We start from the raw sequence: 1153433 nt of genomic DNA on the forward strand, positions 1-1153433 counted from the left end.
AACTGTATCATCATTCCCTATGCTGTTTAATGACTTGACTCCAAATTAATTCTTGAACACGACCCCTTGGCTCTTATTACCCATAGTGTCTTCTGAAAGTGGAAATTCAGAGCATTGGAAAGAACTACCAGCAAAAAAAATAAAACGGAATAATGGACTCCAGGGAGTGGTTAGCTCAAACACAGGGAGTGGTAGAGGGTACCACAGGCATGAGGAAGAAGTTTCTTGACATGGCAAGGACAAAGCAGAGAAACACCAATGAATTCATGGACATGGGAAGACTGGAAGGTCTTTGAAACCCATGGAGAAGCTGAGATGTGAAAAATGAGAAAGGTACTCCGAGGAGCTGTGCCACCTGCCTCGCCCTGCCTTCCTTGGGGTGTAGGTCAAAGCTGGCCCGGCCACCAAAGCTTCTTCAGCCGGTGTTCTCACAACATCCCACCTTCACAGAGCTCAGTCACCCGAGTGAGACCCCGACAAGCTTGTCTTCATTACTTCTACCTCCACTGCTTCCTGGCTTTGTCATTTCTTTTCAGGAGAATTAATGGTTGTCATTTTATTTTGAAAATAGGTTAGTTCTTATTGCTTTAACCCCCCCAAAATGAAAAATAAGACTAGGTTGATAGCTGATTGTTAAAGACTTACTCAGAACGCTGTAATGCTGCGATGCGCTTGCTCAGAGGACAAGAGAAGCGTTCATTCAACACATGTCAAGTGCCCTTTGTGTGCCGGGCACTCTCTCGGGCAAACAAGACACACAGTCCACGTCCTCAGGTGATTTCCAGGCTGGATGTGAAGGCGTAGGGGGCGTCCGTAAGCACCACTCAGAGGGTGATTCCTGCAGAGACACAAGTGCAGCCTGTTACCCGCGCCCCAGTGGGTGGGGGGCAGCCCAGACCAGAGAGTGAGGGAGGGTCCTGGAGGACATGCTGAGACCTTAGTGGTGTTAGATAGCTCACAGGTGTCTTAGTCCATTCAGGCTGCTGCAACAAAATACCAGAGACTGGGTGACTTACAAACAACAAATTAATTTTGCACAATTCTGGTGGCTGGAGGTCTGAGATCAGCGTGCCCGCAGGGTCGGCTTCTGGTGAAAACTGTCTTCCCGACTGCAGACTGCCGAACTCTGTGCCCTTCTGTGGTGGAAGAGGCCAACGATCTCTGTGGGGTCTCTGATATGGTCACTGATCACCTTCATGAAGGTTCTAGCTTTGCAACCTAAGCACCTCCCCAAAGCCCCACCTGCTAATACTATCATTTTGGGGGGTTAGGATTTCAACATGATTTTGGGGGGAACTCAAAGATTCATTGTGAACCATAGCAATAGGTTAACAGATGTTTTCTGGAAAGGGCCAGATAGTAACTATTTTTGGTTTTGCGGGTGGTATGTGTTTTCACCACTTCTGAGCCCTGTCATGGAGTGAGACTGCAGCTGCAGACACCGCGTGAACAAGGCAGTACGGCCCTTTCCATCAAGCTTTATTGATGAACACGGAAATGTGTATTCCGTCTCATTGTCTTGTTCCACAAATTCTTCTTTGGGTGTATTATTCTTCTTTTGAGGTTTTTTTCATTTTAATAATGTGAAAGCCCGTCTAAACTTGCAGTCCATTCCAAAAGCAGCTGGTGGCACAGACAGGGCCTGTGGCCTGGGGATTGTCAACCCCTGACCCGGATGAAGAAGAGAACACAGCAATCCCATGAGGAGGAGACAGCTCCGGGGGAGCGGGTACAAGAACATTCAGGAACTACCAGCTGTTGTTAAGATTAAGTTTTGAAACACTAAAATGATGGCTCTCATACAAACATAAAACAGACATATGCCAGAGATTTTATAATTCATTAATTAGGGAACTAGTACGAAGTGACAACCAGGTCAAAGGAAAATTTCTTTTTAAAAAACACGTATATAAGCCATCAGAAGTGCTGAAATCAGGGTGCCGGGGTGGCTCAGTGGGTTAAGCATCTGACTTCAGCTCAGGTTGTGATCCTGGGGTCTGGTCTTTGGGCTCTGTGCTCCACCTAGAGACTGCTAGAAGATTCTCTCTGCCCCTCCCCCAACTCATGCGTGCTCATTCTATCTCTCCAATATAAATAAATCTTAAAGAAGTGCTGAAATCAATTGGTCAATATCTATAAGCAATAATCAATTGCATCTCCACAGAACACAGTTTGCAGTTCTATGGACAAAGAATCATTTGCATTACCATCTGTATTCAGTTGTAAAATAGCTCAGAGACAAAGGGTGTACTACTGGGGACACCAGGAATCTTTTTCCTCATTTCACAATTTTTCTTGGCACAGTTCAGGGTGATTGGGGGGAAGTGCTCTGGGAGGATTGGTTTTTTGTTTTTTTTGGTATTTTTTTTTGGTCCAGAATGTTCCACAGCTGGGGGACTTTAATTTAGAACGGTTTGGCTCTTGACGTTCAGGCTTAAGGCACAGGATAGTCGGGATATTTACCCATGTTAGGCTTCAACAACCTGGCCCTCATTACTTCTACTACTTCTTGTTCTTACTGTTATCATTTCATTTCCAAAGAATGAAAGGCAGCGCTGCTGTAGGTGTAACCGTGGGCAAGTTACTTCTTTGTGCCTCAGCTTCCCCACCTGCAAAATGAGAATAACTTAATACCTCACCGGGTTGTGGTAGAAATTAAATGATTCAGTATTCCTTGTTGTACATAACACTCCCATTTCTGTGGACTCACTGAAAACTTAAAGTGTGCGAGCATGACACTGTGCCACAAGGCCACCACACCAAAGGACGAAATAAAAGAAACATGGCGGTCCACCATGAGTGTTGGGGGTGGGGGGGACGCAGGATGGCTGTGGACCAGGGTGTGGCATTAGCCGAGTCATTTAACTCTCTTAGTTTCCTTATCTTGAGGGCAAAGAGTTAGAACTATAATTATCCACAACTCTGTGTTAACAGCTTTTATATAGACACAACACAACTTTTACACAGATTACCAACAACTGAAAATTTGGTACATTTCAACATTTTCCTCTAAGTATGGGAATCCATTTTAAAATTCTGATAGGAGTTATAAAAACTCTTCAATGGACTCAAGTCCCCTGGATTGCTCTTCAACACCCTGTGAGCTCCGCCTACCTCTCTCTGGTAACTGGAGCATTTCAGGGCAGATTCTGAGGTAGGAGTCAGCAGGATTACCTCAGACCCAGGCTCCTGCAGGCTTAAGGATTTTCTCATCTCTGGGGAGAAAGTTGGTTATAAAAGAAACCAAAGGGTAAATCTGTCTTCTCTCCAGGTGCCCATGGCCCTCTGCCTGAGGTCACTCTGAGGTCACACAGTGTGGCTGACGTCAGTCCTGTCAGGGAGGGCTTTGCGGTTTCCCCACTGCCTGCAGACTTTGTAGGCAGGCCCACACCCGTCTGTCCTTTCAGCGTTTGGGCAGCATGTGTCAGCTCCATTAAGCACTGTGATCTTAGCTTTGTTCAGATCCACCGAATCTTATTACAGGCTGTTTAGCTGTCTGATGTCTCCTGAGATTTGGTAATCCTCCCCACATCCCATCAGGGTGCGCGGGCCTCCTTGCGCCCAGTGAAGACTTCTGAGCCCTTGTGAAATCTTGAGTCAGGGCAAATCTATGTAGGTGCTCAGCCCCATAGTTTTGGTGGGCTACCACCCGACAAGGCTCATCGGGCAGTTCTGATTGAGATAAGGCTGCACCGAGGAATATCTTCCCACACTGCCTTCCAAGGAGATACCCTGTCCTAGAGCTATGAAATGTTTACTTCTTTCAGGTTTTTTTTTTATTGTATGATTCCATTTATCATACAAGGTCCAGAATAGGCAAATTTCTGGAGATAGAAAGTCGATTAGTGGTTGCTTGGGGCTGAGGGGAGGGTGGGAGGAACAATGGGGGCTGATGACTAGTGGATATGGAGTACCCTTTGTGGTGGGGACAAAATATTCTAAATTTAGATTGTGGTGATGGTTGTACAACCTTGTGATATATTTCAGAACAATGAGTTGTACATGTTAAATGGGTAAACTGTAACACATATGAATAAAGTTGTTTTACTTTCCCCTCTATATATTTTCTCCATTTTTTTCTTTTTTAAGAAGTTTTTAATTCCCATTAGTTAACATACAGAGTTATATTAGTTTCAGGTGTACAGTATAGTGGTTTGACAATTCCGTATATCACCTGGTGCTCATCATGACAAGTGCACCCCTTAATCCCCATCTCCTATTTCCCCATCCCCCCACCCGCCTCCCCTCTGGTAACCATCAGTTTGTTCTCTGTTAAGGGTCTGTTTCTTGATTTGTCTGTATTTCCCTTTGCTCATTTGTTTTGTTTCCTAAATTCTACGTACGGTAGTTGTCTTTATCTGACTGACTGATTTCACTTAGCATTATACTCTCTAATTCCATTCATGTCCTTGCAAATGGCAAGATTTCATTCTTTTTATGATTAAATAATATTCCATAGTGTGTGTGTGTATGTGTGTATAATACCTCATTATACACACACACACACAACCTCTTCTTTATCCATTCATCAAAACCCAATCAATACTTGGGCTTTATCCATTCATCAATCGATGATACTTGGGCTCCTTCCGTATCTTGGCTATTGTACATAATGCTGCTATAAATATAGGGGTGCATGTATCCCTTTGATTTAGTGTTTTTGTATTCTTTGGATAAATACCCAGTAGTGCAGTTGCTGGATGTAGCATAGTTCTGTATGTAACTACTGAGGAAAAGCCATACTGTTTTCCACAGTGGCTGCACCAGTTTGCATTCCCACCAACAGAGCATGAATGAGGGTTCCCCTTTCTCCACATTCTCACCAACACCTGTTGTTCTTGTGTTGGTGATTTTAGCCATTGTGACAGGTGTGAGGTGATGTTTCATTGAAGTTTTCATTTGCATTTCTCTGATGGTAAGTGATGATGAACATCTTTTCATGTGTCTGTTGGCCATCTGTATGTCTTCTTTGGAGAAACATCTGTCCATGTCTTCTGCCCATTCCCCCCCCCCCGCTTTTTTTAAGAGAGATAGAGTACATGCATGTGCATGTCATTGGGGGAGGGGTGGGGGGGGAGAGAAAATCTTAATCAGGCTCTACACCCAGTGGGGAGCCCTATGCTGGGCTTGATCTCATGCCCCTGATGTCATGACCCGAGTCAAAAATCAAGAGTTGGACACTTAACTAACTGAGCCATCTAGGCATCCCTTCTGCCCAGTTTCTAATTGGATTATTTGTTTTTTGGTGTTGAGTTCTATAAGTTCTTTATATATTTTGGATAATTGCCCTTTATCAGATATGTCATTTACAAATACCTTCTTCCATTCTGTATGTTGCCTTTTAGTTTTGTTGATTATTTCCTTCCCTGTGCAGAAGCTTTTTATTTTGGGGGGCACCTGGGTGGCTCAATCCATTAAGCATCCAGCTCTTGATTTCTGCTCAGGTTATGATCTCAGGGTTGTAAGATAGAGCCCCTCATTGGGCTCTACACTGAGCATGGAGCCTGCTTCAGATTCTCTCTCTTCCTCTTCCTCAGCCCCTCCCCCTCCACTGGCACGTGCTCACTCTAAAAAAAAAAAAAAGCGGCAGCTTTTTATTTTGATGCAGTCCCAATAGTTTATTTTTGCTTTTGTTTCCCTTGCCTCAGGAGACATATTTAGAAAAAAAGTTGCTACTGTCATGTCAAAGAGGTTACTGCTAGTGCTCTCTTCGAGGATTTTTATGGTTTCACGTCTCACATTTAGGTCTTCAATCCATTTTGAATTTATGGTCTCCTTCCTTCCCTCCTTCCTTCCCTCCCGCCCTCCCTCCCTCCCTCCCTCCCGCCTGCCTTCCTTCCTTCCTTCCTTTATTTATTTAAAGATTTATTTATTTATTTAAGAGAGAGAGAGAGCAGGGGCAGAGGGAACGAGAATCCCAAGCAGACTGCCCTGGGTGCAGAGCCCAACTTGGGGCCTGATCTCATGACCCTGAGATCAGGACTTGAGCCAAAACCAAGAGTCAGTCACTCAACTGACTGAACGACCTAGGTGCCACCCACTTCTTTCTTTTACATGTGGCTGTTCAGTTTTCCCAATACCATTTGTTGAAGAGACTGTCCTTTTCCCATGGGATATTCTTTGATGTTTTGTCAAAGATTAATTGACCATATAGTTGTGGGCTTATTTCTAGGTTTTCTTTTCTGTTCTGTTGATCTATCTGTATATTTTTGTACCAGTAGCATACTGTTTTATTACAGCTTTATAATATAAGTTGAAGCCTGGAATTGTGATACCTCTAGCTTTTCTTTTTCAAGATTGCTTTGGCAGGGGCTCCTGGGTGGCTCAGTCGTTCAGCATCTGCCTTCAGCCCGGGGTGTGATCCCAGAGTCCTGGGATCGAGCCCTGCATTGGGCTCCATGCTTCACTGGGAGCCTGCTTCTTCCTCTCCCACTCCCCCTGCTCGTGTTGCCTCTCTCATTGGCTGTCTCTCTCTCTCTCTGTCAAATAAATAAATAAAATCTTAAAAAAAAAAAAAAAAGATTGCTTTGGCTATTTAGGATCTTTATGGTCCATACAAATTTTAGAACTGTTTGTTGTAGCTCTGTGAGAAATGCTGTTGGTATTTTGATAGCAAATGTATGGATTGCGTTGGGTCATATAGACACTTTAACAACATTTATTCTTTCAATCCATGAGCACCGAATGTCTTTCTACTTTGTGTTATCTTCAATTTCTTTTATCCATGTTTTATAATTTTCAGAATACAAGTCTTTTACCTTTTGGTTAGGTTTATTTCTGGTATCTTTTAGTGCAATTGTAACTGGGATTGTTTTCTTAATTTCTTCCTTTTTTTTTTTAAAGATTTGATATTTATTTTAGAGAGAGTGTGTGAGCAGAAGGAGGGGCAAAGGGAGAGGAGAGAGAATCCTCAAGCAGACTCCACACTGAGCACAGGACCCGATGCATGGCTCAGTCTCAGGACCCTGAGATCATGACCTGAGCCAAAATTAAGAGTCAGATGCTCAACCAACTGAGTGACCCAGGTGCCCCATTTTCTTAATTTCTCTTTCTGCTACTTCATTATTGCTGTATAGAAATGCAACAGATTTCTGCACATTGATCCTGTGACTTTACTGAATTAGTTTATCAGTTCCAGCAGTTTTTTGGTGGAATCTTTTGGGTTTTCTACATATAGTATCATGTCATCTGCAAAGAGTGAAAATTTTACTTTTCCTTACCGACTTGGATGCCTTTTATTTCTTTTTGTTGTCTGATTGCTATGGGAAGGACTTCCAGTACTACACTGAATAGAAGTGGTGAGAGTGGACATCTTTGTCTTGTTCCTGACCTTAGGGAAAAGCTCTCAGTTTTTCCCCATTGAGGATGATGTTTGCTGTGAGTTTTTCATACATGGCTTTTATTATGCTGAAGTATGTTCCCTCCAAACCTACTTTGTTGAGGATTTCTATCATGAATGGATGTTGTACTTTGTCAAATGCTTTTTCTACATCTATCGGAATAGTCATATGGTTCTTATTCTTTCTCTCATTGATGTGATGTAGCACCTTGATTGACTTGAGAAAATTGGACCATCCTTGCAACTCGGGAATAAGTCCCACTTGATCATGGTGAATGATTTTTTTAAATGTATTTTGAATTCAGTTTGCTAGTATTTTACTGAGCATTTTTGCATTTGTGTTCATCAGGGATATTGGCTTGTAGTTCTTTTTAAGTGGAGTCTTTGGTTTTGCAATCAGCAAAATGCTGGCCTCTTAAATGAATTTGGAAGTTTTTCTTCCTTTTTTATTTTTTGGAATAGTTTGAGAAGAATAGATATTCTTTAAATGTTTGGTGGGTGGTGGACTTTGTGAAGCCATCTGGTCATGGACTGTTGCTTGTTGGGAGTTCTTTGAGTACTGAGTCAATGTCTTTGTTGGTTATCGGTCTGTTCAAAGTTTCTATTTCTTCCTGTTTCAGTTATGGTAGTTCACATGTTTCTAGAGTTTTATCCATTTCTTCTAGGTTGTCCAATTTGTTGGCATATAGGTTTTCATAATATTCTCTTATAATTTTTTGTATTTCTGTGGTCTTGGTTGTTATTTCTCCTCTCTTGTTTGTGACTTTATTTGCTTGAGTCCTTCCTCTTTTTTCTTTGATCAGTGTGGTGGCCAGAGGTTTATAAATTTTATTGATTTTTTTTTCAAAGAACCAGCTCCTGTTTTCATTAATCTGTTCTATTGTTTTTGATTGTTTGTTGTTTGTTTTGGCTTGTTTGCGGTTTTTTTGTTTTGTTTTATTTCTTGGTGTTTTTAGTGTGTGTATTTAATTTTTACTATTTCCCTCCTTCTTCTGGTTTTAGACTTTGTTGTTCTTTTCCTAACTTCTTTAGGTGTACAGTTAGGTCGTTTATTTGAGATTTTTTCTTCCTTCTTGGGGTAGGCATTGCTATAAATTTCCCTCTTAGAACTGCTTTTGCAGCATCCTAGAGATTTTGGACCATTGTGTTTTCATTTGTTTCCATGTACTTTTTAATTTCTTCTTTTTATTTCCTGGTTGACCCATTCATTGTTTAGTAGCATGTTATTTAATCTCCATAAATTTGTAGTCTTTCCAGATTTCTTCTTGTGGTCATCGTGTTGTCAGAAAAGATGCATGGTATGGCTTCGATCTTCTTGAATTTGTTGAGGCTGGTTTTGTGGACTAATATTCTGGAGAATGTTCTGTGTGCACTGGAAAAGAATGTATATTCTGCTGTTTTAGGATGAAATGTTTGAATATATCTGTTAAATCTATCTGTTCCAGAGTGTCATTGAAAGCCATTGTTTCCTTCTTGATTTTCCACTTAGATGATTTGTCCTTTAATGTAAATGGGATGTTAAAGTCCGCTACTATTATTGTATTATTATTCCCTGCTTCCACATTTAACTTGAGTTCAACTGAATAGATTGAATTGCACACTTAAAACAAGTGTACGTTATGGTATATAAATGATACCTAAAGGAATTTCTTAGTTTTGAAGGTTTTGTGGCTAAGGAAATCAGGCTAAGATTCCACATTGGTGAGTTTGGGATTTGCTCATGCCCTTCAGCCTTCCCTATGTCTGTTTCTTTCTTTTTTTTTTTTAAGATTTTATTTATTTATTTGAGAGAGAGAGAGCACAAACTGGGAAGAGAGGCAGTGGGAGAAGGAGAAGCAGGCTCCCCACTGAGCAGGGAGCCTGACACGGGGCCTGATCCCAGGACCCTGGGATCATGACCTGAGCCAAAGGGAGACACTTAACCAGTTGAGCCACCCAGGTGCCCCCCCAACATCTATTTCTGAAAGATGACAGAGCAAGCAAGAATAAGAGAATGAGAGAGAGTTATCTGGAAAGATGTTTACCAAAAAATATTAGGCTTTCACCACAATCAAGTGGGATTTATTCCAGGGATGCCAGGATTTCAATTTGCAAATTAATCAGCCTGATACCTCACGTTAACAAAAGAAAGGATTAAAACTATATGATCATCTCGATAGATGCAGAAAAAGCATTTGACAAAGTACAACATCTACTCATGATAAAAGATCTCAACAAAATAGCTTCAGAGGAAACATAGCTCAACATAATAAAGGCCATATATGAAAAACCCACAGCTAACATCATACTCCATAGAGAAAACTGACGCCTTTTCCTCTTAAGGTCAGGAGCAAGACAAGGATGTCCCGTCTTACCACATCTATTCAATATAGTACTGGAAGTCCTAGCCACAGCACTCAAACAAGAAAAGGAAACAAAAGGCATCCACATTGATAAAGTAAAACTGTCACTGTTTACAGATGACATGATACTATATGTAGAAAACCCTGAAGATTCCACCAAAAAATTAGTAGAACTGATAAATGAATTGAAAAGTAAAGTTACAAGGTACAAAATTAATATATAGAAATCTGTTGAAAGAAATAGCAAAAAGAAAAATTACGAAAACAATCCCATTTACAATTGCACCAAAAGAATAAGATACCTAGGAATAAACATAACCAAAGGAATTAAAGGCCTTTACTCTGAAAACTATAAATACACTGATGAAAGAAATTGAAGATGACAAAAACAAATGGAAAGATATTCTATGTTCATGGATTGGGAAGACCAGTATTGTTAAAAAGTCCATACTGCCCAAAGCAATCTACAGATTTAATGTAATCCTCAGAATTCCAACATTTTTCACAAACCTAGAACAAATAAAAAAAATTGGTATGGAACCACAAAATACCCTAAATAGCCAAAGCAATCTTGAGAAATAAGAACAAGTCTGGAGGTATCACAAGCCCAGATTTCAAAATATACTACAAATCTGTAGTAATTAAAAAACAGTATGAAGCATGCCTAGGTGGTTCAGTTAGTTGAGTGTCTGCCTTTGGCTTGGGTCATGATTTTGGGGTCCTGGGATCAGCCCCCATGTCGGGCTGCCTGCTCAGCAGGGAGTCTGCTTGTTCCTCTTTCTGCCTCTCCCACCCACTTCTACCCTCTCTCTCTCTCTCTCTCAAATAAATCAATAAAGTCTTTGAAAAAAAAAAAACCCAGTATGGTACTAACACAAAAATAAACACATAAATCAGTGGAACAGAAAGAAAGCCCAGAAATAAACCCACAACTATATGGTCAATTAATCTTTGACAAAGCAGGCGAGAATATACAATGGGGAAAAGGACAGACTCTTCAACAAATGGTGCTGGGAAAACTGGACAGCTACATGCAAAAGAAAGAAACGGAACACTTCTTACACCATACACAAAAATAGACTCAAAATGGATTGAAGACCTAAATGTAAGACTTGAAACCATAAAAATCCTAGAAGAAAACATAGGCAGTTCTTTGACGTTAGCTATAGAAACATTTTTCTAAATCTGTCTCCTCCTCAGTCAAGAGAAACAAAAGCGAAAATAAACCATTGGGACTATACCAAAATAAAAAGCTTTTGCACAGGGAAGGAAACTATCCACAAAAATAAAATGGCAACCTAATGAATGGGAGAAGATATTTGCAAATGATATATTCAGTAGGAGTGAGTATCCAAAATATATAAGGAGCTTCTACAACTCAACGCCAAAAAACAAAAAAATTTAAGTAAAAATGGGCACAGGGTCTGAACAGACATTTTTTCAAAGAAGACATACCGATGATAGGCACGTGAAAATATGCTCAACGTCACTAATCATCAGGGAAATGAAAATCAAAACCACAATGATATATCACCTCACATGTGTCAAAATGGCTAAAATAAAAAACACAAGAAACAAGTGTTGGGCAAGGAGGTGGAGAAAAAGGAACCCTCATGCACTGTTGGTGGGAATGCAAACTGGTGCAGCCTCTGTGGGAAACAGTGTGGAGGTTCATCAAAAAGTTAAAAATATTAATTGCCATATGATCCAGTAATTCCACTGCTGGGTATTAACCCAAAGAATACAAAAAACACTAATTCAAAGAGATGCATGCATCCCATGTTTATAGCAGCATTACTTATAATAACCAAATTCTGGAAGCAATACAAGTGTCTGCCGATAGACGAATGGATAAAGAAGATAGGGTATATTGGAATATTACTCTACCATTAAAAAGAATGAAGTCTTACCATTTGCAATAACACGGATGAATCTAAAGTGTATAATGCTAAGTGAAATAAGTCAGAGAGAGATAAATACCATGTGATTTCACTCATATGGAACTTAAAAAAAGACAGACTCTCCAGAACGAACAGATGGTTACTAGAAGGGAGGTGGGCGGGGAATGGAAGAAATAGGTGATGGGATGAAGAGTACGCTTATGATGAGCACTGAGTAACGTACAGAGTTGTTGAATCGCTCTATTGTACACCTGAAACTAACACTGCATGTTAATTACACTTCAAAAAGTTAATTAAAAACAAAGTGAAAAATGTGATGATTTGAAGAAAATGTAGGCTTTCTGGTGCTTTTTGTTTTCCATAATTCTTTATATTGTCTGACATGGGGTAAATGAGCATATGTTATTTTTTAGGAAAAGCAACAAAGCTGTTTTCTTTTTGGAAAAGAAAGGCAAAATCTTTGTTTAAGAGCTATACTATGAGACTGTTTGTGATTAACCAATAGATGGTTCAGTGAGCAAATTAGTTTTCTTGAAAATCCCTCCTGGCTGACAACACGGTAACCCTTGTTAATCCTAAGAGGTAAATAATTAAGCCATTCTGAGATGAAGGCAGATATCCTAAGAACATGGCATCAGTTTATCAGGAGAATAGCCATGGTCATCTGTACATAGTTATTTGAAAGTGAGTTTCTGAAATCTGAATGATATGGTCATTTCAATTTTCACTATAAAACTGGAGATACATAATATCCAGGGAAACACCCTCAAGATATAATAAAAAATCACCCAAGAATGCAGCAAGCCTTTTAAATTTATGTATTTCAAAAAAATATATTTTTATGGAATTCAGAAGTTTACAATAAGGTTAAAATATGCATAAATATTTAGCATCTAGGGCTTTATGTTTTTATTTTTATTTTATTTTTTTGAGAGAGCGAGCAAGATTGGGGGGTGGGGAAGGGTACAGGGAGAGGGGGAGAGAGAATCTTAAGCAGGCTCCACGCCCAGTGCAGAGCCCAATGTAGGGCTCCATCTCACAACCCTGAGATCATGACCTGAGCTAAAATCAAGAGTTGGATGCTTAACCGGCTGAGTCACCCAGGCACCCCCTAGGGCTTTATGTTTTGTACAACGTCAAACAAACAGAAAAGTCCCTCCATTTCACCCAAGCCCCTGCTGAAGTTTCTGCCTAAAACCAAATGCTCCTCTTGGGTCTTTGACCACCTGCTGCTTTGTGGAACTTGTTGGTTTGCAGAAAGACTGTAAAGCTTCCTCTGTTCTTAGGCCTGCCATGGAAAAGACGTGATTCTAGTCTTCTAGGAGCTGCTTTCCAGGACGTCCGAAGTGAACAGATAATCTGGCCTCTAGGGAACACGTTAAAAACAAGGGGCATCAATTTAAAATACAGCAATAAATAAAAACACAAATAACAGGTAAGAAACTTTGCTAAAACACTTCTAAGAGTGCTTACAGGTCTATAAAGTTAATGTTGGAGGAATGTTTGTTGAATCTATTCTCTCACTAGTCGATATTGTATAAAAAATGAATACCAAGTATTGCTCAGTTCGCAGTCATCTCCTTCCACGAGCTTGTAGGAATCCCAAATGTGTCTTTGCAGGCAACCAGCAAACAAACTCAGCGGACACGGCAGAGGAGATGTGTCGTGGCTGCTTTCATATACGGGCAGGTGAGTAAAATGTAAGCCTTAGTTTCATTTTTGCCCTATAGATCTTAGTAGGAGAACGGAATAACCATGGCGTCCGGAACCACTTAAACCTGCAATTCCTGCAGTGGTTATACTTGACCAATCACGAGGCAAGCCGACGGTGTTGACACTTAAGATGACCTGTGTCAGTTAGAATTGACAGAGCATTGAGAACCAAAAAGGTATTGCACAGGGTCCGCTGGAAATAGATTGGGGTGGGCTTGGCTTCCTCATTTCTAAGAAGCAAGCCCCTCTCGGTCAGCACATTTTATAGCTGATAAGTATCAAGCTGCCTGAAAATGGCTACAGAAGCATGAACCAGAAAAAACGAATAAACAAAACACGGAACAAGATATCCCTGCCTTCTTCCTGGGAATTCAGATTGGCTTCAAAGAAAAGCAGAAGCTCTACGACAGGGAAACAAAGGAAGTCTAAGAGAAGGGGGAGAAAAAAAATAAAAGGGAATTACGTTTTGTGGAAAAGGCAGACCGTGATTGATAGGAGAAATAACAGTTGATTTAAATTACCGCAGGGCCTTATGAGGGCTATTCTAAGTTATTAGACACTAGAGAAAATTGTCACTCTCTTGCCTTGAACGTTTTACTCCCTGCGAATTTGCCTTCATGAGTTTTCTGTGCCATCCACTCAGCGAACTTACCATGCCTGTTGAAAAGTCAACTGAAAGCAGTTCAGATCACATGCCCCAGATTTTAGAATATAAGTGCCAATCCTAAATTCAGGGATTTCGATTTTTCTGGTATAAAGATTTCTCCAAATAATTTTGTTAGCAGTTTCTGCAACTTAATGGCACCTCATTCAAAAAGCAAGCACCTACTGGGGGCACTGCACTCAGCTTGGCATTTGGGAATACAGTGTGATGTGGTTCAAATCCTTGGCCAAAACGCTTGTGGGGTGGAAGATCATGCCCGAGTGAATTCATCACGGGAGGGTAGATGACAGGCTCCCTTAGCTAGAAAAACTGGCCAAGAGAGCAGCTTCTTTAAGTTTTAGTTTAAGGTCTGCTTAGTTAACATACAGTGTAATACTAGTTTCAGGTGTATAATATAGCGATTCAACACTTACATATAACACCTAGTGATCATCACTAATGTGCTCCTTAATCCCATCACCTGTTTCACCCATCCCCCACCCACCTCCCCTCTGGTCACCAGCAGTTTGTTCTCTACGTTAAGAGTAAGAGAGCCGTTTCTTTTTTCTTTGTTTGAGAAAGGGAGACCATCTGCATGCCTGAGTGGGGGGAGGGGCAGAGATAGAGGGAGAGAATCTCCAGCAGACACCCTGCTGAGCGCAGAGCCCCACATGGGGCTCGATCTCATGACCCTGACATCGTGACCTGAGCCAAAATCAAGAGTCAGATGTTTAACCGACTGAGCCATCAGGTGCCCCTAAGATGGCAGCTTCTTAAGGAGAATCAGTCCATACTCGAAGACTAGATTAGGGGGCAGAGGAATGGTAATGGTCATCCACTGCGGAGATTCGGCAAGGCCCAGCCATGGAGAATGCACAAGACTTCCAATTTTGAGGATCTGTCCACTGTGGCAGAGCCATAGGTGGAGGCTGAGAGGAAGGGGGGCCCACCCCAAAGAAGAAGAAAAAGTGCCAGCCTCCTGATAACTGAGCCAGGCTATCTGCCAGAAAGAAATGGACCCCAGACGGAAGCCCAGTGCTGCAGAATGGGCCAACACAGGTGGAACGGAAGTTTGCATGGCACGTCAGAAGTGCTGCCCCCTGGTGGGCATTAGAATACCCAGCGCCAGGCTCCCTGGACCTTGAGTCTGGTGATCATGAAGATCAGAGGGTACACAGGAGTTTACCTGCTGGAACTGAGCCACTGGCTTCTAGCAAGGGAAACATGAGCAGTGCAGCCACTGAGTCAGAGGCAAAGCAAGGAGGACGGTCTTCTGTGTGGTCCTTGACATCACCTTGCTCAGAGTAACGAGGCGGAGGCCGCCACCAACATTTCACTGCAGTGGCAAGCCTGTCACTCTCCTGTTGTACTTCTAAAGCAAGAACAGCCAGCTCTCCCTGGAGGAATCTAGGAAAGCATTACAAAAGGTGACAGCTGAAGGAAAGGTATAGGAGGGAATGGCCTGTGCAAAGTCCTGGAGTCATAGGAGTGCATGACGAGACAGAGTGAGCAGAGCCTAGCTCTCGGGCAGGCAGTGCGGAAAGCCGTGTTGGGGCCAGACTGTAAACCCATTTTGTTCTGCCACACTAAGAAATGTGGATCCTGTAAGGGAAAGGCAGCCAGCGAAGGTGTGTCAGCAAAGAAGCTACAAGTCTAAATCTGTGTTCTCTGGTGACAATAAGGATGATGGCTCAGAAGAAGCAAGGATAAAATTTGGCCAACAGAGGGGCGCCTGGGTGGCTCATTCAGTTGAGCGTCTGACTCTTGATTCAGAGTCCTGAAATTCAGGCAATAAACTATCAGAAATGATGACAGCCCCAACGAATACATTGATGTAAGGCTGTAGAAGAAAGAATAAGTGGAGCGAAACAGCTGACTTACCAGGATTTGGGAGTTATTTCCTTCATAATATTATCTGATCCCTCTCATCTTGGGAAGAGCTAAGTTAAGAGTCAAACCAAAAATGTAATGTTTTAAGATGTTCTGCTTTGAGTCGCTGAGGTAGCATAACGCTGTTTTGGTCATCAAGACCTGGCCACGAGATATTAAATTTGGTCTTTGTAATAAGCAAAATGAAACAGTTCAGTCAGTAATATTTAACCTTCTTCCCCCCAGCACCCTCACTTTCCTGCACATACTAGAAAGGATCGGGGAGAGGGGTAAACAGTGGGACGCAGGGGCTATTCCAAATGGACAGGAACCGGAAGGAAGCACTGTGAGGTTGGGGCCTTTAAGTCCTCCTGTTGGTGATGCTCTGAGAGCCAGTGTGAGCCCCGCAATCGCCCTCTGAAAGGACAGGACGGTGTCCCAGTGCCAGCAAGCCAAGGCCTAAGGGAAGTCACTGACAGCACAACTGACCAGCAGCAGCGTCTGTGCTGAGGGGGAAAGCACAGGAACTTTGGGGGAAGCAGCAGAAGACCACATCCCTGACTGTCACTGGACCCCATCAAGTGTTTAGGGAGGCTGGGCTCAGAGAGTGTGATTTTATGCCTCAGGGCAATGGAAGAGGGTTGGAATTAGCTCAGCTGAGGTTCCCTGCTTGTGAATGACTGGTGAAAGACAACATTAACTGAGAAGGTATGAAGATGAGGACGACGAGAGGTTCAAACAACAGAAGAGTCGAACTGTGAACGTCTTGTGTTTGAGGTGCTGGTGAGTCATCCAGAGAGAGGCGTCTGTCAGTAGGCAGTTGGGAGCATGGAGCCAAAGCTCAGGAGGTGGGTGGGGTTGGAAATAAAGAAGTGGGTTAATCCATGAAACTGTCGGAATGAGTTTGCCTGAGGAATACTATACACACAGATTGCTCAGCTGATAAAGCCCAGAGGAAGCAGCAACGTTTAAGGGGAAGATAGAAGACAAGAATGTTTTGTTTTATCTCTTTGGTATACAACAACATAAACATTGTTTGCTTAATGACTTACTAACATAGTCAAATCCAATTAAATAATGGAGCAATACAGCCGATCACTCCCAACCTGGGAGGTACTTGATAATATTTACAGAACTTTCATAGCAGATCACGTGCTACCAAAGTATCTGGGTAAAGGTAAAAACAAAGATTTTCAAGGCTGAGGGAATGTGGAAAGACTGATCTTTTCTGCCATGTCTTCTCTTTGACAGATGTCAATATAAATCAATGAAATGGGTTAGTTAATTTTGTCTTACAGTTGCATTTGTAGAGAATAAGTTTACTATTCAATTTCTAGGAGCCAGAGTATTGCACAGACTGTCTCTTTTTCTCTGTAAGTTTCATCAGACACAAATTTCTTTTCTCCAAAGCACCAGGAGCCTGGGATCTGAAGGCAAAGTCGGAGGCATGAGCAAAAAGCTATACAAGTTAGTAAATAATAAAAACATCTGCATTTATCAACCACTCTTCTCCAGGGTGAGATTTACTTTGTAACTCATTACGATAGCAAAGTAGGAAGTATGCCTACGGCAAGTGTTTGAATGTGCCTACAGCCTCGATCCCAAGGAACTATGAGCGGCTCCTACAGACAATCCTCCGTTCCTCAAGAAAGTGCTGCACACTGCTTGCTTTGGGGAGCACAGTGTGAGCCTGTGATTCTTTGTGTCTTCTTAATTTCACACTGCGGGAGCAGCTAAGAGGAAGCTGCAACTTCGTTACAAATTTGGTAGTAATGTTGCCGTTTGTCGTTGTGACCCTGATCTGAACTCCTCCGAGCCTTTGCTTTCAGAAGTCTGGCAGTAGTGAAGAACGTTTGCTGTAAAATAGAGCTCTTTGCCTCTGTAGACAAGGTGTGTATGTGTGTGCGTGTGTGGGCGCGCGCATATATAAGTCAAAACCCAAGGCAAGTAACTTCACGCATCCTTTTATGGCAAGTTCAGGAATATCTCTCATCTTTTTTCTCCCCTCCCCGTAGGTGCCTCAGGGGAGACGTTTTCTACTTAAATTGACTCTCACTTTCAGGTGTGCCTTTACACGCCCTGTTTGCAGCCTGCGCCTCTCAACACAGCCTCGCAAATCCTGGTAAGTGTCGGCTTTTCTCTCTCTGACACGTTGGCAGTTTTTGGAATGAGTGAAAGTAGCAACAAATTGAGAATTTGTTGTGTATGAGGGGAGCCAGCATAGGGGATAACATATCAGAGCATTACTTTCACGGAATGATAATCAGATAACATGTATACATAAGACATGTACACCCAGTGCAATATCCAATGGGAAAAATTCGTGCTTAGTGGCCAGTGGGGTGCAGCCAGTGCCTTGAGCTTTTTTGTTCTTTAAAGGAAGGTTCAAATGATGCAATGGTGAGCTGCACAATTTAAATGGCGTATTAGGTGGGTACTTATTTTTTACCACAGTGATACAGCTTGGGACAGTTGGGAAAACGTTCCAATTCTGTAGAACTAGTCATATCTTCAAAATATATTGTTCATATCTTAGGTATGTATAAGTAGTGCATTTCAAGGAAAGCATGGTGTCTGCTGTAATTCAAGGGAAAGTGAGCTTTATACCTTCATGTTCTGCATTCCTCACTGCGATGCAATTTAAGGCAACACAGTTGAAATATCTAATGATTCCTGATGTCACGTGGGGGGAAAATATGCGTTACACAGATAAGGGAAAGTTAAACATAAGATTTCTATGAGAACTGTCATTTAAAATGTGTAGAATAACCCCTTTGAAGTGTGCCAGAAAAAGAATTAAGGGCTAGTATAAATATGTGGATTATAACGATCCCCGTGTTAGAGATTACTGTGCAGTTTGCAGAAGGAAGGCTGCAGAGAGGCTGTTTCCCACGCACTGCTTGTGCCCATGGGTCTACCTAGGACAGTGTTTGGACATTGTGGGCAGCTTGACATTAAATCCCCCTCATGTCTTCGTCTGTTGCCTCCACGTAGTTTTGACAAAAAAAGAAGAAAATCTTTGACGAGCTGTCGCCTTGAGCACAGCCTGCCAGTGAGGACAGATGAGGTAATGTTGGTGGTCAGTAAATTAAAATTGATTAGCAGTGCCCGGAAACTAGTTATTGTCAGTTTCACGTACTTTACTGTTTATTGCAACACTTAATATAGTTTAGGACCAGGGTCCTCTAGCGGGCATTCGCTAAACCATCACCAGAACACATCCAGTGCCTTTGTAAATATATTTACACAGTCTTTGGCCAAATAAGAGGTGTTAGTATGTTTCTTTGTCCTGATTACTTTTACAAATATCACTTAAACTCACCAGTGAATTTAGCAAAAAAGAAATTGTACGTAGCCTCTGTGAAGCTTCTCAAAGGCCAGGTCTGGTACACCAACCAGAAAAGCAGCACCAATGAAATGGAAAGCCTGCTGAAGGAAGGTATGGGGGCGAAGACCACCGCGCCTGAAAATGTTGCTCTGTGTACAGCCGTGCGTTTTATAGTGACTGGGCGATCTCAGAAAACAGGATTCGTAGAAGTTGCCAGATGCTATATACTCTAACATTCATCTAGATTGGGACTTAGATCATCTTAAATGGGAAACAGAAAACTGGGAGCAGGACCAGAGCTGAGGCGCTTATGGAATTGAAGGGTGGAGTGACAAGGTCCTGACCAAGGGCACTGTTGATACTTGGGGCCCGATAATGCCCTGTGCACTGTAGGAGAGTCTCTAGCAGTATCCCTGGCCTCTGACCACTAGATGTCAGTAGATCCTCCTCCCCAAGGTGGCAGCTGCAAATGTCCACAGACCTTGTGTTCTCTGCTGGACAAACCAATCCTGAGAACCCTCCGCGCACGTGAGAAGCAGGAAAACTGACTGGGGCCTCAGCCTTTCGAGTGTAATCACAGGGATCAGCCATTATCCACCTTCACTGAGAAGAAAGGAGATTCTATTTCAGGAGGTAGACTGGAGTGAGGGGAGATGGAATGAATGAATTAGTAACAGGATGCCAAGAAGCCATTGCAAAGTGACATAGAGAAGGAAGAAAATGGGGGATGATTGAAGTCTTTTTCCCACATTTAATTGGACAGTTCAGAGAGAACATTTTTAGTAGCCTGAATTCACCAGAATTAACTCACCTCTTCATAGCCTGGGCCTCAGGGATTTCAGAGATAAAACCCCAATGTTGGCCTTCCTTTGGGACCATTCCCACTACTTGGGTGGGGGAAAGGAAGCCGGGGACCCCAGCCCATTTTCTACCCATCACACCACTGAGCCTGGTAGAACCCCACATGTGGATGCTTTGGCCCCAGGCCAGTGCTTCTGACCTGAGAGCAATAAATCCTTCACAGGATGTGATTCAGGATTGTTGCCCTAAGCAGAGTTCTAGATCAGTTCTAAATGGAGACGAGGACTGGGAATGGATGAGCTCCTTTAGAGTTTCTTCCAACTGTGATATGAAAACAAAATCAGGAGTGTGGATGGGTGGTTACATCTGCAGCCCCATTGATCTCCCAAGTGCCTCCCGTTACAGTATGTATGTATGTATGTATGTATGTATTTTTATTTTTTTTAAGATTTTATTTATTTATTTGAGAGACAGAGAGATAGAGACAGCCAGTGAGAGAGGGAACACAAGCAGGCAGAGTGGGAGAGGAAGAAGTAGGCTCCCAGCAGAGGAGCCTGATGTGGGGCTCGAACCCAGAACGCTGGGATCACGCCCTGAGCAGAAGGCAGACACTTAATGACTGAGCTACCCAGGCGCCCCCTATTACAGTATTTAAACCTTCAGGTTTAAAGATACCTCTAGATTCACAGTGGGGCTCTGAAAAGCAAAGACCTATGGAAATGGGGAGAATATCAGGTACTAGACACCACAGAATAAGGTGGAGGGGCAAGAGGCGGAGAGAGGTCCGCATGAGGGAGCACCCAGGATTGGCAACTTGCACGAGGATCGTGAAAACAAGGCCAGAGCAGCCCCAGCAGGGAGGAGCCCGCCCAAGGCACAGTCAAGGCCTTCAAGTCAGGACAGATGAGGTGAAGTTCGTAAAAGAGGCAGTAATAAAAATCAAGCTAGAACGCTACGCCTGCAACTGGCATCAAGGTTGGGTGCTGACCTATTTTAGCAGAAATGCAAACTGTAATGAATTCAAGTTGGCAGATGTTTTTGGTGTTTTTCTATGTACCTCCGGGACAAGAAGATGAATGTCTGCCTTCAAGTGCTTACAATCTATGGGGAAGGTTTAGACGAGGTCATAACATTTGTTTAAGAAATAGAGTGTTTTTCTACAGTTACGCATTTACCCCAGAGAAATGAAAATACATACATCCACACAAACACCTGTAGGTAAATGTTCATAGCAGCATTATTCGTAATAGCCAAAAAGTAGAGAAAAATGTCCATGAACTGATGGATAACTAAATGAAGTGGTATATCCATATAATGGAATATTATTCAGCAATTAAAAGGAGTTGCCGTGCGGATAGCTGCTACACTGTGGATGAACCTTGAAAATATTATGCTCATTGAAAGAAGCCATCACAGAAGACCACATATTGCATGATTTTACTTACATAAAGTATCCAGAATAGGCAAATCCACAGAGAGAGAAAGTAGATTAATAATTCCCAGGGCACCTGGGTGTCTCAGTGGGTTAAGCATCTGCCTTTGGCTCAGTTTATGATCCCAGGGTCCTGGGATGGAGCCCTGAGTCGGGCTACCTGCTCAGTGGGGAGTCTGCTTCTCCTCTCCTCCCCGCTCATGCTTCTCCCTCTCTCTCTTTTTCTCAAATAAATAAACTCTTTTTTAAAAAAGTTCCCAGGGACTTCAGGAAGAGGCAGATGAGGGTGGTGACTGCCAGTGAGTATGGCATTTCTTACTGGGGTAGGGAAAATGTTCTCAAGTTAGCGAGTGCTAACTTGTGAAAAACTATGTGAAAAACTAAAAGCTGCTGTAAGGGTGAATTTTATGATACGTGAATCATCTTAGTAAAGATGTCACCAAAAAATAAGGAGAATATACTTTATGCCTTGAAAGAGGTCATAAGCCCTGTGGAGATGAGGTTACCCCTACTCAGAGAAATGGGAACTTTCATAGGAGAGACCTCATCTATGAAAGAAAACTCTCTTTTTTTCTGTTTTTTCTCTGGAAGCTCATTAACAATATAAAAAGCTTCTTGCTTCTACTCAAATGGGAAAATCACTTCTGGATATCGAGAACCAGAAAAAGAAGGCCTCACCAAGCAAGCTCTAAGAAGAGTATGCACGTTCAGACAGGACCGATCTAGTGAGGTGGAGCTCGCTGACGGGTGCCCCCATCTGCCCGCTCTGTCCCCCAGTACCACAGTCTGGACCTGCAGTGCCTTAAGTGGGGGGCCACCCAGACCAGGCAGACATGCACGTGCCACGGAATAGATTCTGTTGAGGTGTGACTGTGTTCCCAGGAGCAGTAGCAGCTCTGGTCTTCAGCATGTGGACCCGGGAGTTACTGATGAGCGGTAGTTCTCAAACTTGGGGATACATCAGCCTCATCTGGAGGGCTTTGTGCAAGCACAGGGTGCTGGGCCCCATCCCTCGACTTTCTGAATCGATGGGTCTTGTCCCAGGGCCTGATCACGTGCATTTCTAACCAGTTCCCAGGTGATGCTGATGCCGCTGATCCAGTAGGGTGGCCAACATTTGAATTTGCCCAGAGCAAAGGGCATTCCAAGGACCTGGGAACTTTTGGTGCTAACACCAGGAAAGTGCTAGGCACTCTGGGTTGAACTGGTCACCTTGTTAAATCCATGGAGCACACATTGAGAACTGCTGTTTAAGGAGAAGAGATCAAGTTTAGATTCGGAAGCATGACAGGGAGGGATCAATGATGACCCTCAACATTCTGGTCTAAGCAAGTTGGGCCATGGTAGCCCCAGTGGCTCCCAGACTTTGCTGCATATCGGAATTACCTAGAATCTTCAAAAAAAACAGAACAAAACACTGTTGCTGGCATCCCCCCCCCCCAGATATTCTGATTTGATTGGGACAAAATGTTCCCAGGGCAGCAGGATGTGTAAAGCTCGTTGATTCTACTGTGCAGCAACGTTTGGGAGCCATAGCTCGTGCCCTTCTCCTAGAATGGAATCCAGGAGAAGAGCAGGTATGTGGGCAAGTTGATGAGTTTTAGGTGTTCACGAGCCACTGGTGGTTCTTAGCCCCAGTTACATCTCTGGGGAGCATCGTGGACACTTTGACACCTGGGTCCCACTCCAGCCATTTTGACAGAGCAACAGCCATTTAAAAATGTCCCCAGGTACATACAATGGAATATTGTTCAGCCTTAAAAAGGAAGGAAATTCTGACACGGGCTGCAACACGGATGAACCTTGGAAACATTATACTAAGTGAAATGAGCCAGTCACAAAAAGACAGATACTGTATGACTCCACTTGTATGAGGTACCTGGAGTAGTCCAATTCATACCGGTGGTTGCCAGGGGCTGGGGGGACCAGAAATTGACAAGCTGTTTCCTGGATACAGAGTTTCAGTTTTGTTAGATGAAGAGAGTTCTGGGGATTGGCTGCCCAACAATGTGAATGTATTTAACCACTTTCAAATGGTTAAGATGGTAAATTTTATGTTACTTGTATTGTATCAGAAAATAAGTACTTTTTATTTTTATTTATTTTTTTTTTAGACTTTATTTATTTATTTGACACAGAGAGAGAGACAGCGAGAGAGGGAACACAGGCAGGGGAGTGGGAGAGGGAGAAGCAGGCTCCCAGCGGGGCAGGGAGCCCGATGCAGGGCTCGATCCCAGGACCCTGGGATCATGACCTGAGCTGAAGGCAGACGCTTAACGACTGAGCCACCCAGGTGCCTCAGAAAATAAGTATTTTTTAAAAGAAGTTATGAAAAAATAGTCTCCCTAGGGGTTTCTGAGCTGTGGCCAGGGCTCAGCCAACAGGGGAATTATCCAGAAACCCAGTGATTCTGCACTAAGGTGCTGATGATGGGTGTTGAGCAGTTATGAATACAAGAATGATATCTATTTTAGTCTAGTTTGAGTTGCCCCTCTAGTGCTCTCTTCTTCGGGGCAGGTCAGGCTGGAACCCAGCTGATGCATGCTGGGAAGTTCACTTCCTTGTATCATGATCTTGCTGTTGCTTAAAGGTACTTCGCAGACTGACAAAATTCCCAGGAGTTTATTTGCATCACAGATGTGTAATGAACTATGATATTAAGGAAGATTTGTCCCCCCAGATGCTCTACCAAAGGCATCGCTTTCTTTTCTTTATTTTTTTACTTCAGTTAATTAACATATACTGTATTACTTGTTTCAGGGGTCCAGGTCTGTGACTCATCAGTCTTATATAATACCCAGTGCTTATTACAACACATACCCTCCCCAGTGTCCATCACCCAGTAACCCCATCCCCCTGATCCCCCTCCCCTCCAGCATCCCTCAGTTTGTTTCCTAAGGTTAAGAGTCTCTTATGGTTTGTCTCCAAAAGCATTCCTTTCACATGAGCTTTTGCTCCTATGGTCAACGCAGCAGTTCTTCTCCTTTCTCTCTAAACCTGGGTCATTAGAATTGTGCCATCTTCGTCCTTCCCACCTTCCCACCTTCCCAGAGGAGGGAGATTTTAGCCCAAGGTCTGTAGCTGGAAACAGTGTTTCCATTTGGAATCTGCCCTGTGAACGGATTCCCCACTGGAGAGAAGCAGGGATGCTCCTGATATTTCCTGCATAATTTCCATGGCCTTCAGCAGCCCAGAGGCTAGATCGTTTCAAGCCCTTAATTGTAGGCTATTTGCATACCATCATAATCTTACCAAGTTCAGTTTCTCTGGCTATAGAGAGAATACTTTCAAACTTTGCTTGTATTGCCCATTCTTATTAAAAGGATAAGCACGTTGTTAATCGTCCTGCATTTGACAAAATGAAGCACGCAGGCCGGAGTTCTGAATCCAGGACAACATCAGGATGGGGGATTTCATGGTATCAAAAGTATAGCTGAGGGGCGCCTGGGTGGCACAGCGGTTAAGCGTCTGCCTTCGGCTCAGGGCGTGATCCCGGCGTTATGGGATCGAGCCCCACATCAGGCTCCTCTGCTATGAGCCTGCTTCTTCCTCTCCCACTCCCCCTGCTTGTGTTCCCTCTCTCACTGGCTGTCTCTATCTCTGTCGAATAAATAAATAAATAAAATCTTTAAAAAAAAAAAAAAAGTATAGCTGAGTGAGGGACCCAAGCCACATGCCCTGAGGAAAAGGTGACAAGAAGACCTAGAAAAAGCGTTCGGGTCACCCCGTACAGAATGGAGCTTCTGAAGGCTCCATTCTGGATTCTCCTGTAGGTCTTGACAAGATTTCATATACAAGCAGCAGTCCAAAATCACAGACTTTTATAAGAGAGAGGCCTCATTTTCAGTTCAAGGTGCTTCGGGGGGCACTGCTTCTCAGTGAGTCGTTTTCTTATGACATCGGGACGTCCAAAACGAAGCCCAGGCTGGAGGAGGAACTTGGGTCATAGAAGGAAATTCGCCTAAAATCAGGCATTTAAACAAAAGGCTTCCCAAGGGGGCTGGCGTTTGAGTGTAGGAGGGTGGCATTCAAGACAAAGCAAGGAGCGTGAGAGGGGGGTTCAGAGAGCGGACCACCTGGCACATCAGCTTAGAGGGACTCAGAGCGGGAGCAGGGAGGAAAGCAGTTCACTAGGAAAAGCCTCCAAGGATCGAAGGGCAAACATAATTCTCACCTGTAGATATATGGAAAAGCATTTTCACGCTCACTACTACCCAAATAGAAACATTAAAACGGTAACGATAAGGTATAATCATTTTTGCTCTTTAGATTGACAAAGCTTAAAAAATTCATAATACTCCGTGTTGGGAAGGTCACGAGTGAGCAGCTGTTCTCATGGGCTGTTGGTGAGCATGTGCACTGGGACGACGTGTCCACACGGCAGGTAGGCAGTAACAGCAGCAGCTTTATACACACACGTTACACCCATGTAGTATGTATGTATGCATATGTACTCTTTACACACATACATGTTTGCGTGCACACAGACACCCAGACACACACATGCTCTTGGATCCATTATTCTCACTCCACTTAATGTGTCCTGGGGAAAAATTCAGGATATGAAGAAAGATTTAGCAAAAATGTCTAGAACAGGAAATACTAGAAACAAAGCACACATCCACCGAAAGGGGATTCGTTAAATAAATTCTGGTTCCTGTGTTCAGAGAAATACTATCCGGTAATTTAAAAACACCGGTGCAGGAGAGCATTTTACTTTCTCTCCTCCCAACCCCTACGGGGCATGTATACTCCCATCTCTGTCAGGCTTCCCCACACAGTGATGGGGGGGGGGGTCTCCATCTAGAGGGACATAGCTGAATCTACAAAGGGACACAAGTTTGGTTTGTGGAAGCCCCCAAGTGATCCTGATGTCCCTCAGTATGTTGAAAAATTACTGATGTAAAATTATATTTGCTGATTCAGAGAGATGTCTGGGATGCATTGACTGAGACAAGCATACAGTGTGCTATCATTTTTGAAAAATACTTATATGCAAGGGAAGCACTATGGAAAAACATGACAGTGAGATATTAACCACTTGTCTCTGGGCGATAGTACTACAGATAATAATTCCTTCGCTTTGCCTGTCTGATTTTTCTATTTTTTCGATAATGTGTACGTATTGATTGCATAATTAAAAATTTTTTTCTAAACAATAAGAGGACAAAAATAGTTAAAAATATGCAAAGGAAATTATATTTGTTTCATATTAGTTCCTACAAACTGTTGATGGCATTCTTTGATTTCAAGAAAATAGCAAATATTGGTAAAAATTTTATGCACTCTTACTTTTTAAGAAATTGGGCACTGTAGATATTTTGTGTCCCTAAAGAATTGTCACATTTTTGAATCATTGAAAATCGATGGCAGTTATTAATTCTATCAGTGACTGGCTTTAACCTCCTTTTTTTTTGTTTAACCTAGCAAAACTGAATTTAATCTGTTAAAAAGCATGCGATTTCCACTGGCCTTTTTTTTGCACCTTGGTGAGTATTGTCAAAATCCATTTTCTGCTTTTATTGAATTGTTCTAAAATATTTAGTAAAAATGATTTTAAACATATCCACCTCTTTTTTTCCTGTTCTATATATTTTCATGGTTCTTTTGCTGTATAGTTATGTCCAGCAACTAGAAAATTCCCCTTCAGTATGTTTACTGTCCACACATACCTATTTCAATCATCTTTAACAGAATATTACTATCAGCAGATAAGTAAAGGAAGATACTGAGGAAAGTGAAAATACTTTCAGATTCCTAATTTACAGGTAGAATGCATTTTAATTTTTAAATGGAGTCCTGTTTCAATGTAGCACTTGTCCCAGTAATGAGGTCTTGTGAAGAATTTACAGGCAAAATTCCCTCTTCTGAGTAAGCGGCAGCAGCTCCTCTCCACTGAAGGGCCAAATCCTCCACGCCTCTGCCATCTTTAATAAACTGAGAATAATTTACATTAGTCACAGAGAGGATGTTTCCAACAATTACTCTCTTTTGATCCTGACTTTTCTGTAACAGCCCTGCTTCTAGTTACTAAGCACTAACTAAATTGCTTAGAATCTTCAAAGATTCATGCTGAATTTCTTCATGGCAGCCAACTTTAAGAATCTCATTTTTTAATTTTGCTATTCCCAAACCCTCAGGCAAGCTCCCAGTTAGATTTGCTGGTGGTGAAGAAAAGAACAGCTCAAAGTAGGAAATGCTCATTTGTTCTCTGTTGAAAACTCTCTGCCTTGGAGGGGTGAGCCGCAAGCCACTGGGAGCAGAGACTCATTCCACTGCCTCCCCTGGGACAACGGAACTTAGATCTGGCCTCAGATGGTCAGAGAAGAGCTGTTTCCATTTACATCTGCCTCAGATGCTCTCTTTGGGACTAAACTTGTGTTCAAAATCAGAAGCAACCACTGAGGATCACTGAACCTCCATATAGGGTAACTTCCCCACACCCTGCCAAAATTCTGAACCACAGCACGTTTGCTCAGAGACCCCTCCGCAATCAGGAGACCTTTCTGTCAGGATGAAAGATCTTCAAAACCAAATTAGCTTGGGCAGAAAAGGACCTTGGAGCGCCTGGCTGGCTCAGTGGGTGGAACGTGCAGCTCCTGATCTCCGGGTTGTAAGTTTGAGCCCCATGTTGGGTGTAAAGATTACTTTAAAAAAAAAAAAATCTTAGAAAAGAAAAAGACCTCACTGCAGTAGACCCTGGGTTTCTAACTGTAAGCTTACCCCGATCTAACCCAAATCTCTAGGGTTGCCTATGGTTAAACTACCAACCAGGTTAATGCCACATCATCAGCTTGGGCATTTTCTGGTTTGTAGTTCAACCACAGGCATTTATATAAAAATTGGAGCCTATTTAAGCACTTAGTCTTGCCTTCTGACTAAGGAAGATTAGGAAAAAGAATCCTAATATGTGCATTGGCCAGGCTTTAGGAACTGGACACAAAGTACAAACCTTACCTAACATGCATTCTTTGTAAGGTTTTTTACCCATAATAAGTAATGTGTGTGTGTATGTTTACAGCCTCTAAATTCCAACATGAACTCTATATGAAAACATCCCACGTGTTTAAGAAAATGAGAACAATCTGCAAAATGAGAGATTATATAATAATGATTATTTCTACAAAATGATCCTGCACTTTACAGAACATTTGCTGTGCATTTTCTTTAAATGACCAGATCTCCTAAGTTCATGTTTAATCAGATCCTATCTTCAAGATGCATATTGTTTTTGAGGAATGCATTAATTCTCTAAAGACATAAGCATCTTTATTCTTTGAATCAATTCCAGCCTGTTGCTAATGTGATAATCTGGCAGTTGAAAACTTCAACCCAGGAAGGATATTGCTAAGGCTGTCTGTGTTCGGGCATGAAGCTTTAACTGCTTGTATTGCTGGCCACTTTTTGCCAAGTATTTGAGGATTGAAATTCATATTTGCATTTAGACTATTACATGAATAATAATAATTTGATTTCCCTAAGTCCTGGGATACTTTTATTTCTGAAAAGTACACATCTGATCAAAACAAGTTAGGCCAAGTCAGGTTATAAAAACATGTTAAATCTCTAAGGCAGCAATTCCAATAAAAGAATTCAGGATGGAACTTGTCTAGAAGAATAAATCCCTGGAAGGGAAGTCTTAGCTAATCCACACATAGTGGCATTAGCAGAGATTTTTATCCCTGACCTTGTCTTTAAAAGCCGTTGTCTTTGGGAGTCCAAACTTCTGATTGGTTGTTTATCCTAGAGGTCAAGTGTAGAAAGTAAAAGGAGATCTGGGTTTGGATTGTTGGGTGAAGAAAAGGAAAAACCAAGGATCACTTATTATACAATGAAATGAAAGTATGCAGTGGTGTTAACTTTCTTCACATATCTATCTTCAAGAAGGAAAAAGCACTGTTGTGCCTTTGTTTTGAAATAATAGTAATCTTTGCAAGGAGAGTGAAGACAGAAAATTCCTTGTCCAAACGGGTATTTGGTAACCTGTGCAAAGGAGACATTATGTATCATATTCTTATTTGTAGATCGTGACCTATGTATTGATGCCTGATAAGAATCACAGAGTGACCAGATGAATAGAATAGTTCATGTGGGGAATGTGGGCATAAGAGAGGAAAAAACATTACTTTTCAATAGCATCTATTTTTGGAGGACAAGTTGAAGGAAAGAAATCCATTAAACGCAAAACAAGACCATAAAAAAAAAGTCTTACAATTTTTACAATTGAGAAAGCTAGAGAGAAACGAAGCTTATTCCACAGTATGGGAATAATTTTCCATTTTATACCCATCCCTCTCACTCCTGTCTGCTGGAATCAGGGCTTGGTGTAAATCATCATGTCTCAAGGGAAAAGTATGTAAGTGTAGGCCGTGTATGTGTGTATTATCTTAGAGTGTAGGGTTTACTTGATTCACCGTCCAGAGGCTGGTGGGGTGATTTTGAAGGGGCACAAGATTCTGTGGGTTTTTTCACTTTTTATTTTGAGATTATTGTGGGTTCTCATGCAGTTGGAGAGATCCCATACACCTTTTCCCTAGTTTCCCCCAATGATAACGTCTCATGTGAAGATAGTGCAGTATTACAACCAGGAAATTGACAGTGTTATAGTCCATGACCTTATTCAGATTGTGTCAATTTTACCAACACTCCTGTGCCTGTATTGAATTCTATGCAATTTTATTCATGTGACCATCACCGAAGTTAAGGTTCCAAAAGCTCCATTACCCTCAAGGAGCCCTAGTACGACCCTTTTCTATCCATACCCTCCTTCCTATCTCCCTAATCCCTGACAGCCATAAATCTGTTCTCCAGCTCTATAACTGTCATTCAAGAAATGGAGCCATGCAGTGCATAACCTTTTAATTGGCTTTTTTCACTCAGTGTAATTTGCAAAGTTTTAATTTTAATGAGGTCCAATTTACCGATTTTTTCCTTGGATGGATCATGTTATTGTTGTCAATCCTAAAAGGTCTTCACCTAGTCCTAAGTCTCAAAGACTTTCTCCCAGGTGTTATAGGAGTTTTATAGCTTTATAGTTTTATATGTTACTCTGAAGTCCAGGACCCATTTTGTGTTAATATTTGTATAAGGTGTAAGGTTTTGGTTACAGTTCATTTCTTTGCCTACGGATGTCCGGTTCCTCCAGCCCTCTTTGCTGAAAAGGCTGCCCTTCCTCCATTTAACTGCCTTGGTGCCTGAGAAATCAGTTGGGCTTATTTGTGTGGGTCTGGAACTCCATCTCTCATGACATCCCAAAGGGGCATGATTTGTTTCATGGTGAATCCGAACCCAACAATCCAGGTTAGAAAGGGGGTCAGTTGAATTTACATGTTTTAAGAGAAAGTTGTTTCCCAAGGATTTCTTAAATTCTCTGATTTTCTACAGGTTGGAATAATGGGTATGAGAGGCTGAATTAATATTTTCCTTCCTTGTGTCTATGCATGAGTCTACATTATTTGCCCTAAAATGACACATAGAGAATTTCTAGTACATACAGGTTGTCTCAGGTTTCCTAGATGCAGAGCCTGAGACAAGGGTTTGTGTATCAGTGATTTAGTGAGGGAGGGCTCTGAGGAGTAGGAGAGTGAGAAGAGAGGCAGGATGTGGTCCCAGCTAGAGTGGGGCTTCATCCTCCTCCGTGAAAGGTTCTGAGCACAAACCACACCACGGGGTTGCTCCCAGCCTGAGGCAGTGGTGCCAGCCTTTTGAACTGTGTATCCGTCAGTCACTGGCTACAGGCTGGCCCAGGTGGGGACATGAACTCAGATGGTATAGCCTGGCAAGCTAAGAGATTCCCATGAGGCCACGGGCACCAACAACATCCACAACTAGAGTCTTCATGACCAGAAAACCAGAGAACTGCTTTTAAAAAAATAAATGGGGAGCGCCTGGGTGGCACAGCGGTTGGGCGTCTGCCTTCGGCTCGGGGCGTGATCCCGGCGTTATGGGATCGAGCCCCACATCAGGCTCCTCTGCTGTGAGCCTGCTTCTTCCTCTCCCACTCCCCCTGCTTGTGTTCCCTCTCTCGCTGGCTGTCTCTATCTCTGTCGAATAAATAAATAAAATCTTAAAATAAAATAAAATAAAAATAAATGGGACTATTAACTTTCCAACTTAACTGGTTGCTTCTTTAAGCCTTTTGCTACCCTTAGACTTCCTTCTAGCAGCCATGTCTGTTGTGTTCAAGGATTGCTCAGTTACGCGAAAGCCCAAGATGAATGCAAAAGGGGCTCCTGTCACCCTATGACTGGCGATCTCCTGGTGGGTCGCAGCGCACAGCTCACAGCTTCTTCTACCTGTGGGCTGGACGGAGCCCAGAAATACTGCATCCTCAGCTACCTCGAGGTGGGTTGGTTCCTTGTTTATTTGTTGGGACATTATTGAGTCGATGACATAGATTTTTCCACGTACGTTGGGGACCAGCCAGGCAACACGAAAGGACACATCACCCTTTCCTGAACATCAGAGGCACAGCTGATAGGATTCCAAGTCCAGGAGCCCTTGACTGATCAGAAAATAGGGAAGATCCTGTTTCATCTCTTTCTTTTTACCTTTAGAAATAGACAGAAAAGGCTCCTTGGTTCAGCCTTTGAAGGGAATTACTATACAATGTACTGTTCTACTTAGCTGACTCCCAGAGAGTAAATTCAATTGACCCATCAGTGAAGATCGAAGATCCCTCAGGGTCTCAAGGTCATTACCCCTTAATGTGAGCTCTCATTGTCCTGCTTTGAGAGGAGGGGGGGTTGTAGAACACCGAATTGACGGCATGCCAGCCTCACAATACCACTTGGAAATTGTCTTGTCTAAAGGCCATCAAATCCCAATATGAACATATTTCCATGCCCTTTTTTCCCCCTTAAAGACCAGTTTTATAAAAGGACCATTTGCTTTACAGTTTTTTCCTTCTCCATGCTTTGGGAGCAAAACAAGCATCCAAGGTCATCTGAGTATCCTACCTGCTGAGGGAGCCTGGGGCAATCACGTCAACCCGTTTTTTAAGAGGATGTGCAGGAAGGAAGTTGGACATAAGCCTAATGTTCGCAGCCCAGGCTTTTCCATGTATTGTTCATTGAAAGCAACTCCTGGAGGTCTCTGGGAAATGCTTTGTATTCTAATTGGTTTCTAGTAAAGGAGGATGATTATAAATAAGTGAAGACAATACCTGAGTGCTTAGCACTGTTCTAAGTTTGGGAAAGACTTGTGTCAGAAAGCAAATTCTCTACATGTGCAAGGAAATGACACTAGAAGTTTTGTTCAACTCTAGGCCAGGTGGGATGGATGGCCCTTCCAATGACTTCACTAATTCCAGGTCCTCTGGACAAAGGAATGGTTCTCAACACTAATATTAGAAACTCTCCAATGCTGGCATCACCCATCTTGTTCTCCAGCCACTGGCATTTTGCTTACTGTTGCCATAGCCAACTCATGACATACTCTGACAATAATTAGGAGTTGGTACTCCTGTCTTTCAAAGCCACACCACCAAAAATAGAAGTCAGTCAAACCTCAAGGTTTCTTTTGTCTTGAGAATGCCAGAAATCTTAAAATCTTAGAGCTGGAAAAAAAAATCTCAAAATATCTTCGGGCTGACCAGGTGTTCCAGGTGCGGCTACAAGGACTGGTCCACTTAAACATTTGTGCACCACGGAGGATGGTTTTTTCCCTCATCCATTATCTGACAAATTGCTATCAAGCCAAACATTCTTCTCAGAAACTTCAAGTCAACATTGACCCATAGCGTTACCCAATTGGGACTCCCCCATCTGGTTACTGCAACTGAGCATCCTGTCTAGCCAGGTCCATCAAAGACTGTGCATCTAAAATATTTAGAGAATAAGCCCCAAAGTTAAACATTTTCCCTAATAATTTCCATAGTCTGGAAATCTTTTGAAATCTTGACATCTTTTGATGGAATCATAGGCCTTCTGCTTGATGGAATCATAGGCCTTCTGTTGGTCTTTCAGGACAGGTCTGGGGCAAGCCTCCCCATATGCAGAATAGATCTGGCTTCCATTGCTCCTTCATTTCCAAAAGGCATTTTGATGGGTTTTTTTTTCAAGTACAAGGCTTATGGTGGCCAGTGATCCTAAAGAAGTTACGTGGATCTCTTGAAAGGCTGGTTTACTTTGACAGACGTTAGCTGAAATAGTCATTAAAATCACCACGCAGTCGGTCAACACATTTTATTGAGTATCTACTGTGTGCCAGACACTGTTCTAGGCAAGGAGGATACAACCTTCTACGAAACAAAGTCCTCATCCTCATTCGGCTTAAATTCTAACGATGGAGACAGACAGCAATCCGACAACTATATCATATCGTCTCAAGTGGTGATAAGGGCTTAGAAAATACCACAAAGCAGAAGAAGAAACAGAGAGTGGCAGAGGCCGTAAGGGTAGGGAGCTGGTGGTATTTTAGGTAGCAGTCTCTCTGAGATGATCGCAGTTCATCAGAGCCCCGAAAAAAGGGAAGGAGCAAGAGATGGGAAAATTTGAGGGCTGCAGGACAGGGGAACAGAGAACAGCTTGTGTCAGGACTGGAAGGCAGTAGAGTTCCTGGTCAAGGGAGGTGAGTGTAGCTGGAGTTGAGTGAATCGAGGGAAGACTCCATAGGGGGAAAGGCAAACAGTAGGTCCCTGTAAGCCACGGTCAGGACAGGAAATCAGAGTTTGCGGAACATCTGCCAGCACGTCTACTGTTGTAGGCAACTTCCGGCGTGGAGGGTTACCACACACAGCCCCTGCTTCCTGGAAGCTTTGCAAAAATGCCCTCCCAGCATCCCAAAGCTGTGAGCCAGGAGCAGCTGTGCAGGCCATTGGCAGTCCTTTGGAAGTCTTGGGGGGATTTCCTTAGGAGTTTTAAGTTAAGTAGAGCTATAAGTGGATGCGTTAAATTAGGCAAGCTCAAAGGCCAGTCTTGGCTGTTGCCACCTTTGGAAATCCATTCCAAATGAAGCAGTTTCAATTCACTAATAAGACCTTTTAGTCTGCAAGACAAGGGGGCAGGCCGCTCTGTTACGCGTTCAATGAGAATCTTTTACAAAATCCACATGTGTCGATGTAGAGGTTTTGGTCATGGAAGCTTGTCTGCCAAAAACTAGGTCTGAGAGGGAAAGGAGGATGGTTGCAGATAACCTGGTGGCCAAGTGTTTCATTAATTTCTTGCCAAATATTCATTTTCTGACTAAAAGTAATCCCTCCTCAAAGAATGTATTCTGATTATTTCTCTACAGTTTAACATAACCTCCAGATCATCTGCCTCTTGTGTCGGACAAAAATTAGTTCCACATAAATTTGCATTTTTAGCCCAAATACATCAATTTATAAAATTTCTGGGCCATATTTTTATTGCATTTGTCACTGTTGTTAAGTACCTATTGATGGAAAAATTGATGTCTTGTTACTTCCTCTGCTTTTTATTTTTAGCCAGATTGAAAGACAAATATAGTAAGTACAGCTTGTTTTCAAATTCAGATCAACAATAAGTAATTATGACTCTTTATTTTTGATCTGATGATGGTCTTTTCCAGGGAGAACAAAAATGCTTCATCTGCGACTCGAGATTTCCGTATGACCCGTACACCCAATCCCGCAGCCACACCATTGAGAACGTAATTACAAGTTTTGAACCAGAGAGAGAAAAGAAATGGTGGCAGTCGGAAAACGGTACGATTGAGTTCCTTTCCAATTTTTCATTTCTCTACATTTTTAATAAGATGTCTTTCGCTCTGTGTGACTAACAATTTCACAGCAAGGAGACCTCATGGAACAGCCTCCACCGAGAATGGAAAACCCCGTATAAGAACAGACTTGATTTTCATTTCAGGAAAGGTTATTGTCCTCCAGAGAACTCCGTGTATTTTAAGCACCTAACTCCGAGTGCTTCACTCTTTCCATGTGCGGGAAGAAAATATCTGTGCATCCTTTTGTTCTTTGTAAAAAAAAAAAAAAAAAAAAAAAGGAAAGGAAAAGAAAAGAAAAAATAGGACACTTACAAGGTGCTGGTGAATGAAGACTAATATAAAACACACTGATGTAAATGGAATTAAGGGTGCCTGGGGAAAAGCTGAGAGTTATCACCACGTACTTTTTCCTTCTGCAGCACATGCAGGGAGAGAGAAAAAGAACATTTCATTTCTTGCCGCAAGCCAAATATTTTCATATAAAAATTGAATTGAAAAGATAGTTGGTACTGACTGATGGCCTTTCCTTCCTAGATTGGCACCCTTCTCTGTTCATGAACAATTGTGGTATTGAAGCTTATATTGGCCCTGAGCACCCTCATTTCTGAGGTGCCCTGATCAGGACCCGACTGGGTATTCCTCACATCCCACCCCAGCCTTGGGCTTTCCGTGCTTGAATGAATGTAGGCTGGCTCACTCATGATGGCTCCTCTTTAACACCTATCGGGAGCCCTCTGCCCACAAAATGATTCCATTTGCCACATCTCCATATGTTGTACTGGGGCTACAGTCCCTTTGTCCTCTTCAGACGCCTAAGCTCATTTCCCACGGGGGATCTAGACCATTAGGGGAACACGGGAATAAGCATAATGTATAGGATCATAATATATAGGGCAAGTGTAATATGAGGCTGTTTTTCTGTGCTGTCCATTGGAAAAGCACGTGATTGGTGTCTACTAAAATGCCAGCTCATTTTGGATCCCCGTTATCGATCCCTAATTGGGCTCTCCTTAGTGCACGGGAGGTGGCTTTGCCATAGCCACCTGCCTTCATTGATGCCATTTTTGCTTAACAGCTGGTTTCTATGGGTTTTTTTTTTTCTGAGAGAGAGAGAGAGAGAGAGCACAAGCAGGGGGAGGAGCAGAGGGAGAAGCAGACTCCCCACTGAGCAGGGAACCCAACACAGGGCTCAATCCCAGGACCCTGAGATCATGACCGGAGCTGAAGGCAGGTGCCCAACAGACTGAGCCACCCAGGCGCCCTGCTTAACAGCTGTTTTAAACCACATGTCCAGCATTTGTCCCACATCTCCTCACAGAAGGAGTGGCCCCTCTGACTTGGTTTGCATCGAACAAGTGTCCTCAGCCAAGAACTTTCGAGAGCGGAAAGGAGATCTCCTTTCTAGAAAGGGTGAGGAGCCCTTGACCTGGAGCCAGGAATGGGGCTGCCCTCTGAGCAGCAAACCCTCTTGAGTGATTCACCCTCAAACAAAACGCCTCCATTCACTGCAGCCCAGTTCCTGCTCTCAGAGCTGCATCATCTGGTCCCGGAGCCCCTCGCCACATGCACTCCTGTGCATTTACAACACGGGTTATCCAGACTGAGATGTGCTCGAGGTGTAAAACCATTCCAGATTTCTAAGACTTCATTTGGGAAAAATGAAGCATTGTTAATGGTTAAAAGAAAGCATTTTTTTTTTTTAATTTGACCACATGTTGAAATGAGACTGCTTTTGATATATTGGGTTAAATACATTAAAATGAGTTTCACCTGCTTGTTTGTACTTTTTTAAGTGTGGCTGTTAGAAAGTCTTAAATGACCCATGTGACTCCTATTCCGACTGGATAGTCTGCTCTAGAGCGGTCAGGGCTTCCGCTCCGTCCAGACTGAGACTGAACCTCCACGTCCAGGCTGGAGGAGAATGGCCGCTGACTATCTCAGTGCAGAGTCCTGGCCAGGATACTTCTTTCTTCTCCTCAGTCACGGAGGAGCCACAGATCCTCACTTCAGGGGGAGTATTTCAGGCTGTGTTTTATGCTAAGTGACGATAAAACTAGTCCAAGTGATTATTAAGCAGCTACTGGAAGAAAAGTGTGTGTCGTTTTTTACCAGGCTCTGGCTCGCTAGCTCATGGTTACGCACAGTCAAGAGGTGAGTTCAAGGATATGCGCCCCCGCCTTCCAATGGGGACCATCCCGAAGTCCCTTGGTGGGATGTAATACTTCCACAAAGTGGCCGTGTGCACTGCCACCATAACATGAATGTGGGCACGATCTGGGTAAAACCTATATTACTCTCCAATACACCTTCTCCTATGCATGGAGTGTTACGGGAAGCCACTGGACCAGACCAGGAAAGAGTGTGGGTGCCCATTCATGTGATATCAAAGGGTTTTATTACAGGCACACCATAGGGAGGGATTAATGTGATAAATAGGGGTCTCTCAATATCACTGATTTTCTTCTTTCTGGATTTTTCTTTAGGTCTTGATCATGTCAGCATCCGATTGGACCTAGAGGCATTATTCCAGTTCAGCCACCTCATTCTGACCTTCAAGGTACAGCTGTGTGGACTTGCTGCCCCCTCTACCTACCTACCAAATGCTGGGCTTGCCTGGGATTTCATTTCCTTCCTTTCTGGCAGAGCACAGAAGACTTTGTAAATCTCTACTCAAGCTTTGCTATTTGGGTTTTGGTTCCTGAGTGGAAAACAAAACAAACAAACAAAAACAAGCAAAAACAAAAACCCCACTACTCACTAATTAGTCACCGAGGTGGTCAACCAAAAAAAAAAAAAAAGAAAGAAAGAAGTCTTACAAGATAGAGCAGAAAGGAAAACTCCAAGCTATGGGGTGATAGGGAGTGAAGAAAAATCATTTTCACAAGAAAAAGGCAGGAAATGGAAATTATTTAGGGAAATACAGAAAGGCTGTGATCAAAAGAGGCAGAAAAATGAAAGGGTCTGTACTAAGGATAGTTAGATGCCAGAGAAATCCTGTGCTATAGTCATTCCCAAATCATTCATCAAAATTCTAATTTTGTCGTCAGACTGGAAGCTGACTCATGGTAATAAAATATGAAAATAAAATAAAAAATGAAAAAAAAGAAAGCCCCACAAGTGTTTGCCCTCAAAGGGCTCACAGTCTAGTCAAGGATACAAACATACCTAGAGATTTAAAATCAATGTAAGATGGTACGTGCAGGAACTGACGTATGTTCAGAATGTTGGCGGGCTCCCTAAGGAGGTGAACTCCACTTTGAGAAATCGGAAAAAGCTTCCCGGTAGATTTTGGAGGATTTTGCCAGAGAAAAGTGTTCTCATCGAAGAAAACCACATGCAAATCGCTGTAAAATATCAATTGCATCGGCTTTTTAAAAATGGACATGCTCTCCTTCTTCAGTGAGTAATTCACACAGTCCATACACATTTTTTAAACAGAACCAGATTCGAGGCAAAGTATACGCTCACGAAAGCTTGCCCACTGACTGGAAAGAGATTTCTGTGTGTTCGTTGCATGACAGATTTTCAAAGATACAAATAAAGTTTGGAAAACAGGGGTTAGGAAATATAAATGTTCAATGTGAAGACAGTGAAATCTGCCTGTGTGAAGCATTACAGGTTTGCCTCATGTTCTTCCAGAGTTTTCGGCCTGCCGCGATGTTAGTTGAACGGTCTGCAGACTATGGGCACACCTGGAAAGTACTCAAATATTTTGCAAAAGACTGCGCTGCTTCCTTTCCCAATATCACATCGGGCCAGGCCCAGGGAGTGGGAGACCTTGTTTGTGACTCCAAATACTCGGATATTGAACCCTCCACTGGTGGCGAGGTAGCCTCTCCTTTCTTGGATTTCTCAGATAGAAATTAAACCTTTTTTCGCTACTGTGGTTCATTTAAATGTAAACAATTTAGGTAGTGTTTACTGAAATAGAACCCAAGCTGTTGTTTTTTAAAGAATGAATGTGTCTTAAATTGAAATGAGTCCTGCATTTGTTTCGAACTCAGATAATTAGTATATACCTTATAGGAAATAACTCTGCACGGGGTGCCTGGGTGGCTCGAGTGGTTGAGCTCAGGTCTTGATCTCAAGGTCATGAGTTCAAGCCCCATGGAGCCTACTTAAGAAAGAAAAATAATTGTGCACATGAGTGCCCAGCTGAGGGTGAGTGGGGATTGAGACCCGAGGCTGGGCACTGGAGGCACAGGGCCCCCAGAGGAAGGAGCATCTGTTTCTAACCTTTGCGGTAGGCTAGCAGCAGCCCTGGTTGAGCTGTGTTCTCTCCATGCTCAGTAAACCCTCACCCAGCTGGAATCTGCCAGGAGCTTCCTCTGAGCAAAGCTGGTGACTGGCAGAGGGCCGGGGTAGGAGTGTGGTTCGGCGGTATTATTTTATCAGGTAGAATGAAAGAATTGGTGGCAGAAAGCAGCTCTAGAACTCCCTGGCAGATCCAGATGGTTGATGATTTGCTAAACTGTGACCCCAGCCCTCCACCCGAACCCCGGGGGAGGAGCCGTGAGCGCTCCTGCCTTCATGGACTCCTTGGGCATAAAGAGCCAGAGTGACTGTTTAAGATCTTTCATTCATTTTCGTTCTTGGGACTTCTCTTCATGTGAGAACCCAAAGAATAATCTGCCTCCTACACCAGCAGGAGAGGCAATGGCTCCAGCCTCTTGTAAGGTCAGGATCTCTTCTTTGAGAGTGTATTTAACAATGCTGTTTTTGTTAAAACACTTGTATGCTTACCTATATTTGTTTTACAGGTTGTTTTAAAAGTTCTGGATCCCAGCTTTGAAATAGAAAACCCTTACAGCCCCTACATCCAGGGTATGAATCGCGCTCCATTTTCACCCCAATTCCTTTTCTGAAATTTCACATTCGGCCTTCTCCTCGTCACCGCGTGTCCGCGGTACATTAAGGGGATGTCGTCCGGGAGAGTGCCTTGACCTGGTGCCGCCTAAGTGCGCTTTGCTCTGCTGTTTTCCTTTCTCTAGACCTGGTGACATTGACAAACCTGAGGATAAACTTTACCAAACTCCATACCCTGGGGGATACGTTGCTGGGAAGGAGGGAAAACGGGTCCCTTGATAAGTACTACTATGCTGTGTATAAGATGGTCGTGCGGGGCAGCTGTTTTTGCAATGGCCACGCCCGCGAGTGCGGCCCGGTGCACAAGGTGCGGGGAGACGCGTTCAGCCCGCCTGGAATGGTGAGTTCCTGAGCAGTCGCAGAGGCCGCTGGCTCCCTTGTCTGTCCTTCACTGCGCTGCTGCTGAACGTAGATCAGACTCTCCACAGGGGGCTCCACCCTCGAAGTGACAGCTTTGTGTGGGCGCAGGTGTCCCGGCGGGGGGACGGGGGACGAGAGGGCTTTGGCTCCCCGGCCAGAGGTTCTTGTGGATTCTGCTACAGATGAATTAATAAGCAGCATTTATCATTTATGATTTCAGGGGAGCCCAACTTGCTCCCTTTTAGTTTTTTTTGTTTTTTTCGGGAATGGAGCTTTGGTGGCGAGGACACATTGTCCCACAAAAATGCCTCAAAGGTCTCTTGTGTGAGAGAGCTGTACTCCGTGCCAGGGTGTTGGACTAAACTCTGTCGCTGTCAAAATGGCCGCTCCAAGTGACGTTCTTGCCCTGGGAAGGACTGTTCCTCACACTGATCTCCTCCGTGCTTGGGACGAGGCTTCAAAGAGTGATGTGGTAGAAGAATTGTGTTTTTACACCGAGTCCCGAGGGTGTGTCCGCGAAATAATTTCAAACTGTTCGCCACAATCAGACAAGGCAAGATGGCCGAAGCTCCCGCCCTTTCCCTGTGGCCTCCTCACATTTCCCTAGAAATAGAACTTCTCTCCTTGAACATGGACATACAGGGCATTTTGGGGAAAAACCAAGAGAATCGCACCTTTTCCTCCAGTTTCTTTCTGTTTTCTAATTCCCTCTTTTCCCTTATCCCTTATGTTCTTCAGCCACCCCCTGCGCGCGTGTGCACACACACACACACACACACACACTCCCCATCCTGTCTCTCCTTGTGCTGCCGGCTGCAATCTTTTGTCTTAAAACTAGAATTCAGAAATGCCAAAAACTGTAATTGTGTTTCCCGAACATCTTAAATTTTTTTCTGAAATTTAAGAGCTGGCTAAGCTAATGACAGAAGACAGTCAAGGTTGGTGCTATCACCAGCCGGGAACACGAAGACCCAGAGAGGCGCCAGCCTGCTATCTCATTTTCCGCGTAACAAACCCCAGCATCCTCCAAGCAAAGCCCCCTTTCCACACCATGCAGGTTCACGGTCGCTGCGTCTGTCAGCACGATACAGATGGCCCGAACTGTGAGAGGTGCAGGGACTTCTTCCACGACGCTCCCTGGAGGCCAGGAGCAGGCCTCGAGGACAGCACATGCAGAGGTATGTGGAGAATGTTCTCAGCCTGGAGCCAGTGTGCTCTGTACTGCCTCAAAGACAATTTAGTTCTGATTTCAGTGGGGCTGCAGGTGGCAGGGCTGATTGTCCTGTGGCTCCCGGCTCCTGCTGTGGGATATCCTAATGTTTCCCATGGCCTTGCAGAGAAGAGTACCAGCTTTTCAAGCCTTCACACCAAACACGAACGTTAATTTACACACTGAAACAATATGCACGCCATGTGGTCCCTTTCCGGAGGAGGGGCAGAGCCATAGAACGGTAATATCAGTGGGGACAGGGCCGCTCCAGGATCTGGTGAAGACTGCATATGGTTCAGAGATCCCTACTGTTTTCCTGAATAGTCACACATTTCACTAACTGGATCTTTTTTTTTTTTTTAATATTTTATTTGTTTATTTGACAGCACAAGCAGGCAGAGCGGCAGGCAAAAGGAGAAGCAGGGTCCTCGCTGAGCAGGGAGCCTGACATGGGACTCGATCCCAGGATCCTGGGATCATGACTTGAGCCAAAGGCAAATGCTTAGCTGACTGAGCCACCCAGGCACCCCTCATGAACTGAATCTTAAACACCTATGTCAGGAGAGATGAGGACAAGGACCAAGTCTGACAGGCTAGTGTATTTTTTGTAGAATATTTAGACTAATAAGGTAAAGGATTTTCTTGTAAGGTGTTCACGGCCTCTGAATTTTGATGAACTTCCATACAAACTTGTTACTCAGTTTCTTTTCCCAGATTGGGGCAGGGGATAGATGTGAGGGAGAGTGAGGTGACTGGAAGAGCTCTCATGCAGACATCCCATCCTTGAGAGTCACAGTGGGCAAGACCCAGCAAAACGGAGCTGAGATTTTGCTATTTACAGGGAAACCCCAACAAGGCACACAGCACAGACTTTACCAGCAAGACAAAGTCCTCTTCCTCTCTTGCTCCGGCTGAGCCCCAGATGGGATGGGAGTGACCTATAGCCACCCTTCCAGCTCTTCTGCCCATAGAGATGGAGAAGCAGGTGGGGGCCCAGCTCGGACATCTTATCTGAGGATCCCTGGGCTCACAGAACATAGGATATAAAAATCCAAGTTTACAAAGCCTAAGTCAGTGAAAGTATTCTCTACTGGAAAACAATGAAATTGTACTCTAGGCCTTCTGGATCACCCAAATGATGTACTTTTGTTTATTTGATGTAAAAAACAAATATTAAAGGCAGGGAGTACATTTTACAGAGAGTATATGAGCAGAATCAGAGCACTAGAAAGATCCTTTGAAAGCACCTGTTTTTATCTGTGTATACTGGGGCGCCACGGTGGCTCAGTGGGTTAAGCATCTTTCTTCCACCCAGGGTCCTGGGATCGAGCCCCATGTCCAGCTCCCAGCTCAACGCTGAGTCTGCTTCTCCCTCTCCCTCTGTGATCTCTCTTGCTCTCTCTCTCAAATAAATAAATAAATACCTTTAAAAAAATAATCCGTGCATAGTTGGTGTATCTCTAATAAGACGGCAGAGTGGTGGGAGATAGAAGGCACAAGGGCTGTAGTAATTGGCACCAGCACAGCCGCTTGGTGTCCCCCAGACCTTCTCCAACCTCTCATAACCCCTCTCCTTCCTCAGCTTGTCACTGCAACAGCCACTCTGACCGCTGTCACTTCAACATGACCGTGTACGTGAGGAGCGGCGGCCGCAGCGGGGGCGTGTGTGAAGACTGTCGCCACAACACTGAGGGGCAGCACTGTGACCGCTGCAAACCCCTCTTCTACAGGGACCCGCTCAAGGCCATGTCCGATCCATACGCCTGCATCCGTGAGTCCCCGGCCTCCAGCCTCTCTCTCCCACACGCGTGAGCCAAGGCTGATGGAGAGGCCTCCGTTGGGCCGCCAGCCCCCCGCTCGGTTTTGCAGCATCCCCAAAGTGCCCGATTTAGGGGCTGGGGGGCTCATGAAAGCGCTTCAGCTCTAAGAGCTTTCGCTCTCAGCACCATTTGGGCCAGATGATCCGGGTCCATCCTGGTAGCCCTGCGGCAGTGGCCGACACTGGTGAATCAGGAAGCTCTTCTGGATTGAGCCAGGAGGGGGTGGGTGGTTTCAGCCGGTGCTGCGGACCCCTGAGTGTCCTGGAGGTCAGCCGGGGGTTGTAGCTAAGCACAGGGCACCCGACTCACCGTGGCCGGCTGGCTTCACTTGGGGTGTTTCAACTTCGCCATGGCGCCAAAGCAGTGGACGTTCCCTAGAAACTTACTTCGGATTTTGAACTCGGATCTTTCCCCGGGCTAGCCATAAGGGGCTGACCCTCTCTCCTGATGCTGGCCCGGGCCAGCTCCCAGTCAGTGCCGCTGGTCAGGAGGGTCAGCAACCAGTAATCCCCCACAGCCATTCTGTACCCACACGGCCATTCTGTTTTCACTTTCAGTACAGTAGTCAGTAAATTACATGAGACGTTCAGCACTTTATTATACAACAGGCTGTGTGTTGGATGATTTTGCCCAACTGTCAGCCAATGCAAGTGTTGTCAGCACTGCTAAGGCAGGCTAGACTAAGCTGTGATGTTTGGTAGGTTAGATGTATTAAATATATTTTCGACTTAAGAAACGTTCGGCTTATGATGGGTTTATCAGAGCCCTGCCTTAAGTTGAGGAAGATCCGTAGTCAAATTGGCTGCAACATTTATCTGATTGTAGACAATTCAATTTTGCTGATAAGATGTATAAGCTAACATTACCTTGCCACTGGAGCCTCCTCTTCTCCTCCTCCTCTTCCTCCTCCTCCTTCTTCTTAAAATTTATTTATTGACTTTAGAAAGAGAGAGAGAGAGGGAGACAGGGCAGAGGGAGAGGGAGAGAGAGTCTTAAGCAGACTCCATGCTGAGCCCGATGCTTGGCTCAGTCTCACCACCCTGAGATCATGACCTAAGCCGAAACCAGGAGTGGGTGGCTTAACTGACTAAGCCACCCAGGTGCCCCACCTTGCTTCTTTTTTTGAATCTTTAAAAATCATTCATTTTGTCTTTAATCTCAGCTTTTAAAAATGGATCATCTTATGCATATACAAATAATAGAAAATAATATAATAAGCACCCTTAGGCCCACCAGAAGCCTTGTCAAAACATATCTTACCCTATCATCTTCAGGACCTTACTAAAACACTACAGATGCTGCTAGGGCTCCAGGCACACACCTGTCCCATTTGTTACCCTCCTTCCTGGGGATAAACTCACATATTTGGCAATTATCATTGCAATGCTGGCTTTCACACTTTTATATGTTCTTGTATAGAAACAATATATGTTGACATGTTTTCAAGCTTTAGATAAGTGGTATCACACTGTATGTATCCTTGATTATTTTGTTCAACATTATATTTTTGAGATTTGTCCATATCAGGTAGCCCTCAGTCTCCAGTTTTAGTATCTGTATGTAATATCTGTATAGAGCTCTTTCTTCCTCTAAATATGACCAAATCTATTTGGCCATTTTTCTTTTGCTGCTTCAGAAAACATTCTTGTGTATGTGGCCTTGTGCACATACACAAAACCTGTCCTTAAGAGCCATACCAAGGAGGGGAATTACTGGACCATAGGGTGTGAACTTCTGCAAGTCAACTACATGAGACCGCATCATTCCCTCAGTGGGGGTACCAGTTAACACCCACACCAGCTGCACGTGACTGTTCCCATTGCTCTGTATCCTGGCCAACCCTTGGTTTTGTCACACTTCAGTTTTTGCTAATAAGAAGTTATCTCATCATTATTTTAATTTGAACTTCCCTGCAGGAACGAGACTAGAGCGAGACAAGCCAAGCGCCTAGGTCCCAGCACTTCAGGAAGGACTCTCTGTCTCTCTCCAAGTGATATAAGCACGGGGTTGACACCTGCCATTTGCACTAACCTGGCAGTGAGCGCCTCCTGAAGTTTTGTGCCCCAGGCACCTTGCTCGTCTCGCTCCAGTCCTAGCACTGCTCTCAATTGCTGCATAGATAAATCCTCCAACTTGATTTTCAATACCCAGTGCCAGTTCCTGGGTCTGAGATTTTACTCTACTTGCAGACTGACAAGGAGCTTGTTACTGTTTCACGGATGTTGGTGGCAGACATGAAACTCCCAGGTGAAGACAAAGGACTTCATTACCCATGACACAGCAAGCAACAAGATGCTTGTATTGGTGTGTGTTCCCATGTCCCCAAGCCCTGAGTCCCATGGGGCAATTCAGAGGGTGCCTGTTGGATCCCACATACCTAATGAGTTTATGCCACAGCCAAGGAACACTGAGCTTGGGGAATTCATTGCTTTTATCGCAAGCGGAAGCATGCCTGTTCTTTGTCCAGGGGAAGAGGTTACCTCACCCCTCCAGGTAGCTTGCTGAAAAAGCAACCTTGAGAAATGGCCCCGGGTGAAAAGCAGTCAGGGCCTGGCATTATTGGCACACTCAGCAAAAACGTTCGAATGCCCAGGGCCCATGGAAGATTGCCTCTCCCAAGACCTAGAAATCCTGCTTCTTAGGCGATATCATCAGGATCTCATTATTTTTTGGGAGGAGGGAGGGGTTTGCTGTAAAACTACAACTTCAAATTATATCCGCATGATACATAAAATGAAGTCATACACAGAAGTAATTCATAGCCACCTGAACGTATACAACATCCTAGATTTCAAACTTTAAATCCTCATAATATAGGAAAAGTGTAAATGAAGTTTTTGTTCTGATTACTGAGGAGATATCTGACTGCATAACATTTTCCCTTGCATGACCTGTTTAAAACTGATACAAAGAACTGAATTCTTAGAAAAAAATATTTCTTTAAATCAGTGTCCTAAGTGCCCTACATTTTTTTTTACCAGAATCTATAATCCACCCCCCACTGTCTTACACACACGTGTACGCATACACACACATGCACACACACATTTTATTAATGTTTTAAATCCTATTCATTTATAAAAGAAGAAGAAATTGCTCTCTTAGGTGGAATCAGGGGAAAATATAATATTTTGAAAAAGATAATCTAGGAATCTAGAAAGAGACTGGAAGTAACTAAGCCAGATAGTCACGTTAACCAAAGTTTTGTTCCTTAAAAACCACTTTGTGTTGGTACGCCTGGGTGGCTCAGTCTGTTAAGCATCTGCCGGCAGCTCAGGTCATGATCCCGGGTCCTGGGGTCGAGTCCCGCATCGGGTTACCTGCTCATTGGGGAGTCTGTTTCTCCCTCTGCCCCTCCCCCTGCTTGTGCTCTCTTTCACTTGCTCTTGCTCGCTGTCTCTCAAATCTTTTTTAAAAAATCACTTAGAATTAATGATGGCACTTCTAAAGGGAACTAAGAAAACTAGTACCAGATATGAAAATAAGAAGTCATTCTTTATTAACAGGGAGGTTTTTTTTTTTTAAGGAAAGACAAATGAGGAGCTTGTGAAAACAGCCTGCATGAGACTCCCCAGTTTCCTAAGCACGTGTTTATGTGTGTGGGAGTATGAGTGTACAAATGGCATTTATTAAGACTGACCAGCAGTCTCATATAAATTTTCTCTGAATTGTCCTTGTTTGAGCCTAAATATTTACATAATCAGATTCCAGGCCTTAGAGTTGACTAATTTTAAGTCTTCTGTGGTTGAACACAGTCGAATGTGATACGGGAAAAGACACAAAGATTTGGTAGATTCAGCCACTGATAATGTGAGTTTGCTGGAGTTAAGTTGTGTGACGCTGAGAGCATTTTTTGGGCTTCTATCCTAAAGGCCATGACACAGGGTTATTTCTGTGTAAGGTAACTACCCACTCACCCACATCCCTTCCCCAAAGGATACTTCTGTGCATAATTTCATTATATTCTGGAGCTCAGTGCTGACCCTTTGGCGTGTCTCCCAAATAAAGCTGACCTTTTTCCTTTTGGCTACTTTCAAAATGAGTCCAGTTCGTTCCTTCCTTTCTAGAAGTAAATGTATTTAATTAAAAGAAAATTCCACTTTTCCCAAACTAAACAGAACCGAATGCTGTTTTTCCATAATAAGATTTTATTACTAGTCACAAACCAGTAACAGTTGAAAATTGAAAGAGTCTGTCAGACAACCACATGTTTGCTTCAATACCCCAAACAACTAGGTTTTTTCCACCAAACTCACTAACCTAAATGGGTGTTATATAAACATACATAACCTGGCTTTAGATGGAGGGGTTTGTTTTTATTCATCCAAAGTAAACCTGTTTATAAATGTGAACATAATTATTTCTTAGAATCAGGATATTCATTTTTTAAAATCTTTATTGCGTTCCTTAAAAGTGGCATTGCTTGGAAAAACAGCCCCCCAAGGATACGAGAGACCCTGGTGGTCATGTGATGTCTAGCAGCAGACTTGTCCTCTACCAAAGCCACGTCAACTGCCGTCCAGTCTCTCCTAGACACTACCCGTCAAAAATGAGGGGGTCCCTGCTCTACTGGGCAGCTCTGTCAGAGAGCTCTTCTTATCGTCACATCAAGCTCTGCCTTTTGTCACTTCTCCCCTCTGGAATTAGTCATACTATCAGCATCCTTTTTCATAGCATATGCCTTCCTGTAGTCGTTCTAGGTTCTGCTGAACAGAAAAGGGGGTGCGGTGGGGGTGGGGTGGTGCTTTTGTTGCTCCTTTGCTATAGGTGACTGTCTCATTTTGCAGAATCTTTTCATCCAAGCTTTTGCCCTGCCAGCAGGTTTCCAAAAACAAAATGGTGATATAAACCTTTCTTGCTGTTCCCCCCCCCCCCTTTTCTTTCTTATAGGTTCTCCTTCCAGGATGAATTAAAGAGAACGATGGCACTTATCCTTATTTTTCTGTGGTGGGGAAGGGCAGACTTTTTCTTAACCAGATTTCAGAGATTTGGTAGACATTTTACGTAATGTTTTTTCTCCTACTCTCTCACTACCCTGGATAATATATATGTGTGTGTATATACACACATCTGTATTTGTATATTTGTGTGTGTGTGTGTGTGTGTGTGTGTATGTGTATTTGTATATTTCTTAATAGCATCCCACGCTTACTTGCCTCTAGACCTCATTCTCACCTTTGGAGTCTTTTCTTTTAATCTTTCTTTTATTGAGGTGAAATTGACATAGCATTAACCATTTTAAAATGAACAACAGTTTACTAGCACTAAGTTGTGCAATCAACATCTCTACCTGGCTCCAAAACATTTTCATCACCCCCCCCAATTTAATCAATGTATTCTTCACATCCAGTTTTCATAATAGCAGTCTTCTTCTGATCTTCTTACTTTAGAATCACTGAAAAGCCTTTTTAAAAGTACATACATATGTATATATGTATATATATGTACATACATATGTATATACACACATATATATAATATGTATGGAGTTGTTCAACATTTTCCAAAGCCCAAGATCTGGGAGGCATTTCTGAATAGCCCTCTCCCACTGGTCTAGTTGTTTAAACGTATTTAATTATTTAAACAAAATAAAATAGTTATAGCGTGAGTAAAATGCTATGTTTATATCTCAAGTTTCCCACAGTTTGCAATTAACTGAGATAATGTGTGTCTGTGTCCCCAGCTTGTGAATGTGACCCGGATGGGACCTTATCGGGTGGCATGTGTGTGAGCCACTCTGATCCTGCTTTGGGGACTGTGGCCGGCCAGTGCTTGTGCAAGGAGAACGTGGAAGGAGCCAAATGCGACCAGTGCAAGCCCAACCACCACGGGCTGAGCGCTGCGGATCCCGTGGGTTGTCAGCGTAAGTCGGCAGCGGCGGTCGGCCAGCCCGGATGCGTTTTAAAGCTTGGGGCTGTCTCTGTCAGGCCTAAAATTCAGTCATCGTGAACAGCCAAGGTATTGCCAGCCCGTGGGTTTTCTGAAGTGGTGCAAAAACACCTCCCACAAATTTTAGTAAAGTAGTGGACGTTTTTCTCTTGGAGGTTAGCTGAGATTATCATAAGGTACCAGTAGGGGGCGCTCACATTTCCCCGCTGGGGCAAACCTGGGAAAATGCCAAGAAATTTAATGCCAAGTTGCGAAATCTTTAGAAAAATGGTCTCGACTTGGACTCTCTTATACAAATTCGTTAAATTACATTACGCATTTATGCATAGATTGATGACTTCTTAAGTAATCTTCAAGTGGTGGTTTCTTTTCTTTTTCCTTTTTTAAAATTACTTTTCTCCTTTCTTCTCATACCCCTGCTGGAATTGGTCCTATATTCTCTGACAAAGAGAAGAAAAAAAATTAAAGAGCCAAGGGAGAGGTTGCGGGGAAATAGAAAGAACGTTAGAGTTTTCTGGGGCCAAATGGGGAGACCTTTGGCTCCGGGATCACAGAAATTTAGAGCTGCCTGGGGTCTCAGAGCCGCAGATTCCCCGGGGAATCCTGCGTGAATAATTGCCCTTTGGTCACAGCATCATGCTCTGTATTTTTGCCCATATAAGGAACTGTAGATTATTTGCATGTTTAGAGAGCAGCATGCAGAATCCTACCTTCTTCTGGAGTTTATTGGCAACATCAAATTCCAGGATAGTGAATTATATAGTCAAGCGAATTCCCATCACACCTCTCATCACACCCAAGTGTTTCCCCTGGTTCAGTATTGACCTGCTGCCCTCCCAGAATAGGCCAAATATTTTTTTCTTTTGTAATAGCTTCAGTGAGATATAATTCACATACCATACAGTTCACCCTTTGAAGTACAATTCGGTGATTTCTAGTCTATTCAGAATTGTGTAACCACCACTATAAGCAATTTTAGAACATTTTCATTACCCCAAAAAGAACCCCTATACCCTACTTCTGGCCATATACCCAAAAGATTGGAGAGATGTGTACACTCATGTTCATAGCAGCATTATTCACAATAACCAAAAAGTAGAAGTGATCCAAGTGTCCATCCACGGATGAGTGGGCAAGAGAAATGTGGCGTATACATACAACAGAATATTCTTCAGCCTTAAAAAGGAAGTCCTGATACATGCAACAGCATGGATGAACTTTCAGGAGATTAGGCTCAGTGAAATAAGCCAGGTACAAAAGAACAACTGCTATATGATCAATCCCCTTCCATGAGGTACCTAGAGCAGTTAAGCCCACGGAAGCACAAAGCTCTGGTTGCCAAGGGCTTGGGGGAGGGAGGAACAGGTGGAGATGGTGTTTAATGGGCATAGAGTCTCAGTTTTGCAAGATGATGAATCCTGGAGATTGGTTGCACAACAGTGTGGGTGTGTTTAAAATGGCAAATTTCATGTCAAATTCACCATAAGAAAAGAAAAGAAGCCCCATAGCCTTTAGCTACCACCTCCCCACCGCCTTTTCCCCCAGCTCCAGGCAAGCACAAATCTACTTTCTGTCTGTATAGATTTGCCCATTGTGGACATTTCATGCAAAGAAATCATCCACTATGTGGTCCTTTGTGACTGGCTTCTTCCCCTTAGCATCATGCTTTCAAGGTTCGTCCGTGTTGTAGTAGGTGTCAGTGTTTCATTACTTTTTATTACTTTATCCATTGTGTGGATACTCCACATATTATCTCTCCATTCATCATTCGATGAACATTTGGGTTGTTTCCACGAAGAGTGGTTTTTCCCACAGGGGAAATGTGTATCTTGCTCTGGTAGCAAATTTCTTAGCCTTCACAACAAAAGCAGGACTCAGGGATGCCTATGCGTGGCAGAGAAAGAGAAGGGAGACAATGAAAAGAAAACATAACAAGGCAGTAAGAAGAGAGGTGAGAGAGACACATTAGATGCGTCTGCCAAAAATGGAGCCATCGATAGCAACCTCGACCCTCAGAAATCCTTGCCCTGCGTGAAGCAAGCTGCCCCCACCTGCGGCATCACGCAGGGTAACTGCCAGCTGCCCCTGCTTGCACGACTTCCACTTCGTCTCCTCCTAATTGCCATCCAGCAGAACCGCATGAGGGCTCTGGAAGGGTCTGGCCCTGGCTTTCCTGGGTGGGGTTGCACACACTACAATAATTGTGCAACCAGGCAGACAATACGCTGGGCAGGGCTGGCTGCTCTGTGTTTTTGGGGCCACGCGTTTTGCTCAGTGTGATCTCTTCAGGACAAGAGTGGGGTCAATAAAAATGAGAATAATTGTGTTTGCCGTGCTTTCAGCCTGCAACTGTAACCCCTTCGGGAGTCTGCCCCTCTCAACCTGCGATGTGGACACGGGGCAATGCTTGTGCCAGCCGTTTGCCACGGGACCACACTGTGAAGAATGCATCGTATGTATTTGCCTAGGATTTCCCTTGTATGTCGTTGCTCCGATTTCTAATGCCCTTGCCCAGAAGAGACCCAGTCTTGTTAATTGCTTTCCTTATCCTGATACATTTCAGGCCTCCCTGGGAAAAGCTGTTTACGCTCAGAAATCAGCAAACACTAGAAATCAGCCCCCACCCTTCTAGAGAGAGCCGGTTGTTAAACCTTCACCAGCGCACCAACTTTTACCAAATTGGCCTGAACCCACCCAGGCACCAATGTCAGAAGTGTTACACGCTGTTCTCCCCCAAGTGCCAAGCAGTATAGAATGTGATGATTTAGCTGTTCCCTGCTCTCCACCCACCAGATCTGGCTCTTGCATACAGTCCCTTTATCACCCCTACCACTCCTTGCCTAAAAAATATTTTGGATGAGCTCATTTTTAAAAAAAAACAAAAAAAACCAAACCCCCCCCCCCCAAACCACAGATTTACATGTATTATAGATTATGTGGGAAATAAGTTCCTGGACTTTTCACAGACTCCACTAAACGTATGAACACGTATGTCTAAAATTAGTGAAAGAAACCCTTTTTTATGCCATAAGACATGTGTCATGCAGTTAGGGAGTTCAAATCCAACATGTCCCTTTGTTCTCCAATCTTGGCAGCCACCAGGACATTTTAGAAAAAAAAAAAAGCTTAACCTAATAAAAGAACAGTGACCTTGATGTGTCTGAAGAAATGTAGCTGATAAATAAGAAACATATGCCTATTACAACATAGTTTTGTGCTAATATTTTAAGTCACTTTACTGAAAACATATGAGGATGGGGCACAGGAGGTGGGGAAAGAAAGCCGGGAAGTATGTAGGAAGAGGGAACTCTCTAAGACAGGGCAGGTGACCCAGAAATTACGAAGGAAGATGAGCCTGGCCAGCTCCGTGGCCGTGAGGGGGAAACACGGAGAAGGAAGCAGGGCTGGTTCATGGGATCAGCGAAGACATGACGTCAGATGATGGCTGACAAAACTTAGACTCAGGCTGCCACTGTGCAGTTAAGGGGCTTGTGTTTGCCAAGAGGAGAATAACCGAGCAGGGACCACCCCGTGGGGGCTTGTCCATTGTGGTGAGCCCACGCATCCGCCAGGGACCCCACGTCCTCCTGTGTCCAGTGGCGCCCAGGATCTGTGTGGAGCTGCCCCACCCACCCATGCCAGCACCCCCAGCCCAGGGGGAGTTTTCACAACCACATCCTCAGTGAGGCCGGTCATGGCACTTGTTTTTGCCTGAACAGAAGTTTTCGTTTTGGGAAAAATATCAAAAGTCTGTTCCTGTGTTTTGTAACAAGTTAGGTCAACTTTTAATGTTTAAATCTTTTTGAGTAAAATCAGGCATAAAATTTTACCAAGCTGATGAAAAAAAAAAGATATATTAATACTTAACAGACCCATTTCCAGCAAAAGCGCCATGCCGATTAAGACCTTAATTTTGTCTGAGCGTGTTAACTTGAGATCTGAGGGGGGGGGGTATTTTTTTTTTTTTCGAGCATTTTATAGCAAAATGTTATTAGACTTAAGAACTAGTTGTTTGTATCTCACCAGCTGCTTATATTGAATAAAGGTCAAGATGTTGCAATGATGAAAAAAGTCTCGAACAAAGTTGACTCTCTCACAGAGTTTATTATGCCAAAACAACTTATTTATAAACAAGTGAGCCTACTGAACTGTGATATCCAACTAAGATCTCAAAAGCAGCTTGATTGATTTTTTTTTTTACCCCCAAATATTTTAGGGTTGTGAAGGTAAAAATCCCTAGGGATTTTGTGGTAAGGGAACCTATTGGTTTTACAAAAGCGGTTGCAAATCAGCTAGTTGAAGACCTTCTCCCAAGACGGGTCTTAAGTAACTCAGTGGGAAGCTAAATTGGTGCTTTCATAGGACCCAGTAGTTTCCTCCCCATCTGAGCTTGGAGTTATCTGCAGTCAACCCGCCTGTCCCCCTCGTTTCAAGCCCCAGAAATGGGAGATACGTGTCCTCAAAGATCATTACCAAGTGCACAGGCAAGAAAGGCTGGGTGATGGCCCAGGCTGTGTGCCTAGTTGACATGACTCAACTAAACCGTACTGGTTTTACTATGACGCTTCAGAGCAGCAAATCTCTTCATAGCTGGAATCGGCTGAGCGGTTTCTCTTTGTAGGCTGGATACTGGGGACTGGAAGACCACCTCCATGGCTGTTCTCCCTGCGACTGTGATATTGGAGGTGCTTATTCCAACATGTAAGTCAGTCAAATGAAAGACAAAATTCTGTGGCTATAGTCACTCACATTTCCACATAAAAGCACATTTTATTCTGATAGGCGCGTAGCCATTGATGACGGGCTTTAATTCCCTGACAGGCAAAGGGCATTGAACAGCGATGATCTTGAAACATTAACTACAGCCCAGTTGATTTATTTTGCTTGAAATATTCCTAAGAGAGAAACAGTTCTACTCCCCGGGTACCCTGGGAGGTGGTAGGATGGATGCCTCGTATGACTTGACCTGCCTAAAACACCAACTTTTGCCACCCTATAATGAGAGGTCCTACACTCCTTTTTGCAGTCTTTAGAGCAGAATCAAGAAAAGAAGTGGCTACTTGGGTTTCATAGACCTGGATTGGCTTCTCAAGACCAGACACATAGAGCCCATGGCCTCCTAACTTCCTCCTCAAGACAACTGATTGATCTATTCAAAGAGTGGGTCCAAACTCAGAAGGGATTGAGCTCAGCATCCCCATGCCTTCATTTCATACCTGCCCCCCCCCAACATTTGTGCATGATGGATTTGTTTTTCCCCAGGTGCTCACCCAAGGATGGGCAGTGTGAATGCCGCCCACACATCACTGGCCGCCGCTGTACTGAACCGGCCCCCGGCTACTTCTTTGCTCCTTTGAATTTCTATCTTTACGAGGCAGAAGAAGCCACCCCACTGCAAGGACTTGCGCCTTTGGTGCGTATTTCATTTCGTCTCCTTACAGATTTGATTTGATGGTGTGTTAGGACATACATACAACACGCCCTTGGGATCATGGGTAAAGTACCTGGAAAAGAATGGTCTTGCCCAGATATGCAGATCAGGTAGAGTTTAATTTATCATGGAACTGAAGACTGTAGAAATTCTTGAGGGCAGAGGCCGCATTTTATTTAATCTTTGTAGTCCAGTTCTAGCGCAGAGCCCTGCACGTAAGTGGGAATTGCATTAAGCTGTGATTTCACTTTGCTCTTTCAATATGCCCCTCAGATACCACGCGCTTATTGAGCATCTATTGTCTGCCTTCCCCACAACACCGTAAACCGTGAGAGGGAAGGATAGATGTGTATGCCATTCACCATTGTTGCCCTAGTGCCTACCACATTTCCTGACCCATGGTAGGAACGTCACAGACCTCTGCTAATGAATGAATGAATTAGGAACCTGACAGGAGTGGACGCTATGTTCTCTGGCCTCCTGAAGCTGCTCTCGGATTAGCAGTTCTCACTGAAGGCCGCCATGTTCACTGGAGTGTGTGATTGCAAATCTCACTTGGCGGGCTCCTTCGTTTCTTACAAGTCACAGTCCCGTGGGATCTTTTTCCTAAACGTATTTTTCTAAAAGTCTGGTTAGAGGAGCAGGCACGCACATGTGGAATGGTTAGAGAAAATACAAGTTAGACTCCTGTGACATTCTCAAGCACGTGGTGCCGGCCACAGGCAGGAATGTGACGGGAAAAGGTAATGCGAGGTGAAAGTCTCAAGGAGAGAAAGCATGTGAAGGTCGGTTCTGAAGACAGGATTTGGATAGAAAACGGGGGAACTCATCCAGGTTCCAGCCACAAAGTCATTTCCTGAGATCTCTTCTTTCTCTGGACACTGTTGGTGGGAGGGATGAAAACGCCCCATACGAGGCTTGGAATGTTCTCTTTTACTGACTGGAATTCGGGCAGGGGGCGGGGGCAGGGGGCTTTCAGTGTCCCTACCTTAGACTCACAACCATGGTGGGTGGAGTCAAATGTAACAATTGTATGTCTGCGTTCTTTGCAGTTTTTAATTTTGTCTTTATGATGGTGACTGGAAAAAAAAACAACTTTGGGAAAGTCATATTGGTATTTATAGTTAGGCTGTAGCTATAGTCAAATAATAGATAATATATATTGGTCCCTACCCCTGGTTCTTCGTACAGAGCTCCTAACACCCGTGTAATCTTCTGAGTGATAAGGACACTAAGAACATCTTTTGTTCCAGTATTTGGTCTTTGACCCTGGCTCCTAACACAGAACGCCTAAATCCTTTGGAAATCCTTTGGTGATAGGAGTATCTTTCGTTCTAATCGGGTGACTCCTGATGGGGTTCTGGATGGGAGCTGGTCTCCACGAAGACCCAGCCATGATTAGAAGCTTGGAATTTTCAGTCCCACCCCCCACCCATTCTCTGGGAAGGGGAGAGGGACGAGAGATTGAGTTAATGATCGACCATGCCTATGTGATAAAGCCTCCATAAAAATCTCCAAAGTATGGGGTTCAGAGAGGGTCCAGGTTGGTGAGCACATCCGTGTGCCAGGGGGGTGGTGCACCCCGACTTCAAGGACCCGAAGCTCCTGCTTCCAGGACCCTCCCAGTCCAGTCCTTGCTCTATGTATCCCTTCATCTGGCTGTTTATCTGTATCCTTCATGGGATCCTTTATTGTATAATAAACCACTAAACATAAGTGTTCCCCTCAGTCTTGTCAGCAACTCTAGCAAATTATCGAGCTCAAGGAGCGGGTCTCAGGAACCCAGTTTATAGCTGGTTGATCAGAAGTACTGGTAACAACCTGGATTTTCTACTGGCTTCTGAAAGGCCGGGCGGGGCAGTCTGGTGGGACTGAGCTCTTAACCCGTGGCATCTGACACTAAATCTGGGGAGATGGTGTCAGGACTGAATTATAAGACACCCAGCTGGTGTCGGAGACTTGGTGGATGTGGGAATGAACCACACATTGGCATCAGCAGTGTTGTGAACATGGTAACTAACAGTTTAACAGTAGAGGGGACACACAGGGTTGTCTTTCCTATACAACTATAAATACAATCGTTCCCATCGTTTTAGATGAGAAAACACAAAGCAGATGTAATTATCTAGAGTAGATGGGCTGATACGTAACATTTATTCCCTGTGCACCACGTGGTGTGTGCTGACAAGCCATGAAGTGGGATCATATCCTGTGCTGATACTGCTCTGAACTGTGAGGAACATCCAAGGAGAAGCCTTGCTCCTCTCTCCATGGCTTTAAGAAAAAAAAAAAAAATCAAGGCTATAGAACGGGTCTAAAGGGCCAAGAAAATTGCTTAAAGAATTGGAAAGTCATGTATGACAAAGGAAAGTAAATTCAAGGTGGGATTGATGCTAAGTGTTTAAAAAATAGCAGCATGGGGGCGCCTGGGTGGCACAGCTGTTAAGCGTCTGCCTTTGGCTCAGGGCGTGATCCCGGCGTTATGGGATCGAGCCCCACATCAGGCTCCTCTGCTGGGAGCCTGCTTCTTCCTCTCCCACTCCCCCTGCTTGTGTTCCCTCTCTCGCTGGCTGTCTCTCTCTCTGTCAAATAAATAAATAAAATCTTTAAAAAAATAAAATAAAAAAATAAAAAATAGCAGCATGAATAATTTCCTCTCCACTAAAAACGTGATCCTTAATTGTAGTAGAAAGGGTATAAGTTAGACACTAATTACTTGTGTATTCATATAACAAATATGTTTTGTGTGCTTACTATGCTGTTGCTGTTGGTATTAATAAAATTTCCAGGGGTGCCTGGCTGGCTCAGTTGGCTTGACATGCGACTCTTGATCTTGGGGTCAGGAGTAGAGGTTACTTTAAAAAAAATTTTTTTTAAACCCCACAGATTTCCACGTAGTTAGTGCTTTATGCTTTGCACTTTATATGCATTATGTCGTTTGACTTTCCAAGCAACCTAAGTATTAGCATCTTTAATTTCCAGATGAGGGAAACATTAGAGCGGTTATGCAACTTGCCCAAAGTCACACAGCTGGTGGGCAGTGGGCCCTGGATTGAAACCCCAGGTGCATCGGGTTCCAAAACACTTGCTCTCATCCCATCAATAGGTGCCACCCAGTGCGTAACACTGACCTCCAGGCCAAGGGCAGCACAGAGCCATATGACAAGGAGAGTTGATACGTGCTGTGCATTATGATTTTGGAGCTGTGAACGATCCTTTATGAACAGGCTTAATGCACAGGTAGAGTAATATGGCCTAAGACTTGAAAACAAGTTGGTGGCCTTGCTGAGAAGACAGTCCAGCCAGGGAAGTTATAAGTAATGGCTCAGAGGAGAGACAGTGCAGGTGTATTCACAGAACAGGAAGTTCATATAAGGAAGAAGTATTGGAAAAGATTCAATTCTCTTATGAAAGAGACTATATTTTATCCTCTGGGCAATGAGAACTCACAGAAGCTTTCGGAGCAAGGGACTGACCTGATGAAGACTGTCCTCAGTGTTCCAGTCAGCACGGTTTAGGACAAGTGAGGCCTGGGATGGAGGGAGAGCAGTCTGCTGTAGTCTGGCGGAGCAAGGAGGGGTCTAAGTTAATAGGAAGCAGAGAGAAGAGAAAGAATGATGGACACATGAAAGGATGTGACTCCAAGACCACAGCTTATGAATAGTTGTTTAAATACTCTAATAGGAAAACAACAATTAACTTTCTTGGTGGGTCTTCAAAAGGTGTGTCTGTGTATGTGTGTACCTTAATTTATCCAGGCTGCTATAACAAAAGCTCCGTAGACTGGGTAGCTTATAAACAACATAAATTTCTCTCTCACAGTCCTAGAAGCTGGGAAGTTCAAGATCAAGGCGCCAGCAGATTCATGTCTGACAAGAGCCTGCTTCCTGGTTCATTGACCGCCATCTTTTCACTGAGTCCTCACGTAGGCAGTTTGGGAAGCACTGGTCTGTTTTCTTATAGAAATGACCTGTGGTCACAAAAAGTTAATAGTAATTGAATTTAACATAGTATAGAATTTAATACATTATAGTATAAAGCTAATTCCATAATATATTGTCTGTATAAAATTAATAAAATAGTCTCTTGGTGAGGATGATGAACTCACTTGGTGAGGGGGAAAAAAAAAAAAGGAGGACAAATTGGCATAATCCAGTGTAGCCTGTCCAAGGGTCCTCATCACAGAGGTCAGGCAGCTGGTTAGAGAGTGTAGCTGAGAATCAGAGCAGTAAACACGAGAGTAAGAGAGTTCCCGAAGCAGGCCACAGCTGACCCTAGGGCTGCTTGCTTGTGACCAACAACCAGGACACCTGTGAAATTAAAAATCGTGTTTGTAACACCAACAATGAAAGCCGAGGAAACGCCATGTCCGCAGTGCAGTCACAATGTGGAAATGAGCGGCTGGGGATTCTGACTGGGTCACCCCTGAGGACATGGGATCAGAGAGAAGCCCACAAGGCCAGGATTTTAAGGAAACTGGAGCTGCATGAATGCAATTCCTCTGCTTCAGTTTGGCCACTGGGGTTGGCTCTCCTCTCACCTCTCGTGGGAACCCCAAAGGCCAAATCCCACAAACTGTGAGAACTGCCAGGAATTGGTCTGGGGAGTAGCCAGAGTGACAAGAAGCTAATAAATTTGAGTCTCGACACCATGCCTGTTGGTTTTCTACAACTTCCTTCTCGAGATTTCACATTAAAACATAGCGTTTGTGCTTTTCTTTTATAATACCATAAAACCAGTAGATAAGAATACGTGTTTCCCCCATTTTGAATTTCAACGGTACATAGTATCCTTTAAAAAGAAAACCCAATACATGCTCATAGGACTACCAAAAATTTCCCATTTTCACAGAGGAACAGAAAATTATAAACTGCCTCGTGACTCCTTCCTGAGGCTATGAAATGAGAATCGTGGTTACCTTTAAGTTATTGGAGAATCTGAAACTCTTGCCCTGTGGTACAATGGGAACTTTTGATGGTTGCTCACACTGTTGTTTCTTTTCTTCTTAAGATACCAGCAACAGCTTTGCCTACATGTGATGTGTATTTCCAGCAACAAGGGAGTGATTTCGTAGTTGACAAAGGCAATATAAGACTGAAGAGCAATCAGAAGCAGAGTGTACGTGCTGACGAGAGGAGTGAGGTAAACCATTTCTTCATGGCTGTTGTCTGTCTTGCCGTAAATGAGCAATCCAGTACTGCCCTCAGAACCATGTGGGGCCCAGGTAAGTGCTCAGGCCATACAAGCTCCCAGTATCCTCAAGGATGGAATGGACGAAAGGAGGACACAAAGTCGACGTAATTAGAGCCTCTGCGCAAAACTTCAGTAGCTTACTTTCTTTCAAGACAGAAGTTTCTGGAAAGATGGATTCTGGAGTCAGAGAGTTAGGTATTGTGAATTCACAGTTTTTTTTCATTTTAGAAAGGAAAGGTACAGTGCTGAGGAACAGTTCTCCCCTTTGGTGGAGGGAAAGGGATCTGCAGATATCCCTGAGATGGTTCATGGCTATGCCTTGGAATCGGAGGCAATGGGAGTTGGACAGTGCTGGCCTGAGAGCAGAATGATGCCCCCTCCGCAGTACCATGTCTCCAATGGCTTCAGAAGGCCCGAAGAGACCTGAGGACCTTGTAGCAGCCATCCACCTATATTAGCCAAAGTCGGAGGTGCCTAAGGCCCATTCATTCATTTGTTCATTCATACACTGAGATCTTTACTGAGCGTTCCTATGTGCGTATGCATGAATGGGTGTGTTGGAAGGCAAATGAAATCAGCTGCTAGCTGGCTTAGTCATGAACCTAGCACCTGAGTCAGTTCCTTACATATAAGAGACCTCTTTGAGTGAATGAAATGCTTGGATCAATAACAAAAATATGTAGACATGAAGCCTACCCTTGAGATTGTTGTTGTGGAGATGAGCCATGTACACAAACAACTAATGGTGGCTGGATGGGGTGAGTATCCTAGAAGAGGTGCACGTAATGTGAGAGGGACTCCAAATTAAGGGGAACCACCAGCTGAGAGGATCAGAGAAGGCTTCCTGGCTGGTGTTCTTCCTCCTGGGTCCATGCACATCAATATGGCGGCCTTGCTTTTTCTCTTGTTTCTGTTCCCACACCACATGCCCATGAAGCCTTCTCTGACTCTCTGGGCTTCTCATTCTGAGTCCATCTGAAAGAGAAGAGTGGGGAACGAGTGGCTCCTGCCCTCCCCTGGCTCTCTGTGATGCAGGTCAGCGAACCTCAAATTTTACTCTGCATTGATATTGTCTGGGGAGTTCATTCAGAATGCAGATCCCAGGCCTTACACCTCAAAACGCTGAATTAGGGAATCGGGGCCTGGTCAGAACTCTGCCAAGCACCCTGAGGTGATTCTGATACAGGTGGTCCCTGACTGCACTCCGAGAAACACAGCTCCGAGCATCCGAGGACTACTGTCCCAACTCTTGCCTGAAACACCACCTCTGTATGAGTGATTCATAAAACTTCTACTCATCCCTGAAGACCCAATGCCGATTTATCTTCCTCTGACATCCCCTACCCCGCCATCTGGACATAGTTCATTGTTTCCCATCTCTGGAGTCCCAGAGACCAGTAATTTTCAAACTGCAGGTTCTGCCTATGAGTAAGCGGGTTATGAAATCAATTGGCTGGGCCAGCTTGGTGCAACAGAACAATACAAAGCAAGGGCATATTTTTTTGGTGAAACTTTTTTTTTCAGTTTTCTATACCTTCGTACATGTGTGCTGAGTCTCTGTCTTCGGTTGGGTTCCCCGGAAACAGACAAGACCGCAGAGCTTCGGGTATGTGGCCTTTACTAAGGGGACACTCATCAGGAGAAGCCTGCAGGGAGCAAGGGCAGGGGGTGGGGGAGGGGCAAGCAAGGCAAGGAGGAGTCTGGGGTAGAGTCTGGCCTTGGCCTGGTCCCTGGGCAAGGTTGGAAGCATAAACCATACGACAGAATTGGCCCCCATTGCAGGCTTGTTGTGTTCACCGGTCAGTCATGGTTGTGGGCTGCCAGGGAAGATGCCAGCGACCTCCCCAGTGAGGTGGCTCCCATCCAAGGGCGATTCTCAATAGAAGCGGGCAGTGTGAGACAGCAGCCAACAGTCACAGCAGCTGGTGGCTGGAGAGAGGGGCCCGGCGAAGGGCAGTGCTCAGACCCCCAAGCAGAGGCCTTTGTCAGAAATCAGGGAAAAAGAACATGGAAGATGCTGAAATACCTAGCTTCTTAGTTCTTCCATCGTCTCTCTTGTGACTTGTTAGTGGTTTTTTATTTGCTACTTAATGTCATTTGAAGAAAAGAAATATTAAAAAGCTAAATGATTAGCATGAATTGTACCATTCATCTTTATGTCACGCAATGCCAATTTTCACTGCAAACACGAGAGCATTTGGCTCCTGTAATCACTGAAATCACACAGTTTGTATTTTCTAGTCACGTGTGCATCTGTATCTTGTTCTTCCCAGAACAAAGGAATGCTGCACAAAACTGACTCAACTTAGTTTTCATTTCACTTCTCGGTTTGTGTCCTAGCAACACTCCCTACCTTCAGCGTCCTAATGAGTTAGGGAGGGCTGCAAGAAGGGCAACTGGGAGTCACCTTATCTTTTATTCCTTCCAGTCATCCTTCGGTGTAAGCAGCTGGCCGATACAGGGAAGCCACATGAATAATGTCTTTCTTAGAATGCCTTTGCCTTCTTTCTGCTTTCAAAGCAAGTTCTGGTTGGAACAGAAAGCCTGGCTCCTTGGAGCTGTCAGCACCCTGCTTACTCAGTCATAAATGTAACACATTTACCTTGTACGCACTCACTGAAGACACCTGCAGAGTAGGTCCACTTGAGTGCTATGCTCACCGGCATCATGTGAGCTATTTGCAAATGGCGGTGAGCGAGCAAGCACCTAGTGGGCATAGCTCTTATGCTCACGTGTGCCCTCCATTGTCCCAGGAGACTTCACTTACAAAACATCTTCAAAGATAAAATTATTATTTCAAGTTGTTGACAGCAGAGCATGAAACAAGCAGGGGGCCCTTCTGAGCGTGGGACCCTCTGCAAGTACACATGTTGCACACCCACGAAGCTGACCCTGCCCATGTGCTTCTTACATTAAGTTCATTCCATGCAAGCATGGGTTCTCCAGGATCCTTACTGATCCCCATTCCTGGAGAGATCTAGAGAGATCTACAAAAGAAGATTAGTGGGACAGACTGCAGTCTTCAGCTGCGACAGTTGGTCCCAAGGTTGTAACTGATACTGTCTTCCTCCCTCCTTGCCACCCATTCTAGATTCCTCTCATCCTCAACTAGCACTTCTGTTGGGTGGGCTGACTTTGACCCTCATCCCTCCAGGGTCTGAGCCCCTGGTTTCCATGGTCTCATCAGGCTAGGGCATGTAGGGCAGCGCCAAGGGTGTCTTAGTGGCCTCCTCATGTCCTGATTGTACAGCTTCAGCCCTTCCAGTTGTGGTCATTTCTTCCAAGGACTCCTGGTCTACTGGCATGAGGAGCCCAAGTGACCATGCAGCAGCCATAGCGTTAAGGTTTAGTGGAATTCTTTGCTCTTGCCCAAGAATCCAGACATCAAGACCCACAGAGCCTAAAGTTATAAGCACAAGAAGCCCAAATTCCCATGATCACTCTCAGTGACAATGAGCTTGGCTTGGCTGCTCCTACTTGATTTCCAAACCCATGTTTTCTCCCTGTTGGGGATGCAGCATTACATAAAGGCCTTCGCTCTAAGGAGTAAACAACCTCCAGAAGAACACTGTCCCGCCTCCCAGGGTGTCATTTCCAAGCTAGCTGAAGCTGGTGCATCTTTAAGAGACCCCATTCCACCCCAGTCTGAGGTTAGCATCTTCTGGACGGCTTGGTTTGTGTGGGAGCAGTGGATCTTAAAGTCACATGACCACTGCTATACTTCTTTTGCTGTGAAGTGGGTCCCTTGAGCTGAGGAGGTGTTCTGTTTTCCCTCACTGGTGAATCAGACACTCTGAGCCCTCAGAGAGTGGTGCTGACCAAGGCCACAGAGTGTCTGATTCTCTCTTTGGGAGAACACATAACATCCTTTGGTCCGAGGGACCCAACTTCACTATCCTTTAGTATAGGAAATCAGTGTGATATTTGGTGGAATATCTGGATGGTTCAAAGCCTTTGAGGCTATACTGTTAGACTGAACAGAGAATGAACAGCCTTGGGGCAAGACTGAATTTACACCCCAAATCAATACAAATGACTTCTGTTCCTTCTTCTGTATGGGGATGGAGAAAAATACATTTTGCGTTTCAGTAGCTGTATATCACGTATGAAGGTGGCATTCATCTGCTCTGGTAAAGATACTCCATCAGGCGTAGCAGCTGCAAGTGGGACTACAAGCTGGTTAGGTTTGTATTAAGTTTGTAATGAGGGTATGATGGGAACCACCACCAAATCCTGAGAGTGGCACTTTGAGGATGCCAGTGATTTGGAATATTGTTTTTTATTTGCTATATTGGCTTGGTGGGGAGAAAGTGAAGGAGGATGGGCATTTCACAAGCCTATCACTTGGCATTTCCTACCGTATGAGCTCTTCTGTTACCTTACGTCAAAGAGTCAATGTCTACTGCTAAGTAGGTCTATGCCAATTACATATTCAGGAATTGGAGGAAATAATGAATGGGTGGTTCAGTAAAATGCAGTAAACCCATTGTAAAAAGAACTTAGGCCAGGACTTCATATATTACCTGGCCCTTATATGCCCCTCTTCTAACAAGGGGACCATGGTGGCACTTTGGGAACCTGGTTTACGCTTGCCGTGGTGTTAAAGATTCTTTCTTCATGGGTATCTGGCCTCTTTTCAGTCACCAGGTTCTGAGAAGTGGCTCAGATCTAGGAACTTGACAAAGCATGTCTTTCCATGGGCGCAGCTGACCTCAGCCTTTCGCTAATTCGTACCGGATCACTTTTGATTATATATGTGAAGCAATACCTTTGTTTTCTGCTCATCTATCTTGCTCCTAGGAACACCGTGTTCTATGAATCATCTCCAGAGAAGATTCCTATGGGTCAGGCTCCCTTGTCTCCTACTCCAGCCTTGCCGCCCACTTTAATAATTGTACCCATCTTGCTTTTGAGAGTTAAGTGATACCCAGCCTTTGATGTCTGTGATCCTGTCCTCTGCAGTGATACTAAGGAGCTCAGTTTTGTCCTGATGGGTCCTATGAGCCTGCAGAGGATGCTCGACACTGAGCTTTCCAGTGATGCTGATGCCCTTCTCACCAGTTTATTGCTTACTTCCCTGCTATGTAGAGTGTCCACTAGGCCTTCAAGGAACGTAATCAGTTGGTGTGTTTTCTGGTCTTGCATTTTAGATCCATTCTAGTATGCCTGCTACTCTGAGCCTTGTATCCCTTCCTCCACAGCCTGCCACAGCTGTTGTGGAACCTCTACTTTCTTTCCTTGGGGCCACAGCTTTTGCCAAGCTTCCAAGAGCTTCCTCCAGCGATATATTGGATCTGTCTCCCAAGGCTCCAGGGCTCTTGCCAGGCGATTAAATCCTACATTACTGGTGACCCCAAATCAACAAACTCTCTTTATCCAGTTTCATAGTCTGCCTCGTTGGCCTAGCAACCTCAGGACCCATAGCCAGCCGTTCTTTCCCAGTTGCTAGTGGTGTATGTTAGCCAGGTCCCTGTCGGAGATCCAGCCCTTTGCCAGTCAGACCATGCTGAAACTTGATGCTCATTATCAGGCAAGTGGTCAGGAGGGGTAGTGTAGGCAGAGCCTGAGGAAGGTACACATTTTCTTCCAAGGCATCTGCATCATTTGAGGTTTCTATATTGTCCTCAAATGTGGCCGGGGGAGAGTGGAGGGGCTCTATTTTCCAGTAAGAGTGATGGATTACTTCTATGGTCCGAGAGTGCTCAGGAGAACCTCAGGGTTCGAGGCTCTCGTGTGCCTCACCCATGTCTTAAGAGCCCTCTTCTTCCCTGTGTGGGGCCTGACTTTGGCACAGGTGACTTACCTACCTGAGAATTCAGGCTTCTCTGAAGTTCTGCAAGTCTTACTACTGAGTCCTGTACCTGGTCTTCTGCTCTTCCCACCATCTAACTAAAGGAGAGGAGTCTTTATCTCCGAGGAGGCCCTTTGATTCTCACACTGGGCTGTGAATTAGCGATTGATGTCCCTGAGCCTGTCATCTTCTCTCATCCAAGCATCAGTGGTGTTCAACAACTATGCCCTATTTCCACAGTCCTTATAATTACTGCTCCCCCATATCTCTCAGTGCCAGAAATCTCCAGTCAGTGCCCCCCTTTCCCCTGTACCCGGTCCCAGTTCTGCACAGGGGACAGCAGTTGCTCTATTAACCACGTTCCAGGGATCATCGATACACATTACACACGGGGGTCCTCATTGCCAGCTGAACCAAAAACAATCCTCTTCCCAGATTGCATCTGGGAGTCTGCTTCTAGGTCAACCGTCTGGCACTGACTGTCTCAGGTCAAGTCTAGGTCCTAGAAACAGAGCCTAAGACTGGATTCAGGTGCATGTGATTTATTAAGGAGGTGTTATTTGGGAAAACTCCATAAGAGAATGACAGAAACAAAACAAGAGGAAAGAGTAAGATGTGGTCTCAGATGAAACAAACTGGATTGATCCACGAAGAAGCTCAGACAAAGTTGTCCTGTTCACTGAGAAGCCAGGGTCTGCTGTTGATACCCTTGTGTTAAGAAGCCATTGGCTGCGAGCTACCCTGGGGCCAGGGGTGGAGGTGGGATTGGGCAGGAGGTATAGGAGGGCAGTTCTCCAGAGAAGAAGGAAACGGTGAGGTCTTAGAAGCCACACACACAGCCACTTGGGGGTGGGTGCACCATCCCGGTAAAGGGGAACCCCGAGGGGCACCTCCAGTGTCTACTGCCATTGTGAGAGTATATAGACACGTTTACCTGTATCTGTCCATTGGAACCTAATCTGGTTGATACAGTTTTGTATTTACATTTCGGTCTCCAATGCAAGATTCTCCATGTCAAGGACTCTGTCCTACTCATCTTCGCGTTCCTAATGCAGGGATTGGCATTGAATTGTTACTGACTAAACATTTATCAGATGAAGAGGAGTTTGGGGTAGATGACAGAGCAGCTTGAACTCCAGACGAAGTAATTGGGCATGATTCTGTTGGCAGTTGGAAGGAGTGTGAAACACTTATTGGCAGTGGTGGACAGTGTGCGTTGGACTCGGGAAAGGATGGAGAGCGCGGCCAAGGGCCTGTCGTGGTGATGCGGGCAAAAACCCACCAGAGGCAGAGTTCCGGTAGAGGCTGCGAGCGTGGGGAGGCAGATGCAGAAGTCACTGAAGTATTATCTACAGGATCCAGATGGCCCCAGGCTGACAGCCAGTATACAGACCATTGGGGATGCTAATCGATCAAGTGTGTTCCCAGTTTTATACTTCTGTGCCTCCAAGTGCATTGAAGAGCATGCCTCATATTTGCATGGAAGAAATATCCAAAAAAATAATTCCACATGGGTCTTCTCAGTGTCATGCGTAATTCAGCAAAGCCCATGAAGTAAGCATGGGAATATTTTCTTTCCCTCCATATTTTGGCCAGAGTCCCACAGTCCTATCTGAGAAAACCCAAGGTCATCGGTGTGGAATTTGTTCATTAGCACGTGGGGTACTGAAGTTTAAAGTGGTTTCCAGTGACATTGCTTTCAAATCAATCCTTCTGTACAGTAACATATGTTCCAAAGTTGCAGATTCAGCACATTATCCCCAGCTGCGTTCTGGACAGGGTGCTGCCTGGGGTAATTTATCCATGACTCAGACGGATCATATACACATCAGGAAATATGTACTTTTTTTCTTTTCCTGAGCTCTTCCAGGACTCGACTCTAGGCAAAGCTGTGTGCATTCCTCTCCAATTTTAGGGCTCAGTGACTTTTGGCCAGGTGCCTGCCCTTCACGTTGTTTTCCGAGAACCGGTTCCTGGAACCCCTGTTGCGTGGACTGGACCCGGATTTGCCAGGGTTCTCCCTGGGGCTGGCTTGAGATTTGTCGTCAACAACATTTCCGTGCCCATGGACTTCACCATTGCCGTTCGCTACGAAACTCAGGTATCCAGCTTCTTCAGGGGTAAAAGCCTGACTGAAGTGCATTCTCGAACTATGAGCTTCCATTCCAGTCTTGCTAGATAGGGTCATCAGAAAATGATTTGCAAAAAGTAGAACATCTGGAGAGCATTAGAAATCAAAGAGTTTCCTAACAATATTAAAACAGCACAGCAAGCCAGAGGCATACATGCTTTATTCCGTGGGGAGAAGCTGAAGTTGAAGTTCTGTGTCTAAGGTACAAGGTCTAAGGAACTGGTGATGGAATGTTTGTATAAGAACAATAAAAAACTAAAATAACACAAATTTGACCCTCCTGGGACTTTCCTCTAAAAATTTGTTAAAAATGTAATAAGCTAACCTATGTGCAGAGATTAAGATCCATGCAGAAGAGACATTTATTTTACACTTGGAATTTACCCTGAAACAAGAGAAAAACGAAAAGCAGGCTGTTCCTCTTGCCACCTCCCCCTGCTGTTTGGGAAATACCTAAGGCAGAATAGAAACCAAATCAGAAAAAACACTCCATCTAGAGCAGTGGCCCCTAACCTATTCTCTGCATAATCTTTTCTTTGAAAATCTGAAATCCCGCAGACCATTTCCCCTGAAAAATATTTTATAAGGCTGGGGATGGTCTCAGAGCCCCGAAGTTTCCTCTAAGGACTGTGTTCTGGAAACGCTCATGGTGTGTTGTATGACCAGAGCTGCTCATCCACTTTGAAACTCTTGATATGATATAATTCTCTATTGCTCACTTATAAATGAAAGCCAAGGGACTTCAGTGAACTTAGACCTGAGGAGTATGACAAGTCATTAAAAATATGGTATCTATTTTTTAAATTTTTCCATAGAGAGGACACATCTCTGATATCTTTAAAAAGCATTTCCAAATTGCATGGCTTTGAGAGTATGGCTAATTAGCATATGCTATAAATATACATATATGCATATTTAGACACATATAGTACAAAATAAATATTACATAACAATTTACATAATGATACATTTACATAATAATATTTATGCAATAACAGAAAAAAAGGATATAAGCTTTTGTGAAGTATTCCAAATTTCCATTTTTCTATGATCCAGGGTCAGGCTGCATTAATTGACTCTCTGGGAGACAGAGGTTAAAGACAAGGCCTATCAGGGACACCAGGGTTTTTCCAGACCGTGGACTAGAGCTATGGCCAGAAACAATATTCCATCTACCTGGGTCGCCATTCAGACCCCAGCGAGTTAGAGCTGAGAGTGAGCCTCTCAGACTTCGCTCCCAAATTTCATTTTCCAAGAGGGCCGGGGGTTGCAGACTCAAGTCCAAGTGCTGTCCTTGAGGTGTGTGTCATGCACGCATCATCACAAGGATGTGCTTTTTATGTCCCTGTCTAGCCCGCAGCCGACTGGACTGTCCAGGTCTTGGTTAACCCCCTTGGAGGAAGCGAGCGCTGTCCACGTGAGAGTCCACGGCTACAGCCTCCGTCTTTCCCTTTACCGCCGGCTTCGAGGTATGCTTGGGACCTGTCCTCAAACATGGAAGACTTCTTAGAATTTTGTTCATCTATCAGTAATTTGTATCGAAGAACTAAGCAGGAGGAGAGGTACATTAAAGGGGACGGTGACATTTACTAAGTGCTTGCTGTGGGCTACACTAAGCTTCACATTTATGATTATATTTTATCTTGCCAACAACTCATTGAGGTAGACTTTCTCTTCATCAGGCGAGGAGGGAATTGAGAATGAGAATACTTGGAGACCTGCCCCAGTCTCGTAGCTAATGTATTGCAGAACCAGGATTCTAGCCTCCTGATTCTCAGTCTGGAACCTTCCTTTCCCATTCCCCAGACAGGCCTGGAGAGGTGAGAGAATGAAACGCTATTAGAGTAAGAGTCCAATATTCAGTTGGCATTATCTCAACAGCTGAGAGTCTATCAGGTAAAAAAGCTACTAACATTGAGGCCACTAATTTTGCATCAGAAATTTGTGGCAAAATAAAACAAGAGACCCTGTTGAGATGAGCGTGGTAGATAGGATGAAGGACATTTGTTGCATCCTTTTCCCCGAGCAGTCGTGACAACCCGTGGCTAAGGGTTTCTAAGCCTTGCTATTTGGCACAGTCCTATGCAAGAGCCACGGAGAGATTCTGAGAGGGAATTTGCTGTCCACCCAACCCATCTGAGCCGGTCTAGACCTGGCCTCCGCCCCCACGGTCGAACCCGCTTCAGCGCAGGTGAGACACCACCAAACACCCTGGCCGCTTGGGTTATATAACTGTACTTTTGTCACTGAATTGTTGCTTTATTTCTCTTCATACAGAATCGTGCTGCTTCCCACACCCATCTGTTTAGAACCAGATGTACAGTATTCCATAGATGTCTATTTTTCCCAGCCTTTGGAAGGAGGGTCCCACGCTCATTCACACATCCTGGTTGATTCAGTAAGTATCACGGAGCGACGGGGGTGCTGCCTTCCAAACTGAGCCCCATTATCATGCTACTTTTAGACTCCATGGTGCAGTGTTTCTTTAGAAGTATTAATGAGTTTGTTCCATTATAAAAATCACTGATTCTCTGTAAACATCACCTAAGACCAATTGCAAACCTTACAGAACAGCCCGCATCAGCAACGGTCGAAAGTGTTTTGCATATTCTGTTGTTTAATCTTCTCGACAACTCCATGAGTGAGGTACCATCATTGTCCCCACTTTATAGACCACAGAACTGAGGTACAGGGTCAGAGGCAGTGAGGGAGGAGTCAGCAATCAGAGCTAGACTCCCTGACGCCACAGCCCCCTCTCTGAGCCACCACGGCGTCCTGGCATTGCAGAAAGTTCGGGGAGAAATTCTACCACTTTAATTGTCATCGTCTTGTAAGTTCCGCTCTATACATACCATGTTTTTATATCCTTGTGATCAGAGCTCTCATACAAGTACGTAGACAGATACTTTTCAGTTCACATTATGTCATAAGCATTTTCTCGTGGTGCTTATGTGTCTTCATATCATTTTTAGCAACGATGCATCATATTTTCTCAAATGACTTCTTTCAACGCCTTTCCCCCCGCAGAGTTGGGCCATAGATGTTCCTGCCAAACCTCTCACTCTGTACGCAACTTCAGGCCCAGGCTAGTCCCTGGGCAGAGTTTGGGCACTAAGGAAATTTAAGCCTTCATTTACCTATCTATTCCCTACTCATCAAGGTTTATGGCTCTTGAAATAGCCTGTCAAATTAATTTCTGGGAAGTATTCTCCAGTTAACTCTCAGGATCATCAGAAATATGTGAAAGTATCAGGTACATTCCACCTTCAGTAGAATTGTAGAGACTTGTGTGGGATTTGTTTTAAGTAATTTCGAGGATAAAAATTAAAATAATTTGTTACAATTGCATTTTAAAATATTTGCGAGGGGGCACGTGAGAGGCTTAGTCAGTTAGTAGTTAAGTGTCTGCCTTCGGCTCAGGTCATGATCTCAGGGTCCTGGGATCGAGCCCCACATCACACTCCCTGGTCAGTGGGGAGCCTGCTTCTCCCTCCACCTGCCGCTCCTCCTGCGTGTGCGGTCCTGTGTGCGTGCGCTCTCTCTCTCTCTCTGACAAATAAATAAAATCTTCAAAAAAATATTTGTGAGAATCTTCTAATACCATAATTTAATTGGCAAATCACTGCACTACAAAGTTTTATTTGAACACAGCTATAGCCAATTGTTTAAAGATTTATTTTTTTATGGGGGGAGGGGCAGAGGGAGAGAGAATCCAATCCCCCCTGCCATGGGGCTCCATCTCATAACCCTGAGATCGTGGCCTGAGCTGAAACCAGGAGTCGGACAGGGAGCCAAGGAGCTACCCAGGCGCCCCTGGCCAGTTGTTTATGTATTCTTTATGGCTGCTTTCAAGCTACAAAGGCAGAGCTGAGTACTTGTCATGGAGGCTTTAGGACCCACAAAGCCAAAAATATTTCCTTTCTAGCCTTTTAGAGGAAGCTGGACAATCCTTGCTTTAATTAGTTGTGTGTCCCCATTTCACGAATTGTGTCTTCAAAGTTTAATTTTTAACCATCGAACATTTTAAGTTATAACCTGGAACTTTGCTGTTTCATCATCTGCTATAGAATTCAGTATGAGGCAGGTGTATCTTGGATTTTATTCAACAAATTCAGGTATTGTAACATCTAAAAAAAAGCCATTGTATAAGATTATTTTATCAGAGATAGGATTGCAAGATTTAGAAAATGGAAGGGAGGAAGGAAAGAAGGAAGGAAGAGAGAGATGGAAGGAGCAGGGAGGGAGGAGGGGAGGAACGAAGGAAGAAGAGGAAGTAAGGGAGGAGCAAGGGGAGGAGGGGGAGAGAAGAAACAGGGTACCCAGTTAGATTTGAATATTGCACAAATATGTCCAAAATATTGCCCTCAAATACTGCATGAGACATACTAAAAAATTATTCATTGCTTCTCTGAAATTCAGTTTCAACAGGGTGATTTGTATTTTATCTGGGAACCTTAACCAAAGATGGTCTAAATACTGTGCCTGGAGGGCAGTCTGATATTGTGGTGACGTTCTGCCATATTACGGAAGAAATGAAGTAGAAAATAGAAACAAACTCTTGAATGAGAGTTTAAACTATCATGATTTCCCTACCTATGTAAGTCCTATTCTCTGCCCAGGAACTTTAAATAGAACTGTACTCACAGACCAACACATGAGTTACAAAGAAAGAAAATCAAATCCAACAGATTTAATTTAGGGGAAAAAAGCTAAAAGTTAGGAATCAGGCAGAGCAGAGAAAGGGAAAGGAAGAAATCAAGGATTCATACATCATGAAGATATTTTATTGTTATAATAATAGTAATGAAACTCAAATTTATAAGAGCCAAGATACTCCTCATCTTAAATCCATATCCCGAATATTTCTGATTTTGTAAATTTCAAAGTTTATAGCATGATACTATATTTCATGAATCCATGCAAATTATCCAGTCATCACCCATTCGCTGAGCATACATGGGCCGATACTGTGCTGGGTCCTGGGGTGTAAGCTCTTGGTCCCTCACCTCAAATAATTCTCAGCCCGATATAGAAGACGGACATGTAAATAAAATCATTGCAGTGATATTTGAAATTAACTGAAAAATATTTCCATTTGATCAGTTTTCAAGCAACATTCTCTTAACATATAGCTACAAAAACCATGAGATGTGAATGAGAATTAGGAGAGCAGCCTGGTCTTGGCCAAGTGTCAGAACCTCAGAAGAGAGGCTACATCCCTCTTTCAGGTCAGATTCCCCAGAAGACGGAGCTGACACAGGGCCTTGGGTCCCCCTGATTTATTGAGGGTGTGCTTGTGGGAGAAGAGGCTCAGGGGACAGGGGAAGGAACGGAGCAAGGGTGTGATCTACGCTGAAGTGTAGATCCCACAGGGAGCATGGGAACGTAATTGGACCACCGAGCTGGTTACACCTAGAGGCAAAGGGGTGGGTGTGTGCGCGCCCAAGTCGTCCACCCCACCCATCCCCCAGTGAGTGTGTTCACTTCTGGACAAGTTGGCTGAGTCCAAGCTTCTGGAGAAAAGGACAGCTGTAAGGCTTTAGCGGCCAATGCCACAGCAGCTGGTGAACAGGAAGATCCGGGCAGGGCACCTTCAGTGTCCCTTAGAGTCCCTGACCCCGGATGTCCAGTAGAAAGCCAATGCACATTTTCCGATTACAGACAAATACGGTTATTTCCACACCACCAATGTGCTGCTCTGGGAAGATGCTTGACCACCTGAGCCCTGGCCCTTGCAAAGTTCATTCTTCTCCTGCAGCCAGATTAACATTTTATCTAAGACCAAGAAGCTGCGATGAAAGCTTTGGTCAACCCTGCATGCTCCTTCTGCAGAAACAGCTTTTGTTTGGCAAACATAGACAGTTAGAAATTTCCTTTGGTCACCCTGATTCTATGATATATGCTTCTGTGACAATGTGTTTAGAGTCGAAAGTATATTAGCCATTCTAGAATATAAAACTGCCATTCTTTTAAACCATGCAATGGACTACAGTTGGTAAACAAGTCTTTAGAAGTTTCTAGAAGAAGGGAGTCATGACATTACAAAATCCTATAGCTTGACAGGGACTGTTACCATCTGGCCCATCAGCTTGGTGCCAGGACTGGCCTCCTTGAAACTGCCTCAGACCAGTAACTGTAGAGAACAAACCCCTGGTTGGCTGCCCTCATCCCCAACCCTAGCCTGTCCAGCTTCCTTCTGCATCTCTCTTCACTCGGTGCGTGTTTGGAGAATGCAGTCATTTTACTATCAACTTTAAGAGACCACACTAGACAGGTGTATATACTTCTTTATTGAGCAAATATTTATGAAGTAGCTGCTGTGAATTAGACCCTGCGGTAGGCACCGGTGTAACAAGACAAGCACCTTCCCCGACCTGCCAGGACTTCCTCTCTGAAGGGGGGATGTAGAGAGTTACAGGGGAAATGGCAGCGTGGTCTGAGAGCTACTGGAAGCTGTGACAGGTCCCCGAACAGAAAACCTCGGGATGCCTTGAGCAGTGATCCTCACCATCACCTGACCCAGCCTCCTCTTTTTATTGCAAATATTTTGTAACACTCTTTACCGATTTGAAATGCAGTTCATAGGCATTATAGCTTATGTGCACGCATACCTTCCAAAGAATGTCAATGTAATGTGCAAATACAGAGATGTAAAAGGAAAGTAATTATAGGGAAGCGTTATGTACTTTAAATGTATGCACTGGCACGAATACGCCGCAGACACGTGAGACAGGGACTGCTCGTAGGTATAGAATCACTCAGTGTGAGACGGCCCCGAAAGCAGGTATGTTGCAAACATGTTGCAAATATGTTTTTAAAACAGAGAGTAGGGCTTTCAACTCATAATTATAAACAAAGATTTCTCCTGCATGGATATCAGTGAAACATTCAAAAGCTGTAGGAGACACAGGCTGATTTTCCTTTGTGTCAAAACGTCTGGGATTTCTGATCCCCACCCACTAAAAGCCAGTAACACACCTCATCCTACAACCAAAACTACCCTTCGGAATTTCCAAAATGCCCCTTAGGGGATGGCGCCTCCCATATTGAGAACCACTGAGCTGGGAGATTGGGGGGCGGGGGTTAAGAGAAAGAAGCCACTGAATGTTTGAAGGAGGGGTTATCTGAACAAACTGCCATGTAAGGAATCACTGCGACTACAGGGTAGAAAATTGATGGGGGAAGAGGAACAAGAGTGGAAGATGGGATGTCTGTTGGGCTGCCACCATGGTAATCTAGATGGCCTCCATTAGAGCAGTGACCGGGGGGACGAAGAGAGATAAATGCCTCCTAGACACATTTAAGAGCTTAGATGGACCAGGCTTGTGATTGACTTGATGTATGGAGGAGGAGAGGTGGGGGAGGAGTGTGTGGGATGAAGAAGAGACAAGTATCAAAGATGACCTGCTTCATTCAGTTTTCTACACTGAGTAGCTTGGCACCTGCTGGCACTATTTCCTGCCAGCAGGCACAGAAAGGAAGCAGGCTCAGGTGCGTTGGTTTGTAGTGCCTTTGGGATGACCAGTAAGCTTGTTTGTGCAGATCTGGAGCCTATAATTGAGATGTGGGCAGGAGACCTAGATCAAGATGTCAGCGATCTATATTGATGATAACTGAAGACACAGCAATGTCAAGGTCATCTAGAATGGGGGTGTGGAGTAAGGAGGGGGCTGATGAGAGAACCCCAAGGAACCCAACATTGAGGGATGGGTGGAAGGAGAGGTGTAGCATTGGTGTGAAGAGTAAATGTGGGAGGGGGCAGTGAGGGTGGCAAGGAAACAATGTTTCAAGAAATGTGGCTATCAAGGAGTCAAAGGGCAGAGACGGGGGCAAGAGGAATATGCATCAAGGAGGTGATTTTACAGATGGGAGAGATTTCAGCACATTTAAATGCCAGCTGAAAGGAAGAGATTAAAGAAAGCATAATTCACAGGAAAGTTTCCTGAGGGCAGAGGGGATAGTGGCGGACCCCACTTCCCCGGACACTTCTTCGTAAGCACTGAGCCAGGGACAGGGTAGTACCTGTGAGCCAGGAGTTTGGGAGGCAGCAAGTGGGAGGCTCCATTTCCTCTGTGAAGCCAGAGGAAGAAGAGGCAGTGAGTGGCCCATTCAGGGGTGCAGGGAGAATGAGGATAGAGGTTTGAGGAGTGGAGACACTGTGAAATGGGCATCTAGGGTTGGGATTCCACCACTGGTGTGTCAAAGGGCAAAGAAGGACCAGGGAGTGGGGATGGGCACTGGGGGGGAGAAGGAGGGGGTGGTTGAAAGGGGGTTGAAGCAAAGGACCATGGGAACGAGGTTCAGTATGGACAAAACTAGAAGGCAGGGGAGATTTATCTGGGCCACCTTGTTCACCCTTTTAACTTGACCTGCTGAATTAAATCTTAATTTCAGTGCTACTTTTTCTACCAGTCGTTCAAAATGACCAACTTGGTGTGATCGATTCTTTTATACCAACTTGCTCTCCCCTGCATCAGCCACGCCGCTGAAAAACATTTAAAATGGTAGTAGGTTATAACGTAGGTAAAATCTCCTCAAGAAATATAACCACATGGCTTTTCTTCGCATACGTATCGAACTATACATGATCCCTCTTTGAGAATAAGCTTAGAACAATGCATTTGTCCCTCCAATAGCTACAATTTGTCCCTCTAAGCCAGCAATTCACAAAATGCATCTATGAGATACTGAGTTTGTGGGATGTTAGTGTTACTTGAATATAGGACCGAGTAGTTAAATAAGCATGGAAGCACTGAGTTTAACAGTATCTTTCTTGCAGGACTTCTCAGAGCTTTAGCATGTTAATCTACGCTGTGACTCTCCAAGAGACAGACAGTTTGATGTAGGATGCTACTGTTCATATGTAATAGAAAAGGACAGAACGTTTAAAAGGAGAGTTTTGTGGAATTAGAGTTCCACAATAATACTGTGGAATGCACTATGCCATAATTTCTGAATTTATCACGAGTAGCCTAGTTAAAAGTCTTTGAAATCTAAGATAAATTCATGAGCAAGCTAAAAATATAATAAGAATGGTAAAAAAAAAGTCTTATTCTCTTTGTCCCAAGTCAATAAATGTAAATATTTAATGATTTTCTAAATACAATGAAAATCTTCAAATCTTTCAGTTGTAAGCATTTTCTCGTAGATCTAATTGTTTATACAACTAGAATCTTGAACGGGAGACAGTTATGAACCTAAGTCTTCTTTTTGTATTATTTCAAAAGCTTGGTCTGATTCCCCAAATCGATTCACTGGGGAATTTCTGCAGCAAGCAGGATTTAGATGAATATAAGCAGCACAGCTGTGCTGAAATTGCCGCGAAGACGGGACCTCAGGTGCTCCCCGGTGTGTGTGAAAGGCTGGTAGTCAGCATGTCCGCCAGGCTACACAACGGGGCAGTAGGTGAGTATTGGCCCAACGGGCTCTACTGACGCACAGCTTTTTAGAATGTGAGTGAATCGATTTAATTTATTTTAGCATCTACTCCAAACAATCAGTGTCAAGGCCAATTTCCCAATGATTAGATAGACAACAGAGTCTGTAGATGTGTTGGAATCCCAATGCCCAGTACAGTGAGTGTATGAAAAAGGAGCCTTGTAATAGCATTTGGCTGCCAGGAACTAGAACAATGGTCCGAAAATACTTACTTGGATTCCTGGAATTTTTAGGGCTGGAATGAACTCTAAACAACTTCTTTCATCCTCAAACTTTCATCCAATGAACGAGACTCTTGGGGTCCAAACACATTAGGTAACTTGTCCATTTCACTAAGCCATAGAGCAGTGTTTCTCACCCTTAGCACTTCTGAAATTTGGGGCTGATTAATGCTTTGTTGGGGGGGTGTTGTCATGGGGGCGATTCGGTGCATTATAGGAAGTATAGCAGCAACCCTACCCTCTGCCCACCTGATACCGGTAGCACATTCCCTCCAGTTATGACATTCAAAAATTTCTTCAAACTTTGTCATATGTTCCCGGGGCAGGAGTTACAAAATTTCCCCCCGGTTGAGAACCGCTGCTGTAGAGTGACAACTCTAGTGAGAGCCCGGGGTTCCTGAGTTCTGGGCAAACGTTTCTCCCATTGCACTGTAGGACTCCGGCTTTCAGAATGCAAACAGCGTCATAAAAGGATGGAATAAGGGAAATCGAACGGATAGTCCAGCACCAACATAGATCATCAGGAATAATATCGATAATACTAATTATATTGGAACAGTTAATTATTAAAACAATTTCTTTTAAGCCTTTCATTAACTTGTTTAGTAACATTTATTGTATATTAAGGTATGTATATTAAGTCGTGTTTATTGAGCACTTGCTACCTGCCACACAGTTCTAAGTACTTCACGGGCATTATTGTCTTTAATCCTTATAATCCCCTGGGGTCGATCCTATGTTTTTCCCATTTCACGGATGAAGGAGTCGAGGATGAGAGAAGTACCGAACGAAAAGAGAAGTGAACTAAAGCTCCCAACAGGACCAGGTGCTTCTCTGTCGCTTCCTTCACCTGTCACTGCCTTCTTTGGCTCCCTGCAGCCTGCAAGTGTCACCCCCAGGGTTCGGTGGGGCCCAGCTGCAGCCGACTTGGGGGCCAGTGCCAGTGCAAGCTTCACGTGACCGGGCGCTGCTGTGACAGGTGCTCACCAGGAAGCTATGGTTTGGGACATCATGGCTGTCACCGTACGTAGCAAAGAACAGATGGGGGAAGACATGCATGGTTACAACCTTGGAGTTGCAAGGCAGGAAAATCAGTGTGGGAGTTTCAAAGAGGAGGGGACTGGGAAATGGACAACATGACTCAGGTCATCTGTCTACATAGATTAAATGTACAGGAAAATTTTCCCATCGTATTTCATTCATCCGTTCGGAGGGCCACGAACTGGCTACAGAGCTCCGTTGGTAATCCTGAGTGATGGTGCTCGCTTCAACAGCACATGTCCTAGCATTGGAATGATACAGACATTAGCGTGGCCTGTGTGCAAGGAGGACACGCTAATTTGTGAAGGCATCACGAGTAATGATAAAAACACGGCCCATGCTTCTGGGAGTTTCGCAGTCTGTATCAAAGAGATGGCAGTCCAGGGAGGATGTGGGAACACCGGGAAAGGAGTTGGCTGTGCTGTAGAAGCCCAGTGGCTGGCCAGGCCAAAAGAACACTGAGATTGAGAAGTCAAGGAAAGGGACAGCTCTGCCACCTGCGTATCACTCTCTCTGATGCTAGGGTTGTAAACAGCCCTCGGAACTGATTTTATAAGCCACCCATTCATAAGGGCTTACATGGTGGTAATCCAGTCTCATGGCTCCCATGTTAAGGGGATATAGTTCTCTATTCACGCTGTAAACCATTAGTGAAAATACTGTTCTCCACAGAAACCTGTCTTTGGTGGTTCTCTCCAGGTAGGTTAATTCTTTCGGGTAAAGGAACAATGAATCTTTTTAGTCATGATTCAGAGAGATGGCATACCTTCCTGGTCATTGTCTACCCAGCACACAGTGCTTAGGTCCATGATCACTTGTTTCCCTTTCTTAAAAAAAAAAAAAAGAATGAAGTGCTTGAGATTCACAAAAGGGTAGACACAAAGGAGCAAACATGTCTTCCGCCTCCCGTCTTTGTATAGGGAAGATTGGCTCTAAGGATTCAACGATTTTCTGGAGAAGGATTGAGCCTCTATGATCTCACCTAGGAAAAAGAAAAATCCAACCACCTTGAGAAGAGTTTTTATATTTTGTAGAATCTTGACGTTTGACTTGATAATTGGAAGTTCAAGTCATTAAGAACATGCTACTTGTTCAGGTCCTGTGTGTAAGCAACACTTACAAGCCTCGATGGCTCACAGCGTACTGTTCATTGGGTGAACCAGGGAACTGTGTGACACACATTGACCTGGTACTCGCTGCAGGCCAGGTTCTCAGACTCACTCTATGTACCTGATCGGGATGCGTCAGTAAGTTCAGGGTTACAAAATCAGGACTGTCACTCATTCCCCAGCACACCACTTGCCCTCCACTCAACATGTCTTTCTTTCTCTAGCATGTCACTGTCACCCTCAAGGCTCTAAGAGCCCTGTATGTGACCAAATAACGGGACAGTGCTCCTGCCAGGGGGAGGTGGCAGGCCGCCGTTGCGATCAGTGCCTGGAAGGCTACTTCGGATTCCCCAACTGCCGCCCTTGCCTTTGTAATGGGTTCGCTGAACTTTGTGATCCAGAGACAGGCTCATGCTTCAATTGCGGGGGTTTTACAACTGGAAGAAACTGTGAAAGGTACGGAATTCACATGCACTTTGTTTCTTTTGTTCTGATGTCATAACACACTCTGAGGGACCACAGAGTAGAGACTCAATGGTATTTCAGTGTAGAATGATTGCTATGGGTGGGTGGGGGGGAGATAGAGCGTCATTCCTGTCCTTCAAGATCTTGTGATGAGCCAGACCATGTCTGGTTACATAAAAGTGGGCATATATTGGCTTGGCACCTTGCTTTTTCTGTCCCTGAAATATGACATGTAAATTCACTGCCACTATATTGAGTTTAGTGACTGTGCACTTTGGGATGTTCAATGTAAAGCAAAAAATCACAGAACAAGCGAGCATCTTCTAAAACACTGAGTTTTGGGAGTTGTGCTGTCCCCAAGCATAGCAAATCCACATTGGCTAATATCAGCTTTTCCTGGGAACTTTTGGTAAAAAGAAATTGTCTTGCCAGATGCATCGATGGCTACTATGGGAATCCGCCTTCAGGACGGTCCTGCCGTCCTTGCCCGTGTCCAGACGTCCCCTCAAGTAGCAGGTATTTTGCCCATTCCTGCTACCGGCATCCTTGGAGCTCAGATGTGATCTGCAATTGTCTTCCAGGTTATGCAGGTACACAGTCTAGTTCATGATGCTTTTTTGCTTCTACCCCTTACAGCTACCTAAAAAATGATCCCATGTTCATAATTTATCTGCTTTGACCAATTCAATGGTCCTGAATATAAGTTAATGGTAAGAAGACACAATCTGGTACCTTGCTGCTTTACTGAACAAAGGATCTGAATGATTCAGAAACCAATGACAATGAAAAGCTCATTCCTCCAAGCTATAATTGTTTTTAATGTTCTGGAAAACTAACTGACCAAATGAGTTCAAATCAAATTGATTTATTTAAAATAAAACCTTCACATGTTAAGTAAGATCCATAGGTGAGTAAGTAATATATATAACATAAGCAATTAAAAAGTAAAAAATGTTAATCAAATGCTTTCTTTATATAATCCCAATCACTCATTTGACTGATATTTCAAAGATATAACTTATTTTTTCAGATGTCTTAAAGCACTGATATGGGCCTCATACAGACACCGTATAAGTCAATTCAATATTTGTATCTGTCCCGCTACCAAAAATTTTATATTGAAGAGTTTAAGTATGAGTGTAAATATATAAAGCAAACAAGGAAAAAACATGAAATCTACTTGACTTAATTATATTTTGAAAATATGCTGCTGCTATTTTCTCCAGTGGTAGTTACCATCATGATAATACATGACATGGCTAATTTTTTCTTGTTTGCTCCCTATGTCTCTATTTCATTCTGACCTCTTCCCACGTAGTTTCTTATCCATGTCCACTCTGGCTTGGTTGGTCAGTGTTGAAGAGCTGAGACCATGATTGACTAAGGAGTGCGTTCCTAAAAAGGATGAACCAAAATGCGGGGGGTGGACCCACAGTGTGGGTGCCTAACTGACCACAGTTCCCCGGTGGTTGCAAGGGTAGCAAGTGGGGGAGCGAAGGGATGGTTTCTCCATATGATGCTTGATAAAAGCACCCTCCAGGTGTGCACGTCAACAAAACCACTGTCACCACCTGCACTGCTAGACCCCCATCTCGGGGTGCTGCCGGTTCACCTCCAGAACCAACTGAAGGTGGGGGTCCCCCAGACAGAACAGGGGGTGAGACCGGCTTTGGGTCCTGAGGCACACTCGGGTGACCCCAGCTATAGAAAGATCCAGGAATCCTGTGGCTTCTGCTCTGGAGTTTTTTTAAGAAGAACTAGAATGCATTCCTCGTAGGACTTTTTAGTTCTAAATAATCATTGTCATCTCTGACTGGATGATAAATTAAAATGAATGTTTTAATTCAGAACATTTTTTCCTTCTTCATCCCCAATGTGTGACATCTCATTATCCCTTGAAGAGCCTAATTATTCTCTGTATCTGTCTCCATCCCTGCTCCCCCAGTACACACACACACACACACACACACACACAGAGACAGAGATGCACACGCTTCTCATCTCATTCCTGTTTCCTCTCCCCTTCTTTCAGGTAAGCAGTGTGGAGAATGCTCTGCGGGTTTCTACGGAAATCCCAAAGTTTCGGGAGCGCCTTGCCAGCCGTGTGCCTGCAACAATAACACCGATGCGACTGACCCCGAGTCCTGCAGCCAGCTGACAGGGGAGTGCCTCAAGTGTTTGCACAACACGCGGGGGCCCCACTGCCAGTTCTGCAAACCGGGTCACTTTGGATCAGCCATCAATCAGACCTGCAGGAGTAAGTCTCCCCGGCTCCCCGAAGGAAATGTGGCAGCAGAGTGAGGCCCTTGGTGCACCATGCTGGGATCGCCTGGGCACAGGGCTGGGATATGAACAGGCCGATTCCTAGACTATACATCCGACCCACTGAGTGGAATCTCCAGGAATCTGCACTGGGACCAGTTCAGCCAGTGTCTTTAATGTATCAATTAGGGAATCACAGAAGAAGGCAAGGGATTGAGTCTATGCTTTAAAAAAAAAAAAAAAAAGGAGGAGTAAACTCATTTTTAGGAGATATTTAACTATTTCAGTTGTCTCAAGTCAACGTAGTAAACCATTTTCAGATCATGAATGGCAGGTGGAAAAAGCGAGGTTTTCAGTCATCCTAATTGTGAGCTTTCGGAATGTTAACTGGCAGAACCACATGAAATCACTGAGTGGGATGATCAGAAAGAGTTGAATGGGTTCAACCTACATAGATTCTTTGATAAATCTGAAATATCGTCAGGTATCTCTTCCTTGAGCCCTTTGGAGAAATGATACATACAATGTTTGTATGGTTTGTTGAATGCCAGTGTCGTCCCTGAATTTACCTGTAGCAATGGCTCTCTTATCCCAGGGTGCTCCTGCCATCCTTCCGGGGTGAATCCCGCTGAGTGTCCCCCTGGTCAGGAAGCTTGCCTCTGTGACCCTGACAATGGCACATGCCCTTGTCTGCCCAACGTCACAGGCCAGGCCTGTGACCGTTGTGCAGATGGATACTGGAATCTGGTCCCCAGCAAAGGATGCCAGCCTTGCGACTGTGACCCCCGGACCTCTCACAGCGGTCACTGCGACCAGGCAAGATGCTTTGAACTTACCAGGGCTCTAGAGTGGGAAGGGAGGGGGCAATCGGTTTCCAAATTTGTAAATAATGTCTTCTTTATGTACTGTTGTTAATTCGTGGTTTTGGACAGGATTGGCCTTATACAGGGATAGAGTCTGCATTTATCAAGGAATGAGAAGCACTAAAAAAAGAGAATCAGGGTCTCAAGGTCAAGTTTGGCTTCATTCGGTTTTCTCCAAACCTCTCTGTGACTGGGGAAGTCAAAATTCATGCATAGCAAAACACGGACAACTTCTCTTTCCCTATCCTGTATGTATGATCACAGGGAAGCTGCAAGAAATTGATCATTAATCAGAATTGATGATCAGAATGAAAATCAATGAGTGCTTGCAGAACCCACAGTTCCATTTTCAGAAATTGGGCTGTCTTTCCCTACAGCCCAGCAATTACTTTACGTACAGGTAAAATAAGATGTCCTCTTTACTTACCAAATGAGGGTCAGTTGTTTCTAAAGAATGCAGGTAGTGTACCAGGAGCAAATCTGCATTGTGTAATATACAATTAATGCTACTTAACTGCACATGCGAATTTTAGTCAATAAAATAACGGGCATAGAATTTTTTAAATGAATATAACATCTATATGGAAAAAAAACTATTCATGTCATGATCAGGGTATTTGGTTTAATGAATATATTCCTTGGAACAATTTCCACATTAATAGAAATTGGAGGGAAGGGTAAAACAATGACAAGAAATTTTAGAGTCAGGCCACACTACAGGGACCAGGGTTTAATTGGAATCAAAATGCTAATTTAAGAAGCTGGACTTTTCCCAACTACTAATAGTAATGAGAAGCATGGCTCACCTCCAATTTCAGCTTCACTGTTCAACTGATTCAAAGGTCAAACCTTATGCAAGTCAACTTTTGAAGGTAGTTCTCATATACAGAACGTGTTTTCCTTTCTCCTTTTTTTCTTTTGCTTTCTCTCCAGCCCTCCTGCTCCAACACACACACACACGCACACACACACGCACACGCACACTCTCTCTCCCTCTCCATGTCCTTTTTTCCTTAGTAAATGTTTTATTTTAGAATAGATTTCCAGAAAGGTTGTGAAGACAGTACAGAGAAGATGTACCCCACACCCAGCTTCCTCTGCTTTTAACATCTTACATTAGTACGGTTTATTTGTCACATTTAATGAACCAGTGTTGATACATTACCATTAACTAAGTGTCCATAATTTATTCAGATTTCCTTAGTCGTTTGCCTATTGTCCCTTTTCTGTTCCAAGACCCCATCCAGGACGCCACATTACATTTAATCATCTTGTCTCTTTAGGGGCTTCCTTGTTGTGACATTTCTCAGACTTTCCTTATTTTTGATGACCTTAACAATTTTGAGGAGGATTTTGGAAAATGCCCTCTATTCAGATTTATCTGATGTTTTCTCCTGATTGGGCTCGGATTATGGGTTTGAGGAAGAAGCCCACAGAGGGAAAGCACTGTTCTCATCACATCCTATCAAGGCTACACACTATTTACACGACTTAACACTGTTGACACGAATCCCAATCACCTGGCTGAGGTAGTGTTTGTCATGGTTCTGTTCTGTAAAGTTACTTTTTCCCTCCTTTCTGTACTGTCTGTGCTCCTTGGAAGAAAGTCACTGTGCACAGTCTATACTGAGGAGTGGGGAGCTTCACACTCCTTCCTTGAGAGCAGAGTAGCTCCGTAAATTATTTGGAATTCTTCTGCACTGGAGATGTATCTGTTGTCCCCCATGTCTTCATTTATTAATCATTTTTTAATATCTATATGGAGTCATGGGCATTTATATTATACTTCGGGTTACAATCCGATACTACTTTATTTTGCTGTTCAAGTTATGCCAGCTTTGGTCATTGGGAGCGATTTCAGTGGGTTTCTGTGTCCCTTTGACATACCTCATTATGGTTGGGTTTGGGGGTTTGTTTGAGCACTTTCTGCGTGACAAGATACTCTAAGCTCATCTGGTGTATTTCCTGCCTTTTTTCCTTCTTTCTTTCTTTCTTTCTTTTTGTTTGAGAGAGAGAGAAGTGGGAGGAGGGGGGCAGAGGGAGAGGGAGGGAGAGAATCTTAAGCAGGCTTCATGCTGGGCATGGAGCCTGACGCAGGGCTCGATCCCACGACCCTGAGATCATGACCTGAGCTGAAAGCAAGAGTCGGACACTTAACCAACTGAGTCACCCAGACGCCCTGAATCAGCCATCTCTTTAAGGAGTGCTGGTTCCTTTTACTGGAGAATGGTGTCTGAGCACTAGATGACCACACCTGTCTTATATCCCCCCTCCACTCCTCACACCTGCCGCTACCAACCATGGAACAAAATGGTAGCTCTCCACATGACTGCTTGGCTTCTTGACTCAAGAGGAAGTCCTGATGTTCATGACATCACTGTCTGGCATGCTTCTTAGCCCTTTTAGCTGCTGTTGCTGCTGCTGCTTTTTTAAGTAGGGCTTTAAACATGGGGCTTGAATTCACAATCCTGGGATCAAGACCTGAGCTGAGATGAAGAGTTGGACACTTAACCAACTGAGTCACCCGGTGCCCCATAGACCTTTCAGGAAGCATATATGTAATAGGACTCAACAAAGACCACAGTCCATGGAGACTAAGGGAAGCCTATGAGCCTAACAGATAGCATTGGTTTAATAAGAGAGCCCCCTTATGACAAGGGTATTTGTAGTTGTCTGGTCCATTGGGGATTCTGTGGGAAAGATTGCTCTTTAAAATCAGGGAACACTTATTGGAGTATAGAAGATGCAGGTGGACATTTAGATTCCCATCTGTTTAAACAACCACTGGTAAATGTCTCTATGTCAGCCATAGGTCATGCCTGGTGCATTATTACAGAGAGATACAAAGGTGCCATCCAGTATTTTCATCAACAGTGTAGATAGAGTTGGAGAAATATGCTTCCCAAATATTATCAAATTTACAGATATGGCAAAGTTGTAAGCTCATGGGATAAAGACAGAACAAGAGACAAGATATCCTAACAGCCTGTCCTGTTGCCTGGAAAGAAGAATGTGAAATGTTACCAGGATAAAAGTACAAGTTTTGCAATTGGGTTTTAAAATCCATTGCACCAATACAGGGTAGGAGTAACAACCTGGCACCAGCTCATGTGAAAAACATCTGAGGATTTTCACTGTGTGCTTCCAGTGAGCCAGCAGTGGTGGCCAGGCTGCCAAGGCTGGACTAGTGGGAATGCCATGCTTGGGTTCAAGCCAGTCACTGTCCCATGGTCCTCTGTACTGCTCAGACAGCTGTAGGAATGTTGTTATTTCTGAATACCACCTTATAAACATTGTACTGACAAACTAGTATGTGTCCCAAGAAAGACAATCAGGAGAGTGGGTAGAACCATCGCTATTCTGTGACGAAGGCTTGAAGGAATTAGGGGTGGTCAGCCCAAAGAAAAGCAAATGCAAATTGAGAACGGTCATCTCTAGTTGGGAGAAGGACTGAGGGAAGGGGGAGGCTGCCTGTTGTGTGTAATTCCATAAGACAGGGCTCAGAACAAGGGGAACAAGTTACAAAGGAGCAGACTTTGCACCCATGGAAGAAAAGATTGCCCAACGGTTAAGGACAACCAGCAGTCTGCCAGGCCTCAGGGACAGCCCGCTCACCACGACTCCTTATATTTGAGCAGAAGCTAATGGGAATGCCAAAGATGGGCAGAAGCTGAGTAGATCCAGTCATTTTATAAATCAAGCTACTTATGGAGCTGACGTTTAAGCAGATTTGGTCAAGTATAACCTAGGACCATGACACTAATGATTTGCTTCTGTGTTTTTCTCCTGTGAATTTTCTAACCTCCCCAGCTTTCAGAAAGGCGGGTCAAGGATCCAGTTGGGAGGATGCACAAAAGATCAACACTCTCCCCCGAAACACCGTTAAACACCTGTCATTAAAAGATTAAGTGTCGATTGCAAAAAAAAAAAAAAATGTTTTGTTGAGCAAAATGCTAGCACAATTGGGAGAAACTCCATTGTACGTTCCATAATGGAAACATTATTTGCCAAATTAGTTGATGAATGTTCGTCCAGGTCTTTGGCCTCTCTGTGTCATGCACGAACTCCCATAACTGTAGAGGAAAAGAATGTGGCCCATTTCCCATGATGTGTTTTGTTTTCATTTGCATCTGTGTATATTTCCCAGTTTGGGGCCACCTGTCCTCGAACAGCTGGAAGCAGGCGGTATATTCAGGGGTCCCAAGCCAAAACACATTAGCTCCTGAGCCTTGGTCTTGCCGAGGGTGGTTGCTGGCCATGGGAATCATCCTTCCTCTGCCTTGCACAGCTGTGTGTTCTAAACCACTGGAGGGAAAACTGTTTTGTATTAAGATGCATTAATGTTTTAGATCATAAAGCTTGTCAGTTCCTCACCCGTGACTGTTCTTACAGCTTACAGGCCAGTGTCCGTGTAAATTAGGCTATGATGGGAAACACTGCAGTGGGTGCAAGGAAAATTATTACAGTGATCCACTGGGGCGATGCATTCGTAAGTATTGCTAATTCTAAAAATACGAGGACCGTCCTCCTGGTCCAACCACAGGCATGCTATGAGCCAGCTGAATTTTCAGTTCCTTTACCTGATAGAAAATGCACAATATGTAATCTTAGTTTTGAAAATAATATTCTTTATAGCCTTACAAAAAAGATTTGTGTCAAACTTTAGGCTATATTAGATATGTTGAAGCCTGGATTGCAATATCTCAAAGTCCCCAAAATGGAACAGACGTCTGAGGTCATGACTTGTAGACAGTTTTCTGCTATTTGGAAGCATGTTGACAAAAACAGTTTCTCGATGGAGGTACAGGCTGGGAGGGGGTTCATAGGAAGCCAGCAGAGGAGGTGTTTCCTCAACTTGATGCTTGTAACTCTGGGTCTTTTAGATACTCACTGATTCGTTTAAGAAATTCATAGTGTGCCTACTGGGTACGCTAGGTCATGAGCAAATAAGGCAAGGCCCCTAATCCCGTGGAGTTCATGTTCTAGTGCCTTTCGCCCCATGTCTTAGCACCGATTGTCGGATTTAGAGCAGCACCATCCAGCAACTTTCTGTAGAGATGGAAATGGTCCAACTGGCACCACTGAGATGCAGGGGCCACTGGCCTGTGAGCTGGTGAGCACTTGTAATGTGGCTGGTGCAGGCGAGGAAAAGAACTGTGTGTTCAACTTGTTTAAATTTCAGTAGCCCTGGGTGGTAAGTGGCTACCGTATTGGACAGCATAGATGGAGAATCTGGGTTAGTTCTAGGAGGAGGGAGTTTTGAATCTCTATAATCTGGGGCCAAAACAAGTCAATCCAAAGAAATATCAGATGTAGTGGGCTTCTCATGGTCACCTCTGCATAGCCACACATGGTAACTCTTCCTCTCTGTTCCTGTCTGACTGTGCTTTTGTGGCTAAAATAAATGGCCTTCATTTCCTTTCCCCATTCAAATCCATATCCTCAATGGTTTCCCCTGGAGCCACTTAGTTTTCTAAGTGGAATTGCTACATGAAAAACCAGGGAGCAGTTCTGTCTCCTGGAAAATCTGTCTGAGCCTCTTTCCTCTGTGCCTCTCTAATATTTCAATAATCTCATTTTCTGAAATGCTTTCATCTTTGATAGAGAAAACTTTGCAGATGATCAGCTCAGGTCATAGACCCCTCTAACGCTCCTGGAAAGGAGCAGCTAATAAGCTGGTGACGTGACATAGTGCTGCCCCTGAGGGGTTCCTGCTGAGGCCTCGGTGCCAAAGCGAATGTGCGGGACAGATGGTATCTAGCTGAGGAGCCTAGCGTGTTAATCAGTTTTTATTTGTAATTGACATTTTTACTCAAGCTGTAAAATGCATTTTTAATCATTCGTTCCTTGCACTTAGTCCAGTGACGTAGGCTAATGATTCCCTGACCTTCTGGAAATTGCTGTAACTTCCATAGCTCTGTCCGTCCTCCGTCCTCAGCCTTAATCAAAAACCTACTCAATTGAATTACATGTAGCTTGTTTTTTTTAAACTTAGACAAAATTAATTTAATTTTCTCCCTTTTTAAAAGGACTTGACTTTTTTAGAGCAGTTTTAGGTTCACAGCAAAATTGAGAGGAAGGTACAGAGATTTCCCATCTATCCCCACGCCCCACACATGCGTGGCCAGCCCCATGATCAACACCCCCAAGAGCATGGCACGTTTGTTAAACTGATGAACCCACATTGACACACCATAACCACCGAACTCCACAGTTCACGTTATGGTTCACTCTTGGTATTTTCCATTCTATGAGTTTGGACAAATGTATAAGGACATGTATCCACCATATGGTATCATTCGGAATACTTCCACTGCCCTAAAAGTCTTGTGCTCCACCTGTTCCTCTCTTGCCACCCCCTCCCCTCAGCCCGTGCCAACCACTCATCTTTTTACTGTCTCCAGAGTTTTGCCTTTTCCAGAATGTCTGGTAGTTGGAATCCTACAGTACATAGCCTTCTCAGATTGATTTATTTCACTAGGTGATAGGCATTTAAGGTCCCTCCATGTCTTTTCATGGCTTGATAGCTCATTTCTTCTTAGCCCCAATTATCCCTTGTACCACAGTTTATCTCTCTGTTCACGTACTGCAGGACATCTTGGTTGTTTCCAAGTTTGGGCAATTATAAATACAGCTCCTATAATCGTCCATCTGCAGACTTTTGCATAGACATAAGTTTTCAACTCCTTTGGGTAAATATGATACAGTGATCCCCACACCCCTTTTGGAGGATGGACTGGTTCTCCTTACACAATGGAAACCAGCATGGGTCAACACCCCAGGGTGGGTTTTACTGAGACAGAGTGTGGTCACGAGAGTTCTTAGAGGGTCACCGATGCACCTGAGTCACCCACGGGGGCAGTGGTGGCAGACACTAGTGAGTTGTCCACCACTAGGTCCAGGTTACTCACTCGAATAGGCAAAGGAGCCCACACGTGAAACACTCACACAGTAAAGACAACACCTAGTATTTTCCATCTGGAAACCATGAACTGATTTGTCAGTGGAATGAAAAGAGGAGCGCTGTGTGTAATGGCCATTGCCTAGGTCTCTGTAATTATACCGGTTTTAAACGTTCACCTTAAAATTGGGCGTCGGGAACATTCTCGGGAGAGAAGTGGGCTTTATTCTTGAGCTAGCCAGAAGCAAAAGGCCAAGTGACTGACTTTCTCTGCTCCGTCTTCCTTTTTAGCATGTGACTGCAACAGGGAAGGTGCCCAGAAGCCCACCTGTGACCAGGACACGGGCATGTGCCGCTGCCGGGAGGGGGTTAGCGGCCCGCGATGCGATCGCTGTGCCCGGGGTCATGGCCGGGAATTCCCTGCCTGTCTGCGGTGTCACGGCTGCTTTGATCCCTGGGACCACACGGTTTCTGCCCTCTCCAAAGCGGTGCAAGGGTTAATGAGGCTGGCTGCTAACATGCGAGATAAAAGAGAGCCTGTGCTGGTCTGCGAGGCCGACTTCAAAGGCCTCAGAGAGAACATGTCTGAAATAGAAAGGATTCTAAAACATCCTGTTTTCTCATCGGAATTCTTAACCGTCAAGGATTATCAGGACTCTGCTCGGTAAGATTTGTGCTCAAGCGGTAGATAGCAAGTCCCTGATTTGCCTTGACTGCTGTGGAGCTTTCAAAAGCAGCCTTGAATTTCGAAATGTACCTGTGTGGACGTTAGGGAAATAATTTTTCCGTCAATGTCCAGGCTGGTGATCGTGATTGTCTGTCTCTTTCTTACCTAGTTAGGATTACATGGGGTCTTTCCAGATGCCATCGATTAGAACAAAAAGGCAGTGATTAAGAGCTTGATTCTGGAAAGCCTAGCAGAGCTGAAAGATACAAAATTGGAAAAAGGGTCGTTTATAATACAGATACTTTTTTTTCAACCAGGCACTCAGGGAAATTTGCTAAATCTTCCCAAATTCTTCAGTTGTTTGGAAACCCCATCCATTAATGTGAAGTCATATAGCAAGTGTGATAAGTTCCTCAAAATGCATTGTCTTTTTTATCATATGTTATATATACTTATATAACATTCATCAAACATTTCTGGAAATTATGCTGGTTGGTCTGGGCCAGGGCTCAGCAAACCACGGGCAAAATCCCACAGGCCACCTAGTTTTGTAAATGAAGGGTCACTGGCACACAGCCATGCCCATTTATGTACCTGTCCTCTGTGGCTTCTTTCCCGGGACAAGGACAGAGTGGAGTGGTTGTGACAGAGACTATGGCCCCCAAGGCCTAAAATATTTACTATCTGACCCTTTACAGAAAAAGTTTCCCAACTGCTCTGGGCAAAACCAGGATGCATAGGATACAGTTTTCCGTCCTTCTGTGAGCACGTAATCTACTAAGAAACCAAAAAGATTGTGATTATGTAGCAGACCATCCCCTGCCCCACCCCCCCACCAGTCAAAGGTCCCGGATTAAGGACTAATTGAAGCTTCGGAGTTTTGTGTTATACAAAACACCGGTGTCGATATAAGGCCATCATTTTCATCAGGCAGAAGTTTCAGAGGTACGTGGTCATAGCTTAAAAGTTCACGAGGAAGAAGATAGAGTCCACCGGGGAAGTTCAGAGGAAGGGTCACACACCTACAGAACCCAGGGACGTCATGTGGCCAAGCCAAGCTGGCAGCTGAAAGCAAGCACAGCCGTAGCCTTGTAAAGACTGTTGCCCTGCAGGATTTGGGCCCCGTGTCCCCAGGTCTTCCCACTTTTCAAGAGATGTCAGACCTCCAGATTTTTATTCAAATGTCCCCACTTCAAAATATAGCCAGCTAATCCAACAATGCTCTTAAAAAACACTGTGTAGGCCAAATAAATGTGTCTGAGAATGAGCTTTGGCCCATGGACCACGGGTTTGTGGTTCTAGAATATGGCGAACAAAGAGAACCATCAGAAAGAAGGCAGAATGAGCGAGTTCATACGGGCATTCTAAACAAAGAGACCACAGGACCTCGGAGTAGAGCAGAAAGACGGCAGGAGAAGCAGGAGTCCTAGGGCCAGGCCTGAAGTGATGAGGGATGCAGTGAGTACTGGGTCTCTTCTGCCAGAAACCAGCATGCTTGTCCCCTCCTGGCCCACCTGCTGAGCTCCTGTTCCTCCTTAGCAACACCAAAATACCACCTCTTCCCTGACGCCTTCCATGACCTCCTCAGAAAGAGACATGTGTTTCCTTCTCCATCTTCCAGCCTGTTTGTGCTTCCTGGGTGATTGCCTCACTGAGGGACCCCCAAGGACAGAGGTTACCTTCTCCAGGCTCGGTTCAGTTACATAACAAATGTTTGCTGGGGAAATTACCAATGAAAAGGGAGGTGGAGGCAGGGAAGCCAGGACATCATGAGTATAGATCCCATGACTAAAATCCACTTATTGCTGGCCTTGGGCAAGTTATTTAACTTCTCCAGGCTTCTGTTTCTTTATCCAAAAAGGGGGATTGAGTCTCCGTTTCATAGGTTTCTTGTGAGAATTACTCAGACAAGCCACGGAGCATGGTGTCTGGTGCATTGTAAGGGCTTCCAGAGTACCAATTACAATAATTACTGTCGTTGTTATTATTATTATTCACCTGATGGATTATAGTCCTGACAGTTGGCGCCAGAAGGAAAAGTCTGTAGATTAGAAGGGAGAGTTAAAGCAGAAAATGCTAGGAAGCATTAGTTAATGCTTTGCATTTCTGCCAAGATACATTAGTCCCGTAGATTCATATTGTAATTTTCCTCAACTGTACTCTTCACCATTTGCACTGAATTTCCTTATCATGAGGGATATTACTAATTATTTCCTTGAACCCGCTGTGGGTGCTGAACCCAGCAGATTGAAACGGGACAGAGATAGGCACCATGGAGAAGCAGGTGTGGAGAATGAACACGCCCCAGGCCTGGGTACTCTCACCAACAAGGAAACCCCCTTGTCACTCATGGGAATGACAAGAACCCTGTACAGCGGCAGCCCTAGAAGGATCCTTGCTGCAAGCAGATGTGTTCTTAAAGAGCTGGTTTTTACCCTAGCCTGGGTGAGGACTTCCATGTTGAAAGCTGAATGTAGGTTAGATCTCATGGATTTAAATGAACCATGTCTGAATGCGTGTTTTTGAAAACCCAAAGCAAAGGGAGACAGAAAGAGTCTAAATAGTTGAAACTGAAAGATTCAGAGCCCTTCTTCCACTAGGCCTTGTATGCGGATTGTATTTTAAGTGAGTGCTAAAATATTCCAGGAAGCTGAATGAACAAGAAAGAGAGGAACCATAAACAGAACTATAAACTGTCAAACACAACCTCAGGCAAGAAGGATCCATTCTAATTATGAGGGTGCCTGATCAAGAGGGCAATGTTGACGTGCTTTTTCACTGATCTATCAACAGGAATACAAGCTTGCTGTATTTACTGTCATTTCCCCTGCAGGGAAGAAGTCATGCAGCTAAGCGTGCAACTGAAAGCAGTGCATGAGTTTCCAGATCTGAAAGAAAGGATAAGAAGAACGAGGAATGAAGCCAACCTCTTACTTGAAGATCTTCAGCGAGAAATCAATTTGCACTCCCGTGCCCGTAACGCAAGCATCATGGGTAAGAGAGAAAATGCACTTGGACGGTCTGTGGATGGACAAAGGTTGCTTGCTACCATCCATCGTGCATTCCATTAGCGAGTCACCCCGTGCTCATTGCTACAGAGCCTGAGCACTTTAGGACCTGAAAACACACCCATTAAAGGTATTATTTGTTCATGAATATTTAAACTTTTTAAACAGTGTGGAGCTTGGGTAGCATCTGCTGAAAATAATGAATACAGCTAACAGTGTCTGATACGAAACAAATGTACCCAGAATACTCTCCTAATACCGAAGTGTGCCAAGGGGTCTTGTGTAACTGGCTTTGGACCAAGACCATGATGTTCCAAAACCAACTTGTCCCTTCGCAGACGGCAACGATGCCCTGCCTTGGCCCTTCCCTCCAAGTCAAAGGAACAAACAGTGACACTCGGAGAAAGGACATTAGACCATCGCTGTCCAGGTTACCACTTCAAAATGGTTCATGACATGAAAGATTTGGACCGCCAAATCGAGCATGGGGAATGGAATTCTTCCTGGGTTTACTGGGAAAGGCTCCGGGAAGTACGTGACATTTGACTTGGTATTCACAAATGAGGATAATATTTGCCTGATAAATAAATGCAGAAAATCATCCCAAGCAATAGGAAGGTGTGGTTGTCTCATGCCCAACTTCTGGTTGCTTAGGGAGTAAAGATCAGGACCCTGGGCCTCTGGTTCCAAAAATATGTGGAAAGTCCTGCAACACTATCATTTGCAGTAAAACGTACCATATTACCTTCATGAATTTGCATTTTACTAAAAATATGGAAAATATAGAGCAGTGCTTAAGAACATAGTTTCTAGGGGTGCCTGGGTGGCTCAGTCATTAAGCATCTGCCTTCAGCCCAGGGCCTGATCCCGGCGTTCTGGGATCGAGCCCCGCATCAGGCTCCTCCTCTGGGAGCCTGCTTCTTCCTCTCCCACTCCCCCTGCTTGTGTTCCCTCTCTCACTGGCTGTCTCTCTCTCTGTCAAATAAATTAAAAATCTTTTTTAAAAAATAATAGATTAATTAATTAAATTAAAAAAAGAAGAACATAGTTTCTAGACTCAAACCACCTGGCTTGAAATCTTGACTTGATCCCTTGCTGTCCATGAGACCTTGGGCAAAACTTACCTCCTGAGAGCCTCGTTTTCTCACTTGTAAAATGGGAGTGATTTACGTGCACCTCACAGTGTTTTGTGAAGATTCAGGAAGAAAACGGACAGGAAGTGCAGGCAGAGGGAAGGCACTCCACAACTGTGACCTGTTGTCATCAGCCTCAACTCACAAGTCAGCACGCTACGATCCACTGGCAACTTTTACCCAGAGCCTGTTTTCATAAAGGGAGTTTCACTAAGAGACAAGCTCACCTGTTTATTGACATTGTCTGTGGCTGGTCTCACGCTACAGAGTTGAGAAGTTGTAACTGACATGCTGTGGCCGGCAAGCCTAAAACATTCTCTGGCCCTTTCCAGAACAAATTTGTCAACTCCTGCTCCATCTAGTTAGGTAAACCCGGCTGGTTTGTCATATTAGGGTTCATATAGGTAGTCGTCATTAATATTAATTAATACATAATTAATATATCTGTGGAACACTTTACAGAGTATTCTCATAGTATTTTACGTCGTTCTCACAAATTACAGATTAGCGAATCTAAGAGATTAACCAACTTGCTTAAGGACTTAGGCAGACAGCAAAAGGGAAAGCCAACATGCAAACCCATGTCTGCAGACTTAAATCTCAAGGCTTTGTACCTATTATATTGATATCTGTTTCACTACATCCAATCCTTCCCCATAAGTGTAAATTCAAGGGAGAGGATGGTGAATATTTGTGCTGGTCATTGAGACCAAGACATTAGTCAAACTGTGGAATGATTGTCTTGATAACCAATGTATAATTTCATTTGTTCTCACAATACTTACCTTACCTCAATTTGCATTAATGTAGATTCCTCAGAGAACATCAAGAAGCATTATCAGAGATCGTCATCTGCTGAAAAGAAAAGTAATGAAACCGCTTCTATCATAAAACACTCTGAAAAAACCAGGAACGACTTACTTCCCATCTTTGATACGCTAGCCTCAAAACAAAACTTGTCATTGAAAAAATTAAAGCAGATTACGGTACCAGATATCCAAATATTGAACGAAAAGGTAAATATTCACGATGGTGTAGTAGAAGCAGTTGTGATTTCTGCTTGGTATACAAATCTCTTCAATTGCATTTCCTGTTTTGCATTATATTTTTTTATTTAAACTTTATGAATGTATAAATATCATAACACACACACACATATATATATATATATGCTCTGTTATATAAGATATAAAATATTTTTTATTTTTTTATTTTCCAAGTCAAAGTTTGAGAAAATTCAGAGTAAGGCTGTGGCTTGATTTTATATCTTACATTTATTTATATCATTTGCTATTTCTACAATGGTACAGATTATAGACATTCACTCCTGCTTCCTTATAAATAAAAGGCGATTTTTATTTTTAAAAAAATGAAATTAGCTGCAAGAAATGCTGGGTATTTGACTGTTTTCTCCAAAAACTCTAAGTGTAAAAATGACATTGACTGACACAACACTGACAACCAAAAATTCAGGTATGTAGTTACCTGGAAACATTCACAGGGTTGTATCCATGTACTAAGCATGAACCACTGGCAAAGAAACATGTATGCACAGAGCAGTGCTTTGCCTCACAAACCTGGATGGCATTAGCAAAACTCTGCCCGCACGCTGCTTTTCACCATGAATCCTTTCTCCTGTGAGGTGTGTGGAGAACCGGGGGACAGGCCGTGCGTGCTCTCGTCCTGTGATGGCCCCAGCTGTCGTGGCTCCCTGCCCCCCTCGAGCGATGCCCTCCAGCGAGCTCAGAAAGCAGAGTCTGGGATTCATAATTTGAGCGACCAGGTTCAGGGTTGGAAGCACCGGGTAAATATGTCTTCTCTTGTTTTATTGGTAAAGCTGTAGCAATAAGAAGAAAAACGCAAACGTCTGAAATGATTAAAACTTCCATTTAGCTTCGAGGTGAAAGGATAGATTCTAGATGTTAGGTGTTCTTATGCTTGGAAACATAGGATTAAAAACACAGATGTGGATGTAAATGTACATTTAGAAGTACATGTGGGTATTGACATTTTCTATTATATAGGTATCGTGTGTGTGTGTGTGTGTGTGTGTGTGTGTGGAGAGAGAAGAGAAAGAACTCAGAGTTTATGTTTGCAGGACATAGAGTCCTGTGGATGTTTCTTTTATAGCAAACACTACAGAGAAATGGGAGACTAAGCATTAAAGGTTTGAAAACTTTAGATACATCAAAGTAAAGACTAATTTGTGCAAATTCAAGGGTATATTTGAAATTCTACTAAATATGCAAATTCTAATGTTAAAAATTGATTTAATGTTAGAAAATATTTTAATAGGAATACACCCTTAGGCCCTGTACTTCTTCCTATGTTGTTAGACACAATACAGTGGTTTTAATACTGAAGTACCTGATGATTGAGTCTCTATTAACTTTAAATGTTTTCATTTATTTTTCCGGTCATGTTGATAAATGAGAATAATTTTTAATTGCCTAGTTTTCTTTAGGTTTTTGTGTGTGTGTGTGTGAATACATTGTATATTCACCTTGAAATGATGAATACAGTTGTCAGTATTCTGTGAATACACTGGATTCATTTGTAAGCAAGATGATAATGTGTGCCCTAGTTTACTCCATTTTTGACAATATACAGAGTCTTTGATGAAGAAGAAGAAAAAAATCTTAAAGAGCTGAATTTCTTTACGAGTAACTTGGGTTAAATGTTATAGCAGCCCGCATTCCTGTTTGTAAGCAACAGAAACCAACCCCTGAAAAAAATGGTCTCAGAATCGACAGGAGGATAGAGGGCCAAGCTTGGGAATGGGCTGAGAACCACGGCTAGGATATGGTGCATATCTCATGCACACACACACACACACACACACACACTGCCATGTGCTTGCATGCACACCCATACACACAGAACAAGAGTTTCCTCCCTGAGCCTCACCTGCGTGAGCCTGAGCCCCAGCTGGTCCTAAGCCCTTGCTCCACGTGCTCCCAGATCCAAGTTCTGGTACAAGCCTCTGATTAGCCCAGCTGGTGGATATCCCTGCACATACTGAATGCTGAAAATGTTTATTTACCTAGTCATAATTCTGCATTGATACCTAGTTTTCACTTATATGTTATTATTCCTTCTTTGAACAAATATTCATTGAATGCCTACTACGTGTGAGACATTATCTAGATGTTGGGAACCCAGCGGTGAACATAACAAAGACAAATCCCGGTCCTGCATCCTGGTGGTTAAAACACTCCTGAATTGTTTAACGTAATTTTAAACTATTACACCTTACTGCCCCTTCTCAAAAAACCCAGAAACCTCACACCATTTAAAGAAGCCCTGTCTTAAGCTTTTACTTTTAAAAGATAGCCCGACGTATGTTTTAGCAAAATCTGGCTTCATCAGCAGGTAAATGAAGAACTGGGAAGGGTGGGGGCGGGGGTTTTCATGTTGATAAAATGGTGTGCTATTTCCCTCTTGATTAGATGGGGGGAAGAGTGCCAGAAAAGATTGTGAGAGAATTCTCAGGAGTCAGTGGTGACAGAAGATGGATTGCAGAGAGATGTTTTAAGAGTGAAGTAATTTAGCAATCTCTTTCTCTCTGAATATAGCAGCGACTAATCGACAGAGATTTCATCTGTATAATTTCATGTTTTCCTGTTCAGAGTATTTATTTCTGGAATTCTCAGTTTATTTCCATGTGTTCTTACTTACTGCTAAGCATTTTACTTTTTTTTATTGAGAGAGATATAATTAACACAGAACAGTGTGTCAGTTTGAGGTGTACATAATTTGGTCGATGTGTGTATTGCAGTGCAGATGTATATATGTCCATCACCTCACCGAGTTACACTTTGTCTCGTGATGGGAACTTTGAAGATCTCTCTCAGCAACTGCTCACCACTTGAAGGTTTTCAGAATTCTAGAAAACTAAGGGACAAAAAAAAAACGAAGATACATATTTTAATCCTGTAAATATTTCTTTTTTGTTTCATCATTTGCCAATGAGTGCAATTAAATCCTTTTCCACAAAATCCATATGGCTCAAACTAAGCTGTCTCCTTTTGTGGGGAAATAAAGGGAGATTTTTTTTTTCCTAATTGGGTTTGATCCTAATTAGCCCTACTTCTGTCACAATTAATTTATTCCATACAGCTCAACTTTTTGGTGATATTGCCCTATTGCTTTCTGGGTGTTTTTTTTTTTCCTCTTTCTCTAATTTGTTAGAATCTCAAGAAAAGCTGAGGAATTTTCTCAAATCACATAATTAAGAATTTGCACTTCTAGAGGGCAAGCTTTTAGACCTATCATTCTTCCACCAAGTGTCCAAGATGTTTGGAATTTATCTTTGTGGCCTGCTCCGAGTTCAAACTCGTTTATTAAGAGGAGGAATGCTTTCTTTTTAGCTTTCAAAGAAAGTACATTATTTGAATTTGAGAAATGTCAAGAAGAGTAATTATTTTAACTTACATAAAAGAAAATGCTCTTAACTTATTAAACGTAATGACCACTGTAAGTAGTCCTAAGTAATTTGCTGATGTGATAGAATGCCGAAGTCTCATTAAAACAGAATTTGTGTTTTACATCTGTATCAGGAAAAGTCATTAACAGTAGGTCAATACTGTTTTCAAGTAATAATTTCGATCACTAATAATGTTTTAAGAGGCAAATTCCCATTATTTTTTTTTAAGATTTTATCTTTTAAGCAATCTCTACACCCAACATGGGGCTCCAACTCAAAATCCCAAGATTGAGAGTCACCTGCTCGAACGACTGAGCCAGCCAAGCACCACAAGATCAATTCACATTAAGCAAACGTGTTAATGAAAACAGATAATATCACCTTGTAACGGAATCCCTTAAAATGAATCTTCTGTTTATTCTCTATACTCCTATTTTGTTTTTAGTGAGTTTCATTGGGTCCACCTAAGTAATTAAATATCACACAATGTACCTAATTGTTACGTATTTTCCTCATTATAATTTTTTTCTTATTCCAGCTCAAAAATGTAAGTAAACTGGCAGAAGTCTCCAAAAACAACGCCTTACAGCTAAGTGAGAGACTGAGGAATATGAAAAACCACAGCGAATCTGAAGAGAAAATGAGTCTTTTAATCAAAAAGCTGAAAAAGTTTTTGTCAGGTAATCAGAAAAATATATTAGGACTCGTTTTGTTTCTTTTTCTTTGCTTTTTAAAAAAATGTATACTCAAACAGCATAACCAATTTCAAATTACATTAAGTGGAAATGAAATGCCTAAATCAGAAACATGATGTACCCCTTGATTTAAAATTTCTTAATGAAATCTCCAAATATTAACTCTGTACCAAAAACTGTGTATATATATGGCTATCTCTAAAAGTCCTATTTTGTTAAAATTTCAAACAAATGAACTTGATGCTTAAAGTTATTTGGGTTTTTTAAGAAAAAAGTCTAACAGGATGATTCTATCAGATTTCCTAATGTTATGATTCCATGATTTTCTCTGCTGGCAGACTGTGTGAGATCAAGGCATGCCAGATTTTGGTTAGTATACCAAATACTATGGTGAGGTGGTATCTAAAATATTGGTTATTAACTATTATGAAATATTTTCCAAGTTTCATATTGGTTCTCTGTGATTGACCGAAAGGAACAATTTGATCCATTTATTATTGTAATTATGATGTTATTATCCCTCGTACCTTATTATGGGAGAAGTTCACTTTTACTTTATTTTTTTTTAGAAGTTTATTTTAAACTACAGACAATTATTAGTTGAAGATAAAAATCAGATAGTACAGCTGGAAATTGACCTGAAACCTCACTCTCTGCAAATAATGCAGCTTGGGTGTGACATTGTGCGGAATTAATGTTAGGCTTTCTTCTCCGTCACCGTCTTCCAGATTCAGTAACGTAGAGCTCCTCACACGAATCAGCTGACAGTTGGGATGTCTGTTACCATCTTTGCAACCACTTGGTGAATCTGTGTAATATTTGTAAGAGACCCCGATGGCCAATTGTTTTTTCTATCTCCATATTTCTTGTTACTGTATGAACAGCTCTAGTCTTGATTTTTGAAATAAGAACAAAATGAGGCACTACAAATAATAAAAATGGCCAGAATAATCAGTAAAAATGAATGGGGTGGGATCGGTCTACTGGACGTTTTGTTTGTTCAAAAGCAAATTTTTAGTGAGTTATCTAGATGGATGGGTATTGATTAGACACAGATCCAGAAACTGGTTGGATTAAGGAACACATTAGCTATTTCTGCAGATACAGGTCAATTCAGGCACTAAAATCAAACCAAAACCAAACTGGTTTTGTACGAAATGGCACATTACACTTCTGGGCCCCAGTGATGGCTCAGAAGGCAAGTTCTACTGCTTTCTACCTCATTCACTGGGTCATAGAGCCTATTCACTTACTTGTCTTATTTCTCATTGCTGTTGAATATATCTCTAATAAAAAAAAGTTTACTTTAATTACCCCCAAGGAATTAAAAAAAAACAAAAAAAACAGTGTCTAGATAATTACAACAAAAATTAGACTAAGCATAGTGAAAAATCCTATTCCATAAAAGAAACATCTCTGGTCTAGGCCCCAAGACCCTTGGTCACCAGGAAGCAGTACCCTTCACTCACCAATTTCTTTTCTTCTATTCTTTCCATGAAGCCCAAATAAATGTATTATTAAATTGTATGATGCCTACACTACTCTGCTCTTCATGACCATCTTAATATTTTCCTTATGGTCTGAATTCCCCATTAACAAAGCTGTGTGTCACTTCTCCTGAAAGTCCCATATAAAAATTTTGAATTTATGCTTTCATAACAAATGCCAATAAATGTTTGATGACAAATATGTGGCTAAATTAAATTCACTTTTTATTAGAGCTTTTTTTTTATGAAAGGAAATACTGTTTCTTTCAAGAGCAACTTGCGAGTATAGTACATTCTGTTTCACGTATGATTTTGATTTACTCACAAAAAAATCTTGTTACTTTTTTTTTCCCAAAAACATGACAGGAAGTAAAATATTCCTTTTATTTTAAACAAAACAGCTAGAGCAAAAATGATTACCCAAAGGATATACACTCATGCCGTGTCAGTCAAATGCCAGAAGGTGTCTGTGGTGTCCACTGCCTCCCGAAGAAAGTCCAAGTTCGTTGGCCTCACATTTAGAGGCTTCTGGGCTCTGCTGCCAGCCTTTCGGGACTTGCACCCTGCCCTGCATTTAGACTCCACTCTCTCGCCAGCAGTGATCCGAGTATTGCTTCTTGCTGCACCCAAGCTTTGGTGTCTGCGGTTCGCTCCATCTAGAATGGCTTCACCCCTGCCTTCACCCCACCTTTCCACAGATGTAACCTCTGCTGTCCTCCAGGCTCAGTTTATGTGCCTTTTTGAGGTTCTTCCTGAAATACTTTCTCCTCCCTCTGGATCCCATATCATTTCGTCTTCTATTTATCATTTCTGTTCTTAGGTGATCTGTATTCATATGGAATGGATGGTCAACCCCTTGAGGATTCAATCTCCAACTCCCCCCACGGGATTTAGCATTATTATGCCTCAGTAAGGAGCCAGAGAGTCAGGACGTGTTAGCACCCCGAACCCTCAGTCTGTCCTCTGCTTCAGTTCTCAGGGAAGGCCGCTTGTATTTTCCTGAAAAGCAGGGTGTGGGTGTATTCAACAGTTTCCTGATAACACGTTGTTCATCTGGTACTTTACTCTGTATTGTCGCGTTCCCGTCTCAAAAGACTTGCAGTGGTAGCGACAGGTAGAGTTGCCCCGTTATACAGAGCTACAACTGTGATCCTTGTTGATGTCACAGAGGATTAGAACCCAGTTTTGTGGAGTCCAAACCTGGTGCTTCCCCAGTGTCTCATTCATTGAATTCAAATCTTCATGACAGGCATCTAACCATTTTAATTGCTTTTGAATCAGGACTTAACGAGGGCGTTTCGCAGAACAGATACGATATTGCAAGTCTGTAGTTTTCAGTTTTCCATCAAGCATTTGTGTGGTGTGTATTCAACACAACACAACAGTGTTTCTTTCAGAGAGAAGGGAAACTGAGGATGAAGAAGAATCTACAGGGCATAGTCTAATCCCGGTGTCTTAGGGACACATAATCAGGTGCACGTATATTTGACTTAGAGTTCGTTGTGGTTGTATTGACAAGATTCGGTGTTTACTAAGGAGACACAATGACCTAAAACCATCTTCTTATTTAAGAGGAAAGTGTGCCTCCGGAGGATATAGAGAAGGTTGCAAATCGCGTCCTTGACATCCATCTACCAGTGACAGCGCGGAATCTAACCCGTGAACTTGACACACTACGGAAGCTGATGCCGCTCTGTGAGGACTACGGGACCGATGAGGACAGGCTACGCAAGGCAGGAGAGGAAGCCCGAAAGGTTTTGGTGAAGGCAAAAGACGCTGAGTAAGTACAGTATTCAGATTCTCAGCTTGCTCTCCCGGACCAGCTGCTAAAAGGCCATTTGAAAAATATGTGAGGAGCTGTTTAACGTGCGAATGAAATTACCCTCCTGGAGTTCAGTGCCCAGAGCGAGGCCTGAGCTGTTTGCCAGAGCCTCAGGGAGCGGGGGGATTGGGAGGCAGTGGGCAGGGATGCCTGTTTCCCACTTGCTGTAGACTTGGAGTGCCCTTCCAGTGACCTGTTACCTCTTTATACCAGTCAAGGCCATAGACTGGCCGTATGCCGCTATCTTAAGTGGTGGGAATCTCAGTGCCTTTTCCCTTTCTTCCTTACTTATGTGTGGTACTTTCTAAATTTACCATAATAAACTGTATTTTGAAGATCTAATTTTTTTTTAAAGACTACACTAAAAAGATATGGTGGTGAGGAGTAGAAGAAAAGAACACTGGTGCCCCAGGAATAACATAGGAGTAAAATTATCGATACGGTTCACAGAGTTCATTAACTCGTGCTTCCTTTTGCCCTAGTCGACTTAACCAACCAAACGGGGAAAGGCATCTGGGTGTTTTTAGGAGCGTGGGGTGCAGCGGGTCAGAGTCGTGGGGTCGGCTGGATGGTGGCATCACTGTCATGTCAGGATACCCAGCAGTTGAGAACTGAACTGCCCTCACCGTCTCGTTAGCCACTTGGATAAATGAAGTGTGCCAGACCCACTGTAAGCCCAGCCTCGTCCGGGTTTAATACTTACAACCAGGAAGAATAAGTAACTGCGTTTCGATCACACAGCTATTAAAAATGACGCTGAGGGGGGCGCCTGGGTAGCGCAGTCGTTAGGCGGCTGCCTTCGGCTCAGGGCGTGATCCCGGCGTTCCGGGATCGAGTCCCACATCAGGCTCCTCCGCTGGGAGCCTGCTTCTTCCTCTCCCACTACCCTGCTGTGTTCCCTCTCTCACTGGCTGTCTCTCTGTCACATAAATAAATAAAATCTTTAAAAAAAAAGATGACACTGAGGAAGGATTCTTCATAGCATGCAGGGATCCTTCAAGCGTAATGTTGATGCTTTTAGAAAGAAGGTAACAGATTATACACAGAAGAGGATCTCTATCATGGAAAGAAAGAATTTTGTAGGACAAAGATGCTAGAATTTGCTGATGTCTTAAAAGGTAAATCTTTCCCTTCCTGATATGTTTTTTCCTTTTTGTGTGTGTGTTGTTGCCTCCTCCTCCTCCTTCTTCTTTTTCTTCTTCTTCTCCTATTTTTTTTTGTTATTTTCCCAATTTACTCTAAAAGCAGTTACATTGAAAATCTGAAGGTAAAAGAATACAACACAAAGATACGGTTGGTGGGGGTGTTATGAGAAGGGAAGGCTCCCAAACCCCTCCTGTAACTGTAGAGAAAGAAGTATAGAAAGGGAAGCCTACCTGTTGTGTGGTTCAACCATAGAATATTCTGGAAAAGGCAAAACTGTGGGGATAGTAAAAAAAGAGCAGTAGTTGTCAAGGGTTTGAGGGGAGGAACGAATAGGTGGAGCAGTGAGAACTTTTAGGACAGTAAAAATACTCTGTACAACACTAGAATGATGAATACGTGTCATTGTACATTTGTCCCGACTCACAGAATGAACAACACCGAGAGTGAACCGTAATGTACACTCCGGACTTCAGGGTCTATGATGTGTCGATGAGGTTCGCCAGCGCTAACAAATGTCCCTCTCTGGCAGGGGTGTCGATAACTGGGGAGGCTGTGCGTGTGTGGGGGCAGGCGTATCGGGAACTCTCTGCACCTTCTGCTCATTTTTGCTATGAACCTGAAACAGCTCTTTTTAAAAAAATAGCCTTTTTTTTTTTTAAGATTTTATTTATTTATTTGACAGAGAGAGAGACAGCCAGCTAGAGAGGGAACACAAGCAGGGGAGTGGGAGAGGAAGAAGCAGGCTCATAGCGGAGGAGCCTGATGTGGGGCTCGATCCCATAACGCCGGGATCACGCCCTGAGCCAAAGGCAGACGCTTAACCGCTGTGCCACCCAGGCGCCCCAAAAAATAGCCTTTTTGAAACGTGAGAGAGCGACTCCAGTGGGAGGAGAGGTAGGGTTGCGTGGGGCGGGGGTGTTTTGCCGTTGAGCTGGTTTTGCTCCTCCACACGCATTTCTGATCACGCCTCTGCAGAGGTCTATCTGATGGCTCACTCACTCGGTACGTTGTTCCAGAGGCGGATTTGAGCCCGCAGAGCCAAGTATCTGGTGAATGTTGACTTGAGGTGAGCTTATTTCTGTAAAATAGACGATCACTTGGAATGCTTGTGATTTTAACCTCTGACGGGGCCCCGGGCAGCTAGAATGTCAGTGGAGCTTAAATAAACCTGAGTAAACACAGCCTGGAAACGGAGGGCTTTTAGTTCTCTTTGCTGTCTGTGGGGCCTCTTAACTCTCCCACCCCCACTCTGCGAGGATTTAGAGTGTGGCTGAAGTGTGAGAAATTAGGGAACTGGAATTGGCCGAGGAGAGTTATTTGGTTCAAGTCTTGGTAGTGATGGTCCTCACGCCTCTCTGGTTATGACAAATGAAGAATAAACAAGACCTGTATCTTTGATTTCCATATCTGGCGAGGTCTGTATCTACTTGATATGCATATGTATGCGTTGTTACCGGCATTTAAACCTACCTATTTCTCAAAATAAAGATTTCAGCACTTGGTCTTGCTTAAGAGCAATTTAAATTTACTTTATAAATAATTCAGCCAAGCTTTTCGTGGAGTCAAATGGACTCCCAAGGTGAAACAAATGAATAATTGTGTATTTACCTAATCTGACATGTTAATATCCTACCTTAGAAAAGCAGCAAATGTTCTATTAAATCTTGACAAAACGCTGAATAAATTGCAACAAGTTCAAGTCACCCAAGGACGCGTAAATTCTACCATCACACAGCTGACGGCAGAGATAATGAAAATTAAAAACAACGTTCTGCAGGTATTTATCTTCTTGGAAACTAACCTGAAAAAGATTTTGAATGTGGAGACAGCCTGGTTTTGATGTGTGCCAATGTCATGCTTGCCTGACCTGCCTGATGGGATGATTATAGGCTAAAATAAAACGGTGGTGGTATGATGCATTTAAGTGACATTCTACAGAGTTCTCACGGCATCACTTCATCATTGCCGACCCCTCCTGGGGCACGAAGCCGGTGCTACTACCAGCTTGTAGATGAGGAAACTGAGACTCAGGGAGGTTAAGTGACTTGCGTAAGGTCACACAGCAAAGTAAAGGAAGATTTGAGGCAGGAGTTTATCCCTTCGGATTCTAGGGAAAGTAAGAGACTTGTGAAAGCTCACAAGGCAAAGAAAGTTCATTGTTGCCAGGTTTTTGTAACTGCCAGGTCTGGCATGAAATCTCACCAGAGTATCTTAGGACTGAAAGGATATCTCACCCAAAAGAAAGCATTCCATCCAGAGCTTGGTGGGAGCCAGGCCATGGTTTAACCCACATCGTGGATCCGGGAAAGGGAGTCTGGCAGTTGGAGGACAGGACGGGACCTAATTCCAAGCCGTGTGATGTGTCTTCCTCCAAGCCTCCATCCTCCAGCCCATCCCCTTCCCCACAGAATGCCAGCTCCCCAGTCCCTGTTCTTTGGCTGGGTTGTATAGATCTAAATACACGCATTTTGAAAAGAAAAGCAGAAAGCGGTAGAACAGGGAGTAGTACACCAGGAAATAAAAGGCTTCGATGTGAACAGGTTGCAAATATAGGGTAGCAGAAAAACCAAAGGCGGCCTCCAGGTTTTCCCCCTTCGAGGCATATACGCTGGAACAGGGAATGGCAAAATACAGCTCACGGGCCAAATGGGCGCACTGTTGTTGTTTTTTAATCCCGGATCACAAAGTTTTACTGGAATCCAGCTACATGTTGTCCGTGGCAGCCTTAGTTGCCAGAGTGGCACGGGGTTGAGCGGTTGCAAAAGAGACTTTGTGGGCCACCCAGTATAAAGCATTTACTATCTGGTTCTTTACAGAAAAGTTTGTAGATTTGTGCTCTTAGAAAAAACATGTCCAAGGGCACAAGAAGGGTGTTTTGGGGGTTATTTTCCTACAAATAGGGTAGACCAGGGCTCCCACGGAACCCTCCTAGTAGAAAAAAAAAACAAAATTTTGGCTGGGATATTTTTAAAAAATACATAGCTGAATTAGTAAGAAATGGAGGAAATCTTCAGAGGCCAACAATGACAGGGAAGTACGAATCCAGAGAGGTAATAGAGGAGGACCCTGACGGCAGGCAGAGGGTATCCGCCAATTGCTGGTGTCGGAGAGCTGTTGGTTTTAATGTTCACCATGCGTAAGAGACAGAAAACAAAGCCCACGCAAGGAAAGAATACGACCCTTGCACGGGAAGGCAAACTCCTCAGTGAGATGTTCAACTGCTACTACATACTACTGCACGTGCACACACACACACACACGTATGCGTGCATGCACACACACAGGCACACACGTATGCACACACAAACACGTGCACACAGTATGCACACACAAACACGTGCACACATGTATGCACACACAAACACGTGCACACACAGAAACCCATGCACACACGTATGCGCACACGTATGCACACGCACACAAGCATGCATGCGTGTGCGTGCATGCGTGCACACACACACACGGAGGCGCAGTGCCAGTAAAGACTCGTGCTGTGGGGGAGGAAGGTCTTCACTAAGAATTGCCTACCACACTCTTGCTCTTATACGAGTTCGAGGGTAGAAGTCACACCGCCTGTGTGGCCCCGACAGCCCAAGCTAAAAATGTCACGTAAAGTGGTCCTGGGCTGATTGTGCCCTCAGATGCCTGACAGAGGCCAACAGAAATCCCCACCCAAGGAATGCATCTTAAAACCCAGCCTCACAAATGTCTCCCAGAACACATAAAAGAACAAATTGCCTCAAGCAAGAGGCACCAGAAACAGTAAACAAGGGACTGTGGATGTGACGGTTACTGGATGTAGAATACAAAATCAGAATGTTCAGTATGCTTACAAAAATCAAAGAAGGTATGAAAGTGTGACCCAAGAACAAGATACAAGTGATAACAGATGACCAGTCAGATTTGACTTCTCGATGTGACAGATAGAGCCACGGAAATAACAAGCGCATATAAGGTGTTCATTACTGTTTGTAAGGAGGAACAGTGAGAAGCCACTGCATCAGCTGGAGCATAGAAATATAAATTGTATATTCAAACAATGGAATGCTTTAAATTGCTGAAACTGAATAAACAGGAGCTATGCAGATTAGTCAGGAAGAACTGTACAAGCGTAATTTTGAATTAAAATTCAAGTTGCAGAAATACGCAGTATCATATATTTGTATAAAGTTAAAAAAATTCTGCATATGTTAGACATGCTGCATAAGATTTAGTAAAGAGCGTGTAGAAGTACCCAGAATGACAAATACTAGATTTAGGATAGTGGTTACCTTTATGGGGAGTGAAGGGGTGTGAGGAGAGCCTGGGCTCACTGGTGAGGCTTTATTCTTAAACTGGCCGCTGAGCGCATGGATATGTGTCATAGTTGCTTTTATATCCTGTGTGTGTCTGAAATATTTTATCACGACGTCGTTTTTAGTGGAACAGAAAAAAATTAAAGGAGTGATTCACTTTCCCTTCACACCTAGCTTATTTTCTGAAGGGTAATTAAATCATTTGTTTTCTCGTTGTTTGTTGCATAAAGAGACTTTCTCCTCTCTGCTCTTTAAATCAACCACAGGCTGAAAATGAAGCCAAGGACGCTAAGAATGAGCTGGACTTAGCAAAGCAGCGATCGGTGCTGGAGGACGGGCTTTCCCAGCTGCAGACCAAGTTGCAAAGGAACCGAGAGCAAGCCACCCGTGTGACGGCTCAGGCCGCATCGGCCCAACGCCAGGCTGCGGGCCTTGAGCAGGTCATTAGCCCCGCCAGTGCCGCCAGGAGCAGACAGACAGAGCCTCTTGGAAGGATAATCCTCTAACCTCAGCTCACTGTGCCATTTATCGGCAGTCCCCTTAGCGCTGGACGGTGCTCAGGGGCATGCGTTAGTAGGAATCCGGATGGGCACGAAGCCTCTTGTGTAGTTTAGGGCTGTCTCCAGGGAAGACAGAAGTCCTTTGACCAAATTAGGATGGAGTGTTTCCTCCCCACATCTCCTCCTCCTAGGACCACTAGTGGTGTCCTCATCAATGTTTCCTTCCTTCCAAACGTTCACACTTTGTGCCATTGGTCTATCTGGGGCGTATTTACCCTTTACTCTAATTCAGTCACATAACCCATCATGAAAACAAAGAAGTGAAAGTCCCCTGCCCAAGAGAACAGGTCACGTTACCGAAGTCGGAGTGAGCTCATTAAACAGTTGTGGGAAATGCCTTACTCATCTACATCGCTGAGAGAAGCTATCAGCTCATTTCTCAGCAGGATACCTCTGGTTGGTTGCGTTCATAGAGTAGCTTAAACACAAGAAAAACGTGAAAGTGTTTTTACAGTGGGTCCACTCTCTTGCTTTTCAATCCTAATGTGCTGGGTGATTTCCCCCAGACTTGGGAGTCGAGTGCATTTTCTATGGAGCAAAGGTTGGGAAGTGTACATCCCTCCCACCCTCTCCCCATTTCCCTTTCCGGACTCCGCTCAGCTGTTCCACCCTCTAGACTGTCAGCCCCCCAGGCCGACCCACGAGATTTCCATCTAATGCCAAGGGAGCTCTTCCTACTAACACCCGTCACTTCCCTTCCTGCCTCCCATCTCTCTTTCCTTTTTCCCGCCAAAACCATATCCTTGCTTTTAAAGCTTCACTGCTCACTCTGCCCTTTATCCTGCACTGGCTGCTGTCCCACCCGGCTGACCCAGAGATTTGTCACAGGCAGGATCGCGTCACCTCTGTCCTCTGTGTCTCTCACCTTAAGTCGTTGAAGACAAATGATTGGTGCCCCATAAATAATTGCCTTTGCATGAGCCATGATTGCTATTTTATAACAAAGCAATTTTATTATTTTTTTTTAAAGATTTTATTTATTTATTTGACAGAGACAGCCAGAAAGAGAGGGAACACAGGCAGAGGGAGTGGGAGAGGAAGAAGCAGGCTCCTAGCAGAGGAGCCTGATGCGGGACTCGATCCCAGAACGCTGGGATCATGCCCTGAGCACGACTGAGCCACCCAGGCGCCGCAAGCGATTTTATTTTTAATTAACTAAAGCTGAGATTTTTTTCAGCCTGCAAAGAAAAAAAAAAAAAAACAATGCAAATAAAAGCCTGGAAATATCAGGGTGACTCAAGCATATTGACTGGATCATGGTTTTCCTCCTGCTCCTTTTATGAACAGTTTCAGGCAAATATCATGCATGGGTACCTGCTTTGTAAATATTTTCCAGTGATGGGAGTGCGTTGCTGTGTTACAGGAGTTTGCAGAGCTGAAAAACCAATACGTTGCTCTCCAGCAGAAGACCAGCACTACAGGATTGACCAAGGTAACATTAGAAAAAGTAGAGCAGCTCAAAGATGCAGCAGAAAAACTGGCCACCGATACAGAGGACAAGATAAGACGAATAGCAGGTATCTCTTCTTTCCTTCCAGCTTTATCGAGGTCTAGGGGACAGGTGAAGTTGTAGGTATTTAAAGTGTACAGCGTGACGATCTGATGGACACATACGTCGTAAAATGATGACCACGATTAAGTTAATCAACACATCCGTCTGCTCATGTAGTTACTTTTTTCTTTTTATGGTGAGGATGCTGAAGATCGACTCACATACACCATGCGATGCAGTATTGTTAACAGTCAGCAGCACACTGAACATCGCATCCCCAGAAACTTTTCATCTTAAAACGGGAAGTCTGTACCTTTGCCCAGGCTCTCCCCATTTCCCCCATCCGCGGACCCCGGCACCGCCATTCTTCTCTCTGCTTCTGTGAGTTCAGCTTTTTTTTTTTAGATTCCACATACGAGTGAGATCATATAGTATTTGTCTTTCTCTCTCTGGCTTATTTTTTTTTTTTTTAATCCTTTGAGACTTTATTGAACTGGTACAGTACCTCATTAGTTTTTGATGTAGCGTTCCGTGATTCATTGTTTACGTATAACACCCAGTGCTCCATGCAGTACGTGCCCTCCTTACTACCCATCACTGGGCTAACCCAGTCCCCCACCCCCCCTCCCCTCTGAAGCCCTCAGTTTGTTTCCTGGAGTCCACAGCCTCTCGTTCTCTGGCTTATTTTTACTTAGCATAACATCCTTCAGGTTCATCTATGTTGTTGCAAATGGCAGGATTTCCTTCTTTTTTTAATGGTTGAATTTTACACACACACACACACACACACACACCCCATTTTCTTTATCCATTTATCCATTGATGGGCACTCAGGTTATTTCCATACCTTGTTTATTGTGAATAATGCTGCAATGAACACAGGAACACAGATACCTCTTCGAGATACGGATTTCATTTCCTTCAGATATATACACAGAAAGGGGATTGCTGGATCAAATGAGAGTTCTATCGATTCTATGACATGCTCCACCAATTTGACAATAACCTAATACTCCACCTTCGTGGTAGAATTTATACCAACTTACTATTGGCACAGTTCAACCACCTATGAGCCCACTGAGTCGAGGAAGTAGGAATTGGGTGAGTGCCTTGGCGACTGCAATAGAACAAGCCACTTGCATGGTTTACTTCAAAGGGCATCAGTGAGTTTCCACTCTGCGTTCATCAGAACAAATTCCCATTGCCTTCGGTCAACCGGAAATGCCCTTTTCCTAACCCCCTGGTTCTCAACCATGGGTGATTTCATCTCCTTCCCTGGGGACAAAAGTGAAGACATTTCTGCTTGTCACAACTAAGGGGTACAACTAGCAGCGAGTGGATGGGGGCAGGGATGCTGGTAAACATTCTGTAATACACAGGACAGCCCAATGATAAACAGTTATTTTGCCCAGAGTACTAAGGGTGTGGATGTTAAGAAAGTTGAGAAACCCCGTCCTAACTTCCGCTGCTTATTTTCTCCTCCCATGCAAATAACTGTTTTGGAGTCACTATGATCTAGACTCCAAGGCACTGTCATCTTGCATAGATCTGTAGGTAGCATTCCAGAAAGAGCCATAGTCTGGACCAGGATTTTGATCAAAAATGGAAATTCTGATGCGCACCAAGTATGGTAAACATAGAATCGCAGGATCAGAAAGTTAATTAGAATCTGTTTTCCCCACAACGGGTACTCATGATTTTCCTGGGCAGTCATCATGCCCTTAGTAACTACCTCTAAATCATCAAGAAATATCCACTGATGAGTGGTCTGGTTTTACTTTTGATTGCATTAGTTGTCTCCAAAACTTTAAAGTTAGTCATATTCATTTGAAATATAAGTAACTCTCAAGATATTGAAACAGCCAAGACTCCTCAGTTATAATAATGCTTCTTTGTTATAAAATGAGTCTTTGGCCTTAGAGCCACTCATATCACCACTATGACATGAAAAAAAATGGAAATGCAACATTGATGTGGGCCAAAATCAGGAAAAATACATACCAAACTGTTAACATTCGTTATCTCTGGGGAGGGGGAGAATGAAGAGGAAAACACCCCTTTTTACATTTATATAATTATTTATATAATTTCCATCTTTTACATCTATATAATTTACATAATTGTCATTTTCAGTATTTTCCTAATACTTTTTTAAAAGAATTACTAGGAGAGATTAAAAAAGACAGAATGTTGCTTTTTGTTTTTTACCCCCCATAGGTAATATGAAAATCAGTTGCTGTTATTTACATGGTCCTAACTGTAGGAGCAATAACATGGGGAGAATATTTTTTGTCTTGTGTTTTATGTTGAGGCCCAAATTGTTTCCACTTATTCCCATAGACTAGAATTTCCACAGTTTTTGAAATTAGGTCGGAAGAGAAGTTAGGGGCCTTCCTTCTAAGCGAAGTCTAAAATCATACACTCCACATTTTTTGCTCTCTTTAAAACTGTTTTCACAGCTCAACAGGGTAGGAAAATAAGACATTGGCTTGACCACCTTCCTGACTCTGCCACTCCAGAAGGGTCTGACCACAAGGACTGTGCTAGTTCCACCAGGTAGGAAGAAGTGCACAGGGGATCCCAGAAAGGAGCCTTTCCTCACGTTGGCAGGGTCAAAGTGGAGAGAGTGGAGAGATGTCCCCAGTCTGCAGCCAGGGTCCCAGCGAGAAGCAGGCAGCACGCTTCGATGTGATTCTGGATCATGTATTTACAACGAGAGTTGGCTCAGTTATCTACTCATTGTGTAATAAAGGGCTCCCCGTATTTAGGGGCTAGAACAGCAGCCATGCATGGTCTTTCTGTGGGTTGCCTGGGTAGTTTTCCGCGGGTCTGTGCCAGGTTACTCGAGCAGCTGCTGCTCTCGGCTGAGGGGTCAGCTGGCTGGTCCGCCTGGGGTGGGGCTTGACTGAGATGCTGGCCCTTTTTCCACGGGGTCTTTCATCCCAGGCTGCTCGCCAACTCGCTTATATCGGTTCCCGACAATGAGCACAGCTGTAAGGCCCTTGAGGTCCTGCGCATTGATTTCTCTTACTTTCTGTTGGTCAACACAATAGGCACAGCTGGACCTGGTTTGAGGGGAGAGGGCAAATAGCCTCTACTTCTTGGTGGGAGCAACTCTTAAAAACGCACAGGAATTCCGAGACTCGGCCAAGGGTGTGGCGGTGGTGTGTGACCGGCCGCAGTGAAAAGCCATCAGCATCCCTGGGCCCAAAGGAGCAGGAGACGTGGGAGGGCCAGTGCTCTGAGGCCGCTCTCCGAATACTGGAGCCAAAGGCAAGGGGCCGCCTTGCAGGCTGAGGGGAGAGGTGTAAGAACTGCCAGAACCTTCTGCTCCATGGGGACAGCCTGTCCACTCTCACCCCACCCCCCGCCCCCATCACTTCTCTGAACTGTCCAGTGGCCAAGTGTGAACGAGCTGCAGAGATCCCGGGAGCCGGATGATGTCATCCGCTGAGGCTAGCTTTCCAGGACAGAGCGGGACGGAGAATGGACGTAGGCAGGCAGATGAAGAGAAACCAGCCAGCCTCGTTCGCTTCTGTGGTGGAAGCGCAGGGGTCTTTTTTCCCGTTAGTACAAACACACTTCCAGTGCTGAATCTCCTTTTCAATCTCAAAAGATTTCTATTTAAGTTTCGAGAGACAGAATGCTCACTGTCTCCCATAGCAGCTCTTTCTTTGAACGGCTGTGACTGCTAGAAAGTTCTTTATAATCAAAGTCTTCCTTCATGGAGGTTTCACCTGCTGGTTTCATTCTATTTCCTCAGGATGACAAAACACATTTCCTCTGCTTTCATAGGCCTCAAATACTTGAAAATAGCTACAGGACATGCCTGAATCTTCCTCTTTCTCTATATGAAACATCACCGGTTAATTCATCTTTTGTTCACCGGATAGTTTTCAGATTTCCTCAGCAATCCGGTTCCTTCCTTTAAACATACATTCCAGGCTAGTTTGACAGTGCCCCCCGATGGTCCAGGTGTGACCCGTCCGGGTGAGGTGCGACACTTATCTTCCTTCTTTAAGAAGTTCTGCTTCAACCTAAGGGCGGTTTCTTTTTCTAAAAGCCACTTCACACTGCTAACTGTGGCCTTGTCCACCTCCTCCATCCACTTGCTGGGGTTTACTGTAATTCCCAGGTATTTGTCGAATGAAGAATAGATAAATGGATGGCTGGCTGGAAGGAAGGATGGATGAATGGATAAATAGAAGGATGGATAGATGGACGGACAGATGGATAAGAGTGAAAGGCATCATTTTGCTTTTCCTGTTCAGGGGCTTGAATATCAGCAGAGCAGAATGAAGAAATGAAAATGTCAGTCTTTTTTTTACTGAAAGACTGAGAACCCCTAACGTGATGAACACACATTAAAAAATGAAGTTAAAACAGCAAGAGCAAACCTGTGGAAATATTCAACAAGTCCAATCAAGGCTCATCCTCTGCCTTTTCATTTCTAAAAAGCTCTAACTAGCTTTGGACTGGCATTGATAAATGCCGTTAGGTATAAAATACTTTTTAGACAAAAACATCAGTTCGTCTCCTCTGATTTGTGTGAAAACCTTGAGAAGCCTAGTGACGATAAATGTTTTGTCTGTTGAATCAAAACGCAAAGTGAAATATGTCTTTAAGAGGCACAGAAATCCTGTTTCATATAAGGTGGGTATCCAGGAAGAACCCATCAAAACCAAGTCTATCCTTGACTTCATTTTCTTGTTTCAGATTTAGAAAAGAAGATCCAAGATCTGCATCTGAGTAGACAAGAAAAAGCTGACCAACTGAAACGATTGGAAGATCAAGTTGTTGCCATCAAAAACGAGATTGCTGAGCAAGAGAATAAATATGCTACTTGCTATAGTTAGGCAGAGGTGAAGTGCAAAGTCACCTGTGCCTTCTTTTCTGGCTTCTGACAAGAAACCCTGAGGAGCTGTGCAGAACTTGGGAAGCCTCTGGAGCCAGCTCCTAGCCAAAGATCTGAGCTGGGCCAAGGAAATGCTGTTCCACGTGGAATAGAAGGGGCAGTTGAGACATCGTCTCTGGCTTCAGAAACGTTTCCTCTTGCCCTCCTTTCCCTTTCATAATGTAAAAATGATTCGTGACATATGACAAGTACAAAATAAATAGGTATTCTTTTACCAGTCATCACTTCAGTCAAGTGAACCTAAGTGTAAATTAAGTTGCCAATGGGGGAGGGGGTTCCAGGGGAGAAATGCGTTACTAATCAATGGGCATAAAGTTCTGGTGAAGAGAAATGAATAAATTCTAGAGTTCTGCTATACACCGTATGTAACTCAACAGTACATCGTACACTTGAAAGTGTGTTCAGAAGGTAGATCTCATCTTAAATGTTCCTACCACAGTAAAACAAAATGAAAATAAATTCAAACAAATTAAGCTGAAATACATCAACATCTCTAACACTAGGATGGAATTAATCTGGATGGCATGTGCTAGATTGTCCTGTGCTTTATTTTTATTTGGATTTGCTTTATAAAACGATTATTCTGAATAAAATGCATACAATTCAAAATGTAACGTGTTTTTACACCCACATCCCTGTATATTCATTCTCTCGACCAAAGGATTGTTTGCCCCAAATGGCACTGAAACAATATTCAAAAAGATAAATATTGAACTAGTTTTCATAATCTGTCCGCAAGTATTTTTGCTATAAAATCTGCTACTGATTTTTGAAAGAACAGCAATCCCATTGTCAGTGTTTGGTGTGAAAGATCAGATTACCTCATTTCAAAATGGGTTTATGATTTTGCATTAACTTTTTTTTGCATGTATGATTTATAACCGAGCACCATTGCTTCTGTTTCTGAAAGCTATCCCTCAGAGGGATGATTTTAAGGGAATTTGGCCCCACATTTTTGAATAAGAAATAATAGACACCAACATTGGTGTATGAAAGAGGAAAGCAGCTGCAGTCATCTCCCTTAAGGACTGACTCATAAAAAAATGGGTTTAAAAATTCAACGAAGGGGCTTCAGGATTACACATAAATATGAAATTTCTTAAAACATACGTTATTTAGGAAAATTGCAGTTTCCCTGGAGATCCTGAAGAATGAAATGAAATTTTTCTACCGGAAAGCCCACCAGAAATCTCTGCTGAAACGCATGATTGCAATGCTCTATATATCCAGCACTTAGACATCTGGAAACTTCTACCAACAAATGATACACAAACTGAACCAGAGTTGAAACACAGACGGTCACAAAATCGAAGTTGTTTACTCCAGTGTAGGGGGTGGAAGACACTGCAGCCTTCCCACCAGGATCCTGACATGCACCCGTGGACAGGTGATAGACTTACCTTCACGAGCGTGGTTATCTGTCTGCGATAGCAACATTCGACTTGTTCTGGCTTTGCAGCGGTGGGAGATGATAGAAGTAACAGCCAGAGAGTGTGGAAAGGGTTAAAGAGGAAGGAGTTTCTGTCCTCTGACACCGGGAGGCTGTTGAGGTCACCAGGGGTAAACAATTCCCCAGCCCCTAAGGAAAGCATAGTAATCTGGGGAATCAAGTCCAAGGGCGAGATAAACCCATCAATCTCCTCCGGGGATCGGGGATCGCAGTTTGATGAGGTCAGGGAGGATAGGATGCACTTTGGAAAGATTGTCATTAAAAAGTGGTTATGCTTTCTAAACTTTGGTGTTTAAAATGAGAAGCTTTGGGTATCTTAAAAAAATGTACCTATGGGAAAAAATCTTCCTCGGATACATCATTTCTAACTTCTATCACTTGCTGTATCCCCTGTTCAAGATGTGACCAAGGCAAAGATTTGGTGAAACAGTATCTTCTATACGTTGCAAAGTCACCTGAAAATGTGTAGCAAAATCTAACCCGAGACCCAGTTGAACCTGTATATTAAGAAAATAATCTTAAATACAGGGGGAGAAAAGCTTTGTGAATAATTCATTGCAGCACTACTTATATTAAAAATGCAAATAATCCAAATAATAAAAAACCAATTAAATATTATGATTTTACCAGTCTGGCTCTTGGATGCAAACATTGACATATACAAACAATAACAGCTTATTATGCAGGAAAGGAATTTCTTTAAAGGTAATCTCATAGCACATAGAGTTGGAGAAATGACTGGGGAAAATGTAACCAAGGACACTTACGCATCTGGGAATATATCCAAGGTCACACCCAGGAGCACTCAGGTAAGGATGCAGCGCTCACCCTACTGGTCTCTGCACCATCCAGTTAACTCGCAACTGTCTTGGATCTCGTGTCCCTCTCGCATGACTCAAAAATCCCCAGGAGAAATAGCCTGAGCCTCTTGCTTTGGTAGTGAGAGGGGAGTTTTGTCTCCACCTATCTTTGGAATCTTCCAAGGTGGGAAGTGTTTCTATGGCAAGCATCAAAAAATTACAAATTGCCATTATAGTCCACCTTTTCCTAATACCATGATACATTCTTCATCCCACATCTGATTCAGAAACAAAAACTCTTCCACCAGACGCAATGTTTCCTCCACTCAGCCTTCTAGAAGCACTTCCACCCTGTCTTCAAGGAAACCAACCCAAAGTCCCATCACTCGCTGAGGGCATCCAGCTGTGCTCTCACTGTTTTCCGTTCCTGTTAACAGTTCGGTCTCTGATGTCGGCAACTTAACGATCCAGATGATAAAGTTTACCACCGCACACAAGTATAGAGTCGTAGGGGAAAGAAGGGAACTAAAAAGAAAATTAAATACATTTTTATATTTTGTAATGAAAACTATAAATATGTACAAAACATCACAGGAGGAACACAGATTGAGACCGCATACTTCTGTTAACTCTTAAAGAGGCTGCGTTGGGATTAATGACCTTGCTTTCCCACTCATTCCATCGTCCCTCCGCCTTCAGCGAGCATCTCTTCGTCAGGTAGAGTGACCCAAACCTTCTTTCCTGGGGATTCTGTCTTGGATTCTGTCCAAGAATGTGCCCTTGGACTTGGCAGGACCAGATTGTCTAGACGGCAGTCATAGCCCTCCCTGCTGCCACTGTGTAACAAAAGCTCAATTTCTCTTTAAGACTTGAGATCAATTACCCCAACCAAATGATACCCCCCTCCCCTTCTCTGGCCTGTTTATCTGAAAGAGCTGGGTATTGGTATGTATTCCAACTCCGTGGTGCAACTGTTGTGTCATCTAGTCAAAACACACTTCCTTAGTGACCGGAGTGCAAAGTTGGGTATAGGAAGTAAAATCTTGCCCGTGAGGCTTTTGGATATAATTGTGAACAGTGTCAGACTTTCCCTCTCGCTTGGTTTTAGATCCACGTAGTCTGTGTCGAGAAGGTTCCATCTGTTTTCACGGAAGAACACTTGGCTGTGCCTTGCATCAGCATGAATTTTCTTTGCTTCTGTTAGAATTATTCTAATAGTTTCCTAAATGAGTTGAGAGAACACTACAACTGCAAAGCACTGGGAAGTCTCTTGAGGTGTGTGAGGGACCAGCATAGAGAAGTCTAGACCGAATTCCATGCATCTCAGAGCAGCGGTGAGTGAAGGGCAGGAGATAGACAGCCAAGGTTGAGCCCGAGAGTAGTGGCCGGGCTTACAGAGACGGACGGACCCAGGCGACACTCACAGGGCTGCAGACGGGATCTAGGACTCCGACTGTGGAAGGGAGAGCAAGATGGTGGACAGTGTGGGTGGCCCGGAAACGTGAGGCAGCCCCGTTACCAGAGGTCGGATGGAAACATTGGCAAACCAGCCCATCTCATCAGAATGAAGATCAGGAAACATCGCTATGAGGTAACAGGAGTGGTCCATTAAGGAAACAATTCTATCTTCTCAATTGGAAACCAATCTCAGATGACGGGCAGCCCGGGGCCAGGAGTTAAGGGCCATTAACCTACAGCACCAAGGTGGCAAAATGAAGGGAACCCCAAAGAATTGCTATCCAATATCTACTCTCTGCCTTCGTTCTTTGGGGACTAGAATTCCTCCATGTTCTAAAGGGGCATGGGGCTGCCTAGTTAGAGACAGTATTTTTCAACTTCCCTTGCAGTTCGGTGTGACCATGTGACTGAATTCTGGCCGGGAGGATGTTCGTGAGAGTGTTGTGTGCGACTTCAAGGACACAGCCTTGAAAGGAAGCTGTTCAGCCCCTGTGGTAGGCGAGAATAATGGCCCTCAGAAGATATCCACGTCTCACTTCCATAGCCTCTGACTATGTTATGTTACACGGTGAAGGGAAATTAAGGTTCAGATGGAATTACAGTATGAATCAGCTGACCTTGAAACGGGGCAAGGAGCCTGAGCCATCCAGGTGGGTCCAATGTAATCAGAAGAGCCCTTAAAAGTGGAAGACGCAGGCCGGTGAGAGAGAGCCGGCGAGATACCAGCACGGGGAGGGCTTGCTCTGATGTTCCTGGCGTCAGTGGAGCCCAGAAACTGGACAAAGCGAGGACAGGGGTTCTTTTCCACTGCCTCCAGAAAGGAACACAGCGACACAGCACCTTTTTTAGCCGTGGGAGACCCGCGTCGGACTTCTAACCTACGAAACTGTAAGGCTAAAGCTGTGTCCTCTTACGTTACCGTGTTTGTGGTGATTGGTTATAGCAGCAATAGAAAACTAAGACCGTCTCCGTTTGTCTTTTTCCCCTTCACGTGGGCCAGAGTATGGCGAGTCAGGTATAACCACGTAGATGAGGATAATACTGGTGAAATAAGGCGAAACAAACCGAAATCCCTAGTTGGCTACCAGTCAGGGTCCCGGCAGGACGCAGAGGGTACAAGCTAGAACCGTTTAATAGGGGGACGGTGGAGAGAGATGTGGTCAGGGTGGAGGAAAGCTATAAAGGATAGGACAGCATGAAACAGGGCGTCCTCACCATGCTTGGCCACCGGTGAGGAGAGCAGGTGACAACGGGGAATCGAGGCGAGTGTGTAGGAAGGTGACTTAACAGGACCTGTGGAACCCCCGATGCTGCTCTCCCCAGTCCCAGCCAATCTTGTGCGAGCGTTCCCCATTATTAAACCAAGAGACCAGACGGATGCTGCCATGTGTGCGGATTAAAGCTGTCTACGCCTGGCTCCCCTAGACTGCCTGCCACCTTGAACTTGGACCAGATAGAAAAGCAAACCTCTTGTGTGGGGTCACTGTGACTTCGGTCTCCTTTAAAACCGCCGAACCAACCTCCCCTTTAGTATCTCTGAGGCACTAACGGAATCCGACCCCTCTCTGGCCACAGCGCGGGCACAGTGGGACCGAGGGTCAGGTGATAAGTGTAAATTCTGGCGTGTCCCCTACATGACCTCCCGTGATTCACAGCCTCTGGAGTCCATGTCCTCATTTGCTTCAGCTGTGAAGTGCTAAGGGCTCTACCTGGTCTACCGCCAGGGGCACTCCCAGGTGGAAGGGCTGTGAGAAGTCACGTGTTCCTGAAATCCTTGGAGCCTTACTTAGTAGCGATCACCTTGTGTGTGTCTCACCCGCACTCCCCTTGTGCGCAGGCGCTCCTGCAGAGTTGCCTGCCTTAAAAACCCGATTACTGTCTCTCCACCAAACCTGGCTTTTCCCTAAGGAAAACGAAAACCTCCCTTCCCCCTCCCCAAAGTCGTCTTTCTCTCCGGCTTAGCTGCAAACGCTTGCTCTGAAGTCCTCTCTTACGTTGCCAGTTTGCCTTATCTAACCAGATAGTAACTTCGGGGAGGATGTAGAGCACGTGTCCAGCCACTTCTAGATTCCTTTATAGAACTCAGCACCGTGCGGAAGCCTTCTAAATACTTGTTCACTTACATGTTAGTTCCATAAATCGACTCCAGATTGTTGCAACGCAGACAGTCCTGGGACCATCCCTGAATGAAGAAGTTTTCCACCGTAACATGAAACCAGCTCACCATTCGGGTTGGCCCCCCCTAAAAATGTAATTGAGAACAATGCGAGTCTTTAACCCCATATTAAGGGGAAACCATGTCAAATGGGAATCAAATCCATGCATAGGACAAAAGAAATCCTTTTCCCCATCTCTCCCCGCTCTAACTGCCACCCTCTAGTAGCTACTGAAAATCCTTTCTCTGGAAACTTCTTTGCTCTGAAAACTCCCCCAAGCCAAGCTCCCTGCTCTTTTCTCTCCAATCTCGTTCTTCCCTTTGCACTTGGTCACTCTTTTCCTCTGCCATGAATGTATGTTTACAAGATTGTTGATATTTTCCAAGCCACGGGGCCATAAATTAGGGCGTGCCCCTCCCAAAGGAAGGTCATGGCCTCCCGGGCAACAGCTACACTTCCCAGGCAGAGCTCACGGAGCCAAAGGGAGGGAGCGCCTCGCTTTGCATTCAATTAGGCTTTGTATTGAGGAAGCGACTGCATTAAGTGGCTAAGCAAAAAACCTGGAACACATTTGAAAAACCTTTTTATATATGAAGGTTTATATGTTTACATATAGGATTTATGCAAAACTTATGTAAATACAGCTGTAATGTTTAGGCTCCTCGGTAATCCTTAGCCATTCAACAAACTAGTTTAATCAAATCCTCCTGCGTGCCACCACCCCCAAACATTCTTCTCTTCTCTTGCCACGCAATCCCCCCAAACAAGCCTGAGTAGAACTTTTTTTTCATTCCTCTTACACTTCCACCTAAAAGTTCTTAGCCAGCCCTGATTCTCACGCTTCAGAAAAATGACAAACTATGGTGACCGAGGTTTTCACAGGCTTTTTCCATTATAAGCTTTTAAGGCTTTTTAGGAACAGTAGATGCCTGCTTAGTTTTTACTAGAAGACAGTCCCCTGTTTGTTCTCTCCTGTTTCCTGCCCTCAACCCTTGAGAGCGCATTGTCCCCCTCTCCTTCCAGCATCAGACGAAGCATGACTTCTAGCCTGCTCCTCCATCAGCATCTAGCTTTTCCCTACTGGGAAATAGCTTGAACCTACACAAAGTCTTTAGCTTTACTCATTAAGTGCTTTGGCCATTCTAGGAAGCCGCTTCTGTCCTACCAGCCCGCCGCTGACTCAGCCTGCCGACTGAGCAAACCTCATTAGGCAAAGCGAGCTTACCACAGTCTATATTAAACCTATTAATCAGAATATACAGGATTGAGTACCGTGTTTCCTTCCTGTTCATATGAATTATGTTTTTTTTAAAGGTTAAGTGTTTGATTCATAGCCATATTGATATCGTTCCATGCACAACCGTGGTTCTTTGATGACAAACACCATAGTCTAGGAAATAGTGGGCTGGCTGTGTTTTATATTCTCCAGGTGGTAATAGATGAAGTTTACTGCATGCAAAGCGCTCTGGTCCTCCTTATGTGGCACCAAGAATTTAATCTATAGTACTGGTACTTGCTTGAGGAAAGACTGAAATAAAACGTTCATAGTAAAAAAAAATAATAAAAAAATTAAAAAATGAATAAAATAAATTAAAAAAAAATCTATCGGTGGAAGATAGTCCCTCTAATGGGAAAAACTATAAAATGACTATCTGGAAAGTTCTAGAAAGAACTGGGCAAACACTTAGAGACGCTGGCTGCAGGCATCTCTCCGGAGCTTTTGCACATGATCTTCTCCCTGATCTTGACTCCCCTTCAGGAAAGAGCTTTAAGACATCCAAACTGCGAGAGATTTAAAGAATTCCCTCCCCGCCCCCCCCATTTTCAGAAGGGCACGGAGGTGACCTTAGCCCGGGTCACATAGCTTGTTGGCAGAAATGCCAAGGTGTGGGTGATAGAAAACCTCTCCCAGGACAATACTCGTTCTATTGGACCCTCTCTTTCAAGACCACTTGCTCTTTTAACTGGTCTTAGGCTCTATTAAATAGTCCATCACATACAGGAGAACATTTTTTTTTTTACAGTTGACTAATCTATTTTTTACATAAATGGCCTGTCTTAGAAAGGATTTCACAGAAAGCAATTCTGCTTGAGCGAAAACAAAGGTCATAGTGGCTCACCAAATAGAACTACCTTCTCCTTAATGTGAGTGAACAAACACGTCTAATCTCATGGGACTAGGACGTCTCTTAAGAATAGCCAACTAAGGGAGCTTATAGTTGTCCTCAAACACAATCGACAGAATTATTTTCGGTCCTCAAAGCTTTCCATGTAGTTCTTAAAAACAAAGCAACAATGTAGCCAGTGACAAGGTGGGCCAAATTTAAAATGTCAAGTTCCATTATATCTAAAACTTACTACGATACATGCGTATTCAACAAAATTCATTTGCTTTAGTAGTCAGGTTTATTTTGTTTTCCTACATAAAGAACTACTTGGTTGGGGGCAGTGGTTCTTTAAGCTATGCAACCAGTTTCTAGGACTCTAATAACCAAACGGCTAGCTAGGCTATCAGCTCTGTTAAAGTGCATATTTAAATTAATCTAAGGTTTTTTTTTCTTGATTCTCAACTGAGCCTATTAAAAGCATCACTATACTGGGAACTTTCTAGAGAGGAGTAGGAATGGAAGTTTAATGGAGCCTGAAAATCTAACAGCCGAACTCGTGTTTGAGGATTCCAGAGATTCGTACCATGGGAAGAAGCCCAAAGCTTAGAAGGGCTGTATAAACATCCCATATCTAAAGATAAACACCAGGGGATCTTTATGACATTCAGGTTCAGCTTTGTGTTGGCCATACTGCATTATGATTCATCTAGGGAAGCAAAATACTAATGGAAAAGATCAAATATTTGGGATTAAGAGAACAACTGCTTTCATTTAGAAAGCGGTCTAAACTTTCTTACAAACCAATGTAAAAAAAAAAAAGTTAGATAGGCTAGGTTTCAAGTTGCAATTCTTTTTTAAAATCCCACGCCTAGCTAACTCTTCAGACCATCGCGTACATTCTATCCAGCAGATACATAGAGACGTGTATCCTAAAATTTCTCCTTACACGCCATTCTTCCTTCCATCCACTTTGGGGAGTAACTCTAATATACAGACAATGTGAAAGATTTAAACCTGTATAAACACATTTCTTCGTAAGAAAAAAATCAACTTTCCGCTGTGACTACCGTTGACTATATTTTGACTGGGACATAAAAGCAGAGGAAGTGGTTACAAAAAATTAATCACGGCCGCTCAGCATTGTAGTCAAACCCGAATAGACGGCAACAGTTCCTACTCTATGCAAACTCCGGTTTCTGTGAAATACCTGCATAGTTTAGGGATAGCAGCGAGCTTGATCTGTCTTCCTCTGCTTTGACTGGGCAGAGGGCACTCTTTGCTCAGGGATATGAACATTGCAACACTTACCTCTAGGTTAGAGTTTATATTAGAGTGCCTTCACTTCTGAACATAAAAGGTCACTTTGGAGAATGCAATCACAGGAAACTATCTTGATGTAAAAATTTTTAGAACGAGGGCTGTACACGTTCATTATGGAAAAAATAAGGGGAAATGACTTAATATTTGGGGCTATATGTAGGCAATTCCTGGATGGTTTGCCTTTTTAATCCCTCAAAAATATAAATTACATCTACATTTTTTTTTCATAATTGGAGCCTATTTCCCCCCAAGTTATATGCTAAAAATAGGCCCCCATCTTTTTAGGCAACTGTCAAGGATTCCGTTACAGGGGTCCAGCATAATTACTTAACCGAAGTGACCATCAATATGGGACCAATTAGTCCTTTCCAGTTTTTCTCGTTTAAAAACAATACTGTAAACCTCTTTATCTGCATAATTTGGCATATTTTCCCACAAAGTTAAACATAATTTAAATTTTAATATTTCAGATTGCCCTCCAGAAAGGCACACCATTACCTTCCTAGCAATTCGTTAAGTTAGTGCCGTTATGATCCTCATTACGGATGACACCATAAGACTTGGGGACCTTGACTTGCCATTATGTCATCACCCTGCAGCTTCACACGATGAAGGTGAAGGTGTGGTAGCTTCTCGGTAACCCTCATGAGAATTTACACACTCCACAGCACGGTATAGAGCAGTGGCTGAGCAAGTTTATGCTGAGTTGACATTGTATTCTCATTAATACTTCACAGAAAACTCCTCACTTATATGTCCCATGGAATAAAATGAAGTTTGCTCTGTATACATAGTACTCCTGTATATTGGGTATGACTCATTCTGGCTAAAGTATTACCTGTGAATTATTTCTCCCCAGAAAGCACGATGGGCATAGTTCCAGGCATTTATTGAATGAATGCATTCAATAAATATCTGATGAGCTCCGTGCTCAGTGCTGGGGAAATTAGGGTGCCCTCCAAGCACCTGACATTGAGCAAATACAGAAAATATACTCCTACACGAACAGTCTGTATGCTGTACGTTCATTGTATACCAATGACGTGTTCTGTGCTGGAGTGAGGGCACAGAATGGCAGTGAGTGCAAGAGATGGGGTGCCTGGCCTCATGCGTGGCACAGCTGGTCTAGAACAATCTAGAAAGATCTCTTCCAATAGGTGTATGCCCAAGTATTCTACGTGGGCCTTGAAATTGAGAAGGTTCCACATGTGAACATAAGTAGAAGCTGTCTTGGCAGAGCAGAGTAAAGAGTGACCAGGCATTCCAGGCAGAAGGGACTGGATGAGCCAAAAACCAGTGTTTAGGTTTTGAGAATAGTGAGTATATGCAGGCAAGAGCTTGGTGGGAGTGGAGCTGACAGCTGAGAATGCAGAGGTGAGAGTAATTACATAGGGGCCAGATTTCCAAGAGCCTGTAAGAGTGTGTGAAGACACCTGGTCTTTGTAGTTTTTTCACAGATGAGAGTGCAACGCCCTGTCATGTCATTTAGTGAATTCACTGGTGACTAGAAAGAATCCATTTTAATTTCTTAGCTCTTTGAATTTGTATTTTAAGGTAAAAACCCAGACTCAGCCAATCTTTATCGTATGCTTTATTCAAAATATAATAAACATTGATACCAAAAAACAAACCAAAACCCAGAACTTTGGGTTACGATTTTTTGCTATTAATTGTGCCAGTTACAGAGAAATAGACTGTCATTAAAAAAAAATTAAAACCTCATTTAACCCCCATCCCACACATAATCCCTCTACCTTTCCCGAAAGTACCCACCATCCTCCGTTTGCTCTGTCTTTCTAGAACTTTACCCTTGTCTATTCCTTTATGTAAGTGTATATATGCTTATAGAAATAGAGCATTGTAATGTTGTTCTTTCATCTTTGACTTTAACCCTTGTGGGTCTTCTTAGCAATAGCATATCCATGTCCATACAACCCTGGCCTTCTCTGGGTAGAAGATATACCGTTAGGACATGGCAGTGATTGGCACATAGAAAACACTCAAGAAATGTTGAAGAATGAGAGCGAGCGGTTGGTGCTAAGGCTCCAGGTACTGAGTAGGTAGCTACCTGGAGCTGCCGAAGTCGAAGCCCACCAACTAGTGGTGATGGACAGCACTTTGAGTCCCGAGCAGATGACGGAATCGTCAGCTCCATATTCCGTGCTCTCCAGACAGGATCACCGAGACATCATTTAGTCAGGGAGGTTAACAGCAGCATTCCATTAGCCATCTTGGAAAGGGCAGACACATCCTGTAACTTCCGTGTCTGGCAAAGAGCCCGATATGTGAGATAGCACCTACTCCTGGAGCGAAGCCTAGTGCCGACTTGTTCGTGATGTGATAAAAATGCAGCCACTCGGCTCTGGGTGGGCTGGCCTTCCCAACTGGTCACCAGCCTTGATAAAATCAATGCCCCTTCCGGAAGAGCAGACCTATTCTAGAGGAACTGCAGCTGTAGAGTTAATGCTTCTAGAAGGCCCACAGCATGGTGGTTGGGGATGATGAGGCAGGACTGTGGCCACTAGAGAGGGGATGTCTTTTAACCAGCCCTTTCCTATCCCTTCTGAAAGGTGCTCAGATCAAAGACTATCAACCCAGGGCAAAAATACTGGACTGGGAACTAGGGTTTACTCGAGTACAAGCCATGAGTAGTAGTGGAGCGTTTAACCTGCTTACTAAACCTGGTGTCCTGGATCACCCTAGGTAATAATTAATAACCCGTAACTATGAGCTAGGTTGGCAGCAAGAGAGCCGTTGAGGCTGTCGTTTCAAGCCTCTGGTACGAAGATATTGCCTGAAACTTACACTCAAATTAGAGGTTAAATAAATGCTTTTTAAAATTTTAAGATTTGTTTTAGAGAGTGAGAGCAAGCACATGGGCGAAAGCTGGGGGTGGGGGCAGAGGGAATATGAATCTTAAGCAGGCTCCACACCCACCGCAGAGCCAGACATGGGGCTCGAGCTCAACCCCGAGATCATGACCTGAGCCAGAATCAAGAGCCCAACACTTACAGAGCCACCCAGGCGACCAAATAAATGCCTTTTCATTCAATAGGCATTTCCAAGGGACCTATCTGCCATGTGCCGGGCGTGGGACTGGGAACCCACGGGGAAATGTGGTGAGGACTTTCGGGGCTCATTGGGAGCTGAGCTGGACATTTCAAATGGAGAAAGAATCTGGGCTTAAAAAGTGAAGGAAGAGCTAAAAAGTTAAACTATTGGGATGCAGAAAGTCCTTTTCTCCTCCTCTGGCTATTACTGCATTTCAGTATCCTTACAAAGCCGAGGGAAGTAACACCATCAACCGAAATATAATTCTCAAAATCATCTTTAAGAATACACTTTTAGGTAGATTGCTATAAGAGGTGGACGGAGTTTAATCAAAAGTTTTTCTAAAACTTAACTATCAGATACTGTTAGCCGCCGACTCAATTGATGTTGGCGATTTTCAGGCACCGGTTTTAAAACAAAAAGCAGGCCTCAAATTTTAGATGCCAGTGTATTTTGTCCCAGCACACAGCTCATATAGAAACTGCTAAATATTTCTGAAGTAAGTAGTTATAATAATTTCTTGTTTGTGAAGGTAACTATGAACGTGGCCAAAAGCTGACCAGAGAGACCAAGACATTTTAAAGGAAGGGTTTTTAATTTTATTTTATGTGAACTGGCAAGTATTTGTGTTTTTTTACATTCTTACCGCCCCCCCTTCTCTCGGTAGGGCACTCCTGAACGAAGGGAAAGATAGAATATGCCAGAAAAATGAAACTAGTTCATGACGAGTAATCAAGTCTTGAAATGTTTAATTGACTACATTTAAGTTAATCCTGTTATGAATCTAATTAAATGAAAAAAAAACTTTAAGAGCTTTGCTAAGGCTCCTGAGCTTTACCTCAACCATTAATCTCTCTCCTGTTCATTTTTCAAGTGCCGCGTTAGCAACCAGATGCTAAAATCCATAAACAAAGAATAAACAGCCGAAAATGTGTCCCAGTTAGACTGTTTCTATGGCATTCCTGTTAAATATAGATAAGACATTTTTAAAGAGGTTTGGAATTCACGGGCATAGATGGGTACGAAGTGTCACCCTCCCTCCAGCGGGATCTAGAGGGTCCTCTTGCCGCCTTTGTGGGAGGTGAAAATTCCACGGTCGTGCAGCCTTTCAGAAAGCCCAGGAAGAGCATGGATGTGACCACGTTCCGTCACTTTAGTGACCATCTGAAAACATTCAAATACAGACTTGGGTCCTCATTTGTGACCTTTCTTTTGACATATTGAAGAATAGATGACTGTTTCTAAGACTGTAATGATAAAGGCCTGCTTGAATCATGATAACCTAGGTAGGTTGCAGTTTAAAAGACCCCACCCCCACCCCCCCACAAATCTCAGACTACAAGCAACAAAGGTTTACAACTCCATGTTACATATCCACGAAAATGGCTTGGCTTGGGTAACGTCTGCTGGCTTCAGGCATAGCTGGATCAAGATATTCCAAGACGGTCATTAAGGACGTGCCCTTTTGCTTCCCTCCATTCTGCCTTCCTCTGTGGTTAGCCCGGATCTCAAGTGGCCTCCACCAGTTCCATATAACTCTAAGTCCAGGGGGAAAGATTTTCTCTCCCACAAAAATCCCAGAAGTTACCTAACTGGAAAATTTGAGTTGTATACCCATCCTTGAACCAAACACTGGGAAGGAGGAGATGGAAATGCAGTGAATTATTAGCCTGGAGCCCCTGGAGGGATTGGCCCCATCCTAATTAGGTGGGCTGTCAGTGTCAGGGAACTAGTCCCCTCAAAAACGTCTGGGTGCTGTCAGCAGACAAAGGGATGTTAAGATAAGCCCAAATAGCAGTTTCTATTGTATGGTCCAAGCCTGAAAATGCCATGACTCCCTCCTTGATTCAGGCCTTCCGTATTCTAGAAGGTGACAGCATCCTGATGTGTTTCCTTAATGGCTATAAGGAAGGGTTATTCAATTTGTTGTTTATCCAGCAAGCAGATTTTTTTAGTGTATTCCGTACACCAAGAACTCTGCCACTGGATGGGAATCCAAATCCCAATAAAATACAGGGCCTGCCCTCAAAGAGCTCCTAAGGGCAAGGGCATTTAACACAAAAGTACAAATTGCTGTCCCACATATTGTAAAAGGGACATGTACAAAGTGTTATGTGACATTTGTTCTGAATTTTCCTGGTCATTGAACATTCTTTTTTAGCTCCCTTCCAAATCTCACAAAGTACACTCAGATCTAATTTTTTAAAATAATTTTTTATTATGTTAGTCACCATACAGTACATCCTTAGTTTTTTATGTAAAGTTCCATGATTCATTACTTGCATATAACACCCAGTGCACCATGCAATACGTGCCCTCCTTACTACCCATCACCGGCCTATCCCGATCCCCCACCCCCCTCCCCTCTGAGGCCCTCAGTTTGTTTCCCAGAGTCCATAGTCTCTCGTGATTCATTCCCCCTTCTGTTTACACCCCCTTCATTCTTCCCTTCTTTCTCCTACCGATCTTCCTGCTATTTCTTATGTTCCATAAATGAGTGAAACCATATGATAATTGTCTTTCTCTGCTTGACTTATTTCACTTAGCATTATCTCCTCCTCCAGTCCCGTCCATGTTGCTGCAAATGTTGTGAAATCGTTCTTCAAATCTAATTTTCAAAACAGCAAAAATCGTTTTTCATGAGAACAGTGTTAGGTTTTAGAACCTAACAGGTTCTAAGAACAGCCAGGTTTTAGAACCTAAAGGTCAAAGTCTAGAATGTGCCATCCTTGTTTTACATCAATCCAGGATTTAAAATGAGACCCATAAGTGGCATTCTAAGACTAGGAAGGTAACCTTGAAAGCAGTTCTTCGTTGTTGTTTTTTCCCCCCTTCAAACAAATAATGCCTCAGAGAGATAACTGTTGACATATTCTTTGAGACAGAACAGCCAACAATTTGCAGTCCCATCTGCCATTCAAAATGCTGCCGAACTTTCCAGTGAAGACTGCCTTCTGCTGAAACAGGTCGTGCCAGGTGAGGACACGTGGGGAAAGGCCAAGAAGGTGAGTGCAGAGTCAGCAGGAGTAAAGCTTCCACGAGCTCCACTAACAAAAGTGATTCATTCCTCCTAAATTTGTAACATCTTCAGAAACCAGAGGAAGTCCTATGAAATAGAACAGAGAGGAAGAATTTGTTCATGAGTGAAATTTGGAAGTATTCCTAAATTGAATTCAAGTCTGGTGATATTTTTTTCTACTTGACTAGAAATACATGTTAGGTAGAGAGTGGACACTTAGGATTTAAAGAAGTGTTTAGAACATGGAGCCTAGTCTTTATTTAGTTGCATTCAAGAAACATTTATTGAGCACCTACAATGTGCCCATGTCACATTGTGCAATGTTTATGCACAAATCAATGTTGCACAATACTTGGCCTCGTCTTACTGTCTATGGGAGATAAGGGCATAAACAAATAGTTACAGCATTATGTCATTTACGCTGGAACAGGCTTTTACAAGGTGCTGGTGGACAGAGTTGGGGGTGGAGAGAGGGAAGAGAGGAACTCTGTTTAAGTGAAGCTTTAAAGATGCTGGTAGTTCACGAAGCTGAGCTCAGTGAGGGTCCATGGAGCAGAAAGTAAACGTATACAGGCAACCTCAAGAAGCCCATACGGGCAGAGGGAAGCCATTGAAGGCTTTGGAACAAGAGGGTGACCTAATCAAAGGTGTGCCTCAGAAATCCTTCTGGTGGTGATAGGATTGGACAAGGAGAAAGGGAGAGTTTGGAATAGACATGGCAGCTGGGTCGCAGGGGTGGGTTCCGCAGGGGTTCAGACCAGACATGAGGACAGACTGAACTAAGGGTGATGATGTTGGAGCAAGGGGAGCATGTTGGCTGGCGGCTAGTAAAGGAGAAAGGGCAGGAGCTAGTCATAGGAAAAGGTAAGGGGAAGGAAATGTCCAACACGAGTCCCAGGCTAGGCTGGCTTTAAGGATGTGGGAACTGTAGAGTCTCAGAAGGGTCCCAGGCTTGGTTTAATGCTCTGTCAACATCTGGAAACCATTAATTTTTGAACAAAGGGCCCACGTGCTCATTTTCATTGTGCACTGGGCCCTGCACGTCCTACAGCTAGTGTTCCCAGGGTTGTCCTGTGCTCAGAGGTGGATCGCTGGGCCAGTAACAGAAACGGGAAACAGAAGAACACGTTTTGTTCTAGGAGGGTTGGGTGGGGAGAGGAGGTCGGTTTTGCAACACATGTACTTATGGGTCATCAAAGTAGAACCATTCAATAGGCTGTGAAAAATTGGATGTAAATTTCACGCAAGGCGCAAGCTAGCGCTACAGATGGAGGGAGTACCAAGGCTGAGGAGTGGAGAGGCTGGGCATGGATGAGAGTGTTCAGAGGGAAAAGACGCTGGAGACAGAACCTTTGGGAGCACCTATATTTAAGAGAAAGAGAGGGGAAAGAGAAACGACAGAGGGGGAGTTAGAGTCCTATGGGAAAATTTTGGAATTGTGTCCCGGAAGTGAAGGAAAAGTCTCAAGAAGGGAGTGATCGTGTGAGATAAGCCACAAAGAGATCCAGTGGGGAAAACAGTTATTGCACTTGGCAGTAAGAGGGTCCGTGGTCATCACTGAGACCAGTGGTGGAGGTGGAGGTCCTGTTACAATGGACTGAAGGAGCAACCAAAAGGAAACCGAAGTAAGACCATCCTTTCAAGTACCTGGGCTAGGAAGTCAAAAGGAGGAAGGAAGTTGAGAGCGTAGAGAATAGAGAAGGGTTTTGGATTTTTGTTTTGTTTTGTTTTTTCCCTTAAGACGGGGAAATCGAGCAGGTCTGCATGTGAGAGCCTTGTCCTTACTAGGTCAGGGGAAGGCACACACTTCCAGGACAAAAGTACTTTCTGGGATGGGGAATGGAGACAAATTCACAGATGGAATGGTCAGAGGGTGAATGAGTATTCTATACATTATTCCCTGCACATATGTGTTAAGAGATCTGTTGAGGGTGGTTTTGTTTTGTTTGAACTTTCTCAGTAATGTTTACTCCTGAGAGTGAGGTGGTCAGGGTGCAGGGTTTTAGAACTGTGCTGAAGGTAACTTTATTTATTTATTTATTTTTAAGATTTTATTTGACAGCGCGAGAGGGAACACAAGCAGGGGGAGTGGGAGAGGAAGAAGCAGGTTCCCAGTGGAGCAGGGAGCCCGATGTGGGGCTCGATCCCAGGATCCTGGGATCAGGCCCTGAGCAGAAGGCAGACACTTAACGACTGAGCCACCCAGGCGCCCCTGAAGGTAACTCTTTGCAATCTACAAGAAGACACTGACCAGGGACAAATACCACTGCTGAGTAGCAGGGAAGGCTCAGTGGCTGTCAGAGCAGAAGCCAGCCTCATGAAAGAGGCACAACTGAAGGATGCTTGCCATGTGTATGGATGAAAAACTAAGAAGCAACTTTGGCCCAGGGTATTAAGAGCTCAACAAGGGGGAAAGCATTTGCCTCTGAATATTTTTTAATTAAGCTCTGAAGACCCTCCTTTGCCATATTAAACCCTCACAACAGCACCTGCTTTCTCTCTGTTCCCTGGGCTGCCTACCCAGCACCAAGGCTCCTGGGCATTGGTTGGAGGCGAACTACTCTGGAGGCTGCAACAAGGCAAGTGCTGATTGAGTGAATAATTAATGCATCACTAAGACCTGAGACTCCTGCCTCCCTCAGCAGAAAGGACGTTTATAAACCCATAAAGCAGCTTTACTTTGCGGTCTAATGATTAAACTTTCCCTGGGCCCTATTTCATGGCAGCTCAGTTAAAAGCTGACCAGCTAGCCACTTAAACCCTTCTCCCTGGGGTAATTAAAAACAAGCAAAATCTCCTGGCTGGACTAGCGACTAACAGTACTCCCTTCATGCAGGGCTCTCCTGCGACCCCAGCTTTGACTCCATCCATCGCGCTAAGGCAGCAGAATTGGGCTAGTTCACTGGAAGGGTGGCGTCGGGCCGCCAGCCTCTCTTCCCTCCCCAACCCCCAGGCGTTGGGTGAGCTGCTGTTCACCCGTGATCTGACCAGACAGGTCACACACAGGACCATTAAAAGCCCCCCTCCCCCAACCTCCCCATTTGTATACTAGGGAGTTCCTCTCTAGAACGGCCGAGGTGGCGCTTTGTGGAGGTGGTGAAGTGTGTCTCATTCCTGGTTGAACCAACCCTGTCACCGTGAGATGGGAAAAAGCCTCACCAACCATAGTGTCATTCGAGAAACTACCAGAAGTAGAGCCACCGTCTGGATTTAGGTAAGAAGTAGATTTTTAAAAACAGAACTAAACGGGTAATTCAATGCCGTGGCCACCTGGGTGGCAGGGACTAAAGGCGGGTCCCGAGTTACTGTGCGCGCCCGGGGAGGCCCGCGAGCAGCGGCTTCCTTGCTTGGCGTGGAGACCTCAGGGATGTCGCTTCTAGCCCAGGCTGTGATACCGGATTCCCTTCTTTCCCGGCAGCGAACCTGACAGGTCGACCCTCTTTCTAAAGGGTTAACCCGCCTTCCCCGGGTGCCCCGGGCGGGAGTCTGTGGCCCCGGGTACCCTTCCGTGACTCACTCCTTGCAAATGTAAACGCCCGAGCGCGCGGTAGGTCCCGCCGGGGGGCCCCCCTCGCGCCGCGATCCGCACACCTACCTCGGCGACCCGCCCGGACGCCACCCGCCCCCCGCGCCGCCCCGCAGCCCGCAGCGACCGCAGGCGCGGCCTTAAAACAAAAGAGGCGCCCCGGGAGGGTGGGACCCGGACCTCACCCCCTCCTCGCCCAGCGGTGGCCGCCCGCCCCCTCAGCCCCTGCTCTCTGTGTGCGCATGAGCGGAGGCGCCTCCCCCGGTTCCTCCCAAGGCTAAACTTTCTAATTCCCTTCTTTGGGCTCGGGGCTGCCGGCGGCAGGGAGAGCGCTCGCACCGCCCGGTGAGGAGGACAAAGTGCCTGCGCGATTTTTTCCCCTCCCGACCCTCCAACTCCCCGCTTCGGCGGCAGGAAATGGAGGGGCCCCTCTCTTCTCTCTGAACATTTGCTTTTTTTTTTCTTTTTCTCTACTTCTCCAGCAAGGAAGACGGGGGAGAAAGGGGCAGGCGGCTTGGCGGCTGCGTTCTCCCCTCCTCTGCAGGGACTGTCCCCTCGGCTGCAGGGACTGGCCATGGGGCTGCTCCAGGTGTTCGCTTTCAGTTTCCTAGGTAATTCCGCGGACGCGGTGGGGGGTGGGGCGGTGGAGGGTGGGAAGAGGAGTGGGCTTGGATGGGGAAGAAGACCCCGAAGCCGTTTGAGCCGGCTTCGAGGGAGCCTAGAGGATCCGGAGAGGGACTGGGGTGGGACTCGTACCCTGGGATTAAACGCCAGCGCCCTCGGTGGCGACTGAGGACTAAGCGCGAGGATCCCCGCGGACCCGCATCCCGGGGGCTCTGTGCCCAGAACTGGGGATCCGCGGCCCCTGCTCCGGGCTTTACACCTTCGGCGGGTTCTCTGTGGGTCTCTCCACTGCGGGGGCAGGCTTCCTGGGGTGGGTTGGAGGCTTGCCGCGGAGGGCTCCCCTGGAACCCATTTCCCAGCGAAGTGTTCAAGCTGAGCGCAGGCTTAGTCTTGGGAACAGATTGGAGCCATGTGGCTTCAATTAACCAGCGCTGTTTGCCCCCGGATGGCGCCAGAAACAGCTGGACCGGGTGCTTCCCTGGAATGGCGAAGCGTTGAAGGCACTCCAAAGCCGCAGGGACTTGTCCACTCGCCCCTTGCTTGGGAAAGCGGCGCCCCCTGCGAGTCCTGCTACCTTGTCCCCAAAGAAGCGCTCGGGACCTCCGAGCGTGCACCCCCACACACCCGCAACCCCACACTCACGTTTCCGCGCGCGCGCACACGGTTTCACACTGAGGATGCATAGGCTGCCGCGTGCACAGAGGTTCATACACTCACCTCCCTACCGGTGCGCGCATGGGTGTTTGGTCTCTCGCCTCCCAGCGCTCAGGTCCAGGCACAGGCAAATGGAAGTGGCGGGTCTGCACCTCTACCTTTTGTGGCTGGAGCTGCTTCCCCAAGGCTGATCTGGGTGGGCTTGAGTGTCTGTGGGTCTCCCCGCAAGGATGTTCTGGGCTGACGGACCAACGTGATCGTGCGTCTCTTTCCGAACCCTCTCTCTACGTCCCGGCCTCTCCCTCGCTCATCTTTCCATGGTGCCTCTTTTCTGCGCATTTGCTTTCTTCTGAACCTACTCTGTTCCCGCCCCTACTTGTGCCCTCCTCCCCACGTCCCCGGTCGCCTGCCCTTTCCACAGCCCTGTGCGGAGCCCTGGTGCGCGCTCAAGAACCCGAATTCAGCTATGGCTGCGCGGAGGGCAGCTGCTACCCCCGCCACGGGCGACCTTCTCATCGGCCGAGCACAGAAGCTCTCGGTGACCTCGACGTGCGGGCTGCACAAGCCTGAGCCGTACTGTATTGTCAGCCACCTCCAGGTGAGGGCGGACATCCCAGCTCCAGGCTCCGCGCGCCGCCTCCGGTCCAGACCTAGGGGCCAGGCCCTGGGGACGCCACATCCTGCCAGCTATCCAGATAGGAAGCACGGCCAGTCGGGGAGTCCCGGGATTAGACTGGTTGCTCACCCTTTTTTGCTCCATCTCCGTTTGCACAGTTGTATCCGCCAAACATTTCCTGCCGCCTCCACCACCGGCACAGTCAGTATGGAAAAGCAGGGCTGCCCCAGATCCTGACCCGGAGCCTTCAAAAGTCCCGAGTGGTTTGGGTTTTGTCTTTATTTTAAATCTGTCTTCCTTGGAAATATGTGTAAAAGATAGTTTATCCTCTTTTTCTTATACTGAGTAGCAATCTTGGGTTTTTCCCGTTTGGATCAAGGGAATGGCAGCGCTGACAGATACCTTGCAAGGTCACTCCAGTCGCTGAACCTGATTTTCTCTCCTCTGGTGCTGTTCCCCACTTGCCTCCATTAGATACTTTTTCAAAATGCCCTGGTTGCCATGGTACCCTGATAGAGAAGGACCAAAATGAAATTTCAGGGTGCTGCTTCTAACAGTGGGCCAGGATCTTAGATTTCAAAGGTTACATTTTTACAAAGTCAAAACTAATTTTTATTTTCATTTTTAAAAGATTTTATTAGTGCTAGCGTGTGCGCGTGTGTCTATGTGTGTGTGTGTGTGTGTGTACACAAGCAGGGGGAGGGGCAGAGGAAGAAGCAGGCTCCTCGCTGAGCAGGGAGCCGCATGTGGGACTTGATCCCAGGACCCCAGGATCATGACCTGAGCCCAAGGGAGATACTTAACCAACTGAGCCACCCTGGTGTCCCAAAACTAATATTTTTTAAAAAGACCTAAAACCAACTACCTAGAATCAGAAGGCTTTTGCTTGATTTTTTTTTTTTTTTTAAAGTAGACTGATATTTCTGACCTCTAAAGCGTGCAAAAGGCAGCTAGCCAGACACGGTTGCAAGTGCCAGAGCCCACCGCTTCAGTTTTGGTCCCTCTACCTACCTGTACACCTGCCCTTTGGGAGGAAGTATGGTTCGCACCAGGGCTGCCTTAAAATGGAGTCACTTTACAAAGCCGAGAGCCCATTCTGGAGACCTGATAAATTAAACCAAAGGAATGCGGTCAAGTGGATTCTGCTCATTCGCTTCCAGGTTTTTACAGAGATGTCTAGACTGCTTCCTCCTGATTAGAAGGGTGGCTATAATTAAACTTTTTTTGAAGTTCTGGTAATTGTTCTCCAGTATTAGTTTCCCTGACTACAAGTTAATGAAGGCAGTCGATACCTTTTCTAATATTAGCATGTAAATTTTACCTAATATATTGTGTTAACCTTTACCTGGGAGGCGAGGACATCCTGTAAATGAATCACCAGATTCTGAAACTGGCTCTGACCAGAATGAGAATTGAATTGTCGGTCTTCAAAACCAAGTAGAGGCAAACTCTCTGGTTTATACGATTAGTCATGAAAGTGTGGAGTGCTCTTTACAGATATCAGAACCTAAAGAAAGGGCCTGGGTGTGCACTTTTCTCAAACATTTAATGGGTCTGAAAATTGAGGCAGGAATCTTAAGTATTTTGTCCAGGGACCCATTGCATTGCTGGCTTCTGTTCTCTTTTTTGTAGTACATTTTGCTCGTCCCTAAATCCTTTTGGGAGGAAGGGGATAACTAATAGCTCGATAAATACAAACCTAAATACAAACATAAAAGCACAGTCTGTTGATACTGTCTTTATCAGAATATTAGCCCTGCTTAAATGCTGTTCGATGTACGTGGATCTCTATAGACGCCATTCTCAGCTTCAGTAAGGTCGGCGTTGGCATTCTTCGGGGTGGTCTCAGTGTATAGTGCTTTCAACAAAGCACAGCCTGGTACCCACTTGCCAAATATTCTGAGCAGTTTCTAGGTTAGCCCGCAAGCTGCCACCATTAATTCACTGCTTGGGCAGAGCAGAAGCTGAGAAAACTGGTTCTGTATTTCCCAAAGCTGCTTAAATACATCTGCCTAATACTTGGCCTCTGCCTTATGTAGGTTTTAGAAAATCAGGCCGAATGAATTGTTCTTTTTTCCCCCCCTTTCATTTTTCAGTTTGCTTTATGTCAGCAAAAATTCTCTAATGCCTCTTATGCATTTTACTGGAAGAGTAAGCTTCTCGAGCTATTCATTGAGATGAAGGCTTATGCCTAGAAATTTCATTTTGATTAAATTAATAGCTTGTGGAAACAATGCCGCCTTTTACTTTTGACCTTGAATTTATAAGAGTGGAGGAAATTTTCAGGAGTAATTCATACCCCATCAGTTAAAAAGCAGAAGGCACATTATGGGTCACATAAGTAATTTTGGCACGTTCATTTTTCTTGAAGCAAGTAGGTTTGATTTTTGTATTGTGGGCGTAATTTTTGGGGTGTGTGTGTGTGTGAGTGTGTGAGAGAGAGAGATTGCTTCCTAGACTCATAAAACTAACTTTCCTTTCAGGAGGACAAAAAATGCTTCATCTGCAATTCACAAGATCCTTATCACGAGACCCTCAATCCTGACAGTCATCTCATTGAAAATGTGGTCACTACATTTGCTCCAAACCGCCTTAAGATTTGGTGGCAATCTGAAAATGGTATGTGGTTGGTGTGGGAACCCTGAGTGTGATTGGTCACCTGGAAGGAGTTTACAGGCTCCTGGGTATTTGTGATCTTGACTGGTTTCTCTGCCCTGTAATTATGGCCTTTGGCAGATTTACTATCTTGCCCTAACTTTTCTTGGTAAAATCTGATCTTCCCGAAGCATGCACTTTCTATAAGAAAGCAGTCTTTGATGCTAGACCCAAGGGGTATTTCGTAGTCCTCATCCTGAGGGGAGTCTTTGCGGGGGTGGGGTATATCTGTTGGGGGTGGGGAAGGCCCTGCACAGCCCTGAATCTTCCACAAAATATAGACTCTTTCATTTTGATTAACCCCAAAGGAAAGGGCAGAAGCAGCCCCCACCTCTACCATCACCATCCTTCCCTCTAGAGGAAATTCAGTAATAGTACTATGAATCAGCCCTAGATGTTAAATTTTCAGACCGTCTACCTAGATGTCACCCCAACTCAATTTCCCTAGTGAGTATGTCAACCCAGCCCCTTTTTCGTTTCTTTGCCTAGGGGTTTGGGTTTAGTGAATTCATCAAGCTTGATGTTTCTTCACTGGGAAACTAAGCCCCAATGAGTTTTGCATTTGTTTCAAACTTGAATGCTGAACTTTGGGAAATAAAGGTAGAGTTTTTGTGTCTCTTAATTAACAATGTACCATTAGATCTTCCAAAAAATTATGAGAATTCTGGCTCTCAAAGAAGTGAACCTAGGCTTGGCCACAGAGAGTATGGATTCAACTAGATCTCTCCATTATATATGTCCTATCCCTGGGAAGCTTTCGGATGCTTGCTATCATTTAACGTTCTATAAAGAGGAACTCCCTTACTAGACTTCATGTCCTTGACTATGAAATTGTACTTGCTTTCTAGAAGACTGTTGGTTTCTGGAGAGGGTTGGTTATTCATTGGTCAAGCTTGGGACTGCGTTGGTTACCAGATTGAGACAGACCGGTCCTCAAAACGCATGTGTCCATTAGAGCCTTATCGGCTCTTAGAGGAGGTTATGTTGGTTGATACTTCAGTGTGAAGGAGAAGTTTCTGTAAGTCTGTACTCCAGTCACAAAGGACTTCGGAAATAGCAGAGAGCTGCTTCCAAACAGGATCATGTCCCAACTGCCCACATTCTTCAGTGACATGAAAAGACCTTTAGAAGGACACCTCAACTTTAGTGTCAAGTTGACAGTAAAATTGTTCATCTCGTGCCATAGTTCTAGGGGAGGGTTTTTCTTGGCTACATCAGCAGTTCATCAATTTCTGCAAGTTTGAATTTGTGGGGCAAGAGAGGCCAAATGCCAGAAAGACGGATTTTCAAGTAAAGGGGCTTACATTCTCTGTCACAAGAGATTAGATGAGGTTAGGCTGAAGCCTCGTCCACTCATTGTTACTGCCCCCGTCCTCTCCCTGGTGTCCGATCGCTCATCATTAAAGACGTTCTTCATGGATGTGATTTGATCCATTTTCTGTGGGTTTCGTCCATGTGGAGCTTCAGGTGGTGACGTTAAATTCTTGGTGTTCAGGCATCAAAACGGGCTTGGAGGGCAATCCATTACTTTTCACTTACCCTTCCCAGTGATCTATCCCTAGGTCTGACAAATTAAAATATGCCATAAAAGAATCCTCTTGTTTCTTTGTGGATTTTTCTTCCCTTATTAAAAAAACTGTAATGCGTTATCAGGTTCTAAATCTAAAATGGAATGTGCTTTTAGGGCGCACATTGCAGCCTATGTTCTTATGTTACAGAAAGGGTACAGGTCTTGTTTGTACTTTACGTTATTTTGTTATCTCTTCATTTTGAACAAACATTGCAGGTTTTTAAAAGCCTGGGAGAGAAGAGACACATGGTGGCTGAGTTAGCATTTCACTCCGAAAGGCCCAGAGTCGGCTTATTATATGGCTCTTTTTAATAAGTTAGATAAGGTTGGTTAGTGTGATTATAATGTTTTTCTTTAACATTCCAACTAACTCATATCCGTTTCAGTGACCACCCCCCACCCCCCACCATTGGCTTGGCAGTTTTCCAGTGGGAGAGTTTATTTCAAAAGTCCTACTGATTTCCTGAAAATACACCAGCCCCTGACATGATTCATTCTGACACATTCCTGTCTTCCTGTCTCGAAGACTTCTTTCGCTCTAGAAGGGGGACCCCCGAAGCTCTCTGGAGCCCAGGAAACGGGGGAAGGTCTCCTGTAGCAAACTGGAGGGCAGGCTGGAGGGCCCGAGGTAATGGAGAGGAGGAGTACTTCCATCTCTGGAATTCCGGTGGCCTTTTTAGTGTACTAACGTGGGACTGACCGACCCTCGGGGCATGCTGCAAAGGCTCGTTTGTTTGCTCAGGCTTCCCCCTGAAAGGGAAGATGTTAGTGTTTGTTCTGGGCCCGTTTATTTATTTGACCGATTCTTTCTCTGGCATTGTTTATGGGTTGTGGCAATGCGTCCAAAGGCTTCCCCATCAGGGATAGGTCTTTCTAAATGGGAGCGTAACTAACATGCGTGGTTATGTTATTTATTTTCTTTGCTGCTGCATTAAAAAAAGGAATATTTGCGTTTGGCCTGGAGGAGGATTAGGTCCCTTGCTTTAGGCAGCAGGCTGAACCCCTCCTGTGCACAGGAAGTGACCCCCTCCTTTTCCTCGGAGAGCCTCTTGGCTTAGAGGATTGGAAGATGTTTTACTTTTTCCTAAGCAAAAGCTGCTTTCTTGACAGCAACTAGAGGCATTCTGCCAGACGTCTTGTTCCGGTGAGCGGATTCAATATGGTGAACTCCGGAATGATTTGTGGAAACCTGGAGAATCCTCCTGATTTGTGCCTCACCTCCTACCCCAAGACAGGTTTCTTGACTTTAGCTTCACTTCCTGATGGAATGCAAGGAGGATTTCTATGAGGGGCATAAAGAGAATTTAAGACAACCATCCCAACTGTTCACAGAGGTCCCTGTTTACCTTACTGTTTCCTTTTTTATTTCTAAAAAATCTCCTATAGGCGTGGAAAATGTAACGATCCAACTGGATTTGGAAGCAGAATTCCATTTTACTCATCTCATAATGACTTTCAAGGTAAGGAATTCGTCACTTTCTCACAAATGACATGTTGAGAGTTCTGTGTAATTCCCTTTTCAGTATGGATGTCTGTTGTGAGTTGGCCTAAATGGGAACTTAAATATTATTGTTGCCATAAATTGGGATCATCGAGCAGCTTTTTAAGATGGGCATGAATAACTATGTTTAACAAATACTCTATCTTCATGGCAAGCAGGAGAGAGCGAGCCTCTATTCTAAGGTAATTCAACTGTAAACTTTTAATTAGATCTTTTTATTTCCCCATGGAGAGAGGCAGCTTTGACTCTCTCCCAAACCACAATAAAACATCTGGAGAGTAAATCCCTGATCCCTTGTGTTGATGTTTTAATGCTGAGCTCGGTAACTGAAAAGGAAGTGTATTATCGTTAGTTTTCAAGGGTTTGCAAATTTGTGGGAACAGTTTTGCAGTTTCCTTAAGAAATGCATATGCCTTCTTAAATGCGGATTTTCTCATCCTTTTTCTTTTAGAGATGTAAAATGACTCCAGGGCTAGGGAATTTCTCTGGACAAAGTCCCTTTGTTTCTTCATAAGCAGCTGTCTGGAAATGACAGCGTTCGCATGGCTTAAAGTACACGTCGATGCACGTAAAACCCATAATTTACCTCTTGCTTCTCAGATTAAAATCACTTTGGGTAGTTCTTGGAGTCGGGGGCCTTAGCTGCACCGTCTCAGGTTAGGAAGAGGTGTCAGGGAGAGATTGACCATGTGCGTGGGTAGCCCTGAAAGTCTCACCGTGCCCCGAACCAAAGCCTGGGAGGCCAAGGAGCGTGGATGGGCATTGAAGCAGAACGTGACTAGGACGCATGGTAGACTGCTGGTTCCCAGTCCTGAGCCCCTGTCCCTGCCAATCCTCCCCATCCCCCACCCAAGAGGTGCTGTTGCTTCTGCCTCCGAGGAACGAGGAACGTTTCCTCTGTGACACCTGATATGGGGGGGGCGGGGGAGGCAGGGGCTCTCACTAAGCAACTCAACACTGTGCCTCCTCCCTTCATCAACTGTGGCCAAGCTCAGCTCGGCCGTTAGAAGAACTCAGCCGTGCATGAGGGTGTGGCCAGCATGTTTTGGGACGCCTAAAAATATACAAATTATCATTCATGTCGATGGCCCTGTCTTTTATTTCGGAAAAGGCAGCTGTGTGCCTACATGGGTCGTTCTGAGTCTGCGTGCCCCCAGAGGCCCTCTGGGTACGTGTTCTGTAGTTACGTACTCACGCACGTGAGTGCCGCGGACCACAGAGGAAACTGCACGCAAGTGCGGAAGGGCACAGAGGCGGTGACCGAACAGAGACATGAAGAACGGCCACAAGCGGTCGGACTGTAGTCGGTGAAAGAGAAGTCCTCCTTCCTGCGGGTTCTAGCTCCCGTGTGCACAGCGACATGCATGCGGTTGGACAGGCTTGGGTATAAGTCCCCACTCTGCCCCTTCCTGACACGTGTGGCCAGAGCCTCGGCTTCCTCTTCGGAGGGAAGAATGGGGAGAATGAGAACACCTACGTGCTAGGGTTGGGTGACCGAGCCCTCTGCTCCGGAATAGGCGTAATCTTGCCGCCTGGCATCTGATGGGAATGCGAGCGTTTTTATATATGCTGATGCTTGCCGGTAGTGATTGCTCTATAGATATTTACTGACCGAGTAAGGGGATCCAGGAATTCAGCCATCTGTTTGTAAGAAAATGCCTTGGGACCCGAGCTGGAGATCTTAAAGATATCCTGGTTGCTTGTCTGCGGGGGGGCCTTCCCATCTTGGGGGGGGAGGGGGACATAGACTTGCAAATAACTTACATCCTAGAGGGTGCTAAGTGCCCCGGCAGGAGTTCGGACAGCACACACTCTGGGCGTGGAGGGCGAGATTAATCGTAGCCTGGGCTAAAGGAGAGAGCTTCACGAAGAGCGGTCTGCGAAGAGCGGTCTGCGTTTGACCCGGGCTGGGAAGGGTGAGCGGGATCTCAGTGGGAGGAGGGGGAAGAAAAGCCATTCTTGGCAGAGGACGCCGTCTGAGAGCAAAGCCTTGGTGGTGGACAGGTCAGGCCGGGTTGGTTGGGCGTAGATTTGCCTTGAGCTCAGGGCCGTGAGGGGGAGAGGGAAGGAAGAGGACAGTCAGAAGGACCGGGACTCCTGGCTGAGAGGTGTGAACTGTATAGGAAATGGGGAGCCATGGACAAGAAAACAAGACTGTATTTCAGGAAGGTAGCCGAGAGGAGGGCCTGGGACCTTGAGAACCGAGGCCTCATGGGGAGGCCCTCGCTGAGGTCTGTGTTAATGGGGGGCTCACCTAGGAGGCTACTGGGGTTCATGCAGAGACAGGGCTGACTCTCACGTGGGAGGGAGCCGCCCCTGCCATCCCGGGAGTTGTGGAAGTATTATCAGAAAAGCTTTTTCAAGTCACATGCGTCCCCTTGCTGCCATACTCTTACCCTCTGTTACTACTGCCGCTGAGAATCATTGCCCACTTTTACGGGAGTCCTCAGTTGGCACCTTTGGAATCAAAGGTTCAGCCGTGAATCGGAGAAGGATGAGAAGAAGAGCAACAGAACGGAGGGCAGGAGCGGGATGAAGCCAAGACCTCTTGGGTGTCCAAGCTGAGTAAGCAGGAGTGTGGCAACGGGGCGACAGGAGCGAGGACGGGGGCAGGTGGCAGTGAGGAACACATGTTTGCCGTGGAGACAGCTGCGTGCTAAGTGGACCGGGTTTTTGTGGGCCAGCAACACTCCTGTGACGTATACCCGGTGTGCTTTGGTCGATAGCCAGATGTTTCCAAAATCGTAGCTCTGGTATGGAGTGGAAATTCAGAGGTAGCCGTGCTGCGGCGTGAGGCTCGAGCAGGCAGATGAGTAAGCGAAGAGTGTGGAAGGGCCTCCTTTCCGATCGCACCAGTGTGGTCCTGGGTTCCGCAGCCTCCTACCTCCACGGGAAATTGGATAACTCTGTCAGTGGCCCTTTGGGACCCAGAAGCTTCCAGGAGAGAGGGAGAAAGAAGCTCAGCCAGCACTGGCTGTAAGGCGTTTCCTTTCTGGTCCCTTGTGACATGGAGACATCAGGCTGGTCTGTCCCCGGATGTCACCACCCAGGAGGCAGGTCTCATGGGGAACTTGTCTGGGCTGAGATTGTTATTAGGGTTTTCCCCCCTTACTTTAAACGTCTTTATCACGTACTCTTGAGTTGAATAAAGTACCATTTTCTTATATTCCTGAAGAGGTAAAAAAGTAAAAACCCAAGCAACTAGTAAGTGAGTAAGTCTGAGAATCTGTCAAAATGTGACCTTCCGTTTTCTTACCCTTGTCTCTGGATCCATGCAAAGCCATCAGGATTATTAAGGAAGGCAGAAGGTCGTCTGGGAATGGACTAATCTCACCATTAGTGGTCACCCAAATTTCTCCCAAGCATTGGTTTTAATTCAGAAGGGAGGGTCTCTCCAGGTTCTCTTTGCTGGGCTGGCTCAACTGTCCTCTTTTTCTCCCTGCAGTGGAATATGCCTCCCATTTCCCAAACGTCTGTACCCGCTCTTCGGGCACTGAGACCTGAGCCCCTGGCAGAGCTTGTTCTGCTTCGTCTCTTCAGTGCACCCTGCCTACCACACCCTCCCAAATCTCCGTCCTGCCTCAGTTTCCAGGAGTCTGGCCTTTGTACTCCATCCTCTGTAACATCCGTTTGTCGGTCTGCTGTGACGCCATCAGCCAGGGAGGCAGAAAGATGGGTTTGGGCCTCATTCAGCCTGGATTTGAATCTAGCTAGCAAGTCAGTGAATGTGTCTGAGCCTCAAGTTCTGATGTGTCAGAAGACTGTTGAGAGGCTGTGTTAGTTTCCTGGGGCCTCCATAACAAAGAGCCCACTGGGGGGGGGGGCTGTGCTGTCTCACAGCTCTGGAGGCTTGACGTGCAAGATTGAAGCGTGGCCAGAGTTGGCTTCTCCTGTGGCCTCTTTATTTCCTTGGCTTGGAGGTGGTGGTCTTTCTTCTCTCTCCCCTTGGTCTTCCCTTGGACATGTCCCCTGTATCCTCATTGCTGCTTATAAAGAGCGACAGTCACACAGGATTAGGGCCCCCACTGTGAGACCTCATTCTACTTTAATTACCCATTTAAAGACCCGATCTCCAAATACAGTCACATTCCGAGGGAAGAGGGGTTAGGTCTTCAACAAGAGGGGTTAGGTCTTCAACGTAAGAATTTGGGAGGATACCATTCTGCCCTAAAAGATTAAGAAATGAGTTAAGTCAAGGGCCTGGCACCACTCTCTTCTTTGCTCGCCCTGGAGGATGCATTTTCTGGAGCAATGACTTTGGCTCTTTTATCTTGCCCTTTGCTTTTCGGGAGGATATCTACCTTTGGAGGTTTCAGATATCGTATGCCGACAGTGATTCCCAAATCCACGGTCAAGCTCCGTTGCTTTTGCCTTCTTTTCTGTGGCTTTGCTCTCAGCACAGTCGCCCCCCACTATCCAAGCTCTGGTGCTCGTGTTCCCTTCCTTCCCTCCCTTTCCACTGAAACCTGATGGATCGCCAAGTGCGATTCAGTGTATTTTACTAAATTCACTAAGTTTTCAGAGCAACTGCATCCTTTCTCTCTGACCATACTGTAAGGCTTGATTTAAGACCTTCCTCTTTTTTTTTCTCTCCGTTGGTTTCCGTCTCTTGGGGTTTTTTTTGTTTCTTGTTTTTCTGTGTCCAATAATTGTGCCCCAGGATTATTTTTCTGAAGTGTGATCTGATCATTCTGTCTGCTTAAGTCTTTCGGTGTTCCCCTTTTGTGGCATAAAAAGAAAGGAAACCCCTTTGCGTGGCCAGCAAATTCCTGCCTCCCCCGCCCTGGTCAGCCTCTTCTGCCTCCTCCAGCCACCTCCACCTGCTGCCTGGAAGACCCCTACCCTTTCAGGATCCAGTTTGAGGCCATCTTCTCTCTGAAGCATTCCCTAGCTAGTGTGTGTGTGTTGCGGGGGCGGGGGGGGGGGGGTAAAATATACGGTACACAAAATTTGCCATTTTAACCCTTTTTAAATATACAATTCAGTAGCATTGGGTCTTTACAACGTTGTGCAGCCATCACTATTTCCAGAACTTTTTCATCCCCCCAAATACAAACTCAACCCATGAAGCAATAACTCCCCATTGCCCTCTCCCCCAGCCCCTGGAAACCTCTAATGTCCTTTCTGTCTCTGCGTACTTGCCTGTTCAAGACCTTTCCTATCAGTGGAATCCCACAATACCTGCCCTTTTGTGTCTGTCTTCTTTCACGGAGTAGAATGTCTTCAGGGTTTATCCATGATGTAGAAGTATCCACATTTCTTTTCTACGGCTGGGTAAGAGTCTCTCGCGTGTCTGACGTGTTGGGATTATCCATTCGTCTTTGTTGGATTCTCGAGGGGTTTCTGCCTTTTGGCCATTGTGAACTATGCCGCTGTGAACGTTAGCACCTATGAGTATCTGTCTGAGTCCCTGTTTTCGGTTCTTTGGGGAGCAGGAGAGCTAGGAGCGGAATCGTAGGATTCTGCAGCTTCTTGAGTCAGTCATTCCTTCCTCTCATTTTCCCAGAGCACACTGCAGGAGACTCTCCTGTGGTCATAAATGATTTAGAGCCATGCTTCCTGGGGCCACGTGCCACCTGCAGACCACTGTCTACCGAGCAGCAATCAGGCACACAGCTGTTGAACGACGACACGAATGAATGATAAGCAGGCAACCTAACCAGTCCTATTATGGGTGGTGACGGTCTCTACCAAAGAGTGTTTGCTATTAAGTCCCGCTTGTAATCAGCTGCCAAAGAGAAACAGCTTACTCATCTCTGTTAGGGTGGGAGAAAGGGCAGCATTTCGAGGCTAGGAGCTTGCCTGCAAGGGAGGCTCTGTGCGACAGCCTGAAGTATTTGAAATCCAGCCACAGTCCGAAGTACCAACCACATGCCGGCAGGGTTTGTGGCACGCAGTTGAGTGATATGTTTGTCTGAGATGTTTTTTAAAAGAAAATACAGATCACCAATAAACATCAAACAAGCCTTTTCTACCCCACCTTTAGACATTCCGTCCTGCCGCTATGCTGATAGAACGATCGTCTGACTTCGGGAAAACCTGGGGCGTGTACAGATACTTTGCCTATGACTGCGAGAGCTCATTTCCAGGCATTTCCACCGGCCCCATGAAGAAAGTGGACGATATAATCTGTGATTCCCGCTATTCCGACATCGAACCCTCAACGGAAGGAGAGGTTTGCTTGCTTTTCTTATTTTACATTCTACTTGCAAATCCTTTTTGATCATTGCAAAAATACCCATTATTCTTATATCTATTTTTAGGTGATATTTCGTGCTTTAGATCCTGCTTTCAGAATAGAAGATCCTTACAGTCCCAGGATACAGAGTAAGCTTGTTTTCGAATAAAAGCTTTGATGGAAAAGAGCAATCATGGAAGAACTCTTACCCAGAGCACTGCTACCTCGAATGTAAACATTCAGTGCTGAATCCACCTTCTCTTTCCTTTTATCTCCACAATACCCAATCAGAGATCCTTGAAATTGGCAGGAATCAAAGTGCTTGCTGATGGGGAACATGTTTTGATTAGAGTAAAATATTTATGTCATAAGTACTCAAACAATTATGCTGGTCGTAATACCTTATTTTAATGCTCAGTATAATATATATGTATATAAATATGTTATATAATGTATAAAATATATACTATATAATTTGGATATATTATGTAACATATGTATATATAAATTAGGGTACAGATTAAGCTGTTGTAGCAAAGTGTCCCAAAAAATACCGTGGTTCAAATAAAATAGAAGTTTCTCTTACGAAATCATCCAGAGGGCTTTCCCGAGAAGAAAGGTAGCTCAGTTGCTGCAAGTAGGCTTACCAGGTCAAATAAAGGATGAGGCCCAGTTAAATCTGCATTGGAGATAAATAGCAAGTTATTTTTTTTAGAATAACTAGATCCCACGGAGTACTTGTGACTAGTACAAGGATATCCCGTGCAACCTTTGTGGGTGGTGTGACTATGTCCCATGTAATATTTGAGACAGACTTTACTGAAAAAAATATTGTTTATCTGAAATTCAAATTTAACCGAGCAACTTGTATTTTTGTTGCTACATCTGGCAACCCTAGCTGTTAGGCCACCCAGTCCCTTCTGTCTTGTAGTCTTTATCTGCATGGTTGGAGCTGGACCAGCACTACCATGTTGTCCCAGCCTGTGGATTGGGAGGAAGAGAAGGGCAGACGACATGGAAGTTGTATGTCACTTCTGTTCACATCCCATCGACCAAACTTTGTCACGTGGCCAACCTCAAGTCACATGGGGAAACTTCTAGCTATTTGGCCATGTGCCCGCTCAAGCTCTTGCCTGGGGCTGTTCTTGTCAAAGGAAGAAACGAAAAAAGTACGGGGTGTGGGGGGGTGGGACTCAGAAGTGTCAGCCACGCTCAATATGCTCCGTCAGATGAGGGTGGTATTTCCATTTAACAGATGCGTAAACTGAGGCCCAGAGTTGGAATAATGTGCATAAGGGGACAATTAGATCCTGAACTCATATGTAATGATTCTAAATTTAGGGCTCTTTCCAGCATGTAACAACCATGCTTCTGTTATTACAGAATTACAGTTTGATCATCTTAGGAGGCAAAATATGCACTAATTAGAAGAACAGGGTTTGGTGTCCAACAGACTTGGGTTTAAATCCCACTTCCAGCAGATCGTGGCTCTGTGATCTTGGGCAAGTAATCTGCTTAAACCTGTTTTTTTTTTAGGCTCTGTTTTTTCATCTGTACGTAGAGATAGTAATATTGACCTGGGCATCATTATGGAGGGAAAATGAGTTCTAGCAACGACCTTCTGACTTGCCTGACCCACACACAGAAAGTGTTCAGTGAATTGAAGCAGCTGTTGTTCTTAATGCTGCCACGAGCCGTGGCCTGGGTCTTGCGTGGCCCTGGTCCCCGTACCTCAGTGAGGGGGTGAGACTCCCTCTCCTGCCGCGAAGGGGTAGTCAGCAGAGCAGAGGCAGGGCCGATTCATGCTGGTCGTTCCCCGCTGAGGAGGGCCCCATTTGACGCTAAGGCCCCCTAGACCCTCCCAGCGTGACGCGTGGAAGAGTAAAATGGAAGACGTCCAGGACCTATTGCCAGAAAAGTGCCGTTTCCCCACTTAAATTCATTTTACACGCGGCCCAGACTATCTCTGGTCTGCAGTTTACGCATTCATCCTGTTATAGGACAAATATTTATGGCACATCCAGGCCTGTGCTATCTCTGTGAGGCCCGCCCTCCCTGCTCTCGAAACCCAGTTGTGAGAAGCGTCCACACGGGCTCCGCGACGGACGCCCCTTGGGGGCCTGAAAGGACTCACGGTCTGCTCCTTCTTGGGTGACATTTGTGGGACTCGGGGAACGTGTCGCTATTATAATTCTCTTGTCTTTTGTTGTGAAATGGCCTCCGAAGATCTTGTGTGTGTTCGAGAGGCATCCATTTTAACTGACGATGCTTTGGTTGGACTCCGTAGTCCAGGGAACGACTAAAGTCTCTTCCGTTGTCCCTCTGTTGAGAGCTCGGGGCCGGACTTCGAGAGCGGTGCTGGCCTCACGCCCGCCGTCCGCGTGCGGGCTTGGCCGTCGTCGGCCGTGCCAGGCGGGAGGGGAAGGGGCGCGTTTGCTCTTCGGCGGGCTCCCACAAAGATCAGGCCAGGGGTCCTCGGCGCTCCGGCAGGCCGGCCGCTCGTCGGTGGGCGCTTGTGCTCGCTCTGTGCGGGAGGAAAGGTTGGCGTTCGCAGATTCCATCGGCTAAGCAGGACCACGCTTCCTCTGCTCAGTTGTGGTTTTACAAAGAGCCTCCGTTCAGTGCATGCACTCATGGACGGTCCCTTCCAACCCACAGCTGTGTCTGTAGTCTTCATTGTCCCCTGTGCATATAGTCGAAGTCGTTAAAATTGTATCTGGGCTTGGAAAGTCTCCGATGCCCTGGGCCAGCGCCCTGTTGTCCTGTGTGGTACTGATGAGAGTAAAGCTTAGGGGCCATTCCAGACTACACAGGACATGGGGGCACTGATGGACTCGTGAGACTTTCAAGGTCCACTTGAGTGAGAACAACTTAGCCATTGAGGGAAACGCTGGTGGAGCAGGATGAACGGCTCTTGGTTTATCAAGTTACCACAGAATATAAGTGGCAGCCCAACATCTGCAATAAGCATAGAACTATAGAGCCGGGAGAGGAGAAAGAGTAAGAGAAACTGATCCACAAGCAAACTTGAGGTTTAGGAAAAAACCACTTGCCCCAAGCCCTAATACTGAGCTCCTTTATGCTTATGGTTGACAAACGAGGGCGAAAAAGTGGGAGACTGTGATGTTGTGTCAAATGTGGTGGAGATCTTCTGTCCCTCAAGAGCGGTTATTCCATAGCGTTGAATCTGTTTTAGCAACTTGGATGTCATCTATGCGGTGGGAAATTTCAGACAGTGTTTTTTTTTTCCTCCAAAAATAAACACAAAAATGTTTCGTCCTAACTGTCTTGTAACAAGAGAATTGGAGTGTGTCGATAAACCCTTTCCCACCTGCATGGAATCCTCTGGTTTTGAGACCGACGCTCGTTGCTGTGGGCGTCAGATGATACCACAGTGGTTGAGATCCCTGTGTGCCAGTGGGTTCTGGCAGCCGTGCAGCTGTGTTCTTAAATTTCTCTGCTTTTGCACTTTTTCCTGAAACAGTCTGATGTTCTTTCTAAACTGCTGAGGAGGGAGCAGCCCTTCTTTCTTCCAGAGGCTGTCCCGTTAGGTCAAGCTTTACTGGTCTGGCCATCTAGACCACACAAAGGCGTAGCCTCTGGTTAAGCCATTTTTGTTTGTCATACCTTCTATAAAGAGATGTCATATAATTGCAAAAGAGGTATTGCTTGTTTGATCAGACTTCCCGTCTTCTTGGTGACCTTCACAGATCTCTTAAAAATCACCAACTTGCGAATCAAGTTTGTGAAGCTACACACTCTGGGTGATAACCTTTTGGATTCCAGAATGGAAATCAGAGAGAAGTATTACTATGCGGTGTATGACATGGTGGTTCGAGGGAATTGCTTCTGCTACGGCCATGCCAGCGAATGCGCCCCCGTGGATGGAGTCAATGAAGAAGTAGAAGGAATGGTAAGCAGGCAGTCTCGGGGGCTTGCTCCTTTATTTATTTTTTTAATATTTTATTTATTTATTTGAGAGAGAGAAACGGAGAGTACAGAGCGAGAGTGAGAAGTAGACTCTTTGCTGAGTAGGGAGCTCGATGTGGGGCTCGATCCCAGGACCCTAAGTTCATGACCCAAGCCAAAGGCAGACACTTAACCGACTGAGCCACCCAGGTGCCCCAGGCTTTCTCCTTTAGACAGATGATCCCCAAAAGCAATTTGAAGCTAGTTTTACCTTAAACCTTTTACCATTTCTTGGGGTTTTATTTTTCCAGACGGACTTTTAGCTCTTTCCACCACACTGGTGGTTGATGGCTGGTTTTCTCTTTGCTAACTTTCTGGGGCTATGAGAATCTAAGGGCTATTCATGTCAGAGACAAAGAATTAATTTTTGGAAATTGTTGCAGGAAGCTGCTGCTACGGTAGATGTTTTTTGAGTCAATAAGGATGAAGAGGTTTTCTAAATAGCCATCACATCTTCCTTCCCTTTAGGGAAGATTAGACACCACAAGCATTCCTGTCTCTATGCAACAAGGCATGAAGTGGCCCCGGCCCAGAGAACTGGGGCATTTGAACCTGGAACCGCAGGATATGATTGAGGAATCCAGTGGGCTTTGTTTCTTTACATGTTTCTTCTCGTTTTATTCTTTTTCCACTTTTATGCTGTGTTGTCAATTCATGTACTTCTAAAAATTGGGGATTTGGGTGTTTCGCCAAATGGATAAACTTAGGGTATTTTGGCCATTTCTCAGTGAACTGGTAATTCTTACAGACCCGTAGGATTTTAGAGCTAAACGGGATTTACTCCACGGGCTATCCTTATTAGAAGGGAGTGGGGATTAAATAGCTCCCCGGGGGGCCCTAAGTCAGGGGCAGATGGAAATTCATGTCTAGCTCTCCTGAGTCTGCCCCAGGGTTCCTTCCGTTATGGGACTCTGGGCCTCCCTTGATGAAGAGTGTGCCTGCCTGCCTTGGAAAGGAAAAAGCTGTTTGCTTTTCCAAGATGCTTAGTCCTCATCTGAGAAGGTCCAGGAGCGCGTGCATTCAGCCGGCTGAACTTCTCCCCATTTGCTCCACTTAGAACACTTGCCCCGTAGATAAAGTTGCATTTTTAGCAGAGCCTAAAGGGAGGACATGTCCTTGTAATCTCGTTGCTGTATCTTTCAGAGAATGCTAGGTACGTAGTGTTTACTTTTCAGCATAACAAATCTGGCGTGTAGCTCATGTCCCGTAGTCTTGTCACTATCCGCGGTCTCCGTGCAATGTGCTGTTGGCTCAGACATTGTGTAGAGTCCTGTGCTGTGTGCTTTGGAACCTTTTTTTTTTTTAATTCTGTGTAAAACTAGCTTGGAAAGGGACGATTTTACTCTTTTGCTCACTTGCACTCCTGTCAGTTTGGGCCCAGGGCGGACCTGTCCTGTTCCTGAATTCCATTCTGTAGAAACTAGTGTGTTACGGTGAGGTGCCCATGCACACATGTATTTGGTAGATGGAAAAAATTCATCTTTTATGTGCCTCGGGGGGCTTCAGCATAGCTTGCTGGAGACATCCTGGGCCCTTCATCAAGCAAAATAACTTGTATTCTTTTTCCTCTGAGGTTTTCTATTTCCTTTCTTAAAAAAAAAAAAAAAAAAAGGTGAATGTGGTAAATGATTAATATTTTTGAATCTTGTTTTGGTTTGGAAAAACAATGGAGTTCTGTGCCTGAAGTCAAAAACAAAACCAAAGAAGAAAAAACCCATTCTTTTATGTGGCATAGTGGTGAAGCTTGCAGTAATGTGAGTCGGTTTCCAGGTGGTGTATGTACATTTAATTCTGCGTTATAACTTTTGTTGATTTCTCTTAAAATAGGTTTCTTTGGGGCATAGATTTTTGTCTTTTTTTTTTTTTTTTTTTACTCTTAAGTAACCAGTTGTGTGTGTGTGTGTGTGTGTGTGTGTGTGTGTGTTTTAATTCTTAAGTGACTGATGTTACGCATCTGGGTTCTTTTCATCGATACTTCGAGAAAACAGTACTTGAGTATCTGTTAGAGTAGGAACTGTTCCTAGAGGTGGGAGTCGGAGCCATCAGAAAGACGGAACTCACTATGGAGAGGGACAAAATAAAAACAGATCCTCATTGTGGGGAGCTGGAGATGAGGATTAGAATGAAAAGGGGTTTATATCTTCCATTGGCCGTGGAGAAAGTCTGGCCATCGGTTGCTCTCTTACTTTGCTCTTTGCTGTTTTTCTGACTTGCAAGGTTCACGGGCACTGCATGTGCAGGCACAACACCAAGGGCCTGAACTGCGAACAGTGCATGGATTTCTACCACGATTTACCTTGGAGACCCGCTGAAGGTCGAAACAGCAATGCTTGTAAAAGTAAGTCTCCAGCAGAGGGGCATTTGGAATCCCCTCAGGCTCGTATCCATTTTCTGATTAGAGCCGCTATAATGGTACCTTAGTTTGCAAAAGGAAGAAACGTTATTACCCTTTGGCCAGTTTCGCCCGGAAATTCTTAGGAGACCAATATCCACTCAGTTCAGTGAATGCACGAGCATGCCGAACAGCAGCCCGTGTGTTTGGCAGATTTCATAGAAGGTGGAGATGGTGTCCCTGACATTGTACCTGTCTTGAAGGTAAGATGACCATGAGAGAAAAACGAAAGAAAAATATGGCATGGTAGATCACTAAGGCCTAAGAGATACGGAGTAGAGTTTTTGGCCTTGTTTCTATGCCAGCCCGGCTGCAGCCCATGGCACATGGCCAGCCAGCCCACCCAGGGGTATTCTCTGGGAAGACATGTGGTTTGAAACCCTCCCCCAGCATCCCCCACAGTGGTTCTGCTATACTTTCCCCTCAAGGAGGAGCAGTGTGCCTGCCCCTTCCCCCACTGAGGACTGTTCTAGAAGTTCAGAAACCAGGGAGGGCTGGAGTGAGCGAGGTTTGTTAGTAAGTACAAGCCAGCAACCTTTGATGAGAGCCAAGATTGTCTTGGTAAGAAGAAGAAAGAGGGGTGGGGGGAAAGTAGGGAAAGAGGGTGGGGAAGGGGGAAAGAGTCCAGATAAGGAGAACACAGAGCACAAGGCCCCAAGGACATTCCTGTGACCAACACAGAGTCTACGCTGGGGAAATGATTCCAAGGTTTAATTCAACCGGTGCATGGCGGGTGCTTGTCTGCTAGGCACTGAGGACGTGTCACTGGGTATAACACAGCCCCTCCCTGCGGGAGGTTGTGTTGCAGGGGGAGACCAAGGAGGCCAGAGTGTAGAGCCCAGGGAGGACCAAGCCGAGCTAAGCTTCATTTCCAGAAGACCGGAGTCCATGTGGGTCACTGAGCAGAGAGTGAGAGGATATGAAAGCTGGGTTGGACAAGGGGACTGCCCGGTGGGCCCGCAGAGGGTCAGCGTGCGTGGAAGGCCGGCCAGATGGCTCTTCTGATGAAGAGCCTAGTCGGGTGTGCTTCTGGGAATGGGGAAGAAGGGAACCCCCTTCCTCAAAGCCGGCAGCCCAAGCGGGCTTTTCCAGAAAGTATGGCCTAGGAGATCCTCTGGGGTGAGGCGCTCCCCGGTCCGAGCCCGTCCTCCACCTGGTGGCAGCCTCCTCTTAATAAGCCACCAAGGGGACTTTCCCCAGAGGTTTTTACTTTTTAGCCCACTGTCTTCCTATGCGGGCAGATTCATATTTCAGAAAGCTCACCCTTGGAAGGCTTCCAGCATGTCAGTTGGACGTGTCCTTTGTCACGGGTGCCTCATTGTTAATTGCCATGTTGCCCGAACTTCATCCCTGGTTTCCAGAATGAGCCTCTTCCCAGCAACCCCATCCTCCATCGGTAAGTTGACTCCAAGGGCTTTTCTTGACGCGGGTCTTGTCGCGCAGAGTGTCACTGCAACGAACATTCGAGCTCCTGCCACTTTGACATGGCGGTGTACTTGGCCACTGGAAACGTCACCGGAGGGGTGTGTGATGACTGTCAGCACAACACGATGGGACGCAGCTGTGAGCAGTGCAAGCTGTTTTACTTCCAGCACCCGGGGAGAGACGTCCGGGACCCGAACGTCTGCGAACGTATGTGGGGGACAGCTTGACGTAGGACCTCTCAACTGGAATAGCCAGGGGGTCACCATCCTTCTCTCGGGAACCCTGGTGTGAGCAGCGGACTTGCTTTATTTTAACCGTAGTGTAGGATGCTGAAGCAGTCTTGCCGTCTTGCCTTCATTGTGTTCTTTGTTCTTCTTAGGCTGCACCTGTGACCCAGCTGGGTCTCAGAACGGGGGGATCTGTGACAGTTACACGGACTTTTCCACCGGCCTCATTGCTGGTCAGTGCCGGTGTAAGTTACACGTGGAAGGAGAGCACTGTGAAATTTGCAAAGAAGGCTTCTACGGTTTAAGTGCTGAAGATCCGTTCGGTTGCAAATGTAAGTACGTTTGTGAAAAAGGCTGGGAGTTCTCGTGTATACGGTTCCCGTTCTGCTTTGCAGTTCTAAATCCAGACTACCCCTTGGCGCTCACTGGGTGTGTGTTTCTGTACTTCGTTTTATCTCTAATAAAGCTTGTGCTTGCAATCCTCTGGGAACGATTCCTGGCGGGAGTCCTTGTGATTCTGAGACCGGTTACTGCTACTGTAAGCGTCTGGTGACAGGACAGCATTGTGACCAGTGTCTGGTAGGTGAATCCTAATTACGTGGGACGGGTGGTTTTGCATGTGACATGGTTCGCTCTTGTAGGGTCTACCGTCAGCCTTCTTTGTAAATATGAGAAGACGCAAACAATTCACAGAAGAATTACTCATGAATAATTTTGACAAGATAGTCACCATTGCTGTTAGAACTGTGAAATAAAACCCCAGTGAAATACCATTTTTATAGACAAAATTAACAAGTTTTTTAAAAATGGGGTTGCTAACTATTAGGACATAATGAGGGTCTGGTTCTCTAAGCTGTTGATGGAGATGCACATTGGTTCATAGTTGGCAAGAAAAGCATTTTGGAAGTACGTTATCAGTAGCCTCTAGAAATGCGCATACCCTTTGACCCGGTAATCCCACTTCTGGGAATCTTTCCTAATGAAATAAGCAGAAAATTGGACAGAGACGTAGTCACCAGAAAACTCATTTCGTCTCGTACTAATCATAGCCAAAAAACTTGGAAGCAACGATGGGGAAAATAGTTAAGTAAATTTGGGGGATTCTGTGCAGTGTGGTATTTGGTTGCCTTTGAAAATGACAATAACATGACGAAATGCTCTTGCTGGTATATTAAAAAAAAAAAAAAAAAACCCACAGGATGTGAGTAGTATCTTGATTGTGCAGGAAAAAATTGCATCAAGAAAAACAAAATCTGGAAGGAAATCCACCAAAAAGTTCACTGTAGTGATTCTGGGTAAAGTGACTACAAGAGTAATTTTTTAAATCGCCCTGTATCTTTTATAACATTCTGGCAATTTCATTTATAATTTGTGCGAGGGGGTCCACTGACCCCAAATTATGTCCATGACCTGTAAATATGTATATTTGCGTATATCCAGATAGATTCTTAACATAAATTTCTGGAAGTCTGGTTTAAATGAGTGCGCCTGGCTTTTATCTGCTCATTAGGAAATGCCTATTTGTCGAGGTACAGAGAGATCTTCTCCTCTGGGTAGATTCTGTCTTATTTCTTTTTATTTCCATCTCCAGTGCACTCAGGATTCAGTGATCTCACCTTTTACTTGTGAAAATACTTGCTTTATGCTGTTTGGACATAGATAAGTCCTTTGAAGAGCTTTGCTTGTGGAGTTTCTGACAGGCTGAACTCAGGGAAAATGCCAAATATTTGCCAAAACTCTCTTAGTGCCAGAGCACTTGTAATGAAGAAAATTGGCAACTTAGCTGCTCGCTCTTGTTTACTCTCAGACAAAGGCTATTTGCTCAGGAGAGAAACTCCTCAGATCTGGCGTTGGGTGGTTATGACCCCAGCGACCTGTGGCCTGGGGTTTAGTTGAGAACGCTCATGCTCGTTGCCCTTAAAGGCTTTCTGCTTGCACGGCAGGAAAGAACATTTGGAGGAACAAGCAGGACACGCCATAACTTGTTTCTTGTTGAGTCTATTGTGTAATGACAGGAACCCACCTTTAGACGTTAAATCTTTTGTTGTGCAGCCAGAGCACTGGGGCTTAAGCAATGATTTGGATGGATGTCGACCTTGTGATTGTGACCTTGGAGGGGCCTTGAACAACAGGTGAGTGAAGCCACACATACACTCTTGTTTGTGCTCGGTCCCCTCAGAGAGCCCTTACGGTCTCCAGGAGCAGCATGACAGTATCTCTGAAGAAGGGGCACAAAGTATAGGCACCTTTAGTTTACCTGGGGTCTTAATGCTTTCAAAGATTTAGTCATTCTGAGGGTTAGCTTTGAAGACTCCAAGTATGTTTAGGTTTCTTAGTTTTTAATAGTGTTGTTGTACTTTATGGAAACGATGTGTGCCCATTAAAAAAAAAAAATTCCCAGGTGCCTGGGTGGCTCAGTTGGTTCGGCCTCTGCCTTTGGCTGAGGTTATGATGCTGGGGTCCTGGGATCGAGTCCTGCATTGGGCTCCTTGCTCAATGGGGAGCCTGCTTCTCCTCTTCTCGTCCCCCCCAACTCGTGCTCTCTCTTTCTCTCAAATAAGTAAATCTTAAAAAAAAAAGAAAAAATTAAAACAATGGAAAATGAACTCCCATTTGGATTTGTGTTAAGGATCTTTTCATTTTCTTCTTTCTGGTTTTATTTTTTTCTTTCCAACTTCCAAGTCTATTGGTGAAAATTGCATGTAATTGTTTTTAGTTATCGAAACACGTTGGTGTCCCTTGAAGAGGTGAGACGTGAGGCTCTGCCAGAGATGAGTCCCAGTCCGCATTTGGCAAAGATGTTAGATTCGTGGGAGTGAAATTAACCACCTCTGACTCAAAGAGAATTTCGGTCTCTGTTTGTAACTGGGTCAGATTGAGAACATCTGGCAGAGAGTGTAAGTGACTGCTGAGGGGTAGGCAGATGTTTCCTTGTGGCCTGACTCTCCCCTGAGACAGCAAGCTGAACTCATCAAGCGAGCTCCATACTAAAAACCCCCGACTCTCCCAAGATTATTTCCCAACACCATAGTAGTCTGCTGGGAGGGAATGGGATTTTAGGCAGCAAGAACATCTTCTCTTTGGCCTCCGTATCTGGGGTTATTCTGTTCCAGGTACTGCAGTAACTCGGTACAGCATGTAGCCTCTGGAACTCCAGGGTGAATTTCTGTTCTTAGAAAACCTCCAGAGGGGAGGAAGCAAGGACAATTCCATAAAAGCAGGGAAGACAAACTTCTGGAATCACTTCTCCAGCTTTCCTTTGTGACTCCCCGAATACCTGCTGCTTCCTTTAGTCATTGCTTGCTCAACGCAAAGGTGTCATCATTCCAAAAATTCTTGATTAGATGAAAGGGGCGTACACGGTTCTCCACATGTCATAAACTCAGGAATGTCCTATGTGCCTTTACCCTAAGTGGTTTCTGTTCCTCACTCCTTTCCTGTTTCTCTATTCCACATGTTTCCTGTCTTTAAATCTGCCCACACAGAGCCCCTGGCCTGTCCCTTGTTCCTCCTGTGAGAATTTCTAGAAATCTTGTGCTGATCAAGAGAGTTTGCAAAGTAAAAAAATTTAGTGAAGATCTTAAAGCAGGGAATTTGACATTCCTCGCGTGATTGATGGGGTGCCCTATCTTTTAGCATCACTGGTGGGGAAAAGAAGGAACGTTAACAGATTTCTCTCCTCGTGTGACTCTGCGGTGTTTGGTACTGGTCCTCTTCAGTTTTCCCCCCACAAGGACCTTCTCTAGGAGTCCCGTAGGGTAATAGAGGCTCTAACGAAGTCTTCCGAAGCACCGATTCTCCAAGGAGCATGCGTGGTGTGTAGCGGGCACTTAGGAGAGACTCGCTGAATGATTTGTTGCATCCATGCGTAAATATCTGATGATATTCCTTTGCTCTGCCTTGGGTACACAGTAGGTATGGAATAAATGTTGATCAAGTAAAAGAGTTCAAGAAACAAGATATTTACGATGTAAAAACAAAACATGCATTCTGTATCGCACTGGCAATTCTTAGATGTGATCGCAGACCTTCCCTAGGTACTTTGGCCAGGGACAGAATTGAGCGTAAAAACCATGTGAAGCGGAAGAGGTTTAAAAATGTTTTGTGTGATGAGCCGTGGATTTTTTTGTAGAGCAAGAGTTTATGAATCCATGTCTATTATGTTGACAGGTAATCTGGATTTTGGAATATTTTAATGAAGTAAGCCCTAATTTAAATAATATGACTTAAGGCCAGGCTAATGGTGCTTTGCCTAGTAGGTAACCTACTTTAATAAATAAATCAGAATGGTTGCTAGGTAAACGTTCCTCGTAAATGTTTGAAAACTATATACAACTTTATAGCATGCCTCAAAATTATTGCATCAATGCAGTTTAGAACTTTGGGGTCTGACTTGAAGCTCAGCACTCTGTTGAAGATTCCTGCTTTCTGGACTGAGGTCCGCAGGCCGCCCTTGGGGTTTCAACACCACATTCCTTCTGCATCTCTTTTAGGACTTACTTCATCCTGCTCTGTATTGTCGCTGCTAGTATCTTAAAAGGTCTCTGGACAGAGATTGTGTCTTACTTGTTTTTGCATCTGTCTCCATACTCAACGTTGTGGGCCTTGCAGGGGCTCAATAAATGAAATTTATTATACTTTAGAACAAGAGCAGAAGTTAATCCTAATAAAGAGATGACAGAACACATTTAAGAAAGTATCCTAATTGGTTGCATGTTGGGAGGGAAGCTACCCTGGCAGAATGGATGGCGTTGAGTGCTGATCAATGTGGAACCATTTTTATCTATAATCAGAATTATGGGAGGGATACCTGTGTTGAACAGTGTGTGGTTCTCATGAGTGATTATTTTCCTTTTTTGTGCTAATTTCTTAGTGATAGAGAAAAGTTGAAACTATACAGTATTTTCTCTGCTTATCACTATTTAAAGTTTTTATAAGTAAGTGGCTAATTTCTACATGTATGAGAAAACAGTTCTTAGTATGATCTTGGCCTTCACCCATTGAGGGAAAAATCGGGCTTGTATCAGTTTTCTGTTGCTGGCATAGTGAATTACTGCAATTCCGTGGCCTGGAACAACATAAGGTAATTATCTTACAGTTCTGAATGTCAGACATGGCCAGTCTCACTGGAATAAAATCAGTGTTGGTAGGGCTGTGTTTCTCTCTGAAGGCCCTCGGGGAGAAACTCTTTCCTGCTCATCGGAGTCGTTGGCAGAATGGGCAGAATTCCGTTTCTTTCGGTGGTAGGATGAGGTTCCTGACATCCCCCCGGCTGCCCGCTAGGGGCCATTCTCAGCTTCTAGAGGCTGCCCACATCCCTGAACTCATAGCTTCCATGTTCAAAACCAACCACAGGGGGTCAAACCCTCAACTCACATCTCCCTGACCCACTTCTCTGCCTGCCTTTTCTACTTGTAAGAAATCATGCAATTAGACTGAGCAACCCTGGATAATCTCCCCATGTCGAGGTCCGTAACCTCCCTCCCATCAGCAGCCACCCCCCGCTGCCAGGCGAAGTAACATAGCCACAGATCTGGGGGGTGAGGATGTGCACATCTTTGGGGGCCATTATACTGCCTGCCCCGGGGCCTGACTTATTTTGTCTTATATCATTATTCTACCTTACTGATCCCCCAAATGGAATCTGTATCTAGTCACAGAGAAATTTGGTGGGGTGTATGGGGCTGGGGAGGGGGGGACGTATAAACTTATCGAAGGTACCATTTCTATGTGACAGGATTTTTACTTGAACACAGGAAGGGTAATTCCATGTCATCTTCTGTCTCACTATGCAGGAGGTAGGATTCGAGCTTCGTCTTTGGAAGCTGAGAGAGGTTTGGGAGGTGTGATGGGGGGCAGGAGGGCCTTCTAGTGGGGATGAGGGAGACGGGTGAAGGCACAGAGATGGGGTGCGTGTGGCACGTGATCAAGACCTGGTCTGACCATGACGGGCTCCGCTCACGTTCCTCCATAACCCTTCTTTGCACCTGTCATTCCTGCCCTCTCTCTGTGTGTCATGGTTCTTGGCCACCTTCGGAGCATGGCCTCCGCGACCCCTCCCCAGTCCCCCAACCAGGTGAACGGTGGTTCCTCTGCAGCCTGAAAGCTTCGCTTGTGGCTGTTGGGGCACTTGCTGCATTTTGCTCTGTTGTTGTGGTCGCTTGCTCGACTATTTATCTCCCCAGTTAGACGGTAAGCTCTTTAGGGCAGGGACTATTCTCCCTCCATTTGTCTTCTTCCGTATCCTTTCAAAATAATGGAGTTACCAAAGAAGTAAGGATTGATTCCGAAGACAATTGACAATGGACTAAAATGTGAGCGTACTGACAGCAGGAAGCACGGCTCCCAGGGCCAGTGTTTGCTTGGTCAATATTTGCGAAAGACAGTGAGCGGTGTGGCTCATCGGAAAGCAAAGGGCAGGCTCTAGAAAGCGCAGCCGCGGTTTTCGGAGGCTGGGTCGTCGAGGCTGCTGGCCACCAGACAGAGGCATCACGACTTGAGAAAAGCAGAGAAAAAACAGTTGTGGGTTTTGATGAAGGCAGTGCTGGGGGAAGATTGGGTTGGCGGTGGCTGGTGGGATGGTATGGTGACATGCTGGACCATGGGAGTGACAGGTGTGGCTTGATGGCATGCTGGACCGTGGCAGTGGCAATGAGAGGACCCTGCTGAGTGGAGAGACACTGTGAAATAAGACTTGGGTATCGAGGATGGAGGACAGGGAAGGTCATGTCTCAGCCCAAATCAGAAGAATTTTAAATCTGACAGAAATAGCAGAGCTGAAGGAATGTCCACGTGAGAGGTGACAAGCAGTTGGGGACGAAGCAGAGGCAGAGAGGACAAGCGGGCCAGCGAGGGGAGTGTCCCCTTCGTGGCTGGAAACGCACAGGCAGGGCCCAGCAGAGTCAGGGCCAGAGGAAGCCGCAAGAACGCGTTCATTAAAGGACTGGGTGTCCAAGTGGAGCCGGGCCTGTGGGAGACAACCCTTGGCCACCGTGGACACAGAGGCGCGTGATCGCAGGGCAGGTGTACGGGACCTCCTTTCACGTGTTGGGTTCTCGTGAGTTGTTCCATGTTCAGAAGTAGGAGTAGGGTGTCTGCTTGTCGTCTGTACCCTCCCCTTCATTTGCTTGCTCTCCAGTGATGGCACGTGAAAAATCTAGTCATTTTCTTTGGGGGTTCGTGTTTTTACACACGTGTTCCCTCAGGAAGTGTCTGTCTGCTGGGGAGGAAAGAAGGATTTTCTCTTGTCCATGGGACGTGATGTCTGATGCCTGCATTTTTGCAGATGGCTGTTGTGCGTGGACTGTGCCAGAAGAGGCCTAGGTCCCACTCGCAACGAGGGTTCCTCCTCTGGGAATCGGCTGCGGGATGTTAGCGCTTGTATTCCCGTGTGGCAGGAGCCATTCACATGATCTGCGGGAAGAAGACTTGGGTGGGACCGGGGGAGGGCTGTGGGGACACTGGTGACAAACCTCGGAGCGTTCCATCTTCCTGGGAGTTGTGACTTGCCTTGGATACTTGGTTCAAACTGAACTTTGGGATTTGAACTTTGGGAATGGGTTTCAAGTAACGATTCCAAACCCCATCTTGACTTGAACGAAGTAAGAATGGGTGCCTATAATTTGGCTTTACCTTGTACCCAAGGAAAGAGAGACATAGCCTGAGAACAAAATGAGTACATGACAGTCTATCCAGAGGCCTTTATTACCTGAAACCGTATGTTTAATTAAAAAAAAAAGTTTTATCTTTTACACGAAATCCCCTATTTTTCTTTTTTTAACATTTTTTATTCAGAATGCGTGTCCTTCACGCATCTATTTGTCCCCCCGTGTTGGAGCGTGCTGTGTGTGCAGGGCGCGGGGCCCGGCCCCGTGACGGGGAAACGGGCATGACTGAGGTGACGGCGGCACAGGCCGAGCTTTTAAGCAGTTGCCCGTCTAGCAGGGGGTCCGATGGGTCTGTCAGTATATGCGCTACGAGAGAGGAAGCGATACACGTCTGAACCACACAGAGAACAGCAGGGACCTCCGAAGGCAGCACTCGAGAACAGCAGGAACCAAAGACGACGCCACGAGAGGGACGAATGTTGGGCTGGGCTTTCAGAGACCAGGAGGTTTGAAAACACAGCGCCTCCGCTTTCACGAGCAGCTACTACGTGACAAGCTGTGTCGTACGTGTTGTGACCGCGTGGTTTCTCCTGCAGGGACGTGGTGGCAGGAGAGAGAAGGTGGTTCGTTCTGTGGGGTGGAGAGTGTTAGGTGATGCCACAGTAAGAGTCCTTTGTGAGCTGAATCGCGAAAGCACCGGTGGCTCTTTGCTGGGTGACTAGGGGACGAGGGTATTCAAGGCTGCAGGAGCGACGTAAGCCAAGGGAAGGGGTCTGCATCACCCTGCGCATGGGAGAAACTGTAACGGCTCCATACGGTTGGAGAAGTGAGGGGAGAGGTAGAGAAGGGCCAGACTGTGGAAGCCTGGTGCACCTGCTTAAGGCCCGGAAGTGATACGGTCGATGCGTCTCAGGAAGGTCATTTGGGCAGCGAGCTGTGTGGGCGGTGGTAGTCTAGGCTGGGAGGCTGGAAGATTGGCCACAAGGACACCGATGAGAAGGCTGGAACCGACTTTACTGCGAGTGAGGGAGTGAAGAAAGGCATGGCACAGCCAGTGGAAAGAGGGAGGAGACGTGCCAGAGGCTAGGCTGTGAAGTCACAGAATTGGGTTCCTGATTAGATGTGAAAGACTTAAGAGAGTAACTTGTAGGTTTCTGACTCGGTCGACTTAGCGGCTGGCAGTGTCCTCTGCCCAGCAGAGAACAGGGGAGGGGTGGAGTGTTGCTCTTTGGGATCTGTCCTTAACCTTGGGGACTGCCGAGTCCGAGCCGACCTTCTAGAAGTTGCATCTTCAGGTCTGAGGTGCAGGAAAGAGATTGCAGTTGGAAATCAGGCACAGAAGATATAAAAGATCGAAGCAGGAACGTGGTGGTACCCACAGAAGAACGTGGTGGTACCCACAGAAGAACGTGGTGGTACCCACAGAAAACCTCAGCATGGTGTGGGTGGGGTGGGCTGAAGAAAGACAAGCAAGATGGAACCGGAAAGACCAGGTCATGGGGAGCTTTCAGCTCCAGAGTTTGCGATTAATTCATAGGCAGGATTTCCCCCCCCCCCATACTTATTTTCTGAAAGAAATAAGAAAACCCTACCTGAATATTTCAGCCATTTGATGTTTAGTAGAAAATGTAGAAGTGTGTCAGGTGGGTTCATTTACAAGCGCAGTGACCCAGCTGACTTGGCTTTGCCGCTGCCCCCCCCCCCCCCAGCTGCTCGGCGGAGTCAGGCCAGTGCGGGTGCCGCCCCCACGTGATCGGGCGTCAGTGCAACGAGGTGGAATCCGGGTACTACTTTACCACCTTGGATCACTACATCTACGAAGCAGAAGATGCCAACTTTGGGCCTGTAAGTAGGGGGTACTGGGCAAATGGGAAAAGCCGGGTTTGGGGGGCAGTAATGGCATTTTTACAGCTCTTGTCGGTGACGGGATGGGGACCGTGCCTTCTTGAGAGCAGTCCTATTTAAAGCTAAGTAGATCTGTAACTCACAAAGAGACTTTGGAAGGTTCACTAATGAGGCTTTTAGTGGGTTTTTTGGGGGTGTTTGTTTTCGTTCTCCCACTCCTCTACTCAGGCTCCAAAGTTACTGTTGATCTAACACGGTAAATAGGACCTTGTTTCAGCGTCCGTTCCCAAAACGCAGTGGCTTCAAAGGTACATCTGCATTGTCAGCTGGAGGCTGCTGGGCGTTCTTCTCCGCCCCCCCCACCCCCCCCCCCAGCAGCTGCCCTGAACTTCCTCACAGCGCAGTGGAGTCAGGACAGTGAGACTTCTCCACGGCGTCTGGCTTCCAAGAAGCAGGAGAGAGAAACTGCCGGGTCCCTTAGAGCCGGGGCTCAGAAGGTTCAGAAGGTCCTTTTCTCACGTTCTGTTGGTCAGAAGTCTCAGGGCCAGACCAGATCTGAGGGCAGGTAATGCAGGTTCCACCTCCGTACGTATAGAGAAGGAAGGACTTGGTCTTCGGAGGTGACCGATCACGGTGGTTATCTGTGATCCTGTGAACAAACTCACACGCGGGCTTGAATGAACCGAAATTGATCGCTCTTCGGTCTCCCTGACAACCAGAATCAGCTCCTCAGCAGTGAGCACTCGTGACTGTAGGACGTTTCTTCACTTGTACTTGGAGTTTGAAACGCATGCCAGTGAGAAAGGCACGTCCCCTACGTCCTGGACAAGCCTTGTAGAAAATCTGGGCAATAGCTCGTGATTCCTCGGCTTGCTGTTACATTTCCTTGAAATCCATTTTAAGTAAAGCCTAGCTACTGTCCCCCTTGTTCTCAGGGGGTCAGCATAGCGGAGCGGCAGTACATCCAGGACCGGATTCCTTCCTGGACCGGAGCGGGCTTCGTCCGAGTGCCCGAAGGGGCTTACTTGGAGTTTTTCATTGACAACATACCGTATTCCATGGAGTATGACATCTTGATTCGCTACGAACCACAGGTAAACCTTCCATGGACTACCGGGGGCGGTAGAAGTATCTTCTAACAATGGATACAGTTTTTGTGAAATTTGGAGGTTGCATTAGAATAGGGGAGCCTCTCTGACTTTCTATCCCCTGTGGAATCGACAATGAACATTTTTCTTGAATTTAGTTTTGCAAGACTTTAGTGATCCCTCATGAGGCTCTTGGCCTGGCTGAGGCCTGAGGTGGTGGTAGGCTTGACCTCACAGCCTGCACGGCCCAGGCTCGGACGCACACCCCACCTTTAATACAAGGCCGAAGGTGGAGAGGGCAAGGGCAGGCGTACAGACAGTCCTGCATCTTACACCAGCCCAGCTGCACCAGCCAAAATGTCCCATAAAGAGTGAGTTCTAGGCCTTACAACAGAGATGGAATTTTGACACGAAGGGAAGTGAGGAACGGTGTGAGCAGAGGGAGAGTGTTTTGAGAGAGCTTCCTCGTAGCTAGATAAGGGCATCGTTGGAGATGCTGTTGGCAAGAATGCTGGGATCAGCCCATGAGCCTGGACGTTGTATTTCAGGGTTTTGGGCAGGGGATGGTCCTGATTGGAGCTGTGTGGCCCGATAGCCAGAGAGGGCACTGGGAGAGGCAAGGAGAGCAGGGAGGCTATTCCGTGTCTAGGTGCGATGAGATTAGGGCTGGAGTTGGGGCCAGAGCAGAGAGAATGGGAAAGAGGGAAGGGAAATGCAAGTGAGCGTTTTTTTCATTTAAACTTGGCAAATGACCGATTGGGAGAGGTCTCTGTAAACAGGCAGCAGTGGGCCAGTACGGATGCTGCTTTGATGGTTTGTTTCTTACCGTAGCTCCCTGACCGCTGGGAAAAAGCTGTCATCACAGTGCAGCGACCTGGAAAGATCCCAACCAGCAGCCGATGTGGTAACACTATTCCCGATGATGACAACCAGGTGGTGTCCTTATCGCCTGGCTCGAGGTCAGTGTGACACTGGTTTGCTGCTCATAGAACGGATAGGCAGATTATTATATTTTTTCTGGTACCTTGCCTCGCAAGTCGTCCAGTTACCATTTCAGAGCCGGAGCCAATCATAGACCATTGCCTTTCTTCCTTCGCCGTGATTTATGTAGAGCTTGGATGGATGGAAGGATGGATGGATGGATGGATGGATGGAAGGACTGACTGAATATGTAAACGCTGACTTTGTGTTGGTATTTTCCCCTCTCATCTGGGGGCAGGTATGTCGTCCTTCCACGCCCCGTGTGCTTTGAGAAGGGTGTGAACTACACAGTGAGGCTGGAGCTGCCCCAGTACACGTCCTCCGATAGCGACGTGGAGAGTCCCTACACGCTCATCGATTCTGTAAGTGGAAGGTCATTTCCAGAGTGAAGGTTACGGGAGAAAAGCTGGGCGGAGAGTGTCCCTCTGCTTCCCCAGAGGGTTTTATGGAGGGGGTAGCGTGGAGAGGTTAGGCACAATCATTTTCTCTTGCTTCCAAAGCCATTTGGCTTATGGATTTTAATAAAAACTCTACCCTGGGAAAAGGATTTACTCAAGTGGATTGTTTGTGAAAATAAAAAGCATCTTAAAAATGGCATTCCAAAAGCCATCAGACGATGTAAGGTGTATCTGAACTTTTTCTGGCAAGAATATTTAAGAATGGGAAGGTTTTCACTGTGTCGAGTGAGTCTGATTTTTCCTTTGCTGGAGTCAGAGTAGCATCTGGGGCTTTGATGTGTTGACTTGCTTTGGTAGATGACACAGACCCCACCGTAAGAGCTCTTCGCTGTTCTTGATTCTTCCCAGCTTGTTCTCATGCCGTTCTGTAAATCACTGGACATCTTCACCGTGGGAGGGTCAGGGGATGGATTGGTCACCAACAGCGCCTGGGAAACCTTTCAGAGATACAGATGTCTGGAGAACAGTAGGAGCGTTGTGAAAACACCAATGACCGACGTATGCAGAAACATAATCTTCAGTATTTCTGCCTTGTTACACCAGACAGGCCTGGGTAGGTATCCCGGCCCTTCTTGCTTGGGGCCAAGCGTGCGTGGCTTCACGAGCGACATGGGACATGGGAAGGCATGCCCTATAAGTTCGGTGTGAGGCAGGCAGTGACCACAGTTTGTCTTTTTTGTTTTTAAGGAGTATTTTAGTGATGGAGCACCATTAAAAATGCAATCCCATAGGGGAAGGGGAGGAAAAATAAGATGGAACCAGAGAGGGAGACGAACCAGAAGAGACTCTTCACTGTAGGAAACAAACTGAGGGCTGCTGGAGGGGTGGGGGGGGGGGGGGGGATGGGGCAACTGGGTGATGGGCATGAAGGAGGGCACTTGTGATGAGCACTGGGTGTTACATGCAACTGACGAATCACTAAATTCTACCTCTGAAACTAATAATACAGTATTATGTTAACTAACTTGAATTTAAATTAAAAAAAAAAAAAACGCAATCACGACTGGGACTGGGGCAAAGCCGTAAGGATGCAGCATTTCTGTAGGCAGGTGGGGAGTTGGGATGGAATCAGGGAGCATCCTATACAATCGAAATGTGCTTTTCTCCTTGAAAGGTCAGACCACTTCCAAAGGTCACTGGGCTTTAGTCTAAAGTCTGTGCTAGTTGAGCTTTGAAGGCAAGGGTAGAAAACCTTAATGACCCCCCTTCGGAGAAAACTGCTTTACTCTGCCAACCCCATCTCCTCTTGCTTCCCTCCCATCCATCATAGGGGTGACATTGTTTTTTTTATTTTTTTTAATTTCAGTTAATTAATATATAATGTATTATTAGTTTCAGGGGTACAGGTCTGTGGTTCATCAGTGCTCATTACATCACACGCCCTCCTTAATGTCCATCACCCGGTTACCCCATCCCCCCACTCCCCTCTCCTGCAGCACCCCTCAGTTTGTTTCCTATGGTTAAGAGTCTCTTATGATTTATCTCCCTCTCTGGTTTTGTCTTATTTTTTTCCTCTCTTTCTCTAGGATCCTGTTTTGTTTCTTAAATTCCACATATCAGTGAGATCATATGATAATTGTCTTTCTTTGATTGACTTATTTCGCTTAGCATAATATCCCCTAGTTCTATCCACATCATTGCAAATGGCAATATTTCATTTTTTTGATGGCTGTGTAATATTTCATTGCGTATATACACCACATCGTCTTTACCCATTCATCTGTCGATGGACATCTGGGCTCTTTCCGTAGTTTGGCTATTGTGGACGTTGCTGCTGTAAACATTGGGGTGCACGTGCCCCTTCGAATCACTACATTTGTATTTTGGGAGTAAATACCCAGGAGTGCAATTGCTGGTTGTAGGGTAGCTCCATTTTCTAATTTTTGAGGAGCCTCCATACTGTTTCCCAGAGTGGCTGTACCAGTTTGCATTCCCACCAACAGTGTAGGAGGGCTCCCCTTTCTCTGCATCCTCGCCAACATCTGTCGTTTCCAGACTTGTTAATTTTAGCCCTTCTGACTGGTGTGAGGTGGTATCTCATTGTGGTTCTGATTTGTATTTCCCTGATGCCGAGTGATGTGGAGCAGTTTTTCATGTGTCTGTTGGCCATTTGGATGTCGTCTTTGCAGAAGTGTCTGTTCATGTCTTCTGCGCATTTCTTGATGGGATTATTCTTTGGGTGTTGAGTTTGATAAGTTCTTTATAGATTTTGGGATACTAGCCCTTTGATATGTCATTTGCAAATATCTTCTCCCATTCTGTCGGTTGTCTTCTGGTTTTGTCATCTGTTTCCTTTGCCATGCAAAAGCTTTTTATCTCGACGAAGTCTCAAAACTTCATTTGTGCCTTTGTTTCCCTTGCCTTTGGAGATGTGTCTAGCAGCCAAGGTCACAGAGGTTGCCGTCTGTGTTCTCCTCTAGGATCTGTCTCACTTGCATCCATTTTGAGTCTATTTTTGTGTGTGGTGTAAGGAAATGGTCCAGTTTCGTTCTTCTGCATGCGGCTGTCCAGTTTTCCCAACACCATTTCTTGAAGAGACTGTCCTTTTTTCCATTGGATATTCTTTCCTGCCTTGTTAAAGATTAGTTGACCATAGAGTTAAGGGTCCATTTTTGGGCTCTCTGTTCTGTTCCATAGATCTGTGCGTCTGTTTTTGTGTCAGGACCATCCTGTCTTGATGATTACAGCTTTGTCATAGAGCTTGAAGTCCTGAATTATGATGCCACCAGTTCTGGTTTTCTTTTTCAACCTTCCTTTGGCTATATGGGGTCTTTTCTGGTTCCATACGAATTTTAGGATTGTTTGTTCCAGCTCTGTGAAAAATGTCAATGGTATTTTGATAGGGATTGCATTGAATGTGTCGATTGCTCTGGCAGCATAGACATTATAACAATACTTGTTCTTCTAATCCATGAGCATGGAACATTTTTTCCATTTCTTTGTGGGGATGACGTTTGAAATGGGAATTCTGAATGAGCCAAGGTAGTAAAGAGGAAGGATCAGAGTGACCCCGAGGAAAGGGGTGGTCCGGTTCAGAGCCCGTGTGACTTGCTGTGTTCCTTTCTCTCCTGGGATTGTCTGCTCCGCGTCACCGGGTTCTGACCTTTCTCTCTCCCTGCAGCTTGTGAATGCGACCCCCAGGGCTCACTAAGTTCCGTCTGCGACCCCAACGGAGGCCAGTGCCAGTGCCGGCCGAACGTGGTTGGAAGAACCTGCGACAGATGTGCCCCTGGCACCTTCGGCTTTGGCCCCAGCGGATGCAGACGTAGGTTAATCAGAACCGTACCCTGTTCATTGAGATGAATCTGAGACATAGCGGTGTGGGTTCCCTGCCTCCGGAAGGCGGGGCATTGCTCTGCAAACCGATCACTGAGCCCTGAGCCTTCTGAACCGGGTGCCGGGGTGCTTCTCTTTGGGGGCGTGTTTGCATTGAAGGAGTTTCTTAAGGCAGTCCCACCGTTGCCTCTTTCTTCAGCTTGTGAGTGCCACCTGCAAGGATCCGTCAATGCCTTCTGCCACCCCGTCACCGGCCAGTGCCAGTGTTTCCAGGGCGTGTACGCTCGGCAGTGTGACCGGTGCTTACCTGGGTACTGGGGCTTCCCAAGCTGCCAGCCCTGCCAGTGTAACGGCCACGCCGAGGACTGCAACTCAGGGACGGGGGCGTGCCTGGGCTGCCAGGACTACACCACGGGGCACAACTGTGAAAGGTACGTGCTCACGGCCTCTCGAAAGTTATGAGGAGGAGATGGTTTTGGGCTGAGTGGACAGCGTCTTAGACAAGCACGAGGCACAATCTCGACCAGATTCCAGAAGGCTCGTTCATTTCTGACCACCTCCGTATTTCCTAGGGACTCGTTCCTTTATCCAGTGCGCCTGTAGTGGATGCCTTCTGTGTGCTGGGTGCCGTGTTGGTGCTGGGGTACGGCAGAGAACACACATGAGCTGCCCCCCTTGGAGCGCTTTTTTTTTTTTTTTTTAAGATTTTTATTTATTTATTTGACAGAATGACAGCAGGCGAGAGAGGGAACACAAGCAGGGGGAGTGGGAGGGGAAGAAGCAGGCTCCCAACAGGGAGCCTGATGTGGGGCTCGATGCCAGGACCCTGGGATCACACCCTGAGCTGAAGGCAGATGTGTAACGACTGAGCCACCCAGCTCATCCTGAAGGTCAGCCTAGATCTGGACGGAAATCCTCGGTCTCAGCGGATTCTCGCCCAGGACGAGCCTTCTGAAATGTGAACGGCTCCTCTGGGTCAAAGCAGAAACCAGATCCAAATAGAATTAGGCATTTCAGACAGCTTTGGGTTTTGAAACACTTCCATGCAGTTCCAGCTTCCAGGAGGCCACATAAAATGTGCAAAAGTAGACCTGTTTTCCAGTTAGCAAATTAATTGAATAATTATTAAGGATGTAAAGCACACTGCACTGGATACAGCAAAAGAGGACCTAGAATGTGCCCCTAATAACATTACGGCCAAGCTCAGTAGATAATAACCCACACGATGAAATTACATGCTGACTTACACTGTTCATTACTGATGACAGGCAGATCTGCAACCAGAACTGCCTTTTTTTTTGGAGTAACGGTCTTATCTTTCACCTCAATTAACATCCATCCACTCTATCTGGGACTTTTGTTTTTAAAATGTCAGCAAATGCCTCAGTGCAAAAAATGTTCATCAGATGAACGAGAAATTGAATATATGATTAACTTATGTTGGGAAGATATGCGTGGAAGCAAATATGGGGTTTTCGGCTCTGTGCTAGACTGCTGTTCAAGAATTTGGAGGCTCCAGGGGCGCCTGGGTGGCTCAGTCGGTTAGGCATCTGCCTTTGGCTCAGGTCATGGTCTCAGGGTCCTGGGAGCGTTGGGCTCCCAGATCAGCGGGGAGTCTGCTTCTCCCTCTTCGTCTCCCTTTGTGGGCTTTCTCTCTCTCTTTCTCAAGTAAATAAATAAATCTTAAAAGAAAATTTGGCAGTTCCAGTAACTATTGAATAAAAGTTATTCCTTCCAACTACAAAATTGCCTTGTAAGAAAGTAATAAGGAAATAGTTATACAAGACTTGAAGAAATTAATAATGTCATCTCTTGTTTTCTGCATTAAGATTTTCATTATTGTTCTTTGGGAGACAGAATAAGCTCGAAAGAGACAGACAGATGAGAAAATCAGATTAAAAAGAACAAGAGGGTGAGAGGGGGAACATAGGTGGTCGTGGATCAGGCAGGTATGAAATCCAGCACGGGGCTGTGGGGAGGCGGGGGGCAATGTGGTGGGACCAGCATCCCGTGAGAAGAACTGGCTCGATATTTGTGACTGTGTTTGGATTTTATTTGTAAAGCATTTTGTTTCTTGTAGGAAAATGTGAAGGGGTGTGGGAGGGACAAAAATGTTTAGCCCTACATTTGGATAACAAAGCTTTCTTAAAGTCTCTGGGATTCTGTGAGCCAACTTCTCATCCTTCCCTTCTTCGTTCCAAGACGAGCAGAGTTTCAGTCCTGTGAATTTAAACAGCAGCTCTAGGCTCGGCTCATTCCCAAGGGGGGAAGTGGAGGGAGAGGCAGGAAATGAACACTCAGTTTCTATCATGAGGTCTTTGGATTTATTTCACCTAGAAAAGCCGCCTAGAAAACTTTCTCAGAACCCGTTGTACAAAACTGCTTCATCTCCACTGACTTTCCGGCACAGAATTGGAGAACACGTGCTTGTATCCTGTGTCTAATTAAATAGAAGGTTAATTTCCTCCGAACAGCTTTCCCTTCTATTTCTTCATTTCCCTTCCCCCGCCTCATTTAAAAAAATATTACCTCTGCTTCAAAAGAAAAAAAGCAAAAATGACCCAAAAAACACACAAAAAACAGAACAGAAACCATGAAAAGCAAAATGAACTGGAAGTCCTCAGACCTCAGGTTCAGTTCTGCGTCTAGCCTGTTCCGTAGCCCTGGGTGAGTTAGCTCACCTCTGAGTGTCCAGCCGTCTGCTGATGGAAGAACTAGGTTGGATTAGAGGATCTCCAAAGTCTCGTCCCCCTTTTATGTTACAGGAAGTAAAATAACCGAAGCAATCCCTCATGTTGAAAAGCAGCATCACAGAGTAAAAGAATTCCTTGCTACAAGTCAGGAGGCTGCATTCAAATCCTGCCTCATTACTAACTGGCTGTGTAAGCCTTGCAAGTCAGGAACCCACCGTGGATCCCTGATCTGTAAGGAGAGGAGGTGGGAGTGGATATATGACATTTGTCATGCCCGTCCTAGTTTGAAACCACCTGACAGACACAGGAGTCCTGCAGCTGGAGAGGGTCCTTATCAGCTGGATTACTGGTAAAGGCTGGAATGCACAACGGGCCACCTGTGGGCTCGCTAACTCCTCACCCCTCCCGGGCACAGGCAGACAGACAGACAACCACACGCTGGCTTCCCACACCCCCCGCCACACCCACCTCCTTCCCTGGATTCTTTAATGCAAGACAGAACGCTCAGGGCAGGCAGCTGATAGGACAGCAGGGTGCACGTGAGCTGTACCTCTTCTGGGGAGGAGTGAGTGGGTCCCCATGCGGCGCCCTGGCCCGTGTGATCCCCAGACGAGCGGCATCAGCATCACACGGGACCGAGTAAGTCGGGGATGAAGGGATGAGCCTGGCAACCTGTTTTAACAAGCCCTCCAAGGGTCTCTGATTGGAGCTAACATGGGAGAACCGCTGCCCCAGTGGAAAACCTTCCAAGGGGGAATCTTGAGGAATGGGGACTGAATGTTCCCAAGCAGAGAACATGGTTTCTAAGATTCTTTCTTGTGACGGGTTTCTTACCATGGTGGTTTATGGCTCTCTCTCCGGGGACTGGTGCAGGTGCCTGGCCGGTTACTATGGCGATCCCATCATCGGGTCAGGAGATCACTGCCGCCCTTGTCCTTGCCCAGACGGTCCCGACAGCGGCCGCCAGTTCGCCAGTAGCTGCTATCAGGACCCCGTGACTTTACAGCTGGCTTGTGTCTGTCACCCGGGATACATTGGTAAGTAAGGTCCAGACTTCTGGAGGAAAGGACGTGTCTTTCTGAGTTGTTCACGAAGGAAAAAGATCAAGAGTGAGAAAGTGTGGTGTCCTGTTCACAAGCCTTAATTAAAACTGACGGGAACGTGACATACCAAAGATGCTCTTTTCCCGGTTTGGCATGTGGCGTTGAGTAAGTTCTTGGGTCTCCGCAACGACACTCTAAGACCGAGCCGGAGAGCAAGGGCATTTGAACCATGAGTAAATCCCCTCACCTGCTCCTGGCGGAAGAGGCGCCACGTGGTGAAGTGGCCGCGTCACGGGCAGAGGGAAGACCGGAACCTCATGCCCAGACAGCTGAATTGGCCAAACTCGATACGTTCTCTGTTGTCGGTTATACTCCCGTGACCCGTCCACACTCCAGGAGCGCCCTTACTTGTCAACACCCTTTAACTCCCCCCTTGATGCCACGGTTTCAGATATCCGTGGCGCTCACCGCGGTTCAGAGATCCTGGCACTGATTGCAAGCCCTCTTTCCCTGCTAGTGACGCGGTCACCCCGGGCTCGGCCAGGGGCCCAGCACCGCCCGGGCCGGTGCTAATGTCGGGGGGCCCGGACGTGTCGGGCTGCGAGCTGAACGGGTTGTGCTTGGTCCCTAGGCTCCAGGTGTGACGACTGCGCCCCCGGCTTCTTTGGCAATCCCTCGGATGTGGGGGGCTCCTGTCAGCCTTGCCGCTGTCACCACAACATCGACACGACAGACCCGGAAGCCTGCGACAAGGAGACGGGGCGGTGCCTCAGGTGCCTCTACCACACGGAGGGGGAGCACTGCCAGCTGTGCCGGGCCGGGTACTACGGGGACGCCCTGCGGCAGGACTGTCGAAGTAAGCCGCGGCTTCCCGTTGCCCGCGTTTCGAGCGATTTCCACCGCCTTCTCCTCTATCGGGGGGATGTTGTTCTTCGGGGGTCTGCTTTATCTGGGCAAACACCTGTCACGTGTACTCTTTGACAAAAGAAAGATGAGATTGACCCCCCCACACTTTTTTTTGGTTACATCCTTACTTTCTGGCAGGACTGTAGTCTCGAGATGTGGTTCGGGGCCTGAGGGAGGCAACCGGAAGGGAAGCTGTGTAGCCGTGTCAGAGTGATCAGTGCCACCCAACAGAGTATGGACTGTAAGTCCTGTCCGTGCACTTGCCGCCGGGCCGGGACGTAGAGTCCAAGTACCCGCTCCGGTCGGCGCCTGTCCTCCTGCCGTTGGTGGATAGAGCCTTCCCGCCCGAGGGGAGGAAGGAAGGAACGTCTCTCCAGTGTCTCTCTCAGCACTCCTACTTTCTGTCCTACCGAGAGATCAGCCGGAGCTCCTCCTGCACCCCCTGCACCCCCTGCACCCCCTGCACCCCCAGGCCCCGCTGTTTATACAGCACGTGTGGAATGTGGAGGACCAGCCGGACTGGATTCCCTCACCCGCTCACAGGGCCTCTACCTGCCCGGTCTGATATATTCGTGACTGCTGCTCCCTGCCGAGTGTTGGAAGTCATGATGTCTCAAGTCCCACAGCATCTAATTTTTGTTGTTGTTGTTATTTCCAGTTAAATCCTTGATTTTAACATGATTTGCCGGCAGCTGATTAACTCTGAGTATGTCAGAAATGCTGGTCGGCAAAATGTGTCCTGGGGCCCACCAGCCTGGGAAATGTCAGAACTGTCTATGTCGTAAGAATTTCTGAAAAACAGCAGTTTTAGTGGGGGTGTTTTTTTTTGTTTGTTTTGTTGTTTTTTTGTGTGTTTTGGGGTTTTTTTTTAATCACCTCCATTCCTTTCCCTCTTTTTTTAAGATTTTATTTATTTATTTGACAGAAAGAGGGAGAGCACAAGCAGGGGAGCAGCAGAGGGAGAGGGAGAAGCAGGCTCCCCGCCGAGCAGGGACTGTGACACGGGGCTCAATCCCAAGACCCCGCGATCATGACCTGAGCCGAAGGCAGATACTTAACCAACTGAGCCACCCAGGCGCCCCCATTCCTTTTCCTCTTGTTTGTGTTTCCAGGCCAAAACCTGGGGGGGGATGATCTAAGCCATTAGAACGAAGCTAACTTTTGTATCGTCTGTGTATTTCACGGATTTTGTGAACTTGTTGAGTGTAAGTAATTCGGATCGCACCGTTCCTTTTCAGAGTGTGTCTGCAATTACCTGGGCACGGTGCCAGAGCACTGCAACGGCTCCGACTGCCAGTGCGACAAAACCACGGGCCAGTGCTCGTGTCTTCCCAACGTGGTCGGGCAGAACTGTGACCGCTGTGCGCCCGACACCTGGCAGCTGGCCAGCGGGACCGGCTGTGACCCGTGCAGCTGCGATCCTGCTCATTCCTTCGGGCCGTCCTGCAACGAGGTGAGGCACTGCGGCTGGGGGCGAGGCCATCGCGCATAAGGAGAGGACGCCCCTTTAGGAGTCCAGGGGGTGGCTAGCCCATTCGGTGGCTTTGCCCCGCTTAGGAAAGGGCCCCCCCACCTCCTTGTGGTCAGAGCCTTGCTGTCAGGGTGCGCAGCTCAGCAAACAGCACAGACTGGCGACCGTTTCTCCCGTTGGGGGCTCATCCGGGCTGCCCCCACTGTTGTGGGTCCCCCCCACCCCATCAGGATGGACAGGCTGTCACTACCTGGCTGCCGAACCAGACTCTGCTTAGCGATACAGCTTGAAATGAGGCACGGGGCCACAACGGGCACTGTAAGCCGTACTGTTGTTCCCTGACACACCCTGAGCGACCTGCTCCCCACAGCAGGTGGGTCGCAGGTGGCCTAGGCTCACTAGCAGCGTGTAAAGAAACCCGTAAATAAAGCGTAATGTGCTCTGGGCCTTTCCAACCCTCGTTGCCACAGAACAGTCAGGAGAGGCCGGCAGGCCCCTGGGCACCCAGGGGGGGATGCCAGAGTCGGGGAGGGGGGCAGACGGCTGCATCCCACCTGTCCTAGCCAGCCCCTGGGACTGCAAACGCGGACTGCCCTGCGCCCGCCGGCCCGCCTGACGCGCTGTGTTTTCGGCCGCAGTTCACGGGGCAGTGTCAGTGCATGCCCGGTTTCGGGGGCCGCACCTGCAGCGAGTGCCAGGAGCTCTTCTGGGGAGACCCCAACGTGGAGTGCCGAGGTGAGGCCGCGGGTGTTCTCGGGGGGCGCTGATCGCACCGGGGGCAATAGACGTGTGCTGCCGCTTTTCGTAAACTCAAGGACGGTACCGGGGAATTGATTTGTAGGTTTCGTGACGGAAGCAATTCGTGCTCATTAAACGGTCTAACAAATCCCACCCCATGGAAGAGCAGGTAGTAAAGGGGGAGCTGCTGACTTCCAGCTCCATCCCTGGGGGGGATCTGTGCCTCTGCACCAAGGCGTGTACTACCGTGAGGACTCACAGAAGGGCTTTTTTACACGCTTTTAACCAACACGGGCTCATCTTCACGACCTAGTTCTGCGAACTGATCCTTTTCCGCCCCTGCGAATGGTATCTTGTGGCCGCTTCCTTGTCAGCACACGGGGGTTAAACGGTGGTTCTGGTCGCTCGTTTGGTTCCAGTGTGTCCGTAGATTCTGCTGACAGTTCAGGCCCTCGGCGCATTAGCGTGCTGTCCCCACCGATGGCAACCGAAGGGCCATATCCGAGCATCGCGCTGCCCAGCAAAGGAGTGGGTGACCGGAGCTCCAAGTCTGTTAAGTGTGAACAAAAGCCAGATTTCCACTCAGGCTTATGATGAAACAGGAGTATGAGGGGAAAACTTGACGTCGTCTTCAGAACAAAAACTTGTTAAAATCATGTGAATCATAAGGATTGCTTAATTTTTACGCTGTTGCAATTTTGGTTTTGACCTGCCAGATAACTTTTTCAAATCTTAAAGCAAAAGCATTTGTGGGAAGGATTGATAGACTGCTTCCGTTCCGGTTTCCTAGTCTTTGTTTCCTGCTTGGCTTTTCTTCCCTACGTTTCAAGCTTATAAGTACGGATAACTATCTTTGTAGTTTTTAAACTGTTCTTCGATATCGTTTCCTTGTGGCACATCTGAAACTCTAGGTCCCTGTCGGACTCTAAATAAAAAGTGACCTTTTTCTTGTTTGGATACAGCTGTGGCAAGAGATAATACAGATCTTCAAGTTAGTGGCTCACTGAGTATCTCCCATCAAAGATGAGAAACAGCGATACCGTGTATTCCTTTAAGTCCACCCGTCTGTTCCTTAACAGTGGGGAAACCTCAGTGGACAAGACCCGAATACACAGCACAGGATCTCTTGTTTCAGTGGAGGCTTAGCCAGAAGGGTCTGTACCCACATCTCAGGTTCAGGTTTGTTCCACAGAAGTGATGACTGCAGTGTGTGTGGGTGCTTCTCCCTTCATCGGTCATCAGTCCAGGTGTTGGTTCTTCACGGGATCTGATTTTCTCATTTCCACAAGATCTGTGACATTCAGTGGGACGCCTGCTCCAGATTGGCTCCCACTAGTCACATCCTGTTGAAAACAGGGTTTCTCCAGGGTCTAATCACTCTTCTCGCAGATCCCGCCATCTTATAATGCCCCAAGGGCTTGCCTTGCTTCAGATAAAGGTTCTATCATCCTTTACAGCCCGGTTCCACCAGCATGTGTCATTGGCAAAATAGCTTTGGCCTCCAAGACTTGCTGACCTTTTGCCCCATCTCAGCTTTGTGTGCATGAAAAGCCTGTTCGCCGGAGTTAGTCAATCAGAGACTTGTTCATTGAGCGCTCAGAACTTTACCCCTCCCCTTTCATCTTCCAGCTTTCAGCTGTGAGTCTGTCAGAGCAACTGTGGCTTATAGGAACAGTATCAACTTGTTCTGCTGAAAAGTTAGGTCATGTTTTAGAAACTGCAAAGAGGGAAATCCATGGCATCCATGTCTACCAAATACTTTGTTGTATCCAGAAGAAAGGTCATCTTGTTATGTAAGAAACTGTTGGGACCCAAATGTTTTTGACAACCTGGTGGACTGGAGAAAGTTCCTAACCTGCAAAGTTTCCAGAGAGAGAGAGAGAGAGAGAGAGAGAGTTGGGACTTAACCATGGGGAGGTCACTGCCGCCACTGGGCCTTGGTGTGAACGGGATGACAGTGGGACCGGACTAGTATGACTGGATGAGACGGGCCAAAATGAAGCAGCACATGGAGATCAGGGCTCTGGATGGGCTGGAATGTGGTCACAAATGGAAATGGGGGGACAGGGTCCGACAATGAGCAGGGACGAGAATAGGTGTTATCCGAAATGAGATGCAACCCTGAGGAGAGAATGGGACTACTTTTCTCAAAATAGGTAATCAATTGCCAAGTGGTCTTCAGTGTCAAATCTTCCAGGGCACAGATTGAGACTTTCTGGTGCCGCATCGTAAACAGCATGCTTCTAGGAGGACTTAAGGTCATAGTGAAGTTTTCTCCTTATGGAAAAAAATGTAGTTGTGTGAGAGACAAATGAGTGGAGCCTCAAACTTATAACTTGTTGAATGTTCCTATTGTCCAGGCGGGTTGGGGCTCTTGGCCAGTCATCCAAGTCTGAACAAGCCCACCACTGTGCCGGGGGTGGAGAGAATCCCATCCACCCACCAGCGAACGTGCTGGAGAAAACCTCAGCTCCGAGCTCTGCATTGTGCCCCTCAGGAGTCAAAGGGTCACATGGGGAATCTTTCTGTTGATTCATAGATAGCAAAGGGAGGGCCTCCGGCTGTTGGAAAAGGCCAGTGTCTCTTAAACCAGCGCAAATGGGAAATGTGGGGCATAGGTGAGAAGCCTTTCGTGCTTGTTTCTCATTTCAGATTGTTTCTAATAGAAAAATGAAGTGCGTTCCTTTGCTTAGACATGAATTTTTAGGACGTTTGTGTTCTTTTCTCAGGCCGGGTTTAACAACCACCCGCCTTAGTCTTTATTTGCAGCGTGACTTGGGAAATCAGCTTTAATTTCTCCAGAGGGCCACAGCTACTCTGTTAGTAGAGGGAAGGCTTATCTCGTATGATCCTAATCACAGCATGTGTGTCCCCTGCAGGGCGGGCCAGGCCACGGGCAGGCAAACTACAGCCACTGGGGCAGATCCAGCCCACCGCCTGTCCCCGTGCGTTTGTGTCTCATCTGTGGCTGCCTTCACACTACGCCGCCAGAGTTGGGTGGTCGTGACCGAGACCTGTGGCCTGCAAAACCTAACTATTTCCTATCCAGGCCCTTATAGACAAAGCTTGATGAGCCAGGTGGCTCATTTCTGCAAGTGAAATCACTACTTCCCACCTTTCGTCCCCAAACCTTTTTAGCAAGGCCAAAAAAATTGGTGGGGCTGAGGAGGTAGAGAATTTAAAGCAAAATCATTAAAGATTTTATTTATTTGAGAGGGAGCACGAGCAGGGGGAGGTACAGAGGGTGAAGCAGGCTCCCCTCTGAGTGGGGAGCCTGACGCAGGACTCGATCCCAGGACCCTGGATCATGACCTGAGCCAAAGGCAGATGCTTAACCAGCTGAGCCACCCAGGCGCCCCAGATGACAGGTTTTTAGAGAGGAATTCTTGTCCTGGCTAGAGGACAACAAGGACAATATGCAGCAGCAAGGCTGTGGGGGGCGGGGCGCCCCCAGGAAACCACATCCTGGGGACCCACTGGGGGGAGATTCGGTTTCACCAGACTGTGAAAGCCTTGACTGCCAGGCCATGGAGGATGGACTTTCCTCAGTTGCTGGAGGGGCCTGGAGTTGGAGAGGGGTGGATGTAAAGGAAGGAGGAAGTTAAACCTACTGAATAAGAGGCACACAGGCTAACGTTTCCTCTTCTGGGGTTGACTTGCTAGTGTTTGTTTTTTTTTTTTAAGATTTTATTTATTTATTCGACAGAGATAGAGACAGCCAGCGAGAGAGGGAACACAAGCAGGGGGAGTGGGAGAGGAAGAAGCAGGCTCCCAGCAGAGGAGCCCGATGTGGGGCTCGATCCCATAACGCCAGGATCACGCCCCGAGCCGAAGGCAGATGCCCAACGACTGAGCCACCCAGGCGCCCCGACTTGCTAGTGTTTTTTTCTAGGCCTCAATATCTGTAAACTGGGTGCATTCTTCATGTACCTAGCTCTTAGAGATCACCTTTTTAAATGATGAGAAAATTTAGTAGAAACAAAGGAAACTGACCACATAACTGAGAATGTATTTATAGATGAAAGTGGAATTCTTAATGGCTCGTTCCAATGATTACGGGCTCATTTTTCAAACGCTAGCCTTCATCTTCCTGACTTGTTCATCTTAAAGATCAGGCCACAACTTTTGCTAAATACTTTCTTTTTTCCAAGAGAAAGTTTTCCATCCTCTGCCAGAGAATCCATTTCTTAAAGCAGGACTGAGCTGCTGGTCCACTTAGACCCCTAGCCCTTCCTTTGAAGAGAGAACAACCATCGGCCTTGTCAGAGACCGTGGGCATAGTTTGTGTCTGAGTTTTAGATCCCAGCGAATGTGAGTTAGGATTGGAGGGTCTCCTTCGTAATTCCAGTGACCGTGAAGTTTTCAGTTGTCAGGTGAAAACCAACCTTTCTGCTTCAGTGGGAAGTACTGTTGGGGGGGGGGGGATCCTTGTATGAGGTGGTGCACGTGGGCCTTCCCGTGCTCGCCTCCCAGGTGTCCCCAGGAGAGGAGCAGTTCTGAAAGCGCAGCAGAGACGGAAGCGCATGTCCACGGGAGCTTAGCGGTCTCCCCAGTGCAGTTTGAAAGCCTGATACAGTGTAGTCCTTTGGTGACCTTCCAGAGAAAGTTCGGGCTGGAAGTGTTCAGTGACAAAAGTGCAGTCCGGCTATCTGTGAAATGTGACTCTTTATTTTTCAGTTAGAGGAAAGGGATGTTGGTCAGTTTAGCTAACGTGGTCCTGGTTTTTGGACAGAGCCGGAGTCCTGCCTGCCCTTGTGCGGCCTGGACTGCAGCCCTATCCCCAGAGAAGGACAAAGCCTTCACGGGAGTGCACCTGCCTTTTAAATCCTACAGTTTGGGGCCCATGTTCGCCCCCCTCGAAGATGCCTATGGCAAAAATGAGAGCAAGAAAATGAAAAATTATTAGAGAAATTAAAAAATATATGCACCCATCCCTTGACCCAAGTATGAATTCAGTAAGAACCTCTTTAGGGCTGAATTAACGTGTGCCTTTGCATTATCCATGGGGAAAATTTTTTCTAAACTAAAAGCACGTGCACCATCTGCCTCCGTTGTCCCAAGCCTCAGAGAGAGGGTAAAGTAGGCACAGGTCTCCTGGGCCACTTAGGCCCGCATGGCTCCGCTCACTGGGACCAGCGGGGGTCGAAGCATTTCTTTACAAATGGCGTCACGCATTCCTCTTCTTACAAAGGTCATTAGGGTTGTGCACCAGCCGGCGTTGGTCAGCTTCCAAAGTCCTGCCTCTGCTCCGGCTCCACCCTTTGAAGGATGAATACACACACGTTCTCTCACCTCTACCTGCCTGCCCCCTCCTTCCCTCTCCCGTTCTCACTGTCCTCTCCCCTACTTTCCCCCCCTACAAGCATGCATTAACATACAAGAGGAAGGCTAGGACAGGTGTGTCCGCAGCACCTGGCAACCATTAGAAATACAAACTCTCAGGTCCCACCCCAGACCTAGGGATTCGAATCTGGGGGAGAGGATCGGGGGGGGAGCAGCCTGTGTTTCATGAACCCTCCAGGTGATTCTCCTGTACGCCCAAGTTTGACAGGCTCTAGGACCTGGATGGCCCGTGTAAATTCTGGCTGTCTGAAAGATGTCTGAATTTACCAAACGTTTGGTAAAATGTTCAAATCGTCTAAATTTAAACAATGTTAATTCTTCATTATCAAATTTCTTCCTGTTCTTCTGATCCTCAGAAACTGATGAAGGCAGTGGTATTTCTCGGGGGGGGGGGGGGTCTCCCACTCTTCCACTAGGAAAAGATTCTGTGGTCAGATGAGTTTGGGATACAGCTGGGTAAAAACGACCTGAAACGAGGTTTCTCCTGCAGAACTCCTGAGCCTTCAGTGTGCTGAGGTTTGTTTGAGGTTGGTTTGTATGGATTTCCTGAACTTACTGATCATGGAACCCTTCTCTCCGGGAACATCTCCTAGAAATAAGGGTGCAGGGAACACCCTTGACGCTACTCACAGCTCGCTCAAGCTGCTCCCTGACTCGTAAGAGTGTCCCTCCAAAATACAGGAAAAATAAAATGCCAGCAGTGCCTGGAAAGAAACAATATGCTTAAGGGGAAAAAAAGTTTAGTTTTGAAAACCGAAGGCACTAAGGGAATGCTATGTTTTCAACCCAAAGGTTGGATACTGGACTATTCTGTAGTTTAAATCTTTGAAAAAAATCATGATGTTATTGGCAAGTATACAAAGATAAACATGAGGCCGTGACAGCTTTTTTTTTCCCCAATGGAAATGTGGTCAAGCAACACTCTGGTCAGGAAGCTACCAGACATTTGCATGACAGAAAGTGAGGATAATAAAAATGTTCACTGAGTGCTCACAGTGAGTTGGACATTCCTCTAAGCACTTTGGAATTAAGCTCTTCCATATCTTGAAAGCGAGCCTGTGGGGTCGGTATCATTATTACCCCATTTTACAGATGTGAGGTCGGTGACTCAGTTTCCTCAGTTGCATAGCTGGGGTGTGGGGAAGGCAGGATTCGCAGCCGCCGGACAGCTGGAGCCTTCTAGCCCCACTGCGGCACTCCTCAGACTTGCTCAGTGGCGTTGGCCAACAAAGGCAGTGAGAGAGAAACTAGTAATAAGAGGCAGGATGTGGCGAGGGTCCCATGAATGGGCGACCAACGCATCTCTCTGGGTTTAGAGGGTAGAGACTAGTGAGCAAATCTCAGGACCCTCTGGGAAACTGCTTCTGGAAGATGTTTCATTAGTGAGTCTTTCAGGGACCAAGAGTGGCTGTTGACCCAGGAAGATTTTCCAACACTGAGACTATGAATGTGTTGTTTTGCCACAGTCGAACTTGCATTTTTAGGAGGAGGACTTTGTTTTATAGGGGTGTGTAAATGTCCCTTGCGTGCCTGTACCGAAAATGAAGTTAGAACCTCAGTTGGCAAAGACCGTTGAACGCTAGTTGGAGGTTACCCAGTGCTCGGTACAGAGAATGGGAGCGATGGTGTCAGATGGACTCCTGCCCTTGGAGTCCTCAGGGAAATAATATATTTGTTTTGGGGAGGTGGGTTTTTTGTATATTTTTGTATCCACCACCTTTTCCCAGAAAGGATTTAAGGCCAGAGATGTTCGTATGGGCCTTTTGTTTTTCAGACACTGTACAAATACTGTGAAATACCAAGTTAATCCCGGGGCGCCTGGGTGGCTCAGTGGGTTAAGCGTCCGACTCTTGACTTTGGCCCAGATCAGGATCTCAAGGTCATGAGATTCACCCCCGTGACTTGAGATTCTCCCTTTCCCTCTGCCCCTCCCCTCTAAAATAAATAAATCTTTAAAAAAAAAAAAGTTAGTTTCTTGAGATTTGGGGCTCTAAGGCAAGATTCAATGGCACAGGCATTGTGATAAGTAATGTGAGCCGAGGTCCATTGGCCAAGGACGCTGATTTTACCCTCTACTGGTTGGTTGTGGCTAAGGTGCCGGCCCTGTCAGACCAGTGAGAAGTGGGGGCCGATTGGCTCCCGGTCCCTTCTCTCGCTTCTGACATCCCGTGCGCCCGTGCTCTTAGCGCTGGGCCTGGCTATCACGGTGGTGGATATCCACACACCCTACCTAATTGAAAGCCTTTAAACTAGATACTTAGAATGCCTGCGACTTCTTTCTCATAGAGTGTTCTCTTTGTCACGGTCATCGCAGTTCATCAGGTAGTCACCATTCTGTCTGGTGACCAGGTCGGGCGGGGGGTGTCAGGAGTGGTCCGTGAGTGTGGTCAGGATGTCACCTGAGTTGTCTGCCCTGATAGCGTCTGTGGGGAAGACCAAAGCAAAGGGAGGCAGAGGTGGGCGGGAGCTTAAGAGGACAGACTGGACGCTGCAGCAGGCTGAACATTCTTGAATCCTGGCCTGGCCATTTCCTGGCTGTAAGACTTGGGGCAAGTCACCTGTCCTGTAGGGTTCAGTGACACGGCGCGTGTAAACCATTTCCACAATGCCAGGCATGCTACGTGTTACCTTAAAGAAATTATTACTGTTAGTAAGTGGTTAGCACGTGTCTAGGTAATGCTTGTGCTGGGGAACGACGCTGCTCCAGTCTCTCCCGAAGCCTTTGGGGAAAACAGGACTGCGGCTTCTGAATGCCGGTCTTTGTCGCGGAAGTTTGTGATCTAGTGGATTATCCAGTGCTGTTTCCCTTCCAGCCTGTGACTGTGACCCCAGGGGCATTGAGACACCGCAGTGTGACCAGTCCACTGGCCAGTGCGTCTGCGTCGAGGGGGTCGAGGGTCCACGCTGCGACAAGTGCACGCGCGGGTACTCAGGGGTCTTCCCCGACTGCGCTCCCTGCCACCAGTGCTTCGCTCTCTGGGATGTGATCATCGCCGAGTTGACCAATCGGACCCAGAAGTTCCTGGAGAAAGCCAAGGCCTTGAAGATCAGTGGTGTGATCGGGCCATACCGGGACACAGTGGACTCGGTGGAGAAAAAAGTCCACGAGATCAGAGACATCCTGGCCCAGAGCCCCGCCGCGGAGCCGCTGAAAAACATTGGGGATCTCTTTGAGGAAGCAGAGTGAGTAGTCCCTGGGCCAGGGAGCGCGCTCAGTCTCGTTTCCACCTGATGAGAGACGCCAGGCTCGGTGCCTCCATCAGAAAGCGTGGCTTGCGCTGTGCGCGAACACAGATGCCGGGTCAGTGGCTCTCCAGCAGCCTTTACTCCAGGCATTTGGGCGAGTGAACTTTGACCAAATTCCGGAGGCTGCACCGTGGAATGTGCGCGGGTTCCATTCAGCGCGCCTCTTTGCAGACGGTGCTCCGAGCTGGCAGCGTGGCAAGGACGGCGGCTTCCGAGCGCGAGGATCCGTAAACGCATTGTGGCTTGGGTAGTGGCTAGGCCGGAGAATCTGAATGACTCAGGCTGCGTCTCTCTTCCCTCCTACGGAGGGGAAGGCAGGATTTACGTTTACCTTACAGAGCAGCAGAAGGGTTGATCTAGGAGACGATAGTGTAATTGCCAAGAACACGATGAATGCAAGTCGTTGTTACTGTGTGTTGCTCCTAGCCAGGAACTCATACCCACAGCAAGACCCCTATTTCCAAGTTCTTTCTGCGGCTCTGCCGCTGGCTCGCTAGAGCAGTGCTCCATTCTCTGATTATATCAAATTCACCACAGTGGAAAATTCCCCTCATAGCCCTTCTCTGGGTAATCCTCTCTGCATAGGGTCTGTTTTGCCAGTGAAAGCAGAGAGAACTGAGCTCTGAGTGATGCTCAACTTCCCGGGGATCATTTTTCGACCATTTCTCCTGCTCCTGGAAATTCCCTTTCCACATTTTCCATGTGATGGGACCAGAATCAGCCTCTCTAGGAAGCCAGATGGACTCTTCATTTCAGCACTGTAAGCCGCAGCAAGGGAATAGCTGACGTGCGCTTAGGCACCTCGTGGGAGATCCTTCCTGGACCTTCTAGATTTCAAGTAGCTGGTCCCTTGGTTCCAAGCCGGACGTTTTGTGTCCAAGAGCATGTGGTCGACCAGAGCGTTAGGAAACATCTGATACAGGGTGATAATGCATTTAATGAGGAAGTTTAGCTCATTAAAAAGACGGTGCACAGCTCAGTCTCCTAACACAGCAATAACAAGTTCTGGAAGGCTGTGTTCGAGCACAAGCCTATTTAAGACCTGATTTTTGGCCTTGGTCTCATGCACCCAAGGGAGAACAAAACAAGCTGGGTGTCCTTTGAGAGCCTGCCAGAGGAGAGATTACATTCCTGAAATGGCACTGTTACTACCCTCGCTAGTCATCTCATCGCAGGGACAGTAATCATCTCAGGGAAACTGGTTTTATTAATCTTTATTCAACACAACATCCAAAGATGGGTGTCTTAGGCTCCAAAGTGGCATTGTTAAAAAATACAGTGTTAGATTTGATTTCTTTAAAAATCGTAGCATTGTAGGAGAGCTGAGAAGAAAGGAAAGCCTTCTGTGAATCAGCAGGTGAACAGAAGGCACTGAAAAAAGAAACTATCTTATGATTGCCTCAGGAAAAAGTGGCTGGGTTTATAAAATGTAATTTAACATGCAAATCCTTTTAAGTACTTTTTGAGTTGGGTTGTGATTTTACCTCGGCCTGACATGGCATTTTTCAAATGGTCCCCAGCCTTTCAGCCCCCCCTACATTTTCCCAGTGTTTTATACTGACTAGTATTTCCCTGAGGAGACATTGAATTAGGTGACCCAGTAAAGCCCAGAACTGAGGTCTTCTTAAATATTACTTTCGCTGTGATTACACACACACACACACACACACACACACACACACACAGTATTTATAAGTAATATACAAATAGATGCTTAAAATACAGCTTTGGAGATGTGAAATACAGAAGAAAATGCAGTTGGGTTTAGATTACAAATGAAATATTGTGAAAGCTGAATGTGTATCAAAGTCCATCCTGGTAGATACTAACTTCTTTCTTTTGAGAAATAAAAGGGTTGCTTGTTGGTAGAAGTAGGAGGGTCCTTTGATGGGACCTCACCACCGGGGAAGTATATGAAAAACTCCTGTTGGTGACTCCCGTGGTTCCTGGTGGCTGTGAGACTTCCTTTCTGCATGTCCCATCTTGAAGGTGATCCCTGAGATTCAGATAAGAGCATTTTTTTGGCAGGTGGCTGGGAGGCATGATTCTACACTGGAGTCACTTATGTCTTTTGAGTTTGTGGGACTGTATGGGCTTAACACTGTTACATTCAAAACCGGAGCTCCATGCCCTGGACCTTTGCTCAGGTGCTCAGAATCCCTTCAGGATTCTTCCACCACCACACAGCTGATGGGCACGTCTGTGTTTTTCTTCAAAGTCTTTGAAGAAAGAAAAATTGTTAGATTTGATACAGTCTCTTAATGATCAAGAGAATAAAACCCAGGACTTGGAAATAGAAAGTTTGGAATGGGTTTAAAATTAGAGTAAGGGGCACGGTATTTGTAGCAAATATAAAAACAAGACTTCAAAACTCCCCTTTGGTTTATTTTACTTGGCAAATGTCTCCTCCTCTTTACAGGAAATTAACCAAAGATGTTTCAGAAAAGATGGCTCAAGTAGAAGTGAAATTGTCCGACACAGCTTCACAAAGCAACAGCACAGCCAGAGAACTAGATTCTCTGCAGACAGAAGCAGAAAACCTGGACAACACAGTGAAAGAGCTTGCTGAGCAATTGGAATTCATCAAAAACTCAGATATTCGGGGTGAGCATTTTTTGTGCAAATACGCAGTCCCGGACAATGGATGTAACCCACTGTCTGCCCCCCTAGTACGGCACTTTCAGAATAAAACGCAGTGCTTTCTAATAATCGTAGAGCTTTTTCTCCCCGCGTCTCTGGCACAAATAAGGATTATAGTCCACGCCTACAAACGTGGGACCTGGGACTCGGAGAGCTTAAGACACGGCAGAGGTTCCCCGGAGCGAGCGGCAGAATGGGATCTGGTTCCTGATTTGTTTTCAGTGGATGGTTTAACCACCTTGGCGTTTCTTGGAAATGGGCTCTTTCAAATAGTTCAGAAATCACGATATTTCAGCAAATTCTTTTATATTCAAGAATGTTGCCTGATGAGGAAAGAATTTTTGCAGCGTCAGATCCCACTAACCATCCTATTCTACGCACGATCCTTTATCTTTCTGGCTAGGTCCTCAAAGCCAAAATATGCCATGCTGTTTTATATATGTCATACTAGCCATTTGAGTGGATCTAAATAGTTAAATGACTAGGAAAAGAGAAAAAAATATCTGGATATGTAATCTGCAGGCTGCCTGGCTCTGTTGGCTATTGAGAAAGAACTGGAAGATTGCCTGTATGTAGAAACATCTGCATGACTGAGTTAATTCTGCGGCCAGATGTTTGGCATCCCCCAGAGCCAGGATAGCTGCTAATGGGACAAAGGATAGCCATTGCTCAAGGGGGGAAAGTTCTGTTTCTTCACAAAGATTTTAGTCCCTGAATTTTAGAGCAGAACCATACAGTAAATTGAGGGCAGCAGACACCAGATCCGGGCGTCATTCCTGAGACCGAGCACAAGAGGTTTCACTGCGGGAAATTTCATTTCGTGCCCTAGGTGCCTTGGATAGCATTACCAAGTACTTCCAGATGTCTCTAGAGGCAGAGGAGAGGGTGAACGCCTCCACCACAGATCCCAACAGCACCGTGGAGCAGTCGGCGCTCACCCGGGACAGAGTAGAAGACTTGATGATGGATCGAGAAGCCCAGTTCAGGGAGAAACAAGAGGAACAGGCCAGGCTTCTGGATGAACTGGCAGGCAAACTACAAAGTCTAGACCTTTCAGCGGCTGCCGAAATGGTAAGGTTTTTGAGGGTTTGGCCCCAAGGCTATGATGCAATAGGAAGAAAAACCACCCTGTTGTGTCTGTAATCCTGTTCACTTTGCAAATGAACCCACAGAAGTGAAACTGGCCTCCGTTCTGGACCACCTATGGGTGTCCACCACCAAGCCAGATCAGAACAGCATCCGCCTTCCCGACCCCCGCACCTGCCCCACACACCAGCTTCCAGAGGTTTCTCTGTGATACAAAGAATCAGGACTACTTTCCCAGACTGTTACATTGAATTGCTGACTTCTTATTCAAATGCGAACCCTTCCAAGGGTGCACGTCTCTTTTTTCACGTAGTTCTGATTCGAAGTGCGACCTCCCTTCTCTGTGGAGCAATTCGGGAACCATTCTGGGAGAGACTGTTAAAAATTAAAGGAGCACAAGAATTTTTTCCCTGGGTGTAAATCAAAATGTTCCTTTGTTCCAGTAACTTTACCTGGTGAAGATTAACCCTGAGACCAACCGCGAAACTAGATTCATTTCCCAGAAGCTTTTAGAGAGTAACTCCATTCATTTCCCAGAAGCTTTTAGAGAGTAACTCCAGAGCCCATGAAATGGAGACCCGGCAGAAGGCCAGCAAATGCCACACTCTGCCTGTTTCGTCCTCGTTTCCTTATTGTTTTTCAGGGAAGGACACCTACTGAGAGAATCTGGAGGGTACTGTTCACAGACTAGGGCTTGTGTTCTTACGTTAGGAACACAGAGGACAACAGAAGCAGGAGGCAGATGGATGCAGAGAAGCTGGGGGACAGTTGAGGCTTCCTTAGGATGTTGTCTTGAGTGAAGAGCCCCCTCCCTCCCTGCCTCCTTACCTGCCCCACCTGTTCGCTTTCTCTGCAGTTGGCAAACACTACTGACCGCCACTACTGTACGGTGCCAAATGTCATCGATGCCTACAGGGTTATGTGTTATCACACTTTATAGCATGTAGTGGGAATCGAAGTCAGGTAGATCTCCTGTCATGGTTGAGTAGAAACATGGAGGCCCAGAGCAGTGTGTCCACTGTGCTTCCTAGGGGACAAATTCAGTATATACAGCGTGAGGTGACAGTTCTCTCAATCTTCTTTCCTTCCAGGATTGATTCCTTCCTTAGAAATTCTAATAAAAACCAGTAATCACAAATAAAATGCACACACTGAAGTGAAAGCAGCTGGGCGTGCTGAAGGACGTTTGCTTTGGATCAGAGGGTAGCGAGGGAGTGGGGCCCGTAAGAACGGGTGCCCTTTTCCCGTGATTGCTTTTCCATTGGGTGAGCTAACCTAGGGTTTGGCCAGCTTCTGGTTGCTCATTGGATGTATGGAGTTTTCCTGACCTCTCCCTTTACAGGTTGCATACTGACGTTTCTTGAGTAGAGAGGTTTTTGTCCCTTTGTGTTTTTCAAGGACCTTCCGTTCTTTGTGTATACTCAGCTAGACCCATGTTGGTTTTTTTCATGCCTGTCAGCTGATACAAAACAGATCTCCTCGTGTGTTGTCAGATTGTTTTTAGAAAGCGTCCCTGAGGCCTTGTGCTTTTCTTAAGGTCCATGTTCTTCTAGAGCACAAAGAATAAACTTTCTTTTCTGAAGCTTTTTATGTGCTATAAACCAGATACACGAGAGACTATTAGAGATATAATGGGATTATAATCATCATAAAATTAGTCTAAGGAGTTGAGTATTGAAAAACTTTTTTCTTTCTTAAAAAGAGTACCTTCCTTGCGGGGAAGCACTATCTGCTTTTCACTGCCTCTGTTCAGTGTGAGGGGACAGCTGCACAGTTCTCCCCCTGCTCAGCCTTTTCCATCATGTAGCAAACTTATCATTTATCCATTTGCGTGTGTATGCCATGGTCAGGCTCTGATCTTTGGAAGTTTCTGGTAGGTAAGGAAGAGGAATCTGGGGAAGGAGAACTGTGGGGGGGGGGGGGCGGGGGTTGCTTATTTGTAAAAGTTAAATCTACCTTTGTTCCTACTGTTTTCTGTTTCCCTCTCATATCTGGAATGTTCTCCCACTTCCCCTGCTCAAATTTCACCAGTCAGCTCATCCTTCCCCGATGACTACAACCCTCCATGGTCTCCCCTTGTCTGCTTTCCTTTCCACTTACAGCATCTGACCTCCTCTTGGCTGTTTTATGGAGAGTGAGCCTGTCTTCCTCACTAGATCTGAAGGTCTAAAAAAAGGCCAGATAAGGAGCCTTCTAGGTCACTCTATGGACCAGAACAGTTGACCATGGTGCTAGGTCTAAAAAAGTTTCTCAGTACCTATTTTTTTTTTTTTTTAATCCAATGCTTTAGGATAAAGGGGAAGCATTCTTTGGCTCTCCTCTTGGCAGATTTCAGCCTCGCAGCAGATAATGTTTGCACCCCACACAGCGCCCAGATGGCATTCCAGTTCATCGGGGCAGAAGGCACTGGTGAAGCGTTGTAAACTGTTTCCTTGGCAGTGAGTAGGTCAGCTTATTCCTAAGCTCCGGGCTCCTCTCTCCCCCTTGAACACTGTGTTCCCAAGCGCCCCTGCTGAGGACCACCTACACGCTCTCTGGGGCCACCCAGGCCCTGCACAGCTGTGCTGAGCGGCAGACTCCCTCTCTGAAGGCCAGGGCCTGCTCCCCCTCGTTGCAGACCTGCGGGACGCCCCCAGGGGCCTCGTGTTCCGAGACGGAGTGCGGCGGCCCTGGCTGCAGAACGGATGAAGGCGAGAAGAAGTGTGGGGGACCTGGCTGCGGGGGCCTGGTCACGGTGGCACACGGAGCCTGGCAGAAAGCCATGGACTTCGACCGAGACGTCCTGAGCGCGCTGGCCGAGGTGGAGCAGCTCTCCAAGATGGTAATTCAGTGCACAGCCTCGCTCTGTGGTGTTGGCTCTCACTGACAGGCTGGAGGATCTGGAAGGGAGAGATCGGTTCTCCAGGGTGAAATGAAAGGGGCAGGGCAAGGACATGTCAAGTCTGAAAGTTCCGGCTTTTGTGAGGTCAGGGAAAGAAAGTACACGGGGAGGTTTTCTTCATAGAACATTTAAGAATTTGCTCTCTTCTCATGACAATGATTTGAGATCATTATATTACTTATCATGCGTCCAGGGTTATGAATAACAGATTGAGCTGTACTATAAAAAAATTCATGTTGAGCAACGCAGTGTTTTTCTAAAGCGACCATGTTAACATCGTATTTCATAGGCCACCAAATGTTCTGGAGGAGTTAGAAACAACTGGAGAAAATGTTTATGCCCCAGCCTGATCTGTATGAGAACACTGTGTGGCCAGCTGTAGACGGAGGACTTCCGTCTACAGAGGAACACAGGACAGCTGAGCGAGAGACATTTGTTTCTAAAACCCATGGTTCCAAATGCATAGCTTTTCAGCATCATTTTGTAGGCCATTTAGAGTATTCTGGTCTGCCGTAGAAAGAGTGAGTCGTTCCCTGGGTCATTTATTCCTCATATTTAGGTCTCTGAAGCAAAACTGAGGGCAGATGAGGCAAAATTGAACGCTCAGAACGTCCTGCTGAAAACCAACGCTACCAAAGAAAAAGTGGACAAGAGCAACGAGGACCTGAGGAATCTGATCAAGCAAATCAGAAACTTTCTGACCCGTAAGGAGTTGGTTTTTGACTTTCAGACATTTCTTCCTCTCATTGAATATAAAAAACGTTTAAAAGTCTGTTTGAGAGACCAGAATTCAAGGCTACACTTTAGAGAAAATCAATTCTGGCTGGGAATAAAGTCACATTTCAAAAAAAAAAAAAAAAAATCCATGTTAAGAAATGTTGGCATTTCTTAAGCTTGTGTGTGTGTAAGTCGTCTCCTCTGATGCTACGCAGACACAGATGGGATACCCACCCAAGTAGGAAATCAAGTCAAGCACACGTGGAGAGAACTGAATTCGGAATCTGTTTGAGGATCTAATGACATTCTGTGTAATCTCATTAGATCCTCAAAGTAGTGGCTTATTTTGATGTTGCCTGCAGAGCTTTGCAATCCTATTATTTGCAGGACATCATACTTCTGGTTAGCTCTATTGCTTCGTGTTCTATAGAGAAAAAGAAAATCTCTAGTTTGTGGTCGAGCTCTTAAGTGTTTCTGGTCACAGTCCGAGTGTTACCAGTAAAGGATGGTTTTGGCCTCAGGTTACACAAAACTTTTAACTGAAGTAGACTTAGTCAAAAAAGATGCACACTGTATCACATAGCACGAAGTTCTGGGGCTCACGTAGAAGGATATCTGCTTTGTTCTCAGGCCACTTCCTCCTGGTTACAAGGTGGCTGCCCAAAGTTTCAAATTTGCCACAAAGCCTCAATAATACCTAATGGAAGAAGAGACCACCTGTTGTATATCTTTTAAAGGAAGGAAATCTTCCCCAGAAGCCTAGAGCAGTCATCTCCATAAATCTCACCAGCCAGAAAAGCAGCCCATCCCACGCATAATGTCAAATGGAATGGGATTGCCATCATTGGCAGACTAATCAGCATTTAACTCTAAGTTTACCTTCCCTTAGAGGTGGGTGCCTGAACAAAATAGTATTCTGTTAGCAAGGAAAATGGGCAATAAGAAAGGAGCCAATGGTACTCCTTTGGATAGCTTACAAAATATCCTGTGGCAGCCACATGTGATCAAATATTTTCCTGTGCTTAAACCCTGAGGGGTGCATTTTTACGTTTTTTAATAGTTAGAAAAAAAAAAACCCTTAAATCAATGGCATGTTCGTAGCTTAACCTCTTGGGCATTTTTCTGACCACTTTTCACAGTAGACATTTGAAATTCCTTGGCTTCTGTGATAATATGCTATCAGATTCTCTTCTCTGACTGGATCTTCTCCCTTCCTGTAACTAGCAGAATCCAGTTAATTTATATAAGGAATATCAGCTCTTTACCTCTGCATTTACAGTACTCTCCTAGCTGTTCTTCCAACCTCACTTCAAAGTTGGTGCTACTCGGGGCGCCTGGGTGGCTGTCAGTTAAGCCTCCGAGTCCTGGTTTGGGCTCAGGTCATGATCTCAGGGTCGTGGGACTGAGCCCCGTGTCAGGCTCTGCGCACAACGCAGAGTCTGCTGGAGATTCTCTCCCCTTCCCCCATCTGCATGTGAGTGCTCGCTCTAAAATTTTACTCTTCTGTAATCTGAACCATTTGCTCTGCTTGACTTTCACAGGACATGCGTGGCCCATACAGTCTCTCCTTCCAGAAATGTCCATCTTCTTTCAAATCCTATTATCCTTCAAAACCTGATCAGTTCCTCGACCTTCCCAGTCTACAGCAAATTCCAGTAGTTACTTTTTCCACATGTAACTACTCAGACTATAAATAGTTACACAGGAAGTGCCTACATCTTGGCGTCACCCCGGAATGTGGGTCACCTGGTGTGCCCCGAAGTGAGTTACGCATCCGTGACTGTGACACTTCATGCGGACCTCTTTGCTTTCCACAGAGGACAGTGCGGATCTGGACAGCATTGAAGCAGTGGCTAACGAAGTGCTGAAGATGGAAATGCCCAGCACCCCGCAGCAGTTACAGAACCTGACCGAAGATATTCGGGAACGAGTTGAAAGCCTGTCTCAGGTCGAGCTTATTCTACAGCAAAGCGCTGCGGACGTGGCCAGAGCGGAGATGCTGCTGCAAGAAGCTAAAAGAGCCAGGTATGTGAAGACGGTGGGGCATTTAGGGGGCTTATGCTGTGTGTCCAGCAGGGAGTAAAAAAATCTTTCTTTAACCACAGAAATTTCTAAGAATGACCTCCGTGAGTCTCTCTGGGTCATTCCAAGAAGGCTGTTCTTTAAAAGAAATGCTTCCTCTCAGAACTTTAAAAAAAAAAAAAAAAATTTTCATGTTTACATAGATCATCTCCTTCTTTCACTCAGCAAAAACGCAACCGATGTCAAAGTCACAGCTGACACGGTGAAGGAGGCGCTGGAGGAGGCAGAGAAGGCCCAGATCGCCGCCGAGAAAGCCATTAAGCTAGCGGTTGAAGACATCCAAGGAACCCAGAACCTGCTAACTTCGGTAAGAGTATAATCCTTCCTGTGGGGGCAGAACACTCACAGACTCTACCTGGAGAGTAAGCGTGTTTGATGGTGATGTGGAAACTCCTACAGCAGTGCATGAAAGGACGGCTCTGATTTCACTAAAGCCGAATGACTCTCTTAGCACGGGGGCTAAAAGCATTATGTTTTCAGGGAAAAAAGGACCCTGAAGGCACTGGAACATTCAGCCCCCTTCACTTTCATAGTGTGTATGTTTTTATCTCCTGTTCCTTCAAGGACTCACATAGACTACTGAATAGTATCGGAGGATAGTATTAATTTCAAAATTTAGTTTTAGGAAACTCCTGCTGTTATAAAGCAGCCCAAAAGCAACCCACGTCGTGAAGACCAGTATCTCAAAATTTATGAGGTGAGCATTCACAAAATTTTACTGTTTTTAAAACTGCTGGAAAGCCATGAAGGTCAAAATGCTTTTAGTCCCCAGTTCTAGATGAACCTAATAGGGATCTTATAGTTGAACCATCTGTTTTGTTCAGAATGCATGGAAGATTTAAAGTAAACTCTAAGCCCAGTGTGGGGCTTGAATTCATAGCCCCGAGATCAAGGGCCACATGCTCTACTGACTGAGCCAGCCAGGTGTCCCAGAAACTTATCATATGCAGAATTCTCTTGACTAGTAAAAGCATACACGAAGAATTTTTCACATGCACTTAATGCTTTATTCTAAAAATCCTATCACTTAAAAGAAATGAAAATATAATTTTCATTTTTCAAAAAGCAGTCCTACAAGCAAATCTTTCCATCCAATTTTAGGAAGTTCATTTGTTTTATAAAAATGGACTCCTCTGATCCCTACCCACCTTCTCAGGATATGCTCTGAAATTAGATGCCATTAGTCTGCATTGTCACACTTACCAGACCAACAACCCCTAATGTTTAAAACCTGGGAGGTGGTCTTTCAACCTGCTTTTCCTACCATTGGTTGTTACAAACCTGTCCTCCCCAGTTCTATCGTCATTGGCCACTTTCCCTTCTTAAATTTTGAGTATACATAAGGCCCCTTCTTGTTCAAGTGTAGAAAAATTACATGTTTCCACCAGACTATGTTCTAAGCCCTTTGATTATTCTGTTTTTTCTATCTCTAGGGTTTTGCAAATTTCTTTGTGTGCTGTTAACATTTTAATGAACTTTAGGTGACTTTATAAATTTTGGGGCACCTGGGTGATGCAGTTGGTTAAGCCTCCAACTCTTGGGTTTTGGGTCAGGTCCTGTTCTCAGTGTTGAGACTGAGCTCTGAGCCGGGCTCCATGCTCTGCTTGACATTCTCTCTCCCTCCCCCCTCTTTGCAGGCACACACGCTCTCTAAAATAAATAAATCTTTTTAAGTTCCGACTCTGAGAAACAAACTGAGGGCTTCAGAGGGGAGGGGGGTGGGGGAATGGGATAGACTGGTGATGGGTAGTAAGGAGGGCACGTATTGCATGGTGCACTGAGTGTTATATGCAACTAATGAATCATCGAACTTTGCATCAGAAAGCAGGGATGTACTGTATGTTGACTAACATAATAAAGAAACATTAAAAAAAAATTAAGTTCCGAAAAGCAAAATGGAAAATACAGGGTTTAATCAAATTATAGGTGGGATATTTGGCTTAACAATGCAAGTGAATAATGATAGTTTTCAGGGACCCTGGGGGACAGGAAGTGTTTTAGGTTAAGAAGCAAAAAGAATCTCTAAACTAGACTATGCTATTAATGAAAGCTTGTCGAAACCGATTCACTCATTTATAAATAAAACTATAAAGCTTATCTTCTAAGAATTATAACAACTACTCCCTAAGAATATTTTTCTATGTTAAATTAATGGGTAAACTTTTAGGTTAACAAATTTTGCCATGTCTATATTGATTAGTTTCAGACTTAATTCTATGGACTAGACCCATCCTTGAAGGTAATTAGAAAAAAAAAAACACAACAAAAAACTAGGTGCTCAGTGAAACTGGTTCTTCTGTCTTGGGTCAGACTGCTTACCTGAGCTAGCTTTTAAAAATCAACTGTTGACTGATTATTCTTTGAAAAGAGATATGTGGATCCTCTCCAATTACCCAGCTATTTTTTCCCTAAAAGACTATTTATGGATTCCAGATGACATGCCATCTCACGGTCCTAGAGTGACTTTTCAAGAACGTTCCTGGTCTGCCTGTAGTAACACTCAACTTTCCAGGTAGTTTCTGAAGACCCATAGCCTCCCCTCGAGTTTAACATTTAGAGTTGACAAGAAAAATGAAAGGTGACTTGGGAGTTATTATTTTCCCCCCCACATGAATTTGGAAATTTCTGTGGAAATCCTTCCTCTCACATCTGCTTATTTGTGACCATTGTTTAGCCAAAGCTTGCAGGTGTCCTTAACATGCTTTCTCAACATATCAAGCTGTCTAAGGGCTGGTTCAGTAAGAAGCTTACATGAACTGCCAGCCTAGACAGATCATCAGAATTATGAAAAGAATAAAGTTGCTTACTTTATAGAAGATTTCCTGAAATTTTATTTTCCTTTTAGTGATTTTTTTTCTTTGGGTCCAGAGTAAACCAGCATAGCCGTCTTTTACTCTTCCTCTGAACTTGTATTCCTAGCACGCCCTACCACTTGTTGTGAAATTAAGGGCTTGCTGGGTGACTGACCTTATCCTCGTAGATTGAGTCTGAAGCCACTGCTTCTGAGGAGACCTTGCTCAACGCCTCCCAGCGCATCAGCGAGCTCGAGAGGAACATGGAAGAACTGAAGCGGAAGGCGGCCCAGAACTCTGGGGAGGCAGAGTATATCGAGAAAGTGGTGTACACTGTGAAGCAGAGCGCAGATGATGTTAAAGAGGTAGGTTCAGCTTTGTAATTTCACAGCTGTGTTCGTACAGGAGCCACACATCTCCTGGTTGCCTTCCTTGGAACCAGGAAGGGACGCAGACCCAACAGTTACTCATCAGAAATCTCCCCAGTGACCTGTTTTGAAATAGCAGTCGTTAGAGACCCAGATGGAGAAGAGTGGGAGTGGATATGAAGGTGGCCAAGAAGCCTGACCTAAACCCTCATATCCGAACTTGGATAAGGAGACAGAAAAATAAAATTAACTTAGGGGCGGAAGTCTTAAAACAAGCACCCAGAGCTTATTACTTCGGTAATTCGATCAGGAAGGCCTTTATGGCATATGGTAATTACTGGGCCCCTGGAGCAATCTTGAAAAGCAGGGTAGAAAAAGCTGAAGGAGTCCGTCAGAACCACTAGCAGGGAGCTAAATCTCATGTCTTCTACACTCATTCTGACTTAACCACCCCTTGCTTCTTACTGAAAGGTGCTACACTTTGCAGAGAAAATCTCATACAACCCAAATTTTTCATTGGAAGCCAAGTAATGATTAAAACACATGTTCAGTGGGCAAATGTTTATCTCCAAAGAAACCTTTTTACACTTTTAAGGGGAATGTGCCAACTGTTAAATGAATAGTAGGGAGTTATAAACTGAAATTTACAGTAACCTCAAGGAAAAATCTTGACTAAAGTTTTTAGGCATTACAGAAGGGTGACCACCTTCCACCTCTGAAGAGAACCAAACAGTAAGAAAAGTGTACTACCCTGTCCGTTTTTTCTATCATGGTTTGTACTTTCTCACAGTTCTGAGAGTATACGTCTCCCTAGTAGTCTTTTTACAGAGCATTTTTCCAAAAATGGCAAAGACCTCCTGACACTGAAATCCCTCCGTCAATGGCTATTGTTTGAACAGCGTTTCTCAAAAGAAGCACCTGCAACCACCTTGTCAAACCCTCACCAATTTCTCATCTCCCCCTTCCTTACTTCCCTTAAATCTCTACACACCCTACACCAGTCACGATCCAGATGGTCCTATCAGCTCTTCAAATGGATTTTCTGATATCACAGCAAACCACCTTCTTTACCGCCACGTAATTGTCTTGCAACGTCTCTAGAGAAAAATATTAACTGACAGGAGGCTTAGCCCTGGAGACCTGCCACCACTCCAAAATGTCTTTCATTTTAAACACAGTTTCAGAATATTTAATTATTTACACCCATAGCTTAAAGCCTGAGTCCCTTCCGAGCTTGCCACAAGGATACTCAATGTCAAGTGATTACATGTATCCCCTCTGTGTGTCTAAATGGAACTGCAGGATCTGGACAGTGAAGTTGATGAAAAGTATAAGAAGGTAGAGAAATTAATTGCTCAAAAAACCGAAGAATCTGCAGATGCCAGAAGGAAAGCTGAAATGCTACAAAATGAAGCGAAAGCACTTCTGGCTCAAGCCAACAGCAAGCTGCAGCTCCTGAAAGGTGGGTCTCAGGCTCGCGCTGTCACCACGTATTGTAAAATCAAGACCTGCACAGCATTTATTTAAAAGGTTGCAAATCTGTTGTCTTAGGCCTTACGGGCTGAAAGGGTAAGCTGATCATCTGAATATAATTTGCTCAGACCTTTTCTTTTTATGTCCCACAGATTTAGAAAGAAAATATGAGGACAATCAAAAATATTTAGAAGATAAAGCTCAAGAATTAGTAAGACTGGAAGGAGAAGTCCGTTCGCTCCTAAAGGATATAAGCCAGAAAGTTGCTGTTTATAGCACCTGCTTGTAAAGGAGGAGGAGGAAGGGCTCAAAGGGGGCCGAGGTGACCAGAGGAAAAGAGCTTCATTTAAAAAACTGACTTCATGATCTTTAAAATACAACTCATTACCTATACCTATTTAATGTTTTTAATCACATTTTGTACGGAGTTAAATAAAGTACAGTGCTTTTGTATAAATATATATTTGGGATAATTCTTAAATTTTACTGACTTCGTGTTAGTGAATCCCTTGAAGCAAGGATATTTTCAATGTAAGGTGGTTTTATAAACAGACTGCCTCCACGGGACCCTAATTTGTCTATAAACAAGCTATTACCTGTTTGCTATCCTCCCCACATCTGTCTCTCAAACATCACCTCCCGGGGGGGGGGGGGGGGTGCCCAGGCGGAGGGGAAGGCTACAGCCTGAGCCCCCATCACCATTTCAGTGGCTGCTCAGTCGCTCCAATCTCCAGAACTCCTCTAAATACTCCTTGCTCTGGGAAAGAGAACAAAAAGCATTTTTTAGAAAATCAGGAAAGTGTGGCTTTTAAGTGTCAGCAATCCTGGCCTTATTCTAGGTGGTGAGGGGAAGGCTGAAATGAAGTCCAGCCGGAGCTGATGAACGTTGGCCCTGCTCCGTTGGCAGAAGCAATCGAAGTGATGCTACAACTTTACTAGATTTCACAAACTAAAGACTCTGCTACAGTCTGTGTGAGGCCAAACCAATCACGAAACACTGATTCCACAGGACAAAGAAAACAGTTGTATTCCAACTGCCAAACCCATGTCAACTTCAGCGCTGAGCTGGCTGGAGGAGGGGCCAAGCCCTAAGTGGTCCTTTTTCCAAATTCTTATTAGAGCAAGACGGTTTCTGTGTACCCCTGACCACCCCCCCACATGCAACACAGCTGCAGCTGGGCCTCAACAAGAGTTACGGAAACAGATGTAATTTAAACAATAAGGCGACCTTCGCTCTCCTTCAAGGTAATTATTTGTCCCTTCATTTTAGGTACAGATCCTACCACCTGGCAACGTGCTTCTACCCCACCCACTACAGCCACTGATTTTTTCCCCTTAATTTTACATATTTTACTTAAAATAGAGATCTTTACTACTACCCCTTCCTTTTCAGCTAAACAACTAAAGATGTCACTTTGAAGTCACTCATTTGAATCAGCTCAGGGAACTGCACAACTAATTCCCACCTTCACAAGCCAAGAAAATAGTAAATAATGGTAAATGAGTATTTAAAACCTGTTTTATACCCACAACTTCATTCCTGCCTAGATATAACTATTTTGTGTGTTTCTATAGCTAGGACTTAATATTAAATTCTATTCCCCACCACCCCAGAGTAGACATGTTTGAAGTTTGAATGAACTAGCACTTCACATAATATTGTGAATTCAGATTTTAAAAGAGGTCATTTCCAATAATGGCAAAGTAGCACGTATCAAGCCAGCCCTCCTATAATAACTACAGCAAACTCTGAACAAAATATGTATTTTTTAAACTAAAGGTCCTGGAGACCAACCAGAAGCAGGCAGAAGGTAGAGAGAAGTTTTGACAGAGACCAGGACTGGGTGAAACTCCCCAATTTTAATGGCTTTTCAACTGAAGGTAGGTCCTAGCAAGTATCACACTGGGCAGAAGCCAAGTTTTACCGGTTAAGGAATTGGAGGACTGAGTCAGGAGCAACTAGAATAACTACTATATGGGGGGGGGGGGGGGGAGGGAGCCCCAGAAGAGTGTGGCATGGTGGGGAGGGCCTCCGAACTCTACACATCATTTGCCCAGTGTCTCACTGACCTATGAACTACACAAGCATGGGATAGACGTAATGTAGCCGAGGTAAAGCTGAAACAACAGAGCAGACATTTCAGCTGCCGCCCCCAGCGAAGATGATGGAACTGGGGTTCAGCCAAGTTAACTGCCTCCTGAAACAGAAATTCCCTATTTTTCAGAGGTAGGTAAGAGCATCCAGAGTCTTTACAATGGATCATTCATAATGACCGTAATACAATCCAAGACTACTGGACATAGAAGAAAAAGGGAAATGTGACCCATTGATGATGCAATTAAAACCTGAAGACGACTCAACATTTTCCTTCTAACTGAGCTACTGACAGTATCGTACCCCACATAGCTTTCTGCTGACACAGGGACATTCTCTAAACTTTTTCTTAGGCTGTGATCTTTAAGTTGCAATCAAGTGAGTACCTAGTTTGCATATTTCTACTACTTTAAGATAGCTTTTCAAGAATATGCTATCCTAAATTTGAGAACTACTTAATCTGATTCTTAAATTTAAAATATGCAAAAGCCTATTTTAACATTTAATACTTTGTTACTGAAGTGTTTCAAGAGCTGGCCATTTTAAACATTAATCAGCAAATACGATTTTATAGCACTCTTTTAAAGAAACAGTCATTTACCCAGCCATGGATACACTGGAAATCCACAGAAGACAGCAGGTTAAATTTTCCTGTATGCTGTGTCTCCAAAAAGTGTATGCTCCACAGTTAGTCGGTATCACTAAAACAGATGAAAGGTAAGGACCTTTGAAATGCCTTAACGTTGTCCCCCAGTGTGGTAAAAAGATACATCCAGGCCTAGAAGAGGAATAATAAACAGAAATAAGAATATATACTACAGGTAGTTATAAAGAACTAGGACCATCTTGACATTCACTCAAAACAACCAGTAAGTGAATATTTAAGACTGTTTATTTCTGTATTTTCATTCCCTGCTGTAATACATTTACGTCTTCATTTAATATTTGAATCCCACGGACCTCCTAATTTTGGTTAACTGGGTAACTACAGACTACAGACCTCAACGGGTCCTTAAAAATTTAAACATAAAGTCTACCTCTAAACTGCAAGAATTTGGGGATTAAATAAAACAAGTGAGAGATCATCTCACTTTATTTACATCAGTTTGGCTTATACATATCTTAATATTATTCTAATGACTGTTTCCAATATGAAAACCAAGTTTAAAATAACTTGATCACCTTGCTTCAAACACAGCTGGTTCACATACCCTACGCCAGCTCCATCCATGTAAGTAAATCCAATTTTACAACAGCAGAGATAAAAGCTATGTAACATAAATTGAGTGAAGTTGAATCTTTCAGAAACTGCGTGAAAATATGGGTTGAAGAAAAATTTCCAGGATGCTACTATAAGTAGCTTTTTTTCTGCAATATTAATGCACTGAAACAAAATATTAAATTTATTTAAAATAGATGAGATTATTCCATTCTGTCCGAACCTATTAAAACCATCCAAAAGTTTCATAATTCAGTCCTAAAAATTCTTGGAGCTGTGAGCATTTCCTGTTCAAAAATGTGACCTCCACAAAAGCTCCCAGGAAATTTCAGAAAAATATAATCTTCTAGTTTAAAAGTTGATTGATTTGCCGAATGATGCAGCCAGGTTTGCTTCTCTAAAAGCTTCTGATAAAGTCTGCAAGGGAAAAAATTTAGAATTAGAAACCAAATATTTGTGGTGGAGAAGAAACCTGAGGTACCACTAACTCTGTACGATAATTACCGGATGCGCATGGCAGACTCTGGCTATATCTTCACAGGAGGCTCCGTACTCCAGCGCGAGGGCGGCTTCATTCACCATTTCACCAGCACCCTTTAAAATCACAGACCAAGAAGTCATTTTCTTCCCATGGGAAAAACTACAAGCTAACAGGATTCGCTGTTAGAGCATAACTATCTGCCTCCGGTCAAGAAAAGCTTAACAGAAAAGGTGGCACAGAAATGAAGAGCTTGGACTCCGGAGCCAGCTGGCCTGGATTTGAATCCTACCACTGAGCCCCTTCAAGCACTCACTGTGTGTGCTTCATTCCATTTATTTCCTTCAAAAATGGGCAGAGCGACTCCTGCCCCCCAGAATTGTGAATATTAAAGTTACTGCATGTATACAGAAAAATGTATTCCAGACTAAGGACTCCACTGCTTTATCATCACGATTACAGCAGATCCCAAGGGGAAGTGCCTACTTCAGGGTCAGTGGTAGGAAGGGCTTCTTTTAGGAGGTAACATCTGAGCTGAGACCTCCTAGAAGCCAGTCATGCCAAGACCTGGGGTACAGCAATCCAAGCCATGGTTGCACAAGCACAAAGCCTCTAAAATGGGAACATACTGGCCTGTTAGGAAACTGAGGGAAGGCCCATGAGGCAGGGAAATAATGAGTGAAAGGGAAGAGCGGAAAGGCAAGAGGTCAGGAAGGCAGACAGGACAGATGGAGTGGGGCCTCGTATGCAACAGCCCGAAGCGGGAAAAGGGCCACTGGAGAGTTTTCGGCAGGCAAGGGGCCCGGTGTAGTAAGTTTTAAGAGGATAACGTCAGTTGCAGTATGGAAAGCAGACGATGTGATGGCCCAGCCTGTAAGAGTGCTACCGGTCGCCTTGTCAGAAACAACACACGACTTCTGGTATATAACCTCAGGATGTAAACAGCAGCTGGCTTTAAATCTAAACAGCAACAGTTTCCAGAAATCATAATGGGATCTGGGGTCTTAGGATACTCACTGGTCCTAGAATATGTGCTCCCAACACCCGGTCCGTTGACTTCTGTCCCAGAATCTTCACCATGCCATCTGTGTCGGCATTTGTCTTAGCTCTGCTGTTAGCAGCAAAGGGGAATTTCCCAACCTTGTACTCAATACCCTGTGAGAGACAGAAAGTAAGAACCTACATAAACTCTGAAAAAATGCACTCCTGTTGGTGCAATCATCTACTATTTGTTCAGAAAATAAATCCCAAGAAGGCAATTCTTCTGAGTATACTGAGGGCAAGACCAGAACTGCCTGCTAATGAAATACATTTTGGGTATGAACACCAGCAAATGCACATGTCAGTCTATCTGGGTAGATTTCAAAGGAAACTGTAAGCACTCTGAAATTATTAGTTTGAAGGCAGGCAAGTGAATGGTTTCCTCTATGCTACCAACAAAGGAAAAAACACAGAAACTATAATGCTCTACATAATTTCAAAATGTATTAATAATAAAATGAGTCTCAGCCACCTGTCATTAACTCAATTCATAGGATGGCATTAAAACTACCCCGCATTCAGAATTACCTCTTCTTTCAACTGCTCTTCCGATTTGCCGACCCAAGCAACTTCAGGGTGTGTGTAAATCACGGACGGTACACAGTTGTAGTCGATGTGCACAGCGCCTCCAGCCATTCCTTCCACACAGATAATGCCTTCATCCTCTGCTTTGTGAGCCAGCATTGGCCCGGCAACCACATCGCCGATAGCGTAGATGCTGCCACAGAGATGGAAAGAAACGCAGTCAACTTCTGCCATCACAGCCACTCATCTGCATTATGCCATGGTAACAGAAGTTTCTAGTTACCACGTAACCAAAAAATATGTAAGATACACATCTGTGAGTGCAGGTTCTCATCTTTGGGTAACGAAAACATTCAATTATTTTTGTTTCCACATAGAAGTTTACTGTTCTTCCCCAAAGCCAGAGCTTAAGTCTTATTTTCAAAATAGTATTTAAAATTAATTTTTAAATTTTTGAAAATGCAAATAATTATCCAACTTACTTTGGAATTTTAGTTTGGAATCTGGTATTGACTGGAATTCTACCTCTAGGATCTAGTTCAATTCCAAGCTCTTCCAGTCCCAGGTTCTGAGTAAAGGGTCGTCGGCCAATGCAAACCAAGAGAACGTCACACGTGATAACTTCGGCTTTCCCACCAGAAGCACCTTCGATACTAGACGACAAATAATGTGACTGTTAAACACGCATCGACAGAAACCACTGACAGACTGAGAAAGGTAGCCAGACGTTTCTCAAGCGCTGCTGACACTTCTAGCAAACAGGAGTCAGGCAATGAAAACATGTACAAATCTTCTAGAAGTCATCCAAACCTCTCAAAAAAGGTAGTAGAACATAGGTCTTAGAGTCAGAAAGATGAAGTAATGGCTCTGTCCCTCACTTGCTGCGTGACCTTAGGCAAGTACTTTCATTATGTTATAGAAGTATTCGATAAGAGCGCCAGGCACACAGTATACCTAAAAATACTGAGTTTTACTGAACGTTGAGAGTTTAAATATTTCTGAATGTATACGATGAGAAAGTACATTACAGTGAGAACACTGGATCAAGTTTTCTAGCATCAACTTCTTCATGAATTTCAATGGACTGATTTAATATGCAATATGGAGTTATATATTAAGCAATAAAATGGTCCTAAGTCATAAAAAATCTGATTCTGAAGAAAGGAGTGTTTTCCTTAAGCACACAGATAAAGATATATCAAAACCAAATGGAGCATACTTACGAAACATCAATTTTTCCATCTGACTTCTTGGTAGCACCAGTAACTTTTGTATTCAATTTAAATTTAAATCCTTGTTTTTGAAGGATGCGTTGGAAGTTCTTCGATATCTCCATATCAATTCCAACTCCACCAACATGACCTAAAAACTCAACTGCTGTCACATCTGCACCAAGTCTTTGCCAAACCGAACCCTGTAGACAGTAATTTTTAAAAATCACAAAAATAAAAATAAAGGTTTCTAGAGCAAATATTTACTGAAGCACCATAAATAATCTGTTGTCGGATATTCTCTTTTGTTGACATGTCCCTATCAGAAGCTCTGAAGTTCAAAACGAACACCGTGGCAAATAAATAAATTTCATCTATTTCATGTATTAGTTTGTTCATGCCTTCAACATTTATTGAGCACCTACTGTATGCCAGGCACACATCAGTAAACAAAATGCTGCCGCAGGGAACTTATATTCTGGAAAGGGAGGCAGATTAAGTAAAATTCACACAGAGGATAGTAAAGTGCTCTGAGCAATCAGGAAGCGGAACCAGAACTGCTGGAAGGAGTAAGGCTGCAATTTTAAAGAGCACTGTCATGGGGAAAGCTTCACTGGGACTGACATGTGCACAAAGAGAGGGAATGAGCTACACAGGGAACTGGTCCAGGCAGAGGGAAACAAGTGGGAAAGAAGATTCTCTACTAGTTCCTGGTATTTGTAAAATATCAAACTGGATTCATATTTTATTTTCTCAACAGAAACATGTTTTTCATTCAAATTATAATTTAAACTGAATGCTGGTTTTTGACAACATTTTAACAAAACATCTGGATGCCTACTTACAAAATACGCAAGATGAATGTAATTTTACAGCCTTATATAAAATACGAAGAACAATGAACATATCCTTTTCAAGAATTTGTATTAAAACCGTCTGGTAATTTAAAATAAGAGGTTTACCTTTTCAGTTAGGTTTATGTATTCGTTTAAAACATTTCCCAAGGTTTTGGAAAGAGCGCTAACTAAAGGCAGTACCGTGACACTAAAAACCCACAGCATATACAAAACTCAGAATGGATCATGGACCTTAGTGTAAAACCCAAGACTATAAAACTTACAGACAAAAACATAGAAAAGAATCTTTGTGACCCTTAGTTAGGGTCATACGACACTATAAACACAACCACAAAAGGAAAAAAAAAAAAAAGAGAGACTACATCAAAATTAAAAACATCTTTTTTTTTTTTTTTTAAAGATTTTATTTATCTATTTGACAGAGATAGAGACAGCCAGCGAGAGAGGGAACACAAGCAGGAGGAGTGGGAGAGGAAGAAGCAGGCTCATAGCGGAGGAGCCTGATGTGGGGCTCGATCCCAGAACGCCGGGATCACACCCTGAGCCGAAGGCAGACGCTTAAGGACTGAGCCACCCAGGCGCCCCAAAACATCTCCTCTTCTAAAGCTAATATCAAGAACAGAGACAGACAAGCCACAGACGGAGAAAAAAATATTTGCAAAACATCTTTATGATAAAGAATTTAGATCCTTTGCACAACGATCTCTCAAAATTAAATAGCAAATCCAAAAAAACCCAGACAAAATCGTTAAAGAGGTAGGTCACAAAAGACAACGCAGAGATGGAAAATAAGCACATAAAAAGATGCTTCACATTACAAGCCACTAGAGAAACGCAATTAAACCGCCCAGGAGCTACCACTACACGCCTACGAGAATGGTTCAAATCGAAAAAAGCACCACTGCTACTCCTGGGAGGACGTGGAACCACCAAACTCACTCCGCTGGTGGATGATCGTGCAGCGCTCTGCAAACAGAGCCCCTTGAAAGGCCAAACGCAGAACTATCATTTGACCCAACAATTCCACTCCCAGGTTTACACACAAGAGAAATGAAAACAGATGTCCAGACAGAAACCTGTACACCGTTCACTGCAGTATTATTCGTAATAGTCCCAAAGTGGGAAGCAGCCAAGTGTCCATCAAGGGATGAATGGATAAACAAAATGTCTTGAGACACAGAACAGAGGATTTGGCTCTGAAGAGTTACGGAGAACCCTGAGCACGTGATGCCTAGTGAAGAAGCCACAGACATAGGGCCACATACTGCATGAATTCCATTTACATGAAAAGTCCAAAATAGGCAGTTCCACAATCCCAGAAAGTAGGTTAGTGGTTTCCAGGGCCCCGGAGAAGGAAGGAATGTGGAGTCGCTGCCAGTGGACGTGGGGTTTCTGAGGTGACGAAAATGCTCTGGAATTAACATTGTGCTGACTACTGCACAACTGTGTGAACGTACTTAAAAAACCCCAAAAAACCACTGAACTGTACACTTTAAATGGGTGAAAGATATAGACCTGTATCTCAAAGACGGTGTTAAAAATACACTCCTCTGAACCTAAATTAGAAAGTAAGAACTAGTAAGAGTACATCAAGTCAATATTGTACACCTGAAACTAATAATACGTTCAATTATACTTCAACAAAAAAATAAAAATAAAAAAGAACATGTGGTATACATACATAGGAGTATTATTCAGCCATAAAAAAGAACAAAATCATGACATTTTCAACAACAACAAAAAGAAACAGTAAAGTAGGAAACAGTAAGAAGCATCATTTTGAATTCAAAGTAAGGAATAATGAACACAGAGAGCTGGACAAATGCCTTACTTTTCAGGAAAACAGATTTCAAAATCCTAAGAAATAGGAAAACTCTAATAGTATCTACCAGATATTAGACATCAGGCACTATGGTAGAGCTTATTAGCTGCCAGACACTGGGTTAAGTGTTTTATACAAATGACCTTACTAAATCCCAACAATAATCCTACAAGGCAGTTACTCTTATTAAAGTGGGGATTTTTGTGATGAATCAACTAGTTCAGAGAAGCTCATTTAACAAGGACTTAGTCACGGAGAAGCAGAGCTGAAATTCAAATTTAAATCTGATTCTAAAACATTCTTAAGCACTATATTAAAATGGAACGGAAAAAAGTAACCTATGAAAAAATAAAAAGACAGTCACATGAATAATCTTTATAAGAAATTAAAGAGAGAAGTATGACTACACAGTGAATTATCTCTAATAAGTTTAAATTTTTAAAAAGACATTTGTAAAAACATTCAATATAGGAAGAGACACCTAAAATATTGAGATGTTTAAAATAACCCAACACTTATAAAAATACCCTAAGGCCAAAGTGCTGAAATGAAAGAAAGAGAATTACTGCTTCAGGGTATTATTATACTTACCAACAAAAGAAAGTCAATCTATGTTATTCCTTTTTCTTGCTCATTTTATTCACCCATGAGAACAATTTTCAAAGTGGAATGAATAGAGGAAATATTAAGATAAGAAAACTAGTCATTTTTGATAAGTTAACTCTCCAATCAAATCCGATCATGATCTGAGGACAGGGACACTGTCAGTGAACTCTGGGAACTTAATCGGCATAAAGGAACCGTCAAATGAAGCCAGACAGGCAACATATGGCCTAAAATTTTCAAAAGTGAAAAGAAGATTCTGGGAAATAGATTTTGAAATGTGGAACATCTCTGTTAAATACGAGAAGACATGTTTAAACAGCTGGTTTTGATAATCACTAGATACCACGACGAGTGTTCCAAAAGAGGTCATGTAAACTATCTTCCGAAGGCTTTTCTGAACTGGATAATAAATAACGTAGGATGTTTTTATTACCAGCAAAGTCAAGAAAGGAAAGAAAGAAAGAAAGGGAAAGAAAGAAAGAAAGGAAAAGAAGAAAGAAAGGAAAGAAAGAAAGGGAAAGAAGGAAAGGAAAGAAAAGAAAGAAAGAAAGGAAAGAAGGAAGGAAAGAAGAAGAAAGGAAAGAAAAGGAAAAGAAAGAAAGAAAGAAAGAAAAGAAAGGGAAAAGAAAGAAAGAAAGAAAGGAAAGAAAGAAAGAAAGGAAAGAAAGAAAGGAAAGGAAAGAAAGAAAGGAAGGAAAGGAAGGAAAGAAAGGAAGGAAGGAAAGAAAGGAAGGAAAGAAAGGAAAGAAAGAAAGGAAAGAAAGGAAGGAAAGAAAGGAAGGAAAGAAAGGAAGGAAAGAAAGGAAGGAAAGAAAGGAAGGAAAGAAAGGAAGGAAAGAAAGGAAGGAAAGAAAGGAAGGAAAGAAAGGAAGGAAAGAAAGGAAGGAAAGAAAGGAAAAGAAAAGGAAGGAGAAAGGAAGGAAAGAAAGGAAGGAAAGAAAGGAAGAGAAAGGAAAGAAGGAAGAAAGAAAGGAAGGAAAGGAAAAAGGAAGGAAGGAAAGGAAGGAAGGAAAGGAAGGAAGGAAAGGAAGGAAGGAAAGGAAGGAAGGAAAGGAAGGAAGGAAAGGAAGGAAGGAAAGGAAGGAAGGAAAGGAAGGAAGAAAGGAAGAGGAAAGAAAGGAAGGAAAGGAAGGAAGGAAAGGAAGGAAGGAAAGGAAGGAAGGAAAGGAAGGAAGGAAAGGAAGGAAAGGAAGGAAGGAAAGGAAGGAAGAAAGGAAGAAAGGAAGAAAGGAAGAAAGGAAGAAAGGAAGAAAGGAAGAAAGGAAGAAAGGAAGAAAGGAAGAAAGGAAGAAAGGAAGAAAGGAAGAAAGGAAGAAAGGAAGAAAGAAAGAAAGAAAGAAAGAAAGAAAGAAAGAAAGAAAGAAAACTTCACATCCCTTAGATATGACGATCAGTGGAGATTCAAATACATTTATAAACAGGCTAAAGACGGCAGAGTCAGGTGGCTTTCAGTACTTCCTCCTGATGTGAAGGACACCAGAGACAGTTTCACTCATCAATTTAGATGATCAGATGACAGGCCACATGCCTTAGTTCACATGCTTCCCAGACTGATGAATTACACAAGGCAAGATAAAGCAGAGTATCACACTTAGTTCTGAACACTATTTCCAAGTGATCCTGACAGAAGAGATGGGATCAGAAAGATGACAAAATAACCGATCTGGGATCTACAGGCCCTGGGTAAGCAGCATCAAGGAAAGCAACAGAGATTCAAATATGAGTGACACTCAGTCCTTGCCTTCAAGGAGCTTATGGTCCTGTAGGAAAGGCAGACATAAACAAACAAATGCAATATACTGTCACCTAGCAGGCGATACAAAGATGCAGACGTACCATACTCAAGACTCAAAGACAGAAAGACTTGCACACTTTCTTAGAAAAAAGGAAGTCTGGGCTAAAAAAGTAACTTCTAAGCTGACTTCTGAAAGGTATTTATTAACAAATGTGTACTCGGCAACAATAATAATAATAAAAGCTAACCCGAGACTAACAGCCACTGTGCCCCGCACTAAAGATGCATGGTTGGTGAAACAGCCATGACCTCTGCCCCCAGGCAGTGGACGAGTTACTGAGAGACAAGTGAGCAAGTAGGATCAGTAAAGTGATAAATACTGTAGCAAGGACAGGTGCAATGCAACACTCAGCAAGAGCACCTAAGGGCATGGGGGGGGATAGTCGGGGAGGCGCTGAGAGCAGAGACCTGTAGAGGGAGGCACGTTCCAAACAGAAGGCCTACAGAACAAAGAAAAAGCGCAGCTTGTTCAGAAACTGGTATTTCGCTGTACGTGGAACATAGTTTGAGAGGGAAAGGCACTAGAAATGAGGCTGGAGATTTGAGCCAGGGCCACATCATGCTGGCCTTTCCACATTAAAGATTTCTGGGTTTATCCTAATGACTCTCACTAGTTACTGAAGGATTTTTAGCAGGGAAGGGACAGGAATACATTCGTGTTACAGGAGAAGACTTCAGCCACTCTGAGGAAATTAGGTTAGAAAAAGATGAAAGAAGTCAGAGACTTAGGGTAAGAAAGACATTGGCCTGACCTGGGATCTAAGTAGATGCGTGTAAAAAGGAGGCTCTATTCGTGAGGTATATGTCCATAGCATCATGTTAGGACCCACTGACTGACTCAGCAGGAGACACGACGGCATGACAGAAGTCACGTATAATTCCCAAACTTCTGCTTCAGCTTCTAGATATAAGGTGGTACGACTCATTGAGATGAGAAATATTAAGAAAGAAACGGGTTTGGTTTTGTTTATTCGGGGGTGAAAGAGGGAGGAGGGAGAGGGAAAGGTTATGTCATAAATGCACCGAGTTCAGCGTCTGTGAGATCTGTAAGTAGAGATGCTGAAAGGCACTTAGATACAAAAGTCCAGACGTGTCCAAGAGGGCAGCACGAAGACCGTGAATTCCCCTCCCACGGCGAGCCGGAAGCTGCACTCGGCGGTGCGCCAGCTCCCCCTGAAGAACCGAGGAGCGGCTGAACGGCTTCCGTATGTCACACGACGGAGGGAGCACGCAGAGAACAGGAGGAGAGCCTGAGACATGGTAATGATGGGAACCCGACCCCAACATTACTGACTGCAGGACGGAGGGACAGCTCTGAGGAGCCACATGCAGATTTGCCCACCCTGGGGTACAGCAAAAAAGCACGATCCTTTAAAGAGCCAAAAGACTATATAAGTGAAGAAAACTCATTTACTAACCCTATAGCACGGGCCAAATGGAGGGGAAACTGCTAGAATTCTCTCCAGAGCTGGAGAGGCTGACAAGTGCCATTGTTTACGTTCCCCCTCCACCCTGACAGCACAGACAGGAACGGGGTCCAGGGGCCCCAAATGGCCTACTGCCTCAGTGAGCCCTGGGCCCCTAGCCCACAGAGGCTCCAGCCATCCCCCTCCAGGCCAAGGCACCCCCAGCTCCAGCCCACTTCAATGAGTACAATTATAAATTTAAAAAAAAAATTAGTTAAGGGGACTCAATTAAAAAATGTAAAATATAGTAACATACATAAAACATGGAAGGCGGGGGGATAAAAATGAAATCCTTTTAGAAGATGTTCAAACTTAAGTGACCATCAACTTAATGCAGACTGCTATGTATTTAAGATGTTATATATGAACCACATGGTAACCACAAACCACAAACCTGTAACAGATACACCAAAAATAAAGAGAAAAAGCCAAGCACAACACTAAAGCCATCAATCACAAAGAAAAAGAACAGAGAAAAACTACAAAAACAATGAGGAAACAGTGAACAAATGGCAATAAATACAAACTTACCAATAATTTCTTTAAATGTAAACAGTCTAACTACTCCAACAAAGATATAGGCCGACGGCAGGGATAAAAAAACAAGATCCATCTATATGCTGCCTACAAGAGACTCATTTCAGACCTAAAGAAACTTACAGAATGAAAGGGAAGGGATGGAAAAAGACATTCCATGAGATTAGAAGCAAAAAAAAAAAGAGAGAAAAGAAAAGAAAAAAGGAAAGCCAGGGTATCAATACATACATTAAACAAAACAGACTTTGAAATAAAGACTGTAACAAGAGACAACAGCACTGCATTATGATAAAAGGATCAATCCAACAAGAGGACATAACAATTGTAAATATCTATGCACCCAATATTGGAGCACCTAAATGCATAAAATAAATATGCATAAAATGCATAAAGGGAGAAAGTAACAGTAACAGGAGGGGACAGCCAGCTTGCATCAATGGAGAAGATCAGTAAGGAAAGTGTCTTTGAACAAGACATAAGACTAGATGAGCCTAACAGATATACATAGAACATATGATCCAAAAACAACAAAATACATTCAAGTGCACATGGAACATTCTCCAAGACAGATCACCTGGTAGGCCACAAAACAGGTTTCACCAAATTTAAAATTAAAAGCATTTCGGGGTGCCTGGGTGGCTCAGTCAGTGAAGTGTCTGCCTTTGGCTCAGGTCATAATCAGAGGGTTCCGGGATCAAGCCCAACGTTGGACTCCCTGCTCAGAGGGGAATCTGCTTCTCAGTCTCTTTCTGCCCCAAACCCCTGCTCATGCTCTTTCTCTCAAATAAATCTTAAAAAAAAAAAAAAAAAACAACCAACCAACCAATGGGTCAACAAAGACAGCATAAAGAAAAAAAAAATACATGGAGACAAGTGAACACTAAAACACAACGGTCCAAAATTTTTGGCACACAGAGAAAGCAGTTCTAAGATGGAAACTGATAGCGATACAGCCATGAAACAAGAAAAATCTCAAACAATCCAACCTTACAAAAGAAACTAGAAAAAAAAAAAGAGCAAAGCCCAAAGTTAGTAAAAGGAAGGAAAAAATCAGCAGAAATAAATGAAAGAGACTAAAAAATAATAAAAATCAATGAAACTGAGAGCTCTTTCTTTGAAAAGATAAATGAAACTGATAGACCTTTAGCCAGACTCATGAAAAAAAAGAAAGGGCCCAAATAAAGGAAATAAAAAAATTAAAGAGGAGAAATAAAAACCAACAGCACAGAATTACAAAGGATTATAAGAGACTACAACAAAAAATTACATGCCAACAAATTGGACAACACAGAAGAAACCATTAAATTCCCAGAAACATACAATCTTCCAAAACTAAATCAGAAAGAAACAACACTTGAGCAGACCAATTATTAGTAACAAAATTGAATCCGTAACCAAAAAGAAGCTTCAGAAGCTAGGCATTATACTCTCAAGTTGAGGTATGAAAAAAAGTGTTCTTCCTCCCAAAAACAAAAACAAAACCCTTCCAACAAACAAAAGCCCAGGACCAGATGGAGTTACAGGTAAATTCTACCAAACGTTTAAAAAGGAGTTAAAACCTATCTTCCTTAAACAGTTCCAAAAAAGCGAATAGGAGGAAGGCTTCCAAATACATTCTACAAGACCAGCATTACTCTGATAACCAAAACCAAAGACACTTAAAAAAAAAAAAAAAAAAAAAAAACACTACAGGACAACATCCCCATGAACACAGATGCAAAAATCCAAAACAAATGCTTGGCAACCAGATTCAACAATACATTAGAAGGATGATTCACCACGATGAGATCAGATTTATTCTGGGGATGGTTCGATATCCTCAAATCAATGTGACATACCATATTAACAAAATGAAGGATAAAAATCATATGATCATCTCAATAGATGCAGAAAAAACATCTGACAAAATTCAACATCTGTTCATGATAAAAAAAAAAAAACTCAATAAAGTAAGTTTAGAGGGAACATACCTAATAAAGGGCATATATGACAAACCCACAGATAACATCATACTCAAGGGTAAAAACTGAGAGCTTTTCCACTAAGACTGGAACAAGACAAGTATGTCTAATCTCACCACCTTCATTCAACATAGCACTGGAAATCCTAGCCACAGAAATCATACAAGAAATAAAAGGCATCCAAATTGGTAAGAAAGAAGTAAAACTGTCACTATTTGCAGATGACATGACGCTATTAAAAAAAACTCTAGACTCCACAAAAAAAATATCAGAATATATGGATTCAGTGAAGTTGCAGCATACAAAAATCAATATATACAAACTGGTTGCATTTCTATACACTAATAACATAGTGGCAGAAGAGAAATTAAGAAAATTTCATTTACAATTGCACCAAAAAGAATAAAATACCTAGGAATAAATTTAACCAAGGAGGTAAAAGACCTATACTCTGAAAATTTTAAAACACTGATGAAGATATACCATGCTCATGGACCAGAAGAATCAATATTGTTAAAATGTCCATACTCTCCAAAGCAATCCACACTGAATGCAATCCCTAACAAAATACCAACAGTAGTTTTCACAGAACTAAAACAAATAATCCTAAAATTTGTGTGGAACCACAAAAGACCTATAATAGCCAAAACAATCTTGAGAAATAGAAACAAAACTTGAGTTAACGTAATTCTCAATATATACTTCAGATTTCAAGACATACTACAAAACTATTAATCAAAAAAGTTTATTAATGGCACAAAAGAGACAGATCAATGGGACAAACTAGAAAGCCCAGAAATAAACCTATGTTTATATGCTTAATTAATCTATGATAAAGGAAGCAAGAATATGTAATGGGGAAAAGGGAGTCTCCTCAAGAAATGGTGGGGGAAAAACTGGACAGGCACACACCAAAGAATGAAACTGGGTCACTTTTTGACACCGCACACAAAAAAAACCTCAAAATGGATTAAAGAACTAATGTAAGCCCCAAAATCATAAAATTCCTAGTAGAAAACATAGCTAGTAATCTAAGTCTTAGCAACATTTTTCTAGATCTGTCTCCTTAGACAAGGGAAACAAACAAACAAACAAAAACAAACAACTGGGACTGTACCAAGATAAAAAGCTTTTGCACAGCAAAGGAAACCATGAACAAAACAAAAAGGCAACCTACTGAATGGGAGAAGAAATTTATAAATGCTATATCCCATAAGGAGTTAATATCCAAAATATATAAAGAACTTATACAACTCAACACCAAAAATATAAATAATCCAATTAAAAACCAGGCAGAGGACTGAATAGACACCTTTCCAAAGACATAAAGATGGCCAACAGACATGAAAAGATGTTCAACATTACTAGCCATCAGGAAAATGCAAATCAAAACCACAATGAGGTATCACCTTCTACCTGTCAGAATGGGTATTGAAAAGTGAGAAATAAAAAGTGTTAGCAAAATGTGGAGAAAAAGGAACCCTCATGCACTGTTGATGGGAATGTAAATTGGTGCAGCCACTGTGGAAGACGTATGGAGGTCCTCAAAAACTTAAAAATAGAAATACCATACAATCCAGTAATCTGCTACTGAGTATTTACCCAAAGATGAAAACACTAATTCAAAAAGATATATGTACCTCTATCTTTAATGCAGCATATTTACAATAGCCTAGATATGGAAGCAACCCAATTGTCCACTGATAGATAAATAAAGATGTTCTTATATACACAATGGAATACTAGTGAGCCATAAAAAAGAATGGATTTTTCCAATCTGTAACGACATGGATGGACATAAAGGGTATTATGCTAACTGAAATAAATAAGAGAGACAAAGACAAATACCATATGATTTCACTTATATATAGAATCTAAAAAAAACAAAAAACAACTGAACAGAAAAACCAGAAACAGACATGTAAATATACAGAATAAACTAGGGGTTGCCAGAGGGGAGAGGGGTGGGAGAATTGGCAAAATGGGTCAAAGGGAGTGGCAGGTAGAGGCTACCAGTTACAAAATGAGTAAGTCACGGGGATAAATGGTACACAGCATAGAAAATAATATAGCCAATAGTGCTGTAACAGCGTTGCATAGTGACAGATGGCAGCTACATTTGTGGTGAGCACAGCATAACATACAAAGCTGTGGAATCACTATGCTGTATACCTGAAACTAATGTAACACTATGTCAACTATACTTCAATTAAAAAAAAAAAAAAAGAGTAGACAGCTGAATTTAATCAGGACTCCAGTTTTACCCAGCAGGTATGATGATGGAACAAGGAGGCAAGGGACTCAAGAACAGCAGCTACAGTGAAGAGCTACGGAACCTAAGCAGATCAGGAACGTAGTCAAGACAGGAAATGCAGGGAGCAAAAAACAGAGGGACCTAAGGACTAGAGCAGCTGATAAAGTTGAACTGCCTGTTTGTTGAGAATAACTGAGGAAGAAAGGAAACGAGGTGATGGTTAGAGAATAAAATGTCTGAATCTGTGATCTCAGGAGAGCAGTTCTTTGTGATATCAACAGCCTGAAAAAGGATACCTTAAAATGGAGAGAAGAGGGGCACTGGGTGGCTTAGCTGGTTGTGCATCCGACTCCTGATTTCAGCTCAGGTCATGATCTCAGGGTCCTAAGATCGAGCCCTGCATCGGGCTCCGTGCTCAGTGCAGAGTTTGCCTCTCCCTTTCTGTCCCCTCAATTGCTCTCTCACACGTGCACGCTCTCTCTCAAATAGTAAAAAAAAAAATTTTTGGAAAAAAAAAAAATGGAGAGAAGAGGTCACTGGTAAGACAGGAAAGTCGCCAGATGGATAGGAAGGGAGAACAAGGCAGGTAGAGAACATGAAATGGCAAGGTAGTCAGAGAGTTGCGAGTAGTCTGACAGAATGTAAGAGGGATCAAGATGAGGATGGAGAGGGAGGGAAGAGCCACGTAAGTCACATCTGAAATGCAACTGGCTCAGAATGAGAACTATCTTCCGAAGGGCTGTCGGACTTTTAAAAAATCAATTCAGTTCTAGGGAACTGGAAGGCCGGCAGATACAGGGAAGCAGAGTTCAAAATAACAGTGAATGTCCTCCTGAGTAATGATCACACAAATAAGTTGTCCTGAAAACTCTTTATGACTCACGTGTTTAAGCAAAACTCAGTGTTGATCTGCTTATAATGCTGTACAAAGAACCAAACAGGGGACCATCAAGTCCCTTCCCGCTCCGTGAAGGCAGTAAGAGAAGAAAAAGCATTACTTACCAATTCTACACCTATTACTCCTGCACCAATGACAACCATCTTTTCTGGAACTTTTTTTAACGATAAAGCACCCGTAGATGACACTATTGTATCTTCATCAATCTACAAGAAAATATATACAATCAAAATTATTTGGAAAAACCTACTGATTTACAAACTGACCTCACAAAAAATACTAAGGCTTTTGTTCTGAAGCATCTATGACTTCTATCCATACACTCAATTTTATCAAATCCCATTAAAAATGCTCACTTCATCATTTGGTATTTCAAAACAAAACAGTTTTAACTTCATAATGAATTCAAATCCATCTTAATATGAAGTGTTCTATTTCTAGTCCAAATCACCACAGAATAAAGACTGTCAGCTTCCCAAAGCTGAATGACTGTCAACATGTAGTATTTCAATTAGAAATTTCTCAAAGTTCATAAATAGCATGAATAAGTAGTTTATAAAATGTCTTTCTGAAGGGAAGTTGTACCAGTTGTAAAAAGCATACCGTGATTCCAGGAAAAGGAGTAACTTCTGAGCCTGTAGCTATAAGAATGTTCTTTGTATCAATAACTTGAGTGCTGCCATCAGCTTTCGTAGCGGTGACCTGGTTTTTGCCAGTTATCTTTCCATATCCATTTACATGGACAACCTTTATAAAATAATGTTTATAGATTTACAAAGTTTAAAATAATTTTCGTGATTAAAAAAACATGATTAATAGAAAAAAGGACTCTATTAAATAACACATCCAATACAAAATGCTTCCTTACTTAGTAAGGCTATGCATGTGCAGCAAAAATCTGTTCTATATGTCAGGGAAATCTATTTCAGGTTAGTGTGCAATTTTAAATTAAATAGATATACCCCCAGCAAAAACCCCTCCACAAAACAAAAGAACAGCCCAGACAAGTTCTAACAGAAACACTCTATCAGCATAATGTTTAATGTGTACGTAAAATAAAGCAGACGTCTACACGTTAAACCACTGACCTTATTCTGTTTGAATAAGTGGGCAATTCCACCAGTTAAAGCTTTTACTGCTGTACTCTTCTGTTCCATCATCTTCTCCAAATTCAAGCGAACTTCAGACACTGTAGTTTGTTAAACAAATCTTTAGTCCTTAGCTAAATTCTTAAACCAATAGGATATTTTTCACTAATCAAGATCTGGAAAATTTCAGCCTAATGCTTACTGAATTGTATAAAAGGCAGTACTAATCTTAGCTGATACAATAATCGTAGCTGGCAAAAAGGCCAACAGCATATCTTAATAAACAGAACCTCTCAAATGTTGTAAAAAGTCCATCTTTGGATAAAAAGCTTCTGCACAGCCACGGAAACAGTCAAAAAAACTAAGAGGCAGCCCACGGAATGGGAGAAGATATTTGCAAATGACACTACAGATAAAAGACTGGTATCCAAGATCTACAAAGAACTTCTCAAACTCAATACACGTGAAACAATCAAATCAAAAAATGGGCAGAAGATATGAACATTTTTCCAATGAAGACATACAAATGGCTAACAGACACATGAAAAAATGTTCAAAATCATTAGCCATCAGGGAAATTCAAATCAAAACCACACTGAGATACCACCTTACACCAGTTAGAATGGCAAAAATTGACAAGGCAGGAAACAACAAAATGTTGGAGAGGATGTGGAGAAAGGGGATCCCTCTTACACTGTTGGTGGGAATGCAAGTTGGTACAGCCACTTTGGAAAACAGTGTGGAGGTCCCTTAAAAAGTTCAAAATTGAGCTACCCTATGATCCAGCAATTGCACTACTGGGTATTTACCCCAAAGATACAGATGTAGTGAAGAGAAGGGCCATATGCACCCCAATGTTCATAGCAGCATTGTCCACAATAGCTAAATTGTGGAAGGAGCCGAGATGCCCTTCAACAGATGACTGGATTAAGAAGATGTGGTCCATATATGCAATGGAATATTACACAGCCATCAAAAAGAACGATTTCACACCATTTGCAGCAACATGGACAGGACTGGAGGAGATAATGCTAAGCAACAGAAGTCAAGCAGAGAAAGACAATTATCATATGGTTTCATTCATTTATGGAACATAAGAAGTAGGAAGATCGGTAGAAGAAAGGGAAGAAGGAATGGGGGGTAAAAGAAGGGGGAATGAACCATGAAAGACTATGGACTCTGGGAAACAAACTGAGGGCTTTACAGGGGAGAGGGTGGGGGATCGGGATAGGCCGGTGATGGGTATTAAGGAGGGCACGTATTGCATGGTGCACTGGGTGTTATACGCAAGTAATGAATCACGGAACTTTACATCAAAAACTTGGGATGTACTGTATGGTGACTAACATAACATAGTAAAAAATTATTAAAAAAAAAAAAGTCCAGCTTTGGGAAAAATTCAGTCCAAAATAAACGTTATATCCCACTGTGGCAACAGATTCTCCAAACACCCTATGATGATAGGTCTGGATGAGATTTAAATAGAAATGGTAAAACATCACCTGAAATTCTAAGTGAAAAGAAACAATTTCATGAAACAAAAGCTAACAAAAATACTCATCTGAAAACTTTAAATACAAAAACTTAATATAAAAGACTTTAATAAACTGGATTTAACCACTCATTTAACTCAGAACTCTGAAGCAACAATATAAGAAGATAAAGCTGCTCAACTCAACACAACTTCAGAAGAGGGATATCTCAGCAGTCAGCACGTTCAACCAACACGTATCTCAGAGATGAGGAGACAGAGACCCTGAGAGATTGGACTGACCTGAGGCCAAAGGGCTACAACAGGAAGCTCTGTCAACAATAGGTGAGAAAGGATGAAATGAAAACAGCCCAAAAAGAATGGGAGGAGACAAGATAAACAAAATGGAATGGAATGTAACACACACACACATAAAACATGTAAAATGGAATGTCCTCCTTTTACACTGTGCTGCACCCCACCCCTCCTTTGTTCTTCCCACTACCAACAACTTAGGTAAACCAACCTACCTACCTACCTTCCTTCTTTCCTTCTCTGTCCATAGCAATGAGGAATCCAGTGCCAGTTCCCCACCCTGAGATCTCCAGGTTTCATGGAAATTAAAACTAATTCTTCATACACACACACACACACACACACACACACACACGGACACAGCAGACTTCACACCAAAGTTGTCAGACGAAGATGTCATAGTAAAAATATGGATTTAAGCCCTCTTAAGTAAATCTCTCTACATTTTTAAGATCTTCTTTATTCTTTCCTCAACAAAACATATGTTACACACTCATTAGACATACATAAGGCCTTAGCCGAAAGAGTTAACTCAAATATGGCTGGTAAAATTGTTAAATATGAAAGGTATACTTACTTTCAATTCCTCTAGATGCAAAATCTTTTCCATGGGCCATATGGTAATAATGAGAATTATTTAATAAAGCCTAAATAGATAAAATGATCAAATGTTGATAATAAGACTATATACACACTCAAAAAGCACTTACGAAATGACATTCTCTACATGGAATAATACAAAGGACTACAACAATTCAGTTTCTGTTTTTATGTTATTAATCTAAGCCAAATAATAATGACGTAAAAAACATTAAACAAGCAGGAATGAAAAACAAAACATCTTTACTTTCTTTAAAAATCAAAGGAGTAAGTACACTCTTCAGGGTGGCAGGTGAAAAAGGCAGTCATGTCTACATACATAAAACACCTAAGAGAAGAATTTACTACCTATTATCTGTTTCACTGGTAAAGGAAAGTTGAAGAGAAAAAATGGAAGATCAGAGCCTGTCTGAATGGAAAGGCTGAGTATTCTAAGACAGAGAAGCAATTTTAGGAATGTATGGCAGACTGATGAAAGCACTATTTAAGCTTCACAAAAGAAAACAGGTTTTTTATCAACCATGGTTGTTTTTTTTTTTAATTTTTATTATATAACACTTTTCTAATGATTTTTTATTATATTATGTTAGTCACCATACAGTACATCCCCGGTTTCCGATGTAAGGCTCGATGATTCATTAGTTGCGTATAACACCCAGTGCACCAACCATGGTTGTTTATTTTTTATTAACTCTATTAGCCTAATGTTCTAGTCCTAATACATCCTTCTAATCAATGGCTAATGAAAAACACCTCGGCACTGTACAAAACACATGCTCACCTTAGAAGGAATGCAACCAACATTCAAGCACGTTCCGCCAAGCGTTTCATTTTTCTCAACGCAGACTGTCTACAACCAAAGAAAACATTTAACTGGATATAACCTGCCGTGTCTCAGTACACTAAAATTCCCACACATCTGTCTTAATTCTTCTACAGAACAAGTTACTGAAGCTGGTTTGTGAGAACAAAATACGGAATTCTTTAAAATGTATCATTTCAGAAATAATGCTAAATGCAGGCTAACCCAAAAGTGAATTATGCTCAGAGATGTTTTTGTTTAACGTTAATTAACACACGCTCTTAGTTCTATTACCATAGCTTGCAAAGTGGAATTAGAAGCCAAATGTACAAAGTACTGGGGGAAGGAGGGAATAATGGACTTCACTATTTCATGAGAGCACCGCAATGGAATAACAAACACTCTTCATTCGGCCTAAATATAATTTACAGAACAAAAATTTACCATTACTATTTATGTGCAAAGAATTTTGTATTCGAATATGATGTGAATACGATCAACTCTTCCCAAATAAAAATGTATCAACATTTTAGTCTAAACCTTACCTTGAAGCCCAACTGGGCAGCTTTGATAGCAGCGACATATCCTCCGGGACCAGAACCTATCACTGTTACATCAGCATCGACTATAATAAAAGTAAATCAATATAAACAGTAAATTGCTTAATATCGGCCATAAACAATGCATTAAAAAAAGAAACAAAAAATCTGATATTTTAAACCTCCAAGAAAGTACAAAATAACCAGCATTTTCTACACAGTCCTATCTCATTCCTAGGCACGTGACGTTCTTTGATGTTACTGAAAATGGCACAGATTTTTAAATTTCATTTTCTATTTGTTCATTATGACATATGGAAATACAACTGAGGTGTTTTGTTTTTTTTTTTCAAGATTTGAGAGAGTGCACATGTGCATGCGAGTGGGGGCAGGGGCAGGGGCAGAGGGAGAGAGAATCTCCAGCAGACTCACCGCTGAGCCCAGAGTCTGACACGGGATTGATTCCACACATGACCGGAGCCAAAACCAAGAGTCAGACCCTCAACAGACTAAGCCACCAGGCACCCCACATCTGAGTTCTATATCCACTGTATCCACTGACCTTCCTAAATTCCACAGTTTTATGTAAAAATAACAAGACAGGTTTTTAGTAACACTGAAAGACATTATCTGTATGAGGGAAAGAGCTTTGTTAGTTTGTTTTTTTTTTTTTAAAGATTTTATTTATTTGAGAGAGAGCGAGAGAGAGAGAGAGAGAGAGAGACCACAAGAAGGGAGAGCGGGAAAGGGAAAAGCAGGTTCCAAGCTGAGCAGGGAGCCCGATGTGGGGCTCAATCCCAGGACCCTAAGATCATGACTGGAGCCGAAGGCAAACACTTAACCAACTGAGCCACCCAGGTGCCCCAGGAAAGCTTTGGAATCCGACATACTTTGCTTCAAATCTCAGCCCTGCCATTTATTAGTTGCGTGACCAAGGGACTTGATTTTTCTGTCATAAAGGAACAATAACATTGCCTTAAATGACTTATTGTTAGGATTAAATAAGACAATTATTTGTATAATACCTTATTACTACCAATAAACGTAAGACTGATCACACCCTTTTCAGGTACTTCTGAGATACAGAGACAAAGATCAGCTTCCCTGTAACGGATGGCAAACATGTTTTGAACTTTATTTGAATGCTGATAAATTTTGTACAGTTTATGGTAACAGGCTAACCAGAACATTAAATGAACACTTCTGGATATTTACCATAAAAAGATACAAAATTTAAACTTTGTATCAGCAACCTTAGGAATGTAATAAGTATAACACTAATGGAAAAGTCCAATTATTCCCATTGTTCTCAAGCCAAGTTCAAATAAAGCTATAACCACTTTTAATTGTTAGGAGACAGTCACCCTTCTTTCTCCTCCCCCTCCACTGTCCTTACAACCCCAAACATTTAGCAGTTTATAACCCATTTTCACATCTATTATCCTGTTTGATTCTTGGCACTTCCTAGGAGGAGGAATGCCTTATAACTGCCATTTCAGTGCTTGCTTCAGCAGCACATATACTAAAATTGGAACGATACAGAGAAGATGGCCCCTGCACAAGGATGACACACACGTTCGTGAGGCGCTCCATAAAAATAAATAAATAAAAATAGCTGACATTTCACAGATAAGAAACGCTAGGTTCAGAGAGGTCAATTAACTTGCCCAAAGTCACCTAGCAAGTGAGTGGAAGAGACAAAATAAAGCTTTCTGTATTTACTTCCAGTGGTCATTCCATTATTCAACAGTATTCTATTCTCAAATTTAAAATATCATAAACTAAAACCCCGAGAGCAATAATCAAGTGTTATAATTACTAGCTATCTGACCTGAGAATAGTTTAACCTGCTTTACCTTCAGTTGCCCTATCTGCAAAATAAAGAGCACAAAAAAAACTCCTTCATAGGGTCATAATACAGAATAAAATAGCATATATAAATAGCTTAGCATAGTATCTGGAACATACATAGTAAGTATTTGCTATATGGTAGCTACATTCTGACCTACGAAGATGGCAATTTTGATCTCTGGTCACCCTTTGCCCAACAAAACACCTATCCCCCAGGGGATGGGAGTGCTAGTATCAAAAAACCTTTGCTGGCTTGAAAAGAATCATGGAGGGGCGCCTGGGTGGCTCGGTCGTTGAGCGTCTGCCTTTGGCTCACGGCGTGATCCCGGCATTGTGGGATGGAGCCCCGCATCGGACTCCTCCGCTGGGAGCCTGCTTCTTCCTCTCCCACTCCCCCTGCTTGTGTTCCCTCTCTCACTGGCTGTCTCTCTGTCAAATAAATAAATAAAATCTTAAAAAAAAAAAAAAATCATGGAACCTCAGTGTTGGAAGATAACTAAGAAGTTATCCAACTGACAAAATCTAAGAATGTTTCCTACTGAATAAATACAAGGACTGATTCTCCTTGGTTATATCAGATGATAATTAGGATTACTCAGTACACAAAAAAAATATAGCTAGTCGAACACATGAAAAAAGTATTGCTTCAATTTTCACTGATCCATTTGTGCTGTTTGGCTACACTGCTTGGTTCCCGGATTCATATTCAGAATTAAGTATACGATAAAATGCATATCTATTTTCAAGTTTTGAACCAAACAATGGCCTCAACAATATCCCTTAATTTGGGTTCTAATTTTTAAAGCACAGTAATGAAACAAAAGCTACAAAAGCAGGGTTTTTGAATTTTTAACATCTTTTCTGATTAAAATATGTTTATTAAGTAAATTTAAATACAGAAAAGCCAAAAAAAGTTGAATTTCATGTGATCCCAATGTGATCTTCGTTTTTTTCTCTTAACTACACAAAATACCAGAAATTCAGAACTATTCACCTCTCACTGAAGATATTAGATGTACCATTCCATTATGTGCTACGGAGCACAGAAAAAGGAGGGGAAAAATGAAGTATTTATCTAAAGATCAGTCAGCTGAGAATATAGGAGGGTGTGATTCAGTGACAAACATTCAAAAACAAGCCAGTATTTAGGGGATATCTGCAATATACGTGGAAATGTACCAAAAAAGGTGGACTGATAAATGGATGAACAGACCTGTGATAATTTAAGTACAGTAAAATGTTAGTGGAACAATCTATGAGTGTTCACTGTAAAATTCTTACAACTTTTCTAAATGTTTGCAATTTTGCACAATAAAATGTTGGAAAAACCAACAGTTGGCTCTCACCTATACCAAAAGCTGCATGCAGGTCAAAGCTGACAACACATTACCATCCCCTTGTCAAAAAACATTTGTCAGTTTGTTTCACAGTTTTAAAAATCAGGATACAGACAAATAGTTCAATGAAACAGATGGAAAATTTTAGCCTTTTGGAGTGAAAAACTGAATAGGATATACAAATTGGTATCATGAGAAAGAGGACTAAGTTAGAAATACGGCAGAAGACAGTTGGATAGCAATCCGCATTTTAGGAGGCAGTGAACTACCCGGAAAAAAACAATCAGCTTGATACTTTAAAAAATAGTGAGGTACAATCAGGCGTGATTGACTTCAACAGACATGGCAGTTAATGCCATGAAACAAACTGGAGAAAAGGCAGGAAAAAGTATTCTACAAATGTTACTTATTATAACATGGTGAGGAAAATAAGCACACCATGTTATTAAGGCTACCACTGAAATCAAGGTGTCAAGTTACAAATCAATTATAGTCATCAACAAATTGCAAGATGTATACTAAGAAGTCAGTCCGAGAGATCTACCATATGGGTAATTTACTCTGTACCAGGCAGTGAGCTAAATGTTTCATGTTGTCTTATTCATGTTGTCAACGTGTCTTCATGTTGACATAAGCCTCCTGATGTCTCTATGACACAATTATTATACTTCCGTTTCACAGGGAGAAAATAAGGCCAAGAGTAACTAAATAACCTGCATTAGGCCGCCCAACTAGTAGCTGATGTAGCCAGGTTTCAGAGCAGGTTCTTTCTATTTAGAAGCCCTTGTTCCTACACCTTTCGTTCTAAGGCCACTCAAAACACTCAGATGATCCCATCATCTCCAGGGAAATCAGGAACGCCAACTAAAACGACAAGAAGCTCCTCCATTATCATAATGAAACTAACAAATATTTATGAATATCCACCTTTTGTGGAAATCACTGCCTTCAGTAACCTAACATATAGTTAGGGAAAACAGGCACATATCAAAATGTAGATAAATCAAGCTTATTTTTAAAAATAAGAAAAGGAATAAGAAAAGATATCATAAGGCAGTAATCACTAATGACCAAATTCACAACATGAGTATAAGAGCTACTTGGTAAGGTTTATTTATTGTTGGGAGCGAGGGAGCTGTTTTTAAATTATCAATGGCCTTAATCTCCAATCTATTTTAGTGACCCTTCCATAGTTACACCCTATATTTGTCATCACCCAAAACTGCTCAGCTTCTAAAATCTTGAATTCTAATACCTTACTTTCTGATGATAACCCTACAACCTCCCTAATCCATAAAGGAGAAATATACTAAAAGAAAAAAGGATTTGAAGTTTCAAAAAAAAAGAAAAACTGGAGTTCAAATATGGACTCTACCTCTTCCTAAATTCTTGGGCAAATAATTTAATCTCTCTGGCTTTAATGTAACAGAGGAATAACAGTGACAGTAATACCTACCTCCCAAGGTTGTGAGGTCAGAGATAATGTCAGTCAAGACCCTGGGAAGAGGCAGGTGCATATGAGGCACTCAATAAATGTTTCCTCCTTCCCAGATCCACCTCCCAATCTCGCAACCTCCAATCTCATTCCCAACCTACACACTGCTACCCCAGTGTTATCTCTTACTAAAATCCAACTCAGACGTTACTCTCCCCTCCTTCATTGGTTTCCCTCTTCTTTTTTTTTTTTTAATTCAACAAATATTTATTGAGCACCAGAAACTGTGCCAGGTGCTAAGGAAGGTCTCCCTGTCTCTTGTTGGATAAAATCCAAGTTCCCAAATACAGCATCCAAATCTCTTCTCTAGCCTCATCATCCACCACATTCTGCTTTTGTGCCAATACCATGCAGTTTAAGCTTCCACAACAGTGAATTACAGTTAGCTTACACCCACAGAATTATGCTGGTCTACCTAGGTACATTCTGTTCCATATACCTAGAAATAAATGCTGACAGCATGCATTTCACATTAGATACTACTCTAAGGTCTAGAGATAACTAAAAACGACACAGCCCTGGTTCTTATATTCTAATGAGAGAAGAAGAAAAAGCATTCCAATAAAAACTCCAATCTGCAACCAGAATGCCCTTTAAAAACAAATCATTATCATGCCTCTGCTTAAACCATTCCAATGGCTTCCAACTGCCCTTAAAATAAAGAGTTAGGGTCTTCCATTATCTGCAAAGGTCATCAACTCCATCTTCAACACACATCAGCCACACCAGCCCTTTTCAAGCTCCTCAAAAGCACTATGCTCCTTCTCACACCAAAATATTCCCACATGCTGTTCCTTCTACCTGGAATACCTCCTCCCAGACCCACTCGCACCCCAACCCTTTTCAGATATCAACATCATCTCCTTAGGAGAGAACTCTGTGACCATTCACAATCCATATACAGATTTCAGATGCTTAGCCTGTGAAGTCGTTATCACAATCATTTATTGGATGTTTGTCTTCCCCAAATGGACTATAAACTATTAAAGCTGCATCTTGTCTGACTTGTTCACTGCTCTATCCCAGCAACCAGCCCAATAACCAGCACATAGTGCATAGTCCATATTTGCTGAATGAATGAATGAATGAATGAAGCAAATGTGAGAGATTAAGTGGCAGGAGTCCATTCCTGTTATGAAATGGAAGGTCCAGGTCCTACCAATGATAATACACACTACTCTTCAAATTTTGATGAACTTCGTTCATACAGATATTCAAACATCTTCCAGATTTTTTTTTAAGATTTTATTTATTTATTCAAGGGAGAGAGCGCGCAAGCAAGAGTGCAACAAGAGCCAGCACGTGGGGGAAGGGGAGCACAAGAAACCCAATACTGGACTCAATTCCCGGACCCTGGGATCACGACCTGCACCAAAGGCAGATAATTAACAGACTGAGCCACCCAGGTGCCCCCATCCAGATGTTTTAACAGGGACTGTATTATATATAATAAGCTTTGAACTTCTCAAGCTGGTCTGATCAACCAATACTCACTGGAAGCAGACCAAACAGAACAGAGATTAAGACTGTAGGTTCTAGAATCAGAATAATTTTCCGAATCCTGTCACTTCCTAGCTGGACCTCTCCTGACTCAGCACCTCTACTTACAAAAGGGGGAAAGAGCAGCACATATCTTGTAAGATGGCAACAAGGATTAAAGACTGCCTGAGACAGAAGCTCTCAGGGAATCAGTTAATATTATTATTGTTGTTGCTGGGGACTTACTTTGTACCAGGCACCATACTGGATGCTTGTGATAAAGCAGTCACTAAACCAGACATAGTCCCATTTTTCATATTTATTCAATAAATACGTACTGAGTACCTACTGTACCATTAAAGGCATTAAACAATCACAGGGACCTGCCCTAATGACTGTAAATCCTTCAGGAATAGACAGCCATTAAATAAATGCCTCAGGGGCACGTGAAGTTAAGTGTCCAACTCCTGGTTTCAGCTCAAGTCATGATCTCAGCGTCGTGAGTTCAAGCCCTGCATATGGCTCCACGCTGAGCACGAAGTCTGCTTGTCCCTCTCCCACCCCCCCCGCTTGAGCACATGTGCTCACTCGCGCTCACTCTCTCTCTCAACTCTCCAAAATACATAAAATCTTTCAAAAAAATAATAAATACCTCAGATAAATATAAATATGAACATGCAATGCTTGTTACTTCACCCAACCAAAGACTTTACACACTGTATTAATGTGGGTGCTAAGGGATTTATAACTTATTCAAGGTCAAGGAATCACTAAACAATTTGATTCATGAGCACTCAGTTACCCTCATTCCATTAAAATCTAAGATCCTGCTCAAAGACTACCTGGCAAATAGAAGACACTGAATAAATCTTTGTTAATTCCAAAGGTGAAGAATTAGCCACAACATCTTTAATTGTCTGCTCTGGAAATGAAAAGCCAACATTTCTCCTGTTGCTTGAGTTAAGAACAAGTACTATTCCCATTTAACAAAGACAACTGATGTATAACAAGTATATCCCAATAAAACTGAAAGGAAAAAAAAAGGAACAAAGGGTATAACGGGGAAGCTGGATGGCTCAGTCAGTTAGGCCTTGAGACTCTTGGTTTCAACTCAGGTCACGATCTCGCAGTTGTGGGATCGAGCCCCATGTCAGGCTCTGTGCTCAGTGCAGAGTCTGCTTCAGATTCTCTCTCCTTCTCCCTCCTGCTCCCTTGCTCTCAAATAAATAAATCTTTAAAAAAAATATTCCTTTGTAAACAAATATGAAACATTAAAAAAAAAAAAGGTTATCATGGGTCCAACTCTTCTCCCCACCATCAAATTAGTATTTTTTAAAGGATTTCTTGCCCTTTTCAAAGCTAGGTAAATCATTCACTGTTGGTCACTGGTGACGGAAATCCTCCCACTACTCTTTCTTCCAACAATAAAATATCTCAGATGATACTAGTTTGGCAGCAGTTAAGGTACAGGATAAAATTATTTCAGAGAATGCAGGGACACTAATGGTCACCAGCTAATGGTTTCTACAATGAAGTTTTAATGCAACTTTATTTATATGGGCGATTCCAGTAAATGTCAAAACAGATGATTTCAAATAATACCCTTGGTATTGGGAGGCTAAAATACCTTACCACAAACCCATTAACTTCCAGTTTTAAAAACAAACATCCTTTACAGAAACTTCAAAAATACTAAAAAAAAAAAAAAAAAAAAAAAAAGAACAAGAAGAAAATAACCATATTCCATAGCTTCCTTTCAGGGTATATCCTTCCAGCCTTTAAAATGTTTTGACAAGCCCATCAGAATTTTCAACCAGAATGTCAAAAAAGTCATCTCAACATCCTACACAGTGTCAAACCACCAACACACTTAATCTAACTCAGTGGACAGAATTAACTTTTGAAATGTAAACATTAAAAAAAAATCACTCCCCTGCTCAAAACCTTTCAGTGGTTTTCCATGACACCTGGAGTAAAATCCAAAGTCCTTCACCTGACTTCCACGGTCCTCCATGATCTGATCCCTGCCTACCACTCCGATTTCACATCCTATGGGTCTCTGCTCCAGCCACACCAGCCTTCCTGCAATGCCTTAAACCTTACAAGCTAATTCTCACCTTAGACCCTTTCTCACTGCTGTTTCCCTGTGCCTGAAATAACCTCAGTCACTCTCTTCACTCAGACGTCATCTCCTTAGAAAAGCCCTGACATCCTATCTAAAATAGTCTTTTCACTCCCAATTACCTGCTTTAATTTTCAATCACTAACCAAAATATTTTCCTGTTACTTGAGTATTGTTTTTTACCATCAGACTGTCAGTTCCAAAAGAGCAAGGCTTTGCCTAGTTCACCACCTAGACATCCTAGGTGCTCAATAAACACTTAAATGAACAAATACATGGACAAATTAATTCTATGACCGATTATTATTACTCTAACATTCACTTGCTTTTACATTTTAACACAAAGGATCTGTGAGCTTATTTGAGGAAAAACTGTATTACTAAGTACTTACTTGGTTGATCTGCGTAAGTTCTCAAAGGCACTGCAGAAACTCCCTGTAAGCCGTGAGATATTCGACTGAAATGGCCTCTCTGGAAAAAAGAAAGAAAATGTTGTATTATGTAAAATATGAATTCAAAATAGAACTACTGAAGGTCAGTGAAAACATAATGACTTGGAGCACATGTGTCAAGCACTTACTTATATAAGAGGTTTTATTTATGTAACAGAGGTTACATATCAATTTCTCTTCTTTCGTAACAATTACTTAAACTTTACAACCTCAGCTCACCACATTATCTTTTCATTATGAATATTCAATAAACCACCTCATATAAATACGGCCTAAAGCCTACCCAAAACGTGTTATTCAGAGGTGTTAAGTGTTACTTAATTTTCAGAAAGCATGGCTAATTTTTGGTGCCAGAGATCATTATAATGTCACAATTAAGGCTTTTAAAGTTTCTAGGGGCACCTGGGTGGCTCAGGCAGTTAAGTATCTGCCTTCAGCTCAGGTCAGGAGGCAGGGGTCCTAGGATAGAGTCCTATGTCAGGTTCCCTGCTCAGTGGGGAGACCGCTTCTCCCTCTGCCTCTTCCCCCACCCCGGCTTGTGCTCTCTCTCACTCAGTCTGTCTCTCAAATAAATATCTTTTTTAAAAAGGGCTCTTAAAGTTCTAACTTAAGTACCCAATAATCTTTATTATTACAATCATCTACTTGTAATGATTGTTTCCTATCTCAAATTACCACCTACAACCTATGAAGAGGCTCCTGAACAGTTAACTGGGGAACAGAAAATTAGGCCAGATTAACTTAGGAAAATGCACTACTACTGACATTCAAGAGCTACTACAATTTCCCAAAGTCCATCATGATCCCCAGAACAATCTCTATGAACAGTGAAGCACAAAGAAACAATGCAAATAGCTCTTATCACACCAGGTAAATGAGAGGCAGATGATGAAACCCACACTCATGCAGCAATGTACTCTACTGCAAGGCAATTCAAGGCACCTGAGATCAGGACAGCAGGCCAAAGAGGAGCGGACCAAACGTCAGTCCTAACTTCTAGTCCCAGTTCTGCCTCTGCCTAGAAGTATGACTCCTAGCATATTACATTAACTCTCAGAACACAGACTACTCATCTTAGAAACAAAGGAATCTTATTACTATCTTTAAGGTATCCATCAATATAGTACCCAGCCACAATCCCACATACATACAATCTGGCTGTATTCGGTACGTGGATGAAAAGGGAAAGCTGTCTTAACGATAAACTGCTGCAATTAAAAATGCAAGCCTCTAGGAGACAAGGCAGTGAACGCTAGCTTACAGCTGCAAACAATGAAGAGGCCTTTGAGGAATCCCTAGGGCAACCTCTCGGGGCTGACTGCTTCTGGATGTTTCAAGGAGCGGCCCCAAGGTTACCTGCCCATTGCCACTCAGGGACTGGGGTTAGGATCAGTAAAAGGTAGAGGGTATGAAAAGACCAGACGGGTCAAGTGCGATTTGTACTTCCTCTGCCAAGGTGGAGAGCCCTGTGTGTGACCCGCATGTCCCAGAGCCCAGGCTTGCAAGCGGACTGCTGGCCGTCACACAACAGTAGGGGCCTCTCCACCGCCCCGGTCCCAGCTCCGGTAGGGGCGGGGCCGCGGGTGGTCCTGGCTAGACAGCCGGCCTCTCTCTCCCCCTCAAGTTAGGCCGCGTCCCGGACCCCGTCAGCGGGCCGTTCTGCGCCTCTGGCTCGGCACGAACCCACCCTGTCGGCCCTCACCTTGGCCAAGGAGCAGTACACACGACTCCAGCTCTGCATGTTGCTGCTCAACTTTCCTTTCCGCCAATGCTTTCGCGTCCGCTAAGCTCCTCCGCCGCCGCCTCGCCAAGGTCTCCCCGCCCTGCGCATGCACAGGCACAGCCTACGTCATGGGTCGGGAGCAGCGCGATTGGCCCGCGCCGTCAGGGGCCACGGGACTAGGCGTTCCTGTCAGGCGCGGAGTCGCGCACTGTCGTAAGAAGCGTAGTGCTTTCTGGCAGCGAGGGATTGCGGTACCATTTTACCGGTCGTATGAAAATGTGAGGAGTTGTAATGTGATCTTATACTTGGAGGACGAAATAAACAAACAAGACTATCGTTTGCTTCGTGCACGCTGCAGAAAACGAGGCTTTACAGGTTCTTGACTGTGCTAAGCTGAGGAATCTCAGCTCTTTCCAGGCACCGTCTCCACAGCAACCATATGAAGGGTTAGGAGCATTACCAGTTAATTGGATGAGGCCCTGAGAGGTTAATACCCCCGAGGTCGCGCAGAGGAAAGATGACTGCTTCATAACCTCTCCTCTCAAAGCAAATACTGTATAAGGGACGGGGCTACAGACTTGGGCATCACCAACATCCTACTCTAAGCTAACTGGCAAAACACAGAAAACACACTATCTTCTCTGTTCAAGCAAATTAGTATCGGTGGGGTAGTGGTTTAGACTTTAGGTTTTCATAAGAGACCGAGAAAAACATTGTCTTCAAGATTGAGCGTAGATGTTTAAGGTCTGATTCTTGTTTTGTGAAAACTATATAGTGTGAATAAAACGTAATTGTACATTTCTTGAAGTTTACTGCCCAGGCACTGTGCTGGGCCCTGTGGGTTTAGACACTAGTTAGAAATGACTCCTTACCTAGCTGTACTCAGTCTTAGGGAAGAAGGTAGCCATGATGTTTATTTAGTGTTTATTATAGAGGCTGCTAGTTGTCACCCAAATTCCATTCTCCCTGTCCCTTCTATACACAGCATTTTAGCCATCTTAACCATTTTCATGGCTTTAGCACCTGCCTACAAACACTGATAACTCCTAGATCCTTTTCTCTAGTCCGTACTTTTCTCCCAATCTCTAATTCTATATTTTCAATTGTCTACTGAACGCATCCAACTGGGTGATCCTACCAGCACCTAGTTTCAATTATCCAATATCTTATTTAAAAATACATATTTTCTCACTTATGATTAATGATACCTCCAAATAGCCAATGATCCCTAGTAAAAATTGTGTAGCCATTCTCAGCTCCTGCCTTTAGTCCATTATCTAATGGGTCACTGTTTTAGTTGACTACCCCTAGAAGGAGGCCCAGAGATAAGCATTTGAGCACAATGAGTTTGTTTGAGAGGTGATCCAAACAAGCATTGATAGGGGCTGAAAAAGGGACGGTAACTATTTCAGATATGTTAATGAGTAGATTACCACTGTGAACAATTGGTGCTCAGACTCACTGGAGACCTCTGGGAGATAGCAGAGAACATGCTTCAGAGTTGTCCTACTCAAAATACATCCATCAACTCCCATCAGTCATTAGCTGAGGACTCCTCCCAGGGACTTTAACTCCCTGGCACTCTGGCTTGCCCCATACGTGGGCAGAGTGAGCACCAGCAGCCAGAGAAGGCTCTCAGGCAGCATCTCTGATGCTCGCAATAAGAAGGCTTGTGGGTGAGCAAGGAGAGGAAAAGTGAGGGCTAAAAAGGTACAGGTGAGCCATCAATAAGGTTGGCTATAATCACCAAGTTCTATCAACTCTGAATATGAGAATGAGAGCGAGAGAAACTTTGAAGATGGATCCCAAATTTCTAGCTTAGACGGCTGGGTGGGTAGTGAAACCGATACAGAGATAGGAAACATGGAAAACAGAATGGCTTTGGGGAGAAGATAATGAGTCAAGTTCTTTGAATTTGAGATGCCAGCTAGACAACCCATTTTGAGATCTTCAATAGTTACTGGAAACACAAGTCTAGAACTTAGAAACTCTAGGCATGGATTTTCAAGTTTGCTGGCATATGGGTAGTGATTGACACTTTCAGGAATAAATGCATTCTCAAAGGATAACGCTCCTTTAAGGGAGTGTCTGAGGATAGTGAGAAGGAGCTGTCATAGTGATGATACACTTAATACAGTGCCCAGCATGAAGCAAGGCCCAATTACTATTTGTTAAATTACTTTTATTTGCCCCATATACTGCCACTCTCCTCCAAACTGCCTCAGACAAAGGCAGAACTGGTGATGACTACACAGTGGGATTTAAGGGATCCTTAACTGCCCTTCCCTTAGAATATTTCTGTGCCACCCAACCACTACCCTAATTCCTGGCCTGAAAGCTTCCCATTAAGGGATGCGTTCCTATTGTTCTTTTTCCAAACATTCTCTATTAGAATAAGCTATCAGTTGCTGGCTACAACTTTCCCCTTAGGGAAAAAAGAGTAAAGGAATCAACATCTGTTGAGATGTCCTAAAACCCTGCGCTAGAGGCTTTCCAACATTTTTCCTCTTAATTTTCACCCAGCCCTGTAAACTGGTTTATCAGTGGATTTTCTGAAAGGCTGGCAAAAGAAATAAGATCCTCAAGTGGGTAGAGGGATTATTCTGGAAACTTCCCCTACCGGGAAGACCTGGGATGGGGGGGTTGGGGAGGGATAGAGCAGAGTCAATGACGAGTGAACATCAGGTGAAGGGCATAAGCAGGAAGAAAAGAGGAGCCCAAATGGATGAGGAGTCAAAGACTTGCACCTGACATTTGTAGTATAAATAGTAACTACTGCAATAAGAAGTAACAACTCTACTAATAATCTGAATTGTCCTTATGGTCCACAGGCTCTCTTTATCCATTCACTTCTTCACTGATCCAATCATCACTGAGGGTCCGCTGTGTGCTGGGTGCTAAAAGCTAAAAGGGTGCTGTGCTAAAAGCTGGGAAAGCAGCCCAGAACAAAAACCAGAACCAGCCCTTGCCCTCCTGTGGTTTACATCTTAATGGGGCTATAGCAACCACTAAACACCCTCATTATAAAACAGAGCAGTGTAATCATGAGAAGTGCTGTGGTGATCTAGGAGGGCATTTGTACTAGTTGGACAAGTTAGAGACAGAAGTCTCCCCTAATAAAGTGACGCTTGAGCTAAGATCCAAACAGTGAGGAAGTGTTCCCCGAAGTAAGCTCATTTGACATATGGGAAAGAATGTTGTGAGGGCAACTGGACTATTAGGAGACCTAAGTTCTAGATGTAACTGCTCTTTGCTGTGTAATTTAGCATAAGTCATCTCTTGGGACCTTAGTTTCCCATACTTTAAAATGGGGGCTACAAGATCCCTTCCAGTGGTAAAGCTGTTCCACTGAGTTGCTAAGAGTTGGCTTATAGAAAACCATGTAATAGTCACAGTAGCAATCTATAGTAGATGTTTCTTACTTTGGGGCTGTTGTTTATTGGAATTCCCTTTTTATGTTTGAAGGATCACCACCGTGTGATGACAATCTGGGATTCACTCTGCTGGCAGCTGCAGTGACCCCAGTGTTGGTTGTCGGTAGTGGCAATGACAGGGTCCAATTCAGACCCTTCCTGTGGAAAATCTCATCTGGAGCTGTCTAGCTCCCTGCCTCCTTCTCAAAACTCTACCTTGGTTCTGTGGCTCTCAGCCTGCCAACAAATTCCTTTTTGCAAAAATGAACCAGAGATTATTTCGAGATTACTTGCAACCCAGAATCATGGGTGGTACACTACCATATATTGAAAAACTACTGTGTGCCAGACACTTTAAATGAACCTTTTTTTTTTTTTTTAAATCTCGTAACACTGCAAGACAGGTATTAACCTTAGTTTCCAGGGAAGGTAACAGAAGCTATGAGCATTTATATAACGAAGCTAAGGTCCAGCAGTCACTAAGTGACAAACTCCAGTGCGCTCTTGCTCACCCCACAATTCTACGCTACAGCCATTCACGCCGGACACCGTATTAATTGGTACGGCACCGAGTTCCTTGGCACTTTCTTTCCCCATCGATTGTGAAACTCAGCAGCTCAAATGGTCCCAGAGTTACTGCCATACAGCCCTCTCTTTTGGAGATTTTGTGGTTTTACTGAGGAAATAACTGCCCCTCATTTCTTAATCATCTCCTTTTTTTCCTGGGTAATTTTATTTATTTAGATGATGCTTAAACAGCAACAACAAAATTATATCAAACTGCTAATCTAGGCACTCGTGGGTGACTGAGTAGGAAATAACCAGTCAAACAGTGTAGTTCACAGTGGGTAGGTAAACGGAAAATCATTCAGAGTCAAAGCGCCAATACCACCTGCCCAGAAGGGGGCAGTGTTCTCCCATTATGTCCTTCACTCCGGCCTCTGCAGGAAACTCCTAAAAGGAAATGTATGTGGAGGGGTGGGAATGGAGGGATTGGCTGTTAATGCTCCAAAATGATCCTAACTACGAAGATATTAGGCCACTGATGTGCGAAATCAATAAACCAACAAGCGCCAAGCGTTGTTTATTGTTCGCCTAACAAGGTACAGAATTTTGTGTGGGATACTGAAAGGAAGGCAGACACGTTATCACAAATCTCCCTAATCTCAGAAAACTCCCAATCCAGTTGAGACCAGGCAATGTCTTTACTCAAAACTTGCACTTTCTCAGCAAGGTCTGTCCTGACGCCCTGACAAACACCAGCTCTGCCTTTCACCCTCCTTCTCCTCCCTGCTCCCACTTCATTCTGTTCCATGGCACTGACCGTCTTCTAGCCCACTGTGCAATTATTTTCTGTTTATTTGGTAAAGTTTTCTGCTCCCGCAAGGATCTAAGCTCCCTAAGGGCTAAGATTCCTGTCTGTTTTGTTCGCTGATAGATCCCCAAAGCCTAGTACAGTGACTTGCACAGAACAGGCACTCTGAAAGCATTACTGAATGCACGGAAGTAAGCAGAAAAGATAAGAGCTACAGGAATTTGGAGGTGGAAAGATCACAACAGGCTAGAACCCGAGGGAAGTCTTTGTGCAGGATCTATCACTTCAATTGGCCGTTGAGGGTGGGTAGGATATTGACAGGAAAACCAAGTAGAATATGACTTCTCAGGCATGGAGAAATAAGGGGCAAAAAAAGCTAATAATTTACAGTGTGGTAGAGGGAAAGGGCAGAAGCTTTCGGGTCATGAATCCCTCTATAATTCACTTTGCTTGTGCCCTTGGACAAATTTGCTAATCTCTCTAAATTGTTTCTTCATCTGTGAAATAGAATAATGTTTACACTGAAGATGGTTAAAAGGATTTTTTAAAACTTAAATAATGCACCTGGCACATAGTAGGTCCTTAGAATGGGAAATTATTATCACACTGCTTTCACATGCTGGGATATGTATCAAGCAAGTTCATCGATTTCACGTTCAAAATACATTTGGAGTCACTTGACTTGAGTTTCTGCAGGTCCATTTTCCATGAGAGGGATTAAGGTGGTCACGAAGCGTGAATCTTTAAGGATCTCTGAGAGTGGCTGTGTGACTGGCATTATGAGAATGTGTCACACAAACACTGGCTCTGGTCTACAGAGAGACCCCGACACCGGTAGCATTAGGGTCATCATTTCAGAAGGAGAAGGAGGAGAAGGAGAAGGAGGAGAAGAAGGAGGAGAAGAAGGAGGAGGAGGAGGAGAAACCCCGGCTTTAGAGTGATGAAACTACTCATCTAAGCCCAGACATCTACAAAGTGATTAAGGCAGGACTCATATCCAGGATGCCCGATTCCAGGCCCATGACTCTTTTTATTAAGTGACTCTCTACTCCTAACCGTTTTTATGGATTTGAGCCACACAATTACATTGTTGATGTGTTCAACCAACTGAAAAATTCCTGATGCTTCCCTGTAGCCGCCTACACATCATCCTCTCTCCCTCTTCCTCTCTCTGTGGCTCTGTCTCTTTCCCTGTTTCTCTTTCACTGAGATTAAGGTAAGAGCAATTGGGGAACTGGAGTGTGTCTCTCAAGGCCACTTTCTGCCAGCTTATGGAAGACTTCCTCTCCACAGACTTTGTCCTCACAGAATTTAAACCCCTTCAAGCGGAAATGGTACTCGAAGGGAGATGAATCGGAAATACCCTTTGCTCTATCTCATTCAACATATTTCATCATATGTTTCCACTTAAGGAGGTCATCCCAGCCATTAAGAAATTGAAAGAAAGAATCCAAATAGGATATGGAGTAAATACATGTTGAGGTGAGGTTTTGCTATATCCAAGGATTAACAGAGCTAGAAATAATGTAGAAGAAAATTGTGGTGGTGAGTTAGAAAATGTATTGAGCAGGGGGCGCCTGGGTGGCACAGCGGTTAAGCGTCTGCCTTCGGCTCAGGGCGTGATCCCGGCGTTCTGGGATCGAGCCCCACATCAGGCTCCTCCGCTATGAGCCTGCTTCTTCCTCTCCCACTCCCCCTGCTTGTGTTCCCTCTCTCGCTGGCTGTCTCTATCTCTGTCAAATAAATAAATAAAATCTTAAAAAAAAATGTATTGAGCAGGGAGGAACTGGACCTTGTTTTTGACATGACGGGGTGTGAGGAGGGAGGGAGTGGCAGGTCAGTGAATGAACTTGATGTAATGAGATTAGATGAGCAGTGTCTGTGGGATGTAACTACTGTGGGAATATAGCTATCCCTGTGATTAAGCAGGATTTCTGATACACCGTACTAAAGAACGTAATCATCACCTGCACAAATTAGGTATTTTTTTTTATTACTGTCCACAGGCCAAGTAGGTATTTTCTTCATTTGTTTACTAGACCCCAGAAGAAAGATGCTCAGAGTCATCTGCCATTCATTCTTTCTGCATCTCTTAATGAATTGCAAAATTTCCCTGTGCTGATGGTGTTATACTTTATCATTATTTTTCTGACAAAACGAGTCTTACTTGTTAAGCCAAAGCATGCTCCCATCTAACATTTTGCTGGAAAAATGTGCAGCCAATTCTTTTAAGCTCATCTTTTAAAAAGACAATAACTTTCTCCTAACAAATGCCAAAATTCTATATCATGGTAGCAATTAATTGACAAATCAAGTAGTAGCCACAGGATGTCTGATCCTGTGTACTGTGCTGAGAGACAGAAAATCTTGTAATTCTTTTTTATTTAATTTCCATGAACCATTTCAAACACATACAAAATAGACAAAATCATATAATGATATTCATATATCCATCACCAGCTTCAACAATTATGAGCTCAATGCCAATATTTTTTCACGTATATCACCACACATTTCCCTTCTGTTTCATTTTATTTATGTGAGAGAGAGAGAGAGTGTATGAGCAGGGGGAGGGGCAGTGGGAGAAGGAGAGAGAGAATCTCAAGCGGACTCCACGCTCAGCCCGGAGCCGGACACGGGGCTCGATCTCATGACCCCAAGAGCATGACCTGAGCCGAAATCAAGAGTCCCATGCTTAACCAACTGAGCCCAGGCGCCCCTCTCCTGTTTCATTTTAAAGCAAAACCCAGTAGTCACATCATTTCATTCTGAAACTATTTCAAAATGTATCTCTAAAAAAATATGGATAACAAGGGCTTTAAGGGTGGGGGGGAGAAATCTGTGTGCCGCAGTAGACCGAAAAAAAATCATCCTGGTAAATATAAGTCTGAGAATTCATAATACAATCTATTAAGACTTTCCATGCTCTGGCATGAATGGAAATTCCAAAGGAAAGTCATCTCAAGATACAGTCGAGGAGGAGTGTTGCCAGAAATGCCAAGGGCTCACAAAACACCAAAACCCGTCCTGTTGTTTATGTGGCTGCAATATGTCTTATAACCAACAGGTGGCAGCAACATGCAATAGTATTAAAGCATCAAGTCTAACCTTGATCTAACAAGTAACAACACTGCCTTCTATTTTCAATTGCTAAAATATATTTCACTCAACACTCCCACCACTACAAATGTGATTTGGGGAACACAGAAGAAAGAAAAGGGCCTATAGGACAGTGTTTCTCAAAGTTCGTTTCAGAGCTATTCCCCCCCTACACGTGTGCACGCACACACACATACACATACACACACACAATCATCACTTGGAAGCCTTGCTAAAATGCTAATTTTAAGTGTAAGAGAAGTATGCAAAATATTTCATTAGTAATATTTTATATTGATTAAATGATAATAGTTTGCATACACTAGGTTAAATAAAATAAATTAAGTTTCATTTCTTCCGTTTCTTTCGACTGCAACTGTCTGGCTCCCATGCATGGCCCTAAGATGAAGCCAACACCAGGTCTTACAGCCAATAAAAGGAGAAAAATGGTATCTTGGTGGTTTGTTTTGTTTATTTGTTTATTTGTTTTGAGTGTTTGATGACGCCGTGCCTGCCCTTAGTTCAAGGGCCACCTCAGTTGCAGGAGTTAACAGACTCCCTTTCTCGCTCACACCAGTTTAGGTTGGAAGTCGGATCACTTGCAACAGAAAAGATTCCTAATTGTTACACCTTTGTATTTGACACTGATCATCTTAATAGCAAATTTCAGCCAAAAAGTTGGAAAGGATAATTCAAAAATTGAAAACTGAGTGGTAAGGAAATGTAGGCAAAAAATGTAAACATTTTTTGTAAAAAATGTAGAAAAATATAAATATGTTTCTACAAAAAGAAAGAAAGGTCAGGGTCTACTCAAAGAGCAATGGGTGAAGGAGAGCAGGTTTTCTGTTTGCTTGGGGTCTATTTTATTTGTTTTGGTTTGGTTTGAGAACTGGAATATGCTCACTTTTCTTTGTTTTCCTGGCTTTGGGGTCAACAAGAATAAGGACTTCTCCCATCCCTCTCTCGGGGATGTCGCCTTAAAATCTGGGCTTCCCTCACCCTAGGAGACTTCTTAAAGTAACCCAAGCAACAATGGGTGCATGCCCGAGGTGGAGAGAAAAAAAGAGAGATTGAGGAAATTGTAAGAATACACAGCCATAAAGCTAGCTAGCAGTTGACTAGAGGTAAGGGGTAAAAGAGAGGAAGATGACAATGACCTTCAGTTTCCTGACTTGGAACAGTTGGCGGTTTGTGGTGATGGTTTTCATCTACTAGGAAGCGTAGGAGAAGGAGCAGATATGATGGAAGAGTGAGGGGCTAGACGTGCTCATTTTTCTGAGCGCTCTCCAAGAACCACAGAAAATGGGGGTAAGATTGCCACCCAACCTTTTTTTCCCCAGTCACACTATACCACAGTCCCTTCCGGCCCTGCTCAAAGGACTAGTGCAAAGAGCCCTCTGTCTTTGGAGATCTCTAGACAAGAATTAGACACCAGTCTCCGTGACACAGAAAATCCCTTACCCTCAGGGGACACTCATCAAGCTCTCCTTGGAACGCTCAGCGGACTGGACTCTCCGCCCACAGCAGACTGCGTGTGTGGCTGACTGCCCAGCTAGTATCCGACCACGGATGGAGGGGTGGGTCTCCCCTTCTCACGGGTGATTCTCCTTGGGGATGAGGTGGGGAAGAATCTTCCCAATAGATAGAAGGATAAACTCACTACCAAAAGGCCAGGAACTCTTGACTTCTACTCCTCCATGAATTCCCTTCTTCAGCCCTTTCCTTATTTAGAGGGCAGGTAGTACAGGGGTGGTAGTTGATGCCGAGAGGGGCTATTTAGTTTGCCTCTGATCACACTTATATAAAATTATATGCATATATCTATAAATACGTATTTATGTATTAAAAAATATTTACCAAAGTGCTAACAGTGATAATACCCCTATATCACTCCTTTTTTTTTTTTTTTTTTTTTGAGAGACAGAGGTAGACAGTGCGAGAGGGGAGATGCAAAGGGAGAGAGAGAATCTTGAGCAGACTCCACGCTCAGTGCCCTGAGCCCAACTCAGGGCTCGATCTCACAGCCCTGAGATCATGACCTCAGCCAAAATCAAGAGTCAGATGCTTAACCAACTGAGCCACCCAGGCACCCCCTTATATCACTCTTTTTTAAAAAAATCTTTTAGAACAAAGATTTAGATATAAGAATGTAAAATGTATTAGAAGAAATATAGCTGTAATATGCGAAAGTATTCTTATGCCTTGTATGATTAAGAAACTAAAATAGTACAAGAATAGATTGACTATAAGAACCTTTGAAATTTCGAAATGGGCTACATGCCATAAAGACCATTGAAAGGCAAATTAAAAGCTAGGAAAAATATTTGCAATGCCCATGACAAAGTTTTAATATTCATAATATTCAAAGGGAAGTCAGAAAACGATTAAAAAAACAGAACATCCCAGTGGAAAAATTGGTGAATAACAACAGTAACAAAAAAGGTAATTCACAAAGGACAGAACACCTGTGGTAAGAAGACACATGAACCTCCTAGCAAACTATAAACGTTATGAAACATGCCACCTATTCACAATTATTGACTGGGACCTTTTGAGCTCATTTTAAAATAAACTCACTTTATCTTCAAAACAAGCTGATTGTTTTGTTATTATTTATTGTTATTTATATTATCATTATCTGTATTGTTATTTTTCCCATTTTATACACAAGGAGACTGAGGCTCAGAGGGGTTGACTCACTCACCCGAGGTCCCACAGGTAGTAAGTGATGGTTCAGGGATTTGAATCCAGAACCTTGTTCCAGATTTCATCCCTGAATGGCACAGTGCACTTAGTACAGATCACCAAGCAACATCTGATAATACTGCTTACCTTGCCAGGCTCATCTCGTTCCACTAGTCCCCAGTTCTGTGTTCTCCAGACACACTGGCTTTCTTTCTGATCCACAGCGGGCTAAGACCTTTCCCATGGTGGGATCTTTGCATTGTTGGTCCTTCTATCTGGAAGACTCTTTTCCCAGCTCTGCTTAGATTGCTTGCTTCTGTCATTGATTCAGTCTTATCTTCATTCATAATAACATTTAAACCTTCTGCCAGGCACTGTTCTAGGGAGTGGGAATACAACAGCAAACAAATCAGAAGGAAATCCTGGTTCTCTCTCATCCTCTAGGTCTCAATCCAAATGCTATCTTTTAGAGAAGCCTTCTGTGATCACCACTCTAGAGAGGTGCTATGGATGAGCCTTCCAGATGGGATTAGTGCCCTTATAAGAAGATACACCAGAGAGCTCACTCTAGAGAGAAGGTGGCCATCTACAAGTCAGGAAGAGAGCTCTCACCAGGACCCAACCACACTGGAAACTTGATCTTGGACTTCTAGCCATGAGAACTATGAAAAAATAAATTTCTGTTGTTTAAGCCACCCAGTCTATGGTATTCTGTTATGGCAGCCCAAGCTGACTAATACAGATTTTGGTACCAAGAGTAGGGCGCTATTGTAACAAATACCTAAATATATGGAAGCAGGTTTGGAATTGGGCAATGGGTAGAGGCTGCTAAAACATGTGGGCATTAAGAACATTTCTGGAGAGGTCTCGGACAGAAATGAGGAGCATGTTATTAGAACTTGGAGGACAGGCAGTCTTATCAAATGGCAAAGAACTTGGCTGAAACGTGCCCTAGTGTTTTGTGGAGGGAGATATTGGTGAGTGATGAAATTGGATAGTTAGCTGAGGAGATTTCTAAGCAAAGTGTTAAAGGTGCAGCTTGGCTCCTCCTGACTGCTCATAGTGAGATGAAGGAGAAAGATGAATTGAAGGATGTTGTGATTTCGTTTAATTAACATTTGGTAAGTAGAGCCCTTGGCTTTCAGAAGGTGAGCTACAATTCAACTAAATACTGTAAGAGAAAGCAAAATAGGGAAGTTTATTGCTCACAGGGCCTGGCGGAGTTACACAGAACCTCCTGAGGGGCCACATGGGGAGGTCAAGGCAGTGTACAGGTAGAAAGAACGCAGCAGGACTTGAGACGTATGCCTTTATTACAGTCCTCAGGTGGAGTGCTTTGAAGTTCCTGGGCTAAGACCAGATTGGTCAACTCATACCAAAAATAGCTAGGTTTTGTTAAGCTTGGGGGCAGGGTCTTACTAAGGTGTGCATAAGGGTAAGGCCCTAGCATGAGAGGAGAGGGCTTACCACAAGGACATTGAGGGAGTCCTATCAGGAACCTACATTTACTTACGACTCTGCAGGCTGTTATCTAGGACATGTGCTCAAGGGAGGGGCTCCGTGTCAGTAAAAGCCCCCGCAGGGGGCTTGGCCTCGCAAAATGGATGCCAAAGAGCAATATTATGGAATGGTTTAGATAAATTTTGAACAATGCAATTGTCAAGTGAAAAGGAGCGAGAACTTGAAGATTTGGAAGATTCTCAGCCTAGCCAAGTAGCAAAAAATGACAAAGCTTGCTCTTTAAAAAAGTGCTAGGGATGTGGCCGAAGAACCATTTGATAAGAAGATTAGCATGAACATGAACGATGAATCTAATTATCTGTTTCAGCAGAAGCTAGGAATAGAGATGGAACTGTTCCAGTGGAAACTCTGCCAGGTGAGACTAAAGGACACAGAGAAAACTGGATGGAGCAAGGGAGGGCTGCAAACTTGTGTCATTCTTCAAGAAAAGAGAGGAATAAAACCAAAGGTGATTCAGAGATCATCTGAGCTGCCGCTCCCACCATGGGCCCAGGGATGAGGCTGCTTCCTTCTTTCAGAGGGTGAGGCCCTGGCAGAGAGCCCAGCAGAGATCCCTGCTGGGCTGAAGGGATAGAGCAGCTCTACAGAGCCATGGGGGTGACAGGAGGGCAGAGCATTGAACCAAAGAGGATTGTTTTTAAGCCTTAGGATCTAAGGAATTTGCCTTGTTAAGTTTTGGACTCGCTTGAGATCCATCACCCCTTCCTTCTTTCCTATTTCTCCCTTTGGAAATGGGAATGTCTACCCTATGCCTGTCCCACCATTATATTTTGGAAGCACATAACTAGTTTGGTTTCACAGGCTCACAGCCAGAGAGGATGAATTGTACCTGGAGTCTCACCCGTACCAATCTAGATGCTATTAAGATGAGACTTTGAACTTTAGACTTTAGAGTTAATGCTGGAACAAGTTAAGACTCTAGGGGCTGTTTGGATGGAATGAATGTATTTTGCATGCGAGACAGACATGAATTTTGGGAAGCCAAGGGTGGAATACTAAGTATTGAGTTGTGTGTGGCCCCCCCCCCCCATAATCACATGTTGAAGCTTAAATCCCAGTGTGATGGTGTTTGGAGATGGTGCCTTTGGGAGATAATTAGGTTTAGATGAGGTCATGAGGGTGGGGCCCTCATGATGGGATTGGTGCTCTTATAAGAAGAGACACTAAAGTGTACCCTCTCATTCTCTTTCCACCATGTGTGGACACAGTGAGAAGGTAGCCACCTTCAAGTCAGGAAGAAAGCTCTCACCAGAACCAAACCATGCTGGCACCCTGATCTTGGACCTCCAGCCTCCAGGACTCTGAGGAAATAAACATATCTGTAGTTTAAGCAACCCGGTCTATGGTATTTTGTGATGGTAGCCTGAGCTCACAAAGACAAAGGGCCTCCTCACTTTCTCCTTGACACATCACCCTTGTTTCTCAAGGCATTAATCACTTTCTGCAATTACGTCACTTATTTCTTTTTACTTTGTCATTATCAACTCCACTAGGATGGAAGCTGTATGAGAGCAGGGACGTTGTCTGCGCTATTGCCAGAGGCTAGAACCGTGCCTGATATATAATAGACACTCAATAGATATTTATTCAATAAATAAGAAATGAGAGATAAGAGCTAAATCTCTTGCGTCTTTAGTTTTTCAGAAATACCCTTTTTGCTTTCATTATGTTGTAGACCCCCCCCATCCTTACTGTTTCCACTTATTCTCCTTCTTTCCCCCATCCCTTACTCTTCTGCTTTAAAGAAAATAATTGAAATTGGACTAATCTGGAGTGGTTCCAACTGGGAGGCAAGAGGAGACAGAGGTGACATCCAGAATCACTTCTACCCCTTTACATTTATGTTTGATTTTATTTAATGGGGGGGGGGAATCCAGTTCTGCAAAAAGGGTACAAAAGCCAAGAGTCAGGAAAAGGCCAAAGATTGTAAGTTACATAAGGTATAACACAATGCAGTTTTGTGTTTACTATAAAGTTCATGTTTCCTTAAAACAGGACCAATAAACATTCACCCAGCAGTGTAATTCTCCTATTATTCTCCTCGTATACACCTAAATAAACAAAGGCTTATTATAGAAAATACAATGATATTTTTCAAAGAAACAAGAGTCCTAAACTTTTCTTTCTTCTGAGTCAATCCTGGCCAAAGAGTATTCAAAACAAATGAGAAACTTTTGTACTTTTTCCAGTGAAAGCTCAGGAATGGGTTTAGAACACAGATGAGCCACCTGGCAGCCCTTGATCCACCCCCAGCCCATAATCCCAAAATCCAGATTTTGAAATTCCTTTCCATCTGCATTTCTAATGGCAACAATTGGCTGAAGCTAAGTAGTTACTGTCCTCTGTGGGTTAACTGTTGAGCTTTCAAGTCTGACCAGATCTCACCAGTTTGTATTTGCCTTACACTCAGCCCCCTTCCCTTACATACATCATTTTCTTGGTTCTTATAAGTTTTCAAGTTTGAAATCCCCGCCTTAAAATAGAAATCAACAAGTTCTTGTTTAACGCTATGCTAAAGGCCAGTATCCAGCCAGGACACAATGGCAATGTTGTAATCGTTGTGTATGCCCAGTGATCTTCCCGATTGGTTAGGACCCACATAGTACTGATTGTTAAATATTTTGAAGATAAATATTTCGCCCAAAATTCTTCTGGAGAAAACATTTTTAAGTTGGAAATACATATTTTTTAAGTTTACAGTTGTTTGAGATGGTATTATGAATTTTCAAGTCAATGAAATATTTTATTATATATTGGAAGCAAAGAAATTAGATGTACACGAAAGAGTTTAAACCTTGTTAGATTTGGCCTAAAGGAAAAAAAAAATCAAACTGTGGATGAGTAAAAAATATTAAGTGGAAGGAAATCTGATAACATACTAAAGTAATCCTTTAGGGTAATCCTGTTCCTGCTTATCAAGGCAATAAAAACATTACTGTTTAGGTGCAACTGATAACTCAATACTGAAACTGAATCTCATAAACACAAAATCTTTGCAGTGATACCCAGTAGTCACACCTATTTGGCCAAGTTTTATTATTGTGACAAATCCTTAATAATCAATCAACTTGGGCATAAGGAAATTTTACCATGGTAAATAGACTCTATTGCAGAAAAGGTCTATATTTCACTCGAAGATTTCATGTCACTCCCCTGCCAACTCACTTGAAGGCAATTACAGGATCCTCTGCTTCAACACTGAGAGTGAAGACTTTTGGGGAGATTTAGGAGGACTCTCCACATTTGTACACTGTGGCATGTGTAGTATGATAGGAGGAGAAAAGGGGGGGTGGTTGGCTGTGGTTGGCATGAATGACGCAGAGGTGCAGGTGACAAATCACTTGTTTCCTTTTCTTGAATTCTTCACCAGTCTGACCTCATCTGTTATCTAGAATTCTTTTTTTTTTTAAAGATTTTATTTATTTATTCGACAGAGATAGAGACAGCCAGCGAGAGAGGGAACACAAGCAGGGGGAGTGGGAGAGGAAGAAGCAGGCTCATAGCGGAGGAGCCTGATGTGGGGCTCGATCCCATAACGCCGGGATCACGCCCTGAGCTGAAGGCAGATGCTTAACTGCTGTGCCACCCAGGTGCCCCTGTTATCTAGAATTCTTGCCTTGGCCTCTCTCCCAAGCTCCAGATTTGGGTCATTTATCATCTGCTGGACATTTCTACTTGCACAAGCATATTAAGAGACCAAAGTGCCCAGCAGTTCTCAAACCATGATCTACCGTCATCCCCATCAAAGTATATCATCCTACCTATTTAACCCCTCCAGTGGGATGTCCCCAAGACACATCATAAGGAACTTCCACTTCTACTCCCTCTCTGCCCTCCCCTCCACCTTGGTCTGCTGTTCCTCCTGTAAATCTCAGCTGTCTCACTGATACCAGGCCTCCGATTTCTTGAACCCCACACCAGAGATCGTCTTGATCCCTTATTTTCCCTCCTACCTTCATTCCTTTAGAAAGCTTTGATGAATGTGGCTTCAACTCTAACTCCAATTCACTCACCCACCGGCCCCATCACAAACCACGCCACCTCACCTCTTACCTGGAATACTGGAAAAGCTTTCTACATGTTTTCTCTGCTCCCATTCTTGCCCCCTCTCCCCTCTTCAATTCATTCACAAACCAGTACCAAGAGTGACTTTTCTCAAACACAAATTAGATCGGGATTCCTTGGCATAAAAATCCTGCCCTGGCTTCCCATTGTGCTTAGTACAAAATCAGGGTCAAGCCGTTTACCATGGCCCTGAATGACACCACCTTGAACTTCCCAAACTTCATTCAAGCCTCTCTTCCATTCACTCACAACTCTCTGACTCTGGCTTCTTCTGATTTCTTCAACATGCCAGCCTCATGCCTGCCCAGGGCCTTTGCATAGGCTGTGGCCTCTGCCTGGAACTCTCTTTCCCTCCACTAATCCCAGGGCTGGCTCCTTCTCCTCTTTGAGTCTTGGCTTAAACGACACTTTCTCAAAAAAACTTTCTCTGACTCACCCTTTTTAAAGGATGACCCTCTCTTGCCCTCTGTCTCAACACCAGTTTTCTTTATAGAATCTGTGACAATTTATAATTCTCTTATTTGTGGGGTTTGTTTTTTCTCTATCTTACTCACTAAAGTATAAGTTCCAAGAAGTCTGGAGCCTTGACCATCTTATTCATCTTTTTATCTTTACCTCCTTAGCATGGCGCCTGGCCCAGAGGAATCACTTATTAAGTGTGTTTTAAATGGGTGAATGAATGAAAGCCTGTTTACTTCTCTGCATCCCCTCCCTTCCCAGGAGATTGTAAACTCTATGAGGGTGGAGACTCTACCTGGTTATCAGCACTTCTTTCCCCAGAGCCTAGGACTGTGTCTGGCACACAGTGAACACCCAGTAGATATTTGCTGAATTAAAATGAAATGTAGCAGACTTTGGAAGGCATGTGCACTGGAGGCACTGGAGGCACTGGAGAATGAATTAGAAAGGTGGAAGGGGAAGTGGAAGGCCACCACTTACGACTAGGAAGACACTTCTATTGGCTTTGTCTTTCCTAGGAACTATTAGGTACTACCTTGTAAGCATTCCCAGACCCACACACAATAGCAGAATTACAGAACTCAGGGCGACTCCATGGACATTAATTACAGGTAAACTATTCTTCTTTCTTCTTTTTTTTAGAGGGGCTGGGAAAGTGGAGACGGAGAGGAAGAGAGAGAATCTGAAGCAGGTTCCATGCCCAGCACAGAGCCTGATGCAGGGCTCGATCGGCTCGATCTCACGACCCTGAGATCATGCCCGAGCCGAAATCAAGAGTCCGGCATTTAACTGACTAAGCCACATAGGTGCCCTGGCAGGTAACCTATTCTAGAATTTTCCTTTTTAAAAAAAATTTTTTAATAAAAATCTCAGTAAAGGGATGATCCTGTAAAACTAAAACTGGTGCAGATTCCAGAATCCAGATGCCTACAGCACTATATTGAATGGAATAGTGGGAGCACAGATTTTTCTTGGTAACTGTGACAATTATTTCTTTCAGCTTTATGGCCCTGTGATGTTTGCCTTCACTTTGTAGACCTGGGAACCTCGCCTAGGCAGGAGCAAGTTACAACATCCCACTCCTCCCACCCGCATGCAATTCATCTCCTTAGAACGGGACAGGTCCCTGGATATCTTTACCTGTTTCAAGTGTTGAAGTATCCAGTTCAATATATTTCCACAAGTGCACACAGATGAATGTTCAAGGCTATTCTCTGCGGTGTTGCATATAATAGCAACCCTCCAAATGTCCACCGCGGGCTGATGTGTCCTTAGTATTCGAGGCTAAGCTGAGGTGGTAAATCTTCGTTGAAGACGCCTGCTGATTTGAAGGCTGCCGGGATATACTAGTAAGAACAGCGAGAGGAAGAACGATGTTCTTATTTCTATAGAAATAGAGTTCAATCCTACTTCTACAATTTAAAGTATATGTCTTTCTACACGTACGTATAGAAAATTTCAAGATACTCAAGACGCAATTAATTTCCTTCAGGGAAGAAGACAGGGGTTGAAAGATATAAGGAAGATAAATCTACATTTTACTAGATACTCTCATATTATTCAAGTGTTTTTTACCATTTGCCATGTATTACAGTTTTTTCAACAAAAACCAGTAGTTACTTTTCTTAACTGATAAATATTGTCTTATGAATGGTTAGAAGGCAATTCTTGATGAAGCCAGAGTAATCAACTCATCAGCTATTGTTCCCTCATGGTTAATAATAATAACAATAACGATGTAATACTTTTCAATTTCCAGAGCACCTCCACATACATATCTCATAACAACTCACTGAAGAAGACGTTAGCAGTAGTGGTATTAACCACGTTGTATAAATGAAAAAACACATTCAAAGTAAGCAGTAAGTTATGGACTCAGGGCCTGAGTGAGGCCTTTGAACATCAAATACTGTGATCTTTCCTCTAAACCACTTCTCCTCTGATCACCGAATCATTTCCCAAAGGACAACTTTTTACCTCAACTTCAAATTATAACAAGTTACAATTATGGGAGGTGTGGGCTATCTCTTTAGAATGCTATTAATAGTTTCGGGTTTCTTGTTATCCGTTGAACAGCCCGAGTATGAATTATCCTACTGCTGATTGATGCTGTTCTTTGTTTTATGTGAGAAAAATACATGAGTAAATTCAGATTTTTTTGCCCCCTAGTATGTATCGATCTCTTAACAACATTTTATTCCACAGGCAGGAATTAAGTGCTATGGTGCACGATCCTGACGTTGATCCCAGAAAATTGCTACTTCTTACGAGCCTTTGTCACAGCCCCACCAGGACCGCAGTTCCAAGAATGGACATTTGATAGAATTCTGATCCTGATGACAAATTTTAGGAAGATAATCCTGGAAGTAGCAAGGGGGTAGATTTATTTAAGAAGCACGCATGGTAGGGGCACTTGGGTGGCTCAGTCAGTGAAGTGGCTAACTCTTGGTTTCAGCTCGGGTCATGATCTCAGGGTCCTGGGATCGAGACCTGCGTGGGGCTCTGCGCCCAGGGCAGAGTCCGCCTCAGGATTCTTTCTCCCCTCTTCCCCTCCCCCCACTCACTCATGCGCTCTCTCTCTCTCTCCCTCTCTCTTTAAAGTAAATAAATATTTTTCAAAAGAAGAAGAAGAAGCATGTATTGTAAAGCACTCCCCACGACCCGAGCACTTCCTAAGTGCTCACATAGAGTGATTTAATCCCTATGACAACTTTCGGAGGTAGGAACTATTATTGTCCCCAATTTACACATGAGGAAACAGGCACACAGAGATTATGCAACTCAACTGAGGCTGTATGACTACTAAGGAACAAAGCCAAGACTTAGACCCAGACAGTTTGGCTCCAGAGCGCATGCATGGTACCATCATGCTGGATTGCCTCGGGGAGGCGGGGAGGGAGGCAGGTGTACCAGCTGGAAGGGTGACGTGATAGCCCAGAGGAAACGGATGGCCTGTATTTAGGAGGTGAAACCAACAGAAAAACAGACTGAAGCTCACTCCCTTATTTCGAGCTTGAGAACCTCAGGAAATTATTAAGCTTTCTAACTGAGTTTAGGAATACTAGAGTTACAAGTTGCAGATATATAGGCGAAAAGGGAAAGAGAAAACTTACAAAACAACATTTATATTCTCAGCGCCCTAAATGTTCATTAGATGAGCTGTTTTGTTTAATTCTTAAAACTCTGAGAGGTAGGTATTAAATAGGAGGAAACGGAAGTTCGGGGGGCTTAGTAAGGTGGCACAAGGTGCTGGACACGCCTCAGTGTTGCCTGGAATCCTAAGAGCACCCTGGTTCTCTTTGGGGGGAATCGCATCTCCCCCACTGCATGGAGTCCTGGTGGGAGCCTACTTCCAGGCACCTGCCTTCCAACAAGAGCTGAGAAGCTATGTCATTCCTCTTTCTGGCAGCTGGTGTAGTCAGGGGTGGACAGTTTTGGTTTCTTGCAACTAAGAAATCCTAATGGAAACACACAGTAAGTATTGTGTTGTTTGGGCAAAGACAAAACTCAAGCTGAAGTTCATCTGATGCATAGCACACGTCCATGTAAGGCTTTTCCATCACACCCTGCTGCTCCCAAGGGTTTTGTAGGCAGGACGTACATACACGGTGATGGTTCACCACACGTTCAGAAGGAGAGCCTTTCTGCAAACCATTAAATGCTTATTCCATGTAAACTGGCACAGCCACTATGGAAAACAGTATGGAGGTGCCCCCCAAAATTAAAAACAAGGGCGCCTGGGTGGGTCAGTTGGTTAAGTGTGTGACTCTTGGTTTTGGCTCAGGTCATGGTCTCAGGGTCCCGAGATCAAGCCCCACATGGGGCTCCGTGCTCAGGGTGGAGTCTGCTTGTCCCTCTCTCTCTGCTACACTCCCCAAGTGAGCTTTCTAAAAAAATAATTAAAAATAGAACTCTCATAGATCCAGCAATTCCACTTTTGGACCTGAAGAACATGAAAACGCTGATTGGAAGAGATATCTGCACTTCCATGTTCATTACAGCATTATTTACAATAGCCAAGATATGGAAACAACCAAATGTCCATCAGTGGATGAATGGATAAAGAAGATGTGGTTGTACACACACATACTCTCTCTATCTCTCTCTCTCTCTCTCTCACACACACACACACACACACACACATACACACACACACTGAAATATTACTCAGCCATAAAAGAATGAAATCTTGCCATTTGCAACAACATGGATGGACCCCAAGGGCATTATGCTAAATGAAATAAGTCAGAGAAATACAAATACCATATGATCTCATTTATATACGAAATCCGAAAACAAAAAACAAAGCTCATAGATAACAGAGCATGTTTGGTGTTTGCCGGAGCGTGGAGGTGAGCAAAATGGGTGAGGGAAGGAAAAAGGTAGAAACTTCCAGTTATAAGATGAGTAAGTCATGTACGTGTAATGTACATATATGTAACATATAGCATGGGGACTCTAATGCATACTGTACTGCGTATTTGAAAGCTGCGAAGAGAGTAAATCTTAAAAGTTCTCGTCACAAGAAAAAGAATTTTTGTACCTATGTGTGGTGAACAGATGTTAACTACTCTTATTGTGCTGATCCTTTTACAATATATACAAACATGGAATAATTATGCTGTATACCTGAAACTAATATAATGTGATATGTCAATTATAGCTCAATAAAAAGTAATAAAAAACTAAAAATAAAGGATGCTTATTTTAGGTAAGTGAAGAATTTTGCCAGGCAATTAAATCAAATTTTCTGAGGTATAATTTACATATTAAAAAATTAATCCTGTTTCGTGATTTTAATATGGTTTTCATAACATGCAGCTGTGTAACCATCATCAACATCAAGATACAGAGCTCCCTTGTGCCCTTTGTGGTCAACCCCTGTCCCCCCAACCCAACCCTTCGTAAACACTGATCTTTTTTTTTAATCCCTATCACTTTCCCTGTTCTAGAATGCCACGTAAATGGAATTTTACAGTATGTAGGCTTTTGAGCCTGCATGACGCATTTGAAAGTCATTTGTGCTGTTCCGTGACCATTAGTTCACTTATCAGATAAATTTTATTAAATGCTAAATTTGTTGTTGGACAGTTAATAATTATTGATTAGGCTAGGCGCTGTTCCAGGTACTGGGAGTACTGTGGTGACTAAGAGAATGTGAGTCCCTGCCTCCCATGAGCTGACACTCTAGTATTGGGTACGGAGGCAGATCAGCAATAAACACGTAAACTCTACTTTTGAAATAATTTAACTTCAAGTCCCTGTAACTGCCGCAGTAGGACATGGGAGACATGGGATAGAGTGGCAGAGGTGGGCAGGGGGTGCTGATTTATCTAGAGCGGTCTTTCAGTCTCCCTCGGGGATGTGACTTGAGGTCGTCATGATGAGATGGGGCAGCCATGCAAAGATCTGGGGAAATTGCAAATGGCAGAAAGGGAAGCAAGTGCAAAGGCCCGGAGAGGGGCCAAGCTTGGCAGGCTTGGGGACAGAAAGAAGGCCGCAGGGACTGGAGAGTGGGGAGGTGGGGGTGAGCTGGGGGTTAGCTGGAAGAGCCGGGTGGGAGCCTAGTCAGGTGGCTCTTGTAGGCCCACTGGAGCGTGGGTTTTGTTCTAGTTGTAAGGGAGTTTTAAACCAGAGAGGGATGTGATACAATTTATACTTGTTTACCTCTCACTGCGGGGCGGGGGACAGGGTCAAGATAGAGGTGGAGAGCTGGGTCTGTAGACTTTCAATGTGTTTGAGGAACAGCTGGCAGTGACTTGAACCAGGACTGGAGCAGGGCAGATAGTGAGAAGTACTGGAATCTTCTTCTACCCTGGGGGCAGGGCAGGAAAAAAAAAATCCTCAAAGCACTTAAATTTTAATATTTATTTTAAAGGCTTTGAGCGTAAAAATCTCCTTAGTACACATCTGGAGAAACACACAAAAGTTTTAAATCCCTCCATGTAACATAAAATAGGGTTAATGATGGTCTGTCCAGTGCAGGTAAACTAGTCTTGATAACGGAGGTCGATTTATCCCAGAATGGGGGGATTAATTTAGATTCACTGCAGGCACTGACCAAATTAAGCCAGGAGCTCACAGCGCTCCACTCAGCTTGTGTTGTGAGAACAACAGGCAGTGAGCTCACAAGCACCATAGTTTAGGTGCATGTGACCCCCGCTTCAAAGGGCTCTCTGTGTGGATTGGATTCCAAAGTAAAGAGCAGGAAGAGACTCATGACTGAGGCTGTACCCGGTCAGGTCTCACCACAACCACACTTGTGAAGCTTTTGGCTCAGACAGGAAACATAAAGTGGAGTCAAAAACATGGTGAGCCACTCACCACAGTAAACTATTTCAAAAATTCATGCTTTCCTATGGCCTCGGGACGTGAAGGCCCACACAGAAGACACTTGGCGCAGTGATCAATATCTGACCTCCATTTTGCCAGCCAACCGCCATTTTGCCAGCCCGCACTAGCCTCCCTTGTAAACAAGAATCTCGGTTCGGAGGACACAAGAGAATACAGTTTCATGCAGTGTTTAGTTCCTTTAGCTGTTCAAAGGATTGGAGGCCTTGTTTGTTTTGAAACAAGGAACCAGCCTCCTCCAACCACATCTTCCTACCCTCACAGGACAGCCTGGCAGGCAGTCAGACCTGAGTTAGAGGCAGACCCGGTGACTCTCTGTCACTGTCCCGCCGCATCTGTGCCCTGCTTTCTGTGTCCTTGTTTGGTTTTGTTTTTAGGGTGGGTTTACCTGAGGGCCCCCTGCTCACCTGAATTTCCGTTAAGGTAAAATAGACTGCTAGTGTTAGACAGAGAGGCAGTCCAGCACACGGCCAGCAGCTTTTCAGAGATGGCGTGTCAGTCCTGTGTTCACTCAGCCAGGAGGCAGGAAAGTGGGGGATGGGAACAGCAGAGTCAACAGGCCTGTCTACAGGTTTCTCTCCTCCTCCTCACTGTGAACCTGCCCCAGGGGAGATGGGATGGCCAAGGCGCTGGCAGAATCTCTGTGGGGCTTAGGAAGATCCCAGAAGAGGACTTCCCTGAGAAGAGAAAAAAATGGAGGGCAGAGTCAACCTAAATAAAGAGGTAAACTGAGGCAAGCTCAAAGAGATGAGATGATTCAGGAATAGCAGAAGAATTGCAGTTGAGGACCCACAAGCTGTAGCAAGCTGCTGGCAGACCCGCTGAGGGCTCGGGGTGGTCTCTATTTAGGGGCAGAAAATGTGAAGAGGAAGGAATTCAGTCAGTCTGTGAAAGTCACAACATGTGGACACCAGCTTTGAAATTCCCCAAGCAGACGGAACCAGTCCATACAAACAAAACTCAGGTTAGTTCCTTTCTGTGAGACCAGCCTGACCTGGGTCATTTCTTGTTCGTGTCTCTGGAAAACCATCAGGGAAATCGTTCCAAGGTCAATATGAGGCAATCCTTGATTAACACCCTATCATTTAAGAAAAATTCCAATATTTTCCAATTCCAATACACCAGGCATTTACAGGAAATCAATCTCTCAGACCTTAAGGCCTGCTTTTCTGAGGGCATAGGCATGAGCCTCTCCATTCTCTATCCTCTGGTTCCATTTCAGATTGAACTTCTCTGCCAGGATGGGAGCCGATCCCCTGGGGCCTCTGCACAGGTACCCAAGCCTTCTCTCTCCATCCCCAGCTCCTGTGCCCACGCCATGAAAACTAGTACCGTTTACTATAAGGCATTGCAAATAAAGACTTTCTTGGGGCGCCTGGGTGGCACGGCGGTTGAGCGTCTCCCTTCGGCTCAGGGCGTGATCCCTGCGTTATGGGATCGAGCCCCACATCAGGCTCCTCCGCTGTGAGCCTGCTTCTTCCTCTCCCACTCCTCCTGCTTGTGTTCCCTCTCTCGCTGGCTGTCTCTATCTCTGTCAAATAAATAAATAAAATCTTTAAAAAAAAAAAAAAAAGACTTTCTTTCTCCCCTTTTCACAGCATAACAAGCTTCTCTAAAGGACAAAGGCACTGGCAATGACACTGTAACCACGGCTGCTTACCTTTCTAGATATTAAAGAACATCTAGCCGAGGACGCGAGTGGAACACGGGAGATACATCCGGAGGAGAAGAGAAGAGAGCGCAGAGGGGTCCTCACTGATGGAATAGTACCGATGCTTCCTCTGGGTCGCCCGAGCCACACTGTCCAGACGTAGCTTGTGAGCATCTCTTGGTAGTGGTTCATTCATTAAAATCTTTGTCTTGTACCTGACAAGAAAGTGTACGTCTTAAGGCAAGAAACAACAATTGTTGGAGAGGATGTGGAGAAAGGGGATCCCTCCTACATTGTTGGTGGGAATGCAAGTTGGTACAGCCACTCTGGAAAACAGTGTGGAGGTCCCTTAAAAAGTTAAAAATTGAGCTACCCTATGATCCAGCCATTGCACTACTGGGTGTTTACCCCAAAGATACAGACGTAGTGAAGAGAAGGGCCATATGCACCCCAATGTTCATAGCAGCATTGTCCACAATAGCTAAATCGTGGAAGGAGCCGAGATGCCCTGCAACAGATGACTGGATTAAGAAGTTGTGGTCCATATATACAATGGAATATTACTCAGCTATCAGAAAGAACGAGTTCTCAACATTTGCTACAACATGGACGGCACTGGAGGAGATAATGCTAAGTGAAATAAGTCAAGCAGAGAAAGACAACTATCATATGGTTTCTCTCATCTATGGAACATAAGAACTAGGAAGATCTGTAGGGGAAGAAAGGGATAAAGAAAGGGGGGGTAATCAGAAGGGGGAATGAAGCCTGAGAGACTATGGACTCTGAGAAACAAACTGAGGGCTTCGGGGGGGGGGGGGGAATGGGACAGACCGGTGATGGGTAGTAAGGAGGGCACGTATTGCATGGTGCACTGGGTGTTATACACAAGTAATGAATCATCAAGCCTTACATCGGAAAACGGGGATGTACTGTATGGTGACTAACATAATATAATAAAAAATCATTAAAAAAAAAAAGAGAGTGTACGTCTTGGCAGAAAGCAGATGCTCAATAAATGTTAGGTACGAATGTTATGATTGCTGTTACTTCTAGTAAGAGCACAGCTTCCGCTATTGTAGGTCATATTAGACACGGGACTGAAGAGGGGGCACATAGGTGAGCAGCCAGCCATGACAGTGTCACCAGGGCTGAGCCCCCGTAGACCAGACTTCTATGGGACCCCAGGGAGGAGAAGCCTGGCAAGGGGTGGGAAGGGATGGGTGCTGCTTCTAGACAAAGTTGGAACCGAGAGGGGTCTTGAGGGACACATAGAGGCTGGTCAGGTGGAACAGTCAGAGTCTTCATTGCAAGGAACAGAAACAGACTCCAGCAGGAACCTACGGAGACATCGGCCGGCCACACAGTTTCTGGGAAGGCTATGGAGGCATTTAGAAAAGCAGCGCTGGTGTGAGAGGATGCTGTGGGTGTGTGACGTCGCAGACAGCCCTGGGAAAGGGCCTGCTGCTGCCCCCGCCCCCACGATGGCCAGGAGGGCCACCTCCCTGCCCCGCTTCTTGGTGGCATTACTTCCAGATTGCGCATTCCAAACAGCTATAGCTGATGAGCCAAGACCTGGCTCCCTGCCCACAGATTAGGTGCCAGGGTTGTTGGCAAATTGAGTAATGGGGTCTTTTCGACTTCTGTAAAAGAAGGCGGGTGCTATTTCCCACCAGGATTTGAGGTGCGGAATGTTCTCACACATGGAAGAAGGTTCAGAGGCTGTGAGTCAAAGCGGGCTGAATGTTTTCCCCAGCAGGTGAAGCAGGGAGGAAAGGGCATTGGGGCAGAGAAGCCAACATCTGCAGAAGACTGACAGCGCGGTGCTTTCGGAGGACTAAGAACTTCGGTGTGCCTGGAGCATGGGGTCGGGGAGGGAGATAGCCAAGGCTGGAGCTGGGAAGGTAGAGAGTCTAGATCAAGGGAAAGCCTGTTCTGTTTTATGTCTGCTAAGGAGTTGGGTCTTTACTTTGCAAAGGAGGGCATGATAGGTTTTAAGTTTGGGGGTGGAGGTCGGGGTATAGAGGTGGGAAGGGGACTGTCAGGGAAGATCAGATTTTTAAGTCTCATTTGTGCACTCAAGGGTCTTGCCAGAGCATATCTTCTCTATGGTTTAGATCAGGGATGCTTTCTTAGCTTCTGTGGCCATCGTGCCGTAGGGTGAGACCCACTTTCCCAGATCGCAACGATCACAGGTTGTTCCTGGATTGTAAGTCCCTCTTACATTTGAGGCAAATGCAGACACAGGGAGGCGGAAGCTGGCCAGGGCTGCCGGGAACTAATTTGTTTAAGTGCCACGCAGGTAAACTCTGTTGCAGCTCATTTTCCCAACAGTATAAGCACCACGGAGGCAAAACACAAAAACAGACATCCTTCGGGTCTCCTCGTACCTACGTGTCTGCAGATTTCACAGCTTAAACCTGAGGTGTGCTGACAATCTGGTTAATTCGGGGCTGGAGTGCTGCTGGCATTTTAGAAACCCTGAGAAGGGATAACATCGGGGGAGAGAATGCTCTTGGGGAGGTGCCAGGGTTTGCTGCTGCCACAGATACTGCTGTCTGCGGCACCGGTGGGAAAAGGCAAGGGGAAAACCCATTTCCATCCTTACAGGGAAAAAAAAAGAAGGAAACAGTAAGTCAAACTTAGTGCAACTGGCCATTCCCGCTCACCACCTGTTCCCTACATTCCCCACCACACCTGCCCATAGAACCCATGGCAGCAATCTTTGCAAGATGATACCTTTTTAGCGAGCCCCCCCACCCCCACCGGCTACCCCACTGGCAGGTCCTTCAACACTGAGGACAGTCCCACTTGTTAATGCCTGGAAAGCCTTGGGGGTGTGGATCATAGGATCACAGCAGCTGAGGGGGATTCTACACAGTCCTTGACAGCAAAGGATGCCAGGAGTACAGTGATTTTGGATCTAGAAAACCCTGTGATCCACTTGTGGGGTCTCACAACAGCTGACAGTGAAAATACTTTGGGAGCTGCATGGCTCTGTCTTTCTATATGACAGTGTATACATTTTTTTAAAAACTAAACCAGGATTTTAAAATAGTGAGGAGACGTTTCTCTGGATGAATGTTTTCGGCTCTAACGGAATTATCTGACTAATGCATCCAGCTGAGATCTCAGAATGTGTTTTTGGGGGGAAGGCAGTGAATCACTTGGTTCCTTCTTAAACCACCTTGACTAGATAAACGTCAGATGTGTGTTTAATTTGTGGAGAAGCACCTAACACACCACCATCAGCGTGGAAAGGGGCAGGATCATCACTGCTCCCCATCGTTGTGGGTGGAGTGGGGCTTAGGGGAATTTCAGTGCCGCTGTTCGAAGACATTACAGTGACCTTGGGGGAGACATATCTGACGGCTCATTTACTCAAGGTTTTGTAGACACAGGCACAGAGCTGTTCTTTCTGTTGTTGCTTCAACAGAGTAAGAGGCATCCTTTCCTCTGGAACATTCTGGCTGAGTTTGGGGGCAATTCAGAGACCAAGTCAACTCTGCGTGCTCTTACCCATTATGCAATTTTTAAAAAATGTGTCTTATTATATACTTTACATTGAACTCTTCAAGAAAGAAAATAAATACAGTGATTTCAACATGCAGTCCCCAGACTCAATAGATAACCCTTCGTAATTACTCCCAATTGATATCTAGAAATGTATAATGCTAAGTCAATTAATACCTAAAAATAAGTAAAATAACTATATAAGTCTTAGGGTTGGGGAACATACACTACCAATTAACTCACTTCCCCACTTTGGCTTTTTTTTTTTTTTTTTAACATGATTCAAATGTGTTTCAATCACATATCCAGCCATCACAAGAGTTTTATTAGACCATTGGTGCTTCACCTTAAGCTGAGTCTCAGGACGTCTGGGTGACTCAGTTGGTTAAGCATCTGCCTTCAGCTCAGGTCATGATTTCCAGGTCCTGGGATCGAGACCTGTGTTGGGCTCCCTGCTCAGCAAGGAGTCTGCTTCTCCCTCTGCCTGCTACTCCCTCCACCCCAGTTCGTGCTCTCTCTCTCAAATAAATAAAATCTTAAAAAAAAAAAAAGTCGAGTCCCAATACCAGTTTCCACACCGTTATTCACCACAGCCAAAAGGTGGGAGCAACCCACGTGTCCACCACCAGATGAGTGGACAGACGAAATGTGGAATATCTATGCAATGGAATATTACACAGCATTAAAAAGGAAATTGTGACACAAGGTACAACATGGATGCACCCCGAAAACATTATGCGGACTGAAATAGGCCAGACACGAAAGGAAAAATGTGTGTAATTCCACTTATGTGGGGTACCTAGAGAAGTCAAATCCATAGAGACCGAAACTAGAACAGTGGTTACGAGGGTCTGGGGGACAGGGGAACAGGAGTTAGTGTTTAATGGGTAGTTTCCATCTGGAGTGATGAGAGAGTGCTGAAAATGGTTGGTGACGGTGGCCTCATAATGATGGGAACGTACTTGAGGCCGCTGGATCGTACACTTAAAAGGTGGGGGGGGGGCACCTGGCTGGACCCGTCAGTAGAACGTGTGACTCTTGATCTCAGGATTGTGAATTCGAGCCCCATACTGGTGTAGAGATTACTTAAAAAATAAATAAATAAAATCTTTTAAAAACTGGTTAAAGTGTTAAATCTTGTTATGTATATTTTACCATAATTTAAAAAATGAAACAAAACAAAACCCGAGTCTCAGGAGAAAAGATTTTCAGCCCAGGGCCCATTTTTTGTCACTCAAGACCATCTGGATTTTTCTTTTCTTTCTTTCTTTCTTTTTTTTTTTTTGAAGACTTTATTTATTTATTTGAGAGAGAGAGGGGACAGAGGCAGAGGGAGAGAATCTCAAGCAGACTCTGTGCTGAGCACGGAGCCTGACTCAAGGCTTGATCTCACGACCCTGAGATCATGACCTGAGCCAAAATCAAGAGGTGGCCACTTAACGGACTGAGCCACCCAGGCTGCCCAAGACCACCTAGATTTTTCTTATTTCAGGGTCTCTCTACTCGTCTCTCTTCCTGGAGTCCTCTTTACCAGCATTTGCATAATCAGTTCCTTCCCAACATTCAGATGTCAGGTCAAGTTCCTCCTTCTGCAGCCTCTCACTTGACGCTGTTATTTGTTTCCTTCTTTGTGGTCTGTCTCCCCTCACTAGCCTATAAGCTTCCCCCCAAATTTCATCTGTTGTTTTCTGGTACTTAGAGCAGAGTCCATCCCTAAGTTGGTGCTCAATAAATATTTGTTGAATGACCGACTTGGTGACTCTGGCCCTTAAAGAGCATATTTGAAGTCAAGTGCGGACTCAGGGCTGTGCCTCTGTTTTCTGGAGTCTGCATTCTTCTCCTCTCCCTCCCTTCCCAACCTCCCCCTCAACTTTCCAAACCCTAATTCCAGTTTAATATCATTTAAGTGAGTAATACCGAACCTCTGGACAAGGACCTCACCCATGTTAAAGTCCAATTGGTCCACACCCGCCAAGCTGCCCTGCCCATGCTGGAGAGGCTGGAGCTTTGGGGCAGGGAAGTGATTTGAAAGTTGGCAAAATCAAACATCCTGGTACCTGGGGCCTCAAGGCATGATTCTGGAGTGAAATGGAGGAACAGCCAGCCTTGCTCCCATGGTCACATTAGATGACCGTCATCTGCTTTACTGCAAGGTTCACTGCTAGCTGTGATAGGCTGAGGAAGCCATTAGGTAAGAGAACCCAGGAGGCCCCTGAACTAGTCTCCATTCCAGCTTCTGTTCTCATATGATGATGCCCTCGACACTGCCATTCTCGAATCTCTGGAGCAGTGCATTACCAAGCATGGCCTGAGAGCTGGGGGCTGGCTACGGCTTCAAAGAGCTCTGTGTTATTGGGAAATATTTTTGTCTAGTGAGCTCATTTCAACCCTTCAGGTTTTACCGGCAGAAAGTTGCATTTATCTACAACGGCTATTAATCCGCGTGATCACAATCCCCAGGGACCCTACGCAAGGTCAAGGACAGAGATCTGATCTGCCATCAGTGATCTCTGGTGGGCGACGTGAGTGGAAAATAATCTTTATTTCTTATAGTAAACCTTTTTCTAGCATAGGGGTTTTACTTACCCTCAATAAAAGTACCTATAATCTTTACTTAGTGCTTTAACCACAGACTACAAATCATCTCTAGAGAGCCATGCTGGAAATACAGGTTCTTTGTCCCAGGGGGTATTGGAGAAAATACGAATTCAAACACATGGCTCTTGGAAAAACAATTCAAGGTATAGACTGGTGGAAGGAATGGACAGTAACATCCATATATTTTTCTTACAGTGGTAAAGAATGCTACGTGAGGAAAATAATATGTGTTTCTGGATGATTTTGCCCTTAAATATGGGATTATTAATGAGTTTCCTCATATTGGCCTCTTTCCATAACCGCCACCCCACCTCCCTGCCTCTTCTTTGTTTTCTCTATGATTCGTGTTGCTGTCCAAAGAAGTAGGAGCTTCTCCAAAGTTTTGCTAAAGCAGTTGAGAAAAGAAAAACAATCTAATCTGCTGGAAAGAAAAGCAAGCGTTACTCATACCTCATGCACTATGCCAGCTGAGTCCTCTCCGCGTCTGTCAGCTGGGGGATCATGCTCTCCAACTGGGTCCAGCGCGTTGCATTCAAGCGCAAGGCCAATGGGAACAGCTCACTGCTCCTTTCTGGTTTTAAAAAACAGCACAAGCATGTGTGGAGGGGATGTCTGTGTGCAGAAATTACACGAGTGAGTAGTTATGTCTACACATCTATGATGATGGGATATTGTAGGATGAGTGTTTCCACCTACCTCTGCGGAGACATATTGAAAAGAAGACAACGCATCTTCGAGTTTCATATAGTTTGACATGGGTGGCCAATGAGTTTATCTTTGAAGCATTGTTTCGAGTGGATACATTTTAAGTATTTCAATGATTGGGTTATCTGAATAGGAAATATAACAAAATTACTCTTGCTGGAAATTTCTCTAACAAGAGCTATTGAGTTAAAGATAATTAATTATGGGCATTTGGGTATTATTCTGATTTGGGGGTTAATATTATAGGCTATAGAAACATCCTATGCATATCTCCTCTCTCCCCATATTTAGTTTTCCATCTGAGTTTATTTTGAATTTGCTAGTGTGATAGGCAGAATAATGCTCCCCTCCAAAGATGTTTACATCTTAATCCCTAGAACCTGTAAATGTGTGACCTTCCGTGGCAGAGGGACTTGACTGATGTGATTAAGGTCAAGGAGCTTGAGAGGAGATGATCCTGGATTACCCAAGTGGGCCCAGTTTAATTGCATGTGTCCTTAAAAGTGGACGTAGAAGGCAGAAAAGTGGGTCAGAGAGATAGGACATGAGAAGGACTCAACCCACCATTGCTGGTTTTCAAGATGGAGAAGGGAGCCATGAGCCAAGGAATGTCGGTGGCTGTGAGAAGCTGGAACAGGCAAGAAAACAGCTACTCATTTAGAACCTCCATAAAAAGGGGCACCTGGTGGCTCAGGACTCGATCTCAGCCCAGGTCTTGATCTCAGGATCGTGAGTTCAAGCCCCACATTGGGCTCCACGTGGAACCCACTTAAGAAAAAATAAAACCTCCAGAAAAAAAAAACAGAGCCCTGCCAACACTTTGATTTTTGCCTGGTGAGAACAAATAGGACTTTTGACCTACAGAACTGCAAGATAAAAAATTAATGTTGTTGGGGCGCCTGGGTAGCGCAGTCGTTAAGCGTCTGCCTTCGGCTCAGGGCATGATCCTGGCGTTCCGGGATCGAGTCCCACATCGGGCTCCTCCGCTGGGAGCCTGCTTCTTCTTCTCCCTGTCCCCTGCTGTGTTCCCTCTCTCACTGGCTGTCTCTCTGTCACATAAATAAATAAAATCTTAAAAAAAAATTAATGTTGTTGTAAGCCACTAAGTTTGTGGTCATTTGCACAGCAAAAATAGAAAGATAATACAGCTGGCAATTTCCGGATATCTTTAGCTGTTGAATTAGGGAAACAAGTAGAAAATATGGAAGCTGCCATGGTACAAAAGAATTCCTCTGCACCACAATGTCCACAGTAGCCAAACTATGAAAAGAGCCCAGATGTCCATCGACAGATGAATGGATAACAGAAGATGCGGGGTGTGTGTGTGTGTGTGTGTGTGGCTGTGAGGTCTTGCTTGTATCATACAGCACACTGAGCATCGCAAACACGATCTCACTTAATGACCACATTAACCCCCATGAAGAAACGGAGGCTTTAAAAGATGAAGAAATGTACCCAATATCGCCCTGTTAGAGGAGGCAGAACCAGACTGGGACCCAAGCTCCTTTGATTCCAAGCCTGTAAGCACACAGCCCTAACTCTGCAGCTCTATCCCTCTCCTCTAGCCCCACCTTTGTTACAAAGGTAGCAGGACAAGCGCCTCTAGCCTTGGTCAGCAGGGCAAGCTTACATCTTGGATTTTCCGGGACCATCCTGCTCATTTAAATATTCCGTCTCATTGTCCTCAGAAGTTACCAAAATGTCCCCCAAATTCCAATTTTTCTTCAAATAGTAAATATTATAATATATAATATTTTGGAGTCCCCCAAAACCACTGATCGAATCATTTTTCCTTATTTTTTATTCAGAAAACATGGCCCAGGTACCACTTAGGTCACTTAGTCCCTTAGTGATCGTGATTTGGTACCTATTGCATCCACTAAATTCCACTCTGCCCAGCTCAGCTGGTGTATACAGCACTAAGTGAAAGGTAAGTTGGGCTACAATCTTGGCCGTTTGACATTTAGGGCACCTTGAACTGGATGGCAACCCCGGATACACAAATTAGGACCTAGGGTAGGACAGTCCAATGCACAGCATCCCAGATGCGTGTCTACAGCCATGTGATTGTCATTCCAGACTCCTGAACGGCACAGCTGAGCTCTGAAGCTGCCAGGATCTACTCCCCAATTTCAGGTACCTATCAGGGTCCATGCTGTCAATTCCAGTCTCCTGGGGCTGCGCTGCGAGTACGCACCAGGCCAGGACTTGAGGATCCTTCAAGGCAGAAGCAGGAGACCAGAGGCTCCTATCACTTGCTCTCGGTTTGTGATCCAGTTACAATTTCTTCTGCTGTTACTCACAAAACATGTGACGTTCTCTGTTCATATGCAAACAACATAGAATCCAATCTAGAAGTGAATACTGCAGATCCAGTAAGAAGATAGAAAAGAAAGGGAGTCATAATTACCTTTAAAACAAAACAAATGAAAAAAGATTTGTGCTAACTGGATTTGCTCCAGAGCTAACTAGAACTTCCTACACGGGTCTTGAGAATAGAAGTGATACAGTCACTTTGGAAAACAGTTTGACACTTTCTTATAAAGCTAAACAATTCTGTCATAGGACCCAGCGATCCCAGTCCTAACTATTTCGTCTAGAGAAATAAAAATGTCTGTTTGCACACATAAAAAAAGACCAGCTGTAAATATCGATACTGGCTGCATTTATCATTGTCCAAATGCAGAAACACCCTAACGACCTTCCATTAGGGAATGGTATAAACCGCGGTACATCCACACTAAGGAATATGAGTCAACAAGGCAAAGGAACCATCTACTCATACACACGACAACCTAGATGAATCTTGAATGCATTCTGTTAAGAAGTCAGACTCAGAAAGCATGATGTGATGTATGACTTCATTTAGACAAAAACTATGGGAACAGAAAACAGATCAGTGGTTGCCAGGAGCCAGCAGGTGGAGGAGGGAATTTTTCTGGGTGATGGTGAGTTTAGTGGCAGCTACATAGCTGCATGTGCTTGTCAAAACTCATAAAAATGTGTATTAAAACACATGCATTTTATTCTATGTCAGTTACATCCCAATGAACCTGACTATAAAAAGAAATGACATCTCTTCTTCATCATCAGATAAAGGCAAACCCCATTCTTGGCTCCTGCAAGATAAGTTTGCATCTAGGCGATCCCTGTACTGAGGGAACACTGCTGGTCTGGGTGTCTCATGAAAGAATTGACGTTGTTCCTCACAGCCTCGCCACGCCCCGCACATGCTGGCCCTGCGTGGACACGGCTGCCCTCCCAGCCCCGCCCCTCTGTGCATACTGTGCCCTCAGCTGGGGCTGTTCTCTCCCAGCTGCTGCCCAGAGTGGCTCCTGCCGATGCTACGATGCTACGGATCTCTGCTTAAACATCACCTCCTCTGAGAGGCTCTCCTGGATTCTCTGCTGTTATGCTGCCACCATGCCCTGTTTGCTTCACTGATCTTTCACTTTTTATTCTGTTTATTGATCGACTTGTTTATCACCTAATTTCCCCGGAGGTGGAGGCTCCGTGAAAGCATTTTTGCTTTGTTTCCTGTCGTATCCCCAACACCTCATGTAGTTCCCAGCGCAAGGTGAGCGCCCCTAAAATTCATATGTTGAAATCTAATCCCCCAATGTGATGGTAATTGGAGGTGGGGCCTTTGGGAGGTGGTTGGGTCGGGAGAGTGGAAAGTCTCTTGGGAAGGAGCCCTCAGAAAGCTCCCTCCCCCTGGGCGGTGCGAGGGCACCTGCTGAACTATACTGAAACCCAAGCTGAACCCCAATACCTTTGCCCTGTGCGATCCCGAAGCGTGAACTCAGACACCTCTAAAATACGAAAGAATCGGGTTTGATCAATACATTATGCAAGAGCTTCTCGCAGGCAGTCAATTATTAATTAATAAGTTAAAGCTTTTCCTAATGAAGAGGTCATTTTAAGAGGTAAGTTCCAACTTAAACCACAGTCCAAGATTCAGATATCGATTTCTTCTCTGGTAATTATAGGCCAAATGTTTAAATTGTAGGCTTCTATATTAATTAACTAAATATTTATCCCCATTAATCAAACACTATGTCCGCTGGAACCACCAAACAACATTTCTCACTCAGGGTTTTTGTTACACACGTGATTCAGTTTCTGGCGCGGACCCTTTGTACCCGCTCTTCTCTCTGTCTGGGACACTCCTCGCCCATGACCTCCTGGCTCACTCCTGCACCGCCCTGGACACTGGGCTCAAAGGTCAGCATATCAAGAGGTTCATCCCCGACCACCCAGTGTAGTCACACACTCATCATCCTCCCCACCCTGCGCTCTGCACTCCCCTTCCCTCCTCAGCACCGGTGTTCACCTGCCCCTCTGAATAGCTGGTTTATTTGTGCCTCCTCGGCATGTCCCTCCTCACGAGGATAGAAGCTCAAGGGCAGTAGAGATTTTTTTCACTCTTTTACTTACTGTTATTCCCCAGGGCCTAGAACAGTGCCTGGAACACAATAGATAATCGATTAACATGTGTCGGATCGGATGACTATTGGATAGTTCGATGTCATTTACAATTTCAACCGCCTCCTGTTTCCCCTCTAGACCAAAGACATTTGCCTTCTCAGCGGGTGTCTCTAGCATGTGAGAGGTCAGAACTCAGAACCCTCCCCTCCCTCCTCCGGGTCCCCCCTGCCCCCCCCCGGCCACGCCCCCACTTCTCCCTGCCTTGCTGCTTACCTTACCCTCTGGGTCCTACTCAGGTGCAGAAAAATAATAAACTAACCAGAACTAATGGGTATTAATGGTATAAAAAAAATTTTTTAAATGGAGACTTTAGAAAGCCCTTTGCCTTAATCAGGAAGAACAATTTCAGATTAAATCAAGAAGGGACGCATGTCAGCCAGAGCGTGGGCATGGTGGTTAATGGTTTCAGGACCAATGTTCCCTTTGGCGTGCCCCAAATCAGACTTCAGAATGATCCAGGGAGCAATAGCTGCGGGCTGTGGAGGATTATTTATTGGCTTCTGTGATTTGGTAAATGTCCTGAGCATGTGAGTAACATGTGTCCCTGGTGCTGCAGGAACAGCAGGCTTCGCCCATATAAGGTACACGCCTTAGCTGTATAGACGCGCTTGCTAATGGGTCATGCCCTCGGGTTTGTAATCCAGTATTTTCCTGCAGCAAAGTAGCAAATCGCAGGACATCTAGTGAGAGGAACCCTTCCCTGCCCTCAATAAACTCCGTGTCATTGCTAGATTAATAGGTGTTCTGTCTCCAACCCTCCTTGCCTCATACGTTGGAAGGTACAGTGGTTAAAATTTATTGAGTAGCTTCTCCATTCCTGTCCTTTGTATCATGTCAACATCCCCGTTTCCTTCTGGGTGTTTTCTCCTGCTCCTGAGTCTAGGTTGGTGGTTGATTTATGCTGGAAGGAGTCTGGCAGGGACAGCATTTGGCGGTGGAGGGGGGCACTTAAAATTGCATACTGCCTCGCTGTGTGTGTGTTACAATCCCGCGGAGTCTCCGTGGGGCCGGTTCAGGGTGTGGCTTACCGCATTCTTGGCCAGTTCGGTCTGTGCTTTACAGGGAATGCACCTGATGTGAGTCTGTGATATGTATCTTTGCCCTTTATGAATTCTCTACAGACCAGTTAGAGCCAAATCTTCTAAGACCTCCCTGAAAGAAAGGTTTAGAAAAAAAATAAATTAAGTGGCGCCTGGATGGCTCAGTCGGTTGAGCGTCTAACTCTTCTTGATTTCGGCTCATGGCATGATCTCAGGGTTGTGAGATCGAGCCCCGTGTCAGGCTCTGAGCTCAGCACAGAGTCTGCTTGAGATTCTTCTTCTCCCTCTCCCCTTTCTCCACTCCTGCTCATGCTCTCTCTCTCTAAGAAATAAAGAAACAGAAAAAGATTCATTAACTCTTCTCTGATCCTCTAAGACTTTCCTGATGAGGACAGGGGGAACATATTTTTAGCAATAAGCCTCACTCTTTCCAGGCTTTCTGGCTAGCACACACACACGAAATGTACTTTTAATATACAGAGTCTCAAAACCCAAGTTCTTTCATCATTCAACAAAAATTAATTGAGGTCTTTCTATGCACCTGCAAGTGAGAGTGACTCAGACAGACTGAAGGCCAGGGGGCTGGGCAGAGTAGGCAGATTGTTACTGTAAGGGGCCAGAGCAGGGACAGGGGAGGCTCTCCAAAGTGCCCCTCCCCAAGCCACCATCACCACCAGCTTCCTCCCAGGGCCCTTAGGAGAGCGTGCTGGGACACAGAGGTGTCCCCCACCTTCATTTTTTAAGGCAATATCGATCCCTTCCCTGCAAATAAATTTCCCATGCTGACTCATTAATTTGATGAGAACAAAAAAGGAGTATAGCCTATAGATGTTTGGGAGACGTGCAAGAAACGTGTTTGACGGTGAATCATTAGTTCAATTCCAATTTAACCTGGTTCGAACCAAAAATACACTGCTGGCTCCAGGTAAGAAGCAATCTATACCTTGTGCCACGACACGTCACCTGAATTTCCCCTCTGCTTCCCCCACACCTCAACAAATATCTTTTTCCTTTATTTACCCTCTCATTATATCCTATCTCTCAATGTGGTGCTAGGAGTATGGACACGAGGAAGACAGCGCGCCCTGCTGAGGTCAAGCCCTAAAGACAAGACAATCCTTGCCTCTCTCCCCCCAGCCACCTTCCCCAGGTGACCTTGGGATATGACCAGAAGAGAAGCAGAAGCCAACTTTAAGACATAGGAGAGATGTTCCCCTGGCTAACGTCTTCACAAGACCAGCTGGGTGGTAAAAATACAGGAGTGACTGCATAACTCCCCACCGTCTCCCACACCCGAGTTTGGACTTGGCAAGTGTTAGCACTCTTCTCTGGATGATCTCTGGAAAATGTTTGTCAGGAGACTTCACCCTCCTTGGGCAGCTCTGGCTTCCACATATAAGGTAGAAGCGGTAGGTATTTAGTAATAACATTTATTCAGTAATTCCAAGCCAATTGACATGGGACCTTGACAGCAGTCCATGAAGGATAACCTAGCACAGTAAACACTTAAAAAAGATAGCCATACTCTGATAAAGGCAGTGTGATGAACACATTGCTGCAGTTCTGACAAACTTGATTTCTCCTGTGCATTGGAAAAAGTGTTCATCCACTCCAGGGTGGACAAAAAAATCTTCCCCACCGGGGTTCTGGTATTTGGCCTTACCCTTGAGCTACTGAAAACAATAGCAGCTGGGTGGCTCAGGCGGTTAAGCATCTGTCTTCAGCTCAGGTCATGATCCTGGGATCCTGGGATCGAGCCCCACATCAGGCTCCTTGCTCAGTGGGGAGCTTGCTTCTCCTTCTGCTTCTGCCTCTCTCTCTCTCTCTGTCTCTAGTGAATAAATAAATAAAATTTTTTAAAAAAAGAAAACAATAGCAACTATGTATGTATTGACTGCTAAGCTTGAGTAAGAGTCTGGGCTGAACACTTGAGCTCGTTTCATCATCTCGTTCCACCCCCACAACAAGCCTGTGCAGTAGGTCCTATCACCATCATTATTTTTTTAAAAAAGATTTTATTTATTTACTTAACACAGATGCAGACAGCCAGCGAGAGAGGGAACACAGCAGGGGGAGTGGGAGACGAAAAAGCAGGCTCATAGCGGAGGAGCCTGATGTGGGGCTCGATCCCATAACGCCAGGATCACGCCCTGAGCCGAAGGCAGACGCTTAACCGCTGTGCCACCCAGGCGCCCCACCATCATTATTTTTGATGAGAAAAATGAAGCAAGGAGAAGGTATGAAAGTTGTTAGGCTTGGACCCCTGCTAACTGTGAATGTGGCCAACTCAGGTAGTTGGATGCCAGCTCCATGTGCTAATTCCCCCCACCTAACTCTTTACATGGTGTCATCTACACTGGCTGGCACCCCCATTGGGGATCTCTCTTGGCTTCTTTTTTTTTTTTTATAATAATTTTTTATTGTGTTATGTTAGTCACCATACAGGACATCCTTAGTTTTGGATGTAGTGTTCCATGATTCATTGTTTGCGTATAACACCCAGTGCTCCATGCAATACGTGCCCTCCTTAACTCTCCTGGCTTCTTACAGTCCCCTGAGCAGGGCAGGAGAGGCAAGTGGGAAATCACAGGAAGGTAGAGGTGATTCAGGGGCTGCAAGAAGTGGAAGGAAGTGTCTTTTGTGCTCCCCTCATTGCAGGAATGATATCACCAGGCAGAGCATTCCACATTCATTCGCAGATCCCTCCCCATTCAGGATTAATGGCTGCCTGATGTTTGACTTGGGGTTGCAAGAATTGTGCTAAATATGGAAAGGATGGCTTTTTTGTTTTTTTTTTCCTGCAGCTAATGAATTGTGTGAAATGGAAGAGTGTGTAGGTATGTGTGTTGGGGGGGGGTATATACCCCCCATTCATTAGGAGGAAAGCGGCTAAAATACTTGCTTTGATCTTTCACGCCATGCTCTGTACTTGAATCACACTCAAAAGTGTGAACACTGCAGTGATCTTCCAGTTCTTGGGCTTTACCAGTTCTGACTTTGGTTTCTATCCTTAGAGCTCTCTTCTGGGTTGTTGTTTTCATCAGCGTACTATGCAGAGACCACCTCTAAATTCCAAAAGTCTTGAGGTTTAGAAGCCATTACAAAGTTAACCATGAAGATATTAGACATTTGCAATTACTCTTCAGATTGCTTTGGGAAAAAACAGCCCATTAAAGATCTCTTTCCACCAGTGCTCCCCTCCGTTTGGCCCAGGGCTAAATGAGACCAGGCTATGGATGGGGGATCCGAAGAGCCTGGTCCAAGTGGGTTTGGATGTGCCCTGATGGGGAAAGAGAAGTTAAGGAGCCGTCATTCTTCCCCCAACTGGGACATCCGAGGAATCGAAACAGGGGAAGATGATTCACAGTTTCTGATCGCTTCCATAAGCCAAGCACTGGGCTAGGAGCTTTTACAAACATGTTTCAATCTAACTGATACAACTTTATAGCTAATGGCTAACATTATCAAGCACACTCTTGTGCGTGCTTTCCAAGTATTAACTCGCTTAAGAGTCACAACAACTAGATAAAGCAGATTCTGTTATTATCCCCACTTTAGAACATGAGGACACTGAGTCATGGAGAGGTAAGTAACTTGCCCAAGGTCATGCAGCTGGTACCAGGCAGAACCAGGATTTAAACCCAGCTCGAGAAACATGGCTCTTCACTCTGCGCCACGCCACTTCTCAGGATGAGGGAAACAAAGCTCTGAGAGGTTACCTGGCTCAAGGTCACACAACGAGAATGGCAGTGCCAGGGCTCAGAGCCCAGGTTTGTCTGGCATCAAACTGCATGCTTCCTGCTACACCTCACTGCTCTCTGGATCCTGTAATCACTAGGAATATTTCTTCCTAGGGGCGCCTGGGTGGCTCAGTTGGTTAAGCCTCTGACCTTGGTTTTCAGCTTGGTTCATGATCTCAGGGTCATGGGGTCGAGCCCTGCATCAGGCTCCATGCTCAGTGGGGAGTCTGCCTAAGCTTGTCTCTCTCCCTTTCTCTCTGCCCCTTCCCCTGCATCTCTCTCTAAAAAATAAGTAAGTCTTTCTTTTTTCTTAAAGAAATATTTCATCCTAACCTTTAGCAGCAAATTCAGATAAACGTCTTCCTTTACAGTTTCTCTGTTCTTTTCCTGTCTCCTTGCTCTCCTCTCTGCTTTTCTCTTCTCTCCTCTTTCCCTGCCTTGTTTTTCCTCCTTCTTCACCCCTCCCTTGTTCATGCCTCAGGTCTGCCAGTAACGCTCAGAAAAGGCAATGAAGGTGCAAGAGGTTACTGAGGCCTGACCTCATTAATTATATAATGACTTAGCTTAAAAGCAACTGCCAATATGACCGGAAGTTTGTTAATAACTGAAAAATTAAATACTTATCTCGAGAAATGTCTACATGATGGATTGGTCCAATTGTTGTGACAGAAGGGGATTTTGATTTTCGTTATGGTCAGCCTATCGGCCAATTAGGATCAGATCATTAAGTGCTCACTGGATTAATTGCTTAATGATTTGGTCAAAAGTTTGGTTATTGTTATCAGTGTTCAGATTAACCAAATGACACAGCCTTATCCCTAAGCCAGATCCTAGGAAGCCAGCAGGCAGAGACATATGGGCTACCAACCAAGTCCCCAGTTTGTTATCCTGGGGACGACTCAAGTTTCTAAGACACCCAAAGTCTTTTTTAAAAAAGGCATTTACAGACATTGTCAACACCTTCAGGACTCCAGAACACTCGTTCGTGTCTACAACCCTTTTCGTACATCACACAGTTTGTATTTCTTCTCCCACTCAAGGACTAGTACTGTACAGGGCTCTGAAAATGATCCTATTCTCTTGTCCCTGCCTGTTCATTCCCTTTCATGCTTCAAGTCCTGTCCCTTGTTGAGGACCTCCAGATCCGTGTCTCTAGACTGAACCCGTGCTCCTAACCATCCCCCTGAAGGCTGTATTGGAGGTCCCTTGGGCATCTTAAATTCAACCAGACCTAAATTCCTAGACCTTTCCCCATACAATCTATAAATGATATTTCTCTGCTGCTCAAGCTAAGCTCCTCAAAGCATCCCGAGTCCTCCCTCTCCTGTGCTCCGTAGTCAGTAGGACCTCCGGGGTCTGCTAGCTTAGAAACCAAGGAGCTATCTCCCAAATATCCCCATTTCTCTATCCCTATTGTTACTGCCTTAGTGTCTCATCTCTCATAAGGTATTGTCACAGCCTTACAACGAGGATCTGGGAGAGAGGACATGTTTGCTCCCTTGTTTGTCTTCACTCTGAGCTAGTGAAGGGCAAGAACTGTGTCTTATTCATCTTTCGACACAGTTGTCAGCAGGACTGAGCTAGTCGCGCCTCACCGGAGTCCACTGTTCATATTGCCATGGAATCTCACTTGCCACAAATCAGTCATCCGCATATTTTCCTTGGTTTTCTATCACTTACAGAATAAAGGTTAAGCATATTAACGTGGCGTGCAAGGCGGTTCAAAGTCTGGTCACAGCTTGGTACTCCATCTTCCCAATTCCCACCTTTCCTCTCCATCTAGCTGACACTCCAGCTCAACCCAGACGCTCTGGTTCCCCGAACCTGCCGTGCTCCGTGTGGCCTCATGCCTTTACACATACCGCCGCTCCCGCCAGTGAGACCTCCCCAGCACCAGCCCTAGCCCTGCCTGGAAAGCAGTTGCTTATCTTTTCAACCCGAGCTCAACGTCTCTGTGTCTGTGACACCTTCCCAGACACGTCCCAGACAGCTCTTTCCTCTGCAAGCAGACACCCTCTTGGTTCTTACCTCCATGTGTGACGTTTCCCAAGGATTTGTTTATTTGTATCATTGTCTGTATTGGTGTCCTGTGGCCGCTGTAACAAGTTACCGCAACCTGCGCAAAACAACAGAAATGTGTTGTCTCACAGTTCTGGGGGCCAGAAGTCCAAAGTCAGTACCACTGGATAAAGTCAAGGTGTTGGCAGGGCCACACTCCCACCAGAGGCTCTAGGGGAGAATGCATTCCTTGCCCCTTCCAGCTTCTGGGGGCTCCTGGCCTTCCCTGGTTTGCAGCCACATCACTCCCATCTCTGCTCCCTCCTCCACATCACCTTCCCCTCCCTGTGTATTGTACAATCTTCCTCTGTCTCCCTCTTATAAGGATAGATGTAATGGCAGTTAGGTCCCTCCCAGATAATCCATGATAGTCTCCCCATCTCAAAATCCTTAATCATACCTCTAAAGACCCTCTCTCCAAATAAGTTAATATTTACAGGTTCCAGGGATTTGGATCTGATACTCTGGGAGGGCCAAGATTCAGCCTACTTCCCTGTCCCCATAGACTGGGACCTCCAAAAGGGCAGGGGATGTGGTTTAGTCATTTTTTATTCCCAGCACTTAGCACTAATAGGCATTCAATGGATGTTGAATGAAAGGTTGGGGAATAAATGGAATTGAACACTGTCATTTGCAGATGTTGGCTGTTTATTTATTCAACAAAGCATGTGTATCATGATCCCTACACACCACGTGCTGCACGAGGGACAAGAAGTACAGTACCAACACGAACCAAACATGGCTTCACCCTCATGGAGCAGACACTCTGGGAGGGAGTCAATCCTCAAGAAAGGACACATATAAATAAATATATGACACAGTATTATAAGGGTTAGGAAAGACAAGAGCAAGGATCAACAAGAAAGCACAAACACCAGCAAAAGCTTCTCATGGAAGCAATGTTGTAAGCAGAGATCTGTAGGATGAATAATGGGTAAGTGGGGACCTAGGGGGACAATTATTCCAGGCAAGGGGACAATAGATTCACAGGCCACAATGCAGCAAACAGCTTGGTGAGTTCAAGGAACAGAAAGAAGTTCAAGAGGCTGGACTGTAGGACGGGGCTGGGGCACAGGGAAGAGCTAGGTTTTACGGTTAGCAGAAGGACCTTCCTCAAATGTTTTATGTTGCAGACCCCAAATTTCTAGTTATCCTGAGAACCAGTGGCATCATCAAATGACATGTGAGTGATCCTAGGAGAGAATCAAAGGCTCGAATACGAAAGGCTGGTGTGTATAAGCACTTGTTGACTGACCAGAGGCATGAGAGCATGATATTCCAAGTTGGCAGGAGATGGGGTGACAGTACGGCTGGCTCTGTTAACAAATACACCCAAGTTTTATTGCTTACGGGGTTGAGGGAGCCACAGGGACGGGGGATTGTTATAGAGGGGGTAAGACATTTAAGGTAATGCTTGCTTGTTTCTAATTCCCTAATTTTACCAACTGCTCAAAGTCAGAGCTATTTCAGAAAATTTGAAGAACAATTCCTTTTTGGGTAAAGATTTAATTAATTAATTAATTAATTTATTTATTTAGAGCACTAATGGGAGGAGGGGCAGAGGAGAGGGGAAAAGAATCCGAAGCAGACTCCGTGCTGAATGCAGAGCCCAACCCGGGGCTCGATCCCATGATCCTGAGATCATGACCTGAGCCAAAATCAAGAGTCAGATGCTGAGCCACTCAGGAGACCCTAAAGGATAAATTTTGGGACAAATTCTGAGTTTGGTATTTACTGAGTACGTAAAGGAAGAAAGCAAAGCCTAAGCAAGATGTGGGACCAATCTAAGATATGATTTCCAGTAATCCCTTAGTTCACTCTTCCTGGTTTAGTCATGACGAACCGGGGTTAATCATGCCTTCAATTTTTTATTCTTAGCCATGCGAACTAATATTTATTGAGCACTTACTGTATACTCAGGTACTACCCTAAACATTCTACATGCATGGCTTTGTTTTACCTCCTTTGAGGTAGATATTGCTTCCATCCTTATTTTATAGGTGAGGAAGATAAAGCAGAGAGGATAAGTAACTGGGCAGTGTGATTCCAGAAGCCTTGTTCTTAAAACCATCTCACTAGTCTGTCTACTCCTTACTTACATTTCTGAGATTCAGATTTTACCTTGGCTCCTTTCAAGGAAATTAAGGTATGTAATAAAACATGAGGAAACCAAAGTGCTTTCTCACTCAAAGATTAGTTAAAATCCTCCATCCAAATTGTAATAGAACTAAAAAGAATAATCAGTGTATAACCCAAGGATAAAATACAAGCATCCGAGTCTATATGGGTAAAAACAAACAACTGGATAAATAAGTAAGTGGAGGAGAAAGACCAACTCTTCCTTACAGAATATTCCAATGAGTAATATAGAAGGAACGAGGGGGGGGAAAATCACCATTTGAACACCGGAATCATAATGCTGTAGGCAAGATCCACCAATGGAAGCTAAAATTAGTGTGTGAAAAGTTTAAAAAAAAAAAAAATCAGGATATTTGCATCGTCTCAAAAGATCTCCTCCCCAGCAAAATAAATTATTAACTAAAAAGAGGCAAAAATAGTAACTGGACAGTTGGAGAAACCTGGCAGACACCATCTTAACCGAGAGATCAAGGTTAACGTCACCGCTAAGAAGACGTAGCTATATCATGTAGCCTGATATGATACCCTCAGAAGGAGCATCACTTCTGTGGTGTTGTTTTCAGTAAGACATGATCTCAATCTAAGCATAATATTCCAGAACCATCAGAAAATATCAGACAAGCCAAACGAAGGGGCATTCTACAAAATCACCAACCAGAACTCTTCAAAAGTCTCAAGGTCATGAAAGACTCAAGGTCAAGGAAAGACTAAGAAACTGTCACAGATGGAATAAAACTGAGAGGACATGACAACAAATTGTGTGTCATCCTGACTGCATCCTGGAGCAGTAAAAGGATAGTAGTAGAAAAACTGGTAAAATCTGAATCAAGTTTATGGTTTAGTGGATAGTATTGTACTAATGTCAATTTCTTCATTGGGCTGATTATACTATGGCCATGGGCAATGTTCACTTTAGAGGAAGCTCAGTAAAGCGTCTACAGGAATTCCTATACTGGTTTTACAACTCTTTATAATGCTAATAATAGTGCATTTTTTTAGTTTAAATAATAATAATAGTCAGAAGGTCAAGTTGAATATTCCAGCAGAATACAAAGAGTAGACCACAGCAGGAATATATTGTATATTCCAGAGCCAGGGCCAACATTATATTTCTGAGAAACCTATTTCCAAACAATCCGGCCACAGTCACCCCTTAGTCCATTGACCCATAAAATCTAGTTCACCCAAAAATACATAACCCCACTCTAATTGTGAGAAAACATCAGTCAAATCCCAATCAAGGAACACTGTACAAAATCTGATGAGTACCCCCCAAAACTGGGAAGGTCATTTTGATGCTTGGTTTTCTGTCAGTTTGGCTAGACTATAGTATCCATTTATTTAATCAAACACTAATATGGGTGTTGCTGTAGCTTGTTGTGGTCAACATCTGTAATCAGTTGACCCTTCTTAAATAAAGGAGATTATAATGTGAGCAGGCCTCATCCAATCAGTTGAGGGCCTTAAGGTTTCTCAGAGGGGCGCCTGGGTGGCTCAGTCGGTTAAGCGTCTGCCTTCGGCTCAAGTCATGATCCCGGAGTCCTGGGTTTGAGCCCATTGGTCTCCCTGCTCAGCAGGGAGTCTGCTTCTCCCTCTGCCCCTCACCCCACTCATGTTCTCTCTCACTCTCTCTGTCTCTCTCTCAAATAAATAAATAAAATCGTAAAAAAAAAAAAGAGGTTTTCCAGAAAATAAGAAATTCTGCCTCAAGACTGCGCCACCAATTCCTGCCTGAGTCTTTAGCTTGCCAGCCTGCGGTACAGATTTTGGACTTTCGACTTGCCATGCTCCCCAGTCACATCAGCCAACTCCTTAAAATAAATCTGTGTGTGTGTGTGTGTGTGTGTGTGTGTGTGTGTGTGTCTGTATAGTACGTATACTCTCTTGGTCAGTTTGTCTAGAGTACCCTAACTCATACAGTCATCAGTATAACATTGTATGTTAATTATAGTTCAATTTAAAGAGACAGAGAGAGGGGCGCCTGGCTCACCCAGTCGGTGGAGCGTGCAACTCTTGATCTCAGGGTTGTGGATTTGAGCCCCCTGTTGGGTGTAAAGATTACTTAAAAATAAAATCTTTAGGGGACGCCTGGGTGGCTCAGTCAGTTAAGCATCTGCCTTTGGCTCAGGTCATGGTCCCAGGGTCCTGCAATCGAGCCCCGCATCAGGCTCCCTGCTCATCCAGGAAACTGCTTCTCCCTCTCCCTCTGCCTACTGCTCCACCTGCCTGTGTGCGCTCTCGCTCCATGTCAAATGAATAAATAAAACCTTTTTTAAAAAATTTAAAAATAAAACAGAGAGAGAGAGAGAGAACCCCAAAGATTCAGTAAACAAACAAACACATAAATAAATGGAAAGCCTGAGAAACCACACCCAAGAGAAGAACTTAAGGAAACCTGACAACCGACTGTAAGGTGGCGTCCTGGGTGCGACGGTGGAACAGAAGGACGTAGGTGAAACTGAAGAAATCCGTACAGAGTATGGACTCTAAGTATGTACTAATATTATGTATTAATAGAAACAAATGTATCATACTAACTTAAGACGTTAATCCTAGGGGAGGGGCACCTGGGTGGCACAGCGGTTAAGTGTCTGCCTTCGGCTCAGGGCGTGATCCCGGCGTTCTGGGATCGAGCCCCACATCAGGCTCCTCCGCTATGAGCCTGCTTCTTCCTCTCCCACTCCCCCTGCTTGCGTTCCCTCTCTCGCTGGCTGTCTCTGTCAAATAAATAAATAAAATCTTCAAAAAAAAAAAAAAAGACGTTAATCCTAGGGGAAACTGGGTGTCAGGTATATGGGAACTCTCTATATTATTTTGTAATTCTTCCATAAATCTGAACCTATTTGAAAATAAAAAACTGATTTTGAAAAATATATATGAAGTCTACCGTTTCCAAGGAAACAAAGTTTGAATTCAGACACACCTTCCATAGGGCTATAGTTACCGTGTATCCAACAAAAATGAATAAATAGGAAAATATGTAACATACAGATAAATATGAATATTAACATAATAAACAAAAATCATGGGTTACAGTAATATTTAGACCTATTTGCAAGACCACTGAATCAAAGTAACAAGAAAAATTGTTTTGGAGTTTCGGACCCAAAGAATCCTTTCATTAACTGTTTCTGAGTTCTATCCCTAGAGAAGGATCTCTCCTCTTTATCTCTATTTCTTCAAAGACTCATAATTCTGACACAGGGTGTGTGACTAAATGCATCCAAAGAATGTTCTGCCCAGGTGAAAGAAAACCAGAGATTTCAAGCCAGTGGTAACAGGGAGATCTGGAACTTGCTAGACGCTATCGCTGGATAAAGCTTTGGCAATGAATCTGACACCAACCTCTCAGCCAAGTCTCTGCCTGTTTGAGGAGAAGGGAGAGGTGACAGGATGTGGCAGACTCCAGAGAGTCTCAGGCAAATTTATTATAGTTACACCGACACTTTAATGATCAAACGGCATCTTCTTACCTTTTCTTTGGAATGGTAAGTGATGCATTTTATAACTGGCTCATAGTTTTATTTTCAAGGCCCTTGGAGATACGTATAGGAAGAATGTTAGCTTGCCATGATCTGAAATAATAAAAATAATACATATATAATAGAGAAATGATAAGAATACTTATAGCCTGGGGGTATCTGGATGGCTCAGTTGGTTGAGCATCTGACTCTTGATCGCAGGGTTGTGAGTTCAAGCCCTAGGTTGGGCTCCATGCTGGGCAAGGAGCTTGCTTAAAAAAAAAAAAAAAAAGGAATACTCTTAGCCTGAATAATTTTTTTTTCCCATCTGGATGAGGCCTCAGAGATCATATAGTTCCATGCTCAGATTTTGAAGATTAAAATAGGTGACTTACCCAAAGTCCTAAAACGAGTAAGAAACAGAGGTAAGAGTAAGACCCAGGCCTCTGACTTCCTGTCCAGGACTTTCTCATGGGCCTCTGCTATATATCAGCTCAGAGTCTGGTTCAGCACTGTCCAACAGAAACACGATGCAAGCTGCAGGTGAAATTTTCTATTTTCTAATCGCCATACTTTAGAAAGTAAAAAGAAACAAGTGACATTAATTTGCATACGTTTTATTTAACCCAATGTATTTAAAGTAGAGTCATTTCGGGGTGCCTAGGTGGCTTGGTTGGTTAAGCATCTGCCTTTGGCTCAGGTCATCGAGTCCCATGTCGGGCTCCCTGCTCAGCGGGGAATCTGTGTCTCCCTCTCCCTCTGCCACTCTCCCGGCTTGAGCTCCCCACCTCTCTCAAATAAATAAATAAAATCTTTAAAAATAAATAGAGTCATTTCAACACAAAATCCATATCTTACAGTTATTAGTGAGATATTTCACATATTTTTTATATTCAGTCTTTAAAATCCAGTGTGTCTTTTATACCTGACAGCCGTTGTCAATTAGGACAAGCCACATTTTAAATGCCCAGTAGTCTCCCGTGGCTGGTCGGTCCCATGCTGGCCGGAAGGGGTCTAGGGAATAGGGTGTGGGTGAGTGCGTCAGAGACCGGCCCTGAGTGCAGGCCCTTCATCTGACCAACTGAGGAAGATAACGCTATTCTCTTTTACACCCGCGGCTTCTCAAACGGAGTTTTCTTATATCGAAATACAACGTCCACACAGTGAAAGTCAACTGGGAAGTCAGGGTTGGCAGATGTTTCCAACATGGCTTTAGACTGGCTTCCTCAAAACCCTGGTGGGCATTGATGCTTACAGCCTAGATTTTCTCTTCGAACGATTATTATTGACTTCACCTTTCGGCTGTCCATACTCGATCAATTCCTTTTCTAAAGTCTGTTCAAGCCTCCACCATGCTAGGCCAGATTTTGAAAAAGAGGAGCTTTCATGCCATCAGAAGTGTTCCATGAATCCAGCTTTTCCTCTTATCCACACTCCCAGAGCTTCTCTTTCCTCCCAAGGACATTTACTGTCTTCCCAGTTTCCGCCTGTCAAAATCCACTGAAAGTCAGAATGTTATCAAGTGCAACGTAAAGGCTGGTACGTGGAAACATTGCCTCCCCCAAGGGAATTTGTAGCTACTTAAAAACAAAACCAAAACCAAAAACCCTAAGCTAAAGGACTCAAGTATCCACTGTGGAATCATAGGTTTTTGGTAGAAGCAAGTAGAAAGATTCCTCGGTGTTTCCGAAATGACATTTTATAGATCAGGGGTCAGCAAATGACAGCCCCAGGGGCTAACTTCTGACCCACTGCCTTTGCGCTTAACGCATGGTTTTAAACGGTTGAGAAAAAAATCAGAGAAGAATCATATTGCATGACAAGTGAAAATGACTTGAAATTCAAATGTTAGGATTCATAAGTAGTTTTTTGGGGACACAGTCATGCTCATTCGTTTGCATATGATCTAGGGTTATTTTCAGCTACAACAGCAGGACTGAGCATTTGCAGTAAAGACAGTATTGCCCACAAAGCCTAAAACATTTCCCATCTATCTTTTTTACAGAAAAAGTGTGCCAAACCCTGACACAGGTGATTACCTGTAGCGCCTCCTTGTAGCTGTACTTCGTGCATCTAAAACCCTTTTCTTCAAGCTACAAAACAGGTCTATATTAGTCACAGAATCAGAATTCCATGTCTGATTACAGAAGCTCAGGAAATCTGTTAATTGAATAAATTATGTAAAAATCAGAATCATCCATCCAAGACTCCCACAATAACCAGCCTTCACATTACGTGTCAAAGGATGTTTCTATCCCAGAATGACAGCAGCCTTTATCCTGGTCAGCCAAACCATCAAAGATTATTATAGAGGGCCCGGCTTGGCACTCCCTCCTTTGCTTCCTCCCCTTCTCTCCCTCCCCCCCCCTCTCCTTTCCTTCCTTCCTCTCTTTCCAGTCTGGCTTTCACAGCTCAAAAAGGGGAGCAACCCCTTCTACTTGGTGACAAACTATGTCCCTGTAGATTCAGCGATCTTAGTGTGACAGTCTACGAATCGGGAGAAACTGACAGAGCAGCGAAGGGCTGATGAAGCGGTTCAACAGGTCGCTGAGTAATACTTTCTCACAGTGTCAACTCCGTACAACCCATTCCTGAGCCCAGACAATTCAAGAACAGTATGTGAATATGCATGTTCGCAGGGCCAGTGCCACGCCAGGTGAGCACGGAAATGCGATCTGCAGGCATCAAACAGATACTGTTGTTTTCTCTGCATCACATGAAAAAGCCTCAACTTAGAGATACTTAACCTGCCCAGGGGCACACAACTAGCAGTTAGCAGAGCCAGGATCCCTGTCATGGGGAAACCTTACTAAGTGTGTGGTTGTCCCTTTTCTACCCCCACACCCATATTTTCATATTGTATACTCTTCTCTCAGATGTATGCAACCTTCCACCCAGAGCGCCTAAGGCATAGCAGGGAGCCGTGAAGTAGGAGTTTTGGATTATATAACAGGAATGCAGGAAGGGAGGGAGAAGCTTAGAACATCTAAAATCAGATTTTCAGTTCCTTGGCAAGACAACAGCCTTGAAAGTCAGGCTTTTTCAGTAGAGAAAAGGGTTTTTACAAATTCTCTTCTGTCCTCCTTTACCACATCAAGGAACATGTCTGGAAGACTTGATCACAGACTTTCACGAAGGAGAGGTCTATGTAATAAAGAAAAGCCTGCTCTTTTTCCTCTCAGTGGTCTATGGGGGGAAGGGCAGAGTTAGAGAGGCAGGGAGAGACATGCGTCCCAGATCTTCCTTCTCTGTGCCAATGTCCTTGAGAGAAGAGTAGCAGCAGATAATGTGAAGGGAAAACCTAAATTGGAGGGGCTTCAACTTTCTGCTGGAGACTCTGGGAAGAACCACCTCACGAACTGGAGACAGCCAGTGGCACCAACATGGAGACAGCCATGTTGAAGTAAACTCAGAATGCAATACAATTAGGCAGGAGGAAGGCCTCACTTCGGTTCCCTTAAGGACCTCTGCTCCCATGTGGGACATCTGGGAGGACTGGGGCTGTGTGATAGACATGAGTTTAGAGTTTGGTTGAGGAATTTGCCAACAGCATTCATGTCCGTAGTGTCCTCAGGCCCGGTGAAGACCAAGGCAGGGTTGAGGTGTTAGTGAAGAGAAGGGCTATGAGAGAAGGCCACCCTCCCACGTCAGCTGCAGACACCCACAGAACACGTGGGAGCTGGTCCAGTCACCCTCAGGAGTGGGCCAGTCAAGGATGTGGCTCCGAGTATCTCACAGTCCTCCCACCATTCCCCAAAACACTTAGCACCTTCTGGAAGAGGGGGCCAGAAATCTGGCAAACTTGAGCATTGTCCTGAAAGAAACAGAATATTTCAGTCTAAAGAAACTATTTAAAGTGTTGATTTGAATTATACTAATTAGACTAAAATATAACTTCCCCCCACTAACGAATACCATTGGGGGGGTTATAAATAATATCATATAGGTTATAGAAAAAACAACCCACTTTGTTATTCTCGGTCAAAATCTGAGCACGGCGTCAGTACGCTTGTCCCATCCCAAGCCCATGCTGTACACCCTTGCGTTCTACTGCTCCATTATGCTAATGGTAAAGCTTCGGTCAAAATCTTAGGAAAGTGAAACATTTGAACATTTTTCAAGCATATCTCTAAGCTGAAGTGGTGCCAGAGGGTATATCGCATGTCATAATCAATAATAATGCCTTTCTCATTGAGTGGCTGTGGAGGTAACCGAGGACTTAGAACAGAGCCTGACAAGAAACGTTCTGTGTTTGCCATCATCATCATTTTTCATTTTCTACGGGAACTATTGTTGACTGACTCCCCAGCACCCATATGTCCCTTTCTCCCGCGAGGTAGTGGCCACGTGGTTTAAATGGGATTGAGCCCAGCCCCAGCTCCCAGAGTGGGCCCCGATTCCTGAATCTATCAGAGTAATCCCTCCCGTTGTCACAGTGTTTGGTTCAAGAGTGGGCAGAGATCCTAAATTGGTTCAACTGGAGCGGAAGCTGGTGTTTCTATTTGACGTTTGGGGAGGAAAGCTCTCTCTTTCCTTTGTGTAGTATGGAGAGTGAATTTGTGATCTCAAGTTGCAACAGCCAATTTTCGTACTACAGGATGTAGGATGTGTTAGTGGTTCTCAGAGTTTCTGACCTGATGATCATTTTGCATCCTTAAAAATTATCGAGAACCACAAAGAACTTTCATTTATGTGGGTAATATTTATCAATATCTACTCTATTAGGAGTTAAAACCAAGAATTTATAATAGCAATATACCTCTTATAGGATAATATAAATAACATAGTTTTCAAGAAAAAAATAACTAAATTTTCCAAAACAAAACAAAAATTAGTGAGGGAATGGCATTGTTTTTCGTATTTTTGCAAACCGCTTTAATATCTAGGTTAATAAAAGACAACAGGATTCTCATGTCTCATGTGTTCCATCTGTTGTGATAACACAACATCCAACCTCTGGAAAACTCCAGTGTGTGCTCAGGACAGAATGAAAGTGAAAAAATCAAACAGGTCTGGGTGTGTGTATTAGCTTTCTATTGCTGCTGTGACAAATTAACTCGAATTTAGTGCCTTAAAACAACACAAAATTTATCTTACACTTTGCAGATCAGAAGTCCAAAATCCGTCTCTGGGCTAAAATCCAGGGGTCAGCAGGGACGGTTCCTTCTTGAGGCTCTGGTAGATTCATTTCCTTGGCCTTGCCGGCTTCCTCACATTCCTTGGCTCGAAGCTTCTCCTCTATCATCAAAACCAGCAATGCAGTATCACCAGGGCTGCTTCTCTGTCTCTGCTGCCCTGTCTCCTTCTTAGAAGGCCCCTGTGATGATACTGGGCCACCTAGACAATCCAAAGTAAACACCCATCTCAAGATCCTTAATCACATTTGCAGAGTTCCTTTTGCATTTAAAGTAACATATTCACTGGTTTTAAGAATTAGAATGGGGACATTTTGGGGGGACCATTAGTCAGCTTACAATGGTATTATAAAAATTGACTTGACTTCAGGGATCTACTCAAAGTGTCTTGGAACCCCAAGGGTCCTTCTTGGCTGCTCTACAGAGATCCAAAGTAATGCTGGTTTAAACAAAATAGGAGTCTTTTCTCCCCATTTTATAGTTGAGGCATAAGCAGTTCAAGGCTGGCATGGTGGCTCCATGGGGTCAGGGATTCCGAATCGTTTCCTCTTGTTCCACCTTAATCTGTAAGGATTCAAGATGGTTTGTCTTCAAAAGGGTTGCCTTAAAAAAAAAAAAAAAGTGCTGCCTTTGTCTGTACGATTCAAGATGACTCACTGCCACACCCAAAATCTATCCAATGGGAAGGAGAAGAGGGCGGAAGGACCCCCACCCCCCCCCAATGCAAGACTCAAAAACTGTTTCTATCCCTTCTGCTCTTACCTGGTCAGTCAGATCTGATCATGTGGTCATACCAGCTACAAGGTGCTTGGAAAGGTAGCTGGACCATCATGGATCCAGCCAAAAACTTCACTGGAATTGAGTATTCTCTACATCCATTCTCACCAAGAAAACCCAGTGTGATGATGGAAATTACAAAGAGAGCAGAGCCAAGAAATTCTCAAAGAAATGAAACCAGACCAAACCTTACCTACAGCCTACCCCTGAGCTTTTCAGTAGCATGAGCCATTACTTTTTATGTTAAAATCTGTTTGATTTGGGGTTTCAGTTATTTGCAGCCAAAAGCTATCTGCTTCAGTACTATACAGTATTTTCCCAACCAAAAAGTGAGAATATAGGGTTTTACAAGTGCATATGCACTAGAGGGACAGTGAGACAGATGATTTAAAATTGGAACCGTTGCAAAAAAAATGGGGGGTGGGGAGGGGAATGGCCCCTAGTTTTAACACTAATTCTAGTTGTGACATAGTCTCCTTATTAGCTAAAAATCCAACAATAAGAAGCTTTTTTGGAGAAGGCTTGAGAACTATGGATTTATGAGTCTAACTTCTTTACCTAGACAAGCTATAAGACTGTAATAGAAGATGGTATCATTGAACACAAAACTAAGGCTATCTTATGGGGGGGCTCGTACAGAGTCTTTATGGTGTCAGAACCCTCGGCCCCTTCCACCTTGTTCTACTTTCCTAGAGTGGATCCCTGTATCCACATGGTCTAAAGTAACTCACCACCACATCTGGGGTATCCTCAGGAAGAAGAATAAAAGCAAGATCATTCCCCAGCCCTCTAAGGGCCGTGAATTTTCATTGAGGAAATTTATCTATCACTAACCCTTTCGATTTTCCCAGAGGAAAGAAGGAGAAGGAGGAGAAGGAGGAGGAGGAAGAGGAAGAAAATGAGGGTAATCATTTACATAATTTAATTTGAATTTTAAAACAATGTTTTTTTTCCCCCCAAAGCTGTAAAATAAAACGAATCACTGAATTATAGGATTTGGGAACGCTGAAGTAAAGGCTCATGTTAGGCCATGTATCAGCTGGATGGATGGATGATAAAAGATAAATCACAGCAGACTTTTTAGAAAATTACATCAAAAGAGTGAGATGGTAACTTCCGTTATTATGAAGCAGGGATTTCGCAATTTGTACCCCTGAAACTCACAGTAGACGTGGGAATGTTCAATTCACAGTCTCGGATGTCAGACTTTTCCCTTTATAGACATTGGGGGGGAAAATGTCTAAGAACTTGAATATAAGGAAATAAGTTATCCCAAATTAACAGGAGAGAACCAAATAGCTGCAGACAGGAAAGGGTTAACCAAGGGGTCCTGGCCTTAATCGCTGAGTCTGATCTCACTTAATATTTTAATATTAAGAAGAGAAACTATATAGTCAAAACTTCATTTATGGCAACATTGTTTTGGAAAATGAAAAGACAAGCCAATGGGACCAAATTTGAAGATTTTTCAAGGCTCTCTAAATGTTTAAAATTAGAAGATAACATTTGGGGGTTGATAACTCATTTAAATTAAATGTAAGGTAACGAATTTTTGCGCTAACGATGATGTTGCTAAGGAGTGTAGGGTTCACGATACCTTGTCCTCTGATCTTGGCTGCCTTTCCTTGCTGGGTGAGTTTCGATCACAAAGTGTTGAGGTAAAATATTTTTTAATGTTTACTGGAACAGAAGAGAAAAGCCAATGGGAATCCTCTTTTTAATTTTTTTAAAGATAGAACAAAGCAGCACTCACTGTAAAAGTCAATTATTAATTAACATTAATGAATTTGGTCACGAAAACTCCTCCCTTTTCAATAAAGGGAGTCAATTTTTCTTCCCTTTCATACCCAAGTGCCCATGATTAGTGTGTTCTTTCCCTCTTTCTACAATTTTGATTACATGGTAAAGAATACATTAAAACTGGCAGTACTTGCCTATTCAATCTCTTCATAATGATTTCAACAAATATCCAAGGACTATAATGGTAATAATACCAGAACATGCAGTCCTTAAAATTACAGTGGGTTGCATTCCTTCAAAAGGTACAATAAATCAAAAGATTGTGACTCAAATCTGGTTTTCTCATAGGAACACTGTTGCAATAGCAGGGTTATGTTTGTAACCAATTGCCTGATGCTATCTATCTGTGCATATATGTTTAGAAATAACCACCGCATTCACATCTAATCCAGTCGAAATTATAGCCTACGTACTTACAATAAAACTCTTTTTAATACGGACATAAATTAATGGCCAGTGTGGTCCACAACCAAAGGATAAGCATCATATTTATTTGAGAGGGCTTATGAATGGCAAGATGATCGGTGAGGCTCTGAGGGCTCTGTTGAGCCCTTCCAGACATGATTGTGCCCGGGGCTCAGGAGGCAGGGTGGTTCCTGGGAAATGAGCTATGCCAAGTGCGGGGAGGTAAGCCCAATGCTTCCACCTCACACGTGAGAATGGGGGGTGGGGAGGGATGACCAAAGAAGAGAGAACCTGAGGGCGTCAGTCCCTGGTTATACCAGATGGTATCTTCTTCTACCCGAGCTTTGGTTGGTTCTGGGAGCCTCCTTTACAAGGCTTATGTGCTTTGCTTATTTTAGCCACTACTTGCTTTCAGTTCCTCTGCTCGGCAGTGGAAGTAGCAATGTCTGCCTGTCCTACGAGCACATCCAAAGGAAAAATGGAATTTTTGCCTTGTGCCCACCTTCAACGCTTTCTAAAGGGCTATTTAAACAGTTCCAAAAGGTAAAAGATGATTATAATTTCTCTTCTTATCTAAATCTATTGATACAACCCCAAATTCTATCCTGTTTTGATCGGCTCTGTTGACAAGTATTATTGGAGTGGTGGAAGGGAACTTCCACTTTTATTCTGTATATTTCCAGACAATGTAATACTTTCTCTCTCTTTTTTACAAGGGTATATAACTTAAAAATGTAGAAAGCAAACATGGGAAGGACAGTACAGAAATGGATTGATTTGAGTCAAATTCAGGGAAAGTAGAAAAGAAAATGAAATAGATATGAAAGAATGAGATCTTGATGCAAAATCTTGAGTATTGAGTAGTGAATTTGGGGTTTCATCTACTTCCCCACTGGTTTTTACTCAAATTAGATCAATGAGAATTTACAGAAAGGTCTCAGGGGTGGCAGGAAAGGGGTTTGACTGTGGGAAAATTTTGCTTCAGAAGTATCCCCAACCCTGCTAGTCACCTATGGTGACAGTAATAGCAACCCCTCTTTCTTCTAGAAGAAATTCCCCAAAGCCTCAAAGGTCACTAGCTGTAATGATGCTGACTGCTTGCCCCATCTCTGATTCCACGGTAAGGTCATAGCACAAAAGGAGGTTAACGAAGGGATTCAATGATGGAAATACTATTTTCAGGAAATTAACTTGGTAGCTGTATATAATATGAATCAGAGGATACAGTCGTATGAGGCAAAATCTCTAAAGAGAACATGGAAAATAGCATTTATTGACCACATACTATGTGCCAGGGACTTACATTTCTTACCTAATTGTAAAATATCCCCTTCCTTCCAAAATAGGAATTATTATTCCCATTCTAAGTAAAGAGAAATTAAGCGGCTTGCCCAGATTCTCAAGGAAATAGGTGTCGAAGAATCAGGACCAGGATGGAGTTAGCCTTCTGGGGCGGGAAGGATGAGGCTGAGAGACACTGAAGACAGGAAGAGGATTTGGTGACTCTATGAGAAAGTTAAAAATGAAAGCAGATGGCTGCCTGGCTGGCTCAGTCAGTAGAACGTGCAACTCATGATCTCAAGTTCATGGGTTCAAGCCCCACATTGAGCTTGAACTTAATAAAGTTTACATAATACAGAAAGAAAAAATGAAAGAGGAATCGAGGCTGATTTCAAACCCTGAAGCCAGGTGGCTAAGTGACTGATGTGGACAAAGTTAGGGAAACCAGAAGATGAAATTGTAAGAAAGAAGTAGCATTTTTCAACATTATCAATAAAATTGTATTTTCAAAAATCAAGCAGCGCAATATGGTATATATTGAAGAGCAATCCTTTTCCTTCTCTTTCCAATCCTACTCTCAAAACACAGTGAATATTAATTGCTTCTTGTGTGTTCGTCCTTGAAATTTTATTGTATGATCAAATATGATCATATGCTACCAACTCCTATTTACTTTGCCTTTAATAGCATATTTTTAAGATAGAGCTTTCCAGATCAGATATGCCTTATCCTTCTTAAAAGCTATATAGTATTTCAGTGTACGAATGCTGCTATATGTAACCAGTCTGCCCCAATTAGTACTTTGGCTATATTTAACGGAATTGTTTTCATAGGATATTGTTGCTGCTATTACTGTTTGCAACTTACAAAACATTGCCATGGTGCAAATTCTTGTATGTGAATTTTTTTCTACATATTCATGAACGTGTATCTCTAAGACAAATTCTTAGAAGTGGAAGAATCAAGTCAAATAATTTGTATTTTTAAATTCTAGTAAATGTCTTTTAACTGTTGATAGACATTGCCAAAAAAAAAATAGTATGTACTAATAAACACCTATACTCACAGAACACAAAGGGCCCCAATTCTCCACATTCTCATTAGGATGAATATTTTCAAACATTTTTGTCTTGCCAGCCTGACCCATGAATAATGTGACTGTGTTTTGGTGTTTAGTTACTGCCTGATTCTAGACATTCCTAGTTTGGGAAGCTGCAAGGTAGCTTAAAGGGAGTACTCTTTTTTTTCTTTTTTTAAAGATTTTATTTATTTATTTGACACAGAGACAGCCAGTGAGAGAGACAGCCAGCGAGAGAGGGAACACAAGCAGGGGAGTGGGAGAGGAAGAAGCAGGCTCCCAGCAGAGGAGCCCGATGTGGGGCTTGATCCCAGAACGCCGGGATCACGCCCCGAGCCGAAGGCAGACGCTTAATGAGTGAGCCACTCAGACGCCCCTAAAGGGAGTATTCTTGTAGGCAACTGGGAATGTAGGATCTGCACTTGAATAAGTGGAGAGAGAGATAGATGTTGATTTTGGAATCATGACTGTAAAGAAAATAAAGTTCTCTAGAAGAGTGAGTGTAGAGTTTAAGAAGCAGAGGAATGATATGAAGCCCTGGGGGCCAGAGGTGATGGCAGAGAGAAGAACAAGCTATAAGGAGACCGATACAAGGGAGAGAAGAATCAGGAGGACTCAAGATTATAGACAGCAAAGGAGGAGAGTTCCAGAAAAGAAGTAAGAAGTGTACTGTGTGGCATCAGAACTAAGAAAATGACCAAAAAGGATCCCTTTGTTTTGCCGGAGAAATAAAAATGGATTCATCCAGTCTTAGGAGTATCCAGATGTTGGGACTCTTGTGGACTCTTATGGCGTCTTGTTAGAAAAGCATGACTGTTTACTAGAAAATTCTACCATGATGAAGCCAGTGTGAAACGCAGCCAGCTCTTTAAAATCCTCCAAAGATGAAGTTGGCTTACTTCCAAAATGTTAAATAATGTTGGCAATGAAGTAGAAGAGAGTTTCACCATGACTAGTCTGGCCTTTCCATCCCAGTGGACTCGGCACACTCATTATTTTACTAGGAGTCCCACCTCCAAAATGAAGATGGGGCTGGGAGGGAGGCCTGGAATGGCAGGGGCAAAAGGTTATAATGTTATCTTCAAACACATAAAATGTAATCATTCATTCCAATATTGCTGTAACAAGTCTTATCACACTACACACCTAATAAAGCAAATTGAAATAACAATAAACAATAAAGAAAATGTGACTTATGCTTGGAATGAGAGTCGTGAGCCCCAGGTGACTGTCCTCAAGTTTGTACAAAGTGTACTTCCTGCAAATGCCTGCAAATGTCTGGGCATCACCTCCCGCTCTCCCCGTCCGCCACCCCCACCCTCATATTAGGCTGGGGATGGCTTTGCCCCCAGGAGGTCTCTCTAATCCAAACTCATCCAAAGGAAGTTTCCACCAGATTGTGTTCTATAGGATGTCGCCCTTTTCTAAATCAAACCTCAGCTGGACCAAAATAAGTCACCAGAAGGTAATTTGCTTCTGACCGGTGATTACTGGTTTGTTTGAATCTTTTTTCTCTATTCGGAAATGTGAATTTCCGCCCAGTGTCTGGTCTCAACGCTAAGAGGGATTAATAGAGCTTCACATTAAACAGGGAATTGTTTTCTTTGATGGATTGGAATCCTTTGGGGGGGGGGTGTCAGTCTTTATGAATACACAAGAGAAAGACTGTCTTATTTCCTAAATCCAGAAGGACACAGAGAAAGATGCTCTTTATGGACAAACTGCACCTGTGAAAAGACAGCCTGGGGTCTATTAGAAAAATCAATGTGAGGGACGCCTGGGTGGCTCAGTCAGTAAAGCGTCTGCTTTCAGCTCAGGTCATGATCCCGGGGTCCTGGGATCAAGCTTCTCTCTCTCCCTCTGCCCTCGCCCTTCACCCTTGTGCTCTCTCTTGCTATCTCTCTCTCTCTCTCAAATAAATAAATAAAATCTTGAAAAAAAAAGAAAAATCAGTGTGACTTGAAGTCAAGACATAACAGTTAATCTAGGGGAGGTGACGTTTTCTTGCTCTCTTCCTGACCGAGAGATTTGCCTCGTGGTGTACTCTCTGCCCGTTTTGTCAATGATGGCTGGGGGTGCACTTGCATTTTGCCAGGAAATTTGTGTCCATCTACTCAGCCACACGCTTGAACAGTCAACTCAGAAGAAGAAAAATCAGGTTAGTTATTTAAATGAGTCTGTTAATTGCTCTACAAAAACTGACTTCACTGACAAGTCAATGTAGCCACGATACTAAATCTGTTAGCTCTGGGCTCTACAAATTTTCACATTTCTTGGCTTTTGACAATTTGATGAAAATTAGGGATGCTGAGGGACGCCTGGGTGGCTCAGTCGGTGAAGCATCTGCCTTCAGCTCAGGTCATGATCTCAGGGTCCTGGAATCGAGTCCTGCGTCGGACTCCCTGCTCAGCGGGGAGTTTGCTTCTCCCTCTTCCTCTGCCCCTCCCTCTCGGCTCGTGCTCTGTCTTTCAAATAAAGAAATGAAATCTTAAAAAAGAAAAGAAAACAAGGGACACTGAAAAAATTCACCCTTGCACACTCATACACATATTTTTACAGAGCTTTCCCAGTGTTTCTGAATTCTAACCACAGATGCCTATGAGTTCCGAGATAGGCCCTTCTGTTACATTCAAACTGGGTTTGATTCATGGAAATTAAATCCAAAGGCTCTTCTAATAGAGCTCAGTCCAGTTGGTAGGCCGTACCATGTTGTGGAATAGGGGATAGCAGGATACTACACTCAAAACCACCATCTCAAAAGTGTGGAGTCACGTGACACCACATCGGAAACAAGCTTGTGGATGGGAACGTCACGGTTTAGAACAAAAGCGTCCAAAGTCTTTGATTTTCCTTTCTTTTTTTTTTTTTTTTTTAAGATTTTATTTATCTATTCAACAGAGATAGAGACAGCCAGCAGGAGAGGGAACACAAGCAAGGGGAGTGGGAGAGGAAGAAGCAGGCTCATAGCGGAGGAGCCTGATGTGGGGCTCGATCCCATAACGCCGGGATCACGCCCTGAGCCGAAGGCAGACGCCCAACTGCTGTGCCACCCAGGCGCCCCTTGATTTTCCTTTCTTACAAGTGCTTGTTTTCGTCTTCAATTAAGATTTCTTCCACCATCAATGAAGAATAAAATAAATAAAGGGATTTATCTCAGCCCCAATTTGTGGCTGCTTTCAGTGCAAGTATGAAACTCTGTTTTCTATTAAAAGAGAGATGGTAACTCTAGTCTTTCGCATTCATGCTTTAAATCAATACACTTCTTTACGTGCATTATTCACTCAACAGCCTTTTTTTTTTTTTTAAAGATTTATTTATTTATTTATTTGACAGGATAGAGACAGCCAACAAGAGAGGGAACACAAGCAGGGGGAGTGGGAGAGGAAGAAGCAGGCTCATAGCGGAGGAGCCTGATGTGGGGCTCGATCCCATAACGCCGGGATCACGCCCTGAGCCGAAGGCAGACGCTTAACCGCTGTGCCACCCAGGCGCCCCTCAACAGCCTTTTTAAGCACTGGTGGTATTTCCAGCAATGTGCCAGGGATAGAAAGATAAATAAATCAAACACAGCCCATGTTCAGGAAGTGGGAGAACGCTGGAAATCTAAGAGAAGTATTTAATTCAAGGCATCATGTCAATTAAGACGATAAAATTTGACAGGAGAGGAAAAGATTCGTTTCCTAGGATATATATGTAAACCAATACATTCGTTATATTATGTTTTAAGAACTGTTAATTTTTTAAAGAGTGCTTCTAAGTTATAATCATACAGTGGCATTAAAAATAGCTAATGTACTCCACCAAAGCTTTACCCCCACCATGAAATGGGCTAACCTTTTGAGGAAGATTCCTCATTTTGTTGTTGGAGGAAAAACATTTTGCTTCTTAAAAAATAATAATAATAAAACAAACACCCATCTAATGGCTAAAACTGCAAAGCTCAATCATACTAAATGCTGGCAGAGATGAGGGGTAACTAGAATTCTCATACATAGATGGTGGGAAACTAAATTGGTAAAACCGCCTTTGGAAAACAATGTGGAAGTTCCATATAAAGTTAACATATTTGTATCCCGTGACCCAGCAATGCTTCTAAGTTCTTATCCTATAGAAAATAAAACACGTGTCCAAAAAAGACTTGTACAAGAAAGCTTATATCGCCCCAGACGGGGAACAACCCACATATTCATCAACAAGAGAATTTACAAACAAGTTTTGGTATATTCATACAATGGAATACTATTCAACAATAAAAATGGGTAACTGATACATGTAACAACATAGATAAACCTCAAAAATATTACGTAGGGAGACAGAAGCTACAGGCAAGAGAGAGAACATACTCTATGCCCCCTTTATATGAAGTTTTAGAACAGACCAATTGAAGGCGATAGAAATCAGAAGAGAGGTTACCTCTGGGAGCGGGGGAGCTGAGATTGACTGAAAAGAGGCAAGAGGAAGTTTGGGGGGAGCTGAAAATATTCTACACTTTGTTGGGGTGGGTGTTACATGGGTGGTGGGCAGAATAATGGCCCCTAAAGACATCCATGCCCTAATGCTCCGAGCCTGTGAATACATTATCCTAAATGGCAAAAAGGACTTTGGGAATGTGATTGACATTAAGGGTCTTGGGATGGGGAGACTATCTGGGTGGGCCCAATCTAATCATACGAGCAGAGAGCCTTTCCTGGCTGTGGTCAGAAAGACAGAATGGCAAACAGAAGAAAGGGCAGAGAAATGGAATATTGCCAGCTTTGAAGAGGGAGGAAGGGGCTGAGATCCAAGGAAGGAAGGTGGTCTCTAGGAGTTAGAAAAGGCAAGTTAACAGATTCTCCTCTAGAGCCCCCAGAAAGGAACACACGCCCCCAATCAACACCTTGATTTTAGTCCAGTGAGACCCATGCCGGACTTCCGACCTACAGAACTGTAAAATAATAAATTTGTGCTGTTTTAAGCTACTAAGTTTGTGGTAATTTGTTACAGGATTAATAGAAAACTAATACAAATATGCATTTTCAAAACTCACAAAAAACACATTTAAGATTTACACATTTCACTACAAGTAAATCAACCTTGCCTCTCCCAAAGAGATGTTAAAGTCCTACTCAGGACGTCAGAATGACTTATTTGGAAATAGGGTCATTGCCATTAGTGGAGATGAGGTCATACTGAAGGAGGATGGGTCCTTAATCCAAAATGCCTAGTCTCCTTATAAAGAGAGGGGAAGACAGAGGCACACAGTGAAAGTGCCAAGTGCAGCCAGACGGAGAGATGGGAGGGAGACAGGGGCGAGCCAAGGAACCCACAGATGTGGCCACTGCCAGAAGAGAGGATGAGGTGGGACAAAGCCCTGAGACACCTTGCTTTTGGATTTCTGGCCTCTGAAACTGTGGGAGAATACATTCCTGTGGTTTTAAGCCACTTGGTTAATGGTACTTTGTTATAACAACCCTAGGAAACTAATGCATACCTCAAACTTTCAAAACAAGAAATCTGGGGTAGGAAAAAGAAATACAATGTTACAGATCCAGTTGAAGTCCTCTTCATAGTCTTCCCTGATAAGTTTCCGCTGTCTTTCCACATAAGTAACCACTATCTTTCATTTCTTATCATTCCCTTGCTCGTTACTTTTTGTTTTGCTTTTGTTTTTAAAGATTTTATTTATTTATTTGAGAGAGAGAGAGAACAAGCAGGGAGGAGAGGAAGAGGGAGAAGCAGACTCCCCGCTCAGCAAGGGATCATGACCTGAGCCTAAGGCAGACGCTTAACCAACTGAGCCAGCCACCCAGGCGTCCCTCTATTGCTTGTTTTTATACGTCTGCTATTTGTCTATAAATCATACATATTTGCATGTTTTTAAGTTTCATATAAACAGAATCATAATGTACTTATTTCATAATTTTTTCACTCGATTTTGTGCTTGTCAGATGAGTTTATGTTACGTGCAGCTCTAATACATTAATTTTCTTCATTGTATGGAATTCCATTTTATGAACAAAGGATAATTTGCTTATCCATCATCTTGTAAATGGACATTTAGGCTATCCCCTCCCCCCACCATTATTACAAGCATTGCTGCTATGAACATTTTTGAACACATGTCAACATTTCTTAAGGATATATATTTAAGAAAATTGCCAAGTCTTAGAAGATGTGTGTCTTCAACTTGACAAGATAGCGCGAGGCTGCTCTCTGAAGTGATTGCCCCGATTTACACTCACAACGGTAGTGTAAGAGTTCCTATTGCTCACATCCTGGTACCCTTGGCATTTTCAGGCATTTCAGGCAAAAGAGATTTACCACAAAACAAAATGAAGCTTGAATTTCAGAACCCTTCATTTGTTTGACCCTTTCAAATCCCCATAGTAACTTCATATTTTTTTCTTAATTTTTTTTACTGGTGTGGGGGGGCGGGGCAGAAGGAGAGGGAAACAGAGAATCTTAAGCAGGCTCCACCACGCCCAGAGCAGAGCCCAACAAAGGGCTCGATCCCATGACCCTGAGATCATGACCTGAGCCAAAATCAAGAGTTCAGGCGCTTAACTGACTGAGCCACCCAGGTGGCCCCCCCCATGTTCTTTTTCTTAAAATGACTCCACAAATTACATAAGCTTTAGACTCCACCAAATCTAGTTTCAACCTTCTTAATGAAAGGTATGAAATGTATCTCATTGTGGTTTTAATTTACTTTTCCCTGATTGCTGGTGAAATTGAACATCTTTTCATATATTAATTGGCACTTCAAGTTCCCTAGAAATTGACAGTTCTGATTGAGTTTTTGCCTTTTGTCTTACTGACTTGTAGGAGTTCTTAATATACTCTGGACATTAATCCTCCTTAAGACTTAATTGGGGCAAATATCTTGTCCAGACCGGAGCCTGTCTTCACTTTTGTTGGAGTGAATTTCATATTTTAATTTGAACAAAGTAGGATTTATGGGTACCAAATTCCTTTATGATGGGCATAGTTCTATGATTTAAGAGAACATGCTATCCCAAGGTTTGATGGTATTCTTTTTTTTTTTTTTTTCCTGAAAGTTGAAAATTTTTGCTTTTTACATTTAGGTCTTTAGACAACTTAAAGCATTTTTTGTGTGTATGGTGTGAAATTGGTGTCTAAATTGTATTTGTTTCATGTGGATAGCCAGTTGTCCAACCTTGAAGAGTTCATCCTCTCTATTGTAATGCGACCTCAATCATGTATTAAGTTTCACTATATGCATCTGGCCCTCTGTTCTGTTCCGTTGGTATATTTGTCTTCTGTAGGATAAATGGGACACTAATCACTAAACCTTTCTGATGATGATGATGATAATAATAATAATAATAATAATATAATATCTGGCAGAGGGAGTCTCCCCACATTTTTTTTCATGAGAATTGTTTTGCCTTTCTTGGTCCTTCGGTCCTTTCTGTTTCCATACAAGCTTCAGGACAAGTTTTTCTAGTTCTGTGTGTGTGTGTGGGGGGGAATCCTTTTAGATTTTTATTGCAATGGCACTTAATGTTATAAATTAATTTGTAATAGATTAATTTATCTTTATGATATTGAGCCCTCATATTCAGGAAGATGTACAGCTGTAAATTTTTCTCAGGTTTCCTTTGATCCCTAGTGATGTCTGGCCAAGTTTCTCTATAAAGTTCTTACATGTCTTTAGATAAAACTTATCCCTACTTGTCCTAGTAGTTTTGTTGCTATTACCAACGATCCCTTTCTTTCTTCACATTTTCTGTTTGGTTGTTGTTATTATGTAGGAATATTTCTGAATCATCTTTGTTCAGCTTGTATCCTGTCATGCTTGCAAAAACTCTTATTTGTTCTCAAATAAATCATTTTTAATCTGATCAATGGTTCTGAGGGTCTATCTTTACATGCACTGTTTTCCAATTATTTCGGCAACCAGACCTAAGAACACAATTTGACCAATGCACAATAGTTCTGAATAAACGCTGCACATTTATCAAAACCATCAAAAGCAGTAACATATGCTCTAAATGATGCCACATCTAATTCAATTACACAACTGTTCGAGCCACGTTAAAAATACAGGTTAGATTAATTCAGAACAAACTCTAGGGACTTGCCAGAATCTTTTGGAAGTGTCTTGTATCAAATCAATTCATTCACTTAAGTCTCATTCAACCAGTTCTGTGATAGATTCATCCTAGCTACTGGGGCTGTACTAGTCATTAAGACAGTCCAAGGTCCCTGCTTGGAAGACCTTTTATCTTAAGGATAATTATTAGCTCCATGAAGAGTCTAGCAGGAAAAGATCACGACGATGGGTGGCAAAGAGACCGAGAGGCCTGAGAGCAAGCAAGGAGTGCTGCATGAGGCTCTGGCAGTGGTTTAAGCTAGGGAGGCACGTAGGGGTGGAAAACAATGGCTTTGTGATATATTTTGGAGGTCGACTCAACAGGCCTTGATGCTGATAGATTGGCTGGAGGTAAAGAGAGTGTTTGCAAGAGAAGAGTGTTTGCAGCAGGTTTCTGACATGAGTACAGGGGGTGCTCTTTACCGGAATGGGGAAGAGTAGAGACGAAGCCAACTGGGGAGGAAAGATCAAGAGCTCAGAGTTTGAGATGCCTATGGGGCATCCAAGCGGAGAGGATGGATAGGCATTAAATATGTGGCTCTAGAGCTCTGGGGTTGGGGATCTGAAAGTCACTGGGAGCTCCCTTCTAAATTGGCAGGTAGAACATCAGGGACGTAACACTTGAAGGGATTTTTTTTTTTTAACTTCCATGTGCACCTCTCTGTGTAAATCTCTGCAAACCAATGAAACACACACACCCACACACAAACGCAAGTGCAATGAGTGGTATAATCTCACAAGGAACTTGAGGAAGCTGTTGTCACCATCCCGTCTAACTGATCGGAGTCTCAAAGGTCAAGACCACATTGGAGGCTTTCCATTGTTGTAAAAGTTAATGAAAGTTAATTATTAAAGCTGACAGAAAGGTAATTTCCCCACTGCCTTCTATAACCTACATATAGACATCCCCATACATATGGATGCAGTCAGAGCCTATAGAACTAAGTGGATGGACACTACTGACAACGGGACTACTTGATCTCAGAAATCTGCTGCTGGCGCTCAAGTGCCTCATTGAGCGCGTACCAGGTAGGAACCAAATTTACGATCATGTTACTCAAACTGCTCTTCTAGTTCTTGCGAATGGTATATTTTCTGATCAAAACCCATTTAGAAGTTAGGGTTGCAGGAGCAGGAATGAATGAGTCCACTAACAATGGGTTTAAAATGTATGCCCAGAGCCCTAGCGATGGGAAGCAAATATTTGAGTAGACTTGGATTTGACCAAATAAATTGTTGTATGCATTGTGAAGCTGTAAACAGCTTCTTCAACAATAGATGAGGTTTTGCTTTAATGATTCACGTAATTCCTTTAATTCCAGACCCAAATCTGACTTTATAGGTAGACCATCTGTTCTGGAGGTTGGCAAATGAAGCAAGCTTTTACGAAAGGTTTTTCTAGGAGATAGAGTCATCTGTTAGAAGGTGTTGAGAAAGGCCTTTCAGTCCAGAGATGAGGGATTTATCTGCCAGACATCCCAGAAAGTCCAAGAAGGGAAGGGGTGGGGGAAGAGAAGAGGGAATAGAAAGTAAGTAGGACAGAGAGTGAAAAACGAAGAGAGAGAGGGAAGAAAATTGTCATCGGAAAGTAGCAGAGTGCCATATGCCACGAGTAATGTACCGTGCGGGGGTAATTATCTTCTGGATTATCAGTCCTCACAAGATAAATTTTATTTCATTCTCTAAAATGTCAGGAAAAGGTCACACGACAGTCTTTAAATATGCAAGTGAGAAACACTGAATTAAATTATTTGACTAAATAATTCTCTTTTCCCAAATAAAATTGTCATTCAGAGAAACAGTATAGTGAAAGCCACACAAAGATCAGTCCTGTTGAGAAATTAGGAGGCAACTATTTGGTTTCAGAAACAAGTTGTACACACCTTGCCTCCTCAGTCGGGATAAGTGAATGAGGATATAGGGAAATTAGCCACTGTGTCAGTATCTACTAACCAGCTCATATTCAACTAAGAAATGAAACAGTTCACAAAATGAGAATGGAATTTTTTTTTACTAGGCTAAATAAGAAGAACTTAGTCCCACTTCTCTCCATAAGGAGGGTCTTTGGTTCCCCAAACAGAGAAAAGAAGAGCCTCCTCTAGCCTCTGTTTCACTTTGCTGGAGAACCAAGTGTAAAATAAACCAGTTCATTTCAAGGAGATTGAACTCCAGCTACCCAAGCTCTGGATTTTGCATCTCTGACACTGAAAGTAGGGACATGGGGGGAGGGGCTCCATGCTCAAGTCCCTCAGCTGGATCTCTGCTCGCTGGCTTTGACTCTCTTGGGGGTTAGGGCTAATGGGCCCCCCACATCAACATGGCAGAAATGAGTGTGCTTCAGAGACAATCACTCACAAGACCTGGCTTCCTGTCCTGTCTCTGTCGCTTGCTAGCTGTGAGACTTAGAAAAGTCATGGATCTTCCTAGCTCTCAGTTTCTCCATCTGTAAATGGGTGATAATCAGGTCTACCTTCTCTGCCCACTTCATAGGACAAAAAAAAAAAAAAAAAAAAAAAAACAAAAGTACTTAAAAACCTACAAAGCCTTTATAGAAAGTCCAGGAATCCTCCCTATTCTTCTGTAGCCCACTGGGTCCGAAACTCCTTGCTGAGGCATATTTTCACATTTCTCTAACAGTGTAGCTATTTGGCCAACAAAGTCTTCTGTTCCAGTTTGTGGATCACTATCCTTTGAACATGATTTGCTCGTTCCCTGCTGCTTTTCCATCATCTCTCCTGAATTGATCTGTACTTTCAGGTCTAACTTAAGACCCACAGTTGCTTCATGAAAACTTCCTCAACTCTAACCCACAGTCATGGCCCTTCTTCTTCCAATTTGTTATCTGTGCCAATCACTTTGGACACTCCCCTGCATACACACACACACACACACACACACACACACATATATAAACTTTGGAGTTTGGAGTACATCATTTACCATTTGTATCTTTCGTTCACAGTCCAGTTTATTGAAACAAACCTTTGGGGGCAACAATTATATGTTGTATCCTAAGCAAAGGGAAAAAATGATTAAGCTTTGGGCCTTACCTTTGGGAAACTGAATCTTACTGGGGAGAGAAACCTGTAAACACATAATGATAGCACAGTACACTATGGTATAGAAAGACGTACAAAGTATGTACCAGAAGGGAATGATTAACTCTTTCTCGGGGATTCCATGAAGGCTTTGCCCACATCTTCTAATCTTATACAACTATGTTAGAGACAGAGTTCCTGACAATAGGCCAATAAATGCTCGCCAAAGGAAAGGAGGAATGAATTGACGATCAAGGACAGCTGAGTATTTTTAAGGATGAATTGGAACTCACCCCGCATCGGAAGAGAACACAGATAAAAGAAACAACATTCTTGAAAACATGGAGATGGGAAACATGGAAGGAGAAGTTGAGAAGCTTGTGAGATGGGCCAGAGCCAATTTGTGAAGGGCCCTCGTGCACCATGCTATGAAGTTTAGATAGGTGTGTGCTTTCAAATTATGTCAAAATAAACCAGTGAGAGTGGAAACCTGGTCATTCTGGGCAAATGCAGAGTAGACATGAAGTCATAGAAAAGTTGGTAGCAGTAATGTTTTCAGACAGGTTACAGTAGACTTCTGTCAAACACAGTTGTAAATGGTCAATATACACAGTCAATATAAACTCAGTCCTGAGGCCATTACCTCCGCAATTAAGGCTAAGAAGTCTCTTGACAACAGCCCGACAGGGAAGGTAATGGCGTCCCCTTCTACCACTAGGTAAACAAAAGCTTGGAGGGCTTGCCCATAGCAACACAGTTAAGCACTGACGAAGCCGGGTCTACTTAGCAGCCAGATCTCACTTTTCCCCACTGCATCTCTTAACTACATTAGATTTGACTTAGTTTTTCAGCAGTTTGACCAATAATAATAGTTGTGAATAAAAAGAATTGTCAACAACAACAACAACAACGTTTAGTGCCTGAACTAAGATCAAGCTAAAGCGAAATTCCTAGAAGATGTTAAAAGACCTACTATAGGAGAGCCTGGCTGGCTTAGTCAGTGAAACATGCAACTCTTGATCTCAGGGTCGTGAGTTTGAGCCCCACGTCGGGTGTAGAGATTACTTACATAAATAAACTTGATTTTTTTGGAAAAATTATATTTATTTATTTGAGAGAGATAGAGAGTGAGCATGATAGGGAGGCAGAGAGAGAGGGAGAGGGAGAAGCAAACTCCCTGCTGAGCAGGGAGCCCGATGCGGGGCTCAATCGCAGGACCCAGAGTTAACGACCAGAGACGAAGGCAGACGCCCAACTGACTGAGCCACCCAGGCGCCCCAATAAATAAACTTAAAAAATTATAAAAAAAAAAAAAGAGACCATTATAAATTAAATAAGTCACATAAACTTCTTGAGCAAGCAATGCAAGACACGTTATGTTCTGGACATAGAACTAGAGTTGTATGAATTATCCATATTATTTTGGCAAAAAAAAATTCCAAACCTTTTCCTTTGGGCATCTTGCCTTGAGACTCTCTGGGGGAACCGCTCCACGCCCTTGGGATCCCCACTCTCGTCCCATCACCTTTAACTGTTTTCTATGTCACTTTATCTCCTCTCTCCGGGGAACAACTCCGGCTTCACAAACAATCTGGAAGGGTTTGTGAGTTGCCGATAGCTTTCAAAAGATCATCACTAAAAAATAGGGAAAAGCAGGGCCACTTTTCATGTTCAAAATGTTAACAGACCCATTGATTTCTCCCGAAGAAATAGCTCTAGGATCCGATTTATAATACAGCTTCCTTAATTAGCCTGCTGGGTTGCAAACATGGCTGAAGCACACAGAAATCACAGCTTTAACTAGAAATCCTTGGCTGCCCGAGCCTCTGACCCCTCTGACCTCCCTTTATCCACATCAGCCCAGATCCTCCTCCCTCCCACCCACGTGGAGCCCACTTACTCCTGATCGCCGCCATCGTGGCCTTTTCCAGCTCTGGGGCCGCCGTCCCCCCGCGTTCCTCCAGTTTGACACCAACCACAATGCGGGGCTTTACACGCCCTCACTTTCTGGTTCATCTTTGGCTCTCGGTTTGGGGCCCTCTTACGGTGCTCACTGGAGCAAATATTCTGCTCGTTTCTCCCCCCCTCCCATAAATACAGCTATCAAGACACAGCTGTGTTCCCTGTTTTCCAAAGAGCAAGTCACGAAATAGGGCTGGATTCCTCCGGTTTTCCACGGACTGGCACAGGGATATTGGGAGACCCTACTGAAGGGTGGAGTCATTGGGCGCCCACCTTGTGGCACAGTGGTAGAGGCATCCACCGCGACCTGGGGAGCGCCTGGGAGATGCTCCGCGTGCCCGCTTGCCTCCTGGTTTCAAATTAGCACTAATTAACGAAAAATACTAGCATTGCTTCGGAGCACCTGGGTTCAAATTAGCTGTTTCCTAGCAGAAAGGGCGGCCCCTCTGAGAGACGAGAACACTGAATAGAGAAATGCCGAGGAGTGGCAAAGTCAAGGCTGTTAGACACTTCTCCGTGGAGGGGGCAGGCAGAGTGGAGGTGCTCGGGTTACTGGAGGACAGGCAGTGATACTTGGTGCCTGGCAGCGGGTTGGAGATGGGCGGGACTGGGCGTGGGGTTTGGGGGGGGTAATGCCTATGACCATCCCTAATCACTAGAAATATCAAAAAGTTATTCATAAACCAGAATAGTTAAATTGAAAAAAAAAAAACACCCTGGACTTCAGAAATCAATCCCGGAATTAAATCTCTGTTCAGAAAAAAAAAAAAAAAAAGAGAAAGAGAGAGAAAGACAAGTGTATATGACTAGTCCTAGGACCAAAGTATGCGGGTATACGTGTGCATATGTGACTGTGTCTGTGTCTGTGTATATATACATCATAAAAGCCAAAAAAATTTAAAAGAACACACCATAGAAAAGGAAACAATAGTGGAAATGTATACAAACGAGACTTTGAGTTCTAGAATTACTAGGAGGAAAGATGTCTGAGAATAAATTTTAATCCCCTAAGAGCCACTGACACCCTAAGAAACCCAGAGAGAAATCTGAGGCATGCAGATACGTCAGAACATGAAAAGGCATATGTGAATATGGGTGTCATACTTGAGACTGGAATTGCAATTCTAGGAACCAAGAAAAATGTTTTCAAGAATTTCTGGGGGAAGGTAATTTGTTCAGGTAAAAAAAAAAAAAAGATTAGGCCAATTGCTTTTGAATTCCTAACTAACATAGATCATACTGAAGACTCCCGGAGATGCTGACATGGAGAACGCACGGATTTATCACCGTCTGGGGCTCCCCTGGGCAGAGGCACCCTGCGGTGTGGACTGAGGGGCTCACATCACGTGCTGAGCTGAGCGTGGAACAGGAGACAGCCCATTTGGGAGCAAGGGTGGCAGTAAGAAAATAAACCACAAGACTGGAATGTGGCCCTCAATGGCTCTTTCTCTAAATTCTGGAAAGTTGTTTTTTTTTGAGAGAGTGCCCTCAAGAACCAGGGCGGGGTGGGGGGTTGTGAGGGAGGCGCAGAGGGAAAGGGAGAGAGAGAATCTTAAGCAGTCTCCATGCCCAGCCAGGAGCCCCACGTGGGGCTCAAACCCACAACCCTGAGATCATGACCTGAGCCTAAACCAAGAGAGTCAAAGTCTTAACCAACTGAGTCACCCAGGCGCCCCTTGAAAAGATTTCTTAATCCGTCCTGATTCCTGACCTTGAGCACTCCCCTTGTAGTGCTTGTGGGGGGGAGAGGTGAGGAGGAGGCATTTTCCAATCCAGGGCAGAATGGCAGGGGCCCAGGCCCTCGATCCAGCTGGACGTATGATAGGAACCCACTAAGGGCCACCCAAGGTCATCCTCAGGGAAGGAAGCAAAGCAAAACGGAGTGATTTCTGCCATCATTGTCACTGGCAAAAAAACCCCCAAACCATGCCTTAGCAGAGAAAAAACACACAACAGCAAAAGGAAGAAAAGAAGTACTTTCGTAAGAAAGAGCTAATGAGTTTTTCTGAGCAACTTGGTGAAAATATGAGTAAAGCAACAGAATAGTGGCCTCTCTTTTTTTCTGTCCCTGGTAGCATCAGACAGGAGTGAGCGCACAGTGCGTGAGTCTTCTTCATGCTCAGGTCGGCTTAGGTCGGGAACCTCACAGGATGAAAGCTGTTCTTGGAAGACACTCTGGACAGCCTCTGCAAGAGATCTAAGGTGTCAAGAGTCATTGACAGGGATTAGCTCTTAAGTGTTTTGTTGGTAATTGGCAAATAAGGACAAAAATCCGTGCTATGCACAGCAGCGAGTGAGCCAAGCCGGTTCTTCTTCATGAACGTTCTTCTGACAAGGAGGAGTACCGTACAGTTGCTGAGATTTGACACTTGGAACCCGGGGTGGAGGGATGAGCAACGGCCTAGAGAAGAAGCAGGGAAAACAAGCAGCTTGTCGGGGTGACAGGAGACTCAGAAAGAACAGAGGGGGTCCAACAGTCATAACGAAGCTCAAGAGCACCCCAAATTCTGGAGGTCAAGCCAGAGGGCGGGGCAGGAGCACTCCACTGTGGTCAGAGAAGATGAGTAGAGAGGACTTCAGAGGAGAGGGAACTGGGGGGGGGGGAGAGAAATGGGTGGTCACAGACAGGACCGATGGGACAAATTGAGGCCAGCATCTAATTTCTGGTTATAACTTGGGCTCTGCAAACAGGCTGGAAATCCCTTGAGCTGTGAGAGAGCACCGTGTAACAGGTACAATCTACTTTGAGATCATTCAATTAATAACTGTGATTGAGGTCAGGGAACAGAACTCTGGGTATTGTGAGTGGTAGTACAGAAACGAGGTTAGAGGGGGAAATGCTGACAGCTTGACTGGTCTTCACTTAACATTCCCGTCGGACAACAGAGGAAGGAACAGCAAAGAAATCTGGAAACAGAAGTTGTGTTTGTTACACTCTACTAGCTCTATGTCCTGAGGAAAAGAACTCGGATTTTTTTGGGGGGGGAACGGGTGTGCTATTATTTTGTCATTTTGTAAGAAGAGGACAATAATAAGAATGTAAGTGCCTTTAAAAGCCCTGAGGGCTGAACAGGTAATGTGCATTCCAAGATTTTGCAAAATTGATCTCTTAAGCATAACAGACACAGGACTGAGATAAGAACAAAAAAATGTAAACATCTGACACAGGAAATGCAAATAGTTAGGATGTGAACTATCACTTAGCGAAAGTCTCCAGTGCGCAGGTGCCACGCTATGCTTTGAAATCATTCGCATTTATTCTACATTAATACCTTGAAACTTGAGTCTTACTAGCTCAATTATATAGATGAGGCTCAGAGAGGTTAAGCAAATGGCCTGAGATTTTCAGTGAGCTAAGTAACCAAGTAATACTTTGTGCAACAGTTTCCTCAACTGTTCACTGGAAAACTCTTCTAGAAACAATAGAAAAATAAATGGACAATAGCCTTGAATTTCACAAATTTTGAGCATTTCGTGGGTCTTACAAAAATTCTGCTGGGGACACAGAACAGTCTTGACCTCAATGAAAGGGCAACAAGTAAATTTTAAATCTAATCTGTCCCAGGACTCTAATGCCATAACCTTGGAAATGTTTCTAAGAAAAAAAAATTTAAGTGAATTCTTTTCTTGATGATATCTCACCTTACAAATAAAAAAAAATGCACTCACTGATGAGTAAACTGAGTCAATTTCTATTGCTTTTTGATGATCTTTTAGGAATAAATAATAAAAGCCCTTGTTTAGTTACCCAAAGGAGCGATGTCCAGCTCCTTAGAGTAAAAAGTGATTTCGCTGTCTCAAAACACAATCTCGGTCCCTTAATCCTGCCTCTTTTGATCTCAAAAGGTGGTAACATTCAGTTCAGAGATCACTCATCTGTAAATTGCATCACATTATCTCCGAGTTATTTAAGAAGCAAGCTCTGTTTGGTTTCAGGCATTTGAACCTGCTAAAGGCAAGAAGAAGGGTTTGCCACATAGTTCCAAAGGTCTTCCTCTTAACGCAGCCGTCAGAGAAAGCAAAATGATTGAACCCATTGGGAACCAGTACGTCGTAGCCAGGCCAGTGTATTCTGCAAATGCTTTCGGGGAAGAACATAAGAAGAAACAGAGATATCATAAGACCTTCCTGGATCATCTCAAAGTGTGTTGCAGGTAAGATATTTTTTAAGGTACTGGTATGAGGAATAAGAGAAGCACTTTCTTCAAATTTTCCAAGCTCTCCTTTCTGGCTTTAGCCCATCGCCTTCAGCAGCTTCTTATCTTTCGTTTCCAAACCTACTCCCTGCCAGAGCTGGAAGGGGAATCTCTAAAATGAACACCATCTCAGCTCTCAACACAATCTCTCCATATCCGAGCACTCAGAAATTAGGGTGGAGGAAAGTTCTCAACTGAAATGTTGTAAAATCCAAGCTGAAGATGACAGATAAGCTCTACTATAGCTAAAGAAACGCAGCATTTTTCTGAAAGAAAGAAAGAAAGAAAGAAAGAAAGAAAGAAAGAAAGAAAGAAAAGAAAAGAAAAGAAAAGAAAAGAAAAGAAAAGAAAAGAAAAGAAAAGAAAATCCTTTGGTGATGACCAGGGGAGCAGTCAATCTGGGTAAGGAGGCGAGTGTTAGTGGGAAAGGTGGGGTGGTTCATTATGAAGATAGTATCATCTTTACAAATTTTCCACTACAATTAGGTGCCAAAGTTACAACTGGATATGAATTAACTAAGCATGGCTTTCAATGTTTTCAGCTGTTCCTCACAGAAGGCCAAGAAGATTGCCCTGTCTTTGTTCCCCATAGCATCTTGGTTACCAGCCTACCAGATAAAGGAATGGCTACTCAGTGACATTGTTTCTGGGATCAGCACAGGGCTGGTAGCTGTACTACAAGGTAACTTTTTTTAATTGAGAGGTAATTGATATGTCAGAGAATTCATCCTTTCCAAGTATAAAATTCAGTGTTCTTTGATATATTCCCAAGGTTGTGCAACCATCACCATTATCTAATTCCAGAACATTTTAACCACCAGCACCATTCTCAAACCCTCCTGTCCATTTGGAGTCACTTTCCATTACATCCAACCATCTCCCTGGCAATGAATTTCTGTCTCTATTGATTTGCCAATTCTGGGCATTTCATATAAAACAGAATCACAGAATATGTGGTGCTTTGTGTCTGGTTTCTTCCACGTGACACCAGGTTTTCAAGGTTCATCCATGTTGTAGCATGTGAGGGTAATTTGCCTCTTTGCATGATGGCTAATATTCTACGGTATGGATAGACCACACTTCATCCATCAATGGACATTTGGGTTGTTAACATTTTGTGGCTATTAGGAGTAATGTTGTTATGAACGCTTGTGTACAAGTTCTCGTGTGAACCTAGGTTTCAGTTCTCGTGAGTATATACCTAGGAGTGTGATTGCTGTCACATGGTAACCCACTAGCGACATACAAGGGTTCAAATTTTTCCACATCCTTGTGACCACTTGTTATTATCTGCCTTCCTTATTTTGGCCATCCTTGTGAGTCTGAAATAGTATCTCATTGTGGTTTTGATTTTGATTTCCCTGATGACTAATAATGTTGAACATCTTTTCATGTGCTCACTGGCTATTTGTATATCCGTGGAAAAATGGATCTTTTGCACATTTTAAAATTAAGTTCTTTTTCTTGTTGAGTTGCAAGGGTTCTTTATATATTCTGGATACTAGACCCTTATCCAAGATACAATTTGCAAATCATTTCTCCCCTTCTGTGGGTCATCATTTCACTTTCTTGATAGTAACCTTTGAAGCACATGTTGTAACATTTTGACGGAGCTCAATTTATCTGTGTTTAATTTGGTTGCTTAGGCTGTAGGTGTCTGTTCTAAGAAACCATTGCCTAATCAGAGGTCACAAAGACTTACACGTATGTTTTCTTCTAAAAGTTTTATAGTTTTAGCTCCCGCATTTACATCTTTGATCTATTTGAGTTAATAGAGTAAATGATTTTTAAGGTACAATCTGAAACACTGGAAGAACTTAATGAGGACTTTTGTGATTCCCCTTGCATGAAATAAGGACCCTGATGCTTCTGTATTTACAGGTTTAGCATTTGCTCTACTGGTCACCGTCCCCCCAAGCTATGGATTATATGCAGCCTTTTTCCCAGTTCTAGTCTACTTTTTCTTGGGCACTTCTAAACACATATCTGTGGGTAAGTGAATTTGTGGGCTAATTAGTGCTCACATGGCTTTTTCTTTATTAACTCCATTTGCCACACGCTGAATCAATTCTAATTGTGCATAATCCAGGACAGCAGTCATAGTTTCTTGTAAGAATTGGGACTGGGGGGTGGGGGGAGTGGAGAAGGAGGGCAGAACAGCTGGCAGTCTTTTTATCCGCTACATTATGGTTGAAAGACACCTGAGCTTTAGGGACCCCTATATTGACTACAGTGCATTCTCTGTTAATTAGGTCCATTTCCGGTTCTGAGTATGATGGTGGGAGCAGTTGTTGCGAAATTAAGCCCATCGGAGAGTACAACCACTGTGGAAATCTCTAACAGCTCAATAAGTAATGATTCCTCAACAGACGAGTATAAGGTGATGGTGGCTGCCACGGTCACAGTCCTTTCCGGAATCATTCAGGTGAGCGTTTTCTCGTGCAATCGGCCCTCCCCGGGCTGCTTGTCCTCACTGGTACACATCTTTCTCTTCTGTCTCCTTCCTGCCACCCCTCCTCCTCTTCCCTTGGCTTTCATTCCTTTCTCAGTAGCCCGTGGGAAAGGAGAAGGGCCCCTCCCCCCAACCCGAAGTGAAGGAGCAGGTCCACATTGCAAAGATGAGTGAATGCAGGTCTAGAGAGAAGGGAAAATGGGGAGAGAGAGGCCCCAGTGGTGAGGAGTGAAATACCTAATTTAAGTAATAGTGACACTGGCATCGTTGGAACTTTTTTCTTTCTGATTCCTCAGGGGCTGTAATTGAGTTGGAGGGATTTGGGGTTGAGCACTTTGAACTGGCCATACCAAAGATTTCAGGAAAGCTGAAGAGGATTCTGGAGGGGCTAAAGCCTCCCTCCCAAACCACACCCCGGCTCCGTTGCTGAATAGTGGATAGTGAAAGTGGCATGGATTCTTCAAGATGTTGGCTGAGTCTCTGATTAGTAATATTATTGGTTAAGACCAGTCCTTAAAGAAAGAGAAAGTGAGTTTAAACAAGGACATTAGTGGTGTACCCAACTGGCAGACAACATGGCCGGTTCTTTTCTGAATCTAGCACATTTGCATGTCCACAGCTCCGGCTGCTTCCAGAGACACAAATGGAAAGGCAATCCAGGGATCCAAGGGAAGGAGAATCTGTCTGTGCACTTTACTGCAAAATACCGAGGCTTTGGGGGAACGAACAACTTTAGCCCCTGGTTAAAACCGAGCACTTTGGAGGCTCCGTACACAGTTGTGTACTTCTTTTTAATATATATATTTTTTAATTTATTTATTTGACAGGAAGAGAGACAGCCAGTGAGGGAGGGAACACAAGCAGGGAGAGTGGGAGAGGAAGAAGCAGGCTCCCAGGGAGCAGAGAGCCCGATGCGGGGCTTGATCCCAGCACTCTGGATAGGGCAGATGCTTAACGACTGAGCCACCCAGGCGGCCCCGCAGTTGTGTACTTCTTATGAAAGTCAGGCAACTTGTTTGAGGGCGTAAGAGTGGATGCCCACCATGAATGCCGCAGCAGCAGGCAAGCCACTTAAAATACCATGGGAAAATTTATGAGGGCTGATGCTGGACAGGATTCTGCTAGGAAAGGTATATGGGTGAATCTTCTAAAGATACGGCCCCTTAAAAAGGGGTGGGTGGAGGAAGAAGCCTGGTACTTCTCAGCATGTACCAGACGTACATGCTCTGTGAATACTCTGTGACATTCCCCCTTGGGGGTAGGATGGGGGAGGAGGGAGAAGGAGGAACCCCGAACCCGAAGTGCTCCGGGAGGCAAGGACACCTGCTTCTTCATTTACATAGAGGCTAAACCTTTACATTTTGAATCATTTCCGATGCTGGTTCTCTAGTGGCTGAGGGGCACCTGTGACCTACACTACCAAAGGCCTTTGCCCTTCTCTTTCTAGTTGCTCATGGGGGTCCTGCGGTTCGGATTCGTGGTGATCTATCTATCGGAATCCCTCATCAGCGGCTTCACCACAGCTGCGGCCGTGCATGTCCTGGTTTCTCAGCTCAAATTCATGCTTCAGCTGACGGTCCCAGCATACAGTGATCCATTTTCAATTTTCAAAGTAAGTAGTCCTTTTGCCTCAAAAATAGTGAAATACATGAAATGTACTATCCTGTTTCTGGGAGAGCGTTCCTTCCGTGCCTTCGATGTGGGGCTTCCAGACAACTCCCAAGAAACCAACAGGTTGTGAAATTTAGTCACATTAAGAAAAAATTAGTGGCCAAGGGAAGAGCACTGAATATCAAACCACATCTACCATTACACTAACATGAAAACCACAAATCAAGTACCACGTCTCTGAGATTCGACTCTTGAGTGTTACTTAAAAGAAAAAAAAAACTAAGTTCATTATTAAAGTCTTTAATATTTTGTCCCACGATTTAAAAATGTCCTCAAAATCTTATTTTGAAAGAAATGTGCTGAGTGATAATGTTTCACTATGTTTAAAAAGTAGGTCTTGTTCTTTTCAAAATGGAGGTTCTTTGGACTCTTTTACACGTCCCCGTTTAAAAGGAAAAGGAAATTAGCCAATATGTAGATAGGACAGTGTGAGTAGCACTTCTGACTTGGAGCTCTCTCTTTTTGTCTTGCTGAGTCTAGCTAAAGGTTTTCCTGTTTTATTTATCTTTTCCCCCAAATCAGCTCTTAGCTCTGCTGATCTTTCCTATTGTCCTTTTAGTCTCGCTTTCATGCATTTCCACCCTGATCTTTGTTGTCTCCTTCCTTTTATGAGCTTCGGGCTTATTGGTGCTTCTATCAAGACAGTCTTCAGGAGCTGAGACAGAGTTTGCTCCATATCGGAACCAACACTCCCTCACTCCCATCCAGGGCTCGTCTACAAGTGGAGTGTTCGAGGAGCAATTTGGGATCTAGTTTGGGCTTGCTTGGGCTCTCTGGATCCCACGGATATGGAATCCAACTGGCTTCAAAAATTAAGATCACGCACAATGCACCATTAGCCAGGAACCGAGTTTCCAAAAGTGTCCCAGACAGTTAACTAAGAAATGTGAAGGGTCTTAACCTTAAGAAGAAAAAAAAAAAAAAAAAAGCCCAGGAATGAAGGGGGTACAAGCTAAGAAAACTATTGGGGAGCAGAGGTTATTCCCTGGATACAACAATGATGCTGATTATAAAATAATGGCCCATAAGACCTAAGAGCAGACGAGACCAGTTGTAAAAATGTGAAAAGTATCCAGGGAATTTTGACACCAGCCAAAGAGATTCCCAGCAAAAATGCCCCAAGCATCCCTATAGCAGTGTGGTGCCGACGCTGTGCTAACTTACCCTTCTCGTATCCCCATGCTAGTGGCTACAATTACTCATTCATGGTTAACGTGGGCAGAACAGAGAATCACCCTTCCATCCACGCCAGTCCTTCTTGCCTCAATGTTTTTTTAATCTGTTTGGAAATAATCGAATATTACATCCAAATTATACGTCGATACAGCACTTGGGAAAGAAACAAAACAAATGAACAAATACACAAAAAGCAGAATTGGAACCTATAAATACAGAGAACAAGCTGATGGTTGCCAGAGGGGTGGGGGGTGGGGGTTTGGGCCAAGTAGGTGCAGAGAGCGGGGGGATACAGTCCAGTTATAGAATGAATAAGTCCCGGGAATGAAGGCCCAGCGTAGGGATATAGTCAATGACATTGTAACAGAGATGCTGAATCACTCTATTGTACACCAGAAACGGATGCTGTGTGTCAACTATACTCAAATTTTTAAAAAGGTCATAAAAAATAAAAATAAGAAAAGATTCTTAAAAAGGAAGAAAAAATATAGCACTTGGCTGTTTTTCACTTTTATAATTTTAGGTACTGAACTCCGTATTCACACAATTAGAGAAGACTAATATTGCAGACCTTGTGACCTCCTTGATTATCCTACTGATTGTATTTGTGGTGAAAGAAATGAATCAGCGCTACAAAGCCAAACTCCCAGTGCCCATCCCAATTGAACTCATCATGGTAACTGATCGTCTTAAGACTTTCTTTCCTCATTCATTAGTCTCCTGTTTTTATGTAGAAAACCTTCAGGAGGTTTTAGTGGGGCAGAAGCTACCTCTACAGTTTCTGGGTGTCAAATTTAGTATGGTTTTTCTCTTCGTTCCAAATTCATGGCTTCCTTTTGTGATTTGGGGTTCATTCTCTCCGTGCGAGACGAGGACGGCGCAGAGCAAAGCCTCAGAGAGGCCGGCAGGCGCATCAGAGCTGCGGGTCTTCCCTCTGGTGGCTCGGAAGAATTGCCTCAGGACTTTTTTAAAGCAGCAGAGCCTGGGCTAGAGATTCTGATCTAAGAAGACTGTGAGTTCTCTCTCCTGTTTCTAACTTGGGCAATTTGAAACTTTGCAGACTGTGATCGCAACCGGTGTATCCTATGGTTTTGACTTCAAAAACAGGTTTGACGTGGCTGTGGTTGGGGAGATGAACAGAGGGTAAGTGTGTCTTTTATGGGGCATCTCCAAGCACTGACTAGAGAGGGAGCAGTCAGTTGGGAGGACTGCCAGCCAAAAGGTGTTCATCCAGAGCAGAAACGTCCCTCCCTGAGGAAGGTGCCAGAAAGTCTCTGCAGTTCTTAATATCAGAAAGTCAGTCCTGGTGGAAGAACTCACAAACCAGTTGAGCAGGGATTCACACGCAGGGAAGAATGGAGCAAAGTAAAAGAACAAAAAAATAGGCAAATTAAACCTGCTTCTCATACAAAGGAACCAAATGAAACCAGATTTCCTTGTCCATAGATTACTATAAACAATAGGCAGTTGGAGGTGACTAGAGCCAAGTTCTGACAGTTCAAAAGAGACACAGAAGGAATACCTGTAGCCCATGGCTTGAGCCATCCCGATAGGCACACTCTGTCCTTTCTCGTGATCCAATTCAAAACAAGGCCAGAGCAACACTGAACCCTGTGGAAGGATGGCAGGCCCAGTTCATACAAGGACTTTGAAAATGCATTGATTGCATTGCCTTTATTGGATTGAGAAGAGAGATCCAGTTTTGTGCTTTCTTCTCTCTGCCCTCTGACCAGAGCATCAGTTTCCTCTGATTTGCTTACCAAGGACAGGTTGTGTTCCTGTTTAAAACCAACCAACCAACAAAACACAAACAAAAGACCGATCTCCCTCCCTACGTGCTTAAGGAGTGTTGGAGAATTCCAGGAATCAGCATTTATATGCATTGTTGACTTTAAAATAACCAGTTTTTTTAAAAAAGCAAATGTATGCAAAAACTATTTTTAGCACCAGACATTCATTTGTTACACTTAATGAGCCTCGAGCACTGCTTTTCATTTAAAAGATTTTTAAGTAGCAATTAAACTGAAACTGAAGGCTATTTCTGGGGTTTCTCTCCACCCTGCAACTTATGAGTGATTAAACTTTATTGAAAAGTCTTAGATATAAACTACCTAGACTGATAGACATAGATAGGTAGATACAAAATTAAAGAGGATCTTGCTAGAAAGGATTTTGGAAATAAAACATAAACGAGGTCATTGAGTTACAATCTTCACGACTTTTCTTACTAAATAAATCTTGAATGTCAACGGACCTCCCTCCACAGTGTTTGTGGGGCGGGGGAAGGAGTAACTCAAATTTATTAATCATTACACTAGACAGAGAGGCCGGGTAGCCTGGTAAGCCCGCTCAGCTGCTCTAGAGGCAGAGTGCCTAGGATTAACTTCTGAGTCACTTCTTGATTGGGGGCAAATAACTAAATTCTATGCCTCCATGTCCTTGGCTGTAAAAATGAGGCTAAAAATAGTAGCTATCACATTGGATTCTTGTAAAGATTAAGTGTGTTCATACGTGTGACGCGCATGCTTAAGAGTCTGTCCGACAGTGAGCGTTCACACTGCTTGATTACCAATTTAGCATCTAAATGAGGTACTAAGCTCTTTACATGCTTTTTCCACTCCAGTTTTTTCTGGATGATGATTGGGCATTTTATTTATTTTTTGTTAAGATTGTATTTACTTATTTGAGAGAGAGAGTGCGTGCACACGAGAGAGAGCACATGAGCAGGGGGAGGGGCAGAGAGAGGGGAGAAGCAGACTCCCCGCTGAGCAGGGAGCTTGACATGGGGCTCGATCCCAGAGCCCTGGGATCATGACCTGTGGCGAAGCCAGACGCTTTACTGACTGAGCCACCCAGGTGCCCTGAGTGGGCATTTTAAATTTCTGATATCATCAATAGAATATAACTGAAAAATAATGATTATTACCTATCGCTCATCTGCTGTTAAGAAGTATGACAACTTGGAAGTGATTTTGTGGTCACACACACGGGCTGAAGGAGAGTGATCACGGAAACAGTCAAGGAGCCATGGAGGATATACTCAGATTCCAGGGGGGTCCTATAATAATAGCTCGTAGGCACTTCATACTCCACAGTGTGTAACTAGTATTGATGTTCATTATTTTATTTGACCCCCCCCTCACAAAAATTATGAAGAAAAGAAAACAAGTGTTACTATTCTCCCTTTACAAATGAGGAAACTGGCCCCGGGGAGGGGAAAGCAGCAGAGCCAGGAAATGAATGTTTCCAGCCTGTAAACCTCCATCATAGCACTCCGTCTCTGGTATTTAGAGGCTAGGACAAAAGAATAACAGGCTGCTAGTTACTGTGGCATAAAAAGCAAATTTCAATTGTATCATCAACTCGGGATTTATTTTTGAAAAAACAGTATTCCAGGCTAACGTCCTGGTTCATGGTAGCTGCAGAATGCCCAGATACCTCATGATACTTCTTCAAAATTAAGGCTGTAAATATATGAACATGCATATTCATAGAACACGACCAGCAATTAAGAAAGAGTCGAATGGACTCACCTTCAATAAAATTTGGGTCAGAAACACACACTGACAGGAAGGAACTGAGCATTTCAGTCAAGGGATGTAGACACGGAGATACTTGTACCTTTTGTAACACAGTTGGCAAATATCATTTGACTGTTCTAAATTCATGAGGTACAAACACAGAAGGGTCCTCCCTGAATTGAATGTGTCCCTTGACGCTGTGTGACTGTAAATGCCCTTCCCTGTCAGCACCACAGTTGCTGGCCCCGCAGTACTGAGGAACCCAGGGCAGAGTCCAAGGCCCATCTGTTTGCTGAGGGTTTTTCACGGAAGGTATTGTTATCGATGGCGGGAAGACTTTCTCGCTTCCCTTGGCTTTAATTGTGTTTGCTCAAAGACCTTCATCCATGGTAACTATTGGAACGATTGTGGGTGATGCTTTTCAATCCAGTATAACAATACAAGTGGGACCTAAGACATTTTGCATGCAGCTTATGGGGATATAAGTGTACATTATAATGGGCTATACCAGCAAAATACCAGATGCTCTGCTCTCATGGGACTGGATTTCCATTCTTGTACCAAACGCAGGCAGCACTGCTTTTCAACAATAAGATAACAGATTCCAAAGTTTGCACTGGTGCTAAATTCTTGCTGGTCACTCTTCAAAGTGAGACCAAACTCAGCCTAGACTGCATTCACTCATTGATTTGCCCAACAATTATTGACTACCTGATATACCCCATGAAGAATGCTTGGTCTTGGTCATAGAACAATGAAGTCCCAGTCCCTGCTCTGCGTCTGGGCAGAGAGTTGCAGGGCAGGGGGAGTAAGGAAGGGAGGCATCCAGGGCTAGAGAAGCACAGAGAATCTCACCTAACCCTGACCATGGTGGTGAGAGAAGACTTTCTGGAAGGAGGGATGGGGATGAGGGGAATGGTTCAGGCAGAAGGAACAGCAAATTAGAAGCTTCCAAGGGGAGAGCACAGATGATGCCTTGGAGAAACAAACAGACAAACAAACGAAAGCTTGGTATGGCTGGAGCATAAATTCTGGGAAATGATAGTGACTGAGCAGGAGTGGGGGTGGGGAAGGGATAGACTGGGGCCTTGCTAAGAAATATGGGCTTTTCCTGAGGGCAAGTGAATGCTGTCGAAGGTTTATTAGAGGTTGGTGACGTTCAAACTCGCTCCATTTCCTTTTCAGATTTCACACTCCCATGGCACCCGACATGCAGATTTTCCAAGAGACCATTGGGGACAGCTTCAGCATTGCGGTCGTTGGCTTTGCGGTGGCCTTCTCCGTGGCCAGCGTCTATTCCCTCAAATACGATTATCCAATCGATGGCAATCAAGTAAGTTTACAATCTGTGCTGGGTCCCATTAGGCAACTTTAAGTAATATTTTGCGGACATCGTACCACCAGTGCCATTTCTAAAAAGGATTCCTCTTTGTTCTCTTGCCAGGAGTTAATAGCCTTAGGATTGAGTAACATACTCAGTGGATCATTCAAAGGCTTTGCTGGGAGTACCGCCCTCTCCAGATCGGGGGTTCAGGAGAGCACTGGGGGCAAAACACAGGTAGTCGCGGGTCTCTACTGCGAGGGCCGTCCTGGCATGGGGACTGGACCAGCGACTCCGAGCCGGGGTCCGGGCGCAGGGGGCGGGACCGATTTTGCAATGAGAATCTTTTCGTCTTTACAGATCGCTGGGATTCTTTCCGCTAGCATCGTGCTGATGGTCATCTTAGCCCTTGGATTTCTTCTGGAACCACTACAAAAGGTAATGCTCGTCTCTCTTTGGATTCTCTCTCTCTCTCTCTCTCTCTCTCTCTGCTTCGGGTAATGATGAATCAAGGAGCCTGGTTCTTCCACTCTGGAAGCACAAACTAAACAGGAAAATGAGGGAACTGCAAATTCTCCAGTACTCGTCCTAGCCAATAGTCTGGGGCCAAAAATCTTTATTTTTCCCCCGGCAGCATTTTATGAATGCTAGGAATGCAAGTGCCCCCACTCCGTTATCTGCTCCACTCTCCGCACGTTCGTTAAGCCCCGAAAATAATTAATGTTTAGACGGAAACACTTAGGCGCTGCAGCTTCAATGTGGATTAACAGAAGCAAAGATTTCCTTAAAGGTTGAGGTCATCAGGGACTCTATCGAGTTCAGAGAGTGGTGCTACCAGCCACACAACCCATTCTTACAGACCCACCCTGCAGCTCCCCGAGTTTGGTAGGACTCCAAGACCAGCACTGTCAGATGGCAGGATGCGGGTTCGTGCCATGCACAGACCTCACGCCATCACCCCCTTGCTCCTTGGTCCATCTCTCCTGACCTGTGATTTTTGAGGGTTTGGGTTCATGCTTTGAAAACGGCTGCAGCACCCAGATTAAATAAATAACAGCAGACCCTGGGGCGGGGGGAGGATCTCTAGGAAACCAGACAATGGTAACTACCTTGTTCTTTGTGGAGGTGATGTAATTTTGAGGTGCTCCACCGAGCCCTGGCTCTCAAGTCCTGGGGACCTACTTCTAATCCGGGCTCTGCCTCTTCTTCTGTGTGTGCTTTTAGGCATATTGCTCCACCTCTCTGAACCTCACATTCTCCATTTGTAAAAATAGGGAGGGAAACAGCACCTGCCTCACAGAGTCGCTGCGAAAGCTAAATGAAATATTGCACGTGAAGGACTTAGCCCAGGGCCTGGCACGGGACAAGCACTTAAGATATGTAGCCACTAGTATTAATATTATTATTGTATCGTTATTATTCTACAAACATTATATTACACTTCTCACTACGAAGGACATAGAGATAGGACACAAGCCCACAGCGTTTCTTGGTTGATATCTTCTGATATTTTTCCTTGTTGGTTGGTAGCTGGAAAGTGAATCTGGTCTCAGGTTTCTAGACTACCAGCGTGGTCATCCCAAAGAGCCTCACTGACCAAATCTGTCTTCGAGCAATGCAGGGTACTCTTTGCCGAGAACATGCATTCTCCAGAGGCTAACCTACTGATTTCCAAAGGAATAGCATCGAAGGAATCCTGAAGTCACCACCAAAGAAATAGAAGAATGTCTCTCTCAGTAAAAATAAGTGCCCATGCAATCCCCCTGTTAGAGAATCCTGCCCTATCGTGCTTCTCCCCAGGGGTATACTTGGGCTGTACATCGCCCATGCTGAGTTGGAGAACCTCAAGAAGAAATTGCTAGTTAAAATCCTCTCTCTTACAAATAAAGCACACCTGGAAACATTGTCTGCGACGTGAGTCAAAGCTCCTTTGACAAAGGACCCATGTGATGAGTTGTATTGTATCTACAATATCTGTTTGACCGAAATAGCTGGTTTGCTTCTCTTTATCATGTGAACCATGCAAAATAACCCACAATAATAGCTCATAGCTAATGATAAATGTCTCCTGAGTGCTGATTAAGCATCAGCAGTTCTCAGCATTTTAAAAAAGATTTTATGTATTTATTTATTTGAGAGAGAGAGAGAGAGAGCATGAGCGGGAGAGGCAGAGGGAGAGGGAAAGAGAATCTCAAGCAGACTCCCTGCTGAGCATGGAGCCCGATGTGGGGCTCGATCCCAGGACCTTGAGATCATGACCTGAGCTGAAACCAAGAGTCAGACGCTTAACCCACGGTGCCACCCAGGCATTCCAGTTCTTAGCATTTTATATCTATTCAATCCTTTACATCAACTGCAGTATGGTGACCTGGTTCCTGATAAAAATTATCCCTCTTTTCCTTTCTATGGCTTCCCAGTGCTCTGTAATCTCTACTTTTTAAAGGGCTCTCTTGTGTCTATATTGCAATGAAAATTTTTAAAAATTGTTGCTCCGTGGACTACTGACCAGGTGAGAAAAAAATGCCTAATGGAAAGAGAAGGGGTATAGGCCTCTTCTGCAGGCGGCACCTGACATGCTTTATACTCAAAGTCCCCAACGGAGGAGGCAACGCGTACAGAGTCCTCACCCAGCCACCATGGTGCGGACATCTTCCGTTAGCTGTAGTGCGTGATCAGCACCAGGACAGGGACACAGGTGCGGTACTGTCAACTAGATGACAGAATCTACTCAGTCCTCAGCAGTTTGTAGCTGGCGTTCATGTGTGAATCATTGTTTAACCAGTTAACCATTGCTTCACTGGGAATTTCCTTTTCAGTGTCACACTCAGCCCGGAGTCTGCTTGAGATTCTCCCTCCCTTACCCCCCACCCAACTCACACGTATGCACTCTCTCTCTCAAATAAATAAATAAATAACACCTTTTTAAAAAAAATGGTTGAATGCTGATCAACGTCAAAGGTCTGAATTATGATTCTGAGTATCCCAAGCTCCCCAAGCTTTTTTATTTTTTTTTTAAACAAAGAGCAACCCCTTCTCCCCACCTCTAATAAATAAACACACATTAGACTGTCTCTGATCGAGAAAAATTTATTTCAGGCATCAGTCTTAACATCTGCCTGTCTCTGTCCCAAGGTACAGGCCAGTAAGCGCTTTCCTCTACCCATAGCCTGGCACTGTCACCACGGTGAGGACAAACGGGTCAGAGTCCCAGGTCTGGTGTGTCTTGCATGCACTATACACTGGAAAAAGGGTGTGTTCTGGGATAGGCTTTGAGGCCCTTTAAAGGACAAACTTATCTATAACCTTCACCTTTGCTGCTGTATGACTTATTTGATTATCTCTAAGTACATCTGCTGCTTATGTTTTTTGCAGTCTGTCCTGGCGGCTTTAGCACTTGGGAACTTGAAAGGAATGCTGATGCAGTTCACGGAGATACGAAGACTGTGGCGAAAGGATAAATATGATTGTGTGAGTAGAAGCAGCAATATTTGAGAGACAGAGAAATCAGGACAACATGCTAATGCTGATGTGAAATGCATATTCATATTGTAAATCAAGTGAAATTTTGTCTCTATATTATCTATTCAAATAATCTGAGTTTATTTCATTTGCTATTTTTTAAAAGATTTGTTTGTTTGAAAGAGAGAGAGTGCATGTGCTTGTGCATGCATGGGGGAGGGGTAAAGAGAGAGGGAGAGAGAGAATCTCGGGCAGACTCCAGGCTGAGTGGGGAACCCGACTGGGGGCTTGCGGGCTCGATCTCACAACCGTGATATCCCCATTTGGAGCAGGGACCAAGAGTCCGAGACTTAACTAACGGCGCCCCTTCATTTGCTATTTTTAAACTGCATACTCGAACGATCCTTCTCTGGAATTTTAATTTAAAAGAATGAGCCACTTGCAAGTAGGAGATGCTCCATGAAACACTAGAAGGGTATGGTAGCTTCTGTTCTTCATTACATCAGTTGTTCATTTCCAGAGAATCTGTGACGAATTTAAATTCTGAACATTCCTTTTGGAAATACGCTATAAAGGTTCCCCTTGCTCAAGACATGCCTTGCTATGAGACGCAGAGTCCATAATTTTATCAGGATCAAAGTCTGGGGCATAAAAAGGTTGTTAACATATCCTATGGTACTTAACAAGCATTAAGCAATCAGCTATACTTGGTTTTCTTTTGTTCCCGATAGGTAATTGTTGGGGATTTTAATACCCTTTTGACATGCGAGAATTCTTATACGGATAGTAGCCATTTATAAAATCAGCAGACCAGTAAGAAATCAGTATAAGCCCTGCCAATTAATTTGCTGATTTCAACCAACAGCTGCTGGTCCTGCCTTTGTAACTGAGCCAAACAGACTCAGGTATTTCCTTAACTGGGTCAGGGATGGGATTAGAAATGGACACACTGTCTTTGGACTTGCTTGTGTTTCTGGGGCTCTGAACTTGAGCCAGCAGAAATGACCTCTCGAAGGCACCCAGGTGGTTCAGTCGGTTAAGTGTCTGCCTTCAGCTCAGGTCATGATCGTGGGGTCCTGGGATCGAGCCCCGCATTCGGCTCCCTGTTCAGAGGTGAGTCGGCTTCTCCCTCTGCCCCTTCTCCCCGCATGTTCTCTCTCTGTCTCTCTCAAATAAATAAATAAAAATCGTTAATTAAAAAAAATGACCTCTCGAGGCAGGTCCCTTGTCCTGTACACTTCCAACCTCTGATTTGATTCTAGAAGTTCATGCTTCCTCAAAGCTCTGGACCTCAGACACTGTAGTTGAGTAGAGTGAATTGTAGTGCATGTGTCTCCTTCTTTTTACAGCTAATTTGGATCATGACCTTCATCTTTGCCATTGTCCTGGGACTTGGTTTAGGCCTGGCAGCTGGCGTGGCGTTTCAGCTCCTGACCATTGTGTTCAGGACCCAATTGTGAGTGTTCATCGTGCTGCCTCCTTGCCGACTTGGACCCGCCTGTGGGAAGGGACAAAACTTGTCACTGATTGAGGGGAAATTGGTTTAGTCAACAGGCATGCATATCCATCGAGACTGGCCATTCTGTTCTTCCTCATGTTGCTCTCCTCAAGGACTGAAGGGCCATAGAATGTCCTGACCTCAGAGCCTCAGCCCAGGTCCCACCAGCTACTGGTCTGTTCCCTGCTTTGCCACCAATTCAGAGAAATCATATCAACTGCGGAGTCTGGAAACTAGAAGTCATTATCCTCTGAGCAGATGTAATGTCTTTGCCATAGACTTGCCAGACAAGGAAGTGGGTTCCAGAGAAGACTGTGGGATTCTCCATGTCTAGTGGAGGGCTGTTCCTCTTTACGGGTTGCTAGACTGTACTCCCATCGAAAAACAGGGGCACTAGAGAACTTCTCAGAGGCCCCTGTGATCCGAAAAGTCCACAAAAACTAGTTAGCATTCTTGATTCTTAACATTCAGTCCAAACATCTTCCTGATTCTTAAATCTCTGCCATATAGTGTCACCACCATGTGGTCACTCAGCCTATGTTGGATGACATGGTGTGACAGGGAAATAGGCTTCTTGGTGGCTCAGGAGTTCTAGAACAGAACAGGAGTTCTGGGGTGGTTCAAGTTAATCGCTGGCTGATGGAACACATTCATGTTGAAATGTTCCTGCCCTGATTCATTTATGTTTTCATTCATTTCTCGGGGACCCATCAATCATAGAGACAGACTGAGTGGCTGTAGGCAAAACACTGTGCTTCTCCAGGCCCTCATCTGTACAACTGGGTGACCGTATTGATTTCACTGAATAACTGGGACATTCGGAACCCAAACAGCAAAAGCCTATGGGAGCACTTTGTAAGCTGGAAGGTGGTAAATGGGAGGCGCTGTTTCTAGGCTGTTCTAGGAGGGGTGGGGGGATAGGTAAAATGAGGTGTTTGTCCCCCCCAGGGTGTCTAATGGCATGATGATTCCCCAGCCCTTTACATTTTGAAAGTGAGCCTGCTCATAGTCTTGATAAGCTAGGGAAAGTCAGTGTTAGCCTCACGGGCCTAACAAACACGCACGAGTGATTCACTTGGTGTCGATTTTCCCTGCAGTCCAAAATGCAGCACTCTGGCTAACGTGGGAAGGAGCAACATCTACAAGAATAAGAAAGATTACTCAGATGTAAGGAAGATCCGTTTTTTACTTTGACTTGCTGAAAGATATTAATATGAGTCCAGTGGGCTCGTCTCATATTACTTCTCTGCCTTACAGATGTACGAGCCGGAAGGGGTGAAGATCTTCAGGTGTCCAGCCCCCATCTACTTTGCAAACATTCATTTCTTTAAACAGAAAATTATTGATGCTGTAAGGTTTGAAGTTGTTACTTTTTTTTTTTTTTTGTAATTTCACTGAATATTTAGGGATGAAATGTTTGCTCTGTAACCAGAGGGTGATTGATTTCATGCATGTTGAAGCTGCATTGTGTCGGTGTTTTTCTGTCCCGTGTTCCAGAGCAGGTGAAACTACCTTATAAGGGGTCTATTAATATGTTGGGAAATAAGGCCCTTTGGATGAGGTTCAATACAGTCACTTTTTTAAAAGATTTTATTTATTTATTTGACAGAGAGAGTGAGAGCACAAGCAGGGGGAACAGCAGAGGGAGAGGGAGATGCAGGCTCCCCAATGAGCAGAGAGCCTGATGCAGGACTCGATCCCAGGACCCTGGGATCATGACCTGAACCAAAGGCAGACGCTTAACCATCTGAGCCACCCAGACCCTCCCCGAATTACCTTTTATCAAATTCTGCTGTAGAGTGAAAGGACTTACCCCAAGATTTGGGGCTGCTGGGTTTTTTTTTTAGCAGAGAGTATCCTACAGATTTTCTTTGGGCGTCAACTTTAGACACAAGAAGACAGTACTTACTATTTGACTCTCATTGAATATATTCAGGATAGCAAATGAATATTTGGAATGTGATTGAAAATGAATAAATATAACATTAATGAATACTTAACACCAAAGAACAGCTGAGTGTCTCTGATGGACTGAAGAGAAGATGACAAAGAAGCGGTCTCTAAGGTCAAGAAACAAAAGCTCAGCACTTATCCTCCAACCTGCCTTCCGGTCTGCCCTGTCTTTTGCATACAGCACATGCCTTCGGCCCTAACTTTCATTCTTAGGATAGCATGCATCCAATATTTTTCTACCCAGCTATTTTTTTTTTCAAAAACGGTCTTATATTGCTTATATGGCTTTACATACTGTGCTTTTGACTTAATCTAGTATCTTCCATCTAACTATATTTTTCTTCCCTCAAGGATTTTTTTTAATTACATAATGTGATTCACCTTACTTATGACTCTGGAGCGAAATATTGCTACAGCAAGACCACATTTGTTTTGCAAAGGAGAAAATGAAGGTTGCCCTCAGATCTAATATTAAAATTATAAAACAAAATCATGTAATAATAGATACTATAAAATGCAATCATATGAAGTTTAATAGAATGAAAATGATATAGAAGCAGAGTACTAATTAAATGCCACCATATCCAACAAGTAGAAAGTAAACAAAGTCCCCTTGGAGTCACACGGGCCAAAAACACACAGAGATTTAAGGAGAGTTGAGACCTATTGACGGGTAATTTATGGATGAACCCTGCGTGGCACAGAGGTTTTCGAATGTTGATAAGGGTGTACAGGCTGAGCAGACCAAAGTCGTTGACACAATGCCATCACTGTCGTTGTTGGAACCACTTCTAAATTTTACGACACGTATCTTTATTATATGCCTCAGTCCAGCCTATCCTACTTAAAGTTATTAGAATTCTCCTACAGAATATTCCACAGTGTCATATTCTGCACTCCTGTAAGATAGCAATGGATTTTTCAGGTTGGTTTCAATCCACTACGAATTCTACGCAAGCGCAACAAAGCTTTGAAAAAAATCCGGAAGCTGCAGAAGAAAGGCCTATTGCAAATGACACCAGTAAGTTTCTTTTCTTTTCTTTTTTTTTTTTTAACGGAAAAAGTATATTTTTATATTTATCCACAGGTAAGTTAGTATTTCAATAAGCCCGGATTTCTGGAGACAACAAAGCCTTAGCCCACGCAGACTGTGTATACGTCTGACAATTTGTATGACCAAATTATAGCATTTTGGCAAAAACCTTCTAGGCCTCCTTAGCTTTTCCTAAGGGCCTCTTTTAGTCCTGTGAGATTCCAATTATTTCCTGGGGATGAAACCAGTAAGTTTCTTAACCACATTTCTGGGTATTATAGCTAAAAGCGTATAAAATGTCGTTCAAGGTGTTGGTTCCATTCCTTTACGTGAAATGCCAGATAAACAAGGAATGTCAGGTGTCATTTAGTGTCAGACTTTTAAATGGCATCTTTAACATTTTTGTTGTCCTGGGAAAATGTTGATTCTCCAAAGAGAAGGGCTTGACCTAACTTTGAATCTGAGCTTCAGAAAACTCACTGGTTTGGTTTTTTTTTTAAAAGATTTTATTTATTTATTTGACAGAGATAGAGACAGCCAGCAAGAGAGGGAACACAAGCAGGGGGAGTGGGAGAGGAAGAAGCAGGCTCATAGCGGAGGAGCCTGATGTGGGGCTCGATCCCATAACGCCGGGATCACGCCCTGAGCCGAAGGCAGACGCTTAACGACTGGGCCACCCAGGCGCCCCTCACTGGTTATTTTTGACATAGGCAATGTTTTTCTTGGTCAGAGTTATCATGCATATTTATTGTCTCCTCTTACAGAAAGGATTTATATGTACCAGTGATGGCTTTAAAGATTCTGACGACGAGCTGGACAACAATGAGATAGAGGAACTGGATCAGCCAATCAACACCACCGACCTGCCCTTCCAGATAGACTGGAATGCCGACCTTCCTCTCAACATTAGTGTCCCTAAAATCAGCCTGCATAGCCTTATTCTTGACTTCTCAGCAGTGTCATTTCTTGACATTTCTTCAATGAGGGGGCTCAAAACGGTAATTACTTTTTTTCTTCATGAAAACAGTCAATCAGGGGCCAAGGGTAAAAAGTTATATGTGCGAAAATATGCTCCTTGAGATCATACACACTTAAGTAGAAGTAAATCATAATCTTAGGATGTTCCACGCAGAGTGGGAGTGGGGTGGGGTGTGTTCAGTGAGCTCTTTGAAAGAGCATTTCCCAGGAGGCTGGCATATAATTTTGAAGACACCACACCCATATTTCTCATGTATGCCAAACCTGCCACTACGCAACTACGCCCACACTCCCACCACATTCCAGTTCTGCGGGGCCTTCGGATCCTTGTGGGCATGGTATCCAAACTGTTCTGAAATACAGAATATCTGGGAAGGTCTTGGACAAAAGTAGAATAGTAGATCCTTTTGTTTTGTCTTTATCCATTATAAACTGATGAGATTTCATTTGGCTGTATAAAACTCCCCCACCCCACCATCACCCCCCACCCCATCACCCCCACCCCACCAAAAAAGTAGCTACGTGAAAGAATCAATGGCAAATGTGATTTAAAAATGGGACTAAAACCTTTAGGTTGTACTCTGTTTTCCTTCTATGGTTCTGTCAGCATTTCTAAAATAAATCTGTTTCCAACAGAGATGCAGAAAGAGACATAAAGAAAATTCAAGAAATTCCACATTTACCCCTTTTTCTTGGGCTTTCACAGAAACCTGCCTACATAAGAACTGAGCTAAGATAAGATCTATTAAATATGGGTGAACTGGATACAAAATTAGAAAATTGAATCAATTTCATTTCCTTCAGACTTTTAAAAAGCTTAACATCACAGAACTCTCAAAACTACTTGCTTTTTCTTTTCTTTCTGTTTTTGCATTTGTTTTAGCTCTGGAGAAACACACACACACACACACACACAATTTGGTTTTGGTCCCAGCAGTATAGCCCAAAGGACAGGGACTCTGCCTTATGTTTCTTTAAAGCCCTTATTCTTGGTTCAGTGCCTTGTAGAGGTTCGGTGTTTATTGATGATGACAATGATTGTAATGATCATCTAAAATAATCAATAGTATAAGCTACTCTTCTTACCTTCCATGACCTCACTATATGACTAGTGGTATTTATTCTTAGCCTAGGACCTGGAAAACAAATCAAGATTCATTGGCGTTACTACATCCAGTCACTGTGGACAGGAATAATGAACAATTTATAAGGCATAGGGTTTTGGTTTTTTCTACTTCTGTGTAGCTAGAAAGCTCTGGTCAGGGTCATCCCATAAAGGAAATGGTTTTCAAACTCAATCAGAGCCCATCGTGAGAGTGGAAACAGAAGATTTCCCCGTCATACTTCCCGCAAGAATGAAAACGTCTAACTTCTTTCTGAAGAGGAGAGTTCTCCACTTTGGATGTATTTCCTTCTGTCGCAGAGCCTTGTTGTTAACTTTAGTGTCTCTTTGCACTGTTATCTCTTCTCAAAATGTAAAAGGTTCTTTAAGCAACACATCACCCATAAGGCATAATTATGATCATTTTCTTTATGTTTCTGACAAGTAAAACTGTTCCCTAAGGAAGATCTACTTTCTTTTTAACAGATTCTGAAAGAATTCATCAGGATCAACGTAGACGTGTATATCGCTGGAAGTGATGGTAAGTTGTTTTTATGTTCTGACACTCACTCAGGCTCATGGCCGACTCTCAACGTAGATGGTCTCTCCAAAGTCTAGGTCTTGTTTATGATCACCGAGAAGGTAGACAAACCAATAGCATCTTTATATTTTAGTTGTATTGATATGTAATTAAATTCACAATTTGAACCTATTTTAATAGGCAGCAAAAGAGTGAATATGCAACCATTTTTAACTCTAATCTTCCTGAAAAGGTAGGCTTGTTTTCTCTCTTCCTCACCTTCCTCAATTCCTCAGCCCATATTACAGTATCTTAGGAGAAAGCATTTTAGGGACAGGGGACAGGTGCACAGTTCCTGAGGGAGGCATGAAATTGGCATCTTTCGTCTTTCCACTCTACTAGCTCCTCTCTGTAAAATCTATAGACGTATTCTAGTTTTGAGGCTTCCTTACAATTAAAAATATTCTGTTGATCTCAGCAACCCTTTAATCCACTAAACAATTGTACTCCTTCCCCATCATCCCAGATCTTTTTGAAAGTGTCCCATCCTGCTTCCTCTGCTGCCTGGCATCCCTCTCTTAGTCCTTAACTAAGATCATCACCTTCCGTCCCATCACTCATCACCCACCTCCATCCCGGGTTCTGATGACCACCATGCGCTCCTCTCTCCTCCTCCCTCCTTCACAACCAAGTCTGGCCAGTGCTGAAAGCTTGCCTGTGACCAGGGTGTGTGTCTTCCACCTCCATGCTTTTGTACCTTCTCTGCCTACATCTTTCTCCAAACCCTGGGCGTTCTTTTAATATGATATCTGCTCGGCCAGGTTTTCCCAAACACCTATCAAGAGGAAACCATCTTTCCTTTCTCTGAATTTCCATAGCACATGATCTGTATCTCTCTTACTCGTTCAACAAAAATGTGAGGACCTACTATGTGCTGGCCATTATTTTAAGAGCTAAGAACACATTAAAGAAAAAAAATTGGATTGCTTCCTGCCTTTGTTCTTCTAGGGCACTTTTCTTTTCATTACTGTACGTATATATACATGTTCTATTTTCCTTGAGTGTGAGTCTCATATGTCTAATTTCTCTCTTGATCCTTCATATTACTCAGCCAGGGTTCTGCACACAGTCCCCACGAGGTAATATTTGGTTGAGTGATCTGCACAAGCAAGTGCTGGGTAGTGCCTACAAGAAGGGGGTTCTGCAAAGATAACTGGAGGGGTAGTGTGGGGTGCCAAGGAAAATGCTTTCTGAAGGAACATGGCAGCTTTAGGAAAATGGACTACAGTAAGTAACTGATAAATAATAGGTCCAGCAATCCAGAACCAGAGCATATCACTGGTCTATGAGCATATGTCCCATTTTGGCAGAATCCCAATTTTGTATAAGCCACACTTGCTGCTCTAATCATTAGCCAGGGAGATTAACTCACTAGGCTCTTGCCTAAAGGAAAATGGACTGATTTTCTTCTGAGAAGTACTAAAAGTTTTCCTTGTTTGAATCTTTTCCTTCTTTCTTTTTACATTAGGACAGTAAATGTATTTTTTTATTAGAAAGGTATCCTTTTGTTCCAGAAAACACCGTACTAACGGTACACTGGTATCATACCACTGCGATCCCCGAATACCTCACCAAACATCAATGAACTGCACATTTGCAAATGGAAATTCAAATCTCCAGTCTCAAGAAGAAACCTGTGGCCAAACAATTACTTCTTCCTGTCATTCTTTCTTTCCCTTTCTTCAGATGATTTCATTGAGAAGCTTGCACAGTGTGAGTTTTTTGATGATGAAGTCAAGGACTCAATCTTTTTCTTAACAATCCATGACGCTGTCTTGCACATTTTGATGAAGAAGGACTACAATGCTTCAAAGCTTAATCCCACTCAGGTACCAGCTCTTTGTGACTTTCACATTTATATAGAAACCATCTATGCTTAATTCCCCTTTCTTTTTCAACATTAAAAAAAAAATGTTCCTAATCCATGATTCCATTCTGGTTTTCTCAGGAAAAAGAAAAGAAGTTTGATTTTACCATAAATACAAATGGAGGGTTACGTAATCGGGAATGTCAGGTAAGATTCTTCAACAAGTTTAGCTTTATCTTGATATCACAGCAAAAAACTGAAAAGCACTGAGGCCTCTTCCAGCATGCTGCAGAAAGTCCAGCCCTTGTTTGAGCCTCTGGGCCTCTTCCCTAGAAAATGAAAGCAATGCTAATTTTCATAGGGACTTTGGGGGAAAATAAACTCAGACCAGAACAAAAAAAGGACAGAAAATGGAGATACTAGGTCTCTATTAATGCAATATTGAGCATATAGAGATCTTTTTACGTTTTCGAAGTATTTACAACCAAGATCTTATTCTAAATAATCCATGAGGCGGAGAAGGTATGGCTGTTTCCACTTCCAGATGAATGAGTGATGGCGCTGAGAAGCTAATGCACACTTTCTGCTTCCCAGGTACATGGGAAAGTCCCCAGCACAGAGCCTAGCCCAGCCCTCTCCTTCCTTACCAGAAAGATTCGCCAAGTTCATTTAACTAGATAGTTGTATTTCACTTTAGAACATTCATTTCTAGAATATTCAGTCCTTTAAGGGAATGTCTCCAGTTTGGGAAAAGCAGAATCACAAATCAAACGGGGTATCTGCTATAGGTCAGGTACATGGTAGGTGTATTACACTCCTTATCTCATCCTTACAACAATATGCAAAGAAGGTATCTTCATTTCATAAATGAGGAAATTAGGAAGGGCTCAGAGAGCTTAACTAATTTGCTTAAGGTCACACACCAAAGTGACAGCAACAGGATTTGAAGCAAGATCTGTCTGATGCCAAGCCCTGGGCTCAATTCCCTATGCTATACTGGCTCTATCCTTTGGTGAAAGACTAATGGAATCAGGGATCCTGAGAATCTAATGATTGCCTTCAGGTATGGAGGTGGCTGATGGTATTTCTCTTATTTGAAGAAAGGCTTAAAATGAAACGAAAAAAGGAATTTAAATTAGAAATGACAAAGTATAGGGGCGCCTGGGTGGCACAGCGGTTGAGCGTCTGCCTTCGGCTCAGGGCGTGATCCCGGCGTTGTGGGATCGAGCCCCACATCAGGCTCCTCCGCTATGAGCCTGCTTCTTCCTCTCCCACTCCCCCTGCTTGTGTTCCCTCTCTCGCTGGCTGTCTCTATCTCTGTCGAATAAATAAATAAAATCTTTAAAAAAAAAAAAAAAAAGAAATGACAAAGTATATAGCATAAGATAATCTTAGACTATTATTAAAAGTTATGCCAAATTGGAAAAGTTCCATGAAAAAGCCATTCCAGAAGTTAGATAGGCCTGAGTGAGAGGACATTCTCAGAAAGCACCAGTCCTGTTTTCAAGCAGCCGTGTTTCCCAGGGCTGGATTGTAGAGAAACCCACATGTGGCACCTTGCCTGAGCCCCCTCTAAGGAGAGCCTTACTAGAAATCCTCTCCACAACCGCTGGATTCAGAACAGTCACCAAGCTGGAAAGGATAAAGTGTAGAAACAGAACTTAAACCTAGTGTGTCAAGTCAAAGCTTCAGAACCTACCATTTAACAGAATGTTGTCAGGACCATCCTGTACCTCTTTCTCCATATTAAAACAAAAAACCGAACAACAAAAATTTAACACCAGCTCTGTACTACATTACTTAGAGGAAGACAAATCAGGCCACCAGTGGTGATTCACATAAAAGCTGAATGTGCCTGACCAGCACACAGAACCCCTTGGAGCTTGTGTGGCCTCCGACACAGTTGTGAAGGGGTGTATCGCTACAACCATTGTATTGTTATTTTGATTAAGTTAAATTAGGCCTTTGAACGGTACACTTACATCATAACATGGTATCACGTGGGTCTATGTTCTCCAAGTAGCAGGGGAAGGTCATTAAAATTCAAGACGAAAAATTTGTGGATGACTCTGGTAAATCCTACGTCTTAATTTTAACAAGAGGGACCACATTTGCTCTTTTTAAGTTACAAAATACGATTACTGAAAGGGGCAGTACTTAACAAATCTTGTAAGACAAAAACTTTCTATCTTCTTCCAGGTGCCAGTTGAAACAAAATTCTAATCAAAATAGAATTCAGACGGATCCTCACCTGTCATATAAAGAAGAACTTTATACCCAGGAACTTATTGATAAGTTCATACATTGTATGAAGAATAATTTTACTTGACAGAATTATGTTTCAAACTTTGGAACGAGATTGTTCTAGCATGGTATATTTTTCACATGTCTAGTATAAAATTATGTAAATACTCTTAATTTTGTATCTTGTAGATTTATCAAAGGAAGAAAATGTTTTGTTTATACGTATTTTTATAGCACTGACAGATTCCCATCCAAGCCACGACCTTCCTGCATAGGTTGTGCAGTGTATTTACACCACTGCTTGGAATCTTGTAATTTAAACAGTTCATATAGATATATTTCCCTTTAAAAAAAATTCCATTGTACAGTGGATATGTTTTGTTTTGTTAAATTTCTTGCTAGTTTTCTGAAATACACCTGCTGTGGGTCCCCTCTGTAATGGTCTGGCTGGAAACCTGACACATGAGAATCATCTGAAACCCCTGCAATGACACTTAACTTTGCCCGGAGTTTATGATTATCATTATAGCCTTTTAACGCACCCAATGACCTCTTACCCAGATCTAGACACAATCCTTCTAATGCCATATCTGTAAGTATAATTAGCTTTTAAGGCAAGTCCTTTTTTCCACCTCATAGTATGAGAATTGTATAAGCTAATGAAGATATAAAATGAAAAAGCAAGAAGGTGAAAAGCAAAGAGAAAACATGATGGGTAACCAGCTCTTCCTGGCCTTAGAGGAGAGAAAAGATAGTAGGACAAAGTCTGACTCTTTCTTCACTGCTGGTGAATATTTGTAACTCACAGGGCAGAACAAAACTCTAGAGCTCAATTTAGCTGGAGAATGAGATGCAGCACACATGCTTCTCTTTTTTTGCTGGCATTGTTCTTGGTGCAAATTTGTATTTATTTTATGTAATAGGTAATTTTGTACCTTTGTAAAAAATAATTTCATCAAGGAAAAGTCCCAATTGTTTTAGATCTCACCTCTAAAGGTTCACTGTTCAAAGTACCCTTCTATCCTTTATTAGTGTCTTTACTGAGCCCGTCAGTCTTAAAATCAATTACAGGAAGGTAAAGCAAAGGTTTATTTGCATAGCTACTCTTAAAAACCAGAATACAAGCAGTCTTTGAGGCAACAGCTCTTAAATCTTTGAGTCACAGATACCTCACACACACACACATTTTATGTAGGATTTATATACAATGCATTTATGTAAGGCTACTCCATGAATGTCAGGTTAAGAGCACTTTTTCTGTAGAGGTCAAGGAGTGGAAATTAAAAACATAAGCCTGTTTCACCGATCATTTGACTTGGGAGTGGAGCAAAAGCCTGATGTAGGATTATGGCTGATGTCTGCATCATCCCAACTAAAGGTGCTCTTTACACCCTTCTTGCTCATCAAAGTAACATGGAGCACTCCAAGCACTGTGGCCCCATTTCAATCTATTCAACCTTAACACTTATCCTCACCCTTAAATGTTTTTTCTCCTAGACCTCTAAGGTGGATATGCTTTGGGTAATGGGAATACATGGGGGTGGGCCTCTCCTTGCCTGCCTCAGAGCAAATTTGGAAACTGGTACAAAAATCTGATCCCTGAGTTAGGAAAAGGCCAAAGATCATGTTGGAAGACAAAAAGAAAACATAAGTCAGAGAAAGACTGAAGGAGAGAGGATACCCAGTGATGCAACTGGGAGACAGGACAACTTGTGAAGAGACAGATACATTACTGAAATTAAGAAAGGTTGAAGCTAATATATGCTGAGCAGTTTATTCTTAAAATTTTTCTAATAATTATTTAAGTATTTGATACACATTCTTGTCTAAACACAGCAGCCTACCACTTAGAAATTTCAATTAAATATTCTAAATGCAAGCTTGACCATACATGGCACAGACCATAGGAATCTTAAATCCGTTTTTCTGCCATCTTCATCTGGACATTGATTACTGACCTTCTCCCCCCAATCTGTTCTACCAGCATTTTTTACCACCCCAGCTAATGCCGACTCCGTCCCTCCAGCTGCTCAGGTTGAAAAATCTGTCGGGAATTTCTATTGATTCTACCTTTAAGATATACCTAGAATCAATCATTTAATTCTCAAAACAGACCCCATAAGGTAGGTACTATGTTTGTCCCAATTTTTTAGAAAAGCAAAATAAACCAAGGCTCAAAGAGGGTAAGTAATTAGTCTGTTATGTAGTTGCAGGTAGTTGAGTCAGAATTCAGCCTAGACAGTCCAACTCCAGAGCCAGGCTCTTCATCATTAGGAAATACTATCTCCCAAAAGAAATTAACGTCTGTCTAAAAACTGATCTAGCACAAGGCAGGCTACACTCAGGAACAATATAGATGCATTCTACAGATTGCTTCCAAAGGCGCTAACATAGCATTGTATAATGAAAATGTCCCCAGAGGAAGATGGCGGAGGAGTAGGGGACCCTATTCCAACCGGTCCCCTGAATCAAGGTGGATATCTACCGGACCATTCTGAACACCCACGAAATCATCCAGAGATGTAAGAAGATATAGCTGGATCTCTACAAACAGAAAATGTACCCAGAAAAGCTATTAGGAAACATAATAAAAATGTCCAGAATCTAATAAACTTAACATTTCTCTCTCATTATGGCTATAGGCGTATGTGTATTTTCATGATACATTTTTAAAGATAATTCCATTTTTTCCTGGCTACTATCCTTTAAAAAAGAATATAGGAAATTTTTTGAGGAAAATTTACGAATGACTACCAAGAAAAATTTCTAGACGAGTTAGCTTGTAAGCTCCTAGAGGGCAGTGACCATATCCATTTCATTCACCATTATATACCCATATCTCACATGTACTGCTTAATTTATGCACATAAATTTATTATTTTTATACATAATGTATTTTATATATTCATCCTTCGACAAGTACCACCATCATCTCCTGTGTAACTTATTAAAACTTCCTGTCTCTTTTTACCTTCCTCATCTTTTCCAAACACACAGCCAGAGTAATCTTTCCAAAAAGAGCCATACCATTCTATTCCTCAGAACGCCACGATGGCTTCCCAGGCCAGAGTAAGGTCAAAGTCTATGATGGCCCAGAAAACCCGTGATTTCCCCATTCCCTCTGTTATCACCTCTCTGACCTCCTCCTGCTGCTCATCTCACTCATTCCAATCCAATCTCCTTGCTGTTCCCCAAATATGCCAGGTGCAGCCCCCACTTTGACCTTTACAGACTGTGTCTCCTTAGAAAGTTCTGCTGCACGGTATCTACATGGCTGTCACCTACTTCAAAGATTTTTATGTTTTTAAGTAATCTCTACACCCAATGTGGGGCTCCAGCTTAACAACACCGAGATCAGGAGTCGCACGCTCTACGCACTGAGCCAGCCAGGCGCCCCGTTTGAAAGATTTTTTTAAGTAATCTTACTTCAAATTGTTGCTCAGATGTATTCTATTCAGTGATTTCTACCCAGACCACACTGCTTAAAACTGCAAGCCTCCCACCACCTGATTATCCTTACTTTTCCTTTATCCCATAGAATTTGATCACACTTCTAACACGTTAGGTAATTTAATGAAATTTGTCGATCATCTATGTCTAAAGACTTGTGCAACCCCAGTGCTTAGAATACTGTCAAGTACAACCCTGAATGAATGAATGAATGAATGAATGAATGAATGGTTTTTATCCCACATGGGAGGTGCTCAGTCTATGCTTGAGTATCAGTCATGAAATCCTACATTTACCACGGATTAAGATACTAAACCAGAGCATGAAGCCCATTTAGTTGTCAGCTCTGCAACTAAAATGATTATAGACAGATAATATACACCAAAATTGTAACAGTACTTCTCTCTGGAAGGCCAATGTTCATTGCAAGGGGATCTACACCTTTATTTGTAGCATTGTGTTACATTTTCCACAAAAGATTTATTACTTATAATTACGTAACTGGAAGTACCAATTTTTAAAACAAAAAATTAAAGGTTTGAGGGGCACCTGGGTGGCTCGGTGGGTTAAGTGTCTGCCTTTGGTTCAGGTCATGATCCCAGGGTCCTGGGATCGAGCCCCACATCGTGCTCCCTGCTCAGTGGGGAGCCTGCTTCTCCTTCTCCCTGTGCCGCTTCCCCTGCTTGTGTGCGCTCTGTCAAATAAATAAAATCTTAAAAAAAAAAAAATTAAAGGTTTGAAAGTAAGGCTTAGGAGTAAAACTAAAAGGGAGAATTTTTCGATCTGAAGGCAGGCAAAAGGAGAGCAATTTTAAAGGTAGATTAATAGGAAATAGGGTTAATGCTACTATAAAAATTGGTGCCTTCAACCACTTAGAATAGAAATGGGATATTCTGAGTCATAGGACAGATTAACATCTTAAAATACTACATTTTTAACAAGACATGGTCCTGCCCATGTGTGAGAGCTAAACCCGTGACGTATTCATTTCAATTCTGGGATTCTGTAATGCCTAAAAATTCATAATTCTTAAAGACAGGGAGATGGGGAAATTAAACTTTAATACTAAAATACCGCTTTAAGAATTGTCTTTAAAAAAATTGCCTTAACACTTTTCCCCTCAACAACAGAGAACTGAAGGGGCATGAATCAAAACAAAAATTGTTTGAAAATCCAAATGTTTTTATTAATATCAAGTATTTTCACTGGCTTACTTCTCTGTCCCCTTTAAAGCAAAGTATATCCAATATTGCTTTATTAGATTGTGCATATATCGTAATAAGTAAATTCTACTTAGTTTCTAGGCCAAAATTTAACAGATTACAGTTACAAACCAGTGAAGAAAAATAAATCCACTTTGGTCAAAATATAGTATGTTTGAGTATGATTGCGTCCAACCTCCTCAATTAACACCAATATTTGATGGCTAATCTAATAAATAGAAAAGTATATTTTTGTTCTAGGTACTTGTGACTTTTTTCCATGTACAGCTGACCCTTCAACAACAGGGGTCTGAATTGCGTGAGTCCACTTACTTACAAACGGATTTTTTTTACTATACAGTACAGTACTGTATTTTCTCTTCTTTACAACTTCTTTAGCAACATTTTTTCCCCAGCTTCATTGTAAGAATACAGCATATAATACATATAATATGCTAAATATGTATTAATCAATTGTGTACACTATCAGGCTATTATTAAAATTTGGGGGGAGTCAGTTATACGTATACTTGACTGTGCAGGGGGGTCGGCACCCCTAATTCCCATGTTGTTCAGGGTCAACTGTACTTATAATATAGGACTTTTTCAAAATTTTCATGAGATTGGACTATAGGACTTTACCAGAAAGAGGCAGGACACTCTTCCAGTATGTTAGAACAAAGTCTAGAGCAGCTCTGTATACTTCATATAGTAAAGTTACTTAATGTGAGTTTAAAAGTTATGTTCAAATGATCTTTTTCACTTATATTTCAGTGGTATCTAGTTAGTATTTACACAATAAATTTGAGCAAATGGTTTTTACAGGGCAAAATGGATATAGTTTCTCATGGTTTTTGCAACTGATAGTTCCCCAAATACTGTTATTACACTGTGAACAAGCATGCCACTGATGAAACGTTAACATCTGAGCTGCTGGTTTTCATCTCAAAAAAAGTGAATCTTATTTTACTGTAAAAGTTGTATCAACACATAAACACAGAAAATTTTGCATTCTCCCAAATGTGTCATCATTAGGTAAAAATTCATCTAGGCAAAATAGTATTTATGCTTCCATTTTATTGTTTTTAAGAATTAAACTGCCACCTCAGTAGTCTTAAGAGCAATATAATGAAACATACATACATTTAATTTAGACTTATGTCCATCATAGCTTCAAAGGCTTCCCTGAAATAAGGCTGGGATTCACATCTTTTTCCTTAAGGAAAGAAACACTAACAGTAATTTTGTTATCCTTCTACCCACCCACCCTCATTCAAACAATAACTGGATGAATTCAAGTCTAACACCATTTAAAAATTTTGTCTGCTACAACACATTCATCTGATCTGCCTCCCTGCATAACACATATTTTTTTAAACCTAACTGAAAAGAAATCATTTTTTTTAAAAGTCTACAAGAATTCTCTTAAACATGTGGAAGTTTATCATGATACTAACTGTTATGTCCAATACATAGGCTAAGTGGTTTCATACCACATTCAACTCTAGCAAATTTTAATAAAAACAGGAGAGCTCCTCATAGATAGCCGAAAAGCTCTAAAGTGAATTTGGCTATTTTCTTATTACAAGAAAAAAGGATGGTATTGGATTTTCAACAGTAATATTTTAACAGCTCCTAAACAGGGGCATGAAAAGGAATCAAGTTTGCACCAGTCCGAGTACCTACAGTAATATGATAGAAGCACTCACCACCACCATTTCACACTAGTTCATACTTCACTCCCACGCTTCTAATACCAAGAATTTCTCACTAGATCTACTGCATTAACACTGGACTCTGAAATTGCTAGACGTGAAAAATCACTCAACTTAAAAAAAAGTGTATTCGTTATTTTCAGCTGGTCAAGGCTGAAATGATCACTGATATCTCTAACTTCAGCTCTAAGTTCACAGATGCCTCTGCACCTGATGATCCAAGATGAGAAACTGTTTTTTTGCCTGTATCTGACAGAATTAAATGGTAAATTAGCCATCAGTTCACCCTTTGTCAAAAAGAAATGTTCTCAATTTATGCACTACAAACTAGTTAATAAATGATGTCTGCATACTACACTTTTTCATGTTTATATTATGCACCATTTTAGGGGGAAGGAAATACTTCACAGGGGTTTATTCAAAGGATATAAAATAATATCCTAAGAGTGTTGATTTATACATACGAGTTCTGTATAAAACGTTAAGTGGTCATCTTAGCTGGACTGTATAACAAGCCCCTATAATGCAAAAGCTGACTCTAAAGGCACCTTATAAAGCTCTGAAATTCACAATTTAGTCATTACTTTGCTCCAATACAAAATCATCTGGTAGTCTGCACTGTTGACTCCATTTTAAAACATTCCAAATTTTATAGTGCTTAACCAATAAAAGGAATAGGAAATAATTAATAGTTTTAAAATTTCAAGTTAGAGAAAAAAACCTTATCACACAGTAATGAAACCTGAGCAACGCAAGTTTGTGATTACAAGAACGTCCTTCATTAATACAGTATTCCTCGACGGCATTCAAATTGTACTTTAAAACCCAATAGACAAGAACCCACTCAAAGCACAGATCAAACTCTACCAGGAAATGAGGAATTATACAAAGCCTATTCAGCCCTAAATATTTAGTTAAAGACAATGAGCAGAGTAGAACACACTTCATCTAAATAACACAATTTAAACAGTTCTATAAAATAATGTTACTTAAGATTAGTAAATGTGGTGCATCATGTGATTCCAACCACTTGGTAAAAAGCATTAACGAGTAACAGTATCCCCCAACAGCTTGGAGCCTGCAGAGTCAATTGCTTTGGCCGTATCCTTCCAAATCATTACTAATGCCTTTTAATATTACGAACATAAACATGGACCTGCAATGTATTTTGGTGCTCCTGAGGCTGCCCAAAAATGAAAAGGCATCCAAGTGAAGTGCGTTATATACTTAATATACCTCAAATTTTCAGTGCCTAAAATGTGAAATAATTCTCTACCATTTAACAGTCTGCCTTACAGTAAATTCTAGTAGATTTTTACTTTTAGGATTTTATTGTAACTTTGGGAAATTAGTGGTAAAACATATGGTTTTAAAAAACAGTATGTGGCTGCACTTAAATTCACATAAAAATAGCATTTTTACAACCATTTTGAAATTTAATCCTCTTACACAGGTTAACAAAATGTATCACAAGAAAAACTAAACATTGGATTTAACAAAAGCCGTATTTTTGAAAATGGAACAATGAAAAATTCTTCTCAATTTTTTTACAAATGGTCACCTCTGGGTCAATTTACCACACTAGGGGAACAAAGTTGTTAAAATATAGCCGTGCTCAACTGAGCCACTTATCTGCACTACAGTATAGTACTTGAAATCAATCCTAAGGTCAAGATTTAAAACCATTTTAAGAGACGAGACCCTAAGTGTTTTACGGTCACCTCAGTAAGAGGTATTTTTCCTTCCCCGAAACAGTCAAAGCTTAATTAAAAGATTGACTATACATAAGTTTGTTTTTTTTTTTCCTCATCATATCTTCAGTTCAAAGTACTATTAATCATTGGTAATACGGTCTATATCTTGTCTGATCTGGATGATGTGGTCCAGGAAGTGGGGTTTGAGAAGGCGGACCCTGCATTCGTGGAGGAGGAGGTGGCCCTCTTGGTGCAGGCCATATACCAGGACTCATTCCCCCTGGTTGTGTAAATGGAGGGCTCAGAGTTCCTTGATCTTCAGTGAACTGGGGTAAAGAGTTAGGATTGTAATGGTGAGGAGGGGGTGCAGTTACAGGTGGACCACCATGCTGCGGTGGGGGAGGTCCTGGAGGAGGATGATTCATATAAGGTGGCATCTGGGCAATAATATGTCCAGGGGGAGGGGTGATTGGTGGTGGAGCAGAGGTCATTGGTGGAGGTGGAGCTTGGCTGTAAACCAAGTGAGGAGTGCCTGCGGCCTGGGGAGGATGTGGCATTGGATGGCTTATTGGTGGTGGAGGAGGTGGGGGTGGTGCATAATGTTGCTGTGGAGGCATAATATGATGAGGGTGCGAGACCACTGGTTGACCCTGATATTCAGGATGGTGGTGAGCAGGTGCTGGGGCAGGAGGTGGTGGTTCTCTAGCACCTGAATTTGAGTCATCCTGAATAGGGACAGTTATCAAATTGCTGTGTTTTCTTGTGGAGATACGAAAGGTTTCCTGACTGACCGAACGAGGTGGAGGCGGAGCCATGGCCAGCTCTGCAGGAGGAGCACGGATATCCTCGTGTGGCTGATTATAGTGCTCGTGTGGCACGTGTTGCAAAGGAGGTGGTGGCATCATGATGTGCTGCTTTGGCGGAATATGGCTCATATGGTGCTTGTCTGGCGGCATTATAAAACGATCGGGGATTTCGGCGGGTGGTGGGGCAATAGGAGGATGAACATTTTCAAGTGAAGCACGGGTAACAGGTTTTCCAGCTCTCATATGGCGGTGGTTGATATGAGCCTGTAAGTCTCTCTGAGACAAGTACGTTCTCTTGCACCCTTGAACAATGCTACACATGAAGAGAGAACCTCGTGTACACTGCTCGATTCGCTGCACAGGATCACTACAGCTAAATTAGAAGGGGAAAAAATCGATTTACTGAAAGCAGACTATAAAAATAATGCACATAACTTCACAGATAGGCCTGTTTTTAAAATCACTTGTGGAGAAACTGCCGAATTCCCAATTAAAAGCTATAGTTACTGTAAGCGAAACCTTTAATCTCTCTCACTCTGTGGTCTGTACCCTATTAAGCATCAGCTTTTCCACCAAACTCAGAACTCTTAATACAAGAGAACATTACAAGTACTCATCAAACAGAGTATGTTTTAGGAAAAGACCTATTCGTCCTAAGACCTAGAATGATCTGGTTGTCTCAAACAACTCTATGCTTTGCATCCATTTGCAAAAATATCCAGAAAGGATAAACCAAAGATCTGTCATAGTCATGGAATCCAAACTTGTTTGGTATTTATTGAGCAATAAGTACGTGCTGAGCAAATAATACGAAGTACGAGATGCTGCAAGGACTACGAAAATGCGTAAGATCATCCTAATCATCAGGGTTCCTAACATTAAACAACGTAAACAATTTAAGTTCAAACCCTGACTATCCAGAATCCCTTAAGGAAGAATTACCAGACAATTTTACTACCAAGAAGTATTACACACTCCCTTCTAAACTGTAAGCACTAAAGTTAACCCAACATTTTCTTAGTGACTCAGGGTCAAAATTATAACTCTTCTTCATTCACTGTATTTAATCCACACTTGCCTTTGGAGTCTTTTTGAAATAGAGGAAAGAGGACTGCACCAGTTATCAGAAGAACTGGGGTCAAGCATTGGCTCTGTAAACTTGGAGAAGTCTTTTAATCTTTTTATTTCTTCATCTGCAATATGGGGTTAAAACATGCACTCTACCTAACTCACAATGTTGTTTTTTTTTTATCTAATTTGCCCTACTTAAAAGAATATCCTAGGATAAATGAAACAATGAAAGTGACAGGACTGAATCACTAGTTAAGCACTACATATGCACAGGTATAAGCTACGATCATTGAATATGTGTGTCGGGTCATCTGAGACTATATTAAATGGCTCTATATTCTTGATTTTGAGTTGTGTCCACATTTCCATCCTTGCCGTAAGGCTGGTACTCCTCGATCCTAGCAGACTTCCCATGAGTGGCCACTTGGCAAAGTTCTCATTTTTTGCTTCTCATTTGCTGTAAACCAGAAATATCTCTACAGTAACATGATGTAAGGCACTTTGTTTTGGGTGATACTTAAAAGCAACAGTATACAATATTTACATTAACTTGCGTTGCCATTTCTTCACTTCCTAATTTGAGTCTGTTAAGCCAGACGGGCTTATGTTCTCAAATAGCTAAGGGCCAACCAGTGAGGCACTTACTGGGAGGGTTACACTTAATATCCTGAAAACTAAATTCCCTTTTAAATATTAACATTAGAACACTTAATGAATCATCCTTTCTCTCTCAGTGATGCCAATCTTCCTACACCATAAAAAGAAATCATCCCCGGGGCACCTGGGTGGCACAGCGGTTAAGCGTCTGCCTTCAGCTCAGGGCGTGATCCTGGCGTTATGGGATCGAGCCCCACACCAGGCTCCTCCGCTATGAGCCTGCTTCTTCCTCTCCCACTCCCCCTGCTTGTGTTCCCTCTCTCGCTGGCTGTCTCTCTCTCTGTCAAATAAATAAATAAAATCTTAAAAAAAAAAAAAAAAAAGAAATCATCCCCTACAACTGTCCATAATTCTGTTATCAACCAATACTAGCAAGCTTAGGATAGTTTCTGACACAGGTTCTAAAGTCTCAGAAACCTATAGCTCTTCCAAGGAAGTTTGTCTCAAAGCTTTCTCAAGCCTTCTATCAGGGGTTCTAAACGGATATAAAAATTCCTAATTCATTCTGGATCTTTCAAGACCATCCCAAACTGGATCAATATCAATCAATACCTCTAGATCTTCTTCATAACTTTTCTGAGCTGGTGATGGGGTCCTAAGATACACTTGAGACATAAATAATAAGATCTGAAGGTAATAAATAAGAGCTTATACTTAACATAGTACTTATTATATTTTAGGTACTACACATACACATATTAGTTTGGTTCTAACAACAACACAGGAGGTAGATACTATTATTAGCTCCATTTTACAGATGAAGAAACAACCTGTCACATAGCTAGTAAGTGGCAGAATAGGGATTTGAAGCCAGGAATTCTAATTCCAAAATCTCTGTTCTCAGTCACTGCTTGATACTATATCTCTAGTGTCCCATCAGAAAAAAACAAAAAAGCAAAAACTATTTTGGTTTATAGCCCTAATTTTGTGATGACAAATATATTTGTTTTGGCCAATCTGAATGGACAGATAATAGCTACCTAGCCCTATCCTAAGGAGAAGGGTAAGGCCAACTCTGGGCTCACAAAGAAAGATTAGCCCTGTCTGCATATCTGATATCCTGCTGCTGACTTACATACTACCCTGACCTTTAACCTAGATTACAATTCATCCCATCACAAACTTTATTATTTAAAAATGTAATAATCTTACCCTGGACACATCTTATCTCCTTTTTTTTCATGTAAAATAGCACAGTCATAGCAAAAAACATGCTTGCATGGAATCTGTGAACAGAGACATATTAGTTAAGCACACCAGAATTTAAAATATTTCCATAAAAAATAACTGTAAGCATAGTAACCTAGATACAGAAAGCACTTGAGAACTATTCATCAAAGTAAACATCAGAAAAGCAACAGTTAACCTTTTTCAGTAACAAAGCCCTTTGAGAATATAATGAAAACTTTGGCCCTTTCCCCAGTAACGGTACACATGTGCATCTGCTTACACTCTCTGGAAGTATAAACGCTGTGAGTCTCATCCTGTGGTTCCTAGCATGTAAAGCTCCTAAAGAAGCCCACACTCTCCAAAGCAATCTACACATTCAATACGATTTTTCACAGAACTAGAACAAAAAATGTCCTAAAGTTTGTATGGAACCACAAAGACCCTGAATAGCCAAAGTAATCTTGAGAAAGAACAATTTTGGAGGTATCACAATCCCAGATTTCAAACTAAACTACAAAGCTGTAGTAATTAAAACAGGATGGTACTGGCACAAAACAGATACAAATGAATGAAACAGAACTGAGCCCAGAAATAAACCCACGCTCATATGGTCAATTAATCTACGACAAAGGAAGCAAAAATACACAATGAGGAAAACGCAGTTTCTTCAATAAATGGTGTTGGGAAACTGGACAGCTAGGAAAAGAATGAAACTGGACCACTTTCTTATACCATACACAAAAATAAACTCAAAATGGCTTAACGACCTACATGTATGACCTGAAACCATCAAAGTCCTAAAAGAAAACATAGGCAGCAATTTCTTGGGACAGCAATCTAAGCAACATTTTTCTAGATGTCTCCTCAGGCAAAGAAAATAAAAGCAAAAATAATTATCTGGGACTACAACAAACTAAAATGCTTCTGCACAGCAAAGGAAACCATCAATACAAAACAAGATAATCTACTGAATGGGAGAAAAAATTTGCAAATGATATGTCCAATTAGGGGTTATTACCTAAAACACATAAAGAACTCATACAACTCAACACCAAAACAAACAGACAAAACAAACACCACCCAATAACCTGATTAAAAATGGGCAGAAGACCTGAATAAACATTTTTCCAAAGAAGAGATACACATGGCCGACAGGCACATAAAAAGATGCTCAACGTCACTAATCATGAACGAAATGCAAGTCAAAACCACAATGAGGTATCACCTTACATCTGTCTGAATGGCTTGTATCAAAAACACAACAAATAACGTGTTGGTGAGGGTGTGGAGAAAAAAGAACCTTCATTGCACTGTTGGTAGGAATGTAAATTGGTGCAGCCACTGTGGGAAACTGTATGGCAGTTCCTCAAGAAAACTAAAACTTGAAGTACCATACGATCCAGTAATTCCATTTCTGGGAATTTACCTGAGGAAAACGAAAACACTAACTCGAAAGGGCATATGCACCCTTATGTTTACTGCAACATTATTTATAATAACCAAGATATGGAAGCAACCCAAGTGTCTAATGATAGATAAATGGATAAAGAAGATGTGGTACATACACACAATGGAATATTTAAAAATTATAATAAAAAAAATACAATAAAAGTAAATAATACACATAATAAAAATGCAAATAATACAAAAATACACTTAAAAAGAATTACATCTTGCCGTCTGCGACAATGTAGATGAACCCAGAGGGTGTTATGCTAAGTAAAGTCAGCCAGAGAAAAACAGAGGCGGCTGTGTGGCTCTGTCAGTTAAATATCCGACTCTTGATTTCCACTCACTTCAGGATTTCAGGGTCATGAGACTGAGCCACAGGTCAGGCTCCACACCCAGCAGGGAGTCTGCTTGAGATTCTCTCCCTCCGCCCTCCATCCCTCCCCGAACCCTGCTCACGAGCGCGCTCTAAAATAAATAAATCTTAAAAAACAAAACAAAACAGAGAAAGACAAATACCATATGATTTCATTTACATGTGGAATGTAAAAAACAGAACAAACAAAGTAACAAGAGAAACAGTCATAAATACAGAGAACACATTAGTGGTTGTGGCAAAATAGGTGAATGTGATTAAGAGGTACAAACTTCCAGTTATAAAACAAGTCACAGGAATGAAAAATACAGCATAATCAATATTGAAATATATTGAAATCTAGTCAAAAATAGTATAATAACTTTATGTGGTGAAAGATGGTAACCACACTTATCATGGTGAGCACAGTATAATGTATGTAATTGTCAAACCATTATGTTGTACACCTGAAACTAATTTAATGTCAACTATACTTCTATTAAAAATTTAAAAATTTAAAATTAAAAAAATAATTTAAAAAAAAGCTCCCAAAGAATACCATAACCATGTTTTATCTTATCCTGTTCCTCCTGAAACTATTCCAAAGCAATAAAAACAGGTATCTCCTATATTTCATATAAGTAGCATTTTTCTCTGGCAGTTAATGAACATATAAAAATTTAAATATAAATTAGAAGGACACAGTAAAATGATGTTAAACCGTTTTAAAATTCACAATCCATTACTGTTATTTAGTTATGTTACACAGCAAAGCAAGAGTGTACGATATATGCCCTCTACCAGCAGATATATTACTGAGTTCAATTTTTTTTCAAACACAAATGTAAACTATCTTTTTTTAAGGGAGGATGTGTCAAAATTACTATAAAATTACAGCTCGGGGGTTGTTAATTGTTTCTAATGATTAGAATTCAATTCTCCAAAATTCTAAATATTGGTTTTACATTAATAATTATGGCCTTCAGAAACGAGTAATAACTGATTTTATTCTTTAAACAAGAAAAAAATATTTTTCCTTAATAAAACTACAATAAGTGTATACTAACAAGTATCACACAGTCCAAAGAAGTAAGTTTTCCGAAGTTAGTTTCCTTAGCATTTTTGAAGCAATTCAAGAATTTGTCAATATCCCAAAATTTCCCTTAGCTATTTCATACTTATTTAAAAATGTCACAAACTTAGTCATTAAACACTGATAAACCTATCTACTTAAATTTCAGAATCCCATCTCTATGCAAATGTTTACATTTACTAAAACATTTAATTTAGTAATACTTACCATTCGCCCATAGATTTTAATAGGTAATCCACATTTGTCACAGAAATGAACTGGTGTATCATCCTTTTCACCTAAGATATTTATCTGTTGAAATGATATAATTAAAATTTCCTTTTAAAGCATTTCTAAAAATTATAAATAATTTATGCAATGGACTGTTTAGTATTTATAAAAGTTGTTAGAACAATTAAAGGTTTCTTGGTATAATTCCCATATATTCCACATCATTAGCTGTGCCACTGTTAGCTTTTTTTTCTCTTAGTGTTTATGGTTATTGACCTTACTGAAAATGACTTCAAATTATTTTTGAAAATAGTGGAAACAGGGCATTACTAAACGAATCATTTGAGTGTTCTAAGAAGTGTGATAGCTGTAATAAAAGTTCATACCATTCTTTAAGTATTCTCATTGTTCTAATAAAATATTTAAGATATTTCATTGTTCTAATAAAATTTTTTATTTTTAGTTATACCTGGAAGTCCCAAAAAAGGTGTCCAGGAAATCTTCGCTGATTTCCAAACAGTTCGCCCCCTTTACAGTCATACCGTTCTTCTTCATTATAATCAAATCCTTCTGAGAAAAGAAAGTGTTAAAGATTAACTTTTCAAAGCCTAAATTTCATTTTGGAAGTACATGTACATGGTACCACAGACATGTTCACCGAAAAGCCTATCTGATCCCTTTCAAAGCTCTTCTAAGGACAAGATAATCAACACTAGTTTAAATCGAGTTTAAAATATCAGCCAGAAATTATCTTGGTGACTATCTAGTCCAACTCTCTTATTCACAATTGAGACATACTGTAGTATGGAGACCCATAATAACTCAACACTTTAGTGGTAGAGTCAGGAACAGACCTCAGAACTCTTCACTCCCATTCAAGTGCTCTTATTTTTTTTTTTTTTTAAAGATTTTATTTATTTATTTGACAGAGAGACAGCCAGCGAGAGAGGGAACACAAGCAGGGGGAATGGAGAGGAAGAAGCAGGCTCATAGCGGAGGAGCCCGATGTGGGGCTCGATCCCATAACGCCGGGATCACGCCCTGAGCCGAGGGCAGACGCTTAACCGCTGTGCCACCCAGGCGCCCCAAGTGCTCTTATTAACTTATCAGACTATCTCTAGTATAAAACTTCACTAATTACCATCATCACACTTGTTGCACCAACTTTTAAGATACTGATCACCACTTATTCTAATCTTCCTACAAAAGTGGTACCATGCTGCAAGGGGCTGATTTTATTGCCAAAAGTATACAATGGAAACAAAGAATTCTGCAGGTTTTCTTTTTACAACTTAGTAAATTAGGTATCCTCTCCAGTCTTAAAACTGAGCCCGATTTTAGAAACATATTCATACTTCATTCTTTCAGTTAAAACCTCTCCCTGGTTTATCAACCAAACAGCAGAAGCCATATCGTATCTGTTCACAAGTATCCTCCTCCACACTGCATATACCAATAAAGCCATGAAGATCAAACAGGCTCAATTTCTCTGACTCCGATCGTAATCTCCTCATCTTACACAAAAGAACAGAAAACCAATGGATAGTCTGATGGTAATTCTAGGTAGAATCCGATTACCTAAAGTAAAGCTGAGAAGACACACCTATACCTCCAAAATGCCAGGCTTCTCGTGTCTCTTTTCGCCCTAGAACTGGTAAACAGAGTAGCCCAGGCACAGAAGTTTTAACTTCACCCACATGGCTAAATTACAGCACCTGTGTATTGGTAGGCACATGGACATGCACACAAATACGATGATGCAAGAATTTTTCGAAGCTGATATACACACTTCAGTACACTGCTAATTATCTCCAATACAAGTAGAGTTCAAAGAGTGTTCTTATAAAGTTACAAATGAGTAACCACAGACTCTTATATGGCTCATTTACACCTTATAAAAGCTGCTATCATCTAAAACTCAAAATAAGGAAAATCAATTTCTCTTATTTATTTAAAATGCAGAAAATTATTGCACAAAATAATACACAAGGAAATGAGGAGCACATAATCATTTTTCAGAGTTCAACCTGTACTCCTATCCTTAAACTACATATTATATATATTCATATAACTATATCAGCACCCAAAACTCCCTATTTTTGATCAGTGCCTAGGAAAAACACCAATCACTTATTATTTTTTTACCCCAAATAAGTGAATCTAAAGTATTCGAAAATTATCTTCAGCCTCAGTTTGCTCTATTAAGAGAGAGAATGTAACAGCAGTTCCCTCTAGAAAAGGATGTGGGCTTGGGGAGAGGAGAGGGAATGAAGGGATATCTGAGAGGAAAAGGCTAGAAGGGGGTTTTTAGCTTTTTTGCCTTGTTCGGATTATTACAACAAGAATTTATTTGCATATTACTGTGTAGTTTTTAGAAATTATTACATGAAACCAAAAGACCAAAGAGAGGGCACCCTACATTATGGACAGTGCAGCACCCCTAAGTTGCTACCATTACGATTTATAACATTTGACTTCAAATGCGCTTGTTCAGATGGGGAGAGATACCCTATAATAAAAGGAACCATAATATGAGGTATAATTAAAACATTTTAATTCCAAAAAGAAATACAGACACATTGCTGGAACAGAACAGAAAATCTAGAAACAGACATAAATTGTTTAGACCTTTAATGTATGATAATGATGGGATTCCTATTCGGCACAGAAAAGACAGATCATTCAAGAGGTGGGACAAATAGCTAGCTGTTTTAGAGAAAAAATAAACAGAGCCAAACTCCACTTTATTTTTTTAATAATGAAATATATGTGCATAAATGTTCCAATGCCAGCTAACTTTTCCTGTAAAAGACTAGATAAGTGAATATTTTCAGCTGTGCTGGCCTCTTGTAATTATTCAATTTTGCCATTACAGTGTGAAAGCAGCCATGAATAGTACTTAAATGAATGGGTATGGCTGTGCTCCAGTAAGACTTTATAAAAACTGGGCTGGATTTGGTCCACAGGCCATAGTCTGCTGACCCTGTACTAAAGTAAGATGGGAAAACTATGCTATGCTCATGAAACAGGGGAAAGGCCTTTCTAAGAATTTTATAAAACCCAGAAGTCATAACAGAAAAGACTGGATTAGTAGCTGACTACACAGAATCTTCAAACTTCTCTACAATAAAAATTGTATATATAAAATGCAAAAGATAAATGGTGAATATACACAACATAACACAAAGAGCCGATTTGTACAATAATTTGTAAAGAACTCATAGAAAATCAAGAGAAAGACAACAAAACAGAAAAAAAATGGTTAAAGGATATGAACAGGTAGATCCTAGGCAAAAGAAATGACCAATACTATGAAAAGATATATACACAACCCCACTCATAATTAAAGAAATGTATATCAAAACAAAAATTTTAAAAGGTCAATAGTCCCAACAGTGGTGTGTGGGAATATAAACTGATATATTTTTTTGAAGAGCTATTTGACAATATCCATTAAATTCTAAGTAAAAAAATACCCAAATCATGCAAAGTTTAAATTTGACACCAAGTATACATGCTAAGCTGTATGTACAAAAATATTTACTACAACATTGTTTTTAACAGCAAAAAAATTAGAAAAATTATTAAATTATGGCATATCCATAAAAAAATCTAAACCTGTTTTCTTAAATGAGTACATCTGTACATACTGATAAACAGCAAAATTTCAAATGCATCTTACATGCAAAAAGGGCAGTTATACATTAAAACGTTACTATAAAAAATTATTTTGGTGAAGTATTGTCAAGGTAGAGGAACAAATTTTACTTTTAATATTATGCTCTCTGCAATATTATTTAGGTTTTTTTTTTTTTAACAACAGGCAGTGTTACTTTCAATAACAAAAGAAAAAGCCAAAAATATTATAAAGGAAGAGAAAAAGTACATGCCAAAACGAGAAGTCAAACAAAAAGACTAAAAAATGAAGACAGTAAGATACAAAAAGATCTTAAGTAAATAAATAAATAAGACCACATGGATAATTTGGTGGAATGAGACACAAAAGAAAGACTTTTGGACTTGTCAGTTTAAACAAATTACCTTCATCACCAGGTGGAGCCTTTGCAGGCATCCTGTTTATAGTCCTTGGAGTTCGAGGTGCAGTTTTGGCTTTGTTCCCTTGTTTGGAGATGAGCTTTATAGGAATTCGTCTTCTAACATCAAGACCACCCAATGATCCAGAACTATTAGTGCCTTGTAACTCATTATCTATGTCGGAAGAAAAAAGTTGTAATTTCTTTTAGTTTTCCTTTTTTTGAAGATTATTCTGCCACAGGTACTAAAGTCACATACCCAACATTATCAAGGGCTAAATATCTGGGCTCCGATTTCAAATATTACGCTATGAAGTTTAAACACTGATTTTCTCTGTACTGGATAAAACCTTAAAGCAATGCTTTTTGAGACACAGAACCCTTTAAAAAGTTGACAAAAGTTATAGAACCTCTCCCTAAAGTAGACAATAAAAATTTTCATGATTCCAGAAGAATTTACAGAAAACATAAAACCCTTCATAAAAAGAACTTCCATCTTTAACTAGAAGAGATTTTTTTAAAAGAAAGAGGAAGAGGAAGAAGGAGGAAAAGAAGGAAAACCATCCCTATTCTCCACCAAGCACACAAAACACTTGTTAAGTCAGTGAAGTGAATCTACATTAGGACAATCAATAAAACAAAACACAAAACTAACACTGACAATGGCAAAATTAAATAAATACTGCATTTGAAAATGAAGTTAGTTTTAAGGAAGGTGATTATTTCCATAAGCGTAAAACGGTTTTTCTCAAAAGTGTTCCAGAATAGCAAAAATTATACCAATTAAGAGCAGAAACATGCGATAATGTATTTGTGCTATAACTTTTCTAGATATATAATGCGAGTGTGTTATTCTAAGCAGCATCTTAATGGAAAATTAGAGTTAGGAGGATGCAAGATTTCTGTGATTAAACTGGAGCTAAACAAGGGACACTTTCTAAGTCCCTGCTTGTTATTAGCTATGAAATAAATTAACTCATTTCTCATGGGTGATAAAAGCATTATTTCATAGAACTGACTCCATCTGAAGGTTAATAGACTCCCTTTTTTTCAAGTCTATGACAAAATATTCTAATACAAAAATAATCACCTTTACCTACTAAAGACACAAAGGGAAATGCCCTAAAATAGGAAATGCAAATAAAATAATTTTTAAAAATAGTAATGTTTTAAATGTGACAAATTATTGAACTGGCCCCGCAGGAGATAGTACAATCAAGATTGATAGGCACACTGTTCACACTATATTCAATAAAGCCAAATTTGGAAGTACTAATGACCTCCAAGCTACTCGGATCACAAACACATGTTAAATTCAATCAATTTGCACTCTTTCTGAACAATATTTATTTAAGTTTTATTTATCTAAGTAATCTCTATACCCTACATGGGGCTCGAACTCACGACCTTGAGATGAAGAGTCACATGCTCTTCTGACAGAGCCAGCCAGATGCCCCTCTTTCTGAACAGTACTTAGAACAAAATTCAAAATAGGTCCTTAATCATTAATTTAACTATCTTTCAGTCTACTTTCTACTGTTACTTTTACAATAGCTAACCCTCAAAGAAAAAATTCATGGGAAGGGATTACATGGTTAGCTAAAAACTTAAGTTAGGATAAACCCAACCTGGTCAACTTTCAACACTTCACAAAATGTATTAACAAGTTGAATATATTTCATCTGCTTACATTCTAGTTATTTATGTAAAAGTACCTACAAGCAATATAATAGCCAAAGGACAGGCGTGAATCAATTTCTTTTTCTTGCTCAAAAGGTATTCCTGATTTTTCAATAAACTAAAAAAAGCATATTATGTAGACAGATTTAACAGTTCAATGTTGTCCTTCAGATATCAGGGTTAAACAGTTTTACCTAGGGGAATGACCAAAATACCAACACTTCATTACTGTAAATCCTTTTCCCACCACCCTGAACACATGTCACAACAGTTGCTTGCTTAATCTACCACAACTTTTAGGAAGTCCACTGCCTGTTAACACCTTGCCACCTACCTCACAGATGGCAAGCCCATAAACAAAGTACAGCATTTAAGAGTGACTGGGTTTGTCTTTTCTTTTCTTTTTAATTAAAAATCAGAAAATACAGTACAATCTTTTTTTTAATATGCCAACTACAAATATATTAAGCCCATAACCAAAAAAGTCCTTCGATGTTACACAGAAAACGAGAACTAAAGCTATAATTGGCCATTTATTTTTATTTTTTATTTTTTAAAAATTCTCCTTTTAAGTAATCTCTACATCCAATGTGAGGCTTGAATTTACAACCCCAAGATTGAGTCACATGCTCTACCGGCTGAGCCAGCCAGGCACCTCTTTAACTTTTGAGGCCATTTAAGGTGAATCCACTTTTAAAAGGAATAACACTTTTATATTATAGTTTTTAAAAAATATATTCATTTAGAATTTTACCCTGAATTAAAGGAACCAAGAAATATTTTACAAAATTTAGATTTCAGTTACAACTAAGTGCTGATTCTTAGAACGAAGAAAAAATGAATCAAGTGTTAATCGGAATTTCTTGGAATAGTTTTTCCTGGCAAAATTCTTTTAAACACTACAAGATAGTCTTCATTATGTTTGACTTTTCAGCATGATCATGAATTCAGTCATGTTTGGGTATAATATTCAAGGATTCCATCAATTTCCCCAAGAGCCTCTCTTAATCCTTTGACATTAAATTCTTTCTTTTAAGATGCCTACCTAATCATAATGTCTTCAATCAACTGGCATTTCCTCACTTGCCAGTGATTTTATTTGCGCTTCAAATAGTTACCAAATTCATGTTTATAAATTCCATGAAAACTTGAATCTTTTGCAAGGTTTATAATCACAATCAATATACAGCATGTGATCCCATTTCCTGGTATGAAGCAAGGACAATGACTTATAATGAAATTAAAAGAATAGAAAAAGATGCGCCTGACTAGAAAAACATGCGACTCTTGACCTAGGGACCTAGGGGGGCTGTAAGTTCGAGCCCCACAGTTGGGTGTAGAGCTTACTTTAAAAAAAAAAAAAAAGAATAGAAAAGGAGTAGCAGTGATATCTGAGTAGGAACTAATTTTTTAAGTGGTCAGCTCATTTGTGAATATTTTCATGTCAGGATGACTCTTTCCTTTCTTAGGCAACATAGTTAGAGAACTAGGATAATAAAAATACTCCGAGACACACCCAGCCACACTAAAACTTCCTAACATAACATCCTCTAAACTGTGGAAGGGGCTTGACCCCCAATTCTAGTAATAGGCTCTAATGAGAAGTGTTTTGCTAGAGCTGTATGTTTGCTACTCTAACGCCAAGGTCCCGGAGTTTCAATTCTACAAAATTTCCAAATACTAGAGTTCCTTACAGCCTGGTTCTCCACCCTCTTCTCCCCTGTTTTCTCCTTCATTGAGTGAGCTCATCCATCCTCATTCCTTTAAATATTAGCTATATGGTCCTAAGTCTCAAATTTGTATTTTTCAACCCAGATCTTTCCTCTGATCACCTACCTGACATCTCCCCTTATATGTCCCAGTGCACAGTTCATACTTATGAGTCCAAAATCTTGTTCCCAAGTTCCCAGGTCTCACCTTTACCACTTAAAAAAAAAAAAAAGTCTGTTTTCCTCCCAAGTTTTCCCCAACTTAATCACGGGCACTACCTAGCTGCTCAAACCAGAAACCTAGGCATCCCTCCTTTCTCTCACAAAGCTCCTATTTGAGTTCTACCACCAAAATATTGAATCTGCACACTCCCCTTTTCCCTAAACCAAGCCAACTTCACTAAGCTGAGCCTCTCTTCTTGTCTACTGCAATTGCCGTCTAAACTATTTTCTATTATTCTTCCCTCCCTCTCTTCCATGGACAACCTACTGTATTTTTAAAAGAAATTATGTTCCTCCTGTACTCCTGTTCAATGGTTTCACACTTCACTTAAAATAGAATCAAGGCCTTCAAAGTCTTGTAGGATCTGACTCCTGCCTTCTTTTTCAATCTCTTAGGGCTCTTTTCTTCTTCCTAAGCTGCAGCTGACTGACCTCTAAATTTTCCCTCCTCCAAGTCTATTTGCTAGAAATGCTTTCTTCCTGACTAATTCCATGGATGGATTCTTCTCATCCATCAGATCTCAGCTTATAAACACTACCTTTACAGAAAGACCCTCCCTGACCACTCTCTCAGAAGCTTCCTATTAGTCTTTCCCACAGACACTTTCTTTTTTTCAAAGCACTTATCATCATGATCTCTAATGTTTAGGTTTTTCAAAAAACACTTTTCTATCGTGTCTTCCGCAACAGAATGTAATCTCCATGGGGTCAGGGACTCAGTCCGTCTTGTTTACAATTCCATCATTCCGTCTCCAGGCATACAGGTATCTAGCATATATTATGCTGACAAGCACTCACTAAATTCTATACAGAGAGATATATTTTTATGTCTATACGTACAAAATTAAGTAGGTATTTGATGACTGAGAACATCCTAACCAATACTTGATATAAGGAATATCCTTTTTTCCTACTTAGGATATATGGCTGATAGAACTGTACGGAACACTAACTCCAAGTGCACTCATTCAATATCCAAAAACCACAAAAAAGAAAAAGCCAAACACCACATAACGAAGAGCGGAGTCATTCTTACTTGGTGAAAGAGATGAGAATATCTTGAATTTAAGCTCTCCTTTGTAAACGCCCCCAAATGATGAATAAGGACCACGGCCGAAGCGCGGGGCATGCTTTGGGCTCAGGCAGAAAAGCCGCTGAGAGTATGATTCCGAAAACCATATCCGACTCCCTTCTCCCACCTCTAGTCCATGAAGGACCGGAGAGACAATAACGACCAGCAGTGACCACCGCAGCACCCGCCCAAGGCAGACTGAGACAGCAGGAAGTCTCCAACCCACTCCCGCGCATCGACTCCCAGCGTAATGAGGCTTCCCCGACTCTGAGACTGGAATCTACCCGCCAGTCCCCAACACGCAGAGCAGAGCACCAGGGATGAGAAAAAAAGGAGCCAGCGCTCTCTCGTCCCCACGAGGCCCGCGCCGCCCACCGTCGGGGCTGGGAGCTCAACAGAACCAGAGAAGCGGCTGTTGCCGGCACCGAGGCTGTAGGTACCACACCGGACGGTAGGCCGGGAGGCAGCAGGCCCTTGCGGGGCACGGGGAGGGGTCTGTGAGATTTCTTTCTCACCGCCACACCCCAGTGCTGTAGGGCGAGCGTATCCCCTCTCTGTCCGCTGGGCAGCCAGTCCCAGGCCGGCCAAGGGGGCATGGAACCGGGACCCCCACTGCCTCCGCCTCCTTACCAGTGTGATCCATGATTCGGCTCGCAGGGCACAGTGGGAGCGGAAGTCAACCGCGCCGGAGTCGCAGGGAGCGCGTGCGCTCTACCTTCCGGAGCCCGGGAGGCGGAAGTGCGGCCAAGTTGCCGCGGCTTTGGCCTCCCCAGGTTTCCTTGTCTCTTATCCACTACCCAACTCCGGTGAGGGAGTTAGGCATACTTCGAGGAGAGAGTGACAAAGAGGTTACGCGAAGAGCTTCCAGGTCGAGGTTGCTAAGCCTTCTCACGTGCTCCGAGAGAGTAGCCTTTAACTATGGAAAGGAGACTCACAGGAACGGGGGAGGGGGAGAGCAGTAGCAGCCGGAGGAATAAGCTCGCGGCAGGTAAGGCGGCTGCCCGCCTCCGCGGAGCGTTGACTTCTGGGACCTGTAGTGCGCGGGGGCTCCGGAGCCGGCCAGGCCCATTGCGCAGGCTCGTACGTTGGGCTGGCCCCAACTCGGCGGGCGGAGTAACGGTTTGGAATCCCCCGGAGTGCGCGAGCGGCTGTCTCCTCCACCCGGTGCAGGGAAAGTGTAAACACGCGCGCTCCGGAAGGCGTCCTCCAGTGGGAGGTTGCCCAGGGGATGGCTGAGCTGGGAGAGAAGAGAAAGGCTCTGTGCTTATTGTCTAAATTTTGCTTTGTCCTGACGAGCTCTGCAGACGCATGCAGAGCCGACTTGGTATATACCCCTTTTCCCATCGCTTAAGTTTCTAGCAGTTGAAACACAGAACGCTTGACTAGCACTTGTTTTTTAGAGCTGGGAGCGCCCTGGCCGCCTAAGGGTGCAGGGGACCAGCAGCTGACCCTCCGGCGGGGGACACCGGCAGGAAAGTGCGGAGCTGAGCCCGAGCCGGGGATGCACGCGCAGGGAGGCGGCGAGAGCGGCGGGGCTGCCCGGAAGGGAGACGGTGAAAAGGAAAGGCCTAAAATGAGGAAGAGAGAGTTAGCGCAACAAGCAGTACCTAGTTCCAGTTCTTGGTCCCCGGGGGTTGTGGTTGCGGCTGCCTTCATCGTCCTCAGCCAAAACAAAGGAAAGTGCCACAGAGTGGTTCCTGGGGACTTTTCAGTGCGGTCTCCACCTCGCCGACTTGGCTCATTTGTCCACTCCCTTCTCCAACCCTTTACACTTGGTGCTTTCGCATGAGTAGAAAGGAGCACAATTAGGAGAAAACACGAGCTTGGGAGCCGAGGGATTTGGGTTCTATTCCTGTCGTCCCTTGGTGACGACATCATTACCTTGGGTTGTTCACGCTTTCAGTGCCAGAGTTCCTGGATCAATAGAAGATGATTATTTTATTGCCCTCCTAATAGAAATGTTTTCGCGGTACTGAATTCTGGATAAAGGGTGTTCAGCGGTATGTTGTATGTATAGTTATGCAGTAACAGCTTTGAGTCATAAAGATCAGAACTGTTAAGTGTTCTGTGGTATCTGGTGAATGTTTTACTGGGGTCTTTAAAAAGACTTCCCCGCTATATCTGAAGCCTTATAAGCAAGTGTTTAGGTACAGTTACAACTAAGGATAGTTGTGAATCAGAGTTACCCCTGCTTTTGTTGAAATGTACATTTCTGTGTCAACAAGTGGTTTCCAAGGTGCTTTCAATTGCTGGATTTATTTTTTGTTTTGGAGGTTGGAGGAAGTTTAACCATACCTTCCCAGCTCTGTAAATACACTGCTAATATGATCAGGCATTTTTCACCCATTTGAGGTACAGAAGGAGGTAGTTTTCACCTAGGAAGTGCTCTTTTTAATTTTTTTTCCCTCTCCTCCTATTTACCTCTCAACCATACTTCAGACTAATGCAAATCCAGGTTCATAATGGTATCATTAGCCTCTGCTGATGCTCATATTTAAAGAATTAGAATAAAAAAGAGCCTTCAGACTATATTTTACATAATTTAGTCTGTAAATCAGAAGTTGTGTCAGCATTTTACGGTGCATAAAATTATGAAAATTTACTGAGGGAGCACTCACTTATTTTAGATTTCCTGTTGATAAAATGTTAGACGAACATTTGTTGAATTATTTGTTTGACATCTGTTGCTTTCATGCACTGCTTGTAGCATCTGTGCTCTGTATTCATTTCCCCTTTAGTTGTAGTTGCCTCACTTTATCAGGGCGGTAGCAGTGTGACAAATTAATCTCTTTACCTAAACTGATAAGTGAAATTGTACATAGACTTTTATTTGATTACTGCCCTCTGGTATCCATTGTTGGTGACCTCTGTGCTATAATCACAATTTATTAAAAGTTGACATTCTTAGTATGCTCTACATGCTTTCTATGTAATAATCGATTATTATTGATATTATATTTAAACAACTTTTATAAAATGGAAAAATAAAATAAAATTAGCAGCATGATTTAAAACAACAAAAAGTCGACATTCATATTTATTTTATAGCTTGATGCTGTCCTAAGGTTTATAAAAACAAAACATCATAGTAATGGGTGATCTAAAGAACTGAGGTGCATATTTTCATCTTACTGACAGACCATCTGCTGGCCCATGAATTATAAGCTAATGTTTTAATAACCTTCCATTCACGTAGCACTGTTTACACTAAGAGAAAAATAGGGTGGGTATCAGAGAGCTTGTTTGGCTTGTACTGTTGGTCCATGTTTGGGAATACTGAAAAATAGGGTATGATTGAACAGAACCTTGAAAAGTAGGATTCTAGAGTAATAGTTAAGAAAGAGCACATAGGGGTACCTGGCTAGCTCAGTTGGTGGAGCATGTGACTCTTGATCTCAAGGTCATGAGTTCAAGTCCCACATATGGCGTGGCATTCACGTAAAAAATTTTTTTAATTACAAAAAAAGTACATAAACAAAACCTAGCATGATATATTAATCATATAAACAACATAGTTCAGCAAGATATATTTTTTTTAAATGAGCAGAACTTCAGTTCGGGGGCGGGGGAAGGGAATCAATACTATTACCTATAAGAGAAGAACAGTTGACCGGGGCGCCTGGCTGGCTCGGTTGGTGGAGTGAGCAACTCTTAAGCTTGGGGTTATTAAATTTGAGACCCATGTTGGGTGTAGAGATTACTTACAAATAAAATCTTTTTAAAAAACAGAGAGAGAACAGTTGACCAGGAAGCCAGAAATCGCTGTGAGGTCCAAATGCTAGTTAGTTAGTATGAATAAACTGTTAGTAGGAGAAGAACTGATCAGAATAGTGTCCACTATATATTAAAAAGTTTGATAAGTAGGGGCACCTGGCTCAGTCGGTTAAGTATCAAACTCTTGGTTTCAGCTCAGGTCACGAGATCAAGCCCTGTGTCCAGCTCTGTGCTTAGCGCGGAGTACGCTTGGGATTCTCTCTCCCTCACCCTCTGCTCTTCCCCCTGGTGTGCACACGCACACATTCTCTCAAATATATCTGTAAGGAAAAAAGTTTAAGTAGAAGTAGATGGGAAAGGCAGTAGAATATAGTGATTAGGTAGATGAACTTGAGAGTTAAAGACTGGGGGTTCCAAGCCCAGTGCTGTCATTTCCCAGCTGTGAGACTTTAGGCAGATGACCTAATCTTTGTGGCTGACTCCCTTCCTTTGTAGAATGGGGATAACAATAGTACCTGTCTTTGGAGTTGTGAGAATTAAATGTTTTTATCAATCTAAAGTGTTTAGTACCCTCTGGCACACAGTAAGCCCTCATAAAAGGGTAGTTCTTATAACCAGGGTAATTACTATTGTCATTGCTTCTTTTTTTTTTTTAAGGTTTTATTTATTTTTTTGACAGAGATAGAGACAGCCAGCGAGAGAGGGAACACAAGCAGGGGGAGTGGGAGAGGAAGAAGCAGGCTCCCAGCAGAGGAGCCTGATGTGGAACTTGATCCCAGGACTCTGGGATCGCACCCTAGGCCAAAGGCAGATGCTTAACAACTGAGCCACCCAGGGGCCCCTATTGTCATTGCTTCTTAAGGAGATAGTTAGGATTAAATGAGATAATACTTAGGATAGCAGCTGGCACATCTTTAAATGAATATTAAATGTTAGCTATGATTTTATTATTACCTATAAAAAATGGATTGGAGATAGGTTTTGAAGATAGGGTCAGTAGGGCTGATTTGAACCCATTAGCATACTGACACAGAAAGCGAAACTGATGTTTAGCTAAGATTCTGACTTCTCTGTATTGGAATCAGTTGAGAGATCTGCCCCTCAAACTGGGTTAGTAGCCAGCCTTAACTCTAGCCCCACACAGTCCCAGTTTCCTCCTCTCCCTACCAGCTCTTGAAACTGAGCCCTAACACATTACCACAGCCAAGCCTTATCAAGTATGGCAGCCAGCTTTCCAAACACTGTCAAAAACTGGGCAAGAGACAATTTCAGGGAATAAGAAGAAAGTAAAGACTCGAAGGACTGAATATTGCTGATTGAAGGCATTCCCCCACTGTCATCCTTTGAGTCCTGGAAATATACATAACCAATTGGATGGGAGGACTTCTAGAGAGGTCCTGCAGCCTCTCTACTCTTCTGAGAAGGCAGACTTTGCACTGGGTAATCGTTGAGCTGGATAGGCCTACTCCTCGCTCCAGAGCCTCTGCTAAGAGATAATTGCCTAGTTTTTTCTCTCAACATTTCTACTAAGCTCACTCTTGAAAGAATTCGTAGGATATTACACTGCTTGATAGCTACGCCATGTTTGTTAGCAAGCAGCCAGTGATATTGTTCCCTAGACCTGAGAAAGCCTTCATCCAAGGGCTCCCTGACCCTAAGCCCAGCTGCTACTTCATGCCAGTTAGAAAGGGCTTTCACGCTTCCCTGGTATACATGGTTTGTAAATAGGCCCTATTACTGCTTAAAAAAATGTCTATCATTATCAGAAATATATTTTAGGGGCGCCTGGGTGGCACAGCGGTTAAGCGTCTGCCTTCGGCTCAGGGCGTGATCCCGGCGTTCTGGGACCGAGCCCCACATCAGGCTCCTCCGCTATGAGCCTGCTTCTTCCTCTCCCACTCCCCCTGCTTGTGTTCCCTCTCTCGCTGGCTGTCTCTATCCTGTCGAATAAATAAATAAAATCTTTAAAAATATATATATTTTTTACATCATAGCCCAGTACATAACACAAACCCACATACAGATCACACATGTGTCATAAAACTATGTTTACCCTTTACGCAATTCCCTCTGCTGTTTCTTTTCTCTCTGTCCCTTTAAAACGAATTGCTGGTTATGACTCACTAATGAGTTGGAACTTAAGTTTGAAAACCACTGCTTTATAGCCCCCATGGGTGTTTTGAAGAATTTATACTATTCTAGAAATGTCTGAGAGGAAGGATAAATCTTAACACCAGGAGGACTTAATTCTTGTGTGGCTGTGCAAAAGGGGTGATGAGGAAGAAGATAGATATCTAAGACCAAAGAATGCCAGGAAACTCAACAGCAAGGCTACTAGAAGTTTCTTTCCTGTAATTGGTAATAGCTACCTCCTCAGAACTGGGTCTCCAAATGAACAAAAACAATTTTTTGGCAGTAGATTGAACACCCACTTATACCTCAGTTGAGGAAAATGCTGGGCTTAGATTTGGAATTCTCCCTCCTACCTTAAACCTACCTACCCATCAAGGCACTTGCTCATGGGCCACTCTTTCCATCAAGCCTTCTCTGATTCATTCTAGCAACAGGTAATATATATAGTAGAGAAAGACAATGAGCTTTGGAATCAGGAGAGTTGCGTTCCAATCTCATCTCTCCCTGTGTTATTTTGGACAGTTACTGAAGCTTAATATCTGTATCAGGGAAATTAGGATAATGATCATTTTTTCTTGCAGAATTATTCTGAAGATGAAAGGAGGTGACATCTATGAAGGCTCCTTATTACTTGCCAATACCAGGCCTTCTATAAGTGTTCATTTCCTTCATTCCTCTTGGTAATTACTGTCTCTTCAAAACATCCAGGTGCTGCGTTTCTCGTAAGGCCTGACTCTCTACTTCACATTCTATCAGCCGGTTTGTTTTACCTACCCTACAGGACCAGCCCCTTGAGGACAGGGTCCATTGGCCATTTATATTCGTATAATACACGCTATGTAGCGGAAGGGGCTCACAAAATATTTGTTGGCTTACTGAAGAATATCATCAAAAATAACATGGCCCTGGGAAAATAGAAAGACGCATTTAAAACTTCTGCCCACAAATGTGGCAAACAACTAAACAAAAGCTTCCAACATAAAATAATTATGGTAGGAGGGCACCGACCACTAGGATTGTAAAGAATTCATGACAGTTCATCACACCAACATTCAGAGTTCGTGCAATAAAATAAGCAGAGAACATATGATGCCTGAAGACAGTAGCCCAGGTCTTCAGACCCAAAGAAACTCGAACAGCTCTACATGGCTGAGCTTCTCTTTGAGTGAGAAAAAAACTATGTGTAAGAGTGTGTTTATACATATCTACATATACAGCAATGTAATCCAGCCCATTAGCAGGGAAATTCTAATTTAAAACTTAAGAAAGTGAATAATTTTGGGAAATAATGTATTCAACCAGTGTTTATTTGTGCCATACACTCTTCTTGTTGCTTGAATATATCTGTGAACAAAGCAAGTAACCCGCATTGGCTGTGTGAAACTTGCTTTCTAGTGAAATAGAGCTGGTTTAAATATGTAACTTTACTAGTACTGGGTAACTGTGGAAATGGTGTTTTCTAGAATGTGAATGTTATAAACCTGAACAAAATAAACATAACTAAACAATTGTGAAGAGGTCGCAGAAAGCATGTGAGTACTCGTTTTTCATGAATTGTCTGCTTTTACTTCTAAAATTGAAAAGCAGTTAAAAATATTAAGCGTAACAATTCCAACTTCTGAGAGGTTTTCATAATTTCTTTTCTTAACCTAGAAAGAGCTTTTGGAGCATAACACCCCTCGTGTTAAAGGAAAAGTTTTCTACTTCATGTCCTTTTGTTGAATTAAATTCAAGTAAAAGTCATTGAAAGTAGAATATTTTCATTAAAAATAGCATCTATCATAGAGCAGTCAGGATCTAACCAGAAACTGCTTCAGGTATTTTCAGTGAGGGGAATTTGGTGCAAGGAATTGATTATACAGGTAATGGAAAAGCTGAGAAGCCAGATATGACCAATGAGATAACCCGGTGATTAATGTAAGAGCCAGAAGCCACTGAGCCCATAGGCTGAAGGGACAAAGGGAAAAAGCAGCTGAATCTGGTGGGGGTGGGGCAGAAAAACACAACTGTTGTCAAGAACATACCACTCCCCTCTCCCTTTCTTGTGCCCTCTAGTGTCCCAACAGTCTTCCATTAATGACCAGCCGGATATCAGCCAACACAGGAGCCTGGGATATGCAGCTTGTTGGGATCAAAACCCGAGCAATACTGATGGAGCAGAGGTAGGGCAACAAATGGGCACACAGGCCTTGCATCGAATATAGAGTACCATATTATTATTTTTTAGTATTTATTTATTTGATAGAGAGAGAGAGCACAAGTTGGGGGGAACAGCAGAGGGAGAGGGAGAAGCAGATTCCCCGCTGAGCAGGGAGCCCAATGTGGGGCTTGGTCCCAGGACCCCGGGATCATGACCTGAGCTAAAGGCCAACACTTAACCTAGGGAGCCACCCGGGTGCCCCAAGAGTACCAGATTATTTTTATAAAAGTATTGCTGCCTATCTCTCCAAATAGATGTATAAATAGCTGCATATGCTGTTTACCTAGTATTAATAATAGTTATTTATGGATAGACTGATTTTGAGTGATTCTTGCAACTTTATATTTTTCTGTACTGTTTGAGGATTTTTTTTAGTTGGATTTTTAAAAATTTTCACCCACATATTTTGATGAGCTGAACCATCAATGAACATCAGTTTTAAATTATGGTAAATTTAGGCAGAGTTCTAGAATTGTGAACATATAGTGTTTTCTAATACTATTACCATGTAACAATATGTTAATCTCTACAACAGATAAGCTTTCTCATTCCACTCAGGTAAGAAGTTAAATTAAACCTGAGGCCAGGGGCGCCTGGGTGGCACAGCGGTTGGGCGTCTGCCTTCGGCTCAGGGCGTGATCCCGGCCTTATGGGATCGAGCCCCACATCAGGCTCTTCCACTATGAGCCTGCTTCTTCCTCTCCCACTCCCCCTGCTTGTGTTCCCTCTCTCGCTGGCTGTCTCTATCTCTGTCGAATAAATAAATAAAATCTTTAAAAAATAAAAATAAACCTGAGGCCAGTTAATTACGCATTGTATTTTTGTAACGGCATTTCCCCCATTTCATCGGTAAACATTTTTGTGTATCTCAAAGAGTTAATATGGTCACAATATCGTTATCACATTGCCTCTTCAAAAAGTCAATGTCATGGGGGGGAAATGTGTAGGAGGACTTTTCTCCATTAATAAGACTGAAGAGCTATACCAACTAAATGAAATGCTTAAAGTTTCATTTGATCCAAACTCAGAGGGAAACAACTATAAAGATATTGCAGAAAGGTCAGTATGAATTGGCTAAAAGGTGATAATATGAGGGAACTATTTTCTTAAAGTAATAATGATATTTTGGTTAGGAGAGGCATGCTGACAGGGGTAGAAGATCTTGATGTCCACGAGATACTTCGAACAACAAGTCGATAGCTAGATAGGCATACAGACACGTGGGGAAGGCAAATACGGCGATTCATGAATCTAGGCAGTGGTGTACTGCCATGTGAGCACACAGTGAGAAGAAAGCCAGAAGGGAGCTCTCACCAGAGCCTGACACCCTGTTCTCAGACCGCTAGCTTCCAGGATGGTGAGGAAATACATTTCTGCTGTGTAAGCACCCAGTCTACCGTATTCTGTTATGGCAGCCCGAGCTGACTCATACAGATTTTGTTATCAGGAAGTGGGTGCTGCTATATCCAATACCCAAATATGTGGAAGTAGGTTTGGGAGAACTTTGAGGTGCACACGAGGCATATGGACATTAAGGGTGATTCTGGTGAGGTCGCAGACATATGCACACGTTATCAGAGGAGTATGTTTACTGGAGGAAAGGCGATCCTTATTGTAAGGTGACAGTTTGGCTAGATTGTGTTTTAGTGTTTCGTGGAAGGTAGAACTTGCAAGTGACGACATTGGATACTTAGCTTAGATTTCCAAGCAACTAAGAGAAGAGCAGCTTAGTGCCTCCTGACTGCTCATAGTGAAAGGCAAAATGAGAGAGATGAAGAAAGAATGAAGCAAGAAGGAACCAGAATGTGAAGATTTGAGAAAGTCTCAGCCTATCCATGTTGCATAAAATGAGAACGCTTGTTTTGAAGAGAACACACCAAAGGTGGGGCTCAGCAGTATCCGACAGAGATCACGGGGGCAGCAACTTGCAGACTTCATCAGCCATCCCAACAGAAGCCAGACGTAGAGGTGGGATTGTACCAACAGAGTCACTGCGGGTGTGAACTGAAGGGGACAGAGAAGACGAGAGGCTGTTGGACGCCTTGGATCCTACAGGATGAGACCATGGAGCTATTGGGCCGTGGGTGTGTACGCGATCCTTCAGGAAAAGGGAAAAAGGACTGCACAGGTGATTTCAGAGATCAGCAAGGCTGCCACTCCCACCACAGGCCCCAAGTACACCGGTGAGGCTGCCTCCACTTCGGTTTCCAAGAGCAGGACTGCTCGGCAGAGCTGCAAACACGGCGCCCCCACAGAGAGCCACAGGGGCAGGGCTGCTCTACCACATGGGGGTGAGGTGACACCGCCACCTCAGTGGGCCTGGAGGACAGAGCAGTGAACCAAAGCGGTTTATTGTCCGACCTCAAAAGCTAATGGAATTTACCTTGCTAAGTTCTGGACTTGCTTGGAACCCATCACCCCTTCCTTCTTTCCTGTTTCTCCCTTTAGAAATGGCCTTGTCTATCCTATGCCTGTCTCACCGCTGTATGTTGAAAACACATAACTTGTCTGGTTTCACAGGTTCACAGCCAGAGAGGAATTTTACCTCAGGATGGAGCCTATCTCACCCGCACCTGATCTAGATGATACCTAGCTGAGACTTTGGGCTTTAGACTTCCGAGTTGATGGAATGAGGTAAGACTGCAGAGTCGCTGGCATGGAATGAATGTGCTTTGCATGCGATAAAGAAGTGAATTTGGGTCGTCCAGTGGCCGAATGTTATGGACTGAATATCTGTGCCCTCCCCAAATTCATATATTGAAAGTCCTATCCTCCAATGTGATGATGTTTGGAGGTGGGGCCCCTAAAAGGCAGTAAGGATTAGATTGACATCCTGAGGGTAGGACCCTTGTGATAGGATTAGTACCCTTAGATGCCAGAGAACTTGCTTTCTCGTCTCGTACATGCACCCAGGAAAGGCTCCATGAGCCAGAAAGAGAGCTCTCGCCAGAACCTGACCTCCCTGGCACCCAGACCTCGGACTTGCAGCTTCCAGAACTGTGAGGAAACACATTTCTGCTGTGTAAGCCACTCCGTCTGTGGTGTTTTGTTACGGCAGTCCCAGCTGACTAAGACATCTGGGAATGACTTAATTTTCCCGAGTTACATAGAAAAGCCCTGACAGCACCCAGGGTCTACTCCACAGGAAAAAAAAAAAGGCCCTCTTGTGCATTGAACTTCTCACAGAGACGCTGGAGAGGGATACACTCTCCCTTTGTCAGGAATAAAGACTCCAGATTGCCAGAAAAGAGTCTGAGCTTTCTAACTGGATGTGTGCAGAGGGAGAGTAATCGTCTTCAGCGATCCCACTTACTGTGAGTATTTGCTTATCTCTCACAAAGAAAGACAATGAAATGTGCAGGCCTGGCCCGCCTGCATTGTGGACACCAGAGGACTTTAGGACACAGAGGAATGAACCTTGTCTGCCCAGTGTCCAGGGCAGGACGTTTCTTTGGCCCCTTCTTAATGCCTCAGGGGACAACTGAGCTGCTTCCTCGGAACCTGTTCGTACAGAAGTCGTCTTCGGCCACCCCTAGCTGCTAAACCACACCTTCCAATATATAAGCACATTGTACTGAGTTCTTTCATTAACAGAATTTACTCAGTCGTTTGGCTGGGTAGCTAAAGGGCTTGGACTCTAGAATTGTTGCCCTGCCATTTACTTCCTGAGAGACAACTCTCCAGCTTTCCTTGTCTCAGTGTGCCTGTTTTGCACAATGGGGATAGTGATTCCCACCGCTCAGTATTGTTTTGGAGATTAAATTAGCCAACGAATTTAAATAGATCAGCATCACATGTAACACAGCGTAACAGTAACTTCCTGAGTTTCAGCCGCCTTCATCTCCATCACTGCCTTTGCAGGGTAGATAAAAACCCTAGACAGCAAGCGCTTTAGGAGACGATGTCCACCAGGTGGCACCAGCCACAGGTAAATAAAATCTCCCACATTCGCTGTATTTCTTCTTAAGTTTGGAGGTTACATGATGAGGCAGAAATAATACTGCAGTGGTGATAAGGCACTGTGCATACGTAGATATCAATACAAGTTTGCCCCAAAACTAAGCTTTTGAGTCATCATAATATCCTAAAGCGATCGTCTAAAACAGTTACAAGTCAGACATGTTCTGGTTTGCTTCCCAGACCCGAGGAGATTGGGATGCTGGGGATTCACAGAAACTTTGGGAAAAACCTCCTGTTCTGTTTCCAAGAGTGGTGGTGTGATGCTTGAATAACAACTGGGGCTTTTGTAGACATCTGTTCCTCCAGCTTTCGTTCTGCTGAACTGGGTATGATTGCAAAAGGGCTCTGCTAAAGACCAGAGATCTCCTTGCACTGTGGGAGGAAACTTCTGGAAGGACAGAGGGGGGAACGGACAGTTGATGTAGGGACAAACTTGGAAGTGCAGAAGAGTTCAAATAGGGTTTTCAGCAAGTTTTTCTTTGTGATAAGGAATATCGACAGTGCTTTTGCAATTAGATAAGCTTTTCTGACATCTGAGAAAATGATCTCAAGGTAGAGCAAGAACAGAATGGCCTGGGCATTTGGGTTACAACACTTTTTACTTTTCTTTCTTGTCATTCCCTTTGTTGTCTCCAAGCCTTCACATACAGTCTTGTTTCAGATATCTTAGTTATATGTTTGGGAATTAAGGGAGAGGTTTGTGTCCATCTTTGGGCTGAATAATTACACCAATTGGAACAGGCTTTCAGAAGTAGGGTGATAGGGTTTGTGAAATGTGCCGACACTCCATGGGAATCCTCACTAATACTTAGGGAAATCAGATAAAAGTCTGGAATTCCTAGTTTCATAAGATGGAAGGTTTTGCCATCTGGGTATCAAAGAGCAGGACAATCCCAGACAACTGGCCATGGTCACACGATAAGCCAGCTGAAGGCCCAGAGGCTGCAGGCCGATCCAGAGCAGGGAGGGGGTGACAGACAAAGCCCAACAGGGCAGAAGTAAAGAGGATCTGTAAACAAACGGGGAACAGAATTGGATAAGAGGAAAAATTGAAAAGAGTAGTTTGGGAAGTGATGTTTCTGCACTTCATGCTTAGAAAGAAAATAAAGGCCATTGGCAGGCCCACCCCTTCGGCTTCCTGACCTCTACCCCATCCTGGCCTTACTTCCTTTGTATGGGGGGGAGGGAACTCCGGGTTCTGTGAGTGCCCAATCTCCTCCTGTCCACATACCACCCGCTCTCCTTTCTCATTCCATCTTTGGTTCTTTCTCTACTGGCTCTGTTCTCCACACACACAAAGAATGTTGAAGTCTCTACCTTTTAAAGCAAAACAAAACTGTTCATTTTGCATCTCAGGTTCACTGTCTTGTTCTTTCTTCCCTTTGCCGCCAGCTTCTGGAAAGAGCAGTCTCCCCAGCCCCACTCCTCGCTTCCCATGCTCTTCCCTCCTTGCAATCCGGCCATTTTACCAACACCTGACTGCAAACACTCCCACTGAGGTTACCGGTGAAGCTCACGTCCAAATCATTGGGTGGTTTTCAGCCCGAATCTAAATAAGCTGTCGGCAACATTTGCAACTTTATTTATTGTATAAGTAATGAAGTCAGGTATGTTATATAATTATTTCTATCAGCTTATGTAAAATTATTCTGTAATTACTGAGCACCTGCTATTTCGCTGGCACGGTTCTAGGCCCTGCAATGTAGAGGTGGACGAGATCCTGTCTCAAGGCTGTAGCCAGGTCATAGCATCGAGTTCTCTGTCCCGGGGCCACGTCAGGGGCATGGTGAGCCCCACGACTTTGGCTGATGAGACAGCAAGCCCTCATAAAGGTGCCAACCTTTGACTCACCTCCCTGCCTGCCTCGCAGTCGGAATTTCAGTCTGCCTGCCCCAAGGTTTTCGTCATAGTGTTCACGACTCTCCTGTCAACACACTATCTGAGAGTTGCTGAAAATGTGATACTTTCAGAGGAAATAACCACGGCATATGCTCCCCAATCCTCATCTCCTCTACCAACTAAGCTTTCCTTATATCTTCTTGTAGCCTGCTTTATGTGGGGTCATGGGGTCACACCCCCAGTATACAAGTAAACGATAATTAGAATTGTAAATGTTGTATCGCTTCTTGGCCTTTTGCCCAAGGTCAAGTGTAGAACTGTAAGTGACTCGAGGGAAACCGAGCAGGGCAATGTGACCTAAAGCACTACCACGATCTGAATGTTCATGTTCCCCCCAAATTCATATGTTGAAATCCTAACCCCCAAGATAATGGTATGAGGAGATGGGGCCTTGAGAGGTGATCAGGTCTGAGGACAGAGCCCTCGTGAATAGTAAGATTAGTCCTCTTGTAAAAGAGACCCCACAGAGACCCCCTGCCCTTTCCACCCCGTAAAAGACACAGTGACGTCACTAGAGCATGTTAAGTGCTGATAGATCTGACTCAGTGCAGAGACAGGAATTGAGAGGCAGAAGGAGCCGGGATCTGTCATACAGGCGGGGGAGTTTGCTTGGACAAGAGTAGAAACAGACCTATCTTTCAAAGCTCTTCCCCCTGGTTGTAACAACATCACTCTGGACTCTCCCCTTCTTCTGTGATCGTTCCTTCTCAGTCTCCTTTTCAGACCCCTTTTTGATTGTGGTTGTCAGCAGGGTTCTGTCCACAACCGTTTCTGAATTCTGATGTTCCTTAGACCATCTTATTCCCAACCACACAGGCCATCGGCCACTCGCCTAGACTTCACCCTTTCGGGCCCTAATGTAGATATATACTTTTTAATCTCCCAAATTCTATCTCTAGCCCAGCCCTGTCCTCTGACCTCCTCATTTAGCTGCTTATTTGACACCTCCACTTGTCTAGAGGCTTCTTGAATTTAATGTATCCAAAATTGGGATTCTTGGGCGCCCCCCCAGGCACACGCGCACACACACACACACACACACACACACACAAACTAACGGTGGAGAGAGGAGTGCTCATTGATAGCCCACATTTCAACTCTCTTCATAACCTGTACCCCATTCTTTTTTTTTTTAAGTAGTCTCTACACCCAGCATGGGGCTCAGACGTAACCACCGTGACATCAAGAGTCACACGCTCCACTGACTGAGCCAACCAGGCGCCCTCTTCTTTTTAATGTACCCCATTGTTTGATACACACTTTGGAAGTTTTTTCATTCTTACTTAAGTATCATAGTGACATCACTGGAGCTTTACCAATACTTCCAGCCCTCCTTCCTTTCCTAGACATTTGGGAGAATTATGTTTATCCATCTCCTTGCAGTTAGACTTGGTGAAGGCAGTTACTGCAGACACGGAAATGTGAGGGGAAGTTACACATATTGCATCTGCCTGGAAATATTGAGGAACAGGTGCACAATTCTCTTTGCTGTCTCCCTCCCCTCCTTTCTTTGTCCCAAAGTTATCATGTGTTGAGATGCAGATTCCTAAGATCAAAGCAGCCTGGAATGCTGAGCCATCACGTGCAGGAAAATTGCCCAGAGAGGCATTTAGCCTTGTAGCTAACTTGGAGCGAGGAAAAAGAAAAAAGAAAAACACTGTTGTATAAGTCACTGAGGTTTTTGCTGTTTTTTAGTTCTGAGGTGTGTGCGTGTTGTGTGTATATCTGCGGTTACTGCGGTGTAACTGAACCTATCCTGATGATAGAAATGCAATGCAAATGCATATTTAAGACCCATCTCTTCCAGCCTCTACTTCCACCTAGCTGACTACCCCTAAGCCGCTCCTAAGTAGAAATTCTGGAACTGTCCATGCCCCCAAAACCGTCCCTCTTCACTTCTCCCCAATTTCAGTTATCATCACTATCCACTTAGTTGCTCAATCCTGAATTCAGAAACAGGGATTATCTTAATGCCTCCCCCTTCCTCACTCTCACAGTCTGATCACCGAGTTTCCCGAAGTATGTCTCAGATTTGCCCTGGACATCTGCAGCAGCCGCTTCCTGTTCCTGCTTCCAGTCTTGGGATATATAGGATACCTCCAAGGTCAGAACTTAATTAAGGGTCCATAGTAAAACTTCTGCCTCCCACCCTGTCCCCCAGCCACCTCGTTCCTTGGCCTGTAGGCAACCAAAGTGACCAGATCCTCAGGTATCCCTTCAGAGCTAGCTGCACGCAGAAACCAACAAGTCTGTGTATCTGTCAAAATTCCAGAACGGGGCGCCTGAGTGGCTCAGTCGTTAAGCGTCTGCCTTCGGCCCAGGGCGTGATCCCAGGGTCCTGGGATCGAGCCCCGTATTGGGCTCCCTGCTCCTCTGCTATGAGCCTGCTTCTTCCTCTCCCACTCCCCCTGCTTGTGTTCCCTCTCTCGCTGGCTGTCTGTCTCTCTGTCAAATGAATAAATAAAGTCTTAAAAAAAAAAATTCCAGAAACACAAAACTGACCACCCCCCAGTTGAAAGTCTTTCAGTGCCTTTCTAGTACAGATTCTGGAGTGTTTAGGACCCTACCTCAGCCTGCTGATCTCTCAATTCCAGATAACCCCCTTCTCTGTTGAAATCATTCCCGCCTCCGGGCTCTTCCCTATGCCGTTCCCTCTGCTTGGACAGTTTCCCTACAGATCTGTGCATGCTAATTCTTTCCTTAAATATTACCTCCTCAGGGAGGGTGCACAGCCTTCCCACCCCCGTTTTCCTCTATCCCAGTCTGCCCTCTACTTGTCGCCTTCAAGCCTCTTCAAATAGTCGTCATATAGTTACTGAATATTTAGCTGTTTATTAGACTCGAAGTTCCATGAGAATAGAGGTTGTGTCTGTTCTGTTTGGTTTACCACATACTATACACCCAGCTTCTAGTTCTGTGCCTATCACAACATAGGTGCACAGGGAAGGAAGGAAGGAAGGAAGGAAGGAAGGAAGGAAGGAAGGAAGGGAGGGAGGGAGGAAGGAAGGAAGGAAGGAAGGAAGGAAGGAAGGAAGGGAGGAAGGAAGGAAGGAAGGAACTGATGGAAAAACTAGTTCTGAAAAAAGGGGGGAAAAGGCAGATGAAACTAAAAAAACTAGCTTCCACTATGTAAGCATGCAGATTTGGCCTCCATACTGTCTCTCCCCGAGTATAGATTTTAGATTTTTATCCCGAGCTTCCTCACTGTGTGGTTGGCTGTGTCTCTGGTTAGGCCAACCACCCATCAGACAAGGGAAGGGAAGGAAGAGAAGAGCAAAACATCGCTCCCAAAGGTTCAAGGCCTTGAGTTCTTTGGGAGGAGGTGGTTTCCAAGGTTTTCCAGACCTTGTATTTCGTCACAGACATTTAACAGCTGGTTTAAACAGAAATATTAAGCAGTCACATCTTCCTTTGTTTTAGGGACCAAAAGTTCTTTTCGTTTGTTTTTGTTTTGTTTTGTTTTGTTTTGTTTTTTAAAGATTTTATTTATTTATTTGACAGAGATAGAGACAGCCAGCGAGAGAGGGAACACAAGCAGGGGGAGTGGGAGAGGAAGAAGCAGGCTCATAGCAGAGGAGCCTGATGTGGGGCTTGATCCCAGAACGCCGGGATCACGCCCTGAGCCGAAGGCAGACGCTTAACCGCTGTGCCACCCAGGCGCCCCTTGTTTTGTTTTTTATAAGCAAGTAACACGAGAAAAGACAGGGACTTCCACACTGAAACAGCCACATGTCTGTAAGGAGTGTTAACTCTACCATCTCAAATCAGGATCTACGTCTGCCTTAAATGTTTTACTATAGCACATGTTTTCCTCATTACTTCTATGATTACATTTATCGTTATAGATAACAGAATACTAAAATTGCCTTAAGGATAAACCGGAGAAATAAAAATCACATCCCTTAAACAAGCTTTTTAAGTCACAGAAGCTAATTAATATGTCCATTTTCACCTGTCACTCTCTCCTTGGAAACTAAACAACAAAGCTTCATTCATCTCTACTTTAATTTCACCTTCGGAATTTATCTCTAGGTGTCCGGGTCAGCTGATTGGATTAGCTAGGTAATGTGACCCAGCCATTTGGCCTTTATCTCTTACCAGAGTAGAGGGTAAAATCCAAGCTCCTTAATGTGCTGCACAAGGCCCCTCATAACCTGGCCCAGTTCCCCACCCCCACCCCAGCCTCACTGCTCACCACCTCTTGCCTTCCTTACTCACGTAAGTGGAGAAAGGTCTTGGGCTCACAGGTGTGTTCTAATGGTACAGATCTCCTGTTCCCCTGAATACTTCCGTGCCAGGGTAGAGAAGGACGCTCTAGCCTCCTTTTGGATATGGTGTAGACTTGGGGGAACGGGTTCGAGGATCCTGCTGCACTGGAATCATCACAAATGGAAGAGCAAGGAAGTGAATTCACGTGGAAGGGGTAGGGCTGACGGCTTTGATCAACACGCGAAGACCAGAGCCCCTCCTCAGCTGTGTGGCAACGCCCCTCGTTCACAGGTGCTTCAAAGAGCGCGGCAATGACCTGAATGTGTCTGCCTCAAATTTACGTGTTGAAACCATAACCCCAAAGGGATGGTATTTGGAAGCGGGACCTTTGAGAGGTAATGAGGTCAGGAGAGTGGAGCCCTCACGATGGGATTAGTGCCTTTACAAGAAGAGGCCAGAGGGCTAGCCAGGCGAGGACGAAACAGGAAGACAGCGAGGAAGAGGGCACTCGCCAAGAACCTGACTGCACTGGCACACTCATCTCAGACTTCTAGCTTCCAGAACTGTGAGAAATAAACGTCTGCCGTGTGAGCCACCTAGCCTGCCGTAATTGGTTACAGCAGCTGAAGTAAGATAAGAGCCATACCTGGTCTCCCTCCTGAAGAGTCTCCACCAACTTGTAACACTGGTCGGTCAAGGATTTGTACCATTGGTGACCTTCAGATGCTCCTGCAGAGAGGTCTAGAGCTCCTCCATGACTGGGACAGTAATGAGTAAAAGTGAAAAAAAATTGTGAACAAATTCTTTAAAGAGAATATTAGGTGGTCAACTTATCTAGGCTGCGGGAAATATATTATCAGAAGTGCTCCTCGAAACAAGGACTCAGGATATCCTTGTTTGGCCTTAAGTTTGGGAGTAGTGCAATGTGAAGAGGTGTGTCTCTGCTTGGAGTGCTTTTATTTTATTTTAATTTTTTTGAATATTTTATTTATTTTTTAGAGACAGCATGAGCCTGGGGTGGGGGGAGGTAGGCAGGGGGAGATGGAGAAGCAGGCTCCCCACTGAGCACAGAGCCCGAAGTGGGGCTCGATCCCAGGACTCTAGAATCATGACCTGAGCTGAAGGCAGACGCTTAATGACTGAGCCACCCAGGAGCCCCTGAGTGCTTTTTAAAATGGGGCCTCAGAAGGAACCTTGTGCTGAAGACACAGTTAAGCATCTTGATTGTGGTGGGGTTTACATGGCACTGTACGTGGGATAAAACTGCATAGAGCTACACACACACACACACACACACACACACACACACATGAGTGTATGTATAACTGGCAAAATGTGAATAAACTCTATGGTTTGTACCAGTATCAATGCCATGAGTTGTATATTGTACTTACTATAGTTATGCGAGATGTTAACACTGGGGGAGGCTAGGTGAGGGGTACAGGGGAACCTGGCTGTACATTTCTTTGCAAATTCCTGTGAATCTATAATTATTTCAAAAAGTTTTCTTTTGTTTAAGTTGGGCAGGGGGTACTCAGAATAGTGGAGCACTTGATCTTAAACAGTGCATTGGGGATGACCTTCAAGCTAGATCTCATGCAAAAACAGTTCCTCTGTGTCCAGGCCCAAAGATGTCCCTGGATAAGAGGATGAAGTGGGCTACCTTTGTCAGCAGATTCAAAATGAGTATAGAGTCTAGGAGGACCTCCATCTCCCTGAAACTCTGTGTGCATTCAAGGGGATCCCCAGCCCCTTTTCTGGAAACCTGTAGGGCGAGCCGGTAGACAAGGCAGGTGAACTGTGGTAGGCCCCAGGAATAGGCCTAGAAGCCCAGGAAACTCTGAATCACTGTACACTAATCTGATCGCCATTCCCAAACTATATTGGCCTTGTTTAGCATCACCGCAGCTTAGTTCCGTCTTCCAGCAATATTTATTAAGCACTTACTGTACACCCAGCACTCTTCACTCCTTGCCTCACACCACATACAAAAAGCAACTCGACATATGTCTAAATGTGAGAAGTAAAATAAAGTTTTTATTAGAAAACATAGGAAAATATCTTTATTATCTTAGGCAAAGATTTCTTAAACCATATACCAAGAAAAAAAAAAGGCTAACCATTAAGGTGAAAAATGATAAATTGAACTACATAAAAATGAAAAAGGCATGATTAAGTGATTAAGTGTAAAAAGCTAATACACAGGATATGATGTGGGGCCATGAGCAAATGGTCAAGAAAGAAATCTTGAGAAGTTTTCAGTGCAAAAAGGTACTTTTATTATAGCATGGGGACAGGGCCCGTGAGCAGAAAGGCTGCCCTGGGATTGTGAGGAATGACTGATTATATACTTTTTGCTTAGTGGGGGTTACAGATAGCGTAAGTCTCTAAGGAATTTGGAAGCAAGGTTTCCAGGACCTTGAGGGGCTAGTTGCTGTTAAGATAAGGTTATTTACTACTGTCTAGTAAGACACTAGTCATAAGACCCTTCAGATGTATATCAGTGGGTCATATGTTTGAAGGATGATTGCTAACTTCTTTCCTGGGGTGGGGGATGTTTATGATTATCAGAGGGAAGTAACACCAGAGAAAAGCTATAGTGATAAAACATTAAAGAGAGTCCTTGAGGGAGCTCTAGGAGTGTTACAATCTGTGTGCTTCAGGAATCCTACCTGGAGACTGTGGGCTGCAGCAAAGTCCAACCTTTGCTCCTTTTGCTCCCATCAAATAGAATATTTGTAATACGTATTTCTACCTGCTGGGGAGAACGAATTTCCTCTGCCCTTCAAGATCCTTGTAGCTGGACTAATAATCAACTTGATGTAAGACAGCTTAACAGGAGAAAATTAAATTTAATTTTGTACATATAGGGAATCCACACAGACATGGAGATTCCAAAGACAATCAGACAAAAAGAGGTCATTCTGAACTAAGGAGAAGGGGGTAGGAGTCTGGCGCCTCGAAGGGATGGAATGCAATTCACAGGAAAATGAAAAAGCGTAAATGATTGTTAAATTTTGCGGGGCCACTCAGAAACAATGGAACACAGAAGACTTTGATCGAATACGCCTTGCTAGGTCTCTCCCTGTCTACCCTACGTAGTTCAAATCATAATGTAGTTATCTATGGTGATAGCTCTCTTCCCGGAGTAGGTCTTCTATCTAAATTCTTTCAGGCAATTGTGGGGGAGATAAAGAGCTTTTCCTGAATCTGCTGGGTTTTGATTGCTTTTAACTCAAAAATATTCTTCATGCCAAAGTGGCCCATTTTGGGGCGGTCTGCCTTTGGCCCCTGCACAACAAAGGATTTGTATCCTTACCACGTAAACTCTTACAAGGCCATAAGAAAAAGGCAGATGACCAAAAAGAGAAATTGACAAATAGCTTAGGCAGACAATTCACAAAATGGGGTATTTAAATAATAATAAACATCGGAGAAGACACTCAACTTCTTTAGTCATTAGCACAAGGCAAATTAAAACCATAGTATGATTCTACTGCACACCCACAAAAATGGTTCAAATGGAGGGGCCCCTGGGTGTCTCAGTTGGTTAAGCATCCTCTTGACTTTCAGCTCAGGTCATGATCTCAGGGTCCTGGGATTGAGCCCCATGTCGGGCTCTGTGCTCAGCAGAGAGTCTGCTTGAGGACTCTCCCTCTGCCCCCCGCCCCCCGCTCATGCTCTCTCTCTCAAAAAATAAATAAATCTTAAAATAAAAAGAATGGCTCAAATGGAGAAAACCAAGTGTCGACAAAAAAGTGTAGCACCTGGAACTCTAACTTCACAGCTGAAAGAAGTGTAAGTTGGTGCAATGCTTTGGAAAATAGTCTGTTACAGATACTAGACATCTACTGTCGTACCTACCGAAGCAGAACGTGTGTGCGGGAGCCAGCAAATCCATTCCCGGCAGGTACTTCACTGCGTTGTGTGCACACGTTCACCAAAAAGCAGAACAAAAAGAGAATGTTTGCGGAAGCACTATTCGAGAAAGCCAAAAGATGAAAGCACAAATGTTCACTAACGGTAGGATGGTTAAATAAGTGGTAGTAAACTCAGACAACAGAATACAGCAGTGAGAAGGAATGATTGCTAGGTGCAATAACATGGATCTCATGTTATTGAGTAATGCTGATTGTAATGTTGAATGGAGCGAGACACAAAAGAGGAGGGAAAAAAAGAAATAATTGTGTTTGATTCCTTTTATTTGAAGTTCAAAAAAACAAGTTGTGGAGGCTGCTTTTAGGGAAACAGGCTTGAGTGATGGAATGTAGAAAAGGCGCATAGTGACTCCCTGGCTGAATACAGGCAGGCCCATCAAGCGACCCACCTCAAAATATCCATAGGCCCTAACTAACCAATGGGCTCCTTACAACTAGGCACAGTTACCAAAAAAGGGAAGATTCCATATGTTGGCATACCTCTTCCCCTTAAAACAGCCCCCCCCTCACTGCTTCATGGCAGAGAGCCTCTCCTCTGCTGTCCTGTCTGCCATTCCCTTGGGGTGTATTCAATAAATTTCTTCTATCTCCTTTGTTCTTCCTCAAGTGAATTCTTTCAACCTCCCATGCCATTGGTTCCACCCGATCCTTGCCCCAATTTGGGGGCTCACATCTGATCAGACAAGACAGCGCATTTAGACATCACACAGGTGTTAGTAGTTAGCCTTGGAGCAGTTACTGGGAGGGAGCTTGAGAGGGCTTCTGGGCTGCTGGTTATGTTCTGCTTATTGACCTGGGTGCTGGCTATACTGGTGTCCTTGTTTTGTGAAAATTCCCCAAGCAGTACATTATACTTTATATCTTTTTGATATGTACATATGTTGTACCAGTGTGAAAGTTTGCTTAAAGGGTGCTTTGGTGGCTCAGTCCATTAAGCATCTGCCTTCGGCTGCTCCCTGCTCAGCGGGGAGTCTGCTTCTCGATCTGCCTCTGCTCCTGCCCCTCACCCGCTTTCGTGATTTCTTTCTCTCTCTCTCTCAAATAAATAAATAAAATCTTTTGAAAAAAAGTTGGCTTAAAATAATGAAAATCATTGCACAAAAGAAACTGGAAATACTTGGGTAAGAATTACAAGAATTAACTGAGACTAGGGCGCCTGGGTGGCTCAGTCGGTTAAGCGTCTGCCTTCAGCTCAGGTCGTGATCCCAGGGTCCTGGGATTGAGCCTGCATTGGACTCACTGCCTGCCCAGTGGGGAGTCTGCTTCTCCCTCTCCCTCTGCCCCTCCCCCCTTTTCATTCTCTCTCTCTCTCTCCACTAAATAAATAAAATCTTAAGAGAATTAACTGAGATTACTTGTAACATTGTTTATTGCATTGAAAAGTCTTTACAAAAAGACATTTCACACAAACAAATAGAAGTGGAGCTATAAAGAATACAGCAAAATGATGGATGGCTGATGAGAGTAATGGCAAACTTAAAATGTAGCATTTTTATTATATTCAATAGTTTTGTTCAGAAAGGACACATCAGAGTAGTTTGAAAGGCTACTTTACATTTAATAAAAAATATGTGCAGATTTTTCCAAATGTACATGTTTGATTTTTTTCATTGGAATTCATGTACAACACCGGAATCTTATTCTACAGGTTAAAAACGTAACAAAAGAAAACTTCAATTTCAAGTAAAATTTCCATTGACAAAACAGATTTAAAAGTATGGTTACTATTCACAAAATGCACAGAAAAGACAGTATTCCTAGAGTGTGCTTGGGAAACAAGTCAGACTGTGGTCTTGTAATAGTCACAAGTGGACCCAAGACCTGATGAAACTCTAGCCTTATTGTAAAATGGAACTTTGGTATTTCTTTCAACTAGTTAAAAAAAGGGGGGGGCAGTGTGTATTTCCTCTATTAAACAGAGGTATTCATCCATTTTCTGCAAGACTGTTATATTCACTCTCAGAAGATTTGTTGCTGTAACAGGCAGGCATTGATGTGGAAATGGGATAATATTATAATCCTGGTTCGGTTGTTCCCAACAGGGGAGACATCTGTTCTAAATCAGTGAAGGCCAGTACAACCCATGAATGAAAAAATATTGTACCATTGCAATCCACTGCAACTCAAGTTCCGACATGCAGAACGATTTGGGTAAGGGGAAATGACGGTGATGCTTCCAGTTAACCAGCTTGATGTGACCACTGATAATAATCCTTCAGAAGTAGATAACTTGTTTCTATTGTATTTAAGAAACAGGGATAAGACATGCTGCCTTTGGATAGCCAAACACATTTGGGAATTTCACACATTTGTGCCAAAGGTACAATATAAATCACAACCAGGCAAAACAGTGTCTTAGTTGAGGACCTGAGTATTTCTTTCTCCCTAGAAATTAAGTACAGCTTCAATAACTCCAGTGTGAAATATCCGGAAATAGTCCTCAGGACTAAGGTCTATATATTATATATAATACCTAGAAAATCATTGGCACTCAGAAAAGGTTAAGTAAAAATAAAAGATATAAAATGTTCTGGTTTAAAATATGGATTTTTAAAAACCTACGTATTTTCAATAATGTGTATATTCCAAACCAACGTTTTTCTTTTGGTATTAAGTTCATTTAGAATGTTCTGTCTTAAAAAACTCATTTTAAACATAGATTTATATACAGGATGTTCACTTTTTAGATTTTTTTTTTTTGGAAAGGTAGTCAGAATTCTGTTAAAGATCACCTATTTTACATGCTGCTAAAGTTTTAGAGCAAAATATAAACTCAGTCTTATAAACATATCAAAATTTTTTGTTCAAAATAACACAATTTTTGTGTTAGATTTTAAAAAGACCATACCTCTATAGACCTGTACACGATGACCATTTCTATAAACTAAGATAAATTAAAGCTGCGTTTTTAAGCTAGGGAGAGTCCGTCATATATTTTATTTAATCTTAATTGTGATCCATGATAGTTATCATATCAAAAAATGACTTCTACAAACCACAATAATCTTATTGCTTTGCTTCTTTGAATCCGTGTTTCTAAAATAGATCAGCCTGGCTCTGTAGCTTTTAAGTGAACGTTGTTTTTTTTTTTTTAATTTTGTACTCTGGTTACATATCTGGTCACATATAATCACACTGATTATCAAGTACTAAGTTTGGATTTTATAAACTTTGTTGATGTATTTACTAAAGGTGATTTTTGAAGACTTTTATTGATAAATGCGTTAATAATGAGATTTCTGCCTTTACTCATCAGTGTAACCCTACCCTGTGACCCCTGCAGCTCATGGGTGTCCAGGTCAGTCAGGAATGGAGTTCTCTTTATGATAACCCTTCCTGATTTACCTGCTCACAGACACTGTCGGGGCACACTTACCGGACTAAACGGAGGTTCACCAGTACCCCCGAGAACACTGTTAGCAAACCCGTTGTGGGGCAACAGGAGCAGAACATCAGCAGATTTGGACATTGCTAACTCACCTGGATCATTCTCCTCACCATTTTGCACATTTTAGAGGAGGCTATTTATTTTATAAAAAAAGCCTTGAAATAAAAATCTTAGTGGTTCTCTTTCATTGGCTAAGAGGTTAAAAAAAAATCAAAGAGTTTTAAAAATCAAATGGAAAGAGAATGAGTATTTCAAGTCCAAAGATATAGTCAATGCAGAAAATGTTTGCATAGAATGACATCGGTGGGTGAAGTCTGCCTTGCAGTCCTGGCTTATCGCGACCTCCTGAGCCCACTTTCAGGAAGCAAGACTACGCATAGCCTGTGGAAACGAAGGGGAAACCAAGTGTTCATACAAATGAATTTTCCTTTAGTCTTCACGCTCTGTGTTTTTTACAAATGTGACTTGATAGTTTGGGTTGTTCACATTTACTCATCTTAGGTGTGTGTAGGGTAAAAACTTAATTTTGTACCTCATCATTCTTAGATTTATTTAACACCCGTAAGTACTGTTTATCGAGCACTTACTATGTACAAGAGACTGTTGTCCTTTTATATGCATCTTTTTATTTTCACAACTCTGTGAAGTGTTACTATTTCCATTTCACGTGAAGCAACTGAAATGAAGACATGGACAATAATTTTCCCCGGGCTGTGCAGCCAGTAATTAGCAGATTCGGGGCTGGCACACATATCTGTCTGGTTCTAAAGCTCATACCCTCTACACCTGATACTAATGATGTACTCTATGTTGGCTAATTGAATTTAAATAATTTTAAAAATTAAAAATAAAAATACAGCTCCTACCCTCAAAACCATTCCACTCTACTCCTTTGCTACCTACAGGAGCCCTACCTGAATGATCCTTTTATCTGTTACTTGAATAACGATGCCATTAGTTTATGTGGCAATCAGGAATTATTTCTGTAATGTGGCAACTTCTTAAGTTCCAATTTGTTTTAAGAGGTTTTATTTATTTATTTATTTATTTATTTATTTATTTATTTATTTATTTATTTATCAGAGGGAGAGAAAGCACAAGCAGGGGGAGCGGCAGGCAGAGAGAAAAGCAGGCTCCCCACTGAGCAGGGAGCCTGATGCAGGACTCAATCCCAGGACCCTGGGATCATGCCCTGAGCCGAAGGCAGATGCTTAACCAACTAAGCCACCGAGGTGTCCCCTTAAGTTCCAATGTGATGAGTTTTTACTCAACAAAGTCAGCCTTATAGCCATAGTCATAAACTACTAAAGCTGGAAATACTTCTAAGCTCAAGAATGATATTCCCAGGAATGCCTGGATGGCACAGTCAGTTAAGCATCTGCCTTCAGCTGAGGTCATGATCCCAGGGTCCTGGGATTGAGCCTCACATCGGGCGCCCTGCTCAGCAGGGAGTCTGCTTTTCTTTCTGCCTCTGACCCCCATTCATGCATGCTTGCTCGCTCTCTCTCTAGTGCTCTTTCTCAAAATAAAATCTTTAAAAAAAGAAGAAGAAGAGGAGGAGGAGGAGGGGGAATAATGACATTCCCAGACTCACTAAGCTGGTGGACTAAGGATGCAGGACCTCTGATTTTTACCCTCGCAATGTATTTTCTCCACAAAAATCTCTGCCTGTCATCCTCACTGCCTGATTATACCATAGGGGTTCTAATATTATTCTTCTCAACATCTTTTATCAAGATCTGGAATAAGGCAGAGAAGGCATGCTAATCAGAATTGCATACGACACCAGCAGGATGGATAGTTAATATGCTGGGTGATGAGTTCAGAATTTGAAACTATATCAATAAACTAGAACCAGCAAGATGTACTCTACCAAAAATATGCATAACCCTGCATTAGGGTAAAAAACCAATGGCATAACTATAAATGGGGAGCCCAGGTGAAGCCATAGTTTGTGTAAAATGCCCAAGTTTTTAGTTGGCCCCTGCTCAACAGAAGCCAAGATTTTGAGGGGCGCCTGGGTGGCTCAGTCGGTTAAGCATCTGACTCTTGATATCGGCTCAGGTCATGATCACAAGGCCATGAGATCAAGCCCCACCTCCCCACCCCCTGCCTTGGGCTCCACACGCAGCACAGAGTCTACTTGAGAGTCTCTCCCTCTCCCTGTGCCCCTCCCCCTGCTCACTCTCTCTTTCTATCAAATAAATAAATATTTTTAAAAAGAAAAAAGAAAAAAAAAAGAAGCCAAGATTTTGATGGGGCTGCAATGAAAATAAACACATTTTAAAGTTGCAGTGATAGACGTATCTTGACAAGATCAAGGTCGACTGTGGTTGTGTAATCTCCATGCTGACCTGACTCCACCTGGGATTTTGTGTCCCATTCTTGACCAGAGAAGCATTAACAAATTTTGTGCCCATGAGCAATAGAGTAAAGGGAGCTAGAGGAATCTAGCCTGGAGTAGAGTCTGGTGGACCCATGAGAGCTACTCTCAAATACGTAAGGGCTGTTCAGTGGGAGGGTTTGTGTGGCTCAAGAAGGCAGATCTTAGTCCACCAGGTAGTTATCAAAGAAAGGCTGCATCTAGTTTGGGAAGCAAAATTAACACTTGGAGACATCCAATCATGTGACAAACTCCCTTGAAAAGCTACGAGTTGCCAATATCTGGAAATGTTCACACACAAGCCGAGTGAACACCCTTAGGGATGGAGTAGGAGAGATTTCTGCAGGGGCTAGGATGTGGATGTCTTGATATTCCAAGACAGCTTTCAACTTTAAAATTCCTATGATCTTCCTTTGTTGGTACCATTTTACTTGGTGGCGGAGCCACAAAGTTCAGGCAGATAACTGCATTTAGGTCAAGGTTCCTAGGAAGAGTCTGATGTCCCAAGGGCATCAGAAATACATGGGATCAGTCTCAAATGGAGGGAGTGTCTTGTTTAACATTATCAGTCAGATGAAGAAAGTTCCATGAGGTTCCTGTCCCTCACATACTTCTCCTGAAGCTTCTCCTCAATCCACCTTTCCCCACCCCACTGTCCTTAGGAGGGGAAGGAAGAAGACATATGTGGAGGCTTAGGTATAAAATCAGGACCAGTGGGTTTGCTGCTTCCAATCACTGATTGTGCCTGTATGTCTGAGCAAAAGGTCCCTAAGTACTTAATGTCTTTAAGGGACATTTTTTGTTTTCCATTTTCCCCTTTCTATGAAGCCATCCTTTTGGTATTTTTTAAAAATCATTTTCCCTGAATGGTTTTTGTCAGACATAGTCACTATTTGTATTATTCTATTCAGTCAAGGTTCCATCCAAATTATTTTGTCTGAAAGGAAATAATGATCATACCTCATCCTGGACATCAAGTTCTTCTTCAATCAGCTCTGCTTCCATTAATTCAAGAGGATCTTTACAATCTTGAATGAGAGTAATCTTGACCAAGAGAACAAAGACTATTTATTGGAAAGATAATGACATCAGCCCACCCTGATACTCTGAAAATTATCTGAAGCTTTGCTGGTGCTTGTCATGTATAAACTCCGTACCGCAAAATCCTTTTCAGCTTTCTCGTTCTTTCACATTTCCCACCTCAGAATTTTTCCTCATACTAATTTTTCACATTCAAGTGTGAACTGGCATGGCTCTCCATTGTCTCACCTCCTTTTCAGCTCTCTTCCCCAACCTCTGAAGTGTGTACCGCTTGCCTAAATGACTCAGCAGTCAATTGTGTTTCTCCTTCAGGAGCTGAGCTGAGAGCACTTAGCACCCCACCGAGCATGCTGTGAGTGCCCAGTGGAGGGCTTGTGACGGATGACAATAAGAAGTCCCCAGTTGAATTGGATGGAAATTCAGTTTTTTGGAAATGGAAGCCAGAGTGTACAGGCCACTCTGACTGGCTGTTGGGGAAAGTTCTGCTTTTTAGCAGTAGTGTGCAATTTAATCTCCACACAGAGGAAACCGGTAACAATTTGGGCCTTGGTTTATGTATGAAGAAGGCTATTTCTAAAGCAACTCCAGATGCATATCAAGGCAAGGGTGGTGTTTCGAAGTGCTCTGGAGCGACTTTTCATCTCAGAAATAACCCAATTCTCTTTGCTCGGGTGGAAAAAAAGAAGGAACCAATTAAAAATATAGTACAGTGTGTCACTGGAATAATTACTATTGTTAGTATTTTATAAGTATTTGTTTAGCTGCCCAGATTCACTGTCTGAGGGTTCATGAAAGAAGAGGTTCTTGGACCAGGCCCAATGACCCAGCCCAATGACCTGTCCAATGACCCAGTCTGGAATGCTCAGCTCTCTGGGGGATGTGTCAGGAGAGCTGACAAAATAGGGAGGGAGGCTCATGGGAAACCAGGGTCTATTCTATTTTGTCAGAAATAATTAACGCTGGGCTGATTCATGACTTTTCTTTTTTCCTTTATCAAAGATCACTTATGACCTAATGGATCCTATTTAAAGACATTTATCATCGAGATTTTCCAAATGGCTGAAAAGTTAAATGGTATGCACAACTGTGCATTTGTACACCCAAAGCACAGAAAAGCCAAGACTCACCATTTATCTTCTAAAAAGGCATTATTACAGCTAATGCCTATTTGTATTAGTAAACCCACACATTGTAAAAGTGATAAATATTAGGTACTACCAGGTGCTTTCCCATAAACTATCATATTTAGTTGTCATATCAACCCAGTAAGGTAAAGGTTTTTACTCCCATTTTAATGATGAGAAAAGTGAGGCTCTGAGAAGTTAAGCAGGTGGCCCCAAATCCTAGCAGGCTGGGATTCAAACCTAGACTTGTGGAATTCTTGCTCTTCACGGAAATCATGGTAGTTTAGGAAAGATACTTATGAGAAAGGTTAAATGTTTACCGTTTCTAAAATGGAATCTTGAACTTCTCGAGATTTAACCTGGTTCTGTAGATGGAGGACAGCATCATGGACGGTCAAAAAGAATATGTCCTTTCTAATATTATCATTAAAGAAACCACACTTCTCCAGCTTTTCTATCACATGATCTTCAAAAGAAAGAAATAATGTTCAGGCTCTAGGAAAGCACGTTTTTGTAACATCAGGCAATACTAAGTTTTGTCAGCTCCTCCTTTTAATTTTTTCCCCTCATTTTCAAAACATGACCCTGCTCTAAACTGACTTTCTTTTCCAGAAGCACATGGAATGGTTATACCATAACTGGTTGTAGTAGACAGCCTTGGTTCCTAACCACCTTGTTTTTGCCCGTGTATCCATCCTCAGGCTGCTAGGACCTGGCTGCTAGTGGCTCACAGCCGTGCCCTTCTCTGAAGAATTTTCCTTGGCCACCAGTTTATACCCCAACCTTGGGTGGCCTACAGCCCTTGACTGATATGGGGGTAAAATGGCTGGCCCACTTGCCTCGGGAAGGATCACCCCTCTTCCTGCTGTGTGCTCCCTATGACATCAGGCTAAGAGAGACTTCTAAATCCATGTCTTCGTCCAGCCTCTTGCCCTGCTCTAGCCTCTTCCATCAGCCCCTCATGAATTCCTCACTTATACTCTCAATAAATCACTGAGCAAGAATCCTTCTCTCAGAGCCTGCTTCTAGACAACTCAGCCTAAGCACTAGCATTTTCCTACATACAAACACCTGTGCACATGCAGACTCAGACCCTGGAGGATCCTCTACTTCTAAGGGATCTAAGCCATCCCCCTGGCAAACCTTCCCCATGGGCCCTGCACTGCTGTCAGGACCTACATTTCTGGGGTGCCTGCTTTCTGCTCCCAGAAGCAGCTGGGAGCCTGCTTCTCCCTCTGCAGGCCGCTCCCCCTGCTTATGCTCTCTCTGTCTCTCTGACCAATAAATAAATAAAATCTTAAAAAAAAAAAAAAAAAGGACACTCATTTCCATGGCTTACCAGCTCTACTAAACAAATTGGAAATAATATCTTTCCAGGTTCAAAAAGGCCCTCAGGGCGCCTGGGTGGCTCAGTTGGTTAAGCATCTGCCTTCGGCTCAGGTCATGATATCGGGGTCCTAGCATCAAGCCCTGCATTGTTGGGCTCCCTGCTCAGTGGGGAGTCTGCTTCTCACTCTGCCCCTCCCCCTGCTCATGCTTGCTCTCTCTCTCTCTCTCAAATAAATAAATAAAATCTTTTTTTAAAAAAAGGCCCTCCAGGGGGATTGCATAATGGGTAGGATTTCTGTTTGTGGCACTGAAAAATTTTGGAAACCGATCGTTGTAATGGTTGCACAACACTGTGCCTCTACTTAATGCCACCGATTTAACTGTACACATCAGCATGACTAAAATGGCAAATTTTATGTTATACATCTTTTATCACAATTAAACATAGTTTTTTTTTTTTAAAGGCTCTTTGGACATCATATATACCCACATTCCAAGGTAGAAGAAAGGGCTTAGGAGAAAGTCTTGTAGGTAGATATATTCGTATGTGCACTTACCTTGAAGGGATGCAAAGTACACATTTACATCAATTCTGTGAAATTCTTTGACAATCTAAAAATGTAAAAAAAGTATTTGTAACAGTGAGTGACTATATCTGCCCATAATTCCGTAGCATTCCATTATTTGCTCAGGAGAAACGTGAACACTTTCATGGTTAACCAGGACTTCAAGGAAAGTGGATTATTGGAGAAAAGGTCATCCCTGGAAAACCATGGAGGTTTTCAACCTACAATGATGGTAGGATTAGGGATGAAAAGACCATGTCTCCAGAGGTGGCAGCATCTAGTGCCACCAATAATAGCACCGAGCTGGAAGCACACAGGCGCTTCAATGGTAGTTGTGCGAGAAAGGGAAGAAAATACAGGAGGCTTCCTAACACAGGCCCTGCAGATTGGAGACAAGAGTACACATTTGTATCTTTGAATGGAAGAAAAGTAAACATGGATATGTGGCCACTGGATGCCAAATGTGAAGTAACCTAAAATGTCCTCTGTATTTTGACTCTATCGTGAATGTCCTGATTGTGATTTCTGTACTCTCGTATTGCAAGATGTTACCATGGGGAGAAACTGGGTGAGGAGTACATAGGCTCTCTCTGTATTATTTCTTACAACTCCATGTGAATCTAGAATTATCTCAAAATAAACAAATTAACGAAAAAATCTAGATATAGCCAAAGCAATCTTGAGAAATAAGAACAAAGCTGGAGGTATCACAATCCCAGATTCTGAGACATACTACAAAGCTCTAGTAATCAAAACTGTATGGTACAGGCACAAAAACAGACATACAGATCAATGGAACAGGAGAGAGAGCCCGGAAATAACCCCCCACTTATATGGTCAATTACCCTATGACAAAAGAGGCAAGAATACACAATGGGAAAAAGACAGTCTCTTCAACAAATGGTGTTGGGAAAACTGGACACATGCAAAAGAATGCAAGTGGCCACTTTTTTACACTATACGCAAAAATAAATGCAAAAATGGATTAAAGGCCTAAATGTGAGACCTGAAACCATAAAAATCCTAGAAGAAAACATAGGCAGTAATTACTTTGATATCAGCCATAGAAATATTTTTCTAAATATGTCTCCTCAGGCAAGGGAAACAAAAGCAAAATGTAACTATTGGGACTTCCTTAAAATAAAAGCTTTTGCACAGCAAAAGAAATCATCAACAAAACAAAACGCATCAAAAAACAAAAAAACAAAAAACCCAAACCCAGCAACCTACTGAATGGGAGGAGATATTTACAAATGATATATCCAATAAGGGGTTAATATCCAAAATATATAGAGTTAACAGAACTCAAAACCCCCACACCCCAAATAATCTCATTAAAAATATAGTCAAAGGATCTAAATAGACATTTTTCCAAAGGAGACCTATAAATGGCCAACAGACACATGAAAAAATGCTCAACATCACTCATCGTGGTAAATGCAAATCAAAACCATAATGAGGTATCACCTTGTCAGAATGGCTAGTGTCAAAAAGACAGGAAATAACAAGAGTTGGCAAGAATGTGGGGAAAAAGGAGCCTTGTGTGCTGTTGATGGGAATGTAACTTGGTGCAGCCACTGTGCAAAACAGTATGGAGGTTCCTAAAAAAATTAAAAATAGAAATAACATATGATCCAGTAATTCCACTACTGGGTATTTATCCACCCAAAGAAAACGAAAACACTAATTCAAAGAGATACGTGCACCTCTATGTTTACTGTAGCATTACTTACAATAGCCAAGATATGGAAGCAGCCCAAGGGTCCGTCAATAGATGAATGGGTAAAGAAGTGGTGTGGACACACACACACAAATATTACTGAGCCGTAAAAAAGAATGAGATCTTGCCATTTGCAACAACATGATGGACCAACAGACACATGAAAAGATGTTCAACATCACTCATAATGCTAAGTGAAATAAGCCAGTCAGAGAAAGACAAATACCATATGATTTCACTCATGCGGAATTTAAGAAACAAAACAAATGAACAAACAAACAAAAGAGACAAACAAAAACACCTGTGAGTCTTTTTTTTTTTTTACCCCAGAGTTTTAAATACAGAGAACAAACTGATGGTGGGGGATGGGTGAGATAGGTGAAGCGGATTAAGAGTACACTTAATCATGGTGAGCACTGAGTAATGTACAGAATTGTTGAACCATTATATTGTTTATCTGAAACTAATATAACACTGTATGTTAATTATACTTCAATAAAAATATACAAATTAGTAAAAATTAAAAACAAAAAACCAAGCACAAGAACTATGGGCAATAATAAAAGAGAACTTGACATTTCTGGGGAAAAAAAATCGAGACCTCTATGCAAGTATAACGTTTGGAGATATCATAATTTCCCTTACAGCATTTGAAAGAACTATTTGTTGGGTGTGGAAAATATTCTGGCATTAGACAAGTTATGACTCTCCCCAAAGGTAACTCATTAAAACCTTGGACCAATACAATCCACAATGGATCTGAGCCGCAGGTGAGAGTGAAATGCACAAGGAAGAACAAGATTTATGCTTTCGTTTCTGTTCTCAAATGAGTATTATAATAGCCAGGTTTTCTAAAAAAAACTGGGATAGAACCTGCCAGCATATTCTTGAACTCTTTTGTCAAGTATAATCACTTTTCTACCTTACCAGCCTAGTACCCACACCGTGGAATCATTACCTGCCCTTGCAGATGTAGCCAGGAAGCCCCACTTAAGCTAAATCCCAGTTAGGGGTCATTGCCATACCTTTTTAATAGACTTAAAAATTTTTTTTAAATTTTAATTCCAGTGTAGTTAACATACAGTGTTATATTAGTTCAGGTGTACAATACAGTGATTCAGCAGTTCAATACATTACCCAATGCTCATCGAGATAAGTGTACTCTTAATCCCCTTCACCTGTTGGGGTCATTTCCATGTATTATATCTGATTGTCGGTGCCTTGAACCTGTTTTTCTTCCTGGCCTTCTTAATACCTATCTGAAGCTTCACCTAAATTTGACACTCTAGTCAAGTTGATACACTAGTTAGTCTGTTTGGGAGCACTTCATACAGTTGGTTTTAAAAGGTTACTTAGTATCTGCCTTCCCCTCTAGACTGTTTAGCCCCCTCAGGGTAGGGGCTATGTGGCTTTACCACGTCTCTCTTATGCCTGGCAAGTGCTTGGCATATATTAGGCACTTCACAATTATCTGCTGAAAGAATTAATGAACTTGAGCCTGCATAACTGGTTTCTGACACCATGAATGTTTCTGTCCTACATGTTCCTCAACTCTTGCTTTGATGTCTTAGATAACCTGACCTGCTTCCTGCTCTAACCTCTTAATAACGCCTGGCTTTTCCGGTCCTACCCTGTTCCCCTGGGGTCCTTACCCTGCTGCTGTTCATGTTACCAAAAAAACACCATAACACTGACACAAACTGTTGTCCATTTTTCCTTCTTCTAATATCCCATTTTCTATGTACTCTAAGAAAAATGAAACTTAATAAATGTTAGTATTTGCTAAGATACTCTTCTAAACAGTATATACATAATACCTACATAATATGTATTATATATGTAGCTTATTTTATTAGCTTATTTTATTAGCTACATATATAATACATACATATATATAAGCCTATTTAATCCTTATAACAAACCCTGCGAAATAGATACCATTGTTACCCTCATATTACAGATGAAGAAATTGAGGTACAAACAGATTAAGCTACTTGTCCGTGGTTGCACTGCTAGTAAGTCATGGAGCCGGGATTCAACCCCCCGTCTGGCCTCACAGTCCATGCTTTAAAATATCACCCTCTATTGCAAAACCATCCTCTAGAAAAATTACAGATCCAACAATCATCCCTTTGCAAGACCAGGCAACCCCTATTATATTACTACTGACAAAGCTCCAAACCTATAATTCAAAGCACCAAAACCTTACCATTCGCAGTGATCTGACTCCAACAACATCCAAGAAAGATATGGCTCCACAGTCAAGCACGAGGCTATGGATCGGCACTTTGGGAACATTCACTTTGACTGGAAGCTCAGAGTTCCAATCCACTTGAATCTCTATTTCCTTGGTTGGAATATCAAGGTCTTCTGGATCTTCAATATCTTCATCAGGCTCAAAAGCATTATTCGATGAACCAGCATCCCTTATAATGCCATTCTAAATAAAGAAAACACTGCCAACTTAAGTGCCAATGACTGGGGGACATCTTTCAATGATTCATCTCAAATTACTTAAAAGTCCTATACACTGTTCCTTGGCAAGCAAAACATCAAAGGGATGAACTCTTAAGGAATGAGATTTACCTCAGTCCAAACTGTGATGTTCCCTAGGAAGAAAAATGGAAGAGCAGAGGAGCCAGGAAACTCTTGATTTCTGGAAGATTGTGGAACTTGGCCAAGAGATACATAGGCAGGAGAGTCTGAATAAAAGGTAATAGATCTAAAAGTTTATGAACTTAACTGTCTTCTATCGTGAGTAATTTTCTGGCATCGAATTAGCACTTATTTTGTTCCCTTCAGTAAAAATAAGGTCTATTTCTTGATGGGAAAAAAAAAAAATCACACCCTGTGTTTCCAGAGAGTTCTGCTGATTTTTAAATTCTCTCCCATTCCCTCTCGCCTACAAGAACAATTCCACTGTCTCCTTGTACATATCTGGGTACCGAAGGGAATACATTTAATTTTTGACTAACTGCTTTCCTTTGAGTAGGGAAAGAATTTAACAGGAAAAGAAAAATGTCACCTCACCTTTGTTGCTCTTAATTGTCCTTTTTTGATGAGTTTCTGTATTTTCCTCAGTGCTTTCAGCCTCTTATTATACACTCTAATGGCATCAAATCCCACCTTTGGAAAGAAATGTCAAATTAGTTAAAACGTCTGGTTCCTAATGCTCATTAATGGCAATTGTTATCTGGAAAGGTTATTTCTTAAGTGGTGTTATTCCTTGAGACATCCTGTCAAAAAAGAAACTCTAAGATCTGGTGGAGGTCTCCCCTATCAGCCCTACCCTACCTACCTGGAGACTCAGGAAAGATAGTCTCATATTAAAGGCTCTAAGTCGATAAAAAACAAAAACATAAACAAAACAAAACAAACAACAACAAACAAACAAAAAACAGCAAAGAATAACCTCTTTAGCTTTAAGTCTGTGTTAACAAATTTCCTTGACTTCACAGGGCCCTTTTGTTATTGCAAAATCACCGAGGACCATTCCTGTGAACCAGTTTGCTCTGGAATTCACTCAGGAGACTTAGCATCAGAGCTTGGCATGGCATTCAAGACCACAATTTCCTGCTGACATATTCCACATAGACTTTTTACCCTTTACTCAACTGGGCAAATACCCTCCAGCCCAAAGATGTGTACCTACCTTTGACTCTCAGCTCACAGAGTTCCCAAACACCTGACATAACCATTCTTCTGCCTAATTGTCACGCCCAGCCTGATCCGTCCAACTCCCAGGGACTGCTCCCTTCTGGAAACTCTTCACATGTACTGTGTAAACCACTTAATCTGGAACTCAAATTCTGCCTGGACACATCTCTACTGTTTTTGTCTTCCATAGTTATTGCTACCTGGATTTTAACACATATGGTATTGTTGGTGTTTTTCTATCCCCCAATAGATTATAAGTTACTGGGATGTTATAATTCTTAATGCCCCATACAAATGGAATAGGGTGTAGGGCCTTAGCCCAGTTTGAGCCAATAAATACCTGTAGAATGAATGAAGTCTCAAAGGAGGTTAGAAATTTCTGGGGATAAAATACTCACTGTGGACTTGATACATTTTTTAAAACCATCAACGTTGCCATAAAAAATAGGACTAGAAAATCTAAGAATCTTCACTCCTTCGATTTCTTCAATCTAGCATTAAAAAAAAAAGTGTGAGGTTAAATAATCTTAGGCTTCAAACATTTGATTCAATTTCTGGCTTTTGGTGGCGCCTGGGTGGCTCAGTCGGTGAAGTTTCTGACTCTTGGTTTCAGCTCAGGCCATGGTCACGGGGGGGGGGGGGGGGATAGAGGGGGGGTCCTGGGAAGGAGCCCCCTGTTGGGCTCCTTGTTCAGTGCAGAGTCTGCTTGTCCCTCTTCCTCCCCCTCTGCTCCCCCTCCCCCACACCTTGCACGCATGGGCACGCGTGCTCTCTCTCTCTCAAATAAATAAATAAAATCTTAAAAAAAAAAATTCTAGCTTTTCCACTAGGAGGTGAATTACAATCGTTCAAAGGAGCTGGGCAGCAGTACCTACATCTCCCTGAATAGGGGCTTCCCCCAGTTAGGAGGCCACAGGTTATTCAAACTGCTGGAACTTTACTGTCCCATAGAAGGTCAAGTTAGGAAGGGCCTTTATAAGCAATTATTCAACCCTCTGATTTCCAGATGGAGAAATTGAGGCTGAGAACAGTGACATGATTTTGTCTCAAGTTCACACTGCTGCCCACCCCCTTTGTACCTTGGCTACAATTCTTTAAAAATAGAAAGAAAAAAAAAGTAGCCAACGGAGGGGATTTGCAAGAACTGAGGCCTATTATGTCATCTGCCTGTTCTTACTCTGACACAGAGTGATCAGACCAAAAGTAAAGCTTACAGAATCCTAGACCTTTCTAGTCTTTAGGAATCCTAGCAATTTCAGTCCAGCCCCTGAGATGAGCAAGCAGGTGCTGGGAGACTGAGCCACATGGGCACAGTCTCCCCAGGGTGGAGCCTAGAATTGCAAACTCCCCGGCTCAGCCCGTGGCTCCCTGAGCCAAAAGATTCTCTACCATCATGTTTAGCTCTGGGCAGCACTTGGCTCAACAGAACTGAGAAAGATTGTGGAAATAAATTAAGTAGCAGCTAATGGAATTCCAGGGTCAGTGTCCAACATTCTTTATACTCGATTGGTTTTTTCCTGCATTTTCTTTCTCTGTTTTTTTCCCCTGGTGACCACCAAGCTACTTTATTTGCAGGGAACAAAAGCCCATCGGTGGGATGTGTCCTTCCTTTGTTTTCTTCATTTCCGGTATTATATATTATTTCTTAAGATTAGAGCAACCTGTCAAATAAGGTTCCTTGTGCCAGAGAACTTAAAAGTGTCATGTTAGAATTAAACGAATTATGGGGATTTCAGGTAATTTCATAGAGGATAAGGATGACATAGCAGGGAAATAGAATTTTGAGGTGACTTCTGGAAATCATCAAATTGCCTATTTTTAAAAGTTCCTCTTACAATGGCTTTACATGAAATGGGCCTTCAAACTAGCATGGACACAATTCATCCAAGCCATGCGTATCAGAAAGCACACTGGGTCAAAGTTTTCATGACACCCCCCGCCCCAGGCTTCTAGACGTTCCTGGCAAAAGCCTCCCCACTTAGCTACCCTGCACCTGATATACTAAAAGAGAAATATGCTGCCCCTGAAAATCCAGGCTAGAAAACCCAAATCCTGCAAATGTCTCACAAAGGCACTTACATTTTTGTAAATCTTGGTACTTTTGTAAATGTCCGTGCTAGGAATGCTTCCAAGGCCGTTCCATGAGGGACTAGAAGAAGAAAAATTAGGTCAGGATTTTTTGGAACAGGCCTCCTTTGGAATAAAACATTAGAAGAAATAACAGAGAGGAAAGAGCCCATCGTTCTGGTGTTTTTGGCCTGTGTCTTCATTACAGATGACATCTTCCTGCAGCTAACTCTGAAATGAACAGCTGGTGTTTGCGTGGGCCCTGGGAGGAGGAGGACTTTCCTGAGGGCTGAGAGAAGTCGAGCATCCCACTTCCATGTGTAGAACACTTTAGAGGACAAGCAAAGAGCTTTCACACATGGTAAATTTTATCTAAGCATCACCATCCTTCTGGAAGGTCAGCAGTCCTATCTTCATTCTTACGGGTGAGTAAGCTGAGGGTGAGGTAAGGTCAAAAAGGCCCCAGACGTAAGAGGCAGGGCAGCCTTTACGTTTGACCCAGGGGTCCTCACTGCCTGGCAATGCCTGGAACTTACTCGTGAGATATAGGAACTTTCTGAGGAAGTATGGTGAGTCTTCGGGGATCAAATTAGTCTCAGTTGATGGAAATGGGAGCCTGGGGGGGACCGGGAGGAAGTTCTTCTCATCAACCAGACTGTTGGCTTCCTGCTCCTGAGGTAATCAAATAAATCCTGTGATTCTTCAAGTGCAACCAGGGACAGATGCTAAATACAGTTCCTGAAGAAAGGGTGTCTGTTTGGGGTACTTTCAGGAATGTGCTCTCTGGATCAGCCACATAATTACTGGCAATGAAACATTATGGAGGATAGGCTTTTGCTCGGCTAAAAGCCTAGTTACCAAGTCAGCAGCTAAAACTTCTGCCACTGCTTTACCCTCCACTCATCAGGCTGTGCTGAGTTTTCACGTAAAGCTCATAAGCTGTGTTGTGCCCCTCCACAAACCTCTCTCTCCCAACCGCACCCCCACAGGGCCAAGCAGACACGGAGGCAGAGAGCGCATGGGAAGCAGCATCTTCCAAGGACAGGTTCGGAGTTATTTCCCAGCAGCAAATGGGGCACGTCAGGAGCTTGGGAACTCTCTCAGTCCGTGGGCGACCACATAAGGGCCCCGGGGCAGTGAACACAAGCTTTTGGGAAGACTCCAGGGTGTCAAGGTAGGAAAGAAGTAGGGGAAGGGGTACTAGCTGGTAGAAAGAGAAGGGTGGGCTTATGAAAAGCGGGAGGGGTCTCGGCTGATGTTTTTCCAGGTTTCTTATTCCTTTGTGGCCCACGCACAGCCAGAGAAGAGGCCACAAGTCTAGAAAGATAACAGAGGTTTTGAGGAGCGAGACAGGCTCTGTTTGCCTCTCTGTTGGGACAACTTCATAGACCCAGGAGGGCACATGCCGAAAGCCTCTCAAGAGTCAAAACAGAACCAACAAAACACCAGACACTCAGGCTCCCTCACAGATTGTTCTCAGTGATGTCAAGCCATGTCTTTGCTGCTTTCTCTCTTCAGATGAGCTAATGACATCTGCTTCATACAATCGTGTGGCTTATAGGGCGCTGCTTCATTTGGCCGATCTGAAAGAATTCGGGCTACGATCAATGCTTTCAAGGTCTGCGTTACTAGCTTCAGGAGACAACGAGCTGTAATAATATTTAGCAGCTACCTTGACCCAAGCCTCAGCCCAGTGCCCCACACACTGCATCTCATTTGCAGAAGGAACCACAGAGCCACCTCAGTCCTTTGCTGAGTCACGAATCTTTGAGTCTTAGCCCCACCGAAAGGAGAGCACAACAGAAGACCACGTGACTAAGTGCACAGATTTGGGGATGAGATACACCCGGGTTCAAATCCTGACTCTGCGACTTCCTAGCTGTGTGATCTGGGGGAAGGTTCTTAACCTTTCTGAGCTTCGATCTGCTTACCTGTACAATGAGAATAATAAAACCTATTCATGGGATTTTTCTTGAAGACTAAATATGATGACGCGGGTCAAGCATTATGGGCTTAATCCACAGAAGCCCTCAGTATATAGTAACTATTATGAAAGGGAGTGGCTTCCCTATATTTTATCAAAATGGTATAAGAAATCTCAGGCTGTGTGGTCCTGTTTATGGGAAATCTGGGTCTTACATTACTCACAATTGAACTCTCAGGACCACAGTGAGCAGTCCAAACATGAGGCCAGCTAGTAAACCGAGGTCCAGCCCCAGAATGATGGATGCTATGCACGTGAACACCCAGATAACCTAGGGCAAAACGGAAATGGGAAGCATTGCATTAATCTGGAAGCGAGAGACCGCCTGTGGAAACAAGATGGATTGTCCACGAACAAATTACAGCTTTTCAAAAAAAATATTCTGATTTCATTTCATGTTTAAGTGGAAGTGGAAACTGAGCATTCCGATAAAGACCAACTGTCCCATATCAATGTGTTTTCATTTAATTTTTAAATAGGGAAAATATGAACATAGTTCAAAATGGAATTAATATAAAAAAGGTCTACATTTGAAGTTTTGCTTCCAACCCTCTCCCGTCTCCGCCTATCCAACCTCCCTCCCTACTGTGCTCTCTTCTACTTCGTGTGTGTCTCTGCGCACGCGCATGTGCACGCTTTTCACCAGCATCGCTTTTTGCAAATACAAGCAAACATGACTGAACAGCAGTATTATATTTTCCCATCTTTTAATGTATTGTACAAACTATGCCGTTCTGCACCGGTCTCTTTTTCACTTCACAATGTGTCTCGGAGATCTTTCCAGATCAATAAACAGAGTTTTCTCCTTTTTTGTCCTGGTTTAAACGAGAGCAGGACTCTGAAGGACTTACTTCTGGTTTTTACAGTTCCTCAGACCCGTTGTGAAGGTTACTTTGGTCAGGGTTATACACAGCAAGAGTTTTGTACTTTGGTTTTGCTTTGTTTTGTGTTTTGTTTGTCCTTCTATACTACAGAGGTTTTTAAAAAAATTTTTTTGCTTTGTTTTTTAATTTGGTTGGTTGGTTTGGTTGGTGTTTAATTTGTTTGTATGGGCTTCTTCCTAGGTGGGAACAGATCTCCCCAGAGACACAGCACCTTCACCGGACTGGGTCCACGTGGCAGGCTTCAGGGCCTTGGCTTAGGCCCACAATCCTACTTTCTGCTCTAGGAGTCCCAAAATGCAAGTGAGATTGAGGAGATATGTCCCCACATAATGACGTGGCAGGAAGCGCATAAGAACCAGATCTTCGGGCGCCTGGGTGGCTCAGTCGGTTGAGCGTCTGCCTTCAGCTCAGGTCATGATCTCGGGGTCCTGGGATCGAGCCCCGAATCGGGCTCCTTGCTCAGTGGGGAGCCTGCTTCTCCCTCTGCCTGCCACTCCCTCCCCCTGCTTGTGCTCTCTCTCTGTCAAATAAATAAATAAAATCTTTAAAAAAACAAACGGATCTTACTTCAGACACAAATGGGCAGTAAGTGACTTACAGCATCGATCTTACTCTGTCTCCACAGACGAGGAACGTCACACACCTGCATGAACATCCCTTTCAGGTTGGCAATGACAACGGCGGCCAAGACCGACTGCCGGGAGAGACAGGGAAGGCTGTGTTATTCGGGGGAATGGCTTCCATGTGACGAGTTTTAAATCTCCTGTTATTTCTCTGGTGGCAGAGCAGTGAAGCGAGATTACGCAATCAGTATGCCAAGAAGCAGGGCTATACCTTCTGCAAGGGTTCCAGCAGCTTCCCCAGGGCAACGATGGCGATCATCACAATCCCAGCCGAGATGATGCCGGCAATCTGAAAGACACACACGTCCCGTGAACAGGGCTTGGCGTCCTCCCTCGTGTCCTCCAGCTTTGCTGGATGCCTGCAGGAGAGCCTGTTCGTGGAGTCACTTGAGCTTCCCTACCTCCCCTCTTTGGGCTCAATACTGTGGAGAGAAATGAGAATTATTTCCTAAAACACTGCACAACTGAAGGAAGAGTAGGAAACATGCATAGGGTGGCTAGGGCAGAGGAATTAAAGAAAGCGTGCTAAGGGAAAGCCTGGATTTCATCGGGACGTATTCCTGGACCTAGACCTTTGGTGTCCGTTCGGGAGGCCAGACTTGTAATCACTTGCCACAGTGGGGAACCTGGGTCCCCCTTCCCCCCAACAGCAGATCACCGAATGTTCTTGGGAAATAAATTCTCATGGCACACATCGGATTCTTCCGTGTTAGAAGCAGCAGCCCTAACTGCAATTCTGACAACACTTTGTCCTTCCGGCACATGATTCCCACAGAAGTCTCAGAGGAAATAAGCACCCCAGTCCTACTGCAAGTTCAAAATGCCACATGAGCATGGTGACATGGGGGACGACGTCCCCTGCTCCCCTTACTGTCCCCAGACTCAGGCTCAGAGTGCAGCCCCAAGGATGACAGGGCCTGAGCAGGGGTTAAAGGACCTTCAGAAACTTGACCTTTGCTGGCCAAAAAGCTCTCCTAAAGATCCACAAATAGGAGAGAGACTGAGCGGTGGGCTCTTATCTGGTGTGATTAGCTCACCAGTGAACTCTCGGCTGAGACAGGTGGAGCATGGCCAAGGTGAAGACCAGAAGCTCTGAAACAGAGGAGAAGAGGCAACAGAGCACCAGAGGCCAAGCAACAGGAGAAGCAACAGGGGAAACTGGCCTGGGCACAGGCGCTGCGTGCTCCAAGAGGCTGCAGTTAGAAGAGAGCCAGATAAAGCCAACATCGAGAGAAAATCCAGAAACTTCAGGAAATTTCAAAGTCACAGTCTTTCCACCTGGCAAATGGCTCATTCAACGTTCTGATTACGGTTAGATCAGCCTGAGGCAACATTATGTATCCGACAGACTAAAAACTTTGCTTTGTATTTCCAGAGCTCTTTTTTAGGCTCTTTGTCCCTGTTAACACCACACCTCCAGGATGCCTGTACCTTTCCCTCTCCTATCTGAGCAGAGAAACTAATATCCTTCCTCCCTCCATTCTTTCCTCCCTCCCTCCCTCTCTCCCTTCCTTCCTTCCTCCCTCCCTCCCTCCCTCTCTCCCTTTCTTCCTTCCTTCCTTCCTTCCTTCCTTCCTTCCTTCCTTCCTTCCTTTCCTCCCTCCCTTCCTTCCACACAATTACTTAACCAACACTGGTTGCCTATCTCGAGCCACTTGCAACTCACTGTGGTTATAGGGCTCTGAGTTGCTGAAAGAAATGGAGATCTGGGGACAGAGACCACAGCCAGCTGTCCAGCTCATGCCAGGAGAATGGCCACTGACTCGCCAAATACATGGAACAGTAAGCCGCCAATGATGGGGACCGAGACGAATTTTGGTCCTCTGTTAAAATCCGTGAGGGATCCATTACTTGTGGGAACTGCTGTAGAGTTTATGTCTATGAGCACAGTCAATCACTAATTAATGATTCTGTTGTAAGTGAGAAGGTAATCAGAGCTGAGACTAGTTTGTAATCAGAATTAGTTTCTGGTGGGTCCGTAGGAGTCCGGTGGGGGTGACAGAACAGGCTGTGACGTCAAGCTCTGCTGCAAACTGAGGATGTGCTGCAGACAGTTAATGAGCAGGAAATATCTGTTTCTTCTGTGTCAGGCACAGCACGTATCACTGGGACTTCCGTGCTCCTCCTGTCACGAGGAGGGACTGACGGGAACAATTAGTATTTACAAGTGTGCGCCAGCACTTTATAGACGTTTTTATTCAATCCTCACAACACCCCTATGAGGTGGATACAATTAATATCCCCATTTTATAGATGCTGAGACTGAGGCCCCAACATAACAGAAAACACGAGAAGCCACACAACAAGGGAAGACCTGCCAGTTTATGTGGTCATGAGTCCCCGGATTGAAGTCCAGGCACTTAGACTTTTAACCCCAGAACTTAGTATACATTTCAGTAATTAAGTATCAAGTCACTTCTGTGCTTGCTTCATTCTTCACTACCGAAATCCTGGCATCCTTCATTCCTAAATATAATACATGCCAGTGTGTGGCGGTGGGTATTAGCTTACCAGAACACCCTTATCCCCTCGCCCTCTGCCAAGGAATCACTTTACACGGGCATTCTTCCTGGGGCGGTTGGCCCGTGCCTCCTTTGAGCCTGGAGGCCATGGCAGGAGAGTGGACATCACCAGTCGGGGACCCGCCTGCACCCTCGTACAGCCCCGTGCCCTGGAGAGCCTATCAATGCCCCATCTCCGATGAAAGCGGAAACTCGCATGCTGACAGCCGCCACCGGAACACAGGGGCAGCTCTGGAAATCACCTCTGACCTCTTCTCCCGGACCACAGACCCCTGGCCTTGCCTCCTGGAACGGGCTGTATTGTCTTCCCTGCTCCCTCAGAGCTAGAAAGGCCTGCCCCCCATCCCAAAAAGAGGAAGTTCAATTTTAAAAAGAAAAATTCTGCAAATTAAAATTAAATGTTGTTCAGCAGGAGCCAAGAAATTGGAAGAGGCCCATTCTACCCATCCCCCCCACATAGAGATCCCCTATAAATGGGAAAGGAGCTTCACGCGGGCCCTGGGGAAAATTAAAGCTTCCCCTGGCCAAGCCACTGCAGGGACTCACCAGTTTTCTCAATTAATCTCTTTTACACTTGAGTCTCTGCCTTAATAAAACCCTATCTACAGACTGTGTGTGTGTTACAGTACTTACTTTGGATTCGATGACGTCCTCATTTATACCCTCAATGCACTTTTTACTCAAACAATAACTCTGTGTGGGGAGGGGAAGACCCCCCAGGCACGACAGAGACACAATTCCTGAGCCTGTCCCTTGCCCCCATCCACCTGTTTTGGCAAATCTGACCCCATGCCCCTCTAGAAAGAATAGCCTTCGGGAATGGCTCCTGAGCTTTTTGGCCAATCGAAGGGGAGGTGATTCAGAGATGAACTGGGATGCCGGACTTGGGGTCACTTTGTGAAGGCAACAACTTAGAACCACACTGAAAAGGCCAGATTAAACCCACGTTCAGAACTTCAGGAACAAAAATAGTCCTCAAGAAGAAAGGCCAAAATGTTATGATCAGAATGTCCTTGGCTGGCAAACTCATTCTGTGGGGCAACGGCCTCAGAGGAAGTTCCTGATCCTTGGTAAGGAGATGAAGATAGATGCTTTTGGTTCTCCTGAAGATGCAATACCTCACTAACGCCACGAAGTGCCTGCGCTGGGCTTTCTCTATCCCCAGATAACAAACTGATAAAAATCAGCATTCTTCACCACTGATTCCTTGTCAGTTCTTACTGTCCCTGGAAACGCAGGCGGAGCATAGCCACCTGCCAGCTGAGAATCTGGGCATTGGGAAACTGTAAATGTTGGTTAAGAGGTTTCTGGTGAGGAGATGGATGAGCCCTAGGTCAGATGGGCTCAGGAGGCACGAGCCTCAGCGCTCAAGGCTAATTGCCTTGCTCGGTTCTTGTGCAGGCCTTTCTGAGCGCTGCCGCCCTGGTCCATCCCTCACAGGAGACCCGCACCCCCACACTGCTGTGCCTTACCTGGGTCTTTCCCCCGGTGCTCTCCTGGACGGCGGTGCGGGACAGGGCAGTGGTGGCCACAAAACAAGAGAAGAATCCCGAGAAGATGTTGCTGATCCCAAAGGCAATGAACTCCTAAGGCAGAAACCGGGGGGCAGGGATGCTGCAAATAGAATCACTTGGCAAGACCGTCACCAAGTGTTGAAGGAAGAAGAGGAAGAAAGCAAGCTCCCAAGCCCACCCTGTCTGGTAGCCCCAGGCACTGCCCACACGTGCAGATTTGTGAGCAATTTAATAGAAGCCCCCCGGCAATGTATCATATGCCTGCAAAAAAACGGTCCTGTGTATATTTACTGCAGCGAACCACCTCAATTTAAAGTGGTCACGACCATCATTGATGGTGTTTGTTGCACTGTTTTGCTACATGATAGCTCCCATTACATGAAATATATCAGGAGACACTGCACTGCATGAAGAACTCTTATGCTGACCTACTATGTGAGCGCTGAATGTTATTTAGGACCTGACTGAATTAACTCTTAAAATTCGGGTTACTTCAACTTATTTCTTAAACAGGAAAGAAATGCAACCTGCATATTTCAAAATAATTTCAAATGAGCATGCATAAGAGGGAAACCAGCTCCATAAGGGCCGGTGGAAGAAACCAATCCCTTCTTTAGCAGACAACAAGCCTATCCCACTTGCGCCTTTTTCTTCTTTGCGGCCCTACAGAAGCAGGTCAGTGCCAGGGTGACCATACCTGGTTCCCATCGATGGTGTAATCATACTTGATGGCATAAACTTTTCCTACAGACACTGCGATAGCATAAGCCACCACGGCGATGGAAAACGAAGCAGCCAGCATCTCAGAAAACAGGCTCACGGGTGGGAGTATGGGAGGCAAAAACCTAGTGAGGTTTTAAATGAAAACAAGGCAGTGAGGATTTGACCACAATTCTCCGTTCCTACCTTGCCAAAGGCTATATCCACCCAACCCCACGTCAGGCATGAAAATGCTTGATCCTGAGGGAAAAAGCGCTTTGCCAGGTTTTAATTAGAAGTTGGTGCTATCTCATGGGTTGACTTCTTTGTCCCCTCTTCGAGAGCCTAGGAACGCTGCCTTATCTATACCCCTGACATGAATAAGCCTGTCGTTATAGATTCGGTAATATACAATCCCATGCCATGCCATTTCACACGTTAGTGTTTCTCCTTGCACAATTTTATCTTAAAGGTCTTTGAATTTAAAAGATAGTCTGGCCATAAAATGAGATTTGCCTTGCATGAAGAGATGTCAGGTCTGTGAAAAAGACAAACAATATAAGATGCTAAAAGAACTAGGTAGAAAATCCACATCTTAAGAGCCATGATATTTAAAATCTTGAGTCCAGAAAAGATTACATTTATATAATTATCAGAGTGCTCCAGAATCACAATGACTAAGACTTCCCAGTGACTGTGGGGTCAAATGACTACTGTCTGACATATCAGAGCTATTCTACAAACCATGTAAAGAAATAAACCTGGGGCACCTGGCTGGCTCAGTTGGTAGAGCATGTGATGCTTAATCTCAGTGTTGTGAGTTCAAGCCCTATGTTGGGTGTAAAAGCCCACTTAAAAGGAAAAAAAGAGAGGAAGGAAGGAAGGGAGGGAGGGAGGGAGGAAACCTACAAGTTTATAACCATTCAGTTGTCCCCAAATATGAAAGCTGGGGGAATGACTTTCATGCACCTGTATCTTGATGACTACCCATAGAGTGTATATCCAGAGGTCCCTAGCCAAAAACCCTCCGAAACAAACAAGCAAACAAACAAGCAAAAACCATCAAAAAAGTCTCCCTCACCTCCCTCACTCATGTCTGAGTTTCCTTTAATAGGAAATTACATTTTAACCCCTAATTAGAGGGAAGTGCTACAGCAGAAATAAGATTGTTACAGAAAACCACAGAAATCTAGAGCTAGCTAGTATCCTAATATCACCCAAAGTAATATGCTAATCTAATATACTAGAAATTGTTGAATCTACCTCTCTTTTTGTTGATAAAGGAACTGAAGTCCAGAAAAATGAAATGACTTGCTCAAGGTCATTTAGTAGGGTCCTGGTATGAATGTTGATTTCCTGAATAACTAGATCTGTCTGGTTCTCTGCCCCAGTACCCTTTTCTCCCCACAGGTGAGATTACTTCCCAGACTCTTTTTCTCCCACATCCCATCCTGACTTATATGTAAGCTCAGGAATGGATCTTATATGTAGGTGGACAGAACGTTAGAAACCCTGATCTAGCCCTTGAGTGACTCGGTATCACACCTCCGCTAGCCTGGACATGAGCTTGGACGTCACTTCTTAACACCAGGCTGTGACTCATTTCTAAGACCCAATCAGCCCTACTTCAGGTAATTCGGTCTGTCCGGATTAACTTTCCATTTTCTTGCAAAGAGTTTAGCTTTGATTGCGACCTGATGCCCACTGCCTGCCTGCCTGCCTACTTCTCCAATTCCAGATCCTTCTACCAGGTCCTTGACTCCCCAGAGTCACAAAGTATGTGTAAGTAATTAGTACCTACACACATAGTCAGTACTCAGTAAATGTAGGGAGACCCTAAATCTGCCACACACCTGCCATCGTTTGCATTACCTTGCTGGATCTTAGAAGTGCCAATTTTCTGCCCCGACGCACTCACTTGGGGCCCAGACTGGACACCTTCTAATGACCTCTGAGTCATCTTTCCCTTACCTCCTGCCCCTCTTCAGTAGCCTGATCGTGAGATAACACTATGAAGGGGAGTGAGTGTGAAGGACACTTCTCTGAAAAGATAAGGGTGGGAAGCAGTGGGTCCCTGAAGGGCCAGAGGACCCATAACAGAGAGTCAGGCATGATAAACATGATACCAAGTGCATCTTTACTTCAGGTTGGCCCTGAACATTTGGCAAATGCACCACCACTCCGACTATAAGGGAAAAGTGGCCTTCACAAGGCAGCCGGGAGAAAACCTCTGTGATTCTGCTGACCTCCCCCATCCTGTTCCCCCTATGCCACACTCTCAAGTACAAGTGCAAAGCACATCACTTCAAAAGCAATGTAACAAACATGAGAATAGTGACATCCTCTGGCACTGGTGAGGAGGGGACAGTCACCAGTGTACTCAGAGAGGAAACAGGAGAAAGAATAGGGACTAAAACCTAGAGGGGAAAGCAGTCCCTCTTTTTTAAGGTTTTATTTATTCATTTGAGAGAGAGTGAGTAAGAGAGAGAATGAGCAGGGGGAGGGGCAGGGGGAGAGGGAGAAACAGTCTCCCCACTGAGCAAGGAGCCCGATGTGGGGCTCGATCCCAGGACCTCACCTGAGATCACGACGCAAGCCGAAGGCAGACACTTAACCAACTGAGCCACCAGAAAGCAGTCCATCTTGTTGGTATGGGTAAAAGGAAGGAGGGGAAGGAAGGAAGGAAGGAAGGAAGGAAGGAAGGAAGGAAGGAAGGAAGGAAGGAAGGATGGACTGAGCGATCCTAGCAAACGGAATTGGCCCTCAACAGGGTAAAAGGAACTGCCAACAGTGGCTTTGCTTTTACCCCCTCACTAGAGGACTGAAGCCAGGAGGGCATAAATACGGGGCCTGCACCATCTTTCTCTTGGTACCCCTTCCTGTCACGGAACTCACCTTCAACATTCAACTTTCCTGGCTCTTTTCCTATCTCTCCCCATCACCCTTTCTTTCTGAGGGTTGTTGATGTCACTAGATTTGTTTCCATGCTACCACATGAGATCAGACAATAGTGGCTTGCTTACAATGGCAGAGGCTTGGGATTTGGTCCCTCAGCAAGTATTTCCTGAGATGCTCCTATGGGATAGGTACCGTGCTACAAAGACAGAGTCAAATGGGACAACTAGGCTCACGGCCCTTCTGGAGGAGCTCTCAGTCCCTGGGACCAGGCAGGCCAACCTCGTTGACCGGTCACACCAGGTGGCCTGTCAGAGGAGTCAGCTCAACCCAACCCAAGAGCAAGAGGCTAGAGGTATACTCTCAGAAGGACAGCAGGCAGGGAAGCTCTGCCTTAGGCCAGAAGGGGGACCTCGGGACGCGAAAAATGAGTTCCCCAAGCCTGTTCATGGAACGAGGATTCAAGGCATAGGGCATTTGCTGTGGACCACCTCTAAGTGTTACATCTTAGGAAGCCTGACAAAGGGGAACTATAAAATATCTTTCTCATGTAGTTTGTAGCGACTCAAATAATCTGATAGGATGAAAATCCCATAAGGCCGCAAGTGGCCACTTCGCACCTTTTATCACACCTTTGGAAAATATTTAATTAAAAAAGACTTTAAAAAAAATTTAATTCCTAGGCCCCTCCTCTGGAAAGCTTAATTCAGTATTTCAGGGTGGGAACCAGGAATCTGTGTTAACAAGGGTCTCATGGGATTCTCACAAAAAGATAGTTTGAGAAATCCTAGAATGGCTAATAGGTAAAATAAGACCCACGGAGGCCAGTTGTAATTTTTCCAATATTTCTTTGACCAGCTATTAGAAGAAATCTTAAGGTTAATCATATGGAAAGCATCAGTTCCCTCTGGAATAAGCAGTAGGACTCAGCCAGCCTAAGGAGTTTTCTAGAAATGCGTGGAGAAACAGAGTCCAGTCCAAGGTCCCGCAACTGGTTTGAGGGAGGGGAAACTAGTACCTTTTGGCTATCTAACAGTAAGTCTGGTCATAATTGCTAGAAGTTAATGTTACCAATCTAGTGAACACCTAGGTTTCTTTTTTAATGCCGTGTGATAAAATTATAGCGTAGTGCACTTGGTCCATTTGGTGCATTTTATGAGAGATCTCACTGGTATTTCAGAACAAGCCCGAATTAAGAATTTACTCTGTTTCATAGGAGACCCCCTCACTCCCACCCCGTCACCCCTCTAGGTGGTGACAGAAGTGGACAAAGGAACTCAGCTCTCAACTCTTCTAATTCACCCAACTACCAACCATATATAAAACCTCCCTTAAGATGATGCATTTTGTTCATGAGAACCAATGACATAATTATTACCTAAGACTGATCAAACTAATTGGTGGAGGATGTCCCTTACTCCTTAAGCAGATTGTTCTCAGTGTGATAAACGTTACTAACCATGATTCTATTTGTATTATACTGTAATTATATATATATGAGTTTAAGTCAGGAGTCTGGTGGTAACTATATATGTCCTGCCACATTTTAAGAAAATGAAGAAAAAACAAAGCATATGGGAGTTGCCTTTCAGCCAATGGCTTGAACCTTCCCTACACACAGTGCATCTGACAGTTCGCACAAATGGCTGCTTCTTTAGGACCGCACACGGAGGAGACTGGTGAAGGAACACTGACCTTGTAATAAAAGGCTTCTTTTAAATAGAAAGTACTGACTTAATACATTAGTATTGCCTAAGAGGAACTCCACACTCACCCTCTTGGGATGGATTTAACAATGCCAGCATTGTAATTTTTTTCCAGGTTGGCTCCATATGAAATAGCAGTAGCAATTATTGTCTGAAATAAAACAAAAGAGGTTAAAGAAATAAAAAACTGCACGTTTTAACAACTCCCCCCTTACATTTTGTCTCTTCCTTAAGAAGCCTGTCCTGTTGGTTTCTTTCTTTTTTTTTTAATCCAAGTACAATTAACATACAGTGTTATATTCATTTCAGGTGTACATTTTCTTTTTTTTTTTTTTAAAGATTTTATTTATTTATTCGACAGAGATAGAGACAGCCAGCGAGAGAGGGAACACAAGCAGGGGGAGTGGGAGAGGAAGAAGCAGGCTCATAGCGGAAGAGCCTGATGTGGGGCTCGATCCCAGAACGCCGGGATCACGCCCTGAGCCGAAGGCAGACGCTTAACCGCTGTGCCACCCAGGCGCCCCTCAGGTGTACATTTTCTTGATTCAACTTTTCTATACATCACAGTGCTCATGAGAATAAGAGTGCTCTCATTCCTCTTTATCTGTTTCCCCCATCGCCCCACCCACCTCCCCTCTGGCAACCACCAGTTTGTTCTCTGTATTTAAGAGTCTGGGGGATTTTGTTTGTTTGTCTCTTTTTTTCTTTGTTCATTTGTTTTGTTTCTTAAGTTCCATATATGAGTGACATCATTTAGTATCTCTCTTTCTCTGACTGACTTATTTCACTAAGCATGATACTCTCCAGCTCCAACCGTGTTGCTGCAAATGGCAAGATTTCATTTGCTTTTTTGATGGCTGAGTAATATTCCACATATCTTACAACTTCTTTCTTGTCAAACTCATTAATGTTGAATTTCCTAATTACGTTTTACTTACCACAATCACTTCTATAGGAATAGGGACTGGAATTTTGTGCTTAAATCGATCATTCACTTCCTTAACCGCCATACAGATGATAATGGTGAGTAATCCAGCAATGAAATCAGCAAGATTGGTGTTGCCAACGTTTTGAAAAATCTCAATCAGAGTCTGTAAAAAGAAAATAATTGTATATTCATGTGAAATGTGAAAAATCATATCATCAAACAGCACTTAAGAATTTCATGTAAAGTCATAAAAGTGTGTTGGTTAATACAGAGACCATTAAAAACATCCAGTCTTAGCAATATATATAAGTTATTAATGATGGTTAACTGAAGTAGTAAAACCATGGGTGATTTCTACTTTTTTTTGTTTATCTGCATTTTTTACAATAAAAATGAGATGTTTCAAAAGAAAAAAATATCATTACATACTGAATTTTACTTGCAGAAAAGCTTTAAAAGTTTATATCTTAAAGTGGTTTTACAGGGACTACTAAGTAACCTAATTTCACAATGTTGATGTGGTATTTTTGAGACTAAAACCTGATAAACCAAAAAGTCCCAATTAGCCAGTATTTTAGATAAAACTCTTCCCCAACCTGAATGATACGGTGGTAATAAAAATACCTAATTACTTCATATGTAGATACATAGGGACTGATCCATTCTTCATGCCAAAAAAAGCTACTGAATTGATATAAAGCTCAAATATAAATTTTGGAAATTAATTTGGTACCTAGTTCAAACTTGAACTGAGATGACTTAAATAAAAACAACTCTTTCCAAGTGGGCAGACAAGCCAACTCAAGAATAAACTCGTCTTGTTTTGTAAATAGGAGGTTTCTGGGAATCAAGGAAGATTAGCAATAGAGAATCCCAGGGAAGAACACTAATACATTTGTTCCAGCAGCTCTGGTCCTGTAGAAGACATGATGTAAGAAGGTATTCTTTATTTCTTTGAGACAAATAACCTCTCAGTGAAGGTTACTTTTTTTTTTGAATGAGTCCTTTTATGGATACATTTTTATATAAAAATAAAGGGATGGAGCATCTTATCATTTATAACGTGTCTTAATTTTACAGACAAGCTATATTTAAAATAATTACAATGACAATCCAATAACAGTTATGTATAAAGAACCTTAAGTGATCTAGCGGTCATTTTGCCAGCAACTCCAACTCTCTGGAAAACATTCAAGAGTAAGGGAATGAGGGGAGAAATTTTCATGCTAGCTAGAGCCATCCACCAAGTGCTTGAACTAGAGTTCAAGCATCTGACTTACAGGAAGCCTCTTGGACTTTCACTGAGAGAGCATTTTTGCTCTTGCTTTAATCCCAATACCAATAAATTTACTTTGCCTTCCAGAGTCAGTCAAAATCGCTAGAGGCAGTGACATGGATAGCAAAAATACCAAATGATAGCAGGGTGAAAAGAGAAAATGCAGCCCCTGGGTGGCTCAGTCAGTAACGCATCTGACTCTTTGTTTTGGCTCATGTCATGATCTCAGGGTCATGGGATCGAGCCCTGCATGGGGCTCCCCACTCAGTGGGGAGTCTTTTTGGGATTCTCTCCCTCTGCCCCTCCCCACTCATGTGTACGCACTCGCTCTCTCTCTCCTTTCTCTCTCTAAAATAAATAAATCTTTTTTAAAAAGAGAGAGAGAAAATGGACGAGTACCACAAGTGGGCACAATAACTCAAGAATTTAGGGCATCTGCCATAAGAGCAAACAGTCCTACATGTCTCAGAGTCAGGATGCCATTGCTGTCTGACCCTTCCCACCACCAATTTTCCGATGACAAGTCTCATTAATGCAAAAGCTGGATACAATATTTCACTTAACTGTCTATACAGTAAAGGTTTACTTTCAACTCAAAAGGGAAAAATTCAAACTTGAAAACAATCAGATAACTATCCCAATCATAAAAACATTTTCACCTTACAAAAATGGTCACTCCAGGATTCCCATTTAATCTATGAGAGTCCCTTAGATCTTTGAATAAAAAGCACCTCTGGTGTATTAAGAATGTAATATGGGTTGCAAAAAACAAAGTCAGTTTATATTACACAATTGCATTAAAAGCATATAAATATATTAGTTGCTTATACACTGAGGTATCTCCTATGAAAAGTTCTACAATAAAAAGTTTAGTCTATGTAGAAATAAAACTAAAGTAGTCAGATTGTACTCAAAGATAATAGAAATGAGACTCTAAGGAAGCACTGAAAACTAATCTTAATTTAGTTTACTATTAAAATATTTACTACAATATGTTTAAAATGTGGATACACAAATGAATCCATATTTGAATCTAGTATTCTGAATAGTTCAAATCATAATAATGACCATTTCAGTGATGGGAAATATTTTACTCTATTTCCCACCATGCTTGGAGAATTTTAGGACCATTTCATTTAGATCATTTCTCCCTTCTTTGCCTACCATTACCTGGGGGTACGAAGCCATAAGAAACAAATATATACCTGCTGTTGCATATGAGGAAGTTTATCAGTTAACGTCTGGTGCCAAATTTATTTTAATTCATCTTTATAAATAGAGCAAACCCTTTATAATCACCCCTTACTGTCAGGCATTTCCTCCTACCAGAAACAATTTTTGCCCATACGTAGATCAACCCTTAAAGTGTTACTTTCCTTATTATAATGGCTTAATTTTTACATACTGAAACAGATTCAAAAGAGTGTCTGATCAAGCTTAACGGTGACTTTCAAAACTCTCGTCATCCGGGCAGAACTTTTCAGTGTGGTCTTCCTCCACGTTAGAGAAAGAAATGGGGAGGTGGCATTACTTCAGTAAGCAAGTAGAAAGTCTTGCTTTGTCTACTGAGACAAGCCATTCAAAGCGAATGATAGGAACACATAATCACCCTTAAATGTGCTATGTGATTTACTTACATAATTGAGCAGCTACATGGTGGCATGAGGAGTATTAGTAATTCTGAATTCTGCCAACATCCTGCCATTCCCCTCTTCTGCAAGCTATACTCAGTGGCTCTGGCATTTGTGAGTTAAAAGTTTTAGTTTTTCAGGGGCGCCTGGGTGGCGCAGTCGTTAAGCGTCTGCCTTTGGCTCAAGGTGTGATCCTGGCGTTATGGGATCGAGCCCCATATCGGGCTCCTCCGCTGGGAGCCTGCTTCTTCCTCTCCCACTCCCCCTGCCTGTGTTCCCTCTCTCGCTGGCTGTCTATCTCTGTCAAATAAAGAAATAAAATCTTAAAAAAAAAAAGTTTTAGTTTTTCTTAGTGTCCCAATATTTCCTCCTCCAATTCTTTGTATTGTTTTCTTTTTTGGGAGGAGTTGGGAGAAGGAAACAGTCCAAAGAACAACCTTATAACAAAAGAGATGTTAAGTTGCTACAAGCCAGGGAAAGTATCTTACAATGATCTTCCAATTTTTCCTGGAGGAATCCACTACTTCTGTGCATTTGTTGAAGGATTCTTTCATGAATGATTGCATCTGGTTATGTCATAAGGAAAGTTCTCTGTTCAAGTACTGAGTGGTTCATTCAACCCTTATGCAAACCTTTCCAAACCTGCTGATTCTTCATTTTCTGAAGAGCAAGCTTAGAGTCATGATGACATAGGGATGATTGAGATATCTTCATCTAACCTGACCTCTCTGGAGGAATTTCTCACAAAATTCTATGACACATTCTAACCTAAGATTTCAAAAATAATGTTTAACAGTCACGTAACAATTGTGTTTGGTTTCAAGACTATTTTTGACCTTGTTCTAGTATTTCTTGGTTACTTTTGTCCCTGTTTGAAAGTGGGATCATTTGCAGCAAGCTTTGTCTTAAACATAGTCCTAGGAAAGACAGGGAAGAAATGGAAAGACATTCCATGCTCATGGATCGGAAGAACAAATATTTTTAAAATGTCTGTACTATCCAAAGCAATCCACACATTTAATGCAATCCCTATCAAAATATCAATAGCATTTTTCACAGAACAGAACTGGGACAAACAATCTTAAAATTTGTAAGGAACCACAAAAGATCCCAAAGAGCCAAAGTTATCTTGAAAAAGGAAAACAAAACTGGAGGTACCATAGGCCCAGATTTCAACTGGTGCAGCTATGCTGGAAAACAGTGTGGAGTTTCCTCAAAAAGTTAAAAATAGAGCCACCCTACAATCCAGCAATTGCACTACTAGGTATTTACCCAAAGGACACAAACATAGTGATCCAAAGGGGCACCTGCACCCCAATGTTCATTACAGCAATGTCCATTACAGCAATGTCCATAGTCGCCATAATATAGAAAGAGCCCAAATGGCCATCAACAGATGAATGGATAAAGAAGATGTGGTATACACACACACACACACACACACACACACACACACACACACACATAATGGAATATTATGCAGCCATCAAAAGGAATGAAATCTTGCCTTTTGCAACAACATAGATGGAGCTAGAGGGTATTATGCTAAGCAAAACAAGTCAGTCAGAAAAAGACAAAAACCATACGATTTCACTCATATGTGGAATTGAAGAAACAAGACAAAAGAGCAAAAGAAAAAAGAGAGGCAAACCAAGAAACAGACTCTTAACTATAGAGAACAAACTGATGGTTACCGGAGGGCAGGTGAGTGGAGGGGGGAAGGGTGAAATAGGTGAGGAGATTAAGGAGTGCATTTGTGATGAGCCCCGAGTGATAAATGGAAGTACTGAATCACGATACTGTCCACCTGAAACTAATATAACACTGTATGTTAACTATACTAGAATTAAAATAAAAGCTTTAAAAAAAAACACAACATAGTCCTAGGAGACAAGGAGAACTATTATTATCTGCAGAGGTCCCCCAGTGGCCCGGGAACCAGGTTAATTAACCATTGGCCTAAGCCTCTGGTGATCTGTGTGGATACAAGCCAAGCAATGTTTATGAAGAGGAGAGTACACTCAGTAAGGGGTATCTTGGTGGATTCAGGGGTCAGTGGATTTGTATGGGGAGTAAATAGTTCCTAGCACATTAGAGGTAGTCAATAAATACCGACGGAATAGACGAATTGGATGAGTGACAATGAAGGAATAAATGAATGAACAGTTGACAGGAAAAGTGTGAAAGCAAGAAAAAGCAAGATGTGCCCGGGACTGCAAAGGTGAGAGGGCCTGTCCGAGAAAGGCAGTCAGAAGGTTTCCAAATGAACCAAGCACTTAGTAGGGAAAAAAGCAACAATGACAAAAATAGTACTGAATCAAACAACAGCCTGCATTAATAGGCTGGCTCCTCGGGAAGTGAACAGTAAGCTCTACGAGGTCTAGTCACCTTAGTAATGAAAATAACAACAATAATAGTCATAATTAAGCTCTTATATGAGCCAGATAGCGTACTCAGTGCTTTATACAGACTTTCCTTTTTAATCCTCACAATTCTAAGAGGCAGCTGCTGTTCTCACTCCCATTTTACAATTAAGGACGCTGAGGTGTAGAGACGTTAACTGTAACACACCCCAAATCACAAGGGTAGTAGGTAGTGGAACCAAGATTCCAACTCAGCTCTACTGAAATTTAAAGCCGCTGATTAATCCCTATGTTAGACCGCCTCCTCTACCTATTCCCACTGCTCGGCACAGTACCTGGCCTGCAATAGGCACTGGGCAGTATTTGTTGAATGGACAGGGCAATGTGGGATTATGGCACTGTCGTGAATCCGAGCAAATTCCTCACCACCTCACTAGTTTTTACATATGGATGCATGGCCTTAGTTGTTTTAGAAGCTAATCCATAGGTCACTAAAGGACTTAAGCTCCATTCTTGAGACTAGCACATTATTTTTCTATAGTATCATTCTCCCCAAGCTAGGATGACATCATGTTACTATCATTATCATTTTCAAGCATCAATAGCATGCTTTATATAAAACATATATTTAGATCCAAGGACTTTTTCAAATCTAATTAGTGTGATCTACATCCTTCTTTTGCATCTTTTTTGCATGTTGAATCATCTCCGAATCTAATGTTCCTTTTCATCTATAATTGCTGAGACATTTACATTATGCATTTTATGGACTCTCACAGTTAGAAAGGGCTTTAGAGCTACATCTCTAGTCATTTCATGTTACCAATAAAAAAAGAAAGTAGGCTTGAGATGTGAAATAATAATTCCAACCTACCTACTTTTTTTAAGTACTTGTTATGTGCCAGCCTCTGGGCCAAGTGCTTCTCTTATACCCTATTTAACTTAACTATGAATATAGATATTATTACTAACTCTATTTGTCAGAGAAGGAAACTGAGGCATGGTGATTTGCTCATATAATTAGGAAGCAGTAGAGTCAGGACATGACTCCAGGTCATTCAGCTCCAAACCTGAGCTTTCGGCCACTATCCCCCATGGTGTGTCTACGGTCGCTCAACTTATCAGAGACCACGTTGAGACTAGAACTCAAGTCCGTGGCATCCCAGACCAGATTCCCTTTTTGTTTTCATTAATATTTTTAAGTGCGGTGACACTCCTGAAACCATTCTGACTAGTTGAGAACGATGATTTGTAAAATGTGCCGTCTTCAATGTTACTCCTGATTCTATTGCCTGCTTTCAGAGAAGAATGTTTTCCATGCACCCCAAAGTATGGCATGGAGGAACTTATGCTCTCCAGATGCAGGTTAAAGAAGAAAAGAAGAGAGTTTTCTCAGGGAGCCATCCCCGGAGTTAGAAGCCACACTTACATAGATAATGGAGAGAACTCCATTATAGTTTCTGGTGGAAACGTTGAGAACGATCTTCAGCTGGGAGACCAGCACTTGGAAAGCAGCAGCTGTTGTGAATCCGCCAACCAAAGGGTCTGCCAAGTACCTCACTATGAATCCGATCTGCAAACCTCCAAATATCAACTAGTATGAGAAGGAAAGAAAAAGTTAATGTTTGCCTGACAGAAGGACCAACTCTCTTGAACTATTAACGAGTTCAACTTAACATCAGTTAAAACTCTGGTTGGCCTGCTAATAACACAAAAATACTTGTCGTAATGCCCCTCCACCACTCTAAAATTTGAAAACTGTGGTAATATGAACCTTAAAGTGTTTCTAGATATGTAATAAGAAAAGCAAAAATCGTGTGGCTTATTTCTGTGCCTTTCAGATCCCATGGCTCTGCTCACCAGGACACTTTTTTCTCCTTGGTTGGTTCTGCACACTTCCCTTCCCTCATCCTCATTTGAATCACACATGTTATCCTGATTTTTTTTCTGTCTCTGACTTTGATGATACTCGAGCCTTCATAAGTGGGGTCTTGCTGACTATTTCAGCATCTGACCTAAAACAATATAATTTAGAAAATAACTTTGGGGGTCCAATAAATTGCTCGGTTTCACGTTTAAATGAATCTTGAAGTCCACATGCTTTATACTCAGTTATTTCAAACAAAAATCATGCCGATCCATATTGTACTTGTAATCCCATTACCTGTATGATTCCAACCAAAAGAGTAAGGGTGCTCGCAATCAATACTCTCGCCGTATCTCTGGCCACATAGTCTATCATGGTGGTATTGAATGCGGTCCCATTACTGCTGGATATGAGAAAGTGTTCGTCGGGGGCCATGCTCAGCACAACAGATCCCACCATTAAACTGACCACTGGGAATGGCCCTGGGGAAAAAAAAGCCTCTATCAATTAATAATTATTCATCACAAATGTTTAGGTTCAACATGTCTACATGGGGTTAGAAAGATGCGTGGAATTATGGACTGTGACTGGGAAAATATTGTTTGTTCACAAAGGAAATTACAAAGCAGATGTTTCAAGGCATTCGTGACCCAGAAATAATCAAGAGAGACATGTAGGTGGGCAATTATAACACAGCACTCCGGATGCTCTGTGAATACACAAGAGGGTTGTCTATCCTGTCTTTGCGTAGTCTTCATGTGTACTGGGGCAGGGGTGCGGGGAGTTGCCCGGAAAGGTTTCCTGGCAGAGGTGGCAAACCAGCTGAATCCTTACTGTTCTATCTTATTTATTCCATATAAGCTCATTTCCTAGAGCATCCAATGCCCTGAGCTCTGCAGAGCTGGATACCTTCATCAATACCACAAGGTCCAGGTTAGGATAAAGAAACACCCAAGAGAGTACATAGTTTCTCTTTTTCTCTTTTCAAGACAAATTATTTTTTCATATCATATGCCAGTCCATAAGATTCTGTGTTTTAAAAGTATTCCTTTTCTCCCAATCACTCCTGATATTTTTATCTCTGATGGTGATCTGGTATGTTCGTCATGGAAGGCCTTAGCAGTTGGGAGGGCTCAGTACCAAAATCCAGTAACCCGGAGGGTCTAAATGTATAGAACACCAAAGAGAACAACATCAGCTCCTATGTTCCTCACGTTATCAAGCATTTGATACTGATTGATTCTCCCAGGTGAGGAAGTGCTTTCAATCAATAGCCTCTTCCTGATCTCCTTCCACAGTCAAGGCTAGATACTGGGGAAAAAACGGCTAAGGATGAGGATATGGGCTGGAGATATAGTAGATGATTGTATTTGTCTCAAGAGGATTGTCCAGGTAGACATGTCTAGCCAGCAGATGGATGTAGGCGCAAAATTATCTCAAGTATAAATGTCAAAGTCACAAAATAGCATTAAAACATTCATTTACCAGAACATTCCAGCAAAAGAGAATTCAAATTTTAGGAACAGCAGAAAATAAGCCTATTTTGAGCCACACCATGAAGGAAAGCCAAGCTTAGTTTCTAAATAGTTTTGGCACAATTTTGCCAGTCTTCCAATATTAGGGACTTAAAATGAGTACAGTTTTTAATGAAATGATGAATATGTATTTGATGAACATAATTTAGTAAATGATAGGTTAGTCTAGTAAAGCAGTAGGTTTGAAGACCTCTTGAAGATTTTTTTCCCCTTGTCATTTTGTATTTTGGAAGAGAACACTTCCTAAATATGGAGTCAAGTTTATTACATTTCTTAAAATGAAAATATGCTAGAATTTGAAGGTAGGCTGTAATTCTGACAATCTTTCAATTTTCCCCTCTTTAAAAAAAAGAAAAAAAAAGAGTTAAGTTTAAACCTAATACCAAAGAGATGGTATTTTGAAAGCTAAGAAGAACCACTGCATCATTGAATTGGATAAGCCCGCAAAACACTGAAGGCCTATTTTCCTGGAAAACATTAACAAAGATATGGAAGCATAATACACATACTATAGCCAAAAGACATTAAACGTGAATAAATACAATTGTGATATATGTTTATAATTACCAACTGAGATGTGTCTTGATGTTCCAAAGATAAAATATGTCAGGATAGGGAAAAAAGCAGAGTAGAGACCATATCCAACAGGGACTGCAGCTAGCAGAGCGTACGCCATGCCTGAAAGTACATCCAAAATGATTAAATTCACAAACAAAAGTTACAGTATTCTTTCTACTGTGCAAAGAAAGGCCTTTTCATAGATATTCCCCGATTTGCAGCTTGCCCTGGGTGGTCTTCTTTATTTTGCATATAGTCTGGGGCTACGCTAGGATGCAGAACATGATCGGATCAGCTTAGATAATGATTCATCCTCACGCTCCACCTGCTTAAAGAAATTGATCAAATTGATCAGTAATCCAATTATCCACCGATTAGACGAGTGGTAAAAGGAAGTCAAGTCAGTTGGTTAAAAACTTCGTCAGTTTGGTCCAAAGGCAGACGTTTCGTGTGAATGCAGTGTTTCTCTGTGTCCGCAGGGACACAGTCGTCGTTGCACTGTGATTCCCCCTTCCTTGCTAGGGAACAGAAGTCAGATCCACACAAAGGAAACGATGCCAGCTGTACCCAGCAGCAGGTAAGACAGCTCTCCTCGGCTTTCCTCCAGGAGCTCAGCTTCTCCACCGGGGCCGTGCCGCACAGTGTGGAGAAATCTCAACTTTTCCACGTACATGGCAGTTGAAAGACCGTAATGGTGCCTTCTTTTCCTTAGTTAAATACTTCTTAGGTAGTTAACACATCTTACTCCATATTGCCTCCTCACATTTCACTCACAGTGAGAGAAAAATCAAGCCCTTTGGTCACTGGGTTCTTAACATGTTAAGGATTCCACTTATAGCAGTTTCAAAAAGGGCAGAAAACAACCTAAATATCCTGGCTCACAAGTGCATTATTTACTGAATGAATGTCTCAAAACGGAAAAGTGGTTAACTGAATTATACTTTACATACTGTAACTCTGTAAAATGAAATTGATATGTATAGAAATACATTTACTAACATGGAGATATGTAAAGAACAAAGGAAAAAGGAAGGAAAAGCAGGATTCAAAATCATGGTAAGGGGGTGGGTGGGTGGCTCAGTCGGTTAGGTGTCTGCCTGTCTGCTCAAGGCATGATCTCAGGGTCCTGGGATTGAGCCCCACATTTGTCACTGTTTCTCCCTCTCCCTCTGCCCCTTCCCCCCTCCACTCATGCTCTCTCTCTTTCAAAGAAATAAATCTTTTTTTAAAAATCATGGTAAGTATGCCTGCTCCCCCTTTTATAAAAGTAAACATGGATGTTGCATGCACAAAAAAATCTTGAAAGATTTTCAATATACAAAGTCATTTCCATATACAAAAAGACAATATCATGAATAAACACTCATGTATTCACTGTCCAGCTTAAGAAATAAATTGCCAGTAAAGTTGCAACTCTGTGTACTTTTCTTCAATCACATTGTCCTTCGTCCCTCCATCCCCAGAAGGGAACCGCTATCCTGAATTAATGCTTATCATTCTGACATTTTATTCTTTTACATACATATGCATTTATGTGGGGGCGCCTGGGTGGCTCACTCGGTTAAGCTTAAGCATCAGTCTTCCGCTCAGGTCATGATCCCACCGTCCTGGGATCAAATCCAGCCAGCCAGAAGTGTGTCATGATCTTGGGACCACTAGAGACTATGGCACCGCCCCTGAAATATCAATTTTGAGCAACCTCTCTCAAACTACAACCTCCCAGCCTTTCAGTTTGCCTACTCCAGAATCCTTGTTGCAACATTTCTTTGTTCTCATGGGGCTTCTAAAGGATGAACTGATTCACCTTGTCCCTATCCAAGGTGTCCGCCTGCCTTCTCTTGCCTCCTGTCCATGGAATTTCAGAAATACTCTGAACTCCCCTGCTTCACTCTCTTTCCCCTTCCCTTTTCTTGTCGGGTAAAACCCCATTCTAACTGATCCCAAACCTCCACATTTTGGGTGACAAGCCCTCGAGCAGCTGGATAAATGGACTAGAGACTAGATAATCTTCACTCTGGCTGACAAATCTCACAGAAGATTCAGGAACAGGAGCCCCAGTGGGTACTCTGGACTGCCTGGTGGTCCAACTCCATGTCCTAGCTCTGAAAAAGACTCAGATCTCCCGCACTTTCTTCAAACCGCCCCTCCCCCTTTTGCACACACAGTTCAGAGATGAATCTTAGACTCCACCTAAAACAAAGAATCCATAAGAGATGTTCCTAATTTGCTTTTCACCATAATTTCAAATCACTCTATATTAGCACCATTTGTTCCGTCTTTCTTCCTTCAAAAATGGAGGAGATATCCCTCCTGTCTTTAAGAAGAAGCAACCCACCTACTTCTGTCCTTGAGCCCCAGCTGCAGTCCCCCCTTGTCACCACTTTCAGTTTCTCCTCCACCTCGTGGGCCACAGACACCTTTCTCTCTACAAGGACATTCCCACCAGCTCCCAGATATGTTCTGGTATCTCTTCTGTTAAAAGAAACCTAAATCTTCCCTCATTCTACCTCCATCCCTTACCTCTCTCTGGTTACAGCCATTTTTCTGTTCTGCTTCACAGCAAACCTTTTTTTAAATATATATTTATTTATTTATTTTAGAGAGAGAGAGAGCATGCGTGGGAGCAGGGGGAGGGGCAGAGGGAGAGAGAATGTCAAGCAGACTGCACTGAGCACGGAGCCTGATGCCAGGCTCGATCGCACCATCCTGAGATCATGACTTGAGCCTAAACCACGAGTCGGACACTTAACCCACGGAGCCACCCAGGCGGCCCACACAACAAACCTTCTTAAAAGCATTGTCTGTGTTCCACCTTCAAACTCTCCCCTGAAGAGTATGACACTATCTCCCCTCTATTCTTTCAAAAGCAACCTCCTCTCTTGGCTTCTGACCCCACATCCCTCCAGTCGCTCTTTCTCTCCAACCTCCGGAGCCTCCTCACGGTTCTCTGTGGCCCTCCTCTTACCCTCCTGACCTCTGAATGGTCCAGCCATCTTCTCTTCCATCGGCCCCTTCTCCCTGGGTAGTCTGGGGCATTCCCACTCCTTTAAAGAGCACCGCTACAGGGACGCTTCCCTGATATTTCTGCCTAGCCCAGACCTCTCCTCTGCTCTTCACACTTGTAATAGCTCCAACTCTGTATTTGGCATTTCCACTTAGAGGTCTCACGTACATCTCCAACTCAGCATGTCCAAATGGAAACTCTTCACTTTCCATCCCAAACCTGCTCCTCAGCCAGTCTTTGCCATTTTAATAAGTGACATAACCATCTACCCGGTTGTTCAAGCCCACAACTTTGCAGCCATCTGGGATTTTTCGGCTACATGCTAAATCCATCAGTAGACACCAGTGATTGTTGCTCCAGAATACATTTCAGATCTACACAGATCAGATCTCTCCGCAGATCAGTTCTCTCCGTCTCCTGCTCAAGCTGGTTTAAGCTGACACAATTGTCCTCCAGGGCTGGGAGTAGGCTGAGGCAAGTCAAGTGCCTGAGGCACCATATTCAAGGAAGCCTCCTGAGAGCAAGTGCCTCCCTGCCCCATCCTAACACAGCCCCGCCCAACCTTAATCTCCTTCTGTTCACCCTCCCCCCCCCTACACAACGCACCCACCCACTCTAGAATTCTTCTTGCAACTCCCTTGAAAACACTGAACTCCTTTTGCCCTTGGGCCTTTGCCTGGTTAACGCTCTTCCTTCTGCTCTTTCCATGGTGTCTCCTCATCCTCTGAATCTAACTAAATTTCATCCCCTCAGTAAAGCCTTCCTTGACCATTCTACCTAAAATAAATACTCCCTCCTCAAAGTAATCCCTAGGACAGAGTATTTAATCCTACACAATGGATTAAATCTATTACAATCTGTAAATATTTTTTTGTTTATCTCCTTTATTTAATAACTTAATCAAATTAATGTCCACCATTCGAAAGGAACTCAGTGAGGTCAGTACCTGTGCTTGTCAATAAACCACTGAATCTTCGTGGCTGAACATCTGACATACAGAATTGGTTTATAAATAGTATTAAGTGAATGAAGGATGAATGAATGCATGAATGAACCAGGTTAACCTCCCAGAAATTTACATTACAAAGGTCACTTTATAGAGACAGAAAATGATTTAATGGATTTCTCATCTATTGGAAAGGAGTTAATAATTATTTTTGTGAGGATTAAATGAGATAATTGGCCAAAGCCTTTAGCATAGTAAACAACATATATTCATCATCAGAAAAGCAATTCAGGCCTCTTCACTAAGTGTGAAGATGAGCCCATCTACTTTGTGCCAGTTTCCATGCCAGGCACTAGCTAAACAAACATTAACTCGACGGTTCCTGTCTCCCAGGAGTCACACAGTGTTGCTATGTCATAGCTTTTAGAGCCCACTGTGGGCACGGGGCATCATCGAACTAATGTACTGCTCAGCCCTACCTCCTCTTCCATCCACCTTTGTGACTGAAACCATGGTCGGTCAGGCTGGGGCTCCACGCTGGGGCCACAGAATACCCTCCTCTGTGGAAATCTACCTGGCTTGCTCTGAGGAATCTTGAGAGCTCTACGGGCAAAAGCTGGTTCATGACGTTGCTCAACAACTGTTACTAACTTCTGAAATAGTCCATTTTCAAGCCATCTTTCTACCCACATCCCCACCCCACTCTACTTGCCATCATTGGGCAGTCTCAAACTAAACCTTCACAGAAATTCCATCTGACAACTCAGCCTCCAGGAAGCCATTCCCAGTCCCCTAAGGCTGGGTTGTGAGCCTCTGTGCACGCTCACCTCCAAGGCCTTGTTACCCCTGTCACAGCCCTGTTGAACTGTTATTATCTACTTTCCATGGACCATGAGCTCCTTAGGAGCAGGTGGTACAGCTCATTCACGTCAGCATACCGAGTGCCTGGAGCATACTAGATGCCCCATCAAATTATAATAAGTAAATGAGACTTCTGTTTTCATGGTCCAGGGGCTTTGCAGAGTTGGGGAGATAGCAGAAGCAAGACAATAGGGATGGGGGACAGAGGAGAATGCCCGTACTGCAATTCACCGACTATGCAACAGATTCCTAAGATGCTCACGGAAATATAATATAAAGCCTGTTTAAAACAAAACAAACAAAACAAAATAAAACACCTCTGTTAAGACATTTTGCCAGAGATTAAAATAAGGATGAATTTTAAAAACTACGGAGGACAGAACAAAATGCTATGTACAACACTCCAGGCTAAAACACTTCCTTCACTTTCCCTTAAGCCACCTTCAAATTGCAGGTCAAGACCCATGTGTGGGATGCAAAATAATTTAATGAACTGCAATCATCATCTAAAAAATATAAGCAAAATGGAAGAGGACAGAATAGAAACCATCAGAGTATATCACTTGTAGTGAGGGTTAATATCATTTCACGAAACTTGAGATATGTGTGTGCCGATCATGATGTAATGTCTGTTTCTTACTGTGAGTTGTGGTCAACAGAAGTTGGGAAGCCACTGCTCAGATGCTAGGGCGCTAGCAGGCAGCTCGAGAAGCAGCAGGGTTTCCCAGCAAGAGCACTCTAAGGAAGAGGAAAAAAAGAGACAAATCTGTCCACTAAGGGGCTCTACAGGAAAGATGAAGATCTCGAAGGGTAAGCAAAGATTTGGTACAGACTCCTGGGACTCAGGTGGAAGTTACGAACTGCTGCTGGGGACTGTGACCCTCAATCATTTCGGACCCAATCCACCACCACCTTACCTTGCAGCGTGCCCACCAGCCCAGTACTAACTCCCGAAATGATGTCACTAAGCAGCCATTCCTTGATTCGGTATTTGGGGAGCCAGTCCAAGATGGGCAGGAGAGTCTTCAGGACACCAAGGCCTCTCTTTCTTGAACAGCTGTCAAAAGGCAAGAAAACTGGCTTTCCAATACCATCTCGGTCATGACCAATTGCAAAGCACAAAATTTTGAGCTGGACTCTGCTGGTCTTTATAACCATTTAGAAAAAGAAGAAGAATTGCATGGCAAATACTAATGCTGAAATGTTACCATGCTTTTGCCAAGAACTCTATCTACCCTTTTAAATGCACTGTACTAGAAAACACAGGATTAAGTGTTCCCTCCCCTCTCCCACCTTTGTAATCCTCTGAGAAAATATCCCTACACAAGGACCCATTTTCTAGACCAGCCACAGAACGATCTATGTGGAGTCTCCAAACGGAGATTAATTTTCAGACTTCTAACCCAGGCGCCTTCTTCTGCTACTTTTTCTTTGAAGAAAAATAAACACATTCTCTTTATTTTGGCAATACAAGCTTGGAGCCAGTTTATACAAAAATCTTAACATGATAAATGTAGACTTTGTTGTACCTTGCTACTTAGTATTTTTTAAATTTGGCACCCTATAAATAAAAGAAAACAAATGTTAAGAGTGGGTGGACATTATCTGACTTTTCATTCAACTGAACTATTTAAATTATATTTATGAGACAATTGGACATTTTTATGTTTTTCATATTAAGGAATTATTTTTTTAGGTGTGATAAGGGGATTGTGTTTTTTTTTAAGAGTCCCTAGAGATATATACTGAAATATATACAGACAAAAAGATACACTGTACAGGATTTGCTTCAAAAAAAAAGTGGAGTGGGGGCAAGTGGGTAGAGACAGAGCGTGGTTGTTGAAGCTGGGTGGTGGGTAAAAACATGGAGGGGGCTCCATTATATACTGTCTACTTTTGTATATACTCACGTTCTGAAAAAAAAAATTCTTAAAAAGAAAGAAAATCTGGCAGCAGTTGACAATTCTCTAGTTTTTTTGTTTTTTTGTGGTATCTAATTACGGGTGGCCCGTCTGGGTTTAGAGAGTGATGGAGGTCTCCCTGGGGGTCCCACTGCCCGAGCGGGAAGAACTTGGGAGTACTCTCTCCTGGGTTCTAGCCGTCATCCCGTGTCTCCGAGTGGCATCCTGCCTAGATGAACTTGGAGTTTCAAGGACTCCTGGTCAGGTGATGGGTTTACCCATCATCTCTTTTTAATCGATACCCTTTCTTCTCCACTCTCCTCAGCCCGACCTTCACCAGGAGGCCGTAGGGATCTGCTGTACCCCAAAGCGCACTCCAGATGTCCCCAAGAGGGGGGAAAAAGAGAGGTGGGGCAACCGGGAACACACTCTCGCCAAAGAGGAGTTTCTGGGACTAGAGTCAATTCGGGCCGAGAAGGATGAGCCATCCTGCGACCGGGAAGGACAGCAATGTGGATGGTTGAAACCCGGGCGACCCCGTAGGGTGGCGCGCCTTCCCACGCCGGGTCCGCGCGCCCACACGCCCGGCCCCACCGCTGCCCGCGCCCAGCCCGCGGCGGCCGCTACCTGCAGCCCTTGGCCAGGCTCTCCCGCAGCGTCTTGCGCTCCTGCAGGCGCCGCTCGTACTGCTGCTGGAAGGCGAGCTCGCTGTAGACCGGCCGCGACACCAGGTAGCTGCAGCTGTACTCCGGGAGCGGCGGCGGCTCCAACCTGCTGCCGGGCGCTTCCATGACCTGCGAGGCGGAGGACGAAGAGGAGGAAGGAGATGGAGCGGGGAAGGAGGGAGAGGAGGCGAAGAGAAAGGGACAGGAAGAGGCGACCTCCCGTTAGCTTTCGCCTGGCCCCACCTGTTGCAGCAGATCCCAGAGCACCTGGCCCGCGCGCCGCCGTGCTGGGCGCTCCAGGCCGCCGCCCCCGGGCGCGCACCACCAGGCTGCACCCGGGCACGTGAGGACCTTCGGGTCGCGTAGTCTGCACCGGCTGCCTGGGGCTCCCGGACTCTGAAGAGGGTGAGGCCCGCCTGGGGGTCTTCCGGAGCTCGACCCAGTCCCCACCCGCGGGCAGCCAGGGCGCTGTCCGCGTCCTGAAATCTCCCCAAATCCCTGCTGGGGCCCGAGCGCGTGCGGGGACGGAAGGGGACCCTGTGAGCTCCCCTCTCGCGTCGCACGAGACCCAGGGCACAGCCCCAGGCGCGCACCAGGAGAGAAGCACTGGCCCCGGGGCCGGGCCTGGAAACCTCAGGCCACGTTCCCCGGGTCCCGAGGCTACGTGGCCTGCAGGTAGATTCCAGCAGCGCGTCGTAGTTCTCCCGGGGGCAGAACTTTGGGCAGGTGGAGCGGATCTCTTGCCCGGGCCGGTTTTGCTAGCCTCCTTCTCGCTCTCAGCTTCTCAGAAAGAAGGCTGTACTGCCCCCTGCCAGCCCGCTCCGTGTCCCCACACCAGTCCCATCAGCGGCTAGTGATGCCTCCCGGGAGTTAAGCCAAAGCTGGGTGGAGTAAGCGGCATCCTCAGCGGCCAGCTCACCTGTTTTGGCTGGTGGCCCGCCCGGAATGCCCCCGGGACAGCCGTTCCGCTGCCTTTATAGCGCTCGCAGAAGGCAGTGAGACGTTTTATTTATGGAAAAACAGAGACACCTTAGTCCAAAAGAGGGACACAGAGGTAGCCTCTTTCCCCACCTAGCCTACTGGGAAAGAAATGCTACTCCTCCCGCATTCTTTCCCTTTGCCGAACCGGGAGGGCCGAGAACATTACTGGTTGTCACGTAAGGGCCAGCGGGATCCTCACTCACCTCCCGATTGCTAACGCGGGCTGCGAGGTCAGGGAGTGGGAGACGGAAACTTGTTCCAGGAGAGCAGAGCCCCGCCCTGCGCGGAAAACTCGACTGCTGGGAGCGCTGACCTTGGCTCCTAGGCTGTGTGAATCAAGAAGCTCTGGAGTCTGGCACACAGCTCTCATGGTGCTCCGGGTGGGGGAGGAGGGAAGGGGCAGTGGCCAGTTTTGTATTTAATAACGCTCTGTATTTCTAGAAAGTGTTTCTTCAGAAGTACTCATACTTCTGAAGATCATAATTTATTCATAATTTTAGATACATTGTGTATGGACTTTTCTCTCTGTGTGTGCCTTTGTGTGTTATATTTCACAATCAAAACCAAGTGTCCAGGGGGCTGGCTTTCTTTCCCTGCTGACTCTTTCGTTCTTTCTTTCTTCTCAGTCATCTGGGCAATTAAGGAAGGAATCAGCTGGACTCGACAGGAATGGAGACTAGAAATAAGTGAAGGGGAGTCGGATCTATCCTACCTCAGTAGGGTTCTGACTTCTGCAGGAATGAATCTCACTGGCTAATGCAGGTGAAGATGAAGGATGGGAGAGTTTAGTAAACAGGAAAATTCTCCCCCGATTATCAGTGTTCTGAAGTAAAAACAGAAGAGACTCCAAAAGAGACTATGGACCTTCTGGACACCAGTCTGCAGTTGCTTAGCTGGAAAATTCAAACCATGACAATTCTTTAAGCTCCAGGAAACAGAACTCCTCAGGGGAGAACCCTAGTGTAAATTCTCTGTAATTGTATTCCACATGCTGTGAGCATGTGCATTTTCCTGATAAATGAATGAGTCAACAGCTTTCAACAGATGTTCAAAAACGTACTTGAGGGGCACCTGGGTGGCTCAATCGTTGAGAGCGTCTGCCTTCGGCTCAGGGCGTGATCCCAGTGCTCTGGGATCGAGCCCCACATCAGGCTCCTCCGCTAGGAGTCTGCTTTTTCCTCTCCCGCTCCCCCTGCTTGTGTCCCCTCTCTCACAGGCTGTATCTCTCTCTGTCAAATAAATAAATAAAATCTTTAGAAACAAAAAACAAAAAACGTACTTGATTCTTAAATAAGGTTAAGGAGTGCCTGGCTGACTCAGTGGAAAGAGCGTGCAACTCTTACTTAATCTTGGGGTCCTGAGTTCAAGCCCCATGTTGGGTGTAGAGATAAAATAAAATGAATAAACTTTAAATAACGTTAAGAACCATTGAAGAAGGGACCCAAAAATAAAAATCCAGGTCATGAACTTGAGAATTCTTATCCACTCACAGGGAAGGTTTAGCTTGTGCAGTTGACCCTTGTACAACACAGCTTTAACTGCATAGGACCACCTAGAGGTGGAATTTCCCTTGTAAGTACAGTACAATACTGTAAATGTATTTTCTCTTCCTTATGATTTTCTTAATAACATTTTCTTTTCTCTACCTTACTTTATTGTAAGAATATGGTGTATAACACATAAGTCATACAAAATATGAGTCAATCGACTGATCATATTGCGGGTAAGGTTTCCAGTCAAGAGTAGGCTATCAGTAGTTAATTTTGTGGGAAGGCAAAAGTTATTGGAGGATTTTCAACTCCACAGGGTTTGGAAGCCCTAACACTCACATTGTTTAAGGGTCAACTGCATATACCAGTGGTTCTTAACTAAGGGCTATTTTGCCCCTCGGGGGGCATTTGGCAATGTCTAGAGACATTTTTGTTGTCACGCCTGAGGGTATGCTACTGAGATCTAGTGGATGGAGGCCAGGGATGCTATTAAACATCCTATGATGGGGTTCGAAGTCCCTCTAAGGTTCTGTATGTTACTAAAATGTACATCTACTACTAAATTGCTACATGTACTAAACATACACATTGTTCATTCAAGGATTTATCAAGAATCGATTAGTGCCGGCCATAGATACAATGGTGAACAAAATCGGCAAGGACACTGGTCTCCTATCTGTGGGTGCAGCAGACATTCATCAAGTGGTTGCAAAATGTATACGCTATTTCACTGATTCTAAAATGCATATTTTTCACCTTTTATCAGGACTCATCCTACAACTGGTGGTATCCTAGAGTTTAGTTAGCAGCAATTTTTAGCCTTTTTTTTGAAGTTTTTTACTCTTTTCTGGTTTAGAGGGCAAATTTATGGTGTAAAGTTTTACTTTCTTCTTTTCAAACAACGTAAAAGTTCCCCAATCAGAAGAACCACAAACTAATGGAAATGTGCAAATAATGCCTCGAAATCTGTTTTCAAAAACATCCTAGACTTTGACGTTTATCATCTTCTACCTTTGAATTGTAATGTGTGCAGCTCATTTATTATTTTTTTTCTGTAGAACTGAATTGAGTCCCTTCTGTTTGGAGGCAGCTTTTGGAACTCACTGTTGTCCACATTTCAAACAGAAACACCGTTCACATCTCAGGCCAGTGTTAGTCATCAGTAGAAACTCTGAAAAATTGGTTGCCTGGGGAAGTGGTCATTTTCACTGGGAAAATCAACTTTAATCCTGAGCATTTATTTGCATTTTGCTTGTTGACTTTCTCAAGACAATAGATGCTAATTTCTGCCCTATTTATACACAAGAAGAACTTTAACTTTCTCTCACCTTTTCCGATCTCTCCTCTGAACAACTCATTGGGCTGCTTTTCAGTAACCACACAATTTCGTATTCAATAGTTCTCTATTTGTTTCCTGTATGTTATTTTTTCTCTCTCTCCTGATACAAGATATGCTGCTTGAAGACAGAAATGATATCGTATATGTCTTTTATGGTATTAAAAAGTAAGACATGCCTATAAGCGGACAAAAAATATATTAAAATAGAAAACAGTATTCAGTTCCTATCTCATTACCCAGATAATCACTGTTAAGCTTTTTGATTATTTCCTGTTTGTCTTTTTTTTTTTTTCCCTATCTGTAAGGAAGATTATGATGCTAGTCTTCTTTTGCGTCTCTAGAGAAGAACTTGGCAAATCATGATGATGTAATAGGTACTGAAGAAACACTTGTTAAATTATTGATTGGTTAATCTTTAATGATGGAATCTTGAGAAACTGTTAGGTAGGAATGAAACTAATTTGAAAAACTGAGAATCCATGCTTTTACAAAAATCATTAAAAAAAAGAATTCTTTCTAAAACTGAGTGGCCATGCATTCCAATTTAAAACACCTTGCAGTGTCAATAAAAATGTATTTTTATATAATTCAATAATGTCTCAGAGTGTAGAGGAAGCACCAGATTCTTTAATATGAATCCAAATTAGACATGTGGTCTGGAAATCTGTCTCTCACTAGCATGAAACTTTAAAGTTATCCTTGCACACCTTATCCTGTGGTCTATCAATGGAGGGAGAAAAGGGAAACTTGAGGAATGTGCCTTGTCATGAGTTGGATGTTTAGGTATTCCATTCACTCATCCATCCATCCATTTATTTATTCATTCAGTGAGTATTTATTGAACCCCTTACTTGGGTCAGACCCCATCTTAAAGTGTTAGGGATACAGCAGTGAGCAGGTATAACAAAGTTCCTGCCCCCAAAGAATTTATACTCCCGTGGGGGACAAGGACTACAAGGAAAGAAATAAATCAGATAATATTCTAGTTGTGATGAAATCTATGGGAGAAATAAACAGAACGATGTCACGTGGAATTGCTTATGGGGAAAATGCACAGCAAGGAGAGTGGGAGCACTGCTTTAAACGGGGTATGTCATTGGAAGAGAGATCTGAAAGATAAGGAGAGAGCCTTCCTGGAAAAGGGAACAGCAAATGCAAAAACCCTGAGTCAGGAAAGAGCAGGCAGTGCTTGAGGAAAAGGCAGGCAGTGTGGCTGAAATCCAGGTAAGTCAGATCTAGAGATAGCAAACTGGGAGCCCTCCATATGTATGTACGTAGCAATTACGCCCAGGCATTTGGGGAGGGGGCGGGGTAGACAGATAAAAAGGCCAGCACCAAGCCCTTGAGAGGTCATAAAAGAGAATGAAAGACCTTTTTTCTTCTGTGAAATGCAGATGATCCTTGAATTTAGGTGGCGAGAAAAAAAACCCCTAAAATACCTTGAATTCTTAGGGGGGTATGAGGTAACTGGGTGATGGACATTAAGGAGGAAACGTGATGTAATGAGCACTGGGTGTCATATGCATTGGATGAATCACTAAATTCCACCTCTGAAACTAATAATACACTACATGTTAATTAATTGAATTTATTTATTTTATTTATTTTTTAAAAGATTTTATTTATTTATTTGACAGAGAGAGACAGCCAGCGAGGGAGGGAACACAAGCAGGGGGAGTGGGAGAGGAAGAAGCAGGCTCCCAGCAGAGAAGCCTGATGTGGGGCTTGATCCCAGAACGCCAGGATCACGTCCTGAGTTGAAGGCAGATGCTTAACGACTGCGCAACCCAGGCGCCCCTAATTAATTGAATTTAAATAAGAGACATTGAACTCTGTGGAGAACTATTTTCTGAATAAAGTTTTGTTGGTAGCTATGTTTTTAAATGACATGTATAAAGGAAAAAAATTTAGTATTTATAATTTATTCAATTGTTTCTAATTATTCCATGTGTGATTAATAACTTCACTTTTTGGGGACTGGTGGTGCCTTACACTCAGTAAATTCTCCTCAGTAGTTAAGGTAATCCGTGTTAGATCTGAGCAGACGTTGATCCAGACAATGACTCTAACTGCTTTTGGGAGAAAACAACAGCATATTATCAGAGACGTATTTCTTTTTTTTTTTTTTTTTGGCTGGCTGACAGCTATTTTGCTTTATTAAAAAAATGGTTTTTAAAATTATGTATACCTCCTCTATTGAACTATAAATTAGTAACAACACAATTAATCCTAGAACCTAAGAATTCTTCATTTAAAAGCAAATCTTAAATATTGAGAGAGAAAGCCTAGCATGCATAAAGGGAGAGATTGGGGGGATGAGCAGAGAAGGAAGAAGTTGAGGGAGGTTGAAAAGAAAGAATCAAAGGATTGGGACCAGGAAGAGAGACCAGGATGGAAGTTCATGGCATTACTTCCACTAAATGCGTCTTATTACCCAGTGTGGTACAACTTGAAAGCTGACTTGAAAGCTTGACTGCTTTTGAGCTTTAAGGATTACCTTGAGGGGGATATTGTTATTCCCATTTTATAGATGAGAAAGTACACACAGAAAGGTTAAATAATTTGCCCAAGGTCACACAGTTTGACTTAACTAGAATATGACCCCAAGAAGTTTGACTCCAAAGCCTACCTTCTTAACTTCCACCTTCATCACCTCTCCAGAGCTTTGGCAATGTCAGTTTTCCTCACCACAATATCATAGAATTTCTAGTCCTATCTTCTTCCCCCATCCCAGGGTACATTTGTGGTCCCTATGCTAGGTTTCAGCTTTTAACTCCTCTCTTTTGATATAATATTTAAAGTATGATATATATGGACAATAGGATACTATGGGATACTAACAAAGTTGATTGATAAATATGGACATGGAAGGGAACCTGAAATGTATCCTAGATGAAAAAAAGGCAAGGTGCAAAAACTGTGTATAGCATGCTCCTAGTTGTATAAAGGAAAGGACTATACATTTGTATATGATATTAGTTAGAGGCCTAGCAAGAAAGAGGTAAGACTGTGAGAGACAGTTAATGAGGGGACTGTTTTTAAAGGGCAGGTCAAGGAAAACCAACAAGGCAATGGTGAAGTACCTCAGGGCTAGCTGAGGGGAGCTGTCAGCTGTCTCCTGAGAAGACAGCTGTCAGCAATTCTAGCCTGAGGGAAGAGGGGGTGGGAGCTCTTACCACAATCCAGAGTAGCTGGACAGGGATGCCCAGAAGGAACTGTGGCCCTTCATAGAGGAACAGAAGCACTGCTAACTCCAGGCCCAACAAGGAAGAAGCTGGGGGAATAAATGTACAGACTGCTCCCCTTCCTTACCTCTCATCTTTTGCTGGTTGGATCTTCCCCACCCCTCCATTTCTCCATTGCCCAAATTCTACTGGAAGAAGCCAGACAGCTAAGGAGCCAGACAGCTTGTTCATTACTCATAAGATCAGTCTTCAGGGCACAGAGCAGAGTGGAGAAAGGTGGAGAAAGAATAGGGAGGGGTGAATTGACAATATCTCTGCATATAAACAGAGTATTTCTAGAAAGATCCATCAGAAACAAGGTTCTGATGGAAACGAGATTTTTAAAAAAATATGTTTTATTTTTAGAATAGTTTTTGACTCATAGAAAAATTGAGGGGATAGTATGGAGTTCCCATGTACCCTATAGCCAGTTCTTCCTATTACCAACTTAAGTTTGTCTAGTATATTTGCCACAATGAAAAAACCAAAAATGATACATTATTATTAACCAAAGTCAACAGTTTGTTCAGATTTCCTTGGTTTTTACCAAATGTTAGTTTTCTGTTCCACATTACATTTAGTCTTCTTGTTTCCTTAGGCTCCTCTTGGTTGTGACAGTTTCTCAGATTTCCTTTGTTTTTGATGACCTTGACTGGCTAAGCATTTGGTAAGATACTTCTGAGCTGGAATTTATCCAATTTTTCTCATACTTAGACCAGTGTTATGCTTTTTAAAGGGGGGAGGAAAACCATGCAGGCCAAGAGCCATTTTTATCATATCGTATCAAGGATATACAGTTTCAGTATGACTTATCATTGTTGAGAGAGTATTGACCTTGATCACCTGGATAAAGTACTGTTTGTTAGGTTTCTCCACTGTAAAGTGACTCTCTCCTACCCTACCCCCTTTTCTATAACCATACTCTTTGAAAAGAAGTCATTATATGCAGCCCACACTTAAGGAGTAGAGAGTTAACCTCCATCTCCTTGAGGGTGGAGTATCTACATAGATTATTCAGAATTCTTCTGTAAGGGGCGCCCGGGTGGCACAGCGGTTGAGCGTCTGCCTTCTGCTCAGGGCGTGATCCCGGTGTTATGGGATCGAGCCCCATATCGGGCTCTTCTGCTATGAGCCTGCTTCTTTCTCTCCCACTCCCCCTGCTTGTGTTCCCTCTCTCACTGCCTGTCTCTATCTCTGTCCAATAAATAAATAAAATCTTTAAAAAAACAAAAAGAATTCTTCTGTAACAGAGATTTGTGTCACCCCCTCCATTTATTCAATTACTTATTCATGTCAGTATGGAATCATGACTCTTTTATCCTTTGTATTAGAATCTAATACTACTTTATTTTGTTCATCAAATTATTCCAGGTTTGGCCTTGAAAATTCTTTCTTTTGGCTCCTATGCCCCTTCGACACATCCCCATCAATGGTATGGTGGTTTTGGTTTTGGTTTTTGGAGCACTTCCTTACTTTCTGGCATTGCAAGATGCTCCAGGTTTATTTTATTTTATTTATTTTATTTTATTTTATTTTATATTTTATTTCATTTTATTTTATTTTATTTTATTTTATTTTATTTTATTTTATTTTATTTTATTTTATTTTTTAAAGTAATCTCTACACCCAACAGGGGACTTGAACTTACAACCCCAAGATCAAGAGTCACATACTCCATTGACTGAGCCAGCCAGGAGCCCCTCCAGGCTTATCTTGTATATTTCCTGTATCAGTCCTTGAATCTGCCATTTCTCTAAGGAAGCCCACCCGGTTTCTTTTATTGGGAAACAGTATTAGGAACCATGATGTGGGCAGTAGGTGTGCTCATTGCTGCTGGGATGGCATTGCTGATAGAGCAAAGAAATACATGTGTGTATTATGAAATAATATTAGGTAACATTTTACATATATGAAATACATATATAAACATATCTATAGTACTTTTATATGTAACCATCTGTATCTCTATTAAGCTTAACATAAGTTCATATTAATGAAGAGACTTATTTTTGTTGTATTCTATTTTGTACTGAGGTTTTTAAAAATTATATCCATATGGTAGTTTGTCAATCATATAAAAAGAACTAATATGATGTTTGAAATGCCCTCGTGATAAGATAAATTATATATACATATATCTATCTTAATAGTTGTGGATTACTAGATGAAAAGTTCTATTAAAAATTTTGTGAATCAAACTTTTAAAAATATATTAGGGGAAAAATATATTAGGGCAACTGGGTGATTGAAAGAACTCACGTGAATTATTCTGTCATAAAGAATGCTCTCCCTATGAATTTGTATGCTGCATGAGTACCTCGATATGATCAAAATGGAATTATCTTCTTTCAACCCCATTTTTTAATCTGCTACACTTCCTGAATTTCCCGTCTTTGTGAATGGCATCCCATCCATTTAGTTGCCTAAGGCAGAAACTTAGGACACTTCCTGATTCAGTCTTCTCTGATGCCTCTGATGTCATTCTACTGTCAAGTCTACTTTTTAAATAACTCTCCAGTTCCTCCGGTTCTCTCCATCTCCACTGCTACTGCCTGGGTTTAGGCCAGGATTACCCCGAAGGCAATAGCCCCCTAATAGTTCTCCCTGCTTCTCTTCTTGTTCTACTTAGAAGATATTCTTCTAACCAGCCAATAACAGTTTTAGAAATGCATATCTGGTCAGGTTTGTTCTTAGCTTAAAATTTCTCAAAATGGCTGTGCATCACCCTCTTTTATGCACCCATGGTACTGAGTGAGCTCTCTCTGCCTTGGAGGTTTGCTTCTTCCTCTCTTTGAGACTCTTTCCCCTTTTCACCATCCCTAGCTTCTGTCTTGCTTTGGTTGCCCCTTTCTCACGGAGTCTTCCCCAATAGCCAAAGTCCAGGGTCAATGTTCTTCCTACATAGGTCTTTTCTCTCTCTTTTTTTTTTTTTTAAAGTAGGCTCTATGCCCAACGTGGGGCCTGAACTCATGACCCTGAGATCACGAGTCGCTTGTTCTACCGACTGAGCCAGCCAGGCGCCCCTTAGCACTCTTAATATGCACGCGCTTACCACACTGAAGGGTGCTTGTCTGAATCCACTACGAGGCTACAACCTCCTCGAAGGCAAAGACTTTATCAGGAATGCCTCGGAGTCAGACTGTCTGAAGTTTCAGTCGTCCAGACTGAAAAAGGCTCTGTCATTTTCCACCTGTGGGCAGTTACTGAGCTTTCCCTTTGGTTCAATTTCCTCACCTTCAAAATAAGATTATATGAGACTAGTACCTAACTCATAATGTTGATGTGAGAATTAAACGCAGTGCCTGGCACATAGTAAGCCCTTGATAAACGTTAGCGACTGTAATTGAGTTTTGGAGTCTGGGGAGTAGTTTGAGTTAGCTCTTGGTATAATTTGAGCTTCATTTCAAAAAAAGGTACGTGAGTGTATGTATATATGTTATTTGATGTTGCCAGGAATAGCTAATTTTATCTGTCAAAAATTTCTTCCTAGCACGCTCTTTTGAGTCACGGATTTTGGCTTTTAAGTAAGCTAAAGGTTGTTAATTGGGAGAACGGCCAGAAAAACTTATCCACGGCTTTTGAATCACATGTTGAACAAATCTGGCATCACAAGCATCAAGCTGCCTTCTGTTTCTAATCATTTTTCTTTCTAATTTAGTTTCTCCCACCAAAAGGGATTATAATTGATTTTCATCGCAGCGTCCATGGAAGATGTCACAAGATGTAAAGGCAATTATTCTCAAGGAGATGGAACCCATATTTGCTGAGCGTCACCATTGGCCCTGTCCCAAATGCTAAACAGTAGCAATACTCCCCTGGATTGAGACAATGTGCCACTGATCTGAGGGGACTGGCACTAGGCTTGGCTAAGAGACTTTTCTTCTTTCTTCTTATCTACTCCTCTGACATTCTTAAAAAAAGAAAGAAAGAAAGAAAAGAAAAAAGAAAAAGAAAAAAAGGCAAATGGCAACATCTTATTTATGAAAGCCTCTCTAAGAGCATACAGGTCAGTAGTCTGGCCCCTGAAGGTTTGAAGCCAATCCAGGTCCTATCTCAAAATAGACTTCCCTCAGGGAAAATCACTCTCCTTCCTAAACTCCACTTACCCTCCTTTCATCTCTTTACCTCCCAGTATCTTCCCTCCTTCGCCTTCTCTAACCTGCAGAGAACAACCTCCCCCCTCTTTAGTTTGCATATTCTGCTCTTTCACCCATTCATACCATTCCTAAATTTAGGCATTTGTTCTTGCTTTGACACTCCTCTAAAAAGAGGGCAATCTGGAAATCACTTTTGTCAACACGAAAGCTAATATATTGTAAAATAATAAACATTTACAAAAAAGAGGAAAATTGCTCCTACAGCAAAGAACAAAAGTCAGGGACAATGTCGTTCGTTCTTCCTCTATGTCTACCCCAAATCAACACATCAACCCCTCACTAGGATACCTCACCAGCATCTCCCTTGGTTAACACTCTTTGGAGATCTTACTATACTTTTACTCCTCGCACACATTTGACATCATCTTGTGACTGCGCCCATTCCTTCTGTGTTTGTGTGTTTGATCCCCAGTAGAAATAAGTTTCTTAAGGGCTGAAGCTTATCTCTGTGATTCTGAGCACGGTTTCCTAATCAATCTCACAAATAGAAGGAAGTAATAACCATTCTTCACATTGTTGTGATAACTAAGGACAGTGACAGAATTTTCTAGACCACAGTAAGGCGCTCCATGGTTCGTTTCTTTGTCTTTCTTCTTTGGTTTTGTGGTCTCCTCCAAGGGGAGAGGATATGCAGCACTGGCTGGGAGTGTGGATTCTGGGTTGGAGTCCCTGCTCAGCCATTCCCTAAGGAATTCAGGAAACATACTTCATCTCTCTCTTCATGTCTCATTTTCCTTGCCTGCAAACTGGGGATAACAATGGTATTTAATTCATAGGGTTCCTGCAGTAATTAAATAATGTGGAGTAGGTAAGGCAATTAGAACCTAGCACACGGTGAGGACTCAACAAATGTTGGCCGTTTTTATTGGCAAAATGCTCAGTGTAGAGTAGGTGCCTAAAAAACTTAGAATGAAAAAAAATTCATAGCATGGTCCTTTTAATAAACAGATCAGCTGGGGTAACCTTGGTCGCTACCCAATGGCTGTCTTCTATTTAGTTTGCCAGTTTATCTTACACCTGGGCCTTGCAAACCATTTACTGGACCAGTTCAAATTGCATTCAGGTCATAAAAATCAGAAATTGTTTAGAAGACAAAAGCCAGAAGGAATTAGTAAGTGGAATTATAATCAAATAGGAAAGGTGTTTAACATGGGTGAATGAGAGATTCCCACTGGTATACATGTTATTTAAAATCTTAATTAGAGTTCTGGAAAAGGCAAAGTCATATGCTAATGTAATGTTAATATAATTACATTGGGGACAAATGGAAATGCTAATACCGGCTGAGGACCGATATAAAGAAATCTAAATAAGGCTTTTTTCTTCTAAAGAGCTTGTAATGTATTATACACAATCTCATTAATCTGAATCTAAGTATTTCCAGAAAGGTAGAATAGGATTCTTCACTCAGTAATATTGCTTTCTTTTAAAAAAGTTTTTAAAATTTTAAGTTTTTATCAGTGTTACAGTGGGAATAAACAACTAGTTTTACAGGGTGAATAAGATAGCAATCCTCAGCTCCTTTTGCCAGGTTTTCTTTCCCAGAGGTGACGACTTTTCAAATCCTGTAGCTGATGCTTTGATATGTATGTCTACATCTCTAAATCATATTCGTGCATTTCTGGTTTTTTTTTTTTTCAGTTTTCTCACCAGGTGAGATGAGGATTTAGCTTTCTTTCCTTTGTTCCCACTACCGCCAACCCCCTGCATATAGCATTTCTCCGCCTATCCATAATTTTGGCTAGATTCATAGTGACTATTCACATTATTGTAATTCTATTTTCTATTTCACAAAGGAGCTATGTGGTAAGCTGCTATTACTTTTTACTTCCCGGATTTTTTTTTTTCTTTCTTTCTGGCGATCCCTTTATTTCAGTTATCTTGGTTTTCTGTTTGTTTATCTTGTGTTATTTGCTTAGTTTTCTATGACTAACACATATCATTAATGTAACCTCAAACCCTCTTCCAGTGTAATTGGGAGTTTCCCTTCAATATGTTCATTATGCTCCACATGTTCATTCACATCAAAATTTGATTAACTTTGTCTTGAAAAAGCCTTTCCCAGGGTTATCTGAACAGCTTCACAGCTAGAAATCTGCCTTTCCCATCATCCTGTGTGTTCCCTCTGTCTGTCTCCTGTGCTCATCTCCTCCTGTTTCCCATTTTCCTCTTTCTTGGTTTACTCATCCTTTAGGTGGAGCACATCCTCTATCCACTAGCTTCCGATGAAGGTTGTGTGGGAGGTAAACTTTTTGAGAACTTGCAAGCCTGAAAATGCCTTTATTCTTCACTCATACATGATTGAGTATAGGATTCTGGGTTGGAAATAATTTTCCCTCAGAATTTTCAAAGCATTATTCCATTATCTTCTCTCTTCCAGAATTCCTTTGGAGAAATCTGAACTCATTTGGACCCCTTCACCTTTAATTTGTTAAATAACAAAAATTAAACAGAGCAAATTTTAAAGATCTAATTGGCTTTATTAATCAATTCCTGAATTGGGCAGCATCCCAATTAGCAAGTAGAGGGGCACTCCAAGGGGCTATAGGAAGGGAAAGGTTTTTAAAGGTAGAGAGGGAGCAGATAAAAGGAAATTATTAGCAAAGGATCTGATGTTTTAGGCAAGGTCGCCCTCCTAAGGGGAGCAGAAGGGGTCTATCAGTAAACTGCCTAGTGTGGACCAGGAAATTCCCAGGTAGACTGGTTAAAGGTTACATTTCTGGGCAGTCGAAAGTGCAGTTAGGCTAGCTACTGTCTTAAAGTTTATAGATTTGGGACCTTAACCTAAGCGACATAATTTTGGGCCTATGGTTTTCTTTTGAACAGAGTTCTCACTGGAAACTTGTAGAATCTTCTCTTTGAACTCGGTTCAGTCGTGTCGTCTATTTTCAGGCACCATACTAGGGATTTGGTGGGCCCTTTTTCTATTTTTTCCCAAGGCTCTTTTTTCCTTCTTAAAGAAATGTGTTATAGCTTCCAATTCTGATTTCATAGGTGTAGTGAAATAAGAACCCATGTCTTCTCTGAAGATATTAAGGGTTTAGTTTTTTGGTTTTTTTTTAAAAGATTTTATTTATTTGAGAGAGAGAGGGAGAACACAGAGGGAGAAGCAGACTCCCCGCTGAGCAGGGAGCCTGATGCAGGACTGGATCCCAGCATCCTGGAATCATGACCTGAGCCAAAGGCAGACGCTTAACCGACTGAGCCACCCAGGGGCCCAGCTGTTATTTATTTTTTCAATGTACTTTTCTTCTTCCTGCATGCTTTCTATTTTCACCACATTTTTTGTTTGTTTGTTTTTTGGTCTCTTTGTTTTTGTATTAGAGGCTTTTCTCAGATTCTCCTCATGCTTGAGTGCCTGCTCTTACTTCAAAGTCGGGGCCTCCAGAGCTGCCTGGGAGCTCTAAGTGGGTGTGATATCCTATCGGGTGAGCAGGCTGTGGTTTGGTGGGGAACCCCTGATGTCATCACCCTTGTCGGCATTATTAGGTCTCTATCTTGCGTCTAATAGATTCCCATCTAGAGAAAGTCTTGGTCTTCTGCTTGGAAGTAAGAGACAGGCTGCTATCATTCCGGGTTGAGAAAGTTCTGCAATATAGTATGCTGACGTCATTGACTTAACTCCTCTGTTTTCTGTTTATTACACAGATGTTCTGCTTTCCACTCTTTAAAGATGAAAACGGTTGTGTGCTGGGGTGAGGGAGGCTCATCACCCAGGAGTCTGCAGGGAGAAGGGCATCGAGGGATCTGCCCTCCTTTGTGAGAAGGAGCTGGCCGATTCCCAAGCGCTCGTTATTTGGTGGCTTCAATGGACTCTGTTCTCAGCTTTCCCCTCTGAGGAAACAGAATTCATTCTTCCTGAGTTCTGGTAAAGTCAGCACCACTTGTCCATCGGTGCTACAGCCTTTCCAAAGTTTCTTGTCATGCTCACTTTATCCCTGAAGGTTTATGCCTTAAAAAACCCCCTCTACTATAGCTCCAGTGCAGTGTAGGAGAGAGTAAAAGCATGTGTTCAGTTAGCTTTTTGCAACTCTGCTTTCTTTAGGTGAAAATCCTCCATCTGGTATTTTCTAGTGTTTGGGGAGTCTTGCGGTGGCCTTCAACCGGAGGAAGACCAAAGGCAGCAGATTTCTGGGCAGGCTCAGCTTCCAGTACCAGCTGCTTTTCAGTTCGGAAACGTAAAATCGTACTCTGGCTTCCCTCACAGATCGTCTCATGAAAAATATAAATTCTCCAAAAAGAGAACCAATAAAAAGTTACAGGAATCTGATCATAAAAAAATTTTTTCAAAATTACTTGGCACTCACGGGGTACCTGAATAGCTCAGGCGGAGGAGCACGGGACTCTTGACCTTGGGATTGCGAGTTTGAGCCCCATGTTGGCCCTCGAGATTACTTAAAAAAAGTACTTGGCACTCAAATAATTTCCTCACTGCGGTTGACATGGTTGACATCGTTAATAGCGGCCTCCCAAAAAGGACTATACTCTAATCCCCAGAAACTGGAACTGGGTAAGGTTATAGGGCAAAGAGGAATTAAGGTAGCAAATGGAATTAAATTAGCAAATCAATTGACTTGATGATAAAGGAATTATCCTGGATTATGTGGGTGGACACAATATAATCACGTTTCTGTTTTTGTTTTTAAGTAGGCTCCACACCCAACGTGGGGCTTGACCTCGTGACCCAGAGATTCCAGAGATCAAGATTCGCACACTCTTCCAACTGGGCCAGCCAGGCACCCCAATCACAAGAGTTCTTCAATGAGAAAGAAGGAAGAAGAAGGTCAATGTCAGAGTAATGTGGGATGAGAAAGACTCACTGGCCATTGCTGGCTTTGAAGGTGAAGGAAGGGGCCATGGGCAAAGGAATGTGGGCATCAGAGAAATGCAAAGCTGGAGGAAGCAAGGTAACAGATTCTCCTTTAAAGCCCCCAGAAGGAACCAGCCCTGCTCCTGCTGATTTGAGTCCCGTAACACTCATTCCAGACTTCTAACCTCCAGAATTGTCGAGAATAAATTGCTGTTGCTCTAAGTCACTAAATTTGTGGTACTGTGTTACAGCAGAACTGGTATACCTATCATAAAATAAGTGACTGTCATTTATGTCCCTTTAAATTTTGAAGTTTTCGGCAAGCTGATTACATTCTTTTTGCCTTCCCATTTCTTACCTAGAGGTAGATTCATGACTAGATTTAGAGTTAATGAAGTTTAAGCTTTGGGTCTTTTAAAGTACATAGGAATCCTCAGGATACTGAAGTTATAGAGTGTTTTAGGTAGAAAGGAGGAGCTGGTGGGCATCGGAAAGCATTCCTAAATCACCCAGAGACATTAGAAGAAGGGGATCTGGATTTCCAAGGTTCAAGCAATGTGTTGTAATTTCTGTTCTTATTCTGAATAAATTCTCATGTTCAACCTAATCTTGCTCTGGTAATTTTTTTTTTTTAAAGATTTTATTTATTTGACAGAGGGAGAGAGAGACAGCCAGCGAGAGAGGGAACACAAGCAGGGGGAGTGGGAGAGGAAGAAGCAGGCTCCCAGAGGAAGAGCCTGATGTGGGGCTCGATCCCAGAACGCCGGGATCACGCCCTGAGCCGAAGGCAGACGCTCAATGACTGAGCCACCCAGGCGCCCCTGCTCTGGTAATTTTATATTATTTTTCTTACAGAGAACTCCCCAAAGTGTATCTGCTCCAGGCCCCCCAAAACCCTAGATTCACCTGCGTCTTTTGTCTTTTTCTTTGTAAAGAAGAGTTAAAAGCATCTCTCTCTCTCTCTCTCTCTCTCTCTCTCTCACACACACACACACACACACACTTTAATCACTGGGAAAAGAAAAACGATACTTTTGTTTTGTTCACCATATAAAGTAATACTCACTTTTGCCATGGAAGACAGTATTTCCAGCTTCCAGGGATTAGGACATGGGTAGTTTCTGGGGGGCTGTCTTTTAGTTCTGCAGTGTTGGAAATCACTTTGGCTATAGTGAGGAAGATGTGTTTGTAGCAAATAAGGTGGAAAGCACCACAGTGGAATAATAAAATGCCACTTAGTAAACTGATTAGAGAAAGAAATGCCAAAAAAAGAAAATTGAATTTTTGTAAGTGGAGTTTTCAAGAATTCTAGGAAAGATAGGCCAAAGGATAAAAAAGTTCAGAAAAAGAGCTTCATGGGATTTAGACAAATCCACTCTAGATACTAAAGTCAGTGCTTATGAGGATTGCTATATTTGCACAGTATAAAGTGGGCATTCGAATGCAAGGTGTGTCCCATGGGCCTTGTCGGTAGTGCTGGGCATGGGCCATTCAGCTGTAGTGGGGCAGCGAGAAGGCAGTGGACAATGGAATGAGAATGCAGAACCAGACCAAACCCACAGAGGTAGAGCAAGACAACAAGAGCAGGTGCATGCAAGTGGTTGGAGTGGTGAGGTCCCAGGAGGAAGCAAGAGCGTCACTTCAGGCTAGCAGAGACCAGCACTGGAACTGGAAGCATGGGTATTCTGAGATCCAGGCAGGCTGGTGGCATCAGAATAGTACCAGAGAGAGTAGTTTAACTCTAGGCTCTAGACTGGAGTTTAGGGTAACTCAGCTACCATTACTGGGCCCAAGACAAAGCTAGGCAAGCCACCAGGATGACTCATGCAGAATTCTAGAGTGCTTACTTAAAACTTCTTAAGTACTACTTCCTGGAGTCCAGAGCCTCCAGGTAGACTTACAAGTAGGGAGTCTGGCAAAGTCTATGTAACTCTGATGGAAAAGGGCAAGACTGACGCTCCTGAGTTGGAATCTGTGATACAGCCCAAGGCATAGTGAAGTCATTACTGACAATAGGAAAGAACATAACTTAATATGCAGTATAACTAAATCCATGGGATACGTATTTATTTATAACAGTAGAATGCGTTAAGAACCATCAGTGTGGTGAAGAGAGTATTAAGAACAAACGAGTGTAGCTTGAAAGGCAGTTCAGTATGGTGACTCTGGAGCCAAACTCCCTGGTTCAAATGCTGGCTAATACACGGCAATATTTCATTTAGTAAATTATAATTAATTTGTGTATAGACACTAGAATAATATCTGGGGAACAGGAACAGACTCAGATCCTGGCCCTGAATCTAACTACCCACACCGCTTTGGGGAAACTGCTCAAACTTTTAAGGCATCAGGTTGCAGATTTCTAAAACTGAGGGTTGAGGTCTAAGGTTACTTAAATGTAACTTTATTATTTTTTTTCAAGATTTTGTTTATTTGAGAGAGAGCTCGAGAGCAAGAGCACATTAGCGGGGGGGAGTACAGGAGAGAGAGGGAGAAGCAGACTCCCTGCTGAGCAGGGAATGTGACTTGGGGCTCCATCCCAGGACCCACTTTATAGCTTAAGCGCTTTCTGGTAATCTTTCAAATCCTCATGCTCTTCACAGGGTGCCCAGGCTTTCCCCCTGCTGCACAGCCTAAAAAACTACCAGGGTCATTGTAGTATCTTAGTTTACATAATAATCCTGACCTAAATGTTATTATTTCCCTTTCGGAGATGAGGAAATGGAAGTCTAGCAAGTTTGAGTAATTTGTTCAAAATCACACAGCTAAATTTTGGTAAGGCTGGGATTCGATTTTAGTTCTGCCAATTCTAAAGCTGTGTATCTTCTACTTCTCTCTCTATTTTTTGTCACTAAACTTGATTTCTGTGCCCAGGAGGCCAGGATCACAAACACACCGTACTTTCATGTTTACCCACTCAGCTATTTCTGAGGCAATACTCTGAGCTGTCCCTATTCAGTTCCCTCCTACTCGAGCACTCCCCTTCCTTGTTATTCAGGGCATTGTCAGCCCAGATGGTCTAACTCTGGCGCTCACTCCTGTTAAATGTCTCCTGCATGCCTGTGTTCCAGCAGTAGCTCCTGACTTTGATCTGAAATAAAATTCTTATGTATTTGCTCATTTCATCTGTGTCACAATGACCAAAATTAGATTTGCATGAAGTCAGTGCTAAAATGAAAATAAACAACAAATGATGAAACAGATACTGGGAAAGTAAGAACTCAGGTCATTATTTTCCATTTTCGCTTATTTAGGTCTTTATGAGACAAGGAAGATGACTTTCATGTCTACAACACCGAACAACCTAAATCATATTAATACTACTACAATCACTATCATGTTCTAAAGGAGATTCTAAAGGAATACGAATGAAAAATAGCATTTAAGATTTAGCTTTCAGAATACAGATACATCTCAGAGAAACTGTGACCCCAGTGTATGTATATTTGAGGTATTATTTGTATAATTAGTAACTCTTATGGTGATGGGAAACATTGCTCTTTGCATATGTTGTATATTAGCTTTCTGAGTCAAGAACTCCACATTGCTCAAAATATCAATGATATTTTTCAAAGAGCTGAACAAACAGCCCTTAAATTTGTGTGGAACCAGAGAAGGCCCCGAATCGCCAAGGAAATGTTGAAAAGGAAAAACAAAGCTGGGGGCATTATGTTGCCTGATTTCAAGCTATACTACAAAGCTGTGATCACAAAGACAGCATGGTACTGGCACAAAAACAGACACATAGACCAATGGAACAGAACAGAGACCCCAGAAATGGACCCTCGGCTCTTTGGGCAGCTAATCTTTGACAAAGCAGGAAAAAACACCCAGTGGAAAAAAGACAGTCTTTTCAATAAATGGTGTTGGGAAAATTGGACAGCTACATGCAAAAGAATGAAACTTGACCACTCTCTCACACCATACACAAAGATAAACTCCAAATGGATGACAGACCTCGATGTGAGACAGGAATCCATCAAAATCCTAGAGGAGAACATAGGCTGTAACCTCTTTGACATACTTCTTTCCTGACATATCTCCAAAGGCAAGAGAAACAAAAGAAAAAATGCACTTGTGGGACTTCATCAAGATAAAAAGCTTCTGCACAGCCAAGGAAACAGTCAAAAAAACTAAGAGGCAGCCCACGGAATGGGAGAAGATATCTGCAAATGACACTACAGATAAAAGACTGGTATCCAAGAGCTATAAAGAACTTCTTAAACTCCATACACGAGAAACAAATAATCAAATCAAAAAATGGGCAGAAGATATGAACAGACACTTTTCCAATGAAGACATACAAAGGCTAACAGACACATGAAAATATGTTCAAAATCATCAGCCATCAGGGAAATTCAAATCAAAACTACCTTAAGATACCACCTTACTCCAGTTAGAATGGCAAAAATTGACAAGGCAAGAAACAACAAATGTTGGAGAGGATGTGGAGAAAAGGTAACCCTCCTACACTGTTGGTGGGAATGCAAGTTGGTACGGCCACTTTGGAAAACAGTGTGGAGATCCCTTAAAAAGTTAAAAATAGAGCTACCCTATGATCCAGCAATTGCACTACTGGGTATTTACCCCAAAGATACAGACATAGTGAAGAGAAGGGCCATATGCACCCTATGTTCATAGCAGCATTGTCCACAATAGCTAAATTGTGGAAGGAGTCGAGATGCCCTTCAACAGACAAATGGATTAAGAAGATGTGGTCCGGGGCGCCTGGGTTAAGCATCTGCCTTCGGCTCAGGGCGTGATCCCTGCATTATGGGGTCGAGCCCCACATCAGGCTCCTCCGCTATGAGCCTGCTTCTTCCTCTCCCACTCCCCCTGCTTGTGTTCCCTCTCTCGCTGGCTGTCTCTATCTCTGTCAAATAAATAAATAAATAAAATCTTAAAAAAAAAAAAAAGATGTGGTCCATATATACAATGGAATATTACTCAGCCATCAGAAAGAACGATTACCCAACATTTGCAGCAACATGGACGGGACTGGAGGAGACTATGCTAAGGGAAATAAGTCAAGCAGAGAAAGACAATTATCATATGGTTTTACTCATTTATGGAACATAAAAAATAGCAGGGAGATCGGTAGGAGAAGGAAGGGAAGAATGAATGGGGGGATAAACAGAAGGGGGAATGAACCATGAGAGACTATGGACTCTGGGAAACAAACTGAGGGCTTCAGAGGGGGCGGGGTAGGGGATTGGGACAGACCGGTGATGGGTAGTAAGGAGGGCACATACTGCATGGAGCACTGGGTGTTATACACAAACAATGAATCATGGAACACTACATCAAAAATTAAGGATGTACTGCATGGTGACTCACATAACATAAAAATTAAAAATAAAAAAAAATTCCACATTGTTGTAAAATAATTTTAAGTTCAGTGTACGGCAGTTATGCAAACAGATGTAAACTTCATTACCAGATGAACTTTAAAAAGATGTAACACCTACTAATTATGTATTATTAACACCAATGTCAACAAAAACAGTCTAATGGATATAGAAGCACAGTAACAAAAATATAATTATCAATATAGCTGTCTTATAAGAGTAAACTATAATCATCAGACTTATAAAAAACAACAACTAAGGTCATTGCTTTTGTTTTTTGTTCTTTATGACTCTTCCCTATATATACGGTGGCTAATTCTGATCATTTTTCCTTATTTAATCTCCCTATGAACAAATTTGCTAATACTGAATACTGTTTTCAAATATACCAGCATTATCATCATCTCATTAAATAGATTATTATTACTGAAAACTCATCAAAGCTTTCAAGGCTATTAATGGTTTCATCAACTTAAAAATCTAGTTTTGGAAGTGACTGGTTATAAATTTGTCCTTTTATTGGTAAACAGCAATGTTACTCTCGACATTTCAATAGGGTGCTTATCGTGCTTACATTTCACATGAGAGCTGGAATACAGACTTTACAACATATCTGAAACATCATCAAATATTGTGACAATGCTGTTATGATAACAGCCTATATGTGGCTTTAAAAAAATTATTGGCTGGTTGTAAATAGTACCTTTTTCCGAACTGAATTTTAAATGTTCTAGAGGCTAACATGATAACAAATTGATCATCTTCACATGGCATCGCACAATCTTCTTTCAAAGTTCACAGGCCCTTCTTATTGTCTTTCCCTGAACGATTCTGCAGGGGGAAGAAAAAAACAACTTACGTAAGTAGTTACAGCAAAGTATGAAAAACAGATTTGTAGATATGGCAAGGAATTTTTAAAAAATTCTCTTTTCTGTGTATGGTTATTAATTATGAGAATAATCAAATGTGAAAACATGGATTGAGAAAGTCTCAAACTACAAAGTTTGTGGGTTTTATTTAAAAAAAAAGTCTAAAGGGGAAAAACAACACTCTTGATAAGTTCATTTATTTCTCTGCCTTAATCTATTTTGCTTTTGTTTCACGGGTTATACCAGGAAAACAAAATTTCTCAAATTCCCCTCTTACAAACCCAATTAAGATTTTTGGCAAGGAAAGAATGAAGGGACCCAAAAACCCCGGATGAGATGGCCTTTTTTTGTGTTTGTTCTTCAGATATTTGCCAATAGAACTGACTTCTCAGATTATACTCTTTGCTGATCACAAGATGACTATATCATTTAAAACTGGAGGAAAATGGGATAGAAATGAACCTTAAGAGATCATTTGCACTTAAGAAAGGAAAAGTCTACACTGAGGGGAAAAAAAAACCAACCTCATAAAATGGCGTTGAAGTGTTACTGCTTGCACACTAGAGATTCACCAAGCCCTTGCTCAGGCTGAGCAGTAATGCCTTCGGAGCAACTTTAACAATGTTAACATTAACCAACCAAGTTAGAAGACAGGATTAGAGGAGGTATTTTGAACGATAAGTTACCACTTTCACATGTTTGTATCTTGCCACTTTAGGTAAACATCACAGCTCTGCCTACTGAATGGGAGGATATTTGCAAATGATATATCTGACAAGGGGTTGGTTAGTACCCAAAATACATAAAGAACTTATGCAACTCAACACCAAAAAACTCAAATAATCAGATTAAAAATGGGCAGAGGACCAAAATAGACATTTTACCAAAGAAGACCTATAAATGGCCAACAGACACATGAAAAGATGCTTAACATCACATTGTTGAAAATGCAAATCAAAATCACAATGAGGTATCACCATACGCCTGTCAGAATGACTAGTATCAAAAACACAAGAAATATTAGTGTTGACAAGGAAGTGAAGAAAAAAGAAACCTCATGCACTGTTGGTAGGAATGTAAACTGATGCAGGCACTGTGAAAACAGTATGCAGGTTCCTCAAAAAATTAAAAATAGAATTACCATACGATCCAGTAATTCCACCACTGGGTATTAATCCAAAGAATAAAAAACACTAATTCAAAAAGATATATGCACTCCTCTGTTCATTGCAGCATTATTTACAATAGCCAAGCTATGTAAACAACCCACATGTCCATCCACAGAGAAGCAGATAAAGATGTCGTGTGTGTATGTACGTACATAATGGAATATTACTCAGCCACAAAAAAGAATGAAATCTTGCCATTTGCAACAACATGAATGGAGCTAGAGTAAAATGCTAAGCAAAAGAAGTCAGACAGGGAAAGACGAATACCGTACGATTTCAATTGTATGTGGAATTTGAGAAACAAAACAAATGCACAACGTAAAAAAAGAGACAAAAAAAATAGACTCTTAAATACAGAGAACAAACTGGTGGTTGCCAGAGGGGAGGTGGGTGGGGGGGATGGGTGAAACAGGTGATGGCACTTAAGAGTACACTTGTGGGGGCGCCTGGGTGGCTCAGTTGTTAAGCCTCTGCCTTCGGCTCAGGGCACGATCCCGGAGTCCTGGGATCGAGCCCCGCATCAGGCTCCTCCACTGGGAGCCTGCTTCTTCCTCTCCCACTCCCCCTGCTTGTGTTCCCTCTCTCGCTGGCTGTCTCTCTCTCCATCAAATAAATAAATAAAATCTTAAAAAAAAAAAAGAGTACACTTGTGATGAGCACTGAGAAATGTAGAGAATTACTAAATCATTGTATTGTATATGAGACTAATATAATATTGTATGTTAATTATACTTCAATTAAAAAAAGGAAATAATCTTGTAATTATCCATAATAAAAGTGGATATGAAGATTTAAAAAAAAATTAAGCTTTAATGGAGCTGTTATTCCGGATAAGTCCCTTAAGTGAAGGGTGATTTTCCAAAATGAAATTTGAAAAGTGGCAAGTCCTGATGGGTTTGTGCTGCCCATAATCCTCAGTTAGTTTTGCTTTTTCTTTTCTAGAAGAGAGCCAGGGCAAACAAGGAAAGGCAAAGACTCTAGCTTGAAGGGATTGTTCTCTAATATTTATTTAGTGCTTATAACAGGGAGGGGAGCAGATGGGGAAATCCAAACGGATTTTAAAAATGCAAAGTGGGATTCATTTATGGTAAGGAAACCAGCTTTTCCCTCTTTCACCTTTATTTCCTTAATATTTTAATGGTCATTTCATGGTTATTTTAAGTAAATCGACTATGAAAAACTGAGAAAGCTAAGTTTCCCAAGGAACTTTAAAGATTAAATTCAACTATTAAGGTTGGTTTGACAACAGAAGTAAAATTCATGAAAGGCAAGTTGATACAGCTTTTACTATAGATGGTCTACAGCAATTTTTTTGCTTCTCAAGTAGAGTTCAGAAGGTGAATATCAAAGTGTATGGGTTGCTTTTAAGAAAATGGTAGTCATTTAATGACACTTAAGTCTCAGAATCTTCTATAAGGTCTCACACTGGACAATGGAGGGTGAGCAGGGAAAAAATGTGTCCAATCAAAAAATAACTACTATCATCTTATGGGAATATAGAGCTTTTCTTGTTTAAAAATATTTAACATACCTTCTTGTACGTACAGGATCTGGTTTAATGCTCACAAGGTATTATAATCCTCACTGAAGTAATGAAGAAGCCAAGGTGCATGGATATCAAATCATCCACCTGATGTTTACAGAACTGGCAAACTATGGAGCGGAGAGGTCTTTTTTTTCCCCAAACAGACATTTATTATGGGAAATTGGTTTAACAGGTGATGAAAGAGTAGACACATGGGGCAGTGTGGCAAGACACCTCAGTGATTAGCACAGAACCACCACCACTCTTTGGGCTGGAGTGACAAGGGAGGAGATAGTGTTATGGACCCCAGGAGCTAGGGCCACCATGTGGACCCCCAGTGGGTACCGGGACCATGGAAAGAGATGGGGCTGCTGCTGCGATGCCACCTGAAACAGAGAGAGTGGGAAAAATCCCTGGTTTTGTCCCTCTTGCCTTCAGTCTCCTACTGGTGCCTCCCAGTGCTGAACCTCCCCAGAAGAGAGCAAGGGGGCTTGGGAAATGCAGCTCTCCAAAATCAACTAGAGCAGAAGTAGGAAGACAATGGATCCAAGAACACAGTCCAATGACCAGAACAGGCTAAACAGCGGAGTTCTTAATGGTGGGAAAACTGGAGAAAAATGTCCTGATTTTGAATCCAGCTTTGAATCCTACCAGTTTCTAGTTCAGTGACTTTAGGTACATTATATAACACCTCTGGGTCTTGTTTTCCTCATTCACAAAATACGGTATTACAATATTTTAGTTTAGTGGGCTGTGATGAGAATAAACAGAGTAACATATATGAAGCCATTAACTAAGTGCTTGGTCCAGGGCACATCTTCAATAAATGTCACCCATTATATATTTCAAAAATAAAAGAAGAAAGTAGATCAAGGCCTTAAATGCACTAGTGAAGAAGGCCCAATTCTCAGCATGGCACTTGGCAACTCTGGGATGGGTTATTTTTCAAAGAAATAGGTATAACAACTACTTTCTGGGGAAGGAATTACTCCAAAAAACTTTTTAACATCTGTTATAAAGAATGCATAAGCTCCAAACAGAAAGGGTTTTTGGGAAGGGAAAGAAAATGGGTTGAGGGAATCTCACTGTCACATATACTCCTCAGGGATTAAGAGATCATTAACTGTTACCACAAGGGGGACATTCAGTGATGGTCATTGGCCATAAGAAAATGAGGGAATATTCCTGCTTCTTTTTTCTCCATTCAGGGATCTAAACATTGCTGACCTCCTGGCAAAGTCCACACTTGGATACTCATCCTTTTGAGTACACCCTGACCTCACAAATGGAAGGGAGAAAAAGTTGTATTTCTAGGCCAAAGGCTTCTGACGTGTTCCTTCACTTTCCATGGTGGATCCTGAAGGATGCCCTGGAATAATTCTCTCATCAGGCCATGGTGAAATCAGCAATTTCAGTACCTGTGTTTTAGAGATGGAGAAAGGATGGTCTTGCTGAACATCTAACCATCTACTCTAGAACATGTGAACTGAGCTCTTGGTATCCTAGGTTTGAAGCACACAGGGTATTGCTCTTCTCTGGATTGCCTGTTGTCAAAGTAGGTTAGTTAAATTAAACATGCAACTCAGCTAGGAATACCAGATTACAAATGTGTTTTGGATTGCTTCTTGACTCTAAATCATGGCTAAAGTGGCTGGATGAGAATAAGTCATTCTTCCAGCAACACTTCTACAGAGGATTGTATGCCAATGATGACAATGATAAGTCTAATAGGTATTATTTCTTGAGAGTTTCCTATCAGCCAGGCACAACACTAAGTACCCTACACGTTCTATTTAATTCTACTGAAAACCCAGTGGGCCAGGTGTTAGTATTATTCTGATTTTACAGATGAAGAAAAGAGCTGCAGAGGGGTAACATAAACTCGGGATCATAAAGTTAGTTAGTATGAGAGTTTGAGTCTGTCTGACTCCAAGGCCTGTCAGTATAGTACCTGCTTGCCTTTTGCCAGTGCCAGACCCTGGAGATATAATGACCGTTAAGACACAAGGAAATGAGTCCTGGGGCCAGGGCTTCTCCTATAGTGAAATAACTGTAGAGTTGTATTTATAAAAACCCCTGATTAAAAACCACAAGAACTGCCAAATTCTCAGGATAAACCCAAACTAAAAGCAGAAGAGCACAGCCTCTCCATCTCAGAAGGAACTGGGAGGGCCAGGGCTGCCTCTGGAATGGTCTTTCCCCCAAATTCTCCCCACATGTGGTCAAAGTGTGCCTGGGAAATCAATTCAGATTAGGAGCTGCCAAATCAAGAGGGAAGCGAGTCAAATTTATCACGGATGAATGCAGGGCACAGACTCTTGCTGGGCTGGCGGGGAAGAGAAAGAAAAGCTAGAGCCCTTGACTCCGTGACTTTAATAACAAAAAGGTTTTTTCCATTTCTGTCTTTAAATTCATGCTGGAGGAAAATCATATATTTGAATGCCATAGGTTTTGACCCAAGATGTCTAAAACACTGGGACAGAAGTCGTGTGAGGTGGGACTTCAAATTTTGACCTTATTTTTTGGCATGACTAGAGCAAACGTTGCCAATGGCAAAAAGACATGTTTACAGAACCAGTCTGTTTTTCAGTGCTGTCACTTTTTTTTTTTTTAAAGATTTTATTTATTTATTTGACAGAGATAGAGACAGCCAGCGAGAGAGGGAACACAAGCAGGGGGAGTGGGAGAGGAAGAAGCAGGCTCATAGCGGAGGAGCCTGATGTGGGGCTCGATCCCATAACGCCGGGATCACGCCCTGAGCCGAAGGCAGACGCTTAACCGCTGTGCCACCCAGGCGTCCCTCAGTGCTGTCACTTTTGTGGTTCAATTCTTTTGCTTAAAATTTCACTAAAACTAGAACGCTATAAGTTATCAAGTCAGTGATTCTCTGTGCTGTCTGTCTTGTATTTTCATGCAATGTCCTCATCTTCACCCTCTAGGTAAAAATCTGGTTTCCTTAATCATTTTTAAGAAGCCAGGACTGAGTGCATCCTCTTGATTTGGGAAGGGCAAATAACGCAAATAGATGACATAGTCATTATTATTTTAAAAACCTTAGGCCCACAAAGTAGAGGTCACCCACCTGAAGTTCTGTGTGTTCTTTTAGGAGTCGGTCGTATTCTTTTGAAAGTCGCTCTGATTGCATTCTCATTGTCATCACATCATTCTGTGCCTTAGAGAGGGCTAGAAAACATGGAATATAATTTCTAAATTTTTATTTTGAAATAATTTTAAATTTAGAGAAAAGTTGCAAGACTTAAATAGAAAACTCCTTTGTAGCTCTTGCTCAAATTCACCAACTGTTAAGATACGGTACATTTGTTACTGTATTTTCTCTCCACACACCCACAATTACGTTCTTGAACCATTTGAGAATAAGTTACAGGCATCGTGCCCCTTTACTCTTTAATACTTGTGTATTTCCTAAGAACAAAGGTGTTCTCTAACATAACCATAGCATTATTAGCAAAGGTAGGCAATTTAACATCAATACAATACTTTTTATCTAATCTACCAATCATGTTCCAATCTTGGCTACTGTCCCAATTATGTCCTATCATTTTTTTTGAGTCTAGATCCAGCCCTAGATCAAAGATTAGCATTAAGTTGTCATGTTTCTTTGGTTTCTTTTAAACTGGAATAGTTCCTCAGCCTTTCCCCTGCATTCCTCTCCCCTTTCGTAACACTGACATTTTAAAGAATACAGGTCATTTTTTTTTTAATGGAATGTTTTTCATTTTGGTTTTGTCTGATGTTTCCTCACGACTAAATTCAGGTTATGCATCCCACTTACATACAAATATGACATAGTGATGCTGAATGCCTGTCGAGGTATCACATACAATCAGAGGTCCATCTGTGTCTCACTGGTTTTTCCATTTTATACTTATTTTCTTCCTTATAACTAAGAAGTGGTATGTGGGAAGACAAGACTATGTAAGTATCTTGCTCCTTGTCAAAACTTTCCCCTTATAGTTAGCATGCACAGATAATTCTTGCCTAAACCAATCTTTATTATGATGGTTGCACCAATGGTGATCTTCCAACTTCACCATTCCGTCCACATTTATCAGTCAGCATTCTTCTATAAATAAGGACCTTCCTATCTTAACCATGCATCCAACTATCTATTAATTCACATAGCATCAGTGTGAACTCATAGGTTCTTATTTTTTCAACAGTTTATAATTTATTATTACACTTAATTTCTCCCAGATACGGCTAGTGGGAACCCTGTCAAGCTGGCTCTTACATCTTCTATGTCCCAATCATTATTTTGAGTACGCTACTTTCTGGCATAAGATGTTCCAGGCTCATCCTAGCCCTTCGCTGATTCATCTTGGACTCAAGCAGTATAGTACAGAATTTATTAGAAGGGTATGCTTTTGAAAAAATTGAAGGAGAAAAAAATATTTTATCATTCTCACCAAGGGATGGTCCTTCAAACCAAAGATAATCACTTTCTTATACAAAGTTGAAAAGTATAGGAGCGTGTGACACTTAAAGGCTTTACCTCAATATGATACACAAAAATCACTCTATGTTAGTCTCTGTCTACCACGGAGTTACTGTCTAAGACAGCAGATTAGACAGAAGTTTAAAAAATATATGTATAAATCATAAGCATTTAAGTCAGCACATTATGGAGAAGCTAGTGACCAAATGTATAGAAAGGAAGATCAGCACAAGATGAACTGGAAAAATTCTGGGAATCCTGAACTAACTCTACATATAATTCTGCATATGTAGTCTTTAAAAGTTCTGCATTTGTAAATCTTTTACGGTAGAAGTTTTAGTAAAAGAAAGTGAGATTTATAAATTAAGAGTCACTTTTTAGGCACAATGGATTGAAATTATAGGCTCTATTTATAAACAATCTGGTTACCTTTCCTCTTGAAAAGCCACCATATGGGCATTTTTATATATAAGTATATAAGTCACTTTCAACTAAAGTGGCTTTTGTATCAGCACTTTCTAGACAATGTTGTCAAAGTAAAATTCCCTTATTGTAGAACATTTACTGGACGATGCAGGTGTAGAACATCTGTGCTATGTGACATGGCAGCCACCAGCCAAAAGCAGCTATTAAGCACTTGAAGTGTGGTTAGTGTAACTGAAGAACTGAATTTTACATTATACTTAATTTAATTTTTAAGCAATTTTTTAAATTTACTTATTTGTAGAGTGCAAAGGGGGCAGAGGGAAAGGGAGAGAGAGAGAATCTCAAGCAAAATTCCTGTTGAGTGCAGAGCCTATTGAGGAACTTGATCTCAGAACCCTGAGATCATGACCTGATTTGAAATTAAGAGTTGGATGCTTAACCGAATGAGTACCAAGGTGCCCCAATTATACTTAATTATAATTAAATTTTGATTTAAATAGCCATGTGTAGCTAGTGGGTAGCCCTACTGGATAGCTCTACGCTATGATCTCCTCCATTACTTTTATAAATCTGTAACTCTAAGGTAGGTATTAAAGGCTAACTTTAACAAATTTAATGTGCCACTTGGTATAGGTTAGATACGGAAGAGAGATTTTTGACAGTGGTTAGATTTCACTGGAAGCACAGCCACAACATGAAGATTTATGTCAGTCTTCGGTTTGTTTGATCTGTAAGGCACTTCCTAGATCCTACTTGAAAATATGAAACACAGTATTAACTTCAAAACCTTACCAAAAATGTTTAAAAGCCTGGATTTCTGGTATGTATAAAGCAAAGAAGATTCTACCACTTAATAATGTCTGACTATCCTACAATGGTGGTCCAAGATGGGTCCAAGAGGGTCCTGCCAGAAAGGAAGATCCTGAGCTTACCTCCTCTCATGGACAACAAATCTATAACCACATGTGGAATAAATCCCTCTGAAGGAAACCTAGAAACTAGACAAAAAGATCCTCTACAACAAGGGACAGTGCTGAGATGGGTAGAAGAAGCAGAGATATAGTCTCACTACAGAAAAAAGCCACATTCTAGAAGTGACATTCTATGATACACAGGGATCTCAAGGATAATGAACTTTTCCCTAAAGAGTAAGAGATTTGAACTCCACAATAGGTATGCAAACCCTCAGATCATGCACAGAAGAGACAAGCCTCCAAAATACCTGGCTTTGAAAACCAATAGGGAATATGTCCAGGGAAACTAGAAATGCAGGGGGGAAAAAATCCCTCTTAAAGAGCTTACATGCAGACTTGCTTGAACCAGAAATAAGCACAAAAATACCAGATCAAAATTGTATGGACTATAGGTGAAGGAGATCCACTTACTAATCTTGAAGTGTGTGCTGGAGGAACAGGAGGTAGCTGGTCCTCTCCTTGGGACTTAGACACTTGCGGCAGCCATTTCTGCTATCTTGTTCTGCCATGCTGATTGTGGCACTGGCAGACACCATTTTGGAATCCTCCCTGTAGACTGTTAATGCCAGGGGGTACCTACTGCTGGTGTCTTGGTCAGTTCTGCTCACTAGCACATCTGCAGTAGTCAAGGTCAGGTATGCAGCCAGCTGGGCTGGGAGCCAGACCCACCTACCAATGTGCCCATGGCAGTACTGCCCCCGTCACATCAGGAGGGTACACACAGCCCACACAGGGGACACCCCAGGAGCACCTGGTTCTGGTGACCAGAGGAGACTGTATCTCTGGGCCCCACAGGACATCTCCTACATAAGGCCACTCCTTCAAGACTGAAAAATGTATGTTGTGATGGACAAAGGGTGTTGTATGTAACTGCTGAATCACTGGATTCTAAACCTGAAATTAATATTGCACTGTATGTTAACTAACTAGAATTTAAGTAAAAACTTCAAAAAGAAAAAGGAAAAAAAAGACTGGGAAAGGTAGCTGAACTACCTAATACTTAAAAACGAGTACAGAGTTAAGCCAAATGAGACGACAGAGAAATGTGTTCCAAATAAAAGAGCAAGACAAAACCTCAGAAAAAGAACTAAATGAATGGCAATTAAGCAATCAACCTGATAAACAGTTCAAAGTAATGGTCATAAAGATGCTTATCAAACTCTGGAGAAGACTAGCTGAATACAAAATGAGAATTTCGACAAAGAGAAAATATAAGAAAGTACCAATCAGAGCTGAAGAATACTATAACAGAAATAAAAAAAATACACTAGAGGGGATAAACAGAAGATTTGATAATAAGAGGAACAGATTAGTGATCTGGGTAATGAAAACCACTCAAACTGGGGTGCCTGGGTGGCTTAGTCAGTTAAGCATCTGACTCTTAATTTTGGCTCAGTTCATGATCTCAGGGTTGTGAGACTGAGCCCTGCACTGGGCTCTGCACAGGGCGTGGAGCCTGCACGAGATTCTCTCTCTCCTCTCTCTCAACCCCTAGTTGCCCTCCGTTCTCTCTCTCGCAAAAAAAACAAAACAAAACAAAATAAGAAGCAAACAAACAAAAAACCCCAAATGGAACAGAAAAAGAAAGAAGAAAACAAATAATAAGAAAAAGAAAACAAAAAAGGAAAAATGAGGCCCGTTTAAGGGACTACTGGGACAACATCAAGTACTAACATTCACATGACAGAGGTCCCAGAAGAAGAGAAAGGGACATAAAACTTATTTAAATCATAGCTGAAACATTCCCTAAGCTGAGGGCCTTCCCAGGTCTAAAAAGCACAGCTCCCAAACAAGAGGAACTCAAAAGAGATCTACACCAAGACACATTATAATTAAAATGACAAAAACTAAAGGTAAAGAATCTTAAAAGTAGCAAGAGAAAAGCAATTAATTGCATATAAGCGGAGCCCCATAAGGCAATGAGCTGATTTTTCAGCAAAACTTTACAGACTAGCAGAAAGTGGCATGATATATTCACAGTGCTGAAATGAAAAAACGAACAAGAATACTCTAACTGGCAATGTTATCATTCAGAATTGGAGGGGAAATAAAAAGTTTCCTAGCCAAATAAAAGTTACAGGAGTCACCACTACTAAACCAGCTTTACAAAAAATATTAAAAGGATTTCTTTAAGAGGAAAAGAAAAGGCCATAACTAGAACTAAGAAAATATATGAAAGAAAAAAGTCTCACTGGTAAAGGTAAACATAGAGTGAAGGTAGTAGATCAACTACTTATAGAGCTAGTATGAAGGTTAAAAGACAACAGTAGTAAATATAACTACAATAATTAAATATACACAGAATAAAAGGATGTAAAACATGATGTCAAAAACATAAAATATTGGGGGTGGGGAGCGTAAAAATGTCGTGTTTTTAGAATTTGTTCAAGCTTACGTGATCATCAATTTAAGATAAACCGCTATGTACACAGGTTATATACGAATCTCACAGTAACTGCAAATCAAAAACCTGTATTAGATACACAAAAAATAAAGAGAAAGGAACCCAAACATAACACTAAAAAAAGTTATCACGTCACAGGAGAAAAGAGCAAGAAGAAAGGAACAAAGAACTACAAAACCATTAAACAATTTAAAAACTGGCGGTAAGTACATATGCATCAATAATTACTTTAAATGTAAATGAACTAAATACTCCAATCAAGACATAGGTGGCTGAACGGATTAAAAAACAAGACTCATCTATATGTTGCCTACAAGCGACTCACTTCACATCTAAACACACACACAGACTGAAAGTGACAGGATGGGAAAATGTATTCCATGCAAATGGAAATGAAAAGAAAGCTGGGGTAGCAATACTTTTATCAGACAAAATAGACTCTTTTTTATTTTATTATTATGCTTTTTTTTATTTAGAGAAAGACAGCACAAAAGCTGGGGCAGGGGGGAGGGAGGGCCAGAGGGAGAGGGAGGGAATTTTACGTAGACTCTTCACTGAGTACAGAGCCTGACATGGGGCTCCATCTCACGACCCCGAGACCATGACCTGAGCTGAAATCAAGAGTAGGAAGCTTAGCCAACTGAGCCACCCAGGCACCACTAGACAAGATGGACTTTAAAACAAAGGCTGTAAAAAGACAAAAAAGGGTATCAAATAAAGGAATCAATTGAATAAGAAGTTGTAACACTTTTAAATATTTATGCACCTAACATAGGAGCACCTAAGCAAATGTTAACAGATGCAAAGGGAGAAACTGACAATAATACACAATTAGTAGAGGACTTTAACTACCACTTACAGCAATGGATAGATCACCCAGACAGAAAATTAATAAGGAAATATTGGTCTTAAATGACACATTAGATCAGATCAACTTAGTAAATACAGAGCATTCCATCCAAAACCAGCAGAATACACATTCTTTTCAAGTGTACATGGAACGTTCTCCAGGACAGATTACATGGTAGACCACAAAAGAAGGCTCAATAAAAATTTTTAAAAGATTTTATTTATTTGGGAGAGAGAGAGAGAAAGAGAGAGTGAGCAAACACGAGTTGGGGGGCAGGGAGAGCAAAGGGAGAGGGAGAAGCAGACTCCCTGCTGAGCAGGAAGCCTGACTCAGAAGGAAGTCTGACTCAGGGCTCGATCCCAGGACTCAGGGACCATGACCTGAGCTAAAAGCAGATGTTTAACCAACTGACTCATCCAGGTGCCCCAGAAGTCTCAATAAATTTAAGACAACTGAAATTATATCAAGAATCTTTTCTGACCACAACGGTATAAAAGTAGAAACACATTACAAGAAAAAAAACTGGAAAAGGCACAAATACATGAAGGCTAAATAACATGCTACTAAACAACCAACAGGTCAATGAAGAAATCAAAAAGGAAATAAAAAAAATACTTGCGAGAAGTGAAAAGGGAAATATAACATTCCAAAATCTATAGGACACAGCAAAAGCAATTCTAAGAGGGAAGTTTATAGTGATACAGACCTCCCTCAAAAAAAAAACAAGAAAAAATTAAGGGAACTAAAAAAAAAAAAAAAAAAGAACAAACTTAGTCCAAAGCTAGTAGAAGGAAAAAATAAAGATCAAGTGCAGTTAGTCAGTTAGTGAAAGAGAGACTAAATAAATGATAGAAAAGATCCATGAAACTAAGAGCTGGTTCTTTGAACAGATAAACAGAACTGATAAACCTTTACCCAGACTTATCAAGAAAAAATAAGACTCAAATAAAACCAGCAGTGAAAGAGGAGAAGGTATAAACAACACTACAGAAATACAGAGGATTATAAAAGACTACCATGAAAAATTATATGCCAACAAATTAGCCAACCTAAAAGAAATGGATAAATTCCTATAAACATATAATCTTCCATGACTGAATCAGAAAGAAATAGAAAATCTGAAAAAAACAGAAACAGCATATCTGAATAGACCAAGTATTGGTAATAAAATTATAGTAATAAAACTCCCAACAAACTAAAATACAGGACCAGACAGCTTCACAGGTGAATTCTATAAAATATTCAAAGAAGAGTTAATACCTGTCCTTCTCAAACTATTGGAAAAAAAAAAAAAGAGGATTAAAAACTTCCAAATTCATCCAATGAGGCTAGCACTACTGTAATAGCAAAACCAAAGACACCATAAAAAAAAAGAAAATTGGAGGCCAATATTCCTAATAAGTATATATGGAAAAATCCTCACCAAAATATTAGCATATCGAATTCAACGCTACTTTAAGTGATCATAAACCATGATCAAGTAGGATTTATTCTAGGGATGCAAAGATGGTTCAATACCTGAAATCAATCAATGTGATATACCACATTAACAAAATGAAGGATAAAAATCATATGATCATCTCAATAGATGGAGAAAAAGCAATTGGCAAAATTCAACATCCATTTAGGATAAAACTCTCAACAAAGTGGATACAAAGAGAATGCATCTCAACATAATAAAGGTCATATATGACAAACCCAGAGCTAACATCACACTCAACAGTGAAAAGCTGAAAGCTTTCCTTCTAAGACCAGGAGCATGACAAGGATGCCTTTTCTCACTACCTTTATTCAACATGGTATTGGAAATCCTAGCCATAGCAATTAAGCAATAAAAAGAAAAAAAAAAGGCATTTAAATTGGAAAGGAAAAAGTAAACTGTCACTATTTGCAGGTGCCATGATACTATATATAGTATCAAGCCTCTATGAAAAAACTATACATAGAACTACCATATGATCCAATAATCCACTTCTAGGTATTTACCCAAAGAAAATGAAAACACTATTTTGAAAAGACATATGCACCCCTAGGTTCATTGCAGAATTATTTATAATAGTCCAAATTTGGAAGCAACCTAATGTCCATCAATAGATGATTGGATAAAAAAAAAGTGGTGTGTAATATATTTACAATGGAACATTACACAGCCATAAGAATGAAATGTTGCCATTTGCAACATAGGTGGATGCAGAGGGTATTATGCTAAGTAAAATAAGTTAGAGAAAGGAAAATACCATATAATTTCACTCATAGGTGGAATCTAAAAAACAAATGAACAAACAAAACAACAAAAACAGATAAAACAGATGGTTGCCAGAGGTGAGGGGTGGGTGGGAGAGATGGATGAAATAGTTGAAGGGGATTAAGAGGCACAATCTTCTGGTTATAAAATAAAGAAGATGTGGGGATATAATGTACAGATAGGAAATACAGTCAATAATACTGTAACAACTTTTTATGGCAGTAGATGGCAACTAGACTTACTGTTGTGACTATTGTGACTATTTTATAATGTATGTATGTAAGTATCAATTCACTATGTTGAATATCTGAAACTCATACAATATTGTATGTCAATTATTCTTAAAAATAAAGAATATTGGCCAGGAGCTTATATTGAATAGGAGTTGGTCTTAACGTTAAAAATGATTTATACTTAAATTTCTGACATGAGTAAATTACTGAGGAAATTCAATAAATCTTAGCTATTAACTCATTAGTTCCTTATTTAAAAATATAAACTGTCAGGAGATAGAATGAGTCAGGAGGTCCTACACATGTATAAAAGAAGCTGGAAAACCACTTTGCGGCCTACCCGGAAGTTTCTCCCAATCACTCCTGGTATGAAGTATGGCAAAACAAATGCAGGCAAATCCTGTTTTTCTGGCACTTAATCAAGCTAAGGTTTGAGCTGTTTCCTATTTTGTTTTGTATCGCAGTAGATATTAGTAAACCTAATGATTATTATCTTATTTAATTCACCCCAATTAAGAGAGGCTAGGAGCCTTTTGGACTGTTTCTCAGTCCTTTCTCTATCTCCTGCTTTATAAAAATTATAATATTCTGTTTTGGATGCCTTCCACCTTCTTCTGGAATTGCCTTCGTGACTAAGGGATTATATAAACTTGTTATCTGACATTTGCATATGCTTATTTCATCTTGAACCATTTTATTTTGGAAGCAGCATTTATAGGAAAGACATTATTAAACAAGGAGGGTTGAGTGATACATCTAAGTCACTATTTCAATTTTCTCACCTGCAAAAATGAGTTGCTATCACTTGCTGGTGGCTTAATGGAAATACTGAGATATTTCATGAGAATACTGGCCAGATTCAATTAGAAGCCTGGTTATGTCCTAGTCACTAGGAACTTTCTGAGTCAAACACATCATTTATTAATAAAGAGAATAACCCCAATTGATATTACAGTGAGATGTAGTAAGCCAAAATGTTTGTGTCAAATATTTGTGTAAAATGACATGTAAGCAGGCTAACAATATTTGTAGTTTTACAAATGCCAAACTTACATTTGTGGAGTTGTTTGCACAGTGGGAGAAGCTGGTGAGACTAATGCACTGTGTAGATATATCACTGTGATTTCTACTTGAGATAACAGGAACCACCAGCAAAGCTCTGCCAGGGAATGGAAGAGAACATTCTAAAGGCATTAGCAAGACAGCTAAAGCTGGCTGTTGTACAATAGGTATAAGGATTGCAACAGAGGAAACCATTTTTAATTGGAAAAATTTCCATACATCTAGTGTTGGTTTCTTTCAGTTTATTTGGTTCTATTTTTGGGACCTTGAGGGTGAGATATATTGGAGTATTTAATACTTAATCCTCACACGTACTATTCCTTTGCCAGTGATCAGTGACTGGACTGTGAATCGACAGCAATGCTTCCAAGACACTTGGAGTGTAGACACACAAACTTTGGTTCAGTAAGGAACATAACTTGTGGTTTTAATTACATTATAGTTACTTTTTTGGTGCATGCCTATAATGTCAGGTACATGCAGATCAGGTCTGTTTTTCTCATCACTTCAATTATCACCCACTCTCTTTTAACCTTATATTCATCTGTTGATAAGCTTTGTTGATTCTACTTCCTTTATATCTCATCAGTCCACCCTCTCTACTCTGTTATCACTGCCCTCATCTCTAGTTTAGATTGCTGAAATGGATTCGTCATCTAGTTTCCTGGCTATTTTTTTTTTTTAAAGATTTATTTATTTATTCGACAGAGATAGAGACAGCCAGCGAGAGAGGGAACACAAGCAGGGGGAGTGGGAGAGGAAGAAGCAGGCTCATAGCAGAGGAGCCTGATATGGGGCTTGATCCCATAACGCCGGGATCACACCCTGAGCCGAAGGCAGACGCCCAACCGCTGTGCCACCCAGGAACCCCTTCCTGGCTATTCTAATTCAACTGTCCACAGTATTGTCAAAGTGATCGCCCCTCTGCCTGAAAGCCCTTCAACAGTGTCCCCAGAATGTGAACATATAAACAGGAGGCCCTTCCTGATGGATCTTAGGCCTTCTGCTTCCCTCTCACCACTGTCACTGTCTTATTTTATGCTCTAGTCACAGTGAGCTCCTTGTATTTCAAAAGTGCCACACTCTTTTAGTTATATGCTGCTCATTTTGTCAAAATATCTTTGCTCATCCTTCACCTCCCTGCCTCACTCATTTGTTCCCATTTCCTCTGGCTAATTAATATTTATCCTTCAAAATGTCAAGAAATTGTCCTGGATCTCCACTGGCTTCTACTTCATCTTGAGCTCACCTAAATTATAGCACCCACCATGCTGAAGTGTAGCTATGTCTCCACTAGACTGTGGACTACTCAAGAAACAGAACCGTGTCTTGTCTCTCTGTTCTGAGAATTCAGCGCAGTGCTCAGCACACAGAAGGTACTTAAAATATGTTACTTGAAGGAAGAAAAAAATTGTATAAATGAAAAGTCTAAGCTTTAAGCATCTGAAAAATTCGCTTGTGTGTAACCAGTTCATTTCCTGAGATTGTGATAAATGTCAGGTAAACAATGAAGTATCACTCTATTCACCTGATAGGAATCTTGGTTGCAACTGAAAACAATTATATCTTTAATCAAAAAACAAAACATTCATTCCAATAATGGAATTAATAAGTAATGGGGATGAAAGGTATAGCATAGGAAATATAGTCACTGGTATTATAATAGCATTGCATGAGGAATAGATGATAGCTACACTCGTGGTGACATGGAATAAGGTGCACAGTTGTCAAATCATTATGTTGCACCCTTGAAACTGATGTAATATTGTGTGTCAACCATACTTCGCTAAGAAAATATTCTGGATAGCTGGAGAGTCACAAAGCAAACAGACCATTTTAAAATATTTTGATAAAAATAGAATCATGTTACAAATAACTCAGGCTAATTCAAAATTAAAAACAAAAATCAAACAGTATTACAGAATCCAGTTCAATTAAAAAAAAAACAAAAATGAAAACACTGACTCTAGGAGTGGGGCTGGATATATGCAAGAGAAGCCTGGAGCATCTTGTAGTGTCAGATAATAAGGTACTACTTAAAAAATGAAAATAAAACAAAACAAATCCACAATAATGGGGATATGTCAAAGGGATGTGGAAGCCAAATGAAAGAGCTCTCGATGGCTGGAGCTGAAACAACAAAAATAAAGAATAAAAGTATTAAATTACAATCCAAAGTATAAGATGAATACCCATGAGTCATAAATAAATAAAGAAAGAAATAAATAGGCGTAAACAGACAAATTTCTGCAGAAGAGTTCCAAATAATTTATATAGACACTCCACCCTCAAGGAGAGTAAACTTTTTCCCCCCCAGATTTATTTATTTATTTGAGAGAGAGAGAGAGAAAGAGCATACACGTGCATGCAAGTGGGGAGAGGAGCAGAGGAAGAGGGAGAGAGAGAATCTCAAGCAGATTTCGTGACGAGCATGGAGCCCCACTCGGGGCTTGATACCACAACCCCAAGATCACAACCTGAGCCAAAACGAGGAGTCAAGACGCCCAACCGACTGAGCCACGTAGGCGCCCCATAGAGTAACCATTTCTTAAGTGTGAGCTGTGACTTCCTTTCAAAAAGTGCACTATGGAAAGAGGGAATAAAAAAGGTAACTTTACAGTACAGAACGCTGACACACACTACCAAAGTCAGACGATCAGGTCAATACCAGTAGTGATAAATCACGTATGTACTCTTGATGTAATGTGATGAGAGTGGCACTTGACCTCTGTGACTTTCCTCTCAAATCCCACAACCCTGGTCTAACCACAAGAAAAACAACAGAAAATGCCAACAGAGAAACATTCTACAAAATACCTGACCACTACTTCCCCAACCTGTCAAGGTCAGCAAAAATAAGGCAAGTCTGAGAAGTTATTATAGCCAAGAGGAGCCTAAGAGGACATGACTACCAAGTGTACTGTGGTATCCTGAATGAGATCCTGGAAAGGAAAAAAAAAGTCAGGTAAAAACGAAGGAAATCTAAATAAACTAGGGAATTTAGCCAATAATAATGAATCAAAACTTGTTCATTAATTGTATAAAAGTACCACATTAAATGCAAGACATGAATAATAGGAGAAATGGAGTGGGTTACATGGGAATTCTCTATACTACCTTACCAATTTTTCTGTAAATCTAAACTGTTTTAACATACAAAATTTATTTAAGAAAAGTATAACGGGAACACAACAAAACAAAACACTATGCATACAGGATCAGATACAGCATTCACTAGGGTATAAGTACTATCTAAGTAAAAACCTATCAAATAGGATATGCCTGATTTCTTTGTTCTAAATAAAGAAAAATTTAGTTAAAATTTTCTTTTGTAAAAAATCTTTATATTTTTCAATTATGTATTATAGTATATATTAAAAAACAAAGAAGGACCAAGTGGTAATATTCTAAAAAGTCAGTGAGTGAGCAGTACGAAGGTGAATAAAGGAAAAGCAGATGTTCCAGTAAAGAAATGAGCTTAATACATTAAATATTTAAAATCAGAGTTCACAAGAAGTGTTGTTATGCAATCATATATTAGGGTCAATATGTACAATAAATATAGAAAGGGTGGTTAAGAAATAAGCTCCTTAACAGTGACGGCAAATCTTTCCTATTTCATCAAGAATATGAGGAAAGGGGCACCTGCGTGGCTCAGACGGTTAAGAATCCAACTCTTGATTTCAGCTCAGGTCACAATATCAGGGTCATGAGATCAAGCCCTGTGTTGGGCTCTGCACTCAGCACGGAGCCTGCTTAAGCTTCTCTCTCCCTCTGCCTCTGCTCCTCCCGGTGTGCTCTCTCAAAATAAATAAATACGATCTTAAAAAAAGAAAAATTATGTGAAGAAGGAGATTTTTCTTCTGGTTACTAACTGCTGAGGTTCCTGTTCTTCGTGACATAAAAGAAGAAGTTTTACACAGATGAAACTGTCCCAAGACAAGGGAGTTATCTGCTCATCTACCCATTCAAAAACTTACTAGGCATCAGGCATTTTTCTGAGTGCTGAGTGAAAGGACAGCTACAGGGTCTCTGTTCTCATAAAAGCCATTTTCTAATCTGGAAGGAAGACACACAATACAGAGACCAACCAAGTGTTAAGTGTCACCCAGAAGTCCAGATAGACGGCTGGCAGAGTGAGTGCCTGGACGGCTACAAGAGACTGGGCAGTCAGGAAGAGTTTCTCTCGAGAGGTGGAACTTTAGCTACCATCAGTGCTGTCTGCTGAGAGAGCCTATAAATAATGACGCCCCAGGAGGAATGGGCACATCCAGGATCCAGATCCTATTTTCTAAATCCCATTTTCTGCTTAAAGGAACCAAGGCTCATTGGAGAAATGGTGATTCAAGGGCTGGAGAAAGGAAAGTATAAGGTGAGCTTGGTATGTCTCATTATACCAGAAAGTAAGTGCTTACAGAATGGGGAAATGACAAAATGATATGACACTCCACTTGAAAAGACTCCAACTGCCAGTTCTGAGACGATGTGAACAAAAAGCATAATGCTCATAATGGATTCTAACCCACTGAATGAATTAAAGAAACATATAACTAGGGGATAAAGGAAGACTCCTCCTTATCAATGAATGGCATCTAACAAATATAGAAGGAATAAGGGAATTAGGAAGTCAACAGTTGGGAAATATCCAAATAATAAGTGACAGCATGATAGGAAGAGAAAAAGAGAAGGCAAATGTAAAGTGTTATCATTGGGTAACTGAGTGAAGGGTACAGAGGAATTTCTTGATATTATTCTTGCATCTTTCCTGTGAGTTTGAAATTATGCCTGAATAACAAGTTAAAGGGCAAAAGAAATCTGGTTATGAAGTAGAGCAGAGAAATGGGGGCAGTAACTGGAGGAATAGGAGCGAAGGGAAGTTTTTGTTTTTGTTCTGCTGGGGAGGAGATCCCAGAGGATGTTCGCAGAGTGACAGGAAGTACAGGAGTAACTGTAGAAACAAAGTCCTGGAGACTAGGATCCACAGCACTAGATGAGGGATGGAGACTTAACCCACAGGAACCCATGAGCCTGGCTGCTGGAGGACGGTAGTTTGGTGGTGAGAAGATGAAGTTCTGCCTGATTAATTCTTTGTGCCTGATGAAAGAGGGTGAACTTAGAATTTTTAAGTGCAATGAGATCTGACAGTCTTGGAGTGTGGAAAGGAGATTTTAGAGAAGTGCAATGGGGCTGTCATGCATGTTGAGGGTCCACAGAATTTAGTGACCATTTATTTAAAGCAAAAAGTCGGTCCCCTCCGCAATGCTGACATGTTTGGGTACAGGTGCCAAGTAGGTGAAGATGTGACGATTAACCACAGCTAGGTCCTAGAGAGAGCCAGGGAGTAGAGGAGGAAGGAAGGAGGGGGAGAGCGAGGGGGTAAGGAGATGAAGAAGATGAGTAATTAGCAAGAACGTAATTAGGATAAGCCATGAAATTGGAACTGGGTAAGGAGGGAAAAGCGGGCACCAAAGTCAGTGTCGGAACACTAGCTGCATACTAGGGACACATAGTTGACTTAGACGTGGCCCTTGCCTTCACAGCACTTGTAATCTAGTAAGAAAGACAAACGAATAAAAAGGAAAATTCTACAGAGCGCACTATCACATAAGCAACCATGCAGCAATATGGAGGTTCACAAGGTGGTCCCTCAGTCCAGATGGAAGGGAGTTTCAGGGAGGCTGCTTAGACATGACAATGCGGGAGCTGAAGGATGAGCGTACGCTATCCACAAGAGTGAAGGATTAAGGAAGGATTAAGGAACGAGCAATTAGGTACACACTAAATTTTATAACTTCCTGCAGTCGTGGGCGAAGGGGAGAAGTAGGGAAACACCACTGTAAGGAGAACTCCCAACTACGATATTTAATGGAGTAGGAGTATAACATTTAGACTGGACAAGGCTGGAGGACAGAGCTGGAGATGACGGTGGGGGCCAGATCACAGAAGATGATGTGTGTCATCCTGGAGAGCTGCAAAGGTGACAGGAACCAAGGAAGAGTTTTAAATAGTGCAGAGGCATAATCAGATCCGTGGTGTTGAAAACTATCCCAAACGAAAGGTGCAAAGACAAACGGGGACATGCTTTACAAGACTGCATGCTCTGCAAGAGGATTAAGACACTTCTGGAATGGAAACAAAGCTGCACAACTAATTATATCACAGAGTCAACATTAATAAATAAAACCAAATATAGATCTACTTTTCTCCTGCCCAGAACAAAGGGAAACTGAATGATTACTCTGCACATACGAGTGCCTGCCCATACATTCTGGGCTACTGGGAATATGGGTGAGGTTCATGGGTAAAGTGTTCCTGGGGTTTAGAAAAGACATGGTCTTTTGGTGTGTAGATATTTAAAAGTTTAATGATACTCTGGGCCAGGGAACTTGATAAACAGGCTTTCTAATTTAATAAAAAATCAGCCCCACTGCATGTGCAATAAATGCATAAAGACGTCCTCAATTAACCTTAGGTTGCTTCAGTGTTTAAGAAAATAATTTTGGATCTGTTACTTAGCAAAGAATAATTAAATACTATATGAATATGTTGGCTTTCCACTTAAAGATTGGGATGTACATTTTAGGCAAAGCACTGTGTAAAAACAGATTATACAAATTGCTTTATAAAGGGTATACTTTATATAGCAGAAGAAATACATGACATCTAGAAGAATTATCAACCCATCATATATGAGAATTGAAGGAATCAATTTGTGTGGACTATAAACAAAGAACTAGCTTTACTATACATAAGTATATATAATTTCTTAAATTATCTGATCAATATTCAACGAGCAATTAGGTACACACTAAATTTTATAACAATATTGACGGCAGAAGCAATTTTTTTCAGCATCACCTCCTTTGTACTGAAAAAGATACTCTTCTTTATTTGAAGACCTTAAATATGGGTTCCTAAACTATTTCTATAAAGGGCCAGATAGTAAATATTTCTTCTGTGCCATGTAGACTCTGTCTGGCCTCAACTCTGTAGTCATAGGAAATATGTGAACGAATAAGCATGGCTTTGTTCCAGTAAAATTTAATCTATAAAAACAAGGCAGCAGGCAGGATTTGGCCCATAGTTTGCTGGCCCTTGTCCTAAAACAACACTTGTAAGTGTTATCAGTTTCTCTTAAATTTAGATTTTAAGAAACCTCCTAAAAAGTCTCCCATTTTAACTCCATCAATTTTCCTTATAGAAAGAACAAAGGCTATCCAGACAGGGGGTTTGCAATGAGATTTAATTTTAGAAAGAAAAAGTATTTCCCCCTCCTTTAATTTTCTAGCAATCTAGCTAGATTTTGACCCAGGAACCCAAAGAGGGGATAATTTGGAGAGGATGACAAATTTAATTTTGGATAGGTTGATCTGAGACTCTGGGTGGATTTTCATGTGGAAATGCCCCCAACAAGCAACCTCTAAAGCAAAAGCTCTTAAAAAAAGAAAAAAAGACTGTATTTTTAAGTGATCTCTATACCCAACGTGGGGCTAGAACTCACAACCCCAAGATCAAGAGTCATGTGCTCTACCAAGTGAGTCAGCCAGGCGCCCCTAAAGTAAAAACTCATGCTCCAGCTTCAAAAGCAAAAACAAATCCATCTCATTGGTGTTCGTCACCTGGAAACACGGGGCATTTAAAACACCCTGGGCCCAACTAATATCTTTCCAAGACACCCACAGAAAAGAACAGAGCTGTTATTTTATTTTGGTTTTATAAACCAACCCCAGATTTAATTAGCAAATGAACAAGTCAAACATCTAACACTGCATGTTGTACTGTTGATCAGACTCTGAAAGGTCTTTTTTCTCTTTTTCAATTTAGAAGCTTGTGAAAGATTTTACCTTAAATTTGATTGCCTTTTCATTATGATATACAAAAACGGCAGTATTACATGGAGTTAAAAAGAAGGGGCGCCTGGGTAGCGCAGTCGTTAAAGCGTCTGCCTTCGGCTCAGGGCGTGATCCCGGCGTACCGGGATCGAGTCCCACATCGGGCTCCTCTGCTAGGAGCCTGCTTCTTCCTCTCCCACTCCCCCTGCTGTGTTCCCTCTCTCGCTGGCTGTCTCTCTGTCACATAAATAAATAAAATCTTTAAAAAAAAAAAAAAAAAAAAAGTAAGATAGTGTCAGAAAAATTTTCTCTTGAGGTAAAGGCTTTAAATTAGTTTCGACATTTTTTAGGTTGAAAATGCAGGTGTAAGGAAACTTTTCTGATGGAAATAATAATAACAATGACAATGGTAAAGCCTAGCGATTTATTAAACTTGAACCCAGACCAGGCACTGGGCTGTGTGCTTTAGACGCAATGACTCCATGAAGAACTACAGCTTAGAGTAAGTACCTTCCCCAAGGTCACAGAGAAGCTCATATGCAAAAACTAGTGTCAAATGAAGTATGAGTAACTTTAAACTCCGCATTTCCAAATATCAGATGCTTTTAGCATCTTCAAACAAACTGTGCAAGAGAATTCTAAAATAAAGACATTTACACATTTGAGAGCTCTTTTATTCTTTCTTCTCTAAATCTCTGTCTACAAATTATTTGGTGAAAGACGGTTCGTGGCTCTACATTTTCTTGTTAAAAACCTGCTGCACCCTCAGGACTTACTTTAGAATAAATGGTGGACTTGTAAGCATGGGACTCATGGTCCCCGGATCTTGTCTCAGATTCCTTGTCAGCCTCATCACGCCCATTCCATAAACCCAGTCATAAACCATTCTATTAGGTATAATGGTCTTTAATCCTTGGATCATGTGCGTTCCTGAGGCTAGGGGAAGACATGGCCATCTCTGCTTCTGAAATCCCTCTCATCCCTGAGACCAAGCTCAAATACCTCCCTCATGAAATTTTCCTCAACTCTGCTGGTACGAATCCATCACTTTCTCCTCTGTGCTACCATAGCCCTTTGAATTATACCTTCAGTTCAGTTATTATCCCTTGCCTCACATTCCTGTTATCAGTGAATTTATCTACCATTCTCACTAGAGATCCTTGAAGACTGGGATGGCAATGTATTCACCTTGGTATCCCTCCCAGCATGCAGCACGATACTTCGTATATGGCAGGTACACAGAAAAGTTCATAAATGGAACGGAGCAAAGATTCCATGTTGCTAAAACCCCTTTAATATGTAACCCTGCAGGAACATGTGGCCATCTGCAGAATCTCAAAACCCAGGAACTGATCCTATAAAAACCGTTGTGGGGTATTTGGTTCATGAAACTTGTGGGGACTTCTAAGAAGCAGAAGAATGTGCTATTAACCTAGGGTAGAGGGCAAAGCAGGTTCCAGGAAAATCACTTGAAGGCTTCTCGAAACGAAATACAAACCTTCAGAAGTGTTGGGTAAATAAAAACTTACTTCAACAGCAATCTCCTGCCAATAATTGAGAAGAAGATGAAACAAGATGGGGAAGGAGGAAGTGAAGGAAAATACTATCTGTTTTCAAATTTGGAAGAAATGATCAAATTGCAGTAATCTGTGAGGTAGTCTAGGGAGAGAGGAGGCAGCATGGCTGAGCGACTGTCTTTGCTTCTCAAGCTTCAGATTCCTCATATTTCCTAACTTCCTCCAACTCATGTTAACCACACGCTTCTCACTCTGTTCCTTCTTGCAGTTTCAAAATACCTTTCAAAGATGTCTTATTTTTTTAAAGATCTATTTATCTGAGAGAAAGAGAGAGAGAGAAAGAGAGAGGGAGAGAGAGTGCATGTGTGTTGGGGGAGAGGGACAGAGAGAAACCTCAAGAAGACTCCCTACTGAGTCTAGAGCCTGGCATGGCACTTGATCTCAGGACCCTGAGATCATAACCCAAGCTGAAATCAAGAGTCAGATGCTCGACCGACTGAGCCACCCAAGTACCCCTCAAAGATATTTTAAAATTTTAGAAGAAAATTTTATAATTAACACTTAGCATTTTGTATTATAAATACCTTCTTGGTCATCTGCAGGTTTCATATTATTAATACATACTGCAAAGTAGAGGTGTCTGCCTGGAATCCAGGGGATCTTTACTACTAGCTAAATGACTGAGAGTTAGATGGCCAGAGGTGAAACATTATCAGGTCAAACCTCTGATCAAATGTTATCAGGTCAAACCTTCTCAGCCTAAGCCTCAAATGTTGGTCTGTGCCAGAGTTCTTTGTTCAGACCTCTTCCTTCTCACTCAAATACAGTGACTGTCCCATTAACTCCTTGATTTAACTGTCAGAGTTATCCATATGTATGATGGCTTAGACTCTAGCTTGAGATGACCTTTCTTCTGAGCTTTGAATTTGTATTTCTAACTGTTCTTTGGGCATTTTCACTAGGATATACTGATGGCCCCAACTCAGCATATTTATAACCACACTTATTTTATCTGCTTTCCCTCTCTCCAAATAAAAGAAGGCACCCCACATCTCCTTTGGTCTTAATCTAGAGTAAAAGTATTACCCACCTAGTCAACCAAATTAGAAACCTGGAGTTGTCTTAAATTTCTGCGTTCCCTCATTCCCCTAATCTTGTTGGTTCTGCCTGCCTCCTAAAATCTCTCTCATGATGAAATTTTATAATCCTAAGGACAGAAAGAAGATTCTACAAGTTTCCAGAAGGCAAAATAAAATAAAACAAAACAAAACAGGCCATATACAAAAAGAATCTGGGACTGGAATGACTCTTGCCATGTCAACAGAAACAACAGAAGCAAGAAGATAATGGAGCACTGCATTCAAATGTCTGAGGTTAAGCATTTTTCAACAAAGGGTAGGGCTAAAATAATGATAGTTATTTTCAGAAAATAACGATTTCCAGACATTCATGGCTTCAAATTGTTTACCTTTCATGAACTCTTCCTCAGGAAGCTATTGGATGGTATGTTCGACCAAAAGGAGAGAGTAAATGAAAAGTGGAAAACATGGAACTCAGGAAAAGAGGGTATCAGCATAGGAAAGAGACAAAGCGGTTCTCATGACAATGATGAATAGTAGGTACGTACTCATAATAATGTGATGTAAGAAAAATTATGATATGCTTATATTGGAAAGATGCGGGATGGGAAATGTGTCTGAGGAGCTGGGCAAGAGAGCTAAGTTCTTCCCTTCCGTGTAAGAAAGTCAAAGAGAAAATCCCACACACTGAAAGATCAAAAAACAGCTACCTAAACATTGCGTTTAGAAATCTGGAGGTGGGGGCGCCTGGGTAGCGCAGTCGTTAAAGCGTCTGCCTTCGGCTCAGGGCATGATCCCGGCGTTCCGGGATCGAGTCCCACATCGGGCTCCTCCGCTAGGAGCCTGCTTCTTCCTCTCTCACTCGCCTGCTGTGTTCCCTCTCTCGCTGGCTGTCTCTGTGTCACATAAATAAATAAAATCTTTAAAAAAAAAAAAAAAAAAAAAAGAAAACTGGAGGTGAACATCCGAAGAAACAGCTAAATGAGTTGAATGTTGCTGTGTCTGGGGATGGGTCTCAGGGAACTGCTATTTTTCACTGTAAGCCCTGTAGTACTTTTGACTTTTAGTATTTCTGTATATGAAAACTCTGGTAAAATAAAAAAAAAGAAGAAAAAGAATTAGGTACTCTGTTTAAGCATTAGAGTGACTACTTTGTGTTATAATTCCATAAGGAAAGATTCTTGGAGAGAAAAGATCTAAAGATCTAGTCTTATTTATTTCCCCCATATTTATAATGAAAAGAACATGCTGATCTCTTTACTTAAATCATTTCTCTTCTCCTGCAGTTATACTACTCCATATCAATATTCCCATAGATGTTCTAAACAAACAACCACACTATAACCTAGTGAGAAATGGCATGTCTCACCCAAGAGACTTAAGATTTGTAGCCCCATTCCATATAACGCACTTGAGCTATGAGCTAATAGGTGGATAAAACATGCCAGGCCCTGTCCTAATGATTCTAAGCTTACGTGAAACATTTTTCTCCTGTGAGGAATATGGCTTAATTAACCACCTGCTGAACTTCAGTCTGGAAGAAAGGTAACTTACGGTGAAAAATTTTCTCTCATCAAAAATAAATGCAATTTAAGGGTCAAAAAGCCACAGTGAAAATAATTCTTGATGGTCACTTTTGCTTAATTATATTATTTGGGGATACATAGACATTAAAGGTTAACTAGCCAATTAACCTTATTTTACAGAAAACTGTGGCCTATAAAAGGTTCAGTGACTTGACTAGAACAACCCAGTATATTTTCAGATTTTGCAAGGTGATCCATGTCACTTAGCAATGGTTAAACAACTTCTAAGATGTAGTATCTACCCTCAAAGTAAGGAGTAGGGAGTAAGTTGGGAACAGACTCAATCAATCAGATAATTCAAGCCCCAAAAAGGATGCCTTAGGTTACTTGGATATTGGAAGAGAGTTTGTTTTTTTTTTATCCTTTTCACTGTACACGAAAAAGAAATTCATTACAGAAAATAATTTCAACTCCAGAAAAAAAATAAATTCTTTGTACATCCCAAGGAAAACTGCTATTAATAGTTTGGTGCAATTTTTTTGCTTAATTAATATACTATTAATTACATATTGCCTATTGTCACATCCATTAAATAAACTGTACTATTATTTTTTAATATGGACTTTTCTTTAGTTATTAAGAGAAGGGAAGGAGATGGCAAAGAAGCAGAAACTTCCAAATATATAAACAGAGGAGAAAAAATTGGAATTTCTTATTCAAATTATAAAAGCTCATTAAAAGGAAATAAAGCAAACAATATGACCAAAACTAACACATTTTTAAACTATTAACAACTTTAAAATAAGGTGATGGCTTTGATATAGCTGCAAATTAAAGACAGTTCATGCTCACAAAAATTTTCAACTATAACAAATGCTTATGTTAGACTTTGAGAATTTTTAGATAGATAGATGGCTCAAATAACTCATTTTTAAGGAATTGGAAAGCCCTCAGTTTTATTTATTTCTTTTTCTTTTTTTTTTTTTAAAGTAGGCTCCATGGGGCGCCTGGGTGGCACAGCGGTTAAGCGTCTGCCTTCGGCTCAGGGCGTGATCCCGGCGTTATGGGATCGAGCCCCACATCAGGCTCCTCCGCTGGGAGCCTGCTTCTTCCTCTCCCACTCCCCCTGCTTGTGTTCCCTCTCTCGCTGGCTGTCTCTATCTCTGTCAAATAAATAAATAAAATCTTTAAAAAAAAAAATAAAGTAGGCTCCATGCCCAGGGCAGAGCTCAACGTGGGGCCTGAACTCATGACCCCGAGATCAAGACCCTAGCGGAGATGAAGGGTTAGACGCTCAACCAACTGAACCACCCAGGAGCCCCATCCCTCAGTTTTAAATCTGCATAAAAAGCTATGTCTTATTTTAATTATGCTCCATGTTAAAAGATCTTGAAATAAATAAATAATTTGAAAAGTTCTTTAAAAAATTGCTGATGGACTGAAAGAGGAAGGAAGGAAAGAAGGAGGGAGGGAGGGAAGGGAAGAAGGAGGATAAAGCCAGGATCAAGGATTTTGCCTCAATCACTTTTTTGTCTTTTTTTCTTCTTTTCCCTTTATGTAGGGGAAATAGGTAGGCTACTACTCAACCTCTACTGTAAGATCGGCAGCTCGGAGAACTCCTTTTAAAATGTAGCATGTTATGAATACATTTCTGCTCATAAAGGAATAAGGAGTAGACATTTCCACGTGAAAATTACTTTTTTTAAAAAAAGTAACCTCTATGCCCAATGTGGGGCTTGAACTCATGACCCTGAGATCTAGAGTTGTATGCTCTATTGACTGAGCCAACCAAGTGCCCTGAAACTCCCTTTTATTTTTTTTTTAATTTTTATTAAAAACATTTTTGTTTTGTTTTATTTAAGAAATCTCTACACTCCACATCAGGCTCAAACTCACGACCCCGAGATCAAGAGTCCCATGCTCTTCCAACTGAGCCAGCCAGGTGCCTTCACTTTCAAAATCATATCTACTTTCACCATTGCATCAGTGCAGGCAATGACTGAATGGTACATGTTTCCTCTAGTTAATATATATTGAGAAGGTATATATTTATAAGCATAAATGCCAAGAAGGTATTTCTTTGTAAAAATAAAAACCAGTAGCTATCCTGGGAGACTCCTTTGAAGTCAATCTCCTTGGACATCATAAGGTTTCCCACTGCATACAAGATCTATTTTTATTATGAGAGCTTCTAAAGTCTTTTTTTGTTATTATTATGTGAGCTCTGTAAATTCTTCAAAGCTAAGTTCTCATTTTGCATGGCAGTGCCCTTTCCCAATTACTCCACATACTGGGGTATCAGAGTTATTGTTAAATAGATCATTAAAAATGATAGATCAGGTCCTTACACCTGACTAAGTTAGTCCTGGCTATAAATTAGGTGCTTTGGGACATGTGTGCTCTCTTTTGGATCACCAGGGTCATATTACTGCACTGAAGCACAGACAGTTTACTAACTCTGGTCCAAATCTGAGCTGGTGATTAAAAACTGATGGAGTGTTTGGCACTACCAACAGAATATTCTTAATACCTGTGTTCAGAACACTGCTTTTCCAATCTGAGGCTAAACATTTGTATTTATGCTTTATCTCCACTAGTATACTTTGGAGAAAATGTTTCACTTAGATTAAACCATCACCAAGGGTAAGAAAATTCATACTGAAATACTCTATTTGCCTCCATGAAGAGTCAAATCACAGTGCTTTTCTACTCAGTTTTCAAATATAAAAGAACTTTCTGAAACATTTCTTAAGCCCTGTCAGCCTTAATATCCTTCATGTTTAGAAATCAATGATTTTTGAATGACAATAGGTACAAAGCATTGTACTACTGAATTTACCTGAATCTCTTGCACTATTAATTCACATAATTTTTTAGTTCTCGCCTTAATGAACTTGACTGGAATACGTCAAGAGAACAGAGCCAAAGATTTATCTCCTTTAGAAATGGAACTTTGATCTTCTCAAGGTCATTAATACTGTTATGTGAAATAATAATTTTGGGTACATAAACTCTGTTCATAAAATATCACACATCTTGCAGAAACCTAACAGGACATACTCAAACAGGTAAAATCTGCTTTTACCTCAACACTGATTCACTCTGAAAGTAGGTTTGTAGTCTACACTTTAAACACAGAAGCCGGTATCTCTTGCTATCAGATTATAAACACAATGTCTATATTATCAAAAGTTCATCTACTCCAAACATCTCAATTGTCTGTTAAAGAAATACTGAGTTTCTTTATATTACTCTAAAATAATATTAGGTTTAGAGTTGTATCTCAGACTTACAAAGTCAAAGCTCAAAATATCTTAAAGCTGGGATTTTTGAAATGTAAAGGAAAAAGAAACTAAACTTAAAGTTAAGATAGGTGCAGCATGGCAAAAAACCTGTTGTCTTTTATCTTTGTACCACCCTTCTTACATTAAAAGAGGGATCCATGCCATGGTGGGTATGAAAAAAAGCAAGACTTTGAAACAATTTTTTTTATGCTAATAAAAGGTATTTCGGAAATAGTCCCTTGAATTCTTCAAAAGGATTGCAGCAATATTTTATGCTGGGTGAAAAAGAAGAACACTGCTTCTCTTCTTAAATGTCTAACATAGAGGGTGGGTGATTACTAAATTTATTTTCATGTAAGTGTTAAAACTTCTTGATCATGTTCCAAATCTTTTGTAACAACAGAAGAGGCAACAGTACCAAAAATGAATTTTGGGCTATACTACACCAATCACATAATACACTATCTTGTCTAGAAGAGTAACTTATTTTTTTAACTACTGCCTCTAATCTTTTTTTTCACTTTAAATAAGAAGTAGGAAAGTGATTAAAGAATTTTATATCATATGAAATATCCTATGGATTTTGTTTTGATTTTACAGAATGAGCTTTTATCTTTGGGCTTTCCATATCAAATACAAATACATCTTGATGAAATAAACTCTATCCAAATATTGCAAATAGATAATAAAGCAATTTATAATATAAAAAAACTTTTATTAAGCCAAGATCTATTTAAAGAAATATAAACTTACAAATGGTCTAAAGTAGGTCCATGATTCAGTCACTGAACATTCTCCAATTTACCTCCAACAAAGAGTAGTGGAAGAGATTCAAAATCGGAGAAGGTCTATACATTGATCATTATCTTAACTCTGGCTGGCTGAGAGGTCTGCTACTGTCTGGACAATATCAAGGAATATCTGTTATATGCAAGGATGTTGCCCAGGGGTCCAGCCACAAATTTTTACTCAGAGTTTCCTGGGATGACACTGGACTTAGGGTACCTTCTTTTCTGTGTTATGTGGCTATAAGCAATAATATATATATTTTTTTTGATGAAGAAGAAAATGCTATCGGAATTATTAAGAAACAAAAAAACATAGAAGAAATAGCTGACTTCCCAAGTCCTGATTGCAATGTATTTTAGAATAAGCCATTCAAATTGTCAACAACCCCAGACTGTTGCTTACTCTACACTATCCATCTCTTTTCAGGGACTGCTTTCCTTATATCTGGCAGGTAGGAAATATTAGGGTTTGAGATAAGCAGTATATTTTCCTGTAACCAGAACTGTCCCCCTGCGATTGCTTCTTTCAAAGAAGCAATATACTATGATGGAAAAATGTGATTCATTTTCCAAAACTGTGTTTACAAGCAACTTTTCAGGAACATAGCTCTTTTGCTAAGGCAGGAACATCTGTATTTACAACACAGATCTGAAACACCTACATGTTTCTCTGTATAACAGAGCATGTTTCTCTTGGCCAAAATCATGTTTTATCTTCATATTTGAGCCGGAATTTATAAATAGGTCACTCTCAGTATTTTAGCCAGAAGAACACTGAGCCATTAGTTTTGTTTTAGGGAAAACAGTGAAGAGTAACTGCATAAAATATCATGCTACACTTTCTACTTCCGCACATGCCCAAGAAGTTACCATCTGAAGTCTTCTTTAATTCAGTTTTCAGTTTTTCCTGGTCTTCTACTAGTTTTTTATTTTCTGCTTCCAAAATGTGTTCCTCTTCCTTGGCATAGCTTTTCAAGAGCTATCAGAAAAGAGAGTTATGGAAAGAAGTAAGCTTAGACTGCAACAACCAATATTATTTCAGGAAATGGGCTGAATAACATATTTAAAATTACTGGTCTTCATTTGATTCTTTTTTAATATTTGTTATTATGTTATGTTAGTCACCATACCGTACTTCATTAGTTTTTGATGTAGTGTTCCATGATTCATTGTTTGCGTATAATACCCAGTGCTCATTGCAATACAGTCTTTATTTGATTCTTTGTCCTTTTAGTATTTTATAATTTTCTACAATGTACTTTTGCTGATAGAAACTTGATATTTGGCAAACAAAAAGATTTCTTCTTACTAAGGCTGAAATCTCTGAAATGAACATAAGAGTTTCTGGTTTGGCTATAATTAAAATTATGTTTCCAAAAAGTATTTAGGTAAGTAATGTGAATGGCTTTTCCTCCATTAAGTGTGTGATGTAAATCTAAGGAGAAAAACAGTTCTGAGGATGATATTAATTGGTAAACCATTATGTTCCAATTACAGAGCTGTCTACTCAGACTATTTTTATGCAGACCAATCTGTAAAAAAGGAATATAATGTCAGAGTGGGGTGGGTAAGTGTAAAATGTCAGGGCCATCTCTATGTTTGGAAAATTCTACCTAATTCTGAATAGTCATCGAATAGTCCCCAAATTACTCTTGTTCAGTTAATCTTTTACAAAGCTTTTTATATTTTAAAATCTATGCAGGCTTTTAAAATGTTTTTTGTATGTTTGTAGATCATCCTTCCTTTCTTTCTCTTTCTTTCTTTCCTTTTTTTAAAAAAAGATTTTACTCATTTGTCAGAGAGAGAGAGAGAGAGAGCACAAGCAGGGGGAGTGGCAGGCAGAGGGAGAAGCAGGCTCCCTGCTGGGCAAGGAGCCTGATGCAGGACTCGATGCCAGGACCCTGGGATCATGACCTGAGCCAAAGGCAGATGCTTAACCAACTGAGCCACCCAGGCTCCCGGTGGATCATCTTTTCTAGGCAAGAAAAATTAAGATGAGAATAGTAAAATATTTGACTAAAATAAAAACATCATGGAGGAAAAATTTCATAATCTGTATGTCTAAAAGGAAACTATCATTGTTAATAGAATTAAGAAGCTTACTTATCTTAGAGAAATTTTAAGATATTTAAGTTACCAAGAAAGGCAAATTAATGTTTGAAAAACGAAATATGTGCATACACTGGCATGGGTTATTTGAGTAAATAAAGCGGCAGCAACTTGATATTGACAGCTTCCATAGTCAGGTAAAAAAAGCAGCTCAGGGCAATTTTAAACAAAGTGACAGAAAATAATTTCTACTGCAGGGTAATTCCCTTTCTAATGTAAGCTGGTATATCCAATAAACAAAACTCACAAAGTTCTACGGAGCATGGGCTACATGCAAATTTATTACAATTAGGTGATATAAGGGATAAAAATGTAAGAGAAACATGGTCTCTGCTCTCATGTAACTTTAATCTAGTAGAAACAATGAGACAAGAGCATACAAACTGTACCACAGGATCAAATACAGTTCTATCATGTTATAACAGAGTTTAGGCAGCTCAGAAGGAGGAATTAAAGCTCTAATGAATATATTATATGACCCCAAAGAATTTTTTTAAGAGACAAAGCACACTTAAGTATATACTTAAGCTGAAGGAGACTCCTATCTTTAAAATTAAAAAAAAAATTTTTTTAAAGAGCAGAAACAAGATTCCCCCCCCCCCAAATCTCTATAATTTGTTACCTACTTCAAGTTCAAAACAATCCTAGCTGTTACTTCACTGAATTCAGTTCACACAGTCTCCAGTGATTACCCAAATTGGAAGAGAACCACTGAGTTGCAGGAATGTTTATACTGACTGCTTGAATTATTATGCCATTGACTTGGAAAAGTTGGATTTGTGTTGGTCTTGTAAATAAGCTTTCATTATTGCACCTGCAAACTTGTCCAAATTTATTATGTGTGACTTGATGCTGGAGAAAGACCAAGAGCCCTGGAACTGAAATTCAATAGCTAGCTACTAGCTACAACAATGCATGTGTTCCCTGTCCCACCCACCTTATACCACCGTGGTGAGTGGCTGGAAAAAAAACCGGTAAGAAGTAAAGCTCCATCACTGCTGTTATTTTAAAGCAGTTAAATTAAGAGTTAATTGGTCTTTCATAATTGTTTCATTAACTGAGTCTCGGAACAGAATGGGGTCTCAGGTGCCATCTGAAAGTCATTTTATAAGACAGCATACAAAGGGCACAAAACAATGTGGTTAAGAGTGTGGATTCTAGAGCCAGGCTGCTTGGATTCAAATCTTGCTCTGTCATTATTAATTTGTTGAATGGTTTTGTGTCAGTCACTTATCCTTCCTGCGCTTCCATTTCCTCATATATAAAATACGGATAATAACAGTACCATCCTCATGGCGTTGTTCCAAGAATTAAGAGTTAATACCTTACTGTGAAGGTTTTGAAGCAGTACCTGGCATAGTGTTAGCTATTATTTATAACCTTGCACTTGAGGACGTGTGAGGTGACTTGCCTCAGGTCACAATGCTAATTACTGGTAGAGTTAGGATTAACACTTAAGTCTCTTGGATCTCACAGTAAAAGTGCTTTCCATTTGATAAGGTGTCCCTGATAGAGAATAAAGAGTTGTTTCGGCAATTTTATCTTTCTTTAGCTAATATTTCAAAATCGACATGAAATAGCTCAAAACAGAAGTGATCTTTGATATTCTGACCTCTGGCTTTCCTTGGTCAATTAGTTACACTTTGGGCACTGACGGTATTAATGTGCAGCTCACGAACTTTCTCCTTACTGTGTGCGAACTTTGGCTCAGCGTATCTACGTGTCTCTGATGTTCTGGGGCCAATGACTGGGTCCTTCCCATACAGGAAGCAGGGAACCAGGATAGCATGGAATCAAAGGGGAGGAAAACAAACAAACAAACAAAAGGAGAGAAATTGTGGAGGAATCAAAGAATCAGTACTCACGAAATAAATTTCCTTGCAAGGGTAACTCGTTGTGAAAACAATACTAAAGGAAAGTTCCAAAATGTTTTGAGGAAGGTACTTTTTTTGAAGGACCAGACTAATTTAAGTATGTTAATTAGGGTGTATACGGAAAAAAATAATAGTACCAAAACTTTACAGAAACACTTTCCATTTCCTTAAAGCTGATGAGTAAAAGGAAAACAACTAGAGAGTAAGAGGAAAAAAGCAGTGTTTTGTTAGTAACTAGAACACATTACTCTAACATCATGGGCATAATTTTAAATCAAGATAGGTACACAGTAAGTTTACAAATACAAGGCTGGGTGCTTTTGAGTTTAGCCATCATATAGTAATCAAAGCTTTGAGGGTTTTGTTTTTACTTTTACCATTTTGAAAAAAGATCAAAGGACAGAAAATGAAACAATACTGAGGTACAAAATGAGGCTGATTTTGCTGCTGAAACATTCCAAAAAAGCAGAAATAACTTATTGCCTGCTTTTGAATACAGAAATACCATGAGCTTGATTTCCCAGACCTGTATTTACTACAAAGGGAAATTTACATGACATCTATGGATCAATGCCTTTTCAAAACAGAACAAAACAAAGTAAAAAATAAAGTGGTGCTAGTCTCTAAAAGTTTCCTTAAAAGATGCTGGTTATAATGCCCCCAAAGAAACATTTTTGAATGCTATTTTATATGAGAAAAGGTATTTCTTTACCTTTTTTGCTGTAGTGGAAAATAAGGCAGACATCATTAGAAATAAAACATGGGTTCTGAATAGGTGACCATTATACTACAGCATCAAACACAATTTCTTTTGCAGTGAGGTTTGCCTTATTTAATAGGTTCTGGAAAGCCTTCTATTATATTATGTATTGGCTAATTCATTTAGAAAAAGGGTGGTATTCGGGGGCGCCTGGGTGGCACAGCGGTTAAGCGTCTGCCTTCGGCTCAGGGCGTGATCCCGGCGTTCTGGGATCGAGCCCCACGTCAGGCTCTTCCGCTATGAGCCTGCTTCTTCCTCTCCCACTCCCCCTGCTTGTGTTCCCTCTCTCGCTGGCTGTCTCTATCTCTGTCGAATAAATAAATAAAATCTTAAAAAAAAAAAGGGGTTGTATTTATAGTTCTTTCTATAAGAGGCTAGGCTCTAGGACTAAGGTAAGTATGTTAATTCTCTATTATTAAACTCAATACTTTTTACATAAATATAACTTGGGGTAATACATAATTGACTATTTTCAATTCATTAATTTATAATAGGAAAACCATTTTATTGTATTATTTTAGGAACACTTTTTTTAAAGAAAATTTGTTTCACTTCTGAATGGTTCCATTGATACTTTCTTCTAAGAAGTAGAATTAGCAAAACTTATGGGGATTAATATGAACAGCAAACACTCAAGCTATTGACATCTTATTCCTAAATTTTACATTTAAGAAAAAAATAAAATACTTTTGTAGCTATCATTTTCTCATTTGTTCTTTTTATTTAATAGGGAAAACATCAGTTCCTAATATATACTCTGCCTGAATGGCAGGAGAATTACAGCATAGGGTTCTCAAAAAGGAGTATCAGCAACATGACCAAATTGAAGATTTTTAAATATATGTGCAGTCATCAATCTAGCATTAACTACTTTCCTCTCCTCCCTACATAACGAACATTTAAAAGAACACACACACAAAAATAAAACAATCAGGCTTAAAAATTATTTAAAAAATAATTTAACTGAAAAGAAAATGGAAACATAGAGACTTATAAAGATTTACTTAAGTTATAAAGTAAAATTAATGGTAATGAAGGAATTAAAATCCATATTTCCAGAATACTGTTTTTTCTTTTAATCATAGGAAATAGGTTCAATGGAATTAAAATAGGTTCAATGACATTCTACTATGGAGGGAAATTGAGAACAAACAAATCTAAAGGAGAATAAGACACTTTGAAACAATCATTTCCTAGAACAATATTGCTACTTATGGTCACTCTTTGCTTACAAATTATAAAAATGCTCTTTTTGATACTGAAAAATAATATACCTTGGGAAAACCAACATTTACACACATTTTTAAAAAGCAAATTTAAATACCCGTTTTAGTCTTTCATTCTCTTCCATGAATTTTTTGGCAGCCTCATTAGTATTTTCTGCTTGAGTTTTAAGTACTCCTTTGTTTGACAGTTCTTTAGCCAGCTGTGTAATAAGGATAACCAGACGTCTCAACACTCTAAACAAACAGAAACATCAGAGTACTGTGAAACTAGTCGTTAGAAACTGTGGTTTAAGATAAACAGTCACTGTCAAATGATTTCCCTTAGGTATGGGTATGGTGGAGGGAGATATTGTTTAGGGAGGACATATGTTAGTTTCTTTTCTTTTCTTTCTTCCCCTTTTTTTTTTAAAATCTAAGTCTTTCTGTCAAAACAAGCCTGTATCTCGTTCCTTTGGAATCTTTGTTATAAGACTAGCATTTAGAAGATAGGTTCAGCGGCACTTGTTAATTTAACTGCCCTCCTTCTAGAGGCCTTTGGCCAGGAGGAGGAGAAATAGAATTTCAGATAGTGTGTGGGGCCAGTAAGAGAAGTCGTTTTTGTTCTTTTGATTTTCTTCCCCCCACCACCTCAATATTTGCTATTTAAAGAGCATTGTGTGAGGCTGGCCAAGCCTAAAAACTGCTCATTCACATCAGTTTATGGGTAACTTCCATTGTTAGACATAGAAATTAGTATCTTCAAATATTCACTCAACAGGTATTTCCTCGGCTAAATGTTTGGAATTGCTAAGTGTTAAACACCGTGCTGGGTACTGGGGACACGGCAGGAAATGAAACAAAGTCCTTCAAGGGGTTTAGGTTCTAGCTGGGGAGGAAAGAGTTAAAAAAGTATTTAATTGCTACCATGAATGATACTCAAAAAAATATATAGATACATTCCATGGAAGTATACAACAGAGATGGGCCACCTGCTTTGGGGGGAGTGATGGTCACAAATGGATTCTCTGTGAAAGGGGCTGAAGGATGAATAGAAAGGTAGCCAGGGAAAGAGGGGAGTGTTCTGGCAGGTGTGAAGACCCTGAAGTAGGAGGGAGTCTGGTACACAATAGGAACTCAATAATTATTTGTTGCAAGAACGAATGCATGAACAGCTCAGTGTGGGTGGAATGTGGTGTGAATGTCAGAGAACGGGAGGAGACAAGGCTCCTGAGAGAAGCAGGGGCCAGATCACGCAGGGCATTATGGACTTATCAAACCTACAAGCCGTAATGACTATTATTTGGGTATTTCATCTGTTTTCTTTTATGAAGATGTTGGTATACTAAACAGCATAGGAAAAAAAATCTGTAGTATATGTAGGAAAAATGAGGAAGGGAAATATATATCATGTTTTAAAATTTAAAACTTACAGCCAAAAAAATAATGAAAATCCAGAAATATAAAGATTTCTTTGAGACCTAAAAAGTTTCATCTGTGTGTGTTCATAGGCTCCAGGTCTGCTGGTTAAGCCTTTTTCAATGGCAGGTGCAGACGAATATTTCCTTACTTCTCGCACAGCATCTATTAAAGAAAAAGAGAAAACATTACTTTTGGCTTTTAATATAAAATTATTATTAACATGGAAAGCAGTTTTAGAAAAACTGAACTGACTTTTAAATAATGGACTTTCGGCTATGGGCTTTCTTTGTCTTTTCCTCTATTATTCCTGGAGGGTACCATACTCAAAAGAGATGCTCTGTAAATGGATGTTGGTGGGAACCTTTGACTGAACAGGATTTTTTTTTTGTACTCTTCATCTAGGACTTATTATCATTGTACTGTCTCTCATTTCTAGCTACACTGTAAACTGTTATCCGTCATTCTTTCTATCCCTAATAGGTTGAGTAAAATCCAACCTACTGATAGTAGCATATAGGTCATCTCTCATTCCGATCAATTCCATGAAATTGGAATTGACTGTACTAGCATTTTATTATATTATCCCTTCAATATTATCAAATTATTATGGTAATTACTGAAATAATATTAAGTTATTTAAAGCAATATTATTAAAGTAACAATATATTATTATTAAAATACTAATAATTAATACTAGTAATAGTAATATGACTTTATTGAGATTTTAGAAATATTTGGTTACACTGAGATTTCCACTAGCATAGGTTAAAATGGAATTTGACCTATGGGGGCATATGCTCCCCCAATGGGCACAGGGCTGGCATCTGCTACTGGAAACAGTCAGAGAGCTACACTTTTGATGCGTTCAGTTCCATTAAGTCTCAGAGGTACAGGGGGTCTATTTCTTTCTAGTGGAAAACAGATTTCAGCTTATTCATATCTATATTTAGTACACTCTGAAGTCACTGGATTCTTGTAGATCCTAGGTAAGGCAGATCTGCCCCTTAGGTGTCTCAAAGACCAGTGGGACAAACAAGTCAGACTGTTTCTTTCATGTAGGCATCAGCATTCTTAGGAAAGAGTTACTGCCACAGGAAAGAGATTTCAGTTACAAAACTGAGGCCACTTCAACTACTATTTTAGTTTTTAAAGATTTTATTTACTTGAGAGAGAAAGATAGAGGGCACGTGAGAGAGAGCATGTGAGAGAGAACACGAACAGGGGGAAGGGGATAGGGTGACGGAGAAGCAGACTCCCCCCAAGCAGGAAGCCTGAAGCGGGGCTCGATCCCAGGACCCTGATGACCTGAGCCGAAGGCAGACGCCCAACCGACTGAGCCACTCAGGCACCCCTATTTAAGTTTTTTAAATAGCAGCTTTATTGAGTTATAACTCACATAACTTAAAATTTACCCTTTTAGGGGCGCCTGGGTGGCACAGCAGTTAAGCGTCTGCCTTCGGCTCAGGGCGTGATCCCGGCGTTATGGGATCAAGCCCCACATCAGGGTCCTCTGCTATGAGCCTGCTTCTTCCTCTCCCACTCCCCCTGCTTGTGTTCCCTCTCTTGTTGGCAGTCTCTATCTCTGTCAAATAAATAAAATCTTAAAAAAAATTTTTTTTACCCCTTTAAAGTATATAATTCAGTGGTTTTGAGTATATTCACAAAGTTGTGCAACCAACAACACTAATTTCTGAATATTTTCATCAACCTCCTCAAAAACCCCATACCCATTCCACACTTCCCCCATCTCCCAGGAACCACCAATCTACTTTCTGCCTCCATGGATTTGCCTATTCTGGACATTGAATACAAAAGCAATTATTTACTGTGTGTTTTTTTGGTGTGTTCTGGCTTCCTTCACTTAGCATAATGTTTTCAAGGTTCATCTGTGTTGTACCACGTAGCAGTATGTCATTATTTTTTATGGCTGAATAACATTCCATTGTACAGATATACCACATTTGGTTTATCTGTTCATCAGCTGAAGACATTTGGACTGTTTCCACTCTTTGGCTATTATGACTTATGCTGCTGTGAACACTTTTTTCTCTGTGTTGTATGTTACCAGTCTTGTATTTGGTTTCCATTTTTTTTTTTTTTTTGGTTTATTTTCAATTAGAGTTTGCTTTTTTCTAGCTTCATAAATTTCTTTAAATTCTTTAAATTCTGGAACAATTTAAGCAGCATTAGTAATGTCTGTTTTTTTAAAGTGGTGGAATTTCTTGCAAAGCTATCTGGTTTTATTCTTTTCTGATGGGGGTAGCTTTTTATTTTTAATAATAACTTTCTGTAATTCTTCTATGGAAAATTGGTCTGCTTAAATTTTCTGTATGTACTAGAGTTCATCTGATAAGTTATATTTCTCTACAAAGTTATCCATTTTATTTAGGTATTCAAGTTTACTTGCATAGAGGTATGTGAAATAGTCTTTTTTTTAAAAAAAAGATTTATTTATTTGAGAGAGAGAACACACACGCACAAGGGGGGGGGGAAGGGTGAAGCAGATTTCCCACTGAGCACAGAGCCCTATGGACTCGGGGCTTGATCCCAAGACCCTGAGATCATGCCCTGAGCTGAAGTCAGATGCTTTACTGACTGAGCCACCCAGGTATCCCAGTCTTTAAAATCATCTTTAAAAAATTTTCTTGATCTTAATGGCTATTTCCTCTTTTACATTTCTCAGATTGCCACAATAATATAGTAACATCATACCAACCACCAGGAAACAACTAAAAAAAACCCAAACACAATAGTATTTATGAGTTATTCTAAGCAGACCAGAGGAACCACACAGTAATATGAAGGATCCTTATGCTTGTTATTCAGCTTCTTTGGCTTTTAAAGAAAAAATAATATTCCTGGATCCATTATGCAGAAATGCTGAAGATTAATCAATAATATCAAAGAAGTTTATAAATGTAAATGGTCATACAAACCTACCTAGAGAATAAAGTCACCTGTATAAAAGCAAGGAAACTATGTCTGAAAAATGAAACTAGGCAACCATACGGGCAGGGTGTGACGTATGGTCAATTTTCTAGAAACCACGTAGAGACAGCCTTTTTTTGGATCACTCATGGAAACTTTCAAATTCCTGGGATGCATTTCTGCTGACACTAAACATATTCCTGGGTTTCCTGCTTCCTTTCTGCCTATTCCCACCCCTTAAAACACACATATGCACACACATTCAGTTAGTACTGGCTCCAGGAACACGAACACCTTGTAATGATTATTAGAGAAACAACCAATAAGAAAAATGAAACAAATTTGAAAGTAAAATATAAATGAAACTTGAGTAATCTGGTTTTCCATAATTTACACCATTGTCATTCTGGTGGACAAGAACACTGGACTGTGTATTTTACATTCACTACTGCATTTAAACTTTTGAACACCGCAGTGGAGCAGGTGTGATTACCCTATTCTGAGATGGAAACACTGAGGCTTAAAGCACAGGTCCCTATCTGCCTGCCTTTACCACCCAAGGTCAAAGGTCCTATATTAACTATCCATGATGTCCCTATTCTCTGAGAATTAATTACCCACTCTGTCCACAGATGTAGGTTCCAGCCAGAGGTCATGCTTCTGATTTGTGACTCCTACCCCTGACCATAGCTTACCAGACAAAGGTTGAAAACCTAGTACGAACTGGCTCATTTATTTTCCTTATCATTGGAATTGGGATCAGAAATAGCTAGTTAATCCTTGCATATGGCTGGCGTGATGACACTTGTCAGCTATATGGTACCCACAGCTATATGACTGAGAGCAGAGTATCAGAGTCCATAGGGATAAGGAAGAATGAAGTAGACCCATGGAGTAATGCAGGGACGTGAAAATGACACTTCAGTTCCTAGGACTAGTCCCTTCCTGGAATTTGGCTTCCTTCCTTCCCTGAGCTGCTCTAAACCAACTCTGTATTTTATTATAAGTTCCCCTTTCTTGCTCAAGTGAGCTCCAGTTGGTTTCTGATATATGTAACCAAAAAAACTTTGTACTACCGTTTTCCTTCCTTATATGGATATGTGGCAGTTTTCACTAGAAATTCTCGTGATAATTTTAGAGTTAAAAGATCACAGTACTACAGGGGCGCCTGGCTGGCTCAGTTGGTAGAGTGTGCGACTCTTCATCTTGGGGTCATGAGTCTGAGCCCCACATTGGGTGTAGAGATTATTAAAAAAAAAAAAAAAAAGAACATAATACTAGAGCCAGAAGGAGCTGCAGAAATGATTGCCTTTTTTCTCTTTGTTTTGCATATGGATAAACCAAACTCAGAGAGATGAAATGCCATTCCAAAAGGCATTTAGTTAGCTGGTGGCAGAGTTGGGACCCATTTTTCTTATTGTCCTTTCCTTGTTTAGTGTTTTCTTTCATGGCTGGAGATTTACTTGATAATGATAGCATACCATGAGACAACTATTGACATTTTGAAACGAGGCATGAATGCATTCACACATCCTGATACAATCGCCTACTTGTACCTTCTCACACCAGTTGTTCCCAGTTTTATAAAAAGAAATTCATTTCAAAGGCTGGTGGCATGGAACATAGGAAATATTTTCTCGGAAAACAGTGGCATACGTGGTGGTTATCCCAGGATGACTCCTGTATAACCTACTGCACATCAATAGCAAAATCAACTTAGTTAATTAAAAACCCAGTGAATTCATTAATAAAAGAAGCCCACTAAGAGTTAAGCCCAATTAAAAGAAGAATCCAGTACTTACCTAGAAATAGAACAATCAGTAGGACTATAATAGTAAGGAAAGCCTTGTTCCAGAAAGTTGCAATTTTACCCCAGACATTAAATGAAAAAATCTTCTGCCATCTGTAAAGCAATAAAATTACATTAGGTGTAAAAAATCAGAAGATTTTGAAATGCTTTGCAAATATTCAATTAACATTTTGGTAACTGTATAGTGAATGAAAAGAATTACAGAAATTTAATTTTTTCTGTCATATCAGAGAAATAGCAATTTTCTGATGACATGTCTCATGAAATAAAGAACAACTCTTTCAAGTTTAATGATAATCTGACATTATCTTCTGTCTGGTGGTTTAAGCATTCTACAGCAAAAATAACTTTTAAAGTAAAGATACATGAATTCTTATAGTAACATGTAATGTTGCTGATAGAAGTTATTACCTTCTATCTTTTTGCTAATTAGGGTAATAACTCAGAAATAACAAAGACCTATTGGTCTAATAATTAGCAACATTTCAGGAATAGGGAGTCCAACTCGGCACTATATATTTTTACATAATACACTTCTATTTTTTATTTTTTTTTTAAAGATTTTATTTATTCATTTGACAGAGATAGAGACAGCCAGCGCGAGAGAGGGAACACAAGCAGGGGGAGTGGGAGAGGAAGAAGCAGGCCTCCAGCGGAGGAGCCTGATGTGGGGCTTGATCCCATAACGCCGGGATCACGCCCTGAGCCGAAGGCAGACTCTTTTTTTTTTTTTTAATTTTTTTTATTTTTTTTATTTTTATTTATTTATTTATTTATTTTCACTTTTATTTATTTATTTATTTATTTATTTATTTATTTTTAAATGATTTTTTATTATATTATGTTAGTCACCATACAGTACATCCCCGGTTTCCGATGTAAGGCTCAATGATTCATTAGTTCTGTATAACACCCAGTGCACCATGCAATACGTGCCCTCTTTACTACCCATCACCGGTCTATCCCATTCCCCCACCCCCCTCCCCTCTGAAGTCCTCAGTTTGTTTCTCATAGTCCATAGTCTCTCATGTTTCATTCCCCCTTCTGATTACCCCCCCTTTCTTTATCCCTTTCTTCCCCTACTGATCATCCTAGTTCTTATGTTCCATAGATGAGAGAAATCATATGATAGTTGTCTTTCTCTGCTTGACTTATTTCACTTAGCATTATCTCCTCCAGTGCTGTCCATGTTGTAGCAAATGTTGAGAACTCGTTCTTTCTGATAGCTGAGTAATATTCCATCGTATATATGGACCACAACGAAGGCAGACTCTTAACAACTGAGCCACCCAGGTGCCCCACATAATACACTTCTAACATCTACTCCAAGTAAAAGAATATTTCTATTTTTACCACAAAGGAATTAAAAATATCATTGAGACAGTTTAAACAGCACAAGCGAAGACACAGAGTTAAAGTATGAATTATAAATCACAAAGAATGACAAAGCAATGCACCACACAATTGCACAAACTTTGTACAAGGGCATTTTATTTTTTTTAGAGAGAATGAGAACACACATGTGTGTGTGAGCAGGGGGAGGGGCAGAGGGTGAAGGAGAGAAAGAATCTCAAGCAGTCTTCACACTGGGTGCGGGGCCCAATGTGGGGCTCAACCTAAAGACCCTGAGATACTGACCTGAGCTGAAATCAAGAGTCGAACACTTAACTGACTGAGCCACCCAGGCATCCCAGTACAAGGGCGCATATATATATAAAACAGTTTATATATGCATATATATATAAATTATATATATTTATAATATATATTAAGTAATTAATTATTTTAGCATTTTAAATGAATAACAGATTCATGGAGTCCAAAGGAAACATAAAAGTAATAAGCACCTAAATAAACCTGAAACACTTACAACCTAAAAAAAAGTTTTACTTTAAGATTATGACAGATTATTAACTAATAAGTTTGGGAAATGACCCTAAATAACAACTTGAAGCTGGTGAAGGGAGGGAGAGTAATATAGATGGAGGAGGTCCCTATGCCTCTATGCTTCCAATTCCAGAGATACTATTCAAAATTTACATTACAGAAATTTTAGATTTTTAGAAAGAGAATGTAAGTGGCAATACTTTCACCTAAGTCCCAATGCAAATTCACATTTCAAAGGTCAGTATAAAAGGGAACACAAAAAAACTTCCTACAGGAAATGACTAGCAGTTTCTAGTAATACTCAATTCAAGGAGGAAATGATAATAGCTGTTATATATTGAGTCATTACTGGACTATGGTTCTAAGCACTTTTACATATTTTAGCTCATTTAATCACCACAACCACTACATGAGGTGGGTACTAGTATTACCTCTATTTTACAGATGGGGAAACCAGCCAGAAATGGTAAATAATTTGCCCAAGGTCATACAGTAACATGCAAAGTTGGGACATACACCCAGGCAGCCTGACTTGTAACTATATGTCTTTAACCAATGGGTTATGTGAGTAAATAATAGCCAAATTAAATAAAGAATGAAGCCTTTTCTTTGATGATATGGTGATACATGTATAAAAGATTAAAATATGTGGATACACGCAGTAAGGAATATTATAAATGAATTGTGTGCATATATATGTGTGCATATATATATATATATATATATACACACCATATTTTCTTATGTATGTTTGTACATGAGCCTATATATAATCTGTGTTTACATACACATCTATCAAAGAGCTACTTGAATAGCATAGGAAAAAAAATTATATTTGGCAGGAAGAAAACGATCCATAATCTATGGATCGTTTTCATGCAGAAAATATTAACTGACTATATATATATATATATATATATATATATTTTGCAAAAAAAAAATATATATTTTGCAAATTCTTAAGCCTTATTTATAAATCAGATGTTTATAAGTAACATCTTTCCTTTCCTGAATACAGGACTCTCTTGTTGCAACTACTACCAAAAAGCTAACAGGGCATTATAGAGATTTGAAACAAAACAGGATGAGTAGTAGAGTAGAAAAAGCCCTAGGCTGAAAGCCAGATTCTTGTCTGGAGTCGGCCATGGATCAGCTAGCTCACCTTAGACTACTTAGACTACTGAATGAGTGGGTAGGAAAAAATGATCTCTAATGCTCCTTCCTACAGTATGATTCAATTTTTTTTCTTTAGTAAGGAAGAAGTGATGGCAAAGCTGATAGGCAAGGACAGAAATGAGTAACAATCTAGGTAGGTAAGGAGCACGTTAAGAGATGTAAGGACCACCTGCACCCTGAGCCAAAGCAAAAACTTTCTTAAGTCTCTTCCAGTCATGGGATCTCAATGAATTTATCTCTAGGATCTCATTTATGAAAGATTTTATGTCATGAGCATGAACAAAGGTGTTTCAACATTTTTATTAAAAGTGCATTTCACCATTCATACTATCAACTTCCTGGATCTAAAACTGAACTCCCCAGATGGCAGCTACACCTGGGTGAGCATGGCATAACTACAGAGAAGTTGAATCACTAGGTTGTACACCTGAAACTATGTTACGTTGTGTGTCCACTATTCTAACCGCCACCCCGACAGCCTCCAAACTAAGCAATATGAGGATAATTAGAGGAGTAAAGTGAGTCAAGACTTCAATTTAAATACTTAGTACTGTACTTAAAGACTTTTGAAGGTCTTTACTAAGGAATTAACGCTAATGTATGGTTGTGGTACTTTCCATATTCAGCACATATATATATATTATTAATTCTGTGTATCAAAAAAAGTAGTAAAATTGCCATTAAACATTAATGAAACTATCTTTGGGTTACATAAGAACAACGCCAAAAATCATTTACTGGCTTAACTTTATCCGTTGTTGTTCCACTGCCCCAATGAAACATTTCTGTACCCATGCGTGCTGTTAACATCATTTATCCATTTCCCTTTTTTTAGTTCACTGTTCCAATTCAGGGCAATAAACAAGATTAAGTTTGATGACGACATGTATTAAAAGTATAACCACCACTTTATTGAATCTGTAATCAACAGAACCAAAAGGACTGGGTCCTTTTCCTTTTAGAAGTGACGGGAAATAGCTAATTCGTTTGTATATATAATAAAGTTTTATATAAAGTGATATTTTAATATTATTAGTACCTAAAATTTGTGAGTTTAAAGAGCACATTTTATATAATCAGCATTCAAAACTTTTTAATCTTAAGAAAACTTTCCCCATATCACACTAAACAGTCTAAAGTAGCTCATCATGCTTCCTGTACTTATTTTAATTTAATACTTATTGTAACGATTTGGAGGTTTCCTACCTCTGAGGAGGAATAAAAGGCAGACAGAAGATTAAAATAAGTCCTATTTCAGCATAAAGAAAGGTTGCAACTGCCACCCACTGGAGTGTCATTTTTTCTCTTCACACCTAAATAGAGAAACACTTAGTTTACTTTGCTGCCTTTCAAAGAAAAACTTGGTTAAGGGCCCTGGGGCGCAATGCTTTCGTCCAGGGGACTGGCGGGGTCCGACTTTCCTCTAACCCGAGGCGCCTGGCCGCAACCCCCGGCGGGAGGGGTGGGGCAGGGGTCAAGGGTGGGCCGGGAGGCCCGCGTCTCCACCTCCCGGGCGAGCCCTGCGGAACCGACGAGGCGGCCTGCGCGGCACGGAGGACGTGCTTGCCGGCCACCCTCGCGGCGACAACAACCTAACGCTACCCTCCGCTAACGCCCGCGCCGAGGGGCCCTCCCACTCCGCGAACGCGCCGCAGGCTGGGCCAACTCCCGAGGTTCAACCGCGGAGGGAGAGGCGCGACCCCGCCGCCCCGCTCGGCCTGGCGCTCCTGCCCGCCTCGGGGACCGCAGCTCTCGAGCACCCGCCCGGCCTTACCCCGCCTGCGGCCGGCCCGGCTCCCCGCGCTGCTCCGCGCAAGCCGACGCGCGGGACGTCAGACGCTGCGGCGGGGCAAGGGGGGGAGGGGAGGGGAGCGCCCCGCCCGGGGAGGGGAGCGCCCCGCCCCCCCCCCCCCCCAGCCGACTCGGGCTCCCAAACCGGAACCGCGGGGCCGGAGCCCGCTGAGGTCGCTGGCTGCGTGAGGAGGACGATTGGCAATAATTGTTTTCTAATTGATGGTGGAGTTAGAGGGTGACTCAGACTTTTCGGCCGAATGCTTGGGGTTCCCCAGTCAAGTTCTTCAAGAGCGCCGACTTTAAATTTCTAATAAAGTGTGGTTTGGGTGGGAGGGGCGCGGTTAACCGACTTTTTCTTAAAGAGCTTCGTGGGGTCCACGGATAAGGAATGGCGCAGGGGCGGGAGGGTCCGGTAGGGTGATGCGAATTCAGTGGACCTGTTTGAAAGGCGCTCCTTTCCTGTCTTTTCCTGTTCCCTTTCTTGGGTAGAAACGTTCTTATTGTCCAGAATTGCGCTAGAGTTAAATGGAAGAGGCGGGATTGGTGGTTGTGCAGCATTTTGTTCTTCTGAGAACGTGGAAAAATATGCAGCTTCAAAACCTACTTTTCTGTTCTGTGTGCAGGCTGGGAAGAGACAATACACTCTAGAGAGATGTTTGGGGACTGACTGGGAGAGAAAACTAACTGCGGGTGCATTCCTTCAGTTACTATTTTCCAGGTTTTCGAATTGCGTGACTACACTAATTTTTTTCAATATTGACATCAGAAATGCAAATGACAGTATTATCCTCCTGGACAGAATTATTTTGGGAATATTAAATGATGTAAATTATAGAATATAAAAATACATTTAAGTGCGTGTTTTTTCTTATCACAAATATACTTGATCACACAATGAGAGAAAAAATAATATAAATTACCTATAAGGAAGGTATTTTTTTAAAAAAATCAAACGCATTTAGCACTCTATACTCTTCCACACTGGTTCCTCTGAAAGGCTGTGCACACACCACTAGTATAATTCACTTAAGAGTTAATTTACAAAATAACAATTAGAAATTTTGACTATAGCTACTTGCTTATATACTACTTACATCAAAAGAAAAAGCCAGTTATCTTTAAAAATATGTTAACTGAAAAAGGAAAGTACAGAATGTCCTAAAAAAATATGGCAACATGGTATTTATTTTAAAATGGATTCATTTAATATTGCTAAATACTTGAATTAAGCAGTTTTAGTAACTGTCTCCTTTTTCAGTTTTCATGTTGGTATAAAGACCAATATCTTAACTATGGAACTGTTTTAATAACTGAGATACTTAATTCTTGCAGTGGCACATTCACCAATAACAAAATTCTCTTAGTGTTACTAAGACCATGGAACTTTAAATTAAAATTATCAAAAAAATTAAAATTATTAACTGCTGGGAGGCATAAAAATAATATCATAAATAAATCTCTAAAAACAGGGTATGAAAATTAGGTTTTTAAAATGAAAATCAAATTTCTCTAAGAAATACTCCAAATATATAATCATCTCCATATTAGTTACCAAAATTTTATACATAAAATGTGGGGGACTAAAACTAACTTCATCATTTTAGGTACAGGTGTATTCACCAACCTCTCAATCTTCTAGGATCTAGAAGACTTAAAATGTAACAAAGTTAATGTCATTTAAAGTTTCATGGATCTTGTTTTAAATTATTGAAAACATCACACATAATTAAACTCAGTTACATACAATTTAAAACAAATACCTTGAGGTGTCATTCATGAATTAAGAAGTACCAATTTGATTTTCCAATGTGAATTTTTAATATAAACCCCGAAAGTAATTCTATACAGAATTTCTTGTTCCTTTTCATTTTATATAGAATTGGCATTCATTCTGTCACTTTGCACTTATTTTCACTCAAACGTGCTTCATGTTAACTTATAAATACTATAGGACTCATACTTTTAGTATTAAAGTTTTCTTTATTTAAAAATGTTAAAAACACAATTCCTTTAGGAAAAAAATTCTGAGGTTTTGGGTTTTTTTTTAATCCATAATAGGATTCAGAGCAATATTTGTCAATGGCAGGATGACCAGGATGTTTGACCTTCCTGGCGTCTTCTTTAAAACTAAAATTGCTTCCACCACAGAGATCTGAATCAGAATCTCTGAGGATGGGGTCTAGCACTAACTTTTTAAAATGTTCTCAGGGTATTGTTTTTATGCTAATATGTGAGAGACACTGACTTACAGTAGAAACCAAAATATGACCTTGGGTGGTTTCACTGTAGATTCAAAGCGAAGTAAATATTAAAATAATTTAGGAAGTCCAGTCAACTCCCATAGTGGTCTGTAAGGTAATCTAAGACTGCTGATGTGCTTGACAAAGCATTAAATACTCTTTTTTCCTGCCTTGAAGTGATCTTTTCCATCATGTACATTAAATGTTGATGGAAACACATATACGGAGTTCCAAGTTCAAGGGCAATGTCAACCCAGTCCCAGATGCATTTCAGTGGGGTTTCCTCATATCCAGCAAACATGGCCGGGTTTGCTAAGAGTCCTCTTGCAACCATCACACCTATAAATCAAAGCATATCACATTTGTCCACGCATTAAGAACTCAGCGTGATGAGGTCAAACTTTATGAAACAAACGGAGAATACTGAAAAGTAAAGTATTACAAGGTTTCACAATAACCACATATTAGTCTAACTCAATTACAAAACAATTTGATATGCTTGTAAACCAATAATGTTTAAATGTACTTATAAGAATTGAAAAAATTTTTTTAAGACTTCCACATTAAACAATTAGTCTCTAGGGATTTTTTTAGGGTTAATACAGATTGTCATAAATTGGGTTTGCTTAAGTTTATCTGCATTCTCCCATCTAGCAATACTTATCACAGGCCTTGGTGTACCAATAATTTAAAGGAGTAATAAAGCTGATAGCACTATGTAGTTCCTTTGGCTCCTATGACCACTCTGTGTTCACTAATTCTCATTTCTATTTTACTAAAAGGCTATTTTACTAATAGCTTTCTCACTGGTCACTCACTGGATATGATGGTGGCAGAAAAGTAACTGACCTAATTTACCCCCAATTAAAACAATCCACTGCCCCTAAGTAGAAGAGCTAATACAACCGTAATAAACTGTTTAGCTTAAATCAGTGTAACAGGAAAATATGGCTCCATTTTAAAGACACATAATGAAAAATCGCATTAACATTACTCTCTTACCCCCACTTTTTTTTGCTAATTAAAAGTAAAAAAAACCTCAAGTACTTATCTCTTACCATCTGTCCCAGTAATATGCCACACATTTTCTGCTTCTTTTAAGTTTCTGATGTCTCCATTAGCAATTACAGGTATAGACAGGTTTTCCTTGATTATTTTAATGGCCTGATAGTGAACTGGCTGATGTCTTTCTTCAACAGTTCTTCCATGGACTGTAATCCAAGAAACTCCTGTTGCCTCAGCCTTTCGACAAAGATCTACAGTTCTTGTAAGGTCATCATGGATCCTGCAATTTCAAAATTACATCAGTCAACTTATAGCATACAAAACTTAATGCTAAAATTAATAAGCTAAATAAAATAGTATTTCATCTGATACATTATTCAGTTAGCTTTGCTATATTATCACCACATACCACTATTGGAAAGGTTTTGTTCAGGGGCGCCTGGGTGGCTTGGTCGTTGGGCATCTGCCTTCAGCTAGGGTCATGATCCCAGCGTTCTGGGATCAAGCCCCGAGTCGGGCTCCCTGCTCAGCGGTAAGCTTGCTTCTCTCTCTCGCACTCCCCCTACTTGTGTTCCCTCTCTCACTGCCCCTGTGTCAAATAAATAAATAAAATCTTAAAAAAAAAAAAAAAGGTTTTGTTCAGAGATCAGTTCCCATTTAAGACTTCAAATTTAGCTATTTCACTATTGGCAACAATAGGATGACAAATTTTACCTTACCTAGTGCTTCACCCTTTTGGCTTTGATAACTGAAAAAGTCACCCAAGTAGTGTCATTGAAGAATGGAAAGACAGTATCCTAATATCTGTTGTGTATGCCCCGATCCATGAGTGGGAGAATATAATACATTATCATGAAATATGTTTTTAACCTGTCACCCAAAAACTTATTCCTGGTTTATTTTCTTTTCATTGTGAAATTTTAGTGCAAATATTATTACTATTTTCTACTCTTGGTACCAGGAATGTTTCTCAGTATCATCATCATTTTTTTTTTTTTAAAGTAGACACTAGGCTCAGTGTGAGCCCCATGCAGGACTTGAACTCACGACTCTGAGATCAAGACCTCAGCTGAGCTCAAGAGTTGGATGCTTAACCCAGTGAGCCACCCAGGCAACCCTCTCAGCATTAATTAAGCAGTACATGGAAAAAAACAGAGCATTTCTTTTGCAGGGAAGTTTTTAATAATAAAGAGATGTTTTAATTTCTGATAAAAAATACAAAAATGGAAGTTGTTCTGTTATTTTTTATAAATAAAAATTATGGTACATACTCATTTACTAAATGTCTTGTTTCAACATTTCCATACACTACCAATTTATTAAGGATGGATACCTCCACACTCTTAGACAAAAAGAGTATTTTTTTATTTCCTAAGTAATGTACTATCTTGTCAGTACATTAAAATATTGTCTTTACCTTATTTTAATAGATACTGAAAATCTGGGATTTTCCACTTGATTTCTTACTTGTTTCACCATATCTCGAACAAGCTCTGGCTTGTTTATTAAGCAAGCTCCATAACCTTCTGCCATTGCCCACCTTTATAAAGCAGACACAACAAATGAATTGTAAATAGATGGACGAGGAGATACAATTTTAAAAGCACCGTAACTACATTATTTCTCTACCTTAGTGACCTGGAATGGAATCAGATTTTTATAATTCACAGATCCAACATAAAATGTGGATCAATAGGAGATAAAGGAAAACATGTTCCCAGATCAAAAAGTACTTAGGAGAAATGGTTTTCGTTGGCAAGCGAGAAAATTAAAATTCATTCAACCAAAACAGATTTAGGTATTTGTAATTAATTTCAATTACTCCAGATTTTTAAAATTCCAAATTTGATGTTTATTGTACATAACAAGATGTTTTATTAATCTTAATAGTAGAAAGATATTTTTGGCTTACAGCATTCCAACACCACTAAACAGCTTATTTAACTCTCCTAATGAGTATACAAATATGTCTAATCTGGTTTGGATTATGATGTACTTAAAATCTTGATTTTATTCTTTGGACACATTTTATATTATTGACAGATAATCTAACACGGTGCTAGGAAGGTAGGGATATTAATGTCAAATTAAGCATCTTATCAATACCCAGTTACTTAGACTCAACCAAATAACTGTGGTATAGAAAGAAAAGTAATTATAAGAAGGTATTCTTATAGAGAAAATTAATTAGGAGAAAACAAGTGGAGATTTCTCAAATCATAGAATCATAGTTTCTTGTCTGACATAGCAGCAAAAATTCACTTTAGGGACTGCTATAAATGTTTCAGTCTTCACTAACTACTTAGATCAGGTTCAAGGCAGATCCACACATAAAAATTCTAGTGGTGAAGTAAGACAAAACACTTATCTATACCTTGTTTAGCCATCAGAAAATACCTTTGCATATCTGTTCCTAAATAATCTTTCCTTATTTTTTTCTTGTTTCTTATTCGGAGCCCAACTGCTTTAACTCTATTTTCTTTATTTTTTGATTCTTGGAAAACTGGAGAAATAGTTTACCATGTTCACATAGTTTTTTCTCTAATTTTTTGGAAAATTCTTTCAACTTCTTTAAGCTTTACCTCTGAGGGCAACCACAGTTAATGTCTATTCCATTCGCATAAGGACAGACAATACGAGCAGCATCAGATAAAAGTCTTGCATCATTAGCAGCAAACTGAACAATCAATGGGCAATCACCTGATAAAACGAATAGCTCAACATTAAAATTCACAGAAACACACACACACAATACACTGAACTCTTCATGTTTGTCTGGGATAATGATAACTACTTTCAGCCTAAGAAGTATCTGTTCAAACAGTATAGCATTAAACTAACTTCAAATATTTTAAATTAAAAGTAATTTACATTTAGTGCAAATTCAAACAGTATAAAATTTGATAAAATGAACATTACAACACTCTTGACAAACAGATCCCATTTCCAAAGATGAAAATTAGTTTATTGTATTCCAGAACAATTTATGTATACCTGTAAAATTTAAACAAATGTGAACATCCTACATACATTTCTATGCCTATTGCTTTTTTTCCCCCTTGATATATCTGGGAGCTGTACTCAGACCTATTTTCTTCTTTTTAGTAGCGTATTCTTCTGTATGGATGGACTATACAGTGTACTTCTAGACTGTTTTTCATTTGTGGCTTTTGCAAACAATGCTGTGACGAGAATACTATTACACATATGCTACTCTGAGTATATTCATAGGATAAATTCCCAGGAATGTAACTGCTAGATAGGCATTTAACATTTTGATAGACATCACAAAGTTTTCTTTCAGAAGAGTTTACCAATACAGATACACAATAATACGGACGGCAGTTCTTGTTTCCTCACAACTTATTCTACGTTGTATATCCAACGGCGTATTTTTATTTGTGGGTTCTCTCTCCATATTCTTTGCCGATTTTTCTATGTGTCATTCTTCTTTTAATTGTTCTTTATTATTTTTAAAAGTTTTATCTATAAAACAAATTAGCTCTGGTATCGTAAATGTGTGTGTGTGTGTATACATATTTTAAAGATTTTATTTGAGAGAGAGAGAGAGAGACAGAATGAGCAGGGGGAGGGGCAGAAGGACAAGCAGACTCCCCACTGGGCGTGGAGCCTGATGTGAGGCTCGATCCCAGAACCCTGAGATCATGACCTGAGCCCAAGTCAGATGCTTAACCAACTTAGCCATCCAGGTGCCGCTCTATCGTAAATATTACATTTTTTCCAGGTTTTGGTTTGTCTTGAGTACATGTGTGCTCCTTTCTTACATATAAAAGTCTACATTTTAATATAGCAAATGTGTCAGATACTTCCTAGGTTTTAAGGACATAAATTTCCCATCTTTCTTTGGGTTAGTGTTATAAACTCTGGAGAGATGTATTTTAATTTTTCTAAAGTTCTTTTGAGGACTACCTGTATGAGATTCACTAGGTGTTTGCCAAAATGCATCATCCCAGTTTCACTGATTCAGGATTTCTTTTTTATTTTTATTTTCTTTCTTTTCTTTTTTCTTCTTTCTTTCTTTCTTTCTTTCTTTCTTTTCTTTTCTTTTCTTTTCTTTCTTTCTTTGATTCAGAATTTCTATGGCAATCCATTGCTTTATAGGACTAACATGGGACAGGAGAATTTGCTTTTCCCTGAGGATATAGGATGTTTTTCCCTTTATAACTCAAAGAGTTACAGAGTTTCAATTTAATAACCATTTATTGGTCTAATATATTTTCAACAAAGGGCTAGAAGCTAAGGATACAAAGCAATACTAGGTAATTCCAGACTTCAAGGAGCCCATAGTCTCGTGAATGAGAGACAGGCATACAAAGAGGATATTATAATACAGTAGGATTAAGTCCAACAAAAAGCCCATGAGAGAGGACAACAGTGGAGGGTGATCAGGTAAACTCCCTGGCCCCAAACTTTGAGAGCTGGATTAAGAAGCATGCAGTGTCGTTTGCCAGAGAGATATGGATCTGGGGGACAGGCATAGCTGAGGAAAGGATATTCTAGGTTGAGAAGGATGAGAGGATGGGGCATTTTCAGGAACTTAAGTAAGTTAGTATTATTAAAGAATAAAGTTGGTGGAGGGTGGGTAGCTCAGTTGGTTAGGCCTCTGACTCTTGGTTTCCACTCAGGTCATCTCATGGGTCATGGGATGGAGCCCCGTTACAGGCTCTGTGCTCAGTGGGGAGTCTGCTTGGAAGATTCTTTCTCTCTGCCCCTTCCCCCACTAGCATGTGCACATGCACTTTCTCTCTCTCTTTCAAAATAAATAAATCTTAAAAAAAAAAAGAATAAAGTTGGTGAGCTGTGGAGAGAAACTAACAGAAGACAAAGCTGCAAAAGATATACTCAGAGGCTGGATCATGAGGAACATTATAGATTATTCACAGGTATTGGAATTTTTTTTTAAGTAATCTCTTCACCTAACCTGGGGCTCGAACTCACCACCCTGAGGTCAAGTGTCACATGCTTTACTGACTGAGCCAGCCAAGTACCCTGACAGGTACTGGAATTTTACTCTTTAGGTCACTGGTTCTCAATCTTTAGCAAGCCCAGAATCACCCGGAGGGCTTTTTTAAAACAGATTGCTGGACAACATACCCAGAGTTTCTGATTCAGTGGGCCTGGGGCAGAGCTGGGAACATTCCATTTTGAACAAGTTTCCAGATGATGCTGATGCTCCTGGTCTGGGGTTTCACCCTTTGAGAACCACTGCTTTAGGCCATGAGCAGTCCAAGATGGATTTTAAACAGGGAAGAGATGTGATCAAATTTACATTTTACAAAGGTTCCTTTGGGCTATTTGTGGGATGGTTTGGAATGGGGCAAGACTGGAGGCAGTGAGATAGGAACCTAATAGCTCATATGACAGGATGGGGCCCTAAGGAAGGCTGACCTCATGCTTAGATATATCATCCATAGTTTACAAAGCACTGAATAAGAACATACTTAAAAACTTATTAAAAACATAAAAAACTAAAAGATTTAAAAATTAAATCTCTGAACTGTGTTGTTCCTGATTAGACAAGAATTTTTTTTTTTTTTTAAGTTTTACAAAATCAGCAAACTCTGGGTTTCACATACCTTGGTTTGTAGTAAATTCACTGTCTCGAGCTTTTATAGATCTGACAAAATCAGCAGCAACTATCATTGGTGTATAGCACAGATCACAACTGTACTTTCTTACTAATGTTCTAAAAGCCAACCTGCAAGCATATAAAACTTTAATTAGGCATTTAAAAAACACCACAATCAAAAGTACTTCCAAATTTAATTTATTTATTAAGTATTTACTAGAGGAACGTTCTACCTTTGAGAGGCTAGAGTACATGTACTTTTCCCTATTCTGGCTGTTAGAAAAGAAAAAAACAAGCCCAAATTGGAGTCATTTGCCCCTCCGTGACCACAAACCAAGACTTAATTACCGTTTCAACCTATCCCAGGAACATGACCTTTAAAAGGTCAATCTGAAATTTCTTGAACAGCAATAGTAAAGTAATCTGCAGGATAAAAAGTCCCTGTTGTTGCCATTCCCACCAAAAGATATCCGGGCCTGAACCAATCCTCCACTTTTGCTAATAACTTCTTGTTCCACCCTCCTTTCTGTAAAAACCTCCCATTTTGTACAACTCCATGGTGCATCTTTCTACTTGCCAGGTGGGATGCTATGCGATTCATGAACTGCTTAATAAAGCCAGTAAGATCTTCACGTTTACTCAGTTGAATTTTGTTTTCTTTAACACTGCTCAATATATTATATATAAAACAAACATAAGAAAACTCTGAAAGGTGGAGAGAAGAGAGCAGAAAGGCTAGTCACCAGGGACCTGAGTTCCCTGGGTTTCCTTTTAGCCTCAAATATCCCAGATTTGGACCTGAAGAAGCTGGCAACCCGGAAATACCAATGAGTGCAGACAAAAAGAGCCCCAACACAAGTCAGCTCTCTCTGACCAAAGGACTAGGAAAGGGGAAGCCTAGCAAGACAGAACAATTTTAAATAGTGGCTCTACTCCAGCCAAACACCAGAGACAAAACTGTGGCCCAACCTCCAGAAGCTAAGGTTGAGCAGGGAGCTTAGACTTCTACCTTTCCAAGGCCGAAAAAAAGTTCTCTAATCTCTCTTCATAGTGGTGTCAGAGAAGGCCAGGTAGGGAGCTGGGACTTTAATACTTGCTGGCCAGTAACTTTAATACTTTCTCCCTTCCCACTGTTAAGCAGTATCAAGGGATGCTTAGTGAAAGGCCAGGACTTTTAGTAGAGCCCAGCAGGTACCAGGTCAACCCCTCCATGGCTTATCCCCAGCTCAGCAGTAATGAGGAGCCCCCTGCCCCCAGAGTGTCAAAGGAGACCAAACAGGAAACCTGGACTTCTACCTCCACCTCATATTAATGAGGTAGTGCTTTCTCATTCCTCGCCTGCTATAGGGACAGAAGAAAAAAAGTTAAAATGGAAGGTTCTATATTCAGAATCAATCAATATAATCCACTCTATTAAAAGGCTAAAAGAAAAATCACTTAATTGTATCAATCAATGCAGAAAAAGCATTTGACAAGATAATGTTCATTCATGATAAAAAAAAAAAACCCTCAAGAAAACAGGAATAGGGAGGAACTTTCTCCACTTGATAAAGAGTATCCACAAAAAACTCCTACACCTAACACACAGGTAAAAAAAAGAACATATTCCTCCTAGATCAAGAACAAGGCAAAAATGCTCGTTCTCGTCATTCTTATTTAACACAATGCTGGAACTTCTAGTCAGTGTATAAAAAAGAAATAAAAGGCATATGACGGAAAGGAAAAAATAAAACTGTCCCTATATGTAGATGAGATGATTGTCTACATAAATAATCCCAAGGAATTTATTTTAAAAACCCTCCAATAAGGAAGTTCAGTAAGATTACAGGATACAAAATCAACATAAAAAATCAATTTATTTCTATATACCAACAGTGAATACATGAACACTGAAATTAATAGTATAAAACTATTTACAATTGCTACAAAAAAAAAGAGAAAAATAATCAGGTGTCTTACAAAACATGTATAGCACTTAATGTGCAGAAAATCACACAAAACAATGATGAAAAAATCAAAGATCTAAACAAATGGGAAAGATAACTATGTTCATGAGTTGGGAGACTCAGTGCAGAAAGGAATTCAATTCTCCTCAACTTGATATACATATTTAGCACAATTCTTCTGAAAATTCCAGCAAGATATTTTGTAAAAAAGACAAGATCATATCAAAATTATTGAGAAAGGCAAAGGAACTAGATTAGCTAAAACAATATTGAGAAAGAAAAATAAAGTGAGAAGAATTAGTCTACCCAATTTAAAGACTTATTCTATAGCTACAGTAATCAAGATTGTGTAGTACTAGTGGGGAGACAGACACATAGATCAATAGAGCAGAATAGGGAATGCAGGTAAAAGAGCCACACAAACATGCCCAAATGATTTTTGATAAGGATGCAAAAGAAATTCAATACTGGAAAGACAGCCTTGCAGCAAATGTACTGTAGTAATTAGACATCCACAGGCAAAACAACACAAAACCAAAAAAACTCCTTCAACCTAAGCCTCACATTAATACAAAAATTAACTATGGACTTAAATGTAAAACAAAAAATCAAGAAAGGAGAAAAACTTTAGGATTAAGAGCTACACAAAGTTCTCGTACATTTGACATCAAAAGCACAATTTACAAATACTGATAAATTAGATTTCATCATTAAATAAAAAGCTTTTGCTCTGCAAAAGACCCTGTTAAGAGGATGAAAAGATACGCTACGTTCTGGGAGAACATATTTGCAAATCACATATCTGACAAAGGAATAGTATCCAGAATATATAGAGAACTCTCAGAACTCAGTAGTAAAGAAATACTCAACAAAAAAAACTGATTAAAAAATGGGCAAAGGGCTTCAGTTGACATTTCTTCAAAGATACACACATAGCCAATAAGCACATGAAAAGATGCTAAGCATCATTAGGGACCTACAAAACCACAATGAGATGCCACTTTACATCATTAGGATGCTAATTAGGATTAGTAAAAGCAAATAACAATATGCTAAGTATCGGTGAGGACGGTGAGGAACTGGAACTCTTGTACACTGCTGGTGGGAATGAAAAAATGGAAAACAATATGGCGGTTCCTCAAAAAACTAAAAACAGAATTGCCATATGATCCAGCACTCACTTCTGGGCATATATCCAAAAGCATTGAAAGACATATTTATACATCCATGTTCACAGCAGTATTATTTGCAATAGCCAAAAGATGGAAGCAACCCAAGTGTCCATAAATGAATAAACAAAATGTAGTACATATATACAAATGGAATATCATTCAGCCTTTAAAAAAGAAGGAAATTCTGATACATGCTATGACATGGATGAACCTTAAGGATATTATGCTAAGTGAAATGAGCCGGTCTCAAAAAAAAACAACCATTATGTAATTCCACTTACATGAGGTACCTAGAGTAGTCAAGTTCAAAGAATGAGAGAGTAGAATGATGACTGTCAGGGGGTGCAGGGTTAGCAGAATGGGGAGCTATTGTTTAATACATGTAGAGTCCCAGTTTTGTAAAACAAAAAGTTTTAGAGATTAGATGTATAGCAATGTGAAAGCATTTAATACGACTGAACGGTACACTGACAAATGCTTAAAATGCCTGAGCTGTACTTTACCACAACTGAAAAATTTTAAAAAACCAACTCAACAGTAAAAAAGTAATCTAATTAGAATACTGGCAAGAGACATAAACATTTCTTCAACAATATACAAGTGGCAAATAAATACATGAAAACATTTTCAACTTCGCTAGCTATAAAGGAAATGGATATTAAAATCATAATGAGGTATCACTACACACCTATCAGATGGCTAAAATAAAAAACATATTATCAAAAGTTGGTGAGGATGAGGAGAAACTAGATCCCTCATACTCTATTGGTGGAGGTGTGAAAGAGTACAGGCACTCCGGAAAATTTGACAGTTTCTTAAAAACCTAAACATATAGTTACCACATGACGTAGCAATTACAGTCCCAGGGAACTGTCCCAGACACATGAAGACTTACAGTCAAACAAAAACCTGTGCATGAATGTTTACATTTACTTAGTATCTTTTATTTAATATCCTCTGTATCTTTATAGGTGGGGGTTACGACCAGTATCTTTTTCTATAGATATAAAAAGTGAAGTTTGAAGGGGATGCAGACAAACAGTAACACCAGCACACAAGCCTAGATCATGATCCCAAAGCTAGGTGTCTGATGATCCCGTACGGTCGTCAGAGCATAAAAAAGAAATCGCGTCTTAGCTCATTAACCATTTACTAATACTTACTTTGAATATCGAACCATTGGGGCACAGACCTTTACCAGCTGCCCAGAATGAAGCATTTCTATTGGATCTTTTTTTCTTTCTTGACATATTGTGGTTCGTATGCAGTCACTCTTCATGAATACAGAATTTGTTTCAAATCTGACAAAGACAGTTTGCATTGAGAAAAATTACTTTCATTAGATGAATTCCCATCATTCTAACAATTTCAGTTCTTATGAATATATATATATTTGTCAGGCTTGTGGGCTCAAGAATCTTTTTAGCTTCTTTTCACAGAATCAAATAGGATACTACAGAATCCTGTCTCTATAAGTCACTGACAGTTTTTAGTACACTGTGAAATCATCACGTTTATATATTCGGTAAAATTATGCTTGTTCGTGTCAAACACTAACAGTTTCAAATTCTATACTTAACTCACTAAAGTAACATTTCCTGCTCAAATTAATAAATGCTCAAAATGTGGAAAACTACAAATTTTTTTTTCCTTAGAATACCATGGTTTCTCATGTTACGTTTAAAATTTTCATGTTACTTTGTTTGGTACTGATAAACCAGAAAATTTGATTCGAGTAATTTCATATATAAGACTGTGTATGTCTGGCACTTTGAAATACCCTTTTATATGCAGGAAAGCTAAATGGGATTAATTGAACAACTCTAAGTAATCAGCATTTCAAAAGATTTACTGGTCTATTTCATGCTTATTCTTATTCACAATTTCTATTCTTTGTATCTGAATCAGAAGGCAAACAAACTTTTAAAAAACTATCACTTTTATACCCAAAGAGGTACAAATGATTACAGTTCATAAGTGTTTTTAAATTTGTTATACCTAAAATCCTGTCATTTCATAGTGTTAGCTGCTTTCCACATTCCAATGTTTGGCTTTAATAACTTACCAACAGATATGGGCAAACTTTAGGAAGGTCTAATTGCTCAACATGCAACTTTTTGTTTAGCTAATCCAGAAAGTACTATTATAATCTAAATATAAACCAATAATTTCAACTTCTTTAGGTATAATGTACAATTGAAATAAGCTAGTTTTACTGACTAATGCTTGGTCTGACTTTCACCTCTTTTTTATTTATTTTTAAAGGTTTTATTTATTTATTTATTTATTTATTTATTTATTTATTTGAGAGAGGGGGGGAAGGAACAGGGGGAGGAGAAGAGGGAGAGGGATGGTCAGACTCCATGCTGAGCACAGAACTTGATGCCAGGCTCTATCTCAGGACCCTGAGATCATGACCTGAGCTGAAATCAAGAGTTGGATGTTTAACTGACTGAGCCACCCAGGAGCCTCTTACCTTTTTTCAAAGTAAAAATTTATGATTAGAACAATGTAAGCCCACATACATAGGTAAAACATAAGCAAGAGAAAGTTCCTTTCATGAGTCAAGGCTTTTTTTCTCTCTTGCCTTTTGCATCCTGATTATGCCACCTCTATACACTCAAGTCAGAAACCAGGGGTTTGTCCTCTACTTCTCCATCTCATTCAAGTGTGTCAAGCAAGTAGTACCTTTAATTAAATCTTGAGCAAATCTTCATTGCCCTATTCTGTGTACTTATAATCCCCCATCTTGATGACTCTGACAGTCTTCTCTGAATTCCAAAGAGTTGATCTTACTTACCCACTACACCCTAGGCTCTCCTGTTATCATGTGCACTTGCAATTACTTTATAAAGTTTAATAATAACACGTCTGTTTCTTCTTGAGTTTTTGAGGGCATGGACGTGTATTTAATCATTGAACAAATATTAAGGTCCTGCTACGTGTTGGGAATACAGGTGGAAATACCTTTCTTGTGTCTTTAAAAATCTATTAGAGGTAGACGTACACAAAATGGTAGTTCTACTACGTACACTTACACACAATTTAACTGTTGTGGAAATAATTATCTAGAGAAATGAGGGAAGTCATCAACAGTGGAGGAGGGAAAGCTTGAGCTGACATATGCGGGAGATGGGGAACTGTCCTGTTACAGGGAGCAACACATATAAAACCATAGATGCTTGAAAATGTTTGATGAAATAAACCTTAAGAGTGAACCATTCATTAGTAGTCCCATGGTATCTGAGCAATTCAGAAGAGGGAGTAAGAAGGCCTAGATAATCATGGACCTTATATTCCACGTTAGTGATTTTTAGATTTTAAACTGTAGGGCCTTGGTTCTTAACCATTTTTCCACCTTTATGGGTGGTTTTTCATATGCACCCAACATGTAAATATGTGCATATGACATACTTTCATACATAGCCAATTTTTGTAAAGGCTGTATGTTCTCTCCTCGTATATTTGTAAATGAAACATTTTAGCAGGAAAATGACATGATCAGATTTCTGATTTAGAAAGATTTCACTGAAGGGGGTACAACTTTTGGCAAAATATCAAAGGAGGCTATTGTAGTAAACCAGTCCAATGCATAATGAGTGTCTGACCTGGGTCGCTAGGAATAAGAAAAGAGAACACACTTAGGAGCTATTTAGAAATAAACTGGCAAGATATTTAGGTGGTGGAAATCATTTCAGAACAGTGCATGTTTTATAGTATGAGGTATATAGGATGATGTATATAGTATGTATATAGTGTATGTATATAGCATATAATATGTATATATGTACGTAGTATAATATACTTATATAGTATATATGTATGTAGTATATAAGTATATGGTATGAGGTATATAGGATGATGTATATACTTTGGCTTTAGAGGCTAGGTGGATGGCAATTCCAATCAATGAGATAGAAAATGAGGAGGAATAGGTTTTAGCAGGGAAACATGAGTTCATATTTGGGCACACTGAATTTGAGGTGCTCATAGGATTTCCAGATGGTGATGCCTCACAACTGCTTATATAGATATGGTGCTCAGGAAAAAGCTAGACATATAGACTGAGAGTCTTTATCCTTTAGGTAATAAGTTGAAACTAAAAACATGGACAAAACACTTAAGGATGCCATATTTTGCAAGAATCCTTAGAAGCACCAACATTTAAGTGAAAGACAAAGAATAATGCAAATGAGACTGAGAGATGAATTCTGGAGCTGAGAAGAATAAACCTGAAGAGTGATATTCAAAAACTGAAAAGAGGGGAGAATATCAAGGAAGGCAGGGATAAGCAACTTAAACATCACAGAAAAGTTAAGTAAGGAAAAGACTAAAAAGCATCTAATAGCAACTAGGTCATCAGCAACTTTAGCAAGAACAATTTCACTCTTATTCATTCTTGTAATTTCAGTACATGGCACAAAGGCCTCCCTCAATATGTATTTGCTTAATGAATAAATCAGTAGTTTTCAATCTTGGTTGTACATTAGAATAATCTGGGGAGCTTTTAAGAATCAGGATGCTCAAACCATACCCCAGAACAATTAAATGTGAATCTCTGGGCTGAGGATGCAGGTATCAGTGGGGTGTTTTTTTTTTTAAAAGCTCTCCAGGTGATTTCAATGTGTAGTTAAGCTTAATAAACAAATCCATAAACTGCAAAGCACCTGGTAAATTGTTTGTTTACATGGGTTTCTGTCTTATGAGCTCCTTTGGAACAAGATAAGAATTGAGTCTAATTTGTAAACTGGTGCTGGTGTGTATATTTGGGGCTCAAATCTCTTCACTAAATGAACACGTATTATGCAACTTTTCTAGAATCTTCCAATGTAAAAGCCAAGAAAAGAAAAAGAACCCATATTTCAAAGATGATAGTTATTCATCAACCTTAAAGAATTAGTAAAAAGTTTGTGTATTATGGATAATGAAATCTAATGTCAGTCTGAGCACGCTGCCCTGAACAATTCATGTGACTCATTCAGAACAATTCTACTCAGGCCGTGATTGAGACCAAAAACACTAGGGGAAAACCCGAGACAAAGTCAAGAGAAAGCATAAGGCAGTGTATCAAAAGACATGCTTACCTTAATGGTTATGAGTATCAAATGCACAAAGTATTATTATAGCACCTTGTTGAAATACTGTTAGCAAAATCGAGAGAACTGTGCAGCTCCGGCATCGGGAAAAACTGGTTCTCGGTGTACAGGGGACGTTATATTACAGATTTTTTTTTTTTAATGTAGGAATGCTTAACCTTCTTGAACAAGAGTGGTTAACCTGTTAAATTATCAATATTCATCTTGGGAGAAATCTAAGTGAATAACGCATTTGTATTAGTGGAGAAGATAACGGGAACTAACTTGATTTGACAGCTTCAATACTGCTAGTTGAGATATGGAAAAATCCATCAGTTTGTAATAGGAAAAAGTTTGGCATCACTCGTAGCACGTGGCTGAAAAAGAGAGGAAGAGGCAGAAAAAGCTTAAGGTTAAGGGAGGGCAGAGACTCTGTCCACTTGTCTTTTCCTGGTTCAGTCTTCCATCTTCACCAACCTTCGGTTCTCCCTAACTCTGCCTTTACTATTCTTTCCGGCAACTTTCCTTCCCAAGCTTTCCCCGCCAGCCTTTAACCCAGGACTGTTAGCCAAGGCGTGTGACATATAAGGCTGGGGAATTACTAACTTTCCCCAGCTGTGTTTGTGGAGCGCAAGCGAAGCTCCCAGAAACCTCCGCTCTGCTGTCCAGCCTCCACCGAGAGGCCCCTGTTCTCAGATTAAATACTTGCACAGAAATAAGCGCCAAGGCCAGGTTCCCGCGCCCACCTTCTCTTCAACCGGGGAACGACGCCAGCGCGACAGGACACCGCGCACCGCGCCAACGCCGCGGCCTCGGCTTTTTCCGCGAGGCAGGCCTTGGGCGCTTGCCAGGTCCGGGACCCACGGTGCTCTCAACCAGGATTCGTCCAGGTGCAGCCGCTTAGCTGATTCTCCAGACGGGCCGCGGGCCGCGTGCAGGGCGAAGCGGGCGGCGCCGGCATTGTGCGTCACCACCTGGGCGGGGCGAACCGGCGGCTGACGCCATCACCCCGGCACCTGCCAACATGGAAGGTGGTGACGGCGGCGCTGCTGTGGCTAGCCAAGGGGCTCTGGGCTCTGGGGCGGCGACAGCGACAGTCCGGGAGCTTCTGCAGGACGGTAAGGAGTCTGGGTCTGGCTGGGTGGTGAGCCTGGGGGACTGTCCTGCTCCGCACCTGGACCCGGGTGGTGGACTCAACCCGTCGCTTTGCAGAAAGTTTTCCGGTCTTGACGTGACCACTCCCCCCCCCGCCCAGCCCCCTGGCGCCTGGGTGCTGGCCTTGTCAGCCAGTTTCTCGAGAGACTAGCAGGCCCTTTCCCTTCAGGGTGTCCAGGAGGCATCGGATTCCTGGTTGCTCCTCATTTCAACTCTACTCTTCATGCGCTTGAGGTCTCTCTGAAGTCCTGGGACTGCCGCACTCCGGTGACCCAGGTTGACAGCCGCTGGCTGCTGCCGCAATTTTTGATGAAAGGAGGAGGGGTTGCATCCCATGAAAACGGAAAGACCTAGAACAGATAGATGACAATTCTTAATGTAAAAGGGCTTCATTTTTAAGTGGAGTTGGCAGCATCCCTCTATTAAAAAATTCTTGGATTACACAGGTGGCCCACTCGCAGCCTAATTTGTTTTCTTACAAGGCGTTTATCCACAACCATGCATGGGGACGAGTTCAGAACATTATTTCAGACAGGGATTAACCATATGTATTGAATATAGCAGTTTATTGATAGTTTTGGACAGAAGAACTCTAGGAAATAAGTTAAACATAGTACATTTGAGAAGTATATTAAATTGTATTCAGTTAACACCACAAATCTCTTACCCTTCAGAATAAAGTTCAAATTTCTTATCATCTGTTCTTAATTTTCTTCCCTGATTGCCATCATGTTCTACCTGGTGTTGAAATAATTTGTGTACCTAACTTTTTCTGGGCATTGTAGACCACTTTTTATATTCCACAGTTAATAACGGTACCTTTCATATGGTGGGTGCAGAATACATTTTTTTATTGAATATCACAATAAGCATATGCACACATTTTTAAAATGAACATTACAGTAAGCATATGTACACATTTGTAGACCAAAATAGGCTATATACAAATGAAATAGCATTCTAGATTACTGTTTTTCTCTGAGTGTTGTGTATTATTGCTCCTAATTCCTTGCCTTCTCCTGATAATGTATATACTTTTGTCAAAACTTTCTGATGAGGTGGTTTTCTGAACTAGATTGTGTTAGATTCTCTAGGTTAGGATCTCTATCCAGTGCATCTTTGTATCTTAATTTAAATTCCAATTAACCAAGTTTTGAACTCCTGATATGTGTGCAATTCCCACCCTCAAGCAGCTTGCCATTTTAGTAAGGGGAAATAATCTTGTAAAGCTGTAAAGGTAAGCATTATACTATACAGTGTTGCTGCGTAGCAGCATTGTGTACAAAGACAAATAATACAGAGGAGGATGATAACTGGGAATGATTAGGGGAGTGTCAGGAAAGGCTTTCTAGGTGGAATTGGGTTTCGAAGTATAAATAGAACTTCCCTAGATGAAGAACTGGAAGAAACAATACATGTCAGGCATAGGTATATATTTCAGTAGGATGCATTCTGGAATTGTAATCAGTTTTTGAAGGGTAAATAGTCCTTAATTCTGTCTTCTGTATTTTCCTGTTTAGTTCTCTTTTCCATCTTCCACAGTGATTTAAATCCTTACTCTTTCAGACCTCTCCTTTCAACCTCAACCAATGATTTTAAACTTCCCTGAAAAAAAAAAAAAACCCATCAGATGTGAGCTTCCTCCATTTCTTGCCATCAAACCTATAAACTAAACCTAAACCTGTAACTGGCCTTTCTTTTTCCCTTGTATTTTCCATTATACTAGAAGTGGGATCTCTGCTTCTAAGGATGGCCTTCCTCCTGTGCTCTGGATTTTTTTCCTGTCTCCTCAAAGACCCAGTCACCCTCATTCTATGCCATTGAAATCTCTTTGCCAAGGTCTCTAATGACCTCCTTGTAAATAAATCAAATGGATAATTTTTGGTCCTTATCTTACTTGAACTTGTAAAAAGGGTTTGACACTCTTCTTGAAATACTTCCCGTCATGTGACTTGTGAGTTCTATGCTTAAAAATTTTTTTCCTAATTCTTTTTTTTTTTAAAAGATTTTATTTATTTATTTGACAGAGAGCCAGCGAGAGAGGGAACACAAGCAGGGGGAGTGGGAGAGGAAGAAGTAGGCTCATAGCGGAGGAGCCTGACGTGGGGCTCGATCCCATAACGCCGGGATCATGCCCTGAGCCGAAGGCAGACGCTCAACGACTGAGCCACCCAGGCGCCCCTTTTCCTAATTCTTTAAGTGCTCTTTTCCAGGTTCCTTTAATTGCTAGTCTTCAGTTTGCCTCTAATTCAGTGGTTCACTCCACCCATTCTCTGCAACATTCCTAAAAAAGTAAACATTTCTGTCTGTAACAGTGATCACTATGTACAGGATCTGCCAGTGGAAGAGGATAGGATTGACAGGGTTAGTGAGTAGATGCATAGTTGGAATAATTTGTGGGCAGTTTCTGATGTACCTCCTATAGGAATGAGACCACTATAAAAGAGAGGCATTATATGAGTTTTCTTCTGATGGACGATCAGTCCTCAAATGCCAAGTCCAGTGGCCAGTATTCAGCTTTCACTGTGTTTGATCTTTGTTAAGGTCTTTGACGCTACTTACCACTACTTTCTCTAAACTGTCCTTTGCCATTCTTTCTTGTTTTTCTTTCTCTCTGAACGCTCTTAGTCTCCTTGATTGCTTTCATTTTCTCCATCTACTTCCAAATTTTTGGTGTTTGTCTGGCTTCTGAGCTCAGTCTTCTCCATTTCCCTCTTTTTGTGCATTCTAAAATTCATTCCTAAATCATCTGGGTTTTTTTTTTCATGGTTTCAAAATTAGTGTAGATTCACAAAAATACATATATGGTCCTTACCTCTCTTCTGAACTATAGGATTGCTGTCCACTGGACATTTCTATCTTGATAGTGAACAGGCATGATTAGTTTTACATACCAAAAGTTACATATGAACAAATAGTTCAGGTGCTATATGTGAAAAAGTGAGATTACTTCTTTTTTTTTTTTTTTTAACCCCTTTCCTCTAACCTTCTCTGTTACCATCAGTTGTATGCGGTTAGTTAGATGTGTGCTTGTTTCCCATGTAGATGATGAGTTTCTTGGAGTCACCAACACGTTCATATTTATCGTTATGCGAAGATGCCTAGTTGCTGAGCTTAATGCAAAGCTGAATTCCCTATGTCAGTTACTCAGTCAAGAATCTTGGGAATCATCTTTTTACTTCTTGCTTTACCTAATCACCCATTTTCAGTTTGTCTCTTAAGTCCTACACATTATAGTGTGTGAATAGTTGTCAAATTAGTTGCTTTCTTTGTTTAGGCTCATTGTCTTAGGCCTTCCTCATGTCCCTTGGGCTGTTAACAGCGCACCTTAGTGGCGGCCTCTGCAGCTCTATTACATAAGTGTGCTGGTAAACCAGCTTTCTGGTCAAATAGGAAAAGCCCTGATTTTGTCATGTATGCCAATTTCGATGGTATAAATACTCTCAACATGGTCAGTTTTAAGATGCCTACATGTGATGTCCCCTAGCTCACACAATTCCTGAAAATTGAACCGTTGGCTCTCAGGAGCCAATATGAGCCAGCTTCAGCACACCACTGTGTGACTAATCCCTTTTCAGTCATCCTCCATACTGCTGCCAGAAACGAAAACACAAAGCTGACAATGCTCTTTTTTATCTTTAACCTCAATGAGATATAGTCTGAACATTTTAGAAGTCTTACCAGTCTCTTTTTAAACTGCCCTCAGCCTTCCTTTGGAACCTCAACTCCTACCGTTCTTTTCCCTTCTGCCCAGCACACACACAGTGTGATCTAGACACACTGACGTCGGCGTTGCCCTTATTTCTCAAAATATGCTATGGCATTTGCTGCCTCTAAACCTTCCGTCTTCTTGGAGTAGCCTTCTCCACTTGGCTGCCTCACAGGAGCCTTATCCTGGAAACTCCTTGGCAGACTGGAAGGAAATGGGGTTCCCTGAGTCGAGGCCAAAGTAGCAGTTTTTCTTTCACTTTGAGAGTCGTCAGGAGTGAGTCTTTGCTCTTTGCAGAATGCTGCTTCCAGCTGATAATATGGATGAATTCATTCATTCAGCTGGTATGGAACAACTGCCATGTGGCAGGCATTGTTCAGGCTCTAGGGATGTGGGAGTACACAAAACAAAGCCCTTGCCCTCATGGAGCGTACATTATGTGGGTACAGACAATAGAAGTTTTCTGGTAAGGACTCTCTTTTGCTGGTTAGTTTTATAATCCTGTCAGGGTAGTCTTACCTCTATCTCCCACGTGGGTGGAAGATAGTGGTTTTATACCTACACTGAGCTCACGTCTACGTAACTATTTTTAACTCTTAATTCTCTCCATTTGTCTTTCACCCACAGATTTTTGGGTTTCTGTACTGAAAGATATCTTAACATCTAGCATCACTTCTTTTTAGTATTTATTAAGCATCTATTTTGAACATAGGCTGTCTTTCCATTTACTTATTTCACCCATAAATCCTTAGTTTCAGTAACACCTGAAATTTTGTGTTTGCCTATTTCTGTTAAAATTCCAGATTCACTTTATTATGACAACATTTGTGCATTGATATAGAGATATTGGAGACCATACATATCAAATATAGTCAGTTTGCCTGTTGTCATTGTCAATGACCTGGTTTTCTTGCATTAAAGGCTATGCTTAGTAGTTAATTTTTAATCTTTACTCAATATGTTCCTTTCGACCCACTAGTAAAAGTTAACTTTTAGCAGTATAATCTAGGGGTTCAGAGTGTGGGCTCTGCAGCCTGGATTCAAATCTAAGACAGGTTGGACACGTTGCATGCCCTGTCTTTACGTGTCTCTTCATCTGTGAAATGGGGGAAATGATAGTTCCAGCAGGGTTGTGTGAGGATTGAATGAGTTAATATGTTTAAAGTGCATGGGTCAGTGCCAAGCCCCCAGTAAGCTCTTAGTGAATGTTACCAATCTCTTCTCATTTACAGCAGTTCTTGGTGTATAAAAAGACACCAAAGTATGTTATATCTATAATTGTTTTCTTGTATCTATGGTTTAGTGCAGTCCAATTAATAAAGACTTTTCCCAAAGTCGCCAAAGTATGTTATATCTATAATTGTTCTCTTGTTTGCTATCTGTGGTTTAGTGCAGTGCAATTAATAAGTAAAGACTTTTCTTCATATTTTCCCTTAGAGTGTTACAGTGATTTTTTACATGAAGACTTTGATGTAAAGACTTATACTTCCCAGTCTATTCATCAAGCTGTAATTGCTGAACAACTAGCAAAACTTGCCCAAGGAATCAGTCAGTTGGATAAAGAACTACACCTACAGGTATTTCCAATCTTCTGGATCATCTGGATTCATCAACCTAAAGCGATAATTTATCACTTGTTATCCTTTTATTATTTAATCTAAATGCATATTTAAATGAGCGAATGTGTAACTTACCAGTGTCTTATTTTTCAAAGTATATTATTGAAAAGTTTTCTGTAAACTACTTTTTGTTAGTTGAAAAACTAATATACCCCTCTCTCCAAAAGCTTTTGTTCATACTTTGTTTTCACCACCTTAAAGGATGTGTGGTGAATATAGGTGGGTGAAAATTAGGAAGCCTTTGATAAAAGTAATACAAAATGGAATTTTGGTAGTAGAACAGTGTGAATAAGAAAAATTGGTGTGTTCATATTGGCACTTCCCACTTTATGAACACAAAGTGTAACATTTGCTGAAATTATAGAAAGTTGATAAATTTGTGGTACAAAGAACAATATGGGGAATTAGGCGATGGGTCCTAATCTCAGCTGTGCTGGTACCTTTCCTGTCACTTAACATCTTTGAGTTTTGCTTTTAAAAGAAATCTATTAAATGGATTGGAATGAGAAAGAAATTATAGTGGAAGATCTTGAAGGTTTCTTCCTTTTCTACAATTCTATAAATTTTATAGGGAGTTTTTTAGTAAAGTTTTGGCTTTTATTTGTTGAGTAGGCACTTAATAAATATTTAAATGAATGAACAAATGCATGAGTATGTGGAATGTTTACCAGGAAACTTAGATCTGTTATGACATGAGACATATTCACTTAAATTTTTTTGTGTTGTACTTTGTCAACTGAGAAGAGTAGCTTAGGACTGGGATGACTTCCAAGGTCACTTTAACTTTAATTATATATTATATATTTTAATAATATATTTAATTATATATTTTAATCGTCAGGATTCACGTTAGGCTGTGGGGATAGAAAAATGAACATATTTCCCAGCTCTCCAAGGACTCACAGACCAGTGGCAGATACAGAGAGAAATAATGACAGGCAAGTGATGTCTGTTTTATTTAGAATAGTACAAAACATTCATAAAAGCAGGGGAGAATGCACTTAACTCTGCCTAGGGTTCTTAGGGGTGGCTTTTTATAATAGCCACCTGAAATTCTTTTTTATGGTTCGTATTTTCCTTCTTTCTTTCTCTTTCTTTCTTTCTTTCTTTCTTTCTTTCTTTCTTTCAAGTTTTTATTTAAATTCCAGTTAACATATGATGTAATATTAGTTTCAGGTGTAGAATTTAGTGATTCATCACTCATATACAATACCCAGTGCTCATCACAAGTCCACTCCTTAATCTCCATCACCCATCTTGCCCATCCCCCGCCCACCTCCCCTCCAGCAACCCTCAGTTTGTTCTCTATATTTAAGAGTCTGTTTCCTGGTTTGCCTCTCTCTTTTTACCCCCAATGTTCATCTGTTTTGTTTCTTAAATTCTATATATGAGTGAAATCATAAGGTATTTGTCTTTCTCTGACTTAATTTGCTTAGCATAATCCTCTCTAGCTCCATCCACGTCATTGCAAGTGACAAGATTTCATTCTTTTTTTTATTTTCTTTATTCCTTGCATGCAGTACCTTCTTTTCAGGAATCAATAAAAACTAAAAATTTATTTAACATCTCTTACAGGGGACAAATTTACACTTACAGTAGTTTGGGATATGAAGTAGAGGCCTAGTATGAGATCCGAACCCGCTATAATTGTTTTTCTGCAGAAGCAAAATTGGGATAATGCTAACCAAATCCATAATTTTTTTTTAATATCATGAGATGACTAAAATAACAAAAGATGTGATGAATATGTATTAGTTGGGGCTTAGGACAGGAAACAGAAACCACTCTAGGTATTTAAAGCAGGAAGCTGTTTAATACAGAGAACTGGATGCTTCTGAAATCAGCCAGTGGACTGAGTTGAAGGATCTGCCTTCATAAATGCAGTGCGGAGGCCTGGAAGCTCCAGCCATTAGCTCCCATGCCACTGCTAAAATTCTGCCTCGGGGTATCTGGTAACTAAATTCTAAAATGATTGATACGGCTTTTCCAACCATCTCTAAATTTTCAGGTCTCAGGACGTTGCTCATTACTAGCTGAAACAGTAATAGGAAGATAGCTTTCCTTTCTTTTCTGTCTTCAGATCTCTTTTGAAATTTATCCAGCTGGCTGCAGGGGAGTTCATGAAAGTCTAGTTTTAGGAGTTTCAACATTTCCAAACTATACTTGACACAGGAAAAAGAAGAATAGAGAATTAAAATTAGTCTTGTTAGGATGGACACATCAATGACCATATCAGTGGACTGGGGAGAATTCAGACATGTTCTGGCCATCTTAACAGACCTAGGAGACCAAAAGTCATAGTTTTTTAGATGGATGTGATAGAAAGGGACTTGGTAGAATAACAGTGGTATCTGAAACAGGACCAAGTGGAGGATGTAGGGGTTCCAGTGAGTGACTCCTTGCTGACTAGGAGCTTCAGTTTCCAGCCTAGATAGGAAGCTTCTTATTCATTGGAATTGAAAAGGTACAAAATGAGAAGGATTCTTGCATTATTCTAAAGATTTGCCTGATATCTTGATTTTCTAGGAATCTCTTGCATATGGTCTTTAACTCCTAAGCTTTTTGGGTTTTTGATGTGATCCTTCACACTGCCCTAATTTTCATTAAAAAGTCAGTCTTGAGCAGGGAAGAGGATTTACCGTGACCCTGGGAAACTGAAAGCAGAGATGTTCAGGGATAGGTGGGTACTGATCTGCTTTATCTTTTCTGATTAGAATATGCTGAATTCAAGAACTAAGAGGACCTAATGTTTAAAAACATTTTTACAGGGAAAGCGTGTAACAGCATGGCAAAAATTAGCTGGTTTGGGGGTTTTTTGTTTTGTTTAGTTTTTCAATTTTGGCACAACTTGACCTGCACTTCCCATTAGGGAAGCAAGGGGCTGGTGAAAAAGCCGTGTCTTCTTCAGCTCTATGTTCAACTGTAAGTATGTTTGTGTTTCTGCTAATAACTCATCTCAAGTATACCTTTATCACCTGTATTTTTTCCTTCTGTGTTAGTGTTTGTGCCTTCCTATATGGAGAGAGACCTTTAATCTACCTTGTGGTTACAAAGAAAAATACCTAATACAGCAACTTCTTGATTTTCAGGTTGTTGCAAGACATGAAGATTTACTAGCGCAAGCAACTGGGATTGAGTCTTTGGAAGGTTTGTTTCACTAAGTACTATAAATTAGATTGAGCTAGACCAGCGATTGGCAAACTTTTACTGTTAAGGATCAGGTAGTAAATATTTTAGACTTTGCAGGCCATACCATTTCTGTTGCAACTACTAAACTCTGCTGTTGCAGAGTGAAAGCAGCCAGATAATATGTAAATGATTGTGGCTGTGTCCCAACAAAACTTTAGTAAAACTTTGTTGACCTCTGAGCTAAACTATCTGGGTTCAAATCCTTGCTTTGCCACTTGATAGATATGTGACTATGGACAAGTTATTTAACCTCTGTGTGCCTCCCTATCATGTATAAAGGAGGAGTATTAAAATGTACCTATATGGTGTTATTTTGAGGGCTAAGTGAATTAGAAAAATGGTTAGAACAATTTCTGGCACATATTTAGTGCCTCCATAAAATTAACAGAAAATTGTTAATTAATAAAAACGTCAGTACCACCAGAGTGAGTAATAGTGGAAGTAGGCTTAAATACTTTCCTTATTTTTGGCTTTCTTTGAAAATTTTTTCAATGAAAGTACAATAGAATAATAATACATTGGGGGCGCCTGGGTGGCTCAGTCGGTTAAGCGTCCGACTCTTGATTCGGCTCAGGTTATGATCCTAGGCTTGTGAGATTAAGCCCCAAGTCTGGCTCTGTGGTCAGTGCAGAGTCTACTTGAGATTCTTGCTCTCCCTCTCCCCTCACTTGCACACGTGTGCACGAGCGCTCCCTCTCTCTCTCTCCAAATAAATAAAATCTTAAAAAAAAGAATAATATATTGGATTTTTATTTTTATGAGTCTTATTATTTTTGATTGGCTAAATCTTTTATGAATTTTGCATTCTCTCTTCATTAAATTAAACGTCTTATAAATATGGAATGTTAATATCATGTTTTACATTATCACTTGTGTTGTGATTACTATTATTAATCCTTATATTAAAAGAAAACTAAGTGATTATCCCTATGTTGATCAAATTCTTGAGGAGAAGGATATTGCTTTCTGGGATGTAATATTCTTTAATGCTTCCCCCAGTATTTCTTATGCAGTCAAAGGTATTAACTTATTCTCAGCATGTATACTGTTTCCTAGACATCCTGATGAAGAACTTAGTATTTGAGGGAATAGTAGTTTGTCATTTGATATCAGACTATGTTCTTGGGAAAACTGAGTACTGACCACTTCCTATTGGAAATTAACTATTTTTAATCTCATAATATTTTATGTGTTTCTGTAAGCAAGTAAATAATATCCTGTTTTAATGGTGATTTTTTTTAAACAAATGATTAGTGATTTTTTCATTTGTAAAACCCATAAGGATGACTGGTAGTACATTGATTCTGAGTGTATTTAGGTGTAGATGAATCATCACAACAGAAATAGTTCTCGTTGTGGTTTTCTTATACGCATTTAGGCCTATATTGTGCTCGTTTTCCCCAAAATGCTTTTCAGTGATTATAACATTTAAAATATATTGTTAAACTGAGTTAGAATGCCTGTCTATTGAATGAGTATATGAAGTACAAAGACTGCCTTCTCTGAGTTCTTATCATAATCTAAGCATCTTCTCTGGATTATTTGAACATAAAACATCAAAGCATGAATTAGTATTCATTTTGGCATGATGTGTATTTCTAAGTGCTTACTAGAATGTTGAGATGCTGAAAAATAAGTGTGATCTGTATTTGAAAATGAATATTATTCCAGCTTCTGCTACATCTGCTTTTTCCCCCAAATATTGAATTTTTTTTTTTTGCCATGTAAGTAGTTTGGTAGTACATTTATAGAATCTGTTTTATTAAAAGTTGCCCCCTCCTCATTTTCATTCATTTATTAAAATATTATTTGAGGATTTGTTAGGTTCCAGACAGCTATAACAGAGTCCCTGTTCTTATGGGATTTAGAGGTATATTTAATTAACCCTATTTTATTGAAAAGAGATACCCTCATTCCTTCATTCATTTGTTCACTCAAACAGTAGCTGAGAACTTGTTGGGTACCAGGCACCTATGAACAATAGACAGAATCACTGTTCTTATGGTACTTATGTTCTAATGCAGGGAAGCAGACAAAGCAAATATACAAATGGGAAACTTCAGATATTTTTAAGTCCCACAAAGAAAATAAAATGGATGATTGGGTGGAGGAAGGAGAGTCCCTTACTAGCTAGAATGGTCAGGGGAGGCCTTTTTGAGAAGATGACATTTGAGCTGAGAATTGAATGGTGGGAAAAGCCGCCACGTGAAAAGTGGGAGAAGACTTGGTGTAAGCTGAGAGACCAATAAACGGGAAGGTAGGAATTAGCTTGGGATGTATGAGGGACAGAAAAAGGGCCATTATGAGAGGAATTTAATGAATGAGGGAAAGAACTGTAGATGAAATTCTTGGAAAAGAATTTTGATTTTTCATTCTAAAGGCAGTGGTAAACCATTGGAGGGTTTTTATTAGGGGTATGATGTATAAGACTAATGCTCTAAAAAGTTTTCTCTGATGGCTCTATAGGAAAGTAAGTAGAATCAGGGGTACCAGTTTAGAAGATACTAGAAGAGTAGAGTTGATGGTGCCTCAGATTAGAGTGGTAGATGTGAGAGAGGAAAGTGGGTGGGACAAAATGGGGGCAGAGCTGATAGGGTTTGTCGATGGGAGATTATAGGGCTGAGGGAAAAAAGTCACCAAGTGTGATTCCTAAGATTTTAGTCTGAAAAATGGGATAGATAATGGTATGGGTAACTGAGATGGGTTAGAATGGAGAGGATTATAATTTTGATGGGGCAGGGGTGGGACAGAAGTTATCTTGGGCATCTTAAATTTGACATAAGAAAGTTAAGGTCTAGAGATTGTGTGTGTGTGTATATATACATAGGTAGGCAGACATAAAATCTATGTATATATGTGTATATATGTGTGGATGTGTGTATATAAAATTGGTATTTTATTAGGTAGTGTTTAAAACATTGGGATTGGGTGAAATCCCTAAGAGACGCTGTAGATGGAGAAGTGAAACTGACTGAGGATAAAATCTTGGAGTACTCCAGCATGGAGGACTCTAGCAGAGAAGGAGCCACTAATGTAATAGGAAGAAACCCAGGGAGTGTGGTAACTTGGAAGCCCAGAGGAAAAAAAGTGTTTTAGGGAGGGAGTGGTTTAACTATGTTGTGAATTTCAGAGAATTTGAGCAAGATAAAGACAGAACTGACAATAGAGTTTGGCACCTCAGGGATTTCTGGTAACCTTGATAAGATCTATTTTGGTGGAGTGTGTATGAACGTCTATTTGAGAGTGGGTTGTGGAGAGAATAAGATATAAGGATGTGATGATAACAAGTAAGGGCAATTCATTCCTGGAGGTTTATGGTCAAGAACCATAAAACCAGCAGAAAAATGGGAATCCTCTGGTCCCAAAAGGATTCTATTGGACTGAGCCATACTAAAGTACAATTGTATCTGATAATGTTTATTAGTTCTAATATTACTTCATCTAATATGACAGAGTTCTGTACCGAAGTTTATTTAGAAATACTATGTTTTGAAACTACAACTATGCCAGTTAAATATGAAAACTGAGTTTTAATGAGTGGAGTTCAGAATAATTAAAACTGTAATATTGAAAGCTTATTTTCAGGTATATAAAATTGTAAAATTTAAGATCTATCTTCCTGAAAATATTTTTATAGCTTTGTAAGAAGTTAACCATCATGTTGTGTATTTAGAGAGTAAAGGCTATCATACTATCCTTGCTATCGATGTGTATTACTTATCTATCATATAATTAACTTAACAAATATTGCCATTGGAACTAGTCTGAGTTAGGCTCAGGTCATACAGTAGTGATTAAAAAATATACTTTCCCTAACCTCCAGGAATTTACAGTTTCGTGAGAGAGTAAAACATTAAACAGATATACAAGTGAATATGTAATTACCTAATGTGATTAGTGCCATGAAGGAAATGTATGCCGTAGAAGAAAACAACAAGAAAATCTAAATTAGTTGGGGGATCTTTTAGTAATTGTTTCTGTTAAGCCAAGGCTTGGTGAGTAGTGGGGGTTTATCTAGTAGGAGCTTTTGGGTGCAGTTGAGTGTTAGAGAGAAAGTATACCATTTCCAGATGGTGCAGGGCCTTGAAGACCAAGCTGCGGACTTCAGTTTTGACATGGAAGCGAAGGGGAGACTATGAAAGGGTTTTAGCAGGGAATATTGTTCTACAATTTGCACCTTTAAAGAGCACTAAGGCTGCTTCTTTTGTGACTGTAGTACAATACACATGAACATGAAACTTAATCATTTTAAAATATATAATTTAGTACTTAATTATATTTACAGTGTTGTGCAAGCATTACTGTATATTTCCAGAACTTTTTCATCACCCAGAACGGAAAACCTGATGCTCCTTATGCAGTCACTTTCCATTTGTGAGACTTGTTGAGAGGAACAAGAATTGGAGGGGGAGACTACTTAGAAGCTTTAAAAATAGTGCAGGTCAAAGATACTGGTTGCTTAAGTTATGATGGTGGCAGAAAGATTGACATTTTTCTGTATATGGGTATGTGTACACGTATGATTTTTTCTTTTAACATAATTTTTTCCCCCCAGTTGGAGCCCTTGTAAATTTGTAAAGTAATGGAAACTATTTTGTTTTCCTAGGTGTTCTTCAGATGATGCAGACAAGAATTGGGGCTTTACAGGGAGCTGTTGATAGGTACCGTTGTTCATTTTGTAAATAAGTGGAATGGAAAGAAATTTAACCATCGATATTTTGAAGATGATCTTATTGTCACTCCTCTCTTTATTTTCCTTTAGGATGAAAGCAAAAATCGTGGAACCATACAATAAAATAGTAGCCCGGACTGCACAACTCGCAAGACTTCAGGTGGGTTTTCGCTTTTCATTTCTTTATTATTCATTTTGTTCTTATAAGTGGACAAATTTCAAGAGAATGAATTCTGAGAAATTAAGCGGATATGAGAGAAAAGGGGAAAAATACTAAGAGCTTTAAAATAAGATACGCAGGGTTTTTTTTGTTTTTGTTTTTGAGAGGGAGAGAGAGAGAGAGGGAGAGAGAGAATCTTCAGCAGGTTCCATGCCCCGTGCAGAGCCCGATGGGGTTGGGGAGCTGGATCTCACAACCTTCAGATTATGACTTGGGCTGAAATCAAGAATTGGATGCTTAACCGACTGAGCCACACAGGCACCCCAAGATACACAGTTTAAAAGAATACAAGTCTAAATTATTGAAGTGAGTTATTTTTATTCTTATTATTACAGTGTATAATAATTTACTAACTTGTTAAGATTTGAAATTATTTGTTCGATAGAGAATAGGAAGAAACCTAACATTTATGCTGTAACCAAATGTAAGGAACCCAAACTTGTAACTTGTTCTAATAGGAGTGCTTGTGCATTTTTGGGAAATTCAGTTTTTGATTAGAATTTAGTAATTTTTATGACCTTTATTTTTCCAAATATTTTTTCTGTTCCTCCCTTTCCTTCTGGGACTGCAATTACAAATCTTCCAGACACCTTAGGGATGTCTCACAGATCACTGGATTCTCTGTTCATTTTTTCCCCATAGTCCTCTTTTCCCTGTGTGTTCTGTTTCAGATAATTTTTATTGCTTTGTTTTCAAGTTCACTTATCATTTTTTCTGTACTGTTTATTCTGCCCCTAATCTTATTCAGTGTATTTTTCATTTCAGACATTTTTGTTTCATCCGTAGAAATTTGATTCAGGTCTTTTCTTACTTTCCCTTAATCTACTTAACCTTTTGGACATATAGAATATTATTAAAATAACTAATGTCTTTGCTGTAGTCCAGTTTGAGAACATTTCCATCACCACAAAAAGATCCCTCAGGTCTGTAGGCCATTGTCTTGTTTCATTTGGGCTGCTATAACAGAATATCATAGACTGGGGGGCTTATAAAGAGAAATTTCGTTCTCACAATTCTGGAGGCTGGAAGGCTGAATCAGGGTACCAGCCTGGACATGTCCTAGTGAGGGCCCTCTTTTGGGTTGCAGATAATAATTTTCTTTTCTTTTTTATTTTTTTAATTAAGTTTTTAATTTTAATTCCAGTATACCTAACATATAGTGTTCCATTAGTTTCAAGTGTACAATGTAGTGATTCAATAATTCTATATATTACTCGTTGCTCATCATGATTAGATAGTCATTTTCTTGTTGTGTCCTCAAATGGCAGGGCAGGAGAGATTTCTCGGGTCTGTTTTATAAGGGCACTAATCCCTTTCATGAGTTGTTCACTTGTATGACCTAATCACTGCCCAAAGTCCCATGGGTTAGGATTTCAACCCATGAATTCTTTTTTTATCATTTCATTTTTTTTTTTCCTTCATCGTGTTAAGTGTACTCTTTAGTCCCCATCGGTTATTTCCCCCTCTCCCTTCTCCCTCCCCTCTGATAATGATCAGTTCTCTAAAAGAGTGTTTCTCGGTTTGTCTCTCTCTCTCTCTCTTTCTCTTTTCCCCCCATTTTGCTTGTTTGTTTTGTTTCTTAAATTTCACATGAGTGAGATCATATGGTGTTTGTCTTTCTCTGACTGACTTATTTCACTTAACATTATACTCTCTAGCTCCATCCATGTTGTTGCAAAAGGCAAGATTTTAACCTTCAGTCTATTCCAGCCATCAGTACCTATTCCCACTCCCAGTTCTAGGCAGTCACTAATCTGTTTTCTGTCTCTGTTCCTTTGCTTTTTCTGGTCATTTCATATAAATGGAATTATACAAGATATAGTCTTGTGTCTGGCTTTGTTCACTTTGCATAATGCCTTTGAGGTACATCCACGATGCAGAATGTCTTCAGTAGTTCATTCTTTTTTTAAATTGCTGAATTCTGTTCTGTTTTATGGATGTAACACATTTTGTTCATCCCTTCACCAGTTGATGGATATTTGGATTATTTCTAGTTATTGACTTTTATGAATAATGCTGCTATGAACATTTGCTCACATGTATTTGCATGGACCTGTGCTTTCATTTCTCTTGGGTAGATTTCTAAAAATGCAATTACTGGGTTTTATGGTAAGTTTAAGTTTTTAAGGAACTGCCATATTGTTTTCAAAGTGCCTATACTATTTTATATGCCCATCAGCAATGTAGGAGGATTCCAGTGTCTACGCATTCTTACCAACACTTGTTGTTCTCTTTTGATTATGGGCCTTCTAGTGGGTGTGCAGTGGTATCTCATTAGGATTTTAGCTTACATTTTGTAAATGGCTAATGATACTGAGTACCGTTTCTTGTGCGGTACTCAGTATCATTAGCCATTTACAAAATGTAAGCTAAAATCCATTAGTATATCTTCTTTAGTTTACTCAGTCTATTTCATATCTTTTAGGCATTTTAAAATTGGGTTATCTTATTGTTGTAATTTTTTTTTTGATGAGTAATTGACATACAATGTTACATTAGTTTTAGGTATACAACGTAGTGATTCAACAACTCTGTACATTATGCTGTGCTCACAAGTATAACTACCATCTGTCCCTATGTAACACTATTCCATGACCATTGACTATATTCTCTGTGCTGTACCTTTCATCCGTGTGACTTACTTATTCCATAACTGGAAGGCTGTACCTCCCACTCCCCTTCACTCATCTCCCTCCTCTCTGCTGACCATCAGTGTGGTCTCTGTATTTATGGGTCTGTTTCTGATTTTTCTGTGTATTCGTTCTGTTTTTTAGATTCCATATGTAATTGAAATCATATGATATTTGTCTTTCTCTGACTTATTTCACTTAGCGTAATACCCACTAGGTCTATCCAAATTGTTGCAAATGTCATGCTATCATTCTTTATTATGGCTGCATAATATTCCTCTGTGTGTGTGTGTGTGTGTGTGTGTGTGTGTGTGTGTGTACACCATGTCTTCTTTATTTATCTATCAGTGGACCCTTAGGTTGCTTCCACATCTTGGCTATTGCAGATAATGCGCCAGTGAACATGGGGTGCATATATCTTTTTGAATTAGTGTTTTTGTTTTCTTTAGATAAATACCCAATTAAGAGTTTTTTTAATATATTATACTACAATATATGATTTGCAAATGTTTTCTCCCAGTAAATGATTTGTTAATCTTTCTCCCAGTCTATTGCTTTTCATTTTTTTTTTTTTAAGATTTTATTTATTTATTCGACAGAGATAGAGACAGCCAGCGAGAGAGGGAACACAAGCAGGGGGAGTGGGAGAAGAAGAAGCAGGCTCATAGTGGAGGAGCCTGATGTGGGGCTCGATCCCATAATGCCAGGATCACGCCCTGAGCCGAAGGCAGACGCTTAACCGCTGTGCCACCCAGGCGCCCCTGCTTTTCATTTTTAAGTGGTGTCTTTTGAAACAGAAAAATTGTAAATTTTGATGAAGTCCAAATTATCAAATTTGCTTTTATGGATTGCTAACACCATTTCTTGAAAACAACTTTTCTTTCCTTGTTGAATTTTTTTGTTGCCTTCATAATATTTATTGACTTTATATACGTGGGCTTATTTCTGGACTTTTTACTCTCTTCAGTTGATCTAGCTTTTGCCTTTATATTAATAGTACACTATCTTGATTGCTGTAGCTTTTTAGTAAGCCTTCTTTCAGCCAAATGATCTTGAAAAAGGATACTATTTTAGTATGTTTGCAATTAGCTGTGAATTTTAGAATCAGTTTACTAATTTCTACTAAAAAGCTGGTTACGATTTTTTTTCTAGTATCATTTGTATTTTTAATATACAGGGTCCTGGGATCAGGCCCTGCATCGGGCTCCCTGCTCCACTGGGAGCCTGCTTCTTCCTCTCCCACTCCCCCTGCTTGTGTTCCCTCTCTCATTGGCTGTATGTCTCTCTGTCAAATAAATAAATAAATAAATAAATATCTTTTAAAAACAAATTCTTCTAACATAATGTTTTATCATTCTATTTTTTGTAGGATAGGTTTTGTAATTTTTATTTTTATTTTATTTTTTATTTCTTCCCATTCTCTTAGTATTGAGAATATTGGTGATAATTTTGTCTCACTCCTAGAGTACAGAAAAGTACTTTTAGAATTACAAACCCATGTTACAATGAAAAGCAAGGTAATTCAAGTTCTTAGAATGAAGTCAGTTTTGTTCAAGGCTAATCTCGTAGCTCTGGCTGATACTTATTTGATGAACTTATTTTCTTTTTTAAATTCATTTTTTAGTTTTTAGTTTTTTAAATTTAAATTCAAATAATTAACATGCAGCATATTATTAGTTTCAGAGGTAGAGTTCAGTGATTCATCAGTCTTATATAACACCCAGTGCTCATTACATCATGTGCCCTCCTTAATGTCCATTACCCAGTTCCCAAGTTACTCCATTCCCCTCACCCCTCTTCCTCCAGCAACCCTCAGCTTGTTTCCTATGATTAAGAGTCTCTTATGGCTTTGTCTCCCTCTCTGATTTTGTCTTGTTTTATTTTTCCCTCCCTTCCCCTGTGCTCCTCTGTTTTGTTTCTTAAATTCCACATATGAGTGAAATCATATGATAATTGCCTTTCTCTGATTGACTTATTTAGCTTAGCATAATAGTCTCTGGTTCAATCCATGTCATTGCAAATGGCAAGATTTTGGTTTTTTGTTGGCTGAATAATATTTCATTATATATATATACACCACATTTTCTTTATCCATTCGTAAGTCGATGGACATCTGGGAAAAGCTGGTTAGGATTTTGACTGGAAATGTACTGTAGCCGTAGGTGAATTTGGGGAGAATTGACATCTTAACAATATTGAATCTTCTAACTCATAAATATGTTATCTCTTCATGCATGTAGGTTTTCTTTAATTTCAGCCATATTTTGATTTCAGTTTTGTTACTGTTAAATAGTATTTTTTAAAAATTCTATTTTTCTATTGTTCGTTGCTATTTTATATAGAATTGATTTTTGAAAATTGACTCCATAAAGGAAATAATGAAGTTTTTTTTTTTTTGAAGATTTTATTTATTTGAGAAAGAGAGCACAAGTGGGGGTGGGGGAACGGCAGGGAGAGAGGGAAGGCAGACTCCTTGCTGAGCAGGGAGCCTGATGCAGGACTCGATCCCAGGACCCTGGAATCATGACGCAAGCTAAAGGCAGATGCTTAACTGACTGAGCCACCCAGGTGAACCGTAGGTTTTTAAAATTTTCTTTTCATATTGTTGGTAGGCATAGTATGATTTAATGCCGATATTGTTTGAAAATAAAGACTGTAGATAAGACAATGAGGGATTGATAACTAAGCAGCTCTGATTTTCTTAGTAAGACATTGGAACATCTCCTGTGAGAGCTATTGTGTTAGTTAAAGCAGAGAATACAAAGATGGGTGAGATAGTACTTGTTTTCAAAAAGTTTATGTCATGGTTAAAGGAAATACGATGACTATACAAAATGACCTAATAAAATACTGATTACATAAATGCCAAAATAAATAAAGAAACAATAAGTATTCACAGGAGAGAGAAATTGCATGCAATTGGATAGTTCTATGAAGTGTTTAATGCTTAAGAAAGGAGATAGGCTCAAAGAAGTAGGCTGTTGACAGCTTTGAAATAAATCTTTAAGAATGAATGCAATTGATAAGGGTTTTAAAGGATAGGTAGGATTTGGGTAGGCTAGGATGAGAGTAGGGAATTACAGACGGAAGAGTGTAACAAAGGCGCGAGAGGTGGAGGCTTGCAGGGCATATCCAGAGCACGGCAATGAAAGTGTGCATTAAAAGGATTAATTTAAGCCATTTCTCTTTGTCCTTCTTACTTATGACATGTATCTGTCAGCTTCCTTCTTCACTAAAGACAGACCTGGCCCAGTCATCTTTACAGTGAAAGTCTTTACATCATAGTTTCTGGCTTTAGTACCCATAGTAATCCACCCATCATTCTGTCCTCACTCTTTGACTTTCTTAACTCTAGTTATGATCTTCATCCGAGCTCTACCTGAGCCATCTACTCCCATGACCATACAATTCACCACTGAAATCCTAAACCCTTATGGTCCATTTTCTTTTTTCTATCTCCTCTGATTTTCCAACTTTCTCAGTACCTTACCTCAGACCTGTTTTTTTTTTTTAATATAGCTTTATTGAGCTATAATTCACCTAAGTGTACAACAAAATTTTCTCAACTTCCTGCCCCCTCTAACTCTCCAAATTTGGTCTGTAACTGTACATTTCATCTTTCTCAATATTGCTTCTTTCTAAGTCTTACTAAGCTTTTTATTAAGCTATATATAAATTATAGTTACTTTTTTTTGGCTTGAAATTATGTCTTTAACTTTTGTAGGTAAGTTAGAGCTCTGTCCAGAAAAAATGTTTTTATATTCATTTATATCATATTTGTCATCTTTAGCTAGAATTAATATTACCATCTTTTGATTCTTTCTGTGTATTTTCTTGTAGTACTGTGACTTTTCAGCTGCTAAAAGACCTCTAATGTTTAGAATGTCTAATGTTCGTTCTTCTGCATGTTGCTGTCCAGTTTTCCCAGCACAAAATCTATTAAAAACCTAACAGTAAAGAAGTGTTTAATGATTTAGGCTTCTATGAGTTGGAGGATGTTGGTTTGGTCTATAACACACCTAGGTTTATGTTACACATTGCACTTATATTTTGACTTTAGTGTGAATACTTTTGATAGAATTTTTAATATCTGGGGAGCTTTCTTGAATGGAGAATACACATCACCTATATTTTATTTATTTATTTTAAGATTTTAAGTAATCTCTGCACTCAATGTGGGTCTCAAACTTAGAACCCCGAGATCAAGGGTTGCATGCTCTGTTGACTGAGCCAGCCAGGCATCCCTCATCGCTTATATTTTAGAAATTTCTAGTTTGTCTTAAACAGTAATTCATTAACATTAAATAATCACTACCTCTTTAAATGTTTATAGACTACTTATGCAAGTAATAAGTCAGAACTTATAAATTCAAGAAATTCTATTGCCCCAGACATTTAAAAACTGGTAACAAACTTACTTAACCAAATTCTTTAAACGTTTAAACAAAATTATAAATTTGATAGATTTTCTTTTTTTAATTATTTTTTAATTTAAATTTTAGTTAAAGTACAGTGCAGTATTGGCTTCTGTAGAATTCAGTGATTCATCACTTACATAAAACACCCAGTGCACATCATAAGTGCTCTCCTTAGTACCCATCACCCATCTAGCTCATCCCCACCCACCTATGTCCATCAACCCTCTGTTTGTTAAGGGTCTCTTATCGCTTACTTCCCACTCTTTTTTTTTTTCCCCCTTCCCATATGTTCATCTGTTTTCTTTCTTAAATTCCACATCTGGTGAGATCATATGGATTTGTCTTTCTCTGACTAACTTACCTCACTTAGCATAATACACTGTAGCTCCATCCATGTTGTTGCAAATGGCAAGATTTCATACTTTTTGATGGCTGAGTAATTGTCCATTGTATACATATACAAGTCTTCTTTATGCATTCATCAGTCGATGGACATTTGGGCTCTCTCCATTGTTTGGGTATTGTTGATAACGCTGCTATAAACATCGGGGTGCATGTATCCCTTTGAATCTGTAGTTTGTATCCTTTGGTTAAATACGTTGTAGTGCAATTGCTGGATCGGAGGGTAGCTCTATTTTTAACGTATTGAGAGCCTCCATACTGTTCTCCAGAGTGGCTGCACCAGTTTGCATTCCCACCAGCAGTGCAAGAGGGTTCTCCTCTCTCCTCATCCTCGCCAACACCTGTTGTTTCTTGTGTTGTTAATTTTAGCCATCCTCACAGGTGTGAGATAGTATCTCGTCATGGTTTTAATGTATATTTCCCTGATGATGAGTGAAGTTGAGCGTCTTTTCATGTGTCTGTTAGCCATCTGGACATCTGTTTTGGAAAAGTGTTCATGTCTTCTGCCATTTCTTAACTGTGTTATGTGTTTTTTGGGTTGAGTTTGATAAGTTCTTTGTAGATTTTGGATCCTAACTCTTTATCTGATATGTTGTTTGCAGATATCTTCTCCCATTCCGTAGGCTGCCTTTTAGTTTTGTTGCTTGTTTCTTTGCTGTGCAGAAGCTTCTTATCTTGATGAAGTCCCAGTAGTTCATTTTTGCCTTTGTTTCGCTTGCCTCTGGTGATGTGTTGAGTAAGAAATTGCTGTGGCTGAGGTCAAAGAGGTTTCTGCCTGTGTTCTCCTCTAGGATTTTGATGGTTTCTTGTCTCACATTAAGGTCTTCCATCCATTTTGAATTTATTTTTGTGTATAGTGTAAGAAAGTGGTCCAGTTTCGTTCTTCTGCATGTTGCTGTCCGGTTTTCCCAACACCATTTGTTGAAGAGACTGTCTTTTTTCCATTGGACATTCTTTCCTGCTTTATTGAAGATTAGTTGACCATAGAGTTGTGGGTCCATTGGATATTCTTTCCAGCTTTATTGAAGATTAGTTGACCATATAGTTGTGGGTCCACCTCTGGGTTCTCTATTCTGTTCTATTGATCTATGTGTCTGTTTTTGTGTTGTGAAAGAAATTGAAGAGCACACAAAGAAATGGAAAAGCATTCCATGCTCATGGATTGGAAGAACAAACATTGTTAAAATGTCTATACTACCCAAAGCAATCTACACATTTAATGCAATCTCTATCAAAATACCATCAGCATTTTTCACAGAGCTAGAACAAACAATCCTAAAATTTATATGGAACCACAAAATACCCCAATAGCCAGAGCCATTCTAAAGAAGAAAAACAATACTGGAGGCATCAGGATTCCGGATTTCAAGCTATATTACAAAGCTGTAGTCATGAAGATAGTTGATATAGTTTCTTAAGTGCTTTAAACATCTTCAAGAGCAGATTGCAAAACATGTAACATACTGTATTGATTACATTCAGACCAAGTCTGGTAACAGAAGTGCAAATACCATTGATTTGTTTTTTTGGAATATGTATCTTCTTAATCTTATTCCAGTTTTTAATTCTTTTTTCTTTATTACTATTTTCTTCCTTCAGGATTATAACAGTCTTACAGTATCCAAACAAAAAATTTTGTTTCCCATCAGCAAAGTTCTTCAGTTAATTTATTTGTGGTTATGGCATGGCACCTGGTTTAATAGTCTGATTTATGCCTGAGTAACTGCTTATTAGCCTGAGGTACTTTTCATAATTAAGTTTCACTTGTTACATCATACGATATTCATCTCTGCATTTTGTTTAGGTTGTGCATTTTTAAAACTTCGTATATTCAGAAATATTTTTAGTTTTGGGTATCTCATTGCTTTGAATTGTAGTTCATTGCTTGTCTCACTGTTACTAGATTGCCTTTGTTGAAAAAACAAAAAATGTGTCTTAATATATAATTAATAGATTCATCTAGAAGGAGTTATCTATACAGGAATTGGCAAACTTTTTTGTAAGTGGCCATGTAGTAAATATTTTAGGTTCTTGGGCTACCATATCTCTGTTGCAACTATTCAACTATGTTATAGTTAAATTGGCTGTGTTTCGATAGAATTTTATTTACAAAATCAGGTAGAGTATTTTTGGCTGCTAGATGCTAAATCTTGTTCTGTTCAGTGTAGATCTGTTTTCTTTGGGACGTTCAGATAATCAGTTTTGAATGTAGTGTTGAACTTTTTAGTTGTATGTTGTGTGTGACTAGTGGTGGACTCCTCTTCTAGTTATTATATGAGATCATTAGAGATTGGTGCTGATTGATTACAAGACTCCTAGTTTTTCCGGTTGTTATGTAAAACCACCAGTACTAATCAGGCCTTTCTGTTTTAAATAATACTACTTTTTCTGTAGTTATTTGGTTTGAAATAATTCTTGTTTATTTTTCTATGCTTTAGTTTTTTTCTTTGTTTTATAAATGCAGTCAAAAGAAGGAATGAAATACTGATATATCTGTATTAACACTTATTAAATCAATGCCCCTGCTACTTGTTTAATATTTTGATATATCAAATTAATATGCATACAACCTTAAACTTAGACAATGTGATATGTCAATTATTTCTCAATTTGTGGAAAAAGAAACTTTTTGAGGAATGCCAAACTGTTTTCCAAAGCAGCTGTACCATTTTCCATTCCTATCAGCAATTTATGAAAGTTTCAATTTCTTTATTTCTTACAACATTTCTTTTAATATAGCCATCTTATTGGGTATAATGGTTGTTTTATTTTCTCTTTAATTTTTTAAATTTATTTTTTAAAGATTTTATTCATTTGAGAGAGAGAGAGAGAGAGAGAGAGCATGAGCGGGCAGAGGGCCGGGGGAAGAGCAGAAAGAGAGGGAGAAGCAGACTTCCCACTAAGCAGGGAGCCCAGTGTGGGGCTTAATTCCAGGACCCTGGGATCATGACCTGAGTTGAAGGCAGATTCTTAACTGACTGAGCCACCCAGGCACACCCTTCATGGTTGTTTTAATTTGAATTTCCCTAATGACTAACGATATTGAGCATCTTTTATTGTGCCTATCGGCCATTTTTAAAAATAATTTTACTTTTTTTTTTTTTTACAGTGTGTTATTAGTTTCAGGTATATAATACAGTGATTCAACAATTCCATGTATCACTTGGTGCTCATCACAATAAGTTCACTCCTTAATCCCCATCGTCTATTTAACCCCCCCGCCCCACCTTCCCTCTGGTAACTATCAGTGTTGGTAGGAATGCAAACTGGTGCTGCCACTGTGGAAAACAGTATGGAGGTTCCTCAAGAAGTTAAAGATAGAATTAACCCTATCATTCAGCAATTGCACTACTGTGTATTAACCCAAAGAAAACAAAAACACTAATTCAGAGGGATACCTACACCCCTGTGTGTATGGAAGCATTATTTACGATAGCCAGGATATGGAAACAACCAAAGTGCCTATCAGTCAATGAATGGATAAAGAAGATGTGATATATATAACACAATGGAATATTATTCAGCCACAAAAAGAATGAACTCTTACCATTTGCAATAGTATAGATGGAGCTAGAGAATATAATACTAAGCAAAATTAATCAGAGAAAGACAAATACCATATGATTTCATTCATATGTGGAACTTAAGAAAACAAACGAGCAAAGGGAAAAGGGGAGAGAGACAAACCAAGAAACAGACTGTTAATTATAATGCCTATTAGCCATTTGTATATCTTCTCTTATTCAGATGTTTTGCTCATTTTAAAAGTTGGTTTTTGACCTGTTGGTTCGTTCGCTTCCTTCCTTCCTTCCTTCCTTCCTTCCTTCCTTCCTTCCTTCCTTCCTTCCTTCCTTCTCTTTCTTTTCTTTTTTCTTTTCTTTTTTCTTTTCTCTCTTTCTTTCTTTTCTTATTATTTTCTACACTTGGAAGATATCATTCCATTATGTTCTGCCCTCTATTTTAGTTGTTGAAAACCTTTCAATCTGTTTGGACTTTTGCAGGTAATCTATAGTTTTCCTCTGGCCTCTTTTAGGATAGTCTCTTCTTTTTGATTCCCTTCAGTTTCAGAATGTGGTTCTTTTTTATTTGTCTCAAGTGTAATTAGTTTTCTTTTTCTATCTGTGAATTTCTCTCTTTCATCCATTCTAAGCCATGATTTCTTCAAATATATATCATTCTCTCTCTCCTTTGTCTTTAGAATCTGATAAATGTATGCTCAACTTTCTTTGTCATCCAAGTCGTTTTAATTCACTTTTCCTTAATCTGTGGGTTTTTTTTTTTTTCTTCTTTCCTGGACTTTTTTCTGATTGTATTTTCATTTCATTATTTCTTTCTTTAGCCAATTATAACCTGTGGTTAAACTAGTATATTATTATTTTGCTAAATTTTGGTAATGTTTATTTTTAGAAGTTCTGTTTTTATTTTCCTGAAATGCTGTATGACCTATCCTATTTCTTGTGTTCAGACTTTTACTTTGTTGTATGTATTCTGCTGAGGTTTTCTGTTACCTGACTCTGGGAGGTACAGTATTTGTAGTGTTTGTGGGTATGTTTATTTTTGTAGTATGTTTGCCTGTTTTGTCTAATGGAGTTCAATTTCTTTGGGTGCCTGATTATCTTTTGCTGTGTGCTAGGCATTTTTCTTTTTTAAGAAGTTATTTCTGAGAATATTTGAGTCCTTCAGAGAAGATTGGTTTTGTTTCTGCATGGCATCAGAAATCACTATCGGTCCAAGAACAACATTAAATTTAATCAATTTTAAGTGTCTACTCCACTTGGCCTCTGAGGCTGTCAAGATGTAGTATGTAGTTTTCTAAGATTAGCAACTGTTCTCAGATTACAAGTGGATTTGCTTCTTTTCTCTCTGGATTCTCCTGTGCGCTTCACTTTTAGCTTGGTATTTCTGTGTTCTATCACTTCTTTGATGCTTTTTGGACATTTTTTACATGTCATACAACACTTTTAGTTGTTTTCAGTGGTAAGCTAACAACCTAATCTGCCATAGTGAAAATAGAAAACTCACGTCTCATCTTTTTTATAAAACAAACATCAGATTATTTTATTCTCCTGATAAAATTATTCATTAATTTCTTAACAAGAAATAGAATGAAGTGTCAAGTCCTCAATATGGCATGTAAGCCCTTTCATGATAGGGCCTCTGCTTGCCTTTATCAGCTTTGCCTTTTGCTAGAAATTCTCACATTTATTTCTTTGCACATTTTCTTTTTTTCTCTAACTCAGAATGTTCTTGTCATTCAGCAGATTCTAACTGATGTGTCAATTCTTTTGTGAGAGCCTCTGGCAAAGCAGAATATTTTTCATTTTTTGATTCCTTTAAAATCCTATAGATAATTTCATTATAGTACTTTCTGCATAGCCTTTACCTTCTTCATACTCTCTTTTAAGACTGAGCTCTTTAAGGGCTGTGATCATATATTGTTAATATTTGAATCTCAAGCCTTAGCATAGCATTATATGCCCAACAGTTAAATATTTAAGAAATGAGTAAAATGATCTTTTCCTTAGTCTGTGCCCCAGTTTTAATATTTTTTCTAAATATGTAGCATATGTTTCTGAACAAAACATACATGGTATACGAAAAAAATTTTAAAATATACTTACACATCTCTCCTATAACAACTTGAGAAATATAGCATGTGAGAAGAGTTTGGATGTCTTAGTCTTTTTCAGATAGAGAAGAGATACTTTCAGGGTATTTCAGGGATAGCTGCTTAAGAGCATGTGGAGCAGTGAGGATGCATGAAAACCTGTCCTAACAGCCAAAGAGGAATCCTGCAACAGTGTGACATGCCTGCACAGTAAGACATTGCTTGGCCTGTAGTAGCATATCAGCATTCGTGCTTTTCTGTGACTCAGGCTCTGTGTGTTTGCATCTCTACCTCCTACTTTTTCTTCCGCCACTGTGGTTAACTCTCATTCTCCTTTTCACTTACTCATTGTTTCTTCTCTTGCTGCTTTTGTTTGAAGGTTTCTGCTTATTGCCACTTCCCTGCCAGTAACAATTTTGGGCAGTTCTTGTGCAAGACAATGTCATGGGCCACTGGTGACACACTTGGTGTGGTTTCTTTTGACCTAGCATTGTTTCCCCAATCTAATCAGTTGTGGCTAAGGTCTCAAGGTCCTGTATGACCTGAAGTTTGGTGAACCACGTGTAAGGACCTGCACAAGCTACTTTCCTGAGGAGTATGGGCACTGCAAGTGCCCAGAACACTGTAAGAGTTCTCTCCTGCAAGTTAATGTTTTACTTTTATGTTAAAATACACGTTAAAACAATACCTCCTTATAGTTAATTTGGGATTTAAATACTGCTTTTTTAGGATAACTTTCTCATTTTGTACTCAAAATCATGGCATTATGTTCAGGGGAATTCTTTTTCTTATGAAAGAATAAACTAACATGTAAGGATGGTAGATTTATGTTTAATTTTAGGCAGTGAATTAAAATTTGATTTTTCAATTAAAATTTTAATTTTACTTCACTTCCTTGCTTTTAGCTCCAGATCTTAAACCTGTCAAAGTCATGCATTTCATTTTTTCCCCCTTTGTTCAGTACATTCCTTTGACCGTAAGTTTTTTTTTTTTTGCTCTTTTTATTTTATTTTTTTTTCTAACTATTTTACTTTATTTTTCTTTTTTTTTAAATTTTTTTTAATTAATGATTTTTTATTATATTATGTTAGTCACCATACAGTACATCCCCGGTTTCCGATGTAAGGCTCGATGATTCATTAGTTGCATATAACACCCAGTGCACCATGCAATACGTGCCCTCCTTACTACCCATCACCAGTCTGTCCCATTCCCCCACCCCCCTTCCCTCTGAGGCCCTCAGTTTGTTTCTCATAGTCCATAGTCTCTCATGTTTCATTCCCCCTTCTGATTACCCCCCCTTTGTTTATCCCTTTCTTCCCCTACCGAACTTCCTAGTTCTTATGTGACCGTAAGTTTTAAGAAACTATTTTTGCCTCTTAGCTAGCTATTAGCAATAAGGGAAATTTCATGTTTATATAGGATTTTATAATGAATGAAAATTTCAAGTATTCAGAATCATTTGACTTTTATAATAATGTGACCAGTTGCGTGTTTCATCATTTTATGGATGAGTAAACAAAGGTTCTGAAAGTTACTTGCTGGAGTTGCATAAAGCCAGTGTGCAGCAGCGTTATAACTGCAAAATGAGATTTCTTTCTCTAAATTTCATATTCTTTGCTTTTGATTCTGTGGAAAATATAAAAAAGGCAGACAGTATAGTTTCTGTTTTCCAGAAGCTTGCTGAGGGTTAAAAAAAAAAATCAGGAACAAGTAATGAAGTACAGTACACTGGTCTAGGACTTCTGAGGCCTGACTGCTATTCTTCATCACTCTAGCTGCATGGTAGTGAAGGAACTTGAGTATCTTTTCCCCCACAGCTTTATTGAGATATAACTGACATATAACATTGTGTAAGTTTAAACTGTATAACATGATGATTTGATACGTGTGTATATTGTGAGATGATTACCACAATAAGGTTACTTAACTCATCCTTCACCACACCTAATTACCATTTTTGTTGTGGTGGTGGTGGTATATTTTTTTTTACAATGAAAGTTTGGAGTGAATCTGTGAATTCCCTTCCAGCTCTGAAATGCTATGATTCTGTGAAGCTGTCATCTTTTAAGAATGTTTTTATTTTTTATGGTTCCACAAACATGAGAGGTCAGGATTGTTTGTGTTTAAGATAAACACTTTTTACTTTTATTATTGTTATTAAATATTTGCCCTAATTTTCTATACCCTTATTTAAAAAAAATATTTTACTAGAGGAACAACTAAGTTGAATAACTTTAGCCAAATTATTATAAAGCAAGAAAAAGAGGAAGGGAAAATAAAGAGAAAGAAATATGCCTGTGGACATTTTGGTATCTTTATTTCCAGTGTTTAATTTTTCCTGGATTGAGTCCTATGCAGGCATACTTTAGGAAGGAAATTCATCTTAGAAATGTGCTGCCTTTAAAACTATTTTGAAGTCTAGAGGCTCTTTGGAAGCTTATGATGTTTTAACCATTTTTATTCTGTTCACTTTGTCTAGTCATTTCTGTTTTGAACATTGGGGAAACTTTAATGTTCCTGTTTAATCTTTTTATTCTTTGAGCTCCTAATTCATTTAAATGCATGTGGTATAAGAAAGCAAGAAAGAGCTACGAAGTTGTTTTTGCCTTGAACATAAAATCACTATGATTGTTCTCTCAATTAGAAGAAAGTACTTTTACATTTAATTCTTTTTGCTTTTTATCCCCATTTCACTCTCTTTCCAGAAGCCTTTTCTTTCACCAAGCAGAGGCTTCTGACTTCATCTATATACATGAATACATGAGTTGAATTTAATTATCACCCCAAGAATCATCTATCTTAGCTCATTTTAGTAACATTGTTTGCTTCTGAACTGCCTAAGAGTTTTTCAGAAAGAAATTTTGAAGAGCTTATTATCTTTTACATAGGGTATTTAAATTTTTTAACTTTAAAATTATATAAGAAAATGAGTTTTTTAACTTTCAGTGTAACAGCTCTGTTGAGATATAATCCTCATACCTATTATATAACATTTTTATCTTTTCAAATTATTTTTTAACTTTTTATCATTTTACTTTTTAATTTTTTAAGTCATACACATATATTAGCTTTTTACTGGAAAGTTTTTAATTTAATTTTTTAATTTTGAAAGTAGTAAGAAAGTTTGAGAAAATGTTTGAATAGAGAAGGAAGAAATCATCCTTAAAACATTTTCTCTTTTCTATGTGTTTTATGGTTTATAGCTACATGATTTTCGTCATATACTTTAGTAGGGTCCTTTTTAGTTTTCAGTTAATGTGGTGTCAAATAATTTTATCTAATTTATTGTAGATAGAATTGGAATGATGCCTTATTTTACTGGCTGTATAATTACACACCAAATGAGTGAATGTGCCAGGAAGGAAGAGGGAAGATAACTGCAACATAAAATGCTAGTGTCCCCGACTACTGTAAAATCAGAGCAACTACTGTAGCAAAACCAAACAACCTGTGCTGTGGAAGTGATTTTGTGCTAGTTCTGGACCTCGCCTCCAGGGGGCATAGCCGCTTTTGTTCTGCTCTGGGAAAGCCATTGTCTGTGTAAGCCGTCCAACTACCTTGAGACCACCATGCTGTGAGGAAGCCCCACCTAACCACGTGGCGATGATAGTCGCAGAAGCACTGAGGCACCGGGCACTGGAGTGAAGTCTTCTGGTACTGTCCAGACTAGCCTCCTTGTTAGCCAGGTGCAGCAGAGTCAGTAATCCCAGGTGACAGCACAGGGAGCATTTGAACCCTGCCAAAATTACCCACAGAATTGTGAGACCTAACAAATCATTTTCAACCACTAGGTTTTGGGTTGGTTTTTTCCTGCAGCAATAGGTAATTGGTAGACCTGCCAAACTGATTTTCAAGTATAGAGATAGCCATCCACAAACAAGAATGCAGGGAAGATGGTTCCAATAAATCTTTCCTTGGGAATCTGATAGTGTACTTGAGAATGATTAGAGAAACACTAAACACTAAAGTAAGACTGGTGATGACCATTAGAGCTGAGATTAAATGAAGGATATAAAGGAGAATATAATATGTAACGGCTGTATGTTTTGACAAAACTCAACTGTAAAAAAAAAATGTAGGGAGAGCATGTGCAAATAATTTTTAAAAACCATCTTAGGCTCTCATATTTGTGTTAGTAGTGTGGGTTTTGTATTGAGATAATGTTTTCTGTGTGTTGTGCAACAAAGCAAATGGATAATTTTAAATTATTCCAATTCTGTTATTTCTTGTGTCTCTGAGAGCCAGAGTCTCTGTGGAAGAAATAATGTATAGATGTAAGTTAGAAGAATAAGTAAACACCCTGTACTTCTGATTTTTAATTGGAAATATCAGTATGAACTCATGAGGTATTTTAATTTTATCTTGATATATACATCACATATGTATAAATTTTTGTACATATGTATATGTATAATATCTGAGAATGTTTTATGTATATTATGGAATAAAGAAAATGAATATTTATGTGATAATTTTATTCTGACATTTCCTAGCTACGTCTGCTGTGAAGTCACAGAAATGAGCAAACCTAGTTCCCAGAATGTGTTCTTGAAATGCTGCTGACTTCTAAAAGAAACCACTTTACATCAAAAACTAGGGATGTACTGTATGGTGACTAACATAATAAAAAAATATTATTAAAAAAAATAAACCCGAAAGAAACCAGGGCTTCTTTGATAAATCTTTGATTCTAGGTGTGGGGCATGAAATAAATAAAATGATCCTGGAATTTTTTTTATACTGTATATCAAGGAAGCTATTAGCTACTACTAACTAGAGTCAAGACAAAAGCATTGAGGAGCCAACTTGAAGAGCCACTGGGGTGAGCAACAATCTTAGGTTTAGCACTGGAAGTCCTGGGTTCTGGGAAACCTCTTTCTCAGGCATTTGGTACAATTGATCACCCTCAGAGGTTCCCACTGACCGCAAAGGGACAAGGTGAGCATCTGCAAGGATAAGAGCTGCAGTGGTTTGGCATCCTTTATTATGTTTAAATCTCTGAGTTCATACTGACAGCCCAAACAAAACAAAACCCACTAATTGTTCATCTTTAGTAGATATCAGGAAAGCAGTATCTAATTTTGAAATCTGATGAAGCAAGGGAAAGAATCAAGTATTTATTTTTACTTTTCTGTATGAACAGTACCACCAGGTAAACAAATAGTAGGTGAGGTAAAGTTTCTTTTTACAGAGAAATTTTATATGCTAGCAAATAAAGACAAAATGATAGAATTGGAATAATCTCTATATTTTAATGGATTTTGACATTGAGTATCAGTGACTGCTAATGACACAGAAATAGAGAAAGTCACACATGTGCTGCACATGCACCACTACCTAAGGAAAATACCCAAAATATTAAACCCAAGTCTGACAAAGCTGCCTACATCCAACTGCCAACATATAGCAAACATGCAAGACAGAGGAATGGGTTCAACTGCCCTGTGGGGAATGCACTCCTTGAATCCCAGTCTGTGGGAAACTATAGGACAGATGGTTGAATATACTTAGCAGATTGCAAAGAAAAAGTAAGAAATGGTGAGGGAACCTATATGGATTAAAAAAAAAAAAAGTGAGTTTAAACTATAGCAGTTAGCTATATAGATTTCAGTAATAAAACCATAAATAAAAGTAAGGAAGTGGTTACTACAAAAACCAGAGTAGTATTTCTTGGTTGGGATGGGAGAGCTAGAGGGGAATGGATGGAGGGCATCATGACTGGCGTAGGGTACATACATGGAGGGCTTCTGTAGTCGCTGACATGATTTTGTCTTCTGATCTGCATGGTGGTTCCAAGTTCAGTTAGCTGTAATTTTTGTGTGTGGTTTTCCGTGTTTGTAATATCTGTATCTATTTCAAAGACTTTTTTAGAGTAGTTTTAGGTTCACAGCAAAAGTAGGAGGAAGATGGAGGTGTCTCCTATATCCCCTGTCCCCACGCATGCATGGCCTCCCCGCTAATCACCATCTCCCTCCAACCCCCCAGAACAGTACATGTGTTAGAATTGATGAACTTACATTGTCTCCCAAAGTCCATAGTTTACATCAGGGTTCACTCTTGGTGTATATTCAGTGGTTTGGGACAAATGTATGGTGACATATGTCCATCATTATAGTGTTATACAGAGTATTTTCAGTGCCCTAAAAATCCTCTGTACTCTACCTATTCATTCCTCCAAACTTTGGCAGCCACTGATCTTTTTCCTTTCTCCATAGTTTTGCCTTTTCCAGAATGTTAGATAGTTGGAATCATACAATATACAGCCTTTTCAGATTAACGTCTTTCACTTAGTAACATGCATTTAAGATTCCTCTATGCCTTTTCCTGGCTTGATATTTCTTTTTAGTGCTGAATAATGTGTGTATTATATTTGGTTATAAAAATCTGAAATAAAAAGTAAGGAAGGGAAATTGACCAGAGTGGAGGCCACTGTATTAGCAAATGATGGTAAGTGATGCCTTATAGATTATCTAAGACTTCCTGAGTGAGGATTTTATTAAATGCTGTTGTGAGAAGATTCAGCATAATCTGTCAGAGAGCACTGAAGTTTATTAAAAAGGGGGGCTGGAGTGCTGAAAACTGTGTTTCTAAGAAGATAACTCTAGCAGGATGGATTTCAGGAAGAGATTGGAAAGCTAGCTCGTACACCACATTGTGAAGGTGAAGGTGGTAAAGATTTGGATTAGGTGATGCTTGTAGGACCAGAGATAATGTAACTGTTGTGTTACGCAACAGAAGAATAGTCAGTAAGACTTGATGACAGATTAAGCATGGTTAAAAATAAAAGCATTAGAAATAAGCTCAAAGATTTCATGTTTGAGGGCATATCCTTTATTGGGTAGGTACTGGGGAATTGTAGAAGGACAATTCTAGGTAATTAGACTAAAGTAAGATCTGTTATTTCTCCTCACGATGTATTTAGAATCCCGGAGGACTGATCACTAGGGATTCTACATTCCAAATGGTTCATTTAAAAACGCTATTCTGACAAGCAAGAAACTGATAACAGTGGTTGTTTTTGATAAGTGCATATTTGTGACATAGAGATATGAGGGTGACTTTTTTCTTTTGAATTTTGAATTATGTGCTTATATTATTGAGAAAATAAATAAAATTTAATTAAAAGACAAAGATGCCCAAGTCTTTCAATTTTCAGGGACAAATTCTTAGTTGACATTCTTTTATCATTGTAAGTGCTTTAGACTATAGTTACTCAGAAAAGCATTCAGGTAAGCATGTTTAGTAATTGGTCGCCTTTGCCTTACATATGTTTGTAAACATTGTATTTTTGAACAAATTTTATGTTTGTGTGTCTCTGTATGTTGTGTGGGTGCATGTGTGGTTTTGGGTCCAGGTACGTGTGTGTGTGTGTGTTTTTCATTCAGAAAAAAAATGTTTATAGCTGGAGTTTCAGCTCTCTTCCTAGTGCTTTTAATTCTTACTGCCTCCAGTTATGATTTTCCTCCTTAGGTGGGAGATGCTCTTCTCAACCAGCTTCAGGGCCATAAAGATGGTGGTAATGCAGCAACATAGACTGTCTCTCTTCATTATCACTACTGATGCTAAAGGTCACTACATATCTATTATTCTATCGGTCTCCCCTCTTCTGTCTCTCTTAGGCAATTGCTCTGGATCCAGCTATATATAAAGTGTCCTGAATACATGACACTTCATTTTGTATGTTAGTCTTTTGGCTAGGTAAAGATGCGGTATTAGATCTGGTGATGAAAAGAGAATAGGAGATGATGTGTGTGTGTGTATATATATATATATATTTTTTTTTAGTTTTGTTTTAATAACTCTGTTTCATAATTTGTTATTAGTGATAAAAGAACCATCAGGAAAATTCAAGTAGGGGATACTTATTCCTTATGGTCTAGTGAAATTGGGAGAAGTTGTAAGTCTGTTCCCCTACGGACCTAGAAGAGAAAGAAGGATTGGAAACACTAAGAGGTAGTAGCTAAGCAGCACCAGCACAGGGGCTGTCAATCTTGGTTGCACATTGGCCTGGCTGAGGATATTAAAAAAAAATACATATGTTGAAGCTTAGTTCCCACTTCTAGAGATTCTGATTTAATTGGTCAGGGCTATGGCATGGGCTTGGAACTTCTGGAACCTATGCATTTGAATTTAATATGAAGACTGAAAACCACTGACCTTGAGAAGAAAACTGGTCTAGGACTGAGGAAAGGAGTTCCCAGGTTTCACAGCACCTAGATCCCTAAATCTCTTCTTTTGGGATAAATTGGAGTTTACTATAAAGTGATGCTTTCCAAGCTTTGTGATTTTTTAGGTTTCTGATGGGAAGAAAACACAAAAAAGACATGAATGAGTCTTTAGCATCTGGAAAGAATGGACAGATTCACATCATAATAGTAATAAAACTTCATGGATTGATTACACTTTCTTAACATTGTGATATTTGCACAGGTTGCCTGTGATTTGCTTCGGAGAATAATTCGCATCTTGTATCTCACTAAGAGACTCCAGGGACAACTGCAAGGGGGAAGTAGAGAGATAACAAAAGCTGCTCAGAGTCTTAATGAACTTGGTAAGTCCTCTTTTGATTAAAAAGTTAGTAGAGTTTTATAGATTGTTCAGTCACTTGATTTGTTGGCTTTTGTTATCACCAGTAACAAATATTATTGAACAAACGTATTTAATAATTAGCCATATACAATATTGTCACACTTTTCAAAATGGGTAAGATTAGTTGATTTCTCTATTAGAAATGCGGTTTGTTTTTAAAATTCTCATATGGTAAAACTGGCCCCTTTTTTGGGGGGTATACATGCCTATGAATTTTAACACATGTATAGATTCATGTAATCCCCAGCACAGTCATGATATAGAGTAAGTTTCATCACCCCAAAAATTCCCTCCTGCTATCCCTTTACAGTCTCACCTCCCCCCTAACTTTGGCAACCACTGATTGGTTCTCCATCAGTTTAGTTTTGTTTTTTGGAGAATGTCACGTAAATGGAATTATAAAGTATGTAACCTTTTGAGGCTGCTTTTTGTATTCAGCATAATGCCTTTGAGATTTATCCAAGTTTTTATATATACCATTGTTACTTGGTGTTTGGTGGAATATCATTGTGTGGTTGTACCACAGTTTATTGATTCAGGAATTGAAATTTATGTTGTTTCTAGTTTTTGGTGATTATGAATAGAGCTACTGTAAACATTTGTGTACAGGTTTTCATGTGAACTTAATTTTCATTTCTGTAGGAGAAATGTTTTTTTTTAGGTGACAAATCCTATGTTGATATTATGCCTAGAAGATTTATTGAATTATTTCTTCACATGCTCATTCATCTCCCAAGCATTTAGAACAGACTCTTGACATTCAAGGGTTTAACATTCATGGTTCTGACTGTTAACAAGCTGCAAGGTCCGTGATGATATAGTTCATATTTCAGGCATAATTTTGAATAGCTACTGAGTGTATGTAGAACTAACACCTGCATTTTAATGAGGCTTTGTGGTCTTCTTCTTTTCTTTGGGTACTCAGTAATTTTTCTGAAGTGGATGTGTTTAGTGATTTTGTACCTTTGTAGGTTCAGAGGTCTTTGATGATATCCAATTCAAGTATCAAGAGTCTACTTACTGTTGGTGGTGTGCTTTGAAAATAGTATCAGAAAGATATGCATTACATGTTATTTTTGAATTTTTCTATCTTTGATATTTCAATTACACAGGTTGTAATGCTTATTCCATATTTTTTACTAAAGAAATATAGCCTGTCATAAATGATACTTCCATATCAGTTTTTAATGCTCAAATACATTGCTTAGGCACATCGATGGGAATATGTCTAACGTGTGATTTAGTATGCTTGGAATATATTGCATAAAAAGTTCGTATTTATTTACATATTTATTTAAATTTTAAAAATGTAAGCTTTTAAGTTCTAGTTAGTTAGCATACAGTGTTATATTTGTTTCAGGTGTATTATAATAAAGCACTTTCATATATCTCTGGGTGCTCATATATCTCTGGGTGCTCATCACAGCAAGCACACTCCTTAATCCCCATCACCTATTTAACCCATCCCCCACCCACCTCTCCTCTGATGATCATTGTTTGTTCTCTATAGTTACAAGTCTGTTAAAAAGTTAATTTTTCATCAGTGAGTAACGCTTGAATGTTTTTTTCACGGTATGTGCTAAATGTAGGAGTGTAAAAATTTTAGTATCGGCTTTTATTTTTTGCTTTATCACATTTAATTTCTTTGCTCCAGAAATAATATGTAGGATAATAGAATCATTAAAAACAGGCACAAATTATTCTGAGGTTTATAATGCATATTTGTCATCACTGACACTGTTCCATAATAAAAAAATTGCTAGATTTTGAATGATTATTATTTTTTTTCTAGAAAAAACAGATGCTGTAATGCAAATGGTGATGTCCTCTTTTTTAAAAAAACAGACACAAGTATCAATCATAATGTTCTCAGTTGGTTCAATGTAGAATATAAGCCCATTATTCTTCCAATTAGGCATTGGCTTTATCCAAAATTTTATAAATATTAAATGATGAACAGTTGTTGAGAAAATATAGTTCGTGGTGGAATTATCTCAAAATGGATTATATTAACTTAAATTTTTAAAGCTTTGCAGATTATGTACCATTCAAAATTTGCAAAGACTTCATCTCTTCGTCATTCACCACTGTGATTCAGTCTTAGCCAACCCTGGCAAGAGGAAGATAAAGTTGCTACTTTTGGAATTAATATTTTAATAAAAGTAATAACTTGGGACTCACTATTAGAATTACACGTATATACAAAATGATATTTTATGATTGGAACATCTCTGAAATTACCAGTGTCTATATCAGTATGGTTCTGATTCTCATTAGAAAGAATAAAATGATGCAGAGTAGCAGTGTTTACATAGGTCCTTGAAATTAACTTAAAATAATCTCTTAAACTTGAAAGGTCTTAAGGGTCGAATTGCAGAGACCAGATGAAATACATTGTCATCTAGAAATTAAGTATATTTTGAGGGACTGGAGGGAATGTAGAGTGGCTGCTTGCTAATGGCTACAGATTTCTCTTTGGGGTGATGAAAATGTTTTGCAATTAAATAGTGGTGATTGTTGCTCAACCTCCTCAATATACAGAAAAGCTGCTGAATTGTTCACTTAAAATGTTGAATTTTATGGTATGTGAATTACAAACCAATATAAAAAGTATATTCTGGTACCTGGTGACAATTATTTTATAATGGTACCTTTTCTTTTTTTAAATTGAGGTCTAAATGGCATACAATAAACTGCACATATTGAAAATGTGTAGTTTGGTAAGTTTTGACATGAAACATCACCAGTATCAAGGTAATGAACATAACTCTCACTCCCAAAATTTCCTCATGCCACTTGGCAAGCCTTCCTCAGGCATTTACTGGTCTTCTTTCTGTCACTGTAGATTTAGTTGGCACTTTAGAGAATTTTTTATAAATGAAATAATACAGTTTGTATGTGTTTTTGTGGCTTCTTCCAGTCAGTTAATTTTGAGATTTATCCATGTTGTTGTGTATATCAGTAGCTCATTCCTTTCTATATCTGAGTCGTGTTCCATCTATTAGATCTCCCACAGTTGTTTTATTTATTAATCTGTTGGTGGATATTTGAGTTGTTTCTAGTTTTCGGCCATAACAAATCAAGCTGCTGTGAACATCCATGTACAAGTGTTTGTATGGACATATGCTTTCATTTCTCTTTGATATATACATAGGAGTGGAATGGCTAGATCATATCGTAGATATATGTTTAACTTTTTAAGAAATTACCAAGGTGTTTTTCAAAGTAGTTGTAAAATTTTACATTCCTACCAGTAGTGTTTGAAAATTCTACTTCCTCCACATGTCAACACTTGTAATAGTCAGTCTTGTTAAATTTTAGCCATTCTAATAGTTGTATAGTGGTACTCTGTTTTGAGTTTACAAAAAATTTGAACTAATAAAGGAGTTTAGCAAGATTTCAGGGTACAAGATTAATATACAAAAATTAGTTTTATTTCCATATATTCTGTTAACAAGCAATTGGAAATTGAAATTCAAAAATACCATTTATAGTAGCATAAAAATATGAAATACTTAGGTTGAATTTGACAAAAGATTCGTAAGACATAATATAGACTGAGAACTAGAAAACATTGTGAACGGTGCAAGAAGACATAAATTAATAAATAAACCTTGTCTGTGAAATGGAAGACTTAATATTGTTTGTTAAGATGTCCATTCTCCCTGTATTGATCTATATGAATTCAATATGGTTATAATTTGAATCCCAGTGGGCTTTTATTTAGAAATTGACACACTGATTTGAAAATTCATATGGAAATGCAAAGGATCTAGATAGATAAAGCTTTTAAAAAAGAATAAAATTGGAAGATTAACCCTACTTGTTTTGAAGACTTACTACAAAAACTTATAGTAAACAAGACAAAAAGATAGACAAACAGATCAATGGAACAGAATAGTGAGTCTAGAAATAGACCCACACTTATATGAACAACTGATTTTTGACAAATTTAGCAGGGAAAAGGTAGTCTTCAACAGATGATACTGGCACAATTGGATAGCCAAATGCGAAACAGTGAACTTGCGGTCATACCTCACTTCATATAAAAAAAAAAACTAACTGAAAATGGATCATAGCCCTAAATATAATACCTAAATTATAGAAAATCTAGAATGAAATACAAGAGAACATTTCTGTGACTTGGAATTAGAAAATGATTTCATAGATCTATCACTCAAAGCACAATTCACACACAGAAGAATTGATAGATTTTATCAAAATTTAAACCTTCTGTTCTTTGAATAATACTATTAGAAGAATGAAAAGCAAGGCATCAACAGGAAGAAAATACATGCAAAGTATATAGTTGCTAAAGGACTAGTCCAGAATATATAGAACACTCTACAACCTTGGTAAGAACACAAACAATGCAATTAAAAAAATAGGCAAAAGATTTGTAGACACTTCACCAAAGAAGACACATGGATGGCAGCTATGCATATAAGGTGCTCAACATCATTAGCCATTAGGGAAATACAAATTAAAATTGTACTAGTGTACTAGTATACTGCCAGAGAATAAGCAGAATTAGCGTAGGCATACTTGTAATTTTTCATGCAGACTATTATGTAATGATTTATAAAACTACTCAGTGTAGGTTTCAGGATTAAATTGTATCATTGATTTAAAGCTTTTCTTTAAGAAGAGTCCCAAGACTAGATGGAAATTTAGATGGGCCTTACTACAAATTGATAACATTTTTTTGACCATCAGCAAGATAATGTACTTAAAAATGTATTTTTGGTGCTCTTACCTTTTAAAATTGTTGTTAGCCCATCAAATCAGGGTCTTTATGTGATTCATAAGCTTTATATTTTTTCAGAATTTTTTGAGCAGCTTGGTAAGCTGTCATTGTGAACCAGAGGAAGGGACCTTCTTACAAAATAAATTAGTGTCTGAAATTACTTAGAATTAGAACTATTGAAAAGGTTTTTGTAATATCAGTATATCTAGGTCAGTTTGAATAACAGGTTTCCTTATTCCATGTAATGCATTTATACTTTTTCTGCATTGAATTGAAGCTATAGACACCTTGACCTATCCATCATACACTCATTGGTGAGGAATCTAGTGTACTCTTTGGTTTAGTGTTATCAAATGTTAAAATTCTGCTGGATAAACTGGATTAGAATATTTAAGTGTAGAGAGAACATGGAAGACATAAATCTGTACTATTTTGATTTTCGGTAGATGAATTTTTTCTTGTGTACTACTTGCCTTGGAGTTGTTGAGAGATTCAGTTTGACCCTAGTTCCTCTCTACTTAGCATTTCATTTAGATTCCTTCCATTTTATTTCTCCTTATTTGTATTAGACCCTTACTTTCGAAAGTTTTTTTTTTTTTAAACAATGAATCTTTAATTATCTTAAAGTTTACTAGAGGTTTTTGAGAGTCATGACTACCAAGAGCCAATATTTACCTTGTGAAGTTACTATAATTCAGGGTTTATATCTCTCTTACTTTTTCTGGCTTATAAACTTTATTTTGCCAACAGTGAGAATTAAAATTGTGTATGGATATTTTATTGCCTGACTTGTAAAGAAGGCATTAATTTGACTTATAAAAATGCATAATAAAAAATACATAGTAAGAATGAGCAACAAATCAGAGACCAGCAATACGAGTGAAAAAGGGATGATGCAGAGGGGATCGCAGCCCAGCTTTTTGTGAGTCCTGAGTTGAGGTAGAGATGATTCATGATTCCTCCTCCTCCCATTGATAGGCATTCTTTTCACAGCTTTTGGGGAGAAATGGGATAGGGGATTCATACATAGGTAGGGGCGATTGGAGCTCTCACAAACTGTAATGACAACTCATCCTTCTGAAATTTTCTTGATTCTGCAAATCCATATTAATGCTTCATCTTTCTCTTTATATTAACCAAGTTCACAGGATACTGGTTTATAATCCAGAACACTGTTCATTAATTTGCCATGAGATACCTGCTGTTTGTTGAGCTGAACACATTTAATTTTCTCTCTGGATAGATTAAATGGAAAAACAAATTTGTAATCAGAGACTTGGTAGAATTTGAGTTAGATCAAGGGAAGCTGGTTGTATGATTCAGATATTTGGTGCAAACTGTGATAAGCCTGATGGTTATTACATCTTCGCATTAATAATGTGCCTACTTTTATCTGGAGTTCTGAATATGTCTTGGGTCATGGGGAGTCCTCTCTTTGGTCACTGTCAATCTCTTGACTCTTAAATCTTTATTTCTTCTTTTATGCTTCATATTGACTGTCCCTACTTAGTTTATACATTATTTTATCTAAGTAGGACACAATAAAATTGATTAGGTTTCTGCTTCCAATTAAAATTATATCCCAGTGCTGAGTACAGTTATATTCCACATATGAATTTGGGAGATTGAGTGTTCCCTAAATTTTAGTCGCACATTTGGTCTCTTGAATTTTAGAATGATTTTCTGCTAATCCCACTTGCTCAAATACACTTGTTAGTATTTAGATACTTCAGATTTATAGGTTAATATGACAGGCTTTGTATCTTTTTATGGTATTGATGCTTTCTAAACATAAATATAATGTCTTCTCATTCATTAGAATCTATTTTTATATTTTCAAAGATATTTAGTTTTAAAATATATATTGTGTTTTATGATAACTTTATTTCTAGGTAGTTTAAAAATTTTTAGTACCTGAATTAATTTTTACTTATCCTACAAGTAGGGATTGGAGGAGAAAAATTTTCCATAAAAAAGTAAGCAGACCACATTTTTATGTGGATACTCCCTAGGCTTTTTATGAAAATCATGATTTATAATTCATTTAGTTTACTTAGCAAGTAGGTTTCAGTACACATAAGCCCTGTTGCTTGGTGGGAACCTGGTATAATATGAGTAAACGTAGTTTTTGTGTTTGGGAAGTTTTAAGGTATGTCCTTATCTGAAATGAAGCATAAACTGATGATGATGACAGTGATGTTATTATTGTTATTATTATTATTATTCTCATCATCCATGGGAGAAACCAGTCTCCTTTCTTTCCAGCTTTCTCATCTTGGTTCATCTGCACTTTCCATGAAATGATAAGAAAAAAGCTTCAGTTTCTCACCATAAGACTTAGATAAATTCATTCTTTTATTCAGGCAATATTTATTGAATGCCTGCTAACACGTGCCATGCGCTATTCTTAATATTGCAGATACATCAATGAACAAAACATAAAAGGAGTTCCTCTCCCTTTTGTAAGAGCTTATATTCTAGTGGGTTCTAAGATCACATGCCTGGTAGATCTGTAAGAATCTGATGACAGAGCCTGAACTCCTATCCACCAGTGCTGTACTCTTTTCCGTAAACTCTATAGCATCATTCAATTACTTTAAGGCATTGCTACCATTAGTAGACATCCCAGGGCCTTTAAAAAAAAAAAAAAGTTAAAAAAAAGACGTTTAAGATATACCGTTTGTATAATGTATTTCATGTTGTGATTATTGGTTGACTGTTGTTAGTAACTTCTGTATTAAAGCTTTATTGAGTTAACATTTAAAGATTATTTTTTAAAAAGTATAACCAAGCATAAGTTATAATTAAGCAGTTGGATATAATAGAAATTAATTTTTATTACTTATGTCCTATTTTCTGAGTTTTATAATTGTGTTGCTAAGCTGTGATACATTAGTACCATGTATCATGAGAAAATATTCTGTAAACCAAATTTATCAGAGAAGTATTTTGGAAAATATATAATGTAGAAGGAAAGGATTATCTATATGTTTGTTTCATCCACTACTCTTCTTTTTGTAACTGATAGTTTCTCAGTCTAGTAAAACAGTACGTATAGGTAGACATTTCTGATTTATGCACAGGTGAGAGAACTATGATTTATATAATCTTTGCCACATAGTAGGTGACTGATAATTTACTGAACTGATTAATGTTTTTTGAGATGTCTGCAAGATGATGTAGTTGGTGAAAATTTCAGAAAGTTTTATTATTTCAAGCTTATTAAAATTTTCTTCTGATAGGTAAATTTGTAAATATGCTAAATAGCTATTTCCAGTATTAAATTAGGCCCGAGGTGATTTCTTAAATGCATTTAATACACGTGTAGGGTTTTTTTGTGACAACTTCAACATGGGGAGTTCAATATGCATTTTTTAACCTACATTGTAATCACCTGTGATGATAAACATTTTCAGTAAGTATGTTTGCTTTAGATGGTCTCTAAATTACTTACACATGTGACTGGATTCAGCTACCACCAGGTGGGGGTGATGCTGTGCTCAAATCCAAATGTTCAGAATAATGGACTTATGCTTAGGTATGGGTTCGCGTGTTGTAGAGATAAGCATATTAAAATTATACACTACCCCTTTTTTTTAACTAATGGAATTTAATGTCACTAAAGTTTATAGCTATCAGATGATAACCAACATAGCATTTATGATCCTATTTTATTGGTTTTATCTTATATAGTATCAAAAAAGCAGGACAACATCCGGACAAAACAAGCAGCTTACTTTTTGTTTTGTTTTTTTAAAGATTTTATTTATTTATTTGAGAGAGGGAGCAATAGAGCGAGAGTGTGGGGGAAACAGCAGAGGGAAAGGGAGAGGCAGACTCCCTCTGAGCAGGGAGGCCGATGAGGGACTTGATCCCAGAACCCTGGTTTCATGACCAGAGCCGAAGGCAGACACTTTTACTGACTGAGCCACCCAGGCGCCCGCAGCTTGCCTTTTGTGAACTTCAGAATATTTTCATACATTTCAAAGTTACAGTAGCATTTCTAGGTGTATGTTTTATTCCATATGGTCATTTAATGCTTATGGAAGCTCTGTATTACACCTTACTATTTGTCATCTGCTGGAACATTTAGGAGTATTTGAGGATGATTTATTTAGTGTAAGGTTCTTCAGACTAGTAATGTATCAAATTTTTTGATTTCTTTGTTCTAAGGGTTTTGTTTTTTGTTTTTTTTTCCATTTGGATGTTTAACCCAGTAGTTCTCAACCTCTTTTCTGTACTAGTATTAATAAAGTTAAGTTTTAAAAATTAAAATATATTTTAAATGGATATGAACAGTGCCTCAGAAATACAGGCTTATTATTTTATTGACTTTTTTTACTGGATTATTTTATTTACTGTTCTTTAAAAATGGTGTTAGCTTACTTCTTAGTGAATTGCTTCTGGATCTCTTAAGTCTGATATTTTGTGGGAAGCTTAGGTGGGATGTTCTACTTTTCATTGCCATTATATTCATTACTTTATGTATAAAAAAGCCTAGAACTACATGAAACATTTTTATCAGTCTTTGGTTTGGTAAATTAAATTTAGCTATAGCCTAAAAGTGTTTGATGTAAATTTATGATTGTAGGTGTATTTATGGAGCTTAGCATTTTATTTTTTATTGTGTTTTTTCAAAGATTTTTATTTATTTGAGAGAGAGTGAGTGAGCACTAGTGGAGAGGGGCTGAAGGAGAGGGAGAACCAGACTCCCCGCTGAGCAGGGAGCCAGATGCTTAATAGACTAGGCACCCCCAGAGTTTAACATTTTAATACCATGTAAACAATAGGGTTGGTAGGCAGGAATGATATTCTGAGAGATGTCTTCAGTAAAACAGGGTGCAGTTTTATTCGTTGGTTTTAATTTATATGTTACAGACTTGAAATCTGTGACAGTGATTCAGAAATATACTTTTCTACCATATCTAAATGGAAGATAATGCTGGTAATATGATTTTATCATCACAACTAGGAATATGTTCAGTGGTGGTGATCTATATTATTTACATATTAACACTAATATTAATATATCAATATATTAAAATAATTCCACTTTGGAGAAAAAAATCCTGATATCATCCTGTCTGGCAAACCATTCTCTAAAATCCAATTAGTTAATACCATATAATTCAAAACGGCCAAGTTTGTTAGCTAGGCATATATCTTAAGGCTGATTTATTTCTGGTGGGTACATTAAAAAGGCATGATTCTCAGAATGAGATGGTACATGGAAATTAATAAAGATTTTTCTGTAGCATTTATAGGGATTAGTGACATCTATTTTGAAAAATCTCCATATCTAAATTATATGGTCTGCGTCTCTGGAGATTCAGTTTCTTAACTTCTCAAGTAACCAGAGCTGCTGCTTGAGGAAAAAGCTGAATTTGTCAGCAACTATTCCTGAACACCTCCTTCGTCTGTTTTAGGAAAGAGCGATTGGATAGGATCTTTATTTTTCAAAACAGGATGCCAACTCTTACATTTTAATTTGGTTTCCAAAACATATGGATCTGTACTCCATCAGTGTAATATACGTTATTGATTGTCTTCCCAAATCCTTTCTCCCCTTCTTCCTTTCTGGCAGAGTCCAAGATTTGTTGAATTTTCATCTTAGTAACCCTGGGCTGAGGGAAAGGGCTCCGCCCTTACTGCAGGGCTTAGATCATGATTGGTCTTAGTAGTTTCTTTCTTTCCTGTAATTGTTTAGACATGTGATCTCATCTGAGCTAAGGAGATTTGACGGAGTGAGCTGGGAAGTTCCAAACTTTTTGGAAAGGCTTTCTTTGCACATCGATGCAGATGAAAAGGAGGAACTAGAGATAGTGACTGGATATTATCCCTATTTCTATCTAAACTTTGAAGTTGAGACCTACTGCTTGACTATTTGCAACAAATAAACAGATACCAGATCTCATTACCATTTCAGTCAGTTCTCTTATTTTCTTGATTTCACACACCTTTTAAAAAGTTTTCTGAATATTAATACTAATACTTTATATTGCTATGGTCTTTATAACCTGTATGTTCACACTTATAATCTTTTCAGATTATCTCCTTTCTTTCATTTCTCTTCTTCTCTCATTATTTCTTTCTTCATGTCTCCCCCCCATCCTTTTTCCATTTTTCCTCATCTTTCCAGTCTCTCCCACCCACTTCTTCCTCTTCCTCCCCCCCTCCCTTTTTCTTAAGTATATTTCTGTTGTGCTTTAAGCATTGTCCCTTACTTCCCAAGTGGAGCTGGACTAATGATGGATTTGAATTGAAGACCTGGGAGAAGAATGTGGGCACCAGAGTTAGATTGAAACTAGGTGGATGTTCCTTATTTGGGAAATATCAAGAAACAGATTTGAATTCATTTGTAAAAAATCTGTTTTTTTCAGATATGACTTATATACAGTAATGCACCCATTTGAACTGTACACTATGATGGGATGTGATTATGTGTATACATGGGTATAATAACCACCGCAGTCAAGATACAGAACATTTTCATCACCCCAAAAAGTTGTTTGGTGCCTCTTTAAGTCAGTCTTCCCACTTCCAACATAAGCTTTGTGTTACTAGAGATTTCCTTTTGCCTTTTCTTGAATTTCATATACTTGGAATCCTACAGTATGTACTCCTTTGATGAGTAGTATTCCCCTGCACATATATGCCGCAGTGTGTTCTCCATTCGGCTTTTGATGCATATTTGGGTGGTTTTCATTTTTTGACTATTGTAAATAAAGCTCTTCTGAACGTTTATTTTCAGTGCTCTTGGGTAAATACCTTGAGTGGAATTCCTGAGTTATCTGTGTTATGATTAACTTCTTAAGATTTGTTACACTGTTTTCCAAACTGGTTGTACGTTGTACGTTTTCACCAGCAGTATATGAGAGTCCCATTTGCTTTACATACTTCAGAGCATGGCATTGTGAATTGTTTTAATTTTAGGCAGTCTAATAGATGTGTAGTGGTATCTCTTTGTGATTTTAATTTGCATTCACATGATTATGTGATTTTTGAGCCTATTTTTGTGTTTATTTCCCATTTTGTTTGCCTTATTTTTGAAGTGTCTGTCTAGATGTCTTGCCTTTGTTTTAGAGTGGGTTTCTGTCTTCTTAATGAGTTGTAAGAGGTCTTTATATATTCTGGATACAAATCTTCTGTCAGATATGTATATTTGTGTGTTTTCTTCCAGTGTATGGTTTGCCTTTAATATTCCTGGTGGTGGTATTTGAGCAGAAAATTTTAATTTTGATGAAGCCCAGTATATCTTGTTTTGTTTTGTAGTTTGTGCTTTTGGAGCCCAATCTAAGACAGTCTTTTCTTATCCTATGAGTGCAAAGGATTTTGCCTACATTTCTTCTAGAAGTTTTATAGTAGTTTTAGTTTCTGTACTAAGGTCCATTATCCATGTCAAGATAATTTTTATATAATGTGAGGGAAAGGTTGAAGCTTATCTTTTCTCCTTAAAGCTATCCAGCTGATCCAGTACCTTTTGTTGAAAAGACCTTGTTGTTTCCATAAAATTACCTTAGGACTTTTGTAGAAAGTCAGTTGACTTTTTATATATGTAGGTGTTTTTTGGATTCTATTCTGTTCCATTCATCTCTGTGTCTATCTTTATGCCACATTATATTTTTATCACTGTGGCCATTTTTTATTTTGTCTTTAAAGTGTATTTCATGTAAAAGAATATGTTGGCTCTTGTTTTTTTTAAATTCATTCTCATAATTTCAGTCTCCTTTTGTTTGGAGTGTCCATTTATATTTTTACTAATTGTTGATATGGTAAATTAAGTTTGCTATTTTGCTCTTGTATTCTATTTCTGTCATCTTTTTTCTTTTGTTCCTGTCTTTCTTTCATGCATTCTTTCTTTTTGTCCTTTTTTAAAAGCCATTCTCAAGTGTACAATTTAGTGTTGTTAAGTACATTCACAATGTTGTATCAACCTCACTGTTTTCAGAATCTTTTCATCATCCCAAAGAGAAACTCTACAGTTCTTAAGCAATAACTCCCCATTTTCCTATTCCCCTACTCCTTGGTAACCTATGTTCTACTTTCTGTCTCTATGATAGAATTTATGTGTTGTAGATAGTTCATATAAGTGGAACCATACAATATTTGTCCTTTTGTGTCTGACTTACTTCATTTAGTGTAATGTTTTCAAGGTTCATCTATGTTCTAGTGTATATCAGAACTTCATTTCATTTTTATGTCTGAATAATGCTGCATTGCATGTATATGCCATATTTTGTTTATTCGTCTGTTGATGGATACTTGGGTTGTTTCCATCTTTGGCTGTTGTAAATAATGCTGCTATGGGGGCACTTGGGTAGTATAGTCAGTTAAGCCTCCGCCTCTTGGTTTCAGCTCAGGTCTGATCTCAGGGTCCTGAGATTGAGCCCTGTGTTGGGCTCCATGCTCAGCAGAGTCTGCTTAAGTTTCTCTCTCCCTCTCCCTGTGCCCCTCCCCATCTGTGTGTGCGTGCTTTCTCTCTCTCTCTCATTATTTATTAATTATAAATAAATCTTAAAAAAATGCTGCTATGAATGTTGGTATACCAGTGTCTGTTTTAGTCCCTGTTTCTAGTTCTTTTGGGTATATATGTAGGTGTGGAATTGCTGGGTCATGTGCTAATTCTGTGTTTAACATTTTGAGAATCTGCCAAACTATATCCCATAGTGGCTGCCCATTTTACATTTCCACCAACAATATACTAGGGTTCCAATTTCTTCACATCCTCATCAGTACCTTTTATTTCCTTCCTTCCTTCCTTCCTTCCTTCCTTCCTTCCTTCCTTCCTTCCTTCCTTCCAATAATTGTCATACTAGTGAGTGTGAAGTAGTGTCTCATGGTTTTGATTTGCATTTCTTTGATGACTAATGATGTTGAACATGTTTTTATGTGCTTATTGACCATTTATATATCTTTTTTTGAGAAATGTCTTTTCAAGTCCTTTGCACAATTTTTTTTTTTGTAAGATTTTATTTATTTATTTGACAGAGTTAGAGACAGCCAGCGAGAGAGGGAACACAAGCAGGGGGAGTGGGAGAGGAAGAAGCAGGCTCATAGCAGAGGAGCCTGATGTGGGGCCCGATCCCATAACACCGGGATCACGCCCTGAGCCGAAGGCAGACGCTTAACCGCTGTGCCACCCAGGTGCCCCTGCCCAGTTTTTAAGTTGGTTGGTTTTTTTGTCATTCTTGAGTTATAAATATATTCTGGATGCTAGTGTTTTATTAGATACATGATTAACAGATATTTTGTCCTGTTCTATGAGCCATCCTTCCACTCTGTTGTTAGTATCATTTGATGCAGAAGTTTCGTTTTGATGAAGTCCAACTTCTTTTTTTTTCCATTTGTTCCCTGTGCTTTTGGTGTAATACTTAACAAACCATTGCTGCAGTGTGATTTCACTTACATGTGGAATCTAAAAAATAAAACCAATGAGCAACAATGACAAAAAAGAGAAACAGACTCATATATAGAGAACAAACTAGTGGTTGCCAGGAGGGAGGAAGGTGAAGGGGTTGGTTGAAATATGTGAAAGAGATTAAAAGGTACAAAATTCCAGTTATAAAATAATTCACAAGGATGAAAAGTACAGCATAAGGAATACAGTCAACAATATTATAGTAACTACATTTGTTATGATGAGCATTTTGGAATGTATGTGATTGTTGAATCACTATGTGAAACTAATGTAATGTTATATGTCAACTATATTTCAATTAAAAAAAAAAAAGAACCATTGCCAAATCTAAGAATTGATTTCCCCCTAAAACTTCTAAGAGTTTTATGGTTTAAGCTCTATTCTATTTCTGTAAAAAGGTACTATTGGGATTTTGATGGGGATGGCATTAGATCTTCAGATTACTTTGGGTAGTGCTGTTATCTTAAAATACTCAGTTTTCCAATTTATGAAGACAGTCTTTCCATTTATTTAGGTCTTTAATTTCTTTTGGAAGTCTTTTGTAGTTTTCTGTATATAAGGCTTTTAACCTCCTTAAATTTGTTCCAAAGTATTTTATTCATTTTGATAACAATATAAATGGAATTATTTTCTGATTTTCTTTTTGAATTGTTTATTGCTAGTATATAGAAATATAACTGCTTTTTGTGTGTTGATTTTGTATCCTGCAACTTGGCTGAGCTCATTTTTTAGCTCTGTGTGTGTGTGTCGTCTTTAGGATTTTCTTGTATATCACTTGTCATCTGTGAACAGAATATTACAACTTCTTTTCCAATTTGAATTCCTTTTATTTCTTTTTCTTGTCTAATTGCACAAGCCAGAACTTCGTGTACAATTTTGACTAGAAGTGGGGAAAGCAGTCATCCTTTTTTCCTGATCTTAGGGGAAAATGTTCAGTTTTTCGTCATTGAGTGTGATGTTGACTATGGGTTTTTCTTGTGGAGCCTTTAATATGCAGAGGAAGTTCTTTCCTCTTTCTATTTTATTAAGTGTTTTTATCACAAAAGAATGTTGAATTTTGTCAGATCCTTTCCCTGCAAACTGAGATGATCATGTGATTTTTTTCCTCCTTCATTATGTTAATATAGTGTATTCACTGATTTTTGTATGTTAAACTATTTTTGCATTACAAAGATAAATTCCACTTGGTCATGGTATGTAATCCTTTTAATGTGCTGTTGAATTCAGTTTGCTAGTGTATATATATATATATATATTTTAAAGATTTTATTTATTTATTCGACAGAGATAGAGACAGCCAGCAAGAGAGGGAACACAAGCAGGGGGAGTGGGAGAGGAAGAAGCAGGCTCATAGCGGAGGAGCCTGATGTGGGGCTCGATCCCATAACGCCAGGATCATGCCCTGAGCCGAAGGCAGACGCTTAACCGCTGTGCCACCCAGGTGCCCCCAGTATATTGTTGAGGATTTTGCATCCATATTTATAAGGGATGTTGGCCTATAGTGTTATTGTACTGTCTTTGGCTTTGGTATCAGGGTAATGCTAACGTATAGAATGAGTTAGGCAATGTTCCCTCCTCTTCAGTTTTTTGGAAAAGTTTGAGAAGTTCTGGTAATCTTTAATTCATCACTGAAGCCATTTCATCCTGGGCTTTTCTTTGCTGTAATTTCCCACTTTCTTTTGTGTTAATCAAATACTTGTCTGTGGACCTTTTAGCTACATGTTTGCATTATTTTCGTAGGAGTTCCACTAGGGATTACAACAGCATCTTTAATTTAGTGTACTTAGTGTTTGTGTTAAATTATTTCAGGTGAAATAGTAGCTACTTTGAAGTTGTCGTTTACTAAATCTCACATATGAGCTCACTGATGGAGTCCATTTCTATTGACTGCCTTCTTTTCTCCCATGAGCATGGGTCACACACTCTTATTTCTTTGCATGTGAAGTAATTTTTTATTGAAAAGTGGACGTTGTAGGTAATATGTTTTAGTCATTCTAGATTTTGTTATGTTCTCTGAGGATTGCTTTTGTGTTGTTGTCCTTTTAGCTGGCAGAAAACTTGTCTGGTCACAAGCAGCAGACCGTTTCCCCTGTACTCTGTTGCCTTTGTCACTGCTTAGTTTTTTCAGCTTATAGCTCTTGCATTTGTTTGCTGGTACCTGATGAATCTCCTCTGCGCCTTGTAGTTAGCTGTCACCTAGAAGTTTGGCAGAGTTGATACTAAGAATATAGGCCTTACCTCTCTGCATTTTTTGTTTTCTTTTAAGTTTCCTCCCTAAAATTACAGCTGCTCCCTCAGCGATAAGCTCTGTCCTCTTACACCTCAACTTAATAAGGCCCCAGCTTTCTGCTGCTTGAGCTGTGTATTGTTTGGGAAATGCCCTCAGTCTAAAAAGCACAGTAAACTTAACTATAACCAGTCTTTTAAGGGCAAACTCCCCTCTGACTTTTGCTTTGCTTTACTCAGCATCTCCTTGGATCTTGCCTCTGCATGTATATTTCAGTGGTAAGCCAGGGATTTGAGTCTTGCTCCTTCTCTGACTCTGTTGCTTTTAGAGTTTCTTCCCTAAATTTGTGCTTATCTGTCTGCCTCTGCAACCTATAGACTGTAAGACTGTATTTTTCTACTGCAAGAGCTGTGGATATCGGAATTAAGGGTGTTGGTGGGAGTAGTTCTGGTGAGTGCCTGGAAGCAAAAAAAAAAAAAAAAAAAAAAAAAAGCCCAGACTTGCAATTCTTACCCATTGCAGTTTCTGCATTTCAAATGTAAACCTTTAGTCAATTCCTGCTTCGGTCACTTTCCAGGGCCCTCAAATAGTGTGTTTTGAAAAATGGTTTATCTAGGTTTAAAAATTATCTTCTGGAAACTATGCCTGACCAACTTATTTTGCCATTAATGGAAGCTGGACTAAATTAATTTATATTTATTTGCCTCTTTCTCATATGCACTCAAAGCCCATAAAATATTGAGCAAGCATTTTAAATTTGAATCACTCTGAAAAAAAATGTGTAGGTTGAGAATTCAAACATAGTTTTTAGTTTTTAAATATTATTAGAGGTAATGATAAATGCTGGACTTAAGTATGTATATGAAATCTCAGTATTCCAAAGAATGAATGGATACAAGAATGTTTAAGAGAGTCTAAGTAACATACAAACTTAGAACAATAAATTTGTCATGTCATTCTATCATTATTTTGCCTTTTGGAGTATGATTAAAAGTTATCACTTTGTTTTGAAAAGATGACATGTATTGTGGAAAGTTTTACTTAAAGACTGAAGTCAGTTTCTTGGGCTCATTCTCACTAACAATTTGTTTTCTAAGGTAAGTACTTAGAAGAGCATATAGAAATTATTCTTTCTCTTAAACTAGTTTAAAGTAGCAATGCCATTTAAAAAAAAATATTTCATTTGTTTTGGAGAGAGAGAGAGAGAGAGAGAACCGGGGTGGGGGGAGGGGACAGAAGGAGAGGGAGAGAATCTCAAGCTCGATCTCATGACCCTGAGATCATGACCTGAGCTGAAATCAAGAGTTGGATGCTCAACCGACCAAGCTACCCAGGTGCCCCAAAAGTAGCAATACCATTTCTTTATTTAGTCTTTGAATATATTTAATATGGGGAATCTAAGATTCTGCATGTTGTGCCTTGCACTCATGGGTCTTATTACCATTTGACAAGCTTGTTCTTATGTCTGTGATACAAAAAGCATCATGCTTTCCAGAAAATCTCATCCAAATCTGTGTGTCTTCCAGTGTGGCTTTAGCCTTATGGGAGGCTTACTTCTAGATAAGAATTTGTGGGACATTGAGGAAGTGAACAAAGAGGGGAGCTTAAAGGTAGAACCAGTGCTGTTTTACAGGGAGAAATCTAGTTTACTCAGCCTTAAGTAAGTTCTGTTCAGATGTTTAGATATTCATCCATCTGTTCAGATATTTAGATATCCATTTAAAAAGTAAGGATTTAGTGATAACTATTTAGATTGATGGATTCTCTGATAGTGGTTGTGCTTAATGGGGGTTGCTCAGCATTTTGAATTCTAATATGTTTGGGCCTAATAACTTTTGCAGTTTAGTCAAAGGACAGTGATAACATTCTGTGGTTTTGTACCTGACTTCAAGTCAGAGTAGCTCCGTAAGTATCATGTAGTAGTCACAGATTTAATGGTCCACAAAGATGTTCACATCCTAGTCCCTGGAACCTATTAGGGTGTTACTTTACATGGCAAAAGGGACTTTGCAAATGTGACTAAGTTTATGCACCTTGAGATGGGGAAGATTATTCTGGATTATCCAAGTGGATCCATTCTAAATATGTGAGTTTTTAAAAGTAGAACAGGAAGGCTGAAGAATAGTCTGAGAGATGCAATAATGGAAGAAGAGGCAGCAGAGATTTGAAGTCCAAGTACTTAACCAGATTTGATGGCTTTGAAGATGAAGGAAGGGGTCCATCTGCTGAGATATGCAGATGTCTTCTAGAAGCTGGGAACTGTCCTCAGCTGACAGCCAAGAAGGAAGTGGGGACGACCTCAGTCCTATAATCACAAGGAACTAAAATCTGCCAAACAATTTGAATGAGCAAAGAAACAGATTCTCCCCTAGAGCCTCAAAGGAATGCAGCCATGCCAATACCTTGGTTTTAGCCCACTGGGACCCACTTTAGATTTCTAACCTTCAGAAATGTAAGATAATAAATGGGTAGTTTTCAGGCCTCTGAGTTTGTGGTGATTTGCTATGTAGCAAATAAGAAACTAATACATATAACATTTGTACCAAATCAATTATCTGAAAGGAAGATTATTTATTTTTGTAGGAAAGAGAATGACTGATCTTTAAAAAGTCGGCCCTATGAAGAGGTTGGAGTCAAAACAAAATAAAATATACACCCACCCACCCACCTACCCATAGTGTTTGTGTCTTGTGTCTCCTCATGGAAAAAGAAAGTGCCAGAGTTATTTGAGGGAACAGACACCATTTTTATACACAGATACAAAATGTTAACTGGTAGTTTTAAAGTAAACAGCTGTATGGGACCTTACTTAAAAAACATCCTGCATACTCTTCTTGTATCATGGCTAATGATACATTTTCCCCCTATTGCTCTTAAGAAATAAATAGTGGCCTCAAGTCATATTAAAGATTCTTACAGACAGATAATTTGGAAATTAAAGAAAAGTTTTTGTCCTAACCAGATTTATATATTCAGTTCTATGCTGATAGATATGTTTTAAACCCTACTTTGTGCTCCTCTCTAGAACTGTTTTGGAGTTATGCAGATTGCTAAAATCCATTCTTGGTCTTTGGGACATTTGTAGCATGTTTTCCCAGGTCATATTTACAGATGTGGTAGAGTCTGGTTATGAGTCATAGGTATACTTAATTTCTAACAGATATAAGAATAATATTTAGTCAGGATTTTGATGCAGTGAGCAGAATATTTTCTGTAGCGTGTCCTATGAAAGGTAGTAGCTCAAAATCATGTTTGTTTTGCACTGTGTTCTGAGGAGTCCGAGGTATTTGGATGAAGAGAATGTTGAATTTTTTGACTCTGATCCTTTAATTTTACTTCATTGAGAGTAATCTGCTTTTGTCTTGTTTACAAATTTGGGTTTGGTAAAATAATTTGTTTGAAAAAGAAAAAGTTATATTGCCAAAAGAAGTTTGAAAATTGCTCATATTAATTTTTGGGAGATGTATTAGATCATTGAGATATCTGCAGAATCCAAACCTTTGCTTGGAAGAGACTTGAAGAAGAGTCTTATTTTGGGACAGAGTGTGGAGAGCATGAATGGTTAAAATATCTATCTACAGTTTAAAGTGTAAGAGTGTTAGTGGGATAAAATGGTGTTTTATTGGGAGGTGCTGTATGGTGACCTGCCTCCTCCAGCTTGATCCAGTTATGCTTTGTGAATGGAAGGCTGTCCAAGATGATGATCTCCTCTTTGGAAGATAAAGGAGAGAAGTAACCTCTGCCTGGTTTTCTCCTGCTATGGTAATTGCTTGACAGAGGGTGAAGGATAGAGAGAATGTATTTTGTTTGTTGTTTCTTTATAAGATTTGGGGATACTTAAGAATAGTCACCTAATAGAGGCTTTCCACCCAAAGCTAAAGAATGCGATTGATATTTTAGAGTGAGCTAACTTCAGCAAAAATAAAAATGGAAGGTTTTTGGAAAGACTTCTACTGAGGGTAAATGACTTATGAATAAATCTTGTTGAATGGGTATACAGAGGCTACTTACTTTAATGTAATAACCAGAACAACACAGTATTCATAAACTTTTCTTTCATCAAAGTAATATTCACTTTACTAACACTGTAGAGACTTCAAAACATCATAAAATCATACCATAAAATACCAAAATTGTTCCTGTTATGTAATTAAGAGACAGGAGAACATAGGCTTTGAAACTGTCTAGATCTTGGTTTAAATCCCATTTCCATTTCTCGGGATAACTGTGTGAATTTCAACAAGTTAACTTCTCTCTTAGGCTTCAAAGGACTGTAGGGTAGATTTAATGAGACAAGAGTTTATAGATTGCTTTGTACCTTGCTTAGTATATAATAGATCCCCCAAATACTGCTTTCTTCTTATTTTTCTTTCTTTAGAAATAGAAGTAAAGAACAAATTTGTATGATACTTTGAAGATCATATTGGGTATACACCATCTATGGTTGTGTTCTGCTGTAATGTACAAAAATGCTATCTTTTTTCCCCCAAAAATCACATCATATAATGAACATTCATTGTACATTTTTTCTAGTAACAAGATATTGAAGTATTACTGTAAAGATTTTCAAGTTAGAAATGGCTACTAGAGGAGAATAAAAACATTTAAGAAAAGTAAATATCGAGACTCAAATTCCTACTGAAGCTAGGAGTTGTACTTTTTTGAGGAGCTAGAGTAATCAATCCACAGTGATTCCTCGTTTATAACTACATCACATAACTACAATTGAATTGAAAGTACGTTTGTTAATTTTTTAAAAAAATAAAATTTCAGTAAAGTGATAAAAGTTGCCATTTGATTTCTGTGAGCAAGCAGTGTGTTGAGTATTGCATACACTTTATCTCATTGAAGCTTCACAACAGTCCCCTGAGTAGATGTTACCATTTTACAGATGAGGGAACAGTCTTCATGAGATTAAGTAACATTCCCAGGAGCAGGCAGCTAGTAAGAAGACCTCTACTTGAACTTAGTACTTACTTAATTCTGTACTCTGGTGGATGAGAACCAAATGAGAACCAAAATTCTGTGAGACAGAAGTATTGTGTGAATTTGGGACTTTCATAAATTTTGGGTAGGGGCTATAACAATATTATTTGTCAGTGGAAGTCAACTTGTATAACTTAAAAAAACAAAAAAAAAATGTGATGGTGCCTCCTCTCCTTCATGATGCTGCCTGCATTTTTCTTTTGAACAAATGTTTGTCCCAGCTAAGATTTGAGATCGGTTTGGGATTTCAGTGTGTTCCTTTTGATTATTACAAGATAAAAATACATCATAGTCAAGGATTTACATTTTGCTTTTAACAATAAATGTACATTCATAACCACCTCACGTCACGAGTTTAGGCAATACCAGTCAGTGTCACGTGAAATATTACATCAACTGTGCCTCCTGGAGTTGTGCATTCACTGACCTTGGGAATAGGCAAGCATTTCACTTTATTTTTCCAACATTTTCTTATTTCCCCAATATCATTTAAAGAATCATCCATCACTTCACCACACATTAGAAATACCCTACTATTTCATAATACATTCTTTATTTGTTTGAGTCCTTAATGGGTTCCCCCCCCAAATCACATCATATAATGTACATTTATTGTGTCAGTTGTCTGTTTATTCTTATTTTCCTTTTTTAAATATTGAGGTTAACTGGGGTTTTTTGGATTGCATTTAGTTATTTTTAAGTTACTTTTTAGTTACTATTTTACCAGTGTTTCTTTTTTTTATGGTTTTTAATAGGAAAATAGAATTGGACATACTGCATTTTCCGTGGACATTTTTTCAAGACTGTGTGTTTGTATAACTTTGTGGCTATCTCTAATTCTACATTTGAGCAGTACTGAGTTGTTACTACTACTCTCTGGATTTTAGCTATTTTTAAATTTTTTTTAAGTTCTTATTTTAATCCCAGTTAGTTAACATACAGTGTTATATTAGTTTCAGGTGTACAATCTAGTGATTCAGCCTTTCTGTACATCACCTTCTGCTCATCATGACAAGTATACTCCTTAATCCCCATCACCTATTTCTCCCATCTCCCCACTCTGCTCCCCTCTGGATTTTAATTACTTTTATTAAATATCATGTTGTACTTTAAGTCTCAGTGAAGGATATCTGATGGAAGATCTTCTGTGACAGGGGATAAAAATGAGTGGAATTGTATTTTAGGAAGTGGAAAATGGAAATTGTGAGAGCTTGAAGTAGAGAGACCAGATCAGAGGCTGACACAGTGATCTGTGTGTTGAGGGCCTAAAGTATGAGGATAGAAAGTGTAAGTATATGTATTTTAGATGCCATCACACACTGTCAAATCTAGAAAGACACTGGGCTTTAGGTTTAAATTAAAAACTTTTTTTGCCTGAAAAAACATGAATATAGCCTGTTTTCCAGCTTTATCTCTTCCTGCTTACATATTCATACTCTGTGTGCCAGCCAAATTGAATTGTTCCCTGGTCTGGAGAGTTTGTTTTCTTGTTGCTCTGTAATTGTTCATGCTTGTGTCTCTGCCTGATAATGCTGTTGTTGCCCGGATGCTGTCAAAGTTCATTTCAATTGCTGTTTCCTTTCTGCAGCTTTTCCAGGTACAGAAGCACCCCCCCCCCCGCCTGACTTCATCTGCAGGGGTACATTCCAAGACCCCCAGTGGATGCCTGAAACCACAGATAGTACTGAACCCTATATGCATTATGCTTTTTCCTATACATACATACCTATGATAAAATTTAATTTATAAATTAGGCATGGTAAGAGATTAACAGCAATAATTAGGAAAGGGAACAGTTCTAACATTATACCGTTATGAAAATTATGGGAATGTGGTCTCTTTCAAAATATTTGGTTTGCCTATTACCCTCCCCCCTTTCTTCTTGGGATGATGAGAGATGATAAAATGCCTATGTGATGAGGTGAAGTGAGGTGAACGATACGGGCACTGTGATATAGTGTGAGGCTGCTACCGGCCTTCTGATGATAGGTCAAAGGAAGGATCATCTGCTTCTGGGCTGTGGCTGATCGGGGTGACTGAAACTGCGGAAAGCAAAACTGCAGATAAGGGGGTACTGCTTACCTGTGCTCCCTTTACTTTGCACCCCATTGCTCTTTGTTTATACTCTGATCGTAGTTCTATTTTGCCTTGTGATATTGATGTTGACATACTTGTCTTATCACCACCACTTTTGTAAGTTTATACAACTGAAACCTTTTATGAAATGTTCAAATTTGGACAGATGAGGGTTAAGTGCTATTACAACGGGCCATTTAATGTGCTTTAATGATTTTTTTAAAAAATGTTTCCAAGATAACAGACTTGCTTATGATAGTAACTAGGATTTTACAGTTATTGCTGCTTGGCACATTCATCTGGGCACTTTGTGGATCTGCCTACTAGATCCTGTGACATATGTTATAAAGTTTTTAGAAACATTTATGTAGTTGGAGAAGTTAGTTGTATTTAATATAAATGCTACTGATAGAAGAATACTATATTTAAAAGTAAAAGCTACTCATATCTTATTTCTTGTATTTAACAACAGTGATGAAATATTTATATGATGTTTTATTATGTAGTTGAAGGCTCAATTCTTTTAGCCCTTATTGTATCTGTTCTCACTGTATCTTTGAATCTTTGGTAGGAAGATGTTTTAATAAGGGTGAGATATTTCAGGCAAAGTAGATTTATCTTCAGATTAGTTGATGAAAATTCAGTTCTTTAACTTGTCATTTCAGCATTTGCTAAGAGCCATCTCGGTGCAAGAGTGGTGTGTCGTGATGATAGTCTTTCCCTCAGCTCAGATGGTTATTCATGTTTATGGTTTTGCACTTAACTGTTTTTCTGCCAATTATTCTAGAATTTTGTTGAGAGAGAATATTTAAGGACAATTTTCTTCCCTCCCTCCCTTCCTTCCATCCTTCCCTCCTTCCTTCTTTCCTTCCTTCCTTTTTTTTTCTTTCTTTTGGTGAGAGAGAGAGAGAGCATGCGTGCATGAGTGGGGCAGGGTGGGAGGAGGAGCAGAGGGAGAGGGAAAGAATCCTAAGCAGGCTCCACATTGAGTGTAGAGCCCGACATGGGGCTGAATCTTAGGACCCTGAGATCATGACCCGAACTGAAATCAAGAGTCGAACGCTTAAACAATTTAGCCACTCAGGCAATCCAAGGACAATTTTTTCTGAGGGCCAATTAGTCTGTTTCTCTTGATTAGAGAATCTCAGAAGGTTGGGAAGCAGAGGGAGGAGAGGAGTAAGCATATCAGACTTAACTGGAGACGTTGTTTCGTTTTTAAGAACACCTGTCTAATATTTGTTTGGAAGTGCCACATCTTTTTTCCAGCCAGTCTGATTGACTCCTTAGATGTGTGCGAAATGGTTGAGATCCATTGCTTAAATTTTTTGGAATCCATCCTTGGATTAAACCAAAATTATATTGTATTACTATATTGTATTATTCTTTATTGTATAATTCTTTTTACTGAATTTCCCATTAGTTTGATGCCATTATTGTTCTTTGAGGAAAATCATAATTAGCCTTAATGAGACCTTTTGTCTTTTCTGTAAGATTGTTGTGACCATTTTTGTACATTGAAAGACATCAGTAACTGTCTGAGACTTCCATTGTCTTTAAAGTTGTTGTAAAGGGGCATATGTCTGGCTCTGTCAAACAAGCATGCAACTCTTGATCTCAGGGTTGTGAGTTTGAGCCCCAGGTTGGATGTAGAGATTACTAAAAAATAAATAAATATGTAAACTTAAAAGATAAAGTCGTTGGGGTGCTTGGTGGCTCAGCCAGTTGAGCTCCCGACCATTGATTTCAGTTTGGGTCACGATCTCCGGGTCCATGCTCAGCAGAAAGTCTGCTTGAGATTCTCTCTCCCTGTATGCCTCCCCCTGCTCACGTGGGTCTCCTCTCTCTCTCTCTCTCTCTCTCAAATAAATACATCTTTTTAAAAAGCATTAAAAAAATAAAGCTGTTGGGGCGCCTGGGTGGCTCAGTCATTAAGCGTCTGCCTTCGGCTCAGCGTGATCCTGGAGTTCTGGGATCGAGCCCCACATCAGGCTCTTCTGCTGGGAGCCTGCTTCTTTCTCTCCCACTCCTCCTGCTTGTGTTCCCTCTCTCACTGGCTGTCTCTCTCTCTGTCAAATGAATAAATAAAATCTTAAAAAAATAAATAAAAATAAAGTTGTTGTAAAAACATTGTTTACACATAATGTACTTTCTGAGAAGATCCATGAAAGGCATTGCAATCTGGTCTCAATATTATGAACACTTAGTTCTTCTACTGAACAATGAGAAGATCTTTATTTTATTGATGCGAAGAGTCATGTAATCCCTTTACTCTCTTTATATGATCTTATAGAAAATATACGGACAGTTTTTGACTCATTTCTTACAAGAATGCAGGGATTAATGATAAACATTTTGTTTTTTACATTTCATACCAGAGTTAATTTTTTTATTCTTTTAATCCTTATTGCTCTGATTTTATTTTTTCATTTAATTGTATCTAAAATTATATGCTTTTATTTATTTTTTTTAAAGATTTTATTTATTTATTTGACAGAGATAGAGACAGCCAGTGAGAGAGGGAACACAAGCAGGGGGAGTGGGAGAGGAAGAAGCAGGCTCTTAGCAGAGGAGCCTGATGTGGGGCTCGACCCCATAACGCCGGGATCACGCCCTGAGCCAAAGGCAGATGCTTAACCGCTGTTCCACCCAGGTGCCCCTAAAATTATATGCTTTTAAAAGCCGTCTTACATTCTCCTTAAAATAAGGCAGAATATAATTAATGTGTAGCATTTACCAATTTTGCTTTCCTACTTTCTTAGTGGTTTTTGTTTTCGTTTTGGGCTACACACACTCTTGAGGATCTTAATGAATTTGCCGCTGTTCCCTCCAGGGAAAAAGCACATATTCACAAACCCATGAATTTTGCACAGTTTCATTGGACTTTATGAGACTCCAGGAAACCCTAAACCAAAGTCATTGTTTATCTGGAATATATTATTTGGAAATGTTTTTCTGTAAGGTGGCTATATCCAATTACCTGTACTGTTGTTTTTGTATATTTAAATCGTATTCAGTAGCAGTCCATTTTCATCGATAACTTGTTATGGATTGGTTCTGTGATTCAATGGAAATGCTAAAAAGAGTGATAACAGAAGATAATATATTGTTGGAAAGAGTTCTTAGTAAAAAGGTTAATAAAAAATGTTTCCAGGGTGGTGTATCTGCAATACCATTTGAAGTATTATCAGTGTCACTTAACTGTTATAAAACAGAATAGGAAATTAAAGTTGTTGTAAATTATCAAAGAAGAGCTGAATATTCCCCAAATTGTGTTGTTGGCACAAAGGGAATTATAATAACAAAGGAAAATATTTGACTGGACCCATCTACCTAACTTGAGTGACATCTGTTTAAAAGATGCACAAAATATAGTTTTTAGTAATTTTCACTGCAATTACTTTAAAAGTAATTCCTATCCCTTATGTATGGTATTATGTTTTAATAGAAGTTTTGTTTTGAAATGAGCAAAAATATGCCCGTATGGTACTTACCTTTTGGACAGAATAAAGTAACATTACAACAAATGGTAGTTATGCAGTTTTACAATTAACTGAGTAATTTGTTTGAATGAAGTAAAAGTAAATAGCTCTTTATAGTGTCGTGTTTCATGTTTGGTACCATTTAATCTTCTGAGCGTAGATTTTTAAAGGAAAATTTTGCCTAGATAACTTATTTTAGGGAAATAAAACTTTAGGAAGATAGCCTTGGTTCCAACCCTAAATTATTTTAGCTCCTGCAAGCTGTGTAAAGCAGAGCAGGTCACCTAACTTCTCTGAGCATGTTTTCTCATTTAGAGGAAAAATATCAGCAAGACTTCCCTCACGGTGTTGGCGTGAGGATTTGTAAGATGATAATCCAAAGAATTAACACAGTTACTCATTTATTATCACAGTAAGCATTTAATAAGGTCAGTTATGATTATTATTCAAAGATGTGTCACAGAGAAAACTGAACATTGCGGATTGAGAGTGTGTGGAATTCTAGAGGGAGAATCAAAATTCAGTCCTATTTCAGATTTTCAATGCTATAGGTCAACAAGCCTTGCAGTATACCTACTATTTGCCAACTACTGTGCTAGACCTTTTTCTAAATCATTAATATTCATATTTCCATAATTAATTTCCTCCTAACATGAAGATTAGTGTAGGGGTGATTAACAACTAAATACATTAAAAGGGAAATGCCTGGGGAAGAGGGCACCAGTTGAGTATAGGTCATCAATTCTTCAAGGACCATTTAACCTAATAAATGTAGGACTGTGTATAGCTGTGCTCATTCACGTAAGCAACAGCATTTATTGAGCATCAGCAGTGCACTTTCTTGACAATACTGCACAAATAAACCCTCATCACTCTCTCCCTTACTGTGCTTTACTTTCTCTTAGCACTTACCGTCATCTGTAAGTTCAGTGAAAGCCACACTTCATTGGTTCTTATTCCTACACCTGGCACACAGTAAATGCTCAATAAATATTTCTTGGATGAATGAGTGAATGAATCAATGAATAAATAAATAAAATTTTAGTTCTTAGGAAGCAGATGTCCTGCTGGATTATAGTATATATAATTCAACTAAAATTTTATTAGTTAAAATGAAGTAAGCTCAAACATTTTTTCTTCAGGAAGGCATTATGGCCTGAACAGAGTTCAGAGCTGCTTCTGTATCTTTGCATTTTTGGCTTCTTGACTGTCTGTCACTTTGGTACATCGTCTTTCTTCTAGTATAGAGAGTGGTGGTTCTTAAGCTCTAGCACACAGATCATCCAAGAGTACTTATTAAAACTTATTAGAACTGCAACCACAGATATTCTGATTCATTAAGTCTAAGGGGGGAGGGGCAGAAATTGGAATTTCGAACAAGCACCATAGAAGTTTCTGATATAGTTGAGTTACATCTTGAAAAATACTCTCCTAAACAAGATACATGGGGTAAGAAGTTTAAAAATTGTTCATTTCAATTTCACTAATATTTACTCATCAGTTGGTATGTATCAGGAACTTTTTGGAGAAGTGTTATCAAAGGTTACAGTAGTATTACAGACTATTATTGTATTGTGTGGATTAAAGACAGTTTTATAAAGTTAGGTATAGTTTGCTAGCATTTTGTTGCTTGTAAACTGATAGTTGGAAAAATTTAATAGCAGAAGAAAGACTACAGTTTTTTAACAATTGGGGAAAAAACTGTTAAAGTGTAGACTATGTAAATTTGATTTGTTACATTTCAGCCTGTTTTAAGACATTAGCAATATTAGAGTGAAATACATACCTTTGAGTAGATAACCAATATACAGTTTATACAGTATACAGTATATGACAGGTGGGATTGTGTGTAATATTAATATATGTGTCGATCTCCTGTGTATTTTTCACTCTTCTAGTCTGTCTAATGTGGTCAGAACTCTCATTTGTTGGCATTAACATTTTAAAAAATTTATGTAAACTTAAAAAATTTTCATTTTGCATCTATTAGTATTGTATGTCCATAGCTGTCTGAGTAGAAAGCAGTTATCTATGACCTTAATAATAAGATTAATAAGATTCTCTTGGTCCTTTTACTTTCCGCCTTGAAAAATTGGTGGATGTGCTTTGGTAGTCTGCCTTGCTTAATGCCTCTCAGAAATATATGACATACTGCTTTCATGGAAGCAGGGTGAGGAAAATGACCTCAATCCCAGACAGACTCAGCTCTCCTCCTTTATCTTACTTGATGCTTCAGGGTTTGATAGTGTTGGGAGTTGATATTGGTGGCAGTGACAGGAATGACAGCACTTTTTACCACTTGCTGGTGGAAGTACAAAGCTGTCATGCTTGAAAGCCATGGGTATAGCTTATAGAGGTCTGTTAAAAAAAAATGTGTGAATAGAGGGTAGAGATACTTAGGATTATTTTCACACACTATCATGAGCAAGGGAAGAAATATTGTGTTTAAGTTTGCTCAGGCCTTTCTCTCCTGCAAAAATTGAATATTCTTTAAAAGGTGAAAGTTTTCATATTAAGCCCAGTTTTCCATTTACTTCTCCATCTCAGTACCCCTCTGTTCCAAACGTTTGTGAGTCGTTAAAACATCCTAATTTGTATTCTACTTTGTATCGTGCAATATATTACTAATCTGCCCAGTCTGTTAACAGGGGTTTCTTTCTTTCTTTCTTTTTTTTTTTTTTTTTAAGATTTTATTTATTTATTTGACAGAGAGAGAGAAAGCCAGTGAGAGAGGGAACACAAGCAGGGGGAGTGGGAGAGGAAGAAGCAGACTCCCAGCGGAGGAGCCTGATGTGGGGCTCGATCCCAGAACGCCGGGATCACGCCCTGAGCTGAAGGCAGACACTTAACGAATGAGCCACCCAGGCGCGCCTACCAAGGGTTTCTTAAAAAAAAAAAAAAAAAATTGCTTTCATCTTTTTGAATGCTTTTTAGAAAAAGTCAGTTTTCAAGTTAGTTTTCTTCTGTGAACTCTAACCCACAATTCTGTATTCACATTTTATTTCTCTAACAGCTGAGCATCTCTGAGTATTTTAGATCTTCTTCCTGCCTTGTCTAGGTTCAATTATCTTTTTTTTTCTCTTTTATAATATGGCCTGAGCTCCCTTTCCCCCTAACATTTATGATTAGTCATCTCATGGTTAGCTTTCTTTTTTTTTTTTTTTTTTTTTTAGATTTTATTTATTTAAACAGCCAGCGAGAGAGGGAACACAAGCAGGGGGAGTGGGAGAGGAAGAAGCAGGCTCATAGCGGAGGAGCCTGATGTGGGGCTCGATCCCATAACGCCGGGATCACGCCCTGAGCCGAAGGCAGAGGCTTAACCTCTGTGCCACCCAGGCGCCCCCATGGTTAGCTTTCTTGAATTTACTGCTGTCCCATAGGGAGATTGCTTACCCTCGCAAGCAGTACTATACAAGTGTACTTTTCTGAGATGTAAAGAAAATAAGCTCCAAAAGTTTTCTTTAGTTTTTTTTTCTTTCTCATCTTAGTTAAAAGGAAGAATAAAATACATTATTTTATGTCTTTTTCCTTGCTTCCTCTCTCCATTTAGAAAAATAACCTGTCTCACAATTTGACGTTACCTTCCTTACCTTTTTCAAGATGGTCTTGAAATGTAGCTTCAAATTATTTAATTATAATAGAAAAAGGTTTAAGTATTTGATATTTTATCAGTCATTTTTTAGAAATATTGCTATATGTTTTTTAATTTTTAAAAATTATTTTTATGCACTCATTAACAGAGACATATATGATGAATTGGATAGATATTCATGATTATTAGGAGCAAAGGATGATATTTGTATCCATTGTTTATAGCTTTTTGTAATTAAAAAATTACTGAAGAAGAAAATATGTGTTTAGTGGAAAAACTGAATAAACCAATATGCAAAATATAGATATTTTAGAACATCAATTTGAATTTTTCATTTTGAATAGTTTGTAGTAACTAGAACATTCTTGAATAATGTCACTTATTTCACTTAATTGAATTTTTTGCCTTGCCAGAAATTCTTTGTTTTTGTCCTCATGTACATTATGTAAAACAATTTAAAAGTTCTAAGATCATTGAGGATAATCTAGTTTTTTACGGTCTTTTTTTTGGCCATCATTTTTAATTCTTCAAGTTCTTATACCAGTTGTCCTTTTAGTCAGTTGATGTACCTTATTGATTCTGCCTTCACGTTGCCTGTCACACACGTACGCTCCTTTGCACAGCTCCTGCCAGCACTTTTTGCCAGTCCTTTCATTACCTGTCAGGGTGATCCCTGTGGCTTCCCGTCTTGTGTGTCTTACCCAACCAACAATTTGGTTTCTCAGCTTCCTGTTTTGTGTCTTACCCAATCAACCCTTTCTACATATTGCTGATTGATTGATTGATTTGTTGTAACCCATTTATGGTTGTCTTATTCCCCTGCTCAGATATCTCTGCTGGTATTTAAAGCCTTCTTTCTGTCTTTGGCCCCAGTTTAACTTAACAGATCAACTCTCTATTGTATTACTTTTCTTCTAAAGAGAACAATTCACTGTTTCCAGATCTGCTTCAATAGCTTTCCTCAACAATGCTTTTTATTTATATTGTTCTTAAATCCAACATAATTCCTTTTTTCTTAAGTTTATTAAGAATGTTGCTTTCTTTTTTTTTTAATAGTATCTACCGCATTCTGCCTTTTTATAGGTATTGCCAGACTTTTAAGTACCTTGATTTTAGGTTAAGCTTCCAGGGTAATGACTTTATTCCATATGAATATACGTATCTGCCATAGTGCCTTCTGCACTGTAAGGATTCAAATATTAATTGAATTACAAAGCTTACATAAATGTACAATCAAGATGTAATGAAACTAAAAGTGTTATTGACTTTGGAAAGTAGTCTTCAAATTACTATGTTGACTAAAGCCTGACCTGTTTTCTTATCTTTTAGGTTTTCACCTTTCAGTCTAACCTCAGCTAAATGAGGAGTTTGATTTTTACTGCCCAGAGAACTTAGATTTTGCTATCATTTTATTTGGGGGATTAAAAATAGACAAATAGACCATGTGCCTAAAGATTGACTTACCATGGTGAGAAGTACAGATATATTATGGATGGCATTTTTTTTAAAGTGTAATTGTAAATTCTTAAATTTTCATAATAGGTTTGAACATCTGTTGGGACTAATTGGTAGACTAATGACCTTCTGGAATTAGCAAGCAAGAGAGTTCCATTTCTTAATTGAGCTCATGTTTGGTTAGTTTTTAAAATAATAGTTCTTCTATGGTTTTGAAGAACTAACCTGGATAACTGTATATAAATCGATACCTGTGTCTGTGATTTGTGGCATATGGGTGGAAAAAATATCATTTTAAGAAGGATCCCATATTGAGTTTACTGTTACCTCTATTGCTTTTGCATTTACAGTTTTCCTTCTAACATGAAAAATTGGCATTAATATTTTTTCCCATAAAATTATTAGAAACACAGTGAAAGACATACACATTTTGGTGAAGACCATCATTAGGAAAATAAAAATACTTCACCTTTTTTATAGAACAAACTCTTAAAAAGTTTAAGCTTCTCATTCTCTCATTTAAGCTGAGGTCAGTAATTCTAAGCATATTTGTGACTTGTTTTCAAAAGCTGAACCTTTAACATAAATATTATTTTGGTTTACATATTACATACTAGTTAACATTAAAAAGCTATTAGAAGTTGTTCGGTAGGTATGAATTTTCTTTGTTGTAAATCAGTAGGTGTACTTTTGCATACCTGAAAGTTCATTACTGGAGGGCAAAAATGGTTGTTAATTGTCTGTTCCAGTGTCAAGTGTAGAAATAATAACAGTTTAGAAGGCAACATTATAATATTTGCCATTTATTATTTTGTTAGATTTCTTATTACAGAGAACAAGAGGGCATGAAAGCAGTTTAGGCAAATATATTTAAAAATGTTTCTTAACCGAGTTCTTTGGCATGCTTATAGACTTGAAGATTAAAAATATTTAAGACACAGAGGGTTTCTCTTAATATGAAAATTCTAAAAATAATCTAATTTTTATGAAGATTATAAAACTAAATACAGTTATAATTTATGCTTGGAAGTTTAAGTATAAAATTAGTTTAAAAAATTTTAATGGATATATTAGGAGATATTCTGTGCCAGATATGTTTATTGAATAAAAAAATTTTAATACCCTTACCTATGAAGTCTTAATTTCTCTACAGGGTTCCGAAAAATTTCTTACTTTCTTATGCTGCATTTTGTCAAATTGAAGCATTTCTTTAATTCCATAAAAGTAGAAAACAAGACAGAATACTGTTCCTTTGCCAAGATTTGACATGTTAACATTATCAGAAATAAATCACTACTAAATTTCCCATGCAACCTCAGTGAATTCAAGCTATTGCATGGTACTTATTTCCCTCAAGGATTAATGTATTCAGTAAATTAGACTGGGTTAATCTCAACCTCACTTATTTAAATAAAAGTGATATATTATTGAATTCATTGACATAAAATTTTATTTAAAGATAAGTTGCTATTTGATTTAATGGATACAGTGTTAAAAAAAAATAGAATAAAAAGTTGTCCAGTTAATCAGTTATAAGGTAGCAAGAACTGCATTTGCCTATTTTAAGTAACTTATTGCTATTTTTTCTGATACAGTGATAATTAGCACTCATTGATAGATTATTGGATTATAACAGTTGGAAAATATTTGTTTGATATGAGAATCCCAAACCTGTTATCTATAGTTAGGATTAGTGATTTTATAGTTTTCCAATGTGAATTGAAGATGGGAGACACAAAGATTAAAGTTAGATTAAGTGGTGTAGAATAAAACAAATTAACAAGATTTATTGCCACTTAGATGATTTTAAGAGTGGAAATGGAACTATTGTATTTTGAAACATTTGGAGGCTATGATAATATAGGAACCTTGTGTAAATTGTATTACTCTGAAGTTGCTACGTATCTAAAATTAGAAATCATTGCCTTTGTGAAGCTTCTCTACAATGATAGAAAGTCTTTTTTTCTTTCTTTTATTCAGATTTTAATAGCTGACTTCTGTTATACAAAAAGGCTGACTTGAGTAAAGTTAGGAAGTTAGTTCATTTTAATGCACTGGTTTTTACCAGTATACTATATTAATCCAGAGCATTTGGCTTAGACTCCAGCAAAGTGAGGAAGGAAGAAAGAGGCTGGTGCTTTAGTTTTCTTCCTTCCCTTTATTGTCAGTTTATTTGTATATTTATAGGGCTAATGCCTTTAATCTTAGAAAATCAATCTCTTTTTCATAATAAACTTGAATTTCAAAGTTTCCCTATCTTAGTGTATATACAGGGTTCTTTCTTGGTTCTTAAATTTTAAAATCCTGATAAATCCTTCAGTTTTCTGCATTCAAAAAAAAAAAAAGGAAAAGTTTCACACATAGTTCATTATTTCTGATGCATCAAATATTATAGCAAGTAGACTATACCAGAAAACATAATGTGGTGACATAGAAAATCCTGAATTATTTTGATTGTTTGGAGACCATAATTTTTGTTCTTATATTAAAGTGCTATTCCACTTGTCATTTATATAAATATATCTATAGTTTGTGGCTTAGAAACAAGTACACCTCAAAAAAAGAGAAGGATGCCTGTGTCCAGTTACATTTTAAAGTTATACACTGTTTTAAGGCTATGTATTTATTATTTAGAAAATATGACTTACATGGATATCTTCTGATGGACATAATATTGACAAAATATACACGATATTACTTTAACAAACTGCCATGCAACAAATACATTGTAATGAAGAAATTGAATATATATGACCTAATCTAATCTTGACATTTACATTGAAAATTTACAACATAACCAATACTTAAAATGTTTTTTCTTACATTTGGCAGTAATTTAATTTTTTTACAATTTAAATGTGGGCTTAATGAAACTTAGATGTTTCCCTAGTCTGTGACAACCTGAGGTACTAAACATTTTTCTCTTATTTCACTATCTTCAAAGGTAATTTTTTTGTTTCTTTTAGGATCTATCCAAGAATTGTGTATTACAGCATTATTAGGCAGAGGATCAGCTTCCACTATGGAAACAACTCGCTTTTTCATTTTACTTTTCAAGACCTTTTGAAATTTTTGTCTAGTAAATGCATATAATAAAGGGTGAAATATAGTTGTTCCATAAGCCATGACTAGAAAACACAACCTTAATTTTACTAAAAGGTCACTTGGGCCTAAACATAAAATGGTGGTATTTAAAACAGAAATTGGTGTCCAGCAGAGAAGAAACGTAGAAATAATCAATAAAGACATCCTGAAGACTCTTTTTTGCCTTTCTCTTCGTTCACGGTGTCGTTTCACAGCTCGCCGAAGGGCAATTATTACAGAGACTGAAGTTCTTACACCAAAGACAACATTTCTCCCACCACTGCTTTGTGACATGTCTGTAGTCTCATGCTGCGTGGTTAGAGAAATTGTCTTTTTCTTTCTTGCTTTCTTCTTCTGCCCTGTTGAAAATCTTGTGCCGATTCGAATATTAAGAGCCTGAAGGATTTTGGTGTATGTGATTAACATTACTATGACAGTGAAAAAGAATATTGGGATCTGTACTAGCAGGTGATAATACATTCCCAGTTCAGTGTAGTATTCATTTGTACTGACACACAAAAGTGTCTTGTTTTCCCACGTATTTCCACTTCGAAGACTGAAAAAATTTACCTCAATAAAAGGAATCAGGAAAGAGAAAAATGAAAAAATCCAAATGGATATCATTAGCATTACAGCTCTGCCCATTGTCAGAATTCGGTTTGCAGGTTTTACAGAGATGTCATATCTGTCCAAAGTGATAGCAAAAACGTTGATTGCTGTTGAGACACTTGCAAAAGATACACAGGCCTCATGGAAACAGCAGATGAGAGCCGTGTTACTCTCCAGTGAAAGCAGAAGGATAACTATAGTTAGAGGAATACATCCCACACAAATTATTACATCAAGGACATGAAGATTCATTGTAATAATGTTACTGACAGAGTTGATTAAGTTGGATTTCATGCAGTAAAGTACCAATACGGTGAGGTTGCTGCCAAGTCCCAAAACAATTTCTAACATAAGAAATCCGGTGAGAGACACTTGAAAGCTTAATGGATATGATAGTGGTTGGTACATATTGGTGTTGATGTCATCAATGTCATCTCGCACTGTAATGTTAGATTCAGACTGCATGTTGATTTCCAGAATGGGAGAAAAACACATTCTTTTGGAGCAGTTGGTGTTTTCCCTAGAAAGTGAAATAGAATAAACTCTTTGATATTTGGCAATTTAAATGACGCATAAAACATGTGTTCCTTGTAAAAAAAATTTATTGTGTACTTGGCTTAATTTTTAAGTTTTTAAACTATTAATGGCAAAGGTAGAATTAGGAGACATCAAGGTTGCATTGTTTTGATGTAACAGGAAATTGGATTCTCCCTTTGAAGGTTACTGTATGGGAAATACTCCTATATAGTTCAAAATTACTTAAAATCCCAAAAAGATTTTCCTCATTTGGGTTTTTCAGGCTTATTGAGATACAATATATTTTTGTACAATAAAACTACCCAGCGTGCAAAACTAATTTTAGCCTGGTGTTTTAAGATTTCATTTTAAAGTGTTGTGAGTAGGTGGGTAATAAATGCTATTTTAATATGTCCCAGCATAATTAGTGTGGGTGTAATTATTCTCATGAGATTTCAAATGAACAGGACAAGTGTTCATTTAAAATGATAAATGACACAGAGCACTAGTTGTTCAAAACCATTTTGTCCGTGTTCTTGGTTGAAATTCTTATTCAGGAGGCTACAGTGTGCGGGATATTTGGAGCTATTTCCCATAGAAAGTAGGCAAATGATAAATATTACATATTTTGTAGTGAAAATGCTCACCGAACTTTATAATGGACCAACTTATGTTATACAAATTGGATGAAAAAGGACATTATGTTAAAGTATAACACCACAAAACTTGGTAAAAGAGTACTAATCACTCCAATGAATGATTTATTTTGTGACCACACCCTCTCATTTATTGTGGAAGAAGGAAATTGAAGTTTAATATCATGTTAAGAAATAACCATTTTTGGAGAAGTTTAAAAGACTATATAAGTTGATTTTATTTGTTTAAACAGGATTTTTAAAGTAAAATATGATATTTTGGAAAAGGAATATCTGAAGCCCATTTTCTGAGGAATCTTTTAAAGTTACACATTGCATGTGAAACCTTTTGTATAATTCACCCAGTGTATAATTTTGAGGAAAATTAAAAAAACAAGCCCTTTGCCAATTCATATAAATCTATATTTTAATGTATAGAGGGTTAGAATAATTTATAAAAATAATGTCTGATTTTCTGGGCTAATAGGTCAGTAATGAGTATATTCAGTTAAAATATAAAATCATACAACCAACTATATTTCACATTTCACAGCATTTTGACTGCAAAATCGTAATCAAACATAAATTATAAAGGTTATAATAATTTCCAAAATTCATGTTAACCTTTCCCTTGATGTAACCTTTGACAGCTTTTAGAATACAATTTTATTTATGCATATTATTTTAGGAGCGATATTTCAGAAACACAGATGGTAACGTTATTAATTCCTTTTGAGCTTGGTATAAAGTATTACTAGAGGCATATTCTCAAGTGAAAGTCTTAGCTAACAGTGAAATCCTATAAAAATGGAAAATTTTAAGTGTGCCAAATTTTCGGAACTGACAGATTAAGCATCGGGTCTTTGTCACATCAGTTAGATTTGTAATTAGATAAAGCAGAAATGTCAAGTTAGAGGGTAACTAAAATGCATCTCCTCTAGAGCAAGATTGTTTTCTTTTGTAAATGTTAAACAGTGTCGTGGGGTGCATGCATCTTCTGACCTACCTGTTTGCTGTTGCCTTATGGGCCTTTTGGCTCACTATAGCAGTTTTTCACAAATTGATACATGATGTCATTGACAGATTTTGACATGAATTTTTACCTGACAACAGTGAAGTAGCTGTGTTTTATTTCATGTCTTGTAGAAATTCTTTCATTTTCTCTCCAATACTTCAAACTGCATGAATTGTGAGATTTAGTTGGCTGATGGATTTCTAAAGACCAGTACAAAATATTTGTGTTTGTTTTGCCTTAAAAAGTCAAGACCAAGAGAAACTTCCTCAAATGATAAGAATTATATTTCCCTTTGAGGGAATATATGGTAGTGTCTCTTTATTTTCCAGAACATGTGAAAACAAAAAAGGAAACATACGGTTTCTAGCTTCTAAAATGTATTTGGACATCCTTTTGTTACAAATATAAATCTGTTTCTATAGCAGTCCTCATTAGTTTGAAATGATTTCTTGATCACATAACTTGCTTTATATTATAAATCCAGTCCATGTTCTTTTGATAAAAACCATCTGCTATTTAATTTGATTTGTTTTCTTTAGAAGAGGATACATAGTCATAAAACTTAGATGAAAAAATCCTTTAGTAATATCAACTGCTACGAATGTCTGAATATTTAGTGCAGAAATACTTGATAAAGCTTTATTTAGCTTGCTGCTAATGTATGGCATTCTCGTTTTGGCATTCCGTGCCTCATTGTTTCTTCAAGAAACAGTTCCACAATCCTGGTATATTAAAGTATAAACTCCCCTTTAAAAATGCTCACCATTTTGTTTTCAGGCTTTTGCAGTTAAATTGTTTTTCTTTTTGTGTCTACTTTATATAGCATCTTCTTAGGATGATTACTGTCCATGAGTTATATCCCAGCAGTAATGTGGACCTGTATTTTCTGGTTTTAACTCCTTAATGTCTTAAATTCATGTGTTAGAAGAATATCCTGCAGTTTATGGTTCAGGCAGCTAGAGAGACGCTTGATCAGATGCATTCTTCATATTGTCAGTTGTAAATACTGAATTAGCTGCCGTGGGCCCTTGTGAAAAAGAAAAAAAAATGGTTAAGAAATAGGGTTCCTAATAATTTCCAATTAACACAAAGTTACTTTAGTTTTGTTGGTTTTAACACCATACACAGTAACTCGTTATCAAAGTAGGCAAACTGTGTTAGTAGAGCCACAATTTATGCATACGTTTAAGGGAGTCTTTAAATATTTTCTTTTCCTAACAGAGATTGCACATATTATGTTATTTAATAACAGAGGTAACATTATAAATATAACCATGAAGGAAAACCTACAGTTTTAAAACTAATTTCTGCTCTCAGTTTAAAAGCTAACCTATGTTTTCAGAGATTATGAGCAATTAGCATACACTAAACATACTGTCGTTTTCTCTTGTCTTTACAATAAATTTAACATTATTTTCTACTGGAAAATCCTGTAGCTTGCTTAATTATTAGCACATGGTTTGTATTATTAACTGGTTAAAACAGATTCCACGATAAGATGCTATAAATTTCCACTGATGAGTTGTTCATGTGGTTGAAATGTAGAAGGTAATGCAAAAATGTAACTACAAATTAAATAATTTTCAATGAACATGCCCAATAATGAACTTAACCTAAAACTGAGTAATAAATAATAGCTAAATAGTAAACCTGCTCCTTTTAAGAAATATAAGCATTTTTTGAGCACTTGAGAAAAACTATACTGATGACATTAAGAATATTTAGTAGGTCCGAAGTGACTTAAAAGCTGATGTCTTCGTAGTGAATCAACAAAGAAAATTTTTGGTATTTAACATCGCATCCTAAAAAAATTACATTGACAATGTTATGTCTTAAAAGAAATCTAGCTAAAAAATACATGTTTAGCAATAAATAGAATTAAGCAAATAAACTGTTAAAATTTAGGTTGAAATTTTTCAAAGTAATTTTACCCCACTATGCCAGTTCAAAAGCAGCTTATACTGTAATAAGGGAACACATCTTACCTCCGCTAAAGATTTGATACATTCCTGCTGTAGTTGAAGCGTTTCCAGTTTTGATTGATTCATTTTGTTCACTTGTTAGCAGAGGACTGGGGGAAGAGGGTCATAAACATCTCTTCAGAAAAGACCTTACTGAAAATATGTGTCTGTACTGTGCCATTGTCTCAGCAGTACTGCTAATGTATGGAACGTGTGGTGCTGCTTAGAGGCTGCTGCAGTCTCTCACTCTTCCTACTGTGCAGTCAATAAGCATCTGAAAAACGTAATGAAGTAATTGAACATACTGAAGGCTTCTTGTCTCCAGAGACAACATTTAGATTCAGTTTCTCTAAAAAGGAATGGCACTGCCTTTCAGAGGAAAGCCTGTTCTGGGCAGCTTTTGCAGAATGACAGCCTACCTTGTCGCTTCTCTCCACTGCAGAGAGATGCAGTGCATTCACTAATTTTGATTGGTCAGTTGTATTGGGCTTAAACCGTGCTTCATATGTATAGCAGGGATCCCCCCCCCCACTGTTTTATATAAGGATGCTTTTTTAAAAGGCTATATTTATAAGTGGTTGTATGCTGCTCTTAAATAGAATATGAGTAAATTAGTCTTTTAAAAATGTGTATTCTATTCTGGTTTGTTGTTCACTTATGCCAAACATTTAAAAATGCAGGGGGGTGAAGGGGGGCAAGAAAGAATTACACGGTAAAAAGTGTATATTCTTTTTGAAGCCTAGATCATTGCACTCGAGAATGTTTTAGTCGTATATATGTTTTTGGGTGAGATTCTTTGTTCTACAAATAGAAAGCCACTGCATCTTTACTGTGAACCACATTGAATTTCAACTAGTTTGTTTGTATTCAAGTCATCTTCTCTGTGTATTTCAAATTGTTGTGAGCATCTCAAGGTGTTAAACCTTGTTATGACTGCAGTATTCATTCAGGTGTTCATTCATTTCATTCATTCATTCATTCATTCATTCATTCATTCAGAATTAATGAGATGTTCCAAGGTGGTTCTACTCTAAAATGTTTTTTTAAAATTCTATTACTATTAGCATAGTCTCAATGTATAAAGATTTAATCATGTGCTTTCCTTTCAGATTATTTCTCCGTTTTCACCTTTGGTAACCCTTTTATTTAGTAGATATATACTGATCATTTGTCATAGTATTTTATTTCAATTGGCTATTTCTATTTTTAATCTGGGTACTTTTAATGGATTGCTGTGCCTTAAATATTATGTGTAACTGTATGCTAATGTTATCGGGTGAACATACTGGTAAAGGAAAAAGGAAGTTAGTATTTATGTGTCTTCATAAGTTATAAGGCTGAATTATTTTAAGATGATAGGTTGTCAAAAGAATAAAAACAAGTAGAAGTAATTAACTTAAAATATTACTTCAAAATTAAATTTCTGTTAACTTTGTTTACCTACTCTCAATATTGAGGAAAATGCTTTTTTAGATTTGAATATATAAAGTGGCTGGATTCTGTATTTGTTGACAAAATAGAAGACCTTGCAAATGACTGAATTATTAGAATATTGATTGTCACTTATTTCCATTGTTTCAGGAATATTCATTTTTAAAAATGTATGCTTAATTTTTAATTTTTAACTGGAATTGCTCTTTTATAATTTTAAAACAGTATACATTTTTATAATCTTGTAGTGTTTAAGCTTCACAGGGGGCTGGCTGAGTAGTATATGAGTTTTCAATTGCATTTGTATAGAAGTTGAGAGTAATGTGGTGGAAAATTTTGTTGTGACTTCCTAAAATTTTATGCACAGTTTTGGTAATGCTAAAAATTAAAATGTTGTTGTGCTACTTTTCAAGCATCTTGAAGGTTGTGGAAAAAGATGTTGTTAGAATGCCAACCATGTTGAAAGATAGTGTGCAAGCACACACACACACACACACACACACACACACACACACACACAGTTATTTTAAGCTTCGGACTAAAACCAGAGCTTCGAACTAAAATTGGAGAAAAGATATTAGCATCAATTGAAACTTGTGGTGGGGGCAAGCAATCATTAACGTAGTGAAATACACAGAGAGCTTTTCTGCCAAAGAGTTCAAGTATGCTTATGTTTATCCTCAGAATATCCCTATGGAATAGAGGCAACCAAGGCACAAAGAAGTTTAATGACTTGAAAAAGTCTAGGTGAGTTAGTAGCAGAGCCAGTGTTGGAACTCTGTAACCTCCACCTCCCTCCCCCCATCTCCCCATAGTTGGCCCCCTCTCTGGAAAATTCTGAAGATACTTGGGACTTAAAATTGGATGATCTGGGTTCAGTCACGGCTTATTAGTCATATGACTTTTGGCAAGTCAAGCGTTCTTTGGGACACAATATAGCTTTGATTCTTTTTGTTGAAGTTTATTTCTGTGTTTTCTTTAGCTCTCTGTAATACAGTGTTTCCAAGTTATACTCAGACTATTTTGAAAAACAAATTCTATGTCTGTAAGAAATAACGGCAGCAAAAAAGCTCAGATTTGGACATTGCTCTTTATTCCCTGTGCAAGTAAGTGACTTGTGATTAAGGATACACAAGATATCACAAACAACAATTAATTTTATTGCACACAACGTTTATTATATTTTCCTTTTAAAAACCACAGGTTGGTTTAGTGATTTGCTACAGGATAATCCTAACTTCCTTGTTTTGTTTTTAACAAAGATGAAAATATCTAAACCACTGGATTCAGAATTAAATTATATTATTTTCACGAAAAAATTAGTGTCAAATTAAATGTCAGAATTTACGAACATTCTTATTTCCATAGTAACAAACTCTTACAGTTGTGCATTTAATATATTTTGTATTTATAAAGGATACTAATTTTGAACAACTGGTGACTTAAGACCAGATTTTATGTTATAAAATTTTTATAGATTAATTATTAATTAGCTAATTAATAACCTAGAAAAATGGTGTTACCTTTCATATGATAACTAAACAATAGATATGAATCTAAGCCCCTAAATATCTCCATTAAAATCCTTTCACCGAGTTCTGGGTTTTTTTGTTACAAGTATTTTGATTGCATAGGAATCTGAATTCCTAACATTTTCGATATGGGAGTCTTTGATTTTTAATTGTACACATTTGTTCCCTTAAGTTTGAACAGGCATGAATGTGAGAGAGTAATTTGTTGTTCACATTTACATTTCACTGTTCATATCAGGTCATTCTTATCTAGCTTGTGTCTGATTCTGGTGCTACTTTTTTGATAATTCTGAGATTGTAAGTAAAAAAAATTCAACTTTGTGAAACATTGTAATTAGCCACAACTGAAAAGTGCTTTGAAACTGTTTGCAAAATATGTGTGCAAAGGTAGTTTCTAATTGCTGAAAAATCCACTTTTTAAATTGTATTGCTTCAAGGGTACTTTTTCAATGAATACTTAACATAGCTAACTCTCAGCTTTCTCTGATACTAAAGCCCAATGAAGAAAGGATTAATGTCAATTTAAAGGCAATTCAGAAATTTGATTTGGCTTCTCAACTTTAAATTTCTTTCACAACAAATGTTTTACCAGAAAAATAGAAATGGACCATCTGCTTAAACCTTCATCAAGTGGGGAGTAGCCAAGGTAGTAGAGAGTCAACAATGTTGGTGATTCATTATTGGTATGAGAATAATTGAAAACTGATTATAATTAGATAAAGTACATGCATAAGAGTTGTATACTTTTAACAGAAAAACTCCACACTTTCCCCCAACTTTCTCCAAAACTCCCCAACCTCCCTACTTCACCTAAGTTGGACATTTAAAATTTTTCATTTTTAATTTTTACACTATGTATTTTTAAGTCAGTTGCCAGCGTCACATATATTATAAAAATAAATACATGGCTTTCCTTTACATTTTCTCATCCAAACCTAGATTTTGGACCCTGTGACTCTTACTACTTTTTAATTTCTATTTGTGGTCCTAATGTTGGCATGTTGTTTTGGGGGCCTTGTCTAAGTTCTTAATACCCCTGCTCTCAATTTTTGGGGTTTCTGTTTTCATTGACTTATATTCCTCTTTACATTCTTAAATATTATGGATGCTTTTTGTTGATGTTTTCTCTTATATGTATATCGAAGAATTACACAGTCATGTCTGGGCTTTTTTTCCTCACTGGCTTCTCTTCTTGCTTTTCTGTTGCTTCATTTTCTTTGTATAATTCTTCTTTGTATTTTATTATGCAGAATCACATTCATTTCTGTGTCCTGAAACCAAGTCAGTCGATGGACTCGATAATATATTTAACAAAGCTATGGCAAATCCTCTTGTCTGTGCTGTTAATGAGTCCTGTGATCTGGTGGGAGATGTAGAATGGTCATGCATGAACTGGTGGCCTGTTACTGAAAATGACTGGACGCATAATGCTTTTTTATGTGTAAAGCCAGAGAATGGTAGAGTTCCATGCTAGATTCAGTAATTTCCATGGTACTACTTTGGGCACCTGTTTGGGAAAATGGATGCATTTTCATAGTTTACTACTAATAATTAAAGGCTCTGCTCACTGGTGACTTTGTGTTATTAAACCATAGCAATATATCTTTAGTTACTGCTACTTCTATATCCCATTTAGAGATATGCTATCTACAAAAAGTTCTGTAATTTTGATTGATAATACAGACGACTTAAGGATCAGTTTGGGGGAGAATCAACTGCTTAAACAATATTGAGCCTTTCAGTTTATGGACATGGTGTCTGTTGTTTTTAGATCTTTGATTTATTTTATCAGTGTTTTATAGTATTTAGTTTATAGATCCTGCACATATTTTGTTAGATTTGCATCTTATTATTTCACTTCCGTAGTGCTATTGAAGTAGCACCTAATTTTTTGAAACAAAATTCCAATTTTTAACTTTTGGTATATAGAAATAGGGTGTTGTTGTTGTTTTTATAGGCGTTGTATCCTGCAACTTTACTGAAATCGTATGTTAATTTTGGGGCTTTTAAAAATGAAATCCATGGTATTTTCTGTACAGGTAATTAATATCTTCTGTAAATAGAGACCGTCGACTAATTCTTGAACCATGTGTGACTTTTCTTTCTTGCGTTATTGTTCTGCTTAGGACTTCTGGTATTAGAATTGATAGAAGTATATTGGGAGAAGCACTCTGTCAGGAGCCCTGAGCATTCCTTAATGTCCTGGGGTATGCTGGGTATTGCTGGGTATACCAAGATTGCAAAGACCTGACTGTTCTTTATCTGGTCCAGTTCTCAGGGTTGTGTTTGAAGCTAGCAACTTTTGAAGTATGCAGTAGTGACTCCCCAAAGAGCAGATTTGCTTCTGTTTGTTATAAAAATGGTAAATTTTCTAAGCTCAATGTTGTTTGGCTGTAGTGCAGATCCACTGTATACAGAGTATTCACCTAGGCCCCTCTGCCAAGGGAACTTAGATGGGAAAGTGAACTGTCGCTGTCGTGATCCTCTTACTGCTTGCTGTGTCATGGGTAATAGGGTCCTTTCCCAGTGATCCAGGCATCTTATGTCTTCTACCAGCGTCCATGACAAGAACAGATTAGCTTCATAGCTTGCAAGTAGAGTGAAATCCTAGACCCTTCGTGATTTTTGACAGTTTTGGAATAAGGTCGTGATGTTGACAGAAACATGGCTTCCTGCAAGAAAAAAGACAAGTGCCCTTGTGGGCCAGTTTAGGGGATATGAGATCCAGTAGCAAATGCTCTTGTTGAAGTGGGAAGCTGGTAGATCCCCTGCTGACTTACCTGTCAATGAATATTTAGAGGCTAAGCAGTGAGAGGTAGAACAGAGCTGCCTGAATGATGCTTTGGTTGATGCTCACTCTCTAGGCTAGAGAAGGAAAGAGTGTTGTTATCACGTCAGTAAGGCAGTCAGCCTCTGGGCCCTAGGCAAAGGGCAGTATGGCTGTAGCTGCTGCATCAAGGAGTCCCCAGAAACTAAAATAAAAGGTGTAGCAATGAGGATGGGTAGACTGAATACATTATTACTTCATTTGTAGAATTCAAGTAGGCAGTTTGAACATATATGTAAGTCTTGTTTATTGGTGCAGAGCTACTCTTTGTGCCCTCTGATTCAGCTCTTTCCTTTAATCTCAGCTGCTTAAGGTGAAGCCTGGTATGGAGGGAACTTCGAGGCTGGGGGAAAATTCAAACTTTTACAGCTCTGTTGGATAGGGTGCCCAAGCACCATCCTACCTGGTCCTTTCGGGGGAAAGTACGCGAGGTGGCAAAGGAAACTGAAGGCTCTGAGGGCTGCACAGTGGAGCTGTAGCAGTGTGCACAGGGCAAATTAAGGACGCCCAGGCTATTGCAAGAGCTGGAAGGCATGCAGGAGGAAGTGGCATGCACCCTGGGGTGAGGAGCCATGCAGAAGAAAAGCCTCCTACCACTTCAGTCCTCCTCTGCAGGCTAGCCTCCCCCACTACCATGTACTCCTCATGCTCCTGGTCAGAAAATAATGTCTTCTCCTGGCAGCTATGGCTATAGTGCCTTTTGTGTATGTGTTAAATTCCTTAGTCTATGTTCCTGCAGGGGGGAAAGCAGTCAAATTTAAGAAAAGCTAGAGTGTGGGTGGAGTCTCGGGGCCTGTTCAGTATACTGTTGTTCTGGCTTCCTCTGCCAAATATATATTTGGTATTGCCATTTTTACTTGTACATACTTACACTGTGAATGCTTATGAGTTCACAGGAGATTCTCCCCGTTCGTGGGATGCTGCATGTCCCCTCCCTGAGTGATCCAGCACAAACAATGGATTATCCCTAGAGGATAGAAAAGAAAATCACAGCTTTAGTTAAAGACACAGGGCTGTTAAGGTACTCAGGCCATTTCTTAGTACAGCAGTGCCACCTGCCTGACCCAGCTACCAAGTGCACCTCTTTTGAAAAGGCCTACTGCTAGGTCTTGTTAAAACTATACACCTGACTCATAGACTCCTTGCAACTCTCTGGCATGATACTGCCATTTTGACTGTTAACAAGAAAAGGACCCAAGAAATTGTATTGATCAAATGAAATTGGTTTGTTCAGCTATGGAGCCAGCCTGGCCTTAGTGTCATCTTGGTGTTGCATGAAGGGGCAGAAGTGACCCCTTTTGGGAGAAACCGTATTTCTTACTCCTGAAATAGCATCTCTCACTTCTTGAAGCAAAGACCCTGGCTTAGTGGGCCAGAAGTTCCTGTAAACACCTTGGCCTGGTTCACTTATGGTTCAGCCCAGATACAAGCTGATGGTATCCATTTTGCTGCCGCAGATTTCAACCAGTGCCAGCTACAGAAAACTGAGAGTGGATGTCATCGCTTGACTCTGTTCTCATAGCTCTGACCAGTACACCCCTAGATGAACATTGTAGGTGTTCTTATGGACTCTTGGGCTTCTTGGGCCGTTGCCAGTAGCCCAGTCGTCAGGTGTGCCATTTGGAAGATCAGCAGATCAAAAACATCTCTTTGGGGCTGTAAACTATGGAAACAAATTGTGGCTCTCAATCAGTTTGGCTTATTCAAGGCTGTACTTCCCAGATTGCTGCCATTTCTACCCAGATCCATTATTGTTTTGGATATAGCAACATATCCGTCATAATAGACTGGGCAACCACTGTGTCCTGGGTTTTGGGAAAGGGGATTTCTCAACATCCTTTCCCTACTTCCACTTGTAGGACTAATTCTTTTTCCTCTGCCAGAGGTATAGGTTTGGTTTGGTTTGGTTTGGTTTGGTTTGGTTTTTTTGCTGTTTCCTTCCCCTAGCTTTAATGGGTTTTCAGCAGTGTCCAGAGAGTGATAGGATTTGTTGCACTTCCTTAATTGGTTTCAGGCCTTTTTTCCCCTTTGTGTTAGAGATGGTGGAAAGGATCCAGGCTGGACTTTATGCCTTGCTCTCAAGGCTGCTACTCTCACCAGTCCCACTCCAGGAGGGGCACTTTCCCGGGCCTTTTACTCTGCACCTAATCTTTTCTTGTGTGTGTGCGCGTACCGGTGAGGTTTTTGAAGAACTTTTGGATACATAAGCCTTCCCTTTTTTGTCTGTGGCCTCCATAGGTTCTGTATCTCTTGCTAGCACACGTTCAGCCTCTAGCAATTCATTAACAGTTTTAGCTGAATTACTCTTAGTGGTATCCAGTATTGTTTTCCTAAGGGTGCTCATGTCCTGTATGTTCTTCAAGGCACCTGTTTTTCCTTAGAATTTGAGTTGGTTGGTTGCCCTATAACCTCAGCTCTCCTGGCAGTTATTTACCATGATAATAGATTAATGTCATGACCCACTTGGTCATGATAGGATACCCAATAAGATATTGCATGATTTTATTTGCAAATATTTTGGTAAAGTCTTTTGTCTATATGAATATTCATGATCTGCCATTTTCTTTCATTGTAATGTTTTTGTCTGGTTTTAGAATCAGGACAGCGTTGCTATGTAAAGTGAATTGTAAAATGTTTTCTCTTTTTAAAAAAAATTGTGTAAGATCGAGACCAGTCCTTCATTAAATGTTTGGTAAATTCAAAGGAGAAGATACTTGAGCCCAGGAGGTTTTATGTTATTTAAACCTTTTAATTATAAATTCAAATAATTTAATAGTTGATGGATTCAGATTTTCTGTTTTCTTATGTCTGTTTTGATGATAAGTATACTTTGAATAATTCATTTATATCATTTAATTTGGCAAATTTATTAGCATCCATTTGTGTTTAACAGTTTCTCATTATATTTTATTATCTGTAGGATTGGTACTGTATCTCCCTTTCATTACTGATACTGGATATTTGTATCTTCTTTTTTTCAGTTTGCCTAGAGGTATATTAATTTTACTTATCTTTTCAAATAACCAGCATTTGGTCTCACTGTTCTTAGTGAACAATGTTCTTCTTATCTCTATTTTATTGATTTCTGCTCTTACCTTTAGTATTTCCTTCTATCTACTACTTTGGTGAAAGTATCTCTAATAGACTTAATCTCTTTTTATCTAATATGTGCTCAATACAGTTTTACCTATGTTTCACAAATTTGTGTATCTCACTCATTTTAGTATGTCTTTAATTTCCCTTGTATATATTTGCTGACATCTAGGTTATTTTAAAAAAATTTCCATTTCCAAATATTTGGTAATTTTTCTAATTTTTTGTTACTTATTTCACATTTAATTCCATTAAGAGAACAGAATTGGTAAAATTACAGTTTTGAAAACTGTATTTAGGTTTGTTTAGTGGCCCCAAATACAGTCTGTCTTGGTGAATTTCCCGTGTTTGAAAAGAATGTGTTTTCTCCCATTGTTGGGCATAGTGGTTTTTTTTGTTTGTTTGTTTTTGCGTATCTTCAGCATTTAATTTTATCTTAACATTATAATGTATCTTTGTTTGCTGATTGTTTGATGTTATGCCAACGTCTTTTTTTTTTTAATTTTTTTTATTATGTTAGTCACCATGCAGTGCATCCCTGGTTTTTGATGTAAAGTTCGATGATTCACTAGTTGCGTATAATACCCAGTGCACCATGCAATACGTGCCCTCCTTACTACCCATCACCAGCCTATCCCATTCCCCCAACCCCCGCCCCTCTGAGGCCCTCAGTTTGTTTCTCAGAGTCCATAGTCTCTCATGCTTCATTCCCCCTTCTGATTACCCCCCCTTTCTTTATCCCTTCTTAAATGTTAAATAGCTCAAGTTGATTGATAACTTTGGTCCTGTCTTCTCTAGCCTTCCTGATTTTATTTTTGTTTGTTTTACTAGCTTTTTACTGAAAGTAACTTTTTATTGAAAGAGGAGCTGTAAAGTTTCCAACTTTAATTCTGGGTTGGTCTATTTCTCCTTTGACTTTTTCCAGTTTTTACATCATAAATTTTTACTGGATATATGCACATTTAAGGGTATTATGAAATGTATGTCTTTAACCCCAATATTCTTGTTCTGACGTCTGCTTTGTCTGATTTCAGTGTAGCTACTACAGGTTTGTTTTGTGGTTTACATCATACGTATTTTCTTAGTCTTTCTTTTTAACTCTTCTGTATATTTGTTTTAAAGGTATGTTTTTTTGCAGATTGTAATAATTTGCTTTGGCTTTTTTTCTGTTCTGATTTCTATCTTTTAATTGGCATATAGAGCATTTACATTCAATATAATTTTCTATATCATTAGATTTAAGCCCTCCACTTGACATTTGTTTTGTTAGCTCACTATTATTTGCTCATTTTTTTCTTCCATTTCTTACTTCTTTTGGATGGGATAATTTTTACTATTCCATTTTGTTTGGATTTTTAGTAATTAATTTTTAATAATAAATAGAATAAATAAAATGGAGTACTGAGTAGTCTTCTGACTTATTACCTATATTTTTTTAGTTTTCTTATTTTAGTGGTGGTTTTAGGTTTTATGATACACATGTTTAACTTATCACAGTTCATTTATAAATTATAGATCACACCATATATGTTAGATCCTTATTACCATATCACTTCCTTTGTCCCTCTTTCATCTTTGTGCTGTTTTTATAAAAGAAATTTACTTCTGCTTTAGAAACCTCATAATTGTTACTTTTTGTTTTAAACAGCCAATCATCTTTTAAATTTTTAAGAAAATTTTTATATTTATGCATATATACTTGACCTGTGAACAACACGAGCGTTGGATGCTGACCCCCATGCAATTGAAAATCTATGTATAACTTTTAACTCCCCCCAAAACTTAACTACTAATAGCCTATTGTTGACTGGAAGCCTTAATGATAACACGCATAGTCAATTAACACATATTTTGTATGCTTTATGTGTTGTATACTGTATTCTTCAAGTAAGCTAGAGAAAATACATTTACGGTACTGTATTTACAGAAACAATCTGTATAAGTGGATCCACACAGTTCAAACCTGTGTTGTTCAGGGATCAACTGTCACTTTCTGACACTTTTTTTTTTTTTTTTTTGGGTAGTGCAGGCTTTCTGGCAACAAATTCTTTCTGCTGTTGGTAAGAATGTGTTCTTTTGTTGATTTTGACTTTCACTTGGTGTAGAGAACCATTTTTTTTCCTTGATCATTTAGAAGTTATTTTGTTGTTTTCTGGCATGTGTAGTTTGTGATGAGAAGTCTGGCCTTTCTTATCTTTGTTCTTTGTTATGTAATATGTCGTCTTCCTCTGTCCCTTTTCCAGATTTTCTTTTTATTTCATTCTATCCATAATTTCACTGTGATGTGCTTTGGTGTGTGTTCTTTGTGTTTCCCTTCCTCCTTTGCGTGGGGCACACATAGATTCTTGGGTCTGGGATGCTGCTGCTGCTGCTGTTTGTTCTTGGTTTTTGGCTTTCTTAACAAATTTGAAAAAAATTCGTTCTTCAAATACTTTTTCTTTCTCACATCTTTCCTCTCCTTTGGGACTCTAATAACATATATTTTAGACTCCTGGTATTGTCACACATACCACTGATGCTGTGTTCGTTTAATTTTTTGTAGTTTCAGTTTGGGTAGTTTTGGTTTGCTCTCATTTTAGGTTCTTTGATCTTTTCTTTTGTAGTGGCTGATCTACCTTGAGCCCTGCCAGTAAATTTTTCGGTTCAAATACTGCGTTTTTCAGCTCTAGAGATTTTATGTGATCAATTTTTATGGTTTTCATTTCTTTTTTCATTGTGTTTATGTTTTAACTTTGTGTTCATAGTTACAATAGATATTTTGAGGTCTTTGTCTCTTAATCCTGTCATCTTTTTGCATCTTGATAGCTCTATTTTTTTTTTTTAAGATTGTAAAAAAGTAATCTGTACATTCAATGTGGGGCTTGGCCAAGATGGAGAGTTGCACACTCCTCCCACTGAGCCAGCCTGGTGCCGCTCTAATAATTTTTGATTGGATACTGGCCATTGTATTTGAACACTGTAAATGGATTTTGTTGTCTTCCTGTAAAGAATGTTGCACTTTGTTCTGTCAGGTAGTCAAGTTACTAGTGGATCAACTTGATCTTTTTTAAGATTTGTTTTTAAGCTATATGGGGGCAGCTTCAGAGGAAACTTTACTGTTAGACTAGTTTAGCCCTACCATTAAGACATCATCCTTCATAGATATATACTGAATGCCCCTGTGTTCAATGGTATCTTTTCATTTTGGCCTTCAAGCTGGAACATCTTGCAGTGCTCTTGCTGTGAACTCTGAGAATTGATCAGTTTGCAGGCTTTCTGGTTGTTCTTTGCTTGGCCTCTTTGAGTCTCACCATATGTTTTCATAACAATGTTTTTATGAAGATTCAAGAAACCCTAAATACACATTTCTGAAACTGTTTCTCTGCTTAGCTTGCCTTTTTCTATTATTTTTACCTGTTTCCCCATCTAGTTACCTCAGCCTTCCTTAACTCACATTTGTCCCTTGAACTCACCTGTAGACCGTTAGTTATGCTTTGCTGGGGTTTTCCCTTACGTTGCAGGGGAGCATGCATTTAGGCAGAAAGCCTTGATAGTTCTAGAGCTCACTTCATTTGTTTCCTAGGCGTCACAGCCTTGCTTTTCTGTTGTCCAGGATCTGAAAACAGTCTCATAACGTTTGTCCAGTTTTCCAGTTGCTAGGGTAAGTCCTGTACCAATTACTCTATTCAGTTGGAAGCAGAAGTTCCAAATTTGTTTTAAAGACTAATTATCCTATAATTTCTTTTAGTAATTAATTATGAACTGTCTTGGGGCATTCTTTTTACTGCTGTCTTTAAGTGATTAAACTCTTTGTTTTACTTTTTATGCCTTCTTATGTTATAGTCTAATAATAAGCTGGTGATTTTTGTGTCTTGTAATTCAGAGTCTTTGCATTTAAAATACCTATCCTGGACAATTTTCTTTCATAAGTGCCTCTGTTACTTTTTTTTCCTCCCCTGTTGGAGAAAAAGGTGACAGTGCTGGAGAAAAGATCATATAGCTCTGCAGATTAATGTCTTTGCAAATTTATGTCTTCTGTCATTTCCCCTTCTGTCACAGGTGTTAGATTGACTAGGGATTGGGAAACTTTTTCTGTAAGGGGCCAGAGAGTAAATATTTTAGGATTCGTGGGCCATATACAGTCTGTATTGCATATTATTCTTTGTTTTCTTTTCTGACTCTTCAAAAACGTAAAAACCAGTCTTAGCTTTAATGCTTGGTCTGTAGGCGTTAGTCTGATAACCTGTGACATAGACCACTGCAACTTTGTTCAAGCAACCTTCCCTTCTCTCTAATTTATACCAGAAGACCTTACTTCTTACTTCATTGATAAAATAGAGGTTTGAACTTTGTCAACCTCTTGCTTCCTGTGTATCCCATCTGAAAGCCTATCTAGATCTTTGGTTATTTGTCTGTCTTTCATTGTGTCAAGAGAAGATAATTACATATCCTTTCCTTTAAGCCTAAGTGTACTGTGTGGATTCCTGCTTTTGCCCTCTTCCAAGTTCATTTACAGCTTGTTCCATTTTGCTGTCATATGGATTATCTTCCTCTATTCTTCCAACTGTACTATATCAATGTGTGCTCATTTGCTGTTCCGCCATTTTAAAGTTTGTGTTTATGACCTCTCAAAATGTTGATTTTTAAGGGAAAAAAATCCAAACCACCACAACAGTTTATCTTAAGTACTTTCAGTTGAGTTCAAATTGGAAATGGAAGAAAATTCCTTTTAAGCTGTAATAAAAATGTATAAGTACAAGGTATTTTTATGATACATACTTATGAGTTAGTTGATCTTGGCCATGTTTTCCTTCATTTTCCGCCAGTGACAACATAGTAAGACTAATGAATTAGAACATTTCAAGTAAAAATGTTCTATGTTGGGAGGGATATAGTTCTCTAAAAGGCAAAAAACAAGTACAGAGTTGTTGGGTTTTTTTTTTTCTTTTTTTTTTTTAATTCAGGAATCAGACTAAATCTAGGCACATTGTGTCACAGCCATCACCTCACAAATCTGCCAACGCATGTCCTTTCTGAGCTTCAACACAGCTGCTGTCCCAGCCAGTCTCTCTTCTTTCCTCTTCTTGATAGTGGTTTGCATTAGTGTTTGGTTAATAATGGGGAAGGAAAAATAAAAAAGAATCCCTTCCTCATTTTTCTTATGATATTACGGATTTTGAAAACAGTAATATAAGTCAAGTAGCAGTGACTTCTGGATCATTCTCATACTAAGAAACATGAAGGGCATTAGGTGTTTTAAATATAGATGAATCCATTTATATAAAAAATAGACTTTAAGGAATAAGGTTACTTATGAAGAATAAAGGCACATTAAAAAACTACATGTTCTTACAACAATTTGTTCTATTCTTTTTTTTTTTTTTTTGTAACGTAGTTATTCCTCCCCCGCTCCCCACACAACAGATTTGTAATGTAAGAATAGAATCATGGCGCAGCCTGCAATTCCCAGAGGTAAAACACACAGTACTAGACTTCCATCTGTAGATTTTACTTTTCAGATTTTATGTATTTTTTTGAGTTCAGTTCAAATTTGAAATCATTTTAAGCTTTCAAGGACTGTATTTATGTTAGGTTCTCTTAAGTGGCTACATCATGGAGCAGTTATTTATGCTCTGTGTTAAGTATTTTGTTAGGTGCAGTTATCCTTTGATTATTCTTTTGCAATCATATATACTAGTTTGGCAATGCTTTGTATCTTAAATTTTAATTGCTTGCTTTTGTTTTGTTTGATTAGTTTTGTAATTGTCTTTTACTCTTGAATTTTCCCCTCCCTCCCCCTTTTTGTTGGACATACAATGGCATTATTAATGAGTGTTTTATCTATTTGAGTAAATTTCTAAAATTAGTTTGAATTGGATGTTTTAGATATGTAAATATAATTCAAACCTATTCAGAATTGAAGAAAGATGCTCTGAATGACCTGGAAGGTTTCATAATACAATAATTTAATATTCTTAAGTGCATGTTTGACATTATGCTTAAATTTGAGGGTATTTGAGTCTAGAATAAAAGAACTTTATTGGTATCATAATAGCTGTGTCAAATATTTAAATCTGTTGAATCATAGATAAACTCTTACACTAGTAGAATCAAAACTGTGCCATGCTATTCTCTTTTTTTGAACATGTAATGAAGATATTTTAGTTAAGTTAAAAATACATTTGTTTTCACTAGCTTTAGAAAGGAGACCAGTAAAAGTATTTTCACAGTGACTTAAGTTACCTGAGGTAATTGCTCCTTGAAAACATTAGATGAGTTAACATTTTAGGTTTTGACTGTTTTAACTTGTCTTGGAAGATGACTTGATTTTTAGTGATTTGTTCATTTGCAGAGACAACAGTGTGTAACACATACTGGTGGTGTTGATGTTCAGGGAGTCATTTAGCTAATGTGTGAGCCTTGGCCTGCCCATTTCCCCAGACTTCTCCTGATTCGTTCTCTATATTTTTTTAAATTTTCATTAATGGTACCATGTGGAATAACTCTCATAGGAGTCATATTTAAAAACCAGGGAATTCTTGAAATTTCTATCATTTATATCTTTTGAATGTACTACATTAATATGGGAGATTTGACTCGTACTTACAACTGTAGTTCTTTTATGTTGTGGAGACATGACTATTGTTCAGGAGATTATTTTAAATAAAATCAAAGTCACCATAGAGAAAGTCTGATAACTTGGTTAGTCATTTAACAGATATTTATTTAGTACATCCTAGGTGTCAGATGGTACGTAAGGTGCTGAGGGAAACAATGATAAATAACAAGCTTGTAGTTTAGTAAGGGAGACAGACAAATAAATACACCATGATGGTACAGAGTTGGTATAGTACTAAGGGTCAAGTATGAGGTGCTAAGAAATCGTAAGAGGGGCACTACTCTGGAGGGATATGGTCAGGGAATGCTTCCTGAGCTGTGGAGTTGAGTCCCCCAAAGAGAGTGGAAATAGGACTGACCCCTGAGAAACTGTGATATGTAAGGGATGGACATAGGGAGAGAAGACCACAGAGATGACTGAGAGGCAGTGACTAGAGGGCACACTAGAGGGTGTGCTGTGATGGAAGCAAAGAAAAGAGAGTGTTTCATGGCTGGAGTAGTCAACTTTGTTAGATGTTGCTGAGACTTCAAGTAAGATGAGATTGAAAAGTGGTCTTAGGATATAACCCCCCCACAAAGTAATTGGTGACCTCAGCAAGCACAGGCACTGAGATAAAATGAGCACTTGTAAGCACATTTTCCATGTTAAGCACTGGTGTAAGCACATTTTCAGTGAAGAAGTAATTTCAGGTGTCAAGTGCAGTTATTAAAGCATTTCATGTTTTGTGGAAGAGGGGAGTCCATAAGAATAAAGCTAACTGTGGAAAATTATTTTTAAAGACTATGATTAGAATAAAAAGCTGATATTTGAAATTTTATAACGTGAAACTAGATCATAAAAGAGAAAGAAAAATAGGTTTTGTAAGTATAGCCTGGATTTGAAATAACTGGGATTTAATCTAAACTCTGCCAATTACTAGGAGTTTCATTTTATAGATAATGATAAATGGTTATTGACAGAATTTAATGAGATAATATATGAAAGAATATTTAGCATGATGCCTGACAGGTGTGCATATAAATATGTGATATGCAGAACACTTTATATATAACTATACTGGTTAATAATTTCATTCTAACTCAACTTTTCAAAATTATACCTATTCTTTTTTTTTTTTTAATGATTTTTTTATTATGTTAGTCACCATACAGTACATCCCCGGTTTCCGATGTAAAGTTCGATGATTCATTAGTTGCATATAACACCCAGTGCACCATGCAATACGTGCCCTCCTTACTACCCATCACCGGTCTATCCCATTCCCCCACCCTCCTCCCCTCTGAGGCCCTCAGTTTGTTTCTCATAGTCCATAGTCTCTCATGTTTCATTCCCCCTTCTGATTACCCCCCCTTTCTTTATCCCTTTCTTCCCCTACCGATCATCCTAGTCCTTATGTTCCATAGATGAGAGAAATTATATGATAGTTGTCTTTCTTTGCTTGACTTATTTCACTTAGCATTATCTCCTCCAGTGCCGTCCATGTTGCAGCAAATGTCGAGAATTCGTTCTTTCTGATAGCTGAGTAATATTCCATTGTATATATGGACCACAACTTCTTAATCCAGTCATCTGTTGAAGGGCATCCCGGCTCCTTCCATGATTTAGCTATTGTGGACATTGCTGCTATGAACATTGGGGTGCATATGGCCCTTCTCTTCACTACATCTGTATCTTTTGGGTAAACACCCAGTAGTGCAATGGCTGGATCATAGGGTAGCTCAATTTTTAACTTTTTAAGCGACCTCCACACTGTTTTCCAGAGTGGCTGTACCAACTTGCATTCCCACCAACAATGTAGGAGGGATCCCCTTTCTCCACATCCTCTCCAACAATTGTTGTTTCTTGCCTTGTCTATTTTTGCCATTCTGACTGGCATACGGTGGTATCTCAGTGTGGTTTTGATTTGAATTTCCCTGATGGCTAATGATTTTGAAAATTTTTTCATGTGTCTGTTAGCCATTTGTATGTCTTCACTGGAAAAGTATCTGTTCATATCTTCTGCCCATTTTTTGATTTGTTTATTTGTTTCTTGTGTATTGAGTTTGAGAAGTTCTTTGTAGATCTTGGATACCAGTCCTTTATCTGTAGTGTCATTTGCAAATATGTTCTCCCATTCCGTGGGCTGCCTCTTAGTTTTTTTGACTGTTTCCTTGGCTGTGCAGAAGCTTTTTATCTTGATGAAGTCCCATAAGTTCATTTTATCCTTTGTTTCTCTTGCCTTTGGGGATGTATCATGAAAAAGGTTGCTTTGGCCGATGTCGTAGAGGTTGCTGTCTATGTTCTCCTCTAGAATTTTGATGGATTCCTGTCTCACATCGAGGTCTTTCATCCATTTGGAGTTTATCTTTGTGTATGGTGTGAGAGAGTGGTCAAGTTTCATTCTTTTGCATGTAGCTGTCCAATTTTCCCAGCACCATTTATTGAAGAGACTGTCTTTTTTCCACCAGATGTTTTTTCCTGCTTTATCAAATATTAGTTGCCCAAAGAGCCGAGGTCCATTTCTGGGTTCTCTATTCTGTTCCATTGGTCTATGTGTCTGTTTTTGTGCCAGTACCATGCTGTCTTTGTGATCACAGCTTTGTAGTACAGCTTGAAATCCGGCATTGTGATGCCCCCAGCTTTGTTTTTCCTTTTCAGCAGTTCCTTGGAGATTTGGGGCCTTTTCTGTTTCCATACAAATTTAAGGACTATTTGTTCCAGTTCTTTGAAAAATGTCCTCGGTATTTTGATCGGGATAGCATTGAAAGTGTAGATTGCTCTGGGTAGCATGGACATTTTAACTATGTTAATTCTTCCGATCCATGAGCATGGAATATTTTTTCATCTTTTTATGTCTTCCTCAATGTCTTTCAAGAGTGATTTATAGTTTCTAGAATATAGGTCCTTTACGCCTCTGGTTAAGTTAATTCCAAGGTAACGTATGGTTTTTGGTGCTTTTGTAAATGGGATGGATTCCCTAATTTCTCTTTCTTCGGTCTCGTTATTCGTGTATAGAAATGTAACTGATTTCTGAGCATTGATTTTGTATCCTGCCACATTACTGAATTGCTCTGTAACTTCTAATAGTTTGGGAGTGGATTCTTTTGGGTTTTCCATATAGAGTATCATGTCATCTGTGAAGGGAGACATTTTGACTTCTTCTCTGCCGATTTGGATACCTTTGATCCCTTTTTGTTGTCTGATTGCTGTTGCAAGGACTTCTAGTACTATGTTGAATAATAGTGGCGAGAGTGGGCATCCTTGTCGTGTTCCTGATCTTAAGGGAAAGGCTTCCAGCTTTTCCCCATTGAGAATAATATTTGCTGTAGGCTTTTCATAGATGGCTTTTATGAGATTGAGAAATGTACCCTCTATTCCTACACCCCGAAGGGTTTTAATCAGGAAAGGATGCTGTATTTTGTCAAATGCTTTTTCTGCATCAATTGAAAGGATCATATGGTTCCTGAGTCTTTTCTTGTTGATATGATGTATCACGCTGATCGATTTGCGAATATTGAACCACGCTTGCATCCCAGGGATGAATCCCACTTGGTCATGATGCATAATCCTTTTAATGTACTGTTGGATTCTATTAGCAAGGATCTTGTTGAGGATTTTGGCATCCATATTCATTAGGGAAATCGGTCTGTAATTCTCCTTTTTGATGGGGTCTTTGCCTGGTTTGGGGAACAAGGTAATATTGGCCTCATAGAATGAGTTTGGTAGCTTTCCTTCTGTTTCTATTTTTTGAAATAGCTTTAGGAGAATAGGTATTATTTCTTCTTTGAATGTTTGGTAGAATTCCCCAGGAAAACCGTCCGGGCCTGGAGTTTTGTTATTTGGAAGGTTGTTTATCACTGACTCAGTCTCTTCATAATTAATTGGCCTGTTTAAGAAATCAGTTTCTTCCTGTTTCAGTCTTGGTAGTTTATAGGTTTCCAGGAAGGCCTCCATCTCTTCCAGATTGCTTAGTTTTTTGGCATATAGCTGTTGATAATAGTTTCTAATAATCCTTCCAATTTCATTGGTGTTCGTCATGACCTCTCCTTTTTCATTCATAATTTTAATAATTTGGGTCCTTTCTCTTTTCTCTTGGATAAGTCTTGCCAGTGGTCTGTCAATTTTATTGATTCTCTCAAAGAACCAGCTTCTAGTCCTGTTGATCTGCTCTACTGTACTTCTGGTTTCTGCTTGATTGATTTCAGCTCTAATTTTGGTCAACTGCTTCCTCGTGCGTGGATTAGGCTTTTCCCTCTGTTGCTGTTCCAGCTTCTTGAGGTGAGAATATAAAAACTGCATTTTAGATTTTTCTATTCTTTTGAGTGAGGCTTGGATGGCTATGTATTTCCCCCTTAGGACTGCCTTTGCAGTATCCCATAGGTTTTGGACCATTGTGTTTTCATTCTCGTTGGTCTCCATAAATTGTTTAAATTGATTTTTGATTTCCTGGTTTATCGAGTCATTCCTGAGCAGGATGGTTCTTAGTCTCCAAGTGTTTGAGTTTCTTCCAAATTTTTCCTTGTGGTTGAGTTCCAATTTCAGAGCGTTGTGGTCTGAGAATATGCAGGGGATAATTTCAGTCTTTTGGTATCGGTTGAGACCTGTTTTGTGTCCCAGAACATGGTCTATTCTTGAGAATGTTCCATGGGCATTAGAATAGAATGAGTATTCCTTGGTTCTGGGGTGTAGTGTTCTATATATATCTATGAGGTCCAACTCGTCGAGTATGGAATTCAAAGCCTTTGATTCTTTGCTTAGTTTTTGCCAGGGTGTTCTGTCTATTTCTGATAGTGGAGTGTTGAGGTCCCCTACTATTAACGTATTTTTATCTATATGTCTCTTTATTCTGGTTAAGAGTTGGCTTTTGTATCTTGCTGCTCCCCTGTTGGGGGCATATATATTTATAATTGTCATATCCACTTGTTGAATACTTCCTTTAAGAATAATATAGTGCCCTTCTGCGTCTCTAACTATAGTCTCTAGTTTAAAATCCAGTCTATCTGATATGAGAATTGCTACCCCAGCTTTCTTTTGAGGTCCATTTGCGTGAAAGATGGTACTCCATCCCCTTACTCTCAGTCTGAATGCATCTTTGGGTTCGAAATGAGTCTCTTGTAGACAGCAAATGGATGGGTCATTTCTTTTTATCCAATCTGCAACCCTGTGGCGTTTTATGGGAGCATTTAAACCATTTACATTGACACTAAGAACTGAGAGATAGAATTTTAATGATGCCATGTTGCCAGTAAAGTCTTTGTTTGTATCGGTTGTGCCTTTCTGTTCTGTATCACTCTTGGGGCCTTTTTACCTTTATAGAACCCCCCTTAATATCTCCTGTAGGGCTGGTTTCGTGGTTACGAAATTGGTTAATGACTGGCGATTGTGGAATGTCTTTATTTCTCCATCAATTCTGAATGACAGCCTTGCTGGATAAAGGATCCTTGGCTGCATGTTTTTCTCTGAAAGAGCTTTAAAAATGCCCCCCCCCAACCCTTTCTCTCATTCCAGGTCTGTGTAGACAGGTCTGACGTAATTCTGATGCCTTTGCCTTGGTACGTGAGAAATTTCTTTGCCCTGGCCGCTTTCAATACTGTATCCTTGCATCTAATATTTGCAAATTGCACTATGAGGTGATGTGGCGTAGGTTTGTTGTGGTTGAGCTTGGGAGGGGTCCTCTCTGCCTCTTGGACACGAATGTTTGTTTCCCTCGCTAGATTAGTTTTCAGCTACAATTTGTTCAAATATCTCTTCTAGACCTCTGTTTTTCTCCACCCCCTCGGGGATGCCGATGATTCTAACATTGGATCGTTTCATTGAGTCAGTAATCTCCCGTAACCTACATTCGTGGGCTTGGATTCTTTTAAGAGCAGCTTCTATTTTTATTTTTTCCTCTATTAACCCATCCTCCAATTCACTAACCCGTTCCTCTGCTTCGGTGACCCTGGCCGTCAGAGCCTCTAGTTTTGCCTGCATTTGGCTCATAGAATTTTTAATTTCTGTCAGATTTGCTCTCATTTCTGTCCTTAGGGATTCTATATTCTCAGTAACCTTTTCGTTAATACTTTTTTCAAGTCTACTCATTATCTTGACCATTGTTACTCTGAATTCCATTTCTGATAATTTGATTACATCCATATCCATTATTTCTGTGGCAGAGGCCACAGACTCACTGTCTTTTCTTTGCTGGGGGGGGCTTCTCCTTCTTGTCATTCTGATGAGGAGAGGTTGCGGGGTTGTCCAGAGCCCAAATTATTGACTGGGTCCCAGGCCGTGCCCCTTGTTTTATAGGGATCTTAGGGATGTGGGCTTCTTCTTTAAAGATTTTATTTATCTATTTATGTGGCAGAGAGCCAACCAGTGAGAGAGGGAACACAAGCAGGGGAGTGGGAGGGGAAGAAGCAGGCTCCCAGCGGAGGAGCCCTATGAGGGACTCCTTCCGGAACGCCGGGATCACGACCTAAGCCGGAGACAGGCGCTCAATGACTGCGCCACCCAGGCGCCTCGGGTTGTGGGCTTCTTGATTTTTCAGCCTGCCTTCTGTGTTCTGGGGGAGGGGCCTGCCGCACCGATACTCAGGCAACCCTGTTTGGGTAGAGTCTCCGTGTCCCCTGCGAGGGGGGATGGGGATGGGCACTCTCTGAGCCGGTATTTCCAGGCTTTTGTTCTCTGGCAGCTTTCCCTGGCGGTCTGCTGTGCCTCTTCTGAGAGTCAGACCAGCAGCGGCTGAATTTCAGCCTCTGTCACAGAACAGAGGGATTGCGGCCCATTCTCCACTGATGTTCTGGCCACTTTCACTCTGCTTCTGTTGGTGCTGCTCAACCCTGCAGCGTCCCGGGATGTGCGCCCCACACCCGGCGTCCCAGCCCTCACTTCCAGGGCCGGCGCGTCTCTGTCCTTTGTGTTTCTAACGCCGCCAGCCACCAGCCACCAGCCGCCAGCCGCCCGCGCGCTCCCGGATATCCCGGTCTCAGTCTGAATCTAGTGAGCGCACTGGGATTCCGGGGTTCCGCGAGATGCCTGGTGGCGCGAGCTCCCGGCTTACAGTCTCAGTCTGCTGTTTCGTGGGTGCCGGTCCTCGAGCCCGCCTACTCCCCCGCCCGCTCCCCCGTGCAGGTGGCTACCACTTCCCGGCACCCGAACGCAGCGGCTCCCTCCCCCTTCCGTTTATCTTCCGAGATCTGTGCAGGGTTTCACGGCTCCCCACTTCGTACCTCAATACTCAGCACTGGAGATGTTCATTTGTAGAGATCCAGATGTATCTTCCTGCGTCTCAGGCTGGTTCCGTGGTTGTTTAGGCTGGTCTGGTACCTATCCAGCTCGACTCAGGGGACCGGCTGAAAAAGGCGTCCCCTACTCCTCCTCCATCTTAACTCCTTCCTGCCTCACATCAAAATTATACCTATTCTTATACCCCGGCCCTATTTCATGAAACCTGTTCAGATTCTTCAAACCAGATAGTCTCTCTTGAACCTTCATGGAATATTAATAACTTTTTTAGAATACTTAGTGTATTAAAGTTATTTTTGTACTTTTCTTAGATTTACTCACCCCAAATATCTCTTGATATCTTGGTTGGTTGTTGTGTAATAAATTATACCTGAAAGTTAAAAGTTTGAAACCACATTTATAAATCACATTGTCTCTGAGGGTATGGTAGGCAGAATAATAGTCCCTAAACTTATTTATGTTCTGTTTCCCAAAACTTGTGAATATCTTGCATTATCTAGCAAAAGAAACTTTGCAAATATGGTTACGATTACAGACTATGAGATAGGGAGATTATCCTGGATTGTCTGGATAGGCTCAGTCTAGTACATGAGCCCTTAAAAGTGGAGAACCTGTCCCAGCTGAGGTCGGAAGAGATGAGTCAGAGATGAGGCAGAAGGGGGTTCACAGAGCTTCAAAGTGTGAGATGGAGGTAGGGGGTAGGAGCCAAGGAATGTGGGCAGCCTCTTGAAGCTGACAGCCAGCAGGGAAGTAGGGACCTTAGTCCTATGGCTGCATGGAACTGAGTTTCATCAAAGACCTGAATGACTCTGGAAGCAGATTCTTCCTCAGAGCTTCCAAAGTAATGCAGGTAGCCAACACCTTAATTTCAAGCTTGTGACACCCAGAGCAGAGGATACCAGCTGAACCCAATGTACTTTGGACCTATAGAATTGTGAGATAGTAAATTTTATTGTTTCAAGCCACTAATTTTATAATTTTATGGTCATAATAGCAAACTATTGTAAAGAAATGCAGAGCTAGAAACAGCTTAGTTGGGGTAACTCTGGCTCAGGGTCTCTCATGAGATTACAGGAAGCTGTTCAGAAGGTGTAGTCATCTGGAGGCTTGACTGGGGCTGGCAGATACTGAAGAGCTCACTCACATGATTGGCCTCAGTTCCTACAGTGAGAGCCTCTTCACTGGGCTGCTTACAACATGGCAGCTGACCTCTCGCAGAGTAAGTGGAGAGAGGGAGAGAGAGAATGAGCGAGTATGAGAAGATGTGATATGCAAGATAGAAGCCACAGTGTCTTTCAAAATCAAATCTCAGTTGTGACGTACCGTTGTGTCTGCCATAGTCTGTTGTTCACACAAATTTTGATACAATAATAAATTGCACTGCAGAAGAGTATGGTTATCAGTTGGCAAAGCTCATTAAGGGAGGCTGGCTACCATAGTATATATGTGCCCAAGGTGACAGACTACCAGTTCTTGATAACCTCATTAGGCATATATAGTCCCAGGTCTGCAGTGTAATTTTATGTAAGTTATTTAGCCTCTCTGAAACTGAGGTTATTCGTTCAGAATTGAAATTAGTTGAAATTGATTTTATATGTCAGCACTAGAAATCATGTAAGCTTGCTTAAGCAAACAAGGTATTTCTTAAAAGTCCTGGCACTTAATATTTTTGAATGTGCTGTTTTGAGATTAAGGATGCTGAGGTGTCTTTTGAGAAATTCAAGAAAATAGAAGACGATGGCTGGTATACTTTGATTTAGATAATTCTTGAGTCAATCAAATTTAGCCACATCATAGGAACATGACTTCTCCCGCTACAATTACATGGATGTGAGGGAAGGTTCCTAGAAGGGTTGGTGAGTGGTGGTGCCACAGCTTCAAGGGGCAGTGTTCTCAGTGTAGTTTATATGAATGACAGTGTAGCTCTACACAGTGGCTCTGTTCTTGGGTATTCTTGACAGTCTTAGGACTTGTTTCCACAGGTGTGTCTCTTTTGTTTACTGATGTGTCTTGTAGCATGGTGCCTACCACATCATTACTCAGTAAGTATTTGTGCAGTGGATAAATGAGTCACTGATGAATGTGGCATTATGACTGTTATTCAAATATTTAAATACTTTTCAACTATATATCATTCTCTTTGGTCTTCATAAGTAATGTTGATTTACCACTTATATTGTGATACCAAGAAGCTTCTGTTGGCACTGAAGAGTGAACTAGAACAAATTTAAAATAATGGAATAAGTGAAGGTATAATTACTTGCTGGCCAATCTCTGATTTATTAAGGCAATTTTTCAGCTCATCATTGAACAGCTGAATCCAACATGGAATTAACAATAAACTCATTTGCAAACAGCCGTTGCTGAACACTGGAGAGTTGCTTGCAATTTATGTAATCTCACTGTAAATGTAAAAAGTTTAATAATCCTAGGTATTTTATGATTAGCATGAAAAACTGTATCTTGAGGAATCATGCTGTTGTCTCAAAGTTTTGCAAATATATATGGTTTTGAATACGAAGATAACAGTTACAGACTGCCAGCTGTTTATTTTTCATCCATAAATATTTATTAGCTGTATTTCTACTTATTAGTGTAAGACTTGCAAGGGATTTTTAGGGAATGAATATCACAAGCCAAAAAGAAGTACGCTTGCTGATTTTTATTTTTTTAAATTTACTTTCAGTTGTCCAGAAGAGCCATTGTATTCAATTCTATTCAGTTTTGTGTGGAACGTGCTAACTCCATTATTACAGGGGAGGCATAGTCCTTGCTCTCAGAGAGTTTACAGTATATGAATATTTGGGGTGAGTGAATCTAAGAAAAGTACAAAAATAACTTTAATATGCTGAGTATTCTAAAAAAAGTTAATAATATGCTATGAAGGTTCAAGAGAGACTATCTGGTTTGAAGAATCTACAGGTTTCATGAAATAGGGTGGGGGTGTAAGAAAAACTTTGAAAAGTTTAGTTGGAATGAGTGGTGAAAATATAGGTAGGTATCTAACAGATTTAGTCTTGAGCTTGTAGCTTGAAAATCCTGAACTGTTTGTCCCATGCTGCTTTACATGTTGACTTTTTACTTTAATTATTATTGTTGAAAGTGGTGATGAGATGGACTTGAAGAATTTAAACTCTTTTAAAAATAAACCTGAATAACTTAGACTCTGTTTTAAATACAGGCTTTATGATTTACTGTGCTGGCATACAACCAGCCAGTTTACTGAGACTAGGAAGGTTGTGGTAGCAATGGCTCGACTATGGGTGGTGTGGAATTTACCGACTTATGGAACTGGAGGGGCCAATGAAGATCAGATTTGTCATCCTCATTTTGAAGAGTAAGAACCAAGACCAGAGAGATAAATGAGTTGCCTATTTTTCTACATTTACAGAGATGGAGTTAGTACTCTATAGGGCTATGTCTTAAAACAATTCATTGGTTAGTACTGTTTGAAGCCGTCCCCTAACACATTTTTGTTAAAGTTATTGAATCTGAAATATTTAATTTATATGTAATCTGTAGACTCTTATAGACATTGTAAGTCCAGTATTCCACCTGCTTCCTACTTCCCTGAGAGATTTCATATATATTTCACGCTAGAAGATGGTAAAGAATATATGAGATGTATGATGTCAGATGGTGGATGGGATGGATAGGAGCATAATTATGCCAATTGGTATAAGTTCTTCAAGTCCCATAGACGTGAGGGGAAATACTAAACCATCTTGAATCCACCACAAAATAAGAGTAGGATTTTTAACAAAAAAATTATATTTGAACTATCAGCAAAGTCAATGATATTTTCAGTTTTTACTAGCAAGATACATTTCAGATCTCACCTTTATGATAACACTTTATTTTATTAGAGATACCATTTTGGCCAGAGGTAAATTTTTAGTAGCTTTATTAAGCTGTAATTAACATACCTGTGTAATTTGCCCATTTAAAGGGCACAATTCAGTGTTTTTTCAGTGTATTCAGAGTTGTACAGTTGTAGCCACAATTTAATTTTAGTACATGTTTATTACCTGCCAAAGAACTCTGTGCCTGTTAGCAGGTATTCCCCCCTGCTCCACCCCGACTATGCTGCCCTATTCAACCACTATTCTACTGTTTTCATGTAAATAGAATAATACAATATGTGATCTTTTGTGACTGGCTCTTTCACTTAGTATATGTTTTCCAGGTCCATCAGTATGGGAGCATGTATCAGTATTTCATTCTTTTTTATTGCCCAATAATATTTCATGTATGAATACCAAATTTCATTTATTCATCGTATGATGGACATTTGAATTATTTGGGCCAATATTTTCTCTTATTGTGTTGGTTATCTTTTTTGAGATTCTTTGTTTTCATTTTGTTTTTAATTTAAAGGTAATACAATATGAAAACTATAACTATAAATTATCCCCTTTTCATGGACCCGCAGCAAAGGAAAACCCTTGATACTACGTCTTTTAAAGATATTAGACTCCTCTCAAAATTGGAAAGAGATTAGGCAGTACGAATTAAGGAACTGACAAGGTATAGTGCAAGATCAACAGTTTTAATATAATACTCTCCAAACCCTCTGTTTGGGTCCTATTCTCTATTTCTGGTGTTCCGTTCTCTGGCTTTCAAAATCTCACTACACTTTATTCCTTGAAGTGCCTGTGTTAGAGGATATCATTGGGCCTACCATCTACCCAAGTGGTCCATAATTCAAAATCATCTCTCTCTAAATCATCTCTCTCTTGGTAACGGGTTGCATGTTATAATTTTCTCTTATTGCCATTTGGGAGGGGTGAATTTGGTTTAAACAACAGGTGAGACCATATTTCTAGAAGGTAACATGCAGCCTACGGCATATACATTAAAGTAAGAGGAGAGCCCTTTTGATGTGCTTTTGACCTGATGTTTACCTTGAGTGAATGTATAAAAGTATTAGAAGTTTGGGGTTTTTTGGGAACACTTGCATGTTATTCATAGCACTTTGATCTATATCCCGCTTATTCCATTTTTAGAGGCCAGATGTCTAGTCCTTGAAATTGTGCAAGATTTCCTTTATTTATCAGATACCACATTTACTCAGTTCATGGGTCATAGTTTGATGTACTAGGAAAGATCTTATTAAACTAACATGTAACGGCTTATTTTGAGGAGTATCTTATATTTTAAAAGTTCACATAGTTTACTAAATAAATCCCTTATTGATGGAATTTAAAGTGTTTTAGTTAAGTGAATAACTTGGGCAGTGGGGGAGATTTTTGAGCATTAGTCATTAAAATTTAGCACATATGGTCTGAGTAAATGCCAGAAGAAATACAAGTAATATGCTGTAAAACTTCACAAGATAGATAAATTATTTACAGTTTAGGAGAGTAGATAAGTTATGTGTAGTTAGCACTAGATGTAGGATTTGTTTGGGATGTTTGGAAATTGGGAAGGTGCAAAAATTTAGGGTTAGAGGGGAATACTTAGTACTCTAGTTTGACCAAAATGCAAGCTCTGGATTACTGGCTAAATAGAGTGGGTTGAACACATGCCTTTATTTATGCTTCTTCCTTAAAATTCACTAAAATGACAGTAAAGAACTAAAAAGATATAAATCCAGAAGGACAAAGAATGTAAAAAGAGATACAGCAGATGAGAGAAATTACAGAATTTTGGAATATGGAAAGCAAATAGGTGGGGGGTGATTGATGTAGTCAAGTGTAGAAAGTGGAAACATGCCTGTGGAGGGGGAGGCCAGAAAGAAGCATGTTATACCCCCCCCCTCTGAATTCTGGAAGACCTCAGAATTAGAGGCATCATAGACTCCTGAAGATGGGGTAAGGGGTGGAACTAAAAGGAATGAGATATGTTGGATTTCATGTGTCACTTAGGTCTCTGAGGAAAACAGTTTGGTGTTGGAAAATATGTGCGTTGACTGGTAATACTCTGTTAACTACTAAACACTTGCTAAGATCCTTTCAGGTGATCAGCTGAAGGTTAACAGGACAGACCAGGAAAAATTGTGAAGTAGGTGGTTGCTCTAACTTTGGGGAAGATAGAAGAGAACTAGGTAGCACTTTCATACTCCCCTGTTCCTGTGGGTCAATCTTTTCTCCTCCCTAATGGCAAAGCCTTCTCATTTTTAGCTCTGGGTTTTCTCTTCTGCTTGTCAGAATCTGCTTTGAATGAAGTGTTTGCACGGTGAGTCTCCTCTCTAATTGTAAGTTGTAAGACAATAATCTTGTTAAGGCAATTCTAGGCTCATCCATCATGATAATGGCCACAACTATATTTTGCTCACTTTTTTTGTGTGTGTGATTGTGTGTGTGTGTGTGTGTGTGTGTGTGTGTATTTAATTAATAAGGGAAACTACTATTTTTTTTCTACTCTGTTTTCCTCTCAGTTCCATACTAGCACGTGCATATACATACTCCTCTTTGCTTCTTCTACTAGGAAGAAGAACGAAAACGAGATTATCCTGTAGCCGTTAGAAGTTTTAACGATCTCATTTGGAACTCATATTAATCCGGAGAAGTGATTCCCATTTAATAAATGGCAAACTAAACTGAAGCTCAGAAAGTTTCACGGCCTATGAATGGTGAAATAGAGATTAGATCTTGGATTCCTGGTGTGTGCTCTAGTTTTGGGGTGATACATGCTGTTTGACCATAAGTTGTGTCTTTGGGATGTCTTCTTTTAATCAATTCGGGTATTATTGTAAGTGGACATTCACTTTTTTGAAAAGTTAATACTAGATAGTATTTGCATTATAAGTACATCATATTATTTGCTTTAATTATTAAATAATAAAGCTTTTATTATGTTCAAACAGGACACACTGTCTTGATGATATTCGGTGAGCACCCATAATTCATCTCTGCTTTAATTCTCAGTTCTGAGTTTCTCATTATGTGAGCCATTGAATTCCTTTTTTTCCCTTTTGCTGAAGTCAGATTTAGTTTTCTTCCTATCACTTACAAGCAGAACTAAACAGTATTTTGAAAACTTAACCAATGCCAGTTTAATAGTAATATTTAAAATAGAAAGGTTGTGTGTGTGTGTAGTAAGATAATTTGTCATTTTAACTATTTTTAATTGTATATTTCTGTGATGTTAAATACATTTACATAGTTGTGCAACCACCACAACCATCTCTCTCCAGAACTTCCTCATCTTCCAACCCGAAGTTCTATACACATTCACTACTAACTCTCCTTGTCTCCCAGTCACTGGCAACTACCATTCTACTTTCTGTCTCTGAATTTGGCTATTCCGGGTGTCACATATGTGTGGAATTATAGAGTATCTGTCCTTTTGTGAGTGGCTTGTTTCCCTTAGTATGATGTCTTCCAAGGTTCACCATATTGCTGCATGTGTTAGAATTTCCTTTTTAAGGCTGAATAATATTCTGTTACACATACATACCACATTTTCTTTATCCATTTACCTCTTGATGGACACTTGGGTTGCCTCCATCCACTGTTTAAATATCGTGAATAATGTAACTATGGACATGAGTGTAGAAATATCTGTTCTAATTCTTGCTTTCACATCTTTTGGGTATATGCTAGAATTGGTGAATCATATGACAATTCTGTTTATCTTTTGAAGTAATACTGTTTTCTTTTTTTTTTTAAGATTTTATTTATTTATTTGACAGAGATTGAGACAGCCAGCGAGATAGGGAACACAAGCAGGGGGAGCGGGAGAGGAAGAAGCAGGCTCACAGCGGAGGAGCCTGACGTGGGGCTCGATCCCATAACGCCGGGATCACGCCCTGAGCCGAAGGCAGACACTTAACCGCTGTGCCACCCAGGCACCCCTGAAGTAATACTGTTTTCTAAAGAGGCTGCCCCATTTTTTATTTCCACCAGCAACGAGCAGAGGTTCTAGTTTTTCCATATCCTCTTGAACATTTATTTTCTGTTTTTTTTTTAATTGTGGTAAAAAAACACATAACATACAACTTACCATTGTAATCATTTTTAAGTTTACAGTATAGGAGTGTTAACTATGTTCACAGTATTGTACAAAACTAAAATCCTGTACCCATTGAACAACAATTCTTCGTTTCCCTTTCTCCCCAGTGTGTGTGACAACCCATTCTACTTTTTGTGAGTTTGACTACTTTAGGTACCTCATGTAAGTGGCTTGTCTTTCTGTAACCAGCTTATTTTACTTTGCATAATGTCTGCAAGCTACATCAGTGTTATAGCACAAGACAGGATTTCCTTTTTTAAAGACTGAATAATATTCTGTGTACATACCGCATTTTTTTCCTTTTTTAAATTGTGATTCTTTATTTGAGTATAATTGGCACGTAAGGTTATATTAGTTTCAGGTGTACAACATAGTGACTCAGCTTCTCTGTACATTATGCTGTGCTCATCACAAGTGTAATACCATCTGTCACCATACGCGCTTACAGTATCATTGACTGTATTCCCTGTGCTGTGCCTTTTATTCCTGCTTATCACATTTTCTTTATCCATTCATTTGGCAAGGGGCATATGGATTGCTTCCATCCTTGTCTATTGTGAATAAGGCTGCAGCGAACATGGGTTTGCAAATTATCTTTTCAAGATCCTGATTTCTGTTCTTTTGGATATATATCCAGAAATGAGGTGGCCGGATCGTATGGTAATTCTTTGTAAAATTTTTTGTGGAACCAACATAATGTTTTCCATAGCAGCAGCACCATTTTACAGAAACCAGCAGTGCACAAGGGCTCCAGTTTCTCCACATCCTCTTTAATTCGTATTACTTTGTGGTTTTTAATAGTGGCCATCCTAACAGGCGTGAGGTAGTAATCTCATTGTGGTTTTGATTTGTATTGCTGTAATGATTAATAACATTGAACATTGTTTCATATGCTACTTGGCCATTTGTATGTCATCTTTGGAGAAATGTCTACTCAAGTCATTTGCCTATTTTTAAATTATTAAAATTCGGATTTTGGGTTTTTTTGTTGTTGTTGAGTTACAGGAGTTCTTTATATATTTTGAATAGTAACCTTTTTTGAGCTATGTGACTTACAGATATCCCATTCTGTAGATTGCCTTTTCACTTTGTTGACTATGTCCTTCGATTCACAGAAGTTTCTAATTTTGATGTAGTCCAATTTTATCTATTTTTACTTTTGGTACCATATCCGAAGAAATCCAGTGTCATGAAGCTTTGTCCTATGTTTTCTTCTGAGAGTTTTAATAGTTTTAGTCTTTACACTTAGATTTTTATCCTTTTTGAGATAACTTTTTTGTATATGGTATAAGATAAGGGCTCAACTTTATTCTTCTGCATGTAGATATTCTGTGTTTCCAATTCCATTTGTTGAAAAGACTATTTTTTCCTCATTAAATGCTCTTGGCACCCCACCCTTGTCAACAATCATCTGACCATATATGTGAAGGTTTATTTTGGGCTGTCTGTTTTATTTCACTGGTCTGTATGTCTTATCTTTATGCCAGTACTTTGTAATAAATTTTGGAATCAGGAAGTGTGAGACCTCCAACTTTGTTCTTTTTCAAGATTGCTTTGACTATTCAGGGTCCCTTGAGATCCCATATGAATTTTAGGATGATCTTTTATATATATATATGTGTATATATATATATATTATTTATTCAACAGAGATAGAGACAGCCAGCGAGAGAGGGAACACAAGCAGGGGAAGTGCGAGAGGAAGAAGCAGGCTCATAGAGGAGGAGCCTGATGTGGGGCTCCATCCCATACCGCCGGGATCACGCCCTGAGCCGAAGGCAGACGCTTAACCGCTGTGCCACCCAGGCGCCCCAAGGATGACGTTTTTTATTTCTCCAAATGTAACATTGTGATTTTGAATGGGATTGCATTAAATCTGTAAATTACTGTGGGTAGTATTTATATCTTAACAATATTAATTCTTCCAGTCAATGAACACTAGATGTCTTTCCATTTATTTATGTCATCACTCATTTCTTTCATAGTGTTTTGTTGTTTTCAGAGTACGTCTTTCATGTCCTTGGTTAAGCTAATTTCTAAGTATTTTATTTTTTGATGCTATTAAGTGGGATTAAAAGTTTTTATTTTCAGATTATTCATTGTTAATGTATAGAAATGCAGTGATTTTTGTGTGTCATTTTGTGTCCTGCAGCTTTGCTGAATTAGTTTATTCTGTGTGTGTGTGTGTGATCTTTAGGTTTTTGCATATGAAATCATGTTTATGAGCAGAGATAATTTTACTTCTTCCTTTCTAATTTAGATGCCTTTTATTCCCTCTTCTTGCCTAATTGTCCTGGCTAGGACTGCCAGTACTATATTGAATAGAAAAAATAGAAAGTTTTTTTTTTGTAGAATTTTCTTACTGCAAAAATGGTGCATCCTTATATTTTTTTTATAGTACAGGACAAGGATATATGTAATGTAAATATAATATGACTTTACAAATCCCCATTTTTCTGGTTTGAATTGTTATTTAAGGAAAATAAAGGAGGCTTTCTTACAAGGCTATTTTGATACTTCTTTTCTGAAGGTAACCCTTAGTTGGATGAGATGCTTACACTGAAACTATTGCCTTTTAGTAGATATATTATAGTACTTGCCTTCTGGGTTATACTCATGTTAAATTCTTTTTTCAGTGTCCTAAGATTATACCCCAGTAGATTAGATGCTTCCAATTTGTTAGTTCGGGGTGTGTGTGTGTGTGTGTGTGTGTGTGTGTGTGTGCTCATTATATCAGTTACTTTTGAATTGCCAGAATGTTTTCCAGCTTGGCATATTTTATCAGCTTGAATTTTATTTTATCCTAGCAGTACTTTGTCTAATCTCCTTGTGCTTAATTTTTCAACTTCAGTTAACTAAAAAGCAGCTATTTTTATAGCACATTTTGGTCTTTTCACTTGACATATTTCCTTGATGATTCTTTTTGTACTTACTTTAATGCTTATGCCGAAGTATATATGGGAGAAGTAACTTGATTTCTGAGAGTTGCTTTAAAATGCTCCAGCAAAACAAGCAAATGGTGAAGTGGGGGTGTAGACAAAATAAGATTAGTAACATGAAGAGAGTTGTTGAAACTCAGTAATAGGATACAGGGGGCCCATTATGCCATTCTTTCTTTTTTATTGAAATTTTTATAATAAAATGTTAAAGAGAATACATAAAATTACTGTCCAAAATAATAGTTCTTCAGGCTCAATGTTTGTGGAGGCTGACCTTTATTTAAAAACCAGTATGGCAAATGGTAGGACGTTTCTGGTAATTTACAGTACCTTGATGGTAAGATCATCAAATTTGATAATGCCCCCAATAAAAATACTCTTTCATATATTGTATACTCTGTACTTTAGTGAATTTTTCCATTTTATTATTTTGAAAGTTTTCAAACTAGAGAAAACTGGAAAGAATAGTGAGGTGAATATCCTTTTACCTATAATGTAGATTTACCAGTTGCAAAAATTTAGCTATGTTTCTGTTATCTGTATAGATGCCCTTTCTGATTTTCTGTCTGATTTAACTATATAGATTTTCCTATTTCTTTCAGTTTCATTAGTTTTTGCTACACATGTATTAAACTCTGATATTATGTGCAAAACCCCTTGGGATGTATTAGGTGTATTGGTTTACTATGGCTGATATAACAAATTACAACAAATCTGATCACCTAACACCAATTTATTCTCTTACATTCTGGAGGTTAGAAGTCTGAAAAATGTGTTATGGGACTAAATCACAGTGTTAGCAGGGTTAGTTCCTTCTGCAGGCTAAAGGAGAGAAGAGTCCATTTCCTTGCCTTTTCTAGGGGCTCTTCTTATCCCTTGGGTCATGGCTGTGCATCCCATCATCTTTTCCTCCTCTTGGTACCATTCTCAAATTGCCTTCTTCTGTAGTCACATCCCCCTTTATCCCCCTCTTATAAGGACATTTGTGATTACATTGGGCCCACCCAGATAATCTTAAGATGATAATCTCCCCATTTTAAGATACTTAATTTTTCGCTTTGCACAGACCCTTTTACCATGTAAGGTAGCATATTTACAAATTGTGAAGATCAGGATATGGATATCCTTGGACATTGTCGATGGCAAAACTCCCTAAATCTACAGATTCAGTGCAGTCCTTCTCAAAATCCCAACTGGTATTTTTGCAGAAGTTGACAAGATGATCTTAAAATTCATATTGAAAAGCAGCAACCCAGGAAAGCTAAAACAAGTTTCAAAAAGAGTAGTCAAAATAAACTTGAAAAAGAACAAAGTTGGGGAAACTTCTTGATTTCAAAACCCACTGTAGGGCTACAGTAATTAAGATAGTCTGGTAGTGGCATAAGGATAGACATACAAATCAATGGAATACAAATTAGAGTCCAGAAATAAACTCTCACACTCGTAGTGAGTTGACTTTTTACAAAGATGTGAAGACAATTCAATGGGGAATGAATAGTCTTTTCAACAAATGGTACTGGGACAAGTGGATATCCATATGCAAACAAATGAATTTACATCTCTTTCTTACACCAAGCAAAAGAAGAACCCAAAATGTATCATAGACCTAAACGTAAGAGCTAACCCAAAAACTCCTAGAAGAAAACATAAGAGTAAATTTTTGTAACTTTGATTTCTTAGATATGACACCAAGAGGATATGTGACAAAAGAAAAAAATAAAATCGTACTTCATGAAAATTAAAAACTTTTGTCCTCAAAGGACACCCTTAAGGTGCGCCTGGGTGGCTCAGTCGTTAAGCATCTGCCTTCAGCTCAGGGTGTGATCCCAGGGTCCTGGGATCGAGCCCACATCGGGCTCCCTGCTCCGCTGGGAGCCTGCTTCTTCCTCTCCCACTCCCCCTGCTTGTGTTCCCTCTCTTGCTGGCTGTCTCTCTCTCTGTCAAATAAATAAATAAATAAAATCTTTAAAAAAAAAAAAAAAAGGACACCCTTAAGAAAGTGAAAAGATAAGACACCATCAAGAAGGTGAAAAGACAGTCCATAGAATGGGAGGTAATATTTGTAAGTCATGTATTTGACAAGGTATTTGTATGCAGAATATATAAAGAATGCCTACAACTCAAAAGTAAGACAACCCAACTGAAAAATGGACAAAGGACTTGAATATATGTTTTTCAAAGGAAGGTACACAAATGGCCAATAAGCATATGAAATGATGCTCAGTGTTATCAGTCATTAGGGAAATGCAAATCAAAGCCACAACAAAATATCACCTCACACCTGCTAGAATGGCTAAAGTAAAAAAGACAATAACAAGTGTTGGTGAGAATGTGTAGAAATTGGAACTCTCATATCTTGCTGATAGGAATGTAAAATGGTGCAGCTATTTTGGAAAATAGTTTGCCAGTTCCTTCAAATGTTAAACAGTTATCATACAACCCATCAATTCTACTCCTAGTACTTAAGAGGAATGAAAACATAGTCTACACAAAAACTTATGCATGGATATTCATAGCAGCATTATTATAGCTCAAAGTTGGAAACAACCTAAATGTACATCAAACGATGAGTAGACAAATAAACATGGCACATCTATACACGGCGTATTATTTGGCAATAAAAAGGTATGAAGTATTGTTACATGGTATGTCAGGGATTAACTTTGAAAACATTATGCTAAGTAAAAGAAGCGAATCATAAAAGACCAAATTGTATAGTGATATTTATATTAAATATCCAGAATAGGTAAGTTCATAGAGACAGAAAGTATATAAATGGTTGCCTGAGACTGGGGCAGAGTGGGTTGGGCAGGGAGAAGCAGAAATAGGAAGTGACTATTAATAGGAATAGAGTTTCTTTAGGAATGGTAGTGATGTTGTGATGGTTGTACAGCTCCATGAATACTTTGTGTGTGTGTACACACTTTAAATGGGTGAATTTTATGGTATATGAAATATATCTCAAAACATTGAAAAAATACCTAAGAGATTATTTCATAAAAACATCTGTAAAGTGCACCATAATTATACTTAGAAGAAGCATTAGGATATTTTGGCTTTTGAATTTTCCTTACCTTTTATAATGAGTAACAACATGTATACATAGTATATGTAGTATGACCAAGGGTTGCATGTATCATCTAGCTACTCAAAATCTCCCAGAACTATTGGAGGGCTAATTCAGGACTTTTGCAATTAGAAATATTCCACTCATTTCACTCCATGCTCATATTATGCTTACCAGAGCTGTACCGAGATCATTGTTTATGTAATCTCTTTGAAAGTTTAACTAAAATATGATTTTCCATAAAGATTCTACATAGTATAATTTGTATTTATGTTTCTACATATATATATCCAACATATTTTAGGTTAAAAATTTCAATAGTACCTTTAGGAGCATTCTAGTACTTAGTATCTTTCATTGTACAATTGGTTTGTTGTGTATAATTCTTACATTCTTACATTCTGCTCTTACAATATTAGAGCAGACAGACAAATGCTAATGGTGAAATTGACATCATGATCTTAATTTTATTAGCAAAACATCTGATTCCTGTGCTTTAAGCTGAAATCGTTTTTTTGTTCCACTTTCCTAACTCCCTCTTTACAAGCATAATTCATTCATTGTAGAATTGTATTTAGTAGCTCAAGAGCTCTTTAGCTAAGAGAATACGGAACTTGCTGGTAATGGGCCAGTGAATGTTGTATAGATTAAATGGCTCATCCTGCAGCTGCTGTGCATGTGGAACCTTCATTGACTTTAATTCTCAATTAACTCATTTGGTCTATAGCTTCAGGCCTAAATTGGGGGTTGATTGAAGATGGGGAAAAAGATGACTGTATAAGAGAGAGGATGTATTAGTTTCATCAGGCTACTCTAGCAAATTACCACAAACTAAATGGTTTAAAACAACAGAAATTTATTCTCTCACAGTTCTTGGGCTTAAAAGTCTGAAATCAAGGTATTGGTAGGGCCATGCTGTCTCTGAAGGCTCTAGGCGAGAATCTTTCCTTGCCTCTTCTAGCTTTTGGTGGTTGCTGGAAATCCTTGTGTTTCTTGGTTTATGCATGCATCATTCCAGTCTCTGCCTCTGTCTTCACATGGCCTTTTCCCCTGTGGGTCTCCATGTCTTTACACGACATTTTCCTTTCTGTGTGCCCATATTTCCCTCATTTTATAAGAACTCCAGTCATTGGATTAGGCCCACTTTAATCCAGTATGACCTTTAACTTGGTTACATCTGAAAAGAACCTTTTTCCAATTAAGGTCAAATTTATAGGTACTAGGGGCTAAGGCTTTAGTATATCATTTTATGGGACACATTTCAATCCATAATAGAAGAGTATGTTTCGTTTTAAATACATTTAACTGTCAAGTTGTGAAATAATTTGTTAGTGCAGTGTTTTCACAGAGAATTAACATGAAGTGAATTAGGAGCAATGAAAGATAAGAAAAGGAATTATCAAGCTTGGGCCATTGTCAACTTTGATGTATAATCCTCCTCTCTTGAATTCCCTTTTGGTTCGGACCCCTCCACTGATCTCCTTACCCCCCTACCTTCAGCCCTTCACTTGGACTCCAGTATGGCCTGTGTACACATAACCTTGCTTTTAGAGAGAGGTTTTAAAATGTTTATGGTCAGAGTGGATGAAGTTACTTTAAGATGAGAGGAATTACCTTTTGTGACCAGGCTTCTCAGGTGGGCCCTTCACAACCTCAGTACAAAACTCAAAACCCATGTAGCAAGTAGTAGTTAGAGATCACTGGGATGTTTTTCTGAGTCTGTGACCACTGTCAGATTCTGTAAGTACTTCAGCTTTACCCAGCATTCCAGTTGCTAACTGAAGCTCTCCTTATCTGTCAGTCAGGGTTCCTAGTTGAGGCCAGGTGAATCTACTTCGGCTGGTTAAGCAGAAAGGAATAATGAGATTTTAGAGAGTGCAAATAATGAGATTTTAGAAGGCCAAAGAATCCAACTTTGATGTTGAACCTCCAGACAGTTGAAATATTCAGTCACCCTTGTGGGACTGTTCTGTTAATCCTATTTGTGTCATTTCCCAAATCCTGTCTTTATAGCTTAATAGTTGTGAAATTGGGTAAGATAATTAACTGCTCTGTGTATCAGTTTTGTTGTCTTTAAAGTGGAACAGATAACTAAAGGGTTGTTGCATTAAATGATTAATATACACGTTCTTTTAACACTGTCTGTACACATAGTGTATTAATTTTCTAGGGTTGCCGTGACAGAGTACCACAGACTGGGTGGCTTAAACAACAGGAATTTATTCTCACAGTTCTGGGGGCTGGAAGTCCAAAATCAAGATATTGGCAAGGTTGGTTTCTTGTAAAGGAAGAATCTGTTCAGTGCCTCTCCTCTACTTCTGGTAGTTTGCTGGCAATCTTTGGAGTTCCTTGGCTTGTGGAAACATCGCCCCAATCTCTCCCTTCAGCCTCACGTGGTGTTCTCCCTGTGTGGGTAACTACGTCCAATTTTCCTCTTTTTATAAGGACATCAATCACATTGGGTTAGGGGCTTCATTTTAAGTAATTACATCTGAAACTACCATATTTCTCTATAAGGTCACATTCTGAGGTACTGGGAGTTAGGACTTCAACAGATGAATTTTGGGGGACACATTTCAACCCATAACAAACACATATTAAACGTTATATGAATGTTAATTATTGTTGTTATTCTGGTAACTAGTTGTGTTATGACTGTAATCTTTTTTTCTTCAGTGTGCTGCATCTGTATGGATTAGAGAGTAAATATTCTTAGAATTAACTTTAATTTCGTGGACCTTAGTTTACAACTTTCATGTTGTTTCTTCACAGTAAGGACTCTTCATAGTATGGGTATATGATTTTCCTATAGGCATGTGATATTTCTTGTGTTTTTTAGGAAAATTCAGATACAGAATAAAAATTAATATGGCAAGATGTTATATCTCACAGATGGGAGAGAAGGAGGGAGAGATTGATTCTATGATCATAGATTTTTACCTAATAGATACTGTTCATACAAGAGTGAGATGTATGGCTCTGTATCTTCCTCATTTTTTATATTCTTGCTTCTTAGTGCTTTATACTCTATAAACAAGATCCTTTATTGACCGGATCTTTAAAGGGGGAAACAAAGGACTTCTATCAGGGGCTTTGTATGGATTTTGTTCTTTTAAGCATTGCATCTAAACCAGTATGATATCATTGCTGTGTTTTCTTAAGTGCGTTCCATGAATGCTGGTTCTGCTAAATTTTCTGCAATTTGAGAAGCAAAAATGCAGGATAAAGAGATTTGGGGAATATTATATATTATGTGCTTCTTTTGGATGTTTCTGCTGCCAATTCATGGTTCTGAGGAGTACTATATAGTAAAGAACCCTGCTTTATTTTGTGTTTCACCTGGCATTTCCTAATTTTGTGTATCACAGCACCTATTAGTACAGTGCAGAGTTAGTGTTTACTAAACATTTAATCTTCTTGAGTGCTAGGACCTGAGAAAAGCAGTCCCTCCAGTATCCTTAATTAGGAATTATATAATTGTTTTTCGATATCTGAGAACAAAATCTTTTAATGTATAAGCAGATTGTTAAACCTTCTGGTTAGGGGAACTGCCTGGATTATAGTTGTGTTTTCTAGTTTGCCAACAAAGCTATATTGTAAATGTTTTTGAAGGTAGGATTGATGTCTGTTGTCTACATATAGACAGTACCTAGCACGTAGGAGGCATTTAAATGGCTGAAAGAGAAAAATCAAAGTCGTATAGATCCTTTGTAACATCTTTCTTAAGTAAGATGAAGAGGGGAGATGATTTTTTTGTTGAATAAGCTCTGTAGTTCTGTCTGATGTATTTCTGTTGGAGTCTTTCCTTAATTTAAAAAAAAAACAGCTTTATCGAGGTGTATTTGATATACAGTAACCTGCACATGTTTAAATTGTACAAGTCAATAAATTCTGACATGTTTATATGCTGAGGAAACCACAACACTATCAAGATAATAAACATATTCCTCACCTCCAGAAGTTTCCACGTCAGAACTCCCTCCTCCCCTCCCTGAAATTCCCTCCCATCCCCAGGTAACCACTGGCCTCCATTCTAGCTTGCACTTTCTAAAATTTTATAAACAGAATCCTATAACACATGCTCCTTTTTTTTTTTTTTTTGTCTGGCTTCTTTCACACAGGGTGAATATTTGAGAGTTGTCTCTATTGTTTCGGTGTAAAGTCATTCATCAGATTCCTTTTGTAACCTTTTAATATCTTTAGTTTCTTTAGTGATGTGATCTCTTTCAGTCCTGATATTGGTAATGTGTGTGTTCTTTTCTTTTTTTCTTACTCAGTTTAGCTAGAGGTTTTCAGTCTTATCTTCTAAAAGAATCTGCTTTTGATTTCCTTGATATTCTCTGTAGTTTTAGATTTGTACTTCATTCTTCATTATTTCATTTATTCTGTTTTGGGTTTTATTTTTTTTCCAGTTTTTTTTTTTTTTTTTTTTTTAAGGTGGAAACGGAGTTTATCTATTAGAAAACCTTTTTTCTAAAATAGGTCTTCAGTGCTCTAAATTTCCATTTAAGTATTGCTTTGGCTGTATCCTGGAAACTTTGCTGTGGTGGTGTTTTCATTTTTATTTACTGTAAAGTGTTTTCTCTTTTTAATTTCCTCTTTCATGATGGGGATTTTTTTTAACCGACATTACTTTGTTTTGAATATTTAGAATTTTTTAAAGAAGCTTTTTTGTTTTGAATATTCAGAATTTAGAATTTGAATATTTAGAATTTTCTAGGGACCTTTATGTTGTTAACATCTACCCATTCTGTTCAAAAAACGTGTTGTATGAACTGAGTCCTTTTAAATTTATTGAAACTTGATTTAGGCCCAGAATGTTGTCTTATTTGGTAAATAATCCTTTTACACTTGAAAAGAAGGTGTCTTCTGATGTCATGTGGGATGTCCTATAAATATCAATTGGGTCAAGTGGTTGATAGTTTTGTTCAGGTCTTTCAGTGCTTAGATTTATCTGTCTTGTTCTGTCAATTCTTGAAGGAGAAGCGTTTTAATCTCTCACTGTATTTTCCAACTTGATCATTTCTCCTAGCATTTCTATCAGTTTCTTCACTGTGTATTTTGAATCTTTTATTACATGCATAAATGTTTAGGAATGTGATTTTGAGGATTTGACCCTTTTATTATCATGAAATGACATCTCCTTCTTACTATGCTTTGAAATCTACTTTTAAAACTATTAATGTAATCAATGTATGTGTTTTTGATTAGTATTAGTTTTATATATCTTTTTCTGTCATTTTACTTCGAATTTATGTTTTCAGTGGGTTTTTTGTAGGCTGTGTATAGTTTGCTCCTTTTTCTTAAATGCAGTTTTATAATTTCTGCATTATAATTGGGATGTTTATGCAACTTAGATTTCATTTCATTATTGGTGTGATTGGGTTTAATGCTACCATCTTGCTAATTGTTTTGTATCATCTGTTTTCTATCATTTTTGTTTATCATCTGTTCCTTACCTTCCTTTTATTCTGCTTTCTTTTGGAGTATTTTTTATGAGATATTTTATCACATTTGTTGGCTTATTCTATATAATCTCTGTGTTATTTTGTAGTAAACATCTTTAAATTATCAAAGTTTCTTTCCTTGTATTCTAAGAAGAAACTCCTCTTGATTATGTTGTATTACTCTTTTTATATATTCCTAGATTCTATTTACTAATATTTTGTTGAGGATTTTTGCATCTATGCTTTTGAGGCAGATTGTTCTAGTTTTGTTATTATTTTTAAAATGTCTTTGGCTTTTGTATCAGGGTAACCAGATTTGCCAATATTTTGAGAATTTTAAATCTGTGCTCTTAAGGGAGGGGTACTATTTGTAGTGTTCTTTTTTTGTCTAATTTTGGGAAGTGTTCTACCATTGTGTAGAATTGGATTCTTTGTTTCAATGACACTGACACCACCTGGGCTTATAGATTTCTAATTTAGAATGTTTTAAACTACAGATTCAGTTTTTTAAATAGGGATCTATTCACATTATCTTTTTTTTTTTTTAAGATTTTATTTATTTATTTGACAGAGATAGAGACAGGCAGCGAAAGAGGGAACACAAGCAGGGGGAGTGGGAAAGGAAGAAGCAGGCTCATAGCGGAGGAGCCTGATGTGGGGCTCGATCCCAGAACGCTGGGATCACGCCCTGAGCCGAAGGCAGACGCTTAACCGCTGTGCCACCCAGGCGCCCCTTATTCACATTATCTTGTATGAATACTGATAGTTTCATCTAAGTTGTAGAGCTGTTTATAGTATTCCACTGGCCTTTGAATGCTGTGAAGTCTATAGTGGGTGGGATCTTCTTTTTCACTCCGGTTTTTGGTAATTTGTTCTGCTTTCTTCTTTGATGGTCTCACTAGGGCTTTGTTAATTTTATTGATGCTTCCAAAGAATTAACTTTTGGTTTGATTGATTTTCTGTTATTTGTGTTTTCAGTTTCATTGATTTCCTCTTATTTATTCCATTCTCCTTGTTTTTTATCTATTTTCCTTTTCTAGTTTCTTGTGGCATTAGCTTGCATTATTGATTTGAGACCTTCCTTTTTTTCTAATTACACATTTTAAAAAACCCACACATTTAGTGTTACTAAATTCCAAGTGCTGCCTTAGTTGAATTCCAAAGATTTTGATGTTGTATTTTCATTTTCATTCAGTTTAGTATCTTTTGAAAAATTTTCCTCTGAGGTCCTTTGTGAGCTGTTGATCATTTAGAAATGTGTTGTTTTGGGGTGCCTGGCTGGCTCAGTTGGTGGAGTATGCACTCTTGATCTCAAGGCTGTGAGTTTGAGCCCCATGTTAGGTATGGAGATTACTTAAAAAAACAAAACAAAACAAAAAAACCTTTAGAAATGTGTTGTTTAATTTCCAAATATTTGGAAAATTTACAGTTATTTTTCTATTATTCTTAGTTTGATACCATTATGATCAAAGAACACATATTGTATGATTTCAGTAATTTTAAATTTCAAATGTTTGTGTTCTGACCCAGAACATGCTCTGTTTTGGTTAATGTTCTGTGTGTAGTTGAATAAGGTATGTATTCTGTTTCTGTTGGGCGGCGTGCTCTGTAGATGTCAGTTAGATACCTTAGATACCTCTGGTTTTGGGTGGTGGTCAGTTTTTTTTTTTAAGATTTTATTTATTTATTCGACAGAGATAGAGACAGCCAGCGAGAGAGGGAACACAAGCAGGGGGAGTGGGAGAGGAAGAAGCAGGCTCCCAGCAGAGGAGCCTGATGTGGGGCTGGATCCCAGAACGCTGGGATCACGCCCTGAGCCGAAGGCAGACGCTTAACGACTGCGCCACCCAGGCGCCCCTGGTGGTTGTCACTTTTTAATATCCTTGCTGATTTTATCTAGTGCTTCTCCACTTATTGAGGGAGAGATATTGACATTTACTTCTGCTCAGGTACTAAGTGGAAGGTAGGCACTGACTAAAACACCTGACATGTCTTCCTGGAGGGCAACAAAAGAGGTTTGTGTAAATGCATGTTTTAGAAAGTCGGGAGGGAAAAAAACCCAACTGTGCCAAGAGGAAAGTGAAAATACACTTGTCTTTTTTTGGCCCTGGGCAGTTTTTTGTGCTAGCTGAAACAGAGAGTAAGATTTAGGAAAGAAAAACTAATCCTTTTTTTTAATAGTAAGGTTTTTTCCCATCTTGCAATGAGAGCCAGGGGAAAAAAAGGAAGGCTTTTGATGCTAAATTTTCACGAAGCTTTAAGGAACAAGAGAGATCAACATACACTGAGAACTGCTTTGGACTTGAAATATGAGGATTCAACCAAGAGTTCACTTAAGCCTGAAGATATTCTGTGCATAGTATAAGCAGTAAGATCAATTAATGCTTGGTTAGAAAAGTACAGATTTTACCCTTACTATTTTTTGTAATACTGAACTCTTTAAGAGTACCTGTTTTTTAGGGCCCTTCTCACTCCTGCCTTGGGGGGTAGGGGGAGGAGCAACTAACATCGTGTTTATAAAAATAGTAACTTAGTTACATGTAGTTCTTGATATTTTACAAAACCTTCATGCACATTATCTCATTTGATCCATACAAGCCTGTGAGATTTGTAACACAGGATTTTTCATCTTTGGGAATATCAGAAAGGTTAAGAGATTTTTCTCAAGTTGTAGAATTGAGTAGATTGAAGTTCAGGTGTTTTCATTCCTACTTGATTTTCTCGTATCATACTCTGCCTCTGAAAGGATGTACCTGTTTTCTCTAAAACGAGTAGAATTGATGCTAGTTAAAAGATTTTTATTGATTTTATAAGTATTCCAATGATCATGTACTACTTCATTTTACATAAAGGTAAATTTAAAATATTACAAAAAGTTTTAATAGATTTTCAAACATTAATTATTAACCTCCTCTTATATGAACTTGTTTTTTTAATATTCTTTGATTATTTGCCAGTTGAGAGCTATAAATTCTTTATATGTTTTTAATGGTAACTTTTATGTGTTTGATTTCAAATTTTTTCTCCATTCTTTTTTTATTTTTTCACTAGAAAAATTAAAAATTGTATATATTAATAGTTTTGAAATTTCTCTTGTGATTCATCTGGCTATTTCCCCCCATAGTTGGAATAAGTATTGTATTTTGTTCAAGAATTTTTTTTCTGTGATGGGTTTGTAATGTGAAAAGATTTTATTACTTTTTCCTATGTTTAGTTATATTTTGGTTGTCATACACTAAAATCTTATACATTTTATTTATTTTATATTTTGTTTTAGAGAGAGTGAGTGAGTGTGGTGGGTTGGGGTGGTGAGGGGCAGAGGGAGAGAAAGAATCGGAAGCATGCCCCATGCTCAGCACAGAGCCCAACACGCAGCTCGATCTCACGACCCTGAGATTATGACCTGAGCGAAAATCAAGAGAGTCAAAGGCTTAACCAGCTGAGCCACCTGGGCACCCCTCTTATACATTTTAAATCTATGTTATTTTGTTCTCTATTTTCTGTGTCATCATTTCTACTTTTGTACAAAAACACAGTACTTTTTTATAATTTTGCTTTATAATTTATTGTTTTCATTGATGTTATACATTATTGAAATTACACTGCAATTGTACATAAACATTGTTCTTTAAAATATTTTTCCCACAGGTGTTTTTGTCATCAGGTTCAAGATATCTACTTAAATATGATTAAAATATGTCAACCAGAAAAATAAAACACGTTTTACATGTAGAGTGAGGAAATGAAAATCAAAATTTGTGTGTAGTTGTCTTTGTTGGTATTTTGTTGGAATTTTTGACTTATAATTTCTAACTTTATGTGTTTTCTTTTCTTTTTTTTTAAGATTTACTTATTTGCACGTGCGTGAGCAGGGGAAGGGGCCAAGGGAGAGGGAGACAAGCAGACTCCCCACTGAGCAGGGAGCCCAACACGTGGGGCTGGGTCCCAGGACCCTGAGATCATGACCTGAGTAGAACCCAAGGGTTGGATGCCCAACTGACTGAGCCACCCAGGCACCCCAAATTTATGTTTTCCAATGTTTCTTTAGTGAAAAAAAAATTTTTTTTAAATGAATAGAAGGGCATCTGCATGGCTGAGTCTGAAGAGCATGGGACTCTTGATTTCTGGGTTATGAGGTCAAGCCCCATGTTCAACATAGAGCGTACTTAGAAAAACCAAACAAACAAAATGAACAAAGAGAGGGGGGTGAGAGAGAGTATGTGTGTCTTTAAAACAGTTTTCAAAACTATACTGGACTATCTTAGATTTGTTACAAATAGCAAATAAGGATTCTATTATAGTATCACTATCATTATTATTATCATTATCATTATTGATTTGAGTACCTTCAGTAAGTAGAGGCCCAGATCTCATTGTTGACTGGATAAATTAATTTTACCAGTACTATAACCCTGCAGCATCCATGTTGTTTGGTGGTGTTTAATGGTTATTATTTGCCTTTTTTTAAATTTAAATTTATTATTTAGCTCAGTATTTTCTAATAATGGTGTTCTTTATATAATATAAAATATTGTAGCAAGGAAAATTGATGTTCCACAGTGAATTAAAATGAGTCCTTATGATAAGCTCTGATCTTAAAATACAACTTATCTTGATTTAAATATAAAACTTACATAGAATCGATTTTAAAATGAGTTTTCCTTTTCAGAGTATTATTCACCAGTTTTCCAGATAATCCTTTACATATCACTGCCTTACTTTTGGAAAAGGTGGGCTTTAGTCTGAAGTTTATAATCAGGCTGTGTAGAAGAAATAAAGATGGAGCTTCTTAGATAATATAATTGTATGATTATATTCTGAAAATGGCCTCAAGAAGTAATATTCTAAATAACTAAAAATTAAATAAACTGGGAAATTATTCATAGCAAATATGAATGGGTAAATAGTGGATATTAATATATAATTAATACAAAGCAATATAAGAAGAAGATAAAGGAGTAAAAATTATTTAGAGATTCTCAAAAGGAAATACAGGTAGTAAAAAATAGTTATTCAGCTTCATCATTTAAAAATCATAGCAAACCATCAATAAGAACATACTTCTTCTGGCAGCATATAAAATATTCAAAACAGTGATGATATCTAGTGCCATCTGTGGTTAAGTGACTCATCAGTTACTGGAAAAAATGTATAAAGTGGTACAGTCATTTTGAAAACTAGTTTGATAATTTGTATCAATAAACTTAAAAGTGTAACTTCGAGTCAGTAATAATTCTGTCTTTGATTATTTCCCCAGGGAATAATTCTAGATACTTAAAATTTTTATATGTAAAGATAAAATAGTTATTTATGATAATTACTCATCTTAGGTAAATGATTAAATAATTTTTGGTTCATTTATTTGGTGAAATATTGGGCAGCTATCAAAAATTGATATTTATAAGGGGTATAATAGGACGTGTGAATGCTTACAACCCTAAGTTAGACATTGTAAACAAGTGTAATTACAAATAAAAAAAGGAACAAAAGAACTCATGAGATTAAAGCCGATAAGATTTTAAAGAAATATAGTAGACTTTTATTTTCACTTTTAAGCACTATCAAGATTTTAAGTATTTCAGGAACATCTGAAGGTTGCTTGAAATTTCTCAGAGGCACATATCTGAATTGTGCTCTTTGCAAAGTTGGTGTGTAGGAGGGAGTCACTTTCATTGGTAAGTGACTATAGCCAGCTGCCCAGTTCCTGTATGTCAGTTTTTGCTTTTTCTGCTCTTCTCAGATAAACATCCAGGGGGAAGATACAGTCTATTTTGGTGCTACTTGAGAATTTGAAGATTCATAAATTTCTCAGATATAATTATGTATATTCCAGTGATCCACTTAGCTTTTGTGGCCTCTATGTTGTGAGGTTATATAATTACTCCCTTTTGAAATGTTTTTCCTCTTTCTTTCTCTTTCTCCCTCTCTTTCCTTCTTTCTTTCTTCTTTTTCTTTTTTGAGAGAGAGTGTGAGAGCTGGGGTGGGGGAGGGGTAGAGGGAAAGGGAGAGAATCTTAAGCAGACCCCCTGCTGAGCCCAGAACCCCACTCGGGGCTCAGTCTCTGGACCCTGAGGTCATGACCTAAGCTAAAATCAAGAGTCAGGACACTTAACCAACCGAGCCACCCAGGTGCCCTGAAATGTTTTTCCAATTTCTAAAAATTCCTTAATGAGCTTATTTTTAAAAGGAAAAGACAAGACTTTATCCAATTACCAGTTAATAATTCTAGCATTAAATTTTTCACGGACAATATCTTTTGTTTTACCTGCAGTGCCTCGTCTTCTGTTAATCCCATCCAGTCTTTGTCTTTTATATCTCTAGAAGTTCAGTTTGTATATTACTTTATACATGTCTTTACTAACATGTTCAGTCTTTTCTCTTTTTGAATATATGAAATATAGTTATAACTATTGTAATGTCCTTGTTTATAATGCTATAATCTGTGCCAGTGATTCATTCTTATTTAGTATTTAATGGAAAAATATAAAAATACAAAACCACATTTTTAACATGTGTAAGTTACAAGTACTATCCACCAAGTTTTAGAATTAGAATATTATAATCACCTGTTTCTACTAACTGTTCTAAATGTTATTAATGTTTGTGTGTGTCCCTGAATAATATATTGCTTAATTTTGCATGTCTTAATATAAATCACCTCTTGCTGTGTGTATTCTTCTAAAAGTTTGTTCTTCTTCCTTAATACTATTGATGTTGATGTTAATGTGTACACCTATCATTGTTTAATTTTACTCTTCTAAAGTAGTATTTTGAATGAATGGTACATTTTATTCATCTCTTTTCCAGTCAGTGGTCATTTCGGTTGTTTTCATCTTTGTTTTGTTTTTAACAATGCTGTTATGAACATTGTACATGTCTTCCAATGTACATATATATGAACTTCTCTGGATTATATGCCTTGGAACTGTATATTTTGGTCATAGAGAAATTCGTATGAAATCTTACTGGATTATCCCAAATTGATTTTCAGAGTGGTTTTTAGTCATTTACAAAGTTTCTCCTATTTACAAAGTTTCCTCCTATTGTATTACAGTTTGTTCAGTGAAAGAATAAAGCTGTAAAAAAAAAAAAAAAAAACCAAACTATAATTACTCTTCTTTTTGTTTGTTTTAAACAAAGGAGGGTGATGGTAGAGGAACAAGCAGTGAGGATTTTGGAATCAATAAGGAGGATTTGTGTTGCAAAATAGAAAGAGAAATTGTTAACAGGAAGCCATAGATTCCATGACTGGGAGAGGAGCATGAGAACATTGATTCTGCTGGCCAGGTGTAGTACTGATTAGGGGAAACCAGAATTTATTTTTTAGTACCTTAAATTTCAAAGACTTGTGTATATTTGACAAAAAATTGTTTATGATCATGTTATCCATCCTCTTGATTCCTGTGTCAGATGCTTTGGTTGAATTCCTTTTTCTCCAATATTAGATTAAATTTTTCTCAGTGTAGTTAAACAAAAAGATGACTGATACCATTTTTTTTCCATAAAAATTAGTCTCGTTATTTTCTCACATCTAAGGAGATGATATGTTTAATCCAAAGGATCATGTTAGTTTCTTCATACGTATTTTTGTACATGGAAGGATTTTAGTAGTAAGTGACAGAAAGATAATTCTGGTTTCATACTCCACATCTATTAAGGTTTAATTGTTAAAGTGTGACTAATGCTGGCATATTTCAAAATTTGGCATTTTAGGACATTTTATATATTTTAAGAATTTTCCTTTTTTTCTTTTCATTAAACTCAAAATATGAGTTTTTTAATGCTGTCATTGTTCCAATCTGTCTTAATTTAATTTCCCAAACAGTTAATTCTGATAAGATTTTTACAGCTTTATTCTTTCACTGAACAAACTGGAATACAATAGGAGGAATACTGTCTATCCTTTGAATATAAAGTTTTCTTCTTTCTCAGGCTTGTGGGATTGGCCTGGGATGATCTAAGTGAAAAAATGGAAGTCAGACCTGGATTTAAATTCTTCTTTGCTGCCTACTAGCCAGCTGAATTTGTTAATAATTCAATAATATTTCTAGCAAGGTTGTTTAGAATATTACAAATAGTGGAAGCATACATTAAAATAAAAAAAGACATTTTGTGTCCAGCTTAATGCTCTCCACATGTTATGTGTTCAAAAATTATATTTATTATTATTGGAATCAACATCATCTTCTTGTCCTTGGCTCCAGTCCCTAGATGTGTTGCACAAAGAGCAGATGCAAAAAAACTTGAAACACTGATAGTGATTGTATGGGACGGTTAAACAAGAGGGGAGAGTTTAGTGTAATCCCTCCATTCTCCTGGTTGGGGTGTGGGGGATGCTGGTGCTACTTTGTTTTTCCATTGTTTTTCACCCCCTTCTTTCTATACTTAACCTCTTTTATTGAAAAGCTGGTTTGTGGAGTAATCAGTAAGCAAAATAATAGGGCTTTTTCTCCTCCCAACCAATAGAATCCTTTGTATTCTAAATCTAGTATTTTGATTATTTTTTAAAATGAGTAGCTATATTTTTTTAAGTGAGTATACAGTGTGGATAAATTGGATGGGGCAGTGGGAGAAGGAGTTGGTTAGATAATGTAATGGGGGTCATTAGTTTACCTTAAAGAAGTATTGGAATTTGGTGCCTGGGTGGCTCAGATAGTTAAGCGTCTGCCTTCAGCTCAGGTCATGATCCCAGGGCTCTCTGCTCAACGGGGAGTCTGCTTCTCCTTCTGCTCCTCACCCCACTCTCATGCTCTCTCTCACTCTGTCTCTCTCAAGTAAATGAAATCTTTAAAAAAAAAAAAAAAAGTATTGGAATTAATGATTTATGTTCTTCTCACCTCTACTAGATGGTAGTCTTTGTGAATACATAAACAATATTTACTTTCTTTTTGTTCCCATAACACCTAGCATAATACATTTTATCTTTATCTTTCAGTGTTTGCAACTTTGTGTTTTGTTTTCCTTTCTTAGACTTTGCTGCTTGGCGTGAGAAATTAAGTCTGGCTCATTTCTTTGGTGTTTGTGACTTATAAATGTTTGGTACTCAATAAAAGGTTTGAGTGAATGATTTGAATTGTCTCCAGAGTGACAGATCAGCATTTGTAAGAATAAAGCAATTTTGGCTTTGTTTATGTCTAGAAATTTGTAACTGGAAGAAACCTTAAGGTTTATATACTGTAGCTCTTCATTTTTCAAATAAAGTAACTGGTACCAAAGATGGCAAGACATGTATTCAAAAACATATATGGCAGAAATAGAACCAGGCAGATCACTTACTCATAGTGTCTCTCCCCCTCTTTTTTTCTTAATTGTGATATTTTTCCTCCTCAGATTACAGAAAAAAAGAAATACATTGATAACCAGCTTGAAAAGAAAATAATACTTATTTTCTGTTGTGTACATGCCTGTAGTTTGATCTATATTGTCTAGTAAATGTTTTCGGGTAAACATAGCATTTCCTCATTGATCATTACCATGACTGGGACCACATATAGTTTTCAAAAAATTCTCTGAAAAATAAAATTTAAAATTAAAAAATCAGATTAAAAACTTTTTTGTGTATTATAACCCACCCTACATTTACATAATATATTGGTCTATAAAGTACTTTGGCATTTGTTAACTTATTTTGATTCTGATGATAGTCTTAAGAGTTATGTAGGGCATGACTTATATGCTGTTGACATTTTACAGATGAAAAAATTGAGGCTTAATGAGGCTATCTATATCTTGTGACTGTGACCACTTAGTGAGTAAATTATGAGGCAAAATCCTAAGCCCATATGATTTAAAGGTTTTTCAAAACTTTCCATTGTGGTAGGCCAAAGTCCCCTTAGATATACACATTTAACAAAAATGCTCATGGTTTAGATGCAATTAGCAATAATCACTGTTCAGCTGCCCATCTGTTTCATTTCCTTTCGTTGTCTTGTGTAGCGCTAACTATATATATGGTGTTCAATCAGTAAATACTGGAGTGGATAGTTAACTAAGTGGTTAGTTAGCATTGTAGTAGGTAGTATGCCGTGACTCTGCTTAAGTAAAAAATGATAATATGTAAGTGCTTGGAATATATTTTAATAAGACTTAAAAAGTCAGTTCTAATTAAGAGAATATGGTGAAAAACAGATTTGATATTCTGTGAAGTAACTAGAAAACAAAGTAATCTTCTATCTAAAGCAGTTGTGTTTTTTTAGAAATAATTTATCTTGTTAAAATAGAAAATAGAATTTTAGAACTGTGAATAAGCTGCTTAATCTTGAAATCTTGACCTTTAGTTTTAGCATTTTAGTTACCTTAGATATGTCTAAGATAAGTCAAAAAATAAAAACATAAAAAATTAACTTTCTTAAATTCTAAGTATGCACAATTATTGTTAACATCACAGAGATCTTTTCGTGCTTCTTGCTCTGTATAATTCTATAACTAGAATATGTTAATTCTATAAGTAGTTGATTCCTCTTTGTAAATTTTTTTATGAATGATATCATGAAAATCCTTCAGTGAAAGTTGCTGTTAGGTCTGCATAATCCTATAAACTGACAGCATGATAAGTGCTAGTGTGCTAAATTATTTTCATAGTTTATTAATTATTCACATGGTGTACATTTGTTTCAAATATTTTGTTACTATAGAATAACTTTTAAAACTATCTTGCAGCTTGAGAAATTTCTGAGATTTCTTAGATTTCTAAGATCAAGATATTTCTTTATATTAAAATGAATTTGACACTACTTTTTATGTGATATGTGGACATTATTTGGTATTTACTATCATTGTCAATTCTATTCTTGCTTTATCAACTCAATCTTATTTAGAATATTTTGCTCCAGAGTAAAGTTATTTATTAAATAGAAAATGTTTGGGTAACTATATTTTTTAAAATGCAGATTTTGAAAGGGAATAGTGTTCAATAGCAAATCTATAGTATTTTAAAGACTCAGACATGGTATTTCAGTACCTTGATATTTATTCAATAGTGAAATACTTAAATGTGTTTGTGTTTGTTTTTTTAATAGATTATCTTTCTCAAGGAATAGATCTTTCTGGAATAGAAGTAATAGAAAATGATTTACTTTTTATTGCAAGAGCTCGACTTGAAGTGGAAAATCAAGCTAAGCGCCTACTGGAACAGGGTGTAGAGACACAGGTAATAAAAGTAGTAGCACTTTGTTAATGTGACAAATATGTCATAAGACACATGAAGATTTGACTTTGAGGTTAAAAACCTAATATATGCCCTCATCACTGAGGAGCTATGTCTACAGTTTGAATTGAAGAGTAGGGTATAAAGTAAGTATAGGGAAAATTTATTTAATATATCTTTATCTAAGTTTAAAAATAGATTCCAAGATTCTAGTACGTAATGCATATGAGATATAGTTTAGGTGTCTGTGTAGATAGTTAATACCTGTTGAGTATGCTTATTTTGTACTTATTTAAGCCTTTCAACAACCCAGTAAGGTCAGTTTTATTGTTATTTCCGTTTTACAAATGAGGAGACTGAGAACTTAACCAATTTGTCAAAGATCACACAGCTAAAACATGGTATAGTTTGAATCCAGACATTAAGCACTCTAACCCCAGAATCTTGCACCATTAAAAATCACTGTGCCATTTATTATTTATTTATATTTATTTATTTATTTATTTGAGAGAAAGAGAGTACAAGTGGGAGAGAGGGGAAGAGTGAGAGGGAGAAACAGGCTCCCCGCTGAGCAGAGAGTCTGATGCGGGGCTCACTACCAGGACCCTGGGATCATGACCTGAGCTGAAGGCAGATGCTTAATGATTGAGCCACCCAGGCACCCCAAGATGAATATTTCTATAGAAAATTGATATCAGCCCAGCTCATTTAGTTGTGAGAGAGGTAGCAATTACTATTTCAGAAAGTGAAGGATCCCAAGCCTTTTGTATTCATCTAATGTCCATATTGTCACTACCTCAGAGATTTCAAACTTTATGTATATATACTATTTCAGATTTTTCCTGTGAAGTATGTATTGCTATGTATGTATGTATATATATGCTTATATCTTTAATTTATGCAATCCTTAGTATTTTATTATATTTCAGAGTCATGAGAATGAAACAATGGTAGAAAAGAAGCATTACTAAAGTTTGTTTAAAATACCGTTTTTCAATAGGGGTAGGTGATTTTAACATGTTGGAAAGGAATGGTTACTTTTAAAGGCTTATTTTTTATACTGTGTTCTTATATATCTAAAGTGGGAAAATATTTTCTAGGATAATTTTTCTTAACTAAACTTGATTTTAGATATGTTATTGTTTTGGGTACCTTTTAACAGTTGTCAAATTTGACTTTGCTTCAGTTTTTAATTCATATTAAAATTAAAGTAGAATTGATAAACTTGTAGGAAATTTGTATCCTTAAATATTAATAGTGTTAAAAAAACTTGGATTGTATAAAGTTAATCAAAAGATTATTAAAGTAGATAACTGTCATTATTTAGCTAGTGGCCCATGTCTAATCAGTGAGATTAAGTTAGATAAAGAAGAAAAAAATGTAAAAATATTGTGTGTCTGCATGGGTAGATGTGGAATGATCTGCATCGATCTGAGAAGAACAGGAACCAGGGAGCTTTAATTTTGTATGTCTCAGTGTGGTTTAAAGGAGAGTAGAATCTGCTTGGTAGATGTGAATATTATCTCTCTGTTAGGCTGCATAACTTATATTAGCATAGTTTGTCGTTAGTCAACATTATCCAATTCATTTGTCTCGTTTAGATTCCATAAGTATAAAGTAACCAACCCGAGTATAATTGGGCTTCCTACATAATTTTCCTAAAGGGAGAAAATGTTCCGATCTGCCAGTATTAACATTCTTGTTCATTTTACAATTTCTACAAATTTCTCATGTGTAAATTAATATTTGTGTTTATAACATCATTTATTTCTGAATTTAGTCATGTGTGTCTATCTCTCTCAGACCTTAGTCCTCTGGGTTATTTTCACTACGTCGGCTTTCTGGCTTTGCAGAACTGAGAAGGTTAAACCCTCATCAATAATGATGCTACTGAAATAATGCTTCTTGGGAAACAGGGTGTCTTAGTGGAAGGAGTCTGTTTTGGAGCCTCCTGCCTTACCTCTTAGAAAGCACCAAGACAAAGGTATCATCCTGCTGTGTCAGCAGGCAGTTCAGGAATTAAGAAACTAACCTTTATTGAATGCATGTTCTTTGCCAGGATTTGTGGTTAGTCACTTTACATTTGTTATCTCAGTCTCAGGAACAAATATGTGAGGAAGATATAATTATCCACTTTTTATAGTTAAGGAAACAAAGCCCTGCAAAGGTTAAGAAATTAGCTGAAGATTACACAGCTAGCAAGTGGTAGAATCATGGTCCGGGAATGCCTGCTTTCCACCTTTCTTAAATAAGACCAAGCAGTTTATTCTGAGTTTGTTAAATAATCATATTTTAAATTATTTTACAATCTGCAAAGCAATTTATGTTGAAAAAGGCATTTTTGTAGCATAAAAATTTCTTTGGAAACTCTCCATGTGATGACTAATCTAAACCAGTTCTTCAGTATTCCTCGGAATTTTTGTTTCTCTGGCCAACTTTTTTTTTCTTCCTATTCTCTGAAGTTAGTATTTCAGACCTTCTCTGCTTTCCATCAACCTTGTCCACCTTGCCGTACACTCCAGTTCACCCTGAGCGGATGCTCTTAATTTCTGTTTCGTACAGGCACTTCTGACACCCCCTGTGCTCTGAGTCCCAATGTCTTAGGAACCTTATCTCATTGTATTCCAGCTCTCCTTTCTGTCTTTATCCTCTCTCTTGTGCTCTTCTCCTTCTCTTCAGCATTTAAGCATGCATATTTGATGCCAGTTCCCCCTGTGTTCTCTGCTTTTCAGGCTCACAGGCTTGCTTTTAGTTTTTCACGTGCCTGCTTTCCTTCCTTCTTCAGGGCTTTCTTGTTCCTTTTAGGCCTGGACTACTCCTTTCACTCCCCACTAAAACAGATGCTGCAGCTTGCATCTATTTTATTCTCAAATCATATTCTCCCATTTATCAGACATCATTGAAGTAAACATATTATTATTTATTGTAAAAATAGACTAAAAGAAAGATAGCATTTTAATTTGAAGTACTATTGAATTCATGAAATATTGCACCCTAATCAGTTTATAGGCTCATAACATGAACAGAGATTTTCAATAAATAAGGAACTTTTTAACAATTATATGTCATCACTTGCATTTAATAATCAACTTCTGACATTAATTTGGCTTCTCAAAAATATTAGTGATTTTCTTTGAGTGTGTAGTTGATGGCCATCATTTTTGATGGCAGTTAATTCTAAAACTTAACTTTATTAAAAGAAAGTGTATTTTCTTTTGTTGGCATTCTTTTTCGAAAACCAAAATTTTAGTAAATATAGATAATTTCTCTTTGATCATTATTGTTTTTTCCTAGTTAATTGGTTAAATGTGCTGTTTCCATTTGTAGGTTTTAAATAGCTTTGTAGTATCACAAAATCTCTATTATCGCGTTTCAGAATTTCTCTTTTTGAAGACATATAGCTAACTGACTACTTAGATATTGAGGAACTCTTGTTTCTTCCTACATAAAAAATATGGAAGTAAACTAACCTCACAAAAGCTGTATTTCTATATGGAAAAGATTCGTTGAGGTATCACTACCATTTTCTTTACTAAGAGTTTGGAAGGATTGATGACTTGGAGTGCATCTTCTGGTGAAGCATACCATATCGCTACATTAGAAAAGACATTCTTCAATTCACTTGGCCGTCTTTGTCGCAGACATGGGGCTAGATATGGCTTCCATCTGCAACTCTTCCTTGACTCCGGTTTCTCCCTCTCTCTCTTTTGTACTGATCCTCAGAATCTTTCACTGACAGAAGCCAGACAAAGAAAGAGAGAACCTTATGATATTTCAGGATTGCAACAGATTCATTACCTCGAGCTCTAACTAGCTTTCAAAAATAGGTGACAGAGATTTTGATCTGGACGAGTTCCTGCATCACCATAGATACCAGTCCTCCACAGTGAAATGATGACATTTTAATTAGGAAGATGGCTTTAACTTGTGAATTATAAGCTTTCCCAGTAAACAAGTGCAGGACTTTCTGGAGGTTCCACGATGGGGGAAGATGATGTACTCACTTGTCTTTAAAAGTCATCAGGAAGAGGGTCTATGTGATCTGTTCTTTCAGAGCTTCGTACTCGGCAATGATCTCCGTCGTGGTAATTGTTGCCAGTGCTGGGAAGTAAATATCTGTAGACCTGGCTTTTCCCTAAGGCAGAAAACCTCCTTGGTCAAGCAAGCCCAGGGTTCTGGTGCTTAGCAGTTAACAGCTAAAAGTACCGTGACACCGTGATCTAGACAGAGTCTTTCTAAGAGATGACATTGTAGAACTGAGGTTCAGTAGATAAATGTCTACATAGCATGCAGTAAGTGATTATATTATGAACATTCTTACTTTTATAGTTAAAAATTCTCAGTTGCTTCTATCATAGAGAGGGTACCAATTTAAATGCATTGTGTTGAAGATCTGTGGAAGTTAAGCATTTCCTAAGCTTGAAAAAACCACTCCCTGGCAAAGCTGAACAATGAAAAAATGATTCCTTTTGTAGCTAATTATGGTAGTTCAGCATGCAACACTTTTTTCTGTGATCTCTTTCTTCTCTACTGGCCCAACAAACACCAGTAGTAGACTCGGTGTCAGTTGATTTGTCAAGCTGGATATCTGCTTTAAAAGGTCTAGCTTTTCCTATCTTTAGCTGCTTGCAGGTTTTCCTGGCTTCTCTCATGAATTCTAGAACAGACGTCATCATTTGAATCTATATAAACTCCTGTTGTGTGTGTGGTCCCGAGGTGCTTTTTGGTTTTTAGGGTTTTGGGGTGTTTTTTTGTTTTGTTTTGTTTTGGGTTTTTTTTGTTTGTTTGTTTTTTGCCATTTACTAAGCATAGAGTTTCAGTAGTTTTTCAAGTCTTGAAGTAGTCTTTTTATTTATGTTTTAAACTGAAGTAAATTGACATACAGTATCCTGTTAGTTTCAGGTGTACATCACAGTGATTAGATATTTTTAAACGTTATGAAATGATCACTGTAAGTCTAGTTAATGTCACCATACAAAGTTATTACAGTGTTATTGATTATTTCCTGTGCTGTGCATTACATCGCCATGCTTAATTGTTTTATAACTGCTAGTTAGTACTTTTTAATTTCCTTCACCTATTTTGCCTGCCCCCTCAATCCTTCCCTCATCTGGTAACCAGCAATTTATTTCCTGCACCTATGAGTCTGTTTCTGTTTTGTTTTTGTTTTTTGTTTTTTTTGTTGTTCAGTTTTTTGTTTTTTTGTTTTTTTAGGTTCCGCATAGAAGTGAAATGACATGGTATTTGTTTTTCTGTGTCTGACATTTCACTAAACTTAATACCTCAGGGTCCATTCATGTTTTCGTAAATGTCATGTCTCAAAAAAGATTTTTTTTTTGGCTTTTTTTAATTTTAATTTTATTTTTTAAGTAAACTCTATGCCCAACTTGGGGCTTGAACTCATGACCCCAAGATCAAGAGTTAGGTGCTCTACTGACTGAGCCAGCCAGGCACCCCAAGATTTAATTCTTTTCTATGGCTATTCCGTAGTATATGTACACTACACTCCCTTTATCTGTTCATCTATCAATGGACACTTAGGTTGCTTCCATATCTTGGCTATTTTAAGTAATGCTGCAGTAAACATAGGAGTACATGTATCTTTTTGATTTAGTGTTCTCATTTTCTTTGGGTAAATACCCAGTAGTGGAATTGCTGGATCATATGGTAGTTCTATTTTTAACTTTTTTAGTTTTCCCGAAGCATTTTTCTTGGCAAAAATAAACAACTTCAGGAGGGGTAGGTGGTAATGGATGAAGGGAATTAAAGGTACAAACTTCCAGGTATAAAGTAAATGTCTTGGGAATGTAATATACAACATGGTGACTATAGTTAATAAGACTATACTGCTGAGAGGATAGACCTTAAAAATGCTTATCACGGGAAAAAATTCTGTAACTATGGTGATGATATTAACTAGACTTTATGGTGATCATTTTGCAATATACACAAATATCAAATCATTATGTTGTATACCTGGAACTAATATAATGATGCATGTCACTTATACTTCAATTTAAAAAGAAACAATTTGGGAGGATGATTATAGTAAGAGCTCTTCAAGTTACACTGAGCTAAATGTTTCATGTATTTCCTTTGCTAAACTCAGTGGATAACTTGCCATTCCCCTCCCCCCCAAATATTTGTCTCTTTGCTCCTATCATTGTTAGCTTTCCTTAGATTTAATAGAGGTCTGGCATGGGTACATTTACATTTAGTTAAATAATTAAGCTTTATGACATGTGTAAATAATAATTTTAAAAATTACTCTTCTATAGTTAATATATTCTTATATATTGTTACTAATAATAGTAACATTATTAATTTGTACTGGCCTGGTGTTTTAGAACTTAAAAAGATATTTTAAACTGATCCCTGAATGTTTTCCCTGAAGTTTAGTCTTACTTGTTTAGCTATGCTTACTATTTTATCCTTAAATTTAAATGGAAATTAATTTGAACTCCTATTTAAACACTCTAAATCAAGGGTTGGTACTATGGATTGTTTTCCTATGGCGCAGGTGCTAAGAATTGTTTTTGCATTTTTAAGTGGTTGAAAAAAACAAAGAAGAACATACAATGGAGACCATATGTGTCCTGGAAAGCCTAAAATACTTACTTTTGGGCCCTTTACAGTATGCTGATCCTTGCTTTAAATAATTTTTTTCTTCATGGTTTATGCTTTAATATTTTCCTTCCTTCCTTCTATCCAATACCCCTTTCTCTTTTGTAGCATTTCAGTTATCATGTGGTATTGCTCTGTGTTTTTGTTTTATGCCAAATGTAAAGTAGTACTGTTATTTTTGTTTCTATATTATGTAGTCATGCTGTTTTCTTATTCTTTGATACATTCTCTTGTCATGAACAACCTACAGTAACATTGGTTACTTTGTTTTTAAATTTGATTTTATTGCTATCTTCTAATGTAGATTCACTCTAATTCAGTCTAATTAACTGTCTGCTTTCAGCCATAGGGTCTTTTGGCATTATAGCTTTCCATAGTTTTCCAGTTCACTGAGTGGAATTTCATCTTCATACTGCCCTGTGAATAATTTTTTCAATAACTGACAAAATTTTCATTGTATTTCATACAGAATCTATCACTGTTCTTTTTCTAAAATTTGTATAATTTCTGTTCCTCAGAAACTCAAATTTTTATTTGGGCAACTCTTCTTTAAATGATTTCACTTAATTTAAACAATATAATGCTGGCTTTTTATTATAGTAGTAAATACTTACATTTTTATTTTGTAATTCGGAAGAAAAGACTCAGGTAACTACTTTGGGTCACTCAAGATTAGTTTGCATTTTCTGCAGTTTTATATAATCAAAGTCATAGTATGCTTTCTCATGTCTGATTCTGTTTTTCACCATAATTACTTTGAGATCGATCTATGTTGTATGCTTTTGTGGTTTGGTCCTTTTTTATTGCTGATTAGTATTCCATTTTAGTTGACATACATTTATCGGTTCACTAATTGACAGGCATTTGGGTTATTTCCAGTTCCAGGCTATGTGAATAAGGCTGCCATGGGTCAAGTGCAAGTCTCTGTGTCAGCGTAGGTTTTCATTTCTCTTGGGTAAATATCAAATACAAAGAATGGTTGAGTTTTTGCAATAGCTATATGTTTACTTTTTAAAGAGACTGGCAGTTTTCCAGAGTGGTTCTATCATTTTACATTCTCACATGAGTAGATTAGAGTTCTTCTAGGTCCTCACCAAATTCAATGTTGGCAGTCTTTTTTAATTTTAGACATTGTAATGGGTGGGGGTAGTTGATTCTCATTGTAGTTTTAATTTGCCTTTCGCCTAATAGCTTATGTGACCAACTTTTCAAATGCTTAATACAAAAGGTCTTTGGTATTTAAAGAGTTTATTTTCTTCTTCTTACTGCTATGTAAGAATTCTTAATATATTCTGTATACAAGTCTTTTGTCACATGTGTGTATTGTAAATATTTTCTCCCGTTCTAAGGCTTGCCTTTTTTCTTTTTGCATTGTCATTGAGGTGTAATTTAACATACCATAGCATTCATGCATTTAAGCATATAGTTTGATGAATTTCAGTAAATTTATACAATTGTGCAACCATCTCACAACACACTTTTTCAGAAAACTGTTCTCACCACGAAACCATTCCCTAGTGCCTGTTTGCAGTCAGCCCCTTCTCCCACTGCCAAACCCAGGCTATCCCTGATCTGCTCTCCATGTCTATAGATTTGACTTTTTCTAAAACTTCTTATAAGTGGAACCATACAACATGTAGTCTTAGACATGTTTCTTTGACTTAGCACAGTGTTTTATTTAGGTTCGTCTTTGTTGTTGCATGCATAAGAGGCCCTCTTATTGCTTAGTAATATTCCATTCTGTGAAAATAGTCAGTGTTAATGTATCTGCAGATTGATGGACACTAGATTAGTTAAAGGTTTTACCTATTAAGAATAATGCTGCTCGGGTGCCTGGTTGGCTCAGTCGGTTAAGTGTCTGACTCTTGATTTCAGCTCAGGTCTTGATCTCAGGATCAAGGATGCGTTCAAGCCACGTATTTAAAAAAGAAAGAAAGAATGATGCTGCCTTTTTTTCCCACTTGGTATCATCTTTTTGAAGAGCAAAATTTTTTAGTTTTGATAGACCAGTTTATCTGTAGTTTTGTTTGCATGTTATGTAAAATTTCTACCCAAAGTTGCAAATCTTTCTTCCTATGTTTTTTGAGAATTCATAAGTTTATCTTTTAAGTTTAATTTTTATGTAAAGTGTAAGATTCATTTTTTCCCCATAGAGATATGCAGTTGTTTGAGCACCTTTGTTTAAAAAGATTATTTTTTTTTCTTTCGTTGAATTACTTCATTGTGAATTTGCAGATATTTTGGCACCTTGAGAATATTTAATTCCCTGTCAATCTTTCTCCTGCTGGTTTTAACATCTATTGATGATTTTTGTCTAAATCATTTTACATTTTTCATTGGAGAATGTGAAAGTGATTTCTATTTTTGTTATTCCTCTGTATTTATTAGCTGTGATTCATTTGTAAAGAACTTTCACTCATCAACTAAGGATATCTGGTTACCCTGAACTACAGTTCCTTTTTTAAATGATTAGTAAATATTTAAATTTTGCATTTTTATTATCAATTTACAAAGTAATGTGTTACTATGATAGCTACCTCCAGTGACAACAAATGTGGCATGATTTTGTTCTTTTTTGTTTTTCCTTCTTTTTTTTTTTAAAGAACTGTTAGGGACTCATGTATTTTTATATATTGTGGTGCTGGGTGAGACTGCGAGAGCTGTGACACCAAGCCAGACTAACAGTGGCTTAAAAATAGGGATTTGTCTAGATGTGGGTGGTGCTAACATTGTTTCAGCTGTTCAGTAAGGATTCAAGTCTTTCTTCCATTCTGTCATCCCTAGTGTCCTCTTGTTTGTCACATCATGGTCTCCCACCCCTAGACATCATGCCCATGTTTAACATGTGGATATGGGGCAGTGTCAGCTGCCAGCCAAAAGGCAGTACAAATCTTTTTCAGAACTGCCCCAGCAGACCTGTCTTTATGTCTTACTGGCCAGATCTGGGCCGCATGGTCACCCCAGCTGTCAAGAGGACTGTGGAAGCAAGTATCTGGCAGAGAAGCACAGAATTGTCAACCTCGGCTTACGCCGCTCTGTGAGCTGTTGCTGGGGGCAGTGCATATTGCCACCCAGGAGAAAATTAGGTTTTTATATTAGAAACATTATGTTAAGAAAGCAAGAAGGACTGAATTTTGGGGAATAACTAGTAATGCCTACCATAAATATCTTTGATAAAGCACAGAATGACTAGAATTATTACATTCTATTACTTAAAGAAATACACCAAATTTATACATTTAACTTAAAAATGTAATTATATTAAAAGAATAACGTTTGGGGCTTACCACATTATGTCTTGTGATTACTTTCGTTGTCCTATAAAATTCATTTTGTTATTGAACATGTTTTAGTGTCCTTGAAAAATTATCTACAGTTATTCAATGAAGTGAGAATATTATTCTGGGGCCCCTAACTGGCTCAGTTGGTGGAACATGTGACTCATTATCTTGGGGTCACGAGTTCAAGCCCCCATGTTGGGGATAGAGATTACTTAAAAAAAAAAAAGTAAAAAAGAATGTTCCTCTAAACATTGACATTGTTTCAATATGTTTATTTAATGCCAAGCTATGAATTCATATACTCTTCACATTTGTTTTGTAAGGAAATTTGAAAGTTAAAGTAACCTTTTTACTCTATATCCATTATCCTTTGATACTCACTTTTCCATTTTCTGTGTGTCATCACTTCTTCTTCTGCAGAACCTTCCTTCCAGTCCATGTTCACTTTTGTTCTTTTCTTTTTTACTCTCCTTTTTCCTTGTCTTTCTGTAGCTCTTTTATTTTCTGCTTTTCTTCCAAAAGGGCTAGAATAAAGTTGATTTCTGGTTGATAAGATCATATTGTGCTATTAAATGTCCTTCTTAGTTTCTTAATTTCATTTGGGTTATGCACTGTTGACTGTTGATTGTTAACAGGTTCTGAAATAATCATATTAGGTTAGCCGAGAAGTACATATCCAGCATTAATGGGCTGCATGTTACTGAATCAGAAAAGCCACTGGTAAGCCCTAAATCACAACCAAGGTAGCTAATATAATTCTTGCTTTTAAATTACGTTATTTAATGTGATTCTCTCTTCCTTTAGGACATATAATCTCCCATGGAGCTCCATTAAGTTTTCAGTGTTTTAGGCATGTTGTAGCTCCAGAGAAAGTGTCCAGTGTGTATATCCCATTAGGGCATCTCGTCAGGAGATTATAAATTGACTTCAGTATTTTGACCTAATATATACTTGTTGTGTATAGGGTGTTGTGAGTTTATTAATGCTATTCTTGATAAATAAAATAGTTGGAATTTTTAATTGCCTAATTATTGTGTGTGATCTAGGTACTGAGCTTTTCCTTGTCTTAAATTTACCTCAAAATCGGTCTGATTTTATTAAATACATCTTCTACTGAGGGAATGGTTTAAAGAATGATCTGGTTTATGGTAGAGATTGTTAAATCTGTATCCTTTCTCTGCTGTAAAATAAACTCCAGGAAGTGTTTTGTTTTTATTTTTATTCAGCAGTAAGGACTGGCTACGTAGTGAAACATAACCTGTTCTCTCAAGTTTTTTTTTTTTGTTTTTTTTTTTTTAAGATTTTATTTATTTATTTGACAGAGAGAGAGACAGCCAGCAAGAGAGGGAACACAAGCAGGGGGAGTGGGAGAGGAAGAAGCAGGCTCCCAGTGGAGGAGCCTGATGTGGGGCTCGATCCCATAACGCCAGGATCACGCCCCGAGCCGAAGGCAGACGCTTTACGACTGAGCCACCCAGGCGCCGCTGTTCTCTCAAGTTTTGCTTGAACTGACTGCATCTTTCTCACTATGATTTCTGTGCCTTTGAGGGAGCCAAGTTGATCTCTCGCTTTCCCACCCCTTCAGCCCCCTCTCTCTGAATGTGTTTCTGGGGTTCCTTAGTTTTTGTTTTAATTAAGTATGAAATGGCTTACTAAGAGAACTTTGAGGAAATATTGTAGTCCTAAACCTCCTCACTAAGGAAAAGTAAAATTTTGGAATCTCATACTTGTCTTTCTAGTTAAAATCAGTTGGAGAAAAAGCTAAGACTTTACCATAGGACTTAAAGCTTTATGAACTGAGTCACTTGGTGGAATGGTGCATGGACTGTTACAGCAGAACAGCATCAGCTGAATTTGTATTCGACATTTGTCCTTCTCTTTTTCATCTCATTGCTTATATGAAAGCTAAAGAAAAAGAATTTACCTGCTGAAGAATTATTTCATTAAGGGAAAGAGTGAACTGTGATTGTCTTTGTGATACAAGGATTATTTGATCCTTTCAGACTTTTAATATATAAAGCCGTCATCCACAGTGGAATCTTGGTCTTCATACATTTATGTCATTTTTGCATTTTATTTCCAATTAAATCAAATTCTGTTACTCTCTCCATTTCTTTTTTTTTTTTTTTAATGATTTTTTATTATATTATGTTAGTCACCATACAGTACATCCCCGGTTTCCGATGTAAGGCTCGATGATTCATTAGTTGTGTATAACACCCAGTGCACCATGCAATACGTGCCCTCCTTACTACCCATCACCGGTCTATCCCATTCCCCCACCCCCCTCCCCTCTGAAGTCCTCAGTTTGTTTCTCATAGTCCATAACTCTCTCCATTTCTGATGTCAATTATATGAAAATTTTTAAGTTGTGTTAAACTTTTGACTTAATGCTGTATTTGTGCTCACTAAGGTCATATCCTGTTAGCTGATAGCTTACTTAGTAAGTACTGAAATACTGCTTGCTACTTCATGGAACAATCTTTACAGCAGTCTGGCTGTATCTCTGTTCATTAGCTCAGTGCCAGCTGTTGCTTTGGTTACAGTGTTGCTGTCTTGGCAAGCTTTTCAGGGATCTTAACTATGCTGCTTTTCTGACTGTATTCTTGTGATATTTTATTTTCCTCCCATATAATGCTTCTTAGGTGTTGGAAAAGAAAGAAAAAATACATTGTATTTATTTGTTTCTAAGGCAGGAGAAATAATTTTAGTTTAATAAAAAGAAAGTGGTTGTGCTATCTTCTGAAATGCTTTTGAAGAGGTAGAAATTTATCTTGATCTATTTATGAAATTATCCTTTCTTTTACATGGTCTTTCATCTCATTTCATAACACAGTTTATGAGGTTGGGAAATTTTCTATAAGATTAAATGATTTCTTGAAGGTCACAGTGACAATTTGTAGAAAAATTATCCTTAAAATTGTCTTATTTAAGAAGAAGACATTGTCTAGAAGACATTGTTACCTTTCCAACAGAAGCTTATCTTTTGCTAGCATGGCATTTTTCAAATGTTTAGTCTGTATGTCTTGAGAGCTCTTAAAATTTGCCAGAGAGTATTTCTCACCTGCAAAATTGGTATATCTGGAGCTGTGGGCCTGCCCTCTTGCTGCCTTGGTTTTCTTAACTGTAAACTGAGGATAGTAATACTTTACCTATGCTGTGATGACAAAATAATATCAGTGAATATGAAGGCTCTTTAAAAGGGGGAAGACAATATGGAGGTTCCTCAAAAAATTAAAAATAGCATTACCATACGACCCAGTAACTCCACTACTGGGTATTTACCCAATATAATTTGAAATGATATATGCACCCCTATGTTTATTGCAACATTATTTGCTATAGCCAAAATATGGAAGCTACCCAAGTGGCCGTGCAAGTCTGCATTCCCGCCAACACATTGTTATGTTTTTGAAGTTAGCCATTCTGACAGGTTTGAGGTGATATCTCGTTGTAGTTGTGATTTGCATTTCTTTGATGATGAGTGATATTGTGCATCTTTCCATGTGTCTGTTGGCCATCTGTATGTCTTCTTTGGAGAAATATCTATTCATGTTTTCTGCCCATTTTTTAATTGGATTGTTTCTTTTTGTCTGTTGAGTTATAAAAGTTCTTTATATATTTTGGATACTAACCCTTTATCAGATATCTTATTTGCAAATACCTTCTCCCATTCACAGTAGACTGCCTTCTAGTTTTGTTGATGGTTTCCTTCACTGTGCAGAAGCTTCTTATTTTGATGTAGTCCCAATAGTTTTTGGTTTTGTTTCCCTTGCCTCAGGAGACCTACCCAGAAAGATGTTGCTGCTACCAATGTCAAAGAAATTGCTGCCTGTGCTCTCTTGAAGGATTTTTATGGTTTTAGGCCTCACATATAAAAATCCATTTTGGGTTTATTTTTGTGTATGGTGTAAGAAAGTGGTTCAGTTTCATTTTCTTCCATGTTGCTATACAGTATTCCAAACACTGTGGAAGAGATAGTTTTTTCCCCATTGGATATTCTTGGCTCCTTTGTCATAGATTAATTGACAGTATAATCATGGGTTTATTTCTTGGCTCTCTGTTCTGTTCCATTGATCTGTGTGCCTGTTTTTCTGCCAATACCGTACTGTTTTGATTTCTAGTGCTTTGTAGTGTATCTTGAAATCTGGGATTGTGATCCTTCTAGTTTTGTTCTTTTTCAGGATTGTTTTGGCTATTTGGGGTCTTTTGTGGTTCCATACAAATTTTAGGATTGTTTGTTGTAGTTCTATGAAAAATGCTGTTGGTATCTTGATAGGGATTGCATTTAATGTGTAGATTGCTTTGGGTAGTATGGACATTTTAACAATATTTGTTCTTCCAATCCATGAGCATGGAGTGTCTTTCCATTTGTTTGTGCATATGCAAGTTTTCCTGTTGCCCTTAATCCTTTGCGTTGATTTCCTAGGGCTGCTATAACAAATGACGACATACCAGGTGACTTAAAGCAACTGAAATTTATTTTCTCATAATTCTGGTGCTTAGAAATACAAATCAAGGTGTTGGCAGGGCCAGCCTCCCTCTGGAGAGTAGGGAAAAATCCTTCCAAGCCTCTTCCTTAGATACTCCTGGCTGCAGTCTGTCCTTGAAGTTCCATGGCTTGTAACTGTATCACCCCAATCTCTGCCTCTGTTGTCACACATTGCCTTTTTCATGGTGTGTGTGTCTCTGTGTGTTTTATTCTTTTATAAGGACATCAGTCTTTGGATTTAGAGCCCACCACAATCCAGTGTGACTTCATCTCAGTTTAACTAGTTACATCTACAAAGATCCTTTCTCCAAATAAGGTCACAGTCTGAGGTTTCAGGTGGACATGAATTTGTTGGGGGCAGGGGGCACTAATTTAGATACTGCACTACTAAAACTTAATCTGTTTGTAAAGCATATAAACATTTGGCAGCTCATGCTGCCACAACAGAAACCATAGGCTGGGTAGGTGGCTTAAATAATAGATATTTATTTTCTCACAGCTCTGGATAGTAGAAAATCTAAGATCAGGGTTGGACAGGGTTCAGTTTCTGGCGAGGAGTCTTTTCCTGGCTTGCAGACAGCTGCCTCCTTGCTGTATTCTCACATGGTGCAGAGACAGAGTGTACAAGCTCTCTGGTATCTTCTTTTATAAAGCACTAATGCCATCAAACCAGTGTCCTACCCTCAGGACCTCATCGAACCCTAATTTGCTCCCAAAAGCCCCATCTGTAAATAACATCACATTGGGTGTTAGGGCTTCAACTGAATGGTGGGGGGATGGGGGAAGGGGTGGGACGGACACAGATGTTTAGTCTATAACAGCATACAAAACTGAAATATATATTTCACATTAGCCAATATTTTAGGAACCAGTAATTTTTAAAAGCCAATTGTGATTATATGTAAAAACAAGACTTAAAACTTGTTTTTATTGTGTTAGGAAAGAAATTACACAAGACTTAGTTTATTTAGTAATATAAACATTCATATATTATTTTATTCAATTTAATATCTTGCCCCCCAAACTGGGAACCGCTATTGAATGGTGTTTAGGTATTTAAGGTATCTGATTTACATTTTTTGTCATAATTTGTTATTTTTATTTCCTGATGTTTACCTTAGACATTTTTATTAAAATATAATTAACAGAAAAGTGCATACATTATAAGAGTACAGCTCAATGTTTTTTACAAAGTGAACAAACATATAACTAAACATTCAGATTTAAAAAAAAGTAAAACCTTTACCAGCATTCCGCAGACCTTCCATATGCCCCTTTTGCAGTTCACAAATTCCCCTGGGTTAATTCTTTTATATCTACCAAAAATTTGAGAAGCCACTTCCAAAGGCACCTGAATTTCTAGCAGGTGTTTGTGTAGATCTCTTACTTATCAGTTGTCATCATTAGTGGACTTAGGTTCCATCACATGCTCTCATTCACAGGCTTTTATACATGCTGTTCCTTTGCTTGGAGAGTTTTCCTTTTGCTTTGCCCCTCCTCCTGTAAATTGCTCCACGCCTAGCATGGAGCCCAGTGTGGGGCTTGAACTCATGACGTTGAGGTCAAGACCTGGTGACTGACTGAGGCACCCAGGTGCCCCATCCTCGTGTAAATGTTTCACACCTCCTTACCTCCGTGCCGCCGGACACCTTCATTTCAGATCTTAGCTGAGACTCCTTCAAGGAGCATTTCCTGACCCCTCCATCCATCTTTCCCTCCACAGCTCTGGGTTAATCATCCATTTGATGTGTTTTCACTAAACTGCATTTCTCACATGGTGAGAATACACATTTATCATGGTGTATTCTAATTGCTGCTTTACTTGTCTTTATGTCTCTTCAGACCATTATTTATTGAAAAGTCAGAGTGCAGTATTTGCCTCATTTTTTAATCCCCTGTATCTTGTTGTTAGTGCATTGATAGTGCATAGTGGATGATGTACATTGAATGATACTAAAATCATTATGTTTCAGTACTGAAAAGGGTACTAGAGTTCATCTAGTCTGGCCTCTTCATTTTATAGTTTAGGGAACTAAAAGCCTGAAATTTATTATTAGTAAGGGCTCGGAAAAAGCCTGTGGTCAAAATCTATAGTATTTGTCTGTGATGAGAGGGGATGATGGAGAAAGGATGTTAATGTTCAGTATCTTCAGGAGGTGTTTTACACTTGAATCATAGCTAGACAAAATGATTTCATTTTTAATTTTTCTAATGTTCCAAGTTCATTCCTGGCTAGAGTATTGTATCATTCCATTTCTGTTCTCTCACTCTCACTAATTCTGATCTTGATTTACCTCCTTTGTGATTTATAGTTTCCAACACCCCTATTTTCATTCTTTATTACTTCAGTTTAGTTTGCTACCCAGACTAGGTTGCTGTGATTATCTATTTCAGAAGTGTTCTCATTTCCCACCAGGAGTGCGCTATTGGCACTTGAGACCCAGCGTGACTAACAGCTAAGTGCTTTATTAGTAGCAGTCTCTGACCCTCCCGTGCCTGCCTCTCTCCCACCCGGTCACCCAGATGATCTGCTTCTGATTGTCCTTTTTCTTTTCCTGTCTTCTCAGGCTCAAGATCCTAGGCTCTTCCCTGCCTCTTGTCCATTGTAGTCAGTCATCATCCAGTTCCTTTCCAGTGCTTCAAAATCTCTTGTATCTGTCCTGTTCTTTATATTCTCATTGCAACTCTCTAGTTCAAGCTGTGTTTTCAGCTGATTATTTTATTTTCTCAAACAGCTTAGATTGTGATATTTAGAAAAATCATTTTTTATTACTAACAAAGTAAAATAAATTAAAACTTTTACAGAATGCCACTCAACATTGTCAGTGACCAGATTCTTGTTATCAGCTCAACACTATCTTTTATTATGTGTTTTATTATGTGCATAACATTTGTGGCAATATGATCTGTTTATTGCTCCTTAAACGTACTCTGTAGTTTTCCTCTGTCATTTCTTCGTGTATTCTGTTCTTCTTTAAAAAAAAAAACAAACAAAACCCAAAAAAAAACCAAGAAAAACTATCTTCACATAAATAAATGTTTTTCATCCTTCTAAGTCTGGCAGTCATCTATTCCAGTGGTTCCCAAATGGTTGCCAGGCCAACTGTATCAGAAGCATCTGAAGAGCTTTGAAAAAACTGTAACCACGTCTCAGTGTGGTTCAACTGAATCACAGTTTTTGGAGTTGAGATCTTGTTGGCTACATTTTTATAAAAAAGATCTTGAGATAGCTTTGGGAATCTCCGTTCATCTATCCTCATCATTTTTAAATATATGAAATCGACATACAGAGGAGAGAACTGTGTTACTCAAATGGTATCTATCGGGTAACTACTCATTTCAATGATAAGTAAAGATGGAGAGATAAGAAGAATTTCTTGGGAATTGGAACAAAGGCTATTCTAGCATTCTGTTAACTTTTAGAATATTAATAAATGATCTGAGAACCAATATTTTATACTACTCATATACTGAGTACTAGGTATTTTATTTTTTAAGATTTTATTTCTTTATTAGAGAGAGAGAGAGGGAGAGAGCACAAGTAGGGGGGAGTGGGAGAGGCAGAAGGAGAAGGAGAAGCAAGCTCCTTGCTGAGCAGGGAGCCCAATGGAGGGCTGGATCCCAGGACTCTGAGATCATGAACTGAGCCGAAGGCAGACATTTAACCAACTGAACCACCCAGGCGCTCCACTGAGTACTAGGTATTTTAAATGTGTTATTTAAGGTTATTTAAATGTGTCATACAAAGAATAATATTAGCAAGCCAGTCATAAAAATTTACTTACTCATTTACTTATTCAACACCTATCTATCTAGCAACTGTGGTAGATATTATGAATATTGAAGTGAATAAAACAAATTTGGAACCTTCCCTCAGAGATCTCAAAATCTGATGAGGAAGGAAATATTAATACTGTAAATAAAATAAAGCTTGGTGAGTGATAAGGTAATTTGCCGAATGTCACACAGATTATAGCAAAGTTGGGTTTTCATCCCAAGACCGTCTACTTTTAAAAGCCCACATTCTTTCCACATTAGCTATGTTTCCAACAGATCAAGGTAGAGGCAACTAATACTTGAGCTCTTCATTCTGTCTTCAGTGCTAGATCAGTTATAAGGATTTTTTCATTTACCTGTAAGGTTGGCACTGCTATTTTCACTGTAATGCAGATGAGGACACTAAATCTCAGAGTAAATTAAATAATTTGCTAAGGTTTTTACTACTAACCACTAGTTCTTGGCTTCTGACTCCAAAGACTGTGAAATAAGTATAACAAAAGCTTATGATAGAATCAACAAATCCAATAATTGGTTATTTGACAAGATTAAATTGATAAATACTGAAGAAGACTGTTAAGGGTAGGAAAAAAAAAAGTTTTTTAAAAGGCACACATTACTAGTATTATGAAAAGAGAAAGTTGACCTAATTATAGATTCAACAGAAACTAAGTTAGTAAGAGGACACTAGGTATAACTTTAAAACAGTACACTTGGAAGTTTAGATACGATTGAGAAACTTCTAGAAGAACAACTTACCAAAAATAACACTAGGAAAATTTAAAAATCTGGTTAGTTGTATTGGCAAAATTAATTATCATTACACAACTTCCCTCAAAGAAACTTCAAGGACAGATAGTTTCACTAGTGAATTTATCCAAACATTTAATCAATCAGCCAGTGTTTTTACAAACTCCATCCAAGAATTGAGAAAGAAGGAACATTTACCTGATTATTTCATGAGGCCAGTATAAACTTGATATCAAAACAAGAATATTATGAGGAAGGATATAAGCTATCTCTCTTGAAAATTCAAAAATACTAAACAAAGTATTAGCAAATATAAGTCAGGACATCTAAAAAGGATAATTCATCATTACCAGGATGGCTTTAGTCTAGAAGTACAATGTAATGTCATCAATGAAGGGAAAAATTTGATCATCTCAGTGTATGCAGAAAAAGCATTTAATACAGTCCAACATCAGTCTGTGATGTCAAAATTCTTAGCAGAGCTGGAATAGAATTTTCTTCATTCAGGGGTATCTCTGAAAATCTCAGTAGTGAAATATTTAAGGTTTTCTACTTGAGATTAGGAATGATACAAAGATATTACTCTTACCACTTCTACATAGCAACATACTGAAAATCCTAACCAGGGTAGTAAGAGAAAGCAATAAAATATAGAAGGATTGGAAATGAAGAAATAAAAACTATTCAAAAATAACATGATTATGTATATAGAAAATCCAAAACAATCTCCAGACTCTTATAATTAATAACAGAACTTTGAAAGTTTGGTAAAATTCAATATATAATTATATAATAATATATATAATAATATATTATATTATATATTATATAATTATATATAAAAATTATATATAAAAATACAATATATATTATATATTATATTATATAATGTTATAATAATATATCGTATAATAATATAATAATCAATTGTATTTTTAGTATACGAGCAACAAAAAAAACCTTTAAAATTACCACTTAAATATCAAAAAGCGCTAAATGTATAGAAATGATTCGAATTAGAGATATGTAATAGCTCTTCACAGGAACTGTAACATTGAAAAATTGAAGAAGACCTGAGTAAATGAAGAGAACTACCATATTCATGGATTGGAGAATCATCTTATAAAGATTTCCATTCTTTCTAATTTTATGTATAGATTTATGTAGTCTCAAAATTACAGGAGCTTTTTCTTTAATGAAAACTGTCAAGCCCATTATAAAATTTATATGGAAGTATCATAAACCAAGAATAGCCTATACCAAATTGAAGAAGAACAGAAATGGAGGACTATCAGACTTATTCTAAAGCTACAAAAATTTATACAGGTGAATTGATGTAATGATAGACAAATGGTACAGAATTGAAGGTCCAGAAACAAACATATAAATGGAAACTTTATTTACTGCAATGGTAGACTTTGAGAGCAAGGAGGTGAAGATTTTAATTTCCTTGTTTGTTTTTTTAAGTAAATTTTGATGGATCAGTTGGGTATTTGTATGGAAAAACACAAATCTTGGTTCCTATCACATACAGAAAGTAATTCCAAGTGGATTATATTTCTAAACGTGAAAGGCAAACCAGTAGGTTTTCTGGAGAATAAATTCATGAATGAAAGACATCTTCATAAATGTGGGATGGGAAAATTTTTAAATAAGATACTAAAGGTGCTGACCATAGGTTGATATAATTGACTGCATTTAAATTAGGAACTTCTTTTCGTTGCAAGACTTCTTAAGTGTGGGAGAACATACTTGCAATACATATAATTATCAAAGTGATTACATCCAAATATGTAAACAACTTTTACAAATATGTAAGAGATGAAAATAACCAGTGAGAAAAATTGGCAAAAAAAAAAAAAATGAATATGCACTTCACAAAAGAAGCTATCCAAGTGGATAATTAACATGCAAGAAGGAATAACTTCTTAGTCATCACGGAAATGTAAATTAAAACCACAGTGATCATTCCAAAGAATAGCTTAAAAAGATGATAATTCTGGATTTTGGTAAGGTTGTGGAACACCCACAACTCATGTATTGCTGCTGGGGTGTTAAATTGGTACAATGACTTTGGAAAATTGACAGAATCTGAAAACACTAAGCATACAAATACTTAATGATTCAGCATTTCTACTCTTACTAGCAGAAATGCATATTCATATATGTTCACTAAAAGCTGTGCACCAGAATGTTCATGGCAGCATTATTTAAAGTACCGAAATGATGGAAATAACTCAAATGTACACCAATTGGGTGTTAGTTGGGTAGATACACTAAGGTAAATTTCTGCTCAACAGCAGTGAAAACAAGTCAACTACTGCTACATGCAACAACATGGATGAATTTTACAAATAAGATATTGACTAGAAGGAGGCAGACAGAAAGTATTAACTTTATGGTTCCATTTATGTAAAATTAAGAAACAGGCAAAACTAATCAATGGTGTTAGAAATTACAGTAGTGATAGTATCTGGAGAGATGCATTTGGGGAAGCCACAATAGATTCAGAGCTGCTGATAGTATTTGGTTTTATAGCCTGGGTGGTAGTTACATAGATAACGTTCACTTCGTGATAATTTTTAACATTGTATTTACATAATTTGCCCACTCCTCTGTATGTTAAAGAATTTTATTTCAAATAATTAATATTTTATAGTTTCCCAACTCACAAATGATATGTTTATATTAAGCTATGAATGTGAGTGACTGGCATTAATTGAAAAGGTGGTCATGTAAATTGGAAAGCTTTAAATTACAAGTAGAATTATTGTAAGTATTATAAATTACAATTATTTCCAATTTGCCATATTAGATGCTTCTTTAAGAATGAGCTAGGGGTGCCTGGGTGGCTTAGTCGGTTAAGCAGCCCACTCTTGATTTCAGCTCTAGTCAGGCTCTGTGCTCTGCACTCAGCTCAGAGTCTGCTTGTCCCTCGCTCTCCCCGCTGTATGCTCTCTCACTCTCTCTCTAAAAATAAATAAATTTTAAATCATTCCCCTCCCTAGTTTAAAAAAAAAAAAGGGAAGGAGCTGTATGTGTTTCTGTATTGAAAAATTTGGGGGAGTTAATAATTTTTGAAATGGGAAATGATGAAGACTGGTCCATGTTAGCCAGATCTTTCAAGTAAAATATGACTTTAAAAGTCTTTCAATTAACATACACATATATCTTACAATGTATATTCAGCTGATAATACTGCAAACCTGCCATATTTTGAAAAGCTATGCTTTTCAGATTCTTTGAGAATAATAAAGGCAATAAATATGATTTTGCAACAAATATCTCTATTCTACTTTTATAAAGTGAATTCTTTGAGGTTGCTCGGGTAATGCCTTTTTTTTGTATTATATAGACATTTATATAATGATAGAGGAAAATTCTTTGCAGCTGCCTAATTTTCATCTTGATCTCTACTAAAAAGTAAAAAACTTATCGCTCTGGGGAAAAAGGAACAAATGGCACTAACAACAACCAAAGTGTATCGCTATCCCCCGTGTTTCAGTTAACAATTCTATGTGAAATAGCTTATTTTCTCCCATTTTCTTTGATAGTTCACTGATAGAGAATTGACAGTATATACTAGAATTAAATTCTGTTATATCCATGTTAAATTAAGCTTTTTTCATTAAAACATTTTAAATGGTGCCCATTTGCTGCTTTTTCTTGTTTAATTAAAAATCTAAAATGGGTATTGTATTCACTAACTTGTCTGCTTTTTTCTATAAGCTGATTCTGTTTTGCCTCTGGGGGTGTGTGTGTTACTGCACCGTGTTCTATTATTAACATCAGTATGTTTCAGAAGTAACTTTTTGTCTTATTTATCAACTTAACCATTAAGAATTTAAGTTAATGAAATAATTTAACTTTTAAACTAAATGCTTCTAATAACAGTCACTGAATCATTAAGTGAAAGCAGACTTTCACCTGTTTGGGCCTGGAAATATATGTTAATGTACTAGATTCTGGCTTGATAATTCATTTGCTTGATGACAGAGTCAATAACTTGTTGATATTACTATGGGCTCAGTCTACTCACAGCGTTTTTACTACCTGCCTCACCGCCTAACTCTCTCTGCTTTAGTCATTCGATTTCAGCCACAATCAGGGCCTTTTTGCTGTTCAATTAGCTGCCAAGCATTTTATTTACCTCAGCACTTTCATTGGTGTCTGTTCAGTTCTGTTTTTCCCCATCTCCTCCTCAGACTCCCTCGCTCATTATAGTCAGGTCTCTGTTTGAAAATCACCTCAGAGATGTATTCTGAGTCTTCTCCGTATTTACCCCATCATTCTCTATTCTTATTCCCTGATTGATTTTTTTTTAATTTTTTTAAAAGATTTTATTTATTTGACAGAGATAGAGACAGCCAGCGAGAGAGGGAACACAAGCAGGCGGAGTGGGAGAGGGAGAAGCAGGCTCATAGCTGAGGAGCCTGATGTGGGGCTCGATCCCAGAACGCTGGGATCACTCCCTGAGCCGAAGGCAGACGCTTAACCGCTGTGCCACCCAGGCGCCCCCCCGATTGATTTTTTATAGCAGTTATCACTATCTGATACTGTTATATATATATATATATATTTAATGTATTTCTCAGTAAACATAAGATCCATGAGGGAAGGGACTTCGTTGGTTTTGCTTACTACTCTATTTCCAGCACCTGGAACCAAGACAGATACACAGTAAGCACTGTATAAATATTTGTGGTTAGAATGAATGAATGAATGAAATATAATGACTAGTGTCACTCTGCATGGTTCAGCCCTCACTTAACTCCGCGGAATTCGTTTATTTATTCTCCAAACAGATGTAGGGTTGTTGTTAATTCCAGCATGGCTCTCTTCATAGGCATTGGTGGTAAATTTTAAATAAGCTCTAATAATATAACCGATTTCTGATCTTCTTATTATCCTTTAATGGAGGAGAAAAAGGGGAAAGGGGAAAATAATATACATAGTATTTAACTGTGTCTTTTATGAAATAAATAATGACTAAAAATAATACTTGCTCCAAATGCACTCTCTTTCTTCTTGTCTGTGATAATTTAAAAAATATGGTAGTAACTGCTCATGTACTACTTAAAGTTGTAGATTCATATTAACTTTGTTTGTTTTCCTATTTATACCTATTCTCCCTGCCATCCTGACCTTTTTAAAGAATCCAACCCAAGTCGGAACAGCTCTCCAGGTTTTCCATAATCTTGGAACTTTGAAGGCTACTATTACCAGCATTGTAGATGGATATTGTGCTACTTTAGAAGAACATATCAACAGTGCATTAGACATCAAAGTTCTGACTCAGCCTTCGCAGTCAGCTGTGAGAGGTATGGCTATGGTTTATATTTAGCTGCTTTATTTATTTATAACCAAGAAGCCCTTTGAATAGTATGTGAAACACTTAAGTTTCAAAGCAGTCTAATGACTCATTTTTTAGTAGACAGAAAATGAGAGAAGAAATTATGTTTCAGAATGTATTTATAACTTTTTTTGTCTAATCAGTGAGTTGAATTGGCCAATTGGTATATTCAGAACTTCTAGAAGAAAAATCTATAAACTGTGGCTCCACTTAGTTCAGAGGAAACAGATGCAAGAAAAAAAAGGAACATTTTTCTTTCTGAAATCTTTATCCTCACATGTACTTCTTGAGACAGAAAATATTTTTTAAGGAAATGTAATTTCTCCCTTTACGTTTTGGGCTTTTCCTTAGAATAATCCCGGTATTCAGGAGCAAAGAAGGCTAACTGTGGACTTAGAAACCGATAAAACCTTTGGGAACATTACAACCATAACAAAATCTAAAAAAACTATGAAAGAAAGGTATGAGAGAGGAGTAGCACTACAATAGCGCTCTGCAACCTTTTTCCTGCCAAGATGTACCTGCTGATGGCATTCATGTATAAAACACCCTTCAGAGACGACATAGGAAAGACTGCATGTTATGTGTGCCTCTCATCTAACCAACATATCTCTGCATTTCTCTCCTTGTATTCTCTCTTCTCTCCTATTTATATGAATGAGCTTTGCTTGCTCCTAGCAAAGACCAAGTATCCTGCTCTTGTGTTAGATCCCATGTCCCAAGGACATTGCTTTAGCAGATCCCCTCTGTCTGCCATGTAGTCAGTTTTCCTTCTTTAAGTCTCTTTCCTGTTACATACCTTCTTCTGCTTAAAGACAGATCTGTGTTTGACTACATTTCCTTCTTCAGCTCTGCTCCCCCATTTTATTTCTTCAACTACAGAAAAATTCCCCAAAGTTGTTGTGTATACTTACTGTCTCCACAGTTTTTCTCTTCCCATTTTACTTTAAGATCTTTATTTGTTTATTTTAGAGAGAAAGGACAAGGGAGGGGGGGAGAGGGGCAGAGGGAGAGGGACAAGCAGACTCCGCACTGAGCGCAGAACCTGATGCAGGGCTTGATCCCAGGACCCTGAGATCATGACCTGAGCTGAAACCAAGAGCTGGACACTCAACTGACTGAGCCACCCAGGTGCCCCTCTTCCCATTTTTCTATTGGCAGAGCTGCTCTGTCATCAGAGTTGTCCAAAAAAATAAATAATACATATAGAATTAATAACAGAGTTCTTCATACATGGCTTATACTAAAAAAATATTTACAGTGAGTGGTTATTATTTTTATATTTGGTACATAAACATAGCCTTAAATAACAAAAAATATATGTCATTCATAAATAAGTTGCACTAGATAAAAAGAGATAAAAGAATCTTAGATCTTAAAGGGATTTTTAAAGGTTAGCCTTGGCCTCTGAATAGGTCTGTATTAAGACTGTCCCAGAAGGGGAGCTTTGAAAAGAAATTGCCAAAGGAGATTTCACTCTCAGCTTTTCCCAGCAATTATTCTCAGAAAGTTTGATCTAATGTTTAAATTTCCAGGAGCAGTTTAATCTCATTCCCTCTTGTGTTGTGAAGAAAAGGGAAAAAAATGAAAGCAGTTATTCACATGCTGTCAATCCTAATGTACACCCTTTCTGTTGAAGGAAGAAGGAGTTTTAAAGCCTTATTATCATCTGTTGAGGAGTGGATACTGTGATTTAATGTAGAAACTTTAAGCGTCAAGTCTTTATTATTTTTTTAAAAAAATAATCACTAATTTTTTGGTTTTTTAAATGTGACGTTGGCAATATTCATGTTAATTTGCTGACCTTGTTGATTATATTGAGATTATGGAGTAGAATGTCCTTGTTTTTTGGAAATAGACATTAAAGTATTTCAAGGGTGATGGGGTATCATGTCAGTAACTTATTAACAAATGATTCAGGGAAATTTTTTTTTAGTACGCTTTCAAATTTTCTGTATGCTTAAGATTGTTCCAAAAAATTTAAAATATATAAAATTGATATAATTTTAAGGGGAAAATATTACCTATGATGTATTTCGGGAGCTTATAATTCAATAAGAAAAAGATAACTCAATTGAAAAAGTTATGATTAGGCAGTTAACAGAAGAATACATTTAATAAATGGGAAAATATGTTCAGCTTCTTCTTAGAGGATGAACTAGTTATTAGGGAAATACAGATAAAACAAGATACAATTTCTCAATCATGAGATTGGCAAAATCTAAGAATTAAGTGTTGGATGAGAGCAGAAATTCTTGTATGCTGATTGTAGGAGAATGAAATGGTTCAGCCACTTCACTCGGTTTTATCAAATTGTTCTCTAAGGTTAAAACTGTGTGCACCTTGTGATCTTATAATTTCTCTTAGAAAAATATACCCTAGAGAAACTCTGTCATTTGTGTATATATATATATATATATATGAATTTTTATTGTGTTATTATTTGTAGTAGTGAAAAAGGAAAAACAATCTTTCCTCCAGTGGAAATAAAGTGCTGTCGTTGGGTCTCAGTTTTTTAGTGGGCCTATGCCTTTGTACCTTGAACTTCACAAGTATACTAAATTTTTTTTTCTCCTCCCTGGTGTGTGAGAGAATGACCAGAGTGGGCTGGAGTTGGGTATTTCCCTTCCCCAGGTCATTTAGGTTCTGATAATACCTCAGAGGGTCAGGCTCTGGTTAACTAGTTTGCCCTCAGGGCAGGCCCTGTTGAGACTAGAGTCCTCTGGTATATTTCAAGGTGGTTCTTTTTTTCTTCCTCTTGCTGGAGGCACGAGGGGATTATTCTCCGATATTTACTGTGGGAACCTACTTGGGCTCCTGGATGCAAATCTCAAAATATTTAGGCCCCCTATGACTGGGTATGCCTGGAGCTTTTAATTCTCGGAGTTGCCCACTTTGAGCCTCTAGCAATTCATCAGTTATAGTTCAGGTTTTCCTTCCCTAGCACTGGCTGTCACCATCTGTTTGCTGCTAGCAAGGCTCTGCTTTCATACGTGGAGACTTCCTGTATTCACCTTTCAATCTCTCTGATCTTGGGGGCAATGGTTTGCCATGTGTCTTCCCCTCTCTTCCAGGTCCAAGAGGAGTTGTTGATTTCTCAGTCTGTTCGTCATTTTACTTGTTGTTAGGACAGAGTGGCAACTTAGAGGCTTCTCACAGTTGGAACCAGAAGTGGAAGTTGCTAATTCAGTTTTTACCCCCTATACCTCACTTGTTTCTTTGATGTTGTTAGAAGTAAGACAACTGACTCTAAATGGAGTCACTTATGCTAAACCCCACATCACCAAACTGAGACATAGCTTAAGTACAGTTTCAGCCTTTCTCAGAAATGGAATCTTAAACCAGTCAATCAGGAATCAATTAGTACTAGTACTAGTAAGGTAATTCTGCCCTACTGCCCCTTAGAGGAAAGTGACCTTGTCATAATCAATTTGCTTTTTTTGTCTAGTATAACTTCTCTGTTCCTGCTCCCTTCTGCCTATAAAAATCTCTCATTTCATACAGCTCCTGAGAGCTCCTTTCTGTATGCTACATTTGTTGCTGCCTGATTCATGAATCACTGAATAAAAGCCAGTAAGATCTTTAAAATTTACTCAGTTGAATTTTATTTTTTAAAAATGTCCATATGGATCTTTCCTTATCTTTGAAGTTTAGTAATTTCTTTAGGATATAGCTTGGCATTGAATGCTCTGTATCATTTTTTTTTTTCTGAGTTAGAATATGGTCTCTTTTGTAGGTTTACTTTAATTATATATTTGAATATTTTTATTTTGCATTTGTTCTTTTCAGCAACTTTAATTATGCACATGTAACATCTTATTTTCCATTTCTAATATCTTTTCCGTAATTATGTATTTTTGAACTTTATTTCATTCTGTATAATTTCCTCTTGCTCATTTCCCATTTCTGATTGTGTTTTTACCCTTGATCATTGTATTGGTTTGTTATTTGTAATGTGTTCTTAATCTCTGTTAATATATTTACACTAAGAATTTTCCCTATAGTTACTTTGAGACAGTGGAAGACTAAGTAACCCTTCCCATTGTTTCCTTTGGGAATTTCTTCGGCAACTTAAGTTCTTTTCCTTCCCCCTCTTCCTTCTCTCTCAATCTGTGTTAGGTCCTATATTATTTGTTTCTGATTGTTACTCGTCTTTGTAAGGTACTGCTGTTTGCTGAAGAGTAATGTAGGGGTGGTTGTAGGGAGAGACTAGGACAGTCTATAACTAGGATTAAGTTTGTTATCTAGAGTAACCATTCACCAACTTATTCCCTTCTATCTCGGGAACACATCTTTCCTCAAATTTTCGATCATTCTAGAGCTTGGTGTGAGTCCCCGTAAAGCCATTTAAGCAATTTTTTTTAAAGATTTTATTTATTTATTTGACAGAGATAGAGACAGCCAGCGAGAGAGGGAACACAAGCAGGGGGAGTGGGAGAGGAAGAAGCAGGCTCATAGCAGTGGAGCCTGATGTAGGGCTCGATCCCACAACACCGGGATCACGCCCTGAGCCAAAGGCAGACGCTTAACCGCTGTGCCACCCAGGCACCCCCCCATTTAAGCAATTTTTATGTGGAAACCTCACGTTCTCTGCTTTTCTTTCCTCGTTCACCTCATTTTTACCTCTAAGAGTCTCCCCAAACTAGAGGGCTATTTATCATACAGTGCAAATATCATTTTATTATGATTTCTCTTTCAGCTTTTCTTTGTTGTGATTCTGCAACATTAAACATTTTATTAGCTTCTTCCTTGGCTCATCCATGTCTCCTCATTTCAGCTCTAAGCAAAGAATCCTTGGATAGCCTGCCTACATTTTTACAACTGATTTTAAGGACAATTTGGCTTTTGCTCTGGTCTAAGATGACAGTTCTCTAGTTCCTTCTTCATTTTGATTTATCCTCAGCATTTGGCATACATAACCTCAGGTTTTATGCTTTAGTTGATTCCTTGTTTTTTTGTTTCTTTCCTTTTTTTTTTTTTTGAAGTTCATTTTTCCCCTCTACTTTTTGTTCTATTTTCATTGGCTTTTAAGGGAAGAGAGTAGAAAAATGATTTTACTCTACTATCAATAACTAGAAATCGTTCTTAAATATTATTTTTTTGAGAAACTCTTGGTTTCTTCTATCAAGTTAATAAAACTTGACACTGTTTTGTTTCTTGATTCTCCTACAGCTAGCTGATAATGGCATCAGTTTTTCTGTTCTAATTATTCTTTCTCCTCTTCCTTTATATAGCTGCTCTATGTTCAGTTGGTATCTTTATCATGTTGATATCTTCAACAAGATGTATTTAGCTTGTGAGGATAAAAATCTTTAAGTACTGAAGTAGTAAGTAAGAAAAATGGAACCTCTCGAACTAGTTGAACCAATGATTGTGATCTCATTTTTCTCTGCTTCAGTTTCTCCAGTAAATATAAACAGAAAATAATACTTCCTCATGTATCTGGTTCTATTTACTTTAAGAGAGTAATGGGTTAATGTGTCCCATAATTCTTTATCATAAAATTGAGCTATGCATATTCCAGGAATTTGACCAATACTTTCTAATTTTCACAAAGGAACTGTATCCCCCTTCTTCATTGTTATGAGTTCATTCTGTATATGACATGTGAGCTAATTGCAGATTGTTAAAGATTACCTCTCTATTCCCTGTATGCTTTTCTTTAATAGTCTGTACAACATTGCAGTAATTTTTAAAATTAATTAGACCTAGATTTCAAGCAAGAATTATTCATACTTTAAAGCCATTATTTCTCTCATACGTGCTTTCCACTCTTATCAGACTAAAAACTAATAGCATCTCTTTGCTGACGATACATGTAATTCTTTTCTAAACTTAAAATTGTTGAAAAACTATAATGAAACAGCTTACAAACACAGCCTCTGGTTTTCCTGATTTATTGCCCTCCTGAAAACAGGATAAACTAATCACTGATGGGCTCTACTGCATGGCTTTAAAGCTTAATTTGGATTAGAATTTATACTTTTCTTTTTCTTTTTTTAAAGATTTTATTTATTTTTGGAGAGCAGAAGTGAGGGGAGGGGCAGAGGGGGAGAGAGAGAGAGAGAGAGAGAGAGAGAATCTCAAGCAGATTCCACACTGAGTGCAGGGCCTAACATGGGGCTTGATCTCATGACCCTGAGATCATGACCTGAGCCGAAATCAAGAGTTGGACGCTTAACTGACTGAGTCACTCAGGCACTCCTGGAATTTATACTTTTCTATTTGAGACTAAAATTCCGTTTTTCTGTGTTGAAACATTTTGGACCTGCACAGATAGCTGTGTTTGTGCATTACCTACAAGAACATTCTTAGACATCACTCTTAAGAAATTTAACATTGATATATTAATATTTCTTAATATGTAATCCATATTCAACATTTTTCACTTATTACCCCAAATATTCTTTTTAAACCTTTTTTTCCCCAAAATATTCTTTACAGTATTTTTCCCCCAGCTTGAACCAATCAGGATTATGCTTTTCTGTTAGTTATCTTGTCTCTTCTCTCTCCTTTAATCAGAACAACCCCAATGCCCTTTTTTGCCTTTTATGGCATTAACATGTTTGGAGAGCCCCACAATTTGAATTTATCTAGACTTATCTGATTGTCTCTTCATGGGTATATTCAGAGTAAATAAACTAGTAAAGTGATGTTGTGTATTTACCATTAACATCATATCAGTAAGCACCCAAATTATGTCTGTCTCATTACTGCTGATGCTAAAGGAAATCACCTCATTACTGTAGTATATGCCAGATTGCTCCTTATAAGAGTACTTTCTTTTCTTTGTGATTAGTAATTTGTGTATACCTCGAGACCATAGGAATATCCTGTTTTCCATAACACTTCATCCAGTGTTTTGTATCCAATAATTATCTTTCCCTCAATTATTTTACTAGGAGTTGCAAAATGGTGATTATTTTCTATCATTTTCTCTGCATTTATTAACTGACGTTCTTCTGTAAAGAGAAATTTCCATCCTTTTTATTTTTTTGTTATATTCGAAAATTTTTATTTTTCATATTTCTTTGTCACTCATAAACAGGGGGACCTGGACGATCTACTATGCCAACCCCAGGAAACACTGCAGCTTTTCGTGCTTCCCTCTGGACCAATATGGAGAAACTTGTGGATCATATTTGTACTGTTTGTGGACAGGTAAATATTTTAGAGAATGGAAAGAATATTAATTATGGATTAATGCCTGGTTATTCCAAGTTCTGTGACCTTGGACAGCTTTCTTAAAATCTCCGAGCATTCAAAAAACCTACACTAACTGATTATAATATATGTAGAGGCTCTAGCACAATGCCCTTTTCCTTCCCTTGCTGTTTCTAGTACCTAAGCTTTACATTTGTTTCATTTAGAAAATACCCAGCTGTGTACATTCTCCCCCTTTCTGCCGTTTTTAGGTACAACATCTACAAAAAATATTAGCCAAGAAGAGAGATCCTGTTTCTCATGTTTGTTTCATTGAAGAAATAGTTAAGGTATGTTTAAATGAAAATATTTTTATCTCTTTATTGAAAAATGCAGGAAGATACGAGCCAGCCTTGTTTGTGTTCTTACCTTACAGAGTGGCTACATGCCAAATAGCCATAGGAATTGTATTTCCCCTTCCTTCCTTCTTTCCTTCCTTCCTTCCTTCCTTCCTTCCTTCCTTCCTTCCTTCCTTCCTTCCTTCCTTCCAAAGCGTGTGCAAGGTGGGAAAGGGGCAGAGGAAGAGGGAGAGAGAAAATCCCAAGCAGGATCCGTACCCAGTGAGGAGCCTGATGCAGGGCTTGGTCTCACAACCCTGAGATCTAGACCTGAGCAGAGTCGAAGAGTCAGATGTTTAACTGAGCCACCCAGGCGCCCCTGGAATTGTTTCTTGATGACAACAAACTTTCTTTATAACATGTATATAAGCACACTTGTTTATTGAGTAGATGCTACCAGTAATACTTTTTATAGACTAATTTCTAAAATGCATAAACTAATTTCTAATTTTCCATTATATAAATGATTCATTGTAAATGTTTTTAAAAGTTGCATTAGAGAATTAGATGAAAATTTGGGGTAAATAAGAAATTTAATTAGTGGTCATTATAATGTCTTATATAGTCTTTACTGAAAATGATGGGATCCATTCAATTGTTAATTTTTCTTATGAAGCACATTGCTGTATCCCATTTTTCATATTCTGAAATTCTCCTTTCTGTCATCCACCAATCCACTGGCCTCATGGGTCATAAGAATTCCTTCCATGCATAGAAATCCGACTCTACATTTTATTCATTCATCTTGATAGGTTTTTAATAAGGAATAATAGAGTAATTAATTATTCTATTCATCATTTAATCCTGACACATAAGTGTTCCAAAGAAAAAAATTCTCTGAGCTTCCAGTATTACAGTATAGATCATTTCCTTTGTAAGTCCAAAATTTAAGGATTTTATATATTGTGTTGTGGATCTCCAAGACCACCCCCAAGTCTGGTGATTCGCTGGGAGGATTTATAGCATTCAGCATATAGTTGTGCTTGTGGCAATAATTTATTACAGTGATGAAAGGCTATGAATCAAAATCAGCTTCATGAAAGGAAAATCAGCAATAGGGGAAAAGCATATAGGATGAAGTCCAGAGGCAACCAGGTACAAGCTTCTAAGAGTCCTCTCCCAGGACTCACAAACAGGACACCTTTAATTGCTCCAGCAACAAGTGGGGACAGCATGTGTAAAATGTCCTCTAGGGAAGTTCACCTTGCACCTAGGAGTTAGATTTAATCAGGAGTCAGTTACTGCCTGGCATGTACCAAAATTCCAGACTCCCAAAAGAAAAGCAGCTGTTCAACGTAAAGCACATTATTTGCACAAACAGTTTAGGTATAGTGAGTGTTCTTTTCAGAGAATCATGAGGGCCCTGTCAAAATCCAAGTCCCGGGTACCAGCCAAGAACCACCCTTGCAAGCAGGCATTTCTAAGTATAGCAGTCTCAGACCTGCTATGTAAATTGATTTTTGCACATGTACTTACAGTAGTATCTACTCACTTCCATTATCCTGCTTCATATTTGGCTTCTAATTGTATGAAAGAAACAATAATATTCTTTTGTCAATTTGTATAGTAATTAATTTTTTTAAGTTTTTTTTAAATTCCACTTAGCATACAGTATTATATTAATTTTAGGTGTAGGTTATAGTTATTCAACAACTCCATACATCACCCAGTGCTTATCGTCAACAAGTGCACACTCCTTAATCCCTAGCACCTGTTTCACCCATCCTCCCACCCCCGTCCCCTCTGCTAACCATCAGTTTGTTCTCTGTGGTTAAGAGTCTGTTTCTTGATTTGTCTCTCTTTTTTTGTCCTTTTGCTCATTTGTGTTGTTTCGTAAATACATATATGAGTGAAATCATTTGGAATTTGTTTTTTTCCAGCTTATTTTGTTTAGCATTATACTCTCTAGGAAATGGTAAGATTTCATTCTTTTTATGGCTGAATAATATTCTGGTGTGTCTGTGTGTGTGTCTGTCTGTATACACCACATCTTTTTTAGTGGTATCTTTATCTGGTTTTAAGATCAGGGTAATGCCTCATAAAATGAATTTGGAAGTTTTCCTTCTTATTCTGTTTTTTGGAATAGTTTGAGAAAAATAAGTATTAACTCTTCTTTAAATGTTTGGTAGAATTTGCCTGTGAAGCCATCTGTTCCTGGACTTTGTTTGTTGTGAGTTTTTAAGTTACTGAGGCAATTTCTTTGCAGGTTATTGGTCTGTTCAAGTTTTCTGTTTCTTCCTGTTTCAGTTTTGGTAGTTCATATGTTTCTAGGAATTTATCTATTTCTTCCAGGTTGTCCAATTTGTTGACATATAGTTTTTCATAATATTCTCTTATAATTATTTGTATTTCTGTGGTGTTGCTTGTTATTTCTTCTCTCTCATTTGTGATTTTATTTACTTGTGTCCTTTCTCTTTTTCTTTCTTTTTTTTTTTTTTCTTTCTTTCTTTTTATTTATTTGTAAAGAGAGAGTGTGGGGAGAGGGGCAGAGGGAGAGGGAGAATTTTAGCAGACTCCACACCCAGCACGGAGCCCTACTTGGGACTTGATCTTACAACCCTGAGATCATGACCTGAGCCAAAATCAGGAGTCCGGTGCTCAACCGGTTGAGCCACCCAGGCGCCCCTCTCTTTTCTTTCTTGATAAGTCTGGCTAGAGGTTTATCAATTTTCTTGATTTTTTTTTTTCACAAAGAACCAGCCCTGGTTTCATTGATCTGTTCTTTTTTTTAGTTTCTATACCATTTATTTCTTCTCTTCTTTATTATTTCTTTCCTTCTGCTGGTTTCAGATTTCATTTGTTCTTTTCCTAGCTCCTTTGGGTGCAAGGTTAGGTTGTGTATTTAAGAATTTGAGGGGCGTCTGGGTGGCACAGCGGTTAAGCGTCTGCTTTCGGCTCAGGGCGTGATCCCGGCGGTATGGGATCGAGCCCCGCATCAGGCTCCTCCGATGGGAGCCTGCTTCTTCCTCTCCCACTCTCCCTGCTTGTGTTCCCTCTCTCTCTGGCTGTCTCTCTCTCTGTCAAATAAATAAATAAAACCTTAAAAAAAAAAGATTTATAAAAGAATTTGAGATTTTTCTTCCTGAGTTAAGCCTGTATTGCTATATACTTCCTGTTTAGAACCACTTTTGCTACATCCCAGAAGTTTTGAATCATTGTGTTTTCATTTTCATTTGTTTTCATGTACTTCTTTATTTCTTGTATTTTGTGGCTGACTCATTCACTGTGTAGTAGACTGTTATTAATCTCTATGTATTTGTGTGTTTTCCAGTGTTTTTTCTTGTGGTCGATTTCTAGTTTCGTAGCTTTGTGTTCAGAAAAGATGCATGGTATGACTTTGATCTTTTTGAATTTGTTGAGACTGGTTTTGTGAGCTATTATGTGATCTCTTCTGGAGAGTGTTCTTTGTGCACCTGAAAAGAATGTGTATTCTGCTGTTTTAGGATGGAATGTTCTGAATATATCTGTTAAATCCATCTGGTCCAGTGTGTCATTCAAAGCCATTTTTTCTTTGTTGATTTTCTGTTTACATGATCTGTTGATGTAAGTGGAGTGTTAAAGTCCCCTACTGTTACCGTTTTATTATCAATTAGTTCCTTTATGTTTGTTATTAACTGTTTTATGTATTTGGATGCATAAATACTTACAATGTTATATCTTCTTGTTGGATTGTCCCCTTTATGATTATATAAAGTCTATTTTGTCCGATATAACTATTGCTACTCCAGCTTTCTTTGGAAATCCATTTGCATGATAGAGGTTTCTCTGTCCTCCCACTTTCAATCTATAGGTTCTTTTAGGTCTAAAATGAGTCTCTGGTAAACAGCATATAGATGGGTCTTGTTTTTTTGTTTTTGTTTTTATTTGTTTTATTTTCTCACTGAGACCCTGAGATCATGATCTGAGCCAAAATCAAGAGTCGGACACTTAACTGACTATGCCACCCAAGTGCCCTTGGTCTTGTTTTTTTAATCCATTCTGTCACGCTATGTCTTTTTATTGGAGTGTTCAGTCCATTTACATTCAGAGTAATTATTGATAGATATGTGTTTATTGTCACTTATTACCTGTTTTGTGGTTATTTCTGAAGATTTTCTCTGACCCTTTCTTGTCTCTCTCTCTTTCATGGTTTGCTGGGGTTTTTTTAGTGTTATATTAGGATTTCTTTCTCTTTATTCTTTGCATATTTATTAGTGGTTTTTGATTTGTATTTGCCATTGGGTTTGTACATAACATCTTCTGTATATAGCAGTCTATGTTAAGTTGGTGGTGGTTTAAGTTTGAACCCATCCTTTACTCCTCTCCTCCCCACATTTTAGGGATATGTTGTCATATTTCACACCCTTTTATTTTGTAAGTTCCTTGACAGATATTTTACAAAAATATTTATTTTTGCTGCTTTTATATTTCCTACCTTCATACTGTTAGTCTCTCCTTTTCACTGATAGAATCCCCTTTAATATTTCTTGCTTGGCTGGCTTAGTGGTCATGAACTCCATTCGTTTTTGTTTGGGAAAATTTTTCTCTCTCCTTCTATTCTGAATGATAGCCTTGCTGGATAGTGTATTACTGGCTGCAGTTTTTTTCCGTTCAGCACTTTGAATAGATCATGGCACTCTCTTCTGCCTTGGAAAGTTTCTGCTGAAAAACCCCTGATAGCCTTATGGCGTTTCCCTTTTAGGTAACTGTGTTCTTTCGTCTTGCTCCTTTTAAGTTTTTTCTTTACTGTATTTTGCCATTTTAATTGTATGTCTTGGGGTGAATCTGCTTTTCTTGATTTTGTTGGGGGTTCTCTGTGCCTCCTGGTTCTGGATATTTGTTGTCTTCCTCAGGTTAGGGTAGTTTTGAGCTATTATCTCTTCAGATAAACTTTGTGCTCCCTTTTCTTTGTCGTCTTCTTTGGTTCTCCTGTAATGTGAATATTACTGTTTGATGGAATCCCTGAGTTCCCTAAGTTTATTCTCATTTTCCATCATTCTTTTTTCTCTCTCTTGTTCATCTTGATTTCTCTCCCTTACTCTGTCTCCTAGATCACTGATTTGCTCCTCTCTTCCAGCCTGCTGTTCATTCCATTAGTGTGTTTCTCATTTTGTTTATTGAGCCCTTTATCTTTGCTACGGTATTCCTTAACTCTGTGTTAAGGGTCTCACTCATGTTTTCCACTGTTTTCTCAAGTCCAGTGAGTAGTCTTATGATCATTACTCTAAATTCTCTGTCAAGCATGTTACTGATACCTGTTCTGCTTAAATCTCTGACCATGCATGGCCTTGTCCTGGTTTTTCATTTGGGATAAATTTCTCTGTCTTCTCAATTTATCTAAATCTCTGTGCTCATTTCTCTGTGTTCTTGAAGGTAATAGCCTTATGAAGAAGAGGTCCTGTAGTGCCCTGCTATGTAGTGTCTCCTGTTCCCCCAAGGCCTGGCCCTTCCAGCAGTGTCTCCAGTGTGTGCTGCATGCAGTCAGCTGTGGTGTCCCGGCCGCTTTATCATTCAGGCCAGGCGTCTGCAGAGGCCGTCTTTGCCTGTTATGGGCAGTGTTTGTTCCCTGTCCTGAATGTGGCATATTTTAAGTAGCTGTGCTCTGGTCTGCTTGTGGAATGAGATCTGTTGACACTGCTGCTGGAACTGAGACTCTACAAAACTCCCAGGTTGGGAGATGTGGTGTTGGCAGGGTTTTGGGCTGGTCTTCTGAGGGAGAAGGCCTGCTGCTGTGACTGAGGCAAGTGTGACTTGAGGAGCAGTTCCACGGGCGTGGGAATGGGGCAGGCTTGGTGTAAGGAAGTTAGGTAGGGAATGTGGGTATTGCACTGTTCCCTCAGGTGGCCCTGGGCTTATGTTGAGGGGTGCTGGAGGGAAATGGTGCTGGCCAGTTCCTTTGTTCCTGGTAGGGTCTCTCTGAATGCTGCCTCTCTGGGACAAGCTCTGAGATGAGCAGATGACCTCCCCACTGTGTGCCCTAGGTGCTCTTCAGGTTGCTGTTTCCGTGCTGTATGTCCACAGGTTCTTTACCTGCCTTCTTTTCAAGAGCAGCTCCAATACCTCTGAGCTCTCCCCAAGCCACATGGGCAGATCTTTAGAACTCCAGGTTTAAGCCCTGCTGGCTGCAAGAACTCACAAAATTCAGCCCCTCTAGCTTCCCAAGCCAATTGCTATGGGGATTCATTTTCCCCCTGCATCCCCCTGTGTGCTATTCTGTCTCTTGCCTTTCTCCACAGGGGCGGCTCCCTTTACACCCCAGTGGCCACAATCAGTTTCTCTTCCAGACTATGTCTCCACACTTCCTGCCTTCTTTAATGTGGCCTCTTCTCTACCTTTAGTTGTTTTGCCAGTCTTCAGGTCTATTTCTGGGGTATTTAGGATGCTTTGATAGTTATCTGTTTGTATTCATGGTATAAGGAGAGCCTAGGGTCCTCCTACTCTGTTGCCATCTTTCCCTCACTTGTATACCAAGAGGGGCTTAAATTTTTTTTTTTTTTTTTGCAAGAACTCACAAAATTCAGCTCCTCTTGCTTTCCCAGCCAATTGCTATGGGGATTCGTATAGTATATTGCATAGCTATTAATCTCTCTTGTATAGTTACTAATTTTTTTACCTTTAGTGATAAAATGGATAACTAATACCAGGCCTTCATGTTTATAGGTAAGCATATGCACATGCAGTGTTATTCATTTCTTCTAATTTTGGTCGCCTTTCTACCCAAATTAATTCATTTATTCTTTATCAGAGTGTCTTGATTTCAAGCTTTTACTATCTAATGCTTTGTATATGTTTTTACCCCTTTTTAATAGTTTGGCTATATTCTACTAATAGTATAAGAACAATTATATGAAACCATTATATTCAAGGGAATCTAAAGAAAAAAAAATAAGGAGGAAGAGTGCCATTTAACAATGCTTATGTTTGTGATATTATTATATTGGATAAAATTTCTACATATAAACTCATATATAAATTCTCATCAGTTATTATTGTGAATGAACTCTGGCAATTTCTGTGGGCCAGATTTTAAATGCATGTGAATTAACTACCAATTATAAAGGATTATTAGGAACAGGGATATATGCTTTCATTTTATTCAGTCTTTACATTAACTCACAAAATTTCTTACTGAATTAAAAATAAAACCAATAAAGATTGATTTTTCAAACACCATTCTTTCCTATTTAAAAATATAGTCATACACAACACACATATTTATACATAAATTTTAATGTAAATTTCCAGTTTAGTTATTCTTTTATGGCAGTGTTTATGAAAAAAAATTTAAGTCCCTCTTGGAATTCAGTGTCCTCATGTATATTCAAAAAAGATCAGTCTTTTGTGAAAAGTCCAAAATAACTTTTGGTCCTAAATACTTGGGATATCCAGGGCAAAAGTAAAAAACAAAACAAAATAAAAACCCTCTAAACACCTGTACATACTGCAGAAATAGCACATAAATTTCACTGTATTTAGTGTAATTTCTTTAGTCTTTTCCTTTATTATAAAGCTATGAACAGATAATTTTGCTAATTATGTAACTACCATGTAAGAACTTTATTATTCTAATGAAAATAATTATCAATGGCAACAGAATTTTTGTAGAAAGTGCAGGATTTCTAGGATGATTGGAGTCCCCAAATAAAGATCCTTAAAGTCTTCAGAGAAGTTTAAACTTTTGAGTAGAGAATGGTGTGTGTTCGGTCATTGAAGAGTGACATTTGGACCAACATCTCTAAATCTTTGTGTAATCTCTTTTTGAGGAAAGGTTATGAAGTTTTTGCAATTTCAAGGTTTTTAAGAAGGAAATATCGTGGTATTGAAACTTCTTCCTAATTTAGTGGTTTAGCCTTTTGAACCAATGAATTTATATAATTAAAATTAAATAAAATTGTAAATAATTCAAAATGAAACAATATTAGAATTATGCCATATGCTTTCTGTAGTATCTGTTTAGAAATTAATGCTTTTTCCCTCAGATTATTTCCAGTAAATACCTTTTGAAATTGGAATCTAGTCTGTATTTTGAAATTTACTTAAAGCTAAATTAATAAATACTTTCCCTTTGATTTATAATCGGGAATAGTTCATACCAGCCATTTATGTCATCTTTATACTGATGTAGTCTTCATAACATGAATATAAAATAAAAATGGACCAATTATATTAGGTATAACAATCTTAGGAATATAATTTAAATGTGGGGCCCTTTTGAAAGCTTTTCCTTAATAAGATAACTAATTCTGCTTCTGTTTAATTTAATAAATGTCCTGGCTAACTTGTAGAATTAGCCTGTTATTTTCAGTTCATAGTATAATTTGAAAAGACATATTCATACCTATCAATCGCTCAATTTTGGTATCTTTTAAAACCAGTTAAGAGTTCTAATGTCACTATATGACTATCAATACTATATATAACTTTGTTAAAGTGAGTGTAGCAAATTATTGACAAATCATCAGGATTCACACTGTGGAAAACCTGTTGTAGACTCTCATCTGCAGAATTAAGCCAGTTTCTCTGTGTTTAGGAGGATAGATATGATATTTTCATTTTCTAAGCCAGCAATTTTTATCGTCGAACAAAGTCTTGTAATCGTGTGTAGGATGTATTAGGCTAAATTTGGAATGTATTCAGCATTTTGAGCAGCTAGAGTACTAATGAGAATTTTAACTGTGAAAAAGAATGTGTTTTCTTTTCCTCTTTTAGACATATCAAATGACTTGGTGATAGGATTAAAGACTCAGAAAATTTTTAGGCCATCTAACCATGAAATCTTTTTAATATTATGAGAAAAATGTTTAACTCATTTATTTGTGGCATCTTAATTTGATTAAAAAATCAAGTAGCAATAAGCCAGTTAAGTTTCTTTTTTTTTTATCTGTGCATTTTCTTGTATGTATTTATACCTCATTTACACACACATACACACATACACATACAAATGCATACAGTAACACATGGAAATCCCCCCTTCTTCCCTAATCCATTCCCTTCCTCAGTGGTAATCACTGTTTACAGACTGGTGTGGGGTTTCCATCAGTTTCCATTTCAATGGATGTGTGTATATATACATCCAAATAGGCTTTTATATTTTAACATAAATAAGACCAGACTATATGTATTATTCTGCTACCTGCTTTCATTTTTGATTATGTTTTGAAGGGTTTTTCATGTGCATTCATACTCTGGAACTCCAAGCTAGCTAAGAAGATTAAGGCAAAACCAGTTAAGTTTCTAAGTCAGATATCATCAGTAAGTACTCTCACTTATAAAGGTAAAAAGGTTTTTGCTTTTACTAGTGTGGAGACTGGATCTTCTGAAGAGTCCTCTTACTACAGTTTAAATAAATTCTGGATACACTGGGAAAACATGTTCTTTAATGCACTCTTCAGCTTGCAAAAGGTGAGAAAAATCTCTGAGGGGCAAAGATATATATACGGATATACTTATGCATGTCAAATATCTGTACATGATATATTTAAAGAATAGAAAATGGAATAAAAAATGAGAAACAAAAGACTTAAAAAATGACCAGGTAGTTCTTTAAAAAGAACCAAATAGAACATTTAAAAATTAAAAATAAAATCACTGAAATAAAAAATTGAGCAGATAGATTAGACAGATATTCCATGAAGTCAAAGAATGAATTAGAGGCTGACAAAATTAATGAAATTATCCAGAATACAGCATAAGTAAAAGATATGGAAAATACGAAAGGTTAAAAATTATGGAGGATTAAATGAGGTTTTAATATAAGGCTGTAATTGGAAAAGGAAGGCCAGCAAACTAAAAAAGAAAAAACCATATGATTAGCTCAATACATGCAGGAAAAGCATTTGACAGAATCCAACATCCATTCCTGATAAGAACTTTTAGCAAACTAGGAATAGAAAGGAGCTTTCTCAACCTGATAAAAGGCATTTAGGAACAAGGAACAGGTAAAATCATACTTAATCATGAGGACTGAATCCTTGTCTCCTAAAACCAGGGAGCAGACAAGGATTTCTTTCTGTTCTCACTACTTCTATTTAACATTATCGTAGCTAGTGGGATGGAGCAAGAAGAAGAAATGAAAGATTTCCAGTTTGGAAAGGACAAAATAGAATGGGCTCAATTTACAGATGACATCATCATGTATGTAGAAAATTTGATAGAATCTTAAAAAAAAAAACAACTACTAGAACTAAAAAGTCACTTATTGCAAGATTACAGAATACAGGTCAATACAAAAAAATCAATTGTATTTCTATATATTAGCAATGTACAATTAAAATTAAAATTTAATAATTCCACATATAGTAGCATCTAAGAATATAATAATACTTAGGAATAAATCTGTTGAAAGATGAATATCATCTGTATACTGAAAACTATAAAATATTGCTGAAATTAAAGATGACCTAAGTAAATGGAGAGAGATACCTGATTTATGGGTTGCTAGATTCACTGTTAAGAGGTCCATTCTTCCCAAATAGATCTATAATCCCAAGAGATGTTTTGAAGAAATTGACAGGCTGCATCTAAAATTCAAATAGAAATACAGAGGACCTAGGATACCCAACACAGCTTTGAAAAAGAAGAGCAGAATTGGAAGGCTTAACGTTACCTGATTTCCAGACTTACAAAACTACCTATTCAAGAAAGTGTGGCATTGTTGTCAAGTTAGAGACCATATCATTGATGCAGAATAGAAAGTCCAGAAATACACTCACATCTATATAGAAAACTGATTTTCAAAAAAAGTTTGAAAAGGGGCGCCTGGGTGGCATAGCGGTTGGGTGTCTGCCTTCGGCTCAGGGCGTGATCCCGGCATTATGGGATCGAGCCCCACATCAGGCTCCTCCACTGGGAGCCTGCTTCTTCCTCTCCCACTCCCCCTGCTTGTGTTCCCTCTCTCGCTGGCTGTCTCTATCTCTGTCGAATAAATAAATAAAATCTTTAAAAAAAAAAGTTTCAAAAGTAATTCAGTGGTGACGCAATAGTCTTTTTAACAAATAATGCTGAAACATATGGATACCCAAATGTAAGACTTAAAATTCTAAAACTGATTGGAGGAACAAAATTAAAACTTTGTGAATTTGGGGAGGCAAAGGTTTCTTCAATGCAACACCAGAAGCTTGAGCCATAAAAGAAAAAAAAAACTGATATTTTGGACTTTTTCAAAATAAGAATTTCCGCTCTGCATATTACTTCATTAAGAGAATACAAGACAAGGTATATACTGGGAGAAAATATTTGCAAATCATATATTTTTTAAATTTTTTTAATGTTTTTTTATTATGTTAGTCACCATACAGTACATCCCCGGTTTCCGATGTAAAGTTCGATGATTCATTAGTTGCGTATAACACCCAGTGCACCATGCAATACGTGCCCTCCTTACTACCCATCACCAGCCTATCCCATTCCCCCACCCCCCTCCCCTCTGAGGCCCTCAATTTGTTTCTCAGAGTCCATAGTCTCTCATGTTTCATTACCCCTTCTGATTACCCCCCCCTTTCTTTATCCCTTTCTTCCCCTACCGATCATCCTAGTTCTTATGTTCCATAGATGAGAGAAATCATATGATAATTGTCTTTCTCTGCTTGACTTATTTCACTTAGCATTATCTCCTCCAGTGCCGTCCATGTTGCAGCAAATGTCGAGAATTCGTTCTTTCTGATAGCTGAGTAATATTCCATTGTATATATGGACCACAACTTCTTAATCCAGTCATCTGTTGAAGGGCATCTCGGCTCCTTCCATGATTTAGCTATTGTGGACATTGCTGCTATGAACATTGGGGTGCATATGGCCCTTCTCTTCACTACGTCTGTATCTTTGGGGTAAACACCCAGTAGTGCAATGGCTGGATCATAGGGTAGCTCAATTTTTTTTTTTAATGATTTTTTATTATATTATGTTAGTCACCATACAGTACATCCCCGGTTTCCGATATAAAGCTCGATGATTCATTAGTTGCGTGTAACACACAGTGCACCATGCAATACGTGCCCTCCTTACTACCCATCACCGGTCTATCCCATTCCCCCACCCCCCTCCCCGCTGAGGCCCTCAGTTTGTTTCTCATAGTCCATAGTCTCTCATGTTTCATTCCCCCTTCTGATTACCCCCCCCTTTCTTTATCCCTTTCTTCCCCTACCAATCATCCTAGTTCTTATGTTCCATAGATGAGAGAAATCATATGATAGTTGTCTTTCTCTGTTTGACTTATTTCACTTAGCATTATTTCCTCCAGTGCCGTCCATGTTGCAGCAAATGTCGAGAATTCGTTCTTTCTGATAGCTGAGTAATATTCCATTGTATATATGGACCACAACTTCTTAATCCAGTCATCTGTTGAAGGGCATCCAACTCCTTCCACGATTTAGCTATTGTGGACATTGCTGCTATGAACATTGGGGTGCATATGGCCCTTCTCTTCACTACGTCTGTATCTTTGGGGTAAACACCCAGTAGTGCAGTGGCTGGATCATAGAGTAGCTCAATTTTTAACTTTTTAAGGGACCTCCACACTGTTTTCCAGAGTGGCTGTACCAGCTTGCATTCCCACCAACAATGTAGGAGGGATCCCCTTTCTCCACATCCTCTCCAACAATTGTTGTTTCTTGCCTTGTCTATTTTTGCCATTCTGACTGGCATACGGTGGTATCTCAGTGTGGTTTTGATTTGAATTTCCCTGATGGCTAATGATTTTGAACATTTTTTCATGTGTCTGTTAGCCATTTGTATGTCTTCATTGGAAAAGTGTCTGTTCATATCTTCTGCCCATTTTTTGATTTGTTTATTTGTTTCTCGTGTATTGAGTTTGAGAAGTTCTTTGTAGATCTTGGATACCAGTCTTTTATCTGTAGTGTCATTTTGCAAATCATATGTTTAATAAAGAACTTCCTGCCTAAAAAACTCAGAACTCAGAAAGCATTCAGTTTCTGTTTTTGTCTGATTTTGAAAATAAGACAAAAGATTCAAAGGGATACTTTACAGATAGATGTCAAATAAGCACATACCTAAAAATTTAAAAGACCTGACCAAACCAAGTGTTGGTGCTGGTAAGGTTATAGAGTGACTGGAATTCTCACATACTGCTGATGGTAAATGTAAAATTGTACCACCACTTTGGAAAACAGTTTGACAGTTTCTTAAAAAGTTAAATATACACCTACTATGTAACTCAGCAATATACCCCAGTGTATTAATCTAAGAGAAATGAAAGAGTATTACCCTAAAAGACTTGCGTACAAATGTCCACTAGCAGCTTTTTATTTAATAGCCAGTAACCTTAAACAACCTGTGTCCATAAACATGTGAATGAATAAGTAAACCATGGTAAAGCTATATAATGGAATGTAATCAGCAACAAAAAGAAATGTGGACTACTGATACGTGTGAAAACATAATTAATCTCAAAATTATTATGTTGAAGGGAAGACTCCAAAGAGAAAAGGATGTATTCTACAATTCTGTGTATAGGCAGTCCTTGACTTCCATGGGACTGTGTTTACTGAAACGTATGCACATTCAAACTATGTCCTTACTTTGCATAGTTCTGATATACCTGAGTTTCTGTTAACACGGTACCATGCACAACAAGGACTGCTTGGAATATAAAATTGTGGAAAATACAACTATCATGATAGAAACAGGATCAGTGGTTACATAGAGAAGAGATGGGGTGGAGGAGGTTAGGGAGCCACAAGAGGGAGGAATTAAAAGGGGGAAAAAGATACTAATAGACTGGTTAACCAAGAAGATATGCAAATGAATAATAATCATATACATAAAACCTCAATATTAGTCATTAGGGAAATGCAATTCAAAACTACAGTGAGGTTCCACTGCTCAACCAGTGGAATCAAAATGACTATCAGTAAGTAACAAGTGTTGGTGAAGACGTGGAGAAAAGTGGAACGCTCATATATTGCTGGTGGAAATGTAAAATAGTACTGCCACTTTGAAAAGCATTTTGTCAATTTCTTACTGTACACTCTCCATATGATCCAGCAGTTCCATTCCTAGGTATTTACCCAGGAGAAATGAAAACCTGTGTCCACAAAGAAGATTTCTACACAACTGTTTATAACAGCGTTATTCATAATAGCGAAATACCGGAAAGAATCTAAATGTCCATCAACTGGTCAGTGAATAAACAAAATGTCATATATTTATACAATAGATTACCATTCTACAATAAGAGGGAACAAAATGCTAATATATTAGACTACGTGGATAAACCTTAAAAACATTATAAGTGAAAGTGGCCAAACTCAAAAGAGTACGTGTTGTATGATTTTGTTTATATGAAATTTCTGTGAAAGGAAAACTATAGATAGAAGGCAGATAAATGATTGTCCCTGGGTGTTGGAGCAGGGTTTGATGGATGGATGGACAAAGAGGGGACTTTTGTGGTGATGAGATTGTTCTAAAAGTGGATTGTGCTGAACTGTATGAATTCACTAAAATCCTATATCTGATTAAGGGCTGGTATTCAGAATACATACATTGTATAGATTACAGTGTGTATTTTGCATTGCACCAACTCAAAATAAGATGACAGAATACTATCAAGGTTATTTAAAGAAATTGCTGGTTCTGGGCTTGGAGCTAAGAAAATTGAAGATGAGTGTGGAATATCTTGTGCTAGAAAATAACTGCTCCAAAACTGATCATCACAACAAGTAAGGATAGTAATGAATTTTAACCTATTGAATAAAATAAAAATTCAGAGGTCTGTATGTCAAGCTAAAGAAAGAGATGGATAGACTGACAAGTAAGAAGGGAAAACTCCCTTGAAATGAACTGTGAGCTAATGAAAACAGAAAGAACAATGAAATAAAAAAGATAACTATTTTGCAACTATTATAATAAACTTTGATTCAGTCAGTAATCATCAGTGGATGCTAAATCTGGAGGAAGGAGAGCTTGATAAGGAACAGTATATTTACATGGTATTAAAGTGTCTCCCCAGTAATTGCTTATTAATTCCAAAAAAGAAAGGTAGCTGCTATACAGTAGAAGACTCAGATAACACTTTATGCAATCACAATTAATACCCCCAATACCCTGCAAATATACATGATATCCCGAGGACATATTACTCATGTTGTATTCCAGACAAAGATGCATAACCTGAGTCTAATTATGTGGAAACAAGATAAATCTAAACTTTTGGACAATCTGTAAAATAACTAGTCTTCACTGCTTAAAAATATCAATGATAAAGATTAAAAATAGTTTCATAGTAGGTAAGACTTTATATAAAGGGATATGACAGCAAACTGTAAAATACATGATGCTGGTCTAGTTCCTGTTCCAGAAAAAAAAAATGCTATAAAAACATTGGACAGTTCATGAAATCGGGATATGAAAGGTATATGAGATCTGTGTAACAAGGTTAAAAATCCCAAGTTTGATCATTGTAGTATGGGTATTTAGAATGTCTTTATTCCTAGGGGGTCACTTAATTATTTAGTGGTGCAGGACTCTGATATACAAGTTCCTCTCAGTTGTTTGCATGAGAGAGGGAGAGCGAGCGAGAGAGAACGATAGTGATAAAGTAGATGTGGCTCACTGTTAGGTAACAAGTGGTGAATTGGAGTGAACAAACAAGATTTGGGGAGGGTGTTTATTCTTGCAGCTTTTCTCTAAGTGTAAAATTTTTCTATAAGTTCAGAATTTAAAGTTTAAAGGAAAAAAGATACCATGAAAAACTTCATGCCAACTAATTTTAAAAGGCAGGTGAAATGCACACATTTCTAGAAAAACATAACTTGTCAAAATTGTTAAAGTAGGGTTAGACACTATGCGTAGTCCTTTAACCTTGAAAGGAATTGAATTGCTAGTTCAAAGTCTTTATACCAAGAAACCAGTAGTCTCAAATGGTTTTTCAAGCAACTTCTACCAAAATTTTAAGAGATCATTCTTTTTTCTTTTTTTAAGGGAAGAAAACCTCCCTCACTCACTTTATGAGACTAAAAAGTAACCTTTATACCAAACAGGTTAAAGATTACAAGAAAGGAAAATTACAGTCCAGTCATGCTCAGGCATATACACTGAAAAATCTTAAAATATTAGTACACCAAGCATAGCAGTAAGTAAAAATGATACATCTCAGTAGATAAAGAGTACTTGACAAAATTCACGATGATAAGAAATACTAGCAAACTAAGAGAAAGGGACTTTCTTAAATTGATAAAGGATATCTAATAAAACCTTTAACAGTCATCATTCTTACTGATAAAGTGAAAAGCATTGCCTTTACAGTCAGGGAAAAGGCCAGGATGCCCACTGTCCTTGCTACTTTTCACCATTGCCCTGCAGGGCCAACCCAGCGTAGTAAGAGAAGAAAAATAAATTAAATAATAGATTTCAGATACCCCCAAAGAATTCATTCCTGTTGCTTTTCTGTACATTTAAAACAAATCTTAGACCTGTCAGAATCAACAGAAAGCTACATGTCTATCTCTGGAAAATTGAACTCGTCTAGGACTGCCTATAATTTAAAATTGATGTCTTCATTTTGGTTCCGACTTTTATGCTGTTCTTTCCTTCTCTTTCTTTCTCTTTCTCTCTCCCTCTCTGTACCAATTATTTCTCTATAACCTTTTCCATACCGTGTATCAAATGTTGGTTTTTGAAAGTCCTGAACATGAACACAACTGGAAATATAACATTTGTTTACTGATTAGGATCATCTGTAATGATGACACTTTCAAAGTGCTTAAGCACCCTTAAAGTCACTCTGATTCTTTTCTTTTTAATTTTTGCTCTTTTTTTTCCTGGGGTCTTCTTAGATAAAATGTCTTTTTTTTTTTTTAAGATTTTATTTATTTATTTATTTGTCAGAGGGAGAGAGAGCGCGCACAGGCAGAGGGAGAGGGAGAGGGAGAAGTAGGAGTAAACTTCCTGCTGAGCAAGGAGCCAGACACAGGACTCGATTCCAGGATCCTGGGATCATGACCCTAACTGAAGGCAGACACACCGACAGATCCACCCAGGTGTCCCCTTAAATAAAATGTCTAATTCATGTTTGACCTATGAAAGGAAATACTATCTGATACTGAAATGAGCATATTTACAAAATATAATTGAATGTTTTGCTGGGCGCTGGGATGAAAATTTGACCAAAGTGACATACTCCTTGCCTTTAGACAACTTATCTCCCCACTGGTTTCCTCTCCAGTCCTATTTGTTCCATTTGTGGATCCCTTCACAAGAACGTACTTGTTATGATAGTCTATGGGAGTACTAACAGAAAATACCTTTTAATAGTTTATAGTGGTAAAATATTAAAGTATCTGAAGAAGGAAAGCTTATTGTAGGAAGACCTATAGAAAGACTTCTGTAATAGGTTTATTCTTGGTGTGCAAAAATGATATTTAGACTCTGTAGAAGAACTGAACTTTCTGTCAAGAGTCATAGACTTCTCTAACCGGCAACCAATTATGGTTCCTCCGAATTCTCTACAGCATCTATTAGTCTATACTAGGGATTAAGTATACTTCCTCAAAATTCTCTACAGCATCAGTTAGTCTATATTAGGGATTAAAGCTACTTAAGTACAAGTGAGAGACGTTAATAGTTCTCTTAAGTAACTATGCAGGAGTGCTTTAGTCAGGCTTAATGTATACTTCTGTATTCTGTTATAAAAAGAAATATTAGGCTGCTTGCTCAAGTAGAAATCTGATGCTGAAATGAAATGTTACTTTCTTTTTAGTAATCCAATTAGTTAACATTTGACATTTGATAGTTCTATTTTTAATTTTTTGAGGAACCTCCATAGTGTTTTCCATAGCAACTGGGCCATTTTACATTCCCATCATAGTGCACAAGGGTCCTATTCCTCCACATCCTTACCAACAGTTATTATTTTCTTGGTTTTTATAGTGGCCATCCTAACAGGTATGAGGTCATATCTCATTATGGTTTTGGTTTGCATATCCTATGATTAGTGATAATGATCTTTTCATATGCTTGTTAACCATTTGTATTGTCTTCTATGGAGAAATGTTTACTCAAGTCCTTTACACATTTTTTAATGGGGGTATTTGTTTCTTGTTGTCATTGTGTTTGTAGAAGTGTTCTGTTGGCTTTTTTTTTTTTTTTTTTTAAGTGAGCTCTACACCTAACATGGTGCTTCAACCCTTGACCCTGAGATAAAGGGTGACATGCTCAACCGACTGAGCCAGCCAGTTGCCCTGCAGTTCTTCACGTATTCTGGACTTCAAGATATATGGCTAGCAAATATTTTCTCCCATTCTGTATGTTGCCTTTTTTTTCTGTTGATTATTTCATTTGACACACAGAAGTTTTGAAGTTTGATGTAGCTCCATTTGCTTAGTTTTGCTTTTGATGCCTGTAGTTTTGATGTTAAATCCATGAAATCACCACCAAATCCAATATTATGAAACTTTTCCCCTATGTTTTCTTTTATAAGCGTTGTAATTTTAGGTCTTATATTTAGGGGTTTGATTCATTTTGAATTTTTATATGTGGTGTAAAGCAGAGGTCTAATTTCTTTCTTTTGCACATGGATATCCAGTTTTTTTCAACACCATTTGTTGAACAGACTATCCTTTCCCCATTTTGTAGCTATTGAACACTCGTCAGAGATCATACAACCATGTATGTGAGGATTTATTTCTGGGCTCTCTATTCTGTTCCATTTGTTTATATGTCTGTCTTTATACTAGTACCATATTATTTTTGATGAGCTTTGTAATATGTTTTGAACTCAGGAAGTCTGAGACCTCCAGCTCTGTTTTTCTTCCTCAAGGTTGTTTTGGCTGTTTGGGGTCCTTTGAGATTCCATGTGAATTTTAAATGTTTTTTTTTTTCTATTTCTGCAAAATATTCCTTTGTGATTTTGATAGTGATTGCATTGAATCTTTAGGTTGCTTTGGGTGCTATGTACATTTTAACAGTATTAAGTCTTCCAGCCCAGGAACACCAGATAATGTTTTGTTTATTTGTGTCATCTTTAATTTCCTCCCACAGTGTTTTGTGGTTTTAAGTGTACAAGTCCTTTACCCCAATGGTTAAGTTTATTCTAAGCATTTCATTCTTTTTGGTGCTTTGGTAAGTGGGATTACTATTGTGATTTCCTCTTCAGATTGTTTGTTATTAGTGTGTAGAAATGCAGCTGATATTTATGGGTTGGTTTTGTATTCTGCAACTTTGATGAATTCATTTATTCTAACAGTTTTTTAAATGGACTCTTTAGGGTGTTGTACATACAAGGTCATGTACATTCTACTTTTCTCTTTCCCTCCCAAGGGAGAAAATGCTAGCTGGAATTTTCCTCCCAGTTCTGAGCTATGCTAGCTTGAGAGAGGAACTGACATGATTGAAACGAAATGATTTTTATTACCATTTCAATGCCTTTTTTCTTGACTTTGAGCTTGCGTGGGGTACTGTGATTTCTTAACTGGTTTCTGGAGTTCTAGTAAAGGAGTTTTAGACCATATATTGTTGTTAAGTCAGTGTTTTTGTGGGTGGGCAAGAGATGGGTCTTCCTCTCCACCATCTGATATTGCTGAATTTCTTGATTTTTTAGAATAACATATTAACATAAGTTTTTCTATTCTTGCTTTTCTGCTTTTTGAAGAAGGAAACAGTAGGCCAATATTTGCCTTACTGTTTGGTTGATACAAATATGGGAAAGAAATGGGAAATAAGAGCTAGATACTTGAAAAGTAGTTTCACTGGTACATTACTTATCATGTTAATTCTGTTGACTAGAGAGAATTAAGCCATGGCATGTTAATTTGATATTTTAAGGCAAGCATTATATTATTTCACTTTAATTTGTATCTCTGTCCTTTATTTAACAAGAGAAACTAAAGATCTTTAAGGATCTGAATTTCAGCATGAATCCGCATTTAAGCATATGTCAAGATGCATGCTTTTGTGTATATGTACATGTCTGTATGTGAGAAAAAATGAATTATGAATGTGAATGTTTGGATATTCTTAGTCATGTTGGTACTAATTTAACTGATTGTAAAAGAATTCAGGCATTTGTTTATATTCTGGGGGAGGGGAAGAAAATAAATAACACCACAACTAAAGTCCGTAGTAAAATATATGTTTTCTAACAGTATAATTTATCTAATACATAATACACATCAAACTTAAGACCATAATAAAACTTTTAAAGACACATGATTTTAAAAGATCTAGTGAAATTGCTTTTGGTGGAGGCTGGCTTATTTTATATATGAAAAGTTTTCAGTTGTTACTATATTTATTTTAGATTATATCTCCATAAAAATGAGTTTTTGCATTGAGAGGAATCCTTTAACTGTAGGAACATATATATCTTTTGGAATCTCACTATTTCCTCAAAGTAAAGAAGAAATGAAATAGAAATTTTTAGTAGCTCTTTAAGTAGTTTTGTCTGCATAGCATATATTTACAAGCAAACGATTACTTTTTGTTAGATTATAGTAAAATATTTCAGAATATTAGGAAAATGGAGTATGTCTAAGTTCTTATTAAATTGTTATTGAGTGCCTGCCGTATTCCATATTCCAGGCACTGTGATAGTGACTGGAGATACCAGAATGAGCACAACAGAATCAGGTACTAATTGGAGAAGTAAACATTAACCAAACAATTGTATAAATGCTGGTTTATAATTGTGATAGCTTACAAAGACTTTCAGGGTTCTATGAAAATACATAATGTGACCTCATTAAATGAATTTTAAAAAGCTTAGATGTTAACGATGAGTTGGCTTGGTGAAAGGGAGAAGTATATAAAAAGAATGGAGCATTATCCTTTTCAGGGACCGATAGAAGTCCAATGTGGCTGGAGGGGGAAGAGTATTTCGTAATGTGCCTAGAGTGCCCAGAAGAGGTCCATGTACTATTTTACAGATTTTGAACTTTTATCTTAAGCACAAGTGACATGATTCATATTTATAGTTTTTAATGTTAGTTACACTGTGGGGTGTAGATTGGAGGGGGCCAACTCTAGAGAAAGGTGGCCTGTTGCAGGAATTCAGAAAGAGATAGCGAGGGTTGTTTTAGTTTCCTAGGGCTGCTGTAATGAAGTTCCACAAACTGAGTGGTTTAACAAAAAAAAATGTGTTTTCTCATACCTGGAGGCTAGAAGTCTGGGGTCAGGATGTTTAACAGAGTTGGATCTGTCTGAGAGCCACTGGGGAAGGATCTCTTTGTTCCAGGACTCTCTTTTTGGCTTGTAAATGGCTGTCCTCTTCTTGTGTCTTCAGACCATCTTCCTTCTATATGTGTCTGTGTTCATATATCCTCTTCTTACTGGACTAGGGTCCATCCCAATGATCCCATTTTAACTTCATTCTCTAAAGACTGTATCTCTCAGTATGGTGACATTCTTAGGTATGGGAAACGTAGGATTTCAACATACGAATTTTGTGGGGAAATGATTTGGCGTGTAACAATGATTAACATTGATGGCAGTGAAAATGGGAGACAAGGGGAGTTATTTGAGAATTACTTAGGAGATAAAACTGATACATCTTAGTAATACATTAGAAATGGTGAGATGGAGAAGAAGGTATCAAGATGACTTTGTTCGGGTTTGACAAAGGTTCTGGGAGATAGTACTGATTTCATTTACGAACATAAACTGAGAGGTAAATAAGAAGAAAGGTGATGAGGGGCTCAGTTGATTAAGTGTCCAACTCTTGATCTCAGCTCAGGTCTTGATCTCACAGTCGTGTGTTCAAGTCCCTCATTGGGCTCCGTGCTTGGTGTGGAGCCTACATTTAAAAAAAAAAAAAAAAAAAAAGAAAGATGATGAGCTCTATGTTCAGGTGTTCATTCATATGACATCCATGTGAAGATGTCAGGCAATTTAATATGTGGAACTGAAGCTCAGAATAGAGGCTGAGGCTAGAGACATAAATTTGAGAGACATGAATTCATAGATGGCAGTCAAAGCCATGATGATGGATGAAATTGGCTATAGAGAAAAAAGAAAGGTACCTAGATGGAGTCCAAAGAAAATGCAACTTATAAAATTCATATAGAACTGTATTTTCCAAAGAGGTGTATGCAGTTTGATGTGGAGAAAGATAGTTATAATTTCTACCCATACATTTAAAAAGTTTTATCCTTTAAACTATTTCATATATTTTATATTATACGTATCTTAACATAGTAGTACTTGTATAATTTTAAATAAGTAAGCATATTTTGTAGTGCATATCAAAAAATATTTTCCATTGGGTGAGTTTGGGAAACACTGTAACGGAGGAGGCAACAAGGAGTACCCCAGGAGGAGGATGAAACCAAAAAGAATATGGCAAGGGAAGCTGTGGGACTGGATTTAAGGAGAGCATGGCTCATACTAAATCTAATCAGAAATTTTAAATACCAGTAAGCCATGCATTCTCAACAAGGGCAATATTGACCCCAAGAGGGAGAAATAGTTCTGCTGTTTTGTTTTGTTTTGTTTTGCGGGGAAAGGGGAGGCACAAAACATCTTAGATATTATAATGGTTTGTGGCCTCTACAGCTCAACCCTGCCCTACAAAATCTTATTTATTAGTATTTAATTTCCCTTATTAGCAAGAAACTAAATTAAATTTAAATTAAGTACACTATAATTATATAAGCATGATATATGTATTATATATTTGTATGCAATTAATTTACTTTAGTTTTCTCTTTGAAGGGACAATAATGAAAAAAGGTTGAGCAGCACAATAAACTATATAGAAAGGGCTTTAAAACCCTTTTGTGCTGTAGTTTAACAGTACTCTCTAGGGAGGAGTATAGGATTTGAGTTTGAGGAGGAACTTTAAATTTTTGCCTTATTTATTTCAGTATTGAATATTTTTACATCAAAAATGTATTCTTCTGTTTATAATTAAGTTAGATTATCTAATTACTCGTCCAAAAATTAAAAAGAGAGAAGAAACCATCATATGTAATCCTATCACCCAGAAATAATCTGTTAACATTTTGTTTATAATTTTTCTGTTTAACTCTATACATTTTATATCAAGCCCTATCTGTTCTACCTTCAAACGGTATCTGAAATCTGGGGTGCCTGGTTGGCTCAGTCGTTAAGCGTCTGCCTTCGGCTCAGGTCATGATCCCGGGGCCCTGGGATCAAGTCCCGCACCAGGCTCCCTGCTCAGCGGAAGCCTGCTTCTCCCTCTCCCACTCCCCCTGCTTGTGTTCCCTCTCTCGCTGTGTCTCTCTCTGTCAAATAAATTTTAAAAATCTTAAAAAAAAAAGTATCTGAAATCTGACTACTTTTCACTACCTCCCACTACCACTTTAGTCTAATCCCCCATTTTTAAAAACAAAAAGTAGAATGTACCAAAAGTATTGTTCTTTTTCTTTGAACAATATACATATAAAAGCCAACATTTTGCTTCAGCCAAAATTCTTTTGTATAGGCTTTCTCATTTTGCTCTGTGGTGTTCATCTCGAAGTCCCTACTGAATTTGTGTCTGCCTTCTTTTGTAATTGACACAGCAAAATGTTTCTCCCTGAAGGATATTTTCCAGTAAAAGTTTTTTTTTTTTTGGTCTTCTGTTTGCCTCATGAGGATCCCTCTGCTTTGAATGCAGAAGATAATTAAGAGCTGATTTAAAATTCATATATATTTGGGTTCTTTGATCAAGTCTACAGGCTTTCTTACAATATGATCTCTCCACAGAGATGTCTGGCACAGAATTTTTGCTCAGTCTTTTACTTTCTCTTCTTTTTTAATCTTAACTCCCTCTACTTCCCTCTGACCATCTCTCATTAAGCACTAACTTATAAACTCTTTATCTGAACTGATCCTCTACTCTCTCTTTGTCTCAAAGATATAGGTAGATTTTATCTTTTTTTTTTCTTTTTCTCAGACTTTTCCCTCTACTTTTGTTTTATAGTCTACCCTTTCCTAGAACATTCTCTCCTTCCTCCAATACCAGCCTTTCCTGGCTACCCACTGTCAAGGGTCTACCATCTAAAACCAAAATTAAAATAAAACCCTTGGTCCTCTATCTCCACCTAAGTATTTTTTCCCTTCATGCGCAGGTTTGAGTAAGCTACTTTGTGTATCTGTCTACTTTCTTATTTCTGTTTTGCTGCAAAACACTGAAATCAAGCTTCTGCATTGAAATGGTTCTTGTTAAATTCATTCTGATGACCCAACTACTAAATCATTCTTCTTACCTCTGTAACCTTCTTTTATTTCACTCCTTTGAGGCAATAACTGTTTCTTCTGCTTAGCGCTTTCCTCCTTCATAGATACTACTAGTCTTCAGAATCCTTCATTGACTCTTCTTCCTCCACTTACCGGTCCTGTAGAAATAATTTATTTGTAAAATTTCAGACCTAACACCAAAGTAGAGAGCCAAAGTACAGACACTGATTGACAGTGTACCCATCATCCAGCTTTAGCAGTTACTAACTTGTGACCAATCTTTTTTTTTTTACTCCTTTTCTCTACTCTGAATTATTTCTTCTGCCAACCTTTACATAATGTTGTTCTTCTAGATCCCATCATCAACATTTTTTCCTTCTCATGCTACATGCAGTTAGTAGAAAAAAGCTCGCATATGCTAGCAGTTTCTGCAACCTCCAAATGCTGATCACACCTGTATCCTTTTCTTCAGCTTAGATCTTGTTCTTTAGCAAGAGATTCATATTTACTCGCTTAGATCATCTTCACTTGGATGCCCCACAGATTCTAGAAGCGTAAGTCTAAATGAGCTAATCTTTCTCTGCCTACCTGCTGCCCCTGCTAAAATTCCATTTAGATTGATCAATCTCCCATCTTCCCAGTCCTATACAAATATATCTAGTCCTAGCCCTTCATAAATATATTTAGTTGTTCATCAAGTCCCATCAGTGTTCCTGCTGCCATAGTAAAGACCCTTTCACCTACATTTTTTTTTCAGCAAATTCATAACTGATCTTATCTGCAGGCTCACTACCACCCCATATATTGTTCATCTTCCACATTATTATCAGAGTGATTTACCTAAAACACAAGTTTAATCATGGTATTCTCTCATTAAAATCCTTAAATATTTCACTGATATCTACATGATGAATTAAAACACTTCTTGATCTGATTCTTGTCTTACTTTCTGTCCTTACCACTTCCCTTTTTCCCTGAATGCTCAGTACGCATTCAGAGAACAGAAAAATGCTTTTCATGGGGCACGTGGCTGGCTCAGTTGGTGGAGCGTGTGACTCCTGATCTCAGGATTGTGAGTTGGAGCCCCACATTGGGTGTAGAGATTACTTAAAAATTTAAAAATATTTTTAAAAAATTTAAAAATCTTAAAAAAGAAAAAATGCTTTTCACATCTTTGTGCTCCGTTCATCCCTCTGTCTGGAATGCTCTCTGCTCATCTCTTCTTCCCATCTGTATGGTAAATTCCAGTCTTCTTTGGAATCTAGCCCAAGATATCCTGACTCTTCATAACAGTAAATTCTATAGATTATTATTATCCCTATTTACATAGCTTACAAGCTCAGAAAGATAAAGGACCTGCCCAAGGTTACAGAGCCAGTAAATGTCAGACCTTGGGTATAAGTCAAGGTTATTTTACTTCAAAGCCCATACTCTTTCACCACACCTAAATGCAAGAATGTTCACTTGAAGGTTTGGACCTTATAACTATGTGCAGTAAGGTACTATCATATACATTTTAGCAAGAAAACCCATGGTAGTTTCCATGTTATAAAGATAAACTGAATAATATCTGCTTTGAAATCAATTTTGTCCAATCATTCTAAGTTTCTCTATATATATTTAATTAAGTCAAAATCAATGACAAAAGCAGTCAAAGATCAAGCTGTTCTTCTAAATAACAGATTCATCCAAACATAATGTTTTAGAATTTCCTGTATATTTTATTTTTATACTATTTATATATTTTTAAAAAAAAATTTTTTTTAAAGTAGGCTCCACACCCAATGTGGGGCTTGAACTCACAACCCTGAGATTAAGACTTGTGTTCTCTGCCAACTGAGTCAGCCAGGCACCCCTATATTATTTATTTTTAAAATACATCTGATTTTTGCTTTATTTTCAGCTTATTGGTCTCAGCCAAAGGTCCAGCTAAGTTTCAGAATTATAGTATTGTTTCTATTTATAACTAAGAAACTAAGCCAAGAGTTTTTTAAGTTGCAAACATTTCCCATAAATGATCTGATAACATGATTGCATTGAACTTAGTGAAAGTGCTGTGGTCTGAATATTTCTATTCTCATAAAATTCATATGTTGAAATCCTAACCCTCAAGGTGATGCTATTAGGAGGTGGGTCTTTAGGAAGTGATTAGGTCCTGAGGGTAGAGCCTTCACAATAAAGAGACCGCAGAGAACTAGCTCCTCTTTTCTGCCATTTGAGGTTACAGTGAAAACAGCCATCTGTAAGGAAGAAGGTCCTAACTAGACACTGAATCTGCCAGAACTATGATCTTGGACTTCCTGCCTCTAGAACTGTGAGAAAAACGTTTGTGTTCTTTTTAAGTCACCCAGTTTATGGCATTTTTGCTACAGCAGCCGAAATAGACTAAGAAAGTAAGACAGTATTGGATGTAGATTGTAAATAGATTAATATCAAATATCCTTCCAGTTGAAATCTAGTTGAATTATTAAAATCTAGAATTAATTTTGTTTCAACATACTTAGGAGCAATTATGTGACATGCTAATTTGGTTTGAAAGTGTAAGTAAAATGATTTTTTTATGTATCTTTATATTTTCCTATTTTTTGCAGGTATTTGTATTTGTAATATATTGTGGCTTTGACAAATTTTTGATAATTCTTTGATAGAGTTAACATCTCTTTACATTTTGGCAGAATTATATAGTATGTATATGTGCACATCATATACTTATACAGAAGCATATATACATATATATAAACTCTTTGTTGTAATATTCTATCCCCAAATCTACATTTTCATTATCATCTTCTAAACTTTCCCATCTGTCTGAATCTGTCTGAATATGCTTCATCTTCTTTTATCTTTCTGAAGCACTTTTCATGTCCTTTCTTGTTCCAACAACTGTGTGTGCTTTTTAGTATACATCTTTGGTAACTGACTCTAGCTCTTAGTATGACAAGTCTTTGGACTTGACTAGTTGATTGATTGATTGATTGATTCATTCATTCATTCATTTTCTTCAATAGCTATATAAACGTTCTCCAAGGAAACAGAATCAGTAGGATCTATATATATAGAGAGAAAGATTTATTATAAAGAATTGACTCACATTTTGGAGGCTGATAAGTCCCAACATCTCAGTCAGTAAACTGGAGACCCAGGAGAACTGATGGTACAGTTCCACTCTTAATCCAAAGGCTTGAGACCTGGCAGAGCCAATAGTGTAGTTCTGGCCCAAAGGTCCGTAGGCTGAGGACTCAGGAAGAGACACTCTTTCAGTTTGAGTCATAAAGCAGGAAAAAAAAACCCTGATATTCCAGCTTGAAGAAAGTCAGGCAGAAGGAATTCTTTCTCAGCCTTTTTTGATCTCCTAGGCCTTCAGCTGATTGATGAGGCCCACCCACATTATGGGTTCACTCGTTCTACCCATTCAACGCATTTCTACCCTTCACTCATTCTACCCATTCAACTGTTAAACTCATCCAGAAATCCCCTGACAGACACACCGGAAGTATATAGACCAAATACCTGGGGCACCCCATAGCCAGTCAAGTTGACTCATAAAAGTAACCATCACAATAATAGTAGATAGTACTATGTAGCAGTCACTGGAGATACAGTGAGACATATTAGTTATTTTGGTTATATATTACAAAGAGTATTAGCAGGGATGACAAATATTTATATAATGCTTCCTATGCCAGGCACCATTTTAAGCACTTCATCAGAATTAACCCATATAATCTTCGTGGTAATGTATGAAACGGGTTTCCATTTAATAGATGAGGATACTGAAGTATAGAGAAACGAGCTTATCCACGGTCACAGTCAGTGGTAAGGTCTGGATTTGAACCTCAATATTCTGGCTCCAGAGTTCCTCTTCTTAACCACTACTCTGTTCCTTTCTCACATAGAAAAACATCATTATGATGGGGAATATGGGATGCTATAGAAGTATACAACAGAATACGTCGAACCTAGGGCAACCAAGAGAGGAATCACTGAACTCGGAAGAAGGTGTGGGTTTTAAAAACAGCTAACTTAAGAGTTTACAAAAGAACTTTCAAGAACCTGAAAGAATTTGAGTGTGGTTGAATCTTTGACCTCAGTGGTGTGAAACAGGAAAAATGGGCTAAGAAAATCAAGTCATAAAGGTTTTGTAAGTCAAATTAAGGAAGAATAATACCTCATATATCAAACAGACCTTAGATCAAATCCCAGTTCTGCTACTTTCTGTTTAATTCTAAGCAGGTCACCTTATCTTTTTGAGCTTCTGTTTTCTCTCTAGAAAGGGACTAAGAATGCCTTCTTTTGAGATTTTTTTCATCCGCTCAATAAATATTTATTGTATGTCTTTTATGTCTGGGTCACATTCTCAATGCTGAAATTACAGTGTTAAAACAGACAAAAAATGGTGCCTCTGCGGTCCTGGAGTTTACATGTTAGGGGTTGTTTTAAGGTTTAAATGAGATAACATCCTGTAGTGCCTGTTACATAATGCACATTCAGAAAATGTCATTTTCTTGGCCAAGGTTTGTCTGAGTTCTCTGATTAAAAGTATGTACTTCATGGATTTCAAGTTTTGAGTGACTTGTCACTAAGAAGGAGGAAATAGCCAGATTATTTGGGACTCAATATTTTCTTTTAAAAGAGTGTGTCAAGAAATTAGAATTTTCTTGTTTATTTTGGCAATTCTCTAAAGCCTTGAAGAATTTCTATTTCTAGAAATCTGTTTCAGTAGTTCTATGGAATTACAAAAGATGATTTACCTCAAAGGAATTTATGGTTAATTATAGGAATAATGATACATCTGAAAGAAATGCAAGAAAAAAACCTCTGGGGGAGATGAAAGGAAACAAAAATAATCCACACAACAAACACAGAAAACAAAGGAAATACAAAGAAGGCATAAAATGAAATGATAAAAGCAAGAACAACTATTAGGAAAACATATTTGGTTTGTAATTTCTTATTAAGAGTCAAAAGTTATATTTAAAAATAAAACTAAAATGTGTTATTTATAAGACATCACATCAAAAGCAAATAATATAGAATTAAACTAAATGGAGTGACAAACATTTCTCAAGTGAAAGCAATAGTGGTAGTATTAACTTCAGATAAAACAAAACAAATAATGGTATATAGAATAAAGAGGTTCACACAAATTATCTGTCACTAGTCTCTTCAAAAAATGGTGCTGTGAAAAACTGGATATCCTTGCACAAAAGAAAAAAAGGCACCCTTACCTTACACCATATACAAAAATTAATTCAAAATGAATTAAAGTCCTAAATGTAAAACCTAAAATTATAAAACTCCTAAAAGAAAACATAGGGGAAAAGCTTTCATGAAATTGGAATTGGCAGTGATTTCATACATTAGATCAAAATCACAGGCAACAGGGGCGCCTGGGTGGCACAGCGGTTAAGCGTCTGCCTTCGGCTCAGGGTGTGATCCTGGCGTTATGGGATCGAGCCCCACATCAGGCTCCTCTGCTATGAGCCTGCTTCTTCCTCTCCCACTCCCCCTGCTTGTGTTCCCTCTCTCGCTGGCTGTCTCTATCTCTGTCGAATAAATAAATAAAAATCTAAAAAAAAAAAAAATCAGAGGCAACAAAAGCAAAAACAGACCAATGGGACTACATCAAACTTCAGAACTTATGTGTGACAAAGGAATAAAAATGCAACATACAGAATGGGAGAAAATACTTGTAAGTCATATATCAGATAAGGCATTAGTCTCCAGAATATATAAAGAATTCCCACAACTCAACGACAACAACAAAAAAAAAACTGTATTAAAGAATGTGTAAATAGGACTTGAATAGACATTTCTCCAAAGAAGGCATAGAAGTAATCAATGAGCGCATGAAAAGATGCTCAGCGTCACTAGTCATCAGGAAATGCAAGTCTGAATAGTAAGATGTCGCCTTGCATTCATCAAAGAACAGCGTATTGGTAAGGATATGGAGACATTGGTACCCTTGTGCACTGTTGATGAGAATGTAAAATGGTATAGCTGCTGAGAAAAACAGCATGGGAAGTTCCTCAAAAATTTAAAAGTAGAATTACCATATGATCCAGTAATCTCACTCCTGGAGACACATAAAAGAATTGAAAACAGGATCGAGAAGAGATATCTGCCCACCCACATTCATTGCACCATTATTCCTAATACCCAAGAGATAGACACAATCCTATTGTCCATTGATGAATGAATGGATGAAGAGAATATCACACACACACACACACACACACAAATATAGCCTTAAGAAAGAAGGAAATCCTGTCGCATGCTACAACATGGATGAAACTTGAGGATGTTGTGATAAATAAACCATTCAAAAAGACATGGTTCCACTTACCTGAGGTATACTAAAGTGGTTAAACTCTTAGAAAATGAAAGTAGGTAGGGTAGGTGGTTGGAAGCAGCTGGGGGGAGAAAGAAGGGTTCAGTAGGTACAGCATTTCAGTTTTGCAAGATAAAAAAGTTCTAGAGGTCTGTTGTATAATAAGATACATACAGTTAACACTACTGTACACTTAAAGATAGTTAAGATAGAAAATACTGTATTTTTTTTTAAAGATTTTATTTTTTTAAGTAATCTCTACACCCAACATGGGTCTTGAACTCATGACCCCAAGATCAAGAGTCACATGTTCTACTTACTGAGTAGCCAGGCAACCCTAAATTTTGTGGGTTTTTACTACCATTTTATGCATCATTTTCTATGAATTTTTTTTTAAAAATATGATTGTGTATTAAGTATTTTATTAAATTAAAAGTATTAATTGCCTTGAATTCAGTCAGCTAAATTATTCTGTGGATTTCCTTATTGGAGACATTAAGTTATTATATTAATAGGTTTCCTAATACTAAATAATAATTAAATTGGGGACATAAGTCCTACTTGTTTAGACTATTCAAATAATTATTTTAATACCTGTTGAAATCAGTTTGCTTTCATGTCTGAGAATTTTGTGTTTGTATTCTTAAGCAAGAATGACCCAAGTTTTCTTCCCTAAGGGTATGTATGTGTGTGTAGAATTAGATATATAGTCATCATATTTTCTTTATCCAGAGTAAAAGCTTTCAGTTTTTCACCATTTTGCTGTTCTTGCTGGACTTTTCATATATGGCCTTTATTACGTTGAGGTAATTTCTGTTCCTAACTTTTTGAGTGATTTTATCATGAAAGGGTATTGAATTTTTTCAAATGCTTTAGTGTGTATCAGCTGAGATGGTCACATGCTTTTTGTCCTTCATTCTGTTAATGTGGTATATTATAAAAGTTTTTTAATATGAAAACATTTCCTTTAAGGTACATGATAGCAATACACATATTACATAAAATCTTAGGACTCTGAATCTATTTTCTGATCACTGTGTAAGAAGTGAACAATTACTTGATTTGCCTTTTTTATGGTATACAATACTCAGTTGAATTCAAAGCAGAAGATTTCTTAAACAATGAAAACAGAAGTATGTGTGCATAGGTATAAAAGTGAGAAATCAATACTTTTAATTGGTCATTTTTTTCTTTTATAACCTTGAAAATTGGAATTTTATTTGTTGCATGTCCAAATAAAACAGAATTAGAGTTTTCTCATTTTTATGACATAATTGAATATTAGGTGTATTTTATTGTTATTAGGGCTAAGCATATGAATTGTCATTTTCATACTTCAAAAGTAGAACATTGGCAATTTGATATTGTGTACCACACATGTAGAAATACCTTGAAAGTACTTGGTAGAGTTATTAGAAGTGTGATTCTGGTTTAACAGTATTAAGGTTTTTTTGTCTTGTTTTAACAAATACTTGAACTAATATTTCTCTTTTCTTCTTAGTGATTGCTTTCTAAAACACTTATTCAAAGTTGAATGAAGTATGGTGCTGAATAGTAGTAATTCCTGTGACTTTAAAAAATTTTTTTAACTGGGGGCAACTGGGTGGCTTAGTTGGTTAAACATCTGACTCTTGGTTTCAGCTCAGGTCATGATCTCATGGGTTGTGGGATCCAGCCAGAGTCAGGGTTCTCGCTCAGAAGGGGGTCTGCTTGAAAGATTCTCTGCCTCTGTTCTTCCCCCACTCATTCTCTCTTTCTCTCAATAAATAAATATGTCTTTAAAAAATACTTTTAACTGTATTTATACTTTAGGCAGTTCTCTCTTGTAATTGGTGAATTATACTCTGGTGATCATTCTGGTCTAGGCTTGCTTTGTTCATTGTTTTGTTACAGTCACACAATTACCTTCTGTATACGTAAGGAAGATGGTAATAACAATTATAATAATAATAACTAAATTCACTAAGGGCTTATTATATGTCAGGGACTGTCCCAAAACTACTTTTTGTAAACTTTTTAATCCTTATAATAATACTGCAATGAAATGTAGGCATCACCATTTTACAGATGGAAGGAGGCTCAGAATGACTAAACAACTTGCCCAAGCTCACGCATAGCAGAGGATGATGACTGATTACTTGAACATGAGAACATGAAATGTAATTTGAGTCATCTGTATATTTCTATTTAGTTACTTAATTCCATTGTTAGATGTCTTAGAAGATTTCATTTCAATACATTTTTAATAAAGTTTTAATGTTATATCTTCTTATCCATTACAGTTTTTAATGATTAATGAATATATACCCTTTTTTGGGTCACAGGATGGACAACCTGAAATTTTGTACACTTTTTGGAATTCAGTTACTCAAGCACTTTCTTCTCAATTTCGCATGGCAACAGATTGTAAGTATGCTATTTATTCTGCTGTTACATTTCAAAGTTTTCCACATGCTTTAAAATGTAATGTCAAGAACTTTTGCTTTATTGGTTTATAGTACACGTCTTTTTAAAACTCATTGGCTGATTGTCATTTCTTATGGTAGCCATGTATTTTGTTTTATAAACAATAAGTTAAATTTTTATGTTTTTTATAATTAGTATGTGGAATCAAATTCTCCAGAAGAATGAGTTAATTCTCCATAATTCAAACATAGAGGAACTCTGAAGTTTTCCTGTGTAAAGCAGTTGATGTTGAAGAATTTAGTTGATGCTTACAGAATTATTTTCTAACTAAAAGGTATTAAAATATGAGACTTAATAGTTATTTCCTTATTATTAAAAATGAGGATTTGATGAATGAACAGATGAAATACCTTCATCATGGGTGCCTGGGTGGCTCAGTTGGTCAAGCGCCTGCCTTCAGCTCAGGTCATGATCCCGGGGTCCTGGGATCAAGCCCTGCTTTCGGCTCCCTGCTCAGCGGGGAGTCTGCTTCTCCCTCTCCCTCTACCCCTCCCCACTGCTCATGCTCTCTCTCTCTCTCACTCTCTCTCTCTCTCAAATAAATAAAATCTTAAAAAAAAGGAAATACCTTCATCATGAATTAAAAGTTGCTTATTCAAACATAATCTCCAAAATTTGTCAGTTTTTTTTTTGTCATGAAATAATGGCAGTGCCTGCCTAATCAATGAATGTAAAAATAGTTTTAGGAGTTTGTGTGTAAATTCTTGTTTACAAATGTTACTGAAAGTAGGTAGTAGATGTAAACTTTATTTAGTCACTGGCAATTGGAGTTGAATAAATCACACTACCTGCCTCCCTACTATTTTTTTTTTCTTGAGAGAGAGAGAGAGAGAGAGAGGGAGGAGTGGGGAGGTGCAGAGGGAGAGGAAAGAGAATCTTAAGCAGGCTCCACACCCAGCATGGAGCCCCACGAGGGGGTCAGTCTCATAGGCTCCATGCCCAGTGAGAGCCTAAAGCAGGGTTTGATCTCAGAACTCAGAGATCATAACCTGAGCTGAAATCAAGAGTCAGACGCTTAACTGAATGAGCCACCCAGGCACCCCTGCCTCCCTACTACTCTTTCTAAGGAAATAGCAGCAAGGCAGTGACCACAGAGGAGGTCTTCATTCATGTGTGGTCAAACAGAGCTTAAGCAGAGGGTATATTTAGAACTGGTTCACTCCATTTACTTTTGCAAATTGTACTACTCCAAGAATACTTTGGATCTCCCCGCATTGTGCCTCTATTTTGGTCAGCTTTTTTGAGATATAATTTATATACAGTAAAATTCACCAATTACAAGCAGGAAATTCTAGGAGTTTTGACAAGGTTATTTCTTTGAATATAGATCTGAAAGACTGTGCTCCACCTATTGACTGCCCTGGCACTCTTGTAGAAAATCATGTAGTTAGGGGTGCCTGGGTGGCTCAGCCGTTAAGCGTCTGCCTTAGGCTCAGGGCGTGATTCCAAGGTCCTGGGATTGAGCCCCACATCGGGCTCCCTGCTCGGTGGGAAGCCTGCTTCTCCCTCTCACACTCCCCTTGCTTGTGTTCCCTCTCTCGCTGTCTCTCTCTGTCAAATAAATAAAATCTTAAAAAAAAAAAATCATGTGGTCATATCTGTGTAAGACTATTTCTAGGGTTTTTTTTGTTTTTTGGGGGGTTTTTTTGCTTCTGTATATTTGTAATCACTAAAGTGTAAATTCTTCTTTGTTATTTCATTTATCAAAATAATTTTGGTTATTCTAGGCTCTTTGCATTTCCATATATATTTCAGAATCAGGTTGTTGTTCCTATAAAAATGTTTCCTGAGGCTTTGATTAGGATTACATGATAAATCTACAGATCGTTTTGTGATAAATTCACATCTTAACAGTATTGAGTCTTCTGATCCATGAGTGTAATATCCCATTGATCTAGGTCTTCTATAATTTTCTCTTATCAGTGCTGTATAGTTTTTAGTGTGTAGGTCTCGCAAATCTTTTCTTTATTACTATCTCATTTATTGTGAATTGGATTTTTAAAATTTTAGTTTACAAGTGTTCATTGTTAGAATATAGAAATACGATTGATTTTTATGTACTGACCTTGTATCTTTGACTTTGCTACCCATACTTATTAGTTTAGTAGTTTTGGGAGATTTTTTAGCATTTTCTATATTGATGATCGTATAGTTTGCAAATAAAGGCAGTTTCACTTCTTTTCCAGTGTGGCTTCCTTTCATTTTTTTTCTTGGTTACCACTTCGTGTAGTGTAGAATTGAAATAGTCTCTGCCTTGTTTATAATCTTAGGAAGCATTCAGTCCACCTTTCATATCTTAATGGCAGGTTTTTCAGTGATGCCATTAATCAGGTTGAGGAAGTTCCCTTCCATTTCTAGTTTTTTGAGAGTTTTTTTTTAATACTATTGCTAATTTTTTTACAGTGCTTTTCTGCACCCATTTAGATGATCGAATGGATTTAGTTATTTTAGTATGCTAGTACCTTGTGTTCTTAAACTCCACATGGTCATGATATATTATTCTCTTTGTATGTTGTTGGATTCAGAGTGAGTATAAGGTTTTTTGAGTGTGTTTACAAGGTATTGATCTTTAGTTTTCTTAATGTCTTTTTCCAGCGTGGGTATCAGAGTAATGCTAACCTCAGAGAACAAGTGGAGAACTATTCCATCCTGTTTAATTTTCTCAAGCAGTTAATGTAAAATTGGCATTATTCCTCTTTAAATGTTTGGTAGAATTCACCAAGGAAGTCATCTGGGCCTGGAATTTTCTTGGGGGGAAGATTTTAACTACAAATTCAACTTTTTTTCTTAAAGGATTATTCCATTTATTTCTTCTTGGGTAAGCTTTCGTAGTTTATGTCTTTCAAAGAATTTTTCCAGTTCATTGAGGTTTTCTAATTCATTGGCATAAAGTTGCTTGTAATGCTTCCTTATTACCCTTTGAATGTATGTGGAATATGATGTGATGCTCTATATTCCTAGTATCATTAGTTTCTTCTTTTTTTCCTAATAATTACCACGAGAGGTTTATTAATTTTATTTATCTTCTCAGAAACCAACATTTGGTTTCATTGATTTTTCTCTTTTTATTTTCAGTTTCACTACTTTCTGCTCTTGTGTTTGTTTATTTGCTTTGCTTTGGATTTGTTATGGTCATTTTCTTGTTTAATAAGGTTAGGTTTAGATTATTGGTTTAACCCTTCCTTTTCTAATTTGTTTATGCTGTGAATTTATCTATAAGCAGTATTTTAGCTGCATGCCACCTTATTATTTTTCCAAACAGAAAAGTTAAAAGACTAGCAAAAAAGCATCTATATATCTATAACTTCGATTCAGTATTTGTTAAGTTTTCTCACTAAATGAACACTTTGAGACTGATGTGTTTGTTTGAAATTTAAAATTCATGAATTATTTTTAGGAGGTAGTTTTTCAAATAGTCAGATGTAATATTATGTAAATACAGACTTTCAGTAGTTTCTCACACCATGTATGAAAGTAATGGGTTTTCATGGAAACAATAATCACCATGAAGTTTTCTTTAATATTTAACTTCTCACATCATAAGCCAATTACGTTTAATGAAATACATTTACTAATATGCCAGAAAGAAAATACAGAGATGTAAATTTACCCACAAAATATATAAACATAATTACAAAATTGATTAAAACCTCAGTTTTTAGATAGAATAAAAGAAAACTAATATAAAAAGCTCATTTGTGACTGTTGCAAGATATGTTTTTAAGCATTTATTAAAAATGTACTTATGGCACCTGGGTGGCTCAGTTAAGTGTCCGTCCAGCTCATGATCTCAAGGCCATGAGATTGAGCCCCGCATTGCAGGAGGTGGTGGGGTTGTCTACACTCAGCAGCAAGTCTGCTTGAGCTTCTCTCTCTCCCTCTGCCTTTCTCCCTACTCATGAGCGCATATGCCCATTCTCTCTCTCTCTCTCTTTAAAAATAGGTAAATATTTTTTTAAATGTACTTAAAATCTTTTTTGAGGGGCGCCTGGGTGGCACAGCAGTTAAGCGTCTGCCTTCGGCTCAGGGCGTGATCCCGACGTTGTGGGATCGAGCCCCACATCAGGCTCCTCCGCTGGGAGCCTGCTTCTTCCTCTCCCACTCCCCCTGCTTGTGTTCCCTCTCTCACTGGCTGTCTCTATCTCTGTCAAATAAATAAATAAAGTCTTTAAAAAAAATAATAAAATCTTTTTTGAAACCTTGGAGTTGTTATAGTCAGTGTTTTCTTTCTGTAGTGTGTATATTTAGTTTCTATTTTGAATATTCCTTCTTTCAATGGCAGGAATGTATCAAAGAAAATAGCCTTTAGGAGGCTTGAAAATTTTAGCATACTTAGCATACTTGAAAAATTTCAAACCTTTAACCAGTTGCACCTTCCAACATTATTTATTATTGGTTGATTTAGCACATTTTTAGAAATTGTATAAGGTAAACTTCATGTCCAACAAATCACAGGTATTGAGTAGAGGGGAGGCTATGAAGGAAATGTTCTTGTCTGCTAATTCGGTCATCTCTGTCAATTCTGAATCTGATTGCATTTTCTTATGGGTAGTTTTTTCCTACTTTTCTGCATGTCTAATAATTTTTGATTGGGTATCAGACATGAATTTTACGGTGTTTGAAACTGACACTTTTATCTTCCTGTAAATATTCTTGTTCTTAGATACCGTCAAGTTACTTAGGAACAGTTTGGTTTTTTTGAGTCTTGCTTTCAAGATTTATTAGCAAAACCTGAGCAGTGTTTAGTCTAGAGCTAACTATTTTCCACTCCTGAGGCAGTATTTTTCTTAGTACTCTACCAAATATTCTGAATTATAAGGTTTTCCAACCTGGCTATCAGGAGCAGGCACACTTCCCAGTCTTATGGGAGTAAGAGGTATATTCTTTCTAATCCTGCATGTTTCTTCCCCCAGACTCTGGAACTTTTCTCACACACGCATACTGAGTAGTGTTTTGCTGAGTACTCACAGTGGACCATTAGCAGATTTCTGCAGTTAATCTTTTTGAGCAGTTCTCTTCTCTCTAGTATTCTGTCCCATGGACTCTTCAGTTGCTTCAGTTTTCCTGGTCTTGGGGACAGTAGGGGTAGAGGAGTCTCTTCCCCTTTCCAGTGCCATAGCCTCGAAGCCCCTCGTAGGAAATAAGCTGATGTTACCGAAGTAGTAGTTTCTTTCCCTACTCAATACCTTTTGCCAAATAGCCAAACAACAACACAGTATTTGATGGCAAGCACATAATTTATTCAGTGGCCAGAGAATGGAGAAGGGGAGCTCGTGCTCTAAAGCCACCTTCTCCCCAGTTGGGTTTTATGGGGTTAGGGTAATTAAGGGACTGGTAAGCAAGTTAACAGAGGGGTTTTTCCAGGAAGGGGGGAGGAGGCTTCAGAATCAAGAGTACCACCTCTTTTCTTCCCCTAAATGGACACAGTTGGATCGGTCATAGACTGTCAGGTGTGTTTTTTGTTATTACAGTTAGATGAGGTCATCTGGAGGGTTAGCACTGTGTCTAAACTGGATCAAACCAGTCGAAAATTGGGGCGCCTGGGTGGCTCAGTCATTACGCTTCGGCCTTCGGCCCAGGGCGTGATCCCAGGGTCCTGGGATCAAGCCCCTCATCGGGCTCCCTGCCCCGCTGGGAAGCCTGCTTCTTCCTCTCCCTCTCCCCCTACTTGGGTTCCCTCTCTCGCTGGCTCTCTCTCTCTCTCTCTCTGTCAAATAAATAAATAAATAATCTTAAAAAAAAAAGTAGAAAATTGGATCGTGGGGGCTTGCTTGTTTGGAGCTGTGGCTTCTGGCATCCTGCCCTGGCTTCTGGTAGCAAGCAGCACCTGCGAGCAGGGCTAGAACACTGAGTGGCTGTGATTTGTTCGTGAGTCCCCAGTGACACTGGGGTGGTCATAGTGTTCACCTCATTTATTTCCTGTTGCTCAAGGATCACTGGCTTTTATCACATGCTATTTTTTAATGCATGGTGTTTTAAAAACCGTTATTTCATATATTCTGTCTGTTGTTTTTTTGGTTGTTTCAGATGGGAGGTTAATTCTGGTCCCTGTTACTCCAGCTTGACCAGAAGCAGAAGTACCTCATCTAGTTTTAAGAGTAATGGTTAAAAATAGGTTTCAAAATAGTTTATGGTATGTGTGTGTTTAATGGTACTGGTATTTACTTCTCTTTAGTCATCTGCTTTCTTATCGTCCTTAACCATTACAAGCCTTTCGCATTCTTTACATGCTTTCCTTTTTTCCATTCTGCGCACTCTCAGTGACCAGCCTTATCTCCTGGGTCATCAAGATGGTGTCATTAGGAAACTCTTTCAATATCCTGTACCTTCCCTCAAAAGCCTTCTTTTCTCCCCGTGGATCTGAGTGTGAGGTGACAGTCTTACTCTTCAGAGCTGCCCATTCACTGTCGGCCACCTGCCTACTTTGTTTTCCCTTTGCTCTAAGCAACACCATTCATAGGTCTTTTTGCTCTATCTGTGTTTCTCCTTTTCTTCTGATTTCTTCCCCTCAGATAGGAAACCTATCCAAGTTGCTCTAATCTAGTGAAAACTAAAAGAAAACTAGAGAGTTCCTCTTCAGTTATTATTTGATGTCTCCTCTTTTTATCCAAACTTCTCAAAAGAGTAGTTTGCACTTTTTTGTCTTCATTTTCATACTGTTGATTTCTCAACTAGGTGTACCCCCGCGGTCTGCCAGCATTGTGTTGAAATTGTTCTCATTAAAGTAAGCAGTGACCTACCCTTTTAATTACCAAATCTGGGAGATGTTTTTCAGTTCTTACATTATGGGACCTATCTAGCTTGTGTAGTCAAAGAAGCTACTGAGAGGAAATAAAATATTTTGGGGCAGAAAATCCCATTAATATTTCACATTCAGAGTAGTTTGTTACTTCTGATAGCATTATTAGCTTCAGAACTTCCTTTGGGAGAACTCCAAAGCAAGTTGTTGATAAAGCACCTTCCGTTTATATAGCACATACAGTCCCTGAAGTGTACTGTAGTACTTCTTAAAATTATAGACAGGCAATATTAAGGAATGTAACCATCTGCAGAGTTGAAGATTATACACAATGTAACAGATTGTCTAAGTAAGTAATACTTTGGCAGAAAATATCTAAAGGGAAATTTTCCTAGTTAAGAACATGTTCTTTCTGATTATAAATGTTCAGGCTTAGTAAAAAAGTTCTAGGTATAATAAAATATAACCCAAGACAATGAATTTACTTTATTAAAAAGGAAAGGGGCTTGAACCTGTCACCTTGAAAATTCAATATAGCTTCTATAGGATATCTGCTGCTTTAATTATCTGTGGGTGATAGTTATTTCCCAGATGACTTCTGAGCTTTATGTCTGTTACTTTTATATTGTAGTTTCTAGGTAATAATATTTGTTGACCAACCTGTTGGCTTATGATATATATATTTTTAAGTCTTAGTAGAAAAAAGCAAGATAAACATTACCATTTTAAGCTCTTTGAAATTAGAACATAATTCTTCTTTTTTATCTGATGGTATTCCCAGAATGTCTCATCCCGCATACTTTGCCCTATTTTTCATCGTAGCTCTTATCACTTGCTGATATACTATATTATTTATTTATCATGTCTGGAGCCCCTTTCCCCCACTAGAATGTAATCTCCATAAGACACAAAATGCTATTTTGATCACGGCAGTATTTTCTTTTCTTTTCTTTTCTTTTCTTTTCTTTTCTTTTCTTTTCTTTTTTTTTTTTTGAAGATTTTATTTATTTATTTGACAGAGATAGAGACAGCCAGTGAGAGAGGGAACACAAGCAGGGGGAGTGGGAGAGGAAGAAGAAGGCTCATAATGGAGGAGCCTGATGTGGGGCTCGATCCCATAATGCCAGGATCATGCCCTGAGCCGAAGGCAGACGCTTAACCGCTGTGCCACCCAGGCGCCCCACGGCAGTATTTTCAATAGTCAAAAAAGTAACTGGCAGACAGTAGGACTTCAATAAATGCTGTTGACTGGAAGGAAGAAAGGAAAAGAGAAAGGAATCAAGTAAGAAAAAAATGCCAGTGCCCTCTTAGAAAGCTCAAGAACTTAACAAAAACCATTTTTTGAAACATGCCTGAAATATTCTGGCAAGTAAATATTTTTAAAAATGTTTAAATCCTTTGTACAATATCATTCTCTCAAAACTCTTACACAATTCAAGGAGATGATTCATACACTTAAGAGATCTATGTGGTATATATCTGTAGTGTTTTGGAAAACCAAGTGTGAGTAAGACAAACACTGAGGAGATATATATGTTTTAAGATTTAGAAAGCTTTCATACTTGACACGTATGCTAAAACTCATTTTCTTTACCTTTTTAAAAATATAGTGATAAATCAGGAGTCTAGTTGTCCTGAGAAGGAGGCGGATAAGCAACCCGTATGAATTATGAGTACTTTCTTTAATGTAGATTGTTTTTTAATGTTAGAATGATGTGCATGTTAAATGATAATGTGAGACATTTCTTAAAAGTTAATGTACAACTTAAAAATATATATTTAGGAGATATATCTCCCACCTTCATTTAAAGTACCTTTTAGTATTTTGATCCCTGCAATTGAAGCACTCTTTCACTGTAGAGTTCTAATGGGTTTATAAGGGACCATCTTATGCACCCTGTGTTTAGCACATAAAGACAAAAACTTGGCGTTTGCTCAAAAAGAGGTGTAACTGCTGTTTAGAACTTGAGTCTTTTTTAAAGAAAGGACTAGAAGTTTACAGAACCTAGAGGAAGGTGAGCCTTAGCCATCAAATAAGTTTTTTTTTTAATTTTATTTATTTATTTGACAGAGATAGAGACAGCCAGCGAGAGAGGGAACACAAGCAGGGGGAGTGGGAGAGGAAGAAGCAGGCTCATAGCGGAGGAGCCTGATGTGGGGCTCGATCCCATAACGCTGGGATCACACCCTGAGCCGAAGGCAGACGCTTAACCGCTGTGCCACCCAGGCACCCCATCAAATAAGTTTTGGGAGATTTTCTTTTCAGGGACAATTTGATCATATAATTCTCTGACAAAAATCTTTTATTGGTTATATGTACACATACATATATACACATATATACATATACATTGTGTATATATACATATACATATATATATATATGTATATCAGGTGATTATATTGTACACCTTGAACTAATACAATGTTATAATTCAATTATATCTCAACAAAACTGAAAAAAAATTTTAAAAGATTAAAAATTTTTCATTGACTCCCTGTTACTCTTTTTTTTTTTTAAAGATTTTATTTATTTATCTATTTTAGAGATAGAGCATGTGAGCAGATGGTGGTGGGGGAGGAGCAGAGGGAGAGGGACAATCAGACACCGCGCTGAACAAGGAGCCCAACACAGGGCCTGGTCCCTCGACCCTGAGATCGCAACCTGAGCTGAAATCAAGGGCCGGACACTTAATCGACTGATTAAGCCACCCAGGCACCCCCTGATTACTCTTAAAAAATCATTTATTATAGTATAAGACTCAAAGAAAAAAGTATGAGTATCATAATTATAGACCTAAATGAATTTTTCAGATCTTAATGTAGCTATGTAACCAAGATGAAGAGCAGCATCAAGATCAAGAAACAAAGTATTACCTGGTCCAGGAGGTCCCCTCAGGTCTCCTAGTTTTGCCTGCCCTTCTCCTATACAAGAGTATTCACTCATTTCTAATGACATAGATTTTTTTTAATTATTATTTTATACAGATAAAATTACCCAATTACAACTCTTAGGTTTGCTGTCTGACGTCTCTTGCTCAGCATGTTTCTAAGAATCCTCTATATAGTTGCATGCACCTGTAGGTCATTCTCAATGTTGTAAAATGTTCCATTTTGTGAATATACCATAATACATATTTATCCACCATATTATTGATGGGCATTTGGGTTGTTTCCCATTTTGAGCTATTTTAAGTAATGCTACTATGACAATTCTGTCCATTTTTACTGGGAATAAACCTGGGAATGGAAAATAGATACACATAGTAGACAGAATTATAGGCCTCATAGAGATTTGCATTTGTTACCTTACATGGCAAAAGGGATTTTGCAGATGTGATTTAAGGATCTTGAGTTGCAAAGATTGTCCTGGATCATCCAGGTGGGCCCAATATAGTCACAGAGGCCTTTAGAAGGGTAAGAGAGGGGCAGGCAGGAGAGTTAGAGGAGGAGATGTGATTATGGAAACAGAAGCTGGAGTTTGTAATACAATTGCTGGAAGGAGACCACAAGCCAAGCGGTGTAGGCCGGTGGAGAAGTCAAGGAAAAACTCCTTTAGGACCTTCAGAAGGAACATAACTGCTGATAACTTGATTTTGACTTAGACCAATTTTGTACTTCTGACTTCCAGATGTGCAAGATAATACATTTATGTTGTATTAAACCACCAGATTTGTGGTAATTTGTTACAGCAGTTATGGAAACTAATACAGTATATAATAGAGTTTACATATGGTCAGCTTGAATAGTTACTGCCAAAGAATTTTCAAATGTTGCACCAATTTAAACTCTCCTTGACAGTCCACGTTTTCCCATATCCTTAACAACACTTTGGTATTGTATTTTTTTCCTTTAACGATTCTGGTGGACATTTAGTCAAATCACAGTGCAGTCTTAATTTTATTTCCCTAGCAATTAATGATATTCATTTTTTACACATATTTATAGGCTATTTAGATATTTTTTCCCCCAAAGTTCCTGTTCATTTCTATGGAACTGTCTTACTGGTTCATAAGATTTTATTGACGTATTCTGAAGCGTTTTAGTGATCTCTTTTCTACCCCTTTGGCAGGCTAGTTGTACATATGTAGGTTGATCATTTCAATTCATTCTAGGATTGGTTGGATTGGGGTAGTTAATAAGACTTAGTCTATCTCTAATTTTTCTTTTTCTTGGGCATGCTTCTCCCAGGCTTTTAATTGAGAACCTGGAGGGTCTTTGTCCCCTCAGCCCTGAAATACTGAATTTGATCTAGCTCTGTCATTCAGAGGTTTCCAGACAAGGCTCTTCAGCCTTCTGCATCTTGAAACTTCAGAATCTGGTGAATGTCTTCATGAGAAGGAAGACCTGCATGTGTTTGTGGCATGTTCTCTCCCCTCGGCTGGCCTTTGTTTCCTATATATTTCCACAGATATGAAGGAGGTTTTACCTCTGCCCTTTGAAGTTTTAGACCTAGTTCCCCAGCTTCCCTTGCAAGTTCATAACTAAGTAAATCTTCCATGGGATGCTACGGATGCTAGGGTTGAGAGTCCTTAAGTTTCAAAATTTTTACTCCAGTCCCATGAACCACTAAAAGCTTTGCTAGTGTCTTCTCCAGCAGAGGTTCTCTGCTTGGTTGAATTTATAAAATTTATAACCTTGAATTTATAAAAATATGCATGGCTTCTTTAATTGTTACAGTGGGAGCCCTGGCCTGCCTCCGCTCTTCTTCCCCCATTACTCCCAGGATACATTCCCAACATGACTTTTCTGGTCCCTTCTTCTCAGTGCTTATTTTTGTTCCTTTCTAATGTTTTATCTCTGTACTGGAGTTTTAGTTTGCGAGTGAATCATCCTCTCCTCAGTATTTGCAAATACCTGAAATACATGTCCATATCCTCCCCTTAATCTGGATAACTCACATTCGTCTTCCCAATCTCACTTTAGAAATGAAGTGTTCTTGATGTCTCCCTCTCCATACATATGCTCAGATATGGGTATGACATCCTCTGTCTGCTCCCATAAAGCTCTTATATGTCCCCAATTTTAGTAATTATCCCACTGTTTCATAATGGCTCACCTCCTTGCTTGTCTGTATCTTTCATCGGGTTCTAGAAAAAGCTTATCTTTTACCTCTGTTCCATATTACATTCCCGTCACAAAGCACAGTGCTCATTACATAATTGACATTCTGTTGAAATGGATGCCTAAAGTGTTAATATTTAAAGGCTTTAAGAATGAGGAGGAAATCTGAGGAGAAAAACTAAAAATAAAAATACCTTTCATTAAAAAAATAAGCACTTAACAATCTAAATGAGATCCCAATGTGAAGTACTTTTAGAAAACAACAATATGTATGTATGATAAACAGGGACATGAAAGGATGGTACAAAAATGTTGGGGTGATTATCATAGGATAATAGAATATCAAATAATTTTTACTTTTTGCCTCATTCCTTTATATATTTGATCCTTTGCAGTGAACATTTTATGTCATCAGTTATAAAATATGAAGCAGTTTTCATTGAGGTAAAAGGAAGAAAGCAAACATGAGACTAAGATATTTAATTAAATCTTCCATGAGGATCTGTTGAAACCATAAATGTGACCCAGAAGTTACGGAAATGGATAAAGTGCTCAGAATTGAAGAGTAGAGTGAAATAAAAAGAGTTCAGAGGAAAAAATCCCCAACTTACCTCAAATATCAGGATAAATTCCAAGTGGATCAAAGAATTAAATGTAAACTATGAAACCATTCAAGGGCTGGAAGAAAACATTAGAGAGTAAGCTAGGAATAGGGAAAACTTCTCTAACTGATTTAATATCTAGAAGCAATTATAAAAAGATTGATGATTTGATTATATTAAACATTTTACATGGCACGCAAAAAAACCTTAAGCAAAATAAAAAGACAAATGACAAACTTGAAAGACATGTATAACTTACATCAAAGAAAAGAAGCTAGTATCCCTAATATAAAAAGCTGCTAAAATGAGAAGAAAATGGCCAACAACCCTAAAGAAAAAAAAATGTAGATACCTTTTATTTGGAAAAGATGCTCAGTGTCCCCATGAATCCAGAAATGCAAAATAAAAGTACATAGAGGCACCATTTCTCATCTATCAAATGAGCAAAAAAATCAAAAAAAGTTTAAAAGCACACTCTGTTGATAAGCTTGTGGAGAAACGTCACTCCTCACACATTGTGAATTCAAAGTCATATAAGCATTTGCTTTTTTACTCAACAATTCTGCTTCTAAGGATCTATTCCATAGATGCACTAGCAAAAATATGAAAAGTCATATTCACAAGACTATTTGTTGGATCATTATTTGGAATAGAAAAAAACTGGAGGTAGCCCAAATGTTCATCACTTAGGTGATTAAACAAACTGTGGTACGTCTATAGAATGGAATGGCATGCAGCTATTTAAAAAGAATGAGAAAGAGGCCAAAAAAAAAAAAAAAAGGAATGAAGAATATCTTTATATGCTACTATGGAACGATCTCCAAGATATATTAAAAAAGTGGAGATATATGTGTGCAGTGTGCTGTTGTTTACCTAAGATAGGGAGTAGTATAAATACATTTTGGCTTATCTTCTTAAGAAATGGAAGAATAAGCCATAAAATCCAGAAAATGATTACCAATAGTGGGGGAAGGGGTGTGTGTGAAGAATACATTAGGGAGACCAGGGATAAAAGCTAGACTTCTTTGAATGTACTTTGTTGTGTAGATTTAACTTCAAAGCCTTATAAATATTTTATGTAGTTATAAAATGGAATGAAAATGAAGAAATTACTAAAAATCAAAAGTAAAATGGAAAATCTTAATGCAGATGTTTGTCCAGTTGGTGGCAAAACCACATAAAGAGGCAGTCTTTCCTTTGACTTTTTACTTATTTGACTACTTCATAGTAATTGGTTTTTTAGCCCTATTGGGATATATTGAAAGGACAATGAGAATTCCCCCCAAAAACCCGTGAACTCTTTTCAGTAATCATGTTACTGATGGTAGTATTATTACTGTTATTCTCAGACTTTTTGTGTGTTTTATGGAATGGGTGCTTGAGTCCTGTGAAGAAAACTGAAAACTAGAAACATTTATAGGGGGATGGAAGGTAAGAAGTTGAAGGGATTTTGGGGGGTCACCTATATTTTTTTTCTCTGAGGTAATAAGGGTGGTCATTTTCATATTGTAAGTGGATTCAAGATTAGCTAGTTAGGTTGGAGGTGAATATGGATGCTTTATATTCTTGCTGAAAGGGATGGTTGTAGGATAGAATGCATACCCAGTTGGTGGGTTCTGTAACTTTGTGTTGCTGCTATTACGGAAAAACAACAACTAAGAAACCTCCTAGTGATCATAGCCAGATACAGGCAGGCAATTATTCTGTCCTAATTATATAAATACATAGTTCGCACAATGGGATAACCTCAGGTGGTTGTTTTTTGTTTTTGTTTTTGTTTCTAAGTCTGATTCTCCATTCATAATGTTTTAGGCTTTGATGAGATTTTCCATTCAAAAATTGCATTTTAATGTCTGCTTATCATAAATAGGGCTTCTCTGTGTTTTAAAATGTCTGAATGGGAGAGGATATTTGCAAATGATATATCTGCTAAGGGGTTCTATCCAATGTATATAAAGAACTCATACAACTCAACACCCAAAAAAACCCCACCAAAACGAAAACAGGGGCGCCTGGGTGGTGCAGTCGTTAAAGCGTCTGCCTTCGGCTCAGGGCTTGATCCCAGCGTTCCGGGATCGAGTCCCACATCGGGCTTCTCTGCTGGGAGCCTGCTTCTTCCTCTCTCACTCGCCTGCTGTGTTCCCTCTCTCACTGGCTGTCTCTCTGTCACATAAATAAATAAAATCTTTAAAAAAAAAAAAAAAACGAAAACAAATAATCTGATTAAACATGGGCAGAGGACCTGAATAGACATTTTTCCAAAGAAGACATACCAACAGGTACATGAAAAGATGCTCGGCATCACTATTCATCAGGAAAATGCAAATCAAAACCACAGTGAGCTATTACCTCACATCTGTCAGAATGGCTAGAATCAAAAAGACAAAAAATAATAAGTGATTAGGATGTGGAGAAAAAAGAACCCTCGTACACTGTTGGTGGGAATGTAAATTGGTGCAGCCACTGTGGAAATATTATCGAGGTTCCTCAAAAAAGTTAAAAATAGAACGATCATATTATCTGGCAGTTCTGCTTCTGGGTACTCATCCAGGATTCTTAAAGATTTCTTTCTGGTACTGATTTCTAATCTAGAACATACTTTGTATGACTTGAAAGTTTTTACATCTATTCAGACTGTTTTATGGCATCAAATATTGTTGATCTTGGTATTCCACTTCAAAATGTGTACTTTCTGCTTTGGATGAAGTATTATATAAATGTCAGTTAAGTGATTTGGGTATTGTTTAGATTTTCTGTATGCTTACTGATTTTCTCCGTACTTGTTTTATCAGTTATTGTAAGAGAAGGAATTGAAATCTTGAATTATAATTGTTGATTTGTCTGTTTTATTGTAGATTAGGCTTCAAAATATGGTTCACATATCAAATACAGTGAATAGTTTTGGAGGAAAATTACTTTTACTAGCATTATTTTAAAAAGCCTCATTAGAATATATCTCTGGTTTGTCCTTTAGCATAGGCTATTTGTAGCATCAGCGTGTACAAAAGAAAATTTATTTGCCACATTTTATTTTATTGTTTATCTTATCCATGTTATTATTTTGCTTGGCAGCTTCTATGTTTTTGAAACAGGCATTTGAAGGAGAATACCCTAAGTTATTACGTCTTTATAATGACTTATGGAAGCGTCTTCAACAATACAGCCAAAATATTCAAGGAAAGTTTAATGCAAGTGGAACTACAGACCTCTGTGTTGACCTACAACACATGGAAGACGATACACAAGACATATTCATACCAAAAAAGCCAGATTATGAGTATGTTTTTTTAATCGAATCTGTTTGTTTTCATGATAGGGATTTTGTCTTCTGTTTTTATTATAAATTAGAAAATGGGAATATGCTAATCTCCTATATATTGGTAATGATCATGATTTATATGTATACTGTAGAAGACTTTGCAACACTTAAATGAAGAAGTCAGACTTGATCCTTAGTTGAGCAGCCTGGTTCCTAACTGGAATCTGATGTAAAGTACAGCACCAAATAGGGTGAGTAAAAGCTAGGAGATGAGCATATGTGGTCACTATCTTTTAATTGGTAATTTTATACCTTTATTTACATCAGATATTATAATTATTGATGAACCACTGGCATAAATATGATATAGAAGTAACTGGTGTGTTCAGGAACTATAGGGGAATTAAATCTTATGCTGGGATAGCTTCTCAGTCTGGTAGGAAAAAACTGAGTATCGTCACAATTAAACCTGAAATCTCTTAGCTTACTTGTACAGTACAGTATAGGTAGCCATAGTTAGGTGCAACTTTGGAAAACAGTATACCATCTCAGTAAGTTTAAACCAGCCAACTTTCCTCCTAAATTGAAAAATTATTTTCACATTTCTCTTTGAGCAACAAATCAATTGATTGGCTTGCACATTTTCTTTAAACACTAGAATCTTTACTGTGACAAGGCTGATTCAGGTAATAGATTCTCATCACCTACCTTGTTAAAAAAAAATGTTGGGTGATGTAAATGTTTCTCTTCCAATTTTTATTTTTCTAAATACTTAAATTGTATCCACCATAGTAAGCAGTTCTGGCTAGTGAAATATAGGATGTAGAAGTTTTCATTGGCAAAATAAATGGCATGGCTGGGAAGATAGAATGAGACCAAATTTTTCTCTTCAATAACTCTTTTATGCTAAACATGGAGATGAGATATGAACTAATGGAAGAGGGGCAAGAGATCTAAACTCATCTCTTGATCTACAAAGATCTAATAAGTTTTTTTAATATTATATAAAATAGAATATTTAGCATCATTCTATTTTTGGCTTAGTTTTATTTTTAAATTCATATTCTTGCCCCTAAAAAACGTCTAGAAGTATACACAGCAAATGGTGATAGTGGTTTATCTCCAGAAGGTAGAATTTTCATTTTGTATTTTGTGCTTTCCTTAAAATTAAGAAGGAGTGTGGTCCGGGAAAGAGTGGAAACAGAACCCTCTCAGTACCACTGTTCTCCCTGGGTGACTGTGGGCATACCCAAGCTATGACTCTCTGGCAAAGGTTTCACACTGTGTGGGAGAAATAGACTTCACTAAAATAATCTAACCAGTCACTAAACAAGCAAATAACAATAACAAGCCCTAGAGGTGTGGAGATCTAGTACCCAGAGTTGCAATAATGTATTATCTGAAATGTCCAGTTTCTAAGAAAAGTAATGAGGCATACAAAGAAACATAACCCATACACTGAGAAAACAAAAACAAAAAACCAAGCTACAGAGACTGCTTGTGAGAGTGACCAAACATTAGATTTAAAAGAATGAGACTTCAAATTAGCCATTAGAAATATGTTCTCAGAACTAAAAGAAAGCATGGTTAAGTAAAGGACTATATAACAGTGTTGTATCAAATGGAGAATATCAATAAAAAGATGAAAATTATATATTTTTTATAATATTTTTTTATTATGTTAGTCACCATACAGTACATCCCTGGTTTTTGATGTAAAGTTCGATGATTCATTAGTTGCGTATAACACCCAGTGCACCATGCAATACGTGCCCTCCTTACTACCCATCACCAGCCTATCCTATTCCCCCACTCCCCTCCCCTCTGAAGCCCTCAGTTTGTTTCTCAGAGTCCATAGTCTCTCATGGTTCATTCCCCCTTCTGATTACCCCCCCATCTTTATCCCTTTCTTCTCCTACTGATCTTCCTAGTTCTTATGTTCCATAGATGAGAGAAACCATATGATAATTGTCTTTCTCTGCTTGACTTATTTCACTTAGCATTATCTCCTCCAGTGCCGTCCATGTTGCAGCAAATGTTGAGAAATCGTTCTTTTTGATAGCTGAGTAATATTCCATTGTATATATGGACCACATCTTCTTAATCCAGTCATCTGTTGAAGGGCATCTCGGCTCCTTCCACGATTTAGCTATTGTGGACAATGCTGCTATGAACATTGGGGTGCATATGGCCCTTCTCTTCACTACGTCTGTATCTTTGGGGTAAATACCCAGTAGTGCAATGGCTGGATCATAGGGGAAAGTTATAAAAAAAGGAATCAAGTGGAAATGCTGCAGTTGAATAGTTCAGTCACTAAAATTTAAGAAATCACTAGAGGGACTCAACAGTAGATTCGAACTGGCATTAAAAAAAATTAGCCAACTGGAAACTAGACTTATGTAGGCCTAAGAACAGATAGGAATAAATGAAAAAAAAACAAAAACAGAGCCTCAGAGAAATGTGTGGCACCATTAAACATACCAACACATATGTAATGGGAGTCCACAATAAGAGTATAGGGAGAAAGGAGAAGAAAAAATATTCAAAGACATAATGGCTGAAAACTTCCCAAATTTATTGAAAAACAGTGTACACACCCATGAAGCTCTCAACAAGCTCCAAGTACAATTAACTCAAAAAGACCACAAACAGACACATCATACTAAAAGTGTTCAAAGTGAAAGACAAGGAGAAAATCTTGATAGCAGGCAGAGAAAAACTACTCATCACTTATAAGGGAGGCCCAAAAGATTTACAGCTGACTTCTCAGCAGAAACAAAGGAGGCCAGAAGGTGGTGGGCTCAAAGTGCTCAAAGAAAGAAACTGTAAACCAACAATCCTATATTCGGTAAAGCTGTTGTTCGTAATAAAGAGAAGCAAAGACTTACCTAGATAAACAAAAACTGAGAAAATTTGTTGCTAGCAGACCTAACTTGCAAGAAATAGTACAGGAAGTTCTTCAGGCTGCAAACCAAGTCATCTCAGTTGGTAATTCAAGTACACACAAAGAGCACCAGTAGAGATAGTTAGGAAATTATAAAAGATACTATAAATGCATATTTTCTCCTTTTTTCTCTTAACTGATTTAAAATGCAGTTGTATAAAATATGTATAGAATGTATTGTTGGGCTTATAACATATAGAAATGTAATATATGTGTATACATTTGCCAATAAGAGCATAAAGGAGGTAGGTGGGAGCAGAGCTACATTGCTATGGAAATGATGACAGATGGTAGAGTGATAATTATAACAACTTATTGTTGGATTTGTAACATTAATAGACATACTATGTATGGCAGTAATACCACAAAAATAAAATACTTAAAAGAAGAAATTTAATGAAAGAAGTATAAAACTTCTACTATGAAAACTATAAAATATTGCTGAAAGAAATTGAAGATCTAAATAAATTGAAAAACATTTTGTGTTCATGGATCATAAGACCTAACATTGTTAAGATGGCAATATTTCTGAAATGGATCTACACATTCACTTCAGTTGCTGTCAGAATCTCAGCTGGCATTTTTGTAGAAAGTAACAACCTGATTCTAAAGTTCATATGAAATTACAAGGTACTTAGGATAACCAAATCAGTATTGAAAAAAAAAAAGAATAAAGTAGGAGTCACGCCTCCCAATTGCAAAACTTACTACAGAGCAGTGGTAAACAAGATGATAAGGTACTGGTACAAGGAGAGACATTGATCAATGGAATAGAATTGAGAGTCCAGGGGCACCTGGGTGGCTCAGTCAGTTAAGTGGCTGCCTTCAGCTCAGTCATGATCCCAGAGCCCTGAGGTGGGCTACTTCCCTCCTCCCTCTGCCTCTCCCCCCACTTGTGCACATTCTTTCTCTCTCAAATAAAGAAATAAATCTTAAAAAATCCAAGAATTGAGAATCTAGGAAAAACCCATGTATCAATGGTCAGCTGATTTTCAGAAAGCTTTTCAAGATTATTCAGTGGGGAAAGAATACTCTTTTTGACAAATGGTGGTAAGACAACTGGATAGTTCTATTCAAAAGGATAAAGCTGGAACTTTACCTCACACCATATACAAAAATAACTCAAAATTGATTAAAAAAATAAATATAAGGTCAAAAATATAAAACAGAAGAAAATATGGAGGCAAGTCTTCATGACTTAGGATTTTACAAAGAACTCTTAGCTATATGACCCCAAAAGCATGAGCAACAAAAGAGAAAATACATATATTGGACTATTTCACATATTAAAACTTTTGTACTTGACACCATCAAGAATGGGAGAAAATACTTGCAACTCCTCTATCAATGGACTTGTATGTAGAATATGGAAGAGACCTTAGAATTCAACAATAAGAGACAACTTACCCAATTAAAAAATGGGCAAAGGATCTGAGTAGACATATCTCCAAAGAACATAGACAGATGGCCCATAAGCACGTGAAAATATGCTTACCATCAGGGAAATGCAAATCAGAACCACAATAAGTTACAACTTTACACCACTAAGATGCCTTTTTAATAAATAACAAGTGTTGGCAAGGATGTGGAGAAATTAGAACCCTCATACATTGCTGGTAGAAATCTAAAACAGTACAGGGCTTTGGAAATCATTTCGCAATTACTCAAGCAATTAAAGTCAGTTACCATATAACCTGACAATTCTACTCCTAGGTATATGCCTAGACAAGTAAAAACATGTTTGGGGAGGGTGGACTGAGGAGTGTTGTTTAATGGATCTAGTTTCTGTATGGGATGATGAAAAAGTTCTGGAGATGGATGGTGGTGATGGTTGCACAATCAAGTAGGAATGTACTTAATACCACTGAACTGTACACTTAAAAATGACTAAAGTGATAAACTTTATGTTATGTGTATTTTATCACAAAGCAAAACATTAAGCAGATTTTTTAAATGTTTACACAAATTTGTAACAAATGTTTATAACAGCATTATTCATAATAGCCAAAAGATAGAATCATCCCAAATGTCCATCAGCAGACAAATGGGTAAAAAACAGTGGTGTATATCCATACAATGGAATACTATTCAGCCATAAAAAGGAATGATATATACTACAGTGTTATTGAACCTTGAAAACATTATGCTGAGTGGACAAAGCCAGTCACAAAAAAACACATATTGTTTGATCCCATTCATATGGAAGTCTAGAATAGAAAAATTATGGAGATAAAAATTAGATTAATAGTTGCTTAGGGTTGGGGATGGAGCGAGAAGGTCAAGGGGTTATATTTGAAGGGTATGAAGTTTCTTTTTGAGGTGATAAAAATGTTCTAAAACTGAGTATGGTGATAGTTGCACATATCTAAGACTATACTAAAAACCGTTGAGTTGTACAATTTTAAAAATAGTTGCATTGAGTGTGAATTCTCTCTCAGTAAAGCAGTTTTTAAAAAAATGGGAAAGGAAGTATATTCAGTTCTTCTGAGAAGTTTTGATATGGAAAAAGGAATCAAGCTACTTCTTTCTTTGAGATAATAGGAAAATCACAGAGGGTAAATGAAGTCACAAAGGGAGAAAAAAGCTAGAGAAGTCCAAATTAATGAAGGCCATTGCCAGTGGTTTGGTCTTAGTGTTAAGTAGAGGTGAACAGTCACCTATAGAGAGCCAGGGGCTGCAAATGTAGATTTCAAGTTAATACCTTGTGTTTAGAGGCTCTTGAAATTAAGGGGTTTGCATAAATGTAGAATAGATACAATTTACTTTTTCTGTGCAATATGTGAGTAGCTTAGCAGCAGATAGACCATCTAAATAAGATATTCTTAGAGCTTTGAAAGGAAGGTGAATTAGAAAAATCAGGATGTTAATGAGTTTCTTGAAATAGTTGACTGGGGATAGAGAAGGACAGACCTGGTGAGCTGATGGAGAGAGTTCCATAGCATCGATCACAGTAAGATCTAAGAGCAAGTTCTTTTGAGTAAAATCTAGCATTTTTATTGACCTACAAAGCCTGACATGATTTATTCCATCTATTTTCTGTTTGACTTCCTCTTGAACTATTCTCCTGGCACTTACGTGCTCTGCTCCTCTGAGTTTTTGGCACACTGAGCCCGGTGTGGAAGGCCTTTGCACTTCCTGTTTTCTTTGCCTGGAAAGCTCTTGCCCTGAAAATCTCTTGTCACTTCGTTCCCTCTTTCCCCTCAGTTCTGCTCAGCAAACCATCCCTTGCCTTATCCTATCCAAAATAGGATGAAAAAGAGAGAGAGAGAGAAAGACAGCTGAACACATTCTTTCTGGCTTGCTTGAATTTTCTCTTAAAACTTATGACTCTCATATTCCATATTTAAAACACTTAAAAAATTTGTGTTTATTTTTGTATGTGTCTTTCTTATTGGCAACCTTAAGTTTCTCATTAGTACACTTTAAAAGAATAGGGAATTTTAATTGACTTCACTACTTATTTCCCACACCTAGGCATTACCTGGCAAATTGTAGAGACCTAATAGTATTTGTAGGAGAGAAGGAGATGGGGACAGTGTGGATGTGAAAAGTTGTCTTCAAGCTTGGAGACCTTAGAAGAGTAATTCAAAATGATGACTCAAATATGGAAGCTCCCTAGTAAAGCTAAAATAAAAACAAACTTCTCAAACAGGATGGGTTTTAGGACGGTTATCAGTTTGGTGGTTTTATTTTTTTTTAAGATTTTATTTATTTGATAGAGATAGTGACAGAGAGCACAAGCAAGGAGAAGAGGGAGAAGCAGTCCCCGCTGAGCAGGGAGCCCTACGCAGGGCTCAATCCCTTCTGGGATTGTGATCTGAGCCGAAGGCAGACGCTTAACCAACTGAGCCACCCAGGCACCCCAGTTATCAGTTTTGACATTGTCGTGTCACCAAGGACCTTTAGTGCAGATTCAGAGACAGGAGGAGTTTAAGTACTTGTAATTCAGAACTAAAATATCTGCAGAAGAGGAAAGAGGCTTCTTAAGGTCAGTAAATGACAGGAGCAAAAATAGTGAAGACATTTAAATAGATGGCATGTTCTTCAATAGAGGATTGCCCCAGGCAGATTTAGACACCGTCCTCCCTGTCCCATTGTGCTCTATCTTCACCTATTATAGAAATCACTATAGTTAGCACTTTACCTGCACATTTCTTCCCTGCATTGTAAAGTGCTTGTAATCTACATCTTCCCAGCACTTAACAAGGCCTGGTACATAGTATTCTCAGTAAATATGTGCTGAGGGAAATACTTACTGAATGAGAAATGTTAAGAGATAACTATGGAATTATGATGTACGAGCCAAGAGCATTGTGACCTCTAGGGCTCATTAGATGACCAGAAAGGGTGGGAAAAGAAAAAAGCCAGGTTTCATAAATTACACAATGGAGCAAATCAAATGTTTTTAAGGATGACATTTAGAATGAAGGGGGATTTGTTTAAGAAAAAAAAAAAGACAATGGAAGGACTGGTAAGAAGGATTATAAACAGGGGCGACTAGAGGAGATATGGAGTTAATTATAGGAATAAGAAAACAGATGGAAATAATGGTTTTAGACATTTGATAGTAATTGCCAAAGGAAAAATATAAGACCCGATAGTGGGACTGCTAACTGAAAATACGAATAATTGGAGACATGGGAAGATTAAGAAGGAAAGATGCATATAGTAGGCTAAGTTCCAGTTTGTGAAGAATATGGTAAAACAAATGAGCTTAAAATTCCGATTGGGAGGATTTATGTGATTATAGCACTTTCACAAACACTTTTTATTTTGTCCCTGTTCTGTTAGTTTGGCATTGGAAGGCTGATCACAGCCTAGACCCTGTGCACTTCCCTCTCAGGGAGCTCTATGGGAAATGGCAGCTGTGGGTGGAAAGGGTCAAGTTAGTGGAGCGGGTTTCTGCGCACTTGGCTCTCTCGTGAAGCTTTGATACTCTCTAAAAACTATTTCCTAAGCAAAGGCATAGCCTCATTAGAATTAGTCAGATTTTACATTGTTATTCTTTTAGTTTCAAATGACAGACTTACTATAGTAGATACTGGCATATATTAGATCACATTTATACATAGGAGTTTGTCTAAATTAAAATGTTTAGTTCTCAATAAATGTCTAGTTATGCAGTGTATTTGTAAATGTATATACATTTTTAAACAGAATTTTTTCTTTCTTTTTGTTTATAAAGAGTTAACGTTTTATATAGAAGGTAGGTTTTTAAGAAAGGTGTTCACAACCCAATACAATAGCAATTAGATTTGTATAATCTGAATTCGGTTTTAATAAATTTTGTCCCCACAGCCCAGAAAAGGCTTTAAAAGACTCACTGCAACCCTATGAAGCTGCCTATTTATCGAAATCTTTATCTCGACTCTTTGATCCTATCAACTTGGTTTTTCCCCCTGGTGGTCGCAATCCTCCTTCGGCGGATGAACTTGAAGGTATCATTAAAACTATAGCAAGGTACGTATTTTTATATAACGACATGCCGTAAAATGCCTGCCACATTTGTTAGTGATGTTTTAATTTACTTCAAATTATTCAAGTAATTAGTCCTGCAATTAAATGAAGAGTTTTGCAGTGAATCAGTGCACATAGAGTAAGTACTTAAGATTCCGATTAATAAAACCATTTAAATACATTCTAAAAATAGCTTATTATAATCATTCTGTATCTTGTCAAGGATGCAAAGTGAACCTAATTTTTATGCCATAGTAAATAATATTATATAGTAAAATAAGCACAAAAATAATTTTACAAACTGAGAAGTTAAAGCATAGAGCTTAAGTGTTTTTTATCTTAAATCTGTAAAGTACTTCATGGCATACCCAGGATTATAATCTTGATTAGCCTACTTGTGTTTGCTATTTTGAGCTTACTAAGTGAATGTGACAGCTTTTAAAACTCTCAAAAGGCAAGGTATCCTCGTAGAGGTGCCACCTGAATGCTTGCAGACAATGTAATTATACTGTTGCCTTAGACATTTACACTTACCCAGATGAATTTGCAGTTAAGACTATCTCAGTTCCTGTCACAGCTAACAAGTTGTCATAACAGTAGGTCTGTACATTTGTAGATGAACATTTTGAGAAATAAAAATAGTAGTTAGGCAATAGAGGACCAAAGTATAGAACTGTCTAGATCGTTTTAGACTACAGATTTGAAGCTGGTGACTTGCAGGCATGTGGAGTAGGACTAAGAAGCCACAGGTATGATGTCTGTGAGCGTATATCCAGCTGCAGACATACCAATATGGTGTCAAAATTGCTGTGCACCTTGATCTTGAATCTTTCCATGATTATCATGACTTTCCAAAGTCCTGACTCTAGATTTTTTTTTTTTACTGTGATGTCTCTGTTATCTGTTTGATATGGTTCTGTTATCATATCTTTGATGTGGTAGTGACAAGAACAGTCTTGGATTCAGCTTGATCTCTTTTTTTTTTTTTTTTTTTTTTGGCAATTTGATCTTTTGACCTATTTACGGAAATGTTGAAGAGGCATCTCTCCCATTCCTCTGGGAAGCTTGGCAATGCTGTAATCAAATATAACATGAAGCTTGAAGAAGCATAGTTATTGCCAGTATTCAGTAGAATTTAAAAGTGACCATTAATAAAGTTTTGTGTCACTATGAAAGGGCATTTTTATTGCACATAATATGCACTAGTGTTGTTTCAGACTCCTTCACTTTCTTCATAAAGAGAATCTGTTAAGTGTCAAGATTTATTTTGCTACTTCACAGACAATAATTACTTTTCCTGCTTTCTACCTATGTATGGGTTTTCCTGCAGTTTTTAACTCCTAGTATTTTTTCCATGGTCTTTGTAAACACCTTTTTTTTTTCTTTTTGTCAGTCCCAACTAATCCATTCTTAAAAGTTGAAAATAAGTATGGCAAAGAAATACTTCATGACTCCACATTTTAAAATTTCAAACTAAGGTTTTGTTATGCTTTTGATATATTTAAAAAACTACTTTACAAAATAGCATGGATTGACATAATTTCTACAGAAACTAAGCATCTTTATGTATCATGTGTAATTTATATTTTTAGCCTGTGTCCTTCCAAGGTCATCATTTCCATTCAAAAGCTGTCATTTCCTTGCAGATGTCTGTGATATGCAGTGTCTCTAATTGCACTTATCAGTATTAACAAGAGTGCTACTTTAAAAATCTGTACACAATTTACTCTCTTAATCACAGCCTGAACCCACACATGACGTGCTTTTATTAATGAGAAACTGGTCATTAACCGAGCTATCTCAAAGCTCTTTTTCCTAATGCTGAATTTAGGAGGAAAAATGAAACAATGCAACCAATTCTTGGAAGCAATCAGTGAAATCTATAAAAAGAATCACTACATTGCTTACTGGGTTTAAGTTTATATGTTGTTCTTTACTTTGTTGATGAACTCTGTTGCTAATAATTAGAGTCTGTTTTTGTTTTCTGCAGTGAACTAAACGTAGCTGCTGTAGATGCAGACCTTACGTTGGCTGTGTCAAAAAACGTGGCAAAGACCGTCCAGTTATATGGTGTAAAATCGGAGCAGCTTGTAAGTTATACCCTCCTGTCAGCGTTCATGATTTTGTTTAAAATTGCCAATTTTACTAGACTCTAAGTATCAATATTGAACTGACTGAATATTAATTTACTGGTGGTTTTACTTTATTGAAATTTTGAAACTTTCTGATGAGTTTGAACCCCCAAAAAAGTCATGATCTATTTAAAAAATGGCCCTCCTACCATTGTTATACTTTCAGAATGCAGGAAGGTTTTATAAGCTTTTTAAAAAAAAAATGCTGTACCAGCGTCTGCCTTCGGCTCAGGGCGTGATCCCAGCGTTATGGGATCGAGCCCCACATCAGGCTCCTCCGCTATGAGCCTGCTTCTTCCTCTCCCACTCCTCCTGCTTGTGTTCCCTCTCTAGCTGGCTGTCTCTATCTCTGTCGAATAAATAAATAAAATCTTTAAAAAAAAAAAATGCTGTACCACCTTAAGGCCTAATTTTACATATATATATAACATATATATGTGTGTGTATGTATATATTTGTGTATATATGTATGTATATGTGTGTATGTGTACATATACCTATGTACATGTACATATATATTAATATAATTATCTCAGATTAATCAAAATTCCCGTTTTGTGACCACTCACCCCAGATATCATTCATGCAGTTTACCTGTTGTGAAATTGACTTGAACTATTAAAAAATGGCTAGAGGAAGTGAAGTGCTTAAAATCATGATAAAAAAATGTTGATTTACTTTTGAAAGGTTTTAACCCTAGAATGTGGAAGTTTAACCCTAAAATAATTTTATTTGAAAGATTATTTTATTTGTATTTAAAATAACGGGTAATTAGCTGAATCATAATCCTAATTCTGTGCATTAATGTTTTAAAGTTAAGCACACATGTTTAACTAGTATATACATATGCTAACTGAATCCAAAGACCAAGGCTTTAGTGTACTTTCACCTGTGCTGATAGATGAATTTTGAGGAATGTGCCAAAATCTCTGCTGTCTTTACAGGAGTGACCAACCATGTTTTCACTTTAGCCTCTCTGACTGCTCCCAGATGGAACATCATAAAACGAAGTACTGTGGTTTTACTTATATCCTACTAGTTCTAGTTGGTTCTGGAATAATTTTTAGGGTAGGTTGGTAACAAATTGCACTGAAGGAATTTGCAGTTCCAGTGGGTGGCCACGTTCTGTTTGCCTGTTAATGTGCTGTTTTCCATTCAGTTGTTCTTGTAGCCTTGACAAACAATTTAAAAGCAACTTTTCAAAACTTTATTTATTGAAAACCAGCCCTGCAGAGACCATGGCAGCTCTTTGTAGGTTAATAGATGACTAATTTTTCTCTCAAACTTTTTTAATAGAAGCTTTTTTATGATGTTCATTGCTTTTAAAAACATGGTTTGTTGCTATAAATGAAATTCAGTATTATATCCAATAGAATCTAGTGTAATTATTGAAAATGTCAGGGAAAAAATCATTAGATGGCCCCACCTGAGAACAGCATTATAAGGAAGAGCCAGCATATGTATAGAAAATATCTTGCTTTTCTGCTGTAGGAGGTAGCAGCGGTAACAGTAACGTGTGACTTCAGTTAAGACAGTAATGGTAGGGGTACCTGGATAGCTCAGTCTGTTAACTGTCTGCCTTCAGCCCAGGTCATGATCCCAGGGTCCTGGGATCAAGCCCTGCATCTGGCTTCCTGCTCAGCAGGGAACCTGCTTCTCTCTCTCCCTCTGTCTGCCATTCCCCCTGCTTGTGCTTGCTATTGTTCTCTGTCAAATAAATAAAAATCTTAAAAGAAAAAAAACCCACTAATGGTAAAAGGCTTTGACAAAATTAAAATATATCAACAAACATTTGATTGATTTGATACTGGTGGTCAGATAGTCTGTGACCCTAAATTACTTAGGCTTACAAAACTTAACAATGCTGAAGGCGAACCAGAAAGTCGTTTTCAACTTTGATTTTAGTGCCTAAAGAGAGCCTAAACATTAAGAGTAGAAAAACCATCTAACGCTTTATTTTTAAAATATATTATTGATTAAGGACTTAAGTAACATTTTAGTATATATCTCTTATTTTGGGCTAATAGTACTGTTTCTGTTACTCCTTTATGTTTTTATATTTGACGTGTTTTATTCTTTGATCTTGCTGTGTTCCTGTTCTTTCAGAATTATTTCACTGAAAACATTTAGAAGAAAATAGCCAGTATTAAGGCTTTGGTGGGAGAAAGACTTGAAACAGAATTTGAAGTAGAATAACTACTTTATCTGTAAATGGAAATGTTGCTTGAAATATGATATGACATATTTCTATAAATGGAGGATTCTTTTTATAGATGAAAAATTTAGGTCCACAAGGTTGGAAAGTGACAGAAATCAGATCCTTAATGGAATGTTCACGCAGTGAGTGAGCTGAAGGAAAGCTAGAATTTTCAAGATAAACATATTTTCAAAAAGGGGGACTTGAAAATATAGAACCTGAAATGTAGAATGTACAGCTTTCCAGAATCCTAAATTTATTTCCCTAAAGGTCAGTTGTGCAAGTTTGTTGGCTATCAGAACATCTTAGTATACTTAACTATAGCTTTAATTCCTATCAGAAGAAAAGCTCATAAAAGGATTTTTCAAGTTGATCCCTTTTATGAACCATTTTTGTGGTCATCTCAATCACTATGTGTATTTAGATAAATTCTCCCACGTGCTTAGAAAAGCAATGTTTTTTCTTTTCAACCTCATTATTTTAATATTCTAGGATATAGTAGAGTATAACATAATTTATATGTATATAGTACATGTATATGCTTATAATAATCTGAAATAATTTTATCATTACACATGTGTTAGTTTTTCTAAGGCTTTTCTGTTATTAATCACCAAAGTTATAGGTCATACAAACCTAAAACTCTGTAGGGGCAAATTCTTAAGTTATTTTTTTCTGACTCTTAAATGGTACCAGAGAATTCATTTCTTGAGGTTGGGGGAGGGCCATAAAAATAACTACAGTTACTAAGCATTTATAGTGGCTTGGATTATGCCAAGCCATTTATGTGTCTTATCTCATTTACTTCACAACAACCCTATGAAATGGAAGTATCAATATCTACCACTACAAAAGGTAGAAATTGAGGCCAAGAAGAGTTAATAGCATGCCCAAAACAGACTGCTACAAGTAGAAAGCTAGCTAGCAGGTGTTGAAACTAGCATTTAAACTCAGATTTGACTCTAAATCAAGCTTTAAACTGTATCGTACTTCAACACAAATACATTGTTTTTTATTTGAGAAAAGTGGGATTGTTTTTTGTGATTTACTTGTTCCCTCATTTACTTTACAATATGAGATAGAGAACTAAATCTACTTTAATACATGCATGATATATTTTATGTATGTATCATAGTTTATTTAACTTCCGTGGTCATAGTGGTTAGTGTCTTGGTCCACAACAAAATGATACAAACTGGGTGACTTACAAACAATATTGATGTGTCTTGCACTGTTCTGGAGCCTGCAAAGTCCAAGATCAGAGCACCAGCAGATTTGGTGTCTGGTGAGAGCCCGTTTACTAGTTCACTGATGGCTGTCTTCTCCCTGTAACCTCACAAGGCGGAGGCGCAAAGGGGCTTTTTCAAGCCTCTTTTATAAGGGTATAAATCCCATTCATGAGTACTCCACTCTGATGACCTAATCACCTCCCAAAGGCCCCTCCTTGGGCATTAGGTTTTAAGGTATAAATCTGAGGTGGGGTGAGTGGAAAGGATACAAACATTCAGAGCATAGCAAATATTTAGATGGTTTAGTAGTTTAGTTAAAAAACAGGGATTCAACCTTGAATTCTCGTATGTGAGTTATAACCAGTAAGGGTTTATCGCCTCTACTATGTATTTAATTTAGTGCGTAATGTGAGTATCAGCTTCCTTAGGTGCCCTTTTGTGAAAAGGAGATCAGTGTTTTTTAGACCATCTTTATTTAAAAGTTTTTATTCACTTGTTTTGATAGCAGTTGTGAAGTTATAATTAATTTGCTAAATAAATAGAATTTTATGTTCAAAATACATACCTGTAGATATATATATTATATTTTATGATTGAACTGAACAAACCAATTATTTAATAGTTATGTATTGGTAATTTGTTTGTATAGTTCTGAGATGTAACCTTTAGAAGAAAATGTCACTAGACCTTGCTATTGTAAGTTTGAATCAGTGTTTTCCTTGTCCTCTGTATATTAAAATGAAATTAAAATATTAGCCTATAAGAGTTATTGTGGTACCTTTATAAACCTTTATAGGGTTGTGAATTTGTGATGTCAGAATTACAGGCAAATATACTAATAAGTAGTCCTTTTAAAAGGTGACCTGTGAGGACATTTACCCACAATAACTATTATCTGATGGTTTCAGGAGATGATATCTAGAATCTTGGTGTAAATGTCAAATGTTATAAACTGTGAGAAAGTAGATTGGCATTTAATTAGGTTGCAGACCATTTAAATGGAAACAATAATAGGAATGACATTTAAGGGGAGGTTTCAACTTTAATGCAGGTCAGTAGCTGTGTATGAGGTCAATAGTACTAGATGGCAGTAGGGTTTTTTTGCTTTTTTTTTTAAGCTTTGTAAATATACCCTTTATTCTTTGTGTGATTTCTTAAGCAATTTGGAGACTTGACATTCCTATAGTGGAAGAAAACCTACATGTGTGATATTTAAATGATGATAGACACGTGGGTTCAACTTTTTTAGTTTTAAGCAGATTATTTAATGCAGATTTAAATGTCATCTACCTGGATACTGCTCCATATAATATCATATGGTAATAATCTATATTATTAACATTAAAATAGTAAAAGGTTTTTAAAAATATGAAATCACTTGAAAGAATTTTTATATTAAGTGCAAATATACAAAACATATCTGTGGATTCTTTGGCCCAAATGCACTTTAGCTATAATACAAATACACTGAGCCCTTTGGGTTACCTACTCTCTTGATTCTTAGACAGCCTTCTACTCTTTCTTACCTCCGTTCTTTTTTTTTTTTTTTTTTAGATTTTATTTATTCATTTGACAGAGAGAGAGCCAGCGAGAGAGGGAACACAGGCAGGGGGAGTGGGAGAGGAAGAAGCAGACTCCCAGTGGAGGAACCTGATGTGGGGCTCGATCCCAGGACTCTGGGATCACGCCCTGAGCCAAAGGCAGAAGACGCTTAATGACTGAGTCAGCCAGGCGCCCCTTACCTCCGTTCTTGCAGTGAACTATTTTAGGATCACTCCTTCTTTCCCTTGAGATCATTTTCTGACTTGCTTCCCAGACTTATGAGAGCTTGATTTTCTGTGGGCTGTGCCAGGTCAGTAGTAAATGGTCATGTTAGTCAAAATTCAGTAGACCAGAGTGAAGACAGAGAGAAATGTCAAATAATGGTTATTGTCAGCTGGCTAACTGAACATAATAAAAAAAAATGGTTAGTGTCATTAGGCGGTATTTTCAAAAGAAAGTAAAAAATGCTAAGTTGTTGGCTAAAGCCTGCAAAGTCTGTATTATTTGTTGCCATGAGACCATTGCCTGACAGACAACTGCAACACCTGAATGGCATATAATACACACTTAATGCTCATACTTCTCCAGGCAGATGGAGGGCAGCTAGGAGACTTTGCTTATCTTGGTTTAATTTGCTCACAGCAAGCTGGCTGCTGATGGAGGCTGGCTTCAACCATAGTTAAATACTCCGTTCTGCATGTCTCTCCTCCTGCAGCAGGCTCTCTTGGGTTTAATCCCATGATGAAGGCAGAAGCACATGAGAGAAAATATTCCCAAAAGTCTGGCTCACCAAAATAACCCAACCATAGTGCAGTATTAAATTGCAAAGGATGTGGATGCAGGCAGGGATGAAAGATTGGGACCAATCGTGCCATCTGTCACAAAGCCCAATATGGCAATAACAAGAAAAGAGAGTTCATGAACTTTTTTTTTCATTCCTTAATCTCCTTACTTGAATCCTGTCAGTATGTATTAAATTTTTAAAAATATCTATTTACATATGTATGTATTTTTTTTGAGCTATAAAAAAATGGAGTTGAAAATCTGCATATAACTCCCTAAAAACTTAACTACTAATAGCCTGCTGTTGACCGGAATCTTTACAAATAACATTAAACAGTCAATTAACACATATTTTGTATGTTATATCTATCATATACTATATTCTTAAATTAGAGAAAAGAAAGTGTTATTAAGAAAACCATAGGGAAGAGAAGATACATTTATAATACTGTATTGTATTTATTGGAAAAAATACATGTGTAAGTGGACCTGCACAGTTCAAACCCATGTTGTTCAAGAGTCAGCTGTATTATTTTTAGGTGCACAAATAGTACAACATAATTTTTTTTTAAGTTTTTTTTTTTTTTTAAAGAGCAGGAGAGAGCCGGGGGGTGGGCAGAGAGAGAAAAACTTAAGCAGACTCCCCGCCTAATATGGGGCTTGATCTCAGTGACCCTGAGATCACTACCTGAACTGAAACCAAGAGTCGGATGCTTAGCCAACTGCATCACCAAGATGCCCCTAATTTTTTTTTCTTGTGGTGAGAACTTTTTTTTAAAGTTAGTTTGTTTGTTTATTTAAAGTCATCTCTATACCCAATGTGGGTCTTGAGGTCATGACCCAAGATCAAGAGTCACATGCTTTTCCAGCTGAGCCAGCCAGGCGCCCCTTTTGTTTTGAGAACTCTTAAGATTTACTCTTTTAGCAATTTTCGGTATACAATAGAGTATTGTTAACTATAGTCCCCTGCTATACGTTATATTCCCAGGACTTATCTTATAGTAGAGTTTTGTATTTTTTGACCACCCACATCACCCCCACCCCCTGCCTCTAGCAGTCGCCAATCTGTTCTTTGTATCCGTGAGTTCTTCTTTTTAAAATATTCTACATAGAAGTGATATCATGCAGTATTGACTCTCTGTCTGGCTTACTTTACTTAGCATAATGCCCTTAAAGTCCATCCATGCTGTCACAAATGGCAGGATTTCCTTCCTCTTTTAATGGCTGAATGATATCCCATTGCATATATGTATGTATACATGTGTATATGTAATGTATGGCTAGTGTAAATACTTTGCAGTGAACATAGGAGTGCAGATACCGTTTCAAGATAGTGATTTGATTTTCTTTGGGTAAATACCCAGAAGTAGAATTAGAAGTAGAAGTAGATCCGTATAATAGTTCTATTTTTAATTTTTTGAGAAAGCTCCAGGTGTTTTCCATAGTGGCTGCACCAATTTATATTCCCAACAGCAGTGCCCAATGGTTGCCTTTTCTTCATATCCTCACCAAAGCTTGTTATATTTTTTTTCTTTTTTGATACTAGCCATTCCAACAGGTATGAGGTGTCATAATATCATTACGGTTGTCTATTTAGATCTAATCTCTAATTGGATTTTTTTTTTTTTTGGCTGTTGGGTTATATGAATTCATAATATATATAAGATGTTAACCTCTTGTGATACATGATTGGCAAATATATTCTCCCAAGTATGTATGTATTTTTTATGGCATTCAATATCAGTTTCATAGCCAAAAGATAGAAATTTATTACTATTATAATTCACTTAATGATTTTAATTAATGTTAATATTACTTTAAAAAACTCATGAGCCTTTTTCTGTATACTTCACATTTGGTGATATATATTTTGACCCCTTATCACATCTTTATTGCCCTAAACCTGTTTTCATTACTACAGCGTATAATATTCAAATAAATATTTTTCTTCTATGTTTTCTTTATTTCTTTCATTACAAAATATGCCTTTATTTTTAACTTAATTTCAGAATGTGGAGTTTCTTTAGTCTCTGAATAATAGAATAGATACTAACCCAGGAAATAGAAGTAGTAGTTAGAGACTTGAAAGGAAATTTGGGCAATTGAATCTTGCCTCATAATTTTTTACTGTCATGTTAGCATTTCGATACCATGAAGACTTTTTGAATATATTATTCACTTTTTCAAGGTATTCCCATTAACAGGACTAGTCTGAATTACCTTGTCCATTTTTACAGGAATTAAAAGTCTCAACACTGTAGAGCTTTTACCTCTTTTCAAGCATATTAATGATCAAAAAGAGCTTTTATTCTCATTCCTGTTCCAGGGTATTGCAATATAATTTAATTCCCTACTGTATGCTTCAAAATTATACCCTATGGGAGTATGTTTCTGAGAGAGAACATTGTCAGCATTCAGTCAAGGTTAGGTTTTTGATTCACTCTGAGCACCCTTCTACCTAGCACACTCAGACATGCAGATACACCTAACAGTAAAGATCTTGCCATATTCACAAATAAGATAGAAAGAAAACCTACATTTACCCCTTAGAGCTGCTGTAAGTACGAGGCTAGTGTGATATGAGGTGAGATTGCCTGGTAAATGGAACCAGGCCAAAACACAGGAATTGGATCTGCAGTGTTACAGTGAGATGGGACTTCTGAGCCATAAGCATTAGATATGGTTGTGAATTGGAGCACGCTGGTGGTAGTGGTGGGGAGGGAGGCATGGTTGAAAGGTCTGCTCTAAAACCCCCAAACACTTGGGATAATCAAAGAGAGGAAGAGGAAAAGACGCATAAACACTTCCTTTAAAAATTAAGATGCAAGCTAAAGTTTGCTGCATTTGAATATAAAAGAACTCATTTACATCTTAGAAGACTGATTTTTTAAAATTATCCTTTACTATATCAAGCAGCACACTTTTGGGCAACTTTTACTGAACTCACTAGTAGGAAGTTGTACCAATTTAGAATATTTTCTGAGACATAACTTAAAAAATGGTGTATATAGAAAGTGTTCTGTGATAAGAATCAAGAAAATCTTTTTTCTCCTCGGACAATCTTTTTTTTTAAATCATTTTTCAACATCTTAGGGTAGGAATTGTTAATCTAGAAGGTGGGTGAAGGGGCTTCAGGGTATCTGTGAACCCCAGGAAATTATCAAATGTTTTGACATGTGAATTTTTTCTGGGAAAACATGACATATTTCGAAAAGATCTATAATCCTTCCTCCGGAAATAACTGTGTCTAGAAAATCTCCCAATATGTGTTATTCGTAAACTATAATGTCTTAATAGGGGAAAAAGAAGAGGGGATATGGGCTACTTGGGTAGAGTGAATGATTTTTAGAAAAGTTGATCAGGCCCTTGGAAGAATAGATGGGAGATAAAGTTTGCGACAAAATTTGTGTGGGTGTGATGGCTACTTCCTGTTTTCTGTCCTTTGGTAAGAGTCAGTCTTCCCTGGGTGATGAAACTTTTAGGGAGAAGATTTATGACAACTGAGTTCCTTTTGGAGGACCCGCCTTTAAGCAGATATGGCAGGTTCTGAAAAAGCCATTCTGACATATTTGCTGTTTTTCAGTGACTTCAACTCAAAATAATATACCGGAGCAGCATATTTTGGAGTGGCATGTCCTGAACTCCTTTATACACAAGTTATATAGAAATCAACTATTTCTGCATACCAGCTACAAACAGAAAATAGAATTTATTTTTTAAAAACATTATTTATAATGGCATCAGAAAATAACGTGTTTCTATGAATAATTGGAGAAAACATGGGCAAGACTACACTGAAAACTCTAAGTCATGTTGAGAGAAATTAAAGGAGTAAATAAATGATGGCACACATTTCCTGCATACATTGGATGGCTCAGTGTAATAAACATATCCATTCTTCCAAAATTGGTCTCTAGGTTCAGTGTAACAGTATACTTTTTACCAGTGCAGAAATATTTGTTCTACTAATATCAAGATCCATTAGAAACCTACACTAATTAAGATGGTGAAGTTTTAGCACAAGGATAGAGAAATACATTGAAAGAGAAACAGCCCTGTACATATACAGTCACTTGCTGTGTGACAAAGATGGCAGAGGAGTGCAGTGGGGAAAGGATGGTCTTTTCAGTAAGTAATGATAGGTTCGTTTGATAGCCTTGTGGGAAAAAATGAAAGCTCTCACAAGAGGCAAAAATCAATTTTAGGTAGAATGTAGATCTAAAGGGGAAACCTAATAGAAATACCCATACATGGGGGCGCCTGGGTGGCTCAGGAGGTTAAGCGTCTGCTTTAGGCTTAGGTCATGATCCCAGGGTCCTGGGGTTGAGCCCCACATTGGGATCCCTACTGAGCAAGGAGCTCGCTCCCTCCCTCCCAAATAAATAAAATATTAAAAAAAAAAAAAAAGAAATACCTGTACATATATACCATGAGACATGTATAATAGCATTATTTGTGATAGCCTCAAACTAGAAACAGCCCAAATGCCCATCAACACTAGAACGGATACATAAACGCTGAGATACTCATCAGTGGAATACTGTGCAGTACTAAAAAGGAACAAACTACAGCTTACATACATTCCTACATGGATGAATCTGACAAACATAATGTCAAGCAAAATACAAACATGTATATAGTTATTATAAATGAAATATTATGTCCCAAATGATTCCATTTGTATAAAGAAGGCACTTTATAGGAGTAAGAAGGAGATGATTGAGTTGGGACTACAGGAAGGGTTTTTGGAGTGCTAGTAATATTTAAATTTTTTGTCTGTGGTTACAAGAGTTTTTGATTTGTGATAGCTCATTTATCTGTATGTTGATGTTTTTTTATACATTTCTATCTTGAGTTCATATTTCAATTAAAAATACTTTTAAAAAACTGTGAAGGTATGTGTAGAGTTGGCACATGGGTGTATCCTAGCTTTATAGGAGGATAACCATTTAGTCTTTAGGACTTGAAAGAATATGGTGGCTTTTATAAGTTTTGGAAGATGTTTAGTGAATCTCTGATATTGAATAAACTAATCTTAGAAAAAAAGTAAAAAAGGACTAAGATCAGGAAAAGTAGAAATGCCTGTTTTTCTTCTTGAGTTCACCAACCACCCACCTCTCCCCAGTTTAAACATCTAAGAACTTCCTAAAATAAACTAACCAAAACTAGATATAATATGCTGTACATTTGGAAGTTTGGAGAAAATAAAGGGATGTGAGTGTGTGTGTATGCGAGTGCGTGCATGTGTGCATGTAAGGCATCTTTTCTTGGGTGTAGATTTATTTTTACTTTTGTAAAATGCATGTGGCCACTCTCTTTGCTGAGAACCCTATTTAGTTGGGAAATTGAATTTCTAATTGTAATCATTCTGATAGCCATCAAAGATTGACAGTAATGAGAAGGAATATTGAGCTCTTGGGAATTCAGATTTCCTTCCTTTTTCTCTCAAGAATCTATAGAAAATGCTTCATTTATAGTTTGAGAGCTTGGTTACAAACTGGTGAGGGAAATAGGGAGATACCTGGTAGTCTTGTGAAGACTTCTGTGTGCTAATGTGGAAAACTCTCTAAGACATGATGAAGCTAGAAAAAGAAGGTGAAAATAGTACATTCAGTAGTCCCACCAGTAAATAAAATAGATAATATAACTAAATGTTGTTTTACGCTTTTTCTTTTTTCTTTTTCTTTTTTTCTGGAAGGTCACAACAGGAAACTGTTAGCATATAGCTTTGGAGAGTGGGACTAAAGATGTGGAGAGAGAACATTTGGTTTGCAGTTTATACTTTTAAGTTAGTTCTGTTTCAGTTTTTACCATATGCACGTTTTTAACTTGCAGAAGAAATAATTGAATTTGCACCCAGAGGGACTGATCACACTGAGTGGGGCTGAGGAGAGACGTACAAGTGACTTAAAAGCCAACAGAAGTCTAGTAGTTGTTAAAGCAGTTTGTGCTCTGGATTCTGTTATACATAAAGTGGCACCTTCAACGCAGAGCCTCTGGTTTTAAGTACCCTGCTTCTTCAGCCTTGTTAAGTGCCTGTATTCTGGAACACTGAGAGACTATAGACTGGCTAAATGCTCATGCTTTCCTGGAATTCCTGTGACCCAATCTGATACGCTTGAAACTCTGTAACCTTAACTCTAGATCACGCCAGCTCTTGCAGAATATAGTAGGGGGTTTGGCCTTGGCCTGTACTCTGAAAGGGAACCATTTAATGGTTCAACAGAAAAGGAGGAAATCTAACTCAAAAGAAGGATCGAAATGCAAGAAGTAAGAGTAAGCGTAAGCAATTGGTAAGCATGTAGGTAAATCCAAGCCTTAATTGCATAAAATAAAAAATAATAGTGACTAATTTGGGACATAAACAAGGTAGAACTGAAATACTTCTCCACATTAAAGTTTGAAATGAGAAGAAGAGGTAATGAATTTCAAAGCATTCTAGAATGCTTATAGTATTCAGGAGGACTGTAAAGCCATAGATATTTTGGCTTAAGTTGAATATGAATTTTTAACAATTTAATTATGACCACTGAAAGAGTAGAAATAGAATGTATAACTTCTAAATGAACTGATGGAAAAATGGGTAAAAGAGAAAAGTATCAGTTCAATAAAAGGCTGAGAAGTGAACGGAATAAAAAGAAGCAAAGAAAATCCTATGAGAATTGCATAGTAAAATGGATTTCAAATGTATCACTGATCACAATAAATGTAGATAGAGTAAAGTGACCACTGACATTTCTCAATTTGGGTAGAATCAGTAAGTTTAGCTTTGTGTGATACACCTAAAATCTAAGTGATGTGGGTTCACAAGCAAATGGTCAAGAAAGAATTCTTGAGACATTTTTGGTGCAAAAAGGTGCTTTTCTTATAGTGCGGAGGATAGGACCCCGGAGCATAAAAAGCTGCACTTTTTGCTCTATGAAGCTGATGGTTATATGCTTAGTGCTCAAGGGGGAGGAGACAAGCAAGGAGTATTAGATCATAAATGTCTTCTTCAGATTTCCACTCGTAAAACTACTTTAGCAAGATTTCTCTGGTGCTTATCATTGAGCTTGGTATTAACTATTGGTGAGCTGTACAGGCAGTCATGAGACCTTTTAAGAATGTAGCAACCAGGGGCGCCTGGGTGGCTCAGTCGTTAAGTGTCTGCCTTCGGCTCAGGGCGTGATCCCAGAGTGCTGGGATCGAGCCCCACATCAGGCTCCTCCGCTGGGAGCCTGCTTCTTCCTCTCCCACTCCCCCTGCCTGTGTTCCCTCACTCGCTGGCTGTCTCTCTCTCTCTGTTAATAAATAAATAAAATCTTAAAAAAAAAATGTAGCAACCAGTACGTATTTGATCCTTATTGGAACAATGCAGGCTATAGGTCAGCCTTCTGGGCTAAAAGTGAACATTTTTTTGCTTCTGTCCCTCATCAATGAGGACACATAAAGGATGAAAGTAAAGGAATGGAGAAAAAATATTTCAGGGACACCTGGGTGGCTCAGTCGGTTAATAAGTATCTGCCTTCAGCTCAGGTCATGATCCCAGGGTCCTGGGATCAAGTCCCCTATCGGGCTCTCCTTGGTCAGGGGAGCCTGCCTTGCTCTGTGTCTGCTGCTGCCCCTGCTTATATTCTCTCTCTGACAAATAAATGAGTAAATAAATTGTAAATATTTCAGGCAAATACTAAGTATATGAGAGCTGATAAAAAAAAGAGCTATAATAATATCAGATAAAATAGATTCTAAAGCAAAAAGTGTTATTAGGGATTTGGGGGGTGTCATAAAATGAGAAAAAATAATTTACTAGAAAGGTATAAGAATTATGATACACCTTACAACGAAGCCTCAGACTAATAAAATGAATGGATAGAATTTCAGAAATTGACAAATCCACTATTAAAATGGGAAGTTGCATGGGTTAGGGGGTTAATCAGGCCACTGTAGAATGATAGTTTTTAGAATTACCTCCTCAAGACTCCTTCTCAGACAATTGTAGTCATTTAAAGTAGACACAAACTTAGAATGACTTAGCCAGATTTTGCAAAATAAATTTCTAGTTTTTTAGGTAATAATTGCTCTCAGTCAGGTAATCTTTTTTTTTTCTTTCTGGCTTAACGTTATAAACACTACTATTAAAGTTAATATTCAGAGAGAGGCTTATTACTTTGGAGTTCAATAATATAAAATTTTTTTGTTATTAGGACTTTAGTTAAATTGAAATTTATCTTTTGACTATATATAAAGAACTTCGCTATAAAAACTAATACTGCATTCAAGATTGTAGGCTTAATTACATTAGAACTTATATCTCTCAAAAACTGAAAGTACTAGTCTATATTTGCAAATACATAAACTCATTTTTAAAAAATTTTATTAGCTAACTTAGTTTTTAATAGTAGGATGCCAGGAAATTTTTTTTTTTTAATTTTGTTAGCTAACTTAGGCCTTAATAGTAGGATGCTGGGATTTTAGTTTTTATATATCCCTGGGGATAAAAAAAACTTTCATTTCTTTTGGAAAATCTATAGTTTGAAATTCACTCTGTACTAAACCCAAAGTATCCTAAATAAAAGAGGCCTCCTGTATACTTCATGTACATGTAAAGAGCTTTTCTGTTGATTAATGAATTAATCATAGTATTCATTATTGGAAAATGGGAAGAGCTCAGTATACCTGACAGAGAACAGTTCTCTCTTCTTCAAGGAATTAAAAATATGCAGACTTGTGACTAAATTTAATTAACAAGGCCAGTGTTTACGAGCCAGTCATTCGTTGTGGGTAGGTGGAAATTCCATCTGTTGTTCAAAAGCATAAGGTCCTTTGAAGAGAAGTAAAGTAAGAGCTCTAAATGATCCATTCTGAGCAAATTGTGTTTGCCTTTCCCACCCTCTGTGGTTATCAAATCCCATGTGCCAGGTGGACATTTTGACCTAAAGAACAGGAGTGTGGAAGATCTAGAGGAGGTTAAAGAGAAAAGTAGGTTGATAAAATGGCTTTGTAACAAGAATACAGGGTGTATGAGCAATACAGTTTTGAATTACAAAGCTACGTGTCATTCCAATGTGCATATAAACAAGATTGGATCTTTTTTTTTTTTTTTTAAAGATTTTATTCATTCGACAGAGAGAGACAGCCAGCGAGATAGGGAACACAAGCAGGGGGAATGGGAGAGGAATAAGCAGGCTCTTAGCAGAGGAGCCTGATGTGGGGCTCTATCCCAGAATGCCAGGATCGCGCCCTGAGCCGAAGGCAGACGCTTAATGACTGAGCCACCCAGGCGCCCCAAGGTTGGATCTTATTTCCACCTTTTTGGTTGTATGTTAACTGTCTAAAAGGCAACCCATTTCCAGCTGTCACCTCTTTGATAACAGATTTGTGCGAAGGCTTAATCTGATGTCAAAACATAGCATTACTGTTGAATCTGTTCTGTGATTAAATGTACCTGTCCTTACTTTTAGATAAATATATATGTAGTAACACTTCCTTTTTTTTTTTAATCAAGTGGTCAAATATTGGACAAATTCAACAGTCTGAAATATAAATAAGAACCAAGAAAGGAATAAAAATATCCTCTGAACCACTAGAATTGATATCACAGTGTCCGTGCACTGAGGTATATACTTCATTCATAGGAACGGCTCCCAGCTACCATGTGGTTAGTCCTCTCTTCCCACTTTAAAGCAAGTTAGACCAGGATGAGGGGAGATAAGAGAAGATAAAGAAGAGAAAACTAACACCTTAGGAATAAGAGACGGATTCCCAAAAATCTCAAAAAGTTAAAGAAAAAGGAAAGACAAAATTTCCAGAGATATGAGTAAAGGGGCAAGCAGCCATATATACACACTAAGCTCTGATGGAGTCACTTTTAAAACAAAAATGTGTAATTGCACAAACACGGCTCACAGGAACACTAGTGAGCACATACAGTGGTTCATTTTAAGTGGAATTTGCCTTCAGGTACATGTTCTATGTGCCTTATTTATGAAACCAGAAACGTGTGACATACACTGTAGAAAGATTTTCTTGGAAATATTTTCTGATGGTATTAGCATCTTAGAAAATTAGTTTCATTGTCAGGAAATTTTAGTTAAGCTGACATTCCGGGGAAGAATTGTTACATAAACCTACGAATTTGTCCTTTGCTGTACGTTTGCAGAAACATGCCCTATGTCTGCGTTTCAAATACAATATAATTTGTAATATATTACAGACTAGAGATGTTTGATCATTTAATTGTGTGTGTTTAATTTTATGTTTTTTATAGGATAATTGACATGTTATAATGAGCTAAGTGATACTTAATTATACTTCTTATATTCCATAATCTCAACCGGGTAATCTATGATGAAGGCATTTGATAATATATATATATATATAAATCAGTTATTTTCATCTGTGTCACAGATTAGTAGATCAAAAGAAACTATCTTGGGGACCTTGGGTGCTCAGTCAAGTGTCCAGTGCTTGATTTAGGCTCAGGTCATAATCTCAGGGTCGTGAGGTTGGGCTCCATGCTCTGCAGGGAGTCCACTTGAGATTCTCTCTCTCCCTCTCGCTTTGCCCCTCACCCCACACACACTCACTCTCTCTCCCCCCTCTCTCTCAAATAAATAAATAAATCTTAAGAAAGAAAGAAACTGTCTTTCCCCAAAACCTTCTTTGGGGCAAGTAAACAGTGACCAAAGCAGTTTATTTTGTCATATTATCTTAAATCTTTCAAGGATGGAGATTTACATCTTTTATTTTTTATCATTGGATAAAATTATCTTGTGCGGCCATTTCTAAGTGTATTCTACAAATGAACATTTTTAGATACTTAGTAGAATTCCACAGTGCCCTTTACTAATATTTTAGTTTCTTCGCTGCATAATGCTTCATAATATTTCTTAACATTTTTGCTCTCTTTCCAGTCTTTTTGTGAAAGTGAGCTCTTGCACAAATTTGCTGTTTGTTCTAGTTAGGTCTGTAACATAAGCACCTCTCAATGGTTTTTCTTACATAATGCGAATTGCTTAATATATACCTAACTATTCTCTTATTCTTAGACATGTGGGGTTTTCCAGTTTCTCTGTTTTATAAATAGCATTATCTCTGTGCATGTAACTTTAAGTATTCTTAGGATACATCTCTAATAGTGGGATAAGTAAGAATATAGCAGCTTTAAGGCTCTTGGAATATATTGCTCATTAGCATCTCTTGACCTAGAAAACATTTAGATGAGTATACTTAAAATCATTGGACCATCTGTCCAGAAAACTGATATGACATAGATGAGGGATTACAAATTGATTTCATCCCTTGTGTCAGGTTTAAGAAACCGGTCGTTGCTCCCTGGAGCACTGTGTTTTCAAGACTGTAACAGGACTAGTTGATTACTGATGTCTTCTTAATGTAAATTCCTCATTAAAAATCTATTTGATAATTTTACAGCCGTGCTCACCACTTTCAGAAAAATAAGTATGGATGTAACTGTGTAACTAAAGGTTTATGAGAACTTCTCTAAGTTTTTGTTAAAAATATCTGATTTAGGGGCACCTGGGTGACTCAGTCAGTTAAGCGTCTCTTTTTTTCAGCTCAGGTCATGATCTCAAGGTCGTGAGATTGAGCCCCAAGTGGGGCTCCACACTCAGTGGGGAGTCTGCTTGAGATTCTCTCCCTCTGCCTCTGAGCCTCCTCCCCCTAATGTAAATAAATAAATCTTTTTTAAAAAGATAAGTAAATCTGGGTGAAGTGTCTATCAGTGCTCCTTGCACTATTCTTATTTTTGTAATATTTTGTAAATTATTGAAATTCATTTCCCCAAAATGATCATGGCACGAATGGTGAGAAACAGGGCAATCCACCAAGCTCAGGTGTTGGGCTGACTGTATTCTGTGCTGTAAAACCAGGATTAGCAGCGGATTATCTTAAATTTCCAGTCTTCTAGTGTTATATTTTCACTTTGATATTTGAATTTTGTTCCTTGTTTTTGGCACGGTGATATTTCATCTTTAGTTCTTTTGTATCATCAATGTTTTGCTCTTCTAAGTATAATATTTCCTTTGCAGAACTTTGTAGGTCTCCAACTTAGCCGTCTTATTTTAGCCTTAGTTTTTGCAAGGCTCAAGGCATCCAGCAGATAACCCTTGAAGTCTGGGGATTTTTCTTTTTATACTTTTTTAAAAACAGCTTTATTAAAATATAATTCACCCATGTCAGTGTATATTCAGTGGATTTTAGTATATTCACTTAGAACATTTCCTCACCCCCAACAAGAAACCTTCTACCCATTAGCAGTCACATCCCATTTACCCTCTTTGCCCATCCCCTAATTACTAATCTGCTTTTTGTCTCTGAATTTGCTTATTCTGGATATTTTGTGTAAATGTAATCATTCCACGTGTGGCCTTTTGTGATGGCTTCTTTTGGTTAAAATATTTTCAAGGTTCATCCACATTATAGCATGTCTCATAACTTCATTCCCTTTTTTTTTTCTTTTTTTTTTTTGTTTGGCTGGGCAGTGTTCCATTGTGCGAATAGACTACATCTTATTTATCTACTTACCAGTTGACATCTGGGTTGTTTTCATTTTTGGGCTATTACACTATGGAGTAATGTTGCTGTGAACATTTATATACACTTTTTTTGTGAACATGTGTTTTTATTTTTCTTGTCATGTATAACAAGGAGTCAAATTGTTGGGTATATGGTCACTCTGTGTTTATCTTTGAGGAATTGCCAGACTGGTTTTCCAAAGTGGCCAGTCCATTTTATGTTCTCACCAGCAGTGTATGAGGGTTCTGATTTCTCCACATTCTGGCCAGCATTTGTTACTATTTGTCTTTTTTATTATAGCATCATCATGGATCTGACAGGCATTTCTATACTTTTAAAGCCCCCAAATATGGTCAATTATCAGTAATAAAAGGATCTTCATGCTTTTCTAGCAGCAAGCCTGTGTCTTTATTAAGTATGGAATACTTAAAATAAATAGACATAAGATAACATAAGAAAAATTCTTTCCTTTTCCCATTTCTTTTCTTTGTTACTATTTCAAAATTATTTGGAGAGAATCTCAGGAAAAGTAAGAGAGACTGGATTTTTTAAAATTGTATAGCTAGAGTTCTTAACTTTTAAATGCCCTGTACAGACAGATACGTATTTAGCATTCGACCCCCTTTGTCTGCCGTAACCACTGGTGCCACTGACAACTGCCACTTTATTCTCCAGTTTTAGAGCTCAACTTGATTGCAAGTTGGTGACCATGTCCATAAGGAAAGGCACAATAAACTGGAGTTCTTTAACCTGATGTCAAAAGGTCTTATCTTGACTTTGTAGCCATCATCATGGGTTGTAATGTTAACAAAGGAATATTCCCTTTATTTTAATTGCAGTTTTTAATATTTTAAAATTGCATTTTATTACTACAAGTAGGAGTTGATAAAGTAGGCATTGAGTTTAATTTTTATAAATGTATGTGTGTGTGTTCATTAAAGGAAAGTAGAAAGCAAAATAGTATTTCTTTCTCCAAGACTTTATTTGGCTTGCTTTAACAAAGGCAAGATGATCTTAGTTTCAGCTCTCCTAAAAGGCCAGTTTTTCACATGTTGAGATCTGTATCCCCATTCATAGACTTGACTTAGATCATTTTTATTTGTCCTACTCAAATTTAATTCACCTTTAGAAAAAATTGTTACAGGGGCACTTGGGTGGCTCAGTCAATTAAGCATCCAACTCTTGATTTCAGCTCAGGTCATGATCTCGGGTCCTGGGATTGAGCCCCATGTCAGACTCCATGCACAGCACGGAGTTTCTTTGGATTCTCTCTCTCTCTCTCCTGCTCCCCACTTGCGCACATTCTCTCTCTCTCTAAAATAAATGGATCTTTAAAAAAAAAAAAATCAGTTGTTACAGAGGACTTGATTAAAATCTGATCAGTATGAGAATAGTTTATACGTGGATTCTTTTCTCATATCAAACTATAAGAATTCTAGATTAACTCTTAAAGCATTACATATACTCTCTCCTAAAACTCGTGTGTTCAGAACTAAATTAAAGGTGAGGAGTAAAAAGTTCTTAATACCACTTCCTCTGATCATCCATATACAGTATAATCTTAGCTAACTTCCTTTTTCAAACAAATTCTTAATCTAAAAATGAAAGTAAAACCCTCTTTTCACCACCCATTTCATGGAGTAGTGTGATGGCTTTCAGATGTAAACAGGATGGAGGCTTATTTTTATTCCTTCCTCCTTCCCTCCCTTCCTTTATTTACTTTTCTGTGTTTTGTTTTATGGCATATTTCTGAGTTTTTGAGTGGAAAGACTAATGGCAGTTGCCAGAAGGTATTCCCTGAGAGAACTGTGCTGATGTATGAATATACCAGCACACACTGGGCTTCTGGGTCACACATGCCTCAGGTCCATCAGCTCTGAAGTATTGATGGAAGATGTTCTTGTGCACATAATTGAGCTAATTGGGCTTCCTCATTCATAGTGTTCTCTCTACAGAGGTTCCCGGCTGTGCCCGAAGTCTAACACTTGACCTGAATATTTCCAGTCACCATTTTTTTTTTTTTTTTGTTCAGGGTCATGAGCTTCCCAGTTAAATATGAACTATTATTTTGGTAATTTCTTTTTCGTGTTGAATTCTTACAGCTCTCCACACAAGGGGATGCAAGCCAGGTGATTGGGCCTCTTACAGAGGGGCAGAGAAGAAATGTGGCAGTAGTGAATTCACTGTATAAGTTGCACCAATCGGTAACAAAGGTAATCTTTATTTTGTTTTAATTAAGTTCTTTTGACTTAATTTCAACTTCTTTCTTTTTGCCTCAAATTTAGACAACTAGGAATTATTATTTACTTTTTGCAAAAGAATACAGTGGAAACATGATGACTGTAAAATAAGCTGCACGATGAACTCTTTTTAAACAGTTTTTCTTCCTGGCCTTTATCATTTGTGTCATTTCTTTCTATACATTTTGTTTAAAACATATGAACTCTAGATCACCAGGGTTGGTTGGTATAATCAAGCTTACTGAGCAAATGATTTAAGGGTAAAACATATGTTTCATATCTTTTAAGAAGCATAATTTCATAAGAACTCTTTAATCCCTTCAACATGAGAAGGTTCCATCTTTGCACAAAGAAGGGGGGAAGGAGCTGCATTAAACACAGTGAATTTTTATGATATAATCACTGATGACTCCTTGGAAGTAGAAAATATATATTCTTTTTGCTATTGTTTTACTAATTAATTTTTTTAATGATGAACTTTAACTTGTTTGCCTTCATATATTATTTCTAAGGTGAAGTGTATTTATAATTACTGGGAAAGGAACACTTTCAACCCAGTCCTTGACTTTTGAGTAGCTTGTGTTTTCTCTCTATAAATCATTTCCAAAATATTTAGTAAGTAGAGAGATAAATATTTAGAAGACCTGAAGGAAGCTAAAGGTTAGGGATGCTCTTGAAAACATGACCTTTAATTTGAGTTTTAATATGCTCAGTTGTATTTTAGAATAATTATAAGTGATTATTTATTTACTTAAATTTTTAACAAGCCTTTTATCAATTAGTTTCCAAAAATGTGTATATCACACATTAAACAGACTGTATTTTAAAGCGTTATTAACAAGTAAACCTCAGAAAAGTAAGTAATGGAAGTAAATGAAAAGAATAAATGATATATTTATTGTCCATTCCCTTTCATTATTACTCTAAAGCATCACAATCAATGAAAGTTTCTCTTTGTTTAGGCTGATTTAAATGCGTTTATTGATACTTTTGAAATCTTCATAATATTTGTATTATATGTAAGTGTTTGACATTTGTATTTTAAAGACTTGTCGAAAATTCTAGTCAGCCCGGAGAAAAATGAATTTTTTAAAAGAAATACGTAAATATGGCTTTAGACTGACCTTTTCAAGTTAAAACTTTATAATTAAAACCTATCTAAAGTGCATAAAAGAAAGCCAACTCTTAGAATTCTTAATGTTTTAATTATTTGAAGTATTTAGTATAATTGCTTTATATAATATAATTGCTATATACAGGAAGTATATAGTATAATTGCTTTATACAGTAGTTTTCAACCTTTCTTAACTGATAAATACTAATGAGTTTTTAAAACATGTATGAGATATAATCTAAAGTAATGATACTATTTTATGTGTCTGTGAAAACAGCTTTATCATGCTTTATCATGTTATGACCAAAATTAGTATTTATAAAAATAAATGACTTAAGCAAAACTATAACTGTATCAAAACCTTGTTCTAGGTTGTTTCCAGTCAGAGCTCATTCCCACCAGCAGCTGAGCAAACTATAATCTCAGCCCTAAAGGTAAAAGAATTTAATCTTTGACTCTATAGATCAAAGTGGTTTTAGAATTGTTTGGATGAGTGGGAGATGTCGCATTTTAAAAATAATTCCGAATCCTCTACACACACCAAAAGGAGCTGCTGATAATTATCCTAAAGAGAAAGAATACATGTGTGTTTATATTTTCTAGAACTTAAAAATAGACCCTGTTGGTGTCTACAGATTGTGTTCTACTTATGAAAATTTTTCATAAGCGAGGAAAGCAAGAGTCTTCAAGCGTTCACTGTGTCTTAGGGCAGTACAGCCTAGTATGATCCCAGTGAAGTGGTGATTTTGTTCCCTAGAGAACACTGAACGAAGCTGGAGATGTTTTTGATTGTCATGACTGGGAGTGGGGCGCTCTTGGCATCCAGTGCCAGGATGCTGTTTAACATCTTGCAATGCATAAGACAGCCCCCAGCAAAAAGGAATTATTGGGCTCCAATGTCAGTAATGCCAAGGTTGAGAAACTCTAATGTGTATCTGTAAGGTGTGAAATCAGGGTAAATTCTTTTTTTTTTTTTTTTAATGTGCTAACACAAATATGCTGAGGAAGTTTAGTAAAAAATAATGTTGGTGTGAGATTCAGAGCCATATGTAGTTGACAGTGGGTAACTCTTAAAAAACAAGGATATCATTCATTTTAATGATAATAATAGATATCCTTTAGCACCTGCTACTTGCCAGTCACATGCCATATAATGAAATATTATAACAACTATTCAAGTTGTGTATTATTATCCCTATTTTACACAACTTAGAAAGAATAACTTGCTCAAAGTCCTGATGCTGGTAAACTCAGACCTCGCTGACTCCGAAAGAGTTGTTATCTACTACACCTTGCCATCATCATTCATTGGCTTACTAAATATTTATTTGGTATTTACTAAGTAAGTAACACTGTGAGCAGACTCTGGAGCCCAACTCCCTGTAATGAATGCCATCTCAGCTATTTAACTAGCTGTAGGACCTCAGACAAGTTAAGTAGTTTTCTCTTGCCTTCGTTTCTGCATCTGTAAAATGGTACAACATAACCGTACAAAGATAACAGATGTCAACAGTTGGATGGATTTAGATCACTTGGGTAGAGTTAAAAGAGAGGGAGACGGAAACACACTACCAGTGAACTCCAAGGAGAAATACTTTTTTTTAGAGAGTAAAGAAGCTACAAAGAAACAACGAGTGTGAAGAAGAGGCTTGGGAGGGGATGATTTCACAAATCCTAAAGGAGAAGAGAATTTCTGAGATCAAATGCTGTCCATAGGTGACATGGATGGGGATTTAACAGGCCCCAAAACTTAAGGACACTGAATTCACATAGGAGGGTGGGAGAAGACAAGTCTGTTTTCCCCCAGCACAGTGAAGGCACACTTGGATGTTCTCTCTGTATTCTCTTTTCCCCCCAGTGTGCTCATCTCATTGTGATGAAATATTATTAAAGCTGCCATCATAAAATAATTGTTTTTATTAAGAGTTGTCCAAGTTATTGATGATCATAAAAATACCCAAAATCAGGCCAGTATGACAAGCCGAAAGGTCTTAACATTTTTGCTTCCAGGCAGGGAATTTACATAGTCTCCTTTTCTGTAGTTCCACATTTTTTCCTTCTCTTCTAGCAGTAGCTGTCCAACACATTTTGATCACTACCCAAGATAAGAAATAGATTTTACTTTTTTATTTTTTTAAGATTTTATTTATTTATTTATTTGACAGAGAGAGACAGCCAGCGAGAGAGGGAACACAAGCAGGGGGAGTGGGAGAGGAAGAAGCAGGCTTCCAACGGAGGAGCCTGATGTGGGGCTCGATCCCAGAACTCCGCGATCACGCCCTGAGCCGAAGGCAGACGCTTAACGACTGAGCCACCCAGGCGCCCCGATTTTACTTTTGACCCCATACACAATACATAAGCATTTATAAATATATGCACACGCATGTAACATATACTCACACATGTAACATATACACACACACACACATATATATAGAGAGAGAGAGAATATACATCTATATGTATTTCTGTAATTGAAACAAAGGTTTCACAGAACAATATTTTTCCTTATTTTGTGTGATGCATACTTAAATTTTCTATACTCATCTATTACTTTTTTTTTTTTTTTTTTTTAAGATTTATTTGTTGGAGAGAGAGCACATACATGCAGGGCCAGGGAGAGAGAATCTTAAGCAGTCTCCACACTTAGTGCAGAGCCTGACAGAGGGCTGGATCTCACCATTCTGAGACCGTGACCTGAGCTGAAATCAAGAGTCTGCCACTTAACCTACTGTGCCACCCAGGTGCCCCCCCTTCATCTATTACTTTTTAAAATATTCTGATGGTGATTGACTAAATTCATTTTTTGACCCTAATGATCACAGCTCATAGTTAGGGAAAGTCTAGTCTGTGGGTTAAGACAGAGTGCCTACACTTTGCCTGATAATAAAAGTCTCCTAACAAATTAAAAATAGAAATTCTTCAGAGGCACCTGGGTGGCTCAGTCAATTAAGCATCAGCTCTTGATTTCAGCTCAGGTCATAATCTCAGGGTTGTGGGATTGAGCGTCACGTGGGGCTCGGCACGGAGTCTGCTTGAGATCACTTCCTCTCCCTCCCTCTCTGCACTTGCTCTCTCTCAAATAAATAATAAAATCTTAAAAAAAAATACTTCAGAGACTATAATTCAGGATAGGGTGTACTCTCTGAATCTGTATTTTTAGCATAAACAAAGGTTATTCCTATTGTTAGTCACTTTGGGCTGGGAGTTGAGGCTAGTGCCGGGAAAATGGCCCTGATCCTGGGCCACAGCACTCACTCTCGGGTTTGCTCTCTAGAGCCAGGGCCTCATGTAGCTGGGTACTGTGGTGTGCTGAGGCATTGCCAATTTTGCCCTTGAGAACTGGGTGAGAGAAGACTGGCAGTTGGTTTAAGGCTCCTCTGCTGTGGCCCTGACAATTAGAGACTTAATTGCTTATGTTAACAGAACTCAGTGAAACAGTGTTGAGCTTACTTTTTAAGTTAAATCATATAAAAACCAGAAGACATATTAAGTAAAAACAAAACCTTCTGACTTAAAGAAAAAAAGAGAACCTTGAATTTTAAAATTGTGGGAGATTTAGTATACTACTTTGAATTAGGGGTAGAATGTTAGGGTACATAAATGATTGCAGCTTAAGAACCAAAAATCTATATGCTTTTATTATTTGATAGAGAAGATTTGTTTTAAAGATTTATTTATTTGAGAGAGAGAGAGCAAGCAGGGGGAGGGGCAGAGGGAGAGAATCTCAAGCAGACTCCCCACTGAGCACACAGCAAGATGCGGGGCTCGATCCAGCAATGATGAGATCATGACCTGAGCCGAAGGCAGACGCTTAACCAACTGAGCCACCCAGACATCCCTTGATAGAGAAGATATTAAATATATGTTTCACTTACTAAAAATATAGGTAAGGATACATAACAGTCTTTTCTTCTCTACCTTGTTGAGATTTTACCCAGAATTAAATGTTATTTTAGGCTTGAGGTTTGACATCTCATAATTACCTACTATGTCATGGGTGGCATAATTAATATTAATTTAGAGTCATTTCATTATACCCACTGTCAGCTGTAAGTAGCGTTTAAACACCTTGGCCCAGTAATTCTGATCCATTTATTAGAGATTGTTTTATACAGGTAGTGATTGTATTTTAGGTTTATGTATGACAATTTTTCATTTCTCCCTTATTGTGTGGGTTTATGTTCTATATGAGAGAATAATCCAGATTGCTGAGGCTTCTATATTTTTGTAGTCTTAGCTCTTTTAGGTAACTCTTTGGAAAATGTATGACACACTTCTCTGCTTTGTAAAGAGCTTATGAAATAGAATCTAGTCTCCTTTCTCTGTTCCCTCTGGTAGTCCTTAATCCTCTACCATAGTGGGAAGCCTTACCCAGCCAGAATGAACATTTTCTGTGTAAACTATCATATTGTATGCAAGTAGATGCCTGTCCCCCCCCTCCCCCATCTTGTTTCACTGGCTAGGACCTCTCCTATAAGTGTTAACTAGTCCTGACTTGGGGGAAAGCACTTCATCCATATTCTACTTTTTTAAGTATGATGTTAGATGGCCTTTATCAGATTAAACAAGTTCCTTTCTATTCCTAGTTTACTGACACTTTTTTTTTATTATAAATTGTATGTCATCAAATAGTTTTTTCTCTGTTGAAATGATCAAATGGTTTTACTCCTTTATTCTGTTAATATAATACAGAAGTTTATTTTTAAATGTCAAACCCACCTTGGTTATGATGTATTACCCTTTTTATGTGTTCCTGGATTTGATCTACTTAATTTCTGTTAAAGATGTTTGCGTCTATAATCATAAGGGATACTGTTATGTAGTTTTCTTGTAATTTCTTTGTCTGACTTTGGTATTATTACTGTCCTCATTAATTAGGTTTGGAAGTATTTCCTCCTGTTCGGTTTTCTGAAAGAACTTGTATTTTCTTCTTACATGCTTTGTAGAATTCACCAGTGAAGCCATCGGGCCTGTGGTTTTCTTTGTAGGAAGTTTATAACTACAGATTTGATTTGGTTAATAGGTAAAAGGCTATTCAAATTATGTTTCTTTTTGAATGAGCTTTGATACTTTGTAAATTTCCAGGTATTTGTATATTCATCTAAGTTCCCTGATTTGTCAGAATAATGTTGTACATAATATTCTCTTACTGTCCTTTTAATGTCATTAGAACCTATAGTGATAACCTCTTTTTAATTGTTTCTGTTGGTGGTTGTGTTGTTTTTTTTCTTCATCAATTTAGCTGGGGGTTTATCAGTTTTGTTGATCTTTTCAGAGAGCCAAATTTTGAATTTATTAGTTTTCTCTGTTGTTTGTCTTTTTTATTGATTTCTGCTTTTGTCTTTTTTATTTCCTTCTACTTTGGATTTTCTTTGCCTTTTTTTTTTTAATATACGTTATACCATTGATTTTTAGACCTTTTCCCTCCGAAAATAAATTTAACAAGTTGTAAATTTCCCTCTAAGCACTTCACTTTTGATATGTTATGCTTTTATCTTCATTTGTTTAAAATATTTTCTAATTTCCATTGCAATTTCTTCTTTGATTCATGGGTTTTTTGGAAGTTTGTGTGTGTTTTTTTGTTTTTTTTTTTAATTTCGATTGTGATTTTCCTAGATGTCTTATGGATTTTTCAGTTTAATTCTGTTATCATCAAAAAACATACTCTGTGTTATTCCAGTTATTTAAATTTATTGAGTCTAGTTTTATGTGGTCTGTCTTGCTGAATGAACCATGTGTGCTTGACAAAAACGTGTAATCTACAGTTGTTGGTTATAGTGTGCTATAAAGATCAGTTAGGTCAAGGTAGTGGTAATGCATTTAGTGATAAGGTGTTCAGATCTTCTCTGTCTCTACTGATATTTTATATAGTCTTTCTATCAATTGCTGAAGGACAGAAGTTACAGTTTTCTACCGTGACTGTGGACCTTTTAAGTCTGTCAATTCTTGACGCCTCCGTTTTGAAGCTATTACTAGCTCTGTTAAAGCTGTGTTACATACATTATTTGTTATTGTTATACCTTCCTGATGAACTGGTGCTTTCATCATTGTGAAATATCCCTCTTTAGCTTTGTTAATACTTACTGTCATGCAGTTTGTTTTATCTGATATTAATTTAGCTACTTCAGCCTTTTTATTCTCAATGTTTACATGATATATCTTCTGTCCATTTACTTTCAACTCCTCTGTGTCTTTATTTTTAAAGTGTATCTCCTGTAGACAATAAATAGTTGTCTTTTTGTCTGTTCTGGTGATCTCTGCCTTTTAATTGGAGAGTTTAGTCCAGTGACATTATATAATTATTAATAAGGTTTTATTTAGGTGTATAGTTTTATCTGTTTTTTGTTTATCCCATTTGTTTTGGGGAGTTTTTTGCTTTCTCTTTTCTCCCTTATCTGTCTTCTTTGGATTCTTTGGAAATTTTTTTTTGAATTCCATTTTAATTTATTAGATTTTTATCTGAACCTTCTCATGTGATGTTTTTAGGGGTTCTTCTATAGATTGCCATATACATCCCTAAGTTTCCATAATGTTCATAGAGTTAATACTGCACCATGTTATATAAAATGCAGAAACCTCATGTTTATAGAAGTACATTTACATCTGCATGCATCTCGTGCAATTTTTTAAGTTTAAAATATCCATTTGGTTCTTTTTTACACTTTCAATCACTCTGCTGAGGTTTCCTATTACTTGTTGTAAACATTTTTTTTTTAAACCTCACTGAGGTTCTTGCCTAATAACTGTAGAGTCTGGATCATCTCAGAGTTGGAAGCTGTTGATGATCTTTTCCCTTGAAAACTGGTAACATTTCCAAGCTTTTTGTATATGTAGTAATTTTTAATATATCCTGGAAGTTGTGAAAGTTATATTGTGTAAAACTCAGTATTTTTTAATATTTTTTTACATTGCTCCTGAGTGTTGATGGTATTTTTAGCGATTAATCAGCCTGATTAGACTCTAATTGTACACTGCTATACCTGCAGCTGGCCATGCCTCAGACCTCAGTTCAATTCTCAAGCCTTGGTTGCCAGCCACTTTGTGTTTGCTCTGCACAGGCATGGTTGATGAGTCAGCTGAAGACTAGTGCTGAGCTTAAATATAGAATTAGGCATTCTTGGGGCGCCTGGGTGGCGCAGGCGTTAAGCGTCTGCCTTCAGCTCAGGGCGTGATCCCCGCGTTATGGGATCGAGCCCCACATCAGGCTCCTCCGCTATGAGCCTGCTTCTTCCTCTCCCACTCCCCCTGCTTGTGTTCCCTCTCTCGCTGGCTGTCTCTATCTCTGTTAAATAAATAAATAAAATCTTTAAAAAAAAAAAGATTTAGGCATTCTTCTCTGGCTCTCATCCTTTCTGAAGTTCCCATCTCACTCTCTAGCAGCCCTGGTCGAACCAGGGCTCCTTTCCGTTGTACCTGTGGCCTGAAAGACTGCTGGATTTTTTTGTTTTGTTTTTCTCTCTGAGTTTTAGCCACCCTGCCTTGCCGCCACCATGACTGTAGGCACTCTTAGGGCAAAGGCACAGAAAATGGAGAACTCACTTTCTTCTCTTGCTTGCTCTAGATTTCCATAGCCCTCTAAAACTACCTGCTTTTTTCCCCATCTCTAGAGCCCTCTGTTATGTTGTTTGTCTTACTTGTAGGAGGGTCTGTAGTTAGATGCCCACTCCTTCATATCAGAGTAGAAAACTTGCTCTTCTTTCTTGAGACCTTGTCTATTTATTATTCTACCATACTCTAAGGTCTCTTCCTGCTTCTCTGTTGCAAGTGGGCAAAGTGTAACCAAAAGCTCATCGGAGTCACATACACCTAGGAAATCCCAGCCCTTCTGCTTGCTCATTTAAGGACAGTGTCCTTCACTTCGCTTTAGTTTCCCTATCTATAAATTGCTTTAGATTCCCCATCTATAAGTTAGACATTTTAATATTCTTAGGGGAAGGAATGATTGAATTTTAACTGGAATTATGTGAGGCAAATAGCACAGTACCCAGCACATAATATATATACTAAATAAAAATCTAACCCCTCTTAATCCTTCAGGGACTCCTCCTCTTCTGAATGACTTCAAAATGGCATTTAGCCTTACTCTACAAACCATTATCTGGGATCTCATTGACTGTTTTGGCTTTATCTTCCCTCTTAAAAGCCAAAGACTACCAAATCTAGTCAAAATGTGTCAAGAACTACAAATGTAAATATTTCAGTACCTCCTCGTAGCCCATGTGGATTTCCCGTAAGTCCTTCAAGAAACTCATGTCCAAATCTGAATTCATCATTTTCTCTCTCCATCCCCAAACCAAGCTGCTTCTGCTGCATTTAGACATTCAGTTAATAATATCACCAAATCGTGAAAGAAAAAAAAAATCTAAGTGTATCCTTAAATTTTTTTGCTCCATATTTCTCAAATGTAATTACCAAATCCTGCTGTTCTCCTTTTACAGTATTCCCAACCTGTCTCCTCATATCTGTCCTACTGCCTCTGGTTTGGTTTGGGCACTCACCATTTTGCTTCGATGCTACAACTGCCTTTAGTCTGTTTACGCGGTCTACCATCCAACATGATGTTTCCCAAATTCAAACCTCTAACTGTATTTTTTCACTGCTTAAAACCCATCGTTGGTTTCCCGTTCCCTTCAGGGTAAATGCCCAGCTCCTAGCAGCCTGCACAGAGTACATCTGCTGCGTCCCTTCCACGTGGGCAGGCGCCTCACACTCTGTGTGGAACGCTTTGCAGTCAAAGGCATCAACTTTCCCAGGCAGCTGTGACTTTAACAGAAACCCTCTCAGCCCCCCCCATCTTTCCTCACTTGGTTCTTAACTATTTGTCCTTTGAAATTCAGTTTAGGCAGTGCCTTTTGTTTTCCAGATCATCTCAACGTAAGGGAGGTTTCTCCCATGATCCCATAGCATCCTATAGTTAGCTGCTGTCACTGGATTGTGAACTCCTGAGGGGAAACTGTCTGCTGCTGCTCAAGCGTTGTTTGCAATCTCTCTCTCCGCCTCCCTCTCCCTCTCAATCCCCACAGATAGTATACTGTTTACTTTTATCAGAGACTAAGGGCTAGAGATGACATTTAGGAATTTAATGAATAAGAGTCCTATTTAACCTTTACTGACTGATTTCTATCATTCGTATGAGCCAAATGCCATCCGTCTTCATTATATGTAATCATCATTTCATATATAATATATTTAAATTTTAGATTGTAAGTGTGTCCTGAGGCCTAGTCAATATTTTCACACTAAAAACCCATAACTAAGGCCAAGCGGTCTTCTATAACCTAACCAGTGGTTCTGCCTCACTGGCGAGCAGTTCTCAGCCTTCGCGCTGCTGACGTTTAGGCTGGGCAGTTCTTTGTTGCGGGAGACTGTCCCGTGCGTTGTCGGTTGTGTAGCAGCCTCCCAAATGCCCATGCCAGAGTCTCAGGTACTGCGTGTGTGTGGCATAAATTGGAAAGGGAAGATGGTGCCAAGTACCAAAAGTATTCCTTCTGAATAGGAGCTTAATCCATGAAATGCCTAACTCTTCTGCCCTGTAAGAATCACCAGCGTGTTTAATATATTCACTCTGCTTAAAGTGTTCCAGTTTTGAAGAATGACTTTTGGTCTTGCCTCACTCTTTACAGAAACTTTACAAAATGTGTTCATTTGATCTTTGTAAGTAGCACTGTTCCTCTCCTCCTTTTTCCAGGAGCTCATTTGACCATGAAACTTCTTGAAAATTTGAGAGAAGTGGGGGAGTTGAAATTTGCAGTGCCATGTTCCACATATTGTCAGCTTTAAAGATCATTCCCAACAGCAGTTGGGAGAGGATCAGACTTCTGTCGAGTTATTACAGTTCAAAAACTGTATATAGTCGGGATTTGATGTAAAAACTTTTAGTCGGAATGCTTCTCCCATCTTGGATTTCTTCGTGTTGGTCCTTAATTTTGCCTACCCTTCCTTTTCTTTTTAGACAGTCCATGCTCTTATGGGAAGCGCTGTGCAGCCCTTACTGACTTCAGTGGGAGATGCCATAGAGGCCATAATCATCACTATGCATCAAGAAGATTTTTCTGGGTAAGCACTTTCAAACACAATTTTCACTAGCCTTTACTGCATTTGTTTTTCATTTACCCACCTCCACCCTTCCTCCCTAAGTCTGTTTCCACCTAGGCCTTGTTCCTCTTGTGAACGGTTTGGCCTCCAGCGTCATACTACTTTATCCATTGTGAGTGCCATTAGCTGATTAAAGTTTTTCAATTCTTGTTTTCATCATTTCTCTCCTGTCATTGACACACAGAATCATTAACATTTGTGGGACTTGGCTTGGCACTGCAGGACTTCCGGTAGTTGGGACCATCTTTTGTTTTCAAGCTCATCTTGATCCTTCTTCCTCATAAATGCCTGTACTTGAGTCTCTGGCATAGGCATGTTATTTCTTATATAAAATGTCCCGGCTCTGCCATGATGCTAGTCTGAATCCTGCTCTGGCCTTAAGGGCACGCTGCATCCCAACCCCCTACAAGAATCATTTTCCTTTCTCAGAGTTTTGTGGCAGCCCAATCTTGTTGTGTCACATCTAGCTTAATCAGTGCTTCGGGAGTATTCCACAGCTGTTTACAAGAGTACTGCTTATCTGTATCATATGTATCTTGAGAATAAAAATCACCGGTCCTAACCCAGTGTTTACTGAAATGTTTTTAAGGAGAGTAAGATGGTTTGAGCTCCATGTATTAGGACATTATTTGTAGGGAATTTGGAATAGTTATTGGCACATGCTTAGAGTGATTTTTTTAAAACTTAACCACATTCTAGAGCTAAACATTCAAATATTAATATGTAGATATGTGTTTCATATCCCTAGTTCATAGTTACTATTTTTGAATTTTCCTATTTCTGTTTATATTCATGTTGTTTAAATATATACTTTATTAAATGTCCAGCCACTAGTCTAGCTGTTTGTAGAAAATTGTGTGAATTTTATGCTGTCCTTTAATTTTTCACATCACTTATTTCATTCACAGAATATATTTTGAAAGGTAAAAGGTCACTCTGTTTTTAATAATAGACTGAAGCACAGAGGGTAAAGTGTATTATACACAAAATGCTCTAATATTTGGAGACAGGAATACAAAACTGCTGATTTAGCAGTATTTGGAAGGAAATGAATTTTGTTCAGAAGTGGTCTGAGATGTCCCAGTTAGACCAATCCTCTATGCCTCTGAAAAGGAGACAGAAAGGGAAGGCTCGTTATTTTAGGTAAAGGGAGTAAAACAGGTTTACCTTGTCAGCCAGCTGTATATGGAGTGTGATTACAGAAGCCCTCTGCTATTTAAAAAGTATTGCTCGGGGCGCCTGGGTGGCTCAGTCATTAACTGTCTGCCTTCGGCTCAGGGCGTGATCCCGGAGTTCTGGGATCAAGCCCCACATCAGGCTCCTCCACTGGGAGCCTGCTTCTTCCTCTCCCACTCCCCCTGCTTGTGTTCCCTCTCTCACCAGCTGTCTCTCTCTCTGTGTCAAATAAATAAAATCTTAAAAAAAAAAAAAAAGTATTCCTTAACACAGTTTTCTGGTATTTGAAATGTGTTTAATAGGACCAGTGTGTTTCTCTCCAAATCAGATAAAGCTCGAAATGTAAATGTCTGATTGACATAGTACATTGATTGAAATTCTCTGATTTAATGTAAAATGACTCATCTCTGATTATAGCTTTGAATGGGGGAGGGAAGGCAGTAAAAGTAGGAAGCCCCTAGATCCTGAAGTGATGGCTGTGCACCTCAGCCACGGGGAGAGCGCACGTGCACCCGCAAAAGTTCGGGGACCTGAAGGTGAGCATGTGCCACTTCTCAGGTGTGCATCCAGGTAGTCTTTCTGCCTTCAGCTTGCACGTGCAGGCTCTCATTATAAAGACCCTTCAGTTTCGGCACAGCTTCTGCTGCACTCCGTCAGTTGAAAATCTCTTACTGAAAGCTTTGGCATAATTGGGAAAACTGCGCTTTAGCTAAAGATGGCCAAGCAAATTTCATATTTTAATAAATTTAAATCCAGCTTCTAATTCACACTAAGAATTGATAATACCAATTTCAAAATTTTGTCTGATGGATTATTTTACTTATTTTGACATGTGCTTGGAACTGGTTTTAGTATATTATTTTCTAACCCTCATGGAGATCATTTCAAGTGACTAGATGAAAATTCTTGAAACACTCCTCTGGAGTAGTACAAGATAACAACAGTGCTTTTGATAAAGCAAAAGAAAACATGGAAGAGGTTGGTACCTTTTTTTTTTTCCAACCTAGTCTGTTGAACTGAACAAAGATAGGCCGTGCAGTGGTCTGAATCTGACACAGCCAAATCCACATAACATTGCCGTCAGTGACTAAGCTGTGGTACCGAACACAGCATTAGTCCACCGTGCTCCCGGTTAGTGGCCTTGCGTTAGTTAGGACATTCTTTCTTACACCTGAACAGAATCTTTCCCTTCTGGAACTTCAGACTGGTTTCTCTATTTCTGTTTGCTTCTGGAAATAGAAGACCTTTGGTTAGCCTCCTCTGATAATAAGCATTCATTGCTGTCTTTGAAAATAATTAAGTTCGCCTCATTCTCTTGCTCTAGGCATTTGAGTCATATCTGTTGTTCTTCTTTAGACCATTGCCACTTTTTCTACGTCATTCTCAGAAAATGGAAACACTCATTTTTTGAAGACGATTCAGCACTTTGTAGCCAGTGATCTCATTGGTTAGCTAATTAATATCAGGTGATTTCTAATTTTGGTATAACTTCTTTCCTATAAATATTTCACATTCTTTTAATATATTCCTTAAAGAGCAATTATAAACACTTATAAATTATAAATAGTATTTCATGGAGCATCAGCTGGCATCATCTGTTGATCCAAATTAAAGCCTTTGCAAACCTCATCATCTGGGAGGAAAAAATTGCATACCATGTGTATTGTTACATAACCAGTTCCACAGGCAGAAATCTACTATTGGCCTGATCAGATTAAATAGCACAGGAGCAGAAATACCTTTGCCAAGAATTTGTTTGGGGAAGGCAGTGTTTTTCTGTCCTTACAAAGTGTAAAATGCTATTTCAGGCTTCATTATTGATTTATTCACTAACCAGGCAAAACATATGAGTGGATGGAGATTTGTAAAGCTGAGAAGGACCTTGAGAGGTCAGAGAGTGCATAAGGCACTATGTGTGAATCGCCTGAGACAGATGGTTGTCCTTTTCATTCTTAATAATCTCTCGGTAAATGGATTCTAAGATTTCTTTAGTAATCTTCCTAGCATCTTAAAACAGTTCTTTATAATTTAAACATTGCTTTATGCTCCTTAACTCTTAGTAAAAATAAGTAATACCTTTTTTACCACTACGGGAAAAATTGCTTAGGAATGAAACAGCAGGTGGCCGGGGGTGGGGGGGCGGTCGGGCAAAAGTTGAATAGTGGCTGTTAGTGCACTGGCTGTCTTTTCTCTTTCACAGGTCACTGTCCGGCTCAGGAAAGCCTGATGTTCCTTGTTCTCTGTACATGAAGGAGCTTCAGGGTTTCATTGCCAGAGTTATGAGTGACTACTTCAAACACTTTGAATGCTTGAATTTTGTCTTTGACAACACTGAAGCTATCGCCCAAAGAGCAATTGAACTTTTTATTCGCAATGCCAGTCTCATAAGACCTCTCGGTGAAGGTGGGAAAGTACGACTTGCTGCTGATTTTGCGCAGGTAAATTGATGCATAGCTACGAAGGGGGAAATGTTGCACCCTCAGTATTTTCTGTTCATTCAAAGACTAAGTTTGTATTCTTTACTGTTTTAAAGAGTTGAAGCAGAAAGAAAAATAAATTCATTTAAACTGAATTGGTAAGAAAAAGAGAAGAGTTTAAAGAGACTTTCATACCAGATTTTTTTTCTTTGTATTTAATAAACAAATCATCACTCATCTTTGAGATTTCAAGGTTAAGGTGAAGTAGCTCGTTCCATAGTACGGAAACATATCTCACTTTTACAGAATGTAGGGCTTTCTTACTATTTTATTATCCCATGAGGTTAGTATTGAGAAGAGTAATTGATTAATTTTGCTGGGAAATAATATAGGCAATGACATTTCCTTTGAATACTATAAAGGGGCTGTCTGTTGTAAAGAGAAAGAACTCCCAGCACATCTGTAATCCTCTAGTGGCCAGCTCAGTGTTCCAAGACAATGTTATAATCCATTTAGATGCACAGTGGGCCACGTACATAGAGAGCCTGATTATTTGGTCTCCCTCTATTGAACCGAGTACCTTTCTTATGTATAGCCAGCCTTGAAATCATTCCAGGCTCTTGAACCATGATCACCTCTTATAGAAAGGGGCTTTTCCCTTTTTCCTTTAGACAGATTTTTTTGAAGCCTTCCAATAGTATTAGAGGCAAAGAAGAAACACCTCAAACATACTTGAATGAAAAGGTTCTGAAAGAGATCGCTAGTATTTACAAAGCATGTCAAAGGTGGACTCATTTTTTATGCTTTTCAGAGCTGTTAACTTTACTAGTCTAAAGAGTTATTCAGATGCATTATTCATAGTTTGACAGATCCTCCCAGCTAATAAAGGTAGTCACATTTAATGTCCTTATTTATGCCTGTGTGTATCTGGGAGCAGGTCTGGGTTCATTATTGCCACACCAAGGAGAAGATGTGGGGAACTCCTTGTACCAGGGGTGATTGTCAGACTCATATCTGATAGAGGTTCAGAGGGAACAGGAACATTATCTAATGTTTCAAGAGCCAGGCTCTTCGCATATTAATTGGTCTAAAATTAGTCATTTTCATCCCCCAATGATATGCCTGAGGCCACTAGACCATAATAAAGAGCTTTCCTTTGGGAAATATGTCTTAGGTAGCCTAGACATAAAAATGGGAATTAAATGTTACCATTAATGTTGCTCCTTTGACCTTTCCCATTTTCAGAAGCTTCCTTCTCATGCCCTTGTACACTTTGTTGCTACGGGTAAACTTCAGCTTAAAGAGGATTGTGTATAAACAGGGTGTTACCTGTCCCTTACTGCGGTCACAGGCTGCTCACTGAACTGAAAATACCGGGACGCACCACTTGTTTGTTAAAAACACTGTGAGTGCTACTGAAATGAGCGTCTGTTCTCTTTTTCCCCCTTTCCTCCTGAACTGTGTTTTTCTTTTCCTCTCCTCCTCCCTCCCCTGGCCTCCCTCCCGCACCAGTTTATTTGCATTCTGCTCCAGCTGGCTCTTGAGTCACTTCCCTGGAGGCAGCACTTCAAGTCCGATGAGAGTGGCAGTGTGCGAGATGGCCCAAATGCGTGCCAGCGCCGCACCGAGCGGCTCTTCCTCCCGCGTTTCATTTTAATGATACGCTCCCTTAGGAGTCTTGAAAGATGGAAAGCATTGTCCTGTAACCCTTGCTACGGCAGCCAGCGCCTGCTCAAAACACAGAGCCTCCCGTGGCCGGTTGAGCTCCCACCCCCCAGAAACTGCATTATTCGGACTTTGACTTGGCATCTCTTCTTTCTCCTGTTGCCCAGTCAGCCAGACCTTTTCTCAGGTCCCTTCCCGTAAGAGAAATGAGACTCATTAGTAGGCTCCCAGGCCTCCCGTTTGCCATTTCTTCAGTAGAGAAACTGCAGCATCTACTCGGTGGGAAGCCCCGCTGTGACACTGTGGCACTGATTCCTTTGTTCCCTCCCCGACGGTGTGGCCCAGTTTCAGAGCATCCTGCCATCAGCTTGCGGATGGTTCCCCACCCTGTGGGTTGTGGGCACAGGAGAGACAGGTGGGAGCGCTATCACATTTATGACCAGTAGCTTTGGTAAACAGGATCCAGCTACTCCTCCCCTCCCCCATATTTAAGGAAACAGTGAATTGGGGGTTTTGTTTAATTTGACGCAGTCTCTTGCCACACCTGCAGTCACGTGATGCCGCCCCTCAGCTTTCGGGACCATACTTAGTTGGATGTATTTTCCCGGGTGAGTCAAAAACACTTAGGTATTACCCTGACATCGTTCACAGGCATCACCTGGGGACTAGAAAGCCTTTTGACTGCCTCATTATTGAAAGTTCTATCAGTTTTTATTCAAAACATAGCACAACCATGGAGGCCACTGGAATCAAGAACACACAAATCCTCTCTGGGTTTTAAAAGCGTTCTTGTGCTAACAGTGCCCGCTCATTCTGGCGTAAATAGCAGAAAGAGAAAGAGCTCAGGAAGAGACCTGTAGAGTAGGTTTGGGATTGCAGATTATTTGTCATTCGGTCCCGTTGCAAAGACAGATAATGATAGATTTTAAAGATTTGTTTAGGAATCCTAACTTGTCCCTCCTGGCTCTGTTGCACAGGTGAAAGAGAAAGTAGTTGCCGGGTGCCATCTGGAGGGTTCATGGTGAGGGAAGTACCCGACATACAGCCTCCTTAGGAATCAGGTCATGGGCATGAGGTGGTTTCCTACAGGTAATTAATTTCCTACTGTGACCACATGCTCTCTGTGTCTACACTCCTCCCACAGCAGTTCAAGGCCACTGCAGTCTGCTGACTCACAGCATCTCGGGGAATTTGTCCACACTGCCCTCTGAAGCACACACTTCCCTCCGCCCCTCAATTTCGTTTCTTCCCCGAGGGACAGGATGGTTCGTGGAGCTGGCATTAAATTATTAATTCAGTGGTACTCCTAGCAGTTTCTATTTATAGGTCTTCTGGTGCCCTTTTAAATATACATAAATATGTATTTCACTTTGCCTGAATATATACATTTAGAAAAGAAAACAAAATAATGAAGGCTTCCATTGCAATTGCCTCTTCTCCTGAACAGTGTCAAGGCAGGAGAGCGGTAGGAGTATCCAGAGATGCCCCGCAGTTAACCAAATGTCTGCGATGGGGCAGGAGCTGCTCTGTAATTAGTTCCCCGTGCCTGCAGCTGACCCCTTGCTCCCTGAAAACCGGGAGCGGGAGAGAGGCAATTGTACCTGCCGTTTCTATATCCACAGCTAATTGCAGAGTCACCTCCTCGAAAAGGAACACTCCTGCCCTTTGGAAACATGGCCTTTATTGTTTCATGGAATTCTGGCAGAAGAAAATGGTTTTTAGTACACTAGAGGTCCTTTATTTATTTTGAGCATTTAACATTTTGAGATTATACTCTGGCATGGAAATCTCCTGTACCATCATAGATTATACAGCAGTTCAAGGTCATATTCTCTCATACTGTACTTTGTTAACATTCCACGCTGCTCAAGTGCTAAGGCAAAGGTTTTTTCGTTTAATCTTTGAAGATGGTGGATCCACTAGGGTAATTGAAAAAAATGCCAAAAATATTTCATGAAGGGACACCTGTGTGGCTCAGTTCGTTACGCATCTGCCTTTGGCTCAGGTCTTGATCCAAGGGTCCTGGGATCAAGTCCCACATCAGGCTTCCTGCTCAGCGGGGAGCCTGCTTCTCCCTCTGCCTGCCGCTCCCCTTGCTTGTGCTCTCTCTCTCTGTCAAATGAATAAATAAAATCTTTAAAAAAATATATTTCATGAAACCTTATATAATTTCAGTGTATAAAAAACCATAACACACACACATACACAGACACACACACATGATTGGAATTACCAAATCAGGAATACATGATAATAACATTTTTACTTTGTGCTCAGTGTAAAATAAATGCCACGTTCCAGCAACTCCATCAAGTGAAGAAACTAAACAGGTCCCGAGGACCCACTGTCTTGATTTGAGAACATTGGCTCTGTTTTGCTTTGTTGGCAAGAATCCTGACTCCCTTGCCTCTGATTTTTCCCTTCTTATTTACTTTTTTCTAATTTAGAGAGTTTTCTAACTATGTTAAGGTTTCCCTCTAGGACATAGAAGACATACTCACTGTCTCCTATGTTAAGAGACAAAGTCACCAGTTCCACCTAGAAATTCCACCAGTTACCCTCAAAACCATCTCAAGGAAGCTGCCCGCCAGTTCCCCCGTGACAGCTCATACACTTGTTAGCACACTTGTAATTTTGCTTAATAATAATCAGGTGTAGGGGCGCCTGGGCTGTTCAGTGTCTGCCCTCGGCTCAGATCATGATCCCGGGATCCTAGGAGGGAGCCCTGCTTCCTGCTCAGCAGGAAGTCTCCTTCTTCCTCTCACTATATCTGTCTCTCCTCAAATAAATATATAAAATCTTTAAAAAATAACAGTAATCAGGCATCTGCGTACATGTATGTATATGTATATATGTGTGTATAGATACACCCTTTTTGATTTTGTTCATATAATAATTATATCGTTTAAATAAATAGACACCCCCTTCTTCACTAAATTTAAAAAGCTCCTTAAAGGCAAAACAGTCTGAGTAATTTATCTTCTCATCCCCATGTGTAACTAACTTCGTTCTGGCAATTAATAGGGAGTCTGAAATGTTTGTCTAATGAGTGATTGTTTAGGTCTCCACGGTTTTCCAGGAGCAGGAGATTTGAGCAGTATTTTAGAAGGATGACCAACAAGACAGAAGCCCTACTCTCCATTCCTTTGTTTTTCTTGAAGAAAGATGCTTCACTACTTTTTTCAGCTATTTTCTAAGCTATTCTGTACCAGGGTACTGTTGATAGCAAGAGCGGGAAAATGGCTTGTCATCTGAATCCCACGACTGCAAAAACTTTGCACTTGCTAGATAAAGAACAGTGAGCTTAAAACTCCATTTAATGACAAGTAAAATTTCCAGCCAAAGAAGGAGAATAAAGAGCAGTGAAACCAACAGTTCTTGAGTCAGGAGGCAAATTAATTTGCTAATAATGTAAAAGGGGGAAAGTTTAAAAAATACTGCTAATAATTGCCAACATTGAACAAGCACTTGCTAGGTGCCACGCACACATTGCTTTGTGGAAGTATCTATTTGAGTTCTATAATTCTGTGAGCTAGCATCTTATCCATTTGGCAGACGAGGGGCCTGGCACTGACAGAAGTGAAGTCCGAGGCCACACAGCTAGTCGATGCAGACTTGGCGTTGTGACACAGGTGTGCTGCCTCCAGAGTCCGTGCTGCTCGTCACTTGGCTCAGCTTGACAAGAGTTGTCATGATTTATACTTACTATAAAAAGGCTTGTGATGCCAACTTCAAGTATAGGCACACAGTCTTAAAAACCTTCCCTTCTCCAGTTTTTCAGTGGAAAAAAGATCTGAATTTCCTCCTTTTACATAACCAAAAAATGTTTCTCTATGTTCTTGAAGGAATGGTCTCATGTTATGCTCCTTTAGTAAATAAATGCAAAAGTCATCTAAGTTCGTGCCTTTTATTAAATTTAATTGACTTTCAAAACTTGCCTCACAGTCCAGATAAAATGAAGTTTACGACAAGCCGCAACTTTCTGTGATCCAGGCGTGGCCCCAGTTCAACATAGGATTCTGACATTAACACTGTGGAGTATCTTTTAATGTTTCAGATGGAGTTGGCTGTGGGTCCATTCTGCAGAAGAGTATCGGATTTAGGAAAGTCCTATCGAATGCTAAGGTCATTCAGGTGAGACGTAGTTCTGTTGCTGTTGATATATCCATATCCTATTAGCCGATAAATCCTTTCCCGCTGTTCATGTTGAGCTATATGAAATTGCCAATATTCAACCATTTTGTGACCTACAGCAATGGCAATTTCATACGGTTCATCTTAAAAGATATTATTCAAACCAGAAACCCATACAGAATTATGTGCATTGATTGTGTGTGTGCATGCGTGCGTGTGTTTTTTGAGTTAAAATTCACAAGACTGAGCTGATAAATTTCATTATTTTTTTTTTTACTCTCCATTCTTACAAAAATATATTGAGTAGTCAGTCATTCGAGGCAGTTTGCAATTATAGAGACATCTTTTTTCTGGAATTTTCATTTGCGTATTTATCATTTTCAATCTAACCTACCTCTAAAAATGTCAGAGGTTACATTCCATAGCAAAACTGTTGAATAGAATCCTAAAAGAATTGAGTTTAGTGGTGAAATGTAGGGAATGACTAGAAATGGTGCACATAATTTAGGATAAAATTGGCTAATGCAGTTGGACACAAAATTTAGGATTGAACTTCCTACAAACCAGTGCAAAAAGAAAAACAATACATTAATTCAGATTTATACCTAAGAATATACCAATGTATGGGAAAATCCTTTTCCGTGCTGAATGCTTAGATAGGCCTCCTCCCAATTTAGATTGTAAGGAACACTGAATAACTTAACAACTGTGGCTGTTTATTCAATAAGCCAGAACTTTCCAAACTTTGCCACATCGTGGCATACATAGAAAATGTATGCATACAGAAAGATGACCAACCCTGAGGGCTGAGGGGACCAAACATGATACTTAAACCCATTTTGCGACCACAGCATTCCTGATGGGAAACCTTGATGTAGTTGTCCATAATATCCAAGAGCATAATGGTGTTTGAATGTTTCTTTATAAAGGTAAGAGATTCCAGGCATGCAGTTTCTAAAAACTGACTCAGAACTAGAAACTAGAGCAATCAATAAGAACCATGTCCTTTGAATGACTGCTTCACTGTCTTATGTCATTCAAGCTTTTGATAGTAGAAAATTCAAGTGTAATGTCACTTAAAACATAAGAATCCAAGGTTGTTGACTGAAAGGAAAGCCCTGTACTTTCTCTTGCCTACTTGTAATTGGCAAAGATTTCTTTTTAATGCCAAAACAAGAGCCTGAATTATTTTTCTCAAATACCCATCTGTACAGAGTTGGGTTTTAAAAAGAACTGAAAGTTGGTTCACATGTGTTTTCAGCTAATGTCTTTGGATCAGCTCAGACCTTTTAAAAAGTATTTAGCTGTTTTATTGAAGTGCTAGGGTTTGGCATTACCCAACATGGACAGGTAGAATAGTTAAGAGGTACTGAGATCACTGATCCACCAGTCACCTGGCTGTGAAAATAACCATGAAAATAACCCCAGTAAGACTCCAGTAAAGTCACTTAACTGAGTAATAGGGTAACCCAGCAATCTCAGGTGATAAGATGCTGAGTTAACAGAATCAGCCAGCATACTGGAGGTTATTAACCAACTAGTTTTTGAAAAAGGTGTGGGAAAGCTGAGATTTGGGATTTGCCATATTAAGTTTAGGCTGCTATTTTTGATAGCCCTGGCTCCCATGTTCCGTTGTTTATTGCACGTGTATGAATTAAAATAGTGCTTACATTTCTGTGTGCTGAGGCAAGATGGCTTTCATCCCCATGCTTTTAAAGTTTTGTCCCAGTGTGGGAGACGGGTTCTGGTGGTTTTGCACAAGACCAGTTCTATTGTAAGTCGTGTAAGGTGGGAGTCTGCCGCCAGCCCTCTCGGTCCTCTTATGAGAAGAGTCGTCTCTGACAGAGCATTTGAAGTTCCAGTGGTGACACCTTCTAGTACCTGTGTATGGATTCAGAAAAAATGATCGATCAATGTATAATTAAAAACACTTATGCTGTATGTAGCCATTCACAATTATATTGCTGGTTAGTGTCTAAAAACATGAAAAATAACTTTGTAATGCATAATGAAATGGATCTACTAAACAGTAGATATGATATGATCCCTACTGTTTTTAAGACAATAAGTGTATGTGTGGAGAGAAAAACTCAAGAAGGATAAACATCACAATTTGAGGATAGTAGGATTGTCACTAGTGATTTTCCCTTTAGAGGTTTTCTATAGTTTTCATGGTTTTTGCCTTGGTTGTTGTATATTTGCAGTTAGAAAAGCCAGGAAATATATTTTAAAGTCCCTCTTGTAGTGTTATTCCCATTTAAAAATAACAAGGAAGCTGAAAAATAATATAAAATATTCTAAAACATTATGTAATGGGGGTTGAGAAAAGTAGACGGGCGAGCAACCAAAACCCAGCAGGCTGACCTGCGTCTGGCTTAGAGGCAGCAGCTGCAGGAGAGGGCAGCAGGCCCGTGCAGGGGCCTCTTTGCAAGGGACAGGGACAACACCAGCGGAGACCCTCCAGTCCAGACCCAGACATACGGGCCTCCGCAGGCGCGCCTTCCCCGTCATGCGGCCGTCTGCTGCAGGGTGCTTTCTTCTTGACGGTGATGTTAGTGGACTGTGGGGTGAAGCCAGCCAGCGGCTCACACACATTTACATTTTACTGTCTCCATTAGTGCTGCTCAGGCAGCGGGAACTGTTTTCTTCCCCAGGACAGAGTGTGGCCTCAGAAAGCTGCTGACATTAGGGATTTGCCCTTGGGTGAGCTGTATTTCTGTACAAGACACATGTTCGGAACTGCAGGCCCCCATCCTTGTCCATCCCTCTGCGGCATGGCCTTGTCCCTGAAGTGGGGTTTGCTAGGGTGGTTACCCCAGCTCCACCTGGCCAGGGGCCTGAAAGCTCCGACTTGACATTCCGCGTGCAGATTGTTGTGAGACAAGGGACAGGAAAGGGACCTCATGCTTTCACCAGCACAGGGACACAGACCTGCCTTCGGGCAGGCCCCGACACCTTTGCCCCGGAGGACACAGCTTTTTCCCTGAATTATGCCCACAGCATGCTCTGCTGGGAGCTTGCTTAGGTTTAATGAAAGCCATCGGGGGACATGGGGCTGCTCTGGGGGACCTGCTGGTGCGAGGGGCGGTAGAAGGAAAGCGTCAGTACCCGGGTGTGCAGTACTCCTGTCAGCTGGTTTTAATGGTAGGCATGGGGAGGGTGTTCGTGTCTCCGGTGTGAGCTGCCTGCAACGCCGCTGCTCCCTGGCATGTTTGTGGAAGGAGGGGCAGCCATCTCTGCAGCTTCCAGCTTGAGCACCAGGACCCCCCAATGTGTGCCAGCCTGTCTGTGTACTTGCGAACCCATCCCTGGAAAGAACTATGTCCCCAAGGTTTCTGGGTTTTCTATTCCGAGTTTCAGATTTCAGCCCTGTAGCCAGAAGGCGGCCCCACCGTGGGCTGGTTTGGTGTGTTGTTTGCCGATACTCGGGCAGTGCCAGGAGCACCCATCGAGCGGGGAGGGCCTCGCCTTCATTCTAGCGGTCACTCTCGGGTCATTCACTGGGTGCTCAGCCTGTGCTAAGTGTGTCCTTGAAACTTTACTGTTTCACCTTCACCACAACACTTCCGAGGCCCGAGTGACCCCCAGGAGGCACCGATGCTGAGTGGGGTCCCTTGATAGGGCTGCATGTCTGAGTCATGTGGGAATTCCAGAGCTGCCTTCCAAACCCAGGGCTGCCTGATCCCAAGGCCCGTGCTTGTAACCACTGCACCCCAGTGCTTATTCCAGAAGTTCCTGTTCGTTTTCACTCTGTTTCTAGAATAGCACCTGAATGCTCATCTAAGTCATCCAGGAGAAAGTCAGTGTGAAGAGAATCTGAAAGCCCACCGTAGTGGTGAGCTCTTGCTATGCAGTGCCGCCTCTCGCCGCCGTCTGCTGCATACGGGCTTCCGGAGGGCCTCAGGAATGTTGAGCCACATTTTTACCTAGAGGACACTCTTTTACCTAGAGGACATCTGCCTGAAGCCTTGCCTCCTTTCCCACCTGCTCTGCTGGGCTTGGTGACCTCTAGACCCTAAGAAAGGAACCTGCGGCTTCTCTTACCTCTTTACTTGGAACCCTGACTCACGCACCACCTCCTGCTTTGTTCCCCCCGGGACCCACATGGCCCCTTCTGCCACACTGTCCGGGTCCCCATTCTGCAGGCCTCCAGCCTTCCCTTCCCCTCTCCAGAAGGGAGACCCTCGTATGTCCTGTGCAGGGGGGGAGACTTGTGTTCCCCTCCCCCACCACTCATGTCTCCGCTGGTTCCAGATCTCCGTGCACATTCCTGGCGGCCTCGCCACCCTCCCAGGCCCCTCACCCAAAGGAGGTTTGGAATGGAGGGTGTGGCGAGTGGCTTGGGCCACCACCAATGGTGGATGTGGACATAGGGACACCCAGTCTTACTTTACTTCATAATTGGCCTGAACAAATGACCGACAGCCACTGAGCTGTGTTTCACTTCAGTGTGGAGACCCCACTGCAGAGATGACTTCTCACGGGACCTAACAGGTGACTAGTGGAGGCCGCCTGCGGTGTTGGCTGTAGCCTTGGAAGTGCTGCTCTATTTCGAGCGCTCGCCTCTAAGAACGCTATTGTGGCATTTGGGGTGACTGCATTTTATAACATCTTAGTTAATTTCCTTTTGTTCCTTATATCACCTCGGATAGAGATTTATTTTTTAACTTGCCAGTATTTCAGATTCCACCTGGAATCAGGGAGAAGGGAAGGGCTCATGCTGGGCTCTTTCAGACTCTTAAAATGAAGTGAAATGTCTGCATTTGATGTTTACAGGTAATTATGTCAGTGACGCATGGTATGGTATCAAATCCAATTTTGCTCTCCACGGCTCTTTTGGCAGTCCTGTTAGCGGCTAGAGGAGAAGATTTGGTCTTGGCAGAAAAATAACTGCTCTGACTCAGAGCTACAAAGGGACAGGTCATGAAAAGATCCCGCTGAAAAACGAACCGGTCTTCACCGGGCCTGGTTATGCAGGCACATCAGCCAGCAGCCTCGGTGCGGGTCAGCTGCTAGACTTCCTCCCTCCTGCCCTGTCCTCGTTCCCTGTTCGCCTTTGTATCATTTGCAATTTGCATCAAGAATATATTAGAGGAAAATAAAAACACAGTATTCAGACCATGAGAGCAATTTAATTGCTATAGGTAGCAGTGTTTGACTTGAAACTCCCTGAGGCCAAAGGTGAAAGAGAAGCTGAGTCAGCTCTATAATCCTCATTTTCAGAAGGAGGAAAATACATGAGTTTTCAGAGAATGTTCCGTATTCCCTGTGACCGAATGCTAAAGCACCTGTATCCGGGACTTCATATGCGGAGCACCGAGAGACATGGGGACCAAGAGTCCCGGTTGTCATCCTGTAGTAGAGGCAGAAGGATTCCATATGGCTGCTCTTCCCGAAGACAAGGACTGTCACACAGGACTGGCCCCCAGGGTCTCCTCCTGTCATGGACGAGGGTTCAAGATGAATCCTGCCAAATCAGATGGCGTAGGCAGAGTGAGTTTTCCGGGGGCAAGGGGAAGCCCTTTTCGGAGCAGAGAGGCGGGCAGAGACATGAGGGCATGAATTCTCCGTCTCCCCACATCCCTCACAGCGGCTGTCAGCCGGGCCGGGCCTACGGGATGAGCCTGTGACCAGGGCAGGGACCCCTCCCCACTGCCTCTTCCCCTGTTGCAGCTCAAACAGGAGCAGCCTCGGCACTGCGCGGGAAGCAGCCCACTTGGCCAGCAGCTGGACGTGTGGTTCCAGGGACTGTCTGGGAATGGCAGCTGCTCGGCACCCCCAGACTTCGGCTGGGGGCTGTCTGAGCTCCGCGGCCGGGACGTGGGACTGGCGCGGCCTCAGCCCCACACTGACCCCGAGTCTGCACCCAGAAGCCTTTAAGGCGGTACCACTCATTGCCCCGCAGGATCAGAAGGTCAAGACAGGTGGAGATACTACCAAGAGAGACTGTGTGATATGGTCGAGGTACACAGGTGACTAGAGGGCCACTTCGACCCAGAGAGAATTTGGGGTCCCTAAAGAAATAATAATTGCATGTTCTTCAAGGGGTATCCTGTAAGCATTCATTTTTCTCAGGCTTTTGTCTAGGAGTTGTTGACAATGTGAAATTGTACTTCTTCCAGGGGTCTTTGTTCCCCACTCAGAATAAGTCTTTCTGCCCTGAAAACAGGTTGAGTAGTGGCTACAGTTGATTATCCTCAAAGAGGCTGCAGGGCAGAGTTAAGAGCCAGGCTGTCTGGGTTTGAATCCTTTCTCTTATTTTTTCCAGCTTTTATGTGGTCTCTCTACCCCTCAGTTTACCAATCTGTAGGATGGGGGTAGAGCACTACCAACCTTGTAGGGTTGTCTGCAGGACGATTACGTGTTTTAAGCAGCGTCTGGCACGGTGTGCACACTGCACGTGGTAGCTTGTGCTGCTGTAGTGGTTAAACTAGGTGCTATCACACAGATGGAGACCGCTGTCCGCGCACACGAGGACTTCCGGGGTGTCTGCCGACGACACCAAACTGCCCTCACCAACGGCTTCATACCTTCCTAGGTGCTGGACTCTGCCTGCAGCTCTGCTGCTGGATGACTGGGGCCTTGGGGATCTTCGAGGCGGGGGTGCCGCAGCCTCAGGGGCCTCAGGAGGTCCCTTGTCATATCCCCCCCCCACTCCCTGGAGGGCCTGGTGTGGAGCTTTATGGATTATTGGTGACGACCGGCACAAATGGTCTGAAATGTGTCCACGATGACTAAAGAAAAGAAATTACAGGACAATGTGATTTGATAAAATGCTTGAAATTAAAAAAATCCCTACCAGAGATAGATTTCATTTACAGAATAGTTAATCTAAAGATATTCTAAGAGGGTGCCTGGGCGGCTCAGTCAGTTAAGCATCTGTCTTTGGCTCAGATAATGATCCCAGGGTCCTGGGATCAAACCCTGAGTCCGGCTGCCTGCTCAGGGGCGAGTCTGCTTCTCCCTCTCCCTCTGTGATCTCTCTCGCTCCCCCCTCTCTCAAAAAAATAAATACAAATCTTAAAAAAAAAAAAATTCTAAGATAGGATCCAGTGAGAACCAGCTGCCTGTTGAGAGCGCTCCTGACTCTTGACATGAAACCTTACCATCCATCTCTGGGCTGTGCAGGCCTCCCGTGTGGATGGGAGTAATGAAGATGGGGCGAAAGGAGAGCCCAGGATACAGAGCTGTTTCACACTGTCTGAATTGTTTCTGCTCCTGATGGAGCTATTGCTCTGCCATCTTTCCTCTTGAGATTCAGCCCCTATAGTTGGGCCTGTAATCACCTCCCGTCCGTCAGAGCCCGAAGGCAAGGAGAGCTCAAGGGAGGTTTCCAGTTATTCCTGCCAGCCTTTTGGCAAGGTGGTAGGTGACTGGTGGTGGGGTAGATTTGCCCGCACGTGCCTGTGACATAGACGGGGGCGACCCCCGGATGTGTAATGTATTGGAAGGGAACTCTTACAAATCTCGATGGGATGTTCAGCAAGGTAATAATTTTGTACATACAGGACATAATTGCCCTTTGAAAGTCGTGGAGACAGTGTTCGCATTTACTCTTGTCAGGTGATAGCCCATAGAGGGATTTTATTTAAAGTGAAAGCTGGAAGTTTTGACCACGATAAGAATCTGTTGATTATAACTGCCTGAAGCCTTCGCTGTTGCTTTGATTTCAGCCTGTTCATCAGACGAGCTCTAGGAGGGGGATTTGCGGAGCCCCCTTGAGGTCAAGTCAGACCCACAGGCCAGTGAGCTGGAGGTCAAAGAAGGAGGTGAAGGGCAGGTCAACCTGCCAGAGTGTATAGGTTGGGGGTGTGTGTGCATGTGTCTGTCTGTCTGTCTTCAGGCTAAATGGGGGAGGGGGTTAAGAAATGGCTAAGAAATGGCCAGTTTAGGATGAATGCTATTACTGACTTTCCCACTCTGCCGCTGCGCTGCTGTATTCTACTAATGTGCTATTAAGGTTCTTCTACCAAATCGCCTCTTTCAGGATTGAACAGTGTGGGATAACCGTTGCTTTTCCTTCCTTTAGACCCCTGCTCTTCCAGACGAGCGAGCACGTGGCCAGTAGCCCCGCCCTGGGGGACATTATTCCGTTCAGCATCATTATTCAGTTTCTGTTTACCAGAGCACCCGCTGAGCTGAAATCCCCTTTTCAGGTAATAAAGCCATAATCCTCCGACGAGACCTCCCTCTTCAGTCTGTAAAGCCGGAGCCCCACTCACCAAATGGGCTCCTGGCCTTCTCTTGCCTTACTTAGTCATGGAATCTCTGCCTTGGAAGGGAATGATTCAGGAAAGCAAATCCCCACCACTCAGCCCTGACTCTCTCAGCAGTGTAAAAATTACCCGAGGAAGCCAGAATTCACCCGTTAAGTATAATGGCACAAGTAATTGATGTTCATAGAGCTTTTTCGATGGAGACCCCATTTCCTTTGCTGACCCACCTGCAATTGGCTAATCCAAAAGGTTCCTTGGGCATTGAGAAGGTGCACGAAGGCTCGCCACCTTCCTTCAGACAGGCGTTCGGGTAATTTCCCCTTGGGAACCCTTGAGGTTTCTTGTGCCAGTACGTGCTGTCCTTCCCGGGAGAATGTGGACGCACTCGGTCTTCTCTAATTGATGTTCCAACCCCGCAGAGGGCAGAATGGTCCCACGCACGCTTCTCCCAGTGGCTAGATGACCATCCATCTGAAAAGGACCGGCTCCTCCTCATCAGGTAAGGCTGCGTGCCCCTGGGACACCGTGTTCTAGCAGCCCGAGGGCGAGGGGCGGCGGGGGGGGGGGGGGGGGCTCCGTGGAGGAGGAAGGAGCAGGGCGTGGGTCGGCCTGGACGCATGGTGGTGCCTCCTTGTGGCAGCCACCGCAGTGCGCAGGCACGTGTGTGCCGGAGCAGCCGGCAGCGCCCTTCACTTCCAAATCTTCACATTGATGAGTGGGCGCCCCCCCCCCCCCCCCGCCTCAGGCAGCCCTAGGAGCTGCGCCCCGGGTTTGAGAACCAGCACCGGGACGAAGAGACTCCTTGCTGTAGGTCCCCATTTTCCGCCTCCTGTTCCTGTGTTGCAGTCACTGAATTGGCGGAGCTCAGATGTGAGCAGACTGTGCACAATACCAAAATGTGATACAGTTATTAACAGAAAACAGGGACGAACCCAGCGGCCGTTCAGATGCCCGGGGCCTCCGGGAGCACCCCCTGCCCCAAGTCTCTGCAGGCCCGCGCAGACCGGGCATCGGGCGGCCGCTTCCTTGGCCTGCTGCTCTGCAGGTGCTCTGCCCCACGTCTCCAGTGGCCGTCCGGCCACCAAGCCCAGATGTTGCTGCTCTTGCCTTCTTCGGCTGCAGCTTTAGCGTGGACCGCCACTTCCTTCTGTGGCGGACAACGCTGTCCAACTAAAGACATTTTTATCAGTGCTCACTGTGCGCCAGGCCCTAAGAGCTTAAAGCAGACGGAGAGACGGCCCTGTCCTCCCGAGCTCCTGCCACACCTCTGTCCTCTCCTTCTGTTCTCATCTCTCTGGCCCTGTTTGTTTGCTTCTTCTCGATCTAGTTTGCAGAACTGTCTTCTGTCCACTCCTCAAATGCCATCATTTCCCACAGTGTGTCCCTAGCCCTTTTTCTTTCACTTTCTGTGTATACTTGGGTCCCCAGGTGAGCTCATCTAGACCTCTGACTCTGGTGACCTCTTCTGTCCTAATGGCTCTGAGGCCGGTGACTCACCTGGACTGACCAGGGCTTCGGGCCTGCAAACTGGCTGTCATCTGTCACTCAACATCCCCCACAGTTCTCAAGCCCCAAATGTTAAAAACAAATCCTCTTTCTTCTCAAATCTTCTCGTCCCAGACTCTCCATCTTGGTTGGGCTGTCACCATCACATATCGGCCAAGCTAGAAAAACCTTTGCGACATCAGTCAACTCCTCTGTCACCCTCATTCTCCAAATCCCAGCCAGTTGTACTCGTTAAGGAGCTCTGGAAGCCCCTCTGAGCCTTCCCCAGGGTGCTAATGCGGGCGGTGTGGGGGCCGCCCCACCGAGCACGCCTCTGCCCCAGCTCGCTGCAGAGGGATGAGCTGGGTCCCCCAGACACGGAGGGACGGATGGGGCCAGCTGGGGCTCGACCGTGCTTGCACAGGAGAATCCTTTGTGTCCAGGCCACCCCCTCAGCCACCTCAAAATCTCCAGGGCGGGGACCTGGCGCCGGGATTTCCTAAAGCTTCCCGGCGCTTCTGCAGCCCGGCCAGGCTGAGACTCCACCGAAGGAAGCTGGGCGGGGCCGTTGAGAAACATGAGTGGGCGGCTTCTGGGAGCGACCCTGAGCCCGCATGGTCAGTGCCCAGAGCGGGGTGAGCCACTGGCCTCCGGCGTCTGTGTGGGTGACGAGCGGCCTCTCCCGATCCCCTGGCTTCTCTGCTTGTCTGCTGCTCTGCTCAGCTGTGAGCGTCTGGCCGAGAAGGGGGACCGGATGCCAGAGGCGCCTCCCATCAGTTCTTGGGACCCGTTAGAGCTGCCCTCGGAGGGACCTTGAGGGATGGAGGAGAGGCTCCGCCGGGGCTAACTCAGAGATTTGCGGTGTCCGTGTCGTGGTGGATTTTTTTTCGTGAGTCTCAAAGACTCCCTTAGCTGCAGCACACTGGGTAACAGGGTCTGGGCTCAGTTAACTGAACGGGGCTCATCGGTGTCTTCTTAGCAAGTTGGAATGAGTTCATCCACAACAGTTGTCCTGCTGTGGGCACATCGCAAATCTGTTTGCTTTTGCTTCTCTTGAAAATGCCTCCTGAGTGATTTCATCAGCAGTGCTGTTGCTGAGCCTATATTTAGCAGCTGAAAATCATGCTCAGAAATACTGTCATGCTTTTTAAATAAGGCCTGTCCATCACACACGTCTGATACCAGAACCTTCCAGCCCCGGGCAGAATGCTGAGCCCTCCCTGGGGGATTCCAAAACACCGTGCTCCTGCTACAGCCCAGGCTGTTGGCAAGGAGAGAAGCTTTGTCCTAGAGAATGTTCTTTCTTATCTATTATTGCAAAACTCATTTGGTCCCTGCGTGCTGAAGCACCACTAGATGAACTCCTTTCCCCTGTAGATAAACCCAGGGTGAGTACTGCTCTTTAAATGTCAGTACGTTTGTTCTGACCTTTGGGGGAGTCCCTGTCGTGTGCTCGTCTGTCCCCCCCAGCACAGTATGCTAAGTTGTCATAAATAGGCCAAGTCAGGAGACGCACTGCTGCTGCGTGAGTGGCAAACAATGAACTCTTCTGCCTGCCTCTTCCTTTTCGATACCAGATGTTTCTCTAGAGCGTGAATGGATACTAGTCACGATCATGTTAAAATCAGAGGAATCACTGACTCGTGGGCCAGGTGGTGTGAGTGGGAGCGAACTGGGGGTCCTCTGCCCCCACCAGGCAGGTGCTGCAGACGTGGGCGCCCTCGGGGGCAGGGCCGGCAGCCTGGGGGAGGGCCCAGGGCTCTGTGGGTGTTGAGTGAGTTTCCAGCAAAGCTGAGGACTGATTCCTCGACTCTGCACAAGCGGGGGGTCGGCCTCGAGCTCTCGAGCTGTGCCGCGGCGCAGCAGCTCTTCCCGTGCCCTTCCCCTCCTCTGCTCCTCCTTAGTCTGTTGGCCCAGAACGCCTTCACAGTGTCGGAAATGTTGACGAGCCCCGGTAGCCCATCGGTACTTTTTATCTGTTCAGTGACGGGACAGTTGCTGCCAGATGCGGCCGTGGACCCTCTGCCCTCCTGCCAGGGCCCACAGGCCGAGAACCATCCCAGCTCCTCGGCCCTTCTGCTGAGTGGCAGGATCCCCACTGGTGAGAGGAACATTTGCTCTCCCTTCCTGGTGTCCCTGTGGCACTAGATACTGCGGCCCGGGTGCCTGAGGCGGACGAGAGCGAGGACAGAGCCCGGGGGCAGTCAGGGGCTTCCTTGCCTGTGGAGGCATGTGGTAGATGTCTGCGCCATTTACAGGCTTCATACTCAGTGCCTGACAGAAATGAATTTTGTGTCCCATGAAAGCCTCCACTTGGCTGGTTTGTATCACACGGAGCGGTGTTGCCATGTCACCATCAACCCTTCTACTACTAATTGTGCAATTCCGGTACTACTTTTTTTTTTCCCAGTAAGGGTAACTTTAACAATCTGCTTATTTTGATGACAAACGAGACTTGAGACTAACTGTTACATAATGCTTGGCCTGACTTCCAAGAAAGCTCATGTTTTGCTCAAGCAAATGAAGTTATTTAATAATTGCTTGAAAATCTTGCTCTGATTTTATGTGGGAGGGTAGCTTTAATCTGTTTTTCTCCCTCTAGTTCTGATGGTGTTTTTCATGAATACCAAAAAACTAACCAAACTCATTTCTGAACTTTCTTCTGCATATTGTGTAGTTTACATAATGTCTTGTCCTTTTGAATGCAAATGAAAAGAAGTTGATATTTGTTCGTATTAGATAAAGTGGAGCTAATTCATTCACTACAGAGCACTGCAGTTTCTGAGAATTTCAGTGCAGTAATTTCTTAGCCTGCTGTATAGACCCCATTGTCTCAAAGATAGTCGGAGCCCTTAGGGATTTCTCTTCTGTGTATGAGTCTGCAGGGGCTACGTCTTGGGAGTGGGGTGATTGCCCAGGATGCCATAGCAACCTGAAAAGTATTACTAAAAGCAGCAAGATTTTTCATAAGGAAATCACTTCATGAAGGTTCAGCTCTGACATGAACTAAGGCGTCTCACGAAACATTATTTTCTGAGGGTTAAGTTCCATTCCTCACATCAGTGCTGCTTCTGTGAGTCCTACAGGCTCGTTTCTCCTTTATTTGCTTTCTTTTGCACTTTTGTCATTACTCCTCATTACTGTTCATCTTCCTGTATTTCTATTTCATTTTTAAAAATTCACCGATCATGCATTTGTCAGGCACTCTGTCCTGGGGCTGCATGAAGGAACAGAACAGCCCAGCCCTCCAAATGAAGTTACCTTCCTAAGAGGGCAGCTCCCCAGGGGCCGGGTACCGACCATGTAATGGGTACTTCCGTTCAGTGTAATAACCCGCATGCGAGAAACTGAGGCCGCCTGGAAGCCTGGTGGGGAGAACATTGTCTGAGCGCCTTAGGGGTCCGTAGATGTTCTAGAAGAGCGCAGGTGCTCCAGGGACAGTCTTTGAGTTCTCGTATCATGTAGTCCTCTTCCGGTTTGGCAGGGGAGCAGCCAGGCGCAGACTGGAGCGGGGATAGCACAGCTGGGGCGGGGGGGGGGGGGGGGGGGGGGGTAGTGCAGAGCCGCCTCCCCGCCGGGTTCCCCCAGCGCTGACGGACAGTCGTCCTGCTGGAGCAGAGCCTGGAGAGGCCCTCAGGAATCCCAGAACACAGGCTGAGAGGCCACGGCTCTGATGCCCAAGTCTTAGGCCTTTTCCACAAAGGCTCAGGACTCCGAGGGGGTTTCTTTTGTGCTGCCTGGAGTTGGAAGAGGCTCTGTCAAAAAGAAGGCATTAGAGCCGACCCTTAGTAAAGCGCTCTGCAGGGAAGATGGCACGGAAGCGCCTCCCAAAAATAAGGACAAGAACAGAACAGGGAAAGACCCAGAACGATGGGGCTCGGGAGGACCGAGAATCGGTGGGGGGGGAGGAGAAACGGTCCTTTTTGCAGCCCTGCCTTGTTAGGCAGAGACCTCTTGGTTCAGAGTGATGCTCCCCGCTCGCGGGGCCTCTCCCCGGCGGGCCTCTGGTCAGGCTGGGGTCACAGTGGGGGGACTGCTCTGCACGTGGGTAGGTAACACAAACAATGGAAACTAATGATTTGAAGGTCTTTAAGGCCACAGCAAACTATCTCGAACCCGGCAGCAGCGCAGGCAGGGTTCGGGGAGGTCACGATGAAGCTGGTGCTGGGTGGGTTACGAGTGTAGACACGGCCTCGCGGGGTAGCACGTGGCAGGTGCGGGCAGCAGACCTGCTCGCGGGGGCCGGGACCCCACCTCTGAGGTGGCGGGCACCGCAGGGCAGGATCAGACAGAAGCCAAGGGGAGAGGAAGGACTGGGGGGTGGAAATCTGTAAGCAAGATTAAAAGAGGACTTTGGAGACTTTGGGGAGAGGATGGGGCCCTTTGTTGAAATAGGGGATGGTGGGCAGAACACTACCCTGAAGGGTTACTCCCCCTAAGTTTCTTTACTTTTTTGATGACTTTTTTTATTTTTTAAATTTTGGTTTTTTTTTTTTAAAGACTTCTTATTTGAACGAGAGCGAGTTGGGGGAGGGGCAGAGAGAGAGGGAGAGAAGCACACTCTCCACTGAGCGCGGAGCCTGATGCAAGCAGGGCTCGATCCCACAACCAGGAGATCATGACCTGAGCCAAAATCAGGAGTCAGGCCTTTAACCAACTGAGCCACCCAGGTGCCTGCATAGACTTTTTTTGGTGCAGGTTTAGGCTCAGAGCATATTTGAGAAGGTACAGAGAGTTCCCATCCGCCCACAGCCCCGCATAAACAGCCTCCCCTGTTACTAGTGTCCCCCACGGTGGTCCCTGGTTACAGCTGATGAGTCCACCTTGCCCATCACGGCTCCCAGAGCCCCTAGTTTCCGTGGGGCTTCTCTGTCGGTGTCGTTCGTTCTCGGAGTTTGGAGTGCCCCGTTGCTGACAGGCGAGTTTGGAGGGGTACATGGGAGAAGTCAGATAATGCTGCCCAGAGCACAGACGGAAACGAGTCAGGAGGGAGGTCAGAGTGGACATAAGGCACCAGGGACTCCGTTCTGTGTCACAGCAGCGCCGTGAAGTGGCTGGCAGAGGGGAGGGCGCCCCAGAGTGGGGCGATAATCAATACGCCTGACCAGGGGCTCAGTGTGCGCGGTGTTTGGGAGCAAAAAATCCGGTTAAGAATTACATATTAGACTTGAGACTGAGTATGTGAGCTGAGTAATGGTGTTAATTTACATCTTCGTAGAAATGCTCTAATCTAATCTCAGTGTGAAACAAACAGGATTATGACAAAAATTTTATTGTTATACTTGGGGAGTAAATAGATCAATATTGAAAATCTTTTAACCATTCTTTTTAGCTCCAATTAAACATGACATAACAAGGAAGCAGATCATCTGGTTCAGAGATGAGAAAACTTTCCACGAAGCTCCAGATAGTAACTATTTTAGGCGGTGCAGGCCACATGGCCTCCCCCTTGCTGGGCCTCGTCTGGGGCTGTCGCGGAAAAGCCGCCGCAGACAGAGCTGGACAAGCTCCGCGCTGTTTGGCCTGTGGGGCTGGTTTGCTGACTCCCAGAGCGAATTCGGAACGTCGCAGTCGCAGTCGTAATTTGGACTGGCTGCTTAGCACATACTCTGCCGAGATTCAGACTACCTCCTTATCACAGAATTCGCGCACACTCAGCCCAGCTGCGATGGGTTCATACTGTCCTCAAACACAGGGGCGCTGAGGCACCGCGCAGGGTGAGTGCGTGCGCGGCCCCACGCCGCCGCGCTGCCGAGCCGGCCTTTCCGCGGTGCTGGGCTCCCCCTGGTGAGCTCTGCGGCAAAGCACAGGCGCCTGCAGCTCGTCGGAAGCCTTGACCAGGGAAGGGAAGGGAAACGGAGAACAATCCGAGGCCACAGCCTCTGACTGTGTGATTAGACCACGAAGTACAATGCAGACTGAACAGTGTTTCTGGATTTCCACAGTAACCGTGGTAACGCTACCAACAGATGTTTGAAGGCTGTCACTTTGTCACTTGTGAAACTGGACACAGCAATTCCAGAAATGGGGGCTGCTTTTATAGATTGGTACCCTCTAAGTGGTTTTATTTCATGTAATTTTTTGACATTGTTTTAATTTTTGTTTTCAGGGGAGCTCTGGAAGCGTATGTTCAATCGGTAAGAAGTAGAGAAGGCAAGGAATTTGCACCGGTTTATCCCATAATGGTTCAGCTGCTTCAAAAAGCTATGTCTACTGTTCAGTAACAGTGCGAAGTATTTCTTAATCTCACTTTTGCGCGAACCCAGTTCAAGGTTGGCAGTTAACCTGAGAAACATCTACTCTAAAAACCAGCTACCATCCACTATTTTAAGAATGTAACTGACCTATTTCCTGTTGATCTTCTGCTTACCTTTTAAGCCCCTCTCCCTTAAGTAGCGTAAAATGTCAAAATAGATTCATCACTACCTTCAAACTCTGTGGACCTGATTTTTCCAGAAAGGTATCCAATGGTTTTTATTTTCTTTCAGGCTTTTTTTTTTTTAAACAAGACTAGCTAAAATTTCTCTCCCATTTCATAAGATTCCCCCTCTGTGTACACACACACACACCCTAAGTTCCCATTGCTTTTTAAGGGATCTGATCAAGTTATAAATACCCTGCTGCTCTCAGTTAACCTTTGCCCTCACTAGGTAAGTGTGTAGCCCAGTGGCTTCCAAATTTGACTGCACATTAGAGTCACTGGTGGAAAGCTTTTGAAAATCCTGATGCCCGGTGTGCACCGGTAGGAGCCAGGCATTAGTGTTTAAAAACATCCCCGGGTGTTGTGAGTCCGGGAACCGCTGGTATCTCCCAAAGCTAAGACGTAGGGTCATATGTTGTTTAAGTAGGTCTTACTGTATCTTTAATAAAGACAGAGCAAGACTGTCTTTATACTGTGTGTCATTTTATTTAAAGCAGACTTTGGGGGCTGTTAACTTTGTAGCAGAGATGTCAAGCTAGAAACAATTTTGAGTCTACAGAGATCTTACACATAGATAATCTAGATCCTTGTTTTTCCATTGCCCATGAGCTGTCACTAACATTTTGTTTTTAATTTAATGTTTAAAAACCCCATCAGCAACTTAATATATTTTCCATGCCCTGCACCTGTGGTTCAGACTCAGACATAAAGTTCAGTCAAGTTCAATCAGCAGAAGTCAGAGATAAACAATTTTTTTCATTTTATTTGAAATAATATACAAGAATATAGTGTGCAAAATTTAGGGGCAACATCATGAAGAAGTGTAATGAACTGAAATCAATTTTACAGCTGTGATTCCTAACCAGAAACACCACTTGGTAAGTAACATGAAAAGCCATGATTGTAGCTCAGAGCAAAAGCAGCTGTCTTGCCCGTGTGTGCTCTCACCTCAGACAGCTGGAGGAAAAGTAAAGTGCACGTGTCGCACTGCAGTAAGTGCAAAGTCTGCCCCCACCATACACATAGGATGACAAACAAGATATTTAAGATATGTGGCTGAGGAGATACAGAACACAAAGTTAAAAAATACAATGGTGTCAACTGTTAATAGCACCATGACAGTGACTATAGCCCAATGCTATTAACTAACTTGACCTGGGCCCAGGCGAGGCCTCCGCCGAAGGCAGGGACGGGTGCTGCTGCCCGGCGTGCCCCGGGAGCCCTGCGGCAGGTGACTCGCCTGCTGGGCCGCCGACACCGTCCACCGGCCACGCGTTCCAGGAGCCTCGCGGCACCGGCCAGACTAGGAGCTCCCGGGTTTGGCACAGATGCTGGGCCACGCAGTGGTCGCGTAAGGAAAGGCCAGCTCCCGGTTCTGTTTCATTCCACTATGTGTACAATATGGATTAATAAGCAGTAAGGAGCCAATGTATAAACAGCAGTTACATATTTTTAAATTCCCCTTTTGTACAATTTAAAATAAAACATGTATACACTCTCCTCTCTTTCTACTGTACTTTAGCACCACAGGATATCAATTTTCAAGCCTATATTACCTGATAGACGTATATGAAGTTTGGAAGAAAAATAAGGCAATTTGGTTTACAATGTTGATAGTTTTAGCTTACTTAATGCTCTAACGGAGAAAGCAAATCCTCACTCGTATTATTAAATCATTTCAAGACTCAATGCTATCAGTATCTTATGGTCACACGAATTCAGGACAAATGGTGACACCTTGATCTTCTTAAGTCCCTCCGTCAACAGTCAGTGTTTGTTTATGCAACTACAGACTTAAGAACGTAAGCGTCCCGGCTTAATGTTGCTGCGAGCCCTGTGGAGAGAAAAGTAACACGGAAATGCTTACAAGTCAATATACGGTAATTCTACAAATGAAAGCTAAGATGGAAAATACAATGTTTACAAACTTACTATTTAAAAAAGATCACTTTCTCAGTTGGGATGATTTTTAATAGTGTGCTAACACCCAACAGCTCAAGCATCCAGAAAACGTATGAAAACGGTGAGAAGAGATGGTTAGGAAGAGCAGCAAAGAAAGGGGATCCAGGCCAAGTCCTGCCACACTCAAGTCTAAGGTAATAACTTCAAAAACCCGTCGAGCCACCTCTTCTACTGGAGTCTGACTACGGTCTACTTGTTTACAAGAAACTGCTGATAAAAGTAAGCGCTTGTGAACTGCGTGTTACTCTAAAAAGACACATGCACAGTCTACAGACTGAAGGTAAGGCATCCTTGGCCGGCCCTCCCACCGCAAAGGACTGATGTCTTCCCTTCATTTTTAAATGGTACTTCAAATTGAGCTCACTCTGTTCTATCATGTGACGTTTTCTTCAAAATTAATCTAAAAACATGATTTAAAAGTTGCCAACCTAGTAATGGAAACGTCCTAAGAATCCATTCCATCCAAGGTTGTGTTATTACGGCGTGAATTCATTCACAAAGTCTTCCTAGGCCTATTTCTTCTCCTTCCTGAGGTTTTTAATCTAGAAATTCTGTACAAATGTCAGAAGGCCCCACGAAGGCTAATGTGCCCCATCCTCCTAAGCCCCTGCCTGTTTAAGAAAAGAAAGGCTGCTGGGACATGTCACCCCAAGATTAGAAAGATCCTGTACCGTGCTACTGAGTTGGTTACACTGATCTTTAAACCCAACTAAAAATACTACCATTCCAAAATTATTTTTCCACGTCAACATTTCTGGAAAAACATTCTTAAGCATGCTGGACACTTCCACTTTCCACACTAAAAGAGTAAATGGCACTCCACAAAAAAAAAAAGCCTGCCTCACAGGATGGTGTAAAAACATAATTAGGCTGTGAATATAAAACGGCTGAGAAAGAGCCTCGATACCACCTTTACAAGGTTATAAGCACTGTTCCACACACCAGTACGGTTATGGGAAGAAATCAAGAGCTTTCTGAGTAACTAGATGAAACCTACTGAATTGGTTCTTTTCCTTTTCCAACAGTCAGGATTTAGGCGTTTTTGTTCTTCAGCCAAAGCCTTTGCTTCTAACGTATACATCCTTCTCTCTTCATTCTTCATTTTCTTCCACCTGTCCCCGAGGATCACGCTTATGGCTCTGTAAAATAAACACGCACACGTGCTGAAGGCCAGAATGTCTCGTAAGATGCGTGTCCAATGCTGCTACTTCAGGAAGAAACAGAAAGGTAAAAGAAAAAAAGACAAGAATCTTGTCCAACAGAGAGAAGGGAAAAGGTCAAGGCTATAGTAGTCATTTCCAGTAAAATCTCAAGTCCCATGGGCCCACTCATCATAACCTTGGCAGTTAAAGCCTCCTGGAATAGTGCCAATATTTCCAGTTGTCTGAGGACATCAAAATGGCTAAAACTTCAGTGTCCTACAGAGCTTAAAGAAAAAAATTAAGTATTTCAGAGAAATGGTTTAAATTACCATTGGCTCTATCCTGGTACATCGGTTTCTCAAAGAAGATAGCAAGGCAGGCGGTGTTCGCTATCAACAGCATAATGTATTAAAAGCTGTTGTTTGTGCTCATAACCCATCAAATGGTTATGGTCAAAGTTTCATTCATTCATGTAACCATAGTGAAAATGTGGTGGCATTAACTATGCGCACTGTACTGTTTCCCTCCTAAGACAACACCAAATAAATCCCAGGTGATCTCTGTACTTGAAGAAATTGGAAAAACTCAAAGGGAAAGAAGTCCAATTGGATAAAACACACCACGACAGAAATCTGAAGCTATTTCCTATTTATATTTGTTAATCTGCTCCCAAAACCAGTGTAAGTCTCATCCAGAACATGCGGACAGAAACCATTTTCCTTCTGTGAAGAGCTTTTAACCATTAACTCCATGACACTAAAGGTCACAAACGCTGCACAAAGTAATACGAGAGAGGTCAGTGCCTGACATGGAAGCTGGAGCTGAGCGTCCGAGCCTTAGAAGACCAGGAAGCACAACTCGACTGCGTAACAAGAAACTCAGTATGTAGTAAATACCTACATATGTGTATATTTATATTTTTTTTCAGTAAGTTGATGATGCAATTTAACAATGTACTGCATCTTCATTAAAATAAAACCCAGTTTTTACAGTCTCTGGGTTAAAGGTACCACATAACGGCTGACATATTTACCAGTTAAATCAGTAAGAAACATTTAGGTATCAATTCCCAAATCAGAGGTGCATTTGATTTGACAAGTTTCTCTTCTTAAAATGTAAATACTTAGAAGTTTAGCTCGTGAGAACAGACTGGTAGCTGCCAGAGGCTAGGGGTTGGGGGTGGACAAAAATGGGTGAAAGCAGTCAAAAGGTACAAACTTCCAGTTATACGATAAGTCGTGGGTCTGTAAGGTGCTGCACAGTGACCACAGCAGTACCGCTGTGCTGTGCATCTGAAAGCTGCAAAGAGTAGCTCTTAAAAGTTCTCATTACAAGACAAATGTGTAACTCTGCGGTGATTGATGGATGGTAACTCAACTTCCCATGGCAATGGTTTCACGGTATCTGGAGATGATATCAAGTCGTGATGCTGACCTGAAACTACGTCCACTCCCCTTCCCTATCAATTAAGCTCATGAGACATTCAAACTCGAGTTCAAAACTCAATTATTTTACGTGGATAATCATTTCATGTTTCTCATGATATCAAGAAAAAGAGTAGTTTTGATCGTCAGGGAACTGAGAAAACCGGAAAAAGTAATTTTACTACATGGAGAATTAGGGTGGTTTGAGAGGAAGTGAGCAGAGGACGCTCGCTAAGAAATGAGCTAAGAGGGGCGCCTGGGTGGCTCAGTGGTTAAGCGTCTGCCTTCGGCTCAAGGTCATGATCCCAGCATTCTGCGACCGAGAGCCCCGCATCAAGCTCCAGATCGGATCGAGCTCCGGATCGGGCTCCCTGCTCAGCGGGAAGCCTGCTTCTCCCTCTCCCACTCCCCCTGCTTGTGTTCCCTCTCTCGCTGCCTCTCTGTCAAATAAATCTTAAAAAAAAAAAAAAAAAGAAATGAGCTAAGAGTATAAGCAAACAGAGTAGAAAGGACTGGAGTCAGTTTTATCCCTGGGTTCTGAGGACACCTCTAAGTTTAGTCTTTGGCAGTTTATAATGATTTCTACATTTGTCAAAAGACTACAAATTGCCACTGCCTGCACATTCCGTAGTATGACACAGCTGTAAGGACATCCTTGGGATCTGACACAAACTTTTCTATAAAGACGGAACAGGCAGTTGTTAGAACTGTGACTTCCAACAGCAAACAACACTGACTACTTTAGAAGGCAGATCCTTAGGTAACCTAAATTCTCTCCAGGTAATATTTACCCATGACCCTAAAAATTCCACTTAAACTTTATAAAGTCAACCTAAGAAAATGAATTCAATAATAAAAGCTATGGGGGGGGGGGCGCTGGGGGGCTCAGTTGGTTAAGTGTCTGCCTTTGGCTCAGGTCATGATCCCGGAGTCCTGGGACTGAGCCCGACACCGGGCTCCCTGCTCAGCAGGGAGCCTACTTCTCCTCCCTCTGCTCCTCTCTCATGCTCTCTCACTCTCTTAAGTCAATAAAATCTTTAAATAATAAAAGCTACTGGAGGATAAGTTTACGTAACTATCCCAGCTCCTATGAAACTACACTGAAGTGTTAATTTTTAGAATCAGAAATACTCTTTTTACCTGTTATCTTTCCCTGGATACATCTGAGTATATTCAACTCTGTATTTTTTGGCAAAAAGCATGAAGGCATTCATTGGTCTTTTGCACTTGTTAGGAGAAGTGGCACTCACAGTCCCTGAGCTGTGGGTTTTGACAGCTTTCGCATACAAGGGATTGGAAGAGAGCTGTGATGATCCTGGTGAGCCACAGTTTTTACTGAGTCCAGATCTTGCAAAGTCTTGACCTCCAGGCCCTCCACAAGACAAAGATGCACGACGCTGACGAGCCATACTACTTAACACATAGACTGCAGAAGAATCCATAGGTGTGAAGTCATAGCTAAAAAAAAATTTATTAACATGGTTTTAATTCAGTCTGATTGATTTGTAAAAACAGGAATTACAAAAAAAAAAAAAAAACCTTAACATCTGATTGGAAATTTCAACATATATAATATTAACCAACCCTACTTTAACAACTTCACCATCACAGTTGCTTTTAAGCTGAAAGCTTGTATATGCAATAACTAAAATTATTTTTTTTAATCTGCAGAGAATACAAACGTTAAGAAGAAAACTTCAAGCCCCCCACAAAAATGTTATAATCCACACACTTTATTCAGAGCAAGTACCTCCTCCAGATCCCACGCAACCCACTTAATTACTACTTTAGATTTGCTTTCTGACAAATTTGATAATCTGATTTCTTGGCCTACAGAAGCCTAAATAAAGCTAGAAAGTTAAAATGGGAGTGGCAGGCATATACCAGGCCTAAGGACTCGCCGCTAGACAAGACAAAGTGTGGGGGAAGGACAGTCAAAAGTGGTTGAACACAGCTAAAGGAGCTTACAAGTTCCTGTTTGTTAAGGTCAAAAAGTCACGTATACATCCATCACCCCTAAAGGCCATCCACCTAGTAGAACACAACTTACTGACTAAAAAGTACAAACTCACACGGATCAGGCAAGGCCATATTTTGGTAAGTATATTCAGTTTACATGGGCATGGAAACAAGCTATCCATATTCTTTTTCCCAACAAGCTTGCTTAGCGAGGATCATTACCCTCTCTCTATATAAAGAAACACACCAAGAAAGGAACAAGTACAGTTCACCCAAGGCCCGACAGCTCCTAGATCCAGCCCCCGATCTGTCCACCTCCAAAGCCCTAGGTTTCCTCACCAAAACCACGGTGCTCCGCCTTGCCACTGGCTGACCTCAAGGTGAACAAACAGTAATCAGATTCACTGAAAATATTACCTCAAAAGCAGAGCTAATGTAGACAACAGCCTAACGATGACACCTGTCAAAAGATTTCTGTGGTTCTAAATGTGCTTATACCTTTTATCTTAACAGAAAACCTTTTATTCTAAATCTAGCCCCCATTCTCTCCCTGACACAGAAATTCTGGGAATCTGTCACAGCAGGTTGTATTAGCTACAAGAATAATAAGCATCTACCTAAAGGTAAAGCAATAGGAGATTATGAATTATTCCAGACAGGGATGGAGAGCGCGAAGTGCATGAGGCCCCTGCCATTCACTGCACATGATAAAAATGACTTCTACCAATTATCCACCACACAAGGTGTGGTTTTTTAAAGGTATTACATGAAATCAATGTAAATAGGACTCCAAAACCATCTAATCAATGCTCAGCAGCCAGGATAACGTCAAAGGAACAATTTTTGCTGTCCTCAAGGCCCGCCCATATATAATTTAGAAAAACAGCAAAATTAAGCATTATAAATGAACCTGACACAAAATTATTAATCTCCACCAAAAGAAGTACTTGATTACAATTTGAAATACCAAAAGATTACACACAATTCTGAGGCAAGCTCATGCACTACTGAAATTTGAGAACTCCACCATCTAGTGGTACGAATGGAGCCTACCCTCCATTTCCATTATGGGGACGACTTTAGTTTGACAAATTTAATCACAAAATTCTGGATTCTGCCGTGACGACAGCATTAAAACGTTACCCAGAACGTCTAGCAAAGCCTCCGGCCGCGCCACGCCCGCGTGCGCGCTCTCCCGCAGGCCCCGCCCCCGCCCCGCCCCCGCCCTCGGAAGGACCGCCCCGCCCGCCCGCACTAGCTTCCGCTCTTCAACACTCCACCACACGCTTACGTCTGTGAACCAGCTACTCCCTTTCATCCTCCCTTCAACATGATCCTCGCTTCACAGATTTTTGTTGAAGAGCCACAGAAGAGTGAATCGACTTACCCGCGCCTCCAGCCAGTCGACGGCACGGCTAGGAGCCAGTGCGGCGCTCCCGCTGCAGAGCTCAGCTGCCCCGCGGCCCACACGCAGCACACCCCCCACCGCACCACACACGTGCACTAGCCCCTGCCCTCTCTGGACCGGAAGCCAAGAGGCAGGCCCGTGTCTTCCAAGATCTTAAATCCCCACACCCGGCACATACACCAGGCTCTCAAATATTTGATGACTAACTGAAAAGGTAAAAAAAATAATAATAAACGGCTGGAGAACATAATGTAAAATTTTACTTGGGTTTAACCCCACCTCTTCCACTTACTAGCAGCAGAACTGGGGCAGGTTCAATAAACCACGTACCTCCGTTAACATCGCTCTAAATTGAACGTAACACAGACCGTATAGCTTTGCTGAGCTGACAGAACAGCGTCTACAAAACTCAGGGCAGAGCGTGGCGCGCAGCAGGCGTTCACTGGGGCACCGGGGTACCTACTGTCACTGCAGCAGGAGCCCTGATGGGCGAACAGAGCCCTAAACCTAGAATGCTCAGATGATACAGACCGGAAACCTGGTTCTGATACTAATGGCTGTTTGAGTTCTACCCGCCCCGCGCCCCCACCTCTGGTAAAGGGAAGGTGTCATCTCATCGGGTAGGGAAGATGGACCTCCGGTGACACGTGTACAGCACCGGGGATACGATGGGCACCCGGTAAGTTTGTTAAACTCTATCACTCAAACAGAAATGCCAACTTCAGAGAGTCAGAAGTGACTGGCTGAAAACCGCCCAATGCCTAGGAGACCGGCCTCCGTTGTGTGTCTCAAATGGGCTTCTCCAAATCATGCTCTCACTTAGAAGCTTCCTTTCCACAAGTGAACTGGAAATGGTGTTCGAGAGCTCATCTACGGCAGACCTCTGGTCCTTACCAAGCTAAAATCTGCTCAAATGTCCTTCTCGGTACAGCATGACCCCAAATCCCCAAACAATCCCTGAAATTTACTCTGGGGTTCCCTCTCAGACAAGTGTTTCTTCTTCCTGCCCTTCGTTCCCTTCTTATGCCAGGCAAGCACCTTCCCTTAATCCACCAAGTTATAATCTAAGCCACTGCGAAAACGTAGGCAACTTCGTGCTTCTCAACTTTGTCATGGTTTCTCCTGGATGAAACTGCCCATTTTCCACTCCTTTATGAGATGAAAGGAGGCTGTTGCTGTCACTCCACAGGAAAATGAAACCAACGTCTAAGGTCACCTCAGGAGTGACTTATTCAGTGGGACCACATGATGGGAACCTACCATCTTGCAAAAGGGGGAATTAGGTAGCCTAGTGTTCCTTTTTGCTTAAAGGTTTTCACTAAGCAACACCTGATAGATTAAAAAATGTATGTAACTTTTATGTTATAAAGTGTACAAATGAGTAAACCCACAACCTAATTAAGAAATAAAATATTTCTATCACTAAAGTTCCACATTTGCCACCCCCCCGAGAAAACCACTCTCCTGAATGGTTTATCTTCCCCTTACTTTTTCCAATGTTATTATAAAAATAATAAATTATTCATAAACACATTAAACACTATAGAAGCATTAATTATGTTAATATGTCAACTGTATCAATACGTAATATGTAAAAGTTTTGTTACACAGCAAAGAGTTAACACGACAGGCCAGACTGCTCTCCTTTTGAGGACATCCGTCCAAGGTTGGCCCTCGACTAGCATCTGGAATTAGGATTTCAAGGAGAGTTCTCATCATTCCATAACTGGTAAGAGCGGCTCATTATGCCTAAACTGTGCGTACAAACAACATGGTTCACCCTAAACACCTGCTTTCCTTTTGAAAGTTTGGGATTTGGGTACATGCAAGGCAGAGGCAGCCTAAGTGACCAGCTCCCAGTAAAACCCTGGCGCTGAGCGTCCAGCAGCTTCCCTAGCTGACACCCAGTCACACCTGTTGTTAGCACTCGCTGCTCAAAGAGAAAAGCGTGCACTGTGTTACTCCACTGGGACACGAGTCCTAGAAGCCTGGCTTCCTCCAGACTTCACCCCACATGCCTTTCCTTTTCGTGATTTTGCTTTGTATCCCTTCGCTGTAAGAAATCTTAGGCATGAGTGTGACTACAAACTAAACCCTGTGAGTGGTCCTACTACATCGCTGAACCCCTAGTATAACCATATAATGTGTATTATATATACTACGTAAAAATTACATAAATGTAATTAGATTTTTAATTTTGTTAGATACATTTCAAAGAACATCTGATTCCATAAAAAATGGAATGATACTGTATATTTCTGAGACTAATTTTACTTAACGTTATTTCTAAAACTGATCCATGTTTTACAATGTACGGCTAAGGCTCATTCATCTTCCACTTATCAAAAGAATTCCATCATGTGATTATATCACAATCTACGTACTCACTCTGCAGCTGATGAATACTGCATTGTTTCCATGCTTTTGCTATCTTGAGCAACACAGCAACGACCTTACTTACATATCTCCTGATGCGTGTCTATGAGAATTTGCTTCTCTAGGGTACACATACTTCTCCAGGTACAACTATTACAGATACTCAGTGTTATAAAATAAAGCCAAATTATCTTCCAAAGTTTTTCTATCTCTAGAATAATTCTCACCGAACTGTGAGAGGAGGTATCACTGACCTCTCACCCTACGAATGTTTAGAGTATCAGATCTTCAAACTGTCTCACTTCTCTATACTTTTTAGAAGCACAGTATATGTGTGGCATGTAATCAAATAGCTTTTAGATTCCAATCTGCAGATGTGGACCGAGCGTATAACCTGTGCTGGCTGCTTTTTTAAGACAAGAGCCTCACATATCTTTCTGAAATAAAAATATACTATTAACATTGTTTTATTATATTAAAATGAATGAAATAAAACCTACAGGCCAGCAGGAATTCTGAACTACTTAATGCCTATGAATTTAATAATTACCTAAAAGAAAAAAATGAGTCTTAAAGTCCCAGATACCCGCACACAGACTTTCTCTGGATAATTCCTAGGCGTAGGGAACCAACGACCCCACTGTGCCCAGGCCTGCAGGGCCTCCAAGGCTGTGGGCCTTTCAGTGTTAAAACCAGAAAAGTTGCACACAAACGGAGACACTTGATCAGATCAGCCCTCTTGAGCGTCAGGACACATGGGGACTTATTCTGTTCTCAGGAAAAATCACTTCCCTAAGATTTTCCAAATGTCAATTTTTTGCTATTTTTACTATCTGTTAATTCATGCAACTAATGCCCTTGATTGAAATAAATATTAAACAGTTAAGGACAGACATGAAAGGGTAACAACTAACTACAAAAAAAAAAAAAACAAAAAAACACACTATTAGGAGACCTGTGGCCTGGTGAAAACAGCTGGTGGGACACAGCAATTTTTTATAACTATCAACACTCATCTCTGTTGTTCTTGGTCACATAACATACGGTATTTTTCCTAATCTAATACCAAATGTTTTATGAACTCGAGTTTTCCTATACGATTACTCTGTGAAAAGCTCCCCTTGAGCTATTATTTTACACTAATTACCTAGTATTTTTTTCATTTAATCATGTACATACTTCCTCTAAGCAGTCCTTTTTTAATTCTCAAATCTTTTAGGTTTAACCTCCTAAATATCTGATTTAGCAATCATTACAGAGATTAAAGGTAAACATTAACAGAAAAAAAAAAAAAACAATATTACCTTTTAAATGTATCAAAAACACCTGAATCATCAAAATTAATGGCATCGGGGTGTCCAGGAGGTAGACATACATCACCAATATGAATTTCGCAACACGGAATGCCATGCTGCACCACAGTCAAGCTTGGATAAAATGACGACCAACCTAAAATCAAATCAAACAGCTGTTACATAAAGGATGGGCATGGATAGAAGGGACCTAATTATTTATTCTATGATATATCTATCACTTCTGAGCCTTAAAAATAAAAAGTTATTAGTTAAGTCCCAGCAGATTTTTAACATGTCCTGTATCTTTGCCATAAAGCAAGTACAAGTATTTTCTTCAAGCAATGCAAAAGCTCTCCAAAACTAGTTTAATTCAGCATTTTATTAATATACAGATTCTATCAATCGGCACTTCTAGCAATTTACAAGATAGTAAGTGATAGGTGATGATGACTGAGACCATGAAATAGCCTTTAAATGATTATTTTTAACACGGTTTTACTATAACAGATCTCGGGAAAGTGACTGTGATATATAGCATTTTTGGTAACCCTAAACCAAAATGCAATTACCAGAATATTCCATTCCCCAAACTATACCAAGATAACAGAGAGCTGCTTATACAGTGTGCTACTCAAGGCTAAGAGTTCCTACACTCGGGAGGCACAGCCCCGCCGGACTCCAGCTAAAATGCATACCCATCAGTAGGTATAAGGCACTTCCTACGGTAGTTCTCTGTAGTTTGAAGAAGTTCACCCTTCGAGGTTTTTTTCCTTAATCATCAAAGAATTATGCCACAAGACATAGTTATAGATTTAAGAAGCTTTCTTTAAAAAATTACTATAAATTCAAATTGAAGCCCTACCTTTATTTTTAACATAGAAAGGGTGGTCCAGCTTACACTCTACAGTAAGTAAGCCATCTTCCACTGTACCAGGATCAAAAGTCAACTTCAGTACAGACTCGCCAAATGATACACTTTCTTCATGTGATAACAACTTTAGACCATCAGAACCATAGCCCTGAAAATACATGCATAGAGTGAACAAACAGGCAATGTTTAATTCAACACACAATGAAGTTCCTATTACCTGTAAGACTTTGTGGAAAAGGTAATAAACAAGACAGGATCCCTGTCTTTAAGATCCTTGCTTTCCACCCCGTGGTGAAGAAAGGCACATGTATAAATCACTACAATGTAAAGCAGACTGGAATTAGCACTTTAATCAAAGTGTAAACGATGCTAATGGACTTTAATGAAGAAGATATAAACTCTAAGAGAGACCAGGAAGGGTTTTCAGTTCCCACTGGACCTGGAATTTAAAGGAACGAAACCCGGAAAGTAGAAGAACATGCCTCAACGCCAGGAACAGTTGAAACCAGTGACTTCTCTGGACACTGCTGAGTATTTGCTAAAAATACAGGGAGTTCGGAGGTGAGGCAAAGAAGCCTGAAAAGGAGGGACCAGTTAGTAAGTTGAGGAGTCTTAACGACGGGGGAAATCCTCAAACCTTCCTTTGAGAGGGTACTGCAAGTCAATGAAACTATTTTACTAACAACTGTCAATTTTAAGAAGATGATAAAGTCTGCAGAATAAAAGGTGACTCTGGTATTCAATTTCTGTGAAGACATGAGGAAAGAAACCCACTAGTCTTAAATTGACAAGTGCTGTGGTGGCAGAACCGGGCGAAATTTAAATTCAACCAATATCTATTGAGCAGTCAGCAAATGCCAAGTGCGAGGTTCTGAAACACATTAACTATACAGAATCCCTACCCTTAAAGTCACAGAAAAACCAAGGAGACCGACACACCACCAGCGAGCTCGAGTGCACAACCGTTCCTCCACTATCGCACGAAAGAAGTGGCGAAGGAGAGAGAAGGGGAGCTGCAAAGCATCTTTAGGGAAACAGAACTGATCCACTAACTAGGAAGGGAGAGGGGAAGAGTGAACTTCTTGGTTTTTAATCTGCCAATCAAGAAGGTTAATATCTTTAAAAGAAGGGAAAGAAAGTAGGCCGGGAAGGGGAAGAAAAAGGTGGGTCCAGTCTCAGTTATACTAACAAGCTGAGCATAAAGAATGGGTTGATCTCCACTCCCAGATGTCCAACATGCAGGGGAAGGCCACAGCCATATATTTGTAAACGAAATTACAGAATCTTCTCACTCTTAGAGCTACAAGATCTCCAAACGAATCTAATCCCATTTTACCTATGTCAGGAAGCCAATACATAGCGGGTCAACAATCTGCCCAACATCAGTCACACAGGGAGTTGCTGAAGAACGAGAAACAGAGCCCATGTCTCCTGCGTCCAAGACCGGAGAGCCATCCACATGCCCACCAAGGACCTGCTGCTGACCGTACAGGCAGACAGGACATGGTGAAGACAGTGCCAATGGGCAGAACCTTCTCTCACACTCAACACCATGGACAGACAAGCCACCAGTCACAGAGACAGAAACAACAGAGACCTGGAGCCCTGCCACACTGCACAAATCAAGAGAAGATGACTCACTGTGTCAAATGTAGCAAAGATGTCAAACAAAGCAAGAAGTCTCCGTAGAAATCAGAATGAAGCTAGTAACCTCTGAGACAATTTGACCAGAATGGCAGAGGCCAAAGTCAGACTATAAATGAAGAGTAACAGTAAGAGGGGGAAACTGAAGGCAGTTGAGTCAGGACTATTTCTCTCTAGACTCAACAGTAAGTAACAGCAGGATCAAAACTGCAATTTTAAACAAGCACCCTTCACATGCCCAACTTCTCTGCCTCCAGTGGAGACGGAAAAATTCAAGATTTCAAACATTAAGATTTCAAAGATAGCAGCTGACATTTCTCCTACCTACTGCTGCCACCTACTGCTTTTGCTTATCAGCTTTAAAAAAATGCCAGTATTTTATCGGGTTACTTAAAAAGTAACTTAATATAATCAACTCTCAATTTTCCATTTGGGAATTAACCACTTTGTAGATTACCTAAGAAAAAGCCTTGGTTCACTTGTTCATTTTATTTTAAATGCCAGTTTAGTTTCCCCAACATAAAACGTAAAGAGCTAAGAAACACATCTTGTTCCCATCTAAGAAAGCATAATTACAAAGGTAAACGTGAAGTCACTGCCGCTCTCCATCTGGCTAAGCCGTAATACAGTCACAAAATCTCTACCTAAAATGTGAGATGTCACTTAAGTATGAAAGTAAATGGAGAATACTCCTACAGATTAATAATAAGCCTAGGTTTCCTTTTGAAAGATTTGGAAAAGTTTTATGAATTTTATATCAACCTTGTGAGTGCCCACTTGGAGATCTTCCTCATTATCACAGCCTTCGGTTCTAGCAAAATCTTCAACGTCCTGCCATTCCTTGTTGCTTCCCTTATGAAAGCACAGTCGTGTGCCTAAAGTTTAAAAAATATATATATTAGCTATGTGCCTAGCGTGCTACACAAGTCAGCTGTAAAAATTCAAGCATACTTTCACCTTTCAGAAAACAGTGCCAAGCAGTTGAAGGCCAGGAATTGCACCAGCCCAAATCATCATCATCGGAGAGGGAGGACATGCAGAAAATGCCAGATTCTGACTCACTATTTGCCTATGGAGAAAAACATCAGAGACTTTTTGATTTTGTAACATATTTTGTTAATATCTGCCTTTTGTCTCAAAGCTTCCAGCTCTCTCTCTCTCCTCCTGAGTAGATAACTTAAACACTGTAAACGTAGGGAAAAATATGCCTTTGAAATCTGTTTCTGGAGGTTTTAGTTCAATATGTGTTCCCACTGGTAACAAACATGCCTAACAGTTTCTAGAGCTGTACATAAAATCGAATCCAGATCACCAGAACGAGACAATTTCCCAGCTGTATGTGCTTCAGAAGTACTTCTGAGAAAAGGAAAGTTAACATATTTCAACGGTTGTGCAAACTTCTTAACAGTTTATGCTCATGAATATACTCACCCTTTCGTGTCTGACTGGTGTTTCCTCCTTCCAGTGATGAGGGAAGGCTGGCTCGCTCTTAGAAGAGGACACGGGTGGAGGGCGTGCATAGGAATGTAAACTTTTGCTAGTAGCTATGATGTGTACAGGAGATGATCTAAAATATTAAGGAAACAGTTTTAACCATAAAGCAGAGGTCCTTACACAGATCTTTCCTTTTGATGAAAAGAACTTCATATTCCTAATACCAACTTATCACATATAAGATACCTATGGAAAACACTAGTAAGGGGACATCAAGATTTCACTCGTAGTACGCTATTCCTTCTTACGCAAGCCTTCTTCACACATGGTAAATACCGTTTTTTTCATATTTATCCATGCTATTTTAAAAGTCCAAATTATTTGTTCCTTTATTCAGACATTTTTGTATCAATAAGTACATAAAACGTGCATATCCTCACTCATGAAGGATCATGTGCAGGGCTCCCTGTCCATTTCTCTCTTCTACTTTGACTCAGTCGGTATGACCAGGGCATCTAAGTTGAACATGTCCAACACAGAACCCTCTATCTACCAACCCGTCATCACTCGGCAGATAAAATGAACTACCTGAAGCTAAAATGTTTAAACTTATTATAGCAGAAAGCAGCCTATTTGCAACTTCTTGTAACTGGACACTATTTCTTGTTTTCTGATACAAACTTATTGAAAAGCATCTACTCATAAGGCTAGTTATTTCCCCCCCGGATCACCTTAAAGAAAGGTCAACGCTTCCTGGGAGGGGTAGCAGTCAGCAGCATGCCCAGCCAGGGTGAGCACCACCACACGCTGAACTCAGGAGTTCAGAAAGCAAGACAGAGGAAGACTGTAGCCTCTAGGAGACCAACCCGCCCGAAAGGTTCCACATCAGGACAATTCTCTGAGGTGCCAAACAGGAAGGGATCTGGGCCATAACAGAGCCAAGTATATGCATGTCTGTACTAATCCTCTTAGTTGGCAAAGGAGGAGGGACATCTCACTTTCCAGTTCTTCCCTTATTCCCTGGGAAATTTTATTAGCCCCTCAATTTTTATTTTATCCTCATTAACACTTTTTCATTATCCCTTTGCATTAGTTACTATTTGATAAGGGTCTATAAAACTATGCTTTCATGTTCATATCACCTCTTAAATAAAAACCTGTCAGGGTGCCTTGGATGGCTTAGTAGGTTAAGCATCTTTTTTTTTTTTTTAAAGATTTATTTATTTGACAGAGAGAGAGAGAGAGAGAGAGACAGCCAGCAAGAGAGAGAACACAAGCAGGGGGAGTGGAAGAGGAAGAAGCAGGCTCCCAGCAGAGGAGCCCGATGCAGGGCTCGATCCCAGGACCCTGGGATCATGCCCTGAGCTGAAGGCAGACGCTTAATGACTGAGCCACCCAGGCACCCCAAGGGTCTGCTTTCAACTCAGGTCATGATCTCAGGGTCCTGGGATCAAGCTCACTGCCTGCCGCTCCCCCTGCCTGTGCTCTCTGTCAAATAAATAAAATCAAATCTTAAAAAAAAAAACAAAAAAAAAACACCTCAAATTTCAAAGCATTTTATTAGCACACTCTCCAATCAATTTTGGATTTCAAAATACAAATACTATTTCTTCTTTGCCCCACTGCTTCCTTTTATTAAACACTTAGATCTTTATGATATTAGAGAATGGCCAAACTGCTAAACTTCCTTAAGTAATCCCTGCCTTCAGGACTAATAAAAGAAATTGGGGTTTATTAGTTCTTCTGTTGAACCATTTAAGGAGAAGTAACAACACAATATTCTAAAATGTATATGGCCTACATGTTTTGTAAAAATTAACATGCCAAACGTGTCTGAAACACCAACACCATCGGTCTCTTCATTCCTCTCCCTATGCAGGGGTAATGTAAATGGTACCTGTCCTCAACTCCCTGGTACTGTACAGTTACGGACTTCAGACATCCAAAGCTCACTAACTCACACCGTTTAACACGTTACAAGGAACTACATGAACAGGCAGGCACTGACAGTGTTAGAAGGCAGGCGAGACAGCAGAGCGTGACTCTTGGTCTTGTTCCCTAGGAAGAAGGGAGGCACAGAAAATGCTGCAGAGAATAAGTTTGTATCTTTAAGGAGATACTCCTTTACTTATGTTTTTATTTATACTGATTATCTTCTGAGGGGTTTACTCAACTTTCCATGAGCTACATTATTAATTCTCTTAAGTTTGCTGTTTAGAAAAAAAAAAAAAAAGCGTTATCACTAAACTAGGAAAAAGAAAGTCCAATGGGAAAATCAGGGTTTGTTTTTTTTAATTACAAACAAATTTTTAGCTTTTTGACTATTTTTTTCTTTCTGGGAAATTCTTCATGGAATTAAACTGAAAAATTTAGTTAACTAAATTGAATTTGCCCTAATCAAGACCAAGATCCCACTGAACAGAAGAAAAACAATACAATTTAACGGGTTGCAAGAAAACCAGGGATTCACACATGAAAAGTTTATTTTTTAGCGAAGTATTACATTAAGTTAGAAGCACTACCAAAATTCAGTTATTCCTGTATCATCTCGTGTGGACTATGGTCTGTCTACCCATGCGAGTACAAATCTGCTTCTCTCCCCTACAAACTATCATATTTACCTAGGTATTTTTACATAGATAATTTTCTAATTTTAGGGATAATTAATGAAACATTATCCAGTTAGGTCTCTCTAGGAATTTTAGTTTGAAACTTCCATAATTTCATAGCACAACAACTCATTTGTGGAAATTCTGGTCTCGGTATATGAAATAGTGGTTTTTACCAATGGGAGTCCACTTCTATGAAGTTCTAGATTTTAACATTAGCAATTATAGTTTTCACCAACAGGTAAATAAAATAAGGTCACATACATTGTGGAAGAAAATAAACCTAGACCAAAAAGAACCAAACACAAGGTTGTTAAGATTTTAAAATAAAATGTTTATTATAACTATGGTTTTTCAGACAAGTATAATTTTCATTTCTATAAGCATAAGTAGTATAATAAAAGTATTTCTTGGTCTGGTTTATTTTTTGATGACTTTAATACACTTACAAATATTTATGACTCTGTGGCTCTCTTACCACTTTTACCTATTTCTCAAAGTATGAAATCATGATACTAGCTGAAATAGCTCTATCATTATAGAACAAAGAACTTAATTCTTCATGACTTTACTTAAATTCTAATTTCAGTAAACCATTCATTAGATGGTTAATAGCATTATTACTTTTAAAACTAGAAAAAAAAAAGTAGCTCTCTGTAATGACAGAAGTTTTCATAAAAATATAACCACTGTTCCCACCTGTTGTAGAACGAGCACTGCATAAGCGGACTCTGTGGGCTGGTGGCGATATTTGCTAATTCTGTTAGCCAATCCACCTCATTTTCACCGTAAGTATTTTCTGATATGTCTGAGGTATTTTGGTTCCAAGATGGTCTTGGATATTCTTGATGTGAAACATCTGTACTTAGCTGGTATATGGCAGATTGGGTAGGATCACTCTGAACAGCCTGAAGTTCAGGAAGGTCATCTGCAAATAAATACACTCAAAATTATAGAAAGGAAATTGCTAATACAGGGAATAATGTTATAATTACAGCTGGAAATCTAGCTAATTAATTCTCTTAGAAGTATAAATTTGCAATATTTTCTTGAATTAACAAGTTTCAATCTAAAAAATGATAACTTCCACATTCAAGGGTCAACAGAGCCAGATGGGAAACAGACCAAACGGATATAAATGTACTAATGACTTGAATTACCATACCTCTTCCCAGACCACAAAAAGTTTGTATTTGTGTTTTCTGACTTTTTTTTTTTTTATAGTTCACCTGGGATTAGTCCATATACCACCAAGACATTTTTAGGTTAACATGTTAATGAGGAAAAAGGCATTTTATGCATACACATATGTACTTACTCCCATACTTTATTACCCTGTTATAGAAGATTACTGCAATAATGAGAACAATTTTTAAAGATGAGATCAACAGGTCATATTATAAAGTTTTAGGTACTACGTATTCAACTTAATCTATGCTAAATTATCTCTTCTGACTGAGAAATTCGAAACTCAATTTTAACTGTTGATCATGTTTTCTTAAAGGTGTGTTCCCAAGCCTCAAGTACACACCATAGCTATGAACACTAAGGAAGACTGAATCCTAAAAAAGAAATTAATAAAAAAGAAAAAGGAGAGGAGAAAAAGAATCTTACAGGCCTTAAAAATACTTTATGAAACACACCTACAAGAAACCACAGATCCACTGGGTCCCTTCAATATTAAGTCAGGAAATTCTAGCCTTGGGAGTCCTGGTCAACTGTTACTCTAAAAGTACAGACACAGAATTCCTATTCAAGGAAATATGTCAGAACAGCCTATTAAAACTGAAATGTCTTACTTAACAAGTATTAATTCAGGATATCCACTCAGAAAACGGACTAGAAGCCATCCCCCTTTCACTGAGCAGCTGAAAAACATCACAGCAACTTAAGCAAACTCCACCCTGTAATTCTCGAGCTGGCGTAGCTATCCCCCTTCCCTCACTGCTGACAACCTTCTTGGACCAGCACTTCGTTAGTTACCGTATGGAAAAGATTCATTTGTCTTTCAAGCTCAGGAAATTAACTGCTTTTAAATCCAAGCAGCGAGGAGTGATGTGAGAGTTTTTGCCACCCTCCCCCCAACTTCCTCAGTTCCTCCTGAAACTGGTGGACTGGTGGAGAATCAACCACCCGAATAAATGGGCGTCCCGTGCTCAATGGCACCCACCACGCAGTGACTCGCGGGGTCCAACAACCCGTTGGCATTCAAGCAGGAAATGTCCCAAGACCTGCACTATCTCCAAATTCCCAAAGAAAACGGCAGCATGCAGTCTCCTCCATCCTATCATTCATAAAGGGAGGATAATCACGGCTTCTCGAGGGTTTGTGAACATTCCAGCAAGCTGCGCATTAAACGCAGACAGAGCCAAGCTGAAAAGCAGGGCCGTAAGCCCAGGTCACTCACCGGCTGCTGACTCCACCAACCTCCTAGCAATACAAGTCCAAGTCCTAGCATCACAAACCCACACAGTTCTACCAGCCACACATCCCAGGGGCCGCTCGGCAGCAATGACGACCATAAATGTCAGATCCTCCAGTTTCAAGGGTCCGCTGTAACTTGCCCGTCACAGCCACAAACTGGCCACGGCGGGCCGAGCATAATGTACTAAGCTCAGCGGCAGGTTTCAAAAGTCACATGAGCCACACGCAGGATTTTCCCAAGGTGTTTAACTGCCCGACCTTTACCCACAAGAGCAGTTTAGTTTGATAATGTGTAAGTGAGTCTCGATGATAACCATAAATAGCCCAAAGTTATGTTGGTTTTAATATTTTACAAGCAGTAACAATGGAATGTTGAAAACTCCTAAGGTACAAAAACTTCACGTACTTTGAAGCAGTTTAGGGCAGGTGAAGAAGCTGACTTAACATAAAAATATGACTCTCAGACTCCTACAGAACGTTTAATTTTGTTTACCAAGCTCCATGTGCTCATCACAGGAATTATATCCGGGTGAGGATGGCAAGTTCTCATTACACTGCAGCAACTCCAGGGAGTCACTCATTCCCGAAGCTCGCTTGTCCATCACCAGCAGGAGTTTCTGGACTGCATTAGGCATCTGATTTGTCTTCACTTCCCACACCATGTTATGGTGCTCCGACTTCAAGTAAAAATAATAGAGAAAAAATGTCAAGTCGTGTGATCTGGAGGTTACAGAAGTATCAAATCTCAGAGACTCATCATATTGTATCTCCAACTTCATCATATATTGCCATCTGTATCCCCCTCAGATTCTTTAGGGCAGGGAGACTCCTCGATTTCTTGGGCTACAACCATGTAGCACTAAATTATGCCCAAATCCGAAAGGAGTCATATCTTAAATTTATAAAAGTCTTTTCTTTAAAAGAATAATAGCACTATTAAATATACTTTAAGTAACTCTGAGACCCAAATACAGAGACTAAGAAAACCATTTTTTCAACTTGCATCTTCAAATTTAAAAGAAAATTAACAAACTTTCCTCAACTAATTAAAAAAAAACTGAAGGAATATTCTTTTTCATTTTTGAAGATTCTATTCAATTTCTCTATTTACCAACTGTGTTTTGTTTTCTCATCTTCTGAAAGTAAAGTTTATCATACTTAAAATAACATTCTCAGAAGAACATTTAAGGAAGAGTTTCTTAAAATGGCAATATATTACACTTCTCAAAAAAATAAAAATGCTATGTTTTCTTTATGAAAATTTGGTACCTAGCCATCATAAAAAGATACCTGTCCCTCTGAATAGCTTATTATTTGTAGAAAGATGAATAATAATCATGGGAAATTTAAACAAATAGTAAATCTATCCTCATCTGAAGCCTACAAAGCTATCACAAGGAAGAAAACATAGGTTAATATACCTAAAATAAATTTTATTGTGAAAGTAAAATGTGTTTTTACACTCTGCCTTTGGACAATGATCAAACTGGTTATTTAACCAGGGTGACAGCAGCAGGAAGATTTCCTGATTTCTCAGGCTTAAAAAAAAAAAGTTCTAATGAGCTAATATGAAATACAAGAAATCTAACATTTCCTCAAAATAAGACAATAAAATATACTGCAATTTAAAGTCTCTGAAGTCTAGTACCCAGGCCTACACTGATCAAAAATGCGCTGAAAAGATGTTAACTGCTCAGTATTTATACCAGAGCTTTCTAAGCCATGACATAATCACCAACAAACACTAGCAACATTGACAAATTTTTTTTCTAGAAAGGCTTTTTCATGATCTTTTTATTATGAAACATGTTTTCCTAACTGTAAAATACATAATCACTGTGGCGGAAAAAATGAAAAAAATGCAATTTTTAAAGAAAGAAATAATTACTTTTTAAATTATTTATTTAAGAGAGACAGAGAAAGAGGGCTTGTATCGGTGGGGGAGATGCAGGGGCAGAGAGAAAGAATCTCAAGCAGACTTCCTGCTGAGCACGGAGCCCTGACAGAGAGCCGATCTCAGGACCCTGAGATCATGGCCTGAGCTGAAATCAAGAGTCTGACACTTAACAAACTGAGCCACCCAGATGCCCCAGGAATGACGACTTCTAACCCCACCAACCAGATTTAGGTATTGTTAACATTCTGGTATATTGTTTTACAATCCAATCTCTTTTTCATGCAGACACCTACAATCACATATTTTCCTCCCTACTTCATATTATATATAATTGATACCTTTTTCCTTAGCATAAGTTCATAGGCATTTTCTTCTTATGTCACTAATTTTTTTTTTTTTTAAGATTCTATTTATCTATCTGACACAGAGAGAGAGAGACAGAACAAGCAGGGGGAGGGGCAGGCAAAGGGAGAAGCAGGCTCCCCACCAAGCAAGGAGCCCAATGCAGAACTCAATCCCAGGACCCTGAAATCACGACCTGAGCTGAAGGCAGACGCTTAACTCACTGAGCTGCCCAGGTGCCCCAAGTCACTAATTTTTCTTACAGATTTAAATAGTTCAGTAATATACATCATTAGGATATACCAAAATTTCCTTGTCCCTCCTACTGCTGAACATGCTATTCCCAGATTTTTCATTCTTCTAAATAACAGTTTAAATTTTAAAAAAAAATATCTTATATCAGATTATTTCAGATCTCTAAAGACACATTAGTAGGTGAATGGCAATTAAACATCTTACGGTTCCCAACACATGTAACCAAACTGCCTGTTGCCTTTATTTCTAACATTCTACTTCTGGTTCTCTCTGCCTACACCACTCCAAAACGACCCATATCCTGAGCATTGCTTTAGAGTCTTACTCAATACTGACTACAATGTTCTATGGAGTAGTGAAAAGGGCACTGGGTCAGATGTAAGGAATCATGAGTTTTGATTCCAGCTTGACCACTTACTAAATATCTGATCTAAGGGACTAAGCTTCTCACTAACGCAGTATCTTCATCTGTCAAACAGTTCATCTACTTTCCTCCTAGAGGGGTTGTGAGGATGAACTAAGACACAGTGAGTGAAAAAAATGTAAAAGACTTCTTCACAAAATGTTTTATCCCTAGACTGACACAGGGCAACCCTATACGTACTCTGGGCACTTACCGTCCTAAACAGAACAGTTACTGAAAATAGCTAATGACAGGAGACCAGACAGCTAGTTTATTCAGCTTCAGCCATTTCCTCCCTCAGAAATATGCCAAGTTACCCAACACGTCTCAATAAAAGTCATGGATCATGCCATTATTTCAGGCAAGTAACAGTTCATCTATCAAAAGATGTCCAAGGTGTTCGAAAGAAATGAACACTTTTCCAGTTTAGTACAGTTTATTATCTACTAATTAATCACAGTCTTACTATATGGTTAACAGCAAATCTGCTGGGGTATAACAATCTCCTACAGAACTGCTGGCTACAACAGATGTGGTTAGTAACACAAACTGACTTCTCCACCATAACCGGCCAAATCATTATTCTGAACCTCCACTCTGCCCTGCAAAAATCAAGCACACTTCGGCTAGATCAGTGATTCTCAAGCATGCGATGATGTGTGCTTCAAACAAAATGATGCCTAGGCCCCACCTCCAGAGAATATGATTTATTTGGTCTGGAGTACAACCCTGTGAGCTGGTTTTTATTTATTTTCTTTCCAAAGAATACCTGGTGCACTGTGAGAACAGTGAGCTAAAAATGATTACCAAATTCCTTTTTCTTCAAATATACATATTCATTACTTAATATACATTATGTACAAGGCACTATACTAGCTGCAATGTTGGACCTCAATGATGAATAATTTGTCTTGAATCTCAAGGAATCTATACTTTAGTGGAAAGATATAAGCAAATAACCACAGTTCTACACAGCAGGGCTTGGCTACAAATGGGTAAAAAGGAAGGAAGAAAGGCCTTCCAATGAGCAAACTTGAGCAGAGTCTGCAAAGTAATGGATAAAATCAAAACAACACAGAATCCAGTATTACCAGAAGGTAGGCTGGCCTTGTGTGTCTTGTGGTCATGGGTACGAAGTCTGGAAAGGTAGACTGAGCCAGAATCTTCAAACCTAGTTTAGGAAAATTGGTTTCTTTGTTTTTTGTACACAAAGAGTAAGGGCTCTAAAATTAGGCTACCTGAGTTATAATCAGATTTACTACTTATTGGCTATGTGTCCCAGACAATCTATTTAAAATCTTTTTGGCTTGTTTGTAAAATGGAAATCATAAAAACACCTACACGGGTTGTTGTAAAGACTCAGTGAGCTAACAAATGTAAAAAGCTTACAGTAGTGCCTAACACAGAGCAAACCCTCAATGCAGAGTGCCTAGTATTATTATTAGCAATTATCAGACAACGGGGAACCACTGAAGATTTTTGAACAGAGGTCTGATGTGATCAGAACTATAAACACTTTCTTTGAGCCTATAAAACACATCATACTGAAACATGATATGAGTATGCAGAAACATCTATAACACATATTTAAGGGAAAATGTATTAAAAGCAGTGTATTCACATTCCCAATTTGTCAGCCACCTGCTCCCCAGCTTCCTCTGCAAGAGTTCTTATAAAAGAAAATCGGTATCAATGCAGATTCCTTATTGAGTAATGCCTAAGACATGAGAGGAACTAGTCATTCTGAGTTCTCTGAACAGCGAATATTCCCAGTTTAGATAGCAGGTTTGACATCTTCTCATAGAAAATTTTCCAACGTCTTAAGTGTACACAACACCATCTAACCTATCTTAATGACTCAAACTCCTTATGAACATCTGTTGTACTATGCTTCACGAGAGGATACGATCTGCAAAAGCCAGCCCCAGCTGCCATCTTAAACGACCATTTTCTCATTTTATCTTGATACAAAGTTCAGAGGTCACACTATACGTATGTATCTCCTCAGAGCTATCCTTAAGTGTATGAAGCAGAGGTGCGCGGGGATCCAGGGAAGCAGAGTTGCACTTTGTTTTGTCCTCTCCTTCCCTCTGCAGAACTTGTTGGCTTTCTCCATCTTCTAACTAGATTTTCTCCTCCCCCATCAGCAGGTCCTGCGCTGTCCCCACTCATCATTTACAGTACACTAACATCTCCTGCAACTTCTATCATTTCTTCAGCCCCTTGCCTGCGTGATCTACCAACAACCCCTCATAATATTCCTTAGAGGAACCTGGGAAAAAACATTTCAATTTCAAAACAGAGCTACCGCCCACTAACAGAGTACTCACCAAGTAAGTATTTGTTGGATCTGAATTCTATGTGTGTGCACCTCTCACTGCTAGAGGCTATCAAAAGTTTGGTCTTGAGATAATGGAGGTAGTGCTTCTGCAAGCCTACTGCACAGTAAATGGGAGCCTAGACCCGAATCAAAAGACTGGAGGTTCCCTCTTGCTGGCCATGGAATGTGAGGCAGGCCACTTAACCTCTGCCTCACAGCACCTGCACTTATCTCACGGGGCTGTTGGGAGATTTAAATAAAAGACACGAAAACAAAAGGCAAATCCCTATACGAATATAAAGTTTTTTGTCTCAGACTTTTCTCTGTCAAACTACTTGAGAGAAGACCTCAGATACGGTAAAAGAATACCAAAGGGTCCGTACTCAAAAATTCTCCCCCACATACATTACACCAAGTAGACATTCATTTTGATAAACAAGCTTCTCCTTCAAGTATCTCCTGGTAGAGCTAACCCTATTGTTCATTCATACTTTTGCATACTGCTTTGGTATTACAGGGTTTGACATAGCTTGCCTCGTACTGGAGTTAACTCTGCGACTACACCAGGGATTCTCAAAAGGGAAGAGTAAAATTCTCCAGCAGCTTTGCTTTGAAATGGCATGTCCAATATTACAAATTTTTATTGGGTGGACATGGGAAGACTCCATTGCTTTTGTTTGCAAACTTTCATAAATAAATATCCACCAAATCTTAGAAAGAGGAGAGGTGAAGAGGACCAGAAATAGCTAAATCTCCATGAATGGACAAGAAGGAAATTAGGTTTTACTAAATGCCTACCTCCTACGTACAGAGCATTTGACATACTTCCTCCAATCTCATAAAAACCTCAAAACAGCTCTGTGAAAAAAGTTATTCTTACAGATGAGGACAACAGCACTCTGACAACTGAATGTAATCATTTTCTTTTTGAAGAGAGACAAAAGACACAGACCAACAGAGGTTAGACTCCTTCTTTCAAGTGCCTAATCTTCCCTAAATCCTTAGCTTTCCACTCTCAAGGATATCACAGGAAGGATTTCTTCTATACGTCCTTGCCTGATCCCAAAGGACTTCTTTACCAAGCTCAAATTGTTGGGGGGGGAGGAGACAAAGAGAGGGTCATGTGCAATTAATTTAGATCTGTACCATGAGGAATTGAGGTATTTAAAATGTATTACAGTGGCCGTCCCTTATCCGAGGTTTCCCTCTCTGTGGTTTCAGTTACCCAAGGTCAACCCAGTCCGGAAACAGTTAATTCTCCTGCTGACCTAAGGTCAGAAGGTCAACAGCAGCCAAACTAAGTCACAATGTCTAGGTCATTCACCTCACTTCATCTCACCACATAGCCATTTTACAGCTCACATCATCACAAGGGTGAGTATAGAACAATAAGATATTTTGAGAAAGACCATATTCACACAGCTTTTATTACAGCACATTGTTCTATTTTATTATTAACTATTATTCTTAATATCTAATTTATAAGCTTCATCATAAGAAAAAACATAGCATATGGAGGGCCCAATACCGTCCCCGGTTTCAGGCATCCACAGGTCTGGAAACAGGTCCTCCATAGGTAAGGAGGGATAAACTACTGCAGCTTAATCAAGGAAACTGAACAGACGATCCTAACACCCTTGTTAGCAAACTAAAACAAAAGACAACAGCAGAGGAAAAAAAAAAAAAAGCAAAGACCGAAATACTAGGAATACATTACAAATGCAGATCCTTATCAAGAGTTAAACAACAGAAAAGTACTCACAGATGTCAAAATTATTCTAATTTTTAAAAGGTAACTTTAATTCAAAACCAAGGTTTGGACTCATCTGTTACCGCTGGTTAGAAGGAAATAAATCTAAAGCACTTCGTCAGGAATTGTCGGTAGGACTCCAACACTTCCTAGTATACACCGCTCCCTATTACCCTCCTCCCGTATTAGCCTGAGTGGCAGCCTGAGCTAAAGACTGGAGTACAGCCTTGTTCTCAGTGCTCCTTTTAAAAACGATTCTTGCTGAAAAATCCTGAAGAACGAACTCCAGGTAGTGGAGAAGGCACCGCCGCGAGTGAAATACCCCAGACTCCGTGCAGCGCTTAAGGAAGCTACAAAAACTAGGCCCCCCACGGTCGATTTCGCCTGGATTCTTTTTTGTTTTGTTTTAATCTGCCTGGGGCAGCAGCATAGGTTGGAAGGCGGAGACTGGAAACGCCTGCCAAGCTTGGGCTCTCGGTCACAGAGGCTGCGCCTCCCGGTTCAAGCCAAGTCCATCCCCCACCCTCTTTCGCCATTCATCGCCTTCCCCTCCCCTCCCCCCATCATGTGACCGCAGCCTGGACTCCAGGCTTGTTTTTCCCCTCGGCTCAGCTGCACCGCGCAGGCGCCTCGGAGCCCATTCATTCGAAATGCGTAACAATGAGCCCCGGGGCCCAGCGGCTCCGCGAGCTTCCCCGCTCGGCCCGAGCCCCTCTCGGCCCCCAGAGGAGGCGGCGCCTCATTGGGGTCCCCCACCCCCGGCCGGCCGCCCACCCGGGGCCAACCTCCGACCCTCCGCCCACACGCGCGGAGTTGAAGTCAAACTTTCCTGGGCAGCCCCGGCGCAGCGTCGGCCCCTTCCCCCCGCCCAGGCCCGCCCCATCTCCGCACCCGGCCCGGCCACCCACCGCGCAACCCGGCCGGGAGGGCCGACCTCGCCGACTCCTCCCAGCCCCCGCCCCCGAGACCCCCTCGGGCCCGGCGACCGCGAAGCCCAGGTGAACTCGCGGGAGGCGCCGGTCCCGTGGGCTCGCCGCGGGCAGTTATCGGACGGTTAACTGCTCCCACTGTGAGGACAGCCCTTGGCGGAAGACGAGCGCGGACCCGAGCTCGCCCGGCCGCCCGGTCCCCTCGGGATCCTGCCCCTCCCTTCCCCACCCCCACCCCTTCCCGAACTGAAAGACAACAAACCCGCCGAGGAGTGCGGGCAGCCCCGACACGGGCCGCCGTGAACGCGACAACACCACCAGCGGCTCGTGTACCCCCTCTCCGACTGACGCCGGTCTCTCCGGCGTGCCTTAGTGCTCCCGTCGCCGCTCTTACTCCTCAACCGAAACTTTCCTACTTACCAAACCCGTCGCCATTACCAAGTCTTTCAAGCTTCGTCTTCCCCCTCCCCTCAACCCCCCGGGGGTTGAGCCTCCTCCCAGCTCTTTCCCCCTCTTATTGGCCTAAGGAACTGTCATTCGATCTTTCCCCTTCCCCATTGGGTGATGCCGTGGTCCGTCTCGGGAGGCGGGCTTGTATTGACTTTTGTGTTGTGTTTACTGGAGAAGACGGCCTGTCAATCACAAGAGTGAGCGCTTCGGATTGGATTGCTGCCGAGACTCCGGGGACGCTAGCCAAACTTTGCCCCCGAAATGGATTGTGGGTTCGTAGTCTCAGCCTTGCTCTGTTCTGGGAAACTGCAGGCGAGATGAACCGGTTGGACTACATATCCCAGAGGCGCTTGCACAGCGCTGTCTTGATAGTAAACAAGAGTCATAGGGACACGTGTATCAGCTCGTTTGTTTTGGTGTCTGGGACAAAAGGGAGGGGGCGGAGGAAGGGAGTGTTTTAAAGCTTTGGCCTCTTCTCTTCCTCTGGGCCTCTCTTAGCACTGGGAGAGCCCCAGTCTCTCGCAGCACCCATTTCGGGCCGTAAACAGCCGGAGTCGCTCGCTGCTCGAAGTTTGGCAGGAGGCCAAGGTATTGTTTTAGTGCGAGGGGAAGGAGATGACTGCACAAGCGGAAGCAGTACAGCCTCGCGAGGGACCCAGTCACCCACAAATCACAGCTCCGGGCATTAAAGGTGGTGTTGGGCTCCAGTGGGAAGAACTAAAATTCCTTTATCCTCAGCCTTGCCTGGCCACCCCCCGGACAGCAACCTGAGAGGGTTTCTTAACCAGCTTTGATCAGTTCGCCCAAGATGTGTTGAATGCCGGCTACGTGCCAGGCACGGAGAGGCTCGGGGATGAACACTGAGAGAAAAGTTCAGGGTCTGGAGAATTCACAAAGCTGTAAGGGGGTGGACGATTACTCTTGACTTAGACACTGAGGCAACTCAAAGCGGTATTTTCCATATTGACCAGCTTGCTCGATGGTCAAGCTAATAGGAGTAATGAAGTGTGACTTAAGTTGAATTAATGAATCATTATCTCGGTGTCTCTGGTGAGTTATTGTTAACCAGTGTTCCCCTCCAGACGACTTCCCATTGATGAAAGAATGTCCTTCCACTTCGATGCCACTAGGAGATCCTCCTTAAGTTACTAATACTCTGACTCACCAGAGGAGGGTGGCTTCTTTGGCTTTATAGTTACCTTCACTTTAAACATGGCTGTCCGTCACAGTCCACCGAGTCTATAATTGCTGTTTTTACCATTCACATTACAAAGGCATTATTAAGCTTTTTTCCCTTTGAACCTTTAACATTTAATCATTTAAGCTATGCTTCTTTAGATCACTATATGTATGCTTGAAATTAAGAGGAAAACTTACATTAGTTAGAAATCAATAGTCAAACTACTGAAAAGAAGCGTTAACTATACTTGATTATTCCTTTAACAACGCCCCCTCCCCCGTTCATTTCTTGAATTTTTAAATCTCCCAGAAAGCCACGTAACAAATCAAATCCCAAATAACTCTCATGGGTTAAAACAAGTTTTCCGATTTTTTTTAGGGGTTTCCTGGTTGAAGCCTTAAAATTATTTTAAAATAGTTCTCCCTACCACAGGATCAAAGACTGACTTCTTGTATTCACAAATTGTAACATTGTAATTTTTTCCTAAAAATAAGTGAGAGCCAACAAAATGCCTAAATTTTTCACTGAGGGAAAAGGGCAGGATTTGAATGTATTATCTTTCAGAGATTAATAGAGGGATCCAAAAAAGAAAGTGGACTGTGACCCTGTTATTTTGTTTCCTTTTTTGTCTTCCTTTCTCCCCCCTTATAGTGGAGGATTGCTGTGCTGCCTCTCCAGTATTTTTTGACAAAAAGAAAAAATTGTGAAATTTACCTAATCATTTAAATTAAAATTTGAAATATTTGTGACTTACACCCACCAGGAAACTGAAAAGCTTTCCTTCCCAAAAAAATGAGCCCTCAAGAGCTTGAGGCACTCCTTTCCCCTATTCATTGGGTAAACCAGGAGGCCTGCTTGTAGCTGAATCTTACCTCATTACGGATGGATGGATGGATGGATGGATGGATGGATGGATGGATGGATGGATGTAAGCTCTACACCCAGCTCAGGGCTTGAACTCATGACCCTGATCATGACCTGAACTGAGATCAAGAGTCAGATGCTTGGGGCGCCTGGGTGGCGCAGTCCTTAAGCGTCTGCCTTTGGCTCAGGGTGTGATCCCAGCGTTCTGGGATCAAGCCCCACATCAGGCTCCTCTGCTAGGAGCCTGCTTCTTCCTCTCCCACTCCCCCTGCTTGTGTTCCCTCTCTCAGTGGCTGTCTCTCTCTGTCAAATAAATAAATAAAATCTTAAAAAAAAAAAAAGAGATGCTTAACCAACTGAGCCACCCAGATGCCCCTGAACCTTACCTTATTTTAAAACGTTTTCTATTTGAAAGTTCTTCCTAAAAGCCTTACTAGAGATGTTTTTATTGGTGGACTCTATGATGCTAAGAATAATTTCAACTTCAGATCAAGATATTGTACATTATTATAAATAATTACCTTTTAATAGCCCTTTAAAGGTTTTCCATTCTCTCATTCAAAAATATTTAGTCCCTATTATTTGTTGACCACTTTGCTACAAAGATATAAAAATCTTTTCACATATCTTAATTTTTGTCTAAGTCATTGGGGAGTAAGAGTCTGACATTTCAGTCACAACTGATTAAATATCAGTATTGGAATCTATACACCTTTAAAGTGGACAATTAGTCCTGTCTTTTGCCTTTGCTGGGAAGCTAAATGACAGTATTAGTACCTCATGTATATTTAACAGGTGTATCATCATCATTAACTCTTGGGTGACTAACAAAACCAGCCAACTCATAACTCAGAGCAAAGATCAAAGTAAAAAACAAGATCTCCTTGAAAATATACATGCAAATTCTGCTTCTTCACTAAAGCAGATATACTTAAGAACACATAAAAACATAAACTTCTGTTTTCATAAAGAAACATGAAGTGCTGATTTGTTAAAGGTAGTAAAAAAAAAGATAAATCCTATTTAGGGGTAAAATTAAACAACATATCTGCCCCAATTCCACTACATTTGGCACACCCATGACTACTTCGCTGGACTAAGCAAGATTAAGTTCAAGCACATGGCATTGCTTACATATTGAGAATATCACTGTTCAAATTGACAAAAAAGAAATGAAATCACTCAAATCAAGTACAGATCTTCCTCAACTTACAATGGGGTTATGTCCAATAAACTCATCGTAAGTTGAAAATTATCACGAGTTGAAAATGCACAGACACACCTAACCTACAGGGGCGCCTGGGTGGCTCAGTTGTTGAAGGGTCTGCCTTCGGCCCAGGCTGTGATCCCAGAGTCCTGGGATTGAGCCCTGCATAGGGCTCTCTTCTCAGCGGGGAGCCTGCTTCTCCCTCTCCCTCTGCCACTCTATTTGTGATCCCCCCCATCAAATAAGTAAAATCTCTAAAACACACACACAGACACACGCACACGCGCGTGCCCATCTAACCTACAGAACTTCTGAGCCTACCTTGCTCGGAACACTTACATTAGCTGACAGTTGTGCACAATCGTCTAACAAAAGGCTATTCTATAATAAACTGTGGAACATCTCTTGTGACTTACTAAATACTCTCCTGAAAGTGAAAAACAGAATGGCTGTAAGTGTACTGGTTGTTGACCCTCACGCTTGTGTGGCTGACCAGGAGCTGCGGCTGAAGCCCTGCCAAGCATCGTGAGAGAGGATTGTCCTCCTGCATATCGCTCTCCTGGGAAAAGATCAAAACTCAAAGTACAGTTTCTACTGAATGCACATTGCTTTCTCACCATCGTAGAGTCGAAAAATTGTGAGGCAAACCATCCTAGGCTGGGGACCATCTGTATTAAAACTAGGAAATGGAACACAGGTATGGTCGAAAGTAGTGCCTCAACTCTTCAGATAGTCTCTCTCTCAGAGATTATTGAAAATCTTACAGATATCCCTCCCTGTATGTACTAGACTTTAAAATAAATTAATTTTATAATTAATTCCAACCACTCAGGTATCCTCAAATTGTAAGGGAATGCCTGGGAGCTAATGATGAGTGCCATTTTAGAAATGAGTAATATGTTTGTTGTACTTGTAATTCTTGATTCTACTACGAGTTTAAATTTTACTCAGATTACCATTAAGCAAGAGCTTTCTTCAGTGGTTGATATGTTGGGTGACTTAACACAATCACCTTTAGACGGAAGAACCAAGGAGGAATAAAGAATGATGCCGAGGGGGGTGCGCCTGGATGGCTCAGTCGGTGGAGCGTGCGACTCTTGATCTCAGGGTTGTGGGTTTGAGCTCGACGTTGGGTGTGGACATTACCTGTGGGTGGGTATTGGTGGTATGTAGATGCCCTTGCTGAGGTGGGAATGTTGGAGAGAACAGATTGGGGACTGGGAGAAGGGGAAAGGGTGAGTTCAACTTTAGATCATGAGCTTTCTGTGCAAGCAAGAAATTTAGGTACGGAGTTCCTAAAAGCAGCTGAACCTCTGTGGAGTTTAGGAGACCCAAGTGGAGAGAAATAAACTTGGGTGTCCTCAGGACTCGGAGGGCACTACACTCTGTGGCCTCAATCACCCTCAACACGTTTTTGTAAGTTGCCCAATTGGTATTCATGAAAATGTGAGCATTTAGACAAGGCAACAAAAAATTCGACTTAATCCTACTTCCTATTTATAAAATTAAGAAGCAGAAATAGGAGGGTTTTTGTCTTTCAAATGACTGCTCTCATGTCTTTCATTGCAAGTTTTCTAGATTAGACCATTCCTGTTATCTGAACCATCTAACACAAACTCCCACATATTTTCTCGTGTCTGTTATTTTAGGCCCTTATCTATACATTTTCTTTCAGTTGCCGGTAAAAAGTACCTCATTTTAGAGGCGACTCTGATAAAAAGCAATTAAAACCTCAGGAATAATACGTACACAGCTCTTATCACACTGTTGCTACACTTCATATTTTGCTTCCATTTGCCACCCCCCACCATTTACTCACGTTACCTCCTCCTTCCCTGCCACCATCTCCTCACCATCTCTTTGTCTGAGCACTCAGTCAACAGATGCTTGCTGAGCAAAAGAACGAGAAGTTGGGAGGAAATAAGCCGCACGAACTTTCCTATGAGTACAGCGCGTTATGCGTTAATACTGTACGTCCTGCGTGGTTTTGAACGTGGACAGTGAACAAGCTTCCATGGGCTTCCTATGCGTGAACATTCATCACGGATCTAGGAGGACTGGTCTCCTCTTCTTACAAGTCTCCCTCACACAAAGGCAAACAAGAGTCTTGGAATCCACTTCAACTCCTTCACGTTCCACAGCATATCACAATGTGCCGTCGTGGTGAAAATGTGAAGGCTGTTTAAGTTCATCGAATTTAAGGAGCAACCACAAGGAAAAAATTTGCCAAAGATGTTTTTATAGCGAGCATCTCTTTTAAAATAATCATTTTGCTTTAAAACAGGTCATTTGTATACATTTCAAGAATACAGTCACTATGTAAAGGAGTGGCCTCAAAGAGGCAGAGTTCTCGGGAGGCCGTTTATTCTCTTGTCCCTCAGCAGGATCTAGGTAGCTTCCAAATAGGACAAAGATGGAAAATCAGCGACTGGAAGACAATTTATCCGAGATTTGGGACTGGTCTTATTTATCGCCCATACACTCATTCAAGGGTTCCACTTTGTAAACTTTTTTTTTCATGTTAAGCAGAAAACACTTAGGGTTTCACTTCCGAGTTGTTGAGGTCAGGAGCCAAGGCTGCTTTTGTCATTTGAGTCCATTTCCAGCTCACACTTAAAACTTTCTCTGGACCCCTGGGAAAAACCCTCATTTTCTGGTTTTTGCAGCTGAGTAAAAATTCATTTACTTACTGTAACATCTCACTTATAATCGATAACAGAACATTTCGTATATATACATTTTGCAGTACATTGCAGGGGGGAGGGGTGTTGGGAGGGCAGGGGGGCAAGGTCCAGGCTGGGGTTGAATCTGGGGATACCCACCTACCTGGTGTCATTTTCGTTTTTATGGTGCAGTTTCTTCCACAGCATAATTCACTACATCTTCCCAAATGTAAATGTTACATGCATCTTCAGGATTTCTTAGGCAATTTTAGATTTATAAATTTACAGCATAAAAAGGGACAGAAAGACCCAGATCTGTTGGACAAATAAAGTTTTCCTCTCAAGAGTCTTACTATCTGCACTGTAAACGGGATACAGATTTCTCTATAGGCTCAATATGGGGAAAACATAGGAGACCAAGAACTGCACAGGAAACCAAGAGATCTCAGTTGCCTGGGAGTTCTGCCACGGATTCACCACGTAAGTGATTTGGGCGAAGTTACCGACTCTCCTCACTTACACAGACTGAATTGATCTAAGCTCCCATAGTTATTGTTGGGCACACAAGACCTCTGCCGATACCTGGTAAACTCTACTGTTTATGTTTCCACAATTCGTTATACTTTTAAGGTCTATTTTTTTAAGTACCTGGTAAGACTAACAACTATATAGTTTCAGTTGCTCGACTAGTTTTGCTGCCTTTAAAAATATCCTGGAGCAGGTAAGGTTGTCTCAACCCCTATTCCAATTTGTTTTGGTCAAAATTCTTTCTGATATTCAACATCAGGCTGCACTTCACACTCCCTTAATTTCAGAAGCCAGTGTTCCTTGTTATTCTATTTCTCCCTTATGCATGAATAATTCCATTTCTTCCTTCGGTATTAACATTTTACTCAGATATTAGAATTCCTTCTTCAGTTATTTAACAAAGCCATGGATTACCCAGATGTATTACTTACTCCTCTGGGCTTACACATGACGTTTTAAGAATGCCATAGACTGTGCCATTTGCAACAACATAGATGGAACGAGAGGGTATTAGGCCAAGCCAAAGAACTCAGTCAGGGAAAGACAATTATCATACGATCTCACTCATATGTTAAGAAACAAAACAGAGGATCATAGGGGAAGAGAGGAAAAAATAAAACAAGACGAAACCAGGGAGCGAGGCAAACCATAAGAGACTCTTAATCATAGGAAACAAGCTGAGGGTTGCTAAAGGGATGGGGGAGCTGAGTGATGGACATTAAGGAGGGCACGTGACGTAATGAGCACTGGGTATTACATGAGACGGATGAATCACTGACCTCTACCTCTGAAACTAATAGTATATGTTAATTGAACTTAAATAATTTTTTAAAAAAGAATGTCATAGGTCACATAATCCTTGTTATAAATATAACATTGCTTGAGAAAATTAGGAAAATTAGATCAGTATCTTCAAGATGCTTTGGAAAGGAGAAGGACTTGGCACTTAATCAGACATATTTCAATCAAATCCAGAGTCCCTTACTTCATGCCCCATACCTCCTTGGCAGCATTTCCATACATTTTTTTTTTTAAGATTTTATTTATTTGACAGAGAGAGAGAGAGCACAAGCAGAGGGAGAGGGAGAAGCCGGCTCCTTGCTGAGCAGAGCCCAACATGGGCTCCATCCCAGGACCCTGCGATCATGACCTGAGCTGAAGGCAGTTGCTTAACCGACTGAGCCACCCAGGTGCCCCATTTCTACATATTTTAAATGGTCTGCTAGTTTCAAACAGTAAGCCAAGCACGCTCACCCAACTCGTGTCGCAGATAGTGTTTGTTTCAATACAGGCAGCAAAGCCCTAGTTCGCAGTGACATGCAGAACACACACACACATTATATAAAACAGAGAAGCATGTGTGTTAGTGGAATGTTCTTCCAGAATAATCCATAGCTACACAGAGTGTATCCTTTGAATAAAACTTCAGTGGAGGATCGCTCAAGAGTAAAGAATCTTGGCTTGTGATTGAATGATGACATCCACATCCACAGGTCAAATGTGAGGTGTTTTAAATTAGATGCTTCAACACGTAAATTCCCTAGTTAGTCACACTTCTTTGGTAAACCTACACGGCCAAGTTAGTCTGCGGCCTACTGCAATTGTTTAGACCACATATGACTAACAGTTAAAATCTGTAAATCCTATTGCCATAAAGAACTATACTCTCTTCTTGCATTAGGTCTGGGGGTGCGTGTGACTTTAACGTGAACCCCCTGTCTGTCCTGCTTCTCGCATAGTAAAATAAGCACCGTCCAAGTCCCAGGACAGAAACAAGAGAAACAAAACACAACACAAAACAAAATAAAAAACAAAACAACAAAAAAAAACCAAACTTCATTAAAAACATTTTATTATAAAAGTGTGCTTTATTATAAGGTAAATTTAAATATAACCAACAATACTGAAAATAATGTAACTGGCATTTACAGCCTTGGTCAGAGTTCTTTATTAAACAGGCATTTGTTTGCTATTCCATGAATAGTTAACAATCAGCTTATGCAACAAGGTATCTTCAAAAAGAGGATAAAGAATACAGAATGATGAACCAGGAATCTGGGGGTTCTTTGTGGTTTTTCTCTTGTTTAACAGACCTGGCATTTAAAATAAAATCTGAAATAGAAAACAAATCATCTTCATGTCGTAAGCTCTCTTCCTACAAGAAAGTTTGCAAAATTGTTAAACAGTGTTCTAAAATGTGGCTAAGTTATACTTTACATACTTTTTATATGTACATTATTTGATGAACACATTTTTAACCATATTTTCATTATATATGTAAGACCATAAACATTCCCTAATAACATCACACTTTAAGAGCCACGGAATATTTTTACCCGGGTATGTATTTCTTTAAAACCTGCTTCCCACAATGCAATTGCTCATTTAAAAGTGAACAACTGGTTAGAACTAACCTCTCCAGACACTGGGGTCACATGGGCCTAGAGATCATGTTAAGAATAATACTGCTTTGGTTGAATGTAATTCATCTTATGGGCAGAAAAATAAGCACATCATCAATGAAAATCTATTCAGTTATGTTTACCCTGCACTTTTGAGTCCACATTAATGCAAATGGTAAGGCCTAAGGTACATTTGGATGGGGCAGAAATTCCTTTTATCTTTATATGTGGTTTTGCTTATAAAAATTTCTACCACCTTAAAGGAAACCCATGGGAGCAGATGTCTGCAAAGGATCATATTATGTACCCCTAGTGAAGAACAGAGAAACATCCTGTGGGCCTAAGGACCCCAAAATATTTTTGGTATAGGAGAGGTCTTTTTTTTTCTTTTCTTTCTTTTTTCTTTTTCTTTCTTTCTCTCTCTTTCTTTTAAAGCATATATAAGATCTCTGGCTTCTAGAAGGCAGGTTTAAATAGCATTTAAAAAAACCATTTGTGACATTAAATGTCAAACTCAAACTTTTAAAGAGTACAGAGGACTACAAAATGGAAAAAGGAAGCAGATATATGCTTTATGAGGAAACTGTGTTAATGATCTCTCATCTTAAAGAGACTCTTCCCTATTATCATAACGACTACATTGCCCGTCCTTCGAACCACTGGAGTACGGAGGTTACTGACATTATGCCAAAGAAGTCAAAATGTACTTTATTGCAAAAATATAAAAGGTTTGAAAATTGCATATGATGTGTTCTACCCTTTCACCGTAGTCCAAGGCCAGCACATAACTTATCAAGCCAGAAAAACTTGAGAAAACAAAAATGTTTAAAACTGTACTTACTATATATAGTGAGTTGTAAAAAGAATGATGCCATGCTGTCCAGCATGAGTCACTGCCAAGGTCCCTTTTCATGGGCACAGTCACTAACACAGCGATCCGGGGAAGTCCACACGAACACGTATCACCCACGGCAGCGTCTTTTAATTATCTTCTTACCCACAGATACTTTCAGTATATTACAATCATCTGAATAAACCTTTCACTCAAATCATAATTTTGTGGAGTACAAAGTCATTTCATCAGTATGTCAGTATTTTTTTGACCTACTCTTTAGAAAGTGATGGTAAAGCCTATTGAGTATTAAATCACTACTCTGTTTACGGATACATTGTAAATGTAAAAAAAGGAAAAAACTTGAAATCACAGAAAATGCTTGGCATCTACACAAACACATTCTCAGTGGACTAACCACTACTGTGTAATTTTGTCACTACGGGTCTTGTCCGTACTTTTGCTTCATGCAGTGGGTTCAACAATATCCATGTTAGTTCCGAACAGGGCGACTAATTGCTCTTCATAGGTGGCAATGTTCCTTTTCATAATTTCCATGCAAGGTCCCAAAAGCCTTTCAAATGCCTGCACATCCATGGCTAAGAAAAGGAGAGAACAAAAGAAAAATAAATCTAACGTTCTTTTTGCAAATCTGAAAAATTCGAAGTCATTTATGATGTGTATTCTGCAGGTGTCAATAATGCAGTGGTATTTCTAGATATAATTCAAATGCAAGAAAAGGGCATAAGGGTAAAAAGGTTCCACTTCAGAAAGTAAACAGCCAGTGCTCCCTTGATAACCTGATTGTGCAATGCTAGGTCGGGTGGGAGGCTCCTGGTCTATGGTAAGAAAAAAATAAGTGGCTGTTACAGCAAGGCCTTGGAATTTAAAAAAATAAATTAGTTTTGATGTCACCACCTCAGTAATATGAACTCCTTCAAGGTGGTAAGGGATTTTTTTTTCCTCTACTGTTTTCCCCTCTCAGGGTTTAAATGTTATGCTGTAAAGACCCAGTGTTACCTTTTGTTAATGTCTACTCTTCCATCCTATTGTCTAATCAATTCAAAATGGTGGCCAAAATGCTTTTGTCCACTTCTAAGGATGTGTTCTATGTCACTTTGCCTGCCTCTCTCCTGCATTTTTTTTTTAAAGATTTTATTTATTTATTTGACAGAGATAGAGACAGCCAGCGAGAGAGGGAACACAAGCAGGGGGAGTGGGAGAGGAAGAAGCAGGCTCATAGCGGAGGAGCCTGATGTGGGGCTCGATCCCATAACGCCGGGATCACGCCCCGAGCCGAAGGCAGACGCTTAACTGCTGTGCCACCCAGGCGCCCCTCTCCTGCATTTTTAAAAACTCAATTTGTAATATACACATGGAAAATATGATCACACTCTCTACCATAGAAATACAAATTAAAAAAAAAACATTTTTTTTTGTTTTTGCCTCTCAAATTTGCAAAGGTACAAAAGACAACGTTTGCAAGAATAGAGGAAGTGGACGTTCTTGTATTGCTGGTAGCATGTAAATTAGTACAGACCAAGAGAGCCGGCAGTATACCTCGAATGCCATAAAAAGAAAGCGTACTCTTAAGAACATTTCTAAGGAAAAATTCTATATATGGGAAAGTAGTCTGTGCACAACGACACAAAAACTCTCTCGCATGCCCAAAATATGGAGCCCAAACCCCCAAAATATTTGCCAGTGGGAAATGACTGAATAACTTAAAATGTGTATGCTTACCTCATACAACACTACAATTTGATCGAATGAGAAATAAAATGATCAAGTGCCTACTAAGCTACAGTGAAGGAAAACAAAGCAGTTGACAAAACCTGAAAACCAGGAAACCCATGCAAATAAAAAAAGAGGAGAAGAAATTATCACAGGATCACGGGGTGGTGGTGGTGGTATAGGTGACTCTCATTTTTCCCAGCCTTTTCTGTATTTCTCAGATTCTCTTTAACGTGAATAAATTTGTTAGAGAAAAAAATTAACAGGGTTTCACTCACGTCACCTTTACTCTTCCCTCCTGCCTGTACTCAGGAAAATTACCGGTCAGTTTCTACCTACCTTCTCTCTCATACAAGTGTTAACACTTGATTAATATTATACTTACTGAGAGCCTTTTAAAAAGTGTCTTTTCTAAGAAGTTAATTCTGAAGATGCCTGCAGAGCTGGGGAAGCTGAGTTTATTCTACTGAGCTGTGCGTGAGAACAGAGTGGCTGATTACTGTGCAATCAATTTTCTTACAGTGTCCTCGACATGGACCCCTCCTGCCTTCCGTTTCTCACTATTAAAGTAAGTTCTTTCTCCCAGGTCAGATCTCAGATGCAGATAGAGGTCTTCCAGCTGAAGGTGACATTTGTGATGCCGCGTCATTACGGCTGGACAACAAAGAAAACCATCCTGCCTTTGACAAACCCAAGCCTTCGTTTCCTAGGACTAGGATGAGCAGGTGTTCCCACAGACCTCCCAGCTTGGCCTGCAGACCTTGATGGACGCTGTAAGAATACTAGCTGGCTTTTTTTTTTTTTTGAGGAACACAAACTTTATTGGAAAGATGAGACCTAAAACTCCATACTCCCAATTCTTCACTAAAACAAGATGTTCTTTCACGCCTGTACGGAAGAACAAAATAGTATGGGACGATTTGTAAAGAAAAAACGAAGGGCTCCCACAAATGGGATTCCATAATGCGATGAATCTTGACCTTGTTCTCTCTTGTGGGGACCATAAAACTTGGGGACCCAGTGAGCTCATCGGTACAGTCACATGAGCCCATGGAATGCAGGTATCACAACCGCAGGCAGGAGAGGCACGCCCACCGCTGTGACTCCTACCTAAACATTTGACGGTCCCGATGGCGTGCGCGGAAGCTGCCCGAGGTTTGTTAGTGACCAGAGCCAGTTCTCCAAAGTACTGGCCCCGAGAACACCGCGCGATCTCCACGGCGCCGTTCTCTTCCACTTCTGATTTACCCTGACAAGGTAAGGAAGAGCGTGAAAACTCCGTTACTGACCCTCGGGTGAGCATCAGAAAGGAAACCTGTTGCTCTATCGCTAACATGCATTTCTTAGGACTTGCCAACACCCACCTTTCTTTTCATAGTGATTTTCACTTCGCCCGATTCTACGATGAAAAAAGAATCCGCCAAATCTCCCTGTAAGAAGGAAACAGAAACAGAGGGTGTAAATGCAGCTTTTGTTGACAGCAATGCTGTTGCTTCTCGCAGCCCTGCGATCAGCCCAGCTCTGCTGTACAGATGATTGGCCCGGAGAGCGAAGGCCCGGGGGAACAAACTATCTCACTGTCTACACTGAGAGGCCGTGATCAACAATTCTAGACTAATGAGCTCATTTGTAAAATTATTTGAAATAACAAAGTCTCTCCCATGGCACTTCTTGCTAAAACTAGCCAAGAAAATATGGCAAGTACTGAGGTACGAATTTGGCCCCAACTCCAGTCTGGTGACAATGTCCACGGTCAGAGACAGCAGGGCTGTGTCCCAGCAGCACCTGGTGCCCCACTGGCCAATCCCGTGCTCCCCAAGAAGCGCTCACATGCGCACCCTGTGTCATCCTCTGATAACGAGCATCGGCAAGGTGGCCCAAAGAGGAAAAACTCTCAAGGAGGAGAAAACAAGCAGACTTATCAGGAAGCAGTCCACGTGGGCCCTGACGTTTGTACTGATGCTCCACTCTACCTCGGGGCCTCAAAAAGGCTTCTGAAAGTTGCCATTTCTAACTACATCTCTGCTTTCCCTTCTTTTTGTTTTTGGGTGAACTCTGCCTTGATTTCCAATGATGCCTCCCGAGCTAAAGAGTATAGTACAGATGAGAGCAGAACCTGACTTTTCTGAGCCTCTCAAAGTGATTATAGAGACACTTGGGAATTTCAAAACTGTTTGGTACATACAATTCAAGAAACACAGTATCAGATTACATCACAAAAATGTGGAGTCTAGACTTATGTAACATAGATATTTATGTTTACAAATGCTTAAAAAACAACTAATACCTAAAAATACCTTTAATAAATCCTAGGCATAATATATACATACATAAAATCTCCAATCTCTTATCTTTATACCCTAAGAGCTTCCTGTTAAATTTTAACAGTGTTTAAAATCATAATAGGTCTGTTGACTGCTGTGTAATTGTTTTTCAGATTTTATTTTTAAATAATCTTTACAGCCAATGTGGGGCTCGAACTCACAACCCTGAGATCAAGAGTTACGTGTTCTACTGACCAAGTGAGCCAGGCACCCGATACTTCTGTTTTCAAAACGTACTCTAAATGCACGTAAGAGTGGCAACATAGGGCCCGTGGGCTGTGCCAGTGTCGGATCGTAGGTGTGATGGTGTGAACCGCAGTGAAGCCAGAGGCACTGGGAGAAAGTAGGGGGGAGGGCATGGGACCTCTGTATAATCACTGCGACTTACCATGAATCTGCAATTATTTCAAAATAAAAGGCTAAAAAAAATCATGTCAAAAGTGCTTGTGTACTTGGTTGTTTTTCAACTTCCATAAGTAGAACTTCGGTCTTGTTCTCTAATTTGACTCCACCTCCTTCCAACCCGACTATAATCTGTGTGTGCACACATGTGTACAGGAGAGAGAGACCCATTTACTTGTGTATCTGCCTTCTAAAACAATGACTCACAGACCTTGAGTCTCGTTCCACATATATCAAAAGAAAAAATAATACTTTAGATAAAAATTATAACACAGCATAAATGTTGTGCTACAAAAATTAGAGAACCTTAAAATCTGCTTACATCATTCAGCCGGTGCTGAGAACTGTAACTAAGAAATGCTATCTATCATCTGCCTGCTTTATCTGCGAACTCCGACGTCGTCATGAATCCTACTTCTTGTCAGCTCTGCCCTAACCAAGGCGTGTTTTCCTACCCGTTCCAACTGGGATCTCGGAGAAGCATTAGGGGTTAAACGGCATGTCAGCCCCCATTTCGTGCCAGGAAGCTGATACAGTACATGGTACAGTGTGTTCCCTTCTTGATTAATTTTATCAGGGAGCAGCCCCAGGAGGCTTCATCCTGAACCAATCATGCAAAACTCTGCAGGAGCTCCCGGTGCACCTTCTGGGTCCCTGTTATCTCAAGGAACGTGCTCGCCTGTGTTTTCTGATTGTCAACGACATCTTATTGTTGAAACATTTGAATTTCATGTCATGTACAAACAGAAAATTATCCAGAAATCCATTGGATGATTTAATACACATTCATCAGGAGTTACTTATATAAATTAAAGTATTCCAATAGCTTAATGGCTGTAAATTAAACCACTTTCAAGAGGTCATTTGGTGGAAGTAATATTCCTTTAAGCCACCACTACATACTAATTATAGACACATATGAAAAATTTATCAAGATCGGCCTCGTGGAAGAAACTTTTGGAATATAACCCTAAGCTGAATGACCTAAGAAGTATTATACCTGAGCAATGATTTGTTCTCCATCGTTGTATACTTTGGTGCCTATTACATCCACCACCTTCAGGCGTTCAGAAACCTTCAAAGAAACAAAGATACGATTAAACAAACTAAATGGGTAATCTTCTCTATTTCAGAAGGTAAAACGCGGTAGCCTAGAGGCCAAATAAACAGCAGCGTGTGGGTTTGTGCGTTGTATTAACTGCCGGCATTTTAAAAGATTTCTCAGAAAAATCTGAATTCCCAGCTTCTCTTGAAAAATCAGGAGACTCAGCACCACCCAGCCCACGTTAACGGCGAACGGCAGCAATGGGCTGTGGGTTCGGCAACTGTTCTGGAGCTGGAGCCCGGGTCTGGCTGGTGTCCCGCCCTGGCTTCCTCTGCTCCTTTATGTTCCCTCACTCTGAAGGCATGTGGATTTCCAGCCCCTGATCGCCTTTCATTTTAAAAGAGATGCCGCTAGACACGATCGGCCGCCTCATACACATTCTGTAACGTTGCCACAACCTCCACCAGGCGTGTACCAACAACCCAACAGAGGGAAACTGCGGGAGATGAGTCAGTACTAATCCCAAGGCTTGTGGCCAAGACGCAGGACGGTGGGGAAGGCAGGGGAGGAGGAGATCTGGGATGCGCTAAGTTCAAGATGCCCATTGGACACGTGAGCGCAAATGTCAACTATGTGGTTGGACAAGTGCATCTGCCGATCGACGGAGGGTCCGTGCCTGGTGATGGCCATTTTAGGAGACACCGATAGCTAAGTAGTGTTTAAAGCCAGGGCATTTGACAAGGTCACCAAGTGAATAAGCGTAGCCTGAAAACAGAGGAGACCCTAGAATGCCAATCTGAAGAGGAAAGGAGAAGAGGGGTAAACAGCAAAGTTGACTGGGAAGGAGAAGACACACCGTGTTTCCACAAGCTCTCCCTGTAAAGGTGTAACTAGGGCTGCTGCCCACATTTCTATCATTACGTCAAGTCTGCTTTTACTTCTGTTTTTATTTAAATCCCAGTCAGCTAACATATAGTATAATCGCAGTGTTCAGGTGTATGACATAGTGATTCAACACCTCCATACAACACCCAGTGCTCATCACAAGTGTGCTCCTTGATCCCCATCCCCTATTTCCCCGTCTCCCCATCTGACAACCCTCAGTCTGTTCTCTAGAGTTAAGAGTCTGTTTCCTGTTTCTATTTTCCCTCTGCTCATCTGTTTTGTTTCTTCAATGACACATGAGTGAAATCAGATGGTATTTGTCTTTTCTGACTTATTTCGCTTAGCATTATACTCTCCAGCCCCGTCCATGTCGTAAATGGCAAGATTTCATTTTTTTTTTGGTTGAGTAATATTCCATTGTATATATACGCCACCTCTTCTTCATCCATTCATCAGTCGATGGACTACGTGGGCTGTTTCCATAATTTGGTTGTTGGGGATAATGCTGCTATAAATATCGGGATGTGTGTATCCCTTTGAATTAGTATTTTTATATTCTCTGGGTAAATACCTATGAAGTCTGCTTTTAGATAAAGACCACATGTAAATCCTATTACTTGTAAAACAAAGCAAAACAAGACATCTGCAGCTACAGGTAGTAAAAGAAATACCGTGTTACACAAACACCATCATTTAATCTTTTCAAATAAAAATATTCAAAGAAACTTTCCTACAGAACTAAATGTTCGAAACAAAACAAACTTTTAAAGCAAAATAAAACATAAGCATAAACATATACTTACTTCCAACGATTTAAGGAATGGCAGTGACTCGATAAAGCTTTCATACATTTTTCTCTTTTTGGCATTATTTTTTACAATTATTCTCCTGAAGGTTACCCTGTCCTAAAGGCAGAATAGCAGATACAGAGACAGGTAAGAGGTAGATTTTATTAGGAAAAAAATTTGAAGAGATAGTTTCATTTTAGTCCCAATAACGAACAAACAATAACTGAAGATTTTGAAATAAAAGGTTAATGTTATTATACATTTTTCAGATTTTTTTATTTCTGCAGGCATAAAACATAAACCCATATAAAATATTACTTTCTCTTTTTTTTTAAAAAAGGAAACAGTTTACTTTTATTCAGAACAGCTCTGGCCAACATGTAATTGGGATAAAGCCACAAGGTGGTGCTATTGCACCATTAAAAGGTGGTGCTATTGCACCATTAAAAAAAAGGCCACTAGCCCTGTCTTCCTCTAGCTTTATTGACATATAACTGATCGATAACATTGCGTCAGTTTAAGGTATATAACGTGTTGCTTTGATACACTTATATATTGCAAAATGATTACCACAATAGGGTTAGTTAATACTGGTATCACCCCACAAAATTACCCTTTTTTGTCATGAGAACATCTAAGACTTACTCCCTTTGCAACATTAAAGTATACAATACAATGTTAAGGATAATTACCTTATGTTCATTCAATCCCCAGAACTCATTCACCTTGTACCTGGAAGTTTCCACCCTCTGACCACCATGTCCCCCATCTCCCTGACCCTCAGCCCCTGGAAGCCACCTCTGCACTCAGTGTCTCTGAGTTCGGACTAACACAAGTTCTTTTACTGTAGGTGACAGCCCTAGGATGTCCAAAATCATGTCAGGGGAACGTGACCAGGATTTTTTTAAACGGAAGTTTAAAAAACGAAGTTAAAAAGTTTAACTTACAGTTATAATGGACCTATAATATTATATTAGTTTTGGGTGTACAGTATAATGATTTGGTATTCATATATATTGAGAAATGATCCCCACAGTAAGTCTGGTTAACATTCATCACCATATATAGTTACAGATTCTTTTTTTCTAGGGGTGAGAACTTTTAAGATCTACACTCTAAGCAACTTTCAAACATAGTATGCTGTAACCAGAGAGGCCGTGGTGGAGATGACATCTGCAGGTCTTATTTTATAACTGGAAGTTTATACCTTCTGACTCCTTTCACCCATGACCAGCATTTTTATAAAAAATAAAGACTAGAAAATCTCAGCATGCACACCTTTTAGTAAAGTGATGTTTAGTTATTTATTTCAGTTATACACAAAGACGCACATACATAAGTTAATATAGTAATATATTGGTGAATATACTGGTTGTGATATTTCCAAATGGAAATCTTAATGTGGGTTGCAGGAAAAAAAATGCACGAAAAACACTATTAGAATTTTTTAAATCATAAATTAATTATAATGAGATCTTGAAAAAATTATGTACACTAGGTTGTCACATCCGCATTGTCAGAGTTTTTCTTTTTTAAAAAATGTGCACAGAAGAACTACAACTTTCTTGAATATCAGTCAAATGCCAGTGTTTATCATTCTCAGGGTTCTCAAACGTTCCTCTGTTTATACTACTTAACCTCAAAGATACAAAACTCAATTAAGGAACTAGGGAAAATTTTAAAGATAACAAACAGCTCAAAAAATGGTTTTCTTACAAACTTTATTTTGAAACAATCCCTACAAAACTTTGTAATGGTTCTCAGTTAAGAACCCCTAAAATTATGTTGGTTTGTCATACACGGATAAACAATTACACCGTTTTAATATCCAATAAAACTGAAATATTTTCATGAATTATTAAATTACTGTGCCGACACAGTGGGGCTGAATTTAACGGAACTGGCGGGATGGGGGAAAATGCCAGCGTGGATGTAAGCCTCCAGGAAAGCAAACATCCTGTTCCCCAATTTAGTTTATTACAATTTGACAAGGGCTGTAATGTGGAGTTGTAATCCTATATAACTTTTTTAAAAGAGAAAAATGTGCAAGATAATTAGTAAAATTATTGAAATAATTTCCAAGCTTGGGTCTGCATCAGGGTCAGCTGTAGTATTAAAAAAAGGTTCTGAGACCCCTGACTTGAATGACTCGAACAACGTCCGTGTGTAGGGCTCACTAACCTACAGGTCATAAGAGTTCCCCAGGTGATTCTGATATATAATCAGGTTTGGGAAGCAGCTGCAACACCATTTTATGGAAAAAGTTTATTGCAGAACAAAGAAGACAAGAAATAGTTTCGTGATTAAAAATTAACCACAATGAGGTATTTGTCTCGGGGAATACTTCTGTTAGTGGTCCACCTCTTCACACCCACTCTGACATATAATTAAAATCCACAAAGTCCCATTTCAAATGTTTTCAGCCTAGTCATTTCAGTAATTGCCTTTCTGAATCATCGGCAGGGTCAACAAAGGGCTTTTCTCTTGGGATCTGCTTATCTTTCTACCTGCACTTACATGGCGGAGCTCCAATCTGCTGGCCTTAAAAGAAAAACATCTTTTCTACTTGACTTTCCCTGAAAAGGGGGATAGATAGTTCGGTAAGTGGCTCTTGAAAAACATATTTAAAGGATTAAGTGATAGGTTAATTCTAATTTTTAAAAAGTTCCTGCACTAGGCACATACCCCACGGTGATCATCACAAACTGTCCACTTGAATACCTTGCAGAGGGAAGTAAAAATCTCTGAGAAAGCTTAATCCTTCTTGATGGTTTAAGTATCACACACACTGGGAAATGCTGGGCCGTGGTACCCGGTGTAAGGTGTCTACCAGGGCTGCAGATTATGAGTACTCAAGGGGTCAACCTGCTGCACGTGTGGTCTTGTTCCAAGGACGTGCGGGAGGAGGCTTACGGACCGTGCACCCCTGGGGCTGGCAATCTCATCCGAATGATGGCACTTAAAGCAGATGCCTTCCTTACTGGGACAGGTCACGGCGGACTCTAGATGGAGCCAACCACTCTGCTAACCAGTAATCACGTCCAATGGACCTAGCCTGGTCTGGTTTGGGGTTTCTACTTGCTGGCTTTGGGTGTTCAAATCTTTAACAGTCCTTAAAACACACCAGACCACGAGATTCTTCTTGTGTGAAACAATTCCAAATTTCCTTGTACAGCTTAAAATGTGACTCACCACCATTTTTACTACGGCAACAGTAACCGCCTGATTTTAATAAGAAGAAACGTACAATATGTATGGTTTCTCTAAGAGATTTTTATCAGCTGAAATCGACTTCAGAATTAAATGGCTGAGTCGACACGGAGCAACAGGTTACCTGTGTGAAGCTACATATGGTCCTTGGGACCCAGACTGCAAACAGACTTCCTATTCCCTCCACCTCTTCTCCTTCCACAAAAGGATTTTTGAGAGAACATGTTGAAACTAGAGAGTGGGCCGTTTTTAACAATTTAAGAAGGAAATACAAGTATTGCAAATATGCCCTAAAATCATAGTTGCTTAAAGTGTACTCTGGGCACAGCAGCACTGGGGTCTCCTGGGAGCTTAAGGGAAATGCAAAATCACAGGCCTCATTCCAGATCCAGGGAACCAGGATCTTTAGTTTAACTATATTCCCAGGTGATCCATAAGCACATCGGAGTCTGAGAAGCACCAGCTTAAACACAGCCTTCCAGAACTGGCCACTCTGCACCCCGATACCATGTATGAAAACAATCTCCCTTCCCACCTCACCCAAGGATCTTTAAGTCTTGTAGAAATAGCACCATTAAATTCATTTTAAAAGCCCCAGGCCCCACTCCCGCAGAGTCTGATTAAATGAGTCTGTGATTGGGCCTTGGCAAGAGGATTTCTTTTTTAACGCCCTCCCCCCAACCTTCAAGTAATTCTGATTTGCGTCCAGGTGAGACACACAGGCATCCAGCTGTGTTTCCAGGCAAAGTTGTTAGCATCTTAGAGCACATCTTAGAAGCGGGGAGGCTTCCCAAATTCTAGTGCGCGCCCGAGTCGTGCGGTGGGTTTGCTCCAGCACAGGCCTCCGCGCCCCATCTCCAGAGCTACTGACTCGGTGGGCCCCAATCAGTAAGGGAGGCGGGAAGAATCTGCGTTTCTAGCAAGTGCCCAGGTGATACGGATGCTCCTGGTCAGGGGACCACACTTAGGGAAGCACAGATCATATCACAGAAAATAGCATGGGAGTCTTTGTTCATTGGTCTGAGTGGCTGGTTTTTAAGGGTGGGTAAAAGAGGAGCATTTCGGATCTGAGTCTTTTTCTCAGGACCAGTAGGTTAAGCTCCTGACTTCACTGGGAAAAAAACATGAAGATTTAACCCAGCGCCCAAAATTTCTGCATCCGGTAGTTGCTTAATCAGATTGCAAAGAAATCCACCTATTAGAACTAAAAGACTCTACCTGCCTGGCTTTGGTCATAACCGTTTTTACAAATAACACTCAGGTCAAATGAATCTTTCACTCACCAAACCCCACAGAGCACCGGGAGACGTAGCAGTGATTGTAGCCGCTCTGGGCGTGTTGTACATTAAGGCCAGTTCACCAAAACTCCCGCGGTTGTCGTAATTCCCCACACACCTTCCGACGCCATCGCACTTCACATAGATATCAAATGTTCCTCTGTCGGACAGATGAAGAAGAGGTCAAAGTAACTCCAGTCAAGTCTCATGACAAAAAGACATCATTTCAGAGAAGAGCCGTGTTCGACAAAATCTCCTTTCCACCTTCCCTTTCTCCTCCGATGACAAGTAATAAAAGGGCATCGATATGTGCCAGAGACAACATCTGTGCTAGACAAGCAGGTAGAGACCATCAGCTAGACTACGGTAAGGACCGGACATGTGCCTGCCAGGGGAAAATGGGACCAAGCAATAAAAGTTGAATGATAAAAAAGTTAGACCCCAACCAGACAGAATACCGCACAGACATCCTTCTGAAGCAGCGGACCGTGGTTATCTCTGAGCGCAAGAAGAGCGAAGGATGTTTTAGGAGTTTTTGTGTCTAAAGAGAACATGTATTACTTTTGAAATCAGAGGAAAATAACTTTTTAAAAAAGAATACAGCTCTGACAATGTGGTCAGCCCTACTCTGCAGCCCTACTCTGCAGCCCTACTCTGCAGGCTCTTGTATCATCTACGGGAGCGGCCAGCAAAGCAGGGCCCACGGACTGGCTGCCTGCTTTCCTGTGTTACCAAAACACAACACACGGGTCCGCCTGCGCCTTCTCGATGGCTGACTGTATGTAACCACAACAGCAGAGCTCAGTAGCTGTGACAGACACACAGCCTCGACGCCTAAAGACTCACTCAGGCTCCTGACCGCTTCTCGGGCTTTACTGCAGACTGACCCCCCCAAGCTAAAGCAAAAAGTGGTGGAAATTCAGACTAAATATCTGATTCTGGTCTTTCTGTGGGTCTTTTTATCCTGTGCTTATCTTTTATTTGGGCTCATGTTCTAGGCAAGCGTCTGTCTGGCACTGTCCTACGTATCTCACAGACCCCCTGTCTACAGAACTACACTCTTCCTCTGGACGACTGTCTTCCCATACACTGTGTTTTATCCGAGACCATGGCTTCAAGGCTTGCTGAAACACCTGAGAGGACAGAGCAGAAATTCTTTGGCTTTATTCTGTTGTCTAAATCCCTGACAAAGACAAAAAAAGGGAGAGCTTTTAAGATTAGGAAAGGACTGTGAATGGTAAAGATACAACAAAAGCCAAAAACACAAGATACGGCGCAAAGAGATTAATGAGTAAGAGAGTGACTGGCTGCATGTGCATGGGGAGAAGGGCTTTTCAAGGATCCTTCCAGAATCGGTTTCATGACTATTTTTCAAGCACAGACTAATTCTTCTATTAACACTATTTACACTTTGGCACCAAAACTGTTTTATACATTTTCTACTTTGAACAGAAGAAAGTACATGACAAATGTGCTGAGGAGAAGTAAAACGAGCCCCCAGTCTAGCTGCCGGCACACAGTCTAAAGGCTGTACCACCTTCTCATACACATTTCTTCCCTGATAACATGAGGCGTCGGGCAGAGCGGAGCCAGAGAAAAACCACAAACAGTGGTCAAGAGACCCGGATGCCACGCTGGCTAACCTTCGCCGACTCCCGTCGCTTCTGTGTGCCTGGGAGTTTTCATCTACCAAACGGGTGATTAGGCTCTAACTGACCAGGGAAACGTAAGGGAGCTTTTATCGTATTTGGGTTTGCCTTATCCCCCCACAGTTAAACAGTTTAACAGCTGAGTGAATTTCTGACGTGTTTCACTGATGAAAGCTGTTAAGGATCCTAAAATCAAGACTTTAATTTACATATGGAATAACTGGGTCTGTTCTAAAGTCAGAGAGCTCACCCCAGCCCTTGCCAGTGGCTCTACAGGTCGCCACGGCATTAGGGATGAGGCAATGGAGGAACTGGTGAGAACCCTCCCCTCGGAGAGCGTGCAGGACTGCTGATGTAGGAGAGATGCCAACCCCAGAGCCAAGGCAAGAAACGACGCTGCGCAGACAGATGGGGTGTGATTTTCCGCAAGGCTCTGAGCTGAGCACAACTCTACCCAGAAAAGCAAATGCAACCCAATGAATCCGGCCGGGCTGGGAGATGACTGTGCGGCCCCCAAAACAGGAGGGGCCGGGGATGCCAACTGTCTCATGGGCACTTTAGCATCACTTTACCAAAGTGAAGAAATAAAGCCTCCGTTCAGACCGCTTCCCCAGTACAGTCCAGGGCTTTTACCTAATTATCGCTTAAAGCACGCTGTTCTCTGATGAAGTAAAGCACAACTGAACGTTTTCCGAAATTACATTTTCAGTCTGAATGCCCGCCTTCCTATTTAAATAAAAGAATCTCTCTACAGTGTTTTAAAATAACTTCTCTATAAGGTTTTTAATGCACAAGAATGCATAAACAGTTTCTGGAAAGCACATAAACTGCCCTCTCCGCCATGCGCGCGTTTCACTTTATCGTTAATAAAGACAGAACAGATTGAGTTATATGATTCAACACCCCAGATGCCGTGCTCTGCCTCCCTTCTAAGTGTAACAGGCGTCCTCTCAAGCCAAAGTTAATAAACGAGGCAGCTCACAGTGAATGACTGAGATTTAGGGCTCTCACTAATGAAAATCATCCGTTTTTCTATAAACGAGGCCTCTTTTCATGATCTGATGTGGCTGTACCACACGTATTCACAGCAGGCTTCCAGGGCCTATTATGGAGTAACAGGAATAAAGAGGTAACAGCAACTATTGAATATTAACTTGCCGGTCATTACAAGAACCGCGGAGACTTTATACGGAAGGTTCATTACATTCCCGCAGTGAGGTTACGCGGAACTTACCTATCAATCACATAGAAGTTGTCGCCATCATCGCCTTGATCAATTACATGCTCCCCTTCTTTGACCAGTTTTTCAAACATGGCATCTAACACTTGAGACATCTGCTCCTATTTTTTAAAAAGAAAAGACACAATCCTTATGTTTGTCTACAATATGTTCTCTTAACTAACCATCAACGGCTTTAGATTTCTGTGAAGCAGCTCGAAGGAACAGAAATATCATCACTGCCGTTAAATCTTGCAAAAAAAAAAAAAATACACAGCACAGTTGTTCTTACCACCTAACAAATGAGATGATTATACATTTCCTTTCGTATTCAGTACCTGAAAGTAATAATAATTAGTTATTTTGGAGTATTTCAGCACAACGATCCCCACTTCCATATACTGAAAAATCAACCACCAGATACGTTATGCATGAAATAGAAGCAAGTAAAACGACCAGGATCGTAAAGTACGGCTGCAGATTATGTAGAGATTACCTAAATACTGAAGTGAATCCAAACTCTGGTTTCAGTCCTTTTTGGTTTTAGCACCAAAAACAAAACAACAGAACAGAAAAACAACATAAGCAAACCCCAAAATGACTGTGGCAAATTTGTTATCACTGTTCTTTATCACCATGGTTCTCTCCGAGAAGCAACCATGTACCTCCGTAGGACAGATTTATTAACACGGAAGCCAGAAATGCCAAACCTAACAACTACTTAAACTATAGAAAATTTTTATTCTGCTAAAGTGTGGTTGACAAGCTCATGGACAAACTTCAGCTAGTGAGAATAATCTAGAAGGTGAAGAAATCTTTCCTCAGAACAAATACAGGAACAACTCAAAGACCCTTGAACAGACAAAAGGGCTCTGTGTTTCCCAAACTGGGTTTCGTGGAACCCATTAATTTTGTGGAGGTGCCACAGCGATTGATTCTGTAAACTGCTGATTTAACAGCCTCTATAAAGTGTATCTGAGCCATTAAATATTAAAACTAATAGAAATCAAAACGCTGAGATGAATTATATATACACAATTGTTTCATGAGGTTAAATTTCTCATAAAATTAACCATGGTTAAGTGAACAAGTCAGTGGCCACAAAGTTGGGCAACTACCACTTCTTAGCTTCCATTGTCATCGCCCCAAAAAGAAGCCCTGTGCCCACTAAGCAGTCACTTCTCTCTTCTCCCCTAACTGGCCCCTGACAACACCTACCTGTTTTCTGTCTGTAGGATTCCCCTAATCTGGATGTTTCCTACAGTGCAATCATACAACGTGACCTCGTGCATCTGCCTTATTTCACGCAGTGTAAGGTTTTCGAGGTTCATCCTTATTCTGGATAAATCCTACTTTATTCCTTTTTACAGATGAATAATATTCCACTGTAAATACACCATGATTTGTATATCCATTCATCCATCAATGGACACCTGGATTGTTTCCACCTTTTGGCTACTGTGAATAGTGGGGCCACAGAACATTCACATTCAAATACTGAATATGTCAATTCTTCTGAGTTATACTGAGGAGTGGAACTACCGAGTCATGGTAATTCTAGAACTTTTTGAGCAAATGCCAAGGTTTTCCACAGTGCCTAAACCATTTTCTTTCCCACAAGCAAAGTACTAGGGTTCCAACTTCTCCACATCCTCGCCAACACTTGTTATTTCCCCTTCTTAAAAAAAAAATTATACCCACCCTAGTGGTGCTGGGCTGGTATTTCATTGTGGTTTCGGGACTGGCATTTCCCTAGTGACTAGCCATGTTGAGAATCTTTTCATATGCTTATGGGTCATTTGAGTATCTTTTTTGGAGAAATGTCTATTCAAGTATATTGCCTAATTTTAAGTTGGGTTTTTATTTTGTTGTTGAGTTGTAAGAATTCTTTATATATTTTGAATACTAGGCCCTTATATATATGATTTGCAAATATTTTCTCTTGGTGGAATGTCTTTCACTTTTTTCAATAATGTCCTTTGATGCACAAATTTTTTTTTATTTTTTATGAAGTCCAATTTCTTTCTTTTCTTTTCATATTCCTGTTTTTGGAGTCCACCTAAGAATCCACTGCTAAATCCAAGGTCATGAAGACTTACCCTCGTGTCTTCGTCTAAGAGTTTTTATAGTTTGGGAGCTTACATTTAGGTCTTGGATCCATTTTGAGTTAATTTTTGCGTACAGTGTAAAGGAGGGGTCCAACTTGGTTCCTTTGCGTGTGGACATCCAGTTGTCCCAGCACCATTTCTTGAAGGGACTATTCTTTCCCCATTGAATGGTCCTGGCATGCTCATCAAAAATCAAATGGACATCAAATCAAATGTATAAATCAAATGTATAGGTTTGTTTCTAGACTCTCAGTTCTATTCCACCATTCTATGTGTCTACCCAGGCCAGTAACACGTTGTTTTTATTCCTGGAGTTCTGTAGTACAGGGTTTGGTTTGTTTGGGTTTTTTTTCCTTAAAGGTTTATTTATTTATTTTAGAGAGAAAGGGGAGGAGAGGCAGAGGGAGAGAGAGAACCTCAAGCACACTCCCTGCTGAGTGTGGAGCCTGACACGGGGCTCGATCTCACAACCCCGAGATCGTGAGCTGACCTAAAACCAAGAGTCAGATGCTTAACCGACTGAGCCACCCACGTGCCCCTGTAGTAAAAGTTTTGAAATTGGCAAGTGTGAGTCCTCCAACTTTGCTCTTCTTTTGCAATATTACTTTGACGACGTGGGCCCTGCTTGGCTATCTGTACAAACTGAATAAATGAGACAAGAGCAAAATGTTAATGCATTTTCCTGGTTTAGCTTTATAATACATAAATGCTATCAATTTAAACTTTCATAAAATCATACTGATACACTGTGGTGAGTTTGCTGCCACCAAAATATAAAAAAACAACATACTCCTCCGTGCAAAGCATAACCCTGTTGAAATACCCATGAGAATGCTCAAAGCATGTGGCTCCTGAGAAGCTGGGTTGTGAGGGAGATTTCCTGTCCCTGACTACTCTTCTGTTTTTTTGGATTTTTTTAAATTGCCTAGGCACACAGACTTAGAGCTTTTAATTAAAAACCCGAGCTCTCTATGTGAACAGAGAACATACTATTGCCTCTTCACGTGGGCTAAGCAAAGCCTTTGGAGGAACGGTGGGGTGGGTCCTGCAGGAAGGGGTTTTCATCCCCTCCCTGGCTCCCTGCATGAGTTCTGACACCTTCTTGTGAAACAGGAGCCCCCGCAGAAGATGAAGCCAATGTGGCGAGAGGCAGTGCTGTCTGGATGTGCTGCTAATTGGCCCCACAGGGACCGTTTTATCCAAATGAGTTCATCAACCAGGCAGCATATGGTCACCTATCAAAATTATGAAGTTTGATTAAATGGTTTACTAATATTTTGTTTCGCTTACTATTTATATCCCAACTCCTTTAGGCCAAATGGAGAGAGAATATCAGCTTTATTGATTAGCTCTTTCCCTAAATGTCAAATGGGAGAAAAAAAATGAAATACATTGCTCTAGTAAATTTTTTTGTTGTCTTGGTATTTAGCTGCATTTTAAAACTTTATAAAGCTTAGGAATTTCACACATGGATATACAAAAAAGTAATTCCTGGTAAAATACAGAACAATCATTTCTTCTAGAACTTCTCACTGTGACAGGTGTCTGTTCTAATCAATCAAAATGCAATTTCCCCATAATTATGCACAGAGTGAAAAGAACTTAGGAAATATTTAATATGCAGAGGCTTATCCCAATGACTGACAACTACAGTAGGAAATCCACATCTTATTCTACAGAATGCAAATTCGAGACTGAGCTCGATGAAAGGTCTCTAACTTCAAAAATAACAATTTACTCTCCATTAATGAAGGAACCTATCATGGAGTATAGGGAAATTATTTCAGTTTGCCTCAAATTAGAAATATTTCAGAAGAAAAATGGCCTACTGAGTCGAGCATTAAAATATTCATGAAAAGGATATCTTCAAAGAGATTAATAATTATAAATGCTGTGCTCAACATATGAATATACAGCCCTCCCAGGAAAAATGTTCAGAGGCCTAAGAGGTGCCAGATTTCCAAGCTAAACAAGGACTTCAGGGAATTCAGATGAGATAGTAGGTAAAAGGTTAAGATCATTCTTCTTTTTAGTTAGTAATTACTGCTTCCCGTTCTGCCTCCAAATTTTCCCAATTCAGGAAAAAGGTACCAGCTCATGTTCATTCCAGCGAGACAGTGGGAGTCATCCTAGACCCTTTCCATCAGGTTACAAATCATTTGATCCCTAAAAAGTGCCAACTTCTGCTAATTCTGAATATTTTATGAAACCGTCCCCTTGTTCCCTTCCCTAAGCCCATTTCCCTCCTTTCTACCCTCTATCCTGCCACCGAAGTGACCTCAGACACATTTGATTGTTACTTTCTCTGCTTAAAATGTTTCAATGGTGACTTCCCACTGCGTACAGTATGTGGCCAACACTACAGGGTGGCACTCAAGAAGGGTCCTTGATGACACGGCACGTGCGTCTCTGAGCTCTCAGCACCCGTGTCTGCTGACACAGGCTCCCGTGAGAACATGCCCAGCACTTTCCTTCCATGGGCAATCTCCTTCCTGCTCATTCTCTGAGGCTCAGCTCAGGTGGCTTCCCCAGCTTCCTGAATCCAGGTGGGGTTGAGAGACCCTCATTCTCACACAGCGTCCGGACTCCATCACAGCATTGATCAGAGGAGGGGCAGTCGGAGAGAGAGAGAAAGAATCTTAAGCAGGCTGCATGCCCAGTGTGGGTTCCAACGCAGGGCTCGATCTCACAACCCTGAGATCATGACCTGAGCTGAAATCAGGAGTGAGATACTTAACCGACTGAACCACCCAGGTGCCCCTTAATTTCATTTCTTAATCTTCCATTATTAGAGCAAACAAACAACAGCCCCATTCTTTATAGAGCTCACAGTTTTGCAAACTCATTAAGAATTCTAGAGGACCTGAGGCAAACTGGACAAAACTTATAACATGTGTTCCTAAAACAACATCTCCAAAGTCACAAAAGGTAATCCGTGTTCCTGAAGGACATGGTAGAAACATATGTGGTATTAGAAACAAAAGATCTTTAAAAAATGTTTCAGGGCACCCTGTGACCCAGTGTAGCGCACTCAGTATAATAATGTACCCACCTCATAAAAATGGCTTTAAGAAGACCTCATCTTAAAAAGAGCAGGTCTTAATTTAATGTTCTAGGGCATCTATCTGAAAACTACAAAATGCTGTGTTTGACCAAAAAAAAAGTTGAGGTAAAGGGTGCCTGGGGGGCTCAGTCGGTTAAGCGTCTGCCTTCAGCTCAGGTCATGATCCCAGAGTCCTGGGATGGAGTCCCACATGGGGCTCCCTGCTCAGTGTGGAGTCTGCTTCTCCCTCTCCCTCTGCCCCTCCCCCTGCTTGTGTGCTCGCTCACTCCTTCTAATACATACATAAAGTCTAAAAAAACCCAAAACATTATAAAAATAAAGGTGAGGTAAGCTACAAGAGTTGACTCAGTTTCCACATTTGGGTCATGGCAGCAGGATCCTGGCAACCCAAACAATCACAGAGCAATCAAGATGCACGATGTGAGATGAAGGAAGAGAACATTTAGGTCCGAGTACAGAGCAAAATGTGAACCACTTGCTCACTCATCCCGAGAGAGGGGTTTCTAAAAAAACAGCCAGAGCCAAAGACCAGAGATTTCAAACTCCTTACAAAGAAAAAAATCGCTCTATGTTTAAAGGAAAGTAAAATGTTACTTTTAAAATAAGTATAATACAAAAGTTGTACATAACCTATCATTAGGATCATTAGCTGGTGAGAGAGGCAATCCACTGTGGGCCCTGAACCCCCTGCACGTTCCTGCTGGATGTACAAAGAAGGTGAGGTCCAACCCTCTCTTCATCGAGGCTGTTTCTCAGGGCTATGCTTGTAGCACATAACCTGGAGGGATGAGATAATGTCTTCCGCGGACAACGGGCAGGCAGGCCTGTGTGCTCCTGGCTTCAAGGACATTGCACCTCCCAAGCTTAGCATTGCTCTCCTAGAACACAAATCACCACACGGGCACCCATGGGGCCGGGGGCGGGGGGGTGTACGTCATCCCGGGTGACCTTAGCTTGTCGAAAGGGTAAAACTCCAAGACCCTGCACCGTTCTTCCCTCTGATGGTGCTGGAAAAAAAAAAAACAAAAAACACTTCTGGTCACTGAGATGTAGCTTACCGGATCCAGGTTCTTAAACAGCAGGATGTCTTTGCAAGCCTCTTGCAACCGATTTCTTTGATCATCAGTTTTGGGATGTATAATCTAAAAGGACACCAAATTAACAAATTAGTCTACTCATCTTATGATAAAGGATAAAACCTCCCAGCAGGATGTTGGAGGGAAGAACTGTCAGTGCTGAGGTTCACTTTAGGTGACCGCACACGAGCTATGCCCCTAAGTAAGGGAAAGTAACACAGCTTGGTCTCGGGGAGGAAGTGCACACTCATCAACAGAGCCTTGAATGTTTTTCCAACGAGGGTTTCCCCAGGTTGGCAAGTTCATTTTGTAAAGGTCTGTGATTGGCTATTCACTAAAGACCCCAGAGCTCCCAGCCAGTGGGAACACGCAGAAGGACAGCAGGTATGACGGCTACGTTAAAGGTCTGGAGGCTGCCTTCATTCCGTCTAATACTCTCTCGGTTTCTCTAATACTGTTTCATACTCTACCACTGAGTGTGATAGTCTTTGAGGATGTAGATCTTTCCTTTGAAACGTGACAGTCTCTCGAAGCCACTAAATGCTTACACGCATATTGTATTAGATGTTAAACACATTTTTACACACCATGTATGTCACTATCCCCACGGAGACCGGTTTTCCGAAGGGAGGGAGTAAACAGGGTGAGGTACCAAGAGAGTGTGGATTTGTGGAAAGATGAAGCCAGGGGTCCTGGTGAGCTCAATTTAGAATGAGCTCAAAGAAAACCAGGTAGCCTATTCTTCCTAAAGTGCCATTCCAGGAGGGCGAAGACCAACAGAATGCCCTCTGTAAGTGTGCGTGTCAACACTCCAGAGTCCCCTTTGACTAGCGGAAGGCTCAACCACTCGCACCGAAAGGCCCGTTCTGTTGTGAACGTTGATAGTTTCTAACTATAAAATGAGTCGAGGCAAGAGACAGTCCTAAAAGCAGCAGGCATGGGGTCACCTCCCGGACCGCCTGTGCACTGATGTTCAGAGAGCAGCTGACGGGAGCTACCCCGTCACTGGCCCCACCGTCGGAGCAGCCGGAATCGGGCAGTGGGGAGTTCCGTGCCCAAGAATACACCAACACTCCTGATGGGAAATTAGAAGCAGCATTTCAAACCCATCTCTGGTGGCTAAAAATTACTGAAAATCATAGGCCCAAGACGAATAAAGGAAATTTACAGTATGTGCCTTGTTTTACTGACGTCACCTTACTGAGCCTCACAGATAAGATGCGTTTACAAACTGAAGGCACGTGGCAACGCTGCGCTGAGCGCCATTTTCCCAGCAGCATTTGCTCACTTCATCTCTCTGTGTTACATTTTGGTAATTCTTGCAATATTTCAAACCTTTCGACTGTATCGGTTCTGGTGATCTGTGATCAGTCATTAGGACTCGCTGAAAGCTCAGGTGATGGTTAGCATTTTTTAGCAATAAAGTATATTTTTAATTAAGGTACGTACAATTTTTTTTTAGACATAATGTTACTGTACATTTAATAGGCTAAAACAGGACACACATAACTTTTATATGCGCAGGGAAAACAAAACAATCATTTGACCGGCTTTACTGCAGTATTTGCCTTATTTCGGTGGTCCATCTGCAAGGTATGCATGTATGTGTTCATTTATATACTACACAAAAGAGTATTAGCCCGTGGGAGAGGAAGTCATTGCATTTTTTTCCCTATATAGGTAAGATATATGCAAACTTTATTTACTATCTAATGAATATGCTCCTCAATCTAGATTTTAAGGTGACATATAGATACAGAGAAAGCAGACCCTGGTGCCTACTAACTCACTGCTTACTATACAAGAAACTTTTTCAATCAGGGCACTGAAAAAATCATGCCAACCAAAATTCTAGTAGTATCTCCCTACTTCGAATAAGGAAGGCTAACACAACAGAACAAAACACAAAGTCACTTCTCCCTCCCAACTACAACTTCAAATTGAAGCGATCATAAAATGTTTGCCGGCTGAGGGGTGCCCGGTGGTGCAGCTGGTTGAGCGGCCGAGTCTTGGTTTCGGCTCAGGTGGTGATCTCAGGGTCGTGGGGTCGAGCCGGGAGTCAGGCTCTGGGCTGAGTGCAGTCTGCATAGGACTCCTTCTCCCCTCGTTCTGCCCCTCCCCCCTCTTTCTCTCTCTCTGAAAAAAATAAATAAAATCTTTAAAAAAAAAGTTTGCCTGCTGAGAAGCCCTGTCCTCAGAGAGAAAAAGTTGGGGTATCACAGCACCCTTGTGGAAAAAATGTTCTAGGCCCAAGCTGGAGGTGCTCCAGCCCAGGGAGCAACGTCAGCCCACCACAATTTTTTTTTAAGTTTTTTTTTTAAGATTTTATTTATTTATTTGACAGAGGGAAAGGCAGCGAGAGAGGGAACACAAGCAGAGGGAGTGTGAGAGGAAAAAAGCAGGCTCCCAGCAGAGCATGGAGCCTGAAGCGGGGCTCGATCCCAGGACCCTGGGATCACACCCTGAGCCAAAGGCAGACGCTTAATGACTGAGCCACCCAGGTGCCCCAGCCCACCAATTTAGATAGCCTTCGTGCCCACGTAAATGCTCTGGAAACGTGGCATAGCCCATCAGCCAAGCCCCAAAGCCAAGCCAGCTGTGGGCTCTATGCTTATTTGTCGTCCCTTACTCCTTATCCCACGAACGCTGCCTGTCTTCCACGCCGTCTCACAGTTCTCTGGACCCTTGGGAACCTGCTTCGGGAAGTGCTAGGGTTTGTCTGGATCACCCAAATTGTCTTCCTTAATCATTCTTGGCACCATCTTGCACCTGCTTTACTCCTGTGATCGATTTAAGTCTTTCTCCGCGACCATTCACTCTGTAGGAGCCCCTCACACAGCAGCTTTTTCCTCGTCTCTCTCCTACTACTTGCCTTCTTATGCATTAACTCTTTTCACTTCTGGTTCTCAATCCCGCCACCACTGCTGTGGTCTACAGCTCTCCCTGCTTTCCGTTCTCCCTCCGTCCCCTCTCCCCACCCTCACTCTCAGTACCCAGAGCCTGTTACAGACCCCGCATTAAAATCCTGCTCTGTGTTGTGGAAAGCAAACAGTGAGAAATCAGGTACTTCTTGGAGGCTTTGGAGCCCCTGTCCAGTAACCAACTGCTCAAAAGCTGCTCTTCCACTTTTAAAGACTCTCGTGCTTTTGTGTTTGGTTTGGTGGGATCCTACAGAGGAGATCTGCATCGGGATAACTAAGGGTGTAACTAAACAATACACCCAAACGTGATTTTCATTACACTAGAAGTCCCTTGGCTTTTTTACTGAATTTTATTTCTGATTTCAGGGTAAAAATCTCATTTGTTAAACAAATAATTATGTAGCATTTATGCCAGGCACTGGTTTAAGGGCTTTAAAAATATGAACTCATTTTATCCTAGTAACTGACCCCATGAAGCAGGTAATAATTTATGCTAAGTAAAATAAGTCAGACAGAAAGAAAAATACCGCATGAGCTCATATATTAAAATGAACTTGCCCGTGTCATTTCTTCATGTCAGCAAGTTCAGAGCTGCAGAGCTAGGATTCATCCCAGCCGGGCTGCTACAGAATTTATGCTCTAAACCATGGTCAGCAAACTGGCCCTTCTGAAGGCCAAATTTCTCTTTTGCATGGCCCCTAGGCTAAGAATGACTGGGAGAAAAAAACAAAAGAATTAATACTTCTTGACATGTGAAAATTATACAAATTCAAATGCAAGTGTCCATAATAAAGTTGTGTTTTTTTTTTAAGTAAGTTCTACATGCATCATGGGGCTTGAACTCAGGACCCCGAGATCAAGAGTTGCACATGCCACCGACTGAGCCAGGCAGGCACCCCCAGAAATAAAGTTTGAACGGAACACAGCCACATTCATCCATTTACATATTATCCATGGCTGTTTTCAAGCTACAGCAGCAGAGCAAGTAGCTGTGACAGAAACGGTATGGCCCTCCAAGCCTGAAATATTTATTACCTGCAAAGAGTCAATTTTTCAGTTAAAAAAAAGGTTTACCAAAAAAGTTTGCCAGTTCCTGCTCTAAACCTCTGGTGTCTTTCATTTAAAAAAATTAGAACACCAATTAATAAATAAAATTTACAGAGACATTTTCTGTAAAGAAAACACTGCAAATCTATTCTGCTAAGCAATGGATATCTGTACAAGATCGTTTCCTATTTGCCTAGTCCATTGTCCACACAGAGCTGAAGGTAACCTTTAAAAAATTCAAATCAGAACACCTGGATGGATTCCATCGCATTTACCGAGCATTAAACGCCCGCCCTTCCTTGGCCGCCCTCACCTCTGCCACCAGCCCATAGCCACACCTGCCTGCACTCAGGACCGCCAACTGCTCCCACGCGGAGACGCTGAGGTCAAGCCAAAACGGGCTCCTGGGCTTTGTGGCAAGACTCCCCTTCTTCACTCTCTGGTCCCACCTCAAGGAGACCTTCTGCAACCACTACATTTAACTAGGGACCCTGTTGATGTGGGGTTTGGTTTTGTTTCACCATATTTTGTAACTGTTCATTAATTTACTGGCTTGTTCTCTAATTCCACTATTAGCCGCTGAGCCCCAAGATGGCAGGGACTTACCTGCAGTGCTCACCACGGAACATCCTAGCACCCAGGCAGATATACAGAAGGCACCTCCCCAAAATTTTGAAGAGTAACACAACAAAGGAATGACCCATTCTTAAAATTACCAGCTCTTCTCTACCAGAAGAGTTACATGTTAGATGTATATATAACTCTTCTATTTTCATTTATTTTTAAGATTTCTTTTTTTGAGTGATCTCTACACCCAACACAAGGCTGGAACTCACAACCCCGAGATGGAGCGTGGCATGCTCCACCGATTGACACAGCCAGGTGCCCTTATATTTTCATTTATTCAGGGTAAAATCTAATTTGTGATTTTTCCAAAATCCACCTTAAGTATTTAAGTTTTCTTCGAATTCATATCAAAGAATACTTATTTATACTAATCTGAGACTTAAGGATTTGATACATAGTCTGTGAAATACAAAACGTCCAAATGAAATGGCACTTTATCAAAATATATGTTTTCCTTACAGACATTTTCCAATATCTGCTTAGAGCCAATTAATTCTGAAATCTGTAGTAATCATTTCCAAGGGCTATGGTGCAACTTGCCTCGTAGTATCTATGACCAAAAAACAGTGCAGTTTTTAGTAACATGTTTAGAGAACAGTCAAACTAATGGAGAACCTGAAGCACTTTATAATTATAATTAATTACAAAAAAACTATTAAAAATAACATGGAGGGTGTTACAGGGGACAACTCCAGCAGTGAATGCCCAACTCACAAAGATTCTTCCTTCTCTAGGAATTGCCTTCATTTGAAAGTGGTGTCTGGTAGCCAAGGCTGCACGTCTTGTCCCTGGCCCCCTAGCCAAAGCTGGGTCCATGAGAAACCCTGTCGTGGAAACTGGGACTTGAAGCTGAGAGTCACAGCACTAAGAGCAACTGGCAGCCAAGTCTCTTTCTAAGACAATACTCTGTAAGTCCTGCACCACTGCTGTGGGAGGAGGACCCCAGACTGGGGGTCCTGCTCCTGCCTGTTTGGGGGTGTTTTACCCCCCATTCTTTCTGGAATTCTGTAAGATTTCCAAGCCTACATCCAATAATATTTTTCAATATTTTCTTTTTAAAATTTTTTCTAAAGAATTTTAAAAATAATTTTTTAAAATTCTTTTAAAATTTTTATCTCAATGTGATTGGATTCTTTGACATAGCCAAATGAATCTTGACTGGTTCCACCGCCCAAACACGACTGTTAAGAATTAATTGGAGTGACCCAGCCAATCACTTTACCTATCACTCGGATCAAATGGTAGCTAATAGTCTGAGTCTATGAGATACTGTGTATTGTTTTTAAACTGTACTTTTGAAAAGCCCTTCAATTTAGATTCTTACTAAATTAAACCAGCTCATCAAACATCTCAATTACTAAGTTTTATCCTGAATACCTTTATACGCAAATATAAAGAATGTGTGTACTCATCAAAGTCACTCATTATTGTTTCTGCTAGATACATAAATCAAGGACATGTTGGGGAAGGCCTGGTTTTTACCACTACATGAAGTACTAACAGCAAGTTACACATTAGTAACAATATCTTAATCCTAAGGAAACATAATTTCAGGCCAGAATTTACAGACATTATCAAATTAATTTATGTTCTGGTAGCAAATAGTGAGCTCCCCCCCCCCCCCCGCTGCTGCTGGGAATCCCCATGGGTATGGGAATGAAATGAGATTTCCTTCAAGACCTTCAAGATAAGACTCCTGAACTTTCTACCACTGGATTTTACATATATTTCAGGAAGCTTAATGATGTAATGACTTAGGGACACAGTATTTGCTTTTCCATATTAAAACTCAATCCAGGGGCGCCTGGGTGGTGCAGTCGTTAAGCATTTGCCTTCAGCTCAGGGCATGATCCCGGAATCCCGGGATCAAGCCCCACGTCAGGCTCCTCTCCTGGGAGCCTCCTTCTTCCTCTCCCACTCCCCCTGCTTGTGTTCCCTCTCTCGCTGGCTGTCTCTCTCTGTCAAATAAATAAATAAAAAATCTTAAAAAAAAAAAAAACCAACAAAACAAAACAAAAAAACAAAAAACTCAATCTTATTCAAGTATTTGTCAGAGCTACAGAAATAAATTTTTGTTTATTTTTTGAAGCCAAACAGAGAAGAGCTTTGCCAAGTCAGTACTCGAAAAAAAAAAAAAAAAAAAAAAAAAAGGCAACTTATTACTTTTCATTTCCAGGCACAGTAATCTCTTATTTAGTTTACTTTTTACTAAATAAATAATAGGTGAAGGGAGGACATAGCTTAACTTAAAAACTGCTTCAAACAAAACTGGACAAATTCTTACAAAAACATTATGACCTTCAAGAAATCAGTTTCTGAGCAAACAGATTCATAGATATTAAAGAGTAAGAACTTTTATTCTGGCAATTTAGATGTAATTCTACTGTGATTTTTCTATTTGTTTCAGCATAAGCTTCTGTTGTTATAAATTGGTAGGAAAGAAGGCTTTCCCTAGTATTTTTCTTTACTTGATATACTTTCAGAAAAAATAGCATTAATGCTATGAGAACGATAGCTAAGAACGTTTTCCATCACCAGGCTGTATTTTTGCAAAAGAAATAAAACCACACTGCAGTGAGTTTTTATGCTCATCTTCCTTTTTATCCAAAGAATAAGACTCTTTCTCTTTGGAGCAAAGTAATTCTATAGAACTTGAAGTAGAAGTAAGCTATCAGAGAGAAGACTAGGAAAAGAAACAGTCAAAATAATTCCATTATGCTTCCTGTCCATCTACATGCCTGTTAACCTCTTTCTATTATTATATTTCTGATCCAAAACTGTAGTATAATTTAAAACTGATTTATTAAGTAAATTACATACCCTGGACTCTGCATCATCTTCTTCTTCATCAGGATTATAAGCTTCTGCACATACTATAAAAATAAAAATGGACATTTGAAAGATTCTTCCATCAAGAAATAAAATAAATATACCTTAAAAATTAATTTAAAAAAAAACCATGGTATAAAACAACATTAATTCATTTCATCCAGGGCAAGCAGTCTACACTCAAAAGACAATTCCTTATTGAAATTTATGACAAATTTATTAAAATATAAAGCTGTACTTTAAGACAATGACAATTGCTTTCTGTTATTCAGAGAAACACAGCTTCACCTCTTCCACCTTTGTTTCTAAGCTACAGAAATGCATGAGATCTAAAAATTACTTAAAGAACAGACCCCCCCCCAAAAGCCTAAGTCTGCTATGAAATGATCAATTTAATCAGTTAGGAGTACCTTTCATAAATTATCCATAACCCAATCTTCCAAGAGCAAATATGATTAACGTGTTCATAGTCCTTTCTAGTCTTTATTCTGAGTGGAGTTCATGCTGCATATGCAATGTTAAAACTTGCTTTTTTCATTTAACCCTGTAAGAATTTCACATGCCATTAGAAACATTTTGCAAAAACTGTTTGAAGGACTGCTGATTGTTTCCTCCCCTAATGCTAGACACTTCGCTGGCTTCTATTAAAATAAGCTTGCAATAAAAATCTTCATGCATAAATATGTGTCTACATTTCAGATTGTGCTATAGGAATTATTCCCAAATGTTATTTTTGGGGGCTAACCGGTACGACAATTTTTAAGGCGCACTTCTTACCAAGCTTCCTTCTAGACGGAATATACCCAGCCACTGTGCTACAAAGAATGTCTAAGAAGATTCCTCTAAACTGTACAACAGAAATGGATGTTACTGCTTAAATCTTTGCCAATTTACATGAAAAAATTACTGAAATTTTAAAAAATTATTTTGAATTTGAACTATATTAAGATGTTTATAAGCTGACTATATTTCTGCCTTTATGAGGAATCTCTATGCATTTGATTTTCTTTTTGGTTTACACCAGTTCCTTAACACCACTTTGTTAGATTTCTCATAATCATTTTATCCAGTTTGCCTTTTCACTATAATTACAAATTTGTCACAGGTTATGCATGTTTATTTTTAATGCAATGAGCTCAAGGAAGAAAAATCCTCCAAAACGATTTAAACTCAATAGTAAATAAACATCACAAAAACACCACTGGTTTAGAGCTAGGAAACTCCTTCTTCATTTGCAAATCTAAAGATTACTTCTCTTTCGGTTTTTTAAAAGTAGATTTTTTTTTTACATTTACCCTTTAATTCATACGGATTTTACTCTGCCAGAGATGTAGAAATTTAAAGAACAGAGGCGACAAGCTGACAAATATCTTTGCAGAGGCCCCAGGGTGGCATGAAGAGTCCTATCATCATTAGTACTGCTACTGCCATTATTATTATAAAACCTGACCTTAGCTTTCTTTCCTCCAGGCATTGCTCTATAGACACATTGGCCAGTGAGTGAGGGATTCTTAACCAGGGCCAATTTTGGCCCCCCAGAGGACAACTGGCAATGTCTGGGGACATTTTGACTGTCACAACTGTGGGGACTGACGGGGAAGCCACTGGTTACTGACGGAGGCCAAAGACACTGATAGACATCCTACGATGCCCAGGGCAGCTCCCCTTCCCCCCAAACTACAACTGCCTCGCTCAAAATGTCGACAGTGCTGAGGGTGAGAAACCCTGACCTAGTGTGTATTTTCTCATTCAGTCTTACAGCAACCCTAAGACAGGTTAAGTTTCCTATCACTACCTGACAGATGAAAGACTAGGGCAGAGAGAGGTTATGTATGTTGGCCCAGATCACACATTCTAGGACAACAGGACCAATACCTGATCCCAGCTTTGGCTGACCCCAAAGCCCTTGCTCTTAACTACCGTTCTGCACTTGACTCTGGTGAATTCACCAGCATCAAGCCTGGACTTCAGCCTTCTGTCTCAGAAACCAAACAGAAGGGGACCTGTCTCTCAGGGGCAGCCTCCCACTAAAGAACCTCACTGATGAATATCACCAGAATGCCAATTTAGTAACTAACTCCCTGAGTCAAGGATGGAGTCAGCATGACCAGCTCTCTCCCTGCAGGAAGACCATGGGAGCAGCCAAATCACAATCAAAGGGTTGTTTGCTGAGAAAGAACTAGGAGGAAGAGAGTTTGTCTAATATAATGAATGTTAGGTGGCATCAGTCTGGGATAGCTTGAGTCTTCCACACACACCGTACAGATGGTCCTGCTCATGGGGCCCAGACACTTCCATCGTGTTGGCTGCAACTTTCCAGAAAGCACGAGGACATCGACTTCTTTAAAGCTTGGCTCTGCGACTTTGCTTCCATAGATGACCAACCTCACAGGCTGGACTGCTACGTAATTAGCAGGGCTCAGTGCAACATGAAAACACAGCCCCATTCTCAAAAATTCAGAATTTCAAGAGTGCACGGAGAGAACATTAGACCAAACTTGGGGCCCTTGTGAAGAGGGGGCCCAGGCCGTCAGCCCTGCTAACGGGATCAATATATTCAATGAGGTGGTACAGTAGGTGAGACACTTTAGTGTTGACCTTAAATTTTAATTCACAGAGGGAGACCTTCATGCTCTGGTTTCTAAGTTCCAAGCTCCTATACTCTGACTAAAAATCATAAGGAGTAAGACTCCATTGCTTTTCTAAATAACTTACCAATTGTCCCAGTATTATTTGTTACTTAAGACCCTTCTGATTTGTGGTGTCTACTTTATCACTTACTTGTTTCTTGGTTGCCCATCTCATTGAACTCTTTGCTGTGCCAATATTACCAGGACTTAGTTCGTGGCATGTGGATGCAATGTTTCACTACTTTCCAGCCCATCTCCCACCACCTCCGACAGCCACAGCAAAACACGGCCTGTGCAGGCGTGGACACTGCTATCTTCACTTACACCACTGCCTCGGGTTGGAACTCCCACCACATCCTCCTTTCCAAGCCATCCCTTCTTTTCAGACAAGAGCCCCACCTCCTAGGAAAACCCACTTCTGGGCTCCCCTTGCCCCGTCCCAGTACCGTGGGCAGAGCTCATTCTTGTCTCTTACCACACCGTGTTCTACCGGAGTGGTGACCCTGTGTTCACCCTGCAGGCTGCCACTCACGGTCCTTCGGGGACATGCGCTCCTGGTCCTCTCTCTCTTTCCCTAGCGCTGCCCTGGCTCGACGCACACTTTCCGAATGAATGACTGGTTAAGGAACAAACAGGCCTGCAAGGTCCTTGAGGACAGAGATGATATCTTGTTTAAATCGCTCCTGATACGCTACCTGCATGACAGACTCTCAATCACAAGCTGAATTAATAAAAAGTTGTCTAACACCATTTGTCCAAGAAACAGGAACGGAGCAAAATGAGAATCTTTTGTCTTGTTCACGGAGGAGCCTGGCACAGAGCCTGGAAGCTCGGTAACTGTCTGTCCGAGGAGCGAATAGATGAGAGGTTCTATGCCCGGAAGGACCCTCAAACCAAAGCCTCTAGAGAATATGAGCTGCTTTGTATTCTTCCTAAAATGTATTGACCCTATCCCTCCTGGGTAATATGAAATTGAGCCGGAAACTATACACTCCTTCTTGGTTTGGCAATTACACAGTAGTGAAGGGCAGAGCCTCATTCTCTGAGCGAACCCTGTATTGAGGTTTCCCTGTTATGTTTGCATATATCTATTTGACAATACATCAGTCATCTAGAATGGTCCAAAAATTTAAGTCGATTCCCACACCGTACTGCGATATGCATGCACTGTGCGGCCAGACACCTGTCACAGCTGGCAGGACAGAAGAGGGAAGTGAGAACTGTATTGACTCTGCATCTTCTGGGGCTTGGCCCTCGATCTTTTCGTACAATACACACGTGCGCGCGTGCACACACACACATACACACACACGGAGCTGCACACAACTGACCCCTGTACCCTTGTACAGTGTAGGAGCCGGGGTGCCAACCCCCTATGCAGTTGAAAATCCGCATATAACTTTTGACCCTCTGAAAACAACTACGAAGAGCCTACTGTTGATCGGAAGCCTTACTGATAAACAGTTGATTAATACATATTTTGTATGTTATGTGTGTTATATATTGTATTCCTGTAATAAAGGCTAGAGAAAAAAATGTTATTAAGAAAATCTTAAGGAAGAGAAAATACGTTTACAGTACAGTACGGTACTGTGCCTACTGGGAAAAACAATCCACCTGTAAGTGGACCCATGCAGTTCAAACAGGGTAGCTCGAGGGTCAACTGCAGTGACCGACAAAGGGTAAGGGATTTTTTTCCCATCATGACACCAAATACATGTTGTTTTTTTCCAACAGCACTCCTCCGACCCTCTGACACCAAACGGGCTGTCTCACAGTTCGATGTAACTGACACTATCTACCTGAAGTTAGTGTCAGATCCCACAAGTCAAAGGGCTCAGTCTGGCAAGACTGCCTCCACTTCAGATGCTAATCTCGATTCCCAGGCCACCCACACGTCTGAACAACCAGCTATAAATTGAGGGTTCTCATGACCTCTTCCCTGGTTCCATAATTCACTAGAATGACTCACAGAACTCAGGAAAGTACCTTCCTTAATCTTACAGGTTTACTATAAAGGAAACGACTCAAGAAGAGCCAATGGAAGAGATGCACAGGGCAAGGCAAGGGGGAGGGGCACAGAGCCTCCAAGTCCTCTCTGGGTGTGCCGCCCTCCCAGTACCCCCATGTGATCAGCAGTCTGGAAGCTCTCTTAATCCTGCCATCTAGAGTTTCATTACAGAGGCACAACTGATTAAATCATTGTCCAGTGGTGATTAGCCCAATCTCCAGCCTCCGTCCCCTTCCTGGGGTTGGGACCAGCAGGGGTAGGGGGGCAGATAGGGCTGAAAAGTTCCAAGCTTCTAATCAAAGTTTGGTCTTTCTGGCAAGCAGCCCCCATTCTGAAACTATCTAGAAGCCCCTCAGCCAAGAGTCACTGGGCACCAAAGAAATTCTCACTCAGGAGATTCTAAGGGTTTCAGGGGCTCCAGGGACCCAGGACAAAGGCCAAGTACCCTTGTTATTATACCACACAGGGGTTACAGCAACTCCCAGGGGCACTGTACTTGGCTGATAATGTATAAAAATGAGCTCAAACAGCTCTGCACTGGACCAGTTTACATAACCCGTGCTAGCTCTCTGCCTAACAAAGCCTAAAGGAACCAGCTTCAACTCCATGAGCCACTCCACTGGGCCTCAGCACCTGGCACAGAGCCTTGTGCACAGTACGCCTTCAATAAATATTTGTTGAAGGAGCAAAAAGCAAATGTGGCCTGTACAGAAAAACTGTGTGGTTTACAGGCTTTTAACCTAGGGGGGAAGAAAAACTGACTTCTGGAAAATATATAAAATTTACTTTTCCAATTTCTCAATACACTAAGATTTTAGCATACTTATTTAAATGATAATTAGCTTTAAAAGAAAGCTATGATAAAAGCACAGGTGTATTAGACAACAGAGCTCTGCTTCAATATGGTTAAACTTAGCTTATTGAAGTGGAAATGCCCTCCTACAAAGGGAAAAAAAATTTACCTTTACAAATACTAGTTTAAAGCATGCCTTCTCAAGCAAGATTAGTTGGGGGAGGAGGCAAAAAAACTTAGTCTTTTTTTTTTTTTTTTTGATAAAGCACATATATACACAGTATAGAAAGATACACAGTATATATGTGGCATTAAAATCTCATTGTGGGGGTGAGAAGGATGAGGGGAAACCACCTAAAAAGACTTGGGGGAAAGCCAATAACAAAAAGACTGAGAAGTGCTGGGATAAGATACAGTAGTTCCAGCGAAGTAAAGGGAAGAGACGACATAGTGACAGTCCAGAGGCTGTCCCCTCCCCCACCTCATCCACACGTCTGTCCAGGAAGTGTGCTGTACGTCTGCTCTGACACATGGGTGATGGTCCTAACTTCCAATTCACAGTGCAAAAGCATTTGGACCCGACCACAATAGAGAAGTTCACATTTTGATCCCAAATCACATTCAAGCAAAAGGACCCGTCGGAATTCTTATTTACCATTAAAAAAAAAAGTTTGTGGAGTTTGGGACATGATGCAGAGTGAAAGAATGCTGGAGAAGCACGGAGGAGAAAGCAGTGAGCAGCTGCTAAGGGGACAGAGAAGGCTTCTCAGAGACAGAAAACCGCAGGCCGCTAAGGAGCAATGGGAACAAGTCTGAGAAAAGAGGAGACTTTTGTCTGGTGCGTTATTGCTAGCGCTTGGAACTGTGACCGGCACACAGTAAATGGGGTAACAAAAATGGTTGAGAAAAGGAATAGTCATTGTAGTGGTGAGAAAAGTATGATTCCCTTTGATCTTAAGACCTAGGGAAACTGCATCTGTCTGGGTGGCCGGCTTATACTACAGTAACAAGCATCCCCAAATCTGAGGGTCTTCAAACAGAAGTGTGCTTCTTGCTCACGGGTATGTCCATCACGGGACAGTGGGTATCTTGCTCCACGTCGTCTTTGCAAAGGCTACAGGCCAACAGAGCCACCACCGTTTGGAACGTCACCAGTCCCCAAGGCAGAAGCAAACTGCTCACTGGCCCCTGATGGGTTCAAGATACAGCACCCCAAAACGCAGCACCTCATGTTGACCACTGACAAAACAGTAGAGGGAAGGTCACTCTGACCTCCCCCACCCCGCACTTTGCCCCAGCAATCTCCCATGTGAAAGGTACTGACCCCGTACCAGGAGGAAGGGGGCCATCTTTATCACCACAGACAAGGAAGTTAGGGCCGAGAAGGCTGTATAAACAATACTTACCCGTTTACTACCAGGAGCCCAAACCCCTTTGTCTTATCAATCCTTCACAGATTTATTGTTGCCCAAAAGATATAAAAGCTCCCTGCTCTAGTCACTTGTTTGGGTCTTCATTTTCTTGTGAAGGATACCATAAAAAACAGGTAACAATTCAATAAAATGTGTGTAAGTTTTTTGTTATTCTTATGTCAGTTTCTTAGGCCAAGCCAGAGACCCAAAGAGAGTGCAGGAGAATTTTTCCTCCCCTGCATCTCTAAAGCTTCTGCCTTCAAGTGATTCTTGTCCCCTCTGCCAAGAAGGAATATATAATCACAGTTCACAGGACAAGTGACGTGGCCATTCCTAACTTCAACGACACAACAGGGACGTGCATCTCTGCAGGTGCTCAGAGAGAAATCCAGAATATTGTGAAGAGTCCTAATGACCAACACAACCACCTGATGGCCCTAAGCTCAAGGATTCCTCTCTCGTCCTCTCCACCAGGGGCTTAGAAGGGGAATGGAGAGTATTGAAATCAACCATATGGTTTACTTAAAAATAGGGGGAAATGTTCTTAGCTTTAAAATCTACAGACTAAGGCTCATAAACTCTGAACAGAATCATTACAATTTCCTTAAAACTGCCTTCCAAATATTCATTGAATATTTAGTCACTGAACATGTCACTTAATATTTTACGATTTCCTGCATCAAAATATTAAAAGTTATTATAATCTACCATTACTGCCTACATTTCAGCTACAAAAAGAGCAATATAAACCTTTATTCAGGTAGGTTCTTGAATCATTCCCAACATATAACTACCAATCCTAAAAAATGGCTATAAATTTTTTCCTGTTACTTCTACTATAAAACAGCCTACTGTCACAAAAGCTTTTTAACTAAACCACACATTTTACTCAACTACCCTGATTCATTACAAACTCATTGTTTTTGTTGCCCTTTAACAAGAGAGATATTTAGGGGCGCCTGGGTGGCTCAGTTGCTTAAGCCTTTGACTCTTGATTTCAGCTCAGGTCATGATCTCAGGGTCATGATCTCAAGGTTGTGAGATCGAGCCCCACATTAGGCTCTGTGCTCAGTGGGAAGTCTGGTTGAGATTCTCTCTTCCTCTCCCTCTGCCCCCCTCTCCCCAGTGCACGAGCACGCGCTCTCTCTCTCAAATAGAAAATAAATAAATCTTAAAAAAAAAAAAAACCAAGAGAGATGTTTAGAGTAAGACTTCATAACTTACCAATTCATTTCTATGTTTTTGTTTCTAAAAATGATTTCCCCCCATCTTTATACCAGTCCTCTTTAAGTGACTGTAAACCAAGAACAATGAACACCTCACAAACCATCATGCACTGGACACCAGGGGAGCAGTGTCTCTGAGATACATAAATGAGCCACGAATAGAGAGCTTCAAACAAATGAGAATTTGTCCATCTTTTGTTATTTCCCTATTATTAAAGCTATGGAAACCAAAACATTCTTTTATCTGTTCCAAAAAATGTATGAATTTTTCTTCAAAAAATGCCTCCAAAGGAAAAACAAAGTCCCAACCATATCAGAACCCATATACATAGGGTAGGTGAATTTTTATTCTCGACTTGGGCGCCAAAGTATTTTAAAATTTTAGCTATAAAGTATGTGGATTCAATTGTGGATCCCACCCCAAGCCATTGTCTTTCCACAACATGCTCTACACATATGTATTCAGTCCCTGAAACCATGACCTCTTTTATTATAAAATCAACTCATTTATAAGTATGGCACAATTAAGGGACAAAGCATTCAACAGGTTTATAAAAAGAAACATGTCAACATGGTATGTTTCTGAATATTCTACATAATACCACCGTTCATACCCTATGCATAGCCTGTGGGACTAGAGAATGGAGGAGAACCACGTGAGCCCCTACTCCCTCTCACGGGGAACAGTGGTCCCCCTGTAGCTACTAATGCTCCTTTCATTAGTTAAGGATGTAAGGACATTTAACAATGTGCAAGAGCAAGGAAATGGTGAATGCATGCAATCTAAGGACCCAAGATACGGGTATTTTCCAAATAATGGATTCCAAGTGAATTTTAAGAGAAAGAATAAAAACTTACAAATGACCAAGAGTAAGATAAAGATATACCATAAAAAGGGCCAGAAGAATAATTCTGAGGAAAATATATTCTGACAACCATTAATATTTTAAAGCCTGTGTATGTGTTTAATATTAATCAGTATAATTCCTCAATGATATTCTCCAGAACTATTGGGTAGCAGACGGTAAATAGATCCATTTGTTTTAGAGGACAGCACTATAATAGAAATTATATTTGTGCTTTGCTGGAACAGTCTAATGAGGATTTCTGAGCATTATATTTGATGGCTATTGTGAGTTTTCAGAAATTAATAGCCAAGGAGATATCAAAAAAGAATTCTCACGCTTTAATTAAAAGTCAACAAACGGCTTCCCAAGAGTCTGCACAAATGCCCAACTCTTGTATTTTATTTTGGTCCGGGACCTTGCATCACATTAAAGTAATGTGAATATAAATACTAGTTGATAGTGAATGATATGTCCACATATATCAAAACACAATTTTGCCTTTCAAATGCAGAGGAGCTGGGGCTACTTAAAGCTTCTGAATAATTTTATCTGTTTACTGTTTTTGAGACTAATGCTGCCTAACATGTACCTATGAAAACATGATAGGAACAGAAACACTAGGGATTCTTCTCATTATTAATAAATTTTCAGAACCAGTACCATTTGACCAGATGGTTCTAGGATATGAAGTTGGGACTAAATATAGCCAGAATTACGGAAAAACAGTTTGGTCAATTCCCAGCTTCCAGGTTTACTAGTAAAACTACCAATTGTGAGCATTACGGGAACATCCTTCCATCAAGCCTCTCCATGTTATCACCAGAAGTCTAATAAGAATTTCAATGCTATTTTAGAAAAACAGGACCAAATTGCAGCAAAACAATACATATCAATACCCAAAGACTTAAAATAGGTGATATACATTTACGAGTAAAAGCAATTGAGTCTAGCTTATTCATTATTTAAAGTCAAAAGTAAATCCTTATAAATAGCCTAATGGGACTTTCCTCTTGAAGAAAAGAAAAATTCCATTTCTATTTTTTTAAAGGAAACTTGAGGGCGCCTGGATGGCTCAGCAGTGAAGTATCTGCCTTCGCTCTGGTCATGATCCCGGGGACCTGGGATCGAGTCCCACATCAGCCTCCCTGCTCAGCAGGGAGCCTGCTTCTCCCTCTCCCGCTCTTCCTGCTCGTGTTCTTTCTCTCTCTGTGAAATTAATAAATACAATCTTTTTTCTTTTTTTTCTTTTTTTTTTTTTTAAAGATTTTATTTATTTATTTGACAGAGACAGCCAGCGAGAGAGGGAACACAAGCAGGGAGAGTGGGAGAGGAAGAAGCAGGCTCATAGCGAGGAGCCTGATGTGGGGCTCGATCCCATAACGCCGGGATCACGCCCTGAGCCGAAGGCAGACGCTTAATCGCTGTGCCACCAAGGCGCCCCAATAAAATCTTTTTTAAAAAAATAAATAAATAAAGGAAACTTGAAAAACAATGTCAAGATTTGCGAGATGACAAATGACAATGAATTTAAATGAATTTTTAATTAAAAAGAAAAACAATATAAAGGCAATAAGATGGGAAATATACAAATAAGGTAAAATAGCAATTAAACATTTAAAATCTACAATTTGCAAAATTACTCATTTTTAAAATAAAATCCAGTTTTAGAGAGGGTGCCTATTTTAGAATGAGCTCTGTCATATACCGCTGGTGAAACTCTAAACTGGGGGTGGGGTTGAAGATGGAAGAGGAAGAGTCAGTCTGAAAATGTTAAAAGCCTTGAAAATGCTCATGCCCAACATAGGGGAAGGCAAGGAAAAATAAAATAAGATAAAACCAGAGAGGGAGGTCTTAACTCTAGGAAACAAAGTGAGGGTTGCTGGAAAGGAGGTAGGTGGGGAGATGGGGTAACTGGGTGATGGGCATTAAGGAGGGCATGTGATGTAATGGGCACAGTGTTATATAAAACTGATGAATCACTAAATTCTACCCCTGTGACTAATACACTGTATGTTAACTAAAAATAAATAAATAAATTTCAAAACCATATTTCAGTATTGAAAAAAAATGCTCATGCCCAGTTCAGCAAGTGCCCTGCAAGTAATCTGAAGAGATGATGGTTCAAAATAGAAGAAATCTGAATTCCAACAATAAGCAATAGATTTATGATAGATATCCATATATACTATAGGTATACTACACAGCCATTTAAGAATTACATTTAAAAAACAAAATAAAAATTATTTTTTACAGGAATATCTAATGACTTAGAAAATGATCACTAAATCTTATTAGTTTGTTTTTGTTTTTTAGAGCAAGTTTTAAGACAGGTGCATGGTTTGAGCCCATAAAAAGTGTGCATCAATCTGGCAAGGCAGACATCGAAGTTTGTTGTTTCTTGGTGGTATGGTTGTGATGATTCTTATGTCCCTATTTGTGCTTTCCTGGGTTCTCTTCATTTTCAACACATAAAACACTGTATTTATAATCAGAAATAAAGGATTTTTTTTAAAGAGATGATCATAAAACAACCATTCACATCTCAAACATAAAAAGGGCTTAAAAACCTAGGAAAATCTATCCTGCTAATAATCAGTCTGTCTTTTAAATGCATCTGATCCCCTGTCAAAATTACTTTTATAATTTAATACCTCCTAAAAACATAAGCTTCTACAACTGGCAGAATCAACGGACTAAAACTTATTCGAAAGTAGTTATGAAAAATAATCTCATCAACACGACTGTTCTATCACTGAAAGCTTTCTTTCTAATAAATCTTTTCACATACAGTGAGAACACTGGCTTAATGTCTACCTCAGTCTTACAATGATATGACTTCCTCTAACCCCTGAATACTTAAAAAACCACCTCAGAAGTACAGCATGGGAGAGGGAAGAGTATGCAAATCCTCACCTCAAAAGCAATGATGAAACACGACAAAACTTCCACAAAAAACCCAGAATCATTTCAGGACTCTGGAGATCGGTTAAAGGCACACAACATATGGAGAGGCATTTATTCATACAAAACTACTGAACCTCAAGTTACAAGAGTGGAAGCACACAGGAAAAACACAGGCGTGTTCTTCATTTACTTACACTACCACCACACTCCAAACACATCTGACACCAAAAATGCGGGTTTATTTCCACAATGACTAATTCTCCAACACCAGCTGGGTGTCGTACAATTCAATTCAGTTCTGACACCATCTACCATCAGATTGCACAGGGCAAAGGTTCAGTCCCGCAAGACTGACCCCCACTGCAGACGCCAAGTGCAAGTAGTATGTATAAAGTTGACCCACTTGTCTGACTTGCCTACAGATTGCAGGTTGCCATGACTCCCTCCTTAGATTTCATCACAGAACTCAGGAAAACATGTTTACCAGTTTATTACATGATAAAGAATATAATAAGGAATACAGTTTAACAGCCAGGTGAGGAGGTGCATACGGCAAGGTCTGGAAGGGTCCTGAGCACACGAGCTTCTGTCCCCATTGAGGCAGAGTGTGCCACCCTTCCAGCATGTAGATGTGTTCACCAAACCCTGTACTTTAGCGATTTTTATTCATCAAATAGTCATGATTGTTCATGACTCAATCTCCAGCCCCTCTCCTCTTCCCAGAGGATGGAGGATGGAGTCAAAAGTCCTAAGCTTCTGATCATGGCTTGGTCATTCTGGTAACAAGCCCCCATCTTCAAACCACCCAGAAGCCCACCAAGAGTCACCTCACTAGAACAAAAGACACTCCTATCACCCAGGAAATTCCAAAGGATTTAGGAGTTCTGTGTCAGGAGCCAGAATCAAAGACCAAATATTAGCACAAAAGATGTTCCCAGTGCTCTTAACACTTAGGAAATTACAAGGGGCGTTAGGAGCTCTGTGTTAGGAACCGGGGACAGAGAGCTACATATAATTTCCATTCTTTCACAGGGGGTCCATAGCATTCTTGCTTGGAGCTGCTATCCCAGATCTCTTCCATCCCCAGCTCAGTCACCAGAGCAGCTCTACCAGCTCTGCTGCTGCAGGAGGCTAACCCGATCGAGGGCAGAGCACAAAAGAACCAATGTCCGGGAGCAAGGTTGGTAATGGTGGTCTTGGTGGTAGACAAACAGGAAGACTAGTAGCTTGCCTAGCCTAGGTCGTGGTTCTGGCTGCGGCAAGCAACAGATCAACAGACTAACCAGAAATTGAACCCAAAAAATGAAACGGCAATTCATAAGCTCTTCAAATGTCCTGCCTGACTGGAAGGCTGTGTGGGCACATAAGAGAAACTAGACAGGACCCAGGCCATCCACATATCCCTGGCTGTTTTAAAGATGCAGCACATGTAGAGAAGACCAAAATGGTAGTTAGAAGTCAGGGCACCCTTTAAAACTATCTGAAATTTGAATATGCTTTCCAACTCAAACACAGATTCATCAGCTCAAGGCATTTGAGTATAAACTCTGACCAATCACTGACAGAGCACTAAGCCATGCACACACAGGGGCTAAACCTGGAAAGCCAGAGTTAATTTTTTTAATTAAAAAAAAAGTAGGGACATCAAAAGCCACATACTCAGTGGCAACAGAGTTCATGCATTTATCGTAGGAAAGTTACTGAGCAAAGAACAGCAACAAACCTGAGACAGAAGAAATCAAAATTCAGAATTTCTACAAAATAGGATCTAAAATGCCAGTTCTTAGCAAACTTTTAAGAGTGGGAAAGAATAGCAAAGAAATAAGAAAGTGTGATCCATATTCAGGAAAAAATCAGTATCTCTTGACTAATAGATACTGTCTCTGAGTGGACCCAGCTGTTGGGCTTAGCAGACAAAGACCCCAAAGCAGCTACTATTCAAAGAACTAAAAGAAAGCAGGTTTAGGGGCGCCTAGGTGGCTCAGTCGTTAAGTGTCTGCCTTTGGCTCAGGGCGTGATCCCAGGGTCCTGGGATGGAGCCCCGCATCAGGCTCCCTGCTCCTCTGGGAGCCTGCTTCTTCCTCTCCCACTCCCCCTGCTTGTGTTCTCTCTCTCACTGGCTGTCTCTCTGTCAAATAAATAAATAAGTAAAATTAAAAAAAAATTTTTTTTAAATAAATAAAAGAAACCAGGTTTAAAGAATTAAATTATGATGACAATGACTCAACAAATACCTTTACCTCAATAAAGAGGGATACATTATGAAAAAGAACCAAATGGAATTCTGGAGTTGAACAGCCAACTAACTGAGACAGAAAATTCACTAGATCGGCTCACCAGGTTTGATCTGACAAGAGAAAGAATCAAGGAACTTGAAGGCAGCAACAGAAACTACTCAATCTGTGGAACAGACCAAAAAATGAACAAATAAAAATGAAGAGAGCCTCAGAGACCCATGGGATAACATCAAGCATGCTAACCTACAAAAAAATGGCAGTTCCAAAAAATAAAAGAGGAAGGGTCAGAAAAAAAGAGGAAGAAATAATGGCCCCCCAACTCCCAAATTTTATGAAAAACATTAACAGTCCAAGAATCTCAATGAAACTTAGTCTAGAACAAACACACACACAAAAATCCACACCTAGACACATTTTAGTAAACTGTTTAAACATCAAAAACAAAGAAAATCTTCAAAACTACCAAAAAAATTATATACAAGGAAACAATAAAATATTTAATAGTTAATTTCTCACCAGAAACAATAAAGTTCAGAAGGCAGTGGTGCCATATTCAAACCGAGGAAAGAAATTGTTTCACAAAGAATTCTATACCCATCCAAACTATCCTTTAAAAAGGAAGATGACATGAATTCATTCTCAGTTAAGCAAAGACTGAGAAAATGTGTTGCTAGCAGATGTGCCCTACAAGAAATACTAAAGGAAGTCCTTCGGGTTAAAAGGACATGACATCAGATGCTAACTCAAATTGGCAGGAAGAAATGAAGAGCATTGGAAAAGGCAAACGTGAGTAAATATGCACGACTGTGTAAACGTACTTTTGCTGTTTTTTTTTATTTTTTACTTTAAAAGACAAGATTTCATAAAGTAATATTTACGACACGGCACTGCTGGGTTTTTAACGTATACAACGCATATGTCGGTAACAGCACTATGGGCTGATGGTCTACCTCCCTCCCTCAGTTCCTCCTAGTCCATGCAGCTTGGTAAGGCAGTCTGATGATTACATGTGGCTATCCCCAGGAAGACACCACCTCTTCTCAGTTTGTTCCTGAGTAATGATCAAGGTGAAAGAGGTGAGGAGGGGGGTACCTGGGTGGCACAGCGGTTAAGCGTCTGCCTTCGGCTCAGGGAGTGATCCCGGCGTTATGGGATCGAGCCCCACATCAGGCTCCTCCGCTATGAGCCTGCTTCTTCCTCTCCCACTCCCCCTGCTTGTGTTCCCTCTCTCACTGGCTGTCTCTAACTCTGTCAAATAAATAAATAAAATCTTTAAAAAAAAAAAAAAGAAAGAAAGAAAGAGGTGAGGAGGATAATGTGGACCCATTCTGAAACTTCCAGATCCCAACCTGACCACTCCTCAGCATGATGTATCTCGGGCCCAAAATGTATAATGCTTCCCACAACATACAGAATAAAGCCCAAACTCTTATCAAAACCCATAAATTGCTAACCTTATTAGAATATTCACTATTACTTTTTTCACATGGTTTGCTCAACTAAAAATTCATTTCTTCCATTCCCACCTATCAAAAGCCTACTTTCCCCTCAAAACTCCACACAAATGCCACCTCTTCCCTGTCACTTTCCCTAAGCATACAAGTTAGGACTAAATACTCCCTTCTACGTAGGAAAATGGAATGCACCTTATTTGTGTCCTTTTTTCAGCAGAATCACACATTATGTGGGGGCTAAATTCTAAATATAAGAGGGAAACATCTCCGAAAGTCAATGTCATTGCTGAAAATCCCACAGGCAGCCATTGCTGAAGATGATCATATGGTCCCACAGTAAATCCACAACAGTGGGTTTTCCCTCCAGCATTAAAACTGACAGCTTTTTCTTCTGCTGAGCACTAGAAGTTATTGCTGGCTTACATTTAGAAGCTACTGTATGAAAAATTGATACCTTTATACCCCAGAAATGCTCATACTCCAAGAGGCATGCAGGAACTGAGCAAGCCAGTGGGAGGGCAGATTCACGTCTCCCCCTCACCTGCTGAGGCCACGAACTCCCAGTGGAATGTCTAGCTGTTTCTTTGAGCTCATGCTCTCTGCAGAATGTGTAGAGTGAAATCAGAGTGGAATTCACCATGACCCAACTCTGCTGTGCTTGTCCTCCAACTAGCTCATACTGATGAAGGGCAGATGCAGAAAAATGTTCACCGTTAGCCCGGAAGGCTGACCTATAGTCTGCACAGTTCTGATAAGGATCAAATACGTACGGGTTGCTACATTCTTTATGGGTCTTTATGACTGCCTGTACAGCTCACCGATAGTTAACATGGAGCTAAATGGTAAGCACCAGAGAAATCTTGCCAAAGTAGTTTTACGAGTAGAAATTGAAAGAAACATTTATGATCTAATACTCCCTGTATGTCCCCCCTCTCCGATTTGAGCACCAAGCATATAAGCCCCAGCTTCACACAGCAAAAGGGCAGCTCTTTCTGCCCATGGGAACCTGTTTCCATGGTATAAAAAAAGCACCTGTTTGCATGGAAAAGGTCTCAAGCATTCTTTCTTAAGTGTCTGGCTCCCAACCCCACATCAATGGGCTCAAGTTCATGGCTACCTGGTCAGCTCCTCCAGGGGGCTTGGACACAAAGCTAAGTTTTACCTCTAGCAATCTCAGAGTGTGCAGAGAACACGGTCTTGCAAATAGTGAATGCTAAATGCTTCTTAATTTAAGTGAAGAGACAGCATAACCAACCAGCTATGAAGCCAATCTCTTCTGTAGTTACCAGAGTGTAAACATTTCAAAAACAAACATTTACGTACCAAAAAAAGCTGTGCCCTCACAAATTACAAGCCCTTGCAAGTCTAGGGGAAAAAACCCAATCTGATTTTAAAATGCAGTAATTTTGCATAATAAGAGGGAACCAGGTGGTTGGCTGTTCTACTGTTCTGAAGAAAAGAACATCAAAAAACAGTTTGTAAGAAGAAAATTACAGTGACCTTTAGCCTCCCACTTTATCTCTTTGAAAAATTGGTGGTATAAATGTAAAGTATGGTTTCTTCTTTGGGGCTTTTTCCTTTAGTAGCTAGATGAACTGATATGCAAGATAATAGTTTCATTCTTTTAAAAAGAAGTGACGTTTGTCTGGGTTGTTATTTACTGCCATGCTAGGTGTAAAGTATTATGCTCTCATACAACGGTAATGTTTCTCAACAGAAGAAAAGACATATCCAAATGGGTCACCTGCAGCCTTATAAGCAGGTGGTGAAACAAGTAACTTGAGCTTCCCTCACAGAGAGCTCAAGGCGTCGACTCTGACTTGTAAATGGGGGGAGTCCGCTGCAGATGTCCCCTGAGGCTGGAGAGGAAGCTCGGTGGGCCAATGGAGAACCTTCCCTGGACACAGAAAGATAGAAGGCTTCCTCAGGGCAGCCAATCCAACCTAATAATCTGCTAGCAGACATGATTCTGATAATCCAAAACGGGTCAGCTGAAATCTGTCCCTGGTGAGGTCAGAGTTTCCGAGCCCTCTGTCCTAGCGGACCCCGGAGGGGCAAATGAGACAGCTTCCAGATCAATCCGAGATGGGTGGGCTAATTAATCAGAACCCTTTCCTGGGATTTTGGGGGGCTTGAATCACAGAGAATACCAGGTCAGCCTCTGTCTGGTGGCCATTACTGTAAAGTGTGGAGCTGTGGTGTCCTATCCCCACCACATGGAGAAAGCAGCCTACAGCAAGAGAAAGTCAGAGGACAGAGATGGAGAGATTCTTCAGTGTTGGAAAGCCAGGTTCCAGTTCCTCCCGACGCCCAGCTACAGGCCTGCCCTCCCCGCAGCTTGATGATTTTTGGAGCACCCCACCCCCACCACTATTTCAATAAACTTCCCATTTTCACTTGATTGATTTCAATGTGTGTTTCAGTTACTGACAACCAAGGAAACATCAGAAATGAACCCTGGTTTAAAAAGATCGGGACAAGGAAAACAAGATAACAAAGGTGCAACCAACTGCCAAAAGTAAGAATAAAACCACAGGGCAGTTGTTGATAAGAAAGTGGTATTTACAAGATAACAAGTTCAAACTGAACGAAATTCTACCAAAAGTAGGTGACACCTAGGTCAGGGCCCATGTGTGGCTCTGACAGGAGTATCCATCCTCGCTGATCTGGGATATTACCCAGAGATTATAAATGATGAAGGTATTCTGCAAAACTGAAATCATTCTCTCCCACCAAATTTTGCTGTCGTGGCAGAACAAAGCTGGCCCTGGGTCTTCAACGTCGTTTTATGCTCCATGGATTTCAGAACCCCTGGCTGGTATTTTTTTTAAAACCGTTTTAGCGTTTTTATAAAAGTGATACATGCACCCTGCAAAAAACTCACTTCTGAACCATTAAACTTTTGTTTTGGGCGCCTGGGTGGCTCAGTTGGTTAAGCGTCTGCCTTCAGCTCAGGTCGTGACCCCGGGCTCCTGGGATCGAGTCCTGCACTGGGCTCTCTGCTCAGCAGGGAGTCTGCTTTTCCCTCTGCCCTCTCTCCCTACTCACAATCTCTCTCTCTCTCTCTCTCTCAAATAAATAAATAAATAAAATCTTTTAAAAAACTAAACTTTTGTTTTACCATATACAAAATGCCTCTAGCTTTAACAAAACACAGAAAACCACTCTTATTTACTGACTCTTCATTTGTAAACTGTGCCTGGTATTTATGATGATGGAAGCGCTAAATAGGGGCCCTGCCCTCTACCAGCTGGTTAGGGAGATTAATTCATCTGTTAAGGCAGGAATATAAATTATTATCTGTGATTAGACAGAAGTACTGATTTACAGTGTGGAGAAAGAGCACATGATTCAGACAGATCAAAGCACATCCCAGCTCTGCCGTTTTTTCCCTGCCACTTATTAACTGTGTGACCCCTATACATTACTAAGCATTATTAAATGCAATTTTCGTCATCTTTAAAATGTGTCTATTAAGACCTCCCTCACAGAATTGCTGTGATTAAATAAATAAATGCCACCTGTATAGCAATTCCATGAGAAGTAAACCTTGAAAAGTAGATGGATATATTTGGTTTTAAGCTATCAAAAAACATCAGGATGAAGCACAATAAACATTCAAACTGGCCAATGAAGGAGAATAAATTCCAGGCCTCTGTGTACAAATCCCTGCCGAAAGCTCCCCTCCAAACCCCCCACCCTGTTCTTCCTCGGTCTGTAACCCTATTTTCAACTAGCCCTCTCACAAACCTTCCCAGCCAAGGAAGGTGTGGCTGCCTACTGTCTTCTTAACATTCTCTGATTTGAAATATGTCCTGTAATCCTCCCATCAACTGTTTGTGTAAGGCACCGCTGTTATCCCCATTTTATAGACAAGGAAACTGAGGCCCAGAGAAGTTAAACAAGTGCTCCAAAGTCCCTAGCCCATTTGGAGTGCAAAGTTTGAGCCCAACAAGTTTCCCTCTGACTCTGCACTTCTCAGCACACACTCTCTCAGGGGCTGACGCTCTGCTAGTGGGGTATCAACCTGATGGGGAATCTAGCAGGTGACTGGGTTCTTAAGTGAGTAGACACGTGACACCTGGTTACATAGGGGAGAATGCCTCTCCCAGGAGGTGACATGTCAGCCAAGACCTGGAAAGTACATCTAAGTCAGGATAAACACCTCTTGTTGGGATCAGCAGGTGCTCCAACCAATGATTCCTAAATAGATCACTCCTAGCTCTGATCCCTAATTATTCACCTAAATCAGAAAAGCACATTCAACAATGTTCTCTGAAATATACCTAGAATTCAGAGCTTGATTCTGTTACAAAATGTGTTTTGATTTGCACTAAAATAATAGTTGGTATGTTAATGACATTTCAAGAACAAGACTAATCATTAATGTTATGACCAAGCAGAGTTCATCCTAGGAATGTAAGAATAGCTCAATATTAGAAAATCTATTAACACAATACCATATCATTATGTTAAAAGACAAAAACCAAATGATTATATGAATGCTATGAAGGCATTTGGCAAATACCATTCTTAATTTTTAAAAGATCTCAGTAGTATTAGTAATGCTGCTTGCGAACATATATTCTTACTATACTTTTAGGAAATGTGTTAAGCATTTTACACTGATTAGCTCATTAATCACTTAACAATACCCTATGAGTTAAGTACACTTACCACCAATTTTACAGATAATGAACTTAAGTTCAAAGGAATGAAATCACCCTTTCAAGGTTAAACAACTAGTGAGTGCCAAAGACCAAATCTGAACACAAAGCCATCTGACCTCCGAGCTCAAACACTTACACATCATAAAGGTAAAATTGAACAGGCACTTCACTAAAAAAAAAAAAATACCCATGGTCAACAGTAATGAAAAAATGCTAAGCCTCACTCATAAATTCTAAAAAATGCCAACTAAAGACATAATTGACTTATTAAATTGGTAAACATTTAAAAATTCGGTAATACTGAGTGTTTCACACTATGTTAAACATACGATGAGAGTATAAATTAGTATGCCATGTTAGGGGGCAATTCAACAATACCTGTACAAATTTCACATGCTCATACTGTTGACTAAGCAATCCCACTTACAGACTTACTGGCATGATTACGCAAAACTACAGGTACCTGAAATTTTTAAACACCCTTGTTACATAAATTTTAATACATCCATATAATGGAATACCATTCAGTCATTAAAATAAGAATGAGACATCGCTAGACGCAAGGACATGAAAAGTAATCCAGGATATACCGTCAGGTGAAAAAGACAATGTGGAAAGTTGGATATCATTTAAATTCCAACTAAATATGCACGTGCATAAAAATATCCAGGAAAGTACTCCAGGAGCTGTTAACTGTGGTGATCTCCAGGGCTGGAATTGGGAACAGTGGGAGAAACAAGCCCTTTGAGTTTTCATTTGTACTATTTGACTTTTACCATGAGCATGTACCCATTTATCATTAAAAAAATCTTTAAATGAGGGGCACTGGGTTGCTCAGTCAGTTGAGCATCTGACTCTTGATTTCAGCTCAGGTCCTGATCTCAGGGTCCTGGGACTGAGCCCCTGCCATGGGCTCCAAGCTCAGCAGGGAGTCTGCTTGAGGATTTCTCTCCCTCTCCCTTTGCCCCTCCCCCACCACTCGTGCGTGTTGAGTGTGCACACATGCGTGTTCTCTCTCTAAAAGAAATAAGTCTTTAAAAAAAATCTTTAAATGATATAAAAGGTATGTGTACACACTGATCGCAGCTATAAAAAACATGGATACTGATTCACAAAGAGTCCGTTTTAGAAAAATTTTAGTAGTTGAACTTAATATATAGTGGGAAACATAACTTTATCGTTAAAAAAGCAAAAAGAAGATCCTGACTTCTTGTTGCTATAGTTACAGGAGAGCTGGAAATGATTTCCAGTTAAAATGGAGATAATGAGCAAAAACCAGCACCTCTTGCCCCAGCCCCTCTGTCCTCGCCCACCCTCTCCCTTTCAAATCACCACATCTCACCAATCGCGGGTCACACACTGCTTGGAGTGCTGGTCTCACTGGTTTCCAATGTACACAGATACACTAGATCAGAAATAACTAGATATATCTAGATCTTTTTACTGTTTATAGGATCCATAATCGCAAAGCAGAGTATTTAATAATACAATTCTGCACACCAATCACACATCACTCATTCATTCCTAACATCCTCCTTAGGGAAACCTGCATCATTCACCTTCTGTTAGATCTGCAGTCCTCTGAAAAGTATATAGATGGCAGTCACTACAGTATAAACTAAATGATTTTTCCCAATAGTAAAGGCTTTTTCCCCCCTCTCTCCAGGGAGAAACAAAGCAAAATAACAAGCATGACTAAAATCACTTCTAGGAATGTAGTTAATTCCATATATAAACAAACAGTATTACGGCATACAATATTTCTGGGTACTTATCCATTAATCCGGGTGGCAACTTAGTATTTTCAGATTTCCCCTTGAAAAGGGAAGGGGAAAATACTTACATTTAGATCAGAATTAATCTGAATCAGGATGTCAAGGGGCAGAGGCAGAGCACAAGTCACACCAGAAACTGCTTATTGTACATTTTTGCACAAGGATCACTTTGAAAACAGTATATCTCCTGCAGTTGGTTTTAATAAATGGTAGGTAGTACCACATTACATGCCACCACCGGTTCAGGGTGAGAATTTTCTTTCTTTCTTTTTTAAAAAATTTATTTATTTTAGAGAGGGAGTGATTGCATGGGGGGAGGGCAGAGAGAGAGAGAGAATCCCAAGTAGACTCCCCGCTTCGTGTGGAGCCTGACCTGGGGGCTCACTCTCACAACCCTGCAATCCTGACCTGAGCCAAAACCCAGAGTCGGACACTCAACTGACGGAACCACCCAGGCACCCCAGGGTGAGAATTTTCTTTTTTTTTTAAATTTTATTTATTTATTTGACAGAGATAGAGACAGCCAGCGAGAGAGGGAACACAAGCAGGGGGAGTGGGAGAGGAAGAAGCAGGCTCACAGCAGAGGAGCCTGATGTGGGGCTCGATCCCATAACGCCGGGGTCACGCCCTGAGCCAAAGGCAGACGCTTAACCGCTGTGCCACCCAGGCGCCCCCGAGAATTTTCTAATAAGCCATTTCTGAGAAAGAAAGAAAGAAAGAAAGAAAGAAAGAAAGAAAGAAAGAAAGAAAGAAAGAAAGAAAGAAAGAGGGAGAGAAAACAATCTGAATCACTCAGGTTGACTGCTAAAAGCATTAGAATGCAAACCATTTTGCAATTTTGGGCACAGAAAATCTGAATGATGAACTGATTAAAATATAGGAATACTTAGGTTGTTATTAAACAACAATAATAATGTATATGTTTCATCTGTAAGAGTATGTGTAGAAAAACAAAGCTAGCACTAGAAATTACTCTAAACAATTGCTTTTTCTCTACTTTGTTGGAATTTAGTATATAAAATATTTAATGCAGTATCAAGATTCAGGATGAAAATCATACCAGGGAAACATAGCTAGAACTCCCATTTAGTAAATCAGTTAAAAACTAGTTGATTCCAGGGGCACCTAAGTGACTCAGTCAGTTAAGCATCTGCCTTCAGCTCAGGTCATGATCCGAGAGTCCCGGGATTGAGCCCCCCGCATCAGGCTTCTGGCTCAGCAGGAAGCCTGTTTCTCCCTCTGTCTCTCCCCTGCTTGTTCTCTCCCTCTCTCTCTCTTTCAAATAAATAAAATCTTAAACAACAACAACAACTAGTTGATTGCATTTTTCTTTTTTAAGTAGGCTCCATGCCCAGCATGGAGCCCAACGCAGGCCAGAATTTATGACCCTGAGATCAAGACCCAAGCAGAGAGACCAGAGTCAGACGCTTAAACGACTGAGCCACCCAGGTACCCCTAATTGATTCCATTTTAAACAATAAATTAGTAACATTAAAAAACTGAAAGAACATGAGCCTGGGCCTATGAAACTCTCTGTGGCTCAGTTTCCACACCTGTAAAATGGAGACAATAAGAAAACATCCCTTCAAAAACAGTAGTAGTGATTCTGATAGATTATCCCAGAGAAAGCAAAGGTGAGCAACAGCGCCAGGCACACAGCTGACCCTGTGTACGTTTTAACACCACCATCATCATTTACTTTTACAAATGAGACTCCTAAGGTTCATAACCAAAGTAACTGATCCTTATTCACACTTTTGAGCTACTTCCCTTGTTAGAGAAATTTATTCTTTGACAAAAGTGAGGGAAAAAAGCTCTGGGAATTACAACTTCATGAAAAACATTTGGGACTGTGAAAAACAAGACAAAAGGCCCAAAATGGAGTCACTTATGCTAAGCCCCATGTCACCAAACCGAGACTTTATGACCGTTCCAGCTGTCCCAGAGATGGAATCTTACGCCAGGCAACCAGGCACCCCCTAGTCAGCACCAGGAGGCAAACCCCTGCCATCCCCCCAAAGAAAGAAAGTGACCCTGTAGTAACCAACCCACTTTTGTAGGTTGTTTCTACTCCCTTCTGCCTACAAGTCTCTATTTTTTGTACAGCTCCTTGGAGCTCCTTTCTATCTGCTAGACTGAATGCTGCCCAATTTGAATAGATTTTTGCTCAAATAAACTCTCCAAATTTTTAATATGCCTCAGTTTAGCTTTAAATAGGTCTCATAGGCTGCCCTGAAAACATATAAGGACCTCTGCCTCAGAATTTCTGTCCAGGGTGGGACACGCAGTGTGACTCCGTCCAGGGGTGGGACAGGCAGCGTGACTCCGTCCAGGGGCGGGACACGCAATGTGACTCTGTCCAGGGTGGGACACGCAGTGTGACTCCGTCCAGGGGCGGGACAGGCAGTGTGACTCCATCCAGGATTGGGACACACTGTGTGACTCCGTCCAGGGGCGGGACAGGCAGTGTGACTCCGTCCAGGGGTGGGACACGCAGTGTGACTCCGTCTAGGGGCGGGACACGCAGCGTGACTCCTTCCAGGGTTGGGACATGCAGCGTGACTCCGTCCAGGGTTGGGACACGCAGTGTGACTCCCCTACAGCTTGGACAACCATCTAGGAGACTTTGGTCCCACCAGCTCTCTAGTTTAACATCAAGAATCCCTTCTAAAAAGATGATTTTAGTAAAGAAAAATTATACTTTCATTTAACTTCAAATTTCATTGTCAATATGATATAACATAAATGTTTATTTTTTAATCTGTAAAAATATAATTCTGGTTTATAAGCATTCTCATTATTCTAATTCCAAGAACAGCTCTCAATCTAAAAAATATACTTAAATAAACTGTCCCCCTCATGTAAATGCACTGAAGAAAGAAAAGCAACACTAACAGGGCCAAAAGATCTGAAGGAAGTGAAAAGGCCAAATAAAAACGTAACGTAAAAGTAGCAGTTTATTTTTATTTTTAATTTTTTTTAAATTTGTTTTTCTTAGTAATCTCTACACCCAATGTGAGGCTCGAACTCACCACCCTGAGATCAACAGTTGCATGCTCCTCCAAGTGAGCCAGCCAGGAGCCCCAAAAGTAGCAGTTTATTTTTAGAAAGCCATCGGAGTACCTATGGTAAGTTTAAATCTTCAGTTTCTACTGCAAATACCACCCAGCCACCTGTGGAAACTCAGCTCTGAAAATGACCTCACAGTAGAAAGCCATGTACCTTTTCTGAAATACCATGTGTCTGCTACCCTGTTACTTTATGTTATGCAATGAGCATATTAAATTATCTACATCTGTTTTTAAATGGGAGCTACAACTTATAGTTTTTTTTAAATACTTAAGGAGAGGGTGAGGTCTACCTTTTCTGATGGAGGTCAATAAAGATAATATTCATAATTCCTTGAAACAGGTCTAACAACACAATTATTTAAAGTATTTGGTCTTTCAAATGAAAGGCTCCTTTTTTCTACCATTCTGAAAACAATATACCATTAATCTATATTTAAATTTTTTAGCAGCTTAATTATATTGCCTTAGTAAAACTACAAAATCAACGTTCTCCAATTTTAGTAACCCAAGGCTGAAGACAGTAAAAGAAAGAGAAGATCCAGATTTACTTTTTGGTTTTCAGTTGTGTCATTAATTTTTTAAGTATCAGAAAACATGACCAAATGATTAGCTAGTATAAAATACACTGTTGGCTCTCAGAGACTAAGAACCCAGTAACAGGAACACTTCTAGCAATCAGCATCTAGAAGCAGCTGGTCCAATCTGATGGGGGGTGGGGAGCCTGCATTTATACACACACCTGATTAAAATTAAAGGTTAAATTTTAAAAGGCAGATCAATCTATTTTCAAAATAATACTCTAAGAATACAGCTTATAATCTAGGGGAGACGAAAGTTGTTCTGATTTTTATCTAAAAAGCTAAAGGATGTTACATCTGAGAGAACTCTTTCCCATCTCCCATAAATGCTGATACAATGTTATGTCAATCCAAGTTTGGGGTAGAAGAATTAGCTGTAGGAGAGACACAGAATTGTGTACTCCGTCCAATTAAAATAAAGTGGGGTAAACTATAGGAGAAAATTGGGGCGCCTGGGTGGCTCAGTCGTTAAGTGCTGCCTTCGGCTCAGGGCGTGATCCCGGTGTTCTGGGATCGAGCCCCACATCAGGCTCCTCTGCTGGGAGCCTGCTTCTTCCTCTCCCACTCCCCCTGCTTGTGTTCCCTCTCTCTCTGGCTGTCTCTCTCTCTGTCAAATAAGTAAATAAAATCTTAAAAAAAAAATTATAGGAGAAAATAGCAGAGATACTAATATTATGGTATTTTTGCTAGTGTAAAATTTAACAAATTGAGCCTAAGGATATATAAAAGTTTATTTAGCACTCGCTCTGTGCCAGGCATTGCGCTTAAAAAAAAAAAAAAAAAAAAAAAGAGCTTTGCCTGCATTCACTCATGAATTACAACAACCCAATTCTAGAGAAGACAGTGAGCTAAGTTGCCCGAGGTCACACAGCTCCTAAGTGCCCGAGGTCACACAGCTCCTAAGTGGTACAGTCCAAGGTCCTAAACAATGTCTGTCTGCCTCCACGCCAAACCCATCATAGGGCCTCGTTGAGTATTTGATCAAGAAATGACAGAACGACCTCAAAACCAAGCTCTTCACTTCTACACCACACTGTCCATTGTACTCCAGGTAATATCAGATAAAGTGCTCTCATTGGAAATCTAACAGAATTAGCTTTAAAGAAAGTTTAAGCAAGCATCCCTAGGGAATACATTATAACGTGGAGACCCTTGATCCAACCACGCCCGCTTTGCTCTGTCACCTCGGTCATCCACAAGATGCAAGACTCCGGACAACCACCTTCTCCCCAAGTTCATGTCCACATTCCTTCAAGCTTCCCCACTGGACTGCAGTATCTCAAGGTCAGGGAGCATCTGCTGCTGCCATTCCCAATGCAATGGTCCCTGTACGGTGCCTGGCAACGGTAACTGCTCAATTGAACTTCTGACCTACGGGTTCCTCCCATCCCTTCCCACCTTCCTTCCCAACACTTCGCCCACACCCTCAAGTGTTTTTACAAAGCACTCCCAACATATCCTCATCTTAGCTGAAACCTGGTTCTTCTCTGGGAACACCACCTCTCTTAGAAGGCCCCACTCCCTGCACCCAGCAGGACCCAAAAGACAGTGAGGGATTCTCCTGGCTCCCCACACGGGCATCCACACCCCTACCTGGTACCCCCGTGCCAATGCAGGGGTGTCTCTGAGATTCACAGGTTCAGGTGCCCCTCCTGACAGGTGTCTGTCTCTGTGCTCTTCACATTCCAGTTCTGCCATCATCACAGACAACTTCGGGGTCCAAGCCCATCCTCAAGTCTTCTTAGCCTCAGCCTCACCCATAACCACACACCTGCTGGTCCTTCCCTCAGGAATCTTAAACCCCACTGTGCACGTCTGGCCAAATCTCCCCATTCCGCTAGGACTCCCACTTTCTTACTTTGCGTCCTGCTTTTTCTTTCCCCTCAATTCATTAATTACAATGCTCACAGCTTAGGAGAGGGAACGAGATGTAGGAACAAACAGCCACCGTATTAAATGATCTGCAAACAGTACCAGCAGCCTGAGTACCTGCTCTACAGACAGGTGGCATCCAGAGGGAAAGAAAGGATGCTGAGGGCAGGGGACACGGTTGGGGGGGCGAACTGCAGGAAGGCCAGAGAAGCGAAGCCTCTGGAGTGCTCCCAATGTGAACGGGCAGGTGCCGGGCACAGGCAACATGTATCTCCCACCACTGTCCAGGGGGCACCGTTCACACTGCCATCCGTTCTAATAAAATGCCAAAGTAGTAAAATAAGGTTTTTGGTTTTGGTTTAATAATCGGTTATTTGGGGATGAATGTGTAATTTTCCTTTGGGAGATGATTTCGATCTCCTACAGAGCACACCGAAGTCATGGCCCCTTAATGCACAGCAGTCCCCAGTGAGAGAAGCAGAGAGTGGGGGTGCTTAGGGGCTATGGCAGCAAGCTGGTACTGCAGCGGCCATATTATCCTATTGCATGAAAGTACTGGTCTGCAGTGGATTTCGGGGCAGGGAGGCTGATCCTTCACACAGAGAATTTGTGGAACAGAGACGTGAACTCTGATCATAATCAGAGAATGGGTGCGCCTTCTATCCTCTCATATCCACTCTACAGGGCAGTGTCCAGCAACCAGGACACACAAGGGCCCCAGTGGGCTACAGGGGCTTCCCAAGCCCTCAGCCAAGTCCCTCCACCACTGCAGGCGTGAAGGTCTGAGGACACCACCCTGGGAGCAGGAGACAGCCTGCCCTGCGCCCCACCCTGCCCTGAGCTACTGATCATGTTTTTACTACCGCCTTCCTCTCCCCTTCCCTGGAGGGCTCAAAGACAACTTGAACAAAATGCAATTAAGTTCAAGAGATAATTGAATTTCTCACTGGCCTTTCAAGAGCCTGTCAGCATTCCTGGGCCTAACAAAGAAGAACCAGAGACTCAAGACTGCCCACGGGCTGCACTGGGCTCTCTTTCCCACAGCGGGCTAAGGCGTGCAAGAACACGCCACGCTTGACAAATGCCAGGAAATCAGTACTGCCCAGTATGAAGGAGGGGAGGGAAGAGGGCTGGACGAGACAGGAGCAGCACTCCTTCTGCTCACTCGGGTTTATTTGCAGAGAACCACAGCGGAGGATTAGTCTGGGCACAGAGAGGTAACAGGTGCATCAAGGGGCCTGGAACCGCTTCCAGCCCACCGGAGGAAGAAGTTGCGGGCTGCACTCTGGCATCTCAGACAAGCTCTCCAGGTCCACTCTCCACACTCTCTTCCTGCTCCCCTTGCCCAGTGTCAGCCCCTCTGGGCTCATCCTGCTGCCTCAGCTAAACCGTCTCTACCTCCTGATTTCGGCCTCCCCCTGGCTGTCATCTTTCTAATGAATTCCCCACGTCAAGCTCTGCAGCTACTTCTGACCCACCTCTCCATCTAGTCCAGGCTCCTGGCGACCCTGTGTATGCAGGAGACAAACTGGATGACAGGCTCACACCGTGAAACCAAACTGGAGAGAATACTCTTTTGCCTTTTTCATGGATTATCTGCTGTCTGATCACTACAACAATCTTGTGAGATATGTATTATCCCCATTGTATACCTGGAGAAATTCGAGCCTTAGCAAGGTGACTAAGCTCCCTGGCCCCTCCCACACTTGTGAGTAGCAGGGCTGGTATTCCAACCTAGGTCTCTCTGAACCCAGAGCCTATTCTGCTTCCTCCGATAAGAAAGATGTTAAAGTTTTGAAGGAATGGTAAGTAAAGGGCAGAAGTAAATCCTGGCTTTAAGCCCCTGCTGTCCATGGCCATGGGCACCCATGTCACAGGTACTCCGGGCTGAGGCAAGGTGCAAGCAGCACCCGGGGAGCAAGGACTTCATGATAAATACAGCTAGCTTAGTGATAAGGCACAAATTACTCGCCTTGTTTTCCTGTCGAAACCCACATTATAAGCCGTAATGACCGGCACCCTTTCTGTGAGCCATGCCCTGCAAGAACTGTAAGTTTTCTCCTTTTCCCTTTGTGGGTATTACAGTATCCACCACACGGAGTCAGTCACAGCCAGCTTTCCTGCTACACTGAACTTCCTAAAGGCCCTATCTTACCCTCCGTGCATCCCCTGCACTGTATCTGGCGCATAGTAGGGGTGCACTAAATGTCTGCAGAATGAATTAGGAAGTTAATTAAAGGAATATTTTCCCCATATGCATTATCTAGTGTTGGTAATTACCAAGCTTGAAGCGAGCTTTCAAAATGAAGTTCATTTCAAAAATAAAATATAAATGTAAATATATTCACTCCAGCAAATTAGTCTGACAACGTGAGAATGACCTCTTGAAAAAAAAATAGGAGGGTTAAAAAGCTCTCATCAAATCACTTTAAAGAAAAAACAATGAACACCAAGGCTACAAAATATTTCCACGACAAAACAAAAGGAAGCATATGTTCCCTGAATCAAGGAAGCATATGTTCCCTGAATTGGAGTCAATAAAAGATCTGAACTTCTGTTATTTCACTACTATCTTGGGGACTAATCATTTTCTGTTTTTGGTGATTTTACTGAGTTTTTAATATATCATTTTACATAGTGGGTGTGTGAAATTTAAAGACTTAATTTCACCTCTGAATTACTCCAAATGCCAGTGTAGGGAAAATTATCAAAATTTTAGCTCTGTTAAAAATATACTATAAAATTCAATGCTCACATTATGGCTAAAAACTGAAGTGTGGCTAATTATCTACATGAGAAAAGAAAATTACCAAATTCATAATTTGGAGTTCCATTTTCACTTCTATTATAAGAAATAATTACGCATTAGAGCAAGTAACACTCAACAGCAGTCCGGGAAAGCAGTACTAAATAAAGCAATGCTCGATGCAAAGGCTTTGCCGACACCAGTGGGGCACGGTGACCAGACAGTGGATGTGCCCATGCAACTGGTGATACAGGGAACTGTAGCATTGGGAGGGAGAACCTTCAGAACTTCAAGAAAAGCAGACTTCGAAAATTTTCGGGAGTCAGTTTATGAAAGATCAGAAAAATGGAGCCATGAAAATTAAATGCAATATAAAATCTTTGAGTCAGCTCAGATAAAGAGAGGAACAGCGGCTATACCAAGACAATGAAGGACACTGGACTCTATAGATAACAGCACTGTATCAAGGTTAAATTCCTTGAGTGTAATATTATGCAGAAGAATGACCTTGTTCTTAGGAGACACACACGAAGTATTCAGAATTCCTGAAAGATTCCGTAAAAAGAATACAAAAACAAAGTGTGGGTATGAGTGTGCATACGGAAGGAAGGAGAAGGGCCTACGAACGGGGCAAAAGAAGAACAACTGGGAAATCCAGAGAAAAGTGATCATTGAACAATTCTTCAAACTGTTCTATAAGCTTGACTTTTTTCAAAATAAAATCCTGGGGTTAAAACAAAATCAGAGAGCAGCACTCTGTCTCAAGAGTGATGAGAAATTTCTTTTTCTTTCTTTTTTTTTTCCCTCCAATTCAGAGACAAAACCACAGAGGAAAACCATTATAATCTTTCTAAAAACCATAACGTGCAAACAGTAAAAGGAGATGCCCCATATTAAAGGATGATATCAAAGAGTGTTACGACTCTCTAAGGCTTATTTATGACAGGCTAAGGCACAGCACTGAGGGTTTTATTGTTTTGTTTTGTTTTAAACTATGCTCAGAAGATGGTCGACCACTAACATTTCTGGGAGCCTAGCCACTGCGCTTTATAAAAACCATCTAGCTTAACCGTTACAACAAGCGTGACTACAGTTCTTATGATCCCAAACTGAAAGAAAGTGAAAATAAGAAAGTAAGACTCAATGTGGTAAATAACTTACGTGCAAACTCGCACAGTAAACGGGTAGATTGAACTCAAGTCTGTGAAACCCCACACTCTAGAGTCTTTCCCATATAATACACTAGACGAACAAAGAACAGGGCTGTTGTCCGCATAAAGTTTTACTCTTCAACGATTTATCAAACGACTGTGTCTACCACTACCATTGTTTTTTAATAATAATTATAAGAATAAATGGTATATTTCCATAGTTCCACCAAGAAGAATAACCTTCCAAAATACTCCAAACTGTCAGTGTTAATTCTAATTCCATCAAAATTCTAAGAGATTATGTGTATTTTGTGTTAATTTTATGTATGTTATTTATAACCACATACTAGTTTATGTGATTAGAAAATAGATTATGTGTGACTTCTGTGTATTTAATAAAGACATACTGATAAGAAGTGATTACTAAGAATAGAAATGGGTTTAAAAAAGAACAAAAGTAGTATTTCTTTGGGCACCTGGGTGGCGCAGTCGTTAAGTGTCTGCCTTTAGCTTAGGGCGTGATCCCAGCGTTCTGGGACCGAGCCCCACATCAGGCTCCTCCGCTGGGAGCCTGCTTCTTCCTCTCCCACTCCCCCTGCTTGTGTTCCCTCTCTCGCTGGCTGTCTCTCTCTCTGTCGAATGAATAAATAATCTTAAAAAAAAATAGTAGTATTTCTTTTATTCAAAAAAGGATTATGGGGTACTGTGTAAAAATAAGGCTGTGGGTAATCATACTGTATTATATAAATGTATGACATCAACACACTGTACACCTGAAACACACACAACGTGATATGTCAACTACAGCTCAATAAACAATAAAAATAAATAAATGATAAAATTAAGGTTATGGGGTGCTGTCAGAAGGATACCAAAGATATATGTCATCTACATTTCAGAAGACACTTGACAGTTTCAATCATATTTTGTAGAACTTAACCAATCTAACGCCCACCTGTATTTGTTGCCATTAATCATCCCCTACTGTATGCTTTTCATTACCACACCTAGTGGAAAATGAGCTTAGGAAGCCCTGAAACCTCTATAGACTCTTAAGATTCTGGGAAATTTGTTTGAAAATGCTAAGTGACACTTCTACTTATAGAAAAAAAAAAACCTGACAGGTTTGTGGGCAGGCACTGAAAACACATGAAAAGAGGTTAGCCGCAACAGTGTGATAGAGGTGCAAAAATGATCCTAAATAATGTCTTTGTTAAACACTTTCTTAATGTAAACATCCCCTCATCCTCCTGAACTATAATGAGAAAAAGGCATAAAAGGGAGAAATGTTTTGTTTTAATTACTCCAGTTGAATTATTTATTTTTGCAAGATGCAGTCGGAATAGCAAAAGCCAAAACCTCGAAGATTTAGAAAACTCAGGCAGAAGTTTAGAAATATATTGTAACATATTCTTTTCCAGTTTCATTCTATCAACAGTGACTAAATACCCAGCATTACACATAGTATATTATTGTATATTATACAGCATTTATTGTTATAATTATTATTTAAAAAATAAATGAATAAGAAAGGAACTCTTGCATCACATAAACTTCTGGTTGATTTTACCTGGCTTATTTTTTTCCCCCTAAGTTATAGGTCTTACGTAAGTTTTACAGTTCATTTCTGAAAAGAAAAAATTATTTCTGAAATAAAATTCCATCAGAAAAAGATATGCTGGGGCGCCTAGGTGGCGCAGTCATTGAGCGTCTGCCTTTGGCTCAGGGCGTGATCCCAGCCTTCTGGGATCGAGCCCCACATCGGGCTCCTCTGCTGGGAGCCTGATTCTTCCTCTCCCACTCCCCCTGCTTGTGTTCCCTCTCTCACTGGCTGTCTCTCTGTCAAATAAGTAAAATAAAATCTTTAAAAAAAAAAAAAAAAGAAAAGAAAAAAAGAAAAAGATATGCTAATATTGTTAACTATCAAATATGAATTTCTACATTATAAGTAGACATAATTTATTAGTTTCAGGAAATGATACTTTAAAATAAATTGATATATATCTCTACTACTAAATTAAATTACTTTTAGCCACTAAGTTAACAAAGAAAACTACAGGATTTCCTCCTCAAGATGGTTTAAGACTGTTTCTATATTCTTCTTTGCCAGAAAAGTTTTAGATAAAATTTTACAAAAAATAAGAAAGTCAAGGGCCGCTTGCGTGGCTCAGTCATTAAGCGTCTGCCTTTGGCTCAGGGCGTGATCCCGGCGTTCTGGGATCAAGCCCCATATCAGACTCCTGGGCTGGGAGCCTGCTTCTTCCTCTCCCACTCCCCCTGCTTGTGTTCCCTCTCTCACTGGCTGTCTCTCTGTCAAATAAATAAATAAAATCTTAAAAAAAAAAAAAGTCAAATAAATTATAGACAGGCAGATGATTAATAGGGTCTCATTGCTTTTTTTCCTTCCTATACCACTGTTCTTTTTATCTAAGGTAGTAAATGTAAGTAAATATAAGATAGTAAAAATAAGTTTATTTCCGTTGCCCCAAAGACCAAAGATGCACATAAAATAATCAATGTCAAGATTCATTCTCATAATGAATTCCAGTGTGTTATATTCCTAGGGTAACAATTCTACTCCTTTCAAGGCTTATTGCTAGGTGTAACTCAACTCCTGAACTTGATATCACCTTGTTTATTTTTCTTTAAATCAAATTGTTTCCTGTTGTTTTCACTGACATTTCCTATGCCTGTCATTCTAGAAATAAACACAACATCTGACTTACTGTGGGTTTCTTCGCTGGCATTCCATCTTCTCTACATTTCCAGCCAAGTCTTACTGAGATACACTGGACACACATTCAGTGGTGATGGAGATACTAAAATAATGATGCTTCAGAGCTAACCTACACGATAGAGCCCCTGACCCATCGACTAATGATAAGTTTACTGTACAACACACACTAATGCAACTTGCCCAGATATAAATGTCTGATGTCATACAGTTTGAGGCAGAAAGGGAGATGATCTATTCTAAGACTCCTACCTACATGTCTGCGGAAAGAATTTTAACCATGAAGACAAGATATCACACTATGGATTCTCTCTTATTGCTCCTCTCTTACTTCCGCCACTGCTCACAGAACCCCTACACTACAACACCGTCACGCTCGATGGCTCTACTTTGGGTATCATCTGATGCCTTGCTGACATAAACATGATTCCTCATGCCACAAAAGTCATTACAATCCACTCTTTGTTTGCAACATTTAAAATAAATGTCTTCAGATTACAAAAAGTTCAGGAGGATAAAGGAGACGCTATCCCAATAGAGCACATTTTTTTAATCCCGGTCTTTTTCCTCTTACGCCTGGTCACTATATAATGAGAATAAGTTGTACCAGTAACTGATGACAAGTTAAAAATAAAACTTAACCTTTAAACACCTTTAATAATACATCACAGATGGAAATGAGGTAATTTTATTAAATAAGTTACTCAATTGTATTACATAAACATCAGAAATGATCTGCTCGAAATGTTTATCTTGTGCTTTTCAACACAAAAAAATTCCAGTGTATTTAAAAGAAAGAGTAATTTTCTCACATCAAACATAGTAACACTTCATTTGTCCTCTGTCTTCAGAGAAGAAGGCATTCCACAAAAGTAAATCTTCCAAATAGTTTATCCACTTCAATGCCCAAACTCACTTTACTTAAACCATTTTGGACAGAAATGCTTTCAACTGTGGCCGGTATTCTCCACCAGTGCAGACAGTACAAAGTATTTGTGAATCTAATGCAAGCACCTGTTAGTAGCTAAGGTCTATCCCGGGGAATATGCATTAGGTTATGGTGGTATCTTTAAGAGAGCAAGAGCCTCAGGGCCATTAACAAAGGTAGAGCAATTCACGCCTCCTCCTCCAAAGCGCCCCACTGAGGACAAGTTCCTGTATCTCCATTTGCAGAGTTTTCCTGTCCCTTATCCTTGGTCCCTGTTCCTTGTCCCTTTTCCTATCGCTCATCCACCCACCATTTCTAGGATGTCCTTCACCCATCTTCTAAATCAAGAGCAGGAATAGACAAATTGGGGTGAGAGGCTCCATTTAAAAAGGTGCATCAGCCTCAGTGCACAGTGTGGGTTTATCCTCGCAGAGGTTATTTCCAATCATGTCCTTGTTCATTATTCTATCAGATGGTTGGTTTTCAGGGATAACCACCAACAAATAAATCATTACTCCACAGCAATTTTTCTCATCACACCTTCTGGTCCAATACCACTATCATTTATGAAATGTCACCATTAATAAGCAAAACCCATAATACGGTCTGACTTACCCGAGGCACGCCTTGTGAATCGGTTTATTACCGGAGCTAAAAGAAAAAAAGCAGAATAATATGATTACACATCGTTATACATATTACGTAAGTTAAATAGAGGAAAAATATGAATGAATAAGCAATGCAAGAGGAAATATCACCAAAAAAAGATTAAAAGCTTAAATTCACTAGTAGCCAAGAAGTAGAAATTAAAATCAATATTTCGCCTCGTAAATTAGTCCCCCACAAAACATTTGAAATTAAAAAAAAAAAATCCCAACTTCTGTATGGCTGAAACTACTTAACTGGGGATCGATATGTAAATCTATATAATGTCTTTGGAAACAATGTGGCAATCACATCGAGGGCCATAGAAGGTTCTTATGTCCTCTAATTAACTCTACTTTTAGAGATTTATCCTACAGAAATACTACTAGAGAAGGAAAAATCAATGTCTTGTAAGAGGGGATTTCAAAATGCAGCAAGCAACCCTAGCTAACAGAGTTTCTTAACATGGGATCGGGAGGCCATGAAGGAAGTGGAATTTATTCACATCCTCATTGGAAAAACCACAAACTTTTTTTTAAAAAACCCTTCAGCTAGCTGCCCGCTCTCAGCTGGGACTTGACCTCCTTCTCCTCAAGATACCTGAATCAGCCTCACTCTTCACTTCAAAAGGCCCCAAAGCAGATTAACAAGCTTCAACCCCTCATTTGCATATTAACCCAACCAATCCCAGCTAACTTCTTTTCACTCCCTGGTTTGCACGGAAGACCTGAATGAGAACTACACCTTCAGCCCTTTGACTCTAAAACCCTGCCCTCTCTTTGGCTTCCTCGGATCCAAGAACCACCTCAGATTCAGGTTTTTACCCGAACTGCAATTCTAATTTAAAAAACAGGCCCGTCTGCTTAAATTTTCAGTGCATTCTTTCTTGGTCAACAATATACTTCTATCTGGCCGTGTCATTTTTACAATGAAAAAAATAGGGAACAAAGTGAAAAATGCTCATGTATACTGAAATCATTGTTAAGTGAGTATATCCTTGCTATTCTCAGATTTAACAGTTATAGTTTTGATCATTTCTATGCAACCTGGAGGTCAAGGCCTCCAAATCTGCATGCTGAAGGCTGCAGTTTCAAGGTGGGGTGGGGAAGTGCATCATCACTCACCTGGGAAGCCTCCCATGGCCCCAGTGCCCGGACTCAACCAGGTCTGTTGTTTCCTCCTGGTTCTGCTCACAGTTATGTCAAGAAGGGAGGTTTTTAAAGACTTTATTTCTTGAGGTAAGCAGGTAAATTTAAGGTTCATATTATACACAGAAAGGACACCGTGTCCACAGTATATTTGGTGGCAGAATGTCATTATATATTATAATACTTTTTAATACTTTGATACTTTTAAAACAGTAATTATATAAATTGTTTACACTATGGAAACAGATTGAGTTCAAAAGGAAGACAAAGATTTTATCTGCCCTGTGGTTATACTACATGAAAAATGTGGATGCAGAGGAACAAGTACTAGAAGAAAACTGTTAAATGTTTTACATTAATCCTTGCAACCACTGTATTAAATATCGGCATCACCATATTACTGATGAGGACATTTTTAACGGTAAAGCTCAGAGATCCTGATTTGCTCTAGATCGCAAAGCCACTCTGTGGCAGGGCTGGAGAATTTGAACCTGCACACATCTAGCACCAAAATGCTGCCTCACAGAGAACAGAAGGCAAAAAGACTGACTCCTGAAATCACACAATAATAGGTAAATATTTCCTTCCATATTGATTCCCACTGTTACTGAGGATTTGGTGAAATTATCACCAAATTATTAAATCCCCATTAAAAATCCCCAACTATTAAAATGCTATGGTTTATAGAAAATTATAGCTTTCAAGTTGATCAAGAGAGATAAAATTGTTATTATCTATATACCAGAATAATTGAGCCATATATTTGCAAAGTGACAAATTACTTACATAAAACCCTGAATCAGGTAAACTGTATGTTATGTATATTCACCACATAAAAGAAAAAAAAAAACAACTCCCATCAGTTTTCCTGAACACTTTCAAACTCTTTTTTTCACAACTCCTTCAGAACCTCGTCTGCAGAAAGCCTCCCCAGCAAGCTCCAAGGACAGGGAATGGAGAGGGTGCCAAACACTTCACCACAAGAATGCAGAGGAGATAGTGCCGGCTGACAAAGGCAGAGAAGACAGAAAACCTATCAGCCTTGGAGAAAAATTAGAGCAGACATTCTCCTCCTGCCCTCTCCAGCCTCTCCAGACAATGAAATCACAGTACAAGGAGCTTCTGATCTGAAATGTTGGGAAGTCTTTGTTCTCTTGGGATCCCTTAGGTTTCCAAGTCTTTCTGATGCGTGAAAGGCGGAGATTTTCAACCCAAGTCCCATCACCATCTCGAAGGCATATTCTGATTTTGTCGGGGGTGGGGGCAATCTTTTCGATTGTCACAATAATTCTGAGGACGTCCGTGACATCTGGGACGTCCTGAATCCCACTACTGTATCCTGCACTACTTTCAAATATCCCAATGGGCATCTGGACATTCAAGTTGGCAAAAAAGTTGGTTTATAACCATCAGATCCTAGATCCTAAGTGTGTTTATATATCAACACAGTTATTTTACACAGTTTTACATTAAATTTTCCACAGCACAGCTACAACATAAATTAAAGGAATTTTGTGGGGCTTTTTGTATTTTGTTTTGTTTTGGAATTTTACCAATAGATATTCATCATTTCAAAAAATCAGGTCATTGCTGCAAAGCCACTTAAGGTGTTTGAATCGCTAGTACAATACACTTGATCGGATGGCATCTGCAGCTTTTATATTCTTAGTGATTCCACATGTAAGTGGGAGAATCATAACTACATTATGCCTTCCGTGAACACACTGAAGTACACACCTGCTGGTATACCGATGTAAAGCAAATCAGGATCTCTGAGCCTTACTGTAAAAATGTCCTCACTTTACTGACTATAAATTACCTTCCTTTATGTCTCTTTTATATTTTTGCTAGAAATTGTCTCAATTTTTAAATTGTGAGTAGACCTGTCACATGACTATCGTTTCCACCTCCCAATAGTGAACGGGGTGTGGGATGGGGCAGTGAAAGAGCCGGGTGCACCAAGCAAGTGGTTTGCAGTAGTCAAGGTAAACACTGGGTTTTGCTTTTTTTTTTTTTTTTTTTTAAGATGTTATTTATTTATTTGACAGAGAGGGACAGAGCACGAGCAGGGGGAGCGGCAGGCAGAGGGAGAAGCAGGCTCCCCGCTGAGCAAGGAGCCCGATGCGGGACTCGATCCCAGGACCCTGAGACCATGACCTGAGCCGAAGGCAGACGCTTCACCGACTGAGCCACGCACGCGTCCCGGTGAACACCGGGTTTAGACAGCAACTACCAAGAACTCCATCCCTTACATCCACATCCCTCCGTACCCACTTGCACGGATGGAGCACAAGTGTTCCCTGCATAAACTTTTGGCAAGCTAACGGTAACCTCCACAATTTCTCTAGATTGTTTTAGTCTAGCTACCGAACACTGCGATTCAGGGGGGAAGCCTTGTTGCGAAGAAAGCCACGTATATCTGGCTCCGGTCCGCCTGCTACTCTGTCTCTCAGGAACCAACTACAGAGACGGGGAGCAGGAGCAAGGTGAGGAAGGACGGGCCGACATCTGTAGCCCTGACAGGCTGCCACACAGGCAGGGCCACCCACTGGAGTCAGTGGGCCTGGGAGGGATGGTGTCACAGTGACTTAAATTCTCAACTTTTAAAATATGAGGAGTAAGACCTGTCTGCCTCCTTTCAGGGGGGTTTTAGGAAAGAATTTTAAAAGAACTTCAGAAAAGAAAAAAAAAACCCATAAAAACCAAAAAAAAAGAAAAAAATCTTTGAAAGTGCCTATAAGCTATAAATTCCTATTCAAATGTGAAAGATTGATGTTTATTTATTGTGAGCTAATATGATCAATTTTAATATTACCACTTTCAAAATATACTACATAAACAGCAGTATAAATTCACACACACAAAAAAAAGGTTAACAGATGATGTTTTCAAATGTGACAAGTCAAATTTAGTTTTCCCAGACTCTCGGTTTCCACCTTCAGATTTTCCTATCCTGTGGGTTATTCTGTGTGTATTTACTTACACACGCACGCACACACACACGCACACACACACACACACACACCACTGGAGACTAGGAAAATACAGAAGGAAAAAAATATGAAATGTATTATCTGCCTGAAAAAACAAGCACATATGATTCAAAAATATACTAAACTCCTAACATTTTTAAGAGCTATCACCTAAGATCTTCGTGAATCCTCAAGGAAGAATACAGCGATATTTATATAGGTTTGACTTTCTCCCAAATGCCATCCCAGGGGAATACTCAGAGTCCTGTGTTCCTCTGAATATCTACAGCTCGTCTAAACCAGGGATCCCCTCCATTCCCAAACTACATTCCACCAGATTAGTCTTAATTCCTCTGTTCCCAGGAGACCCAGAAGTATAACCGATTCAAGCTTTCTTTCATCTCAGAGCGTCCTTACAAGAGAAATGCTCCAGGAGTGACGTAACCTGAATGAGCCTCTCTATTCCTGGCAGTGAAAAGAGCTTCCCACACCTGTGACTCAAGCTCCCACTGGTACCAGCAGGACCTGCTTATCTTCTCACCTCTTTACGCCTGGCAGACAAGCGGCACTAAGTGAACCCCTGCAGCGTGGATCAATACACTGTGAAGTCAACAGAGCAAGTCTCCTCGTCCCAGTCATTTTACTTGCTTTCCTGAGTGTGGCTGTGGGGACCTGGACACGTAGGAGTCCTCGTCCCTGAAGAGCTTGACCAAGTCCAGCCGTATCTCCAAACACAATGACAGAAGGGCTTACACCATGCCAAGAAGCCTCCTAACCTAAAAATTCAGGTAAATCAGAAATTCCATAGAAAACTAAAACAACTTAAATTCTATAAAAATAAAAGCAGTCAGGGCAACCCCCTCAGGTCCCCTCCCCCTTCAGGAGCTTTGTTTTGTTTTGTTTATAAAGATTTTTATTTATTTATTTATTTGAGGGAGAGAGACAGTGAGAGAGAGCACAAGCTGAGAGGAGAGGGAGAAGCGGGCTCCCCACTGAGCAGGGAGCCCCATGTGGGGTTTGATCGATCCCATAACCCCAGGATCATGACCTGAGCAGAAGGCAGTCACTTAACCAACTGGGCCACCCAGGTGTCCCTCTTCGGGAGTTTTGTACTATCCCTCAATAAACTCTGATTTGTTGCCCACCAAAAACATCCAAAAAACAAAAAAAAACCAAAAACCAAAAACAAAAGCAGTCAATAGAAAGCATGATCCAATGAGTTTGGTCTTCAAAAAAGCAAGCCAGGTTGATGGCAGGGCATATAGTTTGCATCTCTGAGCATAATACTAGGAAAGAAGCTCCAAGTTAAAGAAATAAGAGCCCTGAGTTGTGTCTTTGGTTAGTAAACACACACAGACACACACACACACACACACACACAATCACCTTGTCTACACCAGAGTCACATCAATGAAATGGACCTTTTGCAGAAGTGCTCCTATACCCTGAAGTGAGCTGTTCACAACAATCTTGGAGTCGACCAAATAATCAGCATCCCTATTCTATCAGCTGCCTTTTCGAGCAGTAAACACTTTCTGAATCTGTTAACTGTCTAAATAAAAGATTCTAGAAATTATGTAAATTGAGACCATGTTAGCTAATTATTTTTGACACAGTAAACACTTAGCTCAGAATGAATTAAATTCTCTTATGCTTGTGTTTTGAAAATTAAAAGAGAAGTAAGCTTCACCCTTGAACCAAGGAAGAATTAACTTTTTTAAAAAGACTGACAGCAAAAAAAGCAAATAAACAACAAAACCTGAAATATTTTGCTCATTAATCTACCAAGCACCATTTCAAACTTTCTTATACATATTTAATTCCTGACACTGAAAAGGACCATTTATTTTCTATACTTTTTTGCTAAAGGATGATGAGCCTCGACCACCTTTGTAAGTAATCAGAGATACTCTAGTTTCTGCTGTCCTGTGAGCCTCTGAGTTTGTTTCCAGATGGATGCATGGTGCCCAAGAATCCACTGGGATTCGGCCCCTAGAGGGGTTGTGGGGGACTAGAACAGAACCACAGTTGGGGGGTGCTCTCCAGAGCTTCCCAGTCTTGGTCCCGAGGAGACACAGCTTATGAGCCGTGTACCCTCCAAGTACTTGTGATCAGACATGATGAGAACTGTTGGAGAGGCAGGCATTTGGGGAACCAGTTTCCTTCTTCTTTTTCTGGTTATGCAGCGTGAGGTCAGGTGTCCGACCCACCTAGACATGGGGAGCATGGCTGGAGGCCAGGCAGAGTCGGATAAAATACAGACACTTGAGCTTTTAGAAAGTACCGGCTTGCAGGACCACTCAAAAGGTGCACATTTTCGTTCTTTCTATTCATAAACCAAACTCCTCAAAATATAAGTGGTATTTTAAAATACCAATAAAATATAATTATTACACTAGGAAAAAAACCACACCTACTTGCTTTTGCTTATGAATGACCGTGATTCTCAACTTTTTAATCGATGAGAACTTTACCCAAAATACCCTCTAAGGAACAGAAAAAAATAGTTTCAGCTAGGAGCGTCCTGAGGTTGCTAAACTTATAGAACCACACAGAGAGTGGATGTAGTAACAATGCTGAGAGAAAGGATCCCGAGTACATTCAGGATTCTAAAATACGGGCTCAGGAAAGAAGTAAGATATAAGAAGGGCCACTGTCAAAACTACATAAATTCAATCTCTGCTTCTGTGCATATTGAAACGGTCTCCTCTAACAGCTTTTTTTTTTTTTTTTTTTTTTTTTTTTTGAGCAAGAGCGAGCATGTGTGAGATCAAGGCAAGGATGGGGAAGAGGAGGAAGAGGATTACAAACCCCAGCAGACTCCACACCCAGCCAACACCCTTACCCGGGTCTCGGATCTCACCATCCTGAGATCATGACCTGAGCTGCCATCAAGAGTGGGACGCTCAACCGACCGAGCCACCCAAGTGCCCCTGAAACTGTCTCTTCTAAACCTACGTGGTCAGATATGCGCAAAGGGCATATTCGTGGAGGCAGATGGTCTGTTGGTAAGAGTGAACGATCCAGACTGGACTACTACTAACCTCAGGAAAGCCCAAAGCTACCAGAGTTCAAAGCGTCACACTCCATAAAGTCACAACGAAACAGACCCAGAAAAAGGTAATTAAGAAAAATATAAGGGCTTTGAAATGGAGACCAACCAAGAAAACAGTCTGGGGATATGATTAAGGTTGGTCTAACCCTAAAGGTACACTTATAGAAAATACCTACATTCAAGTCCTCTCCATAACTTCACAGAAAGAAGATGTTCCTGCTACTCTTAGCTCAGCTCAGATGCCCCCTCTGAAGCCTCTCTGTGAACACCCAGTGGAAAGTAGTTCCCTCCAGTTCCCCTCAAGAGCTCCTCCCAGGGGCGCCTGGGTGGCTCAGTCAGTTAAGCGTCTGCCTACAGCTCAGGTCAGGATCCCAGGGTCCTGGGATGGAGCCCGGGGTGGCATCAGGCTCCCTGCTCAGCGGGGAGTGTGCTTCTCCCTCTCCCTCTGCTCTTCCTCACCCTCAACTTGTGCTCCCTTTCTCTCTCAAATAAGTAAATAAAATCCTTTAAAAAAAAAAAAAAAAGTGTTCCTCCCGGAGCTATAAGCGCTGTCTCGAGGGATTTAGGGTATTCTCTTTATTGTCAGCTTCCTCCCCCGCCCCACACCACCCCAGTGTGCAAGCTCTGTGAGACCAGGGTCCTTCCTTGTCTGTCTGCTTCAGTACTGTATCCCCAGTGTCTACAACACAGCTTGAAATATATTAGGTTCAACAAATACTGAATGAATAGTGCCAATGTAAATTAATATGACAGGGGTGCTTCCCGACAGCAATTTTATAGGCAAATGTAAGTGATACTCATACAAGTATTAAATCTGTAAAACCTGTAAATTAAAATACAGTATTGGGTGAAAATATAAAATAGACTTAAAAACACCAGAGCTTAACTAACCTTTGGCTTTTTGTACAAGTAGCCAAAAGCAATCCCATTTATGCCTCATAATGATGAAAATGTAACCCAGATGTTAGTGTCCAACAGAAATAATGAAAAACGTCACAAGATAATCAGTATAGAAAACGATGGTACTTTTTACTTAAAACGTGGAAAAGAGGACTTCAAGAGATCCACGTCTCCACTTTTTTAAAAAATCAAGGTGACCTTGATGTACAATGAAATGTGCAATATGAAGGATTTTGACAAATGTGTATACATCTATGTAACCAACACTCCAATCAAGATATAAACATTTTGCCTGGCTGGCTCAGTCAGTAGAATGTGCAACTCTTAATCTCAGGGTTGTAAACTCAAGCCCCACGTTAGGTGTTGAGATTTTAAAAATAAAACCTTAAAAAAAAGGTATAAACGTTTCCAGCATCCTGAGAAGGTGCCACGAGCCCCCTCACACAGTCAATCCCTACTATCTCATAGGAAGCTACTGTTAGGATCTCTATCACCACAGTTTAGCTTTGCCTTTCTGTGAATTTCATGTAAACGTGAGATTCATTCTAGATGTTGAGAGGGTCAATAGTTTGTTCTTTTATTATTGCTGAGGGTATTCCATTGCATAAATATATCACAATTTGTTTACCCATTCTCTTGTTGATGGGCATTTGGGTTGTTTCCAGTTTGGGTTATTTTGAATAAAGTGTCTATAAATATTTATATACAAGCCTTTTTGTGAATATATGTGTTTATTTCTCTTGAGTAAATGCCTAGAGTGGGATTGCTGGGTCATAGGTGGGAAATGTTTAACTTCATAAAAACCCACAGTTTTCTAAGCGTTTGTACCATTTTACGCTCTCACAGGCAATATATGAGAGTTCTAGTTACTCCACATCTTTGACAACATAGGAAATGTCTTCTTATCTTAGCCCTTCTTGTGCATGCTGAATGGTGTCTCATTGCGGTTTTCACTTTCATATCCTTGATAACTACAAATACCGAGTACCATCCTATGTGCTTACTGGCCATTCTGATGTCTTTTTTCATTGAATAGTCAAGTCTTTTACTCAATTTGATTGGAGCTTTTCAGTATTGAGTCTTAACAGTTCCTTTTATATATTTTCAGTAATGACAGAATATATAACAGAAAAAAATCCTGGTTGTAGGAACAAAAATGATAAGTTACTTAGAAATAAAACTAAGAAAAGATAGGAAAAACCTTTATGGAGAAAATTAAAGGAAGACTGAATAAATGGAGATACATCATGTTAATCGATAGTTTAAGACTCAATATCATTAAAATGTCTTTTCTCTCCAAATTTGTTTTTAAATCAAGTACAATTCCAATAAAACTCCCAATAAAGTTTTCGCAAAATTTATAAAGCTTATCCTAAAAGATCTATGGAATAATAAAAACCTATGAATAAACAATTCTGAAAAAAAAAAATAAGGTGAGAGTTACCCTCCTTACCATATACCAAGACCATATGAAGTCATTTTAATCTTAATTAGTAAAGAGGTACTGATGAAGGATAGAAAAACCAACAGAACAGAATAGAGATGTTAAGTACATTCACAAAGTATATATGGAAAATTGATATTTAAAAATCAGTGGGGAAAAAAGTCAATAAATGATGCATATTTTAAAAAATAAAATGAAATTTCCATCTCAGAACATACACAGAAATATATTATCAATAGATCAAAACCTTAAGTATGAAACTCAACTTAAAATTTAGAAATTAAGAAACTTAAAATTAAGAAATTCTGTTCAACCAAAATTACCATAAACAAAATAAAAAGACAACCCAAGACTAGAAGAAGGCTTTTCCAATGCATGTTACCAACAAAGGATTAGTAACCAGAATATTAGTAAGAAGAAAGAAAAAGAAAGAAAGGAGGGAAGGAAAGAAAGAAGGAAAGAAACCCTCCTACAAATCGGTAAGAAAAACACCATCCGTTGGATAAGAATGGCACAAAACAAAACAATTTTCCACAGAAGAGAAACTACAAACATGGTCAACGAACCTAAAAAGATGCTCAGCGTTACTAGTGATCAGGAAAAAGCAAATTAAATTCACAATGAGATTCTATCTAACATCCATCCTATTGGCAAAGCTTGTTAAAATCTGATAATAATAAATGTTAGCTTGAATGTGGAGAAACAGGAACTTTTACACTCTGCTGAGAATGTGAACTGGTTTAACAACTTCACGGAGCAAAACGGCAGTATGAGTCGTAGTTACAGCTAGGCACCCCCTACAACCAGCCTTTCCATGCTTACGTATATATCCTAGAGCAGCAGTTCTCAAACTTTATGGTCTCAAAACCTCTGTCCACTCTTAAAAATAATTTGCTTTTATGGGTCGTATCCATTGATATGTATTGTATTAGAAATTAAAATTGTTAAATTTAAACAATATTTCATTTAAAACTACCGACGACAAAACAATTACATGGTTTTATAAATAACATATTTTTAGGGAAAATATATTTTCCAAAACAAGCAAAATTTAGTAAAAAGAATGACTTTGTTTTACATTTTTGCAAATCTAAAATAATGGAAGAAAATTAGGTTCTCATACCTGCTTCCACTTTCAGATGTGTTACAATATCATACATCATACACCCTCTGAAAAACTCTACCATACCCACTTACGACAGAATGAGAAGGGGGAAAAGGCAAAGAACATTGTTGTTGTTATAGTTTTCAATCCCACAGACTCCCTGAAAAGGTCTAGGATTGGGAGCGGAATGATCCTTCAAGGGGTCCCCAGACTGCACTTTGAAAACCACCTTTAAAATTCTAATACATGTGCATAACACACACACACACACACACACACACACACACACACACACACACAGACAATGTTTGCTACAGCACTGTAATTTGTTTCCAACAAACTGGAAATACACAAAGTATTTATGGGAGAGTAGATAAAGCTTCTATTTATACAAAGGTATACTACATAGCAGTCTAAAATAAGTGAACTAAAGCTACATGAATCAAGGGAATATCATCTCAAAAACTACTCTCAAAAACAAAGTGGAAAATTATAATTTACATGAATGAAACTTTTATAAGTAACACAATTCCTAAAAATGTTAAAAATATGCAAAATAGAGGCACCTGGGTGGCTCAGTCAGTTAAGCATCTGACTCTTGATTTCGGCTCAGGTCATGATTTCAGGTCTTGAGATCGAGCCCCAAGATGGGCTCCATGTCAGGTGTCGAGCCTGCTTGGGATTCTCTGTCTCCCTCTCCCTCTGCCTCTCCCCAACCCTTGCACATGTGTGAGTGTGCATTGTCTCTCATTCTCTCTCTCTCAAAAAGACTAAAATAAAACATTAAAAAAAAAAGAAAATACGCAAAATAGCACTGTCTCTAATCTGTGGGTAAATGCCTATGTAGTAACAGTACAAAAACATGCTCAGAAAAATATAAACACCAAATTTATCACAGTGCTGGTCATCTGTGGAAAAGACTGTCAAGAGAATGGGAGCAGAGAGGGGTACACAGGGACTCCTGAAGCGTATGTGATGTTTTCGTAAAAGAAAAAAACCTCACCTGTGAAACGTTAAAATCTGTAAAAGCTACGAGATGACGTACGTGAGTGTTCCTTACTTCGTCTCTGTCCCTCTCTGATTAGTGGAAGTATCTCACAATAAACAGAAGGAAAAAACGTTCTGCTCTACTTAGTGTTGGCAGATAAAAATCTCTCAAATATGTTCTGACACTATCAGATTGATTCACATTGTAGTTTTTTAACTTTATTATCTTTGACATATAAAAACTGTATATATTTAAGACGTACAACTTGATGTTTTAATATATATGTTTTGAAAAGATCACTCCAGTCAAGCTAAATAACTTTTCCATCACCTCTTCATAGTTACTCTTGTGTGTGTGTGTGTGTGTGTGTGTGTGTGTGTGTGTGTGTCAAGATTTAACACCTATCCTCTAAGCAAATTTCAGGTACATGACACGGTATCGGTAGCTACCATCAGGATCCTGCACAGATCTCCAGAACCCTTTCATCTTGCATTAACTGAAACTTTGTACCTTTTCATGCTAAACATACTCTTAAAATATTTTTCACAAAACGCTCTTTTTACAAATAAGTTTTTGTTAGAATTCAAACACTGAAATACCTTCTGGATTATTTTCAAGGGATTACAAGGAAATCATTTGAAAACTTATGAATCAAAAGTCCTAATATTGCCTTGTTGATAAATTGTCATTAGTGATAGTCAAATAAGAAATCAGAACCCTGTGAACAACTCCATGGAGAAATAAAGGTATCCAAAAGGACAGTCTTTTTTTCCTTCTAAAAATATACACAGATAGCAATATGTAGTGGAGGAGGTAGAGAATTCTGGGTTTTCAGCATAAAACCACATTGTAATGTGAAACTTCTGGAGGTAGAAATCTGTCCCACCATGAGCTTACTTTCACAAATATTATGACATGAGGAAATGGCAACAAGCTGTCAATTTAATACAACTATTTTTTTCCAATTAATTTATATTTCAGGCACATATTCATTTTTTACTATAAGCATCTGCCTCATTTAAATAAAGTGACTATTTTCAAATCTCCTACCTATATTTTCCTAAGATGTTTTAAAATGACTTGTGAAAACTTAAATGAAACCATAAACATGGGAGCTTCTGCACACACGAATTTATTTATTCTGCCAGTTAAACGTGGATTCCCAAGGGAGGAGATGGAGTGAAAACAGAGCGAAGCTTTATGCCATTGCTTTTTAAAAATTTTTTTTTTTAAGTTGGACTATTTACCTTGCATTTCAAATGGAATTCAAGAAGGGCTTGAGATTTAAAGGAGCATGGGCTTGTTAAAGTCTGAAACACTTAGCTGAAAGATCTAGACTTTACTTTCATACTTTTCATTAATAACTTTTTTTTAAAAAGGACCATCACGATACTGCCTTGAAAGCAATCTCTAGATTCATACATTTTCAATCAAACTTCATTTTTCAAAAGTGTCGTGTTCTCACTGACTTTTAAAGCTTGCCTGCTCTCTCTTTCTCTCTTTCCCCCTCACTTTAACAAACCTATATGTAATGCTTAGTATATGCCAAACACTGTTACCCCATTTAATTCTTACAACAACTCTCCCTAGTAGGTATTATCATTATTCCCATTTCATGGAGGAGGAAACTGAGACAAAAAGGGCAACAGAACTTGCTCAAGCTGCCAAAAGTGATTAATGGCAGAGCCAGGATTAAATCCAGAATCTGTGCCAAAGTCAGTCCTATTTTTAAGTTTCCATTGTTTCTGATTTTTCATGTCACTTCTTTAAATTTTCAGCAACTAAATGCAATCTATTTGTTTTCCATAAGCTACTGGGTTTAACAAATGTGAGGCAGAGCACAAGGGGCTCTACTGACCGTGTTTCTTACATTAGTGGAGGAAAAAAAAAAAGAGAACGACATGGTGGTACAGGACGGGACTGAGGCAGAAGATCACATTTTCAGTTTAGGACAAAATTATCTGGAGCGTGTTAGTGGAGACAGCTGGTAAGCAGGCCGACCAGGCAATCTGAATCTCAAAGACAGGGGAGGTATGTGCTGGGGTGGGAGGCAAAGTCAAAGGGCAAGTGAGCCTTGGAGGGTGGGCAGGATTCATGCAATAGCAGCGACAGGAATGATGACAAAAGGCGGAGAGATTAAAAAAAAAAATACAAAGCAGGTTGAGGGCCACTGACAAGATTCGGATTTGGCATGGGGCTCATATAAAGCAGAAGCCGTGACTTAGAAGTTTGGGTGGGTCATAATGTGTCCTCGATGAGAAACATTCTATTAGAGGGGCACCTGGGTGGCTCAGTCGGTTAAGTGGCCACCTCTTGATTTCGGCTCAGGTCATGATCTCAGGGTCGTGAGATGGAGCCCTGAATCCGGCTCCCTGCTCAGTGGGGAGTCAGCTTGAGATTCTTTCCCTCCGCCTCTCCCCCAACCCTGCTCTTTCTCTTTCTCTCTCTCTAAAATAAATCTTTAAAAGAACAAGAAACATGCTATTAGAAATCTTTACCAGCAAGACAAGCTGCTGTGCCTGTGTTCTTTTGCATTTTACAGAATGACCAAATATCGGGCCAATATATGATAAAGCCTCATTTTTAATATAATGAATATAAATCTATGAAACTGAAGATAGGCTAAGGCATTTCCATTTCATGGAAACATTTTAAAATACATTAAAGTAATGGATGGTTAGTAGACTATTTTAAATGTTTCCATGCCTTCAGAAGGTTTCAATCACTTTAGAAATATACATTTATGGACATTTGCTATTATTACACATTTAGTACTCAACTGAGGTTAAGATACACTGGAGCCCCTACTGTGGGCAGGAAAGCTTTGGAGGCAAAGAGCATGTGCCTACATATCCCCGCCTGCCTGTGTAGAGGACACCTCACGCCTGCAAAGCTTACACTGATGTATGGCACATTCATCCTGCCATACTGATAGCATTAATGCCAACCAGGGAATCTTGCGAAGAGTACTGGTAGGGTGAAATGTAAGTTAACCTCTGGAGGAAGAGTGCGGTTTGGCAGAAAGTTAAGGAGAGAGGACTGGTCACTAAGAACCAAGAAAATAACTCACACGAGAGTATTTGTGACAAATACATCTATTGTACACCTTATCGCGTGCCTCTAAAGGCTGTGTTTTATTTACTACTTAATGGATATTTATAAAAGACTTGCCTTTCTTTCATGCCTTTTTACAGTTAAAATTTATTTAATAGGTAATACAAGTATATCATAAACATTTTTTCAAAAGTCACCAAAAAGGTGATCTTGAGAAGTCTCCCTCCTGACCAACTACCATCTTCAGAGCTATCCCTCCCGAGACACTCTATGAAACTGCATTTCTTTAAATTGTTTAAACTTTGATTTTCTTCTAATTCTGATTGGCATTTCCACAATTTAGTGATTCTTAACTGAACACCTATAATATGATAGGATTCTCTTTGTCACATCCCCAAAATTTGCACCAAGGGCACAAGTACTCTACAATCTAGGCTGCACTTTGAGATGTGGATAGGAATACACGTTTAAAAGATCCAGGCTTGGATCTTACCTTATTTCCTCTTTATAAGATAGGATTTTCCTCTTCATTCTGCCAACTTCTGTTGAATCAAACAATTAACTTATCTAACGAATGTCTATTCACATACACACACACACACACACACACACACACACACACACACACACACGACCCTACCTGCCTGCAGGTCCTTTATAATCTAGGAACTTAAATCAGAAAAGCAAAGTTGATCATAGCTACCTTACATATTAAGAGACTATCAAGTTACAGTTGTGGTCTCCAAAATGGTTCATGTACCCAAAGCAGAGCATAAGGCAATCTTTGGCATACAGGAAAAAATTAGAACTTGTCTACAATTATTTTTTCCTTTTTCCTTTCAAAGTTTATATTGTGGGGTGCTTGCTTTATCATATACAAAATAAGCTAATACATATAATGGTCCATGTATGACATTTATAAAGACATACATTGGGAGTGCATACTCAAATACCTTCTGCTAACAAGGGTACATAATTCAAAAAGTTCTGAGGATTAAACAGCTCAGTATATCAGGTGTTCATTTCTAAAAATAAATACTTTTTCAAGTTTCTAAAGCATAGAAGTGCTAATCTGAGTGAAACAAAGAAAACAAATTGTAAAATGGACAGATCAGTACTTGGCTAGACTGTAGAGGCAAAAGTAGAGAGCTTACTTTTTGATATGCGGTTCTTTTGAACCATGTTCCTGCTGTAAGAGTTATTGAAAATGAAGTGTACCATAATTAAGGAGATGAGCTCTGAACTCCAGTTCAGGTTCAAATCCTGACTCCATCACTCACTTGGGAAGGGCAAAATGGTACATGTATAAATGGCCTTGTTCAGGGTCTGGCACTTAAGCCGCCCAAAATGTTAACAATTATTATTAAATAAAAGCAACATCATTTAACAAACATTAGCTTTCTATAGTAACTGAAAGGAAACAGCTGAGTCATGTTTTAATTCAGTTTCACCTTCTGGAAAGATGCTTTTTGGGTCCAACTGAAATGTATTTAAACACATGGAAGCTTTTTGCCTTCTTTTTTATATTAAAAAAGAAATCCCTCAATATCACTCCCATGAACTATTTTGTCTTGGAACAGCTAATGTAAATTAAACAATGTCAGGCCCTAGCCAAACGGATACGGGAATAACTGTATACAGTATATCTTCTTGGCTTCACTTTTATGTGGGACATGTGTTTATATTTTGACCTTTTGTCTTTTTTTTAAATGCAAAAACATTTTTAAACAGCAGCAACTGGAATGATTTTTTTTTTAAGTTTCCAAACATATTAAGTTACACATGGCAGTGCCTATTGCTGAAACATTTATAAATGTTACACCAACTGTGTTTATAGTTCTGATTTTTTTTAGATTGTTTTGTTTTCATATAAGCCATGACCTAAAAAATTTAGCTCAAATTCTTTCCACAAAATAATTACATAATGGAACAGTCTGAGTCATTTTGAATTTCCGAAACACAAAACTCGCTCCCATAAAATAAAGATAGTGATCAGCATCATAGTGAGATTTTTATACGGGGTTTTTAAACTATTTCAACCATACCTAAATGATATGGATGAAACTGAAAGGACCATAAGAATAGGACCAAGAACATAGTGATAATTCATCCAACTCAGAAAAATCCCTATACTCTGTTTTCTTTCCCGTTGTCTGTCCTTAAGCAATTGACATAAAAATAAAGTCTCTTATTAGATTTCACTGCAATGGAAAAAAAAAATCAAAGAACAAAAAATCGGTAATTCTGAAGGTAAGAGTACAAAAGTACTTCTCGTTAGCCTACGCTTTTAAACCTTAACTACCACCTTGATGGAAGACAGAAAGAATTTATATATGTGATAGTTCTGGGAACAAAGAAGACCCAAATCAACTAAATTGGGGCAAGGACTTCTCTGGCTCTCAGCTACCCCAACTGTTAAATGAAATAGATTACACATGCTATCTAGAAGACAGTATCTGACAAAAGGATTGTTTCTCAAGTCCAGAGATGGTAAACTTAAGGGAATAATTTCTTTTTTCTTTGAAAAAAGGAAAAAGAAAAAAAGGAAGGAGTTGGCACTCAATATTTCTGCAGTGAGTAAATGAGTGGGTGAAGGAGCACAGCATTCTCCCTTCACCTTTCATATATTCCTTCTGCTAACAGGCCACCCCAGGTCCCAGCCCCTTGCTGGTATCCAGAGTGCAGACACTACTCTGGTAGACCCTGCGGTCAGTCAAACTCCTTCACTGAATCCCAGACTCCACCACAGGCTTTTCTCTCATTGCTACTACTCTCATTAAATGACTTCCTTAATGGGTCACAAATAAGCTTCTCACTGAGGAATTCAAAGGTCTCTTGTTGGTATTTACACAGTTGAAAAAGAAACACATTTGCTTTTCTTGAGACAGCTAGGAACAAAATCTTGACAGCTGGAAATTTACTGGAACCCATGGAATGGGGTTTGCAACAATAATAACCATTAAATATTTACTCCATCCCACCCAGACGCAGCACGTCACTGTACATGAAACCTCAAATGGAATCTTATAACTGTCTTACATTAAACAATGGCTGAATAGTTTGATTTTTAAGACAAGTAGACAAATTAAAGTATCCTTCACTTTTTGTTCAGGTGTTTTCATTCTATGCTCTCTCCAAAGTATAAATTAGTCGAAGAACCTCCCACAAGTCCCAACTGATGTTACTCCTCTCTTCCTCTCTCCCTCCCTCTTCTAAGCCTAAAGTTAACAGATGGGTAAGAGTTTGAGAAAGGGCACTATGTCAAGTCCTTCGATTTCCCTAAAGTATTCACTTACTACTACTATTAAAATGAATAATGTTCTTCACTGCTCTACTTTGAAAACCACAACTACCATCTAAATTGAAAATATTTTTAAAATCTTCTCTATTATTGCTTTATGCTCATAACTAAAATAATGGCTTCAATATTTTAGCCATTCTCTTGAATGATGTGATTCCCATTTCAGGAAGATTCAAAACTACCATATAAATTTAAAACTTACCATGTAAATTTCTAATAGCCAAAGACCATAAAGTCTCATTAATTATAAAATTCTGCAGCTCTTAGCTACAAATTATGAGCTGAAAGGATGTGGGTTTTATTACTGTGCAACATAACTTCACATTAAATCCTAAGTGGGAAATGCCAAGTAAGCTCATTTCCTACTTCGTTTCTCTAAAAAATGCAAACACTAGATTCATTTCCACAAAGCAACAATGAAATTGCTATTCTGCAAGAAGTTTACACTTCTGAAAGATTTCGTGTTAATGAGATCATTTGTCTTACACAGAAACAATGCTCGCTATGTGCACAGGTCCTGAGGTCCTTATAAATATTAATCCATTTATCCTCTAACAACCGTATGAGGTAAGGACTATTAGTACGATAAACGTCAATATGACCAGGAGAGCGCTTCACAGGTGAAGGAAAAAATGCTGTCTGGCTTTCCTGAACATTTTCAAACCAATGAAATGTACTGAAGAGCTCACAATTGGCTACTTTGTGTCTTGATCATCTCCAGTAGCCACAGAGAGAGAGCAGGTTATTAAGTAAGAACGCAGAGATAAAAAGGGAGCCTAATAAATCAGCCAAAGGAGCAATTCATTAAAGCTATGACTAATCTCTACAAGTTCCTGCTATCAGTTAGACCAAGAAGTCAATTGGGAAAAGTGTTTTGTACTCCCAGTTTGAGCACAGTGAAGAACATTTTCATAGCAGACTCTTAGGGAGCCAATATATCTATTGCCCTGATCCCTTCTGCCAACTCATTTCAGGAAGACCACATAAACCACTTCAGACAGATGCACGTCTGAGCTCTATTCTTCAAGTTACAATGAAGCTTAGTTCTTCTGATTCTGCAGCAGATACAGAGATAAATATTTGCTCATAATCCTCTAAGAAACTTCTTAGACACGTGACTATGCTTCCAAACGCTCCTTAAGCAACCAATTCTCATGAAATCAATCTGTCCTCTTAATCTCCCCCTGCCACCACCATGAGCTCCAAATTTCCAATATTTTGTGTGATTTTAAGGATCTCTCATAAATTCCCCATATTCCCTTTAAACTGTAAAAAATCATAGGTAGATACGAATCTCCAACAAAGGTTTGACATAGGTCAGAGTTAAGAGGATTAAGTCATACTTTGTACATGGTGAATTTCTATTTACATATCTTGACATGCTTGCTTTAGAAGATAGTCTAAATTTCTGACGTATCCACTTTGAACTCTAGATTCTTCTTCCACAACATGGAAAGTTAGTTCTTCTGTATTTTATACACAGTAGTTTATTTTTCTTCCAGTTTGATTGCTCTTTCATGTACCCAACTGTAATTTAATTTTTTTCTGACCACTTGTCAATTTATAGGGGTAAATTGGAATTTAATTTACTTCATTTTATAATTTCAGCAATTTCACTGAAGAAATTATTGAGCAACACAAGATCTCACAATGATGCCTGCACAAAATCATTAATTACCACAGATTCCACTCCACATTAGTACTGATCCAACTCTCTGGCCTGCTATTAACTGTTTTAATATATTCTAAGTCTGGGGACACTACCCTTTCAGAAACAATATGTCATGCTTTATTTGCTTTCCCTTGGATGGGGAAGAGGGAGGCAGTCTCCACTATAGTTTCTTTCAAAACTTCAAGAGTTCCCTCCAAGGGTTATTACCATATGCCATTATCATTCCAACACCTAAAGGCTCCCCTTTTAATCAGAATTGATGCAAACTGAAAGGAATAGAAGTAATAAAATTAAAAAACAGGACAGAAATGGGACAGCTACCAGCAGAGAAAGAGATTCTTTGGAAAGGCAGGAAGGAAGTAAAGACCACCTTCAGCCGTCTGACCACTTGGCCCAGTGCTATCAATGGTCATACTACCAGACCCTGGCTCACTTATTTGATTCCACCACCACACTGAGGTCAAGGTCACATGCTTGATCTCAAGTGAGTCAAATGAGTAGCAATCTCATGGTCAAAAATTGGTCCAACTTCTCATAAATACCAATACTTGTCTTAAAGGGATTCATAAGAGTGGGTACGAACCATACCATTCACATTCATCACCATTACTGGAAAAAAACCCAGGAAAACCTGATGTGAGTCAGTCTATTGGACAAGTTTCATTTAGGATGAACTCTCTGATGGTCTTGGGTCAGACAGATGTGAGTAGGAAACCAGGCTCTGCTACTTACTAGCCCTGTGTGTAATCCTGGACAAGTTCATTTTTCAGAGCCTCATAGATAAACACATCAAGGGTCTCACGAAGAGTCTGACACAAAAGGGATGCTCAAGTGATGCCGGCCCCAGCCCCTTCCAGAGATAAAACCTGGGAGTTAAGAGCAGAGGATGGAGCCAGGCCCACCTGTGTTTCAGTGCTGGTTTTGGAGCACACTAGCAGTGAAACACTGGACAAGTGACAGCCTCAGACCTCATACAACCGGGATAATGAATCAGAGCATTTAGATAATGCCTAGCACACAGCCAGCGTCAATAAACGGTGGCCACCTTTCTTAGATGTTGACGAGACAAAGACATTATAATCACTATCTGTTGATCAATGTTTCTCACAGTGTGGTCAGCGAACTATGAATGTCTGGGATGTCTGTTAAAAAAAAAAAAAAGACCCATGTCCCACCTCCCCAACCTATTCAAAAAAGTTCTCTAAGAGCAGTGCCAGGTAATATTCATTTCTGAATCAAACTTTCTTGAGATGCACACTAAAATTTTAGAAATTAGTGACCAGTTGGTTTTGTGCTGGGTCACAGTAAATTAAGACACGCTGTCCACCTCTTAACTCTTTACTACGCTATGCTAAGAGAATCACCCAGTATGGGATGTTTTTATATTTTGGCCATTTTTGCACCTAAACATTAAACTGATAGGCTCACTTGTATTTTTTGTTTTTGTTTTTCCAACAGCACTATTTTGACTCCCCCCCCCCCCAGCCAGGGGCCAGCAAACTATGACCTTGGTCTGTGACCAATTCTGTACAACCCCAACTTCCAGAGGAAATATGTGTTTGGAATGTTAAAAAAAAGAATATTCGATGGAGACCATATGTTGCTCACAGAACCTAAAATATTTACTGCCTAGCCCTTTACAAAAATGTTTGTCAAGCCCTCGTAGCCTATATATCTTTTTAAACTGCAGGTCTCAACACAATTTACATACTTAAAAAACAGTCTCAATAAGAGAGAATTAATTAAAATAGGAGATACTCTAGTAGATATTTTCTAATGCACCTAATAGAGGGAAGTACCACGGCCAAAGTTTCTGTTACACATATACACATATCTGTGCATCAGATAATGATCAAATTGCAGTTGATTGTAGTTGGAAAGTTTTAAAGTCCTTGTGGGTAGGGGTGGGAAATAGTGCAACTGGTTAATGAGTATTCATTAAAACTCACACAGAGTAATTTTTACAATAAAGGTGCCTTAGAGAACATAAAACCATATAAAACGATCCTTGCTGTTCAGAAGTTAATGGCTTATTCATTACAAAATGGAAATAAAATCTGTTTTGCGTACAGTCTACATTGTTGTAAGGAGAAAACGGAATCATCAATGCAAAGTACTTCAAAAGCATTGTACTACAAAGAAAATACGTTAGTTATACTAGCTAGTATAACTAGCAATAAATCATACCAAACATATATAGATTTTTTTACCACCCCCCTTAGTTCCTAGTTTCCTCCAACCTGGGAAACGAGTCTTTTTTTCCTTTGTGTGCGTGCAAGTGCATGTATGTGTGTGTGCATACATGTGCCAGGAGCATAAAAGAAGTATTAGATGCTTCTGCTTTTCTGTGTCATCCATTATTGGCTTCTCCTTCCCCTCTATTCAAAATATACCTTCTTTTCCTTTTTCTTAGTTCTGACAAGGAAAGCATTTGATTACATTCTTGTGCAAAAAGAACAATTAAGACTATGATCATCTTATCCCTGGAAACACTAAAAAGTCCCAAATTAAGATTTTTAAAGTAACCATTTTCCTTTTTATCTTCATAGATCACTGATGTCCAGGGATTTTGTGATTGTTTCGGGCAAGCTAAAAATACATTAATTCTAAAACACATTTGGACAAATTTGCAAAGAAAACACCTTCCTAGGAACATACTTAAGGAAATGACACTTTAAAACGTTTTCATTATATGGAATGCACTGCAGACACACAAACCACAAGCAGTGTAAATAAATACAGACTGGTGCAATGCTGAATGCTTGTTTGTCTTCCGCCACAAAGAGAAAACACTTGCACACCGTGGTATTTTAGCTTGGGATGCCATAAAGATGGGCTTCAGGCATGTCGTGTAAATACAGGAGGCTGTAACTGTGCGTGTGTGTCTGTGTGTGTTAGGGAAAGAGGGTTGTAAGCAAAAGGGGTGGGGCTTGCCAGGAGCAGCTATTTGAGAAAATTCCTTTTTCTTTCCCATTCATTCTTTCTAGCTTGTGTCTGGCACAGTCCTTACAATTACTCACTGACTTTTCTTTCTAAAGACAACCAACAAGCTTTCAGAACTTCCTACAGTGTTTTTCTCATACTTAAAAAAAAAAAAAGGCACCAAATCGTTGAATATTTGTTTTAAATAAAAAGCTATCTATTAGTCCGTTTCCTCATTCCAAAGACCCCATGAGTTGCAGGCTAAACAGGATCCTTTGTTGTGTGTCCAAAAATAACACGACGCAGTATTGGTAAATTGGAAGATAATAGATTGCTCTGTTTCCAAGAATGTCGAAGTTATTACCATAAATTTTGTTCTGCCCCAGTGAGTCCATTTTATGCCCCTTCTAGTGAATATGCAGTCCTAATGACAGCAAAGCCAATCCAATTGAATACCCTTCGCCCTTTCTCTTTGGACACTCCATTAATAAATACAAGGGCTGCAAGAGGATGCCAAGTGGGCCAGCTTCCTTTACGCACAATGGTATCCGTCCAGCGAAATCTCTCCAACCACAGTGAAAGTTGTCTTTCAGATGCCCACCCCACACCGGCCGTCCTCTGCCCGCGAGCCCAGGACGAGAGGGGGCACCTGGACAGAGAGCCGTAACCTTTCAGCGCTCCACCTCCAGAGGAGGGGAAGAGGGGGAGGGCACGACACGAAAGCAGACTAGGAAGGTGGGCGAGTGGGAGAGACAGAAATGGATGCTGAGGGGGTGGGCGACATGGGAAGGTAGGGAAGGTGGCGAATGCGGGAAGAGGCGGGCGAGCAAAGCTGCGGGATTCTAGAGCAAAGAGGGAACCGCGCGGGCAGGCGGGGGCGCGCAGGGGGTCGGGTCCTCACCGTTGAACGCCCCGGCGTCCGCGGCCTCCTCCTCCTCCTCCCCGTTCTCGGAGTCGGTGTGCATAGGCTCCTCGGCGAAGTTGACCCCCTTACTGGGGGTGCCGCCCCCGGCGGCGGCGCCCGCGTCCCCCCAGGTCCTGCCCTCATGGCCGAAGCGCGCGGCGCCTTTGCGCTCGTTCTCCTGCTGCAGGCGCGTGAAGTGCTGCAGCGCGAACTCCAGCAGGTCCGCCGGCTGGTGCCTGAGCACCTCCACCGTGAAGCCCTGCAGCAGCTCCGTCAGTCCCGCGGGGATCTCGATGCTCATCCTGCCTGCCGGGCGGCGGGCGCCTGGGCGCCGCCCTCGCCGCCTCCCCGGACCGGCCTGCGGCCCCGCGGCCGCCGAGCGAGCGCGGACGGCGCTGGAGGCGCTACCCGCGGCGAGCGCGGCGCTCTGGGCCCCGGCGGCCCGGCTGGCCCGGCCCGCGGCTCCCGGCGCGCGGCTGCTCCGTGCGGCGGCGGTGGCTGAGCGAGCGCGGCCCCGGGAGGGCTGGCAGCATCTCCGGCTCCTCCCGCTCCCGCCGCGGCCGCTCCTCTCCCCCGCCCCCCGCCGCCCGAGCCGCCCCGCCCCCGCCCCGCCGCGCGGCGCGGGAGGGGGTGTCGGAGCGCGCCCACGTGACCCCAGGAAACCATGGCAACCTCCGCCGGCGGGCGTCGCGCACCGCCGCTGGGAAGGTTGCGGTGCTGAAGACGCTGGCGGGCGGCGGCGGGCGGCGGCGGGCTGGCGGGGGACGCCGCTCCGCGCGCCCCGGGCACGGGCCCCACTCAGCACTGCCCCAGGTGGCCCCCAGGCGCGCCTCGCCGTCCACCTGTCAGCGCCCCGGAGCGGGCGGGCGGCTCGGCCGAATTCCACAAGTCAGTCAGCACGGCGAACGGCGCAGAGCTGCTGCCAAGCGATTTGCCCCGAAACTTCAGCCTCCACCTCGGTAGCGGCATTTTATTTTCCTTCGGGAATCTAGTTGCATTGATAAGTGTTGGCAGTGTCTTTTGTTTAAAGTCATCTGTGCTACTGGTTCTGTTTCGGCCAAGAAATAATACCCCATCCTTGTGACACCTTTCTTTCTCTTTCGCTGCGTTTTATCCAGCCTTTCTCCATGCATCCTGTTTATTCTGTTCTGCTTTACTGATACTAATGCATTGCCCACTTGATGCCCTTACTACTATGTATTAAGACAAATGCACCTTTTATTATGAGGTCCTTCAAACAGGATAGTGCAGCCGTTTGAGTAAAATGTCAGAGTCAAGGCAGATGGTCCTACAGCAAAAATGCTTTGCCTGATGAGGCTCCTATTATTTATTTTAAAACTTTCCCTTACACTGGAGTGATTTGAAGTATTATCTCCAAAATAGATTACTTCGTATAAAGAGAAATAGAACTAGAGACGTGTGCTTTTCAAGTAGAAGTCCTTGGCTTTAAAATGAGGCTTAGTCTGCAAATATTTACAATTTTGAATTAGAAAATTGCTTTTTACCAATTAAATGGTTTTTTAAAACACGTACTTCATTTTCTACAATGACCATCATATAGTAAATAAAATATTTAAAGGGCAAGCTCAGTTATTCTGATGTATCTTTCCACTCACAAAAAAGAATGCATACATGACTCAGGAAATTCAAAGCCTAGAAATTGAGAGATAACATTCATAAAAATTCATCTCTATATTAATCCTTTGTTTATAATCCAGCTTGTAATTGCTCCATGAGTTAATGTATTTCACGATTTCTGTTTCTTACCAACCTCATAATAGTATGTTGTTTTTACATATAGTAAAGTATTTCCAATTGTGCCAGGCATTGTAAGCAGTAAGCTTTTATAAAATACCATGATCCTCATAGAGGACCATATTAGTCCAGCTCTTAATCATGTAAGCATTATATAAACCACATAAGCATTATTATCTTTATACATCCAGTAATTAAGATGAATTTTCATTATCTGCCTTCATTTATGATGATGTTTTTATTAAGATTAGCATTGCTCACATGTGGCAGAAAATGGAAAATACAGTAGCTTAAGGAAGATAGAAGCTTATTTCTCTGTAATGTAAAGGTAAGCAGTTCAGGGCTGGTATATGGTGCTTCCATGACCCTCAGGTACCCAGGCTCCTTCTAGCTCCTTGCTCTGTAATCCTCAGTTTGTGGTCCAAAATTGCTGCTCTACCTTCAGTCATCTCATTCATATTTAAGCCAAGAGAAAAGTGGGAAAAAAAGGGATTCCACCCCCCCCTTACCCACATCTCCCATCCAAACACACACACACACACACACACACCTCAGAACACTTCCAGGAAGTTGAACACGCCAATTCCTCTTATACCCTCTTGGCCAGAATTTAGTCAAGACGGCCTCATCCATGATGTGGTGGATTGCATTTTCCAAAGGTGACTCCAAAAATATCTCCTGTCCCTTGTGTTCTTCTACAGTGTGGCCTTGCCACTCCCCTTGTCAAGCGTTGGAATCTTAATTCCTCTCCTCTTGCATCCCGATGGGTTTGTGACTGCTTCGAAAGAAGTCATGCCAGGATGGCAGAAGTAACCAGCTCTGTGACACCCTGCCCCAAATCCTGACCCACAGGATCTGTGAGCATTGTACAAAGGTTGTTTTAAGCCTCAAAGTTTGGGGATAGTTTGTAACAAAGCAATAGGACTGAAACATGTAGCCATAAGAAGACCTTGGGCCTGTAAGCTTTATTTTGAGCAGTCATGTGCCAAGCAAACGTTTGGAAATTGAGAACCAGTTCTGGGGGCAATAATCAGGATCTGCCAAACGGTTAACACTCTTTCCCGCAGGAATGACAGAAAAAAGAAAAAAAAAAAAAGAGCTACTTTTCCAAACATTTACAAGAACCGTATTTCAAAGTGGCATATTTTGTGTTTCGGAGTAGTTTGTTGTCGTTGTTTTGTTTTTGTAGATTTACTGTATGAGGTATGGTGCGTGGCTCTGTCTCAATGGCAATGCCAGGGTCATGTGGCTGTCATTTCTTTAGGGGTATAGAAGTGAGTCAGGCATGAAATGCATAATTGGATTAGATGACCTATATGGTCTCTCCCAACCTGGGATATTCTACAACAGTATAATATTAAAAGAAGACATGTGGGATTTAAAACAGCTTTGCAAACAGCTCTCTGATAACGATTTTTATTCGCATCAATTCTTAAATCAGTAACCATGACCTGAAAAATTAAAGCTTGATCCTGGTTGTCCTATTATGTTAATATTGTTCTCAGAACAAACGTTCACTTCTAAACTCCTACTCTGGCTTTTGTTCACTACCCCATAACCATTTGGGTAATATGTTGTGATTTCCTTTGCTTTCATTTTCGGAATATTTCCTTCCAAACCTTGGAGTGTAGTGACAGTGGCCTCTGGGGGCTATTTATCTTTGGATTCTTTAAAAGAACATCACTGAAATTGATTCTTTGGTTGTTGATTTACAAAGCAATTTTCAGCAGTTTCTCAGAGAAGCAGGAGCAATCGCAAAAGAACTCCAAGAGCTCAGCATTGGAATGAAATAAGAATGCTACCAGATTTGTGTTCACACATGGAAAATTGAATAGATAATGGACAGAGACATCAATTTGTTTATATGCGACTGGCAACACAGGACGCCAGCATGGACAAGCCGTAGTTTAGGCAAGCTTTACCATGGATTACCATAACTGTGACCAATCGGTCAGACAGCATTTCTTGCCAATAGTTAATATGAATTCCGATCACGGTGCTTTGGTGCGAGGAATACATACCCACTCGAGACAGACAAATGGAAAGGACATGGGGGTTGTTCTTACACAGAGCCCACTGTGGCCGTCTCTCTCAGTTTAAATACCTTTAGCAGTTCAGCACCAACTATGGTTTTGGTGTCTCTAGCTCATATCCGGAAGAGAGGGAATCCAGTGCATTTGGTCTTTACTATCCAGTGGATGGGCTGGCCTTGTGTGAGAGGTTCTCTCCTGATTGAGTCAGTGTGGCCAGTGGCGTGCAGGGTATGGAAGGCGTTGGGTAGCATAAAAAAGTACACAGCAAGACCTACCTCTTCAGCAAACAGAAAAGTCACAAACAAGGGCACTGTCGGTGGTATATGCACCTTCACGACTTATGAAGATGGCCACCTCATAGCCCAGAAATCTTGGAAACGTTTGGACTAAGATGAAATAAAATGATTCATGTCTAGATGCAGCTTTGAACCCTCAGCTTTTCAGACTCAGTAGGTCAGAAGGGGGGCCTGGGCATTTGCATTTCTGTCGAACTGCCAGGTGATGCTTCTGCTGCGGGTCTGGGGACCACACTTGGGGATCCACTACACTTGATTCATACTGAGAAGACAATTGCTTGCAGTAACTTTTCTGCTTATCATCAAAGCATAAGTTTCTCTCTGGCTAAATGAGGACTAAATGCAACTTCATTATACTGTTCTCCTTTAAGGAGTCTTGTACAGCAAAGGAGATTCTCAAAAGCAACTGAGAATATATCCTTAAATGCTACATTTCATAAATAAGAGATGGGTTTCCTCTTAAGGACAAGGTCGGGCTCACGAGTTTATCTCTGCTTCCTGAAGCTCCACTGAAACCATGGCTAAAGGAATGGGGAAAATAAAAATATATATATAAACTCATAAGGACAAAAGAACAAGAGACCTATAATAAAAAGTAAAAATGATAATAAAAAAATTTCAATTATTTAGCCTTAAAAAGGAAGGGAATTCTGACATATACTACAATATGGATGAACCTTGAGGACATTATGCTAAGTGAAATAAGCCGCTCAAAAAAGACAAACACTGTATGAATCCACTTAAATGAGGCACTTAGGGCAGACAGATTCATAGAAACAGAAAGTAGAATGGTGGCTGTCGGGAGCTGAGGGGAGGGGGAAAGGGAGTTGTTTAATGGGTGAAGAATTTCAGTTTTGCAAGATGAAAAACTTCTGAGGTTGGTTGCAAAAGAATGTGAGTATACTTAACACTACTGAACTATAGACTAAAAAATGGTTAAGATGGTAAACTTTTTTTATGGGTAATTTACCACAATTTTAAAAAGTTGTAATTGTTTAATTTTTAGAAAAGGAACAGGAAGGAGCGCCTGGGTGGCTCAGTTGGTTAAACATCTGACTTCAGCTCAGGTCTGATCTTGGGGTCCTGGGATCGAGCCCCGTGTCAGGCTCCCTGCTGAGCTGGGAGTCTGCTTATCTCTCTGCCTCTGCCCCTCCCCTTGCTCATGCTGGCTCTCTCTCTCAAATAAATAAATAAAATGGAAAAAAAGAAAAAGGAACAGGAAAAGAGACAAGAGCAGATAAGAGTTGTCTACTAAAATTTTGGAACTAACTTAGCAAACTGGAGAATACTGGAACCTAGGCTTGGGTGAGGGCTCAGTGAGAGGAAACCAGTGAGAAGCAAGATCACATTTGTATCCCAGAGGGCAAAAGCACAGAACCCGGAGACACCGGGTGCCCCTGAAAAGCAATAAGGAGCGAGGATTAGTGAAATGTTTGTAGAAGGAGCTGATGACACTGTCCACCCTCTGGCCCTCCTCTGCCCTACATAGGCGAGCAACTGTGTTCCTTCATTCCCAGCAGGAGGGAGAGGGGTTGACTTGAGACTTGCACAGCTGATTGTGGGGATAAGATGCGGCATTGAGGAGAAAGGGATTGATTCTAATTTGGTGAACTACTGATCAGTGGCCTCTTTCCCCCACTGGACTCCCAAAATTCTGCGAACCAAATATACACTCTTCTAGGCAGGAAATCAGAGGATTCCTCTTTAGTTAACTTGGCCAGCTCTGGAGTCAAGACCTACAGATGTTGATATTTGAGGGCCCAATTCTTTGTCTTTTCACCCCATTTTGAAGTTCACCAGTCAATACCCACCACCACCCCCACACACCTCATAAACATGAATTCAGGTAGGAATCATCAATTTCCAAGAAAACTTTTAGTATGAAAGACTGGGACCAAAATAAATGAACTAAAAAAATTAGAGAAGTAAAGACTACAGTGAACAGAAGAAAAATTCTGAAAGCTCATTAATATCCTCAGATATACAATAACAATAGCAATTGTTAACGCTTATTTATCAGATACTATTCTAAGCACTTTGTATCTGTTAACTCATTGAATGTTCACAAGAACCCTATGACATGTATATTACTACACTGCCCATGAATAAATGGAGACACAGAGAGATAAAGTAATTTTTCCAAGATCACACAGCATGTAAATGGTACTGGGATGGGACCCCAGGCAGTCTGGCTCTATGGCCAATATTCTATAAATAAAAGGAATAAGAACTCCTAGAAATTAAAACTATGATAGTAAAAATGTAATCCATAAAATAGATCAAGATAAAGGTGAGGAAACTTATCACAAAATAGAACGGAAGAGAAAAACCTAGAAAGTGAAGGAGAAAAATAAGAAAATTAAAGAATTGGCTCAGAAAGCTCAACAACCAAAACAGGAGTTCAAGAAAGAAACAATGATAAATGGAGAAAATTGTTAAAGAAATCATACAGGAATTTTCCCCAGAATTGAAGGATATGAATTTCTAGACTGGAGGGGCCCGTGGACAGCCCCATAGGACAGTAAATAAAAACACCCTCACCAGTCTTATGACACAGAAATTTCAGTATTTCAGAACAGTTATAGATAAACAGAAGAGTATGATCAGACTATAATCAGACTTCTTAGCAACAGCATTGGAAGCTAGAAGACAATGGAACAATATCTTGAAAATGCTGAAGGAAAGTTATTTCCAACCCAGAATTCTGTATCCAGCAAATTAAAGGTAGAAATAAGGATATTTTCAGACATGTCAAGTTTTAGAGAATACAAACTCCTGTACCCTTTCTCAAGAATTGGAATAAGTTTTATGAAAACAAGGAAATTGCCCGAGGAATAGGAATATAGAGGATCCAGCAAGGGACGGGAACTAGCATCAGCACCCCCCCCCCCCACATCAACCAGCCTCCTTGCGCCTGGACTCACATACTCTACCTTCTGCCTGATAACTCGGATGGCTATGCTCTGTCTACCTGTGCTCCATCCTGTTCCCTCTGACCGATGCAAGGAAATTGCTTCTGCGATGGCCACCTCTCTTCTGAGTCATCAGTGTTTCCCTTTCCACTGAACCTCTCAGTGGCAGACTCTAGGGGACCCCTGACCCTTGCCCCCTGTTATTCAAGCCCTGTAGCATCCTCTTCCCTGAGTGTGAGTGGACTTTGTTGCTTCCTTCTACCCGATAACATGTGGCAAGAGTGAAGGGATTTTGCAGATGAATTAAGGTCCCAAAGCAGCTGATTTTGAGTCAATCGAGAAGTTATCCAAGGCTCGATGTAATCAGCTGAAAACCCCGTAAAGAGGGACTGGGGCCTCCCTGATGGGCAGGGAGTTTCCTTGCTAGCTTGAGGAAGTAAGCAGCATGTGAAGTGCTTTCTTCACTTCGCCACTTTTTCTTGGTTCTCCTACCTCCCTGACCACATCTCATTCTTTTTTACTGGATATGCTATATCCTCCCTCCTCCCTCTAAATATTGATGCATCCCAGATACCTCCTTTCTTCACATTCACTCCCTGGGTAACCACATCAGGTCCACTGGCTTTAAATACCATTTATATGTGCATGATTCTCAGATGTATGCCTCCAGCCCTAACCTCTCCCTGAACTCCATAATTCTATGTCCAACTGCCTTGAGTTGTTTAAAAGCTACCTCCAGTTCAACATGTCCAACACTGCTGTCTTTATTACTAGTTCTGCTCTATCCACAGCACCGAGAACAATGCCTGGAACATAGTGGGCACTCAATATTTATTGAGTAAAAAGAAGGAAGGAGGAGGAAAAGAAAGAAAGAAGTTGTGGGGGAGGGCAATGCATGCAGAAGAAAGACTAAGGGAATTCTTAGGATCGACATGAATAGCGACCTGGGGCAGCAGCTGTTAGCAGGTCTGGAGATCAACCAGGTCCAAATGAAGTAGGAAATCAAAGACATGCAGAGGGAAATTGCCAAGGCAAAAGAAAGGCACTGGTCAGTTATCTAATGTGTTTGATTATATTGAGAAAAACAACACCTCTGGCAGAGAGTTTGGGAAATGAATAAATGATAGTTCCAGAGAAAACCAGTCAATTAAAGAAAACAGCAGCACAAACCACTCCAGGGAAAACAGAAGGTTGAATAGGCAAGGAAATAAAACCAAAGAAGACTAGGGGGTTCCACCATGAGCAGGATTTATGGAGTCATAACAATGGAAACAGTGAGAACCGATACAACTATAAAGTGTGGTCTGACCAAATTGGGCAGAAAAAGAGAAAGAGAACAATGTGTGTCTGTGTGTCTCTGTTGTGGGAGCATGGAACGAGAGCACTAAATCCTGACATTCCATAACAGGAAGTCAACAGAAATGTCTAAATTGGAGAGTCCAGAAATAGTAACATATATATAAAATGTAGAAATATGTCACTAAATGGCAAAAGAAATAGCTTAAATAAGTGATAGTCATTGCTTCTGGGAAATGAGAATGATATACACATATTTGTTAAAGACTATGAATTTCTATAGCAGGTATTAAGTTAAAGGAATCCCCATGTTTCGTGCAACTCTATATTTCTGGGTTCAGGAGACCATGTGGCTAAGATTTTCTAGTCCCTATTTAGTGGTCTGTCTGTGGGAAATCCCAAGCCTGCATCTTCAAGTTCTATGAATTTTAGAAACCGGTTATGCTTAAGATAGGTGGCCATTTTTTACAAGAAGGACCGTAAAGGTATTCGCTAAATATCCTATTTATTATCCCACTTAGGTGAATATTTGTGAAACTTTCTTTTGTTTTATAATAATCTTGTTCTACTTCAGTTATTTTCCCTTTCTTTCTTTCTTTCTTTCTTTCTTTCTTTCTTTCTTTCTTTCTTTCTCTCTCTCTCTCTCTCTCTCTCCCTCCCTCCCTCCCTCCCTTCCTTCCTTCCTTCCTTCCTTCCTTATCATCTATAAGTTAGTTACTCCATTGTCACTTGTGAAATGCAAGAACCAAGATTCCCAGGTGTAGAATTCTCTTGCTAATCAGCATCCCTATGGGATAGAATGTTCCATTTTTGCTTTCAGTTCTCTTAGAGCTAGTGTGTGCTTTATTTGAAGAACAGTTGACCCTTTACTCTGCTTCAGGGTCATAGTATCTTGTTTGTTGAACTGTATGGCCTCGTAAATTCTGTTTGGTCTTCTTGCCAACAGAAACAAATTACACATGTATCAAAGCAGAAGGGGTTACTTGGGGTGTTTAAACTACATTGTATTTACCAGTTCAAAGGTAGATCTTCTACATTCCCAACTCTCTTTTATAGCACAAGGTCTAGAATTTGTAAAAATCACATGTAAGCCAGGCCTAGGTAGCAAACAAGGAGATAGATATCATTCTTGGTAGACTTGGGATCATGTAGATCTTTTCGTGCATGAATGTTTTTGTTCACCCATGACCAGTCCTTGGTGGTATGCTTCTGCAGATGACTCCAAAATGAATCATATTTTTAGTTCAGTCATCTCTCTTAACCACCAAATCCATAGTTCTGTTTGCCTGCTGCTAGAAGAGTCTGCATGGTTATGTTGCCAATTCAATCACCATACTCACCAGAAACAAAAATTAAGCTCTTCTCCCTCAGAATTGTTCTTCCCCCTCTGTTCTCTGAATCTGCAAATGGCAGCATAACACCTTCTAGTCACTGACTTAGACTCAGAGCCACTGTTGACCTTTGCCTCTCACATTCCCAAGTGGGTTCGTTGTCAAATCCTGTTGATTCTATTTCCATGGTGACTTGCTGACATTTGTCCTCTCCCTGCCATCCCTAATGTCACTGTCTGCCTTAGTCTGCTCAGGCCGCCATAACAAACGACCATGGACTGGGTGACTTGAACAATAGCGATTTGTTTTCTCACATTTCTGAAGGCTGGAAGTCAGATCAGGATGCAGGCACCATCAGGTTCTGGTGAGGACTCTCCTCCTGGCTTGTAGATAGCCCCCTTCTCACTGAGTCCCATGTAGCTTGGAAAGGGTAACTGCTCTCCTTTTTCTTGTAAGACCACCAGTCCGATGGGATTAGGACCCCACCCTTATGACCTCATTTAACCTCAGTAACCCTATCTCCACATTGGGGTTAGGGCTTCAACATACGAATTTTAGGGTGAGACATTTCCATCCCTAGCACTATACCAGGCTGGATCTTCAACACTTCTTGCTGGACTGTTGTCTTCCAATTCACCTTCTTGTCTCCAGTCTTCCCCACTTTTAGTTACACATTTTTTTGAGAAATCTTTTATAGCTATGTTTCCGTTTATGTCATTTTCTGCTAAAAACAAAAACAAAAACAAAGTTAAAAAAATCCCATCTCCAATGACTTTTTGTTTCCTAGAGAATAAAGACAAACCTCATTACCTTGAAATTCAAGGACTCAGATAATATGATTCCAACCTAATTTCCCAGCTCTAACTCAGAGTCTCCATCATGCCGTTAATACCACAACCAAACTGAAATACTGTGTTTCTCTTAACTTGTCTTTCAATTTCCTACCTCTAAACCTTCGGTTACTATGTTTGCCCCACTTGGAAACACTCATCTGCCCCGGGTCAAAAATCCTACATCTACCCGGGTCAAATGCTGCCACCTTCTCATGAATATTTCTTTGATCCCCTGGCCAGAAGTAATCACTCCCTGTTTTGTGTACCATTTTGTACTTATAGTATAACTTTTAATTTTATTTGTGGGATTCTGTGGTCTCCTTCTGGAAAATCATCTGCTGGCAAAAATGGGTAATGGCCTGGCTTGCACAGAATACAGCAGAATCCTTGAACTTAATACCTGTAGACATTCAGTGACTACTTGTTGATATGAACCATGACTCTATTAATGGGAATTACAATATTTCATAGTCAAACTGACGTAAGATAGCATTTATATTAGTGATTTTCAAGCCATGTTAATTGAAGCCATATTCTGTTCCATACCTCAGGCTTTGACAAAATATTTTATTTGAAGAAAGGGTTTTGTTGCCAAATACTTTAAACCATTGATCTTATTCAAATCCTTCCTTCTGTAAATGAGAAAAACGAGGCCAGATGGATATAAAAATGACATTCCCAAGGTTTCCCAACTATTTAGTGGCAGACACAGAATCAGCAAGATATATATAAACTGTATCAATCGGAAAGACATATTTGTAGAGCAGTTTAGCGACCTCATCCTTTAAGACATTACCCTGTTGATGGGAAAATTAAGATAACATCTGAAATGAATCATAGTAACTCAGTGAGGGCACCTAAGGTTAAATCTTGTTAAATCATTTCTTCCAGGCACTGTCTGGTACTTCAAGACTATGAAAGATTTGTTTTCTCAGGAAATGCGTTGTTCACCATGGATCTAATAAGATAAGCTGGTTGTCTTAAAAGATTGGACACAAGCTACAAATCATATATACTCCACAAAATGTAAGTATTGAACAAAGATTTAAGCATATAGTATTCCCCGTGATATCTCAAAGACTAGATCAAAGTAGATCCCGTAATCATTAGAATACCAAATACATTTACTGCTCACGTGTGCTGGTATGTCTGATGTTAACGTTATAATGTCATTTCTAGCTATTGCTTAGTACTTGATTTGTTTTTTCATTGAACTTTCTTTTAAACCAGGCCCTTAAATTCACAAGGTTTCTGAAAAATGAGAAAGGATTAAAGCAACATGGAAAGCTACCAAAAGTATTGTTTCTACTGCAATGTGACTTTACAGTAGTAGTTCATGCTTTAAGAGCAGCTCAGCCTGACAAGCCTTATCTATGGATTTAAATAGAAGCTGCCACTTAAAGAACTAAGAGCTCTGTGAAGCATGCCTTTTTTGGCACGCAATAATCCAGGGAGGATGGGAAGCTATTGGCAGAGAGTTCATCATCAATAAGAATAATAATATGTTCAGGATGCTGCTTCCTGAGCCAATTTATGTGTTTAGATTTGATTTCCTATTTTTGGAGCACATCCCAATGAATCAAAAATATTAATGCTGAGAGTTGCAGTAAGCAAAATGAATAAGAAGAAGCCTTGAGAGATATGTGAAATGCAACCATTTCCCAGGATTAAAAAAATATGGAAAGTTACCTGTTTGACGGAGATTAAGGAACGTTTCCTTCAGTCGCTGGGGGTGGCTATCTGCGAGGGAATTCTTCCATGAGGTCTACATTATTTGTTAGCACCTCTCCTGTGCACAGGCTCGGGCGGGGAGATACAGTTACACAAAGGGACAATTAGGATAGAAGCAAAACGTTCCTGTCTTTATATTCCGGTTGGTGGGGGTGGGAGTGGGGGGGGGGGACTGAAGTTAAATACATAGAAAACAGATTGCACCAATTATGCAGAAAGAGAGGAGGGTCTGAGAGAGTATAGACGAGGAGACCTAATTAATTTGGAGGTGAGCGTCCTCTGTTGATTGCTGGGTATGTAGGTTGGGTATAGACACGCCATCTTTTGCTACTGAAGACAGCCAGAGAATGTTAGCCGCTGGGCTGCCAGAGCGCGAGCAGCCGAGAGCATGATGCAGATCCCTGGCTCAGAGCCAAGCCTCCAGAGACAGCCGTTGGCAAAAGGTAGCCATCTTCCCTCAGACTACCTCCCTGAGAACCCGTCCTCCCGCAGTGAGCCGGGCTCCTGTGTGGTCCTCCCCAGCCCCCTTGACTGTGTAATTGCAAGAGCCTCTGATTCTCCTGGGAAGTGGGACAGGCAGGTTAGTGCTAGTCAGGAAGAAAATACTTGACAGTCTATTTTTTTCTTTTCTTTCTTTCTTTCTTTTCTTTTTTTTTTTTTTAACTTTTCAGCTGCCACTGCTTTAGTCACGAAACTTCATAAATATTTCTAATTTAAAACGCTTTTTCTGGCTGATATAAACAGAGGAAACTTGAAACCCGCACAATCGTAATATTTATCGAGAGATGATCCTTTCTTCTTTCATTATTATTATTTATATCTTGATGAGTTTCTATTCATTTTTATGGTTCAGATTTATGCATTGTTAATATAACAGAAACCCGAATTTAAATATCCCCAACTCGTCATACATTTTTGTTGTGGTTGTACATTTTTATTTCTACTCATTTAGAGAGGATTTTCTTCCTAAGGCGTGGATGCACTTTTTCATGTCAAATAATTCCTTGAAAATCCAACCTGTTTCTGGGTCTTGTGTTCAGTGTCCTCTGTCACACATCTCCTAATTGCTCTACCCTCTTTCTACTTCCTATTTTGGATTTAAGTGATATTTCTCTGAACAGAAAAATCCCATTAACCTTCTGTTTTCCACTTATGACTTTCAGAACACTTTGCTATTTGGCTCTTCGTAAAAAATTATTTCTGATTAGCCATCTTTCTACCAACAGAGAACCCAAACACCTCGAACATCATCGTTTTCATCAGCCATCCATTTTCTACCCTCATTTTATCTATTCCCTCCCTTGATTCAAGACCAGTCTCACTGGGTTGGTTAGTCTCTCTTACTCATACTTTGTAAGTTTGAGTTCATTGACGTCCCTTGTGGCCCCCAACCCCCATTCTCTCCATTTCATTCCGGAAGCAATTTCTCTTTCTTTTAGTTCCTGGTTAGTTATCTAATCCTTTCCACTTTTGAAAATTTGAACATATCCCTTTAAAATATGTCTTTATCATGTCATGGCCTACCCTAATGAATGTTCTTAGTCTTTTTTGGAAGTTGTAAGAGGAAGACTGCAGTGCCCACAGGCAGCGTACACTACAGTCAAAGCAGGTAAAAGGAGCCCTGAATGCTGAATTCCTATATAAAAATCCCAAGCTCTCTCTAACTAGTTTTTGGTCACTTTGCCTTTCTGGGTCTCCGTTTTTTCTATAAAATGAAGGAATTGATAATAGATAATCTCTAAGATTCTCTTTAAGTCTAGAGTTCTATAATTCCATGGATGTCTCAAAAGAAACACTTAACATGCTGTACAATGCACGTACATGTTAAAATTTTAAACTCTATAGGAAAACAATTCTGTTGAATATTCTTTTTATTTAATATCTCTTCCAAATATTGTCTTGTATCCTTTCACCTTTTAAAGAATCACTCTTAAAATTCTAATGAAGATATTTCTTCTTTTCTCATTCTTTTTATATGTTTTCCTCTTCTCTGTCTCAATCACTCTATAGTTGTTTACACTGAATCTAGACCTGCATATTTGTCACCAAAATGAAAACAGAATCCATCTGTTCTTGTCATCCTCATAATGATATATGGCCTTAAATCTGCATCACAATTTTTAAAAATGATACTTTAAATAGTAAGACATGAGATTATTTGAAAAACAAGAAAGCCTAAAGAAAAAATAATAGAATTTCCCATATTCCCAATATCCAGAGCCAGCAGCTGGTATTTTTTAAAAGAAATTTGGGATGATACTTTATATATTATTTTCTCTTGATCCTATGATACACAAAACAGATTGCCTCTACCGTTTCTAATTCTGTCCTCTTTATTTATATAGCTTCACTTTTCCCGAAACAGTAGATTTCCAATCTTTAATAACCCTCTACTTTCACTGATTATGCACAGAAATTTTTGCTTATTAATGTTTCATTAGCATTTTACCATGCAGTGTATTTTCAGTTTCTATTGTTATGCATATTGCAGAGGGGTGCATGAATATTCTTGCCTTATTTCAAGCTTTATCCATAATGTATTGGAATTCTAATCACATTTTCTTAGCATTTTTATATATTTCACACAGTTAGAAGGCAACCCATATGCTGGCTCTATTTTTAAAAGAGTTATGCCTCATTGTATTGACGACTGTCTCCTGAGACAAAGGCACTATTCAGACCCTTTTTGGTCACTGTGTTGTTGATTTGAACATGCTGGAAAGTCAAGTCTGTCACCTTCTTTTTGTAGCATAATTTTAGGTCAGAGCTATGATTCTGGTCACTTGCTACTACTAGCCTTTGCAATGAGATTTTGAAAAAAAAATTGTAATCTGTATCCCAAAAATGTTGAGTACCTCCAATTACTGCTATTTTTCTGCTAGCTTCCTTAAATGAGATAGTCCAAAGCATTGGTGTCATGGATTTTATTATTTCCCTTTTCTCCAGAATCAAACCAAATATATATGCCAAAGGCTGATTTTAACAGTAGGGGACTTATTTGCAAATGCAATGGTAAGCCAATCTGTTCCAGGAACTCTCTTTTCCCTCCTGAACTTTATTATGCTTTCCAGCTCTCAGACATTTGCCTGTGCCACTTAAAATCCAGTCTCCCATTAGGAAAATAAACCATGCAACCCCAGAGCATCAGACAGAGTCCTGTTTTGCCCCCGAAGACTTGCATAATCAGAGGAGGTTCTCTTTTCAGAGCTGGACCACGTGGACGGTCATCCTCTAGGGGTCTCGCTGTCACTCACAAGGTATTACAGACTTCTCCTTTTTCTGGGGAAAACAAACAGCATGTAGTGAACTCTATTACCCTCTTTTCCTCTTTTCTTTTTACTGACACAAATTTACGTGCTTACTTATTTACTTTCTCACTTAGCTAGCAAGCTATGCAGCTGTCTATCAAACCTTGGACCATTTTCTCCTTTATCTGACTTTTGTCGGACAGGATGTCTCTCGATGTAACTTGCAGAAGTCAACACCCTCCTTCACCTTTCATAAACTTGCTTGCTCATGTCTTCTTTAATTTCAGTGATTTCTTTTTCTCCTTGATTGATTCCCACTCTGCTGGCTGCCTCCTTGGTGTCACACACAGATCCCCCCCGCCCCAGCCTGCCTGCCTCCTCCTTGCCATTCTATATCATGACCTGAGGTCGCTCCCCAATCTCACATACACTAGCTTCGGCATTTTACTCACCTGCTCTTCTGATCCAAGCATGAAGCACCACTACTCTCTTACACACATCCTTGCTTATATGGGAGCAAATTATTAGCTTTTATACAACACCATTCAAAAAAGTTCCACTTTCCTTTTTTTTGTTTTATTGAAGTATAGTTGACACACATTGCTACATTAGTTACAGGTGTACAGCATAGCGATTGGACAACTCAGCGTTACGCTCTGCTCACAAGTGTTTCAGCTTTACTTTTTATGATCTTTGTATGTCTTTATTTTTGTTTTCTTCCTTTAATGTTTGTCCGTTGTTCAGTCTGAGAAGACGAAAGCTAAATGGAAAAGGAATCAAGGATTATAAAAGAAATAATCCACATTGAGGATGAATGACATCCACCAAATATCAGAAGCAGCAATTAGGGGCCTTTCAGCAGAAAGTTTAGAGGACCACTCATCCTGTATTAGATGTCACATAAAGCCACAGAAAGAGAGGTTCGTTTTTATGGAGCAAGAAGAGCTTGTATAGGGACACCTGCTGGCTCAGTCAGAAGAGCCTGTGACTCTAGATCTCAGGGTCCTGAGTCTGAGCTCCACACTGGGTGTAGAGATTACTAAAAAACAATGAAGTTAAAAAAAAAAAAAGGAAAGAAAGAATGTGTGTCTTTTATGAAGGCCCAAACCATAGAATTGACAAGAGAAACAACTGATCTTCGAGGAGATTAAATCTTTTGTTGAGATGGCTAATGACTGTAACTTTGGGTATTTTACAGGGCCTTCCTAGTCTCCAATAGCCATTCCCTCCCCAGATATTATCATTGAATTAGCAGAGTTTCCTTTAGCCTCTGGGCTTCCAGATCTTCCAGCAAAGACTGTCACAAGAATTTTAGATGGAAGGATCAACTCTCAGAGCTTGGAGGCAGCTTTAGAGAAAAAAAAAAAAAAGAGGATAGAAAATAATATTGAAAAAAGGGTCTTTTTGTATACATACATATATTGACATTAGTTGGATAAATTATCGTGATTTCAGAGATTCGTGCCATACAGAGTACTCATATTCCCCCACAACATCTTGTTCTGCCATCATAAATAGAACATCGGGCTTATACAGACCATGATCTGACCAGAGTGGCACTTTGCAAGTTTTTAAATTATGAAACATTTTTTTTTTTGTATTCATATAAAAACCATGACATTCTATGCTCCAAATATGTTGATTCGGCAACTCCCCAACTCATCAGCCTTCTGTTTTATGTAGTTGTTCTCTGAACAATTTTTGGCTGTGCTATGCAAGAGTATTTCACAAGCTGCATTTTTTTCTGACAACTCTTTCTCCCTTCTTTCTCTTTTCTGCCTTCCTTTGTCTTCTTTTCTTTACTCATCAACTATTGCTGTGTAATAAATTACCTTCAAGTTTAACAGCTTAAAACACCAAGCATTTATTGTTTCATAGTTTCTCTAGGTTAGGAATTCAGGAAAAGATTAGAAGGGTGGTTCTGGCTCTGGACTGAAGTCCAGGGGCTGTAATCATCTGAAGGCTGGACTGGGGCTGGAGAATCTGCTTCCAAGATGGTGTACTCAAAGGGCTATTGACGGTTGGTCTTACCTCCTCTCCAGAGAGTTACTGAAGTTGCCACACAACATGGCAGCCGCCTTTCCCCAGAGCAAGTGTCCAAGGGAGAGAGCAAGGAGGAGGAAGTCACATTTCCTTTTATGACCTAGTCTTGGAAATGATACACCATCTCTTCCACCATATTCTGTCAGTTAGAAGCAAGTCAGTACATCCAGTCTAGACTCAAGAGGAGAGGAATCTAGCTCTACCACTTGAATGGAGAATTATCAAAGAAATTATGGGCATATTTTAAAATCACCACACCTACCTCCTTCTTCCTCCCTTTTTTAGAATTCTTGTTTGATAGAAGAGAATTGTAGGACACCCATGTTGCTTTCTTCTTCAAGGAATCAAAATAATATGCCAAGGGGAAGAGGAGTAGCAGAGGCCTAGGAACCAGAAAGCCCAGTTTACTCTCGATTCTGTAATTAAGGGACTTTGTGATTGCTGGTGAGCCACTGAGCCTTACCTGCCTCAATTTTATGCATTGCCTAGAAACTTGACACTCTTTAAGGTTCTTTTTTAACTCAATATTCTATTTTATTTCATTCATTTATTTTTCAGGAAAGTAATAATACATAACATTTGAGAGCCCCAAAGATTAAATTCCTAGTTCCTTGGGTCTCTATCACTGTATAATTAGTTAGCTACATGTTTGTGCTCCAGCCTTTACCACCCATTGGTAATATATGGATTTAAAGTCAACACCAACCCATATCAGGGTCACAACAGGAAAAAGATGGCATGTCCGAAGGAGGAAATTAGGAAAGTTTAATAAAGAGATTGTTACAATGGTGTAGACAGGATTTAGGGAGACCAACAAGGTACAGTGAATTATGTTGGGACTAGCAATACTGGAGAATTGTTATCACCCCAAGGCCAAAGGGGGAAAGGATGAGAGCTATTACAAAAACTCAGAAACGGAGAGGACCCTTGCAATAAAAGCTGTGATCATTGGTCTGGAGAAGTAGCCTATTTGCAGTGACCCCATAAGAAGAGAGCTGAGGGATCAAATACCCCTACCTCATTTTCCTCCTTCCCTCTGATCTCTGATGTCCCATTCATTGGCCAAACCCAACCTTAGCTGGCTAGAGAGTATATCTAATACATGGAAAACAGGCAGTGCAAAATGAGATTAAATTACACTTTGAACAAGAAGATAGGAATAATTAAACATTATTGGTAAGATCAGACCTACATAGAGAGGACCCAACAGATTTTGAGTGCCTAAATAGAATTTGAGTAATTTGTGAATCACCTTAGCAGGGGCAAGACTGGATTGAGATTATAGAAAGATTAAAGAAAGATTAAAGAAAGATTACATTTAGTTAATTATATTGTACAATGTCTGGAGAATGAAGGTGTACATAAAAGTAGGGGAGTCTATAAAAGGGATATTGAGAAAGATAGAATATGACAGCTCCTCTAGCAGTGGCCAGAGGGATGGTGTTCTGACCCATGAACACCAGTATCTTCTGTGAGGCAGATAATGACTTAGAGGTGACACTGGGCATTAAGCTCATCCAGCTCATCCCGCCTTTGCTGTGGTCCATTCTCTTTGAGTAATCTTGGGCTGGTAATCTGATTCTCACTTTAATCTCTCTATCATGAAAGAATGTGTTCATCAGAAAATACAAATACCCAAATCGTTCATATTGATTTTTCTTACCCTAAGTCAGGAAATTGGCCTTTTGGTGGTTGTGCCTTTGTGAGCTTGGCTAGGGTGTGTCCATCCCCAAGAGAAGGATGTAGGCATGGAAGCAGATCATGCTTTTGTACCTACAAAGTCCACGGGCCAGCCCCTGAGCTGGGGAAACACCCTGCATGGGAATGAAGGCACCCCGTGAGGGCCTGACACATGCCCTTACCTATGTTGGCATCGATCACAGTTTATTTAGAATTGCTTGTTTCATTGTTTGTCTCCATTATTAGGCTCTAAGCAATGTGATTGACAGGTCGATTTATTGCCAGAAAACAAGATTAAGAACTATTTGTTGAAATGAATGAATGAATGAACAGATGAATGAATGAACTTGTCAAGAATGAATTTATATATATGGATCTTCCCCCAAAGTCACCTAACCTCACTCTGAAAGTTTTCTTTAAACTGCAGCACCTTACATCAGCATCCTGGGGATAGCTCATGTGGAACTCTGGCTCTCCCTCTGTGCTTGGTTTCCTCATGGAGCATCCTTCTGTTTTTGTTTTTCACGATTCCTCATTTGGAACAGAATCCGAATCCCTTTCTATCTCTGACAATATTTTTTACTTGTGTGTTAACCTTTGTCATTCAATTTCACTATAATGCTTTCACCCCAACCTGCTTTCAGCATATTTTCTTTTTTCTTTCCTTCCTTCTCCCCCCTTATTATTATTATTTTTTTTTTTTTTGGTAAGTGGGTATTCAGAGTTCCTGATTTTTACTAGTTTTTCCTTTTTGCTCCCATTTGTCTTTCCATTTCTATCCCTTTCCCCTTGCTATCACTGCCGTAAGTTGTCTTTCCCAGATTCCTGCCCCTTGCTTTGTTCCATTTACTCCTCCATCCATATCAAGTGAGGCACAATTTTCCTCTTTTGTCAAACAGTCTATAAATTCCTGATTATGGCTGCTGCCAAGTGCTCCTTCACCTAACTGCTCTTTTCTGGCTCTGAGAAATTAGGTCTCACATGCCATTTTCAAAAAGCTCTAGGGAGTTGGGGGGTAGGCAAAATGGGTGAAGGGAGTGGGAGGTACAGGCCTCCAATTATGAAATGAAAAAGTTGCAAGGATGAAAATTAAAGCACAGGGAATATAGTGAATGATATGGTAGTAGGGCCGTGTGGTGACAGAAGGTGTCCGCACTTGCTGGACCATAGCATGACAGCATAGCATAACATAACACACAGACTTGTTGAAGTGTTCTGTCGTATACCTGAAATTATGTAATGTTGTGTATCAACTATACTTCGGTAAAAAAAGATAAGTTGCATAAGGCAAATTTTCAAAGATACATAAAAGTAGGGAGAATAATGGAAAGAATCCCCATCCTCCAGCTTCAACAATTACTAACATTTGCCAGATTTGTTTCTAGATGTGACCTTCTAAGATTATATATTACTGAGTTCCACTTCCAGCATGAATGTATAAAACAGATCATATTTGAATGCCCTCTGGAGCCATAGAAGGTCCAGTGGAATTGGCTGCTCACTGCCCTGCTCCCTCACACACTCTGAGCAAATCTATGTCATTCTCATCACACTGTTCTGATCATTTATGTTCTTCTCTCTCTCCTCTTCTAGACTGTGAGCTCTTTAAGGCTGGGAGTTTTAACCTCTTTCTTATATCCCTGGTACCTTGTACATGGTGCCTAACACTTAATGGCCCTTAGCAAAAAGTTCTGGAATGCATGCATGAAAAAATATATTGCAATGACTTATCTATTTCAAGTAAAAAAATCAGGTATCCTGGTCACTTCTTTGCAGTGGTCTGTTCTCTCTTCTTCTTTCCCACTTTTTTCCTCTGAGGCAATGCAATTTTCCCCTCAGTTGATTTAGGCTACATGTTTTGATATCACCATTTATATAATATCTGCATTGACTGTATCAGCCGTTTTGTTTCTAAATCCTGTGAACACCAATATTTATGTACACTTATGTGCAAGTTGCTGTCCAAAGTTCTCTGCAAATGTTATCTCTGTTAATCCTAAATCACAAAAGCCCATGAACTAGAAACTATTATCATCCTTATTTTCCAGATGAGGAAGCCTTGGTCCAAAGAGAATACATAATGTGTCGAGGTCATACCCCCCATGAGGGGAGGAGTCAATATTTAAACCTAGATCTATTTGATTCCAGAACTTGAGCATCTAACCGCTGGGCCACACTACCATGGATGTGTCTTTATCTTTGGTTGGCTTAGTTCTATTTGTGGCCAGTCAACACTCTAAATGTTTCTCTCTAGATAGTATGTCCAAAATAAATAAGAAATCGCTCTACTCCTGAGGCTTGAGTCTTGCTCTTTTCCACCCTCTCACCCTTGGCAACTGAACCACTTCAAAAATGTGTCTTGAAGTCTTCCCCAGTGACTTTATAATCTGCGTTCCCACACAACCTCCCCATGCAGACACTTGTTGACCACTTTTCATCTTATCCTGATGACAAATAGTCCTCTGGATGGCTTCACAATCGACCTGCTTTTCCTTCAGGGACTGAAGACATACTTTTTCCCCTGTGGAAATTCAGGTCCACACTAACAGGACACTTCTCTCTCCTTTTCTCTTTGCTTCCTTAGGCCTGAGTTCTACTTTTACCTTTTTCTTATGTCATTACTTCAGTCAGCCTGGTCTTCAAATCTCCCCATCTTGGGCTTGCTCGCCATGGTGATCATGGCTCTGATCTCTGGAGGGGGCATATGTTTTTCTGTGCTCGGTATTACTTTGGGACATCACCCATCACACCCATCCTTCTTGATCCATGTGTGCTGGTGGCACTGGCCTTCCTCCAGGCCCTAGGGGTGGGTGCATGAACCAGGCCTGGCCAGTCATCATTCTGCATGACTCCAACCATAGTAATTGCACCAGGATGAGCACATGACTGATGGGCACAGATCCTTCAAGAGGTCTTGTGTTATTAACCAAGAGTCAGGCTCTCCCGAGATTGTAGATACTAGGGATGATAGAAGTCCAAAACTGCTGGTGGCCACATCTGTCCTGAGGAGAAAGAACTACCTTGAGAATGGCGTCTTCACAGAGAACGCGGTATCATAAAACAGAGAGAGGCACATTCCTGACCCCATCGTCGGAAGCCGGAGTCAGACCAGGCCCAAAGTCACCCCCATCTCCGAGCATGACAACCATCAGCAAGAACGCACTCTACAGAGTTGATCTCTATACCAGCATTAGGATAAAGGGAACAGGCACCATTCATCCATTGAAAATACTGTGTTTGATTGGGGCATTGAGGGAGGAGGCAGATAGAAGAGCAGGAAGTTTCAAACCGGGCCCTGAGCTGGCCTGAGGGGTTCTATAAAAGTTCCTTAGGGGACACCATGGAAACCAGAAAGCAGGGCTAAGAATAGCTCTGTATTTGTTTTCTATACTGGGCTTCAAAATAAGGTTTCTGAAGAAAGGCTCTGTTGCTAACAAAAGCAAAACAAAAATCCTTTGAAAATTGACGCAACATTTATGTTAGTTCTCCTAGAAACCCAAGTTCTTCTGCTCTCTAGATCCTGCTTTGCACCCTACTTTGTCTGGACCTATACCCCCAGTCTACGTAATCATTTAACTGCATGTCATACTTTTTTCCTCCTCCCTCTCAGGTTAATCAAACAGTTCCTCTCCATACCCTTCTCTCCTTTCTCCTGAGTGTCAGCCAATTCAGATGTTCAACATAATTCAAATTCAGCAAATATTTATTGAGTGCAAGGTAGTGCTATGTGCTGTGTTTTGTAACATTCATGAATTCCTTCAACTTACTGAGAGATGGGTAGCTATTTATATTTGTGTCTAATGAATGAGGTGAAGTGATCATCTCAAAGGTCACAAGGCAAATGGTCAGCAGAGCTAGAAATACCACCAATACCATAGTCAGGGAGAGTAGAAGGAGCCTGAAGTTTGGATGGGACCACGCAGGCTTGGTTTTGAATCCTGGTTTGTTACACATTTATTTTTGGAGCTTGAACAAGTTATTCAGTCTCACGGAGCTCCGTTCTCTACCCCTAAAATGTAATATCCTCTACCTTGTAATGACGTATGTGGATTATATGAAATAATGTGTTAAACGCATTAGCATAAAATTGGCTCAGGAACTGTTAGTTTCCTTCCACTCCATCAGGAAATACCTGTGTTCCTCCATCCAGGATGACTTGCACGTAAAAGAGGCCTCTGTTGCGTAACTCCCTTTCAATACCGTTTTTCCACTGAGATGCTCATACATGTAAGACATATTGTGCTATAAGTCATAATATTTAGTCATTTCATTCTTGATAATACTCATGTTGTCCAGGAGAGAGCAAAGGCTTATTACTGTGGGCTCTCAACACTAAGATTCCTAGTAGAAAGGAATCAGCACCAAATGGTAGACTTTCAACAAGTTGCAACTTCTCTCCAGCCGTCAGAGCCCAGCCATCATTTTCTGAATCAGCAACCACATATTTAGGCCTAATGACCACTAGGCATTGTTTTAAGGGAGCTACAATGGGAACAGGACAGACTAAGTCTGTGGAAATGACGGAGGTAGATATGGATGGCCTGTCTGCTCTGCCGTCCTGCCCTTTATGGCCCTTAATGTTTGTTGCCAAAGCTTAGGGTGGGGACAGCAAATTATGTTTTCATACATCTGAGCTAAGAATGATTTTTACATTTTTAAAGAGATCCTGTCTAACCTGCAAAGTCTAAAATATTTATCATCTGGTCCTTCAAAGAAAATATTTGTTGACCCCGGGTTTTGAGTGACCTATAATTCTTTCACCAAGACCAGAGTAAAAAGTTTCATGGTGTGTTAGAGTCTTTTTTTAATTAATAATTTGTTATTTATGTAAAGCATCATTAAGTATTATTTATTATGATTGTTAAACAGTATTAAAGGATGAAAAGCGATGGGTCGTGAGAGGGTAGATTTTTATGTCAATTTTGCAAGATAGTAATTCTCTTTTGTTAAGTCATATGACTGTAACTTTGTTTTCCTAGACTATCACCTCCACTTAAAATGAGGACCTTCCCATAGGTAGCTTTTCTGGGGTTTTTCAATGTTTTTTTCTTCCTTGTACCCAAAACAGAGGCTTAGAAGATGAGCTGGAGAAGGGTCATCATTCCCCGTGACAATGGAGACAGCAGGAGCAAAGTTACTCTGTTGTCACTCCAGCCCTGTGACAATTAAAAAAAAAAAACCCTCTTAGCCTTTCCATCTAAATAAGCCCCGCATTTCTTCCCTGTGCCACATTTATTTAAAATGAAACAGCCTTCCTTTGACTTGTCTAAATGCTTCTTAGCACTTTCTCTTTCATGCACACATACAGTCCCTTCGCTTCCTGCTTGCCCTGTCTTCTCCTGCTTGCGCAAAGTAAGGGTCACAGGCAAGTGCACTCTTAGCCTTTGTCTGTTGACTTTCACCCCTACGGTTAATTCAGAGTCTTGGAGTGGCACCCTCTTCTTCCTCCTGTAAACTGCGTCCAGGTAACAAGACTGTTGGTGCCCACCCTAGGCTTCAGATGGGCTGTCCTGGTGTCACCCTAGTACAGGAGAGTCCATGGAAACCAAGGTCACGTGTACATGATGTGAAGGCTCCTAGCTCTAGCCACAAGTGTCCTGGGTGTCCTCTGACATGTGGTTGGATCCAGGCCAGCTACTTAGCTTTTGAATGCCTGAATTCTCACATCTGTAACATTAAGATAATGCCGACTTTCATTTCAGCTTCTGGGAATAGAATTAAACTGTATATGGACATTGATGTTCCCATAGTAACAGTCACGTAAGGGATCTAGCCTGCCACCAGAGGCAATACATTATTTATGATAAGTACTTGTAAAAACTCTTCACTGTCACTGTAATAAAAGATTCTTACAGGAAATCCTGGGGATACACTTTCACATTAATTTGCATTCATTATCTCAGGGAGAGTTCACCCAGCTCCCAACTACCTAATTCTAAATTCTCAGAATAAAATCAATTAGCACATGCTGGAGCTGCTGAATTCAAAAGCAGAACAGAGTGCTCCTGTGGTCCTTCTAAAGGGAAGGAAGGGACTGACTTCCTGGGGCTATTTATTAAAAGCAGGGAGGAGTCCATGGGTGTGGCTTGTCTGGGGAGAGATGGCTCCAGTTTGCCGACTGCATGAAGAAAACAGGAATGTTAGATAGCTCTACAAAAACAAATTTGTTGTCGGATTATTATTGTGGTTATTATTATTTGGGGGAAATTTTAAATATACAATAAAATACAAAAAATGTAATAATAATCACTCATCATCATTCAGAGATAAGCAATATTAACATTTTGGTTTGTAGCCTTCCTGTCTCTCTCATTCTCTCTCTCTCTCTCTCTTTAAGATTTATTTATTGGCACGCCTGGGTGGCTCAGTCAGTTAAGTGTCCGACTTCTGCACAGTCATGATCTTGGGGTCCTGGGATCAGCCCCTCATCCGGCTCCCTGCTCAATGGGGATTCTGCTTGTCCCTCTCCCTCTGCCCCTCCCCCTGCTGGTGCTCCATCTCCCTCCCCCCATCCCCCCTCAAATAAATAAACTTATTTATTTGAGAGGGAGGGAGGGAGAGAATGGGGGAGGGGCAGAGGGTAAGAATCTTCAAGCAGACTCCCTGGGAGCCCCATATGGGGCTCAATCTAAGGACCCCAGAGATCACCACTTGAGCTGAAACCAAGACTCAGACACTTAACCGACTGAGCCACCTAGGTGCCCCTCTTTCCATACCTATATTTTTCTAAATATTGTTTTGTAACCTGCTCTTTATATTTGTGAACATTTTTCCAAGTTATTAAATGTTCTTTTCAGAACATAATTGGCTGAATATACCCCATAAGGATGTATCACTTTATTTAACCAACTCATAATTAGTAAACATTTAGCTTGTATCCTGACTTGTCTGTTAATTAACAGACATTGCTAACAACACTCGCTTCCTTCCCAGTGATTTTGCTATTAGCCCATAGTGCAAATACCCCAAGTTCCCCTTCAAAAACAAATTGCTGTGAAAGTCTCAGGAGAGGGCGCTTGTCTGATTTTTGTTTTTCCATATTCTTTGGTCCTTGCATATGGTTCTTTTGCCTAAAGTATTATTTTTATCTTAATTTTATTGAAAATATCTTTTTTCTTTTTTAATTCTACAACAGTGAACTACAACAGTGATCTTCATTTTAATTTTAAATTCATCCTTATTATCTTCTTTTGATAATATGATTTGACTTGTTTTTTTAACGAAGCCGCTATTCTTTCACCCAAATCTCAAACTTTTTAGTACCTGGATTCTTTTAAAAATTCATTGAGGGGCGCCTGGGTGGCTCAGTCATTAAGTGTCTGCCTTTGGCTCAGAGCGTCATCCCAGAGTCCTGGGATTGAGCCCTGTGTCGGGCTCCTTGCTCCACTGGGAGCCTGCTTCTTCCTCTCCCACTCCCGCTGCTTGTGTTCCCTCTCTCGCTGGCTGTCTCTCTCTCTCGGTCAAACAAATAAATAAAATATTAAAAAAAAATTCATTGAGCTTTTGGTTATGTGAGTTATATCTATTGCTATTTGCCATATTAGAAACTAAAATTGAGAAATTTAAAAAATACTTAATATTTCAAAGTAACAATAGAAACCTATAACCTATTAACATAAATATATTTTTATAACAGCAGTATTTTGCAAAGGAAAAACACATTCAGCGGGAGAAATGGCATTGTTTTACATCTCGCCAACCTCTATGATGTCTAGCCTAACAAAAGGCAGTTGGATTCAACAATCTGCTTCTGCACTGACACATTGCAACGTGTTGTTTTGTTGAAGTACGTAGATGAAGAAGACCCTGCCTTACACGATACGTGGTTGGAAAAGGAAGGACCTGGCATCACTCTCCAAAAGATCTCTGGGTCACAGCGATCCTCTGTCTACACTTTGAGAATCACTGACTGTAAGTGCTGGTCCTTCTTTTTATAATACAGTTTCCTTTTTGTAAACATATGGTGATAATAATAGTACTTCAGAGTATTCTGAAATTATAACATGAAAACCGCTACAGTGGCAGGCAGAAATCTAGACCTGTTCATAAAATAGGAAAACTCTTTCTCTGGGCCATTTGGGAGACATGTAGCCATCCAAAGTAACATGGTTACTAAAGCAATAGATATTTCCAATAGATACGTAGGTTTCACATTTCTCCCCTGCAAACAAAAACTAAGAATTTTCTAAAGAAAGTTTTGAAGTTTCTTATGTGGTTTTGGTAAAGAAACATCTTTTTTTCAGGAGTAAGATACGACTTCTGGCTCACTTTCAAAGTGGAGATATATTTCTCTGAAACCCATTGCATAGTTATCTTGGCATTCTTTGATCTATAAAATGTACTCATGTGTCTCATTTTAGCTTAGGTCAAGGGTGGAACTAATCCCTATTGGACATTTTTAAAGGCAGAATGTAAGTTTCTCATGGCAGACCTCATAATGGGTTCTGTGCACTGCAACCAATCCAATATGAGCTAGAATGATGGTAATACATACACTGCAGTGAGCTTGATTGCATGTACTCTGTGCAGCTGAAATGTGGGGATAATTCACAGGGCCATTTTACAACAGGGTGCGTTCTGTTTAATTGGACGCAGTGACTCAGCCTGGGAAGGTGGGACCTGGGGCACAGGATGGCACAGAACCCTCTGTCCTTTATCTCCACCCCAGAGGTCAAGCGGATGGTCCACAACCCCCACCCTCTGGAGAGAACCACACTCGAGTCCCACGGTCGCTCTTGAGGGCCAGGCATGGGTAGGGCACAGATGTTTTCCTCTGATCTGCCGCAAATATGGATTGTATCTCAACATAGCATCTCATGGTGGTTGAGGAGTAGTTGCAGACTGGATTTCAGAGAACGTGAGTTGTGTCTGCATTTGGCAAATGGAGATAATGGGCTGGGTGAGGACAAAGTGAGAAAGGATAAGAAAGTGTTTTGAAAACACATTAGGTGCAAGAATTGTTATTATTGTTCTTAAACAAGTAAATAGTAAGCCTCGTAAACTGTCCTAGTGTGAGGAGCTGAGGTGAATAGGGACACACCAGGCCTGAGGGGGGTTCTTTGCTTTTTCTTCTAGCAGGTCAGGGAAAAGAACATGCTGGATCCTTCCCATATCTTCTTGTTTTGCTAATCCTCTCTGTAGAGCTCCTGAAAGGAATACTGGCTAAAAAGCCACTGTTGATCCCTGACCCCTCCCTTAAGTCACAAATGAAAGGGACAGTCTGGTACTGAATATTTTTATTTCCCTAAATAATGTGGTCACTTGTTCTGCTGTGCAAAACTGATCGGAGCCTTCATTATCAATTACTTTACTTTTTAAGTCTTTTCTACTTCTTTGACATCTGAAAGTAGATAAAATCATGGAATATACTCGTTGTGAGACTATATCAAATACTTAAGTGTGCTCGTGCAGTGTTTTAAAAATCCTCTATTATTTTTCTCAGTTTAAAGTAAGCAGAGCTTTGGCACTGAAATAATTTTGGAATTTAGATATTGGTTCTTGAATGAAACCTTAACTTCTTTGTGTTGAAGTAGACTTTAATTGCTCCACTTAAAAAAGGTCACCTAAATTTGGAAAAGACAACTGATTCTAATTGTGACAATCTCACGCTTGCTGAATTTTCTCGGAAAGGTTAAATTACTTTTTTCCATTTACTAAGGAACATTTCTGCATACTTCCACCACAACGGCACACCAAAAAATCCTGGGGTTCTAAAGAAATAAGGCAATCATATCTTAATGGATTAGGCTTTGATTCCTTGTGACAGCAGCGTTATCAGCTTGCCGTATGCAAATATTTTAGACTACATGCACCAAATTTACTTTGTTGCAATAATGGAACTCTGTGTCTCGTGGGTCTCTTAGAGGTGTTGTGGGTTGAACAGGAAAATGTCTACAAAACACTTAGAGTTTCTAGAAATAGCCGGGTCATAAATTGAAGTGACTATTTCTAGAGAGCCAGGGTAGGATAAACTGAGTGACTGAGGGAGAGGGTTCAATAGTTATCAAGGTGGAAAGAAAAGACAAATACCATATGATTTCACTCATGTGTGAAATTTTCTTTTGAGGATTTTATTTGTCAGAGAGAGAGAGAGCACAAGCAGGGAGAGCATCAGGCTCCCCGCTCGACTCAGGGCTCCATCCCAGGACCCTGGGATCATGACCTGAGCTGAAGGCAGACACTTAACTGACTGAGCCACCCAGGTGCCCCTAGAGACTCTTAATGTCTGAGAACAAACTAAGGGTTGATGGGGGGAGTTGGGTGGGGGATGGGCTAGATGGGTGATGGGTATTAAGGTGGAGCACTTGTTGTGATGAGCACTGGATATTGTATGTAAGTGATGAATCCCGAATTCTACTCCAGAAACCCATATTGCATTGTATGTTAACTAACTGTAATTTGAATAAAAATTTTTAAAAAATAGGAGTCAAGGTGGAGGAACTGGAAGGAAGGAGCTCCCAGGACCTGGCCCTGGGGGTGCAGAGGCTTCTTCAGCTGCCATGTTTCCTACGTCAGTAGGAAGCTACTAAGCTGCACTCAGATGTTCGGTTCCATGGAAAATGGAGGTCTGTTCTAAGGCTCATGGCTGAGCCTAGAAGGGAGCTCCAGTTTCCTGTGAACTATGTCAACTTAGCTTATATACAAATATTGAGCAAAATAAGAAAAATATTTTAGCCAAAGAACATGTCCCATAAACCACTGTCCAAGCATAAACTGGATTATTATTACTATTATTGTTTGCGCTCCTGACAATATATAAATAGCCAGGGATTTTTGCTACTTTATTAAGATATAATTGCCATATGCTGTTATATGTTTAAGGTGTGTGACATGATGATTTGATATATGTATGAATTGCGAGATGATTACCATAGTAAAGTTGGTTAACATCTCCATCATCTCACATGTTACCTTTATTTCCCTCCAGTTTCATTGAGATATAATTGATGTACATCACGGTATAAGTTTAAGATATATGACATATTGACTCAACACACATATATGCGTAACCATCACCACAGTAAGTTTAGTTAACATTCATCTCTTCATATAGTGACAAAACAATTTTTTTTTCCTCGTGATGAGAACTTTCAGGATCTGCTCTCTTAGCAACTTTCTAATATACCATACAGCATTGTTAACCATAGTCATGATGTCGCACATTACCTGCTCTGTACTTAGTTCATCTTATAACTGAAACTTCGTACCTATTGACCACCTTCATCTATTCCCCCTGCCCACCTGACCATTTTGCGTGTGTGGTGAGAATGCTTAAGATCTGCTCTTTAGCAGCTTTGAAGTATACAGCACAGCATATATTATTTAATATGTGATATATGTATATATATATACTATATATTGTTAACAGATTTTTTAAAGCAGGTCTTTCATTTTTGTGAACTTCTTCACATATCTGAGTGATAATTTCAAATACTATGAAATTATTGCAGTGCTTACAATGTGCTTTTGCATTACAGGAAAGTAATAGCCTGAGCTATCATGTTCTGGTAGGTGTCTCTGAAGGGAAAGGCGTGACCACGTTCAAGTTTAGAATTAGGGAAAGAGGGGCAAAGATAGGAAGGGCTCCCAGAGTTACCACTCCCATAGCTGCTGCTGCAGCCACTCTGATAAAGACAGAAGGAAACAAGGCAGCTGGAGATCTTGGACCTTGAAGCCCTTGATCTACCAGTGAAAGCGAAAAATAGCAGTGCTGAAGAATTTATCAGCGTATAGTTTCTTAAGAACAGTTGAGCAGGGCTCTGGAAGATGAACTGGCTTCTGTTTTGCAGTGTTTCTAGCAAAAAAGGTTGCCTTCCTGTTTTAGATACAATGACCACACTCAGAATTTAGACTATCTCATAGGCATATCTTTCCAAAGCCTCTAGGATATGAGTCATGGTATCAGAATCTTGAGCAAAAGACAACTTAGTTGTGGAGGACTTGCAGAAAAATGACATTTTATCTCCAAGTCTAGCAAACACACTAATTCCTTTAAAGGACTGGTTCTAGGATTCTTTACTGTTCCGTTAATGGTGAGGATGTTCCCAGGACAGAGGGACCCAGAATTTCCCTCATGGCCCAAGAAAAGCTGGCTAGAGATTTTTCCCTCTTCTGTTTTCTCCTTACCCCCTTACTCAGTAGCCGTATTCTCTATTACACTGCTTTCAAGAAACAATCTGATCAATTCCTTTCTCCAAAGAGTCAGAAAAGAAAATAAACCAAGGTTTGGTGTGTTTTCTTTCTCAGGAGTATCCTCATTAGGGAACTAAGGGATGAAACTCTGTAGAATTGCAAGCATCAGCTGGCCCAGTGGGAAGGAATTTTGGTGGGGGCGGGGGTAGCAGGGAGAACATTGTCTACCCTACCTAGTTGTCTCTCTGCCTTTAGCAAGGCAAGCCCCAGTGGATTCCCACTAACGTGGTAGATGGCCCATTTATGGCCCTTCAGAAATATTACTTGTCTATATGTATGTCAGGGAAAATGGCTGAGTGGAGGAGGCATTTCCTCCTGTCCTGTCTGGCACTGCCTCAAGAGTTGGGCCTGATGTGACTTTACAACAGTTATACAAGTTTCCAAGCTGAAGCCCATTTTGGTGAGGGTGGAGATATCATACCCAAAATAGGAGCCAGGCGCTGAGAAGGGTCACTGTCTTTTCTCAGGATTTTTATAAAGAAAGCAAGGGGAAATTTTTATTACACAGTTGCAATTGATTATGGTAAGAAGTACCAAAGCAACATTAGGTATGAAACTGTCCTTCTTCCTTTTATCCAGGAAACACAAATCTCTCTTAATTAGTAATGTTCCCTCCTTGTATGTCATGGACTTATTTGTCCCACTTTGTATATTTGTTAAGCTTGTGGATTAATGTCATAGGGAGCCTTCCCCAAACCAGGGAGCAATCTGCACAACTCTTTCTCTGTTTCCCTGAAAAGTCTACCCATCAGGGACACCTAATCTTTGTGTCGATATCAACCCCACTCTGTAAAGGACACTTTGGGTGCTTCAGGTTGAAAAATTAAAAGTCACATTGTTTTTGATGGAATGTGGTCTACCGTAAGTGCCATTAGAGACATATCAACAGAGTTTTGGGGATAGAAATGAGGAAACAATCAATTCCAACCAGGAAGGAAATTACACTGGCAGGAGTAATGATAGTAGCAGCTATGTATTCAACTCTCTGGTTAGGACCCATCTGTACACCAGTGCTTAATCCTGAGACATAAATGTTCTATTTCAAAGGGGGTGAAGTATAGGACATGTTAGTTCTGTGCCAGTGTCACCATTGATTAAATATCAGACTTTCATGAAGGCATTTACTAATCTTATTTGTCTCACCTTCTTCACCTGCATAATGAGGCTGTTGATACTTGCACATCGCAAATTTCATAGGGGATACTTCAAAGGAGAACAAATGCATAGATGGACCACTCTATTTCCTGATGAACAGCCGTAAGCAGCAGTAAGGTGTTGCTCTGTGCTTCGACATTGCCATTATGTCTTGGCATTGATTGCGTATGTTGAAATACATTTCATAAGCAGTTCTGGAAGTGAATTTAGGCTTTCTGAAACACTGGCATATTTTTAGTAATTTCAAATGGAAAGGTTCAAGTAAGCTTAATTAAGTAGGCTCTGGTATGTTCAGCCATGTTCAGCGTGCAGAAAACAACTTGCGTTGGGAATGCCAGGCTAGAGGGAGGGGTGCAAAGATGAAGTTGACCAGATCTCTGCCCCCAAGGCCCTTCCAACCTGGTAGGGGAGACGGTTGTTTAAGCAACATCCTAGCACCACGAGAGACTTAAGAATAAAAATATTGGATTGGCAAGGAGGGAGTATAAATGTTAAGTGTAACAACTAAAGAAGGAAATCATAACCAACAGTCACAACAAGAACAATAATCATAGCTAATAATTGCTGAAGAGCCTTTTACATTCAAGATGCACTAAAAAAATATCACATTTACTTCCCTCCAAAAATATCTATGAAATAATTATTATCCTTATTTTATAGAAGTGGAAACTGAGGCTTAGGTAAAATGATTTGTGCAAGATGACATGCTGGAAGGGTGGAACCAAGATTGAGAGGTTAAAATCCATGTTCTTTCTGCTCCACCACACATCTTGGTAACAATGTCATTCTACAAACATATTACAGTGACGTCCAAACAATTTTGAGTCTTTTTTTTTTGTTAAGATTTTGTTTGAGAGAGAGAGAGAGAGTGAGTGAACATGCATGAACAGGGGGCAGGGGCAGAGGGAGAAGCAGGGAGTGGGGAGCCTGACTCAGGGCTTGATCCAAGGAGCCTGGGATCATGACCTGAGCTGAACACAGATGCTTAATCGACTGAGCCACCCAGGTGCCCCCAATTTTGAGTCTTTTAGGCAGTTTCCCTGATAGCAACCATGACTCTCTGATACCTACATGGCCATTCAAAGACCATGGAGGTGGAAAGATGGGAGCCCTGCACACCAGCAGGTGAGGGTCCCTGTAGAGAACTACTCCCTAGGCTTTGGGGCTTGTGTGGACCTGGTCACCTGATCTAGTAAGCAGAGAACAAGGATTTTTTTTCTTTTCTTTTGAAAGGATTTGGGAGTGGGGAAATAATCCCATCCAACCATTTGCAAAGGCAAGCCAGCTAACTAACACTTATACACACACAAATGACTTGCATTTCATACTTTCCTTACTGGAAACTTTTCCTTCAATGTCTCTTAGAAAACTCTTCCTAGAAAATAAATAGGCACAGGAATCTTTACGCTATTTTGAATGACTATATTTTCTAAGATACATATTCTGAATGAAGGATCTTTCTTGATCACTGAATTTATTATATAAAAATTCTTATGAAGGTATAAAAATTACAGGGGCACCTGGCTGGCTCAGTCGGTAGAACATTTGACTCTTGATCTCGGGATCATGAGTTCTAGCCCCATGTTGGGTGTAGAGTTCACTTAAAAAAATTATATAACCATTTAGCTATGTTTCTTTCTTTCCTTTTTTTTAAATCAATGCTTTTACTGAATACAGGGAAAATTACATGACCACTGGAAGGGGTTTGGGTCTATGCTGCATTTATAGTATGCAAAGTGAACTGAAAATCTGATATAATAATTTCTTTGTTTTTAAATTTTTATTTATTTTATTTTATTTTTAAACTCCATTAAAATTAATGTACAGAGTTATATTAGTTTCAGGTGTACAATATACTGAATCAACAATTCTATATGTTACTCAGTGCTCATCGTCACTTTAAATGGACTCTTAATCTCCTTCACCTATTTCACCATCCTCCTACCCACCTCCCCTCTGGTAACCACCAGTTTGTTCTCTAATTTAAAAGTCTGTTTTTTGGGGGTACCTGGGTGGCTAAGTCGGTGAAGCGTTTGCCTTCAGCTCAGGTCATGATCCCGGGGTCCTGGGATGGAGCCTTGCATCGGGCTCCCTGCTCAGTGGGGAGCCTGCTTCTCCCTCTCCTTCTGCCTGCCACTCCTCCTGCTTGTGCTCTCTCTCTCTATCAAATAATTAAATAAATAATCTTTTTTTTTAAAAAGTCTGTTTTTTGGTTTGTCTCTTTTTTTCTTTGTTTTGTTTCTTAAATTCCACATATGAATGCAATCATATGGTACATGACATGATAATTTTCACCTTTTTTTTTTTAAAGATTTTATCTATTTGAGAGAGAGAGAGAGCATGAGCAGGAGGAGGGGCAGAGCAGGCTCCCCACTGAGCAGGGAGCCCAACTGGGGGCTCAATCCCAGGACCCTGAGATCATGACCTGAGCCGAAGGCAGACACTTAATCAATTGAGCCACCAGGCTCCCTGATAATTTACATCCTTTTGTGAAAAACCTTAAAGAACAGTATATTCTGATTATATTATTTTAGAATCCGATAGCAAGAAAAGTGACTGATCTGTGGAATGACATTTTAGAGACTTCAGCACAAATTTAACAAGAAGTTGTATCTAAGGTATGATCCTGCTGTGACCAGCACAATGCCTACATCTGTGTTGTCTGGATAGCCCACTGTTGGTCTGTTGAAACCCCCAAGTACAGAAGACGCAACCTCTGTCTTTCCCAGTGTGTCAGTAGCCTGAGCTCTTATTGAAGGCACGGTCACCAGAAGCGTTCCAAGATGGCAGCCATAGTTATGAAGAATGATAAATGATTCTACCGTGTTACCAATTTTTAAAGTTCTCTGTAGCCCTTGCAATGGAATTCAAATTGTGCCAGTCATCTTTTATTAGTCAGTCCCATGGGATTTTTATTGTTATTTTGAACAAGATCTATTTTTGTTTAATTCTATGGGAACCACACATAGTTTGTGCTTTTGCCAGAAACTTATTTTCCAATGAGTACTACTCAATTCTAAAAAAGTACATTCTGCATTTTTATGCTGGGACATAGTAGGGGTGAGTTCAATCAGGAAGGCCATTTAAAATTGTACAATGCAGCCTGGACTTTTTTTGTGATTCTAATATTCTGGTAACTACAAGTGAATATGAGTTTTGTTTATTGTCTTTCAAAGTGAACCATTTTAAATGAAAACATCTTCTTTTAAAAAGAAGTCATTGACTTTTTTTTGAGTTTACACCGGTATGGCTTATTTATTGACTTACAGCATTGATTTGTGTAACTGCTCAATGTGTTTATTCATGCACAGAGATAAACATTATATTAACTCTGATAACCAGAAAATCAATATCACATGTCTTTTCACAACGGAAAAAAGGAAACGATTTTCTTACCTAACTTTCGGTGCATGATATCTATGGAAATCTTGAGCTTATTTCCAGAAGTGGGAAGACAGTTTTGTTCTATGGCACTAAGTTTCAGAGTATGGATATTAAGACTATATCTCTTTGACCTGAGAATAGGAGAATATTTTCACTAGTAATAAAGCTTAACTCCCAGGACTACAAGAAGCAAAAACGGCAGTCTTATTACAACACAGGAACTTCAAGTGCCTTAGACCCTCAGGGATCTGTAGATGTTATATTCTATTCAGTGCAATAACACGATCTTTGAGGAAAACTAAGCAAAATCTATAGGAAATGATAAATCCTGTACTAAGGCTTAAAGAAATAATAAAACTAACAAAGCTTCTACAAAGAGTGCTTTCAGGGCATCAAGGAGAAAACTGAAGGGATTTTTAGTAAATGTCATTTATTCTCTTGTCAAAAAAGAGAATAAAGCTGTCTCACTCGGCCGGCGCTCCGCGTTCTGCCGCGGGGCCACCTCCCCATCCACCTCCACCCACCGCAGTGGACGAGGAGATCGCCACTCTCGACATCGACCCTGGCTCCGGCGTGTGCAAGGCGGGCTTTGCTGGGGATGATGCCCCCCGGAGCCGTGTTCCCGTCCATCATCGGGCAGCCCGGACACCTGGGTGTGCTGGTGGGCTTGGGCTAGTAGGACTCCTACGTGGGCAACGAGGACCAGAGCAAGCGAGGCGTCCTGACCCTCAAGTACCCCATGGAGCATGGCATTGTCACTAGCTGGGACAACGTGGAGAAGATCTGGCACTGCACCTTCTACAAGGAGCTGGGCGTGGCCCCCAAGGAGCACTCCATGCTGCTGACCGAGGCCCCCCGAACCCCAAGGCCAACCATGAGATCACTCAGACCATGTTCGAGACCTTCAACACCGCAGCCGTGTACGTTACCATCCAGGCTGTGTTGTCCCTGTATGCCTCTGGCCGCACCACTGCTATTGTCATGGACTCTGGGGACAGGGTCACCCACACTGCGCATCTACGAGGGGTACCCCCTGACCCCATGCCATCTTGCATCTGGACCTGGCTGGCCAGGACCTGACGGACTAGCTCATGAAGATCCTCACGGAGCGTGGCTACAGCTTCACCAGCACCACTGAGCAGGAAATCGTGCGTGACATCAAGGAGAAGCTCTGCTCGGTCGCCCTGGACTTTGAGTAGGAGATGGCTGCGTCCGCGTCCTCCGCCTCCCGGGAGAAGAGCTATGAGCTGCCGGACAAGCAGGTGATCACCATTGGCTGCGAGCAGTTCCATTGCCCGCAGGCACTCTTCCAGCCTTCCTTCCTCAGGTATGGAGACCGCCTTCAATTCTATCATGAAGTGTGACGTCGACATCTGGAAGGAACTCTATGCTCACATGGTGCTGTCTGGCGGGACCACCATGTACCCCGGCATCGCCGACAGGATGCAGAAGGAGATCACAGCTCTGGCATCCAGCATGATGAAGACCAAGATCATCGCTTCTGAACGCAAGTCCTCCGTGTGGATCGGGGGCTCCATCCCGGCCTCGCTGTCCACCTTCCAGCAGATGTGGATTAGCCAGTAGGAGTATGGTGCGTCGGACCCCTCCATTGTCCACCGCAAATTCTTCCAAATGGACTGCGAGCAGATGTGCAGCATTTGCTGTGTGAGTGAATTCCCAAGTATAAATTTGCCCGGGTAAATATATACACCTCATGCTAGCCTCGAGAGACTGGAATAAGCCTTTGAAAAGAAATTTGTCCTTGAAGCTTGGATCTGGTATCAGCATGGATTGTAGAACTTGTTGCTGATCTTGACTTTGTATCCAAGTTAACTGTTCCCTTGGTATATCTTTAATACCCTGTACATACCTTTGATTTAAACCCTTAGCACCTTCCACTCGGTCACTTCGTGGTTGAGGTTGAGAACATGTTTATGGAAGAGAAATCCATTGATTGGAGCATCTCCAAGACCATGAGGTTCTCGATCTGTGCAGGATATTAATGTGTAAGAGCTGCCTATCCCAGGGTTTCTCTAGAGGCTGGCAGGGGTCCTGAACCAGTTGCCATTTCTGTCTTGCTGGACCTTGGGAAGATCCGAGCCTTAGGACCCACTTTGCTTTCTTACCCAGTGTTTTCCTGCCAGAACACCTTGGGCTGTTAATTGCCTTGAGTTGGAAAATGGTTTGCATTTACAACTGTAAATTTATTCATCCTTTTAATTTATGTAAGGTTTTTGCACACAATTCTCAATTCTTCAAGAGATGACAACAAATTGTGCTTTTCTACTGTCATGTGAGAACATTAGACTCCAGCAACAGGTCATTGTGTGAGGAAAATAAAGTGCTGCAGTTAAAAGAGAAAGAAAAGAAAAGAAAAGAAAAGAAAAGAAAAGAAAAGAAAAGAAAAGAAGGCAAATTTGTTTGATTGATTGGGTTGTGGCTTGTTTTTTTTGTAGACACAGAAACCATGGAAGACTATAGGACTTAAACTAGTCATGAAAGTAATTATTTGCCCAAATATCTAAGGCATGAAATTAAACTTTGTCTTGTTTTGCCTTTCAAATGGATAGAGATTTTTAAAACATACTTCTGCATCTATAGAAAATGATAAAAGTAAAATTTAAATGACCTGTAATTCCATTGTCTAGATAACGCGGTTGACATTTAAAAATAATTTTAAAGTAATACAAGCACATGTTTTTAAAAATTCCTATAGTACTGAGAGGTTTAAATGAAACACAAATGTGTTCCTCCCCTCCCCAACTCCCAACCACTTGCCTATTTCCACCAAGCTGCAGTTGTTAACAATTGCTTGTGAATCTTTCCAGAAAAGGAAATATATCTTTAGACACCAAGAGATATGCGCGTGTGTGTGTATATATAAAATTAAGATTTTGGGGGTGCATGGGTGGCTCAGTCAGTTAAGCACCTGACTCTTGATTTCAGCTCAGCTCATGATCTCAGAGTCCTGAGATTGAGCCCCTCATTGGGCTCTGTGCTCAGTGTGGCGTCTGCTTGGGATTCTCTCCCTCTCCCTCTTCTGCTCCCTTTCCTCTCTCTTTCAGTAAAAAAAAATACATTTTTTTTCACAAAAAGCTTATGTCATTCCATATGCATTGAATGTTCCATTTAATAATATATTTTAGCTCTTATATCAGCACACATAGAACTCTCACATTATTTTAACAGTTGTGTAATAGTTCTTTATGGTGTACTATAAATATTTAACCAGTCCCCTGTTGATTCCGATTTAAGTTATATTTTATTTTTCTGAATATATATATGTAAAGCCTTGACAGTTGAATAGCTGATGAAGAGAGGTCTACATTTTTTTTTTGATAGATACTGTCTAATTTGTGGAATCAGTTTTCTCCTCCTCCAACACTTGAGAGTTAACTATTTCTCTAGCACCAGTAAATTTTTCACCCAATGAAACTCAGTTTATAGTATTTCACTTTTATTCTTTGTTAAATGGACAGACATTTTCCTAATGAAAAAACAGAATGTACTTGCTTTTAGAGTATACGGTGTCTTAGCCCAGTGATATATGTGGGCTTACAAAGGAGAAAGGAAATATTTAAATTTAATAAGATTGGATTGGCAAATGTGGCTAGCACCAAGTAAACTTCATAGACTGGGAAATTTTAGGAAAGTTTATAAAGAGTAGATTAAATTGATAACTCTCATGTTCAAAAGACAGTATGTAGCTGGGGAGATGGGAGAATGGCAAGTTGTGTAATGGGTAAGGTTTCAATTTTGCAAAGTGAAAAGAATTCTGGATATGAGTTTCACAATGTGAGTGTACGTACCGCCATTGAATGGTACATTTCAAAATGGTTCCAATAAGATGAATGGATAAAGATGTGGTATATATATACACAATGGAATATTACTCAGCCATCAAAAATGAAACCTTGCCATTTGCAACGACGCGGATGGAACTAGAGGGTATTATGCTAAGCAAAATATGTCAATCAGAGAAGACAATTATGTGATCTCACTCATGTGGAATTTAAGAAACAAAACAGGATCATAGGGGAAGAGAGGAAAAAATAAAACAAGATGAAATCAGAGAGAGGGAGACAAACTGTAAGAGACTCTTTATCATAGGAAACAAACTGAGGGGTGCTGGAGGAGAGGTGGGTGGGGGGATCGGGTAACTGGGTAATGGACATTAAGGAGGGCATGTGATGTAATGAGCACTGGGTATTATATAAGCCTGATGAATCATTGACCTCTACCTCTGAAACCAATAATACATTATATGTTAATTAACTGAATTTAAATTTAAAAATGATTACAATAGTGCCTTTTACATTGTGTGTATTTTACCACAATTAAAAAGAAAGATAACGAGCAAAATTGTGCTGTGTAGAGAAAGAGGCCAATTACCTAAAATGTAGTTTCAAGAGCGTAAGGGAAGAGCCAGTACCAGAAATTCAGTCGAATCCCTTCAGGGGCCAATTAATGTCATTACACAATCAGATAAGGTCCCGAGTGCAAAGATCCCTGGTATGGACTCAGATGTAATCCAAGGCACACATGACTAATATCAGTAGCATAATCACCCCTACTCTGCTGTGAAATGGTTGCCTGCTGTACCTGATGACTACCAGACATTTCTCCAACTGGGAAAGTACCTGTTCTCTGGGACCTGATCAAATGTACCTGCAAATGCACCTGCATTCATTGTCTCCAGTGCTAACGACCAGGTTTGGCACCTGGAGTCAAAGATAACACATGACCACAGAGAAGAGGAAGACCACAGTGAACCCCAATGGCTCAGGTCCTTGTCGGACATACACCATTGTTTCAAAGCACTCTATAATATTTTTATTTGTCATTGCTCACAGTTAACCTTGTGAGAGAAACCAGAATCACAGGGAGAGTGAAGAACCGAAAGCCAGAGAAAATCATGACTTTTGTTCACAACGACTTGAAGTCCCAGGTTCTGATTACCAGAGCAGAGAAATCACTGTTATAAAAATGAAATGCATTTATCTTGGAAAGGTGACTCACAGTGCATGTTAAGGAATTATCTAACTAGAGTGTTCCACAAACTTAATAAGCCCATTTCTCAACTATTCAATTGAAGTTGAACTGTTGCTAGCTGGCATTCATACCTCTATCTTAGCACGGAGCCGAGGTTCTCAACTTTGGCAGCACTTTAAAATCACCTAGCAGGAGCTGATAAAAGTCTGGTGCCGTGGGGTCATCCAGACCAATTAATCAGAATTTCTGGAGTGGGTTTCTAGGTGATTTCAACCTGCAGCTAGGGCCGAGAATCACTGACACAAAGATTGTCAACTTCAGTGTGCATAAACCTGGGGGCGGCTCCCCCCTCCCCCAACAGAAATTTGGCTTAGTAGGTTTGGGATTTTCCCAACATCTGGATTTCTTTTCTTTTTTTTTTTTTTTTAAAGATTTTATTTATTTATTTGACAGAGACAGCCAGTGAGAGAGGGAACACAAGCAGGGGGAGTGGGAGAGGAAGAAGCAGGCTTCCCAGCAGAGGAGCCTGATGCGGGGCTCAATCCCAGAATGCCGAGATAATGCCCTGAGCGGAAGGCAGACGCTTAACGACTGAGCCACCCAGGTGCCCCCCAACATCTGGATTTCTTACATGCAATTCAGCTGATGCTAATACATATGGCTTTTTGAAAAATACTTTGAAAAATACTACCACACTGACCGAAATTCCTGGTTTTTTCATCCTAATCACAGATCTCTTCTGCTACACAACAAATCTGGTCCCCTGGGCTTTGTTAATAGGGCTCTTTATCCCAAGCTAATCATTTTTCTTGCTTTGACCTGAGACATGTCCAAGATCTTCACATATTACTTTCAGTGAGTGGCTCCAAAAATGGCCGCATAATCCAATGAAGTCCTGACCAAGGTTAAGCACAGTGGAAAGATTACATCATGGTTTCTCCATGCCATGCTTTTGGTAATAACTCCTGGAGGTGTGCTTTAAAAAGTAACAATACAATGTGGCACCTGGGTGGCTCAGTTGGTTAAGTGTCTGCCTTCAGCTCAGGTCATGATCCCAGGGTCCTGGGATTGAGCCCCACTTTTGGCTCCCTGCTCAGCAGGGAGCCTGCTTCTCCCTCTCCTGTTCCCCCTGCTTGTGCACTCTCTCTCTCTCTTCAAATAAATAAATAAAATCTTAAAAAAAATAGCAATATTCAACATGATCAATATCAAAATGTAACAGTAGGGTTGTTCTGCTGGGTCACTATAAACCTGAGAGTGCAAAATTAGCCCCCTGAAGGGTGCATTTGTACTTTACCTTTTGAAGTTTTGTCCTTATTAAACTTTACCGTGAAATTTTAAAATTTTTATTCTTTTAGAGAGCAAGCATGCATGCAGTGTGCAGTGGGGGAGGGGCAGAGGGAAACGAAGAGAGAGAATCTTAAGCAAGCTCCACACCCAGCATGGAGCCCAACGTGGGGCTTGCTCTCAGGACCCTGAGACCATGACCTGAGCTGAAATCAAGAATCAGATGTTTAACCGACTGACGTTTAACACCCCCCCCCCCGATTATTTTTGACTGTGGCTCTTACCTTAATGTCACTGGCAAATGATGGGCACTTGTCTGTTCTATTATTCGCGTTGCTGAAAGAAATAAGAATTATTCTTTTTTTTTTTTAAAGATTTAATTTATTTATTTGACAGAGAGACAGCCAGCGAGAGAGGGAACACAAGCAGGGGGAGTAGGAGAGGAAGAAGCAGGCTCATAGCGGAGGAGCCTGATGTGGGGCTCGATCCCGTAACGCCGGGATCACGCCCTGAGCCGAAGGCAGATGCTTAACTGCTGTGCCACTCAGGCGCCCCAGAAATAAGAATTATTCTGATGGTCAGGAGGTATCCTATACATTTGTACATTCTCTTTCCCCAGGTTCCCCTTGAACTCTGTATGCCTGTTTGAATCTTCATAGCCCAGAATGGGGCTGTCACAGTCAACATTGTGGAGTGGAAAGGGAACGAATGGGCTTTGGGATGAAATAAACCTAGTTCAGGCTCCTAGCCCCACTTCTTACTAGCTGTGTGATCTTCAGCAATACCCTAATTTTATAGAGCCTCATTTTTTCCCCCTCTGGGAACGTGCACTCCAATACTTCCCCCAAAGGGGTATTTTGGCAATGATGACATGAAACACACCAATGTTTAACACATTGGTTGACAGATAGTCAGGTGCTCAAGATAAGGTTTTTTTTTTTTTTTTTTCCATGTAATTTAGATAACATGAACAGCTAAGGGCATAAATATGGGTGTTCTTCTAACTTAATCCATTCGGAGAAATTATGGGAAAGGAAAAATAATTGCAATGTGTTGGACTAACCCTCAGAAGGTGACTCAACCAAGGGTGACTGGGTTAACTCTAGTATCAGGCGAAGGTGGGCAGGAAGCAGTGGGTGCTGGGTGGAAGCTAAGGCCACGGCCCAGAAGGAGGCACGGGGTGAAGCCAAGGAGACGAAGCAGAGCCAAGGAGAGGCAAGGTCCAGTACTCGAAGGCAGCAGGGAGTCCACGCTGAGCGATAGCCGACCCTCAGAGAACCTGGAAGAAGCCTAAACGGTAAAGGTAAAGGGTCGGCCTCAAGGAAGAGATCTAGAACCCAAAAGTCCGCATCAAGAGAGATGGCCTGGGTGGGCCTGGGCAAGGTGGGGCTCCAGAGCTGCAAGGCGCCAGGCTGGGGTCACCCAGCAAATAGCCTACAATCTCCTAACGCACTCTTATCTTTTCATATTAGCCTCCTTGTCAAAGTCTCTCCCTCTGTTAGGCTTTCTTGGGTGGGTATAAATGTATTCTTCTATAATTAGGCACTATACTAAGAAGAGCAGGCTAAATGATGTACCTCCAAAATCTTGGTGACTTAACACAATCTAAGTCCATTTTAGACTCCTCTCACAGCCCGAGCTGAGTCTGTGGGGGTGGGGAGGGAGGGGCCCTGCTTCATGCTGTCATTCAGGGACCCAGGCTCCTTTGATCTGGTGGCGCTGCCATTCCCCAACAGGGATTCTTAACGTTGGTTCCTAAGATCCTTTTTTTACATTTTTAGCACCAGCTTGTTAAGGAAGTGCGAGCCACTCTCTACTCCCCTACCAGCTGCCTCCTTAAGTCTTTTGATTCCCTCCTTCCCATCAACACGCTCATTAACAAATTCGGAAAATGTGGCTTTGACTGAGTAAATTGACAAACAGGTGCCAAACCTGGGCTGAATAGCAAACAAAAGTGGTGATGTTTCCTTAGGATTGGTTCTGAGCTCAGTACTCTTATTTCCTTTGGGAGTTTGTTTGTGTGAGCAAAAAGTGGCTCATTATATTTCTAAAACACATTTTCAGCATGAGAAGAGATAGGCCCTTACATTGGAATGGTTTTGATTTAGTTGGAGAAATGGCCAGAGACCGTCCATAGAAATGAAACTCATCCATGAAAGGAGAAAGAACCTCTTGGAATCTCAGTTTCCCTTTAGTGAAGGAAGTGGACTAGACAGTTCCCAGGGTTCCTTCTAGTCTTAGTCGTTAGGTCGAAGATGAAGAAAAACTTCGTGAATATTATAGTCAAAGCTGAAAAATATCTAGTAGTTTTTAGTGGTTTATATCTGACTATGTTATTAAAGTGAAGCAGTTGTGAAAGAAAAATTGTACTGATAAAAAATTTAGGGGCGCCTGGATGGCTCAGTCAGTTGAGCATCCGACTTTGGCTCAGATCATGCTCTCAGGGTCTTGGAATCGATCCCTGCATCGGGCTGCATGCTCCCTGGGGAGTGTGCTCGTCTCTCTGCCCTTCCCCCCACTTGTATGCACACCCGTGTGTTCTCTCTCTCTCATAATAGATTAGTAAAATCTTTAAAAAATGTAGTGGGTGTGTGGGTTAGCATTCTTAGTTGCAAGCAAGAGAAATTCTGACTGATTTAAGCAAAAAAGCAATTTACTGAAAGGGTCTTGGGGGTAAGTCACAGAAACTCCAGGAAGGCCAAGCTCTTAACCCTGGTGAGAATCAGAGCCCAAATCATACCAAGACACATGATTGGGACATGTCTGCTGTTCACACTAAGTGCTGGAGGTCCTGTGGGCCCCCTACAGTACTGATGAATTCTTGACCGGTCCCGCTTCTTTGCTCCACTCATTCCAGATTTAAAGCCTCAGGCAGGAGCATCTGATTGGCCATCATTCATTTACGTATCTGAGACCAAACTTCCAGTGATGGTGAAATCGAAGATCAGACTGGTTCACTCTGACCTGTGTAATGGGGGAAACTCCCCCAAACACTGGCAAGGGCTCCTTCCAATTCCATACAGATTTTCACTTCATCTAGCATAACGGAGGATCATCTTATCAGTCCAGAGGCAGGAAGAGAGAGGGGGATTGATTTTTTTTTTCTAGGACTCCTTGCATTCTTCTACAAGTGAGGAGGTAGACCGCTCTTTTTAGAGTTTTGCCTCCTAAAAAGTACAGAACTGAAGAACACAAGCTTCTTGATGCATTCAAAATGAACAGTCCAATAGGTATAGGGAGATTAGATTAAGTTCCTCAAGGATAGGTATCATGCATGTTTCTATTAGTTTTGGTAGCCCAGCTTCTGAACCTCCTTCCTACGTTGGGAAATTCTTCATTATGTGCTTTACTGTGATGGACAGATGGCTAGCACCTGACAAGTTGAAAATTCGAGATGCTTCCCCTTTCACTTTCCCTTGCGGCCAAGTCTTGGGCATGTGATGCAGGCACACCAGCAGATGTGCCTGCCCCAGACCTTGAACTGGGAATGGGAGACACAGAGGAGGGGATGGTGAAGAAGGCTCTCTGGCAGGGGGGGCAGTAGAGGCAGTGATGCTGATGACACTGCAGGTGCCGAGGGCCAGTGGTGTTAGCCCTACAGGTGTCCAGTGTTTGGTGCTGGCCAGGAGGTAACCTCTCCAGACCCGTTCTGTAGTGTGATGCAGGGTGGTAGTCCTGGATGCATAACCACGATCCTGGCTGTCCAGTCTTGGAGACTTTGTGATACTCAGTGTTTTCTTTACTAGTCTTCTTCTCTGAAATAAACTAGTGTAGGTTTCTGTTGCTGGCAGCTAAGAACTCTGATATATACCCAGTGCCTGGTATACAGTGGAAGCACTGTAAGTCTTTGTTACAGGTTGGCAAGAAGGAGGAAAGGAGGGAAAGAAGAAAGGATGGAAGAAGAGAGGGAAAGGAAGGTAAAAGAAGGGAAGGAGGGAGGGAAAAAGGAATAGAGTATATGATTTGGAAGCTAATCCTTTTATCATAATTTGTAACTTTCAGAGGTCTGGGGGTCACCCAAAGTGAAGAACAGAGGGTACCTGGAGAAAGTTTACGGGTAGGTCACAGGACAGGGGAAAATGGAGATTTATTTCGAGAAGGTCAAAGGAATGAGTGTGATTTGGCCTTAAGAAAAGATTCAGGAACAGAGAACAAGTGTTTTTATTGTTATATAGGTTCTGCGGCATTTATCAGAGACCCAAACTAACTGTAACTTAAACGAGGTAGAAATGTATTTCTCTCTCATGTTACAGTCAAGAAGTAGATAGTCCTGGGGCACCTGGGTCCACTCCTGGAGGCGTGCTTTAAAAAATAACAATATAGGGGCGCCTGGGTGGCACAGTGGTTAAGCGTCTGCCTTCGGCTCAGGGCGTGATCCCGGCGTTATGGGATCGAGCCCCACATCAGGCTCCTATGCTATGGGCCTGCTTCTTCCTCTCCCAGTCCCCCTACTTGTGTTCCCTCTCTCTCCGGCTGTCTCTATCTCTGTCGAATAAATAAATAAAAAATCTTAAAAAAAAAAAAAGGTTTAAAAAAAAATAACAATATAATGGGGCTCCCGGGTGGCTCAGTCGGTTAAACATCTGCCTTCAGCTCAGATCATGATCTGAGGTTCCTGGGATTGAGTCCTGCCTCGGGCTCCCTGCTCAGCATGGAGTCAGCTTGAGATTCTCTCTCTCCCTCTCCTTCTGCCTGTCCCACTCATGCTGTCTCTCTCTCTCTCTCTCAAATAAATAAATAAAATCTTAAAAAAAAAAAGAAGAAGTAGATGGTCCAGAGATGGTATGGAGGTTTTGCTCCATGAAGTCATTCAGGGATCCAAGTTTCTTCCATCTTATTGTTCTGTGATACTTAGGATATTGCCCTTGTCCAAATGGTGAATATGGCGCACGATCACACGACACCCACAGTGCAGGCAGCAGGAGGAGCAATGATGGGCATGCACCTTCTGTTAAGACACATCCCAGAGCTGACCATATCATTTCCCGTGTTATGAAGTTGGTCAGCTCTTAGTAACATGGCCATACTGAGCCATAAGGGAAACTGACCAATGCAGGCTTTATATTCAAAGTCCATGTGAATGCCTGCCAGTCAAGCGTTCTATCATTATAGAGGAGGAGAAAAATATTAGACAACAACCAATACTGAAGTGATCTCTGCTTCAACAAATAGCAGGTTAAAACTTCAGCATATGGGATCAGATGAAAATCACAGAATTTTCGAGGGTTGCTGAACACAGTTAATTTCGCATGTGAGAAATGCCTGCAGATGTCTTAAAATGGGACAGTTGTCATTTGTAATGAAATAGGTCGAGAAAAGGGACAGCTCATGCTCAGCCCCAGCCCAATGTCTATATTCAGAAATGACAAAGGGTACAAAACAGCACTGACTGAAAGTTTAAAGGTCTTTCTCGGGGCAGATTGCTACAGCTGGAGTTGTAGGCTTGGCAGAATGCACCGTGCTGTCCAAACGCTCCTCTGGGTCATTGTAGAAAATGCAATGGCCCCTAAGGAGGTCAGAGAGGCCTCGGGCCTAGAGGGGACCCAGCAAATATCAACGGAAATTTACAGATGACAAATACAAGGGCAAATTGGGTGCAAGTTCAAAGCTGTGGAAATATCGTGGGGAGATAGAGGGCACATGTACGTCTGAGTTATCTTACAACACACTACTCGGGGCAAAGAGTAATGGGGCTCTAAGCCACTGGTGGCAAGGGCAGAGGGCAGCGTCCAGAGAATGACAGCTGGCTCCCAACCCCCTAGGGCCCCTGCTGCCCAGCTGGCAGGCTCCCACTGACCCTTCTGAAGCACACTTTCTACAGCAGTGCTTGGACTGTCTCCACTACTGTAAATGCCTCAAAAGCTCTCTATAGGCATTCTCTTTGAAAAGCTTTGAAAAGCTCAATGAAGTTCTTTGAGATACAGGCAGCCATCTCTCCTGTCTGCACAGAGGAGGCCCACCTGAGATGGGAGGTGATGCAGCCAACCCACAGAAGAAAGAACGGGGCTGGAGAGGAGAAGCAGAGATGAAGGCCTGGCGACTGGGAGCCTTGGGGGCTGGCAAGCCCTTACCTTCCCAGTTATGGAAGCCAAAAGAGCCTCTGTGTTTGCTTAGGGTGGTTTGAACTGAGTTGTCCTTGTAGCTGAAGGCTTATGGCTAAGATGGCCTTTATAGTGTGTTTGTCCTTCTTCCATTCCTTCCCTTCCTTTGACCCCTTTCTTTCCAGACCCTTGAGTGGATTGGCGCTGCCAGACTCCTATGCCGTGGGACCTACCTCTCTCTTCCTGGCTCGGGAGTTTTCCACCTCTAGCTAATTTTCCTAGTTTCCTTTGCCAGGTTCACCAACTGTGACCTAAAATTCTTATTTCTTCATTTCCTCCGGAGTCTCTCCTCATGGCCATTCCCCCACTTCTTTTTTTTTTAATCACCTCAGATAACTTCTCTGTTTTCCTTTGAGCAGATGTATCAAGCTCATTTTTTTCTCTTTTGCTTTTGTTCTGTGTCTTTGCTGCCGGTACCTTATGTCTTTCTTCTCTTCTGGCTTTAATCTTGGGACGTCATATACATGTGTTCCTTTTTGACGCAGAGATCACATACCGACCATCCTGCACCCTGCCTGCCTGTTTTTGTTTTGTTTTGTTACCATATTAAACACTGCTTTGTTATGTTTCATACCCCGAACACTTCCAGACTACACATTTCACTCTGATGGTTTATTGATGCCTCATTTCTGGCTTCCCCCGTATCAAGCAAGAGTATTAGTCCTAAATGAAAACCACTGGCAAATATTTCGTTCTTTTCACACCAGCAGGCCAGCAGTTCTGTTTCTCACTTATTCCTTTTTGGCTTTTTTTTTTTTTTTAGATTTCATTTATTTATTTATTTGGGAGAGGGGGAGAAAGAGAGAAAGACACAGAGAGAGAGAGGGGGACAAGCAGATTCTGCACTGAGCACAGAGCCAGCCAGGAGATTCACTCTCATGACCTTGAGATCATGACTCGAGCCTGAATCAAGAGCCAGATGCTTAACCGACTGAGGCACCCAGGCGCCCCTCTCACTTATTCCTTTAATTCAAGCCTCAGACTAGCCCCTTTCTCCAGGGCTGTTAAACCTTTTTAAATCTTTTAAATAAATTTAAAGGCAAGTCACAAAGAGCTTGCTTAGATTACCAGTCCAGCTGATAAATGTGGAAGGAATAAAGAACGTGACAAACACCACAGTAATAAGTGTTGCAGGTAAGAACCATCAATGGATGCTGAAAATCATGGGCAAAGTATAATGAGAAACAGGATAATTGCATAGTGTCAAAGAATCTCCCTATAAGAAATATATTGATTATGAGGGGGAAAATTATATGCAAATAATTAATCATGGAACACTACATCAAAACATAAAGATATACTGTATGGTGACTATCATAACATAATAAAAAATTTTATATAAAAAAATGAGGGGGAAAATCATAAATTTACACTAGAGAAAACTAGAAGACATCGCCTTTGCCAAGTGATCAAGGTTAGCGTCACCACCAATAAGACACAGCAACATCATATAACCATGTACGATGCATGAGATTTTTACAATATTCTTTCCAAGACGTTCTCGCCAAAAATGTATAACCTCATTGTAATCATGAGATACCAGAAAACCCAAATCGAGGAACATTCCATAGAATAACTAACCAATATTCCCAGAATCACATTCCCAAATAAATGATTTACTTACAATTCCAAGTGTCAAGGTCACGATAAGGAAAGACTGAGGAAATGTTACAGATTAGAGGAGACTAATGACACCAGACAACTGAATGCACTTGACCCTGACTTGGATCCTGGTCAAGAAAAGGACAGTAGAGGGCAAATGGTGAAATTTGAGTAATCTGCAGATTAAGTAATGTTATTGTTGATGATAGTTTTCTTTTTCCTGTGTGTGTTTTTTTTAAATGAGCTATAATTGACATATAACATTATGTTAGTTTCAGGTGTATAACAATGATTCAATAACGTATATGTCACAAAACGATCACTGCAATAAATCTATTTAACATCCATCACTGCACATACTTAAAATTTTTTCTTGTGATGAGAACTTTTAAGATCTCTCTCAGCAACTTTGAAATACGCAATACAACTATAGTCACTATGTCAATTTTCTAATTTAGATAATTTAGATTTACCATCTGGGTTATAGCCTAGGCATCAGGGTTTTAAAGTTGCTCGAGGGGCACCTGGGTGGCTCAGTCAGTTAGGCGTCTGCCTTCGGCTCAGGTCATGATCTCAGGGTTGGTCTGCTTCTCTTTCTCCCTCTGCCCTCCCCCCCAGCTTTCTCTTTCTTGCTCTCTCTCTGTCTCAAATAAATAAAAATCTTTAAAAAAATAAAAAATAAGAAGTTGCTCAAATGTTTCTAATGTGCAAAATTTGAGAACCACTGATCTAACTATATCATAAGGACGGAAGTCTTCCATATTAGTAACGCTTTGGGGACAAGCTGCAGCTTATCCCACTAGCCCTTGTGTATAAGTCCTTGCAAAGATTGCAACCAGCCATGACCATGACTGGGACTCTGAAGGATTGGACTTCTGACAGGTGGGACACCTGTGGATCAGAGAAGATCCAGGTGTGGACCGTGGCCCACATCCCCATTCCCCGGGCCCACCTCCTACTCCAGCCACTGCTGCATTGACCAGTTTCCTGTGGGCTTTGATGGGACTTGTACAGATGCACTTGAGCCTGTGCTGTGAACCTCTCACTTTTGGCCTGAGGTGTTGCTGATGCTGAGGTAGGGGACACCTACCTATAGGACGCCACCCTGGGCTTATTCATGTACAGCCCAGAAAAGTGAGTAAGTTAATGACAGTTCCCCATGTTATCCCCTCAGTAGACAGTCTGGGGGTGCCTTTCATTAGCTCTTCTGGAGATCCTGGCAGGATGGACCCCAGCTGCCCTTAGCAACGGCTGGCTCAGTTTCACATCCGTATACTGTTTCTCCCGCCTTCCCTGTTCCCTTTACCTGTCTTGCCCTGTTGCTCCAGGAATCACATTCAAAAATAACTTACAAATTCCAAAAGGTCTATTTTGCAGAGAACTGAGGCTAAGATAATCTTTGATGAAAACAATAAAATGACTCAAAATTGAGAACAACATGGAAAACCCAGGATGTCTGATTTGGGGATGAGATTCTCTTCTGTTCTTTGTGCTCTCTGACCCTCTCCTCTTCTTCTTTTTTATGGAAGGCAAAGTAGCTAGTCCAGCATCAGCTTGCTTTCTTTTTTGACCCGTCCGTCCTAGCTCTACAACTTCCTTCTGCTACCTCTGTCCTCGTGTTTCCATTTGAGGCTCATAGCTCACCCTCACAAGCCCCTTGGCTGAAACCAGAAGAAAACAGGGCTGCTTACGCCATTTTCCTGCTCGGCTTACACAAATTCGCCCCTTGTCAGGCTGCTGCCGCCGGAGCCCTTGCAGCCAACTCTCCTTTCCTCCTCCAGCATGTGCGTACCTCCTGTCACAGTGAGCCCAGGCTCTGCCTCGCCTTCTGGCCAGTGCACCTGCCACCCGAGTGCCCCATCCACATGGCCGCACCACACACCTTTCCTCCTGCGCATCATCACTGATGAAGTCATCAGCGCCTTCCACACGGGCTGCTCAGGATCTTATCACCTGGGCAGCAATGCGGCGAGGCGAGTAGGGAAAGAATCAATGAAGAAGTAGTCCCTAAGTGTTGTTTTGACTTCTTCAAGACTATAAGCATTTATTTATTCGTTTGGTAGATATTTATTGAGTGCCTAATATGTGCTCCACGTCGTTCTAGGTGCTGGGTATGGATGGCCGTGAATAAGACCTGCCTGCATACAGCTTACCTTCCAGTGAATAGCAAACTAGCGCTGGAACTGTGACCTAACTACTACCCTCCCTTGTCTTCTGAAATAGTTCTTTCCTCGCTGTATTCTTCTTTTCACTCTACCCGTTTCCTGAATGGCGGCGGGCATAGCACTCATTCTTACACACCTCACGGCTCAGCTTTCTTTGAGTCTCTGGCTTCAGATTAAAGTTGCTCTTTGACCCACGACTCCCCCCAACTCCCCAGCTGGCTGGGGTTCCTCTCCTTCTCTGTGGAGGGAACACTTGGCCACCTGAGTGGTCTTCAGCTGTAAACCACTCTGGGACCTTGGACCTACTTCCCCTGTCTTAGCTGGGATCACACCACCTGGGGGGCAGAAGGTGGTACCTGGAGTAGGTTCGCCCCCAGATTTTCACCCTGAGCTACAGCTCTTGTCCATTGCTCATTCTCTTCATGCTTTTGCAAACACTGCCACGTTCTCAATCTATAACTTAATGTTTATTACAACAACAACAACAACTCTTCCTTATGCAACAGCCCATGACTGTCAGTTGAGGTACAATTAGTGAACAAGTCCACTGATGTCTGTGGGGTGCTCATAGATGAGCAAGTGGATTCCTAAAGAGGCCAAGCGATGTCCAGGTTTTCTCATTTCCCCTCATCCCCCCTCCCCCGGCAAAGGTCATGGACAATGACTGAGTGCCTTTTCAGGTAGGGGTGCACTCTCTTTGGGAATTTACCATTGTTGTTTTTGAAGGTAAAGGAACGTGTCCTGTTGTTACGAGTATGCTACGAAGGTACACACACGAGTTGTGTTTCCATAACGTTGGCTTCGTTCAATCCCAAAGCAAGGCTAACAGTTGTAAAGCAGGGTTGGGAGTCCAAACTCCATGACATTTCATTACGCATTTAACTTGGCCCCATACACACGGCACAGCACGATACAAAGTCACAACACAAACAAGATACAATAAAGGGTAAGAAGCTAAGGGAGCAAACATGAGGTCAGTCCGTGAGGGCACGGTTGAGACGAGGCCCCAGTCTGGTCTGGGTCAGCTCTAAGCACGTGCTGCTTGCTGTGGAGACGGTCTGTTGTGCTCAGAGATCCATCTAGCAGAGCCTTCGGTGGCAGTTGCCTTTTCGATGTGGTGAGACATGAAAGGGCCAGTCTCCGGAGAGTCTGACAGTTTGCTGCAAAAATCCCCCCTTTTCAAAGAAGTTGAATCGGTCTTGCTCTTTGCAGACCTCCTCTGGTTCTGCTGGGTATCAGTTCTGGGTATCATCAGCCTGTACTGGTTTGGGCATTATCTGGTCTCTGCTGCAACGCCCCGGGCTGCTTATGTCTCTGCCTGACACGAGTGACTCTATCTTGCTCTCTACAACCATAAGCTGCAGGTAGAAAGCTATCCTACTTTTCTGTTTACAAGCATAAGTTTGGGAAAAGGCATCTCCATTTATTTTTTTTTAAGATTTTATTTATTTATTTGAGAGAGAGAGAATGAGCAGGGGAGAGGCAGAGGGAGAAAGACAAGAAGACTCCCTGCTGATCTGGGAGCCAGACATGGGGCTCGATCCCAGGACCTTGAGATCAGGACCTGAGATGAAGCCAGATGCTTAACCGACTGAGCCACCTAGGCACCCGAAGGTATCTGCATTTCTTGATGGAGAACAGTTCACTCACCAGCTGACCTGTCTTTACAAGATCTCCGTACAAGCTTCTTCTTCCCGCTCTCCATGGCTCACATTTCTGACTACCCAAGATGATTAGAGGGATATAAGATCACCTTCCTTTGAGGGGCACCTGGGTGGCTCAGTTGTTGGGCATCTGCCTTCGGCTCGGGGTCCTGGGATCAAGCCCCACATCGGGCTCCCTGCTGGGAGCCTGCTTCTTCCTCTCCCACTCCCCCTGCTTGTGTTTCCTCTCTCGCTGGCTTCTCTCTCTGTGTCAAATAAATAAATAAAATCTTTAAAAAAAAATGATCACCTTCCTTTGAGAGATAACATTCCTTGGAAATTTATCTTTAGAGATCAATTATTTTGGAGTAAGTGTTACCTTTCTTAACATCTACAATGTAAATAATTTCTGGAAAGAGGCATAGGGGAAGAAAAATAATTGTTCCTCTACCTTTCTAGGTTTTTGAGTGAAAAACAAATTTAATTACATACATATGTGGTGGGAGCCCCACTGATATGAGACTCAAAGAAGTAACCAAAGCAGGGAGATTTTATGCCTTTTAGACAAACAATAAATTTGTGAAGAATTGATAAGACAAAGAGGTTTGGACTTGGTCTGGTAAAATGGTGAAGAAGTAACAAGGTTTGTTTATATAGTATTCTTGGCCTTAAATTCCCTATCTCTGGTGATAAGGGTGCCTTTTACCCTCTTGGTATAGGGAGGGTGTTTTCATGTGAGAGACTTATTTCCTGCTTTCAGGGGTGCAGAGAGGGTCAGAATGTCCTGGTACTGGCCATTTCTCAAGTCCTTTAATTCAAAATAATCAATATACCAGAGTGGGGTGTTTTGGGGTTACATACTCTGGGCCCTCACAGAGATAACACATTACTTTCTTTACACAGTAAGGAGTTGATCGCATCAATCTCCACTGCGTGAAAGAACTGGGCAGAATGAGCTCTGAATATTTATCTTTCGGAGAGGGAGGCAGAGAGCCTTGAAAGATATGCGGGATAGGCACTGAAAGGGGATATGAGAGTCCCAAAAACCAGTAAAGGGCTGGGTGGCCCCATGTGATTACCAGAATGTCATTAAGGGTGAGGCTGGGAGAGAAGGAGAGGCCCCCAAGGGTTCTTTTCTGTCCTAAAGACTCTGATGACTCTACTTCCTCTGTGGACTTTTGGTACTAGTGCTGCTTCCGGAAGCGAGCCCCCCGTGGACCTACTGCCCAGGGTAAGCAGTGTCTCTCAGCCTTTCCCCCCACCCTGGGTTGGGTCAGACCACGGAATCTCCCTTGGGTTTGTAGATAGGCAATAAGGACAATTTGGTGTAGGCATGACCGATTTTCCTTTGGTTTTCTTCAGAAGCAATGAGAAAGGGCATCACACAGTCTATAAACAAGGTTAAGTTTGCTGGAGCATGGAACAGCTCCCCATTGTCTCCCTTGGTCTTCTAGAGACCTTTCTAGAGTTTGGTGGTCTGGCCGGCCTGCAAACATGCTTTTTATGCTCCAAATCAGAAAAGATTTTCACTAGCACACCAGGCAATGATTTTACTGCGTGAGAAGCTCCACCTCTCAGACCTTCTGTCTGAGTTCACAGCTTTAAAAGACTTGTTGCATCAGCCCTGGGAAAAATCTCACCTTATCTGTGCTTATGCTTCTGGGCTGAGTTTTCCATTTATGTCCACTAGGGATGATGGTGACTACGCGTGCTCAATCTTCCGGGGTGGGACACACTGCTGTGACCAGCGGGAACTTAGCTAGCCAGAGAAGAGAGGAGTAGCTATTGGCTTTTCTGCAGCAGGGAAATTTCTAATGCATTGCACGAGAGAGAGAGAGTTCCAGGCCGTGTTTCCTTTCAAATATGCAATTTAATGTTAATGGGAAATGACAAACTTACAACATAGATTGCTTTATGAAGCTTTAACTCGTTTTCAATTGCTGTGATGCGTACCGACGGTGGTAGTAAGGACGTCTGTAGTCTCTTTAATTTCATTGCATCCTGATTTCAAATGCTTGATTTTGCAATGCTTAAGGAATATAGACTGCTTTTAAACTTGTGATTTTTATAGCTGTTTTGTTTTTCTTGTTGATAAACTTTTAAAAATACTTTTAGCAATCTAAGAAATTAGCTTCTGTGCTTGGAGGGTAAGGATGTAATGACATTTTGTCTTTTTTATAACTCCTCCTATCTTTTTGGAACAGGTTGTGATCGTGGGCGGATTATTCTGATACTATTGCTTTGGCTGTGTGCAGTATTTTGCAACTTAAAAGCAAACGTTTTCTCTATTATTATTGAACATGCGTCCTTGCTAAGCATACAATGGTAGTTCTGTAGATATAAATGAGTTCTTTAAAATCTGTTATTTCGGTTTAGTGGCTCTCATATTTTAGCATGTATTAACATCACCTGGGAAGATTTCTAAAATGCACGAACTGGAGTGTTACTCACAGAGCTTACGATGGAGTTGTCTGGGTTAGTGTCCAAGGTTCTGCATTTTTTTCTATTGGTTCACGTCTATTTTATGGTTTTTTAAAAAATTTAATTCTGGTATAATTAACAGACAGTGTTATATTAGTTTCAGGTGCACGATAGCGTGATTCAACAATTCTACACATGACTCAGTGCCCACCATGATAAGTGTACTCTTTAATCCCCATCACACATTTCACCCATCCCCCACTTGTTTGTTCTCTATATTTAACAGTCTGTTTTTCGGTTTGTCTCTTTTTTTCCTTTGTTCTTTTGTTTTGTTTCTTCAGTTCCACATATGAGTGAAATCATATGATAGTTGTCTTTCTCTGACTGACTTATTTCACTGAGCATAATACCCTCTAGACCGATCCGTGTTGTGACAATTGGCAAGATTTCATTCATTTTTATGGCCGAGTAATATCCCATTGTGTATCTATATATATGGATATAGATATATGCTGGAAGAGGTATGTCTACCTCTTCTTTATCCATTATCTAACAATAGACACTTGAGCTGCCTCCATATCTTGGCTATTGTAAATAATGCTTCAATAAACATCACGGTGCATGTATCCCTTTGAATTAGTGTTTTCATATTCTTTGAGTAAATATCCAGCAGTGGAATTGCCAAATCATATGGTAATTCTGCTTTTAACTTTTTGGGGAGCCTCCAAATTGTTTTCCACAGTGGCCGCACCAGTTTGCGTTCCCGCCAGTGTAAGAGGGTTCCTTTTCCTCCACATCCTCGCCAACACTCGCTGTTTCGTGTGTTTTTGATTTTAGCCAATCTGACAGATGTGAGGCGATATCTCATTGTGGTTTTGATTTGCATTTCCCTGATGATGGGTGATGATGAGCATCTTTTCATGTGTCTGTTGGCCATCTGGATGTCTTCTTTGGAGAAATGTCAGTTTGTGTCTTCTGCCCATTTTAAAAATTGTATTATTTGGTTTTGGTGTCGAGTTGTATAAGATCTTTATATATATTGGATACTAAACCTTTATCGGCTATGTCATTTGCAAATATCTTCTCCCCTTCAGTACGTTGTCTTTTAGTTTTGTTGATTGTTTCCCTTTGCTGTGCAGCAGCTTTTTATTCTGCTGTAGTCCCAATGGTTTATTTTGCTTTTGTTTCCCTTGCCTCAGGGGACATATCTAGAAAGATGTGTTACAGCCGATGTCAGAGAAATTACTGCCTGTGCTCTTTTGTAGGGTTTTTATGGTTTCTGGTGTCACATTTAGGTTCTTAATCCATTTTGAGTTTTTCTTTGTGTATGGTGTAAGAAAGTGGGCCAGTTTCATTCTTTTGCATGTTGCTGTCCAGTTATTTCCAACATAACACCATTTGTTGAAGAGATTGTCATTTTCCCATTGTGTATTCTTGCCTCTTTCATCATAGGTTAATTGACCATACAAGTGGGGGCTTATTTCTGGGCTCTCTATCCTGTTCCATCAATCTATGTGTCTATTTTTCTGTCAGTACCATACTGTTTTGATTACTACAGCTTTGCAGTATAGCTTGAAATCTGGGATTGTGATACCTCCGGCTTTGTTCTTTTTCAAGACTGCTTTGGCTATTTGGGTTTCTTTTTTGGCTTCACACAAATTTTAAGATTGTTTGTTCTGGCTCTGTAAAAGTGCTGTTGGTATTTTGATAGGGATTACATTGAAACTGTAGATTCCTTTGGGTAGTGTGGGCATTTTAACAATATTTGTACTTCCAACCCATGAGCGTGGAGTGTCTTCCCATTTGTTTGTATCATCTTCAATTTCTTTCATCAGTATTTTATAGTTTTCAGAGCATAGGTCTTTCCTTTCAAGACCTGCATTTGAAGCTGTGGACTGAGAACCACATTCTGAGGGTAAATCATTGCCTTAGGGCAGGTTTCTCAGCCTCAGCACTGTTGCTGTTTTGGCTGGATGAGTATTTGTTGTGGGTTATTCTCTCTATATTGTAGGATGGTAGCAGCATCCCTCTTCCCATGAGTTGACAGTAGCATTCCCACTCTCCTCTCAGTTATGACAACCAAAAATGTCTCCGGACATGGCCGAGTGTCCCCTGGAGTAGTGAATTTGTGAAACACTCCATTAGAAATTTTGTTCTTCCTAATTCAGACAGCCTAGCCACTCATTCTTGTGAATGATGCATTTATTTGTGGGACTCTAGTTTTCTTAGGACTCTGTTTGATAAAAGAAGTCTTTTGTCATGTAGGGCTCAAACTAAAGACCCGTGACCATTTCTAGCCCCCAGGCTATTTTCATTGGACCAGAAAATATTTTTTTTAATTATTAAAATTAGTTGCTAACACATGCAATTTGGGATATACTCATTTCTGACTGTGCTTGACAATTCAGAAGATTTGACCCCATTAGCCCATATTCCTATGAGGTAAGAACCAGCTGGAATAGGGGAACAGCTGCAACAAAGATCTGGATGTGCTTTCCAGCTGCTTGAGGCCACAGTTGGCACATCTCACTTATCCACAGTCCTTATCTGGCTCCTAGAGGCATTGGATTTGTAATTCTTGGGTTAATGCTCCACAACCACTAGATGAAAATGGAGTATTCCATATGGAATAATTCTGCTAGGGTTGGCAACTTTGATGCCAACTCTTGAATATATTCACAGATTAAGGAGATTCTAAGGCAATGGACCAAATGTTTTAATCTCCTGTGATTAATATGTCTTCTCATTTTGTAATACATTTGTGTGGAGTTTTAGGTATTTGCCCTTTCTAAAGGAGAAAATTTCTAAAATGTGCGTCCTAGGAACTCAGACTCTTCACCAGGTTATCAGATTCCACAAATATTTATTGTTGTTGACCAGTGCAACTCTGCGTTGTCTGCTCAGAATTCTGTTTCTCAAGTGCCGGCTCTTGATGGGCAAATGAAACATTTCCAGGGAACGGAAGAACAAGGGAGAAATGAGTGTGTGATGAACTCCCATCTAAATTACTCTCACTTCACCTGAACCTATGTCATTGTGGTAATAGCAATTTTATATGGGGTAGCTAGAAACTGGGTCTATGACTGATCTCAGAAGAAAGATAGAGGAAGATGTCATGGGGTGGGGCTGGATTCGTGAGCATATGGCTGTACAGTTGCCCAAGGCCCTATGTGTAGAAGGGCCCTGCCCTTCTTTTATTTATTTATTTATTTTTTAAGATTTTATTTATTTATTTGACAGAGCTAGAGACAGCCAGCGAGAGAGGGAACACAAGCAGGGGGAGTGGGAGAGGAAGAAGCAGGCTCATAGCGGAGGAGCCTGATGTGGGGCTCGATCCCATAACGCCGGGATCACGCCCTGAGCCGAAGGCAGACGCTTAACCGCTGTGCCACCCAGGCGCCCCCCTGCCCTTCTTTTAATACTCTACTGTTGCTATCTTGAAATTCTTCTCCTTGTCCACCTCTTCCTCCTCCTCCTTCTTAATTCATTGTAACTCTACAGTAGTAGTAAAAGACTGGAAACATCAGCAGGAACTGGTTGAATAAGCCACACAATGGAGGACACTGAGGCTGCAAAAGGAACAAAGAATATCTCAACATAGTACTGGGGACAGATCAACAGGGTGGGTTGTTCCATGAATAATGCAAGGTGGGTGTCTAGAATGGGCAAATGTTTACCAGTTTATTATAAGAGTTTAACTGAGGAATATCCAGATGGAAGAGATGCACAGGGCAAGGTATGTGGGAAGGAGCAGAGCTCAGAGCTGCCATGCTCTGGGTGCGCCACTCTCCCTGACCCTCCATGTGTTCACCAACCCAGGAGCTCTTGAAATTCTTAATAACTTTTGACTGAGAGGCCCTGCAATTTCATTTTGCACTAAGCTCCACAAATTATGTAGATACATCTCTGGAGGAGCTTTTAAGTTTATTTTATTTTATGTTATTTTATTTGATTATCGTGGGAGGTGGGAATGTTCAAGAACATCGAGTTTAGGAATTTCATTATTGTAAAGAGAAACAGTGTCCTTTTCCCTTAATGAGATTAGAATGCATTTATTCAGGAAACTAACACCCTCTCAAAGCCAGCTATGTGTGGGGAACTGCCAGGAGGCAAAGAAACACAGATGACGAGGAAGGCAGTATTATGGTGATGTGGAGCCAGGTGGAAATGGGTTCTAATGAATTTAGGCAAACCATATAATTTCTCCAAAACTTAGTTTCTTTATTTATAAAATTGAGGCTAAGAGTTCTGACCTTGAGAAATTGAAAGGACTAAATGAGATCGTGTTGTATCTCTTACATTGACTGGCACTCAGTAAGCCCTCAGTATATGGCAGTTATGTGAATATGGGCCTTTGCTTTCAAGGAGTCTTAGATTCTAAAAGGGGAGACAGATATGTATCAAATCACTGGTAGAACATGGTGTACTAGTCATCTTGGGCTGCTATGACAAAATACCATCGACTGGGTAGCTTAAACAATACAAATTTGTTTTTTCACAGAGTTCTGTAAGTTGAGGTCTGTACCAACATGGTGAGGTTCTGGTGAGAGCTGTCTTCCTGACTTTCAGACAGCCGCCTTTCAGCTGTGTCCTCACATGGTTGAGAGAGCTCTGGTGCATCTTCCTCTTCTCATAAGGACACTAATTCTGTTAGATCAGCATTCTACTGTTAAGACTTCATTTAATCTTAATTACCTCCCTAAAGGCCCTATGTCTAAATACAGTCACATGGATGGTTAGGGCCACCCATGTGCATTTGAGGGACACAATCCAGGCCATAACACCTGGTATAAGTACAACTAGGGCATACATGAAAGTGTCTGACTCTACTGGTGGGGAGAGGTCAGAGAAGGCTTCACGTAGGAGGTGATTCCTGAAATGCATCTAAAATATTTAATTAGGTAGTCTTCCCACCTCTTTCCAGCCTCAGGAGTCAATGCTATGGATTGAATATTTATGTCCCCCCCAAATCCATATGTTGAAACCCTAATTTCCAATGTTATGGTGTCAGAAAGTGGAGCCTTTAGGGAGGTAATGAGGTCATAAGTGGGCTCTCGTGATGGGATTAGTGCCCTTATAAGATGAAGAGACACAAAAGAACTTTCTCTCTCTCTCTCTCCTCACCTCTTTCCATCCCTTCCTCCCTTGCTCTTTCCATCTCCATCATGAGGATACAACAAGAATATGGCCCTCTATAAACCAGGAGGAATACCCTGTCTAGATATTGAACCTCCCAGTGCCTTGATCTTGCATCTCCCAGCCTCCAAAACCATGAGAAATAAATTTCTGTCGTTTAAGCTCCCCAATGCACGGAGTCTGTTATAGAGGCTCAAACTCACGAAGACAGTCAACGTTTGGATATCTAGCTTGTATTTTTTTTCCATTGGTTTCTTTTATAACTGAAGGTAATTTACCTGTACCTCTGTTTCTTGTGTCACTAACTCTTAGCATTTTTCTATTGCTTCCCAGCTTAATAAAACATATTGGTGCCCCATTCTTTTCTCTGGCTCTCCCCCCTCAACTATCTTTTTACATTATCACGATTACCAATTTGCATTCTGTTCTGCTACCACAGTCAAGTCTTCCTTGCAAGCCAAAAAAGCAGTTTCTGTGTTAGTCGGCCTGTGCAAATGCTGGCCCAACTTATGTGCCTGAAATACTTTCAGTTCTGTACTGGGCCAAATGACAGAAACTCAGGATCAGTAGGAGGATTTCTTTTCCTCAAAGTCAAATGGATTTTCTTTTCTTACGATTTAAAATTTTCTTAAAACCATTATGCATTTGAGTTTGCTGTATATTTAGATATCTTTTTCTTGTGGAGTTTTATTTTTAAGTTTCTAAATGCCCTTCCCCCACCCTCTCGCTCTCCTTAAAGCACTCACTTTGGCTGATCCTTTGCATTATACCATCTATCCCATCATACCATCTGTCTTGTCAGTCGAGGCTGCTGTAACAGCACACCATAGGCAGGGTGGCTTAAACAACAGAAACGTATTTCCCACAGTGCTGGAGGCTGGGAGTCCAAGATCAAGGTGCCAGTATGGTTGGGTTCTGGTGAGGACCCTGTCCCGGGTTGCAGACAGCACCTTTTTGTTGTGTCCTCACATGGTGGAGAGTAGAGAGGAGGAAGCAAGCTCTCGTGACTCTCATAAGGGCACCAACCCTATTCATGAGGGCTTCACACTCATGACCAAAGGCTCCAACTCCTAATATCATCACATTGGGGAATGGGTTTTCAACATATGAATTTTCAGGGGGACACAAACATTCAGTCCATCCACCACCTTTTTCATCAAGATCACCTTTTAACAGAGACCACCCTCCCAAAGACCTCCCTCTATTCCAGAGAGCTCCATCCGTCAGCTCCTTTAAGACTGGCTTATTTTCCAGGCATCTGGATGGCTCAGTTGGTTAAGCATTGACTCTTGGTGTCAACTCAGATCATGATCTCAGGGTTTTGAGATTGAGCCCTGCGTTGGGCTCTGTGCTCAGTGTGGAGTCTGCTTAAGATTCTTTCTCTCCCTCTCCCTCTGCCCCTCCACCCCCATGCTCACTCTCTCTCTCTCAAATAATAATTAAATAAATACATACATACATCCTAAAAAAATAAAGTAAAAAAATGGCTTATTTTCTAGGCCTGCATGGCAGCTATCACTCTGGAATACTGGAACTTTCCTTCACTGCCATTTTCTATGGCATCTACTATTTCCTGAATACCATATCTTCCTCTTTCTCAGTTCCCTCCCAATGTTGCTAAAAGAGATCAAGTAGTTTCCTAACAATGGTGTTAAAGTGAGATATGAAATGTCTCAAAATATCTCAGTTTTGTCAGCACATTTGATAGTTTGGTTGGGTATAGTATTCAAGTGTAACTGGAATAGGGCAATTTTCACCTGGTTTTGCACAGCCTTGTCTTGATCAGAGGAAAATGCTTTTTATTCACTCCACCGAAACCCCACAAAATGTCTTAGTGTACCCTGTTAGACAGTGGATAGTCCACGTGTGCTATGAGTGTCCCATCCCCAACTGGACACTCAGTAGGCGATGACCAGCCATTAGACTAGAAGGGCAGTGTTCCTCACCAGAGACTGTGACTGGTGTGGACGTTCAGCACCAAGTCAGTTTCCAGGCAACCAACTGGTACCTGTGATGAGAGGCTTTCCCACATCCTATCAATTCCCCTCTTAAATTTGGAGTTTTCTTCATTCCTTTGTGAGACGGTCCCTCTGCCTTTTTCTTCCCTTCTACAGTGAATATTTTACCTAGTCTTGGGAGTGGAAAAGCTAGCTCTGCAAGCATGCTGATATATCTTTCTGTCCAAGCCTTTGTCTGAAGGCTTTCTCCTTTTAATTTTATACTCTTTGTTGCTGCTTCCAAAGTGGGTGACTCATGCCTCTCTGAGTAGGACTGAGTGGAAGCAAAAAAGGCCCTAGGGGTTCAAATAAGTAAAGAGGGAAAGAAACACACAGGAAACATACAGATGAATACTTCAAGATATCATCTTACCGCAATAGGTCAAGAATTATTTTCCCTTCGACATTTGAAAGCATAAGGCCATTGCTTTCCAGCACCGGCTGTTACTAAGGAGAAATCAGATGCTAGTCTGGCTTGTTCCTTTGTGGCTCACTTGGTTTTACTTTCTGGAAGATTTAAGATGGTCGCTTTATGTTTGGTGTTCTAAAATTTCATAGTACTGTGTTTAGGAACAGATATTTTTAAATTCTTGAACTGAGGCTCCTTTCAACTTGTAGATTTGTGACCTCTTGGCTTAAAAAGATTTTCATTATTTCTTCGCTAAGTTTTCTCTTCTGCATGAGCTCTGTTTTCTCTTGAAACTTGATATGTTGCATGCTGGGCTTGCTGAATTAGTCTTGTCTCATCTTTTTTTTTTTTTTTTAATTGTGGTAAAATACATAAAAATGAAATTGTCTCTTGAATTTCAGTTTTTCTGTATCTCTGTGTCTTTTTGTTCTAAGGTCTGAGAGATTTTCTTAACTTTTCCATTCTTCTGTTGCATTTTTTTTAATCAGCAACTGATGATTTCTAATGGCTCTTTCTGTCCTCTGTTTTCTCCTTATTTATAGTACCTGAACCTTGACTTATGAATAGCTAATCGCTCTGAGGATTTTCATTGCTTTGTTTCCTGAATTATTTCTGTTTTTCCAATTATTTATCTTGGTCTCTCTTTCTTATTGCTGGTTTTCGTCCTACGCCTGGCAATCCTAAATTGTCTTTTCATATGTAAGAGGGAAAGACTGAGTAGCTAGTGTAGCTTTCTTCTGCTGTGTTCATATATATGTATATATAAATATATAACTTGGGTAGTTCCAACGGTTCTGCTTAAAAAAGAAATAAAACGCTGGTACATCCAAATGATAAAAATTTCCCAGTCTCTGCGTTTTACCTTACCTTCTCCTTCATCCCCACCTAGAAGTTTAGTAATGGTTCAGAAAATAACTATTAGTTCAGTTCTTTTTAACACGCATTATAGGAATCCTGAAGCCAATGCAACATCACCGTGTTTCTAGAGGGCAGACTTTAAGATTCTAGGGTCTTTATGTTTTGCGGCCTACAGTTGGTAAATTCTCCTTTTGCTTATCTGGGATGCCTGTCCTTAACCTAGGCTTTAACTTCAGTAGACCCTGCGGCATAGCACATCTTCTCTTTCTCTGGTTTACTCTGGAGCTGGAGGAGAGGTCCCACCAGCTCTGTAGGGATCCCTGGGGTCATGTCCTCACTCAGCAGCCCACACCAGCACAGCTCTCAATACAGAGAATGGATCAGGGTCACCAACCCCAGACCTTTTCAGAAGAATCTTAAGACTCCTTTGTTCTCCTCATTCGGTTGGATCCCCAATTTTCTGGAATTGACACCAGCCCAGGCTAGAATTCTTCATGCCTTTAGATTGCTACAGTGCCCCACCAATACCGCCTAGACGGGGCAAAGGCCACTCCAGGGTCCTCTGTCTCTCTAAGGTGAATGCTAAACGCTGTGTTCACACTTTCCATACAGAAACCCTAATGGTGCCCTTGCAGCCAAGACTAGTGGGCTCTGCTCCACAGTGTGAGACCCACATGCTTCAAGTAAAGGATCAAAAGGGCATGGGAGGGTAGAGCCTGGACCCCTCAAATAGGTTCCCATCCCTTAATGTCCCCACCCCACCCATCTCTTTGAAATCTATGGATTGTGCAGCACTGTTTGTCAGTTTGTTTGTCTTTTACATTCCATTTGTTGCCCTGACCAGATCCTTCATTTTTGAGTGATAGCTTCATTTCGGGCTAACACTTTCAGAAGAACTTGAGTCCCTAGCTCCTCTCCCCCAATAAGCTAAGAAGAGCAAATGGCCCGTAGGGTTTACAGAAAGTGTTTTTCCCCTTTCTTTTTGCTTACTGGAATTTACCTGAACGTGAGTAAGTTATGTGCAGAATCACTTACATTTATGCAATGGCTCTTCAGTCCAACAGATTAAAACAAAAATCAATAGAACAAATTGAATTTAAAAAGTTCTTTACTGAACCTCCCTAGAGGGGCCCCAGGGGACCTATGTCCCCATCTGCACTCCCTCTGCTTTATCCTACCCACCCCCGATGACCCCATCTGCCCTCAGCCCTTTCAGTTTAAGACGCAAGCATTCACCAGGGTGCCTGGGTGGCTTAGTCAGTTAAGCATCTGACTCTTGGTTTCAGCTCAGGTCATGATCTCAGGGTCTTGAGATTGGGCTCCACACTGGGCATGGAGCCTGCTTAAGATTCTCTCTCCCTCTCGTCTCTGTCTGCTTACCTGCCTCCCACCACTTGTGCGCTCTCTCTAAAAAGAAGAAGAAGAAGAAGAAGAAGAAGAAGAGGAAGAGGAGGAGGAAGAAGAAGAAGAAGAAGAAGAAGAAGAAGAAGGAGGAGGAGGAGAAGAAGAAGACACAAGCATTCGCCAAATGGGTAACTGTGTTGGACAAACAGTGACCGGGGAGAATGCAAACCAGTGCAATAAGGAGGGGAGCATCTCTAAACAACCATTGATGTCCCCACGTTGACGTTCAGAGGTGGCTTAGCCCTGCTCACTGCCTGAACCAAATCCATGCCAAGGAAGAGATGAATTGTGACTTTATTACTGTCTTCTTAAATGCAAGCTGGAGTCACTTGCAATTCAGAAGAAATATACCGTTGTACTTGGAAATGTTGCCCACGTATCTGGAGCTTCAGAGAGGTTGTCCTCCAGAAATCGAACTACAGTAGTTGGCACAGAGTTCAACTGTGACATCAACACAACAGGGTACAGAATAGAGAACACTGTGTATACATTTAAAAGCCGTTTCAAAGGCACTTGCCCCCCAGCCTGCAAGACAGGAACCCGACGGACGTTAATCAGAGCTGAAGAAATAATGTGACCATCAAGAGCTTGAAGTGTAGAAAATTGAGTCACTGGGGCCAGTTGGCAGGGTTCTTCCAAGCACTGTCCAGGGGAAAGAGACTCGCCTGTTCTATTGGCTGGGCCAGTCCTATCATGTAGGTGGAAGCATCAGGCTATCCTAGCCTGATGCCATTAAGCTTTGGGTTTATCTGAACAACTCTTTGTTCTACTTCCTGCTCTTCAGGCAATCTCTGATTATTATCTGACTTCCTCTATAGTGCTGCCTACGGAAACGGATCGGCTACAGGGCTTTTAGTATTCCATTCCGTAGAGTGGTTTAAAAATTTTTGTTTTCTGATTACAAACGAACAAAGTGGCATTCTGACCAGTGTGTTACTTGGCTTCTCCCGTAGGTTGGCAACTGGGGGAGAAAGGACTGGTTATGTAATACACGTGTTCCTGTTCCTGTGAGATATTTCGCATTGCTAATGAACAAGCCGGCCTTCAGTTTTGGGGGCTTAGTGGCTTTGAGTCTGTCCCTGAGGAGGTCAACACACTCAGAGAGCACTTGGGTTTCTGAGCCTGGAAAGGGAAGGCCCTCCTGACTCTGGAATATGGAAAGTTCCCCTTGGTAAAGGACACAGCCACCGAGCCTTGTTTCCTATGTGATAAGCACATATGCTTCTAGCGGCTGTGATTTTACCATTTTTAGGCAAAGATAGAACGCTTGATTTGTAATGTAAGATATAGTGCTTACCGTGCACGGCCCGGTCAGCGCTAACATTTAGGCTCCTGGAACAAAAATGTGGCGTTGTTTCCTTCATACACATCCTCTTAAAAGTTCTCCACTCATCACAAAATAAACAATGTTTTAAAATTTTAACCTAATTAAAATCCCAGTGTGGATGCATTTATCAGGCCCACAAACTAAGAAGGAAAGGGAGGAAGGCAAATGAATTATCGCAGCCCCACACTCAGCCCCTCCTATTCCCCTCCAAGCAAGAGGCAAGATGAGATGGGTGCCAAGAGATGAGAAGAATTTCCATCCTGTTTGGATTACGCAGAGATGCTTTTGGAGGACTCTTACCGAGAAAACAGAGCAGTAGAAAAAGCACAATTGCCTCTGTGCTTCTGTTTTGGATACACATTTATGAACCCTCAGAGCCATGTCCCAAGAAGGCAGGATTTCCAGTCTGAAGCAAGCAGAGACAGGGTCTTTTACAACGGACCGGTGGGGATGTTGTCTAGTGATAATGGCTGCAGTTTCCATGGCAATGGCAAGCGCAACTCCGATTCACCTGCACACCCTGTCTCTCTGCTCCTTTTGTGCGGAGCAGACTAGCAGTACGCAGCCGACGGCACTGTTAGCAAGGCAGAGGCATTTCAGTGAACTGGATGCCACCAGCTTGGGCTCCATGTACAGCTCTTTTGTTCTGTAGCGAATCTGCCACATCCCAGGTGCCTTGTTGTTAGCCTTACAAGGAGGAAGCTTGAAAAACAGTACTGGTCTAAAAATGCTGGTGATCTCACCTGAGCCAGATTTTTCTGAGAAAGAGTCTGAGTCTTGAATTCCCAAATCTAGTGAGTCCCAAACCCTAGTATGCCCCAGACTCCCTAAAATGTGCAAAATGCAAATCCCAGGGCCCGCCCTTGGGGAATCTGATTTAGTAGGTCTGAGAGTGGGCCCAGGACTGGGGATTTTTAATAGGTACCCTAACTGATTCAGATACAGATGGTCCCGAGACCACACTGAGAAGCCCTGTTTTGGATATTGGAGGACACTCTCCCCTTCGTGGAAGATCAAGATTTTAAAGAGAAGGGTTGACTCTCAGAGGGTTTCCTCCACAAGGAATCTACTTTGGATATATTCAAGCCGTCTGGCTTTTGGTCAGGTGGTGGAATGGTTTTAGAATAGGCCTGGACTTTAGAGGGCTTGCTCTGGGGTCTTGGTTTTTTATAATTCCATTGCAGGGCTCCCTCAGAGTGGCGTCCAGCCCCTGCCTGCTGTGTCATCTCCAGAGAAGACCCAGAATCCCTCTCCTGCAGCACCTGGCGGGGTTTCCGAGAACAGGCAGGGGGAGCTGTTACTTCCAAGTTCAAGGCAAAGACACCAGGTTCAAATCACCTTCTGCCTTTCTCTGAAGGGTCAGTGTGGGCTTCAGCATCAGGGAGGGAGAAGCGTCCCTTTGATTTCCTGTTCTTGCCAATGCGAGGCCCCCACACCTTGGAGACGTCTTGTCGTAGCCTCTTCCATCAACCAGTTTTCCCAGCCTCTAGGTTTCAGATGTGCTAAGTTAGTCTCTCCCTGCCCCCTTTTTCCTTCCATTTCTGGGTTGCTCTAGATGCTTCTTTTAACCATATTCTGTTTGTGAAATAGATACAGAATCCCCACAAGCACCTGCTTCCAACGGCCTTGGAGAAGAGTTTGGCACATCCCAGAAAGCTTCCCACAGAGCCAGCGCTTAAGGTAGACGGGAGTCACACACAGGGCTCAAGCTGAAATTCAGAACATCCTAAGGGGAACTTTGCAGGAGGCCGCTCCCCCTGCCCCAACACCATAGCCCTCCGGTGCAGAAGTAACTTCAGTGTGCATGGGCCAAACCGCCACAGGTGGTACTTCTGCTTCTATTCAAATGCAGTTTTTCTTTGAAGGAGAACAAAGTAGATCTGAATAAAAGCCCTATTTTTGGAAAGGAGAAGTAAATGATGCACCGGGAGACGTCACAACGTGAAAACTCTTTCCTAAGGCCTCTTCCTCATCGACTTCACTTTCCCTGCAGCAGGTGGCTCAGGAGGGGCCCACACCACACAGGGGAGCTGCTGACCAGAGCTGACACTCTGTGGCTTTTCCTGTTTTCACAGGAGGGGAAGAAAGGGACAACTTTCCAACGGGATGAAAATTAAAAATAAAGTAACGTATGGGCAATTGTCGAAATAGCCTTTTCCTTTTTTTAAAAATCTCTACTCGCTGTTGCAAGCTGGAAGCTCCCTTGCACAGACCGCAGGGCCGGCTTTATAAACAAGCCACAGTTCGGGTCTGAGCACAGACCCTGGGATATTATCCTTGTCAATGCAACTACAGGGAGTTCTTTTATGAAGAAAGTAGCAGGGGAGGGAATCCATAAAACGCAGCAGTTCAGCCTGTAAGCTTTGGAACCGGGCTGCCCGAGGGCTAATCCACACTCCCCACGTACACGATAGGCTCCTCGCCTGTAAAATGGGAACAGTGAACGCCAGGTCACATGGTTATGGTGAGACTGAAACTGGGAGTGCACAGTAAGCCTGAAGTGGAGGGCTGGCGCTCAGTACAAGTTCCCGATTCTAAATGTGGAGAAAAGGCTGCTTCATTTGCTATCACGCCACGGACTAGCCGGGCTTTATCTGGAAGATCAGGGCAACAATGTGATCACCCTTTGGGTTGGAAGAGACAGCTCTCTGGCTGCCGTCTTGGGTCGACAGGGTGGACACTGGTTCACCACCATGAATCCCTTCATCAAGTCAAGTGCGAGCATGCTTGGATTTGCCTCTAGCCATTCCTGTTTCCTGCTGACCAGGAACCCCTCTTTCCTCCACACCGAGGTTCCATTATCAGAGCCTCTTCAGCAGATCTTTTACCCGGCCCTCTTACCATCGAGAACTCCTTGATGCCTCCCGTCTCCCCCCTTCTTCACCTCGTTCTCCCTTCCTCAGACATTGACTGCATGCATGCTAAGTGCTAGTGATGTGGTAGTGAAGGAGACAGACCTGGTTCCTGTCCTGGTGGAGCTTATATTCTAGAGGGAGAAAGTCCACAAACAGGCAAACGACAAGGCAATAATTTCATGTTATAACAGGTGCTTCGAAGAAAAGAAAGAAGGGACTGAAGGAAAACAGTAGAACAGAGTCAGGGTACTCCTTTAGAAGGAGCCACAAAGAAAAGCTCACTTCTTGGTAAGGGTACAGCAGGGGAGGTCATATTCTCAGGTGATGTTCTCAGCAAAGACACAGGCTTGGGTTGAGATGAACAGGTAGAAAAGACTTTGAAAAACTCTGACATTATGGTCCCGGTGCTAAGCGCAGAGCAGGTGTCCCACGGTGCTCAAGGAAGTATGTGTAAGTGGTGGGTCCCTGGGTGTCTGGTAGATCAGGGACATACAGAACCAAATGCAAATCTATTAATTCTAGTCTGTTAATTCTTCTGTCCATCTGCATGTGTTTTGGAGCATTACAACACGTCAGGCACTGATCCGGGCCATTGGGCTCCATCAGCAAACCAAACAAAGATGTCCACTTGGTGGAGTTTATGTTCTAGCTGGGAGAAATGGAAAATCAACGACAAAAGTCATACTCCAGTAAATATGTCCAGGGTAGGTAGAAAAGGATGAGCTGGGAGTGAGGAGTAGGCAGACAGAGGCAAGTGTGCGCGTGCATGTGTACGTATGTGCGTGTGTGCATGTGATTTGAAATAGAGTGGTCAGCATAGGCTTCATTCCGAGGTAAGATTCAAGGTGGTGAGGGATTGAGTTGTACTGCGGAAGAGGGGCCCAGGCAGACTGAACAGCCAGGATGAAGGCCTAAAAGTGGGAGCAGGGCCTCTGGGTAATAAGTGTCTGGGCAGCTGGACCTCTGGAGATGACTGAGGCTGGATGGTGTCTGAGGGGAGGGCAGGCCTCCGGTTCCTGAGGCACATTGCTCTGCTGTTCACTGGCAGCTGCCATGCACAGAGGCCTGACCCAGGGTCGCAGCGTGTATGAGCTGGGGCTCAGGAGGCGTGGGTGGCACACTGGGCCAAGTACTGGGATCACGCAAAGACCCTGTCCTGCCTCTCTCCCCAGGCCTCTCAGTTTCCCGAAGCCCTCCAGGGCACCAGCCCCCACCCTGGCCCCGGCTCCCCCAAACACCCACGGGGCTTCTTGAATCCACATTGCCAATATACTCTTCCAGTCTGATCTCGTGCTTACCCCAGCCTCAACTCCTCAGGGCAGAAGACCCACATGAGATGTCAGGAGGGCAGGAACTAGCAATCTGCACCAACAGGCCCGCTGATGTGTTAAGGGACTGGCTGAACCTGACATTGGGTGGAAGAGAACCAGGCTCTTCAGCGCCAGGCAGGTTTTGACTTACATTTTGCCTTTGCCCCTTACTCGTTGAAGGACCTTGCGAAAGTTATTCTAGGAACTTCAGGGAATCCTGGGAAGCTTCCAGATTTTAAAGACCTTCACGCTTGCATTTTTTTCTTCTTTTTGCCATACCATAAAAAGTGTACAATTCAGTAGTTTTTGGTATAACCATAACGACTAACTCGTTCCAGAACATTTTTCTCACCCGGAAAGAGACCCATACCCATTCACAGTTAGTCAGCATTCACCCCTGGCCTCAGCCCCAGCAACCAGAAATCTACATTCTGTTTCTATGGATTTGCCTGCCCCAGACCGTTTGGATAAATGGAATCATACACTATGTGGCCTTCGCTTAACATTGTGTTTTCGAGGGTCATGCACGTTCTTGTGAGGATCAGGAATTCCCGCCCCCCTTGCATGTAGAGCACCAGGCATCAGGGGGTTTCTCTAGCACCTACTTCTCTGCACAGCTTTGCTGCTGCTGAGCAGTCGACACCCCCCAGCCCCCAAGCTTGAGGCCTGCATACAAATGCTTTTGCATTTGTTGCCTCCTACGTCCTGTCCTGGGTATATGTCCTTCTTGGGCTTCTACTGAGCTGTAAAGCAGACAAGAATCATTATCTCACAAGTGATTGTGAAGACTACTGAAACAGTTATAAAAGCATCTCCCCTCTCCCTTTGTACCATCTATGCTTGGAGAGAACCCTGCATATTTCTGCATTGAGTACCTTGCCACCCCTCCACGCAGGAAGACCACTGTAGTCCTTGCTCCTGCCCTGTGGTCTGGGCGTGGGGCTCTCTGGGGTGGTAAGAGTTATGAGTAAGCTGCATCCTAGGTTCCGGGGCTGCTTCTGACTATGGTGCTGGATAAAGGGGCTACTTGCCTTAGCCTCAGGGAGGCAGGAAGCAGTGGGGGGGGGGGGTCCTGACAGAAGCTTGGCTCTGAGAGTTTGTTAGATAGATAAATGCCTGAAAGGAAAGCTAATGGCTGTAACGGACGCGGAGTGCCTTGCTCTCCAGCTTAAAGTGCTGAGCTGTGGCCAGTGTCCCGGTACAGATGGTTCCTCATATCACAGCCTCGGTTCTCTGGCCTGGCCACTCCTCTCCATCAGCGAGGGACCCTTTGGAATAGGAGAAGCGCCTTTAGAGTAGCCTGGGGCAAGCTGCCGGCTCTGCGGTTCCTTCTGAGCTGGAGGCATGGTGGGGGTGGGAGGGTGTGCACTTCTTGGGCACTGAGACTCTGGGCAGGGCAGCGGGTCTGTAGGAAGTTAGCGCCTTAAACAAACCAGCACTCCTGTCTTGTGACATTTAGAGACACCCCAGCAGGACCCAGAAAGTCAAGAGCAGGGGAACGGATGTTTTGAGGAGAGTAAAGAAGAGGATGACAGGACGCTGGCTCGAATTTGGGGTACCCCCATTCTGTGATGCCCCCTTCTTCTCAACCCAGGTCTGTGTCATTTGAGAACCTAGAACAGCAGCTCTAAGTCATGCTGAGCAGCAGAACCATGTGGGGGAAATGTAAAAAGCCACAGACGCCAAGGCCCCTCGCTCAGCCACATCTGATCCAATTGCTCTAGGGGCATCCGGGCAATCAGTATTTCTAATAAGCTCTCAGGGCAGCTCCGGTGTGCACAAAGTTGAGAGCTTAGTTGGAGTCACCTCTCACTTACCTGGGATGAAACTTCCTGTAGGCTGCCCTCTGAGGACTGGCAAGATGCAGTCTTTGGCACATTTGGGGCACAGCCAACTCTAGGAGTAGGGAGATCTCTCCTCCCTCAGGTGTTTGTCCTGAGCCTCATTCTCACTCTAAGCGTCCTTCCTACTGCCCACTTGGCTTTGGGGTCACAGGCAGGCAGCCACGCCTGGAGCAAGAGGGGCCTGCATCCCCAGAGCCATTCACAGGGCTCAAGACTACTGGGGCCCATGGGAGGCCAGGGACTGGGGAGAGCCTTTGCAGGGTAGGGCCAGGCGGCAATGTGGTGGCAGGGGGGCTGCAAGTTGAGTGGGTGGGGAGGAAATGCCAGCCAGCGCTACAACCTCCTCTGTGACCCTACAGAACATCCCAGCTGCCTCTGTGCCCCTCAGGGAGCTCCTAGAGGGCCCTGACAGTTCCCTGTGGGCCTGAGGCACTCCTCTAGACTGGCACAGGACGATCCCCAGTGCTCACCCTGCCCCTTCCTGGCGAAGACAAGCACATGCCCCCCCACTGGCAGGAGACAGGGGCATCGTTCTGTCGCACTCAAAGGTAGGGGGGTTGGAGCGGGTCCCCTGCAGCTGCCAGGTTTCCAGGAGCACTGCCATTTATGGGGAAGCTGGGAGATGGGGAATTTGAGCAGGAGGAAGTAGGTGGGGAGAGCAGGAGTCTAGACGTTCTGTATTTCGCTGTTGCTGGGCAGGGCTCTGAGACAAGAGAGGAAGAAGAGAAAAGGGCACCTCAGGGTGGCCTTCCTGCCACCACCATGGCCGCCTCAGGGCCTGGGCCCAAGCTCGCCAGGAAGGAGGCCAGGTGCTCCTGAGAGAAGGCTGGGCTGAGACCCCAGGGGGAGGAGCTCTGACCTGAGTTCAAGTGTGCTTCCCTTGGGGGGGATGTGGGCTTGTAGAAATACCTGTACTGAATACCATTTAGGTGTATGATTCATTCCCTTTTAGGAAATATTCTCTCTTAGAACTCTTTTGATTCTCCCAATAAACCCGGAGGGCAAGCTGAGCCAGTTTTATCAACCCCTTTTTATAGAGGAGGAAACCGGGGTCCCCAGAGGTGAAGCGAAGTGTTGGAGAGTCTGACTTGTAAGCCGTGGAGCTGAGGGAGGAGCACGTGTGTGCTGACTTTTACTTTCTATTTGCTCATGCTTCTCTCCCCACTCCCTGGCCTCCGTGGGCCCCAGCGCCCTAACCTGTGCCCCTCCTGGCTTCGCCTTCTCCAGCACCCAGTCTGCCTTGTCGCCAGGCCCTCCGCCCCCCGGGCCGGTGCAGGATGGGAGCGCTGTTGGGTCTTGGCTTCTCCGGTGAGAGACTGGAGTTTTGGCCTATGTGTGAACTTGAGCTCCTGCCTCTGCTGTATGCTTTGTGTGCATTTAATCATGTTTGACAGAATTTACTTTAGCCCAAATTTAGGCCGTTAACCTTCTTCCTCTCATTGTTGCTTTCACTTTTACTCATAGTCGCTGCAAGCGATTGGTCTTACCTACAGTTCAAATGCCCAGGTTCCCTCCTCTCGCCAACCCCCACAGCCGCAGAAGATCCTATCCTCTGAAAACCCTTCTCTCTTCCCCTTGGAACAGGCATTTGCTTATGGGACAGACTGTTGCCTGGGGAAGAGAAGCCAGAGTTCTTGCAGCTTTTTGGCTCTTTTTTCTTCTTTAAGCTGCACGTTTGTTTTACTCTTCCTTCCCCTGTCTCAGTTGTTCCAAGTTTCGCTCCTCCATTGACTTGAGACTTACCCTGCATTAGCTGCCTGAAATTTTCCTGCTGCTTCTGAAAGCTTCTCCGTTTAATTATTCGGAAGGAATTATAATAACCTTTTGTTCTGGTTAAGAAAGAAATCTAGGACCCAATATTCCTACTGTGCGGCTCCCTTCTGGGCAGGAAGGTACGCAGGTCTGATGCTGGGATCCTTGCGTGTCCTGGCATGTGGGGCTTTACAGAGTGCTCTCGTGTGCTCGGTTATCACAGCAATGATGTGAGGGGGGCAGAGCAGGGATTGTCATTCCCATTTTACAGAGGCTGAAACAGGATCACAGAAGGTAGTTCATTGAGGGTCACCTGACTTCAAGTTTTGGCCTTAAACGACCAATTTTGCATAGGAAAACCCTTTATTTCAGTATAGAAAAGTTCAAATATAGAGCCCAAGTTGATATCCGGTGTTGTCTCAGTCTGCTTGGGCTACCATAACAAAATACCACAGATTGGGTGCTTTAAATAAGAGAAATCTATTTCTCACAGTTCTGGAGGCTGGGAAGTCCAAGTTCAAGGTTTGCCAGCTGATCTGCTTCCTGGCAGAAGCTCTCTTCCTGTCTTGCAGACAGCTGCCTTCCCTCTGTGGCCTCTCCCTGTGTCTCACATGAGAGCTCTCTCTCCCTTTTCCTCTTCTTTTAAGGCTACAGTTCTATTGGATTAGGACCTGCCATGACCTCATTTAACCTTAATTAGCTCCTAAAGATTCTGTTTCCAGGGGCGCCTGGGTGGCTCAGTTGGTTAAGCGTCTGCCTTCAGCTCAGGTCATGATCCCGGGGTCCTGGGATCGAGTCCTGCATTGGGCTCCCTGCTCAATGTAGAGTCTGCTGTTCCCCCTGCTTGTGTGTTCTCTCTCTGTCCATCAAATAAATAAAATCCAAAAAAAAAATTTTTTTAAAGGATACTATTTCCAGATATAGTCAGAAATACATGTTGGGTTTAGAAAGCCAACATACGAATTTGGGGGGCTCACAATTCAGTCCGTAGCAGATGTGTCAAGGAGAGATAAGCCTGGCTTCTACCAGCTGTTACATCTTAGTGACTTCACTTTGGTCCAAGGACCTTGGGTTGTCAAGTTCTCAGAACTGAGGGCTCCCCAAGCTCAGCCCGCCCGTGGTCCAGACGTTGGTTGCTGACATGCCTGACCCCAGCTCCAAAGTTACATGTTTCTTAAGGTAAACCAATTGTATTACAGCCAAATTTTTGCAGGCCGAAGAGGTAGCAACTTTATCTCCAATCTCTTCCATTAGGTGTTAGTTTATATTTACTCTCAGAGAGCGAACTTATTTCTGTTTCTTACGGAATACCTCACTGTCACTTCTACGCACCAGCGCTATGGAACAAGAGAGTCCCTTTACTCTCAGTTAAGCTTAATCTCTCCTCTCTTGGCTCCGATTGTCCTACTAGTTTTGAGAATCTCATTCATACCCACGGACCCTTCATTTCTCGCATCAGAGAAGACGGACGCCATCCCTCACCTTGTGCACTGTGGGAATGTAGGGTTCTTGCTCATTGTTTCCATTGAAAGTCAGACTCAGCAAATGGTTGTTTTCATGTTAATTTAATAACATGAAAACACTTTTTTGGGAGACCTAATCCTGGAGGCAGAGGGAGCCTAACACGGTGAGTGGTACCTTTCTTATCTCAAGAAACCTATCCCCAAACTCTGCCTGCAATTCTCACTTTCCTTCCCTCTTCTATTGCCTGTAAATCCGCTGATTTCAGATTCCACTTTGAAAAATGTGAAACTAGTTGGATCCATTAATTTGTTCATTCATTCAGCAAACATTTGAAGAGCACTCTCAATGTGCCGGATACTGGGCTGTGTATGTTTGGGGCATGCTGAGGCAAGGAGAGTCTCTGTCCTCGGAAAATGTAGAAGCCAGCCGGGGAAACGAGCTGCTACACTGGTGTGTGAAAAGCGCTATGATAAGCGTTATACAGAGTAACAGGATCACTTGAGGATATAGGTGGGCATTCTAACCTCTTGGTAGTAGCTTCGCCTCTCAACAACTACACTTCCAAAGGGTTGATCCTCTGCCCAGAGCCTTCAGCTCTCCCTGGGCTCTGATGCCGCCGTTTCCTCCCCTTGCCTTGATTTCAGCCGCAGTCTGGTAATGGCTTCCCACCATGGCTAGTCTGTAGGTGTTCCATCTTCCTTTCCCGGTTCACGTCACCCTCCCTACACCTCTGAAAGTGGTTCTTTCATTCGAGACTCTTCATCGGAACCATCCCAGGTGTGTTCTATTTCTGCCGGGATCATCTTTCCTGAAGTGGGCAGCAGAACGTGAGGGAGTTTGGCACCTGCAGGGAGTAGGACCCAGGAATCGGGTGTGAGGGGGGCTGAGGGGGAGAGGAATGGTCAGGGATGGGGCCAAGAGGAGCCAATTCATGAGTGCCAAGGATTTAGGGATTTTATTCTGAAACATCTGATGAGCAAGCGACGGATTTTTAGAATGAGGGACTTGATCGGATTTCTGTTGTAGGTTTACTGACGCAGGGCGTCAAGGCGACGTGGGAGGGGTTATGACGGGCGGTTAGTCAGGAGGTGCAGAGACGCACGATGATTGGAGCTGCATCAGCTAATGGTACACCTTACGAGGTTCCCTACGTCTGTGAGCCGTTGGTTCCTATCCTTCCAAAGTTCTAGTTAGTTGGTTTTCCTTCCATTTAGGGAAACTACCCAGTATCTTTCTGATATATATAATCCGTCATCCCAAATTAGCCAGAGCTAGGTTCCGTTGCTTGCAACTAAATCATCCTGACGCCAGATTCAAGTAGGAAATGAATAGGGTTCATATAATACGGAATGGGTGGATTCCGCAGACACCTGGGAATAAGTACGACCGACTGATTTGTGATTGAAAGAACGCATGTGGCTAAGGGAGAGAGAGAAGTCCAGAATGACTTGACTTTTAGATTTGAGAGACTAGGTCCAAGATATACCATTCACTGAGATGAGAATCAGTTTTTCCACCCCAACTGTGGGGGAGGGATGATTAGCTCAGTTTTGACTAAGTGAGTTTGCAAGTGCTAATGGAACTATTCTGTAGACCTTCAGGTATGTGCCTCCTCCTGAATTTAGGAAAAATATCTGGCTGGAGAGAGAGATTTGGGAAGCATCGGCTTGTAAGTAGCACTTAAAACTGTGGGAGTAGATGAGGTCACCCAGGAAGAGTAGGAAACCTGAAAATTGAAGAAGGAAGAGCTGGGGGAAGGTAAGTAGCCCACACAGGTGAGGCGATAGAGATAGTAGGTCAAGGGGTAAGAGAGTGAAGGGACTGAGCATGGAATCTGGGGGGGCAGAAAAGAGTGAAGGGAGCACAAAAGGGGTTTGACAGGATGGAGAGAGTGGGTGGGATACTGAACTTGAGGTGCCAGTCTGGTTGAGTGGCAGCTATATTGTGATGATCTGGGAGAACAGGACGCGGTCAGGGGGTGGGTATTTGAGTCTAAGATTTCAGAGATGGAGCAATTCTAGGGGGCAATTAAACTTCAGTGTTGTCTTGAAAGGTCAAGGTACTAGGAGACTCAGGTGGTGTATGGATGGCCTTTTGCATGGAGATGGAAGTCGTCTGGAAGGGAGCCAGGCCACAAGCGCCCGAGCTGGAGGCGAATATGTAGTGAGGTCAGAGGTGAGAATGACAGGGGCCGTGGGAAGTGTTACTGACCTGGAAGTGCAAATGGGAGATTTCTGCATAGAAGCAGAGCTTGAAAATACAGAACAGCTTCTATTCCAGATAAGTGTGGAAAAGTGGTCGTCTCTGGGACAGCAGAACTTCCCTCTGTGCAAGAAGAGTAGATGATATGAAAGGCAGGGAACCTCTCTGACTAGGCTGAGAATAATGAAGATGTGGTTTTATTTATTTTTTTGTTTGTTTGTTTTACCATCAACTGGGGCATGACAGGTTAGCAGTAAGTCCTAAGAAGGAGGAGAATGCTGGGAAATCGGATCTGAGGAGCGAAACAGAGAAGGGGCTAGATGATTGGAGGGGTCTGCCATGTTGATGACGTCCAGAGAGGCTGCTGGATTGCTAGAAGTGGAAGGGAGCCTGGATTCACATTGGTTCCTCAGGCTGGGTCATCACCCCGCCACGGCAGCCTCCCCCATTCTTTGGCCTTCCGTGGGCAAAAGTCACCTGGGATGCAGGAGACTCTGGGACTTGTTTCCTCCCAAAGGAGTCATTTCCCATTCTATGCTAAAGAAGCAACTCTCTCTCTAGCAGGAATACCCACCAAGAGGTAGTGCTAATCAGAAATGAATATTTTATTTTATTTTATTTTTTTAAAATTTTTTTCTTTAAAGATTTTATTTATTTATTCAACAGAGATAGAGACAGCCAGCGAGAGAGGGAACACAAGCAGGGGGAATGGGAGAGGAAGAAGCAGGCTCATAGCTGAAGAGCCTGATGTGGGGCTCGATCCCATAACGCCAGAATCACGCCCTGAGCCGAAGGCAGACGCTTAACCGCTGTGCCACCCAGGCGCCCCGAGAAATGAATATTTTAAACATGAAGCACTTCTCAACTGTTTGCGTTTGCCACGCTTTGTGACTGATGTCACATACAAATGTACTTCTGTGAAGACGGTTTTCTGAAGTTTTTATCAATCATAATTTCATTTTATTTATTTTATATTTTAAAAGATTTTATTTATTATTTTATTTTAGAGAGAGGGAGAGTGAGTGGGGGTGGAGATGGGAGGGGCAGAGGGAGAGAATCTCATGTAGACTCCATGTGGAACATGGAGCCCAATGTGGGGCTTGATCTCATGACCCTGAGATCATGACCTGAGCCAAAACCAAGAGTCAGACCCTTAACCGACTGAGCCACCCAGGTGCCCCTCAATTATAATTTAAAAAAATATATTAAAAACATATTTTTTTCTAAGAAGGTACTTTTAGTGGTCTCATAACAAGGAGTAAGAATTCTGTCAGTGTGAACATAGGGTCTATTTGGTCCAAGCTGGCATATCAGCAAAGAATGTTCTTCATTGCTAAAGGATTAGGAAAGACTAAAATAGTTACCAAATTGTCAAGTCAGGAACATTTTTGTGCAATATACAAAAGGTTCGTTAGCCTACCTGCAATGGTTTTGACATGTGTTCTTTCTTTGTCATCTGGACCTACTCCTATATCACCAGGTGAGGAGAAGTCAAAAATCCTCTGGAGAAAACCCCACTTCTCTCACAATAGGTAAGAGGTTACTCTCCAGAGGAATAGAGCTGAGGGTTCTTGAGTGAATAACTAAGCCTGAGGCTACTTCTAGTTTGTGAATTCTGACCCCTGGGGGTTGCTTTCTGCAAATGCACGTGTGAGCTGGGGCAGGGCACACAGAACTCTGGCTTGCACTGCCTTTAAAAAGAGCTGTCATTGAACTAGAGCAAGAATGTGGAGCCACCTACTACCAAACGGAAGAGAAAGGGGGTATTACAAGGCACCTGAATGCAAAAGTGAACTCATTAAAAAATAAAACAAAACAAAGGACTTGGGAACTTACCGGCAATTCTAATTACCCAAAAAGAATTTACAAAAATGATTTACCAAATCATGAAAATGTCATTATGTGTCAGTTTTCTTCACAAAGGCAAAATGACTGGCAAACAGCAGTACTTCCTTAAAGATTTATTAAGCATTGAATGTGTGCCTTGTATATTTAAAAATATTGTCAAATGGCCCATGTCACACGGGGAAGAAGGATGGTGCTGTTAGCTCTGGAGAAGATCATATTGGTAATTGGTGGAATTAGTCAATGTCAAAATCTTAATTTCTAATTTTTTTTTTTTAACAAGGCAAGATAAGTGGGAATGAAAAACAGATTCAGAATATGGGCCTAAGCTTCAAAAAATTCAGTGTTTTTCTCATTTCTCTGAAAACCTGATGATGGAATGTAAGGCCTCAGAAGCTATTTCTTTACACTCCATCTTAGCCAAAAGGCCGAGGAGAAGCTAAGTCTTTAGCTCTGTGGAAGAATGGGAGTTGAATTGCTACAAATGCCATGTCCCCCAAATACAACTTAAAACCTCATTTTGTTATTGGAAGTTAACGAAATTAATTTGAAATCGTCTTCAGCAATCAGCGCAAATGCAGAGCGTGTGAAGGAGGGTCCTGGCTCAGGAGCATGGTCTCCGACTCTTCAGAGCGTTTGCCTGTTATTTTTGTGTATATTCAGCCACTGGTTGAGAGAACCATCGCTGCCATAGCAGAGAACTCTTCGTAAGCAGTGGCATTTGATGACTGGGGTCTCGTTTGTGCAAAGAGATTGGTAGGAGGGAAGCTTTCCAGTCTGCATTCAACTGTGGGAAGTAGAAGCCTCCTAGTATCGCTACCAGGGAATTTTCTATTTTCTGGCTTGACCCCCATAATTCATGGACAACCCAGTAGACTGTGATCGAAACTGTGAAGCAGAGTTTATCTGTGGCTCATTCAGCAACAATCTTTTAATTTTTTTTTTCATTGAGTACCTATTATGTGCAGATAAAGATTTGAAGGATACGTGGCCCTAACCCTCATGACCTCATAGTCTAAAGAGGGAGTCAAATACATGACTACAAATTTTCATGAACATGATGAAGTAAACAAGTAAGGGGGAGAGAAAAATGGGAAACATTGAAGCTGAGGTCTATAGATGAAAAGAAGCTTCAGTTTGGAAAGATCTTACTGGGTCCAAGAATCTGAGAAAGGCCAGTGAGGCCAGAGCTTTTCAAGCTAGAGGCAGAGAAAGTTAGATGAGTCTAGAAAGAGACAGAAGTGGTATCCTTCTACCAATGATTTTCATTCCTCCCCCGGCCTCCCATGACCCGAAGCAAAGGTCATTGTGATTCATTTATTTATTCATCTAACATATAGGTCCTATTCCAGGTGCTCAGAAGATGGCAGGGAACCAAACAGACAAAATTCCTGGTTGTGTGGCTTTCACATTCTAGTGAACACCAAGTCGTTGATCTGATTATTCTTTTACAGTATATGATGCAAAAGTTCACTAGGTGGCTGGAAAGAGATAAATGTGGGATGGGAATTGGGAAAAGGGAAAGCATTGATACAGGGTGGTCAGAAAAGGCTCTATGATTAGATGACTACTTCTCAGCCTTTCAAAGTAGGAAAAAAAGATAAGATAACCCAATGCCAATCAGGTGTCAGTTGATGGGCCTAAGATGTGCTGGTCCCTAGGGTGTTTTATTCAATACTTGACACAAAGTGCATTGGGATCCCCATTTGCTGTCTAGATGAGATTGGAATGTAGACTGGGGGCGGATATAGGTGAGGATAAAAGGGTTGCTCCTGGAGAAGCCAGGCTTTGGGCTGAGCCTTAGACCGGAAGACAAGGGGATGACCTCCCAGGCAGAGCGAGTTACTCAATTGAACACCCAGAGGCACTGAAGTACTTACTGTGTTTATTGCAGCAAGGTAGGGCAGACTGTGTTGGGATTTTATTACAGCGGGAAGAGGGCGTAGTGCATCATTCGCTGCCTAGCCAGAAAACACGCAACCCTTTAGGTATTTCAAAGGTGATGGAAGAGCTAAGAAGTTCCAACAGAGGTGGTGAGGCAGCTGAGAGTTGAGCACTGGCAGGAAACTGCTTCATCCCCTGGTGCTGGAGGGACAGAGCGCTGTTACCAGAGCCTGGGACCTGGGACCATCTTGTGGGAGGAGGAATCACAACAGGTCCATGAAAGAACACATCCCATGGCAACTGGGGACACACTCAGTGTTAGAGACGGTGATCTGAAGCAGAGAGAGGAGAAATACTCTGGCTTCTTTCCAACTCCTGTCTTCCATATCCTGCCAAGGGCAAGGGAGCTTGGGAAATGTAGTTTGCTGTGATACAGAGCAAAGGGAGAAGGGCAGGGAGTGGATCTAAGAGCAGACAGATGGATTACCAATGAGGGTATGAAGGGGGCAAGAGGAAGGCAAGGCAATTCATTATAGAAGATGAGGCTGAAAACAAAGTTATGTTAGAAATAAATCATGGCGGGGCGCCTGGGTAGCGCAGTCGTTAAGCCTCTGCCTTTGGCTCAGGGCGTGATCTCAGGGTCCTGGGATTGAGCCCCACATCAGGCTCCTCTGCTGGGAGCCTGCTTCTTCCTCTCCCACTCCCCCTGCTTGTGTTCCCTCTCTGGCTGGCTGTCTCTCCATCCAATAAATAAATAAATCTTAAAAAAAAAAAAAAAGAAAAAGAAAAATAAATCATGGCAGGGCCACCTGGGTGGTTCAGGTCATGATCCTGGGGTCCTGGGATTGAGCCCCACATCGGGCTGCAGACTGTTTCCCCCTCCCCCTCTGCCCCTCCCCACGGCCCTCCACTCTGCTCACGTGTGCTCGTGCTCTCTCTCTCAAGTGAATAAATAAAATCTTAAAAAAAAAACTCATGGCAGCCTTTGGTGTGCTAAGGAGTTTGAGCTTTTTTTTTTTTTTGGCCACAGGAAGCCATGGCTGGAATTTTTAAAAAATTATTTATTTATTTTATTTTATTTTTTTAAAGATTTTTATTTATTTATTTGACAGAGATAGAGACAGCCAGCGAGAGAGGGTACACAAGCAGCGGGAGTGGGAGAGGAAGAAGCAGGCTCCTAGCAGAGGAGCCCGATGTGGGGCTCGATCCCAGAACACTGGGATCATGCCCGGAGCCGAAGGCAGGCGCTTAACGACTGTGCCACCCAGGCGCCCCCTATTTATTTTATTTTTTAAAAGATTTTATTTATTTGTTGGATAGAGAAACAGAGAGAGTGCACAAGCAGGGGTGGGCGGTGCAGCAGGCAGAGGGAGAAGCAGTCTCTCCGCTGAGCAGGGAGCCCAATGCAGGACTTGATCCCAGGACTCTGAGATCATGACCTGAGCTGAAGGTAGACGCTTAACCAACTGAGCTACCCAGGCATCCCTGGATTTTTTTTTTTTTTTTTTTTTTTAAGGAATTAATTTCAGGGAACCTGGGTGGCTCGGTTGGTTAAGCATCTGCCTTTGGCTCAGGTCATGATCTCAGAAATTCATTTCTGTGAGTTTTTAAAATTATAAAGTAATATACACATTATAAAAATATTTTAACAGCACAGAAGCATGTAATATAAGAACAAAAAGTAAAGATTCTCTATTTCCTCCCTGATCGTCTTCCTTCCCATCCCATTCCCCAGATGTTACCAGTTTGGGGTGACAGATACTCTCTGAAGGTATACAAACAGCACCACCACCACACACACATATGCACACGACTACTTATAGACATATGCATAATATAACTAATCTATTATTTATATACGCACAGCATGCCCCACTTATGTATTTTAATATATATATTTATGTACATATGAATACATAAATGGGGCATATTTTTTATATTTATATTGATATTAAAACATATAAATGGATTCATATTAAACATTATTTTCTCTCATTTTCTTTTTCCCATTAAAAATACATCATGGACATTTTCTATGACATTGCATGCAATATAGACATCTACCCTTGGTTTTATTAATGGTTATATAGGATTCTAGTGTACAGGATTTATTGAACTAAATAGGCATTTAGTTTCTAGTATTTTGTTGTTATGAACGATACTGCAATAACATCTTTATACATACTTTTGCATTTCTGTCCAAGTATCTAGAAGTAGAATTGCTGAGTAAAAAGGAATGTACATTACTAATTGAAAATATCTTATCAATTGCCTTTAAAACCCCTGTACCAATCTATGCTCCACTAGCAGTAAATCAAATTGTTTCTTCCACATCCTCAACATCACTGATGGGTATAAATGAAGTAGCTAATCTGATAGTTGTATTGATATTTAATTGTTGTTTCAGAGATACATTTATTTAATTATAAAGAAGTTGAATATTTTCCTATATTTATTAATTATTTGCATGATTAATAAAATGTTTATTTTTCTCTTGAAAGTTTAGCTCTTTTACTGATTTTTAAGAGCTCTTTGTATTTTATGGACATTAGTCCTTAGACTTTCACTTGTGTTGTAGATATTTCTATTTGCCGTTTGTCTTTCGGTTTCATGATTTTGGACCCCCACCAAACATTTGCTTTCAACTTTCCCCCTAAACATTTGCTTTTAATTATAGTTAGCAATTTTTAATGCCTTCGGAATCTTTTTTTTAATCCTAGAAAAACATCCCCTAATATTATAAAAATTCTCACACATACTTTTCTACTGTTTCTTTCATTTTTTAGATTTAAATCTTTGACCTACCTCGAATTTATTTTGATACAAGAAGCAATTTAGAGGTTTTATTTTTCCAAATAAATAGCTACCTTGTTGTGCCAGAAATACTTACTAATAATTTAATAACATATATTTTCTTCACTAATTTGAAATGCCACCTTTATCGTACACTAAATTCCCATATATATTTGGGTCAATTTTAGGAACGATTTCTATCTGCCTCTTTCTGCATGAATCCCTTATCTTTTTAAAGTGGCTTTATTTTTATTTTCATATCTGGTAAGGCTAATCATCCCTCATTACTTTCATTTTTCAGCTTATTACATGTATATTATTTTGTGCGCATTCTCATGGAAGGTTCTTTTTTTTTTTTTTTTAAGATTTTATTTATTTATTTGACAGAGATAGAGACAGCCAGCGAGAGAGGGAACACAAGCAGGGGGAGTGGGAGAGGAAGAAGCAGGCTCATAGCAGAGGAGCCTGATGTGGGGCTCGATCCCATAACGCCAGGATCACGCCCTGAGCCGAAGGCAGACGCTTAACCGCTGTGCCACCCAGGTGCCCCTGTCATGGAAGGTTCTTGAATAGAAGACAACTACTCAAAATGATGATAATGACGATGGTGATGATGCATTTATGGCATGCTTATTAAGTGCCAGATCCTACTCTAAGTGCTTTAATATTACTGATTAATTTCTGCTGTGTTGTAAGGCTTTTATTACCATTCCCATTATGTACACGAGAAACTGCGAGAGTGAGGTGCTTATTCTCTTATTGTCTCAATATTTCTTAGTTTAACTTTTCAAGAGAAAGACTCATCAACTTTCTGTACCAAGACCCATCACAGGTCACTAGCCAAGCTATGGATAGGCTATATTCAACTATAGTCCCGTGAGGTCACAGTCCTTTGGAACAAAGCAGAGCTGCCTAGGCTGGACTGTGGTGGGACAGGCACTGCGGCTGATACATTTGCTACATCCTCCGAATGATATCATGTGTGTAGTGCTTTCTCGGTTTCCTCTGATGTTTGCTCCTGGACAAGAAACCCATGTCTACTTTGGGGTTCTGAGTACAAACCATCTTTTCTCCCATCCCCCACTTACCCATCTCCTAAAAGGAAATGTTTTCCTGTAACTCTGCCAGGGAGAAACCTCACTGTTTGTTTTAGGAGAGCACTCCATTAATTCTGCGGTGTAGAAAGGGAGTTGGAGTTTTGCATTTGTCTGTGAATGTCTCAAATATTTATGCATAACACAGGCGAATTTTAAGGTGTTAGTGTTACTTGTGTTTTTGTGAGAGCTGTCTGCAGGAACATTCAACTGTTGAGGGAATCTAAAAACACCTGGATCTTTTAAGATCATAAAGAATGAGGTAGTTTTTCTCCAGAGTCTCTCCGGCTTACTTTTGAAAGCTTTCTCTGCTTTTCAGGCTTACCATTGTCCTTTTCTTTGCAGGATGCAAAGAGATCTAAATGCTAGAGCATTGGAAGACCTGAGTGTTGTCTTTACCAGGAAATCAAACTGGAGGAAAATGATATATGACTGTGAACAGAAGAGCTCATATTTAGATGATTGTTTATCATTTGCAGTTTATCCGAATTCTTAGGAGCTCTTGGGAATAAACACAGGAGGAAAGCTTTGGGAAACCACCAACTAAATACCAATGCCGATGGATGACGCTTGTCCTGCTCTGTTTTGTATCCGAGTTATTTGTGCCCTTTTTCAACTCATTAGACTCTAAGATCCTTGAGGGTTGTGTCTAAGTTGAGTTCTGAACCCCCATGGTGCTTCATATAGTATTTAGTAATCACTGTGCTGAAACAGACTTTCATTTAAAGACAAAAATTTCCTCTCTTGGAAAAATTAGGATCCTATCAGCAAAGGGCTCTGAAAGAAGCACATAGTAAACAATGTAATCGGGGCAAAAGGCTCTCTCAGTGTGACAAGCTCTTATAGCATTAAAATAATATATATTAAAATAATATATAATTATTCCATTATTGAACTTCTGAGATGAAGGATAGCTCAGCCAGAACTCTCTAGAACAGCTTCGGAGACGACCTATAGAGAGTATAACCTGAGGGCAGCCTACTGTCTAAATATGTTAGGTAGAAGAGAGAAAAACTGGCAGAGCTCCAAATTAAAAGCCTCGTTCCTTTTTACCTCCACCCTTCACTTCCTCCTTCCTGTCTTCTTGGAGAGCTCTTTGTCGTTGTCCTTGCAGCTCTTCTCCGCACACTCTCCAGCTGCTGGTTTCAGATTTTCATAAGGTTGTGGTAAATGTAAAAATCTGCTGATACTAACGTACTTAAGGCATCAGGCAAAGAGAAGGTAAGAACCTTAAATTAAGGCCCTTGAAAGCATGGCTGGGAAAAGAAAAAGGACCTTTTGGTTTGGGAAAACTGTAAAACCATAACTGATATCTTATCATTTTAAAAAATGATACTATTGTTATTGGGTCATACTTTTCCTTTTGTATATGAGCTCAGTTATCACACAGGAGCCCATGAAATTTATGGGCTCAAATAACCTCATTTTAGAAATAGTAACAGAGAGACATGAAAGCAGGGAGAAAGTAACACATTTGTACAGTATCTCTCTTATCCTAAATTAAAATGGGAGACTTCCACTCAGTCTGTGCAGTAAGGAAGCAAGCCTCAAATGGAACCAGTAGAGCAAAGGCGTAATACATTAGTACAAGGGTCTTGTTTCTAGACTAGAAAGAGAAACACCCAGAAAAATAGGAAACACAGTAATTACTGTATTAATCTTTTCTCCTCAAGGGAGATTAATCTTAGCCTAAAATCTAACATGCGGTTGGTCTTAGAAAAGACTCTTGTTTGTTGATTCCTGGAGTTGTTGTCACAACTGGAATGGTTTATTGAAGTGCCCGACGGATACCCCTTTACTTTAGGGCCTAAAAACAACAGATTTTCATCGAATGTTATTACACAGAGGTTGTACCTAAAAGCAAGGTAGATAAGTTGACTTAGTAAATTCTGGTTGGGGCCCCTGGGGGGCTCACTTGGTTAAGCGTCTGACTCTTGATTTCAGCTCAGGTCATGATCTCAGGGTCATGGGATTGGCTCCGTGCTGGGCGTGAAGTCTGCTTGAGATTCTCTCCCTCTCCCTCTGCCCCTCCGCGCTCGTGCCCTCTCTCTAAAATAACCAAATAAATTAAATATATAAATAAGTAATTCTTGTTGACTCTTCTGGTCTTCTGGACCATTGATGTTTCCTGGTATTGTCTCTGGCTTTTCTTTTTTCTTTACCTTTTTTAATATAAATGTTTTACTGATATATAAAATCCCCCCATTTAAAGTGTACAATTGTAGTATGTTCAAGAGTTATGTAACCGTTATCACAATCAATTTTAGTTAATTTTCTTCACCTGAAAAAGAAATCCCATGACCATTAACAGTCACCCCCTGTTTCGCCCCCAACCACTCCTCCCCCACCCTTGCTAACCACTAATCTACTTTCTGTCTCTATAGATGTGCCAAATCTGGACATTTAATATAAATGAAATCATACAATATGTGGGCTTTGTGACCGGCTTCTTTCACATAAACTTAGTATACTGTTCGCAATGTTCATCCCTTTTGTAGCATGTATCAATATGACACTCTTTTTTGTTGCTGAATAATATTCCATTGGACATTTAAATTCATTCATCAATTTGTGAATCTTGGGTTGTTTCTAATTTCTGGCTATTATGAATAATGCTGCTATGAACATTTTGTACTAGTTTTTATGTGGATATAGGTTTTCATTTCTCTAACCTAAGAGTTGAATTGCTGAGTCATATGGTAAGTCAATGTTTGGTCTTTTGAGAAAGTGCCAGACTGTTTTCCAAAGTGGTTGTGCCATTTTCCCTTCCCACCAGCAGTGTATGAGGGTTCCAATTTCTCCACCTCCTCACCAACCTCATTATTCTCTTTTTGATTATTGCCATCCTAGTGGGTAGGAAGTGGTATTTCATTGTGGGTTTAGGGTAATGATATTGAGCATCTTTTCATGTGCCTATTGACTATTTAATATTTTCTTTGGAGAAAAGTCTATTCAGATCCTTTGTCCATTTTCAAATTGGGTTCTTGATTCTAGTCCATTGATCGATATGTTTATCCTTCTCCCAGTACCACATGGTCTTTATTACTGTACATTTGTAGTCAGTTTAGAAATTGGGAAATGTGGGTCCTCCCACCTTGTTCTTCCTTTTTGCAATTGTTTTATTTATTCTGGGTTCCTTGCATGTCCATAATAGGATCAGCTTGTCAATTTCTTCAACAAAGCCAGCTGGGATTTTGATGAAGTCTGGGTTGATGCTGTGATCAATGTGGGGAGTATTGCCATCCGAACAATATCGTCTTCTGATCCATGAATATGGATGCTTCTACATTTATTTAGATCTCCTTTAATTTCTTTCAACAATGTTTTATAGTTTTCAGAGTCTAAGTTTAGCATTTCATTATTAAATTTATACCTAGGTATTTTCTTCTTTCATGTGTTATTGTAAATGGATTTTTTTTCTTTATTTCATTTTCAGATTGTTCCTTGAAAGTGTATAGAAATACAGTTGAATTTTGTACATTTGATTCACTTTTGCTCTAAGGTAACACTTATTCTGGTAACAGAAAACACCTACAAAAAGTACGGTTTATTCTAAATAGATTGTGCTAATGAAATAACACATTATAGCCAAGCAGTGGCTCTGTTTCATCCTGAGGACTGAAATATCTCATCAAAAAGCAGATGCATAATGCAAAGGCATTTAAACGTGTCATATCCCTCCCATAGGGGGCTTTTGATACTTAAGTATCTCCCGGAACAGGTAAATAGCATTGTCTATTTCTATTTGTACTTAATTTTCTCCAGCAACAGCTAATACTTAACTAAGTACTGGCTCCCTAATTCTCTTCCTTCTAATTCTGACTTAGATGTCATTTCTCAGAAGGTCTTTCCTGACCCATCTATATACGGTTGTCCTCCTACGTTTACTTGCATCGCCAAATTTATTGCCTTAATCACACCTATTACAATTTGTAATTATCTCATTTGCTTACCGTCTGTACTACACAGTGTGAATCCATGAGAACAGAGATTTTTTGTGTATTTGCTCACTACAGAATTTCTAATGACTAACACTAATTTTTGGTGCACCAGGGAATAAATGGATTTTCCAACTGCAAAAGCATAGCACTGATAACTACTAACCATGCAAATGGCATTGATATTGCACTTGTGAACGCTTTTATTTACACCCCGAAGAACTGTAGAGATATGAATAAGGTGGGTTAGAAGACTCACTTATTAGCTAAGGGCCTCAACTCCTCACATGAGCCTCAAAGCTTGGGTTCAAAGTTGGCTTCCTACAAAAAATGATCAGTTGTACATACCACAGACCTTCAGAGTTGCCCTACAATAGCTGAACTCTTGGATGTTAGATTTGCAAGTGTCCGTGATATATTTTGTGGCTGTCTGGAGAAAGTCCATGAGAGGATTTTCGTTTAATTTGAGTACATTTAGATTCTAGCAATTCTAGTTGTCACAATATTATTCATTTGATTATTTAGTCTAGTTAGACATCCTGAAATCTCTCATTCTATTCTGCAGTTTCTGTATCCATCCAGATTTGTGTAGCTTCAAAATATTCTAAAGTCAATTGACATGCTTGGTGAAGACAAAATATTACAAGAATTCAAAATATGCCTTACACATTTCACTAAGATAAATATAACATTTTAAGAGAGCTCCAGGAAATTTGAGGAAAAGGAAACGCAGTTTTAGTTATCAATCAACAGCATATTTCATGTTATTTGCAGAAACAGAGGGTTGAATTTAGAGGGCAGGGCCCCTTACAGAATGATGAGCCTTTATTGAGCTGTGCAGGTGAACTGATGGTAGTTCTTGCTTACACAAATCTTATGTTAATTTGGATTTCTGACTGCATTTTCCTTTTAAGAAGAGCAAAGGCCGGGAAGAATAAGAATCATTCATCAGTGATAAACATTTAAAGAACTTGAGCTCTTATGTTTTAGGGAATTTAGAAAGCCAGTTGATTCAAGAAAGTTTTTCCTAGCTAATATTTTATCCAGATTAATTAGGGAACATGATTTTTCCCTAAACATGAACTAGAAAAAATACAGGGAGGAGACTTAATGACTCTTTCTCTGAAGGAATTGTGTGTTCTTAATTCTGAATTCCAAAGATTTCACATGGTATCTGGCATATAAATGTTTGATAATCATATTGAAAGAGAAAGGACATTATCTTAAAAGTAGATTGGGTACTTTCAGTCTTGACCTCTTGGCATCTCAAGTGTTGAGGATGACTTCAAATGGAAATGGGGACACTGTTTTGGAGGCCTTGCTTATTAAGGGAGTCTGGAGTGAGTGCTATTCTGGCTAACATTTCTTTCTCTTGCCTATACAAGACTAGTCAATATTATAATTGTACTGCCTGTCCTGGTCTATTAAAAGGAATTTTGCAGTCTCTTCTGTATCTTAGAATGATACCCCTTTCCCGATGTGATTTGCTGGATTTTCATCTGCTCTATTGATGTTGGACATGGTGGAAGATCTTGAAACCAAGATATTGAACTGATGCCTTAAAATGTGAAGAGTTCCCAAGGAAGAAATAAAGTAAACCTCCCAAGTTAAGCATTCCTAAATTAGAGACAAAGTCAAAGAGGCAGGCTGATTTCTTTCTGATACCAACCCTGGTTGTTATGGAGATGGGAGGGGGAGGAAACAGGAGGATTGTGAAATGTGCAGTGGAAGAAGGAGTTACTTATATAAGCTGGTGGCTCATAATATATCCCTTTAGGCTGGGTAGGAATCATTCTCAACCTGGCTCCGATGGCACTTTGGGAATCAAGGTATCAATAATATCCAGAAAATTCTGCAGACCTGAGAGTTCCTTTTTTGGTGCCTTCCCCCAGAACTCTAAAAGACCACAGCTACTGAAAAAGGCCCTGATACTGATCTCCACTGCTCTTTCCCAGGTCATTTTTATTCTAATCTGAACATGACTGCATTGAGAATTCAGATTCAAATCACTTATAGTAAATAGGGAGCTATCCCCTCTTGTTCCCTGAGAAATCTCCATCACCCATTCTGATATACACTATGGGACTTCCTCCACTTCCCTTGGATAAGCCAGTACTTGCAAATGCTTTTAAAGATGCCAAAAGCCGCCAGGGCTTATTTTTCTCATAGAACCAGGTAGTAAAGAGACACTTGATATTAAATAACTCTAAGCTCAACCATTGCTCCTGGAGCTACAGCCAGCAGAGGCTTGGCCTTGACCCTGTAATGAATGGCCCCGGAGTGGGAAAGAATCCTCAGGCAGCAGCACCTGCTTCTGGAGAAGGTGCTTGTGCTAGTTTCTTCAGAAAAAGGTTTCCAGGGAAACCATATAACTTCTATTCTTTTTTCTTTAATGTATTAAGCACAAAACGTGCCAGCTAGTGCTTGGAGTTCTCATTTGAAGTCAGGAGCTTCTGAAGAAGAATGTTTGCATGAAACACACCTACATAGCCAGAAATCGTTTTTATGCTTCCTTCACTAAAATGTCAGCTGCATACTCAGCTGGTGAGAATTAAGTGACCTGGGTTCATCTGTGGGGTGAAAGATAGGGAAGATTACCTCCAGTTACTTGAATTGCTTTTCTTCCCTGTTAGTATGATGGATACTAAGAAGTGATAGTCATGTTCGAATTGAGCAGCTGTGTCTTAACAGTTAGATCCTCTATACATTAGACTATGTAGACAATAGAATGTCTTTCTGTATATTGTTTAATATGTAAAGAAATATTTAAGCAAGAAAAAATCACAGAAAACTTGGCCAAAGTGTTTCTACACCTACATAATCCCTTGCATGGCCAACGACCTTCAGAAACCTGGTGTGTTACCCTGCCCAGGTTTCCAGGGTAGTAAGTGTAGGTCTTGGCAGCCATGTTTCCACCACGTGGCCCCGCCTCCCCGATCGTAACTGATTGGCCTAGATGTGGACAAGCTGAGCCAATCATAACCTTCAGTGAGGTTTAATTGGAACCTGAAGATGCTGGAGGTTTAAATTAGATGTTCCAACCAGAGGAGGGCTGAGATGTGGCCATGCTTAGCGACTTGCTCAACCAAGGAGGGGAGAGGCTCTGGGTCCGCAGGAAGAAAGGGAGATTCAAGCACACAGAGGAGAAAGGTAAGGCCGAGGGAGGGAGGGAGATTGGAAAGACTTTTTGATGCTTTTTAGTTCCCATTTCTTTGGGAAGCTTGGATGTACTTCTTGATCCAAGGTTTTATGAGACAGATTTATATCCTTAAAATAAATCCCACTTTGTTCTTAAGTTAGAGTGGTTTTCTGTTACTTCCAATTAAAAGGCCTCTCATAAAACACTCAGCTTTGCTAGAATCAGCTTTTACCACATGTCTTTCCATGGTCTGGGTTTGCGGGTTTGGGGTCTTGTCATTTCTGACTGCCTGGGTGCTGTGGTAAGTGTCCTTTTTGTGGTACTGCAAGGACGCTGACCTCCTCCACTGGCCATTTGAGAGGTGGGTGTGTGGCCTTAGTCATGCGCTTCACACTGGGTGTGGTTGGATCATCTGCACAGAAATGCTTCACACTCATGTGACAGCTTCTGGTGGAAGTGTCAATGAGGCTTTTTATAGAACTGCCACCCCGCAGGCTGACCAGAAAAGGACTAGCATTGAGGAGATTCAGAATTGTCCCTGGGAGGCAGACTTCTGGGTTTAGGGGGACTTTTTGGTTCAAAAACACAGAATTGTAGATGGAGAAGGAACCTTAGGCAGAGTCCAGCTCTACCTCTTATTTGTCCAGATGAGAATCCTGACCCCCCAGGGGGGCTGATTGGTTTGCCCTGAGGTGGAGCCAGGACCCCCCACCTCCAGCAGGGTGTTCTTTCCCCAACCCCATTCTGCCTTGAGCACTTTCTTCATGAAAAGAATATTTAGATTCCTGTGTAGGGAAGGAAAAAAATTCTCTTGCCCTTTGAGTGTCTCCAGCTGGGCCTAGGAATTATAATGACATAAGACAGATTAACAGGTGAAAAGCATCCAAGTTTTATTAAATTTTTACCTGTACGTGGAGCACTTCACAAGAGAATGAGGACCCAAAGAAGTGACCAGAACAGAAAGCCTTTAGATCTTTTAGATAAGGAAATAGTACATTTGGGAAGAAATGGCAAGGCAAAGGGGTTTGGATTAGGGGTAGTATATTGTGGGGAGTTTACTAAGAGATATATCAGTGAGGGAAGTTAGTGGAAGAGGAGAGTTATTTTCGTGTATTTGTACAGATGCATTTCAGTGGTGATTCCAAGTCTTGGGTGATTAGGATGTGCTTTTCTTCCTAATACAGGGAGGGCGGGCACCTCTCTCGAGGAAGCTTTTACAGAAAAGCGGAGCCCAGAGCATTCTTGCATCTGCTGTTTCTTAAGTGCTTTCAGTTAAAAATAATCCATATGCCAAAGTGGCATATTTTGGGGTGCTGCGTTCTGAACTCTTTCACCTGAGATCTTGCCTTCTGCACTGTTTTTGAAATATACCTAATAAAGTACTTATACCCCAGATATGGCTAGGGATCTTTATGGTGCTTGTAATGAAATTAGATATTTAATTTTTAAAGCAAATTGAAGAAAAATGAGTCCATAGGTAAAGTGAATGAGTAATTGTTCCCCCCCCAGTAGACTTGGATGTATTGTTTGTCTAATTTCAAACTAAGTTATCTTAGCCCGTGTTTGTTCTGACAGCAAATAAGCCATGATAACCTGAACTTACTTCACGTGGGTAGAAACATAATAAAACCTGTTTCGTCTTTGTACCACAGGACCCCTTAAATCACATTGATTGCACACATGATTTCCAAATTTACTTAAAACGTTTCTCTCTTGACCCTTCAGTACTCTGTGTGAGGTAATGAGCCACTGTTTTGTCCCTGTCATGCCTGTACTGTGTGTCTGGTTCACACCATTGTCTTGCCTGGTCTGTTGCAGAGGCTTTTGGGCCTCTGGGGGAACCTGTGTACTGCATTTGTTCCAAAAGACTGTCTACTAGAATTCCTCTTTTATTTTGCAATGGACAGGGTATTGGTTTTTGGGTTGTTGTTTTATTTTTTGTCAGCTTTTCACCCATTTCTCACTCTTTTGAAAACAGCCCTTGGATTTTCCTTTGAGGACCCCTTCAGTGAGTGGGGTTTGGGTAGGGCAGACCCTCCCTCCCACCCCCATTCTGTCTCCAAAGATGGGCACTGCATTCCCCTGGCCATAGCATTTACGTTGGTAATGGGTGATGTTGATTATCCAGAAAGAGTCAGCTACCAGACCTTTGATGGAACTATTGGGGAAGAAGCACTCTCTTCGCACGGGGGAGCCCAAGCCCCTGGGATTAAGTCTTAAGCTGTTGATGGCCATCTTTGCCACAGTGCGGACAGGATCCCCATGAGAAAGAAGTCAAGAAGGGGAAAGTAGTCCTGAGAGATGATATCACTTATTCTGTGGCACCAGCTGAGCCCGCCTCCAGACACACCTCTTCACTTTCCAGTCGAGTGAACTAATACATTCTTTTTTGCTTGAGCCAATTTGAATTGGGTTTCAGTCACTGGCCACCTAAAGCGTACTGGCTATTGCATGGCCAAATTGCTATTGTCCTTAAGAGGTATTCACGCTTTTCTATTACATGCAGAATAAATCCAGCCTCTTTTCGGCTTCAAGGCTTTTTATGATCTTCCCCATTTTAGCCTTTGCTTCCCACTCTTTGCCATACAGCTGACGCTTCTGTGGCGATGCTCTTGTTAGCGTTTCTTGACGTACCGCGCGTTTTTCCATCGCACTGCCTTTGTCTGTGCCACTCCTACCCTCACCCCGTCTGGAATGCTTTTACCCACATGGTGAGAGCCTATGTATTCCTCAAAACCACACTCACATGTTACCTTCAATAGGAAGCCTTTCCTGGGCCCTGAGTCAGAACGAACTTTTGGCATCTTTGTATTTTCTTGACTCATTTTTTTTATACCTCTTTACAACACGTCACAACCTGTCTTCGCTCTCTAGTCAAGGGTCAGCGTTACGGCCCCGCCCCTACTCCCAAGCCTGCAACAGAGCAGGCGCATTAGATGATGATACCCCCCCCCCCCCCCCCGCGGTGTTCCCGGGCAGTCAGGTGTGACTGTGCCTGTTCCGTCCACCAGATGGCGCTTTACTTATTTTTGTTTCCCGAGATCCCCAAGGAGGGCTGAATGCCGGGCGCAGAGTGAACACTGCCGAAAGGTCTGTGAAATAGAGTGGACTTGGTCTCACGTTGAAATGCTCTCACACTTTTCACAGTGATTTTCATAATATAGATTTGAGCTTCCCGTTTTGGTGAAGGGCTGCGATGGCTGTTGGAGTGGCAGCTTCGGGCCTGGACTGACTTCCCCGTAGGTGGTTCTTAGAGTTTGCATTTGGCTTGATGATGGCTGTTGAACTTGCATCTTCAAATCCACTAGAAGTTAGGAGGGAGAGAATGAGAAGAAAAAGTGGGAATGCCACTTGACCAACCATGGTTCCGTGGGTGCTCCCCTTCTCTCCCCCTCCTCTTCCTCTTCTAGAGTGAAATGCGGCTCTAGGTCTCTTTCTAGATCCTCTGATGACTTCAGGTGTTCCTGTGGCCCCCCCCTTTCTCTCTTCCTCCTCCTCCCTGCTGGGGTATGTGAGGATGGCCCTAAGATCCATGAAACAACAAGCTCACGTTTCAGAAGTGGGATATCTGCATAAATATGTAAAACACGTGTGGCATGAGTTATGTCTTTGTATTTATAGGGACACGTCAAACTTTTTGGTCTGCAGGTCCCCTGACAAGGCTGAAAGTGGCAGATTTTATACACATGGATTATTCTTAGATTAGTGGCTGCAGCTGCTGTTTACAGATCCTGGCGATGTTTATGACTCTGCTGTTTTTAGATTCGACTAACATTGCCAAGCAGGCGCTCTGTGTCAGGCACTGTCCTAAGTTCCTTCACATACGTTAATTGCTTTGTCTTTTTTAATCTTCGAAACAACTCTGAGATGTATTAGTTATCTATTGCCACATGATAAATTACACAAACTTTTTGGCTTAAACGTAAAATTTATTATCTCACGGTGTCTGCAGATCAGGAACACAGGTGCGGTTTAGCGGGGTCCTCTGGCTCTGGGTCTCTCACAGGCTTGACTTGAAAAGACCCCTTTCCCAGCTCACTTATGTGGTTGCTGGCAGAATTCACTCCATCTCTCACTGTGGACCAGAGGCCTCCCACATAGACCTCTCTAGAGAGTGGCTCATGACATGGCAGGTGGCTTCATCGAGCTGAACAGGTGGGAAAGAGTGAGCTAGAGAATGCTAGAAAGATGAAACTCACAGGCTTTTGCCACCTCATCTTGGAAGTGATGTCGCATCATCTTTGCCCTATTCTATTTGTTAGAGGCAAGTTGCTAGGCCCAGTTCATACTCAAGGGAGGGAACCACACAACGGTGTGACACCAGGAGTCAGAGATCACTGGGGACCATACCGGAGGTCTGCCTACCACGGAGATAGTTTAATGCCCATTTTACAGATGAGAAAATTGAGATGCTGGTAGAAAAAACAGAGATGAATGATGATGTATATGTATGTATTGATGAAAATTCATGTGTCTGAGCCATATTTCTCAAGTGTAGAGTTAGTACATGTTTTCAAAAGCTTTGACTGTCCCTACCAACCCACAGGAGCTGCTTCTGTGTCCTCTAGAATGTTGCTCTGCAAAGTGTGGTTCGGGGACCAGCAGCACTGGCTTTGCCCGGGAGCTTGTTGGAAATTCAGAACGTCCAGCCTTTTCCCAGACCTATGGAGTCAGAATCTGCATGCCTGCTGATGTGCGTGCACATTGAAGTCAGAGAAAGGCTGCCCTAGAAGGTCCCTTTTCCAGATTCTCTGATGACCACAGGTGTTCCCACGCTCCTCTGTCTGCTGGCGTGGCTCGTTGCTTGCCCTTCAGCACTAGTGGGGAGTATTATCTGTCTCTGCACTAATTTGAAAACCAGAGGAACTGAAGTCCCTGAAATAAAAGCTTCTTGTCACCTACCGTCTTGTATAACCAACAACGGTCTCTCTCTGTAATCTAAGGTAGAATGGGAACCACTGGCACACGTTGTCACAGATGGTGGACAAGCATGAAAGTTGGTGTTCGGCTCTGGAGTGAACTAGAGCAAATCTGTCCAGCAAGTGAGCCTTCCTAAATTATTTTATTTAGGCAACCTAGATGAATCTCCAAACCATTATACAATGTCAGAGTAGCCTGGCACAAAAGACCACATATGGCATGGTTCCATTTCTATGCAATTCTAGAAAAGGCAAAACTAGAGTGACCAAAAGCATTTCAGTGGAGACAAGGGCAGAAACTTACTACACGGAGGCCTGAGGGAACTTTCTGGTGATGGGACCGGACTGCATCTTGACTGTGGTGGCAGATACATGGGTGTATACATTTGTCAGACTCATCACATTGTACATTTAAATGGCTGAATTTTATTTTATATAAATTAACTTTCCGTAAAGTTGATGGGGGAAAAAGTTAAGTAGGAGTTAGTAGCCTTCAGGTCATGGTCCCAGGGTCCTGGGATCGAGCCCTGCATTGGGCTCCCGGCTCCGTGGGGAGCTTGCAGCTCCCTCTCTCTCTGCCTGCCATTCCCCCCGCTTGTGCTCTCTCTCTGTCAGATAAATAAATAAAGTCTCTAAAAATAAAAAAACAAGACTTTGCTTGAAAGAAACAAACAAAGAGTTAGTAGCCTTGTCAATTGGTTCTGTGTCCTCTAACTTAGGTCCAGAACCCATGGATCATGTGCACTGATTAGACTACTCGTCAGAGAAGGATGTTATTTAAAAGATATCCTTGGTATCTGACATTGACCTAGAGTGGAAATTATTTCTCCTTTGAAGTCCTACTGGGAAGACGTCATATTTAGAAAGTTGTTCAGATCTCCATCAGTTAAAGAACTCCGAGAAGTCACATTCCAAGGTTCGTGCCTTAGAACTTTTTGTTTTGATTTCTGGAGCTTCTTCAGCCTTCCTTGAGAAGGAGCACGGAAATGATGGCTTTCATTTATTGAGCAATGACTCCAGACATTCCGACTTCACTTTCATTATTTAGTTTAATCTGCACAGCAATTCTGTGAATGAGGTACTGGGTGTCTTCCCAGTTTACAGAGGAGAGAGCTAAAGCTTAGAGAGATTGGAAAGTCTTTCAGATGGGCAGTTTGCATGGAGTTTGGAATGATCCAATGCCAGAGCCATTTAACTACTGTTTTTACTGCCTCACCTACTCTAAGCTGCTCCCACAGCATCTGACTTAGACCCTGACGTCACTTACCTCCAGATTGCCGGCTTCCGGTCCACTGGGTATCCGCAGCCACACGCCCGCACACTTACCCTGCATTTCCATCAGGCTATCTCAAGTCTCAGACTTCTTTCAATCTCCATAGACTAAAGGAGTCCAACTTCTTCGCTATTGGAAAACTTGCGGAATGTGCTTTGTCATGATGAACAATTATTAAGCAAGGAGTTGCTTCAAAAGAGGAATTCTCTCTTGTGGTTTCCAGAACCGTGGACTGGGGAGAGCAGAGCCAGGGAGAGGTCAGGGATTTGGCAGTGTCTTGTGGCCATGGGATTTTCCCAGTGGAAATCCTGGCTAGTTTATAGAACAGGTGTTTGGTGACGATACAAAAAAAAAAAAAAAAAGACACGGCGGGGGGCGGGGACCTGAGTGGCTTTGGCCACCATACAGATCTGGTAGTGGGATGTGCTGTTCAGCCACAACCCTGCACGTGGCTGGAAGTGGTGGGGGTAATGGGGGGCATCTCTGAAGAGAGTAGGGACCCGTTTCAACACTGAAGGGTAATCAAAAGAATTCTGAGGTTGAGTCTCTGAGTATAAAACTTCGTAGAGGACCGTCCTTCTGCTCTGAGGTCAGAGAAGTGTTGCTGAGGGTCTGCAGATGGATTCCATATTCCTTGCTGTGCCCCTGTCCCCATTATAGCCTCCCAATCCGATGACTGGTGCATTATGAACCCAGACCCGGAGGCCGGCTCCCGGAAGGAAAACGTCCTGCCAAAGCAGCAGGCAGGGAGATTTGATTTGTACTAATGTGTGCATGTATAGAAAAAATCTGACACTCCTGAGAAGTGAAAATGGGGCGGTTTGCGCCTCCAAGGGGGACCTCATGTGTGAACTAGAGAGTTCAGTGTGGACACGGGCTGTAGAAGATTTGTAGAGCTAAGAGCTGGACCCGGCAAGACATCCCTTACTGACTAAACAGCATCCCCGGAGGCCCCGCTTCTCTAAAAGCACTGTCATTTTGGGGGACAGATCAGGCCTGCCTTAGTGCACAAAAGATCACAGTCAGGTAAGGTTGGGTAGGGCAAGAAACCTTGACATAGTCATTTAAATGCCAGAAATTTCTGACAATCTCTTGGATGTCACCACTTGATTATTGACTTTGCATGATTTTTTTTTTCCCTTTGAGAAAATTTTCTGAGCTTTTAGTGAGGCTTGATATAAGCGGAAGGATAGGATTATCATGCAGATTGCATTGTTTTTCCAAAATTAAAAGACTATTGTTTGCCTTTTTAAAAAATTCAAATAATATAAGGTCATGTTTCTGAAGGCTCAGGAGAAAAAACAAAAACGCAAGGTCAAAAAAAATCATGATTGACTGTTGGGTGTGAATATATTCTCCCAGCCTTTTAATGTTGCTACAAACCTACGTTTTTACCTGAATAGGACTGTACCATAATACTGGCCTGTAACCACCTTGTTTCACTCAATAAGTCATAGAGCTACATGGAAGCCAATACATTTTCATCTCTCTTATCTCTTCAGGGGCTTCACTGTAGCCATATGATTGTGATTTAATTAACCAATCCCCTATTGAGGGATTTTAGGCTGTTTCCAATTTGGGGTTGTATTACCGAGAATGCTGGTAACTGTTCTGCCGTTAAGTCTTTTCTCAGTTGTCCAATAATTTCTAAGGGATAAATTCTTGGACTTGATGGGTCAGAGAATAGATAACCTTCTTAATTTTGATAAAATCTGACAAAACACCATGCATAAATTTATTGCTCTGCTTTCAACAGTGCGATAGAGCGTTTTTCCTCCCAAATTATCACCTCCTCTGGGCTTTGCTGATCTTTGCTAATCTGATGGTGAAAGGAAACTTAAGTTATCTTAATTTGCATTTGTTTAATCAGCAGTGATTTGGGGTCCACTGTCATATGCTTATCGGCCACATGTATTTTTTTGGTGAATTTGATATTTTTCTGGTAAGGTGTTTATTTTTTACTTATTGAATTATTAGAGCTTTTTATATATGAAGTATATTAGCACTTTGTCACATATTTTGCATGCAATTAAATCTTTTTGGTATCAGCAGAAAATATCAAACAGGTTTACTTACATAAACTCTGTCCCCCCCAAAAAAAAACCCCCCCACAAAACTGATGATTGTTGACACTCTATGTCATAACAAAATATCACCAACTGGGTGACTCCAAACAGTAGAAATTTATTCTCTCATAGTTCTAGAGGCTAGAAATCTGAAGTCAAGGGGTTGGCAGGGCCGTGCTCCCTCAGGAGCTTCTAGGGGAGGACCCTTCCCTTCCCTTCCTCGTCTCTTCCAGCTTCTGGTAGCCTCAGGTGTTCCTTGGTTTCAGACATTATAATCTTTACCTCTGTTACATTCTTTCTTAAGAGTACCCATCCTATTGGGTCAGGGCCCACCATCATGACCTCATCATAACTTTATTACATCTGTAGAACCTATTTCCAAATAAAATTGCATTCACAGATACCAGGAGTTAGGACTTCGTATCTTTTTGGGGGACACATTTCAACCCACGAGAGACACCCATTATGAAGTGTCTGCTATTGCCAGCAAAGTATAAACTCTGTAAAGACTGAGGCTGGGTCAGTTTTGTTCTATATTCTAATCCCCAGTACTCAGCACCGAGTCTAGTAAGTTGTAGGAACTCCATAGATTTCTTAAAGAATTTGACTTTCAGGAATCTCTGGCCTTTCAGAAATTTAAAAGATGTATACAGAGAACACAAGATGTTGATTCTTTCATTTGAATGTACATTTAACAGTTAAGATGCAAGTACAATTGGGGAGACCTAGACTATCCAGAAGAGGGAATGTCTGAACTTTCTGAACGAGTATGCTTGCCAAGGAGCGTGCTTTAAGTTCCCCCAGCACCTGTCCTAAAAATGAGTCTTTGCAAACATGCAGACGAGTACACAGACTAGAACCACATTTATTGAACAGGATTATTATGTTGGGTTAAACAGAAATAAGGCAGCAGAACCCTTAAAAATCCCCCCATTTTTTTCTTTGTATCATGAAACACAATTGACAATTTATTTCACAGCCATGGCAAATACAGCCTAGTTTACCAAATGCCAGAATTTGCTTTAGAAACTTACTTTCTAAACTATTTTTTTTGGCTCATTTCCAAAAATAATTTCCATTTACAGAGGACTTGCAGCTTCCAAATTATCCTGAATTCCTTTATCTAACCTTTCTTTAAAAAATAATTCATCTCCTGTAAAATATATACTTAATAAAGTTACTTTTTGTTTTTTTAAGTCAAGCGTTTTCTCCAGGGATTTCTATATTTTATCTGTAATGTCTCCACTCCCTCACACTTTCACCAGAGCTCGTCAAATACAGTCATTTGGGGCTAGGGCTCGAACCCCTGCTTTGCTCTACTTTAGCAGCCTCGGTTCCAGTCCAAAAACAATGGACCAGTGTTTTAAGTCCTAAGGTACAGCCACAGAGGTGAAGTATTTTAATCAGAACAGAAATAACATTTTGATCTGGGCGCTTTATCTGAACTCATGCATAGTCCAAATGTAAAATTGAGCACCAAAGCCATTGTTCAAATACATGCAGTTCCAGCCTCATGGGTCTGTGACCCGTGTCGTCCTGTGCTTGGTTTCATGCTGTGCAGTTGCCATCTCGAGTTTCCGAACAATTTTTGAATGGCAGGCCCCACATTTTCATTTTGCAATGAGCTCTGCAAATTATGTAGCTAGTCCCGGACATGCACAGAAGCTGCTTTGACCTGAATCATCTGACTTACAATCTCTGTTTTCTTTCTTTCTTTTCTTTCTTTCTTTCTTTCCTTTCTTTCTTTTCTTAAGATTTTTAATTTATTTATTTGACAGAGATAGAGACAGCCAGCGAGAGAGGGAACACAAGCAGGGGGAGTGGGAGAGGAAGAAGCAGGCTCACAGCAGAGGAGCCCGATGTGGGGCTCGATCCCACAATGCCGGGATCATGCCCTGAGCCGAAGGCAGACGCTTAACCGCTGTGCCACCCAGGCGCCCCTACAATCTCTGTTTTCATCTGGCAGTGAAGACGGAGTTGTGGGTAGTTCCCCGAAATCTCCTCCCAGGAAGAGATGACCCTAGTTCTAGAACGTTTTCAAAGATCTAGAAGTTGTGGGTCATGGGATTCCCTTGAGAGTCATGAAGGAAGGAGACACGCAAAGCTGATTTTTATCTGCAAGTCTGAAGAGTTAAAGTCCTACCTTCAGTGAAATATGGAGGAATCGAGCCCAATGGGATATATACCAGTGTTTAAGGACCTGCTGGTTTGAAGAGAAAATAGGTATGCCCGTGGGCCAGTAAGCTAAATATAAATACATCTCTCTGTAATTCTTCTATCAAAGATGATTATTCCAGCAATTCAAATAAAAAACAGAATATGTACAAGGCCAAGCTTGGCTGCTCTTTATAAGAATAATGAATACATCCTCTTCTGAATTAGAAAGCATCATTCTTCCTATTCTTCCTCAAAAGAACAGTGAGGGAATAGCTGTTATAAAAATACCATAAAACATCTACCTTCCATTAAGACAGAGGATTAAACATTTCATTACAGGGCATTGTCCTCTGTACAGGAGGATAGAGTGTGATTTTAAAAGGACAAGTTGTCAAGGAAGAGTTCTTTCTAGACCCCTTATGAGCCAGGGGAAAGGCTCAGCAAGCGAGCAAGGATGCAGTATTGCCTATTCCTTCAAAGGGCTTTTGAATATACAAAAAGAAAGGTTTGAGTTACACCGAAGTCAAACAGGTATCTATTTAGAAAAATTTTAAATATCTATTTATATCTGATCGTGTTTAAATGTAGACACTGTTAACAGAGTTATTTCTAGGTAAGGTATTAACTATACATAATTTTAAAATATTTTATAAATAATTTAACGATCTTTCTCTAAGGTTAAACAACGCTTCCAATAAATAGCAGAATATTGAGGAAATGAAAATAGTTTTTAAAGACGACATTTCAATTGCTAGGAAATCTGAAGAATTTGTCAGAGTTTCAAAGTCCTTTCAACTGAGAGATGGCCAGGGCACGTAGTGTTCTTCCTAACTTGAAGTACTGTTTAGATCTCAAAGACCTTCTTCCATTGAAAAAGAAAGAAAAATCTGGTTAGACTAAAATTTAAAATTAAGCATTTGGAAATGAATCCTTATTTCCTAGAATGTCCTCTTTAATAATATACTTAAAAAAAAAAAAAACTCCACCAAACATTTTTACAAATAAGTACCTAAAATCCCAGTAACCCTAGAGGAGAAATTGTTTTTCAACTGCTCTTTGAATTCCAGGGTAGATGCGTTCTTGAGGATTTCACAACTTGGGTAAAAAGTTGTGGAAGGGTTAGCCATTAAGGACCAAGGGAGGCAGGGAGGAAGATAAAAAGGTTTAAGAAAAAAAATGAGTCCCTTGAGTTTCCTCCTGTTTCTATGCTAGTGAAGGCTGGAGTAACCGTACTTGACAATTTCCTCTTGGTCTCATCTCTGTTATTGCTCTTTGTAACCCTGCAGCCAGACCAGCAGGGAAGGGCCAGGGCACAAAGGTTCAGGTTTTCCATTGTGTGTGTGTGTGTCTCAGTTGTATACTGTAAAAGGCTCTCATTACAAAAGTCACTGAAAAGGCTAACTCGCCTTCCTTTGCTTTTAGCAAATTGCTAACCTCCACGGATGTGGAGGGGGACGTTTGGAAGTGTTCTTTGGGGAATGAGAGAAAGGCTAGGGTGATGACATCTTTTTCTCTCAAGGGTTTGAGGAGCCCAAGAATAACCAAAATTGAGAGTAAACCCAGACGAAAATAGATGTCACCAATTATTCTCAAGAAGCACTCAATAATAAGATAGATCAGCAGGCACGATGAGGAAGTAATTAGTTTGTTTAAACTAAGAATGTTCTCCGACATCACGGAGGCAAATGAGAAAAAAAACCAACCTGCACCTAAGCCTAAAGCCGAACGTGACTCAAACAAACAATGTGACACGCCAGTATTTTCCTCCAGTGAAGACTTCCGCGAGGAATGGGGCTGTCTTTCTGAGGTGCCCGCCTTCGCGATGTCCTGTTACATTTTAGATCCAAGTTCGAAGACAGACATGCTGACTTAAAGCTTTAGGGCACGAACTTGTTCTGAACTCTAGCCTGGAGAATTAGGCTGAATGTTTCTCTCCTTGTTTGATGCCCAGAACAAGGTGCAGGAACCAGTTAAACTGCACGGTCCATCCTTTGTCCCTGCAAACTTCGATCTGATCAAGAAAATACTTCTTAGCTTCCTCCTCGTTCTTCCCCACTGTGAGGGCATCCCGAATATATTCGATGTCTTCTTTGCTTGTTAACTGGGGCATTCCCGTCATCAGCATCATGGAGAACAGGATGATGAGCAGATTTGTGTGGTGACGAAGAGCTAGGTAAGCCTTGACGCAGACGTCCTGCATGAAGGAAAAGAAGCTGTTAACGTTGTTGTGGTAACTGAGTGGACTGAAGACCACGGGGCTGCCCTGGAATTTACATGGTGTTAGCCTGTCCTCGTGGATGGAAACCGTCACGAACAGGGCAGGTCCCCCCTTCAGATGGAAGCCTTGATGAGAATGTAAGACCGTGTTTACACTCTCTGAAACACGTTAGTGTCATTGCCCATGTCCAGGGTGTGCCCAAGGAAGACTAATTGATACGGTATGTTCCATCTCTTTTCTTACTCTGCCTTTTCTGGCCATTTCTTTCCTAGGAAATGCAGGGTGGAAATTTCTGTAGTCTCTGAAAAGGGATGAGTCAGTTTTTGAACACCATACTGGAAGCAATAAACTTTATGTAAGCGTAAATGTTTGCCAAGGGCTAATGGAACCCAGAGAAACAATGGAAATGTGGTGTTGGAGATTTTGTTTTCATCTTTATTTAACTATTTGTCCTATTCTAAGAAAACAGATGTATTAGCGCTTTGCTGACGCTCAAAACTGTTGAATAAACTTGGGAATTTTAATACAAATTCTGAATGCTGAGTGAGAGAGAGGACTTTAAACAAATGCTTTGGCTGGTGCCTCCTTCAAAAGCCCTTGAGCAGATGATACAGGTGAGTTACGTCCACTTATGAATCGAGGCATGCTTACACCAATCAAATGGTCCCAAAGTATAGAAGAAATCACAAGGTTCTCAATTTTACAGCATGAGAACAACCCAACCCTAGTATTGTAACTTGGCAAAGATAGCATGTTAAAGAAAACTGAAGTTAATGATTACAGATATAGGGGCGCCTGGGTGGCTCAGTTGGTTAAGCGTTTGCCTTCAGCTCAGGTCATGATCCTGGGGTCCCGGGATCGAGCCCCACATCAGGATCCCTGCTCAGCGGGGAGCCTGCTTCTCCCTCTTCCTCTACTGCTCGCCCCACTTATGCTGTCTTGCTCTCTCTGTCAAATAAATAAATAAAATCTTTTAAAAAAAATGATTACAGATGTAAATATTTCAAATAAAATGTGGAGTAAAATGCTAAAGGAAAAAATACATTATCATCAAAGAGAGTTTATTCCAAAATTACAAGGATAGATCATCTTAAGGTACTGTATTAAAACCCACTTCTGATTTTTTTTTTTAAGATTTTATTTTTAAGTAATCCCTACACCCAACATGGGGCTCGAACTCACAACTCCAAGATCGAGAATTACATGCTCTACCAACTGAGCCAGCCAAGCGCCTCCACTTCTGATTTCTTAAAATTAACATGTCACTTAATATGTAACTAAAATGTAATGTAAAACGTAAAATTGTTAGCATTTACAAATAACTTCACTGTCTCCTGGGAACAATGAGGGGAAAAAACGAAAACAGTAAGTAGTTTTTATTAAACTAGCTTTTTATAAAATTAATACATAGAATGCTATAAATAGGGGCCACTAGTTAGAAAGTATAGTGAAAAGACAGTTGCTGTGAATAATGGCAACAAACCCCCCATGATTCCTGGGATAAATACATGCACAAAACCTGCACAGCCCGTTTTTTTAAACGTGCAAAAATTTACTGAGAGACGTAAATGAAAACTTTAACACGTGGAGTGATGTAGCATGATCCTGGGAGAGAAGACTGCTTATTATAAAGATCCAAATTCTTCTCAAGTTCATCTATGATGAAATGTCATCAAAAATTCCTATTGGACATTTAAACTCAGGTATGGTTTTAAGTTTGTCTGGAATCATTAGGACCTGGGAGAACATTTTGAACAAAGACAGTAATGAAAAACCGTGCTTGGCATGCCAGATACTAAGACATTATAAAACTACAGTATTTAAGACTGTGGGAAACAGCATCTATTCTTTTCCAAATAAATAAATAAGACATTTTGTAGACGAGGATGGAAAGTTCACATGGACCTGAGTACATGCCACATGTATAACAAAGGTGACTTCTCCAATTTGGAAAAGACCTATTATTGGATAAATGGGGCTGGTACAATTGGCTATCATTTGGGGGACAAATAAGGCTTACCCTGTGTGACATGTGAAAATAAATTACCGATGCATTAAAGATTACGCTACCTTTCATCTTTTTTCCTACTCTACCTTTTATGTCAATTTCTTTCCTAGGAAATTGACAAACATTTAATAATCATAGAGTGGGAAAGGCCATTATGAAGATCACTTTCCAAGGTACAGTCTATAAGGCAAAGGTGGAGAGATTATGGAAACGTTACTGAGGGGAAAAAAAAAGCTATAAACAACAATACAAGAGATAAACAGCAAGAGAAAACATTTGCAACACGACAAATCATTTCTTCCCCAATAGCTCTTACAAATCAGTAAGAAAGCGTGGATAAATAGTTGGCTAGTCACATAAGCCGAGGATATAAACATGAGTTCACACTGTAAGACATAAAAACAGAGAATAAACATGAAAAAATATACTACCTCATTAGTAAACAAACGTAACGAAACAAGATGGAAACATTCACCTACCAAATTGGAAAATCTTAAATTTTTTTTTTTAAAGAATAATATCCAATGCTCACCTTTCACGGGCTGACAGAAAATGGGAATAGGTATAATTTAACTAGTGGAAAATTTGATAACGTGCATCTAAAGCTTTAAATTACTAATAAGTGTTACAGAACCGCATTTCGGTGGTGGTTACATGCCCGATGCCATTCATCAAAATTCAAAGAAGTGCACACGTAAAAAGGCCCAGTTCTGCTGTCGGTGAATTATGCCTCAATAAACTGGACTTTAAAAACGTCTGTATCCTTTTGCCTGGCAATTTCCATGCTAGAAATTTACCTTTAAACGAAAATTGGATCATTTTGGCAGTGCTCAGTCTACAAGAATACTCAGCAGAACATCGTTTAAAAATGCAGGACCTTGAAGGTAACCTGGATATCCTACAAGTGGGGGTTGATAAAAAGGACTGATCAGAGTCCCTCTAGCCCCATGCTCTGTAACTGCTGGAGTGAGACTGGACAGGAATATGGAATGACCGTGTAACAGCGTCTGAGTTAAAAAGCGGGCATCAAACAACACATGTAGTAGTAAGCCCATGTTGGTAAATGGACACAAGATATTTATAGAGGAAAAAAGACTGTAAGGTTCACAGGCCAAAATGTTGAGGTAGTGAGTTTCCTTTTTGCTTTTAGATGATCTCGTCTGTGGGCGGCTGAGAGCCACGGTGATGGTGGCCATGCCCGTGTCATTCTGTACGGCAAGGCTGGACCATGGACGCCTCACCCCGTCCAAGTAGAAGAGCCCATGGACGATTCTGGCATTAAACAGGACAATATACATAAAATGCCTGGCACGGGGGCCGGCAGACAGCGTCCGTTCAGTAGATTGTCTCCTTTCCCGGTCTGGATCGGAGCTCGCCCTGTATCTTCTCTCCGCCTACTTGCCCAGGAGCTGGAGACTCCCAGACCCAGATGTCTGAACTGTTCCAGCAGTGGCCCCAGTGCCTGGGTGCTCCTGCGTCCTCAGTGACTCCACTTATGGCTGGAAATCATCCAGAGGACCCACCAAAGTCGCTCTCATTTCTTGGTAATTACACAGGTGAAGGGCAGACTTCACCCTGGGCAAATGGCTCGTTAATTTGTCAGCTCGCACGATTTTCACAAGGGCATAGATGGGGATGTCTTTGGATTTTTGAATTAGAGTACGTTCTGATTTTTAATTATTTTCTATCCTTCTGTACGCTGGGGGCTCCAGGCACACCCCTTGCTGTCTGAGCTCACTGTGTGGTCAAACTCTTTAGTAGAAAATTTTTGAGAAGGAAAATGAATCTGGGGCCAAGGTATTTTAACATCAATCCATAGGTACTCAGTGTATATTTCTAAGTGGCAACCCATGGATTCACTCACACACAGACACATGTTAAAGGAAAAGAACTGTCCTGCGTTTCTCTCTCAGGCCATCTCCTCTACCTAAGGCATTTCTGCTGGCCTGACTTGACTCACCGCTGACTTTCACTGTGTGTGGGGGTCATGTCTGTGAGGAAGAAATTTCATCCCCAAATTGCGTGCCCTGTACTGGGCAGACACGATGTGTAAGTTGGGACTGGCAGTGCAGACTTCGAGCCTTCGTGACAGATTTAATTCTCTTTGGCTTAGCGATAGTACGGACTGGGGGTCAGAAGTGCAGAGTCATACTTCGCTGCCTGGATTCAACTCTTGGCTTTATTACAGACACACTGTCATCGGAGAAATCACTTAACCTCTCTGGAGCTCAGTTTCCTCATCTGTAGAATAAGAAGAATAATAACAAGACCCGTCATGGGGTTGTGGTGCGATTCAAGGACTGTGCAAGTGGTTGGCAATTATTATTAATAGTATGCGAGGTTGCATTATTGAACACGCACTTCCCGAGGCGGAGGTGGGGAGCGAGCTGGAAGCAGATAGTGGCCGGGCTGCACCTGCCGGTGGTTCTCTTGCTGGAGGGGCACAGCTGGGTGCTGGCTCCGCCCCCTCAAGCCCCAGAAGTTTCATTTCTGCCCTTTGTACTGAGCCACAGGGTGTGTGTGAGAGCACCCTGGCTATGCAGCCTTGGGCCGGAGGCCTGCGGTTTGAGGGACTGAGGATGTGGCCTGGGGAGCTCAGGGGGGAAACACAGAACACAGAAGTGACTGGCTGGAACAGCAGAATTTTCCCTTCTGCCATGGCTGCCTGGCACTGACCTCAGACATCCTCATTCTCTCCTTCTCTGCTGCCTGGGGAAGACTGAGAAGAAGGGGTAAAGGAAGAGTCTGATTTCAGGAACCTGGTGTGATGGACTTAGTTAATGAGCGTGAACGTGGGGAATGCTGAAATATTGTTACTGTTAGCCAGAACGCTATCCACGAGTAGTTAAGAAATAGATTGAGCCTACACAGCACATCAGCTCTTAATTTCATAGTTGATTCAAAAGCCTTAAGTATAGCATCTAGTACCAAACGAAAGGCTTGTTTTTACAAAGCTACCTCTCCTGTAAGTCTTGTGAACAAAGGAGTTCATTACTATTTCAGGGTCAAAACTTGGAGTTGTTTTGTTAATTGGGCCCAAAGTAGTTCACTAAACTGAAAGCTTTCTACATACAGTCTACTAATTTCTTTCTTTTTCTTTTTTTTAAGATTTTATGTATTTATTTGAGAGAGAGGGGAGAGAGCGAGAGAGCGAGCACGAGCAGGGGGGAGGAGCAGAGGGAGAGAGAGAAGCAGGCTCCCCACTAAGCAGGGAGCCTGAGGAGATGCAAGACTTCACCCAGGACCCCAGGATCATGACCTGAGCCAAAGGCAGACTCAACCGACTGAGCCACCCAGGTGCCCCAGTCTACTAAGTTCTTAACCACCAATGAGCTCTGGCTGCTTCAGACTGTCCAAGTTCATATGGAATAAGCCTACTTTTTCTTAAGACAAATTCCTCCATTCTCATCTAGAAACAAAGTGGAAGTGAAATATTATTGCACACATATTGACAAGAATGAGGAAGTTACCCCAGGACTACAAACAGGAACTCCAGGGCCGAGAGGAGAGAGAGGAGAAAAACTCACAAAGATACATCAATGAAAAGCAACGTCCTTCACCCACTGACTTTTTCTAAATAGTAAGGCTGCTTCTGTCTGCTAGAGGAAGGAGACAGTGGAGAGAAATAATACTTCTGTCAAAAAAGGATTTTGTTTTGTATAAAAAAAATATCAATTAATTGGCCAGGTGATGCCTTTAGAAGTTATTTTGGCAAAAGAGAGACACTGGTTAGCAGATGTAATAATGCAGAAGGAAGCATTTTCTGGTAAATCTGAAGGAAGAGTGTGTCTGACGCTTGGCTGTGCATTTGTTGAGTTTGAATTAGGAATCTTCTCTCTAAGGACCTCTTAAAAATGATTCTCAGGGGCGCCTGGGTGGCGTAGCAGTTAAGCGTCTGCCTTCGGCTCAGGGCATGATCCCAGCGTTACGGGATCGAGCCCCACATCAGGCTCCTCCGCTGTGAGCCTGCTTCTTCCTCTCCCACTCCCCCTGCTTGTGTTCCCTCTCTCGCTGGCTGTCTCTATCTCTGTCGAATGAATAAATAAAATCTTTTAAAAAAAAAAACACAAAAAACGATTCTCAGACCAGCTCTGTCTACCATGGGAAGGGCTCTATTGCCACGTTCTCAAATACTTAGAGGCCTGTTAGAAACCTGCAGGTTACAATTACACTGTCCTGCATTAGTCAGATATTCTAAATGGACTATATGTAGGGGTGTGTGTGTGTGTGTGTGTGTGTGTGTGTGTGTGTGTTCTAGCCTGTTCCAAAAAGGATTGAAGGTGGATTATCTGGATACACAGAAATCAAAATAATATTAATTTGAACCGGGCAGAAAAAGGAAAGGAAGGACAAAGGAAATGATCCCAGTGGGTTTGGGACAAAGACCAGTTCAACGCTATATATCACAAACACTATATACTTGCTATGGGCGATCTTCAAATATATCTGTAGCCAGAAGGAAAATCAAACCCATTACTTCATCCAATGTTCAGAAGATTTTAAGAAACTATTTGTTTAGGAAAAACACAGCCCTTCTGGAGACTATGACCTGATAGAGATTTTGCAAGAGGGTCTCTATAAAGAGTACACATTTTGTAATACAGGCAATAACACCCTCAATAATACTCTTTGGGTAGACAAAACAATTCTCTAAAAGAAACTAAACACTGGGAGAAGATGCCAGTTGGAAGGCTATTCTTGCTAGATGTTTAAAAGTCACAGGGGTCCGGTATCTCAGGCACTGAGTGACCCTGCGTGCTGGCGGATTAACACATCAGTCCAACTCAAGGCCATCCTTCGAGGCTGCGTCTGCAGCAGAGTCCACACCTGTGGATTCCAACGCCTACAAGCGACTGATGCTGGACCCTTCTCTGAGGCTATCTTCCAGCAGATAGTACAGTACTGAGCATCCGATTCAGGCCTGGGGAGAGGAGGCTGAGCTTGACCTTGTTAGTGGTCCAGGGTGCAGATCCCAAGACGGAATCCTTTCTCAACTCAGTGTATTCTGGGCAATTGGACTCATAAATTGGTCATCTCCCTGTTGACCTTTAATAGGCCTCTATTACAGTAACTTGTGGTTGATCAGTTGAGCTCCAAATGACTCCTTTGCTTTGCTGTCACCCCACCCCCCCAATACAGCCCTTACATTGCTTCAATCTGGACGCAAATTTCCTTCCTTGACCCAAATTTCACCACATTCCCATCTCTACCTGTGTTCCATCCATACCAGACAACTGTACTTTTTGTTCCTAAATACTGATACTAAATACCAACTTCACGCCCTGGCTAATGTTATTCTTTTTGCCTGGATGTTCCTTCCCTCCCTGTATCTGCCTAGCAAAATGGAACTGATCTTATCCATCAAGGCCCGATAAAAACCCTTCATTCACAGTCCCTTTCTATTCCCCAGGGCAGGATTCAATGCTCCCTCTGCAAACCACTTTTGAAATCCTTTGAACAAAGCTCTGTGTGTGTGTGTGTGTGTGTGTGTGTGTGTTCTGCTGTGTGCTGGGGCTGTGCCTCTGCTCCTTGTCACCTGGGCCCAGCAGAGTCTGGCACACATAGGTAGTCTGCAAACACATGATGAATCAATGCTGAATGCACAGCAGCCAAGTTCAATTTTGGCAAGAGTCATTGCTTTAAGATGAGGGCGGATTAGGGAGCAATCATACCGGAAGGGGATTCAACTGTAAAGTCATCTTGCCTTGCTAGCATAGGACCTGAGCCTTCTACGGGCCTGGCACGGTGCCTGAAATATACGGATAGTACGTGTGTATTGAACTAGTGTGCTGCTATGGTGGATACGGAAAAGCAGGGCCTGGTGACTACAAGAGGACGGAACAGGAGGCTGAGAAAGCCCAGCCTGGCAGGTTGTAAGTACAGATCTCAGTGTAGACAAACACAGGGCTACCACACGAGGAAGGACAGTCAGAGAGCAGGAATGGAGAATACTGGGGAGGTGGCCGTAGTCCTCAGAAGTGTCAGATGCTAAGGTCCCTGTGGCAGGGGTTAGGACAGTACTTGAGTTTCCAGCAAGGCAAATGGCAGGAAGGAACAGGGCCCCGGTCCTAGAGGCAGGTTAACAAGCAGGGCCCTGCTGGAGAAACTGAGGCAGAAGCTGTTAAAAGAACCTGGGATCCAAGATGAAAGCAAGATGACAGCAGAGATGGTTCTTAACCCAAGTCAGGACTCTGCATGGAGACCGGGTGCGGGGCTGAGCTTGGAGGGTTGAGGGGCCTGGGTACGCGCCGGTGTGGGGACAGCACAGCCAGTGGTGGACACCACGCAGGGCCTGATGAAGCTGGCACCCGAGATTAAAATAACACAGTAAATAGGTTCCAGAACTCTGTCCTACAAAACACTTCTTAAGAGTGACATCTAGGGGCAAATGCCATTCAGGTATGCTCATCCAGCTGCCTGCTTGCCATCAATGTGCCCCGGAAGGTGTTGTTTGACTCCCCTGGTTTCTTTAGCTTTATCTAACATATATTTGCTCAGCGCCTACTATGTACCAAGGACAGGCAGGAACTGCCTCTCTACCCTCTCTCCTTTACTCCGCAAATACCTACTGAGTGCTCACTATGTCTCAGGCACCACAGGAGGGATTCAGGTCAGACGTGGCCCGGCTGCCATAGACTCGCACAGACAGTGATATGCTGTCCCAGGAGCTGGGAAGGCACCGTGCAGGGAGGGGGCAAAGGATAACGCCAGGGCCCCCACCGAGGAGACTGCTCTGAGCAATGACACTGCAGCTGAGACCTGAAGGGGTTCCAGGGAGAGGGCCGCCGTGACCTTGACCAAGTGAGAGAGTGTGGGGAGAGTGCCATGGGGTCTGGTTGGAGAGGGCTTGTAGAGCAAGCGTAGATAGATTTGATTCAAAGTGAGGTGAGAAGCTGCGGAAGTTTCTAGGGAGTAATACTGTGTCTATTGCTTCAGTTCAGTTTTTAACCAAATTCTGATTAATTTGCCACCTTCTCAAAGATAATAGAATGAAGGAAAAACACTCACATGTTGACAGTGTTATTTTTGGAAGGTGGGTTTTTAGTACCTTCCTGATATTTTAAATATTTTACTGGCTTAAAAAAAACCCATTTACTACCATTAAAATTAGGCAAAAACTCCCACGTTCTTATAGTAAAAAATGGGGGAGCCAAATTTCACTTGCTAATGATATAAATGTATTTGTATGTCATGAAGTTTCTAAAACCATTTAGGGAAACTTAAAGCACAGTGGTTCTAAAATCGTCACTGGGTAAAACATGATTTTGTCTTTTCACTCTTTGGTACGGGAAAGATTTTTCAAAGGAGAATTTATTTCTCAAAATCGTCATCACCGAAATGCTTCTGTTTAGCAGCCGGTGTCTGGGATGCTGCTCTGAAGGCTAACGGGTGCTCTTGGGATCAAAGAGTAAGCGTGCCTTGGTTTTGTGCCTTTTTGTCTGATTATAGCTTGCTCCTGAAGTCGGCCCTACTCTAGAAATAGTTTATTAAGATGGTCCTGGGCTCAACAAATATTTTGGATAAAAGGAAGGGGGGGATAAAGCAATGCCTTCCTCTTTCAGTTTCCGGCCTTCAAGCTTTCGGCCACGAGCCAGGTATGTTTTCGCATCTTTGTGGCGAAGGCTCACCTCACCCTTAATGAAAAGTGGGTCAGCTTTTCTCCACTCTCCCTAACAGGTTATTCAAATGTGCTGCGTGCGTTAATTAACCTTACCATTCCAAATTAGCGGTTTGCTGGAAATGAGGACACCTTTGATTCAAAATGTAAATATATACAACATTTCCCGGCCTGCCTAAAAATGGCAGCTTTATTATACAAGAGCTTGGGGCGCTATTTAGAGAGTTCAGAGACGTGCTCCCAGAGCTTGAAGGACTTCGTCTCAAAAAGGGAACATAAAACTAAGAAACAGAAAAACTTCCGGAAGGCTTAGTAGTATGTTAAAAAAAAAAATTGTCACAAGGTCTGAGTCAAATGATGAAAAATCTGCTGTTCATCTTTGTCAAGCTGGAAACTTTAGGAAGCCTGTATGTGTCTAATTGTACACACACATGTGTTTGTGGCCAGCTCTTTTCCTGTTGTGAGTGAGGAGCGTGGGGGATAGCAGGTGGGGGGCAGACAGGGGGGCAGGTGGGGGGGCAGGCAGGCTTGGACCCCCCCCTTGCTCTTACCAGAATAAGGCCACTTTCTTGTGTTTTGTGTACTGCTGTTGTGCTTGAGGTCTCATTTCTAAGAGGGCTTCTCAACGTAAAAGTTTTCAGTTAGAAGACCCATTGCGATATAGGTAACACGGGGGGCTGCTGTGTACTGGATTTCGGTTGTGGTCTAGGCCCTGGGATGAACAGTCTACCTATTCTGTTCAGGCAATTCCACTTTTACGGAAGAGGAATCCAAGGTTCTGAACAGGTGAGCACTTGTATCGCAGGCAGAGATATTAAGGAGCAGGCCAGGATTCAGGCTCACCTGTCTGCTCCAAAGCCCATGCTCCCACTGCCGTGCTGTTCTGGATCAGGGTTTAAGGCCTAAAGTACCTCTATTCACAGGCACTTCCATGCAGGCCAGTCCTCCAGAACACGACACGTAAGTATAGTAACATTTAGGAAGCTGTGTTTTTAGTGGTGCATGCTGCCTAGATGTCACTTTGGAGAAGGAGGTCTAGAGGCTTGGGAAAGAAGCTTTGGTCCCAGAGGACGGAGAAATGGTCCCAGACCCAGAGAACAGTGCAAAGTCTCCCTGCAGAGGTTTGTTGCTTTGGGTGGAAGGCGCCCGGCACGGGGAGCGAACTCTCCTTGGCCTCCCACGTCCCATGTCTTTTCATTAAAGAATATTTTGAAGTGTAACAATGAAGAAGAGTAAAGGGGGAAGTGCTGCTGGGATTTTAGGGGTGGCATGGGCCCTGTGGGGTCCATAGGAATGGGAGAGACGGGCAGTCATTCTGGGGAAGACCACTGACAGAGAGCGAACACGCACGGAGACAGCAGGGAAGCCTGTCTGTGGGGCGGACTCCCGCGTGTCAGACTAAATGGCGTGATTGCTGCTGTGCGTGAGACTCAGATGAACCCCCTCCCCTGGGAGGGGAGAACTGAGGGTCCCCCTCTTCTTTAAATGGTAAAGTTCTTCCAGGTTTTTTTTTTTTAACCATTTTTCTCTTCCAGGAAGTTGTCAAAATATGTCATTTTTTAACTTTAAAGAAAAACAGGACTGAAATATGTCAGATCCCTGGAAATAGTCTGAAACCCAGTTGAGTTTACATAGAAACACACACACACACACACATACACACATACACACACCAAAAATCCTAAGACCATCTGGCCCCTGAGCTCTCAGTTTCTCTGATGACACTCCTGGAACCGTGGGAGGACGAAGTCCTATAATCAAATCGAAATCAGCCAGGAGAACAAACAAGAACAGACGGCTTTCAAAACAATATGTATCTCCCAGTTCCTGTTCCATGGAATTTACAGGGCCCAGGCCGCCTCCCAAGGATCACAGGGACTCAAGAAGAGAGCCTGGAAAAAAGACTGGTTCCTGAAATGCTCATTGCAAACCAAACTGTGCTGAAGAGGCCCTAAGGCTGGGGGACGGGGTGAGGGGGCTCTTTAAAGGGGACCCAAGGCACAGGTGCAGATTAAGTAATCACTCTTCACCTCTACTGATCTGTTTTGTGTTTGTAGGGGGTACCATGTAGGTATTTTATGTAACAATTAGGTAATAATTTTCACTTCTATTCATTCGCAGTTATTAAATTTGCAAGTGTGAAAATTTTGCTCTTTGGGGGTTTGAGATATTTGGTAGTCAAAAGTGGATGGAGACCAGGAAGGAATGAAAAAGAAAGGAGGATGTGAACACCCCTAGGGAGATGGGTTGACCCGTGTCAGGGCTCGTTGGCCAGTAAGCAGGCCACGCCAGAGCTGGGTGTACCACCTGTAGACACACTGACAGGATTTCAAATGAAAGAATGTTCTGTCCTTCACCAAGAGTCCAGTGGCGTGGCCCCTATGCCCTCTGTCAGTAATTTGATAAAGACACACCTGTAGCAAACATCAAGAGAAGCTCAACCTGTTTGAGAGTCCTGAAAGGAACAGGTAAAATTTGGATTTTCTAAGCCCTACCTTGAACAGAGAAAGAACTGTTCGGAGGTGCTCCTCCATCAAGCCCCTCTTCATTACATAGGCCTTCCTGGTGTTCTGTACCTGCCTGGCCCACTGATGACAGAACGCTTTTGCTTGTTGTTTGGTTTGAGGTGGGAGGTGACAGAGGAGTGGCATTTTGTACTTGGGGATGGAACGGAGGACACAGGGAGGAGGGGGGGATGGTCCTGCCAGAGAGGGTGGGCAGAAAAGCCTTAGTGGAGCCGAGGAGGGAAGGGCTGCTGTGCCTGGTAAGTACCCTCTGGTGGGTGTTCCCGGAGGCTGTGAAGGAGGAGGCCAGTTACCTGAAATTTCTGGAAGTGTAGGCTTGTCTTCTTTCCAGAAGTTCCCATCACAAACAGGAAGTCTGGGGTTAGCACAAACGGCACTCTTTCTTTATTAATGCCCAGGAAACTTTTGTAATTCCCAAGAATGTGTCCAAAGTCAATATGAAATAGGTTTCCTTCAGAGAAGAAAATGTCTGACATCATTACACTGGCACAATCGCTCGTAACAACACTCTGGTTTGTTTATTTCCTGAAATATTTTTTTAAGTTGCCTGAAAATGAGCTATCTTGGGTGAGAGAGCTATTTTTACCCTGTTTTATCAGCTTGTGATATTTTTCGGCTTAGCAGGTGTGTGTAGTAGTAACCACAAAGCACTCTTTGAACCAAGTGTGTTTTTGATATCCTTCTGGTGTTCTTTAAATGACAGCCAAGTGCCATTAAAAAAAAAAATTCTCGACTCGTCTCAGAATTATTCTTAGAAATGTAAGCCCAAACTCTCTGGCTAGTCTGTCATCATTATGCCTGGGACTCTCTTATGCCCTTTATGTGACTCAGGAGAGACGGATGGTTCGTGCTGCTTCAGGGAAGGACATTCACCTTTTGCTTTTGAGTAGCACCATAGAAATAAACCATTTCAAATCTCTTTTGAGTCCATTTCTACCACTGTCACTTTTACCACCACGATTACCATCATCTCTTCTCGTTAGATAGCCCGTATCACATGTCCATATCACAGTCCATAAATACATTCTGTCTTTTGCATCTCACAGAGAGTAAGCGATTTACCCCAATCTGGTGCTTTTTCCAGGCTCCACTCTTGAATTGGTCCAGATTTCTTAGAGAACCCTTTCCTGGCACGGTGGCCAGTACTGACCACTGTCAGGGCCATCAGCGAACCAGTGACAAGGGGTAGGTTAGGAAGGCAGAGCGTTTCAGATGTAAGGACATCTGGGAGTTCTTGTCATCACTTCTCTGCCACGTCGGACACTAGGGATCACACCCGCCTTCACCAGCTTCTGGGATATGCCCTGACCCCAGCTCTCTAGCGACTCTCTGGCTTTTCCTTCTGAAGTCTCATTTCTGGCATCTTCTTCCCTTACTCCCTGGGGTGGTCCTAGCATAGTGCACGGTCATGACTTCTAGATGTGTGCTCCCACCTTGACCCCCGTTTAGATATTACTGGGTGCTGCGGGAAGGTGAAAAGCGGGAGTTAGTTCAGCGGGGACGGTGTTTCAGTTGGGGAAGGTGAGAAAGTTCTGGGCATGGTGGTGATGGCAGCACAGCAATGTGAATGTATTTAATGCCCTGTAAGTATACACTTAAAACTGGTTAAAATGGTAAATTCTCTTCTATATATTTTACCACAATAAAAAAGTAATAAACTCACCTGTCTCTGTGATCATAATATTGTCGTTGTGCCTGTCGCCTATTCCAAGAACAAAGGTAGCCACACAGTAGCCAGCACAGGAATAAACAAATCTCTCCACTGCTGCCTGAAACTAAGTCAAAGGCATTCGAATATTAGCCGTGTTCTAACTGCAAAGAGCGCGTGAGTCAATTACAGAGGACTTCCGAAAAGGCACCCTTCTGGGAACCATTTTCAGAGCAAGAGCGTTGCGCCTGATTTCGTTAACATCTTATCTACTAAGTGCCGACTTTCTCTTTGCTCTCCTTATGTTTTAGGGGAAGATTCAGTGAAGCGCAAGAGCAGGAGGAGGAAACAAGAGTCAAAGAGCAGCAGTTGATCAAAGGGTTCATTTCCGCTCCATGCATCGCTTGCCAACAACTCCACAGAACCCGTAATCATTTCTCCTTCGTCGGTGCACGTATGTTTTGCTTGTGACCACTTCAAGTATGCACGGGTTCACAAATCCACATGTATAACAGCCTAATAAAGGCCGCTAGTTATATTTCTTCCCCAAAAGGCCGCTAACCATGCAAATGAGTAGTACTAATCCTGTGCAGAACTTGAAACGACAGCCAGACGGCCCAGCCACGCAGCTTGTCAAGGATGCAGCATATGTCCCTCAGAAGGAGGGTGCTGGCACTGACGCTTCCCGCAGCCATAATTCACCGTTTAGATTGGCAGGCGGGGGGGGGGGGGGGGACATTCCAAGTTCGCTTATAGGATACGTGCATTTCCCAGGTAGGAAGGGCTTTATACATGGTGACTAAATTTTTCTGAACAACAAAAACAGACTGTCCCAAAAAGGGCCAACACATTATTTCATAGAACCAAATTTCATGCAAAGCGTGCCTGATAACCAAAGGAGAAGCAAATGCTCGCGGCATTCTGAACGTAGCACCCGCGTTCTACACAGATTGCCGTGTCCCATGGGAAGGCACTTAAAACCCCTCGGTCTTGCAAGGAAGGGCTCTCACCCAACATCTGGAGGCATGACACTGGTAGATCCTTTGAAAACGTGAACCCACTATGGCTACATACATGACAAGCTTGCAAGGAGCCTTCCGCGCTGCGAAACGCAGGAGCTCACCTTTTCTTCAATAGGGCATTTTTCTTTGAGCCAGTGATTCAGGACTTCATCTTTGAACGCGCCCGTGTTGCCCACTGTGCTTTGCTGAATTTTGGCAATTGTTGTGGCATCTTTCACGATCTCGATCATTCCTGTGGGAGGAGGCACAGAATCTGATGTAAATTGGGGCCTGGTGCCTGAACCAGAGGGTGAAAGGCTGGGTCTCTGCTGACGGGAGGGCAGAGGGCTTTTCAACCAGGGGGCTATTTTCCAGGATTGTGCTGGTGGTTTTCTTAAGAGGGACAGAAAGGGAAGGAGGAGGATGTGGAAGTTCTGTGGGACATGCTTTCAGTTTCCCTGGATGAAAAGGGAGAGGTTGGTTTTGAAAGGTGATAAGCGCTGGTGCTTGGCAAACAGCGCCTTTTCCTTTTTTGAATCACAGGGTCAAATGGAAGTGGTTTTATACAGTTCTCGGATCAGAAGCTTGAATAAAACGATGTGTGGCTGAAACAAAAATGTTAAATGTCTATAAAAGTACCTACGAGTCGAGTATGTAATCGCTTCAATAATGTGAATTCTAAGATATTGAAGTAAGTGACAGGTCTTTCTGTCTATTTTTAAAAGTTATTTGTGAGAGAGAAGTTTAATGTGCAGTGAAACGAGTTACAGCTGAGATGTGGAGAAGCAGAGAGGAGGGAACAAGTTCTTACTAAAATCACTGCCATGTATAGTCACAGGATTGGAATCCCACATTTCTGTATTTTCAACAGATCCACATTAAATCAAGAGTAACGTGCACCAGCCTTGGAACATCGCCTTCCTTTTTATATGGATTATGTTTGTGATTTTTCAGGTATTAAATGCCTACCCTAAAGGACTTAGGATCCTTTACGGCGAGCTGAGCGGTACATTCAGCTCCCGAGGCGACCACATACCTATTTTGTCCCCAGTTGAAATGCAACCATATGGCAGGAGGCACAGATCCAAAGATTCAGTCTCCCAAATGGATTCCATGATTCGCAGAATCTAGACATCGAACACAAAAAACGTTTCCATTAGAAATACATATTTTAATGTATTTTTTTTCCTCTTAAAAAAAACCCGACAGTCTTATCTGGAAACACGAAATATATACATTAATGTATACCCTATAAGTAACGCTATTCTTTAGTTATCAGTGGGGTGCCCTGAAGTTCTCCTTCCTTGGGAGCCTCTTAAGTTTGGGCCTGGAGATGTTCTCTGGGAAAGAGGATGAATGGATTTGGTGTGGGGAGAGGTGGCAACCACGTTTCAGCTGCTCAGGGGTTCCACTCCAGTTATGTGTATTTTATCACCACGGCAAAAACTGTTCTGCTCTGATGTTCTTACGAGTTTTTACCCATAAGGCACTCTTGGGCTAACCTAAGGCAACACTAACAGGGATGAGAATGCTGGCTCATTTACCAAGCACTGTTTCATGTCCATCCGTTGTGTTTACCCTATCACGTGAGTGTGATTATCATTCCCATTCTGCAGGTGGAGAGACAAAGGCTTCACGAGCTTTCGTACCTTGCCCTCGCCTGCCAAGCAGTGTGTCTCAGCATCAAAACAAGGACATAAAAGGCAAGTGCAAACCTCCCCGCAAAGTGAGAGGAATGACACAGTGATGCCCCGTGTTTCTGAAGCGCTTTGAATAATTTAAAGGAGTCTACAGATTTATGGGAAGTGCAACAAACCTCCAAAAGGTTTGAAGGATTTATTTTTCTTTCTTTCTTTTTAATACTTCTGGGACAATACACATAGGATTCTTGAAAAGAGAGCAAAAGGTATTATTGTTTCCATATTAGAAATAAGTGCAAGCAGAAACAGAGAATGGAAAACACGACCAGTTTTTAAATAGGCCACATTTCAATCAATGGGGTTTGCCTATTTTAAATAATCTTTAAAAACATTAGAAATGGTATTTCTACAATGGTGAGCTAGAATATGGAGAACATTACCGGTTTGCAAAGCTGAAAGTGACCCAGAAATGTTAGGAAATACGGAAGATGGTTACCGTCGATTACCATGCACCTTCTGCTCTAGTAAGCCGTTCACTCTCGCTACTTAACTGGACGATTTCTGAAATCACCTGCCTGTTCATCTTCTCTTGCTCTCCTTCCTGTCAAATCACTCACTTGAGTCTGTGTGTGGATGTATATCAAGGTGATGTGTCTAAGGAGGGCACCTGTGGGGACACAGCCTCGTCTATAAATACACACAAGGTGGATGCCAGGGGGCGAACAGGTCTGTATTTTATGTTACCATACGAGGAACGGGGTGTGTACAAGAGGGGTTAGGGGAGGGGCACCTATCTGGCTATGGGGGAAGGCTGGCTGTGCCTCTTCTCAGGGACGGCCGGAACTGGGATGCTCACTAATTGCACATCTAAGAGTCCACAGCCATGTTTCCCCCGTGAAAACTCTCTGTTACTCAATCTTTGATCACCGCGTGTGGACGGAATAGGAGAATGGGAGGAGAATCAGTAGGAGGCATTTTTGTAGATCTAACATGGAATTCTTTTTTTGGGTAATTGAAGGAAAAATTCCTGAACGGTAACGTACCTGTAAAATGAGCATGTCTTGGCGCAGATCATCACCGTGTTTAAAGATAATTCCGATCGTTTCATTGGATAGGGCTGTAGGGTCAGCACATTTAAACTCAAGCCACAGGGGCTTTTTCTTGGAGGCCATCACTTTACATTTTTCAATCTGTAAGGAAATAGTCACATGTTTCCTACACATAATGAATACATAATGTGGAGACATACATCCTCTTGCCCAGCAGGACGATAAACAACCAGTATTACAAAGCCCTAGCTGGAAAACGATGTTTAATGATTTGGGTGAAAATACAGAAAGCGTTTGCTACCAAATCTGGAAATGCTCTATGAGAGCAGGTTGCAACACCTAAAAGCAAGGATTCTCAAACTGTGTTCCAAGGAACCCTAAGAGTCTGTGGAGGTACCCAAGATGCAAGGGCAGATCCAAACCTCCGTGCACCCCCCTCCTACAGGGCCCTGGTACTCCCATGGGCCCGTTAATACAGAGCAACTCTGCCGTTTATCCAAGCTCAACATACCCTAGTAGACAAAACATAAAGAAAACCATACCAAGGCCCATCATAATCAAATTGCTAGAAACCACGGTGCTAAAAAGAAAATCTTAAAAGCAGCCTAGGGAAAAAAAGACATGTACAGAAATCAAAGATAAGAATGACAGGAGACTTATCATCAGAAAATATGCAAACCAGAAAAAAATGCTGCTGAAAGGGAGAAAACAAAAATCACCCTAGAATTCGATATCCAGGGGAAACATCTTTCAAAAATGAAGGTGGAATAAAGAGGTTTCTCAGACAAACAAAAGCTGAAAGAATTTCTAGCCAGAATACTTGCACTATAAGAAGTACTTAAGGCTGAAGGAAAATGATGCCAGATGGACACACGAGCCTATACAAAGAAATAAAGAGTCCCAAATGTGGCAGATGTGTGGGTAAATATAAAAAATGTTTCATCTCTTAAATCTGCTAAATCTATTCTTAACTGTTTAAAGCAATAATAATAACTATTATTATTATTGGGTTTATAACATATGTGGGAGTTAAAGGCATGACAAAAATAGTACAAAGGATAGGAGGAGTGTAATGGAAGTACACTGTTGTAAGATTCCTATGCAAACATGAACTGGTTTATCATCTGAATGTAACCCAGAGCATGTGGTATTGATGTAAGGGTATCTATTTATTTATTTATTTAAAAGGTTTATTTATTTATTTTAGAACAAGTGGGAAGAGGGACAGAGGAGAGAGAGAATCCCAGACTCCCCGCTGAGTGTGGGGTCTGATGCAGGGCTTGATCTCATGACCCTGAGATCATAATCTGAGCTGAAATCAAGAGTCGGAAGCTCAACCAATCGAGCCACCCGGGCACCCCAAGGATAGATATTTAGATCAATGCAGTGGACTGGAGAATCTAGATATAGACCCACTTATGTATGGTCAGCTGATACCTGACAAAAGTGCCAAGGTATTTCAACAGGAAAACGTTAGTCTTCCCAACAGATGGTACCAGAAAAGTTGGATATTCGATTCTGAAAAATCCACACCTGATCCTTACTTCCCACTGTACACAAAAATTAACTCAAAATGGATCAAAGACTTACATATAAAAGTGAAATCCATGAAACTTCTAGGAAAAGTATTTGTCACGTTGAATTAGTATTTTTCAACTTTGGCACTGTTGCCATTTTGGGCTAGATCATTTATCGTTGTTGGGGGGCTGGTCTGTGCATTGTACGATATTTAGCAGCATCCCTAGTCTCCACCCACTAGATGCCAGAATTGTCCCAGTTGTGACAATGAAAAAGAGCTGCAGACATTAACACGTGCACGCATGTGTGTGTGTATTGGGGGGGGGTGTCACCCCTAGTTGAGAATTACTGGATTAAACAAATATTTCTTAGGACACAAAAAAACAAACTACAAAAAAAAGTGGTAAGTCGGGCTTAATCAAAATTAAACACTCTGCTCTTTGAAATACACTACTAAGAAAATGAAAACGCAAGCCATGGACTGGTATTTGTAAAATGTATACCTGATAAAGGACAAAGGATTTGTGGGGTGCCTGGGTGGCTCAGTCGGTTAAGCATCTGCCTTCAGCTCAGGTCATGATCCCAGGGTCCTGGGATCGAGTCCCGCATCGGGCTCCCTGCTCAGTGGGGAGCCTGCTTCTCCCTCTCCCGCTCCCCTGCTTGTGCTCTCTCTGACAAATAAATAAATACAATCTTAAAAAAAAAAAAAGGTAAAGGATTTGTGTCTAGAATATATAAATAACCTCAAAAATAAGAAGGCAACCCACATTAAAAATGAATGAGAGATGAGAACAGAAACTTCTCAAAAAAAAAAAAGCCCATAAAAGATACTCAACATCATCAGAGATATGCAAATAAAAGCAACATGAGATACCACTTCACCACTGGATGGCTAAAATTAAAGACTGGCGTTGATGAGGATGTGGGACAATTGGAACTCACATACATTGCTAGAATATAAAAGGTACAGTCACTTTGGAAAAACAGTTTGGCAGCGTCTCATAAAATTAAACCTACACGTACCATGAGTCCACTCTCTCGCTGTTAATTATTTACTCAAAAGGTGAATGGAAAACAAATGGTCGTATATCCACATAGGGGAATACCACTCAGTCATAAAAAAAAAAAAAGGAACAGGCTGCTGACACACACAGCGACGTGGATGGAGCTCGAAAGCACTATGCAAAGGAAAAGAATCCAGATACAAAAACCACATATTGTATGATTCCACTTCATGAAATTCTAGGAAAAGTAAAATGACGTGACAGAGGCAGATCTGTTGTCTAAGGATGGGGGATGGAAGGAGGGAAGCACAAATTGCAAAGGCACATGAGAGAACCTTTCCTGCGGCGTCTCCTTGGGAATGTTCTCTATCCTGATTGTGGTGGTGCCTGTATGATTTGTCAAAACTCATTGCACTATACACACTTACAATGAACACATTTCATTGTACATGAATGATTCCTTAAGAGAGCTGATTTAAAACCAAGTGGATGGGAGATTATCTGGTGTGGAGGCTTCTAGTAGCTAGTGCTTCGAGAAGGCCTTGACAGGAGCCCTCTTGGGGACTTTCCAGCTTCTCTGTCTCTACGTACACGTCAGCTCTGACCCACTGGGCCCCGTAAAGCGCGCACAGACAGTTTCAAGACACAAAGACCACTTGCAGACGTCAGGGTGATACCTACCACTAGCGCTCCTGCCTTCAGTCCAGGATCGTACGGCACTCTAAAGCTCTTTGGGAGATTTGAATTCTGCAGGTTTTCGAGCTTTTGCTTAAGTTGTGAAATAACTGGAATGGTCAAAAGTGCACAAAAGTTACGTGAGTTCAAGAAGTCCACCGATATTATCTAGAACATTCCCTGAGGCCACATCTCTTTATAACATTCTATCCATATGGTCTGATGTGGAGCAGGAGCCCAGGGTGTAGGTTTCTGTCTTTGAGGAACTAACCATAGAGGTGGCAGGCTTAGTCAGGCTTACTGGGAGCAATACGACCATGACGTGTGACACAGCAGAGGACAGAAGCGTGGGAGCGAAATCTGTGGAATCTCAAGCCAGTCACGTAGGGGATGGTATTTTGAGGGTAATGCTGAGGAATGAATACTGTAGTTTTCATTCCAACGTGAAACTCTGAACTGCCATGTGGTTTGGGGAACAGACATTTGAAGACCGTATTAAATGCCATTTGGTTAGGGTTCTGTAAATTCTTTTCAAAAGGGGAAGTTAGGTTATGTGGAGACAACATGATAGCCTGAAAATTAAAGCGTTCTTCAGAATTCTAAATTCTAAGGCAAAAAATGTAGGTTAAAAATTACTTCCTGGATACCATACTGGAGGCCAGGACATGTGTTTCCCTTTCTCACTTATAATACAAATAAAAGTAAGATGATTATTACCATGATTATTTTTTAGGAGAGAGCACTATTTGTGTATTGGAAAAGAATTAAAGGGAAAAAGTGGAAATTCAGAATATTCAAAAGTTTAAGGTACTGGCTGAGTATGTTAGAGTGTGTCTATTAGGGTCCATAAGTGCTGGGACTAGGTATACAAAAATGAATAAAAAATATCCCCTAGTTGCAAGGCTCATGCAGTTTACCAGACCAGAAAGACTTGTTAATGACTATAATTTAATACAGTATCAATCCAAAGCTATGGGAATACAGAGAAAGAGTGATTGATTTTCCTAGGGGCAGGGGCAGGATTTCTTAGGGATAAGAGGATCATATTGGAAATGACTTCAGAGAGGAGGTGTTTAAGTACATTGACATATATAAATATGTATATACAAATTTTTAATTAGTTTCTCAATGATTCATTAAAAGACTGAAAATTTGAAAATTATACACATATATTGAAAGGGAAGAAAAAGGTAAATATTTGCAAATAACTAATCTTTGCGTGCGTGCGATTGTTCTTAATACATCTTACATCAGCATAATGCTTTTCAAATTTTTCAAAGAGTTTAATATCTATTATCATAAATTCATCGTTAGCATGTATACGTGTATAGTTCAAAAAATATGAATGTGTAAAAGGAAGAGTTTTAAATTTGCTTATTCCACGGAGACAGAGGATTAAAAAATGGGTCCCTGGTTCCCTTTAGGAAGGTGTGACTTGCCTCCCTGAGGCAGAAGAATCACAGGGATGATGGCATTTGGAGATGAAGGCCTTTGGAAAGGGAAGCACGAAAACACAGCCACGGTACCTTGGGAACTGACGTCATACTTTTCCGCAGAGAGCGATTTAATATCAATGGTGACCTTCTGCAGCATCTCGATCACGTGAACTTGTTGGGAGAAGTCGTGCAGCATGGCCGTGCCGCAGCCCCTCAGATAGGCCTCCAGGAGCACGGCGAACCTCTGCTGATAGTGTCTGGACTGGGCTATCTCACTTCTCAAGAACCAAAACAAGAAATGGCCAATTCTTTTGTTCTGAGGGTGGGAACGAGAAGGGTGAAATGACTGTGACTCGTGCTCCGTCAGTTAATTCTTGCTAACTTTTGAAATGTCCCACTATGACCAAAGTGGAAGGACTTACCCTTAAGCCTCGTTTCAGCAGAAATCGGGCCAGGGCGCTGTCATGATATGGCTCGAATTTCACGGCCTGAAGGAGGAACACATGGGCACTGGTACGACCGCATTCTGTGCTGGTTAATCAGGAAAAAGGGAATGCAGGGGACACGGCCTGCCTTCCCGGGTCTCTCTGGGCTAGGCTGATGAGAATCTTACCAGTCACTCAAGTCCACCCTTTCTTTTCGAGGACACTTTGGGTCCGAGTGAACCACTTGCTTAGGGCCTGGGATTAGAAGCCAGAACTCTCTACTCACCGTTACATGCTTTTGATAACTTCAAAGGTGAAGTGGTAAGGGCTTCCCAAGTAAGCTCCCATTAAGGGCTTACTTGATTTACTGGAAGGACAGAGGGGACGTAGGGGGATGGCTGTAACAAGTCTGCAAAAGTGGAATGTGAAAGAGGTTGTTGGAAAGAAAATGGACAGTGGAGATAATAGTGCAGGTAAGGAGAAAAACATTTGTTCGATGTGAAGATCTTAAAAACCTATCACTCCCCTTTTGCTCAAGATGTGTGTTTGGCCTCGCACTGACAAGCCACCGAGCTGCCTCGCGGGCCCTTCCTGCAAGGAAACAGCAGGCCTGGACCGTCCACACAGAGTGATCACTACCCCCTGCCATGTGGCAGTGTAGACAGAGCTTTTTGTCTGGAAAGTCTCTGATGGTAGATGCTCCTTCGGGGTTAGTAGCTTTCATATCCCTTGGCTGTCACAGGGTCACTGACTCGGGTGGCAGACAGCTCTATGACTGAAGGAAAAGCCCCAATAAAATGGAAAAAATAACTAGGGATGGTGGGTGTGTATATTTGTTATGTCATTCTCTGTATTTACAGTAAGTCTGCAGAAGCTCATCATTTCAGCAGCCGTAAGACAAGCAAAGAAGATGTGTCCAAAAAGTTAGAGGGTGGATATCACGTGTAGGCACAGAGGCTTAAAATGAAATTAGAAATACTCTTAGTATTTCACTTACAAATAGAAATGGCCTATCTTTTTTTCCCCCAAGGAGCCAAAGAAATTCCCATTCCACTTTATGTTTTCAGGCCTGTGGGGTTCTTGGTACAATTTCCAGTCCGTACTCTGGTTTTCCAGTTTGGAAATGACCGAGACTGACGTGATAATCTCTTATCCCCATGCTGTCAAAGGCGCTTCTCATGGTTGTGGGCCAGTAGGGGTCTGTAGCTGCCGTGAAGGTCTGAATTCTGAGAATGTGGTTATTTAGCCACGGTCCTGACTTCAGAATCAGTTGTAAGTTTCTAGCTCGAACGTGAGTCTTTTCGCCCTTATTCGTGTTTCACTTCTGTAAACACAATGCAGATCTCAACCAGCAGACCATTTTCATCAGGAATGAGTCATTCCGCCATATCTGAAAATGTCTCAAGTAGTTTTACAAATGACGACTCTTTCTCAGATTTACGACCACAAATTCAATGTTAGTATTACTTATTGACCTCTTTTCATTTAAAACAGTTCCAAGAAGAATGCCATTCATTTTTCAATTCCGCAAAATTGACTTGTGAAAATGACAATGAAAAATAATTCATCGGTGAATTAAATTTCCTTAATTTTCATTTGTGTTATGTCAGTATCTGAACCAGTTGGCAGAGAACAGTATTAGGTACATTTAATAGATGAAGGCAAAGGTCGAGTGTCATGTTTCAAGTATCTGCCTAATGAGAAGGTGAAGCTTCAGAGTTAAGACTGAGGATATCCAAAATGCCCATCAGAAAACTCCAGGGCCTTCCTCTAATGATAGCTAATGATTTGACAGTTTAGTGTCTAACACTTAGCCTGGCTAATCCTAAAGATCTCAGGTCAAACATCACTTACTCAGAACTGTCCCTGGTTTCCTCCAGCTAAATCGAGTAGCCCCAGGACCCCTGCCTATTTTCTCATAATACTCTGCAGTTTTCCCCCAAAGCATGTGCACAATTTGTTATGAAATATCTGTTTGTATGTGTATACATTTACTGTCGATATTCTCCATGGCACCACGAGCTATAGGGGGCGGGGGAGGGAGAGGCAGAGACGGGCTCTGTTGTGATCACCGCTCTAGATCTAGCATCCAGAACGGGGGAAACACTCGGTACGTGTTGTTGAATTAATGAAGGGACATGTCTGCACTCTAAAATAAACATTTCTCTTCCAATTCCTTTACTTCCTCTTCCATGTTAAGCAGCACAATACCATCTGGGAACTGCTGTGTGCAGAACCGTGTCTCTTTTCTTTCAACTTCCTAGGTAAACCGTAGTCAAATCGCTTAGCCCCTCTGGACTACAAGGAAAGGTGTGAGAACCGGAGTGGAAACCCTGGACCAGACCTGTCTAACGAGAGGGGCTTTTGAGGTGCCACTCAGAGAGGAGATGTTATTCTATGCATGGTGAGGAGTGTGATCAGAGAGGCTGACCTTTTCTTTCCAGGACACACCATCCTGACACGGGGTTGATGCAGGATGTTGGAGGCAGTGAAAAGAGCAGGGTCTGGAATCAGACCTCCTGGGCTTGATTTCTGGTCTGATTCTTTCCAAGTATGTGACCTGGAGCACATTACTTAGACTCTCCACGCTTCTGCGTCCTTATACATAAAATGCAAATGTTAATTTGACCTCTATCATAGTTGGTGGGAGAATTCAATGCAAGAATACAGGAAAAGATGCAAATCACTTGGAGCCTCAGAGTCTGGGCACAAGGGATCCTTCAATAAATTGGCTCTGTCACTCATACAGTGAATGAGAACAAAGTACTCCTGTAGGGCTAGTTTTCCTAAAAAGCAAAATTACTTACGTTTTCAAAATGCTTATTGGCAACCCCTCCAAGAGAGTAAAAAGGTAAATGGGACAGTTGACTGCTTTCTGACATGGCTTCATCAGATCTACTGTGACTGACTGTGACACTGTGGACAAAGGGCATTTGAGGACAACTGCATGGGAAGCCCGCGGACATGCAAATAACCCGTTTGAGAAGAGTGCTCCGTGGAGCACAGAAGCATCCCTACCTGGACCAGCTGTAGCAGGTAATGCAGGACATCATCGTCCTCCAAGCTCTCCAGCTTCTGAACTGCGATGGCTCTTACGTTTTCGTCTGAAAAGTTGCAGTCCAGAAGTTGCATCGTTAACCCAACATCCAAAGCACTTTGGTCCCAGACCTCCCGTCTGGCTAACAGTTGGTATGTTTTGGCTACAATTTCTTGCTGTCCCCATTTTACGGAGCTAAACAGCTTAGGATAGGCCTTTGGGTGCTTAAGACTTTCATATCTAAAATGCCAGAGCAATTCTTTGTCCTCTGCCGTGAGGGGGTTAAGTGGATCCGTGGCTATGATCGCCTCCAGTTGCTTCCGAAGCTGATTGGGCATCTCTGCTCGCACCCGGTCCCCTTCGGGGTCAGGGGTGGGCCGATGCTTGGGCAAGGCGATTGGGTGACAGTAATTGTCCAGAAGAATGGAGATGGACATGGAGTTCTCCTTGTCTGGGTTGGTCGCCGACGTGAGCTTGTCGGCATTGAAGCTCCCCTGATCTTCTCCCTTTCCCGAGATCTGCCACATGTGGAGCACGTACTCCCCGTGGCGCAGCAGGAAGCGGTGGTCGATCAGCAGCAGGTTCACGTAATAGAGCAGCTGAGCTTTGCCTTTGCCCTCCGAGCCCGGAGTGTCTGCGGAGCCCTTGCCGGTTGGCGCCGGAGCTTTGCTGCAGTAGATCTGGAGGTTCAGCAGAGCCCCCCTGGGTAAGTCTTTGATTTGGATACTGAACTCAAGCCACACGTTCCAGAGCACCTCCTCCGTGAAGGGTTTGGGGCTGGTTCTCCTTTGGCACAGGACCTGCTGCCCGTGCTGGATGTTGGCCTCCACAAAAACTGTGAGGTCAGCATTCCGGGGCAGCACAGGGATATCAATGCCTCTGATTTTGACCCTGAACTTCCGGTCGCAGTCCCACAGGGACACGGTGAACACACTCTCGTGGTCCTTCCCGTGGATGGTCAGCTGCTCGTGGTAGCCGGTGACTCCCGTGCAGTCATCCACCAGCGGCCACTCTTCTTTCCTCACCTCGTCCAGGGCCGGGTCTGGAGGCGAGTCCAGCACCAGGTGAATCTCTTCTCCGTTCTTGAGGCAATGCCTCACCCACTGGAAGTTCTTGATGGGCGTTTCGCCTACCAGGTACTCGTCCCGGCCGCAGACGCGCAGCACAAAATCCTGTTCGTTTTGGCTCTCGGGGATATCCAGCAGAGACTTCTTCTTGGCCATCTTGGTGAAGAAGCTCTGGAGGATGGTGCCCGGGGTGTCGTCGGCCGAGACCTTGATGGTCTGGCTGGTGGTGCTGCGGTGAATGACGATGAAGGTGCAGTTGTTGGTAATCTTCTTCAGCAGGTACTCCGGGAGGGGCTTGGAGGTCACCCATGGGTGCATGGCGTAGAGCTTGGGGTCGCGGCCGGCCACCTCGACCATGCGCGGAGTGACCAGGCGGCGGCGCGTGAACTCGAGCTCGTTGTCGTGCACGTTGCTGACGTCGGTGACGTCGTAGCCAATCAGGGCGGTGAGCTGGCGCTGGAAGGCCAGCGTCTCGTCCGAGGGCGCGCGCCGCTGCACCACGTGGATCTGGCCCGGGCTCCGGTGCAGCACCTGCCAGTAGCGCAGGCAGTCCAGGGTCTGTACCACCTGGTGCTTGTCGTAGATCTCGTACCACTGGCCCTTCTTCTGGTAGAGCAGGAGGAAGTGGTCCGGACCGAGTCGGTGGTAGAAGTCTGCCGCCACGCTCGTCTCCAGCGCGCGCAGCCACACTTGGGCCTTCATCTGCTCCACGTTGCCGTGGCCGGCCACGTGCAGCAGCGCCGTCTCGGGGGTCTTGCTGTGGCGCTGGCTGGTGGGCAGCACGAACTCGATGGGGATGAGCTCCATGGAGGACAGGCTGGCCGCGGAGCTGCGCGGCTTCATCCTCCGGCGCCGGCGGCGGTTGTCCTCTCTCAGAACCACGGGCTGCTCATAGTTCTCCAGCTCCATGCCCTACGCGACCTGGGAGCAGAGACACAGAGGGCTCTGTCACAGGGAAGGCACTTTCTGTTTGCGTTTTTCGACGAGGTGGCAGAAGGAAAAGGGCGAAGAATGGCAATGATGCGCGCAAGAGGATGGGGGGTGGGGTTGGATTCGGGGCCCATGAATCATGATTTCGCCACTTAGTATCCGGCTTCCTTGGGGCTAGTTCAATAATCTCTGAGCCTGTTTCCCACCTGTCATTTGGGGTTAGGACTACCTCGGAGGGTGAGGTAAGGATTAAATAAGGTAATATCTTTGTTCAGTATGGGCAATGGGTATATGGGGGTTCATTAATCATGTACTTTCATTATGTCTGAAATTTTAATTAAAAAGAGCGAGGGAGATGGAAAGCACTCATTTCGCACGGTCCCTGACATGTTACAATGGCTCCAGGTGGTAATTGTTGTTCTTAAGTTACTGAAATGGATAGAGGAGTAAAAGCCAGTTAAAGGGCCGAGTTCTAATTTACAAGGTGCAGTGTGAGATGCTGAAACCCCCCACTTCGAAAACAGGCCTTCAACTTGTTTCCTCTTTGTTCAGTCTTACACTTCTCCTTGGGACCCAGACACCCCACCCAACCACCCTGCACATTCTTGATTTTCAAACTGTCTGGATTAGGTATCTACTCCCTAGCCAACTTCCTGTCTATTTCTTTTCATTTTTTTTCCTTTCTAGTTAGGAAAGGTGGTAATTTCATTGATGATATTCAAAACCATCAGAATGGGTGAAGTTGCAAAGTAAGAACATTTGCAGGTATTTAAGTTTCTGAATTGGGAAACGTGTACACATCCCGGCTGTCACGGCAACATTAAGGCAGTATCTTGGGGGAGTCACCCAAGGCCGTACGGGTCTAGTAGGAATTTTCAGATGTTTGTAATTTTGCACCAATTCATTCCATCTGCTCTGCCTTCCATAGTGGAGAAGCCACAGGATGGAAGGAAGGATTTCTGGATTCCACTGACCTGCTGTTTGGACCCCAGTAGATAATTTAACTTCTTTTTTGCCCTCATATTTTCATCTCTGTAATGAGAATTCACCAATTTATTCTCATCAGTTCACTCTTTCCTAAATCTTTAATAAGTACCTACGCTTTCCAAAGCACTTCAGTATAAATGTGACAGAATGCAATAGGAAATACTTCAAATACAAAAAAATATTAAAATTGGAATACAAACGAGGGGTTTTGATTTTAATATTTAGTATCACTGCATTGTAAGATATATTCCAAATAAGAATCAAATATTGAAACAAAAATGAATGTTTCAGAAAATACCATTTATTCTCTTAAATGACTAATGTTAGTGAGATTCATAACTACTTATTTCCTCAAGAAATAGCGGGCCATTTGATATATACCAAAAAGGAGAGTTTGATTAAAAGATAAGAAAGACAAGTTTCATTTGTTCCAAACTTCTATTCAAATCTTGACCTAAACTTACTTTTAAAGTCAATATTCCCTCTCTTCAAATACAATGAAGTTATATTTAGTGAAGACACAAAATCAATTTGTCCCAAAGGACTATCTCTTGCAGCTTTGAATTCACTGTCTGGGCTGTTGCTACATTATAGATTAACTGCCAAAGACAAGAACCTAAGATATATTTATATTGACACCAAGTCCAAGTTGAGGCAAAAGACAAATACACAGCCATCCCTTCTGCCTCAGTGATACCAAACAATCTTACAAGATACAAGATGCAGAAGAAAACCGGCTGGCTAAATACTCACGGCTTTCCTTCATGGCTGAGGCTATGGAGCTTTCTGCTCTTAAGAGAAGGCGTCAGAAACACCGTTAGGCACAGCAGGCACTAAGCATGCACTTGTAAGAACTTGGAGCCCGGCTGGCACGAGCTCCAGTGCCCTCCCCCTTCCTCCCAAACAAAAACAAAACAAAACAAAACAAAACAAAAAGTACAGATGCACCTGCAAAAGCTTTTGCCGGAACCTTGTGGATATCCACACGTCTAGGTTGGACTAGACAATGAAATGGAGACATTCAGCGGTGTCGCAAGAACCGACAACCGTTCCAGATAACAATATTCTAGCTGAGACGGAAGTGTCACTATTCTGAGTCAGACCCAACAAAGGGCAAAAAATAGAAGGAAGTAATACCTGATAAAGCAGCGGAGGTGATGATGCTGAAGGATCATTTGTTTAATTTTTGAAAACAAAACAAATTCTAATCTACCCAGTGCGCCTCTAAACTCTTCTGCTTTTCTGGGTCTCCCTTCGTATCCAGATGCAGAGGAAGTGTTGCAGTTACCAGGAAGGAAGTTTTAACCGAGTTGATTATACGTGTGATTGCTCATTTTAAAAGTGTCAGAAATGCATTTCCTGTTATAGCACAGAGTGAAGCACGAGAGTGAACAATGTTTACCATATATATATATTCTCCTCTTTGAACGAACTTTTTAGAAGGAGAGAGACTGAAACAAATTAAAATACACATTCATAAGACATATACACATGAGACAGAAATACTCTTTCTAGATACTTTGGAGAAGAAAAGGCCTAACAGCCACAGTATTAGAGAAACAGCCTGGTAAGAAGACTTTTAAGAGCCAAATTAAACCCATTAGTCCTGCAAAGCTCATTGAATTAATTTTTTTTTCATGGGAATTCAAATGAACCCTTGTTTATATGCTATAACTGAGGGGTGGGGGGTAGAGAAACCTAGTGATCTAAAGGCCTGAGTTATCAAGCTGAACATTTTCAAAGACAAGGTCTGGGAGCTTGCTTCCTTTCTATATGTTGTCAGAGCATTCAGGGTCCAAAATATCACTGGTGTGTGTGTGTGTGTGTGTGTGTGTGTGTGTGTGTGTCCATGTGTGTTGTAGGGGGAGACTTACTGTGAGCAATGATTGGCTGCAGAAAAAATAGAAGGTTTCTTGGTGTCATGGGAGAATTGGCGAGCAGAGCACTGTCACACCATCAGATAGACAGTCACTGAGAGATCGCTCCTGAGTCCCATGGGAGTAGAGAAGCCATAGAAAAGCCATCCTAAATAATTTTTAGAGCAGTTCTATATTTTCCAGGGGACCTCATTTCCTTCTGTAACCCCTGAGCCCACTCAGATCTTGAAGCAGTGTCCCCTCTCCTCTAACCCAGGGTTTCCTAGACTAGAGTTCATCCCCAATCTGGGCTCTTCTGGATGCCAGCTGAGCCCCAGGAACAACAGGGAGGATGGCGCTGGTCTCACAGCTTTCTTGGAGGTATGTAATTGAGAGGTTCTCTGAATTACCCTGACATCAAGATAAATTACTGTTGATCTGATCGATCTCCTTTCACATAGACCCCTTGGGTCTTAGCTTTCTGCAAATAGTCTCTACAAACCCTCAAATAGGACCTATAATCGTTGACAGCAGCAGGCAAACCATTTGATTCAAAGACTACTTCCCAAATATTTAGAAGGATCTTGTCAGCTTCCCAAAGTATATTCCTACTTAGGAATACTCTCTTAGGAGGGTGGCATTTAGAAGCCTCAGAGCTGGCCCTTCTGGTTGATTCTGTCCAAGGACCCATCTGGAGGAGCTGTCCAAGCTGCGCTTCACCCAGAGTGTCAAAGGAGGGGCTGATGGGGGCAGGTGAGCTAACCACAGAGGGACCACGAGCTTGGCCAGCTCTGTTCCCAGACCATTCAATAGATCCCTTCCTAGCCCTGGCTCAGTCACACTCAGGGGGCCACATCCCAACCTTGTCACCCCCACCCCCGCACCCTGTGCCCCGTGCCCCATACCCACACATTAGTTATTCCGAAGTGCTTGACGCTGGCTCTTGGGTCTCCTTGCCGCTGAAGAACTACTCAGCTAAGTCCGATTATGCAAATATTGTCTGTTCTATGACTAAACTCGCAAACAGTTCAGGCTTTATTGGTGGTTTGAGATTAAAAATACCATGCCCTTCCCCAAATCCTAATATAGCCACTAAAATTTGACTATATGTCATAAGCGTTCCAAGGCAGAAGTCATGGTCAATGTCTCCTTCCTTTCTGTGGATGCTTCCTCCTTGCAGAGGAATCCTTTACAAGTTAGGGCCTCTTTCATCCTCATAAGACCCCTAGGCTTCATCATTAACCTGCTTTATTGATATGTTTCTCTTCTCTTCCCCCCCCCCTTCTTTGGATCTCCATGCATCTAGAACCATGTTTCATTATCAGTAGACATACATGACCTTCTATATCGCTTCCAACCATCGCAGGAATGAGAAGGTAGAACCAATGAGAAAAAAAACCAGTAAGATCTGTCAGTGGTCAATAAACAGATTAAGAATGAATCATTTGCTATGAGGAAAGCTCATTGTGATAGCCTTCAGAGAGATTATTTACGGTCTAGTTGGAGAGAGAAGATGTACAGAAGCAAAGCTAAGATGCACAGTATGATAGTACATATAGGTCAGATTAAGTACATTATATAATGTTTGTTACAAAAATACAACCGTTTGAGGGAGGAAATCACCTGGGATGGGATTTTAAAAATTTTCTTAATATGCAGTGGGAAGCCTAGGATTTTAGGTAGGAGGAGGAATCAGAGGGGAAGGTTTCCAAGCCTCAAAGTATTTGGGGGACAGTGAATAGATCAGTTTGCTGAAATGGGGGGGTTTATGAAAGACAGCAGTGGGACATGCAGAGATTTGGGGAAAGACATGGGAAGACTGGCATGTGCTTCCCAAACATATTTCATATCCTGGCACATGTGAATAGTAACAACATTTGTATGGCGCACTGGGTATGATGGACTGAATGTTTGTGTCCCCCTGGCGATTCAGGTATGGAAATCTTAACCCCCAATGTAGTAGTATTAGGTGGGGGCCTTTGGGGATTCGTGCTTTTGTAAAAGGAACCCCACAGAGCTCTCTGGCCCCCTTCTGCCTTGTGAGCACACATGAGAATATGGCAGCCTGGAAGAGGGCCCTCACTAGAACCTGAGCAAAAGGTACCCTGATCTTGGATGTCTAACCTTCAGAAGAGTGAGAAATACATGTCGATTGTTTATCGGCCGTCCAGTCTATAGTACTTGGTGATAGCAGCTCAAACTGACTGTGCCACTGAGGTCAAGCAAAGAGGCTTCTCAAACCATGAGACAGTTCCTGTCTCCCAAGGGCCTCAGTACTTTTGGGGGCACATTCGTTGGCAAGCTCTGTTTTTAGTTGTTGTTCCTGGTTGGGGCAGCTCTCTGATGGAGACACGTGGGTATTTCTTTGGCTTGAAAAAGTACCAGAATCCATTTTTCACATGTTTTAGTTCAGCCTCAGATGGCTTATCCAATGTGAGCAAAAATGCAAAAGTCATTTTACTATAGCAATTTACTTTCCTTCGATACCTTGTTTTGGTGTCTGGGCACAAATTCCAATCTTTGTGAAGCTTTTTGGCCCATGTCTGGTAAGATGGGAGAGAAGCATCCTGGTGTTGTAGAAACACTAGCAATCGTGAGACCTGGGTTCATTCCTGCTTATTCTCTGGGCCTGATATTTACTCGTTCATCTCTCTCAGCTTCCTAATCTACCAAACGGATAACAACTACGCTAATTATCTCATAGGAAGTTGTTGTAAATCTTCACATCTCAACGGAAGATAAACTCATCGAACTACACTATGCAACACATTGTGTTGGGTGTTCTGGAGGACACACAGTTCCAGGTGTCACTCAACCGACACAGAGGAAGAAGAGGTATGCCCGCGTCTGCATTTCTTTTTCAGAGAGAGAACTTTCCCAGAAGCTTCTGGCTTCCCTCTTGTCCCTGGCCAGAATTGTGGCAAGTGCCCACCTATCCCTCAGCTAATCAGGATTTTCTCTGCTGAGTTCCTGGATGGCAGAGAAGTGTGGACACCAGAACAAAATGTCAGGGCTCTGACAGTAAGGACAAAGGGGTGCTGGGAAGGACAGCAGGAGGGTCTGTCAGAGCCTTGAGTGCCATTAGGGGGGTAGGCTATTATCATGCCATGTGCGTAGAGGGAAGCCACTCCAGGTGTACAGAAAAGAAGCTACGGGAACTCATCAGAGTCAACACAAACCCAAGGATTTACAAGCAGAGCCAGGTACCTGTGGGCCCTTCCACGCACTTTCCACTCTTACTATCAGAAACTGGCCCTGGAGGGCACTCACTTTTGCCGATACAGCTGAGTAAGCACGTCACAAATTTCTAGAAAAGGTTTTTCTGTAAATGGATTTTGTAAAATCCCAGTTCCTTAGCAGGATGCATCAGACCCTTTGTGATCTGTCCCTTAGGGTCTAACCTGAACTTGATGCCTTATCTTCTAAATCCGCTCTCATGTGAATGAAACCGTTTTCTGCTCTCATACTTGCTGTGCTCTCTACACCTCTGTGCCTTTCCAGTCTGTCCTCTCTGCTGTATCTCTTCCCCTTAGTCTTCCCTCCCCACTCTTTCCCTGTCCCCTGATCCCCTCAGCCATTTGACCAACTCCTCTTCTTCAGTACCCCATTTGCCTGATCTCCCTGGAGAGTGCTCTCTGGTTTAGGAAAGCACAGAGTGACGGAAGCTTTTCTCTCCATCAGTAAGCACCCCAGAATAACAATAGTATCATCACCCACAAGAACAAACTCTCCCATACCACTTGCTTTGTGACTTACTTTGTCCCAAGCACTTCATTTTTTTATTATTTTTTTTTAAAGATTTTATTGATTTATTTGACAGAGAGACAGACAGCCAGCGAGAGAGGGAACACAAGCAGGGGGAGTGCGAGAGGAAGAAGCAGGCTCCTAGTGGAGGAGCCTGATGTGGGGCTCGATCCCAGAACGCCGGGATCACGCCCTGAGCTGAACGCAGACGCTTAACGGCTGCGCCACCCAGGAGCCCCTATCCCAAGCACTTTAAATACATTATTTAATCCTCATAACATCGCAAGGAGGGGCACTCCTATTATCCCCATTCACAGATAATGAAAATAATGCACAGAAAAGTTAGGTGACTTGCCCCGGGTCCCACAGCTGGGAAGTGGCAGCTGTCACAGTGCTTCTTCCAGGGAACGATAACTGTTTTAATGCGCTGTCTCCTCTACCAGACTGTGAGCTCTTGGGGACAGTGACTGCTTTCCTCATCACTGAATTTCCCAGGGCCTAAAACAGTGCTTGGCACATGCAAAGCAAGAGCCTTGATAAATATCTGTGGAATGGATAATTTGTGTAGAATATCTCTGTTTTGAAAATCAGTGGAGGGATGACTGGGTGGCTTAGTCAGTGAAGTGTCTGCCTTTGGCTCAGGCCATGACCCAGAGTCCTGGGATCTAGTCCCGCATCAGGCTCCTTGCTCATCAAGGAGTCTGTTTCTCCCTCTGCCTGCCACTCCCCCTGCTCGTGCTTGCTCTCTCTCTGACAAATAAAATCCTAAAAAAAAAAAAAAGGAGGAGGAGGAAATCAGTGGATTCCCTTGCATTTACAGGATGCAACAGGAGTATTGGGTGATCCTCCTGAAGTCTCGCGAATCAACAAAACCCAGGCATCCCCTTCCTCCCATCTAACCAAGTAACCCAAAGCCTCCTCTGGAAACTTCAGAACAGGAAATAAGGGAGGAAAATGGTGTGCAGACTGTGGAAAGTGGGAAGAAACCCAGTTTAAGATTGTAAGGAACTATAATGCTTTAGAAACATCCCCTTTATTGCCCCTCTGCCTGATCCAATTTATGAGTTCTCTTTGTTGTTCCCTTAATATAAGGAACTGAAATATAAGACCCCAAACTGCCTGTACCACCCATCTTTGTAAACCAAAAAAATCCATGTCGTGGTGGTCCAGCCCCAGCCCTGGGACCTTGCCTTCAGAATTACTTGTAGACAGTCTAGAATTTTTATCTAACTACCTACACACCTATCTACTCTCTCATCACACGCCTGTCTCTATCTCACATACCGAGGTCCTGACAGACAAAACGGCAACAGGGAGCGAAGCTTCCAAACCAAAGATGATTCCTGATTTCCCTGCTCCAGGGCACAGGGGAGGCTCGGCAGACAGGCTTGAACAGAGCCTGCTCTCCAGCGCTGGTCCAGGCCTGCAGTGACATTGTAACAGAAGCTGCTTCTCAGGCTTTTATAGGGGACTTTGTTCCTTCCAAAGCCCTGGGTTCTCTGCTTAGGATCTGGCGCAGGCACATCCCCTTGGAAGGAAGCGCAGACGATGCCCTGCCTCTCCAGGTTCAGAGTGGGGCGGGAGCGCTGGCCCCGAGCCAAGCCCTTCCCGGCTGGGGACGCAGCGAGGCCACCGCCCTCCTGGGCAGCGGACGGGACCTGGGGCGCGGGGTCACGTGCCCGCCCACCCACCCCGCACTCCGTTCCCTGCTGGGCGCCCCGACTGGGCGGCCCCCGCGGCCTCGCTCGGTCTGGGCGCCTATGAGGAATCTTCTTCGCCTCCAAAGCTCGGCCCACCGCGTTGCTATTACCCACCTCGTGGGTTTGTTTAATCCCGTGAGAATTTTCCACGGGTCCGGAAAAGCCCCGATGGGCGTATCTCCACGAGGGCGTGAGTCGCCCCCACCCCCTGCCTGTCGCAGTGTTTCTCATTTTCTTTTTAAGTGGATGCCTGCCCCCCTCCCCTTCCTTCCTTTTTTTAAAAATAGTATTTACTGACTTGAGCGGGGAGGGGCTTCTGGATTACTGAGAACATTCTGTTTCTTGATGCGCGGGCTGCTCCGGGCGACCGCTTTGTTGCGCATTCATCAAGCTCTACCCTCGATGGTCACTTTGCTGTGTGCATGTTACACATCAATATAGATCAAAAATAGTATTTACCTAAGGTCATTTTTATTTTAAAAATGTCTAAAATTTAAGCTACATTCCATACTTTCTTAATTAAGAGTGTTTTTCTTCTTTTTTCTCCGCCTTCGTGGCAGACTCCTTGCTTTGTGAATCTGGACGTTCCGGGTGGGGGCCAGTGCGGGACCATCAGTCACGTCTGCTTCCCACGAAGCATGCATTCGTTTAATGTTTATTATTGAATAGCGTCCGTGTGCTGACAGATGGAGTCCCTGTCTGCAGGGAGCTTGCCCCTTAGCAGGGCAGAGATGGCCACCTACTGTCATCACACATAGATGAGATGGGGGGAACATAGGTGAACCCTCAAAGCTGTCCAGAAAAAAGGGTTGTAGGAGTTCAGAGCTGTCTTTCCCATCTGAGCCCTCCAGAGGGAAGGCCTCAGTAGGGGTGGCAGGGAGCACAGGTGGAGTTGGGCAGGCAGAGGTGAGGGGGGAAGAGCATTCTAGCAGAGGGCATAATATAGGCAGGCAAAGTTCAGAAAACTGAAATTTCCTTAAGTAGCCTAGAATGCAAGAGGAGGACAAGAGAGGGTGGGCTGTGGCCAAGGCCTGGTATTCCTGACAGTGGCGGTAAGCAGCATTCTGTCGGAGTTGTTCAACTTTAGTTTGGAAGAGCCAAACTAAAGTAGGGGCCAGGTTGGAATACATCACTAGGGACCCCTGAACTTTCTTTTTAAAATTAACAGCTTTATTGAGGTATAATTTACATGCCATTCCCTTAGTTTTAACCTTGCTCGTGGTTCTCTGGGGCAAAGGCAACAGTCCTAATACTTTCAGGAGGGTGTGCTGACTGTGCTAATCGCAGAACAAAATCTCAGTGGTTTATTGCTTTCTCTCCTCACAGCCCCGAGCTGGTCGGGTGCGGATGGCGCTGTTCCAAGCGTTCATTCGGGAACCAGCTCCGTCCAGCTAGCAGTTTGCTCTCCCCTTGGGCCTTGAGGCCTCCATGGGGTCTGAGAAGGGCTCACAGCTCTTGTGTCGTCACCTCATTGGTCAGAATTCTGTCACGTGACCCACCAAACCACCAAGGGTGGCTGGGGGAACACAGCCTATCTGTGTGCCCTGGGGGGAAAAGAAACAGCATTCTGTTTGCAGCAACGTGGTAGCGTCTATAGGGCTTTGAGCAGCAGGATAGAATTTAAGTAGTATCGTGTATCTCAGTTCACGTGTTAAACGGATTCTGTCATGAGACACTTAGAATGTGGCCCATCCGCGCTGGACCGTCACTGATGTTTCGATGGTATCTCCTCTCTACGGGAAGTGCTAAGTGATAAGTAAAGGCTTTTCCCAAACCAGACACTGGCGGTCCCCCTGTAGCCTTCTCCTGACCATCAAAAACAGTGCAGTTCTTCCTGCATTTGCTGGGACGTTCTCTTCTGATCAGGCGGTGCTGTTATCCTGAGGATACGCATCAGAGAACGGAGAGAGATTCCTAAATAGCTAAGGAGTTACATTAGTTGATCGTGTCATTGTCGAGGCCAACCAAAACTTTTAAAAATCATACTTTTAGAGTATTTTGTCAGTTATTATACTACCCATCTTAAAGTTTATCATAACCCAAGTTCATTTTTATACATGTAAAAAATAAAACTATTTTTAGTAAAACGTTTATATGTATCATCAGCAGCGTGGGTCACGCTGTCCTTTGCAGACCAGGCTGACAGAGGCTCTACCGTCTTCAACATGCGGCTTTCTAGAGTGCGCATGCGCCAGCATCCAGCCGAAGTGGAGAGTGGCATATGGGACGGGAGATTTTTATGGGCAGGGCGTGAAAGTGGGAAATGACTCTTCCATCTACATTTCATGCACCAGAACTGAGTCATGTAACTACGCCTATTGCAGGAGTCTGAGAAATACAGCCTCTGTTGCAACTCACCAGTGACCTCCCAGTGGTGGTGATGGGGAAGGTCATCCATCTCTGGTGACCAGCTAGTCACCTCTGCCACAGCGGGGCTACCAACTTCCCTTTTTTTAAAACGTACCTACGTACACTGGCTCTACCCAAATGTGATATACGAAGGATGTTGGTTTTGAGAAAAAAGATTTTGCTTTTAATAGGATGGGTCTAAAAGGATGAAATATTTTGCTGTTGTTGGATTGATAATGTAAGTTTGTTATGAGTCCCAAACAGAGGGATAGATAGTGTGGATTGTTATCTGGTGCCAATGTGCAGAGGAGTAGGACACAAAGCAGAAGTGACAGTCAGTAGGGCCAGTGACAGAGTCTTCAGTTCTAAAAGGCGGTGGGCAAGACCGTATTCTTCCACCCACTTTGAAGTGAAGATGATCATTGATTTGCTTTGACCAATGAAATGTGAGCAGAACTGCTTCACAAGCGTTATGTTTCCTCCCCTCTGCTGTGGAAAACTTGGAACACATGAGTTCACATCGAAATGCAACCTCGTGAACACGGCCCCTGGAAGGCTGGGACCAGCAGAGCTCCCCAGTTCACTCACGTTGAGTGCGCACATGGGCAGGGAATGCACTGTTCGTGGGTCAGGCTACTGAAATCTTGCAGTTGTTTATAACCAAAATCCAACCTAGCATGTTCTCACTGCTCCGTCAGGTAAAGGTTGGCCTTGAAAAAACAGGCTGACATGATATTCTGGATCAGATTTTAAAAGGTTAAATTTCACTCTAGGGAATTTGAAATGCAAAGCTGTTTTGGGTGAAAGATTTTGTTGATAGGAACTTTAAGTGGTATGAACCAATCCTATGTATTTATTAAGATACAATATCCAACTTAAAAATAACTTCAAAAGTGCTGATAGGAGAGGAGAGGGAGTTAAGATGGCGGAGGAGTAGGGGACCCCTTTTTCAGCCGGTCCCCTGAGTCGAGCTGGATAGGTACCAGACCAGCCTAAATAACCACGGAATCAGCCTGAGACGCAGGATGATGCATCTGGATCTCTACAAATGAACATCTCCAGCGCTGAGTATTGAGGTACGAAGAGGGGAGCTGTAAACCGTGCACAGATATCGGAAGATAAACGGAAGGGGGAGGGAGCCGCCGCGTTTGGGCGCCGGGAAGCGGCAGCCACCTGCACGGGGGAGCGGGCGGACTCACAGAGGGCACCCGGGAGCGGGCGGACTCACAGAGGGCACCCGCGAGAGAGCGGACTGAGACCGGTGAGCCGTGAACTCGCGCGCCACCAGGCATCTCCCGGAACACCGGAATCCCGGTGCGCTCACGGGATCCAGACTGAGACCGGGAACTCCCGGAGCGCACGCGGGGCGGCTGGCGGCTGGCGGGCCACCTGCACGGGGGAGCGGGTGGACTCGCGGTCGGCACCCGCGAAACAGCAGACTGAGACCCTGAACCGGGTGCGCGCGCCACCAGGCTTCTCACGAAAATCTGGAATCAAGGTGTGCTCACCGGGCATAGACTGAGACCGGGAGACCCGGGAGCGTGCGGGGCGGCCGGTGGCTGGCGGCATTAGAAACACAAAGGACAGAGACGCGCCGGCCCTGGAAGTGAGGGCAGGGTCGCCGAGTTGGTGCGCACATCCCGGGACGCTGCAGGGTTGAGCAGCACCAACAGTAACAGAGTTAAAGTGGCCAGAACATCAGTGGAAAATGGGCCGCAATCCCTCTGTTCTGTGACAATGCAGCCTCTGCTGCTCTGACCCTCAGAAGAGGCATAGCCGGCCGCCAGGGAAAGCCGCCAGAGAACAAAAGCCTGGAAATACCGGCTCAGAGAGTGCCCATCCCCATCCTCCCTCGCAGGGGACACGGAGACTCTACCCAAACAGGGTTGCCTGAGTATCGGCGCGGCAGGCCCCCTCCCCCAGAACACAGAAGGCAGGCTGAAAAATCAAGAAGCCCACAACCGGAGGCGCCTGGGTGGTGCAGTCATTGAGCGCCTGTCTCCGGCTTAGGGCGTGATCCCAGCGTTCCGGAAAGGAGTCCTTCATCGGGCTCCTCCGCTGGGAGCCTGCTTCTTCCTCTCTCACTCCCCTGCTTCTGTTTCGTTCTTGCTGACTGTCTGTCTCCCTCTCTCAGATAAGTAAATAAATAAAATCTTTAAAGAAGAAGCCCACATCTCTAAGATCCCTATAAAACAAGGGGCACGGCCTGGGACCCAGTCAATAATTTTGGGCTCTGGACAACCCCGCAACCTCCCCTCATTAGAATGACAAGAAGGAGAAGCCCCCCCCAGCAAAGAAAAGACAGTGAGTCAGTGGCCTCTGCCACAGAAGTAACGGATATGGATGTAACCAAATTATCAGAAATGGAATTCAGAGTAACAATGGTCAAGATAATGAGTAGACTTGAAAAAAGTATTCAGGAAAATGTTACTGAGAATATAGAATCCCTAAGGGCGGAAATGAGAGCGAATTTGACAGAAATTAAAAATTCTATGAGCCAAATGCAGGCAAAACTAGAGGCTCTGACGGCCAGGGTCACCGAAGCGGAGGAAAGGGTTAGTGAATCGGAGGATGGGTTAATAGAGGAAAAAATAAAAATAGAAGATGGTCTTAAAAAAATCCACGCCCACGAATGTTGGCTACGGGAGATTACTGACTCAACGAAACGATCCAATGTTAGAATCATCGGCATCCCCGAGGGGGTGGAGAAAAACAGAGGTCTAGAAGAGATATTTGAACAAATTGTAGCTGAAAACTTCCCTAATCTAGCAAGGGAAACAAAAATTCGTGTCCAAGAGGCAGAGAGGACCCCTCCCAAGCTCAACCATGACAGACCTACACCACGTCACGTCATAGTGCAATTCGCAAATATGAGATCCAAGGATACAGTATTGAAAGCGGCCAGGGCAAAGAAATTTCTCACGTACCAAGGCAAAGGCATCAGAATTACGTCAGACCTGTCTACACAGACCTGGAATGAGAGAAAGGGTTGGGGGAGCATTTTTAAAGCTCTTTCAGAGAAAAACATGCAGCCAAGGATCCTTTATCCAGCAAGGCTGTCATTCAGAATTGATGGAGAAATAAAGACATTTCAGAATCGACAGTCACTAGCCAATTTCGTAACCACGAAACCAGCCCTACAGGAGGTATTACGGGGGGTTCTATAAAAGTAAAAAGGCCCCAAGAGTGATACAAAACAGAAAGTCACAGCCAATACAAACAAAGACTTTACTGACAACATGGCAGAATTAAAAGCATATCTCTCAGTACTCAGTCTTAACATTAATGGTTTAAATTCTTGCTTTAACGCCACAGGGTTGCAGATTGGATAAAAAGAAATGACCCATCCATTTGCTGTCTACAAGAGACTCATTTCAAACCCAAAGATGCATTCAGACTGAGAGTAAGGGGATGGAGTACCATCTTTCACGCAAATGGACCTCAAAAGAAAGCTGGGGTAGCAATTCTCATATCAGATAAACTGGATTTTAAACTACAGACTATAGTTAGAGATGCAGAAGGGCACTATATTATTCTTAAAGGAAGTATTCAACAAGTGGATATGACAATTATAAATATATATGCCCCCAACAGGGGAGCAGCAAGATACACAAGCCAACTCTTAACCAGAATAAAGAGACATATAGATAAAAATACATTAATAGTAGGGGACCTCAACACTCCACTCTCAGAAATAGACAGAACACCCTGGCAAAAACTAAGCAAAGAATCAAAGGCTTTGAATGCCATACTCGACGAGTTGGACCTCTTAGATATATATAGAACACTACACCCCAGAACCAAAGAATACTCATTCTATTCTAATGCCCATGGAACATTTTCAAGAATAGACCATGTTCTGGGACACAAAACAGGTCTCAGCCGATACCAAAAGATTGAAATTATCCCCTGCATATTCTCAGACCACAATGCTCTGAAATTGGAACTCAACCACAAGGAAAAATTTGGAAGAAACTCAAACACTTGGAGACTAAGAACCATCCTGCTCAGGAATGACTCGATAAACCAGGAAATCAAAAATCAAATTAAACAATTTATGGAGACCAATGAGAATGAAAATACAACAGTCCAAAACCTATGGGATACTGCAAAGGCAGTCCTAAGGGGGAAATACATAGCCATCCAAGCCTCACTCAAAAGAATAGAAAAATCTAAAATGCAGTTTTTATATTCTCACCTCAAGAAGCTGGAACAGCAACAGAGGGACAGGCCTAATCCACGCACAAGGAAGCAGTTGACCAAAATTAAAGCTGAAATCAATCAAGCAGAAACCAGAAGTACAGTAGAGCAGATCAACAGGACTAGAAGCTGGTTCTTGGAGAGAATCAATAAAATTGACAAACCACTGGCAAGACTTATCCAAAAGAAAAGAGAAAGGACCCAGATTATTAAAATTATGAATGAAAAAGGAGAGGTCACGACGAACACCATTGAAATTGGAAGGATTATTAGAAATTTTTATCAACAGCTATATGCCAATAAACTAAGCAATCTGGAAGAGATGGAATCCTTCCTGGAAACCTATAAACTACCAAGATTGAAACAGGAAGAAATTGATTTCTTAAACAGGCCAATTAATTATGAAGAAATTGAGTCAGTGATAAACAACCTTCCAAATAACAGAACTCCAGGCCCGGACGGTTTTCCTGGGGAATTCTACCAAACATTCAAAGAAGAAATAATACCTATTCTCCTAAAGCTATTTCAAAAAATAGAAACAGAAGGAAAGCTACCAAACTCATTCTATGAGGCCAATATTACCTTGATCCCCAAACCAGGCAAAGACCCCCTCAAAAAGGAGAATTACAGACCGATTTCCCTAATGAATATGGACGCCAAAATCCTCAACAAGATACTTGCTAATAGAATCCAACAGTTCATTAAAAGGATTATCCACCACGATCAAGTGGGATTCATACCTGGGATGCAAGCGTGGTTCAATATTCGCAAATCAATCAGCGTGATACAACATATCAACAAGAAAAGACTCAAGAACCATATGATCCTCTCAATCGATGCCGAAAAAGCATTTGACAAAATACAGCATCCTTTCCTGATTAAAACCCTTCAGAGTGTAGGAATAGAAGGTACATTTCTCAATCTCATAAAAGCCATCTATGAAAAGCCTACAGCAAATATTATTCTCAATGGGGAAAAGCTGGAAGCCTTTCCCTTAAGATCAGGAACACGACAAGGATGCCCACTCTCGCCACTATTATTCAACATAGTACTAGAAGTCCTTGCAACAGCAATCAGACAACAAAAAGGGATCAAAGGTATTCAAATCGGCAAAGAAGAAGTCAAAATGTCTCTCTTCGCAGATGACATGATACTCTATATGGAAAACCCAAAAGAAGCCACTCCCAAACTATTAGAAGTTATAGAGCAATTCAGTAACGTGGCGGGATACAAAATCAATGCTCAGAAATCAGTTGCATTTCTGTACACGAATAACGAGAACGAAGAAAGAGAAATTAGGGAATCCATCCCATTTACAATAGCACCAAAAACCATACGTTACCTTGGAATTAACTTAACCAGAGACATAAAGGACCTTTATTCTAGAAACTATAAATCACTCTTAAAAGACATTGAGGAAGACATAAAAAGATGGAAAGATATTCCATGCTCATGGATCGGAAGAATTAACATAGTTAAAATGTCCATGCTACCCAGAGCAATCTACACTTTCAATGCTATCCCGATCAAAATACCGAGAACGTTTTTCAAAGAACTGGAACAAATAGTCCTTAAATTTGTATGGAACCAGAAAAGACCCCGAATCTCCAAGGAACTGTTGAAAAGGAAAAACAAAGCTGGGGGCATCACAATGCCAGATTTCGAGCTGTACTACAAAGCTGTGATCACAAAGACAGCATGGTACTGGCACAAAAACAGACACATAGACCAATGGAACAGAATAGAGAGCCCAGAAATGGACCCTCAGCTCTTTGGGCAACTAATATTTGATAAAGCAGGAAAAAACATCCGGTGGGAAAAAGACAGTCTCTTCAATAAATGGTGCTGGGAAAATTGGACAGCTACATGCAAAAGAATGAAACTTGACCACTATCTCACACCATACACAAAAATAAACTCCAAATGGATGAAAGACCTCGATGTGAGACAGGAATCCATCAAAATTCTAGAGGAGAACATAGGCAGCAACCTCTATGACATCGGCCAAAGCAACCTTTTTCATGATACATCCCCAAAGGCAAGAGAAACAAAAGATAAAATGAATTTATGGGACTTCATCAAGATTAAAAGTTTCTGCACAGCCAAGGAAACAGTCAGAAAAACTAAGAGGCAGCCCACGGAATGGGAGAAGATATTTGCAAATGACACTACAGATAAAGGACTGGTATCCAAGATCTACAAAGAACTTCTCAAACTCAATACACGAGAAACAAATAAACAAATCAAAAAATGGGCAGAAGATATGAACAGACACTTTTCCAATGAAGACATACAAATGGCTAACAGGCACATGAAAAAATGTTCAAAATCATTAGCCATCAAGGAAATTCAAATCAAAACCACACTGAGATACCACCTTACGCCAGTTAGAATGGCAAAAATAGACAAGGCAAGAAACAACAATTGTTGGAGAGGATGTGGAGAAAGGGGATCCCTCCTACATTGTTGGTGGGAATGCAAGTTGGTACAGCCACTCTGGAAAACAGTGTGGAGGTCCCTTAAAAAGTTAAAAATTGAGCTACCCTATGATCCAGCCATTGCACTACTGGGTGTTTACCCCAAAGATACAGACGTAGTGAAGAGAAGGGCCATATGCACCCCAATGTTCATAGCAGCAATGTCCACAATAGCTAAATCGTGGAAGGAGCCGAGAGGCCCTTCAACAGATGACTGGATTAAGAAGTTGTGGTCCATATATACAATGGAATATTACTCAGCAATCAGAAAGAATGAGTTCTCAACATTTGCTACAACATGGACGGCACTGGAGAAGATAATGCTTAGTGAAATAAGTCAAGCAGAGAAAGACAACTATCATATGATTTCTCTCATCTATGGAACATAAGAACTAGAATGATCAGTAGGAGAAGAAAGGGGTAAAGAAAGGGGGGGTAATCAGAAGGGGGAATGAAGCATGAGAGACTATGGACTCTGAGAAACAAACTGAGGGCTACAGAGGGGAGGGGGGTGGGGGAATGGGATAGACCGGTGATGGGTAGTAAGGAGGGCACATATTGCATGGTGCACTGGGTGTTATACGCAACTAATGAATCATCGAGCCTTACATCGAAAACTGGGGATGTACTGTATGGTGACTAACATAATATAATAAAAAATCATTATTAATAAAAAAAAGTGCTGATAAAGTGATAATACAGTGATGAAAAGTGATAAAAAAGAATAAACTTCTTTATTATAAAGAATACCAAAGAAACAGCATTTTATCTGTTTTTTAAAGTACACATTTATAGAAAAAATAACATCCAACTTCTTTTTCTAGCAGATTTTAAATGAGATGTAATTTTCAGGGTTTTAGATGTAGATTTTATTAAGTAAATTATACATAATTTTTTTTTTTTTGGTCTTTGTTCATAAAACTGTTCCTCTTTCCCCTCATGGATTTTGTGTGGCTTTTCTTAGCGCTTACTCCTTTTTTTTTTTTTAAGATATTTAAATTTATCATAGAAAGAGAGAGAGTGCGTGAGAGAGTGCATGTAAGCGTGCACTCGAGCAGGGGGGAGGGGCAGAGGGAGAGAAATCACCAAGCAAACTCCCAGCTGAGCACAGAGCCTGGGCTCTATCCCAAGTCCCTGAGATCATGACTGGAGCCAAAAGCAAGAGCTGGACGCTTAACTGACTGAGCCACCCAGGTGCCCCAAAACTCACTCCTTCTTAATGGTCTTGAAATGACTGGAATTAATAACCAGAGGATCTTTTTCTCCTTTTATTTCCTCAGTTCTGCTTTAAAAATTCTATGATTACCATATTTAAATTACAGTGTCAGTATATTTACCACCAGGGCCAACACTCACACGGAAACCTTACATCCTCTGCCCCAATATGCCTCGTGACGAATAAAGATGACGACAGTGCTTGATCGTATACCTCGGTGTGAGACAATAGGTTGTAAGTCTTTCCTATTTTATAGTATGGCAGGAAGCTCAAACCTTGGTGGGCAACAGGACGGGCTACCTTTGCATTTCCCAAATACCAGGCTTCGCTCTGGCTACGTCAGAACCCTCTGGAAAACTTATCAAAAACATAGATCGTTGGTTTTACTCCATTCTCCTGAATCAACACTTCCAGAGAGAGGACCTGGGAATCTGCATTTTTAATAAATCTCTACAGTTAATTCTGGTGGGCGGCTGGGTCCACCTCAGCCAAGGCCATAGGGGTCCCTCCAGAGGGCAGTATGCCCTCTCCATCCTTTCTTGGCCGTGAGGATATGTGTGCTTGCCTCTGTGCCCCTAAACCACTTAGGATGTGAGATGGTGAGATCCTTTGAGGGAGAGAGAGAGAAACTTCTGATAGAAAGTCTGAACTATGAGTTAACTGAATATTTACCCCAAAGAGACTTTTTCTGTTTTTTGTTTTTTGTTATTATTTTTTTTTTTTTTTGAGGTGAGAGAGAGAGAGAGTGTGGAGGGGAGGGGCAGAGGCAGAGAGAATCTCAAGCAGACTCTGTGCTGAGCGGGGAGCCCAACATGGGGCTCAGTCTCACGAACTTGAGATCATGACCTGAGCCAAAGCAAAGAATTGGCCGCTTAACTGGCTATGCCACCTAGGCGCCCCCAAAAGAGACTTTTAAAAATTGACAAGACTGAGGAACTTTTAATTGGTATGTTTAATTCTTCCCTGTTGGTGAGACTAGAGGCTCAAGAAAAAAAGAAGTCTGTTATAGCAAATAGATACATTTTTGTCTTTGCACAACAGAATCATGGTATGTACAATATACCTCTCTATCCTTTAAGCAACCCAGCCCAAAATTTAATTTGACATTAAAAAATTTAATTTGTCATTAAAAATTTAATTTGACATTAAAAAATTTAATTTGACATTAAAACGATTTTTCAAGCAAAATTTATGAAAATACTATTCTCTGGAATATATTTTGGGAAATGTTGGCCCACGTGATTTTGCTGCTTCTCTATGTGCATGTGTATACATGTGTACTTACACAGTCTTACCAAGCAGCGTCATGCACGATTGCGTGGCTTCCCCAAATGGCAGACTCAAAGCGCTGACTATTACACGGCTTTTCTGGGGAGTACGATGCCATGTTGATTTAAAGATTTCAGCTTTAGAAACTGAGATGTAGGAGAGGACAAACTGGGAATGGAAGGTTTGGTGTCTTAGTTTATGTTCCTTCAAAACAACAGCCTCCAAACTGAGACAAGAATTTGGGTGCCAGAAGTTTATTTGGAAAAGGATCCCAGGAAGCAGGGTGATAGAATTAGATGGAGAGACAGAGAGTGGGGGAAGGTCGATAAAGGCTATTTGATGACCACTGTGGGCACAGGGGCTCAATCCCTCTGGGATACTCCAAAAAAAAATATGTGCAGCAGCCCCAGGAATAGCCTACCGACAGGGGAGGATGTTGATTATTTATCCCTCATTGGTGGGGGGTTGCTCCTGGCTGCATAAGTCCTCCTGCACTTCTGGCCCTTCTTGGGCTTGGCCTGTGCATGCCGTTCGGCAGAGAGACACAGGCACTGAGGCTGGAAGCTGTTGATATTGTGGGAACCATTTCCTGAAGACCTGGGTTGGGGGGGTGGTTGGGCCAAGAGGATATGAGTGGGTTATTGACAACATCTGCCATAACCAGCTAAACTCCCATCTTTTAAGGTCGTTGTTTCTGCCCCTGTTGACAAATAGTTAACTCTTATTCTGTGGTTGTGTCACCATCTGGAACTGTCTATTTTGACCTCAACTGTATGACCAGTCATAGCACGTAATGTACTTTTTTTTTTTGGCTGGTTGAAGATTTTATTTATTTAGTTGATAGATTTTATTTATTTGAGAGAGAGAGAGACTGCATGAACAGGGGAGAGGGGCAGAGGGAGAAGGAGAAGCAGACTCCCCGTTGAGCAGGGAGCCTGATGTGGGACTCAATCCCAGAACCCTGGGATCATGACCTGAGCCGAAGGTAGATACTTAACTGACTTAGCCACCCGGACACTCTTATTTATTTATTTTTTAAAAAGATTTTATTTGTTTGTTTATTTATTTAGAGAGTGTGAGTGCTGGGGGCAGAGGGAGAAAGAGAGAATCTCAAGCAGATTCCATGCTGAGAGCAAAGCCCGATGCAGGACTTGACCTCATAACCCTGATTATGACTTGAGCCAAAATCAAGAGTCAGATGCCCAACTGACCTAGCCACCCAGGTGTGCCACTGATTAAAGATTTTAAAAAATTTTTATTTACTTATTTTTTTAAATTGAAGTATTATTAACATGCAGTGTTATAGTAGTTTCAGGTATGATTCAGTAATTCTGTACATTACTTAGTGCTCAACATGATAAGTGTACTCTTAATCTCCTTTATCTATCACCCATCTGCTCACCTACCTCCCCTCTGGCAACCACCAGTTTGTTCTCCACATTTAAGAGTCCGTTTTTTTTTTTCTTTCTTTTTCTTTGTTTGCTTACTTTGTTTCTTAAATTCCACACGTGGGTGATAGTATATTTTATTTGCCTTGCCTGACTTATTTCCCTTAGCATTATACCCTCTAGGTCCATCCACATTGTTGCAAATGGAAAGATCTCATCCTTTTTATGGCTGAGTAATATTCCAGTATACCACATCTTCTTTATCCGTTTATCTATCTACGGAGACTTGGCTTATTTCCATATCTTGACTATTGTAAATAATTCTGCAATGAACATAGAAGTGCATAGATCTTTTTGAATTAGCGTTTTCATTTTCTTTGGGCAAGGGCTTGCCTTACAAACTAATTCTGGAGATAACTGTTCATCTTGCTTTGCAAGAAACAAATGATGTTCAGTATAATCTAACCTCATGGGACTTATGAGTCTAAGAATAGGATGAAGTATAGGTGGGGCATTTGATGGTCAAGTCAGTCCTTGTGATCAAAACCTATTGCTAGTGACTTATGACTCAGTCAAACCTAGTCCCCCACACTCACACAACCTGACCCACCATCATGGTAATGAAACTGAAATTAACTGAAAAGTAGTTGACTCATTTTAACAAACATTTAGTGAGTCCTTATTGTGTCTTATAATAAAGAGCATACTGAGTGAAGGTGATCTCAGAAGTAAAATCATAGAATTTTAGAGCTGCTGGAAATTATGCAATATGTGTTTTGAGTCTCCTTAGTGTAGTGGTTAGGAATGTGGGCTAAGGAACCAGGCTGCTTGGGTCCAAGTGCTGGTTCCATTGCTTGCAAGCTAGCCCCTGGGCAAATTGCTTTATATTTCTGTGTCTTAGTTTATTCTGTACAATAGTACCTACCTCATAAAATTTTAAGGATTAAATGAACCAAAGCGTGTAAAGCTTGTAGTACTGGATTATGGTGAGCGGTGGGTAAATTTTAGCCATTAATTAGTTTTATCCTGTTTCACAGAGATGCCTGGAGACCTTTCCAAGGTAATATCCTTAACTTGTGACAGAGCTGAGACTGGAACTCATCCTGTCTTTTAATTTCTAGAGCAATTTGTTTTTGGTACAAGTTATCGAATGATGGCCTACAATCTCTAAAGGTGAGACCTTTATTAGTCCTTGAGAGACGAGGTGAATAATGTTTTGAGAGCAATTTAAAAAATCACAAAGATGGCATCACATAGCACATTCTATCTATGAACATTAAATGTAGATAGAATTAAAAGTAATGCATAGAGATCATCATGGAGCAAATTATTATAGAAGCTTCCTGAAAGAGAAGAGCCTTGAGCGTAGTGCCTTTGGGTAGCATTGGATTTGACTGGGAATATAAAATGGGAAAGGCTTTCCTCATGTGAAAGCCAGGTGTATGACCAGGTGTACATAAAATAGGGGCTCCCAGGAAGATGGGCTGGATGTCAGGGCACTGAGGTCATGTACTGGTGGCTTGCAAGTACAGTCTGGGTTTGTGCATGTCTTTTGTTTGGCCTACAGAGATTCACAAAAGTTTGAATTAGCTGCTTTATCTGTCGTGGTTCTTTAGAGAAACAGAACCAAGAACGTGTGTCTGTGTGGCAAGTCTGAAATCTCTGGAGCAGGCTGGCTGACTGGAAATTCAGATAGGATTTCTATTTACTTTTTTTTTTTTTTTAAGGATTTTATTTATTTATTTATTTGACAGAGAGAGAGACAGCCAGCGAGAGAGGGCCCAGGACCCTGGGATCATGCCCTGAGCCAAAGCAGAAGGCAGACGCTTAATGACTGAGCCACCCAGGTGCCCCTCTATTTACATTTTTGAGACAGAATTCCTTACTCTTTGTTCTCCAGAAAGCCTCAGGTTTTTTTGTTTTTTGTTTTTTGTTTTTGCTGTGAAGACCTTCAACTGATTGAGTGAGGCCCTCCTGTATTATCGAAGGTAATCTCCTTTGCAAAGTCTACTGACTGTGGATGTTAACCACATCCACAAAATAGCCTAATAGCAAAACCTAGACTAGCGTTTGACTAAACAATAAGGCACCATAACGTAGCAAGTTAACACATAAATTAACCATCATAGTTACCAACAGTTAAAAAATCTCTAGATTTTAAAAGGAAGAGCTGGATTTCTAGATTCTTTGGACAAATGGAAAGATCTGGCAACTCTGGACCAGTAAGCCCTTCAGATGAGGGATGGACTTCTGGGTTGCCTCAATTTCCACCTTGTCCATGGGCATGTGGGTTTGTATCCTGAACCTTGAGGGGGAATGGAGAAAACCGTGTTTGGTAAAGGAAGGCAAGACCATTTAATGGAGGACATTGAAACCTAAGTTCGGGAGAGACTCCTTAGAGATCTTCTACATTGGTGATTTATCTGTGGAGGCTGCTGGGCAGGGGGAAGGGGCACGATGGAGTGGTAAGATGTGGTTCCTGTGAATGCTTTCATCTGATGGCTCTACCTTAACCTGGTTTCTGTCTTGGGCTGCTCTAAATTTTGAAAACCACTCTTCAAGACCAGCATGGCCATTTCATAATTGAAGAAACTGAAGCTCAGATTCTTAGTTTGGATTTTATATGACAGGCAACAGAGAGCCTTTGAAGCACACTGTCCAGGAAACAATCAGTAGTTCCTGACAGCAAACTTGTATGACATCTTCTGTGATGCTGTGCATGATAATATCCTGATGACGATGGATAAACCCCTGAATGTGCATTGATAACTCATTATGGATCCCTCACCCCCAAATATATCTAACTCCTTCTTGAGTCTATATTTTTTTACTTTTCCACCTCTCAAGATAATTGATTATCTTCATGCCTCTATTCCTAGACGTATATCAAGTAGTTCATTGTGTGGCCTATTTCTCCTGTTTCCATCTTCAACTTAAGATGGAATTTTCAGTTAAATAATAGAAGCATTCAGAAGTTGAAGAGCCAAATGTCACAAAGATAGAGGCAAGAATGGAAAAAACAAATGTTCTCTCCAATTATATATAACTAATCAAAAGAACACAACGTATTTACCCGCACATATAAAGTGTTTATCTCAGATGATTAAAAAAGTTTATCTCAAAATGATGTTTTTAAAAATTCCTTGAGCTCTCTTAAACTCGGGCAGTCATGGGATCATATGAAAGAGTTACCCGGTGAGCAATAGCTGAGCGAGTGAGAGATGGGGAGCAAGAGGACCAGGGAGAAGCCATTTCATTCCCCTTGTTGAAGTATCCATGGCCTAGATTAGATAGTGGCTCTGAAAATAAAGAAGAATGAGTAATAATTGCAGACAGGCTGGAGATAAGTAAGAAAGGAGTGGGAAGAGACAAAGGAATCTCAACGATATTAAGCCTGTAGACAAGGAAAATGTTACTTTTGGCGGAAATGGGAAAATTAGAAAGAGATCCCACTTGAGGCGCCAGCATCTCGAACGTCACTTTTTATATTTGGTGCTCACGTTAATTTTTAACTGCGATCAACTGACTTCCCCCTTCCTGCTGTTCCTTTAAACAAATACATGCTTTACTTTGGCTGAAGGGTTTACCAGATAAACCTAATATGTGATAGGAATGACTGAAAATTTGGTGATACTATAAATGTATAATATACACTTTTCATCTGAAAAAAATTATTTAAAAAAGTTAAGCGTCTTAAAGGGTACAGACAGAAGATAAACTTTAAATACGTAGCAAAATAAACATAGGTAGCATTAAATGAATTAAATTCTTATTAAAGGAAACATGTGAGATGATGAACTTTTAACCTCTGTAGTGAATTCTATTGTAGAAGTAGCTTTAATTGGCTTCATACAATTGCCTTGTTAATATATGTAAATGAGCACCTAGCCTCGTGCCCTAAAGGTATTTAATTTTAATGCAATTTTCCTCTGAGTCAATGTTTTCTTAATTGAACTAGTCTAGTCCCCAGTCTGAATTAAACTCTGCCCAATCTCATCCTCAGATGAGAGGAAATTCTGTCTCAAAATGCCTTGTTTATATCATAATTCAGAATATCATCTTTGACTTTAATATAAAAAGATGACCTCAGGGTTGCCTGGGTGGCTCAGTCAGTTAAGTGTCTGCCTTCAGCTCAGGTCATGATCTCAGGATCCTGGGATCGAGCCCCGCATCACACTCCCTCCTCAGCGGGGAGCCTGCTTCTTCCTCTCCATCTGTCTCTCCCCCAGCTCATGCTCTCTCTCGCTCTCTCTCACATAAATAATTAAAATCCTTAAAAAAAAAAAAAAAGATGACCCGAACTGGCCCATGCCTTCAACAGGCAGCATTCTTTTTTTTTTTTATAATAATTTTTTATTATGTCAGTCACCATACAGTACATCCCAAGTTTTTGATGTAACGTTCCATGATTCATTACTTGCATATAACACCCAGTGCACCATGCAATACATGCCCTCCTTAATACCCACAACCAGCCTATCCCATTCCCCCACCCCGCTCCCCTCTGAAGCCCTCAGTTTGTTTCCCAGAGTCCATTGTCTCTCATGGTTCATTCCCCCTTCTGTTTACCCCCCCTTTCTTCTTCCCTTTCTTCTCTTACCGATCTTCCTACTTCTTATGTTCCATAGATGAGAGAAACCATATGATAATTGTCTTTCTCTGCTTGACTTATTTCACTTAGCATTATCTCCTCCAGTGCCGTCCATGTTGCAGCAAATGTTGAGAATTCGTTCTTTCTGATAGCTGAGTAATATTCCATTGTATATATGGACCACATCTTCTTAATCCAGTCATCTGTTGAAGGGCATCTCGGCTCCTTCCACGATTTAGCTATTGTGGACATTGCTGCTATGAGCATTCTTACCAATACATTGTAGGTAATGTTTTGTATATAACTACATGTGCTGATGTCCCATACAATGACAACAATCGCAGGAAATATAAGCTATACAACCAGCTGGAAGGCAGAAGGAGGACGGAGAAGTGGAGCAGACAAGGATGAGTGTAGTAGAAGGCGAGAAGAATGAAGACTGGATGTTAGGAGACAACCACGGTTTAGGGGCAAAGGGGGAAATCCAGCCATTCAAAGAAATAAAAAGAAATACACAGAGAAATAGAAGAACCAGGAGAACCTGATGGCAGAGAAACCAAAGGAGGAGAGCCTTCCAGGAGAGGGTAAAGGTGGCTGGTGACCAGCCAGGTAAGAAGCAGCAGATGGAGGTGCTGAATAGATCACTGAATTTCATCAGGAAGTGTTTGGTCATAACGTGAGGAGAATGGTTTTGAGGGGGCAGGGAGAAGAGATGTCATATTGAGGTGAGAGTGGATCTGAAAGAACAAAAGGAGAGTAAATAAAAACAGAGGTTGAGATCCAGAAAGGAATTACCACCTTTAGCTGAGTATTCACTGCTGGTTCCCTTGCAATGCCTTGTTTACTTCAGTTAATGACTGAAGCAAATCTATTCGTGGCTGTGATTCACAGTCAAAACAGTGACTCCATATTGTTATTTTAATTACCCAAGACAGGAGTTCGTTAGCTAGTGAGTGGACACCCTGATATCAGCGCATGTAGTTGGAGGTGTGGTATTATTACCATGATTTGGATTAACATTCCCTTTACTAGGGATTGACCTGGTCAGAGAGACAACATAGGCTGTCAACTGCAGAAGTAGAATTTTGGTCTCTAGATCGATGAATCTTACTTCTCTGAGGGAGGCAGAAAAAAATTTAATCTCTACAGGAGAAAAATGCCCAACAGTAAGAGTCATCATGGGAACATTTTGGATCTCCTTGGGGATCCCCTTACCAGTCCTTCTATCAAAGTCGTCTGCTGCATCTGAATTTGTTGGCCATTCTCTCTCTTGAAAATGTGCTCTCTCGGCTCACCAGCATTAACTCCTCTGGTTCTCTTCTTCTTTGACTGTCCCCTAAGTCTCCTTGGCTCCTTTTTCTCCACCAACCTCTTAAAGGATGTTTTCTCTTCCCAGATACAGTCACCAGCTCTCTTCTTCTTTTTTGCCTGTTTTTTTCTAATCTCATATCTTGCCATGGTATCACCTATCACCTATCTTCAGGTGATGTCAGATCTTCACGCTCAGTTCCTTTCTCCTAAACTTAATATCCATGTTCCAGGTGCCCACTGAATAGCTACTCTGAATGGTTTTATGAGGCACCTTGAACTCAGCAGTCTAAAACCAAACTTGCAGTCCCCTCACCCAGTGCCTGATTCCCCACCACACCTGTCCTACTTCCCTTAGTTGATGGCATCAGCATCTACCCAGTACTGAACTAGAAATCTTGGAGCAACCCTCATGCTTTCCCCTTCCCACCTCCCACCTCCCATATCCGGTTTGTTTTTGAATTGCGGTCACTCCACTCTTTGATATTTTCCTAGTTGTTTGGCCATTCATTCATTCATTCATTCATTCATTCAACAAATTAGTGTATTGCTGTTGGACATTGGGGTAATGGCAACAAACAAAACAGATAAAGACCATGCTCTTGAAACTTATATCTGAGGGGGGGAAATAGGCAACAGACAAATAAATGCATAATGGTGGCTGGTACTAATTGTTAGGAAAAAAAAATAAAGCAAGGTAAGGGAACACAGGTTAATAGAAGGGAGTTGCCATTTTGGATGCATTGATTGGAGAAGACATCTCTGATGAGGTCACAAATGAAGAGACAGCTGAGTAACTGAGGGAATGATCCCCATGGGTGTCTGGGCATAACCGGCTTCTGCATTCCTACTGGCTCTGCCTGGGTCCAGTCTTCATCACGATTCTCCTGAGAGTTTTCAGGCTCCAGACTTCATATTTCTTGGTCTCACATAACTTCTCACTCCTTTCTGGCCCTGGGGTGCACTGCACTGAATTCTTTATAGTTCTCTGAACAGACCACCCTTTCATTTCCTTAGACATGTTGTATGTGTGTCGCTCCTTTTGCCTGGAATGTCCTTTCTCCAACACCACTGCCAGGTGAACGCCTGGTTATCCTTTCCACATCCTTGTCAACTGCCCTGAATCTTTTCTCAGACAAGGCAAATAGGGAATAAGTCATTGAATAAAATTCAGTCTAAATTTTACCTTTCCTATGTCTTTGAAATTCCTATAAAAAGTTAATTTTCCCCTCCTGAGCACTGCCAAAGTCTTTATTTTTTTAATTTTTTTATTCTTTTACTTGAGTCTATTGTAGGGGTTAGCAGCTTTTTCTCTAATGGACCAGAAAGTAAATATTTTAGGCTTTGTGGGCCATATGGTCTCTGTCATAATTACTTGACTCTGCCATCATAGCACAAAAGCAGCCACAGAAAATATGTAAATGAATAAGCATGGTTATGTTCTGAAAAAATGTATTTGCAAAACAGGAGGCAACTCACAGTTTGCTGATCCCTGATCTACCACCATCTTGTATTGTAATTATTAGCTTATTTTTCAGTTTCCACAATTAAATTATGAGTTCTTTCAGGATAAAGACCCAGTGACCACGTATTACTCATTTTTAGTCCTAGCCTGTGACAGATTGCTTTTTCGAAGGGTTGGCCGTGCCACCATCTTCCGTCCCCCATGCTCTTCTGCGGTGGGATCAACCCCTACCCTTCTAGAGGCAAGGTCTCATCCCGCTCCCTTGCATCTGGGGTGGCCCGTCACCATAGAACATCGTGGGAGTGAGGACGTGTGATTTCTGAGCGGAGGTCTGAAAAGGCCATGCTCTCTGGTTCTCTTGTAACACTCACTCTGGGGATGCTCCCTCTGGAAACCCAGCCACCATTCTGTCGGAAGCCCAAAACATCTATCAGATTGAAGGTGCCTGCTGAGCTCATGCTCGAGTCTTCCCAGTGCGGGTGTCAGATAGGTGAGTCAAGAAGCCTTCCTATGATTCTAGACCTGACTCCCCACCCTGTTGTTCCGAGTCCTTCAGCCGGGGCCCCAGATGCTGTGGGACAGAGCAGTTACTGCCTCCAACTGGCCATGATCAAATTGTAGACTTGTGAACAAAATAGATGATGATTAGTGGGGTTTTGCTGTATGAGCGTTTCCCCCCGAGATATAACTGATAGATAATACTGTGCAAGGTTATGGTGCACGGCATGTTGATTTGATACACTCGCGTGTTGCCAGATGATCACCACCAGAGTCGTTAGCTAAGACATTTATCATACTGCATCATTACCATTTTTCTCTTTTTGTGGTGAGAACATTTAAGATCTACTCCCTTAGTGACTTTCAAGTATATAATACAGTATTATTAATTGTAATCATGACGTTCGACACTAGATTCTATTAAGTTTTGAGATAGTTTGTTACATAGTAAAAGTTAATTGGAACATAGCCCATGCTATGAGTTTTGGTTTTATTTTTAACATCAAAGCAAGGACAAAAATAAAAACCCAAATGTCATGTTGTCTATGTGTGATTTTCACTTTAAATAGTTCAGTATGCGAGGGGCACCTGGGTGGCTCAGTCGGTTGGGCGTCTAATTTTGATTTCTGATTGGGTCATGGTCTCAGGGTCGTAGGATCAAGCACTACAATGGGCTTCATGCTGGGCGTGGACCCTGCTTGGGTTTCTCTCTCTCCTTTTCCCTCTGCCCCTCCTTGCTTGCGCTCTATCTCTCTCAAAAAATTCCAGTGTGTGATATATATGGGTATAAGTTAACGTTAATCTAAATCCTAGGGCCTTGAACTAACATTTTGAGATGACTTAATCAAGAATACACATTTTAGGCAGGGTTGCTTCATGAACACTTTGAGCCTTCTAACTGGGAATCCACATTCCAAGAAGGTGAGCACTAGTGTCTTACTTTTCAACAATTTAAAAATATTTTATTTGTTTATTTGAGAGAGAAAGAGTGAGAGAGCACAAGCAGGGGGAGGGGCAGAGGGAGAAGCAGACTCCCTGCTCAGCAGGGAGCCCGATGCAGGGCTCAATCCCAGGATCTCTTAGAGTAACCAGGTTTTGCTCCTGATTACTAATAAATTCATATGTATGGCAACACTAGGTTTGAGATTTCTACTGTATCATCCACCTAATGGTGAGTTTGTAGAGTGACAGCCTGACTTCTAATCTGACAATTTGTTGATGGATCAAATTAGTTTAGGTTAGTTTGCAATCTAGACATACTGATATCCTTGTCTTATAGAGGGGATCAAAATATTTTTCAGCTTACATTGGGTTTCAGTTTCAGGAAAAAGGAGATTCTTTTTGTCAAGCCCTGTGTCACAGGGGGGCAATTGCTGTTGTTGATGTGTTAGACAATATATTGCCATGAGTTTATTAATCAGCATCCTGCTGAATTGTGTCTGTGATTTCCCCTGGAATGTGACACTAGCAAATGTCACCCAGGGTTTTGGATTATGGACTGAGCAAGGTGGGTTGTTAATGAACAATGACAAGCAGACACTTTATGAGGTTTCATGAATAGCATCACTTAGCATGGAACAATCGCTTAGCTGCTTTGAATGCCATTTTGTTTCACTCTGCATGTTACTGACAGACAAGTTTTGATTTGCAGACCCTACTGGCCATGGAATTGGCATTAACTTGCCAGATGTGCTTTTTGTTTGAGAGCAGTGTTAAGAGTGCTGCAGAGTGTGTTAATGGCCTGCAGCCACTCTAATGGAGATGTATGCCTCTACTCCGATGTACTTAATTACCAATCAGCCAGGCCCGTCTTTAAGAGCACCCCCCCCCCCCGCCCCTGCTGCAGAGAACCCAAGATGGCCCCATTTGCCACTCCTGACACAGCTGGCTGCTTCCTCTTCTGATTCTCAGCTGTGTCCTTGAAGTCTGCTAAGATGGCCCACAGGCATCTCAAAACCAATGGTCCATAGAGGAACGCATCATTCTCCCAGCTGAAACCCCCTCTTTTCCTGTGCTCCCTATTTTCACTAAATGATACCACCATCTGCCCAGATGCATAGCCAGAAACCTGGGGTTTCTCTTTGACCCTTCTTGCTTCTCATAAACTGGATCCAGCCAGCCTCAGATTCTGCTGTGTCTAATTCCAAAATACTCAGTATACATCCTCATGGTTCTGTCCCACTGCCACAACTGTAGTCCGAGGTGTCGCCATGTAGTAGCTAAGGGACCTAATGCTACCTGACCTCCTACATCCTCTGCAGTAGGATATTATTTGAGATAAAGATATGTATTTATTTTATTTCTGTGTCTTTCCTTTCCCTCTTCCCCAGTGAGGGAGGATCAGTAATATCTGCAGTGAATATCTACCACAAAGAATAGGAAGAGCAAGATCTACAGACATCAGTAACGGACTGTGGGGTTGGGTTATTTCATGACTAGGAAAATGCCTGGGGTGGGTCTGCAGGGCTAGCTCATCAGGAATTGCATGGGGCTGCCTCTACATCCCGATGGTAGTGGTTCACTACAGCTGACCTATCAGTGGGGGCGGTTCTGAGTCCTGTTCCTGGCTAGGACTTCTGGGACTACAATGGTGATGGCAGAAATTTCCAGGTTTGTTCACGGAAGTCTACCTTCCTTCCTGCCCTCTGATCCGGGGTTGCCTACCATCTTCCCATTCAGCCTCCCTCTTACTTCCATGTCATTCCTCTGCCTCTCCTAGGAAGTTGCCACAATGAACCTATCCTTGTTTGAGGATGGGGGCTAGATGGAGGACTAGAGTTCATGGCAGTCATGTTATGGATGAATTCTGATATCATAGAGCATACTATCATGGATTTTTTGTTTTGTGCCCATTTCTAGAGGGAAGGGATATGGAAGACAAGAGAATGAAAATTATTATTTTTTTAAAAGATTTTTTATTTATTTGACAGAGACAGACAGACAGCCAGCGAGAGAGGGAACACAAGCAGGGGAGTGGGAGAGGAAGAAGCAGGCTCCCAGTGGAGGAGCCTGATGCGGGGCTCGATCCCAGGACTCTGGAATCACACCTTGAGCCAAAGGCAGACGCTTAACGACTGAGCCACCCAGGCGCCCTGGAAATTATTTTTTTTTAAGATTTTATTTATTTATTTGAGAGAGTGTGTGTGAGTGGGGGAGGGGCAGAGAGAGAGAGAGAGAGAGGGAGGGAGAAGTAGACCCCCTGCTGAGCAGGGAACCCAATGCAGGGCTCAATCCCAGGACCCTGGGATCATGACCTGAGCCAAAGGCAGGCAAGTTAACTGAGCCACCCAGGCATCCTGAGATTGAAAATTCTTGATCTTGTTCCCATAACTTTATGAATAGATTGTGAAGTGGATTGTGGGAAAGACAACTTGTCTAGGTCAGAAGTAATAGCAGGGAAGACTTTACCTTAGACTAAAAATATAACCTCCCATTTCTCCCCATCCCCAGTGCTTGGTGGGAAGAGAGAAGACAGAGTGGGTGCATAGAGTACAAAGGCCTAGACTCAGCTTCCTGGAAGTGCATGGGGAGGCGATAGGAGCCCTGAGTGAAACTGCTCAGGATATCCAGGCAGAGGGAGCAAAGGCACCCTCTTGAAGGTTCCTAGGCCCCACGACTTTAGGGGAGAAACCAATAAACTCAATTCCACTATTTACAAAGGGCAGAAGGACTCAAACATTTCACCTCTCTCAAGGGGATTTTTATTTTAATGTTAAGCCAATCAATCTCTAATCTTGGAATTTTAGGCCTGAAGGTGTGACAAGGGAAAAGGGGCTAAAAGGGTCCTCCTGTGTCCTCAAGGCCCATTCTACCAGCTCATAAGCTCAGCCGTCTATGCTGTCAGCACAGGCAGGTACGGTTTGGTGTAGTCACACAGCCTGGGACCTTTGCTTTTTTCTGTAGTGTATTAGAAAAAAGAATTAGGACTTGTTACTGTTTGTTTCTCTACTGTTTGTAGAAAATTGAGGATAATCTCATATTAAAGAAATTTTTAATGGCACTAGGGCTTAACATTTTCACCTCCATATCAGAACAGATGCGGCTCTTTATATTCTTCAATAGAGCAGACATGAAATTTGTTGTGGTAAGTGTGGTAGCCCTGCATGGAGTAAGTCTATGGCGCCATTTTTCCAACAGCATCTGCTCACTTCATGTCTCTGTATCACGTTTTGATAATTCTCATACTATTTCAGACTTTTTCATTTTTATTATATTTGTTGTGGTGATCCTTGATCAGTGATAGTTGATGTTACTATCGTGATTGTTTTGGGGCATCACAAACTGCACCCCACATAAGACGGAGTTCTTAACTGATAAATGTATGTGTTCTGACTGCTCCACTGACTGTTCCTCACCTCTCTCCCTCTCCTTGGGCCTCCCTATTCCCTGAAACACAACAATATTGAAATTAGGCCAGTTAATAACCGGACAATGGCCTCTAAGTGTTCAGGTGAAATGAAGCATCACACATCTCTTACTTTCAGTCAAAAGCTAGAAATGATTAAGCTTAGTGAGGAAGGCATGTCCAAAGACAAGACAGGCCAAAAGCTAGGCCTCCGACACCAAACAGTTAGTCAAGTTGTGAACGCAAAGGAAAAGTTCTTGAAGGACGTTAACAGTGCTACTCCAGTGAGAATACACGAACGATAAAAAAGAGAAACAGCTTTATTGCTGACGTGGAGAGCGTTTTAGCGGTCTGAATAGAAGATCACACCAGCCACAACATTCCCTTGAGCCAAAGCCTGACTCAAGGCAAGACCTTAATTCTCCTCAATTCTGTGAAGGCTAAGAGGGGTGAGGCATCAGAGGTGGTTCAAGAGGCTTAAGGAAAGAAGCCGTCTCCGTCACATAGAAGTGCAAGGTGACAGAGCAGATCCCGATGTAGAAGCAGCAGCGAGTTCTCCAGAAGGTCAGCTAAGATCGTTCATGAAGGTGCCCATACTACACAACAGATTTTCAGTGTAGCTGAAACAGACTTCTATTAGAAGAAGATGTCATCTAGCGCTTTCATTACAAGGGAGAAGTCAATGCCTAGCTTCAAAGCTTTGAAGGACAGGCTGAGTCTTCTGCAGTTGGTGACTGTAAGTTGAAATTAGTGCTCATTTACCATTATGAAAATCCTAGAGCTGTGAAAAACAATGCTAAATCTACTCTGCTTGTGCTCTGTAAAAGGAGCAACAAGGCCTGGATGATAGTACACCTGGTTACACCATAGTTTACTGAATATTTGAAGCCCACTGTTGAGACCAACTGCTTGGTAAAAAAAAATTCCTTTCAAAATATGACTGACTGTTCAATGTACCTGGTCACCCAAGAGCTCTGATGGAGATGGACAACGAACTAATGTTGTTCTTGGGGCACCTGGGTGGCTCAGATGGTTAAGCCTCTGCCTTTGACTCAGGTCATGATCTCTGGGTTCTGGGATCGAGCCCCACATCAGGTTCCCAGCTCAGCAGGGAGTCTGCTTCTCTCTCTCCTTCTGCCTCTCCTGCACTGTGTTCTTTCTCTCTCTCCCTCTCAAATGAATAAATAAAATCTTTTTTTTTTTTTAAGAAACTAATGTTTGCTTGCCTGTAGCCCATGGCTCAAAGAGTAATTTTGACTTTATAGTCTTCTTGTTTAAGAAATAACTTTTCATAAGGCTATAGCTGCCATTGATAGTGATGATTCTGATGGGTCAAAGTCAATTGAAAACCTTCTGGAAAGGATTCACCAGTCTAGATTCCATTAAGAACATTCGTGATTCGTGGGAAGAAGTCAAAATAGCAACATTCACAGGAGTTTGGAAGAGGTTGATTCCAACCCTCACGGATGACTCTGAGGCTGAGACTTCAGGGGAGGAAGTAACTGCGGGGGTGGAAACAGCCAGAGAATCAGGATGAGAAGTGGAGCCTGAAGACGTGGCCGAATGTTCCCACCTCATGCTAGAGCTCGAACGGATGAGGAGTCACTTCTGATGGAGGAGCAGAGAGAGTGGTTTTCTGAGATGGAAGCTACTCCTGGAGAAGATGCTGTGAAGACTGGAAATGACAGCAAAGGATTGAGAATACGGCAGAAACCTAGTGGATAAAACAGTGGCAGGTTTGACAGGATGGTCTCCAATGCTGAAAGGAGTTCTGTGGATAAAATGCTATCAAACAGCATCTCATGCTACAGAGAAATCATTCATGAAAGGAAGAGTCCATCGATGTGGCAAACTTCATCATTGTCTTACTTTAAGAAATTGCTATGGCCACCCCAGTCTTCTGCAACCGCCACTCCGATCGGTCAGCAGCCACCCACCTCCAGGCAAGACCTTCCACCAGCAAAAAACGTCATGACTTGCTGAAAGCTCAGATGATGCTTAGCATTTCTTAGCCATAAAAGATTTCTAAATTTAACGCTAGGTACCTTGTTCTTTTAGACATAATGCTATTGCACACTTAATAGCATAAACATAACTTTTATATGTACTAAGAAACCAAAAAAATTCATTTGACTCACTTTATTATGATATTGCCTTTACTGCACTGGTCTGAGGTATGCCTGTGTTCTTTCTTTTTTTTGTAAGATTTTATTTTTAAGTAATCTTGCACCCAATGTGGGGCTCGAACTCACAACTCCAAGATCAAGAGTCACAAGTTCCACTGACTGAGCCAGCCAGGCGCCTCTCTTTTTATTTTTTAATCTGAGGGTACAGTGGTGAAGAATACAGCAATTGCTACTAGATTCCATGCCATTCGTTGATTTGTGCTACGGTACCAGCAGTCGTATCCATCACTGCTCTCGTGCCATCTGGGCAAATGTTAGCACAGTGGAAAGAATAACATTTTAGTATTATTCTGAAAATAAATTTGATGTTGCGGGTCTCTGGAAAGTGTTTTGGAACTTTCAGGCGGTCTCAGGCACACCTTGAGAACGCCATTTGATTGTACGCAGGAAAGAAAAATAGAAGCGAAGGAAATCGTCAAAAGTATTGTTAAAAGTTCTTTACAGTCAGAGTCTACTGTTTTGAGACACTTTTTGGTTTGGGGGCCAAAAGTTCACACAATATCACATTCTGTGTCATACAAGTGACTATCACATAGAATTGTGACTTATTCGTCTCTTAAAGCAATATCTAGAGTCATGCAGCAGTATTAAAAAATAGCAACATGTTTCAGGAATGTCACATCCAAACCCGCATGTATGTGATTTAAGAGTAACATGAGCTGCCCGATATTACCAGACATATATTCCTAAGGCCGATATACAAGTGTTGCCAAGATAATAGTAATTTGCGTACACCCCAGAACTAATCCCTCTGGGTTGGAACCTGAAGAGAAGCTTTGGCATCATTGGTGAATACAAGAATCTACTGCATCCACTTGGAGAGAAAAGATCTGAGAAATTAATTTGTATTTTGTCTTACTGAAGTGCCTCTGTATCTTAGATCTCCCTCAAAGTCAAAGCGGTGTCTCGGGAGTCAGCAAAGATATATCCCATAAACTTTCACGTCGTTCAGTGGCAATTAGCTTTCGTTTTGAGATCACGGGGCATAGGACAAGACATGTAAAGAAATATTGCCCTGGAATCTGTTATGGGGTGGGCCGTGGGAATGGGTGCTTAGGATTATGGGTTATAATGTGTCAGTTCTGAATACTAGACTCTGAGGGACAGAGGGGACCTTGGGTTCTCTGATACATTGTTTTTTTGAGCTTTTATAACTCGTGGGGCCTTCCAGCTTTCTGGAAGAAGGACAGTGTTAACGGACTCTCTAATGCTTCTTTCAAGTTGAGTAAGCACTGGTGGGAATAGGCTGGGAGATGACCAGCCTGGAGGATAAGAGCACACTGAAGATAAGAACACATTTTCTGGTTTTAGGGTCAGTGGGTGAGGTCTGCTGCCCATGGAGCCCCAGCAACTGGAGGGGTGGGGGTCAGTCTTTGGACTGGTGTCTTTTATTGTTTGCGTTTATATGATGTTAGGGAAATTTGCTGATATTGACATTTACAAACATTATCCAACCACACGCACACAGAAAAAACAAACATCCCAACAACATAAACTGTCACACTTGGTCTGGCCAAAGTGATCACGGCAACTTACGAGAACTGCTGACCATTTGTGCATAATTACTATGCAGCAAAATGTTAGATGCATCCACGAAGGTGCTGAATGAGCTTTCCTGCATGGTTTTGGTAACACTGAACTCAGGTTACAGACACACAAGTATTATAGTTTACTGCACAGGCCACATACTTGTCTGCACCAAATAGAGGATGTATTTTCTGCGACTACATGATGTTCCTAGCGTTGATTTCTCTCCATAGATATTTTTCTATGGAAATTTTTGATGAGGTCGTTGAGAATGGGCCAGCTATGCCATGCCCTGGAGGTCCAGTTGGGGTCCCCTCAAGTGTGGAGGAAGTGCCTGTGTAAAGCCATGGGGGTGGTCAAGGCCCTTGTAGAAACACCCCATTGTCTTGGGTGCTGGCACCAGAAGTGACTGTGGTGAACATGGGTCCGCACTAAGTCCGTGTAAGCAAAAAGCATGAAGTGAACAAAGTCTTTTGAGACTTAGGCTCTAAAATCAATGCTTCAGAGCTGACACCAGAGAGAGCAATCCTGTGAAGAGGTGGTATTATGGCTACAGCTGGGACTTCAGGAGAAATGCGTACACAATAGGACGAGGCACTATGAATTATTTTCAAGATTTATTTATTTGAGAAAAAGAGAGAGAGAGAGCATGAGCAAGGAGAGGGGCAGAAGGAGAGGGAGAGGAGAGAGAGAATCCTCAAGCAGACTCTGTGCTGAGCATGGAGCCCAACTCCGAGCTCAACCTCATGACCTCGAGATCATGACCTGAATCGAAATCAAGAGTCGGACGCTTAACTGACTGAGCCACCCAGGCGCCCAAAGCCACTATAGATTTTTGTGGAGAATAACTCTTAATTCATGTCAGGAGGGTTACAGAGAAAGACTTTGCTAAAGTCACAAGCTGACAGAAGCTATGGAAAATACATATACGAAAACCGAATGTATAAAAATGGAGGTATGCGTAATTTGTCACTAGAGCTGATTCCAGCTACTGCTTATAAAAACTGTCAGCCTTTATTTCTTTAAATGTGAGTCACGATCCTAAAAGCATTACTGGAAGAGACTGGCTGCTGGCATAGCTGCAAGATCCACAGGTTAGGGAAGTGGAAACGTAACTGGTTGTCTTTTTTATTAGAATAGATTTCAGAAAATTAGATTTACCTGGACTTGCAAATGCTACCATTATCTACTTCCGGATCTGCCAGTAATGGCTGGGATCTGGCCTTTGATGTGGTGTCCTTTTCCCACCCGAGTAGAGGAAAATGAACGTGGGAGGCAGTGCAAGCTACGTCAAGGACATTTGAAAAGCAAACTAGGCATTTTAGATATTTAGATGAAGCACAATTTGATCAAAATTAGTCATGCGGAGATGCTATCGTTTTTGCTAATGATACTCTGAAGAATGCAAAAGAAACTTATTTTACCCGCATTTGGACTGAGACATGAGCATATTAGCGGGAGTTGTGAGAAGCAGCCAACATCAAAGGCAAATACATTTAAAATTCTTTGTTATAATTCTGTTGTTTCTAAAAGAGCAATGCTTTTCAAATCATAGCATTAATTCAAAGACGTATAATTCTGCACGGTTAACAGGTGCTGACTCAGTCATTTCTTTTTTCCAATACTTCATAGCTGTTGTTCAGGAAATTACTTTTGAAGCCGAGCCCTTTCTAAAGTGCCCCAGGTAATTAATTTTACCGTAGGTGTGCGGGTGGTAAATGTCCATCCCTTACTGTTTTGAGGAGAATCCAGAGCAATGTGGTTGATATTTTTGCTCTGACTGTGAAATTTGCAGGGAATGATCTGAGTTCGTGTATGATGCTAGCATGCTCACTCGCTCACCCAGTGTCTTCGGTCGGGCTCCTTGGAAACAGATACCAAGCTGAACGCTTGTGGGCAGGGGAGCTGTGCTCGCACACCCGCGCCTCGGTCAGTCCCTGGCTGTGGGCTGCCCAGCGGAGGTGTAAATGCCAGGCACCCAGGTCCTCGGCAGGATGTGGGGAAACAGCTCTGGTAGCCCCAGGGCAGGGTTCCGAAGATGAATCAAAGGGATGGGGCCATTGGAAATCAAAAGCACATAAAGGGATGTAAAGACGGGTGCCTGGTTGGTTCAGTGGGTTAAGCGTCTTCCTTGGCCTCAGGTCATGATTCCGGGGTCATGGGATCGAGTTGCACATTGGGCTCCCTGCTTTTCGGGGAGCCTGCTTCTCCCTCTGCCTCTGCCTTTCTCTCTTTGTCTCTCATCATGAATAAACAACTAAAATCTTAAAAAAAAAAAGGATGCAAAGAAACGCAAGAATAAAAAGGATGTGGTTAGGAAGGAGAACCCAAAGTGTCCTCTGCACTCGGCGAATATTTATTGAGCACCTACTGTTCGGTGGATACTGTTCGGAGCCTGAGAAGTGAGTGGAATATAAGGCTCGGGCTTCTATGCTAGTGAGGGAACACAACAGAAGTAAGGTATTCCGTGAAGGACGGTCACACGGTGATACGTGTTAGGAAGAATATAAAGCAGGGCAAGGGAATAGACCTTGACTGGGTTGCACCAGATTAGACAGGGTCGTCAGGGGAAGTTAAATGAACAAATTATACAAGAGATGTATTTGCGTTTCCAGGGGGCTATCCTTCGGAAGTACTGGCATTGTGTATTGTTTCTCCCTAACCCTGGGAACCTCTTTCACAGGGAGCTCTGAGAAGGGAAGTGAGCCTTCTCTTTGAATAAAACCATCACAATGGGTATTCTTGGCATAGGAACGACAAACATAAAATAAAATGCCTTAAAAAAATTTTTTCCCCCTCTGCATTTATTTTTAAATGTTCTGAAGGCAAATATTTGGGGAAGCAAAGGAAAAAGAAAACTGGTTCTGGATGCTAGGAATTCTGATAATAATGTACATTGGAAAGCATCTCTATTCTGAGTGAGAACTTTAAAAAAAATCTAAGTTATTTGGGGGATAATGAGTAGAGAAGGAGGAAAACACAGTCATCTGGCTAAGAACATAAAGATAGCCTTGATGTTTAAAACTGAAGATCTCGGAGAATCTAAATGACACAGTATGGGGCACCTGGGTGACTCAGGTCATGATCCTGGGGGCCTGGGATGGAGTTCTGCGTCGTTCTCCCTGCTCAGGGAGGAGCCTGCTTCTCATTCTGCCTGCCCCCCTTTTTTTCTCTGACAAAAATAAATAAATAAAATCTTTAAACAAATGACACAGTAGACATTTGAAAGAAAAGTGTGTGCTGAGGCCATAGTGTTGCAGAGAGAATATTCAAGGTCAAGTACTAGATAGTCTCCTTTTTTTATGGGTGACTGGACTCCTGACACTGATTCAAGCTAAAACTCAAGAGATTGCCAATCTATTAACGTCTGGGATTACGTTGGTAGGGGATCTTACTGGGGAGTGCTGGTTTAGAAATTCATCCTCCTATTTCACCTGAAGAAATTTCTGGTAAAGCTCATTTACCTACTGTCTTGCTCTTTGGTCTTTTGGGCCAGAGATGTCAAGAGGTAATGATATAAGGAGTGAAATAGGAATTTGCTAGAGGAATGAATAGTTTCCTTTCTTATTTTCCATGATAAATGTTTCAGGGCTTTTCTAGTAGGGAAGACAGAGGATAGGACATGGATTATCATGGTCATGCTGTGTCATTTTTAGTAGGTAATGCTTCCCAGCTTTGTTTTATTAGAAAAATAGGCATCATGTTAAGAAACTAAGTGGATTATGGATTTTGAAACTCCATTAATGAGCATTAACATCATTATCAAAATGCCAGTACTCATTATAATTTAAAAATGAAGCACTAATCAATTACTTTGAATAATTTAATGTAAGAGTATGGAAATGAACTGAGGCAGTGCCCTTCAGACACCTATGTGAAAAGCAGAAACAGTGCTGGTGATGGACAATGAAATATATAACAGCAAAGGGGGGGGCCGATATTTTTCTCCTTTGGTCAGTTTAACGGTAAAGAGAAAACTGCCTGGGGACTATGACGGTAGAACACACCAAGAGCCATTTATCACGCAACAAGTATATATTGATTGTCTACTGATCTAGGCGCTAGAGATACAATGGCGAAGACCACAGCCATGGAGCTGACCTTCTAGAGGCAGGATATGGACACACACACATGATAAGAAGTATGCTGAAGGAAATAAATGGAGTGACAGGACAGAGCAAGGGTTGGCCAACTTATTCTGTGAAAGGCCAGATGGCAAACATGTTAGGCTTGCCGGTTGTATGATCTGTTTCGACTACTCAGGTCTGCAGCTGCAGTGCGAAACCAACCAGAGGCAGTATGGAAATGAATGGGCATGGCTGTGTTCCGGTAAAACCCGGTTTACAAAAACAAATAGACAAACAAACGACCTCCCCCCCACACACCAACCCACAACAGGTGGGCAGCTTTGGCCTGCAAATGTAGTTTGATGCCTCCTGATGCCTCCTGATGCCTCCCGGAGTGGAGTGCTACTTGGAGTGGGGCATGGTGACCTTAGACCCGGCTGTTAGAGAAGACTCCTCTGAGCAGGCAACATTTGGGGTGAACTGTGAAGCATGGGGAAAAGCGTTCCAAGCAAAGGAAATGGTTAGGTCAAAGGTCCTGTGGCAGGAACAGGCTGAGTCCCCTTGATGTGGGCGCTGTCTCATTTTTGCTGTGTAACTTCGGGCAAACCACTGAATTCTTTGAGCTCTTTTCTCACAGGCAGAAATGGTGATAACGCTCTGCTTACAGGGTTTTTTGTGAAGTACTGTAGGTGAAAGCATTTTTCTGGGCAAACGTCAGGTGGTATTATTAACAACTAGGATTTAGAAAAAAATAGTGGTGAAGAAACTTTCATAGAATCAGGATTTCGGTGTCAAGGTACTGGCATTTTATAGTAGCTCTTGAATTTTCATTATTGGGTGTGCTGTTTCATCTGTCGCTTACTCTACGGTATACTAATGTTTCGTCACCAATTGACTTCCTGACCACTGCTTCTCCATTTTATTCAGCAGGCTTATCAATATTTCTGAAAAAATGTCATTGTTATTCTCTATGCATGTTGAACAAAGTGTTGGTAAATTTTTGTTTTGTGTTGTTTCTTTGTTACTCAGAAACAAAAAACATACTGGGAAATCCACAGACCACAAAGTTTTATTTCTGTGAAAGCCTTCTAGGCCACCGACGGGCTAGCAGTCTGACAAAGCAAGGCCTCAGAATTTCTTCCTTCTATTGTCGAAGGACTAGGAACAGGGTGGCCTGTCAGTCTGTTCATGACCTAACTCTGTGTGCCATTAAAGCTTGCGCCTGTCACCCCACTACAGGCTTTCCCCCAGCTTCGGGGCCCCGAAGTTGAGTTCTGCAAAGTTCACGCCTCCTCTGTGTTGCCATGCCGTAAACACTTCTTGGCCCACACTGATCTCTTCAGTGTGGTGGTGGGGAGCCCATGTGAGGAGGGGGAGGGGGAGGACTAGGAAATCCTATCACCCAACACTCAGACATCATCAGTGTGGAGACGAGCCAAACAGACCACCGTCTTGCTTCACACAAGATGAGAGCTGAGGAGAGTAAGAGCAAACCCTCCACAGATGCTTACCTCAAGCATTTTGCGTTTAACCAAGGACGTGTCCACCAACAATATGGGTGTAAGAAAGAAAACTGGATTCTCTTCTGTGTAATAATGTGACTTCCTGACTCTATGGAAGGAAAAATTGCAATGATTTCAGTAAATATTTTCTTCTTCGTTATGGCTTTAGACTGTCGATAAGCACGAATGTTTGTCCCTGAAGGATGTGTGGATGGAGCTGGTGTCATGGGTCCACCTTGGAATGAATAGGTGTTAAGTAAACAGGTGAGTGCCCTCAGCTCACCCTTGTGAGGAACCCACCCTGAACAGCCCCTTGCCTCCCAACTGTCAAGGCACATGGGGGCATCAATAGACATTGTCGCCCATCTTACTGGAGCCCCTGCTGAAAGGCCCGGATGTGGGATGTGCTCTAAAGGGGGCGCGGGGCATGGATTCTGGGGTGAGAATGGATCCCTCTGGGTGAGGGGCACAATTTTCCAGAAGTTGTGGAGCTTTTCCTTCTGAGAACTAGAGGCAGAATCTCTTTGAGGGAGACATTTAGATATGAGGGCACTGGATTCAGGACATGAACAGGTTGGTTTTGAGCCCAAGCGGGGACCCTGTGGTGCAGTTAACAGCTTAGGTTCCTGTTGCCTCTGGATTCTGAAGAAAATCAAACCTAGCATTCAGCTTAAAAAAAAAATTACCTTCACCCTTCAGTAAAGGTTGGTGTAGGTGAATTAGGGGAACTGGGTTGCAGGGTCAAGGCAGCAAAAGAGAGCATTTATGCCATGCCTGCAGACCTCGCCTCGGAGCAGCGAGACCATGGGTGGGGTCCAGAAAGAGGGGTACTGAGACCGTCAGTCCTGAAACAGAACTCTTTGTCTTAGGAGTTTCTCAACCCTTCAGCCTTCTGTCAAAACATGGTAGAAATGCAGAAGACAAGACGGGAAAATTTCAAGTGTAAAGTATAACTTACTGATAACAAGATCACTTGAGTTATAATTTATGACTAAAGCCTCACGCTGGAAGACTATAATTCTGGTGACATTTAGACATTGCCCAAGACATTAGGCAAGAAATGTATTTGGGAGTAAAACATTTAGCTGCACTTCTGGAATCACATCCTCTGGGCCATGATTCACTCCATCTACCATGAGGCAAGCCCTGGCAGAGGACAATGGCAGGATTTACTACTCATAACCCAGAAAGGCAAAGATGGCCGCCATCATTGGCTCACGTGGTGGATAGCCAGAAAACGTGCATGTGGTGAATAATGTATTTCTGCCTGTCCTTCCAAAGGAGGACCTCTTCCCTGGAATAGTATCTCTTCAAAGAGCACATGAATATATTTAACAGAATAAGATGCAATCAGAGATGATTAAAAGCATCAGTGATGCTGATTACATGATCGATCAACAAGAAAGTATTTTCACTAAAATACCTGGGTGTTTCTACCTTGATAGCCATGATGTCTATTTTAAACTGCCAGTGGATTTGATGTACAGTCCCCATGCTATAAAGCCCTGTTTTGAAAACCATAATCACTGTGGTCAGTCGCAAGAAACCCCCCTTGCATAGCTCTCCCACATCACACTACCTGCTTGGCCAAACCATAGCCCTGGATCAACCGAGGCTGCCCTGCCCCTCCACAGCAGATCGTGGCAGGTGAATACACACCATCACCCCGGTGTTAATTGAATTAACAACCGTAAACCTCACATGAACCTTTAATGCCATACTTTTCTTCTCCATTTATTCTTTCACTCTCCTGGGTGACTTTTCTCCTCTCCACAATAGTCCACGATGTTCCAGACAGAGGTTGCTCAGCTAGCCTGGACCTGGACCCAGAGCCAAGTCCCGAGGAGAAGAGCCACAGCCGACTCACACCTCGCACCAGCCATGAAGTGCTGTAAGCTGCTGGCTTGGGGGTTCTCTTGTGACTGCAGCACAAGTACCCCTTCTGACCAGTGTCCTTCCCCTTTAGAAAGTATCCAGACTCCGATCACTTCTACTCTTACCCTGGTTCGAGCCATCATCTTCCCATGCTTGGATTACTACCACAGCGGCTTACTGGTCTCCCTGCTTCTTTCCTCAGCCTTCTAGGGTCAATTCTCAGGAAAGCAGCCAGAGAAATCCTGTTAAAACCTGTTTCATGTCTCTGTTCAAAACCCTGCAATGGTTCTTCGTTTCATGAGCTACCATGACTGGTGCCCGTTACCTCTCTCCTCCTCTGTCCCCATTCTCCTCCTTGCTCAGCGTGTTCTCTCCCACTCACCTCCTTGCTCTTCCTCAGCTCAGCAGCCAGCTTCTCCCCTTCGGGCTTCTCTCAGAGCCCTTCTCTCTGCTGAGCCTGTTCTTCTCCAGAGAGCCTCAGATCAGACTCCTCCTTCAAATTTTTGCTCAAATACCACCCTCTCAGGGAGGTGGTACCCTTTCCCCTCCCCCCTCAGCACCTTTGACCCCCATTACCTTGCCCTACCTGTTTCCCACAAGCACTCGTTACCTTTCAACCTACCATATTGTTTATTTTTTTACCTCATATTTCTTTACCTCCTATTTTTCTCTTTTACAGCTGGCCTCCCCCATTGGAATGTACATTCCACATGGGCAGAGATCTTCATTTATTCACTGGCTGTACTGGTTGGCTATTTCAGTGACAGCACATGAAGTATTTAATACTTCAGCAAATTAGGGGCGCCTGGGTGGCACAGCGGTTAAGCGCATGCCTTCGGCTCAGGGCGTGATCCCGGCGTTGTGGGATCGAGCCCCACATCAGGCTCCTCCGCTATGAGCCTGCTTCTTCCTCTCCCACTCCCCCTGCTTGTGTTCCCTCTCTCGCTGGCTGTCTCTATCTCTGTCAAGTAAATAAATGAAATCTTTAAAAAAAAAAAAAAAAGACAGGGAAGCTGGAAGAAGATGATGTTAGGAAGAGGGGATGGTTTGCAAATCAACACAGGGAACCAGGGCCCTTCCTCCCCCAGCTCTGAGGGTCAGGAGACACTGGTGCTGGGTGGGTAATCGGCTGTGACCATGGTTATGCCTGTGGCTCTTCCCACTGGGAGCAAAACCAAAAATGCCTGTTCTTCTGTCCTGGTGCTTGGGTTTCTTATGTTTCAGACATGCCATAGTTAGTTATATAGAGTGCTAGCTTTAAGGCCAAGCTCCCCTGTGGCCTAGCCCTTTTTCTCATGTATGAATGCGCCACCCATCCCTACCTCTTTGTCTGTCCATGACCATGGATCCAGTAGAGGCCGAGTCCTCTCTTGGTGGGTAAACAACACAGCTCGTTGATCTTCTGGGCCAGGAACCTAGAATGATGCCTGGCACATAATAGCTGCTCGATAAATTAGTTGCTGAAAAGAATTCAGAAGAACAACCGAGTCCAGGAATAAAAGAGACATCTTCTCAAAGTGTGGCTGTTCAACCAGGCTGTAGGCAAGCTCCGTCAGATAAGAGTGGACGAGAGTAATTATGAGTGGAACAATTGTCTGATTGAGGCTTAACTGTGGGCTTGTTTCCCAGGAAAACACTCTGAAATATTTGGGGTCTTGGACAAAAGTTCAAGTCCAGTGTCACTTAAGGTCTCTAAATGATTAAAATGTTCTAACTGTTGGGCAACACTAGTTAACTTGCAGTTAGTGGTTAAGAACATAGACTCTGCAACCGGATTAGGTTCAAAGACTCTGCCACTTACTAGCTGTGTGCACTTGGGCAAATTACTTAACCTCTCTGGGACTCTTTTCCTCAGTTGTAAAATGGTGGCAAAATTCGTGCCTGACAGGGCTGCTGTGAAGTTAGATAAGTTAATGTGTAGAATCATTTATCTGGATGCCCAACACATAGAGAGAAAGATATGTTCGCTGCTTTGTTGCCATTATTATGTATACTGTAGACACCCTCTCTACCTGTTGCGCTAAGTGGATTCTGAAAGCCAGGAAGAGACTGAGTTTCTAAATACTATTGCCCAAATGTCTGTTCCGTGTGCAGTGTGCTTGGTCAAAGTTGGTCCACTGGTTTCATATTTGTTTAACGTTTGATGGGTGGGGAGGGGGGCGTAAATCATAGAACAACTTTTGTTCTTTTAAAATAGACTTTAGATTCTCTCCTCTCCTCAAACCCTCTCCTCCTACTCCTTCTTCCACTTCTTCTTCTTTTTTAAATTTCACTTTTAAATAATCCCCTCATCCAACGTGGGGTTTGAACCTACAACCCTGATATCAAGAGTCGCATGCTCTATGTGATTGAGCCAGCCTGGCTCTCCTCCCCTTCTTAATCTGTAATAATATCCTGGCTTTCTTAGAAAAGAGGGAGGGGTCCAAAGGTAAAGAAGATTGTGACATAGCCCCCAGAAAGATGGGTCTTTTCAGGATGTGTGAAAATGTGCATTAAATAGGAAATGGGGATTACAGGTAAGCTTTCTTCTTAATACTTATGCAGTTTATCCTTGAACAATGTAGGGGTTAGGGGTGCCCACCCCCAAGCAGTTGAAAATCTGCATATAACTTTTGATTCCCCCCAAAGCTAACTCCGAATAGCATATTGTTGACCAAAAGCCTTACCGATAACAGTCTATTAACACATATTTTGTATATGTGTTACATATGTGTATTACATACTATCCTTGTACAATAAAATAAGCTGGAGAAAAGAAAATGTGAAGAAAATAAAAAAGAAGGCGCAATGCATTTACAGTACCATACTGTATTTATCAAAAAAATTTGCGTGTAAGTGGGGCCACATAGTTCCCACCCATGTTGTTCAAGGGTCAACTCTATTTTCTAGAACATGCCCAATGAATATGGATATTTAAAAAATTAGAATATGATCTTTCATAAAATAGAGATTAAAAAAAAATCATGCCCCAATCTTGTTAAATAACTAAAAGATCGACTAAAGGAGGACCACGGAAGGGCAGGTCGAGTGCAGCGCAGGCTAGAACTTGGAGCAGGAGGGAGCACGGGAGGAAGAATGTGGGAAACAGGAGTGAGAGGCAGGTTTCCCTACCGACCTCCAACCATTTAGAAGAGTGAAAAGAAAATTAGGAGACCAGAAAGACTCTTAGTTGACCAAAAAGCAATGTTGGAGCACCTACTGTATGCGAATCACTATGCTAGATGCATACTGTAGGAGAGTGCTGAAGAAGCCAGGGTCTCTGTCCCCCTATTGCCCTGGAACAGGCACTTCAGAGGACAGAGACTCTGCAGCACGTGCCTCACTCCCTTCTTTTGGAGGGAAGAAATCTTTTAAAAGCATGTCAGTCTTCTTCAAAGTATTCTCTGCACACCAAACCCAACAGGAATATCAGAGCTGACTGTGAAAATTGCAAATTGCCAGGCCTCCCTATTCCCGATGAATCAGAATGTCTGGAGCCCAGAGCCAAAGACTCTGGCTTTGAATCAAGCACGTCTGGTGATTCTTAAGCACAAGTTAAAGTGTTAGAACTCCCTCTGCTTTGTAGTAGGTACCGAATGAATTGTAAGAGAAATTGCTTTTGGCTGGAGGGTGGGGATGGGCAGTTGCACGGAGGAAAATTTGAACCAAGGCTTTGGCTGGATTTTGCTACCTGTGGCAAAAGGGAGGCGGTGTTCCAAGAGCAAGGAGCGGCTTGGTCCAAGGCCATGAAGTGCATGGGGGGCCAGTGACTGTAGCACAGGGAGGAGCCGACAGCACTGAGGTGTCAGGCAGACACGTGCCGCAGACACGTCTTCTCCCTTGTGCGTGGCCGTTCAGCTGTCTCTCAGGCTTCTCTTTTCCATGCGCCACCAGGATGACATTCGAGAAGAATTTCACCGTGGAAAGCTGGTTTTGCTTTGTGCTCACTTGTCACTGAGTGAACGAAACTCCCCAGCTTTCTGCCTTCTGTCAAGTCAGCTGTCCTCTGAATTCAAGCAGAAGGATCAGAATTGGTTGCCACTCAGGCTGGAAGGTTGCCGTTCTTACCACTTGTGATACCAGGAGCTGACTCTGTTTTACGGGGAACACGGCACCCTCCGTGCTCCTCTCGCCTAGGGCAGGGGCACTTGGCGCACCAGGTGGATTTGCCGTCTTGGGTGGCCTCTGGGGTGAGTGGGAGGCATGCAGCAGGAGATCAGATGTTACTAAATAGCATAAGTGGCCCGACCAACTGTTGGGTCTGCACGTGGCTTGGTGCCTCCCTTACTAGACCACCTGGAAGTTGTCAATCAACCGAACAACAAGCATTTAATGACTGATCCTGCTGTTGACTCTGCGCTCCCTCCCTCCACCCCTTTCTCGATTTCTAGCTGATGCTACTTGAGGGCTATAAGGGATGAGAGCTTGGTGTTCACCTCCCCATGAAGCCTGGGGCCCGGGCTCACCACTCTGCAACCTCACCATGACAACCCTGCCTCCTTTCTGGCCCTCACCCTCGTGGGATAGCAGAAAAACATGAGCTGGGAGTACTATACGGACATGGTCCAAAGGGCATGGAGATATGCTGCCCAGATGTCCTTCCCAGGAAGGAGGTCCCAGCCCTGGGAGTGCTGTCAGCAGACAGGTGTCACCTGTCAGCCCTTCGGGGTCTCCCCCAGGGCCATGTCCATATCCAGTGACTGAGGCAGGTGTATACAGGCTCAGCTATTTGGCACAGTGTGGGTGACTCAGCTGCGTCTCCCAAACCTGCTTCCAGTCCCTTCCTTCCACAGGTGCTAATCCTAAAAGTATTCCCTGATAAACAGCCACAGCCTTAGTCCATTATTAGCCTGCTTCCCAAACCCAACTTGCAACACATGAATTTGAATTTCAACTAATTAGGAGTCCTGTGATCTTGAGGAAGCAATTTATTTTCTGTTAGACTCAATCTCCATCTCTGCAAAATGGGAATAATAAGTCATTTCTTCATTAGATTGTTGTGAGTGCACTTAGTTGAATAATGGTGCAGAGTCATCACTCATAAATATGAGATATCATAATCTTGGGTGAGTTATAGAACTTCTGTGAGTCTTAGATTCTTTACCAAAAATGAGAATAACACCACTTACATTCAGGAATTTAGTAAGGATTTTATGACACATATATTACGTACTCAATAAATATCATCCTCCTCCTACCATTTTCCCTTTAAAATATCAATAGTACCTTTACGTAGTGAATTTTTAAAATAATCCGTGTGTATTTTCTTTCTCTTTATTGGTTACCTTTATCAGAGTATAGGGTGGTTGTATTTGGAGAAAAACCAAATGCAAAGCGGAAAGGTGGGGCTAGGGTGTAGCTCTGGTGTGCCCCTCTTTTCTTCTGTCATGGTTCAAAGGCCATTACTCCAGGAAGCTCACCCTGACTGACTCAACACATTCCGCAAAACCCACATACAAACTTTGACTCCCCTCTCTTTTCCACTGTTGTAAGCCTTATAAGATATATTCCTGTGGATGACAGATTTCTATGTTATATTGTCTCTGGGTAGTGGGGATCATACTTATTTTTCAGAGGAAGTACACTTGGCTGAACATGGCTTTGCTTCCCTGGAGCGCTCATTGGTTACTGTACTAGTTCGGGGTGACTGACTCTTGCAGCAGTGCCGAGTCCTGTCTAGCCCTGGGAGGTGCTCCAGGAACTCCTGTGGAGTAGACAAGGACTGTGGGCGCCAGATGGGGTCTTCTGAGGCCCTGCAGTCCAGCTCTGTCACCCTAGTCATGAGGAAACTTTGTTGAGGTCAGCTCTCTTCAGATGATGACATTTAAAGGCTCATGTGAAATTTTGGTAGCCTCATGTTTATTATGTCTTCTCTGGTTTATAACTTGATACTCTTTTTTTCGTTTCTGCTCCAAAGCTCGGTCCGTTGCAGGAACATTGTCTTACACTGACACCTGCTGGGCAGGTGGGAAAAGAACGGGTATCAGCCATACTGGTGTCACTTACAGCTAGGAGCCCTGAAGTTCTGTCTTCCCTGATGCGTTTATCTTTAAGAAGCATCCTTCTTACAACTCTCCTAGTTTTAGGCTTTCATTGCCCACATCTCCTACTAGATGTAAAGGTCTGTATTAAATTTTAGGTTTCTCGGGTGTGATGATTTCATCCAGTTAACATGTGAAGAGCCCAAAATACCTTTAATCAATGTCATTCCACAGATATACTTACCATTTAATGATGAACAATAATCACACTCATTAAATGTGACCTTAATTCTGCAAGCATTGCAGCTGTGAAAAGCTGATGTCAAGTGGGTCCAATGCAGAGTATGGGGACATTCTTCTTCCTTGATTCCCCCATTGGTGTGAGCAGCCAGATGCCCTCTGATCTGGATCAAAAGCTCTCCACGAAGGCAGAAAGAACCATCCATGATGAACGTGGAAAATTCTTTCCTTGAAGGTTTCTCTGGGGAACCATGACCCCAGAAAAAATTCATCCAAGTGTTTCATCATCCTCATGCGACTGTGTTACAAAACCATCCCTCCCCTGATTTTATCTTAAAGTTCCTTTTGTTTCTTCTCCTAAGTTTTGGAAATGATTAATCAAATTCTACTCATGAAAACTTTACAAAATATACCAATAGGTTATATTCTAATTAGCTCCTTACCAATCCATTTGCTGGCACAGAGTGAGCCCTTAACTGGTGTTAGAATTAGGCAATAGTATTATATACATATACATATATATACATATATATTATATAATGTTTTATAATGTAGTATTATATATCTATATTATAGATATAATATATATATATTTAAGTAGGCTCTACGCCCAACACAGGACTTGAACTCATGACCCAGGAATCAAGAGTTATATGCTCTACTGACTGAGCCAGCCAGATGCCCCTAAACCCTTTGCACTGTACTTTTTCTTTAGTTAATCATGTAATCAGTTTTGCTATATCTACTGAGAGAATGAAGACCATTCTCAGCGATCAGACTGTCGACATTCCAGAAAATGTCGCCATCACTCTGAAGGGACGCACTGTTATTGAGAGGGCCCCAGAGGAACACTGTGAAGAGACTGCAATCACATCAATGTAGAGTTCCGTCTCTTCAGAAAGAAAAAGAAGAGGCTCTGGGATGACAAATGGTGGGGAACTAGAAAAGCACTGGCTACTGTTTGCACTGTCTCTAGTCATGTACAGAACATGATCGAGGGTGTTACGCTGGGCTTCCCTTACAAGATCAGGTCTGTGTATGCTCACTTCCCCATCAAGATTGTTATTCAGGAGAATGGTTCTTTTGTTGAAATCTGAAATTCCTTGGGTGGAAAACTCTCTCTGCAGGGTTTGGTGAGGCCAGGTGTTCCTTGTTCGGTAGCTCACGTCCAGAAAGATGAGTTAATTCTTGAAGGGAATGGCATTGAACTTGTCTCAACTCTGCTGCTTTGATTCAGACAAGCCACCATGGTTAGAAACAAGGACATCAGAAAATTTTCGGATGGAATCCATGTTTCTGAAGAAGCAGGTGTTCAGCAGGCTGATAAATAAGATCTAAGTTGTCCAGCTACAGAAAGAACAAGATGCCGGGTGTTTTTTCAGGTTTATTTGTGATATTTTCTTTATTTTTTTCAGATTTTATTTATTTGAGAGAGAGCGTAAGAGCAGGGGGAGGGAGAAGTAGACTCCCCTATTTGTGATATTTTAAAGATGCAATAAAAGCTGTATTGATTTGGGAAAAAATAATGTAATCATTAAAAGTACTTTCTAATGGCTTCTAGTTTATCTCATGTGGGGTGTGTGTGTGTGTGTGTGTGTGTGTGTGTGTGTACGTATAATAGAATATTATTCAGCCATACAAAAGAAGGAAATTCTGCCATTTTTGGTGACAGTGTGGATACATGTGGAGGGCATTACGCCAAATGAAATAAGCCGGCCAGAAAAAGACAAATACTGCATGGTATCACTTATATACGGGATCTCGAAAAAAAAAAAAAAAAGTCAAGGAAGTTAGACTCATGGAAACAGACAATAGAATGGTGGTTTCCAGGACCTGGGAAATTGGGGAAATGAGACATGGGTCAAAGGTTACAAACTTTCAGTTATAAGATGAATAACTTTTGAGGATGTAATGTACAGCATGGTGACTCTAGTTAATAATGCTGCATTGTCTTTTTGAAATTTGCTAAGAGTAGATGTTAAGTGTTCTCAACACACCCCCACACACAGGATAACTATGTGAGTGGTGGTTATGTTAATTAGCTTGACTGTGGCAAACATTTCACCATGTATAGATAAATCAAATCATGTGGTACACTTTAGATACATATGATTTTATTTGTTAATTATACTTCAGTAGAGCTGAAAAAAGAGAAGAGAGGAAGACAGCACCCAGGGTCTAAGCCTGAGCTCAAGCCTTCCTCTCTTCCTGTTTTCTGGTTGTCGAAAATGACCTCTTGTTTTTCTCTCAGACTTCTCAGACAAACTTTGGTCCTCATATTGTCTGTTTCAGACTTTAAAAAATGGTCATAGGGATTTATTTGTTAAACAAATGTGAGCTCCTGCAAAGTGCCAGCACTCGGGGTAGAGCAGTGAATAAAACTATAAAAATTCTTGACCTTATAGAGCTTTTATTCTAGGAGAGGAGGATGGAAAAGCAAGTAAAACATATGATTTGTCAGATGACCAAAAAATGCTAAGGAAAAAAATGGGGCAAGAAAAGTGATAGGAAGTGTGTGTGTGTGTGTGTGTGTGTGTGTGTGTGTGTATTGGGGGGAGATGGTTGCTATAGAGCTATAAGGGGGACAAGGAGCTCTGGGCTTCTTGTGGTGACACAAAGAGGGTTAAAAGTATGCTGAGGTTGGTCTTGATGGTCTCAAGGAAGAGAGTGGTGTGGACCGGGAGGGTTGGAGAGTTGGTCGATTGGGCTCTTGCCAGAAGCATGAACAGTCCCCCGCCAAAGGCACTGTGGAAGAGAATGTGGGGAGGAGTTCCTTGATCTTATCTGGAGCTTAGAATGTTGGTGGGCTTCCCTTTTGATTTCCTCTGTCAGGCAGTGGGCACCTTGTAAATGTTGACCTCTTGAGACTCAGCCCCTAAGAAGCATTTAAAGAGAGAGAGAGAAGCACAGAGAAGTTCAGATGTTACCTTCAAGAAGCCTATCCTGTTTCTTAGGAACACAAGAGAGTAGTGGAGAATCTAATACAGTCCATCAGGGGATGAGCCCTCTTCCTCTTCCAAGAGCAGCTATCCTAACGTGTGATACCAAGAAGTATTGGCAAGAAAAGATTTAGAAAACATGGCAGAGTGGAGGGGGCACTGGCTGGGAGAGAGTCTGTGTTCTCTAGGCTGCCCAACTCCCAGCATGCTGCACCACTCCTCCAAGGAAGGCTGTTTCTTCTTCTCCATAATGAGGAGGCTGGCCTCTACCATTCATTTCTGATACAAAATTCCATGACTGTAAGAAGAAGTTGGAATTTTATCTCTGTTGTTGGAGTTTTGAATAGAAAATAGAGGGCTTTAGAGAATAGATAAGAGTTTTCATTTATTTTTTCTTTTCAGTTGATTTTGGAAGAAAGGGACTCAGGAAAGGAAGAGTTGGCTTTTGTTGTTGGCTTAGAGAAGTAGATTACATTTCTTGGATCTTAGCCAAACATAACAGAGTGGATCCTTTCAAAGAGTGAGAAGAATTTGTTTGGCAAAAGAATTGCTGCCTTGATCAAGAAAGCTTTCCCACTCAGTTTTCTGGAAGAGGGAGAAAAAAGTCCTGATGAACCAACTTAAATGCCCCCATTGGGAAGATGCTTGGTATCTCCAGGCTGAATTAGTTGTTCCATCCTCTGTTTCCACAGAAAGGTAGAGAGCAATTGGAGCCAAGGGATAGAAGAAAGGCAGAGGGCCCCATGCAGGAGCAGCAGTTCGTGCAAGATGAACATTTACTAAGTGTGTGATGAATTAATGAATAAATGAAAGAACAAAAGGAAGTTAAGGCCAACCAATAGGTAAGGGAAAATGGGGGAAATCAGACAACTTGACTAAAGGTGGTTTATGAGCCTTTAGAGAAGGAGTCATCACCAGGACCCAAATGGCTTCATCAGGATGTGAGGGCGATCTGGCTGTGACATCTGTCACCCCATTGATCGCCAGGATTGATTCAGCTGATCTGGCTGGCTAGGTGGGTGTCCCCTTCCTCCCTCACTGCTTCATGTGTGTCCCTCCCGAAGCTGCGTGCTTGGTCGAAGAGGACGACCTTCCCCGATAGAGGAGGACCGTTCTTCGGTCAACGGTATATGAGTAGCTGCGCTCCCCTGCTAGAACCTCCAAACAAGCTCTCAGATGACTTCATCAAGGGCTTGTCTTGCCAGTAATCTCACTGATGGAGTCTTCAGACTTGTAGGTTGGAGGAAGGCTGTGAACAGAATCGATCTTAATTTCAGAAAAGCAATTAAAGTACCCCTTGATTTTTTTTTTTTTTTTTTTTTGGTTGAGATGGTGAAATGCAGACTCAATCATACTATTAGGTTAATTTCAGCTGATAGAAATAACTTTGTTCAAATAGCGTTGATTATGTCATTTTTCCCCCTAGAATGAGGTAGAGTGGAGTGCCATAGGATTAAGGTCTTAGGCCTGACCGTTCAACTTTTTTTTTATGATTTATTTTGAAATAACTATAAATTCACAGGAAGTTATAAAAAATGTATAGAAGCACATATGCTTCGCTCTGTTTCTTTCATTGATAACATTTTGTATATCTATAGTGTGACATCAAAACCAGAAAAGTGGTATTGGTACAATCCAGGGTTTATTCAGATTTCGTGATGTCTTTGAGTGTGTGTGTAACTCTGTGCAACTTTACTACATGTATAAATTCATGTAACCCCACCACAAGCAAGATCTAGAATTGTCACCATGACGCCCTGTCTTGCTATCTCTTTACAGCACACCCACACCCCATCCCTAACCCTTATCTGACAACCACTTATCTGTTCTTCCCTCTATAATCCAGTTATTTCAAGAATGTCGTATAAATAGAATCATACAGTATGTAATGTTTGAGGTTGGCTTTTTTTGATGAGTATAATTTCCTTGAGATCCAACAAAGTCTTGTGTATCAGTAGTTTGTTGCTTTTTATTGCTGAGTAGTAGTTCATTGTATGGACATACCACAGTTTAACCATTCACCTGCTAAAGGATATTTGGGTTCTTTCCAGTTTGGGGCTATTATTAATGAAGCTTTTTGGACGTTTTTATACAGGTTTTTGAGCATAAGTTTTAATTTCTGTGGGATAAGTGCCTGAGAATGCAACTGCTGGGTTATATGATAATTATGTTTAATTTTAATGATTCAGCAAATTACTATCCAAAGTAGCTGTGCCATTTACATTCCCATCAGCAGTGCATATGTGATCCAGTTTCTCTGCTTCCTGGCCAGCATTTGGTGTTATCACTCTTTTTAATTTTAGCCATTCTGGTATGTGTATAGTAATACCTCATTGAGGTTTTAATTTGCATTTTCCTAATGGCTAAAATGTTGAACATCTTTTCACATGTATATTTGCTCTCTATGTACTCCTCCGTGAAATCTTTGTTCATATCTTTGTGCATTTTCTAATTGGATTGAATTGGATTATTTGTTTCCTACTGTTGGGTTTTGAGACTTCTTTATATATTCTAGATACAAGTCCTTTATCATGTATGGGATTTGCAAATATTTTCTCCCAGTGTATAATTGATCTTCGTATCCTCTCAACAGTGTCTTTTGCAGAAGTTTTATATTTTGATGAGGTCCAATTTATCAAGTTTTCCTTTAACGGATCATGATTTTGGTGTAAAAATCTAAAATTTCTTCACCTAAACCTGAAGAGGTCCTCCTGTCTATTTTCTAAAAGTTTTATCATTTTACATTTTACATTTCAGTCCATTAGCCACTGTAGGTTAATATGCTCAACTTTTAAGGTTAAAGAGGTTGAAGATAAGATAGGTGTGAAGGTGATACAAGCCCCTGGAATACAGGATAAGCTAGGAAGACAAAATTTATAAGCATGCAGGGGCACCTGGGTAGCTCAGTCAGTTAAGCATCGGACTCTTAATTTTGGCTCAGGTCATGATCTCGGGGTCTTAAGACTGGCTCCACACTGGGCATGGAGCCTGCATAAGATTTTCTCTCTCCCTCTTCCTCTGCCCATCTCCGCCCTCTCTCTCCATCTCTAAAAGAAAAAAAAAATTGTAAGCATGCAATATCAGAGTTAAGTGTGATGGTTGAGAATGTGGGTGCTAGAGCCAGACTGCTTGCTTTCAAATGCCTGCCCCCCCTACCTGGAGTCCTAGGGAGCTCTGGTAATCTCTCTTAGTTTCTGCATCTGCAAAATGGGATTAATGAGAGTACTTGCCTTAGAGGGTTGTTTTGAGAACTTAATGAGATAATACAACAAGCTCTTAGTGTCCTTGAAGAAATGCTTCCTGTTATTATATAAAATTTGGGCAGTTACAGAGGAGAGGAGACCTGACAAAGGAGGGAGTGCATGTGGAAAAAATCCAGGTATATACAAAGAAGTGGAGAGGTTAACCTAATTTACTTGAAAATTTTAAAAAGATTTAATTTATTTATTTGAGAGAGAGAGAGAGAGCACAAGCAGGGGGAGCAGCAGAGGGAGAGGGAGAAGGAGAAGCAGACTCCCCATTGAGCAGGGAGCCCAATGTGGGGCTCCATCCCAGGACCCTGAGATCATGAACTGAGCGAAGGCAGATGCTTAACCGACTGAGCCACCCAGGCGCCCCCTTACTTGAAATTTTTAACTTAAATCTTTGCACAATTTTTGTCCAGTTGTATATGCTTATAAACATGTCTTCATTTAGAAATAGCAAGGCTTACATAGGATCAAAATAACAAGGAATTTAAATCCATTCAGTAAAAACAAGAGTCCATTTTTAGGACTGTATAGATACTCAAATGCATTTTTCATATTCTTGTTGACATTTTACAAAGCAAAGTCATTATTTTAGATTATCAGCTACTAGAAAATGGTCACAATTTCTGTGCAGGTATCATAACCCAGCAGGAGGAAAAAAGGCCATTGCCAGAGTTCATATTTATAACCTGATGTGGTTTAATGCAGATGTTCAGCCTCTCACAGTGGGGACTTCCAGGCCCCCAGCCCTTGGGACCACTAGCAGAATGTTGTTACGACATGGATATTTCTTATGGTCTCTATCTTTGCTGAAAATGAGGAAAAGAGGAAGATGGAGATATAGGAGAGTTGACTAGGTGGAGAAAGAGGTTCCTAGAAGTGAGAGGAAGAAACTATTACAAATACTAGACATTAAAAGAGAGAGGGAAGACAGAGGAAGTGAAGAGTGCCTCTGATTACTAGAAAGAGGTGGGCCTCCCTTGGACTAGAGTCTGTTTGGTCATTATTTTTCCGAGAAGTAGCTGAGGGACGATGGGCTGTTCATCCACTCTCTCCGTGCCTGGGTTTCCTTTTCTGGCTCATAACGACTAGAATATCTGGCCTTCGCACTCTGTGGGCTGTTACAAATTTACGTGAAAGTTCTTGAAGCAAAACATAAATATATGACATTGTGTTACTTCACCGTGGACCAAATATATATATATATATATCTTTGTTCATTCTTTTTATGGAATATACCTTAAGAATTAGCACAATCTCCCTCTCTCTCTCCTCCCTTGGCCTTAGGTTTTTTGGTTCCCCTCTCCATCTTATCAGCAGTGTCTCAGCAGGACAGCATGGCTGGCTCTACCATGTAACTGCTCTACCATGTTTCTAGTTAGATCCTTAAGCTTACTCTCCTCTCCTAAATCTGTAATGTAGGAGACTGACCTGGTTTATTCACCCTATGCCTCGCTACTTCTCAGATGTCTTTATGCCTGAAAAACACGGGCCCTGAGTCTACTCAAGGAACAAGCTTGGATTTGTCTTGAAAGAATAAACAGATGAATATTAGTTCAGTCCATATTATGAAATACAACTCTACATTCACTGTCCTCACAGTTTCATGGAAAGTTGTGTGTGCACATGTGTGGAATAGTTTGAAGAGAGTACTGTTGTTGTTTTTTTTAAGTACCGTAAATTTGTTCATTTTTTGCAGAAAACAGTAGAGTATTTTTTAGGGTTTGTTCTTATGGGCATTATGATAATCATTGCCTTCAATTTTTAACTATGGGGTTAATCAATAAAAGTACTTTCAGATGCATTCACACATTTAGACCAAAAATTGAAAGTTAAAGAATTAGTCCTTTGGGGGAAAAAAATCCAGTGACCACAAAGTAAGCATGAAAACACGAGGAGAGAATTTCTAATAGTGGGCCATATAAAGACCTTGGAATAATCTCAAACTTTCTTAATTTGAATGCTTCTTTGCTATTCATATTTGAGTTCCCCATTGCAACCTCATTAAAATTAAGAAATAGAGTAATATGTGTATCTTTTTTTTTTTTCATGATTTGAGGAAGCACTAGGAAGACTGTCTTGATGAAAATATCTCTCAAAAGTGTGCCACAAAATCCTGAGAATCCACCATTAGAGAACCATTTTTAGGGGAGTACCGGCTCTCCAGGAGGGAGCCATATGAAGCTGCTGTCAGTTAAGAGCACATACACAAGCCACACAGGATTATCACAAAACACAGGCTCTGGAGTCCGATGGAGCTACACTGAATTTGGCTTTGGCGCTTATTAGCTCTGAGATTCTGGGCAAACTACTTACCTTCTCTGAGTCCCAATTTCTTCATCTGTAAAATGGGGTTAATAATGGCTGTTGCATGAAAGACCCAATTTAAATGAGCTGGCATATTTGAAGAACCCAATGCAATACTTACTTTAAAGTAGGATCTTGGGGGGCGCCTGGGTGGCTCGGTAGGTTAAGCATCTGACTCTTGTTTCTGGTTCAGGTCATGATCTCAGGGTCGTGAGATCCCTGTGTTGGGGTCTGTGCTGAGCATGGAGCCTGCTTAAGATTCTTTCTCTCCCTCTCCCTCTGCCTGCCCCCCACCGCCCCCCTCTCTAAAATAACTAAGTAACTAACTAACTAAAGTAGGCTCTTGGCATATTGCAATGATACCTATTAGCAATAGCAACAATATTTAATTCAGACTGGGGTTTGTTTAGCTTTGGAGGTACATGAAGACATTAAAGAGGTAGACAGATTCAGATAATTTTAAGAAAGACAATTTCCAGATTCTACACTTCTTTTTTTTAAGTTTTTCGTCTTCTTTTTATTCCCCTTTCTGCCTGCATTTTAGCAATTCAACCTTCTCTAACAAAATTGAAATTCAATCTTGCCATGTGGTAAATGTCCTTATATATTGAGACCTAATTCCTGGCATATTTAACAAATAAAAACAGGATCTAGACATGAAAGGACACAGTTTCTAGAATGTTCTGGCCCACAGCAGATCCTCAGTTTTTATTTGTTAAATGTGTCAGATTTTATACTTCTATTCATCTGCTTGCAAATACACCTTCATCAGGCTGTTTCTCCTTTTCCATCTTTCCTTTTACAGTTTCCCCTCTTCTGCCTTTCAAGAGAAAGAGACAAATTTCGCATCCAACCCAAATCATACTATGGTACATTGCCATGGGTGTCAAAAGCTCTGGGATACCAAGCAAAGGCAACTTAGTCTGTAGGTTTTTGAGAGCCTCCTTTAATCAAAATGGCACCAGGAACCAAACATAATACGGCACCGTGTCTTTCCCTGTCTCACGCTTCTCTCTGTTAAGGGCAAAGCGTAACTGTTGGGAACTGAATGTTTGCTTCTCTCCCCCTTCATTCACTGAAGGTCATTCATTGACATTTTAACACCCAAAGTGATTGGATTAGGAGGCGGGGACTTTGGGAGATAATTAGGTCCTGAGGGTGAAGCCCTGAGGAATGGGTAGAGGAGCCTTCTCCCTCTCAGCTATCTGCCACGTGGGGATAGGATGAAAAGACGGGCATCTGCAAACCGGGAAGACGGTGCTCATCAGACACCAGATCTTCCAGCCCCTTGATCCTGGGCTTCCTGACTTTCAGGACTGTGAGAAATTGATGTTTCTTGTTTAAGCCCCACAGTCTACGATAATTTGTTGTGGCATCCTGAACCAAGACAACACTATAAACAGGTGTGCTGACACTTACTTAGATGTTTGGCTTTCAAGTGTATTATGGATTAGGTGGGGGGTGGGGTGGGGTGGATAATGATGGCTTTTCTGAGTGGGCGTATTCACTACTGGCAAAGAAGGTATTGTTCTTGAGGAAAGAATCCCTTGCGAATGGAGTAAAAAGAACATCTCCTGGAGATATCAATGACGGCAGCACAGTTATTCGCCCAGGTGACAAACTCATGATAGGTTTCTGTACTTCAGCTAGCTAGCTTAAAATGTGCAAGATTTTTAGAAGCATCCTGGGAAATGCCAGTCTGCTATGAACTGTACTCTCGCCGCAATTTTACCATCTCCGTAATGAGGATGAGTTCAGTGAATACTCTCATTTATCTACATCTTAGTCTCATCTCAGTGGTATAATTTGCATGATTTCAAGATGAAAAGACCAACAATTTCTTCCAACATATCAATGTTGCATTTTCTAATAAGACACATATATTAGAGGTACGTTAATATTTTGTATTTTCTTGAATATTCAAATTCACAGGAGAAACATTTGCATTGATTTTTGCCAAAAGTTAGCAAAATATGAAATCCATCATCATTTTTATGAAGGTACCAGTCTCCTGCTCACTGTCACTTACCAACGACTTTTCTGCTCATATATTGAATCCTACCATGTGCTTATTAGGAGTATTAGACAGCTCTGACTGCCATAGCAAAATACCACACACAGGATGGCTTAACCAACAGAAAACGGTTTTCTCACGCTTCTGGAAGCAAAGGTCAAGATCAGGGGACAGGCATGGTTCTAATGAGGGTTCTTTCTGGCTTGCAGGCAGTCACCTTCTCCCAGTGTCTTCACATGGTGGAGAGAGAGAACTCTGGTGTCTTTTCCTTTTCTTATAAAGGCACCTATTGGGTTAGAGCTCCACCCTTATGACCTCCTTTCACCTTTATCGCCTCCTTACAAGCCCTGTCTCCAAATACCCTGGGGGTTAGGGCTTTGATACACAGCAATACGGGGCAGGGGGAGGGGGGCACAATTCAGTCCATAACATTGGGTTTAACTTAACAGGAATGTGTTGCAAATTATACTCTAAATAATGTGCTCAACAATCCTTAATGTATTTTTTGTAAGCTTCTACTTACTAGTAACTGGGTTTTTTTTCTCTTCCTATCAATTTACATAAAATATTTAAACTGTACTCTTAAGAGCAGAACACCTATTTAGGTTCAAAAACAAGTCATAATTTTTCCCAGGTGCAAATCTAGTATAGAATGACCTAAGCTTTACAAAACTGGTTTGATTTAATTAGTATTAATTTCTCCCTTTCAGATGTTGACATACTGAGTCCAATTCTGTGAAATGTATAATTACATAAACATAATTGACTTCAACCAACTTTGGGAAGAAATCACTAATACAGAGATAAAGATCCTCCAGTGTCTGTCTGTGTCCGTCTTTCTGTCATATCTTTAGTACACATTTTGAGACGTCCTTGAAAAATGAAATGTGACATTAGACATTAGTATATAAGTCTTTGTTCATAGTCAAGGAGAAAAGTCCTAAAACGCACAATTTATAATTTTGTTTTTAACCCTAGTTTTATCTATGTTAGCTCCATAAGCAAGAGGCCCCTAAGTAAAAGATGAAGAGTATAATCAATAGTCACGTGATAAGTCTGGGTTAAAAATTTTTTTGGTCATACTTCCTAGAACTGAGAAAATGCAGAACTCTAGAGACTGTGTAACAATGGTTTTGTTTTGTTTTGTTTTTTAATTAGGTGGTTTCCAATGCTCTGTTTTCAAGAAAATTAAAGGAGAACCTAACCAAGTTGTCATCAGATAGATAATGAAAAAATTTTTTGATAATAGATCACTATGCATTTTTTTACTTATAATGAAGAAGGCATTCAAATAAAAGACTGATATTTCCATGAGAAAATGCCTAGCATTCTCATTACTTACTTAATCGAACAAGTTTTCTCAGGGCTTATGTATATAAAATTGAAAAATAGGAAGAAAATTCCTGCTGAATCCTGTCTCATTCTTATAGTAACAGCCAAAAGTATATGAACTTATTAAACAAGATTCACTGATTCATTTATACTAATTTTCTGATAAAACTTGATATTTTTGATAATTATTTCTCAAAATATGTTATGTATTTATGTTACTTTAGTCAATTTTATACTAAAAATCATTGTGCAGATAACCCAGAAAACTTTAAAAATACTTAGAACCTTATGGTCATACAAAATTACCATGTTTAAATTTCAACCCAAGACAATTATTTTTGTTATTGTGAAGTTAATAGAGTGATCAGATAAAATCTTTCAAATATAAAAATGTATTACATTAATGAGATCCTTTTCTGGGAAATAAGAGACCAAGGAGAAAAAGGAATGACATGCACTTTCCAATTGTCAAAAAAGAACTTGTCTGTGAATTTGTTAAATGAGTGAGAATGGGTATCAAATTACTTTGGCACTTAGAGTCCATTGGATAGAAACTCCGATACAAGTTTTATATAAAAATAGATATTTATAGTGCATCTGGGTGGCTCAGTCGAGCATCCAATTCTTGAAGTCAGCTCAGATCTCTGTCTTAGGGTCGAGAGTTCAAGCCCCGCATTGGGCTCCACACTGGGTATGGAGCCTACTTAAGAAAATAAAAATGAAAATAAATAAATAAATAATAAAACAATAAAAATCAATATTTACAACATGCTAGGAAGTACATATTTTGAAGCTATTCAAGTTTATGATGAAAAATTTTAGGTGTCTACTTGAAAATGCACAAGGGGATACAAAGCTTTTCAAAATTCTTTTAGGAGGTATGAGAGAAAAAGTTTGAAGACCACTGATTTAATGTGTCAAATCTTTACAATTTCAACAATCAATGATGATGGACATCATGGGGGAAAAGTGGACAGAAAAATTTAAAGCCTAGAGAAGGGCAGACCCGGGTGTGCTGTTGATATGAGCTCTTGTGACAGAAAAGGAGAGCTGGTGAAATAATTAAGAAAAAAAAAATAACAAAATTGTACACAGTTCCCAAAGTTCTGAATGTTTCGCCGGCATCTTTGAGACATGGCCTCACGCATTATTGACGAGCTTTCGCAAAGCAGATTTTATGTTAAAATTGGTTCTCTTTTCTGATGGATTTAATTGGGTTGCAGACCAAGACTCCATTATCATACCCATGATTCCTATGTGCCTGGCACTGTGCTAGATGCTGGAGACACAAAGATGAACGTGACAAGATCTCTCAAGGAGTGTATGGCGTAGAAGAAAACCGGAAGTTAATATCATCTTAAGTTGAAAGTCACTGAAAATGTGCTCTGAGTACTTTTCATTTATATCCCATGTTTCTCTGCACAAAATATTTGAAGTACATGTCATTTGAGTTATTTTTAAAGAAGGTGGCGATGGATTTGTCATCATTATAACAACTCCTTATACGTGTACAATGTTTTATAGCTTATAAGGTGATTTCACATAAAATAACTTAATTGATCTTAACAAAACCTTTTGTGGCAGACAAGACCTGTGCTATTACTCTCACTTCAGAGATGAGAACACTATGGCCTAGAAGGATTAGGTTTGACCACACCGTGTGGTTACTAAATGGCAGAACAGGATGGAACTGAGGAGGACCTACTTTGGCACTTTGCCCATAAGACTGTGCTGTAGCCTGAGTCACTGGGTTTCCTGTCCTGCACCGTGGGAAAGACAGTCCCCTTTGAGCCTCTTCAGTTCTGACACCTCATGCGATTATACCGAGTTTGCAAGGCCCTGACCACTCTTTTAACTGGGCCATTTCTCAAGGTTGTTTACAGAACTGGTAACCAGGAGAAGATCAGGTAACAAGCACCCCGAACTATAAATCTACCTTACTATTTGCTATAAAAGTATGGATTCCCCAAAGTCAGTTATGACAGAAACCAACTGCATACCTATCATCTGTCTGGGACCATCACAATTCCCTGTGGGTTTTGAGGGCAATCGTAACCAAAGCAAGTATACTGATAAATATAAACTCAAATATATACTGGGAAATATAAACTCATGCTTCTTACTGTGCTGGGAGTAATCAAGTCCTTTGTCTTTGGCCTACAAGCCTCGCGTCTTCTGCCAGCATCCACGAAATAGTAACAGAGCCACTGATTAGCTTGTATGCAGAATAAAATCCAATCTTAGACCTGACATGACAATGACATGTATTTGCAAGATGACTGAGGATGGTGTGTAAGGATGTGTAAGGTACGATGGGACTCATATAGGGCTTTCAGTGGGGTACACCCCAAGTCTGAATTCAGGAATCTGAGAGTCAGGAAAGAGGCCTCACAAAAGGAGGCTGACGAAAATCGACACACACTTGTCTAGAAATAGCCACACACAGAGCAGACGAGGTCCGAGAGATTTTTTGCTTCTCTGGCAGGTTTGGTATTTTACGTATGTTATGGTGTCAGACTATGTAACCCCAACGTGCAAAAACGTAATCTTATTTCTCTGTAATGAAATTTAACTTTGCTTTCTGGTTCTAATCTCTGCCAATGGTAGATAATGGAAGTTGACAAAGGTGACAACTGCTTCAAATTTGAGCTCAGATTCCTTTCCTCCTCGCTCTTCTTCATTTCTCCCCGGCTACCATGGGGTGGGGTGGAATGAGGTAAATTCAGGCGAAGGTACTCTCTGTCCCTGCTGGCCTCTGCTGAGGTGTGACTCATCCCACCTGGTCTTGGGCATCTTGTCTCCTTTTGCTGCGTGGACAGTGACATCTCTGGCGCCATCATGGCCTTCAGTTGCTATGTTCATATACTGCGTGTTCTTCTCTGTCAGGGACCCCTTCTGGTTTGAGTACCGTTTCCCAGCATTTGGTCCCTCTTAGTTCCATTTCTTGTGCCCAGCTGGGGTGTGCGGGGCTCTTTGAGGCCCATCTGCTTGGCTATTGGCCTCCACCATTGCTCAAGCTATCATTCATGTGCCAGGTTGGACTTGGGGTTTCTCTAGGAAGCTTGCACTCACTAGAATGCCAGGTTCTGGCCCTTCTCCTTTAGAGCCCTGAATGTATCTGGGGTTTCTATCCAAACGTCTAACTTGCTAATCCCCATGTCCCCTTTTGAACTTGCATGTTGGGGATGAGAGCTTGGGGCCCTCTCAGGGTCTTACCAGTGTCTGAATTCCAGTTATATCTTCTGTGTTATCTATTTTTTCCCATTTATTAAATTTCTATCTACTTTTTTTTTCTTTTCTTTTTTTTTTTAAAGATTTTATTTATTTATTTGACAGAGATAGAGACAGCCAGCGAGAGAGGGAACACAAGCAGGGGGAGTGGGAGAGGAAGAAGCAGGCTCATAGCGGAGGAGCCTGATGTGGGGTTCGATCCCATAATGCCGGGATCACGCCCTGAGCCGAAGGCAGACGCTCAACCGCTGTGCCACCCATGCGCCCCTACTTTTTTTTCTTTAAAGATTTTATTTATTCATTTGACAGAGAGAGATTGACAGCCAGTGAGAGAGGGAACACAAGCAGTGGGAGTGGGAGAGGAAGAAGCAGGCTCCCAGCGGAGCAGGGAGCCCAATGTGGGGCTCGATCCCAGGACCCTAGAATCATGCCCTGAGCCAAAGGCAAACGCTCAACGACTAAGCCACCCAGGCGCCCCTAAGTTTCTATCTACTTTTAATCTACATGTACATTCTTCTCCCATCAGTGGTTCCTGGTGTAAGGTTCTCTGAATCCTTGGTGTTTGGATCTTGATATTTAAAGTTAAACTGCTGGTATTTAAAAGGAAGAAAAAAGGAGAAACCTTCTATTCTTTCATGGTTTGTGTTCTGCCTGCATGACCCTACCTTGAGGTGTTATGAACAGAAAGTACCCACTGGCAGCTGGATAGTGGGAGAAAGGAAAGGGTAACAGGAATTTGAAAGTACATATTTTAATAATAATAATAAAAAATTGCCACACTACTATTGGGAAACCATGCCTGTTTCCAGGATCTTCAAGAGACCCTGGTGTTCCCAGGAAGTTGGCTGACTGCGTCTGCTGTGAAGAAGCTGCAACCTGCTCCAATGACACTGCGGCTTGCCGGCGATGAAGTAACGGTTTCCTGGAATTGGAGAGTACGATGTGCTCAGTGTTTATCTAACACCGTGCGGGACAGTCTGGCCTCAGCTTCTGGAGGGCCAACGGGGTTATCGAGATAGCAATGTCTCTAGAAGGGAGAGCAGTTTATCAGTTCATTCAGGGGCCCAGCTTTTGGGGGATAAAGTTGGTGGACTTGGTATGAAAAGCAGGTTACTTTGCTTCAACCCCTAGCTGTTATTTATTTATTAGAGAGAGAGAGAGAGAGAGAAAGAGAGCAAGCAGGGGGAAGAGCAGAGGGAGAGGGACACGCAGATTCTGCGCTGAGTGTGGAGCCCGACGCGGGGCTCGATCTCACGCCCCTGAGATCATGACCTGAGCCAAAAACCAAGAGCCAGACACGTAACTGACTGAGCTACCCAGGTGCCCCAGGAATATATATTTTAAGAGGCTTCTTCTGGACCACATTTTGAGAAGATTAGACTCACTGAAGTGACTAAGATAAAAATTAGACAATGGATAGTACTACCCTTCGATCGTGGCCAGAAGAGCTAGTTTGGGCTCTGTGGTTTAGGGGACCTGCTCCGGCCACGTCCTTTACAATGGGGAATCTCAGAGAGATTCAGCCTAGGACTGAACTTATAGACCATGTTCAGGGTACTGGGTCCCTGGAATGTTCTGCTCAAATGGCACCGAGCTGATACCCCGGTTTTGCCTGGGCTTTGCCCCAGACCTGACCTCCAGGAGGCATACCTTGCGGAAGACAGCCTTAGGCCTCAGGGGAGGCTGGCGGCAGCTGTTTGTGGGGATGTGGGTGAAGCGCCCCCTTGTGAACTGCAACGTCTACGAGCAGCCAGAGGAAGCCCCAAGCAGAGGCCAGGCTCTGGGCAGAGCTGGAGTGTAGGCTTTGGGCCAGGCTCCCACGGCACACCTGCATTCTTACACCTGGTGTTCCAGGTGCTTTGGAAGGCGTATTTATGAGGTAGGAGAACAGACCATGTTTCATTCAGCAGCTCTTTAGCTTTGATTTATAACTGCTAAGTATGTAGACGTAGGGTTTCTGGGCCTTCATCGTATGCTTGCCTCGGGTCCCACAGATGTTGGAGGCACACCTGATTGATCAATGTGTTCAAATTATTAATGTCTTAGAATTGGTTTCTTCTGATCAAGAAACTGTCCTTTGAGCTAAGCCTGGGGGAAGGAAAAATGGATGAGAAGGAAAAGAAAATGTGATCTCGGACTTGGCCATGCTGCGTGGCCCAGTGAGGGAGCGAATCAGGCCTGTGGGGCAGGGGGCATCTCGGTGCAGCCTTTGCAAGCCTGCCTGCTGTCCTCTCCTCTAAGGGTGGGGTCGGGGTGGGCATAATTCTCTTCTGCTGAACTGGCCCCTTTCAGCTATTTTGGATGAGCCAGAACCCGGGTTGTCTAATCTTCTTTCCGGGATTCCAGCCTCTCCCTCATCAGTCAAGTTGCCCTGACTTGCTCTTAGAGGAATATAGAGTTGGGAAATATTAACATTTTTCAGAATGACTTTAAAGTATTTTCAACCACAGTTGCATGTTAAAAAAAAAAAGACTTGTTCAGAGTTATATCAACTATTTTACAAGTGGATTAACAAAGCAAACTTTGATTTATTTTTTATATGTTTCAAACAGACTGAAAGGTGTAAAAGGACTCATTACATGACACTCACTCTTCTTGATGTCATGCACCACGTACTTTAATGGAAATATTCCTTTAAACACCCAATAACTTTTGTTTTGACAAGTCTTCTCTAAGATAAAGTGAGCAACTACAGCTGGAGACTGCATATTTATTGTTACTAATACACGTTTTGAGCAAAGCAGGTAATTAGTTCAGTATGGATCAGCATTGCTCAAGAACACAGAGGAGAATTTTTCTTCCCCTGTCCCAGTCCTGTCAGTCCTTTGTCAGCAAAGCTCAATATCCCCAACCCCCCCACCCTTGAATGCTCTCGCCGCCATCTTGCTCTAATGAAAACCCAGCTCTTCACTGAAAACACTACCTTGCTATTCTCCTGCATCCCTGTCACATGGTGGCTGTGTTTTTTTCCCCCACAGTTTTGTGCTAGTGGACCTGGAGATGGCATGCATTTTCTTTCTGCTCCTCCTTGTCACTTCTGCATCATTCTCTTTTCTCCCTAAAGATGTCTTGTATCAAAACTCAGGTAGTCAGGTCATGCCACCTCTTCCTCTCACTTCACTGACATCTGTTGTCTCCAGGTGGTTCCTTGGTGCTCTGGCCTCACCGTTGTGGTCCAATTCCAGTCTGGGATCTTGGCAATTTTAATCTACAGGTAGATTGTCCCTCCATTCCCCTGGTGTCTCAGTTCTCTGTCTACCTCTCCTCTCATAGTGTGGTCTGTCACCTTTTGTCACTTCCAAGGTCATACCAGACCCTGTCATTACCCCTTGTGTATGCTATCTGTGATTGTGATGCCTGGGTCCCACTCCCCCACCCCCACTCCAGTGCACTCCCACAAGCACCCTATTTCTAGGGCTGCATCCATCCTTTCCTTGCTCAGGCCACTACCCCAGAGTCAGCCTCCCTCCCCTCACAGCTCACAGGACTTGTGCTGACTCTCCCTTCAGAGTGTGTCTAGAGTTCAATGCCTTCTCACCATGCCCACTGCGTCCACCTGGCCCCCACCAGCATCGCGCCATGATGGCCTCAGTCTCTGACTAGCCTCCCATCTCTGCAGTCTGTTTCCAGGGCAGCAGCCAGAATGATCTGTGTGACACTTCAGCCAGATCCATCCCTCCTCTCCTCAAACACTACAGTGGCTCTCTGCTTCATTTGGAGTAAAAGCCAAAGTCCTACCAGATCTGGGGACCACCATGACTTTCCTGACCACCCCTCCTCCTCTTCCCTGGTTTTCCTTCTCTTCCCAGACTGCTCTTCCTCCCTTCCCTGCCCTCTCCTTAAGTAATGTTATGTCTTCTTTCCTCATCACCTTCAGTCTTTGCTCAGATGTCAGCTTCTCAGTGAGGCCTCTCTGGCCTCCCTGTTTAAAGTTCCAGACCCTTCCCATCATCGTGGCTCTCCCTCATCCTGCTGCATTTTTCTATAGCATGTTTTACGTCCTCATATGCTATGTGTTGTATTTGTATATTATGTTTGTTGGCTATTCCGTGTGTCACCCAGTAGAATGCAAGTTCCATGACTTTTTAAAAAAAGATTTCTTTATTTATTTTCGTGTGAAAGAGAGAGGGACAGAGCACAGTGGGGAGGGGCAAAAGTAGAGGGAGAGAGAAACTCAAGCAGACTGTGATGAGCATGGAGCCCAATGCGGGGCTTGATCTCACGACCCTGAGATCATGATCTGAGCCAAAACCAAGAGTTGGAAGCTTAACCAACTGTGTAACCCAGGCGCCCCAACAAGTTCGATGATGTTTATTGGTGCTTCTTTTCTTCCTTGAGCCTAGAACACTGTCAACACCTAATATGTGCTCAACAAATATTTGGTGAATGAATGGAGGGATACCCAGAACTTGGCAATAACAGAGAATGGGCTGGCCAAAGGAGGATGGTGGATGTGACCAAGAGTGCTGTGAAGGAAGTTATCTAATCAATACCAGAAACACTCTGCAGTTTTATCTAGATGCCACTTGAAAGCCGTGGCATAAAGTTGATATGTGATTTGATTAAGTAATTAAATTGGCTTATTCCTAAGCACAATTCAGTGAGTACTCCTTTGTTGCTTTTAGAAAGTACTGGGTGATAGACACGACCTCTTCCCCAATGAAACCCTGTTTTGGAGAGCAACTGGGTGGGGGGCATTAATGTGAAGAAGCTACAGGGCGGGCAGGCCTGGTTATTTCACTCTATGGGCCCAATCAGGGTCTGTGCAAGTCGGGGTCTGTCTGCGTCTAAAGGTGCTTTTAAAAAAATAGCTTTATAAACATACATGCCCTTATCCCTTGATAGTGTTGGGGTAGACTGGAGTTGCTGTGGTGACAGGTTTCACTGATGATGTTCCAGTGTCCCTGCTTGCTTGGTAACTGATCACTGTCCCACAGAATAATAGGCCACAATTTAGGGTGAGAGGGAAGTAAAAACTTCTTGTTCATTTAGTTGTTGTAGGAACACTTCTTGGGAAGAGTGAGCTGTTAGAAAAAAAGCATTGCTGATTTTTATATTTACAGATCGTTATCTACATATATGTGTATTATTTGAAGTTCTGTAAAAGCCCACATTGGAGCCAGGCAACATCTAAAACATGGGCATTGGCACCAGCACTAAAGAGGGGTGTGACCCTCAAACTACGCACTTGTATCCCTGTGGGTTGTTGACTCCAACTTGTAGAAGGTCGCTTTCGTGTGTATGTGTGTGTGTTGCTTGGTTTTCACTCTAATTAGGTACACCTTTTAGTTTGTTTTCTAGTGCTAGTGAATTTTTTCTTTTATCTGGGTTATCCTCAGCCCCTACAAAGATGGACAAGTGAACTTACTTCAGTGTATTAGATGTGTGAAGTGACCAGGTTTGCCCAAGGTCAGGAAACAACAATGGAAAGATGAAGTCACGAATGATGGGAAGATTGGCAGGACAGATATGGAGCGAACCAATTGTTGAAAAGCAGGTAATTCTTTTACAGAATTGGCTGTTTCATAGAGATTTGAATTTTAGCATTTTACATTTACGTTTGTCATCCAATTACCACACCCACTTGGACCACATGGATGGACTTACAGGAACCACTCTGTCCTTCCAGGTTCTCTGTGTCAGGCTTTTCTGACCCCACTAAATTTGGAATCCCAGGAATTTTCTTGGATTTTTACCCAACCCTGGGGCAACCCCTCAGGGCTGCACAGGAGGGAAGGGAGGACAAGGTGGTAAAAAGGGAGTGATAGGGTCAGTTTAGTGCAACAAAGTGAGGAAAGAGGAAATAGGGGAAAACGGACCGCACGGGGGCAACATGGGCTGCGACTATAATAAAGTCAATAAATTGTTTTCTGTAGCTGTTGGAAATACATTCTAGAAACATGCTTACTCTTTTTTGTAAATGAACAGACTGCTTTGAAGGTGGTTTATTGTATATATAGTTTCTGATGTGTTGTACATAAGTAAAAGTCCATCTCAATACTTTCTGGGCACACATTGAACTCAGATGTCTACAATTCTTCAGAAACAGCTAGGAGAATAAAAAGGGGAACTCTCAGCGTGGCTGTGATTCATTTCCCTGCCCAGTGATTCACTACTCTGTTGCAAATGGCGGACACATGGCTGGGGTGGAATAACTTGTTTTGAGGACTCACGAGCTGATTCAACACTGTGTGTCTTGATGTTTTGACACCACTTGAGTCAAAGCTTTGAGGCATTTTGACATCACAAAGCAGCAGAGAGGTGAGGGATCAAGGGATGAAAACAGTGAACGTGTGTAAGAGCTTGGTATCTAAAAGCACCCATTTCTTGCATTACATCAGGAAGCGAGGTTAGGCAGCCATTGATAAATGGGTGATGAAAGCAAAACTGCTTTCTGCTTTTAAACAGAAAGATCCAACCACCTGTTCTTATATGACTTTCTTTTAACTGAAATATTTACGGTGAATAAAGAGAGGCAGCAAAGGAAACATTCTTGGGCTCCCCTAGCCAGCCAGAATCCCTCCCCCACAAAATTTGTCACTGATACCTTGTGAAAATTCACCCAAAGAAACACCTATATATTACTCTGTACTTAGAAAACCTTATATCAAATACACAAATACACAAGTTATATAGTCATTGGCTACTTACATTATTTTAAGGTGATACAACCTTCTGACTACTTAATTTTTATTTGTATTTATGGTAGCAAATCAAAATGTGGAAAAAAATGAACTCTACTAGGTCATGACATTATGAAAATTTTCCTTAGAAAGATGTCCTAATTTGAGTACCCAATTGAATACTGAAACTTGAATATTCTTGTTGGTAAAGAATTAGATGTAATGAGTGAGATGTACACTTTCCCTATTTTTGGTTTGTTTTTCTTTTAAGAAACTGAAAGTCCAAGGTTAGTAACATATACTTAACTACAGAGATTTTGGGGGGAGGTGTTTTTTGTTTGTTTTTGTTTTTGTTTTTTTGCAAACCGATACTGTTTTATTGTCAACAGACCCTGCCCTGTGGAGTAGGGGCCCACTCTGCTCCCAGAGGGACTATGGACAATGGCTGTGTGGGGTCCATCAGGGAGTTAGGTCAACGCAGTGAGAAGAGCTCCAGCCACCACTGGGGCCTGGGTGTCAGGGACAAAGTCTGGGGGCTGCTGGGGGGCATGAGATCCCCCAGGAGCCTGAGGAGTTGGGTCTCAGCTCCCCTTGGCTTCTCTGCAGGAGATCCATTGAGGGCTGTGAACTCAGGCCCACTGAACCAGGTGGTGGGGCAGCCAGGGGATGGGGTGGAGAAAGACAGGGGGCTTTATTTTCATCTAGGTCATTTTAGTTCAGCCTACCACACAATTTCATGTCATTACCCAGCAGTTACTCTCACTAGAAACCTACCCATTTGCTTGGTAGTGAGTGTGAAGGGGCTGAGGGAAATGGAGACCTTTGAGAAGCTACCAGCTGAGAGCCAATAGATAGACTCGAGATACATCTATATATTTCTCGGATTGGAACTGTGGCTGACTATTTATGGGTGCCAAAATATGAAGTCTGGCGTTAAATCCCCCATGAGTCTCTAGTGTGACAGCATATTTTAACATTGCTGAATATGGGTGAGGCGGGGAGGAGGGAAGAAGCAGCATATTGCTGAACCAAAATAGTAGTACAGTCAAAAGTTATAGAGTTATATTCTCTTTAAAAATGTTATCTCAAATTGTACTAATAAAAAAAATTGCTTGGCTAAGTTTATTAGATTAAAAGTATGGCTGAAATCAAGCTAACCATACATGCGAGCTTCCTGCTGACGTGACCCGGCTATCAAACATTACAGATCAAGAGGATTAGAAGCTACACCGGGCCATGGGCTGTGGCAGAGGGGAGGGCCATCACAAGTAAATCAAGGTTCCTGATAGGCAATGACTTAGAGATGTTGCAGGTTGGGAGAACCATTAGGGATCAGTGTAGTTGAAGCCCTTTATCAATTTTAGAAACCAAGAAGTTGAGGTGCAAAGCGTTTACTTGATTCACCCGAGGTCACATGGCTCAGTGCAGAGCCAGGCTAGAATAGGACCCTGGGTTTCCAGCAGAGAGCTTCATTTGCAAGGGAAGACCTGGAATTTTGGTGCTGGCCTGGACTTTCCAGGACTGCCTTTTCAAATTCGCATTTAAACACTGCTCTTATAAACTAGCTTCTAATGAATTTCCACGGAACCATGTAGAAGGAGATCCAAGTCCCGTGACTAAACGTCTGACAAAGTGGTATTGAATGACTGAAAGCCTTAAATAAATATTGACTTCCAGTCTTTTTAGAGTTGTAACTCCCTATCAGTTTTTTTTCTTGAATGTGTTTCTTATACGTATCATATTTGTGTTTTAAAGAGAATAAAAATTAATTTTTGTTTTGTTTATTTGATTTTAGAAAACTTTGGCAAGATCTGCTGAGATAAGTGGTAGCTGGGAAAACAGTGATGATATAGGAAGATTACCAGATGCCTGCAGGAACTGACTTTCCATCCTGCCTGGCCACACATTAGCTGGGGAATTACTTCCATTTTCCGGTCAATAAAACAGGGATATTGATGCCCGCTCTACCTCTGAGAAACACTCTAAGAATAGATGAAACAAAATAAGGGAAGTGCTCCAAGGGTTTCATACGTTCCTAATAGAATTAAAATAAGTGAATTCGGCTTTAGACTACAACTTCTTTAATTTGGAATGCCGATGGCTTCAAGCTTTCTTATAGCTTTAAGAGTCGATGATTCTCGGGAATCCCTTTTCACACCATTTAAACTTTAAGACACTTGCTTTGTTCAATCTTAGAGTTAGAAGACTCTGAAAAGTCACCTAGTAATATTTCTTCCCAGTTCATGCGAAAGCTTCAAGTATGTTTTTTCATAAGAATGTATGCATTCTTTTTTTTTTTTTAGGAGATGCATGTCTAGAATATGACAATAAGAGTATAGTATGTCTTGCTCAAAAGGGAATTGAAAGGATGGGATAGGAAGACTACATACATTATTGACACAGTTTTCCTATCCTATCTTTTCAATGAAATATTCCTTTTGAGAAGGCCTATGCTCTTTTATTGCTGTATTCTGGGCATGTGTCTCATCAATGAATCTTGATGATTCTGTGACACTATTTACCTCTCCTTATCTAAAAATCTTAAATATATACATGCTGTGTGCGTGGACATATAGATGTTTGAGTTCTAAGGTTTCTTCCTGACCTACTTCTATGAGAAGGTTTCTCTTCCATGGGATCTTTGCAGCCTTTCACTGTGTCTAGTTTTAAGTAATTAATGCCTGATTTGTTTTTCTGAGACTTAATTTTCTCTTCATTCCTGTACTGAGTTGGTCTCTCCACACTCCTTCCAACCCCCACGATTCGAACATAGCCTTCTTCAAATTTTCTTCTGGTAGATTTTTCATTTTCATGCAATTTGGTTGTCAGACAGACATTACCCTTGAAATATCATTCCGTGATTAAAAAAAACAACAAAAGACTTTTCTTTTTTCCTCACAGCCTAGAAAACAAGATTTAAGTAGGACATCATGTTTTTTGCCTTCTTAAATATGAGGGGTTGCCATGTGGCAAAAGAATGAGATTCACTTTACATAGATTCATAGGTGACAAGTACAGAGGCAGATGTTGTTGCCATCGTCGTCGTCGTCATCATCATCATCATCATACTTTTTAATGATCGGAGCTGCCCAAAAACAGAGTGGCATGCTTTGCAGGGTTGTCAGCGCTATTTCTGGAAAAGTTGAAGGAGAGTGTCTTAGGTCATGTTCTCTAGAAGCAGAGCCTCAAATGGGGATTTTTGTGTGAGTGATTCATTAACAGAGTACTCTCAGAAGAAACTTGTAGAGAAGGGAAGCAGGGGAGGTAGCTGGGCAAAGACGAAGGTTCGGCTAAAGTCTAACCTCAACCTGACCCCACAGAGTTCTGGAGCATGAGTGGTATCACAGAGTTGTCCTGCCTTGAGACAAGGGAGGTGGGTCTTTTGTGCCTCCACATCTGTCCATTATTGCCTATAGGATGCCCGTGTGTGTGTGTGTGGTGAGGCATAACCTTAATAGGATTTCCAGACAAGGCAACTCTGTTGGAGGCAATTCTCAGGTGAGGGGTTCATCTGTGAGCTGGTTGCAGCCAATATAGCAGTTGAAGGACCAAATTATTGGCCAGGTGAATGGGATCTGGGTAGGACACCAATAGCACCTACTACAAAAGGATGACTGGTCATATTCCAGAATAGAAATGAAATAAAGAATCAAGACACCTGACATCTAGCTTTAGTTTTGCTACTGATAATTTTCTGATATTCCATTTCTAACAGTCTATAAAATAAAAGTATTAATGGAAGTCCCTTTATCTCTAAAAGTAGTCCATGGTGGCATTTTGTAGGGGAGTAGGTCTTGGCATATGGGTTGAAGACCCTTAGGGATGGGGTTAGTGAGAGGAAAAAGACACTGGTTACTGCAGTGAGTCTGCGAGATCATATACACCCAAAGTACTATAGTCACTTCAATAATGTGAATTATTTACTATTTTTCAAATATATGTAATAAGTAAAATAGGTTTTAATTTTAAAAGCATTATGGAATTCAGACTGGTTGTTTTGTGTTATGTGTTTTCTCAATCATTTCATTCCAAAGGGATGACTTTTGTTCTGGGGGTAGTGTGGAGAGTCCTCTAAAGTTATACTGACAAAAAAGGAGTGCACGTACGGCATTAAATGGGATGTTGAAGTAGATAAGCTGTAAGAATTCCTGTGAATGTGTTCACCTTCTCTGGATTTCACCACTTTAGGCTGTGATTTCCTTCATGATAATTTTCAGGCATGCATGGTTCATTTAGGCATATGACTATGCAGCAATTAATAATGGGGCTAAATTAAAATGAATTAAATTCCCTTCTCTGCAGTGTGCACTAGCATTTGAGAGCTGGAGAACTTGATACATTTACATTTTACTGATGGGGAAACTAAGACCCAAAGTCATTCTGAGAAGACTTCCAATAATGTTCCCTGACTTCCCAGTTCAATTATTATCTCCATTTCATCACGAAGGCAAATAATAATTCAGATTGGGAACAATTAAAGATAATTGGTCAGAACCATATGTTCTCAGTCAAAAGTAGAATTAGCTGGGACACCTGGGTGGCTCAGTCGGTTAGGGGTCTGCCTTTGGCTCAGGTCATGATCTCAGGGTCCTGGGATGGAGCTCCATGTGGACCACCCTGTTCAGCAGGGAGTCTGCTTCTCCCCCTGCCTCTGTCCTTCCCCCCTGCTCATGCTCTCTCTCTCTCTCTCAAATAAATAAATAAATCTTTTTTAAAAAAGTAGAATTAGCTGATGACATATGGAACCTTGAATTTTAGGAAACATATTTTGTATGGATCCCTGATACCCATTTCCATAGTATGATTACCATACTGTGGTTGTCTCTCTCTCTCTGTTTTTAGATTTCTGTTTCAAATTGATTCCTTCTTCCCTTCCATCTGATTTCAGCAAATTCATTTCCCATCATTTTCCAGCAAAGATATATAACAGGTACTTTCATTTTAAACTCTTCTCAAATAAAGATAATTTCCCCCTCAGGCTGTTACAACATTCAAGAGCAAAATAAATATCGTAGTATGCTGAGGCTGGTTATTTCTATAATAACCATGTGAATCCAAAGCCATGGAAATAATGCCAATATTTTTATTCTCACACTCTTTGTGGCTCAAGTGATCACATGTGGTTAACAGCTGGGCTTGTAACGTTGTGAGCCCTGAGACAGAGAATAGCAAAAGGAGAACAGTACACTGCCGCCATCATGTTCCTTATTCCCTTCCAAATCAAGCTATGGTTCTCTTTTGAAACTCTCTTGTGAAGAGGGAGAAAATACTCTTCCCTAATACCCCTCAGTGTGAGATAAAATATCAGAGGTGAGTCTATAGATCTTGGTTTTGCTGAGAGCTTGATTCATAGAGTTGTGTGGGGAGACAATTCTTCATAGGTCTTGCTGAAGACTGAAAGCTTGTGCCACCCTGGCCCAATCATATGTTTAAACCTTATCGCCATTGTAATGATATGTGCAGGTGGGCGTTTAGGAGGCGATTAGGTCATGAGGATGGAGCCATTTTGAGTGTAATTAGTTTCCTCATACAAGAGACCGCAGAGACCTCCCTCACCCCTTCTGCCAGAAAAGAACACAGTGAAAAGATGACCATCAGTGAACCAGGAACTAGACCTTTACCAGACACTGAATCTGTTGGCACCTTGATTTTCAACTTCCCAGCCTCCTGAACTGCGAGAAATAAATGTTTGTTGCTTAAGCCAACCAGTATATGCTATTTTTGCTACAGCAGCCTGAACTGACTAAGACAGGTCTCTAACATTTCTGCACATTTTGCACGTAGAGGCACTGTCTGTCTTTGTTCTGGATTATCTCCCTCCCCCACCCATGGGATTTGCATTTATGTCTCTTCTTTAATTTCTGTTTTTTTAAAAAAAATCAAGGGATAGTTGACATATCACATTGTATTAGTTTTAGGTGTATGACATTTTGTGGATTATCTTTTCAAGGATATTTGTACAGCGAACAGCATTAGAAGAATAAGATAATGTCTCCCTATGGAGCAGAGGGCAGATTTATTTACTGCCTCATATAATAAAGAAGATTTCTCCTTGGAGGAAAAAATCAGACAGGTTTGCTTACAGCTCATTAGAAAAGATCAGGGTTCCTTAAACTTGGAATTCTCAGCTGTAATGCAAATCTGAGTGTGCAGCACCCGCCTAGGCTGCTCTGCGGGATTGGGGGGCAGGGGAACTGACATGAACATGAAATTCATGCTGCCTTCTATGCTCTGAGTGATAGAGTTCTTTGTCTCTGACTTAGAAGTCTTGTCCCGTCTTCCAGCCTCCATGAAATAGTAATAGCTAATTTGTTAGTTTGCACGTAGAATATAATATCACTTTTCACAGATCTTGGCAGGTTGACTATTTACCATGAAGGAATCACTTCCCCAGGGTAATTGGCTGTGCTCGCAGAATGAAACACAGTCTTGGTTTCCAGAGAAATAAAATCAGGAAATTTGATCTCTTTGACCATAGTCTCTTTGACTAAAATTTATTGTTAAAGTTTTTGTGAACTTCTTGTATTTTGGAGACATTATTGACTAACAACTGAAAACAGGTCAACAGAGAGATTGGTCAGTCTTGGGCATTTATTGGGGCTTTTCTTATATCTCTTAACGTCAGAGCTGTAGGCAGCCATCTTTTCTACCTTCTTTGGGGAGAGGAACTGCATCCCAATCCCATTTGCTATTTTGTGCCTCAGGAGGGCTGAGTGCAACCAGGAACTATATTTCCATCAATGCTTCGGAGAGATGGTATAGCCCACAGCTCAGAGGTCCATCAGGACCGATCCCAGAACTCACCCTCCCTGGGCAGGGGACTGCTAACTCCAGCTGACCTAGAACATTGCCCTCCAAACTTGTTTTCAACTCCACCTCCTACACCAGGGCTGCTTGCTTTCTGTCATAAAAGAGCACAAGAGGAGAGGGGAGTGATTCAGGATGGGTTTGGGGTGTCCCATGGGTCACTGATTACTCAAGGCAAGGAACAAAGGAGTTAAACTGAAGCCACCTTAATAGAATTCGGTAATTAAATTGTTAAAATATGTTCTGGGATTTTGGGGTGAGGAATCACCCTCAAACACCAGACATCAGGAAATGCCAATCTGTACACCATTTACTCTGTATGGCCTTGATTAAGCAATCTGCAGAAACTGTCTAACTGCGATCTGAACAATTAGGGAAATTCTCTCTTGAGTTCATATTTAATGTATGGAATGGTCATTATAGGTCCTGGGAGATTTTCTTTGTTAGCTATATTATTGTGTTTGGCCTCATTGGCTTGAAATATTTGTGACTCTCCTGCTTTTAGGATACCCCAACTTGGCCCCTAGCTCACTAGTCCAATATTAACATACCCCCAGAATTCCCTCGTGAGATCCAAAAGTTTATAGAAGGCTTTTAATATCTAAAGCTAACTTTATATGTGTAGCTCCTGCTTTTTGCTAGAATATAATCTTGGAAACTGAAATAAAGTGGATGGTCAAAAAGCAGACTGTACTTTTCCATAGAAGCATTATATATGAGATTTATGTTCGTGAGCCAGCATATATAGATTCAATTAATAATTTATCATGAAAACAATGATGCAACCATTCTAAGTTCTGTGATTATTTTGAATATGAAACTTACATTATACATTTTATCCCATGTGCATAAAGTGATCATCCCTAATGAGGGTACAGGAATGTAATCATTAATATATAATATTATATGTACTACAACTTGGAAATAGCATAAACCAGCGAAAATAGTCATGCATTAAACATGTAGCTCACAGTTGAATTTGCCTTCTTAAGTAGTATAGGAAAGCTTTTGGGGATAATATGGTTGAACCATATGTCATTTACAGAAGCATTTTAATTGTTCTTGAAGCTGTAGCCAATATAAGGGGAAAAAAGGTATAATAAATGACACATAATTATTGGAAAGATAAAATTATTATTTACAGTGCATACAATTGTCTGTCTAGAAAGCAGAAAAGAGGAACACACAAACTCATAAAAGTGTCAGTAGAGGTCAGATAGACTATAAATACTAAAAAATTAATTTCTATCTCTATTAACAACTAAGCAGTATAATGAAAAATAGGCTAGATAAGAAAAAATATATAGAATACTTAGGAACAAATTTAATAAGGATTGTGCAGGGCTTATATGACAACACTATGAATTTTATTGAAGGAAATAAAAAAGACCTAATCAAAGGAAAAAAAAAAAAACAACCTGGACGGAAAGTATCCGTAGTGTCAATGGCTTAATTTAGTGGAAATTATAATAATAAATGCAATCTCATAAGAATCCTAATGGATTTTTTGTAAGTTGAAGAAAATTATTTTAAAAATCTACCTGGGAAGAATATGCATATAAGATTAGCTAGGAATTTTTGAAGAAGAATTATGAGGGGAAACTAAACCCTACCAGATATTAAAATATATTTTAGAGCCTTGAAAATGAGAACTGAGGTATAGAACTAGAAGGATCCATAAAATTAAACAGATAGCCCAGAGATGGGTGAATGTATTTTGATTACATAACCTCTGTGTGTCTTACTTTCATTGTCCGTAAAACGGGGATAACTACCATGCCTACATCAGAGGCTTATTATGAGGCATTTGATACAACAAGTTTTTAGAACAATGCCTGGCACTCAGTAAGTACTATGGAATAATTTGGTATATTGTTAACAGTGATAACTTTACCAACCCAAACTGATTTTGTTTAAAATTGGATTCTATTTCAAAATTGGATTCTATTTCCTAGAATATTTATTTATTATGGTTCTTGTTTTTTTATGCCATGTTCTGCCAAGAAATTCCCTGTTTTCTATGAAAACCTGCTCTTGATAACTGTGATTTGGTCAACTATGGTAATTCACAGAAATACAAATACTGTATTATAGATACCATGGCTGGTGAGAGACTGTTTCATATTAGATTATTTAGTAAATGGTGCTGGGATAACTGGATAATGATTTCAATAAAAACAAAGTTAAACATCTTCCTCACATATGATACCAGAGTAAATTCCAGATAAATTTAAAGATTGAAATATAAAAAACAAAACAATATAAAAATCTAAGAGAAAATAATAGACTTCTTAAACTCTTTAATGTTTATAAAAATGGATACTCTGGCACTTTTAATTGACCACATAATTGTGCATTTGTTTCTGGGCTCTCTATTCTGTTCTGTTGATTTACGTGTCTACTTTTGTGCCAGTACCATACTGTTTTGATTTCTACAGCTTTGCAGTATAACTTGAAATCTGGAATGAGATGCCTCCATTTTTGTTTTTCTTTTTCAAGATTGCTTTGGCTATTCAGGGTCTTTTGTGGTTCTATACAAATTTTAGGATTATTTGTTCTAGTTCTGTAAAAAATACTGTTGGTATTTTGATAGGCATTGCATTAAACATGTAGATTGCTTTGGGTAATATAGACATTTTAACAATATTTGTTCTTCCAATCCATGAGCATGGAATATCCTTCCATTTATTTATCTCATCTTCAATTTCTTTCATCAATGTATCGTAGTTTTAGAGTAGGCCTTGGTTAAGTTTATTCCTAGGTATCTTATTATTTTGGGCAATTGTAAATGGGATTGTTCTTATTTTCTTCTGCTGCTGCTTCATTATTAGTGTATAGAAATGCAACAGATTTCTGTACATTGATTTTGCATCCCACAACCTTACTGAATTCATATCAGTTCTAGTAATTTTTTGGTGCAGTCTTTTGGGTTTTCTATATATAGTTTCATATCATCTGCAAACAGTGAAAGTTTTACCTCTTCCTTACCAACTTGGATGCCTTTTATTCCTTTTTCTTTGTCAAATGTTTTTTCTGCATCTACTGAAATGATCATATGGGTTTTTTTTATCCTTTCTCTTATTGATGTGTTGTATCACATTGATTGATTTGTGAATATTGAACCATCCTTGCATCCCAGGAATAAACCCCACTTGATTGTGGTGAGTGATTTTTTAATGTATTGTTAAATTTGATGTGCTAATATTTTGTTGAGGATTTGCATTGATGGTCAGCAGAGATACTGGCCTGTAATTCTCTTTTTTAGTGGTGTATTTATCTGGTTTTGAGATCAGAGTAATGCCAACCTTGTAGAATGAATTTGGAAGTTATCCTTCCTTTTGGATTTTTTGGAATAGATTGAGAAGAATACGTATTAACTCTTCTTTAAATGTTTGAAAGAATTTGCTTGTGAAGCCGTCTGGTCCTGGACTTGTTTGTTATGAGTTTTTTGATTCAATTTCATTGGTGGTAATTGTTCTGTTCAAATTTTCTATTTATCCCTGTTTCAGTTTTGGTGGCTTATATGTTTCTAGGAATTTATCCATTTCTTTTAGGTTGTCTAATTTTGTTGGCATGTAATTTTTCATAATATTCTTCTACAATCCATTGTATTTCTGTGATGTCAGTTGTTATGTCTCCTCCTTCATTTCTGATTTTGAGTCCTCTCTCTCTCTCTCTCCTTTTGATGAGTCTGGCTAGAGGTTTATCAATTTTGTTTATCTTTTCAAAGAATTAGCTCTTGGTTTCATTGATCAGTTCTACTGCTTATTTAGTTTCTATTTTGTTTATTTCTGCTCTAATCTTTATTATTGCCTTCCTTCTACTGGTTTTGGGTTTTGTTGGTTCTTCTTGTCCTAGCGCCTTTAGGTGTTAAGGTAAGGTTGTTTATTTGAGATTTTTCTTGCTTCTTGAGGTAGGGCTGTATTGCTATAAAATTCCCTCTTAGAACAGCTTTTGCTGCATCCCTAAGATTTTGGACCATAGTGTTTTCATTTTCATTTGTCTCTGTGTATTTTTTTTATTTCCTCTTTGATTTCTTGATTGACCCACTCATCGTTTAGTAGCATATTATTTAATCTCCATGTATTTGTGCACTTTTCAGATTTTTTTCTTGCGGTTGATTTCTAGTTTCATGGTGTTGTGGTCAGAAAAGATGCATGGTATGACTTTGATTTTTTTACTTTGTTGAGACTTGTTTTGTGGGCTATGTGATCTATTCTGGAGAATGTTCCATGTGCACTTGAAAAGAATGTATATTCTATTGTTTTAGGATGAAATGTTCTGAATATATCTGTTAAATCCATCTGGTCCAATGTGTCATTCACAGCCACTGTTTCCTTGTTTATTTTCCATTTGGATGATCTGTCCATTGGTGTAGGTGGAGTGTTAGAGTCCCCTATTATTATTGCATTACTATTGATTATTCCTTTGTGTTTGCTATTAACTGTTTTATGTATTTGGGTCACCCCATATTGGATGCATAAATATTTTCAACTGGTATATCTTCTTGTTGGATTATCCCCTTTATGATTATATAGTGTCCTTCTTTGTGTCTTTTTACAGTGTTTGTTTTCAAATCTATTTTGTCCAATGTAAGTATTCCTACCCCAGATTTCTTTTCACATCTGTTTGCATGATAAATGCTTCCCCATCCCTTCACTTTCAATCTGCATGTGTCTTTAGAATGGAAAGGAGTCTCTTGTAGGCATATAGATGGGTCTTTTTTTTAAAATCTATTTCATCACCCTATGTCTTTTGATTAGACATTTATACTCAAAGTAATTTTTGACAGATGTGTACTTATTGCCATTTTGTTACTTGTTTTATGGTTGTTTTTGTAGTTCTTCTCTGTTCCTTTCTTCCCTTGTTCTCTTCTCTCACAATAAGTTGACTTTGTTTAGTGATATACTTGGGTTTCCTTCTCTTTATTTTTTGCACATCTCTTGCTGCCTTTTGATTTGTCGTTACCATTAGGTGTGTATATAACTTCTGCATGTAGAAGTCTACATTAAGTTGATGGTTGCTTAAGTTTGAACACATTAACTCCTCTCCCCCTCCCCCATGTTTTAGGTATATGGTGTCATACTTTATATCCTTTTATTTTGTGATTCCTTTGACTGATTTTTATAGATATACTTATTTTTACTGCTTTTGTGTTTCCTACTTTTCTTAGTTTTACTTATGGTCTTTCCTTTCCATGCAAAAATCCCCTTTATTTTCCTAATAGGTCTTCAACTTTTGTCTGTGTGGGAAACTCTTTATCTCTCCTTCTATTCTGATTATAGCTTTGCTGGATAGAGTATTCTTGGGTGCATATTTTTCCCTTCAGCACTTTGAATGTACCATGCCACTTTTTTCTGACCTACAAAGTTTCTGCTGAAAAACCTGCTGATAGCCTTATGGAGTTTCCCTTGTACATACCCATTTTCTTTTCTCTTGCTGCTCTTATAATTCACTCTTTATCACTACTTTTTGCCATTTGAATTACTATGTGTCTTGGTGTGGGCCTCTTGGATTAATTTTTTGGAGGGATCTCTGTGTCTCCTGGATTTCTGTTTTATTCCACAGATTCAGGAAGTTTTCAGCCATTGTTTTTTCAAATAAATTTTGTGCCCCCTTTCCTCTCTTTCCCCCTTCTGAAATCCCTATAATGTGAATATTATTAAGCCTGATGGTGTCACTAAGTTTCCTAAGTCTATTCCCTTTTGCATTTTTTTTTCCTATCACCTGCTCAGCTAGAATTACTTTCCATTACTCTGTCCTCCAGGTCACTGACTCATTCTTCTGCTTCCTCTAGTGCGCTATTTATTCCATCTAGCATATTTTTAACTTCATTTATTGTGTTCTTCATCTCTGATTGGTTTTTAAAAATAATTTAAAAAATAACTAACAAGCAAAATCCTTCCAAGATTGTAATGCTGAGCAATACAGAGTATGGTTCTATAAAAGACCAGTAAAATAGACAAACCATGACAAGTCTGATGAAGAAAAGGAAGAGAGAAATAACTAATAAATATTATGAATGACAAAAGACAACCATAAATGCAGAGGAATGTTTTTATGATTGTAAGAGATTATCTAATACATTGTGTGGCAACCAATATGAATATTTAAACAAAATGAGATGCTTTTCTAGCAAAAATTGGATAATCAAAATCTACTGAAGAACTAAAAAGTGGAATAGTTCAAGAACATAAAAGAAATTGGAAATACAGTTACAGATAGTTTAATTGTGAAACTCTTCCATTCCTATAAGAAAAAATTCTTATACTATGGAAACTCTTCCAGATTATACAAAATGTAGAGAAGCTTTCTAACTCATTCCGTCCTACCATAGTCTCAATAGCAAAACCATGTAATAAATAGCACAAAAAGACTATAATCTAGTCTCATTTATGAAATAAAAATCAGAAAACAGAATCCAGCAGAATATTAAAAGACTAATAAATCATGATATAATAGGATTAATCACATTGTACATGGAAGGTTCACTATCAGTGTATGAATATAATAATAGATTAAAGGAAAAAGAATATCATTATCTGAATAGATGCTCAAAAAAGCATTTGGAAAAAAACAACAAAAATAACCATCGGTAAGCCACGAATGTAAGGAAAATTCCTCAACCTGGTAAATGCTGTCTACTGGAAAAGTGCAGTGAAATCAATCTTAACTGTGAAGCCCTTGCTCATTTCCACTAGAGTCACAGCAAGCTTACTGTCTCTGCTTCTAATTAACATTATTTTGGGGCTCTTAGCGTCATAAGACATAAACAGAAGAGGAATCAATCTTGGAAAGAAAGAGTCAAATGGTCACTATTTGCAGGTGATATTTTCCTCCCTAAAAAAATTCAAGCGACTCTATGGTAGAACTACTTAAACTGAGAGTTTAAAGTAAAAGAGAAAGGATCAAGATCAAGGTACAAAACTCAGTAATTTCCCTACACATTAACAATAAACAATTAAAAAAATGTGATGGGAGAAAAGATATCACAATAGCATTAAGCCCCGTAAAAGACCTAGAAATAAATTTAATAAATACAAAGGACTTTTATGAAGAGAACTATAAAGCTTTTCTGAACGATATGAAAAACACCTGAATAAATGGAGAGACATACCCAGGCTCCCAGATGGGAAGAACCAATGTTGTATAGTTGTCCAGTATCTCAAATTTAATCTCTAAAATCAGTGTAGTTTCAGTTCCAATCCTGAGGATTCTTTACGAAACTTGCAAAGTGAATTTTGAAGTTCATAAAATGAGCAGATATTGCTAAGAAATTGTTGGGGGAAAATAAGCTTTAGTGGAAGACTTGTTCTATAAAATACTGAGATGAATTATAAAGCAATGCGTACTATTTATCTATTGCTGTGTAACAAAGTGCCCCTAGATTTGACACTGGTTGGCATTGCTTGTTTAAAACAACAAATATTTATTGTCTCAATCAGCTTCTGAGGATCAGGAATCCAGAGTGGCTTAGCTGACTCAGGCTCTATTTTGAAGTTGGGTCAAGATGTGGGCCAGCACTGCAGTCATCAGAAGGGATTGGAGAATCGATTTCCAAGCTCACACTGTTGGCAGGAGGCTTCTGTTCTTTGTCATAGTGGCCTCTGTACAGGGCTGTTTACAGGACACGGCATCTGGTTTTTCCCAGAGCAAGTGATGAGAGAGAGGGAAATCCAAAATGGAAGTGACATGCCATCACTTCTGTTATATGCTATTGATGACACAGACCAACCTTGGTACAACAGTGGGGACTATATGAGATGGTGGATGCCAGGAGGCAGGAATCATTGGGAGCCATCTTAGCAGCTGCCACCACATTGTAGTTAAATAAACAGTGTGGTATTGGCACAGGAAGAGACAAACAGATCAAGAGAACATGAAGATTCAGAAACCAACCTGGGGATTTAGTTTATATTAAAAGGGAAATTTAAATCGGTGAGGAAAGAACTGACCATTCAATACACTGTGTTATGAAAATCACTAACCACTTTTAAAAAGGATCACATTAGACTTACACCTCATACGATACTTCCAAGTAAATTTCAGAAAAGGAGCTAAAAAGCACTCATGTATGTATTTGAAACAAATATAGGAGAATATTTTTAATCAGCTGAAGGTGGGGATGGCCTTTCCAAATAATGTACAAAAATCACAAGTTTTAAAACAACATACTGACATATATGTATTCATTGTAGTAACAACAAACAAACCCCCACAAAGATAATAACCTGTTCACACAAAACATAAACAAGTTTAAAGTGGAAAGCTGTGGAAAAAATAGTTAACATACATTTTATACAAAATATATATTACCCAGATTATAAAAGTAGCTCCATAATCAGTAAGGTATAAGGACAGTATTGTTAGTAAAACCAGCAAAGAATGTAAACAAAACAATCTGTGGAAGAAGAATTATAAATGGCAAAGGAACATAAGTTTTATGGGGCGTCTGGGTGGCGCAGTCAGTTAAGTGTTGGACTTTTGGTTTTGGCTCAGGTTGTGATCTCAGTGTTATGGGATTGGGCCCTGATTAAGACTTCCTCTCCCTCTCCCTTTGCCCCTCCCCCAAATAAATATATAAATCTTTAGAAAGAAAAGACATGTTTCATTAGCAATCAATGCACTACGACCTTAAAAGGAGATCTTTTTACCTGTAAGAATGGCAAAAATTTAATAGATGGATATGATCAAGATAAAGGGAAATGAACGTTCCTGTTATTGGAGGGGTGTCTGTTAGTGGGATCTTTTTGGAAGGCAGTTTGGTAAGATCCATTAAACTTTTAAATGTGAGTAATTCTGAGTCAGCATTATATCCCTAGAACTTTATCCTATGGAAAAACGTGCACAAAGATGTATGTGCACGGATGTGCATTGTAACATTGTTTTAATATAATACAAAATAATTGAAAATAACCAATTAAGGTAGGTGTGGCTTAATACACTGTGGCAAATTTATAATATGGAATCCAATGCAGCTGTTTAAAAGAATGAGATAAACATACATGCATTGAATGAAAATATCTGTAGGAACTACCGTCAGTGAAAAAAGTTTTGTCACAGAACAGTCCTTCCAGCGTGTTCCCTCTTATAGCATATAAATGTATTACATATACGTGCCGAGAAGAACTAAAAGGATGCCCACTGAAGTTTAAAAGTAGTAATCTCCTAAGAAGAGTTTGGGAGTGAGGATGGGTGGGCAAAGGAATAAGTTCATATTTTAGTCTACCTAATTACATATTTTAAAACTCGTACAATAAGAGCATTCATATATTATGAATTTTAAGATAAAATTAAAAAAACCCAATAGGTTATAATATTATCAAATTCAAGATGGCAGACTGAGAATATTCGTCAACTACCCTTTTCCCTCTAGGCACTATTAAAAGTATAGAAAAATTAATTTTTCTATAAAGAATGAAATCAAATAGCATTGCAAAACAAGGGCACATGCCGTGTAGATTTGTCTGGGTCTTTTAATTACCGTAGAGTATTTAAAATGCCCAGTATTAAACATGCGATTGGCAGAACAGAAAATTTGGGAAACTCCTAGAAGATAAAAATTAGATAGGATCATATATAAATTAATAGAGAAAACCAGAACAACAACAACAAAACACAAGAGCCAAAACATCAAAGATACGTTCTTTCCAAGGAACACCATTAAGCTCTAAGGTCAGAATCAGGGAATATGAAAAGCAGGGATGGCTTGTAAAGTAATGAGCAGGGCAATGAACTGGTACTAAGAGGGCATCGGGAACACAGGATCCACCAGATTCCAGAGCTTCCTCAAACAGTGCACAGGGAATGGCTAGTGCCACGGCCAGATCGCAGATACAGCTGGGCAAGGGACTGGTCGGGAGGTGGGAGGGCCCCTTGGATAGATGTTGGGCCTGACGAATGAACAACTGAGCTTCAGCAAAGTACCAGGTGTCCACGTCAGTGACTAAGGAAAAAACAATCAAATGCAGGAGAACTTTGGCCAATGTTCTGCCAACTTTGGGGGTTCTTACCATGGATCTCAGAGGAATCAGCCTAATGAAGTACCTGGTCACTAGCATGGAGCCTGCAGTCAGTCCTCACGCAGGGGAAGCAGGACCACCCGACTGTAGGGAAACCCAGACCACCAGGTTGTGGGAATTCACCTTCAACAGTGACAAAGGGGAGCTCTCAAGCAGGTGTTTGAAGTATGGGTGCAGAGATGGTCATTGCAGGATTGTTTTTAACAGCAAACCTGAATAATGGATGAAGGAAGGAAGGGAGACAGACAATCTGCACCAGCAGGGGAATGCTTGGATAAGATACAGTATGCTTTTATTATGAAGCTCCAACAGTAATTAAAAAATCCCAGACAAATCGATATGTATTGACATGGAAATATATCTGTACTATTTTATTGTGTGAAAACCAGGTTATGAAACAGTATTTATTTATTTTTATTTTTTTATAATAATTTTTTGTTATGTTAGTCACCATACAGTACATCCCTAGTTTTTGATGTAAAGTTCCATGATTCATTACTTGCGTATAACACCCAGTGCTCCATGGAATACGTGCCCTCCTTAGTACCCATCACTGGCCTATCCCATTCCCCCACCCCCCACCCCTCTGAAGCCCTCAGTTTCCCAGAGTCCATAGTCTCTCATGGTTCATTCCCCCTTCTATGAAACAGTATTTATATACGATGCAGCCTTTAGTTATGAAAAAAAGTCTAACCCTCTTTCTGGGAAGGTTCTAGAAGAATATTCCACAAACCGTGGAGTACACTAGGGTTACACTAGGGAGTAGGAGTTTGAAGGGGAGGGTGGAGAAGTTGACGATAGGTCTTTTGACCTCCCTGACATTGTTTGAAATTTGTATCGATGGGCAAATATTGTTTTGTAAATAAGTGTTTACAAATTAGTAAAGAAAATACTTATTTTACAGTAAGTATTATTTTGCAAAAATAATTACAGTAGGAAAAGGTGGTTACCACACACACACACACACACACACACACACGCCTAGAAGAGCCACATAACAAATATCTCCAAGGTTGATCTCCAGGGCAGTAAGCTTGAAGATTTGTACATTCGTTGTACTGTTCTGTGTGATCTAAAATTTTCCCAGCGATATCGTAATCTGACCAATAAAAACTATTTCAATTAAAAAAGAAAACTTTTTAAAAGTGGAGTGTTCCTCTTGCTACTTTCTCAGCATTAGACTGAAATCCTTAAGAGTCGTTACGTGTCCGAGAGCCCTAGACTTGAATTTGGGATTGTGCTTTCAGAATTAGCTATGGGGGCACCTCGGCGTTTGAAAGCGTCAGTCACAGGTGCGGGTGGACGACAAGCACGTGCTGGTTGAGGGCGTAACAAAGCGCTCGCCCCCACCGCCCCAGCCCCACCCAAACCCGCCCAAGAACGAGCGCCCTGATTTGTCACGTTTGCAGACCTCTGTATACCAAGTCTCCCCGCGCCTGATGCAAGCTGCCGTTGAGTTCGCCCTGCCCCGCGGGGAGGGAAGGGTGTGCGGAAGGGAAGGGCTCTCACCTGCCGCTAAGAGCCGCCTCCGAGGTGGAGGGGAGAGAGGCTGCGGAGCTGGGATTTTTGACTCCTGTCCTCTGGCTTGATTTTCTTCTGTCCCTTCTCCTGGGTCACCTGGTGAGCAGGCCCAAAGAGGCGACATTGGAGGGAGCAGCGACCAGGTAAGTGTGGAAACACCAAGAAGGCAGCTGCACTGCCCTCGCCCCTCGGGAGGGGTTGGGGGCGAGTGTTGTCCACCGGCCTGTGGCGGCTGCGAGCCTCCATTTTGGCTTTTTGAAAATGAACCGGTTAGAGCGAGTTCCACCTCCCTTCCGTCGCTCGTGCGCTTCAGCACGTTGAGGGCCTGTGGCGGGTACCGTCGTGTAGGGACTTAGGAAGCAGAGGTGTGCATTGGAGGGGCAGGTTGATGGAGTGATCAAAGCCCACAGGAGGGCCTCCCGTGCTCAGTTGCAGAGGGTCTGTCTGCTCAGGACCCAGGTCTCAGGAGCTCGTCTTTATGATTATGTAAGCGTCCCTGAGCTCAGGAGTGGGTTCTGACCCCCGCTTACCCTTGGTGCTGCCTTTTGTTTCGAAAGAAAAGGAAAACAGACTAAAGTCAGGTTGCCTGTGCCCTTCAAAACTGTTAAAGCGGAAGGAGAATTCGGGGCAGTTCCCTTCTCCCCCCATGCCTGTTTATTGCCACTCCCCCTGTGGAATTCTCCATTCGCACGGACTTGGCACCTCTGGGGACATCCTCTCCATGGAGAAGCATACGCATCATCTCTTTTTTTGCTAGAAAAATCAAGATCAAGCCCTGTCCCCTCTCCCCAGCCACCTGGATTCCTGCCCTGAGTGGAACACAGTGCATTTGCTCCGGGGGCTCACTGTCCTCATCGCTCCTGTGCCTTCTGCACGGAGCCGAAAGGTGGAAGATGAAAAGGTCCCTGGTCACAAAGCAGAGGTGCAGCAGGGGTAGCCAGGACTCTGATTATTTATTTCCACATAAGGAAACTGCAGGGGAAAAAGTGTCTTTGGTTGACTTCTGGGGCGTTTCTGCTTTAGGATGAATGCCGCCCTTGAAAGCTTTGCATTTTGCAACAGCCAGATTACACTTACTTTTTTAAAAAAGATTTTATTGATTTATTTGAGAGAGGGGGTGGGGGAGGAGCAGAGGGAGAGGGAGAAGCAAGCTCCGTGCCCAGTGTGGAGCCTGACCCAGGGCTTGATCTCAGGACCTCGGGATCATGACCTGAGCCGAAATCAGGAGTCAGATGTTTAACTGACTGAGCCACCCAGGTGCCCCCCAGATTTCATTTTAAAAACACTTCATTTGGGCCAAAAACAGTTGGTGTTAATTTTTGTGGCTTTTTACAGTTAATTTTTAATTGATAGCAGCTTTGTTTTTTAAGGGATGCATGTATGCAAAGTTGATAGGTTGCTAAACATGTATATGCATTTATATAAGTAGCAGCATTTTTATCTATACACATATCATATACCAGTATGAATATGTTTATATAGAAATGATTTTTTCCTAATTTTTAATTTAGATTTGAATAAATTCATCATCACTGAATGGGGTGAGGGAAGTCAAGATGTTTTTGTGGCTTAAAAATGTAATTCTAGAGAACAGCTGTATTTCCTTGATAGAAGCAGTAGACCATTTCTGAAATGTTATGGTAAAAATAACAGTAAATTCTGAGCCAGTAGTTCTCATCCTACTTTTCTCCTGAGTATGCAGGGAAAGGATGGCACCAGCCCCCCGGAAGAGTGGGTCACCATGATAAGGGACCGACGGGGGCTGGTGCATGGACTGGGCATGGTAGTCCTGCTAAAGAAGCTTAATTGAATAAGATGGTGTGAAGAGAAAGGGGAATATTAGAACTTAATTTTATCCTAAAATGAAGAAATACTTATTAATACTGTATATATGGATTGATAGGTGTGCATGAAATTAATTATAAGTATGGATATGTTAATTTAAGACCTGTTTATTGAGGGCCTAGTATATGCATCAGTGGACAAAATGGCAGACGAGGTGCCATACAGCTTACATTCTAGTTGGGTGGAAATGGAAGGAAAGAGAGAATGAAGTTTGCCAGATGGTGGTAAAATCATGGAGGACAATCCCTCAGGATAAAGGGGATTCTTCTAGGTGGAAAAGGTCAGAGAAAGCCTTTCTGATGGGGAATGAATTGTACAGAGATGTCAAAAACAGGGACCACACCGTGAAGGTATGGGGCGGGGGTTGGGGAGTAGGGAAGGGGGAAGAGCAGTGCAGGCAGAAGAAGCTGTAAAAGCAAAGGCCTTGCCCGGGGGCGCGCTTACTACACTCAAGGTCTAGCAGGGAGTCCAGGGTGGCTGGGGCTGGGGTGGCGTTGGGGTGATGCAGAGCGCTGTGTGGCAGGAGCTGAGGCGGGAGGAGTAGATAGCTCCAGGTCGTGTCTTCCTGTTGGCCCTTAGGCCACTGCCAGACTTTGCGTTTGCTTTGAGTAGAGGGGAGGTCCGTGGAGGGCCTGCAGAGAAGAGTGACCTCATGAGACTAACACTGAACAAGAACTGGGTCTACCCTATTGAGAATAGGCAGCAAGGGTGGTGAAGTGGAAAGACCAGCTAGTTCACTAGTTACAGGAGCTGTTGTCCTGGTTTAAGTGAGGCCAAGGTCAGTAGCAGTAGAGATGGTGGGAAGTAGCGGATGCCGCATATGTTTTTCGAGGTGGTGCCAGTAGGTGGAGCCAGGACTTGGCGAGGCAAGCAAGACAGTGTGGGTGCGGAATGTAAGAGGGTGCTCACTTGGAGCCATGTCATGGAGTAGGTGAGAGGCAGCCAGTTGGTTTATCCGAGCACCCAGTTCATTCCTAGTAACTAGACGGAAAGCAGAATATAGGGCATAGAGTGGGTGTCTGGGCGGATGTGGGGATGGAGGAAGTGGAGGTTTTCTTTAGACTGCTGTGTTTTTTCAATGAATTATAAAGCAAGGTCAACAGCTGAGTGAGCTTGGGGAGAAGTAGAGGTTTAAGGAGAGTGAAGAAGGGGTGAAAATAATCACCTAGGATAGGAAAAGTGAATAAACCAATGGATGTGGTAGGATTGGCAAGTGTTACTAAAGGCCCCCTGAAGTTAGCCATTGTGGGGCTGGATTTGGGACTGCAGGCTCACAATTACTGAGGCTGCTTGCTCCGAATGACTTAGCTATTTATTTATCTTACTGATAGGGAAGTCTGAAGACCGCAGCCATAGACCATATAAGATCTACCAAACTGGCTTTAAGATCCATACTTGAAAATTTAATTTTTAGAAATTTAACAATAATTGCCACTCTGTCTGATAAATCAGGGCCCAGAATAATCATTTGAAAATCATTAGGCAGCACTAATGACATCTCTATACAGATTTGGGCTTCAGATAAAAATAAACCACAGGATCCCTGAACATACTGCTCTCTCAGTTGCTAGGACAGCCTTCTGAAAGCTTCTATAAATTTCCAGCAGTGCTCATTTTCCTTTGGGACCAAGACTGGCTCAAAGTACCTCTGTCAGCGTATTTGCCACTGAGTCTTCCAAAGTGTCCAACAAAATGCACAATTAAGAATCCCATTATTACTGAATATATATGATTCAGCACTATTTTTGGGTTCCTGCGTATCCACTAAGAATGATTGCAATCTGCCAGTTTCAGGCATGTAACTCCCCCTCTCCCCACCATGACTAAATTTAATCTTACCTCAAGCCCGCATTTCTGCTGACAGCAAAAATGTAACCCAGTCAGACTGAGTCACTTCAGAGATTTCCCAGTTAATTCAGAGCTCCATCTCCCCCTGTCTCCCTGGAGTTCTGCCTATTTTCAGAGCGGGGCAGGTGAGGGGAGGAGCTGAAGGCTCCCATGGGAAGGAGTGTCAGATTCTGGATGCTTCTCTGTCCTCTCCAGTTTCTGCTGGGATGTTAAGTTGTCTGTCTGGTTGTTGGTCGGCAGCCTCTGTTGTGCTGCAGAAACCAGGGGTCCAGCCGTGGATGCCAGCCTGTGTCACCCAGGCCACTCCCTCTGATGGCATCCTCTCCTTATGGCCCCAGAGCCCCTTCTCATCCATCACCTCTCTTTCTGCCACTTTTGCAACCCTCCTGGAGGCCTGGAAAACCTTGAGAAGTCTTGTCCCTCTGGTTCTAAGGGAGACTAGAAAATTAGCTGACACACTTGATGCCATTTCTGTCACTTGGCTGCTCCTCCTGGTTGAAGACAAGGACGGCTCCGGGAAGCCTGCTGCCTCCCTGGGTGTCCCTGGGATAGGACTCAAACCTGTTGGGTTTCCCTTGGGTCCCCTCCCATGGCTTTGCTGAGCAGAGGTGGGGCACAAGGTCCCAGTCACTAAATTTCTTCCATCCCTTATGCTAGACTAACTTGAATTCCTTTGAAGCAGGAACATTGGATCCTCTTCAGTCAGGGAATCTGCCCAGCTTTTTTGCTTACGGCATAAACCTTGGGTACCAAGTCCTTTCCTTTACAGATCTGAATAGATCCCCAAAAGAATATACTCTTGGTATGGAATTCCTTGGCTTTCCAATCATTCAAGAACCTGTTTCAGAAATGAAGAGCCCCAGTCTGTCTTTTGTTCTCCATGATCTGCCTTTCTTAGTGTCACTCAGCCCTGTTATCTAGTTTCAGTGGTAGAAAGGCCATGGGGTAAAAATAAATTACACCAGGGGCACCTGGGTGGCACAGCGGTTAAGCGTCTGCCTTCGGCTCAGGGCGTGATCCCGGCGTTATGGGATCGAGCCCCACATCAGGCTCTTCCACTATGAGCCTGCTTCTTCCTCTCCCACTCCCCCTGCTTGTGTTCCCTCTCTGGCTGGCTGTCTCTATCTCTGTCGAATAAATAAATAAAATCTTTAAAAAAAAAATAAATAAATTACTCCAGATTTAAACTAAATATTATTTTATTATACCTGCCTCTGACTAAAGGAAGACTAATTTCAGGGACTTAATGGGGATGGGAATCGATGGAGAAGAGTGGTTCTGAAGGCCAATCCAGGAAGAGAAAAGGCGGTAACACTGGTTTCTAGCTCGATGCTTGGCATCAGAAATCTCTGAGGTCCTTTTAACAAGACCCGTTCCTGAGCCCCACACCTGGAACTGCTAATTTGGAAGGGTGTTTAACTCTCACTGGATGTGTACCTATCACTGGAAGCCGTGGGTTAGGAAACAGCTGGGGCTAGGGGCACCTGGCTGGCTCAGTCGGTTAAGTGTCTGCCTTCTGCTCAGGTCATGATCTTGGTGTCCTGGGATCGAGTCCCGCATTGGGCTCCCTGCTCAGTGGGGAGTCTGCTTGTCCCTCTGCCTCAACCTCTGCTCCTCCCTGTTCATGCTTGCTCACTTGCTCTCTCTCAAATAAATAAATAAAATCTAAAAAAAAAAAAAAAAGAAAAGAAAGAAACCACTGTGGCCTCAAACCAGTCATAAGCAGGTGGCTTAGGAGAGGAGCTTGAAGCGTCTAGAATCAGGTAAGTATCTAGAGTTGGGGTTCACCCATTGCCACTGTTCATAGCAAAATGTATGGATAATCCCAAACAAAGGATCAGGAGGCAAAGGGGAAAACGAACAGAAAATATGCCGAAGCAAGGGAGCAGGTGTCAGAAGAGTCATGAGAACCGAGGGGGTGCAGAGAATTTGGCAGGCAAGAGCACAGAAAAGAATGGAGGGGAGGAATCTAGAAGAAGGAGCTCTTGATTCTCTCTTGACCTTCTACCCCCAACAAGGAAGATGCTAGTACTTTTCTGAATCAGGGATGAGTTCTAGGAGGTTTTAGTTAACAACTTCTCATCTCTGAAAGACGTTGACGTAAGGCTGCAGAAGCACTGTGCTAGCCCATACCTGGCCTGCTCCCTGAGTGGGGAGATAGGAAGCTAAGCTAAATTTGGGTAGGTTGACAGGTAGAAGGAGCCATTTCAGGCTACAGGGATTCTGGAGTCAAAAAAACTTATGTGGGGCTGAGAGGGTCGAGCACTGTACTTGCTCCAGAAGCAAAGTATTCGTTTTGAGTACCTTTGTTGATATTTCCTGAATACTGATGGTATTGCAAATAACTATTTAAAAAGGCGGCTTCCCGGGGCACCTGGTGGCTCAGTTGGTTAAGTGTCTGCCTTCAGCTTAGGTCATGATCCCAGGGTCCTGGTATCAAGCCCCACGTTGGGTTCCCTGTTCAGCCGGGATTCTGCTTCTCTTTTTCCCTCTGCCTGCTGCTCCCCCTGCTTGTGCGCTCTCTCCCTGTCAAATAAATAAATAAAATCTCTCTCTCTCTCTCTTTTTTTTTTTTTTTTAATATTTTATTTGAGAGAGAGCACAAGCTGGGGAAGGGGACAGGCAGAGGGAGAAGCAGACTCCCCACTGAGCAGGGAGCCCGACCAGGGCTGGATCCGAGGACCGTGGGATCATGACCTGAGCCGCAGGCAGATGCTTAACTGGCACAGCCACGCAGTTGCCCCAATAAATAAAATCTTAAAGAAAAAAAAAGAAACCTTCCCAAGAAAACATTAAGGTTAGCAGAGAGCACATGCTGCATACTGTTCTAATTTTAAAAATAAACACAAAACTACCTTGAACCAGTGGAAGGGCCTGCTCTACTTAAGGCAACTACCGTCTTTCTTTTTTCAAGTAATAGTCAAGCCAGTAAATGAGGGATCACTTACCTGGTCTCAGGCCAATGTATATGCATTTGTTATTTATTTTGTTTTATTAACTTTTTACAAGACTTTTTAAAGAGAGAGTGCCTCTGCACACATACGAGTGTGGGGGAGGGGCAGAGGGGAAGAAAGAGGAAAAGAGAGAAAATCTCTCAAGCAGATTCTGTGCTGAGTGTGGAACCCAACCAGAGCCTGACGTGGGGCTTGATCCCACGACCTTGAGATCATGACCTGAGCCGAAACCAAGAGTCCAACGCTTAACTGACTGAGCCACCCAGGCACCCACTTATTTAGTTTATTTTTGATTGTAGCAAAATATAACAAAATTTGTTAACCATTTGTAAGCCTATAATTCAGTAGGTTAAATATAGTCACATTGCTGTACAATGAATATCTAGAACTTTTTTATCTTGCAAAACTAAAACTCTGTGCCCATTGAACAACTCCCCATTCCTCCCTCCTTTCAGTCCCTGGCAACTACCATTCTACTTTCCGTCTTTATGAATTTGATGTCTCTAGATAGCTTATACAGTTGGAATACAGTATTTGTTTTTTTGTGACTGGCTCATCTAACAGCATAATATCCTCAGAGTTCATTTGTCTTATGGCATGTGTCAGAATTGCCTTCCTGCTAAAGACCGAATGGTATTGCCTTGTGTGTAGACACCGCATTTGGTTTATTGATTCATTCGTTGATGGGCTTTTAGGTTGTTTCCACTTCTGGCTCTTGTGAATAATGCTGCTGTGAACATGGGTGTGCAAACATTTCTTCAAGACTGTTAGTTTTTTGGGAGCTATACCCATAAGTCTATTGCTGGGTCATATGGTAATTCTGTTTTTAATTTTTTGAGGAACTGTATGTAACCCTGTTTTGTACAGTGGATGATTTTACATTCCGAATTACCAACAGTGCCCAAGGATTCCCCTTTCTCTGCAACCTCACCGCGGACAGTTATTACTGGCTGCCTTTTTTTTTTTTTTTCCCCTGATAGCAGCTCTCCTAATGGGTATGAGGTGATACCTCATTGTGGTTTCGATTTGCATTTTCCTGATGATTAGTGGTGTTGAACATTTCTTTATATACTTGTTGGTCATTTGTAAATCTTCTTTAGAGAAATGCCTGTGCAGGTCCTCTGCCCATTTTTTAATCAGATTGTTTTTTGTTTTGAGTTGTAGAAGTTCTTTATGTATTCGGGATATTAACCCCTTACCACATACATGATTGACAAGTATTGTCTTCTATTCTGAAGGTTTCCTTGCCACTGTGTTGATTGTGTCCTTTGAAGTCGAGAAGTTTTACATTTTGATGTAGTGCAGTTTGTTTCCACTTCCGTTGCCTGGTCTTTTGGGGTCATATCTAAGAAATCATTGCCATATCCAAGGAAGTAAAGTTTTTCTTCTTTGTTTTCTTCTAAGAGTTTTATAGTTGTGGATCTTGGATCTGTTCTGAGTTAATTTTTGAGGTATAAGGTTGGGATCCAGATTTACTCTTTTGCGCATAGATATCCGGTTTCCCCAAAAACATTTATTGAAAAGACTATCCTTTCCCCCAGTGAATGGGGTTGGCACCCTTGTTAAAAATCATTTGACTGTATCTGTGATGTTTTATATATAGCAGCCTTATTGAGATCTAACTCACCTACCCTATAATTCACCCACTTTAAGTATACAATTCAATGGCTTTTTAGTATAGTCATTAAATACTGAATGGAGTTATGCACCCATTACCACAATCATTTTTAAAATACTTTATCACCTCAGAAAGAAACCCCAGACCCCTTGGCTATTACCTTCCACCTTCAAACCACCACCCCCGACCTCAGCCCTAGGCAACTATTAATATACCCTTTGTCACCATGGATTTACCTATTTTGGACATTGCCTACAAAAGGAATCCTATAACGTGTGGCCCTTTGTGGCTGCCTTCTTTCACTTACCACAGTGTTTTCGAGTGTCCTCCACATGTAACGTGTGTGAGTACCTCCTTCCTTTTTTATACATGAATAATACTCCACTGTGTGGATATGCCACATTTTATTCATCTGTGATGGACGTTTGGGTTGTTTCCACCTTTTGACTGTGGTGAATAATACTGCTCTACACGTTTGTATGTGAGTTTGTGCGTGGACAAATGTTTTCATTCCTCTTGGGTATATACCCAGCAGTGGAATTACTGAAGCTTATGGTAACTCTGTACTTTTAATGTGGATTTTGAATGTAAAAAA

General features: G+C 41.0%; 13 protein-coding genes, 2 long non-coding RNA genes, 2 other non-coding genes and 3 pseudogenes across 35 annotated transcripts; 8 read left to right on the forward strand and 12 right to left on the reverse strand.

Annotated features, from left to right (window-relative positions):
- Positions 1-26823: 26823 nt before the first annotated feature.
- On the forward strand, positions 26824-116147 carry LAMB4 (laminin subunit beta 4). Its single transcript, XM_026503249.4, has 33 exons — positions 26824-26857; positions 31555-31712; positions 34899-35034; positions 37535-37608; positions 38691-38879; positions 39812-39875; positions 40043-40257; positions 41335-41455; positions 43070-43258; positions 48991-49170; positions 51539-51648; positions 53818-53897; positions 54459-54609; positions 67527-67712; positions 69096-69211; positions 70020-70140; positions 76970-77147; positions 78281-78424; positions 79776-80007; positions 80449-80606; positions 82049-82273; positions 82874-83094; positions 87534-87630; positions 90334-90706; positions 93543-93703; positions 95661-95866; positions 96493-96654; positions 99815-99956; positions 103031-103238; positions 106065-106203; positions 108988-109161; positions 110645-110798; positions 115490-116147. The coding sequence occupies exons 1-33, from the start codon at positions 26824-26826 to the stop codon at positions 115627-115629; spliced, it is 5238 nt and encodes a 1745-aa protein (XP_026359034.3). The 3' UTR covers positions 115630-116147.
- LOC113267208 (U6 spliceosomal RNA) lies at positions 78660-78763 on the forward strand. Its single transcript, XR_003320618.2, has one exon. It is a non-coding gene; the product is annotated as a U6 spliceosomal RNA (small nuclear RNA).
- Positions 116148-134401: 18254 nt separating the features above from the next.
- LAMB1 (laminin subunit beta 1) lies at positions 134402-201580 on the forward strand. The gene is given in 35 exon segments (XM_044385678.3): positions 134402-134480; positions 135059-135187; positions 136276-136346; positions 136348-136452; positions 138954-139089; positions 142082-142155; positions 148183-148371; positions 148460-148523; positions 152085-152287; positions 154561-154681; positions 156179-156367; positions 156540-156719; positions 156854-156966; positions 158440-158519; positions 165704-165839; positions 166775-166933; positions 167759-167886; positions 168147-168270; positions 168715-168919; positions 171488-171631; positions 171842-172073; positions 175209-175372; positions 176010-176234; positions 177523-177737; positions 178394-178490; positions 186650-187019; positions 189502-189686; positions 190552-190793; positions 193426-193629; positions 194249-194393; positions 196224-196431; positions 196654-196795; positions 199469-199645; positions 200951-201110; positions 201274-201580. Coding segments are annotated over 34 exon segments (5361 nt in total). The 5' UTR covers positions 134402-134480; positions 135059-135150; the 3' UTR covers positions 201411-201580.
- A 2510-nt stretch (positions 201581-204090) lies between these two features.
- Positions 204091-235317, reverse strand: DLD (dihydrolipoamide dehydrogenase). Its single transcript, XM_026503283.4, has 14 exons — positions 235140-235317; positions 233378-233456; positions 224708-224787; positions 224142-224210; positions 223338-223407; positions 220975-221075; positions 220490-220633; positions 219991-220092; positions 207703-207893; positions 206962-207132; positions 206483-206672; positions 205931-206068; positions 204940-205029; positions 204091-204852 (listed from the first exon to the last, which is right to left on the reverse strand). Exons 1-14 carry the CDS (start codon positions 235176-235178, stop codon positions 204787-204789), a joined length of 1530 nt encoding a protein of 509 aa, XP_026359068.1. The 5' UTR covers positions 235179-235317; the 3' UTR covers positions 204091-204786.
- Positions 226200-226300, forward strand: LOC113267383 (U6 spliceosomal RNA; annotated as a pseudogene).
- Positions 235318-245632: 10315 nt separating the features above from the next.
- On the reverse strand, positions 245633-291050 carry LOC113258495 (uncharacterized). Its single transcript, XR_008956253.1, has 17 exons — positions 290968-291050; positions 288556-288795; positions 285498-285618; positions 284384-284945; positions 283854-284030; positions 283471-283572; positions 277829-277916; positions 273724-273891; positions 272049-272172; positions 270866-270997; positions 268730-268896; positions 266524-266657; positions 266278-266439; positions 259729-259934; positions 258476-258745; positions 252858-253063; positions 245633-246051 (listed from the first exon to the last, which is right to left on the reverse strand). It is a non-coding gene; the product is annotated as an uncharacterized LOC113258495 (long non-coding RNA).
- Positions 291051-302950: 11900 nt separating this feature from the next.
- SLC26A3 (solute carrier family 26 member 3) lies at positions 302951-337552 on the forward strand. Of its 2 annotated transcripts, XM_048212891.2 has the most exons (21): positions 302951-303058; positions 310966-311183; positions 311768-311907; positions 313107-313217; positions 313478-313650; positions 315125-315289; positions 317048-317200; positions 317585-317667; positions 321231-321378; positions 321490-321603; positions 321727-321804; positions 324739-324834; positions 326175-326281; positions 327421-327490; positions 327581-327673; positions 329202-329297; positions 330074-330307; positions 331876-331930; positions 333656-333798; positions 333918-333983; positions 335976-337552. In XM_048212891.2, the coding sequence occupies exons 2-21, from the start codon at positions 311053-311055 to the stop codon at positions 335997-335999; spliced, it is 2280 nt and encodes a 759-aa protein (XP_048068848.1). In that variant the 5' UTR covers positions 302951-303058; positions 310966-311052; the 3' UTR covers positions 336000-337552. The 2 variants fall into 2 exon arrangements, with proteins under 2 accessions (XP_048068848.1, XP_057160043.1); XM_057304060.1 differs by lacking the exon at positions 335976-337552 and having other exon boundaries at positions 333918-334197.
- Positions 337553-340634: 3082 nt separating this feature from the next.
- On the reverse strand, positions 340635-361351 carry CBLL1 (Cbl proto-oncogene like 1). 5 transcript variants are annotated; one of them, XM_026503363.4, is made up of 6 exons: positions 361217-361351; positions 354934-355101; positions 351362-351462; positions 350890-350973; positions 347768-347841; positions 340635-345260 (listed from the first exon to the last, which is right to left on the reverse strand). In XM_026503363.4, the coding sequence occupies exons 1-6, from the start codon at positions 361263-361265 to the stop codon at positions 344225-344227; spliced, it is 1512 nt and encodes a 503-aa protein (XP_026359148.2). In that variant the 5' UTR covers positions 361266-361351; the 3' UTR covers positions 340635-344224. The 5 variants fall into 5 exon arrangements, with proteins under 5 accessions (XP_026359148.2, XP_057160044.1, XP_057160045.1 ...); XM_057304061.1 differs by having other exon boundaries at positions 351362-351459; positions 361217-361300; XM_057304062.1 differs by lacking the exon at positions 361217-361351 and adding an exon at positions 360240-360327 and having other exon boundaries at positions 351362-351459.
- Positions 361352-383131: 21780 nt separating this feature from the next.
- On the reverse strand, positions 383132-433559 carry SLC26A4 (solute carrier family 26 member 4). The gene is made up of 22 exons (XM_057304064.1): positions 433099-433559; positions 431341-431509; positions 429262-429428; positions 427651-427790; positions 421932-422042; positions 420127-420311; positions 419392-419556; positions 412703-412855; positions 411833-411915; positions 407162-407309; positions 406423-406536; positions 402640-402717; positions 402404-402499; positions 401086-401192; positions 398950-399019; positions 397269-397361; positions 396244-396339; positions 395423-395653; positions 391485-391539; positions 389919-390064; positions 388394-388477; positions 383132-385431 (listed from the first exon to the last, which is right to left on the reverse strand). Exons 3-22 carry the CDS (start codon positions 429423-429425, stop codon positions 385408-385410), a joined length of 2343 nt encoding a protein of 780 aa, XP_057160047.1. The 5' UTR covers positions 429426-429428; positions 431341-431509; positions 433099-433559; the 3' UTR covers positions 383132-385407.
- A 16781-nt stretch (positions 433560-450340) lies between these two features.
- BCAP29 (B cell receptor associated protein 29) lies at positions 450341-499912 on the reverse strand. 3 transcript variants are annotated; one of them, XM_026503447.4, is made up of 8 exons: positions 499830-499912; positions 499262-499368; positions 494985-495085; positions 490266-490416; positions 488955-489090; positions 483758-483866; positions 457294-457394; positions 450341-451479 (listed from the first exon to the last, which is right to left on the reverse strand). In XM_026503447.4, the coding sequence occupies exons 2-8, from the start codon at positions 499351-499353 to the stop codon at positions 451444-451446; spliced, it is 726 nt and encodes a 241-aa protein (XP_026359232.1). In that variant the 5' UTR covers positions 499354-499368; positions 499830-499912; the 3' UTR covers positions 450341-451443. The 3 variants fall into 3 exon arrangements, with proteins under 3 accessions (XP_026359232.1, XP_044241690.1, XP_026359241.1); XM_044385755.3 differs by lacking the exon at positions 499830-499912 and adding an exon at positions 499658-499779; XM_026503456.4 differs by lacking the exons at positions 450341-451479; positions 457294-457394 and adding an exon at positions 467533-468991.
- On the reverse strand, positions 480369-480507 carry LOC113267285 (small nucleolar RNA U109). The gene has a single exon (XR_003320687.1). It is a non-coding gene; the product is annotated as a small nucleolar RNA U109 (small nucleolar RNA).
- Positions 499913-501809: 1897 nt separating the features above from the next.
- On the reverse strand, positions 501810-517850 carry DUS4L (dihydrouridine synthase 4 like). Of its 5 annotated transcripts, none has more exons than XM_026503493.4 (8): positions 517624-517849; positions 517163-517254; positions 512966-513103; positions 508692-508813; positions 505677-505794; positions 504512-504634; positions 503148-503374; positions 501810-502428 (listed from the first exon to the last, which is right to left on the reverse strand). In XM_026503493.4, the coding sequence occupies exons 3-8, from the start codon at positions 513079-513081 to the stop codon at positions 502181-502183; spliced, it is 954 nt and encodes a 317-aa protein (XP_026359278.1). In that variant the 5' UTR covers positions 513082-513103; positions 517163-517254; positions 517624-517849; the 3' UTR covers positions 501810-502180. The 5 variants fall into 5 exon arrangements, with proteins under 5 accessions (XP_026359278.1, XP_026359284.1, XP_057160050.1 ...); XM_026503499.4 differs by having other exon boundaries at positions 516887-517254; XM_057304067.1 differs by lacking the exon at positions 517163-517254.
- A 4-nt stretch (positions 517851-517854) lies between these two features.
- COG5 (component of oligomeric golgi complex 5) lies at positions 517855-794759 on the forward strand. The gene is made up of 22 exons (XM_026513363.4): positions 517855-517995; positions 523179-523318; positions 526450-526507; positions 531156-531210; positions 531312-531381; positions 552933-553053; positions 646006-646136; positions 670213-670378; positions 677459-677571; positions 677826-677903; positions 710718-710799; positions 726337-726541; positions 734766-734927; positions 736915-737014; positions 757426-757536; positions 759049-759111; positions 768633-768736; positions 772152-772389; positions 778091-778167; positions 786197-786323; positions 786803-786882; positions 793978-794759. The coding sequence occupies exons 1-22, from the start codon at positions 517902-517904 to the stop codon at positions 794090-794092; spliced, it is 2490 nt and encodes an 829-aa protein (XP_026369148.3). The 5' UTR covers positions 517855-517901; the 3' UTR covers positions 794093-794759.
- GPR22 (G protein-coupled receptor 22) lies at positions 579047-593321 on the reverse strand. Of its 2 annotated transcripts, none has more exons than XM_057304066.1 (3): positions 592916-593321; positions 591694-591957; positions 579047-589284 (listed from the first exon to the last, which is right to left on the reverse strand). In XM_057304066.1, exon 3 carries the CDS (start codon positions 589257-589259, stop codon positions 587958-587960), a length of 1302 nt encoding a protein of 433 aa, XP_057160049.1. In that variant the 5' UTR covers positions 589260-589284; positions 591694-591957; positions 592916-593321; the 3' UTR covers positions 579047-587957. The 2 variants fall into 2 exon arrangements, with proteins under 2 accessions (XP_057160049.1, XP_057160048.1); XM_057304065.1 differs by having other exon boundaries at positions 591019-591957.
- A 50-nt stretch (positions 794760-794809) lies between the features above and the next one.
- Positions 794810-823214, reverse strand: HBP1 (HMG-box transcription factor 1). Of its 2 annotated transcripts, none has more exons than XM_026503469.4 (11): positions 823154-823214; positions 815331-815514; positions 813113-813341; positions 809802-809937; positions 809328-809439; positions 809133-809245; positions 806718-806874; positions 805865-806009; positions 799958-800275; positions 797249-797390; positions 794810-796123 (listed from the first exon to the last, which is right to left on the reverse strand). In XM_026503469.4, the coding sequence occupies exons 1-11, from the start codon at positions 823166-823168 to the stop codon at positions 796106-796108; spliced, it is 1569 nt and encodes a 522-aa protein (XP_026359254.2). In that variant the 5' UTR covers positions 823169-823214; the 3' UTR covers positions 794810-796105. The 2 variants fall into 2 exon arrangements, with proteins under 2 accessions (XP_026359254.2, XP_048068849.1); XM_048212892.2 differs by lacking the exon at positions 823154-823214 and adding an exon at positions 822996-823020.
- An 8259-nt stretch (positions 823215-831473) lies between these two features.
- On the reverse strand, positions 831474-920600 carry PRKAR2B (protein kinase cAMP-dependent type II regulatory subunit beta). 2 transcript variants are annotated; one of them, XM_026503522.4, is made up of 11 exons: positions 920212-920598; positions 896720-896755; positions 861056-861108; positions 853623-853706; positions 847408-847514; positions 844531-844684; positions 840053-840154; positions 838320-838394; positions 835958-836023; positions 835704-835842; positions 831474-833458 (listed from the first exon to the last, which is right to left on the reverse strand). In XM_026503522.4, the coding sequence occupies exons 1-11, from the start codon at positions 920513-920515 to the stop codon at positions 833325-833327; spliced, it is 1254 nt and encodes a 417-aa protein (XP_026359307.1). In that variant the 5' UTR covers positions 920516-920598; the 3' UTR covers positions 831474-833324. The 2 variants fall into 2 exon arrangements, with proteins under 2 accessions (XP_026359307.1, XP_026359318.1); XM_026503533.4 differs by lacking the exon at positions 840053-840154 and having other exon boundaries at positions 920212-920600.
- Positions 920601-920950: 350 nt separating this feature from the next.
- On the forward strand, positions 920951-960465 carry LOC125281089 (actin, cytoplasmic 2-like; annotated as a pseudogene).
- A 53965-nt stretch (positions 960466-1014430) lies between these two features.
- Positions 1014431-1020089, reverse strand: LOC130542034 (uncharacterized). Its single transcript, XR_008956258.1, has 2 exons — positions 1019752-1020089; positions 1014431-1016869 (listed from the first exon to the last, which is right to left on the reverse strand). It is a non-coding gene; the product is annotated as an uncharacterized LOC130542034 (long non-coding RNA).
- A 2579-nt stretch (positions 1020090-1022668) lies between these two features.
- PIK3CG (phosphatidylinositol-4,5-bisphosphate 3-kinase catalytic subunit gamma) lies at positions 1022669-1056032 on the reverse strand. 5 transcript variants are annotated; one of them, XM_026503546.4, is made up of 11 exons: positions 1055904-1056032; positions 1051764-1053770; positions 1048743-1048808; positions 1048411-1048636; positions 1046891-1046994; positions 1043682-1043828; positions 1042035-1042125; positions 1041121-1041251; positions 1040013-1040124; positions 1038643-1038800; positions 1022669-1026174 (listed from the first exon to the last, which is right to left on the reverse strand). In XM_026503546.4, exons 2-11 carry the CDS (start codon positions 1053756-1053758, stop codon positions 1025896-1025898), a joined length of 3309 nt encoding a protein of 1102 aa, XP_026359331.3. In that variant the 5' UTR covers positions 1053759-1053770; positions 1055904-1056032; the 3' UTR covers positions 1022669-1025895. The 5 variants fall into 5 exon arrangements, with proteins under 5 accessions (XP_026359331.3, XP_026359352.3, XP_048068854.2 ...); XM_026503567.4 differs by lacking the exon at positions 1055904-1056032 and adding an exon at positions 1055520-1055653; XM_048212898.2 differs by lacking the exon at positions 1022669-1026174 and adding an exon at positions 1026186-1030447 and having other exon boundaries at positions 1055904-1056025.
- Positions 1056033-1105112: 49080 nt separating this feature from the next.
- LOC113258668 (60S ribosomal protein L9-like) lies at positions 1105113-1106596 on the forward strand (annotated as a pseudogene).
- The last annotated feature ends 46837 nt before the right edge of the window (positions 1106597-1153433 follow it).

The sequence above is a fragment of the Ursus arctos genome, unplaced genomic scaffold (genome assembly GCF_023065955.2).
Source record: "Ursus arctos isolate Adak ecotype North America unplaced genomic scaffold, UrsArc2.0 scaffold_3, whole genome shotgun sequence".
Taxonomy (NCBI): domain Eukaryota; kingdom Metazoa; phylum Chordata; class Mammalia; order Carnivora; family Ursidae; genus Ursus; species Ursus arctos.

Coding starts and splice junctions, on each gene's coding strand:
- COG5 (XM_026513363.4), top strand. CDS start 517,902: ATGGAAGGTGGTGACGGCGGCGCTGCTGTGGCTAGCCAAGGGGCTCTG. Junction 517,996..523,178: donor CCGGGAGCTTCTGCAGGACG/GTAAGGAGTCTG, acceptor ATTTTCCCTTAG/AGTGTTACAGTGATTTTTTA. Junction 531,382..552,932: donor CACAACTCGCAAGACTTCAG/GTGGGTTTTCGC, acceptor ATATTTGCACAG/GTTGCCTGTGATTTGCTTCG.
- CBLL1 (XM_026503363.4), bottom strand. CDS start 361,265: ATGAAGGCAGCCGCAACCACAACCCCCGGGGACCAAGAACTGGAACTA. Junction 355,102..361,216: donor GGACCAAGAACTGGAACTAG/GTACTGCTTGTT, acceptor CTTCCGACATAG/ATAATGAGTTACAAGGCACT. Junction 345,261..347,767: donor GGAGATAAGATGTGTCCAGG/GTAAGATTATTA, acceptor CTTCTAATTTAG/CTGTAGTGATCCTGTGCAGC.
- PIK3CG (XM_026503546.4), bottom strand. CDS start 1,053,758: ATGGAGCTGGAGAACTATGAGCAGCCCGTGGTTCTGAGAGAGGACAAC. Junction 1,048,809..1,051,763: donor ACCTGCTACAGCTGGTCCAG/GTAGGGATGCTT, acceptor TTCCTCCTTCAG/GCCGTGAAATTCGAGCCATA. Junction 1,043,829..1,046,890: donor TGAAGGCAGGAGCGCTAGTG/GTAGGTATCACC, acceptor ATTTCCTTACAG/ATTGAAAAATGTAAAGTGAT.
- BCAP29 (XM_026503447.4), bottom strand. CDS start 499,353: ATGACACTCCAGTGGGTGGCAGTTGCAACCTTTCTTTATGCTGAAATA. Junction 490,417..494,984: donor ACTGATTGTTCTATTTCTAG/GTAAGTACTGGA, acceptor TTTCTTTAATAG/ATGCTGTGCGAGAAGTAAGG. Junction 489,091..490,265: donor TTTTCATTATTTTTTTGGCT/GTAAGTTTTAAA, acceptor CTGTTTGTTTAG/AGTGTTGAGACGTCTGGTTA.
- SLC26A4 (XM_057304064.1), bottom strand. CDS start 429,425: ATGGAAGCGCCCGGCAGCAGGTTGGAGCCGCCGCCGCTCCCGGAGTAC. Junction 422,043..427,650: donor GCTGGTGGGCACGCTGCAAG/GTAAGGTGGTGG, acceptor ATGTACTTTCAG/GCATGGCGTACGCTCTGCTA. Junction 411,916..412,702: donor TTCCTATAGAAGTGATTGTG/GTAAGTAAAACG, acceptor GTTTTATTTCAG/ACAATAATTGCTACTGCTAT.
- SLC26A3 (XM_057304060.1), top strand. CDS start 311,053: ATGATTGAACCCATTGGGAACCAGTACGTCGTAGCCAGGCCAGTGTAT. Junction 317,201..317,584: donor TCCCAATTGAACTCATCATG/GTAACTGATCGT, acceptor GAAACTTTGCAG/ACTGTGATCGCAACCGGTGT. Junction 329,298..330,073: donor GCCTATTGCAAATGACACCA/GTAAGTTTCTTT, acceptor CTCCTCTTACAG/AAAGGATTTATATGTACCAG.
- DLD (XM_026503283.4), bottom strand. CDS start 235,178: ATGCAGAGCTGGAGTCGTGTGTACTGCTCCTTGGCCAAG. Junction 221,076..223,337: donor TGCATCTAGAGGAATTGAAA/GTAAGTATACCT, acceptor AACAAACTACAG/TGTCTGAAGTTCGCTTGAAT. Junction 204,853..204,939: donor GAGTCTGCCATGCGCATCCG/GTAATTATCGTA, acceptor TTTCCCTTGCAG/ACTTTATCAGAAGCTTTTAG.
- LAMB4 (XM_026503249.4), top strand. CDS start 26,824: ATGCGATTTCCACTGGCCTTTTTTTTGCACCTTG. Junction 80,008..80,448: donor ACTGGAAGAAACTGTGAAAG/GTACGGAATTCA, acceptor TTGTCTTGCCAG/ATGCATCGATGGCTACTATG. Junction 80,607..82,048: donor TTGTCTTCCAGGTTATGCAG/GTACACAGTCTA, acceptor CCCTTCTTTCAG/GTAAGCAGTGTGGAGAATGC.
- HBP1 (XM_026503469.4), bottom strand. Junction 809,938..813,112: donor CAGTGCTCGTTCTACAACAG/GTGGGAACAGTG, acceptor TTAATATTTTAG/ATCATCTCCTGTACACATCA. Junction 797,391..799,957: donor TATCCAGGGAAAGATAACAG/GTAAAAAGAGTA, acceptor TTTATTTTACAG/AGCCATAAGCGTGATCCTCG.
- PRKAR2B (XM_026503522.4), bottom strand. CDS start 920,515: ATGAGCATCGAGATCCCCGCGGGACTGACGGAGCTGCTGCAGGGCTTC. Junction 896,756..920,211: donor GGACGCCGGGGCGTTCAACG/GTGAGGACCCGA, acceptor TTTTTCTTTTAG/CTCCGGTAATAAACCGATTC. Junction 847,515..853,622: donor TGTTTAAGAACCTGGATCCG/GTAAGCTACATC, acceptor TTTAAAAAATAG/GAGCAGATGTCTCAAGTGTT.
- GPR22 (XM_057304066.1), bottom strand. CDS start 589,259: ATGTGTTTTTCTCCCATTCTGGAAATCAACATGCAGTCTGAATCTAAC.
- DUS4L (XM_057304067.1), bottom strand. CDS start 513,081: ATGAAGAGTGACTGCATACGAACCACAATATGTCAAGAAAGAAAAAAA. Junction 505,795..508,691: donor TGAATTTACTACAAACCAAG/GTATGTGAAACC, acceptor TCGTTTTATCAG/GTGATTGCCCATTGATTGTT. Junction 502,429..503,147: donor GCATATTACTGGGACAGATG/GTAAGAGATAAG, acceptor TTTGATTTATAG/GTGTGATGGTTGCAAGAGGA.